Source organism: Lagenorhynchus albirostris, chromosome 15 (assembly GCF_949774975.1).
Source record: "Lagenorhynchus albirostris chromosome 15, mLagAlb1.1, whole genome shotgun sequence".
NCBI lineage: Eukaryota > Metazoa > Chordata > Mammalia > Artiodactyla > Delphinidae > Lagenorhynchus > Lagenorhynchus albirostris.
The window spans coordinates 63,437,725-64,476,029 of NC_083109.1; the positions used below are offsets into that span (position 1 = coordinate 63,437,725).

Sequence of the window (1,038,305 nt, forward strand, 5' to 3'; positions counted from 1 at the left end):
GTAAAGAGTGTGGAGTGACTACATAATGGATATGGCTTTCTTTGGGGCATAATGACAATCATCTGGAATTAGACAGCAGTGACGGTTGAACAACTCTGAATTTACTAAAACCTACTGAGTTGTACACTTTAAAAAGCTAAGCATGTGAATTACATCTCAATAAAGCTGTAACTTAAAAAAATGAAACCATAAAGAATACTCAATTCAACAAACGGAAGAAACAGAACAGAAACAAAGAAACAAATGGATCTAATAAAAATGGCAAGATGATAGACATGAACTTAACTATATTAATAATCATATTAAATTTAAATGGTCTAAGCATCCTTATTAAAAGGCAAGAAAGCCAATTTGGATTAAAAAAAAAAAACAGACAAACAAGACCTAACTGTATGCTGGAAATACAAGAAATGCTCTTTAAATATAAATACACAAATAGGTTAAACATGGAAAGATAGAAAAAATATACCATGCTAACACTAGTTTTATAAAAAGCCAGAGAAGTTATGTTACTATCAGAGAAAATAGATTTCCGAGCAAAGAATAAAGAAGTTTATTTCATAACAATAAAGGGGTCGATTACTCCAGAGGACATACGTGTTTATGCACCCAGTAACAGACCTTGAAAAGACACAAAGAAGAAACAGGGAAATGCAAAGAGGAATAAAGAATTCCACAATTATAGTTAGAAAAATCAAACTCTTCTCTCAATAACTGATGGAGCAAGTAAATGGAAAATCAGCAAGGAAATAGAAGACTTGAACAGCACTGAACCAGCATCACTGAATTAACATTTCCAGAACGTTCAACAGGAGCAGAATACACATTCATTTCACTGTGTTGAATGTCCACACAGGACATTTAGCTATATCCTGAACCAAATACAAGTCCCAATATAGCTAAGAGGATTCAAGTCATTGAAAGTGTATTTTCTGACTATAATGGAATTAAATTAGATGTTAATAACAGAAAGATCTCTGGAAATTCAAAATATTTGGAAATTTAATAGCATACTTCTAAATAACCCATGGGTCAAAGAAGATATCAAAAAGGGGAATTGGAAAGTATTTGGAACTAAATGAAAATGAAAACATAGCACATGGTAAGGTGTGGGGTATTGTTAGGGAGAAATTTGTAGGATTTAAATGCCTTCCTTATAAAGCTGTGAAGGTCTCAAATCAATGACCTCAGTTTCCACCTTAAAATAGAAAATGAAGAGCAAGTTAGACTCAAAGTAAGCAGAAGAAAGGATGTAATAATATGAGAGCAGAGACAAATGAAATAGAAAACAGAAAAAAAAGAAGAGAAAATCAATACAACTAAAGCTGATTCTTTGAGAACATCAGTGTATTTGATAAACATTTAGCCAGACTGATCAAAAAAAAAAAAAAAGAAAGAAGACACAAATACCAATACCAGGAATAAGAAAGGTGATCTCATTACAGATTCTGTAGATATTTAAAGGATAGTAAGGTGAATATTATGAACAGCCTTATGTCCATATATTCAACAAGTTGGTTGAAATGGACAAATTTCCTGAAAGACACAAACTGGGAACGCTCACTCAAGATGAAATAGATAACCTAAATAGTGCTATCTATAAAATGAAATTGTAGCTTAAGCATTTCTCACAAAGAAAGCTCTAGGCTCAGATGTCTTCACTGGTAAATTCTATACATTTTAGAAAGAAATAATATCAATTCTACACAAAGTCTTCCTGAAAAATGGAAGAGGAACACTTGCTAATTCATTGTATGAGTCCAGCATTGCCCTGACACCAAAACTGTATCAAAGACATTACAAGAAAAGAAAATCACAGAGCGAGTTTCTGGTCACTCCCAAGATAGAGTCTGGATGTGAAAATATGGAGGACCAGCCTGGATAAAAATTCTACGGGACTGTGGTTAAGAGGGATTGTTTAGTCAGCCAAATTTAGGTTCAGAATTCCTTCTCTAACACTTTACCAGCTGTATGACCTTGGACAAGTTGCTTCACCTCTCTGATCGTCAGTTCCCTTATCTGTAAAATCAAGGTAATAACAGCACCTATGGCTGAGGATTGGAGTGAAAATTCAACTAGACTGTATTTTCCCAGCACCCTCAAACAGTGCCTGGGACATAACAAGAAGCTCAATAGCTATTAACTTTAACAAGATAATATTCTTGTTAAGATAAAGGAGGCTTATGCCTTTTGTAGTGTGAATAACTGTTTGCAGCCGGTAGTTATTTTTTGATCAATGAAGCCATTTCAAAATTGTTGTTTTTCTCTGCATTTAAAGGAAGAATTAAAATCCTCTATAACTACATAGCTTGTATAACAATACAACTTATCTCTTAAACAGGAAGCAGTGGCCTATCTTTTTATTTTTTTCCTTTTTTTTTTTTCTTTCTGTCATCGGAAGAAGGAAGGTTTTTCTGCTCCAACGTAATGTAGAAGTTCCTCTTGGCCATCTATATTCCTGCTAGCCGAGGACCTGACTTCCCCGTAGAGCAGTCACAGTTCAGTCCGAGACAGAGTCCAAAGAAGGCTTCCTCGCTGGAATGTGCTGGTTTCCCCAAGCCCATGTGGTTTACAGCCTTACTTGAGAAAAAGCCTGTCTGGAGGCTTTACCTGGCTCTGCTCAGAGCCTTGCCTTCCCCATGACCTGGGGAATAAAGACAAAGAAATAGACCTGAGTACTTATCCTTGTTTATGCCTCATCCCAAAGTCGCCAAGATACCCAAATGCAAAGGATTCAAGTCTAAGATGAATTCCTTTCCCCCTTCCTGGTTAATGGAAATTTACATGAAGAGCTGGAACCCTGAGCTTTATAGGTAGTATAGTTTCCATGAGCTTCATTGATGGTTTGCACTCTCCCACCCCCATCACCACCAAATCCTCATCATTTGGTAAAACTGTATTATAGAAAATGGCTTAGATGGGGGCTCACAGGCCCCCCTCCCCAAATCTAACCCTGAAAAGGACACACCTTTAATGTATGAAAGCATAACAAAGCATCCAGCACAGGCTTGGAGTCCACACTAGCAGACATCAGTGAAAGGCAGGCTCCTCCCTCATCTGCTGTCCTCAGCAGGGATGCCCTGCTTATTGTTTTTACTGCAGGGGTCAGCAACAGGACAGGAGAAAGAAGATTTACTGTGTCTGGGGGCAGATGAGACCAGGGGAAGCAGACAGCCTGGCTCTTGTTTTTGAAGCTTTGGGAGCCCAAAGACCCTGACTGCTTATTAATATGCCTCAACAATTGTCCCATATTCTGACAAACAGGATTACTCACTCTCCCTCCCACTGAGAGGACAAGTAAATCCATAGAGAGAGAGACTGAAATCACCAGGATATTTTTTTTTCCTCCTCATGGTTTCTGAACTGTAGCATTGCTGGCATTTTGGACCAGACAATTCTTTGTTGTGGGGTCTGTTCTGCACACTGTTGGATTGGCAGCTACCCACTAGATGCCAGTAGCAGCCCCCTTCCCAAGTTGTTACAACCAAAATGCCTCCAAACAGCGCTGAATGTCCTCTGGGCAGGGAGGGGGCACAAAACCCCCTGAGGGCTGAAAACCTCTGACCTCTGCAGAACCATGGAAGTAAGAACATTTCTCATGAGCTCTACTACAGCTTTCTCTTAGAAAAATGGGAGAAGGAAACAAATTCCTGAAGTTCACACAGCAAATCAATGGATGATGAGAGAGGAAAAAATGGGTTTGCAAAGGCTGCTTGGGCAGTTAACCATCTCTTATGAATGGTCAAACTTTGTCCAAGTAGAAAATGAATCACCGATTGATTTAGTCAGAAAAATACAAAGACTGCTTTGCAGGACTCTCCAGTGAGGGCTGAATTGGAGGCTGCAGGATGACTGGACAGTATTTCTTAACATCCTGTCCCACCTGCAATGTGGAATGTCCAGAAATGCAACACAAACCAGCAACACAGAGCAGGGAGGAGTGAAAGCAAGAGCACATCAACCTCGAACGAAGTTCTCTCCCCTCCAGTAAATATGACCCTGAGAGGTCCTCACCCCTTAGCAAAACTAGGAAGGGGTTAGCCAGAGAAACAAGCTTGGAGAAAAGAGACATTGTCCCTCCTCTGCAACAGTAGTCACCATTCATCTGTAATGCAGCAAAAACGGGCTGAGGCTAATAAATGCATGCCCCTGATGGTGAAAGGATAGAACTGTGCATGGTCAGTTGAATAGTGGCCCCCCAGGGATGTCCGCATCCTCATCTCTGGAACCTGTGAATATCTTACTTTACAAGGGAAACAGGACTTTGCAGATGTGATCAAGTTAAGGATCTTGAGATGGGAGATCATCCTGGATTATCCTAATGAGCCTGATATAATCACAGGGCCTTTAGAAGAGGGACGCAAGGAGGGTCAGAGTTAGATGGAAGGGCATGTCATGATGGAAGCAGAGGGAGAGAGATGGTTTGAAGATGCTACACTGCAGGCTTTGAAGACGGAGGAAGGAGGTCATGAACTAAAAGATGCAAAGGGCCTTAGAAGCCAGAAAGGACAAGGCAACAGATTCTCCCTGGAGCCTCCGGAAGGAACACAGCCCTGAGGACCCATTTTAGAATTCCAGCCTCCAGATCTGTAAGATAATAAATGTGTGTTGTTTAAAGCCATTAAGTTTTTGATATTTGGCTACAGCAGCCGTAGGAAACAAACAGAGAACCCTACAGAGAATCTCAGAGAATTCAGGGTTAGACACCAAGGTTTCAGACCAGCTTAGCCACTGAGGTCCTCAGCATCTCTGAGTCGCTTTCACTCCTCTGTAAAATAACACATGGCTACACTCTGAAAACACCCAGCCAGTTCTCAAGAGGGAAGCTGGGATGACAGAGAAAGAAGGAGTGGTGGTGTCAACCTCTGCCCTGGAGGTATGATTATAAAAAAGAAAAATCTTGTCTTTGTTCCTGGTTCCTGGCACAGAGCTTCAAAAATCTTTGGAATTTCCTGAATGGTAGGAGAATCTTATTATTCATAAGGAACTCCTCTTGAGCACACCTGAGTTTACATAAAGAGGTAACTCATGGTGGACCCTTAGATAGTTTCTAGGGAGGGTCTGGCCACACCAGAAACACTAAGCATGCAATTAGAGGGTTGGAACTTCTAGCCTCACTCTGCTTTCTTATTAAAGTTTAGATAATTTAGAATGTTGTGTTAGTTTCAAATGTACAGCAAAGTGATTCAGTTATACATATGTATGTGTGTATGTGTGTGTGTGTGTGTATATATATATATTCCTTTTCAGATTCTTTTCCATTATAGGTTATTACAAGATATTGAGTATAGTTCTCTGTGCTATACAGTAGGTCCTTGTTGTTTACTATTTTATATATAGTAGTTTGTATCTGTTAATCCCAAATTCTCAATTTATCCTTCCCTCCCACCATTCCCCTTTGGTAACCATAAATTTGCTTCCTAGGTCTGTAAGTCTGTTTCTGTTTTGTAAATAAGTTAATTTGTATCATTCTTTTAGATTCCACATATAAGTGATATCATATGGTATTTGTCTTTCTCTGTCTGACCTCTCTTAAGATGATAATCTCTAGGTCCATCCATGTTGCTGCAAATGGCACTATTTCATTCTTTTTTGTGGCTGAGTAATATTGCATTGTATATATATAAAACACATCTTCTATATCCATTCATCTGTCAATGGACATTTAGGTTGTTTTCATGTCTTGGCTATTGTGAATAATGCTGCTATGAACATTGGAGTGCATGTATCTTTCCAAATTAGAGTTTTCTCCAGATATATGCTCAGGAGTTTCATCTCCACTCTTGCCCAGACCTCCTTGGGAGGGGAGAGCAGCTGGAGGCTGAGTTCAGCACATGGCCAATGACTTAATCAATTGCACCTATCTAATGAAACCTCAACGAAAACTCTGGACAAGGAGGCTCATAGATCTTCCTGGTTGGTGACCTATGGCTGTACAGGTAGGATGGTACACCCCAGACTCCACAGATACAGGAGCTCCTATACTTGGGGTCTTTCCAAACCTTGTCAACTCATGAATCTCTTCATCTGACCGTTCATTTGTTTCTTTTATATTAAAATGATAATCACAAATACAGCACTTCCTGAGCTCTGTGAGTCCTTCTAGTTAATTATTGAACCTGAAGGAGGATCATAGTACCACCAAATGTATAGCCACGTTGGTCAGGGAGGAGTGTGGGTGGCCCTTGGGACTTGTGGCTAGCATCTGAAGTGATTCGGTCTTGTGGGACTGAGCCCCTCAATATGTGCAGTTTGATGCTAATTCCAGGTAGTTAGTATCAGACTTGAATTGAATTATTGGACACCCATTTGCTGTCGGAGAATTGGTGTTGGAGTGTAGCCCTTGAGTGGTTTATGGCCTTGGGCCTAGCTTTTCTCATCTAAGTGAGTAGACTAGTGGGGTTCATGACTTTTAGCAGCAAAATACTTTTTTCTCTAGATAATATCTTACCCCTAAACCCAATATATCTATATCTATATCTATGTGTATACAGTTGACCCTTGAACAAAGTAGCCATTAGGGGCACCGACTCCCACCCAGTTGAAAATCTGCATACAACTTTCTAGTCCAAATATACCCACGGTTCCACAACCACGGATTCGACCAAACACAGATCACATAGTATTTTAATATGTATTTACTGGAAAAAAAAATCCATGTATGAGCGCACCTGCATGGCTTAAACCTATGTTGTTCATGGGTCAGCTGTATATATAATAAATTAAAGCAAATTTCAGGGCCCAAATCTCTTCCAAAGCTTCCTTCTCCTTACCCGCAAGTTGCCTTTGTGAAAACCTGGGGCCCTAGTGAATAATTGGAGAGCCACTGGCCTAGGTGATCTGAGATCCCCTTTTCTCTCAGGAAATCCTATTACACACTCTCCAAGTCTAGTAAACAGAGATGTGATTTCCCCGAGGCCCTGGATGCCGCTTCAGAGAGCCCCTTCCTCTTGCAAGCAGCTCCCAGGGGAACTGGTGACAGAGGATGCCTGCCTCTTGACTGAGTTGGAAATGAGCCCTCACTCCTCTTCAAGTTCTCCACCGGGGACCAAGGTCAAACCTGTGTGGTCGCAGAGCCCAGCTCTTTATTATCAGAAATAAAATAAATTCTTCCCTTCTCTCCTCCCCTACGCAAGGCAGCAGCATGCTCTGGCCCTGTCTCTGGGCCAGATATCTGGTAATATCAGGTTTATAAGAACAGTTTCTCACTTTTATTCATTTGAAAATTGAATTAGCTTTCACATTTGCCTCCACAACTTCAAAGAACATCTCCCAGCCATCCTTTACCACACTATTAAATCGAGAAGCATCTTGTCGGCACATCTGGTAATTTGATTCTGAGTGACGTTTGTGTCGTTGCTAAGGATTTTAGCCAGCGACAATAACGTTACGGGTGTGTGGCTGGGCCTTTTAACTACCAACTCAAAAGAGATTTTGACAACTGGCTATAGCACTGGTAATGAAGAGACTAGATTACTTCAAAAGTTAATATGTTTCAATAGGAGGAACTGGATTCAGTTTAAAGATACTCCCAGGTCTGGCCAAAGTAACATCTTTAGTTTCTCACATGAAACTAGGTAAAAATCTGCTGTTGGAACAGTGGGCAATCTTCAAGTCCCAGCATATTAAGTAGGTTCAGGATTGTCACTGTAAAGTTCCCTACTTAGTTCATCCTTATAGGCTGTCAAGAGTTATAGGCTGGACTGTAAGAGCACAGGGTTTAGAACCAAAAGACTGAGGTTCAAATCCCAGCCCTACTTCTTGGGCAAATTACACATTCCTCGATTTTCTCTCTAGTCAAATCAGGAAAATAATAATAATAGGGTTGTAGACGGGATTCACTTAGATCAGAATTTCTCAACCTTGGCACTATTGACATTGGGGATGGACTACTCTTTGTTGTGGGGGCTTGTCCTGTGTATTATGGGATGTTTAGCAGAATCCCTGGCCTCTACCCACTAGCTGCTAGCAGCAAACCACTTCCAGAGTGACAATCAAAATTGTGTCCAGACATTGCCCTATGTGCCTGGGAGGCAAATCACCCCGATTGAGACCCACTGGTTTAGATAATGTTGTCAAAGCTCTTAGATGGTGCCAGACACACAGTAAGGGCTCAGTAACTGTTAATAAGATTTCTTTTTAAAAAGTATCTGAGCAGCCTCGACTCCTCTCATTAATACTGGGTTGAGTGTCCTGCCCTTGGGTCTCTGCTATACCCGTGAGACCAGGATTGTCTGTGAATCCAGGTCAGGAGAACATCTAACGAGAAGTGAATTCTGTTGGCTTTTGTGTGCCCTGACAGCCTAAATTTTCTAATCAGCAGACTCACAATGCAAAAGTCAGTGTAATCACTCATCTTGCTCAGAGCAGGATAAGATACCTCTGTGGACAAGTGAGGTTAGCCAAAGTGATCTGTCTTGTGTCCATCCATCCATTTGTTTAATAAACATTTACTGAGTGTCGATTACATGCCATGGTCTGCCCTGGGCATTTGGGATATAATGAATAAGTGCTGGTCTCTGTCTCCTAGAAGTTACAGTGTGGCGGGGAACACAGAGAAGTAAAAGATGAATACAACAGAGAACAATGAAAGAGAAAGAAGGAGAGAGAGAGAGAAAGAGAGAGAGAAAGAGAGGGTGGTGGAGGGAGAGAGGGAGGAAGGAAGGAAGGAAAGAAGGAAGAAAGGAAGAAAGACAGGAGGGAGGAAGGGAGGAATGAAAGTCCAGAACAGAATTTGGCCACATAACACAACCTGGAATCTCAGGGAGAGATCCCTTCATGAGACCTGAGTTGTAAGGATTTATTTCATATTCAAGCGCTTCACCTTTCAGATGAGAAAACTCAAAAACAGAGGGGATAACTCTGGTTCAAAGAAACCCAGTGAGCTTGTACCCATCAGAGTCTACTTCTCTGCACTGGAAACAACTGATTGGCCCAGGAATGGGTACCTAAGCCAAAGAGTCCATTCATTAGGACATTTGGACTAACATTGAGGGAATGAGTTCAGTATCTCTAGGAAGCCTGACATCATAAGTAGAAAACTCAGGAGTTACCAGGGGCCATGTTCTTTGCTGTGTAGCCAAAACCCATTTGCAATGAGAGAGAAGAGTAAGGAAATGAGCAGACAAATGCTACAGGAAATGGAAGAAGAATCGTAGTCTGTCTGAATCTTGGTTTTACAGTTCCTGAGGCCCACCTGCGTTCCTGCCTTTTCCTTGGTTTAATTGATCCATTCTTCACAACATTCCTCTGTGTCTTTATAATTCCATTTTTCCTTAAGCTATTTTGAGTTGTGTGTCTGTCACTTGGAATCTGCAGAGTCCTGGCTGAACACACAGGCCCAGCATCAAGATAAGTTCATTCCCTTTGCCTGATTTGTCACTTCTGTGGATGGTATCAGGCAGTACACACCTCCATGCTGTAAATCATAAACACAAGGCCCTTGGTCTGTAATAAAGCACCATTCTCCTTCAAATGCATTCAATACGCCTTCACAAGAGTAATAGATCAGAATTTGCTTCATAACGAAGATGCCGATACTACAGAAACTCAAGATGGAGAATTTACTGGAGAGAGAAGAGCCGTCTATTGACCTACCACAAATGTTCTGGTTCTGCTGTTATTAAAATACTTCTATTGCCTGGACTCCTGAATTTTTTCCTCCACTCTCTGCTCCTAAGCAAATGGGAGAGTCTTTCTACTAAGCCTTCCCTACCTGTATTATTTTGAATTAATGCTCCGTTGTGGAAATAGCTGTTCATGGTGTCATAGTTTGTGGCAGCAAATAGTTTAAGCTGATGATAAATCCACATAATCTGAGTGCCTCCATTCAGAGAGGAAGGAAAATCCACCTTTATCCACTTTTCTAGGCACCATCCAAATGTTATCTATCATCTGATGCTCTCAGCCACACAAGGAATGTTGTTTTCCCTATTTTGTAGATGAGGAAACTGAGGCTCAGATTAGTTAAGGAAATTGTCCAGCTGGTAAGCTGTGGGGCAGAGGTTGGAAGCTGGATCTGTCCGGTTTGGCTGGCTCCACAGCCCATGTTCCCTCCTTGTTGAGATCCTTCAGGGACACAGAGGGACCACCTGGGAGAAATTCCTGACCGCCCGGAGCGGAAGAAAGTCCCAGTTCATTCAAACCAGACTCTCCTTACTGAAACTTGAGCGCCTGCAGGCAAGGAGGAATCCAGGTACAATCTGCAGGACCTACAGCATTCCAAGGCTCTTCTCTCTAACCAACACACGGACTCCATGTTGGGAACCTCAAGTTTTTATAAAATAACGGAAGAAAATGTTCAAATACCTTTTCTCCCATAATTCTGGTCACTGGCTTCTTCTCCCCACTGCTGCTAATATGGCCATTTTCCTTCCCACTCAGGTGGGTCCAAAGCCTTGGAAATAGTTTGCCAGCTTCTTTCTTTACCTAATTTCTATTTTGCACCCCAGAGCGAAAATGAGATCTGAATCTGCTACTTTGCTTAAAACCCTTGTCTCTACAGCTTATCCTGACTCTTAGAATAAAGTCAAAAATCCTGAGCAGGGGTTTACAGGGCCTTCCAGCATCATCCAAGTCTTCTCTTGCCTCACCCGTCACTGTTCAGCTTCACTCTTGCCCATCCCTAATCTAATTATATTTTCCTAATTCCCTTTCTTCTTACTCTCACTCAGTCACCCCAACCCCTGTCGCCCTGGAGGTCTGAGTATAAAGGGCTTTCCCTCTGAGAAGTGTATTCTGACCCTTGAGGCCAGGTTGGGCACCTGCTCTATGCTCCTGTGGCACCCTGTGCTTCCCTTTGTAACACGAAGTTAGTACCTGGTTTTCCACGTCCATCTTCCTTACTAAACTGCAGAATGATGGGCACATGGCTGTCGTATTCTCAAAGACAGTGCCAACGCTTTTCACCTATAATCACCTAATTCTTCTTCCTGTAGAGAATCCTTGGTATTCATTGTTTACTTTCCACTTATCATCATCCCAAATGTCTTCATACAATGCAGTTGGTTCCTGGGTCTCCCCACTCAAGTTCCTTTTGGTTCCCTAGTGGTTATGTGACCAAAACCATCCAATGAGCATCAGCTCCCCAGTTTTTCTAAACCTACTGGGAATGTGGGCACTTTCTCCATTGCCGTTGCTAAGCCAGAACTTCTGGGAGCTTTTGGTGAGCCCACCTGAGAATGAAGCCAACCCAGGGGAAAGCAGACATAGAGCTGGGGAGGAGAACCCTGATGACATTGTCTGGGTACCTGCAGCCCTGGTGCCTGGACTTTGCAGCTCTGTAAGCCAATACACTCCATGGATCCTTGAGCAAGTTTGATTTGTGTTTCTGGAACTTGCAAGCAAAGGAACCCTGACTAAAATGACAGGACATCATTCAGGACCAAGAGCAGGGATTCCAGCCATGTCTCCCAGGAGCCTGGAATTGGGACCAGGTGTCTGTGTCCATCTCAACGGTGTGGCTGGATGGGGACACAAGTGTCTCCCCTCTGTGTCTTTCTGCAGGCTTGTCTGCATTATTCTTCTCTTTCTCTCTCTGCAGAGCAGCTGTCTCTTTCAGAGCCAGGCTTCAGAATTGTGTGGCTCTTCATTCAAGTACCTGACAGCAACTGTGCAGAGCTCCTGAACCACATTCTTTTTTTTTTAATTGGAATATAGTTGATTTACACTATTATATTAGTTTCAGGTGTACAGCATAGTGATTCAATATTTTTATAGATTATGCTCCATTTAAAGTTATTACAAAATAATGGCTAAATTTCCCTGTGCTGTACAAGAGATCCTTGTTGCTTATCGATTTTATACATAGTAGTTTGTATCTCTATCTTCCCCGCTCACCCCCCGACACTGGTACCACTAGTTTGTTTTCTGTGTCTGTGAGTCTGTTTCTGCTTTGTTATATACGTCTGTTTGTTTTATTTTTGAGATTGAACCACATTCTCAATCCCCAAGTGATGCTGGCATTATCCCAATTTAGGCTTAGATTTGTGTCTATCTTTGGCCCAGCCTACAGTCAAGGGGCAGAACACAAGGCTCATTTTCCACTCATCAGCCTCTGTGGAAGAGCCTGAGATGGGCAGAGCGGGGAAGGGGTGGGGTATAGCACACTGAGTAATTAACACGCCAGCAACATGAATGACTCCAATTCACCGTTAATGAGTACAGGTGGAAAGGAAATCATACATAGTTGGACCACCTTCAACTCCAAAGCCTGCTGGTTGGAATATGAGGTGACCTTTCCTGCAAGATGGAGGCCAAAATGATGAGTCCGTGGCAAAATCCAATGACATCTTCCTTTCGCCTCATCTAAGACCCAAACTTCCTTCCCCATCTGTCCATGGAGATGTACATAACAAGCAAAGCAACCAAGCAGCATTCCCAACATCAGTGCTTTGACCAGGATCTACACCCTGGTGTATCACTCATCTGACCCCGGTGGAGACGTGCAGGCTCTCACTAGTCAGCAAACCTTGTCATATCTCTGCTTAAGAACATTTCCCACAGTCTCCTGGTCTCATCTGTTCCCTTGAAAAGGAAAAAATAATTATGGGGCCGTGACAGATCCCCTTATAGCAGATTTTCCCAGGAGCCCCCCATAATAATCCTCTAGAGCAGCAGTCCCCAACCTTTTTGGTACCAGGGACTGGTTTCGTGGAAGACAGTTTTTCCATGGATGGGGTTGGGGAGGGGTGATGGTTCAGGTGCTAATGCGAGCAATGGGGAGCGGCAGATGAGGCTTCGTTGGCTCGCCCGCCGCTCACCTCCTGCTGTGCAGCCCAGTTCCTAACAGGCCGCAGACTGGTACCAGTCTGCGGCCCGGGGGTTGGGGATCCCTGCTCTAGAGCTCAGAGTGGGCCTCTGGGGACCCCACTGGAGTCTGGGAAGGTTGAAGGCACAAAGCTCCAAGATGCTGCCTGCAATTCCAATTAGCAGCTCTACTTCCATTTTGTAGATTGGGGTTCCACTGCTTTTTAAAAAATCTACAGAGACACAGAGCAGACGAGTGGATCCAGGGGCTGGGGGTGGGGGATGGGTGTGGGGTTTCATTCGGGAGTGATGAAAATGTTTTAAACCAAATAGAAGCGATTGTTGCACAGCTCTGTGAACGCACTACATGCTGCTAAATGGACCCTTTAAGTGGTTAACCTTATGTTATGCCAATTTTACATCAATAAAAAAAGCTCAAAAACTGCTAGTTTAAATAATGTTGTTTCGAAGTCACTTGTTAGGCTGTGGGAATCACTTTACCTCCCTCGGCCTCAGTTTCCTCATCTGAAAAACGGGTTAATAAATTGTACCTATATCATGGGTATGATGTAATGTTGAAATGAGACAATGATTTTGAAGACCCTCACTAAATGTAGGTATCTTTCCCCTGTATCCCTTTTTGTTCTAATATTTCATGATTCCACCTTGATCTGTAGATCACTGAGAATGTTGTTGGAATTTTAGCAAGGACAAGATATGACGCCAGTGTTTTATTATCCCTTTGCATTGAGCTGGAGAATTTTGCTTGCCCTCTTTTTTCCCTGCCCCCAGAGTCTCTCTGGAGGTCCTGCATGTATAGGCCACATTTTTCTCTCCCAACTTGCTTCAGAGACTGTCACAGAATCTTGATGGAGGGATGCAGAACCGGGGATGAATTGCCAGGCTCTAAAGTCAATACCTGTTCAGAGGCTACACTGAAAGTGAATGATTACCGGCGGGGAGAGCTTGCCAAAATGGGCTGATGAATTGGGATCTATACAGTCACAATAAAGGTTGCAATGCTGTTAGGAGGCCAGATTAGATTTTTCTGGGCTACAATAGGCTGCAATCATCTTGTTATGTCAGCTTGTTTACTGTTTTGGATCCTGACTTATTTTCAGAGTGCAAGGTGCCTACAAAATAACTGCTGTAAACACTCAAATAATCTGTGTAGCAGGCATTTAATCCCACTAGTGTCCCCCATTAATCAGTAGAATGGGTCACCCTAGGGGAACGGTGACCCCGTATTGTTCAGGAATGCTTTATCATGGTAGAAATTTCACACCCAGTAAATTGCTAATGAACATGTCATTTTGCTGCCGAATACACCTGACATACTATTTCTCTTGCCATTGCCATTAGAGATAGAATTACTGTCAGATCGACTACAAAAAACAGAATTGATTTTTAATTAGGGTTTCTAGAACTAAAGGTTAAAGATGGTTTAAAGAAATGGAGCTGTGGTTTTCTCCTTAAGTATCCCCAAGATTGCTTCCTTAGTTCGGTGAGAGCCCAGCGCCGTCACCAGCAGAGAAAATGCTTCATAATTAACCCTTCATACTTTTTCTGGCAACAGGAACATGAACAAATTCCTTTCTACCCCCGCCTCCGACCCTTTTGCAAGCCAGGGGTGTCAGAGTGTCAAAGTAGAACAGATTGCTTTGGTTTGTGTAACAAGGGTTGCTAAAATTGCAATCTTACCTTCACAGACGATTCAGGGAAGGCTCCGATAACCTCATGCAGGCGTTTCACATACAAGCAATTATAGGGAGATAGATTAGAGTGTCCAGAAGAATCATAACTTCCCTTTGCCTGATTTATAAGCCATATCCTGATGTTTTATAATACCATTTATAATATCAACACCATCTAGACATCTGTCTATAGGAGTTGGTTTCTCCCAAGCTTATGCTGGTGCCCGGCTGACACGGGAAACGAGATCCTAGAAGCAAACTCCTTGGGAGAGCTGATCTCGTGGAGAGGTTCTGAGTTCAAGTTCTGGGCTTGGGCCTGGATGTGAGTCTGAGCTTCGCCGCTCATGAGCTGTGATGGTGGGCAAGTGGCTTAACCTCTCTGAGCTTTGGTTTCCTCTTCTGTAAATATGGGGTAACGATAGCTCGTACACTGTAGGGTTGTTGTCTGCAGTAAATGAGCTGAAACTTATAAATGGATTAGCATCGTATCTCACACACTGTTAGCATTCAGTAAATATTAGCTATGAGAAGGGCAGAATATGGTGATGGAATTAGGACCTAAAACCATGTGGAGCTGTGCTCATAATTCATTCTCCCAAATATCTGATAGTTTGTATGATGTCACTGGACACCCACGCCTCATGCTACCTCCATAGTTTCAAATTATCTTTGCTGTTGTAGGAAAATCTCTTTCCAGGGCCCGGTCTCTCTTACTTTTCATGTTTTCCAGTTCTTTTCCTGTGGCCAGGCTTAGTGCCCACTTAGCCCACTATCATCAGCCTGTCCTTTTTCACCTTGATGCTACATCCACAGGAAGCCTGGGTCCCTGGTGACCGCTCCCCTTAGCCCTCAGTCTGTGAATATGAGAATGAGAAATTGAAGAAGACAAAGGATCTCCACTGCCCTCAGCATTTGAGTTGGAAAGCCTGGGGCAGCAGAAATCCTGTAAGTCTCCACTCTGCCCTTTGGCTTACTTCCCATAAGAAGCCACGACTTGCCCCGCCTGATAAGTTCTTTATGCTTTAAACAAAAGACATTATTGGAAGGAAGGACATGAGTGTCTCAAAGTGGTATTTTGGTACTAAAGGATGTCTTAAAATAACATGCTTACACTTTCCATTGGGGCAGGAAGGACCAGAGGAGAGAGGACATTAAGTCTGGAAAAGCCAAAATGATTGCCAGGCATTATCGTCCCCTGATGGGTAAGACGGCTCTCTGTGAGAAGTGGCTGTGCACTCGGCTGGTGGGCTGCTGGGAGAGGATAGGACCCTGTGATTAAGTGGCGGCAGGACACGTCCTCTCAATGGACAGTGCCAGTAAGACCCAGCAAGCTGGAGCCCACTTAGGCAGTAGGAAGAGGAGAAAGGTGATGAGTTTGTGTCATTCCTTCCAAGCCTGACCTGAGACCCTACAGATACTAAACAGAGAGGCCATAAGTGACCAGATGATGGCTGCCGTCTGGTACCCGAGCCTCTGCTTCCACATACCCTGTCTCTGTTTTAGATGCATACGTTCAGTGCCCCCCATCCCTCACACAAAGAACCCATAATTCACAAGTTTCAATGTCCAATACAGACATAACACAGATTCCCTAGGGGATAGAGAGGAGGAGTGTTATATAGTACACCTATTGTAGACCACTTAAACATCCATGGTAGACATGTCTATTCTGCAAATTCTGTCTCTGAGGGAGTCTCTCTCTCCTTCTACATCAGGAATCAGTAAACTTTTTCTTCAATGGCCATATATAGTGAATATCTTGGGCTTCACAAGCCAAGAGGCAAAATCGAAGCCATTACATGTGTACTTATATAACCATTTAAATGTAGCCATTAAAATATATAAAAACCATTCATAGCTCAAGGGCCATTAAAAAGTAGAGCTGGATTTGGCCTGTAGACTATAGTTTGCTGACCTCTGTCCTATGTAATTCTCAAATTTCAGGCTCACCATTTTGCCTTAATAGCTCTGAAGCACTTCACATCCTCAGGTCTGCCCCTGCTCATATCCCTGAGCCAAACCCAGTTTACAGAAACAAACAGACCCTACAACAAACAGTTAATGGTCTCCAAACAGTTAACAGGAACAAACTTGTTTGAAAATGACCAGGGTTATGGGTAGATTTTTTTTTCCTGTCATATGAGGAAACATTGGGGACATTGGTGGAAAAGGACCAACATCTCAGGATTTCTGCCCATCAGTCAGTGAAATTAGGTCATGTTTCAAAGTGAGGGTAATGCCTCTCGGTCTGCTCTGAGGGGAACTGGCCCAGTGATTTGTGGAGGAGAACAAGACCCGCTATTGCTGTATCCGTGTCTATGTCCAGTGCAAACACAAGGTACATACATCCATTGGGCAAGATAAGACTCCTTAATACCGGACTTATTTTTCTTCAGAAGCCATCAGAGACAAATCACCCAGCTACCAAAGGACACAGAAGTCTGGATTTCTCCAGACGCAGCAGTCAGCAAAACTCAGCTATCATGTTTTCATTCATTTGTTCAACAAACATTTATTAGACACCTATCCTCTTCAGAGATTTTTTAAAATGCAGCCAATGAACTTATAGAGCTCAAGTCCAGGTAGAGGAAAGAGTTACAGGAATAGACAAATCATAGGCCATTTAGTCCAGAAAATTTGCATAAGTGCTGGGAGGAAGATTTGCCCAGACTAAAATGGGAGGGTATGGAAGTATGTGGGGGGAAACCTCCCCAGACTGGGAAGGACAGAAAAGGGTTTCCAAAAAGGAACAGTTAGTCCAGGGAGTCCAAAGGCAGAGAAAGGGAGAGGTATCCAGGGCAAGCATATAAGCGCACAAGAGAACACAGTACATAAGAGAAGTGAAAGTGTAGAAGGGATAGATAGGAGTGTCTGGGGTGTGTGTGTGCGTGTGTGTGTGTGTGTGTTTGTGTGTGTGTGTATTGAGATAGGAATGATACCAGAACAGAGGGCAGAAGATTAGGAGGACCAGTTAGGCAGGAGAAAGAAAATGAAAGGCCCTTTCAGCTTTACTTAGTGTTTGTCCTTTATGCTTAAAGCAAGGAGATGCCATTGGGAAACTTAAACAGAAGAGTGTCCAGAATTGTGTTCCTAGAGATGAAAAAGCTACAAGCCTTTTTGCCTAATTATGGCCCCAGTTGCCATCAGAATGAAGGTCAATTCCTGAGCATGCATTTCAAAGTCCTTTGCAACGTGACCTTTCTCTGCCTTTCCAGTTTCTCTTCTTTGCATCCTTTCCCTCCTGCCCTAGACCATTTACTCCTTCCCTCAACATGTCATTGATTTTGTATTAGTTATCTATTGCTGTGTAACAAAGAGTCCAAAGTTTAGCAAAGCTTAAAATACAAACATTTATTACCTCAGTGAGTTTCCAAGGGTCAGGAATCCAGGGCTGACTTAGTTGGCTGGCTGTTCCTCAGGGTCTTTCATGAGATTGTCATTAAGATGTCAGCTGAGGCTTCAGTTATCTGAAGGCTTGACTGGAGCTAAAGGATCTACTTCCAAAATGGTTCACTCCATAGCAATTGACTAGATCCTCAGCTCCTCACTGGCCCCCATCCTCACCGTGGAGACTTCTTCATAGGGCTGCTTATGTGTTCTCATGACATAGCGGGTAACTTCCCCTAGAACAAGCAATTTCAGAGAGAGAACAAAGAGGAGGCCAGAGTGCCTTCTATGACCTAATCTCATGTGTCCCTATTATGTCCACCGTATTTCCATTTCCAAGAAGTAAGTCACCAAGTTCTCCCCATTTTCAGGAGGGTAGGAATTAGGCTCCAACTCTTTAAGGAAGAGTATGAAAGATTTGGGGGACATATTTTAAGACCACACCTACTTTAATATTAATGTGCCTTTCTTAAAGTTCTCAATTAGGAGACATTTGCCAGGGGACATCCGTCAGTGTCTGGAGAAATTTTTGGTTGTCACAAGTGGAGGGGAATGTGCTACTGGCATCCAATGACTAGAGGCCATGGATTTTGTTAAACGTACTGCAAGACCCAGGGCAGCACCCCCGCAACAAAACATTCTCTAGCCCCAAGTACCAGTAGTGCTGAGGCTGAGAACCCCTGGTCTCAGCTGTTAGTAGCTGTGTGACTGGGCAAATGAATTACTCACTCTAAGCCTTGGTTTCCTCAGCTGTAAAATGGGGACACAACATAATCCATCTGGTGGAAAAATGAGATAAAACATGTAAAGCAATTACACAGTCAGTCAAATGAGATAAAACATGTAAAGCAATTACACAGTGAGTCAAAGGAGTACTTTCTCTGTGCCAGGCCCCATGCTAGATCCAGGGAACTTGGCGATAAACTAGCCAGGTGTTGTCTCTGATCCTAGCATTTTGTGTTTGGAGCCATAATCGTAATATGAGTCTGAGTTTAGTATAATTTATCATGCCGAGGTCATTTTTCCGTTTTTATGAGAAAATCTTGGAGACAGGAGCAGTCCTCTTTCCAGGTCCAGCCCACTTTGATGCCTAGCCACATGCTTTTCACAGAAAAGATACCCAATCAATACTTGTTGAATTGAATTCCACCCACTTGCTTCTTGAAACGACTACTCTTCCTATGATTTTAAGGTGCTGAAGATTTTTAAATGTACAATCTATTTAATAACAGCTTTCAATTTTGTTAGAAAGGTTTGGGGAAAAAACATTCTGTTAACTATTCTTCAGTTGTAAGACACATCCTGATTTGAGAAATGTTAAAATTTGAAAAACAAAACAAAAAAGCATCACAAAATTGAGGAAATACGGTAACGTTTGTATCTTGCTCTACTAGTTCTGAGTAAAAGAAGGCTGTGTTAGTTCCTCTATGATTCTTTCTACGGGCATGGTTTTAGTGTCGGCAGATTAGTTTTCTATTGCTGCTGTAACAAATTACCTCCAGCTACGTGACTTAACACAAATGTATTACCTTACAGTTCTGTAGGTCAGAAGTCCCTGAAAATCTTCACCAGGCTAAAATCAAGGGGTCTACAGGGCTGCATTCCATCTGGAGGCTTTCAGGGAGAGTCTATTTCCTGGCCTTTTCTGGCTTCTAGAGGCTGCCAGCATTCCATGGCTCATGGCCCTCTTCCTCCATCTTCAAAGCCAGCAATGGAAGATCAAGTTCTTCTCACATCACATCCCTCTGTCTTTCTTCCATTATCACATCTTCCTCTGGCTCTCCTCCCCTGCCTCCCTTCTACTTTTAAGGACCTTGTGATTATATTGGGCCCACCTGGAGAATCCAGGCTAATCTCTTTGTCAGAAGGTCATAAGGTCAACTGATAAACAACCTAATTCCGCGGCAACCCTGATTCCCTTTTGCCATGTCTCCTAACATAATTACAGGTCCAAGGGATTATTAAAACAAGGACGTCTTTGGGAGAAGTGTTACTCTGCCAACCACAGTCATTGATACTGAAGGAACCACAGAATCCCTCTAGACTTGTAAAGGTAATCCAAACCAAAGGTAATCCAAATCCACATCTCATAGCATAGGGAAGGTTGAACATGAGTTACATTATCCATTTGGATGGATGAATTCCAGCCTCTGCTTTCAAATGGCAGGATCCAGAGAAATATTGCATTTCCGTGCTCCTTGCCACTGGGTGAAGTGAGACTCAATCCTTTTCTACGTAAGCAAATGGAACCTATAAACCTCACTTTGGCTACTCCACGGTTCCAACATCACATTGCTCAGTGTCATGAAACGTGACTCTTCAAAAATCTATTATGTGACAAGCCGGGTGGTTTATGACACAAATATTGTATTTTGCACACTTCATTTGCAGTTAAATTATTGAACATCTGACAACACAGGCCATGTTCTGTTTCTTAGTGCAAATCCATTAAAAGGTACTTTTTTGGTTGTTGCTGTTAAACTAGGGCTTTAATATTTCCAGACATGAAGAGTGAATTTATTCTACAATGATTAAAAATCATTTTGTAATTAGATTTGAATGAATAGGGAGTTATTGGAAAAGCTAAGCCTAACATTCAGCTTCTAAGGGAACAATTCCAATGCTCACGTTTTGATGATATTTACTGTTGTATCACTTGGCTATTTTATAAAAGAGGAAATTAAGGCCAAAGGGGCAATGACCAATGAGAGTTGAGACCAGGGAAGTAAATCTCCAGGAAGATTTTAATTTTGATTCACATTCTGAGATAGGTCAATCTGTGAGTTTTAAAACCTTGCACTGCTCCATCCTCTCCATGATTAGGTAATTTATTGCCTACAACTGGGTCATAACATCAAAGTCTGTTACTGCTAGGCAGTTAAAGAGAATGAGAGAAATGATACTGGCACATTAGGGAGTAGTGGGGACTGTGGAAAAGTGGAAAGTATATGTCTTGATAAATGAGTAGCTGCTACTCAGCTCTTATTGATTTTTCCAGAAAGGTATGGGACACCAACCAGTCTTGCCAAATTTTCCAACTTTTCACAAGAAAATAAAATTCTGGGTTTTTATGTAAAATCTGATTTTAAAATATAGACTATTAATACAGAAACATTAAAAAAAACTATTCAGGTCAAACAAAACATGTGTACAATTCCAATATAGCCCAGAGGCCATTTTTTCTAGAATTTTGGGTTCTAATGACAGACTATATGCAGTAGCTCATCCAAGGCTACAAACCCTGAAGTAAGCCATGTAAGGGCAGTACAATGAGGTATTATACAGCCTATAAACAGAATTGCTTGTTTCAACCTAACCTAGCTACTAACTGTTAATGACCTGGGGCAAGTTACTTAATATCTCTGTCTCCGTTTTAGTTTCTTGTTCATATAAAATGGAAATAATATCTATCTCATAAGGTTATTATGAAGATTTAGAATCAATGTCTGTTTAATTCCAGTAGTGACTGGTTGTAGAAAGTGCTTGTGTTTTGTTGCTGTTGTTACTGGTAAGGACACTAAGCAACTCATGCTCAAGGTCACATAATAAGTGTGATTCTGTGTATTGCCTTTTATGTGTTGCTACTGGTGAAAGTGTCAACAACTGTCTCATAATTGGTTTAAAAGTGGGAAAAAGTAAGTCCATAATTTGGATACTAAGATTCCCAAAGCCTATTTCATTAACACTTGATAAATATACCACATGAATACAAATAAATGCCCTGAGCCTCTGACTCAATCTGACTGCCTTGTTTTCTCGTTGCTAGAGTTTGCACAAGACTGAAAACAAAATCACATCACTTGTAATCCTTCAATGACTCCCTATGACCTTGGGATAAATCTTGATTATTTAGCATGGCTTTGGGGACCCTCCATGATCTGGTCTCTCCTTACAGTGTTTGTTCCAGCCCTACCGAACTCTCTCTGTGTCCAGAATGCATCACATCCTTTTTTGCCTCTGGAAATTATACTTGTTATTCTCTCTGCCTGAAACACTTTTTGCATCCTTTTTTTAATTTTATTTTATTGACTGATTGTTTGTTTATTGGATCTCAGGAGCACAGAGCTGAATTAATCATATTCCCTAGCCCATGCTTGGTCATTGGATGGCCCTTGTCTTATTGTATTATTCATTTATTCATTTATTTTTTCCCCTATACACCTAGTCCCCAGTATCATTTGCCTCTCTCATCTGTTTGATAGAAGTTCGTAAATACTGTAAAATATGCAGTTATTTTGATTGTGAATGTGTTTTTAATTAGCATAAAGAGCATTGTGTTATAACCCACATCCTGAGGTTTTCTTCACTCAACACTGTTTTAAGATTTATCTGTATTGCTTTCTATATATTTAGCTTGTGAATTCCTCATGCTCTATGATTTTCTGTAATGTGCATTTATCACATTTTATTTACACAATCCCCTAATGATGGACACCTGGGTTCCCTTCAATTTCTTTTTTTATTATTATTTATTTATTTTTATTTATTTTTTTATTCTTGGCTGCATTGGGTCTTCATTGCTGCGCTCGTGCTTTCTCTAGTTGTGGCGAGCAGGGGCTACTCTTCGTTGCGGTGTGCGGGCTTCTCATTGCGGTGGCTTCTCTTGTTGCGGAGCATGGGCTGTAGGCACACGGGCTCAGTAGTTGTGGCTCATGGGCTCTAGAGCACAGGCTCAGTCGTTGTGGCGCACGGGCTTAGTTGTTCCACGGCATGTGGGATCTTCCCGGACCAGGGCTTGAACCCTTGTTCCCTGCATTGGCAGGCGGATCCTTAACCACTGCGCCACCAGGGAAGCCCCCTTCAATTTCTTGATATTATAAACAAACTTGATGCTACAAACCCATCCCTTTATGAATCTATGTGAGAACTCTCCCAGGACGTACGCATAGGAGAGAGATTAATAGGTGATAGGGCACACACAAGCCTAAGTTCACCAAGTCCCACCAGATAGCTTTTCTGAATGGTTTTGCCAGTTTACCCTCCCTCCAGGAAGGAAGGAGAGTTCCTGGCTCCATGCTTCTTGGCATTTGCCACCTGTCTTAATGTTCTGCCATTCTGATGGATAGGCAGCATCTCATTGTTTTACTTTGTATTTCTCTAGTTATGAAAGAGTCTGAGCACTGCTTCCTATATCAGAGCTATTCAGTTTTCTCATTGTCTGAATCATATGTTCTTGGGCTTTTTAAAAAAATCTTTCCATCGGGTTTCCTTTTTGATTCTGGACGTTGGCAGTATCTCTCAGGGTCCATCATGCTCACCTCCCTCTTCTTGGGCTACCTGACTCCAGCTCTCCAGGATTCTTTAGGATCAGACTAGACATCCCTTCCTCCACAAGGCATTGCCAAGCTCCCTGGATTCTGTGTTATCCATCTCATGTGCACGCCTCCAGCCCCCTCTACTTCTCCTGCCTTCACGCTTATCAATCTATTATAATCACCTGTTGGAGTCCCAATTTCCCCACCATGATGTTGAGCTCCCTAAGGCTATACATCACATCTTGTTCATTGTGGCATCTTCAGCTCCTGTTTCAAGGGCTTAGAATGAAGGACCAAGACAAATATGTATTGAATCAGTGAGAAGGAAACTCATTTGTGAAATACCTCCTATGCATTAAACCCTGATCTATGAGCATCGTAGGCATTGATCCATAAAACCATCCCAACAACCCTGAAGAGGAGGATTTGTTATCCCCATTTTACAGATCTGGAAACAGGGGTGAGACATGGTATGTATAGCAGGGAAGATGGATAGCCACAAGCATTTGTTATTTTCCACACTCATTATGTATATACAACTCCATAGCTCGAGCTGTCAAATTAGGGTTTCAAAAGTTCTTGCCCAAAGCATAATCATTTATTTTCCCTCAAATATTTCTTTTTTGCTCAATATGGCTGCAAGAATCTGATGGGGTCTGCCCCTGCCCCTCTCTCCAGCCTCATATCACCACCAATTCTTTCTCTCCAGGTTCAAAGAAGACCTGATCCTCTTGCAGTCCCTCAAATGCTCTTCTTTCCCTTCAGAGCAGCACTTCTCAGCCTTCAATGCAAATATAAATCACCTGAGGATCTTGTTAAAAAGTTTGGATTCTTATTTACTACATGGAGGAAGGGGCTTGAGATTTTGCATTTCTAACAAATTCCCAGGTGATGCCGCTGGTCTGAAGACCACATTTGGAGTAGCCAGAATTTAGAGCACTGTTTACTCAGCTCTCCCCTCATCTCCCAGATATTCATGCTTCAGAGCTCAGGGTAACTATTATTGCCTCAAGTAATCCATCACTAACCAGACTAGACCAGGAAACATCCTCATTGCTCTCTGTCCTTATTTTTTGAAGCTCTTCACACCATCGTACTAATGAGCCATGAGACAAGTCATTTACTGCCTATCTCCCCATCTCACATAAAAGCTCCGTAAAAGAGGGAGCATCAGTCTGGTTCCCCATCGTAGTCCTTGCACCTGACCATGACTTGCCCATAGTAGGATCTCAATAAATATGTGTTAAATGAAAGAAGGGCTGAATGGAGATGAGTGTCCTAACATTTGATTCAGAGACCCCACGACAGTGGGTTTTTACCCTCTTTGGGGTTGCAGATCACTTTGAGAATTTGAGGAAATATACCTCCAGGAAAAATCTCTCCCAGAAAACTGGGGCATTTAAATAAAGTTTTGCCTAACATCGTACTGCACTTCAGGAGGTGAAGAATCGCTGCCCTATGTAAATGTAATCATGGTGCATCTCTTCCGAGGAGCACCAGGCTCCCTCCAGATCTTCCCTCCTTTCCTCTCATTTCAGTCTCATGCTGGAGGGCATGGTGGAAACTCCTGGTGTCCTTACAGTGTCTTCATTCCAAACTCACTCCCCTGCACAGGCAGTGGCAAAGCGCAGGTAAACATGGCCAGAACAAGGCAGGGATGTGTATGCACTGCTGGGGGGAGGACTACGCTTTGCCAAATCAACAAACGAATCAGTCAGCCCTGAATTAACTGAGACATGTCATGAGCTAGAAATCGCTTCACCCGGAAGTGGGCTAATTTTTAATCTGGGGGTTCCAGCAAATGAACCTGATCTTAAAACATCTCAGAGGCCTACCTCTCTCACCATCATTTCTGTGCCTCTCTGTCTGCTGGAACAGAAATGCCTTGTTTAGAGGACTAGTGTGGACTTCAGGGACAGATGCATCTGCTTTCACATCCTGCCCGCCAAAGTGTATTGCTTTTGAGACCTGTGGGCAAGAGAATTAACTTCCCTCTACCTCAGCTTCCACATCTGTGAAATGGGTCCCTTCAGGGTATCCTCTGAAGTCCTGACGCATATTTTCCAGGGCTGAAAATGTCTGCAGATGATATGGCTCTTGCTTTTAGGCGCTCTGTCCCACTGCCCCCACCTCCCCAGTAAAAGAGCCAGCTTAGAGGGGCTTGCTTTGCCCTCTCAGGCCGATTATCTAATCTTCCTGCTCATTTCTCTCCTCCCAGGCCTCTGGGAGTACAACCCATTAAAATCTGTTATTGACACTGCTATTTATTTGGAGCCAGGGATAGTTTATCCTTTTCCAACTTGTACAAACCTGGGCTTGGCTTCCATCCACAGCCAGAGCTAGAAATGATAATGTAGGTAATATTTAAGGTGGTTTTTTTTTTTTAAGTTCTTTAATATTCTCTCAGAGGCTCAATTATTTACCATGCTAGCTTCAGGTAGAGAGTAATTTGAATATCACAGTCAGGAGAAACTGGTGGAGGAAAAGGTAGCAGTTTGCAAATCACACAAGTCAGCCTTGGCTTTGGTGTATACCACCAAGTTGCAGAAATGAGGCTTGCATTATATCATGTTATAGTTTATTGATTTATTTTTAAATTACATTAAAATATACATTTCTGTCTTTAGGGGTGATATTCAGAATACACAACTGTGATAGACAAAGGATCAAAGCCTGAGGCTGGAGCAGGGATCTGGGCAGTCAAAGCATTAACCCTTTCCCTGTTGGATCATGGGGAAGACTACGGGGGAGAGAGACCCTACGAAAGGGCCCTGGAGGGTCAGGAGAGTGGGGACATTCTTACCTGACTGGTACAAAAATATTTCAGTATTTTCACAACTGCTATAACCCAAAGGTTGCCTAACTGCTGAATATCAGCTGTCTTAGTTGTAACATTTCAGTAGTAAGAATATAATGATGAAGTGATTAATCTCCCCCTTTAAAGCCCATTTGTCCTTAGTCTGGTACATTGCCCCTCATTCAAACACTAGGAACATCTACATCTACGGGTAGGGTTTTTTCCTTTTTATTTAACTTCATCACAAAAAATGGAATCTATGTTATGAATAATAATAGCTAGCGATTGTTAAAGCTTACTGAGTACCAGGCACAGTTCTAGCAATTTACATAATTAACTCTTCCAACCTCCCTAATAGTTTTCTCAGCTGACAGAGGAAAGGAGGCATAATGTGGTTAGTTACCTTACAAGCTAATAAGTGCTGAAGGAGAGAACAAAATCCAGGTAGCCTGGCTCCAGACCTCCACCCTCAGTATCATGAACTAAGCTAAAACATCTATTACTCTGCACTTTTTGTTCTAGATCTGACTCATTCTTTAATGACTACTATCATATTATCTTGTAGGGTTTACCATAATTTATTAACTCTTCTTCCTTTTGATAGACATTCAGAATGGTTCTCAGCCTCTCTCTCTCACTCTCTTGTCTGCCTCTCTTTTGCATTTTTCTTTTCTTTTCCTTGAAGGAGAACACTACAAACAACGCTACAGTGTGCCCATGTGCCCTTCTACAAACGAGCCTTCGTACAGCTTTTATTTCTGGAATATGTGCTTCCAAAAAAGAATTGTTGGCCCTAATGGTAAAAGTATTTTGAATTTTAATAAATGTTGCTAGAATTACATTGCTAAAAGGCCTATGCAGCTTCAACCAGTTGTACATGTGATTGTGTGATTGCCATTCCTCCACATCCTTACCAGCACTGGAGGTTATCAGTCCATCAATTATGCCACAAATGGGAGAAGGATGGTGCCAAATGGTTGCCTTAATTTACCTTTTTCTGATTATCCGTGGGATTGAGCCAACATTTATAGGTTTAATGGCCTCCTCCTCACAACTTGCTTGTTGCTGTTCATGTGTTTTGCCCAACTTTAAATTGGGTTGTTTATCTTCTTTCTTATTGGAGCCCTTTAGCTATTAGGAACATTAACCTTTTGTCAGTCACATGTATTGCAAACGTTCAATCCGCATCTGTCGCTGCCTTTTGTCCTTATATGGTCTTTGAAGAGGTTTAAGAAATTTTTTTGTAATCGGTTTTTCAATCATCTATTTCACAGCTTCTGGACTTTCCCTCTCACATAAGAAGGTCTCTCCCATCCCAAGTTTACTCATATGGTCTCTTATTTCCTTTCCTATTTCTTTTATACATTTACATATTCAATCTATTCAAAATTGATTTCTATATCTAATTTGATGTGTGAAGCTGTGTTTTCCTCCAGACGGAGAGCCAAATATACAGTTCCGTTGATTAAATTAACCATACATTCCCCATCAGTTGAGATGCCACAGCCAGCACTGAGGACAGAATCACAGGCCTGGGTGGAATCTCAGAAAGACAGAGTCAAACCATGACTCCTAATTCCTCACTCCTCTGATTGTCCACATGTGTGCCAAGTCGTGGCTGCAGGTCTCCTTGGGAAAATGCCTGTACAACCATCTGTTTCTCTTTAAAAAGCAGGCAGTGTCTAGAGTGAGAACGAAGGAAAAGGAGGGCGTTGAGTCTAGACAAAAGGACTCTCTACCCGCCCACCCCCACCTCCCAAGTACACAGGATTTGGTCCAGGTCAGGAAGCCTGGGCCATCAAACCCATCACTATTAAGAGCATCTGTTGGGCAGCACCCAGCAGGCCTGGAAGACTTGTAGTTGCCGAAGAAAGAGCCCGGAGACAGCAACAGAGACATCAGTGGTTTACTGGCAAGGGATCTTGCACGTCCAAAACAAAGGTCCTAGAGGGACACCCCACCATGTACGACAAACAGCAGGCAGTACACAGCAGCAATCTCCCCCTTCGGAGGAGAAGGAGGCTACTGTTTACAGGGGGAATTGACATCTGATTGGTTCAACAGTTATCAGGAGAACCAGAGGCTGGGGCAGGGGGCAAGCACGTAGGCAGTTACTTATGAAGCCCTGTAATTAAGAGGATTAGATAGTCCTGTGAGTGAAGCGGGGCCTGGTTGAGCAGGGGATGTACAGAGAGCAAGAGAACAGCCATCTTGAGTGGCCTGACCACACAGCATTGGTGAAACCAAATCATGTCTTGGATGATTTGGTGGGAAGGGCACCGGCATCCTGAAAGCTTGAATTATGCAGTCAGTTCCTGCCTGCTGTTTGAAATATGCACTGACTTCTAAAAACTTGTGCACACATGAGCTGGCAGTGTCTTCCTGCTTTACCTGGGACCAATATAAGCAAAGTCATGGGTGACTTACTTCCAGTCAGGTCTCAGCATGCAGCAACCTGGATGAAAGTTTAACCAAAGGCTAGAAGTGCTCGGCATTTGCCAACCAAACTGGAAAGCTGGTTTGGCCACTTTTTCTTTCCTTTTCCTTTTTGTTCTTTTCTCTCCTTACCCCGCCCCGCCCTTTCCTTTTCCTTTTCCCCTCCTTGTCCACTTCCTTCTTTCTCTCCTTCCTTCTTCCCTCTATCCTTCCCTCTACATCTCTCCCCTTTTCTGGGAAGATGAGATCCCGATGACCCCACTGAGGGCTCATCTCCAAGACAGAACAGAGCAGCCTGCCCTGCATTTGATCAACAATTGAAGTGGCTGCAAATACTCTGACTTCTCATTTCAATGTGTATCGATCTCCCAAATGGAAAACAGGCATCTACAATAAATTATATAGAGTTAATCAGGAAGGAGCCAGTGCACGAGAGGAATCTGGGGCTGGTGCCACAGATTTTGCTGATATAGAAAAGTTGCAGGGATGAAATATGGCTGCTTTGGAGAGAAGAAAATAAACAAAGTCCAGTCCCCAAGAAGTCAGAATTATTGGGAAGTGAACCAGGGTCTCCCTGAACAGACTTATTCCGTGGCTGGCAATTCTGGAGGTGAGAGTACATGGATCATTAAGGACAACCTCCTTCTTGAGAAGAAGCTGCAGAAATCCTATTTGGGGAAGGAAAGATCCACTTATAATAGGTATATGGGTTTTTTTCAAATTAAGCCATTTCGAGCCAAACAACGCATGACTCTAGGAAGAAGAAACCCAGCAGGGAGCCTAGTAATATTAGTCTTTTCAGTTTGTGCCTTAAATCAAGTATCTGTAGCTTCTGTCTAATTTTTCCTGATTTTGACTTTAGGAATCATCTCAAGAGAAATAGACCTGCAGTGCAGGTTTAGCCAATCAGCTTTCATCCCAGTCCCCCAGGGATTGGTTCAGAGATTATCAACATCAATGTATTATCAACATCAATGTTTTGTTTTGCCACAATTGTTTTGGTTTGTTGGCTTAAGTGATTTAGTTGCCTACATTTAAACAATGGGTCTATTTTATGTAATATCATGGATTGACGGCTTCTACACCCAGCCCACATCATTCACTAGCCCAATTCCTACTTGCCTTTGAGTTTCTAAGATAGTACTTAATATCATTTCATTTCATATCAAATGTCAAGACTGATAGAGACCTCAGACATCACTTGTCCTCAATTCTCTCCTTACAGATGGAGAAACTGGGTCCTGAGAAGGGAAGTAAGTTGTTTAAGGTCACACCACAAGTTGAGAGCATAAATGGGAAAAAGACCTAGGACATTTTTATATTAGCTCTCAGCAGCAGACAATAGTTCTTACATTTCCTGCCAGGGAAGGGCTACTTCCCCAAGGATGCCTCCAAAGGTAATATTCTATGATGTAATCTTTTAGGTGTTAATGGTGGAATTTCAGATCCAATAGGTGGTGAATACTTTTAGGCAACGGGACTAAGTGCTGTCTCTCAAATTGCCTTTCACAGGTGGGTGCCAACTCCTCTTATAACCAGGGTTGAAGGCTGGCTGTATAAGACTGTTCTTTTCCTGATCATTAAAAAAAATATGACAATATCCCTCAGTCTTTCTGAAGTGGGTGTGATTTACAAGCTTACAGATGGAAAAAATATCCATCTTTTTTCATTTGTTCATTCAACTGTTTGTCTAGCCATCCTACATTTACTGAGCATTAACTATAGGCCATGTACTATGCTAACTTCCAGAGATACAAAGATTGGCCCATGAAGCTCTCAGTTGAGCTATAAGCTGTAATGCAGACACAAAGAAAAGATGGCTTCACTGAGGAGGTGCCCTGTTACTAACCTTTCCAAGACAAGGAAGAGTTTTGGATAGGAGTCAAGGATTAACATCTGTGATCTGTGCTTACAGCCCAGACCCACTCTGGTTGCCCCACCTCGACCCAATCTTAAAAATTAAATTAAACAGAAGTAGTTTCCCATATCTAAAAATTGGAAGATTTCAAATAAAATTCAGATTCCCAACTTCTCTTGAAAAATCATGGATCTGAAAACACTGGGCCCACATCCCCACATGCCACAATTACGTGTTGCTGAGTGGTGGCTGCGCCTTTTAGAAAGGGTGAGCATTCTCCAGTATGTCACATTCCCCCCCAGTCCCTATCAGATTATTCATGGTTCCCATCATAAACTTATGTAACTTGCCTATCCTCTCTAGGGATTTGAATCGGTAGTCCCTGACCTAGCATCTCAAGGAATGCATGAAGATCACAGAGCAGAGGTGGAGAGTAATGTGTAGGCAGAGGCTTAGAGGTGGGAAACATAGAATATATTCAAGGGATGGCACGTCATTTTGCGTGGCAGGCAGATGATACAGTGGGACAGAGGGTAGGCAGAAATGAAGCTGGAGAAGTAGGTGAGGGCCGAATTGCCCACGGAAGGTCCTGTGGGTCATGCAAAGGGCTTTGTCCTGAATCCTGTACTCTATAGGGAGCCTTTGGATTCTCGGCAGGGGAGTGTTATGATGATATTTGTGTTTTTGAAAGACCATCGTGCAACCACAGAGAGAATAAAACTGGCAGAGGTCGCGAAAGAGGCTGGAACATCATTTGAGCAGCAATTGTACAGACCAGGATAGAGATGAGGGATCCAGTAATCTTTAATCCCTGCCTGGTGTAGGCAGTAGGCAAATGATATCGAGAGATGAATGGTGAAGTCTCAGGGGTCACTTGCCCCTTATATCAACCAAGGGTCACCATGACCACCCTCTAGGCTTCCTGTGGTCAAAGTTAGGCACATGGTCACAGGGCACAACTGAGTACTTTCTTGTCTGGAAAATACTTTTCGGCAAAGTACATAGGAATTTAGACTTTCTTAGCAGTAATTACATTATTATGCCCCAGGTGCCCGCAGGGTGTGCTCAGAGAATTAATGGGCCTACCCGTCTCATTTACTTCTTAGGGTCCCAGGGTCTCCTTCCATAAATGAGCATTACCAGTGCACTGAATGGGACCCTGGAGGGCTAGAAGAGTGATTGCTTCTCTCAAAGGTGAGCTGGAGGTAAACATCAGCCCCTTGAGGACGCCCATGGCCCACTGATGGGGAAATACTGCAGTGACCGAGGCAGAAGGCACTCCAAATGCGAAGAGCGTTATTCCAGGCAGATGAGGGAACCCAGCAATTATTTCCACTCAGAAGCCGGTAATGAATAGGAATGTAATTTATTCATTCATTAAACATAGGCAAACAAGGAACCAAAGAGGAAGCCGTCTGGGCATTCTTTTAATGAATCTGCCCCGTTTCTGAGTGAAGTGTGGGCTGTGTGGATGAAACGCTGAACTCCGGAAATATATTACCCACTCAAGAAGCCATCCTTCCAGCCTTAATTAAAGAAAATCAACAGCTCCCACTTACAGTGGATGATGATGGAAATCAAACTGAGGAACTGAAATACAGACTTGCCAGGCAGGCTGGGCTGGGCTTGGCTGGGCTCCCAGAAGCCTGGGAACCTCATGAGTTGGTCTGAGACATTGTGCCTTGGGCATCCAGGAAGCCTGGAGCACCAAAGGTGGCCAAGACATTGCCGGGACTTGACGTCATTACAGGACACCAGATCCTTGTGGCTGAAGCTTTGGTGACTCATTCATTCATTCCCTCCGTTTTTCATTCATCCACTCAGGAAGCATTTTTGGAGCACCTACTATGTGCCAGGTTCTGCACCATAGATATAAAATGCTAAGCAAAAATACACACCGTCTCAGTTCTACTACTCATATTTTAGTAGAAAAGATGTTTATTATGTAGAAATTAGGTAGATATAGAATCACAAATTGACCAGAACTCAGAGGGAAAAACACAGTATTCTCTGCAAACATGTAACGAGGAGCTCTGAGCAAGCATGGGGAATCAAGGTAGATATCTGGCGGGGTGGGGGGGGGGGACTTGGGGCAGGAATTCTGAGGGGTCAGGAGGAAACTGGGTGGGGACCAGAGGGAGAGGGAGAAGGCAGAGCAATCCAGGTGGTGCCGGCATGTGCCAGTGTTCAGGAGCGGAAGAGGGCACTGTACACAGAGAAAACAGCCCTTGCGTATGATTTGGCCTCACTTTTATATACAAGTAATGGGATGCTCTTTAGATGATTAAATTAGGAAATACTTGTGGGCTGAAAACCGTCATGAGAACAGAAGGCTTGGTTTAAGCGTGTGGGTTTAGATGCGTCATAAACTAGAGAGAACCGTATTTTCACCCGAATAGCCTCTTAAAAGGAGGACTGAGCTTGCTTTGATGTAGTAGGAACACGACCTCTGGGTCTCCTGTCATGTCAGCACCTCCTGCCAGGTGAGTTGTCCCACCTGGGCTGAACCCAGAGTCCTAGAGACCTCTTAGGTCTTAGGAAGAGCTCCCATGCCCTCCTCTCCATGAGGCTGCCAACAGCATGGACTCCAGAGACTGATCATACTGCCCTGCTTTTCATGAGTTCTGTAACCTTGACCAAGCCACTTAACCTCACTGTGCCTCAATTTTCTTGTCTAAAAATTGGGTGTGAAAATAGTGCCTACCTTAGAGTAGATGACTCTTGTGAGGAGGGGCTATATGGAAGGCATGGTACAGTGCCTGTTCTATAGGAGGAGCAGCAAAAATACCTATATGATTATTACTTAGGGAACTCTCTCCCCTCCCATTTCAGGCCAAGGGGCAAGAAAGAAGCTTATTGTTTAACACCAAAGCAGGTGGATGGATGTGTGTATGTGTGTTTCATGTTGTTATACACACCGAGAGGTAAACACTCCTGAGACAGAGGTGTGTAGCTCAAGCAGTTGTCTTTGGCCACGTCTAAGGCAGGGTTCTTTGAGGGACTGCAAAGTCATTGGGGCTGGAGTCCACATGACTTGAAGTCTCTTAGCAGGATTCTGCTGATGGCTTCTGTGCAGCAGCTTGGGACTGTCTGCCATAAGAACATGTACTACTGAAAGATGGTGATGTTCCCGAGCTCTCCATATCTTCAACAGCCCCACCCACTTTTCAGGCTTAGCTAGTCACGGTGTGCTGAGTTCTGCATTGAATATAGACTACTTATTACCTCCATTTTATACCCAAGCTGTTCTTTCTGCTCTGACAGCCCTTTTTCTCCTGCTCCTCCTTTATCCACAGCCATCAGGAAAACCATTTATCTTCCAAGACTTGGCTTATGTGTCACACCCCGTAAAGTACTCCTGGACTCATCTTCCATCCCCACCTCCATAAAGTCAGCTATTTCCTTCTTTATTCCTAAATGAAATGTAGATGTAACTGTCTTGGCATCTGTAATACTGTATTGTTTCACTAAATGTATGTCTATCTCCCCACATAGACTCTAGAAAAATCCCTACAAGGCAGAGCCCTCTTAGGTCTCTCATGTGCCCAGGGTCTAGCACAATGTTTGACATGCAGTTGGTACTTCAAAAATATTGGTTGAATTAATAAACAAATGAAAGAACATGTGAAAACCTAGCTTATCGTCCCTTGAGTATAAAAGAAATTAAGTCACTATAATTGTTTGGGAATGAGTGCTTGTTTTCTTTTCAAAAGGTCTTTCATGGAATGCTACTCAGCAATTAAAAGGAATGATTCTGATATGTGCAACACCTTGGATGGCCCTCAAAAGAATTACACGTATAAAAAAACCTCAAAATGTTACATACTATATGATTCTATATATATAACATTCTTGAAATGGCAAATTATAGAGATGGAGACCAAATTAGTGGTTTCAGGGGAGAGAGTGTGAGAAAGGGAGGGAGGTAGCAGTAGATATAAAAGGTAGCAGGAGAGATCCTTGTGGTAGACTGTTCTGTGGCTTGACTGTGGTGGTGGTCATTGAGTCTACGTACATAGTAAAATTACATAAAACTAGACAATACACACACATGTAAAACTAATGAAATGCCAGTTTCCTGGTTGTGATATTGTACTATAGTCACCCAAGATGATACCACTGGGGGAAAATGAGAGAAGAATATATGGGATGGGATCTCTTTGCATTCTTTCTTGCAACTGCATGTGAATCTTCAGTTATCTCAAAATAAAAGAAACACACACATATGTGCACACACACATATACACAATGAGATCCCACTACACACCTGCCAAAATGACTAAAATTAAAAAGACTGACAACATCAAGTGTTGGCAAGGTTATGGAGCAATTGGAACTCACATACACTATTGCTGGAAGTACTGATTGATATAAACACTTTGAAAAAAATGTTTGGCAGTTTCTACTAAGGCTGAAATATCTACACCCAGCATTTCCATTTCCGGGGATATAATCCGACAGAAAAACATACATACTAGATGATTTGAAGTAGCACATTTCATAATAGCTCTAAACTGAAAATTGTCCAATGCCCATTGACAGTAGAATGGATAAATCAGTTGTGGTATATTCCCATGTCTCAGTCAGTTTGGGCTGCTTTAACAAAATACCATAAACTGGGTGGCTTAGATAGCAAGCATTTATTTCTCACAATTCTAGAGGCTGAAAAGTCCAAGATCAAGGTTCAGGTAGGTTTGGTGTCTGGTGAGGGCCTTCTTCCTGGTTTGCAGATGGCCATATCTTCTCCTTATATCTTCACATGGCCTTTCCTTGTTCAGGCTTGAGGTCTTTTTATAAGATATTAATCTCATCATGAAGGCCCCACCCTCATTACCTAATCCAACGCTAATTTCCAAAATCTCCACCTCCAAATACGATCACTCTGGGGATTAGGGCTTCAACATATAAAGTGGGGGTGAAAACCACATATTCATTTCATAGCACCCATATACCACACCCTATCACAATTAGAATGAGCAAGTCGTAACAGCATGCATCCATAGGAATGAATTTCAGAACCATAATGTTGAATGAAAGAAGATAGTCACAAAAGAAGACACACTATATGATCCCATTTATATAAGGTTCAAAATAAGCAAAATTAGTCTGTGCTGTGAGACATCAAGATGGTGATTATATTTGGAGGAAAACAATTGGAGAGGGACACGAAGGAGACTTCTGGGGTCACAGGACTGGTCTGTTTCTTGATCTGGGTTCCGGTTATGTGGATGAATTCAAGTTTGTAGAAATTCATCTAATTGTACACTTAGGATGCATACTAAGTGTATAATACTTCAATAAAAATTTTTATGATACTTCAATAAAAATTTTTATTATACTTCAATAGAAATTTTTAAAAGAAAAAAGTTTATTCATTTTGTTCTGTAGTCAACATTTATAAAGGGCTGACTCTGTTCTAGATACCCTACTAAGCTCTTTGGAGACCATATAGTTGAAAGGAACCCTGGTCTTGGGGCTCCCAGTCTATGGAGAAGTTACTCATTTTCTTCTTTCTTTCTCCCTGTCTTGCAAAGTAAGTAACCAATAAGATCAGGAGAAACTTTTCTGTTGGTGGTATTTGTGATTTTAATTAATTATCGAACTAAAAGAACTTGCATAACAGAGAGTTTTTCTTGTCTTTACAGCAGAGCAGAGAGATCTTTTTTATAAAGTACTTACTGAACTCTAAATCTTGAGCCCCAGCATCCCGGAGATAATTCCTTTTAAGACCTCCTCAAACTAATTTTCAATAAAAAGAAGGAAAAAAATCGCCAAATGTAATTGCTAAAAGAAAAGAAACCTCCTTATTAGGAAATCTATAACTACCTTCAGGAATTCAAAAATAAAAATGTTCAAGTGAAGGAATCGTTGCTTTGATTTGCCTGGAAATATCTCAGCTAAAAAGAAACTCTACATCTGTGTTTGCAATCCTCCAGCTTGGGTGAACACACCTGCTAGCCCCACCCCAGGACAGATTATCCCCACCCATTCAAATGAAGGGCAGTTCATGGCTTTCACTGTGATTTGGTGAAAACAGTGTTTCTTGTCATTCCATCTATCATAATCCTGTAATTTGCAGAACACAGGAGGCATTAAAGCATGGATAGTGTCACCTCCCGATGCCAAAGAAGGAAAAGAGAATTAATGAGATCAATAAAGCTACTCTCGCAGGAAAAATAGAAACACAGATGGGAAATGGTACCAGAGTTGGCAAGTCTGAGAGAGAGCTGGGGATCTGCTTATGGCCCTGTCTTAAAGCCAGGACTGTTACAGGGAACACGTGAGCTGGCGACCTCACCACCACACCTCCAGCAGAGCCCCACCCTTGGCAACATGCAGGGTTCTGGCCAGGATGAGAAATCAATCAGTATGGTCAGCAGGTATTGATGGAATACTGCCATATGCTTGGCACCAGGCAAGCATCATGGTGATGCAAAGAATTATGAAATATTGCCCATGTATCAAGGAGCTTATGTTCTACTGTGAAAGTCAAATGCCCTCACCTCTTCCATACCATCACTTAAGTAAACATGTTGTATGGAGGTAGACATCTTATCAATATTTACAATAAAAATTGTGTCAAAGTTTATCCACGCTTCTCGAAGAATTGAACACAGAGGGTAAGGAGATGGAAGCTCCAATCAAGGAAATAAACATATAATCTAATACATCCATTAGGTCCTCAAAGTAACCCTTAGAAAGATAGATGTAATTATACCCTGTGTGCAGATGGAAAAAATGAGGCTCCAGGGATAATGTGAACTTTGCCCAAGGTCCCAGAGCAAGTGGTGAAGCCAAATCAGTTCAAAATCCATGCTTTCTCACCCCAACCTTGTTTCCTGTAGAGAGAGGCAAGTGGCACCTGGATGGACATTTTAAGTTGTGTCATCATGCATTCACATTAATATTTATAAGAAAAAATACACATAATTAGTATAGCAAAGCCCTGATTTCGGTCACTTTGCTTCAGATGAGCCTAAAGTATTTAAATACTTTAAATAGTGCTTCAGATGAGGCTACAGTATTTAAATACTTTAAAACAAATAATGCAATTTCTTAGAGCCATATTAATAAATCATCGTGCAGGTAATAAACGTTTGTAGCAAAAAGCATGGACGATTAAAGTTTGGACAGTTTTCACTACAGAAAGCAACTATCCCTGTGATAGGAAGACTTAAGAATGTTTTAGGGGTCCCAGACAAGGACTGAGGAATCTGGAGGTTACTAGGACTCATAATTCCTGCCTGAGGCAAAGGGGGTTAGTCTACGTGTGGTGGAATCAGAGAAAAACCTAGAGTAGAGGGGACACCATGTCCAGAGGGTCTGGGTCAACATCAAAAATCTGAATATCAATCAGTATCAATTAGCATCAATATAGGAAAAACAGAAGCTCAAGCTTTTCACTACCAAGTCGAGGAGACAGGAAATACACATAATTTTTGAGAACTCTAAGCAAGGGACATCAGGAACCCTATTACCTGGGACAGCCTGGTGCCTACTGCTCACCTTGGTGGGCCTGGCAGCTGATTTAAAGGGCAAAGGTGGGGGATACGGGACCAGACAGCAGCAGGCTTAGGAGGGCAAATTCTAATTTTCTCCTAGTTTGTCAATGCCCCTCAGGAATGAGCACACCTGAGACACACGTCCTCATCACCACCTCTGAGATTAGCTTCTTGTTGGCACTTCCGTCTTCTCTTCCTACTAATCTTCTTTTTGATATTTTAATTTATTGCAGTTCATTGGGCCCTCTTTCCCTTTAAGGCACTGAAATTAATGGACCAGTCGAATTTCCTTTGAGACAACGTTTTTAATTGCCATGATTCTCACTTATATCTTTTAGGCATCCCTGGTGGCCGTGATTCATTCGCATTCGCCTTCTCCAACTCTTCAATTATAAATACTCTGTCGACACGGGGAGACAGTTTTCCTTCCATCCAAGCATTCTTCGTGGTGTGTGCGAGCTTCAGGGCCTCTGTCTACCTTTTAACGTCTATTTTATAATTGAAAATCCTCTCAGTCTTGAAGTACATTGGAATTTTTATGAACTTCTGCGAAGAGGTTATTGGGATTTTTTTTTTCTTTTTGTTTGTTTTGGAAAGTCAGTACTGTGTTGTTGTTTTGTTTTTCTTTTTAACATCTATACTGGAGTATAATTACTTTACAATGGTGTGTTAGTTTCTGCTGTATAACAAAGTGAATCAGTGATACATATACATATATCCCATATCTCTTCCCTCTTGTGTCTCCCTCCCTATCCCGCCCCTGTAGGTGGTCACAAAGCACCAAGCTGATCTCCCTGTGCTATGCGGCTGCTTCCCACTAGCTATCTATTTTACATTTGGTAGTGTATATATGTCCATGCCACTCTCTCACTTTGTCCCAGCTTACCCTTCCCCCTCCCCGTATCCTCAAGTCCATTCTCTAGTACGTCTGCATATTTATTCCCGTCTTGCCCCTAGGTTCTTCAGAACTTTTTTTTTTTAATTCCATATATGTGTGTTAGCATACGGTATTTGTTTTTCTCTTTCTGATTTACTTCGCTCTGTATGACAGACTCTAGGTCCATCCACCTCACTACAAATAACTCAATTTTGTTTCTTTTTATGGCTGAGTAATATTCCGTTGTATATATGTGCCACATCTTTATCCATTCATATGTCGGTGGACACTTAGGTTGCTTCCATGTCCTGGCTATTGTAAATAGAGCTGCAATGAACATTGTGGTACATGACTCTTATTGAATTATGGTTTTCTCAGGGTATATGCCCAGTAGTGGGATTGCTGGGTCGTATGGTAGTTCTATTTTTAGTTTTTTAAGGAACCTCCATACTGTTCTCCATAGTGGCTGTATCAATTTACATTCCCACCAACAGTGCAAGAGGGTTCCCTTTTCTCCACACCCGCTCCAGCATTTATTGTTTGTAGATTTTTTGATGATGGCCATTCTGACCGGTTTGAGATGATAAAACCTACTTTTACTTTATAATGTTACATTATATTAATATATAATACATTATAATTATTGGGTTGGCCAAAAAGTAAGATGTTATGGAAAACCCCAAACGAACTTTTGGGCCAACCAGTATATTAAATTAACATATTATATTTTCCTTTATTTTACTCTCCACCGCATACTATGACACCCTCCTCCCTTTTAAGGAATGTACAAAAGAGTTGGGGGAAGCAAGACCCCAAAAAAGGCTAAAATGCAAAGAGATGACCATTAAGGTTTCTCAATGGGGTTTCTAATCCTTGTGGTCCCCCTGTCCTGCCTTCTTAGCGCTCATAAGCAACGAGGAAGGAAAAGGTCTGATCATGCTGAGAGTAAACTCAACAGCGTCGACTCTAAACTGTGTGACCTTGGGCAATGTATTTTGCTTCTCTGAGCCTCAGTTACTTTACTTTTAAAATGGGGATAATAGTACCTACCTCCCAGGGTGGTCGTGAGGGTTAAATGAGTAAGAATATGTAATATGCTTAGGACCATGCCAGGTGCACCTGCAGCATTTCTGTGTCTGGTGCTCTCATCAGCCTCATCCCCCTCATCATTTCCACAATCAAGCACAGCCAAGAAGGAGTGAGAGGGTTCACCCCTTTTGTGATCCCAGTGCAAAAGCAGTCCCTCAAAAGTACTGTGCATAGCACAAGGAGTCGGCAAGCTCTGAGGGTGCCCAGAGGCTGGGATGGGGCTTGGGGAGAGACTCCTGTAGTTCCCAGCTCTCCCTAGCACTTGCACTTTGGCTTAGGTGCTTATGCAAAGTCTGAAACCCTCCCCTCTCTGCTTCCTGTTCCAGTTCTTCCCAAATTTGCCTCAAGCATCTCCAGCAGGGACCACGTGCTCTGGCCAAGGAGGGTCCCACAGAACCACTCAGCCCTCGCTTCTTGGACTCTTGCCCAGTCGTGGTAACACGGGGGTGGCGTTTGGTGACTGTGACCACTTTGGTGCCTGCCAAGTCTGTCGCTCAATAACTAAGGTAATTGGTTTCCTTTCCTTCGTGACTCACCCCATTCTGAGTCTGTGATCAGCTCTATTGGAAAAATTGAGAATTTACTTTCTATTATATCTTGTAATCACCTGTTACTGTTAAATGGATAGTTTTAATTTTTCTACTGCTATTGTAATTTTTTAAATTTTATTCTGAAACAATTTTTCATTCCTACAAACGTAGTTAAAAGAGTTGCTGTGTGCCCTTCTCCAAGCTTCCCTCAACGGTAACATCTCACATAACCAGACTACACCATCAAAATTTGGAAAGTGACTCTGGTACAATACTATTAACTAAATCACAGACATTATTTGGATTTTGTCCACCTTTACAGATTCTCATTCGCACACACGCGCACACGTGTGTGTGTGTGTGTAGATCTACGAAATTTCATCAAATGAACAAGTCCATGCAACCACCACATTCAGGGCACAGAACTGTTCCATCAGCACAAAGAAATTCCTTCACGCTACCCATTTCTAGCCACACCCACACCCCTAATGGCCTGCAACCATCGATTTGTTTTCCATCAAAACAATTTTGACATTTTGCGAATGCTATATAAATAGTGCCCTTGTAATTTTTTATTCTAGCTTTTGGTTATGCCTCCTTTTGCAGTTGTATCTACTGTTTCCAAAGTACCCAGAAACATACTTTTATATTTTATTTTATTCCCCATCACTCCCCATGCATGACATCCTTCACTCATTTGGGAAATGTATAAGATAGGTGAGGGAAACAAAACAAAAGAGGAGACTAAAAAGCAAAGTGACAACCGCTAAGTTTCTAAACAAGGAAATAATCGTGAGAATAGTAACACTAGCAGTAATAACAGCTTACATTTACTGGGCCCTGACCATGTGCCAGGCACCGCTATAGGTACTTTATGAACATCATCTCATTTAATTTTTACAACCCCCATATGAGGTAGATGTTATTATTATCTTAACGGTGCTACTCTTATATTATGGGTGAGGGAACTGAGGCACATGTAAATTTCTCGAAGTTAATGCCACAAAGTAATGGAGCCGGGCTGGGAACCCAGGAAGAATTCACCCCGTCCCCCGAGTCCCACCACAACGAAGAATTCACTTGGTTTCTTTTATTCTGTAGCCAGGACCCACCCACACGGCTTCTGGAAACTCTGTGAAAATTCATAAGCTCCTGAAGAGTCATAGATTCTCAGAGCTGAAGGGGCATCAGAGACCATGTGACTCAATTCCTTAATTTTACACTGAAGAGATGGAGGTCTGATTGCATTTGGGGCTTGAACAAATGATTTAGAGACACAAGATTAGGACCTTGAGCTACTGGTGTCTTTTGTTTTTAAAACAAATATTCCTTTTTCCCAGCTTTTTGGAGGTATAGGTGACAAATTCAAATTGTATATATTTAAGGTGTACAATGTGATGATTTGATAAATGTATACAATGTGACATGGTTACTACAATCCAGCTAATTTACATTCCCATCACCTCACATGTTTACCCTTTTTTTTGGTGAGAACAATTAAGATATCAAGTATACAATACGATATTGTTAAACTGTAGTTACCATGCTGTACATTAGATCCCCAGAACTTATTCATCCTGCATAACTCAAACTTCATAGATTTGAAAACCTTCTTAGGGGTTTTCAGGGTTTGGACAAAAGTCAAGGTGTGGGACCAGTTACCTTCTGCTTCGGTTTTTATATGAAAGTTTCTATCACTTGCTCTTGTCCTCCTCTCGCAAATAGAGCCTTTTTTTATGATCAGTATAACTTTGTCATTTTATGGTTAGTCACTAACCAAAGTCAATTCACTTGTTCGATTCATATTAGTCGGGGTTCTCCAGAGAAACAGAACCAACAGGATGGTGGTATATATCAATATATAAAGAAATTTGTTATAAGGAATTAGCTCGTGCAGTTTTGGAGGCTGAGAAGTCCCAAGATCAGCAGTCAGTAAGCTGGAGATGCCATGCACACACACACAGACACACACAAACACACACAACCACACACACTTCTACTGTATTACAGCCATTGTGATTTGCAGGCTTATTTGTTATAGCAGCTAATATTACCTTAATTAATACATGGCATCAGGTCTGATTCATTTTAATCCAACTCACCCAGCAACCAGTCACTGAGCATCTATATGCCAGGCACTGGCCTGAGTGGTGGGGTCCCAGCCCCTATAGGGCAGGTATGATTCCTGTCCTCATAGTGCTTTCAGGGTAGGGGGCTGGTGCCCTGCTTCTGGCCTCTGCCAGTGTTCTGTGCTTTTGTCTATCATAACACGTCTCATGTTTCATAATCATCGTGTATTTACCTGTATCTACTGTGAACATATGAGTTGCTTGCGGGTAGGTAACATGCCTTAGTTTGGTTTCTAACACTATGGTGCTGGAGACACAGTGCAGGTTGGTAAATGTTTAATGAATAAATGCCCCACCTGCTGTTGTCACATTTTGCCCCCTTAACCCTGGTCAATGGAGAAGGACCCACTCCACGTCCTTTTTGCACTTTGTGACTTACTGGCTTTTTTCAGAACCACATAGAAGTCTCTCCACAAACAAGGCAAATTCATTGAATCAGAAGAGAAATTTTATGTCTCACTCCATGGCTTCCCCACCATGAGAAAATAAAATATTTGACCATTTTCTCCATTGTCCTCCTACTATGTTTTGAATTGGGCTGCATTTTGCAGTGTTTCTCCTGCTCAGAAATGATGAATACCCTTTAAACCAACACAGTGTTATTTGCAAATGAACTTAAAGAGGAACAAAACTGTACAGGGCCGAGGTGGGCTCCAGCAGTGGCTTGGAAAAACACATTTTTCAAAGTGCCAACCAAAAGGAATTTATCCAATTTAATTTTCAGGTAGGTCTATAAAATTAATAAATATTCTGACTGAAAAACATAATTAAACCAACGGTGAATGTAAATGAGGAAGGGAAGTATCGTGCTATGACTAGAATATCGTTTTGCAACCGAATGACCCATACCAAGAAAACAAATTATTAATGCAGTCTTATTTCTCTAGAATATTCAGGGAAACAAGAAAGCTCTTGCAGTTCTGTATAATCATCTTCTTTGGGATGTATGAGCAAAGAACAGCAGGCTCAGCTGGAACAAGAGGTCGTTTCCACAGCACTGAAGCCAAGGGGGAGCTGCCATTTTTCATATCCAGGTGGAGACAGTTGTTATAAAACCGGATCCCACCTCCCACCCTATGGAAGACACTGCTCAAAGCTAGGCCTCCTACTAACAGAATCTTGATTTTGTTTAAGGGAGGGCATTCTGCAAGCTACAGGGCATGGATCATGACTCGTGTAAGCCATTCAGGCACCTCTGTTTACCTTTGCTGGATACCATATTTCTCAGCTCACCTTGCAGCTAGGAGTGACCATAGGACACTGTCCTGGCCAAGGAGACATCAGCAGATATCTGCTATGAAACTGGAAAATAGTTTCTCCCTAATAAAAGGAGAAAGAAGTAAAATGATCCTCTCTCAGCACCCTGGCTCCCCCATTTTAACCTCTCGTTCCTGTCTTTGAAGGTAGCCATGATGCCTGGAATTGTGGCAGCCATTTTGCAACCATGAATCAACAAACAGTATATTTTTATGAATATAAAAAGCCAATAAGCTAGAGATTGTAGTCCATACTGGAAGAGATGTGGATATTTAATGACATAATTGAGTTGCTAAACCAAACTAGGAGTGTCTGTCTCCAGCCTTCTTGTTAGTGAGATAAGAGATGTCTACATTGTTTAGGCTACTGTTGATTAGAATTCTATTACTTACAGCCTAACAGAATCCTAACTATGTCTAATTCAATCCCCCCTGTAATGTCCCCAGAAGCCATCTCTTCCTCACCAACTGCTCTGCTGCTTTCCAGTTCAGGCCTGCTCATCTTTCATCTGAGCTATTGCTCCAGCCTTTTAACCAAACTTCCTACCTTCAGTCTCATCCAGACTATCTCCTGCACAGCAGCCTCTGTGATATAATGTTCCTTCCCAATTTGTGCATCTGACAAATGCCTGTTCATCCCTTAGGCGCCTTTAGGGTCAAAGTCAATCACCACCTCCTTTGAGAATCCATCTCCGTTTTTCCAGGCAAATTCATTGATCCCTTCTCCTTTTCTACAGGTAGTACTGTTTCCATATGTATTTCAGAGTATTCCTTCCTTCCTTACTTCCTCAAACATTTGATGTACCAGAAAGCACATCTGGTCTTATCTCTTCCACTTACAGTTACATGTATCTCAGTAGAGATTTAGCTTGTGGTCAGAGACTACATCTTATTCCTTTTGTGTCCCTAGCACCTAGCACAGCCTTTGACACCTCCTAAGAACTCCATAAATATTCATGGAAGAAATTCAACCTTCAAGGCACAGGAGATGAAGTAGTGAACAAGACAGAACAGTCCCTTCTACCCTTCTGGTTTACCAACTCCAGCAGGAGACTCAGTAAACAAATAATTGCAGACATTTAAGCTTGGAGAGTGTGTGGGATGCTAAAAAAGGGGAATTAGAAGATGCTGTGAGGAGTGTAACACAGGAATCTATATTGCCAGAGGAGGGGTCAGACCAGGGCTCCCTGAGGAAGTCACTCGTATATATTAAAACCCTCAAGGCCACGAAAAGGGAAGAAATTGAGTTTTTCCAAAGAGCTAGAAGAGAGTCATTGTGGCCGTAGCACAGTGAGGAAGGGGAGGAGAGGATTCAGGGAGGTAAGCAGGGGCCAGACCACGGGGGGCTTGGAAAACCGTGGGAAGGTTTTTTTTAACATAAAAAAGTGTATTTTTTCATGCTAAAAATGTCCAATTTTGTCACACATTATGTATGTTTTAAATAAATTTAGTCCAATAATCCTGATATACAGAAAACATTGATCATCAAATTATCGAATCAATAATACCTTTCCAGCATTTGTCAATAATGCGCATGTAGCTTATCTTGTTACTGGAATAAGTTAGTCAGCGTCTATTTCCCAGATGAACTGAAACACACAAAACGTTGGTCATTCATCTCAAGTTTCAGTTTTAAAATAATGAGTAGTGGTGATATGTGGTTTAATTCTTTAAAAAAATTATTTTATGATGGTAAGACCACTTAACGTGAGATCTGCCCTCTTAACACAATTTTAAGTGTACAATAGAGCATGGTTGACGACAGGTGCCATGTTGCACTGCAGATCTCCAGAGCTGAGTCACCTGACTTCACTGAAATTTTGAGCCTGTTGATTAGCAGCTCCCCATTTCCTTCCCAGCAGGCCCTGGGAGCCCTCATTCCTTCCTTGATTCTACAAATTTGCCTGTTTTCGATATCTCATATAAGTGGAATCATGCATCTTTCTGTGACGGGCTTATTTCACTTAACACCATATCCTCAAGGTTCATTCATGGTTTTGCAGAATTGCAGAATTTCCTTCTTTCTTAAGGCCAGATAGTATTGCACTGTATGTCTCTACCACATTTTCTTTGTTCATCTGTTGATGGACATTTAGGTTGTTTCCACATGCAAAGGATTTTTGATGTTTCTCCCAAGTGCAATGGGAAGCGACTGAAGGGTTTCAGGAAGGTGGGATGACAGTGATCTAATTTACATTTAAGATAGTCACTTTGTTGGCTCTGATAAGAAGTTATTGGAAGGAAACAAGAGTGGAGGTTGAGGGTGGAGTTAGGAGTCTACTTCAGGAAAAGACGGCAACTTGGGTTAGGGAGAGAGCAGTGGGCTGAGAGGAATGGGCAGATGGGAGGGAGATTTGGGAGTTAAATTGACAGGACTTGGTGACAGGTTGGATGGGGGGCTTGGGAAGCAGGTGAGACACAGTTTCAGACACGCAGGGTTGTCTCTACCTTCGCCCTCCTGCCTGGCTGCCTCCTGACTTCCCTTGGGGCATGGGGCCAGGGTCTTCCATCTCCGAGAGGCTGCCGGGCTCCTTGTCCCAAGCAAACCCACTTAGTGGGAGCAAGGTCAAAGAGAAGGCTTTCCTGCTAGAAAAATCAATGTAACATAAACCAGAAGAAAAAATATTAAATCTGCCTGCCTTTCCTTCCACACATCTGTCCCTGTAGAAAGATGCATGTGGCATTTCCCAGTAATTAAATCATACGGTTGAGAGGAAATGCAAGGGATCATTTAATTCTCCAAAGTCTGTTTCCCTGGAGGATGCTTCTTCTCTGGCCCCCATGGGAGCAAGGTTTGTGCAGAGTGCCATCAGCCTCCTGCTGCAAGCCCTGCCCCTCGTGGCTATGGCCTCCTCTGACCCGACTCGGTCAGGATTTCCTGTTGTGAACTCTCAGAGCCCCCTACACCTTCTAGCACTTATCACTCTGCATTTAAATAATTAATCGTGTAGGCAGTTGTGTAATGTCCTCTTAGGGTGGGGGACATGCCTGGTGTGTTCAGTCTGCTTTCAGAGTTCAGATTTATTTAATAGCACTAAATTAACTCACCCCAAGGGCTCACCCAGACATCTGACCATCCCCTGGATCAGATGTGCCCTCCTTGTGAAGGGCACCCCAAATCCCAGCCAGCCCCCAATCCCACTGACTCGGAGGAAATTCCCTCGTCTCAAATATCTGCTCTGATGCTTACAAGATATGTGACTTTGTCCAGTTAGCTGACTTCTCCACTTCTCTGTTTCTTTTTTCCTACAGTGAAAACTGTACCACCCACCACAACATAGTGGTTACGACCCTGGAGTCAGTGTGGCTCAGGTTCAAATCCCAGCTCTACCACTTCTCTGCTGTGTGACCTTGGACAGGTCACTTTACCTCTCTGAATCTGTTCCCACTTCTCTAAATTGAGACTCAAGAGTATCTATGATGTAGGATTGCTGTGAAAATTAGATAAGATAATGGGGTTTTTAGATAGCCCCAAATTTGGCGCTTATTAGATACCTAATAACTGTGAACTGTTATCATGATGATGGCTGGTTTATCATCTCATATAACTGTTGCAATGAAAGCACTTTAGTACACGGAATAGATGCTTAAATGACACCATTACCAACACCAGGGACAACAATGGCTAACTCTTGTTGAGTGCTCACTAGGTGCCAGACATTGTCTAAGTGGTTTACTTACGTTAACTCAGCAACCTTGAGAGGTGCTGATAATATCCCCATTTTAATATAAGGAAATTAGAACAACTCAACAAATATTAGATAATAGTACCATCAACAAACATTCAATCAGCACTGCTATCTGCCAAGTACTACACTCAGCCCTGAGAATACAGACATTCTTTCCTTCTAGAAACTCACAGACCAGCAGAAGACGTAAATAAACACATCACTAACTTAAAGTGCTCTGCTCACAGTATGAATAAAATTGTATGCAAATACTGAGTTAATAAGCAGTTTTTTCTGAGGCAGTAGGCGAGAGGATTAAACTGAAAGTATAGGAAAGAACTATGTAAATATAAAAGCACACACACACAAAAGGAAAATAGTATCATTAGCAGTTAGAAATAGCCCCCTACCTACCTGCCCAGGCGAGAAACAACATACCTCAGGTGTGAGGGGAAGACAGTCAGCTTAGGTTCACTTGATTGACATTGTCCCCTCCTTGGCTGGTAGAGGGGAGGGTCTTGAGATGGCCCATATCCGTTCATGCCTGAATGCGGGCTGATCCGTCTAATTCCATAGTGGTGGCCTGATGTTAATAATAACAGTGGCTAAAGTAGGAAAGCAGCTTTATTAGAAGCAAACCATTAATTAATTTATTCATTCAACAAATGTTTACTGAGTGTAGGACTCTAGTCCGAGTGCTCGTCAGTCTACAGTCTAGGCAAAGTCTGTGCCATCGTAATGCATATATCCCAGTAAGGAAGATGGACCATGAGCAAATAAAGTAATTTGCTTATGTTTTAAAACGTTTAGTGGACTTGATGGTGATGTGTGCTAACAGAGGAAAATAAAGCAGGAAAAGGAGGGGAAAATGAGTCTTGGGAGGGAGAGTGGAGTTATCATGTGTACAGGGTGTTGTATTCATCTGCTAGGGCTGCCGTAACAAAACACCTCAGACTAGGGGTCCTAAAAAACACACATTTATTTCCCACCGTTCTGCAGGTCAGAAGTCCAAGGTCAAGGTGCTGGCAGGGTTGGTTTCTCCTGAGGCTTCTCTAATTGGCTTGCTGATGGCGTCCTTCTGTGCATGTGCACTCCTGGTGTCTCTTTTTGTGTCCTAATCTTTTCTTATAAGGATACCAGTCGGATTGGATTAGGCCTCACCCTAACAGCTTCATTTTAACTGCATTACCTCTTTAAAGACCCTATCTCCAAATATAGTCACATACTGACGTACTGGGGGTTAGAACATCAGTACATGAATTTGGGGGGAAGTGGGGGGACAGAATGCAGTCCATAACAGGTTTTGGGAAGCCTTCACCCATTTATAGTGTGTGTATATATATATATATATATATATATATATATATTTTTTTTTTTTTTTTTTTGCGGCACGCGGGCCTCTCACTGCTGTGGCCTCTCCCGTTGCGGAGCACAGGCTCCGGATGCACAGGCTCAGCGGCCATGGCTCACTGGCCCAGCTGCTCCGCGGCATGTGGGATCTTCCCGGACCGGGGCACGAACCCATGTCCCCTGCATCGGCAGGCGGACTCTCAACAACTGCACCACCAGGGAAGCCCTTTATATTATATTTGATTGTATTTGACCAGAACTTGAAGGAAGAGATGAGTCACGTGGACGTTTGGAAGAGCATTCTGGCCGAGTAACAGCAAGGGCAGAGGCCCTGGAGTAGGAATTGAGTGGGTGAATTTGAAGAACAGGAGACAAAAGCAACTCAGGCTGATTGAGTGATGCTGTCAGAGAGACCATGAGGGAGGATGAGCCTTGTAGTCCATGCTTGAAACGCGAATTTTATTCTTGGTGAAATGGAAGGGATTTTGGAGAGTTTTGAAAAAAGGAATGGTACAGATTGCATCACTCTTGTTTTTAAAAGATTCCTCTGGCTGCCGTGCTGAGAGCAGACTTTAGGAAGGCAAAGGAAGAGAAAGAGCACCGGTTACAAAGCTATTGCAGTAATCTGAGCGGGGGATGAGGGTGATCTGAGCCCAGGTGTTAGTCCTGCAGGTGTCAGGAAGCCAGGTGGAATATGAATGTTTTGAAAGTAGAGCTGAGAGGACTTACTGATTGGTTGGATGTGGGTTAAAGAAAAGAAGGAGACAGGGAGAGCCCACCTTCTTTGGCCTGGACCACCAGAAGAATGGAGCCTTGTTTACTGAGACAGGAGAGACTATAGTTGGACAGGTGGGAAGTGGGTAGATTGGAGCCCTTTGGACCATTTGGTGTGAGCTGCCAACAAGACACCTGCAGAACTACTGAAGGAGTTTCGGCAGAGACATCCAGGTTTGGAAGCAGAAATTTGAGAATCATCAACTTACTTTGAAACCCATGGGAGTAGAAGATACGGCGGAGGGGATGAACACAGACAAAGCAGAGAAAAGCTCTGAGGAATTGCCCCAGGACCACAGCAGTGTTGAAAGCAGAGGCTTCTAGCCAGGAAGGCCATGAACTCAGAGGGGAAAAATAAAAAGCGTCTTCATTTTCACTGACTCCTAACTGAAATTTGATATGTCCCTCAATAATGAATGAGGGAATAAACCACAGCAGCATTAAGTATTAGAGTAGCTGTGACCATGTCACCAATAGGAATCATAGCTAATTATCATGTTATAAGTGTTGCCAATATTTCAAAATATCATTTACACTTATCACTATTTAAAAATTATGAAGTCTTTAGACCCGCCACTGGACCTTTTTCTTTAATGTGTTAATAAAGAAACCCATATATTACCATTTCACACATTAATGTTATTAAATATTTTGATAACTATTTTCAGTGAAATTAGTTTCTTTGAAAAGGCAATACATTTTATGGATTTTTTTAAAAAAATCATTATTCTGAGAAGATATCCACAAGCTTCATCTGCCTGTTGAAGTGGTCCAAGCCACAGAAAAAAAAAAAAAAAAGCTCAGTCCTCTGGTTTAAAGGTTGAAGGATCAACAAAGGAAGTGGCGAGGAGCCAGGCTCCCAGGCTGATTCTACAAACCTGGTCCCTGTCCCTGGTCCTTCCACCCTCCCTCCCTGATGACCATGTCCTATTTGTCTGGCCCTGTGCTCAGTGCAACTTGGATTCGGAAATGAGCGAGCCAGAGCCTCTTCCCCCAGTGACCCTGTTTTCCAGAAGGGGCACAAGTACCCAAACAGACATTATACTCGTCAGACATTCTTGCAACCTACAAAGGATACTCAGCTACTCTGTGCAAGTTCCCAAGACTATACTATATAGCTTTCAAATGCAGGTTTTTACAGCCGGGGAGCAAAGAATTGACACTGCCATTGTATTCTTCTGTGGCTTTCTTTCTCCCAGAAGTATTCAGCTCAGAGAGAAGATCTCTTTGGAGAGAGTAGTCTATCTACATTGATTTCATCACAGAAGGAGTAAGTCCCTTAAAGAACACATCCTGCCTCACGGGGCCACTCAGGATGAGAAGTTACTTTCCACTGGTGGCCCGCTCTGTTTTCTCCTCGCTCACTTAAGTCCCTCCCTGGCCCAGGCTGGAGTCAGGGATGGGGGAGGGGACCAACAGCAAGAGCTATTTTCATTGTTCTTTTGCAGATTTTCTTTCCAGAACCTTGTGGGTGCCGTTTATCCCGCTGCACTTCTGAAAATAGAAGCACCAGAATGTTCAGATCCACATTTTGGGCCCTGTAGCTTGAGGCCTTCTATCTCACTGATGCTGTTTTTGGAGCTAGCAAATGGCTGAATAGATTTTCTTGGCTCAAACCCACTGTCTCAAAGCAGCAGTCAGGGGGGTAGAGCGTTTCAGAGCATTATCTTCACCCCAAGAGGAAACCAAGAGCATCAGAAAGCATCATCCTGCCTGCATTGCTAGGTGAAGACTTCATACCCACTCCCATGGCTTGCAAAAGAAATACAGAAAAGAGTTTGCTGCAAAAAAGTGTGTCTATTACAAAGCTTTAATTAAGAGACATACTGGACCAGCTTCATTTTTCCCCATTGGTAAAATGGAGGAGATGGTCTCAACTAAATGAAAGAATGTATATATGAGGGGTGGGTATTTTACTATGAATTTGCCTTAGTTGAGAGGAGACTGTCTCATCTTGGGGAAAATATCTTGGTAAGTGGTTTAGATTAAAGGGAAAGTGTGGAAGGCATGAGACGGCAGAAGCTCGGCTGACAGAAGACTTGGTTAAACTGCTTGTTTTAGAAACAGACAAGAAATAGATAAGAAGTAGACAACCTGGGCTTCCCTGGTGGAGCAGTGGTTGAGAGTCCGCCTGCCGATGCAGGGGACACGGGTTCGTGCCCCAGTCCGGGAAGGTCCCACATGCCGTGGAGCGGCTGGGCCCGTGAGCCATGGCTGCTGAGCCTGCGCGTCCGGAGTCTGTGCTCCGCAAAGGGAGAGGCCACAGCAGTGAGAGGCCCGCGTACCGCAAAAAAAAAAAAAAAAAAAGTAGACACCCTTTCATAAACAGTGGGAACTTTATTTTAATAACATATTCAATACAATGAAGTAAGTAAAGCCTTTCTAACCATTCATCTATTCAACAAACATTTTTAAGTGCCAGGCACTGTTCCATGCACAGGGATCCACATTTGTGTCTTCTAGAAGACTCCGTGAATATAAATGTGTGTTGGAGCATGGAGAAATGTTTGTAAAAATAAGGCGGCAAGAGCGCTAATGTATTCTTATAACTGGGTGACAGAGAGCAAGGGCTTTGCCATCAGCCAGACCTGCCGGGGTTCAAATCCCAGGCCTTCCTGCCAGTGATGTCACCTTGGTCAAGTTACTAAGTCCTCTGGGCCTCTGTCAACCACGGGGTTATAAGAACCAGGTAAGATAATGGTATGAAACATTTAGCACAGCACCTGTGTATAATATGTACTTCCCAATGATAGCTGCTATCATTAAATAAACCCTTCCTTGCTATGTTCGTTCCCAAAGAACTTAACCTGCAAAAGTGTAATCTCATAATAAGCTGGGGTTATTAGTAAAATTCAACCATTAAGAAAGTGTTCTTTCCTCTGCTTAGTGTGGAATCTGCGAAGCCCTGCTCTGGAAGGAGTTGGAGTTATGCACTTCTGTGTCCATTCTTGTTCATGCATCCTTTAAGCCAATATTTGTTGAAGCCACACTATGCGTCAAACACTCTGCTGAGTATTGGAAAGGCAGTGGTGACAGAGAGGTGATCGTTGTTCGCATGGAGATTGCAGTTTAGCTGAGGAGATAAAGTATTAACTGCACAGATAATTACTTAGCAATCATGTACTAAACAGTAGATGGACCAGTGAGAATGAGACAGAGGAAATGATCCTGGTATGGGAAAGACTGCTCTGTGGATGTGGCATTTGGGCTGACGCTTGAAGGATCTGGCAGGATTTAACGTATGACCTTGGTGTTCCAATCACTGTGTGCTGAGCCACTGGGCTCAGCAGTCCCCTGGCATTACTATTTGTGAAATCAGAGAGAGACTGAGCAGCATGGCGGGTAAGGACATGGGTTCTGGAGCCAAACTGCCTTGGTTTGTAACCACCTTGGATGACGTCTCTGCCTCAGTTCCTCATCTGTAAAATGGGGATGAAAATAATGCCTGCCTTGTTGGTTCATGGTGAAGATCAATGAGTAAAATAATATCATCAAATAATGGGAAACACTCATACAGTAAACCCTAAGTAAGTATTGGTGATTATTGGAGTTAATATTGTTACTTGAAATGAAGGAGTAGGTCTTCTCCAATAAAATCTGTCCCACAGATCTGGGAAGTGGTGAGAAAACGGGCACCAAAAATGGGCTAATCACTCCGATCCCACCTGCTCATATTTTCTACGCAATCCCATCATTTTGAAGTGAATTTGGCCATCTTTCTTTGCAAGTGACATCGTCTGAGGCTGGGAGTGGAACCTACATTCTTCTTAGAGAAGTGAACAATCAGTATAAGAACTGCCGTGGGCAGAATGTCAAACAGAGACAAAGATGCAAAATCCGATTTTTCTTCCACGGTAGTGTTTCCGACTTACTTTCATGGTCTTGATTCTTTAAATCCCTGGTAAACTCATCCAGTCCTCCCTTCTATGAAGCTTCCACTCCATAAAAAGGGAGTTAAAAATGTTATTTTTATAGCTGGCATGAAAATACTCTTTAGGGGATCCCATCTTTTTTAGAAAGACATCTTGATAATAAGATTTAAGTGTAGAAAGATAGTAAAAAAAAAAAGAGAGAGATAGATGACCAGCTTTGTACTCCAGGCATTTTAGGTTGGGAAAAGTGAGAGACAGAGGAAAAGGGAAAAGTCACAATAAATCCAGCAAAGAAGCCAGAAATGGTCAATTAAAAAAAAAAAAAAGAAACAGGAATAGCTGAAGGATTTTTTAGATCTCGTGTGCCTAAAAATCAGTTTTCAAGTTGTGTGCTGGGTAGAAGTCATCCATCACCTTAAACTTTCTTTTAAGACACACACCAAATAAATGTCTTTTGTGAATTTTGGACGCAGAAAATTAAGGAAAAGTTTATGGTGTCCATATCTGCATAGCCCTCCTCAGAATGAGACTGCGGTGAGATTAACAGGAAGTTAGAACTAGAGGTAACCTTAAGAATATAGGACCCTGGAATCTGCAGAAATCTTGGAGCAGAGATTAAATTTTCCAGCTGAGTGGGGGATGGGGGCTTGTGTCAATTGTAAGGAAATGGGGCAGGGTGTCCTCAGATGACTTGTGAGTCACATTACCCTCTCCTTTATAAAGTTTCACACAGCAATGCATGGATTGCTGGAGGAACTAGTTTATGGGCCATTCTTATGACTGTTCGGGGCAGATCAGACATAAAAGACAGTAAAAGAAACCATTAGGTGCTCAAAGCAAAACAAATGAAAGCATAAAAATCTCAATATAAAAACTTATAAAAGAGCCTAACTAACCTAAAAAAAAAGTCTTGCTAACTGAAACAAAGAAATCAATAGGAAACTAACACAGTATTGTGAAGCAATTATACTCCAACAAAGAGCTATTAAAAAAAAAAAAAGAAATCAATATGCAAAAATGCAGTGGTTTTACTGATTTAAGGTTCACCCTCTCTTCTAGATTAAAAAGGTATATTTAAACTTTTACTTTGCTTCTCCCAAGGCACTAGGAACTTTGTCTTGTCTTGGGGTGTTTTGTTTTGCCCGAGCTCATCACCCTATAAACTACCTCCTTCTGCAGTGGAAAGAGATGGAAACAATAAAAAGCTACAGGCGTCCCTCATTTCTTTGTGCTTCATTTTATCACACTTCCCAGATTTTTTAAAAATAAGTTGAAGGTTTGTGGCATTTCTTCATCAAGCAAGTCTATCAGCACCATTTTCCCAACAGCATTTGCTCACTTCGTGTCTGTGTGTCACATTTTGGTAATTCTCGCAATAGTTCAAGCTTTTTCATTATTACTATGTTTGTTATGATGACCTGTGATCCGTGATCTTTGATGCTATCATGACTCACTGAAGGCTCAGGTGATGGTTAGCACTTTTTAGCAATAAAGTATATTTTAATTGAGGCATGAACTTTTTTTTTAGACATAATGCTTTTGCACATTTAATAGACTACAATACATTGGGAACAGAAATTTTATATGCTCCGGGAAACCGAAAAATTCATGTAACTCAGTTTATTGCATAACTCACTTTATTGCATTTGTCTGGAACTGAATCTACAGTATCTCCGAGGTCACCTGTACCCCAATTTAAAAATGAGGTGCTGGGCTTCCCTGGTGGCGCAGTGGTTGAGAGTCCGCCTGCCGATGCAGGGGACATGGGTTCGTGCCCCTGTCCGGGAAGATCCCACATGCCGCGGAGCGGCTGGGCCCGTGAGCCATGGCCGCTGAGCCTGCACGTCCGGAGGCTGTGCTCCGCGACGGGAGGGGCCACAGCAGTCAGAGGCCCGCGTACCGCAAAAAAAATAAAATAAAATTTAAAAAAAATGAGGTGCTTCTTTTTTTATTGACAACTGTTTTATTATTAAAAGTTACTGAATTCCATAAAGCACACAATGTAGTTTATATTCAACTAACAAAAGTTTCATACATGTATTTAAAATAAATAATATATAGATTTATCTGTCAATATTTATATTTTATTTAAAAAGCAGTAGCTTTACATATTTTACAACTTGATTTTATAAAATGCATACACCTGCCCTATGCAAATCTTCAAGCATGAGCTTCCCTTCCTATTAATAAAATGCACAATCTGGGCTTCCCTGGTGGCGCAGTGGTTGAGAGTCCGCCTGCTGATGCAGGGGACGCGGGTTCGTGCCCCGGTCTGGGAAGATCCCACATGCCGCGGAGCAGCTGGGCCCGTGAGCCATGGCCACTGAGCCTGTGCTCCGCAACGGGAGAGGCCACAACAGTGAGAGGCCCGCATACCGCATTAAAAAAAAAAAAATGCACAATCTGTATTTCTCAATATTGAGAGAAAAATGGTACCAACTAAAAATAACATATCCATTATGACTCGAACATGCACCTGATTTTTGGCTACTAGATAACTGACCTAATAATCTATTCAAATAACTATGTTCCTTGAGCTTGGCAATCAATTTGCATTATGTAAACAATCTGTGATTAACTATGAAGAGACTTGCATTTCCAGGGTATCTGACACAATCTACCAAATTCTTTATTTGTCCTGTTTCAGGTTTTTAATTAGAGAAGCAAGATTATTCAATAATTTGATGTGCCAGGAAATCTGACAAGTGAAGTCACACCTGACAAGCCACAGCCCGGTGAGTTCTGAAACCGTGCTTTTGCCTTTGAGAAAACAGCTCTGAGAATTATTATAGGAGCAAACTTTTCTCCAAACCCTGATGGTGTATGTGCCAAGAAATAGAACAAGAACTGTTTCTCCTTTCACAATCAACTGCGCTCAACTTGCAAAACTCGAGTTCTTTAGGTATGTGAAGACGTACTGGCTTCTATTCAAACATTCCTTCCACATATTCAAAATGGCGTCAGATATCACACTGTTTTATTAACAAAAAATTTTTCATAAGAAAGATATTCATGTAATAATTTTGGAGATTCATCACCAACTATAAGTCCCAATGCTAACATTTGAGAATTAAAGTCACAATAAACACCTTAGTTATCAGGACCATAGTCAGAACCAGAACTTCAACTTGAAGGACAGAGATCTAAGTTTGAAGTACATGCTTAGATTCCATGGGCCTCTAATGATAATGGTGTATATAAGTCTGTCTTTAATTTATGCTGAGAAAGTAGAAGTCTCCCATAAATTATTATTTTTAGAAAATAGTTCCAAATCACAAAATGGTTTAGAAACTTAAATGGAAAAACACTTTCATCAAAATAAGTAATTTAATTCATTTGGGCAATAATTAGGCTTTGAGAGAGGAGTCACATCCAAAAAGTAAACAAAATTCCCTCAATACCAGCATTTAAGAACTAAATTATAGCTAACAACAGCTTATTTATCAAGTAGTCAGTTATTCAACAAGTTTAGCCATCTACTGATGGACTAAAATTAGGTATCGGAAATTATTTTATTTGTAGGATGGAGTCTTTTTATTAAAATATTTTTCTGATATAATTTTAATAATCCTCCTTCTCTGGATTTCCTAACCTCAAGAAAGGGAAAGGGAGAGGAAAGGGAAGGAAGGAAAGAAGGGAGGAAAGAGGGAAGAAAAACTGAGAGGTCAGAAGGACACTGAAGACTGATCCATTGGTATCTGTGAGTAGACAGGAAGGAAGAAAAATAAAGGAGGAATAAAAATAAAGGCTGCAGGGCTTCCCTGGTGGCGCAGTGGTTGAGAGTCTGCCTGCTGATGCAAGGGACACGGGTTCGTGACCCGGTCTGGGAAGATCCCACATGCCGCGGAACGGCTAGGCCCGTGAGCCATGGCCGCTGAGCCTGCACGTCCAGAGCCTGTGCTCCACAACGAGAGAGGCCACAACAGTGCGAGGCCCACATACCGCAAAAATAAATAAATAAATTTAAAAAAATAAAGACTGCAAAGAGGATTAGGGCCAGGAGGTGCAGCTTAAAAGATAACTTCTTCACAGATCTTAATGATGCAAAGGCATTAGCATAACAGAATAGTGCAGTAGCTGATTTTGATAGCAATGAATCCTCAGAAAAGAATCATATGGTCAAGCCTCAGCTCTTTATAAAAAATAAGACTTGATTACCAGAAACAAGTAATATGTGGTTACATACCATTTTCAAATCATTACTCATTTGGGAACAATTAAGCAGTCACTAGATACCTGTTCTAAGATCTGAAGAAATTGTTATCCACCACAGGAATCTAATGATATATATTTTTGCATATAGTTAAAATTTCAGAAGGGAAAAAGTAGTAAACTATTCTAGTTACTTTATACCAAATATTTATATACCTAGTCAAAACAATAAGTATTACAATCTTTCTCCAGATGAACTCTATATAAAAGCTATTTTTAGCATTTTCTCCCAAGAATTTAAAAAAAGCCTTATTTCCCTGCTAGCTAAAAAAGAGGAATTTGTACATTACAAGTAAGTCCTTTAGAGATGAATATTAAATTCCTTAAGAGAACAGCCGTAAAATTTATTTTTAAAAATTTATCTTAAAAAACTGAAAACCGTTTCTCTCTTTAAAATCTATGGTATTAATTACCTACTTGACATAATTTTTTTTTTGAAAGGATACCAAGTTCATGCAAAATAAGGAACTGAATGTATCACTGCCTTAACAGAATTTGGCAAACCGGAAGAATGACCTTAAAATAAATAAATAAAAAAGAAGAGAGTACATATTGTCCTAAATCTGAAGGTATAATTCTGTAGACCTATGCAGCAGATAGTGCCTCACAGAGGGAATGCAGGGAAGAGGGAAGTAACATGTTCCCATGTACACTTTCTTATTCTGGTTGTCATTCAACAATGCAGTACAGAGAAATATTCTTTTTATTATTACAAAACTGTTAATTGCCCTCTCTTAAGCAATGACTCAGGTAAACATGTCTTTCAATTATGTAACTTAACATTTAAAATTAACTTAATTAAATCTAAGTGTACAGGAGTTTTCAATGATTCCTAAGTTCAAGGAAGTAATGCATAAGGTGTTATCAGATTGCAAATTTTGAATGGTTGGTGCTTCTATATTTTAGGATATTTCATCCTATCTTCTTCTCCTTAAACCATAAAATGTACCAAAATTATTTGGTTTTCCTTTACTTTCCTCTGTGTCATTTTAATTTATTGTACGGTATCTCTATGTAGAGAGAGAGGTAAGTTAAAATACTATTATTTGTATTAAAAAACTCAATTGAGGCTATGTATGACCTATTAATCTATACAGTAGCATTGTTAATCTTTGACCTGGTATATTAATTCCTTTGGTGAATAAATGTCACAGGTCATTTCTTTATAAAAGGGTTTTAGTAAGAGGACCAGCAGTACGGAGAGAGACCCCCTACCCCATCCAGAGAATGATCAAGTGAATCAGTAGTTTAGAGCAGTTACGTAAAATATGAAAAATACATAATTTACAGCTGCAATTTTCATATTAAAAAGCAGTTAAAAACTAAGAGTAGTTCAAAGCATTCCAAAAAACATTTTTTTGTCTTGGTTGAATCAGCCAATTAATAATACTGGTAGAGACTACTACTGTGAGAACTTAGGTACATCTAGTCAAGAACAAAATGCTTCTAAGTTTAAACAGTGGTAGTTGCTAACTAACAGTATAAACAGTGTCCACAGTATGGTGGCTGGCCATAGTTTAAAATTTTTTTCCAGTTATTTCTATAGCAGACATATTTTAGAAGTCTACCCACCCTGAGTTCAACAATTATCCTTTTAGAGTATAAAATTATACACTTTTAATTAACATGTACAAAGCTGCAAAATGTCATCTATACAGAGATTAAAAACAATTTGTAAAATATTCTTTGCCAATTATTGATTGGAAGGTTTTGCCGGGGTACATATTTCAAACCTTTTAGCCAACTGGCTTTCATTTTTAAGGCCAAATTGATTCATATATTCACTGCAGGATATGTCAAAAAGAGTGCAACAATAGGCATTAGTAAAAGTAACGTTGTAGTAGAAACAGATTTTGCATATGTGAAAAGATAACTTATAAAATACATTAATTGCTTTTTAAAAAAGAGAACCTAGTTAAGTATCATTAACTTACATGGTACTGAGAGCTGGACCCTTCAAAAAAACTTTTTTCTATAGAAAAATATTATCTAGCTGTAAGCAAAGTCTTAAATACCAACAAAGCAAAGCAAAACAAAACAAAACAAATCCCTCCAGAACAAAACTGTATGGTTGTGTGAGACAAATAAGCAAACATGCCATATTCTATAGTGTACTTTTACCTAAATTTTAAAATAAAAATGTCCACACTCCTTTGTTAAAACATTAAGCCTCTGTCAAAATGTATTCCTTATTTTAGGGAACAGGATTGAAGGACAAGATGATGCTTACAAATAAAGAAAATTTACAAGGAAAAACTTGACAAAAGTTTTTCAGTTAAAGTATTGTAACATTCAAACTTGACTTAAAACATAACAAAAGAAACAAAATTGCAGACAAAAATGTTTATGGATTTTCCAAACATAAATAAATGAAATAGTGTTTAGGCAGCAGGGCTTAATGCTGATGGCTAGGAGGAAGTAACAGAGTGTAATCTACTTGGGAAAAAAATCGTTAATGTACAAATAACAAGCCCAAATTATGGACTGCAGCAGTTTAATCATCACTGTCATTTTTCTTACAAAATAAAGCCTTTATTAAACCATTCATACCCTATATTACCTTTACTTTACTATAAATACTATATTTACTTTACAATACCCTATATTACCTTTACTTCAGAGATTGAGGAACTGTATACAACAGATGAATTCATTTTCACCAGAGGGATAACGTATTCTACCTCTCTGCCAATGTTACTTGAAAAGCGTCCATGTCAAAACAATTTGACAGCAGATATAAACAATTCAATAAATACGCAATGATCTTTCATTACAGTCCTTTAAAAACGCATGTTAATTCATGCTGTTAACCTTAGGTTCACAGTGCATAGAATCCAAATATAAGCAGTTGGGTGGCTTTCAAAGTAACGTTGGATCCCTCACTTTATTTATAATCCCACTCTAATGGATAAGTTCATTTCATAGGCCCTATCATGCATTAATCATTGGGTGGCAGGAGTTGATGAAAATTTTTCCTGTTGCAACGTCCGTTGCCGGCAATGAACGTCCCAAAACCTCCAAGGAAGTCATTGTTATTGCACAGTACATGAAGACCTGGAACTTTTCCAAAATCTTAAAAAAATAAAAATTAAAAATGGAATTATATTTGACATTTCCTGACACCTGCATCAATACCGTATGACTAATAAAAGCATGTCAGTTGCCTGGACTGAACCAGCGATCAACATGCGCCCAGAATGCACACAAGTAAAAATGCAGTAAAAGGAAGTAGTCTTCTTTGTCTATAGGTCATTTCCAGTCAAAGGTTAAAGTTCAAAGACTGAATGATCAAAGTGCTCATTTTCTCAGTAGGACTATCTTCTGCTAGGAGGATGATAACAGTGGCATCAACAAGTATCATCATGATACCACCATTTTGTTTTCTTTGGATTCTTGTTACATGTTCGAACATAAAAAGAATTCTGGTGGTCATCTCTGAGGAGAGTCAAAAGGATATCAACTACTAAACTTAAATAGAAGTTGAAATTTTTCCCCTTCATATAAGGTACCTGGTGCTCCTTCCATATCTACAATCCACTGTGTAAATGAATTTTGAACACTCTTTTCATTTAAAGTCATTCCGGGAGGTGGGTCATTTTGCAAAGCCAACGGTTCTTTTTGTAGTCGTTCTGCATTGATGCCATCAATGAGGTGCTTTTGAATGTTCAACATGATTCAATTCAACCAGCAAATTCTAGAATCAGCAAAATTTTATAGAAAGAGCGTGGATGATTCATTCTGGCAGAACTGGGTTTGATTTCTAGTTTTGTGTGACCACAGGCAACCTGCTAAGCCTCTCGGAGATGCAGTGTCTTCAACTGTTGAGTGGAATGGTACCTACCTTACAGACTGCTGGGAACATAAACTGAGACCAAAAAAGGTGCATTATTCACAAGAGTCATGTACCGTAAAGTTTTGAGAACACAGATTTAGCGAACACTGAACCATTGTTCTCAGGGGAAATACAGGTTAGGTTCCTGTAAACCTCTGGTCACAGCATTTTCATCGAATAATCAATACAGAACTTTGTTTTAAGTGTGTTTCTGTTTAAAAGCCTTTTCATATTAATGTTGATTCATTAATGTTGGTCTCAGGGCCAGCAGCACTATGACCCCTGCCTGTTATCTAGCTGTTCTCTCCATAAGGCATGTCCCAGCCTTACTGCACTTAGGAACACCAGACAGCACTTCAGCTGTTTACTTGGAGACCATTTTAAACAGCGAACTCACCAATAAAAAGGACAAAAAAGCAAATAGCAGTAGTGCTAAACAGACTTCAAAAAGAGCACCTGTTTGCAGTGTGAGAACTGCAACAACAAAGCCTGGTTGTCCCATCAAAGCTGTGCACATCAGCTGGGAATGTGCACGTTGAATGACTGGAATTTTTTGCAACTCTGTGCATGGCTGCAAATAACCACCAAAGTACTGCAAGTTTTCATTTGGGGATGATGAAAAAATTATAGCGAGTAAGCAAATTCACAAATACAAAATCTGGAAATAAATGAGCATCTACTGAAATATATATACGCTTAAAACTGAAGAAATGCTTTGTTTCCCTCTTTTTCTCGTTTCCCAATAACATGTTAGACATTGCAGGGAAACCAAGGAAGTTTGAGACAAGTAGTGTAGAAACTCAGTTTGTCAACAGGGGGAATAAAAAACAAAAACAGCAGCTGAAAATTAATTAAGATGAGAGGAATAAGCGTCTCTCACAGCCCAGGGGGTGCCACAGGTAGTGAGTGATTAAAAGCCACCTGCCTGATTCAGGCAGTAAAGACTACAGCTGGAATGCAAGCAGGTCCTTGCATACGCCTAGCCTCACTCCCTCACTCCTAGCTACCCGCAGAATGTGGTCCAGGACAAACAGAACATCAGCAGTTCCTGTGACTTCTGGAGTGGAATTTGTCTCTGTGGTCACAAGCAGAGCTCTCTCACTTACCAGCTGTGTGACCTTAGGCACATGACTTAACCTCTCTGAACCCTGGGAGATGTAACTGAGATGTTAAATTCCTCTCTCCACCCCATAGGAAGGTCCCATGATCATTTGGAGAAGCACCGATGGATCAGGAGAGGATCTTGTTTCCTGAGCATTGAAATCCTCAGAGAAGCACTTTGAAAAAACCCTGTGAACAGCTATGTAAACAGCAGACGTATGAGCGCTCTGTGACCAGCCCCTCATGTACAGGTACTGTTAGAGACTGAATGTTTGTGTCCCGCCTCAAAATTCATAAGGTGAAACCTAACCCCCTAATGATGGCATTAGGAGGTGGGGTCTTTGGGAGGTGACTGGGTCATGAGGGTGGAGCCCCCACGAATAGGATAAGTGCCTTTATAATAGGGACTCCAGGGAGCTTCCTCCATGTTAGAGCAGCCTGAACAGATTAAGACAGGCACTCAGTTTCCTTCTCTGTGAAACTGACGTAATAATAAGACCTACTGCAGGAACTTTGTGGAGTTTTTGACGGTCATTACATGGAAAGCACTGAAAACAGGATTCCAGAGGATCTCAACAAATACCAGTCACTAGCAATAACCATAACAACAACAGTGGTGGTAAAAAGAATAACAGTTAATGATGGTAGTGTTGTTCCCTTCCTTCCCAGGCCCCAGCTCATTCCCCAGGTCTGGAAACAGCTACCCCAGCAGATGGTTAAGCTCTAGAAAAAAGTTTCTAATTCCTGAGCACCTTCCGTGAGCCAGGAGTCAGGCCAGCTCTTTTCGAGCATGATCTCACAACATTTACTCTTTACACGAGGCTTTCTCAACTCCAGCCTTATTGACATGGGGCGCCAAACAATTCCTTGTTGGGGTCTGTTCCGTGCACTAGGAAGTTAGCAGCATCCTGGCCTCCACCCACTAGGTGCCAGGAGCAAGTCTTCCTCCCCCACCACTGTGGCAATCACAGATGTCTCCAGACACTGCCACATGTCCCCTGGGTGGGTGGGTGGGGCAGGGGACAAAGTAGTATAGTAGTTCTATTTTTAGTTCTTTAAGGAACCTCCATACTGTTCTCCATAGCGGCTGTATCAATTTACATTCCACCAACAGTGCAAGAGGGTTCCCTTTTCTCTGCACCCTCTCCAGCATTTATTGTTTGTAGATTTTTTTCATGATGGCCATTCTGACCGGTGTGAGGAGCTGCATAGCACAGGGAGATCAGCTCAGTGCTTTGTGACCACCTAGAGGGGTGGGGTAGGGAGGGTGGGAAGGAGACACAAGAGGGAGGGGATATGGGGATATACGTATGCATATAGCTGATTCACTTTGTTATACAGCAGAAACTAACACAACACTGTAAAGCAATTATACTCCAATAAAGATGTAAAAAAGAAATAAAAACGCCCTAAATCCTCCCACATGCCCCCCAAGAGGCAGTGCTACTCCGAGGAGCGCCACTGCTCTAAACTTCAGGCAGCATCCTCCCAGCCTTCCATCGGCCTGAGTTCACTTCTCTTATTCTGGTTCAAACCCCAGGCCAGTCCTTCTAGTCCATAAGCAGATCTCAAACCCCCAGGCACTGCCCATCTCTTTCATCTCTTTCTTCATTTCTGGCCCCTGGTGAGTTTCCTCTCTGGCTTTTAAGTTTGGGTGGGTATCCTCATGTTTTTATGATGTGTTATCCTGCCTAACTCTATGTTTATAGCAAGAGAGGATGCTGTCCGCCTCAGCTTCACCTGATAATTTGCTGGAAACCACGTGTGGTTCCATTTTCTTCCTCTCTCACTGCATCTCCTGCCCTCATGGTGATGCTGTTCAGGTGTGGTCATTACAAGCCCACCCTGTGCTTTTGCTGGGCATTGACCCCACGCACCCCAGGCCGGGGTTTCTCAGGTCCACCATCTATAGTCATCTCACCCCTGTTAGGACAACATCTGTTCCAAGTTTTTCATGTCAGAGGCCTTGGTTCCTAACCTACATCTGCAGTGTCAGGGCATCTGGTTCTAGAAAGGTCTCAGCCACGGCCTCAAACTCTCACAGAACCAACCTGCCCCCCAATGACAGCCTGGTCTCAGCCCCCAACCCCAGTCCAGCTTCTCCCTGCCTCTGTGGTGAGTCTCCCAGCTGCTCACTCCTACCCCGGCTCTCATGGTTTGTGGTGACCTCAGTCAGGACCACATGAGTCAGCAGAGATATCCTATAACCTTGAACCTCAGGTATGAAGGGGTCAGCATCTCCCCAGAAGGGGGTCTCGCCCCCTATGCAGTTGTGCCCCCCCTCCCCATAACAGCCCTCTGTATTCGTTTCCTGTTGCTTCTGTAACAGGTGACCACACATTGAGTGGCTTCAAACAAATGTATTCTCTTACTGTTCTGAAGGTCAGAAGTCTGAAGTGAGTCTTACAGGCTAAAGTCACGGTGTCTGCAGAGTTAGTTTCTTCTGTTGGCGCTGAGAAAGAGTCTGCTCCCTTGCCTTTTTCAGCTTCTAGAGGCTGTCCTCAACTCCTTGGCTTGTGGCCCTGTATCACATGGCCTTTTCTCCCTCTGCCTCTATCACCAGCTCATCTTGTTGCTCCTTTGACCTTCCTGCCTCCCTTCTATAAGGACCCTAGTGATTACATGTAGGACCCACCCAGATAATCCAGGATCATCCCCCACCCCCTCCAAGATCCTTATCAGAGCTGCAAAACTCCCCTTGCTGCATAAAGGAACATTCACTGGATCCAGGGATTAGGACTTGGGTATCTTTTGGGGGCAGAGGAGCATTACTCAGCCCACCATGCTGTCCACCACTTTATAAAGGAGAGTGGGAGTGCTGAGGTTATCAAACTAAAGAAGAAAAATGTTCCCGTGCTGTTGCATACACACTTCAGAGCCATTACCACCTCCTTGCATCATGAGACAGAGTCACCACAGAAGTAAGTGGTTCTTGGTAACTTAGAGGCCTCTCCCCCACTGGACAGAGAAGGAGCTAACAAGGTTTGCATGGACGTTTCTTGTCCTATATTTATAATCGTTATAATAATGCATCTTAGCTTACAGTGAATCTTGCTGATAAAAAGGTACAGAATTCTAACAATAAATAAAGCACACGTCCTACGCCAAGTCTATACGTGCTTTGCCTCATTGGATTACCCTCAAAAACCTATTAGTGGACACCTTCATTATCCCAATTTTCTGGGCAAGGTCACTGAGGCACAGCTAAGTAACTTGCCCAAGTTTCCCAAGTTAGTGAGAGTCATATCCACGATTGGGAGCCACACCTTTGGACTCCAGAGTCTGTGCTTCTAACAACTGCAGATCATTCTGCTGCCCAGTTCTACCATCAAGTTGCTGTGTGACCTCAAGTGAGCCCCTTTCCCTCTCTGGATGTTGGTTAAAGCAGGTGTAGTAAGCTAGGTCACGATTTCTCAACCTTAACGCTACTGACATTTGGGACCAGATCATTCTTTGTGGTGGAGGCTGTCCTGTGCACAGTAGGATGTTTAGCAGCTTCACTGGCTTCTACCCACTAGATGCCAGTAGTAACCCTCCCTGAACTCCCACCTCCACTGTGATAACCATAGATGTCTCCAGACATTGCCATATGTCCCTCGTGGAGGACAGAATCTCCCTTGGTGGAGAACCACTGAGAAGTCACCCATCAGGACTTGCCAAACTTAAAATATTCTAGGATTTCTTTCATTCTTTCTTTAGCTTCAAGTTAGGAATTGCTTTGTATTCAGGAAGCTCTCTCGGCAGGCAAGAGTTCAGATGCAATGTGCAAGCTAACCAGTCTCATAAATTAGCACAAACATATATCAGTGGTAATTAATTAAATACCTCTGTCGCATCACTAATAGCACCAGCTGAGGACAATATTACTGTTCAAAGTACACCGTCACCCATTTCTCAGTTTCACATTGCATGAGGTATAAGAGTAAACTGTTTAGGGGGTTAAACAAAAGCTATTGCTTTTTCATGTTGAAGGAAAGAGGAACCTCCCAAGATAGAAACAGAGTCTGCTTACCCTCTATTCCTGCCACTTTCTGCAAGATGTTCTCAAGGAGCCAATTTACATACAGTGGACAAAAAACAAAAAAGACTGGTGCTCATTGTTGGTTTATCTTGTTCCCTCTCCCTGTGGTCTCAGATTTGTGAGTTTGCCTCTTAGCTTCACGTTTTTCCATCACATTATTATAGGAGCTCTCCAGCCCAACTGCTACCTGGTACATAGGTACTGTTTTCATGTCATTTGACTTTATCCTTCATTTAAATCAGTTTTGGATTTTTTTTGGTACTAACTGAAGTCATGAAAACACAGATAAATACCTGATTCTATATTCCAGCTCTACCACCGGTTGTGTGATTCTGGGCAAGTGGTTTAACGTATCAGTCTCAGTTTTGTCATCCGTAAAATGGAGATAGTAACACTTATCTCATGGATGGCCATAAAGATTAAACTAGATCATATCTAATCAGTGCCAAGACAGTGCCTGGAAGGTACTGATGGCTCACTTCTGCCACAGCAATGAGTCAGCAGGCAGAGACGTGGCTTTGGGCTTCTCCCTTAGCTTCTTGCTGTCACGATTGAAGAGTAGAGCTCATGTAAATGAGATGGTCTAGATCTATAATAAAAGAAGAAATGAGGTGGAATAATCAGCCCCTGAATAATGAACCTCTGATTACCTATAATCGCTTTGGGAAACACAGCTCCTAAAGGCTGAGTCCATGCTGGCTTTAAGCAGGATCAAGTGTCCTTCTGACATGAGCTGAGTCTGGGAAGCTTCATCACACACACACTTCACATGTGCACATAATCAGCCTGAAAAATCAGATCCACTGGGTCACCAAACTCCCAAAACAGTGGAAAGAGTAGAAGCAATCAATATTCCATAGGAGTAAGTTTAAGTTTAGCATGAGAAACTAATCTCTGGCCTCTATTAAAATGTTTAACAAACAGCTCTTTAGCCAATGACCCCTCTTACCTCCTGTATCAGTTAGATTTAATAGGTTATGCTGTGTAACAAGCAACCCCAAAATCTCAGTGGCTTACAACAACTTAGGTTTTTTTCACCATCTCTTTATATGCTGGTAGTCACAGGTCTGCTACAGCTCTGTTCCACATATCTTCTCATTTCAGGACCCAGATTGAAGGAACAGTCCCTGTCAAAGCCTCAAGAGACCTGATAAAAACACACAGTCTTAAAACTTTTGCTTGAACATGGTTTACATTACATCTACTCATATGCCATTGGCCAGAGCAAGTCACGTGGATAAATCTAACATCAGTAGATCAGAAAAATATACAGCTCTTACAGGAAGAACTGGTGACTACTTAGGGACACACCTCCAAAGTGTGTGGGGGGCGGGGGCAGGGTTGGATTATGCTCTAAGCATTTCCAGGCCTTCTCTGATTTCAAGCTAATTTTCAGTTTTGAGAAGACAAAGTTAAAGCCTTATACACACTATGAGAATGCCAAAGCTCAGAGTTCCTCTTGAAGGTTCTTAGGGTCTATGGTCTCCTAGAAAAACTAGGGTTTTTCTAACAGATTTCCAACAGATACCCATAAACCTCTAAATGTACTTTGTTAGAGTAGGGATCTACTTATGGTAACAGTAATCCATGGTAAGCATCTTTTTCAGGCATCTTTGTGGCTTTTAGGTATTTTCAGCAGAGGAAGGTCACAATTCCTTTCTAGACTTGCTATGGCTATGACACACTTCACACTGGTAAAAGATGAAAGGACATATATAGAAAATGGGATATGTATGCACCTTGGAAGGAGTGGGCCCCTGAGGAATATAGAAATGCTGTCACCGGATGGTGAAAAGGATGGTGAATAGCCAAAACTACAAGGATTGAGGAACATCAGTTCTTCCTTCATTTCTGAGATTTCTTCTACATCTAAGATGTTATAAGTCCAAGTTTAGATACTACTTTCTCCATATAGACATCAAACCAACTGCAATAGCATTTTCTAAGCATGACACTTTCCTTCACACCACTCACCCCCTCCACTGCCCCTTGGAAAGAAGGTCCCAAGTTGTCCATCACTAATTCTTCTAGGACACTTTGCTTCCCATTCACTAGCACCCGCCAAATCCCATCACTCATATTCCTAGTCTTCTGATTTTCCACTTTTTCCCAATGACTTTACCTTGGGAAACTTTGCCGTCCTTGCAGGTCTAAGTCAGCATTCTGAACATTCTTGCAGCAGCAGTATGAATGTTCACACTGAGTTGTATGTCCATTAAAGGGAGAAGCTCACCCATCTTTGTCATCACTATGTATGGAGACCCCAGTGATGTCCTAGGCACTGTGCTCCATCATGTTCATTTACTACAGCCACCCCTGAGTACAGGAGAGAATATATTATGAGCCCAGTTGAAGAGGTGAACCAGATGGAGGCTCAGAAGTGTGAGGTGGCTCGCCCAAGGTCACAGGAGCCAGGAACCGGCAGAGCAGACATTCAGCTTTGCCTGATCCCAGTTTCCATATCTTCCTTCTACGTCATGCCTCCTTCCACCTAAATACTGGATGAAACAAGCAGTATGAAGGGCACGCCACGCTGGGCCGAAACGATGCCCATTAAGTGGAATTCACACCTATCTTGTACTTCCTGCACACTTCGATTCACTCAACAGACTGAGGAATGGAACAGAAGACACTTATTCCTCTCCAGACAATAAATCATTGGCTTACTATCTGTCACTGGCTCGATTTTCCAAAGACTTGTTTTCATCAGTTTAATGAATTATTGGATCACCTGGAAATTGCTCAGAATTAACCTGTGGCTGACACTAATGGATCCGCAACACAAGTGTCAGGCTCTCTCTAACCAGTCCTATCCATCCTTTTGCGAGGAGGCCAGCTGCCCTGCACAAGGCGATTCATTTATTTTGATGCTGCATCTGCCTGTGTCTGCAGTGGGGGTATGGGGGTGGTGGTGAAGAGCCTGTGGGGAACAAAATGGCATCCTCGTTTCCAGGGGTACCTGGGCGCTGCCTGCTGCCTCCACCCTGCCCGTGTGGGTGGGCAGCAGGTAAGAATCATGATCAATCCCATTACAACTTGCCACAGCATCCTCAGTTCTCTGGAGAGGCGTGGCAAGCTTTGGGCTTCTTTGCTTGGATCCCCTCTGTATTTTAACCATCCTAGAGTCCACTTAGCTCTAACTCCAGATCTAGCTCCAATCCAGACGGTTCCCTCCATCTCCCTTGTTGCCAGCCTTCACAAGCTAACCCCAATTCATGCCTCATAACTAGCCAAAAAGCATCCTCCTTTCTCCCTGCTCCCACCCCCAACCTGCAATAATCCATTCACTACAGAGTGGTCAGAGGGACCACTTTAGATCAGATCATGCCACCTTCCACTCTGCTTAAAAGTTCTCAGTGGCTGCCCACTCTACTTGGCATGAAATCGCCCAAGAGCCTCCAAGAGGTGCCTCAGTCCCCGCGTTTCCCCCACCCCCCACCCCCAATCTAGCACCTTGCTCCAAGCTCTCCCTTGGCACCCATCCCTGGGGCCTTTGTCCCTCCCACATTCCACTCTCATTTTTCGGTCTGTTTCGCTAACAGCTCTATCCACAGCACTATGACTGAGCTTGGCACATAGCAAGTACTAACTTACTACGCTGACTTGATTCATTAATGAGTTATTTTCCAGGTCTTAAGGACATTGTGGAGAATGGGGAAATGGAGGGCTGCTGATCCTTTGTGAGTGGTTTTACAACAGAGTTCCACTCAAGGGAAGTCCCATAGCTCACTGAGCTCTGGTGTTCAATTTCCAGTTTATCTGTCAGTCAACTCTCTAGACCAGGAAGTGGTACACGCTTCTTGCATAGGGCCAGGTAGTAATCATTTGCCCCATTCAGTAGTTGTGACAGAGACCCCATGCCGCCTCCTCCAGACAGCATTCAGTCTCTCAACTACTCTAATCAGCCACTGTAGTGCAAAAACAGTCATAAAAAATATGTAAAGGAACAGGCCTCTTATGTGTCAGTAAAACTTTATTTACCTGCAGCAAGTTGGAGGTGGTCCACTGACTATAGTTTGCTAACCCTGCTTAAACTACAAGTTTCTTGAGTAACATGGCTGGCCACCACTCACTTCGGGCCCACTGAAGCAGGTCCAATATGGTAGAGACGAGAATTCACCCACTGCTATGGCAATCAAGAAAGCCCTCGGGCTTCCCTGGTGGCGCAGTGGTTGAGAGTCCGCCTGCCTATGCAGGGGTCACGGGTTCATGCCCTGGTCCGGGAAGATCCCACATACCGCGGAGAGGCTGGGCCCGTGAGCCATGGCCGCTGAGCCTGCGCGTCCGGAGCCTGTGCTCCGCAACAGGAGAGGCCACAACAGTGAGAGGCCCGCGTACCGCAGAAAAAAGAAAGAAAAGAAAAGAAAAGAAAAAAGAAAGCCCTTTCCATGGCCTTCTGTTTCTGGGACCAGCCTTTCACATCATGAATATTGGAATCAGGCCTGTCCATCACGGCTTCCCCCACAGACAAGGTATGCAGCCTTAGACAAGTTACCAAATTGTTCTGTCTTTTCTCCCATAAAAATGGGACGAGGTTTATTTTAAAGAGCAAAGGAGATAATGGAAGTGATTCCAGGTGAAGTGAGAATCACCTAGCACAAACGTACACATGCATGCAGGTACATGACCAGCAAAAATAGTTTTGATCGTCACTGTTCCGCTAACAACCTGGCTTTTATCCTCCTGAGTGATGCTTACAATCTAGAGGCGCAGCTGAATTGCTCAGGACAACAGAAGACATTTCTTTGTAACGCTTCAGGGGAAGAGGGGAGAGAAAGATGAGGCAACTGGCGAGGAGAGAAGATTTTGGTGAAAAAAAAAACCAACAGGCGTTTGAAGGGGATTTTCATGCTGCATGCAGTGTCTGATGTAAAACCTCTCCCTTCACCATCCACGGGACTCCAGTAAAATATCCCTTTCTTTTTACTGTGTTGGGGAGTTGGATCCATTTGTTTTCAGGGGGGCTAATCTGCTGAAGAGCTGACCCCTACTTGCTTAAGGCATGAGCTGAGAACAAGGGCTCCCTTGCCTGGCACATTAGAGATTCAGTAAATGCTAATTCGTTCCCTTCTCATTCTACCTTCGTCACTTTGTCTTTACAAAAAATTCTTGGTATTTCAGACTCCGAACCAAAAATCAGTAAGTCTCAAGTATGGATGTTTGCTGAAGGAAGAAAGTAATTCAAATGAGGCTTGCCCGATAGAGATTCCTCAAGGATACACAAGAATAGCTTGCAATTAACATACTCATTCTTAATATATGAATGGATTCTTCTAAAGTGCCGAAGTATGCTAAAAAGCAATTTTATTCTCAGTAGTTTAAGCATTCTCTTTGCAACCTTTTCCTCACACTGTTTACACTTCTCAAGAACAGGGGAAACCAGAGACCAACACTTGCCTGAATTATAACAAATTACAAATGAATAATTGTCCTAGCACTCCCCGGGAGAGAGAATTCAGCTTTGGGTCCTGGGAAAGGGAACTCAACCGGGTTCCAATTGATAGTTTCCCATATGTTTTTGTATGATCTTGAATAAATCACTTATTGTCTCTAGGTTTCAGTATTTTAATAAATTCAAAAACATCCTGTGTGCATTGATTGGAAGACTAAATATTGTTAAGATGTCAATATACTGAAAATGACCTACACATCTTCTTGGCATTGTTTCACATCTGAACTGTGATTCATCTCAGTAAGGTGCTCTAAAAACCTATTGTTCTTGTTGTTTGTCCTCCCCTAATCCTGGAGATATGCATACACACACAGACATACACACAGACACACACACACACAGACACACACACACACAAGAAAAGACACAACTTATGTCTTTTCTTGCTAGTGCTTTTGGTATCATATCTAAGAATCTGGTGCTAAATCCAAGATCGTAAATATTTACCCCTATGTTTTCTTCCAGGGGTTTTATGGTTTTAGCTCATATTTAGTTATTGATCCATTTTGAGTTAATTTTTGTCTAAGGTATGAGATTGGGATCCAACTTCATTGTTTTGCACGTGGAAATCCAGTTGTCCCAGTACCAGCTGTTGAAGAGACTATTCTTTCCCCACTGAATAGACTTGGCACCCTTGTCAAAAATCAATTGGCCATAGATGGTTTATTTCTGGGCTCTCAGTTCTATTCCATTGGCCTATATGTCTATCCTTATGCCAGGAACACACTATTTTAATTACTATAGATTTGTAGTAAGTTTGGGGAAGTATGAGTTCACCAATATTCATATTTTTCAAGATTATTTTGGCTCGTGAGAGCCCCTTGCAAATCCATATGAATCTGAGGAACAGCTTTTTCATTCTTGCAGAAAAGGCCATTATAATTTTGATAGGCCAGTGAATCTATACATCGCTTTCTATATATTGACATCTTAACAATATTAAGTCTTCCAATCCATGAACACAGGATATTTTTTCATTCATTTAGGTCTTCTTTAATTACTTTCAGTAATATTTTGTAGTTTTCGGTGTACAAGTCTTTACCTCCTTGGTTAAATTTATTCCCAGGTATTTTATTATTTTAGAGGCTATTGTATATGGGATTGCTTTCTTAATTTCCTTTTTGGATTGTTCATTGCAGTGTATAGATTTCAACTTGTGTTTGCTTTATCCCCTGAAACTTTGATGAATTTTATATTAGCTCCATAGCTTTCTTGTCGATTCTGGGGATTTTCTGTGTATAAGCTCATGTCATCTGTGAACAGAGATAATTTTCCTTCTTCTTTTCCAATTTGGATGCCCTTCATTTCTTTTTCTTGTCTAATTGCTCTGGCAAGAATTTCTAGTACAGTGTTGAATATCAGTGGTAAAAGCATGCATCCTTGTCTTGTTCCTAGTCTTAGAGGAAAAGCTTTCAGTCTTTCACCATTGAGTATGATGTTAGCTGTAGGTTTTTCATAAATGCGTTCTATTATGTTGAGGAAGTTTCCTTTATCCCTTGTTTTATGAGCTTTTTATCATTAAAGGGTGTTGGATTTTGTCAAATACCTTTTCGTTATCATCTGAGATGATTGCATGTTTTTTCTTCATTCTATCAGTCTGTGTCAGACTGACTGATTTTCTTAGATTGAGACACCCTTGCATTCCTGGGATAAATCCCACTTGGCCATGGTGTATAATCCTTTTATTATGCTGTTGGATTCTATTTGCTAGCGTTTGTTGATTTAAAGGAATATTTTTAATGAGTCAAATCCTCAAAAATTCCATTGTCTCCATATTGTAATAAGCAGTAGCCTACTGTCTCCTGCCTACATATAACTAACTTGTCCTCTTATAATAGCACTAGATTTTTACTTCGGGGTTATGTTTGTTGTATAGATAATAGCTTAAATAACTGATCTTTTACATCCTTAAATGTGTGTGTGTTCCTGCGTGTGTGTGTGTGTGGTTGAGGCAGTAGAGCACAGTAGACTGCTCCAGGCTTTGGGGTCAGAAAGATCTGCACTCAGCTCCCAGTTCTGTCACACACCATTTGTGGGAAACTGGACAGTGTCTTAGCTTCCCTGACCTTCAGTTTCATCACAGGAATAATTTCATCTCTAGCTTTCAGAGCTGTTAAAAAAAAAAAAAGGCAAATGAGACACTGTATACTAAACACTTAGCACAGTGCCTAGCATAAGACAGAAAGTCTCAATAAAAAGAGCAATTTGCTTATCAGGATTATTTGGATTTAGCAAATTACAAGTGTGTTATGTTTATGCATTTTTCACCCCAGGAAGTTAGTTTTGTTGGGAAAAACTGTTCAGTTAACATGAGCTTGAAGTGGTGGCTGTGGTTACATCTATCCAGCCAGATGTACCATGAAAACAATTCCATCAGGCATCCAGATGTGGGAAGACTGAGGTATGGACATCTCACCCAGATGCTGAGTGCAGTACTCCGACCTCAGTGATTTTCGTTGCTCTCTGCTTTATCAGCGTGGGAAGGAGGGCGGTATTCAGCTCATCTAGGCCGATCTTTCCTCTGTGATCTCCACCCTGGGCCAAGGGGAGGGTGCAATCCCTCATTCCATCACTAGGTGGCGGGAGACTTCCCAGGAAGGGAGCGGGGTTAAGTGGGTGTCCTGAACCAGAGGCTGTTGGAATAAAAAAAATGATCAGGTATTTGAGCCACAGTCTGAAGTCATGGCCTTGATTACAGCCCAATAGAAGAGGAATTGCTAATGCCACTGCTTTGTTTCTCTGCTTTTTCTCAAGAAATGGTACGATGTTGAGGGTAGACTCACCTTTCTCCAACACCCCATAGGAAAGAAATAATTACATCCAATTCCAGAAATGATGCAGCAACTGTAATAACTGAAGTATGCTCACAGAATCACTATGACAGAAGTTCACAGTATGGCAGGATTGTATGCTGGCTAAGAACAAGGTCTCAGCAGACAGAGTGCCTCCATTGAGGTCCAGAATGTTCCACCAGTGACCTGTTAGCTGTGTGACCTTGGACAGGATGCTTCATCTCTCTGTGCCTTAATTCTCTTATTCGTAAAATGGTATAATAATAAAAGCTCTCTCTGGACTTTGGGGAGGAGCGGATGAGACCGTGGGTTAAGCTCTGAGAACAGTGCCCAGCACGTGATAAGTATTCAATACATAAGAGCAATCATTCATTTAGCCAACATTTGTGAGAGCTCATGACAGTAACTCCCCAAAGAGTGGGTGTGAGAAATAACAGATTACACAGCTCGAGTGCTTGGAACAGAGTCCGCGCTCAAATCAAGGTTTACTATCAGAATATTAAGGAGAAAAAGTTTACAAAATACTGGTGTAGAGCATGATCTCATTTTTCAAATATGCAAAGGGATGGGGGAGGGATACAGTTCTCCTTTCTCTCCTTGCCCTGCACCTCTGGTGCTGCTCCAGAAAACCTTGAATACCAAACAACAAATTCCACCCTGGGATGTTAGAGTATTTTGCAGGTGGTTGAGAAGCCTTCAAGGCCCAAAACAAAGAGTTTCCTAACGGGATTTGGGGCGCCTCCACCAGTTGTGCTAGATTCTGACCCTCACTCAGGACCCAGGCTTCCTGGAATGGGGGTCTTAACCCTTGATGTGCTATGGACCCCTCTGCAGTCTGAGAAAGCCCATGAGTTCCTTCTTACAATGATGTTTTTACATGCATAAGATAGACTTCTTTGGATTACAAAAGCAGCCTATAATTTGACATAAACTATGCCTGATTTCTGTAAGTGAAAAGTCACAGATATTACTAATACCATTGTCATTTTGGTTTATATTCATAATTGACTGAAATGCTAAATTTTAAGTGGAAGTTAGTTAAAACTGACATGCAAATTTTTTCCCATCCAATGCACAGACTCCTGAATTCTATCCACAGATATTGTGGATCAGTGGTCCCCAGGTGAGGACCCTTGCTGGGACAGATATCCGTTATGCCTACACCCTTAGGCAGGCTGACTGAGTCGTCAAGATCTTGTTGTTTCGTTCAGGAACAACAGATGTTCCATTATGCGCCTTGAAATCTAAATGAATGGATTCAAAACACATAGCTTATCACCTTCTTTTAATTATGAGATTGAGAAAAACTACAAGCACACCTTATGTTGTGGGAAAATCCATCTAATTGGAATTGAATGATATCAACAGCTAATTCTTTTTTTAACACAGCAATTCTACATAGAGTAAATTGGTTTAGCTGATCCGTGGAAAAGAATACTGTTTTAGGGCTTAATGAGAATAATTCCTTCTTCTTTACAGAGTTCTCACTCACAACTAGATGCATATTCCTCTTATCAACAAGTTTGGAAGTGATGCCACATTGTTTTTCATTTAAAAAAGAAAAAAAAAAAACACCTTTCCTGAACCTTTTCAGTACCACGGACGTTTGTGTATAAGTACGTGTGTGTGTATGTGCATGCGTATGTGTACATTTTATCCCAGAGTTATGAAACTAAGATAAATAATTCTGTACCTAACAGAGAAAACCTTTTGAGATTGTTTCCATCAAGAAACAGCTAGAAGGGCTTCCCTGGTGGCGCAGTGGTTGAGAGTCCGCCTGCCGATGCAGGGGACACGGGTTCGTGCCCCGGTCCGGGAAGATCCCACGTGCCGCGGAGCGGCTGGGCCTGTGAGCCATGGCCGCTGAGCCTGCGCGTCCGGAGCCTGTGCTCCGCAACGGGAGAGGCCACAACAGTGAGAGGCCTGCGTACCACAAAAATAAATAAATAAATAAAAGACACATAGGAGGGAAAGGGCAAGAGCATTCCAGGCAGAGGGACAGAAAGTGTGGGAAGACTCGGTGCCCTCTTGGAGTTTCAGTAGCCCAGCAGTGAAGATGTGCTGTGAGATGGAACAGCAAGAGATAAAGATGAGGAGGTCAGCAGGCAAGACAAAGAATGTCCTTTATTAGCTAACTCAGCAGTCTGAACTTCATTCAGCTAGTAATTGAACTAGCGATCCCAGCCTGGAGCCCAAGAACCCCTCAAGATCCCTTATGCTTGATCAGAGGTCTGTGAGTTCCCTTTAAGAATTTTTCTTAGGAAACTTCTGGTGGGATGACTCAGGACAAGTTAATGTCACCTCTCTGAGCCTCATTCCTCTCATCTGTAATATGGCAATAATAATAGTGCCTGCCCTATAGAGTTGTGAGGATTAAATAAGTTACTATATGGCAAGTACTTAGAACAGTGCTTGGCACATAGTAGTTGCTCAATAAATACTAGTTATTGTTATTCTTATTAGTTCAAAGAAATGTAAAAATGAATAGAGGCATTTTTAGGTCATTTGGGCAGCCCACGTATAACCTGGCACAGCAATGGGATTACAATGCCTATGTTTGCATTAATATTTATGATCCCACCGGCACCACTTAGCGTATCTTTCATTGTCATGGATTAATGGGGAAAGAACAAAGGTGGATTTGATCCATGAAAGGTGTTTTTGTAGTAAGCGAGGGTCCAGTAGTGTCAGGGCACAGTATTCAAACAAAGGTACCCCATCTAGTTCAAAGAAAGGAAAGGGTTGGGAGAACCGAGCCATCCCAGGACCAGAGCACAAAACAGAACCTCCATGAGAAAGAACCTACATCACAGCAGCCAACAGGGCACCATAATCTCTCTGCCAGGGTCACTTTAGTTTTGGCAAAACAACCTCATCCATCCCATTAAATTAATGTTGTTCATTTGAATGTTATTGGTCTTATAGTCTTTTTTTAATTCATAAATTTGGCTTTATTGTTGTATAAGAGCTATTAGCATATGGACTACATGCCAAGTTTTATGTTGGTACATATTTAAACAGCGATATCGTAAACATAATTTAAGTCAGTACTAGGAGTCTGCAATTTTTATTATTATCATTATTACTCACACTTGAGAATACTGTAGACAGCCGGGAGGGCGTTGAAGGGCTGAAGTCTGTTTCAGAAAGCTCAGGCTGTGTAAGGGGATGATGGGTGGAAAGTTCTGTTGTCTCAACAGCACAGTTTGCTCTGAGAAACTAACGACCTTGTGGAAATAACAGTACGTTTTCTTGTCTGTATCTCTGCGTCTGGAGTAGGTGACCAGCAGTTGTGGTTTGCCTGGGAGCAGGGCCAGCTTCATGAGCCTGCGAGTGTGCAGGACCCCACCCTCAGAAGGACACCACATTTACTTTAATGCCCTGTTGTCGCAGTCCTGAAATTCTTCGTACGTTCTGAGCAAGGACCCTGCACTTTCGTTTTGCATCAGGCCCTGCAAATTCCGTGGTTGGTTCTTCCTGGACTGAGGGGATTCCCCAGACATGGGGCTTTCAGTGCTAAAATTGGGACCATCCCAAGCAAACGGGGAGGGTTGGTCACCCCAACTGGCATGTAGGGCCCAAGCCAAAAAGAGAGTAGGTCACCTTAGAAGGGCATCTGGTGGCTTTACTCCCAAGCCCCTGGATGCTTCAAGGGGGCAGAGGATTTGTTGAGCCCTCAGGTCGGGATGGCGTGCACAGGCAGGCTCAGGATGTCAGTTTCCCAAGGGGCTGCTCGCTGCAGAGCTGGCGGATGGCTGGGGTAGCAGCTGGATCTCATTTGGCACAAGGAGTGAGTGGGTTGGGAGGGGGATGGCCTGGCTCTGTATAAATGGTTGGGACACACCAAAGGAAACGACATCTGTACACGTCTCCCGGCAGGCTTGCTTTTTCCAAAGCATGAGCCATTCACAGAAATCCCGACTACCTTGAGAAGTAAAAGTTGCTGTTTCATCTGCAACAAAAATCCCAGCAGGATAAGGGCCTGGCACCTCCATAGACAGCTCCCAAATCCAGCCCAGCTCTACAGTCTGCCGCTTCATCTCTGGTAATGGGTGATCAAGGAAGAAGAGAAAAACGTAGTTAATCCTTTAGCTGTCAGGCCCCCTTGACTGACTAAAGAAGGTTCAAGGAACCCAGAGGACAGAGAAGCGTGGTCATGGGAAGCAACAGAAGTAGAAGCCTCAGGCCAAATACTTCGCTGCCACTGCAGCCCAAACGCCTTCCCTTTCCCCAGAAGGTACTCGTAGCCATCCCATGCGAACTAGAAAGAGTCAGCCCCCTTCGGAGGTTAAGTCTCTAAAACAGGGACACGCTACATGATCCATTGGGCTACTGGACACAAAATATCTCTGTTCATCTTTGTATATCATGCTTTTCAAGAGCTCTTTTTCATATGTGCATCATAATTTGGAGAGTATGTAGTTCAACGTAGACTTCATACATATGTGACTATTCTAATATTACAGCGCCCATCCACTTTTTTTTGAAGGAGGTGTCCGTGATCAAATGTATTTGAGGACTGTTGACTCAGATGTTTTAAGCCGTGAAAGCAACAGAGGCTGTGAATTTCCATTCAGGCTCTTTTTCCCCTTCCCACAATTCAGTGGATTATGTGCACTGGCTATGCAGATGACATCATACAGATGCAGCGGAGAAGCACACACAGTCGATGTCCCCCTGGGATTTGCAATATGATGCGAGAGGCAGGGAGACACACAGAAGGGGCTTAATCCATATTTTTGAGTAAAAGATGGAGGGTGGGATTTAAGCATGGATAAGGGGTTATTGGATGGCTACAGGGCGGGAAGGTATTTTAGGCAAAAGACACAGTTTGAACAAAAATACGGAGAATAGTGTTCAGTTTAGAGTTTAGTGTAGAGAAGAACGCAAGTGGGGAGAGTGGAGATGGATGTTTGCTTGACAGATGACAGTGAGTAGAAAGGAGGACTGATGGGCTGTTGCCCAGAGCAACACGCTAGGTTTTCAAGAAATATTTTTTGTGTCAATGAAGAAAGGAATGAATGAAAGACAACCTTGAATGCCAGGTTAGGGACATGAAATTTAACTTTAGGCAATGAGAAGACATGATAATAATACTGGTTAACATGTATCATCTTCAGTAGTTTTGAGAATAGGGGGTGAGCTGCTCAGAGCTTCACTTGGGAAAACAGGGCACAATATATGGCATCTCGGCATAGATTGTGAGTTGGATGGGAGATGTTAAAAGTCCAACATTGTATCTACTCCAGTGGAGCTTAAATTATGTTGGTGGAAACTGAAGTTAAAGAAACATCAATGCCAGAAAAATAAGTAAAGACAGAGGTAGGAAGAAAAATACAGGGTAGTATGAAATAAAACAATGGGGAAGTTTTCCCTGAAGAATTCCCACTTCAAGTGAGAATTGAAATGTTAGAATCAGTTAGCCAGGCAAAGGGAGAGGAAAGTGCATTTCAGGCAGAGGGACAGCTCATGCAAATGCCCTGAGCTGAGAAGGGCTTTGGTGAACTAGAGAAACAAAATGAAACAATATAACAACAACAACAAAACTGGTGTGACTGCAGCATTGTGAGGCAAAGGGAGAGAGCAGCCCATAGTGAGGCCAGAAACAGGCAGGGGCCAGCTCAGGCCAGGCCTGCAAGGCCTTGATAAGGATTTTGATTCCCATCCAAAGAGCAAGAAAGGGCCATGGTAGGGTCTAAGCAAAGGAGTGGCGAGCTTCTATTTATGATATTTAGCAGATCACATCCAAGTGCGTGGGTCCAGATGATTTGTACCTGGACCAAAGACCTGCTTATCTTTCTTTCCTCAGGACAGTCAGATGATCTGCTTTTGTTTGCTAGTAATAGAACTCTGAAATAAAAGTGTATTAACCATATCAATTAATTTTTTTTGTACTTAAGAAGCAATCCAGAGGTAGGTGATTCCAGAGCTCACTCAGCAGTTCAACAAGAGCTTCTCTATGATTCTTTGGCCCTTTCCTCATAGTCCCAAGTTGGTTGCCACAGCTCCAAACATCACATCCTCACCTGACAGCACACAAATGGGAAAGAGAGGAGAAGAAGGCCTTCTCCTTGCATCTCCTCCTTTTTTACTGACAGAGGGTATATTTTCCAGGAACCCCTGAGCAGATTTCCTCTTTATGGAGACTGGGTCACTGGCCACGCTATCGGTAGGCTAAGAAAGTGAATAGCTACCATCTTCGGCTTCTAACATAAAAAACAGCCTGCTGGTACAGCAGGGCCGTTGGGCCCGCAAACAAAAGTGCTGCCAGTCCAGCTTCTGGATGGGATTTTTGGTGACTTCCTGATTCAGTCTATGAAAGGAAGTTCCTCTTTCTTGCACCGAAGCTACATGGAAGCCAAACCATACTCTGGGATATGGGGAGACAACTTGAAGGAAGGTGTCAAGGGTGATGGTAAGGCAGTGATCAGGGAAGGAAGGAGGGAGAGATACGGATTACTCAACGTGGCATTTCATCTCTTCCCCACGTTGCACAATGGGGTGATTGTCTGCTTTTTGGACAGCTTGCTGCAGGGGAAAGAACACTGGACTAGGAATCAGGAGGCAGATATACTGCCCAGCTGCATCCCTAGACAGCTGGCTGACCTTAGGCAAGGCAACACCTTTTTATAAATGAAGTATTTCCACTGGGGAAAAAAAAGTATAAAATAATGTAATAAACACCCACGCAGCTTAAGGAAACCATTCCAGCAGCCATGAGACCCCTGGTTACTCTCCACAATATCATCTCCATCCCTTTAACCATAATTTTGAATCTGGAGCTTATGATCCCATGAATTTGAGCATGGCTATTAACGTTTGTATCCTTAAACAATGCATGGTAATGTTTGGTATATTTTTGAACCTTGATATGAAATGGTCCTATACTAATAGACCCTTTGGCAGTTTGCTTTTTTCATCCACACTGTTTTCTCCTCCACGTTAAAGGTGATATGAATACCCCTAGTTCATTCAGTTTAACTGCCATATATTATTTCAGTGTTTAAATGTTCTAGTGTATCTATCCTTTCTCCCACTGACAGGCATTTGGGATTGCTACCGCTTGTTTTTACTATTACAACCTGATATTTTTGTATATATTTCCCTGTGTACATGGGTATGTTTCTCCAGGGTATATAATGGGAGAATTTCTGTGTAGGGAAAGCACAAAACTGAGAGTCAAACTCGCTTAGGACTGGATTATAGCTCTGCCACGTCCTAGCTGTACGATCATAGGTGAGTCCTCTAACTGCTCTCCCCCAGGTTCTGCATCTGTGAACCATGGGACAATGATGTCGTTATGAGAATCATTATGAAAATTAAATTAAATCGTGTCCATTGAATGCCTAACAGAGCTCAGGCACAGAGTGGGTTCGAGTCCCCCTTACTTTTCCCTCGGTTCTTCTCTTGCTTCATTATTTTATAAAATGGTGATTATATTCCTCATCTTGCTAACCACCCAGAATCAAAGGGGACAAGGTTGTAGGTAAAAATCTTATGAAATCGCTGCCTTTATAAGACAAATATTCTAATAGCAGTAACATCACACATTTCAACCTAACATATCAAAATGCTTTGGAAGTGAAACCCAGCCCTCATTCATTCGTTCATTCATCAGATATTTTTTGAGATCTACTACACGCCAGGCACCGGGTCATCAAAGATTGAGCAAACAGACCCAGACGTGGACTCCCAAACCTGCAGAGAAAGTTAGTGAACAATTAGCATACAAATAAATGTAAAATATGGTAAGTGCGAGGAAAGAAAATAATAGCTAGTAAAAATAATAATAATGGCAAATAATCTTTGCACTAACTACATATCCTGCACTGGAGCTAATTTAATTCTCACAACAACCCTGTGAGATTGGTACTGCTATTGCGTGGGGTGGAATCCTCGCAGGAAGCAGATGGCATACACCAAGGGGCAACCGACATGAGTGCAACGAAGGGAACATTTACAGAGGTGTGGGCAGGGCTAAACGAAACCAGCCAGGGGTGGGGAAGCTGCCAGGAGCTGGCAGCGTCAGGGAGCTGTGACCTCCTTGGTGTTGAAGAAGCATGGTGGGGGGCAGTTTCTAGAACTGAGTGCACAGTTGCCCATCAGGAGCCTGGGGAGGGAACAGAGCCACCACCCAGCAGGCAGGGAGCTGGGTGAATAAATTGCCTGATCTCCTGTTCACCTGCCTTTCACTGACTGAATCCAGCTGGAGGACGGGGCAAACCATTGACCAGCCCAAGGGAGTATAGAGGAGAGTGGAAAAGGATGGCTAGATAGAGAATATGCAGTACGAATTGGTATCCTTATTGACCAATGAGAAAGGTGAGGCACAGGGAAAGGAAAAACAGCATTGAGATCAAGGATAATCAAAAACAACCTTTTGCTATTGTGTGATCCAGGAGGGCTTCTCTGAGGAGGTGACCCATTCAGTGAGAAGGGACCAGCAGAAGAAAGATTGTCCACAGAGGATTTGCACGGGTAAAGATCCTAAGTAAGGAAAGTTCCAGGTGTGTTGGAGAGATGGAAAGAAGGTCAGACCAGAGTGGCTGCAGGGTTGGAGCAAGGTGGATAGAAGCACGTTACAAAGAAAGCACTTATTACTACAAGCCGACCCCGGCTCCCAAGGACCCGGCTGGAAGGCCCCTCATGGCCTCTAATCTGGATTCACAAAGGGCTTGCTATGGACACCGGGCTGGTTTTTCCTCATCGGGTCAGCCCACTGGTGTGTGGTGACCTAAGAGTGGCTGCTTTTCGGCTGGAGGTTCTTGGCAGGATGCCCCGGCCAGACTGGCTGAGCTTGGCTCGGGGCCTGAAGACCCTGCCACGCGGCCGTGAATCCACTGAGTGATGAGAGCTGCCTAATGGAGCGGAATGTGTTTAAAATACAATCCAGGTGCCGGGCCCTATTCTACATGCAGTACCGTTAGGGAGACTCCATCCTTGGCCAAACACGACTCCCGTATCCACAAGGGCACCACTTAGAATGAGATTGCACTGAAATTGACTTTGGAGGGAGGTGGCCTCCCTGAGTGAGAACCAGACAGGAGGGAAGCAGAGGGCCCCTCTACTCTGGGCACCAGGCAATCGCTGTGGGTCTCAATTACTGCTGTTCGGTGTTCTTGCCGGTGCCCTCAAGGGACAAGGCACCCTTCAGAGGGGGAAATGAATCTTCCAGCTGTTGGCATGCTGAAATCCAGTTATGGGCCTTATATAATTAACATATTTGTTTTAATAATTTTTATTCATGTATGCATATCTATATCCACCCATCCATCCAACCATCTATATGTATATCCATGCATCTAGCTGTCTATCACAGATAACCACAGGGCTAACATATTTGACCACTTATTCCATTCAAGGAATGGTTATAAGCACATTAACTTCTTTAATCCTCACAAAACGCCTGATAGGTACTATAATAATTCCCATTTCAAGATGGTAACATTGAGGCACAGAGTGTTTATGTAACTTGCCCAGGGTCATCCCCTAGCTAGTAAATTAGAGAGTGGAGATTTGAACCCAAGAAGTCTGGCTCCAGAGAAAGTCTGAAGGAACTGTAAGTGACCACCTGCATATCCTCCACCTTAGATTTAAAATTGTTGCCACTTTGCAATTTCTGCTCTCTCTCCCTCTCCCTCTCTCCCTCTGACTCTGTCTCTCTCTCCATACAATACAATGCTATATGTTAATTATATCTCAATAAAGCTAGGGAATAAACAGAATTAGAGGAGAATATATTACTTATAGGCAATGCATGCTGAGATATTAGTGTTGAAGTATCATGATGTATACAGTTTACTTGCAAATAGTTCAGAAAAATGTACAGAAGACATACAGTTGGCCAACAGGCCCATGAAAAGATGCTCAACATCACTAATTATTAGAGAAATGCAAATCGAAACTACAATGAGGTTATCACCTCACTGTGGTCAGAATGACCATCATCAAAATCTACAAATAATAAGTGCTGGAGAGGGTGTGGAGAAAAGGAAACCCTCCTACACTGTTGGTGGGAATGTAAATTGGTGCAACGACTATGGAAAACAGAATGGAGGTTCCTTAAAAAACTAAAAACAGAACTACCATATGATCCAGGTATTCCACTCCTGGGCATATATCCAGAAAAGACAAAAACTCTAATTTGAAAAGATACATGCACCCCAATGTTCATAGTAGCACTGTTTACAGTAGCCAAGACATGGAAGCAACCTAAATGTCCATCAACAGATGAATGGATAAAGAAGATGTGACACATATGAAATGCAATATTACTCAGCCATAAAAAAGAATGAAGTAATGCCTTTTGCAGCAACATGGATGGACCTAGAGATTATCATACTAAGTGAAGTAAGTCAGACAAAGAAAATATCATATGATATCACTTATATGGGGAATCTAAAAAAAATGATACAAATGAACTTATTTACAAAACAGAAATAGACTCACAGACATAGAAAACAGACTATTGGTTACCAAAGGGGAAAAGGGGAGGGATAACTCAGGAGTTTGGGATTAAAAATACACACTACTATATGTAAAATAGATAACCAACAAGGACCTACTGTATAGCACAGGGAACTATACTCAGCATCTTGTAATAACCTAAAATGGAAAAGAATCTGAGAAAGAATATATATATATATATGAATATATATATATGAATCACTTTGCTGTACACCTGAAACATTATAAATCAACTATAAGTTAATGAAAGGAAGGAAGGAAGGAAGGAGAGAGAGAAAGAAAGGAAAAAAGAAAGAGAAATAAAAATGTGTGTGTGATGAGAAATTTTAAGATCTACTCTCTTAGCAGCTTTCAAATATACGCCACAGCATTGTGAACTATAGTCACCATGCTGTATATTGCATCCCCAGAACTTATTCATTAGACACCTGGAAGAGTGTACCTTTTGACCACCTTCACTGATCCCCCCAACCACACCCCCACCTCTGGCAACCACCAATCTGTTCTCTGCTTCTATGAGTTCAGTTACTTTAGGTTCCACATGTAAGTGAAATCCTGCAGAGTGTCCTTCTCTGTCTGACTTATTTCACTTAACATAACGCCCTTAAGGTTCATCCGTGTCGTCACAAACAACAAGATTTCTATCTTTTTTATGGCTGAATAATATTCCATTGTGTATACATGCCACATTTTCTTAATCCATTTATCCATCAATGGACACATATGTTGTTTCCGTGTCTTGACTGTTGTGAATAATACTGCAGTGAACGTGGGACAGGGATTTCATTTCTCTTGGATAGTTACCCAGAAGTGGAATTGCTGGATCATACAGTGGTTCTATTTTTTATTTTTTTTGAGGAATCTCCATACTGTTTCCTGTAATGGCTTACCAATTTATATTTTTACCAGTAGTATACAAGGATTCTCTTTTCTCTCCATCTTCACCAGCACTTACCTCTTGTCTTTTTGATGAAGCCTGTGCTAACTTGTGTGAAATATCTCACTGTGACTTTGATTTGCATTTCCCTGATGAGGTTGAGCATCTTTTCCTGTACTTGTTGGCCATTTGAATAACCTTCTTTGGAAAAATGTCTATTCAGGTCCTTCCCCTATTTTTAATTCCATTACTTGGGTTTTTCTGTTTTTTTTACTACTGAGTTGTATGGGTTTGTGTTCTCAAACCTTGCTAGCTACAGGTGGACACACTGTCTTGTGATTTCCTCTTAGCTAGCGATCTGTCAAACCCTCGGGGAAGGGGGGCCCTTACATGGTCGGGGCCAGTGAGAGAGACTCAGGAGATCTGAGCAAAAGTCCTTTGCAAGAGACAAAAAGGAAGTAAAACCCAATTTCGCTGAAGGTGAACCATCTTCAGCTGAGTGATTCTCCATTTCTCACCCTGATTTTTGAAACTTGCAATGCATGAAGGTAAATTTCAATCCCACCTTCCCTCTCCCCGCTTTAAAAATGCAGCTCACTCTGCCAGCTCCCCATCAAGATGCCCACAAACATCAGACAATCCTCTGCCTTAGTTGATTCATCTACAAATTTCTCTGCCACTGTTGCAAGGCCACTAGGATCTGATTCTGCTTCCTTCCTTCATCATCTTCCTTTTTTTTTTTTAACATCTTTATTGGAGTATAATTGCTTTACAACGTTGTATTAGTGTCTGCTGTATAACAAAGCAAATCAGCTATACGTATACATATATCCCCATATCCCCTCCCTCTTGAGTCTCCCTCCCACCCTCCCTATCCTACTCCTCTAGGTGGTCACAAAGCACCGTGTGCTATGCAGCTGCTTCCCACTAGCTATCTATTTTACATTTGGTAGTGTATATATGTCAGTGCTACTCTCACTTCGTCCCAGCTTCCCCCTCCCTGTGTCCTCAAGTCCATCTCCGTCTTATTCCTGTCCTGCCCCTAGGTTCATCAGCACCATTTTTTTTTAGATTCCATATATATGTGTTAGCATATGGTATTTGTTTTTCTCTTTTATATTTCCTCTGGCCATGAGTGGAATATTTTTCAAGTCCTCTCTGCTATTTGTTTGTGGTTTTTTTTTTTTCCCTGCCCCAAGCCCATCTTCTTGTTCCTCATTGGTGGCAGGAAAGCTGGTCTTTCTGACAGCTGGACAGACTTAAATAGATCACAGCCCATAATGGGACCCTACAATAAATAGCTATATTGCTCAGAGTGATGGCCTCTCTCAGAATGAGTTATAAAGCTGGCTGACGTAGTAGCATGGCACATTTGTACACTGTAACTCCTGCTCGGTATGTTGTATTCCGTGGGGAGCATCCTGAGACAAAATATGGTATTTTGCAAAGCCCTGCAAGAATTATTTGTGCAGAGTTTTAACAAAAGCTTCTTTTCGAGGCTTGCATGGAGCAGGGGTTTTGAAGATTATAATAATTGTAATAGCAACATTTATTGAGCTCTTACTGTGTGCCAGGCACTGTGCTAAATAGTTTACATGCATATCTCATTTAATCCTTGCAACGGGTCTCTGAGATATAGGTACTGCTGTTATTCTAATCATTTCACAAACGAGAAAATTGCGGTTCAGAAAGGGGAAATCATTTACCCCACCCCCAGAGTTTCTAATTCAGTATGTCTGGGGTGGGACCTAAAAATTTGCGTTTCTAGCAAGTCTCCAGGTAAATGCTGTTGGACTGGGCCACACTTGGAGAACCACTGAGTTTTTGAGCAGCTGTTCTCATGCCAGTGCTTCACCCGTTCACCTAGGTTAACAACCTCACCACAATTCAGACAAAAAGTTGCCTTATCCCCACTTGAGATCTGAGATCCAGAAGAGGGAAGTGGCTTACTCAGAAATATGCAGGTGTGGCTGACTTCACTTCCACCACTCTCTACACTAAAATGCAGCTACCTTCTGAAGTAAGAAGCTGTCATGGACCCAGACAAGTGGAGGGTTTCTGAAATAAATTTTGTTGGAAGATTCTTGACATGGGTTTTGAAACTCGTAGTCAAGTAGAGAATGCTGGTTAGGGTTCGCCCGCCCCTCTTTGCTGTCCCGGGGTGCTGCAGGGAGCATGAGTAAAGCGGAGGCACTCATGGTGCTTCTTAATTTGATCTGGATATTTTTCCAAGTAGAGCTGGGGAGGAATGTCTCAGACACTTACTTCTTTTTTTTTTTTTTTTTATGGTGTTTTTTTTTTTTTAACATCTTTATTGGAGTATAAATGCTTTACAATGGTATGTTAGCTTCAGCTTCACAACAAAATGAATCAGTTATATACATACATATATTCCCATATCTCTTCCCGCTTGCGTCTCCCTCCCTCCCACCCTCCCTATCCCACCCCTCCAGGCGGTCACAAAGCACCGAGCTGATCTCCCTGTGCTATGCGGCTGCTTCCCACTAGCTATTTACCTTACGTTTGGTAGTGTATATATGTCCATGCCTCTTTATCGCTTTGTCACCGTTTACCCTTCCCCCTCCCCATAACCTCAAGTCCATTCTCTAGTAAGTCTGTGTCTTTATTCCTGTTTCACCCCTAGGTTTTTCATGACATTTTTTTTTTTAAATTCCATATATATGTGTTAGCATACGGTATTTGTCTCTCTCTTTCTGACTTACTTCACTCTGTATGACAGACTCTAGGTCTATCCACCTCATTACAAATAGCTCAATTTCGTCTCTTTTTATGGCTGAGTAATATTCCATTGTATATATGTGCCACATCTTCTTTATCCATTCATCCGATGATGGACACTTAGGTTGTTTCCAACTCCGGGCTATTGTAAATAGAGCTGCAATGAACATTTTGGTACATGACTCTTTTTGAATTATGGTTTTCTCAGGGTATATGCCCAGTAGTGGGATTGCTGGGTCATATGGTAGTTCTATTTGTAGCTTTTTAAGGAACCTCCATACTGTTCTCCACAGTGGCTGTATCAATTTACATTCCCACCAACAGTGTAAGAGGGTTCCCTTTTCTCCACACCCTCTCCAGCATTTATTGTTTCTAGATTTTTTGATGATGGCCATTCTGACTGGTGTGAGATGATATCTCATTGTAGTTTTGATTTGCATTTCTCTCATGATTAGTGATGTTGAGCATTCTTTCATGTGTTTGTTGGCACTCTGTATATCTTCTTTGGAGAAATGTCTATTTAGGTCTTCTGCCCATTTTTGGATTGGGTTGTTTGTTTTTTTGTTATTAAGCTGCATGAGCTGCTTATAAATTTTGGAGATCAATCCTTTGTCAGTTGCTTCATTTGCAAATATTTTCTCCCATTCTGAGGGTTGTCTTTTGGTCTTCTTTATGGTTTCCTTTGCTGCGCAAAAGCTTTTAAGTTTCATTAGGTCCCATTTGTTTACTCTTGTTTTTATTTCCATTTCTCTAGGAGGTGGGTCAAAAAGGACCTTGCTGTGATTTATGTCATAGAGTGTTCTGCCTATGTTTTCCTCTAAGAGTTTGATAGTTTCTGGCCTTACATTTAGGTCTTTAATCCATTTTGAGCTTATTTTTGTGTATGGTGTTAGGGAGTGATCTAATTTCATACCTTTACATGTAGCTGTCCAGTTTTCCCAGCACCACTTATTGAATAGGCTGTCCTTTCTCCACTGTACATTTCTGCCTCCTTTGTCAAAGATAAGGTGACCATATGTGCGTGGGTTTATCTCTGGGCTTTCTATCCTGTTCCATTGATCTATCTTTCTGTTTTTGTGCCAGTACCATACCGTCTTGATAACTGTAGCTTTGTAGTATAGTCTGAAGTCAGGGAGCCTGATTTCTCCAGTTCCTTCTTTCGTTCTCAAAATTGCTTTGGCTATTCGGGGTCTTTTGTGTTTCCATACAAATTGCAAAATTTTTTGTTCTAGTTCTGTGAAAAATGCCAGTGGTAGTTTGATAGGGATTGCATTGAATCTATAGATTGCTTTCGGTAGTAAAGTCATTTTCACAATGTTGATTCTTCCAATCCAAGAACATGGTATATCTCTCCATCTATTTGTATCGTCTTTAATTTCTTTCATCAGTGTCTTATAATTTTCTGCATACAGGTCTTTTGTCTCCTTAGGTAGGTTTATTCCTAGATATTTTATTCTTTTTGTTGCAATGGTAAATGGGAGTGTTTTCTTGATTTCACTTTCAGATTTTTCATCATTAGTATATAGGAATGCCAGAGATTTCTGTGCATTAATTTTGTATCCTGCCACTTTACCAAATTCATTGATTAGCTCTAGTAGTTTTCTGGTAGCATCTTTAGGGTTCTCTATGTATAGGATCATGTCATCTGCAAACAGTGACAGCTTTACTTCTTCTTTTCCGATTTGGATTCCTTTTATTTCCTTTTCTTCTCTGATTGCTGTGGCTAAAACTTCCAAAACTATGTTGAATAAGAGTGGTGAGAGTGGGCAACCTTGTCTTGTTCCTGATCTTAGTGGAAATGCTTTCAGTTTTTCACCATTGAGGATGATGTTTGCTGTGGGCTTGTCATATATGGCCTTTATTATGTTGAGGAAAGTTCCCTCTATGCCTACTTTCTGCAGGGTTTTTATCATAAATGGGTGTTGAATTTTGTCAAAAGCTTTCTCTGCATCTATTGAGACGATCATATGGTTTTTCTCCTTCAGTTTGTTAATATGGTTTATCACATTGATAGATTTGCGTATATTGAAGAATCCTTGCATTCCTGGAATAAACCCCACTTGATCATGGTGTATGATCCTTTTAATGTGCTGTTGGATTCTGTTTGCTAGTATTTTGTTGAGGATTTTTGCATCTATGTTCATCAGTGATATTGGCCTGTAGTTTTCTTTCTTTGTGACATCCTTGTCTGGTTTTGGTATCAAGGTGATGGTGGTCTCGTAGAAGGAGTTTGGGAGTGTTCCTCCCTCTGCTATATTTTGGAAGAGTTTGAGAAGGATAGGTGTTAGCTCTTCTCTAAATGTTTGATAGAATTCGCCTGTGAAGCCATCTGGTCCTGGGCTTTTCTTTGTTGGAAGATTTTTAATCACAGTTTCAATTTCACTGCTTGTGATTGGTCTGTTCATATTTTCTATTTCTTCCTGATTCAGTCTTGGCAGGTTGTGCATTTCCAAGAATTTGTCCATTTCTTCCAGATTGTCCATTTTATTGGCATAGAGTTGCTTGTAGTAATCTCTCATGATCTCTTTTATTTCTGCAGTGTCAGTTGTTACCTCTCCTTTTTCATTTCTAATTCTATTGATTTGAGTCTTCTCCCTTTTTTTCTTGATGAGTCTGGCTAGTGGTTTATCTATTTTGTTTATCTTCTCAAAGAACCAGCTTTTAGTTTTATTGATCTTTGCTATTGTTTCCTTCATTTCTTTTTCATTTATTTCTGATCTGATTTTTATGATTTCTTTCCTTCTGCTAGCTTTGGGGTTTTTTTGTTCTTCTTTCTCTAATTGCTTGAGGTGCAAGGTTAGGTTGTTTATTCGAGATGTTTCCTGCTTCTTAAGGTGGGCTTGTATTGCTATAAACTTCCCCCTTAGAACTGCTTTTGCTGCATCCCACAGGTTTTGGGTCGTTGTGTCTCCATTGTCGTTTGTTTCTAGGTATTTTTTGATTTCCTCTTTGATTTCTTCAGTGGTCACTTCATTATTAAGTAGTGTATTGTTTAGCCTCCATGTGTTTGTATTTTTTACAGATCTTTTCCTGTAATTGATATCTAGTCTCATGGCGTTGTGGTCAGAAAAGATACTTGATACAATTTCAATTTTCTTAAATTTACCAAGGCTTGATTTGTGACCCAAGATATGATCTATCCTGGAGAATGTTCCATGAGCACTTGAGAAAAATGTGTATTCTGTTGTTTTTGGATGGAATGTCCTATAAATATCAATTAACTCCATCTCGTTTAATGTATCATTTAAAGCTTGTGTTTCCTTATTTATTTTCATTTTGGATGATCTGTCCATTGGTGAAAGTAGGGTGTTAAAGTCCCCTACTATGAATGTGTTACTGTCGATTTCCCCTTTTATGGTTGTCAGTATTTGCCTTATGTATTGAGGTGCACCTAAGTTGGGTGCATAAATATTTACAATTGTTATATCTTCCTCTTGGATCGATCCCTTGATCATTATGTAGTGTCCTTCTTTGTCTCTTCTAATAGTCTTTGTTTTAAAGTCTATTTTGTCTGATATGAGAATTGCTACTCCAGCTTTCTTTTGGTTTCCATTTGCATGAAATACCTTTTTCCATCCCCTTACTTTCAGTCTGTATGTGTCTCTAGGTCTGAAGTGGGTCTCTTGTAGACAGCAAATATATGGGTCTTGTTTTTGTATCCATTCAGCCAATCTGTGTCTTTTGGTGGGAGCATTTAGTCCATTTACATTTAAGGTAATTATCGATATGTGTGTTCCTATTCCCATTTTCTTAATTGTTTTGGGTTCATTATTGTAGGTCCTTTTCTTCTTTTGTGTTTCTTGCCTAGAGAAGTTCCTTTAGCAGTTGTTGTAGAGCTGGTTTGGTGGTGCTGAACTCTCTCAGCTTTTGCTTGTCTGTAAAGGTTTTAATTTCTCCATCAAATCTGAATGAGATCCTTGCTGGGTAAAGTAATCTTGGTTGCAGGTTTTTCTCCTTCAACACTTTCAATATGTCCTGCCACTCCCTTCTGGCTTGCAGAGTTTCTGCTGAAAGATCAGCTGTTAACCTTATGGGGATTCCCTTGTGTGTTATTTGTTGTTTTTCCCTTGCTGCTTTTAATATGTTTTCTTTGTATTTAATTTTTGACAGTTTAATATGTGTCTTGGCGTATTTCTCCTTGGATTTATCCTGTATGGGACTCTCTGTGCTTCCTGGACTTGATTAACTATTTCTTTTTCCATATTAGGGAAGTTTTCAACTATAATCTCTTCAAATATTTTCTCAGTCCCTTTCTTTTTCTCTTCTTCTTCTGGAACCCCTATAATTCGAATGTTGGTGCGTTTAATGTTGTCCCAGAGGTCTCTGAGACTGTCCTCAGTTCTTTTCATTCTTTTTTCTTTTTTCTGCTCTGCAGTAGTTATTTCCACTATTTTATCTTCCAGGTCACTTATCCGTTCTTCTGCCTCAGTTATTCTGCTATTGATCCCATCTAGAGTATTTTTAATTTCATTTATTGTGTTGTTCATCGTTGCTTGTTTCATCTTTAGTTCTTCTAGGTCCTTGTTAACTGATTCTTGCAATTTGTCCATTCTATTGTCCATTCTATCTCCAAGATTTCGGATCAACCTTACTATCATTATTCTGAATTCTTTTTCAGGTAGACTGCCTATTTCCTCTTCATTTGTTAGGTCTGGTGGGTTTTTATCTTGCTCCTTCATCTGCTGTGTGTTTTTCTGTCTTTTCATTTTGCTTATCTTACTGTATTTGGGGTCTCCTTTTTTGCAGGCTGAAGGTTCGTAGTTCCTGTTGTTTTTTGTGTCTGTCCCCAGTGGCTAAGGTTGGTTCAGTGGGTTGTGTAGGCTTCCTGGTGGAGGGTACTAGTGCCTGTGTTCTGGTGTATGAGGCTGGATCTTGTCTTTCTGGTGGGCAGGTCCACGTCTGGTGGTGTGTTTTGGGGTGTCTGTAGACTTACTATGATTTTGGGCAGCCTCTCTGCTAATGGGTGGGGTTGTGTTCCTGTCTTGCTAGTTGTTTGGCATAGGATGTCTAGCACTGTAGCTTGCTGGTCGTTGAGTAAAGCTGGGTGCTGGCGTTGAGATGGAGATCTCTCGGAGATTTTTGCTGTTTGATAGTATGTGCAGCTGGGAGGCCTCTTGTGGACCAGTGTCCTGAAGTTGGCTCTCCCACCTCAGAGGCACAGCACTGACTCCTGGCTGCAGCACCAAGAGCCTTTCATCCACAGGGCTCCTTAATTTGGGATGATTCGTTGTCTATTCAGGTATTCCACAGATGCAGGGTATATCAAGTTGATTGTGGAGCTTTAATCCGCTGCTTCTGAGGCTGCTGGGAGAGATTTCCCTTTCTCTTCTTTGTTCTGACAGTTCCCAGGGGCTCAGCTTTGGATTTGGCCCCGCCTGTGCGTGTAGGTCGCCGGAGGGCGTCTGTTCTTTGCTCAGACAGGACAGGGTTAAAGGAGCCGCTGATTCGGAGGCTCTGGCTCACCCAGGCCGGGGTGTAGGGAGGGTTACGGAGTGCGGGGCGGGCCTGCAGCGGCAGAGGCTGGCGTGACGCTGCAGCCTGAGGGCGCCGTGCGCTCTCCCGGGGGAGCCGTCCCTGGATCCCGGGACCCTGGCAGTGGCGGGCTGCACAGGCTCCCCGGAAGGGCGTGTGGCTAGTGACCTGTGCTCGCACACAGGCCTCCTGACGGCGGCAGCAGCGGCCTCAGCGTCCCATGTCCGTCTCTGGGCTCCGCAATCTTAGCCGTGGCTCGCGCCCGTCCCTGGAGCCCTCTCAAGCAGCGCTCTTAATCCCCTCTCCTCGTGCACCAGGAAACAAAGAGGGACGTAAAAGTCTCTTGCCTCTTCGGCAGGTCCAGACCCCTCCCCGGACTCTCTCCCGGCCAGCCGCGGCGCACCAACGCCCTGCAGGCTGTGTTCACGCCGCCAACCTCAGTCCTCTCCCGGCGCTCCGACAAAAGCCGGAGCCTCAGCTCCCAGTCCCGCCCGCCCCGGCGGGCGAGCAGACAAGCCTCTTGGCTGGTGAGTGCCGGTCGGCCCGATCCTCTGCGCTGGATTCTGTCCGCTTTGCCCTCCGCACCCCTGTTGCTCTGTTCTCCTCCGCGGCTCCCAAGCTCCCCCACTCCGCCTCCCGAAGTCTCCACCCGCGAAGGGGCTTCCTAGTGTGTGGACACTTTTCCTCCTTCACAGCTCTCTCCCGCTGGTGCAGGACCCGTCCCTATTCTTTTGTCTCTGTTTAGTTTTTTCTTTTGCCCTAACCAGGTACGTGGGTGGTTCCTTGCCTTTTGGGAGGTCTGAGGTCTTCTGCCAGCGTTCAGTAGGTGCTCCGTAGGAGTTGTTCCACGCGTAGATGTACTTCTGGTATATCTGTGGAGAGGAAGGTGATCTCCGCGTCTTACTCTTCCGCCATCTTCCCAACTCGCTTTCTTGTGAGCTGAGACACTTACTTCTAGCTGTGTCTTTGCGGGTCCGTGACTCCAGTGCCCCTACCCAGAAATAACCCTGTTTCTTCTCAGCGCTGTAAATGGCCCTCTGCTGGCCCTCAGCAGACCCATGCTCCCATTAATTTCTTTTGGAAATTAATGCAATTTCCAAAAGATTCAAGATGGGAAGCACAGAGCTGTGGAACTTGTCTGCATTGAGAGAGCCTCAATCCTGGCTGTGTCCTGGAATCACCTGAGGCAGGTGGGAAATGCCAATAGCCAGCCCCAGTATCAGAGCTGCTCATGAAAGTGGGCTGGAGGAATCTAGTGTCCCAGGCATTCCAGCTTTAAAAAACATTCCAGGCGAATTCTAAGATCAGCCAGGGGTAAGAACTGATGAAGCATGAACGAGAATCCCCCAGAGAGCTTGTTAAAACATAGATTTTGGGTCTCCACACCCAGAGACTTCAATTCCCTGGGTCTGGGGAGGAGGAGGGTAATTTACATGCCCAACGAACTGCCACATGATGCTGACGCCACTCTCCTCAACCATACTCAGAGGAGCAAGCACGCTCATCCACGTCAGTTTCAGAGACCCGAGCTCAGAACAGAGGGGAGCGATGCTTTGGGCTACATAACCAGTTACTGGCATATTCAGGATGAGAATTCAGGTCTTTTGACTTTTGCCTGAGTCATGCTTTGCTACTCAGCCCAGAATCTTCATTCAGCCATTCAGCAAACATTTATTAAGGACCAAATAAGTACTAGGTGCTATTCTAGATTCTGGGGAGTTAGGATGAGAAAGATAGACACACTTCCTGTCCTCCCAGAGCTTACAGTCTAGTGAAGTGGTTTCAACCAGGGATGATTTCACACCTGCCCCCACCTGGGACACTTGACAACATCTAGAGACATTTCTGGTTGTCACAACTGAGATGGAGAGGGAAGGATGCTACTAGCACCTAGCGGGTAGAGGCCAGGGACGCTGCTAACCATCCCACACTGCACAAGAGAGCCCCTGCAGCACAGAATGATCTCGCCCCAAATGGCAATAGTGCTGAGGTTTAGAACCCCTGGGATAGTAGGTAAGACAGACATATAAACAGGCAACTAAAATACACTGGAGGGGGAAGGTGGTGGCCAAGATGGCAGAGTAGGGAGACACTGAGCTCACTTCCTAACACAGATACACCAAATTACAACTACTTACGGAGCAACTACCCATGAGAACAACCCAAAGGCTAGCAGAAAAGATTTTCCACAACTAAAGATGTAAAGAAGGAACCACAGTGAGATGGGTAGGAGGGGCTGAGAAGTGATATAGTCAAGACCCACACCCCCAGATCAGCAACCCACAAATGTAAGAAATACCTCCATCATCACTCTTCCCAAGGAGCAAGGGATCCAAGCTCCACACTGTGCTTCCCAGCCTGGAGGTCCTGTACCAGGAAGGGGAGCCCCCAGAATGTCTGGCTTTGAAAACTATCAGGGCTTATGTTTGGGAGGGTTGGAGGGCTATAGGAAACAGAGTCTGCACTCGTAAAGGGCACACCCAAAATCTCACCTGCTGAGTGACAGTGCCAAGGCAGTAGTTTGAAAAGAGCCTGAGTCAGACCCACTTGCCCATCATGGAGAGCCTGCTGGAGAGGCAGGAGGCACTGAGACTCCCCCTGGGGACATAGACATGGGGGGGCAGCCATTTGGGGGAGCTCTTACTACCACGATAACACCAGCACTGGCAAGCACCATTTAAAAGCACTCCCTTTAGTGAATTAGCACTGGGGACCCAGCCCCACCCACCAATGGGCCAGCACCAGCACCAAGCACCCCAGGCTACACAGACAGCCACACAGGGACCTGGCCATGCCCACCAGTGGACCAGCAGCAGACCCATGCTCCCCTGGGCCACACAGCCAACCATGCAGGAAGCCTACTTGGCCCTCCAGTGGGTCCACAGTCACTGCACGGGGCACAGCCTCATAGCCCCCCGGGTCGGGGCCCTGCCCCACCTACCAGGGTGCCCACAGTAATCAGCCTCCACCACAACAGAAGGGCACAAGCAGCCCACGTAGGCACCACTGAAGCACATAGCTCTGGTGACCAGAGGGGAATGTGCTGCTGGGTCCCATAGGATGTCTTCTACATAAGGTCACTTCAAGATTGAGAACATTACTGACCTATCTAACACACAAAATAAACACAGAGAGTTGGCAAAATGTAGGGACAGAGGAATGTGTTTGAAATGAAGGAACAAGACATACATAACCTTAGAAAAAGACTAAACAAAGTGGAGATAAGCAATCAACAATACATTAAAAGGATCATACACCATGATCAAGTGGGACTTATCCCAAGGATGCAAGGAGGTTCAATTTTGCAAATCAATCAATGTGATACACCACATTAACAAACAGAAAAATAAAAATCATATGATCATCTCAATAGATGTAGACAAATCTTTTGACAAAATTCAGCATCCATTTATGATAAAAACTGTCAACAAAGTGGGTATAGAGGGAACATACCCTCTAAATAAATGTAATAAAGGCTATATAGGGATTCCCTGGTGGCGCAGTGGTTGAGAGTCTGTCTGCTGATGCAGGGGACACGGGTTCGTGCCCCGGTCCGGGAAGATCCCACATGCCGCAGAGCGGCTAGGCCCATGAGCCATGGCCGCTGAGCCTGCGCGTCCAGAGCCTGTGCTCCGCAATGGGAGAGGCCACAACAGTGAGAGGCCCGAGTACCGCAAAAAAAAAAAAGGCTATATAAAATGAGCTCACAGCTAACATCACACTCAATGGTGAAAAGCTGAAAGCTTTTCCTCTAAGATCAGGGACAAGACAAGGATGTCCACTCTCACCACTTTTATTCAACATAGTATTAGAAGTCCTGGCCACAGTGATCAGACAAGAAAAAGAAATTTTAAAAAATCCAATTGGAAAGGAAGAAGTAAAACTGTCACCATTTGCAGAGGACATGATCCTATATATAGAAAATCCTGAAGATGCTACCAAAAAGCTATTAGAAATAATAAATGATTTCAGTGAAGATGCAAGATACTAAAATGATACACAGGAATCTGTTGCATAGAAATACACTAATAACTCACTATCAGAAAGAGAAATTAAGGAAACAATCCCATTTACAATTGCATCAAAAAGAATAAAATACCTAGGAATAAATTTAACCAAGGAGGTGAAAGACTTGTACTCTGAAAAGTATAAGACATTGATGAAAGAAATTGAAGATGATTCAAACAAATGGAAATATATACCATGCTCATGTTTTGGAAGAATTAATATTGTTAAGATGACTATACTACCAAGGCAATCTACAGATTCAGTGCAATCCCTATCAAAATACACAGGCCATTTTTCACAGAATGCAAACAAATCATTCTAAAATTTGTGCGGAAACGCAAAAGACCCTGAATAGTCAAAACAATTTTGAGAAAGAAGAACAAAGCTGGAAGTATCACACTCACTAATTTCAAACTATACTACAGAGTTACAGTCATCAAAACAGTACAGTACTGTCACAAAAAAAGACACACAGATCAATGGAACAGAATAGAGAGCCAAGAAAAAACCCCGCACTTATATGGTCAATTAATCTATGACAAAGAAGGCAAGAATATACAATGGGGAAAAGACTGCTTCTTCAATAGATGGTGCTGGGAATACTGGACAACTACATGCAAAAGAATCAAACTGGACTACTTTCTCACACCATATACAAAAATAAATTCAAAATGGATTAAACACTTAAATGTTAAGACCCGAAACCATAAAACTCTTAGAAGAAAAGATAGAAAGTATGCGCTTTAACATTGGTCTTAGCAATATTTTTTTGGACCTCAGGCAAAAAAACAAAAGCAAAAATAAACAAGTGGAACAATATCAAACTACAAAGCTTTTGCACAGCACAGGAAACTATCAACAAAATGAAAAGTCAGCCTCCTGAATGGGAGAAGATATTTGCAAACAATGTATCTGCTAAGGGGTTAATATCCAAAAATGTACTAAGAACTCATACAGCTCAACATTAAAAAAAAAAAAATTTAAAAATGAGTGGAGGACCTGAATAAACATTTTTCTAAAGAAGATGTAAGGTGGCCAACAGACACATGAAAAGATGCTTAACATCAGTCATCATCAGGGAAATCCAAATCAAAAGTGCAATGAGACACTACCTCACACCCGTCAGAATGACTGTCATCAAAAAGACAACAAACAGCAAGTCTTGGCGAGGATGTGAAGAAAAGGGAACATTGTTGGTGGAAATGTAAATTGGTGTATCCACTGCTTTCCATAGAAGATTCCTCAAAAAATTAAAAATAGAACGGCCATATGATTCAGCAATTTCACTCTGGGTATTTACCAGAAGAAAACAAAAACAATGAAAAAAGAAAGACATAGGCACACCAATGTTCATTGCAGCACTATTTACAATAGCTGCACTATGGAAGCACCTTAACTGTCCATCAGCTGATGAGTGGATAAAGAAGATGCGTATACATATATACAGTGGAATATTACTCGACCATAAAAAAAATCTTGCCAATTGTGACAACATGGATGGATCCAGAGGGTATTATACTAAGTATTTTACTATGTGAAATAAGTCAGACAGAGAAAGACAAATACTGTATGATCTCACTTATACGTGGAGTCTGAAAACAAAACAAGTAAACAAACAACACAAAGAAAACAGGCTCATAGATACAGAGAATAAATGGGTGGTTTCCAGAGGAGAGGAGGATGGGGGCGGGGCGGTATAGTGAAGGTGATTAAGAGTACAATCCTCCAGCTATAAAATAAATCATGGGGATGTAATATACAGCATTAGAAATATGGTCAATAATATTTTAATAACTTATTATGGGGACAAATTATGGTGATCATTTCATAATGTATGCAAATGTCAAATCACAATGTAATACACCTGAAACATAACATTGTATGTCAACTACATTTTTTTTTTAATGTGAAAGTTTGCCACCTGGAATTATCTCTCTCCAGAGGAATTTATTATATTTTCAGGTAATTAAATATGTATCTGTCCCAGTTAACTTTGTCACATTATATTCTATGTTATGCATGGCTGTAATTTTTGAAGCATTCCCAGATAACGGGCACACAGGATGTTTTCTCTACTGTTGCTAATACAGACTGTAATATGGTACAGTCTTTAAAAACTTTCTGTGGATATGTACTCATTTTTGCCATTAGAGATACCTAAATCTATACAATTGTTTGTGCTCATGGTAAAGTCATTTTTGAATTTTATGTGTACTAATGGCCAAGTCATTTTTGTATTCTATGTATGTAGTTGAATTTCACTGAAAAAAGTCTTTGCAAGTTTGCTTTCCAGTAAACATGGTCTGAAAGGACCTGGGATGCTGCCCCTTTTGCAAGGCCTCTAGTTCTCAGTGCCCAGTCAGGAGACTTTGTGGAGTTGGGGATAGAATTAATGACATTGAGGGTGTTAGACTCTTCTCTTCATTGAAGGTTTTCTGGCTACTGACTGCTTCTCTGACCCTGCTTAGGAGTTTCACATTAGCCACAAACAACCCAGATAAACTTCAACATAGGATTGTATAAAAACTTTGGCATCTCTCCATCTCAATAACACAGGAAACAATGTAGATGAATCTCAAGAGTTACTGAAAAACTTCAAACCTTAAGTGTTTATTTATTATTCCACTTTATTATTCCACTCATATGACACTTCTGAAATGACACATTTATAGAAATGGAGGGCAGGTAACAGATGAATGGTTGCCAAAGTTTAAGATGGCACTGAAAGCTGGAGGGAAGTGATCATAGCTATAAAAAGGCAACCAGATAAGAACCTACTGTAGAGCAGAGGGAACTCTATTCAATACTCTCTAATGGCCTATATGGGGAAAAAAATCTAAAAAAAGAGTGGACATATGTATAACTGATTCACTTTGCTGTACACCTGAAACTATAATACAACATTGTGAATCAACTATACCCCAATAAAAAGTTTTTTAAAAAGGCAACCAGAAGGATGCTTGTGATGATGGAAATGTATATCTTGAACTGTACCAACATCGATATTCTAGTCTGTACGGACCACCGTTTGGCATTGGTGGAACTGGGTAAATGGCACACGGGATCGCTGTGTATTATTTCTTACAGCAACATGTGCACCTAAAATTATTTTGAAATAAACATTTTAATTAAGTAATATACTGGGGATGACATCTGTGAGGGAGGAAGTAGAGGGTGCTGTAGGAGCCAGAGAAAAGCACCTAACCTGCAGATAAGGGATCTGGAAGGATTCCAGGAAGAGGAAACGTCTAAACAGAAAACCGAAAGATGAGTCAAACAGGAGAATAAGGGATTGGGGCAGAAAGAGAGATCCAGACAAAGGAAACAACTGTGTGCAAAGAGAAACAAAGCACAGTAGAGGAGCAGTCCTGCCCACTTATCTCTTCTGAGCACACAGCATCCACCAACCACTGTTGTAAGCGCTGTAGAATCATTAATGCATTTGACACTAACAATCACCTTAAAAGGAAAGTGCTTCTATTATCCCTGTGTTATAGACGTGGCACCTGTGTCCCAGAGAGGTCAAATGACTTGCCCAAGGTCACACAGCTGATATATAGTGGAGCTAGAATTAGAACCAGGCATCCTGGCTCCCAGACTGCATAACTTTGAGCACTCTGCTGCATGCAAACGGTAATTCACTATCTGGGAGCATGAAGGTGAAGGGGGTGGGGTGTGGATAGGTATGGGGAAGGTGGATCCAGGAGGTAGGGGATGGGCCCACATGGCCATGTGAGACACCTGAGAGGTTTAGGCACCAACTAATGGCAGTGGGAAATCGTTGAAGGATTTAGTTGGAAAAGGGACATATTTAGATATTCGGGAGGTAGCATAGGTCAGGGAAGAGCCCAGATTAAGAGTGCATTGAGGCAGAGAAGGCTTTTAAATTCATGACCCTAGAGGAAATCCTGGTGCCCTTTGTATTCCAGGGAAAGATGCACATTTCTTGGCTCCTTAAGACATCTCACCTGTCCAGTATCTCTCCCCACGTGTGTCAGCGGATCACCCTTCAGCCCGAGATAAAATCAGAACAAAGTGGTAAAAAATGGGCTTCATTGCTGTATTTCAGAAGGAGTCTTCTCCATGGCCAGCCGCCAAGCATCATTTAGCCAGCTCGCTGACTAGAAGCTTTAAAAGAACAGAATTGTTGAGTAGTAGAAAAATACAGTTATTAGCTCTGATTATAGGGGAATCCTATTGAGCTGTGAGCGTGCTCTGCCGTCTTCTCCTAACTGGCAATTTCAAGCTGCCTCCTTTCCCCAGATTTCAGAAAAGGAGAAACCCAAACCTTGCAAGCGGCTCTGCTTTGTTTATTTGTTATTTTTAAACAAATCAAATGGAAATTGATCTGCCTTCTTGGGAACGCTGCCAAGTGGCCCCGGCTCTCCTGCAGGTGTTTGTGGCGAACACCATCCGCAAGCCACGATCTCGCTTCAACTGCGAATAATCAGGGAACTAATTACAGGCCCTGTGGCTCGCCCTCACCAGCAGGTAACGTAATTCACTGCTAAGTGGGGTGAGAATGAGCCTCCCGTGCTTTGGAGGAAGCTGTCAGTCCCCATAACATTCCAACACTCCGCTACTGCCGGTTTCCCTCAAGGAAGATCTGGTGAGCCTCAACTTCAGGGAGAACGCTGACCACCTGCCCATCCCTTCCTTCTCAACACGTATGTATTGAGGCTCTAAGTTTCAGACAAGCCAATGGAGCTTGTAGCCTACAGGCTAGCCATAAGTAAAGGAGATCATTGTTTAATGGTGATAAAGACTGGGAAGAAAAGCAAACACACATTCCCACAGAGTGGGGTCCTTAGAATGGTTGCGTCTCTCAAGAGGCAGCATCTCCCAGAGACCTGACTGATGAGAAGGATATGGTCCTGCAAAGATCTAGGGGCAGAAGATTCCAGCAAATGCAGAGGCCTGAGGAAGGAGCAAGCTGAAGGTTCAAGGGCAGAAGGCAGTGTGGCCTGAGTGGGTTGAAAGCAGAAGAGAATGTAGGGAACCAGGCAGGTCATTTCCGCTTTGCAGCCATCGCCACGAGCTTAGATGTATTGTGAGGGCAGTGGGACACTCCTGGAGGGCTTCAGGGAACAGCAAGGCAGGATTAGTGTGAGACCACAATGGAAGGTGGGGAGCAGGGCAGGAATTGTAGGCATATTCTGGAGGTAGAGCCCGGAGGTGCTGGTGATGGTGTTTAGATAATGAGCATCCCACGTCTCTGGGCGCATCACTCCATTTCCTCCTCAGACCAGGGGACAGAGCTCTCTCTCCAAAGCATTGTCTTCTCCACCCTGTGTTTCTTAAGCATCTGCTGAGTGCACGGGTTGGAGTTCTCTTTTGAGGCTCTGTCTCCTGCAATATTCAAAGGCAAGAGACTTTCCTTAATAGAAAACCACGGTGGTTTCCAGAAAGCCTGCCATACAAATATGAAACAATATACATTGTTTTTGGTTTGGGTTTATTTCTGGGTCACAAAGACCTTACAAATTCTCATGAGGCGTGAAATGGACTAAAACTCCCAGAAAAATGCATATGCTTATAAGATCGTTCATACGTATATTTCACTAAAGACTATCTGTTAACACTCTGGGGACCTGTGAGCCCCCAGTAAAGATTCCCTCCCATCAAGTGACAGGACACTTACCCCTTGATCCAGAAAATCTTGAAATAATATCCCCGTTTTCAGCAGGCCTCACGACCCAAAGTCCTTGCCTATCATGAATAACAGAATCAGGGGCAATGCCCCCAGGGGTATATATTATCTTGTCCAGTTTAAAATGCAGATGAACTCTCACTGTTGAAACCAAATGAGGTCACGAGGGAAAAAAGAGTCAAGAGCCAGCAAGGGTGTCCGGGCCTGTCTTGGCCCTGCACAGGGCAGACTGACTAGTGGTCACAAATGTCACCAGAGCCGGGCAGCTGGGGGTCAAGACCAGCTCTGGGACTCGCTAGCTGTGTGAGCTTGAGTGAGGCAGCGTGTTTTCTAAGGGTTCGTTTGTTCATCTCTGGAAGGGGGACGGGCATTGCACTTCCCTCCCAGGTTTTGGGGGAAGGTTAAATAAGATTGTGTCTACAACGTGAGCTTCCCACGGCAGTGTGGTCATAAGCTGAGCAGGTTTGGGCGAGTCAAGGCAGCTCGGAGCCTCACGTAACAACCCACTCCCGCCCTACTGGGCTGGGGTATTTGGAGAATCAAATGGGAGAATGTACATGGAAACCCCCTTTCCATCCCTAACAGTCAATACTTATAGTACTGTTGCTCTGACGGTTCATCAGGACGGGCTTCTGAAGCTTCCCTGCTCAGAAAAGAGAGGGTCTGTGATTTAAAACAAGCAAACAACTTTCCCTTTCAGTCTGCTGCAATAGCCTGTGAGATCACTGGTGACATCCTAAGAAACTGGGGCTGGAAATTTTTCGCCTACGCTCGTAAAGCAGGTTGAATAAAACGATTGTTGGGTTGCGCTGAGGAGCTGGTGAATCACAGCTTGCTGTTGGGTGCGGTCCAACGCGTGGTCACATCTGGATAAGCTGGATCTGCACAGGGGGAAGTTCGGATCCCTGCATGTCTGGTTATGCGAGGCTTCCCCTTTGATTCTTGCCCTGGTGTTTAAAAGGCTTTTGGAAGAACCCAAGTCCACTGCCCTTCTTTGTCAGTAGGAACTAGGGGGGCAGCGGAAGCTCAGGCCGTGCCAGTGTCACTGTTGTCAGGGTGGCGGCCACTGTTATTGCACAGAGCTGGACAAGGACATGACACAGGTTGCATATTCAGTGTCAAACAGGATGGACCCTCGGACATTTGTACGCCCATAAAACAGAATATTTTCTCGGTGCAGCAACTATGGAGAACAGTATGGAGGTTTCTTAAAAAACTAAAAATAGAGTTATCAGGTGATCCAGCAATCCCACTCCTGGGCATATACCCAGAGAAAACCATAGTTTGAAAAGATACTTGTACCCCAATGTTCATTGCAGCACTATTTACAATAGCCAAGATATGGAAACAACCTAAGTGTCTATTGACAGATGAATGGATAGAGAAGGTGTGGTACATGTATACAATGGAATATGACTCAGCCATAAAAAACTTTTTGGAAATAATGCCATTTGCAGCAACATGAACGGGCCTAGAGATTATCATGCTAAGTGAAGTAAGTCAGACAGAGAAACATAAATATCATATGATATCACTTATATGTGGAATCTAAAAAAATGATACAAATGAACTTATTTACAAAAGAGAAACAGACTCACAGACATAGAAAACAAACTTATGGTTACCAAAGGGGAAAGCTAGGGAGGAGGTATAAATTAGGAATTTGGGAGTAACATATAAACACTACTATATATAAAATAGATAAACAACAAGGACCTACTATATAGCACAGGGAACTATACTCAATATTTTGTAATAATCTATATGAGAAAAGAATCTGAAAAAGAATATATATATATATATATATATATATATATGGCTGGATCACTATGCTGTACACCTGAAACTAACACAACATTGTAAATCAACTATACATCAATTTAAAAATCTCATATTACACAATATTGAATGGCAAGAGAAGCTGTTATGAATTATGTCCCTTCCCCCCAAAAAAGATATGCTGAAATTGTAATTCCCAATACCTCAGAATGTGACCTTATTTGGATATAGAGTTGATGCAGATGTGATTAGTTAAGATGAGGTATGCTAGAGTCAGGCCATGTGAAGACACTGACAGACACACAAGGAGAATGTCATATGGTGACAAAGGCAGAGATTGGAGTGATGCACCTGCAACTCAAGGAACACTAAAAATTGGCAGCCACCATCAGAAGTTGGAAAAAGTCAAGGAAGAATCCCCTATAGGTTTCAGAGGGATTGTGGCCCTGCGTCACTTTGATCTTGGAAGTCTATCCGCCAGACTGTGAGACAACACATTCCTGTTGCTTTCTTTTTTTTTTTTTAACATCTTTATTGGAGTATAATTGCTTTACAGTGGTGTGTTAGTTTCTGCTGTATAACAAAATGAATCAGCTGTACATATACATATATCCCCATATCTCCTCCCTCTTGCATCTCCCTCCCACCCTCCCTATCCCACCCCTCTAAGTGCTCACAAAGCACCGAGCTGATCTCCCTGTGCTATGTGGCTGATTCCCACTAGCTATCAGTTTTACATTTGGTAGTGTATATATGTCCATGCCACTCTCTCACTTCATCCCGCCTTACCCTTCCCCCTCCCCGTGTCCTCTGGTCCATTCTCTACGTCTGCGTCTTTATTCCTGTCCTGTCCCTAGGTTCTTCAGAACTTTTTTTTTTAGAATCCATATATATATATGTTAGCATACAGTATTTGTTTTTCTCTTTCTGACTTACTTCACTCTGTATGACAGTGTGTACGTCCATCCACCTCACTGCAACTAACTCAGTTTCGTTCCTTTTTATGGCTGAGTAATAGCCCATTGTATATATGTGCCACATCTTCTTTTTCCATTCATCTGTCAATGGACACTTAGGTTGCTTCCATGTCCTGGCTATTGTAAATAGAGCTGCAATCAACATTGCGGTACATTACTCTTTTGAATTATGGTTTTCTCAGGGTATATGCCCAGTAGTGGGATTGCTGGGTCATATGGTAGTTCTATTTTTAGTTTTTTAAGGAACCTCCATACTGTTCTCCATAGTGGCTGTATCAATTTACATTCCCACCAACAGTGCAAGAGGGTTCCCTTTTCTCCACACCCTCTCCAGCATTTACTGTTTGTAGATTTTTTGATGCTGGCCATTCTGACTGGTGTGAGGTGATACCTCATTGTAGTTTTGATTCACATTTCTCTAATGATTAGTGGCGTTGAGCATCCTTTCATGTGTTTGCTGGCCATCTGTATATCTTATTTGGAGAAATGACTATTTAGGTCTTCTGCCCATTTTTGGATTACGTTGTTTGTTGTTTTGATATTGAGTTGCATGAGGTGTTTATATATTTTGGAGATTAATCCTTTGTCAGTTGCTTCATTTGCAAATATTTTCTCCCATTCTGAGGGTTGTCTTTTCGTCTTTTTCTTGCCTCCTTTATCAAAGATAAGGTGACCATATGTGTGTGGGTTTATCTCTGGGCTTTCTATCCTGTTCCATTGATCTATGCTTTCCTTTGCTGTGCAAAAGCTTTTAAGTTTCATTAGGTCCCATTTGTTTAATTTTGCTTTAATTTCCCTTTCTCTAGGAGGTGGGTCAAAAAGGATCTTGCTGTGATTTATATCATAGAGTGTTCTGCCTATGTTTTCCTCTAAGGGTTTTATAGCGTCTGGCCTTACATTTAGGTCTTTAATCCATTTTGAATTTATTTTTGTGTATGGTGTTAGGGAGTGTTCTAATTTCATTCTTTTACATGTAGCTGTCCAGTTTTCCCAGCACCACTTATTGAAGAGGCTGTCTTTTCTCTATTGTATATTCTTGCCTCGTTTATCAAAGATAAGGTGACCATATGTGCATGGGTTTATCTCTGGGCTTTCTATCCTGTTCCATGGATCTATATTTCTCTTTTTGTGCCAGTACCATACTGTCTTGATTACTGTAGCTTTGTAGTATAGTCTGAAGTCAGGGAGCCTGATTCCTCCAGCTCTGTTTTTCTTTGTCAAGATTGCTTTGGCTATTCAGGGTCTTTTGTGTTTCCATACAAATTGTGAAATTTTTTTGTTCTAATTCTTTGAAAAATGCCAGTGGTTATTTGATAGGGATTGCATTGAATCTGTAGATTGCTTTGGGTAGTATAGTCGTTTTCACAATGTTGATTCTTCTAATCCAAGAACACAGTATATCTCTCCATCTGTTGGTATCATCTTTAATTTCTTTCATCAGTATCTTATAGTTTTCTGCATACAGGTCTTTTGTCTCCGTAGGTAGGTTTATTCCTAGGCATTTTATTCTTTTTGTTGCAGTGTAAATGGGATTATTTCCTTAATTTGTCTTTCAGATTTTTCATCATTAGTGTATAAGAATGCAAGAGATTTCTGTGCATTAATTTTGTATCCTGCTACTTTACCAAATTCATTGGTTAGCTCTAGTAGTTTTCTGGTAGCATCTTTAGGATTCTCTATGTATAATATCATGTCATCTGCAAACAGTGACAGTTTTACTTCTTTTCCAATTTGTATTCCTTTTATTTCTTTTTCTTCTCTGATTGCTGTGGCTAAAACTTCCAAAACTATATTGAATAATAGTGGTGAGAATGGGCAACAATGTCTTGTTCCTGATCTTAGTGGAAATGATTTCAGTTTTTCACCATTGGGAATGATGTTAGCTGTGGGTTTGTCATATATGGCCTTTATTATGTTGACGTAGGTTCCCTCTATGTCCATTTTCTAGACAGTTTTTTTAATCATAAATGGGTATTGAATTTTGTTGAAAGTTTTTTGTGCATGTATTGAGATGATCATATGGGTTTTCTCCTTCAATTTGTTGATATGGTTTATCACATTGATTTGCATATATTGAAGAATCCTTGCCTTCCTGGGATAAACCCCACTTTATCATGGTATATGATCCTTTTAATGTGCTGTTGGATTCTGTTTGCTAGTATTTTGTTGAGGATTTTTGCATCTATGTTCATCAGTGATATTGGCCTGTAGTTTTCTTTCTTTGTGACATCTTTGTCTGGGTTTGGTATCAGGGTGATGGTGGCCTCACCAGAATGAGTTTGGGAGTGTTCCTCCCTCTCTTATATTTTGGAGAGTTTGAGAAGGATAGGTGTTAGCTCTTCTCTAAATGTTTGAGAGAATTCGCCTGTGAAGCCATCTGGTCCTGGGCTTTTGTTTGTTGGAAGATTTTTAATCACAGTTTCAGTTTCAGTGCTTGTGATTGGTCTGTTCATATTTTCTATTTCTTCCTGGTTCAGTCTCGGAAGGTTGTGGTTTTCTAAGAATTTTTCCATTTCTTCCCGGTTGTCCATTTTATTGGCATTTAGTTGCTTGTAGTAATTTCTCATGATCCTTTGTATTTCTTCAGTGTCAATTGTTACTTCTCCTTTTTCATTTCTAATTCTATTTATTTGAGTCTTCTCCCTTTTTTTCTTGATGAGTCTGGCTAATGGTCTATCAATTTTGTTTATCTTCTCAAAGAACCAGCTTTTAGTTTTATTGATCTTTGCTATTGTTTCCTCTAAGTAGTGTATTGTTTAGCCTCCATGTGTTTGTACTTTTTACAGATTTTTTTTCTGTAATTGATATCTAGCGTCATAGCGTTATGGCTGGAAAAGATACTTGATATGATTTCAATTTTGTTAAATTTACCGAGGCTTGATTTGTGACCCGAGATATGATCTATCCTGGAGAATGTTCCATGAGCATTTGAGAAGAAAGTGTATTCTGTTGTTTCTGGATGGAATGTCCTATAAATACCAATTAAGTCCATCTTGTTTAATGTGTTATTTAAAGCTTGCATTTCCTTATTTATTTTCATTTGGATGATCTGTCCATTGGTGAAAGTGGGGTGTTAAAAGTTCCCTACTATTATTGCGTTACTGTCAATTTCCCCTTTTATGGCTGTTAGTATTTGCCTTATGTATTGAGGTCCTCCTATGTTGGGTGCATAAATATTTACAATTGTTATATCTTCTTCTTGGATTGATCCCTTGATCATTATGTAGTGTCCTTCTTTGTCTTCTTGTAACAGTCTTTGTTTTGAAGTCTATTTTGTCTGATATGAGAATTGCTATTCCAGCTTTCTTTTGATTTCCATTTGCATGGACTATCTTTTTCCATCCCTTCACTTTCAGTCTGTATGTGTCCCTAGGTCTGAACTGGGTCTCTTGTAGACAGCATATATATGGGTCTTGTTTTTGTATCCATTCAGCTAGTCTATGTCTTTGGCTGGAGCATTTAATCCATTTACATTTAAGGTAATTATCGATATGTATGTTCCTATTACCATTTTCTTAATTGTTTTTCATTTGTTATTGTAGGTCTTTTCCTTCTCTTGTGTTTCCTGCCTAGAGAAGTTCCTTTAGCATTTGTTGTAAAACTGGTTTGATGGTGCTGAATTCTCTTTGCTTTTGCTTGTCGGTAAAGTTTTTAATTTCTCCATCGAATCTGAATGAGATCTTGCTGGGTAGAGTAATCTTGGTTGTAGGTTTTTCCCTTTCATCACTTTAAATATGTCCTGCCAATCCCTTCTGGCTTGCAGAGTTTCTGCTGAAAGATCAGCTGTTAACCTTATGGGGAGTTCCTTGTATGTTATTTGTTGCTTTTCCCTTGCTGCTTTTCATATTTTTTCTTTGTATTTAATTTTTGATAGTTTGATTAATATGTGTCTTGGCGTGTTTCTCCTTGGATTTATCCTGTATGGGATTCTCTGTGCTTCCTGGACTTGATTGACTATTTCCTTTACCATATTAGGGACGTTTTCAACTATAACCTCTTCAAATATTTTCTTACTCCCTTTTTTTCCTCTTATTCTTCTGGGAACCCCTATAATTTTTTTTTTTTTGGTGTGCGGGCCTCTCACTGTTGTGGCCTCTCCCGTTGCGGAGCACAGGCTCCGGACGCCCAGGCTCAGCGGCCATGGCTCACGGGCCTAGCCGTTCCGTGGCATGTGGGATCTTCCCGGACCGGGGCACGAACCCGTGTCCCCTGCATCGGCAGGCGGACTCTCAACCACTGCACCACCAGGGAAGCCCGACCCCTATAATTTGAATGTTGGTGCATTTAATGTTGTCCCAGAGGTCTGTGAGACTGTCCTCAATTCTTTTCATTCTTTTTTCTTTATTCTGCTCTGCGGTAGTTATTTCCCCTATTTTATCTTCCATGTCACTTATCCGTTCTTTTGCCTCAGTTCTTCTGCTATTGATTCCTTCTAGAGAATTTTAAATTTCACTTATTGTGTTGTTCATAATTGTTTCTTTGCTCTTTAGTTCTTCTAGGTCCTTGTTAAACGTTTCTTGTATTTTCTCCATTCTATTTCCAAGATTTTGGATCATGTTTACTATCATTACTCTGAATTCTTTTTCAAGTAGACTCCCTATTTCCTCTTCATTTGTTTGGTCTGGTGGGTTTTTACCTTGCTCCTTCATCTGCTGTGTATTAATCTGTCTTCCCATTTTGTTTAACTTACTGTGTTTGGTGTCGCCTTTTCTCAGGCTTCAGGTTCATAGTTCCCACTGTTTTTGGTGTCTGCTCCCAGTGGCTAAGGTTGGTTCAGTGGGTTGTGTAGGCTTCCTGGTGGAGGGGACTGGTGCCTGTGTTCTGGTGGGTGAGGCTGGATCTTGTCTTTCTGGTGGGCAGGACCATGTCCGGTGGTGTTTTCTGGGGATCTATGACCTTATTATGATTTTAGGCAGCCTCTCTGCTAATGGGTGGGGTTGTGTTCCTGTCTTGCTAGTTGTTTGGCGTAGGGTATCCAGCACTGGGGCTTTCTGGTCGTTGAGTGAAGCTGGGTGTTAGTGTTGTGATGGAGATCTCTGGGAGAGCTTTCACTGTTTGATATTACGTGAGGCCAGGAGGTGTCTGGCGGACCAGTGTCCTGAACTCGGCTTTCCCACCTCAGAGGCTCAGGCCTGACACCTGGCCAGACCCTGTCAGCCACACAGCTCAGAAGAAAAGGGAGGAAAAAAAAGAAAGAAAGAAAGAAAGAAATAATAAATAAAATAAAGTTATTAAAATAAAAATATTATTAAAAATAAAAAAGTAATTAAAACAAAGAAAGAAAGAAAGAAGAGAGCAACTAAGCCAAAAAACAAATCCACCAATGATAACAAGTGCTAAAAACTATTCTAAAACAAACAAACAAAAAAAACGGACAGACAGAACCCTAGGACATGGTAAAAACAAAGCTATAGAGACAAAATCACACAAAGAAGCATACACACTCACAAAAAGAGAAAAAGGGAAAATATATCATATATATTTATATATAAAATAAGGAAGAGAGCAACCAAATCAATAAACAAATCTACCAGTGATAGTAAGCTCTAAATACTAAACTAAGGTAACCATAAAACCAGAAACAAATTAGATGAAGAAAGCAAACCCCAAGTCTGCAGTTTCTCCCAAAGTCCACCACCACAATTTTGGGATGATTCGTTGTCTATTGAGGTATTCCACAGATGCAGGGTACATCCATCAAGTTGATTGTGGGGATTTAATCCACTGCTCTTGAGGCTGCTGGGAGAAATTTCCCTTTCTCTTCTTTGTTCGCACAGCTCCCGGGGTTCAGCTTTAGATTTGGCCCCGCCTCTGTGTTTAGGTCGCCCTCTGGCATCTGTTTTTTGCTCAGACAGGACGGGGTTAAAGTAGCAGCTGATTCGGGGACTCTGGCTCACTCAGGCCGGGGCGGGGGGGGGGGGGGGGGGAGGGGCACGGAGTGCAGGATGAGCCTGTGGCATAGCCTGAGGCGTGCCATGTGTTCTCCCTGGGAAGCTGTCCCTGGATCACGGGACCCTGGCAGTGGCGGGCTGCACAGGCTCCCGGGAGGGGAGGTGTGGATAGTGACCTGTGCTCGCACACAGGCTTCTTGGTCATGGCAGCAGCAGCCTTAGCGTCTCATGCCCGTCTCTGGTGTCCACGCTGATAGCTGCAGCTCGCGCTAGTCCCTGGAGCTCGTTTAGGCGGTGCTCTGAATCCCCTCTCCTTGCGCACCTCGAAACAATGGTCTCTAGCCTCTTAGGCAGGTCCAGACTTTTTCCCGGACTCCCTTCCGGCTAGCTGTGGTGCACTAGCCCCTTCAGGCTGTGTTCACGCAGCCAGCCCCAGTCCTCTCCCTGGGGTCTGACCTCCAAAGCCCAGGCCTCAGCTCCCAGCCCCCACCCATCCCGGCGGGTGAGCAGACAAGCCTCTCGGGCTGGTGAGTGCTGGTCAGCACCGATCCTCCGTGCGGGAATCTCTCCGCTTTGCCCTCTGCACCCCTGTTGCTGCGCTCTCCTCCGTGGCTCCGAAGCTTCCCCCCCCAACCATTCCGTCTCCGCCAGTTAAGGGGCTTCCTAATGTGTGGAAACTTTTCCTCCTTCACAGCTCCCTCCCACTGGTGCAGGTCCCATCCCTATTCTTTTGTCTCTGATTTTTCTTTTTCCTTTTGCCCTACCCAGGTACGTGGGGAGTTTCTTGCTTTTGGGGAAGTCTGAGGTCTTCTGCCAGCGTTCAGTAGGTGTTCTGTAGGAGTTGTTCCACATGTAGATGTATTTTTGATGTATTTGTGGGGAGGAAGGTGATCTCCATGTTTTACTCCTTCACCATCTTGAAGGTCCCTCTATTTCTAAGTCCATTTCTGTTGCTTTAATCCACCCAGGTTGTGGTACTTCATTCTGACAGCCCTAGGAAATGAATGCAGCGGCTGTTAATGCTATATAGCTAAGTGTAAGAGCAACTAATAAATCAGTGTGCAGACTATGATCTCATTTATATAAAAATCATGGTTATGTAATTTTAAATGACACGAAAGATATACAATAAAATACTAACAGATTTATCACTAGGGGATGTAATTTCAGGTTTAAATTTTTGTTCATTTTTCTAGTCCATATTTTCCAAATTTTCAAAACAAATAGATTATTAGTATAATAGGAAAAAAGGTTATTTTTTACAACAGACATAAATTGCCCCTGGAAATTGGCTCCCCACACATACACCTTATACCAACAAACAGCATATTGAATTTGCTTCCTAAGGTCTCATCCTCTCTTGCCCACACATGCTCAGACTATGACTCTTCACCGAGAAAGGATCAGAAGCAGGAGGGTTTGTGCCTCTCCCTTTTATAATCAGCGGCTCCCCAGTACCATCCAAGTACGAACCATGTGAGATCTACCATGCCCAGCCCCTGCCAACATCTCCATTCTCATCCTCCACCCACAGCCACCCTCCCATACTGATCAGCTTGTAACACACACACACACACACACACACACACACACACACACACACACACACACACAACATCACTTGTACCTATTTGTTTAGTAATATTCTGCCTCATTCCCTAAGGAATCTCATGTGACTTCCCACGTAAAACCACGCTGTGCCACGCCTTAGTGCCTTTGCTCATCCTGTTTTCTTTGCCAAGTATGCCCTCCCCAGCTAAGTCCAAGTCATCCTTAGATCCTCGGCCTAAATGCTAATTCCTCCAAGATGCCCTCCTTGATATCTCTGCCTCTTTAGGTTCTGTTGGGGTTCCTGCCCTGTGTCGTCACATCATCTGGGTATCCAGATATCCTATCCCAAGTCATAATTGCTGGCTTCCTTCTGTCTCTCCCACTGCAGCTTCAGTTCCAGTGCAGGCAACACTCCCTGATCATCTCTGTACCCAGAGTACCTGGGCCTGGTATGCAGTAGCAACTCAATAAGTTCTTATTGAACTGCTTGGAAGCCCAGATAGCTGAAGGCAATAGTGAGACAGACTGGGACTTAGGACCTGGGACCCTTTGCTGCAGTGCTTACACCTGGACAAATGTCTCCTCGAGAAACAAACTACAAAGAAAATATAAGGGACTAAAAATAACTGCGTGCATGTGCAGTTGGGGCAAATTATGGACAACAAGATATAAAAGATACAAAAAGATCAAAAAACCCAACTGCCACTTCTGAAAAGCCAGGAGCAAAAGCAGGGTACTGTGCATGTCCCCTGCACAGAACACCAAGAAAGGGGTGGGCAAAACACCTAAGCCACCCCTCTGCCCTGACCCCTGGGCACCACCCCTACCCTCACCCCATATAAGGAACCAGCTGCCCCCCTTCTCGGGGGAGCGAGCTGGGGAACGTGTTGCTTGTTCTTGCTCCCCGCTGCTGCAGCAGGGGCCCCAATAAAGCCTTTCTTGAATTTCTTGTCTGACCTCTGATCAATTTCTATTGACTGGGGAAGGCCAAGAACCTCGGTCCGTATCAATAGGCCTGTCGGACTGTGTTATTTAGAGACTGCATCTCCCTGCTCCTTCTTTTGCCCCCTCCCACCCACCATCCACAAACCAAAGTAATCATTTTAACTTACGTTTAGGCTACCTCATGCTAAAACCCCTACATGGGCCCCCATTACTCTTAGAATAAAATTCAAATTCCATGTCATGGTAAATAGGCCCTGCAGGATTGCCTTCTGACAACCCAACCTTGGCTTAGATGGTAAATGTGTTATGAAATTTGCTGAATGATGAAATGGATGCATGGGTAGGTGGATGGGTCATGGGTGGATAGATGGATGGATGGATGGATGGATGGTTGGATGAAGGGAAATATAAACTTATAGGGAGTGCAGCTTGAGTATTTACTTGTTTCTCTTCAAAGAAACCCTTTGAAACCATTCCATAGCAAGAGAAAAGTGGAAAGGACATTTGATTTTTGGTTTTGCCACTTAGTATCACCCATCTTTTTGCAAGCATTTTGCTGCCCTGGGACTCAGTGGTCTTGTCTTTTCACGGGCTTTAAGCCAGATGATTCAACAGATTTCACTGGAGATGCTTCTCTGGCCAGTGGTCCCAGGCATCCACAGGGCATTGCCTAACTGATGCCTTCCTCACCCATTCTAATCTCTTTTTTCTCTCCTCCAACCCCACGCCAGGGAAAATTCTGGAGAACCATTAAACCTTGCTTTAGGGGACTTTGCTTTTACTGACCGATGACTTCAGGGTCTCACTTTTCCTCTCAGTTGCCCATCAAGGTGTCTTTCTTAAAAAAAAGTTTTATCCCCAAGAGTAGTTTTCAAGCCAGCTGGCAAGATAATGGAAATTTCCCTACAAAACATCCTCACCAATCACTGAATAGAGAATGGCTGAAGAACTTTTTTCTTCCCAGGATTCAAATCTCCCCACTACATTTCACTTCAAAATCAGACCAGAGCTGCCTTTGTACAATTTTTCTCTCACAGCTAGAATTCCACCTGAAGTTTTCGGTTGTAAGTCAGGGCATTCCAAAACATGCTAGAATTCATCCACTTTTCCTCACCTCTACTTCTGCTAATAAAGTCTCAGCCACTGTCACCTCCTCCCCAGACAAAGGGAACTAACTGGTCTCCATGCCTCCTCCACCTCCTGCCTATGATCTTTTTGCCACATAACAACCAAAAAATTCTTTTTGAAAAATGCCAATCAGTACATGGGAATATAAAATAGAGCTGCCATTGTGGAAAATAGTTTGGCAGTTCTTCAAAACATTAAACATAGGATTTCCATACAACCCAGCAATTCCGCTCCTAGGTAGATATCCCAAAGAACTGAAAACAGGTGTTCAAACAAAAACTTCTGCAAAATGTTCATAGTAGCACTATTCACAAAATATGGAAACAACCCAAATGTCCATTCACTAATGACTGCATCAACGAAACGTGGTCTATCCATTCAATGGAATATCATTCAACCCTGAAAAGGAATAAGTTCTGATACTTGCTACAACATGAATGAACCTTGAAAACATGATGCTGAGTGAAATTAGCCAGACACAAAAGGTCCCATATTGTGATTCCATTTATATGAAACATCCAGAATAGGTAAGTGTATAGAGACAGAAAGTAGATCAGTGGTTAGCAGGGCTCGGGGAGGGGGTAGTGGGAGTGACTACTTAATATCTACAGCTTTCTTTGGGGTGATGCAGATGTTTTGGAACTAGAGATGGTAGTTACACAGCATTGTGAATTTACTAAATGTCACTGAATAGTGCACTTTAAAATTAATTAGTTAATTTTATGTTAGGCAAATTTTACCTGTATTTACAAAAAATGCAAATCAGCATATGTCACCTGATTACAACTCTCCAGTGGCTTCCCCTGAGAATTAGAGTCAAATACAAGCTTCTTCCCTTCAGGTGAGCTTCCAGGATCTGGTTCCTACCTACCTCACACTCTCAGCTCTGGCCTTCCCCCTCTTTACCCACAACATCCAGCTACACTGGCACCCATCAGGCCCATCTCCTTCCTGCCCCAGGGCCTTTGTTCTTACTCTTCCGCTGCCTGTAAAGTTCTTCCCTAATCTGCAAGGTTTTCCCCTCCAGGCAATTGCCTTAAATGTTGCCCCTTTGTGGACAGCCTCTTACATTTCATCTCTGTTGACCTCATTATCCTGCTTTATTTTCCTATTAGCTCTTCTCATTATCTGAAATTATTGTATTAACATGTTTTTTTTAAATTAAGGTGAAATCCACACAACATAAAATTAACCATCTTAAGTGTATAACATTGGCATTTGGTATTTTCACAGTATTGTACAACCACCACCTCTGTCTAGTTCCAAAACATTTTCATCACCCCAAAAGGAAACCCCATACCCATTAAGCAGTCACTCCCATCCCCCCCACTCCAGCCCATGCCTCTAACCATCTGCTCTCCCTCTGCGTGGATTTACCTGTTCAGGATGTTTCATATAAATGGAATCATACAATAAATGGCCTTTTGTGCCTGGCTTCTTTCACTGACCATAAAGTTTTCAAAGCTCATCCATGTTGTAGCAAGTATCAAAATTTCATTCCTTTTTTTAAAAAAATTTGTATTGGGGTAGAGTTGATTTACAATGTTGTGTTTATTTCAGGTGTACAGCAAAGTGAATCTGTTATACATATACCTATATCCACTCTTTTTTAGATTCTTTCCCATATAGGCCATTACAGAGTACTGAGTAGAGTTCCCTGTGCTATACAGTAGGTCCTTATTAGTTATCTATTTTATATATAATAGTGTATATATGTCAATCCCAATCTTCCAATTTATCCCTTCCCCCCTTCCCCCCTGGTAAACATAAGTTTGTTTTCTACATCTGTGACTCTATTTCTGTTTTTGTTTGTTTGATTTTTGCAGTACATGGGCCTCTCAGTGTTGTGGCCTCTCCCGTCATGGAGCACAGGCTCTGGACGCGCAGGCTCAGTGGCCATGGCTCACGGGCCCAGCCGCTCCGCGGCATGTGGGATCCTCCCGGACCGGGGCACGAACCCGTGTCCCCTGCATCGGCAGGCGGGCTCTCAACCACTGCGCCACCAGGGAAGCCCTCTGTTTCTGTTTTGCAGGTAAGTTCATTTGTACCCTTTTTTTTAGATTCCACGTATAAGCGATATCATATGATATTTGTCTTTCTCTGTCTGACTTACTTCACTCAGTGTGACAATCTCTATATCCATCCATGTTGCTGCAAATGGCATTATCTCATTCTTTTTCGTGGCTGAGTAATAGTCCATTGTATATATGTACCACATCTTCTTTATCCATTCATCTGTCGGTGGACATTGAGGTTGCTTCCATGTCCTGGCTATTGTAAATAGTGCTGCTATGAACATTGGGGTACATGTAACTTTTTGAATTATTGTTTTCTCCAGATATACACCTGGGAGTGAAATTGCTGGATCATATGGTAGTTCTATTTTTAGTTTTTTAAGGAACCTCCATACTGTTCTCCCTAGTGGCTGCACCAATTTACATTCCCACCAAAAGTGTAAGAGGGTTCCCCTTCATTCCTTTTTATAATTGAGTGATATTCCATTGTGTGGATAGACCACATTTGGTTCATCCGCTCATCTGCTGATGGACATTTGAGTTTTTCTAGCACATGGGCTATTGTGAACAGTGCCGCTTTGGACATTTGTGTACCATTTGTTTGAGTGTCTGTTTTCAATTCTTCGGGCAGTGGAATTGCTGGGTCTTATGGTAATTCAACGTTCAGCTTGCTAAGGAACCCAACTGCTGTCCACAGAGGCTGAACCATTTTCCTACATTTTTTTTTAATTTATTTATTCATTTATTTATTTTTGGCTGTGTTGGGTCTTCGTTTCTGTGCGAGGGCTTTCTCTAGTTGTGGCAAACGGGGGCCACTCTTCATCGCGGTGCGCAGGCCTCTCACTGTCACGGCCTCTCTTGCTGCGGAGCACAGGCTCCAGACGCACAGAGCTCAGTATTTGTGGCTCATGGGCCCAGTTGCTCCGTGGCACGTGGGATCTTCCCAGACCAGGGCTCGAACCCGTGTCCCCTGCATTGGCAGGCAGACTCTCAACCACTGCGCCACCAGGGAAGCCCTTTCCTACATTTTTAATGTCTCACTGTCTAGAGTCCAAGCCTGGTTCACAGTGGTGGTCTCGGCATCTAGAAGACTGGCTGGCACATAGTTGGTCCTCATTTTATTCTAAAATGAATAATAATAGTAGAGTGACTCTCTGGCTTGTATAGGTAGGAGAAAACGGTCATCTTCAGTTCAAAGCAACAGCTCTTTAATGAGGAGCCCTTCCCTACATCAGCGTCCCTCCAGTCTAAATCCAGCTTAGGCAAAGTTCTCTCCCAGGACTTCTTGAAAATAGCTCACTTTACTGAAGGAAATCTGGTTTATAGGAAAATGTTTTGGGAAAACTTCAAGTCTCAGAGTATTCAGGAGAGAAGCTTGGCAAGGGTATGGCTGCATCCTATGAAAGAATGGCCACCGCGGTGGGACGGAGGGAGACGCAACAGGGAAGACATATGGGAACATATGTTTATGTATGACTGATTCACTTTGTTATAAAGCAAAAACTAACACACCATTGTAAAGCAATTATACCCCAATAAAGATGTTAAAAAAAAAAAAAAAAAAAAGAATGGCCACCGCGACCCTTGCCTAGCTCCACGGTCCCCACCCCAATTTGCCATCACCATCCACCTACCCTGGGCAGAGGGAAAGGATAACCTTCTCCATTCCAGGCTCAAAGCCATGCCATCAAGTATGTCACCAAGATAATACTCACCCTTGGGATATTAGTCTCTGGGTGGATGAGAACAGACTTAATGACTCCAGGGCTGGAATTAGAGCCCAAGTTAGTAAGTGCTTTGTGACTGTGGTGAGGGAACAGATCACTTAGCCCAGTTCTATTAAAATATGTAGTAAATTATATCAGCTGGTAATGGCTCCAGTATGGCAACTTTAGCAAAAACGAAGAGACAGAGATTTTAACATTGGATGTTCGTTCTGCCTCTCTTTCTTTCTGCATACCTCCCTCCTCTGCCTACACGCAACGTGTATATACGTTGTATGCACACACAAACACCCAGACACACACACCTTTACTGGAGCCCCATGATGCTTTACTCTTCAGAGAGGCCATGGAAAGAACATGGATATTTTAAAGTCAAACAAACAGAATTGTGTTAGCATCCCGTCTTTTCCACGAATCAGCTGTGTGACCCCATGCAGCTTACTTTACCTCTCTGAACCTCTATTTCTTTACTTTTAAAATGGGAATCTCAGTAATACTTATGCCAATCACTGTGATGGGTGTGACAAGTATCAGGTGCATACCTGCAGATTGTAGGGTGAGTAAACCTCCTTTTTCATCCCAAGGAGGCTAGAAGTCAGTGGGAGGAAGGGGCTGAGGGCTCAGGACACCAGAACATTTTTCAGAGTCGTGGCAGCCATGTCCTGGGAAAGTCATCTCGAAAAGAAGGCCGGTTGGAGGTGTTTGGTGATAATTTAAAATCACAAAGAACAACATGTAACCCAGTAATCTTGGAAATACCCATTAGCCCAAACCCTTAAGGAAAAAGCAAAGAGAGCCACAGCATCGTTCAGCACTAGATTTCAGACTGACATGCTTTAATCCAGCTTTTAAATGTTTAATTATGTTAATCTAATTTTAGACAGTAATGAGATTGTGGTGCACAGCATTTATTTCCATTTCAGGTTGTCTCCTTTCCTTCTCAATCACCCACTCTCTCCAACAGTGCTGGGCGCTAGAGCCAGCCAGCTTCCTTTTCCTCGGAACGCCGGCAATCGCTTCCCACTGTGCGTCTGCCTGGCTGCTCAAAGCACGGTGTGCCCACCGCGGTGGCAGCATCGCCTGGGAGCATGTTAGAAATGCACGGTCTCGGGCCCTGCCCTAAATCAGAATCTGCATTTTCAAAAGATCCGTCAGGTCGTTCTTGAGTCCATCAAAGCGTGAGGTACTGCATTTGAGGACTCTCTAGATACCAGGTGATCTTTCTAAACATGGCTGGTCCATCGAGCCGTGGGCCACCGTGGGCTGCAAACCTAGCCACAGCAAACTCCTCATGCCTCCTGGCTTCCTGTAGTTATTCTTGTCTTATTTCAATTGGGCTTGGAGATATATGTCCTTTGGCAACACAAGATTTATTCTTTCCCTGTTGTCAACCACAGCTAAAGGGGCCCTTGTGAGAATAAGCTTAGCATACCTTTATTCTGTGTGGACTGTGTCAGCTCTTGTTCTCAATGGTTTATTGATAATAGCTCATGTAATCCTTGCAGCATCCCTGGGAAGTGGGTGCCACTATTATCCCCATTTCACAGATGAGGAAACTGAGCCTAACAAATGTACGTGACTTTCCCAAGATCACAATTAGTCAGGCTGGCACCCAAGAGTCTGAGTCCAGACCCTGAAGCTTTATCGGTGTGTGCCCTGGGGGGACTTCAACCCAAGTGAGACTCTGATTCCTTCACTCAGCAGATATTTCCCGAGCGTAATGGGAAAATGCCAGGCATGTGCAAGGCACTGGGTGTAGGATTGCAAAGACAGAGATTTCACCTTGGGGAGCTTAGTCTAGTGGGAAAGAAGGACATTAATCGGATAACTACACACACACACACACACACACACACACACACACACATGCACAAGTATGCATACGTGTACTTTCAAATGGGGAGGGTGTTAGATAGAAGAGGTATGCCTGGTATGGGTACGGGTGGGCCCCCCTAGGAGAAGATCTTTGAGTTCAAGGCTCACCGAAAAATTAGCCAACAATGGGGCATGAACAGTCCAGAAAGAAAAAGCATGTGCCCTGAGGAAGGGATACCTAGGATGTGAGAGAACAGGAAGCAAAGGGGATGGAGTTGTCCAATGCAAGGAAAGAGAGAGACAGGTCCCACTGGGAGGGCCTCAGAGGCCATGCCGAGAAATCCTTATTCATGGCTCCCTTATCTCCACACTGTCCCTTTCAGTGCTCTGGGATTTCTCCCTCTCCTGCCTCACCACACCCCTGTCCCCTTGCCCCTACTCCAAGTTTCCCCTCCCCTTCCTTCTCTTTCATGCTCTAGCCCTGTTGCGTGTCAGCACAGATTTGCGGCTGTAGTCATCAGGTCAGGGTTGGTTGCATGTGGCAGAAGCTCAACTCCAACCGGCTTAAACCTAAATGGTCTAGCATCAGGAACAGCTGTATCCAGGTGCTCTACAATGGCATTGGGAATTCCCTCTCTTCATCTTTGGACTCTGACTTCTTGGGTTGGCTTCATCTCCAAAGGTTTTGATGGCCCCCTGCAGCTCTGGACCTCGACATCCCATTGGCTTGTTACCAGCCAAGAGGACCTAAGTCTCAGTGGTCCAGCTTGGGTGATGTGTCTGCCCCTGAACCAATCACTCTAGCCAGGAGGTGCTAACGCTTTAGTTTGCCAAGCCAGGGGACCACCCATGGAGCCCAAGGTCCCTTAAGGGTCCTAAGAAAGAATTCGAATAGTGGATATTTCAGGCATGATGAGCATGTGGGGAGGGGGCTAGAAGAGAGAGAACCATGGCTGGCTTCTGGGTGTCCTCATCCTTGACACAGTTCCTAATGGCAGGGGCGACTGAATCATTCCTTCTTACAGGAATTTACTTCAACTATAAAATGCCATTGGTTATTTTTAAAATATTGTATTAAAAGTAGACTTTTATCATAGAACACATGCTGGCTTTAGAAATGTCAGCATGGTAAGGACAGCATCTTAAAATCAACGAGATGGTATCTAGTGCTTTTAGTAAGCATGAGGTTTGGGGGTGAGGCACTGAGAAAACCCTAAGTAATAAATTCTCGTCTCATTTTCCCAGAGTTGCCACGTTCTGCTTCCTCACCCCCAGCAAGGTTGCTTATGACAACTGATAAGACTTCATTCATAATCTACTGAGGATAAAATTCTGTATCTTGGTGGAGGAGAGAAGAAGGAGACTGACAGAAACAGGGTGGACAGAGACAGATAAATGGAGAGAGCAAGAAATAAAAGCTAAACACATCAAGAGTGGGCTTACATGAGAGTTTAGGGAAATGCCCCAAGCACAAGTGTAAAGTTAATCATGATTCATTTGTAAGTGGGTATGGTTCTTGGGCCAGAGGACAGGAAGCACTTTGATCTGGAATCTTCTTAGGAACCGTGGACTGTTCCTATGCCTGGAAGGGGAGAGAAAGAGGCGGGTCAGAGATGAGAAAGGCAGGTCTTCTGGGAGCTTCTTCCTCTTTCCCAAGACAGTGCAGGCAAACAGCCTTCACCTCCAGGAGGAATTGCCATGGCCCAGGCATGAGGCATCTGCAGCCAATGCACACACACACACACACCCCTGTACTGTTGTTGATAAGACGTTTACAAATTCAGGGAGGGAAAAATGTGGTCATTTATACTGCCATGTTGTAAAGCTTGCCATTAGTGGAGCTATTAGTCCATGAATCACAGAAGGAGGTAAAACTTCAAATGGGTATAAATGTCCATTAATAGTGGAAGGGTTAAATAAATTACACTTCATCCATAGCATGGAATAATATGAAGCCATTCTAAAAATGAGCTAGACCTCTACTGAGTGCCACAAAAAGGTCTCCAAGAAATACTAAGTTAAAATAAAAAAGCAAATTGCAGAACAATACATATAGTATTATTCCATTCATTTATGCTAGAAAAAAAATAGCTGTGTATGTAAATGCACAGATAAAGGATTTGTACCAAGCAATACCAGTGATTATGTCCTGGAGGAGTTGAGCATAGTAAGATTGAGATTTCCATAATTTCTTTATGGCAGGACCAGATCATGAAGGACCCCATGGGCCATGGAAAGGGGTTTCAGTTCCATTCAGCCCTGAGGGTAAAATGAGATAATCCTGGGATGTGCTGAGCGCTGTGCCAGGTGCGTAGTAAGCCTTCAACAAATGAATGGATGTCAGCAGTTCTTCATGCCATTGGTGCCCAGTGACTTATACAGGGCCTTTACGTGCTAGGCATTGTCCTGGATGCTTGGGAATCATCAGTGCACACGGCGTACAAAGATGGTCTCGTGAAGTTTGAGTGTGAGAGCCAGGAAACAAAATAAATAAATATAATAAATAAATAAGTAAACGGTGAGGCATGTTAGAAAGGGATACGTGCTATGGGTAGCAGATAGGGAAGGGGGTTCAGGCGTGGGCAAAGGGGTGTCAGGCTGTGATGTTAACTCCTATTGCATGGGTGAATAGGCTTCAGTGAGAACAAAGACTCAGGTGAGTGGTTTAGGGAAGCAGATCTCTGGGGGAAAAGCATTGCAGACAGAGGGAAGAGCTGGAGCAAAGACCTGGAGGCAGAGGCGTGACTGATGTATTCTGTGGGCATCAAGGACACCAGAGAGGAGCAGTAGTGATAGGAGCCAGATCACGCTCACGTAGGGCCTCGTAGGCCACTGTAGAAACCTTGGCTTTTGCTCTGAGTGCCGAGGGTACCACGCGAGGGTTCTGAGCAGAGGAGGGACATGATCAGAGGTAGGTTCTAACAGGGTGGCTCCAACCTCTGGTTGAGAAGATATTGGGTGGGGGGGGGGTGATTGGAAGCAGGGAGACCATTAGGAAGCCAGAGCAGGAATCCAGGTGGGGGGCGCTGGTGGTTGTGGCCCAGCTGGTAGTGATGAGGGTGATGGAAAGGAATAGGATTCTGAATATGTTTTGAGGTTAGAGCCCCCTCCGCAGACCTCTGTCCATTTCCTCCACCCCCAACATCTGTATTGTTCCTGCCATGAACAATTGGGGAGAAGGGAGGTCACCATCAGTGTCCCGTGCCTGAGCTCTAAGCTTGGGACATCGCGCACATCTCTATTCCCTGCTTTGCTGGACAGCTGTCCGCTTATTAACGCCAGCTGCTCCCACCTCTGACAGCATGGAAGCAGTTCCGTTAAGCTCAGATTGGCAATCTGAGTGTGGGTGATATAGGAGCACAGGATAAAGATGATAGCAGTAGAAGGAAAGACAGCCTTTATACGAGAGGACTCTCATCTCTCAGTCCTCCCCTGGTGCTATTTCTAGAAGGGGCCCCCTGTTTAATCCTATATACACCCCCTTAAAGTCTTGGAAGAGTGATCTTACCTGATTCCCTGTTATCATGCAGACACGCATCTTGGGTCTTTCTTTTTAAAAGGAATTAATGCATTCTTGCTTTCCCATGTCCCTTCATTTATTCGTTTTGCAAATAAATTTTTAGTGTGCGGCATTCTGATAAGTGATAAAGATAGAGTGGGCACAATCAATACAGCCCTTGACTGTGCAGAGCATATAACTGAGTAGACAGATAATGAATAAGTAATCCAGCCTATAAACAGTGGAACACTGTAGTCAAGAGGAAGCAGGGGTTAAGGTTTCAGACTTTGGAGCTAGTTGCTTGCCAGAGGATATTGGGCAAGTTACCTAACAACTCTGTGCCTCAGTTTCCTCACTTGTGAAAGGAGGGATAATAGGACTTCCTACTTCACAGATTTAAATGTGTTGATGGATTGAACTCACATGGACAAAGAAATATCCAACTCATAGGAAACATCGTCTGAGTGTTTGCTACTATTATCATAAGCATTTAATTCAGATTATGATTATTCTATGAAGGGAGTTTACAGGGTATGTATAAAGGTGGAGAAGATCAAAAAGGGTGTGGAGGGTGACTTTAAGGTGAGCCCCGAAGGATGAGGAGGAGCCAGCTTTGCGGAAGTGTAGGGGGAGGGGCCGCAGGACAGAGTGTTGGAGGCAAGGGGGAGGGTGTGGTGCAGGGAAAGAGGCTGGCCCTTTGGGGAGTGCAGAGAGGGTTGGGCAGGGCACAGTGCACCTGCAGATGCACCTGGTCCTTTCCTGAGTCTTAGACACCAGGAGGCAGGTGACGGGGGTACTGACTGAACTAGCCACTGGCAAGCTTATTGCCCCAGAAGATTCTGACATGGATCCTTGTCGAGTGGTCCTTCCAAAGCCCAAGTCATTGTCAATCACTGCAGGCGTTTGTCCTCTTTTCCTGCTTTGTGTATTGAAGATGCCTTTTAGGGCCCATATCCGGCTCACACCCCTGTGACCTGGTATCTACCCCACCCCTCAGGGGTCAGCTCCTGCAGCCATGTTTGTGATATGGGACTTTGACCCCAAGCATAGATGATTGGACGAGAGGGCACAAAATAGGCCAATCGGATTCTCCCCTGGGAATTTGGAGTTGTACTTCGTTGTCTTTGTTGGTCATTTATGGAGACTAGAACTGAGAGAAAATGAAGAAAAAGCGGGGTGGCCACATTTGGGTTGTGGGCAGGAGAGGCGTAGAAGGCTGCTCTGCCCAGCAAGGAAAAGAAAAAGCAGATTAGTTGAGAGCAGCAGAGAGGAGGGAGAATGCAGCTCCAGAATGAGGAGAGAGAACAGAGCAGCCTTAGACCCTGATATGTCCAATTCCTGGCTCTAGACCCTTGAGCCCAGATGTGTTGTAGGAGGTACCCTTGAATACTTTTGAACAAGCTTAGACTGATTTGAGTCAGTTTCTTTGGCTTGCAACCCAGCACCCCCTGAGAACCTTCTTCACCTCCTTCACCATTCCATGAAATGCCAATTACACTGTTGCCAATTAGACTTCCAGGTCTCGGGAGTGGGCACAATAAGGTTTCATGGACAGTCCACCAAATCTTCCACTTCTATGAGCATTTTATTTGATTATATTTTTGCATTCTTGTTTTAACCCAAGATTTCTTTTTTTAAATTTTTATTTAAATATAGTTGATTTACAATGTTGTGTTTGTTTCAGATGTACAGCAAAGTGATTCAGTTATACATATAAATATATATCCTTTTTTTTTTTTTGGCTGTGTTGGGTATTTGTTGCTGTGTGCGGGCTTTCCCTACTTGCGGCGAGCAGGGGCTACTCTGCATTGCGGCGCACGGGCTTCTCATTGCTGTGGCTTCTGTTGTTGCAGAGCACGGGCTCTTGGTGCATGGGCTTCAGTAGTTGCAGCATGTGAGCTCACTAGTTGCAGCACGCGGGCCCTAGAGCACACAGCCTTCGGTAGTTGTGCCGTGCAGGCTCTAGGATGCGTTGGCTTCAGTAGTTGTGGCGCACAGGCTCAGTAGTTGTGGCTCGCAGATTCTAGAGCACAGGCTCAGTAGCTGTGGTGCCTGGGCTTAGTTGCTCCGCGGCATGTGGGATCTTCTTGGACCAGGGATCGAACCCTCGTCCCCTGCTGTGCCACCAGGGAAGTCCCTATATCTATTCTTTTTAAGACTCTTTTCCCTTATAGGTTATTACAAGATATTGAGTATATTTCCCTGTACTATACAGTAAGTCCTTGTTGGTTATCTATTTTATATATAGTACTGTGTATATTTTAATCCAAACTCCTAATTTATCCCTCCACCCCCTTTCCCCTTTGGTAGCCATAAACTGGTTTTCTATGTCTGTGAGTGTATTTCATAAGCCTTTTAAAGTAGAAAATTTTCAACAACAAATACATGTGCATTCCAAGAACAACAACAAAAAAATCCAGCTCAGCATGTAAGGTCTTTGTACAAGGTCTTTGTACGTACAAAGAGCAATAGTTTTAGGTGGTTTATCCTAGAATTTCTGCATATCTGGGCATCTAGTTGACTGAAATATTTGAAGGAGCATAGATCATTTGGACATTGTACGGACGGATCTATCCACAGAGTAGCACTTACGGATTTCTTTTTTTAAATTTTCTTTTCTTAATTAATTAGTTGTAGATTTAATACTAATAGTTAATATTTATCAGTTAATTATTATGTGTCAGATACTGCTTTGAGGGCTTGACATGAATTAACTTACTTAATTCCCATAGCAATCCTATGATATAGGTACTATCATCCCCATTTAAGATGGGAAAACTGAAGCACACAAGATGAAGAAACTTGCCCAAGAACATCTGTTAATAAATGACAAAACTGGAGTTAGAACTCACTTGTTGAGTTCCAGAGTCCAGGCTTTTAGCAATTACACGGCATTTGTCCCATGCTCTACATTTCAGAATCCACAGAGCTGGTTCTCTAGCTGATTTTTATAGTGTTATCATGTTTCTGACAGTTACTATTTTATTCCTCTGAGATGTTAGAAAGTCTCTTTCCCCATCTTCTCTGCCACCACTTCACTCTCCCTTCATCTCCAAATATTTGGTAGATGTGGCAGATCAACCAAGAGGCATTATTTGCATATGAAAGAGTAGAGCCACTAGGCAAATAATTCACCTAAGGAAATGAATATGATGGCATTTATATAGTCCTTAGTGTATACCAGGCTGTGCAATCATTATTTCACTTAATCCTTAATTTTCCTTGTGAGGAAGTATAATTATTCCTCCCATGTTGCTGATAATAAAACTCAGACTTAAAAAGATTATGTGACTTAGTCAGGGTCACAGAACTAGTATATGGTGGAGCCAATATTTAAACCCCTGTTGTATGACACACATGCACACACACCCCCAAAGCCTTGACTGTTAATTACCAAGACCTTAGTCCCAGAACTGGAAGGAAGGACAAGATAGAACCCAGCACAGGTCTTGCAATTCAGACCAGTCCGTCTTGAACCCAAGGGACTCTTGCCTGAATGCTAAAAAGCACAGGCTACAGTAAAAGAGGAGGTCAAAGCCAAAAGCGTTGTTTCAGTGAAATTTCTGGGGACCCTGAGTGCACCTGTGGTCGCTGGTGGGCTTAGCAGTATTTGTTTCGACAGGGACTTTTGGAGTGAGTGGCACTGTGGTTCCAGTGCCATCTCATCACCCTTGGCGCTTATGGTGTCCTCGCCCCCTCACCCATAGCGGGCAGTGCAGAGCAGAAAGAAAAAAGCTGGCTTCACAGGATGGCCAAGCAAACTAGGCTTGTGAGAATAGGCCAGATGTTCCCCCAGAGACTCCCAGAAATGGTGAGGTTGCTGGTACTGTGAGCTTCGGGTGGAGACTGGGGTTATCGCCATTGGAGATAGAATGAAGGCAGAGAAATAAGGCTCTGGGATATGTGTCCAAGATGATCAACTTAGTCTTGTCACCTTATGGTCCATCAAACACAGATTACACACCCATCAAAACAACACAGCTTTATTCACTCAAAATTCACAAAACACCTCTCATGTGCCAGGCACTGTAGGATACAGCACTCACGACAGAATAAGAGGCAGTACATCCACAGGTAACCAAATCGAGATGAGGTTATCAGATGAGAGGGGTGACAACAGAGGCAAAACGACTGAAGATGTTTTCACATGTTCACATGTGTCAGTGCTAAACTAGGAACTTTATTGAATCTATTTAATCCTCACAAAAGCAAAAACAAAAAAACGACAACAAAAAACCAGGTAGATGTTAATATTCTCCAGGGATGAGAAAACCGAGGCTCAGAGAGGTGAATAATGTTATCAGGGCCACATAGCCAGAAAGAGGTGGTACCAGGTTTCAGGTTTCAACATCCCTCTGGCTTCTGAGCCCAAGTGTGTAAACATCAGGCTATATTGCTTCTCATGTTTGTCAAATTATTTTCTTCCTTAAAATGGGCTCCAGATATTCATGGAAAGTTCCCCTTGGAGAGACTCCATTCTCACCCCACGAGCTGACAAAGGCTGATGCTTGCTGAGCAGTCAGGGCGATAGAACAGGGAGAGGCAAGGAGACACTGCTGTCTCCTCAGGAGCATTCTAAGGGTTTGTGCTTGTTCCGTAAGTTTTTGTGGATGAGTTTGATCTGGTTTTTATTTTTTAACAAAGGCCATAAATAGTTGATGTGGTGCGGCTAACCACCTAGCCCTCCTTTCTGTAGTGGGGTCTGCATCCCAACCTCATACAGCCAGGAGATATGTTTTAGCCTAGAAGAAAAAGTCTCAGTCACAGAGCTGCTGACACAAGCATTTCATTCCTCTATGGGGTGGCAGGATTCAAGTGAGCAGACAGGAAGGCCAGGCATCATCCATGCCTACAGAGGCCAGAGTCTCAGGTTTGGGGCCCCAAGCAGGGGTGCAATGCCAGATACCTCTTCCCAGCTGAGGACACAGAATGGAAATTCAGGTAGGGCGATGTCAGAGCCCAGCTTCTGGTTTTCAAGCAACAGGAACCAATTCAGGCCGGTGTGAGCTGAAAAGAATATTACTCAGCCATAAAAAGAAATGAAACTGAGTTATTTGTGGTGAGCTGGATGGACCCAGAGTCTGTCATACAGAGTGAAGTAAGTCAGAAAGAGAAAAACAAATACCGTATGCTAACACATATAGATGGAATCTAAAAAAAAAAAAAAAAAAAGTTCTGAAGAAGCTAGGGGCAGGACAGGAATAAAGACGCAGACGTAGAGAATGGACTTGAGGACACGGGGAGGGGAAGGGTAAGCTGGGATGAAGTGAAAGAGTGGCACTGACATATATACACTACCAAATGTAAAATAGATAGCTAGTGGGAAGCAGCCACATAGCACAGGGAGATCAGCTCGGTGCTTTGTGACCACCTAGAGGGGTGTGATAGGGAGGGTGGGAGGGAGACACAAGAGGAAGAGGCTATGGGGATATATGTATATGTATAGTTGATTCACTTTGTTATACAACAGAAACTAACACAACATTGTAAAGCAATTATACTCCAATAAAGATGTTAAAAAAATTTTTAAATATATATATATAAAAGGTTATTTGTGAGCTCACAGGATCTCCAGGAGGTGGTACAGTGGATTGAATGGTGGTCTGCAAAAAGACACATCCATGTTCTACTCCCTGAAATCTGTGAATGTGACCTGATTTGGGAAAAGTCTTTACAGATGTAATTAAGTTAAGGATCTTGAGATAAGATCATTCTGGATTATCCAGGTGGGCCCTAAATCCCATGACAAGTGTTCTTACAAGAACAAAGCAGAGATTTGACACAACTGGAAGTGAAGACACAGAGAAAAGGGAAGACCACACGACCAAAGAGGCAGATTGGAATGGTGGGGCCATAAGTCAAGGATTGCCAACAGCCACCAGAAGCTGGAAGAAGCAAAGACCCAATTCTCCCCTAGAGCCTTACAGAGGGAGCTTGGCCCTGCCAGCACCTTGATTTTGAACTTCTGGCCTCCAGAACTGTGAGAGAACAAATTTCTGTTGTTTTAACCCACCAAGATTGTGGTCATTTCTTAAAACAGCAACAGGCAACTAATACCAGTGGAGAGAACCAGGCCTTGAGGCTCCACCAAGAGCAATCCCTAAACTCACACGGCAGAACTGGTGCGGCAGCGGCATCACTGCCCCCACAGTGGGCCCTACGGACTTTGCAACGTCAGCTCCCTGGACGTTCTACTACACCATCGACCACTGATGCCCCTGGAAGCTGGATGAAAGCTGCTGCCATTATGGGTGGTACCAGCTTCCAAGGCAAAGTCCGGAACAAGCAATCTGATTGGTGGAAACCATGCTGTCACTCTAGCCGCAAGGGAGGCTGGGAAAGGGGGCATCTGGCTTCTGTTGTAAAAGGTGGGAACTTATAGCAGGGAAATTCCCCAAACATAGGAAGGTGCTGGGCCGTCAAAAAGAGGAAGGGGTGTCCTCTAAGGGTGGCTTGCTGGGCAGAACCCCATCCTGTTCCCTAACTCCTCCCATTCAGCTGAAATAACAGGAAGTCCCCCGCATCTCCAGCTATCATCAGCCCCGGAACCATCTTACTGAGTGAACTGTGCTTCAGGTATAATAAGGCATGGTCATAAAATACTGTAGAGTTTGCTTGCCCAATTTCATTACTGTAGCAGCTGGGTTTTGTTTTCGCTTCTGTTTTTCAGAGTTAACTTTTATTTTGTTGTTGATATTTGCTTCCTTTTGAAGGCTATGCAGTTACAGGTCACATTGCATGATCTGGCCCTGCCACTCTCCCCACTGCTCCCTTGGTTCCAGCCACAGTGAGCTCTCCACTGCTTCTTGAACACGCCAGGTACCATCCTCCTCAGGACTTTTGCTCATCCATTCCCTCCTGCCTGAAGTTCACATCCCTTGAAACTGACATGATTCACCACCTCACTCGATTCAGCTTCAGCTCTTGGCCCAAATGTCATCTCTTTGGAAAAACCTTTGCTGACCACCGAGTTTGAAATAGCAGCCCCTTCCCATCACTGTCCATCTCTTTACCCTGCTTTATTAGTAAAAGCACTCATTACTAACCAGTATAAATTGCACATTTATTTGCTTATCTTTTATGGTGCCTTCCCCGCAACTAGAACATAAGTTCCACCAGAAGAGGAGTTTTTATGTTTTGTTTGCTGCTGGGTCCCCAGAACCTGGGATAAGTCCTGGTATGTAGGTGGTGCTCAGTAATATTAGTTGAATGCAGAACTCATATTGTCACTAATAGTTTAAATGTTTTCTCTCCCCCACTAAGATTTAGCCATTTTTATGAAATGATTCAGTGTTATTATTCTGTATTCCCCCCGGAGCCTAGCAGAGTGCTGAGCACACAGAGGGCCCCAGGGAGTATTTATGAGAGGAATGAATGACTAGGCAAGCACATTCACACTCTTGTTAAACCCAAACACTCGCTTGTACAAGCAAGGTTCTCAAGTGGAGATTCCTCCTAATGTTACTTCCCAGCTCTAAGCTGGCCTCCAGTATAATTAGATCTGCCTTTCTATAGCTAACTTCTCAAATACAGACAGCCAAAGTGGTTTTGTACACATAGCATCTAATTCTTGTACGTAGCAATAAGCATCCACCTAACTTGTATGTTTTTACTCATTAACAGAAGAGTTCTCTTTTCCCCCAAACAAGAACTGACCCTGAACACCAACCTGTAAAACAGATAAACAGGGAATGGCTCTGGTCAGGGGACCTGACTCCTTGCCCATGGGACCTCTCCTTGTAGCATCACAACTGTGAGCTCTGGGTCTCTCTAGCAACATTGGGAACAATTCTATTGCTGAGAACAAGGAGTGTCTCTGTCTCCTTAAGATGGCATACAAATATCCTTTGTTCTTCTTTCCTTCTTCTGTCGTCAATGACAACTCTTCTGGCTGTGTGTCTAGAAGGTGGATAACCTCATGGGAGCTAGCAAGCCTGGGCAGGAGTGCAAGTAAAACAATCAAGACAGCCTAGCTGGGGATGTTGTCCTCACTGCCTAATTCCAGGGGTTTCCTTTTGGCTTGATCGGGGGCCTCTATGAGAAGAGGCTTCTTAACATATATGTATACCTTATATTTATATTATATGTTACATGTATATTATAGTTATATATAATGTGTGTGTGTGTGTATATATATATATATATATATGCACACACACACCATGTTACACACTATTAGAGCATTAAATGCTCTACATTCCCACATTTACATTGGGCGGTAGGGACTATTCCTATCACACCCATTTTACAGAGGAAGAGGAAGAGATGAAGGCTTAGAGAGGTGATCTTATCATTTACTTAGGGGCACAAAGAGACAGGCCCTAGAAACCAGGTGTGACTTTCAACCTCTACCTACAGAGGAAAAGAGGAGGAATGAATTCTTTCACCAATTGCATTTGAGAGCTCTGAGATCAGACTGCCACAGCCCTTAACTCTCACTGGGCTCCCAGGTGGCCAATGGCGAGTCCCTAGGAGGTGGTGCCCAGTGTCTTGACTTACTGAGATTGCAGCTGGGCTGATGGCTGGCGGATGTGAACTCCATGCTGACAGGAGGTGCTGCCTTCAAGGAGGCTCTTCCCTCCTATGTCAATGACGGATGGTGCCGGGGCCCAGCCAAAGAGCGTCCATCAATCCACATTTCCTGGGGGCCTGCTCTGCACCAGGCACTGTGCTAGGTGCTGGGGATGTGCAGTGATCATGACGGCCAAGGCCTACCAGGCCAGCAGAGGGTCCATAGCCTGCAGCCCCCAGCTGTGCCCTGGGCTAGATGCCTTTGCGCAGTGCATGGAGGTACAGCCCTGGCCTTCATTTTCATGGAGCTGCTCATCAGAAGGTGGGGAAAAAATGCATAAGCCTACTGAATACACCATGCGTATAAGAGTGACAAGGGAGGCACAGGAATGTATGAAAAAGGAAACTGAGCCAGGTCAGGGAGAGTCAGAAAAATCTCTCCAGATATAAATATTTGATCTGAGATGAAAAAGATGAGTGAGAGTAAATGATGTGGCGTGTGTGTGTGTGTGTATAAGAGCAGGAGGGGCAGAGCCTGGAACCCAAGCTAAGGGAAGAACTTGTAGGAAGCGGAAGCATGATGCTCAAGGCCGTGCAAGAAGTCCAGCGTGATGGGAGCGCAGTGAACAAAGGGTGGAGCAGTGTACAACGCAGATAAAACAAGGCTACCTTTAGTCCAGTCTCAGTGACACTGTGATAAAGAAAGACAAATCTAAACCCCAAGAAATGGTTTAATACTCACATTTTTCTCACCATATCATGGGCTTATCATCTAAATCACATCTGTCCAAGATGCATGGAAGGCTCAGTTTCCATCGGTATTGACAGTTGAGCCCGCCGTTTAAGCTCCTGTGGATTTTATTCTTTCATCAATAAGACTCAAGGCTCTCACTGACCCTTCAGTCACGTCCTGAGAACCTTTGTCAAGTCCCATCCCATTCACCTGATTGGTGTCTCCTTAGCTTGAATGGGCTCCCCTTTCTCACAGTTTTGCAGACGTCGTTCAGAACGCAGTGGTCATATACAGACTTGGACAAACAGGGCACTGGGTAGCCATGAGATAATAACAAAAACATTTTCCTGTGTTGGGAACTGTGAGGCCTTTTATGATTTACTGGGGATGTCTCCAGACTCCTAAATTGTTTGAACTTTTTAAAACATGACCTTGAATATGAATGATCTTTGGGTAACAAGTGAGAGAATTCATATTTCTAAAGCAGGAAGCCATATTAAGTACTTTCCAAAAGGAGGTCTATTGTATTTGCCACGGAAAAGGAAGTTCAGGCATATACCCCTGACTGCCTATGTTCTTCTTCCATTTCAGACTCTCTAAAAAGGCACTGGGGGCTTCCCTGGTGGTGCAGTGGTTGAGAGTCCACCTGCCAATGCAGGGGACACGGGTTTGTGCCCCGGTCAGGGAGGGTCCCACATGCCGCGGAGCGGCTGGGCCCGTGAGCCATGGCCGCTGAGCCTGTGCGTCCGGAGCCTGTGCTCCTCAACGGGAGAGGCCACAACAGTGAGAGGCCCACGTACCGCCAAAAAAGAAAAAGGCACCGGGCTTGGGATTCTGTATTTCCAGGCTCCCAGTGCTCACTAATTTCTCTATAGAAGAAGAGCAGGTGGACCAATTGCCACAAAGTACCTAAGAGAAAACTTGTCGGAGTTCGGTTTATTGGAACAGAAATGACAGAATGTCAATTTCCTTCCTAACTGCATGTCATCATTAGGAATCAAATAAGCAATTACACAAGGCTAAACTGAATTCATTTTACATTCAGATGTGCAGCCTGCACCTAGGATGCCCCACCAAGGGGATACAGCCTTTCTAACTATGTGTGTAGTAAGAGCAAACCCATGGGTGGTGGGTCTTTGAGCCGTGCTACCTCTCTCCTGCTCAGGGTTGGCCTGAAATTGTCACTAACAACTTCCCACCTGGTCTTTCCATATCCACTCTCGTGGTCTGTCATGCCCTACTCCAAGCTTCGAGCTGTGAAAAGTGGCAGCGGGATAGCTCTAATGGTAGAATTTTAGGCATCAAGTCAAAGTATGGGGATGTGTCCATGAAAGATCAGGCCCTTTGTGACTCGTCCCAGGGGCTCTATAGAGCATCTTTTCAATTGGTCCTGCCAAGTAACATGGTAGTCTTTGAAGGTGAGAAAAAGAGAATGAAAGAAAATCTCATTTTTTTTTAAATGTCAGTCACTGGATGATACATGATTAAATGAACTAATCCATTTTAACTCGTTTAATTCTTAAAATAACCCTCTGAAATAGGTATTACTGTAATTTTTCCAAAATCTTAGTTGCCAGAGACAGTCTCGTACATTCATGTTCTCCACTGTATTTCCTTGCCTTTATTGATTGGTTTTGGACCACATGACTTGCTATAGCCATTGGGCTATAAGCAGAAGTGATCCATGTCACTTCCTGGCCAAGGTAGTTAAGACGCCTCCTCCGACTCTCTCTTCTCCTGTTGCAGCAAACATGGAGGCCACGTGGTCCAGATGGTGCACTACCAAGATGGAGGATGGTAGTGTTAATTATGCTTACACACTCATATTTGAAAGAGTTTTTAGAAGGCTGATACTTCTCCAACATCACAGCCAAGTTCATTTCTTCTTCTTGTACACTTTCAGTAACAAAGAGCTCACCACCTCCTGAGCTCCTTATACGTAATTAAGCTCTGTGTCGAATAGCCCTTGTTTGCAAACAGAACATCTTTCTCAGTATTTAGATAGAAGCACTCCGTCCTCTGTGAGTTTTCCTTTTCCCCAGCTTAGTTTAGTTTAGTTTTGGTGTGGTTTTTTGCGGTACGCGGGTCTCTCACTGTTGTGGCCTCTCCCGTTGCGGAGCACAGGCTCCGGACGCACAGGCTCAGCAGCCATGGCTCACGGGCCCAGCTGCCCCGCGGCATGTGGGATCTTCCCGGACCGGAGCACGAACCCGTGTCCCCTGCATCAGCAGGCGGACTCTCAACCACTGCGCCACCAGGGAAGACCCCCAGCTTAGTTTTTTTAAGCTGTTCCTTTCTTTTGCTTGGTGTTGAGTTCACTCACCTCTCATATCTCAGGCAGGAAGACAGAAGCCCACAGAGGGCAAGTGAGGCATCAAAACATAAACCGTTCCTTACTGACAGAACCTGGCATTGAACACTCAGTTCCCTGAGGGAAAGGATTTGAGTCTGTTTGATTCACTCACTGTTGCATCCTAGAACGGTTCCTGGCACATGGTAGGTACTCAATTAATATTTATTGAAAAAATGAATGAACCCAAGAGTCCCAACTCTCAGTCACTTTTTTCTTTTTCCTTTAAACAACATAAAGAAATCAACAGGCAATCATAACTTCCATGCTAAACTCATAGTTTGGAACCCTTGGGCACAAAACACTATAACACATCCAAGTAAAACAAGTATCAAATAGGCTTGGGCTTATAAGGCACTTAAACTTATAAGGCAAAAAGTTTGTGTGTGTGTGTGTGTGTGTGTGTGTGTGTATGTATCTTAAAGATGATGGTGAACACACGTTTGACCACCCCACCTCCCATTCCCACAGCTCTAACTTTGTTGGATCTATAGTAAACTATTTCTCACGGAAAGTGTTCCAGATGCCCTGCATTCTAATTCTCTCCACCAATATCATGATAATCTCTAAAGCCTTATTAAGACACATATATTTTGAGGCATATTTCAAAAGCTTGGATAATAACTTCATGGATTAGAGTTAAGCACAATAACAGAATGTTCCTAGCTTTTGACATTTAAATTATTTACGTTTTTTTTTTTTTGCTGCAATGTGGCATTATAATAAGGGTAAACTTTTCTTTTGAAAAGATGAATACGATTCTGGGATGAAAAATGAACACTGGTTAAAAAAAACACAGATAAGTATACCCTGGCATGATGCCATTATGTTTAGGCAATAATTTAAATATGTCTGCCTTAGTCCCCAGTGGATGAGGCAACATATTGCTGAGAAAAAAATAGTTGGGGGGATGGGTGCAAATCCCAGCTCTGGTGTTAGCTGTTGTGATCCAGCTTTTCATTATGTGTAAAATAAGGATAAGATAAAATTCATTTATTCATTCATTTAAAAAATAGCTTTGGAACTCCTAAGATATGTCATGCACTGAAAGTTTAATTGCTTTCTGTAATAAAGGGAAGAGCAGTCACTAACTAGCTAGTTATCTGAGTGACCAAGTGGGTAGGTAGATGGATAGATATGTAGGTGGATGGATGGATGGATGGATGGATGGATGGATGGATGGATGGATGAACAGCCAGATATATAGGAAGGATGGTAGAGAGCCTTTCTTTGCATTTCCAGGATTACCCCCCTTTCATCCAATAATAACAATCCAATTCTTTTTAGGGAATCACTCTTCATCATTCTCTGCCCATATGTTTTACATGGATCTGGCCGTAACCATTACCAACAGACCCGTCCTGGCCAATGAGACCACTGAGACTGATTCAAGGCTAGGCAGAGCCCAACAGCTCTAATTCCAGACCTAGGGCAGGCATGACCTAGAGAGAGGCAACACTCTTCTACTGGACTTGGATTTGGGAGGGTCTAAGCCTGGCTTTGCTTGGTAGGTTGTGGGTGCACACCAAGAGAGCTTGCCTAGGAGTGAAACAACCAGAGGGGAAAGCAGAGGTGTGGGAAGGAAAAAAGTAGAATATTGAGTATATGATTTGAACATCTGATTTCTGCCATGCTTGATACTAATATGTAGGCTTTTGAATTCATGTGAGATTTTACATCTCCACTTTGTTTTGCATAAGTTTCTCTTTTGGTCTTTTGCAATGAAAAGCATTCTAAAAACCCAGATACCTAACTCATAGGGACTCAGCTATTGCACAATGTGCTATGGAGGATGTAAAGTGGAATCAACCACGGCATCCCATTCACTACCTCTTGGTTGAGTAACCACAGCCTGTGGGCCATGTGACCTGCCTAAACTTTGGGATACAGTCTATAATCTAATTTCAAATTCAACAATTTGAAAGCCAATGGCATGGGGCTACTTCTCAAATATTTGATATTTAGTATATCAAATATACAGATATTTGCATTTTAGTGGCCAAAAAGCAAGGCAAATCTTCTACTGATGGCCTTCCATTTAGTTGAGTAAGCAAGCTCAGTTTTGAGAATGCATCCCTTCCTGCCAAGGAACTCAATAAAACTATTCCACTTTGAATTCACTTTGAATGAACCAGGAGAATGTAGATGGTAAACATGTTTATTTTCCCCAAAGCAGTCCTTGTGTATAAAATGTTGCTCACCATTGTTTTTGATAGATGATATCCTCCCAGGGTCTTTCCAGCCTTAAAACCCTGAGATTGCATGAAAAGAGCAGTGAGAAACTTCTCTTTGCATCATCATGTAAAATCCTCTGAGCTCAGCAGAGTGCCCAGCACAGAGAAGGTTCTTAGTAAGTATTTGGTGAATAATTAATGAATAACTTTCGACTCCTCCAGAATCCTCATTCCCCTACCTGCTCACTTAGGAGGACCCCAGTAGAGAAGGCTCATAAGAGGCAATTAGATTCCAAAGAAACAAACCCGGAGAGTCAAAATGTCCCTTAAAACTCCGCTTAAGCTACCCACACTCTGAAGAAGTAGATCATTTCTCAGTACATCCAACTGAGTCCATTCTCCCTCCGTCTTGAACAGACTACCGTGTCTTGGGCTGAGCAACTGATGAAGAGGCTGAGTTGTGTTTAAGCAAATCACGCTGACTAAAAACAGCAGCGTGGCCCTCAGCACGGGGAAACACTCGTACTATGAGAGGCAAAGGGACTACAGGAGGGATCTGTAGAATCAGATTCTCCATCTTCTGCTTTCTCAGCCTGTGTGTGGGATGGAGGTTGAAATAATCTATGTGATTAAAAAGATTCTCTCTCTTTCTTGGCCTCCTTCTCCTTCTTCCCTCCCTCCCTCTCTCCCTTCCATTCTCTCCCCTCTCTCGCCTTCCCCACTACCCATCCCATATAATATAATTTGGATGACTAAAATATACTTCTGATGCAACTATGTTGTTCAACTGTTGTGCCACTATACCTTCAGAGACCAGTGAATGCCCCCAGTGAAAGGCACAAAAAGGAGATTTCCCCCCTGTCCCCTGATGCCCATCCTAATACAGAACATTCCAGGGTTGGTAGAAAGTATTCTTTGTGTCCTTCCTTATTCCATATTCTGGTGATCTTGAAGCAGAAAGATCAGAGGGAAATGCTTCAAGCAGGCTCCACATTAGACCCTAAAAACCACGATGATTCATTCTTTTTCCATCCAAACAAAATCCCTGTCTTTACAGTAAATGTGATGAATAGAAACGGCATCCTCAGAGATTTATGTACATCTTACAGGCTTTTCCCCCCTTTCTCTCTCTTCTTCCCCATCTTCTTTTCATTTTGCAGTGCAACAAACTTTCACAAGGAAGGGTTTTATAGGAAATCCATGTCTAGGGATTTATTCAGGCTTTTGTCATAAATTATAGCAACATAGAACCAGTCTCTTGATATACAATTCCAAATATTTCAACAAGGTGATTACAATAAAGTCCTCGGCTCTCTTCAGCTGGAGTAGGGCTTGTGAGTGTGCAGCTGCTCTCCCAGATATGAGTGAGACAAACGTGATACAAAGGCTTCCTTTGATGAAAAGGCAAGGCTTTTGGAAGGGAAGGCAGTTTTTCCCCCAAAGAATACTATGTTGAAATAGAATTGTCTTTTTAAAACCCAGATCAGCATCTAATCTATGGGGCACGGAAATGACAGCATGCAAGACTAAAGAGTTTCCCTGGATGAGAAATGACCTCGTCCCTGATTCATCTTTGCAGTTAATATAATGACCCTTAAAATCGAGTTGCTGAGAATTGGACAAACTTTAAAAAAATCAAGCATGAAAGCCCCAAAAAGATGATAAGGGATTGTTTAAATGCCAGCTAATTGGGCGCCACGCCATCTGTGACCTACAACGTAAACCAAGGGAGCAAGCGAGCCATTTTCCTCACGGTTTCTGGATAAAAATCTAATGTGAGAATTAAGAAGTACTTCAATGATCAATTTCCATTCTGAGCCAAATTTCTATGGCCCGTCCAACCCTAGATGCAGCCTTCATGGAGGCCACTAGGGATGGTCAGTGGTCCAGCTGACCATCTCAGATAAACAAGATGGTCCCCTCCATCCATTAGATGATGCTGTTGATTCATTTCGGCTTTGAGCAGGAACTTGTGAATCCCTTCAGTTTCAACAGATTGAGTTTTATCTGCAGAAGCCTGGATCTTCTTTGTCCTTCATTTCTCAACATTACTGCCACCTCCTCCAGAGGTCCTCCCTGGTCACTTCATGGAAAGACTCTTCCTGTACCCAGTCACTAGCTACCATTCCCCATTTTATTTTCTTCATGTGTTTTAATATATACACTTCCTCATTAACATATTTATTTAGTTATTTATTTATTGTCTCTCTCCCTCCATAGAACCTAACTCTGAAAATCCTTTTCACTATGGTGTTGGCACCTAGAACAGTGCCTGGAACCCTGCAGTTGAGGAAAAAAAATTCTGAATTATAAAACGGCTGTCCTTTCTAAAAATAATTTTTCCACGTGTACTTTATTTTGTGGAAGCCAAATTATTCTTAAATAATTTAGAAGATTCTTCCAGTTGATAAAGTAGATGTGGTATATATATATATACAATGGAATACTACACAGTCATTTAAAAAAATGAAATAATGCCATTTGCAGCAATATGGATAGACCTAGAGATTATCATACTAAGTGAAGTAAGCCCATAGAGAACAGATTTGTGGTTGCCAAGGAGGAGAGGGGGGTTAGGGTTGGGGGAGGGATGGAGTGGGAGTTTGGGATTAGCAGATGCAAACTATTATATATAGAATGGATAAACAACAAGGTCCTACTGTATAGCACAGGGTTCTATATTCAATAACCTGTAATAAACCAGAATAGAAAAGAATATATATATATATATATAATATCTGATTCACTTTTGCTGTACAGAAGAAATTAACACAACATTGTAAATCAACTGTACTTCAATAAAAGAAAAAAGAAGATTCTTCCACTTGATATTCCACAAAAGAATCCTACAGCCCGCTCCACGAGGACATGAAGGGACAGTTTCACCCCCTGTCTGTCAAGAGCACAATAGATACAATTGGAAACACGAATCCACTTTGGAAACTGTTGAGGCACCTATGGCATGTCCGGTCTTCTGGAAGCAGATGTTGACTTAGAGTCTGGGGTACAAGGTGTTTATTAGGAATCAACACCAGGGAAAGGAAGCAGGCTGGAGACAGAGGTAGTAAGAGGTGGAATTGCAGTGCAGGCAGGTCTTAGCTCTGGAGCAAGTACTGGGTAACATCAGAGTGACCCAAGTGAGACATTAGATCATAACGCTGCTTCACTAAATCACAGGCTGTGGGCTGACCTGCGGCCTGAATCTCTGCAGCTGGGGCCGACCCTGAAGGAGCTGAGAGCTGGAGGTCATCTTCCAGCCTCACTACATAGAGCTGGGCATGGAATCGCTCCTCTGAGGGGCGCCTGGACAGGGCACCTCCTCCACACTTCAACGCTGCAAACTTCAAGCGTGAACCAGCGCTTTTAGAAGTCTGGCTACTGGGTGTCCACAGAGTTCCCGCTGTCTTCAAAGATGAGCCACAAATAGTCCAATTCCTAAATTAGCATTCATGTCCTGTAAGTGCTTGCTGACTTGGCAGCAACAATAATTTCACAAATAATGATGTTATCCGAGGCAAAAGTTGCATTCGATCAATTACCACTCTATTTCGCCATCTTAGTGGCTCTGTGTTTATTTCAGTTCACCTATTTTTAAACCAAAGCTCTCAGGCTTCTGAACCACAACCATGAATGCACCTTCCTTTTCCAGTCCTTGACAGCATCTTGCTCACATTTTGAACTAAAGACTAATGATTTGAATATCCTCCACCCCAATCTCGCTTCTCAGCTTCCTTTCTTTGTGTTCTTTAATTTGGGGGGAGGGGGAGTGGTTGTTCAGCTACAAGGAGAGTCAAAAACTTAAGGCTCAAAAAAGAAAGGAGAGAATATTGATCTCATAGGAGAATGAAAGGAGATGAATTTAAACTGTGACAGGAGAAAGTTTGCGTTAGATTAGGAACATTTTCCTATTGGATAAGGATGTTGAACATGGGTGAGCTGTCAAGAGCAATCATTAGACCTCAGATGCACACCTATGTGGCTGGTGTTCGGGACTGAATTGTGTTGCCCCCAAAATTCACATGTTGAAATCCTAACCCCCTCCCCGTACCTCAGAATGTGAATTTATTTGGAAATAATGTTGTTAGAGAGGTTGAAGTGAGGCCATTAGAGGGGGCCCTAATCCAGAATGACTGGTGTCTTTCTAAAAAGGGGAAATTTGGACACAGACATAGAGGAAAGATGGTGTGAAGAGACATGGGGAAGAGAAAGCCATTGTTCTGAGCTGACTATTTGTGTCTCCCTCCCTACCCACCCCCCTGCCTGTGCCTCTCCGTTGCTCTCACGCGACTATGACAATCACGCTTCTGACACCAGATGTGGGCGGAGGGTTCCCCACACCAAGCAATTCTAGAACTCCAGCTGGGTGTCGTACAACTTAACTCAGTTCTGACACTGTCTACCTGGAGACAGCATCAGATCCCACAGGTTAAGGGCTCATTCCCACAAGACTGCCCCCCTACTTCAGATGCCAATCACAAGTACGAGATTCCCAGATGACCCACAACTTCTGTCAGACTTGGCTACAAATCAGAGGCTCCCATGACCTCCTCCACTTGGATTTGAAGATTTGCTAGTACAGCTCACAGAACCCAGGGAAACACATTTACCAGTTTATTAAAGGATGTGACAAAGGAGACAGATGTACAGCCAGATGAAGTGACATATAGGGTGAGGTCTGTGAGGGTCCCAAGCGCAGGATCTTCTGTCTCTGTGGAGTTGGGGTGTATCACCCTCCCAGTATGTGGATGTGCTCGCCAACCTGAAAGCTCTCTGAACCCCATATTATTGGGATTTTATAGAGGCTTCCTCGTGTGGACATGATCCATTATTAACTCCATTTCCAGCCCCTCTTCCCTCTCTGGGGCTGAAAGTTCCAAGCTTCTAGTCATGGCTTAGTCTTTCTGGTGACCAGCCCCAACCAGGAGCCATCCAAGAGCCCACCCAGAGTCACCTCAGTAGAACAAAAGATGCTTCTAGGGCTCTTATCACTTAGGAATTTACAAGGGTTTTAGGAGCTCTGTGCCAGGTATTGAGGGCAAGGACCATCTTTATATTTTCCGTTATCTCACACCCTAAAATTATATGTTGAAACCCAAGTCCCCAGCGTGATGGTATTTAGAGGTGAAGCCTCTGTTTAAGCTGCCTGGGTTCTGGTACTTTGTTAAGGTGGCCCTAGCAAACCAACCCAGCTGGATGAAATCAAGTGAAGACCAGGTGATCCTTATGAACTGTCCTAGCTCCAGGCTGAAGGACTCACTGTGTCTCAGAAAGTAGGGGAATTTAGAGGAGAGAGTCCCGCTGTCATGCAGGAGACCCAAGAGAATATGAGAAAATCACCTCCTCCTCCCTTCACCCTCCTCTCCAACATTGTATTTACCCTTCCATTCCCTGACCTCGGGTCTTTCTCCATATCTATTAAACAGTAGATGTGTTGGCTGTGACATGGGGCTCCCTGCATTTCAGGGCCCTTGTATATCAAATGGACATCATAAAATAATCAATGTGCAAGTGCTGTTGAGAGGAATCCATAGAATAATACAGGTACAGGTAAATAGCAGGTGCTCAGTAAACAGACACTATAACCACCATTACTGGGTGAGCAAGAGCTTTACATTATACTTTATCCATTGGCATTTATCACTGTGAGTAATGATAAGAAATTATAATTAATGGGTGAATCATTATTATTATTGGTATATCAAAGCCCTCTTCCAATCTCTCTGTCATTCCTGGGATGTGTCATAGGTCACACAAGCCTCTGTTCAAAACCTAGCTCTACAATTTACAAGTGGCAAGACCTGGGTAAGATGCTTAAGTGGTTTGCAGAGATGGATATGTAAGGGGGGGAGCCTAAAGACACTGAAAGGGGGGCCAAGGAAACAGACCCATCTCAATGAAGGAGGAGTTGAGTGGAGAAAAGAGGGTGGAGGACACAGTAACTGGGTGGTTTTAAAACATCGGGGTAACTTTGGGGAAGAGGCAAGAACAGTGATGATTCTGTTTCTGACACCTCTCCATGCCCCACTGTAGTTGGTTAGTATTGAAGGTAGAGCCCTTCGTCCTTAGCACCAAACTCCTTATGTCTTGATCACAGTCAGCCACCCATATCCACGAGTTCTGCACCCACAAAGGGCTGACTGTCCTGCCCCATTTTATATAAGGGACTTGAGCATTGTGGATTTTGATATGGGGGTGGTCCTGGAATCAATCCCCGGTGAATACTGAGGGATGATTGTGTCTTATTGGAGATAAAAATCACAAACATCTTCAAATCTACAAGGGACCAAGAAGTTTTCCAACTAGTGATAATAATAGTTTGGGATATTTTGTTTGTTGGTTGGTCGTTTTTGGTGATTTTGTCATTTTGACCCCTCCTCTGTGCCAGGAACTCTGGTCACTACCTTGGATATATTGTTCACGCTCTTAAAAATTCCATAATGTAGTCCATATTGTTACCCCATCTTAGAGAGATAAGAGATCGTAGGGGCAGGAGTCAAGGTGGTGGTGTGGGAAGACATGGAGTTCACGTCTCCACACGACTAGGGTGCCTGCAGGACACTGGTGGGGGACCTCGAAGCCCGAGGAGACGGGAGGAACCCCCAAGTGAACCGGTAGGATGTGGGGGGATTGAGGGGGGAGAAGTGGAGCCTGGACAGGACTGGCATCCCTGAGGGGGTGGCTGAGAGGGGGGATGGGTTCCCACACCTGGAGGGACCCTCGGGGGGATCAGGGGGGAGCGCACCCAGCGTATCCCCTGCCCAGTCAGCCAAGGAAGTCTGCCTGGCTCTCAGGCTGGGTCCTATGCCCTCAGAGGCCCTTTCTGGGCTGTATTTGTCCTGGGGGCATAGGAGGGAGGCCGGGGGCGGGGGGAGCAGGAGAGGCAGGCAGGAGGGGCCCTCCAGGACCAGAGGAGCAGTAGAGGAGCGGAGGGCATTTGCCCCACCCACTCAAGCCCAGGAAGTCTGCTGGGCTACCAGGTAGGGTCACTCACCCTCTGAGACCGGAGGTGGGGGCATGCCTGGGCCCCTTCTGCTCCGTTGAGGCTAAACCCCACCCCCCACAACCCATACCCCACAGGGCCTTTTCCAGCCCTGTAGGTCCTAAGCATAGGCCCCACCCACTGCCAAACCCTGCCCCTTTTTAGGCCCCGCCCTCCACAGCCAAGACGTTTTCCACCTTTTATTTTTTTTCCTACTCCTCTTTTTTACTATTGTGGTGTTTTACCTTCTGGTTGTTGTTTCATCTATATTTTTATTTTTATATTCTTTTTAACATATCTGTTAGTTTCTTAACCTAATTTTATTTTTTACTTTGTTATTGTTCTTTCTTTTTACTTTTTGCTGCCCCACACAGCTTGTGGGATCTTGGTTCATGAGCCAGGGGTCGGGCCAAAGTTCCTGCAGTGGGAGCTCCAAGTGTGAACCACTGGACTAACAGAGAACCTCAGACCCCAGGGAATATTCATCAGAGTGAGGTCTCCCAGAGGTCCTCATATCAGCACCAAGACCCAGCTCTACCCAACAGCCTACAAACTCAGGTGTTGGAAGCCTCAGGCCAAACAACCAGTAAGACAGAAACACAATCCCACTCATTAAGAAAATAAAAAAAATGAGATGGCAAAAAAATGTTTCATGAAGGAGCAAGGTAAAAACCTACAAGACCAAATAAATGAAGAGGAAATAGGCAATCTACCTGAAAAAGAATTCAGAGTAATAATAGTAAAGATGATCCAGAACCTCAGAAATAGAATGGAGACAAGGATTCAGAAAATACAAGAAATGTTTAACAAAGATCTAGAAGAACTAAGGGACAAACAAACAGAGATGAACAACACAATAACGGAAATGAAAAATACACTAGAAGGAATCAATAACAGAATAACTGAGGCAGAAGAACGAATAAGTGAGCTGGAAGACAGAATGGTGGCAATAACTGCCAAGGAGCAGAATAAAGAAAAAAGAATGAAAAGAATCGAAGACAGTCTCAGAGACCTCTGGGACAACACTAAATGCACCAACATTTGAATTACAGGAGTCCCAGAAGAAGAAGAGAAAAAGAAAGGGTCTGAGAAAATATTTGAAGAGATTATAGCGGAAAAATTCCCAAACATGGGATAAGAAATAGTCACCCAAGTCCAGGAAGCACAGAGAATCCCATACAGGATAAACCCTAGGATAAACACACCAACACACATATTAATCAAACTATCAAAAATTAAATTCAAACAAAAAAATATTAAAAGCAGCAAGGGAAAAACAAAAAATAACATACAAAGGAATCCCCATAAGGTTATCAGCTGATTTTTCAGCAGAAACTCTGCAGGCCAGAAGAGAGTGGCAGGGTATATACTTAAAGTGACTAAAGACAAAAACCTACAACCCAGATTACCCAGCAAGGATCTCATTCAGATTCAATGGAGAAATCAAAAGCTTTTCAGACAAGCAAAAGCTAAGAGAATTCAGCACCACCAAACCAACTCTAAAACAAATGCTAAAGGAACTTCTCTAAATGGGAAACACAAGAGAAGAAAAGGACCAACGAAAACAAACCCAAAACAATTAAGAAATGGTATTAGGAACATACATATCAATAATTACCTTAAACATGAATAGATTAAATGCTCCAACCAAAAGACACAGGCTTGCAGAATGGATACAAAAACAAGACCCATATATATGCTGTCTACAAGAGACCCACTTCAGACCTAGGGACACATACAGACTGAAAGTGAGGGGATGAAAAAGGATATTCTATGCAAATGGAAATCAAAATAAAGACTCATATCAGATAAAATAGACTTTAAAATAAAGAATGTTACAAGAGACAAGGAAGGACACTACATAGTGATCAAGGGATCTATCCAAGAAGAAGATATAACAATTATAAATATATATGCACCCAATATAGGAGCACCTCAATACATAAGGCAACTGCTAACAGCTATAAAAGAGGAAATCAACAGTAACACAATAATAGTGGGGGACTTTAACACCTCACTTACACCAATGGACAGATCATCCAAACACAAAATTAATAAGGAAACACAAGCTTTAAATGACACAATAGACCAGATAGATTTAATTGATATCTATAGGACATTCCATCCATAAACAGCAGATTACACTTTCTTCTCAAGTGCGCACGGATCATTCTCCAGGATAGATCACACCTTGGGTCACAAATCAAGCCTCAGTAAATTTAAGAAAATTGAAATCATATCAAGCATCTTTTCTGAACACAATGCTATGAGATTAGAAATCAATTACAGGGAAAAAAACGTAAAAAACACAAACACATGGAGGATAAACAATACATTACTAAGTAACCAAGAGATCACTGAAGAAATCAAAGAGGAAATCAAAAAATACCTAGAGACAAATGACAATGATCCCACTTATGTAAAATGTCCACAAAAGGTAAATCCATAGAGACAGAAAGTAGATTAGTGGTTGCCAAGAGCTGGGAGTGGGAACAGGGATTAACTGTAAATGGGCATGTGGGTTCTTTTGGGGGTGATGAAAATGCTCTAAAAATAAATTATGGTGATGGTCATGCAACTCAGTAAATTTGCTAAAAATTATTAAATTGTACAATTAAAATGAGTAAATGTTATAGTCTATAATTTATACCTCAATAAAGTTGTTTATAAATAAAATGAGGAAGAGGGCTTCCCTGGTGGCGCAGTGGTTGAGAGTCCGCCTGCCAATGCAGGGGACAAGGGTTCGCGCCCCGGTCCGGGAAGATCGCACATGCCGTGGAGCGGCTGGGCCCGTGAGCCATGGCCGCTGAGCCTGCGCATCCGGAGCCTGTGCTCCACAACAGGAGAAGCCACAACAGTGAGAGGCCCGCGTACCGCAAAAAAAAAAAAAAAAAAAAAAAAAATGAGGAAGAAAGTGGACACAGTGAAGTAGTCGCTGATGTCCTGCCCACATCCCCCAGGCCTGTAGGTTTCCATACAGGCTCTCTGGCTTCCACCTCCAGTTCTAGAGCTCTTGGCCTAAGGGCTTTCTCTGATCACCAGCACTCATTCTGCCCACATGTGTGGCAGACTGGAAGTGCCAGTGAATTCATGTCCCTTGAGAGCAGCACTCAACCACTAACTGCTAAGAATTAGTGTATAAATACCTCAGCTCCCTGCCCTTTGGGCACATTTTACATGGTGCTTCCCAGATACATTGCTTCCTGAGATACATTTTACAGGCTTCCTTCCCACCCCTGCTTCAATTTCCCACTCCTCTACTGGTGTTTCCTGCCAAATGACTTCCACTTGAATCGCTATCTCAGAGTCTGTTTCTAGGGTAACCCACTAAGGAAGATGTGTTGGAAATTGGTAAGAAAAGTTAGATTAAACCATTTAGATTGAAGTTGAGCCATAGATTCTGGAGTCTGATTCCCTGGGTTGGAGCCTCAGCCCTACCTTACAACTCTTATGACTTTGACTAAGTTTCTCTACCCTAAAATCTCATGTCTCTTATGTGTCTAATCGGGATAACTATACTATCTACCTCATAGGGATACTGTGAGGATGAAATGCAATGCCATAGTGCAGCTGGAGCTCTTAGCAGAGGGATCGGCACGTAGTAAACGTTTAATAAGATGTAATTATATGTGATTTTATGAGGCAATGACTGGTCCACCAAATAATCAGACATTGGATCCAGACTGAAAAAGAGTGGGTTGGATTTTCTGGGGCTCAACCCTAGAGGGTGCATTTGTAGCCAAGATCATAAAGCTCTGGGCTTGTTGCTAGGGTGACATGAGCACCACCCTCACCAAATGACACCAGCCACTCTGGGGTTGGGCAGAAAATGGAACAGACAGTGCCTTATCTTGTCTTGATGAACAAACTGGATTACATATTTCTCCAAAGGGACCCATTTAACTAAAGTAATTATTAAAAATTAGCAGGATTAGCTTTATGACCTTCTGAAAAGTAGGGGACACTATCATATTTTATTTGGTTCCATGTTAAGCCCGAGTTGTTCATTGGCTCAATGTATAATTCTGCTGTGACTGTGGGACTTTGAAGAGTTGTTTCCCTTCTCCTAGCCTAGGTCCTCATCTGTCAAAAGGCAATAATAATGCTCACCTTAAAGGGATATCCTGAGATACGATGACTTATATGTAGAGGACTGTACAAGGTCTAGCATGGAGCAGATGGCCAACATTTACTGTTTTGTCCTCCTCTGTTAATGTTTCTCCAGTGATGTTAACTTGGATAGAACTTGGTTTTTTCAACCTGTAGGATATAGAGCATGTGTCAAGGCTGAAGTGACCATCATTAAATTGGCAGAAATAATCCAGCAGGTATGGCAAATGCATGGCACATAAAACACAATTTCCCTGTCCACAATAATAGCAGACATTACTAATCGATCATTATTCTTTTCATCTGAGTCTGGATACAGTCCCAGAATCTTTTCCAGCAGAGCACTCTAGGCCACCACTACCAACTGATCAAATTTGGCGTGCAAGATGAAAGTTATTTGCTAACCTCTAGTGTAAGCTTAAAAATAGTGGAGTTTAGCACAATGTCTGGTACTCGATAAATACTTAATAAATGGATGACTAAAGGATAAATGCAGTGAGGTTAGTTAATACTGTCATCACCTATGTCTTCACTAGCAATCTTACTCAATGATCAAGCTCAAATTCCTCCAAGTTCCTCCTCCCATAATGTGGATCTTTCCTTAGTGGTTGAAGGTTTTGGAGGAAACCTGGAATGCTCATAACTATAGGTTCAAAGGAACCTCCTCTGAAAATATGTATATTGGTATGATCTCATCTTGGGATATTAAATCTCCTTTAAGTTACAGCATTTTAGTCTAGTGCTGGCTGCACAGAAACTTCCCAGAAGTGTAAGTTTCTGAAGCACTTGTTCTGGCAACAAAGGAGAAATCCTTAATTGGTAGAACATAACCAACTATTTTCTGAGCAGGTGGTACATCTCTGAACTGTATGTCAGGAGAATACTACCGAGCTGTAACGCTGAAGCTGATGGTGGTCTCCTTAGGAAATTGGTTTTAGCCATGGGAATGACTGCCCTTTTAAAGTAAAGAGACCGGCATCTGACAACAAGTCTGCAATTCCAAACATCCCATGCTATTAGTCACTGCAAGATTGATTCCCGGTCCAATGTTTGCTTTTTTTCTATTATAAATTTAAAAGTATTGATTACATTTATACAATTGTGAAAATTAAACATATTTATTATAAATGCAGAAAATTTGAAAGAAGAAAACAACGTCATCCATAGATTCACCACTAGAGGATAGTATTAAAATCTGGAGTATTTCCCTCTTGTCATTTTTCTATGATATTTTAGCACAATTATGTTGGCGTACTATACGTAAAGATTTTACATTCTGATTTTTTTTCCAATTTAACTTTATAACATAGCATTTCTCCATGTTTTTGCAAACTCTCCACACACATTTTAGTTGTATAAATATTCCAATAAGTGAATATGCCATAATTTACTTAACCTTTAGATGGTATTGTCCAATGTTAGGTTGATTCTGATGTTTTGCTATTGTAAAAAATGCTATGATGACTATATTTGTATATAAGGTTTTTTCTGTATATATGAATGTATGAGTATTTCCTTGGAATACTTGGGTAGATTCCAAATCTTTCTTTGTCTCTATCTCTGTCTCTCTCTCTCTCAGAGATATAAAATACATAAAGTGATAAAGTATACACATCTTAAGGGTAGAGCTAAACTACTCTTTATGCATGTATCCGGGTACCACTACCCAGGTCAAGGTGTAGTACTTTTCCAGCACACCAAAAGGCACCCACGAGTCCTTTCTATTCCATGATTTTTCAATAAAAATTTGCACTTTGCACCCTACAAAGAAATACATCTCCTTCTTTGCCTTTAAAAACCAAAGCACTATCACTGTGTTAGACTATAGAGATGTCTTCCTTTCCCATCACTGTGGAACCTTGGTATATGCAAGGTCCTCCCAAAGCAAGCTGCTGAGAGGTTGCTTCCACCACCTACAAAGGAACTTAGAGGGGTGCTATTCAGACTCTACAAACAGCATTTAGTTCTCCTTCCATCTGTCCTTGGCACGTTGATTAGAAAGTTTGAAGATACCACATATTTTCCTCTCCGGTTTAATAAATGACTTTGGGAGAAGCCAGTGATTTTCTCTCTAGCAGCTGTGGAACTTGACAAAATTAATTTGCCAGATGATAACTCACCACGGATAATAGTGTGAATGGTAACATAAATTATCTATGTATACAAAAAATACATATAAGTAAAAATTAGAATGAATAAAAATAAACATATTTATACATATTTCTCAGATTCTTTCCCTGCTCTAATCCTAATCACCACCACCCCGTTATCGTCAACACCATCACATTTATTGAGCACCTACTATGTGCCAGACATTACCTAAATTATTTATATACATCACCTCATTTAATTCTTCCCATTTTGCAGATAAGGAAACAGGCCACAGACCACACAGGGAGTACGTATCGAGACTGGCATTTGAACCCAGTGTGGTCTGCCTCCAGAACAGGCACATTTAATCACCAAGCCATACCTCTTGCTAAGGTAACGCACACTTGAAGTTTTAGGTGATGGTGATGTACTGAGCTTCCATTTAGATTTCTGACAACTGACCTATTTGAAATGGTATATGCCAATTCTGGAAAAAGGACATTTGAGCCTTATATCCTTGGTGAAATAGGGTACCCTATGTTTTGCAAAGTTAGTAAGCAAATGTGGTTTACTCTGTGGTTTAACGAGCTTTATTGAGATTTAATTTACATACTGTAAAATGCACCTGTTTGGGTGTGTTTACAGTTATGCAACCATTACCACAATCTAATTTTAGAACATATCCATCATCCCCCAAAGAAACTGTGTACACATTATCAGTCACTTCCTGTACCTGCCTTTCCCCAGCCTCTGGCAACCACTAAGCTTCTTTCTGTTTTAATAGATTTGCCTATTCTGGGCATTTCGTATAAATGAAATCACACAGTATATGGACTTTTGTGTCTGGCTTCTTCTTGAGCACGTTTCTGAGACTCCTCCATGTGGTAGCATGAATCTGTACTTCCGTCCTTTATATTACCCACGCTGAGGCACTGGTGGTTCAGTGGTAGAATTCTTGCCTCCCTTTATGTTACCCAATAGTTGTCAACTGTGCCATTAATATTTTCACCACACTAAGCATCCTTCTTATTCTTTCCCAGTTTATAAGGCTCAATTTATTCAAAAGTGTCTTTCCCTCCCTCAGGTCAAGCTCTGCCTGACCTCCCCATCCTCCTGTTGTAGTTTATTCTTAAAGAGTTGCTTTCTCCTTTCCTTCTTTCTTCCTTTCTTTTCTTCCTCCCTCCCTCCTTCCTTCCTTCCTTTCTTCTTTCTTTCCTTCCTTCCTTCCTTCCTTTTTCTTTCTTTCTTTCTTTCTCTTCTTTCTTTCTCTTCTGACATTTTTATTGTTTTACTTATATTCAAGACTTTAATCCATCTGGAATCTTCTTGTACATGATATAAGTGCTCAACACTATTTTTTCCCAATGGAAAATCAGTTGGGCCAGCAACATACTTTAAAGAGACCATATTCTCCTACTGGATTCAAACATCACCTTTGTCATATAAGGAGTTCTCTGTAAGAGATCTAAATGATCTACCTTTTTCTATTCCTAAACCAGCAATAACATATTTATTAAGCTTGACTTATATTCTGATATAACTTGAGGCAAGTCTATCCTTGACACTTGTTTATTTATTGGCTATTTTAGGGCGTCTCCTCTTCCGTTTGTTTAATCTAGTCTCCTACTTTCCCTCTCTTCAACACTAAAAGCAAGTTGTTGATATTCTAATTGATACTGAAATTTTAAGTTAATTTTATTAACTTTGGTAATATTTGCATTTTATATCTTCCCATTCAGAAATATGGTATTTGCTTCCATTTGTGTGAATCTTGTTTTATGAAATTCAATGATTGTGAAAATTATTTTAAAAATACTTTTCTTCATATAATTCCTGAGCTTCTCTTCTTAACTGTTCCCCAAGTTATTTTATGGTGGTGCTATCATGATTGGGATATGTTTTCCATCTAAGTTCTCCCATATCCATTTCAAAGTCATTATTGTTAGTATAGAGAAAAGCTATTAATATTTATATAGTTTTATTGTTTCCAGTCATCTTACAAACACTCTTATTGATTCTAGTAAGATTATTGTTTTAATTTCTATTAAAGTCTACTAGTTTCCTTAGTATACAACCAAACCATCAGTAAAAATAGTTTAAAGTTTTCTTTCCAATGCTTACACTTATTTTATTTTCCTATTTTAATGCATTTGCAAGAACTTTTGTAACTATTTAAATAATTCACCATTTGGAATAGGGTTTTTTATTCATTAGCCTAAATTATATTTAGGTGATTTCCTTCTATTAATGATTTACTTGTTGATTTATTAGAAATGACTGCCAAATTTATTCAAATGGCTTTTCAGCTTCACCTTTAATATTGATGTAATTAATATATTATGTCGATACCTTCCCTCATCCAAACAAGCCTTGAATTCCTGGAATAAGCTCTCCTTTGCCATAACACTTTATGCGTTTGGTGCCAATAGCTTAGTGAAAAGGTTTGCCTTTATTCATAAGTAAAATTTATAGTTTTCTTTTCTGGTGCTATCCATCAGAAGTGGGTTTCTGTGGTCAAGGTTATCAACCCTGGCTGCGCATTAGAATCATTTGGAGAGCTGTTTTAAGATGCTGACGCCTGGGGCTTCCCTGGTGGCGCAGTGGTTGGGAGTCCGCCTGCCGATGCAGGGGACGCAGGTTTGTGCCCCGATCCGGGAAGATCCCACATGCCGCGGAGCGGCTGGGCCCGTGAGCCATGGCCGCTGAGCCTGCGCGTCCGGAGCCTGTGCTCCGCAACTGGAGAGGCCACAACAGTGAGAGGCCCGCGTACCGCAAAAAAAAAAAAAAAAAAAAAAAAAGATGCTGATGCCTGGCATAGCCCAGAGGGATTGAATAGGAAATTCTGTGGATGGGGTTTGAACATCATTAGTTTTAAAAAAAGCTCCAGGTGATTCTATCATTTGATCAAGTCTCAGCATCACTGTGTATGATTTGCAATTGTTTAAACAACATTGGAGTACCAGTAGGTGGGCACCAGCCCCAGGCCCCCTAGTACCCCCAGCCAGCTGCTCTGGGAACCTGACCCCCCAAACCAGTGGGTCAGCACCAACCCTGGACCTTCCTGGTCCTGTAGCCAGCTGCCACAGGACACAGACCCATCCACCAGAAGTCTGGCACCAGCCCCAGCCCACATAGGCCCCATAGGCAAAACCCTGGGACCTGGCACAAAACGCCTGCAGGTCAGCAACCTCTGCATGAGGCAGGGCCTGGCAGCCAACCAGGCCAGGGGCCAGCCCCACCCACCAGTGTGCCAACAGCAGTGGGCACTTCCACAACAGAAGAGAATATACAACCTGTATAGCAGGCACCCCTAGAATATACAGCTTTTGTTTCCAGAGGAGAGTATGCTGTTGGGTCTCATAGGATGTATCCTACATAAGGCCACCTCTCCAAGACTGGAAAATGTAACAAACCTACCTAATATGTAGACATAAATGCAGAGAATTAGGCAAAATTAGGAGACAGAGGAATATGTTTCTAACAAAGGAACAAGACAAAACCCCAGAAGAAGAACTAAGAGGCTTCCAATAAATGCCCTTTTCCCTTGAGCCTTTTTGAAATGGATTCCTGAGTTATACAAGTGAAAGAGACTTGAGCGACACTGAGGAATAACAACAGTACAAGATGGGTTGAGACGAGGGTGCAGAACAGAGGCTGCAAACAAGATAGGAGAAGAGTTTGGGGTAAAAAACCTACCATCTTAAAGACACAGGGATTAGACAGAAACATTGGTAACACAGAGAACCTCTGAGAGGCATGAGTGTAAAGTTAATAGCACAAAAGGGTGTTTGGACAAAAAAGATTGAGGTGTAATATTATTGGGTTGGCCAAAAGGTTCATTTGGGTTTTTCCATAAGATGTTACAGATGTTTTTTTGGTAAGATGGTATCCTTTTAACTTTTTTCTTTTTTAAATGAACTTTTTCCTAATTCATTCCATCCCCCCATCATACCACGCAAATTGTTGAGTTTTCAACAATTTCAACAATGAGTAATCATCCAAAACGACAAAAGAACTACTATGAATTAAGTGGCATTTGTCATTTATACATTACAAGAGCACGTATACACGTTTGAAAAAATAGATCTGATACTTATTCGGCCGACAGATCATGGTGCTTTAAAGAAGTCAGACGACAGTTCACGAAACACTCCAGCGTAACCCCCTTGCTGAGGCCCCCTGGCCAGCCTGTTTAAACTTGCCCTATTCTGGTCATTCTAGCAGGTGGCTCCTTTTAATTTTCTTCGGAACACTCATCACTCTCTGACATTACTTGTTGACATATTTATTTACTTATCTTGGTCCCATCTGCTGTCTAGAATCTAGCATGCAATCTCCAGGAGAGCAGGGGCCTTCCATGTTTTATTCAGCATTGAATGCCCCGACATGAGCACCATCCTGGGTATCTCGTAGGTTCGCAATAAATATTTGGTGACTACTATTGTTAACAGTATCGATACAGGGCCTGGCACATAGTAAGCGCTCAAAAAATTTTAACTCTCACCATCACCATCGTTATCATCACCACTATCATCACGGCTGTCCTCCCACAGTTCTAAGCCTATAGCCCTAGGGACAAGATCGCACACCACTAACACACAAAATAAACATTTATTTTAAAGAAAAAAAGAAGTCTGCCAAACGAGTCTAAGACTTGGATCTGGAGTGTGTCCCCTTTTCAAACATCACATCATTGAGAGGGTAGTACAAAGGCTGTGAGATGTCTAGAAGTGGGTCAAAGGGCTGGTACAGAACAAGGTCAGATAATCCGCTAAGCAGTGTGGTGATTTTCACGCATCTTTTCCTCAGCTGGTGTCTCTTCCTCTCCTGGATCACCACCCAGCCCTGACCCCCACCCCCCAAGCTACCCTTGCAAATTGGTGGCGTTTTCTTCTGCACAGGATGGACGCCAGCTCCACTTAGGACCCCTGCTTTTCCTTGTTTCCTACAAATCTTTTCTACAGGAAAGTACTGTCTGCTGTCAGAGGACAGTTATTTGCTACCTAGAGCTCCCTCTGCTGATACAGTGGCTGGATGGTTCTCTGGAAAAGCTGCAGGTTTCAGAAGCACAGCTGGGAGTCTGGCGGGGCATGTCCTCTGCCTAAGCCTGTGGTCTGAACAGAGGCTGTTTCCTTCTCTTGGGTTGGGTTGGGGGGGGGTGTGGTACAGGTGATGCGTGTTCATGGCTTCATGTGCTTCTGGGGGCCCCGAGGGAGGGGCTTTGGGCATCCTGGCTCTTCTGACCTCCAAGTGCCCTGGAACCCTGGTGTTTGCATGCACTTGTTGGAGAGAATTGGGAATTCCTGGGGATGGGAAGATGGATGTTCCATGCATAACTCTCCTGCTGACACTCAGGAACAGGTGACCCATGTTGATGATTTCACTTCTGATGATGCAGAAGTGAAACCTAGGGGGAGGTTTTTAATTTTTTAAGAGCAAAGTCAGGGTCAATTTGTAGAGTCTGGGTAAAAAAAGCCTCTAGTAAACCAAAAAGAAACAGGCACATGCTTAAGATTTTAAAAAATAATAACCACATATTTGACTAAATTTATTCTTAGGCTGAAGTTTATTTAAATTCAGAAGAAGGCATGTCAAGCCCTAGGTCTCTGGTACCTTCTGCCAGAACTACTTGAGAGAAGGGGAGAGCATTTCCTTACAGACCAGCCTGCTAACATTCCTTCAACTCTGCCATTGGTCAGTGCCAACATCTTATAGGAAATATATGACGCCGCTTCCCTGTCCCTGCCCCCTAGTAAACTTAAGAAATAGGTATTACTCTCTTTCACTTTTTACACATGGAGATATTGAGGTCTGGTTAAACAACTTGCTTCAAATCATACAACTAAAAAGTTGCTGTGATGGGGTCTGCGAACTTGTGGGTACCAAGCTCCACTCGCCAGCTGTCTTGCCGCTGGAGGAACACACTAGGCTCATTTCCAGCTGCACGCCTGTCAATTGTGTTCATTGCTCAACCAGAGTTGACTCAGTGCCCTGCACTATGGAAAGTGCCAGAGAGAGCCAAGAAGAATGAGACCAGCTCCCCGCCCTTGGGGTACTTGGCAGTCCTCCATCAAAATCAAGGACTAGGTTTAGTGCCACTTCTTCTAGGCTGCCTTCCCTGACTATGCTTTTTTCCCTCTTATATCTTTCGACTCTGCCTTACTGTTATAAATGAAATCAATAATGCCTTACCTTTATTGAGCACTTACTGTATGCCAGTCTCTATAGAAAAAAATCTTTACATGGGTTATCTAATTTAATCCTTACAAGAAATCTATGAGAAAAGCCCTATTATTATGCCCCCATTTTACAGATGAAAAAACTGAGGCATAAAGAAGGGAACAATTGATGCTGAAAGTCTCAGTTAAAAAGCGGCAGAGCTGGCAATCTGACAGCTCCTTGAGGGTGAAGACCGTGCCCCGCCTCTCCTCCCGATTTCCCTCTCGGCCCCGAGCCTAGTGCTGGGCAAACCAGGAGCTCAAAACTACTGATTCACTGATTTTCTCTCCTCTCCTTGGAAAGCAGTGATGAAACAAGATTTGGGGATGGGGAAGGGAAGGGAATCCCACAAATCAGCTGGAACTTTTTTGAGCTCTGGCTCTCAGTTAATGCAAGAGTAAGAACCGTACTTAAAAAGAAAAATTCCTTAGGGAATCTTCTTCATTTCTATATCCCGCCTGCCCAGCATGACGCCTGGCACATAATAGGGTCCAATACATCTGTGTTGAACGACTGAATGAGCTTTAAAAATTCTCAAGAAACTTGCTGCTGTTGCTAATGGCTGCTGCCGCCGGAGTCTCAGGCAGTGCTTGAGCTCCACGAAGGTGCCTGGGGTGCTGCTCGTCTGCCCTGGGGCAGGAAGGTGGGCCCTAGAATTCTGCCTTCCCGCTCCTCTATCTCAGGTGATTTTTTCATCCTAAAAACCTCACATAAGCTGTTTATGGCACCCATAACCTGCCCGGAGCTTTTAAACCTCTTTTTCATGTGGCATTTTAGGAGTTGAGATAAACAAACCACTCTCTCTTTCTCCAGGGACTTGGGGGCCTGGATCCTTAACCTCACTCCTTCAGCCTGTGGCCCTCGAGGGAGCTGAACCAGAGTGTGGGCCCCAAAGGACTGTGGTTAAACGTATCACGTGGAGGAAGCAGATAACATCATTGCTGCTTAGAGGAAGAACGCAGCACAGCCGTTGAAGCAAAGACGGGCCAGAGGGCAGGGATGACAAGAGTCTCCAGGGCAGCCTCTGCTGGATTGAAAAGCTCTCTTTAGACGCTGAGGAAGAGTTTTGGGGACATGACATGATGATCTTGGGGACCATCTCATCCAATCCTTCATTTGGCATGAAAGAAACTGAAGTCCTGGGAAAGGAGTGGCTTGCCCAAGGTCATGTAAGCATCACAGTGGCTGCATAGAGTAGAAGCAGCCTCCCCGGCACCTATTCCCACCTTCCTGTCAGATCCTGATCCCTATAGAACATCCAGGTGGTTGTAGGGAAGCTGACTTCGCCCCGGTGCCAGAGGAGGTATATGGGACCTTGGCCAAGCTGATCAGCACATTCTATCTTTCTGGCCATAGTGCTTAGTTTAGGGGTGACCTATGACCTAAAGCTGGTTCAAAAAGAGAGAATATCTGGACCTTTGAGGAGAATGCTGGGAAATACTGACCCTCCTTCTCCTCGGCTAGAAATGAACAAAGGATACAATTAACTGATGTCTGGCTGTGACATGAAGAGAGGACCTCAGTATGAAGCAGATCTCGTGAAAGGCAGAGAGGAGAGATGGAGAGTAAAAGAGTCCTAGGTCATAGTTCTGATTTGCTGGATCAAACTTCACCTGATATCTTTACTCTAGAACATTTGGTTATATGATCCAGCAAACTCTATTTTTAAAGGTATAATAAATGCTTTATTACTTGTAACCAAAATATTCCCAGGTGATAAACAGATGACAAGAGACTTGTGGCATGGCCATAGGAGCGCGCCTCTGTTCTAGCTCACTCCTGGTTAGGTGGGCTAAGCGCAAGGGGGAGGCCTCTGTGCCTGGCTCCACGGCTGGCCAGGCTTGGGTAATCTGAAGGCTGAGTCTCATTTGAAGTTCAGACCACGCCCCCCGCCACCAGCTGGCATTTTACACGCCCAGTTCAGGGAAGCGGGCTGGCTTATTACACGGATCCAGAAAGCATCTTTTTGGTGGTCACTCCTGCCCCACCCTCATGAACCCATAGCACTTTGTGCACATCTCCAAAGTGACACTGACCTCACTGCTTGTTAACGACCGACGTGCACATCAGGCTCCTCTAGACCCCAAGCTTGCTGAAGGGGAAATGAAGCCTTACCCACCTTTGGATTCCTGCACCTCGCCCAGTGTCTGACACAGCTTGATGTCCACAGACTGTCGTTGAGTGGATGAAACAATCTCTTCCCTGCCTCCTCTGATGGATCCTCTTTTTTCCTTCTCTTTCCTCCCTTAAAATTAGGATCTGGTTTACAAACACAGTGGACAAGATGCCAAACGTTCACCCCGAGTCCAAGATTGACAAGCTGGGGATTTGATCTGCTATTGTATTCTGATAGTGCTAAGTCCCGTCTGGGCCACCCACTCCCTCTATCCGCTCACCATGTGTTCAGGGCTGCTGGGCAAGAGGACAGGGGAGGGAAAGACTGAGTCAGAGAAGGCTGACTATGAAACTTGAGGCCGCTGGGATCGTCAGCCTTAACCGTCATTGGCAGAGGAGGAAGCTCAGGCCCAGGGAGGAGTCCTCCTGGCTCAAGGTCACCAGGACAGTCCAGCCCTGATGGGAAAGAACTCCACTTTAGAAGGCAAGACCTGTTCCCCCAGGAGGTGGGCCCTGTGCAGTCAGGAAGACGAGCTTCAGGGTGGATGAGAAGAATGGACCTGGTGGAACGCAGGGGCCAGACTTTGGGGCTTGCAGCCAGTGAAGGTTGAGAAACTCCACTGGGTCTCCCTTTCCCCATGAAAGCACTTGCTTGCCAACTGGGTTTGGAAGTCTCTTGGCTTGTTCGTCCTTAGGGATCAGAGAAGTGACTCAATAAAGCACTTAGTACAGTACATCTTTGGCACTAGGGGGTGGGGTGTGATTCAGAAGTCACTCACACTCATTTGTAGCCTCCTCCCTGCCCCTTCAAGCCAGGGATCCAGGGATCCGCAGCGTGAGCCCCCTCCCTGGACGACACATTCCTGACACGTTTCTCCCGTCTCCACCTGCCAAGCAGTCTCTGTGCTCATAGAAGACACCTGGACCGCAAACTCCGGGCGGAGAGCCCGCTCCACTCAGCTGCCTCGTGCTTGCTTCCCACATGGAAGGGGATCTTAGGACCACCAGAGCTTCCCGATCTCCCCTAGATTCTGAGCGGGCCGACCCTCACCCAAAGCTCCCCCTGCTTTTTTGACCCCTCCTCGTCTTCTCGGCCGCGGGAACTGTCCCCCTTCCCCCACCCACTCCGGCTCGGGTCCTGGGGGTGGGGGGTGGGCCCCTTCAGCTCGCCCCCACCCCCTTCCTCTCCCTCCTCCTTTTCCCTCCCGTGCTCCGCCCCCAGGCCCCACCCCTCTCCACCCCAGCCCGCTTGCCCGCAGCCTCTTCCCCACCCCCGGCGCCCCCAGCCCAGGCAAGGGGCTGCGGGGCGGGGGGAGCCCCGCGGGCTAGGCCCCCGCCCTCCCCGCGCGCCCCGCCCGAGCGCGCGCGCCCGCCGCCCCCTTCCGCGGCCTCCAGCTCCCCGCCTCCCCGCCTCCCCGCCTTTCCCTCCTCCTGGTGACGTCCGGGTCCCTGCCCGTCTGAAAACTCCGCGCCGCGGCGGTGAAGGCGGCGGCGGCGGCGGCGGCGGCGGAGGAGCGGCGGCGAGCCGAGGCGGCGGCGGCGGCGGCGGCGGCGGCGACCAGAGCGGGAGCCTGAGCGGCGGCGGCGGCGGCGGCGGCCGCGGGAGCCGCGGGGAGCGCGGGGGCGGCCCGTAGCGCCCGGGGTCCCCCGCGCCCCGCTCGCTCGCCGCGCTCCGAAGATGGTGGCGGCGCCGTGCGCTCGGAGGCTGGCCCGGCGCTCGCACTCGGCGCTGCTCGCGGCGCTCACCGTGCTGCTGCTGCAGACGCTGGTCGTGTGGAATTTCAGCAGCCTCGACTCCGGGGCCGGGGAACGCCGCGGGGGTGCAGCGGTCGGTGGCGCGGAGCAGCCGCCCCCGGCCCCGCGCCGCGAGCGCCGGGACCTGCCCGCCGAGCCGGCTGCAGCCCGAGGAGGAGGCGGCGGAGGCGGAGGAGGACGGGGGCCGCCGGCGCGGGCGCGAGGAGGCGGCCCCGGAGCACCCCGCGCGCAGCAGCCGGCCAGCCGAGGGGCACTGGCCGCGCGGGCGCTGGTAAGTAAGATGCCTTTTCGGCTCGCGTCCCGGAGGGAAGGAGGGAGGCAAGCGGGCAGGCGGCCCGACCCCACGCCCCCCAGCCCTTGAACCCCGCTCATCAGACCGGGACTCCCCAAGCCTGCTGGCTCCACATCTCTTTCCCCTGGAAGCCGGGGTTCGGTCCCTTCCCAGGCTCAGGGGCCGAGGGCTGCCCCATCCCGAGTCTGAGGACTGCCCCCTTGGGGTCTGGGGAAGTTATCTCCAGAGGAGGCGCTTTGGGGGTTACCGGAGCCTGGCTGGGCCCCTGTACCCCGTCATTCTCGCTGGGCGCCCCGACTTGCTCTGTGCATGTGGGTGTTGGCGCCTCGCTCCCGGTCTGAGTGCCTGGACCGTGCCGGGATCCTCAGCTGCTGCTCTAGGCGGTGGTGCTCACCGCATCTCTGGATTTTGCCCAGCTGGGTGCAGGCAACTCAGTCCTCAGCTTGCTGCCTCGTTGTTTTTGCCTAGCCTGAGAGGGAGGGGGTCTGGGATCGGTGCCCCAAGTCCTCAGCCGTGCCCCGGAGTCAAGACTCAGTCTTGGGTGCCTGGTCTTACTTTGAGTCTCCTGTCTTCCATCCCTGGAAGTCTGAGACTCTTGTCTCCACCCTGCCCGTGTCTAACCTTGCCCTGTCCTGGTGCCCTCTCTCCAGTGTCAGGGCATGGCCCCTTCTCCTAGGTGGTTGTGTTTGGCTCTCTGTCTCGTGTGTGTGGCTAATTCCTGTCACCAGCTGTGTGTCAGATCACATCATCTCGACTTAGGCTTCTGTGGGTTTACTTTGCCCTCCTTGGGTGTGAACAGACCAGGCTCTGAAACTGTTCCTTACGCAGATCTTCTGGGGCCATCAGGGTGTCTTCTACCTGCCCCCAACTTCTCCAGGGGTGACTTTCACACCTTCTTTGGGCTGATTTGTTTAGCCCACTGAGCTAGGACCACACAGGAGAGGTCAGAGTCCCCAACTTCGGGCCAGGGTCTCAGTACCCTGTGGGCGTGTCTGTCTTGAGGCATAACGATGTGCTGTGTGTCTGTCTGTATCTTCATTACTCCGATTGCCTAGAGAGTTTCTCCCAGTTCTTGCGGACATTAGACACCAGGGGGTAGTTTCAGGCTCTCAGGTGTTGAATGCATGTCTCTGTCGTTTGTCACTTTGGGAGGCTTCACTGAAGGCTGCCTTCAGACACAGCGAGATGCTCTTTGATCTGCTAAACTTCTTTGGAGTCAAGGCGACCCTCTTTGCCACAGCGCTGCTCTTTGTACCTGTGGGCTGAGCCAGCCCAAGACGTGATGCGATGGCATTTCACGTTGCTGGCTGGTCTGTGTGGGTAGCAGGGAGAGACATCTTTTCCCCATTTGTGGGGAGGAGAGTGGAGTGAGATTCCTGATGGAGAACCAGAACATTCCGAATGTCTCTTATTTATAGCAAAGAGTACTCTCAGACACTGCCTTTGAACTCCAGGAGTGGATAGAAGAAACGCAATTAGAAGTTCTTTCTAGATTCGGAGGCCTGCGGGGAGGTGGGGTGGGAGGGGGTCAGGACATGCACCACTAGCCTGGGGAACACGTGGGAGGCATAGGGCTTACTGTACCCTTTGCATCCGGGGGTCCGGACAGGCATCAGGAGGTGCCTTTCCAGGCAAATACCACCTGTTGAAACAAGCGGAGGGAAGGAAGGAGGCCTGGTTGGTTGATTTCTTCCTGGATCCCTGACATTTTGGGTCCTATGTCCACACCTGCTCTTTGTGCGTTCAGTTCTGTGTCTTACTGTCTCATCCCCCAGCTCAGCTGCACTGAGGTTTGCAATTGGGAAGGTAAGTGGGAGCGTGCCACTTTTCCTTTTTTATTCCTTTTGGAACACCAGTTCCAGCAGCAGAGTTGCTTTGCTTTTCTGAAACTCTGCTGTCACCTGTAAGTTCAGTGACTATCCCCCTACACACATCTCCCGGTGTCTCAATTTCTTCCGATATAGACATAGCTGTATTTTGTTTTTTCTGCCCTTCTCCCTTCTTTGTGGTTGTCTACCATGCGGTTGTTCACTGCTGTCTCTCCTGGATTTGTACTTTATTTTATCTGTTTGTGTCCTCTCTCTTCCTTTCCCCGACGTCTACCCCAGTGCCCTGCTAGATCCTGAAATCACAGCACAGACCTGCCGGGTGGAGCTGGGGGTCTGTCCTTCTCTAGCTGTGCCCACCCAAGCCCTGCCCTTCCACGGAGCTCAAGGAGACCAGAAGGGGGCAGGCTGTTCCCAAAGTCCGGCGTTGTCTGAGCTTAGGTTGCAGGCTGGGAGGAGAGGACCAGGCCTTGCGGCAGGCCACTGAGGCCCTCAGAACATATGGTTTGTTTGCAAACCCTGCCGAGGCTGCCGGTGTGTGATGCTTTGGCGGGAGACTCAGGAGTGGGACATAAAAAAAATTCCCTGTGATTTTCCAGATGACTCTCATAAAGAGCTGGTGAGGCACGTGCTTGGGAGATGATGCTTTGTCTCTGTGCTCTGCAGAGGATGCAGGTGGGGAGGACAGTTGTGGTTTTGGGATGCAGAGGGACTCTGTGGCTCTGGTGGTAGTGGCAGTGGGTGTGTCCCAAGGAGTGTCAGGCAGGTGCTGTGGACAGAGCATTTTCTCAACCAGACCTTGCTGCTTCCTTGTGTTCACCCTCCCAGAGCTTGTACCTTTTATGTTTGGGGAGCTGTACCCCAATGGAAGGACCTGATTGTAATTTTGGTGCATTTTAAGAAGTCAAAAAGAAACACCCAGTTTCTCAAGCAGACAGAGCCAGAGAGAGTGCAGGTGGCGGCGAGCCGGGCATATCCCTAAAAGATCTGCAAGCTCCCCTTTTCCTCTCCACCCCTGTCAAAGCTCTTACATATTAGAATTATTGGGTGGATGGCAGCTGAGTTTTGCGGCCGTGATACTCATCCCTTCATTGGGTCTCCAGTAAGCTGTGGATTTTATTGTCATCTCAGAATGTAAGAAACAGATGGGCTCACTTATGAAGGGAGGGAAAACATTGAGGAGAGTGTCAAAAAGATCACACTACAGGTTCTGAATCAATTTTGGGGAGAATGAAAGAGAACTGTATGTTAATGTAACGAATGTTTATTTTCTTTCCCTTTGCGCCCGGTGATCCTCTGAAGTCCTCAACATTTATTGCTTGTGCCCTTAGATAAACGATTACCCAGTAAGTTTCATTTAAGAAACCTAAGTTTTTATTGTGCGCGCACACACACACACACACACACACACACACTCACACACTCTTAAAGTAGAATGGACTTTCTGTATTGTCTGACTCCTTTGAAATGTTGATTTTTCGGCAGAAATTCCTCATACTTCACATTACTCAGATAACTCAGGACTTTTTCAGACATTGGCAGTGACTTTGAAAAATTGGTTCACTGTATCCAGATCGCCTCTGGTTCTAACAGCCTCAGAGGCGTAGCTTTTCTTTCTATCCAAATGTTTTGAGACCAGAGAGAACAGAGGGTATTTTATTGATGGTTTGTTTTTCTCACACTCTCAATGGAGGTTTATTTTGCCTGAGCAGTGCATTACACTTTGTATACAGAAATATGCATCACTGAACAATATTTATCTTGATGCAAATGTTGCCATCTGCTTAATCATGTACTGGAAAATGTTAAATAGATAAATAAAAGTAGAAATGATTATATGCTTATATATATTTTACATATATATTCACTTTCCTTCCAGTCTTACACTTTAGACGTTCTCTCTAGTTTATCAATTCTTTTTATTTTAATCTTCCAGAAGGTTGAGTGTCAAATGCTTGCTGTTTTGCAAATAGGAAGCCAAAGCATAAGTTCCTGTTTGCTGGGGATTGTCCAACTTTGATCCATGGTCTTAACAGAAAAGGAAATTATTTTGAGCTAGAGCAGATATCTGACATTGTTGTGTGTGTGTGTGTGCGTGTGTGTGTGTTTCCCCAGAAAACAAAATATCCTTAAGGGTATCTCTGCAGTAAGTGTCTGTCCTTCCACCCAGAGTTATTTATGATCAGTGGGGCCTTAAATCTACATGCAGAAAGACAAAAATGCACGCTGCCAGCATAATTGGACCTGGTCTCTATCTTGGTCAATACTGCCCTAAGACTTGTCGCTTATAACTCTTCCGGTTTTTCCTTTGCATCTCCCATTTCTATTGCCCCCAGCCCCTATCTACCAGAACCAGAAAGAAAATACTTTAGGGAAAATGAAAAAATAAATAAAATACAAACTCAACCTCAACAAAACCCAAGCTCAAAGGAAGGGGTATGGGAACAGGAGAAGAGTCACATGAAACCCGTGTCAGGCCCCAGCACAAGCGAAAGAGGCCTCCATTAACTATCCTTGGGTCCGTCTTTGCCGGGTTCAGGTCCCGGCTCTGCTCTTGGCCACCCCTGGGATCTTGGGCAAGTCATTCTCACTTCGTTCCTCTGAAAATCAGGGCCACCTCATAGGGTTATGTGAGGCTGAAATGTAATAATACGTGGGAGCCAATTTGCGCCTGGCACATAATAATAACAACGGCCAAATGTGAGCCGTTGTTCTTAAAAAGAAACTCTTAGTATGTTTGAAAATAAGCAAATTTTCGCAATTATTCATTTTCCCAAGCCAAGTAAGGCTTGAGTGTAATCCAAGGCAATAGAGTGCGTCCAGCTCCTCTATGTGTCAGCGTGGAGCAGGATGGACTGTGGGGGGGGAGGAGCATTGTTGAGTGCCAGCTGCCGGGCATCCTTCAGGTGTTTCGCGTATATGATGTTATCCTTTCTATTACTACTGCTGTTATCATTAATTTGCAATCACAGAGTGGTATGCAGTTAATAGAACAGCAGTTGTTTTGTACAAGTTGAATCAAAGACAGTTGAAGATGGGGAAAAAGCCAAACTCTATCTGTAACTAATTTGTACCACGTACCAATAAAACCTGCTTTAAATTTCTGTGCCAATTTAAACCCCTGTACTCTACCAGGCAAGGTTGGTGGCTATTGAAAATACCATTAAGGACAGGGCTATCTAAAGACAAACTTGATAATATGTTATTTTTACAAAAATGAAAAGATACTGTACAGTGTCCAGTTTAAAAACAAATCATAAATCATGCACATATGATGTTAATTGCTCACACGAAAAAATAATAATTCAGGATGTAAGAAGGTGTTATATACAGAATTGAGACTAAGGACTCCTGGCTTGAGATTGCTGCCCTTCTGAGTACCAGTTATGTGGCAGGGATAATGAAAGCTCTGAAGACATTACCTCACTATCTCAGTGAATCTTCCTAACTCTGTGGGATAGAACTGTTGCTGTCCCCACTTCACAGATGAGGAAACTGAGGCTCAGAGCAGGGAAGCAGCTTGCAATGCTGGGGTTGCAGCACAACTGGGATCCAGACCCAGGACTGCCCCATTCCAATCGATGTGCAGATTGCAGAGTGCCTTGTCTGTGTAGTTCTTTGACAAACCCTAAATGCAGCCAGCTCATTCCTGAAAATCTTCATACCACTTTTCTCACTTGTTGCAGATTCCTAAAAATGTGCCAACCCTGAGATACGCAGTTTTCCTTGAATCAGACCCCTGAATAACGAGACAAATAGAAGGGTAATCGTAATAACGGTAATGATGCCTGTGTGGCGGTTAGGTGTGCCAGGCACTGTTCTTGTCCTCCTTTTGTACTTTATTCCTTTAAGGAATGCACTGTTATGTTTCAACAGCCAACAGTCACGATGCTTAATAGAGCCAGGCCCTGTTTGGGGTGTTTTACAAATATTAGCTTATTTAAACCTCATGCTACAGTGAGGAAACTGAGGCGTAGGGAGCTTAAGTAACTTTCCCAAGGTTTACAGTATAAATGGCAGAGCCGGGATTTGAACCCAGGCAGTCTGTGTTCTCAGTCTCTCTATTCCACAGTCTCCCTCTTCTGAGCATCTTGTGAAGGGCCCCAACCTTGGAACCACAGACCCCATTTAAGGAGGTGCATAGGTAAGTGATTCGGTCACAGTGCCCTGCCCCAAGGACAGGATTTTATGGTCCAGGAAAAGAAGGTATCACCCTTTAGTGAAATATGCATTGTGCACCCTAGGGAGTAATTGAACTTGAACTGCTGAGTTGGTGGAGGAAGGTGTTTTGAATCCAACTCCCCCAGCCAGGGGAGGAGGGGAAGAGGGTGCTGTGCAAGCTTCCTTGACCAGAGAGACAGACTCCTGCTGGTCTGCTCACCGATGACTGTTCCCCAGGAGCCTGGGTGGAACCAGGAGGCGTCGCCAAGAACACGCAGGCACTTCCTTCTTTCCACCTGCAACAGAAACTACCTGTCTGCCCTCAGATACTCATTGGGTCGTGCCCTTCTGATCCCTGTAGGGCTGCTCCCTCCCCCATCGAAAGCCAGAGCCTTGAGAAGAAGGTGGCGGGGACAGGGCCAGTGTGTGTGTCACCTTCAACCCGTCAACACTGTAGTGAGCAGGGAGCTGGAGTGATTACTATCAGAGTCTGCGAGCCCAGACACCTGGCCGGATGGGGAAGAGGTGGGACCCTAAAGGCATTCTCCAGTCTTCTGGGGGAGGAGAAAATCTCCTTCAGGGCCCTCTGAGGGCAACAAAATGGATTTGTTCTGTGTCAGGCCTGGTTTGTTCCAGCCAGGTGACTGCTGGCTTATCTGGGCATCTAATCCACGCTGATGTGTCCGGGTATGCTAATGACAAGCATTTCTCCTCCCAGGGGATCCTTTGCTGTAATCCTTGGCCACAAGTCACATGGTTTAAGCCCAAAGGAGTTGAGCTAATGGGGCAGAGAGATTGATGCAAACATCCCCTACCCAAGGGGTACAGACATTGTAACTATGATCCTGATGAGAAGGAGGGGGGCTTCTCTTTATTGAATGTTTACCTTGCTTTAGACACTGTGAAGCACTGGGAAGACATGGTCTTATTGAATCCTGTCCTGCAAGTTAAGGGCTCTTAGTCTCATCTGTTTTACTGATTACAAGTAATAAAAGCAAGACAATAAGTTGGATGAAAGTGAGAGATAAGAGGGAACCAGACTAGGAATTGAAAGTTCATGGTGACCCCAAAGTTGCGTTCTTGGTTTCTACCCAATTCAGAGTCAGTAAGTCCTCTGTCCTTTACCCCTGCCCTGTCTCCCCTCCCTCCTATCCGTGCATGCATCTATCCATGCTTCCATGCGTCCACCCTTGCATCCATCCACATGTCCACCCATTCACCCATCCACCCGTCTTCCACTCCAACCGTGCCCAGCACTGGGACTGCCTTTGTGAAACAGGACAGATGTGTCCCTCCCCTCAGGGAGGGCTGGTCCAGCAGGAGAGGGTTAGGGCCACGGCCTATCAACAGAGAGCTTCCTTTCCGGTCCTAGCCCAGTTGACTCCAGAGTGGCTTCTTGGACACAAGAGAAAGGTGTCCTCTGTCAGGTGGGGCCTGGAAGCCCTCAAGTCTCCTCCCACCCCCAAAGCTGCCAGACTTGAGACCTGACTGCTCCATCCATGGAGTTCAAGCGCATCTTCTGGCCGAATAAGGAGCCCAGAGACAAACCCAGAGATGTGGTTTGTGAGGGGAGCAGCTGGTTGGAAGCTGGGAGGGCTGGGAGGCGTGTCATGAAGTGTCAGGTTGAGGGAGCAGTGTGTGACCCAGACACGTTCCTTCGCCTCCTGGGGCTTGGTGTCCTCACCTGCGATGCAGGGACCTTCCTACCTGGGAGGGCTTTGCGATGAGGCACAGCCCCTGCTCCCACCTTCACCTGACGCAGCCTCACCACGAGAGATGTTTCCAAGACCGGCCCTCGTATTCACGGCCCGTGGGTAGGTTTCTTTTGGCCCACACTGTCTTAAAATAAAAACTGAAGTCTAAGGATTAGGATAGAATACAGCGCGGATGTTTGGAATGCCTTTAAAAAGTCATGAGATGTGGCAGCACTGGGCCACAGCCTTTCCTGTTGTCCACTGGCCAAGCTGGGAGGACCTTCCCGAGATCCTCCAGGTTCCCGAGAGCCCCCCCCCCCCAAAGATCTCTTCCTTTACCTGTGATACCTGACTGGGCCCTTTAGGCTGAGAAGTTTGCAGCCTCTGCTTGGAAGATCTCCGTGTTCACTGTGACGAGCTAAAAATAAGCATCTGTGGTCACTTTTCAGTGATCCCCATATGGTTTATTCACAGCACTTCTTTACCCTGAGTGCCTTTGCCTTCCGCAGGCCTGATGGTGGTTTCCTTCCTTCTCTCCCTGCCGTTGGTATAAACCCAGAATATGCAAATTCTTATAAGCTTTAGGCATTAGGACGTTGTGAAGGCAGTGTCCTCAACAAAAATAGAATCGTGCATTCTCCAGTTCGGTGGACTGGTCTCCCCTCTGCCGGGGGCGTGGGTAACACGCTGTTTTGAATCATCTGCCTTCACTTTTCTGAGCGCCTCACCACCTTGCCCTCCCCCGCCCCCCACAACATGTGTTGGGATGTTGTGAGTTGTCAGAGAGCTGGCCAGGGGTTGGAAGAGTGGGACGTTCCGGAGCATCTTGGCTCAGGTCCCGACTCTGTCAAGGGACAAACCCTGACTTTCACCTCCGAGTCTTTTTGGCATTTCTGCCAGATGATGCTAATAAGCTCACTCCACCCCCTCACTGGCTTGTGAGGATGTAATTCGATAAACAGATGAGAAAGCATTTGGAGGCTCAGAAACCCTACGTGAATATAAGACGGGGCTCCTGTCTTTGTTCTTGGAGCAGAAGAATGTGGGAGCAGTCAGGCCAGTTGGCAGTGCTCCCCTCCCATCGCCTTGTAACCCCTGGGGGGCGAGGAGAGAATGAATGGGTGAAATCCACCAGAGGTTTCCCACCCACTCCTCCATCTGCCCATTATTTCAACAGGTAGTGTTTGAGTGTTTGTGTACCAGGCACTGCACTACAAAGTATGGGGGAAGGCCGGCTGTGCCTGCCCTCATGGGGTTTATGGTCAGGAGGCAGGATGACCCCCAAAGAAACAAATTTTTTTTTTTTTTTTTGCGGTACACGGGCCTCTCACTGTTGTGGCCTCTCCCGCTGCGGAGCACAGGCTCCGGACGCGCAGGCTCAGTGGCCATGGCTTACGGGCCCAGCCTCTCCGCGGCACATGGGATCTTCCCGGACCGGGGCACGAACCCATGTCCCCTGCACTGGCAGGCGGATTCTCAACCACTGCGCCACCAGGGAAGCCCCTGTAGCAGCTTTTAATAAAGAGTTCCTATTCATACCTGTGCAAAATTTATTTATTTCCTAACTTTTGCCTATATTTTTAAATGTTTTTTTAACCAAAATATATACACAAAAGTGCATGTTATTCTAAATGTATAATTCGATGAATTTCACGAACTGAACACACTCAAGTAACCCATACCCAGACCAAGAAACAGGGCATCTGTGACCTCCCAAATGCACCCATCCCTTGCTTCTTGGGTGAACATTTTTTAACACTTGTCATAGCTGTATATATCTTTAAATGTTTATTAGGGGAAATAGGTGAATATAACCAGTCAATCAAAATGACCGTGTCAGGGCTCTTACTGCTTAGCATGCAGGTGAAGGGGCATTTATGTAAAAAGAAGTTAGTTAACATAATGAAAATGCATAAATTGTAGTATCTAAAACTCTCATTCTAATGCTAATCCTGACCTCTGTTCAGATGTATGACTGACAGGGGGGCAATGGAATGACCAAGGTTTGGTAAACGTTGGCTTAACCAGTTTGAAGATACCCTGCGCTTCTGGTAAACAGCTGTGCTGTTTTGTTCTCAAGTCCAAGTGGAAAGGATTTAAGTTAGACATTAGGAGGAACTGTGCTCTGGGCCTGTTTGAGTGGACATCCCCGTTGTGGGCCCTCTCTGAGGGTTTGGGTCGCTCTCTGCATTGCTTCTATAGCTGTGGGCCTTCCCAAGCCCATCTTCTGGACTTGGGTCTGGACTCTTCTTTTGCATCTCTTGGCTTCACGCTGAGCTTCCACTTCACATTGACTCTTTGTGCTCGAGTCCCCCGTGTGTTGGACACGAATCAGCTGTGATGAATGGGTCCCCAAATGGGCCCATAATGACTACATTAACTTAACCGTGAACCTAGACTCTGTCTTCAGAACTAGGATAACAGAACCACAGTACAACTGGAACAGCATTTCAAAAGGGCAGTGGAGACGACTAATCATTTTATAAAGAGCAAGAGGAGAAGCAATAAAAAGAGAGCCCAAGGACGGCATGGTCTTAGCACTCAACCAGACTCACGTTAATAAAATAAACAAATGTTTTTCGTAATGGAGAGCTAATGTATACATTAGTTGAGGAGAGTATTAAAACCAGATTAGATGGATCAAGTGGAACAGTGGTTACGTCGTTAAGCATCCTTTCTTTGGGGATGTGGAAAAGTTGTTCTCTCTTTTTTTCTTCTTTCCTTGTGAAATGGTGCTTTATTAATTAGAGAGGTAATGGTGAATCTTTTTTTTTTCCTCCCAGACTGGTGGCTGTTTTCTATTTATTTTTTAATGTAGGACCATGCTTTGCAGATGTTCTCTTTGAAATAAAAGCCTATTCATTGTCTCTCTTCCTCTCTCTCTTTTATCCCCAGCTCAGAAGGGGCAGCTGTTATAAAAGACACAAACAGAGAACCCTGTTTGCTTGTCATCAGGCATTACAGAAGATCCCATTCCCCATGTAAAATGCCCCCATTACCTGCGCTTTCTCGTAGTCCTACTGAGGAATAGTTTTTGAATTGTTACATCTGATTCCCTCTTCTTTAGAAGAGGAGGTGATGACAGAGAACAGGGTGGAGATGACCTCAGGGAAGCTCTTAGGAGAAAAACTGACCTGTTTGCAGATGGGCGTGGACTCGGTTGTTAACTCCTCTTAGGACAGAGGCTGCCTGCTGTTTGGCTTTCTGTTGGGGTTAAAGAAAAAAAAAAATCATGTGGAGCAGACGAACTCTTTTTTTGGAGTGAGCAGGTGGCATTAAACCCCCAATAAAAGTAGACGCTGTGAAGTACCGATGAAGGGAGCTGGGCCCTCTGTGGGTTGGATCTCGGCAGCATAGAGCTGGCTTTCTTATTCTCCTTGGTTTGGTATTTTAGTTTGTTTTTTTTTTTAAATTAAATTACTGGCCAGCATTTTAAAATCAGTGATTTAAAATAAAAATTGTTTGGCATTCCTATGAAAAATTTTGAAATTCTGGCCTTTATTCCCAAAGAGGTAATAATTTGAGGGAGCGGGGGAAGATGTGGTGTCCCCCTACATGGAACCCCTCTTTCCAGTTTTCTACGGAGCCCACCTGTCTGCTTGGCTTATTTGTGTTTCTTGCAGGACCACTGTTAGGATTTGAGTTTACAACTCTCAAAATAATAATAATAATAGCTATTATCTATTAAATGCTATGTGCCAGGCACTGTGCTAAGCAGCATCTCATGGACTATCTCATTTAATCATTATAACAGCCTTATGATATTATTCCCATTCACAGATGAGGAAATTGAGGCATAGAATAAGGAATTGCCCAAAGTCACAGACAGTAGACTTGGAATTTGAACTCAGGCAATGTGGCTGGGGAGCCTGTGTGTAAGATCACTTGTGCTGCACAGAATGTTTTAACAAAGCAATTCTGGTTAGGAATTCTTCACATTGACTTTGCAAAAGGGTGGCACTGTTTGCCCATTGCATGGATGGAACCAGTGAGACCCATCAAGGTCAAACCATGATGGAAAATGCAGATCATGACTCACTATCTCTAAAGAGAGGACAGGCATGAAAATGACCGTGGGACTTGGGCACTGGTGAAGCTGGCAGTCTGGCCGTGGCAGAAGGACCCTCACCAGCATCCCCACCATCCTCACACGCACGCAGAGCAGGGCAGGGGTGGTGGCCTCCACCCTCCATCCTTGCAGCAGAGAGGTAGTATCTACAGGGTAATATTTTGATAAGTTGCTGATTTGTATTAAAATAATAATTACAGTGATAATTACGAGCACAGATTTCGGTGAGGCTCAGCTGCTGACTGTGAGGAAAAATAATTAACTGCGTATTCTCTCGGAATCAGATGGAAACCAGGCCTGGCCTTTCTCCTTTGTGTGGGTCCAGCACAGGTTCTGCTGCAGGTTGAAGGCCACATGTTTTGCCAGATGCTGTTTATGTTCACAGTATCGATGGCAGATCTCTGCGCGAGGAGGAGCTGGTCATCGGGCGAACACCATTGCCTCCTACCAGCATGGACAAAAACAACCTGATTGAGATCTATGGGCTCACCATCCTTTAACTCATGAAATGCACCTCTCCCTGGAAGCAAATGCAAAAACAGCTAGAGGAAAAGTGATTTAAATCTACCTTTAATAAGTAAATGCTTGAGCATTGGCTGTTACCTGGCCATAATGATGGATTTGTAGCTAATTTAATTGGAAGGCTGTGATTCTCTTTACATGTCTATTTTTGAAGCCGATTGAATGGTCCTGCCTTGATTTTAACCACTTGCTAAATTTCACTTGAAGCAGAACATACGTACAGAAGAGGGCAGAAATCATGAATGTACAGCTCAACCAAGTGGCCATGCTTGAATGATGAGGACTCAGATCCAGAGCACGGAGCATAAGTTACGGCTCCCTTCTCCTTAGGATCCTTATTCCCACTTCTAATCCCTGTGTCTCCAAGGGTAACCTTTATCATGATTTCTGACCCCATAGATTATTTTTGCCTCTTTTTGGAAATGGACTCATGTGGGCCATACTCCCTTGTGCCCACTTTGTTTTGCCGAACATCGCTTGTGATTAGATTATATGAGATCACATCAGTGGTTGGCAGACTACAGCCCACAGGCCAAATCTAGCCCATTGTCTGTTTCTGTATGGCTCATGAGCTAAGAATGGATTTCATATTTTGAAATACATGATTGGGAAGAAAACCAAAAGAAGGATATTTTGTGACATGAGAAAAGCACTGAAATTTAAATGTCAGCATGTACCAATAAAGCTTTATTGGAATCTGGCCATGTCCATTTGTTTACATACCAACAATGGCTACTTTTGCCCCCTAATGGCAGAGTTGAGTAGATTCAACAAAGGCATGTGGCCCACAAAGACCAAAAGATTTATATCTGGCCCTTTACAAAGAAGTTTGCTGACTCCGTATCTGTATTGTTTCATGTATTTGTAATTGTCCATTTACATGGCTCTATAGTATTTCATTGTGGAACACACCACAATTTACATAGCTGTTCTGTTTATTGGAAGGATCCCGGGTTTGGGCCATTACAAAGAGCACTGCTATGAACATTCTTGTGCAGGTCTTTTGGTAAAAAAATATGTTCATAAGCATTCCTATTGGGTATATATGTAGGAGAAGAATTGATTTTGCTGCTCTGTTTTATTGTTTTGTTTTTTAAATGGGTTGATTTGACAAGTGTATTTAAATTTGGAAGTCTTACTTTCCCTACTAGGGAGTAAGGCTCGGTGATATTTTCATGTGTTGAAACTCTGGAACAAGGTTTACTTTCAAAAAAGTAATTAGTCTTGCAAAATAGAGCATCCGTAGACCCTCAGTTCATTAGTGGATTACTGTTCTTCCATCTCAGTACCTTCAAGGATGCTGGGAACATGCCTGATATTAACTGCTTTAGTTGCTTTTGGGAATGGTGCCATCACTGAATTTCTTATACCGAAGCCATATTGTCCAAAGGCCTCTTATCTTTATGCGGCAAAACAGGTCTGGCAGAATTAGGTGAGTTTTTCCGATGTCGCTTTCTGCTTTGATTGACTTCTGTTTATCTCTAGCTGTCCTGCTTTTCTTGCTGGGAAGCAGATGAATACAGCTCCACATCCCCAATAAGATCTCTAGCCTACAGTAGCATGTGTCATTTGGCATTGAAACAGTGTGCTGAAATGTCCCTTCGGGGACTGCAGACATTGTATGTGGCCACAGCAATGGAGCTCAGAGATTTCCCCCTAAGGAGCTGTCTTCCTGTGCGTTGTCAGTATTGTTTAGCAGCGTCGGTCCTGTGTCAGTTCCTGCAACGCTGGTCCTTTTCTATTTGCTGTCCCACTTTTGCAGGCAAAGACATTGACAGGGTTGGGAGAAGAATGTCAGGATTCCCTGGGATCCACCGGTCTTTCAGGTTTGCTTGGCACTGCCTGCAAATGGCTTAATATTCTTTCTGGAGCTCTTCAAAGAGTCGTATCGGCTTCCTTTTTCTAGCCAGCACACTTTACCAGGGATAAAGTCCTGTTTGTTTTAATCTTGCCTTCTGGTTGCACCTTGTGCAATTAACAACCTTAAGGAATGTCACAAGAGAAGATGTTCAGAGGATATTTTAGTATTTCTTTTGGAAGACAGTTGGATTCTGTGGTGAAGGGGATAATGGAATTGAAACCTAGTCTCAGCTAAAATGTAGTAGTGTAGCTGATTCAGTCTCAGGCAGCCTCAGTTTTATAGTCTTTAAAATGGGGCTACAGAGCAATGCCATTGTGGGTAATAATTCCTAGTATGGAACTAGATCAGAGAAATTTAATCCTTAGATTCTGGTAGTTCCTCCCCCTCCTTAATAGGTTGTTTACTTTCTTTGTTTGGATATTTACTTTTGAAAAGATAAAACTTTCTTTGGTAAGCATTATATGAAATTCTTTACAAAGGGTGTGTGTGTGTGTGTGTGTGTGTGTGTGTGTGTGTGTGTGTCTTCTAGGAGATGGCCTTTTCTTTTTAAAGACTATTTTCTAGATGTTCTAAGATGCCCTAATTAAAATAGATAATTAATTTGTCTCAAAAGAAACATAATAGATTTCAAAAGTAGAAATTGTGCAAGCCTCATTTATAAAACAATAAGATATATTAAAAGTTAGCCTCTAAAAGGCTAGCATTAGAAAATTTAAACAAACCAACAAAACTCTTGTAAGTAACTCTTAAATCAAAGGAGAAATCAAACTTAGAATTTCATATTATAGGGAGATGAATGAGAATGAGAATACCTCATATCAAAACCCATGGGATGAGGCTAAAACTGTGCCCAGAGGAAAATTAATAGCCTATTATAAAAGCACTTTAGCTTTGGACATTAAGTACAGAAGATGAAAATGATTAAGACTCCAATTTTTATTTTAAAAAAATCATTGCGAACAACCTGAAAGAATGTAGGAAAGGGGCTAAATAGAAATAAAAGCAGAAATTCATGAAACATGACACAAACACGGTAGCAGTTGTTCTACAAGATCCTCTAACGATTAAGCACGCAATATTGATCTAGTTCCTCCTGGGGTTAGAATCTGTGAATGGGCTGCGTGTTGCTAACTCCCAACATTTGCTCAATGCTTCTGTTATGGCTGCTGAGTAAAGGAAGCAGTGGATAGCAGGAAGAGTCCCTGAACTCTCATGTTATTTGGGCTGGGTGGGTTAGAGGAAGTTATCGCTTAGCCTGTCCACATCAAGGCAGAGCCAGCCTCCTGCGCTTTTTTTCTTTTGACCAACTCCGTCTTGCCTTTAAGAACAATACAGCTGGCAGGGCATTTTGTTATTTTGTAGAATACATTGACACTCCCGCAGGTTCCGGGAGAGATTTACCCCCAGGTCTGATGCTTTCCTGGGTCTTGTAAAGGCAGCGTTCTCCTTGTTCTGGAGTTACCTGTTGGGGTTGGGTGGGGACTTGAGCGTGGACGTTGGGAGAGTGGACGTTGGGAGCCGGGCAAGAGGCTTCTGTCTCGCTAAGCATAGGACTACTCTCCGGGAGGAATGGGAAGCCAACCTCGTGGGCTGGGGTTCGGTTTTAATGTCCTCCAAGCAGCGTCCATTGAGGATCTATGGTGTATCATGTGCTAGACATTTTACATGCATGTATCGCTGTCTAGATTTACCCAGAACATTCACTTATTCATTCATTCATTCCCAGTATTACCAGGGACCTACTGTGTGCGAGGCATGTGCTGGGAGCTTTGGACAAAACAGGATCCCAGCCTGCTTGTAGCTCACGTCCTGGTGCAGGGACAGTGAGTAATGGAGGGGTCATCCGGGCAGACTTTTCCAGCAAGGTGAAATTTAGGGTGAAACAAATAGAAGGTAGTCAGGCACGGATTGGGGGAAGATGGGGACAGAGTGTGACCTTCATGAGCAAGGGCATAGACGTCAGCTGGGGAGAGACAGGAGCCAGGGCCTGCAGGGGCTTCTGGGCCACTGTGCGGCGTTCTCTTCTGTAAGGGTCCCCGCAGCCCCGTCAGTGTATTCATCAGCCCCGTTTTCCTAAAACCTAAAAACGTTGACTGGGTTAGACGTTATGTGATTTGGAGGTGGCCCTCGAACAGATGAAAAAGTTTACTGTTGTCCAAAACCATGCTGTCTCCAGTGGTCTTTTCAGAGCTTCTCTGTCTTTATTGCCACTCTGCCTCCAAACAGGAAATATTCCTGCCTTTGCAGGGGCCCCTCACATCCCCGCCTGCTCCTCCAGCATGATGTCTCCAACTCGGAACTTTTCTCTGCATTCATCTCCATATCAAAACTCACCTGTCCTGCGTCCCATTCTCAGGGAGTTTGTTTGATATTGGCATCCTGCACCAACCCTAGCCTGGTAGCATCAGCCCAGAGAAGTGGCAGAGAGGGGCCTGCTGGCCTGGGCCCGGCAGCTGTTCTGGCTGTGGCAGGCGCTGTGCCGTGCTCCCGGGTTGCTTACGCAGTTCACGAAGTGGATCTGTTCTTCCAGGAGTCAGACACCTGGGGACCAGTCCTTGTTCTGCATCTCACTTGGCGTGGCTTTGGTGTGGTCCTCTCAGGGCCTCTGTCTCCCCGTCTTTCAGCTGCACTAAGAGATTTCCAAGTCCGTTATGCTCCCCGCTTTTAGGTCTTTTGTGGTTTCCTGTGCCCTGGTTGCATGTCTGTCTTCTTCCAGCTATGACCTGCCCCCAGCAGGGGAAGTTACGGGGAGCCTTACCCACCTACCCCATGTATAGTTGGCTGGTCTGGTGTGGCTCATGTGCAGAAAAGGGTCTTATTCCCCCCGACATCCACATCCTTCTGCTTGATGATAAACTCCAGTGTCTTAAGACCGTATTGGGAGTCCCCATCGCTGTCACGGCTGGTCTCTGGCCCACTGCCTCCGTCAGGGCATCCCCAGTGCTAGAACAGTGAATGGCACACAGTAGTTGCTCAGTAAGTGTTTTAATGTTTGTTTCCTTCAGAAATTGCGTGAAAGATCAGATGATGACATGCTCTAAAAGAGCGATAGAGCCCTGCTTTCAAATGACATTTTAACATCCAGAGGTCAAAGATTTTGCTAGAATTTGAATCATGTGTTTTTCCCTGGTTTCTCATCGGCTCCCCAACCACATTGATAGCACCTTAGGATTTACTTCGTGTGTTTAGTACCTGATGCAGAGACCTGTGGATGAAGATGTTGATGATGGTACCTAATAATAATAATTAAATAATAATAATAATAATAGCAGGTAACATTTATTAAGCACTTACCACATGCCAAGCATTTTAACTTCTAATGCTTCCAACGCCCTGGGATGTGAGCATTGTGGAAGTTACTGGTTTGTGGACTGAGGAAGTAGGGCACAGAGAGGTTAAGTGACTCCCCCGAGATTGCACAGCTGGTAATAGGCAGCTCTGCATTTTCACCCAGGCAGGCTGGCACCTGATAACCACCATGTTATCTAATGCTAAGTCCTCCTCATGTGATTGAGAATTGGCTGGACCAAGGTGGACCAGGGGAGGTCCCCTCTGCCAGCTCTGGCCCCACCCCTTCCCTCTAGCCTGCAGGTGTGGCAGGTCTCCGTCTGCTTCTGCGCTCTTCAGGGTCTCCTGTTCTCCAGGCCCACAGATGGGGCGAGTGAGAGGCTGGCCACTGCAGAGCCTTCACCCGGGATGGGGCTGCAGACGTGGCCCTCCCTCCATTGCCATGGTCAGCTGGCCCCATGCAGATGCAGGTGGAGAGCTCGGAGGAGAGGCACAGACTTGGCCTCATCCTAGGGAGAGGAGGTTGGGCTCTCCAGGCCCAGAGGAGCTGTTCTATTGCTTTTCATCATGTAGGAAGAGGAGGAGGAAGAACTGCAAGAGGGGAAGGGTGGCCTGGCTGACTCAGCTCTTCCTCTCCTTCCTCCCTCCAGAGAGATGTCTGTGTGCCCTTCAGTCAGTCACGTATCCTCTCTGTACCTGCTTTCTCACCTAAAATTAATATAATGATTGTAATAATAATAACTGACCTCATTTTAAGATGCATATTTTTATATTTAATAAACAGAATTTCTAACATCTGGGATGAATTTTACAATTGATGTATTTCCTTTGTTTCCTAACACAGCCTGTTGCCCTAAAACGGTTTTCAAATCAATGATGCATCTCAGAAGCCATGGGGTCTTAGAATTAAGAGGCCATGGTGTCTGTGAGGTTCCAAACAAGGTGGTACCTGAGTGTTTTCACACGTGCCATTTTATTTACTCCTAACCACAGTCCTAGGGTGTAGGCGCCATTACTGTCCCATTTTACAGATGGAGAATGAGGCTCAGAGAGAGAAAACTGAGGCTCAGAGAGAGAAAAAGTGGCTTGCATGGAAGGTCATGCTTGTTTAAGCAGCAGAACTAGTGCTCAACCACTGATGGGTCTGATGCCAGAACCTGAAAGTCTTTCCCAAGGGTGTCGGGTAACATCTCTTTCCTTCTCCCCGGGATGTGGGAAGTTGTTCCTGAAGATAGCCTCAGGTTTTTCAGGGGAAAAATGTTAATGGTGGTCTTAATGGCTCATAAGCCCCTGCCAAGTATCAAAAGTTCTTGACCATGAGCTTGGCAGGGCGACAGCACATCTGGGAGACGCTCGCAAGTCGTGCTTTCTGCAGAACACAATGTTTTCTGAGTCTGAAGGATTTTAGAAAATAAGGTGGGATTCATCCCAGAGCCTGGCAGAGGGTCTAGAATTCCTGAGCCCTGTTTTCCAGTTGGATTAAACTGAGGTCAGACGTTCTGCCCCCAAGCCTGAAGCGAGTCACGCAGGCTGGGAGCAGCCCCTGGCTATCAGGCCGCTCCCGGGCTCTGGGCACTGAGGGGCCTTCCCCCTCCGTCTCTCTGCCCAGTGTCGAGGTGGGTAGTGGTTGCTAGACTTTGGGGGGGTCTGTGGGGAAGGGAGGAAATAAACAGTGGGCTGCCTGACAGCCTGGAGGAGGGCTTTTGGGAAGAATCCAGAAATTATCTTGCTAACAGTGACAGTCTGTGAGTTAGTGGGAAGCAGGGTCGTGAATAATTGATTGCCACTAACCGAGCTGTGAAAACCGTTTTCAGAGATTCCAATCATCGGGCTCACTGAGGGGGGCGGGTAGATGCGAATGGGGGCTCCCTTCTCCCTGGAGCCCAGGGGACATTCTGAGGCTCCCTCTTGTCTGCCTGTGACCTTGACCACGGCCCCTGGACTCGGAGGTGGCGCTGGCTGCTCAGCGCCCTGTGTGGGTCAGGCGGAGAGGTGACCTCGCCGCTGCTGGGTGGGCTGTTTCTCCCTGAGGGTTGGTTGGACCCCTTCTGCGGGCAGGTCCCCAGGTTGTCTCAGATGCAGAGCAGTTCCCTGCGTCTTTAGAAGGGTGACACTGGAATGCAGACCTCAGGACACTTTGGGGCTGGTTCATCCCACTTTGTTTCTAGAAAATGCAGCGTCACTGCATCGTTAGGAACCGAGGGCCTGGGCTTGGATGCTCGATCCACTCTGACTCTCTGTCTGACCTGGGACCAGTCACGTTACCTCTCTCTGCCTCAGTGTGCCGTCTGTAAAGTGGGGCTGACAGTGGTCCCTACTTTAAAAGATTGTTGTGACAACGAGGTTAGTGTTTAAACGTAAGGATAAATAAATACAAGTGCACATAAAAGAAAACTGCAGCTGTTTCCTCATTCGGTCCTCTTAACAGCCTGTGAGGCAGGCAGGGTGAGAAAGGATGGGCAGACGAGATGGTACAGGCAGGAGGGATCCAGCGTCAAAGCCACACAGCTGGCTTAAGGAGGGTAGACAGCCTCTGAGTTTGTGGGAAGCGAGGTTGTAAATAATTGATTGCCGCTGAGTTGGGAAAACTGTTCTTGGAGATTCCGATCTGGGTTCAGATCCTGGTGCCACCGTGGACCAGCTGTGAAACCCTGCTCAGGGCTGCTGGACCCTTCGGAACCTCACTTCCTCACATGCAAAATGGGGTGATAATATCACCTCCCCTGTGGGGTAATGTGAACACTGATGGTCGTTCATTCATCCATCCAGTGAATACTTACCGAGTGCCTAGTACCTGCCAAGCACTGTCCTAAGAGCTTGAAATATATCTTCGAACAAAGCAGTGACCCCTGCCGTGTGGAGTTAACATTCTAGAGGGGGAAGGCAAGTAATCAGTAATAAACATTTTAATAAACACAATAAACACTCTAGAGAAGGAATAGGCTAACATTTCCTGTAAAGGGCCGGATAGTAAATATATTAGGCTTCACAGGCCATACGGTCCCTGTTACAACTCAACTCTGCCCTTGAAGAGGGAAGGCAGCCACGGACAGTGTGTGAACAAATGGGCGTGGCAGGGTTCCAATAAAACTTTATTTACAAAAGCAGACCATTGGCTGGATTCAGCCCACGGGTCATAGTTTGCCAACCCCTGTTCTAGACAAGAGTATCAGAAGGTGGTAAGTGTTCTAAGAAGGAAAAAATGGGCCTACTCCAGGGTGACTCGGATGTGCAGGTTGGAAGGATAATGCGTGTTGGAGTTTGGACGCATGTCGACACTCATGTAGCCTAGTGAGACTTCTCAGAACCGGAGGGCTCAGGGCCAGATGCAAGGTTCTCTCTGAACAGCGAGTGGAACGAGCTTGGTGGCACAGTGTGGACGGTGCTGTCTCGGGGGCCATCCTTTCCCTATGTCACCTTGGGAGACTGATGGGACCTAGACCCCCCAGGGTGAGGTTAGTGACCGGTGGGCGTCAGCATCGAGACACAGATGCTTTTCCCGTGGTCCCTGCCTGCCTTCCAGGAAGCATGGTGGCTGTCGACGTGTCTCACCAGGAACCTTCCTAGCCACTGTGGCCTCTGTCTGGAGCAGGGAGATGCTTTTCTTGGGGCTTCAGGGACCAGAGGTGAAAGCTACTTTCTGGGGTGTGTTTGAACTTGTGGGCTTAGTGCCGACCTTGGGCGAGAACTTCTTTACGCTTCTGCCTCCTTAAACCTTTTCTGCTTCTCTCTCCCTCTTTCTTACCCCAGCCTGCCCGTGGCCCCTCTGGGTCCCTGACCCCATGTCTCTTATCGGGATGTGAACCTCTTCCTCATGTTCCATTGCTGAGGGGAATCAGGAGCCCATAGCCCACAGTCAGATGCTCAAAGACCCCGCAGAAGGTTTCTGGAACCTTCTCTACTTTCTCTGACTCGTGAGAAGGCTTTGCTTAACTCTACATTATAGCCGAATCTTGTGGGGAATTTGAATGGAGGGAGAATTGGTGCTTTTTAGCCTTCCTGTCAGGAAGGTGATGGGGGATGAATCTTATGAAAGAACGAGAAAAGAGGGTGGGAGCCAGGAGAAGCCCTGGGTGGGGAAGGAAAGCGGGCCTCCACTCTTCCTGTGGGTTTTCAAGCTGGTCTGGTGAACACTGGGTGCGTGTAGGCTGCTACGTGGTGCCTTTATGTGAGTTAGAGAAAAGTGCCCACTCTAGGGAAGGGGCATGGCTTGGCCAGAAAGCAGTGCTTGTGCAGAGAAAAGATGCCCCTTCCTCTGAGCAGTGCAGCCCTGGATGGTGGAGTGTGACTAGATTTTCCCCTCACTGGGCACTGTATGCAGTGCCCAGCCTGTACATGGTGGCCCTGTGTAGGATGGCACGTGTATTTAGTAGCAGGTAGTCACTTTCCCTGGGCACCTTGCTCTCTCACTTCAAGCCTAAAGAGCTATTCCAGGTTTCTCTTATCCATGGGTGCTCACCTGAGTCCACTGTTTGGCTGACCCCTTGGCCCATGCCTAAGTTTTCAGCTGGGAGTTGGAATGGACTCTCAAGGATCCCTCGAGAGGCTGACATTGTGCAAGGTATTGCCCCAAGGCCTGGGGCCTCCCCGCGCGATGTCTTCCTGCTTGTGTCCAGACTTCCTAAGGGTCCCCCGCTCTTTATCCTGTTAAAAATAAACACTGTTTTCTTCGCTCCCTTCAGCTGCTGAATTGTGCCCTGGAGAACAAGCGTTTGTGTTTCCTCCCAAAGGCTTCGAATAAACAAACTGTAAACAGCTGTTTCTCCTCTGGTGACAGGATTCAGACAATAGACCCTTGGAGGGTATTAATCAGCTGCCTCTTCCGTGGCAACTCTGCGTTGCGGGCTGCCGAGGAGCCTCGATGCTGGGGTGACGGTGGCTGTGACTTCCTGAACGAGCAGGGGGCCGTTATCCCACACAGGCCTGGTGGCAGTCGCCACCTCAGCACAGCCGTGGGGGACTGGTGCACTTTCCAAACAGATGTCCAGGCAGCTGGTGGGAAGCTCCCAGCTTCCCTCACTGGCAGCCTCTTGAGAGAGATCCTCGGTTAGAAAAGTGGCCTCCAGCTGACTCACTCTACCTGGTCACCTCTTTCTTTGCAAATGGATGGCATTCACTCAAATACCCTTCATCCAACAAATATCGAGCACCTGCTGTATGCCAGGTACTATGCTAGGTTCTTGGGATAAATCAGTGACCAGTATTTAATTCAAGTATTTAATTCAGTATTTAATTCAAGCACCTATTTAATTCAAGGTGCTCAATTTAATTAATTTATTGAGCACCTACTATATGCAGGTGCTGTACTAGTTTCTTGGGACATCTGTGAACATTTGAAAACAGATACCCGCCCTTTATCTATTCATTCCTTCAACCGCATGTCAACAGATATTTACTGCGTACATACTGTGTGCCAGGTACTGTCCTAGGTACTTGGGATGAAATGGTGAGCAAGATAGGCAAGGCCCCTGCGTTCCACCTGAGGAGGATACACCGTCAACCTCAAATATATAAATAGGATCAGTTCAGGTAGCAATGAGTGCTCTCATGAAGGGAGAGAGAAGTATGTGATAGAGGGTGGTTGTGATGGGATGAGGCTGACTTAGCTGGGGTGACCACGGAAGGCCTCGGAGCAGGCGGCATTCACACTGACACCTGGACATACAGCTTTCCAGGCAGAAGGTGCGGCAGGGGCAGATTCTGGACTGAGTTTGGGATTCAGAGAGGTGACCAGAGGCCTCTGGGCCTGGGTACCCTGAGTGAGGGGTGCGTGGGTGAGATGGGAGGGGGTCAGCAGGGCTGAAGTGTGTGGGGCTGGGAGACTAGGGCCAGGAGCTCTGGTTTTATTGAAACTGTGGGAAATCATTGAGTTTAAAGCGGGAAAGTGATCTGCTTTGAGCTTTTACAAGAAATCCCTCTGGTCTAGACATGGTGACAAAATGCATTGTGGCTTTCTGGATTGGATGCTGGAACAGAAGAAGCAAAGGTCATTAGTGGAAAAATTGGTGACATCTGTATAAAGGCTGCAATTTAGTGTCTTAATGAATAGTGTTGCACCAATGTTAACTTCTTGGCTTTGATGAATGAACCATGGGCAGGACAAGATGTGGACATTCAGGGAAGCTGGGAGAAGGGCACACAGCAACCCTCTGGACGATCTTTACAATTTTTCTACAAATCTAAAATTGCCTGAGAATAAAAGGTATGACATTAAAGCTCTCTCTGGGTAATAGGTATTAGGGGAAGCACTGAAAAAAGGTGAGCGAGGAGACAGGGAGAACAGCTAGGGGGCTTTTGAGGTCAACCAGATGAAGGATTATGGTGGGAAAAGCACAGTGGGGTTTCTGACCTGGGAGAGGGGGCCTCCTTAGTTGAATGGTGGGTCTGCAGCCCTAGCTCTTGAAGATCTTTCTGTTGCTGATCTAAGTTGCCCAACCAACTCCAGTTCAGCTGGTGTTTTTTGAGCGTGTTCTAGGTGCTCAGTGCCATGCTGGGGGTCAAAGTTCGTCTTCACACCCCCTCCCGGTCAGTGTGGCCTCTTATTTCTACCTGCCTCATTCCCTTGATGGAAATTCCCACCATCCCCTTTGGTAATGACTTGGAGTTAGTGAGAGGGACAGAGACAGAGAGACAGACACGGAGAGTGAGTGAGTGTGTGTGTTTATATAATGCCCGACCCTCCACTACACAGGCTAGGACACATGAAGCGGGGGTTAATTTTATTACTGGCAGGTAGCAAGCACTCAATAAATACTGTAATTATATAAATATTTTACTATGTATACACATAATAATATGTAAATACTATGAAACAACAACAATAATAGTGACAGTAAGCACTTGCTTAGCATTTGCTATTTGCCAAGCACATGTTAAGCCCTTTGCTTGAATTTTAATCCTTGCAGCCCTATGAGGGAATGACTATTTTTGTACTCATCTTACAAAAGGGTTTAAGATCATTGCTCAAGGTCACAGAGCAGCGCCAGGATTTGCACCCAGGGAGTCTGGCTCCGGCGCCCCCAGCCTCTAAACATTGAGCTCCATGCCTGCTGTAGAGTGAATGCAGAATGAATTGGTAACTTTTATTATCTTTGCTGATTAAAATAACATATGTTCTTGGAGAAAAATTTAGAAAATCAAGACGTGTGAAGAAGAAAATCCAAATCCCCCGTACCACCACTCTCAGTTTCCTTCTGGAGGACAGGAATGAGGTGGTCGTGTCTTCTTCTTTCCTGGGAGAGACTAAGGATGTGGAGAGTTGGGCTTGGGAAGAGATGGGGGAAAGGGGAAGAGAGCTGCAAAGGCTTATGGGAGGATGTTCTGCACTTCCTCCAGCATTCCTTGGGGTGGCATCTGTCTCTTTCCTCAAGGCAGGAGACTCCACCAAGCTCACTGGACATCCAGAGCCGAGGGACCTTAGAAGCTAAAACAGACACTCCAGTCAGCCTGTAGTAGCTGGTGAACCTCTAGGTAGTTGAGTCTCCTCAGCTTAAACAGCGGTTCACGGGAAGAGACGGGGCTTCCCGTGCTTCTTTGATTATGATTTGCCATCCGTTGTAAGCTCTGTACCATCGATTTGATAACAGCTTTTTTTTTTTTTTGAGAGGGGGTTGTATTAGCTTCTTCCAGAGTAATAGAACCAACAGGGTGCGTTTGTAGAGAGAAATAGATTTATTATAAGGAATTGGCTCATGCTGTTACGGAGGCAGAGAAGTCCCAAGATCTGCCGTTGGCAGGCTGGGGCCCGGGAGAGCTGGGAGTGTGGTTCCAATCAGAGTCCGAAGGCCCAAGAGCCAGGAGAACCAATGGTGTAAGTTCCAGTTTGAAGGGCAGCATAGCCAGGAAGGCAGTGTTTCAGTTTGTATCTGAAGGCAGGGAAGAACCCACATTGTCCCAGTTTGAAAGCTGGCAGGCAGGAGGAATTCTCCTTACTTGGGAGAGGGTCAGCCTTTTTGTTCTATTCAGACTTGCAACTGATTGGACGAGGCCCACCTGTGTTAGAGAGGGCAATCTGCTCTGCTCAGTCTACCAATTCAAATGTGAATCCCCTCCAGAAACACCCTCACAGACACACCCAGGATGTTTGATCAGATGTCTGGGCAGCCGGCGAGGCACTCAACTGGACACATAAAATGAACCACCACAGCATGGGGGGAGGGCAAAATTTTTGATCCATAAGCTCTGGCAGCTCGTTTTTGGGTCACGTGCAGAGGGTTGTTAGCAGAGGGCTGGGTCTTTATCCTCCTTCTGATCTGACTCTGTCTGTATCCTCAGCCATTATCTGGCTCTTCCTGTTGCTGAGGATTTCCTTAGGGAAGACTTAATCTTATTCATTATCTATTCTTGCCATTGCTACCTCAAGTACTTAATATTTTTTCAAAAAAAAAAAAGTCGTAGAATTTCAAATGGAGCCAAATCCTTAAGGAATTAAAGCAAGGGTCAAAACCCCAAATGCCCTTAAGGCCAGGCAGGTAGGTAAGTGTGTTCTGTGGGACAGGTGTAGGGCGATTGGGAGTGGTGGGGACGGCGTTGAATAGAAGAGCAAGTTCTCTGTCCTAAGTGGACAGCGGCTTCTTGGCTGTAGCTGCCGGTAGCTGTGAGAGAGTCAGGCCCAAGGTCATCTGCTCTTTCGAGTTTTAAGAGAAACCAGAAACTTGGATTTTTTTCACTGTGATCTCATATATATTGGCAACTAATTCAAATTTTTAAATTTATTTTAATAACACCCTGTGTGAACCAAACAAAACAGTTTTGTGGGCTGGATTTGTCCCATAGACCTCTGTGTAACCAGTGATGAATTAAATAATCATAGTGAGAATAATAGTCATCAGTAATAATTTTAACAAGATAGCTAACATGTATTTAATGTTCACTGTGGACCTGGCACTACTGCAAGTCCCTAATTACATTATTTCGTGCGGTCGTCAGAACCGAGGTGGGTGCTGATGTTATCCCCATTTTACAGATGAGGAAAAGTTAGGCGCTCACAGACACACCGTTAGTAGGTGTTGGAACTTAGCGTTTCTAAATCCATTGCCTTTGCCTTAAATTCCTATGTGTTGCTGACTCTCACACCCCCTGGAGACTTCAGCCTGGGTTATCACAGATCATAGCAGAGAGCCAGGGAGGAGCTTACACAAGGAAGCTCATGTTTTCTTGGGTAACTATGTGCCCTAGACCATGCTAAGCACTTTCAAATATAAACACGTTGAACCTTTGCATTGACACAGTGATGTGGATTTTATCCACATTCTGCAGATGAGGAAATAAGACTCTGTTTCTGTTTCCCCAAGGTCATGTAGCTAATGAGGGTGGGCCTGGAACCCAGGTCCATGTGTCCCTAAGGCCCGTGGTCTTGCTACTCTCCTGCATAATTAAGGTCAAAGCATTGAAAAAGAGCTGGTCCAAATCACTGAGCGAGAACACGGTTGTACTAATGATAGCTCGACATGGGTGTGGGTCCTCGTTCAGACGGGCACTCTGGTTTATACCTTATTGCTTACTTGTGTGAGTGAGCACATCTCCACAAGTTGATAAAATGGTCAACATTTGAGAGCTGTTTGTGTTTCCATGTTGAAAATTTTTCTCCGTAAGGGTTTTCATTCTCTGTCTTTCATGTTGATGGGTCCAGTGATGGTGTCTGTTCGTTTCTGTCTTCACAAAATAAGTGCAGATTCATCTAATGCCTTCTGACTGGTGACCTAGTTTTGGCTCTAGAATCTCCAAAGGTCCTCTCACACACCTCAGTCTTTATAGTGTGAAGACATTTACCGTCTATACTTTTAGACCCATGCATCCCACAGCATGGGATGTGTTCTGTCAGTGGTATTCAAATTGATCGTATGTGGCACTGTATTAATTACCTATTTTGCATAAATTACACCAAAAACTTAGTGGCTTAAAACAGCAGACATTTATCATCTCAGTTTCTGTGGGTCAGGGATCTATAAACAGTTCAGCGGAGTGTTCTGGTTCAGGGTCTCTCTTGAACCTCATTTTCTAAATTTTTCTCACTGAACATGTATTACTTTAATTAGAAAAGGTAACTGAAGTTATCCATTCGTTCTGCATTTGAACTGGTGAGTAGGGCTGTGGCCTCATCTGAGGGCTCAACCTGGGGGGAAGATCCACTTCCCAGCTCACTCACATGGTTGTCAACAGGCCTTGGCTTATCATAGGCTGTTGGACTGAGGGCCTCGGTTTCTTGCTGGTGCTTAACCGGAGGCTTCTTCAGTTCTTCACCATCGGGCAGCTCACAGCATGACATGTGGATTCCCCCGGAGCTAGTTATCCAAGAAGGAGAACCATAGAAAGAGAGCACCAAAAATGGGAGCTGCAGTTCTTGTATAACTGAACCTTGGACATGAAATACCATCACTTCTGCCATATTCTGTTCATTAGACGTGGGCGTTTACCCAGCTCACCCTCCAGGGGAGGGATTTGCAGAAGACAGTGAATGGTCCGTCCAGAAGGGCTGTCTATACCAAGCAGCATCCAGTATTCAGCCCCTTTGCTACAAGTATTGTGAAGCATGATTTGGCCCTGGGGAAATGGTGCTGGAGTCCAGGAAAATGAATTTCACTCTGTTTTTAAAAATGGCCAGATTTATGTTTCTGCATACTTCTGAAAGATTCCCCCCGCCCCCAAGAACAATTTTCTATAACTGGTGCATGGAGAGAGGTACTTCGAAGGAGTGGTCTGATCCCTCTTTCCCTCTCCTCTCTTTATCTAGATAACTGCTCCATGAAAAGTAGGCTGTTGATCTTGTTGGACCTGGTGGCACTTTTCCAGGACGGCACTCCAAGAGAGACATAATTCCAAGTGTTGCAATGTGGTCATGAGTGCATGCCAAGCAGATGTGGGTGACATTGTTCATATTGGCTTAACATGGGACCGTTTCCTGGAGTGGTCCCAATAAACATTTGGTACAGATAAAGATCACTTGTCCCCAGATGCCTTCTTGGTTTCAGTGGAGCCAAATATGATTACAGGCAGAGGATGCTGGGCTTGAAAAGCGCTTTTCTGTGGCCATGTGTGGGAGTTTAGCCCAGGGAAAATGCCAATAAAGTGGGAAGCAGGCAGCTTGTACCCGACGCAGGCCCGGACGGTCCCAGCCGTCTTGCCTTCCTGTGTGAGATGTCAGGATTTTGGCAAGCATGTTTTTTTGTTTTTTTTTTCCCTTGACGTGATCTCCAGTGTTCTTTGCAGCAAAGTGTTGGAAATGTGATCTAAGGACTGAGTCACATGCCCCTCAGTCCCACGACCTGCGTTCAGAGCCTGGCTTCAGAGCCTGGTTTTCCTCTCTGTAAACTGAGACCCGTGACATTTGCCTGTCACAGAAGGGTCTTACGAGGATTAAATGGGATAGTGCAGTTAGATCATTTAGTGTGGGTCTAGCAACCAGGAAGTACACAGGAGGGTCAGTTATTATTATTGTTATTATCAGGCTTAGCCATCTCACACGGATGGCCTTCCAGACTGTTCTCTCGGGGAAGCACGAATGTTGGAAAGTGAGTGGAATAAGTCTTCATTTCCCTGTGTGACCCAAGCAGTTATATAAAACCCTGTGCTCCTATATTAGGAGCTTAACAGAAATGCTAATTTTACAAAAGAGAAAGTACCAGCGGAGACTTAAATTGTGTTTCTGAGCTGTTGCGTAATTCTTCAGCACATCTCATTTAATCATAATGTATTGAGGTCCTGTCTTAACTCTGTGGTCATTTGAATAGATTCCTTTCTGTATTCCTACCTCGAACTCCAAGAAATTCCTCAGGGTAGACTTCTGCTTTCCATTTTTATAGAATGACCTCGTTCCTGGCCCATAGCTTAAAAGCTGAGAGTGATTGCAGTAGCTTTAAATAAGATGATCAAATTCAATGTAGCAGACATTGGCCGAGCCCCTACTATGTGCCAGCCACCATGTCTGGAGGCTGGTGGTGCCAACGTCAGAGCCACGGCAAACTTCCTGGAAAGATGAGGGGGCATGGTGGCTGCAGGCAGGGACTCTGGAGCCAAGCAGCTTTCGTTCACATCCCACCACCTCCTCCTGTCTGTGTGACTTTAGGGAAGTCGCTTCACCTCTCTGAGCCTCGATTTCCTCAGCTCTAAGATGGAGACATTAATAGTACCCGCCCACCTTTAGCTGGACGTAAATGAAGTCGTCTGTTTCGTGCCTCCTGTGGTACCCAAGCATCGTGCCCAGCTTCTGTCCCCAGCCGTTCACAGGTCACGTGGGACAGGTAGAAAATAAAGCAGATGAGAGACTCTTGAGAAGATTAAACCCTGGAGATTCCCTTTGGCCGCCTGTTAGTCTTGTCTGGGGAGGCCGTGCTGTCTCGACTGGGTCATTGGCCATTGGCCACCCTGCCTCTCCCCTGGCCCAACATCTGCTGTCTGCGTGTCCCTCCCCAGACTGTCATCTCCTGCGGGTAGGCCTGCTCTGTGCAGCTCTGCACTGGATGTCAGACCCTCGCCTGGAGCCTGGCACACGGCAGGATCTTTGTAAATATTGGCTGAAGGAGTCGATGACGTCTGCCGAGAGTCTTTTTCTCATCAGGCACAGTTTACCTCCGCAAGCCTAGATGTAACCAAAGCTGCAGCTGCCGTTCTGACAGAGACAGAGCCTGAAATAGCCCCAAAGCCCCTCATCATGTATATTTCTTCATTTACTGCAGCTGCTGTCGCCTTTTAAAAAAGCTCGCTTGTGTGCTAGGACAAAGTGAATAGATGTTGGGTTGCCTGGTTCTGGGGGACCCTGGCTGGGAAAGAGAGGGTCTCGGGGGGGCCAGGTGGCACTCCTTTAGCCTCACCTGGCTTTCAGAGGCGGACCGCTGCCGGCCACCTCCCTTTCTGCTCTTGAACCAATGATGTGAAAAGTCGGTAATCGGAGAGCTCTGCGTGCACTTCCAGGACAGGTCCCAGGAGGATGGAAACTGCCCGTAACCCGCTGACGCTTCAGCCTGATGACCCCTTGCCTCCCACATGTCACGCTGGACCCCTGAGCTACTTACTCCGAAGGCATCTTAGTGGCGTCCTGCCTGGCTGCCTGTAATGTAAATGGCCCCTCTAGCCCCGCCGAGAGAGCGAGCTAGGAATGGAAAACTGAGATGTGTGCGGTGGATGCAAGGACCAGGCAGCCTGGGGACCCACGCGCTGGGCACCATCTCACGCGTCCCTCCTTTCATCTCTACGACCGCAGGCGTGTTGTTGCGACTCTGCTAAATCCATTTGCTTCAGTGGTTAACCTCAGGGTTAAAGAGAGGAGCTGGCTGCCGAGGATTCCTGACCCAGATCTTTCGCTTCCCTATTTTTTTCCTATAGCTCACTTTTCTTTATAATTTTTTCCCCCACAAATTACAAGTAATGTGCTTTTCTTCCTGGAAATGGAAGAAATACAGAATACACATTGCATTGTTCACAGACCTTCACTGGCTGTGGCCAGTAGAAAGAGGAATGTGGGGTGAGGTGGCCCCCGGAAGGGAGCCCCGCACGTAACTCACCGCGGGGTGAGGATGCACAGTCACCGAGGCTGGGACATGGCTCGTTCTGGGCTGTACCAGAAAGACTACTCCTAAAACATCACTTGACATTGATGATGATGGACATAATCTGCAAAGATTGGTTCCAGAGGGAGAGGGGAGAGTTTCTGAGCCAGAGCGGCTCATTCCAGGGCTGTCTACTTAAATAAAGCCCTGGCTTAGAAAACCCCAAACACGCTAAAGTGGATACTGTAATGGGATTTATGCAATACTCTGTTAAGGGCAAGCCCAGCCCCATAAATACATGTCCGAAATTCAGTCTGCCAAATGAAATGTTAAAGGCGCCAAATGGATTTCTCGAAAGGATCAGAGCTAAGATGTAGTTTGCCTGCACTTGATAAGCTTATCCAGCCTTGCCACTGGGAAAGAAGAGAGAGAGAGAGAGAGAGAGAGAGAGAGAGAGGGAGAGAAAATGTAGTTAAGGATTTTACTGTGTTCTCCAGTATCTTAGATATTTTCTTTTTCAATGAAAAAGGAGACAGATCATCAGACTTCTAGCTGTGAAGCCAGTGTTTCTGATCCAGATACCTTCTGGGCTGCAGAGGGAGTTCTGTTAAATCACTAGCGGGAGCCCCAGTTCCATTCTCCTAGCCCTGAAGCCTCCTCGACAGGGTTCCTTCCGTACCTGGTCAGCTCAGGTGCCTGGGTCTGGCACCCAGGTGGCCGAGGTCGTGGCTGGGCTGGCACGTGGGTCAGCCTGACTGCCAGTTCCCATCCCCAAGTTCTGCCTTTGACTAGGCTGCCACCGTCAGGTGTGTTTGTGGGTGATGAGGTGAGTTAGGAGAAGAGAGCCACAGTGGAGGCTGTGCATCATTCTAGGTACTTCCTCCTGATCGCCCCCTTCTTATGTTTTATGATTTTCCATCAGCAAGGAATACCTCATCTCCTGCAAGTGAATTGGATTGTCCTGTTTTTCCGAAGGAAGAGAGAGCGTAATAGCTCAGAATTTCGTAAGATGTTTTTGGTACCATTTGGAGGTCAGCCAAAGCTGTATTGCCAGTGAGACTTCTGCACTTTCTTCCAGGCACAGGAGAGTTGCTTCTGGCATCAGAATGTGACCCCAGAGAGGCACTTTCAGGGTGACAGCATGCTTCAAAGAACATGCCGTCTTGGTGGGTGTGTGAGTCTGTGGGTGTGGGTGTACTTGGGGAGTTGGTGAATTTGGCTCTCAGCATAGCAAGTTTCCTTTTTCTCTTCTACTTACAGCTGATGCATTAGGCCTTCACCATAATTGCCCTCACTCTTGATTTTCCTCAGGCCAAGGCCTTTGGGAGCCTGGTGGGCCGGGGTTGGGGTGGAGCCCATGGCTGTGGGTGTGGAGGCATCTTCACAGGCATCGCCCTGCTGGGCCCGGATGACGATGCTCGGACCACAGACGAATTCAGCACTTGCCGGACACATCAGGGACCTGCTCCTTCACGTTGATTTCCCTCCTTTGGCGAGTCAGTTGATGTGCCACCTCCAGGGTGTTTGTCTGGGCCGAAGGCCTGGGTTCAGCCTCATCTGGAATAACCAAAGGGTCTTCTGGGTCTGTTGAAGTTTACGGGATTCCTAAGTATTTTAAGAACCAGAGAATGACACAGGAAAGGACACAACGGGAACAGTTAATTTTTAAAACAACTTTATTGATGTATGATTTCTATACCATAAAATGTACACATTTTAATACTATCCAGTGATTTTTTTTGTAATTTCACCAAGCTGTGGAGACATCACCATAATCTAGTTTTAAAACATTTCCATCACCCCAATATCAGATTCTTTATGCCCATTTGTAGTCACTCCCCAGATAACTGCTCTTCTACTTTCTGTCCCTATAGATTTGCTCATTCTGGACCTTTCATAGAAAGGGGCTAATACCACATGTGGTCTTTCGCATCTGGCTTCTTTCACTTTGCATAATGTTATTGAGGTCTGTACTTGTGGCATACTGCTGAGTAGTAACGCACTGGATCATGGCCACTTTCTTTATCCATTCATCGGTTGATGGCCACTTGGTTCGCTTCCACTTTGTTGACTGTTGTGAATGATGCTGCTGTGAGCATTTCTGTCCAAGTCTCTGTGCGGACATACGTTTTCATTTCTCTTGGGTAGACTCCCAGGAGTGGAAATCTGGGTCATATGGTAAATTTGCATTTAACTTTTTAAGGAATTGCCAAACCGTTTTCCGAAGTTTTCCCAAGCTGCATCATTCTACGTTCCCGCCGGCAGTGAATGAGCAGAACCGTTCATTTCTGATCTTACTGCGAACTGGACAGTGAAGGTGTTTATGAGAGACCACTGCAGGTGAAATCCAAAAATTGCCCCCGGCATGTGGGCAGCAGGCCCTCGTGGGATCTTGACAACCCACCAGAAGGGTCTTGACCACAGTTTCCACATAAGCTTCCCCAGCAGATGTCAGAGCTTCAGCCCAGAGGGGCCACTGGCCCTTACTTCCACTTCCCTTCCCAGCTCCAGCCTTGCTAGCCACACTCCCCTGCAGCCCATCTTATTCCAGAGAGGATTCGCTCTTATGAAAAAATGTTCTGCATTGCACTGGTGCTAATTTAGCAACTTTATTGGACAATGTGATTTACCATCCATGACCTGCTTTCAAATGGATTCATTTACCTGCATTGATTGGTATATGTTAACTGCCGCCAGCAAATGCACAGCAGTCCTTAAAAACTGTGTAGCATTTTGCTTTCTGGTAATGATAGTTAACTCCATCCTTGATCGCCAATGACATGGTACTCCCCTCTTGGAGATGGACTTAAATTGCATAACTCTGTTCCTTGATGATGAGAAAATAAATTACTCTTCAATACCGTATTCTGCTAAGAACTTCTTAAATTTGCGATCTTTGGTAGGTGTTCCTTCTTTTCTTTTTTTTTGTTTTGTTTTGTTTTGTTTTGTTTTGTTTTTTTGCGGTACGCGGGCCTCTCACTGTTGTGGCCTCTCCCCTTGCGGAGCACAGGCTCCGGATGTGCAGGCTCAACGGCCATGGCTCACGGGCCCAGCCGCTCCGCGGCACGTGGGATCTTCCCAGACTGGGGCACAAACCTGTGTCCCCTGCATCGGCAGGCGGACTCTCAACCACTGCGCCACCAGGGAAGCCCTCCTTCTTTTCTTTTTGGGTATACTCTCCTCGCTATTCAAAGTGCTGTCCTTGGACCACTGGCATTGACATCAACTGGGAGCATGTTAGAAATGCAGAATCTCAGGCCCCACCCCCAACTTCCAGAATCAGAATCTCATTTTAACAAGATCCCCAGGTCATGTTCATGAACTTTGAAGTTTGCAAAGCGCCGCTCTAAATCTGGAGTCATCAGAATAAGACCCTTGGAGCAAATCTGGCCAGCTGCTTATTTTAGTTAAAAAAAAAAAAAGTTTTATTAGAACACAGCCACGCCCACTCTTTCTGTATTGTCTCTGGCTCACTGGGACTCAAACTGCAGAGTTAAAAGCTGTGACCGAAAGTGTTTATGGCCCGCAGAACTGAAAGTGTTTACTTTCTGGACCTTTACAGAAAAGGTTGCCGACCTTTGCTCTGGAGATGGTTTTATTCTTATTTACTTATTTTTATTATATAATATATAATTAATTGTGATTTACTTATATTTTTGTTTACTTAATTTCTAAAAATATGTTTTTCTTATTTTACTTTTTTCATCTTCCATTTACTATAACCTTTGGGTCATTCCACTTTTTTTTTAAACTAAGTTATGAGTGCTGTCCATCCCCAGGTTCTCTCAGGATCCTGCCTCTTAGAATAAAGTGACAGAACTTAAATGAAGCTTAGGCTTTGGGTTTCTCATCCACAAACTGAAAAACTCTGAGGTGCCCTGATTTCTCAGATGCCATCCCACTCTGCTTGAAGAGTGCTCTGGGTAAGCTCTGTTTTATGTCATTTTATTCTTTGCAAAAGAGGAGATTATTTGTGAAACTGGAAGGCCATATTTGTTATTTTTTGTAAAGGCTTTAAAATGGAGATATTCACAAAGTAGAAGAAAGAAATGAATTCCTTTGTCAAATCACAGGGTCTGGTTAGGGTGGGAAAATCTCACCAGAATGGTCATGGGAGGCACCCAGAAAGGGAAGTGGGCAGGACAGTCTTCGTGGAGTGCACCCTATGCACGGGGTCCCGCGCTCAGGAGGGCCCTGTGCTTGTTTCATGCTCTGTTGTCACCATCTTGAAATTCATAATAACTTTAAAACCAGGAGCCCCCACTTTTGTTTTGCATCAGGCCCTGAAACTTAGGTAGTTGCCGGAAGCTAGTGATGGGGTTGGAAGACCCGCCCAGTGCCTGGTTCCTGGAAGCTGAGAGCTACGTGTGCGCCGTCCCGTTAGCCAGCACTGAATTATCCTGAACCAGTGATTCTATCACTGCCGAGCTGTCATCACCAGCCCGACGTGTGTCTGGCTCTTTCTCTTACGTTACTTTGTGCCAAGGGAAGAAAGACCACTTTGGATGATTTCTTAAATTAAGCACTTAGGTAAATCTGCTCGAGCAGAGGCAACTCAAAGTGAAGTTCGGATTATCTCCAGTTACGGTCGGTATTTGAGCCTCACAACTCGAATGTGATTGCTTTCAGGGGTTGTATGTTGCACTTTTCCCTGCAGAGCCAGTGAGAGATGCCGCTTTTCTGACAGGGGTGCTCCTTAAAGAAATTGGGCTCCCACCCAGTTTAGGTTAAGGTCTCTGGGGACATCTAAGCAGTCGGGGTTTTCAGGCCACAGGTCACTGGTGGAAGCCTCCCAAGGGTGCCACTTTCACCTGGTCCCTGTGGGGAGGAATTACATCCAGTGACCCTGCAGGTGGCTGACTGAGTCTGAAATAGCAGCCTCCCAACCCAGCAGGGACCAGAACAAGGAACATTGCTGTAATTTCTTTCTTCCTCCCCTCTGAACAATTGTTCATAAGGAGCCTTTTGGAAACAAAAAATCAAAGGAAAGCAAGAAAAAGGAGACTTAGTTTGGTGAACCCAATGGAAAACTATACTGTCCAGCCAAGAGGTCCCCAAAGGGTGATAAGTGAGCCGGGCACTGGGGATGTCTCAGAAGTTTAGACATGTTGGTGACAAGATGCTTTTAGCACTTTTTGAGAGACCAAAGGACATTTGATGATCATAATTATAACCCTTAATAATTATGTATTTGTCATCACAGGTGTGGTCATTTATTGAGCATCTACTATGTGTCAGGGCCTGGGCCGAGTCATGCACCTCTCTTAATTCTTACCCTGTGTACGGCCCAGCTCTTTGTTACAGATGAGAAATCTGAGGCTCTCAAGGTTTGACTTGGCCCAGAGCTCACAGCTGGTCAGTGACAGGGTCAGATTTAAGCTCTGTCTGACTCCAGAGCTTGGGCCAGGTTCCGTAAGCTGCCCTCTGACCTCACCGCCCCCTCTGAAACCACTACAGCATTCCCTCCCCAAAGTCATGTCAGGAGCTGGTCCTGGGTTGCATTAAGTGAGGTTCCGGCAGATTTGAACGTCAGCACTTGTTTCCCAAAGAGTAGCTGAGATGAATTTAGGTGGTAGACAGGTGAACATTTAAAAGAATGTCTTTATTGTATTTTAAGGAAAAAGTATATTTTTTTACTGGTATATTAAACCTGTGATTTTAGAGAGAACTAACAGTTTCTTTTAAAACACGAATGTAAGAAAAGAAACAGTCTTTTAAATAAAAATAGTGTGGGCGAGATGTGTACGGCCCCGCTGGTTCAGCTGTTCTAGAGACCCAGAGAGATTTAGCAATGCACCCAAACTCGCAGAGCTAGGAAGTGAATGGATTTGAACACAGATCTTTCTGGCTCTAAAGTCCAAGTGATATGCACCAGCTTCTCCGAGGAAGAAAAGGAGGAAGGGTGTCCAAACATTCTCTGGGCTGGGTGGACAAATTTAAAGCTTCTCAGGACAGGCACAGATGGTACGGCCGCTCAGACTTCCCGCCCCTTCTTGGGAGGCAAAGACAGCTTCAGCCTCCGGCATGTAGATTCCTCTGGGTTTTGGCTACTAGATTCCTCTGGGTTTTGGCTACGGGACCTGCTTTGACTAAGAATTGTTCTTGGGACACTGTCACAATGGCACGGTGAGCCTTTAATCATCCCCTCAAATAACGGTGATCAATATTGACTCCCGCTGAGAAGCCCAGAAGGGTGAGGTGGGGGAGGGACGGCACACAGGACAGTCCCCACAGAGACACTGCCCAGCGCCCAGGGTGGCGGGAGTCCCCTCCTTTCTACTGGAGGCTCATTAGTAGTCAGTCCTCACGCAAGGACCTCGGAGGAAAAAAATCATCTTAACGGGTTCTGAACAAGCCGAACAGGCAGTCGTTGTTGGACGGTGACAGGAAGCAGACTCAGCTGCCCTTGCCCTTGGGGCCGGGCAGTGACGGCCGAGCGCTGAGCTCTGCCCCAGGTTGGGCTGTTTCACGTGGCATCGATCAACAAGCACCACCACTGAGTGAGCAGACCCGCTGGGCAGGGAGGGCTTCAGCCCGCATGTGGGGTTTGCAGCTTACGGAGAGAAGGAAGAAGGACTAGATTCAGTGGGCAAAGCCCAGCGAGGCGGCCAGGAGAGCAGCGGGAAGGATAATGGCAGTTGGCAGCGGTCATCACATTCTTCCTTAAAACTCATAAGTTTCCAGGGGTCAAGGTCTCAAATCTGGACAGCTGGGCTTGGGGTCAGTGCTGGTATATAGGGGGCCTTTCTCCTTGCTGGGATGATAAAGGCACCCTTTTCGTGGAGGACTAGAGAGAGTGTCCAGCTGGGCGAGGGCCGTCCTCCCCGGGCACAGCTTGGTGAGGGGCACTGGCTGGATTTCAGCCACCACTTTGCAGTCCGCACACTAGATGGCCATTCACAGTGGCCTCGAATGAACTTGTTTACAAAACAGAAATAGACTCACAGACATAAAAAAAAAAAAATCTTATGGTTACCAAAGGGGATAGCAGGGTTAGGGGGGAGATAAATTAGGAGTTTGGGATTAAGATATACACACTACTATATATAAAATAGTAAACAACAAGGACCTTGAGTATAGTACAGGGAACTGTACTCAGTATCTTATAATAACCTATAATGGAAAAGAGTCCAAAAAAGAATATATAGATATTTTTGTATAACTGAATAATCACTTTGCTGTACACTTGAAACTAACATTGTAAATTAACTATACTTCAGTAAAAAGAAAAAACACAAAATATAAATATAAAAAAAACTACAGGTACTAGTTCTCTAGTATAGTTTAACAAGCTCGCTGAAAACCTGGTGGCTTGAAACAACCGTTCTGTCTTGTTCATGATTTCGTGGGTGAGGAATGTAGGAAGGGCTCTGTCGGGCGGTTTGTTTCTGCAGCTGGGGCTGGAGGACCCACTTCTAGGATGGCTTTTCCATTCATGTGGCAGGTGTCGTGTTCCTCCTTACCTTGTTCCTCCTCTCTGTCCGTGTGGCATCGTCTGCCAGAGCCTCTTGTGTGGCTTGATTTTCTCACAGCCTGATGGTCTCAGAGGAGTGACACTTCTTCTGTGGCCACTGGCCTCCATGAGGCAGGAAGTGGAGGCTGCCAGAAAGCACAGCGTCGCCCTTGCCAGTTGTCCTGCTCAGAGCAGTCCAAGGGCCCGTGCAGATTCTAGGGGCTGGAAAAATAGATCCCACCTCTTGTCAGGATGGGGAGAGGGGGTGTGGGGGGCAAGGTCGCCTTGCAGAAAAGCATATGGGACGGGCGATACTGCATTCGTCTTTGGAAAATACAGTCTGCCACTTCTTAACTGGCAGGGATTTTTCAGGGACCTCACAATGATTCTTGGACTCCCCTCAGCCTCCCATCAGAAGAACAATGAGCAAGACACAGGCGTATTCTTTTAAGATCAAAATATATGTCTGATTCTTAATTGTGTTAATGGAGTCCAGTTTGATCTGAAAGGTGATGCTAATAAGGTAAACCAACTTGCAAAGAGAAGAGAACCCCAGCTGTGAGCACTGCTGTGGGGGAAAGGAGGCCGGGTGCATGTCTCTGGTGGTTCAGGAGCGCCGTGGCAAAAGCAGCTGGCTTGGGTTTGGTGAGGTCTCAAAGATGGGGCCGGTTGACTTGGAGCAACTCAGCGCCTGTCCCAGTGTTTAAATTCGAAGTGCATTTTACTGAGTCAATCAAGAAAGATTCAGTTGTTGAAATGGAGGCAAATTCAGACAGTAAATTGATGTTTTCAGTGGAAACTTGCTTCCAAGCCAAGCCCTTGGGTCATTACTGGACACTCGCCTCCCTTTAAAGATATGGTGTGACAAATAACATGCACGCCCATTCAATTGAACATTTGAACCCTTAGCTAAAAAAAAAAATCTGAATAATTAGCCAAGCACATTTTTTTTGGATGTTGCTAAACTTTGCAAAGAACGATGGAAAGAGATGTTGCATGTCAGTTATAACTGGAGAGGAGTTATCCCGTTCTCCTGAGGTGTTCCACATGTAAGGGGGCTGGGGCTAGAAGCCGTGGTTTGCAGCCTCTTCTCTGCCACTTACGAGCTGTGACCTTGGGCAGGTCGCTGGTACTTACTGTGAACGTCACTTTCTTTACCTTTCAAATGAAAACAGTTATACCTATGCCATCCACTTCTGAGTCTGATCTAAGAATAAAATGACACCATAGTGTTTTTTAAAATTGCTTTGTGAGTTCAGAAATCCTTTACCTATTGAGTCATCATTGCTAATAATAATTAGCGTAGCAAATTTCTGTTGCCTGAGAATAAACACAAACATGCCTTTGTGGCTCATTTAAAAATTAAATGTATAGAGTCTGTAATTATTTTAAAATACAGAGGTTGAGAAGTTAACTGTATAACTCTGACATCTAGAATTTGGGTACAACTCAGAATTTGTGCACTGTGCCTAATATGTTCATAAGTCCGGTTATTTTGCCAGTTTGGGCTAACACATGTAGTACTTTCTGGAATTAAAGGCTTGAGTCTACAAAGACAAAAGAGTAAGGAAGCCATTAGACAATGTTTTGCTGCTTTGCATAAACTTCACACAGCAGTTGAGCCCTATTGTTGAATGGACTAATGGTAATGAGTGGATTACTCCTACTCTAATAGACATAGATTCAGTTATTTATTAACAAATAACTTACTGAGGGCCTATGAGGGGAAGTTCTCTTTGCCATTAGCTGCCTCAGTACTTTCCAGATGTCGTTCTCATGGGACATTGCTCTCATGAGCTGGCCAAGGGCATCCCATACTCAACTCAAAGAAAGCAAGCTCACCCTCCCCCAATTTACAGACAAAAGAAGAGGTCAATGGATGAGATTTTTCTCTATATTAATTTTTTTTACTGTATCTTTTTCTTACATCTTTAGCACCTGAACCTACTTGACCATGCTAAAATATAGTGAAAGATGCCATCTACAATGCAGTATTGAGTACTGAAAGTCATTTTCCATCACAGGTGTTGCCTGTTTCGTTGGTCACTCCCAAATTTAAGGACCACTGGATTACACTCTATCCAGGGATGGGCAAATCTGGCCCGCTGTCTGTTTTGTAAATAAAGTTTTATTGCAACACAGCTGTGATCATTCATTTACATATCATCTATGGCAGCTTTCACCCTATGGCAGAGTTGAGTAGTTCCAACAAGAGGCCTTATGGTCTGCAAAGCTGAAAATATTTATGTGGCCCTTGACAGAAAAAGTGTGTCGGCCTCTGTGCAAAATACCATGGTGAGGGCGTGACAACACAAGAGCAAGCTCTCTTCAACTCTGAACTTTCCCCTGGCTTAGACAGCTGCTGAGGCTACCATTTTGTTGTGACAGGACTCGATTTGAGCATTCCATTTTTCCTCCCAAACCTGTAGCAAAAAAGAAAGGTAGGGGGAAAAAATGACGTTTTCCTTTCAAGGGAACATGAGGTCATGGTTAAAAAAGAAAAAAGAATGGGGATTTGGAGTTCTGCAACCTGGTTCAAATCCAGACTTCACCATTAGTTAATTCACATATTCAAGTTCGTATTTAATCCACAGATAATATGTTTATTAAGCACCTACTCATAGTTGCTGCCCCAAGAATGTACACCTAAGGTGTACATCATCCTGGATCCTATGGGATCCTGGTTATCTGTTGCTGTGTAACAAACTTAGTGGCTTAAACAGTTACCTATTATTATCTTTTCAAGTTTTTGTGGGTTCACTGGGCTTAGCAGGATGGTACTCCCTTGGGTTTTCTCATGCGTTACCGTCAGCTGTGGACTGGGGCTGCCATCACAGGTTTGGCTGGGATGGAGCCCAACGTGTCTCATTCCCAGGGCTGGCAGTGGGTGCTGGCTGTTGGCTGGGAACTCAGCTGGAGCTGTAGACTGGAGCACACGTGGCTTGGGCTCCTCCAAGCATAGTGGCTGGGTTCCATGAGGATGCTTCCCAAGAGTGAACGTTCCAGGAGTCCCAGCAGGAGCTTCTTATAACCTAAGCTCAGAGCTCCCAGAACATTACTTCCACCACATTCTATTGGTCAAACAAGTCACTAAGGCTAACTCAGTTTCAAGGGGAACGTGACCGCACCTTTCATTGAGGGGAACATCAAAGAATCTGTGGCCTCTTGAATCTGACACATACACATGCACTGGGGAGCCAGCACACAGTGGCTCTTTTGTTAAATTGCAACATAAAGAAGCCCTGATGATAAGAGAGCTTTTAATAGGGTGGTTTGGTCTGGAAGAAAGCCAGAGAAGGCTTCTTGGTGGATGAATAAACTGAGATGTGAAGGTCCAGTGGAGTTAACCAGATGAAGAAAAGAGGACAGGAAGCAACCTGTGCAAATGTCCTGGGGCAGGACTGTAAGAAGGTTGGTATAGCTAGAGCTTAGAGTGTGAGGGAATTGCAGTAGGAGTTAAGTTTACTAGCTTGGTGATGAATGTCACAATTCCTCATCTCTCCAGACTTCTGTTTTCTCACTTAGAAAACAAGATAATATTTGCCACATGAGGCTATTGTGAGGATAAATTAAGAATGAGTCAGTAAAGCCTTGCACAGTGAAATATTTTTTCCTCTTGGAAATGGCCATTAGCAAATGAGAAAAGCATCCCCCTGGCCCCTCTTCTCCATCTCCTTCTCACTCATCATCTCTCTCCAGGGTCAGAAGTCAGCCTGCAACTCATGCCTTTAGAGTTGCAGTGTATCCATGAAGTCTCACCTAAACTGTGAAGTCCTGGGGCTTGTGAAGAGTCCCAGTGAACTGAAGCCATTGCCTGGCCGTTATTTGTTTTAAAGTGACACCAACCACCGCCTCAGCAGCACATGTGGGTACTGCACAAAGGGTACATTTCTTTGCCTGCCCTCAGTGCTGATTTGCATAACTTTTCCCCCAGCCTTCACCACCCCTCCCCGACCTGACCAGCTGTAGTTAACACGTGAATTCACTTACAGTGCACGGGACAGCCCCCAATAAAAAAGTATGTTCTGGTCCAAGATGTGAGGAGTGCTGAGTCTGAGAGACCCCACTCTACTCCCATTCTCTATGGCTCTCCTCTTGTTACTAATTCGCCATCACTCTGGCTCCCTGGTAGTTCCGCAAACACGCTGACTCCCGTCTTATTTCAGGGCCCTCGTACCTGCCTTCCTTCTGCCTGGATGTGCTTCCCCAGAGACGCCTTCCCTGGTCTCTAGATTTCAGTCAGCCTCCACAGCAGCTCTTGCTTCCCCTTCATGGCTCTTTTCTCTGTCCGCAATGCTCCACTTGTGTCTGCCGCCAGCCACCATCCCCTATGACCCTCCCTCCCACTACCCTGTAAGAGTCGTAAAGACTTGGTGTCCTCAGCTCCCCGCCCAGAGCCTGGCACAGAGCTCAGTATATATTCATTGAAGTTGGGGGACAAGGAATGGGAGAGGTTGAAAGTGGGGAGAGGAGAGGACTGTTTTTAGAATCAGAAATCCTGGCTGCATGCACCAATTTCTAGCTTTGTGATTGGGGAATACTTACGCAACCTCTCTGAGCCTCGGTTTTCTCATCTGTATAATGGGGATGATAATCACTTCTACCTGGTTGGCTTGCTGTGTGAGGATGGTTTTCAGTGTTTGTACCAGATGTGTAGTAAGTGCTGAATCAAGGGTATACACATTGGGATGATCTTTCCTCCACAGGGGGCTGGCACCGATGCCCTGAGTGCCTGATTTGAAACGGTAGCAGTTAACACCCAGACGGCACTCTCTGTGCGCTGGGCACCTTCGCTTATTAATGCGCTTTCATTCTCACCCCGCTTCCGGTGTCACGAGTCCCACTGAGGAAGGGCAGTTCAGGATGGGAACAGCTGAGCCGGGCCCGCGGTGAGTAGGTGGCAGAGGTGGGGTTCAAACACACCATCTGGCCCCAGAGTGTTAACCAGGACTCTGAGCTGCCCGCCTAGGATTTGTTTCTCACCTCACTTTGTAGAAATGTTTTTTTTCTCATTTCTCATTGCGTGTGTCAAGACTTCCTGTGGTTGCAGTCCAGACAAGCTGATTAGTCAGATGGAGTCGAGGCTGGGGGTGCGGGGAGGGCAGGACACTCATAAGGAGACCCACAAACACGCCCGCCCCATTCTGTGGCCTGGTCTTAGTTCATGAAGGTGACTGAGTGATGACCTGGAGAGGCAATGGAGAGAACAGTTTCATGTTACTCACTGTTTCCCTAGAAATGAGATGCAGGAAGTGGAAGACGGGAAGGAGGGGACCGTCTAGGCCAGAGCCTTTATTGGGGTTTCTGAGGGAAAGGCGAGGTAGGGCAGAGTAAACAGCTGAGGATTGGCTAGTTCGATCATTCTGAAGGGCTCTGGGCTATAGGGCCTCTAGTGGCCTAAAACCCAGCCCTGGGGCGATTTAGGGCAGGGGAAATATTGTCTCATTAAGGTCGTTGTTGAGGGTTGCAGACTAGAGGTCGGGTGGTGTGTATGTGGACCCAGGGCTGTCTCTCAGAGCTGGCTCGCCCTGGGGCGGTGGGGGGGGGGAGCAGGGGACAGTCTCTCCCCGGGTCTGTAAGGCCATCACATGCTAGAGCATCAAGAATACAGAAAGTAAGAAAATACAGTTAATATAACTGGCCCTGTGATGGGGATGCCAACTAGACAAAGAAAACACAGAGCATCACTCTCCCTTGCTAACGTGTGGGCACCTGGAGTGACACTGGGGAGTCCAGCCTGGGCCCCCTGAAGTGCAGAGCTGTGCGGTGTTGATTCATCTTGTCATCAGAAATGCCACCTCTTTTCTGAGTAGACTGTCAGGTCCCAGAGGCACAGATAGGCCAGCCGTCGCCATGCCTCTCTGCGGGCTGCACGCATTGAGTGTCTGCTGTGTGTCAGGCTCCGGGTGAGGCGCTGCGGAGCAGTGGTGAGCAGTTGGGCTCATTCCCTGACCTCCAGACGCTCGCAGTCTAGTGGGGGAGGGGGAGGTTAGTGAGATTTGGCAACAGGGAGATCAGTCTGGGAGATCATGGAAGTCTTCTTGGAGAAAGTGACATCGTAGCTGAGTTTGGAAGGGTGTTTTGAGAACGTCCGGTGGAAGCCGGAAGCAGGGGAAAATGGATGTAGCAAGCCCCAAGTACACTTTTCTTCTAGCTCTGAAGGACCTGTGAACATCTCTGTGCCAAGAACCAGGACCAGCGCCTCCTTTGGGGGTTCAGATCTGGCCTTTTGCGAAGGTTGGATTGCTTTGTGGGGTGTGCTTTGCCTCATGGTCTATCTCAGCTTGAGCGATGATGAGTTTCGGGGAAAAGAGGAGTGTCACTGTATGTATTCACCGTCCAGCCACACTCAGCCCCTATTAGCCACTGGAGTAAGTGACTAAACAGATACGAATATTAAACATGGGCTGGATTGCAAATCAGGCGTAGGATTTGACAAGTTTTATACCCCTCCTTGCTTCACCCCAACAGTAGGACCATCAGGAAAACAGCATTGCAGCTGCAGACACACCCCGTCCAGGTGTTTCTTGTCTGGGAAATCAAATGTGTTTAGACCTCCTTGGAGCTCCATCAGTTGGGCCACCTTCCAAGACGGTGGATGGTACTTGACTGGGAAAACCAAAGTTTGAGACCACCCTATTTCCATCAGGGTTGGAAAAGAACTTTGATTACTTAGATTCATGAGAGCCTCTCTGCCCTTCCCTACTCCCCTGAGAATTGATAATCTCAAAGTGAATCTTTTCCCCCCCAATCCTTGGTATTTGTAAGGTTGGAATTTGGTTGTCATGGCATTTAATCTGTTTACATGGGTTTTATTCTGGCCTCTAAGTACACTGTGGGCAGTGGGGTCGAGTCCAGGCAGGGTTAAGCCTGGGGTTCTGGAATCCTTGGGTTGTGTGTGTGTGTGTGTGTACGTGTGTGTGCGTGCCCGCATGCTGGGTGCTTCTCACATGGATGTGCGTGTTATGGTCTCCACACCTCCAGAGGTGCTATTCATGTAGTTTCTCATGTGAGTGATTCCCTTCGACTCGGGGTGAACTGTAGCCATGAGAACGCAAACTCCACCTCATCAGGATATGGACCTTCACCTCCAGGATCTGTGTACAGCATTTGTGGGGGCGTTTGGGGACCCAGAGAAACAATCTTGCACGTACTTCTCACACATGCCCTTCACGGCAAGTTGGTGTGAGATAAGAGGCTCTGGACACCTGCGCATTAAAAACATGATTATGTTACGATGGGGGCAAATCTAGTTCCCCCTTCTGTATCCTCCCCCGCCCCCCACCCCGAAGAAGTTTGAAGGGCTTTCTAAAAGTCATGTGCCAGTGGAAAGAAAACATCCTTTTCACCTTAGGCCTCCTTGCCACCTACTGTTGAGAGCCGGGCTGAGCACCAGAGTAGATTTCATGATTTAAACAGCTAGATCAACTGTGTCCGTCTAAGTCCGACAGAGGCCTCCAGGCACTAGGGTTTTCTTCTTGGATGGTTTCAGGAGCCCTGACTCTGTTTTACAGCCAGGTAAGCAGTTGGTTACCCTCACAGAACAATGCTGAAGCACGATGTACCCTAGTTACACTCTCTGACCCAGAGCCGCTAGAGATCGGAGGTCTCGGAAAAGTCACCCTCTTGAGCAGTTACCCTCCAATCCAGAGCCAGCCAAGGAGTGTCTTTATCCGCTCTTCAGATGCGATTTTTTGTCAATTCAGTGTCACGAGGCCTCATGGCCAAAAGACTTCTTCAAAAAGTAATAAACTTTCATCAAGTGAGTTGACAGGGATGCCTTCTAAGCAATTTCGTGGTGGCAGGGCACTTTTAACAGCCCGCGGTGACACTGCCAGTATTCCTCTGAGAGTGAGATGGTATAATTCAATTTGGATATATTATAATTAATAAATTGGGGAGCAGATTGCATTAAGTAGATGGCTCTTGGCTTTAAGGGTACTCTGTCAAGAAACTAGCACCGCGAAGGGGGTTGTGATGTTATTATTTTAATTTTTATTATCAGCATCAATAATAGCAACTCCAGCTAATATTTTTGCACATATTTATGTTACAGGCACCACTTTGAGTGCTTGGCTTTAATTCACTTGTATTCTGTAAACCTCACAACTACCCTGTGACAGGCGTGCTCTTGTGATGCGCATTCTGCAGTGGGGGTTGGATTCATTGCCCGAAGTCCTCCAGGTCATAAGGGCTAGATTGCAGGATTCAGACCCAGGCAGGTTGGTTCCAGCGCTCAGGTTCTTTACTGCTGAGTGGGCAACCCAACGTCTTTATTAGAATATTTACATCAGTGTCTGGAATATGCGAGAAGCCTTATGCAAGGCGTGATGGTCGGCAAAAGAGAGCCAAAGTGTGGTGGACCCGGTGGCCCGGCGATGTTCAGGTTTTCTCTCTACACACTTAAGGCTCTAATGCACCTTTCGTATCAGCATTTCTGGATTTCACGCGGAAGCAAATGAAATGAGGAAGCGGGCCCAGCACTCTGGTGTGAAGGGCAGCAATGGAGGTGTTGGCTGCAGGGCAGCCAGCCCAAACTCATGGTTTGGGTTCTGTGCCCGGCACAGGCGGTGTAAACTCGAGAGCAGCAATGGCAGGGTCTGTACGGGCCGGTCCCAGTGTGGTTGGGTCATCGTCTCCCCCAGCAGAGCCTCCAGACTTGACTCCCGTTGTCCCAAAGGCCCTGCAGATCACCTGGTATCATTTAGTGCATTCCTTTTGAATCTGTGTTTACAACTACAACCTTATTGTACACACACCCTTCGATATCAAAACTGCAAACACAACTGAGTAACTCAGGCGGGCATTCTTTCTCAGTCTGTGGCCACCCATCTGGTCTCCTAACTAGAGGAGCTAGGACGGTAACTGTGGTTCAGAGTGAAGGGCACGCACATCGTTGCTCATTGGCTTGTGCACAAGGGGGCTTTGAGGGGCTGTGAAGATATGGGGAACCCAAGCTGTTGGACTTATGAATTCTTTGGTCCTAATATGTGTGTTTCAATTTCCTCCTTGTCTTCAAACTGCCGGCCTCTCTCAAATCCCTTTCTTATTTTCTGCTTTCCAGTAAATTTCAAAATAGAATTAAATTGCAAGTTGGAATTTGACCCGTTACTCTTTCTAGCTCTGAAGGAGGAGGTCTGGGCTCACTTTGGCAGCTCCTCCTCTTTCTGTTCACTTTTAGAAGGTGGTTCGGAAGAAGGTCTTTGTAATTTTCATCTCTTTTTCCCCTTGACTAAGGCTTTCTCTGGTTTTAATGTGTGTCATTATGGGCAGATCCTTTGGCCCAGTTCCTAGAGCCCAGTTTGGGTCCTGAGTACTGTCTAAATCTGGCATCTGAACTCAGAACAGGCCTGGGGATGTCGACCAAGTGCCTCCCGATGTCCCTCCCCACCAAACATCTGACGCTTCTTACTCTTCTAGCTAAAAACATATCAACCAAGGTTATTGTGGTCCCATCTAGTGGGTTTTGAATAAGCTGGAGGAATGTTTCCAGTTTGAGGCTGGAAACTGGGTACGTGGTCAGGAAATTTCTGGGTGAGCTATTGTGATCACTCAGATGTGGAGCTTAGGAGTGAATGTCAACCACTCAGGAAGCCGAGATTGGTTCTAGAAGATCAGTGTGGTGGCCTTCCCAACAGCTTGGCTCTGAAGACTTCACGAGAATTTGTGATATATTCGTATAGACCATTTAGTAAGTGCTTACCAAGCGCGTGTCACTGGGCCCAGTAGGGACTTTAAAAAGCAAGATCCCGTTTATTCCTTAAAAAGAAATCTGTGTGATTTCCGTTTTGCAGGAGAGGTAACTGAGGCTCTGAGAGGCTAAGTAACTTGCTTAGGGTCACACAGCCTGTACTGGCAGGATTAGAATGCATACCTGCCTGATTCCCAGGGCCGGGCTCCACATTGACCTTCACAGTGCTTGTTTCAGCAGGAGTCCCACAGATGGGTGGTGAGCAGGCAAAGAAATGAATGAATGAACGTGGCAAAGGGTTTCAAATAAAGAGGATGACTTTGAAGGACTGCGTGACTCCTGCAAGAAGAGACACTCTCTGTTCTTTCGTTTTGTTTTCCTTTTGCATCCCCACACCCAGCCCAGTGTCTAGCATATTCTAAGCACACCACATAATTTGTTGAATGAACCCTGAATTCATGAGGAGAAGAAAAGGCCACTTCTTTTCTTTTCTTTTGAATTAATGATTTAGCTGTTTAACATCTTCCTCCTTGTCCTAAAGGGCCCTGTGGTCCCTTTTGACCCCCAGCTTCTAAGCGCTGTTGAAGAAGGTTGGCGTGAACACAGCTTCTTTTCCCCGGGACCTCCTTCTCCCCATCTGCTTTCCAGATGAGCAGATGACTCACCAACTCCCTGCAGCCTTCCCAGACCAGCTTTTTTGTCTTCTCCGCTCTCTTTCCTAGTCTCCTGGGCAGAACTCTTTTGGCCGCAAGTGATGGAAAACAACTCAGTGTTGTTCAGACCCTAAGGGGGAACTTGGGAACTTGGTCCCAGATGGTGGTTCACAGAACCCTAGGAGAGAATTCACTGAAGCACAGAGAGGGGCAGTGGTGTGCTCCACATCACACAGCTATTAATTGGGGGGAAGGCTGGGGAGAGCTTAAGGATTTTGAGAATAAACTGCATTAGTGTGGAGACTCTTTCATTCACCATGGTGTGTGCTTAAAACAATAACCCCCGGCACATAGTAGGTGCTCAATAAATATCGTTGACTGGATGAATGAGTGAATGAATATGTGAATAGATGAAGTCGTAGTCTTAGAACCTCCCTCCTCCCCATGGTGGAGTCGCGGGGGAGGGTAACTGAGACCATGGAGGAGGTTCGGGAGGGCCGTTGCCAGCCCGGCTCAGCTGCCTCCTCCCCATCACGCCAGGCCCCGCCGCCTGGCTTCTGCTGGCTCCCGGCCCCAGGTTCTCTCTCTGCCTTGAGTCCATCTCAGCCCCTGCCGGTGATGCAGAGCCTGCTCGCCTTAGTCCTGGCTTGAGTGTCTCTGGGCTCCCAAAGGCCCCACGGTGAATGAATGGTCTTTCAGTTCTTTTATCAGCCTGTCTCGGCTGTGACCACAGCAAGCTGTGGCCCCTGAGGAAGATGCCAGAAGCAAGGTCTACTGCCAAGGGCTCTCCGATGCCATCCCCGGGAATTCCAACTCCCTGGGGCTCCCAGCCGGCGAGAACAAGGGCCTGCTGTACCCAAGCCCCCCGGTCTTTGGGTGGGGTGAGTGCTGAATGGAAAGTCAGCCGCCTGGGCCGCGTGGCTTGGCCTCCGTGAGCAGGGATGTTTCATAAAGTGACTTTTCAAGGCCTTCTCCCTCCACCGGGCCTTGGCAGCCACGCCGACTCTGCAGAACTGAGCGGGCCTTGTGTCTGTTGGGAAGAAAGACGTGAAAATGAGGGCTGGAACGGACGCGGGGCTCCGATTCCAGGAGAAACAGGGCTCCGTGTCGTGCTGCCCCTGAGGCAGAGCCGACAAGCGGCACATTCATTCCCGGGCAGGAGGCCCTCCCTGGGTGGCATCCCATCCCCCTGCGCAGCCGCCATGGGACAGCGGGGTCGCCGTGTGAGAGGTGGAGCTGGGGGAGCCCTCAATCCTGGCTTCTCGTCTGAGTTACTCCTCCGGGAAGCTCTGTGCTCATACTTTGTATTCTGTGTGAATGGTGCCACCTGGAAGTGTGCAGAGCGGTGGCCCTGGTATGGAGACGGGTGTGCTTCTTACAGACTGAAGGTTTGTGGCAGCCCTGCGTCAAGCAGGTCTGTCCGTGTCAGTTTTCCAACAGCATTTACTTACTTCGTGTCTCTGTGTCACGTTTCGGTAATTCTTACTGTATTTCACACTTTTTCATTATTACTATATTTGTTAATGTGATCTGTGGTCAGTTATCTTTAATGTTACCACTCCGACTTGCTAGAGGCTCAGGTAATGGTTACCATTTTTAGCCATAAAGTCGTTTTAAATTAAGGCACGCACTTTTTTTTAGACTTTATGCTATCATACACTAGACAATAGTAAAGTATAAACATAACTTTTACTGGGAAACCAAAAAATTCGTATGACTCGCTTTATTGCGATTTTTGCTGTATTGCAATGGTCTGGAACTGAACCAGCTGTATCTCCGAGGAAGCCTGTATTTATGCCTGTCTTTTGTGTGTGGACACAACTCTTAATCTTGTTTGTGTGCACATTACTGTGTGCACGAGTGTGGCTACCTAGATTCAAATCACGGCCACGTGACCTTGACAGAGCAACTTAACCCGGTAAGCCTGGCTTTTCTCACCTTTGCAAAGGGGACGATGATTGTTCTCACCTCACAGGATAGTCACGGACGGTAAATGAGGCAGTGCCGGGCCCCAAGTAAGTGGTGGATAAATGTCAGTTCCTGCCACTGTTACTGTCTTGACTGTGTATGTGTGTGTGTGTGTGTGTGTGTGTGTGTGTGTGTGTGTGTGTGTTTCTCTGTGGCTCACTTCACATCGTCAGCTTTGACAGGAATTGTGTCAGCTTTTTCTCTTTCTTTCTGAGCTAAAGGTCCAGCACTTTGAGTTCTGAAGGGGAAGTGACAGCATCAGAGGCTCTTTGGGTCTCACTGAGGCTGCCCAGCCTGTTCTGTCTCACTGGGCAGGGGACAGGTGTCCGTCCCGCTGGTGCCCTGTGTCCGCCTCAGCTCACTCATGCTTGTCACCCTCTCTCCGAGCCCTTCTACACACACACACACACACACACACACATGCGCGTGCGCGAGACTACAAACACACACTCACGTGTGCGCGGGACTACACACACACGTGCGGGACTACACAGACACACGCACGCACGGGACTACACACACACACATGCACGGGACTACACACACACGCGCGCGCGCGCAGAATCTTTCTGATGTCACTGCAGTTTCCAGGGGGCCTTAAATAAAATTTTCCATGGCTGTGGTCTCAGCTGCAGAGAGAACGTCTTTGTCCTGATCCGTAGAGTGGACCCTCCTTACCCAGCCTCTGGCTCCTAAGAGCGACTCTGGTGTTTCAGGCGGCCTGTCTACCCCCAGGGCTTGAGGTCTGGGAGGCCAGCTCTCAATGAGACCTTGTGTCTAAAGTAGACACCGGGGTGAGCTATTCTGGGATGGGCCTCTGGGCAAGGGACCTCTCGCTTCCTCCTGCTGTGAGCAGCCTTCCTGGCTGTTCATCAGAGGTGGATTGGTGGGTTGGTTGAGCGTCTCCCCGCCTAGACTGTAAACTTGACGAGGGCAGTAGGCACCAGAACTGTGCTATTCTCCACGGTACCTAGCACCTAGCACAGTGCTGGTACATGGTGAGCTGTACCCACTGTTGGTTGACTGAATGCTTGATGTGCCTCCTGACACCTGTCCTTGCCATCAACATGGCCATAGACTAAGAAGGCTGTGAGCGCCAGGGGAGAGTTTGAGGTTGTGATTTCCTTGTTGCATAATGAATGTGAACCCCAGAGAGGACCAGTTAATTTGATGGCAGCCCCTGGGGGAAATCTGTTGACTGGTCCTTGGTGCCTGGATTTAGAATACAGTGGTTAGGTTTTTTTCCTTCCCAAAGAAATATTTGCTTTATCTCTGACAGTGTGTATTTTATTGGCATAGACCAGGAGGATGTTGACCTGCAATGTGAAAACATAGTTTCCAAAGAGACTCTGTCAATGGCTTAAAATTAATAAAGGCTCAGCGGTGGTGGGTGGGGACGGGGAGGGCAGGGACCTGGTGATTGAAGTGCTGCCATTTTGCTGTGGGTACACAGTGCTTTTCTTTTAAAGGTAGGTTAAGGGGATGAAAATCTGAATTGGCCTATCTATAAACAAGTTATTACTTCAGCCGTGAGATAATTTGTTGAGAAAATGCCATTATTTTCCCAGTCTAGGTCCTTGGGAGTCTCTGGGTTAGCACGCTGCCGGCGTTGCTTCTGCACGTAGAGGCTGAGAAGTCGCCGAGTGGGAGAATGAACCTCGGGTTAAAGCCTGTTTGTTCTCAGATAAATCCGAGTTTTCTGTTTTCCACGGTGTGATGAATGGGGAGAAGGGCTTTCGCTGCTGCTTGCAGTGCGGGGACCTGAGTTGTCCACCCCCTCCCTCAACTCTCAGGATCCTTCTGGCCGTATCGAGACTTCAGGCGGCCCTGGTTCTGCTCAGAAAGATCCAAGGGCACCCAGGTCCTTATTCTTCTCAGGGAGGAGGCTCAGAAAGGGTTCTGAGACTCTCAGTTCCTTGACCCCATGCTTTCCCGCCACCTTGAGGAAATCATCTCTTATGGATTGAACTGTGTCCCCCCCAAATGCGTTATGTTGAAATCCTAACCCTCGGTACCTTGGAATGTGACCTTATTTGGAAAGAAGGTCATTGCAGATGTAATTAGTAAAGATGAGGTCATTCTGGAGTAAGGTGGGCCCCTAATCCAATGTGATTGGTGCCCTTATAAAAAGAGGAAATTAGGACACGGACATGCACACCAGGTGATTCATGTGAACGTGAAGGCAGATGTCGGGGTGATGCTTTTATAAGCCAAGGAACCCTGAAGATCACCAGCAAGCCCCCAGAAGCTCAGAGAGAGGCATGGAACAGATTTTTCTCACAGCCCTCAGAAGGAACTAATCCTGCTGACACCTTGATCCCAGACTTCCAGCCTCCAGAACCGTGAGACAGTAAGTCTCCATTGTTTAAGCCGCCCCATCTGTGGTGCTTTGTTACAGCAGCCGTAAGAAATGAATGTGTCATCCAGGCTTGGCTGACCTAACATCCACCGCTAACTGCCCACCCCTAAAAAAACCACTCAAATCTCTATATCCACCCTGTGCCCGGGGTGGGCCCTTAACTACCGCTTGGTCTACCTAGATTTCAGCCCAGGCTGCCATTCGCACTTTCCAGAAACACAATCCGCCTTGTATTGTTCCCGTGCAGGTACCGGCCTCCCTGTGAGATTCTGAGCCCCAGAAGCCCAACCAGGCCTCTCTCTCTGTGACCTGCTTCCAGTAGGTACCTAGTCAGTGCTGGTCAGATTCATTAGATTGTTGACCCTGACCCAGATCTGATACCTGTCCACTTGTCCTTCTTTTTCTGGAGTTTTAACCTCTTTCCTCATTAATCCCTTGGTGAGCATATGCTCCTTAATCTTTATGCAGCCTACGTGGATCCAAGATCTTCTGCCTTCTCTAAGGTCTCGTGTATGTGAAAGACCCTGCAAACTGTAAAGTGCCCTGGAAAAATCGCAGTGATGATGGATTCTTTTGTTCGAATGTCTTAAGAGGGGCAGTGAGCCGGAGTCAGAGGCCCTGGCTCCTGTCCAACTTTAGCATTTCCCAGCTGGGTGTCCTTAAGGAAGGCACTTAACCCCTCTGAACCTCAGTTTTCCCATCTGCAAAGTGGTAATGATTACCTTGTTTATCTCCTGGATTAGTAGGGGACCAAAGAATATGTATGGGAGGCCTTTGACAGCAATGGAGAGGAGGCCAGATCTGTATAAACTGGGGGCGGGAAGTGGGTCCTCCAGTGAGCTGGAGAGGCTCTGTAGGAGGGCAGGCCCACAGTGTGCTAGATACTCAGAATTTTACAATAGAAGCCAGAAAGGCAGATTAGCATGATATAGCCCAGTCTTCCAGTGCCATCTCAAGTACTTTTAAAGCCATACAGCAGGTTTGCAGACTGTCTCTGGTCCTTTGAGCCACCGTTTGGTGGCTTCTGCTGTAGAATTTAATGTAAGTAGGGGTTGGTGGCAGTCCTTGCTTCCTTTCTTTTACCCAAACCTTCAAGAACTCTGTGAAAAGCAAGAATTAATACTGACTGAGGAAAAGTTAGGATGTCACCTCCTTCAGGAAGACTTCCCTGATCTCATGCCCACCAATTTGAATTGGATGAGGGGTTGGTACACCTTTTCTTAAAGGACCAGGTAATAAATATTTTAGACATTGAGAGCCATTCAGTCTCCTTGGTGACTAATCAACTCTGACTCTGCAGTGTGAAAGCAGCTATATGTAAATAAATGGGCATGGCTGTGTTCCAGTAAAACTTTATTTACAAAAGCAGACCACCAGCCGGATTTGGCCCATGGACTGTAGTAGCTTGCTGACCCCTGAATTAGATGCCTCTTTTATACATTATCCTAACACTGTGACCTTAGCCCCTTACAAGCAGTCTACTACAACAACTAAGAATAAAAACATTAATTGAGCGCTGTGTGCCAGGAGCTGTTCTCAGTCTGTCATTTGCAATTACTCAGTTCTCACAAGTTTATGTGGAAGGTTTAGCTGCTATCCCCATTTCACAGATGAAGAGACTGAGTCTCCGGGAGGTTAAGCGGCTTGCCCAGAGTCACCCAAGCTCACAAAAAGCTGAGCTTTCACAGTGTATTAAAGTGAACTCTCTGCTTCTCTGGCTCACCCAGCAGAATGGTCCTCTTCACCTTTGTCTCCTTGGTGCCCAACACGGACCAGCTCGAAGGATATGCTCAGGAATCACTGAGCAAGTGACAGGCATTGTTTCAGGTCTTGCAGACCTGTCCAGGAGGGGGATAAAAATAACACGTTTCGGGCTTCCCTGGTGGTGCAGTGGTTGAGAGTCCGCCTGCCGATGCAGGGGACGCGGGTTTGTGCCCCGGTCCGGGAGGATCCCACATGCCGCGGAGCGGCTGGGCCCGTGAGCCATGGCCGTCGAGCCTGCGCGTCCCGAGCCTGTGCTCCGCAACGGGAGAGGCCACAACAGTGAGAGGCCCGCGTACCGCAAGAAAAAAGCCACGTTTCCAAATAGACTGCAACAGTCCGCCTGTGGCAGGAACCTGCCCCCGGACTTTTCCAAGCAGGTCCCTTTGCCTCCCTGGCACCAGGAATCTGGCAGCGACTGCTGGGGGTGGAAACCCTAACTTGGGCTTGCATGGGCCTGATTTTGAACATCTGGTTCTCTTAACGGCCCTAAAATCTGACAGACCTGTGACAGGGTTGATCTCTCTGCCTCGTTGCCTTGAGAACCATCACAGCCTCCTGCCACTGATTGGAGGGACTTGTGAGCGGAATCTCCCACTAACCAACAAACAGATGAGCGTAACAGAGAAGACGCAGGAGGTCTGGGTGTGTCCCTGAAGACTTCCGTGTCAATGTGGTAAATTGATTCTATTTGAAAAGCCCTTCAGGTATTTCACCAGGTTTAAAGAAGTTTCCGACGGGAATCCTCTGGACTATAAAAGATCTCCTGGTAATTTCCCTGCTTTAGGAGTCTGGCTTCGGTTTAACTGGGGCACCTGTGTTGTCCTGCATTTCTGTCAGCAGAGCTCCAAGTGTCCTAAAGAGTAATAATAGTGAGTACGATGATTTTTATTGAGACCTTCTGTTTACCAGGCACCCCGCCAGCTGCTTTCTGTACACTGTCTCATTTGACCCTTCCGACTTTTCTGTTAGCTTAGGTGCTGACCTGTGGGTAGATTGAGGCATGGGAGTTAAATAATGTGCCCAAGGGCACACAGCTAGTGAACGCTGAGACTTGAGCCCAGACGGGCCAGCTCTGGGGCCCAAGCTCTTCACTGCCTGTTGTGCTGTTCCCTCTGTGCGCAGTCTTATTAGCTTCCATAAATGATGTCCTTCTCCATGGTCAGACGCAGAGGCTCGGGAGCATGGCACACACCGGCCAAGGTCATGGCAGAAATCAGTGAGGATGGAGTGACCACCTTCTGTTCTCCCGAACACCTGCCTCCTTGGTGGAATGCTGATTACCCCTGGGAGTATCACTACCTGTGTCACCCAGCATTGTGGCCACCAGCTATGGGCGGCTCTTGAGCCTTGAAATATAGCTAGTATGATGAGAAATTTAATTTTATTTGATTTTAATTAATTTAAATTATAAATCGGATACAGTTATTGGGAAGCTTCTAAACACGTTTGGAACAACTTGGGCCTGAGAATTTGTTTTTCCATCTGACATTTTTACGAACCAAATACGGAGCATGTATTTTTAATGAAAATTTATCGTCTAGATTGAGATGTGCTGTAATGTAAAACACACACCGTGCCCTCCACATTCAGCTATTTTCTCCCTTAATGTAGCTCAGCCATGTTTTCTTCCGATGAACATTTATTCATTGGACAGAGATTTCTTGAGCACCAGCTATGGGCATGCTGAGTGTGCAGCAGTGAACAAAATGAGAAATCGAAAACGAAGAAAAAATTCAAATGATAAGCATTGTACGTAGAATTAAAGCCAGATGATATGATGGAGAGGCCAGTCACCAGAGGGCCCTCTGGGGAGGTGACATTTGACCTGACATCTGAATGACCAGAGAAGCCATGTAAAAACCTGGAGAAAAAGCATTAAGGGCAGAGGGAATAGACCTTGGGCTGTCAGGGAGGGTGGAATGTTCTAGAAACAGAAGGTCGTCAGGACCGATGCACAGAGGAAGAGGGCAGAGTGGTGTGAGATGAGCCTGAGAAATAGGCAGGACTCAGGGCGGACTAATAGCAGTCCAGAGTGAGGGGTTTAGATTTTATTCCCAGTGAGATGGGAATGTTGGATGGATGAGTCGCTATTTTGTATGTTATTTGGTTTATAATTTTACAGAGGTCCCTCCGGCGGCTGGGTGGAGACGGGACCCCAGGCAGGGAAGAGGTGTTGATCTGATATGACCTTGACTTGGACTAGCATGATGGTGGCCGAGACCAGCAGTGGATGGTTCTGGACACTGTTTGGTGGTGGATTCTGCCGGACTTGCCAGCGAACTGGAGCTCGGTTGGCTGTGGGGGGCACGTGAAGGACCGAGGAGTCAAGGGGACTCCTGCATTTTTGGCCTGAGTGCCAGGGTGGGTGGTTCTGCCATCGCCTTAGGGTCCTTCATGTTGCTTCCAACCTGCAGTATTGTTTTGATTTCCTTCCTCCCTCTGTCTGTCGAGCTCTTTCTGGTAGCTGGTAAATGTATATATAGCCTCAGCCTTTTTGGATACATCTGCTGTGAGTGGGGAAAGTGAGACTTGCTTGGTTCAGGGCTCTGCTTCCCCCCTGCCCTCCGCAAAGTCTGTTCCTGCTGTTGGAAATGACGTTGGCACTAAGAACAGACCTCTTAAACCTGGCGTTGACTTTCCTGGTGTTTTTCTCTCTGTGGGGAGATGCTAAAGATGCCAAAGAAGTGGGGGGTGAAGTGATTATTTAATTGTGTGCAAATGAGAAGCCACAGACAGAGGGCACGACGGGAATTCTGTAAGAGCAACCTGACACGATTCCATTTCCTGACTTTAGGGTCTAAATGAATTTCTAGTTGACTAAAAATACCTCAAGAGCTAGGTGGCAGCTTAAAATGCTGTCGGTAAATTTAAAACAGGTTTACATGCCACTGATAATAGCAGAGCATAAAAAGTTGGGAGAGAATTGTCGGCTGCACATTTTAACTCCTGCTTCTCCATCCTGTCTTATGTCCTAACCACTCTGATTATCTGGGGAGTTGGGATGGCAGGTTGTATATTTAACTTTCTTTTTTTTTTCTTTTAACTTCTTGAGGGCCAGGGACTCCATTGAATGTATTATAGGCTTTAGTTCTGTCCTGCTTAAGAGAAGATGAGATGCAAATGTCCTGGGGCTGAGTCCAGGGCAAGTTTAGTGTAAATCAGGCACGTCTCGTGCCTTGCTGCATAAACACTCCCAGGCTACATATTTATCTGCAAGACAGCTCCAGAATGCCTCCATCCCATTCTCTACCTTCCAGCTCTAAGAGCCATCCTTCTAGATTATCCTGGAAATAAACCATCATGAACCAAAAACTAAAAGCAGCTAGTGCTGATGGAGTTTGTTTTAAACACTTTACGTGCGTTGTCTCATTGAATCCACACAACAACCCTCTTGAGTGTTGACAGGGTTGAATTTTACCTGAGGCCTGTGCTCCTGGAAAAGAGCAGAGAGCTCTCCCCACCACTTTGTGTTTTTGAAAATTGCTTACTGCACAGAGCCACCCTTCTCCGTTTGAAGTATAGGATGCACAGGTGCCCCCTTGTTTACCGACGAGAAAGCCAGGCACACCCTCCGCATTCCCGTTCTTTGTCTCATAAATGATTAGCTGAAATGCTCGTCACCTCTGATCACGCAGAACAAAATGCTCGTTAACCAAACTTTGCTTAAGCTTCTCTCCTTCCGCCAGCCTCAGCCTGAGCCAGCGGACAGCCCCTCCTGAGAACAGGCTGGCTTCAGGATAAAACATCCTCTGCTCTATCAATCCCTCCACCCTTTCATCTGGTTTCCCCACACCCAGTTCTTTCTGGTCTTTTTTACTCCTGTCTAGAAAAGAAAACCCCCAGCGTTTGAGATGCTTGCAGATCTTACGGTTCAAAGCAGCCTTCTTATTGCAAGAGTCCCCATCCCCTTTTTGCAGTAGCCCCTTTCTCACCCTTGCAGCAAAGCCTTCAAGTAAAGCCTGTCCTTACTAAGTCCAGATTTGTTTTCTCTTGGACAGTACCTGTTACAAAGATCTCAGCTTTGCAGAGGAAGAAGTTGAGGTTCAGGGAGGTGGTGAAAGGCAGAAGAGGGAGCTCTGGTCTCTCTGAACCCAGATTCTTTGCCTGTGCCGCTGACGATTTACCGAGGCTCTGTTCGTGAATTTTGGACTTCATCTGAACTCCACCTGGCCCTCAGCGTGCTTAGTATCTAGCTGGAAACTTAACACAGCGAGTTTGTGCAGCATCTTTGTTTTATAGCTCTTGGAGGAGAGAAGAGCGTGCAAGACGCTGACTTTGTGTCTCCCTGCCCTACCCCCATCCCCCATGCTGAGCTTCCAGCTGGGGTGTTGGAGGAGGTACTTGGCCCTGGAGGATGGGTCCGTTGGGACGATGTGGGGTGGCAGGGCTCTCCCGTAGGGGATCATCTGGGATGAACGTGTGGGTGTGAGAAGTAGGATGAGGAGAAGGGCAGCGGCAGTGGCACCCGTGGCCTTGCCTGCCAGGCTGCCAACTGCACCATCTCTGGGCAGTGGGGAGCCACGGCAGGCCTTTAGGCAGGCGCGTGTCATGATGAAAATGACAGTAATAATGATCGTGCTGATAATAGCCTGCTCCTCCGTGTTTTTATAGCTGCTCTCCCAAGGTGCCCTTCTCCACGAAGCTGGGAGCGCTTCGCAGATGTTATCTAATTAATCACCAGCACTTCCCTGCCGAGGGAGGTGAGGGGGAGCTAATATCCCCATTTTTCAAGGGAGGAAAATGAGGCATGAGAAGCCCTCAGGTAGCCTCGTAAGGCGGTGTCAGCAATGGTGGAGCCCTGCCAAGAGTTCCTCGTTCTCCCTTTATCCCCAAGGCCCACAGCCCACCTCTGGGGAGTAGAGGCTCCCAGGAGAGACTGGTTTGTGCTCAGAGAGGTTCTGATGTCAGAATCCCTAACATTAAGGACGGAGGAGAGGGTCTGGGCATTGAGTGTTTAGAGGTGCTGGAGCATGGACAACAGGGGGTCACATCTGGCTTTGGGCACACCCTGGACCCTGCTTCTGCTCCCCGTCTTCTGCTCCCACAAAAGTCTCTCTTAGGGCCTTTATCATCTTTCTCTGTATCTGTTGGCCTCCTCGGCGATCTTCTGTGTCCTCCTTGAGGCAGGGATCCTGCCTTTATAATATAACCTCAGTGCTTGGTTCCTGGATGTAGGCTTGAGTATTCATTCAGCCATCCACTGGCTGCAGGAGAATCACATTCCCTCTCTTAGCTTCAGTTTCCTCATCTACAAAATGATGGTAACAATGACACCCTCTCCACTGGGTCGCTTTGGTAGCTAGATGAAATAATGCATGTCGTGTGCTCAACAGCACCTGGTACATTACAGGGACTTACAATGACATGTAGTAAATTATCAGTGTTTTTATAGTAGGGGCTTAAGAATCAACATGCTGGATCACTGCTTTAAACTGGCTCATGGATACAAGTGCATCTTCTTTCATGCAGTTGACGCACAACCAAAGTAGGAATAGGGTTCTTTGAAATGGAATCGTTTTCTGTTGTTGAAGTCCATTATAATTTTAAAGAAAGCATGCACACTTTTACATTTCTGGTTGGGCGTAATCAGGCCTTTGCTTCGAGTTCCTGGGCCCCTCTACCTCTCCATCAAGTATTTAGTAATCCATAAACAAGGCTTAAGCCGCTATTTAAAGCAACTCTGCTGTTAATCCTTTTGTAAGAGCAAATCCTTTTGGAATGTGAATAACCGTCTCTCCCCTGCCCCCCAGCTCCTCCCTTTGACTCTCATTGTATAGAATCTGGTTTTCCAATTTTATTTCTTTTTAGGTAGGATCATTCATGGATTGAGAGTTTGAGATTCCGAGCTGGAAGGTGGATGGAATTTTAAGAGTGTCTAGCCCAGAATTCTCATTTAAAAGATGGGAGGATGGGGGCCTGGGCCCAGGGGGCTTTACCCATCTGGGTAGTAGCAAAGCAGAGGCTCAGCCCTGTGTCTCCATAAGCGTTTTTTAGCTGCTACATCAGTGACTTTTTTTTTCTTTCAATTGTCATATAATTACTTTAATATGTTAAATGATACTGTTTGGTTTTTTTTTTCTATAAAGATCCTAATACAAATAGTACTCATCGTGCTTACTGTGGACCAGGCACTTTTCTAAGCACTTGCTGTGAATTAACGTTACATGTTTTAGTTCATTTACCCCTAACATATGGAGGTAGCACTCATTAGTCTGTCTTACAGATGGGAAAGTTGAGGAAAGAGGTTTGCTCCCTTTTCCAAGGTCACACAGCTAACAAGGGATGGTTAGCTCCCAAGCTCATTGATTACAGGGGTCTCTCGATTGCCTAACTATAGTGTCAGAAAGTTTTATTTTTAAAAATAGACATAATTCAATTTAAAAAAATGAGAGTTGGTCAAAGAAAATACTCAATTGTACAGGTGGCTAGAGAAATATGGCAAGAATCATGAAACCGTCGTGTAAGCTTTGGAAGCGTGGACATGTTACAGGCACCATACATGATGTCAGAGAGGTACTAAGCAGGTTTTCAGTAAGGACTTGTGTGGTGCCAAGTACTGCTGAGGCTCCAGAAACACATAGCTGTTTGGAAACAGACCATGTCTGTTTCCTGCCTTCCCTGGAGTGTATAATCTAGTGGAAGAGAGACAATGCACAAGAGAACAAATAAGATATTGCACCTTGAGGGGAGGGTATTACAGTGCTGGGGAAAAGCAGACGCGCGCGCGTGTGTGTGTGTGTGTGTGTGTGTGTGTGTGTTACGGGGACAGGGACAGAAAGCAGGGGCCTGCTTTTACCAGGTGACACTTCAGAAGAGACAGGAAAGTGACATGAGCGTGCTTGTGTCTTCACCTGCTTTATCTCCTTGTTCCATCATTTCCTCTTTGAACTGTGAGTAAATGCAGAGACCTTGCAGGCCCAGGTCTCTCGGCAGCTCCCGCAGCCTTCAAGGACTCTGCAGTCACCTAAAATCAAGAGTTCTTCCAGGCCTGAAGCTGGGAAAAGGACGCTCGCCTGACACCCGACTGTCAGGTGTAGATTGATATGCTGAGCCACGAGTGATTTATTTTTAGCTTTCTCCGTGAGAGAGGCGGCGAAGACATGCTTAGTTTATTATTAAACAGAACCATTTATTCATCTGTGTCTTTACATATTGGTGATGTCAAAGAGAAGTCAGGGGGGTTTGGAATACTGAGTTTTACTCAGACTCAGATCTGCTCCTTGCCTCCAGCTAAACCAACAGCGGGAGGACTGTTTCTGGCCAGATCCCTTCTCATAGGGCTGGGCTAAGTCAGATGCCTTCTGAGCGGGCAGGTGATGAGAACGAGGGTGGCGGTCACAAGGGAGCCGAGAGCTCCCACACCCCATTGCAGGTGGACACTTGCTTCTTAGCTCTGGCTGATTGGGAATGCAGACCCAGGATGGCCAGATTTTCTGATTTTTCAAGTGAGGTGGGATACCCAGAATTTGAATGCATGGTGTCTTCCTGAATTTTAGATATTGGCAACCAATTGAAAAATTTTAAAATGCTTCATAGGCCAAAACCAAAATCCACCTGAGAGTCAAAATATATCTGGCCGCTCAGTGTCTTTTGTCTGAGGGACCCTCAAAACCCAGGCCTGGCCAGCTGAGAAAGCCAAATGGGTGCAGTCTTCCAGAACTTAGTGAGAAATGAGGAGGAAGACGTTGGCAAATCACCTGTTCTCCTGGGACTGGCTGTCCAGTGCCACTTCCTTCGCTCTGATATGCTGTCATTCTGAGACGTTGGGCCCAGAGCTGGCTGGTCTTTGGGGTCCGCCTGGATGAGCTCTGATGCATAAGCTGTCCTTTTAGGTGACTTTCCAGTGATCGAGGACATTTACCTTGTGTCTTATCTGAGCTGAGGTTCCATGCCAAGTGCTTTCCATATGTTGTCAGCTCAGGTGACCCTCACAATATCCCCTGCAGGTAGATCCTAATGGCATCTCACCTTATAGATGGGAACTGTGGGCTCCAGGAAGCTGAGATCCTTTGCTTAGGGTCACCCAGCTAGAATGTAGCCGAGTTGGAAAACTCACCCTGGTCCGTCTCCAGGGCCGGAGACGTTGAAACATTCTCACAACTCTCTCCCTTTGACATAAGCCAGTTCTTAATTCACCTCCTAAAATTTAAATCTTCCTTTTGTTTAAACCATTTGTCTTATCATTGCCGTTCAGAGTCTGAAGTGCATGGGCTCATCCCCCATGGAATTAGAAGTTCAGTTCCTTAGTTGCACCAGCCACATTTCAAGTGATCAGCAGACACAGGTGGCTAGTGGGCGCCGTATTAGATAGCCCAGATATGGAACATTGCTACCACTGTAGAAAGTTCTATGGGGCACTGCTGCCTTAGACAACTCCTGGACCCTTGCTGAATCTTTCCCTCAGAGGAGCTCTCTGTGTGCCTGTGATGGGGGTGATAGTGCTTGCCTACCCTAGAGGTGAAAAGAAAAGGTACCAGGACTGGCATCTTTACCTGTCCCTTTTTGCAAACTTATGGCTGAAAGTGGCTGCCGTCACTGTGAATCCAGCCTTAGAGAGGGCCTGGCATGCGGTAGGTTCTCAATAATAATTGACAGAGGGGTCTGGCACAGGGGGTGAGAGCATATGTAAGAGCATGGATTCTGGAATAATCCAGCCCTGGTTCAAATCCTGGCTGCTCTGTGCCTCAGTTTCCTCATCCATTCAATGGGAAGAACACCAGTGATGTCTTCATAGACTTGCTGTGAGGATTTATGAGATAAGGTTTACAGAGAACTAAGCACAGTGCCTGACGCATAGTTAGAGCTCATTAGATGATAGCTCTCACTGTGATTAGTTGAGTAAATTCCTAGAAGTCTTTTATTTTCTTTTGGTATTTTACCTGGACTTAGAACTATAATTCATAGACTGTCAGAGTTAGAAGGTTAGAAATTTTCTAATCTAACCCCCTCATTTTGTTTTATTTTATTTTATTATGTTGTTACCTTTTTTTTTTTTTAAAGAAGATGTTGGGGGTAGGAGTTTATTAATTTATTTTATTTTTGCTGTGTTGGGTCTTCGTTTCTGTGCGAGGGCTTTCTCTAGTTGCGGCAAGCGGGGGCCATTCTTCATCGTGGTGCACGGGCCTCTCACTATCGCAGCCTCTCTTGTTGCGGAGCTCAGGCTCCAGACGCGCAGGCTCAGTAGTTGTGGCTCACGGGCCTAGTTGCTCCGTGGCATGTGGGATCCTCCCAGACCAGGGCTCGAACCCGTGTCCCCTGCATCAGCAGGCAGATTCTCAACCACTGCGCCACCAGGGAAGCCCCCATGTTGTTATCTTTTATAAGTTCTCTTTTGTTTAGTTGTATAGCATTAAATTTTTTTTTTTTTTTGGCCACGCCCTGCGGCACGCAGGATCTTAGTTCCTGACCAGGGATCGAACCCGGGCCCCCTGCATTGGGAGCGTGGAGTCTTAACCACAGGACCACCAGGGAAGTCTTGGCATTAAATAGGTTTTTAAAACTTTTTTTGGGTCCAGCTTTATTGAGGAATAATTGACCTGTGATAATTGACTTGCACATGTTTAAAAGTACAATTTGATGAGTTTTGATGCATATGTCCACCTGTGACACTGTCACTGCAGTAACTGGAAAATGAACATCATCCCCAGGATTTCCTTGTGACTCTTTGTAATGCCCGCCCCGCCCCCAACCCATTCCATGGCAACCACTGATCTGCTTTGCGTCACTATAGATTAGTGTCCATTTGCTAGAGTTTCGCATAAATGGATTATAGGGTACGGACTCTTTTTCGTCTGCCTTCTTTTACTCAAAATACTTATTTTGGGATTCACTCGTATCAACAGTTCATTCCTTTTTATTGTCAAATAGGCTTCCGTTCTATAGATGTACCACAATTTGTTCATTTTTTTCATATTTGGAAATTTGGGTGGCTACTTACATGGAAAGTTTACAGAAGAAATAACAAGTTATTTATAATTCCCTGGCTCCAGTAATCCCTAATGCATTTGCTTTTAAAAAATTTTTGTTTTGTTTCTCGGTAAAACCTCTATCTGATTCCAAAGTCCAATCTACAAAACAAGAGGCATTTGGAACAGTCTCTCTTTTTACCACCAAGTACCAATTTTTATTGGTTTTTGTCTTATCCTTCTATTTTTTTTGTCTTTTACATACTTTATTATGGAATGATATATGTAACATAAAACTTACCATCTTAACCATTTTAAGTGTACAGTTCAGTGGCATGAGTACGTTTACATTGTTGCACACCATCACCGTCATCCATCTCTAGAACTTTTTCATCTTCTGCAAACCCAACTGAAACTCCGTAACCATTAAACAACAACTCGCCGTTCTTACCTCCCCAACCCTGGCGTCCACCATTCCACTTTCTGTCTCTGTGAATTTGACTGCTCTGGGAACGTCATATCAGTGGAATCATACAGTATTTGTCCTTTTGTATCCGACATATTTCACTTAGAGTACTGTCCTCAAGGTTCGTCCACATTGCAGCATGTGTCAGAATTTCCTTCCTCTTTAAGGTTGAATAATAGTCCACTTTATGTGTATACCACATTTTGTTTATCCATTCATCCCTCTGTGGACACTTAAGTTGTTACCTACATATTTTGGCTATTGTAAATAATGCCATTAGGACAAGGGTGTGCAAATATGTGTTTGAGTCTCTGCTTTCAGTTCTTTTGGGTATAGACCCGGAAGTGGAATTACTAGGCTCTATGATAATTCTATGCTTATTTTTTTTGAGGAACCGCCGTACTATTCTTTCATTTTTAAGTGACATTTGCTTTTTAAATAAAAGGAGTTACAAGCATATGACAAGAAAATTCACCCATGAGAGAAGGATGCAAATAAAGTAGAATTCTATCTCCCCCATTTCTTCCAGTCTCTCTTAAAAGAAGTCATTGCTAACAAATTCTTGTGTATCTTTCCAAGGGAAATATCAACATTTTCAAGTGTGTCTTGAGGGTGTGTGTGTGTGTAACTGGGTCATATCCCTCACTTCAAGGATGGGGAAACTGAGAAGCTACACTTGGCTTCTTGCCAGTCCCGAGAATGACATGAGCCTCAGAGAAGGTTTAGAGGTCACCGCAGCCCCTGGCGCACAGATTACTTACCCTCTTCCCCCTCACCACCCCAAGACCCGCAGCCCTGGCGTGGCTCCCTCCAGCCTCCACCCACTGCACCCTGTCTAATTTCACTCCAGCACCCTCCCTGGGATAAGCTCTCATTTTCTTGCGGTAATAGTTTGCTCAGAAACGCTGGGGCATCACTGCTGGGACGGACTGTGCTAACGCCCAGGGGTTTCCATCTCTCAGCCGGCCTTTCTGATTTCAAACTGCCTGTGAGATGCTGCAGATTACATTAGAAATTAGCTGTTTGGGCTGAATTTTGGAGAAGCTGCCGCCAGATGGGAACTCTGGAGTGTTTTTTCTACGTATAGTCTTTATGATGAGCGAACTGAAGTGAGCATGGTTTATTTTAGGAGGTAACTCCTTGGAGCAGGGCATGGTAGATGGGGCTGCTCGCCCAGGAGAGCATTTGAGAGATTGGTAAGACCGACATCCTGCAGGGAGATCTGGCCTCTGAAAGCTCTGTGGCATTAGTACGTTTACACTAATGTGTAAGAAGAAGATGCACTTTGGCTGCACTCTCCTCTGTAGCTGGCAACAGTCCTGAGAGGTGGTTGAGAATTACACCGATTTAACAGATGAAACAGTTGAGACTCAGTGATTTTGCAATGTGCTAATGATTGCGAAGCGGTTGTAATAGAGCTGAGTCAGGACGGAGGTTTTCCAGTTCCTTGTTTCATATCCTTCTGGTAAAAATTAAGTTCCTTGGAGTGTCCTGTGCATGGAAAAATACTAAGAAAAAGTAGAGGGTGGAAGTGGGCTTTAATCTGAGATGAATAGGACATTGTGTAAAGAGCTTGGACTTCAGAGTAAGACCCAGGTTCAGTCAGCCTCTTACTAGCTCTGTGACACTGGAGCAGTTATTTTACTGTCTCTTAGCCTCAGTTTTCTCATCTGTGAACTGGAGATATCTCCTTATGGTGTCATTATGAAGGTGAAAATGAGAATCCAAAAGCGTTAAGGCCAGGACTTCCCTGGTGGCACAGTGGTTAAGAACCCGCCTGCCAGTGCAGGGGACATGGATTCGAGCCCTGGTCCAGGAAGATCCCACATGCCGCAGAGCAACTAAGCCCGTGCGCCACAACTACTGAGCCTGCGCTCTAGAGCCCACGAGCCAAAACTACTGAACCCACGTGCCACAACTACTGAAGCCCATGTGCCTAGAGCCCGTGCTCCGCAACAAGAGAAGCCACTGCAGTGAGAAACCCGCGCACCACAATGAAGACCCAATGCAGCCCAAAATAAATAAATTTAAAAACAAACAAACGAAACAAAACAAAGAACAAAAGAGTTAAGGCCAATAGAGTACCTGGCACATAATATATGCTTAATAAAAATAGCAGCTCATTACTTTATTTGAAAGAAAGGAAGCCTTTAGCAATATCTGCCTAGAAATTACTTTAATTAGAAGGAGGCAGCTTTGCTAGAATACTAAGATTTTAGGTTAAATTATGCAGATGTGTATATAGGGTCACCTTTTGGAAAGTGGCCACTTACTGGTGGTCTGGCAGAAGGAGACGTCCATCAGGTTTCCCTGCGAGGGCCTGGCCTCTTTGAGCAAATCTAATAGACATAATCGAGATTATAGAATATATTGTTTAAGAGGTGGTTATAATAAAATGATTTTTTTGGTAAAAACAAAAAACAAGAGAACACCCATTTGGTATGGGGACCGCAGTGTCTCTGTCTCTCTGTCTCTGTCTCTGTCTCTGTCTCTGTCTCTGTCTCTCTCTCTCTCTCTCTCACACACACACACACACACACACACACACACATTGTCCCTCCAGCAGTATACCTACTAAATGCTTGCTGAACATTCACTGAACATTTATTGTCAGCTGTATGCCACACCCATTGGTGTGAAAACTCCTAACAGGGGAGTAGTTATGTTTGACCTGCCCTAATTCAGCTGTGGAGAAGGAAGCAAAGGAGAAAAAGAACAATGCGAATCGTCTGAATGTCTCCGTTGTTCTTCTAAGCCTCAGTTTTTCTATCTGTACAATGAACACAGCTGGATGTAACTGTCTCTAGGTGCTTTGTAGCTCTTTGCTTCTAGAACTTTGCCAAGGTCAGGAGTTTCTTTTCCTTGATCGGCACCCCAGCAGGCCGATTCAGAGCTGCTGGTGAGGCCATTCCACCATGTGATGGAATGCTCAAATGCTCACACTTGCAGTCATCCTGTGGTCAAGCCAGAGACAGGAAGAAAGTCATGTCTGGGCTTTGAGGGCTCCCTGATCATTCTAGTTGTCTTTAGAAAGGGAGTTAAGGATAGAGTGGACTGATGGCATGGGATTGTATCTCCCATTGCACAGAAGTTACAGTCATTCAGCCTTCTTGAGTGGGATGTGTGTGTGTCAGGTGGGGGTGAGAGTCTTTAAGGGTCTTGGGAGGGGCAGTGATCCAACTGAATGGTTTTCTAAGTCCTTCCCCAGGAGGTGGAGCAGGCTGGCTGTCCTGCACACCAGATTTGAGCCTTGGTCCCCACTACTTACCTGCTGTGTGAAGTTAATAAGTGTCTTTAGCTCTCTGAGCCTGTGGTTTCCTTATATTAATACCTATGGTTATGGTGGGTTGAGTGACCAATTCATCCTAGTTTGGGACTTTCCTGATTTGAGTACTGAACACCCAGACAAATTGGGACGGTGGCCACATTAGTTACGAGGTTAAAGTAAACCAGAGCACAGAGCACGCAGTAGGTGTCAGGAAATGGGAGCTTGCAGGAATTAGTATATACAGCTTCGTTGTGTGTGTGTGTGTGTGTGTGTGTGTGTGTGTGTGTGTAGGGGTAGGGGGGACGTTTTTGCTATTCATCTCTTTTAACTGAAAATGCCTCTGGCATTTTCCTAAGCCATAGAGCTCAGAGTTGCAAATTGACATTTGTATAACCTAGATCAATTTCTTTTTTGTAGACATACGAAAGATATCAGACTTCCGTATGCTGTGACATAGCAGCACTTTTTTCACTGTCTATAACAATAATGAGGATTGAATAACTCACGAGGTTGGTAGGTCGTAGCCACCTATGGCTTAAACTTTGTGGGCTTTGTGACCCCCTAAAAGTGGGAAATAGAAATGACTTGAAACTCATCTTGACTCTTCAGCGTGTTGGTTCACTGAGTTGGTTTTCGGAAATACCTGTGGATCCGATACGGAAAGCCAAGTATATGTGATTTAGATGGTGGCACTGAAAGCTGGCTTCTAACGAAGATACGTGTCCCTCCACACTAAGCCTTGTCAGTGACTCACCATGCTCTTTGGATAAGATCCAGACTCCTTCCTCGGACCCCGCGGGACTCCATCACCCAGCCCCTACACCAGTCTTCCCACCTTGTTGTTGGCCACTCGCCCGTTCGCATTCTTAAGTTCAGACCTCCTCTCTTTGTTTCTTAAAAGTTATGTGTTCTTTCCCACCTCAGATCCTTCACTAATGCTGTTCCCTCTGCCTAAGATGCTTATCCTTTCTCCCATCTCAGACAAGCTGCCCTTTCTTTGAAGCCCAGTTTAAGTCTCACTCCCTGAAAGAATCTTTCTGATCCGCCACAGTGGTCGAAGTCCCCTGTTTTGTGTCCTCCCTCGCTCCCCTTTGGCAGTGCTTATCACAAAATTAACTAAATCACCAATTTGGTCATCAATTGTTTGATATATGATGATTGAATCAGTCGATCCCTCCTCTGTCTCTTTATGTCCTTTGTGTTCATTGAAAAGGTGACGGTCATCGAATTTTACAGCTATTATGAGAAACTACAGAGCAGAGGGTTCAAGATCAGGGGGTCTGGAGCCAGATCTCCTGGATCTGGTCAAATTCTGACTCTAACACTTTGCAGCTGTGTGCTTTGGGCGTGTTGCATAACCTCTCTGAGCTCAGTTCCCTCATCTGTAAAATGGGGGCTAATAACAGCTCCACCCTTACAAGGGTAGTTGTGAGGATTAAGTGAGTTAATACCTGACAGTGGCTCAGAATAATGCCGGGCACGTTATGTGTGTTGGCTGGTGGTGGTTGTTACCATTCGTTCTCCTACGAGCAGCAGTAATCGTCTTCAGACATGTAGCTTAAGAAAATGTTAAAGGAGAGATTGTTCATCGTTTGTGCCACATTATAACTGTTTTATTAGCAAGCTGTGGTCATAGAAGAGTTGTTTAAAGCCTCAGCCTCCTTATCTATAAATGGGTTCGGTGCCACCTGCTCCATGTTACCTATTCACAGGGCTTGTGTGAGTTCAGAAAGATGGGGCTGTGGATGGCTGAGCCCAGGCACACAGCAGCGGCTTGGTGACATTTAGCGGTCCAGGCACTGGGAGAAACTCCTCAGGGGCTCCTCAGGTGCCACAGCCTGAGCTGTGCCTGGGCTCTGAGGAACCAGACTGTAAATCTGGGCTCCCGCAATAGCCCTTCAGGGAGAGGTCTGCTTCTCTGTGATTTAAAACAAAACAAAATGAAAAATAATGATGGATGATCTAAGGTGCTGGTTTTATATGGCAGCTAACGAGATAGAAGGACAAGTAATTGGAGAAGTTATTGCTAACAGACAACAGTAAATACAGCTGCGATTATATATTAGCCATTCCCAAATGTCTCGTAATGCAGTGAGTATGCATGAGGTCAAGAAAGAGTTAGAAAACAGATGTTGTTCACGTGCGTTACAGCCTTATAATAGAGCCCGTGCTTTTTAAAAGAAATACTTATTGGATGATTCTTATGAACCAGACATTATTTTAAGTGCTTTACAAATGTTAATTCAATCACTCCTGATAACAGGCATGGGAGGTAGGCATTATTATTATCCCTATTTCACGTAGGAGGAAACAGAGGCACCAGGATAGTAAGTAACTTGCTCAAGGTTGAACAGAGCAATTGACTGACCCAGCATCTGAGCAGAGGTCATCCGATGCACGAGTCCGTGTTCTCAACCACTACTCCATGCTGAAGCCACGTGGAAGAATATGACGAATGGAAGTAGAATAATTGAATGCAAAATACCCCCTTTCTTCTTGCGTGGGCAGGACCAGCTGTCCTTGGTCCTGATATCTACAGGTCTCTCCATTGATGAAACTTGTCTAGTGGATTCTGGAATACTAGTGTCGGCAGAATGTTAGCCCTCAAATCAGTGGAAGCTATACAGTCTCTTCTCTTTACCTTTGACACTGTGCCCACCCCCACTTCACGCCTTCTCCCCAAACTGATTTTCTTTTAATTGGTTAAAATGCGTGAGCCGTTTACCCTACCTGCTGAAAGCAGGGTCTTAATTAGCCTTAATTTTTGAAGTTGGCAGCTGTAAACGGTGTTGAAAGATTGAAAAGATTACTGCACTAGTAATAAGATAATTGTCCCTGAGCAATGCTGTTAGCATGTAAACACAGTTAGCATATGAAATCAGAACAACTGTAATATTGCCCCCTTTTGGTGTTTAAAGGTGCTCCTGCATGAATAATTATAGCTAAGTGCAAAGTGCAGAAATGAAATTCTGCATGCTTTTGTTCTTTCTCGCTTATGTCACAGCTCAGAAATAGAAGTCTGCTTAGTGAAATCTCTCCTGATGCTGCTTCCCCGCCCCCAGTGGCCATTTGAAATTAGTACAAGAGTGGGGTGACTCAGGGGAATTCCCCAAAATGAGGGATGCAGGGCAAACGAAATCCACAGATCCCTCTGCAGCTTTTTAGCAGGGCTTTGGGTGGAAGAGACCCCATGTACGTGCATGTGAATGTTCACAAATGTTTGCATGTGTGCACACGCATACAGGCACACAAACATACACACACACTCATATACAGAGCTGGAAAATGGTCTTGGCTACATACAGCAGAAGCAGATACAGTAAAACCTCAGTCTACCTTTTTAGACCTAGAAAAGCTGCAAGAGAATATGCTGCATCTGCCCCGACTCTGAGGGCTACCTTGTTTCTGGTGAGGTTTTGGATCCTTGGATACATTGGGAACTTACTTTCATTTTACGATGTCAGCACATGTCATATCTTCCCAACAGACCTTATGCTGTATAACGTGTATATCAAGTATACTGTGTGTCATATGAAGATGACCTCTCTGCTTCATCATCTCAGACATCCGCCAACCAGTAAGTAGGTTGAGCTCATCTGCTTCTGCTCAGTCTTTCATTCCCAAGGGACTTGTCTTGACTTGCAGTTAGGAAAACATCCTACACCTCTTAAGTGGGCTGGGTTCGGAGCATATGCGTCTCTTAGGTTCCAACCCAACACGACTTGAGCTTCGGTTGATTTTGGTTCAACAAGACTTTGCCCAGTGCTGTCCGTGTGGCAGGCCCAGGACTTCGTTAAACATGAACACAGAGAAGATTGCCTTGGAAAACAGGACAAGTTGTTAAATAGTGTATAGCAAAGAGTGAGGAGAGCAGAAGAGCCTCACCCCTATTCGTGGGCGTGGACGCTTTTCCTCACCAAGGGTTCCTGGTTGTGTGTTCGTGTACATTTCTTGAGTAGAATTTTGAATTTTGTAGCCAAGTTTGCTTTACAACCAGTCCATATCCCATCCTTCTCTCCAACCCCAGGGCCTCTGCTGAGAGCTTTGGGACTTGATATACTAGAGATTGCAAACATCGGTGCTCACGGCAGCCACGTGGCAGCCTTAGTGAGGGAAGCATGTCAGGGGGTCAGTGGCAAGCTGGAGGGCGCATGCCCCATTAAGAGAGACAACCTCTTTCCAGATCTGAGCTCACAGTCAGTGCCTTACGGAAATGATGAATTCCTGTTGCAGGATCTTCCGATTTTCAAAGAAATGCCAGAGCTTTGTAGTTTTACATGAAACCTCCTGAACTTTAAGTGTTGGCATCACACGTAGCATTCTTCTTTTGAAAACATCATGCGGGCTGAACAAAACACGTCTGAGCTGAATACTGCCCATAGGCCCCCAGTTTGCTGTTTGCTCCCTGTGCAATAAACCCTCAAAGATGGTGTTCTCAGGGAGCCTACAAAGCAGAGGCTCGGGGCTTCCCTGGTGGCGCAGTGGTTAAGAATCTGCCTGCCAATGCAGGGAACACGGGTTCAAGCCCTGGCCCGGGAAGATCCCACATGCTGCGGAGCAACTAAGCCCATGCGCCGCAACATCTGAGCCTGAGCTCTAGAGCCCGCGAGCCACAACTGCTGAGCCCGCGTGCCAAAGCTGCTGAAGCCTGAGCGCCTAGAGCCCGTGTTCCACAGCGAGAGAGGCCACCACAAGGAGAAGCCCGCAACGAAGAGTAGCCCCCGCTCGCCGCAACTAAAGAAAGCCCGCGCACAGCAACAAAGACCCAGCACACCCATAAATAAATAAATAAATAAATTTATAAAAAGAAAAAGCAGAGGCTGCCGCTGGGTGGTCAGCCATGAGTTCCCACTGCATCATGAATTTGGTCAACTTGAGACGGCAGACTTGAACTTGCGTCGTGCTTCTCCAGTCTCATCCTTTCTCATCCTGCCCTATCCCCTCCCTCCATACAGATGTCTCAGTGAAGTTCGTGAGAAAAGAGCACTTACTACCCTGAGGAGATCCTACAGTTATGCCCAACAGGTCACGCGTGTGAGTGAGGGGCCCCCGCCCCCGTGCAGAAAAGCGTAGAAATCAAAGGGGATCATTGTAGATGCTGGGTCAGCCGAGCAGCACTGAGCACAGTGGTCCTCTCCTGGAGGCTGATTATCAACGTGCTGGGGGATCTCAGGCTCTTTCCTGACCTTGGCACAGGGTCTGGCAAATTTGGCTTTCTGGGTGTAGAATGGGTCGTTTCAGAAACAAAGCCATTGAGGCCGAGTCGAGGAGAGTCCTCTATTCACCGCTGAAAGGAGCTCATTGTACAGGATCGGTGGGCCCCACTGGATCCCCTTCCTCTGGCCTCCCCCTCCTCCCTTTCCCCCAGCTGGGGCTTTGTCTGCGGGCCCCGCAGGATGCTCTAGGCCAGGCTGCGCTTTCTTCCCATTTTCCTGTCTCGGCAGCTCTGGGGCTGTCCCGTACAGAAGAAGAGCTGGGCTCGGAGCCCCCGCGCACGTTCTTGGCTCTTTGGGCCAACTCTGTTGTCGTGGGTGATGAGAGCGCTTCCTTCCAGGGGAGCTGGGAACAAACAGTCAGTTCACAGGCAGCTGCACGCCGCGGCCGTGCAGGAAGCAAGAAAACAGTGGGCGCTAATAACTTCTTCCTGTTCCGCACTCTGCACTGAAGCCTCCCCGCCCGCCACCCGCTGTGCCTGATGCCCACCGCCCCCTGGAAGAGTCAAGACCATTGAGCTCCAGGTAGAGGCTCGTAGATGAATGAACTGTAGTGCTCAGCTTGCTTGTGCATTATTAGAACTTTCCTCTTTCTTCTCTCAGGTCTCGGCATCCTGAACTTTTCTTTCTTGGGATCCGGGGTGAGCCTGGAGTCATGTAGAATAAGTTGTCCAGTGGATAAAATGGTACTGTCCTTTGGTGGGAGAAATAAAGTATGGTAGTTAAGAGGTGGGAGGTCACAAACTCAGATGCTTCTGGGGCCAGCCCAGGTGGGCGCGGTAGGGGCTGTAGCCAAGAGGAGGGTGTGTACCCATCATCAGGGGGTAGCAGCAGTGGTTAAGAACCCGCCTGCCAATGCAGGGGACACGGGTTCAAGCCCTGGCCCGGGAAGATCCCACATGCCGCGGAGCAGCTAAACCCGTGCGCCACAACTACTGAGCCCGCACTCTAGAGCCTGCGAGCCACAACTACTGAAGCCCACGTGCCACAACTACTGAAGCCCGTGTGCTTAGAGCCCGTGCTCCGCAACAAGAGAAGCCACCGCAATGAGAAGCCTGCGCACCGCAACAAAGAGTAGCCCCCGCTTACCGCAACTAAAGAAAGCCCACATGCAGCAACGAAGACCCAACGCAGCCAAAAATAAAAAATTAATTAATTAAAAAAAAAAAATGGTAGCAGCTACTCAGCTCCAGCTGCAGCCATGCCAGCCTGCACACCTACTTGGCTGGATCTTCTGACATTTAAGAAAAGCCAGAAATCTGGGTATTGTGAAATCACCCAATTTTTAAATGTTGGCAACTAGGTTTTTTTTAAACGATATTGTGCACTGTGTAGGTCAGACCATACCACATCCACGTATTTTGGTTACTTTATTTTTTTAACTTAGAAGATATGAAGGTTAAATGGGCCTGGCTCTGACTTTTGGGCAAGTCTTCCTGAGCCTCTCTAAATTAGGAATACTACAGGAAATCCATAGTCTGGAGACAGAAGCAAACATATAACGTCATCAGGAGCATCTCCCAATGGTAAGAGCATAAAATAAAATCATCTGTGTTTCCAGACTCTATGGCCATCCTGTAGCCACCCCATGAGGGTGAAATAAGGATTTACTGAAATAATGCATAGAAATTGCTAAACAGGGTGCTTCATAAAGACTTAAATGAAAGCTATCCTAATGGCCATTGTCACCCATCCCGTCATCTTCATCCTCATTACCATCATGAGCATTAAGAAATACAGGAAAAGGCTGGGGAGGCAGGAAGGGGGCAATCAATCCCCCCAGGTCCCACCTCTTTGAAACCTCCTGACATTGAACCTGACTCACTGTAGGAAGCCTCTGCCCATCCGTCTCCTGTAGGCCCACCTGTCAGCCATCTCTCTTCCAGCCCAGGAAGGAGGCTCCCCTGTTCCGAGGCACAGCCTGGAGCGGGGGATGCGCCCCCTGTACCCGCTGTAGAGCTCTCCACTCCATCACCATGTGTCCACATCCTGGGATCCATTTTCCCCCAGTTTGAACCAGCAGTTCTGTGTGCACCTCTTGGAAACATTCCAGACATAAAGCACTGCTGGATCACAGTTTCCCCAGAGCTGGGATCCGCTATCTTTTGAACAAAAGATGTCCTAGTTAGAGGCTCTGGTGAGGAGCTGAAGAAGAAGAAATGAAGAAAAGGTTGGGGGGGGGGGCGGGCAAGGACACACGTAGACATATATTTTGGCAAAAAAGGATGAACCCAGGATTTTCTATCAAGAAACTTGGATTCTAGACTGGGTTTTGCTATAAATGGTGTGTGGCCGTTAGGAAATCCACTTCCCATTTTGGATCTCATATGCCTCACCAGAAAATGATGGGTCTGATTCAGGTCAGGGCAAGAAATGTGTTTCATCTCACTGGAAAGCAGGAATCTACTGGTAGTGTCTGCTCATAGAGCCGTGTCGAAAATTTGAGGCCTATCAAATTTTCTATCATTGCTTAGTAATATCCACCTTGGGCATCCTATAGAGAAGCTGCTGCTTACCTACACTACATAAGTATCTTTCCAGCATTCACAGTCTTAGATTCTGGGGCTCAGATCTTTAAGCTAGATCCCCGTGGAACAGAAAACCCACTGAGCAGTGCCAGGAGCTGTAGAGCAGAGGATAGTGTCTTTGGAACTCTGGACAGTGTCTACAGGACACCTGGCAGCGTTGGTTGCAGTTGGGCCACACGCCATCTTGGCAACCACAGCCAACGGGTGCCAAGTTGGCAGGTGCCGTGCGGCCTGTGCCTGGGAAAAGGTAATTATTGGGCTGAGCTGGAGATGCGCCTTGTGTTCTGAGCTTCAGGAAGGCTTGTGTACAGGCCGAGCCCAGGTGGCCGGCCTCAGAAGGACCTAGAGCCCTGGACGGGCTACCAGAACCTCTTGTCCTGCGTTCCTCAGCTTTTTCTCGGTGTGTGGCAGGCATGCCTTCTTTCTGGTCTGAAATGCCTTCGAGCTGTGAAAAAGAGAACACTGTAAAGTGACAGTAATTGTCCTCCGAGAGGAACTACCATTTGTGGCTTGCCTACTCAACACCAGGACTGGGCAAGGCTCTGATACACCATCTCAGTCAGTCTTTACAGTGACTGTCGAGATGGTTATTATATTGTTATTCTTATCATTATTATAAGTTAAATATATTAGCTGAAGATCCACAATGAGGAAATGGGAAGATCCGGTATTTCCTAATACCATGTAATCCAATTCCCTGCTCTATAAGGCTTCCTAGTGCTAGCAACTCACAAAACTATGAGCTGTGGTTTAGTGATTACGATTTACCATGTGGTTGTCCCGCTGGAAAACAGTGTAATTTAGTGGTCCAAAAGCGCAGCCTCAGGAATTAGGCTGTCCTGATCCAAATCCTGTCTCTGCCACTTAGTAATGAATGCCTTTGAGCAAATTACTTTCCCTCTGAGCCTCAGTTACACCATCTGTAAATTGGGGCTATTAATATCTACTAATGATACCTATTAATACTCTAAGAGTTGTTGTGAGGTTTTAATGAGATGGTTCTTACAACCCACTAAAAATAATGTCTTGTGATCAGTATGAGCCCCGTGTTAGCTACTATTCTGATTATTGTCATCATTGATCAGCCATGTGACCCTAGGATAACTGTGTGATTAAGGGGGAGGTGACGATACAGTTGTTTGCCAGGCAGCAGCCGTACGGCCGAGAGCTTTGCTTTCTGGCAGAAATACATGTCCAGTGTCTCAGGCAGGTGTATTCAAAACGTTGTCGTTCTGAGAACTGTCATTCCGTGTACTTTGTAAAGAATTACAAAACCTCTGTAGGCACACACAGAACAAAGTGTTATATATGATGGTTTAGATTTTTGGTAACCGTCTGTGCTCGAAGATACACACACCGAGCTGAGAAACACAAAACTCACTGCCGAACTTCCATGAGTCTGTGGTTTCGCCTATCTTCCCAGGCTGGGGATGGTCAACTACCAACTCCAAGGGCTGGAGCTTCATTTTGAGGCTCTGTTGCTCATTTCTGGGGTCTGGACTAAAAAATGTGGAGGGAGTGCAGAAGAGCAAAGAGGGCTCTAAACTTTTAAAACCTTTAAGACAAAAGAGAGACAGACGGAGCGAGGAAATTCCACCCCATTTTAAGGTGCTAACCACATCTATCACCATCTCTCTGAAGCAGTGAGAGTCCCCTTGCCCTCATTGTGGGGTTTCTGCTTTCTCCCCTGAGTCCTATTTGACGGTGAGTTTGCATTTTCTAACAAGGTGAGTCTGTGTGGTGCTGGCCAGCTTCACATTCCAAGTGCAGCCTTTCTCAGAGAACAAGGGCGGTCTGTGTCCTTGGCATTTCTCCCTGGTCTCCCAGTGCCGCCTGCCATGCACGTGCCCCGCCTTCATCTCAGGAGCCACAGCCGTGCGAGATAAGCTCGCTGTGACATCCCACAGGGACGTCTAGACAGAAAGCCCCATTGTGTGAGCACCCTCATGGCCGTGACCAGATCTCGAGAAGGAGTTGAGAAGGGGTCACACACCCCTGGGGAGGGAATGGTGGAGGGAGGAGGGTTGATGACAGGGTTTCTGGGGCAGGAGGGATACCGTCACCATTTAAGTGGGGAGAAAGGAAGGGGTGGAAGCCACCCTGCTAGAGGCTGAATGTGTGTGTCCCCCCCAAAATTCATATGTTGAAATTCTAACTCCCAATGGGATGGTATTAGGAGGTGGGGCCTTTGGGAGGCGATTAGGTCATGAGGGAAGAGCCCCCATGAAAGGGATTAGTGCCCTTATAAAAGAGACCCCAAAAAGCTTCCTCGAATCTTCTGCCATGTGAGGCCACAGCAAAAAGACCGCTATCTGTGAATCAGGAAGCTCTCACCAGATCTGCTAGCACCTTAACCTTGGACTCTCAGATTCCAGAACTGTGCGAAATAAATTTCTGTTGTTTATAATCCACTCAGTCTGTGGTATTCTGTTAGGGAAGCCCGAATGGGCTAAGACACACCCATCAGGAAATTTCTTGGGGGCACAGAGCACGAGCACCAAAGTCCTAAGCATGCGTTAGACACTTGGTGGCTGGCAGGCTATCAGAGGTTGGGGTCGTAATAGAAATTTTTGGTTTTTCGCTGACTGTCCTTCTCACCTTGGATGCTTTCAGTCTTGTATTATTCGGGATATAATCAGGGGTTCTCAGGTTTTGGCCTGCGTAAGACTTGCCCAAGAGTATCTAATAAAAATGCAGGTTCTTTGGATCCTTACCCAGAGATCCTGATTCAGTAAGTTCACGCTATTAGAAACACCAGGATATTGGGTAAGGGACCAGTTTCTGGCAGTTTACAAACCTGAGCACTGGTCCAGGCTCCATCCCTTATCAAATCTGTGTTTTAGAGCAAATTGTCCTGCCGGAGCGTCAGTTATCTGATCTGTAAAATGGGGATATGAGACTTCCCTTGGCAGAGCTGCAAGTAGTTCACATGCTTGGCACAAAGTAAGCATTCAGAACAGAGTAGGTAAACTTACCCATTTCACGGCTGTCCAGTTACCTGCAATAACTCTCAGTTCAGAAGAGCTGTGGTTGAGTAGGGTTGGGTGTGGAGGGTTATGTCTTAGCCTTCATAAGCCTGGAAGAAGAAAACAAAGGGAAGGTTATCTTTGAGCTTAATTTTAACCCAGGGACCAGACAGTTAAAATAGCGGGTTTTATTTAATGTTCATGACAACCTGTGATGTCAGTGGTATCCTGTTTTCAAGGCAGGAGGTGACTGTGTATCTGGGTTCCTGTGAGACAGTCCAGGTTTACACCTGTTAAGCTGGTGTAATAGTTATCAGTACTCCTTCTCACTTACAGAAGTGGCCAGACAATACACTCTGTGCTTTACTTTCTTGCAGTAGCTCTGTAGGAGAATACAGACCTACCTGTTTACATTGTGTAAATGAGAAAGGGAAAGCTCACAGAAGCTGTGGAGGTCACTAGTCTAAGTGGTTGTTACCTGCTGACTCGCCAACCCCAGTACTTGGGAACATGATTGTATTTGGAGACAGGGCCTTTAAAAAAGTGATTCAGTTAAAATGAGGCCTTTAGGGGGGCCCTAATCCAGTCTGACTGGTGTCCTTGTAAGACGAGGAAATTTGGGCACACAGAGACATATAGAGACTCCTGCACAGAGGAAAGAGACCACGTGAGGACACAGTGAGAAGGTGGCCGTCTGCAAGACGAGAAAAGAGGCCTCAGAAGAAAACAACCCTGCTGGCATCTTGATCTTGGACTTCTAGCTCCCAGAATTGTGAGAAGATAAGTTTCTCTTGTGTAAGCCACGTAGCCTGTGGTATTTTGTTATGGCAGCCTGAGCAGACTAAAACAGTGGTTATGCATGATTTGAATCCAGAGCTGACCCCAAACCTGCACTTTTTTCCCGTGAATGAACCTTCTTTGCCCCATGCCAGGCTGCAGTACAAGTGACCTTATCCGTTTAGGTCTCTAGCCTGACATCCAAACTCAGCTTCCACTGGGTGGTCTCCAGTGAGCCAGTTTCTCCAGCAGGCAAGGGTGCTGAGTTTTTGATCCCATGAAGAGCTCATTGCATTTCCCAAGGCACCTGGTGTTTGACAGTGACCAGAATAAGGTCCAGTCTCTGGATGGTGGAAGCTTCCTCCTTCTATCGCCAAGCAGAGGGCTCCCGGGGAGAGCACCACCCAGCCTTCTGCAGTGTTGTCCTGGGTGTGTCTGTGCTGAGGCTGTACTATTGGGGCCCATTGTCTATATGCTGACTTGATGGGCCTCGGGGAAACTGGCTCAGAAGCCTTGAATCACAGGATTGTCTCACCTGTACACCGAAGTCATCACTCAACACGCAAGAGCAAACGCTATCTTATGATATCATCAAAGCCAAGGAGGAGAACGCCCCTTCCATTGACTAAGGCTTACGCAGGTCTCAGCATAACCAGGAAAGCCAGAAATGTTTGATGCATGCCTGGAATGAAAACGAACAAATTCTTCCTCCTCTCTGCTTTCTTTATGAACGTTTAATTGCTTGTTAAAATTAGGGCTTTGGCCCTGATGGGCTCGAAAGTTTTTGAGCCTGGCTTCCTTGTCTTACAGGCAAGACTCGAGGTGCAGACAAGTTTCAGTTCTGCAGGAGCTGTAATCAGGCTCTTGCCTCTCTTTTAAACAGCTTTGGGATGGAAGGGCACACAGGGTCCCTTTAAACTCATTTTTGTCTCCCTCAGGGTACCTGCCAGGCATAGCGCTAGCTGCTGAGTTGGAACACGGTAAACATTTGTGGACGGGTTTGGCGAACTCTGCATGGTTCCTGCCGTGGCACAGTGACTGCATTTTGTTTTTAGTCACCTCACATGTACTGATTTCGATCAACCATGTCCACTACCTTTTTAAAAAAATACAGATACTAAAAAAGGATTCCAGTAGTTGTTAAGGTGGTACCTTTCATTTGCTGTATTCTTCCTTTAGATAGACATTCTCTAGGTTGCAGGATTACATTGTCTAAGGTGGGACGATATTCTCAGATAAGAGCTAGTGTAAAATAGTGGAGCACAGGTTTCTTGAGTGTGGGGCGCTGGGATTGAATCCAGGCTTCAACACTATCTGTGTAGCCTTGGACAGGTTATTCAGTCTCTATGGTCATCAGTTTTCCCATCTCTATCATGGGAGTAATGGTGGTTCCTACCATAAAGTTGTTACAGTGGTAAATGGAATGGTGCATGTATAGAGGTTAAGCCAGTGCCTGGAACATGGTAAGAACCTAACAAATTATTAGCCATTACTTAACAAGTAACTTGGTAAGTTAATAGTTACTACTAGTATTCATGACTGTTCTGAACTGTGGTCAAGTAATATGCCCATGGGATAAAGTTTAGAATAAGCCAAAAGAATGAAAAATGTCTTCATCTCAGGGCAAGGGCACTCTGAGTGATGATTTCCATTAATGTGGCTGTAATGGCATCTAAATAAATTCAGAAGGACTGGTATATTTAGCAAAGAGGGCTGAAGGCTAACTCATAAGTAGTGCAAGATCCTGATGGTCGAGTAATTGCTTTGCTTGGTGTAATGTACATCTTGCATGGAGCCTGGCACGTAGTAGGTCCTCAATAAATGATAGCTATCAGTTTGGTTATTTCTGGTTCCTGGGATGTATTTGCAGACTTAGGGAGAGCATGCATCATTTCGTTTCCAAGGCTGGACTGTCTGTACAGTACGTTTTGGTTCTATCAAGGTCCATGTTTGGAGAGTGTATCTGCCACAATGGTGCAGTATGACAGATCAACCTGAAACTCAGTGACTGGAAAGAACAAGCATATATTTTCTCCATGTGTGAAGGTTGGCTAGGGGTTGGCTGATCTAGGCTGGGCTTAGCTTCAAGCTGCAGATTGGTTGGGGTCTGCCCCGACTGTCTCTCATCCTCCTTGGACCAGCAGGCTACCTGGGGCACATTCTTGTTGTGCTGATGGCAAAAGCACAAGAGGTCATGCTCAATCACGCAGCCACATTTCAAGCTTCTCTTATGTCATAACTGCTAATGGGCAAGCCCAAGTTCAAGGGATGAGGAAGCACGCTTGGCAAAGAAATGCAAAATCGCAGGACCAGAGGGTGTGGACCTAGGGAGTGGTGAAAACGAGGGCCACTTATTCAACCTACCCAGTTCCCCAATTGACTTCCTCCATGTAGTCATTCGCAGTAGATGATATGAAAGGGCTTTCCTTGCTTTAGGTGGTTCCCTGGTTCCCACTCCCCACATTAAGATTCTAAAAGCACTCCACTGTAGCATCCGAGCACGTTGCAGGTTCCCCTTTGGTCTCTGGGAGCCTTTCCTCTGACAGACAGGAGTTTACTGTAAACCAAAGAGTCCCAATTTAGACAGACAGGATGGATTAGGCAGGCAGCATCAATGACCTGGTTCCACTTCGTTAGCCTTTCCAATTAAGGAGGATGTTACGGAAAGTGAGACCTCACAGAGGTACTGCCGTACCTTGAATCCTCTGGACTGAGCCTCCGTAGGGAGAGTCTTATATTTCAAATGTGCACAGAGGAGGGGAACACAGTTTTCTTGGCAAGTGAATCCCAAGTGTCAATGACATGGCCATTTGTGAGTTACTTTGTCTTCTTCTTGGCTAGGTGATTAACATGCTAAATAGATAGCATTTTTGCTTTTGTTTTTCAGAAGCTTTTTAATGAATATTAGTCCCCTGACCCTGAGCCCAGAGGGTCTTCCTCTCCGTTGGAACACCAAATAAAGAGTTGGTGCGACAGGGTATCCAAGGATCAGGCTCTGGGTTTTATCAACACAGTTGTCAGAGGTTCCCTGTGGTTTCCCAGGAAGGTTTTTTCCAGTGGAGTTGTTCATAGGGGTTCAGGATGGCATTCTCCCCTCTCCACCCCACCCCACCCAGTGGGATTCTGAGCAGTGAAGAGTAATCCCCAAACAATAGCCGAATGGGCTGTGAAGTACAGCTTAATTAATCTGGGCACGCACCCAACACCCTGTGCAATGCTTTGCAAAGACCTGGCTTTAAAAATGAGGCTAATGTCTGAGTCTGAGAAGCTGCTGCTTCTCTTCTAGTCAAAATCTGGATGGTAGGATCTGAATAAAGAGAGGGACAGGGCTTCCCTGGTGGTGCAGTGGTTGAGAGTCCGCCTGCCGGTGCAGGGGACACGGGTTCGTGCCCCTCCGGGAAGATCCCACATGCCGCAGAGCGGCTGGGCCCGTGAGCCATGGCCACTGAGCCTGCGCGTCCGGAGCCTGTGCTCCGCAACGGGAGAGGCCACAACAGTGAGAGGCCCGCATACCGCAAAAAAAAAAAAAAAAAAAAAGAGGGACAGACAGACACACGGAGACTGAGCTGAAGCACAGACTTGCCTGCTGTCACTCACTGAACAGCACGGTGGGATCTGACCCACACTGCCCGGCACAGACCAGGATGATGGCCTTGCCTCCTGGCAACTAGCATGGGCCCTGCCCAGCATGCTTGCCTGACACAGGGAAACTGGGAGTACAGAGTCCACTCTCCCTGCATACGAGTGATACAGGAGCTGGCTGGGGGGCTTCGTGAGGGATGCTAAAATAATGAACCTCACTTGAAAAAAAGTGGTTCAGTGAAGGTTCTCCCCCGTCATAGTTGCCACTGCTTTCCCCTTGAGAAGGAGCTAGTAAGGGTTTGAAGACAGAGGCCTGCAGTATTTCTCTTAAGACTTCTCCAAGTTCCTTTATGGGCCAAGGCTGCAACGTGGGAGAGAAAATGCCCCTCAGTCTCTTCCTGAGTACGAGGAATATTCAGTGCCAGGGTGGAATGTGAAAATTAGAGTGAGACGTTCTCTTGGCAACAGTCTTTGAGCTGCACCATTGGAGAAGTGCTGGGAATTAGAACAGGAATCAGGAGAGAGGATTCCCTCGTCTTGAAGGAAAAGTCAGTACAGACCAGAACGCAAAATGATCCTGGGGTCAGGACTCCACGCTCATCTCAATTAGGTACCAAAGAGAAATGAACAAGAAATGAGTGACGGTTCACCTGGGGTAGGGGTTTAAGATGTTCCGCTTTCTCTACACTTCCTTTTTTTAAAGTTGTGGAAAGAACACTTCACATGAAATCTACCCTCTGGGCAAAATTTTCAGTGTACAATATAGTTTGTTAACTCTAGGCTCTGTGTCGAACAGCAGCTCTCTGGAGCTTATTCATCTAGTGTGAACAAAATTTTGTACCCGATAAATAGCACCTCCCCATTTCCCTCTCCCTCCAACCCCTGCCAACCACCCTTCTACTCTCTGCGTCTATAAGAGTTTATTTTAGGTTCCTCATATAAGTGGAATCATGAAATCTGTACTCTCATGTTTATGGCAGCCAAATTCGTAATAGCCAAAACATGGAAAGAACCTACATGTCCGTTGACAAGTGAATGGATAAAGAAAATACACAGTATGTATATGCACAGAGGAATTTTTTTTTTTTTTTTGTGGTACTTGGGCCTCTCACTGTTGTGGCCTCTCCCGCTGCGGAGCACAGGCTCCAGACGCGCAGGCTCAGTGGCCATGGCTCACGGACCCAGCCGCTCCGCGGCATGTGGGATCTTCCCGGACTGGGGCACGAACCCGTGTCCCCTGCATTGGCAGGCAGACGCTCAACCACTGCGCCACCAGGGAAGCCCTGCACAGAGGAATATTATTCAGCCTTCAAACAAGAGGGAAGTCCTGCCGTTTGTGACAACATGGATGAACCTTGAGGACACCATGCTAACTAAAATAAGCCGTTCACAGACAAACAGATAGGGTGTGATTCCTACATCTCCTTCTTGTTCACAGCAGAGGCCAGTGAGCTGGGGCTAATTTGCACGGCTTCCTTGAAGCCTGTGTTGGAAAATCTGCTCGGATAAAGCAAAGCTTCCAATTGAATTCGCACTGAGGGGCCCTAAAATCACGCCCATTCTCTGTAAGAGGCAGCTTGAGGCTACTTTCCCAGAATCAGGAATCCAAGACGATGAAGCTCAGAGCTGACATAGTCCAGACAAAAATAGCCTTTATGTGCCGAGCTTCCTGTTTTCTTTGGAATCCACTTGCTGAAAACCATTACCTCCTCCCCAGCTGCCCCTTCCTCCTGCGTACCCACCCTGCCCCCCACCCAAGAGTTCACGTTTAATGACCCGAGACATTACCACCAAGCATTTCCAGTCAATTGGCTTTTGTAGCCAGTGAATGAATGGGACTTTCTCTGGCCTTCTCTCGCCTGAAAGGAGTCTTCCCCAGCCCATTGGAATGTGCCACACAGACCAGGAATTAAGCTCTTCTTTTCCTCTCAGTCCTTCCCTCATTCTTTCCAAGATCAGACACAAAGTGGTGGCCTTGCCCCTAATGGGGATTTTATATTCTTTCAGGTTTATTTCTAATCCTCTTACGGACCCATCTTCTCCTTCACATCAATGATTTGAACATGCTTTGAGATACTCGGCGAGGGGCCTTTGTTTCTTATTTCTTTACGCTGACACTTCATGGTTGTGCACGATCTCCATGCGGGTGTCCCTGTATCCCCCTAATGAAAGATTACAGCCTCCTTCGTCCTGTGGGTGTGGGAGGAGGTGTGGGGGGGGGAGATTGGGCCGGGCTGTCCTCCTGTCACGTGGAATGGGGGCGACAGAGGGGGGCCAGCTTCCCTGCCGGGGTTGCTTGATGCCGGGGCAGTAGGTTACACTTCTCCCACCGCTCACGTGTGTTTTCTCCTCTTTTCCCACAGGCTGCACAACCAAGCCCTGTGATCACCCTGGAGGCCCAGGTGAGTACCTTCCCGTGGTGTTTGTCACTTTCTCTGCACTGATGTCCCCGGACCAGCTCTCCAGGGAGCGTTCGTGCATCCTCTTGGCTCCAGGACTCAGAAAGGCTGGACGGACACATAAGACCATCCTCCTGCCCGGTTGGGATATGTGCGTGCACCCACGTGTACACACACCAGCTGATTGTTCATGAGTGTGTGTGCACGCATGCATGTACCCAGGTTCTGAAAGCACCGTGGGAAGAACCAGACGTGTTTCTTTTGAGTTTTCTTCTGCCCTTTGCTTCCGCCCAGCAGTCGCGAGGAGGTGAATGCAGGGGGAGAGGGAAGGCAGAGAGGAGGCATGCAGTGGGGGATGGCTGCCCTTTCATGCCTTGGGTTTGGAGAACTTTCTCCCCGGGCAGTTAGTTGTGTGCTTGTGTCTGCTTGCGCGATGGGCCATTCTGAGGAATGTGAATCACGGTGGCATTTCTGTGCGGGGGGCGGTGGGGGGGCAAGTGACCAGTGGGCCTTGTAAGGATGGAATGGCCCTTACTGTCTACTTTCTGCTTTCCGGAGAGCTAGGACAGAGGGGCAGCTGTGAGTCCAGCAGACCCAGGTAGAGCCCCAGAGCTGTGTCTTCTGGACCTGAGGGTCACTGAACCGCTCAGCCTCTGTCTCCCCATCTGGAATATTATTACCACAGGGATCGTGCCTGCCCTGCAGGGCTGTGTTGAGGAGGAAAGGACAGGGTGTCTGTGAAGTCATCAGTATGGCTAAGTGCTTGTGAGTGTTAGCTTTTTTTTTTTTTTAACATCTTTATGGTGGGAGTATAATTGCTTTACAGTGGTGTGTTTCTGCTGTTTAACAAGAATGTTAGCTTTTTAAACCAGTACAACGGTGCTTTTCTGACGGGACTTGAAGGGGGTGTATCTTTGGATGGATGGTTTCCTTAGCTCTGGTCAGACAGTAAACAGAGAAGCCAGGGTGGATGCCACCAGCGCCCCACAGCTAACGGCGTGTCAGACAGACGAACGTAGCTGAGCTTCTCAAGGCTTCTCGGTGACTCCTGCACATCCTGGGACCAGCTGCGCCCTACTCTTCACCCTCATCGCGGGCATCTCTGCCCTGCCCCTCCTGCCTTCATCAGAAAGGCCGGACGTTGGGAGGACAGTGGATTCTCAGGGTTTCTTTGGGCTCTTGTGGCCTCTCACTACCCACCCCCGCTCTCCCCACACACACTTATGTCGGCTTCAGGGATGACCAGGCAACAAAGCTGGCAGGAAGGAGCAGTGGGGGGGGACTTGGAGGGGATAAACGCCCAGTTTTTAGCCTCTGTTTGGCCATCCTCTGGTCTGGTTTTTGGCAGACTTGGGCCAGTCACCTGTCACCTCGGCCACGTTTGGCAAATGTGAATTGTACCTGTGCCAAGTCACCTAGAAACACATCCTCCCTGAAATGAACATAGTTTACTTTCAGAAGTAGACTTACCCTAAGGTAATGATTCCCGATCAGGGGTATCTTTGAGCCCCAGAGGACTTGTGGCAATGCCTGAAGACATTTTTGGTTATCTCACCTTGGCGGGCTGGGAGGGAGGGGGGTTTACTACTGGCATCTAATAGGTAGAGACCAGAGAGGCTGCTGAATGTCCTACAAGGCACAGGATGCCCCCCCAGGAAGAATTACCGTGCCTGAGATGGCAGTAGGGCCGGGCTTGAGAAATGCCATCTCAAAGAATAATACGGTGAAATCACAAGTTCGACGTGCCAGTTACATTGTGTTGCAAAACATTAAATGTTAAATTAATACAGTTGAAAAGCTCCTTTGGGCGCCCGCTAAAATCACTGCAGCGTCCTCTCAGAAGTGTGTGAGCCATACTTTGGGACACGTGTCTCTTCCCACGTATTTTGACAGAACGTCCAGGGCGGGTTTTTGAAATGCTGGCCCTTCTCTTCTTTATCAGTCTTTCCCCAGAAGGAGAAGTTACTAGACTCAGGGAGACCCCTGGGCAGATAGTCTGCACCCAGAATTCTGGAAGCCAAATCTGAGGTGGAGTGGCTGCAGCCTGGACGGTTCTGTCCTTTGCCCTGCTGTATCTTTCGCCCCACCAGCCCTTCAGAAGCTCCATGGGAAAGAGCAGTCACATGCCCTGGCTCTGGGCTGTGACAGCTCACCCCTACCTACACAGTGACCTCTCCCCGAGTCACATCCATCGGCCTGAGAGACCTGAGCCTTGGTCCGCACGCAGCCAGCTGTGGCACGTGGCCGGCTTTCTGGAGCTCGGTGTTTGGGGAGCCGTAGGATGCTGTTGTCTTTCCCCGAGTTCTGGTTTCCCGTGTTAAAGGGACGTTGGAACCCAACCAAAGTGCAGATGTTTTGTTTTTGTTTTTTTTTGTAACTGTTGGCACAAGCCCGTGGCCAGATCTGACTTTGTGCTGGGCCTCAGCCCATCATGGGACTCAGGATGGGATCCTCTTCAGCTGCCTGCAGGCAGGTCAGATGAGAGGGGCAGGGAAAGGTTCTCTGGCAGGACATGGCACCTCAAATATTACCCATATAGCACAAGCGAGGTGGCAGATGTGGCCGAGCTTGGAAGAGCCGGCCATGCAGAGGTGAGTGGTAGATGTGCTCTGAGCCCTGGGTCAGTTCCCACTTCCTCCCCCTGTGCCCTTTGCTCCCAAGAAAGCCATCGCCTGCTCCATCCTGGAGCACAGGTGCCACGGGTGGGCCTGAATTTGAGATTTCACCGTGAGCCATGTCCGTACATCACGCTTCAGTGGCGTGCCTGTCCAGGGCCCAGTCTGCATAGGGACGTTGGGCCAGCCAGGGACCCTTCCCTCACGCGTTCCCTCTCTCCCTCGTCCTCACTGCGTCAGCCCGCGCCCAGTGCTCAGTGCATCTGTCCCCGGGCAGCTGTTCTGAGTTGGAGGGGGCGTGGGATTGCTTGGCTGCTGGGGCCTCGTCTAACGCGCTGCCACTGGCACAGCAAAGCTTCGCATCTGTTGGCATCAGCAGGACTGTCTCTGCTTAACGGCCAGATTAATAGGATGAGGGGGTCGAGTAAGGTTTAAATCCCTGGTGTCAGCTTTCCCTCAGCAGGTTGCCCCTGGGCGGTACCGAGGACTCCCTGACTCGCAGTGGTGAATACTTTTCTAGTCTCCAGATGGTGGTTACCTGGGAACCAAGTGACCTAGAGATGAAAAAAAATGTGTCTGAAAGGAATTTGAATTTGGTTAGCGGCATCGGCAATGATCCCCACTCTTACTGATATTTACCACTTGCCAAGAACTGGCTTCTCCCACTGAATCCTCAAATGCCGTTATTACATAGGTCTTTTCATGATACCCGACTTCCAGATGAGGACCCTAAGGGTCAGAGAGGTTAAGTAACTTGCTCAAGGTCACACAGGACCTAACATTGGTGAGTGTCAGACTTGGGGCCATATGACATCAGAATCTACCTTCTCAACCTCTCTCCTATTTTTCCGGGAAAAAAAAAGTTGCCTAGAAAGATTTGCTGATGCTCAGAAAAGCTGGAGGGATGAGCCTGACGTATGCACCCCAAGCTCAATATAGATAGATAGATAGACGGATGGATAGTGCTTTGTACAAGTATCCGCAGATGTACTTAGGTAAGTAGGTAGAGGGATGATAGATAGATGATAGGTGGGTGGATATATAAATAAATAGATAATAATGCTTTACATGGTGAGTGATTCTTTGACCGATAGTTTTGCCACAAGGCTGGTAGGTAAAAGGGTTTAAGCAATGGACCCAATAGAAAATTTATTTTTAAAACAACACAAATGAAACATCTCCCCGTGCATCAGTAGTGTTTTCGTAAATATGAATGCTCATTATTTGATTCTCATTGATCGCCACGATGGTTTATCATTTCTGAATTCACTCCAATTGGCAAGGCCTCTCGTTATTCAATTGTAGCTTCTGTCTCCCTTCCTGCCACCCCTTCCCCCAACATCTTCACTGTCAATTACTTCATGGCCTCTGTGCCAACAGTGAGATCCCCTGGGAGGTGTCATAAAGGAACTCTCAGGACCTGAAGATCAGGGGCATCAGGAGGAAAACTCCTGACTGCTCAGCTTTCAACAACCAACCAGGTACTTGAATTTCTTTGATCAACCAGCTGAGGGTATAAGGGGAGGGAGTTACATTCACATTATTTAATGATGATGCTGGGGTCACTGAAGATTGTGAACAAAACTCACGAAGAAAACGAGTAGTGGGTGGAAGGAAATCAGTCGGTGAGAAATTCATCTATTCATCCAGTTGGTTATTTAATAAATAGTTTGGGGTCCAGGAAGAGGCCAGGCCTCGATGCTAAATGTACAGCAGTGAACAAGACAGAAGGTACCTTGCCCATGGAGCTCCCATTCTGTTTGCGGGAGTCAGACAGTGAATTTAAGAGCAAATAAATATGCCCATGGTGGTCTTCCCTGGTGGCGCAGTGGTTGAGAGTCCGCCTGCCGATGCAGGGGACACGGGTTCGTGCCCCGGTCCGGGAGGATCCCGCATGCTGCAGAGCGGCTGGGCCCGTGGGCCATGGCCGCTGAGCCTGCGTGTCCGGAGCCTGTGCTCTGCAACGGGAGAGGCCGCGGCGGTGAGAGGCCCGCATACCGCAAAAACAAAAACAAAAACAAACAAATATGCCCATGGTTTCAGGGAGTAATGAGTGAACGAAAACAAGACCAGCGTGTCTGTAAGTGGGAGTGACCGGGCGCCACAAGGGGAGAGTGTTCAGGGAAGTCTCTGGAGGTGAGTTTTAAGCTCAGGAGGTGACATCTGAGCTGAGAGCTTACAGTAGAAAGAGTTAACCAGGCAAAGAGATGGCAGTAATTGTGTTCTGAGAGTTTTGCATATTATATCTGGGTTCCTGTAAAAATAATGCCAGTTCTCCTTAGAATCAATTAAAAGTTTTAGCTCCTTGGAGCTCCTTCAGTGCCTTGGTGTCATTAGAACGTCAGGATGAATAAGGAATTACCTTATCAGACAAGGGTGAAGGGCAAGGACTGAGGGGGTGGGACAGAGGAAAAGGGGCTTAAATTTGGGGCCATCCAGTCAAACTAACACCCGCGGTGAGCATTTTGACAGGGAACTTCTGACCTGAGCAATGTTGTGCTGTGATAATGGGGCTTATGTGAGAAATCAGCTAATACTCATCATTAGCTAATTAGCTGGCTCCCTTTCAGCTGAACTGAAGCCTGAGTCTAAACCAGTGGTTCTCAACTTGGGGCAAATTTACTACCTTCACACCTGAGGACGTTTGGTGATGTATGGAGACTTTTTTTTTTTTTTTTGGAGACATTTTTGATTGTTACAGCTTGGGGGCTGGGGAGTGCTACTGGCATCTAGTGGGTAGAGGCTAGGGTTGCTGCTAAACACCCTACCATGCATGCAGGAAAGAATGATCTGGCCCCAGATGTCAATAGTGCCAAGGTTAAGAAGTGGTGGTGTAACCTCATGTGCTACGCGGACAGCTTATTTTTCAAAGACAGTCCCAGCCACATCATTGTGACCGTGTAGAAGGGCGAAACTTGTTCCTTCCCACCTCCGCCTCCAGGCTCTTGGCCGTGACACCTCCATCCCCCAAAGCCTCTAGGTCTGAGTTGCCAGGGAGTGACTGCACACAGGGTCATGATTCATGATGTGTGTGAGCATGTGCACAGTGTGTGGAAAAGGGAGAAAACCTCTTAGAGCTAGTTTTCTGAGAGATGCTAGGGCCCAACGGCATTCGGAGAAAAATGCAGCATTTAAATAAAAAAAATTAAAAAGCCCATCTACGAGGCTGAGTTCAGAGAGGGTTGGGCTAAGGTTTCTGGACCAACAGAGTAGGACTTGTGAAAGCCTCAGCTTCAAGGCCCAGTTCCTTTTTCAGAGGCAGACCACAGCCTCTTCTGTGCAAACTTCTTTCTCCTGAAGCTCTTCCCCCACTCGCGGGATTAAAGCAATTGCTGTCTCCTCACCTCGCTTCCAGCTCTGGGCTTCGATTAACCTTTTCCTCCGTGGAGAGCGGTTTGGGGAGTGATCAGGGAGCTTCTGAATGGCTCTTACCTGAGTCTCCAGCCCATTAATTCTTATAGTGCCCGGCATCTGTTGAGAGGACGTTGAGACCAAATTGCTTCTCAGCCCATCTGCTTTCCCCTCGCCAGCCTCTTTGGGGGAGCAGAACCTCTCCAGAGCAGACAAGGCTGATTTGGGGACAAGGCAAATCCCTCCACCATGGTCTTTTCCTCTGGCTGTGATTTGCTGGGTCTTTAATTAGACCTGGTGGGAGAGGTGGGGCAGGGAGGTGACCAGCTGGACCACTGCCCGGGCCAGGACTTGGCTTGCCAGGCAAGGAGGCTGGACCTGGCGGTAGAAACGTTCTCAGGGAGGATTTGCATTCCTATGGCCATGGTGCCTCTCTAGTCTGTATGACTCAGGGCAAACGAAGTGATGCAACATTCCATAAATAGCCGGCAAGTTCCCCAAAGTGTAGCCACATGCGCCATTTCAAAAAATAGATCGTGTTGAGGTCATTATTCCTCTATTCTCCATGCGAGACGGCTTCTCCCGAGACATTGGAGGTTTGAGTTTAGCTGTTAACTGAGAACACTTCAAACTATTGCCCTTGTCAGTAATGACCAACATACATTGACTATAAGTTTACTATGAGCCGAGAACTGCACATTGTATGTGTATTTGTAAATTTAGTACATTTAGCCAGTATCCACTAAGCACTGGTAACATGGGCTGGGTGCTCTTCTAAGTAAGCTCTCAGATTTCACAGCTGCCCTCGATGGGAGGTATTAAATCCTCCCTGTTTTACAGATGAGAAACTGAGGCATCACAAGACTAAGCTCCTTGTCCAACAGCTAACAAGTGGAGCAACCGGGATTTGGACCTGGCAGTCTAGCAGGTACAGATCTTAGCCCCATTTTACAGACAAGCCGACTGAGGCCCAGAGAGACCGAGTTTCCTATAAAAGTTATACAGTCAGGGCTTCCCTGGTGGCGCAGTGGTTGAGAGTCCGCCTGCCGATGCAGGGGACATGGGTTCGTGCCCCGGTCCGGGAGGATCCCACATGCCGTGGAGCGGCTGGGCCCATGAGCCACAGCCGCTGAGCCTGCGCGTCCGGAACCTGTGCTCCGCAACGGGAGAGGCCACAGCAGTGAGAGGCCCGCATACTGAAAAAAAAAAAAAAAGTTATACAGTCAGTAAGTGGTTGAGGCTGGATTAGAGCCAGGTTACAAATGAAGCACCGTCTCCTTCGCTGCTGTGTTGCTAAGACATAGATTACATATAGACAGAGAATAGATACAGATGATAGACAGACATAGATTACATATAGACAGAGAATAGATACAGATGATAGATAGGTATAAGAGGTAGAGATGTAGGCGTAGTTATAGGTCTGTAACTTAATTACATAATGTGTATGTGATGTACAGTGTATACAGTCAGCCCTCTGAATTCCCCATCCACAGGTTCAACCAACCATGGATCAAAAATATCTGGAAAAAAATTCCAGAAAGTTCTAAAAAGCAAAACTCGACTTCGCCATTTGCTGGCAGCTCTTCATGTAGCGTTTACATCGTATGAGGTGTTGTGAGTGATCTAAAGATGATTTAAGGTGTACAGGAGGATGTGTGTAGGTTATATGCAAATTCTGTGCCGTTTTATATAAGGGACTTGAGCACCTATGGATTTTGGTGTCTGTGGGGGTCCTGGTACCAATCCGCCCGGAAATACTGAGAGACGACTGTATACACATAATACATATATACATTATGATATCCATTATACATTAGATGTCATATATTATACACTGTACATTAGAAAATATAATTCTGTATCTATCAATATATCTAATTTATATCTCTGTATCTGAACCTATGTCTATCTAATCTATATCTAATGTATATATGTATTATAGTGCATATATTATTATAATGCATGTATGTGTAATGTATACAAATAGCATATATATGCTACATATAGATTAGAAAGATAGAGATTAGGAATAGAGAGATAGATTAGATAGAGAACATATACAGATATGATGTAGCAATAAATGTAGATATAGACATAGATAAGATTTAGATATAGATATAGCTACAGATATATGTATAGTTACAGATATAAGCAGAGATAGAGACAGAGGTAGAGATCACTCCCTTGGCCATCCCCAGCAGACGGGTTTGGAATTATCTGTCCGTACGGAGTGAATTCCAGGTGCGGAGCCGAGGTTCCATGCAGCGGGAGGGTCCCCCCTGCAGAGAGCAAGCAGAGTGGTCTCACAGTGAGAAGGAGACACTCACGTTTCCCTTCCAGCAGATGCACCTTCTTGAAGAGCACCCGCCCACACAACTTCCAGCACTGAGGGGAAGCCCACAGTGCCACCAGCTGAGCAACATGGCAGTGTCGCCAGATTTGCATCGAATTACAAGCTGGAGTCTAGGTGAGCAGGCGTTGCTCCTGTCTGGCATCCGTAGCACATGGACCAGGATCTTTGAGGCTTAGTGTGTCTGCTCCGTGAGGTTTCCAGGCAGGGCGGTGTGAACCCAGGAGCTTAAAAAGAGAAGAATGTTCAGGCTGGGTTTGAAGGTTCTAGCTGTCGAGATAATTCAGTCAAGAAAATCGCTTTCACATAAAATAGCACGACAGAGGTCCAGGTGGAGGAGGGACATCAAAGTCAATACCCAGAGCCCAGACCTGGAGGATTTAGGAACCAGAGAGGATCTGGGTGCTGCTTCTGCAACATCGCCTGCATGTTTGCTCCACACCAGGGACTTTGCTGAGTGCTTTTTTTTTTTTTTTTTTTTTTGCGGTACGCGGGCCTCTCACTGTTGTGGCCTCTCCCGTTGCGGAGCACAGGCTCTGGACGCGCAGGCTCAGTGGCCATGGCTCACGGGTCCAGCCGCTCTGCGGAATGTGGGATCTTCCTGGACCGGGGCACGAACCCGTGTCCCCTGCATCGGCAGGCAGACTCTCAACCCCTGCGCCACCAGGGAAGCCCTGCTAAGTGCTTTTTATGTATCATCTCATCTAATCGTGATGGCAGCACCTGGGGAAGGGGCTCGCGTTCCCCTCCTTTGCAGGTGAAGACACTGAGACATTGACAGGTTAAGTACTTGGTTCAAGGCCACAGCCCTCCTGAATGGCAGAGGGAGGACCGAAGCCAGATCTCCGTCTCCTGCAGCGTTTGCTGTGCCCCCTGCCCCTCAGGGCTCACCCTTGTGCTTTATATGTGGAAAAACCCAGAGTGGCTCCACAGCTTTCATGGTCACCCAGCACGTTAGCGGCAGACCCGGATTCAGGTGACACTTCACCATTGCCAGTCAGATAAGCCACATGTGGTTCCTGGCCACAGGAAGTTCAGGCTCCGTGTGGAGGGTCAACAGCCCCACGTCTCCCTCACGCACCCTCTTGCTGATGCCACCTCGGATGTTAGGTCTCAGCTGAGATGAAGCGTGTTGGCTGTATTCTGTCCCCACCCTCCTCAGATCCACTCTCCACCCATCCTCCCTTCCCTCGGCCCCCAGAGGCTGACCTCGATGGATTTCATCAACATGCACTTCTCATTGCTTCGGTCCAGGGGAGGCCATGGCAGGAGATGGGAGGAGGTGGGGACAGCGGGATGGGGTCATTTTCTGTGGGTTGGCTGAGTCGCCTGGGAGGGCCACAGCTCCTGTAGGGCTGCCCTGTCCCACAGCTACAACTGTTCTCTCCAGGACCTGATCACTCAGATCAGGTGGTGACAGCTCCCCGCTGTGGCCGGAGCTGCTTTGTCGGTCCCCCTTAGAAAGTGTCTCTTGGTAAAGTGTCCTCAGCTTCCCCTAGGAGAGTGGCCTCTGTTTCCTCGGGGCCTGGACACAGAGCCTCCAGCCCCTTCTTCCCATAGCACTGCCAGTGGGTTTTCCCAGGGTGAGTCACTGTCGTTTCCTGTCCTGTTGTGATAGAGTGGGGGGTCTTCAAACCAAGGGGTGGTCCCAGAAGGGGTGGGAGGGAGCAGTTATTCTTTTGAAACTGAATGCCCAGTTGTGGGTATCTGAGCATTTTTCTGGGCAGAGGATCAGAGCTGTCATTCTATTTGTGACAACCTCGCCCCAAAACCAAATCGAGAAGCAAACATTCTCAACACCGCTGTGCTAAGTAAAGCACGAGAGGACCCACATGCGTGAGAAAGATGCCCCAGGCAGGGGCCAGTTTGCTCTGAGTCTTGTCACTCACACCCTTCTGTCTGTCTTGGCTCTGAGACAGTGAAGGACTCCTTCACCCGGGAGGGACCAAGGTCTAGGCTGACAAGGCGGGGAGGACAGGACTTCAGCTCCTCCCTGTAACCCCAGAGCAGACAGGCGGACAGAGACAACAGGCTATTCCTGCCAGCAGGGAAGGCCTTTGCAAACTCTCCTTTTCTCATTCTCCGTCACACCTCCAGGAAATTAACTGTCTTAGCATTTGAAACTGATTTCTCAAAAGTGCCACCACCTCGCCTCTGCCTCTGAGAGGCCCTGGGAGGGCCAGCACGTGGCCATTTCTCCAGTCCAGGTGGTTCTGGCTGGGGAACTGGGCTGTCCTCTCCCAGGAGGTTGGAGAGGTGGGGTCCCAGCTCCAACCTCAATGCAACCCTCCCTGCTGGGTTCAAGTGCCTTTCTGAAAAGGAACATCTTATTAATAATAACCCCTTCTGATTTTCTTCTGGGAACTATAGCACTTATTTTTCCACTGAAAGGAAGGGGACTGGATGGAAAACTCAAGTTAGCTGTGGTACCAGATGGGTGGGGCTGAGGACAGTGGGACAGTTTTATCGTCTTGAGAAGGAAGAGCCCAGCCAGCTCAATGCTAGAAGAAAGAAACTCCAGCTATACAAGGGGCCTAAAGCAACTTCTTTGCCACACGCTCCCTGCCCCAATTATAACCGGCACCAGTTATGCGGTGGCAGGAGGTAACTTTCTCATGACATCATCCTAGACCCAGAGTCATACACAGGCCTCCTGGTGGCATCTCCAACTGGCCCACGGGGTTTTGGGGGGCAGGGAGGGGGTTTGAAAGGTTTTTGAAAAATTGGAAGGTAAAACTACATTGAGCCTTTAGATGTCAGCTAGTGGCAAGGACTAGCTGCCCCCTTTGGATGGAGCCCAGTGTCCTGGATTCGAATCCTGACCTCTTCACTTACTGAATGCATCACCTTTGAGAAGGTATTCAGCTTCCTGAGACTCAGTTTCCCCACTGGTTAAAGCAACCACGTCACCTACCTCCTTGGACTTTTAGAGGCTGGGGTGATGATGCCCACTTGTCACTTATAAACACTGACCCCACCCCGCTTTCTCTCTTGTGTCAGGAGCAGACCCCAGAAGCAAGGGCTCTTCAGTCTCCTTCCATTGTCTCCCCGTGCAGGAATTTGCTTTGTCCTTTTTCTGGAACATTCTTCCTTCTCTGTTCGGATGGCTGCTTCCCTCTTTGCAGAGAGGGAAGTAGCATTAGTTAAATTACCGGAATGTTTCTGGCCGCTGAGCCAGGTGCTTGCGTCCTGTGAGTGGGCTGGGACGTTTGCCTTCACGCGGGACAGGGCAGGCTGTGTTGTCACCACATAAGCAAAGCCCAGGTCTGCCTGGACTCCGAGTGGTCAGCAGAGTGGCAGAGGCAGGCACAGTTCTTCTAATGAAAAAGCATCTTCTGGAGGGGAGGGGAGGGGAGGGGAGCTGAGGCTCTCCCACTAGCCCGGCCAGTGGAACTGCCCCTGGTTAAGAGCCCCACACAGCTTCCTTAGACGGCTAGACGGCCAGACGTCGAGCATCTCAGTAGCCCTCAGGCCGAGTGTGGGCCGGGTCTCATCAATTCTTCTGCCTCCCGTCTGCCCATTACTTCAGGGTCTCCCTTCCCCAGGGCAGCCTCGTCGTTCACCCTGCGCACCCACCAAGCTTGCTCAGCCGAGGCACTCCTGCCGTTTTGGACTTCACTGTGGGCACTGTTCTGTGCAGCGTACCTGGGCTCTACCCACGACGTGCCAGTGATGCCCCCTCCCCAGTTGCAACAACCCAAAATACCTCCAGACACAGCCAGATGTCCCCTAGGGGCAAAGTTGACCCCAACTGAGAACCACTGGCCTGAGTGTGGTTTGCAGGGACCATGTCATGAAACGGTGCTGGGGAGGGTTAGGTGAAGTCCACGGGTTGGACACCTCCTATAAATGTGATTGGATTTGACGTCTTTGCTCTCAAGTGACTTTATATGGGTGGGGCGAGAGGGAGAGTTTAAACAAACCGGCACATGCCAAGCCTTTCATTGCTGGCTAGATGAGATACAAAGGAAAACTCAAATGTCCCAGCAAACTCTGAGCACAGAAAGGTGAAGGGCCCGGCGTGCTCCTGGGGGCTGGAGACCCTAACCCCAGCTCTGAACACTGGCCCAGTTGCTTTTAGGCTGGGTGCCTGGTGAGTGAGGGCCAAGTTCCAGGCAGGGCTCCCGAAGCCTGCAAGCGTGGGGTTGGCAGATTTGCTGTGGTTTGGCGCTCTCAGGAGGGCGTGGGCTTGCCTGACACCCGGAAATAGTCTGTGGCTTTGGGACTGACTCTGTAACGTGTCCAAACCGGCTGGTTTTACTCCCCAGTTACTAACTCTAACTGTACCGCATTCATACAAGCTGCTCTTCACTCCCTGGACTCCGTGAAAGGGTCCTATGTGCGGAGCATCAGCTCAGAACAACCAGGCTGCTGTGTGCCGCGCCGGAGGTTACTTGTTTACGTGTTAGTTTGCCCTTGAGCGTTTCTCCACCCTGTTCTCTATGGCTAGAAACATGTTGGTTTTTAATTTTTATTCATTTATTTATTTTTAGGTTTTCCTTTTGGGACTTAAGATCTTTTTCTGGATTTGTTTTTCATTGTTGCTATGATCAGTAGTATATTGTATTCTCCGTTTAGTATTATATTATTGATTAGTTCATTCATTGAATATTTATTGAGTGTCTACTCTGTGCCAGACACTGTTTTAGGGGCTGGAGATACAATAGCAAACAAGACAGGAGTCCCTGCTCTCACGCGCCCTCATTCTAGACAGATGGTAAACGAGAGGTGTGTGTTTCAGTGTTATGTCAAATGGTGACAAGTGCTAAGGAGGAAAGTGAGGCAGGGGAGGGGTGGGCCAGGCCAGGTCAGTCGAGGAGGGATTGCCCTTTGACTGTGGTGGGCCTGGGGAGGGCCGCCTGGAAATGAGGCAGCGTTTGAGCAGAGTCCTAAAGCGTATGGGTGGGCGAGGAACAGAGAGCAGCCAGTGCAAAGGCCCTGAGGTAGGTCTTGCTTGGCGTGGTTTTTGCACCGTAGAAGCCAGTGTGGCTAAAGCAAGAGTGAGCAAGGGAAAGAGGGGTGGAGGTGGGGCCAGAGCGTTAGGATCTTATTGAACCTAGAAAGGACTTTGCTTACACTCCGTGCTGGGAAGCCTCTGGAGGAATTTGAGCAGAGGAGCGACATGGCCTGACTTTTGAAAATGGGATTGGTTGCTGCCCTGGTGAAAATGCACGGTTGTTAGTCAAGGGCAGGCACAGGAAGACGGCGAGGGAGGAGGCTTTGCAATATCCAGGGCAATGCAGTGGCGGTTGGGACCAGCATGTTCACAGTGGAGGCCGAGAGAAGTGGTTTGATTCTGGACACTTCTGAGAATAGAGCCAACTGGACTGACTGGGGGTTGAACACATATAAAGCAATACAGGCACACAATAACAAATAAATAAAATCAAATGATACAGAAGAGTATCAAGTGAAGGGTAAATCTTATACCCCTTTTTCCAGTGTTCAGAGGTAACCACTATTAACAGTTTTCTTATTTCTCCTTCCAGGTTTTTCCTTTGCATACTAATGTGGGGGGGTGTGGGGAAGGGTACATAGGCAGGGATTTTGTTTCCTTGAAACTGAATCTGAAGAAACATATTTTATAATAACTTGCTGTTCCTCTCTCTGTATCTTAGACGTCAATTTATATCAGCACCCATCACTCTTCTTCATTGTTTTTAACTGCCTTCCATTTTCTCCGAGTATTCCCAGCACCCAGCATGGTGTCTGGTATGTAGTAACTGTTCAATAAATATTAATCAAATGAATTAAATATCCCATCATCTATTTAACTGATTTCTTGTTGGTGGACATTTAGATTGTTTCTCTCTCCCTTTTTTTTTTCCTGTCTTAATGCTGACATTCTTGTACACGTACCTTTTCACAATTGAGCGTGTACGTCTGTAGGGTGAATGCCTAGATCTGGGACGGCTGGCTCAAAGGGTATGTGCGTTTTAGGTTTCGGCAGGCATAGTGGATCTGTCCTATACAGAGGTTTCTTCAAATCACCTATCGAAGTGATTTCCTGTTTCCTCTCTCAAGAGCACTGGGGATTATCAACCTGTATAATCTGTGTCAAACTGATGGGTAAAAACAGTACTTACTGTCTTGATTTGCATTTTAGATATGAGTGGGTTGGAGCATTTTTAAAAAGTCGTATCTGTTGATGAATCCCTTCGCTCTGTTTTCCTGGGTGCCGGAGGCAGCACTCTCATCCTTGGCCTCCTTGAGATGTGCCGGGTGATACCCGAGACTTGCCGGGCGCTTGCTGTCCCAGCACGGTGCTGAGTGCCACACGTGCGCTAACTCCTGTGATCATGCGCCATAAACGCTGTGAAGGAGCTGTGGTTATGTCCTCCCTCTCAGATAATGAAAATGAGGCTCAGGGAGGAGTTAAATAAGTCCTCGGAGGTCGTGTGTCATGTGGAGTGTACGTGGGGAGCTTGCAGACCTCGTTTTATTGCACTTTGCTTTATTGCACTTTGAAGATACTGTGGGGGTTTTTTCTGCTTTTGTTTTTTTTACAAATTGAAGGCTTGTGGTAAGCCTGCCTTGAGCAAATCTGTTGGGGTCGTTTTTCCAACAGCGTTTGCTCACTTCACGTCTGTGTCATATTTTGGTAATTCTCACCATATTTCAAAATTTTCATTTGTTATGGTGAGCTGCAATCCATGATCTTTGATGTTACTATTATAATTGTTGGGGCACATTTTAGCGATAAAAAATTTCAAATTATGATAGGTACATTGTTTTTTTAGACATAACGTTTTTGTACACTTAATAGACCACAGTATGGTGCAAACAACTTTTATATGCGCTGGGAAACCAAACATTCGTGTGACACGTTTCACTGTAATACTTGCTTTACTGTGTGGTCTAGAATCAAACCCACGACATCTCCGAGGTGTGCCCGCATTGGACCTGGGCAGAACTCTTACCCGCCATGCCAGACAGATCAGTGGATTTGGTAATGGCCACGATCCCCCGCTTTAAGACTTGGCCTGGTATGTGGAAAACAAGCCAAAGCATTCCCTGGCTTTAGGGAATAAATGGACTGGACCTGGCACGTGGCCGCACGTGGGCCTGGGGCCCCAGCCCGTGGGGTGAGAGCTGGAGACACAGCTCTGAGCCAGGCACGCCCTGCCCAAGGCCACACAAGAGACCGGGGTCACCTTTTCCCCCCAGGAACACATCTCCTCCTGGAACTGGATCTGGGGGCTGACTGCAGAGATGTCAGTAGTTAGAACTGTGGCTTGGATCAGGTAGCTGGAGAGACGAATGGAAGATGACGGAGGGACAGATGGAAAGAAGGAAGGATGGAAGGAGGGGAAGGAAGAGAAAGGAAAGTGGGAAGGATAGATTAATAGATATAAGATCTCAGTTCATATTAAAAAATCCCTACTATACACTGACCACTGCTTCAGGTACCTGGGATTGGAAGATGACGGACCCAGTGCCCTGCACCCAGGGAGCTCACATCCAGAGCAGGGCGTTTAAACCTTTTGTGTCGTGGACTCCTCTGGCATCCGGCAAAAACCTATGGCCCCCCTCTCCTGAATAATCTTTTTAAATGCAAAAAAATAAATGCATAAGATTACAAAGGAAAGCAGTTATATTGAAATACAGCTATCAAAATATATATAAAAATAACATACATCGAGAAATAATGCATTTGCATCTCTATTAATACATTAAGTAACTAGATTTGGTGGCAGGTCTAATAACTATGGTAATTTTGAAGTAGTGACAAGTGGGAATAATATTTTGAGACATCTGGTACCAAAGCAATGTGATATGAAAATATCTGTAATTTCTATTGGTGTCAGAGTCTCAGGTCTTGCTAATACCTCTGCAGCCTGGTGCCTACATTCATAACTGAAGGACATGCTAAATTTCAGTTAGATTTAGTGAAAATAATTATGAAAATAAATACGTACACATTCAAGACCCTCGGAATTCTCTCCACAGACCCCCAAGTCCATGGACAAGGACCCCTGGGTTAGATGGAGAGACAAATCATTGCAAGGTGGTGTATACTCATTTCACTGAGCGCAGTGGTGGACAGGATCACCTGTATTATTTAAATGAGTTGTCTTGCTGTCTCTCTGTCTCTGCCCTTTTGTGTTTTTCCTGACCATTTATAATTGAAATTGTTGTAAGATAAATGGACTTTTGATATTTCTTCCTGTGGAGTGCTGTCAGGTCTATAATAATGTAGGAGCACCCAGTAGAACCCAGAACACTCCTGGAAGGCTCCCTGGAGGAGCCGTTGCCCACACCATTGTCCTGAAGGGTGAGTGAGAGTAGGCCAGGAGAGGCAGGGATGAGGGGATGTACAGGCCATTGCCAACAGAGAGAACAGAGTTGAAATGATGGGTTCTATCAGGAAATTACAAGAAATATGATATTAATGGTGAACAAGGAGAGGAGCAGAGAATGGCAAGAGACGGGCCTGATGAGATGAGAACAGGCCCGGATGATGTAGACCATTCAGGGAGCTTGAGATTTATCAGGTAGGCAATGGGGAGCCATTGAAGGTGTTTGAGCAGGAGAGTGACATGGTCCAAGACCAGTGTGAGACGATCACTCTGGCTGCTGCTTGGGGAATAGATTGGAAAGGTGAGCCTGGAGGCAGGGGGACCAGAAAAGGGGCATTCAGTCCAGAAGAGCTATGATGAAGGCCCGAACGGGGCAGGGACAGTGGGAAAGGATAGGAGGGGACAGATCTAAGGGCCATTAATATGTAGAGTGGACAGGGCAGGATTTTGGCAAGCAGTTGAGGGGAGCACGGGATAGGGAGGGCACAGAAAAAATTGAGGTAAGGATGTGTAAATAAAGGACCAGTTTGGAGGGAAGATGAAATCTTCTTTGGACACGGGAGTTTGTGCAAAATCTTGTGGGGTTGTCGAGGAGCAAGTGGAGTGGAAAAGCCCTTCAGGAGCCTCCTATGCCTGTTTGCCCAGAAGCCCAAGCCTTGGAAGGGGGTCCTCTCTGGACTTAGCAATATGGAATCTTGCACCTAGAACCTATTTGGGGTGGCATTGCAGTGCTGCAAGTTTAATACACGCCACTATCTCCCAGGAATGAACCCAGGCAAAGGGTAGTAAGAACTAAACTACTTTTTAAAAGAAAAACCTGCACTTCGCAGGGATTTATATGCCTTTCTGCGGCTGAATAATAAATTTTTTACAGCTACTGCTGGCGTTATATATGACCTTATAAAATGCCATGATAGCGTCTAACGAATATCGTATCGTGGAATATATGAATTTCTTTTCCAAGGGCTTTTTAAAGCATCGTCTGTGGCTTGGGCAGGCAGGAAAGCCTCACTGCGCTTCATCCGAGTGGGCAGGCGAGCATCTTCTCTGGGACTGCTTGTCACTGTCAAGGTCTCCAGGCCCTGAGGAGGCAGCCACTGGCAGGGAGCGGGGTGCTGATGTGACACACATGCAAAAGCCCTCAAGTTTGGGGGATGTCAGCTCAGCTGGATCAAAGGTCAGGCTGGCTCTTCCCCATGGCATTCAGCCTGGCTGGACTTTCTGTGACCAATTTAGAAGTTGACCTTTTACAAGATATGAGTGTCTTTGATGGCCTGGAGGAGCCCTGGGAGAATTCACACACACACACACACGCACGCACGCACGCACGCACGCACACACACACACACACACACACACACACACACCTGGGAGAATTCACACACACACACACACACACACACGAGGAATGGGATTCCAGTGTCAACATCGTCTCATTGGCCTTTGACTACCCCCGCCTTTTTCTCCATTCCTATCCCCCCCACCCCAACCTTGGACATCTGCATTCAGAATTCACCATCCTCCAGAAAACAGGATTTTTTCCCTGCCAGAAAACTGCAATCTAATGACAGTTTTGGGAAACACGGGGGAGTGGCAGCGGGGGCTTGGGTTAATTGTTTTCTGGTTAACTGGGAGTTATGAGAACACTATTGTTTCAACCCTTGCTTTTAAAGTATTTCCAAAGTATGTCAGTCCATATTCCCGGTGTGGTAAATGCATTGCGGGTAACTGAACCTGTTTGTAGTGATTTAATTACACAGATGTCAATTTCCTTTCCACATTACATGCCTCCACACTCCATCCGTGTCCACCTCTGCACCTTTCTCCATGCTGTGCTCCCCGCCTGGGGTGCCTTTCCTCCCCCTCCTCCTACACAAAGTCTTCCCAGCCAGCCAGACAAAGCCAGATCTCGACTTCTGATGGCAGCCTTTTCCAAAGTGCCGCATGAACTGGCAGAGCACGAGATCGTTCCCAGCAGTGCATGAACAAACTTCAAAGAAATTAATTGCTATCTGTTTAAATTTCTAGTTACATTCTATTTATGGCAAAAATTATGCTAGTGTTTCCTCCAGTTTATGGGTAATATTTGCTTTTTAAATTAGTTCATTAAAGATAAAGATAGATGAGCTGATGTAAAGAGCATTGGTAAATAAAGAAAACAGCAGACGCTACATGGATAGGTCAAAATTGGAGAAGTTAGCAGATGAATGATTAAAATTTGGAGAGGGTGACTGTTTCTTGCTGTCTTCTTCCTCCTGAAATTCCCAGTGCAGCGGCAGGTAATTCATTCATTTTTCTGATCTCAGTTTTCTCATCATGGTACCTGTCTTATATGTCGTCCAACCCTCGTGCCAGGTAGCCAGCAGCCAGTTTTTATTGGACCCATAATTAATTGATCTTTTTTCACGTGGGATTTGTCACTGCCCCTGCTAGACTGCAGGCTCCTTTGGGGAAAGTCTTTGTAAGCATCATCAAACTCTATACATTCCTGGGTGGTCAGTAGGAAAAAGGTCTTTTTAGAGAAGGATTTACTTTTTTTGGCTGTAACGTGTGAGTTCATTTAAAGTGAAAGATGCGGCAAATACTGTCATAGTCTGAGTCTGAGAAAGAGGCAGGTGGTTTGGTGGAGGCCATGGTCGGCAGCGCCTACTGCAGCCACCTTTCTGGTGGGAAAGGCCCTGGCAGCCCCTTCTCCAGGTACGAATAGACCCACTAGAGCCCAAATTCAGCTTGTCCATTATGACGCACCAGTTGGGAAGAGACACGTAAGCGGTTGTTGATTGACGATCAATTAGTTGTAAACACCCAGAACCAGCGTTCTCAACAGTCAGTTCAGACGTCTGCTCCAGAGCTGCCCTGTCCCGGAGGGTGGCCACCAGCATGGGGGTTGCTGAGCACTTGAAATGAGGCTGGTTCAAGTTGAGTTGTGCTCTAGCAGAACGAGTACCAAAGTATCACATAGATACTTTTTCATCTTGATTACATGATGAAATTATAATATTTTGGATATATTAGGTTAAATAAAATAGATGATTCAAATCAACCTCTCTCATTTCTTTTTCTTTTTCTTTTAAACTGGCTACTAGAAAAACTTTTTTTAAACTGGCTACTAGAAATGTAACCATGAAGTTACATTCATGGTTCACACAATGATGAAGGAAATCGGGCTGGATCAGAGCCAAACCTTAGAAAACAATTTTTCTTTTTACTTTTTTAGAGTTAAAAAAAAATTTTTTTTTGGCCACGTGGCTTGTGGGATCTTAGTTCCCCGACCAGGGATCGAACCTAGGGCCCCAGCAGTGAGAGCGCTGGGTCCTAACCACTGGACCGCCAGGGAATTCTCCAATTTTTCTTTTTAAATTGTAATGTTCTCAGTTCCTAAGCTTGGGGTCTCCTGAGAGGAAGCAAAAAGATTTCAGTTAATTGATGGTTCTGGTTAGTTGAGGTCACTTAATCAGGGCTTTGCCTCTAATTGCATCTACTGTCACCTCTCACCAGGTACAGGGCACACCACTTGTTATCACTTGCTCACGCTTTCTCCGTGGCTCCTGCCCAGGCTCCATTAAGAAAGGTACGGGTTGCAGAATTCAGGGCTCCTGCCTGTGGACACGTGGTAGGGTGACAATGGAATGTTGAAAGAAGTAGGACTGCTGGATGCTGTCAGTGCCCAGTCTGGGGATGAATCGAGACCCGGTTATCTGAATGCCAGAGCCCTCGGCACCTGCGAGGAGGCACTTTGCCAGATGACCTCTTGAGGGGGACTTGGCAACAATATATTCTCTCAGGAAAGCAAGGCAGCGTGCGAGGCTGGGGTTCCCACCCAGGGTCCTGGGGATGGCTGAATGCACGACACCCAGTGCCAACAGGTGAGACGGGCAGCAGTTTTTTAGTCCCAGATACAGCCCCAGGGAGGAGGATGTCACATGCCATGAAGAGCCATGCAGGGACTTGCACTCAGGGACAGAGTGACCGTCCAGGGCCTCCGGGAGGCTGACTTTGTAGTATCAAGAGGATGAGGGGACCACTGGTTCCCACAAGAGGACGTGGTTACCTTCTTTGAATAATTCCGAGGACTGGCAGGGAACTGAAGCAGGGATGAGCAGGAATTGCACCTGGTGCCTGTAATAGGGAGGGTCCTTTGGCTAGGGGACCTTATCCCGGGGAGCAGAGTAGAGGGGGAATTACATTCAGGCCCTTTGAGTCCCTCCAGGTTTTCCCCAGATATCACGGCAGTACATATTATTAATTTTAGCCCTTACGTCACAACGTGGTGGGGGGAAAACTGGATGGTGGAATCATCGTATCTGGGTTTGAATCTTGGCTGTGTTACTTATTAGCATTTCAGCTCATGGATCCTCAATAAGCCCATCGGGGATGTTAGCATCTACCGTGTGTGTGAGTGTGTGTGTGTATGTATGTCTGCCTGTATAGCTATCTGCTTATCTACCCACATACATAGACACACACACACACACACACACACACACACACACACACACACACACACACACACACACACACACACACACACACACACACACACACACACACACACACATTCCTCCTTTCCAAGAGGGTGGTTTAATCCCCACCACCAGCTTTGAACAACAACATAACCACAACCAACTCAAGAACAGCATTTAATGAAGAGCAGATGCGTCAGTTAAGCAAGCTGAGTTCTTCCAGCCAAAGGCTACATCTGGCCCTCCATGTACTATTTCCACTGACTTACTGAGGATTTGGTTTTGCATGGACAGAGGCAGACATTGGCTCATTCTGATTCAGGGCCAAGGAGCCAGGCTGTTAGTTTATGTAATGCTAAGAGGACACAGCCTCCACCCTAGTTCAGATAAGGAAGGCCAAGCTCCAAGGGCTTTCTTTGGCGTAGTGAAGGCAGCTGCCTGGGAACCAGGCAGCCCGTAGCACGATGGCCCTGTACGCTGCAGCTCCTCCAGAGGTGGGCCATTGCCTTCTTAGCTTGGAGGTGGCCTCACCTGCACAGACACCCAGGGAACCAGCAGGGACCTGGTTGAGCAGAAGTACCCCCTGCATGCAGAACAGTGGGGCATCCGTTGGCTTCTTCCTTCCAGATACACACACTGTCTTTCTTCAAAGACAGAACCTCATCCCAGCAGTTCAAGGGACCACCCTCAAGCCTCCTTTGCTGCTTCAGTTCCATCTGTGTGTTGAGGATTTTGCTTCTCCTTGTTCACCCTCCTCCCTGGCAGGGACATTCTCCGTGGAAACCCCAGCCTTGGTGTGTCCTGGGATCCTGGATTCGCAGCTGTGCTGAGCACCTCAGGGGACTACACTGGTGTGGTTCTTTGAGCAACGTGGGTGGTGGTGTTCTGGAATCCGGCAAGCAGCCAGCAGAATTTCATAATCCCACGCCTGGGTCACTCCTCACCGCCTTCCAGGGGATGAATGGATGTGGATGGACAGTTGTGAGGACCTTGGGTAGCCCAGCCCAGCCCACCTATCAGCTGTTTGCAATTATCTGTTTACATGCATGTGTTTGTTCATAAACAAGCAAACAGCTCTTCAGTGAGCCCATGCTTTGTGTCAGATATAGTTCTTGCCTGCATGGAACTCACATCCCTGTGTGCATGTGTGTGCATGTGTGTGCAAGTGTGTGTAGGCCTGTCACTAACAAAGCAATGATCATCAATGGAACATTCCCTGAATGTCAGGCCCTGGGCCTGAGAATACTGTTCTCATTTAATCCTCACAACCACATGCAACAGAGGTTGGTGGAACACTTACTACAATATGTGCGAGGCATTATACTGAATACTAAGCTTAGCATTTCAAGGTAGAGCCTTCTAGAACCTATCCTATTATTAACCCCATTTCACAAATGAAGAGACCCAAGCTGAGTTGGTCAAGTGCCTTGCCGGGGGTTATACATCCAGTAAGTGGCTGAGCCGGAACTCCTATGTCATGCCCCTAACCATGGTGCCTCGTCTATATTCGTGGATAGATTTCTCAGTGGGCATGTCTGCAAATTCGTGTGCATCCGTGTTTGTATGAGTAGCCCCAAAGCCAGAGGTTACTGGGTTTGAGAATGTACTTCATCCCTCTGGCTACAGTATCTACTGCCATGAGTCTTTGTTTCCTTATCAGTGAATCAGTTGATGATGTCTGTCTATTAGCCTCATGGAATATGGGCAGGGGGGTTGGGGGCAATGAGATGATGTTCAAGAAAGGCCATTGTCTGAAAAGAATCATATGGATAAAGAACCAAGAAAAGTATCCTATAGATGGAAAGAAAAACTATTGGGTGAAGAAAGTTAGTTTTTATCAATTCTCTACTAAGTTTTCCATTTGAAGCTCATAATCACCCAGCCGAGTGGGTATTATTGTCCCCCATATTACAATTTGAAAGAGGGAGAATGAGCCTCTGAGTAACAAGATGGTGGAGACAGGGTTCTAATCCAGGTCTGGCCCTGCTGGAGCCCACGTTCTTTGCTCTAGACCAACGGTTGGTCAACTATGGCTCACCGGCCCAATTCGGCCAGCTGTCTGTTTTTGTAAGTGGAGTTTATTAGGAACACAGTCATGCCCATTCCTTACAGACTGTCCATGGCTGCTTTGAGCTACAACAGCATAGCCGAGCCATTATGACCGAGACGGAAGACTTTACTATCTGAGCCTTTACCGAAAAAGTTTGCAAACTCCTATTCTAGACTCTGATATAAGGCCTGTGGTAAGAATGATTTTTTAAAGTAGGTAAAAAAGAAATGCTAAAAAATGTGGACGTGCACATACACTGTGTATGTTGCACGGGTACAGAAAAAAACTCCAGCCCTCTGGAGCCTTTGGGAGATAAGACAAACCTCATTTTCTCAAGTTACATTTTACCCATAAGGAATATTTCTAAATTATTTCACCCACTTTCCTACCTTCTGAGGCAGAGTATGCTGGGCATGTGTTAAACTTTCCTTGAAGAAATCTCACCATCATTTTAAGCACTAGATTCTGGGTTCTGCTAAAAGCACTAATGACTCCTGATGGAATCGAGAATGCGTAGCTCTTCACTCAATGGCCCCAGAGTCCTTTTTTTAAAAATAATCTTTCTGTCTGCTTTTCAATCATTTTTCCTGCTCTTACATTTCTCGCCCACTGTTATTTCTCCCCGCTTTCAATGTGGCTGATTGTAACCCTCAGCTGGCTCTGCTTCTCAACTCCAGAAATCATCACACTCATTAGAAATGGACAGAGAGTAAATAGGTTGTGTTTCAGAAGCTGACACCTGTGTATCCTTCTTGTCCTTGGCTGTTCTGTGTAGCTGAGCTCCATGGAAGCGAGTTGACACCTTATGTGTTGGTTTCCTGCTGTTGTCTGAAGGCAGGAAGTGGTCCGTGTTTCCCTCTCCATGATGGCCCTGGTGTCCCAGGGTTCAGATTGACAGTAGCCGAGGAAACAGCAAGCACCGGAAGCAGATGGTGAGTGTGGCTGGCGCCTCTCACTTTGCAAAATACCGAATCTTGTCCTCAGGTTTGAGCTTCAGTAGCCAGAGCTGACTGACTTACTTTCATCTTCATCACAGATGGTAGCAGAAATAAGGCTCAACATGGTGGAATGTAAGACTTGGGAAACTCAGAGTTGCCTTTGAAATGCAAGCACAGTTTCATATTTAGAGACGTGTCTTTAAAATAGAAACTGATTGTAATCAAGTATGAAAACGCAATTGTTACTCCTTTTTTAATCACCCGACCTGAGTGTGGTTAACTAGTTTTGTTGACATGTGTGAGTGTTTCTTATTGAAAGTAAGAACTGTGAGTAATTCTTATTGAAGTGTACACACTTGGTCTGCCAAACACTTTTAAATCTGCTTTTGTTTCGGTGGGTGGTTGCTGGTAGATGGCAACAGCTAGAGATGAGGGCAGGGCTAGATGGGCGTGTGTCGCGTGCTCAGTGGGACCCTGCACTTGGTTGAATGCTCTCTTGTCACTGTCTTGAAATTCTTAATAAGTTTTTAATAAGAGGCCATGCATTTTCATTTCGCACTGGGCCCCGCACATTACGTAGCCGATTTTGGCCGTTATGGAATAGGATCGTGGAATATCAAAGTTGGAAGGAGCTTCAAGATCAGCCTTCCAAACCCCCTATTTTGTTAATTTTTTAATGTATTTTTTATTGAAGTATATTTGATTTACAATGTGTTAATTTCTGCTGTACAGCAAAGTGATTCAGTTATACATATATATATTTATATTTTTTCCGTTATAGCTTATCACAGGATATTGAATATAGTTCCCCGTGCTCTACAGTAGGACCTTGTTGTTTATCCATCCAATATATAATAGTTTGTATCTGCTAATCCCCAGCTCCCAATCCATCCCTCCCCCACCCACCTCCCCCCTGGCAACCACGAGTTTGTCCTCTATATCTGTGAGTCTGTTTCTGTTTCGTAGATAAGTTCATATGTGTTGTATTTTAGATTCTACATACAAGTGATATCATATAAAACCCCTCATTTTAAATACGGAGGAACTGAGGCCAAAACAAAAATGGAAGTGACTTGCCCAAGGAAACAGGGCAATGGATGGCAGATTCAGAGACGTGGGACCCCCGATCTTCAGGTCCCTGTGATTACAGCCCCTTTCTCCTACACAGAGGCAGTGCTTCCTGCCCAGTTCATGATTAGGGATGATGAGCGAATTTAATAATAATCTAAGCAGTTAATACTGATGAATTTAAATTTGCCATTTATCCCCCTTTCCCCAACATACATGCACACAGAGTAAGTAACCAGTTTTGTCTGTAACATTCGAAAGTGGTATAATGGAATTCTTATTGATAGTATAAAAATTAGGACAAAACTCAAAAATGCTAGCAATTTCCCTGAATTAAAAATTTGAATGGCATTTTCTTTCTTGCTTACAAAAGTAATACATTCTCATGGTTGGAAATTTGGAAGATGACCAAGAAGAAAAAACAAGTCACCATGCCACAGTTGATGTGTATTTTTTCCAATCTTCTTTTCCATGCATGCACATTTTTTAAATAGTTGATCTCTAAGTCTATTCGTTGAACCTTTATATTCCGTTTAACATTATATTAGCTTAAACCATATGAAATTGCTGTTTTTGTAGATCAAAAAGGGTTGAATACTGTATTGGCAATTTGACGTTCAACCAAATTGCAAAAGCATTTCCTTAAATCATGGAGTATTCTTTGTAAACGTCATATTTATTGGCTGTATAAAACTCCATCGTGTGTCTGCATGCAGTTATGTAACTTTTACTGAACAGTATTATCCTATTTTATGTAGTAATTAATATACTTATTATAACATCATACATAAATAATCATACACAAATAACTGTGTCTTATGATAAAGCATCTTATCCCCTTGCCTTCATAGATGGAATATTCTTTGATAAAAATCACTTTGATTCTTTTTTATGTTAAAAAAATGGTGTTTTATTTAAAAAGCTTAAAAAAGGTGGAAAGAAAGCAAGAAGTAAAATCATCATCCTGAAATATAGTCTTTGGGGCATTTCTTTCTGGTCTTGGTTTCCTATGTTTGTATGCATTTGAAAGCCTGCATTTTTTTTTTGTCGCTGAACAACATGTGGTGAACATTACATAGAATATTATGAATCTGATTAAGTGCATTCCCAGTGACTGTGGGAAAAGAACTCCTCAAAGTGAGGTCCATGGGTCAGGGCCAGTCACGAAGCGTTTGTTTGTCACCGTCTGTGCTGAGACAGCTTCAGAAACTGCGGGCAAGCTTTTAGAAACTTTTATAGTAATTGGGCATTGCCTGGCGCCCAAGCATGGCCAAGCATCTCTTTTTTTTACTTGTTTTCCGATACTTCATTTTTTGTTTTATTTTACAAAGCCATCAGTCTGAGATAGAGAGGAGGAAAAAGACCTTTCATCCCAGCGGGATGGAGAAGCATTGCTACATAACCCAGCCAACGCCCGGGCTCCAGCACAGGGAGGGCAGATGCTTCTTCTCTGATCCTAACCACACGCGTGGTACAGGCTTTTAAAATTCCTGGGTTTGCTCTCTTGCTGTCTTTTTTGTCTTTTTCTGTCCCTTTTTGCTGCTCACATTGAGGATGTCTTTCATTTTCTTTGTTCCTGCCTTTTCCTCTTCTCCCTTTTTCTTCTCATTTCTCCCCCTCTTATCTCCTGGTAACAAGGGAGGAGGATAGCAAACCCCAGTTATACGCTTGTTAGAATGAGTTGGGAAGTGTGTCTAACTGGGGTCTCCGAGTGGCTCCGTGTAAAGCGAACATGCTTTTTCATCCAGCTGTTGTGACACATCCTCCCACAGCTGGAGAACGAGGCTTTTTCTTGTTTAGTAGATACTGGTTGCATTTTAGATCTGAAGTTGGCCGTCTCTGAATAACTTCAATGTGTTTTACAGCTGAACATTTTTTTTCACGTTAGCTACACTTTGTCACCTTCTCTATCCCTGCCATCTTTCCTTGACGGAGAGTCAAGAGCTAACTGGGCATTTTGGGGGGCATATGCAGTACCTGATCTTTTTCTCAGTGGGCTTCAAACCCAGAGAAGACAGCTGCACGCTGGTGACGTCTTGTTGCCGGTGAGCAGGAGTGAGTGACATCACGCTTTGGAATGTGCGTCTCAGGCTCCACCAGCCTGATGTCCCCTGGATGACACGCACAAGGCCAGTGCTGAGAATAAAGCAAACCGCGATGCCAAAATAACTGGCTTTAGTTAAATAATTTGCTGTTTACGGCTTCTCTGTTTATGAATCAGTTAAAAGCCCTTTTAAGTGAAATTGGATAGACTACAGAGTGTTGGTTTCATGTGTTTTATTTGCAGTTTAATCAGCGTGGTCCAGCTGCTGGAGTGGGAAGAGTGGAGCAGGGGTTTTAATTATCCCTGCTTTGACCAAGTTAGGAATTCCCAATGGTGCAGTCTGTGCGAAGATGCCAAAAACTGCATTGTTCTTTAATTAGCTGTTGTAATTGTTTTAGTCTAATCTCCGTGATTAGCAGCAGCATTAAATACAGCAGGAAGAAAAGGCCTGTCCTCTACGCTCTGCCCCAGTAAACAGAGCCTTTCTCCCTTCTGGAGAGGGATATCAGAGAGAATCAATTAGAACTCAACCAGCGTTGATTGGAAGATGATAAAGACCAGACACCATGAAGAAGAAATGGCTCCGGCGAGTTGGTTTATGGCCCCCACCGCCGGCTGGCCTGGTGTGCTCTTCAGCCCTGCCCTGTCCTGGAGGCGCTTGGACAGGCCCTGCTAGATGGCTCTGTCCCTCTCTGGGGATGGGGAAATGGACAGGTCAAGCACCAGCTGTTGTTTTGGCTTCTGGTCCTCTGCTTCATGCATTCAACCACAAGCTTTTCTTAAGCACCTCTTTTGTGCCAGGCATCATGCCAGGCGCCCGGGCTACAGCTCTGATCAAGGCAGGCACAGTCCCTGTCTGCACAGAGTCTGTAGTCTAGAGGAGGAGACCGATGTTAATCAAACACTTGCATGAGTCTTTAGTTCATTGTAAACTGTGAAATGCTGTGAAGGAGACCTAGGAGGGGGTTTAATGGAGGTAACTCACGTGGTCTGAGGGTCAGGGAGGGTATCCCAGAGAAGTGAAGTATATAAGCTGAGTGCTAATGGGGAAGGAGGGTTAGCTGAACCCAGAGGCCAGAGGAAGGGTGTTTAAGGCAGCAGGAACAGCTTATGCAAAGGTCCTGAGGCAGGGAGGAGTTTGATCCTTCCTTTTCATCGTTTTCTTGGAGGCAGTAGTATGGTGGCAATGAGCCAGATTCTGGATACAAGCTCTCTGGGTGCAAATCCCACCTCTGCTACTTACGAGCTGTGTGAAATTCTTCAAGTCACTTCACCCCACTCTGCCTCAGTATTTCCAGGCTGTAAAATGGGGATGATGATGATAACCATGGTAGTATCTGGTTCACAGTGTTGTTGTGGAGATTAAGATCATACATGTTAAGCATTCAGAACATCGCCTGGCCTATGGTGAGGCTCAGGGAGTGTAAGCCAGGGCAGCCTCGACTTTGGAATCCAACAAAATGGGCTAAAATCTAGATCTGCTGTGTGCAAACTTTGTGACCTTAGCCTGGTTACCTGCCCTTGCTGTCCCTGCTTGCTTTTGGATGAAGTGGGGACATTGCCTTGTGGTTTAGTCCTCTTGTAGTCTGTTGTAGATACTCAGAGACTAGTAGCTATTGTCATTTTTCATGAGACATCTGCTTGGCACATGGCTCGAGGTTGATACTCAGTAATGACAAATTCCCTTGGAGTTTTCTTCTTTCTTATCATTGTCTGTGGTCCTCCCCACACCCACAGAAAGGGTATCTCTATCGCAAGGTTTCCCAACCTCGACATTATTGCCTTTCGGGGTTGGAAAAGTCTTTTCTCTAGTGGCGTCCTGTGCACTGTACGGTGTTTAGCAGCATCCCTGGTCTCCGCCCACGAGGTGCTGGTACCACCCTTCTCCCCTGAGGGGTGATATCCAGAGTGTCCCAGACATTGCCAAATACCCCTGTGGGGCAAAATTGCCCCCAGCTGAGAACCACTGCTCTAGAGAAAAATAGAACAAGTAGACTAGCTGTTACTTTGGGAATGATCGTTAGATATTAGGATAAAAATGGTAAAAATCTATTGGAGAAGGGAGTATACAACTGATGGTTTTGAGGCCCTTTGAGCTTAAGGAGTTTACAGTGGTTCTCGAATTCAGCTCTGCACTGGAATCACCTAGGGAGGATAAAAAAACTGATGCCTGCGCCCCCCGCTAGAGGCGCCAATGTACTGGTGACCCTTGAACAACTCGGGGTTAGAGGCGCCTGCCCTGCACGCAGTTGAAAATCTGCTTATAACTTATTGTCGGTCCTGTGTATCCGTGCTGCCAGGCGTCCACAGTTCCTGGTACCCAAGGTTCTTCATCCTCGGATTCAACCATCTATGGATTGTGTATTATGGTAGCATTTACTATGGAAAAACAAATCCATGTTTAAGTGGACCCGCGAAGTTCAAACTCGTGTTATTGGAGGGTCAGCTCTAATTGAGCTGGATGCCGCCCAGGCATGAGGATAACGTGAAGCTCCCCAGGTGATTCTGATGGGCTGCCCGGGTTGAGAACCACTGCCTGGTTTCGGAGTGGACATACCTGTGTGAAAGGTAAGGTACTCGGGTGGACCTCGTGTTTCTGTGCCACAAAATGGTAGTGACAGGAGTATTATCACTGCTGCTGCTGCTACTACCACTAGACGTCGTTTATTCACGTACAGGACCTAATTCTAAGTGCTTTACATATGTTAACTCGTTTAATGCTGAAAACAAGTCTGTGAGGTAGGTACTGGTATCATTACCCCTGTTTTAATGGTGAGGACACTAAGTCACAGCACAGAGTGGTTAAAAACTTTTCCAAGGTCACACAGCTAAAAGCGGTGGAACCAGGAGACGAGTCCGTTGCCCTAGAGCCCATGCCCCATTGCCTTAGGATGTGAGGCGGGAAAAGGACAGGACGGGGCACTGGGGGTGGTTTGGTTGGAGTTTGGGGGACTGGGCTGGATGACGGCTTTGATGTGTACAGAAATGCCAAGCACTCATCCATTCACTCATCAAACCTTTATTATTATTTTTATTTATTTATGTGCGGTAGGCGGGCCTCTCACTGCTGCGGCCTCCCCCGTTGCGGAGCACAGGCTCTGGACGCGCAGGCTCAGCGGCCATGGCTCACGGGCCCAGCCGCTCCATGGCATGTGGGATCTTCCCCGGGCCGGGGCACGAACCTGTGTTCCCTGCATTGGCAGGCGGACTCTCAACCACTGCACCACCAGGGAAGCCCCATCAAACCTTTGCTGATCACTTGCTGTGTTCCAGGCACTGTGCTAGGTTCTGGAAATACACTGCTGACTAAAAAAGGCATGGCCCCTGTCCTCAGGAGGCTTACAGTCTCACAGTCTGTGGAAGAAACAGAATGGAAACCAGGGAACGGCACTCAGTATATAACCACACATGTTGAGGGGTGGTAATAAGAAAATTAATACAGAGCTGTGGTCAGATCTCATAGAGGGACCAGTTTAGCCAAGACACCATAGAGCCAGAAGGAAGGCTGTTCCAGGCAGAAGGAATGGCAGGTGTAAATTCTCGAGGCCCAGATTGAAGACCTGAAGAAGTCCAGCGGGGAGGGGCGTTATGCATGGGGTGGGCAGGGGAGTAGGATGTGAGGTTAGAGAGGTGGACAGGGACTAGATGACACCGACTGTTATCCTACTTGACGGCTGAGGAAACTAACGGCCAGAAACAGGGTGAAGGTGCATTGTTTCCCCAAGGTCACACAGCTGGTGTCAGAGCCGATTTCAAATCCAGGCTGTGCGGCCTGGACATGACATGGTCCAGAATGGTCCCTGTTTCCTCCTCTGCCCCGAGGTCAGCCTGTATGTTCTGATGTGGGGTTTGAGAAATGCAGTGAAGACAGGGCTCTTCCTGTCATGCTTCTAGGATCTAAGAGGCAGGGAAAACTCCGGCAAGGTACCGACTGCACTTGAACTTCTTAGGCATGTAATACATCTTTCGTGATCACTGCCTGTGAGGCGCCAGGCTCTGTGATTGACACTTGCCATGTATTTCTGGACATGGCATTGAAGGTAAGCCCTTTAAAATAAATGGACTCTCATTGTCCCCATTTTACGTATGTGAAAACCAAGGCCTAGAAAGTGGGGGCAGCTCTTTCAAGCTCACCCAGTAAGGGAGTAAGCAGAGTCCTGGGAGGAAGCTCGGGCTACCTGACAACACACCATGCTTTCTTCCACTCTGCTTTTCTGAATTGTCCCTGCGTTGTCCGTGACGCCTGGAAGTTCGTTATATACATTTGTAGCATCAGTTGTTGAATTCATGGGCCAGGTTCTGAACTGCAGTAGCGCTTGAGATCTACGTCATTGATTTCTGTGTTGCCTAACATTGCATTTTGCTAAGTCACCAGCTTGGTCCTAGCATACAGGAGAGGGACCTCTAGCTAGAACCAAGCCAGGAGCCCCTGATCCCGTATGTTAGGGAAGTATTGACATAGGAGCCAAGGTGATTCTTAGGCAGTGGTTTACAAAACAAAATAAGATCTCAGCCTTCTGGTGAAAGGTACCCCTCCCCCCCGCCCAAAGCCACATGCACCAGCATGTCTTTGGAACATGGTGGTGTCTTTGGAAGTCCAGCAGACTTAGCAGGATGTCCTGTGCTGAGGCAGTGTGGCCCAATGGTTAAGAACTCAAGCTTTGGAGTGATATCAACCAAATCCAGGTTCCACTTTCTCTATCATTCTTTCCTGGAGTATTTATTCAGTATCTACTGTGTGTCGGTATCGTTCCAGGCATTGGGCGTACTGGGAGTCTAAGGTCCCTGACTTCATGGAGCTCAATAAGTAGAAACAGACTAGGAACACCTAAGCAAAGTCATAAATAAGAAACTTCAGGGATGTGGTAAGGTGCTACTAAAAAAAAAGGGTGATGAGATGGACTAACGGCTTGTGTGGGGTAGGTGGTATTTAAGCCTAGCTTTGAGAGAATGATGGGAATCAATCAGACTGACATTCAGGGATTTAGGGAAGAGTACTCTAGGCAGAGGAGTGAAATGTGCAAATGTCCTGAGGAAGGAATGAGCTTGGCCTGGTGGTTGAAACATAGTGATGCGTGAGGGGAGGAGGGAGGGGCTGACGGGGCGAGGTGGGGGGGCAGTCGTCGGATCCCATATAGGGCCTTGCAGGCTGTGATAGGGAGCTGGGATTTTATTTTAATTACAAAAGAACACATGAGGGTAATGCAATACTGCATATAAATATCCACACAGTACCTGGCACGTGTGCTAGGTCCTCTAAATATTAACTATTTGTTTCATTATTTATTTATGGTTACTTTTTATTTGGACATTCATTCCCCAGACCTCTGGAGTATATGCCATGAATCTCAAAGGTTGCCTTTTCTCTCCAGTCCTAAATGACCTAAGAAGTTACAGCTCAAAGAGCCATGAAGAGATGGCACGAGGCAAACACCTAGAAATGGAATCCCATCACAGTTCATCCACAGTTCATGCCAATGATGAGATGCCCATTAAATCTGTCTGGAGCTTAAAAGTCAGTTCTTTCAGATACCAGGTTCTGTGGAGAATTAGCTTTATCCCAAATCCTTCCACTCTCCAAGCCAGCCAAGTGGAGGTCAAACAGGGCCTCAGGAGAAGGGACCCCGACTCAGAAATCTGCACGGAGTGCGGAAGCAGGGTAACTGTGCCCCACGCCCACCCCGCCCCCAGCTGTCATTCAAAACTCAGTACATACCCGCTGCCAATAACCTACAGCACCCCAGGCCCAGATGACATGTGTAAGTATCTCTTCTCCACGTGGTATCCAAAGACTGAGTCAATAAGCTTAATTTCCTGTGGATTCCACCGTTTGGTTGCCGCAGCCTAGAAAACTGATCAGATAAAGGCTGTGTGCTTCAGGGAAGACAGCTTGTGTTGTGAGTAGGGATCCTGCCTCATCCCTCTTTGCTCTCGCACTCTGCTGGGGCCTGACCCAGGTATGGCTGCAACTTACTGACCCTCTTCTGGGAGCTTTGCAGGTCGTCATCACATTCTTGTTGGCCCCGGGTCAAAGCACAAAGATCTTGATTTAATTCAGTGGTAAGAATCTTGCAGAGTAACATCAGGGCCGGATCTTCTGATTTGAGTCCAGAGCAGTTGGAGGGAAGGATCAAGGGCCCTGGCCTTGGAGGCAGACCTGGGAACCACCAGCAGGTTGGTGACCTTGTGAGCTTCTGTTTCCTAATCTAGAAATCATTCTCTGTCTACCTCATAAGGCTCACTTATTCACCAGAATTTATTAAGCACCTGTTATGTGTCAGGTCTGGGGCTGTGATGCTGGAGGAAATGCAGTGGAAGGCATGTCTCGATCTTCATGAGATACCAGATGTCCTGGTGGAGATCATAATGACCCGCTGTGACTGGGTGCTAGGAAAGAAGAGAACAGGTCTGAAATTGAGGGAGGTCCTACATAAGATAAGAGTTTGGGAAAGGGCTCTCCAGGGGCTAACTTTGAGCTGAGACGCAAAGGATGAAGGTGCACAAATGCCCAAAGTGATAAACACACAGGACAAGAAATGGATGGAGGTCAAGGTAGCGGAAGGGAGGGGACGGAAGGAAAGAGGCATGAGTTGGGGTTGAATGGAGAGGTGAGTTCAGAGCATGCCAAGCCTGGTAGGGCCCAGGAAGTAGCATGGTTTTATTCTAAGCGTTTGCACCATCTCTTGCCCGGCAGTTTGCTTTAGCCTCCACATCTGCTTCCCTCTTTCTCCCTTCCCTTCCCCACCCCCCTCCCCTCAACAGATATGCTCAGCGTGGCTTCCAGAGCTGCTCTTTTAAATCATGAGTCAGATGAGGTCATGCCTCCGCACAAAGCCTTCCAGTGGCTCTTATGCCACTTGGAGTATAAGCCAAAGGTACATCCTTGGCCAGGCTGCCACTAACCTCTGGACTTCATCACCTACTGTCTCCTCCCTCCCTGCAGGCACATCACACCAGGTCTGAGCTTTTCTCTTTTCTTTGCCTAAGCTTCCAGGTTATCGGATCGCGAGTTATATAAAACAAGGCATCCCTTTTTGCTTTGGCCACCAGGAAGCTCAGAGCCTCATCTAATGTCAGTCGTAATCATTCTGTTAGGTTTGGTTTGTACAGTTTCCCCTTCATCACTTCTGCCTCTAGTGCAGTCCTTGTCTGGCTTCTGTGTCTTTCATCACAGGCCTGCCTTTTTTTGGAATGGGAAGGTGTAACTTGTAAGTTGGTTTCACGTGTTGCGGTAACCTAACGGTGTGTCCATTTCCCCCCAGTATGGGTTCTTTTGGAGAGCAGGCGCATCGATGCCATTCATGGAGAAACAATTGTTGGCGTTGTGGGGGGAGAGGGAACCCTCTAGCACTCTGAGGGGACCCGCGATGCATATTCTGGGATATCGAAGCTAGTCGTTTCTAGAGGGCTCTAAAAATGACTTTGACACAGCCGGTGCAGCTGGGGTAGGCTGACTTTTCCTCTTCTGCAGCACCCAAGGTGCTGGTGTGTGGGTGATGAACCGGAGGCTTCTGAAGTCAGAGCCCCATCGGGTTCCTTGCCAGAGAGTGGGAAGCTGGGTGACACTCCAGGGCCGCCATTCATTACCCCCGGTCCTGTCACTGCAGAACTTTCTCTGAATCTCCCAGCCCGAGGGTTATGGAGAGCTCCTGAAATGGTTCCTGGAAAAGGGTTATTTAGAAATCAAAACCAGTAACTAGTGAATCAACAAGTTTGCTTTGACCCGTAGAACTTTTTTAGACAACTGGGTTTCCATGTTCTCTTGGCTGGACAAGCCCTGTCCGGTGCTTCCGGCCCTCCTACAGCGGATCAATGACCATGACTCCGTGCTGCGCCCTGTCTGGGGCTGCACTTCGAATCTCTGGACAGAAGAGAAGTAAAAGACCGCCCCTCCCCCTTAACCCTGTCCGCTCAATCCTACTCTCTCCCATGCAGAGCTCTGCGGGTTAACAGTCTAGGGTGGATCCTTCCAGCCTGACGCACACTTTCCAGTTGGGGAAACTGAGGATCAGAGAGGTTAAGAGAGGAGCTTCTTGATCGGGCCCTGACAGTAGTTGCTCCACGTCGACGCAAACTCGTTCCCGGTGCCGTAGTGGAGTTTTTCAAACTTTTTTTCCCATATGGTTTGAATTTTTTTTTTCTTAATGAAAAGAAACCTTTTCTACCTAACTACACCAATAGCATTATAGCAACAGGAACAGAGCACCAAGTTGAAGAAGGAAAGAACTCACCCGCAGCCCCACCTATCTGGCCAGAAACCAAGTGCAGCATACATGGGTCTGGGCAGTCCCTGTCCACACACGTAGATCTTGCTTACAGATTTCTAAGCACAACGAACGCTCCCTTCCAAGGAGCCCCACATGCCATAAAAGTCAGCAGCAAAGGGGAGCCTTGTCTGGTAGGTCGCTGGCCACGAGGCAGTCTCTGGAGGCCTGGCTGGTGAGGGAGGCCTTGTTCCGTACTGTAAGGCCTCGCTGTGTATCCCCTCTCCCCGCTCCTGCACCCCACCCTAACCCCAGCAGCCAGGGGCTGAGAGGTTGGCCAAGCAGCCCAGCCTCCCGCTTCTTGCCCTCACAGGCAGGCCTCTGTGGGGTTGCCAGGCGCCAGGGCAGGGGCTGGGACATGAAACAGCAGGTTTTTGTCTGGTCCTGATGTTGGCAAGACAGCCCAGGCCAGCCTTGTGAACATCACCAGACCAGGTACCTGGGGGCAGACCTGGCAGACAGGAGCACCTTTGAGCCGGAGCGAGACTGCCTGGGAGCCAATGGGACGGGGCATCTGGGGCCACAGCCCTCTCCCCCGGCTTCTCCACCCAGCCTCTGCCAGTGGGCTCTTTCCCAGAGGACCTGGTCCTTCAGGACAAGCCTGGAGCCTCCATTTGCCACCCAGCAGTTGTTCTCAGATGTGGATGGTCCCAGAAACATCCCTGATCCATGAGAGCTTGCATGCATGTTAGAACTTGCCAGAGAAGCAATAATGAGTGTCAGCTTTGAGCCAAACTTCTGGAATTTATTAACATTTCTGCCCCCTGCCCCTCCTGTGCAAGTTGCGTTAGTCTCTCTGCGCCTCAGTTTCCTCATCTGCAAAATGAGGTTCTGATAGGGTTGTTGTGAGGCATCAATAGTAAATACACGCGTACACACACACACACACAAGTGAGTGCAAGGAAGATCTGAAAACTAAGGTCTGTGGTCTGGTTCACAGTACTGGACTGATGTTCATTGTCTCGCTCTGATATTGCACCGCAGTTACATAGGATGTCACCTTTGGGGGAAGCTGGGCCAAGGAACATGGACCTCCCTGGACTATCTTGGCAACTTCTGTGAGTCTGTGATTATTCTGTCATACAGAGTGAAGTAAGTCAGAAAGAGAAAGACAAATACTGTATGCTAACACATATATATGGAATCTAAGGGAAAAAAATGTCATGAAGAACCTAGGGGTAAAACAGGAATAAAGACACAGACCTACTAGAGAATGGACTTGAGGATATGGGGAGGGGGAAGGGTAAGCTGTGACAAAGTGAGAGAGTGGCATGAACATATATATATACACTACCAAACGTAAGGTAGATAGCTAGTGGGAAGCAGCCGCATAGCACAGGGAGATCAGCTCGGTGTTTTGTGACCACCTAGACGGGTGGGATAGGGAGGGTGGGAGGGAGACAAAAGAGGGAGGAGATATGGGGATATATGTATATGTATGGATGATTCACTTTGTTATAAAGCAGAAACTAACACACCATTGTAAAGCAATTATACTCCAATAAAGATGTAAAAAAAAAAAAAAGTTGAAAAAGAAAGGAAAGGGCTTCCCTGGTGGCCCAGTGGTTGAGAGTCCACCTGCCGATGCAGGGGACTCGGGTTCGTGCCCCAGTCCGGGAAGATCCCACTTGCCACTGAGCGGCTGGGCCCGTGAGCCATGGCCGCTGAGCCTGCGCGTCCGGAGCCTGTGCTCCGCAACGGGAGAGGCCACAACAGTGAGAGGCCCGCGTACTGCCAAAAAAAAAAAAAGAAAGAAAGAAAGGAAAATATGTTAAAGTATGTAAATAGCCTTAGGACGAGGCTTGGTGTGAGGACGTTTCAGTCCGTCCTTTATGGCGCTGGGCCACAGAGATCTTACAGGCCAAGAGGAAGCAGAGCTTCTGTGGCCTCCAGGCTCCCTCCCCTTCTCCCCTCCCCCCCCCACCTGGCTGGTGCAGGACATTCCCTGTGCACACCTTGCTTCCTGCTGCTGAGCGGCCCTCCTGCAGTGCCCTCTGTCTGGAATGCCCCTCAAACCCTTCTTGTCCAGTGCGCTCCAGCTCACACTTGCCTCTTTCAGAAGACCTTCCTGGGCCCCCGTGACCTCTACCTGGACCCTCACAAGTTTATAAAGCAGTTGTTCTCAAAACATGGTCCTGGGTGGACAGGCGGCGTCAGCATCATGCGGGAACCTGAGACAAAGGCAGATTTTCCTGCCACGCCCCGGAGACCTCCTGCATCAGAAAGTTGGGGGGGATGGGGGGGTAGGGAGATCCACAGTTTAACAAACCCCCCAGGTGAGCTTCTCACACTTTAACACAAATCACACCCGGGCTCTTGGTCAAGCGCAGATTCTGATTCAGCTGGTCTGGGGTGGGGCCTGGGAGTCTGCATTTCCAAACCAGCCCGCAGGTGATGCAGTTGCTGCTGGGCTCCTGGAGGCCACAGTCCACATGTCCTTTCCACTGCCCAGGCAGTAGGAACTTGGCAATGTGTTGTCGTTGTTGAAACAGCGGGTGGATTTGCAGGGACTGGTGATCCTGGACTGAGGGGCGGTTCTTCTCATGGAGGGCGGGGGGCAGGCAGCCAGGACCCGTCCTCACATGGCTGCAGCTGCAAGAGGGAAGCTTGTAAAGTGGCGAGAGAAGGGTTGGCCGCAGACCGTCCAGGCAGGCAGACACCACGCTCTGCCCGGCCCCCTTTCTATCCTAATGGTGTCTGGGAGTGGAGCCATGGGACGTGACCCCTGAAAGGGACACTCTTTGTCTACACTTGGAGCAAGCCTCTCTCTTCCTCCTCCTATTTATGCACTTATTTATTCTGCAAACATTTATTGAAACTGAGTAGAGCAAAGTCACGTTAGTGGGCAAAATAGATTCCCACTCTGCCCTCAGACAGTGCCATCGTCTGTTTGGGGAAAGATGTCGGTCATTGAGCAGGACAGTGATAAGGGCAGTGAGATGAAGGTTGAGTGTTCTGAGGGGTTCTGCTGCAGGACCTGGCCAGGGAGCGTCAACAGAGTTTCCCTGGGGAAGTGACATTTAAGCTGAAACAACGAAGTGTAGACTGGGTAAGGATTAACTGAGGAAGAGGAAGCAGCATGGGCAAAGGTCCTAGGCTCAGTGGGAACTCATTCCAACTCATAATGACTGGAGAGAAAGCTAAGAAGCAGGAGAGAGTGGAGAAGGGAAGGGGAGGGTGGGCGGGGGCTGTATCTAGCAGGGCTGTGCAGGCTGCAGTCAGAATTCCATCTTTGTCCCAAGAAAAATAGGGAGAATGGAAGGATTTTAAGTGAAGGAGTAGCATCTGATCTGTCTTTTCAAAGGATCGCTCTGGCTGCCGGAGGGGAAAAGGGATGGATGGGCGGGGGAGGTACATGCAGGAATCTGCACTTCTCATCAGGTGCAGGTGATGGGGGAGCTGGAGAGAAGTGGATGGGGCCAAGGGAGGCCTAGGACTTGACAAAGGATTGGAGTTGGGATGAGAGAGAGAGGTAGCGTCCAGTAATTCTTTTCGGTTGCAGCTCATTCCTAAAGGCAGATCCCGGAAGTTTCAGTCTAATTCTATCTTTATGCCCTGCCACCAGCCTCCAAGCCCAGCTGCCTTTGAGCTCACATGACTTTTCTCCCCTGCCACCCTTTTCCCCTGGGGTCCCTCCACCCATGTACCTGTGACCTTTGCACTTTGCTTTCTCTCTCCGTAGCCTCCCTGAGCGTCCCCTGAAAGGTTACGTTCAGGTGCTAAAGAGAAGCGCGGGTTTTGCCACCTCTAAGCCCAAACCACAAACCTGCGGCTTAACTCTGTACCTCTTGATCTTCCCGACTGCAGAGGCTCCTCCACGGAATAGGAACATTAAACCATTGGGGACGAGAAGTGCTTCGAAAGAATCGCTTTGGAGGGAGAGGAACGAGAGGCAGGTTGAGTGGCGGGGATGTTTACTACGATATCCACGTGAAATCCTCAGGGCTGGAAAAGTAGGTTCTCAGAAAAGCCTCCCTCTTCACAAGGCAGAGCACAAACGATGCACTCTCGTAGCAGCCGACTGTTTCAGAGAAACTGAGCTGGTGTCTGCCCTGGACAGCCTCTCTCCAGGCTGAAGCAGGCAGGGGCGGCTCAGTGCTGTGCCCTCGATCCTCTGCCCCTGCCTTCCTCCAACAAGTAGTTGCTGAGTGAGGGCCCACTGTGCGTCGGGTGCTTCAGACTAGTGGCTCTCAACCAGGGGGCCCTTGTGCCCCCCAGGGGATGTTTGGCAAAGGCCAGAGACAGTTTTGGTTGTCTCCATTCCAGGATGCAGAGGGAGGGATGCTGCTGGCATCTAGTGGGTAGAGGCCAGGGATGCTGGTAAGCATCCTACTGTGCACAGACAGCCCCCCAGCCACAGAGAATCATCTGTCCGCACATGTCAGTAATGCTGAGGTTGAGAAGCCCTGTTGTAGACCCTTGCGCTTCCCTGAGCCTCCCTGGCCCCTCCTCCGCACTGGGCAGATGTCTTTTGAGCTCTCCTTCATGCTAGGCTCCGCGTTGCAGATTTGCTTTTCCACGAACCTTCATTTTTTTGGTCATTCAGGTTTTCATTCCCCTGTCTCCATCCACCCAGATTTACTCAGCGTCAGTCATGGCATTAGGCACCATGCTAACCGCTCTTCCTACTTTACCTCTAATTCTCATGGCAACTAGAGGAAATAGGCATTTTTCCCCACAGAAAATAATGAATCCCATGTACTGAACATCCGTGTGCCAGGCAGTGGGAAGGATGCTGATTTCTACACCTCATGGCAACTCTGACATGAATTCGGTTTTATAATCCCATTTATCCCAACATTGGCGCTTGGATGAGAGAAGCATCTCAGTCAAGTTCACAGGCCTAGGAAGTGGGAAAGAAGCTTGGGATCGGGGCGATCTTTAGGCTGGTTTGCAGAGCATGGGCAGGTGTCTTAGGACTAAACCAGCCTGTGAGAGGCAGACAGAGCTTCCGTCTTCTCTGCATCCTCGGCCACCTTAGAGAAACCAAGCGAGAAGTCTCGGTGCTAGTGGAGTCCGACCCTCACCAGCTCTGAAGAGGAGAAGGGCAGGAGCTCCCTTCCTTCTGGGTCTGTGCTGTGCCTGGCCCTGGTCTGTGCGCATGTTTCATAGTCCTGGGGACGTCACACAGCCACTCTTAAGGCATGTTTTGTCAACTCTGACACACTGCTGCTATTCCGAGCTGGATCTCTCTTTGTTGTGCGGGGGCAAGGGGGTTGTGTGCATTGTAAGATGTTTAGCAGCACCCCTGGCCTCTACCCACTAGAAGCCAGTAGCATCCCACCCTACCTCCCCCGGTTGTGAAAACCAAAAATGTCTCCAGGCAGTTCCAGATGTCCCCTGGAAGGTAAAAGTGCCCCAGCCCACAAATCGAAAACCACTGCCCTAAGATAAGCAGCCTCACACCAGTTTTGCAGGAAAGGAAAGCACTGCCCAGAGGGAGAAGTCTGTTGCTCAAGGGGTGATAGTTAGCCAGTAGCCTCATCTAAGACTGAGCTCAGGCCTCCTGGTCTCCCAGCCAATGGAGCGCTCAGGACATCGGCCGCCATTTTAGGCAGTTGGGGTCGTGGAAACGTCTGGGGGAATGGGCCATCCTTCTCAACCCCCTACACCCCTTTGCCCTGTTCTGGAGCCTTCGGGCTCTCCCACTCTGCCCAGCCCATTGTGGATTCTTAAGAGATGCCAACAGACTGGCTGATGGACGCGCTGAGGCTATATTACACCAACCGTGCGTTGGTGATCACCAAGAGGGGAAACAGATCTGCTGTTTCTGAACTCCCAAGGGCAAGCCTTTCCTGTGATCCCTTTCAAGCTTCTTTATTTTAGAGACTTCCAGGCATCAGCCCCTCTGCAGACGCAGCAGACGGAGGCTGAGCACGATCGACCCATCACTGCCCACTCTTCAGAGGCCATGCTTGCCCCTACTGGGCACTCCCTCCAGGAGCAATTGCCCAGTTGAGTTCCATTTGTAGACTCTGCCTCCGAGAGCGCAGGAAGGCCCCTGGGCATGGACGCAGTCCAAGCCTCGATCAATCCCTTCTTTTATTCAGGGCAAAGTTACAAGTGGGCCGGAGTCATTGGAAAGATTTTCTACCTCACTGTTCAGAGAAGCCCTTATGAAAGATGTATTGATGGATCCCCTTGCACCAGGATGTTACTGGCCTCAGGAAATAAGTATCTGCTGGCTATCATCCTGCCACAAAAACCCTCTTTCAGGTCAAATTTCCTCTGTGCCCAAGCTCATTTGATTTAAATCATTTCACTGCAAAATATAAATAAAATAGAGATGACTGCTGTAATGAAAAGGAGAAACACCCTGGTGATGTAGTTTTGACTTCCAGAAAATAGGATGTTAAAACTACAGGCTCATATAACTAACGGATTCCCAAGCCCCAGGCACTGGCCCACTTATTTCAGGCAGCGCAAGTGAGTAACCACCCGAACGTGTACCGCCAAAGAGACCATACTCTCAGGTTCGAGACTCAGCTATGACTCACTTCATCTGTGTGACCTTGGTCGAGTAACTTTGCCTCTCTGGGCCTTAGACTCTTCCTGTGTATAATGAGGAGGCTGGAATACATGCCTCTAATATCCTTTGGTTTCATGAATGTAGGGACATTCAAGACTTGGAAACTCAAAACTTACCAAAAGGATACTCTTTAGAGGCTGGGAACTGGTGTTCATTTTCCCAGAGGACCCTTGTCTTTGTGAGTGGGTTTGGAGATGGTGTTAGAGGCTAAACATTCGTAACCCCAGCCCCCTCCAAATTCGTATGTCAAAGGCCTAACACCCAATGTGATGGTATTTCGAGGTGGGGCATTTGGGAAGTAATTATGGTTCAGTGAGGTCATGAGGGTGGAGCCCCCAAGATGGGATTTGTACCTTTGTAAGTAAAAGAAGAGATACCAGCACTCTCTCTCCACTATGTGAGGACACGGTGAGAAGGCTGCCATCTGCAAGCCAGGAAGAGGGCTCTCACCAGCACCCGGCTATGCTGGTGCCCTGATCTCACACTCACAGCCTCCAGAACTGTGAGAAATAAATGTCTGATGTTTAAGACACCCAGTCTACGGTATTTTGTTACTGCAGCACACATGGGCTAAGCCAGATGGATACCTTCAAGTTGTGAGCTTTCAAAGATGTATACAAAGAGGACTTTTTAACAATTCTGTTCATATCCAATTTTTCAGGAGAGCATCTACCGCATAAAGTGAAACACACGTGTACAGTGGAATCGTATCTTACTTGGGGTTTAGGTTTAAAAGTCAGCAAAAATCCTGTGTGGTCTGAGTTTTTGTTCTATCTTGTATATTCTCTCTCCTCTCTCATTCCTTCTCTCTTTACTTCTCTCACTTTTTTCCCATTCTTTCACTCTTTTTCCCTCCTCAGTGACCTACATTTGAATGCTCTTAATTCGAATACACATATGTTGTATCCCCGCCCCGTCTTAGCCCAGGCTACTCCAACAGAATACCATAGACTCAGCGGCTTATAAACGACAGACGTTTATTTCTCACAGTTGTGAAGTCTGGAAGTCTGAGATCAGGGTGCCAACATGGTCAGCTTCCCTTTTCTTGGCTTCAGACGAACAACTTCTCATTGTGTCCTCACGTGGCAGGAACAAGGCAAGAACTCTCTAGGGTCCCTTTTATAATGTCACGAATCCCATTCATGAGGGCTCTACCCTCATGACCTAATCACCTCCCCAAGGCCCCACTTCCTAAGACCATCCCATTGCGAGGTTAGGATTTTAACATGAATTTTGGGGGAAACCGGCATACGTAACCTCCTAATAGAAGAATGCTCTTGGTAAGTTACTCAGGAAATGACGCCCGCATGGAAAGGAGAGTGGAGAGCTTTCAGCTGCCCTTTGCTTCTCAGAGGCCCTCGGGGTTGACTTTATAGCTGTTTCCTGGCTCAGGTGTACTTCCCTCTGCGTGTGTCGGGGAAGGGGCTTAACACGGCAGTTTTCCCCAGCTGGAGAGGGCACCCCATCCCCCATAGTTAGCCTTACCCAAGGCCGAAGGAGTGATGGGTGAGTCACAGTCAGGTTAGAAGCAGTGAGTTAACACCCCCGCCCAGGCTCCCCATGGCCGCCCAAGCGTCTGGTCTGCGGGAAGGGGGTCAGCACACAGGACTGACTGTTTCTCACACGGGTGGGCTCCAGACCTGGCTCTTTTCATCTGGAAATAAAAACTGTCTGGAAGCCACAGCCTAGGGTGTTGCTTTAGTAGAGCAACACCTCATCTGTTCAGCAAAAAGGTATTCTGTATTGTAAATAAATGTTTCAGAGACCAAAAGCTGACCTCTGTAAGTCACACACACACACACACACACACACACACGGTTTAGTTGACTTGTCCTCTAACGTGATGTGTCACGTCTGTGCTTTATCAAACATGGTCTGAAGAACAAAATGCAGTGTTCTCAATGGCATCCTCATTATCATCGTTGATTGTTGTGCTGTGCTGTGGTTTGTGATACCTGAAGGAGTTATGAGTGTGCGACAGAGCTCTCTGCCTGTCCACTGAAGGCCCCTCTCCCCGCACCTACTCCTACTGACTCCGCCCTCTCCTCCCTTCTGCAGCGTCCTTCTCAGTGCGCTTGCTTCTAGGAGGCCGTATTGATCTCCCCTCCCCAGCCTTCCTCTCCTGTCCTCTCATTCACACTCAGGTACACATTCTCATCTGCATCCAGAAGGACATTTTTTTTAGAAATCAGAGAAAGTGGTTCGATGAGTAGCCGTAGATTTATACTCACATTGGACACGTGAGCTTGAATCCCAATCTGAGAATGAGCTGAGCTCCTGTCCCGGTTGGTCAAGGCCAGGGCATCCTGACGTAGGGAACTGAACGAGCTTCGGAGTCAGCACCTCCCTGTTCAACGGGGGTAATGTGCAGGGTCGCCGGGTGTGACCGCGGGAGACACTAGGAAGTGTGACTGCAAACATGTACGTGGGCTTTGGGGTCAAGACTTCGTGGCCACCCAGATGCCATGACCCTGCCTTTTCTGGGTCTGTGGCTTTGTTCTCAGTGAGTTTGCCGACCGAGAATCCCTGCAGAAGAATGTCGGAGCCATGACCTCATTACCCCATCCTTTCCTCTGTCTCTGCAAAGTTGGGGGATATGTACACACTTTGATTTACTTGTCTTGAGTGCTCTGCAAACGTTCTGTGGAAACAGACACCTTCTCGCTCAGTTTTACTGGCCAGGTGCAAAGAAGGAACTTGCTCAACTGGCCCTACAATTTCGATGACAACCCATCCAGTTCCCACGACTTTCTGGGGGAATAAAAAAGTCTTACCTGTGGATTTAGTAGGTTTTTGGCAGGTGATTCATTTGGACATAGGCTTACAGCAGGTTTAGGACCAAGAACACATGTCAGCTGTTTCAGAGGAGCTGAGAGGAGTCAGCTGAAATAAAATGTGTTGCAGTCACTGACCGCTCTCCCCTTCCCAGCCCAAATCCCAGTCCCTTGTTTCACGCCTCGACTGTCCCATCCACGTACAGTCCTTCTGTAATCCAAGGAGAGTGAGCCATTGGTCACTGCTTTGGTGAGGGGAGGGGGAACAAAAGACACACTGCCAGATATGCATCTCTGCACCTGAACTTGCACCTGCCCTTTCCTCTGCCTGGAGCCCTGTGCTCCCAAATTCCAGCAGGCCCGCTCCCTCCCCTGTCTTCTGGGGAGGCCATCCCCACATCGCCACTTTTAAATTGCAAAACTGCCACTGTTCTCTGTCCCTCTGCTCTGCTTTGTTTTTCTTCGTAGCTTTTATTAGCAACTGCCCTACTATGTACTGTCACTGTTTGCTCCCCCATTCCCATGTAAACTCCGTGCGAACATGACTTTATGTCTTATGAACTATATATATACACGTATATACACACCCCCGTGTATTTACACATACATATATGTATTGTTCACATAGATGTTTTCTTCATATATCCTGAGAGTCTGCCACATCATTGGTTTGCAACAAATAAGAATTAACAAATCATGTGTACACATTGATTATAAGACAAGCCTTAATTTCAGAAATGTTAAAATAGGGAAAAAATGTTTGCCTTAAAATCAAGAGAACAGAGTAAAATATCCTGAAAAATGCCTGGATCACTTAGATCAACTAGTCATACCTATTCCTGGAGTCAGGATGAAAACGCGGAATGTATTTTAAAGACGTGTTGGAGTGAAATCATTTCTCTTCTTCCAACCACTGTAATATCAGAAATAAGGAGGATAAAAAAGTATTGCGGGCGCCTGTGTTGTAGACTTGTTTCTGAGTACTTCCCATGCATTCTCCCATTTAATCCCCACGATGGCATGCTTATCGTACCAGTTTAATAGAAGGGAAAACTGGGGAGAGAGGGTATCAGAATTTCATTTTTGTTGATTTAAACATTTTTAAATACTCACAAAGAAAATGTGAGGTGGGCAGACTTTCTGTGAAGAGCCAGATAGTAAATATTGGGAGCTTTGTGGGCCAGATGGCCTCTGTCACAGCTACTCGGCCTGCCGGTGTAGCTCTAAAGCAGTTGTAGACAGCATGCAAAGGAGCAGGCGGGGCAGTGTTCCAATCAGACTTTACAAAAGGCAGCTGGCAGGCCAGACTGGGCCCAGCAGGTAGAGCGTGCCGACTTCCGAACTAAGTATAATCTTCATGAGGGCAAAGGACCCCTCCATTTTTTAGTTCATCATTGTATCCCGTTTAGGGAACACAGTACTTCGCACATGGTAGGTCTTGAATGAATGAATGAACCAGGGACCTGTGGTTTCTGCCTGTTGAGACCCCGTGACTAAAACTCGCTTTTCCCCTTCATACACGTACTTCCCTTTCCTTCCCTTGACCTTCTCTCCGGCCTGCCTCTCCTTCTCACCACTCTAGGCCCAGGAGACCGCTCCCACTTTCCCAGCCTCCCTCAAAAGGCCCCAGGGAGTTGGGTGATGTAGCCCAACGAGTTATTCTGCCAGTAGTGGCTTTTTCTGGAACCTCTCAGAGTGCTGTGTGTGTACTGATTGATCTCTTTACACCCCTTCCTGTCCTAGGGAGGGTATGTGGCAGTCAGCAAAGCAAAATACGATTGCATAAATTAAAATGAGGCCAAAGGAAGGAAACACGATGCTGGGGTCTCAAGTGGGAGTCAGAATTGACTTAGAACACAGGCCACGAAGACCTCGCTTGTGCGGGAACTGGAGATTCGGCTCAGAGCTTTCTGGGCAGCCAGCAGGAAAAGCAAATATACTCCCTTCCACCACTCTGTGTCCAAATAACTGACCCAGATCGTTGCTCGTGGCAGGCGAAGCTGTTCTCAGCACTCAGGTCAGTTGAAAATGTCTCCAAAGGGACTCACGAGAGGAAACTGTGAGGGCAAAGGAATAGCAGCTCTGAGCCTTCCGCATAGCAGACATGCTGGGAGTTCCTGGCCGTCGGGTACCGCGGTCCCTGGGCTGCTGCTCAGATGGGTGAAGACACATCTGGGTATCTGGGCCTGGGTTGACCTGGCAAACGCCAGAGTGGATTTCAGGGCAGCTTCATAAACATCTGGACCCTGTGGCCTCCGAGCAGTACTAGAGCATTTAAGTGGAAGCTCTGAGTCAGGGAGACCAGGTGGACATTCTGCCTCTGCTCTTGACCTTTGGCCTAGTCCCATCACTTCTTTGGACCTCAGGCTCATCATCTGAGAAATGGGGCTTGATATTAGCATTCAGCACCCGGATGGAAAGACAGCCCTGCGGCCTCTGCAGCTCTCATTCTGTTTAAGCCTCACAGCCATGTTGTGAGGTAAATGTCATCCCCATTTGCCTTGTGCTGCTGAGAACTTTAGATCAGGGTTCCTCAACCTTTTCTTCATTAGTATCCTCCCAAGAAGAAAAATTTAATTTAATTTAAATTCTCCCTAGTGAGAGAAATTAAATAATAAGAGATAAGATTGATCATGTAACGTTGAGCTTTGGAGGACCACAAACCATTGTAATAGCTAAGATTTTTTTCACCACTGCTTTCTCTGAGCCAGTCTTTGCTCCCTTGTGGGGATGCTATCACCCCATGAGAATGTGTGTTTTAGAGATATTGCTGCTTCTTAGGAGTCCATTTGATGGATGAAGAAACTGAGGCCCAGAGAGGTAAAATAACCTACCCAAAGTCCCATAGCTAGAGAGAGGGAATTGGAATTCAATCTTAGAGAGTCAGCCAGACTCTAGACTGTGCTTTGAGCCACATGCCAACTAACTGTGCCTCTGTTCTGTGTCCTGCTTTTTTCCCTTCTCTGTATACCTTGTCCACTGCTCTGTTTCAGTTCATATAGAGTCACCTTGTTCTTTTTATTGCCGCATAATTTTCCATTTGCATCAGCATAGCCTGTTATTTATCCAGGCCACAGCTGATGAAGATTGGGGTTATCTCCAGTCTCTGGCAATTACAAACTCAGCTGTAACAATCCTCCCTGCGTATATGTCATTTTACTTAAGTGCAAGCAGCCCTGAAGGTTAAATTCCTCGAAATGGAATCGCTGCACACTTGCTAAAAGATAGCATTTTGGATGGGAGTGTGGAAACTGTTGAAATTCTTACCGAGCCATCCAAAGTGGACTTGGACGACTTTCTCAGCTTCTAAGGTACTGTTTTGACCCCCTCATTCCGCCTGACCTGGTTATTGATTTAGATATGCGCTCCCCACCCCTGCCACCTTTTATGCATTTGGTCACTGGATTGTCCTTGTGTCATCTGGTATTTCCCTACGAGGCTTTGCACAGTTATTTTTGAACTTCAATTCTCATTTCATTAAAAGAAAGCCTGGGCAGCCAGCTTTTATTCCTGCCACCTGGGTACGTGCTTTGAAGAGGGCTTAGAAGGAGGCAGCACATGGCTTCTCCCAGGTCTTGACGCCTCTCGGGTTGGGGGCAAAGCAAAATCCTTCCCGTGTTGCTAGTCCTTTTGAAACTTTCTCTAAGAGCAAAGTCTCAGTCTGCAGACTTTCCTTGACCTTCACTTATATGGGATAGGGCTGTCCTTTGGCAGTCAGGGAAATCCAGCACAAGTGGTCCTGCTTCAGTATCTGCAAGGGGCAAATTAAAATCGCTTCTCCTAGACCTTAGTGGTAGAGTTTCTATGGCTGAGTCAAGACTAAATCGACCCCCGTATACTGTGATCTCCGTGAGAAAACCATGAGGTGGAAAGGGGACTGGAAAGGGGACTGGAAACTCATGGAAGGTGCCTTCAGCCGCTCTCTGCAGCAGTGTGGGCTGTGATTAAAGCCTGTGCACTATTAAAATCATCTGAGTAATTAAACCTAAGGGTGTCTGGCAGTGGTTTGTTCTGTTAAGTTCCATGAGGAAGACTGGTTAACGGGATGGGAAGGCATGAATAGTATTTGGTACAAATAGAACCTTGCAGCCTGCTTTGGTTGTGAAGTCTGGCTGTCGCTTACTGCCACCCCACTCCCATTCTGTAAACTTTCTCTAACTCAGCTTGGCTGATTAAACATGGCGGCCAAGTTGAAAATTGGATGTAGCTGGATTCCACGGTGGGTGGTGGTGGGGTTAACCAGGGGGAGGTTCTTGGGGGAGATGTCTTCTGAGCAGTTGCATGAGGAGTGAACCATGAGAATATTTAGGGGGAGATTTTTACCAGGTATAGAAAACAGCAAGTGCAAAGGCCCTGAGGTTGGTTACAGCATTTGCCTTGGGAAGCACCAGTGTAAGGTCTGCAAAGAGCACCACAGGAGGTCAGAGCTGAAGGCTATTCAGTGAAGCCCCTGCCCTGTCAGATGAAGACTGAGGCCAGAGCAGGGGTAGCTGACTGTCCCCAGATCATACAGCTGCTGGTGGAACAGTTTTTCAGGACTACTGACTCCCATCCTCACACTTTGAGGGGCCTCAAGTGTCATGTCAACCAACATGGCTCAACTCCCAACATGTCCATTCACCAGCTATGTGGCTTAAATTACTTCACTTCCCCTGAAGTGACCTCAGCTACCTCATCTGTGAAATGGGAATAATGAGAGTAGTTACCTTCAGGCTCACTGTGAGGGTTAAGTAACACATGGGCTCAGTGTGTGATGTGCAGTAGCTTAGTCTGTAGTGAATCTTAGGGCCCCAAACTTCTTGGTACTGAATATACCACCCCCCCAGCCTACTCCCTCACCCCCAGGGATGATACCCATCCTTCCTTACGTGGCTGTCACCTGACCCAAACCACATTTGCGTTTGTTTGGACTTTTCTTTGGGGGCTCTGTTTTCCCGATGAAGACTTCTGGCAAGTGGAGCAGTGAGGGATGTGCTTCGGTTTCCTCCTCTGTGAAAGGGAGCCGTGATTCTCATAGCTGGCTCTCAGGTGTGTTACAAGGACCTGGCCTGGCAGCACACGTGGGAAGTTCTATGTGCTCTGCGTATGGTAGTGTCACTAACAGAACATGGAGAAAAGGGGATTCCACTCCCTGGTCAAGATGTGGTTTAATCCCTCGAAATCACAGCACTCTCGTATTAAAATGGGACACCCAATACCACATTGGGTTGTTATGAGAATTTAACAAGCTAATAAGTCTAAACATTTAGCCCAGCATCCAGCGCCCTAGAATCAGTAAATATGACTTCTCTCTTCTCCATTCCTTCCCTTCCTGGCCAAAGTGATTTCCAAGGGTAATTCCTGGTTGTTGCTGTTTGGTTCCATTTTCCAGACGAGGAAACTGAGACTCAAAGAGGTTAGACTATTTAACACAGCCAGGAAGTGAAGGAGCCAGGATTTGAACCCTGATGGTTTGACTCCAGCCTGGAGAGCCTTCCCCTGCCCTCTCCCATCTCGAAGCTCCCTCTGGATTCTTGCTGCTTTGATTAGATTTACCCGTGAGCTGACAGAAGAAGGCTGGACTTTAGCAACTCATCTGTCCTTGTGTCTTTGGTCTGAGCTAAAGGGTCAGCCTGGCCCTGGAGAAGCCACCCCCATTTGGCCCTGGGCTCTGGGCTTCTGGCCCCAGCTGACCTCATCCCCAGCGATCCCCGCTGACATTTGTCTCAGATCCACCTCACAGTTTTATTTTCAGAGTTTCTTAGATGTCTTGCACATCTAGTTCCTCGTCCCATGGGACCATGGCTAATTAGCCTTTGATTATTCACCAACAGAGGCAGGAACGGAGACTCGAGTCGTCCGTGCTTTAATCACCCACGTGAAACTCAGGCAAGACTCTAGGTACCTGGAAGTGGCTTGGCCAGGATTTGAAGATCAGAGGTGAAAACACAAGAAATCACCAGGGAAGCCCCTGCCTTCAGTCTTCACATGGGGAGAACAAACATTGATCTGCTCTCCTCTGGGGCCCCCTCACAGCCCCGGGTCCCAGCAATCATGTTTGTTATTGTTGATTTTTGCTTTTTTCACTTGGGAAGCTCCTGGCCACCTCCATGTCCCCGCAGCCAGCTTTCCAAGAAGTTCCTTCTGTTGTCACCAGACCAGAGGACAGCTGGCCTCCTTTTAGGCTGCACATAAAGTAGGACACTTCCAAACCAGGAGTTCCACTGCGTGCTTTTGGCAAGAAGAAAGGTCCCTTTTCTTTCATTTTGACTCTATTAATAGGAGAAAGGGTTCTAAAGAAGATGGAACATACCTCCCTACTTACGATTTGTGTTATCGTTGGTGCAGGTGTAGGGTTGTTCATTCATTCAACAAATAATCTCAACTCACTCAAGCCAAAGTCCTTACAGTGATCTGGATTTGCACTTGGTGACTTACTGGGCTGGATAATTATTTGCTGGGCTGTCCTGTGCAGTGTAGGAGCTTAGCATATTCCGTGGCCTCTACCCACTAGAATGCCAGGACCCTCCACCCCCAGCTGTGTCAACCAAAGATGTCTCCAGACATGCAAGATGTCCCATGAGGGGTGAAACCGCCCCCATGAGAACCAGGGTTCTGGAAGGCTTTGTATGATCTAGCCCCCATTCCCCCTCTCTGACTTAATCTACTTTTCATTCTTTTACTTCCTCCATTCCAGCCACACTGGCCTCCTTGCTGGACCTTACTGGCAAGGTGAACTCTGCGGGGCGCACTGTCCCCTCAGGGCCTTTGCACTGCAGTTCTGTCTTCCTGAAACATTTTTCCCCTAGTTATCCGCACAGCCTGCTCACTTACCCACTTTGAGCCTCTGCACAAATCCTACCCTCTCAGTTCAAAGCCTACCTTGAATATTCTTTTAAAAGTTGCACCCCTCCCAGCCTCCTAACCCCCTTTCTCCTGCTCTCTTCTCCCCTCCTCCCCCCTTATTTGTACATATTATTATTGTTGTTATTATTATTTATTGTCTGTCTCCCTACGCTGGAATAAAGTTCCACGAAGGCAAGAGTTTTGTCTGCATTGTTCGCCGATGCCTCCCAGGCCCTTGGATACGCCCTTCTTTTGTGATAGATTTCTGCTGTGCTTGCTGTGTACGTGCACCAGGCGTTATCCCGACACTGGGAAGATAATGGTGAGCACGGCAGATCGGGGTCCTGCCCGGACAGAGGTCAGAACGGTCATCACGCAGATCCCACTTGCCCAGAGCTGGAAGATTAAGTTTTGTCCCCGGTGCTACAGGAAAAAGGAGCGTGACGATTCCTGGGCTGGGCAGTTAGAAGTCAGGGCCCTCCCCTGGGGCAGCAGGGAGCAGGGCTGAGTTTGGGGAGAAGGGCCTTTCTCCCCGCCAGGTCTCCCCACTTGGCAGGGCAGGGCCCTGGCCCCTGGGATTCCCCGCAGCCAGCCTCCTGCGGGCCCCATTGATATTCAGGCCGCCCCTTGCTCTGAATAAACATTTCCCTGTCATCCAGCCTTAGGCAGCAGCTCTTGCCTGTGGCCTGAGAGTGTGGGAAAGGCGATAAAAATAGTGTTTAGTTACCCGCACTCTGCTTATTTTGTACTTTCCAGCAGTAACACGTCTTCTGACAGGTCGGGCCCGCAAGCTCATCATTTCTCCCTGGCGTTGAGCAGCCTTGAGACAGCCTCCCAGGTGCCCCGTTGTCTGGCATGCGTCTTCAGCTGTCAGGGACACCGGCCAGATGGACCCAGCCCTGGCAGCCAGGTTTTCCAGAAACCTCCCCTTCCGTCCCCCGTCTTTGTCAGCAACCCCTAAAGAATAGGACAGAAGCAAATTTGGAGGCTGTGCTGAGCAGAACCCATGCAGGGAAACTGTCCTGACCCTTGTAGGTGCTCCTGCCTCCAGCCACAAGGCTGTTTTGGGGACTCCTAATGACACTGGCCGAAACATTTTCTCTCCTTTAATTTTCTCCACCAGTTGGTAGCTGTCTTTGCCCCCATTTTACAGATGAAAGGACAGCGAGGTGCAGAGACGTGAAGTGAGCAGCTCAGGATCACACTGGGTGCGGGCAGTAGAAGGTGGAGCCGGGATCCCACCCTCTCCTTTCGGAACCCACGCTGGGAGCAGGGCCCGGTCCTGGCCCCGCCCTGCCCTCTGCCCTTCCCCCAGAGCTCTCCAGGGTTTCTGGCCTGCAGCTGCTTTTTGATGCCCTTTCTGAATAGCAAACAGTAGTCACTAATGTCGACTCTTCAGAGAGAGCTTCTTTTTCCACTTAAAATCTTTAAGTTAGAGCCCTCAGGCCTCTGGTTTGGGAGTAAATACATGGCTTTACACCTCTAAAGTGTCACATTATTTAATTGGTACGACTATCCTAAGGGAACCACAGTGGCTTTGCTAAGTGGAGGTTACATTAGGGAGATGCGGGCAGGTCAACAGAATGAGAGATTAAAGAGCAGTTGTTGGGTATTAAACAGAGGTTTCTGGAGCTGTCTGACGGCATTAAAGTCCGGGATGGCAGGATACCTGTCTCGCCCATCACCCATCCTCCCTCCTGGTTTCCTAGGATCTCTGGACGTCAGCTAGAGTAGCAGACAGGGAATCATCTTCCCTGTGTCCTAGCGCAGCGTTCTCCTAAAAGGGCTGCTCTGGTGCACAGGGCTTGGAGGGTGGAAAGGCATTCTCGGCTCTCCTTCGCTTGCAGCTGCAGACCTGAATTTTGGCCCTGGAATGCTCCCACGTGGTCAGCGAGCCCAACTCAGTTTATGGTTCGAGCGCGTGGAGCCAGCAGAGCAGTGTCGGCCAGAGACTGGTCCCTGCCTCTCACGTGCGGTGCCCCACGTGGCCCTCTCAGTGCTCAGGGCTGAGATCAGTTGGATGGGCCTTACATCCTTTCACCAGAGGGACTGGGTAGGGCATGGAGAGAAGTGGGGAGCAGGCACCTTATCCCCAGGTGCCTCACTTTGTACAGAAAAGCGTTTCAGAAAATCTGTGTGGCGCATAGATATGACATCTGCCCAAACGTTCATTTTTTCATTCACCTCCGCTTTAAAGTAAGAGATTTCTCTGCTTCACTTCTGATTGCTATTCTGGTGGCGCAGCCTCCTACCAAAGAGGTTTTAGACTTCTCCTTTATCACCAGTTTGTTCATGTGACGCTCAGTAAATAAACACTTGACTGTACCAGGGGTGCAGGGATGTGAGCCGGCCAGCTCATCTGAGCTTTTCTGTAGAGCCGTGCAGCAGATCATTCCAAATCAGCTCAGCAGATACGGAGACAAAACTAACGCATAGGAAACGCAATACAGTCAGAGCTGATGACACTGAAAAATGAGGGGTGACAGAGTCTTCTCTTTTTGAAAAAATGAGGACTCCCATTTGTGACACAGAAGCAAATAACCAGCTTTGTTTCTCTCTTTGCATTGCCTACTAGGAAGCTCAGAGACAGAATTCATACCTCTCACAAGTGCCCAGGACTTGTGGTAATTTTCTGGATGCTTACCAAGTTCCTGGTGGCAAATTAAGTTTCCTGTTTCTTGATTCCCTTGCTTACTTCCCCCTACGTCCTGTGTTTTGTCTGTAATCTTTGGTCAGTGGAATAGTGTGTTTTGCTTAAGCCTTTTATTAACATGGAAGAGCAGGGGTAAATAGATATTGAGATAAAAATACAATTTGCGGCTATATCTTTTGCGTGTGTATGCCTTTTATTTAAGCATGTTTTGCCCCCCTGCACCCCTTTTCAGCATATTCTGAATGTGAGGCACTCAGAAGCGTATTTTGGTCTTCAGAGGTCTAGGAAAGCACAGTTCAGAGGGCTCACAGGATTCCTGGCCTTGGAGTGTGTAGAGGCTGTGCAAGGTGGGCACTCCCCCCCACCCCGCCCCCAGCCCCCAGCCAAATCCACACCCCTTTATCGACTCTGGGCTGGAAGTCCAGGATGTGTGGTCCATTCTTGACTGTGCCACTAACAGGCTGGTGACTGTGGGCAGGCTTTTTTCCCTTCCCTGGGCCTCAGTTTCCACATCTCTGTAGTGGGAAATAATTATCCCTACCTGCTGACCTCATAGGTCCCATATCTTACATGCTGCTCATCAAATGAAAGTCCTTTTAAAACAAGACAGTTGGCAGGTGGCCCAAGGATGGTCGGGATTTAGTGGGAGATCCAGAGGTATTGACAGACACCTGGACACTGTCATCACCCACACAAATATGACCCTTTGCTAAGTCAGTTATTTCGTCTTGATTAAGAGAAGTCTCTGAAGTCAGACAAGCTAGCTGTGAATCTCAGCTCTGTCGTTCGCTAGCTGTGGACCTTGGGTCTTGGTCTCGGTTTCTCTATCTGTATAACTGAGATAATTATGTACACAGTGGTTAACACAGCTTCTAGCACAGAGCAAGCCTACGTCATTGGGAGCCATTGACAAGTACATGCTTGTGGCTGGCTTTGGGCTCTTCGTTGAGTGGATCAGACTAATTAGGGTGCCCCAACTACAGTAGAGGGTTCTGGACATGGAGTACACACATAGCTCCACGTACTTGAGGACCCTGTTCTGTGAGGCATCTCTTTTCTCTTCGCCCTTGGCCATCGTGGTAATGATGGCTCCAGAAACAGCTCGCTCATTGCCAGGTCCTGGGACCAAGGGCGGCTGTTCTTGGAAATTGAATTTAACCATAATGAAAAATGAGATGGGTCTTCCTCTGCCTTCCTAGTTTTAGGACTTTAAAACTTAAGTCAGTCCAGATAGACATCTTTATTTTTACTTAGAAGGTTAAAAATTCTGGAAAGTTGGACACTAACCCTGACTAACCTTGGATGAAATTTTCAAGACGTGGCTCTCAGCTTCTAAGTTGGATGAGCTCCTTTGCTAAACTCTTAAGTCTACTTTTTTTTTTTCCAATTGAAGGAAAAAAATAGCCAAGCTCAGAGTTCACTTTCATTGCCAGCAAGGTTCTGTATTTTAAGTAGGGCAGCAAAGAAGTGAAAAGGGCTCAAGAAAGATGTGGAAAAACTGAAATCTGTTATAACATTTTATTTTCTGGATGAGATGTCCATCCATAAAACTGAAAATCGCTGAGATTTCATTTGTTCCAACCCCAGTTTTTATTCTCTGCAAGAAGTCATCATCACATGCCTCGTCTGCTTCTTAGAGAGAGGTTGCCCCAGAGACCGGGTGTGTGGAGTGATGAAAAAGCTCTCAGAATTACTTCTGTATCACTCTGGATTTTGGGGGGCGGGGGGAGGGGGGACTTTTTTGGAGTGAGTCAAATTTCTACAGCTACAGGTCTGAAACTTCTTCTTGAAATGTTCTGAACAGGAGTAATTTGCATTCCCAACTGTCACGGTGATGATGTTGGGTCTTGGATTTAGAATATAATCATAACTTTTTAAAGTTCCCATACCTGGGGAATCCGGAGAGCTATCAACCTAACATTAGGAAAACATATCAGTCAAATTGATTTTTGGAAATGACAGAGATTTGCAAAATTAGGGAGTGGAGTTACACACATGCTGGGAAAACAAAGCCACTGAGTTTAGAGTTAGTTGTCACATGTCGTGGAGTAGAATATAAAAATGGCGCAATGTAATGAGGGGTTTTGCATGGAAATCCTAGAGAAAAGGAAGAAGTGAAATTACAGGGAAAAGAAAGGGAAGAAAGGGTGGTGCGAACAGTGGTGGTGTAGGGAAGTGATCTACAGCTCATGGGCCAAATCTGGCCCTCCATTTGTTTTTGTAACTAAAGTTTTATTGGAACACAGCCATGCCCACTTGTTTGCATATGGATTATGACTGCTTTGGCTCTGTAATGGCAGAGTTGAATAGTTGCCACAGAGACTGGCCTACAAAACCTAAAATAGTTATTAGCTGGCCTTTTACAGAAATAGTTTGTTGACCCCTATGGTCTAGATGGTCTAGATCATCATGGATAAAAACTCTGAGAATGGTGCAGAATCCCTGCTCCATCACTTATTAGCTGCATGACCTTAGAAAGTATCTTCACGTCTCCAAGTCTGTTTCTTTGTCTGTATAATGCTCATTATATCATTGGGGTGATTTAACAAAGCACTCCAAACTCGGTGTTATAAAACTGTAAGTGTTTTTGTTATTAGTTACTGCTTACAGGTCTTTGGGTCAGCTAGATGGTTCTTCGGGTCTCTGCAGCGGCTCCTCTGATCTTGGCGGGCTCTCACGTCTGGGGATCGACTCGCTATGGGCGGCTCTAGGATTGTCTCATCCGGGAAATGCGGACTGTCCTCCGTGTGGTCTCTCATCCTCCAGCAAAGGAGCCTGGGCCTGTCCTTATGGCAGTGGCAGGGTTCCAAGAGAGAGTGCAGGAAGTGTGCAAGGCTTCCTGAAGCCAGACTTAGAACTGGAACGGGCTCACTTCCACCACATGCTTTTGGCCAAAGCAAGCTCCAGGCAGCCCCACATTTAAGATGTGGGGAAACAGATTCCAGTCCGTGATGGTAGGACATGCAAAGTGACCTCGCCCAGGGCGGGGATACAGCAGACTGTGGCTTGGGGCCATCAGTGCAGTGGGTCTACTCTACTCCTAATAAGACAGGCCCCAGTAGGAACAAAAGAGTCATGACCATGACTGACAAGTAGGAGGCGGGTAAGAAATCCCAGCTGCTGCAGGAGTGAGGCTGCACACCTAGGGTTGTACTCCAGGGGTGTGGCTGTGATGGGTGTATCTCGTGGCCTCCCTGCTTGGGCAGGGCATCACGCTTATATTGGGGAAGGGCAGGTAACTGCTGCAGGTCCGCGATTGAACAAGTGCACTGAATATTGCGCCTGGCACCTGTTAAGCCCCCATTTAGTGTTAGTCTTTGTTAATAAGTGATTGATAAACTTGATATCTTGTTATTATTTCTACTGCTCGTCAGAAGTACCAGGCTCTCCCTTCCACACAGACTTGGGGTTGGTGTCTCTGTTTTTCTTCTTCAGATGCCCGGTCTCTCTCTCTCTCCCTACCTCTCACCTCGCTCCCTTTATCCCCCTCTGTCTCTCATTCCCTCTTTCTCTCTCTCTTACCCTCTCCCTCTTCCTCATTTAGCTTCTCTCTTGGCGACATTTAGCAGAGAGCCGTTGTGCTCTATCTCTGGGAGCCCAGGCCAGTGAGCCTTTAATGCAAAGTGACATCTGCTCCGAGTCCAGGGCCCTGGGAGTGCTCCCTGGTCACAAGCGCTTTGGGCTGCAGAAGCCTCAAGCAGAGCAGAGTCCCAGGAATGGCCAAATTGTAGCTGGACAGTGTAGATCGGGAAGGGTCACTGTGCAAAGTGGCTGCCTGACTGAGGTGGGGAGATAGCGCCACCGAGGTACCCACTGCAAGAATTCGACAATTGTCTTGTTGCAGTGGAGAGTCACCGTCTGTGAGCCCAGAGTCTCTCTGAGACTGGAATGAAGTTGTCACAGCTCCTGGGGATGGAAGGGGTCTGTTCTGGAAGGATCTCTCTCGACCAGTACACCTTGACTGAGCTTTTGCCCACTTAAGGATACTGGACTGGGCATTTTCTGAACATCCTTGGATAGGATTGAATCTAGAATTGCGTTATAAAAGAGGGGTGTGGTGTCTGAGGTGGGTGATGGAACACCTATAGTGATTAAAAGCCAGATGCTAGTCGGACCTGGGTCGGAATCTCAGGTCTGCCATTTATCTGCTGGGTCACTACTTCCGTGTACAGTTGTCCAGGATGTACACTGCACAAGGGAACAAGTTGGAGCTAAAATTCAACTTGCAGTTTAGTCAGCAAGGCATGCACCTAAACTCGACACTAAAGTTGACCAGAGTAAGGGACAATTCTTGTTAATAATTCTTACAGAACTGCAGTTTGAGAGAGCAACAGTCTGGGCTGGGTCGCGTTGGGAGAGTTCAACCTCTCTAAACCTCACTTTCCTCATCTATAAAACAGAGATGAAAATAGTACCAGATCATGAGTTTGTTGATCACATCAAGTATTTGTAAAATGCTTGGAATAGTAAAAAGGCCCAATCAATAATGGTTACCCCTAGGGCTTCCCTGGTGGCGCAGTGGTTGAGGGTCCGCCTGCTGATGCAGGGGACACGGGTTCGTGCCCCGGTCCGGGAAGATCCCACATGCCGTGGAGCGGCTGGGCCCGTGAGCCATGGCCGCTGAGCCTGCGCGTCCAGAGCCTGTGCTCTGCAACGGGAGAGGCCACAACAGTGAGAGGCCCACGTACCAAAAAAGTAAATAAATAAATAAATAATAATAATGGTTACCCCTAGTGGTTAAGAGGGCAGATGACCCGAGTTCAAATTCTGTTCTGCCACTTGCTAGCTGTGAAACCTTGGGCAAGTTACTTAAATGCTCTCGTTTATTCATCTTTTAAAATGGGGTGATAATAATATTACCTTCCCATGGAGTCATGGTGAGAATTAAACGAGTTTGTATCTATAAAGTGCTGATTTAGTTAGCGCATAATATCAGCCACGCAAGCCAGTTTTAGTGCTGTTGTGACCAAGGGTCCATGTGGGTAACAGGTCAGTCCGGGCTAGAGCATTCGCCATGAATAAGCAGCCGTGGATAATTGAAGGTGAGTGGTTTGGGATGCAAGAAACAGCAGCTTGTATGTCGGCAAGCCGATGGGCATTTCCACTGTTCCACCAGGAGAGGGAAGAGAGTCTCTGACGTAGTAGTTCTAATTTTCCATCTGCCGTCCTCTGTCCTGATGCTCTAGCCAGTACCACACGCTACTACCCACCCGTAACCCGCTCTCGGTCCACCCTTTGAGGTTCAGAGTCGTGTTGAAGGGGCTTGACTTATGGGCTTCAGTGAGCCTGGTTCATATCCCCAGTCCTACCGATGACTAGCTGTGTGACCTTAGGCAAGTTTCTTAGCCATCTTAACCCTCAGTTTCTTTGCTATAAAATGGGAATAATAAGAGGTCGCAGGTTTACTGTGAGGGCAAGTCAGGTGTCTAGCACATGTGGGGAGGGACATGGGCTCAGCCTCATATGTTAGCTGCTGCTGGTGCTATTGTTGGCATAACTTGCACACACGTGCACACACATACACGCAGCAGGTTTGGGGCTAGACCCTTGGGGGTTATACACATAAGTAAGATCTGCTTCTCGGAAGTACGTATTTGGATGGAGGTTACACCTATACTAACCAGTGATCCGCATGCGGTGTGGAGGTGAGAACAGAGTTTTGTAGGTGCAGAGGAGGAGAAGCATGTCTGGTGAGCACAGGGCTGTAAAACAGGGGAGACAGAAAGCGGGAGTCCTCTGAATGCTAGCTTGTGGGTGAACTACATTCTCAGCCAAGGCAGCGGCAGAGAGCAGCCCTTCCGGGTGGTGGCGAAATGTGCAGCTGGGTTGAATGCTGATTCTGGGTTCTGGGCATGAACACACAGTAGCCACTGCATGCCAGCAGGTAGGCATCTCCCACTCTGAGACCGTGACAGGGTAGGGGCTGCCCCAGGTCACCAGGGATCAGAGCCCCAGATCTGGTGGGAAATGACAGTCATTAATTCTGCCACCGACTCACCAGAAGGTTGCCACTAGGGACCTCCTGAGGATAGGTCAGATGCAGCCCCTCCAGGACAGGCAGCCAGGGCTTCTGGGGGGCTTCAAATTAGTCAGCGCTGCCCTGGTACTTGAGACTAATTAGAATTGTGATTTAGGCCCATTGACCGGCGTGAGATCACAATGGGGTGCTGGGTGGTTATGGCCACCCAAGCTTGCAGCCGAAGACTATTAAATAAATTCCCATCGCTTCCAGTGTTACTCGTGCCTGTCCCCAGCCGTCCCTGACAACACCCCAGAGTCGGGGAAAGGCCAGAGCAGTGCCCGGGAAATGTGTTCTCATCATCATGGACTTGGTGGGGGCTGCCTGCACCTTTGTCCCCCCTCCTCTGTTCTCTGCCTGCGTCTGTGAGTGGTGAGGGACAGGGCCCCTCCGCACACCAGCTAGAGGGACCTTTGTGAAACATAAGTCTGATGATGGCACGTTCTCCTGCTTGAAAAGCCTGGTGTCTTCCCAAGGCCTTATCATGAGATCTGGAGTCCTTCTAGGTGGACAGCAAGGCCCAGCCCCATCAGTCCCCTCCCTTCCTCAGCTGTTGCACCTCGGACCCCGTGACCCCATCACAGCCCCACCGGCCTCTTTCTGCTGCCTACATAGGCTCATTTCTGCCTCGGGAACTTTGCTGTTCTGTTCCCGCTGCCTGGTGCCTCTCGCCCAGAATCTTCTCGTGTCGGCTTCTTCCTGACATCAGGCCCAAATGCCACCTCCTTGGAAACGTCTTCCCTGACACTCATCTGTCTTTCCCCACCTCTCTCCTGCTGTCTTCCTTTAAAGGACTCAGCGCGATATCACATCCTATTTTACAACCATTTGTTGCTCTGTTATCTCTCTGACTATAGAATGTAAGTTCCATGGGTCTATTTTGTTCACTCCCCAGCACCCAGAGCACTAGGTGTTGCTTAGAAGGTGCTCACATATTGGAGGGATGAATGAATGAATAAGAGGTAGTAGTAACAATAGATAGAATAGTAGTAGTAATAATAATAATAACGATCGATAGCTACTACTCTTCAAGTGCATGCCATGTGTCTGTTGCCAGGCTAACCACTTTACCTACATTTTCTCATCTGATCTTCACGACAAGCCTATTGAGGTTGGTGCTATTTCCTCCCGTTTTACAAATGAGAAAACTGAGGCTTGGAGATGTTAGCAGTAGCTCGCCTAAGATCACCCAGCTTGTAAGGGGTGATGCTGAGATTCAGTTCCGTTCTTAACCCCTGCTCTGTGTTGATCTGGAATAGTGAAGACAGGGGGCCATGCCCTCTGTTCCCCTTCCCTGGCTGAAGGGCTCAGGGGGGCTTATTGCTGTCGACAGAATCACAGCTGGCTCCATGAAAGACAGTGAAGTTGGTGAGACCGTCTGAAAGTTCAAGTGGTTTTCAAGTGGAAAAATACTGCCTGCGGCCACCACCATCAAACCCCACCCCCTTGGAATGGTGGTGGTGGGGTTGTGTGTCTGACCCAGGACACACGAAGGACCCTGAGACAGGCCAGAAGACAGGGTTCCAGAGTTTTCTTGCTTTACTTCATCAAGAAGATGAGCTGTGTTTGCTTTGAAAGTCCCAAGCAGCTAAGCGGCCTGAGCCATTTACATCTTTTCAAATTGGAGCTTTTTTTTCCAAAGGGAGGATCTGAAACTCCACTTGAATCTCATCGCTGAATACAAAGGACGCTGATACGGGCTTTCAGAGACTCTAGAATGTCAAGTGAGAACCTGGCTGTCAGGGAAAGGCAGCATTGTGTGCTTGTGTGTGTGTGTCTGTGTGTGTGAGCACACACACGCGGGTACACGGGCCTGGACCATGCTGTCTGTGGCCTCTTTCCTGATGCTCCGCACCCTTCTTCTGTGATGTGGGGGGACGGCCCAACCAGATTCCTTTGTGTCTTTCTGAGTGACTGTGACTGCCACTGGCCTTCGGAGTTTAAGCTCCTGACAGATATTAAAGAACAATTCACTTATTTCGGCTAAACAGAAAAGCATATGGAAAAAGCAAACTGCATTAACATCTGCCGCCTGGGCCCCATCTGCTCCCGTTGGCGTGGCTTCCCCTGCAGCCGTGCCAGCCTGTCAGCTCTCCACGGCCGCTCCTTTTTCCTTCCAAGCCAGGGCAGGATGTGCCCGTTCATTTCAATCCACTCACGCAGGACTGGGCACGTCCTAGGTGTTTTGGAAATGTGGGGAAATGCATGAAATGCAACAAGTGGGGAGGCGGTGGGCTCTGGAGTTCATACTCTGGATCAGCTGCTTACTAGCAGGCCTTAGGCAGGTGTCATGCCGTTTTTGTGCCTCAGTCTCCTTGCCTGTCAAATGGGCTTAGCAATAGCGGTAGCGACATATAAGGATCATTGTCAGCATGAAATGATATAATGTATCTGAATCCCTTGCAATGGACAGGGGGGCATAGAGTAAGTATGCAGTAAATACTAATTCTTGCTTTCAGTAAGAATGTTCATTCCCCGCTCCCCACCTGTGTTACTCATGCTCTTTCTACAGCTTTACAACTTGTCTTAAAAATGGTCACCTATAGCAAAGTTCACACTGACACCTTTAAGGACACAACCCCTTCTCCCCAACCATCGTCCAAAACATACTGGTGTCTGGGCAGGGCTGACCGTGATTCACAACAGGACCTGAGGCTGGAGGGGGCTGAGTCGGGGGTTTGCACCTCTGGCTACACATTGGGATCACCTAGGGAGCTTTGAGAAGTTTCAGTCCCCAGGCTCCAGCCCAGACTAACTCAGTCGTATCTCCCAGGTTGCAGCGTGGGCATTAGTATTTTTAAAAGCTTCCAGGTGATTCCAGTGGGCAGCAAAGATGAGAACCAGTGGGCTAAACTCTGCCCATTTTCAGTGCCTCATGTTATCTGAGGGAAGAAGAATTGAGAACAAAAATTAAGGGGAGACGGCGGGTGGGGAACGCTAAAAAAATACTGAATGAAACAAACAGATTGCAAAGGGGATATTTACAGCCAGCCTGGTGCCATTTTGTCAAACTTATAAACACAAAAAACAATATTATATACTGTATGTGGAAACATACAAATTTACTAAAGATATAGACACACAGATGTGAAGGGTAGAAGTGACCTCTGGGTTTTTGATAAAGGGGATTAAGTGATGAGAGGTGTTTCAACTGTATCTAAAGTTTTCTTCCTTTAAAGAGTTGAAAAAAGCATGGCAAGACTGGTACATGGGGGCGTTATGTTATTTTTCTGTAGTTTCAGTATGTTTTGAAATCTTTCATTAAATGATGATTATATTAGAAATTTGATAAACATTTGTATTAAGAAACTATTTAGATCCATTTGAGAAAATGATGTAAAAAACATAATTTGACCACCTCACTTCAGAAGTTTAACAACTTTTTAAATGTCCCAGGCCACGGGCAGCCTTTTGATTGGGGAATGACGCAGGACAGTGGGGTGAGAGAGAAGGAAGAGATGGACAGACAGAGGGACAGAGAAAGGGCAGAGACCCACAGGTGGAGACAGCTTGACCCCCTGGGGGTGTGAATGAAGTCAAGGTCCTTATCATGCGAGGCTGTCCCAGCGAAGGTGAGCGCTCTCCACCTGACTTCTTCCGGGACTTGGAATTGTCCTGTTACTGCTGACGTGGACACCTCAAGCCTTGGCTACAAGCGGTGATTAATATAGGAAGGGGAAAGTCGGGGAGGCCCAGCCTGACCCTCATGAACTTCTCTGGCCATCCTGATGGAGCCGTCAGTGGCCTGGAGGTGGGTGGAACCGGACGGTGCTGGGCAGCTGACCTCCGTGGGTCATCCTCCGCACAGAGAGTGAGCCCAGGGTGGATCTGAAGTTGCAGGCACGGCCGTCCCCAGAGAAGCTGCCAGCCTTTTTCTAGGTGTTTCACTCCCAACAAGAAGAGCTCATTCCCAGACTGTGGCTCGAATGGGGCTGTTTTGGGAAGTGTCTCTGAGCTGAGGCTCCAGAGTCAGGCACTGAGGTTTAAATCCCCGATCTCTGTGGCCTTGAGCAAGTGTCTTTCCCTCTCTGAGCCTCTGTTTACTCATTTGTCCAAAAGGATATCCTACGACTAATAGGAGTATTATTTACAGCTGTGATTTGTGTTTTAGGCACTGTCCTACGCGCTTTCCCAGCAATGACTTGTTGCATCCTCCTAGCAATTTTTTGAGCTGGTTACAGCTGGGAAACCTGCCCCAAATCGCAGGGCTTTGAAATGGCACAGGGACCCAAGTCGTCCACTGCAGTGCTCGTGGCCATGGCCGCTGAGCAACACTGCCTCTTTGTAAAGCTGTTGGGAGCATTCAGCGGGAGACCACATGGAAAATGCTGCCCTAGCAGTGGTGCTGCGTCATGAAATCATGAACACCTGGTGTCAGCTAGGATTCTCCTAGTCTCAACTACAGGCGTGTGGATACAACAGGTAATATTCTGTTGTCTTCCTGAGGTCCAGCCAGGAGGGGAAAGTTCACAGGTGGCCTTGGTCCAAGTTCGGACACTTCTGAGGCTATTGAGAGATGAGATGAGGCTGGGAAGTTAAGAGCACAAGGTTTGGAATCAGACAGGCCTGGGTTTGATCCCAGCCTTGCCCCCTCCTACCTGTGTGACGCTGGGTGAGCCACATGACCTCCTCTCTGGGCCTCAGTTTACTCTTAGGTCAAGTGAGGATGATAACATCCCGTATGTCAGAGATCAACGTGAAGGTCAAAGGAGGGAATTTTGCAAAGTGTTAGGTAAGGTGCAGGCGCTCTCCCGTGTAGCGAGTGCCAGGTGGGATGGGATGAAGCAGACATACAGAACGGCAGGAGGTGGGATGAAGCAGGAAGCTGGGAAAGTGGGCAGGGCCTGCTTTACTGAGGCAGCTGCAATGACTCGGGCATTTGGCCTGTATGTAGTAGTCAGCGTGGGAGTCCCTGTCTTGCTGTCTTAAACTTTTCTTAAGTGAAAAATCCTGACGGGAGGAAAAGGAAAGTGACCCGCCCTGGGGCAGTCAGGCAGCCAGGAGACCCGAGGAGACCCTAGAGGGCTCCCCAGAAGCTGAGGACTCAGAAGGACTACTTAGAGATGTGTCCCGTCCAGAGAGAAGGCAGCCTGTCTTCAGAGCCTCGGTACAGCTAGTCGCACTCTGTAAAGTTCACGGGAAGAGCCATCTAGTGGCCTGAACTACTGTGGTCCATTGGGTCTCCCAGAACCACCTTCTGCTGGGTCTGTTTCGTGGGTCGTTTGAGGATAAAGGGGAGCTCCTTTGTCTGACTGCAGCCCGACTTGAGAAGTCAGGGCACGTCTGCCAGGAAAGATCCACTGAACAGCTCCTTGAATAAGGAGCTTGTCCAACAGCAAACCATCTCCCCAACCCAGATGGCATTGTTCTGGGGGAGGAGTGTCACTCTCCAGGACAGGAGGGGCAAGAGGAAGCAGAAACAGCCCTCTTACCTGTCGCCCGGGCACCCAGCCTCTCTCCAGTTCCTCTTCTCGCTTTCCCAACTCTCTGGGGCCAGACAGACGTGGCTCTTCAACCTGCTTAGAGAACCTCTTCCAGCCTCAGTTCCCTCATCTTTAAAATGGGTGGATAAAAACATGTAAGAGATGCTCAGCATTGCATCCGCAGCACGTCCCGTCTATTTTTGTCTTTTTATTGAGTTGTTGGTAGGTTGGTTGTCTGTCTTGTTCTACTAGAATGTAAGTTTCACAGGAGCAGGCGTCTCTGTATCTTAGTGATAGACATAGCCCTGCTGCCAAGGACGGTGGCTGGCGTGTACTTGGCATTCAGTAAATACGCATGAATTGGTGCACCACAGAAAGTTACTCTAGCAGTTTGGGTGAAATGATGTTGATAACAGCTACCTTCCATTGTCTGTGCTCTGAGCTGTACTTTTCCACAAAGTCAGTATATCTTCTCATCAACCCTGTGAGGTTTAGATATCATTATACCCGTTTCACACAGGGAGGAACCAAGGCTCAGAGAGGTTAGCTAACTTTCCCAAGGTCACAAAGCTAGGAAGGGGCAGGGCCAGGTTTCAAATCCAGAAGAGTGACCCCAGAGCATGCTCTTGTAACCCGCCAGCATGTCACAGTAGCCATGATTGTCCATTGCCCCCTCTGACTCAGCACAGTTTGAGAGATGAACATCAGACACATCCCATCTGAAGGGAGTGACCAGAACTCTCCTTTGCGGGGAGAGAACAGGGCACACAAAAGTTAGTTGTGAGGAGGTTTTCCATCCTGAAGCTTGACAGAGAATGTCAGGGGCTCGTGGGCCGTGTGGCGGTGAATGGCATGTCCCATCACACAGCCCCCCTCAGGCCAGGAGGCAGAAGCCGTTTTCCACAGCTGTTGAAGTGGGTACCACTGTCACCTCCATCCCCATGGCCCTCGACGGAGATGGCTGTTCTTCTCCATGTCACGCCAAACCCACACGTAAACAGGAAGTACTGGTGGGGCTCCTACAGTTGGCAGGGGGTAGGCCCGCAAAAAGGCAGCCTTCTTTGGGAACTTAGCCAGTGAAACCTTGCATGGAGGCCCCATCCCTGGTAGGTAGGGCCAAGGCAAACACACGCTCGTAAAGGAGATTTAGGGGGTGACAGCAGCACACTCATTTGTACCCCTGCATAATAAAGATGATTTATTGGAAGCTGCTGGGAAGCTCAGCTCTGAAATCACGTGGATGGTAATGTCAGGTGCCTTTCCCTTGTTTCCTCTCCCCACCCCAAATGGCTCTGGCTTTCAGATGGTATAAATTAATTGGGTTTGTATGCATGTATTTGTGCATATATATTTATTTATTTACAGGCATCTTTCCTTATTTATATTGCTGCCTCCGTGAGCATTTACATTTCTTGAGAGACTTTGCAGTAATGAGCTTACAAGTGGGTCATTCATTACCCACTTGTGGCAGGGTGTGTGGGGAGTAGGGGACCCGGCAAATGCAAAGGATGAGTTTGATTCATCCACAGGAGGCCTGTTTGTCTCCTCAAGTGCCCCTTCCCCAGAGGACCTGGATGGGAGAACATCAAGCAGGAGATGCCGGTACCACGAGGGCTTCCAGGGACTTGGGGCAAGAGAAACATAGACAGTGTGCAGGGAAATAAAACCACAACAGATAGCACACTGAGGCCAGCGGGTACAAGGCTGGGGTTAGTCTCAAGTAACGGAGACAAGGCAGCGGCGCAAGAGGACTTTACACCAAGGACTCAAGTTGTTCAAGTAACCCTCTGCCTGCTGACCCTCTCTCCGCGCTTAAAGATTTCAGCCCACTTAGTGATTGCTCTCTTCCAGGGTCTTTGGTGGAGGTGGTGTCACCCCCTAGGGGTCATTTTGGGTACACGTCGGACGCTCCTCCAAGCCTGGATGTTAACAGCCTGAGGGAGTAGAGTGTAGCTTTTATAGCCATGCTGTGTGATTTGGAGCATGTTACTTAACCTCTCTGTGCCTCCATACATTCATTCACCTGTAAAATGTGGATACTAATAGTACCTACCCAAAAGAGTTGTTCTGGGATTCTTTTTCAGCTGTGTTGAGGTATGATTGACAAATAAAATTGTAAGATATTTAAAGTGTGCAATGTAAGGAACTCAGTGGGAACCCCACTGAGTTCATTAACAAATGGTTCTGGGATTTTTAAAGATAATCTGTGTCAAGTGTTAGCGCAGTTCTTGGAATAAACGTTCTATAAGTGTTAGCTGTGCTCGTTGTTGTTACCAAGTTTGGTTGTGCTGGGCTCGCCTGCCCGCGATGCCCTTGTCTGCCTCATGAACATGCTCTTTCTTCTCAAAACTGGGCAGGAAAACTGCTTTCTCTGTGAAAGGCTCCTCTACTCTCCTTGGACCCCGGACCACGTTAGGTTCCAACTCTTGATGAAACCCTTGGCACTCATTCATCACCCCCCTGCCCGCCTTCACTCCCGCCCTGTATTGGAATAATGTATGTCCACACCCACTCCCCTGTCCTGTGTCTGAACTCCAGCAACAGCAGGAAGCATGTCTTAATTCACTTTCCTATCCTTTGCCTCCGCCGTGCCTGGTAGGTACATAGAGTGAATAAATCAGTGCTTCTCAACCCTATTGGACCCAACCCCTCTTCCTGCAAAAAATCTTTGAAAATGTTCCTTTTGTCTCTCATGAAATGAAATCCATACTTGTTATAACCTACTTACACTCACAACTCTGAAACGTATCACTATACTGCCCTGATAATAATATAACGAATATATAAAAGTAATTTAAAATAAAAACAATGTGTATTTCATTCTGTAAGTGATCAGGCACAACACCGCCAGACTAGCACCTCCCAAACTGTAATGTGCAGATGAACCCCCTGGGGGTCTTGTTAAAATGCAGATGCAGTGGGTCCAGGTGGGGGCCTGAGATCCTGCATTTCTAACAAACTCCCAGGGATGCTGATGCTGCCGGCTGACGAGCCTCACTTTGAGTGTCGAGGGCCTGGAAGACACATGGAAAGTTCCCGTGCTGGATGTTGAATCATCAAGAATTACAGTTACACACAGCTTGCGTGGCTGTTGATGATAGGATTTTTTTGAAATCGTACTAAAATTCTGTATGATGTAGGATCTCCCCTTGAGTTAAAGGTAGTTACTTTCCTAGAAAATTCAGTTACATTAAAAGCATTCAAAAGTGCTCTGTCATACGTAAATTTGTATTAGGTTCCTGACCTGCAAAATTAAAAATGAGTTGTTCACCCACGTGACATGTAGAGACATTCAGAAGTCCTGCAGGATGTGAGACACTTCCCGGCTGCTTTGGGAACATGCATTGCCAGGGATCTGGTGTCCTGCCACCAGTCTCTTCCAGGAGCGACCCCCGGTCATTGTGGCAACCAAAATGGCATCACATGTTTTCAGAACACCCCGTGGGGGGCGGTCCCACTTCCATGGAAGACCCTGGAATTAAAGGATTCATTAAGGGCTCTCAGGTCTTTGAGGCAAGGCTCTGAAGTTGAGTTCGTTGAAGATCCTGGGTCCTTGGTTTCGAGCAGGCTCGCGGCATGCGGGTGGGTAAGGGGACCTGGGCCAGGCTGGACGAGAGCTGTGATGATCTGTCCCCAAATGTCCATAATATCATAGTTAAGAAAGTCCGTCTTAGAGGAATCCAGAAGGCTTTGTTGTTGAAGCAAGGCTGGGTTGTTCATTGTCACTGTCACTGTCACATCCTCCTGGTGGGCTGCAAGGACAGCGTGCGTCAAGTCTGGACTCCTGTGCTGAGGCCCCAAAGACGCGGCATTATGGGGTTGAGGTCCAGACCATGTGGCCTTGGGCAGTGTCAGAGATAAACAAGACCGTAAGGACAGATTTTGATCTGCACAGTACTGTTGCACTAGGGGGAAGGGTCCAGTGTGAACTGAACTCCACTGTGATTTGTACAGCGTGACTGGGTCTTTTAAAGGGAGCATGAGGGAATAGTGCGGGGGTGAGCAGGGGCTCCGTAGAGTCAGGGAAGTGAAAAATGACAGAAAGCAGAAAGGGGGGGCTCTGTCCCCAGGAAACTCATCTGGGTTTGCTGACTGGCGCTTCTCCAGGTTAGTCCTCTTCCCTCCCACAAAGGCTGGGACGGATGCTGGGGCCCTGTCGTCGGGGGTTGGCTGGAGCAAACTAGATTCTATTAGCAGCCTTGAGTTTTCTCAGGCAGGCGCTATGCGGGGCGCTCATGTCATGCAAGAGCTGTGTCCTTGAAATGTCAGAAACTATGTTAGTGTTTGCTCAAGTCTACAGGCCAAGGTTGAGACCTGGTTGAGGAGGGGCTCGGAGGGGCTGGGCTAGAGTTTGGTCAAAGGGGAAATCTTTGCCAGCAGGTCACTCTCCCCCCAAGAGGGTGGGCCAGGGCCTCAGGGTTCTGCCTCTTTCTAGATAAAAGTAGTTATCAGCACCCCATTTCCAGTTGCCCTAGATTTCTATCTGTGTGTGTGTATTTATTGTGTGTGAGAGTAAAATGTAAATCCACAGGCTTGACGTATAGGGAAAGACCCAACATAAAAAGGCCCTCAACTTTTTATTTCCTCAATGAGTAGATATTTCGGATGACAAGTATTTCAGCAATTCTCAAACTTGGTGGTCTCCATGGACCCCCTTATATTTTCAAACATTATTTCAGACCCCCAAAGAGCTTTTGTTTATGTAGGTTATATCTATCAGTTATTTGCTATATATTGAAATTGAAACTAGGGCATTCTTAAAATGGTTATTTATTGATTTACTTAAATTAACCGGGCTTCCCTGGTGGCGCAGTGGTTGAGAGTTCGCCTGCCGATGCAGGGGACACGGGTTCGTGCCCCGGTCCGGGAAGATCCCACATGCCGCGGAGCGGCTGGGCCCGTGAGCCATGGCCGCCGAGCCTGCGCGTCCGGAGCCTGTGCTCCGCAACGGGAGAGGCCGCAACAGTGAGAGGTCCGCATACAGCAAAAAAAAAAAAAAAAAAAAAAAAAAAAAAAAAAAATTAACCATAACCCGTTACCTATCAATATAAGTAAAAAATTTTACGAAAAATGCATATGTTTTGTACAACAAAAGCAAATTTCGTGAAAAGAGGCATTGTTTTACATTTTTGCCAGTCTGTAATATCTGGCTTAATAGAAGACAGCTGGATTCTCACATTTGCTTCTGCTTTCAATCTGTTGCGATTTCACACATCATGGAGCCTCTACAAACTCCACTGTGTGCTTGTGTGAGAGGATGAATGAGAAAAAGGAAAATAACATCTTCAAATTATGATGGAAATGGTGACCTTGAAGATCCCCTGAAACGGTCCCCCAGGAGTCCCCAGAGCACACTTTGAGATCTACCTCATTAGATCATCACAGTAAGCATTAATTCCAATTAAATCAATTGTAGCTAACATTTATTAAGTTCTAGGCTTTATGTTAAGTGCTTTACACGTATTAACTCTTTGAGCTGTTGTAAAAGCCCGGTTAGGTAGGTACTAGTTATTCCCACTTTACAGAGAGGGAGACTGAGGCTCTCAAAGTTAGGTACTGTGCCCCGGGTCACTCAGTGAGCAAGTGGCAGAGGCCGGGTGGATCTGAACGCACTTCACCTCCCGACCCTGCCTTTCCAAATGATTTAGGTCTGCTCCTCAAATGATGGGGTGCCAGGTAAAAATGTCGATTGAGTGCTGAGTACATATCAAGCCTCATGCTAATTGTTCTGTTGTTAACTAGAATTAAATATGAGTGTGCCCTATTATTTAATCTCTCCTGCACCTTTGCAAAGTAGGTCTTCCTACCCCTTTTTTTTTGTAGATGAGAAAACTGAGGCTGTGAGAGGCTAAGCTTCTTTCTCTGTATCTCAAGGTTAAGGGGCAGAGGCTGGATTCCAAGCCAGCTCTATCCATCCAGCTCCCTCCCTCCTCACCCCATGCTGGGCGTCCCGTTAACATGACTAAATTTGCTAAATTACACCAGGCTTATTATTGAGGGTTCTGTTAAAGCCTGGCCTGCCCGTGCCCAGCAAAGACCACGGGTTTCTAAGCTCTGGCCAGCCCTGCCACTTTTTGTGCATGCAAATGAGCCAGGCGGGTGGGCGCCGGGCCTCTGTGAGGTCTATTTGCATTGGCAGCCCGGTAATTGCATGTCCTAATTGGGTGCAGCCATGCACACTGCGCCTCCTCCATTCCACTGCCCTGGCACAGAAGTCCTTCTGGAAGCAGGTGTGGGTTTCTCCCCCATGTGCCCCTCTCAATGGCCTTGATCACCTTGGTGATTGGAATGAAGCCTCGGACACTGAGTTCAACAGAAAACAGCTACTCAGCTGGCAGTGCGTCCACATGGCACAAAAGAAAGCCCTAAACGGGTCATGATGAGTGAGCAGGTGGGACAGGCGCCCTCACGCCTGCACAGCGCACCTGGCCGGGGCTCCCCTCTGACACCATCTCTATTCCTCATAGCTGCAGAGAGGCGGTGCAGTGTTGGCGGGTGTGGCCTCTGGACCCCAACTGCCTGGGTTTGAATCCTGGTTCCTCCACTTCCTAGATCTGGATTTAGTCACTTAACTTCTCTGAACCTTCATGATCCCATCCAAAAAACGGGGAGAATAACATAGCATCTCCTTCATAGGGTCCTCATGGGGATCAAATGAACTAGTCTCTGCAGAGGGCTTGGGAACAGAGCCTGGGGCAGAGCCAGCACTGTATGCATATTTTCTAATAGATGCATGTTTCGTAAGCACCTTGCACGTGTCAATCAGTGTGTCCTGTGCTTCATCTGTTCTCTCAGTTCCAGGGAGTTAGATGCCAGCCTCAGCCCCTGGGATGGATGAGGACGTCAGGGTGCAGGGAGATGAAATGGTCTGTCCCAGGTCAAAGAGCTGCTGGAGAAAATGATCACAGGATGAGGCAGGGAGAAGACGGTGCACTTAGGAGCGTCCATCTATCCCTCAGTCCCTGGTCCCCTAAAATCCATCAGTTATTTTTCAATGATCCGAAATGGCAGAGCTTTGTTCATCGATTGTATCGATTAACGGTTAATTCAGAGAATGTTCAGCAGCACACACACAGGACCTGTCATTTTACAGATGAGAAAATCTGATGGTCGCTAAAGCAAGACAAGTACCCAGGTCTCCTCCTTTCTTGTTCGGTGTTCTTTCTACACAAAAATAAGAGCAAAGGTTTATCAATGAATGGAGAGTTTGAAAACACAGCAGCCCACCTCCACCCCTCGGAAACAGGACCTGGGTGCAGGGGAGGAGGTTGGGCCGATTCAACTGATCAAGTGAGGAGAGATCCATCCTGAAGTCTGAACGTTAGAGAACCAGGAAGGACAGAGCAGACCCAGGCGTCTCTGAAACAGCAGCCTGGGTCCTGTAACCTGCCTCTCGAAGCCATCTTGTGCTTGGCATATTTCTACCTGATTGAAATTGACGCTAAACATGCCCAAGGTTGAATGGGAATAGAGGACATTATTGCATTTAATTATTTCTCCAGAATAAAAATGGATTCTAGCAACAGCTTAGGGGTAAGGCAACAGCAGAGCAATTAGAGTTTTGGAGCTCGCATGCAAACATTTGAATGTGCAATCATTGCAATAAGTACATTAAAATAAAATAAGTCAGAGGGTTGCATTTGCATAAATAACCCAAGGTGAGAGTGTTGGATTGCTTAAGAATAAAGGGGACACAGCTACCGATCATAATGAAGAAATACTAACTGATCTGTCCTCCAGGTGGAGACCATCAGGGGTGAGATGGTGGAGGCCCAGTGTTGATTAGTAGGGAAACTTCTTCGCTCATTGTTTCTCCTGCTTTGGGTGTGGTGGGCACATTCTGGAAGTTTTGACATACATTCATCCTCACCAAATACCCATGACATAAGTATTATTTTCACATCCCCATTTTCCAGATGAGGAAACTGAGGCATGCAGAATTTGAATCATGTCATTTCTAGCATCACATTCATTCCTTGGTCAGGTTATTTAATCTCCCTGTGCCTTACTTTCCTCCCCTTCGTTAGGACTCATGCTGTTGCTTCACTGGGCATTCGAGAGGATTAGAGACACAAGGCGTGTGAAGGGCCAGAGTATGAGGGGACATGGGTGCTGAGGATATGATAGTCATCTCGCATGTATTTGCCTGGAAACCTCCCAAGGTTGGTTTTTACAGGGAAGGGAGCCTGGGTTTGGATGTCTGGATCTTGATTCTCCAGGGGAAGAAGAGAAAAGCTGAGACCCGTTTGCCTCTTGGCGAGCAGGTGAAGAGTTAGAGGGAAGGTAAGGTGATATCTCATGCCCATCGAGGGATGGATGGATAAAGAAAATGTGACATACACGTACAATGGAATATTATTCAGTCTTGAAAAAGAAGGAAATCCTGCCGTATGTGATGCCATGGATGAACCCGGAGGGTGTGATGCTGAGTGAAATAAGCCAGACAGACAAAGACAAATGCTGCTTGATCCACTTACATGAGAATCTAAAATAGCCAAACTCAGAAATTCGGAGAGTAGAATGGTGGTTGCCAGGGGTTGGGGGAGGGGAAATGAGGAATTGCTAAGCAACAGGCATAAAGTCTCAGTTACGCAGGATGAATACATTCTAGAGATATGCTGTACTACCTTGTGTCTGTAGGTAGCAATACTGTATTGTGCACTTAAAACGTTTGTTAAGAGGGTAGAGCTCATGTTAAGTGTTCTTGCCACGATAAAATAAAATGTACAAGAAAAGAAAGAAAACTGTGGAGGGAAGGTGTAGGAGAACTCATCAGCTATTGTAGGAAGCAACCCTGACTCAGTGTGACAGATCATCCCAGGCCTCTGGGTGATGCCTGGTTCTCACTGACTGTGGCTCAGTGGCTTTTCTGGAAGCTATCGAATATCTCTGAGCTCTTCATTCCAGAAGACAAAATATTGCCCTTTTCTCTTACACTCGAATCTTTTGATTGGCAGCTGAGTAGCCAGGCGGAAGGCCAAGGGGCCACCGTGAGCTCACCATCCCCATCGCGGGGGTGTCTCTAAGTAGACGACGCTTATTAATCAGGAGTCCTGTTAGAATTGATGGTGGCGCCTGGTCCTGATATCACAAATTAACCAGAGGAGCCAGCCGTTCTCTGATGGCCACATTAGCTTCGTTGATTGCAGTGCTTCCTGCGACTGGTGTTGCTTGGAGAACTTCTGCCAGAAGGTGGTAGAGAACGTGAGCTTTTGAAATTAGTGGTTTTATGGAGGTTTTCTGCTTGGGGAACAAACTGGTGATCATCAGTTCGTGATGAGGAAAGAGAACAACCCAGGAACAGTACTGAGGATGTGTTTGATGAGAGAGGATGCAGATGGCTGTGAGGGCAGAGGCCTTTCTGCTCAACTCTCTGCCTTCTTGTTAACTTCTAGAAAACGGGCTTAGGGACAGAATTTAAATTCTTGTTCTCAGGCAGCAGGACTCATCGAACTGATTTTCCAACCGTTAGAGGCAAAGAATGATAATAAACTGGCTCCTGTATCTGAGGGCAGCTAAGAGGAAGAAAGCAGATCAGGTTGGCTCCTGTATTAATCAGGATGAGCTAGACTATGCTGCAGTAACAAAGATCCCCAAACCGGATGAGCTAGACTATGCTGCAGTAACAAAGATCCCCAAACCTCCGTGACAGCAGCAGAGGTTTATTCTGCCCATGGAGGGTTGGTGGAGTCTATCCTCCACCCTGGCCTCACTCAGGAATGCAGGGCCTTCACCATCAGGAGTGTGGCTGGATGCTATGGGGGAAGGAGGGACATGGCAAACTGTGCCCTGGCCCGAGTCACTGGCCTTGGCCACGGCAGGTTGCTTGGCTGTGCCTCATTTGCAGGGGATGGGAAGTACAATTGTGTCATGTGCCTAGAAGGAAGAGAACTGGAATATTTGTCAAGGGCTTTATTGAATACCATCCCCCCATCCAGCTCCATCCCAACCTAGGCTAATATGAGCAAAGAGAGAGATACCCCATCCATTCCCCCACAGAGAGGGGGGAGCTAAATGCTCCTCCCTTGACCTCTCAGCCAAACAGAAGAGGCATGAAACTATAGCAAGTTTTAGAATTAAACGGGTATGCGTTCACAGCCTCCCCTAAATGATGTCGGGCAAATCACTGAACATCCCCTTGTCCCTCTTTTGTAAGATGGGGGAATGGTAATACCTGTCTTGAAAGTTACTTCTGAAGGTTGAACATGGAAGGGCTTGGCACAGTGCCTGGCACTTGATACGTGCCCGTGCCCGAGTGTTAAAGCAACGAGCCTTGGCGCCTCTTTCTGTAGAATAGTGAGGAGGGTACCCCTTACGGGACGACTGTTGGTGTCCAGTAAGTAATACCTGTGCGTCGTTTGCATATGGTGCCTGCTGACAGCGAGTGCTCGGAAAATGCATCCGAGAGGCTGCTTGGCATTCTTCAAGGGCCTCTGGACAGAAAGAAGGGAAAAGAGGAATATCAGTGTGGTTTGTTTATAAGAACAGAGGGATGGCCCCTCACTGAGGGGGATTTCTTGCAAGATACGTGGAGAGGAAGAAAGACTGGAAACGGGTGTCAGAACCAGAAGTTCCCCTTCACAGACCAGCATGTGATAGCAGCTCCTGTGTACGACCAGTAGCCACTCCAGGACCCATCACAGACTCCACTCTCCCTCGGCCTCTCCTTGTTTCCTTCTTCCTACCCATTGCCTCTCAGCTCCTGCCACCTCAAGCTCCTGGTGCTTCGCGGCCCCTCCTTACTGTCCTCTCCCTCTCTGTGACTCCCTGCCACCTAATGGCCACTGACCAGCCTTGACACGGCTATTTGGAGATGACATGCCTATCCCAGATCCATTTAGCTGGGTGGGAGTGGATGGGAAGGGAGCCAGGCTGCAGTGCTTAAGGGGACAGAGTGATGGGGATCAGAAGGGCTCTGCAGCTTCCTGGAAGTGGCTGGTGGAGCTGGTAGCCTAGGGCATGGGGTCTGCAGTCTATCTGGCTTGAATCTCAGCTTCACCACCAACCAGCTGAGTTACCTTGGATAAGTCACTGATGCCCAGTACCTGCAAAATGAGAATAAAAGTAACATCAACTTACAGAATGGCCACGAGGTATCTCAGTGTAGTCTTCATTCTTACGGCCTCTTGAAATTGGTGCTTGGGGAGATGGGACAAAGGCAAGAAGAGGGCAGACACGTTGCTGGGCCAAATGGGGACATTGGAGACAAGGGCAGTCAAACCAAGCCCGGGGGAACCTTCTAAACTCACAGTTCTTGGAGAGCTGGGGTCTGCACACTTTTTCTTAAAGGGCCAGCTAGAAATATTTTAAGCTTTGCAGACCAGTCTCTATGGCAACCGCTCACCTCTGCTGTTGTAGCAGGAAAGCAGCCATAGACAGTCCATAAATGAACAGGCGTGGCTGCGTTTCAGTAAAACTTTATTTACAAAAACAAATGGCGGGCAGGATTTGGTTTGGGGAGGGCAGTAGTTTGCAGACCTGCTGAAGGAGGAGCCACGCTCAGTGTCAGCTGCATGTCAGCCAGTCCTGGGCACCAGCACTACCTCCACTGCTCTCCACCACCCTCTTCCTTGAGAACCTTTAATCGGCACATTTAGGAAAACGAACGAGGATGTCTGCCCTCAGAATTGCTACTCATTGCCAGTGTGTTTCTAGAGCAATGGGTGTAGATTTATGGAGTCAATTAGCGTTCTCTGTGGCCTCTGTGTCGCCTCTGACTAGCTTTGGGACAGTGGATTCTCTTTCAGGTTAAGGCCTTGATAATGGGCTCTAAGCAGAAGCAATGTGTTTTGGAAGTGATGCAGGATGGTAGTTGACCAGTGCATTTGATCCGAGGTCAAAATGGCCAGGGCCCACCTACCCATGGAGAAGCTGAGTTTGGGGTGCCCGCCTTCCCAGAAAGACTCATTTTCTCCAGAATGATTCTTGGCCTTTCTCTTGACACCCTGCCCCCCCACCCCGTGACTTAATCAGTTCTCCTCTAGGTACAGACATCAAGAGTCAAAGCTCAAACATAAGACTGTCACAAGTTTTCATCCCCCTGGGACTCACTGTAGGATCCTTGCATAGGATTGTCCTATAAAGGGCATATTCCCCTCAAGATAGCCGGTGATGCCTCCCCCTCAGAATTCACTATGGCACGGTCTGATTTCTCTTACGGGCATAGATCTACGAGCATGTCCTAAAGGCAATGTAAATTATATACTAGCCTACCAATATTTTCTCCCCTTAGAGCTTTATTATGGCATTTCTAGCCATTAAATAAACCATCACAGTGCTTGCTGCTAGAATTTAAACAGGAAGCTTGGAACAAACTGTCCAGATTCCAGTAGCAGAGACAACCAAGGAGACTTATATGAAAAGGGGGTGTGGTTAATAACAAGCATTGAGGATCATAGTCGTAGCACGTTAGAGCTTGCAAAAGCTTTATTTTCTAGTTGGAACATCTTCTATTTCCAGGTTGGGAAACTGAGGTTCAAAGAGAAAAACCTAACATGAGGTCTAACATTAAGCTCGTAGCAAAGGCAGGGCGTGGAACCAGGGCCCAGACTTCCAAGCCTACGTGCCCCACCCTCCAGGGCCTGCTTAGAGTGATGGCAAAGTCAAGTTTCTCTTCTGTGTTTCCTTCCTGTCTTCTCCAGGATGGCTACTTCTCTCACCGGCCGAAAGAGAAAGTGCGAACAGACAGCAACAATGAGAACTCTGTACCCAAGGATTTTGAGAACGTGGACAACAGCAACTTCGCACCCAGGACTCAAAAGCAAAAGCACCAGCCCGAGTTGACGAAGAAGCCTCCGAGAGGACAGAAGGAGCTTCTGAAGAGGAAGCTGGGGCAGGAGGAGAAGGGGAAGGGGCATCTGTCCCCAGGGAAAGGTGCCAACGAGGTGCTGCCTCCTGGTGCGAGAGCGCCGGTCAACGGCAGCCGAGGGAAGGATGCCCCCAGACAGCCCCACGCCCGGAAGAGTGGGGGCAGCTCCCCCGAGATCAAGTCTGACCGGCCCCTCAAGTGTGACATCTCGGGTAAGGAGGCCATCTCCGCCCTGTCCCGCTCCAAGTCCAAGCACTGCCGCCAGGAGATCGGGGAGACCTACTGCCGCCACAAGCTTGGGCTACTGATGCCCGAGAAGGTCACTCGGTTCTGCCCCCTCGAAGGTAAGTCCCAGCCCCGTTCTGCTCACATTCTCAGACCTTCTCAGAATAACCGCCCTAGTTTTCAAACCCCAGATGAAGACAGGAGATCTTTTGCTTTGGGCCTCCCTGAGTTCAGAAGTCTCGTGTGAGAAAAGTTTCGCAAAATCAAATTACCTTTTGTTACAGCTTTAACCTGTTGCTTTGGTGGCCAAGGATAAAATACAGTGCAGTCGGGGCTAATGTGGAAGTCGTAGGAGGCAATGGTATTGATATGGTTTGTTTTCTGTCTCAGCAGAATATTGGGATTAAAATTGACACCAATGTTACTGTAATTGAATAAGATTTGAAAGCTTTCTAGTTGGTTGCATTGACATTGGAGGCTCTGGAAAACATCCTTCCCATCTTCCTCCGCCTAAAATTCCTTCCTTCCTTATTTTCTCCCTCCTTCCCGTCCTCTCTCTCCCTCCCTCCCTCCTGCCCTGTGCTGGGCCCTATTCTCTGTGCTGATGACCAGTGATAAATCAGACCTCTTGCTGCGATGCAGTGCGAGTCAGAGCTGTAACAGCGGCGTTCACAAGCACAGGGGAGGGTCCTCAGAAACTGGGGGGGGACAGTTTTGCACAGGTGAGGCATCACCGTGCATCTCTGCATCTCACCTCACGCCTCTGACACGTATTCCTTGCTGGCAGGTTTCACCTTTTCCAGTGCGTGTGAAAGGGGGGTAATAACAATTACCAAGTGCTCACTGTGTCCCGGGCACAGCACGGGCACTTTGCATTCAATCAGCTCATCTCACCCACCGCCCAGTGAGGCTAGCACCGTCATCGTGAGCATAACTTTTTTACACGTGAGAGACGTAAAACGACTTCCCTAAGGTCACGTGGCTTGTAAGTGGCCTTACAAGCCTGCGGGTAGAGACATCCTGAGATAGAGATATTGCCATCCTGGGTTAGGTCATATTTTGTCAAGATCCCTTCTTAAAAAAAAGAAATATGTTATGGCAGAAAATTTCAAACCCACCTCAGAGTAGGGAGAACCTTCATGTTCCCATCATCTGGCTACAGTTAACTCGTGGTGGTCACTACTGTTTCACCCATGTACCCTCGTCCCCACATAAGCTCATTGTAAGCCAGTAGATTTTATTTTTCCTTGCAGAAGACGTTACATCCCAAATAGTTTGTGAATTAGTTCGTCCAGTGGTTTTCTCCATGCAGAGGGCGGACTGCATCCAAAAGACACTTTCTACAAAGAAAGAGCCAGTGTCATTGGGAACAGACAGGGAGGGATGCGTTTGAAGTGGAGAGATTGTGTTCTAGTTGAGTTCAGCCATGAACTGATAGGAAAAGCCCTTTCCGCTCACTGGTTCCATCTTCCTTATCTGTCCAGGGAGTGCCCTGCATTAAATGCTCGAAGGGTCTTCCCACCTGGTCTTCCCTTGCGGCCCGTTTCCCAATTTGCTCTTGGTCACCCCTCATTCTCATCGGCCATAATCAGTGCAAGGGGTACCCCGCTATCCCTCACTAAATGGTCAAGCGTTCAAAATACCTCCTTGTTGCTTCTAAATTCAGATACTACCAAATGCTTTAGTTCACTCTCAGGTGGAGAGAGAAGGTCCCCGACCATGGGACAACCCAGAGGTCCTGAGGGCAGGGGTTGGGGGAGGACACGTGGAAAGACTTGCATGGGGCAGGGACAGGGTCCACGCGTGGAAGAGGAATGGGTCCATGGTCCCAGCGGCTGGGTCCGCCTCTTTGTCGAGACAGAAGGTCAGAGCATCAGGAAAGGTGACAACAGAGCTGGACCAAGAGGTAGGGTAGGGGCAGGGGGCTCTCAGTTCCCCCAACATTGGAGGATTTGGAAGCCAGGCAGGAAGATGCCTAGTGCTTCCTCAATCCCCCATCTCTCGAGAGAGAAGGATGTGCATGGTAAGAATGGCTCCCAAGGAAAAGGGGACTAGATCACCCCTAGAGAAATCCTAATTCCGTCTCTCCACTGGACAGGTAAGAAACGAGGTCCATAGAGGAGGGGAGACTTACCAACAAGGTCACCTAATCACTTAGAGGCTGAACTTGGGCTAAAATTCAGGCCTCCTCATCTCTCACACATGCTTCTCTGTTGACCGCTGGTTACAGAACGGAGGGTGTGGCTCAGGTGGGGGATGGCCACGTGGGTAAGTGTGTAAAGAGGCTTGGAGGTGTCCACGGCAAGCCCTTCACGTGGCCCTCTGGGTGGGGTGCAGTGGGGACAGCTTCAACTCATTACTCAAGTTCATCTGTATTTTTTAAGTTTTCTGTTGGAAACATGTATCTGTACTATACTCTCTTTTCAATAGCAAGGTCTAAAAAGAAAAGGTTTGCTTCTCTCTTGCATTTTAAACCTCGTCTAAGCAGTCCCGGGGTCCCCGTCATACTCTTGACACGACTTGGCAGATTGTGGCAGAATAAATAAGTGGAAATGTTTCCAAAGTCTTTTTCTTAGCCAGTGCATGGCCCGGCAGAGGCCTGAGCTGAATGTCTTTCCATGAGAATGACAGTGGGTCCTCGCTGTGTACCAAGGGTCAACACACTCTTTCTGTAAAGGGCCCGAGTAAATATTTGAGGCTTCGTAGGCTGTGCCGTCTCTGTCGCAACTCCTCAACTCTGCCATTATATCTCGAAAACAGCCAGGACGATAGATACGCAAATGCACTTGGTTATTCCAATAAAACTCAGTTTACAAAACAGGCTGTGGGTGGGATGTGGCCCATGGGCCATAGTGTGCTGATCCCTGCAAGGTACCAGTTCTGTGTAGTAATACCTCCAGCACTGTGCCTCCCATCCCACTGTATCCTCACACCAGCCCTATGAGGTCGGTCTCTTATCGACCCGTTTAATGGATGATGAAATGGGGGCTCAACGAGGTTTAGTCCTTGGTCACAGGTGCATGGCTAGTAGATGGCAGGGCTGGTGTCGTATCTCAGGAATACAGAGGCTGAGTCCTCCCGAGAGCCTTTCCCTCTTTAGGAGGCAGGTTTCACTTTAGCCTAAACGGTCCGAGCTCGGGGATGTCCCGAGCCCGCAGGCTGTCTCTCTCCGCCATCAGTACAGTTGCAAGGAGAAGGGTGGGTGTTGATGGGGGAGCGAGCGGGCTGATGTGGCCTGTCCTGGTCCCGCTGAGACACCTCCAGCATGGCTGTGCAGCCTGGGGGATTCCCTGGGGCCTCTGCTGCGTCCGCCAAAGTGGCACACCCTCCAGGGAGCTGGGAGCTGGGTAATAAGATGGGCGTCTGAGCCTTGGCACACCAGCCCGGGCAGTGCCTTCATTTCCTGCACCACAGCCTTCCCCTTTTGCAATAAATTCTCTGTGAATAGACTAATTGCAAAAGAACCCTAATTGGGTAGTTATCAACGAACAACTTCCCGTGGAACAAAACAGCTTACAATTAATAGCATTTAAGCCGTAAACTATTCTTCTGCAGAAAGCTAAGATGCAATTACACCCCATACGGAGATCGCGTTCCCTTTCTGGAAACCATGACAGCCGGATTTCCCTCCGCTCAGGAGGGATTTGAGCTCCAGCTCTGAGGGCAGTGAGGAAGCCAAGTGGGGAGGGGAGGGGAGGGGAAGTAGGAATGTGTGTAAACAGACAGACACATACACTTACACGTCCGCACGCAGATGTACGCACTGTTTGTCATTTTGCCGAACTCAGCGTCACCCAGACTTCAGCTGACAGGATGCCGGAAGTTGAATATCCTTAAGGACACAATTCCTCATGGCTTGAAGTCTGAAAAGTTACGAGGGGATCGATGTGAAATGCTGGCTTGTGTGAAGGGCTCCTCCTCTGATCCCCATGCCTCCAGTCCCCACAGCCCAGCACCTTCAGGGAATAGGAAGAGTCTAGAACCCCCGGATTGGTGTGCTCTGCACGGATACCTTGCCCCTGTGACTCATCTGCTTCACTGCCAGCCTCTGGGAGGAAGCAGCTGGAATGGTGACATGTTCTCAGGAGGAAAACGCGGATCTGCGGACCATCCACTCACAGCCCCCAGGAGTGAGATGCGGTGAGGTCAGGCGGGGTCCTCTACCCCATCGGCCCCCAAGCCTGGCCTCCGAGCAGGTTGTTTCTAATCCCGCAGCGCCCCTCTTTCCTCCCAGAGCCGCCGTGCTCACTGCAGCCGCCAAGCCACCGGACCCCACCCCCGCCCACGTTCCGCACCCAGGTGGCCCAGCCGCCAGTGGCCCCCCTTACCTCCCACAGTTGCCTAGGCCTCCTGTCCCTTCCTTAGGCTCCAGAATCACCCAAGAGCCTCCAGGCACTCCAACCGGACCTCCCAGAGTTCCATGGAAATGAAACCATGTTGGATGGAAGGCCCAGGGTGGCCTGGGCTGGAAGGAGCTTTTCCATCGGAAGATCTGCTGACACTGGGTTTTGAATCCTGGTTCTGTCTTGGCTAGTGGTGTGACCCTGACTTCCTAGTGCCTCAGCTTCCTCATCTGTAAAACGGACACAGATACTCGTATCCTATCCTCATAGGGTTGTTGGCTGACATGGGACCGTGAATATGAAACCCCTGGTGCAGAGGCGGGTAGGGTACGGCGAATGTGTTTGGCTGTCGGCTGTAGCAAGGCAGTGGTGGTGGCGTTGAGAAGAGTGGAAGGCCCACCTGTAGGGTGACCAGCCCTAGATGTCTCGCTCTGGTCTTCAGACAAGGCCCCGCGTGCCTCAGCCGCTCCCTCCTGCTCGTCCCAGCCCCCTGCATTGTTGCTCCCACTGCAAACTCCACCCCACCTCTTCCCTCTCCAGATCTCAGCCTAAATGCCTCTTCCTCAGAGAAGCCTTCCTGGACCACACCTTCCGTGGGGAGCCCCGGCCACAGAGGACACACCAACCCTGGTGAGGGGCAGAGGTAGCTTTCCCAATAAAGACCATTTGACCTGTAAGAGGCATTCTAAGCAGGCAATGCCTCATTACACTGGGAACAATTAAATGTCAACATGCTCTCTCCAAAGGCCCTCATAGGCCACCAGCCTCCTTTCATCTTGAGTTAAAATGCCTCAAGAGAAAAAAAAAAAACATCTCAAGAGAGGCCCCACCAGTTACCAGGGTGCCTCTGACACCTCCTCACTCTTTGCTGTGCCAGGTAAAGCCAGTGGAGTGACTGCAGCCCAGGTGTCCAGGTGAAGAATGAGAGAGGAAAACGGAGAGGTTCCACGGAAAGCAGTCACTGAGAGGGGGGTTGGGGGCCACCGTAGCGGGGGCTCCGGGCCCGAGCCTCTGAGTGGGCCGGTGGTCCTCCGATGAGTGATGAGCAGGGGCTCTCCCTTTTCAGTCAGCTGACCGGCTGCAGGTTTGCAAGCACGTGCACGTGGCAGGGGCAGTGGCTCCAGTATTAGGAGTGAGGACGGACCGGAGGAGGTTTCTGATGAAAAGGCAACCGTCCTTGGACGCAGCAACCCGTCTTTACCCATCAGTCTTTGCAGGAAGCCAGAGACTCTGGACAGATGGCTTCCGGATGGAGGTGGCTGAGGGGAGACTGTCGCCTCAGATTCCCCATCTGTCGGGGCAGGAACACTGCTTTCTCCCGGGTCTTTGCTGTATCGCTCAGGATGAGACAATGAGGGAAGAGCCGTGGACAACTCAGAGACACCGCGCTACCAGGGTGGCCGTGATGAAGCCAGATGATCTTCCTGCGGCTCAGCGAAGCCGATGGGGCCGACGTGCCTGAAGGCCAGGTTTGCAGAGGACTCCTTCTCGGCTTTCTCTCGTCAAACCCCAGTGAAAAGGAGGTTTCCAGTAACAGTTCATCGGGGTCGGAGTAACCTCATGCCAAAGGCCCTCCTTGGGCTTCTGAGGGAGGGGTAGGACCCTGACCGCGGTCAGTCCAGAAAAAGTCAGCAGACCCCATTCATTGGTCGCCCACTAGGTGCCATTGGACGTCCCAGGCCAGCACTCCCCAAACGTGTTCTGCGAAGGGGCAGATAGTAAATACAGTATGAGGCCTTGCAGGCTGCAGGGTCTCTGTCACAACTACTCAACTCTGCATGAAAGCACCCACAGGCGATACATAAACGACCAGCATGGCTGTGTTCCAATAAAACTTGATTCTGGGCATCAGAATGTGAATTTCACAGGATGTTCATGTGTCACGAAAGGTCATCCATTTGATTTTTTTTCAGTTATTTAAAAATGTAAAAAGTGCTCTTAGCTCGCAGGCCATACCAAAACAGGCAGTGGTGAGCTGCCCTTTGCCAGCTCTTATTCTAGTATCTGGGGACGTAACAGTGAACAAAAGCACAGGACGCCTCGTCCCCGCAGGGCCTCTGCCCTACACAGCTCAGAGCACCATGTCTGTTGCCACAAGCTGGATGGTGACTCTGGGAGGCGTGCAGCCTGAGGCCCCACCTTGGTAGCACTTCTGCCCTAATGGGAGAGGCCAGAGGGGACCGGTGACCCAGTAGACCTACAGTCCACCGTCTGGTGTGACGAGAGCTCGTAGACAAGCACAGCAGGCGACAGGACAGGGGAGGTGGACGTTTTAGGTAGGTGGCCAGAAGGCCCCTCTGAGGAGCCGCGGCGGCAGTGTCACCGGGAAGAGGAAACAGTCCTAGCAAACAGCCTGGCTTGTTCCAGAGGCAGCCAGGAGGTCAGTATGGCTGAAGCAGAGGGAGCAGTGAGGGGAGCAGAAGGGTGAAGGGTCAGAGGCCAGAGGTAATGGCCAGGCCCCCGCAGGGGGTTCGGATACTGATGTCAAAGAGATGAGAGCCATTGGAGGAACTGAAGAGTTTTAACATTATCTGATTTTGAATTTTTTTTTAAATTTTATGCTACTTTAACATTTTTTTATCTTATTTTGTTTTTGTTTTTGTTTTTTTGGTTTTTTTGTGGTACGTGGGCCTTTCACTGTTGTGGCCTCTCCCATTGCAGAGCACAGGCTCCGGACGCGCAGGCTCAGTGGCCATGGCTCACAGGCCTAGCCACTCTGCGGTATGTGGGATCTTCCCGGACTGGGGCATGAACCCGTGTCCCCTGCATCGGCAGGCGGACTCTCAACCACTGCGCCACCAGGGAAGCCCTTATCTTATTTTGATAAGAACACTTAACGTAAGATCCACTCTCTGAACAGATTTTCAAGCGCACAATGGTGTATTGCTGGTTACAGGCACAGTGTCGTACAGCAGATCGCTAGAACTTATTCATCTTGCTCAGCTGAAACCCTATACCCATGGAACCCCATTCCCCATCCCCCCAGCCTCTGGCAACCACCATTCTGCTCTTTGCTTCTATGAGTTTGACTGTTTTATATTCCTCGTATAAGTAGAATCGTTCAGTATTTGTCCTTCTGTGTCTGGCTTATTTCACTCAGCATGATGTCCTCCAGGCTCGTCCATGTTGTTACACATTGCAGGAGTCCTTCGTTTTTTAAAGCTGAATAATATTGCATTGTAAGTCCGAATTTTTTAGTCCCTTCATTCCTCAGTGGACCTTGAGGTTGTTTCCACGTCTTGGCTATGCTGCAGTGAATGTGGGTGTGCTAATATAATATCTCTTTGAGATGCTGATTTCACTTCTTTTCGATAAATACCCAGTGAGATATCACCTCACACAAAAGACAACAAGTGTTGGTGAGGATGCAGAGAAATTGGAATCCTTGTACATTGTTGGTGGGAATGCAAAATGGTGCAGGCACTGTGGAGAACAGTTTGGAGGGTCCTGAGAAAATGAAAAACAGAACTACTGTACGATCCACCAGTCCTGCTTCTCACGTGATTTAGCTTTAAGGAAGGAGTAGAAACCGGGAAATTGTGGAGAGGTTCTTGCCGCGGCCCCAGTGAGAGGATAGGGTAGTAGGAAAAAGCTGCTAGGATTGGCCGATGGACTGGATGGGGGTGACCAACTGTTGGTGTTCTGGGCTGAGGGGTTTCTTTGGGGCACAAAGACGACTCAAGCCTGACCCTTGAGCAAACATTTATTGAGCTCTGCTGTGTGCCAGGTCGTGTGGCCAACAGTCCCCCAAGGCCCCCCATCGGAAGGTGGGTCTCCACAGGCCAATCCCACGTGGCCTTCTCCTTCTAAAGCACCGTGGTATTTGACCCCCTCCGCATTTGGGAATCGTAAAAACAGCCAGCTGTTGCCCACATGGCTTTTTAGAAAGAGAAATATGCAGTTATGGGAAATATCATAAATGCCCCCCTCGCCTCCCTCCCACCTTCCTCCTCCCGGAATGGCCTGCCAGCTGCAGGCTCTGCCCTTCACTCTGAAAGTTATCATCAGGGTGTGTTTGTTCCCTGACTGCCATGCCTAGAAGGCAGAGCTGAAAGGTTTAGGCGCGGAAAGAAGATGAAAACACCAGCCCTGAAAGAGCGGGATTAGCGCCCTCCCTGGCCTCACCCAGGCAACCGGTTCGGAAACTTCAGGCAGACATTTCCCAAGGCTTCCGCAGTGTATTTGAGACAAGGGGATCATGGTTAGATGGATTTTTTTTTTCCTTCTCATGTGCTCACAATGACATCTAGAGACTAGGGCTCCAGGAGCATGTTGATAACCCTGCATTTGTGGACCACTGCTTGGAGCAGCTCTGCAGAGAGCCTGACTAATCGGGGGCTTTGCAGACCAGTAAGGATTTTGTTCTTACCTGGGTGACCAGGGGGAGCTGCTGAAGGGATTTGAGCAGGGCTGGGGGTGGGGGCTGACCTGACATGTGTAACAGGATCCCCAGGCTGCGGTATTGACAGTAGATGCTAGGGGTGAGGACAGAAGCCAGGAGAGCTCTTGGGAGTTGCTGGTCAGCATTTGCTCTGAGATTGCACATGGGGCATGAAGAAAGCGCCCCCTACTGTTTATCTGTCTCTGCCCCAGAGCCACCCTCCACGTGGCAGGGGCTCTGTCTTACTCATCTGAGAATAGCACTGCTTGGCATGTCATAGGCCTCAATCTTATCCTCCCTGGGTAAGAAGATAACACGGTTGTTTTGAGCTTCAGTGGCTCAAGCTACCTGTCCCGGGAGCTATGCAGAGGCCCTCATGCACTGGGATGGGAATGGAACAGTTAGAAGTCTGTGAGTGGCATAGCCACCAGCTGGGGACTGAAAGTGTCTGTCCCCCACTCCCTTCAACATTCACTCATTCAGCAGTTATCCACCGCACGTCCTCTGTCTATGCGGGGCACTAGGTTTGCAGGATCTGTTTGGGAGGAAGACAGAATCCCTGTCCTTATGGAGCTTACAGCCTGTTAAACGTGGGAGGGGAGACACACGAATCCAGTGAGCACAAAAATAAGTGCAGAATTGCAACCGCACCACCGATTCTGCAGAGACATGTGGTTGAATTTTAGTGGGACTGAGAGATGAAGAGTGGGAGGAATTACCTAGGGAAAGAGCAGGAGGGGGAGTCTTCCAGGACCAGGGTCCATCGTGTGCAAAGGCTCTGAGGCAGTAGGAGGCGTAAGGAGGTTGAAGAACTAACAAGACCACCTGGGGTCTGACTATGAGCAGGAGGGTTGGTCTGTCATCTTCCCAGCCGGATTTTAATTCCGCAAATCACTGGGTCTAGATGATCTATGTCTTTGTCTTGAGCGAGGAGAATGGAGCAGAGGCATCTGTAGGGACCAAACCGAAATCACCGGAGAGCCAAGGGAAGCCCAGCCCGAAAGACAGGCAAGGCTCTGGCAGTCCGGGACCGGGGACGGGTCCCACATCCCCTCCAGAGAACTGTGCTCTTTCCACCTTTGGGCCCTGACCCCCACCTCCACCCCAGCCTGAACGCGGGCTGCCAACTCCTGGGGGCCTCACCTCCTGTGGCACCTTTGTTTTCCAGGACATCCAGGGCACAGAGGGGAATCCTCAGTGCCTCCAGCGGTGAGACAGACTCAAGCAGGCAGTGTGCCCGGGGGTGTTCCACTGGCACTGAGCTAGTGCAGGCTTAGGGGAAGGCTCTGAACCAGTCTCCCCAGGAAAGCCTGGCGGCCCCTCTACCACTGAGTGAGCTGCCAGACCCTCAGACAAGGCACTTGTTTTCTCTGAGCCTCACTTCTTACCTGTAAAATGGGTTGTTGGATGCCTCTCCTGCCTCCTCGGGTTGCTGTATGAAATACCGTGTTTGAGAATATTTAAAATTTGCCCTCTGTTCAGTCAGCGAATATTTACAAGCACCTGTTACAAGTCAGCGTTAGATTATTGCGGTTCAGAAGCCAGCCTCCAGGGTGGGCACAGTGGACCCGCTTACGCAGCCGGGCAGTTTAGGATGCTTTCCTCAGCTTCCGTGAGTGTCTCGCCCAGAACCTGCCCTGGGACTAGGTAGAGTCACTAGGACAGTTTCTGAGCTCTGAGCCATTCCTTCCTTTGGGTGCAGCTGCTTCTGTGTCAGCCGCCCAGGGCTTGGAAATCAGAGCCCTGGTGCGGAAGGAGAGCCCGGGCGTGGCCCTTGAGGCGGCCGGTGGATGACAGTCAGTCCGAGCTAGTCCCTCCTTTTTGCACAAATCAATAAAACCAGCTTGCTTTTTCTCCTCTCTCAAATTATTTGTCAATTAAGCGTTAAGAATTTCTTTCAACATCACTTCCTTCTGGAAGTCTTCTGGGACTCTCTCCCTACATCTCCATGAGGTGCTCAGACTGTGTACCCCCAAATCACCTTACCCGCTCACCAGTGGAGCACACATCACATTATCCTGGAGTTGCCAGGGTCATCTGCAGCCCCCATTTAGCCACGAGGCCAGTCTCATCTGTGTTCCAGGAGCAAAGTCTGTTTGCTAACCCCATGTTACAGATGGGGAAACTGAGGCTTGGGGAGGTCGAGTAGCTTGCCCGGGGTCACACTTGCAAGTGGGAGACCTTTCAGACTCATTTCTGTCTGCCTGACTTCAAAACCCACATCTCAGCCTCTCTGCTCTGCGGAGCCTTTAGTAAACCTGCCATCTGAATGTGTCGAATGAGTAATCCAGTTTCTCCAAAGATAAAGGGAAATGCAGAGGCAATGGTAACACCTATCTCTAGCTGTTCATTACTCTCCTTCCCTGCAACCAGAAAGAGCAGGGCGCCAAGGTCTCCGTACAAGAACCTGTGCTTAGATAATAATGCTTAACCTTGACCTAGGGATTGCTGAATGCCAGGGACTATCTTAAGCGTTTTAGCCATATTAGGTCATTCATTCTTCTGACAACTCTGTAGTCCAGGAACCTGACGCACAGAGAGGGAGGATACTTGCCTAAAATCACACATTTGCTCAGTGACAGAGCCAGGCTCTGCGCTCAGAGGCTTTGGTGCCAGCGGCGAGATGCTGAACCACCGCGCTTCTATCCCTCTAGCGGCGGCTGCCTTTTAGCTGCAGTTTTCCTCCTCAAGCTCTGTCTGTCTGTCGCAAAGAGAACCACGCAGTCAAGTGATCTACCTGGTGCTGGAGGGGGGCTGATCCTGCGAAAGACCTCAGGTCTCACCTGCAAAGCCGCGTTGGGTGAGAAATAGCCAGTGGCAGTGGCCTCCCATTTTTCTGCCAGTTTCTAGTTTCCATGGTATATTTGTGTTAGTGTAAAAATGACAAAGCAATCATTTTTCATTGTATCCTTCAGTCACCCATGAGAGATTGGATTTAGGTCACAATTTATTACCCCATGGAATTGAATCCAATTTTTAACACCATGTCAGCCACTCTGGTACTAGAGCCTTTTAATGGCTGTGAAATTTATACAATGATAAAGTAATTTAAAACATATGTAGGAAGAGTATTAGGCAAATTGATGTATAGAGAACCCTGTGGTAAAAATTGAATAGGAGATAAACATGGAAAATGGTGATTGATTAGAGGACAGTTGCAATAGGGCTCGCTTTGAGAAACTCTTAATGGCGAAATTAGTAAATTAATCTATTCCTCGGAATTTTGAGGGGGGTTTATGTTGCCGTAAATCAGAATCGAGGATGAGGCACAAAGTGCAAATTAATAGCTCACCTCAAAGCGTGGCACCGTTTGAGCGAGACGCCTCGGCTGAGTGACTGGGATGCTGCCAGGAGCCTGGCCCTGGTGGTGTTTCCAGCGGCCAAAGTGAAAGGATGGGGAGAAGACAGGGCAGCAGGAAGGGAAGCAGAATTTTTTTTTTTTTTTTAATTTTTAAAACTTGCTCAAATAATACAGAAAGCATGCTTGTTATAATACCTTTATTCAAGTGGGACCATATGCATTCTCATTATTTCAAAAAACTGGAAAACGCAGCAGATAACTGGAAAATCTTTAAAAACTTGGCCAGTCCCCTCGGAGAGGTAACGACTGCAAGCACATTTTTGGTTTTGTTTAGATCTTTAAAACCAGCGCTTGTAAAAATAGAGTTTGTTTTGGAACAGAGGGTTTATAAATAATAAGAAACTGATGTATAAATCTGGAACTTACAAAAATATCAAATCTGGTTTGGGGCATGGGAAAACTCAAAAATCATGTGAAATTGATATCTGGTTCTGGAACTTGCTTCTTTTCATCTGGGCGTGTATCTAGGTCTGAGACCTGTATCCCTGTCAGGAGATGGAGAACTGTATAATCCTTTTTTGCTGTTTCCCAGTATAATGTTTATTTACCCAGTCTCTTTTATTGCCTGTATAACTCTTTGTCTTGGCTGACTGTTACTCTGGAGTATGGCCTCACCACAGCTCAACTAGCCATTCCCCTATTGGTGGACATTGAGGTTGTTGCCAGGTTTTCGTATATTGGGTGGCTCTTTTCTCAACTCTCCCAAAGATGGTGCATAACCTCTACCATTCTAGGTGCATCAGAGAAAAGCTAATTGCTGCTTATGATGGGGGCCTCAGGACATTGGAGCTTAATTCTCTTGGGGACCCTGAGTTGAGACTGGCTGCTCGGAGCATCTGAGAAATGGAATTGGTGGGTCCAAAGGCTTGTCTGTTTTAAATTTCGGTAAATACCATCACACTATCCTGCAAACATGCTGTACCAATTATGGCAGCCTGTTCTATCCTGTGTTAGTCATACACAGGATGTTGGAAGCTTCCAGAACATCCTCCTCCTCCTAAAGGGATCTGCTTTCTTCCCAGGAGCCCTGGTCAGGTTTCAAATTAGTAATGGCTCTGCATCCCAACCTTCTGAGATCCTAGCAAGTCTCTTCCATGACCCAGGACAGTAGTTTGAACATTGAACTCCTGAATATGTGGGCACCTGGGCCTGCCCCCAGAGATGCTGGTCCAGGTCTAGCGCGGGACCCAAGAAATTACATTTCTAACAGATGCCGCAGTTGCTGCTCCAGAACCACACTTTGAGAACTACTGACCTGGAAGAATGATTCATCCCCTCTAGTTCTGCCCGTTCTCCAGGTCACTGGTTCTGAATGGGGCAGTTGTGCCCCCCAAGGGACATCGGGCCACACCTGGAAATATATTTGGCTGTCACAACCTGATGGAGGGGCAGGGTGCTATTTGCAACTGGTGGGTAGAGACCAGGGATGCCGACAAATGTCCTACAGTACACAGAACAGCCACACAATACTTTCCCGTCCCAAAATGTCAATAGTGCCTTGGTTGAGAAACCCGCCTGTGGTCCTACCGGGACGGTGTGTCTGAGACGGGGCCATCTGCCTCCCTCCGGGGGCCTTCATCTCCTCCACGTGCCTAGCTCACATTCAGCATGGCTGTGTCGCATCCCCAGCCTGGTTCCTGGCCATGGAATACCTCCAACCTCACCCCCCCACCACCACCTTTCTGAGCCCTTAGCTGGCTCCTTTCCCCCTGAAGGCTCATCTCCCCAGTCTGAAGAGCCAATAACAATTAGATACCATGTATTGATTACCAGCTGTTGCCAGGCTGCGTGCTGTGTACGTGGAATTGTGCTTCACAATGAAAGCTTTAGTCAGTTGGCCTGGGTTTGAATTCTGGCTATGCCACTCACCAGCTGTGTGACCTTGAAAAAGTAACTTTGCCTCTCCGTCCCTCATTTTTCATCTGTAAAATGGGGATGATGACTGGCATTCCAGTTTATCCCAGACAGTCTCGATTTGTGCCTGTTGTCCCAGTACAATTATTAATGGTGCCCCCTTTCCCTCTCTAGAGTTACCCAGTGTGGGCAATAAAGTTCTGTGGTCTCTCTCGTGATAATAATAGTCTAACCTTGTAGGGTTGTTGAGCACTGAGTGAGGTGATCTGTGTGGAGTGCTCGTGCAGAGGCTGGTCCTAGGAAGTGCTTGATAAAAGTTAGCTCTCCTCTTCTGGGTCTATACCTAAAAGAATTGAAAGCAGGGTCTCAGAGAGATATCTAAACACCCATGTTCATAGACGCATTAATCACAAGAGCCGAAAGGTGGAAGCAGCCCACGTGTCCATCGACAGATGAACGGATAAACAAAAGTTGGTCTGTCCAGACAATGGAATATTATTCAGTCTTAAAAGAGAAGGAAATTCTAGCACATGCTGCAACACGGATCAACCTGGCAGACATTACGCTAAATGAAATACGACAGGTGTAAAAAAGACAAATGCTATGTGATTCCACGTATAGGAGGCCTCTAGAGAAGTCAAGTTCATAGACACAGAAAGTAGAACGGTGGTTGGTTGCCAGGCGCTGGGGGAGGAGGAATGGAGAACTGCCGTTTCATGGGTAGAGTTTCCCTTTGGCAAGATAACAGAGTTCTAGAGACTGGTTGTACAACAATGTGAACGTACTTAACGCTACCGAACGGCACTTAAACTTAAAAGCTTAACAAATGGTTGAGGTGGTGAACTTTATGCTCTGTGTGTGCTACCACAATTAAAAGTAAAGTTAGTTCTTCTACAGACATGTATCGCCTCATGTGAGCCTCCCTCGGCCTCAGTGAGGTCAGCTTCGTTGTCTTCATTTTATAGACGAGGATCCTAAGACCAAGCGAGGCTGGGTGATTGGTCTACACATACAGACAAATGACGGAGAAAGTGTGGGACATTAGACTGGGGCCCAGTTAGAAGGTTCTTGAAGTCTGGGTAAGGCATTTCCCTAGGAGAGTAGGGCGCCCTTGGTGGGTTTTGAGTAGGAACAGTGGCATGCTCTATGACAGGAGCAAACTTTCCATAAAAGGCCAGTTAATCTTTTACAGCGTATTATGTAAGTCTTTGTCTTAACTACTCAGCTCAATGTGCAAACAGGATGGAGGTGAATAGGCATGGCTGTGACCAATAAAACGTTATTTACACAACAGACAGGCTGGATTTGGCCCGAGGGCCATAGTTTGCTGACCCCAACTTCATAATGAGCTGACTGCTGTAACCTCTCAGCTGTGGTGGGTTGGGAAAAGAGTTGCAGAAGACAGGATACTTCCTTGCCTCTTCCCCAACCATACGCCCAAGGGAGTCCCCCACGTCATCACCTGGAACTTGTAACGAGCCTCCCAGGGAAGCAGCAAGCCCCCACTGGTGGCCCATAGGTCCCAACCTAGGTGCAGCCTCCGCTCCCCCTAATTATACTGAAAGCCCCAGGGGGCAGGACCCTGACAAGGTGACCTGGAGGCCCAGCGAAGCCACAGCAGCCAGGCCAGCCATCTGGGCCCTGGATGCTGGCTTGACAGTGTTGTTTGTTTCAAGACTTTATTAACATTGCAGCTGGGGACCCAGAGAATTCAGAGGTGCTGTTGCCATCGCTTTCTCAGCCTAGACCTCAAGGGGCAATCACCCTGGTTATCCAGGCCTCCCGCCTCCCCCTGTTTATTGCTGTGAACACAGGAAATGCACTGTGAAGGGGCATGGAACGCTATCAAGGAATTTAACTGTAATTTAAAAGGCTCTATGGGGAGGACCCCAGTGGCTGATTAATAATGCATTTGCAGAACAGTGAAGACTCCAGCAGATCAGTGGAGCTCAGCCTCCAAACTTTATTTATGCAGCTGGAATCCTATAAGCCTCCTCTCCAGGGGGTTGTCGGCACTGGGGTTTCCTGATTTGAATTACCCTGGGCAGGATCCTTGCGAAATTGAGAATTGCAGAAATGGGACTACTGAGCTGCTGGACAAGGACACGGGGGTTCTGATCCTTGGGCTTCTGGAGGTGAAGCCTGGTTCTCCAGGGCTAGCTATGGAACCTTGGGCGTGCTGTTCAAACCTCTCTGTGCCTCATTTTTCCCATCTGTAAAGTGGGACTAAAGATAGTATCTAACGCATAGGTTCCGTTAAATGAGGTGATGCGTATAAAGCACGTAACACAGGACCTGGCACGTACAGAGCAGGTGCTCGTTCAGTAGTAACTGTCCTATTTCTGCCGTCCTCACTTGGATTAGTATTCCCTTCTGAGGAGCTCAGGTACTGAGGCTGGCTCAGGCTTGCTTCTGAAGAGATGTAAAAAGTCAGTTTTTATTTTCACATCTCACCCAGCACTGAAAACTTTCCTTTCTGCCTCCCGAATATCACTCGCTGGTCCCTGTCTCTCTGTCTCCTGGACGAGTTGCCAACATCTCTTGTGTGGGTGGGGCCAATATGTCCCTAACTCATCTTCTCACATCTGCTCTGCCGCAACCCCCCTTACCCTGCTGCCAAGTGATTCTCCAGTCTGCATCCAGAGCGTTCTTCTTAAGGTATACTGTGGACATTGCTCCTTGTCTGCCGAAAACCTGCCAAAGGCTGCCCGTGGCACTAGGGCAAATCTGCCTCCTTACGGCACCCTTCGGAGCCCCACCTCTCTCTCCAGCTTCATCTCCCACCATTCTCACCCCTCCTTCCCCCATGGCTCACGGTGCCAGGGCCCGCCAGCATCCTGCAGCCCCTAGAGAAAGCAGACTTCAGACTAAGCCTAGCCCACGTGCTGATCTCCCTGTCCAGACTCCTGTTCTCGTGTCTCTCCTGACAAGCTCCCATCATTCCTTGGACCTGAGTTTAAATCAAGTTATGCTTTCTCAAGGGAACCTTTACTTTTCTTTTATAACATTTATTCTGGCTTGTCACATACATATATTTTTGTGGTTGTTTCTTTAGCATCTTTTTCCTAATTAGACTCAAATATCCAGGAAGGTCGGTCCTACCTTTTTATTCACTACTTACCCCATCTGGCACAAAATAGGTACCCAGGAAGGATGGATGAGTGGATGGATGGATGGATGTGTTGATAGACCAAAAGATGGGTGGATGTATGAATGGATAGATGAAAAGATGAGTGGATTAGATGAATGGATGGACAGACAGATGGATGAATAAGTGGATGGATGGATTAGAGAAATCGAAATCTGCAGGCAGAGAGTCCAATAAACATGTTTCAGAGCTAGTCCAGGCGAGAAATGACGATGGGTTCAATTAAGAAAGAGGAGAGGTTGGATCTGAGAACAATTCAGGAGGCAGATTTGATAGAACTTGTCAGTTGGCTGTAGAGACGAAGGATGGAGAGGAATCAAAGGAGACGCCTGGATTGTTCATTAGAGTGACGGGCTGGTGTTGGTAAAAACCAGCTGAAATGGAGAATTTACCTTTACCATGTCTGGAAAATGAAGCTGATGACTGCACCCACATCACTGTTGTGAAGGTAAACAAGAGAATGTAAACTCCTTGGCTATTTTGCAAAAGCCGATGGAAGTGGGAAAAATTTCCTAGATTCTGAACTAAACTGGAGTCCAGTTCGGGTGGAGCTTTTGAAACAGGAAGAACAGCTGTGCAAAACCCTGAAGTAGCCAAGCACTTGGCAGGACCAAGAAGAGACGGGAGGAATGGGTGACTGAGGATCAGTAAGGAATGGGGGGGTCCGCTGGGCCATGAAGACAAAGAGTAGGGTAGAGTCTGATTGGGCGGGGCCTTGTAGGCCGTGAAAAGGAATTGAGAATTTTTCTTTGGTGGGATCCAACAGCATCACAAAAACCACACCTGATTTCTCAAAGACAAGAGTCCTTGGTCCACATGGGCTGGCAGCCTGCTTCTGTAAAGCCACGGCTGCACCCATTCACACACGTACTGCCTGTGGCTGGTTCCCAGACTCAAGCACAGAATGGAGTAGTTACAGCAGAGGCTGAATGGCTCCCAAAGCCTGTTTACAGTCTGTCCCTTTACGGAAAAAGTTTGCTGACCCTTGTTCTAAGATAAAAGCTCCCGCTTGCTATGTCCTGTGTATGTTCCAACATTTTACAGATTTGCCATAGCCTTCAAAACAGATTGACGGGAATAAGTTAAAAATGTAACAAGGTATGACTAAAACCTTTTGGCAGGGTTTCAGTTGATTTTCAGGGATGCGGTGGATGGATGGAAAAGTCAGAGGAAAAATGCTCTGATTCTAGCTCATTATAAAAAAAGCCTCCACCCTATGTCCCAGATACACCTACACTCACTGGAGAGATGCTGCAGAAGGCAGGATGCCTGACACATAACAGATGCTCAGCAGATGTTTGTGGAATGACTAATGGATGAATAATGACTTTCAGAGGAGTTTGGAGCTGGCCTCTCACCTGGAGTGTTTTAATACTGACTTGGAAATAGGATAAAGACTTACCAGCCTGCTGCTGCCTTTTACCTGGGCTCTCTATCAGCTAACTTGTCCTGAATGGCCTAAACCCCCAGTATTCACCTAAGTGGCACCAGAGGAGGCCCTGAATTTTGCCAGCAGACGACACACATCATCGACACCACTGTGGTCTCACAGGGAGCAGAACTGGGCCCAGATGAATATGGTATCATCATTTTAAAATGCTGGTAAGAAATGCTGATGATTACGGTCTCCGGATTCTAATTACACCACTGCACTGCGTCTCTCAGGAAGGAAGAGACCTTTTGCCACAGGCATACTTCGCAGCTCATCTGAAACCCAACGGGCTCTGGTTAATTACATGTGCACTTCCTGAAACCATGAGAAAGGTTCTGACAAACGAACTCACCGCCTGTCAGGAAAAAGGGCATTGATCTTAAACCTTGAACACCACTGGTATCTTCAACCAAGACACAGTGCTATGCCCGGCAGGCGAGGGGAGGGCACACCAGCTTGTGGGGTGAGAAAATTCCATCTGGAAAAAAGATGAATAATTTCTCCTCCATTTCTTTGAGCTTCTTTCCAAAGCAAGACTGGGAAAGAAAATACTGGAAAATACAGATCTGACTCTGGAACCCTTTCAAATAATAGTAATTATAATAATGAAAATAATAATAGTAATGCTCATTGATTGCCATTATTTCCACTTCTGGACATTAAAGTTTGAGAAGCACCAAAGCTTTATTACCAAGCAGTGTTATTACACATAATTGGATCTTTAATTTTTTTAATCCCTGAATGAGATTCACCTGAAGGTTGTTCTCCATCTTCATGAACAGTGAACAGTCAATCCTGGTGAGTCCCAAATCAGGCCTCTTTCCAGAGTTACAGAATCCTACACTCAATTGCTAGGTAGATATTATGGGTTGCATCATTTCCCCCAAAAGATGTTGAGGTCCTAACCACCAGTACCTGTGAATGTGACCTTATTTGGAAGTAGGATCTTTGCAGATGATCAAGTTAAGATAAGGTCATTAGCGTGGGCCCTTAATCTGACTGGTGTCCTTATAAGAGCGGGAAACTTGGACAAAGAGATAAACAGGGAGAATGCCATGAAATATAAAAGTGGAGATGCTGGTTATATATCTACAATCCAAGGAATGCCAAGGGTTGCCAATAAACCACCAGAAGCTAGGAGAGAGGCATGGGACAGAATCTCCCTCACAGCCCTCAGGATCTCCACTTCCAGCCTCCAGAACTCTGAGACAGTCTGTTGTTCAAGGCCCCTGGTTTGTGGTACTTTGGTAGGGCAGCCCAGGAAACTGAAAGAGTAGACATCGCCACCCAGAGGTCCCTCTGGCACCCCAAACCCTCCACCAAATCCAGCCGTCTGGTATTCTCTTTTTCAGTCATTCACTCTAACAACCCAGATGTCTCCTTTGCTTCCTGATAGCCATTTAGGCTAGTAAACAAAAGAGAGGATTTAAACCCTAACACCCTCTGACTGTCACTCTTAGCCTTGGGGCTAGGGCTCATCGACTGGCAGGTCTGGACGAGATGTTAAATTTTCTGAATCAGTTGCTAATAATTAAAAATTGGAGATCTTCATTTAAATTTCCAAATTTCCAGATTCCCTTAAAATTAATGGGAAGAGCTGGCAGCCCCAAGCCTGCAATGCCCCATGTTGCAACATTTATCTGTTTCTGAGAAGTAACCTCTTCTGCTGGGACACAGATTCTCTCTCCTGCAGTCCCCACCACTCAGTCTGGTTCCCCCCACCCCCCGGGCCCTCCTCATTCATCAGGTTACCCACCTGACCCCTGACAACAGCAGTTGGCAGGATGCCAGGGGACCAATTCCAGCACAGTGGATAAGTGGGCACAAGGCTGCAGAATTTCCATGGTGAGGAGAAATGAAACCATCCCATCAGCCAGTGAGCCCCCCAGTTTCCACTGAATCTCCCCCACCTCTTAATGACTTTGGTCCTTCCTTCTCCCCATCAATACAGTCTTGGATAAAATAATCAAGTATAAAGTACATGGTTAAAAATATAAGGATGATAGCACCTAGGAACTGGCTGTTTCTTGAAGGTTGCTCGAGGTGCCACTTTATCAACACATCAGATTTTCTGTAAATAGATGCAGGCACTAGGCAAACGTGTTTCCAGCCTGAAAGCCCCGTGATCAAGAGAGACACAATCCTTAAAGGAACTACTCTGAAGGCATTTGTTATAATTCCCCACTCAATATCTCAAATGCATAATTCCTGCCCTGAGTCAGCGCATCTTTGGGGACTGAGAAATAAACAATCCCTCTCATGTGTATAAGAGTTCAGATCCTAGAAAGCCACCGCTTTCTAGCTGTATGGCCTTCAATAGGCCACTCACCTCTCTGATCCCTTCATAAATGAGGATACTGGTACCTCCCTTTGCAGATTCGGTGGGAGGCCTAGGAAGAGCGCTGTGCACTATGCGTAGCACATAATAGGTCCTCAAGAAAACCAGCATCATGATGGTGTTGGAGACTTGATTCTACCAACTCTAGGCCACTTTCAACACACTTCGTCTTATGTGTGATTCGAATGGCTTTGATGTGTCTGGGATCAGGGAGTTTTTCTTTCTGAAATCCAGAACTTCATTTAATTTGGCATCAGGAACCTTCGTTCCCAAACTGAATTGGAGTGAGCTGTTTTTCCACGCTAAAACAAAACAATGACTAAAATGGAGCCTTGTGACTCTATTTTTTTTTTTAGGGAGTTTCCCCATTTTCTCATAATGAGAGATCATTAAAATAACCAGAAGACAAATGGCATCAAATTAATTAAAATGTGAATCAAATGATACTCTATTACCTATTTTTGCTCAATTGCAGTTGAGGAATGCACTGATTAAGCTGCCAGCAAACCATTATGGTCATATTTGTTGCTAGAGCATAATCTATTTTATTATGATAGGATAATCACTAACACAGTCTTGCAGACAGACATTTCTCTGTGGGCTAAGTAATCATTTACTGTGGATCCTCACCAAAGAGCACTGGGTTCATTTTGTTCATGGTGGAATGGAGCCTTTGAGCTGGGGAGGGGAGAAGATAGTTTACTTTCTTCGTATTTATCACATAGCTCAGCTTGCTGGGTTCTCAGGTGGAGGACGCTTGGAGTACTGCTGTGACATCTACAATGATCCAATAGAGGTTGCAGAAATATTTTTAAAAAAAGGTAATCAGTGAGCTTATTTAATTTTTTGTTGTTTTTATCTACTCCATACCCCATAGTGGATTTGATTGATTTCTCATGTGCTTATTTATTCATTAGGTTCATTTATTCATTATTCATTAGGCAAACAGGTGATAGGGTATGGCGGAGGGCCCAGTCCTGGCCTTGCAGACATCAGTATCACAAGATCTCGAATTGCTCACGGACTAAGGGGAGAGGCAAGGGCGCAGCTGAGCAGTTCGGCTATACAGGGATAGAGATATGCACAGAGATTGCTCGTAGCAAACCTGGAGAGGTGATTTTGCCACTGCTTGCAGGCAGCCTCAGAAGTGTAGCCCCTAGAGTAGCAGTGATGATGAACTTGAATGCAAGAGGCAGGCCGTCTGCATTTGAACCCAGACCCCGTCACTCACAAGGTAGGAATTCCTGGGCAGATTACATCATTCCTCTAATCCCAAATTTCTCCTCTGCAAGCTGGCGGTGATAACAGGGCTCCCGCACTGCGGTTCCATTATGTAGATGAATGCTTTGCATTTCCTGTGTATTGTCTTGTTGAAGTCTTCAGTATGGAGGAACCAGTGTCATGGCATTCTTGCTTTTTACCCAGGAAGAAATTGAGCATTTAGAGAGAGTAAGCACCTTGCCCGAGGTCACCAAGCCAGCCTGAGGCAGAACCAGGAGAGGAAGGCAAGTCTCCTGTCCTCCCAAGTGCATGCTCTGAACCAGTATGAAGTGAGCATTTTCATACATCTCTGTTGTTTAATGCAAGGGTCACAAAATACCCTGAGGGGCCAGGCAGGACGTGAATGCCTGGAGCAGGCAGGCGGGGATGTGACTGACTGAATAATAGCACAGGTCCATCTAAAGCCCCACATGATCTTGCCTTGTGGATTACAGGCTCAGGCTTGCTCACTCTTCTAATTTTTTTGAAAATAAGAAATCTGACTTTTTGTCCAAAATCTCTTGATTTAACTGACAAATATTTTAATTTAAAACAGAGTGTGAGCCCAACAAAACCTGTCTGCAGATGGGGCAGGCCCAGGGGCTGCCAGCCTGCAAGCTCTGCTGTGAAGGAAGACCTCTCTGCAGGCCACTAGGTGCCCTAAAAGCCTCCTGCACACTTCGTCCTACTTCAGTTTCTGCTTGGAGGACCCTTGCTTGTCTCCGGGCAGTGAGAAATCTCTGACACAGGCTGGCAGCAGGGAGCCGGGCTGCTTCTTTTCCAGCCCCTCTTTCTGCGGGGCTCAGCCCCAGCACCCATCACTCACTGTTCACAAGAAGGATGGTCAGGCTCCACCCTGTAAGGAAGCTTGTCTTCTGGGGCTGCCCCGACTCTCAGAGTGATTTGAAGCTGGGGATGGGCTTGCCTTGCGGGGGGGGGGGGGGGCGGGGGGGGCGTCTCCTTCAAGCAGGCGGGGATGCAAGTTTCCCCTGAGTTGTTTTTGTTCTCATTGTTTCTTTGGGTTGAGAGAAACAAATTGGACCATTTAGGTGCCGTAGTAATCCACCCCATTCATTGTTAGCATGTGTTTACTAAATGACCATTCTTTGCATGGGCCAGGTGAGGGGAGGAGTGCCCTGTAGGGCAGGGGAGACAAGTAGGTACAGGAATCCTGAGATCATACGGCAAGTATGGTGGAGGCATTAACCAAATGCTACAGAACACAAGTGGGGAAGAATTATGCCCAAAGGAGGCAATCGGTGAAAGTGTCATAGTCTTTGAGCTAAATCGCTAGGTGTGGATATAATTTCACCAGTTCAGGAGAGAAGAGGAAGGACAGTCCAGGCAGAGAGAGAACACTACCACCGTCACCATCATTGCCACCACTGTTGCCAACACCATCACCATCCAACACCATCATCAGCCACTAACCATCACCATCATATGATCTCCATCGCCACCAGCACCATCACCAACACCATCGCCAACAGCATCATCATCACCTCCATCATATCACCACCACCGTCACCACCACCATCTTCACTATCCTCAGTGAATCAATAGCCAACATTACTGAGAGCTTAAAATAAAGTCCTTGGGGCTTCCCTGGTGGCGCAGTGGTTGAGAGTCCGCCTGCCGATGCAGGGGACACGGGTTCGTGCCCCGGTCCGGGAGGATCCCACATGCCGCGGAGCGGCTGGGCCCGTGAGCCATGGCCGCTGAGCCTGCGCGTCCGGAGCCTGTGCTCCGCAACGGGAGAGGCCACAGCAGTGAGAGGCCCGCGTACCGCAAAAAAAAAAAAAAGATGAGGAAATTGAGGCTTAGAGAAATGAGGGGACTTACCTTCTCACAGCTCATTAGTGTGACTCCAGATTCCAAGCCAACTGCCTGACTTCAGAGCCTGCACTCAACCCCTGCATCTCACTGCCGGCCGTTCACCAATCCCTGAAGGGGACAAAGGCCTCAGAGTACGTGTGAAGGGATGAGGGTGCTGCGGGCACATGGTGAGTGCCCAGTAAGTCTTAGAGACTGTAGATTCTTTCAGAAGAATGTTAACGGCTACTGCCCGGTCAAAGGGCTTCTGTAGTCAAATACCTGTAGGAAATGGTAGCTCAAAGAAAGTGAAGCAAGTTTGGCTGCAGAACTTGTCAGAGCCTTCCAAGTGTAAACACACATTGGGAATCTCCAAGAAGCAATGCAGGAACCTTTACGCCCTGAGCATATGGTCAAGATTAGGGTTCCTGAGAAACACAGATCATGAGATAAATAGTCAAGAGCATCAAAGTGGGGTTAAGTGGGCTCAGGGTTTCTCAGCTGTGGCACTATTGACATTTGGGGCTGAATCCTTCTTTTTGGGCAGGGCTACAGTATACACGTTGGATGCGCTTTGGCCTTGACCCACTAGATGCCAGTCGGACCCCCTCCCCCAGTTGTGATCATCAAAAATGTCTCCACACGTTGACATAATGGGAGACAAAATCACTTCCAGCTGAGGGCACGGTATGCTCTAGTCCACGGAAGGACTAGAGCAGCCAATAGCAGAAAATGCCATTAAGATGGGAAAATCTGACCTGGTCCAGAGAAGGATGGAGGAGGGCATGGTGGAGAGGGAGTCAAGGAGGAAGTGGGTTGATGAAGATCCAGAAGAGGGGATAGGCAGAGAAAGGTTCAAGGACGTGATCCTTTCACCAATAGAGGGGCGGTGGGCACTTGCTTCTCACAGACTCACAGACATCTTTGGTTTAGCCCACTGTATTCGTTTCCTAATTCGGTGGCTTAAAACAACATGAATTTATTGGTTCATTCTAAAGAATGGGAGTCCTGGAGGTCAGAAGTCCAAAATCAGGTTGTCAGCAGGGTTGGTTCTGGGTCAGTTCCTTCTGGGAGGGGTCAGAGGGAGAATCCACGCCTCTCTCCTGGCCGCTGGTGGTTGCTGGCCACCCTCGCATCCCTCGGCTTGTGGACGCACCACTCCATCTCTGCCTCCTAACGGGGCTGTCTTTCCTGTGTGCCTTCACCTGGCATTCTTATGAGGACACCAGCCATTGGATTTAGGTCAGCTAATCCAGCTGACCTCATCATTTTTTTTCTGTGCAACAGGTTTTTATTTTTGCCTTATATGTATTACAGGGTTTGAAACCTGAAGAAATACGTTTTCTCTTCAAATTTGGATGTGTATATAAATATCATTAGTCTGGACTCAGCACACTCAATGCCATGGTTTCTTGGCCTGTATCTGCTCTGAAATCATCGAGCTTTGTCTGTCTACCCAGGGGCCCTGAGAACAGAGAAACCACAGCCAGAGTTTATAGTTCTTAAAAGCAAATAAATTTGAAAAGAAAAACCAGTGAGGAAAAAGGTTTGATTCACCTTCTTAGGGTCTGTAGCTGGGAGCCCCAGTTGATTTTGAGGGACATCTGGTCTGTCTTGGGTAGTTGGGGCCTCATACTGCCTTTGCTCCTTTAATGGTTCAATCAAAGGCAGTTCCCACAAAAGCTGGCTAAAAGAGCCAATACCCAGCTCCAGGGCCTGAGGGTTCTTGGCATGGCAGAGTTTTCTCTTCCCAAGCCCAGAGGCTGACCATCTGACCTACATAGGGGAACAGGGCTAGAGTTTAGCAGAGGGGTTCACAGCTGACCTCATCTTAATTTAGCTAATGACATCTCCAAAGACCCTAAATAAAGTCCGAGTGGATATGAAGTTTGAGGAGACAGCTACTCAACCCAGTATATTCACATACAGATTTTTTACAGATTTGACTCAATAACCATTTTAAACATTGGGATATGGAACATAAGAATCAGTATTTCTGGGGCTTCCCTGGTGGCGCAGTGGTTGAGAGTCCGCCTGCTGATGCAGGGGACATGGGTTCGTGCCCCGGTCCGGGAGGATCCCACATGCCGCGGAGCGGCTGGGCCCGTGAGCCGTGGCCGCCGAGTCTGCGCGTCCGGAGCCTGTGCTCTGCAACGGGAGAGGCCACAGCAGTGAGAGGCCCGCGTACCGCAAAAAGAAAAAAGAATCAGTATTTCTGGAGTCTTCTGGAAAACCAGAAGCTTTAGCAACACTGGACTGTATCCCCCATGGCAAAAACAGTTGGCGCAGACAAGTGATTGCCCGTGTTAGGGTGAGCGGGCTCGTTCTAACCTGCCACAGCTCCCGCCCAGCCTGCTTCCCTCATTGACCTTACCTGGGTGGCCCCTGTGTGGGCTGGAGTTTCAGGTGCCTGGCCAAAGCCCTGGGGGCAGAGCCCCATTTTCTAAATTCCTGACGGTCTGATGGAGATCAGCTGTCGTCCTCCCCTGATGTTCTTTCTGATCCTAGGTTTAACCACAGTCATGTTCAACCATCCAGCTTAGAGCACACAGCTGGGATTACACAAGCGGGTAACCCCACTGGGCCCTCCTGTGGGTGTTGGACCAGGACTGGCTGGGTCTGCTAGTGTTTCTCCGGTTAAAGTTCAGGAGGCCCTTGGCCATGGTGGTGGTTCTGGAATCGCACTGCAGAAGGGCATGGTGCCAGCTTTAGAAATCAAACAGATCTGACTTTGAGTTCTAAGGCCAGCCCCAGGTACCTGTATGGCCTTCGAATGAGGATTTTGTGAGAATAGGAACTAATGTGTGTAAAGTGCCTCAGACTGTCCCAGGTTTGAAATGAGCACTTGATAAATGCAACCGTGAAAAATTATTACCAGTTCTATTGTTAGATGAGTTCCAAGTCACCAGACAGATGGCATATCGCATTCACAGGTCAGGGAGAGCAGAGTGGATGGAGAAGAGGGAAGACGAGGCCTCCTCCAATCACAAGCGTCAGTAAGGGGGGCGGCAGGATTCTAAGTCACCCATTGGCCGTTTCAAACAGGAAGTCTCTTAAGCAGCTACCACCCATCCCCTTCTCCCCACCCCCACCCATGTTCTGTGCTCATTTCATATGCACCATCCAGTGTTTAGGTGACACTTCGTTAAACAAGGTCTGCCTGTGACCCAGCAAGTCACAATGAAGACAGGAATTAAGATATAGCTTCCTGCAATGCCTAATTGGATTACAAGGATCTTGTGAATGTGGCATTGACTATGAAATGTGCAGGGGATTATTCAGTAATGACTTTTCTTCTATTGTCCTTCACTAATCCTGTCAATCGGGAATAGCTTTAGATTAGGAGAGAATCCCAGTGGAAGGAGCTGTCTTCCTCATTTACAGTTGGGCCTTCCCGGGCGTTGGGGGAGCAGGGTGGTTATAGGTGATTGATTGCCCGGTGATGACAGCTGCCGTGTGTAAGCCAATGACCCTGGTCCGTATCACTCATCTGGATTCCTGCTCCAACCATCCTACAGTCAATGGACGTTTCTACCCTGGGATCTACCCAGAAGCCCGGGAGTCTCTGTTACTTCCACTCCCTTAAATCCATGAGGTCACTCTCAGTTTAAACTCCTAAACATCTCTTGTGTCCATCTCCTCCTCCCCCACCGTGTTCCCCCCATTAGGCCTTTATGAGCTCTCTCTTATGGTATTACTGTCACTCCCCCACTCTGTCTCTTGCCTCTATGCCTCTCCAATTAAAACAACAATAACAACAACAAAAAGATAACAAAAAGCATGGCTTTCAGAATGAGTTTTTTTTTGTTTTTGCGGTACGCGGGCCTCTCACTGCCGTGGCCTCTCCCTTTGCTTGCGGAGCACAGGCTCCGGACGCGCAGGCTCAGCGGCCATGGCTCACGGGCCCAGCTGCTCCGCAGCATGTGGGATCTTCCCGAACCGGGGCACAAACCCGTGTCCCCTGCATCGGCAGGCGGACTCTCAACCACTGCGCCACCAAGGGAGCCCTCAGAATGAGTTTTTAAAAACGTCCTTCTGCTCATATCGCTCGCCTGATGAAGATCCTTCCATCACAAAACCAGTAAATAAACACTGCGTGTTTGGGTCTCCTCTTCCCTCCGGGGCCCAAGCAGACATTACTGATCAATCACTGCATTGTTTCCTGCTGAGCAGGATTTGAACAGAGCTTTGCTATGAGCTCATTGGCACTGATATGTCAGAGTCCTTCGTCACCTGCCTTCTGCCTGCCGGTCTTGTTTGTCTCTTGCTGCTCCAGCCCTTCCCCCACCTCTACTGTGGAATTCACCTCCCAACAATCCTGAGCTCTGGGTAGTTATGAACGACTCATACCGCCAGGCCTTTGCATGTGCAGTTTCTTCTGCCTGGAATGCCCTCTCTCACACGTGTCTGTGTGGAAGACTCTTCCTTCACTCAGGTGTCATCTCTATGAGTCCCCAAGATGTGGGCATTTTTCTCTAAGCCCCCCTTGCCTGTGCCTCCTTTTCAGCAAGTGTCCCATTGCCCTGACATGGTTGGTTTGCATGTCTGGCTGCCCACTAGTTTTTCTAGCTCCCGCAGTGGGGACAGGGACAGTGGCTTGGCTCATGCATCACTACGTCCTCAGCACCTATCATGGCTTTATTGTGGTCACTAGCTGTTTATCAAGGAAGTGATTGGATAAGTAGCATCTCTTTATTGACCACTTACTTTGTGCCGGCCACTGGGCTGAGCACCTACATGCATCACCATCCTCCATTCTTCTATGAGGTAGTCAGGCTTCTTTTCCATTTTGCATGAGAGGAAACCAAGGCTCAGAGAGATAAAGGCACTTATGGGCTCAAGGCCACACCCAGGAAGGACCCATTTCTGTCTAAAATACTGTTCCCCCAGGGGACATTTTGGCAATGTCTGGGGACATAGTTGATTGTCACACCCGAATGGAGGGTGCTCCTGGCATCTAGTGGGTAGAGTCCAGAGATGCTGCTAAACGTCCTACAATGCAGGCCCCCAATAACAGAGGATTACCCAGCCGCCATTGTCAATCGTGCCAATGGTGAGAAACCCTGCCCATAACCCTTCGCAGATAATCATGGCCTTGAGCAACACTCTGTAGTATGTGTACCTTTGAACTGTTGGTGTTTTCACTGGTTTACAAACTGCAGAAATACAGTTAGAAGGAGCCGCCCTCTCTTTGGTGACATCAAGACTGGATGGGGACACACATCCAGGTGTACATTCTAAATCATAGGACTTCTGAAAAGACATTAAACCATGACAACACCCAAAGACGATAGATAGGTCTCAGTGTAGCTATCTGCTCCCCAGTCTGTCCACCCCTGAGGGGTCACCTCCAAACCCACTGCTTTATGCAGATTTCCAGCAGCTGAAATAAATACATGCAAATTTTGGGGGGAGTGGGGGGAGGGAGCAGATGCTCTTAGGAGCAAGGTAAATAAGTAATTTAGATAAATGCAGAGAACCCATGATCCGATCTGCTTACACCCTATGAAGTCAGCAGAGGGTTAACAGTACTCAATCCATTTTCATGAAGAAATCTGAACGTTGGTCCCAGTGTGCAACTTAGCCGGATTTTACATTATTTATTATTCATGGGGCACTGTAACTTACCACAGTCTCTGAGTAATCTTTTTAAGCCTGCCAAAAGAACTGGTGTTAATTGCTTACACTGGAACATATTTGCTGTTGGAAATGTCACACTGTAATTATATCCCATTTCGCTGTCTGACAAGTAATATACTAAAAGAAAATTGGGTTTCTTTTTTTCCCCTTCTTCTTCTCCTTCTTCTTGTGATGTATAAAACCATTCCCGAAACCCTTCAGGCAGCAAGAAGGTAGAAAGTTTCTTTACTTGTCCAGAAGTTAGAAAACTTTTGGGGCTGGATGATGGTGATACAAATGAGCAGGGCTGGCTCATGGACAGACGTGCTAGCTGGACAGTCGCTCAGAGCCCACGCCCAGAAGGGCCTGCACTTAACTTATTGCTCTGATTTCACTCTCTCAAAATTCGTCATCATTTTTGAACAAGAGGCCCCGCGTTTTCATTTATACTGGGCCGTGCAAATTATGGAGTCCAACCTGCAAAAGTGGAAGGAACGGGGCAGTGATGTGGCCCGTGGAGGTGTGGTCAAAGGTGAGGCAAGAGTTGATGTGAAAGGAAATGGTGAGAATTTCTGGGACACAGACCAGTTATAACTGGAAAAATACGTGTATCTGTGTGCGTGTGTGTCATAAGAATCGGTGGCTTGTGAGGTCAGGCAGGGCAGAATGTCTAATCAGATGGCTCTTTCTGGAAGGCGAGTGACTATATTTGGGTGGCTGAGTTTCTCTTAAACCCGGGGCTGCTCAACTATAGCCCCCACTCCTGTCGTGTAAGTCAGGTTTTGCTGGAATGTAGCCACGTGCGTTTGGTTAGGCATTGTCTGGGGCTGCTTTCTCATACGAGGGCAGAGTTGAGTAGTTGCAGCAGAGACTATATAACCCACAAAGTCCAAAATGTTTACTCTCTGGCCCCTTACAAAAGAAGTTTGCTGAGCCCTGTCTTAAACCAAGAGGGGGGGAGCTTCATCCACCTGGCTGCACGAGAGGCTCAGAAGTGCTGTCTCAGCTGGGCAGCCACTTTCCCATCTACAGAAGAGAGGGGAGAATGGATTTTCATGGGTGGTTAGCTGTTTCTGCCACACCCATTGACTTCAAGAGATTGAACCATTTGCTCACAGAGAGAGGTCCACCTGACTTGAAAGTATTAAAGTGCATGTTCTTTTTTTGATCTGATATAAAAACATGTACCTGTCACTTCCCCATTTCTCCAACATCCTCTCCTTTTCCTCTCTTCAATAAATAAACATGCATAGTTTCTCTTTTGTCATTCTTATTCCAGGAGCTGACACCATGGTTTTTGAGGGATGTAAAATAAGAAATGAAGTCCGCTTGTGTCGAAAAAGATACTACAAATTTATTCTATAAATACTGAATCAGGGTATACTCTGTGCTAGGCCCTGGGCTAAGCACTTGGGATAGGATGTTGACTAAATTGTCCAGGTATAAGTAATTAATTAAAGGCCTTGTTTTCTAAATTGTAGTAGTTTACCTGCATCAGGTCACAAACAGACATGCACTGAGTAATCTTCTGCACAGAGCACTCTATAGACTGAGAAAGAAAACTAGCTGAGTCACAGTGGATCTTGCCCTGGAGGGCAGGTGAGGCCTGCACATGCTTGATCCTCATAAAAGGTGATGCTGCTAAAGGTGTTTGCTCATTCAAGCCCATTTGGAAGGTTTAGGCTGCACCTGTACCTGGCTCGGTGCCTTGCCTTCCGTTCATGTCCCCGACTGGTTGCTGACAGGCCAAGGCTGAGAGCATATGTAATAGCTGCCAGTTACTAGATGGTTACTCTGTGTCACACCCTTTAATTAAAATATGTAGGTTAATCTTCCCAAGTATATTATTTCCATTACATGTGAGGAAATTAGGCTCAGAGAGGTTCCTGTAACTTCTCCACATCACACTGTTAGCAGGCACTGGTCCTAGACTTTTCTGCTTTCAGAGCCCAAATGTGCAGTCAGTATATTACTTAGGGCAACATTTGCTGCTGTAAGAAACAGGCCCGGTAACGTATGATGCCTCAAACAGGAAGGAGGCTTGTCTCTCAATGCTATGCCATCCAAAATGGATGTTCCGGAAATTGGTTCCCCTCCAACTGGTGATTCAGGGACCCGGGCCCCTTCAGTCCTCTGGCTCCACCAGCTTCAACACACAGATCGCCGTGCTCTTCTGCATCCAGAAGTGGAGGGGGGAAAGCATGGAGGAGAGTGAGAGGGAGGTACCCGCGGGTCAAGCCTAAAATGCATGCTTGTTACTTACACTTGCACTGTATCAGCTAAAGTGCAGTCATTGAGCCAGATGTAACTGCAGAGGATGCTGGGAAGTCAGTTCTAACGAGTGGTAAGGAAAAAGCAGAAATGGGTTTACCAAGGAGCCTGCGCCACTCTGCTTTGCTCTACTGCTCTGGTCTTGCTTCCTTTACTGCTCTGGTCTTGCTTCCCCCTCCTTTGGGTTATTTCTATCCAAGCCCAAGTCCCCTGGCCCCTTTGAAGTATGCGACCACGTGGCTCTTTTCCGGCAAAAGGGTCACCTTCCCCGATGCTGGGGATGCATCTCCAGGAAACATTCCTCTGTTAATGTGGCTGCATGTCTGACAGGGATACGGGGCACGGGAGAAGGCGAGGTTAGTAATTTAGTTGTCATTGGCTGACAGGTTAGTCTTAGAATATGTTCCCTGCAATTCAAGGCTTGCGAGAGAGAGACGGAGAGAGGCACTGAACAAATGTCAGCTTTTTTTTCCCTGGCACAGCTGTCTCACACTGACCCTGACACGTTCGGGGAGTGTCTCGGCACCGTTCCATCAGCACTTCTTCCCCTCACCCTTGGTGTTCTTGTCTCATTTTCCTAGCAAGGTTCCCCTGCATGGGGTCCACAAATAGCGATCATCACGATCACCAGAGGGCCTTGTGAAAGCTGCCAGGAGAGTGAGCTCCTGGGAGGAGCCCAGGAATCTGCATTTTTGATAAGCTGCCCAGTGAATCTGTTGCAAATCACTGGTTTCAAGCAGAGTTTTTCAACCTCAGCACTTGATGTTTTGAATCTGATGCATCCCTTTTGGGGGGCTGTCCTGTGCATGGTAGGCTGTTTAGCAGCATCCCTGGCCTCTACCCACTAGATCCAAGTAGCACCCTCTCCCCCAGTCATGATAACTTAAAACGTCTTCAGACAAATTGCTAAATGTTCCCAAGAGGGGGCAGAATTGCCACTGGTTGGCTTAGAACATGACTCACTGTGTTTCTGTGCCATAAACTGTAAATGCTCCCCAGGGACCCATGTTCTCCTCTCTGTTGCCCACTCCCATGCTTCTGGGTGGGGTCCTGGGGCTGGGTCTCCCTAATAGGGACATGAGTGGAAGTGATGGTTCACTTCCTGACCCTGGCAGTTAAGGGTGGATGTGAACCCCACCCTGATCCCTAACCCCTCTGTGCAGCAAGGGGACTCTGAGTGAGATGGTGGAGTTGCAGTGGAAACAAAGTGGGTCCTCAAGTCACCTCTTGGAGGATAGGCACTGGAAGGAGCTGCCAGCATGGCACACGAGTGAGAAATAAGCATTGGTTGTGTCAAGCCACTGAGATTTGAGGGCGTACACATTACTGCAGCAGAGCCTTGTGTGGCCCTGACTAATACAAGATCTAGTGCTCAGAGGCTTCCACGTGAGAAGCAGTCACCTTCTTTCCCTCACCTGTCCCCCGAAACAGGTTCACAATACATTTAAAGCAGAAGCGGGTAGTGTCTCTGAAATCAGATTAGCCGATGGTACCTGCCTCACAGTGTTTCATGAGGATTCAATGGGGAAAAAGTGCAACAGAACAAACAGAAAACCAAAAAGCACACTTGACGCTGTGCCTGGCATATTGTAAGGGCTCAACAAAATGTGAGCTTTTCTCAGTATTCTATTTCTGGCAGGTTCAATGTAGACATGGTTTCTTGGTTGCTTTTTTTTTTTTTTTTTTTGCTATATAGCAGGTTCCTATTAGTTATCTATTTTATACATATTAGTGTATATATGTCAATCCCAATCTCCCAGTGCATCCCACCCACCCTCCCGTTTTCCGCCCTTGGTGTCCATACGTTTGTTCTCTACATCTGTGTCTCTGTTTCTGCCTTGCAAACCAGTTCATCTGTACCATTTTTCTAGATTCCACATATATGTGTTAATATACAATATTTGTTTTTCTCTTTCTGACTTACTTCGTCTGTATGAAAGTCTATAGGTCCATCCACGTCTCTACAAATGACCCAATTTCATTCCTTTTTATGGCTGAGTAATATTCCATTGTATATATGTACCACATCTTCTTGATCCATTCGTCTGTCGATGGACATTTAGGTTGCTTCCATAACCTGGCTATTGTAAATAGTGCTGCAATGAACATTGGGGTGCATGTGTCTTTTTGAACTATGGTTTTCTCTGAGTATATGCCCAGTAATGGGATTACTGGATCATATGGTAACTCTATTTTTAGTTTTTTTAAGAAACCTCCATACTGTTCTCCACAGTGGCTGTATCAATTTACATTCCCACCAACAGTGCAAGAGGGTTCCTTTTTCTCCATACCCTCTCCAGCATTTATCGTTTGTACATTTTCTAATGATGGCCATTCTGACCAGTGTGAAGTGATACCTAATTGTAGTCTTGATTTGCATTTCTGTAATAATTCGAGATGTTCAGCATCCTTTCATGTGCCTCTTCGCCATCTGTGTCTTCTTCAGAGAAATGTCTATTTAGTTCTTCCACCCATTTTTTTGATTGGGCTGTTTGTTTTCTTGATATTGAGTTGCATGAGCTGTTTATATATTTTGGAGATGAATCCTTTGTCCATTGATTCATTTGCAAATATTTTTTCCCATTCTAAGGGTTGTCCTTTTGTCTTTATGGTTTCCTTTGCTGTGCAAAAGCTTTTAAGTTTCACTAGGTCCCATTTGTTTATTTTTGTTTTTATTGCCATTACTCTAGGATGTGGGTCAGAAAAGATCTTCCTGTGATTTATGTCCAAGATTATTATTCCTATGTTTTCTTCTAAGAGTTTTATAGCATCTGGTCTTACATTTAGGTCTTTAATCCGTTTATTTTTGTATATGGTGTTAGGGAGTGTTCTAATTTCATTTTTTTACATGTAGCTGTCCAGTTTTCCCAGCACCACTTATTGAAGGGACTGTCTTTTCTCCATTGTATATCCTTGCCTCCTTTGTCATAGATTAGTTGACCATAGGGGCTTTGGCTTATCTCTGGGAGTTCTGTCATGTACCATTGATCTATATTTCTGGTTTTGTGCCAGTACCATATTGTCTTGATTACTGTAGCTTTGTAGTATAGTCTGAACTCAAGGAGTCTGATTCCTCCAGCTCTGTTTTTTTTTTTCTCAGGATTGCTTTGGCTATTCGGGGTCTTTTGTATTTCCGTACAAATTGTAAAATTTTTGTTCTAATTCTGTGAAGAATACCATTGGTAATTCTATAGGGATTGCTTTGAATCTGTAGATTGCTTTGGATAGTGTAATCATTTTCACAATATTGATTCTTCCAATCCAAGAACATGGTATATCTCCCCATCTGTTGTCATCTTTGATTTCTTTCATCAGTGTCTTAGAGTTTTCTGACTACAAGTCTTTTGCCTCCTTAGGTAGGTTTATTCCTAGGTATTTTATTATTTTTGTTGCAGTGGTGCATGGGATTGTTTCCTTAATTTCTCTTTCTGATCTTTTGTTGTTAGTGTATAGGAATGCAAAGAGATTTCTGTACATTAATTTTGTATCCTGCAACTTTACCAAATTCATTTATTAGCTGTAGTAGTCTTCTCACGGCATCTTTAGAATTTTCTATGTATAGTATCATGTCATCTGCAAAGAGTGACAGTTTTACTTCTTCTTTTCCAATTTGTATTGCTTTTATTTCTTTTTCTTCTCTGATTCCCATGGCCAGGGCTTCCAAAACTATGTTGAATAAGAGTGGCGAGAGTGGGCATCCTTGTCTTGTTCCTGATCTTAGAGGAAATACTTTCTCAAAACATCACTGAGAATGATGTTTGCTGTGGACTTGTCATATATGGCCTTTATTATGTTGAGGTAGGTTCCCTCTATGCCCATTTTCTAGAGAGTTTTTTATCATAAATGGGTGTTGAATTTTGTCAGAAGCTTTTTCTGCATCTGTTGAGATGATCATATGGTTTTTATTCCTTAATTTGTTAATATGGTTGTGTCACATTGATTGATTTGGGTATACTTAAGAATTCTTGCATTCCTGGAACAAATCCCACTTGTTCATGGTGTATGAGCCTTTTAATATGTTGTGGGACTCTGTTTGCTAGTATTTTGTTGAGGATTTTTGCATCTATGTTCAACAGTGACATTGGTCTGTAATTTTCATTTTTTGTCTGATATCTTTGTCTGGTTTTGGTATCAGGGTGGTGGTGGCCTCATAGAACAAATTTGGGAGTGTTCCTCCCTCTGCAAGTTTTTGGAAGAGTTTGAGGATGATAGGTGTTAGCTCTTCTCTAAATGTTTGATAGAATTCACCTGTGCAGCCATCTGGTCCTGGACTTTTGTTTGTTGGGAGATTTTTAATCACGGTTTCAATTTCATCACTTGTCATATGTCTGTTTATATTTTCTAATTCTTCCTGGTTCAGTCTTGGAAAATTTTACCTTTCCAAGAATTTGTACATTTCTTCGAGGTTGTCCATTTTATTGTCATCTAGTTGCTTGTAGTAGTTTCTTACGATGCTTTGTATTTCTGCAGTGTCAGTTGTAATTTCTCCTTTTTCATTTCTAATTTTACTGAGTTGCATCCTCTCCCTTTTTTTCGTGATGAGTCTAGCTAAACGTTTATCAATTTTGTTTATCTTCTCAAAGAACCAACTTTTAGTCTTACTGATCTGTGCTATTGTTTTCTTCGTTTCTAGTTCATTTATTTCTGCTCTGATCTTTATGATTTCTTTCCTTCTACTGACTTTTGGTTTTCTTTGTTCTTCTTTCTCCAGTTGCTTTAGGTGAAAAGTTAGATTGTTTATTTGAGATTTTTCTTGTTTCTTGAGGTGAGTGTACAGCAGATATTAACACAACATTGTAAATCAACTATACTTCAATAAAAAAGTAAATCTAAAAAAGTAATAAAATAAAATAGATAAACAAGAAGGACCTACTGAATAGCATAGGGAGCTATACTCAATATTTTGTAATAAGCTATATGGGAAAATAGTCTGAAAAAAAAATATATATATATATGTATGTATATGTGTGTGTATATAAATATATAGCAGAATCACTTTGCTGTACACCTGAAAGTAACACAACATTGTAAATCAACTATGTGTCAATTGAAAAACATGAGAAAAGTCAACAGGGACGTTGGCCAGAGTCCCCTCGATTCATCCAGACCACCTCCAGCCCAAGCTGCCACTGCTTCTCTCAAGCACATTGTACTGAGAACGCTTAGGGGCCCTGGCCCGGGTGACAGCTTGCTGAACTTTCAGTTGTGCTTGTATATTTTTTATGACAGTCTTAACAAATTCTACCCACTGATGCATTATTTAACCAAATGTCATTTCTCTGCCTTTCTCATTTAAGCATCATCTGTTCGATTTACACATTGGTACCCCCATGAAATTAACATTACACATGTTTCCTTTTGGAGCCGACTGAATTTAATTTAATTTAAATTGTTGTCACTGTCAGTGGCCTTCCATAGCTGCAGTAGTGCGGGTCTTGTCTCCTCAAAGGCTTATCTTAACCCCATCCTGTCTCAAAAGCTACAACGCTGCTTTCTCTGGTCTAATGTCTAGTCCACATGTAAGATGAGCTTCGTCTGCCAGTTCATTTATAGGGGTTCTTATTTACAAAAGGGTATTCTCAGAAGTCCCCTGGCTTAAATGAAGCTTCCAAGCCACGGTTGAGAAACCAGGGTCTCTTTGGCCTTCTAGGCTGATCAAGAAGTCTCAACCCAACATGTTAGGGGACTTGATTAATACAAACACCATGGCAAATGATGGTTATCCCACCATGAAGGTCTAGTGGTGAAAGATAAGACATAGCATTTGTTCATTCCACATTTATTTAGAGACTCGCTAGGAGAGAGACTGCGCCTGTCTGGTCCATGCCGGACCCCTCAGTGTGTTCCCAGTTGCCGGCATCTGATAATTATTTCTCAAATACGTGATATTCAGTCATACCTTGGAGACGTTGCGGGTTTGGTTCCAGACCACCGCAATAAAGCAAATATTGTAATAAGGCGAGTCACACGAATTTTTTGGTTTCCCAGGGCATATAAAAGTTATGTTTACACTATACTGTAGCCCATGAAGTATGCAATAAAATTATGTCTAAAAAAACAATGTACGTGCCTTAATTAAGAAATATTTAATTGCTAAAAAATGCTAACCAGTCTCTCAGCCTTCACTGAGCCGTAGCAGTAACATCAAAGATCACCGATCACAAATCACCATAACAAATATAACAATAATGGAAGAGTTTGGAATATCGCGAGAATCACCAAAATGTGACACAGAGACACGAAGTGAGCAAGTGCTGTTGGGAAAATGGTGCCGATAGACTTGCCCAACATAGGGTTGCCACCCACCTTCAATTTATAATAAACGCAGTATCCGCAAAGTGCAATAAAGCAAAGAGCAATAAAACGAGGTGGGCCTGTGTCCATCCTGCTGTGCGCTGTCCCGCCCCAGGGCATAGCACTCACGGGCATTTATAATTATGTATCAAATGAATGGTGTCCCATGCTCGGGAGACTTCTAAAAAATTTTTTACAGTGATCTTAAGCTGTACTTGTGCCACAGATGTCAGCCAAAGTCTGATGGCGTCTACTCACTCTCAGGAAAGATCGTGACGAAGACACCCTAAATGCAGCAGGAGCGAACTGAAGTGAGCTGGGGGCGCACACTTGGCCTGGACTTGGAGTTCGGTCGGGGGCGAGGTAATTGCATAATAACAATTTCCAAGTACCGGAGAGGCTGCAGTGCTGTCTTTGAAGGCAGAATTAGGACCAGCGGATGAAACCTTCTGGCAGGCGTATTTTGGAAGAAAAACAGCTCAACACTGTCCACAAGTGTGACTAGCTGCTGCATAAGGCAGTGAGGTGCGCATCTTTGGAGGCATTCAAGAAAGAACTGCCAGACCCGTCACTATGTTTTCACTATGTTTTTTGTCATTACACTAGAGAAATTTCAAAAACACAGGAAAGATAGCTGATTCACTTTCTTATAAAGCAGAAACTAACACACCATTGTAAAGCAATTATACTCCAATAAAAATGTTAAAAATAAATAATTTAAAAACCCCAAACAAACACAGGACAGGATTGTGAAAAACCAAACGGAGACCCCCACCCCTTTAAAAAATTCTGCAAAGTACTGTTTTTACCTCTTTGAGACCTGGACTCACGGCCTTTCTTTTGCCTGAAGAGACACCCTCTTTACCTGGCTCCCACCTCCTCATGTTTCAGATCTGGGCTTCATTGTTGCTTCTTCAGAAAAGTCTGAAGACCTGGTCTGCATTGATCCCCCCACCCCGTCTTCCTCCTGCTGGTACTCTGCACCTTTTGTTCATTGCATTAAACATCTTTTGTAAAATATGTTTGTCTCTTCCCTTCACCCACCCCGCTACTGGACTGTAAGCTCCTTGAAGACAAATTCAATATCTGTTTCATTCTTGTGAGCATCCCCCAGCTCCTGGCGGGGACATTGCTCATGGTAGATGCTCAGTGAATATTTGTGAAGGAAGGAAAGAAAGCACATCTGTGCTCACTGACGTGGAGAAGGTGTCAAGAGCATATTGTTGAAAAGAGAACGCATATGACAAAGCAGAAGGTACATAATGGTATGTAATGTGTGTGCATAAAAATATTTGGCAAACGTTCACCAAAATGTTAACAGTAGTGATATCTGGATACTCTACTATTTGAGTTCTTTCTTTTTTTTTCCTTTCTTCATATTTTTCTGTATGCGTGAATTTCCTATAGTAAGTATATGTTAATCTACATAGACAGAGACACCAAAGAAACCACCCAGAGCTGGCAAAGCTAGATGGGCTTCTTCTTGGTTTAATCCTGTAACTGCAGCTCCCAAGTGCCGTGATCTCCGGTCTGGGCGTCTGTCCCCGTGCCCTAGTCTCACCAGTGCAGGGAAACGGGTCTATCATGATCCCAGGTGCACCTGCGATGCTGTGTTACTCATTGCCATGAGCCCTCTTGCACGTGTATTTTGATGTCTGTTTCTTCCTTCAACGGGAATGTATTCAGTGTGTCCCAGGTGCTTCTGGCATTGTCACTGGACATTGGGCTGAGCCCCAGGGAGGCAGAAGTAAAGAAAAACGTAATCCCTGCCCAGTAGGAACAAAACCTAATGTTGTATTGGATTAACTGTGTCTCTCACTGCTGTTGAAATCAACTGGACAGCCTCTTAGCACTGGGGATAGCCAAGAGGCTCCCACGGGTACTTGTTTCTCAGAGGCAGGATGGCTGAGGTTTCTGCAATCAGCTCGCCTAGATTCAAAGCCCAGCTCCATTATTTCCTAGCTGTTTGGCCCTGGGCAGATCCCCTCTGTGGCTCAGTTTCCTCATCTGGAAAATGGGGATGACAGTGGCACTCATCTAAGTTTGCTGCAAGGACTAAATGGCCGAGTGACCAGCACAGAGTAATGCTGCACAAACGTGAGCCTAGGTCATTACTCCCGTCTGCATTCCGTGATGTGACAGCATTAACGTGACAAATGGGTAACAATTGGAGGAAACATCCCTGTTTAAATAGAAGGCATCTGCAGGACATATTTATGGTGTAGGATCAGGAGGCAGTGTTAATGGCCCTTAATGTAATTACTATAAGGATTTTTATTAGGAAAATTCCAACCAATTTGGCATTAATTAATGTACTGTTACTTTAGCGTGTTACCCTTCTAGTCCTTGGAGAGTTGGAGAAAATAAACCTGTTATTTTCTCAAACCCTTTCCTGAGAAGTAAGTAAGTGTTGTTCTCTCCTCCAGTGGCTCCATTTGTAATAAAAACAGATGAGTCCCTGTGTTTTTCTAGGGCAGGATTTATGGAGCCTTCAAGGACCTTCAGGAGAGGTGAAAGGAGGACAGAGATGAAAGTGTCAGGCGACAGGAAGGCTCTTAGGAGAACCTGTGAACAGCAGCTCAGGCTCAGAAGGCAGGGAGGGAGCAGGTGATCTTAACACCCCAAGCTGCAGCCTGCAGGAGGGCCCAGGCTCCACTCTGCACCCTGAAGCCAGGCTTCTCACACCAGCGCACCTGTGGTTCCACCTACAGTCCACTCCTCAGCCACCCTTAGCAAGCCCGTTGTGATGGTTTGTCACTCTCTTCCACTGCAGCCCTTAAAATGGTGCCCAAGACCCTGCATGGGGCCCCTGCCGTCTTTCCATCCCCATCTCACCCTGTGCTCTGTCGTGGCCTCTGTGCTCCAGCCACACTGACCCTCCTGCACGTCCCCTCACTTACCATGCTCTGTCTCACCCCAGGGCCTTTGCATATGCTGTTCCCTCTGCCTGGGGACACTCTCTGCTCCCCCCTTTTACCTAGTCAACTGCTTACTCAACCTGTAGATCTTACTCCAAGGAATGCATCCCTTGAGCTCCGACTAATATATTAGTCTGCTCAGGCTGTCATAACAAAATACCACATAACAACAGACACTTACTTATCACAGTTTTGGACCCTGGGAGTCTGAGATCAGGGTGCCCGCTGGTTGGGTTCTGGTGAGAGCGCTCTTCCTGGCTGGCAGGCTGCCTTGTCCCTGTGCCCTCATGTGGCAGAGAGAGAGAGAGCAAGGTCTCTGACGTCTGTTCTTATAAGGGCACTCATCCCATCGGATCAGGGCTCTTCCCTTATGACCTCATCTAACCTTCATCACCTCCTAAAAGGCCCATCTCCAACACAATCACATGGGAGTCAGGCCTTCGACATAGGAATTTGGGTGAGTGACACAATTCCTTTCATAGCAAGTCGTACCTTTGAAAAAGGAACAGAACAGTTAGGAAGAGAAACAGGGGTTTGATGACATTGTTACAGCTTCCCGGAAAGGGAAACTGGGTGAATACAGTGGGAAGTGAGCTGGAAAGGGGAGAAGAGAAATAGAATGCAGTTCCTTGCATGTCGTTATGTAAGGTAACTGTAATGACAGCCGCCATTTAATTTTCTTCATATCATGGAATTGTATGTGTTTATTGTCTGTCTTCCCTTTGGGAAGGTCTGCTCTTCAGAAGCCCAGGCTCTCGGTGGCATGTGCTTTGCTCTGTTACACCTAGAACACAGTCTGCCTGGAATGTCATAGGTGCCTGTTCCAGTTAGTACTGCTGAGTAAAAAAAAAAACACCCCAAACGCAGTGGCACAGAACACTTCATTTTTTATGCACATTGATTCTGTGGGATCGGGAATTCAGAAAGAATACCTAGGAGACGGGTGGTGGCATGGACAAAATAGCCCAGGTTAAGAACCACCACTCTTACTAGGCCCTTTTCTGAGCACACGATTCCATGGGTCCCTCCCTGTGAAACAGGAGTCAATATTTTACCCTTTTTGTACTGATAATGGACTAGAATCTTAGAGGTGATATAATTTGCCCAACCTCACAGAGTTAGGGAGTGAAGAGCTGTGGTTGGAAGCCCGATCTCTCTGATTGCAAAGTTTGCAAAGCCAAACTTCTTTCCACTTGCCATGCTGCCTTTCCAGAGTGACTGCCCATGTTGCCAAAAGTGAAGTAGGCCATCTTGGCAGGGAACCTTCTGCCTCCCAGTAAGATGAGTGGTTCTCAAGCAACAACCGTATTGATTCGCTATAGGGGACTCTGGGAAATATAAAGGGGAAGAGGCTGTTTGGGGGACTAGGGATATTAAATGTCCCATAAGGCATGAGACAGCCCAACCCAACAAAGAATTATTATCTCTCCCCAAATGCCAGTGGTCCCTGTTGAGGAACACTGCTTGAGAAGGGGCAGAAATGTGTGAAATATTAATCTGTACCAAAACCGTCTGAAAGGTTACTCGGATGACAATAGAAGCTGTTCTTTCCTTGCATGGTTTAGCTTAGGGCTTGCCTTAGTCCATTTGGGCTACTATAACAAAATACCACAGACTTGACTGGCTTATAAACAACAGAAATTTATTTCTCATGGTTCTGGGGGCTAGAAAGTCCTGCAGATCTGGTGTCTGGTGAGGACTTGCTTCTGGTTCATAGAGCACTGTCTTCTCCCTGTGTCCTCACTTGGCAGAAGGATAAGGGAGGTCTCTGGGGTCTGTATTATAAGGGCACTAACCTCATTCATGAGGGCTGCACCCTCATGACTGAATCACCTCCCAAAGGCCCCACCTCCCAATACCATCACTTTGGGGATTAGGTTTTCAACATATGATTCTGGGGGGCACACAAACATTCACACCGTAGCAGGGGTTAAAAGCCCTCATTTTAGTGGCTGACAAATGGAGATCTGAATCCCAATTCCACAGTGTATTAGCGGGCCCCAGGTCACATAACCACTCTGAGTCTTGACTTCCTTATCTGTAAAATGGGAATAATTAGAATACCTCCCTCAGAGGTCTGCTGTAAGAAGTAAATGAGATAATATCTGCTTAAAAACACTCTGCCCGGGCCTGGCACACAGTAGTAGCTGTTCCTCATAATAGCACTTTCATCCTTGATGTGTGGGAAAAGTAACATCAGCAGGATGGACAAGAGCTTGCAGGCCTCAGCACAGTGCTTTTGCTGGGTAACCGGCAGAGTTACCCAGCAAAACTGGGCAGACTGGGACCCAGTGAATTGCGGCAAAATGCACCATACGCCATCAATATTTATCCCACTGGTTTCCATTTATTGAGCAGTACATCATTAGAATATCCCAGGGCTCTTGACAATAAAATCAATAAGACGGTTCAGCCATGGGCTGTGGTTTAATAACTCCAGACTTGAATGAGGGGGAAAAAAAAAATCAGTGAGCAGGAAAGTTTCCTGAGTGCTTGATCAGGAATGGAGGGAGACATTTCTCAGAGCGGGAGAAAAATAATGAGCGAGACAGCCTTGGGTCTCCAGCGGAACAGGAGGCCGTGAGCGTGAGAGGTGGCACCCAGAGAGTATCTGGGTAAAACTCTTTCCACCTTGAGAGATGCAGGTTTTAAGAGGAGGTTGAAAGGAAAAGAAGGTACAAAATGTGGTCCTCAACCCTGACTGCATGTTGGATCACTTGGGGAGCTTTAAAAACTTGCCAATACTGGCACCCACCAAAGTAATTAAGTTATTATTTCTTGGGGTGGGACCCAGGCATGGGTTTTGCTTTTTGTTTTGTTCTCTTACCACGTTCAGGTCATTCTAATGGGCAGAGGTGAGCCTCACTAGCCTGGGCCAGTGGATTCGAACTTCAGCTTGCCTGAGAATCCCCTGGAGGGCTTGTTAAAACACAGATTGCTGGTCCCCACCCCAGAGTTTCTGATTCACAAGGAGTGGGTTAGGGCCTGAGATTCTGCCCTTCTAGCAAGACCCCAGATGATGCTGTTGCTGTGGACCAGAGACCACCTTTTGAAAACTTCTGTTCTAGAGCAATGCTTTCCACCGAGAGTGAGTTTGCCCCTCCTCCCAGGGGACACTTGTCAATGAATGGAGACATTTTTGCTTTTTCACAAATGGGAGGATACTGTTGGTATCTAGTGACTAAAGACCAGAGATGTGACTTAAACGTCTTACAGTGCATAGGACGGCGCTCATCTCCCACAGCAAAGAATTATCTGGTACCAAATATCAATCATGCCCAGACTGCAGAACCCCATTCTAAAGTAGACAGTGGTTTAGAAGCCATTCAGGGAATATGATGCTTTGGGTCCAGATGAGCTTGGCAGTGGGAGCCTGAGTGGAGACAGAGATGCCCAGATTCTTGCTAGGAGCATGCATGGAGCATAGTATCTGAAGTCAGGTCAGTTTGTTTCTGTTTCTTCATCTCTTCTTCACCTCCTAGCTCTGTGACCTTGGGTGAGTTCCTCACCCTCTCTGAGCCTGGGCCAATTATCTGTAAATGGGGATAATTTCTATATGCAGCATTGCTATGAGAGGTAAGAAGTCTGTGCAAAAAACTTTATAAATATTAAATGCTCAACATATGGGAGTGCAAGTCAAAAGGACAGTGTTTCTCAGCAGACCCCTGTGTCTGTCTGTCTGTCTCTCTCTCTCTGTGTGGCAGGAAGGTGGTCTCCCAGTGGCTACTCCAGAAAACTCCCAACGAAACCCTCCTGGGCCCCTGAAACCTGGAAAGCAAATGTTATCTGGACCTACAAGTCCTTCCATGAAATACCAGGCTGCTTGGGCATCAGTCTGTACCTGGCCTTCACCTGCCCTCATTTGTTTAGCAAACTCAGCACATCCTAGTTGGAAAGCAAGTTTGTGGAGTCTAATTAATATTCTCCAAGCTTCCTTCACACTCTCTCACCTTCACGATTTTGCCAAATCCCTATTTGCCATTATGCCCTATTATTTGCATAATGTTTTCATTGCAGTAGACTCACTTTCATCTTTACTTAAGTCAATTGTATTTTGAAAGTCATTTTGCATCACTGCCAGAAGTGGAGATCTCTCTCTCCCTTGCCATAGAGACAGCAACCATGCAAATGAATCGGTGAAATCACAACAGTGGTCTTCAGTGCCCGTAGTTACTTCTCTTTTCTGCCAGAGACACCAGTACTGTGGGCAGATCTCCCCTTGTTGGGAGAGGAAGTTCAGTCCCCTTGCTGTTGAGGAAATGTTTGCATTGATCTGAGACTCCCTTGGTGGGCTGGCTAATCAGAAAGGCTGGATGAGAATTGAAGAGGGAATCCCTTTCCCATTCTCACTTAGTGCCATTTGATGTCCTGTGTGTGGGCTATGTAAATCTTCCCTTGGGAAGAACACCAGCTCTGAAGTCCTCATGGTCAGGTCCTGCCCCCACCCCACCCCCACCCCGCCCAGCTGTGTGAACAATTACAAGTTTCACTGCATTGGGCAAGGGTTCCAGAGTCACCCCACATGGGCTCAACAGCTGGCTTCTCCATTGTCGAGCTGCATGACCATATTTTGCCTGTGTGATAGCTTTGCGTCCTTACAGCATCCCTTGGAGGTGAGCACGCTTTGACAGATGAGGAAACAAAGGCACACAGCAGCCAAATGACCTGTGAGTAAGTGGTGGGTTCAGGATACAGACCCAGGCTGAGCCCCTACATGGGATGGCTGAGTTCAGTAGTGCAGGATGGGTTCCTCGAAAAATAACTTAATAAAAATTAAGTTACCATATGATCCAGCAATTCCACTTCTGGGTATATACCCAAAAGAATGGAAAGCAGGGTCTCAAAGGGATATCTGAACACCTATGTTCATAGCAGCTTTATTCACAAGAGCCAAAAGTTGGAAGCAACCCGGCTGTTCACTGACAGATGAATGGATAAACAAAATGTGGTACATACACACAGTGGAATATCACTCAGCCTTAAAAAGGAAGGAAATTCTGCCACATGCTACAACATTTTGCTACATGAAAGAAGCCAGTTGCAAAAAGAACAAATATTATATGATTCCACTTATGTGAGCACCTAGAGGAGTCATAGAGACAGGAGTAGAATACTGGGTGCCAGGGGCTGGGGGAGGGGAATGGGAGTTAGTGTTTAATGGGTATAGAGTTTCAGTTTTGCAAGACGAAAAGGTTGGTGGTGACGGTTGCACGACCATGTGAAGGTACTTAACACTACTGAACTGTATGCTCAAAAATGATTAAAAAGGTAAATTTTATGTCATGTGTATTTTACCACAGTTTTTTTTTTAAAAAGAAGAAATTCAGGATTCTTGGAGGGCCTGTGGGAGGGTGGTGCAAGGAAGGGATGGGGGAGGGGGTCAGGGATGGCTTGGCAGAGAAAGGGTCATTTCTCCTGAGCCCCGAAGCGTGTGGCCTGGCCAGCTTTATCCTTGGACTTGCTCCCTCAGTTCCCCTCTTCCGACTCCACCATCCCTGCTTAGTATCTCCTCCCCTCACTTCCCATCAGGTCAGGTGGGAGGTGACATGACCACAGGAGTCAGAGCAGCAGCCCTGATGTTAGAGACATGACCAGGCACTTGCCCGGCTCCTCCCAGGGAGGCCTGGGGCTCCTGAACAGGGAAGAGCGGGGTCCAGCCCTCAGCCAGTTCACATGAGCGGAGACCGTCCCATGCAACTCGGCCCTGAGGCTTCCACTTCGGCCCCCTGGGCGCTGAACGTGGACGGAGCTGTCCGGCTTAATCCATCAGCCCGAATCGTTCATTCTCTGAGGGCCTCTCCCCTGAGCCGGCAGGGGCGGGGGCGTAGGTGATGGGGATGGCATGCTAGGAGAGATGAAACCTTGGCCTCGGCTCATGAGGAACTGCCAGCTATCAAGAAAGCCCACCTGATGTGGTATATACCAGCGAGTATCACTCAGCCTCGAGAGAGAAGGAAACCCTGCCATTGCGACAACATGGATGGAACTTGAGGACATGATGCTAAGTGACATAAGCCAGAGAAAGACGAACACTGTGATATCACTTATATGTGGACTTAAAAAAAGTGAGACTTTTGGAAACAGGGAGTAGAGAAATGGTCACCAGGGGCTGGGGCGTGGAGGAAAGAGGAGAGGTTGGCAAAGGATACAAACTCTCAGCAATAAGATGAATAAGGTCTGAGGATCTAATGTGACTGTATCATGGTGACCATAGCTGATAGCGCTGTGTTGTACAATTGAAATTTGCTGAGAGAGTAGAACTTAAATGTTCTCACCCCCAAAATACATAATAAACAAACGAATAAGTGAGGTGGTGGATGTGCTAACTCACTAGATGGGGAGAATCATTTCACAACGTGTAGTATATCAGATCCCCCAATGTACAACTTGAATTATCTTACAACTTTATATGTCAATTATACCTCAATAATAATAAATTATACCTCAATAAACCTGAAAAAGGGAGGGAGGGAGGAAGAAACTAAGTGAATTACCAAAACCCAACCCTGTCTCAAGGGAGGACAGTTTTCTATTCAGTGATGCTAACTCCATGATTGGGCTAGAATCCCAGACTATGGGAATGTTATCTACTCATCTGCTAGAATAAAGCATGAGTTTGTCTCTGAGCCGACACTCTACAGAGAGGGTAACTCATCAGTTACTCAGGGCCTCTCAGCCTCAGAGTCCTCCATGGTGAGATGGGGATAATAATCACGGTGCCTGCCTCGTAGGCCTTAGGAAAATTAAGTAATGAAATCATGTATGCATAGTGCTTAGGGCTCAGTATGCCTCAGGCATCATTATTTTTCTAGAAGAGTCTTCAGGACCAAGGAAGGGAAATGACTCGCCTAGGACCCCACGGCTGATTCACAGCAGAAGCAGGGTTTGGACCCAGACTTGTGGCCCTTGGTGTGCTGCCCAGTGAGAGAAAGGCCCTTCGGCCCAAGTCTGACAAAGAACCTGGAGCCTGTCAGGCTTTCCCCTCCGATGACATGAACCCCACTCCGTGCGGTGTGCCTGGTGGGCAAAGGTGCCCCATCCACAAGCACGTATCACCCCACCGTCAGCAGGGCCAGGGATGGATCGCTCATCCCTCTTTATTTTTTAAAAAATTTTATTGTATTTTGGAAGAACACTTAGCACGAGCTCTACCCTCTTAGCACAGTTTTAAGTGCATAATACAATGCCGTTGGCTGCAGACACAGTGCTGTACTCAGGTTCTCTAGAGCTCGTTCCTCTGCCTTTTGCCTGAAACTTTTTGCCCATTGATGATAACTCCTCATCTCCCCAACCCTTCAGCCCCTAGCCACCATCTTTCTGCTCTTCGAGTCTATGAATTAGACCGTGTAAGATAGCTCATATGACTGGGATCACACAGGATTTGTCTTTCTGGGACTGGTCTGTTTCGCTCTGCGCATGTCCTCAGCGTTCATCCTGGTGGGAGCGCAGAACGGAGTAGCCTCAGTGGAAAACAGTATGGAGGTGCCTCGACATATTAAAAGTAGAACTACCTGTGACTAACCCAGTTTATAGAAGAAGAAGTGACAACCGGAGAGGTGTCTTTCCAAAGCCCCCGCGGTGAAGAGGCAGAGCTGGACCCAGTTCTGAGCCGCAGAGCCCGTGCCTCGCTGGCGGCAGGGAGCTGGGCCCACCCCTGATGCAAGCCCCGTTTGCACACAGCCTCGTCTCCACTGGTCTCCAAGACCCAGCCTCCCCTCTTGTTTGGAACCAAGTCAGAAAGCTCCCCCTCGCAGTAGCCGGAAGAGCCCCTTTCAGAGTATCAGTAGAATCGAGGGCTTTGCTGGTTGGAATAACTCTTCCAGTCAAGAGGCTCCTTCGTTTTGCGTTTGTTATTTAGTCATTGTTTTCAGAGGCAGACGCTGCAGAGGGAGATCCAGGGTGTGGATGTTTATTTGCAAACCGTGGGCTCTGGGGTATACACAGCCCTGGGAGACTGTGCCGCCTTGGGTAGGACGCTGGAGCCGGGCCCACTGGGTCCACCAGACTTGATCCACGTCCTTGGGGACGAACAGCCAAATAGAGTAACACTGACGGTGATGATAGCTATTCTAATGGACATGAGCGTCCACGAGAGACAGGCTCTGGTGATAACATACCCATTTTTACAGATGAGAGAACCGAAACTTAGAAAGGTGGCTTACCTGGTCCAAGGTCATGCAGACCTGCCTGACCAGAGGCCACACTCCTAATCCCCGCAGCTTAACTCTCTCCTCCCAGATCATATTCCTACAAGGTACCACAGGCGTGATCATTGCTAGCATCACGACATCTACACAACCCATTGACCCTTGCCAAGTACCTTCATCTTCGCCATCTCTTTAGGGCCCAAGGTTTACGTCGTCTTTATTTGACCAAATGATGATAAAGAGACACACAGAGCTTGGGTGGGTAACAGGCCTACGGTGGCACAGCTCTCCGTGAGTCCTTGGCCTCCACACCTGCATCACAACAATATACTTGATATGCTTCCCTACAACCCTGGGTTTTTAACATGTGTCTGAAGTCAGCTTTCCCCGCTGCCTCTGATCACTCTGATTCTTCCACCTATTTTCTGTTTTGTGCTACAGGAATCTGATTATACTGTTAAATTCATAGCTTTTTTTTAGGAGCCGGGCAGTGTTTGGGTTTCCGTCTGTAAAGACACGCATAGCTCTGACCACATGCCATTGTTTTCTGTCCTGCAGCTGGAAAAAAGTCAACTGACAGGCTTCTAGGAACAGATTTTTGTCTTTTGGAAGTGGGGACAATTAGATCGAGCATAGTGGCCATGCTAGGGCTGTGGCATCACAGACCAGCTCCGTTCCCAGCTCAGCCAGCTCCTAACTGGGATGTCTCTGAGCTCCGGCTTCCTCAGTTGTATAAGAGGAAGGTAATAACTCTTTTCTCATAGTGGTTTGGATAGAAGTAAAAAAATCATGCACAGAAATTGTTTTACACATAGTAGGCACTCAGTAAACAGTATCAGAACTAGCAGTAAGCATCACCTTTATTGTTCGGTTCCATTATAAAAGTAATCCATTTTACAAAATGCAGTTAACACGGCAAAGTGTAAAGAAGAAATGAAAACCGTCATGCCACCATCTGACCCTCTGTTAATATTTGGGTCCATGTCTTTTAAATTGTTATGGATTGCATTGTAGGACTTCTCTTTGGCTTAATATATTATAGGCAATGTTCTGTATCAACAAGTGTTACTAAGACCTTTGGGTCGACTCCTATTTTGGACCATTATACACACTATTGAGGTGGAGGCCCCAGGACCTTTGCACTTGCTATGCCAGCTGCCCAGAATCCTCCTCCATCCATGATAATTGCATGACTCACTCCCTCGGTTCACTCGTTCAGGCTTGTTCAAGTGTATCCACTTCACATCAGCCTACATTTGGCCACCATAGCCAAATAAACCCCCCCCCAAACATGCTTAAATTTTTTTCTTCATAACCTATGTCACTGTTTGCAATCGTATTCTCTATTTGCTTACTTTTTTAGTGGCTTTCTATCCCACCAGCCTAAGCAGCATTTGGGAAAGGACTCTGTTGTGTCCACTGGCAGGACCGGAACTGTGCCTGGCACAGAGGAGATGCCGCATGAGTAACTAACTGAGCAAAGAACATCCTATGCATAGAGATGGGCATATTTGCCTCCTGCCCCCAGGGTAGGTTTTTCGGCACGGAGTTACGGGGCCCAGGGGGCTGCGTGTGTAACACTGCACGCTGTCGCCACACCACAGCCAGCTGTACCAGCAGGGGGGGAGGGAGCCCATCCCCAGTTCCCGCCCCGCCGGGAATCTCACCACAACCACTGGCGATCCCACTCCTGGTGCAGGAGGCCGGGTGCTTTTCAGGAGCACAGTCCCAGAAACGGTGGCCCGGGTGGGGGAGGCCCACCCCCAGGGGGGGCCCCTCTGCCTGGTCTACGGGGTGTTTTCTTGTCCCCTCCCGCGACCCTGTGTCTGAGCAGCTTGCCGGAAAGGGCGATGCAGGAGCCGGGGGTGTGGAGCAACTATAGGAAGCTGGCAAAGGGCGCCATGAACCTCGGCCCCTTTGAACAGTGCCCCACCCTGCTGCAACTCGGGGCAGAGAACTCGCACATTCCCTCTCCTGTGTATTCGATAAAACCCCTCAGGGTCCAACCATGTGCCAGATGGGGAGCCAGCCCGAGACTGTCCCACCAATGTGATGGGTCCTCGGCAAGGCGCTTCGCCCCCCTGAGCCTCACCTTCTTCCTCTACCTCTGGGCTCATACGCGGACAGGGCTGGTCAGGGCACAGGCGAGGGGCAGGTGTGTAAAGGATGGAGGTAGACTGGGGGGCAGGGGGAGAGGAGCAGGCAGCGTCTCAGGCCTGGAGGCATTGTTTGACTCTGAGATTCTGGAACTTTCGTTGGCCTTTGCTTTTAAGGATAGCTGCAGTGCTCTGAGGTCGAGTGCATCCAGCTTTTGCAGCGTGGCTCCCCTCCTTCCCTCTGCCTGAGCTGTCTCAGTGTGTGTGTCTGGTTATGTGTGTTTGTCTCCATTTATGTCCGTGTGTCTGTCTTTCCCCGCGTTTCCGTGTGGGTCTCTCTACATGCGTGGTCCCCCGTATGTGTGGGAGGGGAAGGTCCTCCTGTCTGTTTGCAGGTCTCTCTCTGCGTTTCTCTCGATGTGTGTGGCCTCTCTGTATCCCTCCCCTGATCCCCACCTCTCATCCCCATCTCCATCTCTCTGTCTCCTTTCTGTAGATATTTTTTGTCTTTCTCACCCACCCTTATCCCCAAAATAGCTGTGCTCCAGAAGAACTCTAGGTTTCTGTTCCCCCGTGTCTTTACTGCTCCCCAGACCGACCGTCTGACCCAAGGATGGCTTTATGCTATTCACGCCCGGGAGCCTCTGCTGCTGGTGTGGCAGTGTATCCATGTCTGCGTCTGTCTGTCTGTGAATCTGCTCTGCTTTCTAAAAACCCTAGAGAGAAGTTACAAAAGGCGTTTCTCGTCGTCAACACCCAAGTCCCCTTAGACACCAGCGGCCTTCACTCCCCGTACTGCTCTCCAGTGCAGCAGAGCGGGGGTGGCAGGAGCGGGGCTGGATTGGGGCCCCTGCTCCCGCCTGTGCGCACTCGCTGTGTGACCCGGGAAAACGTGCTGACCTCTCTGAGTCTCGAGTATGACATAGAATTCCTCCTGGAGCTAAGTAATGACCCACACAGAGCCCCCAGGACCGGCACTCAGATGACGTCAGCTCCTCTGGACCAGAGCAGCCCGTCTTCTCCAGAATGCATTCATTCACTCACTCATTCAACAGCATGGCAAGAGACATCCAGGGCTGGAGAGCGTGGCTGTTCCCAAAGGCCTCATAAAGCTCACTTGCTGGGAACTCCAGATCATTGTTACCCAGAGGCCTTGGGGCAGGGGTGAGCAGTATTATCTGAGTGCCACCGGGAACTCCTACAGAGTGGACTTCCTATGAAGCATCGTATCCACGTTTAAACCTTTGAAAAATCACCCAGTGAAATCCAGGTAGAAAAAAGTGACACAAGTAGCCATTGTGTTTTTGGTTTGTTTTGTTTTGTTTTTTGCGGTACGCGGGCCTCTCGCTGTTGTGGCCTCTCCCGTTGCGGAGCACAGGCTCCAGACGCACAGGCTCAGCGGCCATGGCTCACGGGCCCAGCCGCTCCGCGGCATGTGGGATCTTCCCGGACCGGGGCACGAACCCGTGTCCCCCGCATCAGCAGGCGGACTCTCAACCACTGCGCCACCAGGGAAGCCCAGTAGCCATTGTTCTTAAGCATCCCTCCCTTTGTTTGATAAGGAGTCTCCAAGGGAGGCGGAGAGAGGTTACAGCCAGCCCTGTGATAATTACGCTGCCTGTGGGCTGTGGTTGTGGGAAAGAGAATGTAAGCTTTTCTCGTATGTCATTATCTTTTTACTTTGGATTCTCACATTCCTTAATCCATTCATAATCCATTTGTGAAAACAGCCTCGCATCCCATGTGCCTTTGTGCTCAAGACTGTGTCCAGGACTGGCAAGTAGGAGGGTTTAAGGATTCTGGGTGGTTGGTTGGATGGATGGATGGATGGATGAATAGGTTGTTGTGTGAGTGTTTAAAGGGACGTGATCCTTCCAGGCACACCTCTCGTACGACCACCAGGAAGGCCCAGTGTATTTGCAGGTGGTTTGGAGAGAAGATTAGAGGGTGGTTAGGATAACCCTCTGCTTGCTCCCCAGTTTGTCTTCAACCAGAGCCAAGATGTTAATTATCCCCAGGATCGCAGCTACTGATTGAACAGTCAAGGAGGCAAAGATGGTGGGGTATCAGGAGAGCGCGGGGAAGTGGGCTCCGGAGCTTTGGGCTAAACTCTCTGCGGTCTCCTCTGTCCCTGCGGGCAGATTGTTCACTCCTCCCCCACCCTCCAAGAGCACACTTCCATCATAAAACAATTGAGCATTGTCTTCTGTTTTTCCCACTTGTCTGAGAGCTCCTCAAAGGCAAGGATTTTTTCCCTCAATTTTAATTTTCTAGTACCTAGCACAGTATGTGGCATGTAGTATAGGCTAAGTTAATGTTGCGAGGATCGGTGAGTTGATCGTTAGATGTTTGGAAGAGTGGATGCATGGATGATTTGCTTGGAGGAGGATGGGTGAGTGGATGAATGGATGGTTGGGTTTTTTGGAGGGAGGTGATAGGTCATTGAATGCTTTGCTAGGTGGGTAGTTAAATGGTTTGTTGGATGGGTGGTTGAATTTGGACGGATGGATGGATGGATGGATGGGTGGATGGAGGGTGGATGAAAAGATGTAAGCTTATTGGCCACCTAGAGTCAGCCTCCCACATGATACAGGAATCCACCTTGCAATGCCTCTGACTTCCTCAAGTACGTGCCAATCTACCTGCAATAACTAATTTACAAGATATTTCATTAACTAAGCAGAATTGTTATAAACATTTCCAAATTCTGGGTATGGTAATGTAGTGTATATTAGTGGTTAAGCACATAGGCTTTGGGAACGGACCTGGGTTTGAATCTCAGCGTAACTTAATTAAAGCAGTGTGACCTTGAACAAATAAATCGCTTGGCCTCGCTAAGCTGTGGTTTCCTCATTTGCAAAACGGAGATACTGGCCCTACCTTTCAGGGTTGCTGTAAGGATTAAATGAAATAATTAATGGTAAGGACTGCTGAATGCTCAAGAAGAGGTACTGTAATCGTTATGGTACCAAAATGTACCCACCTGTAACTTTCATTTTCACCAGAAACCAGATGTGTGCTAGATATTCGTACAGTGTCATGTGTCCAATGACACTCTGGTCCAGTCCCTCGTCTTTTGGCGTTTATGTTCTAGTAGGGGGTTCAGACAATAAACAAGGAAACAATTTCAGGTGGTGTTAAATGCTGTGCAGAAAATCGCAACAGGTCGAGGTGAAAGAGAGTGATGTGGTTGGTGGGGGCCGGGTGGCCTTATTGTGACCTGTGAACTAGTGACACGAAGATGTAGCCATACGAAGATCTAGGGAGAGTGTGTCCCAGGTGTCAGGAATGGCCAGTGGAAAGGTCCCAAGGCAGAGACGAGCTTGCTCAAGGAAAAGATAAAAGGCCAGGGGGCGAGGTAGATGGTAGGGGCGATCAAGGCCCCGGGGTGTGCAGTCATATCTGCGGGAAGCAGGTCCCGCAGGCCATGGACACGATACACGCTAATCTCATTCCGTCCTCTGGGACAACATACAAGGAGCCTCGCTCATTTGGTGGCCATTCAGCTTCCCAGTGGCAGCTGACAGGCTCCCAATCTCCTGACCTCCAGGCTAAACAGTCCTAGTTCTCAGCTTTCCCAGTTGACAGTCGGAGACACCTGCAGCTGCTACCCTGACAAGGTTCTGAGTCCCACAAACCTAGAACCCACAAGAAATCAGGTTAGACCCAAAGGAAATTCGGCTCAGGAAAACCAGGATATTTCTAGCTGGGCCTGTAATGAACTGAACCAGTAAGCTGTGTTCCTCCCTGAAACCTTGCCCCTGGAGCACTTGCAAGGGAAGAAAAGGAGAAAAGGTGTCTTTGAGGCTGCTTCCAGGAGAAAAGATGTCTGGAATCATTTATCCAGGAGCCTCTGGTACAGGTTCTGGGCTTTCAAAGAAAAAGAAGCTCTGACCGCGGCTGATCTCCACCCGGGCTGATCCAGGGGCCCAGGTGGGTTCATGAGGACCTAGACCCCCTCCATCGCTCAGCAGTGCTTCCCTCTGCGTTGGCTTTCCTCTCCACGTGGGGACCAGAGGGCTCTGAGCATCTGCCAGTTTCATGGATTGCAAACGTCTCTCATCTAGTAGTTCCAACGAAAGTCCAGAATTCTGTCTTCTTAGCTGAACAGCTTGGTTAGGGCTGAACCATACCTACTGTGGCCAGAGAGAGGCGGTGTCCTGATTAACCAAGCTTCATCCCTGTGACCACCCCTGAAATCGACAATGGAGAGAGACCCTCTCCTTCCACACAGACTGAGAATTGAGGAGGGGGATGATGCCCCCCCAAATATCAGATGATGAATTTCCCATTATGCAAGATGGATAACTTCTAGGGATCTGCTGCACAACATTGTGCTTATAGTCCACAGTACTATCCTGTCCACTTAAAAATGTGTTAAGAGGGTAGATCTCATGTTAATCTGTTCTTCTACAATTTTTTTAAAACGGATGCTCTTAGGAGGAGAAGGGAGAGTGTATTCTGGACAGGCAAAAACAGCATGTGTATCTTGCGTTTCCCAACTTGAAATTAACTGCTCCTTCCTCTGTGATTCAGAAATACACCTCTTACATCTCTCATCTCCTCCTGCCTTGTTCAGTAGTTTAATATGTGTACACATGTCTCCGTCCGTTCTTTTCAGCTTCCTGGGGATGGAAACCGTATCTTCAGGTCCTCAGGGTTTCTCCTCCTGTTGTACCAGGACAGCGTAAGGGTCCAGGACTTGCTTGGTTAAGTTGAATCAGGTTTCAGGGCCCAATATGACTACTTTGCCCCTCAAATAGTTTCCGGGGAGAAGCATCAGAGAAACGCCCCCCGAGGACGACCGAGCTCACCCCACCTCTGTGGTTTCTCGGGTTTCCCCAGGCAAAGCCAACAAGAACATTCAGTGGGATGAGGATTCGGTGGAGTATATGCTGGCCAACCGGGTCAGAATCGCCTTTGTCCTGGTGGTCCACGGCCGCGCCTCTCGGCAGCTGCAGCGCATGTTCAAGGCCATCTACCACAGAGACCACTTCTACTACATCCACGTGGACAAGGTGAGGACCGCCCTTTCTCTGCAGGCCTGTCTGCCTCTCTCCAAGCTGACCTCCCTGCTTCCCCCCAGAGCATTTGGTCTTGAAGTGCCGTGTGTGTGTGTGTGTGTGTGTGTGTGTGTGTGTGTGTGTGTGTGTGTGTGTGTGTGTGTGTGTGTGTGTGTGTGTGTGTGTGTGTGTGTGTGTGTGTGTGTGTGTGTGTGTGTGTGTGTGTGTGTGTGTGTGTGTTGGTCTCAAAGTTCCCAGCTGTGACTTTAGACTTTCTCCATAAACATTGTCATTCGTACCTCTTTCCCTCACTGTCCCACTGCCCGATGCAGTGCCTGTCGCTCTGTGAAGATAACTAACACAGGGGTGGGCACACTGTTTCTGTCAGTGGCCAGAGAGCAAGTACTTCAGGCTTTGTGGGCCATACGCTGTGTCGCAGCTACTCAGCTCTGTCATTGTAGCATGAAAGCAGCCATAAAAAACATACGTAAATGGACGTGTGTGACTGTGTTTCAATAAAACTTTACAAAAAACCTGCAGCCAGCTTGCTGACCCCTGAGCATCTTGTTCCAGAGGTTTCTGTCGGTCTGCTGACGTGAAATGACTATGTCTTTGGTCAAGAAAGGCAAAGGGGATGCCTATCCAAAAAGCTTGCTTCTTGCAGGCCTGAGAGGGTAATGGAGAAATGCCACCTCTTGAAATACTCATCAGGTCTAGATGCAGCTATATTTCTTAGCTTGTTAATCTCAGACCATATGTATCCATCTTGTAGAAAAATGCAGACTCCCAGGCACCCGTCTACACCTAGTGAACCGGTGGCTTAGAGGCAGGGCCAGGGAATCTGCATTTCAGATAGCTAAAGTAATATTTTAAAAATAACGAAGTTCAAATAGCAATGCAGAAAGACACCCTAGGCCTGATTCAGTTACTTGGCAAAGTTCAAAAGCCCTGTCAACTAGAAGGGAAGGGACAGAGAGGGGGCAAGGGACAGGTCTTGGTGTTTTCTGCGCTGCTGAATGTCACCCTTTCTCTCCTGGGAAAAGCGCTCTAATTACCTGCATCGCCAAGTGCTCCAGTTCGCCAGGCAGTACAGCAACGTCCGCGTCACCCCCTGGAGGATGGCCACCATCTGGGGGGGAGCCAGCCTGCTGTCCACGTACCTGCAGAGCATGCGGGACCTCCTGGAGATGACCGACTGGCCCTGGGACTTCTTCATCAACCTCAGCGCGGCTGACTACCCCATCAGGTAAGGCGGCCCGGCCCCAGGCCAGCCTGCTCTGGAGTCCTGCTTCCCCTGTCACAGCTGGGAAGCCAGAGGCAGAAGCAGCCTGCCTCCTGTCTGGAGAAGCCTTTGTGCCTCTGTGAGACGCTTATGCACTGTCTCCATGAGATCTCTCTGCACAGGGTCCACCCTGAGCCTGAGAATCATGTGAGCATTCGCTCATTCATCCACTCGTTCAACGGAGATTTCTTAAGTACATGGTTTTTCCAGCTCTGTTTGAGAACACACTGCAAAGGCCAAAGCCTTTGCAGTGGGGGAGACAGACAGCACATAAAATAAGTAAAATGGTACATCAGAAAAATAAGGCAGAGAGCAGCAAGATGAGGGTGGCCAGGAACGTCCTTCCCGAGAAGAATGGAAGACGCCGCTTGAGCCACCCAGACAGGGAGAGTGGTCCAGGAGGAGGGCGGAGCTTTTGCTGAGCCCTGTGGATGCCTGGTGTGTTCCAGGAGCAACAGGGCTCAGGGTGGCTGGAACAGAGTAAGTGAGGGGAAAGTGGTAAGAGACAGAAGCCAGAGAGAAAATTGAGGCGAGATCATGGAGGTTCTAGAATTTGGCCATTACTCAAAGAAAGATGGGAATCGCTGGCATGTTTGGGGCAGAAGAGGGTCAAGGTCTGACTTACGTGTTAATCTGAAAGGGACAAAATGGAAGAAGGAGGAGTGCTGTGACGGCTCGGGCAGAATCACAGACAGGCGTCTCCGGGCTGTTGGAGGCCCGTGGTGTGTTCACCTGGCTCCTCTCAGATTTTAACACATGAGTTGATTGCCCACATTTTAAAACCGGGAGATTGCAACTGAAACTCCAGATTTCTAGCTTCTCTTGAAGCCCTCCCACTGAACCTGCAGGCTGCTTGGCCACAATTGTGGGCAGCTGGCGGAACAGCCAGCAGCCCCTAGGCAGAGGGAAACTCAGATGCCACCAGGAAGGCCTGTCCCTTTGCACGAACGTTGGTCTACTCTTTAAAAGAGACGTAAGCAAAGAAAACCCCTGGAGATCTGTAGAGGGGTAAAAAGGCAAGAAAATGAACTATATTTCCGATCAAGAAGGCAGCTCTTTGCTTGACTGTGTCTTCCATCTTGATTTTTTTTTTTTTTTTTGTGGTACGCGGGCCTCTCACTGTTGTGGCCTCTCCCGTTGCGGAGCACAGGCTCCGGACGCGCAGGCTCAGCGGCCATGGCTCACGGGCCTAACCGCTCCACAGCATGTGGGATCTTCCCGGACCGGGGCACGAACCCGTGTCCCCTGCATTGGCAGGTGGACTCTCAACCACTGTGCCACCAGGGAAGCCCCCATCTTGATTTTTGACAAGGCTGAAAAGGAGAGGTGAACAGGGTGAAGGGGAGAGGGCCTTCCTTCCTCTCCTGGCACTGGGTATAGCATTCCCAGAAGAGCTAGATAAAAGTTTTTGTCATTGTTGTTTAATATTCCTTTATCCGGGCAATTTTCAAACATGCACAAGAATATGAGACTAGTATAGTGACCCCCACGGCACCCAGTTTCAACTGTAATCAATTCACCTTGTATCTATACAAGTACAGACTTTCATCCTCTTCCACCAACGCTTGGTGAAGCATTTCCAAGACGTCATATAATTGTATCTGTAAATATTTCAGTAAACATATCTAAAAGGTAAAGTCTCTCTTGGAATTTAACATCAATTTGATTATCACACCCAAAATATTAAGTCATTCTTAATGCCGTCAAATGTGGAGATCACATATTCCCAGGAGTTTGGGTTTTGAATCAAGATCCGTATAAGATAGGCATGGAGGGAAGACCTCTCTTTAAAACTAGCAATGGCTTCTGTCTCCTTTCCTGTGCCCCTTTCAGTCCTGGGCTTGGTGGCATCCCATCATCTGCTGGGAGAATCTGGACCTTGGAGGATTGGTTAGTTTACGTAGGATACTCCTGGCACTCTTTGAACCTGAGGAAAATGATGGGGATTAGAAAGATACCAGTTTTCTTTTATTCATAGGGTGGCAGGAATACAAGGGGGTGATTATGAAGTATCTCTGGCAGACTTTTACTTACTTACTTATTCATTCATTCAAACATTCATTCCACAAACATTTATTAAGCAACTACTATGTTGAGTACTACAAGCACTCCTTGGGCATTCAGTGGAGCATGGATCCTAGCTGGGAGGATAGAATTAGATAATCATGCAAGCGACACATCATAGGAGGTGTGAACAGACTGTAAAGAAAGGAAGATGGTGTGAGTGGAGGAGGGGCATAACCAGGGGCTCAGAATGGCAGCAGTTTTGAGCTGAGACCTGAAGGATAAGAAGGGATCGGCAGACAAATGGAAAACAGGAAGATCCTTCTAGACGAGGATTTCCCAACCTAGACACGAGTGACATCAGGCTGGATCATTCTGTGTACTGGGGGCTGCCCTGCTCACTGCTGGCGTTTGGCAGTACCCCTGGCCTCTACCCACTAGATGCCAGCAGTGGGCCCCGCCCCCAATCACTTGTGACAAGCACAGACATCTCCAGATGTTGTTCCCAGAGGAGCAAAATCGCCTCCAACTGAGAACCGTCTGAACAGCCTGGACTCGGGTCAGAGATGAACTAGTTGCCGTTGAGAAATTTAAACATGGCTGGAGTATAATAAACAAAACAGTGAGGAGAGGTGAGTGTAGAGAAGCACAAGGCATGGGTGAGTTAGAACATTCTCCCTCCACCTTCCAAATAAGGACCGCATTCAGAAATATCCCAGCATGCTGAGTGCAGCTGCTAGCGTGGCAGGCACTCCCGTCAAGGGTCTAGGGTCTCACTCTCCCACCTCCGGACCTCCTGTGGAGGCCTCAGAGTTCACCTCAGCCTCGGTCGGGTGGTGACACTTGGCCAGAGATCTCAAGGGCAGGTGGGCCAGCCCATGGCCCTTCCCCAAAGAATCTCATCATGTCTCAGCGCTGCCCCCCAGAGGCCCTCTGTTGATTTGCAAGTTGAAGCTGTAACAGCGGCCACTTAGCCAGGTCACCTCGGCCAGGATGTCAGGATTTCTAGCCTTTCGTATGCAGGAGGATGAGTGCTCAGGCTTCCATCTGATGGCTTAAGGTTTGACTCTGAGTTCTGCCACCTTACGAGCGGGTGACCCTTGGCAAGTAAATTCAATCTTTGTGAAATCAGGTTATAACAATAGAACCGAGCAGAGTTTGGGCACTTAGAAAGCTCAGTGAATGTCAACTGTTAATTCCCATGCTGTCTCCAAGGCTGCACCTCATAATCTCCAAGAAAGATCCAGAAATCCTTTCTCAGACCGTGTGCCCCACCCATTTGGGGGTTCAGAGAAGGGAGTCGTCATTTTTTTAGCTTTAATACTTCAGTTGTCTCGACATCTCTGTCAGTCGGTGTCTCCTTTGCCCCCCACGGCCCCCATTCCCATGCGCCCCACCCCAAGCTCTTCTGGCCACTCACGTTGCCAGCCTCGTGGCCAGAGGCACTTCACGCATCAGGCACTGCTGCTTCCTCTTGCTGTTGTTTTCGTAAAATCGCCCCACACAGAAACATATGAATTTTGCAGATGAATGGTTTTATCCTGGGCAACTCTGATAAGCTTTCACTTCCCATCTGCCGCTCCATCTGTAGCTTCCAAAACCATGACTTCTCCCCTCCCAGGAAGGATGAGCAAACTTAGGAGCCTTCTCGAAGGGGCGTGAGTGCCCAAGTCAGTAGCTTCTACGAGGCTCTGAAAACCTGGGGGGATATCCAAGGGCAGAGGCCACCTATCATGGCTGTTCTGAGCTGTTTGTGACTTGACATCGCCTGCCTGGTCTGCTGCCTAGTTCTGACTGCTGGCCAGACTCATTGGTCTTCACTGGCCAGTAACCTCGATGAGACCCTGGACACAGGCAGCCTGGCTGCAGAATCTTCCACCACCAACCGGCCGTGTGAACTGGTACAATCAGCTTCAGCCTTCTGCATCTCAGCGTCAGCACCTGAAAGGGGGCACAGTATCAGTACCTACTTCATAGGGCGGTTAGGAGGATTAGAGGACATGTTGCATGTCGAGGGCTTAACACAGTGCCTGACACAGAACGTGCTCGTTAAATGCAGGCTGTTATTATTATAGTGGTGGAGTAGCGTGGACCCCATGGGCTTCACCGTCAACTGAGTTGCCTTCCTTTTTCCCTTCACTCGTGAGAAGACCAGGAAAATATTTCTTGAACATCTCTTTCAAAAGTGGGAAAATCAGAGTTAGACTTGAAGCCTAAAATGTTTCAAGAGAAGCAGGATAGAACCAACTCGTCTATGAATGGGAAGACTGTTCTCATGTTTGGAATATGCAAGCGAAGTGTGTTTAAAGAATCCAGGTCTTCCCCCTTCGCCGTTGATGTGACCGCCTGGCCCACGTAGGCTCTGGTTGGAGATGTTTACGTATCCAGCATGTGAATGCAAATGGATGCTTTCAAGCACTGAGACCCTGCTAGGTCTGGAATCCTCAAAGGACATGATGGTTTTATTCAGTATGTTCTACGTACTGAGTAAGGCTGGACACTGCGCTAGCATTCTTCGGTTAGATGGGCCACAGAAAGGGATGAAACCCTAAAGCATTGCGCCGTTGGTCTGCGTGGTTTGGGCCAGTAGCAACAGACCCCACACAGTCTGTCACTGGGCTCTGTGTCCCAGAGCAAATCAGATGCAAAGGCCGAGTGTGTCCACGGCCCCTCTGGGGCTCATATTCTGTCTGTGGTGTATGTGTGCATGTGTGGGTGCATGCATGCATGTGTGTAGGTGTGTGCGAGCATGTGGTAGGGGAAAACAGTATTTCAGTTTTTCAAGCTAAAGCCAGGATCTACTAATTCTGCCTCTTGGGGATCCACAGCAACAAGGTCTAACCTAGCGGGACCTACCATGTGGATATTTAAGCTACACTTGACCTAGACCCAAACCTCTCTCTTGACTTACCACCAGGGACCCAGAGCAGGAAGCTAAGAGGTTTTCTGCGGCTCCTCAGCAGGAAAGGCCAGCTCGTACAGACAGGAAGCAGGTGTCCTGGCTTCTTTGCAGCATCCCCAAGACCAGGGTCTCCATGGCACTGATCAAGCAAGACTAGAGCCCAGATCCAGCAGCTGCTTCCTGTGTACCTACTGTGTGCCAGGCCCCCTGCTGGGACCTTTAACACGTGTGTGTCTTAATCCTCATCCCTTAAAACATGACTTCTGGTGTGTAAAAACGTTTAAAGAGGTTAGTATTCAAACAGAACTTCTAGTGAACCTTGCAGGAAAGTTAAGCCCTTGATAATATTCGGCATGGAGCCTGGTCGCCCTGGGATCTGGGCAGAGGACTCAGGCATCTGTGCACAGTCGATCCCCTGCTTTTCATTCCTCTAGTCAGTTCAGTGATTCTCGAGTGGGTCACGGAAATCCTGTTGTTAACAGCAAATGCAACCACAGCAAATGCACTTACAACACTTAGTACATCCCCGGTGTGATTCTAAGTGCTATCCATGGTCCTGACAGCAGTTCCATGAAGTACATACATACTTTGGGGATCCCATTTTTCTGATGAAGAAACTCAGGCACAAAGATGTTAAGGAACTTGACCACAAGGATACAGCCAGTGATCTTCTTTTTAAATTGAGGCAAAATTCACTTAACATTAAATTAAGCATTTTAAAGTGCTCAATCCAGTGGCTTTTAGTACATGCACAATGCTGTGCACCCTAGAACCTCCATCTAGTTCCAAAACAATTTCATCACCCCAAGAGGAAACTCCATCCCTCCCCATTCACCTCCCCCCATGAGCCCCTGTCAATCTCTAATCTGCCTCTCTGGGTTTGCCTACTCTGTATATTTCATATCAATGAAATCGTACAGTGTGTGATGTTTTGTGCCTGGCTTCTTTCACTTAGGATAATATTTTCATGGTTTACCCACATTGTAGTATGTACCAGTATTTCATCCTTTTTTATGGCTGAATACTATTCCGTTGTGTGGCTATACCACGATTTGTTTGCCCACTCATCAGGTGGTAGAGCCGGGATTCTTAAGAGCTCTCCGAAAGCCGTGTCTTCTGGCCAGCCTGGATTGTGCCGTATGTCCTGAGGTGAGGACCTCATCAGGTTTAAGAAGGTGCAGCTCCATCACGTGGGACTCTGCACAGCATTGGTACTTAGGGACTTTTGTTGACTGATCCCTGATGATGCTGGGGGCGGGGTAGGGGTGCTGATCTGATGCACCAGCGTCCACAGAAGCCTGGTGACCTTTCCCATTCAGCCTGGCCCACCTCTGCCTAGTTCTAGCAGAAAAGCTCCCAGTGATTCCGGTTGGCTGAGGCAGATTTGAGGTTGAAGATGGAAAGATGGAGGCTTAGGGTCAGAGCTCTAAGCTTCCCTTTTTCCCTTCCTTCTTCTTTCACCATCCAAGCCCCTTCTGAAGGCAGCCTGGGGGTGTCCTGGGGAGGAAAGAGCTCAGGCCTGCCTGTGAGGCCAGCTGAAAATGGTCTCGCAGATGAGATCAGGAGACAGGGCTCCTCTGACTTCACTCAGTCATGCAACAGATAATTATTGAGCACCTACTATGTGCCAGACACTGTGCTGGGTACCAGGTGTTCAACGGGAAAGAAGAACGTGGTCAGTCCCTGCCCTCATCCTAGTGGTCAAGGGTGCAGACTTAAGCCAGACCAACTGAGCTTGAATCCCAGCTCTTCTGTTTACTAGCTGTGTGAAATTGAACTTGAGAAAAATCGCTCAATATCTCTGGGCCTCAGTTACGTCATCTGTAAAATGGGTACAATAACAGTACCACCCCCATACGGTTGTTAGAGGATGAAACGAGTTAACGTGTGTAATGTGCTTAGTAAGTACTTGGTAAGTACTGTCTGTGTGGCAGCCATTGTTATTGATGGGAGAAGACAGACATTAACCAGAATGATCACACGAGTGAACACGTGGTCACAAAGTGAGGCAAGTATTCTGAAAGGAAGGAGGGATATAAGAGCACTTAGCAAGCAAGCTCGCCTGGACCAGGGAGCCTGGGGTGGCCTCCCTGAGGACGCAGCACGTGAACTGAGGTGTGCGAGATGGGTTGGGCTTAGCTAGCGGAAGTGTGCAGGATGATCCTGGGGTAGTGTTCAGGAAAGGGGATGGCATGGGCAAAGGCCTGGTGGGAGGGGGGATGCTGGCATGCCTGAGGAGCTAAAAGAAGGCTGACGTGGCTGAAACCCAGCGAGCCAGGGGTTGCCTTACTACCAGGGAGGATGGTCCAGCCAGTTCCTGCGGGGACTTTTGATCACCTGTCCGGTGGTTGAATCCTTAGCCCATGAGCTGTGTGGTTTCAGCGTGAAGTAACCTTATTTACAATGTGGAGGGATCACTTTGGCTACTGTGAGACAAGAGTGTGGAGGGGACGGAGCGGGAAAGGGGAGGCCAGTGAGGAAGGATGAGGGCTGCAGCTGCTGACCTAGAACCACATTCAGGGAGCCCCCTCCTCCCTGCACCTCCGGCAGAGGCCTGAGTCCTGTAAGCCATCGTGAGCTTCCTGAATCCAAGCAGCAGCTCAGCCTTTGAGGCACAGAGTCAGGCCGCCTCCTGTGTGGCGCTCAGGCCCCCCCATCTGCACGGAACAGCCCCATTCTCAGGAGACCCGTAGAGCAGGGCTGGTGCAGAGGACCCAGGACGCCCGGGGGCCTGAGGCCAGAGTTTCAGAAGAGGACTGAGTGTGAGGCAGGAGGGGACAGCTAAGGACTGAGAAAGAAAGTGGCTCGAGACCCCTCTTTGTTCTTTGGTTTTAATTGTGATAAAACATGCGTAACATAAAATTTACCATTTTTAAGTGTACAGTTCAATGGTTAAGTACATTTACATGGTTATGCAACCAAGCTCCAGGACTCTTTTCATCTTGCAAAACTGAAACTCCACACCCATTAAACAAAACCCCCATCGCCCCTCCCCCAGGCCCTGGCAACCAGCATTCTCTTTTCTGTTTCTGTGGATTTGACTGCTTTAGGTACCTCATGGAAATGGAATCAGACAGTATCTGTCTTTTTGTGACTGGTTTATTTCACTTACCGTAATGTCAGGGTTCCTTGATGTTGTAGCAGGTGTCACAATCTCCTTCCTTTCTAAGCGTGAATACATCTCCCTTGTACGTATAGACCACATTTTGCTTACCCGTTCATCCATCATTGATGGACACTTGGGTAGCTTCCACCTTACGGCTATGGTAGATAATGCTGCTGTGAACATGGGTGTATGAATATCTGTCCGCCTCCCTGCTTTCAATTCTTCAGGGTATATGCCCAGAAGTAGAATTACTAGATCATATGGTAGTTCTCTCTTTAGTTTTTGAGGAACCTCCATACTGTTTTCCTTAGTGGCTGTGCCAATTTACATCACCACAAGCAGTGCACAAGGGTTCCAATTTCTCTACATTCTTGCCAACATATTTTTCTTTTCTTTCTTTCTTTTTTTTTGATAGTAGCCATCCTAATGGGTGCGAGGCATTTCTTATTCTTTTTAAGGAACATAAACTCCCAAAACAAGGGCCCTGGAACCCTTGGAAGCTTTGAGTAGCTGGTACAACTCTCAGTAGACCCATGAGGTTAGCTACAGGCAGTTGTCTCCCCACAGGATCATAGCCCTCAAATGATTATTCTAGAACTTCTTCCCAGCCCACATCAGTCCCCTTTCTCATACCCCATCCTTCTGAATAAGACCACCTGTTCACCAGCAGCTGGAAACCTGTGTGCCTTCCATCTCACCACTCCATGGGGGCCTGCATATTCTCATTCTAACCCTGATATCTTTCTCATGTGTGTTTCCACCTATGATTCTTCTATCTCGGCCCAATTCAGACCCTCATTGCTTCACACCTGGGCCTTCAGAGTCCCCCAAGAGGACATAGTCTGAGCCAGACTCTGAAAACAGGCTAGAGCTTCTCCAGGGCCGTTTGGAAAAGCAGTGGCCACTACCCTCTCTGGGAGCAGCTTGCAGGATATAATCATTTATTTGCTCAAGCAAGTGTGCAGTTCACTTACCGACTGGGTGTTGAGCCAGGCTGAGTGCCAGGCACTGTGCTAGGGACTGGGAGATGCAGCAGAGGAACAGACTTGCTCATTCACTGAGGGGGTTTACAATCTATGGGAGAAATGGTGATGACGTCAGTAAAGTCATGTTGGGGTGCTGTGATGGGGAATAAGAAAGGGGTCCTACTTTAAGGAGCATGGTCAGGGAAGATGAGATGCTTTTAAAGAGTGCTGTTTAAGCCAACTCCTGAAATGGGGCCCACTGTGCAAAAGAGGGAGTGGAGGTACCAGGTGAAGGGGAACAGCACGTGCAAGGGCCCTGAGGCAGGGAAGAGCCCAGCGCGTCCAGGAACTAAAGAGAAGAGAAGTAGGTGGAGCAGAGTGATGGAGGCGGGGGGTGGAGCAAGGTGAGTTTGGAGAAACACAGGAGCCCTCTGACTCCTCCTTCTGCCCACCTGCCTCTGCTCTCCGTGCCCTTAGCCTGTGTCGTGGGTTCCTCAGGCTGCTGTACGAAATGACCACTAACTGGGTATCTTAAAACAACAGAAATTTACTCTCTCACAGTTCTGGAGGCTCACAGTCTGAAATCAAGGTTTCTGCAGGCCCGTGTTTCCTCTGCTGGCTGGAAGGGGAAACATCTCTTGCCTCTTCCTAGTTTCTGGTGGTCACCGTCAGCCCTTGGTGTTCCTTGCCTTGTAGTTGCATCACTTCAATCTCTACCCCCATCTTCATTTGGCCTTCTTTCCTGTATGTCTGTCTCTCTTCTCATGACCTTTTTATAAGGACACCAGTCATTGGAGTTAGGGCCCACCCTAGTCATCTTAACTAATTACATCTACAAAAATCCTATTTCCAAATAAGGTCACCTTCTGAAGTTCCAAGTGGATATGAATTTGGGGAGGGGAAACACCCTTAAACCCGGTACAGCCTCCCTCCGCCCCTTGCTGGGCCTGCCCGCAGCTGCTCTGCGGGAGGGGACGGTGCTATCCTTGGTCTCCAGCAGCATCTGGGGTGGGCATTGCTGGGAGACCCCTCTGAAGGCAGCTCTTGCAAGGGACCCATCCTCTCAGCTCTGTGTGGGGATGGAGCTGACGTTCTCCAGTTCCTTCATTCAATAATCATTTCCCGAGCACCTATCAACCTCCGGACCCTGGGGGACAGCAGACAGCAGGACAGACAGGGTCCCTGCCACAGGGAGCATGGCATCCCGTGACACGGTTCTCGATGAGGGAAAATCAGAGTGCTGTGTGATTCCCGGAAATTTCCTCTAAAACACCTTTCAAGTATCAGGTTCTTTAAAATATTAGGACTCCAACCCAGACCAGTTGAATATAAATTCCTTACGGGAAGCAAGAATCTATCTCTTTTTTAAAGCTCCCCAGGGGATTGGAATACACAGAGAGAGTCGCAGATCATTGGTCTGGGGGAGACGTAGACATTCATCCCTTAATTACAGTAATAAATAGCAAGGTGAGTGCTAGGGTAGAAAATGTTAGCCTCAGTACTTCGTGGGAGGTCATATCTGGCAGCCCGACACCAGATCTCTGGGTGCGACCATCTCTCTTGTTGGCTGCTTTCTCAGCATCCAGCCACTTTTATTCTTTGGGTGATCAGAGATGCGCATCCCCTTTCCTGAGACCCCAAAACCCACGTGGACACCATCCAAGGAAAGCTCCGCCCAGATAATGTGTGAGTCGGAAAGGGTGTATCCACTCAGGCTGTTGGTCACGAGGGAACTGGAAAAACATGCCAGTAATTATGCCGTTAACAGTTCTGTTTGCATCGAGTAGCAAAATAATCATTTCCTCAGCCCTGTTATTTTCCAGCCTGACGGGTCGCACTCCTGCCTTTGCAGAAACTCAGTTTGCTTTCCCCTTGCTGGCTCGTCTGGGTCTCCTGAGCTGTACTTTCGGTTGGACAGCTCTTCGGCCTTTCTGGAGGTGAGGACTGACCCAGAGCATCCCCTGGACAGAGGGAGGCTGGAGTTCTCATGGGACACAGATGAAAAGCACCGAGACTCCTCAGAAAGTCAAGGTAGAACACTGTGTTGGCTAAAGTAGGTAAGGAAGGACATTCCTGGGAGGATGTAGGGAGTTCACATAATCGGTACAGAAGGTGGCAGAACACAAGGCAAGAATGACATGACGTTTTTCACCCAAGGGATACCGCCATTTGGCTTAAATACTTCCCAGCCATATTGTATGTTTGCTATTTTTGTTTTCCCTTCTTTCATTACTGAGAAAAGTTCAGTCCTGGGGAAAGGAGGTGGATGGTTTTATCTTGAGTCATGTGTCCTGGCTTTGGCCAGCAGGGCAGAGCACTTCAGACATTCCTTCCTTCCTTCATCCATCGCACGCTTATTGAGACCCTACTGGTTGCCAGGCAGTGCTCTAGACCTGCGCTGTCCAGTGGAACTTACTGTGCTGATGTCCAAGTGCAGTAGCCACCAGCCACATGTGGCACTGAGAGCTTGAAATGTGCTTTGTGGGACCAAGGAAGCAAATCTTCAGTGTGATTTGATTTTAATTTAAATGTAAACAAATAACATACTAAGCGGCACCGTCCTTGATGCTCGAGATGGAGTAGTAAAGAAAATGATTTTAAAAACTCCTGCCCTTGTGGACCTTGTCGTGGGGCAGGAATACTTCCACTAGAGAGAATTGCACTGCTGTTAGCAAACAAGAGAGAGTGGATGCTACCAGCTCAGAAACAAATGTGATCTCTATGCTCTGCCAGTTTGATGGTCTCACCACATCCCAGACTGACCATGCCATGAATTTTGTAAGGTATTTTCTTCCTAACTCCTCCCTCCTCAGATCTCATAGTTCTTCCTCTTGGCAGAAGCTCTCTATGTGTCCATTGATGGGACATTTCCAGCCCTAGGCATCTTCCTGTCCAGTGCATTGAGCATGTTTGCGTCTCGAGAAAGCTTCAATGATGTGGCTTGTCCACCAGTGGCAAAGGGCAGGGATGCTGTGCACTCTGGGATGCTCTAAGCACATCCAAGTGCACCCTGGGAATTTGAGTGTGAGCCCAGGTGGCCCACAATGTGGGCGATCAGCACTGCAGAGCCTGTTATTCTTCCCCTGCCTCCCCCTCACATGTAACTGCAGATGGAGATTATCCTCAAGGGCATTGTAGAGGAACGGCATGTCTTAAAAGGTCAAGTGGGATAAAGGAGGGGAGTTTCTACCCCTTTTTATTGATGATAGCAGAGATTTAGATGCACATGGGCCCAATGGACAGGGTTAAGGTCCAGTTGTTGGGTGGATAGATGGAAACTCTGTGGGTTTCATCATCATCATCATTCATTTCCTTCCTCCCACTTGCTGCCACTTTGAATCATTGCCCAGCACGGAGAATGGTCACTAGTGGACTCTCAGAATAGTTGCCCGGGGAAGCCCTTCACGATCTGCCAGGCTGCAGTGGTTGATAATATTCGCTAGATTTCAGGAGTCTAGTCGGCCCCTGTATCCACAGGTCCACAGCCAGGTGGTTTGGATATGAAGCCCGCAGTTATGGAGGGCCGACTGTAAGAGACTGAGCGTCCTCGGATTTTGGTAGGTGCGCAGTGGGTCCTGGAACCAGTCCCCTGCCTATACTGAAGGATGGCTGTATTTACCGTATGTGGCATCCTGAGCCAGAAGATTTCCATGTGTTACCTAAAGTCACAGAAACCCCAGAAGGTAGAGGCTATGTCTGCATCCCATTTTACAGATGAAGAAACCGAGGCCGAGAGAAGTTAAGGAATTTGCCCTGTGCCTTACAACTGGCGGGGGTCAGAACCAGGATTCACTCATGCTTCCGAGGGAAAAAGGAAAAATAACCTGAGTTCTTCACCAATAGGTCGTATTGCACCCACTGAGCTGTTGTGGACCAAAGCTCTCCTGCTCATTCCTTCCCCATCTAAACCCTCGCTCTCTTCATCTGGAAGAGAATCCAGGTGGCAAAGATGTCCAATAACCAAGAGAGGAGCAGTGCCCATCAGAACCTGAATCCAGAGCCACCAGCATTCAGCCGTCATTTTCTGTTTTGGTCCCCACAGCATCCCCAGGGGGCTGGCACAGAGAAGGGCACTGAGGCTCAGTGGGTTTGAGTGACTTGCCTGAAGTCACACAGCTTGGCAGTGGCCCAGCCTGGTTTGAAGGCAGGTGCAGGTGACTCGCAAATGCACCCTCTTTCGGCTTTGCACAGCTGCCCCACTGTGGGGCTGGCCGGCGGTGGACCCCAGGGGAAAAAGCCAATCACAACAGCGCAAACCGCACCACGTGGCCACCATGGCTCGTGTGGTCCCATTTCCACACTTGTGGGCTGTCTCCCTCTGGCTGATGGAAGATCGGGCTTTACCAGTTGTGTTTGCTGTAAGCGTGGACGGAGGAACCAGCTGTTCTGCATTAGCTGGGAACGCCTAGCTTTCAAATTCCTTTATAATCCTGTCCCTTTTTATCTCAGACCGTCCAGACCCCTCCCCAAACTGCCAAACTGCAGAGCTGAAGGAATTCTCACTCGTTTAAACCTTAGCCTCAAGCAGCGTAATTAAGAACGAATGGCTGCCATCCCTCCAAACGTGCACAGTTGTTCCATTGCAGAATCGAAACGATGCTGGCGTGTTCTGCGCCATCACTCGCTCCACGAGGGCACGTGAGTGAGCACGCAGTGTCATCCTGACCTGGATTTGAATCCTCTCTCCAGCCCCTTCCACCTGCGTGATCTCAAGACAGGTGAATCCAACCTTCCTGAGTCTCGATTTTCTCACCTGTAAGAGGGAGATGATAGTGTTACCAACGGCCGGGTGGGAATCCAAGGTCTGCCTGAGGTCCAGCTCTGCAAGCTGTCTGATATGCAACCAGGCGTGGGCACAAAGGCTCAGGCCTGGCACCCACGTGCGTCCTCGTGTTCATCTCTCGCACCGTCTAAATGTTGGGCCCAGGATGCTCAGCCATGGTGACGGCACTGAGGAGACAGACATGGCCGGGTCCGCCAGGGAGACCACCTGGTTCCATGAACGGAAGAGGCAGAAGAAGAAAGCATGACTGATTCAGGCCCCAAGTGTTCAGATGCAGCCTAGGTTTGAGGCAAGAAACATGAGAAAAAGTAGTGGAATCCAGGTAGGGGCTTTCACCAAACAGTAACCCAGCCCACTAGTAACCATGCCCAAGCAATCTCTCCGGCCCTGAGTAATCATACCATCAGTTCCTCTCCCTTCGGGTAAACCTAAGGAGATGGGCAGAGGAGGGCCTGATATGCGAAGCAAGGCCGGAGCCCTCTCCCCACCACTCTTTCCTCCTAGGGTCATTATAAAAATGAGAGATAGTAAAATACAGGACCCAGTGCAGAGTTGGGCATTTATTACAAGTTCCGAGAAAATGGGTCTCTTATTGTTCTTCTTATGATAGCTAGAAATCCTGGACAGTTATTCATTCTGCACCAAAATCATGGTCTGGCCTTTTTTTGTTTTGTTTTGTTAAAAGCTTGTTTTTTATTTTTGTTTTTTTTTTAAATGTATTTATTTATTTATTTATGGCTGCGTTGGGTCTTCGTTTCTGTGCGAGGGCTTTCTCTAGTTGTGGCAAGCGGGGGCCACTCTTCATCGCGGTGCGCAGACCTCTCACTATCGCGGCCTCTGTTGTTGCAGAGCACAGGCTTCAGACGCGCAGGCTCAGTAATTGTGGCTCACGGGCCCAGTTGCTCCGTGGCATGTGGGATCTTCCCAGACCAGGGCTCGAACCCGTGTCCCCCGCATTGGCAGGCAGATTCTGAACCACTGCGCCACCAGGGAAGCCCTGGTCTGGCCTTTTTTGTGGTCAGTCTGTAGTTGAGCAGCCTGGCCCCCATTGCCCCTCCCTGCTGCAAGGCTGTTTGAAAAGAGCCTTGGTGTTGATCAGCCTGCTCGACTGCAACGGGCTGAAGCAACACTCTTGAGTCATCGCAGCTGCAATCTCCCTGAAGGTTCCAGTTGGAACCTTCCTCCAAAGTTCTACCTTAGACCTCCTCTTCAACCTCACTTCCCCCACCCCATCACCAGGCTCAAACGAACTGTCCCTGACCAGCCTGGTGGCCACTATAAGGCTCCCAGGCAGTTTCTGAACGTGTCAGATGTCAGCTCTGACATCTGGATGGGTCCCAGCCTGGGAAGTAGCCACAGAGTAGATGCCAAGGCAGAGAGCAGAGTCGCAAGCCTCCTCCCACACACTCTTGTCCATCTGAAGGGAAACAGCCCCACTGAGGCCAGATTGGACATCTAACCCGGATTCCGGCCCTGGCCCAGTGCCCATAACACTGCTTAGTCGGAAAGTGGAGAGTGGGAAAGAGGAGGCCGTTTGGTGGTGCTGGCCAGCCTTCCCAGGGTAGGGCCCGAGTGGAATCCCACATCAGTGTTTTGTTCCCTCGTGGAGGAGGGATGGAAATTGTGTCCCCAAGAGCCGCCGGCTGTCTCCTGTGTCCTTTCCTCCCCCAAGAGAAGGAGTGTCCTCGGTGCAGTTTAATTGTGTTCATCAGTCAACATTACTTGGCAAACCCAGCCAGGGGCACAAACGTTGCCATTCCTTTCTGCGCATAAATGTGCTCTTTGAGATGCTGGAATGTGGTTTAAGGCCAAGCAGTTTTTTATTACAGAGTCAATCTTTGTTTAAAACTTTGCCGCCCTGGGGAAGTTTCTAACAAGTTACTTTAAACAATGCATTCTCTGAACACCTACAGCTAAATGGTCCCATTAATCCAAACTGCTCTGCCGGGATGCGGTGCAGCAGAGGGCAGTGTCCGAGGTGGGCTTCACTGAGAGCGACGGCTGCAGAGCCGAGGTGCGTCTTGTCGTGAATTGACCTGCCAGGAGATGCCCGCTCCCCCAGTGTCCCCGCCTCTGTTCATCCAGCCCCAAGCGTGCGCAGGGTGCTGTGCTAGTGCCTGTGGTCTCACTTCATCTCTCAGCTACCTGGTGAGGCAGGACCTCATCACCCCCATTTGAGAGACAAGGGACGTGAGGACTCACCCAAGGTCACTCATCTACTGAGAGATAGAGCTCAGGCTTCAACCCACTTGTCCTTAACCACAAGCCGGGGCTTCCCAAGTCTTAGCTGCAGTAAGCCAGATGATGTAAAGGAGTACGCAGTTGAGTTTTTGAAAATGGCAGTATTTATCTATATTAACACGTGTAAGGAAAAACTAGCATGCCCCAGCTTTCTGAAGTTGAAGCTTTCTTTTTAAAAAAATAGTTGATCTAAATAAGAAAATATTAATAAAGCAAAATACAAGGGGTGAGTGGTTCTTCAAGTATTCAACAAGTATTTATTGAGTGTCTACCATGTATGCCAGGCACTTTTCTGGGGGCTGGGATGCAACAATAAATAAAGCATATTCATGGTGTGCCCACCACCCCACCCGGTGCTGATGAGAGAAAGAGACAATAGATAAGAGAATGGGTAATGCGTAGAGTGGAAATATGTCTGAGGAAAATTACAGCATTGGAAAGAGAAGGGAGGGTGGGCCAGGAAGGCGCTTTGATAAGGTGGATATGCCAAAAAGTTGTGAGAAAAATGTATGAATGACCAAAAAAAGAGGAACAGCATAATGGCAGGGGTCAGCAAACGTTTTTATTAAGGGCCAGATAGTAAATAAAATATTTATTATTTTTAGGTTAAGTTTTGCAAGCTGTATGGTCTCTGTCACAATGACACAGTTCTACCACTATAGCAATAAGGTAGCCATAGACAGGATGTAAACAAATGGGCATGGCAGTGTTCCAGTAAAACTTTATATATGAAAACATGTGTTGGGCCATAGTTCACAGACCCCTGCACTAGACCATTCTGCCAGGTCTCCCACATTCAGATAACGGCCTTGCCCAGAACACACCTGTCTCAGCCTTTGCAGATTTAGTTCCCTGTCCACCCACCCATCTTCCCAGGCAGGCCTTTCCTGCATTATCTCAGATGAGTCTGTCACCCAAGGTGCCAACGTTGATGGACTCCTTGCTTCAACTTTCAGGACCCTGGATAGAGAAAGGGTGGTGGAGATTGCCAGGGTCTTCTGGTCAACATCCTCTGGAGCCTGGCCTGGACCCCCACCCAGCCGTGGGTGGCTGAACTTGACATAAAACAACAGTCTTCTTCTACTTTATTTTTCCCCAACCTGCATGGCTTACCAGTACTGAACTTGAGCTAGAAAGAAGCACATGAAATCCAGCTCACCCGTCAGTGTTGCCTGGCCCTGGTCATTTGTTCACAGAGGGGCCTACAGGACTGTAGGCCTATCCAGCCCTTCATAGTATGTGTCAACCAGAGCAAATTGGATGTTCTTACCACTCAGCTTTCTCTGCATAAGCCTGTCAGAAATAGCTGGTGCCCCTTAGCACTTAAATCACCCTGCGCTACCTACCTCAATCTGAATCAAAAAGGTTAATGACATTGAATCCTGAGACTCATTGATTTCAGGATGTACCCCAGCTTCCCGCTTCCCCTCAAAGCACAAGACTCGTTTGTCTTTCCTTGGCTGCTCAGGCAAGTTGCTGACTAATGCCCTGAAGCCAGCTAATTCTCAAAGATTTCCCAGAGTGACTGGACGCCTGTTCCTGTAGTGCTTTCTGTAAATCTGGTTGATTTTGTGTGTCTGGTTCCCCACCATCTTTCTGCCTGGATGTGTCTGGGCTCCCTGTCTGTAATTTGTCCCATGAGTCTGCTACAGGTTGCAGTGTTGATCTGACAAGAGAGAGATGAATTTTTAACCAAGGTGATGACCGCAAAGTACACTCTAATGAAATATCAGCTTTAGTTCCTCACTATTTATTTTTATTGAAGTATAGTTGATTTACAGTGTTGTGTTAGTTTCAGGTGTACAGTAAAGTGATTCAGGTATACACATACATATAAGTTCCTCACTGTTGATTGATTGATCCTTTCATATAGTCAATCTGTTGACTGACTAGTCAGCACGTGCTTAGCGGGAACATACAATGTGCCAGACATTTGCTAGGATCTGCAGTTACAGCCACCAATAGGGTGGTTAACATTCCTGTCTTCATAGATTAGCATTAAATAATTATATCCTTATGACATTGTTAGGACAGAAGTTCACATACATATAATATAGGAAGCCAACGTGTATATAACCTTTTCTCTTCTAGGGAATCAGAGAAAGCTTCCCTGGAAAAGTGTCCTTAAACTGAGAGAAGTAGAGAAAGAACTAATTGGGTGAAGAAAAAAAAAATAGGGGCCAAGTATTCCAGGCAGAGAGGGCTGTGTGTGCAAAGGCCCTGAGGCATGAGGGAACATGGCCCATGCAGCAAGTTGAGAGTGTTAGGTGGACAGGGGATGGTAAGGGGATAAGCCAATAGAATGAGGCTGAAGAGGTAGGCTGACCCAGATGCTGTGGGACCCTGAGGGCCATGTTAAGAAGCCCCAGTTTATCCTAAAAGCATCAGGTTACCTGTGAAAAGTTTTTTATTGGAAAGCACCATGATGAGATTGCTTTAGTTCTTAATCAATTGCTTGGCAGTGGGGAAAAAAAGGAAGGAAAAAAAGTAGAGAGCTATACCAGGCTGCTGGAAGAGGGGAAATACAATAGCTAATATTTTCTGCTAGTGGATATATACATTATAGCTCAGGTAACTATTTTCCATCAGGCCAGTCCCCTCTGTTGTTTCGGTACAGTTATTTTTCTCTCTTCGTTGGGCCTTTCTGCCCCACTCGGGTTTCTTAGTCCCCAGACCCCTGGGTTTCCTGTAGGGACACTGTAACCTGGAGCCAGACCCAGAAACCTTTCTCATCTCTGTTTGGCAGAAATTTTCCAGGACTGAGGCCATGGGAAGTGTAGCAAAGGGATCCGAGTGTACACTTGCAGAGTCAGCAGAGTCTGAAGCCAGCCTATCCCATTTACTGGTCATGAAACCTTGGACAAGTTGCTCATCCTTTCCATACCCTGGTTTTCCCATCTGTCAAATGGGAACCATCAGTCACCTACCTCAGCCTTCGCCGTGGGGATGAAGCTGTGAAATGTGAAGTGCTTGCCTGGCACAGAGAAAGTGCTCAATCAATAAATGATGACAATAGGGTGACAAGAGGGTAAACCCACTAGGTTGACAGTTTTTCAAGTGCAGAAACAACATCTGTTTCACTTAGCTTGTGTCTCCGGTGCCGGGGGCAGTGCCTGGCACATAGTAGGAGCTCAGTAAGTCCTTACTGAAGTAAGAAATCAGGGAGCAAATGGACCCATGGCCGTCCCATGTAACACCACTGGGGCTGCAGTGCCGGTTGCCATTTATTCCCAAGTGGTGGAAGACTTGCTTATCCTTTATTGCATGTTTTTTACTTCCATGATTATTAAAAGCATCTCAGTTTTTTCCTAGATTGAAGACCAGTGGAAAGGTTTTTGTCTTTACTTATTTCTTTCCACCAGAGGCATTTTCAGATCTCTCCGCCATTAAAATGGAAAACATTCCGAAGAGCCAGAGAGTCAATTTCAGAAGAGCGATGAGCCATGGTGGGTTCTCGTAAATCCTAAAGTTGGCTCAGCCACTTCTCCCCTTAACTGGAGGTGCCGGCACAGATAGAGAGGAGCCCCATCTGGGGGCCCAGCAGGCCAAGGGATGGTGACACGTCACACCTGTCCGGCCACATGCTGGCTCCCTTGCAGCCGGGAGAGGGTCCGATATCACATGTAATTCCCTGATGTCATAAGGCAGGTATCTCAGCTGTCCCTGTCTCCACAAGAGGGGGCTGGGAGGCAGACATAGCAGCGCTTTCCCTCCAGTTTCCATGACCACACCATGTATCCTCCAGGCCTCTTTGGTGAAGCCCTTGAGGTCAGGTGGCCAGGTACAAATCCCTGTTACTGTTATATGTGGACTGTCTAACCTGGCACGAGTAATTTAACCTCTCTGTACTCCTTCATTGCAAAATGGGTGATGATAACAGCACCCATCACAGCGGTTGTTGAGAAGGCAAAATGAGTCAGTATATGACAGGTGCCTGGAATACATGATTTATATCTTCAGTAGTTATCATCATCATCAATATCATTATCATCACCATCATCACCATTTTTAGATGAGTTATCCAAGCTTTGAGAAGCCCAGTTTGCTCCACTGTAAAATACAGCTACTGCTGCCTACCTTCTGGAGTGGTTCAAGGATCACGTGAATAGTGCATACAAAATACGAAATACCAAGCATGATTCTTTTTCTTTTTTGCGGTACGCGGGCCTCTCACTGCTGTGGCCTCTCCCATTGCGGAGCACAGGCTCCGGACGCGCAGGCTCAGCGGCCATGGCTCACGGACCCAGCCGCTCCGCGGCACGCGGGACCCTCCCGGACCGGGGCACGAACCCGCGTCCCCTGCACCGGCAGGCAGACTTCCAACCACTGCGCCACCAGGGAAGCCCCCAAGCATGATTCTTATTGTAGCTATGTTATAATGACTTTTTGTCAGTTTGAAATTTGGGGCTTCCACGGGTATTTTTTTATTGTGGTGAAATAACGTATATCGTAAAATCTACCGTTAGTGGCGTTTAGCACATTCACAGTGCTGTGCATCCACCATCGCTATCTAGTTCCAAACACTTTAATCAGCCCGAAAGGAAACCCTGTGCCCGCTAAGCAGTCACTCTCCGTTTCCCCCGCTTCCCAGCCCCTGGCAATCACCGATCTGCTTTCTGTCTCCATAGATTTACCTATTCTGGACATTTCACAGAAGTGGAATCGTACAATATATGGTCTTTTTTGTTTGGCTTCTTTCACTGAGCATATGTTCACGAGGCCCATGCATGTTGAAGCGTGTGTCAGTATCGTTACATTTTATGGCTGAGTAATATTCCATTGTATGGATAGACCACATTTGCTTTATCTAGTCGTCTGTCAGTGGATGTTTGGGTCGTTTCCTCTTTTTGCCTACTGTGACTAGTGCTGCTATGAATATTCATATACAAGGGTTTTTCTGAACACCCGTTTTCAATTCGTCTGAGTATTATTGGCTTTTTAACATATGTGGTTCAGCTATGTAAGAAAAGGAAGAAACAGTAAAAAGATAAAGTAGGAAAAGAGGGATTTCGGCTTCTGTATCTGGATTTCCTTTTTCTGCCAACCTCAGCTGTTTGGGAGCCAGCAAGGGAACCAACCACAGAGAGTTTGGTCTTGGCTTTGTTCTTTTTTTTTTAAATTATTTTTATTTTTTTATTTTTTACATCTTTATTGGAGTATAATTGCTTTACAATGGTGTGCTAGTTTCTGCTTTATAACAAAATGAATCAGTTATATATATACATATGTTCCCATATCTCTTCCCTCTTGCGTCCCCTCCCTCCCACCCTCCCTATCCCACCCCTCCAGGCGGTCACAAAGCACCGAGCTGATCTCCCTGTGCTATGCGGCTGCTTCCCACTAGCTATCTACCTTACGTTTGGTAGTGTATATATGTCCATGCCTCTCTCTCTCGCTTTGTCACAGCTTACCCTTCCCCCTCCCCATATCCTCAAGTCCATTCTCTAGTAGGTCTGCGTCTTTATTCCTGTCTTACCCCTAGGTTCTTCATGACATTTTTTTCCTTAAATTCCATATATATGTGTTAGCATATGGTATTTGTCTTTCTCTTTCTGACTCACTTCACTCTGTATGACAGTCTCTAGGTCTATCCACCTCATTACAAATAGCTCAATTTCGTTTCTTTTTATGGCTGAGTAATATTCCATTGTATCTATGTGCCATATCTTCTTTATCCATTCATCCGATGATGGACACTTAGGTTGTTTCCATCTCCGGGCTGTTCTTGAGCTCCTGGGCGCTGTCCATGCCCCAAGGGCCACAGATCCCCCTGGGGAAAGCCCTGATGACTGTAACTGGTGTGCCTGGGGAAGCCAGCTAGCCAGTCATCCTTCCTCTCCCTCAGAGGGAACAGGCAACAAGAGCTCTGGGATAATCAAGCACTTACTGTGTGCCAGGCACGGGGCTGAGCCTTTCGCGTACATGATCTCATGAAGTCTTTGCCCAACTCAGACAGGGAAACGGAGGCTCAGAGGGGTAAAGTAACTTACAAGATCACACAGCAAGGAAGCAGATAGGCAAGCTTCAAACCTGGTCACCCAACGCAGAGTGATGTCCCTGCAGGACAGCGGCACATCTGGCTATCACTCAGTTGGACTCACCTCAGTTGGACCTGCCCAGGTACCTGCCTTGGTGTAAAAGGGGTTCTATGTACGTTTGGCAATTCCATTTCAGGGACCTTGCACAGCCTCAGGGATTTCATTCAACCTTTGTCCCTGTGTATATTAAGCGACTATTATGTGCCAGACATTGTACCAGCCAAGCCTTTCTCAGCTGGAGTTCCTCATCTGAACCTCAGAACACAGCAGATCATCAGGGTGACTATGTTCTTGATTCTTGCAAGTGTAGAACATAACTAGTACCGTTCCCGATAACACAGGGGGGAAGCTAATCCAGGACATAGAGTGGATGCCCCGGGAGCAGGGCTAAGTTCTCACAGAGACATGGTCTCAGTCGATCATCGCTGTGTCTCCAGCATCTAGAACAGTGCCTGACACACAGTAGGTCTAACACAAATACCTGCTGAACGGATGAGCGGGGACAGAGTGACGGGAACAAAATAGACATGACTCCCCCCCATGCAGCATACCTACATCCTGTTTTACAGTTTACAATACAGTCCTCTTTAATAATCCAAACCGTTCAAATATTCGAGGACCTCGCACTGCAGATAATTTATCAATGATCAGTGAATTTGTACCAGTACCTTTCCAGCATAGCCAAGTGTGAACAGGTCTTTGGAATAGTCCCAGGTGACATTTCTTACGCTTTTTTTTCTTAAGAAACACTGTCACTATAAGAACAAAAGGGGGGTGGGACTAAGGCATTGCCCCTAGTAAACACATCAGGAGTGCCTGTAAATCGATAGGCTTTACCCAATGAGCAGGATGCATGAATTCACGGACAGTCAAATAAAAGCGGGGCTTAAGTTACCCCCATTGAAATGGGTCCATACAACTCAGTGATACCAGTTGAAAGAGCTGAATCCGGGCTTCCCCGGTGGCGCAGTGGTTGGGAGTCCGCCTGCCGATGCAGGGGACACGGGTTCGTGCCCCGGTCCGGGAAGATCCCACATGCCACGGAGCGGCTGGGCCCGTGAGCCATGGCCGCTGAGCCTGCGCGTCCGGAGCCTGTGCTCCGCAACGGGAGAGGCCACAACAGTGAGAGGCCCGCGTACCGCAAAAAAAAAAAAAAGAATACCCTGGGTGCAGCATGTCCTGATCCTCCAGAATCTCTCTTGAGCCAAGAATCTGTGTCTGCTTGAGGTTTGCAAGGGTAGCTACAGCATTTCTTTTCCCGTGGAGGAGGGTGTGGCTTCTCTTCTGTGTTGCATCTTGACCTGGTTTCAATACGAACAGGCTAGTGAACCTGGCAGGCTGCCAAGGTGCTCAGGGACAGTCAGCTGTCCTCTGAGCTAAGTCTCGCCCCAGGGCTGAAATCTGAACTGACCTAACCCTGATGTTCTGGGAGATGGAGATCCTTGTTGTATTCCACCCCCAGCAGAACGCAGACTTCAGTCCTAGAGAAGTAATAATAATAACAACGATAATGATAGCTAGCATTTCAGCCTTCTGTGGGCTAAGCTACTCAACCTAGAGTGATCCCTGTTGCTCTCCCCTGCCCACCAGTCATTATCCCACTTCTGATACCGGTTTCTGTAACAGCCAGGATTGTTCAGTTGCAAGCAACAGTTAATGCCCTCTTATTTCATTTAATCCTCATAGCCACCCCATAAAGTGTAAGTATTGTTATCATCCTCAGGGTTTTTTTGTTGTTTTTTTTTTTTTTTGGTTTTTTTTTGCGGGATGCGGGCCTCTCACTGTTGTGGCCTCTCCCGTTGCGGAGCACAGGCTACGGACGTGCAGGCTCAGTGGCCATGGCTCATGGGCCTAGCCGCTCCGTGGCATGTGGGATCTTCCCAGACCGGGGCACGAACCCGTGTCCCCTACATCGGCAGGCGGACTCTCAACCACTGCACCACCAGGGAAGCCCCCATCCTCAGTTTTAAAGAAGAGTAAATTGAGCTTCAAATAGATGAAATGACCTGCCCAAGGCCACACAGCTCATAAGTGGTGGAACCAGAACTTGAACCTACATCTCTCTGTATTATTTTAACCACTTCACATACTGATGTGTTAGTGTTGGTGCATTGGGGACACTTGTCTGGTGACTTGGAATTGATCATAGGTCATTGCCATCATTTGAACCCAGGGGAATGTGAAATGGTGTAAAATATCTGTTTTTAGCCATACACACAGAAGGAAAGTTGAACTTATCAATACAGATCAGTTTAGTTTAACACTCATTTATACTCTATCCCTTGCCAGTTGAACTGACACTGAGCTGATTCTTGCAAAAACAGGCAGGAATTGACCAGGCAAATGTGTAGGAAAGGTGTCGCCAGCATAAGGGACAGTACAGAAAAGCCCTCATTCTGGAATGCAGCACACGTGTTTAGAGCAGTTTCTGTGGACCACTCTAAAACAGGCATGAGGACCCAAAGAGGAAGAGGCATGTGGCTGCTAGAACCTGCCCTGTTTCAGGCCTGTGCTGGACACTGGGGAAAGAGAGACGAATCAGACAAGGTTCATGTCCTCAGGTAGCTTACAGTCAAGGGAACTGAACATATATAACTTATAAATGGGAACACAGGCATATAAGAGTTAAAATGTCACAGCTTGATAGAAGATTGGTAAGGAGTGGGAATGCCTTCCCTCCAGCATTTCTAAGCAAAGGATCTAGGGACTTCCTTCTGAAGGCTCCCTCTTACTGAACACCTACTATGGGCCAGGTACTGTGCGGGCCATACCCCCAACACACAGGCAACTCAGAGGCCATTGTCATTTCTGTTTTGCAGATTAGAAAACTAAGACTCAGCGAGCTTGCTTAAAATCAAACAGCAAGAAAGTGGCAAAGATCAGAGAGAAACTTCTACAAACACCTTTCTAAAAACAGCTTTCATTGCAGCGAAGTTTTGGCTTTCCCACGTAAATCGCATTTACTTTTAAGATTCAGTCTTTTGATGTCCTCCAAAGGAGGCCTTGTCTTGTCCCCCTCAAAACCAAATCAAATAACTGGCTGTAATCCGTCGTTGTAAAGGGATGCAGGATTTAGTTAACCAAATGTTCTGCTCATTTGAGATGTCTCGTGGCATATGAGGACAACCAGATTTCAGAGAATTAAAATACAATCAAACAGATTTCACACACACACACACACACACATGCGTGCACGCACAGCTGAATGGCAATTCAGTTCTTCATTCATGATTCCAGCAATGTTATTTTATCAGGCTCGGCCTCTGGGTTCTGATTCTTGTCAGTTACCTTTCCGTTACAGCCATCTGGAGGAAGGGCTGACGTGTTTAGAGTTCCCACCGATGGAAAGTCAGATAAACTGCCTCTTAGAATGGCTGATGTATGCTTAAAATGAAAAATGTGCGTTTTACAAATGTTCTGTGAAAGTGTTGAGGCTTTGAGAAATGGTTTGCCAGTTCCTAGAAACGCAGTGAGCATGTTTTAATTCTGCGTCATTGTCACCAGCAACGAAAAGATGCATCCAATTAAAAGCAATTGGGTTTTATTATCCAGGTGGTTATCCAGTTTGCTGTCTGCCTGTGTGGAGGGGAAGTTCACCCCCTATCCCAAGAACCTCCCTGTTTGTCTGCCTGCCCCACTGTCCCCGCCACTAGAGGACAGGTACCATGACTGCCTTACCCACTGAGGTTCCAGGGGTCTGGCCTCTGACCTATCAAACTGGGAAATCATGTTTCCCAGGAGAGCAGACGGAACTTGCAAAATCTTAAAGTCATGAAAGGGCACAGAACGTTTAGAGAACTTCACGTAATCTCGAGACTGAACGGGCAGAGCCAGCTGACAACCCACGTTCTAGCCTTGCTAAGGAGTTAGGACACTGTCCTGCAGGGGATGGAGAACCACCAAGGGTATTAAGTAGAAGAAGGGGCACGATCAGACTTACGTTTTAGAAGATCTTACAACTGCTTCCCCGAGGATGGATTAGAGTGGAGTCTAGAAGCTGGGGCTGCATTTTATCCAGTTAACTTTTCCTCAGGTACCCAACTATGGCTGTAATTATGCCCCCAGGGTCCAGGAAGAATTACAGCATCTAGCTTTCCCAGTATCCTAGCACTCAGGTCTCGCTATGAGCTTCCACTGCATTTGAATCAGGGGTTGCCTTCTCTTGTCTCCAGTTGCCTTTGCTCTTGCCTCTTCTTCAGGGAACCCTGAACTTGGCCTTTCCTCTGGTTGTTCTGGAGTTCTGGCCTTCCTGAGAGATTTCCTAGCAGATAAGACTTCAGTAAGGCTCACGCATGAGCCATCTGGAAAGTCGAGGACAGTGATGGGAGTGCCTCTCCCCAACCCAAAAAGAAATAAGCCGGATGGAAAAATGGGTCTGAATCCACTTGTGAGATGGAGTGCAGTGAGAGGAATCAGGTGGCTGGGGTCAGATTGTAGACGGCGCCACAGAAAGGCCCACACCCCGGACAGACGACGCCTGATGTGCAACCTATGCTCCACAACGATCCCCTTGGAAGGAAGTAGGAGGCGTCAGAAGGTGGCTACGGTTTCCTCTGCTTGTTTCCTGACTCTTTCTAAAGAAATGAAGCACATTCCTGTAGCCTGTTCACCACGAGGAAAGCAGGATTGAAAAGAGCCTGCACTCTCGACCTGGGGTGCTGAGGTCCAGATCTCAGCTCCACCTCTTCTAAGACTTTGGCCAAACTGTTAAATCTCTGTGTCCCACGTTATTCACATATAAACTAGTACCCACGTGATGGGGTTACTGTGAAATTAAAAGAAGGAGGAGCACTTAGCACTTCGCAGGCAACAAAAGGCATGTTTTTTACCCTCATTATTATTGTTTTCTGCCCCACATCTCTCCCAGGTCAGAGACACAGGGAGCAGCATTCCTGGCAGAGGGAATGGGATGGGCAAAGGCACAGATGTAGAAGTGAATGCCTGTGCTCTCCGCCCTCGGGAGCTGAGTCCGTCCCATGGGGCGGACGCTGTGCTGAATCACTGTTGAGCACCTACTGTGTACGGGGTCCTGGAGGAACAGAATGGAATTAGACCCAATGCCTGCTCACCTCATGACTCTAGCCAGGTTCCTGAAAAGTATCGTCCAAGGTGCCCAACTGAAAATCCCGGGGCTGTTAGCGGACAGATGGGCACCAGCTGGAACAGCTGCCCCGAGTACTGAGGAGGATGGTTTTCTGCCGTGCCCCACACACCCATGCTGCTCGACAGAAGGTTCATTTGGGTCCCACTGGCTGTTGGTACCATGGGGAAACAAGAAGGCCCCTGCTCAGGCCTGGCCACCCTGCTGGAGAAGCCCACCAGCCTCCCCACCTCCATCCCCTTTACAGTTTCCTTCTCCCTGCCCACACCACTGGTAGCCAGCTGGTCAGTTCCTGCGTAATGATGTGAGCCCCAGCCATGCCCTCAACCCTTGGGGCAGCCGCAGTCCATGTAATGAGTCTCTCTGAAAGCAAAGAGAGACTCAAAGGCATCCTTTGCATGAACAGTTCCACATTTGGGAATTTAATCCTACAAAAATCTATCATACCCACATGTGGAAAGATAAATGTGCAAGGATGTTCGTAGGAGCAATACCTGCAAGCAGGGAGGCGAATGAGGAAACAACCTAAATGTCCATCACTAGGGGATCGGCTGTGCCCATTCCATAGGAGGCTGTGCGGCCATTAAAAGGATGAAGTCTGGGGCTTCCCTGGTGGCGCAGTGGTTGAGAGTCCGCCTGCCGATGCAGGGGACACGGGTTCGTGCCCCGGTCCGGGAAGATCCCACATGCCGCGGAGCGGCTGGGCCCGTGAGCCATGGCCTCTGAGCCTGCGCGTCCGGAGCCTGTGCTCCGCAACGGGAGAGGCCACAACAGTGAGAGGCCCGCGTACCGCAAAAAAAAAAAAAAAAAAAGGCCACGAAGATGCATATTCCCGTTTCTGTAATGAAAAATGGATATAAATACAACAGCATCTACTTCATAGGGTCGCCATGAGGAATAAGTGGGTTAATAGGTACAGAGTGCTTAAAATAGTGTCCCCCACATAGTAGGTACTCAAGTGTTAGGTGCTGTTGTTGCCTCTGCTGTAATTTCATGATCTTGCTGTAGCCTGAGTGTCATAGTTATAATTTTAAAAGCACAGGAGAGGGTTACAGCTGGCCTTCCCATCATTGTGGTTTTCTGCACTCAGGTTTATCATAGAAAGATGGAGGATGACGCTTCTCCCGGGGTCACACATCCTGTGGCAGGTCCATGTGCCCAGAACCATCTGAGTTTAAAATGAAAACTTCTGTGTCCTGGGCACCCCGGGGCAGAGGGCCACTCTCCATATGCCTTTGGTGGCCCAGTGGCTTTAGGAGGAGTACGGACAAGGCATCATTGTTGCTTTTCACATGTCATAGGAGAAAACATCAAAACGGTACGTCAGGATGGAATATTATGTAGCCTTATAAAGGAGAGAAATTCTGACCCATGCCACCACAGGGAGGAACCTTGAGGACACTGTGCCATGTGAAAGAAGCCAGTCACATAAAGATAAATACTGTATGGTCCCACTTACGTGAGGTCCCTAGAGTTTGACTGCTCTGAATATGCAGAGACGGAAAGTAGAAGGATGGTTGCCGGGGGCAGGGGGAAGCGGGGAGTTGTTGTGTAACGGATTCAGAGTTTCAGTTTTGCAAGATGCAAAGAGTTCTGGAGGTGGATGGTGGTGATGGTTGCACGACAAGATGAATGTTCTTAATACAACTAAACTGTACACTTAAGCTGGTTAAGGTGGCAAATTTTCTGTGTATTTTGCCGTTTGAAATTTGAAAAATAGAAGGGTACATCAGCTACCGCAAATATTGTCGCATAGGGTAATGCAAAGGTGGTACTTAAACTGAACATATATAGGAAATAACTGTACAGATGATACACTAGTGGAAGAAGTTGGGGAAATACTGTAGTATATTCTGAGCGCAGATTGAAGGTGCCTCAATGCTTAGCTTGCCCGATTCCACAGGCCTCCATCCACTGCCTCTCACACACACTTCGCTCCACAAATGGCCCGCCCACTGCCTCCAGGAGGGCTGCATCCGGTGCCCTCTGGGGTCTGGGCATACCTGGCAGCATCAGGGGTTTGAAATCCTGACATTCACGAAACTCTGTGCTGACCTTTGCTTTAGCGCCGTCGGCCTCGCCATCAGCCATGAACACCTCTGGCAGCGTATTAGCATCCTGTATCAGGGAAGGGCTATCGGGGTAGGCAGGAGGGACCCAGAGGAGGGCAGTTGGCTCTGTGATGGGCTCCTTCCAAGTGAAACCGAGCAGGTCCCAAACGCTCCTTGCCCTGCCACTCGCTGCCTGCAGACAGGCTGGGCTGTGACTGGACTTCTGGGCACCCGAGGACCTAAGAGCTATCCCCCTTCTTCCTGGGTGTCTTCATGCCCAGAGCTACATGCGTATCGGACACACGCAGCAGTGTGGTGGTCCTCTGGGAGCCAGTTCATAACTGTGATGCCAGCTGGGAGACTGTAGACAGGCTCCCTTCTGTGGAGCGTCTCCCAAACCATGCTCCGCAGAAAATTCGTGGGTATGAGGCACAGAGAGATTTCCGAGTTCAAATCAGCTTGGATCTTTATACTGCTGTCCTCAGTTCAACATGTCTTAAGCTTCTGATGCTCACGATGGCAATAATAATACTATTAAACAGCAGTTAACCTTTATCAAGGGCTCACGGTGGGCTGGGTGCTACCGCACGGGTCTTACGTGCATTATTTTATTTAATACTCCCCACACCTGAGGCTTCTTGAGATGAAAGTAACCTGCCTGAAGTCTGGGCTCTCAGGAGGAGACCGTGGGGAGAAGATGAAGAGGAAGGGAATTAACCACCAATATTCATGCTTGGCGTGAAGCAGCACTTCCTAAACGTTAAAGGGCGCACACATGCCCTGGGAGTCTTGTTAAAAGGCAAATCTTAACTCAGTATATCTTGGGTGGAGCCTGAGGTAGGGCATGTCTAATAGCAGTGGGCTAATGCTGCTGGTCCCAAGACCAGGCTCTGAACAAGGAGGCAGTGGAACACATGTGTGTTTTCTCTTGTACCTGGGATGGAATTCATTCACTCATTCATTCATTCATTCATTCATTCATTCATTTGTAGAAGCCATCTAGTAGCAAAGAACACGAGCTTTGCATTTGGAACCAGGTTCCGATCCTAGTTCTGCACTGTTCACTAAATGGGTGTTTTCTGAGTCTCAGTTGCCCATCTGTAAAATGGGAATGAAACTCGCGTTTTAGAGACTCTTTGTGATTATTAAATGCAATAAATTGTAGCAAAAGTCTGCCCTGGGGCCTAGGGCGTGGTGGACATTTCATAATGGTGGTGCTTTGGGAGCTCATTTTACTCTGCATGTATTTCCTTCTAACCGAGGTTCCCACATGGTTCCAATAAGTTTATTTACATTAAAATAAATGTATTTATTAAAACAAATTATTTACTATAATATTTATTTACTTACATATTCCCATAAAGATGTCCCAGTGGCCCCAAAGGCCACAGTGATGGGTCCCAGAGGCCCCACCACGAATCGGAGGAACTGGCATAGACGTGTCTTCTGATCATTTCCACAAAAGGTGGAGGGAAATTGTGGAGGAGACAGACACAAGTGATGAGCTGTGGAATTCATTTGGCAAGTGACTCCACTAGAAAGGAGTGAGAAATGCGTGTGAGGGGGAGAGAGTGGGAGAGAGCACGGAACTGGGTAAAATGACAACAGATCGCAAGCTGTTAATTATTCAGAGGGAACTAAATATTATGTAGGCAATTACCAACAGGCGTCGGAAAGCCCCACAGGGAAACCTGGTCCTCAGCCGATCTGTCTCCCCCTGCAGAAGGGCTGGGGGACAGGTTTTAGCTCGAGGGGCAGGCTCTTCACCCAGGGAGGCGGAGGCAGGGTCCCCTCCGTGTCCAGCCCAGCCAGGACCCCGCGCTGTGCTTTGAAAGTCGCTTTACCCACAAGCTCTGGGCCTGGAATCCGCAGCCCCCTCCCTGTCTACGCTCCCTCCCCTAAGATGTCATCTTTTGAGACGATTTCATGTGGAAGCATCGCTAAGTAAATTCGCTAAATGCCTATTCATCCCCGTCAGATGGGGACGCAGTGAAGCGGTAAATGTGACAATGGCCCCAGCTCGGGGCCCTGAAAAGCGCTTTCTGGGGCTGCTAAATGGAGCCTCAGCCGCTGACCCTGGGAGGCCTGAGGCTTCGTGAGAGGGGGCCCAGGAGCCCCGGCCCGGCCCCTTCAATCCTGCCACTGAGGCCGCTCAGAGGCCCCTCTTTATTATTCCTGCTGCCAGGGACCCATTCAGAGGTTAACTTGTCCCGGTATTCATCAGGAGGACAATAATGAACTGTCGCAGAGAGTAGAGAGGGGGTTGGTAAACAGGAACTGCTAAGACGCGGAGATGGAACGGGCCTCTGTGGTTTGGAAAGAGAGATTGCTTTCATTTCCTTTGCAGGCTGGTTTAGTTTCCACCTCTCCAGCAACTTCAAGAGGCCCTCTGCCCACAGCAACCCGTAACTGGGAGGGAAGCACGCGTGGGCTTTACGTCGCCTGTTTGCGGAGATGCTCCACGTGCGCATGGACACGTGGACTTGGCCTTTTGCCTGTGTCCCTGGGATTCGCCTCTGTGTGCATCCGCAGGACTAAGCTTTCTGCGTTTGTGTCTGGGCGGGTTTACCTTGCTGTAGGCACACGGGGTTTTTCTGGCATCTGCAGCCACTAGAACGGCAGGTTTTGAAGTGGTGTTGATTTCTGTAAACTAGTACGGGATGTCGGCAGTGCTCGTTTCCACTGCAGCGTCTGTTAACTTCTCCGTCCCCCTCCGCTGAAATTATGAGTTGGTCAACAATAGTTGTCCAACCAGAGAGCAGGGGCTTGGAGTGGCACGACTGCAGGTGATGCAGGGAACTGAAGGAGGGGGTGAGGGGTGAGGGCGGCCCTGACCGGGTGGTGGGAGGCCAAGAGCAGAGCAGCTCGCATTTATTGTGCACCTACTGTATGCCCTTTAAGTCCACCCAGTTATCCATCAGTATGTATACCTACTGTGTGAAGGGCAGCCAGGTGAAGGCCGCCACTCAGGTTGAATGACTTACCGTAGGACACACAGCTGGGTCAGAAGTGGAGCTGGGATCGCTCCCCAACCCTTTCTGCTTCTAGAGCACAGGCATCGCTTTCTTAGGCACCCACCTGCCCCCCAGAGTCTAGCCTCCTTTCTCTTCCCAGAGATGCGCCTTCACCGTTTCTCCCAATTTGAAACAATGGTTAACCCTTTCCTTCTAAGTAAAAATCCCTGAGCGGAGAAGCCAGATGATAAAGGAGCTGTCACTTCAGCACCATTTACCTGTTTGGGTTTATTCAGCGTAAGAGGCAACCGCGTTTCTGGCAGATGGAGACCCCGTGTGACTGCCTGTTAAAGTACTGTCACAGCTGTATGCACAAGCTGATTAGCTGTGACTACACCGCTAGTGCTGAGATTGATGGCGATAAATCTGGGATAACAATGCCGGGAACAATGTCACCCGTTTGCATCGCACTTCATATTTCTTAAAGCTCTCTCAGTCAGCCTGGGGGTTATGGATTCATTCATTCATTGACTCATTCATTCCTCAAAACACATTTGAAGGAGTCAGTTTAAACTCATCTCACCTTGAGTCATCCATTCATCCAACAAACGTTAATGTACCTCTTACCATGTGCCAGCGATGAGTGAGTTTCATTAGGTTCTGTCCTCACAGAGCTTACGTCCTAATGCAAGCAAATATAGCTCTTTCAGATGGTGATGAGCTCGTGTTGTGAATATAGTGATGTGATGGGGGTGGGGGGAGGCAGGTGCTACTTTAGGTTGGGCAGCAAAAAAAAAAAAAGCCTCTCTGAAGAGGTGACATTTGAAAGGAGACCTGGATGACAAGAGCAGACATGGAAAGATATGGGGTAGAATTTCCCAGGCACGGCAAGTGCAAAGGCCCTGAGGTTACTCTGTATCTGGCATTGAAGTATTCACTGATGCCTTACGGTTTGCCAAGCCCAGTGTTGGGCACTGGAGATTCCAAAACAAATAAGGTACTATGCTTATTCTCAAGGCGTTCACAGCATATGGAGTATGTAAGAGACAAACAGTCCATTTTAGCATACTGTGGTAAGCTCAATGATGGCGACATATGAAAGAAGATGCCTTCCCTACCTGCATGGTGTGAAAGAAGGAGGGGACCTGGTTTCTGTGACAAAGAAAGGAGCCAGGACACAAAGTCTCCATGATTTCTGGAGGACCCTGACTTTCCTCTCGGTTTGCTTCCACAGGACAAATGACCAGCTGGTGGCATTTCTCTCCCGATACCGAGATATGAATTTCTTGAAGTCACACGGCCGGGACAACGCCAGGTAGTATATCCTCCCCCTCCCCTTGTGCAAAAGGGAAATGGAAATCTGAGTGATCATTTGGGGGCTTCCTTCTAGGCTGGTTTGATGCAGCCAGAGAAAAGTTGAGGATGGGAGAGAGGCATGGCGTGGATGGGCCTTGGCCCTTTCTTTGTAGCATCTGAAATGGTGTCTCCTGCCAGCCAGGGATAGAGATAACAGTGAATGTGTCTCATCATGTCATAGTCCTTTACACCTTTTCCCCCAAGCCCTTTCATGAGTCCATTATCACATTATGGCTGTCCTTCAAGGAAACTAGGGTAGTCATTTTAATACCCAATTTATTGGTAGGAAGACTGAGGCCCATAGTTTAAGTAAATGATGTCCCCAGATCATTCATTCGGTCAGCCAGTCATTCAGCAAATACTCACTTAGTGCCAAGCATGTGCCAGGCACCCTTCTAGAGGAGAACAAGACAAAATCCTCACACTCATGGAATTTACCTTCTAGCAGGAAAGAGTCTCATACCAGCATGGAGTTGAACTCAAGTATCCCGACTCCCAGCGCTGCGCCCTCACCATTGCCTCACTCTTGCTGCCTAAGATGTTGGCAGGGATTTGAGGCACCAGGAGCCCAACCTGGATCTGTTGTGCCTCTCTCACTTAAACTGAGCAAAGCCAAACAGCATCACTGCAGTCCCGCTTTGAGCTGAGCCTAAATCCCCGTGGCCAGAGATCAGCTGGAAGGGACACAGTCTTGAGCACCCTCTGTAGGAGAGACCACAGGGTCCGCTCCACCATTGGACATAAAACACTGCCCAGGATCACTCTGCCATCTTAGAGCCTTTTCCTAGCGTTGCCTTCAGAACTTAATCTGGCAGCTCACAGGATACCTTTAGCGTGTTAATGTGTTTTCTTTGGCCTTCGTGCTGGTTTTGTCTTGTTCAATTCAGGTGCTTCATTTGAAAGTTAATAGCCCCATTTAAAAATAGCAATATTTCCCAGGGAAATCCAGATTTCCGGCTCATCTTAAAAGAGCCAAAGGTCCACTACATCTGTGCTTGAATTTTCTCATGGAAGTTATGATCTGGTTCTTAGACAAAGCCCACGTTCTACAGGTTGCTGCCCTCTCCCCTACCTCACCCTGTTGGCATTTCAGTTTGCCGGCTCTGCTGTAGGTGTTCTCTGCCACTGCCGACGGAGGTGTCATCTTAGCTGTTTCTGTGATCCCCTTTACCCAGGTATCCACAGAAGGGAGGGACAGAAGCAGGCAGCGAGCTCCATTTCCTGAGCTCTCAAGAAGTAACCCCAGAATCCTTGGGTTGTATCATTTTCCTTAATTTTAATGTTGATTGCATCCAGCTGTCTATTTCTAGATTGGGCCTGTCCTACTGGCAGCCTGCATTCTTTACACTTGGGAGCCCCCAGACTTGAAGATGCTCTGTAAATGAGCACAGATTACTATAGCATGTTCTGGCCACTACACTGGAGAGGCCTGGTGGATAAAGAAGAATGGTAGACATATAGTGGGCTGTGTTCCTGCTAAGTGCACATCGCTCTGCTGGGCCCTTTTCGCACAGGATCTAACTTTATTCTTACAGTCACTCAATGTAAAAATACGTATTATTATCTCCATTTGTCAGGAGAAGAAAGGGGAGCTTTGGGAGCCCAAATGATTTTCCCAAAGTCACACAGCTGGTAAGTGCTGGAGTTTGAACCCAATTCTCTGGCCCCAAAGCCCATGGAAGCAGGGTAGAGCTGAGCAAGATTCCATGCAGGTGGTGAGTTGTCAGAACTAGACCAGATATTGGTATCCCCACCCTTAGGTAGAGAATGAAGATGCTTCTTCACTTCCAAGTAGCTTATAATACATGTTTTGTGCAAAGTCATATTGTTAGAAAGGAATCCACTGTAAGTTGCTAGACTTGTGTCTGAATTACATCCACCCTAGTATTGTTGTTTCAGCCTGCTCAGTATTTATTCTCTATCTACTATTTCCAGGCCCTGTGCTAGGAGCTGGCTACAACACAGAGGTTAAAATCATGAGGTTTTGAGGTCATACCTCCTAGGTTGAATTTCTGATCCACCACGTCCTGTCTGTGTTTCACTGGACTGGTGACTTAACCTCTCTGAGCCGGTTCCCTTATCTGTACAAAGGAAACATTAATGGACTTATACGCACGAGATTGTTGGAAGGATTAAATGAGATGTTGTATATAAAGCATTTGGCATATCATAAATGCCCTATGAAGATGATGATGGTGGTGGTGGTGGTAGTGATGATGTCATTGCCATGATAAACATTGGACTCACATATTGCAGGTGGGAGAAATAAATAGATGGTGTATAGGCCAGAGTTGTGCCTCTGGGTGTATGAGTACATCTTGTCCAGTTGATGTGCATCAGCAGTTGACAGGTGGTACCCAAACGGCACAGCAGGATAAAGGGCAGGATAAAGACGCAGGCTAAGGAGTTGTTGCTTGCATCTCCCTCTAAAACCCTAAAACCCAAGGCTCTCTGGACAAAACAGCTCACAAGTTCCAACACTCACGCATGAGTCCTCAGCTGGGCTTCTCTCACTTAGATGAATTCAGGAGATTAATTTAGAATTAATTCAGTAGTAAAATGAGCCGTCAGCGGCGACTTTCTCCTCTTTGTCAGTTGAGGCCTCACCTGCTGAGTGAACAAACCTAGCCACGCCCATCTTCCCTCACGTCTCCCACGGGTGCAGCCTGGGTGGGGCTTCGCTCTGGCTCTGCACTGATGGCATGTTAGGAAGGACCCTTTTTTGGTGGGAAGTGACAGAAACTCAGCTCAAACTCGCTTAAAGGGTAAGGGAAGTTATTGGGTGATGCAACTAAAACATTAGTATCTGACTTAAGACATAGCTGAATCAAGCAGTTCAAATGATATCATCAAGCCCAGACTCTGTTAATTCTTTTTTTTTTTTTTTCCTGGCTGCTTAATTATTTCTTATTATTTCTGGAGAGGGTTAAAGTAAAATAAACACATCACATCAAATAGCCAAGTAGTTCACTGGCAAGAATCTTTTTTTTTAATTAATATATAACCGACATATTATGTTAGTTTCAAGTAAGTGATATAACCATTCAATATATGTATATATTGTAAAATGACCACCACAATAAGTCTAGTTAATATCCATCACCACCCACAGTTACAATCTTTTTTCTCGTGATAAGAACTTTTAAGATCATAGCAAATTTCAAATATGTACAACACAGTATTATTAACTGTAGTCACCGTGCCGTACATTACATCCCCAGAACTTACTTATTTTATAACTGAAAGTTTGTACCTTTTGACCACCCTCACCCATTAACTTCTGTTCTCTTTCCCTTTGTGTTTAATTTTCTGGCTCCAGACGGTGACCCTTCTCAACGTATTAGCCTCATTTTACTGATAAGGTAACTGAGACTCAGAGAGGTGAAGTAACTTGCTTAAGCTCATGCAACTAGGGCAGGGTTAGGGCTCAAACCTAAGTGAGTGTGTCCCCAGAGCCCAAGCTCAGATCCCTGCGTGATGCAGCCTGTCTGTGTTCTGGTCCTGCTTTCCTCCAATATGCTGGGTGGCTTTGAGGCAGCCACTCTGCTTCTCTGGGCTTCATTTTCTCCCTTTGAAAAACAAAGTAGTTGAATGACATGATCTCCAAATGCCTTCCCATTCTGATGCTTCATGCTTCGGGACCAGACAGTGTGACAGAGGAAGAGAGTTTAAAAGACAGAGAGATGGAGAGGGACAAAAGCAGGCAGTGAGATACCAAATAGGCCACAGGGCGCCTTAGTTTTTAATTCCACGTGGTTCCTAATAGCAGTTTTGACCTTCCCGTCCCCAACTTCAGCCTTTAGCAGCCAATTTGGACTTCCAGCTCCCGCTGCTAAGAGATGGCATAAAGGCAAACTGGTACTTTAATAACTGCCAAATTGGTCCTGACTGTTCCTATAATTAAATCAAGGGGAGTGTTGTGTTCACTGTATTTCCTTGCTTTCCTCCAAAAATGAAGTAGCTAGATATATTGAAAGACATATAGCACAATTATCAGTTTCCCAGATAACCTCTGCAGGGCTAAAAGAAGTAAGTGCCCTGAGTAAGCAGGTCTTGGCAAACATCCCCAGGAACTCCTGGGTTCTGCTCGGGGAGTATCGGAGAAGTTTCCCAAATCTCGGCAGCCTGATCAAAGCTCAGTGTGTAGGGACAGGCCCCTTACAGGGAGATGGAAAGGGAAAATCATTTCCCTCATTCCCAGCCGGAATAGAGTTTCCTCTGGGAATTTTCCGGCCTTGATTGGTCTAAGTTCTCCAAATAATTCAAGGTCACCAGGGCCCCAGTGCTTAGCCCTGGGGCAGAGTGTGGTGTGGTGGTAAGAGCGTGGGCAATGGAGTCCAGACACCTGTGCCAAAATGCCAGCTCTGCCGTATGGCAGCCAGGGGACTTTGACAAATGGCTTTGGCTCTCCATGTCTTCATGTCCTCTTCTTTATAAGATCCGGACAGTGATGTGGGGATTGTGGAGGACTGAGTATCCTCGCTGACCACAGGAAGTGCCGAGCCAGGCACTTTCGAGTGGTGTTATCCTCTTTTAAAGAGTACAACTGAGGCTTGCAGAGTTGGTTTAACTTGCTCAGGGTTCCACACGGCTGGCATTGGAGTCTGGTTAGGTCTGACTTTTATCCCCCCATGATTAGTGACTGCATCTGAGAGGACCTGTTGTTTTCAGTTCTTGGAGTGTGTGGATGAAAGAGCAAAGCTCTGCTGATTTTAAGCAGAATCATTTGTAAAGGAGCAAGAGGAAAATCAGTCCTCCCCCTGCTTTCTAGAGTCACCCTGTCCCAAAGTGTGTTCACAGTCCACCAGTGATACGTGAGATTATTTTGGGGTGTTCACAAATGGGCATCATGGGAGAGTTAGTACTGATTTTATGTATATCAACGAAAATTTATATAATTAGCCATCTAATCGATGACTTAAAGGACATGATGCTTAGAATAAGACTAAGTTTAAAAGAAGACAGTTGAAGCTATCTAAAGTTGGTTTAGAAAAGAAATATTAAGGAAAGTCTCATACAGACGTCATAAAACCTATAGCATGGCAGTTAAGAATCTGGGTCCTGGACCCCGACTGCCAGCGTTCGTATGCTGAGCACTCACTAGGTGTGTGGCCTTGGGTAAGTTACATCCATCACTTGTGCTTCAGTTTCCTCATCTGTAAAACGGGAATCATGATAATAAAACCAATCTCATAGAATTGCTGCAAGAATTAAGTGAGTGAATATGTGAGTAAGCTCTTGGAATAGTTAGTTACGCATATGAAGTTGATGATGGTGGTGATGTTGATAGTGGTGATGGTGACAACAGTGGAAAAGCCTTGAAGATGGTATATATACACGTGATTAATGTTTTCAAAACACTTTCTACAACTCTTAGAGAAACAGCTAGCATTTCAAATGTAGGAAGACTAGACCAGAAGGAAGCTAGGAGGGGTCCCAGCCCTCAGGTCAGAAGTGGCATAAACAAGTTTCTTCCTGTTCCCTGGTCCGGGACCCCCCTGCTAGAGGCGGCAGTCCCTCGCTGGGCACCAGAATGGCAGCTAAAGCAGCTTCAGCAGCTTCTTCTCTCTGACATTGAACTAATCTTCAGGCCCAAACCTCTCTTGATGTATAAATAGGCAATTGTTTAACCGAAAGCTGTCAAATCCATCGAGAGCCTGGCCAGGAACCTCCTCCAAGCAAATCTGCTTTCAGGAGGCCCTTTGGTGCCAACTTGCTTATCAGGAGAAGAGCTCTCTCCCCATCTGTCTCCTAGTACCATGATTGATGGGAGGAGGTAACTAATATCTCATCTCCAATGGGGAAAGCAGATTGCATTTCCCTCTTGCTTTTCTTAAACCCAACCGGTGAGTTTATCCCTGTTTGCATGTTCACTTTATTTAATCCAGTTATGGTAGCCATGTCAAAATAAAGCTTAGCATCACACGGGCACCCATACAAGGCTGTGTACACAGACGCTCTGTGGGCCTCCGTATGAGTTTTGAGGTCGACTTTCAATCTTTTCTTTTTTCAAAACAATACATGTCAAAGGTGGACCAAAGGCTAGAAGGACGATATGTGCAGTGTCATCTCTGAGACGTAGAGCATGATTTTTTATTTCCTTCTTTTCTTTCTTTTTGTGTTCCATGCCTTTTATGGAGGAACTGCGTTATTTTTTTTTTTTTTTGCGATACACGGGCCTCTCACTGTTGTGGCCTCTCCCGTTGCGGAGCACAGGCTCCGGACGCGCAGGCTCAGCGACCATGGCTCACGGGCCCAGCCGCTCCGCGGCACGCGGGATCTTCCCAGAACCCGCGTCCCCTGCATCAGCAGGCGGACTCTCAACCACTGAGCCACCAGGGAAGCCCCCTTTACTTTTACAATAAGAACAGAAGGCAGTAGACTTTGTTTATAAATATGTGTGAAATAGGGAAAATCAGTTAGCCTTCAATGGACCTTTAGACTCTTGGAGGTGCAAGCTGATTTGGGCCCATGTGAAGAGCATGGGCCACCAAGCCTGGGATTCTCAGTTCCAGGATTTGGGCCCCTAACTCTGCATTTCTGCTCAGGCTGAGTTTTTTTCCATTCCTGAATGTCAAAACCAAGTCAGCTTTCTTTGCCCAGGGCATGTGTAATGATAGAGTTTACTGTGTTCCAGAGACTGTCCCAAATGCCTTAGAGATATTAATTCTTTCAATTTTCACAACAATCCCATGGTGTAAGTGCAGTCATTATCATGCCCATTTTCCAGATAGGGACACTGAGGCTAGAGAGATTAAACAACACACAGCTTGGGAACGGGGAAAGAGACTCGAACCCTGGCAGTCTGGCTCCAGAGTCTACATTCCTAGCCACTGTGCTGTACCATTTCCCTAAGTATGTTCATTGTGGAGTTTCCCGCCATGTCCAGGCCACATGTACTTATGGCTGATACATTCCTTCCACCAATCAGGTCAGAGTCTGCCTCTCCTGTGACTGGTCTGCTCTGGTGTGAGGTAGTGAAGCTGAGCTTCTCCCTGTAGCTTCCACTCCTACCACGTTAGCTTCTTTTCATTCATTTGGGCTCCTGCACACACTATTTCTGTCTCCTATCAAGCTCTTCCCCACAATTCTTCAGATGACTGGTTCCTTCTCATGCTTCTTGTCAGTGCCACCTCTTCAGCAGAGTCTTCCCCAGTAGTCTCCACTAATTAAGTCCCTGTCTCTTTATTTTGTCATTGCACTCTAAGTTTTCCTGTATAACACTTATCACAAATATCTAGTTACATATTCATGTGTTTCATAGCTGTTTATGACTACTTACCTATTTACTAGAGTAGTGTTATAGTCTTGTGGCTAAGAGTGTGGAATCCAGAGCCTGACTGCTAAGGTGTGAATCCCTTCCTTGCCACTAACCAACTGTGTAGCCTTGGGAAAATTAGTTAACCTTTCTGTGTCTTTGTTCCTTCATTTGGAAAATGAACCCTCATAGGATTGTGATGAAGATTAAATGAGAGAATGTATGTTAAGTACTAGGAACAGGACCTAGAAAGTAGCAAGTGCTCAATAAATGGTAAATATTATGATTTTATTTTTCATCTTAGAAGAGAGAGGGTAGGGATGATGTCTGTCTTCTTCACAACCATATTCTCAGCACAGAGACTTGGAGAGTTGCTGAATGAGCAAATACCCCGAGCCCCTTTTCTCTTCCAACTACTGCAGAGTTGAGGCCTGACAGCTGACTCCAGCCCATCTTGGGAAGGGGCATAACCCACACTGGACATGTGAGAAATGGCCAGAGGAGCCCCTGTGGAGCTGCTAAACTAGGAACCCAGTGACCTGAATCCTCACTGACTTGTGCCTTGGAAAGATGGGAGGGTTTTGTAATTTGTGGTTCTCAGACAGAATCAGGGTGCCCGTGTTGCTTGTCACCCTCTACCACCACAGCCATGGGCATTGCTGAACTAAAATAATTGCAGGACATGGGTGCGCTGTGAGGGCTTTGGGGCTTCTGTCCTTGGTGCTGAAAAGGCATTCTTCTCAGAGCATAAAGGGTTTCTCCTTAGCTGTGGAGGTGCCCTACACATGCCTGTCTACCAAATCCCAGAACAGAGAAGAGGACAGATAGAAGTTTTAATTTTCTGGCTTGATGAGGGAAAAAGTTAAGTATCTTGGTGAACACTTATTAAGCACTTACTAAGTGCCAAGCACTACGCTAAGCCTTCTCCATATATAATATAATCTCACTTAAACTCTCTGGGGCAGATATTATCACGATCGCCAGTTTCCATGTAAGAAGCTGAGGCATCCATGTTCAGGTCGCCCAAGGTTAGTGGCAAATCCAGGACTTGTACCAAATATTCTGGCTCCAGAGCCCAAAGTTTGGCGCCTGTGTGACATGGCTGTTTTGTGTGAGTCCATTCACATAGCTGGCTGATTCCATACATTGTGTTTTCATGCTTTGTTCCATGGCTTTATTTTTAAACTAAAATGCTTAGGTTGTACTTAGGCTGAAGGAGTAATCTGGGTTCAGTGGGAGATCGCTGGAGAGAGAAATAGAAGAAGAGAAAATATTTTTCTAGGCTGTGTGACTTTGGATCACACGTCCTTTCTGAGTCTCGGTGTGTTGGGGGTTTTTATCTGTAAAATTAGTTATATTCGCTGATTGCTGAGATTCCTTCTTGCTCAAACATGCTGTAAAATCTGAGGGGCAGTGTTCTTCCTTTCAGAATTCATTACAGGACAAGACAGTTCTGGACTAATTCCACACTTGATGAATATACGGAGATTGTAGCCAGGGAATTAACTAAATTGAGAGACTTCTTCATTGTCTGCCCTTTCTGAGGCCATTTCCAGAGGCTACAGATACTTTCTTAACTGCCCTCTTATCCCATGGGGGAGATTCAGGACCCCTTGGCATCCTCCATCTGATTTCCTTTGATGCCCAACTGAGTAGATTTGGTCCTTGTGACATCCTAGTCGAAGCATATTTAGCTCTGACTTTGTCCCATATCGGGACAGTAGAGAAAAATCTCAGGGAGGCAAACCATCCCTGAGAGCCCAGGAGGTAAAACCAAATGCAAACCATACCACGTTTGCCCTTAAGTAACCTGTTCTGAAGACAGAAGCCCTTGTGAGGACTGGCTGACAGCCTCTTCCAACCAGCAATGAGCCGTTTTCTCTTGGTTCACTCATTTCCGGGCATTGTCTTTTTGAGGAAATAGAAGTTCTCAGATCCTTCATTTGGGTCCTTTTGGAGGGACCCTGGCGAATTGAGATGAAAAATGGCAGAGTAGTTAAGCATGTGCATTGGATTCATCCAGACCTGGATTCACGTCTAGGCCTGTTAGCTGCGTGACTTTGGAGAAATTACTTAACCTTCCTGTGATTCAGTTCCTTTGTCTGTCGAACGTGTGTTAGAAAAATCTGATACCTGGCTAACTAATGGCAGCTACCTCCTGATTGCCTGACAGACGTGGCTGTTACTGTTCCCTTTATTCATTCACTCAACAAATATTTATTGGGCACTGGCTGTATGTTAGGCACTGTAGTAGAATACAGAGGTGATCAAAATCTCTGCCCTCTTGGGGCTTACATCCAGTAGTAGAAATAGGCGATAAACTAAATAAATACCTTGTATATTATATTAGAAAGTGAAAAGTGCTATGGAGAAAAAGAAAACACCAAAGGAGGATTGGGGAGGGATGGTGTCTCTGTGAAGAAAAGAACTGATGGTTGGGTCAGCCCATTGCTTGGGTGAAGAGTGCTTACTTTGCAAGGACCTTTGTAAACAGTCACCCATCACAATTTTGCAGCTGATTTGGGAACTTGTTAGGACAGGTGTCATGGAGCTCATCCTACAAGTGAGGAAACTGGCATTCAGAGAAGTTAAGCCAGCCCCACTTCTCAGTGAAAGCAGAGACAGCATTGGTACCAGATCCTCTGCATGTCTGCTCTTCTATGGTATCACCTGTTGAGCCCAGTTCTACCAGGTAACCAGGTCAACTGGAAACAAAACTGAAGGGAGGGCAGCATCATTGGTCACCTTCCGTGAATTGGGCCCATTGCTGCAAATCTTCCCTCCATCCCTCAGGTGAGAGAGCCGTGCACCTTTTCCTGGTGAGCCAGCATTGATGACGAGACTCACCCGGGTGTTCACAAACTTACTATGGTTTCCAACGTTTACCTTTTCAAGTTATAGTAAATCCACAGGGAAGAATAAAAAGCAAATCACGGTTGAAACAGCTGATTCTTTTCGCCTGCTAGATACCCAGACTCTGGGCGTCTGCCACCTTATCTGAGTCCAGACCTAAGTTCCTGGTAGCCCCTTTCTGATACCTAGGCAATCTGTGGTCTCTGTTTACTCATAATTAACCAAAGCGTGTGTTTGCAGCTTATCAGTTTTTGAAGGCAGTCAATACAGCGGCCAACCTCCCAACCCCGTGAATATTTCATTTTGGAGATTACTGCATAAATATTGCATTTGGATATTGCGGTCCGGGTCATCACATTAAAATTGCAAGATGATGCTGTTATCCCATCTAATGGAACATGAAATTAAAAAGCTGCTCCACGGAAAGAAAAATTCTGCAAGTCGTCCCACCTGTATTTCTTCTCTCTCTCTCTCTTATTCTCAGTTGGTCTTGATTACCATGTAAGTTTTGATATAGAGTATGTCAAATTTAAAGTTTTAAACACAGTTAAGTGTGCCCACTGGACATTATCATATAATTGGCACCAGCCAGAGTCGAGGTAGGATTTTATTTCCTCAGACTCGGCGGCTTCCTTCAGTGGGTCCGTGAGTGTCAGTGAGTGCTGTGGTGAGCGTATTGAAAACCCTTCACCAGGTCGCTCCCCAGAGAGAACATGGCTTCGCTAACGAACTTGGATTTTGCACTAGGAAAGGTGTGTTAGGGAAAGAACAGGGCCAGGGATGCTGGACACGTGGGTCTTCTGGTCGGCTTCTGCCCTTGTTTGTATCCTCAGAAAAGCTGTCAGCCTTCTCTGGGCTCCCATGCGTCCGTCTAATGCTTGCCCCACACCTCTTGCTGAGTATAACAGAGGGACTTAGAGAATGTCACGGCTGGAAAGTACCCTAGAGATTACCTAACCCAGCGTTATTAGGACTGGTGGCCTGTGGGCTGGAGTCAGCCTAGAGATATGTCTTATTTAGCCAGAAATGCTTTTTTTAAGGGATTTGAGTGCTTTTCAGAAAATGCAGTCTCTACGTCTTTGCTAACTCCACCTACCCTGTTATCTTATACTAAGCCCCCCTCACAAACTTATATTATTTGTCTGACCCCTGTAGACATTTAATTTTATAACCTAGACCTAGCCCAACTTTGTCAGTTTCCCACGGGGGAAACTGAGTCAAGGTCATCATTTTCCAAATTCACCCAGCTGGTTACTGGTAGTGCCACATTGCAATGTAGATGAAAAGCACATTTTAGCAGAATTAAGTCCGTTCACCACCAGCATCATTGTTGTCACCATTTTTATTACACTAGCATCAGTTTGGTTAAGAATTAAATATATTACACCGTCGTGCTCAGTGAGTGACCAATGTCAAGAAGCAGGTCCTCTATTTATGCAGAAGAAAATGCTAGGGATGTGGGTTCATTAGTGAGGTTTCAGGCAGTTCCCTTTGGTGGATTTGTGGGAGGCCCAATGGGAGAGATTCTTTGTAGAATTCAGCATGACCAACAGGGTGGGACTGTCTTCAGCTTCTGTGCTCTGACGTCTGGTCATCACCATAGACCTTTCCTGAGCAGATGCCTTGCACTCTTCCAGGACCTGTAAGGTAGGCAGAAAGGAGGAAGCCAAGATCAGTTCTAGTGAGCACAGCATCTACCTCAGAGGAGACAGGTAACTCTAATGTGAAGACAGAGATGAGGTCTGCCATGGAGGCACAAAGACCTCTAGACACACAGTGGGGGATGCAGCCTGCTCTAGTGGAAGAGGTGGCATTAATGTGCCACAGCCATGGCTACCTGCCCTATCTGGAGCCTAAGAACATTTGCATTCATCACGGTAATGATAAAGGTGAAATCATTCAGGAATGTATTAGTCAGGACTCTTTCAATTGCAAGTCACGGAATCCCATCTTAAAATGCCTTACGCACTTTACTGACAAGTCTGGGGGTGAATCAGGTATAGCAAGATCCAGGGTCTCAAGCAGAGTCATCAAGGCCTTGTCTGTCTGCCTCTCCCCCTCCCTTACTTCCTCTCTCCCTCCCTCCCATTCTCCGTCTCTCTTTTTTTGTCTTCTCTTCTATGTTACCTTCATGATCAGACAACCTCTATACTCATGGTGACAAGATGGCTGTCAGCAGCCCTCAGCTTGCATTCTTCCAGAAAAAAATCCCCTAGAAAAGCCCTCCTTCCTAGTATTTCCAGCAAAACTCCGGAACCTAGTCTCAGACTCAGCTTGAGGTGCGTGCGCATCCAGGAAGCAATTATGGCAGCCAAGCAGGTGGAATACTCTGATTGACCAGGCTGAGTCATGTTCCCACCCCTGGTGCTGGGGGTGAGGCAAGCCAAGTGAACTGAGAGTTGAGGGTGAGCAAGTGTCCAAAATAAAGTCAAAGTGTGGTTCCCAGACAGTGGATGCTGGGCAGACAGAAACAAGGGAATGAAGCCCCGTTATTTGCTACAATGTGGAGGAACCCTGAAAACACGAAGCTAAGTGGAAGAGACTACAACTTGTGTGATTCTCTCTATAAGAAATATGCAGAATAGATAAATCCATAGATGGATTGCCAGGGACTGGAGGGAAGGGGGAATGGGAAGCAACTGCTCATGAGGATGGGGGTCTCCTTTGGGGGTGACAAAATATTTTGAAAATAGAGATGACGATTGCACAACCTTGTGAATGAACGAATGCCATTGAATTGTATGCTTTAAAATGGTTGATTTTATGTTGTATGAGCTGGAGGGGCAGCAGGATCCCTGGGCGGGGAGACCTGTAGACTATAAACTCCCAACGAGATAACCAGCTCCTGAGGAGGAGGGACCATCCTCACTTCTCCTTGCCTCAAGGCCAGCACATGCCTGGCACATAGTAGGTGCGAAGTTAATGCTAACTGCAAATGAACTGAGAGTTTTGGCCAGAGAGTTTGGCCCTAGTTCTGTCTACCCGCCCAACACACCCACCTTACCAGCTCTTTGACCTTTGATTTCTGCATCTACAAATTAGGAAATGCCAGTTCCACCTTGCCTGGCTTGCAGAATCCCAAGAGTGTGTGTGTGTGTGTGTGTGTGTGTGTGTGTGTGTGTGCGTGTGTGTGTGTGTGTGTGTGTGTGTGTGTGTGCGTGCGTGCGTGTCCTAGAGCAGGAGTTATTAATCTGAGGTTCATGGATAGAATTCAGGGGTCTGTGACTTTGAATAGGAAGAAAATGATCTTAATTTTCACTAAACTCTAACTGAAATCTAGCTAAATGTAGGCAAAATGTAGGGTAACAAACCACCACAGTATTAGCAGTTACCGTTAGGAATCACTTTTTTTTTTTTTTGGCCATGCCACGTGACATATTGGATCTTAGTTCCCTAACCAGGGATCGAGCACATGCCCCCTGCATTGGAAGCGTGGAGTCTTAACCACTGAACCGCCAGGAAAGGCCCAGGAATCACATATTTTCAAATCGCGTTATAATTGAGGCATCCACTTCTAAATGTCATATATGCTCACCTCTTCTTCAAAATTACGGTAGTTTTTAGACCTACTACAAGACCTTGTGATTAAATGTGTTAAAAAGGAAACACATGTAATTATCATAAATGTGGTGTTTTAAAATATATTTTATAATACTCATTTTAATGTGTGAATCAAGAATCATGTAAATTACTATATCATCACTTTGGTGTTTTTGAAAATATTTTGTAACCCTGTGTATTTTCGTTGTATGCATTTAAAAGCATTATTCTGCAATGGGATAAATTGGGAGTGTGGGATTAACAGATACACACTGCTATATATAAAACAGATGAACAACAAGGATTTACTGTATAGCACAGGGAACTATATTCAATATCCTGTAATAAGCTATAAAGGAAAAGAATCTGAAATATATATATGTGTGTATATATATATGTGTGTGTGTGTGTGTGTGTGTGTGTGTGTGTGTGTATGAATCACTTTGCTGTACACCTGAAACTAACACTATATTGTAAATCAACTATACTTAATTTACTAATTAATTAATTTTAAAAAATAAATTAAAAAAATAAAAGCATTATTCTGAGATGAGGGTCCCTAGGCTGTATTCACCAAACTGCCAAGGTGTCCATGGCATGAAAAGGTGATTTCAAAAGTTCTCTAAAGAGGAAGCAGATAGATGATCGTTGCCATCTAATTGTGCTGGGTGGGCAAGTCCCCTAAGCTCTCTAAGCTTCTGTGTCCTCATCTGTAAAATGGGCATAATAATAGTACCTACCTCATAGGGTTATAGACACCAGCCTCACTTGTGAAGATCAAGTGAAAAACTACACACAGAGCCCCTAGCTCAGTATCCAGTACTCAATAAATGCCTTTATTGCCGAGACTGTGCCATTTCATTTGGACTCTAGGTGGCGCTCTTTCAGGGCTAAGCACTACTTTGTCTTGCCCAGGTTCATCCGGAAACAGGGCCTGGACCGGCTCTTTCTGGAGTGTGATGCCCACATGTGGCGCCTGGGGGACCGGCGGATCCCAGAGGGCATTGCCGTGGATGGCGGCTCAGATTGGTTCCTGCTAAACCGGAAGTTTGTTGAGTATGTGACGTTCTCCACAGACGATCTGGTGACCAAAATGAAGCAATTCTACTCCTACACCCTGCTTCCTGCAGAGGTGAGTATCCAGGAAAAAATCCCTGAGAAAGGTAGGAGTCGGCTCTAGCCTTTGGAGCAAAGTGGATGCTGAATTTTTTGCTGAATTTTTGGCAAAGCCACGCAGGGTTCAATACGTTGTCCTCCAAACATCCCGAGGAAGATGGGGAACTGTTTTGGCTACCAGGGACCTTGCTGTCACAGCAGGGCCCCTGGTCCCCTCCAGTCTACATAGAGGTTGTATGGAGTAGATGCACAATGCTGCCACCAGCAATCTAGACAACATCTTGAAAGACGTAAAGTAAAAAAGGCAGTTCTTCCTCAAGACACTTGGCTCCTGTTGGTCATAAAACCATCACCATATACTGATTTTGTTAGAACAAGACACTTTATTGCCATTTTTCAGAAAACTGTTATTTATGTAAATACAAAGCTCTCATACCTACAATAGCAATGGTGCCCCCTAGAATTGTGCAGTGTGTAACCTGCACAACTGTATATGCTGGCTTTTTCAGGAAACACCCACATCAACTTTTGACAGATCCTCCACATTTACCAATCCTGTAATAACTTTTCAACACCAAGAATTCCTTTTCTAATTTTAAATAGTATTCTATCATTCCCTGACAGACAGTAGTTTTGGCCTCATCAGTCACACCAGAAATTCCAGTGATCCCAAAGCCAGGGCTTCTGTTGGGTTTGCACTAGCCCCCTGCATTGACAGTCACTGTGTCCAAATGCTTGGGACTCGGCATTTCCTGTCGGCTTTTGGAAGTATTTGAAAAGCTCTGGGAAGTCTGTCACCACTTTTCAGACCTCAGGATGGGAAACTGTCTTAGTTCAGGGTGCTAAAACAAAATACAATAAAATGGATGTACTTATTATAGTTTTGGAGGCTAGAAGTCCTTGATCAGGGTGCCAGCATGGTCAGGTGAGATCCCTCTTCTGGGTTGCAGGCTGACTACTGACAGTCCTTACTGTGTCCTCACATGACAGAAGGGGTGAGGGTCCCCTTTATAAGGGCACTAATCCCATTCACGAGGACCCCACCCTCATGATTTAATCACCTCCCAAAGGCACCACCTCCTCACACTGTCACATTGGGGGTTAGGATTTCAAACTATGAATTTTGGGGGGACACAAACATTCAGTCCATTTCAGAAGTCCTATTGTGTAAGATTGCAAGGTATTCTGAAACAGCCCCAGCCCCATCTGGAAATGGGTAGGGACTCAGTGCTGAAGTGTTGCCCCTGACACGCCAGTAGCCTTCTTATCAGACCTGGACTGAGAGATTCTAGATTAGCTCCCTGACCTCCAGTTCACTTTCACCCTAATTTCCAACTTCAGAAAATTCCAGAGCTGCTTCTGTTTCTATTGAGCCTGCAACACCTCCCATGAATGGCCCACCATTCCTGGCTGTGCCCCATCTCTGGACCACTCAGATTGTGTGTTTCTAGGCCAGACAAGACAGTGCAACTCATTTGATGGTTTCCACATCCCTCACCGACATCTGGGGCAAGGCCAAGCTCTGAGTAAGGCTGACTGCCCACTTCAATCCTGAGGGATGATGGGCTTGTCATCACTGGGCCAGGTTTTGCTATTCTGCACACATGTTAAGTAATCAGCTTTTAATCCTATTTCAGCAAAAATCACCTTTTCTATCAAGTCTGATAACCTCCTCATCCATTATCTTGCAGGGAATTTCTGTGTCATTACAAAAGGACACAGGGCAATCGATAATTGGGTACTTTGCCCCACTGCTTGATGGAGAATATGTGCCTCTCTGGGCTTGTAGACAATTCAAGCTTAAAATGCAGGTTCACAGGCATGTCATTTAACATCATAAGAAGGGCAGCCGGGGGTGGATAGAGCCTCATTTTGTCCACTCACCCATTGAGAAGAGACTGTTTGGGGCTTTGGCTGTTTAATCAAGGTGCCCATCCCAATGCTGGTTCTCTCTGTCCCAACCATCACCCACTTCCCAGCACACACAGGCACTCTACACTCCAGCATCCCTGTTAGATCCCACCTCCTCCATCCCAGCCTTTCTGTCCTGCCCTTCTCCCAGACCACCTCCAGGGGACCAGTTTAGAAGAAATCTGAAGGCTGTGCCATGAATTTGTAACAGGAAGACACGTGCTCCCCAACAGCTTTCCCTAGGAAGCAGAGAGCAGGGGGGAACGTATCTGCCTGGTATCTGAGGTTGTTATAAAACAGTTGTCCAAATAGAAGTCAGTCTCTCTCTCTCTCTCTCTTTCTCTCTCTCTCTCTCTCTCTCTCTCTCCCTCTCTCTCTCTCTCTCTCTCTCTCTCTCTCTCTCTCTCTCTCTCTCTCACACACACACACACACACACACACACACACACACACACACACACACACACACACACACACACACACACACACACACACACACACACCGTCTCTCTCTCTTTCAGCAGCTCCAACTATGTGTCTCTTCTCTGGTCTCTGTTTTCACTCTCAACATTGCCTCTTTCTCAGATTCCTAGGAGAGGTTGACCAAGCCTCAGGAATGGGGGGAGATTACGGCGCCTGGTTCAGCAGCACAGACAGTGGGAAGCCCCATGGACCCCCACCTCCTCCCCTCCCAGTGTTGTAGTCGCTACTCCAGTGACTAGGGCGGGAGGGCATCCGTGATTCCGGCCTCCCTCTCCCAGGAGTGAAATTCCAGAGCTTCAATCTTTGTTTTCAAGATATCTCAGACCTGAGTCTCTTTGGTTTCAGGTCTAACTATTTGCAAAATCAAGAGCCCTTTTGGCCCAGGGTTTTCTACAAACTTGTCCCAGTGTTTTTCTCTGGTCCCCATGTGTTGACATACCCTAAGGGACTTTCTCTCTCTGCTGAGCGGACAGAGGATGTCCTGGGTGATAAGAGATGTCTTGAACTCAGTTTCTAGGCTGCTGGGGAGAGACATCTTAGAAAACACTCGGAGCAGTAACTTCTAAGCAGCATTAAGCCACCCCGGACAAAACCTCCAGGGTACCCTTGGTTGGCCTGGACCGGCACTGACCCCATTTGCAGCGAGAACAGCTGAGTCTCCAGGAGAGTCCCTTCACTGTCGGGTGGCCCTCGGGAAGGACCCCTCACCCCAGCCCACTCGAGGGAGGCTGGACGAGGCCTCAGGTTGGCCCCTCTCTGCCCCGCAGTCCTTCTTCCACACGGTCCTGGAGAACAGTCCCCACTGTGACACCATGGTGGACAACAACCTGCGCATCACCAACTGGAACCGCAAGCTGGGCTGCAAGTGCCAGTACAAGCACATCGTGGACTGGTGCGGCTGCTCCCCCAACGACTTCCAGCCGCAGGACTTCCACCGCTTCCAGGTGAGCCGCGCCTCCCAGCCAGCGTCTGCAGGCATCCAAGGCAGCCCCGCAGGTCACTGGGTCCTGCAATTCCCAACCCTGCTTCTTTTTTTGGTTTTTTTTTTGCGGTACGCGGGCCCCTCACTGCCGTGGCCTCTTCCGCTGCGGAGCACAGGCTCCGGACGCGCAGGCTCAGCGGCCACGGCTCACGGGCCCAGCCGCTCCGCGGCATGTGGGAACTTCCCAGAACCCGCGTCCCCTGCGTCGGCAGGCGGACTCTCAACCACTGCGCCACCAGGGAAGCCCCCCCAACCCTGGTTCTTGATGATAATCATAACAACGTCAACAGTAGCCAACGTTTATTGATCACTAACACCATGCAAGGGATGTTCTAACCACTTTCCCTGTGTTGACCCGTTAACCCTACAACAGCCTTAGAAGATACATACATACATAGATTATTATTCCATTTTAGAGATAGGGAAACTGAGGCAGAGAAAGTTCCATAACTTTATGCAAGGTCACATAGCCCAACATATCTGTTTCCAAAGTCCATACTTGTATCCATTTCTCTATACTGTCTTTCAATCAGAATCTCCTGAAATATGTTAAAAATATATTTCTGGGTACAAACTTGATTAGAGGGCAGAGTTTCTCAACCTCAGCACTCTTGACATTGTGGCTGGATAATTCTATGTTGGGGTGAGGGGGCTGTAGGATGTTTAGCAGCTTCCCTGGCCTCTACCCACTAGGTGCCAGGAGCGCCTCCCCCTGTTGTGATAACCAGGGACGTCCCCAGATGCTGCCTAATGTCCCCTGTGGGGATCCAGTAGCACCCTGCAGTTATGACAACCAGGAATGTCTTCAGACATCGCCAGCTGTCCACTGGTGGCAAACTCATCCCCATTTGAGAGCTTTTGATCTCCAGTGTGGTCCAGGAATTTTTATTTTTAATATATTACACTTTGAGAAATTCTGATGAGCAGACAAGTTTGTAAAACACCGCACTCTGTGAACTTTAAAGGAGGAACAAGAAGAAACGTTATTGCCTTCACAGGTATCTCTGCAAGGCCCATCGATTCATAGTTCTGGGGAGAGCAGAGACAGGAGGGTGGCCAGTGCCCCACCTGCTTCCCGTGAGCACCAAGGGTGCCTTGGACCCCAGACCTATTCAGGATGGCGACCTCTTCCCACCCCGTGTGAGCACACCTCCCACTCCCTTTAGGCCAGTACCCTGAGTTCTTCCTCCTCTCCCCCTCACCATGCCCAGCCTCAGCTGCCCAGAGCACAAACAGAAGGCTACAAAGTGGTTAAACAAGTCACTTTGAGGTCACTAGAGCCACCACGTGGAGATGATGTGCTGCTTCCCAAACCACTAACGTGGGGGAGGATGGGGGGGGGGACAACAGTGCCAGACTGGTAACCCAGTCCAAGGTGCCCCTGCTGCCTTGCTCTGGTACGTAACGGAAACGTCCAGGGAGGACACGGACTGCCACGTGAAGCTTCCACCCTCGTAGCCTGGTTCCTAGGAGTGTGGTCCACAGACCAGCAGCAGCAGCATCACTAGGCAACTTGTTAGAAATGCAGAATCTCTGCTGCTCCTGACCTGCTGAGTCAGAATCTGCATCGTAACGAGACCCCCAAGCAACTAGAAGGCTATTCTGTTTGAGAAGCACGAGGTATGGGTCTGTTCTATCCCAGGCTGTGTGCGTGGTCCTCTGTGGGCGTTGCCTTCACCGGGTAGAAATCATCTCCATGTGCAGGTGGGGAAACCAAGGCACAGAGGCAGGGACTTGCTTGTCCATGGACATGCAGCTTGTGGAGTGGTAGGGTGGGAGGTCCCACACAGGCGTTTCCAGTTCCAGACCTGGGCTTTTTCCACCAGACCCCGCTGCCAGCCTGGTCTCGTGCCTGGTCAGGTGCCGAATACACAGCAGGTTTCATCCCATCCTTCTTATTCCCTCAAGGTTCCCACCTAACGTCTTCCGCCTGCGTAAGCAGTCGCTGCAGTAAGTATTCTTTAGTCTGTTTTTGGTGGCAGATTGAGAGCTACCCGGGGGCCTCCTCAAACCCATGTTAATTGAGGCATGAACTTGGGTGACATTTTAGTTCCATTGTCCGTGCAGAAAGGATCTGCTGAGCAGAAGGAGGGTGGCGAGGGGAATATTTGACCTATTCAAAAGAGAAAATAGAGAAGAATTCCCACTTTCGTAGAGGACCAGTCATCACCCTCATTGCAAAGGACCTTCATCATTTAGAGCAAGAAGCCGGGTGATTCTTGGGTGCACTGCCCCTCTGGGGCCACTCCTGGGCGCCGGCACTTGTATTCCAGTCCCAGCATCCTGGGGACGTCGTGGTCTCTGATAAAGATGAGCTGACATAGAGACTGAGTTACATGCTCACAGCTCTTTAATTCGCAGTAAACAAAGATCAAGTATATCCCCCAACATCTAGACTCAAGAAGCTGCTGCCTGCCCGGAACTCTTGAGTTCTTGTTGAAAGAACTCCGAGGAAGAGAACTGTAAATATAGAAATGTGCCCTTTAGGAGCTCCAGCTATGATCAGAGAATCTCGGGAGGAGAAAGGAGGCTGCCCTGCCACTGAGTCTGGTTCTCTGCCTCCAGAAAACGAAGACTTGGAAGCCCCTGGTAGCAGGCTTAAGGGTGTAGTGATAATAGTCACATACTCATAGCTGCTAACACCGTGTGCCAGACCCTGTGCTAAGTACCCATATTATTATACCCATTTTAAGGATGGGGAAACCGAGGCCCTGGATGACTTGCCCAAAGACATACACAGCTTGAAAGATGCAGAATGAGGATTTGAACCTACGTGGTCTGGCTCTTTTCAGTGCTGCTATAAGGGAACTGACCTGACCCCTTCACCACAGAGAAGGGGGTGTGGTTCCCAAGGGTCATGAAGCAGAGAGCAGGTGGGATGTTCCAAATACTAACAAGGGTTTTTGTTATTGAGGCTTCGAGTTCCCCCAACTAGCAGTGTGATCCTAGGATGATGCAGAAGAAAGAGCTTGGGTTTTAGAGTCATCGGATCTGGGTTCAAATCTTACAACTGTGTGAGTTTGTACATATCACTTGCCCTCTCCAAGCTCAGTTTCCTCATCTGTAAAATGGGAATCGTAACACCTGCTTTGCAGAGTTACGAGGATTAGAGTTGGGAGGATTAGCGGTAATGACAAAATGCAGTGCGCTGTATATAGCACGTGCTCAGGAGTTTTTATTGACATTATTGTTGCTATTAATCCACTGCAGTGAGAACAATGCTAGACCCAAACTAAGGTCAATAATTACACTAGATCATAGGCTCCTCAAGGGAGCGGTCTGTGTTTTAATTGTTTCCGTAGCCCTAGACCAGAGGTCAGCAAACTACAGCCCCTGGGCTAAATCCAGCCCACTACCTGTATTTGTAACTAACGTGCTTTTGGAGCACAGCCGCTGCCCGTTCATTTACCTGTTTGCGGCTACTTTCACACTATGACAGCAGAGTTGAGTAGTTGCAAAGCTGGAAATACTTATTGTCTGGCCTTTTGCTGAAAAGGTTTATTGATCTCTGCCCCAGACCGTAGTTTTAGACCTGGTAGATAATAAGGGCTCAGTATTTTATTTCTCTAACCCTTGATGCTGTATCTGAATCCTGGCTCTGCCATTACCTTGCTGTGTGACCTTAGATAATTAAGTCCCTTTCTTCTCTGGGACTCAGCCTCCTTGAAAATTTGGTTTACATAAATGGTTCTCAAACACTGCAGCACAATCACCTGGGAGGCTTTTTTTGGATACGGATTCCTAAACCTCATCTTCAGAGATGTTGGTTCAGTAGGTCGGCGGGAAGGACTCCGCAGTCTCCACGGGTGGCTCTGACGTGCAGCCAGGTCAGGTGTCCTTCGCATTAGCCTCAAACCCTAGTGAGCAAATGAACCACCTTCAAAGCCTGTGAAGAATACGGATTTCTAAGCCCCACTCCTGAAGGTTCCGATCGGTAAATCCAGGGTGTTCCTTGTGAGTCTGTAAGTCAGTTACAATGCCCAGGAGGCAATAGGGAATGGTAGGGACTGTGGTGAGCCAAAAACCCCATGGCCATCTAAAGGGACAGGTGCTATTCAGCTTTAACTACTTGTCACCGTGTAGGAACATGGGGCCAGATCGTTTCTGTTCAGAGGGAAACCAAAAGTTGCTTCTGTAAAGTCTTCTACCTTTTAAATGTTGTCAGCTAATTCAATTTTAAAACATTCTTCTGGACAACTAAAATATATCCGTAAGAGGTATTAGACCTCCAGCTAAATGATTTCTGAGATCCATCCCAGCTATAAACATCTAGGATATAATTTATTTCACAGATATTTAAGTGATGCTTACTACATGTCCATCATTGCTCTAAATGCTTTACAAATGTTAACTCATTCAATCCTAACACCCTTTTTACAGATGAGGAAACTGAGAACAGAGAGGGCAGTAAGTGTCAGAGCTGGGATGTGGATCCAGGCAGGCCGGCTGCAGAGCCCGGCTCCTAAATGCCCACCTACCCTCATCCCCACTTGCTGACACTGTTCTTTTTATTTCATGAGCGCAGCAGACAGCCCGGCCCACCTTCTTTGCCCGCAAGTTCGAAGCCGTGGTGAATCAGGAAATCATTGGGCAGCTGGACTATTACCTGTATGGGAACTACCCCGCGGGCACCCCGGGCCTCCGCGCGTACTGGGAGAATGTCTACGATGAGCCTGACGGCATCCACAGCCTGAGCGACGTGACACTGACCTTGTATCATTCCTTCTCCCGCCTGGGCCTCCGCCGGGCGGAGCTGTTGCTGCACGACGCCGGGGAGAACAGCTGCAGGTGAGCCCGGGAGCAGGGGGACCAGGGATGAGGGAACGTCCTCCTCTGTGGGGGCTGCGGCTCCACCCAAGCTTCTCCCTAAAACCATCCACACAGACATCCCAGCGTTCAGAGCATTTCCTGTCTAAGCCTTCGTCACCCTTTTACCTTCGCAGGATAGCAGATCTAATATTTACCTAATTATTTCCTTTCTGTGGACTCATTCTTTGTGCTAAATATATGTATTTTAGAAGGAAGCTTTATGTCACCGTATTAGATAGTTATTTTTGTTCCACATGGAAAGTAATCATGAAAATACAGAACTTTTTTTTTTACTTTTTATTATGGAAAATGTCAAATATACACCAAATAGAGAGAAAAGTGTAACCCCATCATCTCTCATCACCAGCTCTAGCAGTTACCAGCTCCCGGCCAATGCGCCTTCATCTGCGCCTTCACTCACCTTCCCCTCGTCCCAGATCAGTTTGATTGAAGCAAATCGCATAAATATTTTATCTCTGAAAATTGACTCCTTTTTAAAATGTAACCATACTATCATTGTTACACCTAAAAACATAACCAAAAACATCACGAAAAGGCATAACTATTATTTAAAATGTTCATGTACCCTTTAGAATCATCTCACCTACCACTAGTGGGTACCAGTTGACACTTCAGGAAAGAATGTTCTAGAATATATGAATAGAAGACGGAAGGTGGGAAAACGATTCAACATAACCTCATCTCTCCCCTGCCTTTCCCTAAGCCAGCCAACCCTTCTCATTTTGTGTACCTTCTCTTCCGTTCTCTAGCAATGTACATTGCAGATATTTCCACAATGACAACAAGGATTTGGTGTCCTGCTTCTTTCGCTCAGCATTATAATACTAGCCCGTCTTCTCCTTGCTGCTCTGCAGCGTCCTTAAGGATAATGACCCTTTTTTTTTTTTTTTTTTTTTTTGCGGTACGCGGGCCTCTCACCATCGTGGCCTCTCCCGCCGCGGAGCACAGGCTCCGGACGCGCAGGCTCAGCGGCCACGGCTCACGGGCCCAGCCGCTCCGCGGCACGTGGGATCTTCCCGGACCGGGGCACGAACCCACGTCCCCTGCATCGGCAGGCAGACTGTCAACCACTGCGCCACCAGGGAAGCCCTAATGACCCTTTTTGATGCCACTAGTATTCCACTGAGTAGGAATTCCGGAGTTTGCTTAATTCAGCCCTTTCCTGTTGCTATTGTCAGTAATGGACCATTGTACATAATGTTCTGATGACTATCTTTTTGCAGAAAGCCTCTTTTATCCCCCTTCTCTTTTCTGATTATTTCCTGAGGATGGGTTCCCAGAAGTGCCTCTAGCCACTCTCCTTCTCCTTCTTGTTCTGCCTCCCACCTTCCTCTTTAAACAACAAAGAAAAAAAAGTATTAATATCAGTCTTTCCCCACTGAGCCTTCTGTGTCCCTCTCTGCCCCGCTCTTCCCTCTTCTCAAGAACAGAAGAAAGACAGGAAAGGAACCATTTTGTTCCCTAAAACTCTGAAAACATGGGGCCCCATGCATGCACACCAGCTGGATTTCCACAGGACTGCAACAGTTTTTCCCTCAGCCTTCCCTCTCATCTCCCTGCAGGTTCTGGTTTAGTTAAAAGGGAGACCAGAATGGGTTAGGAACCCAGGACCTGCCATTTGAACTCCACTCTACTTACTAGCTATTGACCTTGGACAAGTCATGAACCTCTCAGAGCCTCAGTTTTCTCATCTGTAAAATGGGAGTAATCATAAGCCTTACAGCATACGGTGTTGTGAGGTTTAAAGGGGATAATCCTCCAAAACTACCTTATGACTTATGTATTATTATTATTATCCCCATTTTAACAGTATTTTACATATGAAGTGCTTGGTACATGTTTATGCTGTTGTTGGTATCTTAGTTGCCAATATTCTTAAACTGCCAAAAGCAGCCAATAGGGAGCCGGCTGTGTGAGCTACACGCTCCATCACTGGTTACGTGAACTGTTCATCGCTTCCTCTGCGCTGTTCTTTGCTGACCGTCCCCACTGTCCCCACTCATTCTACCTTTTCCCAGTCTTCCAGGGTCATCTCAGGTGCCACATCCTCTGTGAAACTTGCTAAGAGCTCCCCTGATAGCCCACCCCGTGCCTCTCCTGAGCAGTAGCCTCCAACACTCCCACTGCACTTAGCAGCAGTGTCTTGGATCAAGGCCGTTGGTGAATGTCTTTTCCCCCTGCTGGTCCGGGGTTAGAATCCCTGGCCGAGGAACCACACGTGTGTCCCCAGTAGATGGCACAGTGCCCGATGCGTGGGAGGCAAATGCTGTTTAAGAGTAGTTTTAATCCCAGGCTTCATAGCATTTCTAAGGTAAATAATCTTACAGAAAATTTCAGAAGATTCCTCCAATTGATTTATAGTTGTTGAAATTTTCACCTGGTATTTGTTTTGGGATTGAGCAAGCCATCAAGTTGCCTCAGGCCCGGAATCCTTTGGCTTCTACCCCATTTTTTATTATAATGGAGCCATTGTGCCTCGCTGTGGGAAAAGCCAATATATATTTATGAATATGAGCCTGCAAATAAATCAGGACAAAGGACCCTTGTCCCAAAGGCCAAAAAGAGTAAATTTCTACCCCTGGGCCATCTGGGGAAACAGCAAGTGAAAACTTTATTTCAGGAGTCTCATTTCCTCTGGGCATTTCATGCAAATTGTGTCTTTCTAGTCTATAGTATAACCTTTCATAAAAATAATGTTTATTGATTTTTTTCTCATTAGGTAATAACATTTGTTCATTGCAGAAAATCTCAAAATGGCAGTTTGAAAGTTTTCTTGTGAGCCCCGTCCAGAGATAAGGAAGTCAGTATTTTATTACATGTCCTCAAATTCAGATGCCATCAGGACCAGGCAGGAAGCATGTATCCTCAGCACGGGGTGGGCCGACCTGTAAACCAGGGACCCCCGCCGGGGCCCCGGGGCTGAACGCCAGCATATCCTTGGCCTCCGGCACATTCCTTCTAGGAATGTACCTTTGGAGTTGCCAGTCACATCTCCTGAATTCTCAAGACAAATCAGAAATCCGCAGTTTTGTGTGAGCCTCCTAATTTTTTTAATACCCACCTCATTTAAATAAGAAGCAAAAGCACCTTTGGGCCAAGTGAACGCACCTGAGGCATCCTTTAGGGCCTATTGTATTGCACCTGGCATCTTGTTACAACTCCCTTCTTAGTCTTAATTACTTAATTACCATATAGAGTCTAGAGGAGGTACCAGTGGGCTTTGTGTTCAGTCCTGGGTTACAGGTTCCCTAGATGTACCTTAGAAGCAAAGGGTTCAAGAGAAAATCCTTCTAGAATCTTCCCTCCAACAGTAAGTATGGATTGAGCACCTACCATGTGGCAGGCACTGGGTGCTCAGCCATGACCCAGACAGACCAGGTCCCGAGCTCAAGGCCCTCCCATGCTAGTGTGAAAGCAGGCTGTACCCCAGCTCACAGAAACAAGAACAAAAGATCTATAGAGAATGAAGAATGAAGATAAACTCAAGTAACAGCAGTGAGCTGGTGACCTGAGTTCAGGGGTCAAGGAAGGTCTCTCTGAGACGGTAACATTTAAGCAAATTAAGACAGAGACAACTATGCAACCATAAGAGGAAAAGAGCATCTCCAGCAGAGAGAATGTCCTATGCAAAGGCCCTGAGGTGAAAATGAGCTTAGCATGTTCAAGAATCCAAAATAAGGTCCACGTGGGGCTTCCCTGGTGGCGCAGTGGTTGGGAGTCCGCCTGCCGATGCAGGGGACACGGGTTCGTGCCCTGGTCCAGGAAGATCCCACATGCCGCGGAGCTGCTGGGCCCGTGAGCCATGGCCACTGAGCCTGCACGTCCGGAGCCTGTGCTCTGCAACGGGAGAGGCCACAACAGTGAGAGGCCTGCGTACCGCAAAGAAAAAAATAATAATAATAAGGTCCACGTGGCTAGAAGGTGGTAGGTTGGGACGGAGGGAAACGATGAGGCTAGAGAAGGAGGTAGGAGTTTTAGACCAGGTAAGGAGTCTGGGTTTTACCCAAGCACAAGCAAAACCCCTTGCAGTATTTAAGGAAGGGACAATGCATATTGCTACTATGAGAATCAGTTATAGCAGACAAAAGTAGGAGGAAGACGAGTAAGGACGCTTCTGCAAAGGTCCAGCAAGACGTGATGTTGGCTTGACCAAGATGCTGGCGGTGCATAGGACAGTAGAGGATGGATTCAGGTGGAGAAAACAGGATTTCTTGGAAGAAGATAAGGGAAAGCGAGCAACCCAAGATTAACTGCTAGATTTCTGGGGCACTTGACCATTGCTCGTTTGCCTGACCCCTTAGCAGCGCCCCATACAACTGACCACCGCCTTCTGGAAACACTTTCTTCTTTTAACTCCCATGACAACAATCTGTCCTGCTTTTCTTCCACCTTTACTAGTCAAACACTGACGACCTTACAGAACAAACACTGACGACCTACTATTTACCTATTGCAATAATGTCGTGTAACAAGCCCCAAATCAGTGCTTTGAAACGTTAAGCATTTCCAGAGCCTTCAAGTTTGCAGGCGAGCTGGGCAGTTTTCCTGGGCTCAGCTGGCGTCTCTCCTGCATCTGCAGCCAGCTGTAGGTCTTGGCTGGGAGTGGTTGGCGGGTCTAGGATGGCTTCGGCTGGGATACCTGGGGTGGCTCTGCTCTGCTCTGAGTGTCTCATCCCTCCACAGGCTACTCTAGGCGTGCTCTCATGGTGATCACAGAAGAGCAAGAGAGAGAGTGGAAACGTGCAAGGCTACTTGGGGCCCTGGCTCAGAACTGGCATGATACATCCCCCTCTTCTGGCCAAAGCAGATTTTTGAGATGGGGGAATAGACTCACCTCATCGGTGCAAGGAAACCTACAGAGTCACATGGGAAAGAGACAGGAGAGGTGACAAATTGCAGACGTTAATGCAGGCAACCCCAGGACGCTCTCACAGTGCCATCTATGCTGTCCACAGTCGTCACTAGCCACAAGGAGACATTTAAGTCTAAACTAACTACAATTTCAAATGCAGTTCCTCGGTTACACCAGCCACATTTCAAGTGCTCAGGTGTCAGAAGTGGCCGAGGCTACTGAACTGAACTGCACAGATGCAGAACATTCCATCGTGGCAGTGAGTTCTGCAGCACAGTCCAGAGGGAGGGTTTTCTGCTTCCAAAGTCCAGACCAAAGTGGACTTGCGTGGGCCGGGAATGCCCAGCAAGCAGTCTGAAGACAGTGCAGGTTTTTTTCCTCAAAGCCCCGAAGGCATCCGATAACAAGGCAGTGATTTCGGGAGATGCGTAACACAGGAAGGCAGCTTCCCTAACTGTTATAATCAGACATAAAGACTTAAACTCCAGAGCAGGACCAGAGGAAAGGAAGGCTGAGAGGGACAGTGATTTGTGGAATGCTGTCATTAAGGAACCACAAGCACCCTCTAAGTACCATGCGCCTTACACACTGCAGAAGCCGACAGCTTTTCATTTCACAAGTAGGAAGGACAAAGAACTGGGCTCGTCCAGGCTCCTCCCTCCTTCTCTCTTCACTCCCCCCTCCTCTGGGCATCTCTGCTTAGCTTCCCTGCCCCTTTCAGCGAGAAGCCTTTGTGGATCAAAGGCACGCATCTTAAAACGAGCTACCTACTTGTGTATGTACGAATTTATCTCAGTTTGGCAATAATTTTTAAGGACCATACCCAGTGCCACTGGTAAGGACAGTGAAGTGTAAATCAGTACAACCTTTCTGACAAACTTGGGCAGCGGACATCAAGAGCCCCTTGGAGATTAGAGAGGAAGAAAGATGTTCCCCAAAACATTTTTGCTCAAGGATGTTTAATGCAGCATTGTTTAGAATGGCAAAAAATTAGAAACCAGTTGAACACCCAATGATGGGGAACTTTCTCTATAATATAATAATACCATATTTGGTATTATATTTCCATATCATGGTATTACATACAATGGAAGAATGTATACACACACACACACAAATCATGTTTTCAGAGACTATTCAAAGACATGATAACGCTCAGGAAATACTATGAAGCAAGAGCAGGATATAGCCAGTGTGTATATTATGGTCCCAGCTCTGTAGGATTTATGTAAATATGTGTGTAGAAAATAAGGCTGAAAAGAAATATGTCACGATGACATTGTTTGCACACCGTTGTCGCTTCTCAGTACCTAGCACTGGAGGGCCGGTGAATGTCTGTGAATTGACATCACCTATGGAAGGAAGCATCAGAAGTCGTCGTTTCTATTTTCTTGATTGTGCTTTCACACAGTCAGCATGTGTTACGTTTATGATCAGCAAAAGGTTACTGTTAACAGTTATTGAGATCATAGAATCACAGGAAGCAGCTTTCAGGAACACAGCGAGCTTTGTATAAAATGGGGATTATTTTAAGGACAGGACCAGCGTGATGGGTGGGGAACCCCACTGGGATCCAACACACGTCCAGCCCTGACCCATGAGCTTGCATGAGCCTGTGCATGTTTTTCAGGTACTATCCAATGGGCCACCCAGCCTCTGTCCACCTCTACTTCCTTGCTGACCGTTTCCAGGGCTTTCTGATCAAGCATCATGCTACCAATCTGGCCGTGAGCAAACTCGAGACCCTGGAGACATGGGTGATGCCAAAGAAAGTCTTCAAGATCGCCAGCCCACCCAGCGACTTTGGGAGGCTTCAGTTTTCTGAGGTAAGAGGCCAGAAACTACCACACGACATCCCCTCTGGCGGTCCACTTGCTGGGTTCTGTTTCTGCTCTGACACTTGTAGTTGGAGCTGGAGGAGAAGAGGACTTGAAGAGGCCCCAAGATAAGCTGGCCCTGTGCCTGGAGAAGGTTCAGGGTGGTCGATATCAGTGCACCAACCAACCCGGAGCTTTGGTATATTTTTATAGTAGAACTTCTATTCCTTTTCATTTTTCACCCTAACCAGTGATTCCTCCTAAACCTGTGTTAGTAATAAACCAGTAACAAACCAGTTTCCTCATGAAGTTGCGGCATGAGTCCCATCTTACAGATTGGAGGACTGAGGCCTGTAGAGAGTCAGTGATTTTCTGGATCGCAGCGAGGAAGCAGGAGAGCTCAACATTGAATCCAGGTCTCTTAGGCCACAAATCCCATGCTTAATTGTGCTTTTGTTTCCCCAGTTCCTAACACAGGGTTTAACTCAAAGTAAGCACCAGATCAGTCATTGAATGGATGAGTGAATGGGTGCATGCGTGCATAGAGGGATGAACAGAGGTGTCAGTGGATGGACAGATGGTCTGATGCACGGATCCGTGGAATGCAGTTCCCGCCTCCCCAGGATCGCACTGGCTTTTAGTTACTTTTCTGCCTGGGGGGATGGATTCACCTAACACCACCCTTGTAACATCAGCCCCACCTCGAGACCTGAAAGGCCCTACATGATCTGGCCTCTGTCTGCTTCTCCAGCCTCATCCAGGACCACTCTTCTTCCCGCTCACTCTTCTTGCATCTTTGTCAAACATGCCAAGTTTATTCCTGCCTCGGGCTTGACACGTGGTGATCCTCCTTCCTAGAATACTGTCCCCCAGGTTTTCACCTTTTTTGTTGTTGTTGTTCATTCTGATCTAAGTCCACATAGTGCACCTTCAGAGAAGCCTTCCGTGCCCACCCACTTAGGCCGCATTTCTACACCCAACACATCTCTATTTTATTTTTTTCTTAGCACCATCTCAAATGATCTTGTTGATTTCTCTGATCACTTGGTGACTGTCTGCAAGAGAGCAGAGATCGCAGCACTGGCTCACTGCTGCACCCTCAGCACATACAAGAGTACACAGCCTTCGTAGAGGCTGAGTAAGATTTCTGAATGAGTGAGTGTACGTGCTTGGGTAGCGACGCTGGTGGGAAGGGGAGACATGATCAAGCTTGGTGAGCGTTGCCCACACAGAATTCCAGCACCTGATTTCTAACTTCCCCACGTCAGCAAGAAGCTAAACGGGTGATTTCATTCCCGGAGTTCAGCATCCCCAATGTGTTTGGCTGCTGGGTTAGGGATGAAGAATCCTGTTTTAGAATATGGAGAATCTTGAAGGTCAGGAGTGGGGTGGGAGGAAGTGTCTGAGTTGCTTCCATTTTCCTTGCTGGTCCTTTTCCAGTCCCTCTGGCCCCGCCTGGCCGACCTGTGCCCGACTGGATGGGCACTGAACAGGCATGGGTGGAAGTTTCTTGTTCAGCCACCATTTTCAGTTAAGGCTCCACATGGATTGGCCGGATCCGAGCTGCCATGGGAGCCCACTCCATAAATTACTGGCGTCAGGGGGCAATTAGACACTGTCCCAGTTGGATTCTGTGCTGGGGGCCCAAGAGGCCAATTGAAGACATTAATGTCCCATTAGGGAGATGGATGCCTGGTGGCTGGGCTCTCCCTGTTTATCAGCCTGCCAGCGGGCGACTGGGCACTTCCGGCAGTGACGGATGTTGGCCCCTCTGTGACTAGTGATTTGTGAGGCTTTCTGCTACAGCTCTGGTGCCCTTGGTGTGGGAACCACCCAGCTCTCTGGCAGAGTAACAGCATGCGATGCAGGGAACCCTGAAACTTGTGTCTTGATTTTTTTTCCCCTTAGTTTTAAGGCAAACAGTGTAAAATTGGATGTGAAGGGGGGAACGAACTGCAGGGCCACTTTGTGGGCTATTGAGAACCTCCGTCGGGTCAGCACTGTCCCAGGGCTTTGCATAGGGCCTGGCTCGTGGCAGGCGGCCAGTGTCATTGAATAGCTCCGATTTCTCCATCCCTGGGAGTCCCATGTTAGTGGCTTAGAGGAAACATGCTCATTCCTTCGGCAGGCAGCCCCCAAGTGCCTACAATACATGAGGTGTGGGAGGGGCAGTAGTGTACCAGACAGACCAGACCCTTGTTATTGTGGAACTGCAGTCTAGTGGGGCACTCGGCCAATGAGTGAGCAAATAAATGAACAAAAACGCTCCAGTTAAAGGCAAGTATTATAAAGAAAATAAAACTTCATTCATGTGATTCCTGAGGACTTGAGAGGCTGGTAGGGACAGCTTTCTGTTACCAAACCAAACTTGGGTCTGCTCGCCCAAGCACAGCAAAGCCAATCTACTGACACCGGGTTGTGGTGAAGGAAAGCACAGCGTTTACTCTAGGGCGCCAAGCAAGGAGTCCAGGCAGCTAACCCTCAAAAGACACAAATTCCCTGATGGTTTTTCGGGAAAGGTTTTTAAAGACAGGATGAGGGAGGCCGGTTGTTGGGTGAATCATCAGCTCATGGACATTCTTCTGATTGTTTGGTGGTGAGGTAATCAGGAGTCAACATCATAAACCTTCTGGTTGCAACCCATCTGGGGGCTAGTGCTTGTGGGCAGCATACAGTTAACTTCTTCCACCTGGTGGGGATTTCAGTATCTGCAAAACAGCTCAAGGATATGGCTCAGGATATTATCTATAGCTCTTGAGGAGGAACTAAAAGGTCCTTGACTTTGTTTAATGACTAAACTGTTATTATTTTGTCTCACTTGACTGTTTTCCTTTCTTTCTGAATTTTCTCACTTCTCTAATTAAATTTATTCTGTGGAACTCAAGGAAGGCCTAGGAGGCTAAAGTTTTTGTTCCAGACAAGAGGCAGGTGGAGGACCTAGGAGGATCTGTCTGGAGAAGGCCCCATAGAGTCCTGCTGGGTTACATTTGATGGAACGATTCATTTGGGAAGGCTTTTCTAATGAGATAACTTTAGGGTTGAAACCTGTAAAAGAGTCAGTGGTGGGAAGACCTAGAACATTCTTGGATCTTCCAAGAGAAGAGCATGCACAAAGGTCCTGAGGCTCCAGGAAGGAGGTTGGCATATTCAAGGAGCAGCAAGGCCAGTGTGGCCAGTGAGGAGGAGGGTCTCAGGGGGGCCAGAGGACAGATCATGAGGGGTCTCGCAGGCCCTGGAAAGAAGTTTGAATTGCATTTTAGGTGCAGTGGGAGGAAGCCTTGGTGACTTTGAAGCTGGGGACCAGTATATTGAGCTTGAACTTCAACACGTACTTAAATTTGAGTAATTGACCACTTGGCAGTGAATGGCAGCGGACTTCCACAGTGAGGCCTGGTGAGAAGACCTTGAGGGCCACAGATGATGTGACAGCAATGGGGCTCCCTCTCGGGCAGCCCCACCTCCCCTCATGTTTGGATGCTGCAGCTGATGTCCTCCTCCTCTCCTAGATATAGGACAAATTCAAGTTTCCCACCGTCAGCTGCTCCACAGCTCTTCCACCTGGGTTATCTTGGTTTTAGAACTCAGACTTAGGAGACCTGTTCACCCCCATTTCTCTGGGGGATCCAAAGATGATGTTCTGGACTGTCCCCCCGCTCCCCTAACGGGTCATACATCCCTTCCTTAAGTAGGACCCCAAAGTGGTTTTGTGATCATTGATCCATTTGTCCATGTGCTCGGCCCCTGATCTTTCATGACACATGTAGATAACGGATGGATTGGTAGATAGAGATATTGAGCACCGACCACATGCTCAACACTCTTTTCGGCACTAGTGATATAGTAGTGAACAAGCCAGATGTAGTCCCTGCCCTCGTGCAGTTGACAGTTTGGGGTTTTTTTTTATTTTATTGAAGTATATTTGATTTACAATGTTGCATTAATTTCTTCTCTACAGCAAAGTGACTCAGTTACACACACACACATGTATGTGTATATTCTTCTTCACATGACAGTTTTGAGCTATGGAGAGAGACGTGTAAATTAGAAGTTGTGATACTGCGCAAAACAGATAGATAGATAGATAGATAGATAGATAGATAGATAGATAGGTTAAAAGGCTATGCTGGGCAAATGCTTAGACAAGCACATCAGGGGTGCCTGTAAGCAAAGAAGCCTTCCAGGTAGAGGTGACACCTGGGCTGAGAGCTAGATGATGAACTGGCCAGGAGGAGGGCGGGGAAGGAAGGAAGACTGAGCCCGAAAGAGGGCCGGGCGTAGACGGAAGATCAGGGGAGAGAGAGCCCTTCTGGCAGAGGCGCCGAGAGTGTTCCAGGGTGGCCTGGAGCATGGGGGAGGAGAGGGGAGGGAGAGGGATGGAGATGAAGCTGGAGTCGGATCGTAAAGGACCAGAACCTCGCAGGATAGGACAGGAGGAAAGACTGGACTCGTGAACAGTGGGAAGGAGCTAGAAAGGATTGTATGGATGGAGGTCACAGGATCAGGTTTCTCTAGAACAATCCCTGACTTTGAGGCCTAGCTTGCATCCTGCCCACTCATTCATTTATTTCTTCAATAGACAGTGTTGTTTTCATTCCTCCTGTGTTTCAGCTGCTGTGCTAGGCCCCAGGGGTCCTCAGTAGGAGCCAGTACCTGGAGAGGGTGGCAGGGTGGCAGAACAGGCCAAGATCTCCCAAGGCTGGGAGGGACGGCCGCCTCTGTCCCAGCATAACTCCCTCTGCTGCCCCTTAGGACAGCTCCTCAAGGCCAATCTTGGCCTAAAGATGGAAACCTGAAGCACGTTGTGGGCCAGGAACATGCACGTATTACAACCACCCCAGTAGGTGGTAGGCACCGGCACATGTGTTTTGGATGGATGAAGGAATGAATGGATTAGTGGGTGAGTGAGTGAGTGAATGGGAGGCAATATATAGAAAAGTGAATAAGAACCCAGACTCTGGGGTCAGACTTCCTGAGTCCCCCTCACTGATCAGAGCTAGTCATCCACCTGCTCTGAACCTCAGTTTCCTCATGTGTGAAGTGAGGATAACGTCAAGGGTCCCCCCTCCGTGGAGTTGGGAATGTTAGCCAGATCGATGCACCCACCCACTTAGCAGTAGGTCTGGCTCACCAGAAGCTCTCAGTAAATATTAGCTGTGGAGCCCTGTGTCCTGGGTATAGTAACTTGTGGCCCGAACAACGAGAAAGTAAACCAGCTCATGTTTGCACTGCACATGTGAAGTCTGCTGAGGGTGTAGACATGTTTAGCCACACCTGCACCCCAGCCTGCACACGCATGCATCAGAGACGCTGCTCACAGAAGGACCACGGCAGCAGTGTCCTTGTAGTGTGCTCATCTCCTGCTACCATGTACCCACATGCTGTGTCTTCAGAACATTATATTAAACCTCCTGGGGGAGAGAAGAGCCCCTAATTTAATCTGACTTGAAATAGTATCAAAGCTCAGTATCAGAGATCTATGTGGTTAATTCATTTTTTGCCAAGTCATTCATGCATTCATTTGACAGGTGATTGATGGAGCATTGATTGTGTACCAAGCACAGTGCTGGGCACCAGGAATCAGCAGGGGACCAGCCACAGGGATTTGAGCAGTGAGAGGACATTTCACAAGGTCTTTCTGGTTACTGGGTGGAGAATAAATTGCAGGCAGCAAAAGGGGAAGGATGGAAGCCAAGAGCAGATTTCTGGGGGGTCAAAGCCATACACACCCCCCGCTGGCTGGCAGGAAGGATGGATATGGTACAGCCATCTCCCACCCCTACAGTCCAGCTCAGAATGCTTTAGGGAAGCCGAAGCTGTGTCTTCCCTGGAAAGCTATCTGAACTCCTGCAAATGATAGGCAATACTAAGGGGCCCTCACGTTTCCTAGCTTATAATAGGGCAGCTCCAAATCCTGAGCTCCACTCTTGTTCAGAATGATTGTACTAAAAAGAGGCACATTATCTGGAAAGCCAGTGACTAAAGTGGAAATCACCTGCACCTGTTGAGTGCCAGGGTGTATGTTTCCATGGAATGGCCTGCAAGCAGGTATTCATTCATTCCATGTACACACCACACAGTAGGCACAGGAGGCCCAAAGGTTTAGTGAAATGGACCACAGGCCTCGTAATCCTTCAGACTAGGTCCAAATCCCAGGTCTCCTGCTTACTGCCTGTCCAACATTAAGTTACTGTGCAAGTAACTTAATTGGAGCCTCAGTTTCCTCGTCTGTTATATGGGTATATGAAGCCCAACAAGCAGTAGGCTAGGCCTTCCTAAGAGGCCCAGTGATTTCAGAACTCGCTCTCCTGTTTCAGGTCGGCACTGACTGGGATGCCAAGGAGCGGCTCTTTCGCAACTTTGGGGGTCTCCTGGGGCCCATGGATGAGCCAGTAGGCATGCAGAAATGGGGGAAGGGCCCCAATGTGACTGTGACTGTCGTCTGGGTGGATCCCGTCAACATCATCGCAGCCACCTACGACATCCTGATTGAGTCCACTGCCGAATTCACCCACTACAAGCCCCCTTTGAACTTGCCCCTGAGGCCTGGGGTCTGGACGGTGAAAATTCTCCACCACTGGGTGCCAGTCGCAGAAACCAAATTCCTCGTCGCGCCTCTGACCTTCTCAAACAGGCAGCCCATCAAACCGGGTGAGTACTTCCGCTATTTCTGTGGGGTAATATTCCATTGCCCGAGGCCTCCTGGGGCCTTCACCTGGGCGGGCGGTGTTGCTCAGACATGGGGCATGTGTGCCACCTTCGAGAACAGTGCTCTCTGTTCTCAGGATTTTTTCCTGCTCATCTGTCATACAGAACCTTCTAATTTTCTGCCTGTCTCTGCACACTGAGGTGATGTCATCTGTCTCTGTATTAGACACCTATTTATTAGATGCTCTCTCACTGGACTTCTAGAAGGTCCTGATCATATTTAAGACAGGTGGGAAATAAACCCAAGCTGAGATTGAGTTTCAGCAAATCTTGTTCAGTGTTTTTTAAAAAAATAACTAAAATAGGAATCTCTGTTCATCAAAAGCATGATACTAGGTGAGGAGACGTATCACATACTAAAGGAAAATATTTGCACACACAAAAAAGTACTCAAATTCGGAAAACCCCTAAGTCAGAGCAAGCTACAAGCCACAGGCCAAATCCAGCCCACTTCCTGTTTTTGTAAATAAAACTTTATTGAAATGCAGTCATACTCATTTACATATTGACTGTGGTTGCTTTGGGGCCACAACGCCAGCATTGAGTAGCTGCCCACAGAGCCAAAAGTATTTGCTATCTGGCGCTTTAGAGAAAGGGCCAATCCCTGATATAAAAGAAATAAAAAAGAGAGAGCATATACACACACATATAAAAAGATGCTCAGCCTCATGAAGAATGAGAGAAATGCAAATTAAAAGCAAAAAGAGATTCCACTTCACATCTGCCATGTTTAGGGCATGTTTGAAGATGAGACAACGTCATTTGATGGTCAAGATGGAGAATAATAACTGTCCATGTAAGTGCTAGTGAGAGAGCCATGTAATAAAATGAGTTCGCATTTGCTGGTGAAGTTGAACATATACACATACCCTACCGCACAGAAATTCCACCCGAGGTAGAGGCCATAGAGACTTGTGCAGAAATACAGCAAGTTGTTCATAATAGCACCAAACCAGAACCAGTCCAAATATCCGACATCCAATGGACCAACAATGTGGTCTGTTGCGACAGTGGAGGTCTACGCAGCAGGGAACACGGCGTAGGACGTGTTCTAGAACGTAATGTTAGGGTGGGGATATCAAAATTACCATGCATGTATCTAAAGTTCAAAAACAGGCCAAGCCAACAATACAGTATTTCAGGATTCGTGTATCAGTAGAAAGCTGTAAAGAAATGAAGGAAATTATTAACAGGAAATTCAGGATGGTGGTTCCCACTGGGCATGGGGTCAGGGAGAGGGGTGTCAGACTCCTAGCATGCCTGCCTTTTTTCTTTTTTTTCCAAAAGGGTTTCTTTTATTTTTCTATTCCCCACCCCCCTTTCTTTTATCACAGGTAACGTCTTCCTCCCTGCTCAATCCCATCCCCAGGAGTGGCCACTGCCAACAGTTTGGTGTACAGTCCTTCTAGAGGTTTCTCAGTGCTTTTAAAGCATTGACATAAATCACAAAGACATTGTCACTCTTTTAAGAATAGAATGATACCCTTCGTAGTGAAACTTGCTTTTCTCACTTTCCGAGTCAATATATGTAAAGCTGCCAGCTGCCTAGTGTTCCTTTGGGTTAAGGACCCACAATCTATCTGTCCCTACCCCACCCCCGCCTGGGTAGACACATAGCTGCTTTTGTTGTTGCTGTTACAGATGCCACTGCAAAGAAGATTCTTGAACCTAAGATAGTATGTGCCCATGAAGATGCATCCATAACATAGATTCCTAGAAAAAGGATTTCCAGGTCTCTTGGTGTTCGAAATTGTTCACCTCCATTTAACAGATCGCAAACCCAGAAGCCAGAAACGCATTAGAGCCTCTGTTGGCTAAAAAGAGCTCTGGGCTGGGTGTCATTTAGCCAGTGACACAAGGAGAGGGGGACATAGATATGGGGAGGGGCACCTGGAGTCCTAAGAAGGGAGTGTTGATGTGAATTCTGTCCATTTCTGCTAAGTTTTTCTGCTAAGTTTCTGTGCTGAACAAGCAGAAAGATTTGGACCTCATGTTTTCAGGTAATGGAAGTCTGCTTCTCCTCTCCCCCATGAAACAGGCAAAAGACAGCTCCTCCAGAACTAGCGGGGCCAGAGCCCACCCACTTAGGGTCCTCAAGTGTCCCACGGATGAGGCTCACGTCCTTAGCCTCTCTAAGGGTTCCCAAAGCCAGACGTGGAGGAGAGGGATGGAAGTGGCCGTCTCCTCTTTGCTTCCCATACAGCTAATCGGACAGAAAACGAGTGACCCTGAATCCACCCCTACCTCAGTAAGATAGCCCGCGGCCATTCATGGGGTCCTGATTTTTCCGATCTTTTCTCCTGGGATTTCTGAGGACAGCGAGGCTCTCCCCACGCATGCCCAGGATGAGCCAAGGGTCATTTTACCCCACTGGGAGCAGCCCCCCAGTCATCAGTAATTGTATCTGTTAATGATGTTCTGGTGACAGGGAACACGAAGGTGCGAGCAGTGCAATTTGTAGAATGATTCATCAGGAGTAATTTGCTATTGATGCATCCCTGGTAATCTCAAGAAATCTGATGAGGTGGAATTGAGGGAAATTTAATTATAGAGGCGAGCGTTGTGGGCTGATGCTATAATAGCATTTCCCACATGAACCTCATTTTTCATAAGGGTTTTCTGCACCAACCACAATATTTGGTTACCAGCGTTCAAGTGTTTGTTAACTCCTCTTTTCACTTTGAATGTCCTGCCTTTTCTCAGTTTGGGTGTCTCCCCAGTCCCCAGCTTCTCATCTCTGCAGTCCCTGCAGAGATGAAGGCGTTGAGAGGCTCTAGTAGGGAAGTCAGGACCAGCTCCAAAGAGAACAGGCTCTGTCCTCCTGAAAAAACAGAGGAAAAGAAAACAGGGTTTTTTTCTTGAAAACCCTTTGGTGGGCATCAGGGAGAGGTGGGCCAGACTCCTTAAGGAACTCGAGAAAGAGAAGCTCTGCTAAGTATAGCGAGATAGGACATGTGCTCCAGGCGTGCTTCTCAGCTTTCTCCCACCGGTTCCCCTCCAGACCAGAGTCCAGCCCCCCAGCTTCCTGGGGCGTTGGGAACTAAAGGAATGACTTTCTCGTACATGCAAGTCAAAGCGTATTTTTAGTTCAACTAGCTTTCTCATTGCTTTTTGTTTTTTTAATGAATTTATCTTATTTATTTATTTTTGGCTGCATTAGGTCTTCGTTGCTGTGCACGGGCTTTCTCTTTGTTGTGGTCAGCGGGCTTCTCATTGCAGTGGCTTCTCTTGTTGCGGAGCACGGGCTCCAGTAGTTGTAGCTCGCGGGCTCTAGAGCGCAGGCTCAGTAGTTGTGGCTCACGGGCTTTAGTTCCTCAGTGGCATGAGGGATCTTCCCGGGCCAGGGCTCGAACCCGTGTGCCCTGCATTGGCAGGTGGATTCTTAACCACTGCGCCACCAGGGAAGCCCTCCCATTGCTTGTTGAAGGGCAGGCATATATACACGGTCTTTCTTCCTCACTCAGGACCACACATATTAGAAAGTAACGTGCTGATTATCCAGGCTCTCCTGGTTGTCTCCGAGGGTGACAGCCACCATCAAGCAAAGAGGAAGCATTGTCATCTGAATGCTACATTGTCTTATAAGGAGGTTTCTTCTAATCCTAGTGATCTTGGCTATAGCAAAACCTGATTTGGTAAAACACGACCTACCAGAATCATTAGCCAGTCTTTTCAAAAAAATATATTCTTGTGTTTGGCAATGAAATAAGCCATGAGTGGGAACTTCCTCAAGATAGAAACATCTAGCTTCTTTCCTTCAGTCCAAATGTCTAGACTTTCTGCTTCCCCATCTTTAAGCCCTGGGAAACAGTCACTGTCTCTCTTGTTCATACATTACTTTACTGTTTACAAAGCACGTGAACTTCTACCTGAGCCTCGTGCCAGGTAGAAGTGAGTCTAATTGCTGGAAGGGTGAGTATCCCCATTTTGCAGATGGGGAAACCAAGTCTGCGAAAGACTAGCTCCCAGATGGAAAAATGAACTAAAAAACAAAAGCATTCTTTTAGCTTCCTGCTGCTGTATGAGCCTCTTGGTAGAGTATCGTAATGACAAGAACGGGCTTTGGAGTCAGACAGCCCTGGATTTAACTCCAGGTCTGTCTCTAAACTACAGCTGCTTCCGTTTCCTCATCTGTAACATAGGGATGATAAAATCCGCCCTATAGTTGTGTGTGTGTATTGTGTACTAATAATGCCAATAATAATAATCCTAGCTAAACTTTCCCAAGTACTTAGAAAATGCCAGGCACCATTTTAAGCACCTCACATGAGTCAGCACATTTAATCATCACAAACAAAGCTACGAGGAAGGTACTGGTTCTCCACCCATTTTATTGATGAGGAAGAAGTAACACACCTGGTATGCGGGACATGGGGATTCAAACCCAGACAGCCTGACTGCTGTCCCCGAGCTCTGGCGTGAGACCCCAGTGCTCAGCAAGGCAGAGCCGTTTTGGGAGCCAGCTGGACCTCCCACCCCACCCCACTCTGGTCCCAGCTTCGTGGTTTCCAGGACTCCTTGCTGTGGGCCATTCATGCCCCACATCTTGGACCGAAGCGGAGATCCAGGTCTTATACAGAGTTCATGGTGGGCATTCAGCAGCCAAGGGTGGGGCTGCTCGCCAGGCTCTGAGGTCCACAGACCCGGGTTCCAGCCCTGGCTCTGACTCATCACCTGTATGATTCGGGGAAAGATGCTTTGCATCTTTAATGAGCTTTAATGAGGCTTTGCATCCTCTGTTCCCAATGCCTGGAATTCTCTTCTCCAGGGTCTGCACGTGGCTTCTTCCTTCCCGTGAATCAGTGCTCAGCTCAGATGTCATCTCCGCAGAGAGGTCTCCCCGGCCATCCCAGCTAAAATGAACACCCTTGTCACTCTCTAACCCAGGAATCAGCAAGCTTTTATTGTAAAGGGCTAGATAGCAAATTTTTCAGCTTTGTGGGCCATATACAATCTCTGTCTCAGCTACTCAGCTGTGCTGTGGTAACGGCCATAAACAATATGTATCCAAATGGGCATAGCCATGTTCCAATGAAACTTTATTTACAACAACAGGTGGTGGGCCGCATTTGGTCCAAGGGCCGTAGTTTATCAAGCCCCTGCTCTGACTCGACACAGCCCATTTATTCCCTTCATGACACTTATCACTTTCTGGAATGACCTGATTTATTTACTTCTTTCTTTCTTTCTTGTCATCATTCTTCCTCCCCTGGATTGCAGTCTCCTTCATTGTCTGGTTTGCTCCACCGCAGAGTAGAGCCTGGCACTTAATAAATCTGTATCAAATAAATAAATGAATGAATGCCTTGCAGATGTAGATGTTTCGTAAATATGTGTTGAATGAATTATCGCCTGGCCTATAGAAAGGGCTCCATAAATACATGCTGAATGAATAGGTGAATGGACCATGCCCTGCACAAAGTGGGCTCGTACCTGTTGAAGGAATGTCCTCGTAGGCTCAGTTTCTTTGTCTGTACAATGCGAGTGCTAAAAGAACTTCCTCGTGAGATTGTCCCACGAACTGAATGGTGCTACGCAGTGCCCAGCACAGTGCCAAGCACACAGTAGGAGGTGACCGGTCCATGGCTCTTCTAATGATGTAATTGTTCCCTTTGGCTTTCAGAGGAGGCATTGAGGCTGCACAACGGGCCCCTCCGCAGCGCCTACATGGAGCAGAGCTTCCAGAGCCTGAACCCCGTCCTCAGCCTGCCCATCAACCCCGCCCAGGTGGAGCTGGCTCGGAGGAACGCCGCGTCCACCGGCGCCGCACTGGAGCGCTGGCTGGACTCGCTGGTGGGCGGGATGTGGACCGCCATGGACATCTGTGCCACAGGCCCCACCGTCTGCCCAGTCATGCAGACCTGCAGCCAGACGGCCTGGAGCTCCTTCAGCCCTGACCCCAAGTCGGAGCTGGGCGCAGTCAAACCCGACGGCCGGCTCAGGTAGCACTGGGCACGTGGGGGCCCCAGCGGATCTCAAAGGGGAAGCAGCCAGAGGGCCAGTGGGAGCCGGACCCTGGGCTCCCACCCCCCGGGGGTGGGGGTGCCTTTTGTGAGCGGGGCTCTCCTGGCCATCCAATGACGGGAGGGAAGGTTTGGAGGCCGAAGCAGGTTCTGCCAGCCACCTGACCCAGCAGGCCGGCTCCCGGGGGTGGGGCTGGCTCAGTCCCAGCACCGTGGTGGTCTTACCTCTTCTGATTGATCCTCGAGTGCTACAGGTTCCTTGTCTTCCCCTCAATGACCTGACCCCCCCCCCCCCACCCCGCCCAGACAAGTGATTCCAAAACTTTTATTTTGAGCAGCAGAGCTTTGTTGACTAAGTCGTAGGCGGAGGGAGGTCCCGGGTGAGGAGGAAATCCAGGCTGCTCTGGTTGAAGCTGTGAGTGTGAGATTCTTTCTCAAAGCTCAGCCCACCGGGCAGTCCCTTGCCAAGGGCGTCTCCTAAGGTACCTCTTCAGAACCCAAGGGCTCTACAAAACCTAGTTTGAAAAGCACTGCCCAGAGGGGGGGTTTGCTCTCCAGCCCCGCCCTTCAGCTCCTCTGGGCCAGGAAACCCTTGTGCCAGCCCTGAAGTGACAGGACACTAAAGTCACGCGCTCGTGGGCCCGTCCCCAGGGAGGTGGCGGGCGTCGCAGGGCCTCCCACCAGCCCTTCTCAGGTTCAGCCATCCTCCTTCGTAACTAGATGAGCCAGAGAGCCTGCTGATGTGCCACGGCCAAGGTCCACCCAAACTGTGACCGCCAGACATCCTGGGCTCCAGGCCACCCTCCTTCGAGGCAGAAATTGGGCGATGCTCATGAGCGTGAGGGTCAAACCCCCAGCCGTTCGTGGGCGAGGAGATCAAGACCATGACCCCTCTGGGCCTTGACAGTGGGAACTTTGGGGACCATGGCCATGAAACGCATAGAGATCCTTGGGAGCAAAACTCCTCAGCTGGTCAGTACAGCAATACCTGTCACGTGCCTGAGCCCTTTGTTCTGAGGTCAGGTGTTTGGAACATTTGTGAATCGCACACTCGGTGCTGCTGGGAGCGACCAAACTGCATGGAACAGACTTTTCACGGCCAGGAAAGAGCATTTTAGATTTAGTTTTTAAATTCATGCCCTTTCTTATCCAAGGTGCCAACAGGCCCATCTGACACGCAGTGTAAAAGTGGGAAGCTTGAGTATCTGGTGGTTTGAAACCTAAAGAACAGTGTTGTTCAAATTGCTTGAGTTACTAGAAACGCAAAGGGTTTCCTTGCCATGTGTACATCGGAGGGCTGCCCTACTCATCCGGAGACCCCTCCCCGGAGGCCCCCTCCTCCGCGGATCCCACCCTCCCCCCAAGGACAGGGTTCTCTTGGAAAAGTCCTCCCACAGAGAGCTGGTCCTTGGCGATTCCCCTCCAGTGTGGGTTTGAAGGTACCGCCGTTTGCTCCCAGTGACCTGTCAGCTGTCGCCCCCTACTCACACCCCCAGCCCAGCAAGGCAGAATGTCCTATGGGCCATGCAGGATATAGAGAAGGGACACTTTAGATATTTATTATTTATATGTTTTAGTCAATGACTAATTAGTAGGTGCTGTTTTTGCAGGTTGTCAATTACGTTATCTTACTAACTGAAGCTGCCTTTATTCACTAAAGGCCCCTGCCCCCACCCTTCCACTCCCTCCCCCTCTCATCCCCCAGCCCCTCATGTCTGTCTCTGTCTCTCTGCTGCTTTATCTATCTATCTATCTGTCTATCACCTCTGTCTCTGCCCTGCGTTCTCCGTGTCCTCAGTGGGAAGCAGGGGACTTGGACACCATGAGGAGAACGCCTCAACCAGCATCACCCACTGGCCAGAAGTGGGGTGTCCTTGGGAACAGTGGCGCCTCGCTCTTCCTCATGCAGGGTGTTAGCGTGACTCAGCCCTCCGGCTCTGGGGGTGTTGGAATTCCTGAGCCATCCCCGCCACCCGCCCCCAGCCCAGGGACGCAACAGGCCAGCGACTTGCGGAGGGGGGCTGTGCTGGCTGCAGAACCTGGGGCGCCCCCGCTTCCTCCATCACTGCCCTCCCGCCGCCAGTCTAACCGTGGGCCTCCATGTGAGGGAACGCAGGCTCCCTCCACGCCCTGGAGGAAAAGATCTCTATTTTAGGAACATGGTAGGGGGTCAGACCCGGCCAGGAGAGCCCAGGAGCTGGCCCAGTGTTTCCAGGGACCTCGGCGTGGCTTTCTCAGAAAGCCCACGAGCTCCACATGGGTTCGCAAGTTCTGTGGGAGCCAAGAGGCCCATGTCACATCCACTTCCTGCCCCCGGCCTCTGCCTCTGGCCAGGGCCTCCCTGAGCCTGTGGAAGCCGCCCGGGGAGCCGCCCTTTCACCCTTCTCGCCACTAGGGCCCTGTGTGTCATTTGTGATGGTTTTGGGGGCTCTGCCCTGGCACGTCCCTGTGCACCCATGAGCCTGCAGGCTCCTCGACGGGGCCCCACCTGCACCCTGACGTTGCTGACTCCTGTTCCATCCGGGAACAAGTGGAGAAATGGGAGAGCTGGCTTACTCTGGGGACGGCCCCCACCCCCACGGCCCAGGCCCCATTCCCTACTCACCGCCAGGAGACTGGGACGCTCAGGGGCCTCATGGGATGTTCCTCAACATCCTCCGTTTTTGAACCAGAGAATCACTTTGACGATGTTACATTTGGCTTTAAGGAAAAAAGGGAGAATTTCAAACAAAGCCCAGGATGATTTGAGCAAAGGTGATGTTTTCCCAGGAGAAATAGTTTAACTCATTTTTGTAATCTACCTGAGGATGATTTATTAGTTAGAGGCCATTGGTCAGGCAACCTTGAGCTGTGGCTGCCTGAGGGTTTCAAAACCTGAGAACATGGTCTCTGGAAATCCTATTAAAGAAGCAAAGTGACTGTGGGCTGAGTCACTGACCAGGTCCTCGGACTTCAGGAGGGCTTAGAGGTGGGACGTGGGCTCGGGGGAGAAGGACACATTGAATAAGCTGCGACACTCTGTCCAATTTCCCATTCACCCCTGTGACGTTCAGGTGGAAACCACGCTCAGGAGGCAGGCAGCCTTCCTGAGTCCCGCTTCCCCGGCCATGTGCAAGGCGGTCTGTCTCCAAGGAGGGCACGAGCAGTTCCTAGGACCCCCATGTTCTCAGAAGTGCAGATGCTCCTCCCTTTGGAGAAAGGCCGTTCTGATCTCATCAGGAATCATTCCGACTTCATTTGCCATTGTTAGTTTAACTTTCAAAATGCCAGTGGAGTTGAGAAGGAATGAGCACGCCGCCCCAAAAGGGCAGATTACAGCTGCTCTGGGCAAATGCCGGGACTGGGCGGGACCATGCTTCCTTCCGGTTCTCCAGTTTGCAGGTGCCAGGAGGATGCTGGCTGGAACCTTGATCTCTTTGCCAAGAGGGTGCAGGGGAAAGGAGGGCGGTAGCTGCTGGGTGTGGGGCCTGAGCAAAGATCCCTTTCGTAGCCAAGTTCACTGGGGACTCAGGACACGCTCCTCCAGCAGCACCCAAGGGGGCTGTGCTAGAAACAAACAGCTGTTAGCAAACACCTGCCAGATAGAAGCCACACCCGCTGGCAGGGGTTACAAGTGGCTATAGGGCCCAGAACACTAGCACAGATGAGTGACGCCGTTGGTGTAAGACGTTAGGGAGTGGTGGGTACTGTAGTCTGCAGTGTGCGCATGACACAGACAAAAAACTACAGCTGCATCTCAGCTCCAGCCTGAGTTGCATGTGAGAATACGGGCACAGTGCAGCAGAATCATCTAATTTGGTAAGGGAAGCCAGAAATCCATATTTTTATAGGAAATGTGATTTTGAAATGTTGGCATTTTTTTTCTTTCCAGAGTGTAGGCAAAGAGAAACCTCACAGTTCAGCCTGTGCGCTGCCAGCAACCTCTGCTCTCTGGAGACGTGGTTTGAAAGGAAGCTAGCCTTGTCCCGGTGGGGGAGGGAAATGACACCACTAGGCAAAAAACTAACAGCTCATGTCCAGCTCCGAAGGGAATGGGGACCTCTTACTAGTCATTCCCGTCCCAAAGAAACGGTCCCTCAGAGGAGAAGTGTCTCATAACTGGCGTGTTCAGCTCTCCTGGTCTCAAGACAGTTTGTACTGAAGGGAAGATGGCACAGAATTTGCAGACCCCAAGAGCTGCCCCTTAGACGTACGGAGGTCCACGTTGGCCTGGTCCCCGCCTTCCAGAATTCCATCCTACCAGGCAGAGAGGTCCAGGATGTGTTTCAGGAGGAGGGCTTGGCGTGTCAAACAGCCCGGCTCTCTCCAGATCCCAGGTTTTAGCAGCCATCTTGCCACATGTCCGGAAACATCTTCGGAAGCCGTGCTCACGGGAGGTCCTCTGCTTCTGCCTCACTTACCTTACTATGCCCATGGGTCAACCACAGGCGCTACCTCATGTGTCTGCTGAGAAGTTTACCGGGGTGGGGGGTGGGGGGATAAAGGTGTCCAAAATCTGCTGGAGCTAAATGCATAATCTATGCAAATTCTTTCTTTCTCTTTCTTTCTCTCTCGCTCTCTCAGAAGTATTACTTTTTTTACCTGGCAAACAAGATACTGTACAGACCCCTCTTAAGACTGAGGAGGGCTTTCACGTGCCACCTGTGTCTGCCCCTCACGTTGTCATTGGTTCTGTCCTTGCCAAGCCCCAGGCAGCGAGAAGGCAGCCCTCTGTCGCCCTCCCCTTGGCTGGGAACGCTCCAGCCGCCTCTGCCTACACACCCCGCAGGAAAGCAGGTTCTGCACCTTGCCACCTCCGTTCACAGCTCCATCCTCTCCACCCCTCGTTTGCCTCCCTATCCTTCCCCTCCCCCACCCCCAAAAGCCGTAGGTTTCTCCTTTTTGAAATGAGGCCTTAAAATTATTTTGGGAAAGCTAACCACCCTCCCCCTCCCATTTCCACCAACATCCGAGAAGAAAGAGCATCTTGAAGCTCTCAGGGCAACCTCCTAAGCCAGGGGCTGCCAAGCTGTAGCTTGCAGATGTGATAGAAATGGCGTCTCTTGTCGTCTTGAAGAAAAATTTTCTGTTTTTCCTATGGGTAAAATGAAGGCTTGGGTGCTCATCTAAACCTCAACCAACTCCCGAAGCACTCTCCTAGAGCATATCGCCACTGCGATGGGCTGCCGACGTGGGCTTTCCAGCCCTCCCCCGACCCCCGAAACTTGGTGACTTTAGGTACTTCATTCATGGGTAAATCAGGAGAGTTTCTCAATATATCTCTTCATCCTTCCTGCCTGGAAAGTGATTGATAGCATTAAATAGTCCCAGCGGATGGGTCATGTTCTCAAAGGGATCACACTCTACCTACTTGCAGAATCCCCCCATTTCCCTGCCATCGCTCCAGGGCTGATGGAGGCCAAAGACAACCCCAGGGTTTTCATAGGAAATTCACTGGAATTGAGCGCAATCGTCTTTGTCGTCCTTTGTCTTTATATATATACATATATACATATATATATATATATATATAAAATTATGTTGTCAAAGACGTTTGGGTATTTTTTTTAGAGGCGTCACAATAAGTTATTACCGTCCCCCTCATTGTTTTTCAAAGACATGTGGTGATATAGTTTTTAAAAAATAACTATTTTGTTATAGATCATAATACGCATACAACTGTACAGAAATATTTTGTAATGTATTGATTTTAAAAAAAAGAGAGACTGTAAATAAAGTTTTTAAAAAAAGAGAGAGAATTCGAAAGGCACACACTGAAAGATGTAGATATTTTGCTATTTATTTAAAGGAGTATTTTAAGAGATACTGAACTATCTGAAATTGACCAGTAATCAAAGTTCCAATCATCCGAATGCTTTTCCTCGCAGTAGAATGTGATTCTCAGAAACAATTGCACTACCGGCCCATTTTTGCACCTTTTCTGTCTTTTCATTTAGCGGAAAAACAACAACGAAATTGTGCCTTAGCTGTATTTTTTTGTCTAGGGGAGTTTGTTTCTGTCTGACAAAGCAAAATTTTTTGCAGAAAACAGTGGATGTACTGAATACTGTATCATACCAAAAACACTGCAGGTTGTATATAGATGCTTTCTGTCATACTGTGTTTTCAGATGCAGAATTTTAAAATTAAAAAAAAATACTGTCTTTATGGAACAGTGGGTGTATGACTTTTTAGTGATAACTGCATCTTCATGCAATCCTGTATTCGCCCCCCTCCCTGCACGGTCCTCCTGCTGAGACCGTCTCTCCTGGGAAAACCCGATGTGTGCACACACTCCGTAATCAAGCCTGCTGTCATCTCCCAACCAGATTATTGCAACACCCTCCTGTAAATGATACCCCTGGTTAAGGTAGAAGTGTGGTTTTAAATCCCTTTGTTAAGTAGAGGGTAGTGAGGAGGACTGCCATCTAAAGTGGCAAGCGTTTTCTATACCCAGCTGGCCGGTTGTGTAGCAACCTGTTTTCCTTTCCTCTTCACTACACAGCTAGACTGCATTTCCCAGACTTCCTTGCTCTCAGGTGTGGTCATGTGACCAACTCCTGGCCAATGGCATGTGGGTGGAATGGATGTAAGACACTTCTTAGGCCTGGCCCATAAAACTTCCCAGAGAGCTCTCGCGCTCTCTCTCTCTCTCTCTCTCTCTCTCTCTCTCTCTCTCTCTCTCTCTCTCTCTCTCTTTCCCCATTTACCAGCTCAAGTGTTTTAAATCATCTTGATTTGGGGCATTCATAAATTTGTCTATTCTACTGCTCTTCTTGGAAGCTTCACACAGCCCCCAACTTAAGAGGGCAGAGACACAATATGGGAGGAGCTGGGCCCCAGATGGTGACATGGAAGACCACCCCATCTGACTATGATGTGAAAAGAAAGAAGCATGCATTATGTCATGCCACCAGGAATTTATCTACTACAGTAGCTAGCCTTACCTTAACTAATTCATCCAGATATGGAAACTCAGATAGTCCTCTGGGAAAGTACAAGTTTCAGCCCCTTCATCCCATAGGTAAAGATACAGAGACTCAGATGGGTGAAGCTACCAAGATATGAGCATCACGGTCAGAAGTAGAACCAAGGTTTCCTATCCCACAGAGACTTTCACAAGTCATTAGGAGGGCTGGTTCTCCATCCTTTGGTTGGCCTCATTACGACATTTATAGTGACTCCTGACGGCCACAACCAAGGATTGAGGGTGCCCAGGTGCTGGGTCACAGACATGCCTTTAAATCATCCTTCAGAATCCTGAAGGCAAAGATTGGCCCTGAGACCCAGATGGGACTTTATAGCTGGAGCAAAGTTGGTTAGAGAAGGTAAGTGACTCTATGTTTGGAAGGACGGTTGGACCCCAGGTATAGTGCCAAAACCTTTTTTCCAGTTGGATCTTATAGCCAATCTCCCCCTCCTTTGCTCAAAGATAAGTCCTCCAAAAAAAAAAAGGGTTTTCTTGCAAGGGAAGGATAAACTTCCAAAATCTCCATGGGCGGAAAGATCAAAGATCTTGTTCACCCAGTGTTCCCAGCACTTAGCACAGTAAGCCCAAGGTATGTGCACTCAGTGAGTATTTAGTGAATGAACAAGCGAATAAAGCCATATTTCTTAATTAACATATGGGCATGGGGTCATTTGTCCAAGATGCTGTCTTTACATCTAACATTTGATGATAATATTTGGCAAAACATGCGTTATTGTAAAGTAAATAGTGATTTTTTCCCTTCAGTAAGGATGTTTCTGGGCCTTTTTTTATGCAAGAGTTGGTTGGAATTTCTTTCTACTGATTTATTTGACATGTCACATGTCACCTTTTGTTCAGAGAACAGTAGTGGTTGGCTTAAGTTCGTCAGATTAATGGTTTTAAAGGTTTTATTTTTATTTTAAGGGAACCCATTTTCAAACAAAATTGTGCATTAAACCCCCATATTATATAAAAAAGACCTGGGGTCCAGTGGTTAGGATTCCGTGCTTCCACTGCAGGAGTCACGGGTTCCATCCCTGGTCAGGGAACAAGGATCCCGCATGCCGTGTGGTGCAGCCAGAAAAAAAAAGGCGGTGGGGGCGGGGGGAATTGGGGCTGGCAGGGGACAACAGCGGTTGCCAGAAGGAAGAAGGAAGCAGGGGGCGGGGGAAATAGGTGAAGGAGATTAAGAGATACAAACCTCCAGTTATATAATAAATAAGTCACGGGAATGTAATATACAGCACAAAGCATATGGTCAATAATACTGTGTTCAATTTTTATGGGGACAGATGGTTACTAGAATTAGCTTGGTGGTCATTTCATAATGTATGCAAATGTCAAATTATTATGTAGTACACCTGAAATTTACATGATATTGTACATCAACTAAATATTTCAATTTAAAATAATAGAATAAAACAAAATGAAAGAAATCGGGGGCTGGGAGGGCTGGTGCATTTGAAGTGGGAGTGGAAATTGTCTTAGCAGTGTCTCCCTCTCTCCTCCTCAGCCAGTCCCTTTGGTATCTCCAGGGGGTAGGTATGTAGACGACCATGCTTTAAAACTCTTACCTCTAGACCTTTGGTGGGGTTGGTTGGAAACCTGGCTGCCAGGGTGCTGTGAGATGAGTTCTAGGCTGGATCTCTGAGAATGAGACCAAACTAAGAATAATTCACCCCTTACCTGGTCTTGGAAAGTCAAAAGGGTGGGATTTTAGAATTGGTGCCCAAAGGAGGTATGGCTGGCCTGAGGTCAGGTGTTGGACACTCTTGATGCTGTGCCTCCGTATTTAGTTGGTCTGATCTCCTTCTCTGCTGGGAAGCTGCATGCTGCCCCAACCTACATGGTCCAAGTTTCAACCAAGCACTCGATACAGAACACGTAAGGTGCCAGCTCCTTACAAGAAAATGTTCTCAAATATGATTTTTTGATGTTCCTATCTACGTTAGTCAGGGTTCTTTCACTTGCAAGTAACAGTAGCCCAAATCAAACAAGTTTAATCAGGCAGAGAATCTATTGACTCATGAAATTGCAGAAAAGAACAAAATTAAAATGCAAAGGACAAGAATGAGAGCCTCTCTAGGAGACTCAAGAATGGGAACTGGATCCTCAATACTCCTGGTCCCCTTTTCCTCCATTTCTGCTGCTCCCACTTTGATTCTATTTTCCCCTACAGACAGCTGATGCCACGTGATAGAGAAAAAAGGCCCTAGAAGTCCCTCCTTCTTATCCTTTAAGCTGCACGACAGAAAAAGATCTATGTCCTTTGTTCTCATTGCCAAAAGAAATGGCTCCAACAAGCAAGCTTGGGTCACATGCCCAGCACTGGACCTATCACTGGGGCCAAGCAAACAAGGTACTATAATTGACTGAGTGTGGATCATGTACCAACCCCTGTGGCCAGGTGATTGGGTAAGAAACTGTGATTGGCAGCACCATCCCAATCACATGGTCAGAGTGGAAGAAGAACATTTCCCCAAGGATGTCCTGAACAGACAAAAACAGCAGATGTGGCTAGTACCTTGGATTTAGCCCAGGAAAAGTCCAAGCTACAGGAAGTTTTTCTAGGTTTGACCAGATGCCTATAGGAGGGAACAAGAATGCCGTGTGGATGAAAGGCTCTTGGTGCTCCAGCCAGGAGTCAGGGCTCTGCCTCTGAGGTAGGAGAGCCAACTTCAGGACACTGGTCCACAAGAGACCTCCCAGCTCCATATAATATCAAACGGCGAAAATCTCCCAGAGACCTCCATCTTAACACCAGCACCCAGCTTCACTCAACGACCAGAAAGCCACAGTGCTGGACAACCTATGCCAAACAACTAGCAAAACAGGAACACAACCCCACCCATTAGCAGAGAGGCTGCCTAAAATCATAATAAGGCCACAGACACCCCAAAACACACCACCAGACGTGAACCTGCCCACTAGAGAGACAAGATCCAGCCTCATCCACCACAACACAGGCACTAGTCCCCTCCACCAGGAAGCCTACACAACCCACTGAACCAACCTTAGCCACTGGAGACAGACATCAAAAACAGCGGGAACTACGAACCTGCAGTCTGCAAAAAGGAGACCCCAAACACAGTAAGATAAGCAAAATGAGAAGACAGAAAAACACACAGCAGATAAAGGAGCAAGATAAAAATGCACCAGACCTAACAAATGAAGAGGAAATAGCCAGTCTACCTGAAAAAGAATTCAGAATAATGATGGTAAGGATGATCCGAAATCTTGGAAATAGAATGGACAAAATGCAAGAAACAGCTAACAAGGACCTAGAAGAAATAAAGATGAAACAAGCAATGATGAACAACACAATAAATGAAATTAAAAGTACTCTAGATGGGATCAATAGCAGAATAACTGAGGCAGAAGAACGGATAAGTGACCTGGAAGATAAAATAGTGGAAATAACTACTGCAGAGCAGAATAAAGAAAAAAGAATGAAAAGAACTGAGGACAGTCTCAGAGACCTCTGGGACAACATTAAACACACCAACATTCGAATTATAGGGGTTCCAGAAGAAGAAGAGAAAAAGAAAGGGACTGAGAAAATATTTGAAGAGATTATAGTTGAAAACTTCCCTAATATGGGAAAGGAAATAGTTAATCAAGTCCAGGAAGCACAGAGAGTCCCATACAGGATAAATACAAGGAGAAATACACCAAGACACATATTAATCAAACTGTCAAAAATGAAATACAAAGAAAGCATATTAAAAGCAGCAAGGGAGGGCTTCCCTGGTGGCGCAGTGGTTGAGAGTCCGCCTGCCGATGCAGGGGACACAGGTTCGTGCACCGGTTTGGGAAGATCCCACATGCCGCGGAGCGGCTGGGCTCGTGAGCCATGGCCGGTGAGCCTGCGCATCCGGAGCCTGTGCTCCGCAACGGGAGAGGCCCACGTACCGCAAAAAAAAAAAAAAAAAAAAAAAGCAGCAAGGGAAAAACAACAAATAACACATAAGGGAATCCCCATAAGGTTAACAGCTGATCTCTCAGCAGAAACCCTACAAGCCAGAAGGGAGTGGCAGGACATACTGAAAGTGATGAAGGAGAAAAACCTGCAGCCAAGACTACTCTACCCAGCAAGGATCTCATTCAGATTTGATGGAGAAATTAAAACCTTTACAGACAAGCAAAAGCTGAGAGAGTTCAGCACCACCAAACCAGCTTTACAACAAATGCTAAAGGATCTTCTCTAGACAAGAAACACAAGAGAAGGAAAAGACCTATAATAACGAACCCAAAACAATTTAGAAAATGGGAATAGGAACATACATATCGATAATTACCTTAAATGTAAATGGACTAAATGCCCCCACCAAAAGACACAGATTAGCTGAATGGATACAAAAACAAGACCCTTATATATGCTGTCTACAAGAGACCCACTTCAGACCTAGAGACACATACAGACTGAAAGTAAGGGGATGGAAAAAGATATTCCATGCAAATGGAAACCAAAAGAAAGCTGGAGTAGCAATTCTCATATCAGACACAATAGACTTTAAAATAAGGACTATTAAAAGAGACAAAGAAAAAAAATAAAAAAAAATAAAAGAGACAAAGAAGGACACTACATAATGATCAAGGGATCGATCCAAGAAGAAGATATAACAATTGTAAATATTTATGCACCCAACATAGGAGCACCTCAATACATAAAGCAAATACTAACAGCCATAAAAGGGGAAATCGACAGTAACACATTCATAGTAGGGGACTTAAACACCCCACTTTCACCCATGGACAGATCATCCAAAATGAAAATAAATAAGGAAACACAAGCTTTAAATGATACATTAAACAAGATCGACTTAATTGATATTTATAGGACACTCCATCCAAAAACAACAGAATACACATTTTTCTCAAGTGCTCATGCAACATTCTCCAGGATAGATCATATCTTGGGTCACAAATCAAGCCTTGGTAAATTTAAGAAAATTGAAATTGTATCAAGTATCTTTTCTGACCACAACGCCATGAGACTAGATATCAATTACAGGAAAAGATCTGTAAAAAATACAAACACATGGAGGCTAAACAATACACTACTTAATAATGAAGTGATCACTGAAGAAATCAAAGAGGAAATCAAAAAATACCTAGAAACAAATGACAATGGAGACACAACGACCCAAAACCTATGGGATGCAGCAAAAGCAGTTCTAAGGGGGAAGTTTATAGCAATACAAGCCCACCTGAAGAAGCAGGAAACATCTCGAATAAACAACCTAACCTTGCACCTCAAGCAATTAGAGAAAGAAGAACAAAAAAACCCCAAAGTTAGCAGAAGGAAAGAAATCATAAAAATCAGATCAGAAATAAATGAAAAAGAAATGAAGGAAACAATAGCAAAGATCAATAAAACTAAAAGCTGGTTCTTTGAGAAGATAAACAAAATAGATAAACCACTAGCCAGACTCATCAAGAAAAAAAGGGAGAAGACTCAAATCAATAGAATTAGAAATGAAAAAGGAGAGGTAACAACTGACACTGCAGAAATAAAAGAGATCATGAGAGATTACTACAAGCAACTCTATGCCAATAAAATGGACAATCTGGAAGAAATGGACAAATTCTTAGAAAGGCACAACCTGCCAAGACTGAATCAGGAAGAAATAGAAAAGATGAACAGACCAATCACAAGCACTGAAATTGAAACTGTGATTAAAATCTTCCAACAAACAAAAGCCCAGGACCAGATGGCTTCACAGGCGAATTCTATCAAACATTTAGAGAAGAGCTAACACCTATCCTTCTCAAACTCTTCCAAAATATAGCAGAGGGAGGAACACTCCCAAACTCCTTCTACGAGGCCACCATCACCTTGATACCAAAACCAGACAAGGATGACACAAAGAAAGAAAACTACAGGCCAATATCACTGATGAACATAGATGCAAAAATCCTCAACAAAATACTAGCAAACAGAATCCACCACCACATTAAAAGGATCATACACCATGATCAAGTGGGGTTTATTCCAGGAATGCAAGGATTCTTCAATATATGCAAATCTATCAATGTGATAAACCATATTAACAAATTGAAGGAGAAAAACCATATGATCATCTCAATAGATGCAGAGAAAGCTTTTGACAAAATTCAACACCCATTTATGATAAAAACCCTGCAGAAAGTAGGCATAGAGGGAACTTTCCTCAACATAATAAAGGCCATATATGACAAGCCCACAGCAAACATCATCCTCAATGGTGAAAAACTGAAAGCATTTCCACTAAGATCAGGAACAAGACAAGGTTGCCCACTCTCACCACTCTTATTCAACATAGTTTTGGAAGTTTTAGCCACAGCAATCAGAGAAGAAAGGAAATAAAAGGAATCCAAATCGGAAAAGAAGAAGTAAAGCTGTCACTGTTTGCAGATGACATGATCCTATACATAGAGAATCCTAAAGATGCTACCAGAAAACTACTAGAGCTAATCAATGAATTTGGTAGAGTGGCAGGATACAAAATTAATGCACAGAAATCTCTGGCATTCCTATATACTAATGATGAAAAATCTGAAAGTGAAATCAAGAAAACACTCCCATTTACCATTGCAACAAAAAGAATAAAATATCTAGGAATAAACCTACCTAAGGAGACAAAAGACCTGTATGCAGAAAATTATAAGACACTGATGAAAGAAATTAAAAATGATACAAATAGATGGAGAGATATACCATGTTCTTGGATTGGAAGAATCAACATTGTGAAAATGACTCTACTACCCAAAGCAATCTATAGATTCAATGCAATCCCTACCAAACTACCACTGGCATTTTTCACAGAATTAGAACAAAAACTTTCGCAATTTGTATGGAAACACAAAAGACCCCGAATAGCCAAAGCAATCTTGAGAACGAAAAAAGGAACTGGAGGAATCAGGCTCCCTGACTTCAGACTATACTACAAAGCTACAGTTATCAAGACGGTATGGTACTGGCACAAAAACAGAAAGATAGATCAATGTAACAGGATAGAAAGCCCAGAGATAAACCCACGCACATATGGACACCTTATCTTTGATAAAGGTGGCAGGAATGTACAGTGGAGAAAGGAAAGCCTCTTCAATAAGTGGTGCTGGGAAAACTGGACAGCTACATGTAAAAGTATGAGATTAGCTCACTCCCTAACACCATACACAAAAATAAGCTCAAAATGGATTAAAGTCCTAAATGTAAGGCCAGAAACTATCAAACTCTTAGAGGAAAACATAGGCAGAACACTCTATGACATAAATCACAGCAAGATCCTTTCTGACCCACCTCCTAGAGTAATGGAAATAAAAACAAAAATAAACAAATGGGACCTAATGAAACTTCAAAGCTTTTGCACAGCAAAGGAAACCATAAACAAGACCAAAAGACAACCCTCAGAATGGGAGAAAATATTTGCAAATGAAGCAACTGACAAAGGATTAATCTCCAAAATTTACAAGCAGCTCATGCAGCTCAATAACAAAAAAACAAACAACCCAATCCAAAAATGGGCAGAAGATCTAAATAGACATTTCTCCAAAGAAGATATACAGACTGCCAACAAACACATGAAAGAATGCTCAACATCATTAATTATTAGAGAAATGCAAATCAAAACTACAATGAGATATCATCTCACACCAGTCAGAATGGCCATCATCAAAAAATCTAGAAACAATAAATGCTGGAGAGGGTGTGGAGAAAAGGGAACACTCTTGCACTGCTGGTGGGAATGTGAATTGGTTCAGCCATTATGGAGAACAGTATGGAGGTTCCTTAAAAAACTACAAATAGAACTACCATATGACCCAGCAATCCCACTACTGGGCATATACCCTGAGAAAACCAAAATTCAAAAAGAGTCATGTACCAAAATGTTCATTGCAGCTCTATTTACAATAGCCCGGAGATGGAAACAACCTAAGTGCCCATCATCGGATGAATGGATAAAGAAGATGTGGCACATATATACAATGGAATATTACTCAGCCATAAAAAGAAACGACATTGAGCTATTTGTAATGAGGTGGATAGACCTAGAGTCTGTCATACAGAGTGAAGTAAGTCAGAAAGAAAAAGACAAATACCGTATGCTAACACATATATATGGAATTTAAGAAAAAAAAAATGTCATGAAGAACCTAGGGGTAAGGCAGGAATAAAGACGCAGACCTCCTGGAGAACGGACTTGAGGTTATGGGGAGGGGGAAGGGTGAGCTGTGACAGGGCAAGAGAGAGTCATGGACATATACACACTAACAAACGTAGTAAGGTAGATAGCTAGTGGGAAGCAGCCGCATGGCACAGGGATATTGGCTCGGTGCTTTGTGACAGCCTGGAGGGGTGGGATGGGAAGGGTAGGAGGGAGGGAGACGCAAGAGGGAAGACATACGGGAACATATGTTTATGTATGACTGATTCACTTTGTTATAAAGCAGAAACTAACACACCATTGTAAAGCAATTATACCCCAATAAAGATGTTAAAAAAAAAAAAAAAAACAGCAGATGTCCATCCACTGGTCACAGCCAACTCCTGGCTCAGGTGGTTTCTCAGCTTTGCAGTCCAATTTGTTCCTGTTCCTCAAATGCCCAAATTGTCTCCACCCAGCTCCTAGCTATCTTCCTAAAGAGAAGGATTCTGGGCATGTCTTGAGCAAATCATTTTAAATAAACATCATATAGATGGTAGAGATTTCACCTTCACTTAATTAGTTGTATTTATGCTTATGAAACAACATGATGAATCCCTCCTTTCCTCCTTGTAGCCCGGGCACAGGACTCATTTAAAAGGCTCATGTTACTGCCCTTTGCTAATTATGGTAGATGGTTCTAACTTGCATCAACAAAGAGAGAGTCTGTGTACCAAAGACTCTGACACAAAGTCTTTGTACCAGACAAAGAAGAACAATATATTTTTCCATGTTTCTGTAGCATCAACCTCCTGGGCTCCCAGTCTCTCCTCTGCCCCCACAGCAGGCACCCAAAACCCTCATGCTAGTAAATTCATCCATGATGAGGTGACAGAGCCTTGCTGAGTTGGTGTTAAGGTACTAAAAGAGGAGATGAGGAGGAAAGTAATGGTTAACCCAGTTGAAAAGCACTGATAGCAGATAAGCTGATTGGGCATCACAGCAGATTGGGTAGGACTCAGGATAAATATGGGGAGAACTTTTCAAATCACATTATCAAGTCTGAACTCCTTACCACCAATTTTCCAGTGCCACTGACCAAAATAAGGACTCCTCCTCCAAATCTAGAGTCAGATAATCCTGTGTTCAAACACAGATTTCATTATGGATTAGCTGAATCAAATTCCCTAACATCTCTGAGCCTCAGCTTACCTATTTGGTGATAATAGTTACTTACTCATAAAGCTGTTGGGAGAATTTTAGAAAGACAGTGCACATAAAATACAAAGCCTACTGTCTACACTTAGGAGGAGCTCAAAAAAGGTCAGCTCCCCTTGCCTTCACACCCCAAGGTAAAGCTCCTTGAGGGCAGAGACAGTGTCTATATTTTCAGCACACATTAAGGGGCTTGACACAAAACACTTGCCAGTGTTTGATGAATGAATAAATGAACAGGACTGCCACTACTTCCATAATTTCTTCAGGGGCGTTTCATTTTTGTCTGGTCAGAACAATTATTCTCTATTTGAGAATTGATGTCTTCTATTCATGACAAGGTGGTATCTATCACCTTGACTTCTAAGGTGCAAGTGACATTTTCTCAAATGCCCTGAATGAAGGGAAGCACAGCACTGCCCCCAGTCTCTTTGGAGCTTCTTGGGGTGCCTCAAGTTCAGCTACAACCTGGGTTCCACTTCCACTAAATTGGTTCATTGTACAATGAACCATTGTACAATGGTTCATTGTACAACATTGTTCATTCCTCTATTCTGCAGGTTCTTTTTTTCAGTTCTAGGTACTTCTGCTGTAAGCATCTTTGCCATAAACATCTTTACTGCAAACATTTTTGCCTCATAACTACTTGGCCGTAAGGCAATCTTGCCATAAAAGATAACTGGTTGACAGTTTGGTTTTAAGTTGTTGACAGTTTGGTTTCATTTCTTAGTGGACATAGGACTCCAGTTTTTACATTCCATCAATCTTAGCCCTCGTGATAGTCTATACAGTGATGAATAGCATGGCAGTCTTAAAATAGTAGATGATAACTACTTACATGGACTTGGTAGAAAAGACGGTGATAAAACTTACTGGAAGTGTGATTAAGAGAGCGTAAAGGGCTTCCCTGGTGGCGCAGTGGTTGAGAATCTGCCTGCTAATGCAGGGGACACGGGTTCGAGCCCTGGTGTGGGAGGCTCCCACATGCCGCGGAGCAACTAGGCCCGTGAGCCACAAGTACTGAGCCTGCGCGTCTGGAGCCTGTGCTCCGCAACAAGAGAGGCCGCGATAGTGAGAGGCCCGCGCACCGCGATGAAGAGTGGCCCCCGCTTGCCACAACTAGAGAAAGCCCTCGCACAGAAACGAAGACCCAACACAGCAAAAATTAATTAATTAATTAATAAACTCCTACCCCCAACATCTTCTTTAAAAAAAACAAAAAGAGAGAGAGTGTAAAGCCAGAGTGAATGCTGTACTAGAAAATGATAATGTATCAGTTGCAAATCCTCCAGTGATTTGAAGGTGTAGAGTTGAACCCACACCTTCCATAAAACTTTGGAACGTCTATCAGTGGACATGTGACAACCTGCTAAGGACAAACAGCTTTCCCAACGCGATACAAAGCTCAGGTACAAATATACATCCTAGTATTTGGAAGCTGATGCCTCTCTATGAAGAATTTTATCAAAACAGAAGACGTGTGATGCCAAATGAGGCGACAAGTCAACAAGCAAACAAAGTAAATAAATAAATAGTATAAAATACTGTGAATGAAAGACTTGGAAGACAAGTGCTTAGATACAACATGCAAAATAAAATCAGTTATTTGTGCAGTATTGCCATGAATTTACACACATTTCAAATGTATTCAAATATTTTGTATTTTGCAATAAAGTCTTTTTAATTTTTGTTACCCATTTTTCATGTTTCATTATGTCCTTTTTAAGGCCCCTCTTTTATTTTTCCTTATTTTATCTTTTACAACAAACCTGCCTTATGGTCAATTAGTTACGCAGCAAAAGTACTTACGGCAAAAATACCAGACATACTTTTTCTTCTTTCTGCACCATATCACCCCTCCTAATAAACACCCCAATCCATCAATCCCCCAAAATACTACGGCTAGACTATGTAAACCGAAGATTTTACCAAAGCTTTCAGGTAAGAAAGTGCATGAGAGCATTTCAAACGATTTAGAATTTAACATTAGATGTTCCCATTCTCAAAATCCCCAAATCCCTGATCAGCCACCCGCCTGCACATTCTCCAGCATCCAGGCATGTGTCTGCCACCCTCTCCTCATTCTCTTCTGTCTGCTGTCAGGCACCTCCCTGCTCAATGCCCTATTATCTCATCATCCCACTGTCTCTTTGCAGACCAGTCCCTCGGGGACTCACACTCCACACCTACAGAAACCTCTAAATGTAAGACTCTCCTTGGTTCTAAACATAGACAGTTCTCTCCTAAGAGGAAGGAGCTCTGGAACCAGCTTCGAAAAAAATTACTACAAAGTACTTTTCCCTCCTGATTGTTCCGATTTAACACACTCCCTGGCTGCAAAGTGGTGTCTGAGCACTTTGGCTCCTTTCCTTAAATAATACTTTTTATTTTTTTGTAAAACATTTAGGATCTTCCTCACCACCATGGGAATCCTTTCAGCATCTCCAAATTCCATCATTAACATCTGCTGATTTCACTGGGGATGGATGATGGGCAGGTAGGATGCAAGAGTCCAAAGGAGAACTTGGATGAACTCCAGGATCAAGAATGGCTCAAAACTAAGATCACTGACGTCCTTGGTTTGGTCCCAATAAAGTACAGTCCTTCCTGCCAACTTTTATTTTCCAACCTTGACTATTCATGGCCTGCATCTGCAGACACTGACACTGACCTTGTCATCAAGGAGTCTAGAATTTGTTTATCTGATATGGGTATTGGCCCAAACTTAGCTTCAAAGACTAGAAACAAGAGACGAAGGAACATCCAGGGACGTAAGGGACTTGGAACCCTAACTAACTCTCCCCTAGCTCAAAGTCTGACCTTTATCTAGAAACCTAATTGTTCCATCCCTTAGTGTTCTCCAATAGGAGATATATTATTAGAATATAAGATTTATTATTATAAATAATAATAATATTTATTATTTACTATTATTATAAAGATAATTTATTATTGTAAGGAATTGGCTCACCTGATTATGGAAGCTAAGTCCCCAGATCTGCTGTCAGCAGCTGAAGACCCAGGAGAACTGATGATGTAAATTGCAGTACAATTCCAAAGGCCCGAGAAGCAGGAAAGTCAATGGTGTAGCTGCAGGCCCAAAGGCTGGTGACTCGAGACCCAAGAAGAGCTGATGTCTCAGTTCCAGTCTGAAGAAAGGAAAGGACCAATGTCCCTGCTCAAAGCAGTCAGGCAGGAGGTGTTCCCCCTTACTTGCTGGAAGGTCTGTCTTTTTATTCTATTCAGGCCTTCAACTGATTGGATGAGGTCCACCCACATTAGGGAGAGTGACCTGCTTTATTCACTCTGTTGATTCAAATATTAATCTTATCCAAGACACACCCAGAACAACGTTTAACCAAATATCTGAAGACCCCTTGGCCCAGTCAAGTGGACATGTAAAATCAACCATCACACTCAGTTTCTCTTTCTTTGTAACGGGCATAATACTGGCCACCTGGAGGCAATACTGATACAAATTGAAAGAGCACAACCAGTTAACATAGGTTTGAGATCTGAACCTCCCACTTATTGGTTGTGTGACTTTGAGCCAATCAGTCAATTTCGTGATACAGCTTTTTATTTGTAGAACGAAAAGAAAGGAAGGAAGGAAGGGAGAGAGAAAGTAAGAAAAGGGAGGAAGGGAAAGAGGGAGGGAGAGAGAGAGAAAGAGAGAAAGAAAGAAAGATAGAAAGAAAGAAAAGAAGAGAGAGAGGGAGGGAGGGAGGGAGGGAGGAAAAGAAAAGATAATCTTATCTGCCTATTACTGAAGGGTTCTTATAAGGTTAAATCAGTGCCTCTCAACAATGGCCACAAAGTGGAATTGCCTGGGGAGGATTTCTAAATGCTGTCCAAGCCACACCCCAGATGAATTAAGTCAAAATCTCTGGAGGTGGGACGCAGGCCTCAGTAACCAGTAAAGCTCCCCAGTGATTCTAATGTGCAGTCAAGGTTGAGAACCCCAAGATTAAATGGATGTGAAACTGTTCCCCAAATGTTGGGAAGTATCATTATTACCCTACGCTTAGATCAGCCCTTCATGTCGTAAGAAGAAATCTCCTGTCTTAAGACCACAGACTTTACACCTATACACCAGTGCCCCACGTTGTTAAAATCAGAGCCACAAGGATAAAAGTGAAATCCGAGGTATTAACGGAAAACATCTCAATGGTCTGGCTCTACTCAATTTTCCTTAAAACGTGACTCGTAGAATTGCACATCCCAAGAACTGTGAAGAGCGGTACAAATATATCGTCTGCTTAATCTCCCTGCCTCCAGCCAAAGTGGTGCTTGGATCACACAGACAGACTGGGTTCCATAGGTTCTCTGGGGTGGGTGTGGGGACCCCATCACCTGCCGCTGCCCACTGGCACTTCAGCCAGTTTCCCTCTGGCCCTTGCTCAGGCCTCACAATCCCTTCGCCCACACGTGAGTGACCCCTGCCCAGCATTGCAGAGCCAACTGAGAACACACAAACCTTGGAAGCCTTTCTGTATTCCGCAGACACTTTCTCGACTGCCTTTTACTGACACGTCCTCTTTCATCCCAGGCATTTGAAGGAAGAGGAGCCCAGCATGCAGTAGGTGTGCCCACGACTGGGCTGACGCTGCTTTGTGGGCGGCCCCGGGCTGTCCTGCCGGATGAAGTGTCTCCCCAGCTAGGTTATTAAGCTTGTCAGGGAGTAGGATCACGTGATCTAGATTCCTGCTCCATGAAGCACAGCATCAGTATCACCTGGGAGCTTGTTCGGAAAACAGCATCTCAGGCTCCACCCCAGACCTACTGAAGCAGAATCCTCATTTTAACAAACCACCCAGGTGCTGTATATGCATGGAAATTTGAAAAGCACTGATCTATACGTTTTATGTGTCCAGACAGGTCGTTGAGTCATTCAAACAAACAGACGGTTACCAAGCACTGTGCAAGGGACTGTGGTAGGATCTAGGAATATAACTGTAAATGGAAACCGGTCCTGATGCTCAGGGAACCCCCAGTGCAGTAGTGAGGGAGACAGACTGTGACAAATGGTCTGCTAAGTGCTAATGTAAGGATAACTGGAGGACGCTGTGGGACCATGGACAAGGGGCTCTATGACGGTTTTAAAATGTGTCCACAAACTCTCCTCCTTTCGAGAGGTAGAGCTTAATTCTCTTCCCCTTGAGTGTAAGCCATACTTAATGAGTCACTTCTAGCCAATAGAATATGATAGAAGCCACAGCATGTGACATCGGCCTCTGGGACATTGCCTTACCTTGCACAAGCTGCTATAACAGAATGCCAGTGGGTGTTTTATAAACAACAAACATTTATTTCTCACAGTTCTGGAGACTGAACTGAAATCAGGGTGCAGACATGGTCAGGTTCTGGTGAGGACCCTCTTTCACATTACAGACTGTGATCCTCTTGTCATGTCCTCATACGGCGGAAAGGAGAGGGAGTCCTTGGGGTCCTGTTTATGAGGCACTAATCCTACTCCCGAGGGTTCCACCTTCATGACCTAATCACCTCCCAGAGTCCCTACCTCTTAGAATTGGGGGTTAGAACTTCAATATATGAATTTTGGGGGGTACATAAACATTTAGTTGACTGCAGACATAAAAAGCATTGTAGCTTCCTCCCAGCTGTCTCTTGGACCACCTGGGGAAGCCAGCTACCAAGTTATAAGGACACTCAACAGTCCTATGAAGCAGCCCATGGGGCTAGGGACTGAGGCCTCCTACCAACAGCCATATGAGCGAGCTATTTTGAAAGCAGATCCTCTAGCCCTCATCATGTTTCAGATGACTGCAGCCCCAGCCAATGTCAAGACTAAACTCACGAGAGACCCTGATCCAGAACAAGCCAGCTAAGCTACTCCTGAATTCCTGACCCACAGAAAACATGAGATAATAAACATCTGTTGTTTTAAAGTGCTAAATTTGGGGGTAATTTTTTAAGCAGCAATAGAAAACTAATACAAGTACCTAACCACATCCTGAAGAAATATTCCTTCCCCAAAGGAAGTAATCTCTAAGACCTAAAGGATGAGCTGGAGTTAGGCAATATAGACAGGAGAGAGTGTTCCAGAGAGGCCCACAGCATGTGCAAAGGTCTGTTAGGGAGTGCATGGTACTTTGCAGGGACCACAAGTGATTCAGATAGTGAAGGGGGAATAGTGATGGATAACACTGGAGAGGTTTGGCAGGGACCAGGTTATACAGGGCCATGAAGAGGAACCTCGACTATAATGAGGACCATGTAGAATTTTCATCAGCACAGTGCGACGTGGTCAGATTCATGCTTTAGAACATGTATCCTGGTATCTTAGGAAGACCAGGTTGGAAGCAATGATGGGAAATGGGGAGACCAGAGAGCAGGCTCCTGCAGAGTCCAGGTGGGGAACTATGGCAACTGGACTGAGGCAGGGCTTCTATAAACATGCCACGATTATTACTGCTTTCAGATGTGACGGCACAGGGCACAGGAGTCTTCTGTGTCTGCGCATGCATACTCTGGCTGGGAGCATGTAACCTCAGGCAGGGTGTAGAGGTGGAAGGTAAGATAATAAAAGAGTAACTGTGTACAGGCACACCTTATTTTATTCTGCTCCACTTTACTGCACTTCACAGATATTGCATTTTTTTTTTAATTGAAGGTTTGCAGCAACCCTGCATCAAACAAGTCTACTGCATCATTTTTCCAACGGCATTTGCTCACTTCATGTCTCCATGTCACATTTTGGTAATTCTCATATTTCAAACTATTTCATTATTATTATATTTGTGCTGGTGATCAGTGATCTTTGATGTTACTAGTACAACTCACTGAAGGCCCAGATACTGGTTAGGCTTTTTAGCAATAAAGTATGCTTTAATTAAGGTATGCAAATAATTTTTCTAGACATAATGCTATTGCACACTTAATAGACTACAGTATAATATAAACATAACTTTTATATGCACTGGGAAACCCCAAAATTTGTGTGACTTGCTTTATTGCAATATTCACTTTATTGCAGTGGTCTGGAACTGAACCTGCAATATCTCTGTCATGCCTCTGTCAGGACACTGGCCAGCACCCCCTACCACCTCCAAACACCAAAGCTATGGAAATTTGCATCTTTCCTTGGAGAAAGCTCCAAGGGAAACTGAGTCCAAGAGGCCTCATTTTAGGAGGTGGAGATAATAAAATCTCCTTCCTTGCCCCCTCACTCTCAAAAGACTTTTTGCTGTCCAGAATAGTCAAACCTATAGAGACAGGAAGTAGATGAGCGGTTGCCTGGGGCTGGAGGTGAGGGTTGGGATACAAGATGGTGATAGCTAAAGGTTACAGTTTCTTTCAGAGGTGATGAAAACGTTCTCAAATTGACGGTGGTGATGATTTTTACATACGTGTGAATATACTAAAAACCATTGAATGGTCGAGTTCTATAGTATGTGAATTATATCTCAATAAAGCTGTTTTTTAAAAAAAGACAAACTTTTTTTCATACTTAGTGGAGAATATAGAAGCATCGGATGGAAATGCTGCTTGACATTAAATCATATATTCATTTGATTATTGTTTACCTACCTCAGATAGAACATAAGCTTCATGAGGACAGAAAATTTGTTTTATTCACCACTGGTTCTCCAGAGCCCAACACAGAGCCTGACACATATCAGGTGCTTGGAAAAGATTTGATGAATGAATGAACATCTTGACCAAGACTACCAGTCCCTTAAGCAAATCCTCTCCTTGTTCTAGTGGAATAAGTGTCCTTCCTCCTTTCAAAGGTCTCTGGGGTGATACTGCCTTCTAGAAGAGTAACTTGGAGGAGGCTGCCACAATAACTCGTGATATTGGCATTCATGCAGAACCCTGATTCTTAGCAGCCTAGGGATCCAACCATCACACCAGGACGCTCTTCCTCCATTTGACACTATCCCTTTTATTTTTTTTGCTGTACGCGGGCCGCTCACTGTTGTGGCTTCTCCCATTGCGGAGCACAGGCTCCGGACGCGCAGGCCCAGTGGCCATGGCTCACGGGCCCAGCTGTTCCGCAGCATGTGGGATCCTCCCAGACAGGGGCACGAACCCGTGTCCCTTGCATCGGCAGGCGGACTCTCAACCACTGCGCCACTAGGGTAGCCCGACACTATCCCTTTTAAACTAGCTAAGCAGCACCAGTTAAGACTCATTAATCCAATTTTCATGAAATTGGACAAGCAGACACAGAAGTTCAAAGAGCAGAACAAATTACTGGAAACCAGAGTGAAATACCTCTTCCAGCTTCTTAGCCTGCTAAGGGCCCTTCCAGGGGGAATTGGAAAGCAGGTAGCAGTTCAAATTCACCTTGCATGCAGACTGCTGTCTTACCATCATCAGAGGCTTGAGAAATGAAAGGTCATGTAATAACAAGCCCTTTCAGGCGTGTTGGAGCCAGAGCTCAGTGAATCAATCATGGCACCCCTTCTGGTTGCTAATTCCTGATGCCTGTCCACACACATACGTCCTCTCATTCAACCTTGAGATTTGAGCAGAAATGGAATCTTACATGTGATGACTGAGAACATGAAGGTAAAAGGGGTCAGCTGACTGGCTTACGGACCCAGAGTTGGTGGAGTCCTCGCAGTAAACCGGCTAAGCCCATGAATTTTGTTTTTTTGTTTTGTTTTGGTTTGGTTTGGTTGGTTTGTTTTTAAAATTTTATCCAAGTAGAGTTGACTTACAATGTTATGTTAATTTCTGCTGTACTGTATAGCAAAGTGATTCAGTTATACATATATATATTCTTTTTCATGTTCTTTTCCATTATAGTTTATCACAAGATATTGAATATAGTTCCCTGTGCTATACACTAGGACCTTGTTGTTTATCCATCCTGTATATACTAGTTTGTATCCACTAATCCCAAACTCCTGATCCTTCCCTCCCACCCCCCCACCTTCCCCTTTGCAACGCAAGTCTGTTCTCTATGTCTGTGAGTCTGTTTCTCTTTCGTAGATATGGTCATTTGTGTCATATTTTAGATTCCACATGTAAGTGATATCATATGGTATTTGTCTTTCTCTTTCTGACTTACTTCACTTAGTATGATAAAATCTAGGTCCATCCCTGTCGCTGCAAATGGCATTATTTCATTCCTTTTTTGGCTGAATAGTATTCCATTGTGTGTGTGTGTGTGTGTGTGTGTGTGTGTACACCACGTCTTCTTTGTCCATTGATCTGTCGATGGACATTTAGGTTGTTTCCATGTCTTGGCTATTGTAAATAGTTCTGCTATGAACATAGGGGTCCATGTATCTTTTTGAACTAGAGTTTTATCTGGGTATATGCCCAGGCATGTAAGCCCATGAATTTTGAAGTCAAACCCAAGTTTGAATACTAACTTTGCCAATCACTCTCTGACCTTAGGCTGATTAGCTATCTCCAAGACTCAGTTCTCTCATCTACAAATTAAGTAGCAACTACAAATTAACTTCTCAGTGCTAAATAAGATAATGCATATAAAGCATTTATCACAGGTCATGGCAAAAAGTATATTCTCAATAAACGTTAGCTTGAAAAGAAACCACTTAGGCTCTTTCTATCCTATGTTTTGTGAAAAACTCTAATACACCATGTTCTGATCAATAACCATCCCAAGCCTTCAATTCCCTTCCCTAATTCCTCCTGAATGAACCTCGGGTCAGATGATAAGATGGGCATTCAATCCACAATGCATATATCCCTTCACTTGACATTTTCTGAAGGATGAATGGATAGATGAAGAGATAGATGGGTGATTGAGAATTAGTCATTGAATTACTGAACGAATGTGGAGGTGAATGGATGAGTGGCTAACAAAATTAATGAGTTAATGAATAAAAAATAGCTAACATGTATATTACAACCTCTGTGCACCATATAAAGGTCTTTAGTTGGATTGTGTTTCAGGTCTTGCCCAATGGTCTCATTCCCAGTGATACTTTCCACCATGCTCTCACAAATACCATCAGCTTCTCTATCTCCCTCCATAGTATTTATATATTTTTATATTTTTATTGTCTGTCTATTCCTACTAGAATATAATCCCCATAAGGGCAGGGATTTTTTGTCTATTTTATTTACTTTGGTGCCTTCAGCACCAAGTATAGTACCTGACAAATAGGGAGCTATAACCCTGGATAAATATTTGTTAAATGTATGATGTACCTTAATGCTCTCAGACAACCAATGAGGAAGGTACAATTTTTGTTCTTGTGTGACAAATGAAGAAACTGAAACCCAGAAGTATCATTTGTCCAAGGACATACAGCTAATAAGTGACAGAGCCCAGATTCCTACTGACCCTAAAGGATACTCTTGACTATTGTCAAAAAGAGACAACAGGCCCAAAATGGAGTCACTTGCGCTAAGCCCACATCACCACCGAACCAGAGCTTGGTACCTAACCTAATTACTGTTTCAACCTCCCCCAGGAATGTAGCCTTAACCAGTCAGTTTGGAATTTCCTGGACAGTGCCAATGCAGTAATCTGCCACATAGACCCGCTCCATTCCCCCAGAGAAAGATGAGGTAATCAGCCCTTTCCTTATCCCTTCCCCCTTCTGCCCTTAAAAGCCTTTCATTTTATACAGCTCCTCAGAGCTCCTTTCTACTTGCTGGATGGGATGCTACCTGATTTATGAATTGTTCAATAAAGCCAATTAGATCTTTAAAATTTACTCAGTTGAATTTTCCTTTAACACTATTCAGCAGCATTACCTCATTTTAGAATGAATGAATGCAGGTCAACTCTTTTGAAGACTTTCCCTGGCTTCAGTTGAAGTTCTAACCACAGAACACAGCTGGTCCCTACCTAGCTTTTTCTTCCCAGGAGGAACCATGATTGAACAAGGATTGCTGAGCTTTGCTGAGAAGAGAAGGGGAGGTGCTAGCTTTCCTAGAGGCAGGCCAGACTCAGAGGTGTGGTCAGGGAGTGATGGACTCCAGTCTCTTAGTTTCAACTTACAAACTTCAATTGGCTGCTAAGAAATTGTACAAAGGGAGGCCCATTAGAGAACCCACACACAGTTACATAATACCAGGCCCTTCCTTTATAGAAATGCAAATAGTGCAAGTCCAAGACCGGCCTGTAATCTGTGCTGCCTGGGATAAGGGGATTTCTGTTTGGAGCCCCCAAGAAATCCCATCTCATGGGGGATGGGCTGGGGAGGAACCAAAGGATTGGGGGAGGGGTCTTCCTTCGGTGCCACTTCCAAAGGACTTAAATATTAATATGCAATCCAATCCCCACTCCACAATAACCAAACCTTACACAATCGGTAGCCACACTAATTAATTCAGTGATTAGTGTTTTTTACTTTTAAATAATCTTTAGATAATATTTCAGTGGTTGGATGGAACTAACCCTAGGGAAATGTTACAAGGCAATACTTTAGAGGAGGGTGAGGAGGAGGAATTTCCAGGGTCAGGGCTGTACCTTCCTTTCAGATTCTAAAGAATAGGAAGCTTAGTCCAAAGTCTTGGCCGAGCAACTGAAGGAACCTCCAAAGATAACGTTAAAGAACAAAATCCAGGGCTTCCCTGGTGGCGCAGTGGTTGAGAGTCCGCCTGCCGATGCGGGGGACACGGGTTCGTGCCCTGGTCCAGGAAGATCCCACATGCCGCGGAGCGGCTGGGCCCGTGAGCCATGGCTGCTGAGCCTGCGCGTCCGGCCGGAGCCTGTGCTCCGCAACGGGAGAGGCCACAACAGTGAGAGGCCCGTGTGCCGCAAAAACAAACAAACAAAAAAATCCAACAGAGTAATTTTTTAACATTTTTCTTGCTTTTATTCCATGATTCATGAGTCATGCTTAATCTAGCACATAGAAAGGAGCTCTGAGCCTCTGTACAAAATGAAAGACGTTTATGGGCAGAAGGGAGCAGAACAAGGAAGTTATACTAGACAAACTAGGATTGGTCATGGCAAGGTCACTTCCCTTTAGGGGCTGGTGAGGGTCTATCAGCAGATGACCTCACTAGCGCTGAGCAGGTGATTCCTGATTATGTTAAGATTGCATTTCTGGGAGGGCTGAAACTGTGGTTAAATTGAATCTCAGTTTGGTGATGTAGGGCTTAGCATAAGCGACTCCATTTGGGGACTGTGTTGTCTTGTTTTTAACAATAATACATTCCAGGAAAAAAGGTTTAGAACAAAGGATTCAGCCTCCAGGATGGTGCTAGAATCGCAGGATGAATAGAGAGCTTTTTTCAAGAACCTTAAATTCTCCACTTGAGCCAAACCATTTCCTTTTGAAATCCCAAGCTGTACTAAGATCCCCCCAACTCTGAAGCAGACAGAACACTGACGTCAGAAGAGATTTCCACAGGCCCATCGCATGGACCAAAGCTTGTTCGCCACTGGAGAGTCCCAGCATCCTGGAATGTCTGCTTTGTCCAGATGGGACTGTCTGTTGCAAACCTCACTGTTAGTCTCACCTTGAGAGTATCTGGCTTTAATCCAAACTGGTCCTGACCAGTCCAGCCTTTGGTGACAGCACCATCATTTCTCCCAGGGGCCATGCTTTCTCCCTGCCATCTGGCAGGGAATTATTTGATTAGCTGAAATACAATGAAGGTTGGGCTCAGGGAGGAGAGGAGAGAATCCACCATGGTCTCAGGAAACAAGAGGAGGCTGGACACCTAGTTTAAGACAAATCCTATTAGCGATAACACGGATCCGTGGAAAGATTCTGTTCAACAGTTCTGAGGACAGACAGGAATGTGACAGGAGAGATGTGCTGAACCTGTCAGGTTAGACGATAAAAAATCAGTTCACTTTCAATTCTCTAGATGTGGGATCAGTGCCGCTATTCTTGCTGCTTTTAGCCTCAGAGAGAGAGTGACGCCAGCCCAGAGGTTGTCAAAGCCCTCACAGAGCGGGAGTATTTGCTTTTTTTTAATGAAAATATAGCTGCGGCCTCAGCATGGGAGATTCCACCTCCCAGGAGGCATCTTGGAAATGTGTGGAAGCTTTGGGTTGTCTGCTTGTTGGAGGTACGGTACCATGCATGTTGAGAGCGTGCCACAGAGAGGATCCGTGCCACAGACAGGACCACTTCAGCCCATGCAGAACTGCCCAAGTCCCAGCTGACTTTCTAATGTCCCTCTGTACACTCAATCAGTGAAAAATTTATTTATAAAGTCTACTTTCCCTAGAAACACAAACTTAATTTTTCACAGTCTTAATTTATACTGAAATGTCTGTGGACTAAATTGTAAACCTCACTTTGTTTTATTAAGAACACTACGAGGGGCTTCCCTGGTGGCGCAGTGGTTGAGGGTCCGCCTGCCGATGCAGGGGACACGGGTTCGTGCCCCGGTGCGGGAGGATCCCACGTGCCGCGGAGCGCCTGCGCCTGTGAGCCCTGGCCGCTGAGCCTGCGCATCTGGAGCCTATGCTCCGCGGCGGGAGAGGCCACAACAGTGAGAGGCCCTCGTACCGCAAAAAAAACACAAAAACAAACAAACAAACAAAAAGCACACTACGAGCAGTTCCTTTACTATTCCAGGAACCCCCACCACTGGTGGCGAAGCCACTCAAGGTACGAGAGTCCCCAGCAAAACACATCTGTGTCAGTTGGTTTCTGCAAGCATCCCATTCGCGGTGAGTCTAGATAGAGATGCAAGAATCTGCCTTCATCATCTCTTCTATATTCACAGCCAAGCAGTTATCTATTGAAGTACAAATTATTTTATACAAATTACTTTTCTGTTATTCTCCTGTATAATATAGTTAAGGCATTCTATTAATTTTTTATGAAATTATGTATGAGTTATATAACCTATGAATTTCATTTCATGTAAAGGGGACGTCACAAAATATTAGTTATAAAAAAAGGGCATTGAGCCTGACAAGGTGGAGAACCATAGAAATACAATGAAACAACATTATTAAAGAAAATTTTGAAGAAGAAAATAACTCACCCGAGTCAGCCATTTTCAGTCTTTCAATCTTCCTTCCCATTCCTCTCTCCCACGCATACCCACTTTTGAAGAGTTGCAATTATAGTTCACATAACTATATAGTCCTAGCTGCAATCATAGGTGCAATTAAAGGTTGGCTATTTGCAGCGGCCCTTTAAGGAAATCCATTTGATGGATGTGGAATCTGAGGCTCAGAGAATTTCTGTATCTTCGCAGCATTTATGAGCACCTGAGCCAAGTTTTCACTCTAACTTTGATTTCACAATGAGCTGCTCCCAAACCAAAGTCTGTTTTCAGAATAAATGTCAGCTTTTGCTGGAGCAAATGATTCTTGGATACAAACAGTAGAGGCCAAGGATTTGGGAAAAGGAGAAGACTGGGATGAGGTGGAAAAGAAAGAAACAATGAAGGGGTAGAAAGTGGAGGAGGAAAATGTGGAGGGAGCCTGACGGATAAGGGAGGTGGAGAGGGTATGGATGGAAGGGGAGGAGAGAGAGAGAGAGCAGGAAGGGGATAGATGAGTAAGTTCGATGTTTTCCCGCGAGAAAGAAAACGTGATTTAATTCTAGAAATGTACAAGCCAAGATAAAACAAAAACGCAACGTGGAAGACCAAACAAGACCAGCCATCCAAGACTACATGGTCACGACCCAGGGCAACCCAAACCAGCAGCAGGTGTGTCCAGTCCGGGCAGGATCTGGGTCTGTTTCCAGCGCCTGCCCCTAGTCTTGGCCGAACCTCGTCAGCTGGCCCTCCCCAGGGCTGGCCTGGGGTCCACTCTGAACCTCAGAACTTGAGGCTGAAGGCGAGGCCTGCAGCTGAGGCCCCCTGGTCTGTGGAGGCCGATGCCCAGCCAGCTGTAACCCAGGCTTTCCTCACTCTTCACTTCACTCTTTGCTGCTCGCTCTTGATGGGCCACATCGGGGACACTGGGGGGCCGATAGGGCTGGGGGATCTCATGGAAATACTCGTGTACGAGGCTGTCTTCCGAGTCGACCCTCCACCCTGGGAAGTAGGTCACAGGTGGAAGCCCAGGTCTGAGAAAGGTGGTTGTTACAGGGGTGCTGGTGAAGGTCATCTTCTTGACTGTGGGGAGGTCTTTGTAGCCAGGCTAGATTTTGTCACGGGGGGTCCACAGGTCCTCAAACACTATGGTGAGCTAACTGATTTCCACCTTCCCGGGGAATAGTGGCTTCTGAGTCAGCAGCCCCCCCAAAGATGCAGCCTATCGACCACATGTCCACTGGTGTCCTATTCCTCGAATGACTTCGATGCCTACATTTCTCTTTTCCTCTTTCCTGTGATAAGCCTTTTCTTCCTGAAACACTTTCTAGGGTGGTTTGATAGCCAAAGAATCATCGTCCTCTCCTCTATCTTCCACGGAATCCTCTCTTGTGTAGGGCGAGATCCTCTTCGCTCTGCCCCCGAGGTGGTGCCTCAACTTCCCTTCCTCAAAGGAATCACACTGCGCATCTGGGTCATCAGAATTTTTTTAAGTGTTTTATCTCTGCTTTCTCCTCTTGTTCCTTCCATAGTTCCTTTGCCTGAAGACTTTCATCTAAAGTTTTCACTTTCCAAGAGTTCTTTCCGTCACCCGTCTGAGTTAAAACACCCTATGCTGCCATCACTGGTCTCAGAACCTGAGACCAGAACCTGGTCACTTCCTGTGTTAGCACAGACTGATTTTTTTAAACCAACCTAAGTTATTTATTTAAGCCATCTCCTGCCATAAACAAAAGGAGGGAAAATCAGTATGCTGGTAGGAAGGGAAGGAGACTCAGAGGGGAGAAGCTGGAGGAGGAAGAAGTAGAGGAGATGGAAGGTGGGGAGATGGGAGGGGGACATGCGGGAGCCAGGGGAAGACCCAGAAGTAGCATCGGGCCCCAGCTCTGCCACCTCTGTGACTATAGGTGAGACACTTCTCTCTGTGTCTACTTTTCCATCTGCATGCCTGCCTCATAATTGCCCAAGGTTGTAATAAGGCCAACCAGCATGACAGATGGGAGAGAATACTGGAAAAGTTCAAAGGCCTGACACAGAGGTGGAAAGGGCCATGCTCTAGCTGCCTTGTGGAGACCTCTCCACTGGATCCTCCACACACCGCAAGCCCAAGTGGGTATGTTTGTGGTTATCCTGTGTGTGCCTTCTCTCACATCTCCACCTACAAAGAGGTAATTTCAGAGGAAGCAACTGAAATCCACCCATCACCAAGCAACTCATATGCTATGATTTCCCCCCAGCCTACTGCCATTCCTGTGCTACGAGAATAGCCTTGGCCAGACCAGAGGGATGTACAAAACATTTGTCACTGAGGTCCACTGAATTCTATTAGCAATCTTCTCCTTTGCTAGCAATTTCACATTGCATATTAGCATTCATTTTCATATCATATTAGTATTCATCACAAAAGGCTAATCCCATTAGCACTTTTTACATTGTGTTAGAGAAAACAAATAATCGCTTTGTACCAATGCGTCACTGCAACAAGAATGGCCTTGTTCATCTGCTGCTTTTCTATTTACTCCAGATCTGCCCCACCTCTCTCAGCAGAATTACCTACTAATAGAGAACACTCATGGATTTAGAATCTATGAGCCATGTGAGCTATTCCAGAGCTGGGATTGGCCCTTCCAAAAATTCCCACTCATTTATTCATGCATTCATTTAACATTTATTGAGCTTATACCTATACCAGGTATTGTGTTAAATGCCGGAGATGGAGTGGCTAGTAAGAACTCTATGAAAAAAAGACAAATAAATATTTTCCTCAGGTTACAGTAATATAGAAACAAGTTGCAAGGGAATGTTTAAGCAAACATTTTTAAAGCACTTTGTACCTGGTTGAACCTATAAGAAATAATCCTGCATTTTCATTATATTTCATAGTTCAAGATTGTCCTTACTCCTGATTTGTTTCTGAACAAGTAAGGTGTTTTGAGCATTTTGAGGTTTGCAAATGTGGAAATTTAGAGAATGAACACAAAATTTAAATAGCTTTTATTTCTTTAAAACAATGAGTCTACTTTCTTATATTTTCAGATTTTCTCTAAGTAAAATTGACCACTCCTCACTTATTAGGTTCAGATACTGAAACTATTGCAATTTCTGGTTAAATGCCTCATTTACCAAAGGAATGGCTATTAGAAACCTTATGTGGGTATGTCACCTGCAGGTCCCCATAGCTATGCAGATGAAATGTAAAGATGGGGGAAAGAGACTTTGTCAACTGTAAAGCTTGCTACAAATGTGTGGAGCTGTGATTACAAATCAAGTTGATGTCTTGTGCCAGGGAAAAACACAATGAAGACCAAGAGTTCTTAAATACTCTTGTGCAGAAGAAATCTTCAGCTGTCTGGTGAAGCCTATGAACCCCATCTCAGAAAAATTAGGTTTTTAGATGTATAAAGTGAAGTACATAGTGATTCAAAAGAAACATTATATTGAACTACAATCACCACAATGTTTTTTTAAATTATGATAAACCAATATATGAGGTTCTTTAAAAAAAAAAATTAATGGAAAACTTAATCCAGTTGAATGACTAGCTGCTCCAGTAATGACTGGTACTATTGAAGAGCTTAGTAAAGAAATCACTCATTACTTAAACACAGATCAAGGTAAAGAGAGGCCTGGTCCATAGATGTGATGAGGATGAGGATGAGGATGAGGATGATGACAACAATAACTCTATGATCTTTTGGACCCCAGTTCTTCACCTCTTTCTGTATCCACACACTTGCCATAAAACTTTGCAATTCATCCTACGAAAGGGAGGGTATATTTGCTACTCTGACTTTGGGCTCAACTATGCAACTTGCTTTGGTCAATGGGATATTAGCAGACATGACACAGGAGGGATTTGAAATGTGCTTGTGTGGTTGGGCAGACCCTCTATAACTTTACCATCACCATGAGAAGAGCTTTCCCTGGGTATTTGCCTCCCCTTCAGCCTGGGCACCAGAATAAACACATGAGGATCAGAGCCACCCTATCCTGAAGTGAAATAGATGCTTATTATTGCATACCATTGAGATTTTGTAGATGTTTGTTATGCAGCAATAGCTGACTAATACATGGCGGTGAGGGCAATGATGATAATAATAAACATATTTACTTCTATTTATAGAGTGTATGAGGGCCCTGGGTAGCGACATCTGAGTTCCTTCAAATCCAGGCTCTGCAACTTACTATGTGATTAGGGCATTCCACCTCTCTTAATCTCAGTGTCCTCATCTGTAACATAAGAATCATATTTATCTTACAGTGTAGTTATGAAGAATAAATGGGGTGATGCCTATTAGGTGCCTGGTACAGAGTAAGCACTCAACAAAATAAGAAGAAAGGGAGGAAAGGAAGAAGGAAGGAAGGAGAGGGAGGGAGGAAGGAAAGAAAGGAAGGAATGGATGAAGCGAGGGAAGGAGGGGAGAGAGGAAGGAAGGAAAGTTCACGAAAACAGAAAGTTCACCTGGAAATGTGGGCAAAGATTCACAGGTCACACTTCACCTGCCTCGGAATTCTTTCCGCCCAGCCTGGACTCTGAGAAGCAGGCTGTACCACCCTTCCTGGGCCTCCCAAGGCAGAGGGCACTTCCAGGAGTACCATGCCTGGTGTTTAATGCTCTCATAAGGCTTCCTTTTAAACGGGTTGCCACAGGAATAGAGCTCCTGTACTGGCAAAAGACTGGCAGAAAGAATGGGGGGGGGGGAATCCACCTTCATGTATTCTCACTAGGAAATTATCCCTAGCCTTTGATATATTAAAATTGAAGAGCCGGTAAATGCCAGTTGTCATGGCAACATCTTGCATGCTGCCCCGCGCTTGGTGGTGTAAGTTCACTTTCCTTTGGGTGTTGCAGCCTAATTAACTGTTATTTTTCTCAGTGTGGAAGAAGAGCCCACACTTGGGGGGTTTGGCGGTGATTGCAGTCCCTGTGGACTAAATTAATTTTCATAGGCTACAAAGACAGAAATGGCTGAGCCCCAACCACATTTATAGTCTCAGGAAAGTTGCCAGTGTTTAAGTAAGAGTCAGAGAAAATATTCGCATACACCCCAACTTCTCTCTTTGGCAATTTCAATTTCTCTAGCAATCGCAAAACTTATTTGGGATGGAGAGGGGAGAATCGGCAGCAGTTAAGCCACACCAAGGGTCAGTCCTTTGCTCCTGGCTCCAGCTGACTTTGCACCCCTGCCCCCCACCGCCCCACCAGGCGCACATACACTCACGTGCCTGGCCTCATTGGAATGTCTAGCTTTGCACCTTCATCCTGTACAGCTGGTACCACGCACTCACGCGTGCATGCAAAGCTAGCAGGGACATGTGAGAGTCACTTAATGTATATCTCTATCTCCACACCCAACTATGTCTCAGCTATGCCGGCCAACTTGGTGGATCCAGCCAATTCCCTAGAGATCTCCAGGAAAGAATTCCATGTTGCCACAAGCCTGAACGTCAGAAAGCTGTCTTGTCGCAATTTAAACCAATTTGTTTTCAGTTTGGATTCTTACATGAGCTGGAGATGACCTGTTATAATATGAATTGCTCAACTCATCTCTTTCTTGATTTTTTTTCTGCTTCCTGCCACGTGTTTTTATAAATTTATTTATTTATTTATTTATTTTTGGCTGTGTTGGGTCCTTGTTGCTGCACGCGGGCTTTCTTTTAGTTGTGGCGAGCGGGGGCTACTCTTCATTGCGGTGCGTGGGCTTCTCATTGCGGTGGCTTCTCTTGTTGCAGAGCACGGGCTCTAGGCATACAGGCTTCAGTAGTTATGGCACACAAGCTCAGTAGTTGTGGCTCGCGGGCTCTAGAGTGCAGGCTTCAGTAGTTGTGGCGCATGGGCTTAGTTGCTCTGCGGCATGTGGGATCTTCCAAGACAAGGGCTCGAACCCGTGACCCCTGAATTGGCAGGCGGATTCTAAACCATTGCACCACCAGGGAAGCCCTGTCATGTGTTTTTAAAAACTGGAGACTCCCTCCTCTTCAGGAAAGAGGAAAACAAATTTTGCACTGCTAAGAATGCACATTCCAGTCTTAGGAGAAATAAGCTCTTCCTGAGGGGCCGGGGGTGGGGAGTGATTGGTAATATAGCATATGCTTTGAGGGCTAAAGAACATAGAAGACACGGGTGGAAATTGAAGTTAATCTGGGAAGAGGGGAAAAGTAGAAGAAACCCTGGATTGGGGCCCTAGATGCATTGAATCTAATCCCCAAAATCTGTCTTAGGAGGTGTAGTGGGCATTCTTTCTGACCACTCTGCTCCTTTGCATATCCTTTTCGGTTGGGAGATTTCTCCACTTTATGGTATAAGCTTAAAACTTTCTTTCCCGGCAACTTTTACAGCAACGATACAGGCATGTGGCATAGACTCCTCCAATCAGCCATACCTGTGCAAGACTTTGAAGAGGAAGCTGGTTGTCCCCAAGGATCCACTCTGGGGAGAGGAGCAGCAGGAATGCTCAGCTTCCAGAGGCCAGAAAGACAGAGATCCTTGCAATAGCATCCCTTGCCTGGTGCCAACCGTTGGACCAGGGTGTCTGGGTCAGGGTAAGCCCCTTGGTCATTGCCCTTGCACAAGGCTGTGGTGCCGTTTCAGCGATGCTTCTGAATCTATGGCCTCTAAGCCAGGTTCTTCGGAGATTCCTTGAGTGTGCGTGACAAATATTCTTTAATGAAATCTGTGTGTGCGTGTGCGTGCGTGTGCGCGCGTGAGTATGTATTTGTTCAGCACAGCTGATTGGGGCTTAGAAGTAGAATGAGGCTGGTTCAAGGAAATCTTTGAAACAGGTCCCAGTTCTTGTCCAGGAGACTGCACTTGGGATTATCTGATGTCATAACCAACAGAGTCACTGTGATCTCAAACTAATAGGTAAGTTGGATTTGGTAAAGACTCAGTTTTTGGAGATAAGTATTTTCTGGCATTCAAGGAACTGGAGTTTGGTCCTGAGCTGGGTTCAATCATATACTCTGCTCTAGACCTGAAGACTTGTCTGACTGGGCCTGAGCCTTTCCCAGGCTCTTGGCACAAGAGTCTGGATCTGTCAGCTCTAGGGCAGATCTTGTCGAGGTGGCGGACGTGGGAGGATGGAGCTCACTCAGATGTGGATGCTTTGCCAGCACTCTGTTGCTCATGAGTTACACCTGTGTAGACATCTTCCAGCTCCAGAGGACTGCTCATGTGCACAGACGTCACATGGGCAGAGATGGAGCACAACCCTTTTTGCTTTCCTCCAACTGAGATCAAAGATGCAGAGATGACTTGGTACAATGGAAAGGAGATGTTGGGTGTTCTTAAAGGATCAGTAACATTGGGCAAGGTGATGGCTCATGGTGGCGATAGGCTCAATGGTGACCTGCCAAGGAAAGAGGTAAGGAAGTCCTTGTCTCATTAAACTACCCAGTGATTTTCGTTGCTGTCAGCTAAGAAGCCTAACTGACCAGAAGGGCTTGGCTGCCTGTGTTTGTAAATAAAGTTTTATTGGAACACGTGCTCATTTCTTTACATTTTGTCTGTAACTACTTTTACACTGCAGTGGCAGAGTTGAGTAGCTGCAACACAGACTGGCCCACAGAGCCTCAAATATGTACTCTCTGGCTCTTTACAGAAAAAGTTGACTGACCCTTGGTCTAGGGCATTGCTACTCAAAGTGTGATCTGGGAAATAGCAGCATCTGGGAGCATATTAGAAATGCAAATGGCCAGGACCCACCCCAGACCTACTGGATCAGAACCTCCAGGTATGGGGCCTATGAATTTGTGTTCTAACAAGCTCTCATGCACACTCATATTTAAGAACTGCTGTTCTAGAAAGCTCACCCTCCATATTGCACAGAAATCTGTCAATTCATATATACACTACCAAATGTAAAATAGGTAGCTAGTGGGAAGCAGCCGCATAGCACAGGAAGATCAGCTTGCTGCTTTGTGACCACCTAGAGGGGTGGGATAGGGAGGGTGGGAGGGAGACGCAAGAGGGAGGGGATATGGGGCTATATGTATACATATAACTGATTCACTTTGTTATACAGCAGAACCTAACACAAACTGTAAAGAAGTTATACTCCAATAAAGATGTTAAAAAAAAAAAGAAATAGGGTAGAGGGAACAAGTTGAAAACAAGAGCAAGAGGCATTTTCATCCAAATATATTGCTAATCATATTAAAAGCAAGCAATCTAAACAATCCAATCAAAATAAGGAGATTTTCAATCTGGATACTGAAAGCTAAAGAACATTGGATTGATTTGGTAGCAGAATGAGGAGAAAGATGACCCTGTGTTGTAGGACTAGAAACCTGGATGAAAAGGCCCATGGGAAGAACGAGAAGAGAACTCACAGATTGACCAGCAAAGCTGCAACACCCAAATGTTCTCTATGTCCGGGACTCCGGGTGCTCAGTGTCCACGGAGCCTGAAGGAAAGACACAGAAAGTGCAGAAAAATCTCAGGAAAGAGCCTGGACTTACAGCCACAGGAGAAAATTCTGAGACTGGAATCCAACAGCTTCACAACCGGAACTTACCTGCTCCCCAGAGAAAAAGGGCCACACAGCACAGGAGGCTGAGGCACATTGTTTGCTCATGGGAAAAGCAGGACAGATGGCTTCTTCTCTAAGCCTGCCCACCCCCCATCAGTAACCTCCTTGTGACGTGGTCGCTTCCCACTGCTATCATAGTCCCCATGTACCTGAGACTCTAACATTTCATAGGCTGGGAGGGCAGGGAAAGCTGGTGAAACTACTAGGGTGAATTTCAAACTGCTTTTATTTTTTTCCTGATTCTGCTCTTTCATTATTTAAATAAAATCACACATCATTAAGTTAAAAAAAAATCTGTCAGCTTGAAGATGTGATGTGTCTACCCCTGAAACTACCCCAAACACATCTAATTCCTCCTTCTCCCAATGGCTCTCAAGAGATCTGAAGGGTCTCTTCATTCCCCCAAGAGTCTTTTTATTCTCCCTGATAAAGAGACTCACTTCCTACAAAGGTTCTCCATCCATCCCTCCATCACTTTCATCCTGGCCATCTAAGATGCTTCAGTTTATCAATGCTCCTCTCACTGTGTTGCCTGAACTTTAAACCATGAGGTATTGGATTGTCCAAAAAGTTCATTTGGGTTTTTCCATAAGCTGTTATGGTAAAAACCCAAACGAACTTTTTGGCCAACACAATTTTTTTTTTTTTTTTTTTTTGTGGTACGCGGGCCTCTCACTGCTGTGGCCTCTCCCGTTGCGGAGCACAGGCTCTGGATGCACAGGCTCAGCAGCCATGGCTCACGGGCCCAGCCGCTCCGCGGCATGTGGGATCTTCCTGGACTGGGGCACGAACCCACATCCCCTGCATCGGCAGGCGGACTCTCAACCACTGCGCCACCAGGGAAGCCCCAACACAATATTTTTGCAGAACCAACATAAATGCCCTCTGATGTGGTGAGAAAATAGCAGAGTGCTTAAGTACTGGGACCTTTGGATCAGGGAGATGGATTTAGATCTGGCCTTGCCTTACCAGAGGCATGACCTTGGCCAAGTTGCTTAATCTCTCTTAAACTCTTGTGACGTAAGCAAAATAATTAATTGTAGCATCCACTTCATGGGGCCATTATGAGATTTAAATGAGATTACTGGCAAATATCTGGCTCTTGATAAATGTTGAAAGAGTGAAGTCATATTAAGCAGCGGCTCATCACAAACATTTTACCTGTTTTGTTAGAGCTGTGTCTAAGTCAAAAAGGGGGCAGTCAACGGTCAGCTGTCTTTGCAGGCAAGGCTTCGTCTGTGGTTATACCCTCATGAAGGGCATCACCAGTTCTCTGTGTGCTCCTAAAGCCCTTAGCTTCCTTTCCACGACTTCAGGTTCTCCAGTCATAATTTTATTCAGTAGCTTTTCCTTTGTTGCCATCCAGCCATCCACTTAACAGCTGAATGCCTTTGTGCCAGGCACTGCACTAAGCACCTGAGAGACAGAGGTAAACAAAAGGTCTTTATTATTGAGAATATCTCCCTGTAGAACAGTGTTTAGCAGAGAGGAACCCCTTTTCTCCCCCAAACAAGATCGTATACAGAAATGCACTGAAAAGACAGATGAAAGTGGGGAAGATCTGGTTGAAGCCAGGAGGGGTCTGAGCTCTACCCACTGACCTTCCTCCTGAATCCCACTCCCCAATGCCTTTTAAAGTGTCCTGAGGAATCCTCCCAGAGCTCTGGATACCTACGGAGCAAAAACTGAAGGCACGAGGGAATCAGGGCTGGGCTTCTATTTTTTTTCATTTTTTTAATTGAAGTATAGTTGATTTACAATGTTGTGTTAATTACTGCTATACAGCAAAGTGATTCAGTTATACATATATATATTCTTTATACACATATATTCTTTATATATATATAATAATACATATTATATATATATATATATATATATATATATATATATATATATATATATAATCTTTTCCACTACGGTTTATCGTAGGATATGGAATATAGTCCCCAGTGCTATACAGTAGAACCTTGTTGTCTGTCCATTCTATATATAAAAGCTTACATCTGCTCACCCCAACCTCCCGCTCCATCCTTCCTCCAACCCCCTCCCCTTTGGCAACCACCAGTTTGCTCTCTATGTCTGTGATTCTGTTTCTCTTTCATAAATAGGTTCATTTGTGTTATATTTTAGATTCCACATGTAAGTGATATCATATGGTACTTGTCTTTCTCTTTCTCACTTACTTCACTTAGTATGATAATCTCTAGTTGCATCCACGTTGCTGCTGCAGATGGCATTATTTGGTTCTTTTTTATGGCTGAGTAGTATTCCACTGTATATATGTACCACATCTTCTTTATCCATTCATCTGTCTATGGACATTTAAGTTGTTTCCATGTCTTGGCTATTTTGAATAGTGCTGCTATGAACATAGAGGTGCATGTATCTTTTTGTATAGTCTTGTCTGGATATATAGGGTTGGGCTTTTAAAACATTTCTTCCTATATGTTCTCTCTCTTGAGGAGTTGAAGGGAAATCTTTCTGGTTCTTCTCTAGTTCTGTGTTTCCATTTCTGAGCAAACCTCTCTGTAAGGATCCTTCTATCTTTCCCTTTTATCTTCCATTCCCTCTGTGTCTCTCCTCAAATCACTCCCTCTCTCTCTCCTATAACCTTCAGAACCCAGAGAAGATGGGAGATAGTGAGGCTTGACAAGTGTGGTGGGCATTTTTTGGTTTTGTGTGGTCAGCATCTCTTTCTCCTACTTCTGGTCATGACACCCCAGTTGTCCTGAGAGGGATCATCTTGTGTTCTCAGACCACATCACTCAGGTGACGCCATCCTCAACTCCAACAGGAAGCATGTGACTCAGCCTGGCCAATCAGAGCACCACATCCCTGGGCCTTGGTGATTGGTTTACTAGGGGCAGGTGACTTAATCAGAGTTGAGACAGAAAAACAAAAGCTTTTCTGCTGAGCTTGAGCTGGGAGATTGCAAGCCTGGTTCTCCAGAGCATGATGTAGCAAGAATATGGGTCTAAGATAACCACATCTCCTTGGCCCCATCATCACCTCGTCCCATGGATGGAAAGCAGCTGAAAGAGGCCAGGGCACCTGATTGTCCAGGTCTCAAGTAGATCCTTCACCAGGGTTCCACTTGGTCAAGATTTGTGTACTCATCATTAAAAAGACACCCCTCCCCAACATTAGATCTACATAGTTTTGTGGTAAAGAGTGTGGTCTCCAAAGTCACGCAGACCTGCTCTCTATTCCAGCCTCCACTAATCATGGGCTGCATGAACTTGGGCAAGTCACTTGTCTTCTCCAGAGCCTCAGTTTCCTCATCAGTAAGTTGGGGATATTAGCACTTTTGTCATTGATTGTTGTGAGAATTTAATGAGGACATAGAGGTATATGCTTTATCACAGTACCTGGAACCTATAAATATTCTAAAATGTCATTATTAGCTCAAAAAAAAAAAACCCCACAAAACCCAAGAGTAGCTATCTAGGCTCTAGAAGGCTATGAGTTTGCCATGGCCTTTGGATGAATGCTACAGTAGATGGGGGAATGGGAAGTCGGTTTATTCTCTCACTTAGAAAGAAAAGGGATTGGGGGTGGGGTGGCCGTGACGAAAGGAATACAGAACTTTAAGGAATGGCTTAAGACAGTCTTCAAAGAGCTGCCACTCCTTGGCAGTAGCCGTTTTATACTTGACTGTCAGCTGTGACAAGTGGAAGTGGCCAATCTTTGCAGACGGGCAGAGAGTGTAGCGATCACATTATCATGCCGTAAATGAAAACTTCAACATGAAACTGGTGTTGAAATGCAGCTCAAATCAATTCCACCACTCCCTCTTCAGTCTTGCCTTGCATTTATTGCCCTCTGATTCGTATTGGGCATCCAATGAACCCAACTGGCCTCCACTCCATTTTTGTTACCAGCCTGGGGAAAGAAAAGGAGGATTCTGCTCATCCCCAAGTAATAACTCGAAACAGTGGTATAGCTCGTGCCAGTGGCTGGCTCTTTGTTGTTGTCATTGTTGTCTCATTCTCAGTCATTATTGTTGGCTTCTATTGTAGACTCAAGTGGTGTTTGAAATCTCAGTCCCTTTCATTTCTCCTTTGCTCTGAAGGGAACAGCTATGTACAGCCCACCAGTGGGGAGATTTCTTCCTCTATCATTTTACGCTACATTGCAACAGAAGTTGCATGACTCCAAAGGATGCTTTTGACTTTAAATTTCTTGTGATCTATTTGTCCAATACACGTGTTGAATTAGAAATTGATTTGTCACTCCCAGATAATAATGTTCAGAACGGCGCTTCCTGCATGAATCATTATCTTCGGCCTGGAGTTGTTCTACTAATGAATATGCATGAGCCCAGAGAGGGGGAAGAGAGATTTGCACAACCTGTTTCCTGGAGGAGCCTCAGATGGTTCAGCTCAATGTTCTGAGCTGAAGCTTCCAGAACCAAGCCCAGAGTCTGCCTCACCGCCCACAGCTCGTTCAGGCTTCTCGGAACACCTGCTCTCTGGTGATGGTGAGTGCCCATTGCCGGTGACAGTGGGGAGCCCACGGGCCAGGGAAATGCTGCTGCTCATTCATTCATGAGCCATGAACTTAGCGGGAGGGTTAAAGGCAGCGGAAGTGAAGTGGGCTCACAGTGTCCTTCAGAAATGCCAGCTGGAGAGTCGAGAAACCATGAGGGCTGCCTGCTGGCTCTGCCTCCAAGGAAGCAGGAATTAGAAACAAGAGTGTAAAGAGTGATTATCTAAGACAAATGCTGTCTGCTGGCTGCAGCCACGGCGAGAAAAGGAGGCTCTTCCGAAATGATCAGCTGAATGTCAAATAAAGGTGGGATGGGGATGCATCGCTGAGAAACCAGCTGCCTTGGAGTCCCAGAGCAGCTTGGCCACATCTGCGTGCTGTCGTGGTTTGAGGCCCTTTTTCAAGATCTAGGCTTCAGTCTCTGAGACAGAACTTGTTTCCTGCCACAGAAGAGGTGGTTCTTCAGAATATCTCACGCCATTTGGATGGGTTTCATATCCAATCAAAGTTTCTAGACGCCGAAGCTCTCTCGTATCTTCTGCAGTGATCGGGAGGAATCATGTTTACGGATCAGCTAGTCTGCTCTAGGCACTGCCCCAGATAGAACTACAATCGTTTCTGAAATACACGAATGTGCCTTTTCCTCAGCCAGAGCGCCCACTGCCCTGGAAAGGAAAGATTGGGATAATTATGGCAGAAACACAAAGAGAAGGGAGCGATGTCCAGCAATGCCCATCATGAGACAACAGTTTCTCTCTCTCTTTCTCCCTGTCTCTCTCTCACTCTCTCCATACATATATATTTCTCCAGAGAAACAAAACCAACAGGACATTTATCTATAGGATATATATAGGTTCTATTTCTCTGGAGAACACTGTGTGTATATATATATGAAGAGAGAGAGAGAGAGACTGATTGATTAGAGGAATTGCCCATATGATGACAGAGGCTAAGAAGTCCCATAATTTGCCATCTGCAAACTGACGAACCTAGAAAGCTGGTGGCGTAACTCAATCTGAGTCCAAAGGCCTGAGAACCAGGGAAGTCAATGGCGTAAGTCTCGGTCCAAGTCTGAAGGCCCAAGAACTAGGAACACCAATGTCCAAGAGTAGAAAAATATGGATGTCCCAGCTTAAGCAGAGAGCAAATTTCCCCTTCCTCTGCCTCTTCCTTCTATTCAGGCTCTCAGTAGATTGGGTGAGGCTCATTTGTATAGGTGAGGGTGGATCTCTTTACTCAGTGTACCAATTCAAATGCTAACTTCTTGCAGCAACATGGATAGACCTAGAAATGATCATACTAAGCGAAATAAGTGAGAAAGAGAAAGACAAATACCATATGATATCACTTATATGTGGACTCTAAAATATGATACAAATCAACATATCTATGAAACAGAAACAGACTCACAGACATAGAGAACAGACTTGTGTTTGCCAAGAGGGAGAGGGGATAAGGGAGGGAAGGATTGGGAGTTTGGAACTAGCAGAGGCAAACTATTATATATAGGATGGATAAACAACAAGGTCCTACTGTATAGCACAGGGAACTATATTCAATATCCTGTAACAAACCATGATGGAAAAGAATATGAAAAAGAATATATATATGTATTAATATAACTGAGTCACTTTGCTGTACAGAAGAAACTAACACAACATTGTAAATCAACTATACATCAATAAAATAAAATAAAATAACAAATGCTAACATCTTCCAGAAACACCCTAACAGACACACCCAGACATAATTTTTGACCAGCTATCTGGGCATCCCTTAGACCAGTCACGTTGACACATAACATTAACCATCACAGTGGTCACTCTGCAGTGGACACCAGCACAGGACACGCAGGGCCAAGACAAGACCCAGAATCCCACAGTGGCAGCCAGAGAGGACAGGGAACAACACATGTACAGAGACCACTTCTCCTTGGCTTTGAAACACCTGACCTTCCTGAGGGCAGACACCACCTTCGAGAGATGGAGGAGAAAGAGCCCTGGAGAGAGGAGACAACCACCCTAGAGGGCTTTGACTGTTGACTGATGCTTTGCCAGGACTGAGTCAGCTTGAAAAAGTGACGTAAAACCAGTACCTCTTGAACTCCTATCCCAGGCATCCCAGAGGTGGGGATGTTGAACACAATGATATCAATTACAAAAAATGGAAGAAGTTACACAGATCCCTAGCTCATCTGAAGTCTAGTGAGGAAACATCAAATCTCCTGCATGTGGGGCCAGTCCAGGGTTTCAAAGGATCCCAGGGCAGCATGTTTCTGCTGGGCGAGGCCAGAATTGTGACCCATCGATGCAAAGCCACTGCTTTTTACAGCAGCAATCAGTGCCCAACCGGGGAAGGGAGCATTAGCGTGCGTGGCCTGCAATGGTCCTACTATACTTACTGGCCTGGAATGTTCTTTTTGTTTACTTCCATGGCAAGTCCAGAGTGGCATTCGGTCTACTGAAGAGTGACAAGGACAGAGATTGTTAGACTCTAAAATGGGAAGAGGCCCTTTGGAAATATGACAGAAGACTGTGGGTTCTGTGGGAGCAGAGAGGAGGGGCAACTCTGTCTGCCAAGTGGAAATTAGAGTGCTTTGTGGCAGAAGAAACATTCTAAATGACACACGCACTACATCCTGGTTACTCAAAATGTGGTCCATAGACCCGCAGTATCAGTATCACCTGGGAGCTTGTGAGAAATGCAGAATCCCAGGCCCTGCCCCAGTCCTGCTAAATCAGAATCTGCATTTTAACAAGATCCCAGGTGATTTATATGCATGTTAAAATTGGGGGAAAACACAAGGCAGGCACTGTATCGTGAGGGGCCCAGAGGCTCTTGGGCCCCTAAGAGCCCTCCAGGATCCAGCAGGAAGCGGCTGACAGCACACCGGCCCACCCCTCTCCGGGCTCCCAGAGCCTGAGCTGTGTCACTAACTTTCCAGGACATGATCAAACTAAGAGTCCCCTGAGGCACCGATGCACAAACTGTGAAAATCAGATTTTCCTTTAAATCAAGCCTTACAAAGTGTTTAAAATAGACTTAGAAATGCCAGAGAATCTCACCTGCTAAGGAAAATGATACAGCACGGAGCCAAAGAAGAACTTGTCAGAGGGAGAAAGAGGTCCAAAATGCACATCCCGAGACAAAGAGACAGAGAGAGAGACAGAGTGAGGCATGGGGAGAGGGAGGGAGAGGCAGCCAGAGGAATGGAGGGAGAGAGAGGGAGAGAAATGGGCGGGGAGGAAGTCATGGAGAAAGAGAGAGAGATGGGGAGGGGGATGGAAAAGAGAGAGATGGGGAAGAAATGGCTGGGAGAGAGCTGAGAAAGGGAGATGGGGGAGAGAGGAGGGAGATAGAGAAGAACTGGACACACTTGGGAGAGAGACATGGGGGGAGAGATGAGAGAGGGAGAGAGAGAGGAGGAAAGAAAGAGATGGAGGTGTGAGGCTGGAGAAAGAGGAGGGGAAAATGAGAGGAGAGAGAGAGAGGGTTTGAGTCAAACTGGAAATCAGAGGAGGTGAAGAAGGAGAAGAACTTGTTGGACTCGCTCCACTCTCTGGAGCCCCTGGAGCCAATCAAATAAGGACACAGGGAGAATCTGCCCTGGTCCCGAACCCAGGCCTCTCTGTAAGTGGCCCTAACTCCCTTTCTAAGAGGCCTTTCCCCCATTTCCAGATGCAGCCGTCACCCCAACCAGCAGGCGTCCTTCCCAAACACACACGTACACTCCCATGCCCTTCTCACCTTATCCCAGGGCAACTCCCATGCACTCTTCAAGCCCCAATTCCAACCCCTGTTCCTGGCCCAGTTGGCTTCACACAGGATGATTGGCTCCATCCTCCAGGCATCACAGCGATCCCTCTCACCAGATCCCCTCTGGGACCACTTCTCTCCCCAGCAAAGGTTCCTGTCTACTTGTATGTCTCCTCTATCAGAACTTGAGCTCCTTGAGGGGTGATGTCTTATTCAATTCTGTAACTCCAGCACCTAGCAGATGCTTTGTCAGAGTTGGCATTCAATAAGTGTTGGTAGAATAACTTTATTCTTTCTGAGAGATATTGAAAGAAAATCATATCGCGCTTCAAAGATAATAGAGCTTTCCTTAGTGCAAATGAGTAGAAGGCCACAATCTAGATTCCATAAGACCAATATGTGATTTAAAAAAACATTGCCACTCTCCATCTCCATGCCAGTGGCAGACATCAGTAATCAATCAGGGCACTCTCCTAATGAGCCCAGATGTGACCTCAGAATCTTTCCCAACACCATTGTAACCCAGACACTGACAACTGATTGGAGCTAGCTTATTGGTTTCCATCACCCAGCTTATTGGTTTCCATCACCCAGACATTCAAAAGAACTAGTAAAATTGATTCTGTTGGGTAAAAAACAAACAAAAAAATTTTACATGCTATAAGCATTTATGAACACATGCACGTATACATGTTTATAATAATTACTGATAAAAGTTATTGGTTATTGGTTGTTAAAGTTATTGGTTGTTGTGCTTTCCATATATTATCTCAGTTAATCCTCAGAAAAAACCTCATGACTTTGGTACTATGATTACCCCTGTTTACAGATAAGAAAACCAAGTTTCAGAGTGATTAAGTAGCTGCCCAAGGTTAGTAAATAAAGTGAAAATTAAAGCCTTGTTTGTCTGAAGTCAAGATCAATGATATGGACAATTATGCTACAGTCTTCAGTAGGAAAAACAATTAGTAAATTCAATGGCCTCCTGTTCAGATTATTTTTGAGGTGGTTCTAATCATTGCTGTTAATCGTTTCTTCATTTTGTCATCAACTTTTAAAAGTCGCATCAGAGACCCAGATCCAGTCATCCCTTCTGTGTGTCTACATCTTCGAAACCAGGTATAAGATTTCACCCGTTTTATAAATTTGTCATCATAATAGTTATCATTTACCGAGAGTTTACCATGTGCCTGGTACTGTGCTGATTAGATGATTACCTCATCTACTCCTCAGTATAATCCTATGCAAAAGGCTAATTATAAGATGCAAAAACTGAGGTTTAGAGAGGATTCCAAACCTGCTTAAGACTGCACAGCTGGTAAGAGTCAGGATTTGAACTCAGGCCATTTGACTTCACATCCTGCATCTCTAATCCCCATGCAGTGCCTCCAGCTGGTCTTGGTACAGCTCTTGCCCTAACACAGCCATAAACACACGGGAGAAAAGACGTAACATATTCCATGATGCATATAAACTAGAGTTTATTCTTACTTCCTGGTAAAATTGTTCCCAGCACTGACTTACTTAGCAAAACATTAGGTTTTTTTAATCCCACTTTTTGCTTTTGTTAAACTAACTGTCATCTTTGTCTATAATTTTGAATTCCCGTTTTCCACTTCAAATCTATCATGTAAGTCGACGTTGACAGGAAGAGAGCTCAAGAGCTCCTGGAAGTGGGCTTCTTCCATCTGGCGCTCTCTCTCCACCTGCCTGATAGTGGGAGCCATCACAGCCTGATCATTTAAGCTCCATGGTTCCTGCCATTCAGCTTCTATAAAACTACAGTCTTCTCTTCAACAGGAATATCGTAGTCTTGTTATTTGCAGGGAGATTCAGCTGGCCAGGGGAAGAAGTTGGAGGCCGAAGTGTCTGAGCAGAGGTAAAAACCTTGGGTGAAAATTTGCAGAGAGGAGAGAAGCTTGGAGTTTCTGGACCACTGCTTTATGCTAAATGCATCCTTTATTAGGTCACCAAATAAGGAAATGATGTCTCTTTCCCCCTAGTCTGCTGGGATGGCAGCCAACTGCTTCTTAGGCTCTGCTGAACTTGTGCCAATATAGCAGACCAGCTAGGTCCAAATTCAGCTTTGCTCTTTCCTAGCTGTGTGACCTTGCAAAGGTTGGCCAGCCTCTCTGGACTTCACACACCTCATCTGTGCAATAGGGATAAAGAACTTATTACAATGTCGAGAACATGCACTAGTTTCTGCCACGTTGAAAACTCCGTGTGAGTGTTAATTATAAATATGAGACACATTAACACACTGGGTTGATGGAATATGTCAGAAGCGTATTTACTGAAGGATTGATGAGACCTTAAGTCTCCAGGGAAAGGGAAAGGGCACCCTCTACGGTGGCAGCTTTGGAACATGAGGATGCTAGGGTCCCTCATCCTCCTCCCCCAGGACATCCCTCCTCCTGCCCTTTCCTCTTCCTCATCTCTTGCCTTGAACGACAAAGATGGGTAATAAAAAATATCAGTCACGTCATAATATCAGCTTCCATTTTTTGATAGCCGATGCTGTGCCAGGCACTAGGATAGGCAATTACATGCATGCCTTCCTCCTCCTGACAAGCAGGCAGGGTGCACATTAGTATCTCCACTCGCTGCGGAGGTGCAAGGAAGTTAAGGATGATGCCCAGGGGCAAGTGGCAGAACAGGAATTTGAAGCCAGTTCTGTCTGATTTCACCCTCTTAGATTGGGTTCCCATGAAAGCAGAGCCTGAGACATGGGCGTGGTTGCAGGAAATATGCTTGGGAGGTGACTTAGGAGCCAGGAGAAGTGAGAGGAGAGAGTGAGGTGGAGAAGGAGGGACGGGCAGCAGAGTAGGGCTGTTACCACGGTGGGTGCAATCGTGCAAAGACCCTCTGCAGACCCATGTAGACTGTGCCTCAGATTCACCCCAGGAAGGGTGGACCTGGGACATTTCTCCCCCGACGTCCATTGGTTGAGGGCTAGTGCCCAGGGACACTACCTCCTGCGTGCAGCCAGGTAAATTCTGTGCAGGCGCTGAGCCCCTTGATCAGAGAAAGTGGGGGGTTGGAAGAGGGGGGAGACACCTGTAGTTTGTACCTGAGGTGAGACATCTGGAGCATGCACACAGCTGCCCACATCTGAAATCAGGTCAGCCAAAGGTGTGCTGGTCCGGGCACCAAAGGTGTCTGTGAACAGTACCCCCTCACACAGCCTCATTGGATCCCTGGATACATCTGGACAGGAGTTTCACTTTCTGAGGGGAAGGTGCTGCTGTAGGCTGAATGTTTGTCTGCCCTCAACATTCAAATGTTGAAGCCTAACTTCCAGTGTGATATTAAGAGGTGGGGCTTTTGGGTGGTGATGAGCTCATGAGGGTGGAGCCCTCACTAATGGGGTTAGTGCCCTTATAAAAGGGAGCTCTTTGCCCACGTGAGGACACAGGGAGAAGATGGCCATCTTTGAACTAGGAAGTGAGCTCTCACCAGACACTGAATCTGCCAGGTGCCTTAATCTTGAGTCCAATTTTCACTTCCCAGCCTCCAGAATAGTCAGAAATAAATTTCTGTTGTTTGTAAGCAGCCCGAATGGACTAAGATGGGTGCATACATTTCTTTTGCTTCTCACTCGACTTGGGAGGAAAACAGTCAAGACATGAGGAAATGAAGGAATCTAGGTGATAACACAGTCTTCTCTCATGTTAAACTGCCGGGCTTCTAATTCTGCCCTGCCACACACTAGATCTGCAGTTTGGGGTAAATTATTTTAATATTATGTCTTTCCATTTCCTCATCTGTCCATGCTTCTAAGAGGAAGTATCTATTGGGCAATAACTATCTAAATAAATATCTATCTCTATGTGCCAGGCCTTATTCTGGGCACGACGAATACCCTACTGAACAAAACAGGACAACCCCCCCACCCAAATCTCCACACTCACTCACCTTATTTTCCACTGGGTGAAGACAGACAATACACAGAAGAAAATGTAAGATACTGTGAATTAAAGCATGGAAGAGAGATGCAGAAAATGTGGGCCAGGGGGAGTGGGGAGGGGCATCCTGTGTTAAGGTGATTATTAGGTAGAGCCTTCCTGAGAAGGAGGCATTTGAACAAAGATATGACAGGGACGAAGGGGGAAGCATGTGGCCATCTGACAGAAGGGCTTTCCAGCCAGAGGAGGCAGCAAGTGCAAAGGCCCCAGGGTGGGATTCTGCCTGGTGTGTTCCAGGAATATCAGGAAGGCTGTGAGGCTGAAGCAGATTGAGCGGAAGGTGAGAATAGGTGATGAAATCAGACAGGAAAGTGGGGAGTGGCACCCTAAGGACTCTGAATTTCACCATGAGTGGGATGTGAAGTTGTAGGAGGGTTTTGAGCAGAGAAGTGACATGGTGTGACATATTTTTGTAACATCACTCTGGCTGTGTTAAGAATAGACTGTGAGGGGGCAGGGGCAGAAACAGAGAGAGAGAGTCAGGAGGCCACTGCAGCAATGGGGGTGATCCACGATGGGGATGTGGGCTAGGGTGGTATCCATGGAGGTGGTGAGAAGTGATGGATTTTGTAAAATGTGCATAACACTCTCCAGACCTTAGACACACCACCTCGTCCAATTTTCACAAAGACTCGAATGAGGTAGGGATTACCATCTTCCATTTTTACAAAGGAAGGACAGAAAGCTGAGCACCTGCCCAAGGTCACACAGCTGACACGTGGTCAGACCAAGCCGAGGACACGGGTCTCCTGAGTCAATTCTTTAGGGTATTTCCCCTAATCCAATGATCCTCCTGCTGCATTTCAGTCAATAGATTGTATTTTCTGTGAAGACTCCACTTCTTGAGAACAGTGCTTTCTAAATGTACTCCACCACAAGGCCCCCATTTCCAGAGCCAATTAGGAATCGAGTATAAAAATGTTCTTGGCAGATCCAAGACCTAGAGAGAGAGAGAGAGAGAGAGAGAGAGAGAGAGAGAGGGAGAGAGGGAGAAGCAGAGAGGGTAGCACGGTGCTTTGTAGAAACTTAATTAAAAAGTGTGACTTGGGCTTCCCTGGTGGCGCAGTGGTTGAGAGAATCTGCCTGCTAATGCAGGGGACACGGGTTCGAGTCCTGGTCTAGGAGGATCCCACATGCCACGGAGCAACTAGGCCCATGAGCCACAACTACAGAGCCTGCGCATCTGGAGCCTGTGCTCCACAACAAGAGAGGCCGCGATAGTGAGAGGCCCGCGCACCGCGATGAAGAGTGGCCCCCGCTCGCCGCAACTAGAGAAAGCCCTCGCACAGAAACGAAGACCCAACACAGCCCAAAAAAATAAAAATAAAATTTAAAAAAAAGTGTGACTTGATTCAGAGGGGCACGGAGGATGTGACACTTTAAAAATATGACAGTGTTGGGCTTGGCAGTGATTCTGAGAAAATGCCTCTGCGAGACTTCAGACATCTGCATGCAGGATGATACAGAGGGAGACTTCAGAAAGACAGAACTGTACCATCAAATATGTTATAATGTATAACATATGATGGTAGTGGAAGGTACTTAGCCAGCCCTGACGTCCCCCTATAGCTCCAAACTCGTGTACTGAGTTGTGTACCTACATCTTCACTTGCATAGAGAATCAGCATTTCAGACCTGAAAGTCCCAAATGACCCCCCAGCTCCCACCACCCGAACCCCATCCTGATCTTTCCAACTCCGTTAACACAGCGCCACCCACTCAGCGCCTCCAGCAAGCAGTTGGCTGTAGTCCTTGATTTCTCTCTCTCCCCCTCGCCTCTAAGATCCAATGTCTCTTAAGTGCCGTCTGTTCCGCTTCCAGAATGTGTCTCTGCTCTGTTCCTTTCTCTCCACCCCCACTGATAAAACTCTCGGTGTCACCATCTCGTGAGGAGTCACTGCAGCCTCCTTTCCCTGCCCCCCTGCAATCCACATGGAGCCAGCATGAGCCTTTTGCAGCGTGAAATGTAAACCTGAACAGGTATGTATCCTTAGAATAAAAGACAAACTCTTTAAGATCTTGTATGATCTGGCGGCTAACTTTTTCTCTAGTCTCGGCTAATGCAGAGATTGTCTCCCATTTATCACAGTTTACCAGCCACCTGGCCTTTTTTCTGATCCTTCCATGCACAATGCCCTTTCCCTCCTCTGGGCTTTGCAGATGCTGTTGTTTCCTCTGCCTAAAATGCTCTAGGGTCAGCCATTCTCAAGACTGGTTCCTCCCCCTCCCCCTTGAACTCCCAGATCAAATACACTCTCCTAGGAAAGACTTTCTCTCATGACCCTTTCTCAGAGTTTCTCAACCTCAGGACTATTGGCATCTGGGGCCAGATCACTGTCTCTTGTGGGGACCGTCTTGTGCATTGTGGGAAGCTTAGCAGCTTCCCTGGCCTCAACCCACTAGATGCCCTTAGCACTTCCCTGCAAGTTGTGACTACCCAAAATATCTCAAGATATAGCCAAATGTCCCCTGGGGAGGGGATGGAACAAGTCATCTACAGTTAAGAACTATTTCCCACCTAGAGTTTCCCTGACAACTGTGTTTTATCTTTTAGCCCTTTTGGATCTTTTTTTTTTTTCATGTATTTCACATTCTCTGCAGTTAGCTTTTGTATTATTGTGTTCTCATGTTGCCCTCAAGAATGTAATCTCCATGAATGAAAGAACTTTGACTATTTTATTTATAGTCTGAATCCCCAGAACCTAGGAAAGTGGAAATTGCTCGACAGATATCCACTGAATGAACAAATAGTAGTTGATATTCATTAAATGCTTACCATGAGCCGAGCTCTGTGCTAAGCACTGCTCATGTGTTAGCTTATTTAATGCAGCTAATGAGTTCGGTAATACTGTTATTCCCATTTTCAGGTGTGGAAAAGAGAGATTCAGAGAGATCAAGTCATGAAGTAAGTAAGGGACAGAACCAGGATACAAACCCCTGAGTTTGCTTAACTGCTGAGCTCTGTTGCCTTCATGTCTCCACTGATGAAAATATCAAACATGTAACCTTCCAAACTGGAAGCTTTTGTTTTGTTTTGTTTGAATTTTTATTGGAGTATAGTTGATTTACAATGTTATGTTAGTTTCTGCTGTATGGCAAAGTGAATCAGTTAAATATATACCTATATCCACTCTTTCTTAGATTCTTTTCCCATATAGGCCATTACAGAGTATTGAGAAGAGTTCCCTGTGCTATACAGTAGGTCCTTACTAGTTATCTATTTTATATATAGTAGTGTGTATATGTCAATCCCAATCTCCCAATTTATGCCTCCCCCCTCCCTTTCCCCCCAGTAACCATAAGTTTGTTTTCTACATCTGTGACTCTATTTCACAAACTGGAAGGTTTGAATCATTCTTGACTCTTCCTTCCTTTCTGTGTCCTATCAGTCCTTCAATCCCACTAATTAGGCCTCATAAATGCTACTTAAATTCAGCCCCTCTTCTCCATCCTGTTGCCATCAAATTCATCAAGGTCCTCATCAATTCATAGATGGTACTAGGAAGAGCCTCCTAAGTCTGGTTTCTACACTGCCAGCCTCTACCCACTCTTTATCACTTCTGTACAGCACCAGCATTCATGTCTCCATCAACTCAGGTCATGCTCTGCTTTTGAAAATATCTGTTGGCTCCCTGGTACCTAGAGGACAAAGTCCAAACTATTTAATGTAACCTTGGGTATTTTACTGATCTCTCTGAACTTCAGTTCCCCATCTATAAGAACGGGGAAAAGAAAATAACCTTGTCAGAGATATTTTAGTATTCAGTGACAAGGCAGGCGATCACTTATAAAGGCTACTCGATAATATTGATTTCCTTTGCTTCACAATCTGAACCCAATCTGCTTCTTCAACTTCATCTCCAGTCACTCTCCCCACTTATTCTCCTTTACCTAGTGAATTCCTATTTATCCTTCAAGTCACAGTTCAAATGTCTCTGACACTGTCACGTCTCCCCCCACTCTCTCTGGCAGAGTTGATGACCCCAGGTCTGGAGTCTCAGACCTCTACTCTAGCATTTAACATGTTGTCCTTTAAACATTTTTTTGTCATTATTTGTTTACAAATCCTCCTTCTCCATTAGACCAAGGGCAGAAATCTATGCACTTCTGGATGTCCAGCACTAAGCAAAGGGACAAGCACATAGTGACTACTCAGTAAGTGACTACTTTACATGTCGGAAAATTGCAACACAATTCTAGAATCACACAGACCTGCGAATCAGTGCTAACACTGACCCAAATTTGCGGGATAATCTTAAGCAATTTATGTTTCCTTTCTGGATCCTGTTTTTTTTTTTTCTCTTAAAAAATAGAGATTTTTATATATTCCTTAGAGGATATAGTAGATAATTAACGTAAAGTATCTAGTGTAGGCCTAGCACATGGTTGTCATTCAATAAATGGCATGATATTATTCCTACCCAAATTTATTTGTTAATTACTGTATTAAAGTAAATTAGGGTCTACTAATATTCTAGGGAATCAAGGAAGCTAAAATATCGATACTTGGAATGATTTGGAAATAATATAAAGCACTGTATAACATAAGCCCAACTAAGGCCCAAAACAATAGTTGTTATATATTGGTAGGAAGGTGGCCTGGAAAAGTCAGGAAATACTTCCTGGAAGAGGTGGCATGATAGATAGTCTTCAAAGATGGCCACCACCAATTCCTTCCCTGCTTGTATGTACATGCTGCTCCACCCACCAAGAGATGAAAACCATTTCTCCTCCCAATGAAATCTAGGCTGCCTGGTGACTTATCAATAGAATGAAAATGGAACTAGCTCTTATGAGGCCTGGCAGCTTCCACTTCTGCTCTTAGAAGCAGCCATCATGATATGAGACTCTTGGCCTGGACTACTGATGATGAGATATCACACAGAGAGAGTCATGGGAAGGAGAACTGAAGTGCTCAGAAATGTGAGGGAAACTTCTTGGACATTTGATCCCAGCCTAGGCAGCCAAGAGGGCAGCTGAGCGAAAGACACCAGCCAACACCACATGGAACAGAAGAACCACCCTGATGAACCCTGTCCCAATTCCAAATCCACAGAGGCATGAAAAATAATAAACCATTGTTGTTTTAAGCCACTAAATTTTGGGATTATTTGTTGAAAAGCAATAGATAAAAGAAAGAGGTGGGAATTTGAATGTAGGTGAGCCTGACATGAAAGGGCAGGCATGGTGAGAAAGGTCTTCCAAATAGGGAAATCCAGTGTAATGTCTGAATTAATCTTAATGACTGCTCCAGGCTTACCCTCCACCCTCTCAACCCACATCCCCTCACCTGCTACACTCCAACCAGGCTGAAGGCCTCTCAGACCCTCTTTTAACTCCCAGCCTCTGGACCTGCTCTTCCCACTGCCTCACTCTTTCTAGTCCTCTTTCAGCCCCCTTTTAGGCTCAAATGTTTTTTCTTTTTTTTTCTTTTTTTTTTGCGGTACACAGTCCTCTCACTGTTGTGGGCTCTCGTGTTGCGGAGCACAGGTTCCGACACGCAGGCTCAGCGGCCATGGCTCACGGGCCCAGCCGCTGTGCGGCATGTGGGATCCTCCCGGACCGGGGCACGAACCCGTGTCCCCTGCATCGGCAGGCAGACTCTCAACCACTGCGCCACCAGGGAAGCCCCAAATGTTGCTTCTTTAGGTGAGCTTTCCTTTGCTGTGTCCACAACTCAGCATGTATCACAGTGCTGCTCTTGTTAGTCTAATGACATTATTTCTTCAGGAGGTGATTAATTAATTGAGGGAAAGGAAAGCATTTACTGTAGAATGCAAACTAATTAATGAGGAAGGAATAAGGGAATTAGAAAATTACCATTTGCAACCATCATAGTAATAACTGATTTGGGCATAAATCACCAATAGATGCTAAAAGGAGTGGGTGTAAGTTTGATGAAGTACAGGATACTTGCATAGCCTCAGAGTATATGCCCTAAAATTCCTGATTAATTACAAAGGCATAAAAGTAATTTTATAATGGAGAAAACTTTAATCAAGTGATCAAAGTTAATACCAATAGTGGTGGAACAAACCAATGTCATACACCAACTGCACGATCACTGAGAAGGACAGAACATCACTCGTTTACTAATCTGGTAAAAATGTATAACCTGAATCTAATCAGGAGACATCTGATAAACCAAAATTTATGGACATTCTTAACACTTTTCAAAACATGTCAATATCCCAAAGACAAAGAAAGACTGAGGCAACATTCCAGAGTAAAGACAGAGACATGAAAACTAAAGGCAACGCATGATCCTGGATTGAATACTGAACCTGAAAAAAATATACTATAAAGGGTGTTATAGGAACATCTGGCGAGATTACAATAAAGTCTATAGATAATTATATTGTGTGAATACTGAATTTTTTTCTGATTTTGATTATTTTGCTGTGACTTATGAGATGGTTCTTGGCACACACACTCTGAAGAATTTCATGGTAAATGGGGCACGATATATGAAACAAAATGTTTAAAAAACACTATATATATATATATATATATATATATATATATATACACACACACACATGTAGAGAGAAAATAAAAGCAAACGTGGAAAATTAACAGTTGATAAATATAGGTGAAGAGAATACATAATTTGTACTAGTCTTGAAACTTGTCTATAAGTTTGAAATTATTTCAAAATGAAACATTGGAAAAATAAAATATTGTATCAGATATTTGGTGGATAAAATACAATGTCATACAACGACACAGCCACCAAATTGGCTAAAAGGAAAAAGATGGACAATACCAAATGCTGGTGAGGGTGTGGAGCAACTGGACACTGTTTGGCAGTGTCTGCTGAAGTTGAACAAATTCATACCCTATGACTCAGCAATTTCATACTGAAATATGGATCTATAAAAATGCACATATATGCAAATTCTGCCAAAAAGTGTGCATTAGAATGTACTATAGCATGGCTATACTTCATAGACAAAATATAGAAACAACTCAAACATGCACCACATGGATAAACATACTGTTTCACATTATTCCCCAAATGGAACACTACACAGCAATGAAAAATGAATTATTTCTACCAACTAAAACAGAGAATGAAACTCACAGAAATATTAAGCAAAATAAATCAAATAAAAATAGTGCATCCTGTATGACTCCATTTATATCAAGTTCAAAAACTGGCAAAAACAAACCTGCAGTTTTTAGAAGCCAGGATAGTGGTTAGCCCTTGTGGGTAAGGGGTTAGTGGCAAGAAATGGACATGAAAGTACTTCTGGAATTCTCCTCATGCTTTGTTTGCTGATCTGGGCGCTGCTTACTTAGATGTGTCCCTTTTGGAAGCTTACTGAGCTCTACCTTAACGACTCAGACACTTTTCTGTACGTATGTCACTCTTCAACAAAATGTTTACATTAATAAAAAGAAAAGGATGATGGTAATAATGCCTAGGAGTACATACCAGGCTCTGTTTCAGTGCTTTCCACGGATTAGTTCAGATTGGCAAATCATGAACTATGTGCTACCAGGGAGCTGCTGTTGCCACACGCCTGTCATTTTTGCAAATGGAGAAACTGAGGCCCAGAGTGGTTAAGCAACTTGCCAAGGGTCACACAGGCAGGAAGTGGCTGATCAGAACTCAATCCAGGCGGTCCAGCAACCTACACAGTTTGCTTTCCTAGGTGCTATGTTCCACTGCATTTTAATGAAGAGCCCTTTGGTGTAGAGAGGATCTTCTTCATTCCTTCATCAAAGGGCCTCCTGAATAAACCCATGACGTTAGGAATTATGCAAATGAGAGTAAAGAATCAGACTCTGCTAATAAAGACGGAGAGAGAAACACAGTGCCAAACTGAAACGTGATAATGAGGCTGATCTTAATGCCACTTCTCAGTCCTTATTTGCAAAATTAAGATCTAAGAGGGGGCCGGGGTGGGGGGGACCACCCCAGCCATAAAAGGCAGGGTGGATACCCATGAGATAAGATGGTTGAAGAAGTACTAATGATCCAATTAAAAAATGGAATGCAGCTCTGTGATTCTTGTTCCAATTACCATGGAATCTGAGCCCTGTATGTTCACTACTGCAAGAGAAAGTATAGGAGGAAATTAATGTTTTGAGTTTGTTTTCTTCTACCTGTGGTAGATACATTGTTTTGAATTATTAATATGTAGCTTTTTCACTGTATGTTTGTTTGGTTTTCCATCCCAAAGAGAGCTCAGGGATCTTTACTGAGCAGACTGCAGAGTTTTTACAGTCAGTAAAGTTTACCATATTCTGTTAAAGTTTCACGTGAAGAAAGGGATGAAGTAGCTTTACCAGATTCAGGGGAGTGAGAAACAGCCAGAGGGAGTCAGGGATTCCCTCAAGAGACAGGAAGAGGGTGAAAATGGAGAATGAGGGTCCCTTGAAGAGTAGAAAATTCGGCCTGTGTAGGAGCAATGCCTGGAAAATCAGGACAGGCTATAAGGAGCCCTCTGGAAGCTGGACCCAAAGCTCAGGGACCCTCAGCCCTACCAAAGGGTCTTGGGCTCCAAGCTTAACATAGAAGCAGAAGGTCCACAGATCAGTGCTTCTCAGCAGTGGGTCTCCTACAAATAAGTATTCAACTCAACAAATACTAAATGAACTCTAGGGATGAGGAAGCTCAGTATTGACTGAAATTATTTTTTTTTACCAAGCTCGAAGTTTGAGAGTTCAGGGTAAAGTTGAGTTAAAATAAGGAAGATAAAAAGGGGTATTTCTTTCATACTTGAGTCTGAGGGCTTAGATGCCTACCTCCTCCATATGAAATGAGTGGAAACTACCCCGTACAGACTCCAAAGAGCATTTTGCATTGAGAAAAAGCACTTGCATGGAAAGAATGTTATCTCCTCTGCTTTTCCTGGTGGCTGCATAATAATTCCCCAAGCCCCACTCCACTGTGACAAGCAAGGCTAGGTTTGACTACACATTCCCTTTTTTTGACCTTGGGGTCCAATTGCTCATGAATTCCTGACGTTACTATTTCTGTCAGGCAGAGCTGTTTTAAAGATGACTGAGTTTTAACAAAACTGAATTAACTATTCAACCAAGAGGAGTAAAGATATGATTGAAACGTGTGATGATGCTATTATCGTCACATGTTATAACCCAGGTGTATCAAGCCAGGATGTTTAAATTTACCTGGAAGACAACTGTTCCCACTACCAGGGGCAGCACAGAACTATTCAAGTACAGAACTGGGAAAAAATATGAGAATCATCATGGAAGCTGGAGCCATTAGCCCAGATGTGTAGAAGGCTTGCAGTGATGATAATTACACATCATTAGTGTATTTGCAGAATGAGATCCCTTCTTTCAGCAGGAAAGGAAAATCTACCCAGTGTAGGTGAATACACAGCATTATGGTGGCAATTCATCACCATCCGGGCTCTGGGAAAAGTGCCTCCTTCCCCAGAAACGTTTTCTGCAGGCATGAGAGTACTGGAACATTCAGTGAAGGGTAATTGGCTAACAGAGAAAATTGCTGTTGTCTGGATACCAGAGAGGGCTGCGTAAGCAGAGTGTCAAAGCTGGGTAGCAGGAGACGATGTCTCGATTAAAAATGACGAGTGTCAGCAGGTGTATGTGTACATCATTTGCAAATCCTCTCTCACGTGAAGCCTTTGTGCTGAGTGGGAGAAATGAAGGGACTTGGAGGCACAAGGCAGCGTTTCTCTGGCATTTTTGGCTGGATGTATTTGTGCAGATGATCTAAGCAGCCCCAGTCTTTGGAGAGAAAGCATATGGAGTATTGACGTTGCAGAATCACCCATGTAGGGGTTCAACTCATCAAACAGAGCTAGTTGGTGAAAAGTTGAGGGCTTTGAAGGCCGTGGAACTGTGTGGACAAAGTGGAGGTTAAGTTTGGGTGCTCCGGGCAGGCAAGATTCAAATCCCAGATCCCTCATTTATTGGCTACGTGACCTTGAGGAAATGATTTCACTTCCCTAAACCTCCATTTCTTCATCTATAAAGTGATGACCTGTCTCAAAATATTATCATGAGGATTCAGTGAGATATTCATGTCAAAGTACATGGCACTGTGCCTGACATACGGTACATGTTCACAAATGTTAGCTGTTATGAGGAGAATGTTGGGGTGTGTGACACCGTGAGAAACATATATTTGGTCTCTGCGCCCGGTTCCTGACACAGAGCTCCTAAATCCCTTGGAATTTCCTGGGTGACGGAAACGTCTTTTGCTCTAACAAGGAAACTCTTGATGGGATCCTGGATACCTTCAGGATGGGGACGGGTCACCAGAAAGACCAAGCTTTCGGCCCCATCCCCCATCCTCCAAAGACGATGAGTTAATGATGGGTCAGGCTCAGGTGAGGAAGCCTCCGTGAGAATCCCTAAACAATGGGGTTTGAAGAGCTTCCAGGTTAATGAACACAGCCACATGTCAGGAGCGTGGCACACCCCAACCCCACAGGGACAAGCTCCTATGCTCGGGACCTTTCTAGATGCCACCCTGTGTACATTTTCATCTGGTTATTCATTTGTATCCTTTATAATATTCTTTATAATAAACAAGTGAACATAAGTAAAGTGGATCTCTGAGTTCTGTGAGCCATTATATAGAGGAGTGAGGTGTGAGAACCTCCAATTAATAGCCAGTTGGTCAGAAGGACAGATGACAACCTGGGACTTGCAACTGGCATCTAAATTGGGGGACGAGGTGGACAGTCTTGTGGGACTGAGGCTTCAATCTGTGGGATCCACCCTAACTCTGGATAACTAGTATCAGAAATGAATTGTAGGACACCTAGTTGGTGTCTGGAGAATTGGAGAATTGGTTGGTGTGGGGAAAATTCTGACACACTGATGTCAGAAGTGTTCTGTGAGTAGAGAAATCATTTTTCTTAAGGGTGCCTTCCAGGCAGTTTGCGGCTCAATCAATATGAAAAGCACCAAGACAAAAGGAAAGGTATGCAGCTCTCTTTACAATAGCCAGGAGATGGAAACAACCTAAGTGTCCATCATCGGATGAATAGATAAAGAAGATGTGGCACATATATACAATGGAATATTACTCAGCCATAAAAAGAAACGAAATTGAGCTATTTGTAATGAGGTGGATGGACCTAGAGACTGTCATACAGAGTGAAGTAAGTCAGAAAGAGAAAGACAAATACCGTATGCTAACACATATATATGGAATTTAAGAAAAAAAATGTCATGAAGAACCTAGGGGTAAGACAGGAATAAAGACACAGACCTACTAGAGAATGGACTTGAGGATATGGGGAGGCGGGTAAGCTGTGACAAAGTGAGAGAGTGGCATGGACATATATACACTACCAAACGTAAGGTAGATAGCTAGTGGGAAGCAGCCGCATAGCACAGGGAGATCAGCTCGGTGCTTTGTGACATCCTAGAGGGGTGGGATAGGGAGGGTGGGAAGGAGGGAGACGCAAGAGGGAAGAGATATGGGGACATATGTATATGTATAACTGATTCACTTTGTTATAAAGCAGAAACTAGCACACCATTGTAAAGCAATTATACTCCAATAGAGATGTAAAAAAAAAAAAAAAAGGAAAGGTATGTGTAGAGGAAAGCAAATATAAATGTATTCAGAGTTCCCTTGAGCCTCATCACTTCAGGGACAAATGAGGTCATGAATAGTAATAACTCATATTTCCCTGGCTCTTGACTTCAAAAATAAAATCCAGGATCTCTGGACCCACCTTAATATTTCACATAGTCCCTTGTGAAAACAGCTCTTTTGTGAAAACCTTCTGATGGAAGGCTCAGAAACAAGTTAAAGGGACCAGATAAGGGGCAGACATTAAAATAGAAGCTAAGGTTTATTGAACACTTAACTCTGTGCAGGGCAGCAAGCTAAGCCCCAAGTATGCACTGCTACTCCAAACCCTCAGAATGACCACAGGAGGTTGGTAGTAATTGTCCTCACTTTGTGGATATGCAAACAAAGCCCAGAAGTTTAAGCAACTGGCTCAATATCACAGAAATAGGAAGGGGACCAAGAATGTCTGTCCCCAAAGCCAGCAGTCTTTATGACTATGTTGCTCTCCCGAGGTACCCTGTGTATAAACCACCTTCTCTATTGCCCCTTACAACTCTATTGCCATCATAAAAATTAGCTCATTCAAATAGATACCTGACAGGCCCATAAGACATCCTCAGGTGCTTTGAATCCAGGTGAAAGCCAAAATTAGGCTCAAAATGAACCACCACATCCTCTTGACATAAACCAGGGCATTCATAAACAATGGAGAAATTGCAAATGAGCTGAGAGCCCAATGGCTTACCCCAAATCCAAAGATGCCATTAAAAAAAAAAAGTTAATTGACTTAGAGCAGTCTACTGGGTAGAAAGGCCATTAATATAAGATAAATAATGGTAGTGAGGTGGGTGAAAGCAAGCTTATAAATTCTCACTTGCTTATTAAGGGAGGTATCTTTTGGACTCACAGTTATAATGTATATGACTGCATATAGATGAATTATAAATGTATGTTTTCCTTAAATACCAAATGTGGGCTGCTTTTCCTCCCTTATGCAAAATAAAGAACTAAAGTCAACAAGGAATGAATTAAGATTCTGTTTACCTTCCTATTACCAAAGAGAATCCTTCACAACTGGAAGAGGACTTTGAGATCAGCTGTCTGTTCCAACTCCCTCCTTTTGCATATGAGAAAACTTGCCCTTTACGCCACACCAGGATTTCAGATGATTTGAAATTCAAACACACTAGTGCAGCCAAACACATTTTAATTGACTCCTTACCACTGACAGCTCTAATCAAGGTCTGAGTCTTCTGTTCAAAGCCAACAACTGATTAGCCTTAATGATAAATGGACAGAGAATCCTAATTCATATTGATTCCAGCTTCAGGCCTTTGCTGTTATTTCAGTCCTGAACTTACATTGTTATTATCCAGATTACAAAGCAGTATTGATTGTTTTCCATCTTCAGCTGGAGCACTGATTGGCCTATCTTTTGAGGAGATGTTTTTTGAAGGTCATTTGAAACTACTAGGATTGTACATGCTGACTCTAGATAAACAGAATGAATTTAATCTAGGATGATGAACAAAGCCATAGATGAGTTTGGGGGAATCCTAGAGCAGAGAAGCCACTGCCTCATTCCCCAGGAGTCTGTAAGAATTATACAGAAGATCCTTGTCCAACATGGCACCCAAGCCATAGAGTAGGAGAGGCTGAGGGGACTGTCTGGGTGGATAGAGGTGAGGGCAGACCTGTAAATCCTTACCGTACGAGTGTGGTGTGGGGAAAGCAGTTGAGAGTTCTCATTCTCCTGAGAAAGGCTCAGAAGTGGCTGTGAGAACCAGGAGACCAAAACATGTCCTCACGGTTGGGGGTTGGGGATGTGGCTACTTTGACTTGAAAACCAAAGGTTACTGTAGAAACATGGTCAGCAGCAATACAAGCAACAGGCATACACAACTATACAAGGTGGCGACAGCAGAGGATGACACTCCTCCCCATGGTCTGGCATGCCCCAAAGCTAAGTCTCCACTTCACACCAGCACCTTCAAGCATCCCTGGTGAGAAGGACAGAAAGCAATTGGAGAGAGAAACTTGGATCAACTGAGTAGTATCCAAAAGAGACTGACTTATAAGCCACAAGTGATTTCATTTCCTCTAATTCAATTTCCAGTGTATAGTGGAAGTGAGTGCTTGAGAGTGAGATTAAATTCAGTTAGAGAAAAATAAAGTTCCATTTTCACCCATCTGAGTTTTGTGACTGGGAAAATACCTGCTGCATAAAATAAGCTCCTAATACAGTGTCAGGCTTAATAACTCTTGGCTTCTGTAACTACTGTTACTATTAATGTTACTGTTGTTGTTGTTATCATTATTTTTTTTTTTTTTTTTTTTTTTTTTTTTTGCGGTACGCGGGCCTCGCACTGCTGTGGCCTCTCCCATTGCGGAGCACAGGCTCCGGATGCGCAGGCTCAGCAGCCATGGCTCACGGGCCCAGCCGCTCCGCGGCACGTGGGATCTTCCCGGACCGGGGCACGAACCCATGTCCCCTGCATCGGCAGGCGGACTCTCAACCACTGCGCCACCAGGGAAGCCCAAAATGCACACATCTTAAGTGTACAGCTCAGTGGATTTATGCATGGGTATATGCCTTATGTAACCACCATCCAGATGTGGTTATAGAACATTTTCATCATCTCAGGAAAATCCCTCATGACCTTTTTCCAGCCAGTGCCCCTACCTTGGATGTAACCACTGTCTGAGCTTAATCACTATAGATTAGCTTTGCCTGTTTTTGCTATTTATAAATTGGGTGATACAGTAGACACTCTTTTGTATCTAGCTTCTTTTGCTCAACATAATGTTTTTGAAAATCATCCATGTTATTATGTTTTTCCATATTCATACTTTTTAATTGATATTACATTATATGAACATACCCCAAGTATCTATTTTCCTATCAAAGACCTTGCATTTTTCCAGTTTGGGACTATTATGAATTAAGCCTCTATGAACATTCTTATACCAATTATTTTGTGGACATATATACCTATTTATCTTGGGTATAATTTTAGAATTTAAACTGCAGGGTCATAGGGTAGGGGTGTATTTAATTTTATTAGAAATAGATGCAAACTGTTTTCCAGAGTAACTCCCCCCAGCAATGTGTGGGAGTTCTGGTTGGTCCCCAGCCTTGCCAATATTTCTGTCATTCTTTTATATTCTGTCCCAGCCTACAGGTAAACAGGGCATTGCTCATTTCTCCATCAGAGTTTTCTACTACATTACAGTGACTGCTCCTACTGGTGACATATACCCCAAATTTTACAGTAATGATTCGTCATTTCTACTTGGGATTTCTCCCAACTGTCACCTCTCGTTCCTTATACACCACCTCAAGCCTTACCTACTTTAGAACTGCTTGGAGAAGTGGAAAGGAATACAAATCAAGTAGCTATCTCCATTGAAATTCAAAGTAAAATGCATAGTTGAGAAGTAGGTTCAAGAAGGGATTCATTTGGGGACAGTCTGGTGTAATGGAAAATTCTAGGATTCTGGACTCAGATGGTCCTGTCCTTTCCTGACTGTGTGGCCTTAGACAAATCATTTAATATAACTGACTTTCATATTCATTGACTCTGTATGATGCAGAGATGCCCCTCGGAGATTCGTCTCCAATGGACCACAGACTCAGCCACAGCTTTCCACGCTATACTCTTGACTCATTCATTACATTCACGAGCAGTTGTCACTGAGGCTTCCATCCCTTGCACAACCTCCATTCCCAGTCTCGCGGTCAAGCCATCCCAGCAGCGGATCACTTCCTCTCTGTTCTAACTCCACAACCGTTCCCCTCTGTGCTGAGTGAGGGCGCCCAAACCTCCAGGACCCAAAAGCTCTGCTTGCCCTCTTAAGAGGCAGATACAATTATTATCGTCCTCTCTTAAATTTTTATTATTTTGTATATTTTGAGGCATAGCTTACGCACGATAAAATGCACACATCTTCTCCTGAAGAGACAGGAGAGGGGGAATGTTAAAAGAGTGTCTACTATGCCTGTTCACCACCATTTACCTTCTGAATGATAATAACATTTTTTTCACTTTTTTTTCTGTTCCAAACAGAGCTGCAATAAATGTTGTGCTATCTCTTGGAGCGTATATAGGAGAATTTCCCTAAAGCATGTACCTATAGGTGGAATTTCGAAGTGATAACATAGGTACATTTCCAATTTGTAATGTTATTTCCAAATTGTTTTCTCACGTGGTTGCACCAATAATACACCTTCTCTTGCAGTATGTCCACTAGTTTACTGCCAACGCTTTATTTTAACGGACTTTAAACATTTTTTTCCCAAAATTATAGGTGAAATAATAAAATGTACTCATCTTAAGTGTACAGTTAAATAAAACTTGACAAGTGTATACCCCCATGTAAACATTTGACATGTCATAATCAAGACATAGAACATTTCTATTACACAAAACAATCCCTTCAACGTATTGTAAAAGAGGCTTAAGCCAATAGATTTGAAAATTTAGATGAAATGGGAACTTTCTTTAAAAACAATTCAGCAAAACTGGCACAAGAAACATCAGAAAATCTGAATACTCCTATAGCTAATAAATAAATTGTACCTGCAATTATAATCCATCCCTCCTGCCCACGTACACAACACACACACACACACACACACACCAACTTCTGGCCCAAATAACTTTACCAGTGAATTCTTCTGAGTATTAAGGATAGAAAAAACACCAATCTAATAAAATTCTCAATTAACGCTTCAATTTAATACAATCTCATTCAAAATTCCAGCAGGGTTTTTTGTTGTGGACAAAGGTTCCAAAATGTGTATGGAAATGCAAAGGGGTGATAAAGATCGTCTTGAAAAAGAACTAAGTTGGAGGTAGGCTGGTGGGGTGTGCTCGTAATGTCCTATACCTTGATCAGGTCTCGGGGGAGTAATCACTTTGTAAAAATTCAATGAGCTCTTCACTTGAGATTTATCCACATTGTTTGTATGTTACGGTTATATGTTAATAAAAATGTTTACAGAACAAAGCAGCCGGGCTTCCCAGGTGGCGCAGTGGTTGAGAGTCCGCCTGCCGATGCAGGGGACGCGGGTTCGTGCCCCGGTCCGGGAAGATCCCACATGCCGCGGAGCGGCTAGGCCCGTGAGCCATGGCCGCTGAGCCTGCGCGTCCGGAGCCTGTGCTCCGCAACGGGAGAGGCCACAACAGTGAGAGGCCCGCGTACCGCAAAAAAATAAAAAAAATTAAGAAAAACAAAGCAGCCACCATAATAAAAACTCTCTACTTGCCAGGAGCAAAGTTTTCCTGGAAAGTCCCTGTTATTTACACCTGGCACTTTGATGGGATATATTGTTGTATCTAAAAATATTAGAGCAGGAATCAGCCAGACTCACTTTCACATTTGGCTCTGCTGCTTGGATTAATATAATGACTTTGGAAAATGGTCTAGCAGTGAACATATGTACAGCCTATGACATGGCAATTAAACTACTAGGCATATATTCAACATCAGCGAGATACAGGCCAACAATCAAAAACACGAAGCAACTCAAGTGCTAAGGACTGACCGTCACTGGGCAAGCTGCTTTACCTCTTTGAGTTTTAATTTCCACATCTGTAAAATGGACATAACAACACCTACAGCTACTTCACAGAATTGTGTCGAGGCAAGGAAAGTACTTAAGACTACTAGCATCTGGCATATAGCAGATGTTCAATAAACAGTGGCTGACATTTTTATTAGACTTTTAAATAAAGATGCCATTATTCATACCCTAATAAGGTATAAAACACCTCTCCTGCCACTCCTATAGCACTAGACTTCCTCCTGACATCAATATTCGTATTATGTTTTGCAAGTGAGACAACTAGGCTGGGAAATATTACTTCATTTGAGAAATCTTGACCCGCTCTGCACAAAGTGGCTGGTAGACTAACAGGGAAGGAGGACTTTTGCAAAACATCACAGCCCTCCCTGAGGTGAGAGCATCCTCTCCCATCCCTGTGTCTGAGGTCAAGGTACCCCTGTCAGTTCATTGAGGATTTCAAGTCCCATCCTGTCCTCTTATCCTCCCCCAGAATCGCCAGCCCTCAATGAACTGCCTCTGCTGAGTTCACTCCATCTGGAATCCTCTGGGAAAACAGACACGGATTGTGTACACTGCAGAATTAGCCTTTATATTTCATTGTGTGTCTGTTGAGGCGGCGGTGAACCAGATATGGTTTTCGGCAGACATGACTTCAAAAGCCGTAAACACAGTTATCAGTAAACTGCAGAACAGGAGGCAGCCGGCAACAGTCGAGGTCACTGACAGGTGACATGGCAAATAAAGGGAGATTAAAAGCCATTCTTTGTCTGACATGAGCCCATTTGATACTTACCAATGGCCGGATACGGAACATTGCCTGCTCTTGATGGAAAGGCATTGAACATAGTGTAATTTCTTGGAAAGTGAGTCCCTGTCATTTCTCTCCAGAAAAAAAAAAAAAAAGGAAAAGAAATAGAACAAAATACAGGTAGCTCTCTGCTGATGGTATAGATTTTTCACTTATTTAACACTAACCTTATTAAGAGTTTGCCATCGGCCAGACTTTCTGCTAAGCATTCTCTTTTTCAGTCCTCAGCCATATTTATCCTCATTGTAATAATTATTTTCCCTTTCCATTCAGGGAAACTGAGGCTCAGAAGGTTTACGGTCACCTTCCCAAGCTAGGCAGTGACCAGCCAAGCCTGGGACCCAGAGATTATGTTATAACGCTTACACATGATGACAGGGATTTACTCTGGGTGAAGGAGGGAGTATATTAGGATGACATCCAGATGGCATGGCCTTCTGGCAGTATAGCAGTTGGCATGCAGAGTGAATCCTACCTATTTTTTGGACACAATCCTCTCTGCAGCTGAGAAACGTGCACTCTAAACGATTGCTAGACATGGTCATTGGCAGCCCTTAATTCTGCCTCTCTGTGGCATAAGTAGGATTTTCATAAATCAAGCTTTCTTCCACCCCAAATAACGTTTTACATGTGCCAAGGAAACACACTCTTTGAAAAAAGCCCAATCATGAGAAATCCTTTTGCATTTCACCCGCCAATCTATCTAATATTAAATGTAGATGTTACAAACCAGTTTGAACATCAGGTTTAAACCACTGAGTGCATCCCTAAGAACAAACCAAATTAAGATGGTGTGATTCTCCCAATATTTGGGGTCAACTTTACGAACTAGGGACGCTACTAGAGGTGGAGCGGCAGGACGATTTCAAGCCTTTGACTAATCTCTCTGAGGTTCAGAAGCACGTAGTCCTAGGACACAGGAAACAGTGTAATGGATGGTGGGACACACAGGCTCTGGAGGCAGATAAACCAGGTCGCAATCCTGGTTCTCTGTCATTTCTAACTGTGTGCCTTCCAGTCAATTTTACAACCTCTCTGAGCCTCAGTCTCTATATGTAAGCCATGGAAGCACTAACTTTACCTCCCTAATAAGATCGCTCTTAGAACGGAATGAAATGCCACATGTAATTGTTCAGCACAGTACGTGGCTCTTGGTAAATGCTTAGGAAATGCAATTATTTTGAAATCTTGTTTGGGCATGCCCATCAACACACATACACACACACATATAGATTTCTGCATTTTTATCCTACTCTCCCCACTCGCAACTACTTTTTTTCAAATAGAGGTCTATTTGCTAAAATAAATTGAAATGGGTAAAGAATACGAGGCACAATTTATACTAGATATATCTGCAATTACTAACTCTGAATTAAACATATCCCTTCATGAATAATGAAGCAGAAAGAGGCCAAAGGAAAAAATGAGATAAGATCTTAAATCCATGTATTTTTAATTGCTTCATTATCTAAAATTTGCTATGAATAGCGGTGGATACAGTTTGCTGTTTAAAGCACAAAAAGAAATAGGAATTTTCAGCCAAATCACAAAAGGCTATCAAAAATTAATTTTATGTGCTGTGATCACTGAAAATGTAAGTGATTTTGAGGCAGAGTGACATTAAAAAATGCCATTTATATGCTAATAATAAATGAGTCATATTTTTTCATTTTTATGCAAAATAAATTTTATTTTCATTTTAATGAACTGTAGTGAATTATAAGCTTTTTCTTTTTATCTTTAGGTGAAAGTTTGGGACAGATAGCAGAAGGTTGGCTAATGATAGGCAAGAGGTCTCAGAGGAAGTGAAAATGGGGCAGGTTCTGTTGTCTGCTACTGGCCTCCTAAACTGGATGGAAACTTTGGAGTTGAGGTGGTTTCTTCTAGGTTTCTAGAAACTTCCAAAAGTTAGATTTACCTCAGAGGCGGTGGCTAACTACCCATTTTGGTGCCACATCAGAAAGAGATATCTATGAACTTTACTGAATTAGTGATCCCTTTTTTTCTTACATGGAACAACATTCATATTCTAGAATTTAAAAGAAGAATGCAGTCAGTTAAGTGACTCTTGGCATGCACATTGCCCTCTGAAGGATATTTTCCAATAATGTTTATTCTTTATCAAAATGTCTATGTCAGACATTTTGCTAAGTATTATTATATTCATTCTTTTATCTAATCTTCCTGACAGCCCTAAGAAGGTGGTATTATTATAATCCTCATTTTACAGATGAGAAACTTGTAACACAGAGAGGGTAAGCAATTCCCCCAAGATTTGACAGATTGTAAGTTGTGGAGTTTAGATATGAACTCATATCTGTCTGTGAGTTAAGTGCCACACATTTATTTATGAACAATGTCGACTGCTTTTTAAAAAGAGAAAACAGAGGGCTTCCCTGATGGTGTGGTGGTTAAGAACCTGCCTGCCAATTCAGGGGACACGGGTTCAAGCCCCGGTCTGGGAAGATCCCACATGCCACAGAGCAACTAAGCCCGTGCGCCACAACTACCGAGCCTGCGCTGTGGAGTCCGCGCACCACAACCACTGAAGCCTGCACACCTAGAGCCCGTGCTACACAACAAGAGAAGCCACCACAATGAGAAGCCTGTGCACCGCAACGAAGAGTAGCCCCCGCTCGCCGCAACTAGAGAAAGCCCACGCACAACAACAAAGACCCAATGCAACCAAAAATAAATAATAAATTAATTAATTAATTTAAATAAATTTTTTAAAAAAGAGAGAAAATAGATTTGAATGTTTAACCCAAACAAATGAATTGTGAATGGTGAAATTTCAGGCAACAGTGAGAGAAATGCTTGTGGGGAAACCAGGAAGAAAAACATCAGGGTACCCTAAGATGTCTCTGTCCATTCTGCCTTCAGGATGCAGGTGTCTGCTGAACACCTGGCCTGTGTCCTGGCTAGGTTTAAAGCCCAGTTAGTTACTTTATCAGTTCTGAAAAGGTGGGGTGCTCAAGACTTCCACACATGTGTTCCAGGGCTTTGGTGAAAAATACCCAGAGTTCTGCTGGGCTGAGAGGCCATTCGTTTTTACTGAAGGTCTGATGTCTGACTTCTTTGAAGTGAGGAGTCACGTCTCCAAATTCATTCCTGTGCTCCTCTCATTCCTCACTCTTAGAGCTTGGGTTGCATTTGCCAAGCTTGGTGCTTGACGTTAATTCTCTTTAACCAGGGTCTCTTTAAATGGGACCCTGTGAGTTACGGAGCAGTAATTCACCCCTTCAGATCTAGTGGACACAAGGCCACAGGCCAGCTCCTATTAAACAGAGAGGTCTGAATTATTATCCTATAATTCATCTCTTGGAAGTGTCTTAATTCAATTACACTGTGTCCCTGAATGACCATTAAAAGAAATAGAAAAAGAGTTCTGCATCTCTCTTGTTACAATCCAAAGTAATTTTCAGTGCCAAAGAGTTCTTCCTTAAAGTCATTAGAAAGAAAATTAAGCAGAAAGATGAAAGAAAAAGGCCCCTTATCACTGGCAATGCTGCGCAGTAGACAATCAATCATATTTAAACCAATGGAAACACGGCAGAGATCACAGCAATCAAGTACCTTCTTTGTGGCCAAATCCTTTTGATTTATATCTTCCGTCCCCTCCCATCTTTTGATTGTTCTGCTAATAAGTTTGAGTCAAAACTACTGCTAAATTCTGTTATCATCTGCCCTGTGATGACATAAGACAGTACAATAAATACAGATGGCTAAAGCTTGGTCACATGCCTAGTTCCAACAGAAGGAAATATAATCTGAGTTTCACAAAAACAAAAGAATTTGAGGTGCCCTTGTGTCTTAGTTTGGGTGCTCCCGGAAGCAGATCCTGAGACAAGGAGCCATACATGCAGAGCTGATTTGAGAGATGAAAGTAGTGATATTGGGAAGGGAAAGAAGCCGATATAGGGTACCAAGCAAGGTACTCCTGTGGGCAACCAGGGCCCAATCCTCCTGGGGAACCCTAGGTGACAATGTAGAACAGGCACCTAAGAGTGGTGAAGGAACTGGGGTATTTATACACCAACTCCCTCCAGTCAAGGGTGGAGAACTGCTCAGGAAAATGATGAATTGGTCAACTTTGTCTCTGCTGTCATCTTGCATTTCAGGAATCTAGAATTCTCATTTGATCATCCAATCGACTTTGTTCCATTCTACCTGCATAGATATGGTCAAAAACTATCAAAAATACCATTCTGAAGCTCTGAAACACTCATCCTCAATTCCAAACCACGTCTATGGTCAATAGTGGGCAATGGATAAAAAGCTCACATAGACCCAGGCTCAAATACTGTCAGGTGGGAAGTTACTATTATCGTGTGATCATGAGTGGTTACTTCTCTGAGACTTGGGCTTCTCCTCTGCAAAACTGAGGGGATATTTCCCAGGGTGCTGTAAAAAACAAATGAGGTCACCCTGATAAGATGCCCAGCACACGCACGTGACCATTGTGATGGTGATGAGGTTGGTGAGGCTTTGTCTTAGGGGTAGGAAAACCATTTCTTCTTCCAAGTCTGGAATCTACCACCCCTTCCTTCTTAAGCTGGCCCATGTTTAACTTTCTGGATGGATTTACTCTTATATGCAGAAAGCAAACAGCTCCTAAGTATCTAAATAGCGATCACCATCTGATAATTCACAAGCCACATCTAGGCAACATGAATGGTTGCAGAGAAATCCTACAGGGTCTATTAAATAAGTTTAGTTAAAAATTCAGATTTCTAGTTCTATTGAAATGTCAAAAGATCTTGCCACATTGGACCCAGCTGCCACTCTGCAGCACTGGTCAGACACGAGGGACAGATGTCCCTTCTAGCTGGGCGAGCCCGTCCAGTTCTACCAGTCTGTCTTTTTAGGACCTGCTTCCTGCCTTCCCATACCTGCCTGGGCATCTTTCAGTTTGCAACTCCTAGTTCATCTACCCAAAAACGGTTGCTTTAGACATACTCTGGCATAACAACAAAGGTCTATCCAAAATTACTTATCTTTCCTCTCATTTTAGTGAGGCAAAGGCTATTGAAACATGATTCATATGATCAGCTATGAATACAGTTTGCAAAAGAGTGGATTTTGCTGCTGCTGCCGCTGCTGCTTAAAAAGTATCAGTGGAACTATTTAGGCTTAGGACCGGAAACTGTGCTCTACCATCAAGAATTAGAGAACCAGGCTGGTCAGTCATTGGGCTAAAGGGCTGAGTAGGCACAAACCTACCAAGCTGAAGTGTGCGGCCCAAGGAGGTGAGATAAGGAAGGCACCCGAGTTTAGTCTAATAGCCTTGTAATTGGCTGATCTCCATCTGCCTCTTGTGAACAGGCATCTTTTGTACCTGGGTGGTTACAGACGTGGAAATGAGGGGCTGTGGGTGGTGATTACTTAATGAGGGGTGTTAGGCATGTGGTGGAAAATCACTTCTGCTGAAGCATAAAGGAAATGGGTGGGCATTTGGGGAGGCCTGGAGGGAAGAGGGCCGTCTTGAGCTTCTGGCCCAACTGCTCCTTTTGAGAAATTTGCTGACCGCATCAACAGACTCCATGTGTGGGCACGTTCTCTTCAGTGCAGGGCTTCCCACCCTGGGCATCATTGACATTTGGGGCTTGACGATGCTCTGTTGTTGGGGACTATTCCATGCACTGCAGGATTTTAGCAGAATCCTTGGCTTCTACCTACTAGACGCCCATAGTACCCCTCTCCCCAGATGTGAAACCACAAACGTCTCGAGACATTGCCAACATCCGCTGGGAGGCAACATCACTTCCAGTAGTGAACCACTGGTTTTAGCTGTGCCGTACTTAATTATTTTTTCAAATTACTGAACTAACCTTAAAATCAAGGAATATTACTTTAAATCCTGATTTCTGGTCTCTCTGTGAAAAGTACAGATGAGTTGGCGACACGGGGTTCTACCCGTCCTCTTTCTGTCCTGGCCTCTGGTAGCCCTCTAGCCCCGTCTCCTGTACTCCTGACCCCCACCAACTCCTCCTCTGTACAGCTGGTCCCCAAGTTATGAAGCTTCAACTTAGAATTTTTCAGTTCTATGATGGTGTGAAAGTGATGGTACACCTTCAGTAGAAACTACTTCGAATTTTGAATTCTGATCTTTTCCCAGGCCAGCGACATATGGTACGATCAATCCTCTCTTATGAAGCTGAGCTACGGATGCAGCTCCCAGTCAGTCCCAAGATCCCGAGGGTGAACAATCCATGCTTAAAACCATTCTGGGGCTTCCCTGGTGGCGCAGTGGTTGAGAGTCCGCCTGCCGATGCAGGGGACACGGGTTCGTGCCCCGGTCCGGGAAGATCCCACATGCCACGGAGCGGCTGGGCCCGTGAGCCATGGCCACTGAGCCTGCGTGTCCGGAGCCTGTGCTCCGCAACGGGAGAAGCCACAACAGTGAGAGCCCCGTGTACCACAAAAAAAAGAAACAAACAAACAAAAAACACCATTCTGCACCCAGACAACATTCTGGTTTTTGCTTTCAGTACAGTATTCAATAAATTACGTGAGACATTCAACACTTTATTATAAAGTAAGCTTTGTGTTAGATTTTGCCCAACTGTAGGTTAATGTAGTAAGTGTTCTTATGTTTCAGGTAGTCTAGGCTCAGCTGTGATGTTCAGTAGGTTAGGCGTATTAAATGCATTTTTGACTTCCAAAATGTAGGGAATGTCAAAGGAGTTGGAAATGAGGGGAGGGGGAACACAACTTGGACTGGGGATCGGCAGAGATTTCCTGAAGAGGTGACATTTGAGCCCTACAAGGAGCTGACTAAACATAGAAGGGAGAGGGGCATTCCAGGCAGAGAATACAGTATGTGCAAAGGCCCTGAGGTGGGGAAGAACAAGGAGCTAATAGCAAGCCAATGGAGCTGAACCGCAGAGTACAAGCTAAGTGTGAGACGTGATGGAGACTGAAAAGGTAAGCAAAGGGTAGGTCACACGGGACCTGAGACCACGTTAAGCATCCTGAACTTTAACCATGAGAAGTGAGAAGCGACATCGTCTACCCCCAGACTGGACTCTGAGAACCAAAACTACCTCGTATCTATTGATATATGAACACGATTTTGTTACTCCTCTGACTTCATTAGCGTGACCCTCTTTTTGGGGGGAGTCTCCTGCTCAGGCAAAGGATCTGACGTTTATTACAAGAACTTGAGAAAAAGACTCATCACCTCTTCAGTGAAAAACATGGACAGTTTATACTCAAGATTTTTCATCCCTTGCCTCAAAATCCACACCTTTGTGTGTCCACCAACCCTGAACTGCTGCATCGTGAGCCTTACCCATCCTAAGTAAGCGTCCACTTTGAAAGACCCCGTCTTAAATCAAACCTCCAGTTCCCATTCAATTCTGACCCTCCCTTCCCTGCAGAGGCACTGCCATCGCTTTGTAAGATAGATTCTTCCTTACAGCCATAAGCAATAGACTCACTTTGTCTTCTCAACAGATTGTGTTGGTGATATCATAAGCAGCTTTGGGCAGGAAAGAGTTCTCTGCAGGTGGCCCCTTTGTCTTGTCACTAACCTTAAATCGGGAGACCCCATGCTCTACTCATCTCTGGCCCTAGCACACCTTTCAAATCTTTTGACCTCACAATACCTTGCCTAATCTGTTGGTTCTTTCCATAGATCAAAGAAGTAGAAATGGAGAATAAGTAATGAACAGAGGACTGGATCTCTTCCCTAGCCTCCCTTTTCAGTAATCTTGCAAACAAACTGTGTGAACAAGATAACACCTAAAGAAAAATCACAAGACGTCTACAAGCCTTTACACGAGCCTGCACACAGTGGGGGACGGCAATGAAGGCGAGGCCTCTGAACCCCCATCCCAATGACTAACTGAGATCACTTTCCTTTTTCCCTTTAAAAACTTTTGTGGCTGAGCAGACTCTTCAGAGATGGCTTCTGGGGAACACTGAGTTCGCCATCTCCCCAGATTGTCGTCATTCTGATTAATAGCAACTTTCTGTTCTACCTTTGTCTCTCTCAAGTATTGATTTTTTTTAAAGGTTTTTTTCCTTTTTTCTTTTTTTAAAATTAATTTATGTTATTTATTTTTGCTGTGTTGGGTCTTCGTTTCTGTGTGAGGGCTTTCTCTAGTTGTGGCAAGTGGGGGCCACTCTTCATCGCAGTGCGCAGGCCTCTCTTGTTGCGGAACACAGGCTCCAGACGCGCAGGCTCAGTAGTTGTGGCTCATGGGCCTAGTTGCTCCGCGGCATGTGGGATCCTCCCAGACCAGGGCTCAAACCCGCGTCCCCTGCATTAGCAGGCAGATTCTCAACCACTGCGCCACCAGGGAAGCCCTCAAGTATTGATTTTTGAGCAGCGAGCAGTTGGACTTGATTCAGTAACAATATGAGGAGGAAGTTTCAGACTGGAGCATGGAGGGAATTTCAACAGGAAAGTGACAAACACACGTGACAAGTCTGGCACCGAGTGAAGTCCAGACAACATCTAGAAATAGAACACTACTTGTAAATAACATCTGTTTTTTCTTGGTCACCTTCAAGCAATCTAGACAACTGCGAACATGCAAAGCCAGTAGGACAAAGGAAACAAAAACCACGCAGGAGGCCTTGGTAAAGAGAAGCAAATCCACACACAATGCCACCACACCCCCTGTCGTGCTTCTCTCCAGCAGAATCCAGGTTCTAAATTCTTTAAATATGTTTTTCCGTTGCTGTCTTAACATTATACTGGAAATTGCGCAGGCTTGGGTTTCGTCTTTAATCAAGTGAAATTGCACCATAATTTTGTTTAGTCATTAAAATGTTCTTTAGCAAATCTTGTCAACAAGAGCCATTTAAAGGGCTTTAATCAGTCTTAGTCAATCTCGAACAAGGTAGAGGCACAATATTTGCCACAAGACAAGTGGGATGCAAGATGCCCAAGACAGGCAGCCTGAACATCCTGCCTCTGTTGCTCAGAGAGCTGTTTCCACTCCACTTGCTTTTCCTGCTGTTCAGACTTGCCAGTTTTCACAGCCATCACCACGTCCAACTTAGCCTACACACAACAAAGTCATTTCCGAGGGTCTTAAGGCTTACGTATCTGTACAGGTGGGGACAGGAACGCAGAATCTGTGAATGGATATTGCTCTCCACGTGGCAGGCAGACACTCTCTTTGGATTTAATTTTAAAAAGAAGAATCATCCCTTATGTGTCTTTGTCTCCCAGAAGACACTATAGTCCATGCAAATCCTATCAGGATTAGAGACCCCTGAGGGAAGGGCATAGCCCAAAATGCACTGCCAGAAGTAGACCTTGAAGGTGTCACCAGATGGAATGTCCAGCTCAACACTTCTCTCCTGAATCTTACAATTTCAGACAGCCATTCAGGTCTGTATGTGTTAGGAACAGAAATCCCCCAGCTCAGACTCGTTTAAATGATAAAGAAATTGTTCATCAAATTGTCACTCAGCTATCCTACCAGAATCTTCAACTGAAGGTGTCTAAATAAAGTTTGATGAGAGTCTGCATTACAAGAAATGGTAAAGTGTATGGATTCTGGGGCCAGCCAGTCTGGGTTTGAAATCCTGGCTCTGCCATTCCCTAGTTGTGTGACCTTGGGAAACTCACTTAACGCTCTTTGCCTTGGGTCTGCGTCTGTAAAATGGGGATAATGATGATCCTTCCTTCAGAGGCTGCTGGGATGATTATGTGAGGGAATAATTGTAACCTGCTTAGAATGGGGCTCTGTACATAGTAAGCTTCATACGCCTTTGAGTTTTATTTGCCCCCCAAAAGTCACACCCACACTTGATCCTCCTGCTGAGTTTCCCATCTCAGAAAATGGCATTGCTCTCCATCCAGGCACTGAGACCAGACGGCTACATCCTCCAGACTGGAAGATGTACTTCTTTCTTATAATATTTATGAAAAATCCACATTTAAATGGTTATTTGGTTATTATTAGTTTAATGTGTGTCTCCCTCTCCCTGAGATCTAAGTTGAGATTTTGTGTGTCTTGTTCATCAGTGACTGGCATACAGTATTGAATGAATGAATGGATGAGTGAATGAATGAATGAATGAAAGAGTTGGAGGTCTCATGAACAGTTAACAACCAGAAACTTTTAAGAAGTTATGAAAATTGAAATCAATGATGAGTCAAGGAGTATTGTATCGTGATTTCTAATAAGAAATACACATATTTGGCCTTCATCCCTGTTTCTGGCATAGAGCGATCAAGGTGTCTTTTGTTATGTTAATTAGGTGACTTTTGGAAACTACCAAAGGATAGGGGCTGGTTCCTGTGGAGCCAGGCGAGTGATTGGAGGGTTTGAACTTTCAATCCCAACCATTGTGAGTGGAGAGGGGCTGGAGATTGAGTTCAATCACCAATGATTATTGTGTTGCAGGAAGGGGGACCCCTTCCAGGGCCTGCGAGTGGGCTCTCGTCTAACACTCGGAAAGGAATTGTCTGAGGAGACACACGGGCTGACAAAGCAAGAGACTTTATTGGGAAGGGGCGCCCGAGCGGAGAGCAGCAGGTAAGGGAACCCAGGAGAACTGCTCTGCCACGTGGCTCGCAGCCTCGGGTTATATGGCGATGGGGTTAGTTTCTGGGTTGTCTCTGGACGGTCACCTTGCTTGGCCCAGGGTTGGTGACTCAGGGCCCTTCCCGGTGCGTGTGCAGTGAGAAGGATTCTGAGAGATTGGCGGGACATATAGACTGGATTCTCCTCTCTTCTTTACTGAATTCTTCCTGTTGGTGGTAGCTTCTTAGGTCCACATTCCTTACCAGGACCTCCTGTTGTAAGATAACTCAGGCAAGTGCTTCCCATTGGTCTGGCCAGGGCAGGCGGTTTTGGTCAGTGGTTTCCCTAACAATTGAGTTAATCAGTAGTGCCTAAGTAATGAAGCCAAAAGGACAGGGTTCAAAGAGCTTCCAGGTTGGTTAACACGGAAGGTGGCACACCTGGGGAGGGCAGGGAAATTCTGTGCCCCTTCCCCATGCCTTGCCCTGCGTATCTCTTCCATCGGCTGTTCCTGAGTTATAACCTTTCATAATTAATTGGTGATCTAGTAAGTAAAATGTTTCTCTGAGTTCTGTGAGTCACTCTAGGAAATTAAACAAACCTGATGAGGGAGTTGTTGGAACCCACAATTTAGAGCCAGTTGGTCAGAAGCACTGGTGACAACCCAGGCTTGGGACTGGCATCTGAAGTAGGGATTGGGCGGGGGGCAGCCTTGTAGGATCTGCTGTAGGTAGAGTCAGAATTGAGTTGAATTGACACCCAGCTGACGTCTGAGAATTGCTTGTCTATGTGGGGACACACACACACACACACACAGACACACACACACACACACACACACACACACACACACTGGAATTAAAGACCAGAACCCTTTTGGGGGTGAGGGGGGATAATTCACTGCTTTGCTTGATGACATAGTTGGGGAAGAGGGGAAAGCGTGTGTGGATGCAGTTTTGTTTAGATTGCTTGACTTTCTTTTTAGGATCACAGGAGAACAAGGCCTACAAGTGTCACTCACAGCTGTCTGAGAGGTGGAGCTGGGAGAGTCTGGAGGAGAGGGAAAAGAGCACAGTTTGCAAAAGGCTTTGAAGGAGGCATTGCTCTAACATTTCTGAGTCTTCTGCTTTCTTAAGCTCAGGGCCATTATTTCCCACTACCTTCTGGTGTCCAACAAAATGTCCTTCAGACTCTTAAACCAAATAAGTCAAAGATTGAATTCATCCATTTTTCCCTCCAAATCTCCTTTTCCTTCGTCTGTGACATTAACGTCCACCTAACACTAATCAGGAAGGTCATCCTTGATTCTACCCTTTCTCCCAACCTCCTCTTGCTCTACTGATATTAGATCAGAAGTGAGGTCAAGAGTTCTTCATAAAATATCTGAGCAGCAGTTATGGAGACTTTAGCCCCAGAGAGGGTCCCACACGTGAGTTCCCTTCTCTGCCAGACACAACACTCTGTGCTCATGGGCGGGGATCTAGTCTGCCGAGACAGTTTGCATTACCATAAAAATGGGCACAGCATTGAAGAGGTCCTGGCCCAATTAAGTTCCTTTGCATTTGCTTATGAAAATGAAGACACTCCAGCTCTAGACTGTATTTCCTTTACCTCCCTCAAGGCAGGCTACAGACAGAAGACATCACCATTGAATTGTCTCTGTTTATCATATCATCCCCAGCATCGCAGAGGGATTCCTGAGTTGTGAAAAAATAATCCACATCCACTTCAGCAGTGCACACACTGTACGGGTGACGAGGGCCAGTTTTTCTGTGTGGAGGACCAGACTCTCCATCCTGCAGAAATCTGTATATTCAGAGACCTCCTAATGTTGCGTCCAGCACGTGACCACGGGCTATAGACCAACCTCTTGATCATGGCCCACAGATTCAAGCCCCTACCTACTTCAGCCTCCCCTTTCTCTCTTTGGCCCTAACACACTCTGTTCTGGCCACACGGACCTTTATTTTTTTCATTTCCCCCAATATCTGTACTAATCACCCACTGGTCTGAAACTTTGTACTATCTCTCCTCTACCAACAGTGGTCACCTGGCCAGGGCCACTCTCCCTGCAGACCTCAGCTCTAACATCACTTCATCCTCAGCGCTCACCAACCTTCCCAGTGTTGCGAGAATTCAGCCTCTGTATACCGGTGCCAGATCAAATCTCAAAGACAACGTTTTGGGTGAAGTAGAAAGAAATAGCTTTGCCAGGCAAAGGTGGTCACAGCAGGCTAAGGCCCTCAGACTGTATGTCTCGCCCTGGAGCGGGTAGTGAGGAGTCTTATAGTGCTCAAGGAGCAGGGCGTGATCAGCTTGTGGACACTCTTCTGATTGGTTGGTGGTGAGGTAATCGGGAGTCAGCATCATTAACCTTCTGGTTCCAACTGGTCTGGGGTCTATGTGCTTGTGGGCAGGGTACAGTTAACTTCTTCCACCTGGCAGGGGTTCCAGTATCTGCAAAAGAGCTCAAGGATATGGCTCAGAATATTATCTAGAGCCCTTGAGAAGGAACTAAAATGTTCTTTGTTTAATGACTAAACTATTATTAGTTTGTCTTGCTTGACTGTTTTCCTTTCTTTCCACATTTTCTCACTTCTCTCATTAAATTTATTCTTTGACTGAAGTTTTTCTACAGACAGAAGGAAGGCAGAGGACATGGGCTCGGTTACACCAACAAGATCAGCCCCCTCCCCAGCTACACGCGCTCAAAGGTTTGTGTACCTCCAGTGCTAGTTCCGATTTATTTGTGTGATTCTTTCACTTATGCCTGTCTCTCTCACTAGACTGTATGCTTCTTAGGGCAGGGATCATGGCAATGCAGTCCCAGAACACAGCACCTAGCACACAGGAGGCACCCCCGAAATTTTTGTTTGTTTCATTAATTACTACCTGGCAGTTCACTCAGCACTGGGTACAAATAGATGAATCAAATGCACACAATCTATTCTCATGAAACCCACAGACCAGTCAAGGAGCTGACAGGAACATAGGAAGCTACAAAAGAGTGCCATTAAAATGTACAGGTAAGGGGCTTCCCTGGTGGCGCAGTGGTTGAGAGTCCGCCTGCTGATGCAGGGGACACGGGTTCGTGCCCCGATCTGGGAGGATCCCACATGTCGCGGAGCGGCTGGGCCCGTGAGCCATGGCCGCTGGGCCTGCGCGTCTGGAGCCTGTGCTCCGTAACGGAAGAGGCCACAACAGTGAGAGGCCCGCGTACCAATAAAAACAAAAACAAAAACAAAAACTCTGTCTACAGCAGCATTCATGCAATCAGTCAGCTAACCCTCCAGTCTTGCCTGTTTCTGCCCCCAGATCAGATTCAACCCAGTGGTCTCTCAACACTGTGACCCACTGTTGGGTCCTAGACCCACATGTTGGGGCCTAGAAGCTAGTAGTTTCATATTCAGCCCAGACTCAGCAGCCCGGTTTCTAACTCCTACCCCACTTCCTGGCCCACCCTTGTCCTCTGGTCAAGCTTTTGTTTACCTGGGTCCTCATCTTTTGCCATAATCAGGTGTTAAGAAATTTTGAAGTGAGGAGTTGAGTCTCATTTATCTGTATGTTCTCTCCCATACATACACAAAACTATTCCCATCAAGTTATAATTATTATTTTGCATACTATGGTGAAGTCATAATTCTACTGCTTAGAGCTGAGTGACCTTAGACAAGGTCATCCAAGCTTTCACTGTCTGTCCTTCGTAGACTGGTGATAATGGACCATCTTCTAAGACTGTGGTGAGGATAAGGTTAGGTGTGTAAAGGGTTCATGGTTAAGAGTACAGTAGATATTAGCTATTATTACTAGGTGCTCAATCAGCGTGTTTGTCAAATGGAGTTATTAACAGACCTCCCTTTTATGGGCTCTGCTTGGCAGTAAATGTATTGTGTGTAAATGTTGAGAGTAGGATGGGGAAGGAGGAAGGGGACGGCAGATGGGAGTCCCCAGGTCTCCTTTCCCCAAGCCTATTAAGAAGAAAAATTGTCAACTTGAGTTTGGGGTTTAGCGTGAGAGCAGTGAGTAGAAAGATAAACGGAGACTTGTCAGTCTTCTCCGAAATCTAGGGCATTAGCTCATTTTCTTTTTAAAATAAAATAGGTCAGCTAAGCGAAATTGTGCGCTCAATCAAAGATGCTCTGTGTGTGTTTCTGAGTGTGAATGTGTGTGAGAGGAAGAAGGGGAAAGAGAGAGACCCAGCTGGGGAGCTCGGAAGGGATGGGTTTCCCTGCGCTGTGTCCTTACACCAAGAACTTCCTTGTGGGATTTCATCCTGTTCCTGTCTTCTCTCGTGGGAATTACAATCATCAGGCAGGTGAGTCTTCTGTTACCGCTTGTGTGTGTGTGTGTGTGTGTGTGTGTGTGTGTGTGTGTGTGTGTGTGTGGTGTGTGTGTGTGTGTGTGTTTTCATTCGGCCATCGTGGCTAATAAATAGAATCAAAGAGATCTGGCTTCAAACCCTAGCCCTGCCACTCACTCTGGGTGATCTTGAACAATTTACCTTAATCTCTTTGAGCCTCAAGATCTTCCTATATAAGATGGAGTCAACATTCCTTACGTTGGTAGGTTTTTGTGAGTATTAAGTTACATCAGATATATACAGTGGCATGCACATAGAAGGTGCTGAAAATAAAAAGGCAGCTGCTAGTAGTAGTGGTAGTAGTAGCTGTAGGAGGAGGAGGAGGAGGAGTTAACAGTAGCAGGGGTAACAGTAGTGGTAGTATCAGTAGTAGTGGCAGTAACAGTAGTAATAGCAGTAAAACAGTAATAGCAGTGATAACAGTAGTCATGATGGTGGTGGTTGTGGTACTCATAGTAGTAAAGTAGTAACAGTAGTAGTAGTAGCAATAGTAGCGGTAGCAGTAGTAATAGTAATAGTGGTATCAATAGTAGTGGTAGTAATAGTAATAGCAGCAGTCGTAAGAGTGTAAAATAGTAATAACTATAGTAATGGTAGTAATGGTGGTGGTGGTCATTATAGTAAAGTAGTAGTAATAATAGTAGCAGTAGTAGTAACAGTACTGGTGGTAGTATAGTAATAGCAGCAGCAACAGTAGTAAGAATAGTAAAATAGTAATAGCAGCAGTAATAAGTCAGTCATGGTGGTAGTGGTCATAGTATTCATAGCAGTAAAGTAGTAGTCGTAGTAATGATGGTGGTGTTCGTAGTAGTACTAATGGTAATATTTTCTACACTCTTCTAGCTATATTCTCTTGCTCATAAGTTTCTAGCATCTAAGACCATCTTAGGAATCCTTGATAACCTTCTCAACAATTTAGCACATAACAAGGACTCAACAGAATTAAAATGTGTTCCTAAAGTCTCTCATTATAACTTAGCAGCACGTTAAGGAAACAAAGAAATGCTGCTTCATTGTACCTTGGTACCTGGGTTTATGCTAAAAAGAAGCTGGGGCTGGTCACCGAAAAATTTCTTCTGTGGGCCAGTAACTCATTTGCCAGGCTACATTAAACACTATATCATCACATCGTCTTATAAATGGTGGCAATGACCTTGGCAAAAATATATGCGTTAGAGCAGATGCAACCCTAGAAAGACAGAAGTGCTGAGTCCCTGAGCTCGAAACCCTCCCTGGCAGGCAGCCGCCAACTCCAGACAAGCGTATCCACTCTTGCAAGACAATAAAACACTTTGAAAAACTGCCCACCATTCAACTGTGATCCCAAATCATTTTCTTTTCCCATTGATTCCTTGTTCAAACTTCTGGGGAAACTAATTTGAAAGAAGGTCAGTGCTTTAAAAGGGGTGCTTGTATTTCCTGCATGTCTGGTTTAGGCTGTTCGAAGACAATAAAGAACATCAGAAGGTTTTAAGCTGTTACCTTTCCACCAAAATCACTTTCAGCATGAAAACCACATGTGACCTCAGACCCAAACCTATTTATGTCTGTCTCTCCCATATGGCACTGTGAGAATAAGGCCAGACGGACTGGTTCCAGGGGCACCACTGTTTAAATGGAGATCACAATAGTGATTTCTGGGTGTGCATAACCCTTGCCATCAGCAGCCCTGTAGAGCTGACTATTCCCTACAGACTCTGGTGGCAGAGTGTGAGCTGATCTGGAAGCTGCAGGAAGACTTGTGTTTAAAGCCAGTGTTTTTCTTCTCCAACTGGAACTCAAGGAGAAGTTGCTGGAAAGAGGGATGTAGAATACTTTTGTAATATCAAGATCAAGTTCTGAAGATGTGGCACATATATACAATGGAATATTACTCATCCATAAAAAGAAACGAAATTGAGCTATTTGTAATGAGGTGGATGGACCTAGAGTCTGTCAAACAGAGTGAAGTAGGTCAGAAAGAGAAAGACAAATACCGTATGCTAACACATATATATGGAATTTAAGGGGAAAAAAATGTCATGAAGAACCTAGGGGTAAGACAGGAATAAAGACACAGACCTACTAGAGAATGGACTTGAGGATATGGGGAGGGGGAAGGGTGAGCTGTGACAAAGCGAGAGAGAGGCATGGACATATATACACTACCAAACGTAAGGTAGATAGCTAGTGGGAAGCAGCCGCACAGCACAGGGAGATCAGCTCGACGCTTTGTGACCGCCTGGAGGGGTGGGATAGGGAGGGTGGGAAGGGGGGAGACGCAAGAGGGAAGAGATATGGGAACATATGTATATGTATAACTGACTCACTTTGTTATAAAGCAGAAACTAACACACCATTGTAACGCAATTATACTCCAATAAAGATGTATAAAAAAATATAAAAAGATCAAGTTCTCAGCCTCTGCTTGGCTCCCAAGAGCTCTGCCTCTCTCTGTCTCGATTAGAAGTAGTTTCAATGAAGGCTTCTGAATTCCCTCTGGGAGCGATCAGCACAGGATAGACCCATGTCCAGCAACGAGCACACACCTGAGTCCAGAGCCGTTCTTCAGATCTGAGCTCACCTCAGCTGGCCGGCTATCGGGAAGTTTCTGCTTCTCTGACAGCCTGAACTCTGAACCGAGGCTCAGGAACTGTGGGGCATCCCTGAGCTGCCTTATCTGAGCTACATTTCTTGTCTGCTTCACAGCAGTCCCTGCCTGGTTCTTTCATCCTTAGCGATCCATTGGAATCTGACCTCTGTGATTCACTGACTTTTTATGTTTCTTCTGTAACTATTCATCTCCTTCCTTCCAGCCAGACTCTTGGTCCAGGCTCCTTCTGTTCCTCTCCGTCCCATTCAGCCTGTATCCTGATGGCTCAGGACCCATAAGCTCATCACTTCTGAACAGCAACAGTGAGTACCAGGAGATGGAAAGTTCTTGAAACGTCTGACGGAAAATTCTATGCCAGGCTCAACCATCAATCAAATGGGAGTCTACAAGAAAGACATTTTTAGATGTGGAAGGACCCGAAATATTTATCTCCCATGCACTCTTTCTTGGGAAGCTACTAGATGGGTGTACTCCACCAAAAGGAGAGGGTAAATAAAGGAAGGGGAAGAAACAGGACCTGAGGAATCCAACATGGCAAACCAGGGATAGTAAGTCCCAGAACCATATTGAACTACGGGCTTAAAGAGTGAGTCATCCAATGAGAGTGGTCAAGGAGATGTCATCAGGGAAAAAGGACAGAACCGATCGAATGTGTGCAACTGTGTCTGTATATTAGGAAAATCATTGACTGGTGGTATTAACAGAGTAGTGGGGGAATTCAGAACAACAAAAAAAAGAAATACATATAGAGGAAACTAAACATTTCAGCCATAAACAAAATTTATGTAGTTGTAATAACATAAACATTATTATTGATTTAACCAAGTATTTTGATATCATTAAACTGAAACATAGTAAATTGAGACAATTAAGGGTAGGAAGAGAAAGTGGTAAAGTTGACTAAAAAGAGCTAAACCTTCAACCATCATACCCAGAAGCCAATAGTGAATTTCTAAAACCCATGATTCCAGTAATAGAGGGATAAGCATATTAAATACACATATGTAAGGAAATACCCAAAGAAATAGTTAAAAAAGAATGAACAGTAATTTCTGGGGCACTAGACTTGATCTATCTCACACTAGTCTTTTTAAGATTTTTTGCTTTTTAACCATGTACATGTATTACTTTAATACAAATGAAAAAAATTAAGATGTAATGTTTGTTGTCAAAACCAGAAAGCATGGAAAAATATAAAGAAGGGAATGCAAAGCACTAACAATCTCACTATCTTGAGATAACCACTATTCACATTTTTCTGAATTTTCTTATAATCTTATTATGTGCGTTTTTAAAGAATTGATGGTTATACAATATTATGGTTTACTTATTTTACATATTTCATCTAATATTATATCATGAGAATATTCTCAAGTCATTAAAATTGTTTAAAACATCACTTTAACATCTGCATTATAGTCCATTAAGTAGATTTACAATAATTTTCCCAGTCCCTTATTATTAGACATTTAGCTTCTGCCCAATTTTTCACTTTAATTTTTTTAAAGTGTCACAATGAACATTTTGGTACATAAACCTCTTTCCTCATCTCTGATTATTTCCTTAGAAGTCAAATTACTGGATCAATAATGAGAAAAACAGAAATATTTAATGAGCAAAAAGCAGTGAAATTGTTATATGAACTTTAGAAAAAACCTGCATAATTGTTATAGATTTTTTAAACACTACATTTAAAAAATCTTCCTTAAGATATTCACACCCTGAGGCAAGTAACATCTGCCAACTTTTAGGCAAAGTGGTTACACTGCAGTTGGAAAGGAATGCTTATTTAGACAATGACTTCTGCCCTGAGAGATTACTGAGAAGAGTCAGCATCATTAAATGATTTGCTCTGGAGCTTCCCCACTTCCTTTCTCATAGATTATCCTGAGAGAATATCGCAGACATGTCCAAAATTAGTGGCAGAGCTGGGACCCCACCTTGAATTTCGTCCTAACTCCTGGTCTCATGCACACTGTAGTATCACTTGATTTGAATAGATGTGTAAACACGTAACTCTTTTACTATCTTGACTGGTCATTGATATTTAAAGGTGAACTGATAAACTAGACATTTCACAATTAGCCAAAGAGTTTTCAGAGAACTTGAATAATAAGTACACGACTTTCTGAAAGGAAAAATGAGTCATTGATGGAACCAGAATCCATAACTTCATCAAATTCAAGGAAAAGAAAGCACGCAATGCTTATGTGGATTGTAGAATAGAAGGTCAATTCAAATTATTTGAGGCTTAAATGTAAAAGAGAGAAAACAATACGTTTCTTAGGTGCCTTTTGTTTATATTAATGACCTCAGATTCTTACTTCTTTGTACTTATACAAATATTGTATGGTAGGTGATATTATATTTCCCCAAGTTTCCCTTCTCTCTTGAAAGGGATCACTGTCAATGGAGTGTACTTCCCAGCTTCGTTGATGGTGGATTGGTAATATGACTGGCCTTGGCCAACGGAATGTGGACAAATGTGTACGAGTTTAGAGGCTAGGACTTAGAGGCATCCTGTGTTTCTGATGACCCTTCTTGCACTGCTATCACCATCCATGAAAGGGCACGCCCCAGGTAGCACACCTAGAGTAGACCTAAACTCAGTTTGCATCCTGAAGTACAGCTATCTCCGCCAAGCCACAGACCGAGGAGCCAAAAAATAAACAAAAATACATAAATGTATGTAATAAAATAATATATACTTTAAAAATACTGTTGTAAACCAATGAGATTCTGAGGTTGTTTGTCACACAGCATTGATGCAACACTAACTGAGTAATACATACAGCTTATATTTTTGGATCTTCCCTCATTCTATGTGTCATCCTCAGAAAGAGCTTGTTAATCCTACACAAAGAATAGTAATTTCCTAAATTATAAATCACATTATAATTAACAGGGTATTTTAGAACATGTTGTTTTTATTTAATTCTCACAACAGAAAGTGAAGTTGAGAGGTAATATGACTCCTGTAAGGTCACACATTGACTAAGAGATAGGGATGGAGCTTGTACTTAAGTCAAATGCACCCCCGACACACAGAGAACTACAGCAAACAGTGATACAAATGGCCCAATGAAATCAGGTTGCTAAGACGTTGACAACAAATACCCTCCAAGAGATTACTGCCAGTTGGAACAGAAAATAAGAACGGCATGATGTGGTTGGAGAACTGGATTTTCATTAGCAGCCATTTCTTACATTCCTCTGTATTCAGGGAGCAATCTGACATGGCAATGTTATTTGAAAAGCAAACCTTGCATTTCCTAGGGAAAATCTTCCCTCCTGATGTCCTGGGTACAGCTCGGTGGCCACATAAAATGTCGCAGTAAACAACTCAATATATATTTCAAACGTTAATTGCCTTCCCAGACCTTGGAAATTCTCACTGAGCTCACTCACAAGTTTTATTGAGGGCATAAAATTTACGGTGTTGACATACCCTTTAAAGTGCTGAATTCATCAAGGCCAAACCAAGCCAACATCACATTATAGAGAGTGAGTCAAAATGTTTTATTGAAAGTTTTGTTCCACCCTTCTCCTTTACATCACAACCCACATTAAGCCAGTGGGGGGCCAGTTGGGGGAGAGTGGAAATGCCAATACTTTTGAAAAGAAACGTAATCAGCCTTTTCCGGGCACATTCCTATGGAACACGCATGAAGCCACATTATCTATTCTGAAGTCTGGGCCTCAGCAACCAGAGGAAATCATGAGTCTGTGTTTGAAATGTCTCAGCGCGGCAGCCCAGAGTCAGAGAGGCCCCTTGAGAGTCTCCAATACAATGACGAGCTTAAAGATTCTTCTTGTGGGACCTTCTGATTTGTTTAAAGAGAAGTTTGTTGTCACCTGATTCCCTAAAGTGATAATTGTTCAAAATTTTGCCTCTAAGAGGCTTTGCTTGCAAATAGCATATTGACATGCCTGGTGAAGAGAGTATCGTAAACCATAAATAACTCTGAAAGATAGAGGAAAGCCTAGCCTTCTGTGAAGGGCTTAGTAGAGTAAACAGAAAGATGAAAAAGGGCATAGGATGCTTCTAGAATATGTACAAATAGCCCAACAAAGTTAGATTGCAAGATGTCGCCAACAAATCGCATTCAAGCTCCCAGAGACAGTACTGAGAAGTCACAGGTCAGTTTCACTCCCTTACTTAGTTAAACACCAATGCTTGTTAAGAACTCTGAAGCCAGACTGCTTGGGTTCAAATCCTGGCTCCTCCAGTTATATGTGACATCACTCTAGACAACGGTTTCCTGTCTTTGTTTTGCATCTACAAAATGATAACATAATATTTTTTCTCATAGGTTGTTATAAAGGTAAAAGAAGTTAGCATTCTCAATTCTCAGCATGTTAATTATGATCATGAAGTTCTGGGAGTAAGGAAAAAAATAAAACATTCAAGTTTATTGTGAAGCTTACATTCTAGTAATGTAAACAATACCCTAAATAGACAATTACAATCCAGTGTGAAAACGCTTGAATGACCATCATAGGGGTTCCTTGGGATGGCTGTTTAGTCTAATAAAGATTTGCCTGGATACAGTGGTATCTGCCCCATTCACCAGTAGAGAGAAGTAAACTCACACTGACCCATAGATGATCACACCTATTTGACTCTATTTATTACCTGTCGCTGCATAACAAATTACCTAAAACTTAGTGGCTTAAAACAACCAATATTTATCACCTCATGGTTTCTGTTGCTCAGAAACCTGGATGCAGCTTGGCTGAGTACCTCTGACTCAAGCTGTCTGCCAGGGCTGCAGTTTCACCTGAAGACTCAACTTGTGGGGGGGGGTCAATGTCCAAGGTCACTCAGGTGGATTTTAGCAGATCACAGCCCACAGTTCTTGCCGTGTGGATCTCTACATAGAGCTGCCTCCTGAGATGGAAGCTGGCTTCCTCTGGAGTGAGTGATGAAAGAGAGAGAGGAGACACCAAGATAGAAGCCACAGTCGTTTTATAAACCAAACTTGGAAATGACATCCCATCACTTCTGCCATACCCGATTTGTCAGAAGAAAGTCAGTATGTCCAGCCAACACTCAAGGGGTGGGGACTACACCGGGGCATGAAGACCAAGATGCAGGGATCATTGGGGGCCCTCTTCCAGGCTGTCTACCATACTCTGTTGGATCATTTCAGGCTAGTTAGAAGGAATTTAGCAAAAGCACAAGAAGAAAGGAAGTTAGAAATTCTTCTGGCCACTGTCCTTGCCACAAACCACCAAGCTAAAACCAAAAACAGGGAAGGAAGTCAGTCAATCTATTGGTTAAGAGTCCATTTGAATGCCATGTTCTCAAAGAAGCTTCTTCACCACCATGTTACTGTGGTCCCTCCCCCCATGCCGTGTTATACCATTACCTTGTTTGATTTTCATCATTACATGACATATTCTCATTTATTTGCCTATTGATTATGTTTTTCCTAGCCACTATATCGCAACCTCCATGAAGACAGGGACCTTGCCTATCTGGAAACTTCAGTACACAGTAAATATTTGTGAAAGAACTGCCAGGATCTCTATACAAACAAGAGGTACATCTGACCTCAAAGTTCCTGAAATGTGGTTAGAAAGGTTGGGAATAGTCAGAAATAAGCGTTTACCACAGTTTTGTCTTTAGCTGCAGTTTGGCTGGAAGACTGACGAAGCCACTGGAGGTGGAAGCGTCAGAGGACTCTCAGTGGAGAAGGAGAAGCTGAGCAGGGCTTGGACAGTGGTCTGAATTTGGCAGGAAGACCTCTATTTAAGAGAGTAAAAGGGATGGAAGGAGTAGTTGGGTAGGTAAAGCAGGGTCAGGATCAGACAGCCTGGAAACCTAAACAGAACTGAAAGCCAGTCCCAATCCATCACCAGTGGCCCAGCCAAGTGATACACTGAGGCTGATGTGTCTTTGTGCACTGATCAAATACATGAACGAAGCCACTGACATTGCCAGGCTCTTCCTAGATGTCTTCAAAAATGTCCCCAGGTGAGAAACACATCATCAGTGTCTCTTGAGAATGATTCCCTGCCATCTTATTCTCCCAGTATGAGTTAACATTCTTGAGGATAACCTAATTCCCTTTACTCTGATTTTGTGTTCACCAGAAACCCATAGATGAGTGATTTAACAGCTCAAGCATTTCCACAATGACCCAGCTTAGGCCAAGTGCCCATTTCTGAACCAGCCCCATTGTCCAGGTGATGGAGTTCTCTGATTAGCCAAGCCCGGGTCATGTGGCTGTCCTGTTACCATAGAGTGAGGTTAATCAAGCCACAACAAAGCCACATGATCTAAAAAGAGAGGGAGGATGGTGCCCCAAATGAAAACTGGGGTGTCTTTACTCAAAAAAGTTGAAGGAGCCTGGGAAGGGAAAACAACATCCTACACATCCTATCCTGGATTACCCTGAGCACCCTGAAAAACCACACCGGGGTTCTGAGTAAAATTCGCAGGATCACAGCACCTTATGAGATGAAAACTGTGTGGAAAAACAGAGCAAAAGATAATGCACCCCAACGTCCAAAGCAGCATTGTTTACAAGAGCCAAGGTCTGGAAGCAACCCAGGTACTCATCAACAGGTGAATGGATAAAGAAGGTGTGGTGTGTGTGTGTGTGTATATATATATATATATACTGCTATTTTTAGTAACATGGATGGACCTAGACAATATTATGCTTAGTGAAATAAGTCAGAGAAAGACAAATACTGTATGATATCACTTATATGTGGAAGCTGAAAAATCAAACAAACAAATATATATAGCAAAATAGAAACAGAGTCACAGATGTAGAAAACAAACTAGTGGTTACCAGTGGGGAGAAGGAGGCTGGGGAAAGTAGGGGTATGGGATTAAGAGGTACAAATGACTATGTATAAAATAGATAAGCAACAAGGATATACTGTACTATTGTACAGTACAGGGAATTATAGTCATTATTTTGTAACAACTTTTAATGGAGTATAATCTATAAAAATACTGAACCACTATGCTGTACACCTGAAACTAATATAATAGAGTAAATCAACTATACTTCAATTTTTAAAAAGAGGGAGAGAAAAAAAGAGAGAGAGAAAAAAAAAAAGAACAGAACTTGTTTAAACCAGAAGACAGAGAGAGAACTCCAGGGCCTGGAAGCACCTATCAGGTACCCCATAAAGAAAGATAAATAAGTGTTATTTTCTTCCTATTTCTAAGGAGTAGGATCAGAGAAGTGGTAGGCCCTCGATGTTTGTTATAAATGGCAGAAGCCAAAGAGGGAGAGGGAACTCTCACAGATTCAAAAAGACTTAGAACATGTGTATACAAATGTACATATGTTTTCTTTGCTCTTGGGTAAATAACCTGAAATGGAATGGCTGGATTATACGTAGGTATATGAATTAGTCTGTCATGGCTGCTGTTACAAATTACCATACAGTTAGTGGCTTAAAACAACCCAAAGTTATTATCTTACAGTTCTACAGGTCAGAAGTCTGGAATGCATTTTACTGGGCTAAAATCAAAGTGTCGGCAGGCCTGAGTTACTTCTGTAGGCCCTCGGAAAAAATCCATTCTCTTGCTTTTTCCAGCTTCTAGAAGCTACCTGTATTCCTTCCTCCTCTTCAAAGCCAGCATTGTAGCATCTTTAAATCTCTCTCTCTGACCCTCCTGCCTCTCTCTTATAAGGACCCTTGGGCTTCCCAGATAATCCAGGATAATTTCCCCCATGTCAAGATTCTTAAACATATCTGCAAAATTCCTTTCCCTATGTAAGGTAACATATTGACGGGTTCCAGGGATTAGCATGAGGTCATCTGGTGGGGGTGGGGAGGGAACTATGCTGCCTACGACGGTGCATATTTAACTTTAAGAAACTGTCCGACTGTTTTCCAAAGTGGCTGTACCATTTGACATCCCCACAGGTAGTATATGAGAGTTCTAATTCTTCCCCATCCTTGCCGATAATTGATAGGTCAGCCCTTTTGATTTTAGCCATTATAATAGGTATGCAGTGATACCTCATTTCTGGGTTTAATTTGCATTTTCTCTAAGCAAAGATGCTGAATATCGTTTCATGTGCTTATTTGTCATTTGTATATCTTCTTTGATGAAGCAGCTGTTTAAAATTCTTTTCCTTTTTTCCTTGGGTTGTTTGTTTTCTTATTATTAAAACGTGAGGGTCCTTTCTTTTGGTACAAGTCTTTTGTTGAATAGATGCTTTGCAAATATTTTCTCCCCCCATTTGTGGCTTATCTTTCATTCTTTTCACAACTTTACTTAGAAGAGCCAAAAACTGGAAACAATTCAGATGTTCATCAATAGGTGAGTAGGTAAATAAATCATGATGCACCCACATCCAATAGAATGCTAGTCAACAGCAACAAAGGAGTAAACTATTGATACATCCAACAACATGGATTAATCTCAAACTAGTCATGAGTGCAAAAGAAGCTACACAAAAAAGTGTACATGCTGCATGATTCCATTTATACAGAACTCTAGGAAATACAAACTAATCTATAAAGACAGACAGCAAATTAGCAGCTGAACTGCAATGGAGGTTGATGGGGTGGGGTTGGGAGAAGCCAAGGGGAGATTACAAAGAGGAACAAAGAAATTTAGAGGGTGAGAGAAATGTTCACTGTCTTGACTGGTGATGATTTCATGGTTATATACATAGGTCAAAGCTTATCAGACTGTACACTTTAAATATGTGTAGTTTACCGTGTGCCAATTGTACTTCATTAAGTCTCCTATTTAAAAAGGAGACAAGAGATTTACTAACTAAATGTAACACATAGATCTTATTTTGATCTGGATTTAAACAAATCAGCTATAAACAAAAACAAGTAGAAGAAACTTGGACACTGACTGGATATAAATGATATCAAAAAATAAAGGTTAATTTTTTAGTTATTATCATGGCAACTTGGTAAAATTTTTCAGTCCTTTTCCCTCAGAGGTCTGTACTGAATGATTAGCTGATGGAGTGATACGATTTCTGGGATTTTCTTTAGAAGGATCGTGCATGACGATGGAGTGAGTGAGGCTGGAAGATGAAACAAGATTGGCCACATGTTGATCATTGCACAGGTGGGTGATGGGTCTGATGAGATTCATCCTACTATTCTCTCTACCTTCACGTATATTCTAAAACATTTTTGTTCTTTTTTTTAAAATGTTTGTTGAATGAATGATACAAGAAGGCATATTTCTACTCAATACAAGATCGATATTTTCTAAAAACAACACCTTTCTGAAAATGGACTCATCTCCCTTAAGCTGTAGTCAGTTGACTAGAGTAGAACAGGAGGTGTTCAGAGGCCAGAAGATCGTTTATGGGGGATGCTATAGAGCAGGGGTTAACGGTCTATGGCCCATGGGCCAAATCCAGACCTCCACCCACAAGCTAGGAATGGTTTTTACATTTTTAAATGATTGGGAAAAAAATTTTTAACAATGTTTTCTGACACATGAAAATTATGTGAAATTTAATTTTTAGGCCTATAAATAAAATTTCATTGGAACACAGCCATGTCCACGCATTTGTGTATTGTCTCTGGCTGCTTTCATGTTATAACGGCAGTGGGGACCTGCAAAAACTAATCTACTTACTATCTGGCCCTTTACAGAAAAAGTCTGCCAATTCTTGATTTAGAAGATAACCTTGAAACCTGAAAGTGTTTTCCTAAACAAACAGCACTGCAGAAAAGTGAGTGGAAAAAGCAGGACATGAACAAGTCCAGCTTTAGGCTCTATTCCTCCTACCAAACGGAGCCCAAGGATCAGGGAAGATGTTATTTTCAATTCCTTGCAGTAAATGCATTGTCATTTCTGGGAATACGGTGAGTTTGAAAGTTGAGGGGGTTAGGTTTGCCCTCCAGCCTTAGGGCTCAGAACCCTCTTCTGTGGATAGACTTCTATCTATCATTAAATTCTATGGATAAGTTTAAAGAGCAAGGTGTACATATGACCCGGCAATTCCACTCCTGGGTATACATCTGAAAACAACAAAAACACTAATTCAAAAAGACACATGCATCCCAATGTTCACAGCATTATTTACAATTGCCAAGATATGAAAGCAACCTAAGTGTCCATCAACAGATGAATGGATAAAGAAGATGTAATATATATATATACCATGGAATACTATTCAGACATTAAAAAAATAAAATTTTGCCATTTGCAGCAACATGGATGGACTTGGAGGGCATTATGCTAAGTGAAATAAGTCAGACAGAGAAAGACAAATACTGTATGATATCATTTATATGAGGAATCTAAAAAATACAACAAACTAGTGAATATAACAAAAAAGAAGCAGACTCACAGATGTAGAGAACAAACTAATGGTTACCAGTGGGGAGAAGGAAGGGGGGGAGGGGTGATAAGGGGTAAGGGAGTAAGAGGTACAAAAGATTAGGTATAAAATAAGCTACAAGGATCTATTGTACAACACAGGGAATATACCCAACATTTTATAACAACTATAAATGGAGCATAACCTTTAAAAATTGTGAATCACTCTATTGTACATCTGTAACTTGTATAATATTGTACAGCAATTATACTTTCATTAAAAATAAAGTAAATAAAATCAAAATAAATAAATAAAGAGCAAGGTGTAACTTTCTGCTCTTATCAGTGTCTGAAATCCTCCTGCATTCGCTCATTTGTTCATTACGTGGACTCTCCCACTAGTTCATGGGGGCAGGGACTCCAACTGTCCTATTCACTGCCGTATCCCATGACTGGAGCAGTCCCTGGCACATAGTAGGCCCTCAGCAACACTGAAGGAATGAATAAACTGAGAATGAGTGGAAATTACGACACTGAAGCTTAGGGATAAAAAATAGTTTTCTTCTTGCACAGTGAAAAGACTCTTTATTCCCATATTCTTCTTCACATATGTCTAAATATAGCACCTGGAAACAGTACGATATGAGTAGTGAGGGAATTTTGCCCACCACCATTTCTGTGCAAATCACAATGAAGTTCAACTCCCGTTCCAGCAGGCAGCCACTGCTCAGAGTTCTGCTGCATCATGTAAACACAACTTTCTCCTTTGTGACAGGGAATGATGCACCTTGATTGGCTGTATGACCCTGTGCAGGTGACTCACTCTCTCTGTTCTTCATATGTGTAAAAATGGGTGAACCTCAATGGGTTGTGGGGAAGATCAAACAAGATAATAACCTGTGAGATGACAGGGCTCAGTATCTGAAACCAAAACAGTCTTCGTTTTCTGTTCTCAGCGACATAAGCCTTCTCCACCATCTGTATGAAAGAACTTGGGATCCACAGTCACAATGTTCACAAAAGCCAAAATGTGGAAACAACCCAAGTGTCCACCCACAGAAATGGATAAACAAAATGTGGTATATTCGTACAGTGAAATATTAACCAGCCATAAAATGAATGAAATACTGGTACATGCTACAACGTAGATGAACTTAAAGATATGCTAAGTGAAAGAAGCCAGACACCAAAGACCATATATTATATAATTCCATTTATATGAAATATCTACAGTAGGCAAATTCATAGAGACAGGAAAGAGATTATAGGTTCACAGGAGGTTGCGGAGAGGAGGAAACGTGGAGTGACTACCTAATGGGCACAGGGTTTCCCTCTGGGGTGGCCAAAAATTGTAGAAAGTGATAGTGGTGATGATTGCACAATTTTGTGAATGTCTTTAATGCCACTGAATTTTACACATAAAAGTGGTTGAGGGCTTCCCTGGTGGCGCAATGGTTGAGAGTCCGCCTGCCGATGCAGGGGACACGGGTTCGTGCCCCGGTCCGGGAAGATCCCACATGCTGCGGAGCGGCTGGGCCCGTGAGCCATGGCCGCTGAGCCTGTGCATCCGGAGCCTGTGCTCCGCAACGGGAGAGGCCACAGCAGTGAGAGGCCCGCGTACCACAAAAAAAAAAAAGCGGTTGAAATGGCAAATTTTATGTTGTGTATATTTTACCACCAAAAAAAGGCTTTGGAAACTGTGATGTGCTGATTCAAGGAATCTGGAACCAGAACTCCTGGATTTGAATCCCAATTTTGCAAACTGTGTAACCTCAGGAAGCCCTTTACACCATTCTGTTCAGTCTCCTTATCTGAAAATGGGGATGAGAACGTAATTGTATCTCCCACATGCTGTAGGAATTAAAAGAGCTCATTAATGTAAGCACTTAGAAGTGTACCTGCATATATTAAATGCTCAGTAAGTGCTAGGGAGTATAACAAGACTGCTATAGATACGTCATTCTATCCACACATGCTTTTAGAACAGCGTTTCTCAACCTCCTCACTATTGGCATTGGGGAAGGATAATTCTCTATTGTTGGGAGGCTGTGCTGCCCCCTGTAGGGTGTTTAGCAGCCTCCCTCGCCTCTCCTCACTAGATGTCAATAGCATATATCCTCCCCTCCAAAGCCGTGACAACAAAAACATCTTGATGTTGCTAAATCTCCGTGGGAGAGCAAAACTGCCCCTGGTTAAAAACCACTGTCTTAGCATCCAAATTGCAAAGTTGGAAGGGGTTTTACATATCCCCTTTTCTGACGACTTCCAAATTCTTTGGACTGTGTCCGATGACCCATGACACATGTAAATGTGCGTACATTTATATTGATCATACATATACATATGTATCAAAAGTGTCACAATACAATGTTTACCCTGTGTACACGGTAATGCACTCTGTTTTCAATTGTTTTGTATTCTGTTTCTTTTCTAAAAAATATAAATATATATAAATAAATGAATATATATATATGCTGGCCATGACCCTTTAAATTGACTTCATGAGCCACTTATAGGTTACAACCTACAGGTTGGAAAATACTGACCTAGTCAACTTTATTTTACCAAGGGCCAATGAGATCTCCAGACATTTTAGTCCCACGCTGGACCCCCTGCATCACTCATTCTACTGATGAGCGTTTCAGGCTGACCCTCACCAGCTTTCCAGCCTCCAGAATGGACCAGGATTCCACTGCCCACGCAGTACAGGGGCAATAAGCATCCCAAGCTTTTCCTAGCTTTTGATTCATATGTATACACATAATAAATATAAATATACACACATTTTCATGGAAGCCATGAGAGTGGGTAACAGCTAAGACCCCACCCAATTTTGCTTTTTGATGATGCTAAAACAGTTGTTTTTAACCAGATAGACATACATTTGGAATAATTGAGGGGGAAAGTTTAATTCCAAGGTATTGAGTCACACTCAGATTGATTCTACACTGAAACGTCTTCATATTTCTTCTCTCTCTCTCTCTAAATAGCAAGCAGCAGGTTGCGAGGGGCTGTGTCTGTCTCCCAGAGGCAGGAATTAGCCCTGGCCCTGAAGACCTACCTCTGCCAGCTCCTGAAACATTTAACACTTGGGCACAACAGAGAGGACAGCCAAATCCTGCCCTGAGCCAGAGTAGGAGTTGCTGGAAGGAGAGCTTTCAGATGTAATCAGCCAATCCATTTTTTATAATCTCCTATTACAGAAATGGGAGGGGGCAGCTAAAAGGACCTTTTCTAAGAGAAATATTTTTTAGTTTAAAATTTAAAAGGCTGAATCATAGAGTCCTTTCACAGACCACTCTCTGCATAATGTTTTTTCCCCAAAACGTTACTCAGCTGAGGTTAATGGTGAATGATAACAGCTGACATTTACAGAGCACTTGCCACAGGCATGGCTCTGCGGTAAGTCCTTACATGATCATTTCATCATCTCAAGCGTTTTAGGAGGTAGGGGGCATCCTTACCGTCCCCATTTTGTAGATGGAGATATTGAAGCACAAATTGCGTAAATGACTTGCCTTAAATAACAAGGCTCCAGAGCCACTATGCTGGGAATTATACCAAATAGGGTTGCAGATGCAGCCCATAAAAATACAGAATGTCTCTTTGCATGGGACATATGTATATTAAAAAAGCATTTGTTGTTTATATGAAATTCAAATTTAACTGAGCATCTTGTTTTTTATCCGGCAGTCCTAAACTTGAGCGGTTTGAATCCAGAGCTCTTATTCTAAGGCACTCTGCCCATGATTCTCAAAGTGTGGTCCCGGGACCAGCATCATCACCATCACATGGGAAATGGCTAGAAATGCAAGTTCTTGGGCTTGACCTAGGAAAGAGATTTCCTAGTGCTGTGGGACTAGTTGGTCAAGAAATACCTCCCAAACCTTGGTCATATTTAGGACCAAGAGGAAGCGCTGCGGACAAAATGCCTGCCACTCCAGTAAACAAAAACTGTCACCCGCCATTCCAGTAAACAAGGAATATTGCCTGCCATCAAGCCATCAGCCATGGCAGCTGCCTCCCCAGGCCCCCAATACCCAGAGCCCTGAGGGTGCGCCCTGAGGGGAATCCGGAATGTAGAAAATCAGGAAGCATGTGCTTTGGATACTGGCTGTAGATAAGATGCATATCTAAGGAATAATTTCAATGAGCCCAGATTCTTGCACCTTCCCAAATACAGAAAAGTGCTAAAATCATTAACTTGAGGTGTCTATTTTTTGTGATTAGCAGTAACCTTTTGATGTTTGACTACATGGGGTTTTTGTTGTTTGTTTGTTTTTCAGCAGAAACTCCTATATATCCTGGCTCCTCTCTTACCTCTTTGGAACAGTCCCTCAGAGCTATCTGAGAGGCTGCCTCCCAGGCTATAGTCCTCAGGAAGTTCCCCGAATAAAACATGACTTTTAGATGGTATGGGTATTTTTATTTCAGTCAACAGGTTTCACCCCAGACCTACTATGTCAGAAACTGTGGGTGGGGTCGCCAAATTTGGGTTTCAGCAAGTTTTCCAGGCAAATCCAACCCACACTCAAGTTTAAGCAGCACTGCAGAATACAATACGACCACCACAATATTCTAAGGCAGGTAGAGATGCAGTCATGCTTAAAAGTGGGCCCCCGAATCTGAACATCAAGGTTTTCCCATGACTCCATATCTCTCCTTTTCCCCTTCTTCTTCATCCAGTCAAGTCCTATATACATCAACCCCCAAGCTCAGTGCACACTTTAACAACATACTTCGCTTTCGCACACTGGAGTCTGTCTGGTGCTTTTTCAGAGACATTCATTCATTCATTCATTCATTCATGGAGGCAGACAATCATTCAACAAAACCTTTTTAGGTGCCATTGTGGGGCAGGCACTGTGATGGGCACCGAGCACAATTTACTTCATGTTAAAGTTGCTTGTTTAAACACATCTGCTTCCTGCATTAGATCAAGAGTTCCTGGAGGGTCGGGAGGATGGAGAGGAGAAAACTCTTTTTTTTTTTTTTTTTTCTCAGTACACGGGCCTCTCACTGTTGTGGCCTCTCCCATTGCGGAGCACAGGCTCCGGACGCGCAGGCTCAGCAGCCATGGCTCACGGGCCCAGCCGCTCCGCAGCATGTGGGATCCTCCAGGACCGGGGCACGAACCCGCGTCCCCTGAATCGGCAGGCTCTCAACCACTGCGCCACCAGGGAAGCCCCACCCTACTCATTTTTAATTCAAAGTCCTCTGGATCTGAGTTTGCTGCCTGTCCTCTTCCTCCCCCTCAAAGAGAAATCACGAAGATGGCCCTGTCACTCTCCCAGGCATGTTTGACAGCTCGGTGTTCCTTGGCCCTGAGGCCAAGTGGGTTCCTCTGTCTGTGGTTAAGAAGGTAGGGGGTTTTTCAGGTTTCACTGCCAAGAGCTAGTCAGCTTCTCTGTCACTCAAAACAACCATCTTCACTACCTGCTCCCTGAAAAGGACTGAGAATTGGGATGGTTAAGAGATATAATTGGAGATGGCATTTTTACAGCTACAAGACACACACACACATACACACACACACACACACACACAATGCCTTTAGTTTTGCAATTTGCCAAAGACCAATCACAAGCCTTCACCCGGGAAAAAGATTCATTCTATAAGATGATGTCGACCCCACTTACAGAGAAAACGTGTCTGCCAGGGCTCAGGGCTGTCAGCTGAGCTGGGAGAACAAGGAACGGGATTCTCCCACAACTGGAGTTGGAGCCAACGCTATTTTTTTAAAATTTTTATTGAAATATAGTTGATTTACAATGTCATGTTAGTTTCAGGTGTACAGCAAAGTGATTCATATATATATATATATATATATATATATATTCTTTTTTTACATTCTCTTCCATTATAGGTTATTACAAGATATTGACTATAATTCTCCACGCTCTACAGTAGGTAGAGCGTGGAGAATTATAGTAGGTAGTTGGTTATCCATTTTATACATAGTACTGTTTTTTTAATAGACTGAGGATGAGCACAGGTAGCAACTATACTGTGAAAATGGCCTCCAGCCTGGAATGTTCTTTACATTTCACCCTTTTGCTCAGATCCTGCTCGCCCTTCAAATCTCAGCTTAAATGTCACCTCCTCAAACCAGGTCAGATCCCACCCTTAGCCTTCACATATCTCCTTCCTAAAAGTTGTCACAGAACTAAATTGTCGTTGAGCAGTTAGCTGCTGCCTGACTCCCAGCTAGAACATAAGCCCCATTAGGACTTGTCCTGTTTGTTCATCATTGCATTCCCTGCCTCTAGCACAATAGTAGGTGCTCAATAAATATTTATTGAAAGGATCCATTGAATGAATCCCAATTCAGCCACCCACTAGATGTGTGACCCTGGGCAAGTTACTTGATTCCTCTCTTTAAACCTCAGTTTCCTTATCTACAAAATGGAGATAAAAATAGTACCTGCCTAAAAAAAAAATTAAAAAATAAAGAAAGAAGGAAAGAATTTTTAAAAATTAAAAAAATTAAAAATAATAAAAAATAATAAAAAAAATAGTACCTGCCTCTCAGGGTTGCTGTTTGATAGAATGAGACGTGCATGTAAGAGATAAGCACAGGAACTTGGCCCCCAGTAGACGTTTGAGAAAGGTCAGCCTCTGCCTCTGTTAGCTATGTTTGTCACCCAAGGGCAAAAAGCAAGGCTATGGTAGCACCTAAAACAATATCTGGGACATGGAAGGTGCTCAGTGAATCTACGTCAAATAAATGGAGTGCGTTCTACACGCATTCTCCCAGTAAAGCCTAATAGTAAATGCTATGTCATCAATATTCTTGTCTTCATCCCTGCTTTACAGAAAAACAAGCAGTGGCTTAGGGAGATGGAAACTGGCCCAAATCACCCAGCGATTTGCCAAGTGGCAGATCCAGATTTTGAGCCCATTTGCTTGAGCATAACAGTAGAATGCCACCCAAATTCTTTGTCCTCTCTAAGCCTCAGTTTGCTTATCTGAAAAAGAAAAGAAAAAACAAACACAGTGAAAACCCCAGCCTAGTTGGTCCCAGAGGTACCCCACAGAGCAGCCACTCCATGAGGACAATGGGTGAAATTCTTCCAAACCCATTTGCCTGGAGCACATGCAGTTGGGAGAACTGTTTACATTTTAAGTGCTCATTTTCACCGCATGACATGTAGCTGGGCTCCATGAGGGCTCATTCCATGCTTTAAGACCAAATCAACACCAATGGGCTCAGAGAAGAGGGAGAAAAGGAAGGCTGGTGGGCTCCATCTGTAATTTGAGATGCAGCCAGCTCCTGACTGAGACAAATTCAGTTTCCTGGCCTATTTCCCTGAGCATCTTAACCATCTCTTTGTGCTTTAATTTCCTACCACCTTGTTTCTAAATACTCAGCTTTCCTTCCACAGATGCTGGGTCTGTTCTCTGCACCTGTCAGCAGGGCATGATGCTCTCCCTATCCCCTGAGGCCCCTCTGTTTCTCTTCCTCCTCTTTTCTCTTTTGCATGCCCCAAACAGCAAACTCAAATCATAAATGTTTCCCATCCAGAAAGCAATTAAATCTCTTTAGCCTATATTTTGAATCAACACACATTTGGGAATGCGATCATGGCAACCGTCTTAATGGGTCCTAGAGTTTGTGTGTCTATTTCCACTTGTGATTGACATTCACATATCACTATCAGAATTAGTAGCCATCAGTCAAGCAGAAAGTTATTATCAGGCAACACTAAACAAAACCTCAAATCCAAGTGGAATTGAGGTTTCTCAATAATGAATTTCTCAGTAATTTAAATAATCTCTAGATTCAGCCTAGCTGAGCTTGGCTTTTTTTTTTTCTCTCTCATACATAAGTAAACAAACCTGGAAAGTTATGAGTGTGGTGCAGGCAAATTAATCTTGGAATAGAAATTCAACTTGTAAGTGTCAACTAAATCCTCTCCATTTCTCTTGAACTATCTGTTTGTTTCTATTTCTTTCAATCTGTGTCATGTAGAGTTTATGCCAGGAATTTAGACTTAAGCTGATGATGAAAGGAAAACTGTTAAAGAAAAGAAGGAAACCACCCACTTATCCTATTTGGCAATTTCTAAAATTATCACCCTTATTTTCCTGTCCTAGAAAATGCTTTTCTCACATTATAATACACCTCTTGGCCTCTGTTCACTCTTACCATGTATATTTGCCGCAGACAAAAAGGTAAGGTTTCCCCTTAGATCAGAGAAAGCTATCATTTAGGGAATGCAATGATTGAAGTTTGAATGTTATAAAATGCTCAACCCAGCAGGCACTGGGGCAGGTATTCTCCATAGCTAAGGATGGGTTTGCTCATAATTTTACAAATCCATCAGCCCTTTTCCCAAGAGATTATGAACAGAAAGAAGCTAAAATGGCTTGTCCAAAGAGGCTGAGAAAACCAACAGAGAAATATTCTCAGGATTACATATAAAAAGGAGCACAATATAACAGTAGTAGAACTGGCCCATGATCAGAATTCAAGACTTAGTATCTTAAAATATAAGAGGAGAAATACATGGACTGGCATATAGCACACTGCAATGATTCTGAGTGTGAGTTTTGGCACCAGGCAAAATGAGTCCAAGCTCTGCCTTTAACTGGTTTTATTGGAGTGAATTGTTTAACCTCTCTCAGTCTTAGTTTCCCCATTTGTACCCCACCCCCATAAGGTTATTATAAAGAATCAATGAGATAATGAATGAAGTACTTTACATTTGTACCCCACCCCCATAAGGTTATTATAACCTTATGTACCCCACCCCCATAAGGTTATTATAAAGAATCAATGAGATAATGAATGAAGTACTTTACCCAGGACCCAGCCCATAGAGAGCTTCAATACGTTACTATTATTACTAACACTAATGTACAGGATGGTTCCAAAAGTCATCACTGTTGTTATTATTGTTTTCATTACCATTAATGATATATGTTAGTCCCTGGATAGAGGATTTTTTTCCCCCAGTTTTACTGATATGTATTTAACATACAACATTGTATAAGTTTAAGATGTACAAAATGATTTGATACATGTGTCTACTACAAAATATTTACTGCAATAAGTTTAGTTAACATCCTTCACCTCACATAATTATCATTCCGTTGTGGTGGTGGTGGTGGTGGAGAGATCATTTAAGATCTGCTCTCATAGCAACTTTCAAGTGAACAATACAATATTGTTACCTATGGTCACCATGCTACCCATTACATTCTCAAAACTTATTCATCTTATAACTGGAAGTTTGTACCTTTTGACCAACATCTTCCCATTTCCCCCAACCACCAGTCCCTGGCAACCACTACTCTAATCTTTCTATGATTCAGCGTTCTTTAGATTCTCATATAAGTGAGATCATGCAGCACTTGTCTTTGGCCTATATCACTCGGTAGAATGTCCTCAGGGTCCATCCCTGTTGTCCCAAATAGCAGGATTTCCTTCTTTTCTACAGGTGAAATATATATATACCACATCTTCTTTATCCATCATTTGTCGATGGATACATGGGTTGTTTCCATGTCTTGGCTGTTGTGAATAATGCGTCAATGAACGTGGGAAGGCAGATTATCTCTTTGAGATAGTGATTTCATTTCCTTTGGACATTGACCCAGAAGTGGGTTTGGTGGTTCTATGTTTAGTTTTTTGAGGAACCTCCATACTGTTCTCCATAGTGGCTGCACCAATTTACATTCCCACCAACAGTGCACAAGGGCTCCCTTTTCTCCACACCCTCTCCAACACTTGTTATTTCTTGTCTTTTTGAGGATGGCCATTCTGACAGATGTGAGGTGATATCTCATTGTAGTTTTGATTTGCATTTCCCTGATGATTAGTGATGTTGAGCACCTTTTCGTGTATCTGTCGCCATTTGTATGTCTTTTTTGGTGGGGGAAAGGTCTATTCAGGTCCTTTTTCCATTTTAAAATCAGATGATTGGGGGTTTTTGCTATTGAGTTATATGAGTTCCTTATATATTTTAAATATTAACCCTTTATGGTTTGCAAGTATTATCTCCCTGGAATGAAGATTCTAAAGCCTTAAAGCTTTATTAAAGTATTGCCAGAACAGCCAGGGCAACATGGCTGCTAGAAAGAGCCTCTTGTCTCTGAATACAAAGCCTAATTCTATGAAACAGAAGTGAGATTACAAAGAAATTTGAAAGCTCTTTGTTTCTACATATATTTTTAAAAATAACTTGTTATTACAAAAATAATGCCTTTTCTTTGCCTACAAAAGTTTAGATAATGTTAAATGGGGTGCTCCACTCAGACACCCCAGAACCCCTTTTTCCGTTTTTGCAGACTTCTTCCTCAACTTCGGTAACCTGTGGCTCTGCATCAGGGGACTGTCCCACCAAGCGGCTTTATCCAGATTGCCTGGGAGTTTACATCCCCCTACAGTGGTCTTTGGCCAATGATTTCTGGGTGAGGGAGTTTGAAAGCCCCGCTTTCTTGCCTTAGGTTAGAACAAGCCTGAGGTATAATTTACACCACAGAATTTCTCTGGGGGATCAGGCTGGAGTTACCCTCGGTGGCATTTGGCCTGAAATTGCGTCCTTGCTTTGCTTCCTCCTCTTTTCTGTCCTGCTTCCCCCATTCCCTTACCAGTTTCTCCTTGAGGCATTTCCTTAATAAATCTATTGCACACAAATTCTCATCTCAGGATCTGCTTCTAGAGAGCCAGACCTAACGTAATGACAATGAATAATGGTGTCTATCCTGCCATTGTGTGTGTGTGTGTGTGTGTGTGTGTGTGTGTGTGTGTGTGTTTGAATATGTTATGATCTCCAAATATGATGATTGTGAAATTGCATAGTACATATAATTCGTTTTTAATTTAAATAGTTATCATTACTATCTTTCCATGTCTACAAATATGCTTCAGCAAGATGTTTCTAGCAGCCACCTGGTATCCCATTGTATGGTTGTGCTATAATTTAACCAGCTCCACTCAATTTTTTATTATTGGTTACCACTATGGTAACAATGCTGGGTTGAACAATTTTGCAGGCAAATTTTTCTGTAAGTCTATTTGTTATTAATCTACTGAAAACACTGTTCCTTGGTCATGGTAGCCCATTTCCAAGGGTTATGATTCTTATTTCCAAATGTTCCCCAAAACAACTGGACCAATTCACAGCCCTGCCAGCACTATCCTTGGTCTTCGTCCCCAACCCCTTCCTCCATCTAAAAGACTAAAAATTGGTAGGCACAGCCTCTGAGAAAGTCTACAACTTGCATAATGCCAACAGAAACTTGTGTGTTCAAACTAGTTTGATTGCCATCTCCTCTGCATTAACTGATCTAAGACTAATCTACACTTTAATTTTTATCTCATGTGAATTAAAATGACTTTTCCTGGAGGACTCAAAGTTCCTGATTTCAAAACTTACTACAAAGCTACAGTAATCAAAATAGTGTGTTACTGGCATAAGAATAGACATAGCCCAATGGGATAGAAAAGAGAGCCCAGAAATAAGCCCTCACATATATAGTCAAATGATTTATAGCAAGGGTGCCAAGTCCATTTAATGGGGAAACATGGTCTTTTCAACAAACAGTACTGGAAAAACTGGATATCCACATGCAAAAAAATAAACTGGGGCTTTTTACTTTACACCATATACAAAACTTAACTCAAAATGAATCAAAGATCTAAATTTAAGAGCTAAAACTTTAAAATGCTTAGAAGAAAACATAGGGGAAAGTCTGCTGACATTGTATTTGGTAATAATTTTTAACATATGACACCAAATATACAGGCAACAAAAGGAAAAAAAATACATGAATTGGACTTCATCAAATTAAAAACTTTTGGACTTCCCTCGTGGTGCAGTGGTTAAGAATCTGTCTGCCAATGTGGGGGACACGGGTTCGAGCCCTGGTCCTGGAAGATCCCACATGCAGTGGAGCAGCTAAGCCCCGTGCGCCACAACTACTGAGCTTGCACTCTAGAGCCTGCAAGCCACAACTACTGAGCCCGCGTGCCACAACTACTGAAGCCTGCACGCCTAGAGCCCGTGCTCTGCAGCAAGAGAAGCCACCACAATGAGAAGCCGGTGCACTGCAACAAAGTGTGGCCCCCGCTCGCCACAACTAGAGAAAGCCTGTGCACAGCAACAAAGGCCCAACGCAGCCAAAAGTAAATAAATAAATAAATTTATTTATTTAAAAAAAATTTTTAACTTTTGTGTATCAGAGGACACTATCAAGAGAGTGAAAACACAACGAATAGAATGAGAGAAAATATTTGCAAATCATATATCTGATTAGGGATTAATATCAAGAATATGCAAAAAACAAACAAATGACAGCAACAAAAACTCCTACAACTTGGTAACATCAGAAAAGCAACCCAATTCAAAAATGGAGAAAGGTCTTGAGTAGACATTTTTCCAAAGAAGATATTCAGATGACCACTTAGCACATAAAGAGATGCTTAACATTGTTAGTCACTAGGGAAATGCAAATCAAAATACAAGATACTACTTCACACCTGTCTATTATCAAAGAACTGAAAATAACAAATGTTGGAGAGGATGTGGAGAAATTGGAACCCTGGGGCATTGCTGGTAGGAATGTAAAATGGTGCAGCCACTATGGAAAACAATTTAGTGGTTCGTCAAAAACTTAAACATAGAATTTCCATATGATCTAGTAATTCTACTTCCGGATAAATATCCAAAAGAATTGAAAGCAAGAGACTCAAACAAATACTTGTACATCAATGTTCATAGCACCATTATTCACAATAGTCAAAAGGTGGAAACAATCCAAATACTCATCAACAGACGAATGGATAAACAAAATGGGATCTATACATACAATGGAATATTATTCAGCATAAAAAAGAATGGAATTCTGATACATGCTATAACATGGACAAACCTTGAAAACAGTTGCTTAAGTGAAAGAAACCAGGCACAAAAGGACAAAGATTGTATGACTCCACTGACAGGAAATACTTAGAACTGGCAAATTCGTAGAGACAGAAAGTAGAATAGAGATTACTAGGGCCTGGTTCCCTCCAGGGGATGGAGAGTTAGTGTTTAAAGAGTAAAAAGTTTCTGTTTGGGATGATGACAAAGATCTGGAAACGGATGACGGTGATGGTTGCACAACATTGTGAATGTACTTCATGCACACTTAAGAATGGTTAAAATGGTAAATTTTATGTCATGTATATTTCACCACATTTTTAAATTTGCAAAATAAGTGACTTTTCCTGCTGACTGGGAAAGAAAAGATAAACCTCCTCTCCTGCACTCCAGATGACATTCAGAGTTGACAATAGTAAGGAAGGCTTTCTTTAAGAGACAATATAGCGGGGCTTCCCTGGTGGCGCAGTGGTTAAAAGTCCGCCTGCCGATGCAGGGGACACGGGTTCATGCCCCAGTCCGGCAAGATCCCACATGCCGAGGAGCGGCTGGGCCCGTGAGCCATGGCCGCTGAGCCTGCGCATCCGGAGCCTGTGCTCCACAACGGGAGAGGCCACAGCAGTGAGAGGCCCGCTTACCGCAAAAAAAAAAAAAAAAAAAAGGAGAGACAATATAGCAGCGGAACAGTTAAGAGGGTTGGAATTTGCATTTTAATAGCCTGAGTTCAAATTCCAACTCTGGGGCTTCCCTGGTGGCGCAGTGGTTAAAAGTCCGCCTGCCAATGCAGGGGACACGAGTTCGTGCCCCAGTCCGGGAGGATCCCACATGCTGCGGAGTGGCTGGGCCCGTGAGCCACGGCCGCTGAGCCTGCGCGTCCGGAGCCTGTGCTCCTCAACGGGAGAGGCCGCAGCAGTGACAGGCCCGCGTACCGCAAAAAAAAAAAAAAAAAAAAATTCCAACTCTGCCCTTACGTGCTGTGTGACTCTGGACATCTAGCTAAGCTCCAAGCAACTCACCTGAAATTGCCTGTAAAACGGCGAGAATAATGGTCCCCACCCCATGATGCTTTGCGCATATGAAATAAGATAAGGCTTTGACATACTTAACTCAGTGTCTGCCACATAGCTTAAAAATGCAAAAGTAAAATATAATTCTGGTTATTGCTGTTATTGGGTGTTACTGTCATTATTACCTTAAAGTTACTCTGGACACTTTGACTGTCTCGATTACTTCTTTTGATTACTTTTCATATCATTAAGGAATAAGCTGGAGGAAATTAATCAGGGGGCATTTTCAACTCTGAAATGGAAAGCCCTGATCCTTGTTCCCTTAAAACAATATTTTCTAATTATGCAAGTTACAGTTTTCCTGGCACTTTCTGATCTCTCTCCAGTGGACTTGGGGGCCATCAATCTGGCCCTCTTTGCTCTCATTATCAATTGGATAAATGTAGAGAGGACAGTCCTTTAAAGGAGAGAGGATTCAGCAGAGGCTAGTCCCTGGTATGACAAATCCATCTTAAACAGCAGAGAAAGCTGAAGTGCCAAATGTCCAGCCCTCCAGGTTCATGTGGCTGTAAAACCCATGCTGGCTGAGAAGGCTCCTTCTTCGTGGGATCCATGCTGTGCCCGTATGACATTTATATAACGTCAGCCCCTGACTGAGGAATGATGTACTTCCGGCGTATAACTCCTAGCGCTGCCTTTTCCTTCAGCTAGTGGTGCAGCAGGCTTACTTGGAAAGACTCAGAAGGCAGGCTCAGCGTTTTCCTTCTGATGAATTAGCACCTACTTGGTCATGGCTGAGAGCATTGACTTACTCATGGCTTCTGCATCCAAGTTCAGTATGGGAGACAAACGACCCTCTTTCTAATATGACCCTGCCATTAATTCCTGTGTGACCTTGGACAAGTCACTTAAATACAAATTCATAGTTGCCTCAGAGGTCAAAGTTCTATTCTTGGGTGAGGTAGGGGTCAGATATACGTGGCCATTTAGGAAAGCATGAAGTGTATACACACAAATGTAAGTATTATGATTTTTCTCCCTTGGGGAAAGAATATTGATGCAGTTAAAGACCCATGAGAATATTAGTTGTGAGGCTCCTCAGAGATTCAAACATCTCCTTTCACAGATGGTGAAATGAAGGCTCAGAGAAGCTAGCGAGTTTTCTAAGTAAGGGACAAAACTAGGCTTAGACACCAGCTTTCATGACTTCCAGCCAGGGCTCCACGAGCCCCTACGTGATGTGTCCCCTCCTCTCTGTTACTGAACTCAGGCTCAGCTGCCCACCCTTCAAAAGCCAATAATTCAAGGGGCAAGCATCAGTAGAAGGAAAGTCGCTGTAATCAGAAAAGCCGGCAGTCTGGGGAAAAGGTGGACTTGTGTCCGGAGACCAACTCCAAAGTTTCTGCTCAGCCATGACAGTTTTTAAAGGGAAAAGGCAGTGTGTGTGTGTTGCGGGGGGGAATCTCAGTGAATCATGGGGCAGGAGGTTGGGTTCTGCATCCTTCTCTGTTGCGTGCAGGCTGGCTGACTCTCTCTTCAAATGTTATGTTGCCTGCAGGATCTGCCTGCAGGATTTCTAAGGGGGCTGTTGCGGGTAGAGAGCTAGTCTTTCTTTACTTAATTCTTCATTCTTACTTCTTTTAATCTAGCGTAGAATCAACAGGTTAGGCAAGGCATGGTGTGCATTCAGAAGAGCGTAAGTCAGGAGGTAGTTCAAACTGCCTAGTAATCTCATTCCTACGGTTAGGTTCTTTCAAGGTTAGAGGGGAATAGACATGGGCAAACGGGAAAGGGGCAAAAGAGCTGCTTTCATCTCCATGACTTTTCTGAACTTTTTGGCTTTGACACTCACCAGGCATGTCATCCTCTTTGCTGTTACCCTAACGTGTTTAGGGCACTGCACTGACTGTTCTACCTGCTATTAAAACATGAGCATTCGGAGAGCAAGAAAGAGCCCTCAGAAGTGAAAGATGTGATAGCACAAAGAAATACTTTGAAAAGTATGAAAGGGTTGGAAGATTAGATTGACAAAAATTTCCAGAACAGAGTAAAAAGACAAAGGCATGCAAAATAGGGAGAGAAGAAAAATTTTTTGAATAGAGAAGCTACAGCTGGATAACAAGAGTTTTAGAAAGAAAGAAAACAGAAAAAAATGGAGGGGAAAAATCACTCACTTAAATAATTCAAGAAAATTCTCCAGAACCAAGCAGTATGTGTTTCCAGCCCCAGTGGGCCGGAGTAATGACCAAGGCACATGGTCATGGCATTTGAAAAGGCTGTTTCAAAGAAGTTTCCCAAGGTTGCCAAGAGAAAATGTGGGTCCTATGCAAAGAGAACAGAGTGGCTTTTCAGTAGCAACTCTAAAATCTAGAAGACAGTAATGTCTTTAAAATTCTGAGGAAAATGATTTCCAATCTGGGATTCTATATCCAGCATTTATATATAACATCTCCAAAAGTAGTAATGATAATTCCTTTCTCAGAAACCTAGTGAAAAAAGTGCTCAAGTAAACTGAAAGGCTAAATCAGGAGTGTTGAATACATGCGCTATGAGAAATAGAGTATCTACTACCAAGGACAAAGGGGATGGCCATGGGGTGTGAGGAGATCCAGAATGAGAGCTGGTTTCCCTGCGATCAGGAGCAGAGGGGAGGGTTTGAAGGCCCCAGGAGCTTCGAACTCCTGGAAGGTAAAATTGCTAGCTTACCTGATGAGAATGGATGTCATTACTAGCCAAAAACTGAAGGTCAAATTATTGACAAGAACGTGGAAAACTGAGCAAATTTTTAGAAGGCAAGTATTAACTTCATGGAAAACAAAAAGTTGTGCAGTAAAGGAAAAAAAAATTATAGAATATATATTACATGGTTCAACTGTGGAAGCTATTTGGCATGATCATTCATGACACTGGAAAAAAACAAATATTGAACTATCAAAAATCATTGAGAAATTCAGAGACAGGAAGTGTGCATAGTTTGTGTAGTGGTGGCGAAAGCAGGGAAGGGTGACCAAAGAGGTAAATTCTCATTTTGCTTGAGATAAATAGCTAACATGCCTAAATATGACAAATCAGTATGTAACATGATAAGTGTATTATTTAGGTATCTGGAGGTCCCAAAAGAATCGGCAATGAGTCAACAGTGGTGGCCTATGGAGGGAGGGAAATGGGAAGAAATGAAGGGAAGCAAGTTCCTGCTCTGTTTTTTTTCTAGCAGCAGAATACATTTGTTTTTTGCTTTTCATTTTTTAATTTTGTTTATTGAAGTATAGCTAATTTACAATGTTGTGTTAGCTTTAGGTGTACAGCAAAGTGATTCAGATATAGATATATATAGATATATAGATATAGATATATAGATATACTTTATCAGGTTCTTTTCCCTTTAGGTTATTACAAGACATTGAATACAGTTCCTTGTGCTATACAGTAGGTACTTGTTGTTTATCTATTTTATACATAGCAGTGCATATATGTTAATCCCAAACTCCTGGTTTATCTCCCCTCACCCCTGCTGTCCCCTCTGATAACCATAAGTTTGTCTTCTAAGTCTGTGACTCTATTTCTGTTTTGTAAGTAAGTTCATTTGTATCATTTTTTAAGATTGCTCAAATTAGTGATATCATACTATATTTGTCTTTCTCTGTCTTACTTCACTTAGCATGATAGTCTCTAGGTCCATCCATGTTGCTGCAAATGGCATTATTTCATTCTTTTTTATGGCTGAGTAATATTCCATTGTGTATATATACCATATTCTCTTTATCCATTCATCTGTCAATGGAAACTTAGGTTGCTTCCATGTCTTGGCTATTGTAAGTGGTGCCGCTATGAACATTGGGGTGCATGTATCTTTTCGAATTAGAGATTTCTCCGGATGTATGCTCAGGAGTGGGATTACTAGATCATATGACAACTCTGTTTTTAGTTTTTTGAGGAACTCCATACTGTTCTTCATAGTGGCTGCACCAATTTACATTCCCACCAACAATGTAAGAGGGTTGCCTTTTCTCCACACCCTCTCCAGCATTCATTATTTGTAGACTTAATAATGGCCATTCTGACTGGTGTGATCTGCTCTCTTTTTGTAACAAATTTTGCAGAACTCTCGATTCTTTAAAGTATATGCACATATAACTTTGATCATATATGTATGTATGTTTATATATATGATAATATATACATATATAAACTAATGTGTGTATGTGCATATACGTGTGTATATGTGTGTGTGTGTGTGTGTGTGTATATATATATATATATATATATATATATATATATAAAAATCTATCAACAGTCATGCATAGTACAGGGAGTTTTAAATTTCCCTGAGCCACAAAGGACCATGGGAGATACGGAGTTTGTTGGATAATTAGAAGTTGTTGTCAGCAAAGCTTGACACTTGAAGGCATAGCCTTGGAAATAATAGACTAAGTGGGGGTCTCTCAGTTCTGGCTTTCTTGCCAACAAAGCCTTGGTATACAAAAACCTGCAAGGCACGTGTAAGAGTTTTATGACATGCTACCAGTACCCCAGATGCTCTGGAGAAGGCTTTGGGGTGAAGGTAGTTAGGACACCCTCTTCTAAGCATCCCTGGTTGTTGAACACAAATTCCAGACTCTGGAGCACGAGGGCACAAGGTAGAATTGAGTGCAGATAGCTACATTTTCCATCTTATATTTTTGCTTTTCTTACTAAGGTGGTAACTGTGGGGAATTGTGAAGCTTCTTAACCAAGGCACACAGGAAAAAAGTCTGGGAAAAAAAGACCATTACAAAATAGTAACGGCAGCCTTGTGAGGTAGCATTACGACACGTAATTTATTTTCCTCCTTATTTCCTACATATGTCTTTAAATTTAGGAATATTTTTTAAAAATCCTAATACTCTCGCTTTCTTTTTTTCTTACTGAAACTAACATTTACTTACATTATTTCCAATAACTCCAAGTTCTATTTTCTGCTTGCATAATCCACTCGAGTAAAACATGGTTGCCAGGGAGACCTGTCTTTAAATTAATCAGCAAACATCTTATGAAAGGTTGCCTTAAAAAAAACTTAAAGTGACTCTTAAGTCTCAATTTAAGAGAAAATTTTCCAAGGAGTCGCACTTAGAGAAACACTTGTTCTGCAACACCAGGAGGAAAGTTAGGGGAGACTCTTCTGAAGAATCCTTGGATTTTGCTGGCGCTTCCCTCTCTGCTCGCCTCCATCTTGCATTGTGGGACTCGAGGGACATTGTTCCAGCTAATGATTAAGAACTCTCCAGACAGCAGGGGCTTCTTAGACAATGGGTGAATTTCCAGGATGTCCGGCCCCCTTCCGAGAAGGAGGGAGATAAACAAAATGTAAAAAAGGTGTCTGTCAAAGACCAATCAGGAAGCTGGGGACAAGTTCCCTCTCTGGTCCGAGCCTAAGCCGGGACCAATCAGCAGGAAAACACAACCAAATCTATAATTTACATACGGGGAAGTGGGAACCTATAAAACTGACATATTCGCGCCCAAAAGGGGTTCCTTCTTCGACCTCCTGCGTGAGGACCAAGGAACCCCGGTGCACCGGCCTTCAATAAACCCCTTGCGTTTTGCATCGACTTCCGACTCTTGTTGTTTCCTGGGCGAGTCGAAACTCCTAGGAGACCGCGCAGGTCTAACATTTGGGGGCTCGTCCGGGATTCCACTCGCCCCGGACCACAAGAACATCGGGAGTTGGAGGTACCAGGTAAGCTCGAGCTTGATTGTCTGTTTGTCCCTTGTTCTTTGTGGGCCATTATCGGAGGAAAGCCGTAAGAATCGGCTTATTATGGAATCTGTATCGGACCTCTGGCTAGGCAGACGTGCTAATAGCCGGCGTCCATGAGCCCTAGGGGACGCCCTGGTGGCTCATCTGGAAGGAGAGGCAAACTCTGTCTCCCCTTCACTCGGTTTCGGCAGTTCCCTTGGTGATAACTGCCATCTGAAGAAGTTTCGGTTTTGAAGCGAGCTCGCGGTGGCCCATGCGTATATGTGTTTCGTGGAGTTTTAACTGTTTCTGTATTGTGGTCTATTCTTCTTCTCTGACGGACGACAATGGGACAAACTATGACGACTCCTCTTTCCCTTACCCTAAGCCATTGGACCGAAGTTCGGGCCAGAGCCCATAATTTTTCAGTAGAGGTAAAGAAAGGAAAGTGGCAGACTTTGTGTGCCTCTGAATGGCCAACATTTCAGATAGGATGGCCCCCCGAAGGATCCTTTTTATTAGACAAGATTAAGCTGCTGAAGTCTAAGATATTTAATATAGATCCCCACGGACATCCAGACCAAGTACCATATGTCTTGGTCTGGGAAGATTTAATTCTCTCCCCACCTCCGTGGGTCCGGCCCTTTGTTTCCTCAACAGGTACGTCCGCGCATACATCAGCAGCGTCGGAGATATTAGCCTTAAAGAAAAACCCCAACACGGAGAAGCTACCCGACGCCCCGGATCCACCGAAGGCGATTTATCCTGACCCGCAGTCCGATTTGCTTCTTTTGGATTCCCCACCCCCTTATCCTCCGGCCCCGAATCCCCTACCACCTAGAGGACCCCCAGCTCCACTGCCCTCGGCACCAAGGGAACCATCCATGATGGAAGAAGAAAGGGGTCCCTCAGCGGGCACTAGGAGCCGGAGGGCTATCTCCCCGGACTCCACTGCCCTACCTCTTAGAGAATATGGCCCCCCCGACGGCCAAGGGAATAGACCTCTCCAATATTGGCCCTTTTCCTCTGCAGATCTTTATAATTGGAAAATGCATAACCCAACTTTTTCCGAAAATCCACAGGCCCTTACCGCTTTAATAGAATCTCGTTTTCTCCCACCAGCCCACATGGGATGATTGTCAGCAGCTGCTCCAGACTCTCCTAACGACTGAGGAGAGGCAACGGGTTCTTTTAGAAGCCAGAAAAAATGTATTAGGCGCCAATGGGCAACCTACCCAGCTGCCTAACGAGATTGATGCTGGTTTCCCACTCGTCAGGCCAAACTGGGATTTCAATGCCCCGGAAGGTAGGGAGCGCCTGAAAATGTATCGCCAGGCTCTGGTGGCGGGTCTCCATGGAGCGGCCAGACGGCCCACTAATTTGGCTAAGGTAAGGGAAGTAACTCAGGGGCCCCAGGAATCGCCAACTGTGTTCCTGGAACGTTTAATGGAAGCCTTTAGATGCTTTACCCCTTATGATCCAACTTCGGAGGGACATAGGGCTACTATAGCAATGGCTTTCATAGATCAAGTGGCCCCTGATATTAAGAAGAAATTACAGAGGCTAGATGGCTTGCAGGGATTTTCGCTTCAGGAGTTAGTAAAAGAGGCAGATAAAGTATATAACAAAAGAGAAACAGAGGAAGAGAAGGAAGAAAGAAAGCAGAAAGAGCCGGAAGCCCGTGAAATAAGACAGGATAAGAGACAGGAGAGGAATTTAAGTAAGATACTGGCCACTGTGGTTGGAGGAAGAAATATAGGGGATAGAAATAGGCAGGAAGGGCGAACGGCAGACAGAAGGCGGCCATTAGACAAGGACCAATGTGCCTACTGTAAAGAAAAAGGACATTGGGCGAGAGAATGCCCTAAGAAAAAGAATGGAGGAAGGCCAACCAGAAACAAAGTCTTAACATTGGAAGAAGACTAGAAAAGTCAGGGCTCGAACCCTCTCCCCGAGCCCCGGGTAACTCTTAAAGTGGAGGGGGAACCTGTTCAATTTTTAGTAGATACCGGAGCCCAGCACTCCGTCCTTCTCCACTCAAAAGGTCCTATCTCAGCTAAAAGGTCATGGGTACAAGGAGCCACTGGGAATAAACAATATTCATGGACCACACGAAGGACAGTAGATCTTGGGATTGGACGAGTAACCCATTCATTTTTGATTATTCCGGAATGCCCCTATCCTTTGCTGGGAAGAGATTTACTCTCCAAAGTAGGGGCTCAAATCCACTTTCAGCCAGAAGGTCCCACCATAACTGATAATAAGGGAAGGTTACTTCAAATATTGACTATGAAATTAGAAGATGAATATAAATTATACGAGCAGCCTTCATCCTCATGAGTTAATGTTACTGATTGGGTAACTCGGTTCCCTCAAGCCTGGGCAGAAACTGCCGGTATGGGGATGGCCAAAAATCGGCCCCCGGTGCTAGTGGAACTCAAGGCAACTGCCACCCCAATAACGGTCCGTCAATACCCCATGAGTAGAGAAGCCAAAGACGGTATCCGTCCCCATATACAGAGGCTACTAGACTTGGGCATCTTAATAAGATGTCAATCAGCATGGAACACCCCTCTCCTGCCGGTAAAGAAACCAGGAACAAATGATTATCGGCCGGTGCAGGATCTACGAGAGGTAAACAAACGGGTGGCAGACCTCCACCCCACAGTTCCAAACCCTTACAACCTCCTGAGCACTCTTCCACCTCAACATACGTGGTATACTGTTTTGGACCTTAAAGATGCTTTTTTCTGTTTAAGACTCTCTCCCCTGAGCCAACCCTACTTTGCCTTCGAATGGAAAGATCCAACATCGGGAATGTCTGGTCAGCTGACATGGACACGGCTACCTCAGGGATTTAAGAACTCCCCGACCATCTTTGATGAAGCCCTCCATCAGGATTTGGCATTATATAGAGAATCAAATCCCCAGGTAACATTACTCCAATACGTTGATGATATTTTATTAGCTGCTGAGACCCAAGAAGATTGTATCAAGGGTACTGAAAAACTGTTAACGGAACTTGGAACCCTGGGATATAGAGCCTCAGCCAAGAAAGCACAAATATGCCAACAACAGGTCAGTTACCTGGTGTATCTATTAAAAGGGGGGCAAAGATGGCTCACGGAGAGCAGAAAGGATACGGTGGCCCAAATTCCGGCTCCCAAAAACGCCAGGCAGGTTAGAGAATTTTTGGGGACGGCCGGATTCTGTAGACTATGGATTCCAGGGTTTGCTGAGCTGGCAGCCCCATTGTACCCCCTAACCAAAAACAGCACTCCTTTCGTTTGGGGCGATAAGGAACAACGGGCTTTTGACCAAGTCAAACGAGCTTTACTTTCAGCTCTAGCCCTAGGACTGCCAGATGTAACCAAACCCTTTCATTTATATGTGGCCGAAAATAAGGGCATTGCAAAAGGAGTATTGACTCAGAAATTGGGTCCCTGGAATCGCCCAGTTGCTTATTTGTCAAAAAAATTGGACCCTGTGGCATCAGGATGGCCCACCTGTTTAAAAATAATCGCTGCAGTAGCCGTTCTAGTCAAAGATGCTGACAAACTAACTTTAGGACAAAATCTAACGATAACAGCTCCTCATGCCCTGGAAAATGTAGTTCGTCAACCACCGGATAGGTGGCTAACTAATGCCAGGATGACCCATTACCAAACCCTGTTGCTAAACTCAGATCGCATCAAGTTTGCTCCAGCCACAGGACTCAATCCAGCCACCTTGCTACCTGATCCTGACTTGGAAGGCTCCACCATCATGCATGATTGTCAGGAAGTACTGGCCGCAGCACACAGCAGTAGGCCAGATCTGATGGACCTGCCCCTCCCTGATGCTGATTTCACCTGGTTCACGGATGGGAGCAGTTTCCTGGAGGAAGGTAAGCGTCGAACTGGGGCAGCCGTGGTAGACGGAAAACAAGTCATATGGGCAGCGGCGCTACCACAAGGGACCTCAGCCCAATGAGCTGAATTAATTGCCCTGACGAGGGCATTAGAGATGGCAGAGAATAAAAAAGTAAACATCTACACAGACAGTAGATATGCGTTTGCTACCGCTCATATCCACGGTGCCATTTACCAACAGAGAGGGCTACTAACTTCAGGTGGCAAAGAAATTAAAAACAAAGACGAAATCGTGGCTTTGTTGACTGCACTCATGCTTCCTACTAAAGTCAGTATCATCCACTGCCCTGGACATCAAAAAGGAAATACCCCAATAATTAGGGGAAATAATATGGCTGACCAAGTGGCCCGAGAAATAGCATCGGGAGAAGTCATTTTAGGACTGTCAGATAAAGTTCCTGAAAAACCAGGCCGCGATGAAGAAATCATCCCGGCCACAACAAAAGGAACTTTGTCCCCTCAGCAAGCAGAATCCATGTTACAACAGATGCACAGATGGACACATTTGGGGACTAAAAAGATGGTAGCCTTGTTACAAAAAGCCGGGTACGAAACCCCTGGAATGACAAAATTAGCTGAACAAATTGTGCAGGAATGCGTCCCATGTCAACAGGTAAATGCTCACAAAGGGAAACTTGAAACTGGAAAGAGACTCAGGGGGGATCGCCCAGGAACTTACTGGGAAGTGGTCTTTACCGAAGTGCATCCTGGAAGGTACGGTAATAAATACCTTTTAGTTTTTGTAGACACTTTTTCAGGATGGATAGAGGCTTTCCCAACAAAGAAAGAAACAGCTGCTGTAGTAGCCAAGAAGATTTTAGAAGAAATTTTTCCTCGATTTGGAGCACTAAAGGTAATAGGGTCTGATAATGGTCCAGCCTTTGTCGCCCAGGTAAGTCAGGATGTGGCAAGATATTTGGGGACTGATTGGAAATTACATTGTGCCTATAGACCCCAAAGTTCAGGTCAGGTAGAAAGAATGAATAGGACTCTAAAAGAAACCCTAACTAAATTGTCCTTGGAGACTGGCGGTACCGATTGGACGGTGCTCCTTCCTTTGGCCCTATTCCGGATTAGAAATACACCTTCCCGATACCATCTTACTCCTTTTGAAATATTATATGGTGCCCCACCTCCCTTCCTCACTTTAGGAAAAGAAATAAAACCTGATTGTCAAAATAACACTGACTTATATGCTAGGCTACTGGGACTCCAATGGGTCCAGAAAGAAATATGGTCCCAACTCGCCGAGGCCTACCAACCGGGAACACCGGGAGAAACTCATCCTTTCCAAGTCGGAGACTCCGTATACGTCCATCGGCATCGAACCCAGACGTTGGAACCTCGATGGAAAGGACCATACACCGTCCTCCTCACCACCCCAACGGCCATAAAAGTGGACGGCATCGCTGCCTGGATCCATGCTTCACATGTGAAGGCTGCACCAGCGACGGCATCATCAGGATGGCGGCCCCAAAGAACGGACAACTCGCTCAAACTCAAGCTTCTACGAACCTAAGACTTATAATTTTGGTTTTACTGCCTTTACTGACTGTAAGTGATTTTAGCCCTCACCTCCCCCAACGTTTAACTTGGCAGGTAATTTCTCAGACTGGAGATGTAACCTGGTCCATTAGTCATACTGCACCCCCCTGGACCTGGTGGCCAGATCTTTTTCCTGATGTTTGTAAATTGGCTATAGGAGCACCTTATTGGGATACAGAAGATTCTCATGATATGAACACTGCCCCTTCCAAAGTTTCGGAAACTGATTGGTTTGGGCCGGGTTGCAAAAATGCAGGCAAAAGAATGATGCTTGGTATCCTCACTTTCTACGTATGCCCCGGGTTCCACCGCCCTTGATCTCTGAATTATAAATGTGGTGGAACTGAAAACTTTTATTGCAAAAGCTGGGGATGTGAAACTACCGGGGATACTAATTGGAAACCCACCTCAACTTGGGATTTTATTACTGTAACGGCTAATTATTCTCATAATGAGGATACCGGACACCGGAGTAAATGTTCAGGATGGTGTCATCCCCTTAAAATTTCCTTTAGTAATCCCGGAAAAAGAGATAAAAAATGGATAAATGGTCATTCTTGGGGCGTTAGATTTTACATGAGGGGATATGATTTAGGAATATTAATGACCCTTAAGCTAAAGATTGAGACTCCTGCTCCTATATCAATAGGCCCAAATTCCGTACTTGGCCCCCCTTTGCTTCCCCCGGCCCCTTCAACTACGTCAACAAAGAATGAGACTAATGAAACCTCTGGATCCAAAGAACCCACAGTTAAGCCTGGGACTCCTCAGGATAGGATGCTTTCTTTGGTGCAGGCAGCCTTTACGGTTCTCAATGCTACAAACCCAGAGGCTACAAAATCATGTTGGCTTTGCTATGCTGCCCCTCCCCCTTATTATGATGCTATAGGATATAGCTCCAACTATACTAATTCTACCTCCTCAGACCAATGTCGATGGAAGCAAGAAGGGAACAGTAAATTAACCCTGTCCTCGGTTTCTGGAAATGGTACTTGTATAGGAACACCTCCCCAGTCCCATAGACACCTTTGTCATGATTTTAGCCCCCCTTCAGGCTCAGGATATCTTGTACCTCCTCAAGATGGATGGTGGGCATGTAACACGGGGCTCACCCCTTGTGTCTCTTTAGAGGTTCTTAATACTTCAGCTGACTTTTGTGTGTTAGTGCAATTAATCCCTAGACTTATCTACCATTCAGACTCATCCTTTTTAGATGAATATGTAAGACAAACAAAAAACAAAAGAGAACCTGTAACCCTCACATTGGCTGTCCTTCTAGGACTAGGAATATCTGCCGGGATAGGACCAGGAACCACAGCCCTCATACAACAACCCCAGTATTATGCAAGTTTAAGACAGGCTGTAGACATCGACCTTCGAGCATTAGAAAGTTCCATAACTCAACTAAAGGAATCACTCACCTCACTTTTAGAAATGGTGTTGCAGAATAGGAGAGGCCTAGATTTGCTGTTTCTTAAGGAAGGGGGATTATGCGCCGCTCTAAAAGAAAAATGTTGCTTTTATATTGATCATTCAGGAACCATAACCAAAACCATGGATAAACTAAGGGAACACTTAGATAAAAGGCAAAGGGAGAAAAAAAAAAAAACGAAAAAGGATGGTTTCAATCATGGTTTGATAAGTCCCCCTGGTTTACCACCTTAATCTCTACTCTGTTGGGACCTCTTATTGTTTTATTGTTGATTTTAACTTTTGGACCATGTATTCTAAATCGCTTGATAGCATTTATTAGAGAACGTATCAGTACTGTACAAGTTCTAATGTTAAGACAACAGTACCAAAGTTTACAAACAGAAGGTTGAGATTCCATGATTGGAATCAATAGTCACAAGAAAAAGGGGGAAATGTGGGACTCGAGGGACATTGTTCCAGCTAATGATTAAGAACTCTCCAGACAACAGGGGCTTCTTAGACAATGGGTGAATTTCCAGGATGTCCGGCCCCCTTCCGAGAAGGAGGGAGATAAACAAAATGTAAAAAAGGTGTCTGTCAAAGACCAATCAGGAAGCTGGGGACAAGTTCCCTCTCTGGTCCGAGCCTAAGCCGGGACCAATCAGCAGGAAAACACAACCAAATCTATAATTTACATACGGGGAAGTGGGAACCTATAAAACTGACATATTCGCGCCCAAAAGGGGTTCCTTCTTCGACCTCCTGCGTGAGGACCAAGGAACCCCGGTGCACCGGCCTTCAATAAACCCCTTGCGTTTTGCATCGACTTCCGACTCTTGTTGTTTCCTGGGCGAGTCGAAACTCCTAGGAGACCGCGCAGGTCTAACAGCATGAGCCACTGGAGTCTTGTAACAACAGCCTCTGAACTTCATTCTCACTCCATATTCGGCACCACAGCAATAAAATTAATGGGTTGAGCATTTTCTACCTAATAAGCGCTGCAGATATAAATGTCTCAGCCATTTGTCTTTTCTAGTGGGGGTTAAAAAAAAAAACCAAAGAACTACCCTTTACTGTAGCCTTGCCTTTCTCCCATTTTGGTTAACATTATCATTTAAATTGCATCTCACAAGTTACTAGATTAAGGAAGAGGGGCTGTTTGAATAGGTTACACTTTGCTTTTTTCATTCAGGAGACTGTTTAGAGTCTCAAATCAATTCCAACTGACTTTCTAAAATGTGTTAGGGGAAAAAAATACATTGTGATAAAGAGCAATTGCAGTGCAAATACCAGGAAGGAAAACAGACATTCAGTTTGTTTCAGGAGGAAACCATTCTATAGGTGGAATATGCCCGTCCTTTGTTTTCTTTTATTTTCCTTCCACTGGCAAGAATTTTAACCACTTGACTGTTCATTAACATTTCCAAAATAAGCAAAAGGGAAAAAGCTTATCTCAAAGGCTGTCATCTTAGAATAAAATACCTGTTAGACTAGTCTGTGCATTTTGCTCTTCCCCTCAGACTCTGCCCTCCACCACCAGGAACTGATGTATTTTGGTGTCATTTGAATCCCAGCCCCTCTGCCTGTGTGACTTAGAGCAAGTCACTTAATGTCTTTTCATGTCTCTGTTTCCTCAGCTGTAAAATGCATGTTATAGAGAGACTGACGTCAGGGGGGTGTTAAGAACAGTATTTTTCAAATTTTATGACCATTATCCATAAGATTATACATTTTACATCAAAGCCCAGAACACACGTGCAAATAAGTACACACACACATATATACACATATGCATACATGGGTGCATATATATGCCTGTATCTGAAATATAAGTTTCTAAAATAGGGGTTTATCCATATTAGATGTGATGCATTTGTATAGTTTTTACTCTATTTTTGTTTGTTTCATATTTTTTTAAAATTATTTTTACGGCACACTAAATTGATTCTATCACTAATGGATCACAACTCAAATCGGTCCCAATGCCCGTTTTTGTAAAGAAAGCTTTATTGGAACAGAGCCGTGCTCATTTATTTACATATATTCTATGACTGCTTTCTTGATACAATGGCAAAGTTGAGAAGTTGCCGCAGAGATCTTTGTCTGCAAAGCTAAAATATTTACTCTGTCCCTTTAAGAAAAGGTTTGCCAATCCCTGGTTTAGAGGGTGAAATGTATTCCATCCCAGGTGGTAGGTTGAATACAATGCCTGGCATATCTGAAGGATTCAATAAATATCTTTGTTATTATTATTGTAGGTAATGTTTTAGCTACTACTACTACTACTAACTACAACCAAAGCTAACTAGCCATGGAAGGAGTTTTCCCATCAAATAAATAGGATAAACAAGTTTAGCTTTAAAAAACGTGAGAAGGGATTTAAACAAACAAGGAACAAAGACTTTGTAATCTAAGCACCAATTTTCATGCTGAGAGTTATTCAATCTTTTTTATCGCAAGCTCGAGGCACATATCAGCACAGTCTCTTTTCTAGGTTGGCAGTAGAAGCCTCCTTACTGCCAGACGAACCCCAGAGAGAGAGAGGTTAGACCACATTTAAGCTTTTAAACCCCTCAGATCCCTCCACTGAAGGTGCCCTGCTCTGCTTCCTGTAGTCCTTAGAGAATAAATCTCTGATAAGCAAAGTAAATTAGATGCAGTGACATTCTGCTAAATGAGTCATTTCCTCTGCTTGGCTGGGCTGGGCTGTTAATTACCAGCTAATCTGATCAATATGGGGGCTGACTGGCAGACAGTGGCTCATGGAGAGAAGGGTAAGGACCCCAGTTTGTCCCCAGTGTCTCTCATTGGGCGAAGTGGATATCAAACCTGCCAGTCCCATCTGAAACCATCTGAATGCTGAGGCAATATGGTTTAGAAGAGGGACAAGACTGCCGTTCAAGAATTAAGCAGGGAGAGCACAGGGAAATGGCGAGCCTCCAACAAAATGTTCAGGTGAAGAAAGGGCGGGCCAAGACTGCGGATCATGCATTATTAAAGCTGCGTTCTCTCCTCTCTCCATCTCGATCAAATTTTATTTCAGTGAGGCACAGGGGCTTAAAGAGAGATAAAAGACTTTAAAGTATAAATTAAGCCCTATTTATTTTACCACCCGAGCCAAACGTGCTGGGTTCTGTCTGAATATGTTGCCCAGAAAGGCTGAACGGGTTGGCTTTCAGCTGGATGAATGTCTATGATTTGCTGACATCTGGCAGAAAGGGTCCTGCAGCCAATCAAATCAAAGGCCCCCTGGAAATAATTAGGTTCTCTCTGAGGATCTCTGCCCCCACTTTTTTTCAGAATTACCCTGATAACCATTTGTGAATCCTCCAAAGAGCCTAAATGAGCTCGTGGCAAATTAGAGGGATGCTTCCTCTTGCTTGCATTCACCGACAGCCTTCTCAAAGGCCCATATACACCCATTTGATGACAGGATCCAGTTGTCAGAGTTTCAGTGAAGGAGAATGAGCCCATCAGGTTGGCAAAAATTAAACTGCTCGGTTGTATCCAGTACTGGCAAGGGTGTAGGGAAACAGGCAGCCTCCATGTGTTGGTGGGAATGGAAGTTGGTAGAGCCTTTCTTCTGGAGGGTTTTGGAGGGTCGGATGAGGGCTTTGTGACTTGGCAGTAGGTAGTAACATATTCAATGCACATATGTTCTGACCCAGCAATTCTACCTCTAGGATACTAGTAATAATAGAAAAGTCTTATGCAGTGATTAGGGTGTGGCAAGCCACTGTTCTAAGCACTTTATAGAGTCTATACTGTCATCATTATGCTATCCTGTCCCTTGGACCCTACCCACAAAAAATATACATATTATCCAACACTGAATACCTACGATGCATAAGCACAGTGCTAAGGGGTGGATTTTCTCACAAACGCTTGCAACTCTGTCAGGACTATTAATATCTCCATTTTGCAGATGAGAAAGAGGAGGTGTAGAGAGGGTAACTAATTGACACGAGATAACCCAGCAAGTAGGTGAACTAGAACTCCAGCTCAGACTGTGGGATGGTAGAGGGTCAGCTTTCAACCCCTGCCCAGTTCTACCTCTCACAAATGTGCCACAAATGTGTGCACACAAAGTTGTCCACTGTTAAATGGTTTAGCAACAGGGTCCCCTATTACACAGGGACCACCTAAAAATCCATCAATAGGAGATCACATATGCCCATGCTGTGAAATGCTTTGCAGCTATAATAAAGCACAGTATATATAGGTCTTTATGTTCTGAAGTGGAGTGAACTTCAAGAAACGTTAAGGGAAAAAGGCAAGTTTTATGTATACTGTGATCCCATTTGCTTTTGCAAAAAAGACTTTATTTCAGAGTAGATTTAGGTTCATAGCAAAATTGAGCAGAAGATATAGAGATTTCTCATACATCCCCACCCCGACACATGCACAGCCTCCCCATTATCAATATCCCCCATCAGAGTGGTACACGTGTTACAAACAATGAACCTATACTGACACATCATTATCACCTGAGTCCACGGTTTATGTAAGGTTTACTCTTGGTGTACATTCTTTGGGCTTGGACAAATGTATAATGACATGTATCCACAATGATGGTGTCATATAGAGTAGTGTCACTGCCCTAAAAACCCTCTGGACTCTGCCAGTTCAGGCTTCCCTCCCCTCTAATCCCTGGCAACCACTGATCTTTTTACTGGCTCCATAGTTTTGCCTTTTCCAGGATGTCATATAGTTGGAATCATACGGCATGTAGCATTTTTAGACTGGCTTCTTTCACTTAATAATATGCATTTAAGTTTTCTCCATGGTCTTTTCATGGCTTGATACTTTGTTTCTTTTTAGTGCTGAATAATATTCCACTGTCTGGATATACAACAGTTTGTTTATCCATTCACCCACTGAAAGACATCTTGGTTGCTTCCAAGTTTTGGCTATTGTGAATAAAGCTGCTATAAACATCCCGTTTCTTACATGGCTCATTTACTTTTGAAGATAGTGTGTTTTTGTGATGTACACATGTGTGTACATTTAAACACGTGTGTGCTTAAATCTCAAAAGTATCACACCAACTATTAATAATGGTCACCTCTGGAGAAAGAAATTGAATCTAATGCAAATATAAAGTGAAGAATACATTTTATTCTTTTTTAATTCTTTGGAGCTGTGTGTCATTTTAATGTTTTTGCACTGAACACGTATTCATGAAATTACATGACTAATTACATTAAAAATTAAAAACTGGGAAAACTAAGATAAAATAAAGAGTAATATTTCATGCAAGAGGTGAGCCTTATATTTCATACTCCACTGCAAATGCTCCATAAATGTTTGACTTACTCATCTGAGTTAAGGATGTGCTGTCGCTCCTCATTATTCATGGATTCTGTATTTGTGAATTTGCCTACTCACTAAAATATATTTGGAACCCCCAAATAAATGCGGCTTTTGCACGGTCATTTATAAACATGCATATGAGGAAACTGAGGCTCAGAAAGGTAATGATAACCTGACCGCATTCACACAGGCCACACGCTGGCCACTATGCAGTGCTGCCTCCATAGCAGAAATGCAGAAAAGGCAGGTGTATGTGACCAAACAACATTTTTTAAATGAAAGGCTATGGCCTTAGGTGTTCAAACAGAGTCTGAATGAAAGCAGGAAGAGAAAAAAAGACATGGGCTTAACATGCACAGTGATAAACCGTCACCCCATAGAAGCTGGGCATGAACAAGGAAGCAAGAGATGGAGCTCTGTACTCATGTAAATAGTGTCCATTTGGTAAAGAAGATGTGGTACATATACACAATGGAATGCTACTCAGCTATAAAAATGAGTGGCATATGGCATTTGCAGCAACATGGATGGACCTAGAGATTATCATACTAAGTGAAGCAAGTTAGAAAGAGTAAGACAAATACTATATGATATCACTTATATGTAGAATCTAAAATATGACACAAATGAATCTATCTGTGAAATAGAAACAGACTCACAGACATAGAAACCAGACTTGTGGTTGCGGGGGTGGGGGCGCGGGGATGGAGGGAGTGGGAGTTTAGGGTTAGCAGATGCAAACTATCATATATAGAATGGATCAATGACAAGGTCCTACTGTATAGCACAGTGAACTATATTCGATATCCTGTAATAAACCATAATGGAAAAGAATTTTTAGAAGAATGTGTATATGCCGCGGAGCAGCTGGGCCCGTGAGCCATGGCCGCGGAGCCTGCGCATCCGGAGCCTGCGCTCCGCAACGGGAGAGCCACAACAGTGAGAGGCCCGCGTACCGCAAAAAAAAAAAAGAAAAGAAACACAAAGAAAGAACAAGGAACTGTTCCAGATTATTGGAGATTAAAGAGATAAGACATATAAATAGAATTTGTGATTGTAGGTTGAATATTGGACTAGGAGCAAAGTGGAGAAGAGCTTGACATGTGATGAAATTTGAACATAAACTGTGCAATAGACAATAGTAGTATATCAATGTTCCTGACCTTGATAACTGAACAAAGGTTATGTAAAGAATGACCTCGTTCTTAGGTATTTAGGGGTAAAAAGACACTCTCAAACACTTCAGAAACACACACACATGTACATATACATACACATGAAGAGCGAGAATGATAAAGCAAATGAAGCGAAATATAAACAATAGATGAATCTGGATATAGATGAATCTATAATCAAAGATCTTTATGTTATTCTTGCAATTGTTCTTTAAATTTGAAATTATAGCAAAATAAAGAATTATACAAAAAACAAGGCATAATAAGCACTTACACTGTCAGGTGAAACCTCTGCTTACCTCTGCTCTTTTCCCCTCTTTAGAACTAACAGTAATGGAGGAAGAGAACAGAAAAACAGAAAAACTGGATTGAGGATATAGACAGAATATGGACTGAGGAATAATTGTTAAGGTGAAGAACTGCAAATTCCCCTAAAATGGTGTGATTTTAAAGGAGTCACCCCATGTAGGTGAAGAATGATCATGTTTCAAAAATAATAACTCAAGGTAGCGTTTTTGCTTTGTTTCCACTCTGCTGGAATTTGGTTTTATTATTTATCCTTCGGCTCTACTCTTGCACAGAAGGTATTTTGTCTTGTTTTTAAAAAATCTAATCCTATGTCGTACTTCCTCCCACCTCTACCATTCTCTCCTCTCTCCCCTTCCTCCCCTACTCCACTGTCAATCTAAAAAAAAAAGAACTGAACCTCAAAAAGATTTCCATCCTATAAAACTTTCCACCCTTTCTGATGTCAAAGCGAAAACGAACTGGTAATGATAAGAGCTAACAGTCAGAAATGAACATAAATACCCAAGAGGAAAAGGGATTTTTTCCATTTGTGTGAGTTTCCAGCTTCCCTGACGTCCTTTGTGGGTCTGGCTTATGCAACCTTGGCCTAGATTCTTATAGCAGCTGCCTCAGAAGTAGGGCCTAGACTTAGGGTGAGACAAGGGGCGGTACCTAGGACACAAAATTTAAGGGGACACTGACTCTTGGGGCGTGCAAGTACCCTGGGTACCCTACTTGCTCACTCCAGTCCCAGCCCTGCCAGATGGTCCCCTACCTCCATCCTCAGCATCTTTCTAACCTCTCTCCTCATTAGGGTCCTCAGTAGCCAGAGTCATCATTTTCGAGGATAAACCCCATCCTGCCACTTCTCTGATGAAAACCCTCTGATGGCTCACCGGCACCCTCAGGATAAAAGCTAGACTCCCTAACTGGGCTTTACAAAGCCTTCACCTCTGACTCCTGCCCATCTTGCCCCCTCCCGTCCCACCTTTCTCCCCTCCCTTCCTGTGCAGTCTGGGTGTCACAGCTGCCACTCCCTCTTGCTTGAACAGTCCTCTCCCCCTATTTTTCCAAGCTAACTCCAGCTCATTTTGCAGCTCTCACTGGGAAAAAAGAGCAGAGCAGTAGATCAGGAGAGGGGCTGAATTATAGTCACAGGCTGGCTTTGAATCCAGCTCTGCCACTTCCTAACGTTTCTGGCTTTGTATTTTCTCAGCTATACACTGGTGGTGAACGGTGCACCTCATGAATTGACAGTGGATGGGAGAATTAAAATAAGAGACCGTGCCTGGTGCCTGGCTTGCATTACACGTGTCAGATATCGTCGTGCCACCAGAGTCTTCTCCATGAGGCCCCAGGTCTAGGTTGAACAGCCCCTCTGAGGCAATTCTGTACTACCCACTCTTAATTCTTTCCCGTGTTACCATTATCACTTGCTTAAGTCTGTCTCTCCCTCCGGCAGGCAAGCCTAAAGGCTGAGACTCGATCTGTCTTGTTCACTGCTGTCCTGCTATCATACTGCCTAGCACACAGTAGGTGCTTAACAACTATGTGTTGGATGCATGCACCAATAGTACAAGTGACACGGCCACTGGAACAAAACCCACCCCAGCTCTGGGACAAGCAGCAGAAGATTTAGAAGAACCCATGGTTGTTCTGCAGAGCTCACTGCTGAACTGGAAAGCCTCAAACTGAAGCAAATTTTAATTCAACCAAATGTGAATGGGATTATGTGCCAGGTATCATGCTATGCAATAGAAAATACAAAGATGAATAAGTCCTTGCCCTCAGTGATGTGGTAGGAGAGATGCTTAGAACTTGAAATGGTCATCTTTTCATGCTGAGAGAAAAGACTCTGCTGATCTGAAATGCATAGTTTCAAGAGTACAGTTTCTTGAACCAGACATGTATGGGTTCAAATCCCACAGCCTCACGACTTGCAAACTGCTTGACCTTAAACAAGGTACTTAACTTCTCTGAGCTTCCAGGCTTTTCATCTGTAAAAGGAAGATAATAATAGTACCCGCCTCAAAGGGAGGAAATGAGAAAACCCATGCAGTTCACCTTAGCACAAGGCACAGCAAATAGAAAATACTGTGTTGTTATTGGTGTCACTGGTGTTACTATTCCATCTTCAGGCCCTCACTGACCTAGGTCCATGTACCTTATTTGTTCTTATTCTCTTCTATGAGCTGGCGTTCTTTTTTTATTATTGCTTCAACTTAAAAGTTGGAAAAACACATATGTGAGACTCAGAGTTACTTGGCAGCATGAGGCAAAGCTAATTTTTTGTAACCAGAAGAGGGTTGGAACACTTTTATTTCAAACTAATCGCCAACACAGAGCAAGCCAGGACAGACCTAGAGTTTTGCAGTTTTCCTTTCGCTGTTTTTGGATGGATTCTCAGAGTCCATGTCTTAGAATGACCTGCGGCCCTGTGATAATCTCATGGGAAAGACTTCGTCTTTTGTGGTGGATTTTGAGGAACTTAAAACCAGTTGTTTTTTCTCTATCTCAGAAAGTTCTTTCTTCTTTCTCAGTATGTAGTATTGCTTACCTGAGGCACAAGAAGAGGGTATAAAAGGAATGATAAATAGGTCTCTTCTCTTATGTCACCTCTTATCGATTGTTGGTGGGTGCCTGGAGCATCATCTTAAGACGGATTCTGATGTAGCTTTTGGTTCAGTGGGAAAGAGCATGTTGATTGATTAGTAATGTCTGTCCCGGGTGTGTACGTGGGGAGCGCCAGAACTGAACGTCCCTAGATGAAAAGCATTTTTTCCAGAGGCCTGGAAAAGTCTACGTCCTCTCCATACTCTGCATGCTATTTGTTTCTCTCCATCTTACCTTCCTGTTCAATCCACTGCCACATGGTAGTTCAAAAATAAATTTACTGTTACTTCAGTTGATTTCTTTCCATTTGAAAAGAAGAATGATTCAAGGATGATGCCCAGAAGAAAACTCAGTAAAATGTAAGTAGAGGGGATAATTGGATCCTGGGTGTCAGGGGCCAAGTGGCAGCACTTAATCACCAAACGCAAGGTCGGCGTGGTTACAGTAATGGACAGCAAGCAGGGTCAAAACAGTAATCAGAATAGTCTACCTCACAGAGATGGTGGTGGTATAGTGTCGGCTAGTAGTCACAGTGTAACTAGAAAATAAACAGATGGGCAATCTACTAAATTCTTACTTGATCTGCACAAGCAGAAGAGTTTTAGGTCGAGTGAACAGAAGTCTAACTTGAATCACCAAAACAGAGAGTCACAGCCCCCTAAGCAATTTCCAGACTGGAGTCAGTTAATAGACCCAGAATCCTTTGAATGAAAGGGAGGCTGTGTCCCCTTGAGGAAGGACCTTGCTACACTGCCCAAAATTTATACAGTTAGTCTTTCTCCCAGCCTTCCAAAAAGGGACCTACAGCCTTTTCTCAGGGTGACTTGTATCAGAAAAAAGGAAACAATCAGACCTTTTGGGGATACTGGACACTGGCTCTGAACAAGGCATCACTGTGGTGCACCAGTCAGTCAGAGTAGTGGCTTATGGAGGTCAGGCTCTCAATCAAAAGTTTTAGTTTAGGTTCATTTCGCAGTGGGTCCAGTTGGCCCCTGAACCCATCCTGTGGTTACTTCCCCAGTTCTGGAATGCATGATTGGAATAGACATACTCAGCAACTGGCAGAATCCCTAAAAACACTAGCTGTTTATCCGAAACTCAAATTGAACTGGGTGTCTGTATTTTTATTTGCTAAATCTGGCAACCCCACCTGAAGGAAATTCCAGGTGAGGAAAATTACCTTGTGAGCAAAGACTTAGAGAGTAGGAGAGTGAAAGTTTGTTAGGAAGATTGCAACCCTGAGCTGGACCTCTGGTTGGTGTAAAACAAGGGCCAGAGGGTGTGAAATTCACTAGGGCTTGGGAAAGCTCTGGAAATTTCACTTTTTAAAAAGAGCCCATTTGTCCCTAGCCAAAACAACGACCCAAAACCAAACCAAACCCTTGCAGTTTTTCCTCAGTTGATTAACTTCTAGGAAATTCCCTTTATTAGGTCTGGTGATTATAAAACAAATTGTCCGGAAGTGATGATTTAAACAGTGCATTGGCAGGGAGGAACATTCACATGAAAGGAGTCTAATTTTCTTTGAGCTGATGCAATAGCTGCTTTTGTGAATTTGCTGCCTGGATTATGTGCCCGAGGGCGGGAAGAGGTTAAGATGCTTAAAGTAGTTTGAATTGGTTGGTTAAAGGAAGGGCTAATCACAGGTGGTTTGGTGCTATATATCAAAAGACCTAAAAATGTACATATCTTTTGTCACAGCAACTCGACTTGGAGCAATTTATCCTAAAGCAAAAATCAGCGTAAAGATGGACATTCCAGGATCTAACTGCAATGATGATTGTAAGTGAAAAACTGGAAATCACCTATATGCTTATTAAGAGAGAACTGAGTAGTGTTGAAACATGCATACAACGAAATATTACCCGTTAAAAAGGACCCTGTGCTGGGCTTCCCTGGTGGCGCAGTGATTGAGAGTCCGCCTGCCGATATAGGGGACACGGGTTCGTGCCCCGGTCCAGGAGGATCCCACGTGCCGCGGAGCGGCTGGGCCCGTGAGCCATGGCCGCTGAGCCTGCGCGACCGGAGCCTGTGCTCCGCAGCGGGAGAGGCCACAACAGTGAGAGGCCCGCGTACCGCAAAAAAAAAAAAAAAAAAAAAGAATCCATCCTGCTTTTCCAGAAGGCTCACCAAGTTCTGTCAGGTTAATTCAAGCTTTCTTCCTCTGTTCTCATCATCTCCTGTCTGGACCATACAAGAGCCTCCTAACCAGTCTCCCTCCCATCCCAGTCCCACCCAATTCCATTTCCTCCTATGCCAGTGCCTTAGGGATCCTTCTAGGTTCTCTTTTCCCTGACCACATCAATCCCCTGCATAAAATCCTTCAACAGCTCCTAAGTGCCTGATTTATCACACTGTCATCAAGAATAATAATTATGAAATTAATTTTAATGGTTATACATTTCTGAGTTCTTGCTATGTGCCAAGCACGGTGCTAAGCATGTTACATGTGCGATCTCATTTTTCAAAATATTTTATTATGAAAATTTTCAAACATACAAAAATGGAGAAAGAATAGCACAGTCTCCTCCCTCTCTTCTTCATAATTTTAAAATTCAAAAAGCTCTGAAATCCAGAAGTTTATCATACATTTGGTGCTAAAACTCATTTGGTCGCAAAGCCTGGCCCAGATAAGTATGAAATTATCTATGTCTTTATTTAATCCACTTTGTGTGACTATTCAAAAGTATCATTGCAAACATATTAATATATTTGATGATATAGGCTGTGATGTAATAATATACAGTGCATGCACCTAAATGCCTTTCTAAACTCTAGAAATATGTGAATTCAAGCACACAAGATTTTTGGATAAGGAACTGTATGTGTGTACAAGGAGCACCTATATACCTGCAACTTAGATTCAGAAACTGTTAGCATTTCGACGTCTTTGGTTTTCCATTGATCTATAGATGTAGATGATATGGATGATACAGATACAGATACAGATGATATCAATTATAGATGTAGATATGGATACTGTTGTAGCCCCCCACCAAAAAATATAACCACATCAAATCCTTGGAACCTGTGAATGTTACCTTATTTGGAAGAGTTCTTTGCAGACTGAATTAAGGATCTTGAGGTGAGATCATCCTGAATTATCCAGAGGGACCCTAAATCCAATGACAACTGTCCTTATAAGAGACCCACAGACAGAAGAGAGGAGGCAGTGTGAAAGAGATTAGGGTGATGTGGCCACAAGCCGGGGAAAGCCAGGAACGTCAGAATTGGAAGAAGCAAGGAAGGAGTCTCCTCTAGAGCCTCCAGATGGATCAAGGTCCTGCCAACATCTTGATTTCAGAATTCTGGTCTCCAGCACCACGAGAGAATAAATTTCTGCTGTTTTAAGCCATCCAGTTTGTGGTAATTTGTGGCAGCAGCCCCAGGAAACTAATACAGATTTAAATATAGATACAGATATTGACGGAGCTGTCGGCATAGGCTGAACCATTTGAAAGCGCTTACAGCCTTCGTGACACTTCACTCCTAAACCCTTCCATGCCTGCATCTCATGTAGCCCTCCCAGAGCCCCGTGAGACATACAGGCACATCTTGTTTTCTTGTGCTTTGCTTTATTGCACTTCACAGATATTGCATTTTTTATAAATTGAAGGTTTGTGACAACTCTGTGTCGATCAAGTCTATTGGAGCCATTTTTCCAGAGCATTTGCTCACTTCATGTCTCTGTATCACATTTTGGTAATTCTCGTAATATTTCAAACTTTCTCATTATTATTATATGATGGTGATCTGTGATCAGCGATCTGTGATGTTACTGCTAAGACTCGCTGAAGGCTCTGATAATGGTTAGCATTTTTTAGCAATGAAGTATTTTTTTTAAATAAAGGTATGGGAGGCAGTAAGGCCCTACAATGTTTCTACACAGCAATGGCAACATGAAGTATGTATGTGAGAGAACTTTTGACCCAATAGCCTGAAATACTTACACTCTTACTCTGCTCCTGCAACTCCTTGTAGGTTGTGGGACTTCTAACCTCACCACCCACCCCATCTGAAAGTCCGTTATGCCCCCAACCCCTGGGACAATCACACACTCCCCACTGGATATCAAAACTAATAAAGTACTTTTTAAATTAAGGTATGTAATGCACATCGCTTTTTTAGACCTAATGTTATGGCATACCTAATAGTCTACAATATAGTGTAAATATAAATTTTATATGCACTGAGAAACCAAAAAAAAATCGTGTGACTCACTTTATTGTGATATTCACTTCATTGTGGTGGTCTGGGATGTCTCCAAGATATTTTGGTGGCATAATTTTTTACCAAGTTATGCCACCATCACCATAAATCAGTTTTATAACATTTCATCACTCCAATACTATCCCTCATGCACATTACTGTTAGTTCCTGTCTCCACCCCACTCAAGCACTAATCTACTGTCTATCTTTATAGTTTTTCCTTTTCTGGATATTCCATATAACTAGACCATACCATATATGGTCTCTTGCATATGGCTTGTTTTCCTGAGCATAACATTTATGAGGTTCATCTATGTCGTAGCATTATAATGTAGATGGTTCCTTTTTATTGCTGAATAGTATTCCCTCATATACCACATCTGCCTATCCATTTGCCAGTTGATGGACGTTTAGGTTGTTTCCAATTTTTGTCCAGCCCATCATATTTTAACCTAGGGCTAGTGCGTGGACTTCACAGCTTCTGTCAGCTCCTTGACATGACATGCAAAATGTGTGTATGTGTTTTCTTTTTCTGCCCTAGGTAACAAGACAGAATGTGGTGTGAGATATATGACTGTGCCCATTACAGAGGCCAGGAAATGGAGGCATATAGAAAGTACACCCAGTTCCATTTCTTGCCACTCTTGGAGTAAAATTCAAAGCAAGGGGATTGCACCTGACCCGCCACGGAATGTACAAGCAAGCATTCCAGACAGAGAGTTGAGGGGCGTGGAAACCCTAGAAGGGCTTGAGGGCAGGCAGCAGCCTCACCCCCTCGAAAGGTAGAAGTTATCCTGAGATTTCTCAGCAGGGAAGCAGTCGTGCTCAAGCCAACAAGGAGAGTTTCACTCCCGTGGGAGCCACGCCTGTTCTACCTTCTGATGCTTTGTCCTTCCTGCCGCGATGATGTCCATAAAGTTAGCCAGGGTTAGTCAATGAGATGTTAGGGCTGGGATGGCTGCCTCCTCAGCGGGGATGCCCGTGTTTGAACAAAATGACACAGGTAAATATTGCTATTGGGTCAGCTATGCCAAGGTGGGAGCTGGCCGGGGAAGTGACAAGTCCGTAAATTGGAGAGGAATTAGACTATCAGATGGCAGAAGCAGGACACAACACAGCCACCCACTGGAGTCTTTGCCATAACTCAGGGAAGGCACAGCATCTTCCCCAGGAAGAGGTCATCTGAAGAGCAAATCAAATAAGGATGCTTATTTAGAGGGGGGATTTATGGCTCTATTAGCAAAGTGCTCCACGGAGCTGACGTAGGGAGCCGGGAGAAGAGACTGCATCGTTAGCCTTTCAACCTACAAAGAGGGCCCCCCTTGGTGAAGAGACCATTCTGGCATTTTCGAAGGGAGGGCTCAGAAAAGCTTGCCAAGGGGCAGTCTGGGAGGTGCCTGTTGGAGCAGCAAGGAGAAGGCAAGGCAAGCAGATTCCCCCGTTGCCCCCCAATTTAAACACACAAATGAGTTGGTTTATATAAAGAAGTCTAAGCAATTTCATTTAATGAAAGGAGTTCTGCTGTTAAAAAAAAAAAGTTTTTTTGGAAACCCCTGTAGCATATCTTTCAGCTAAGCCACAAGACTCATGATGACAAATGAGCTCTTACTATGTAGCAGGCTCCATGCCAGGTCCTAGAGACAAGGTGTGAACAAAACAAGGATGATCCTCAACCTCCTGGAGTTTACAGTCTCCTGGGGCAGAGAGACATCGGAAAGACTGAATTCACAAATAAATATATAATTATAAGTTGAGATAAGTTCAGTATAGAAAATGGTGATAATGAGGCAGAACAGCAGCAGGGAGGGGGTGGGGTGGCCAGAGAAGGCTTCTCAGAAGTGACACTAAAACTGAACCCAGAAGTGGAGTGGGAATCAGTTGGCAAAAGAAATGGATTTGTGAGAAGGGCCAGATGTTTATCTAAAACATTACAACTTTTGCTCAATAACCCATCCACGTGCAGAGGGAGTAAGGTAACCCTTCGGAAAGAAACATCCCACATTCACTGAATTTTTTTTCAACTTTTCTACTAATTGTTCTGATTTCCCATATACCCAGTGCCAGCACCCTGGATGACATCAAATACAGTGGAGGACTCAAAGGCAAGGACCCTGAGCAAAACATTTGTAAAGAGTGGCTTCCAGAAACCTTAGTTCATCCATCCATTTATTCAACAACATTTGTTGTTTATTTATGATGGGCCAGGAGCTGGGGTGGAACAATGAGGGAGATGAGAACCCAGCTCCTAAGCAGCTTAAAACAAAGTACAGAAGGACAGGTAGATAGGCAGTGTGAGAAGGGCACACCTAGGGGACACTTCTGAGAGACTACAAGCCTCAGATAACATGTGACAGGTACTTGAGAGCATGAATGGCAGTGCCAGGCCACCACTTACTCCTCTCCTAATCTCAGTCCAAGCAGTTCTGCTTTAGGCTGTCATCATGCTGAGAAATATTTGGAGGTAAAAAAAGAGGAAAGGTCTACTGCTTAAAGAGAGGAGGAGGCCTCTGGAGAAAACTCCAATTCAAAAAGATACATGCACCCCAATGTTCATAGCAGCTCTATTTACAATAGCCAAGACATGGAAGCAACCTCAATGTCCATTGACAAATGAATGGATAAAGAAGATGTGGTACATATATACAATGGAATATTACTCAGCCATGAAAAAGAATGAAATAATGCCCTTTGCAGTAATATGGATGAACCTAGAGATTATCATACTAAGTGAAGTAAGTTAGACAGAGAAAGAGAAATACCATATGATGTCACTTATACGTGGAATGTAAAAAAAATGATACAAATGAACTTATTTACAAAACAGAAATGGACTCACTTATGGTTACCAAAGAGGATAGCAGGGGGCAGGGGAGAGATAAATTAGGAGTTTGGGATTAACATATACACACTACCATATATAAAATATTGGTATAGATAAACAACAAGGACCTACTGTATAACACAGGGAACTATATTCAATATCTTATAATAACCTATAATGGAAAAAAAGGGGGGAGGCCTATTTAAAGAAATTGTTAAAGAAATCAATAATTAATAACCTTCCAAAACAGAAAGCACCAGGCCCAGAATTCACTGATAAATCCTACCAAAAGTTTAAGGAAGAAATTATACCAATTATACAAGCTCTTTCAGAAGATAGAAGCAGAGAGAACATATCTTAACTCATTCTATGAGGCCAGCATTATCCTAATACTAAAACCAGACAAGGATATTATCAGAAAACTATATACCAATATTTCTTATGAACATAGACCAATCAATATCTCTTATGCAAAACTCCTCAACAATTTATTAGCAAATCAAATCCAACAATGCATGAAAAGAATTACACACCACAACCAAGGAGAGATTTATCCCAAGTATGCAATAATGGTTCAACATTTGAAAATCAATTATGTAGTGTAATCAAATTAATGTAATCTATCACAACAACAGGTCAAAAAAGAAAAATCACATGATCACATCAATAGATGCAGGAAACATAATTTGACAAAATCCACTATGAATTCATAATTTTAAAAAACACCCTCAGTAAACTAGGAATAGAGGAGAATTTCCTCAACTTGATAAAGAATATCTACAAAATCCCTACACCTAACATCATACTTCATGGTGAGAAACTTGAAGCTTTCCCACTAAGATCAGGAATAAGACAAAGATGTCCCCTCATACCCCACTTTTCAACATTGTACTGGAAGTCCTATCTATTGCAATAAGACAAGAAAAGGAGATAAAAGGTATACAGATTGAGAAGCAAAAAATAAAGCTGTCTTGTTTGCAGATGACATGATTGTCTATGCAGAAAATCTGAAAGTATTTACAAGAAAAAAAACTCTTGAAACTAATAAGTTATTACAGCAAGGTTGCAAAAGACAAGGTTAATATACAAAAGTCAGCTGCTTCCCTATATCAGCAATGAATAAATGGAATTTGAAATTAAAAACAGTATCAGTTACAATTAGCACCCCCCAAAATGAAATACTTAAGAATAAATTTAACAGAATATGTACAAGATCTATATGAGGAAAACTACAGAACTCTGATGAAAGAAATCAAAGACGAACTAAATAAGTGGAGAGATATTCCACGTTCATGGATAAATAGACTCAACATTGTCAAGATGTCAGTTCTTCTGAACTTGATTTTTTTTTTTAACATCTTTATTGGAGTATAATTGCTTTGCAATGGTGTGTTAGTTTCTGCTTTATAACAAAGTGAATCAGTTATACATATACATATGTTCCCGTATCTCTTCCCTCTTGCGTCTCCCTCCCCCTCCCCCTCCCTATCCCACCCCTCTAGGTGGTCACAAACCACCGAGCTGATCATGCAGCTCAATAACCAAAAAACAAACAACACTATCCAAAAATGGGCAGAAGATCTAAATAGACATTTCTCCAAAGAAGATATACAGATTGCCAACAAACACATGAAAGAATGCTCAACATCATTAATCATTAGAGAAATGCAAATCAAAACTACAATGAGATATCATCTCACCCCAGTCAGAATGGCCATTATCAAAAAATCTAGAAACAATAAATGCTGGAGAGGGTGTGGAGAAAAGGGAACCCTCTTGCACTGTTGGTGGGAATGTAAACTGATACAACCACTACGGAGAACGGTATGGAGGTTCCTTAAAAAACTAAAAATAGAATTACCATGAACTTGATTTAGAGATTTAATGAAATCCCAATCAAAATCTGAGCAACTTATTTTGTGGATATTGACAAACAGATTCTAAAGTTTATGTGGAGAGAAAAAAAGATACAGAATAGCCAACATAATATTGAAGGAGAAAAACAAAGCTGGAGGACTGGCAGTATTCAACTTCAAAACTTACTATAAAGCTACAGTAATCAAGACATCCCGTCCCACCTAAGGGGCTGGTATTTCCCTTCTCCCACATGAAAGGCTAGAGCTGACTGGAGTTGGGTATCTTCCTTTCCCCAGGTCAGTTAGGCTCTGATGAAACCTCAGAAGGTTAGGCTCTGATTGATCAATTTCTTCCAAGGGCAAGCTTTTTAAAGAAGAATAGAATACTCTGGCATATTCCAGAATGGTTCCTCTTCCCCTCCCCGCTGCTAGAAGCACAGGGGATTTTTTCCCCAATATTTACTGTAGGAACCTGGTCAAACTACTGGAGGTAAACCTCACAAAACTGTGGGTGGCCCACTCTTGACTGTGTCCTTCTAGAGTTTTTACTCTCAGAGTTGTCTACACTGAGCCTCCGGTAATCCATCAATTGCAGTTCTGGTTTTCCGACCTCAGCTCTGGTTCCTGTGGTGATTTCCACTCCAGTCTCTGCTCCAGCAAAGCCATGACTCCCTATGTTTGCCTATCTGTCCCTACAGTCTGAGGGCAGCAGTTTGCCCTGTGTCTTCCCCTCTCTTACAGATCCAAGTAGAGTTTTTGATTTTTCAGTCTGTTCCTCTTTTTATTTATTGTTAGTACAGAGTGGCAACTCCCAACTGGAAACTGAAAGTCCTGTTTCCCCTATTATCAATATTTTGTTTTAATGTAGAGCATATCTTACAACTGATGAGTCAGTATTGATACATTATTATTAACTAAAGTTAATAATTTACATTAGGGTTCACTCTTTGTGTTGTACATTCTATGCGTTTTGACAAATGTACAGTGACAGGTATCCACCATTACAGTATCATGCAGAATAGTTTCCACTGCCCTAAAAATCCCTCGTGCTCCAACTATTTGTCCCTCCCCCCAGCCCCCTGGCAACCATTGATCTTTTTACTGTCTCCATAGTTTTGCCTTTCCCAAAGTGTCACATATGGGAATCATATAGAATATAGCTTTTTAAAATTGGTTCATTTCATTTAGCCATATGCATTTAAGTTTCCCCCATGTCATTTCATGGTGTGATAGACCATTTCTCTTTTAGCTGAATCATATTCCATTCTCTGGGTGCACCATGGACTGAAGGATATCTTGCTTGCTTCCAAGTTTTGGCAATTATGAATAAAGCTGCCATAAACAGTTGTGTGCAGGCTTTTCTGTGGACATAACTTTGCAGATCATTTGGGTATATACCAAGGAGCATGATTGCTGAATTGTATGTTAAGATTGTGTTTAGTTTTATAAGAAAATGCTAAACTGTCTTCCAAAGAACTGGACCATTTTGCATTCTCACCCACAATGAAGGACAGTTCTTGTTGCTCCACATTCCTATCAACGTTTGGTGTTGTGCTGTCAGTGTTCTGGATTTTAGCCATTCTAATAAGTGGTCTTAGTCCAATCAGGTTGCCATAACAGAATACCATAGACTAGGTGATTTATAAACAACAGAAGTTTCTTGCAGTTCTGGAAACTGGGACATCCAAGATCAAGGCACCAGCAGAGTTGGTGTCTGGTGAGGGCCCACTTCCTGATTCATAGACGGCCATCTTCTCGCTGTGTTCTCACATGGCAGAGGGGGTGAGGGAGCTCTCTGGGGTCTCTTTTATAAGGGCAATAATCCCATTCAAGAGAGTTCTGCCCTCATGACCTAATCAATCACCTATCAAAGTCCCCATCTCCAAATACCATCACACTGGGGATTAAGATTTCAATATATGAATTGGGGAGTAGGCAGGGACATGAACATTCACTCTACAGTAATGTGTGTAGTGGTGTCCCCTGGTTATTTTAATTTTCATTTCCCTAACGACAGATGACATTGAGCATCTTTTCACATGCTTAGTTTTCATCTGTATATCTTCTTTTCTTAGGTGTCTGTTCAGGCCTTTCGCCCAGTTTTTAATTGAGTTGTTTGTTCTCTTATTTTTGTTTTAAAACTTCTTTGCATACTTTGGATACCAGACCTTTATCAGGTATGTATTTTGCAATTATTTTATCCCAGTACGGCTTCTTGGATATTCATTTTAGTTTGAATCTAAGTTTACAAAAAGTAGATCAATTTAAAGAAAAAAAATTATGAAAATATAGGAAATCCCTATAGGAAACTACAGATGGTTGTTGCATAAAAATTTTGAAGAGAGTACACAAATGAAAAAAATTCAGGAAACACTTTTTTAGGTTAAAGTGTTTCTGTCTGTCTTTCACACACACACACACACACACGCGCACACGCACGAGTCAAATTCCACCTCTCAGAACGTTTTTGTCTCAGCAGGTAACATTTCAGACTCCAGTTTACATAGCACAGGTGGGTTATTATTCCAGCAGCTTGCACATCCGGGGAGTTCATGATTCCAAGTCTGTTAGAAACAATTTTTACCAAGGAGTACATGCACTACACACACACACACACACACACACACACACACACATGCACACATCATAACTTAAGTTTTAAGTCCAGTTGAAGGTGAAAGAAAGGAAACTGGTGGCTTCATTCAAAAATGCAATGCTTTAGTTTAACTGAATTCTCACTCATACACAAAGTGTCTTCCTTGGGTCTCCAAATTCTTGGATTTTCACACCATCTTTCCCCTTGCAGATTCACAGAGGCAGGAAAGACACATTCCTCTAACATCTTCAGAAATCCTTGGAGCCACAGTGGAGCAAATGGCATGAGCTGAGGCTGGATGCAGAAAGGAGATGGGTGTATTCAGTGACTTAAGAAAAGGTAGGTGCCGTAGTGTCACAGGGGTTAATGGGAGGTGATGTGAGGCTAGGGAGGTAAGCAGGGGTTAGTTTATGGGGAGGTCTTGACTGCCACTTTAAGGATTTTGAAAGTGAAGAGACGGTCATCAAAGAGGTAGTGCCAGGGGGTAACATGATGACATTTGACTTGTAGATTAAAAACAGAAGTTGTTCCTCTTCATCATATATTCCTGGGGATGCTGGTTTCAGTGCTAGAAAATTGGGTCACTGGAGTTGATTATTGCTTTTTGGAGGACTGGCAGTGAGGCAGATGCTTAATGGGATGACAAGGAAAAAGCACAACCCTAGGGACAGACTGTGGGCTAGTTGAAGATGTTTTTTCTTGTCTTTACTTTTTTTTACAAACACAATTCCCACCCCTCTTTCCAGTATGTGGAGTGTATGTGTAGATTATTGTACCATCTTGGTCACTTTCTAGCACCATCAATGGAAGCATGGAGCTACTGACACCTTGGTCTCAGGCTTCCAGCCTCCAAAACTGAGAGAGAGTACATTTCTGTTGTTCAAGTCACCCAGTTTGTGGTACTTTGTTACAACAGCCCTAGCAAATCAAGACAGTGGGCGAAAAATCACCGTAACATTTGTAGTATCTGGGACTTTGTCACCAATGGGAATCACGATCTCTTCATATTATGGTCCAGGTAATATAGATATTCCAAAATATCATTTATGCTCATCAGTATTTTGAAACACAATTGTTATTAAACCCACTGCTAAATCATGTTATTTAACATGTGAATAAAGGAGCACATTTGTTACTACATCACAATTTTTAAAATACTTTGAGAACTGCATTTCAAAATAATTGGATTTCTTCATAACTCTATGTTATGTTACATATCTTAAAACATTATTCTAGGAAGGGGTTTATAGAATTGCCAAAGGGGTTCCTAGCACAAAACAGGTTAAGAACCCTGCTTTAAGCAGAAGAGAAATGGTATGAAGATATATCCCCACACCTCATAACCCCTTCCCCATCAAGGACAGAGTTCTGGGATTGGGGTGAGGGGTGGGTAGGGAGGTGTGTGTTCAGGGAATTGCTTTTCTGGTTAGAAAGTATTGTGTACAAATTTGTCATAATACATGACAAACCAAGTGTAAGGCCTCCCCCCACCCCACTCCCACAAAACACAATGTAAGCACCCAAAGGAAGAAGCTTTGCTTATTTCAATTCTGTGGTCTCAGATGTATTAGTCTGGATTCTGCAGAAAAACAGAACCAATAGGGTTTAAATATATATATATATATATATATATATATATATATAGAGAGAGAGAGAGAGAGAGAGAGAGAGAGAGAGAGAGAGAGAGAGAGAGAGAGAGACAGTGTGTGTGTGTGTGTGTGAAGGAGAGAGACTGATTTATTATAAGAAATTGGCCCATAAGGTTATGAACACTGAGAAGTCCCAAGATCTGCAGTTGGCAAGCTAGACACCCAGGAGAGTCTGTGGAGTAAGTTCCAGTCTGAGTCTAAGGCCAAAGGCAGGAGAAGACTAATGTCCCAGCTTGAAGGCAGTCAGGAGGAGTCCCCTCTTACTCACAGGATAGTCAGTCCTCTTGTACTCTCAGGGCTTCAACTGATTAGATGAAGCCCACCCTCTTCAGGGAGGGCAATCTGCTTAACTCACTTTATGGATTCAAATGTTAATCTCATGAAAACTATTACATGTAGAATGGATAAACAACAAGGTGCTACTGTATAGCACAGGGAACTATATTCAATATCTTGAGATAAACCATAATGGAAAAGAATATGGTGTGTATATATATATATATATGTATATGTATAACTGAATCATGTTGCTGTACAGCAGAAATTAATACAACATTATAAGTCAAGTATACTTCAACAAAAAGAATGTTACTCTCATCTGGAAACACCCTCACAGGCACCCCAGAATAATGTTTGGCCAAGTGTCTGGGCCGCTGATGACCCAGTCAAGTTGACACATAAAATGAACTACAGTAAGTCTAAACTGTACTTAGCACACCATTGGTGCTCAATAAATATTTGTGGAATGAATGACTGAAAAATAAATGCTAGAAACATCCAAATGGGGCCAGGAGGGAGGGGGAGAAACAGCCCGGGGATCTCAAGTGCCCACCATGGGTGCCACGTCTGCTTTCCCGAGCACAAGAGGGAGAAGGCACGGGACCTCTGTTGGCTTCTATGCACACAGTTTGCTTTTGACAGATGCCCAGGAAGCCACAGGGACTGCTTAAGGCTATTTCTGTCAACTAACAGGTTTCCTAAACTGTGGCAGAGGAGCTGAGCTGGGCAGGCAAACTTTGCACAAGGCTGACAGCCGACATCACCAGGCAAATGGAAGACCCTCAGAGGAGATCCTGGCACGCAGGGCAGATTCCAGAGGCTTCAGGACTCCTGGGACCACACGACAGGGATGTGGGTTATGCTGGGAGGCTTGAACAAACTTCCCCTGCTCTGCATGCCCCCCTACCACACACACACAGGCCTGCCTCACAAAGTCTCCAGGGGGCCTGGGGACACTGAGGATGGTTCTCAGGCAGATGAGTTATTGAGTCACATGCCTCTTTGAATGTCAGATCCTTTTGAATTACGGCCTCATCCACCCACAGCTTAACCACTGCTCCTGACACATCAGAGGGGTTGCTGTGAATGACCTGGATTCCAAACCCCAAGGGGCGCCACGGATGAAACCCTTCAAAGGACTAGAGGAGAGTAAGAAGAATTGGAAGTCTGAAGATCATTATTTTCAGCTGCAGGAGAGGCAGGAGGAGCCCTGTTGAAATCTCCCAGAAAGTATCACCAAAGCAACGGCTGCAAGATAACCAGAGGGCAGGTCGGCATGAGGCAGAAAACCCAATGTGCTCATCAGTCAATGAATGAGTGGCTTCCCCTTTTGGGGGACCCTACTATCTGCGAGACTGCTTTCTTGAAGGTCTCACTTTTCACACACACACACACACACACACACACACTCAGAACTATTAGCAATAAACACCTCTCTGGAGATTTATGCAGCAGCTAGAGTACAGCAGGGGCTGTCCGCCATCCAAGATTGAGAAGGGTAGAAGAGCACGGGCTGACTGGCCATCCCTGGGTTATCTCCTCCCAGTTAGCAGTTGCCATAGCGAAACTTGTTTGGCAAAGTGATAAAGAGAGAGAGACACGGGTATAGATCGGCTCCTTTCTATAGCAGCGCATTGCAGCCGAGACGAACAGCAAAATGTGGATGGTGCCACAACCAAGGCAGCAGCAAGTCTATTTCAGTCGGGGACTCTTAGTCTGGTGAAAAACTTCGGCGGGAATTTTCACAGCCTTTGGGCTTCCTGGCAGTTTGTTTATACTCACTATATAAATAAGCCATTTGGGCACTGCTATGGCCTGAATTCCATCCCCGCCCCAGTTCTTATGCTGAAGTTCTAATCTCCAGGACATCAGAATGTCTTTGGAAACAGGGTCTTTGAACAGGTGATTAAGGTGAAATGAAATCATTAGGGTGAGCCCTAATCCAATATGACTGGTATCCTCATAAGAAGAGGAGATAAGGATACGGAGGGAACACCACGTGAGGACACAGGGAGAAGTCACCATCTACAAGCCGAGGACAGAGGTCTCAGGGGAAACCAACCCTGCTGACACCTTGATTTTGGCCTTCCATCCTCCAGAATGTAAAATAATATCTTTCCACTGTTTGAGCCACTCAGTCTGTGCCACCTTGTTACGGAAGTCTTAGAAAAGTCACAGGCTCCCCACGACAAAAAGCACGAATACATCGTCCAATCAGTGGAACTGTCCATTCAAAGGTATCCCAGGCCAGATGGATGCCTACTCTTACCTGGGAGTCTCCAGCCAATTTTGTAATTTCTAAATTTTAGTGTTGGGGGTAAAGCCCCAATTCCCCACCCTAGTTTCAACTTTGAAACCAAATGGAATCTAAATAATGCTTGTCTTTCTTGACATCTGCATGCCCTTCCTGAGTGCCTTGTCCACATGCAACCCTCAGGGATGCTTCACGTGCTGGGGATTGAAGGTCTGGAAGAAATGAAACGAGATGGGGCAGAAGCAGCCCTTTGTGCTGATCCACGCTGAGCTGGAAAGGCTTTGACCACGTGACCTTTACATTCTCTCAGAAATCCTGGGAGACACTGAGAGACAGCTGCGGTGGTTCCCATTCCACAGATGAGAAAACTAAGGCAGTGAACAGTGGAATAGCTTAAGACATTCTGTTCCAGCCCTTGATGGTGGGCATTCCCTGGTGCTTGCAAGTAAAGGTGTGTGTATATGTGTGCATGTTCATATGCTAAAATAGCTACCGAAGCAGTGTCCTTGTTTGCAGCCTTCGTCCCTCCAATCTCTCATCTGAGCTGTATTCAGAGGAGGTTCTACACTTTATGTCTGATCTTACCACCCCATATTGAAACCTTCCATGACCCCCCATTGCTCTTAGAGTAAGTCTGAAATGCCCAAAATGACTGAGAAGACCCTGAAATACTTGACCCCATCCCAGCCCTCTGGTCTCATCTCCCTCCACTCACCACCCCACTCCCCTCCAGCAGTGCTGAGCTGCCTTCTCTCCTCACCTTTCCTCTGGAAACATTCTTCTTTCTCCACATCACCTGGCCAGCTCCTTCCCATATGTCAGACTCAGCCTAGGCAAAACTCCTTCCAGGAAGCCCTCTGCAATCCCACAGCTGGCTTCAATGTCCCTCTGTGGATCCCCTGCAACCTCTGCTTCCCTGCTTCTCACCCTGTATTATATCATTGGCTTGTCAGTCTCCCCACTAGAGTATTAGCTTGGTGAGAACAGTGTCTGTGTCGTGCTCTTCATTCTTCCCGCAGGCTGAGTACAGCGCATGGCACATAGTAGATGCTCACTGAATATTAGTTTAAATGAATTTTGAATAGAAGTCAGATATATGGACATGGGGGCAGGAGAACAAGGTACCATCCTTCTCTCACGTTCGGACATTTCCATGGGTAGGACCCAGAAAGAGAAATGTTTAAAAAATACACCTTGACTTTAAGTCAAGTAGAGGTTGACCTTAAATCAACCATCGGTGAAATTTAGCAAAGGACAGTTGTTTGGGTGAAAAAAAAAAGCTCAAGTTTAACTGAATCCCTTCTAGGAAATTGTTTTTGCAAACCATAATGCTCTGCTCAGAAGTAAAAACTGAGTGTTGCCACTCATATCCCCTTGTCCACAACTCAGACGTGTGGCCACGTATTGCTTCAAGGAAGAGTGGGAAATGTAGTCTTTATTCTAGGCAACCATGTGCTCTATGGAAAATCATTTTACTCTGGAAGAAAGGGAGATTGGATATAGAGGGACAACTGGTGGGCCTTTGCTCAGCATCCTCAGGTATCCATAGCAACCCCTCCTACCTACACAGCCTGCATTCTTTGTCAGAGTTCACAGAATCCCCTGGCATGAGTACAGCAGCAAGAAGTAACCACGCTTCATCCTAAGACTTCTAGGACCCACTGGGGCATGACATGAGGCATCAGATGGGAAATTGGGAAACTGTAACCCTTTCTTCAAAGCCCCAGTGCCCCTTTGCATCATCTCCCTCTCCATTATCTTGTACCACATTATTTGCAAATTGAGAGGCATCAGGTCTAATGAAGAGATCCCTAACTCTGGTGCAGAAGACCTGGGTTTGAATCTTGTATAAGCCCCTTATCAGCTGTATGGCCTTAAAGCATTTAACTCATCTGTGCCTCATTTTCTCATCTGTAAAATGGGGATTATAAGATCTCATGGGATTGCATTAAGGCGTAAGCAGCTCCAGTAAGGGCTCAGTAAATGGCAGCGACTGTCATCACAGTGCTTCTTTTGGTCACCGGGGTCATTACAGCTGCCTTCTGCATAATCACCCAATAAGTGGAGTTTATTAAAAGAGCCTCCATTCCGGGGCTAAGTCACAGGATTTTCAGAGAATCAATATGGTAAGCCACCCAGTACAAGGAGACAGGCTATAAATAAAATCGAATTCAAGGACTGTCCCAGATGGAACAGACTGTGTACACCCTGGTTTATCATTTTCCTATTTGTTACTGTTATCACTATTGCTAATCACAATAGCATTTGTCTGATGCCTCCTCTGTGCCAGGCACCATGCTTTTCAATCCTCACAATATTCCCACACGGCAAGTTTTCTCATTCTTCTTTCACAGGCCAGGAGTCTGTGTTCGGAGGGGAAAAGTGATTTGCCCCAAGTCACCCAGAGCCAGCCTAGTATTCAGATCCAATTTTAAAACAGTACTTTTTATTTATTCATTTGCTCCTTTTATATTTTATATTTCTTTATGTGAAAAATCTCCTCAAAACCATAAGAGTAAAAATCACCCATTATCACACCATTTTCTTCTTTTGAAGTCTGTAATGAAAGAATAAGTAAAAGCCATCCCTCCCCCAGAAATGACCACTTCATGCTTATGCAGTTTAATATTCTATAAATTGTCATTCTCACTCTCTTTCAAACAAATCATTTCAAACAGAAGAAGCTAAAACTGCTGTACTAAAACCTGCTGGGAGAAATGGCTTCCACGCTGTATACGCCAGCTTCTGCAGGTATCTTTCTTTGGTTCACTTGTTCATTCATTCATTCATCCAGTAAATATGAACCAAGCACCTCACACTTGCCAAGAACTAGTTTGATACTTAGAATACAAAAATAAATAAGACTCAGGCTCTGTCTTGGAAGAGTCATCAGCACAGATGAGAATACCCATCACCCGTTATAACGTGAAATGGAAAGAGGTATACCAAGATGAAGGTCAAAAGTGAGGAGAAGGCCCATGGTAAGAGATGCGTGCATTCAGGATTAGATGATGCATTGACTACGGAGACCAGGGCCATGTCATCCCAAGCAGAGGCCAATAGGAGGGAACCTGGAGGACTTTTGTGTGTGGTTAGAACATCAAGGAAAGGGATGGAAAAGTCACCTGGGCCTTAAACAACATTGTTCAATTTGTAGAAATGTTAACGAAAAAGAGAGGCGCCAACATTTTAAAATTCATCATTAAGAATATAACTTGGAAATAAAGGGAAATAAACTACTGATACAGGCTCCAACATGGATGAACCTTGAAAACATGATGCCAGGTGAACGCAGCTCGTCAGAAAAGACCATATAGTGCTTGATTGCGTTTATATGAAATGCCCAGAATAGGAAAATCTATAGAGACAGAAAGTAGATCAGTGGTTGCCTGTGGGTAGTAGGGTATGGAAGGAAATGGGGAGTGACTACTAATGGGCATGGGCTTTTGGGTGTGGAGGTGAAGAAAATGTTTCAAAATTGATTGTGGTAATGGTTGCACAACTCTGTGAAAATACTAAAAAACACTGAATTGTACACTTTAAATGGATGAACTGTATGGTATGTGAATTATGGCTCAATAAAACTCTTTTTGAAAAAAAAAGTGCTTAACAGAAAGGAAGAAAAACAAATAACTTATCATTAGAAAATAATATACTTCTGGGAAACATCCAGAAATAAGTATGTGTTCAGGACCAGCTTTTGTTGTCATCGTTGTTTTCCCATGATCTTACTTGGGACAAAGGGAAAATCCACTTTTGAACTGGGTTACCCTTTTTTTTTTTTTTTTTACATCTTTATTGGAGTATAATTGCTTTACAATGGTGTGTTAATTTCTGCTGTATAACAAAGTGAATCAGTTATACATATACATATGTTCCCATATCTCTTCCTTCTTGCATCTCCCTCCCTCCTACCCTCCCTACCCCACCCCTCTGAGAGCCGACTGGTCAGTCAACAACCCAGGTCTAACTTTTTGTCTCCCTTGTTTAGAGTTACCTAGAGAACAGTGAGTCTCAAAGCCTGGTCTTCAAACCACCTCCATCAGAATCACCTGGAGTCTGAGTTATAAGTGCAGATTCCTGGCACGACCCAGGCCCGGTGAGTCAAAATCTTGGGACAAGAATCCCAGGAATTCGGACTTTAATTTGGATACGCACCAAAATTTGAAGACCTCTGCTCTAGACTATGATTCCTCCATTGCACGATGGTGGCCCCCAACTGTTTTCTGTGTCTGAGCTGATTCTAAATAGTTACCCAGACCACTGAGGCCATGGAACCACATCAAGACATACTTGGTGTGGAAGAATCTTTGCAAAGAGATATGAAAAGACATGTAAACTGTGTGCATGACTGTAACAGATGAGCTATGAGAGGGTGACTGAGTCTGAATGGACCAGTGGAAGGCTTCACAGAACATGCTCAGGACAGGAAGACACGCATGGCCAGGAAATGGAGGATTTCAGATTTGGGACTGGCCAGATCTAGGATTCCAGTCCCAAATCTGATTAGCTGGATGACCTCAGATTTAACTCCTGTAATCTCAGTGGTGGGCTGCATCACCCAAGAACATGCCAGCCTGCCCTTTTCCCACCATCTGGATTTCTCCAATCTGCAGTGTATCCTTCTGACCTCCATGACTTGGCCTCATCACTTCTCCCTAAGATGCAATCTCTTCATAAGTGAAATGATGGCTTTGGTTCTCTCCTGGCTCTGATGTTATGTCATAACAAGATCAGAGGACTTCAGGGGAAGATTAGGAAGGCCTCTACCATGTACCCAGAATTAAAACAAGAAAGGATATGACCAGCATTTTTCGAGATCCAATTTTATGAAGTCTAATTTACATATGATCAAATGCCCCCCATTTTAAGTGTACATTTTGGTGAGTTTTAACAAACACAACCTCTGTCCTCACTGCAATAATCAAAATATGGAGTATTTCTGTCTCTCCAAAAAGTTCCCTGTGTTCCTTACCCGACAGCCCCTCCTCAGTGTTTTCTATCACTAGAGATTACTTTGGTCTTTTCTAGAATTTCAAGTACTGGAATCATCCAACATGAACTCCTTTGTGTGTAAAACCTGGAGATCCATCCATGTTGTGTCATGCATGGGTAACGCCTTTCTTCTCTTGCCAGCTTTGCTGTCATGGTTCTGATAGAGGGCAAACATCACTTCCTAGGAAGTACCTCCCCTGACCCAGCCAAGCCTATGATTTGCTCCCACACACCATGTACACCACCAGTGTAGCCCTCGCCACTAACAATGGTCTTCTCAAAGGCTTCCCAAGGGTGCCCCTAGGAAACCCCAAGTTTGTGGGTATTCCCACTACTCAGGATGTCACTGCATTATTTCTAATGTCCTGGCCCCTGATTTTAATCTGATGGTTAGTTTATCATTATGTCCTAGTGGCGCCTTGCAGAGGGACTCTTGTGGTTGCTACATTCCAAGCCCCTGTTTAGTCTGCTAAATGGAGGGCCCCTTTCTCATGCCCATTCTCCAGCCAGAAGGTTCCATGCAGATGGTCGCTCCTAAGTAAATGTACTTCTAGTTCCTCTTGTCCTATACCTTATCAATAAGGAGATGTTGAAGCTTATGGGGCAGAAATACATGGGCAGTTCACAGCTAGAGATTGGTCTTTATGATCTTAGAAGTCCTATGGCCCTAGGAATTCAGTTCAAGACGTTAGCTTGAGTATTCAGAAGGGCTCCCATTCCAATCATCTCCATTGTCATCTTACATGTATTTGTGTGGCTGGTTGGTTACTGTCTCTTTCCGCCATGGCACAGCAGGCTTCAGAGGGTGGGAACTGTTCCGTTCTGGCTCCCCACCCCATCCTCCATGCTTCCCATACTGCACAGAAGGTACGTCACAGGGAAGTGTTGACTGAGCCACTGAAGGGGAAGAAAGAAGTAAAAGAGTAAAGGAAGGGAGGGAAGGAGGGAGGGAGGAAGACCAGACCACATCACTGGGGCTCCTCCAGTAACACTTGTAAGAAAGGGAAATCTGATGAAAGAGAATATCAAACACTCCTTTACTTACAACGTGGTATTTTGTACTGTGGCCCCCTCCCTGCGAAAGACATGCTCAAGCCCTAAACCCTGGTACCTGTGACTATGACCTTACTGGGAAATGGGGTCTTTGCCAGTAAATATGAGGTTATCCTGCAGTAGGTTGTACTCTAAATCCTGTATGACTGGTGTGCCGAGAAGAAAAGAGACACAGACACTCAGGGAGAGGCCATGTGGTGACAGAGGCAGAGATTGGAGTGATGCATCTACAAAGCAAGCAATGCCAGGGCTTGCCAGCAACACCAGAAGCTGGGGATAGGCCAGGAAGGACCCTCTAGAGCCTTCAAAGAGAGCACGAAGGCTGACACCTTGGTTTGGGCTTCTCGCTTCCAGAACTGTGCAAGAATAAATTTCTGTTGTTTTGAGGCACCAAGTTTGTGATCGTGTGTTACAGCAGCCCCAGGAAGCTGATACGTACACCCATCATATGGGATCGTAATTGCCCCTTTGCTGGTCTGTCTGCCCTGCAGAATGCAGAGCCGTGACTCGTGCATCTCAGCAGCCCCAGGACAGAGACAGTGCAGTGCCCGGCAGAGCTGTTGCTTGGTCTCCACTCCCTGAGTGGACAGAAGGAGCGGGCTGGTGGCGGCTCCGAGGGACCCCCCTCAGCCTCTCTAGCGGCAGTGTTTGCATCTTCTCCCTGGGAAACCAGCTCAATTGCACCACTCCTGCCCACGACCAGGTGGGATTCCTCCTTTGCAGAAAATGAACCGGAGGAGTGACCCTAAGTAATTGCATCCCAGCCAGGATTGAGTTTGAAAAACAAACACACTTCCTTTCAGCTACTTCCCCTCTCCCCCCACCCGCCCCAGAGACCTCTTAGCTACAGAAAGCCTCACCACCAACCCACTCCTCTGTCCAATAAAATTCTTCACATTGACACAGAGCAGAATAGCTCGTCAAGGACAAGGTTTGCAGGTGACTGAGCTGTACTGAGAATCACAGTTCATTGATAGAAAATAAACTCCAATTAACAATCTCAGTTGCTTGTTTCACTTCCTGGCTGCTCATTTTTCACTTGTGCTGCTGCTGCTGACACCACCGCCAGCATCTTTGTGGAGACTTCAAACTTGGAGGCCCTGGGGAAATGTGTGGGTCTTTGTTCTTAACCTATGCAGGGGACTTGCATTCTGGGAGGTGAGGTCTGAACATTGAGGACGTGTGGTTGACACGTTGATTCCCTCTCATGTGTGTACCAGGCACCAGACCACCCCCTTTACATATCTGTTACATGTGGGCCATTGGTCCCATTTAACAGATGAGGAAACTGAGGCTCGAAGGGGTTAAGGATTTTCTGTCCCAGAGAATGCTACCCTTTTCCCTCCAGTTGCCCAAGCCTGGGCATCATTCTTAATTCCCAAATCATCAATTACTCTTTTCCTGTGGTCTACAAATTAGGTCTCAAATCCACAAGCTTCTCTCCATCCCCACTGCCCCTACCCTGGTCTAGGCCATTATCACTCAACAAGCAATTATTGGTTGCCTGTTCCAAGCACTGGGGATACATGAGAAAACAAAAGTGGACAAGATCCTGAGCTTCGAGGAGCCTTCATTCTCGTGTTCCCTTGCCTAGATCACTGCCAGAGCCTCCAACCTGTTCTCCCTTGTCTCTCCTCCCACACAAACCATTACCCACAGTGCAGTTCACTTTCCCAAAATAAAACTGTGATCAGGTCATTCCCTCTTACAATTGTCTGAAGCGTTCCAATTACTTTGAGGATTAAGGTCTATCCCCCTTGATGTGATTTACAAATCCCTTTCGTGACCTGGCCCTCGCCATCTCTCTGGAGAGTCACACCACACACTCCGTATTCTACTTTCCTTCATATGAACTTTTCTGAGTTTATTTCAGAGTCTAGATTCCTCTGGCTTCTACACATTGGGCTTCCTTTGCCTGGCATATGGTTCCCCTACTCTATGTCCCACTCATTCTTCAATTTCAGACTAGACATCACTTCCACCGATGCTTTCCCTGACCTTCTACCCTGCCCAGACTACACTGGGGCTTCTGCTATGTGATCTCATAGCATTGGTCTTCCCACATCCTAGCACGGGTCACACTTTACGATCTTTGTCACTAGATTGTACCTTTGAAGACAGGGATAGCGTCTGCCCTGCTCATCACTGAATCCACAAACCAAAGCATCCCTCGATATTTGTTTGTGGAATGAATGAATGAATGTTAAAGACGTGCCAGGTCTCAGGTTCATAGCCAGTAAGTGGCAAGAATGGGATTTGAACTCCAAACCCACGCTCTTAACCACTGTAACCCACTGTGAGGGATGTGGTCAGAACATACCATCATTATCATAAATCTTCCTGATCAAAAGCGGAGACTTGGGCTTCCCTGGTGGCGCAGTGGTTGGGAGTCCGCCTGCCGATGCAGGGGACGCGGGTTCGTGCCCCGGTCCGGGGCGATCCCACATGCCGCAGAGCGGCTGGGCCCGTGAGCCATGGCCGCTGAGCCTGCACGTCCGGAGCCCGTGCTCCGCAACGGGAGAGGCCACAGCAGTGAGAGGTCCGCCTACCACCAAAAAAAAAAAAAAAAAAAAAAAAGGCGGAGACTTAAGCTAAGGAGACAGGGAAGTGGATGACACACAAGATATGGTGTGAGTGTTTCATCATCTTAGGTCTTGGGAATGATCAAGTTTCCCCCTGGTTATCAAGGGAATGGCAGAAACACAGAATATCCAAATGAGGATGGATCTGAGATATTACCTTGTCTTTTAGGCCTAAAGGAATTGAGGTCCAGGTTGGAGAGGATGCCCTTCTCCAACTTGTGCATAGTAAGAGGCAAGTTCTGGCCTGGAACTCCAGGTTTCTTGACACCAGATGCCATGCTTATGTCATGAGCATAACCAAAGCTGGAGGAGGTCTAAGTGCTTAGTCATCAGGAAGGGGTCAAAATCCAGAAAATCCTCAATTTGCTCCTGTGCATCAGATCTGTGACTGTGGAGGAGCGGTTTTACTTCTTGATGGAAAATTCCTTTCTCAGAAGGAAAGGTGAATATTGACATCACTGGGGTTAGCACAGGAACCATTGCGTGTCATTTCAGGAAAACCAAGTGACTTTTATCTTAGTCATTCCCCCGGCAGGGAAGAGAAGGAGAAACAGAAAGGAAACCTGACCTACTGGTGGGGCTACTTATGTCCACCTCCACTGGGAGGAAATGGGGGTAGGGGTATGTGGGCAGACTGAGTCAGACCGTCTGTCAGCTGTGTGCCAGGCATGCTAAGCACATTACAAGCCTTGTCCCATTAAATTCTAACAACCCAATGGGACATATGCCCATAGCTGTACAACTAGTAGGTACTGAGTTGGGACTGGAGTCTGATGTCAAGCCTGGGATTCACAAACAATGTGCTATGTTGACTCTCAGACATCAGAGTTGTTGGCCAAGGGTGGCTGGATGACCACTGATCAAATACTGCCTTGTTTAGAACTGTGTCATCTTCCCCACCCCAGGGGAGCCCCAGAAAAAATAAGAATGGCTTCCAACATCGCTCAGAGAAGCCCACAGCTTGGAAATGCCTGAGGATCATGAGAAATGGAAAAAGGACTCACTTTACACATTCTAGAAAGTTCTCATTCATTGAGAACAATGAAAACAACTGCTAAGCATCTACTATGTGCCAAGCACTGTGCTTTCCATAGATAACCTCAACTTGTATGAGGCTGACCCTGGGAGATCATTATTATCTCCATTTTTAAAATTTTATCCAAAGCACCTTGAAAGAGGTCAGGTAATGTGAACAAAGCCAGAGTAGTGGCTGGGGGTAGGATTCAAGCTTAGATCTGCCCTTCACCATGATGGGATGCCAAGTTGCCACAGCATGACCACCAACCCAGTGGTAGCACCTGGGGAAAATATAGTGCTTTGAGGTCCAGGGTCCTGATTTCTGTGTCTTGACTTCATCTGTCAGAAAGCACCTGCCTCCCATGGGGATTTGAAGATAAAGTCAGGCAACATCAAAACACAGTGGAGGTTTGCACCATATAAATGTAGGCTCTTTTGCTCTGCTTTGAATTATTATTATTCATTGTCCTTGGAGAGAAATGAAGGAGGGAGAAGCAATTTGTTGCTAAATCCCCAGCTGGAGAAAGATATAACTTAGAATGAAATTGGTTGGGGAGGGGGTGTTCACTCTCCTTCCTCAGGCTGAGACCTCTTGCTTTCATTTGCATAAATGCAGATTCCTGGGAAGCAAACATGCAGTCACTAATAGCATTTGCTGCCTCTTGCCCTGGAGTGAGCTCACCACCACTCACCACCACTCAAGTCTTCCTGCATCCTTCACTCACTCCCAGAATCCTTGGTAAGATTAAAATTGTAGAGACGGTAAAATTCAATAACTGTTTCTGTGACATCTAAAGACCAAGTATCAGCTATTTTGTCCCAGCAGCAGTATCCTGCCCAGAGACTCCAAAGCGAGAGAATGGGCTGGTTAGCGTTCCCTCAACAGCTACAAACCAGGCTCGGGAGCCAGAGAGTTAAACTGTGGCCCTTCAAGTTAACTGATGTAAGCCTCCCTCAGTTTCCTCATCTGTAAAATGGGGACAATAATGGTGGCCTCCTCCTGAGAATGTTATGGGGATTCAAAGAGCTGACTCATTTTAAAACCTTTACAAGAGGCTGGCATGATGCAAACATTCTATAAGTGGCAGTGAGGGGTTGGCACGACCCGCATTCAGATGGCTTAGAGGTTAAGGTCCTGGCTCTGGGGGTAGATAGGCCTGGATTCAAATCCCAGTGGTCCATTTCCTAGTTGCGTGACACTGGGCAAGTTGGTAACCTCTCTGGCGTTGTTTTCTCTTCTGTAAAATGTGGGAGGCCTGGGGGAAGGGGAGACGACAGTGCCTACCTCAAAGGGCTGTTGTGAGGATGAAGTGAGTGACTATGCCAGGCACGTGGTAAGTGTGTGCATGAGTCCACTAGGGCAGCCATAACAAAATACCACAGATTGGGCAGCTTAAACAGCAGACTCTTTTCTCAGCGTTCTGGAGGCTAGAAGCCCATGATCAAGTTGCTGGAGAGTTCAGTTCCTGGTGAGACCTCTCTCCCTGGCTTGCAGACGGCCGCCTTCTCTCCTTGTGTTCACATGGCCTTTCCGCTGTGCACTCGGGAGAGAGAGAGACAGAGAGACAGAGAGAGACAGAGACAGAGAGACAGAGAGACAGAGACAGAGACAGAGAGACAGAGACAGAGAGACAGAGACAGCAGGTGCCTCTTCCTCTTCTTATAGGGCACAAGCCCTAGTGGATTAGGGCCCCATCCTTATGAAGATTTACCTCCCTGAAGATCTTCTCTCCAAGTACAGTCACATGGGGGCTAGAGCTTCCACATATGAATTTTACTGGGACACAATTCAGCCCATAACTGTGTTCAAACAACATTAACCATTTTGAGCAGTGCATAAACTGAGCAGTCCATATTTTAGTTCCATAACTGGAACTAAAATACAAAAGTAGAAAGCTGATTATATGTTTCTCCTGCCCTCTGCATTTCCCCTCCAGCTGCTGAGGAACAGCTGTGGTCACCCCTTCTGGACATGCCATGTCCTCCCCCAGGCATGGATGCTTCTAATAACTCAGACCTTCAGTGTTACTGTCACTACTGACGTGGAATCTGTTTTCTCCTTTCTTGACTCCGTCATTCACTGAACTACCTGAAAATCAATTTCTCGGCCTCTAGCAGCTGGTGGCTTTGCCAGGAAGTAAAATATTTTACCAGCAGCAGGTGGGGCAACTGGGGATTCCTGTCTAATACCAGGGAATTTGGGGGCCCCAGAGATCCACGAATTCCATAAGAATCCTCAAGAGGGCCTTCCCTGGTGGCGCGGTGGTTGAGAATCTGCCTGCCAATGCAGGGGACACAGGTTCGAGCCCTGGTCTGGGAAGGTCCCACATGCCACGGAGCAACTAGGCCCGTGAGCCACAACTACTGAGCCTGCGCGTCTGGAGCCTGTGCTCCGCAACAAGAGAGGCCGCGATAGTGAGAGGCCCGCGCACCGCGATGAAGAGTGGCCCCCCCGCCGCAACTAGAGAAAGCCCTTGCACAGAAACGAAGACCCAACAGAGCCAAAAATAAAATAATAAAAAAATTCAATCATTAAAAAAAAAGAATCCTCAAGAGAAAAAAAATATTGTGTTAGAGTTCTGCTTTACAGTTTTACTAGTACAGTAACAACTAATATTTGTTGAGTACCTACTATGTAGTATCTGCTAAGCAGTGTCTGAGAGCTTTACATGGGTCACTTCATTCAACTTTCTTAATAGTTCCATGGCAGTGAATCTGAGTGGGGGCAGAGGGGAGGGGCTGTGCCTCCCAGGAGACTTTTGGCAATGTCTGGAGGCATTTTTGGTCGTCAGCACTGGGGTTGGGTGTGGGGAGACTGCACACTGCCATCTAGTGGGTGGAGGCCAGGGATGCTGCTCAGCAGCCTGCAACGCGCAGGGCAGCCCAAATGTCTGACCCGAAGTGTCAATAGTGCCAAGGTGAGAACTCTGCTCTGTAAGATACTCTTAGTATCTCTGCTTTACAGGCAAGGACACTGACTGTCAGAGGAATGAAGCAACCAGCTCCAAATCACAGAGAAGGCAGGGTCTGAGCCCAAGTCTGATGGATTTCAGAGCCTCTCTCTCGACCACAGACCTATGAACAATCACGCTTATGCATCAAACATAATGTTCTGTCTTCGTTAGAGCCATTGGTGTCTCTCAGACTCTGGGACCATGGGCGGACGCCACACTTTGTTACAGACAGGCTGCTTGAAACAACTCTGCAGTGTGCTAACACTAGGGACCAGCTCACACTTGATTCCAAAGCATCCTTGAGTTCTCAGAACAGATACCCTTCACAAAAGAAACTCTGATTCATGGATTTGCCAACTGTTTTTCCCCCCAGCTGCAGCTGATATAGGTATTTCCAGCTATAGATTATATTGAGTCTTTGGAACTGAAAAACGGGAAATCAGCTTCAGGTGCTGAGCTAAAGAAAGAAGGAGTTTTAGAAGAAGGAGAATGATTTGCTCTAACTCTCCGTATTCACCCTCACGCTTCAGATCAAAAAGTAATTGCCAATTGTTGTCATGTTAAAAGAAATGTAACTGTGTAGGTCAAACTTTCTGATTTCTTATTCAGGGAAATTTTCCATTCCCCAGCTCTCAGCAAAAAGCCCAAATCTAAGAAGGCTGTACTGCCAAAAGGGGCTCAGAAAACACAAATGATTTTCTTTAAAAACTCTTTTGTCCATAAGAAAGCAAGCAACTGGATCAGACTAATTATTTCCCACAAAGACATAAGATTTCCTTTTCGCATCTGCTTGCTTTTTGCTATCAAAGGAGAATTTTTAAAAAATGTATTCTGGACAAGAAAGATCAAAAGAGAGGCATGAGTCCAGAGCAAATAATATTTTTTCAGATTATTTCCAGTTGAATTTGCTAAAATCTGTCATATTTTACTCCTTGTCATTATTTGAAATCTTCACCTTGAGTTACAGCTGGTGGGGGATAGGAAGGCACTCCCGTTAATGATGCCGGGTAGCAGAGGATGAAAAAAGAGAAAGACAGGCCCCGGGGTGGCTGATGAATAAAGGGAAGAAGAAAGAGGTGACTGTTTTATCTCAATAATGTTATCGATGCCCTCGTCTGTATTAGAGGTGTAGAGAGATTACACATGTGAACGGGATGGGGATTATTCCAAAGGAAAATCAATGTTTGAATTAAAATGTGTTTATGAAGTTATGTCAAGAGAGCTTCTTTTATCTCTTGCCTCAGGATTACCCGAAGAGGCCCGTGCACATGAATGCTACCTCGCCTTTCCCCTAGCATACGTGTACACTGCAGGTTAGCCTTGGGAAAGGGAGAAGTGCCCTTTTAAAGACGGTGATGCAAAAATGAAAATAACCACAGTGAAAGCCAATGTTGACTGAGCTGTGTGTGCCTCACACATCTTCCAAGCTCTTTGTATGTATTCGTTCATTCTAATAGCCTCCGAAAGTGGGTATTGCCACTATCTTCATTTTACAGATGGGGAAACTGAGGCTCAGTTGTAGGTAGAGGTGTCATGGTTAAAAGCTGGGGTCTGTCTAGAAGTGCAGGCTGCCTCCGTTCAGATTCCGATTCTGCATTCACTAGCTTTGTGATCTTGACCAAGCAGAGGTCAAGTTACCTTCCTGAGTCTCAGTTTCCTCATCAGTAAAATAAAGAGATCATGAGGATACCTATCTAATTGTCATGGGATTGTTTTAAGGAGGAAATGAGATAATCCAAGAAAAGTACTTAGCATCCTGCCTCTCAAAGAGTACCTGTCAGTACATATGAGCTGTCTTTATGATTCGTATTTCAGAACTGATGCTTAGTTCATTATTTTAATTCTCAAGGAGATGTAGACTCAGTCTGGCTCCATGGAAAGATCTTTACATTTAAGCATATCTAACTTCTAATGCCTGCTCAGCTCCTGTGTGACCCAGGGCAACTCAGTTGACCTCTCTGAACCTCAGGTGTGTGAGGAAGAGTCTAGTCCAGTGGTGGCCATGTGTTAGGTAATGTGTACTCTTTGTTTATAATGAATAAAAGGCATCTTTCTTTTTTAATTGAAGTATAGTTAATTTACAATGTTGTGTCAGTTTCTGGTATACAGCAAAGTGACTCAGTTTTATATATATATTCTTTTTCATATAGTTTATCACAACATCTTTCTTTTTAATCTCAAGACTCTGCAAGACTCTCCTTCCCTTTCTCTGTCAGTCTCCGTCATTCCTCGGCCTCTCCCAGCCCTGAGCTGACCCTGAACAAGCTCTGGCAGGGGGCCTGGAATTCAACTTGGAGTCCTGTGTCTGTCCTTTGCCACAAGGCCCAGGATGCATGTTGACTCCCAGGGCAGTCCTTCCAACAAACCCATGCCTGTTTTCCTGTCACTCCATCCCCCCAGGAGGATGAGCGTCTCCCTGTATTGTTGAGTCTATGACCAAGAGCTTGGTCTTAGCAGCCCTCTGACCATGGCCCCTCTTCCACGTCCTCGAGCTGTTAGCCAAAGTCCTATATGAAGTCCAGAACCCAAAGTCACCACCCACCAGATGCTTTTGAGTCAAACAGACATGAGTTTAAATCCTGACTATGGCCGATCAAGTCATTTCACCTCTCTAAGCCTCAGTTTCCTTACTTGTGAAATGGAAATAATAAGCCCTATAACTTATGGGGCTGTTGAGAGGATTAAACACAATACTGTATGCAAAGCATTTAGGACAGTATCTGGTTCATGGTAAATTGTCAATAAAAGTTAGTCACTTCCTGTGGACACTTTTCATAACTCAACCCTCACATCCCCACTCAGATCGAGCCCCTTGAACATCATCTGCAGCAGATACAGCTCAAGTTCACTGCATCTCTTTCATGCCAGGTTAGTTCCCCAGCTTGAGTCCTTTATACTCCTGACACATACTCCCTTTCTGTCAACTCCCCTCAGAGGTTCTTGCATAACCCAGTAAAGCTTCCACATTTTACATCTCACTGTCACCCAGCCTCTTGGTTCCTCTAGACTGTGCAATTTAAAGACTGCTTAGAACTTTCCAGGTACCAAACGATTGTCCAATATTATTAGGAAGACAAGCAGGTCTGGGGCAAGAGACACCCTCAGACTGAGTCAACACCACATCATTCCCCTCTCATTAGCAGAGTATCCTGGCTTCTCACAGTTCTCTGGTGAGACTCTGTACTCCTCAGAACTTTTTGGGTTGCAAGTGACAGAAACCCAACTCAATTTAGCTTAAGCAAAAAGGCTTTCATTAAAGGTCCAGAGGGTAGTTTGGCTTTGAGCAAGACTTGATCCAGAGTCCAGGAGACACAGCATCAAGAATCTACCTCCATCTCTCTACTCTTTCTTTCTTGTTGGCTTCATTCTCAGACAAGCCCTTCCCTTTTCATAGTAAAGATGGCAGCTCCAGGTAACACTCCTACCAGCTTAATATCCCAGTGGAAAGAGAACCCCTTTTCCCAATGGCTCCAACTCAGGTTCCCAAATGGAGTCTCTTTGGCTCTGATTTGGTCATATTTTTACCCAACCAAACTTGGGTCCATTTGCCTACATGCAGTAAAGCCTACTGACACTGGGTTACGGTGAAGGAAAGTGTAGCGTTTATTACAAGGCCAAGCAAGGAGTACCAGCAGCTAACGCTCAAAAGACCCAAACTCCCCAATAGATTTCAGGGAAAGATTTTTAAAGACAGGGTGCGTGATCAGCTCATAGACATCCTTCTGATTGGTTGGTGGTTAGGTAATCGAGAGTCAACACCATCAACCTTCTTGTTCCAACCGGGCTGGGGTCTACAGGCTTGTGGGCAGCATGCAGTTAACTTCTTCCACCTGATGGGGATTTCAGTATCTGCGAAACAGCTCAAGGGTATGGCTCAGAATATTATCTATAGCCCTTTGATATCTATATCATATTATCTATAGCACTTTGATATCTATATCAAAGTCCTTGACTTTGTTTAATAGCTAAACACTTATTACTTTGTCTTGCTTGACTGTTTTCCTTTGTTGCTGCATTTTCTCACTTCTCTGATTAAATGTGCCATTTGAGGAGGACCTAGGGGCTCAAGTTCCTAGGAGACACCAGTCTGTCCCGGGAAGGCCCCATAGGGTCCCGCTCATTTACAACACAGTCATCCCTTACCCAATCACTGTGGCCAGGGAGAGAGTATGTACTGATTGATCACATCTGCATTGCATGTCCATCCCTGGAGCTGAGGGAGAGTCAGTTTCCCTCAGAATACCTGGGCTGAGTGTGGAAAGGCTGATTCCCTGAGGGTCAAGTGGGCATCCGATTAGAAGGAAGAAGACTGAATGCTGAGGATGCTGAACAGAAACAAAGATGCCCAAACTGGTTGGGAGTTATAACAACCCCATAGGACACTCCGAGCCCAGAGTCAGGATTGGCTCAGCTCTACTCAAGACATGGTCCCGTGGATCAATCAGAGACAAAGCCTGGCTTCAGTCTTCGCTTGGCATTACTCTCCCCACCAGCACAGTCCCCTTCTTCTTTCAGCTGTCAAGCCTCCACCTCCCAGCACACATCTGGCTCGTGCTTATCCTGCAACCTGCTGTTGACACCTTGTGACTTAATTCCCACAGATGGATGTCTGCGTTTAAGAGCATGCCTTATTGTCACTGAAATCATAGGATGCTAAAACCTTTATAAATTGATATGCCAGACAAGAGGGAGGCAAAAATGAATGCTAAGTTTCCTTGCATAATACTCTGTGGGATGTGTTTTTCCCCCTAAGAATATTTTAGCATTAATTAAGATAAAAAATGATATATGCTGAAAGACAATTGAATCTGTTCTTGGTTAAAAATGGCCTCGTTGGGTAAAAATAGTACCCAAATTATAGCATATAAAGATGCAGGGGGAAAAATACTGTAAACCTATAACATGATTAAAATAGAAATGCAAACCGGTAATGATGAGGCCTCAGACAGATCTGGGGGAAGAAGGGAAATACGAGGAAGAAGCAAGGCGTGTCATCAGGCTTAATTTATTCACCTCCCTCCGGGATCCTCTTCACTGTGCTTCTCATTAGTAATAACCAGCATTTATCATGGCATGGTTAACATATGTTTTCAATGAAAGTGGTGTTGTTATTACCGTTTTCTAAGTGAGGAATCTGAGCTTTAGAGAGTTTAAGTCAAGGTCACCCAGGTATAAAATGGCAGAACCAGGCTTTGAACCAGGTTAACTTAACTTCCCAGCTCTCTGTGCTACCTGACTCTCCCCATGGTCCCCTCTCTGAGGGTCCCCCATGTCATCTAACCAGCTCATCTTTTCAGGGTAGAGTAAGAATAAAGCTCATAGCTCACACGTCACATTTATGATGTGCCAGGTGCTGTTATAAGCTTTTCACATGTATTGGCTTACTTCACCCTCACTACAATGTTGGGAGATCATTACTTTCATGACCCTAATTTTACAGATGGGGAAAGTTGAAGTTTGCCCACGTCAGACAGTGGTGGGAGCTGGAATTCAAGACAAGTGACTGGCCTCAGAGTCTGCACTCTTTACTGCTGTTTGTACTGTTCTTCCTTTCCTCTGGGGAGCCATTTGCGACCTCCGATATCATTTTCCCCAGAGCTTCTGCAGGGATGACTATCTACAGCATCTATCTGGGTATATTTTAGGAGGGGATTTTTTCTTTTTTTGCAGTACGCGGGCCTCTCATTGTTGTGGCCTCTCCCGTTGCGGAGCACAGGCTCCGGACGCGCAGGCTCAGTGGCCATGGCTCACGGGCCCAGCCTCTCCGCGGCATGTGGGATCTTCCCGGACCGGGGCACGAACCCGTGTCCCCTGCATCGGCAGGTGGACTCCCAACCACTGCACCACCAGGGAAGCCCAGGAGGGGATATTTTTATGTATTTGTCTAATAGCTACCCTGTAAGTCTGAAAATTCCTTGAGAGTCAGGAGTTTCTAGAATTTCTCCCATCTCTCCCTTAATATTTCTGGTTAATGCCTTGCCCATGATAAGGTTTCAGGAGTGTTTGACAAGGAAGGTGATGGAGGCTAGTTAATTTTGCTCCCTTCCATGGCTGCCATCTGCATGCTGAGAGCCAAGAGGTCATTATCCTCAAGTGGATCTTTGTGTAGGGGGAGACTGGGCAAGGATGATGGACGGCTTTTCACAAAGCCACCTGAGCCTGGAGGAAGAATTCAAAGCTGTGTCAGGGTTTCTTCTCAGGTACAGATTCATGAATTCATACATTGTCTCACCTATTCACTTATTTATTCAATCCTCTCTTCACCGATTCCCTCAGTTATTTGTGCATTCACTCAACAGTTACTGAGCAGCTGCGTTGGGCCAGATGCTCTGTTTGGGCCTTGGGAATAAAATGGTGCACACAACCTCATCTCTCCTCACCCAGATGGACAGAGGAATGATGAAAGAGTGGCTCCCAGCTTAGCCAGGGCGGCAGGAAAGTAGCACTATTAGCTATTAATTTCTGCAGGCTCCAAGTCCTGCAAACTCGAAGCTGTAGCAGGAAATTGAAGGCCCATCTCGTGTCTTTGACTTTGCTCATGGTGGGAAGGTCAATTCTCAGCACAGCCGATGCATGAGGTCCACAGCCCTTGCTGCAAAGTTCCGGTTGTAAGGTGGCAGGCTCAAAATCCCTCTTCTCCCTGCATTATTTTTGGACCTCGTGAACCTCTGCGTCTGATTTTCTTCCTAACAAGAGGGTGGTGTGTGAGATTCCTCTCAGCTACCTTTGGCTTCTCCAAGCGAATGTTCTTTTTGTCTCCACAATGACAACAGCTTGATTGGATTCTGAGAATTATATTACTTTCCTTTCAACTAGTTATCACGCGCCTACTGTGTGTCGGAAAATCTGCATGTGTTATCTTTCAGATGGGTGCTGTTAGTGCCTGCTTAGAAGTGGGGAAACCCATGAGCCTTGTACAAAACAATTTAAACAATTTAGGTAAGTATAAGGAAACTCAATAACCAAAAATGTTACTTTTATTTATCTTGAGTTTCCTTATATGTATCTGTTCTGAGTTGGTGGTAATGTTTTCACAGCTCTCTCTCTCTCATATAATATATATATATACACACATTATATATAATTTAACATAAATGGAATTATCACAAATGCTTTTTTATTGTGCACACTTTTTAACGTGTAGATCTGTGTATATACATGCCTCTCTCTGTGTATTATATGTATTGCTTTTTATAATTAGAGGCACAATGTATGCCTTAATGTTTGTAGAGCATTAAGCAATATAGAAATGTATAAGTAGGACATGAAAGTTCTCCCAAAATCCTTTCCGCCCCTCCGGTTTGGTAAGAGCTCCTGGATTTAGGCAGGCTTTTCTATCATCATTAGGACAAATTAGCCAACCAGAGAGGAATATTTTCAGCAGTTAGAATGAACACTTCTTTTTTTTTTTTCCTTTCCTCCCCTTCCATCTTTTTCCTCTCCCCAGGTAAACAATGCCAGGAAGCAAGGTGTATCTTTTCCTACCTTTGTCCATGTTCATCTAAAAATTGATATATGCAAACATTTGTTGTAGCAAAAGAGGTTTTGTGACATACATTTTCTACGTCTTGCATGTGTCATGAACTAGAAAACACAATTCAGTGCTTGCATTCTAATAAATTTATAGATTTACTGCAGTATTCCTTTTTTTTTTTCCCCTGACCAGGGATTGAACCCGTGCTCCCTGCAGTGGAAGCACGGAGTCTTAACCACTGGACCACCAGCTTTTTACCACTGGGAAGCATCAGGCACAGAACTTGTGGGTGTCCCCCTTCCCCAGGCTAGCCTGGAGATGGGCAAGACCGGGGAACTCTATTTCTTTTCTATCCCCCTCAAGTCTCTGCTTCTGACATTGAAAAGACTCTCTTCTTCTTTTTGCTGTCCTACCCTTTCTCCTGACAGAGGGCTTGGCTGAGCGAGGTGAAAAACAAAGGCAATGAGAGTGGGGAAGCGAATGAGGGAAAAACATGTTTCTGTTTCAAAAATATTCTTCCCTCCACACAGGTACAATAATTTTCTGGCATTTTGCAGTTTGCAAAGCCCTTTCTACTTGGTATTTGAAATGCACACTCACCTTCATGTTCCCTCTTCCCTCATCCTTAAAGACCCAGTCTAGCTGTCACTTGGCCAGAAAGCCTTTGCAGGTCTACACAGCAGGCCCAAGCGCCTTGGGTTCCCCCACCCCCATCCAAGGAAGTGTCTTGAGAAACACGCGAGTGAAATTGACATGATTGGGGGGATACACCTTTTTTGTTATGAAAAGTTTCAAATTTTTACAAAAAGAGAAACAACAGTATAATAACTGTCCATATACCCATCACTGAGAAACACTCTAAGTGAACACACTCTAACTTATTTAAAAAAATACAAACCTCTTACGAATTCTAGCTAATTTTGGAAACTCACAACATACCACTTACCGGAACTGACATTTGGGTCTCCTAAAATCCCTGCCTTTGGAGAACCTTGTCAAAGAAAAAGAGCTGGAGAGTAGTTAAAGCCGTAAAAATAGATTTCATTCAGGACTATTGCAGTAGGAGAAAAGAGATCTCAGTGTAGAACTGGGCTCAATTCTGAATTCAGAATGGACAGGTGGGGATTTGTGGCCAAGGAGCAGGGTGGGGGTCAGTGGATGGAAGGTTACTAAGAAGAAACATCAGGGGTAAGGGGGGATTTCTGGCTAAACCGATTTGACAGGATTCTTGCTAAAGGCAGATCAGGGTGACCAGACATCACCTGGAGGACCATGGGGGATGAGGAATTTGATCAGATATCAAGGGTGATCAGATGTTGGAGCTCGGGGTTCAGTCTAAACCAACCTAATCAGGTTTCTTGCTAAAACAGGGCAATGAAGAGGTGAACACAAAAGGCCAAGGTCAGGGATTAGTTGAGAAGAGGGCTCAGAGGAGCCTGAATGAAGTTTGGTCAAGGAGAGAGTCTGCGTCAACCTTCAGGCCACGTTTTGGGAGGTGATGTAGCGTGGGCACCACTGCATCCATTCATTGCCTCCATCCATCCATCATCCATCCCTCTTCTTGAAACAGCCCTCACTTTTCATTTCGGATCAACACTCCCCCCACTTTTAGCCCAAGTGATTCAAGTGGGGCTTCTTCTCCTGCAGTGGTGAGGAAACATTTGACTTAGACCGAAATCAGGAGCGCCATGTGACTTTTCCAAAGCCAGTGAAGTTCAGGGAGACTTTTGCTGAGAATGCTGGGACAGAGGCTCTACTACACTGAAGCCGAAGCTTTGAGGATATAAGCTGAGCTTTTTTGCAGCTGTTTTGCCATCTGGAGGAGCAAGCCTGCTGAAAATGGAGTGAACACAGAGGAAAGCAGAAATGAGAGATGGCAAGAAACTGAGTCCTGATGAAGCCATTGGAGTCCCCAGATCCAGCAGTGCCTAAAACTAGCTCAGTTACATAAGCCAACAAATACCTTTTTTGCTTGAACAAGTTTGAGCTGAGTTTTCTATTTCTTGCTCCTGATGAGTTCTGATACCCATGAAGCAGGAGGGCAAAGAAACTGTTAACCAGGAACCAGAAGGGGCAGTCTGAACACCCACTGACAACATAGATCCCAAGCCAATGATTGGCGTTTTACCACCAGGACACAGTTGTTTCAGGGGTTGGGTCTGGGGTACATGAATAGGATGTGACAGAGCAGAGACCTCCTGACTCTGAGTCCCCTGCTTGTTCTCCCACTCCCCACAGGCTCTGGACGTGCAGGCTCAGCGGCCATGGCACACGGGCCCAGCTGCTCCGCGGCATGTGGGATCTTCCCGGACTGGGGCACGAACCCGTGTCCCCCGCATCGGCAGGCGGACTCTCAACCACTGCGCCACCAGGGAAGCCCTCCCACACCCCACTTTAAAGCCATCTTTGCAGGTCCAAGGTGGGAAAGCATTCCTCATGGGAAATGTTCCAAAGCAGTATCATTATGAATCTCTCTCCATCGTCACAATTACTAAGGTACCCCTTCCAGTCAATAATCCTTTCTCATCTTCTTCAATCTCTATTTATCTGGATTTCCTAGCAAGTCCTGAATCAGGCTCCACCCATACGCCTGCCGAGCCAGGGAAGAATGGATTCTGAGATGCACCCTGCTACTTGCCCTCCTTGCTGTCAGCACATGTAGAAATTAAGGTAGAGTTTCCCGTGATCGCTGAATTCCAATCACCCTCCACAGTGGCATCTGGGCTGTTCATTACCTGACAAGAGGGAAGTGACTGACTATTTGGTGTCTGATTATGGCTGCACACTGCAGGTCATTTTGGCTGGTATGTTATAGCAAAGCATGGAGGATGAAGGGCAAACCTTTCATCCCACTCAGAAATGACAGCCAAAGCCAAGCTCTAATTTCTCTCCACAAAACAAGGCAGTCGGGTATGTCCACAGGACACAGGACTGTGTGCCTCTAATGGGACACAGGACCGAAGAACTAAAGTCAGTTTGGGACCTGACTTGGCATTTCTTTTTTTTTTTAAAGTGGTGGAAGAATAAACTTTATTGGCCCATAGAAGGGATGAGGGAAAAGAAGGAAGGGCTGGGGAAAAAGAACGAAAACGGGTGGGAAAACTAAAACAGAATGATTTATAGTGCGCAAATATACTTCGTAACCTCCGCCATTCAACTTAGAGACAGCTATTGCAGTGAAATACAGGTAGATTAAAGTGAGTTTCACTTTGTAGTTGATGCTATTTGTACCAGTTCTATCATTAGTGAGCCACCGTTTCTAGCTTGGCATTTCTGACGTCCAGGAAAAGCCACGCTGGCTCCAGGCTGCCAACTCCTGTGACTCCTCATCCCCTTTCCGCTAAATAGGAGTGCGACCACACAGGTAAAGGAGTAACTACTTCTCAGACGAGCAAGGGCAAGTCAGTGCAGTGACTAGAACTAAATACAGAACTAGACCTTGACCTGGCCTAGTCCTTGACCTAGACCTAGATCTTGACCTAGACCTACAACTACACCTAGAACCAGAAATGTGCTGTCTGGCCATCGGTAAGACTGGACAGGGACTTCCCTGGTGGGCCAGTGGTGAAGAATCCACCTTACAATGCAGGGGATGCAGGTTCGATCCCTGGTCAGGGAACTAAGATCCCACATGCCACAGGGCAACGAAGCCCGCAAGCCACAACTACTGAGCTTTGCGCACCTCAACTAGAGAAGAGAAAACCCTCACGTCACAACTAGAAAGAAGCCCGCGCGACACAACGAAGAGCCCGCGTGCCTCAATGAAAGATCCCGCATGGCTCAACGAAGATTCCACGTACCGCAACTAAGACCCCCATGCAGCCAAAAATTAATTAATTAATTAATTAATTAATTAATCTTAAAAAAAAAAGACTGGACAGAGGGCCATAGGAAAACTGGAACCAAGGTCATCTTAAGCATCATCTTGTTGACTTCACTGTACTTCATGCAATCACTCTGGCTTCACCCTCATGGCATTGGTGAATCTTTACAAGGAAACCCTCTAGAAAGCTTATCCTGTATAGTAGTTAGAAAGTGGTATTAGTCAGGGCTGACCATGGCTTACCATTACTAAGAGTATTCTGCTCTAATATGTCTTTTCTATATAACATAAAACAGAACATTTTATTTAAAAGTTAAATATAATCCACAATGAGTTTTCTTAACTACAGAACATATGCAGTTGAAGGCATGATGCAGAGAAATAAACTCTATTACTGTTTGGTAACTTTCTGACTGGTCCTTAAACCTTATCAACCCCTCTTATTCCTCCAACCCAGCTCATACTAGTTGCTTGTCAAAAATACATCTTAATGTTTAATATGTACTAACGCTTATAAACGCCAATGCATCATACCAATGTAAAACTGAAATATCTACCTGACACCCTCTCAGTCCTGCTGCAAGTGGAGTTTTACGCTTCCAGGAGTGGCCTCCTCAGATCTTTGCATCTCTAATCACATGGAAGCTGGGCTCCTTGCTCGATGCCTTTAAATCCCCACTCAACTAGATACACAAAAGTGAGATCACACTTAAAAGTGCAGAACCACAAAGTCCATACTTCTCAGAATGTAACTACTGAAAACCACACTGAAACCAGCATCATAAGGTTTTATAATAGACACAAAGAAGTTTCTCCATCGAGCTCTTATCAAAGGAGGACCCAGATGGGGATCATGAAAGATGGGAATGGATCACTTGAGCTAGCTGAGTTCTATAGGGTCAGAGGAAGAGAGACCCAGGTTATGTACATGATGGAAAGTTATTACAATGGCCATGGATGTGGGATAAGAAGCTGCATGTGAGTGGTGTTCTCAGCGTGGGTCCCTGTCCTCCCAACAAAGTGATGTGTGCAGAGTTTCCTATATAAAGGGTAAGATTGTCCAGCAAGGCTCAGTGGAGTGGCCTGCCCCTCTGTCTTACAAGTATGTGTGGTGAGACATTACCATTAAAATCACCACCTGTGCTATCCCTTCCACGAGGTCCTGTTACTCATCTTTTTCCCCCACTCTCGTGGCAACTAGATTTTATGACATTTATTTATTTAAGGAATGGGTTGCAGAAAAGAGAGAGAAGACTTTAACTTCAAAAGGCTCATATTGTGAATCTCAAAACTTGGGCTTTTGAGCTTTAGAAGCGTACCTCTAAAGAAAATTGGGGTAGAAAAATCGTGATGGGGCAGAAGAAAGTCCTATCTCCCTGACTGGAAGCATTTCTTGAGTCTGGGGAGAGGAAAAGCTTAAAAAGCCAAGGGCAGTGAAAGGGAGGAAAGTCGGTTGGGTCTGAGATGAAGGGACCACACACACCTGCAGAGAATCCCCCACCAAGAGGTGTGGAGACCCCTCAGCCCTCCTCAAATGTCTCCTGGAACAGGGACTCTCGTTACCAATCCCAGGAACTGCCTGGGAGCCCAGCTGGACCCCTGATCATTGAGTCTCTGCTGTCCTTTTTAATGAGTTAAGTTAGCACCTAGGACGCTCGGGAACAAGAAAACAAGTTGGGGATGCTTTCCTACAAAGAGATGGTACTCAGACTTTACCATGCATCAGAAGACCTGTTCAAACACAGACTGTCGGGTGCCACCGACAGAATTTTTGACTCAGTATGTCTGGAGTGTGGCCCAAGAATTGCATTTCTAGCAAGTTCCCAAGGGATGCTAATGCTGTTCCTTCCAGGGACTCCACTTGGAGAACCACTCCTTCAAATAGATTGTTAAAAACACATCTGTGAAGCCACCCAGCTGAGTGGGTTTCTGCAGACATTTCTATCTCCAGCTTCCACGAGAGAAAAATTGGAGATCAGAGACATGAAGTAACTTGATCAAGGTCATACAGCACAAAAGGGGTGGAGGCAGAACTGAAATCCAGGTCTTCTGGGGGTCCATCCAGTTCTCCCTCCCTTCCTTAGCAGGGCTGGGGTTGGACCTCGGATCTCTGCTGCCAGACAGGTTGGCCTGCAGGCACCCGGTCCCAGCAGAAGCCCTGCTCCAGCCAGCTGGAACGTCAGTTCTGGGAGTAGCGGCCAGCCCCGAGCACACGAGCAATTACGGATGCCGGGCAGAGGCTCTCCTCCACAGGAATGCGACCTGCTCCTCCAGTGGACTGAAGACCCCTGCTGCTCCCGTTATTTGAGTTATGCATTATAGCTCCCAGGGGACAGATTTATCTTGGTTTTACTCATTTCTGGAGCACCAGTTTTGCCCACTTAGTGCTTTTAGCTTTATATATCATTATCACACGCTCCGTCCTCCTGTTGCAGACGGTTCAGTCCTTTTTTGTTTCAATTCCTCTCTTGGTATTCCTAGAGAATACCAGGAGACAAATACCAGGGACAAAAGGAGAAGAAAATGGTCCCTGGAAGAGAGAGAAAGGAGACTGGATCTCAGCCTTGGTGGAGAGAGCACGGAGAGCCAACTCCCAGCGTGGGGGGGAGGCTTCCCCCCTTTTATCATCTTTCTGGCAGGAGGCGGTGAGGCGAGAGGAAAAGAGCAAAGGCTTTGTTGCCAATCCCGCTATCCATCAACTTGCAAGCTGACACGGTAATATAGACAGCGCTGAGCACTCATCCTTATTTAACACTCTGCCAGGCCCCTCATTATTATGTTCAAATCTACTTCCTACTCTAGGAACTGAGGGCAGTAGAACCTGGGACTGTTCCTCTTTAACTTCTCAGACTCTTAAGTTCTCCCTGGAGCCTATGCTGATCTCTGGTGAAAACGCTGAATTGCCTTTGGTTCACTGTCTCAGGAACTTGGTCCAGCACCTGCCATCTCCACGGCACCTTTGTCACATTTATCTCCTACGCTCAACACCAAGGAAGGCCAGCCCCAAATCTGCTCACAGAGACTTGGACTCAAAGCTTGGTTAGCGGCCCCACAATCTTCTCAGAGTGGTCCCCAGACCCCGGATGGGGCCATAGAGACGTCTTTGGAGCCACAGCGGCGCCGAGGGGAAGCCAAGTGTGTGTCCAAGGCTGCCCCCTCCCCCTTCTCCTGTCCCCAACACACGCAACTGCCCCCATGAGGAGGGCTCCACGTTTACCTGTTGGATTCAAGAAGATTAAAAGAAAAGTTGGAAACCACTGCCCTCCTAATTTACAGATGGGAAATAGGGAACTCATCCATCTCTACTGCTGGGACAGCTTGAAGATCCTGGGCTGACTTATGGACAGCAGAACTTGATGTCTGGTCAAGAGAATCTTGGGAGGTTCTGCTAATATGTGGTATCTGCTGTGGCATAAGTGGCGGAGAATGCCCTGGTCCAAATCTGACTCAAAGAGTGAGGTCTTCACAGAGTGAGACCAGCACCCTTCTCACTCCCTATCGACTTCCAACACATCCCCCTGAATTCTGACATCCATACGACAAGGCGAGAGTGACCGGGGAAGGTTACAACAGTACTGCTAAGTTTGATTTTTAACTTTCTGACTAAGCTTTTTCATTTTCCAGCTAGGCTGTGATGAGATGTCCTGAATGGCCAGACATTATGCCAAAAATCCTATGCATACTCTCCTCCCCTCTCCCAGTTTGTACCACTGTGGAAGGAGGGGCAGGGGAAGCGGAGGACTAAGGTGGAAGGCATCTTTTGCTCCTGTCTGATGCCCCTTTCCCTCTCGGTGTGGGGTTGGCTGGGCTGCCAATCAAATGATCTCACCTCTATCGACAGGGCAGGGGCACAAGAAAGTCCATCAGAGTCTCCCGTCCTGGTCCTCAGTCTGGATGGAGGTGGTCAGGACACTGTGGTCACCCTTGACACATTCCAGAAGGGGAATCACAGATCCCTGCTGCCAAGATCCCTTGAGGGGCCCTGACTCCTCACGCCCCTGAGGATTGTTCATTCATCAGCTTTCCTGAGTCCTTCTAATAAATAACCTTTGCCTATTGTTTATGTCGGAGTTGATTTCATGATACAAGTGGATAAAACTGACCTTAAGCAAACCTATCTCCAGATAGAGCTTGCTCAGCTCCATTAACTGGGTGTCAAAGACGCAGCTGTATGCACCTTGGACCATGGAAAGCTATCCAACTTAAGAAAATATCAGATATTAGGAAAGAAAGCAAATCTTGAGAAGTTCCTCCACGGCCCTCAGAGTTCCCCATTAACTACATCTGACATTCAAGCCCATGTGTGTCAGTTATCCCTGGCTGCATAACAAACCACCCTGCAGCTCACTGGGTTAAAAGGGTAAGAATCTCTTACTGCCTGTGAGACAGCAGGTCAGCTGGCTGGTTCTTCTTGTCTCAGCCGGGCTCCATGGTCTGGTCAGCTGTGGGTCAGGTAGGTGGTTTTGCTGTAGGCTGGGTTCCCTCTCACATTTGGGGGATTAGCTGGCCCTAAGATAGGGCACCTTGGTTGTTCTCCACGAGGCCCCTCATCCTCCAGCTTGCCCACACGGCAGACCCGGGCTCCCAAGGAACTAGAAGAATTGTTCAAAGGCTCTGAAGCCTAGGCTTCAAGCTATCACAAGGCGATTCCCAAGGCCAGCCCCGATCCAAGGGCTACAGACACAGACTCCAGGTCTTGATAGCAGGAGCTGGGAGGCCGTACTGCAATGGGCAGGGCAGGGAGGCTGGAGAATTGGGGCATTTTTGCCAGCCATCTTTCACACCATCTAAAACTAGGAACATAGCTTAACAAAATAGTAACCCAGAGAGGTTCAGTTACCTGTCCAAAGTCACAAACTGTTTTAAAACAGGGTTTCTCATCCTCAGCACTGCTGACGTTTGAGACAGGACCATTCTCTGTTGAGGAGGCTGCCCTGTGCATGTCTGATGTCTGCCAGCACCCCACCTCTACTCACCAGATGCGAGTGTCACACCCACCCCACACATGACACCTCCAGACATTGTCCAGTGTCCCCCGGGGGGCACATCCACATCTCCCAGTAGAGAAGCATGGCTCTAAAGCCAACACTAGGAATTCCTCACTCCCCTCTGCCCGGTAGGTACTAGACTCTGATGCCAAAATAATTCTCAGCAGACTTCAAGCCGAGCAGGGGCTATGATGGTCACTGCAGTTTGGGAGTGACCAAAGGAGCCCCCTTCTCTCTCCCCTTGTTCCACCTATATTTGTTCTGTCTTGGTTCTCTAAGGATCTGGGCCCCAGCAGGCAGAGAGGCTTCAGACGTGGAACCACTAGGCCACCCCTCCACCCCATCCCCACCGCCAATTGGACCCGGTTCCCTGTAACAGGAAACATTGGCCCTACAAGATGCGAGCAGGCCCGTTTTCAATCTCAGTTAACTTTTACAGCAGTTTCTCCCATTTGCCAGCCACTCTGGCTGAAAGAGAAAGCATTTGCTGTTTCCTTTGCTGGGTATATTTCATCCTGTGTCAATTAGCAAGATGAAGGGAATCTAATAATGATGTATGGGGTGGCTGGCGCTGACAGCTCTGCAAGGAGGGCGGTTGGAGAGTGGAGCTCAGGCCAGGCCAGGCTCTGGACGCTGCTGGACCTGATTCTCAGGGCTCCTGACATCACCCAGAGGGATTCACTTCTAGGTGCAGTTTGACCCAAGGGAAAAAAAAAATAGAGAGATCTTTGTATCCAAACATGTCAGGGCTGAAGAGGACCTAGGGATCGTTCTGTCCAACCCCTCCTCATGCACATAAGCCAACGTGACCCCCACAGAGGTCAATTGGCTTGTCCAAGGTCAGCCATCCCGTCAATACCAAATCCAAGCCGAAAAGTCAAATTTTCTGACGCCAGTATGATATTCTTTTTATGCTTCTTTCTTTTCACTCTGAAACACATACTTTTTTTTCTTTCTAACCTCTATTTTCCAAACCACCTTATTCTTCACTGAAACTTAAACTCAACAGGTATTGAATGTCTTCTATGCACAAAGCTCTGGGTTAGGGGACTCAGTCTCTTCCTGCAGGGATCACACAATCTGATTAGGGACAGGAGGTTGGGAGAGGAAGAGAAGACAGGCACCAACAAACTAACACTCAGAAATGGTTCAGTCCAAGCGAGTTGCCGAGGCGTGGTGAGGGGCACAGGCGAGAGATTTGCTCCACGTCAGAATGCGGGTATGGCTTTTGCCCTCCAAAGGTGTCGCTAAAGACAAAAATCAATCCATCTTCAACACTGGCCCAGAGTGATGTGAAGGACCAGAGTCGGGGACCTGGGACTTTGACCATTTATTTCCCGAAGCCAGCGCCTGGGATGGGAATTTCTGATAAATTCGGAACCAGCGCCATCTGGTGGTCATATTAGAGAGAGCCAGGGAGCATCTCTCCATGAAATTTTGCAAGAGCTTCTGAGGATGGCCTCTATCTCAAAAGTGGGTTGCCAGTATAAAATGACGCCATTTAAGTAAAATTTTAAAGTTCGATAGAGGTGCAGATAAATATATAATGATACATCCAGAAGGAGGCTCACCAAAAAGAGTGATAAGCTAAAAGTAGTGTCTCTGAGTGATTTGTATTTTGTTCTATGTACTTCTTATCACATGATTTTTTAAAACAATGAACATAGATCTTTTTAACCAATGAAAATGATAAAATTATATTCATTTTGGAGGGAAAAAAATAAGTGCAGAGATTGAAGGTGTCTCGACCCAGAATAAATCATTGGGTTAGTCCTGTGTGCTGGCTAACTTTTTAACAGGAATAAAACTGGGTCAAATGGAAACTAAAGAGTAGCCTTGAAGTGGGAAAGCAGAGAAGAGATGTCACACAGGGCAAGAATAACAGCCGGACCAGTAAATAAACCCTTTATACTTATGGAACTCCAAGTAATCTACAAAGTACTTTAATGATCCTTCAACATGCAAAATGCTCACCTGGCTTCATGGCTTGAAGTGGCTCCACAAAGCTCTGTTTTTATCTCTGTTCGAGCCTTGCCTAAGCTACATTATAATTTATCTACTGTGATCACAGTAAATAACACTAAAACTGATTGGACATTATGTTGTCAGGCATGGGGCCAAGCATTCTACATGCATTACTACATTTAATCCTCACAAGAACCCCATGAGGTGAACAACGGGATGCTCCTCAGTGAATAGATGACGTAACTGAAGCTCAGGGAACTGACCTGTCACCTGCTAACTCATGAGACCCATGACACCAAACGCTATATTTACTTGGCTTTACATGCCCAGTGCCTATGTGGTGGTGCCTGGGTGGGTGGATGGCTGAATCTATGCACAGCATGTCGTGAAAAGTACAGAACTAGGAAGAAAAAAAACTTCCATTGAAATGAACCTTTATTGAGCACCTACAATGTACTAGGCAGGCTGGTAAGTGCTGAGAGTAAAAAGATGCGTAAGACCAAATCCCCTAGTATTCCATCCAGTGAAATAGAGTCCCTAGAAGAGGGTCACTTTTGTGAAGAAGGATCAGAATTCTATTTTTATCATTATCATCATCATTATTATTCAGTTAGAATCTCAATAGAAAACAGAGGTAACACTCAATTTGGCATACTTTGAAGAGTTTGTTACTAATCACAAAAGTGCGGAAAGGTGACTCTCAAACTTCAGCACGCATCAGAATCGTGCTCTTTCAGAGGACTAGTTAAAGTGCAGCTTGTAGAAAATGTAGAAATACATCTTATTTCTAGCTCATAAGGATGGGGATGTGGCCTCCAAATTTGCATTTTGAGTAAACTCCCAGGTGATGCTGACACAGCTGGGGCAGGGGACCCACCGTGAGGGGGAGAGCGCTCACCTGAGGCAGGCAGCAGTGGAGGGGCCCCAACCTGCAGGGACAAGGAGAAGGAAGGCTGCCAGAGCCTGAGAGGGAGTCTTGTAGAGCAGGCTACCTTGAAAGGGGCTGAGGCTCCTCTCAGGAAGGGGGCTGGGAAGAAACACCGCAGCCTCCCTCCTCCCTCGTCATAGATCTAACCCAGCCAGAGCTGATGGGGTTCACATGACTCCATCTCCCAGAGACGGCGGATCTGGGGGGCAGATGGAAGATATTTGGACACACATGTTGAGTTTAAAGTGTCAGAGACATCCAAGAGGAGATGTTGAGCAGGAAACCAAGTGAAGGCTGCGGTGCTCAGAGAGGAAATGCCAAAGACCAGGAAGGCAGCCTGTCACATCTGCACTGCTGGAGGTCCCACTGAGCTGCCCAGAGATTCAGCGGTGGATCCAAGGAGAGGAGAGACCCTAAGTCAGGCTCACAGAACTCAAGGAGACTGGCCAAAGAAGCCCTCGGAGGTCAGGGCAAGCAGAGAGGGGACTCGAGACGAGGATGAGGCCAGGAGAGAAAACTCAAGTGCAAAAACAGGGCAGGGTGGGGATGGGGGTGAGGAAGAAGATAACGTGCTACAGCCCCTGAAGCGCTGATGTCAAGAGGAAGCAAGAAACTGCTACATCAAAAAACAAATGTGGTTCAACACAGCACCAGCTCCCAGGGAGGCTCCATCCACACGGCCAGGCAGCCTGACGCACTCGACAGACAGCTCCCTCTGGACCTGAGGCCCCCTCTTTTCATGCCTTTGATTTCACAAGTCCCCTTCCCACTCCAGTTCTGCAGAGCTTCATCACGAATCTCTGTTTGTCAACCACTAACTATGAATTGTTCTTTGACGTGATGTTTTTAAATCTGGGAAACTTTGGAGAACATTATAAGAACCCCTGAGAAAACTGGGATCATCAGAGGGGAGACCCTTCCCCTGCAATATTAGTTTCTCATAAGCTTTCTGATGCCTCAGATTTTACCATTAAAGATTCATTCCTTTGGCTTAAGGCTTTAATCCTCTATTAAATGTAAATCTTACTTTCAAGCCAGTGGTGTTTGGGGAATGAGGTCATACATTAAGTCTTATCTATCACTGACACCTCAGTGAGAGTGAGTTGACAGTCATTTCAAGAGTCAGGTTTAATAGGGAAGAAGGGAGATAAATGTAAAGGTACTGGGGAATTTAGCAGCAGAGGAAGAGACATTCAAGGAGATAGCATCGGAAACTAACATTTATTGAGGCATTATGCTAATAAGAAAAAGAAAAATAGCTACCTTTTACTGGCTGCTTAAATGTGTCAGGTTCCATGCTGTGCTTTTTACATATGGGGGATAATTTACTGTGATATCTGTTTGTGTTTTGTTCTTGTCTTGGAAGGATGCCAGCTCGGTGCTTTGTGACCATCTAGAGGGGTGGGGTAGGGAGGGTGGGAGGGAGACGCAAGAGGGAGGGGATATGGGGTATATGTATACATATAGCTGATTCACTTTGTTATCCAGTAGAAACTAACACAACATTGTAAAGCAACTATACTCCAATAAAGATGTTAAAAAAAAAAAAAAAGATCAAGGGGGAGTTTCCTTGCTTCATCTTAAGAACAAGTTACCAAGCCTTGGTGTTCTGGGACTGTGCTCCTTCATGTCCCATCAGTTAGGGTGACTTTATATAATAAAATATCCAAATAAAAGTGGCTTAAACAATGGGCAAAAGACCTCATTTCACATAGCAAAAAGTCTGGAGGTAGGAGGGTCCAGGAAGGTGATGTCATCGGAGACCCAGCTTTCTTCTTCCTTCAATTTTGTCATGCTCAGTGGTTGCCTTAATCCTTGAGCTTGCCCCTTGATGGTCAGAAGATGGAAGCTGTCATTTCAATCATCTTGACATGAAGCCAAAGAAGAGGGGGATTCCTCCTCTGCACATCTTTTATAATTGAAGTCTAAGTCCCCTCCCAACTCACTGCTCTAACATCTTTTAAGATATGACCATCATGCTCTTGGTTCAAGATGGCACCACCTACATTCCAGGCAGCAGGATGGGAAAAGGGAAAAAGAAGAAGGAACAAATGGCAAGTAGGAACTGTCTCTTAAAGAAGGCTCTCAGAAGTTTCTACCCACCCTTTCTTCCTAGATCCTTCTGGCCAGAACTTAGTTGTACAGCTGCCCCCAGTTGCAAGGCAGGCTGGTAAAGGTCGGCCTTGCTGTGACATCTACTTGTACACAGCTAAAAATTCCTTCGGCATGAAAGGAGGAGCAAGTCTATAGTGGAGACAACTATCATCTCAGCCAAAGGGCCAAAAACATAAATTATGAGACATGCAGAAGGCAACCCCCACCCTAGTTTTGTTCTGGAGGTGGAAGCTCATTGACAGCATAGAAAAACAGGCTGATAGGGTGGGGACTGGTGGTGAGGAGGTAGATTAAGCATTGCCTTCTCCATAACAGGAGGGTTATGGAGGTTTGAGGTGTTCACAAGTGATAGAACTAGTATCCTGTTTGAATACAGATCCCTGTGGGATACCAGGGAGCTTGGACAAGGTGCTGAGACTGAAAGCACAGGCAAAAAACTCTGGTCAAACCTCTGGCTAGACGAAAATATAGCAGTGACGTGGTCCTTGGAGAAGACAAAGGCTGGGGGACAAAGTGGTATAAGAGTATAGAGCAGAAGGAGCATCAGGAACTCCAGGGGCACCTAAAGACTGAGGTAAAAGCCCCTCCCTCATTTTAAGTCACAACGTATTCCCTAGACCTTGTATATCCGTGGGGATTGGCAGGGAACGCCCCCTAAACACGCCTATGATTAAATGTCTCAACACTCTAGCTTGGATCCTGCCTAGAGACAATCAAGCTTTGTCTTGAGAGAGATTGTCTTAGGCAAGACTTTTGTTGGAAGTGATGGAAATAAAAAATAACAATGATAATGATGAATTTGTTGGTTTACAACTCTACGGGGTCCACGTGTCATTGGGCTTCATTTATGGCTTGGTGCAGGCTGTCTTTTCCCAAATCTCAGGTCTCATCTCCTCTGTGTTGGTTCCATCCTTAGCTGGGCCATCTCCATGTGACGACAAGATGGCGGCCAGCAACTCCAGGCTTATACTGTACTAGATCAGTAGCCCCAGAAGCAATGAGCACATCTTTTCTCCAGTAGTTCCATCAAAAGTGCCAGTATTGCTCTCTGTGGCCTGAATGAAGTCACGAACCATCCCTGAACCAGTCACAGAAGGCAGGAAGGTGGAAGATGATGATCTGAGTCATGCCACCACCTCTGGACTGAAAGTAGGAGAAGGTGACTCTCCAAGAGGAAATCAGGGTGATTTCACTGGAGAAGGGGGAATGGATGTGGGCAGACAGCAACAACAGATATTCACGGCAGGGAACAGAGCAAGTCAACCCCAAATGTACACACACACATGCATATGTGCATACATGTGCACGAACACACACACACACACACACACTCACTCATGAGCTGCAAAGATCAGCAAGTCGGGCTCCAACCAGTTCTGGACCCAGTGAGGTAGAGTAATATGAGTGCCAAGAGCCAGTCTATACAACTCACTCTCAAAAGTCCCTCTCCTGTCCCTTCTGCAGTAGAGAAAGGGACCAACAGGCAGCAGGAATGTAAACCTGTTGAACACCCTGCTCACTTTCACCTTAACAGTTGGCAGAAGACAGATTCTCTAGAAAACAGAACACAGAGACAGCCATTCCCTTTCCCAGCCCAAGAGCTTTCAAACTGGTGGTTGGGGCGTATTCTAAACATACGATCATCAAGGGATAACAGAAATGTGCCTGGATGGTGATGCATTCACGCTCGACTGTGAGGCAGGAGAGGTCCCCTTAGCTCTGAATCGTCTGCCACCTTGGAAATGACAGTAACAAGACTTAAGCTGCCAGACTGCTTATATAACGTGCATATTCACGTAGCAGGAACAGTGATGCCTCGCAAATCAGTCAAGTGGCATCATGGAAGGCATGTGACATATCCATGTCATATTTCCCAAATAAACAGATTTTACACGGTTACATCAAACTACAGACACTCTGTCTTCACAGTCTCTGAACTCAGGGCCCAGATGCCACTCTGTCATAGGACGAGTCTGGGGATACCTTGTAGTTTTTGACCCTCTCTCTACGGACTCTCCAAAGGTTCAATCTATGCTTCTCCCCATATTCCTGGTGCCTCTGATGCCCAGAACCCAAAAGCCAGACTTTCACACCAAGGCAGAATTTTCAGACTCTAGGTTCTTGGAAGAGGTGGACATTGATCAAACCGACAAGTTTGAATAACATCATTCATTAGGGCTAAAGCAAAACAAACAGTCCATCTCTGGCAAGAGTTTAGAACCTTCGGGTGAAGATCTGTATACTAACCTTGCTCTTTTCATCTTCTTTCCTACTTTCACCTGGTCCTTGATTCACTCTCCTTATCTGCTTGTCTTCATGATGGCATGGTCAGTATTTGTGCAAGCCAACTTTAGTTCTTTCTGGAATGAGGCAGCATGCAAATAAACAAGTACATTCTCCTAGAGTCCTTTTCCATTGATGGTGTCACCATATACTTGATACCCAAGCTAGAAATATAGCAGTCATCCATCTCTCCTCCCTCTTTTCACTCCCCATCCTATTAGCCAATACTACTATTCTCATGCCTAAATATTTGTCAACCCCCTGCAGAACTCTCCACCCCTGCTGCTACTGCACGGGAAAGCTTGTTAATCGCTCTCCATTTCCCACCCTGCCCTCTTTCAATCTATCTTCAATATTGATGCTGGTGTGATCAACCCCAAATTCAGACCCATCCTCTTCTCTGCTTTGAATTCTCCCATGGCCCCTATCACACACAACAATGTTTTCACACTCCTCTGATGAGCTGGGAGGGGCATCAAAGTAAGTTCTGACCAAAAGCAACTAATGTGCCAATGTTTGTGAGTGGTTTCCCTTTTTGTATAAAGATTTGAACAGTTTGGAGAGGGATGGGACAGACATAGTTAATGTAACAGGCCCCTTCTACAATGCATTAGTTTCTTAAGGCTGCCATAAAACAGTCCCACAGACTGGGTGGCTTAAACAACAGAAATTTATTTTCTCATGGTTTTAGAGGCTAGAAGTCTGAGATCAAGGTGTTGGTAGGGTTGGTTTCTTCTGCGGCCTCTCGCTCTTTGGCTTGTAGACGGCTGTCTTCTTTCTGCGTCTTTCATATAGGCTTCCCTCAGTGTGTGTCTGTTTCCAAATGTCCTCTTCTTATAAAAAAAACACCAGTTTTATTAGACTAGGGCCATAATGACCCCATTTTAACTTAATTACCTCTTTAAAGTCACATATATGCTGGGTTTTGTATGTGGCCAACCCTGCCAGCCTTCTTTCCAGCGATGGCTGTGTCATTCACTGGTTCTTCGGTGAGTTGTTTATCTTGCGTTTAGTGTCCTGATTTATGAGAGTTACATGGGAAACTGAGCCTGATCATGGGACATGAATGTCAGTCCTCTCCTCTCGTGCCCTTTTATGCCAGGGAATGGAGGATGGAGCTGCTGCACCATCTGCGTTGTGCTCACAAACGCCCTTGCATGTCTCCATCTCTCACTTGCCTGTGTTCCTTGCTGAGCATGAAGAGTTTAATTAGACTAAGTCAAAATGCACAGATGATTCAACTCCACAGCAAAGGGTTTGAGCTATTCAGACGTTATATCTGTTGCTGGACTGTATTTCTTTGGCCTCACTCCTCTTCAAGCTCCAAGCCTGATGGGTCCAGGCTTTATAAGGACTGTAAAAACTTCATCTTTTCACACACTTGTTGGATAGAGAAAGGGGTGCAGATATAACCATTGAGCTGGTAACTGTGGATAAACCTAGGCACACCCAAGAGAATCCATCCAGTGGAACACCATCTGCGTGTCTGGCCATGGGGAAAACACAACCTGTGGAATAAATCATAAGTCTTCCAGAGAGCAAACAGGCCTCTATCTACCTCTTCAACCACTGCCCATGGCATACTTGCTGCTCCAGAAACACCAAACCACTTTCTACATATTCACACATCCTTTTATTTCTCTTCATTTATTTTATCACACAGTCTTATCTCCCTAAAAGCAATGCACACTAATATTATGACCAAGGTGCACCTCCTCCAGGATCCTTTGGGTTAAATTGGGAAAAGCTTTTTTTAATCATGGAACTTACCACGCTATATTACAAATAGCTGCTTATGGATTGACCTGCCCTGACGTTCAAGCTATCTGAGCCCAAAGGCTGCATCTTGGTAATTCACTTCTGCACCCCTAACACAGAACGTGGTGCATGAAAAATGCTGGAACTTGGCTGACTGTCCAAACTTTCCTCCTTCTAGGATTTTAGCTAGCTGGTACTATTACCCCTAAACTGGATTTGCCTCTTGGTGGGTGCGGAGCCAAAATACACAACCCAAGCCAAAGAGCAGGGGAAGGAAGGCTTATTACTTGCAGCAAGTAAGGAGAACAACAGAAATATTTCCCAAAGCAGCATCTCCCCGAACAACAAAATTGGGGAAGTTTTAATCCAAGAGCGCATGCATAGTTATGAAGGGGCTTGAGCAGATGACAATTCAGCATAGAACTGGGGCAAAGGTTGACAGAGTCCAAGCTCTAGTTGATTAAAGTCACAAGGGTCAGCAAAGGTCAGCATCATCTTTCCTTAGGTTCTGGTGAATCTGGTGGTCGAGTGCTCGAGGGGGATGGGGTCCTGCAAAACAGCTCAAGAATGTGCTTCAGGCTAATCCTTACCTTTGAAACAGGACTGGGAGGCTTTACAACTGATATATTGTCCCCATATGGTTATGTTATCTCCCTGGCCAGGTAACAGCTGTCTGTTCTTACATTCTTTTGTTCTCTTAAGATTCCTATTGAGGCCTATCCTTTTGCAAGGGCAAGCACTAGGCCCAGGCTCAGACACAAAATGGCTTAGGCCTAACATGGCTTCTCTTATGTCAAGAAAGCCAGGCCTGGTTCTCTTTCTCCAGGTACCCCCTACTCTATCTGTATCAGACACTAAGGCCAGTACCAGACACTAAGTACCAAACACTAAGGTCACATGACAATCTACGTAGAGTATCTTCTTTATCCCTGGCTGAGCAGGGGGCTATTGACCTCAAATTCTGATTAACTGTGTTGGTGAGCGTGGCCCTAGGCTTACAGCCAAACCTGGCTTTCCTTCAATCTCTATATGTAAACCGTGAAAAGCAAGGATGAAGGAGCTGCTGAGAAAAAAGAAATGTATCACCAACATCACCAGTAGAAAAACTGATGCCAATAAATGATGAAACTGGTCAATGTTTGACTTTTTCTAGAAAGACTGTAAGTCGGTTTTCTTGTTTTTAATGACAAAACCCATAGAACCCTCCTACACTGTTAATGGGAATGTAAGTTGGTGTAGCCGCTGTGGAAAACAGTATGGAGGGTCCTCAGAAACTAAAAACAGAACTACCTTATGATCTAGTAATTCTGCTTCTGGGCATATATCTGAACAAAACTATAATTCAAAAAGATACATGCTGCTATGTTCATAGCAGCTCTATTCACAACAGCCAAGATACGGAAACAACCTAAATGTCCATCAACAGGTGAATGGATAAAGAAGATGTGGTACCTATATACAGTGGAATACTACTCAGCCATAAAAAAAGAACAAAATAATGCTATTTGCAGCAACATGGATGCAACTAGAGATTACCATAGTAAGTGAAGTAAGTCAGAAAGAGAAAGACAAATACCATATGGTATCACTTACATGTGGAATCTAAAATATGACACAAATGAACCTATTTATGAAACAGAAATAGAATCACAGACATAGAGAATGGATTGGTGGTAGCCAGGGGGAGGGGGTTGGGGGAGGGATGGAGTGGGAGGTTGGGGTCAGCAGACGTAAGCTTTTATGTATAGAATGGATAAACAACAAGTTTATCCTGCTGTATAGCACAGAATATTCAATATTCTATGATAAACCATAATGGAAAAGAACACACACAAAAAAAGAATGTATATATATGTATAACTGAAAAAAAAAGTCAAAACCCATAATGATAACAAAATGTACTATGAAGAAACAGGCTTCATCAAAAAGGGAGCGCAGTCGTTTCCTGAGTCTGGTGGACAAGACTGCATGGGAGGGTCAGAGAGAGGCTTCGGTGCTTTACATCATCTCCCCAGTGTTGTCCTCGCAAATACAGACCAGTTCATGGCTGGGGGAGGTCACTCTGGCAGCTGTCCTGCTCCAGTCCACCCAAAGGCAAAGCTTCATATAAAGGGGTGGATTGCTAGGCTGAGGATGTCTCCATCGGCCTTAGGGTTTACAGGCGACATCAGAAACTGGTATAAAGAGGAGGACAGAGCAATGCCATTTAGTGGATCCATCAGACAAGTTCAACAATATCTGTTAAAAATGATCTAAGTGCATCTCCTTCCAAAAGGTCTACAAGGAGACATTTCTGAGAAAAAGAAATACAAAGGACTCTTACATATAAGAAAAGTGCTGACTTTCTCACCAAGGAGAAATGTCACTTAAAACTACAATGAGGGATTCCCTGGTGGCGCAGTGGTTGGGAGTCTGCCTGCCGATGCAGGGGACGTGGGTTCGTGCCCCGGTCCGGGAGGATCCCACATGCCGCGGAGCGGCTGGGCCCGTGAGCCATGGCCGCTGGGCCTGCGCGTCCGGAGCCTGTGCTCCGTAACGGGAGAGGCCACAACAGTGAGAGGCCCGCATACCGCAAAAAAAAAAAAAACTACAATGAGATGCCATTTTCACTTTATCAGGGTGGCAAGAATTATAAAGTTTGATCATACATTGTGTGAGGGGAAAAAGCTCTTTCATATATTATTGATGGAAGAATAAATTGGTATAATGTCTATGATGAGAAATTTGTCAATATCTATCAAAATTACAAAAGCCCATAGCCTTTACCCAGTAAATCTGCTTCTAGAAATTTACTCTATAGATATAGCTGCATAGGAGAAAAGTGTTGTATGTACTTGGTTATTCATTGCAGCATTGTTAATAAAGACAAAAGAATGGAAGGGACGTGCATTTATATCAAAAGGGGTCTATTTAAATAATTTATGGTGTATCTATAAGGTGCACTATTATATAGCAGGGGAAAAAAATTAAGTTTAATTTTATGTACTGACATGGAAGCTTTTCAGTATATATTACAGTGGTGGGGAAAAAAGGAAATTGCAGAAGAAAATCTACATTATAATACAACGATGTAAAAATCTATGTGTGTATTTATGCAAATACAGAGGAAAAGGTCTGGTTACCAGGAGTGTGAAGGTATTTCTTGAAGGCAAGTTATTCAAATGAATATGATTATGACACGGGTGTTCCCTCTGGGTATTGATGTTAGAAAATTGCCCTTGGTAAATATTCCTATAGTCATAGACATTTTTGAAGTTGGAAGAGTTAGAAATTATCAAGCCCAACCCTCTTACTCTACAGATGAGTGAACTGAGGCCCAGGTTGTTGACTGCAAAGGCTGGATAGGAACCCAGGTCTTTCCCAACACGAAAAAGGCACCCACCAAAAAGGCTCCAGTCTTCATTTAAAACTTACCTTTATTACAATTGCTACATTTTCTTGGAAGCCTTCCCACCTGCTCCAACCCCACCTCAGCCCCAGGGAAACACTTCCCTGTGCTAAACAGAGGTGAGAGAAGGAAGCTCATCTCACAAAGGGAAAGGCTGCTTGGGAAATCAAGTGTGGTCTTTCTAATAGCAGAGGGTGATGCACCATCAGTTTAATTCCTATTCATTTGTGGTGCTTATTAGAGTGTCTGGAAATATAAGCTGAGTAATTGGAGCGTTAGAATTGATTAATTGAAGTAGGCTTTTGGTGTAAATACACCTGGAGAGATTTTTCCAGGTGGGATTCTCTACTAAAGATTTGGAGAAATTCAGACCTCTGAACATGGAAATAAGAATGGTGTGGTGGTTTTAAAACATGGCTGCAAATTTTTTTATGTCCCTGCCACAAGAGTTGGGGTCCGTGTCCCCTCCCCTTGAATCCGCATGAGCTCATGACTGCCTCAACTTATAAAAGTATGGCAGAAGGGCTGCCATGTGACTTCCAACACCAGGTCATCCAAAGCCATGCATCTTCCACCTGGCAGCTTCTACTTGCTCTTGGAGCCATGAGCCACTGTGAAAGAAGTCTGCCCGCCCTGAGGCCGCCATGTTGAAAGGAAACCCAAGCCACTGGGAAAGACCACTTACAGGTACCCCAGTCGACAGTCCCAGCCAAGCCCAAATGGTAGACCTGTGAGTGAAGAAGCCTCCAGATGATTTCAGGTCCCACCCATTCGAGTCATCACCAGCTCTTCAAACCTTCCCAACTGAGGTCCCAGGCAAGGTAGCCCCAATATTTCCTGCCCAAAGTCCTGACCCTCAGAATCTGTCCATGTAATAAAATAGTTGTTTAAAGCCACTAAATTTGAGGTGGTTTGTTATCGATACAGATATAGCTATAGGTAGCCAGAGCAGATAGATGCCATGACAGTAAGACTGCCCAGTTCCCATGGCCCTAAGAAACAAGCTGCTCCGGACACTAGCTTTGATCCCCACGCGGAGATGATTTCTAACTGAGCCACACCTTACCCTGCTTGTACCTTTACTTTAGGAACAATAACCCACTGTTGTTCCTATTAGCCTGTCTGTTTCCACCTTGAGACTAGGAGATCCTCAGTCACAGAGCTCTCTCTTCTTCATCTTTAGTAACCCAGTACAGCACCTGGGCCCCGAGAGGAGCTCATGACCTGTTCGTTGGATGGATTTCTGCCTTCACACAGCAAGGACTCTCTTCTGTGGGGCCCGGAAGACAGGGCAAACTAATCATCAGAGCTGAAAATAATGGTAGAGATTATCTAACTCACCCCTTTCACTTTGCCAGGCCCAGAGAGGAGGAGTGACTGTCCCAGGGAAGCACAGCTGGTTAGTGAACTATGCCCAGTGGCCCCCGCATCCTTCTCCAAACCACCACTGAGGTGAGTCCTCGGAGGACGCAGGGAGCAGGGTGGTTACGAGCATGGGCTCCAGACACACAGCCTCCAGACACACAGCCTCCAGACACACAGCCCTTGTCCAAGATCCTGGCTGGCCACCCTCACTGCTATGTAGTGGTAGCTTCTCCAGAAGGAAAGAAAGGGACTTGACTTTTCACAGCCAGCCAGCCCCACCCTCCACTGAATAAACAGGCTCTTCTGGGTTTCCAAGGACTGAATCCTTCCTTTTCGATCTAAATCCCTGTTGGAGGAGGAAAGCAGTAGAATAAGCTTTTTTGCATTGAATGACTTTAAACGACTGGCCTTAGAGAGGCCAACAGACGAGGGCTGTTGTTCTCAGCAGGGGGCCTGTGCCCCAGGGGACATTTGACCAAGTCTCGAGACACTTTTGGTTATCACAACCAGGGGCTGCAACTGGCACCTCGTAGGCAGAGGCCAGGGATGCTGCCAAACATCCTACAGTGCACAGGACAGCGCCCCACAATAAAGAAATATCCCGTCCAAAATGTCAATAAGCCAAGGTTGGGAAGCCCTGGGCTAGGGAAAGGACAGCTGTGAGGGGCCCCCTTTGAGTTCCCAGGAGCAGAGGCCAGGGCCCGGGATGGCTCACAGGGAAGCCTACTCAAGCTTGTGGTGGGCCTTCACTCTGCCGGTGCTTCAAGACCTCCACCAGTTGGCTGGTCCCCAAGTGAGGGTGTTCCGCAGCAATGCCCCCAGGGCACCAACAAGCTCCAGGAGACAGGAGTCGGGACAGGAATGGGGCAGACCAGGACATATCAGTGCACTCTGAACTGGGAACACGGACCTCTCTATTACAACGTTTGAGCAGAGTTCTCTGAGCAAGGTCTCGCCACAGGCGAGAGAGGTGGTAGAGGATAGTGTAACCGGCTGGGACGAAGCCCATGTTTCCAAAAGCATTAAAGCGGAAGTGACTCAGACCACCCGCTACTGACGGTGATTATTTGGCTGCCTATGAGACAGTTTAAGAAATGATTTGTGAGTTTAATTTTTAACTAAGGCAGAAGCCCTTGGGGGCCTCTGGAGTTCAAGCATGAAAAAGGAAAATCTACTGCTGGAAGGAGAGGGCTCGGAGGGCCCCCCTCCAGCCTGGAGGAGGTACCTTCTTACCCGTCTGGTGGCCCAGCAGCCGGCAAGGGAGCCCAAGTATGAGGTCACTAATCCACACTGGGATCAGAGGTCAGGGCTGGACAACTCAACAAAACTGTGCACTTTGGTGTTCTAGAAATTTCTTTAGATAAAATAGTAAAAATAAGGAAAGCATCCAAGTTTTCTACCTCTTTCTTAAGTTCTAATCTTAAAAATGAGCTGCATTGCCCACTTCACTAACACCGGACCCAGCACTCGAATTCCTGGGGTCTAGCCTCCTCTCCGCCACTGATGTCCAAGTGATCTTGAATTCTCAATGAATCTTGCTGAGTTTGGATTCTCTATGTGGGACTAATAGTGCCACCCTTGGTTATCTCGCAGCGCCATTTGCAGCCTCCATCCCAGGGGAGGTGAAAGCATTTTGCAATAGGTACTCTCTGGCAGGTCCACCCCGTTCATCTGGTTCTCCCTGAGGGCTGGCAAAAGCACCCTTTTACTTCTCAAGGGCGCTAGGGAAAAAAAAAAAACATGCCCAACCTGAGACAAAGTCACAACCTTGGCCAAAAAAAGAAATGCAGACAACATTCTCCCTCAGGGTGAACTCCACTGAGATTCCATAGACATGGGTTCAAGTCCTAAGTCCACCACAGACAGTTTTTGAATTTTTTTAAATTATTCTGGCAAAAAAATAACATTAAATTTACCATTTTAACCATTTTTAAGTGTCCAGTTGAATAGTGTTAAGTATAGTCATATTGTTCAGCAATAGATCGCTAGAACTTTTACATCTTTTAAAATTTAATTTAATTTAATTTATTTATTTACTTGGCTGCGTTGGGTCTTAGTTGTAGCATGCGGGATCCTCATTGTGGCATGCAGGATCTTATGTTGCAGCGTGCGGGCTCTTCACTGCAGCACACAGGCTCTCTAGTTGTGGTGTGCAGGCTCAGTAGTTGCACCGTGCCAGCTTAGTTGCCCTGCAGCATGTGGGATCATAGTTCCCCAACCAGGGATCAAACCCATGTCCGCTGCATTGGAAGGTGGATTCTTAACCCCTGGACCACCAGGGAAGTCCCTAGAACTTTTACAACTTACAAAGTTGGAAGTCTGTACCCACTGAACACTAATTCCTCCTTCCCCTGCTCTTGGCACCTACCTCTCCATTTCCTGTTCCTATGAGTCTGACTACTTTAGATACTTCCTGTGAGTGGAATCATATAGTCTTTCTCCTTTTGTGGTTGTCTTATTTCACTGAGCATAATGTCCTCCAGCTTAGTCCATTTAGTCAGACTTAGTCAGCATTTCCTTCATTTTTTAAGGCTGAATACTCTTTTGCATGTATGTACCACGTTTTCTTTATCTATTCGTTCATTGATGGAACATCTGAGTTGGTTCCACTTCTTTGCTATTGCCACTCTTGCTGCAATGAATATGGGTATGCAAATATCTCTTCAAGATCCTGTGCTTTTTTTCATTTTGGTGTTTTATTTATGTTAAGTTTGTTTTTCATGCCATGTTATTCTTTTTATTTTTTCCAGCTTTATTGAGGTGTAATTAACAAATAAAATTGTATATATTTAGGGTGTACATGATGATTTAATATACATATACATTGTGAAATGATAACCCCAGTCAAGTTAATTAACACATCCATCACCTCACATAGTTGCCATTTTTTTGTGAACACTTAAGATCTACTCTCTTAGCAAATTTAAAGTACACAATACAGTATGATTAACTATAGTCACCATGCTGTACATCATTCATCTTCCAGCTGGAAGTTTGTATCCTTTGACCAACATTTCTTCATTTCCCCCACATCCAGTCCCTAGAAACCACCATCCCCTCTCCGGTTCTATGAGTCTGACTTTTTTAGATTCCAAGAAAATGTGCTAAATATATACAATGGAATAAAAAAGAAGGAAATCTTGCCATTTGTAACAACACGGATGAACTTGGAGGACATTATGTTACGTGAAATAACCCAGACACCGAGAAGCAAATACAGTATGAACTTGCTTATCCATGGAAGCTAAAAAAGTCAAGATCCTGCTTTGAATTTTGGGTAGTATGTATCCAGAAGTGGGATTGCTGGATCATGTGGTAATCCTTTTTTTAAATTTTTTGAGGCAACTCCACACTGTTTTCTATAGTGGCTACACTATTTTACATTCCCACCAACAGTGCACAAAGTTTCCAATTTCTCTGTGTCCTTGACCATACTTGTTATTTTCTCTTCTTTTGAAAGAGGCCATCCTATTGTGTGTGAGGTCGCTACAGACAGTTTTGAGAAATTCAGTGTCCCTCTCTGGGTCAGGACAAGGCAAACCAGCTGAATTGGTTTAGAAGATCTTTCATATTGCTCTCAAATAACATCACGGACATGAAAAAATAATCTTTGTCAGTTGAGAAGAGCTATACAGCTCTCAGAGAGCAGATCATGTAAAAGCTAAGAGAGCAGACTTGACAGTCAGACTATCCTAGGTTCCATACTGAGATGTGCTGACCACAAGCCTCGTGACATTGTCAGTTTCTCTACCAGTAAGATGCAGGTGATAATCCCCCCATACTGCCCATCAGAGGGTTGACGAGAAGACCAGACCAGATCACAGGAGATAACAGACTTGAGTAATCAGAAGGATGCTGTTCCTGGCTAAGAATGAGAACTGAAACTATTTGTTCCATTAACAAATGAGGCACATAGACTTGTACACTTTAAATGGGTTGATTATATAGCCTGGGACTTATATCTCAATAAACTATTTTTTTAATGAGGAACATAGAGGGCCTCAAATAAGGTGCCGATACTTACCATTAAGGTAGACACAGAATCACAGAAATGACACAAGCTTTGGGGTCAGACAAACCTGGACACATTTTCTCCCACCGCGGAGCACAGGCTCTGGACGCGCAGGCCCAGTGGCCATGGCTCACGGGCCCAGCCGCTCCGCGGCACGCGGGATCCTCCCGGACCGGGGCACGAACCCGCGTCCCCTGCAGCGGCAGGCGGACTCTCAACCACTGCACCACCAGGGAAGCCCAAACCTGGACACATTTGAATCTCAACTCAGCCTCCTGGTTACTATGAGATTTTAACTCTCTGAGCTTTGTTTGGTTTATTCAGCTGGAACACAAAGATTTTTTTAAAATTACTTTTCAAGATTGTTCTGTCACATATAATGTTTCTACCTGCTCATGTAACAGGTGCTCAATAAATGATAACTATTATTTCTGTGTTGCTATCCCTTCCTAAGAAACCTGGCCCTCCTGAAGGTACTAGTATAGCCCAAGGGCCTCCGAACACAGGAGGAAAAGGTGTGAAAAAAAGGGGAGAAGACAGGGTTTTGTATTCACAAATACTCCTTTCCCAGAAACAAGCCATTTATCAAAGTACCAGCTTCTCATTTACTGTCAAAACACAAAGGCTAATTACATTTGAAGAACAATGGGCTACAAGAGCAAAAGAGACAGGGCCTGTTCAATTAACGGGGAGAGGAAGGGGGGTCTCTAGCACACAATATTTTGGACATCGGATTGCAATGGTTTAATTAGCTATTGCTATGGACTTTGGATCATCTGTTGTTCTAGAAGCCATTAGTCATCTGTAGCTTTTAAGCATATCATTTAGATTCCCTCATTCAACAAATGCTTTTTGAGCACCCGATACACGCCAAGCACCGGGCTCAACACTGAGGATACAGCACAGTCTAGTGGAAGATAGACGGCTTAGCCCACTAATGGGCGTGTCACACTAATTCTAACAGAACTCCAGTTTTATCCAACCCCATGCCCCTCCCTCATCATCCACCTTTCCATGAAAGGCCTCTGCATCTTTCCAGTTGTTCATGTCAACAACCATGGAGTCAACTGTGAGTCTCTCTTTCTATGAGACCTTACATCCATGATATCAACAAGTTCTGATGGTTCTCCTGCCAAAAGCACTCTTGATTCCATCCACTCCTCTGCCGACACACGGCCATTACCGCCAGTCCAAGGCTCAGCAAAGGTCTCTCTTAAAAAATTGGGATTTTTTTTCTGTGTCTCTACCTGCTTCCCATTGCAGTCCACACAACAACCAGGGTGATCTTTTCAAATGGTGAATCATGTTATGCCATTGCTCTGCTGACAACACTTCACGGTCTGCCCACTGCTCTTAGATTGGAATCCAGAATTCCTGAGATGATCTATAGGTTTCCACGTGCTCTGTCCCCACCCACCCCTGTAACCTCAATCCAGACTTCACTCTGGATTGCTGACTAAGCTCTAGACCCATCATGCCCTTTCTTGTCTCTGAGTCTTTGCCCTGAGGTTCCCTTTGCCCTGCTCTTTCCGTCTATGCACAAGCCTAGTCCCTTCCCAGCTTTCAGTTGAAATAGTACTTCCTCAAAGAGGTTTTTCCTGACTTTGCTGTCTAAGTGACTTCTCCCAGTTATTCTAGCTCATCACCTTATTTGTTTCTTGCACAGCATTCACTCCGTGATAACCATCTTGTGCATTTGTTGGTTCACTGGACATCATTTTCCCACTAGTCAATGGGTACTCTGATGGAAGGGGCTTTTGTCTATCTTGTTCACAGATAGACCTGTTTTGCCCAGTGGAAGGTAAGCAGATGTGACACACACCATACCCAGGCCGGAGCTACAAGGACACTCCTGTGGTTCAGTTCTGCCCCTCTTGAGCCTGCATCACTCAGCATGAGAGCAGCACGCCCCTGATGATGGCTGTTCCTCGAGAAGACATGTGGAACAGGGCCAGCCCAGCCCAGCCCAGGAGAGCCATGGGCCACCTGCAGCTCTGAGGGAATATAAGCTAGAAACTTACACCTCTGGGATTGGGGGTTGTTTGTTGCTGCAGGAAAAGCTATCACATTTCCAAAGACTCAATGACCTCCAGCAAGAGACTTACTCTCTCTGGTTCCTAATTGGTGAAGTTGCACTAGATAATTCCATACTCCTTCCTACTTAAAAACTGTGAATGGACTTGAGGACACGGGGAGGGGGAAGGGTAAGCTGGGACGAAGTGAGAGAGTGGCATGGACATAGATACACTACCAAATGTAAAACAGATAGCTAGTGGGAAGCAGCCGCATAGCACAGGGAGATCAGCTCAGTGCTTTGTGACCACCTAGAGGGGTGGGATAGGGAGGGTGGGAGGGAGACGCAAGAGGGAGGGGATATGGGGATATACGTATATGTATAGCTGATTCACTTTGTTATACAGCAGAAACTAACACACCATTGTAAAGCAATTACACTCCAATAAAGATGTTAAAAATAAAAGAATAAAGCTACTAGAAACATTAAAAAAAAACCTGTGGGGTTTTTGGTTAAGATTTTGTCACTTCTCTAAATTATAGTATTGTTTGGGGGTTCAATCATTTTTTTCCTTTCCAACTGTACAAGTTAATTAGGCAACTTCAACTTACAAAACTCCAGACAGGCAGTTAATGATGCCAAACTAGCTAGCACAAAACCAGAGTGCAAAGGCCTGTGATGGTTTAAGCTGCTATAGCAGAACTTCTATTCTAAAGACCCTGAGATTAAAAAAAAAAAAATCTATAGAGCACAAACCTGCCACAATTCAGCTGCCCCGGTTATTTATACGAGCATTTCCCAATTCAAATTGCATGCTCAAATCAAATTTCCCACATCCCATTGAGCATGAACATTCATGTATTTCACTGCAGTCATCAGCTGATCATGAAGTGCTACCACAGGCCCCAATGGGGGCGGGACATTGTGGAATGCATGGTATATGCACCACATTATCTTCCTACTTTCCAGAGCATTCTGAATTCCAAAACACATACGGCCTCAAGGGTTCCAGGTCAGCGTTTGTGGGCTCGTATTGGGAGACAGAGACTGGATATGAGAAACTTGTTTCTAATAATGAAGCTAACGAAAACTATCATTTCTTGAGTGTTTACAACACCCTGAACACCGTCTATTCGTTATCTCATGTAATCCCACAATTTATCAGGTCCCGTCTTACCCTGTATCTGTAGGCATGGCGCAGGAGGCTTGCAGAAGTGAAGTAGTTTGCCACCAGTTTATGCAGAGCTGGCAAGAGGCAGAATTTAGGATTGGAACCCAGCTGCGTCACTTCCGAGCTTGCACACTTAACCACTGGGCTATGCTGCTTCTCTCATTAACTGTAGGGAAAGAATGGAATTAAGTGTTTCTTGGGCCTTCACCATAAGAACCATTCCCAGACATGATCTTGTGTAAGTTTTATAATAATTCAATAAAGTCATATCATCATTCCCCATCTAAGGAGCTAAGCAACTTGTTCAAAGTCTCACAGTTAACTAACTGATCAGATACCGAATCCATTATTCTCTCCACTGATTGCAACAATATGGAAAACAAGCTTGTGAGAGTCTTGTTCAACAGAACAGACAGAAGAAAGGTGAGGAACCACTGCTTCAGCATAAATATTCTACAGGATGATAGTAGTCATGGTGACAGGGGACGGTCTGGGAGAAGGCTTTGTTCCCCCATATCGTGCATCGCATCCCTCGATATACACAACTGAAATTTTCTCATTCTTAAGTACTACAGAAATGTACCTCTAGCCCAGACCTCCTTTCCAACTCAACTCCTGAATCTGTCCTCTATAGAAATTCTGAAACTAAATAAGAGAAATACAAACACTAAAAAGTAGATTATAAAACTGGGAGAAAAATATCCCAGGAGGGTAAAATAGATAATCAAAATGAATGAGGGGATAAGACAGATGATGGTAAAATAATGAAAATTCAGCAAGGAAATGATATGCAAACTCTGTGAAAATTCTATCAACTGTGATGATAGGAGAGAATCTTTCATACTCTTCATGGTTTAACAAAACTTTGTAAGGCTCAAAATAACAATATGCAATAGAAAGTCCAAAGATCTGGCCCTTTGTGTGGCCTCCATCATGCCATAGTTGGATCTTGAACGATTAATCCAACATCTCTGAATTTGATCAAATGCTCTCTGTTCCTTACAACCAAACAACTGGTGCACGTGGGCACAGGGCATGCAACATACACAGGGAAACACTGTCAACGTGTATACTTTGTTAATGTTTCCAATCAGGTGATAGGTGGAGCATTTTGAACATGATTTTGAGCATGTCTGTCTGAACATTCCAAAACCTTTGCTTCATGCTCTAAACAGAGCATCATCTACTTCCTTCTGGACACTTTTGCCAAGCCAAAATATTCTGTCTGTAAAGATACGCCAGTTCCAATGTTTTGATTTTTTTTTTTTTTTTTTGGTTTTAACAGTTTGGCAACAGTGTCTTCAGATAGCTGGATGTGGGTATCAGTCAGGATAAGCTAGCTGAGGCTGTGGTAACAAATATGCCCAAATCTCACTCACTTAAAACAACAAAAGTTTGTTTCTTGCTCAAAGTTCATCCCACAGTTTGCTAGGGGATGCTCTGCTTATCTTCATTAATTAAGGGCAAGCTGACAGAGCAGCTACCATCTCAAAAATTGCCAGCTGCCATGCCAGTGAGGAGGAAAGGTTGCCAGAGGCTCCTTGGCCTAAAGGCTCCTTGCCAGAATCAGCAAACATATGTCCACTCACTGGTCATTGGTCAGAATGCCTTAGCAGGTCTCACCCAACCGCAAGAGGCCAGAAAAGGCGTTCCAGCCATGTATGCAATAGAGAGGAGAATCAGAAATCTCCACTGATCAGAGGTAATGACTACCTCTCTCTGAACCAATGTGCCTGATGCCACAGTAACTAAGCTTTGTCCCAGGCAGATGAGCAATTCAAAAGTGTGATTCAAAAAAATGAACAACAACAAAACGAAAAACAGAAACAAAAACCAAGCTACAGTGTTTCCAAAACATTTTTCTAACTTCACTGTACTTTGAGGTATAATTTTTAATTTACACCAAAGCTCGAATGACAGTAGTATTCCAAAATAAATTGCATAGCATTGTTCTTCACTTTTTCCCAGCAGGAAAAAACACATGTAACATGTTTTTGCAAAATAATTTTAGGTAAACATAGAAAATATTGAATTTTTTAAAAATTTGCATCTTGATCTTGATACTGGAAAAGCTTTATCCAAAGTCCAGGCTCTTGTTCAACTAGTCCAAAAAGAATTTGGGTGACAAACACAAAGGAAAAAAAAAAAAAAACCCGAAGCTGAAGAGCAAAGAGAACAAAGAAGCAGTTTATTTAGGGCAGAAACAAAAGTTACACTCACAAAGAAGAGTGTGGGGGGCCTCACAAAAGGGGGACTTTTTTGATCCACCTTTTATCTTATTTTTAGCCCTTTGAATGGGTGGGTCTTTTTGATTAGGGGTGGAATGCTCATTGAGGGGAAGGCTGAGGTGTGGCCTGGACTGCACCAGGTTGCATCAGCCCCTGGTCTTGTGCATTCGTCTACTGAAGTGCATGGTCTTGTACATGCACTCTAAGAGCTGTTTTCCCTTAAATTTTCCTTTACTAGTCAAGCACCACAAATGGAAGGTCATACAGTGTCATCAGTAACCTGTGCATTTTCATTGTGCATGCTCCAAGTTTTCATGGTCAGAGTTTCTTGTTCAGATGCTACAAAGTTTCCGTTTTAGAGGCCATTCTTCCATGCATCATGGCCTCATTAAGTGCAAAACAAGCAGGTGGTTTGCCTTCTGCTTAATGTCTATACATGGGAAGACTGTCTTTGGGCCCAGCCCTGTCTTTCCTGCCTCAATACCAATTTTTTTTTTTAGAGTTTGCATTTAGAAAAAAAAGAAAAGTGTGGTCTGAGAAGGGAACTTACTTCCAATACCTGCAGGATTAGAGGAGGGGGGCTAGGAAAGGGGGAGAGACACAGGGAAGAGCAGAGTTAAAAGGTGTCTAAAAGGCAACTTTACCAGTAACCAGATTCTCTCAAGTTACAGTGGGCAAGGATGAACTTGAGAATAGATTTATTTTGTATATTATTCTTAAGTCCAAACTCAGAGATGAAGGAAACATGACTTTCTATATTTTAAAATTATAAATTGATATTATATGGTTAATATCCCTCAGGCTCTGAACCCCCATCCCCGTGAACTGGCAGGAAGTTTAGCCTCTTACTCGAGGCTGATACAGAAGAACTAGTTTCATGTTGCCGTAGGCATTGGTGAGTGTCTACCACCAGGGTACCATCTGCTTCAGTCTCCATGGTGCCTTCAGTTCTAAAGGTTCTGTGGTTTACAGTCCACACCTGGGGTCTGAGGATCCCTGGCAGGCTAAGGACACCCCGTCCCCCTGGGAGCACCAACAGTCTTCCCTGGAGGTATTGCTACCTCCCAGGAGGACTCCCACTCTGAACCAGAGAGCCCTCTCCCTCCCAGCCTCAAGGACTCTCCTCGGCAGCTCACTGCTCCTTCAGTACACCCCTGCTTCTGGGACACCGGCCATCAATGGTCTCAGCTTCATAAACAATAAGAAACCCCATTGCGTTTAGACCGCTTCTGCTTATGACTGACAAAACTCCTGAATCATGAGATGAAAGAGTAAACCCTGAGTATATTGAGAGGAAATCACCTCAGAAGGAGGAAACAGAAAGAAAAAGACACCAAGGTGGGTGTAGAGGCCAGTGTGACTTGAATGGAGTGAGTGAAGGAGGGAGCAAATAAGTGAATGATGAGACCAAATTAGTGATAGGTCCAAATTATGCAAAAAAAGAAAAATTTCAATAATAATGACTACCATTTATACAGTGCTTACTAACTACAAGCCAGGACAGTCCTAACTCCTAACAACCCTACAAGTTGGCACTATTATTATCTCCATTTCACAGATGAGGAAACTGAGAGTCAGAAAGAAATGATCGATTCCCTGAGCAAGTGGAAAATCAGGACTCAAACTCGGGCAGATGCCTCCAGAATCCGAATGCTGAAACACTACACCGTACTGCCCATCAAAGCAAAGAGCCATAAAAAAGAAGAAGAGTCAAGAGGATGAGAAGAAAAGCCACAGGCTGGGAGAAAATATTTGCAAAATACACATCTGATAAGGGACTGTTATTCAAAACATACAAAAACCCTTAAAACCCAATAGTATAAAAAAAATAATAATTTTTTAAATGGGCTAAAGACCTGAACAGACACCTCACCAGAGGAAACATACAGATGGCAAATAAGCACGTGAGAAATGTTCAACATCATATGTCATCAGGGAATTGCAAATTAAAACAACAATGAGATATCACTTCGCACCTATTAGAAAGGCCAAAATCCAGAACAATGATGACATCAAATGCTGGCAAGGATGTGGACCACAGAAACTCTCCTTCATCATTGGTGGGAATGCAAAATGGTTTGGTCAGTCATTTTGGAAGACAGCTTGGCATTTTCTTTGTTTTCTACACCTGTGACTCTACTTCTGTTTCGTAAATAAGTACATTTGCATCATTTTTTTAGATTCCACTTATAAGCGATATCATATGTCCTTCTCTGTCTGACTTACTTAGTATGATAATCTCTAGGTCCATCCATGTTGCTGCAAATGGCATTATTTCATTCTTTTTTATGGCTGAGTAATATTCCATTGTATATAAGTATCATATCTTCTTTATCCATTCGTCTGTCGATGGACATTTAGGTTGCTTCCATGTTTTGGGACAGCTTAGAATTTTCTTACAGAACTAAACATACTCTTACCATACAATCCGGTAATTGCATGCTTGGTGTTTACTCAAAGGACTTTAAAAAATTATGTCCAGGGCTTCCCTGGTGATGCAGTGTTTGAGAATCCGCCTGCCGATGCAGGGGACGCGGGTTCGTGCCCCGGTCCGGGAGGATCCCGCATGCCACGGAGCGGCTGGGACCGTGAGCCATGGCTGCTGAGCCTGCACGTCTGGAGCCTATGCTCCGCAACGGGAGAGGCCACAACAGTGAGAGGCCCGTGTACCGCAAAAAAAAACAAAAACAAAAACAACAAAAAAATTATGTCCATACAAAACGCTGCACACAGATGTTTACAGCAGCTTTATTCATAATTGCCATAACTTGGAAGCAACCAAGATGTCCATGAGTAGGTGAACGGATAAAGAGACTGTGGTCCACTCACATAATGGAATATTATTCAGCACTAAAAAGAAATAAGCTATTAAGCAATGAAAACCCATGGAGGAATCTTCAATGTATATTACTAAGCAAAAGAAGCCAATATGAAAAGGCTACATTCTGTGTGATTCTAACTACATGATGTTCTGGAAAAGGCAAAACTATAGAGGCCCTAAAAGGAAAGTAAGAGACAGTAAAAGTGATTTCCAGAAGTTAGGAGGGAGGAAACGATGCGTTGGTGGAGCACAGAGGACTTTTAAGGCAGTGAAACTATCCTGTATGATACTATAATGGCAATATATGTCACTATACATTTGTCAAAACCTAGGGAATGTACAGCGCCAAGAGTGAACTCTGATGCAGACTATGGACTTTGGGTGATAATGACGTGTCAATGTAGGTTTATCAGTTGTAATAAATGTTCCATTCCAGTGCAGAATGTTGATAATAGGAGAGGCTGGGGGGTGGCGGAGGCAGGGTGTATATGGAATATTTCTGTATCTTCTGCTCAATTTTGCTGTAAACCTAAGTTGCTCTTAAAAAAATAAAGTCTATTTAAAATAATAATTAGACGTGTGTGTGGTAGGGACGGGGCGGGGGGACCTAGCTCACTGGAGGCAGAAGAACAAGGTAAAATATAGGGAAATGGATGCAGATTCATGTTTCAAAAAAAAATACTTCTGTGTAAGGGCCCATGCATTTGATTTATTTATCAAGTATTCACTGGGTAGCCATACCATATACTATGAGAGAGAACAGTGATAAATCAGTAAAGAGACAAGGTTCCCACTCACATGGACTTACACCCCATCCCCTCTGAGAATGTCACATATTCAAATCTTTCAGAAAGAGAATCTAATTGGGCTATTTAATCAAAATCGTATATATAGAGGCAGGATTCTCACAAAGGGCTGCCTCCATAGGCTGCTTTTGGCTCAAGTGCCTGCCCAGTTACCTGCGGTCAGGTGGAGGGTTCACATGACACTAAATATGACACGTCAACAAAAGGCTCCAAAGACAGCTGGGGATGTAGAGGCCCTTGGAGTATTAGTGACACCGTTCCAGGAAAACCACAGCCTTAAAACTCAGTCTTAGTTACTCTCCTCAGATTTCCATTTGACAGGAGCTCAAGGAGGAGCATTAAATTTGAGGGGAAGAAACACAGACAGAGAAACACATAGTTATACAGAATCGGAAAAACCAACCCCACAATTAGATTCCAGTTCTTTTATATCCAAGACAAGGCTCTGTTAGTGCCGGTTACAGGAGATGCTTTCTGGCGCAATCTCCAGCTTTCGGTACCACCTGCTCCCTTTGCGTGAAGGATTGTGATTTTGTACAAGTAAAAAGTATAAACAGATTTCTAAAGGGTTCCATTAATAAAGGAAACTAAAAGGCAAAAGAAAAATACATCTGATTCCCTGGTTCTGGTTTATTAGGTGTCAGTGAATAAACAGGGCTCTTTGATGCCAAGTGCGATGCTTTGAAATTGCTGCCCTGCCCCCCACGCAACCAGAAGGACTACTTTGCTGGACGGTGGGATTGATTGGCTAGTGTTTCTGGCTAAAGGATAGTCTCTTTTTACTCTTTGGCTAGTGGGATTGAGTTTGGTTTGATCAGCTAGGACCCGAAACAATGTGTAGTTCCACAGCATAACTGGAATTCTTCCTTTCCATCTGTTGCTGCTTGATTATTTTATTATTGTCCATGATGTCATTATTTTTGCTGTGGTTCATTTGGCATGAACTGAGTCCATTCCCTCCACCACGTGTGGCTTATACAACATCACTAGAAAAAACAACACGGAGAGATTGATGATGGATGTTACTGAGTATGAATCACTAAATCTGATTTTTAGCAGCTGTTTCGTGGCACATCTTCCCCCTCGTGTCCCCTCCGCCCTTTCTAATAGTAATGCGGCATCTTCTCATCCTTGAACACAAGGGAGAAAAATCCAGAGGTCCAATTATCCTTTTAGTAAAGTTCTCATGAGCTTTGAGACCTGAGAAGCAATATTGTTCTATGTCCCAATGGCTTGAGCCCTGATGGGAGAAGAGAAACTGACACTTGTCTGAGCTGAGAGGCTCTGGGCACCAGCAGAACTGCTTTGGGGGCCTGATGGCCAGGTTCGATGCAAGGCTGAGCACAGGGAAACCCTCCCGCGCATTGCAGCGGAGGGACACGACAGCAGTGCACTGCAGGGACTGTGGCACATTCGTGAAAGAACCCAAGGTGCCCGTTGCACCCAGCAGAATGGCGGGGAATCAGACTTGTCCAAGAAGACCCCAGCAGCAGTACAGCAGAGAGTTGCTGCCCTCAAATGGTCTGCAGGATACATTTCAAAGAACGACTTGGGTGAAAGAACCTGAGTGGGACTTTTTCTCAAACACATGACACATCCCTGGAGGGCTCCAGGAAGCCAGTGGGGATCCAGCAGGAGGAAGAAAAAACTATGAGCCTCTCTTACATGGATGTTTATCTTAAAGTGGCTTTATTTGTACCAACAAGATGGTGAGGCCTGGGATATTCGTCTTACCTGAAGTAATTTGGGTTACTCATAGTAAATAATCAATGTCGGTTAAAAAGAGTAGAGTTGTAGAAATAAGATACAGAAAAGAAACATGTCACATATAATTGATAATGTCACTCACTATTTTGCCAACAGCCTGCCCTTCTAAGGTGCCTTGGGTAATTATAACCCTATATTTAAATTTTAATTATAACAAAAATTGTCTCCTGCCAGAAGGATGTGTGAAAAACCAATCATAAACGCTTGCCAACTCAGTGTTGAAAAGTTATCTGCTCCAAGAATAGATTCTTTGGCTCAGTCTTGGAAGGAGAAGGTGGGAAAGTTTAATCCCGAGACCTCACACCAGGCTGACTGGGCAAAGCTAAGCAGACTTCGAATCACCCAAACTGCTCTGAGCATCTATCAGCTATTCCCAGTCAGGGTCCTCTGATTCTTGAGTTCAGTGGAGCAAATCTGTGGCCGCTAATCTTGGTACGGGCCGCTACTGGGGCCCTCCAAATGCCAACACTGTCCCGAAGTAGGTGAAAGTTCTCTCTTCAGAAGGACTGGCGACAGGATGAGGACGCATCGTTTTTGACAACCCCAATGCAACGTACAAAGGCTCGACATTAATCAAACTAAATTCCTCAGGATGAGAAAATCAGCCGGATGCCAACTAGTAGGTGGGAAACATAAGTTCTCACCGCCCGAGAAGCATTATATTAAGGTTGACAGGATGAAGCTGGAAAGCCAGCCAAGGCACCATCCCAGGAGGCTGCATTTGGAAATCAATTAGGGGGAAGGAGAGGATGGGAGCCCTGGCACATCTCAGCTGCAGCGGGGGGGAGGGCAGCTTGAATGGCAGGGCTATATTGATGTCATGTAGCATACGTGTCTCCACCTCTGTTTTAACTTCATGGGGAGAAATCGATAGGGAGGAAAAAGAGACACAGAAGACTAAGCAGAAAAAAATAATTGTCCATAAGCAAACTTCAGAGGAACTGGGAATTATAAAGGGCAGTCTGGCTGATGGCAAAAGTACGGCTCCTGTTCAGGTGAGGCTGTGGCTCTGTAGGGACTGACCTGCCCTCTCAGGACACCTCCTCGGTGTCCAATTGCCAGGGCTTTGGGCTTGGATGACATCAAGGGGAATTGCTTCTGGGGCAGAAAGGAAATCATGCTACTTGATGATCAGTCTCTTTCACTCTCTGCTCCTAGTAGCTGAGTCAACCCGTCTTAAATAGTACAAATAACTTGGAATACAGGAGTTCTCCTGGACTCTGGGAAGCTGGAAAGGCACTGCAGCTGTGCTGAACAGTCCAGGATGCTCGATGACCCCACTGTGCCCCCGGCCCCTACAGAGCAAAGCCTCAGGCTGGTCCTGAACTTCGTTGCTGTGCTCCACATCACCTGACTTGAGGCCTTAGTCACACCTGATTGGACCAGGAATGGCACCTGAGGCAAATATAGCCCTCTGTAGGATGGAGAAGGGGAGACAAGGCAGGTGAGGGGGCCTGCTGGAGCTGCTGTATTCTGGAAAGCGGTTAATCAGGAGAAGCTGCTGTGGGGCACCACCCAGATCCCCTTCTCAGGCTCTCACCTTCCCTCACGGGGAGCTGGTAACTAACAGATCTCATCTGCTTCATTCCCTGGGAATCGCCCTCAGTGGAAGAGAGCCACCTCTCCCAACGTCATGTTCCCCCGCCCAACCCAGAGGGCAACCCACATCCAATGACGGGTCAATATCAAGGTATAGAGGCTTAATCTGCTTGCCTGAACAACTCTGAATGCCCAGCCCAGCCCCAAGCACCCATGGGATCCGCTGAGGTCTTTGTTAATGTCACCGAACCAAACTTGGGTCCATTCACCCACACGCATTAAAGCCAATCAATTTACATTGGGTTGTGGTGAAGGAAAGTGCAGCATTTATTGTAAGGCACGAAACAAGGAGTCAGGGACATAGTGCTGAAAAAACCCAAACTCCCAGATGGGTTGCAAGAAAGCTTTGTTTTTAATTGGAGTATAGCTGATTTACAATGTTGTGTTAGTCTCTGCTGTGAAGCAGAGTGAATCAGTTATACATATACGTATATCAGCTCTTTTATAGATTCTTTCCCCATGTAGGTCATTACAGGGCATTGAGGAGAGCTCCCTGTGCTATACAGTGGGTCTTTATTAGTTATCTATTAAGAAAGCATTTTTCAAGGTCAAGTGAGGGGGGCGGTCACAGGGCTTGTGATTAGCTTGTGTACAGTTCTCTGATTGGTTGATGGTGAGGTAACAGGGAGGTGTCACAGGGGTTAACATTTTCAATCCTTAGGCTCCAGGAGGCCTGAGGGCTACATACTTGTGTTCATCAAGTAGTTAACATCTTCCATTTGGTAAGGATTTTTACATCTGTAAAACAAATCAGGAAATGTGTAGCAGATACTATTATCTAGGGACTTCAGAGAGGAGCTAAAGCAGAGGATATAGGGGAGGGGTCTGTCCCAGGAAGGTCCCACGTGGTCCTGCTCCGTTACTTTATGACTGCATCACAGTTCAACTTCTCCTCTGCCCCGTCCTATTTTCTTAACTCCTCCATGGTGCTAATCCTTAAAGCTCTCCCCCAAATTCCTGCAGGCAAATCTCCATCTGAGAGCTTGCTTCCAGGGAACCAGACCTAAGATGCCATCCAATCTGATCTTCTTCTTAGGAAGGTTGACTTGAAAGATAGATAAATGATGATAGATAGATGATAGATAGATAGATGATAGATAGACAGGCAGATAGATAGATAGATAGATGGATAGACAGATGGATGGATAGATAGATAGATAGATACGTAGATAGATAGAAGACAGAAGATAGGCTAGAAGGCCAGAGGCACACAGAGAATGTAGGAAGCACAGGCAGTGAGGCAGCAGAAGACACAAGGCAATAGAAGCTATGAATATGCAGAAGCCATGAGTTGGAGGAAAAGGAAGGTTAGTGGAGGGTGTAACAGAAGCTCCATCATAAAAATAGCAGGACTCAAGGGTGCGTTATCCATCCCCAGATGGTGACTATTGGAGCTTTTTATTTCCCTTTTTTTTTTAAGTTTTAATTATAGTAAGAAACACATAACATGAAGTTTACCATCTTGCCCATTTTTTAAGTGTACACAGTTCTATTGGAGCTTTTAATTTTCTTACTTTCTTCATGAAGCACAACATCTGGAAGGAGGGAGTCTCTGTTTCTGAAAGAACTCAACCCAAAGCACAGGGGGTGAGAGCAGAGGCCCGAAGATAAGCAGACCTAAGTGCAATCCTCACTCTGCAGCTTTCTATTAATGGGACTTTGGGCAAGTTTTTAGACCCGATAAGCCTTGATGTCTTCATCTGTATCATGGGCTTGGGGTGGGCAGGAGGGCACAATGATGGGGAAATGCAGGCAGACAGATCGGCTCTGGTGCAGACAGAAATGGGATCCTGGGCAAGTTTCTTCTCCTCCCTGAGCCTCAGTGATCTCACCTGTCAAGTGGGAAATTATAGTGCCTTCCTTATAACATTATACAAGTATCGAATGACATAACCCTCGTTGCAAGTTCTTTTTTTAACAGATTGATCAATTTTTATTTCTTCTTGTATTTTTTTAGTTGAGGCATAGCTGGTTTACACTAACTCTGTAAGTTCTTGATAATTGGAAGCTACTTTGTTACTGAGCTCTTTAACTCTGGTTAAAATAGCCAGAGCTGAATTAGGAAGTTTGTGTGGGTTTTAAAAAGTGTTTCTCTAGTGGGAAAGAATAAGGCTAAGAGGTATATCTCTAGGTAGCAGAGATTGTGGTGGTGCCACAAAAAACACCACCCTCCATGTGTTAAAAAGCCGCCCTGGTACAAATCAAGGTCTCTTCTCCCACTGTTCCTCCTGTTCAGCTGCAGTGACTGGAGGCCAAGTCTGGGATTTAGATGGAAGCTTCTGCCTGAGCTTCCCGGCAGGGACTCCTCCTGGCCCCAGATTTTGGAGCAATAAATAAGGCTCAGAGGCAATGACCTGGTAGGGAGGCCGTCTGGCAGAGCGGCAGGCTGGTGGGAACGAGTGGGCTGAAACGGGGGGTCCTAGTCTGCATATCTGCTCCCGTTGTAACAAACAGACACACAAATGCCAGGAAAAGACTCTGCTGTGTCCTAGTCCTTCTGCCCGCCCCACCCCCTCACTCCATCCCAACCGCCTTTCTCCTAATTGTCCTGTCTACTCCACTGGCCCTTTGCAGCTCAATCCATAAACATGGAAAAACATGTCACTGGCCCGATCACCCCATCCCCCCACATCGTGTGTGTGATGGCACCTTATAGAGTCTGTCTGCATCCACCACTCTCCCCGTCTCTCTTGGCCTCTCTTCCACTCCTTCTGCTTCTCCATCTCTGTGTCATACTTGCTCTCTCTTCCACCTCTACTGTTCCCCTCTCCTTCCCTCTTGAACTCTGTTTCTCTCTAGCTCTGTACCTCTTTGTGTCTCACCTCCAGCTCTGTCATTCAGTTCCCTCTGTAGCCCTGTGTGTCTCTCTTTATTTCTTGGTCTTTCTCTCTATTTGCCTCTCACCAATCTGCTGTGTGACCCGATGAAACTCCTTTGCCCTCTCTGGCTCTTAATCTCTTATCTGTAAAATAAGGCTCCTGGGCTTCCCTGGTGGCACAGTGGTTGAGAGTCCGCCTGCCGATGCAGGGGACACAGGTTTGTGCCCCGGTCCGGGAAGATCCCACATGCTGCGGAGCGGCTAGGCCTGTGAGCCATGGCTGCTGAGCCTGCGCGTCCAGAGCCTGGGCTCTGCAACGGAAGAGGCCACAGCAGTGAGAGGCACGCATACCGCAAAAAAAAAAAGAAAAGAAAAGAAAATAGGAGGCCAGAAAGAAAGAGAAAGAAAGGAAGAAAGGAAGGAAGAAAGGAAGGAAGGAAGGAAGAAAGAAAGGAAGAAAGAAAGAAATGCCACTTCCAGTTGCTACTACTTTTGCAGATGGGGGCTCAGAGAGGTTCAACAATCCACCTGCAGAGCCAGAATTCAACTCCACGTCCACCGAGCTGTAAATACAGGGCATTTCCCACTATTCCACACTGACATTCACACAATGTGTAATCAGTAGCTCTTGACCTCTATATCTCTTTCCCCCAAGATTAAGTATAAATAAAGGACAGCTGTTTTATCAACTAAGTACCTATGTAAAGATGGTACGAGGAGGATATGAGTCTGGATAATCCATGCCCCCTCTTAACCTAACCATTTTGGTCAAGGAAGTCCATGCACAAGTCATCCCATACTAAACTAATCATTCTGGCCTCCTCCTTCTCCCACTAGTCCATGTCATGAATCCCAGCATATGCTCTCCATTGTGCAGCATGACCATTTATATACCCAGACTACAGAAGTATCTCACATGGGTAAGAGGAAGCAGACCTCTCTTACTACAAAGTGGGGGGTATGAATTTGTCCTGCCTTTCAGAAGGGCAATTGGCAAACCTGCATCAAGAGTGTTAAGCCACAGCAATCAGAGAAGAAGAGGAAACAAAAGGAATCCAAATTGGAAAGGAAGAAGTAACACTGTCACTGTTTGCAGATGACATGATACTATACATAGAAAATCCTAAATGCACCACCAGAAAACTACTAGAGCTGGTCAATATACTTGGTAAATTTGTGGGATACAAAATTAATATACAGAAATCTGTTGCATTTCTATACACTGACAACGAAATATCAGAAAGAGAAACTAAAGAAACAATGCCATTTCCCATCACATCAAAAAGAATAAAATACCTAGGAATAAACCGACCTAAGGAGGAAAGACCTGTACTCCAAAAACTGTAAAACACTGATGAAAGAAACTGAAGATGACACAAACAGATGGAAAGATATACCATGTTCTTGGATTGAAAGAATCAATATTGTTAAAATGACCATACTACCCAAGGCACTCTACAGATTAAATGCAATCCTTATCAAATTACCAATGGCACTTTTCACAGAACTGGAATAAAAAATTGTTTAATTTGTACTAAAACAAAAAAACCCCAAATAGCAAAAACAATCTTGAAAAAGAAAAATGGAGCTGGAGGAATCACACTCTCTGGCTTCAGACTATACTACAAAGCTACAGTAATCAAATCAGTATGGTACTGGCAACAAAAACAGACACATAGATCAATGGAACAGGATAGAAAGTCCATAAATAAACCTATACACTTATGGTCAATTAATCTACATCAAAGAAGGCAAGAATACACAATGGAGAAAAGACAGTCCCTTTAACAAGTGGTGCTAGGAAAACTGGACAGCTACATGTAAAAGAATAAAGTTAGAAGATTCTCTAACACCATACACAAAAATAAACTCAAAATGGATTAAAGACCTAAATGTAAGACCAGATACTATAAAACTCCCGGAGGAAAACATAGGCAGGACACTTTTTGACATAAATCCTGCAATATCTTTTGGAATCCATCTCCTAGACTACTGAAAACAAAAGCAAAAATAAACACATGGGACCTAATTAAACTTAAAAACTTTTGCACAGCAAAGGAAACCATAAATAAAATGAAAAGACAGAAAACCTATAGAATGGGAGAAAATATTTGCAAACAATGCAACCAACAAGAAATTAATTTCCGAAATAAACAAACAGCTCATACAGCTCAATATCAAAAAAAACAAACAACCCAATCAAAAAAATGGGCAAAAGACCTAATTAGATATTTCTCCAAAGAAGACATACAGATAGCCAATAGGTACATAAAAAGGTGCTCAACAATGCTAATTATTAGAGAAAATGCAAATAAAAACTACAATGAGGTATCACCTCACACCAGTCAGAATGGGTATCATCAAAAAGTCTACAAATAAATGCTGGAGAGGGTGTGGAGAAAAAGGAACCCTCCTACCCTGTTGGTGGGAATGTAAATTAGTGCAGCCACTATGGAGAATAGTATGCAGGTTCCTTAAAAAACTAAAAATAGAGCTACCATATGATCCTGCATTCCCACTCCTGGGTGTATATCTGGAGAAGACCATAATTCAAAAAGATACGTGCACCCAAACGTTTATAGCAGCACTATTTACAGAGGCCAAGACATAGAAACAACCTAAATGTCCATTGACAGATGAATGGGTAAAGAAGATGTGGTATATATATACAATGGAATATTGTTCAGCCATAAAAAAAAATGAAATAGTGTCATTTGCAGCAACATGGATGGACCTAGAGATTGTCATACTGAGTGAAGTAAGTCAGACAGAGAAAGAGAAATATTGTATGATATCGCTTATATGCAGAATCTAAAAAGAAATGATACAAATGTATGTATTTACAAAACAGAAACAGACTCACAGACTTGAACTTACTCACAGAGAATGAACTTATGATTACCAAGGGGGAAGGATGAGGGGAAGGGATAGTTAGGGAGTTTGGGACTGACATGTACACACTGCTATAGTTTAAAAGGGTAACCAACAAGGACCTACTGTATAGCCCAGGGAACTCTGCTCGATGTTATGTGGCAGCTGGGATGGGAGGGGAGTCTGGGGGAGAATGAATACATGTATATGGCTGAATTGCTTTGCTGTGCACCTGAAACTATCACAACGTTGTTAACCAGCTATACTCCAATATAAAATAAAAAGTTTAAAAAAAAAGTCTACAAATAACAAATGCTGGAGAGGGTGTGGAAAAAAAGGAACCCTCCTACACTGTTGGTGGGAATGTAAATTAGTTCAGCCACTAGAGAGAAGAGTATGGAGGTTCTTTAAAAATCTAAAAATAGAGTTATCATATGACCCAGCAATCCCACCTCTGGGCATATATCCAGAGAAAACTCTAATTTGAAAATATACATGCACCCCAATATTCATAGCAGCATAGCAGCACTATTTACAATAGCCAAGACATGGAAGCATCCTAAATGTCCATCAACAGATGAATGGATAAAGAAGATGTGGTATATATATGCAATGGAATACTACTCAGCCATAAAAAAGAATGAAATAATGCCATTTGCAGCAACATGGATAGACCTAGAGATTATCATACTAAATGAAGCTGGAGAAAGACAAATATCATATATCACATATGTGGAATCCCAAAAAAATGATGCAAATGAACTTATTTACAAAAGAGAGATAGATTTACAGACATAGAAAATAAACTTATGGTTACCAAAGGGGAAAGGGCAGAAGGGATAAATCTGGAATTTGGGATTAACAGATACATACTACTATATATAAAATAGATAACCAACAAGGACCTACCATTTAGCACAGGGAACTATATTCAATATCTTGTAATAACCTATAATGGAAAATAATCTAAAATATATACATATATATACACACACACACACACACACATATATATATATACTACTGAGTCATTTTGCTGTACACCTGAAACACTATAAATCAACTCTACTTCAATAAAAAATTTAATATTTTTCAAAAAGGAGTTAAATGTTCATACCCTTTCATCCCACCATTCCAATTCCAGGAGTCTATTCTAAGGAAACAGTGAGTTACATCAAATGTTCAAAGCAGCATTGCTTATGAAAGTAAAAATCAAAAACTCTAAGTGTTAGGGATGTAAGGAAATGGTTAGTAACTACAGCTAACTCTTATGGACACTTTATTCCAGACATTGTGCTTATCCCATTTTTGGTGACCTAGAGAATGCACCTCACAGATCTCCAGCTAAAGGGCCCAAGCTAAATGCCCAAGAACCCAAGTGCTGCCACTAGAAAGCTATCATTGTATTTGCATGAAAGCCATGCACCCACAGGATGCTTCCAACCAATGTCCAATGTCTGAGAGCAGCAGGATACCAAGACAGGCCATCCTGGGAGACATGAGACTCCTCTGACAGCCAACATTGGCTCAAGATCTCCCTGACAGCCTTGTGAACCTTCCTTAGACTGCATGACAGTCTAGGATGCTTTCACCCAACCTTCTGCCCCTCTCTCCTTCACTCAAGGTCAGACCTGCATTGTGGCCTGGTGGCTCCTCAAGCCTTCTCTGGCTCCCTCACTTTTTCCTTTCACAAGCATGTCCCCTAATACCATCCTTGATCCTGTCTTGGTGTCTGCTTCTCAGAAAACTGGAACTAACACAAGTGAGGCCAGATGTGGACTGAGAAAACAGGCAGTAAGACGGGAATCTGAGACTAGCTCACCCAATGCCAGGCGCGTGAAGAAGATGGCTTCCTGGTTGAAAAGTGAATATGGATAGCCTCTGTCACAAGCTGGTGGCTGAATTATTAAAAATTTCACTGATGGTGACCTGGGAAAATGTCCCCGTGGAAGGAAATGCTGTAGCAAGTGTAGTGATAGAAGCAATTTAAAAATAGGGGGCTAGCAATGCAGAGTTGGCTGGTTACCACCAAGTTGTACTGATGCCCTACAGAAGAATACGGAAAGATTAGAGGCTGTCAACAAATAGTTAATGGCAAAGTGTGAGACCCAGAGACACTTTATCTTCTATAAGGGAAGAGCAGACACAGCTGAGTAGCAGGCTGATGACCTAATTGCTAGAACTTACAGAGCCCCAGAGACAGTTGAGTGCTCAGCCACGGTAAGTCTGTTATGCAAAGGATAGGGGCCTGGTGGGGAAAGGCTGGCATCCAGAAACATGGAATGAGGACATCTGGCTGGAGGCCAACCAGGATATGGAGGGTATGGATTCTGCAAACCCCCCTGGAGTCTCTGGGTTTGCAGATGTGGCCCACTCTTCCCCAGTTAGAGCTCCACTGTGCTGGAAGATGCTGCAGAAGCTTCTCCCTGACAAGGCAACAGGTGTTCCCCTCAGGAGCTGTCCTCATCTCCGTTACTGGATACCAGGCCACTAACTGGGGCTAAATCCTAGGATAAGCTGGCTGGATAAGGGAGGAGAGAGGCTACACACCTAACGAATTGAAAGAATTATCCAGCATGTACAGCCATGTTGCTTCCCCCAGGCTGCCCCAGCCAATGCCTGTGCCTGCCAGGGTTGATGAGACAGGCCTGTTTCCTGGGAGGCACCGGACTCCTATGGTCGATAAGAATACAGAGATAGATGTGGAAATGGAGAAACAGATGTGAGTGCAACTTCCTATAAAATATAATCTACACTTACATGCACACACAAAAAGGACAGGAATCCAAGAGAAATGAGTGCCTATCCACCAAAAGACATTTTCAAGAATGTGTGTCCTTTATTCATGACACCTAAAAACTGGAAATAACTCAAATGTTCATCAATGGAAAAACAGACTGTGGGATAGGATACAATGGAATCACAATATAGCAATAGAATAGCAGTAACAAAGAATATAGCTACATACAATAACAAGATAGATGAATCTCACAAATATAATGTTGAATAAAAGAAGCTACACCCACAAGGGATATTCCATATGAGTCCATTTACATTAAGTTCAAAATCATGGAAACTATTGCGAGAAGGACCAAAATAAGGGAGACAGAGAGGTGAGTACTGATTGAAAAGGGAATTGTGGGGTGTTGTTGGAAACATTATTTATCTTGACCTAGGTGGTGGATACATCGATGTATAAGTAAAAATTCATTACAAGCTGGACACTTAAAATTTGTATGCTTTATCATATGATTGCTATGATTCAATAAAATGTTTCAAATACAATAAAAAGATGAGGGAGTACAACAAAAATGTTCACACTGGCTATCTCTGCTTGATGGAATTAAGAAGAATTTTTAATCCCTTCATTACAAGTTTCTGCATTTCCTCAATTTTCTCCAAAGAGTATGCTTGTCAGAAAGCAAAAACAACAAGAGTTTTTCTTAAGAAAGGAAATATATCAGGCAGTGATGTGCAAACTTCACACTGATGTCAGACGTGGGGCACTTTACATGCAAAGCTGGTATCATGAACTGTCTGGGCCACAGAAACATTACTCTTTGTCCTGATTTTGCCCAGTTCATCAAAATCCTAAAGCAGTAACAGCATTGACAGTATAATTAAGCAACTCTCTCTATGGTAATGTTTTCCAGAAATTAAAACCTGAGTCTGTTATTTAGAACCCAAAAGCCGTGTTACTTTTAAGTATTTAGGCCCACTGCACATTGTTCCTTAAAAAGTACCAACAATACCTCAAATCAAGCCACAATTACAGACCTGTAAAATGTACAGCCATTATTATGTCTGGGCAAATACTTCAATTCCACTTGCACTTTAATTGTTGTTTTCTAGTATTGAAGTTGCTAATGCTTTTGTCGCCTCTTAATGACTACTCTTAGCAAACAAATTTTGTGCCATACAATTAGTGATTTTCTTCCTAATTATGGCTTTTTAAAATTTTCACATGAGATGACAAAAAATTTATCTTTTGCCCAAGAACTAGCTTATTACTTAATGAAAATTTGTCTAATAGCAGCCTTTTAGATACCCTGTCAAAATCAAAAGCGGCATTCAGAGAAGAGAGAGGTTGCTTTCATATTAACATTCAAAATTAATTTCTGGGTAGGGGCTGGGAGTGAGATGTAGGAGGCATAATTTCTTCCAAAAAGATTAAAATAGATATTCTTTCTTGGAGTCCGTGGAATTTAAAAGTGTTAAATATTTCCTTCCCTCCCTCCCTCTGTGTGTGTGTCTCTCTCCCTCCCCCTCCCTCTTTTGTACCTTTTTCTTTGCCTGTGATATGTAGATATATATCCAGCCTTTGGGATTCAAACTGCAGAATGGGAAAGGAGTAATCTCTGGTGTTAGGATCTGGTAATTTCAATATTGCTATATGATCAACTATCAAGGTACCTAATTTTCCACCTAGGATTAGATTATTTAATTTCACTTCCAGCTCCCACCCTCCACCCAGATGTATTTGGTATATGTCAAATGCTTTTGCCAGCCAGGACACGCTGACCTAGGACAAATATCCTGCTCATTCTTTGGGTTTTGAACCATAAATACGGCATGCTGGGAATGAAACAGAATCTAATATTGTCCCCCAAACAAGCAGCCCTATTCTCTCTGGCAGATGCAGTCTGGTTCACTTGGCTGGGTTTGTTGATAATACGGAGGGAAAGCAAACTTTATCAAAAAGTAGTGACATTTTTCTCATCGAATAAAATCCGTAAAAGATTTAGGCACGACCCAAACAATTTACATCTTAAATATTCATGTGCTAGTCCCAGCCCTGAAATGACATTTAAATGGTGTCTGGGGAATTTGTTGGGAGCTAACTGTCACGGCCCACTTTGGAGGTCTTCAAAGACTGGGAGAGAGAGGGAAATATTGAGACCCTTTTTCCATTTCAGAGATTTAAGAGGGAGCAAATGAAATTTGCTCCCGCTCTCAGACTTGGCCCCCTGGGAAAGGAAACACCGTCGGAAACAAGTAAATAAGGTCCTTTGTGTCAGCAAAGGCTGTGGTGGATGAAATTAATGTCCAAGTGATCCTGGAGTTTCTCAGATGGGCTCTTTTTTTTTAAATGTTTTTTTATTGTGGTAAAGTCACATAATATAAAACATACTATTTTAACCATATTTAACTGTATAGTTCAGTAGCATTAAGTACATTCACATTGTTATGCAACTCTCATCATCCTCCATCTCCTGAATTTTTCACCGTCCTAAACTGAGGCTCTGTCCCCATTAAACACTAACTCCCCATTTCCCCTCCCCACCTCCCACTCCCACCTTCACCCCTACCCCCTGGCATCTACCGATGTACTTTCTTTTTTTCTTTTTTTTTTTTTTAACATCTTTATTGGAGTATAATTGCTTTACAATGGTGTGTTAGTTTCTGCTTTATAACAAAGTGAATCAGTTATACATATACCTATGTTCCCATATCTCTTCCCTCTTGCATCTCCCTCCCTCTCACCCTCCCTATCCCACCCCTCTAGGTGGTCACAAAGCACCGAGCTTATTGGAGTATAATTGCTTTACATTGTTGTCTTAGTTTCTGCTGTATAACAAAGTGAATCAGCTATACGTGTACATATATCCCCATATCCCCTCCCTCTTGCGTCTCCCTCCCACCCTCCCTATCCCACCCCTCTACGTGGTCACAAAGCACAGAGCTGACCTCCCTGTGCTATGCAGCTGCTTCCCACTAGCTATCTACTTTACATTTGGTAGTGTACATATGTCAATGCTACTCTCTCACTTTGTCCCAGCTTACCCTTCCACCTCCTCGTGTCCTCAAATCCATTCTCTATGTCTGGGTCTTTATTCCTGTCCTGTCCCTAGGTTCTTCGGAACCCTTTTTTGTTTTTAGATTCCATATATATGTGTTAGCATATAGTATTTGTTTTCCTCAGATAGGCTCTAAAGCGAGGTTTCTCATCCTCAGAACTGCTGACATTTGGGGTTGGATAATTTTATTGTGGGGAGCTATTTGTGCATTGTAGGATGTTTAGCAGCATCCCTAGATGCCAGTAGTATCCCCCAAGATGTGACAACCAGTAATGTCTCCAGACATTGCCAAATGTTCCAGGGGTGGGACGGGAGAGGGAGGGAGGAAGGAAGGAAGACCAGATCTCCCTTGGTTGAGAACCACTGTTTTAAAGACAAAGAAGTCATTTGTCCCTGCTTTATCCTAAACTTGAGGAGATAACTTTTTTTTGGACTTTTTTCTCCTTCCATCATTTTTTTATTGAACTATAATTGACATATGACATTATGTACATTTAAGCTGTATGGCATGTCAATTTGATACACTTATATATTGCAATATCATGTCACATAGTTATTATTTCCTTTTGTAGTGAGAACACTTAAGAACTACTCTCTTAACAACTTTGAAGTCTATAATACAGTATTGTTGACTATAACTGCTATGCTCTGCATTAGATCTCCAGGAATTATTTATCCACTAGTGGTAAGTTTGTACCCTTAAACAATATATCCCCAATTCCCACACACCCCAACCCCTGGTAACCACAGTTCTACTGTCTGTTTCTATGAGTTTGATATTTTTAGATTCCACATATAAGCGAGATCATACAGTATTTATCTTCCTCTGTCTGACTTATCTCCCTGAGCATAATGCCCTCAAGATTCATCCATGTTGTGACAAATGGCAGGATTAATTGACTCTTTATTTGCTAACCACTTACTGATCACCTACTATGTGCCAAACACTGCTCTAGGCACTTGGGGTACATCAGGGAAGAAAACAGAATAACAACTCTTCTTTCATAGAGTTTACATTTTTGCAGTGGATACAACCAACACAGAAAATAAGTAAATTTATGACCTGTTAGATGACAAAAGAAAGGAAGAAAGAAAGAAAGAGAAGGTGGAACAGAGGAGGAGGACCAAGAGTGCTAAGAATGTGCAGTGGAGGCAGGTCATGATGTGGAAAGAGCAACATTTTTTAAAACTTTTTATTTTGGAGTATATATTTTATATTGGAGTATAGCTGATTAACAATGTTGTGATAGTTTCAGGTGCACAGTAAAGGGACTCAGCCATATATATACATGTATCCATTCTCCCCCAGACTCCCCTCCCATCCAGGAGGGGAGTCACATAACATAGAGCAGAGTTCCCTGTGCTATATACAGTAGGTCTTTGTTGGTTATCCATTTTAAATAGAGCAGTGTGTACATGTCAATCCCAAACTCCCTAACCATCCCTTCCCCTCATCTTTCCCCACTTGTAACCATAAGTTCATTCTCTAAGTCTGTGAGTCTCTTTCTTTTTTGTAAATAAGTTCATTTGTGTCTTTTTTTTTTAGATTCCGCATATAAGGGATATCATACGATATTTCTCTTTCTCTGTCTGACTTACTTCACTCAGTATGACAATCTCTAGGTCCATCCATGTTGCTGCTGCATGGCAAAGGAAACCATAAACAAAATGAAAAGACAGCCCACAGAATGGGAGAAAATATTTGCAAATGATGTGACCGACAAGGGATTAGTCTCCAAAATTTACAAACAGCTCTTGAGGCTTAATATCATCCAAACAAGCAACCCAAGCAAAAAATGGGCAGAAGACCTAAATGGACATTTCTCCAAAGAAGATATACAGATGGCCAAGAGGCATGAAAGGACGTTCAACTTCGCTAATCATTAGAGAAACGCAAATTGAAACTACACTGGAAAGAGCAACGTTTGAGAAAAAGTGAAGGGACATGTTACAGTCAGAGGGAACCATCCATGCAAACACCCTGAGATGGAAGGGGAGTGGACGAGTGTCTAGAACTGAGTGAGTGAGGGGAGAGTAATAGAAGATGAGGTCAGGGAGGTGGTAGGGACAGATCCTGGGGGGCCTTATGGGCCATTATAAGACTTTGGCTCTCACTGTGGTCAAAATGAGGAGGTTGTGGAGCAAATGAATGACATGATCTTACATTTGAACAGTCACTGCCTGCTGTGTTGGGAATAGACTGAATAGGGACAGGGTAGAGGCAAGAAAATCAGTTAGGACGTTACTGCAGTATTCCAAGTGAAAGACGATAGTGGTCAGCGGCAATGGAGATGGAGAAGTGGTTGAATTTTAGATATATATTGAAGGAAGAGCAGAAGAGGGTTTCCTGCAGGGTGGGCATGGGATGCAAAGGAAAGAGACATTTGATCTTATCATTTGGAAGGATGGAGTTGACATCAACTAACATGGGAAGGCTAGAGTAGGTTTGAGTGGGAAGAAAGAACAGAAGTTTGGTTTTGAACATGTTGAGTTTGAGGTGTCTACTGGATATGCAAGCGAGGTTTGGAGGTATACCTCTGCAGTTCAGGAGAGAAGTCCAAACCAGAGAAATAAGTTAGAGTTGTCACCACGAAGATGATATCCAAAGTCGAGGCTAGATGAGATCATCACAGCACACAATACAAAGAACAGAAGAGGGCTAAGAACTGAGTTCACTGCCCTCCAACATTAAGAGTTTGGAAACCAGCCAAGGATACTGAGAAAGAGCAGTGAATAGAGTAAGAGGAAATCAGGGGGACACAGTAACCTGGAAGTCAGGAGAGAAGGGTTTCATCTAGTATGTCAAGTATGGCTGATGGGTCAAGCAGCCATTGGCTTTAACAACATGAAGGTCAACATGGAGGTCATTGGTGACCTTCACAAAAGCATTTTCAGTGTAGTGCAGGAGGCTAGTACCTGATGGAGTAAGATTATTTTTAATGGAAGGGAAAGAACTGAAATTAGGCAATATATAAAGATCTTTTGAGTTTCAATGCAAAGGGAAGAAAAGAAATGAATTGGTGTCTGGTAGAGAAAGTTGGGTCAAGAAACAAAAGGATGTTTGTGGGGTTTTTTCATTTTAGAAGTTTTAGATTTACAGAATTATTGTGAAGATAGTACAGAGTTCATAGATACCCCATACCCAGTTTCCCTATTATTAATATCTTACTCGTATCTTAGTATGAGACATTGTCACAATTCATGAACAAATATTGATACATTGTTATTAACTAAAATCCATTTATTCCAATTTCCTCATTTTTCCCTAATGCCCTTTTTCTGTCCCAGTATCCCATCCAGGACACCACATTACATTCAGTAGTCATGTCCCTTAGTCTCCTCTCAGTTGGATGGTTTGCTCAGACTTCCCTTGTTTTTTATGAACTTGACAGTTTTGAGGATTATTATCATTATTATTAGTCCGGTATTTTGTAGACTGTCCCTCAATTTGAATTTTTTAAATAGATCTTTATTGGAGTATAATTGCTTCACAATACCATGTTAGTTTCTGTTGTACAACAAAGTGAATCAGCCATATGCATACACATGTCCCCATATCCCCTCCCTCTTGAGCCTCCCTCCCACCCTCCCTATCCCACCCCTCTAGGTCATCGCAAAGCACCGAGCTGATCTCCCCGTGCTACGCAGCAGCTTCCCACTAGCTAACTACTTTACATTTGGTAGTGTATATATGTCAATGCTACTCTCACTTTGCCCCAGCCTCCCACCCCGTGTCCTCAAGTCCATTCTCTATGTCTACATCTTTATTCCTGCCCTGCAACTAGGTTCATCAGTACCTTTTTTTTTTTTTTTTTAGATTCCATATATATGCGTTAGCACATGGTATTTGTTTTTCTCTCTGACTTATTTCACTCTGTATGACAGACTCTAGGTCCATCCACCTCACTACAAATAACTCAGTTTTGTTTCTTTTTATGGCTGAGTAGTATTCCATTGTATATATGTGCCACATCTTCTGTATCCATTCATCTGTCAATGGACATTTAGGTTGCTTCCATGTCCTGGCTATTGTAAATAGCCTCAATTTGAATTTATCTCATGTTTTTCTCACGAGAATGTATGGAGGTAATGTATTTGGGGGGAGGAAGAACACAGAGGTAAAGTGCCATTCTCATAATATCATATTAAGGGACATACTATCAACGTGTTTGTCAGATTTCTCCCCTATAAAGTTACCTTTTTTATCCCTTTCCATACTGTACTCTTTTGAAGAAAATCACTATGTGCAACCTGCATCTAGGAAATGGGGAGTTATTCTCCATCTCTTTAAGGGCAGAGTATTTACATAAATTATTTGGCATTCTTCATGGGAGGTTTGTCTCTTCTCCTTCATTTATCTATAATACTTATCCACTTATTAATTTATATCAATATAGACTCATGGATATTTAATTTTTTATACATTGGGTTATAATCCAATACAGCTTTATTTTCTTGCACAAATTGTTCCAGGTTTGACCATTGGAAGCCCTTTCAGTTGGCTTCTGTATCCCTTTGACATACTCCCATCATTATGAGATTCTGTCTTCCTTTCTTTCTTTCTTTTCTTTCTTTCTTCGATATTTTTAACTTCCTGCCGCTACAAGATACTCCAGGCTTATCTTGTATATTTCCTATCCAAGCCCTAGAATCAGTATCTCTAAGGAGCCTGGTTCAAAAGGGTTTTTTTTTTTTTAATGGAAGAAATAATAGTGTGTTTACATAATGATGAGAATTATCCCGAAAAGAGAAAAATAATGATGTAGGAGGAAAGGGAAGAATAGATGGAGTGATGTTCTTAAACAGTCAAAGGGAGATGGGATCTAGTGCATTAGTAGAAGGAATGTCTCTAGATGGGAGCACAAATAGTTCACCTATGGGCACATGTGGGAAGTCATTGTTGGGTGAGTGCCAATGCCAAGATGTGGGGAGATGAGCTTGTGGGAGTCAGTGTGAGCTCACTTGTTGATTCATTTTTCCCAATGAGAAAAGAAACATGATCATCAGCTGAGAGTGAGGATGGGGAAGAAATGGAGTTTGAGAAGAGAGAAGAGGTATAAAACAGTTGTTTAAGAAAGTGAGAGATACTATAGAAAACAGCATGGATATTCCTCAAAAAAAGGTTAAAAATAGAGCTACCATATGACAAAGAAATCCCACTGCCGGATATTTGTCCAAAAGAACTGAAATCAGTATCTTGAAGGATATTAGCATTCCAATATTCCCTGCAGCATTATTCACAATAACCGAGATATGGAAACAACCTGAACATCCATCAGTGGATGAGTGGATAAAGAAAATGTGGTCTATACATATAATGAAATATGATGCAGCCTTCAAAAAAGAAGGGCATCCTGTGATGTGCTGCAACATGGAGGCACCTTGAGGACATCATGCTGACTGAGATAAGTCAACCATAACAGGACAGGTTCTGCATGATTCCACTCATATGAGGTATCTAAACTAGTCAAACCCATGGAGTCAGAAAATAAAATGGTGGTTGCCAGGGATTGGAGGAAGGAGGGGAATGGGGAATTGCTCAGCAACAGGCATAAAGTCTCGATTATGCAAGTCGAATAAGTTCTAGAAATCTGTACAACATTGTGCCTATAGTTAACGATACTGCCTTGCACACTTAAAAAATTTTTAAGAGGGTGTATCTCATGCTAAGTGCTCTTACCACAATAAAATTAAGTTAAAAAAGAAAAGAAAGTGGGAGAGTGAATGGACAAGGAAAGTGCAATGTGGCTGCCTGGCATTGTTAAGGGCCCATACACAACAAGAAAATATTCTGAGTCTGCTTAACTCCAAACCCTCAAGTGGGAAAACACCCTCAGAGACTGGAGTGAGGGAACATGGCTGGGCAGAGTCTGCGTCTGCAGATGTAATCTCTCCTGCCAGGCAGAGGGGAGTGGGAGGGGTGGGGAGGAGGGGCAGAGTTTTCTCCTTTGAGGAAATCAGTCACAGTCACAGGAATTTGTGATAAGGATCAAATGAGCTGGTAAGATGCTTGGAATAATGGTTTTCTAAGTGTGGTCCCTGGACCACTGGCCTCAACATCACCCAGGAATGTTAGAAAGGCAAATCCTCAAGCCCTTCCCCAGACACCCACTCTGGGGATGGGGCCCAGCAATCTCTGTTTTAACAAGCCCTCCAACTAATTTTGATGCATGCTCAAATTTGAGTATCATTAGAACAATACCACTGATTTATAGTAAACAGAATGACTTATCATTTTAATTATCATCATCATCATTTTGTTGTGAAATAGCTTTCCAATGCAGTGGAATTTTTTATTATTTTTTTCTAGTGAGATAATAATAAATAATATGTATTAATTATGAATACATTTCCAGGCAATAATCTAAGTACTTTATATGCATTATTTCAGCTAATTCTGTCAGCAACCTCTGAGGTATATTTTATTATTATTCCCAATTTACAGATGATAAAACTGAGGATCAGATTAAGTAGTTTGCTGAAGGTCACACAAGCAGTCAAGTGGCAAGATTTGGACTCAAACTTAGGATTCCCAGCAGCCCTGAAAATCAAAATTACTCTTTGGAAATTCACTTTTACTCTTTCCAACCAAGGATAAAGAGAAAGTTGTTACCAACAGCATAAACGATGTAATAACAATTGTGTGAATTTTGAAAAATATTTAAAAGGCATCATGGGTTTGATAACCAACAGTGTACTAAACAACCAGCAATACATAAAAGCATTTTCAATCAACGATGTCAACAGAAACATCGTGTAATAATAAATTAAGCCACTAATTTTTTCAGTAAAGGAATAATTTATCCCAAAAATATATTTTCATCTATAAATACATGTATAAAGTGAACACACTCATTCTCTAGAGCATAAAAAAAGTAGTTGGCATTAAAATTTTGAAAGGAAAATGACTACAGTTGATGACATTGGTGAATTTCAATTCAGACTCTCGATCAAATAGTCATCTTGGTATGGGAATCACAAAAAGCTTCAGCTTTGTTTTATGTCTAGATTGCTTTAGTTTCCGTGTATTTCAGCAGTTTTGTATGAGTTATATTTTTATTTCTTTTTGATAAGTTAGAGTTATTTTTGAACAGGCTTTTCACCTCCATGTAGCTTCCTTCTTTTTTAACAGTGAAATCTATTTCACTGGAAAGTAATAATAATAAGGCCTCCAATAAATCAGCCAAGAACCTGATGGCAAGGTAACTTTACAGTGTCTTATCTGAATCACAAAATCATAGAAGTTTTTAAAGAAAAGAGCAACAATTCAAATTTAATATATACAAAAATCTGCCCAACCTCTCCAATTAATTAAAGAAATAAAATACAAACAACACACATCATTTTTTACTTAACAAAGATGAAATACCAAAATAGTATTGATGTGTTCATAGAAAACATTTCCTTGGTTGGCAATTAGGCAACATCTATTAAAATTCCTTGTCAGAGTAATTTCAGATCTAGACCAAAGTCATAGACTCTTAGAGCTGAAAGGGACTTAATTATAAACATCCAGACCAACTCTGTCATTTGTAAATGAAGAAACAGGCACAGAGAGCTAGCCAAGGTCACACAGACAGACATTGGTAAATTCCTTTCATCTTTCTCAAGATTTCCCCTAGAATTTGGTCCAGGAGCTTCTAGTCCTGAATTTAAAATCTCCTATCTTCAGAAGAAGTCCAAGATTTCTAATGCATAAAGTTTTATGTAACATGTTCACCAACTTTCTTCATTATCCCAGAAGCACTGAAGGAAATGTTGATCCAGTGATAGAGCAAAATGTTTTGAATGACAGTATAATGACAAATTTGAACCTGTCTTATTTTAAACCCATGACTTATCTTTATCACTAAAAAAAAGTCATTGAAATATATAACAAGTACTCAAAACGCACCTGCTACCATGACATTCTCTAAAATATAAAGCTTCTGGAATACAGCAACTTTATCTTGGTTTCCATCTTCAGTACGAAGGACAGCGCTTACCACCCCGTAAATGCTCAATGAATTCAATCATTGAAGAGGTAGGAATTCAAAATATCATGAAAAATAAATTCTTGGAAGATATTCTATATATGAAAAGTATTAGTGAAAAACAGAATGTAAGACACTATAATCCATCTTAAAGTTAATGTCAGGTTGCTCTAACCCCTGGGCTCTGGAAATTCACAGCCTGGCTCAGGACACCTGCTCAGGCCACATACTCACTCCAAGAACCAAGCAGCTTTACCTCCCCGTGGGGTGTTCTTGGGCTCAGCCCAGCTGCCTACCAAATCCCATATCACAATTGAGGTGCCTCCGAATTTTCTTGTCCCTAAGTCAAAAAACTGACTTGTATCAAGGAAAATCCATTCTCCTCATGAGAGAAGTGACTTGTTGTCACCTAGGTGTGAGGAGAGGAAAATGGAAATAGATGTGTTGTTTAGATATTTTAGGGAATGCTCACATTCCAGTGGTCAAATCTTTTTTCTAAAGCCAGAAAAGAACCCAGTCTCTGCTTCTAAGAGATCATAAGAGCATAAATGATCACAGCTCAATATGCTATTCATAAAGGCACAAACATCACACCTTTATTTCTTACACACTGAACCTCTCTCCTTTATGATACCCCTAGGGACAAAAAGCTATCGCAATCTCATCCAAGCCCTACAAATACCATCTAAGAGAAGTTAATTAGGCAATAGGCAGTATGGTGGCAATTCCCTCAGGTTGAGTCCCAGATCTGCTTCTTACTAGCTGTGTGACCTTTAGCAAATCACTCCACTTCTCTGAGTTTTCACTTACTCAACAGCGAAATGAGGATAATATCAGTACCTACCTCATAGGACTGTAATGTGTACTAAGTGAGATATTATGTGCAAAGCCTCAGTAAGTTGTCATTTTTATTGCTAACTAATTTAGGCAGTTAACTATGACTGTCGTCACTGCCACTGGCCATCTCCCTACTGACACATGTGATCACAATTTGCCTCTTACATTGAGGGCCTTCCTCCCTCTAGCCCCTCACTAACTCCACAGTTACAAGCCTTGAAAAAATCTTTCTCTAAGAACTCCAAATAATAATAATGTCAGCCAATATTTACGGAGGGCCTAGTCTGTACGTGGCATTTACTAAGCATGTTATATGTGCTATGTTAAGTCCTCACACAATCCTGCAATGTAGGTTTCATCGTGGACTCCATTTTCTAAAAGTGAAAACTGAACCTCAGAGAATGAAGCGGCTTTCCCAAGATCACTCAACAAATAAGTGATGGAGCTGTGTTCTATCTAGGTAGTCTATCTCCAGAGCCTTTTCTTTCATTCAATACTCTAAAATTTTCTCTCTCCTTTCAGAAATCCATAGATTGTCACACCTGGGTTTCACTGTTCTCTAAGTTTCCATGTGATTTAATATTAAATCTTTAACTAGACTACTTGGTCCTTGAGAGCAGAGCCACCCTCCTATCATTGGGTCCAGCAAAACATCTAATCTGATGCCATATACCTAGTAAGTCCTTGCTAGGTGAATACCTCTAGCCGCTTCCTCCCTCTTTCTGGCAGTCATCATATAAAGAAACCACAACCATTTAAGATGACCTCACTTCCTACCACTCTCCCTCTCACTCACTCTTGTTCAGACTCACTGGCCTGCTTGCTCTCCTCAATCACACTAGGCACACATTCGCCTCAAGAACTTCACGCTTGCTGGTTTTGCTTCCTGGAATGTTCTTCCCACAAATGTCCACGTGGCTGACTCTCTTGCCTCTTCAAGACTTTGCTCAAAAGTCCCCTTCTCCAGGAGACATTCTCTGACCACCCTGTTTAAAACCAAAACTTCCTCAAGAATCCATAAAAAAGAATGAAAGAATGCCATTTTCAGCAACATGCATGGACCTAAAGATTGCCATACTAAGTGAAATACGTCAGACAGAGAAAGACAAATGTCAGATGATATTGCTTATATGTGGAATCTAAAAAAAAAGGGTACAAATGAACTTATCTACAAAACAGGAATAGAGTTACAGATGTAGAAAACAAACTTATGGTTACCAGGGGGCAAGGCAGGGAGGGATAAATTGGAAGATTGGGATTGACATATGCACACCACTATATATAAAATAGATAACTAATAAGGACTTACTACTCAATACTCTGTAATGGCCTATATGGGAAAAGAATCTAAAAAAGAGTGGATATACATATATGTATAACTGATTCACTTTGCTGTACCCCTGCAACTAACACAACATTGTAAACCAACTATACACCAATAAAAACAATTTTTTTTTAAAGACAAAAAAAAGAAGTTAAAAACAGAACTACCGTATGATCCAGAAATCCCACTTCTGGGTATATATCCAAAGGAAATGAAGCCATTATCTTGAAGAGATATCTGTATTCCCATGTTCATTGCAGTATTATTCACAATAGCCAAGGTACAGCAAAAACCTAAGTTTTCGTTGATGGATGAATGGATAAAGAAAAAGTGGTGTCTACTTACAATGGAGTATTATTCAGCCTTTAAAAAGAAGGAAATCTGGTCATTTGCGACAACGTGGATGAACTTGGAGGGCATTATGATAAGTGGAATAAGTCAGACAGAGAAATAAAATACTGCCTGGTATCACTTATATGTGGGATCTACATAAACAAGTAAGTCAAACTCATGGAAACAGAGAGCAGAAAAGTGGTTGCCAGGGGCTGGAGGTGGGGAAATAGGGAGAGGTTGGTAAAAGGGTACTAAGTTTTGCTTATAAGATGAATAAGGTCTGAAAATCTAGTGAAACAGGGTGACTGCAGTTGATAACACTGTATTTTATAATTGAAATTTGGTAAGAGTAGAACTTAAATGTTTTCACCAAAAAAAAAGGGAGAAGGTAGATATGTGAGGTGACGGATGGTGTTAATTAACTCGATGGGGGAATCCTTTCACAAAGTGTACATACATCAAATCATCATGTTTTATATTTTAAATATTTTATAATTTTATCTGTCGATTATGCTTCAATTAAAAATTTTTTAAGTTGTAACCTCCTCCACTCCATCTCTGCTTTCCTTATCTCCCTCCCTTGTTTACTTTTTCTCCACGGAACTCATCACCTTCCAATATACTATATACTTTTCTTTTTTGTTTTGCTTAACATCAATGTCTCCCCAATAAAATATAAATTAGTAAAAAAAAAAGAAAACTGAGGCCCTGACCCCAGTGCTCTTTCTACCACACCATATTAAATGCCTATTTCTGATGCCCCCAGAACAGAGACTTTTGCCCATTTTGTTGGCTGCTCTCTCCCCAGCACGCAGAATATGACTTGGAATATAGTAGGTGTTCAATAAATATATATTAAGTATCTCTGTCCCCTGCTTGGCCTTGCCTCCTCCCACAGCAGAAATTCTCCAAAGAAAAAGAGTTTCTCTTACACCTTGTGTCTTACAAGCAGCCTAAGGAACAGCTGTTTTCTTCCACCAGTCCAGAAGTTACTGAGAAGTCCACTTCCCACTGGACAAAGTCAGGCTTTCAACTGTGCATATAGGCCAGGAATAATGTCTAGTAAGGTGGTTGAGGCCAAGTGGCCTTCACTGAGGAAGATAAAAATCAGTGGGAAAGCCAGCCAATCTCAACCTGAATTACACAGTTTGTTACTGCAGAGTACGAGTCTGTTTCTCCAAAAGAAAAATAGTCTGGAAAATGAGCAGACCTGTGGTCCAAGGAGTATCATCCCAACAGGAACAAGCGCCATTCAGCAATGAGCTCTCCCAGCCTTACCACCTTTTGAACAGGACAAAAGACCAAAGCCTGCAGACCACACTGGACTGTACCTTGCACTTGGGCTTTCTAAGTTGAAAGCAGCATGCTATATACCTTTTTCAGTCAACCATTAAAGTGCCTTTCATTTGCAGCATGGTGCCTATTTCACCTTGGAGTTGTCTAAGGCTTTAGAAACCTCTCCCCGCCATCAATGTCTCCAAGGTTCATGGAGGGTGAATACAGTCTAACTCAAAAGGACATCTTTATCCTCATGAGTAAAGAGACTCTGCCATCCAGTGACCTGCTCTAATTGGAGGCTCCAGGGGCCCTCCTTCACTCTCCGTCCTGGCGGAATCAGGGTGCAGTGTCCCATACGATGGGGATGAAGGAGAGCTGAAGTGGGAGTCCCAGCACTGGCTTTTTCACTTCATCATTAGACCTTTGGCAAGTCAATTAACCTCTCTGGACCTCAGTTTCACGGAGCACTTATTATTATGCTAAGAAGAGAGAAGTAATGTCAGCTGAAGGTAGAGCCAGCATTCAAACCCAGCTCTCAAAGCCTGTGATCTTAACTCCTACGTTACATTGCTTCCCTCATTCATCTTGACAGCCCAGTTCTCCCCATCTAAAATTTTAGTTTCTCTTCTCTCAAACAAGGAATCTTTTTTTCAAGTTTTGTGGATGGTTTTGACAAAACAACACATTTTCTTCTTTGATATCATCTGAAATAACCACAGTCGCTACTGCGCATCGTGCTCCTGATAAAAAAGGCAAGTGTAAACATTACATCTTTCCAAGACTCAATTTACACAAATTACATATTACATGAAGCAGACTCAAGAAGGCATTGTGTCTGGAGAGAAGTAAGACGAAGAAAGCGTCAGAAAACAGCCCAAGCACAGCCCGGAAAGCTTTAAAGATGTGATACAGCGGCAAGGGGGTGGAGAGTATAGACTGTGAAACATTCTCCTCTTTTACAATATCGCTATTTTCTGGTTTAATTAGAATCAGATAGTGTGCAATACAATCATCACCTGATAACATAATTCCGTCAAACATGGAAGAGTAATATTCAAGTGACTGAAGCATGAACATAATTCACCTCAAGCAAGGGAGAGAAATTGTATTAGCAAAATGCCACAAGATTCACTAATTAATTTGCTATATTATGCATGACAGGAAACAGCATAGAACAGAAAAAAAAGCCTGATGAGGTAGCAATGGATGTGCTTCCCCATAATTTATTTCTTCAATGCATTCATTATTTGATCAAGAATTGTCTAAAAGGGGATTCCACAGGGTAGAACGAGGACATGGCAATGAGTCGGTGAAGTCGGTGTGCTTATCCAGTTAGCAGATGTCAGAATCACTCTGCTTCACCACTAACTATCTTCATTTATAGATTTCCTTCTTCACTGAAGCACTCATCTGTATCCTGCTTCAATACAAACCCCAAAAATGGGCAAATTAGCAGGTGTGTCCCTTGGCCAATTCATCAGTACAAGTTGATAGTATTCAACCCTATTGTGTTCCCTTGTCTCCCGTAAATTACTGGATTTCTAATGAAGGCAAACAAAATAATATCAAATTTTTATTGTCTTGCCTTGAAGGGATAGACACTCACAAGGATGAAAATTTTATTACATCTTTCAACATATATATTGATAACAATTTGGATTGAGAGCAATAGTGTATGCCTTGAAATTATTTATGTATAACCTTTTCACATAGTGATTAAGATTTTAAACTCTGGATTCTGATAAACCTGTGCTCAAATCTTGGCTCTGCCACTGCATAATTTTGGTCAGGTCACTTATAAGTCTTTCTAAGCTTCAATTTTCTCATCTGTACCCTGGAGGTGTAACAATTATATCTACCACTTTGAGATAATACTCTCCAAGGGTTTTGCTGAATAACCTGCCACCTCGTCATTCTGCCATATTGCTGCTTCTGTTGCTTTCGAGGCCCAGATAACAGTGTAATGAGCTGGGCACAGCTGGCCTCTGATGGAGACCCCACTGTCCGGAATGGAATAGGCCCTTCCCCTTTGTTCACTACAGCTCAGCAGAGACCATTCTGAGAATTTGCAGAAGATCTGAATGTAATGGAAAAAAAGCACAACACCAAGAATAACTCCCAGCCAGTAAGATGTTTTATTTTAATCCAAGCACATCAATAATGACATTAAATGTAAATGGTCTAAACATACACCTTAAGAGAAAGAAACTGACAGGTTGGATTTTAAAAAGCAAGGCCTTACTATATGCTGTTTACAAGGAACTCACTTTAAATATAAAGACATAGGTAGGTTAAAATGAAAAAATATATACCATGCAAACACTATTCTAAACTATATATTAATTATGTGTATGTGCTTAACAGACGAGCTTCAAAACACAGGAGGCAAAAACTGATGGAACTGAAAGGAGAAATAGACAAACCCACAAGTTCATTTGGAGACTTTACAGTTTCTCTCTCAGTAATTGATAGAAAAGGTAGACTGATAATCAGTAAAAATATATAAGACTATCAACCAAGTTGGTCTAACTGACACAGAATATTCCACTCAACAACAAGAGAATACTATTCAAGTTCACATGGATCATTCAACAAGACATTCTGGGCCATAAAACAAACTTTATCAAGTTGAAATCATACGAAGTACATTCTTTGAGCATGACGGAATTTACTCAGAAATCAATAACATAAAGATATGTGAAAATTTTCCAAATACTTGGAAATTAAACAGCACCATTCTAAATAACCCAGTGAACAAAAAAGAATGTATAATGGAAATTAGGAAATATATTGAATTTAATAAAAAATAAAGTTGACATATCAAAATGTGTGGGACATAGATAAAAGTGTTTAGAGGGAAATCTGTACCATTAAATACTTATGTCAGAAAACAAGAAAGGTCTCAAATCATGGCCTAAGCTTGCACCTTAAGAAACTAGGAAAAAAGGAAAATAAATTAGACCCAAGATAAGCAGAGGAAGGAAATAATAAAGATAGGTGCAGATCAACAAAATTGAAAACAGAAAAGCAGTAGGGAAAAATCAATGAAACCAAAAGTTTGGTCTTTAAAAAAAATCAGTAAACTTAATAAACCCTAGCCAGACTGATCAAGAAGAAAAAAACAGGGGTTTTCCCTGGTGGCGCAGTGGTTGAGAGTCCGCCTGCCAATGCAAGGGACACGGGTTCATGCCCTGGTCTGGGAAGATCCCACATGCCACGGAGCGGCTAGGCCCATGAGCCATGGCCGCTGAGCCTGCGCGTCCGGAGCCTGTGCTCCGCAACGGGAGAGGCCACAGCAGTGAGAAGCCCGCGTACTGCAAAAAAAAAAAAAAATACTTTCAAGGCAGAAAAATAAGACTTCTGTGCGGGGGCTTTTAGAGAAAAACATATAGAGGTGTCCTATGTTGATCTTTATAGTGTCGTTTATTTGGGCCCCAAAGGGGAGTAATCAGAAAAGTATAACCCTGAACTTTTTTAAGCCCCCAGTGATGCATGGCTTTTGCCAATACAGTCAACTATCAAAACAGGAGAGGTGCAGGAAGAATATTATCTGAGCCTCAGTGACACCGTAATTACTCCATGTTTGGCTTTTAACACCTGAATCCTGGCTCTTACATAATAGCAATAATAATAATAATATATGTCACCCAGACAGTGGGACTTTCTGCCATATTTTCATCCCATTTTCAGGGAATGTCTAAAAGGACAAAGCCTTTTTCTTTGGGGGATACTTGCAGAAAGATAAATTTTGGCATTTGTCACTGCATTTATCCATCAGTCTCTCAGTGGATTGTAAGGAACTGATTCATCACTCCATTATTCTTCACTTTTCCTGCAAGGAGAGCTGCTACTGATGTTCTCAATTCGGCCTTTTAGGCAGAAATAAAGCTGCCCGTTTCCCAGCAATGAGTTTTATTGTATTCTCTTGATGAGACTGAGCTATATGGGATTCTAGGCCCTGGGTCAGAAAATATTAATCTGTACCTGCTGTAAGGGTTTGGATTCTTCCTGCCAAGTAGATGTGACCTTACACTCTCCTTCCAACTTTATGACTCCAGAACTCATTCTAGCCCTGGTGGGGAGACAGCTCCACCCTCAGGCCACTTTCTGTAAAGGTTCTTTTTTTCATGTGTTAAATTTGTGTGCAATGGTGGCTGAGGCATCTAGTGGTAGAAGCCAGCTGGCATGGGGGTTAAAAAGATGAGATCCAGAAGCAAGCAGGCTTGGGTTCGGTACTAGTCCCCTCTGGCTGCCATAATAAAATACCACAACCTGCGTGGCTTAAACAAGATAAATTCATTTTTTTCTCGTAGCTCTGGGAGGCGAGAAGTCCAAGATCAAGGTGCCAAAAAATTCTGTTTCTGGTGAGACTTCTCTTCCTGCCTTACAGAGAGCTGCCTTCTCGCTGTGTCCTCACATGGCAGAGAGAGATCTCCAGTGTTTCTTTTCTTATAAGGACACCAGTCCTATCAGACTAGGGCTCCACCCTTATGACCTCATTTAACCTTAATTACCTCCCTATCTCCAAATACAGTCAAGTCACATTAGGGCTTTAACATATGAATTGGGGTAGGGTGTGTGTGTGTGGGTACACAATTCTGTTCATAGCAGGTTCCATCCCAGCTCCAGCTGACTATTTGCGTGACTCCGGGAAAGTGAATCAACTGCTCTGGGCCTCATTTTCCTCATCTTCTCAAATGGAGATAACAGTACTAATTTGTAACATGGCTTTGATGACTGAATGCGGTGATGCGTGTAAAGGCAGAGCACAGCACCTCTCACATAGTATGCATTTTTTTTTCTTTGTGGTATGCGGGCCTCTCACTGTTGTGGCCTCTCCCGTTGCGGAGCACAGGCTCCGGACGCGCAGGCTCAGCGGCCATGGCTCACGGGCCCAGCCGCTCCGCGGCATGTGGGATCCTCCCGGACCGGGGCATGAACCCGCGTCCCCCGCATCGGCAGGCGGACTCTCAACCACTGCGCCACCAGGGAAGCCCCAGCACGCATTTTTTTTAATCACCATTTTTATTTAGTTTGGCAACTGAAGTTCAAGCAACAATGGACTCAGTGAAGCAATGAAGTGAATTTGGATATATATTTTTTAATTAATTTATTTATTTTTGGCTGCGTTGGGTCTTCGTTGCTGCGTGCAGGCTTTCTCTAGTTGCGGCGAGCAGGGGCTACTTTTTGTTGCAGTAGGCGGGCTTCTCATTGCAGTGGCTTCTCTTATTGCAGAGCATGGGCTCTAGGCGCGAGGGCTTCAGTAGTTGCAGCAAATGGGCTCAGTAGTTGCTGCGTGTGGGCTCTAGGGCACGTAGTCTCAGTAGTTGTGGCGCACAGGCTTAGTTGCTCCACGGCATGTGGGATCTTCCCAGACCACAGATTGAACCCATGTCCTGTGCAATGGCAGGTGGATTCTTAACCACTATGCCACTAGGGAAGTCCCAATTTGGATATATTTTGAGGGCCCCATGTTTCCTCCCTGTCCCTGGTCCCACTACAGAACCTACAAGGACCCCAACCTCTCTTCTCCAGGCCGCAACTGAAGTCAGGGTCTGCTCTATCTGTTCTCCTTGTCAGAGCTCATATTTCCACTGAGACATCATGGACTTTGGAGTCAGTGAAACCTGAGTTCAAATCTGGACTCTGTCACTCACCAGCTGTATGACATGACACAAGACTCAGGCTGCCATAACAAAATATCACAGACTAGGAGGCTTAAATAACAGACATTTATTTCTCATGGTTCTGGAGGCTGGGAAGTCCAAGATCAAGGTAACAAACGGCCCATTCGGTTCCTGGGGAGACTCTCTCCTGGCTTGCAGATGGCCACTTTCTCTGTGTCCTCAGATGGTAAAGAGAGAACAAGCTCCAGCCTCTTCCTCTTCTTATAAAGACACTAATCCCATCATGGGGACCCCATCCTCATGATCTCATCTAAACCTAATCACCTCCTAAAGGCCCACTTCCAAATACCACCACAGGGGAGGACTGGGGCTTCAACATATGAACTTTGGCAGAGAGCATAAACATTCAGTCCATAACACCCTCTGAGCCTGTATTCATCAGTATTCTTTCCACTGCAAGTAACCAAAAACCCAGAGCAAAACTGGATTAGGCACAAAAGTGATTTTGTTGATTCACAAACAGAAAAGTCCAGAGATATTCTGGCTTGAGGCATGTCTGGACTCAGAGGCTCAAATGATAACAGCTAGAACCATTCTCCCATTTTCCACCTTTCCTTCCCTGTGTTGGTTTTATCCTCTGGTAGATCAGGATGTTGCCATTTCCTCTAGGCTCATATTCTACAGCCTGAGCCACCTAAGACAAGAAACATGACAGCATGTTCCCGAAGCCTCCAACAAAAGTCCCACATCGGCTCTCATTGGCCTCACACATCCATCCCTGAACCAATCACAGGGGCCAGAGGGGTAGGATATTCAGATGGGCCAGTTCTCAGGCACAAGGAGCCAAGAGAGGGTCAATTCTACTTGAGCTTCGGGCTAAGAACAAAAGAAGTGGTTGGGGGGTGGGTGGGGACTTCCCTGGTGATCCAGTGGTTGAGAATCCACCTTCCAATGCAGGGGATGTGGGTTCGATCCCTGCTCAGGGAACTAAGATCCCACATGTCACGGGGCAACTAAGCCTGTGCGTGCGCCACAAGAGAGGAGCCAGCTCACCGCAACGAAAGACCCCACGCGCTACAACCAAGACCCGATGCAGCCTAAATAAATATTTTTTAAAAAAAAAGAAGGGGGAAATGTTGGATAAGAAAAGACAGCAGATGACCACTACCAGCCCCAATTTCCTAGTCTACAAAATGGGAAAATGGTACCAAGCTCTCAGGATTTCTGTGAGAACAGGATTAAATATGTGTTAACGTAATACTGCATGGCACTAACAGCACAAATGGGACTAAATAAATTATTTATGGTGTGTGCGCACTTGCGCGCACACACACACACACCTGTATTCCAATATTCTAATTTCATAAGGCCCTGCCCTTGACCTTCATGCTTTCCCCTTCTGTGGCAATCATACATCTCCTGTAAACCACAGTAAAAATGATCAGTAGAAAGCACTGTTCAGGCATCCTGAGCCTCCTGAGGCTAGATGTTAATTAACGAGACCCCAGCCGGGATGAGTAACTCTTCCGAACAGAGGTCTCCAGAGTCGCCCCAGAGGGAGAGACCAATGCCCCCTAAGTGCTTTGCATGTGGAAGCCACCAGGGTCTCGGGAATTCCCCTCTGAAATGCAAATAGACCAGGAAGGGCTTTATCTTAAACACCAGCTAATAGCTACTGAGCTATCACTTAGCACAGCAGCAAGGATGATCTGAAACGGGGCTTGATAGGGATTCTGGAGGGAGAGGGGAAAGGAAAGCGTATCAGGTGACAGCAGAGAGAGGAGAGGGTGCCTAATTTCTGCTTTCAGTTATCCTGGGGCATGATTTTCACACACTTCTCTTTCACATCTGGGCTGATGAACCATTTAAAAGAATAAGAGCAGCTAGAGTTTAGAGAGCATTCCCTCTATGCCAGGCTCCATGCTAGGCACTCAGGAGCATGACTTTATTTAAGCCCAGCTCCCACTGTGCCTTAGTGTGTGGCCTTGGGCAAGTTACAGCAGCTCAACAGACCCCTTTTTTTTTCCAGCCAAAACATCTAACAGTAAGGGGATAACATGAATTGAGTATTTACCATACACCAAGCATATTTTTACATATATTTACTCATTTAAGCTTCATAATATCCCTATGAAGTACTATTATTATTTCTATTATGAGTGAGATTACTAAGATTCAGAGAGGTTAAGTAACTTGCCCAAGGTCACACAGCCTGGAACTGACAGAGCCTAGATTAGAACCCAGGCAAAGTCCATGCTTTTGGCCCCTCTATATTGCCTACTAACACTGAGCTCAGCAAGCAGGAAGCTTTCGAACACTTTAGCTTTTATTGCTATTCCTCTATGTTAACATGAAGATATAATAATGGAGGTAATATTCTTATCACCATCATCATCATTATTAGAAGATTCAACAAAGATATTTTCATTTTGGAAAATAAAAATTATAAAATGAACTATCTTGTGTTATTTACATCTGTATCACTTAAAGGTGTTTAAAAGCAAGCAATAAAAACCTACCCAAACACATTCAAGCAGAATTAATATTTATTGAAAAGATATTTGGAAGGTCACAGAAATGAAGGGAAGATATAAAGATACAGACACAGATATAGATATAGATGTAGATGAATGTGTTAACCAGATAAAGGACTCCTTTCACAATGTATATGTGAATCAAACCATCACGATGTACACTTTAAATATCTTACAATTTTATTTGTTAATTATATCTCAATAAAGCAGAAAAAAATTTAAAGGAATGAAGAGGAGCAGAAACTCATCAACAGCCTCAAAAGTAAATGACTTTGCTTCAATCACCTCCCACCCCTGTGTGTCCTGGCTCAAGACTCAGATTCCCAGAAGACAGAGCTTAGATTGACCAGTAAGGCTCACGGACCCAGCCCTCTGGCCGGGAGGGGAAGGGGGGTGAGTTTCATGATTGACAGCCCCATCACAGCCCTGCAACACACAAGGGGTAGTTCGCAAAGGAACATGACACTGAGCAAACAGAAACAACCAATGACACATAGAGCCGCTCCCATAGCACTAGGGCTCCTTATAAAAGTGACAGAACCTCGTGGGAGGGAAGGTCCTCATCTAAGCTTTAAGATCTATCATTTGAAGAGCTTCCAGACAGGCATAAAGGGCTATAACAAAGATAACAAAGATAACGTAATACCCAGTTAAGAGTCTGAAGTGTCTCAGACCCTCCTTGAGATTCAAGGCCAGAGCTGGGTAAGGACCTTCAAGGTACTTAAGCAGCTTCTCAAGGTGCAACACCCAGAAGGAAATGCTAACTGGATTTATGGGGCACGTTATTGAAAAACCCAATGACCATGTGTCATAATTTAACATGCTGAAGGAGAAGCAAATGGCGCTAAAGTCTTTGTATTCACTAGATAGACCCTGAGCCTGATCTATGTGTTGAGTGCAAATTCCTTCCAGGGGTACGCAGAATGACAGGTCTACACTCTCTCTTGTGTCTTTGCTTCTTGACCCCTTCCTTTGTGCCTGAAAGGATTCTCTAGGCAGTACAACCTTTGCTATATCATCACCGCTTGGTACATCTGTGCTGAGAGCTGGACGTAAAGGTATACCAGGGGTGGAACCACACCCATGAAATGGGACACAGCCACTGCTGGACATTGTTAAAATACTTTGGAAGGAGATATCATTTCCCCTGTCTTTCTGTAAGTGTTGCTTTCAAGATATAACAAGCCATTTATTTATTCTTCTAACACTTATTGACAACCATTAAGAAACAGACTCTGCTAGGCATTATGATTACAAAAACGTAAGATGTAGCTCCCACCTGCAATGTTTCTCACAGACCAGTGGAGACTGAGCATATTAGAAAATGTACTAAAATAAGAGTGAGAAGACCTCGGTTCTAACCTACCCGGACCACCTATCTATTCAAACTCAAGCTTATCACTTACCCTCTTTGATCCCCAGTTTTCTCATCTGAACGATGCAGATAATAGTAAATCTACATCTATACCAAAGGCCGTTAGAAAGCTCCAACCATCTAGAGTAAGCAGAATTGTGTGCTTCACAGCACTGTATAAATTCAGTATGATTCGCACATTCACAATCATTATCATACATTTCTTGAGCATCAGTTATTTGCAGGCTCATGCCAAAGACTTAAGATTTGAATCTACTGTAGTGTTTTAGACTTCAAATAGATTCCCATTTGTTTTACTCTGCTAGGGCTGTATAACAAAATACCACAGAGTAGGTGGCTTGAACAACAGAAATTTATTTTCTCACAGTTCTGGAGGCTGGAAGTTCAAGATCAAGGTATGGTAAGGTTGATTTCCAATGAGACCTCCCTGCTTGGCCTGTAGACGGCAACTTCTTACTGTGTCCTCGCATGGCCTTTTCTCTGTGTGCATGCACGCTTGGTGTCTCTTCCTCATTAAAAGGACACCAGTCTATTGGACTACACCCCCACCACCTTATGATCTCTTTCAACCTTAATGACCTCTTTAAAGGCCTTATCTCCAAAGACAATTACATTTGTGGGTCAGGGCTTTAACCTATGATCTAGGGGGAAACACAATTCAGTTCATAACACTCTTCAAACTGACTAAATCAATAAGAGGGTTACTTATCATGACATAACAGGAAGTCGACAAGGGAAGGGAACTTAAGGGTTGACTGATGCAGCAGCTTAACACTGACATCAGGAACCCAGAACTTCTGTCCACACTGTGCTCCTGCCCCACTTCACAGTGTGGATCTCACCCCCAGCCTGGCTCCCCTCACTGACATGGTTGCCTGTGGAAACTGGACAGTGTGCTTCTTTAATTCAAGTACAGTGAAGGAGGAAAACGGGGTTTCCTTTCCCAGAGGCCCTCAGTAAGCCCCTCCTGGCATCTCATCGGCTCAGATTTGCATGGGCCCGCCCATCCCTGAACCAATCACTGACGAGGGGAATAGACTTACTGGGCTTACCCTGGATAAACCACCTGGAGGGAAACGGATGTGTGCGGTCCACCCCAGGGGCCACCGTGCCTCCTGTCCTCAAGGACTTTATATTCTAAAGATGAAAAGGCAAAGTATCTTTGAAAAGGGGATGCTGGGAGGGTAGATTTTTCTTTTTAATTTTTCACTTTTCTTTGTGTGTATATACTCTCTGTAACCATCTGGTTAGAAAAGACGAAGTTTGGAAGTTGACTTCAGATGAAGAAAAGAAGATTGTTCGATGGGGAAATGGTGCAGCTGTGACAAAGTTTTTACCTCTTCACTAGAGAGGGCAAGGAACCGCCTTCTGGGCTTTCATGTGCCAGTTGCTGTGTTGCTGGTTTGTAATCTCACTTTATCCTCACACCCTACCTAGAATACTGGCAGGATGAACAGTATTCACAGTGCGGAAGAAACAGAGGCCCAGAGCTTCAAAAAATGTGTTCAAGGTCTCACAGCCCCAGTGTGTCTGACTCCACATCCATGTTATTTCGGGATATTATGATGATTCCTTAAGACAGTTGGAGACCTTCCCTCCACAATTTCCCTCCTGTTATAATAGCTACAACAGTAACAATAAGTACAATTTATTGAGCACTCACCACGTGTCAGGTATTGTACAGAATATTTAAAACATGATAGCAACCAAAAATATAATTTGTGAAAATTAGCAAACAGAAACCTCATTTTAAAATGGAGTCAGGAGACCAGAAGGGGGAGCTCTCACACCCTACCACTCAACCTCAACTGCAGACCCAACAGGAAGGGACAAACCTGGCATCCCCAACAGAAAGAAGGTTACCAATTTACAACCCAGCAGAAGGAAGGAAGAATTTCTCCTTGCCCAGCAACAGCCCAGCCAATGAGAGACTGGCACAACGCAGCAAATGAAAAGTCACTATACCTCAAACTCCCAGTTTTCTCCAATGGACTCTTCGTTTCTGACAGCCCCTCCCAACTCCCCCTTCTACTCTATAATAGAATGGTCTCTTTGTTCCCTGGACTTACCTGTGGTTCGCCATACATTGCATGTATTGAATTGCAGTTCTTTGCTGTTCCTGAATAAGCCAATTTAGCTGATAAAATAACTGGCTGTTTTACTGTTTTAGGTCAACACATGTATTTAACCACTCCAACCCCCAAAAATGAATGCACTAGGGCTTCATGGAGAAAAGTAAAATTCTTATAAAGACCATTTAAAAAGCCTGAATGATGTAAGACAAATACCATGTTTGTGAATATAATAATTTAATATTGTAAAGATATTAATTTTCTCCCAACATTAATCTATGGATTTAATGCAGTTCTAATGAAAATTCCAGCAGAATTTTTTTTTCCAGCGGAATTTTTTGAGGAATTGGAAAAACTGATTCTAAAATGTATATGGAAATTTAAAAGGCATGAATATCTAAGGTAATTTTGGAAAATGGGAGTAAAGATTTATTTTACTAAATATTAAGACATATTACTAAATCATAGTAATTCTTTTAAGTGTGGTATAAATAAATCGATGAAGCAGCATAGAGATTCCAGAAACACTCCTACATATATAGGAGATTTGTTGTCATAGCCCAATAAGAAAAAATGAATTATTTGGTAGATTTTCATGGGGAAATTGGTTCACTGTGTGGGAAAAATAAAATTGGATTCCTTCCTTCACATCTGAATGTGAAAGACAAATTATAAAAGTAATCAAAGAAAATGGAGGAAACATCTTCGCAACTTTAGAAGTGGGCAGGTTCCTAAGCAATTTCTAAAAAGAGTCAGCCATAAGGGGAAAACATGAAGTGTCTGACTACATTAAAATTGAGATTTCTGCTCAGAAAAGAACATCATCTACACATTTCACAACTTGTAGACTGTGAGAGGATATCTAAAACTGGGCTGACATTGATATCTAAAGAAACTCCTACTATCAAAAAAAAAAAGGCCATAAAATTTTAGGAAACCCAATAGAAAAATGGGCAAAGTCTATGAAAAGAAAATTAATAGAAGAGGAAACACTAATGGCTAATAAGTATATGAAGAGATACTCAACCTCATTAGTAATCACAGAGAAGCAAATTGAACCAACAATGATATATCACTTTACACCCATCAGATCAGCAAAAATTACAAAGCTGGATAACATCAAGTGCCAGGGAGAAGTGTCAACTAAGCAACTATTCCAAGTAGCAATCTCTCAGTACTCAGTGCAATTAACTCTTCATCTGCCCAACAGTTCCCCTTGCCTGGGTATTTGCCCCAGAGAAACTCTCCCACAAAACCATAAGGACGCATGCATAAGGACGTTCACAGTAGTTTTCTCTGTGACGGCAAAGACATCCATGTCCCTATTCTTCTTCACTAGGTCTATGCACTGTGATCTATGCATACGATGACTCATAGGCCACAGTCAGAATTTAATTAATTAGATTTACACAGAACAAATGAAGAGATGTCAAAAATTATAGTGTTGAGTGGAGGAAAGTAAGGTTTAGGGCCCCAAACCATTTATGTAAACTAATCAAAAACATATGAAAACAACTCTATATATTTTATCAATTATGTACATATAAGTACATTAACATATGAATGGAGAACTGGGAAACGGGAAAGCGGATATTCTGGATACTAGAAGGAGTGCCTATAAGAGAGTTTAAGGAGACATGGGGATGGAGGAGAACACGTAATAAAAGGAAATAAAAATGTGAGGGGCTTGCTCCGACCCGTGAGTATGAATAAATCTACTCCGTGCCCCTGCAGTACCAAGCTTGCTCACCAAAACGGTGGGGAAATTGCTTTGTGTGCATTATCTCATTTAACCCTCACCAAAAACGCTATGAGGTGTCACTGTTTGTCCCATTTTGTTTTGAAAACTAAGTCTCAGGGAGGGTAAAAAGTTTGCCCAAGGGCTTACCTGGTGGCGGGGTGGTTGAGAGTCTGCCTGCCGATGCAGGGGACAGGGGTTCGTGCCCCGGTCCGGGAAGATCCCACATGCTGCGGAGCGGCTGGGCCCGTGAGCCATGGCCGCTGAGCCTGCGCGTCCGGAGCCTGTGCTCCGCAACGGGAGAGGCCACAACAGTGAGAGGCCCGCGTATCGCAAAAAAAAAAAAAAGTTTGCCCAAGACCACGAAGCAAGTAAGTGGTAGAAGGTGAATCTGTAACAGGGCTCTGTGCCTCCAGATCCTGTGCTTTCAGCATCACGTTCCACCGCCTGTGTTCAAAGAAGCCCTTACTAGAGTTCAAAGTGGTAGAGCATAACAAAATGCAAGTGTATTAAATTACTTCACTCACAGCTGACTCTCCTTAGAATCTAAGATGTTCCCTGATACAGGCTTATTTTTAGTGGACTACCAACACCTGACGAAGCAAAACAACCTGTGCTCAACAATTTCACGGCTTCGAATGAAAAACAAAGCCTAAACAAAAACTGTTTCTTGTGGCCCATCTTTCTGCATGATGCAGCAACTTGTACCATAGACCATTATTTCCCAAATAAGCTGCATAAGATTTTCAATGCCCAGTGTACAGCTGTATGAGTCAAAACCTATATAAACTCAATACAACATCTTGCTTCAGTTTAATGAAAATCCCAAGAGTAAATTTACCTTCCAAAATTATAGTATAGCAGAAAATGCAGTCTTAAAACTCCCTGAGAACCAAGTATTGATAGCCTTAGATAATACATGGCACATTGTCTGTGCTTGATAAATGTTGAGTGGGTGGGTAAAATGAGTGGCTAGATGGGTGGAGGATGGGTGGATGAGAGAGCGAATGGGTGGATGGATGGATGGATGGATGGATGAATGGATGGGTGGATGATGGATGGATGGATGGGAGGGTGGGTGAGTGAGTGAGTAAATTATATGTATCTTGACTCCATGGCTGGAAATTTTAACTAATGACAGAACCTACATGCATTCGTGAGTACATCACAGTGATTACAGTATTTCACCCTCTTCCAAAAAAAAAAATGTCCTTGAAAATCTTAGGGCTATTTTAAGCTAGTATTTTCTCTTAACTTTCAGAAAACTCATTAATCTGCCGATGTCTACTCCAAAAGTACAAGCAGTCTGGAGGATGACAGCAGTGTGACTTAGTTCAAAAACCATCCTAGGGACCCTGAAGACTTTGGAAATTGCTTCTTGTCTTTTCTTCCCTTGCATTTTTGCCTAGTGTTAGTGTAGGGAGGAAAGATAAAGTGAAAACTCATCGTTAGCTTAACAGAATGTCAGAGCTTTCAAACAGAGAGAGCTACATCGAACCCTGGGCTCAGCTCCCATGTTCTTAAACGCCCTGGGAAATGTCTTTCCTTGAGCTGTCCTTCAGAGCTGTAGGTTTCATCTAAAAAGAGTCCCAGCTTCTGCTGCTACACACCTAACTCATGTCTCCCTCCGCACTCTGAGCTTGTGTGCCTTTCTTTACACGCTCCTTACACAGCCAGAGTCACCGGAATTCCAGATCAAATGTGTCCATGATATAGACCAGGCTCAAGAGACCAGAGACTTAGAAGTAAAAAATTACAATTCAGATTCCTAAAACAATCGTTTCCATTTCTATAAAAGATTTCCCCACTGGAGTTATTTTCACTTGAGCTTTGTCCAGCACCATTAAGCAATGTTCTGCCTGCTCACAAGTTATAAGGGTTTCAAGTACAGATTCAGTACCACAGATGCAGCTTTCTTTCACAAAAATGTCTATGCTGTTTTCTTCGTGGCAACCCAGCCGAATATAGCCTTCATTAACCTACCTATATTGAGATGTATGAAAAGACTGAAGACTCCTCTCTTTAGCACATATAATACCTTTCTCAATTCTCAACTGAAGGAGGAAATTTCAGGATTATAGGATTATATTTTATGAATGCTAGTTCCTGGCCATCCTCAGCTTAAATTTTCTCCTGTGTAAATGGAAAGAAAATGCGCATATTACTAAGTTGTTGTAAAGATTTCTTTATTCAGGAAACAGTTTTTGAGAACCTACTCCATGCAAGGCTCTGGAGTGGAGATCAGGAATCAAAGAAAACACAGAGTACATCAGGTCAGGAATTTCACAGGCGAGAGAGATGCACAGACCAACACTAACAATACAAGTGCTCGTGTAGGAAGGCAGGAAACTAGATTCAGAGTCATTCAGGCTGGGTTGAAATCTTGCTTCCACCACTTCCTCGTTGTAGGACAATGGGGAAATTACCTAACCTTTCTGAGCCTCAGCTTATCCATGGAGATAACAGTGCCTTTCTCCTAATTTTAAAAGGATTAAATTAGATACTACTTGATGACACTTAGCACAGTGTCCAGCCCGTAAAAATTATTAAGTAGACATGACATTAAGTGCTATGGGGAACACAAGTTGACATGAGTACACGTAAGTGAAGCACAGTGCTTGATATGCAGAAGGCCACTGTAAATCCACACTGATTATTAGTCTGTACCCCTGTCTACCTCATCTCTTCTCCCACAAATAAGGTCATTACCTAATTTGAGCAAGGCAAGGAAAGAGCTAGCAATGGACCCAAGATCTTAGAGGTACAAGGCTTGGAGAAGATCCCAGTAGCCTGGAATTCTCAGGTTGAACTCTCCCTGGGGCAGAAAGAAGCACAACTGCATTCAGAAGGAACCACCGAACTACTGGGCCAAGGTAGGGGAGGACAGGGCATAGCACAGGTAAATACCATCTCTCAGAGCATGGATAAAGGACAACCATCACTCATTCTAGCAATGAGAATTCTTGGAAAGACAGGAGATAGGCTAAGCCAAGACCCTCTGATGAGCTCTGGACTGGTGCAGGTGCTCCAGCCTGAAGACAGTCCATCATCCAATGGTGACCACTGACAACAGAAGGAAAGAGAGCTCATATCATATTATTATTATTATTATGGACACGAGTAATGCTGGTGCCGAACACACTCTCCTATGCATGAAACTCTACTGAAAGTTGGAAAACACAAGTGTTTAGGATTCTGTTGGAGGCAAGTGACAGAAACCCGACTCAAACTGATTTAAGCAAGAAAATAAAATTTATTAGCTTGCCTAATTGATGGATAAGACCTCAGGCGTAGCTAGATTCAAGCATTAGAGTGATAGCATCAACTATCTTCTGCATCAATAATCTGTCCTGGGGACCTCCCTTGTGGTGCAGTGGTTAAGAATCCGCCTGCCAATGCAGGGGACACGGGTTCGATCCCTGGTCCAGGAAGATCCCACATGCTGAGGAGCAACTAAGCCCGTGCACCACAACTACTGAGTCCGTGTGCTGCAACTACTGAAGCCCGTGCACCTAGAGCCCATGCTCCACACAAGAGAAGCCAGTGCAATGAGAAGCCCGCACACTGCAATGAAGAGTAGCCCTGATCGCCGCAACGAGAGAAAGCCGGCACAGCAACGAAGACCCAACACAGCCAATAAATAAATAAATAAATTTAAAAGATCTGTCTTCCTCCATTTCTTGACGGTTTTTCTGTGTTTTGTCTTCCTCCAAGAGTGTTCTCCCCGTGGAGAGGAAAGGTAACCAAAAACAGGTTTATATCTTGTTCTTTAAAGAATTCCAATCAAAAAAGTTCTCTTTCCCAATGGTTGTGGTAAAAGTCTCAGGATTCTCACTGGCTCTGATTGGTCCAACTTGAGTGACGATGCTTTGATTGGCCAGGTCTGGGTCATATGCCCACCTATAGCACTAGAAATAGATCAGGTCCATCTGAGCCACCTGCCCTCAAAGGAAAATGGGATGTTATTACTCAAAGAGGGGGCATGAATCTGTGGACAGGTTAAAAACTCCAGATATCCACTACACCTTCCCACTGCTCTTTTTCTAGGCATCCATAGAACATCTGAAACCGTTATCAAAAGTTAACCCATCTCAGATGATGGCAGCAGGGGTAAAAAGAGAAACAGACTCAGAAATGCCATTACGGAGTTAATTGTATGAAGTGTATCACCCTAATTGATCATGCAGCATTTAACCTCGAGAACACCAAGCCTCCAAGTCTTTTTTGACAAATGGGAGGCAAGGTTTACAAAGACTAGCAGATATGACTGTGACTTACAGAATAAAAAAAGTAAACAAAACACAATTTGACATGATTTAATAAAAGATTTGTTCCTACCACTTCTCGTGGGAACCTCAGCACATTTTCTTTCCACTGACGTTACTATCTCTATCTTCATTGAACAAAGGCACTGAAACACAGCTGCCGAGGATCAGTAAAGAAAATAATTCTTTTATTAATAAGACTGTTATTAGCAGGGAAAAAAAAATCCATGTTTGGGGGTTTGCTCTGAAGTTACAGGCCATTTCAAAGAAATACAGCTGACTAGTGCCAACATTATTTCAGGCAATTTCACGATCAAATGTCCTATTAGGTCGTTTAAAATTTTTATAGAGATTGTAAATCAGAACTATTTTCTATTTGCCCTAAATATTTAGCTGCTACAGGGAAAGCAGATCAAATTAAAGGGTATTGTGCACATTTTTTACTGGGATGTCCCAGGGATATTAATCATTCCACTTGCACCACAGAGTTCTTCAGTAAACTTGTTTGTGAAAACATCATCTGACGCTCCTCCAGCACCCTCATTAAAGGGATGATTTGGATTGCAACAGTAGTGCCAAGTTCTTTTCATCTTCAAATTAGGGACCACGTGCCAAAATTCAAAGAACACTCCTCAAAGTTTCCCCAGAGAGCCTATAGGAATAAGTTTTGAGCTACTTTATTCCATCGCTTCAGCCCCGAATAATACCATGGGACAAGAATCAGAAGAAGACGGGAGGAACAAAGATCTGTAGGATTCTGGAAGGAATCCTTCTTCCTTTTTAGAAGCAGAGGGTCAATATCCATCAAACTTTAACATGCGTATCCCTTGATCTAGCAATTTCTGTTTAGAGATTTAACCTACTGATACACTCACACATGTGCATAAAGATAGATGTTCGAGGATATTTAATGCAGCCTTGGTTGTAGTAGCAAAAGATTGGAAACCATCCAAATGTCTTTCAATATGGCTCTGATTAAATAAGTTATGGCACAGCCTCACAATGGAAAACAATGCAGCCATTTAACAGAATGAAATGGGTCTGGCTAAACCGAGATGGAACTACCTCTAAGACATGCTGTTAAATAGAACAAAAAAAAAAAAAAAAAAAGGAAAGCACAGAGGATCAAGTATAGTAGAATGTCATTTTGTATTTTTTTAAATGTATGCAAATATTTGGTTGTACACACAGAGAATACCTCCAGATTAAAAAAAAAAGAAAAATAAAAAGCAGTATTTGCCTCTGTAGAAGGAAATAGGGACCAGCTTTATTTTCACTGGTATATCTTCTAGTACTACTTTTTTTTAGCACTACTTTTTAAAGCTTTTACCACTTGAGCACATGTAATTTTTTAAGTAAAATTTTTAACAAAAAGAAGTATGGTGCCTTGCAAGAAATCTAACAAGAAATATAAAAGATTTCTTGGAAAAAAATAGTAAAACTATCAGACATTTATGAAGAAGTGTACCATTTCCTTGGGTGGTGTGAGAGATTGAATTATTGTTCCCCACTCTTCGCTCCTTCTGTTAGCAGAATGAAACATCCTTGTACCTTTGCAATCTTCCCACTGTGGGTGGAGTGTTCTCCCTGATGCACTGTTGTTAGTCTTGGCCATGTGACTTTCTCTGACCAGTAGTATTAGTGGATGTGATGTAAGCAGAGGCTTTAAATGTGCCTCTGGGATTTAGCTTGATCTCTTGCACTTCTGCCATCCACCATGAAAAGATCAAACCCTGGGTAGCCATTGGCCCTAGAATGGGGAGATATATAGAGCAGACCTGGACCAACCCATAGCCTGGAATCAAGCCAAGCTAATCCAACAGAGCCCAGCAGAACCATATCCTACATGCAGACCTGTGAGTGAGAAAAATCATTCTTGTCTAAACAAAGATTTGGAGGGATGTATGTTATGCAGCTTTATTGCAGCTGAATCTGCCTGATACAGATGAGAAGACTAAATTACTTCCTTTGGCTCTCTCCCACCTCTTCTAGGAAATTGTTCCTGATTAACCTCACCCCACTCTAGACTGTCATCTCTTCAATGACACCAACTGTGTGTTATTCATCCTTGTGTCCCTAGACTTCTGCACAATGCCTGGAACAGAATTTAGGAACTCAAAAAATCCTCCTCTGACCACCCTATCTAAAGTAGTCCCCTCTACCCAAAAGTTAATCTCTACCACATCTCACAGTTTATGGACTTCAGCCCATTAATCACAACCTGTAATTACCCTACTACCTTGTTATCTTGTCTCCCTCACCAGAATATAAACTCCCCAGAGGAAATGACTCAAGGAATGGAAAAAAGAAAGAATATATGATATGACTTTCTCACTCTGATTTGCATAACATTCAGACATCTGTTTTACCACACTCTCCAAATTTATTAGCCTGACCTTCAAGGCCTTTCAAAAGCTTGCCCCAATCCAGTCCTATCAGCCATTGTTCCCCTTAGGCAGTACCATGAAATTTTTCACTGTTTCCCACCCACTACCCACTCTTTTCCTTTTTCTGTGACTATCCATGATGTTCAGTCTGACATAAGTGCTCTTCTCTACCATCCCTGCTTAGCTAAATCCTGACCATCTGTATGATTTTGAATTAGATCCAGCTATGAATAACTGTAAAACTCGAAACGACAGTGGCCTAAACAAGATAAAAGTTTATTTAACTCTTTCGTTTAATACATTGTAGTCAGAATAAGATTGGAAACGTAATGTACGGCTTCACAGAAATAAGATCCTCCTAGTTTATTGCTCTACCATGGATTTCTTCCATTCCTAATTTTACTTCATTGTCCAGGATGGCTGCTGGGGCTCCAGCTATTACATTCTCATTCCAGTCATTAGGAAGGAAGGAAGCTGGAAGAAGAGCATGCCTCCTTCCTGTAAGGAAACTCCCCAAGAATCACACACACCATTTCACTTAGGTGTCATTCGACAAAACTTAGTTACATGAATACATCTAGCTGCATGGGAAATTGTATCAGTTACTTTTGCTATGTCGCAAACCACCACCTCATAACAGTGGCTTAAAATAATAAGCATTGATTTAACACATGATTCTGTGGGTTGGCAATTTGGGCTGGTTTCAGATGGACAGTATTTTGGTCTTCACTGAGCCTATTCATATACCTGCAGTTAGCTGTCTGGTTGGCTGTGTGCTGGCTGGTGTAGGACAGCCTCAGTTAGGACAGTTTCTCTCTGCTCCAAGTGGGCTCCTATCCTCCAGAAAGCTAGCTCTGTCTTGTTCACGTGGTGGTTGGGCAGGAGTCCAAGAGGTTACATGGAAGCATGAAAGGTCACTGGGAGCCTAGGCTTGGAATTGGGACAATGTCACTTCCATCACATTGCATTGGCCAAAGCAAGTCACAAGTGTGGCCTGGATTCAAGAGTGGGGACAGAGACTCTACCGCTAAATAGGAGGGGATACCATGTCACATTGCAAAAGGATATGCCTACAGGAAGGGGAATTATTGTGGCCATTGCTGCACGCAATTTTCCAAAGAGCTGTAGTCTTTATACTGTGTGTGTGGCGGGGGGTGAGGACCCAGCTAAAAATTAGATTCTATTACTATGGAAGTAGAGGGGAGTAAATATTGGGAGACAGCCTGCATTCTTTATGACACCAACTTTCAAAGCCCAGTTCCAAATGTACTTCCTCCTCCTAGAAGCCTTCCTTGAATCATCAAGCTAGAATTCTAACCACTAAAGATTTTTACCTGTATGTTTTATGGCCTTTGCATAACTAACTACCTGGAGGGATGCTGGCCCATCAGTGCCTGGGCAGTGTGGTAGAATGCGAGCCTTTAGCCATCTTCTGAAGGCTCCATGAGTTTGGACACCATCTTTACTGAGATACTAACATTTCTGTTGAAACAAGCGCCTCTACTATTTGAAAGTAATAAATCTCTTGTTTAAAGAGCGGGAGTATGGAACTTTTACCCTTGTTTTCAGTAAACCCACAAGAAGTACAAAGAAGCCACGTGATCCAAGGATAAGAGGTCAAATCCTGAAATCTGGAAGGAATCCCTGAGCACCCAGAGCATAGGGAAATATACACTCCTCATCAGAGAGGGTGTTGTAATTAGTCCATGGATTCGTTGGCATTTTCTTTCTCCCTTTGTAATTTTTTTCCTCTCGGTATGACTGGAATATAAATCAGTAGCCTAGAGTCCTTCTGGTTAACAAGGTTCTCATTTGGGAGGTTGCAGCCTAGGAGGCTATTAAAAAGAGAAAGAAATGCTTCTTCTATAAACATTTCCTGCCAGCTGCTGAGGGCTGAAGGGGAGGGAGGGTGCCGGGGTGACAGCACAGAACAGGACCATTAAGGGAAGAAAATCTGTAAAGAGTAAGAATTCTTGGTCCATGTCTCTGGCAGATGATCCATGAATAGAAGTCCAACGAATGAAAAGAAAACCCCTGGGGGAGGAAGAACAAGCCTTCTTGTTCAGGGAAGAAGATCCATTTGGATCAGGGAAGAGAGCCTTCCTCTGATCCAAGTGGGTCACTGCTGTCCAAAGTGCAGCAGGAAATTGAAATCCCAGCAGGTGCTTCCAGCATGTTTAAGAATGAATACCTAAACTTTAAAAGCTGTAGGAGGGGCGACCTCATGCCTCAGCATCCTCCGTCAACTCCTAGGAGAAGCTTGTGTTTGCTGGGTTATCACTGTGTGCCAACACCACGTTAAGCATCTTACATGCAGTAATTACCTCAACTAACCTTCACCACAGTGCCGTCAGGCTGGAGCTATTATTATGCCCGTTTTACCAATGGGCCTGGTGATGTTCCTAACTTGCCCAAGGTCATTAGGTGAACAAGCAGAAGAACTAAAGTTCAGAACCAGTTCTGACTGCATAGGCCATACTCTTGGGCCTCTGTACCGTCCCCAAGAGGAGGTGCCAGATCTCACCACAGAATCACCTGCCTCCAAGATTACCCAGCGGGGGAGCCTGTTGGTGGAGACCACCTTTTTCATTAAAGAGCTCCTGAAATTTGGGAAAAGACATCTGAGGATCTACAAATAAGAATTAAGCAATAACAACAGCAATAATAAATGGAGTAATTATGTTGTGCCAGGCACTGGGCTGTTACATATATTATCTCACTTAATCCTCCGACATAAGAATTATCATCTCCATTTTAGAGATGAGAGAACAGAGGCACAGAGGAGTTAAGTCACATGGCCAGGATCTCACAGCCAAGAAGCAGCAGAGCTAGAATTCCAGCGCAATTTTGAATCTGAAGAGCAAGCTCATTTCCAGTCCCAGGTGCCTCTCTACACAAGTGGGTGATTCAGTCAGTCACTGCTTTATTTATCCTTCAAATATAAATTCATATTCACTGTGTTTGGGAATTTCTGAGATTGGGAGGGGCTAGAAAGGAAAACTTTAAGTTTCTGTTTGACTAAAGGAGAACAGTTGCTGGGATGAAAAGGAAGTCAGGAAGGGAGAGGATCTGAGGGACAAGGTGAGAAGTATAAAAGGTTTCAACCTAGGCAGTCAGGTCTAACATCTTTGATTGGAAATCAATTTGGGCATGGCTGAACTGTGCATGGGCTGGGTGGGGGGTGAGACAGGGTTGGAAAAGGGAGAATACAGGAAAGAAGAGGCAAGAATGGAACCGAGGAGAAGGGTGGAGTCATGACCATGTGGGGGGCGCAGGTCTCGGAGGCATCAGGATGGTGCAATGGTCATGACCTGGGACACTGGGGTCAGACTGCCTGGATGCAAACCCCAGCTCCTTCCCATACTACTCTATTTCTCTTAAGGCCCTTTTCCTCTCTGATGTTTACTTTCCTGGTCAGTAAAAGAGGGACAAGTATTGTTCCCTCTCATAGAGTTGCTGTGAGGATTCAGTGAGAAAATGAAAGTAAGTGCTTGGCAAGGTGCCTGACTCCACGCTCAGTACACGGTGATTATTCCTATAATGCATCCCCAGGGCTCTGCTAAACCTGGAATTGAAACAGTGAAGAGTAAAGTCCATGGTAGTGATAGGAATAATAACAACAACAACATTCTTGTATGTATTAGTTACCTATTGCTGCATAACAATGACCCCAAAATTTAGCAACTTAAAACAATCAACAGTTATTATCTCACAGTTTATATGGATCAGGATTCTGAGTTTAGCTTATCTGGGTGCTTTCTGGCTCAAGATCTCTCACGAAATTGCAATTAAGGCACCAGATACTATGACCAGATTCGAAGGTTCAACTAGGGGATCTCCTTCCAAGTGCATTTAAGTGGTAGTTGGTGGGCTTTGATCCCTTGCCACATGGACCTCTCCACAGGACTGATTCCTGGTATAGTAGCTGGCTTCCCATGGGACAAGCAATCCAAGAAAGAGCATCCAAGACAGAACAGTGATAGCTCATCACTTCTGCCATATTCAATTCATTAGCAGTAAGTTAGTAAGTCCAGCCAACCCTAAAGGGGAGGATATTACACAAGGGCATGAATACCAGGAGGTGAAGATAACTAGGGGTCACCATATGTGGGATGCCTGCCACATGGTATGTTCAATAAGGTCACAAAACCCTTCAGTCATCCTATCACCTAATCTCTTAACATATGACCTGCTTTCTCACTGAAAATGATGTTTTAAATTGAGTTCTCGATCATTCTCAAGAATACGGAATCAAGGTAAAAACGTAGTTTTCAAGCTTTTTGGTGACATAAACACATCCCCAAATAAAATCTTCTTCAATGGGTGCATGGATAAACATATTGCTTTGTATTTACAAAATCAAATACTACTCAGCCAAAATGTAAAACCCGAAAAGAAGTACTGATACACACAGATGCACAGCCAGAGCGTTATTCTGAACGAAAGACTCCTAACACAGGCATACACACCGTATGGCTGCATTTACAGGAGACTCTAGGAAAGAAAAATGTAATGTATTATGACAAAAACGGATTAGTGGTTGCCTGAGACAAGGCGTGAGGGTTAAGGAATAGCTGGGAAGAAGTGCATGGGAATCTCTGGGGTGATAGAAATGTTCTATATCCTCATTGTTGAATCTTATTAAACTATACACTTAAAATGGGTACATTTTAATTATTGTAAATTGCATCTCAATAGAATTGAAAAATACTGAACTGTTCTGATCACAGTAAGGATGTGTGTCCATCCCATTATAAGTAAACAAATAAGAGGGCTATGGATAGTTCAATGCTGATGCTACACATCGAACCACAGAGCATAATACAAGTCTGGGCACCTGCTCTCCAAATAAAGTGTAGGGAAAGATTTGGAGTAGCTCTTCCACGTGTTTCTGTGTAAAACCACTGTGCACACACCCCTTTTATACCTGCAATAAAAGTCTACTTTAGTTCTCATGGTTTCTGAAGTAAACTGTGCCTCTGCAAAGGAAAGAAATACTTTTCTTCTTTCCCTTTCTTTTTCCTTTTCTTTCTCTCTCTCTCCCGCTCCCTCCCTCCTTCTCTCTCGCTCTCTTCTTTCTCACTCCCTTTTCTCCTTTATTCATCTCTCTGTCCCCTTCCTTCCTTCCTTTCTCTTTCCATACATCAAATCAGATCCTAGTTTCTGTTCTGCAGGTTTTCTCCCACTTTGTATCTCTTGGACAACAGTCTATATAGACCCACCTTATGCTTTTTAATGGCTATATTGTATTCTGTTGTGTGGATATCCTAATGACCATTTAGCAAGTACTCTAGTGGTAAAAATTTACATTGCTTCCAGTTTGAGGATTTTTTTTCTTCTAAACTGTTTAATTGTCGGGATTATTTTGGACAAGAAGAAATGTCACCCACTGGTAAAGAGATGCCACCTCCCATTAGGAAAGGTCAGCATCTGTCCCAATCGACGTAATACCAGTATTACTCATTCTGGGTGTAATCATGCTGCAGCCACCATTAAAGCTTCTTTCCCCGGGATCCATGGACGCATCCTATCTGGCCCTCCTCGGATGAACTTCTAACACCCACATAAAACCCCAAGAAGTGAGAACCCAGTGAACATCTTGAACATCCTCTGAAGGCTGTGAAAAGATATTGCACTTGAGCTGTTATTAACACCTGATAACTCATTAAAACCAGACTAATTATCAACAAGCAGCAGGTTCCTTTCACACTCAAAACGAACCAGCTCCAGTCCGAAATAATGGTTAAATTAAAGCCAGAGAGTCAGCAAACGGCCTCCTCCTATAACCCTACTAATTCCTTGAGCTAATTAGTTCTCCTTTCTTCATCAACTGCTTGGGAAAATAAATGAACAGGTGATACCCTTTCCTCTACTTGATGGGTAAGCCTTTCTGTAGAATATGATGATAACGTTGATAATAACAATGGCCATTGCATAATGAACCACTTACTATAGGCTATGCATTTTACACAGATGATCCCACTGAACTTTATTAATATAATATGAAAATAGGCACAAAGAGTGTAAACAAAGAGTGTGCAGTTGCCCAATATCATGCAGCTAGCAGGGATGTCCAAGATCTCCCTACTCCAAAGCCCTAGGTTTGAAGTGAGATGAGCTAGATCTGATCACCGGGAGATTTTAAAAAAGAACTTCACCACTGACATGCCCCAAGGTTGTTTATATACGTTTCCACTGTCTAGCACACTGCTAAGCATACAGTATGTGCTCAATAAAACTTTTTCACATGAATGAAGAAAAATGGGACCCCTTATGGATTGTTTTGAGGGTCACAGAAAATGGCCTACGGACAAAGCACTGTGATTTGGTTGGAGCAAGCTGACTTGTTTTCCACTCCGCCGGTAGGTGGTGGGATAGCTCCGCAGGCCAAGCCTTTCAGAGAAGGCTGAATGGGGGATCAAATGCATGGAGAAGGCTGAATGGGGGATCAAATGCACGGAGAAGGCTGAATGGGGGATCAAATGCACAGAGATGGCTGAATGGGGGATCAAATGCACAGAGAAGGCTGAATGGGGGATCAAATGCACAGAGAAGGCTGAATGGGGGATCAAATGCACAGAGAAGGCTGAATGGGGGATCAAATGCACAGTGAAGGCTGAATGGGGGATCAAATGCACAGAGAAGGCTGAAGGGGGGATCAAATGTACAGAGAAGGCTGAATGGGGGATCAAATGCACAGAGAAGGCTGGATGGGGGATCAAATGCATAGAGAAGACCTAAGGAAAGAGCATATTCCAGTGAAAAGAATCTGAAGAAAAATAGATATATGTGTGTATGACTGAATCACTTTGCTGTACACCTGAAACTAACACAACATTGTCAATAAACTATACTTCAATTTAAAAAAAAGAAACTGATCCCCCCCCCAAAAAAGAGCATATTCCTTCCCCAGCACCACAGATAGATGTCATAACAAATCTTCATACAGAACGTACCAAAAAAAAAAAAATCCAAAATGAAATAATCGGAAAACATGACAATTCGTGAAACTATGAAACCTAAGTCATGGTTTGATTTATTCTGCAGCCATGTCAACATCACAAAGTTTTCAACAAGATAGAAACAAAAATGTTCCTCCATAATAGATAAGTTAAATCAATCGTGGTCTAACTATGAAATGGAATACTTTGAAACTATTAAATAGTGTAATCGGGACTTCCTTGGTGGTGCAGTGGTAAGAAACCACCTGCCAATGCAGGGGACACAGGTTCGAGCTCTGGTCTGGGAAGATCCTACATGCCACGGAGCAACTAAGCCTGCGTGCCACAACTACTGAGCCTGTGCTCTAGAGCCCGTGAGCCACAACTACTGAACCCGCGTGCCACAACTACTGAGCCCATGTGCTGCAACTACTGAAGCCCACATGCTCGAGGGCCCACGTACCACAACAAGAGAAGCCACTGCAATGAGAAGCCCGCCCACCGAAATGAAGAGTAGCCCCCACTTGCTGCAACTAGAGAAAGCCCGCGTACAACAACGAAGACCCAATGCAGCCAAAAATAAATGAATTAACTTAAAAAAATAGTGTAATCCACATATATTTAAAGCCATTGAGAGATGTTTTGATAATTAAATGAATAAAGCCGGTAAGAGATGTAGTATAATCCCAGGTTTTCATGAAGTATAAAATTTAAGAAAAAGAGTCTGGAAAGACATAGAGTAAAATGTGAACCAGTTTTTATGTATGTTGAGCTTGTGAGTGATTTTTAATACTTTACTTGGCATATCTGTATATTTAAATTTTTACATAATAAATACGTATTGATTGTGGGACTAAAACTACATCAAACCTGTTGAGATGATTGTGTTTATCTAAATAGACACCTAAAGAGAAGAATTCAGTCACAGCCCAAAGCAGACCCAGGAAAGGGGACCTGAAACAGAATATTCAAGTAGGCTGTGCCAACTGCCCAAGGATCCAGAAGAACTTGGGTAGGAATCAGAAACTGTTGAAAATGGAGGAGGAGTTTTTAAAATTCCACCCTACTGTGAGCCACGATAATTCCCCCCAAAACTCTGTTTTAACTAACTTCGAACACGTCAAGGAAACACATGTCATTTCTAGATCTCTAAAAACATCTAGATGCCTGATGCCCAGTAGAAAAGAAAAGCCAGTGTTTTTCCACATTTTCCAGTGTAGATGTCATTTTTGCAGCCTTGCAAAGAACTTTCCTTACTGTAGGAGTTCTTGTCTAGCTCTTTTTGGACAATTCAATCTCCCCAAAGAGTCTAGCACTAAGTTACAGAAAATGAACAGGTCCAGGAGTCAGGAGGAGTGGCCTAACTCTGCTATTAGTGCTGTGTGACCTTGGGCAAGTCCATCCCCAGGTCTCAGCTGGCTGATCTACTGGACCCAAGTGCTAAGCTTTTCTCCCCCAGGAATTTGATACTTTGAAACCGAGACATATTAATGGCAGAACTCTAGAAGTTGACCATGAATTCCATCTGCTACCGAGCTCTGCAGAGCTTGGGTGGTATTTCCCTTCCTAACAAACTCTTCCTTCATTCTGAGATTGCCCCTACCATCTTAACAATCAATGACTGATTTTCCTTGTAGTAACGAGAGTCCATTTCTGTCGCTTAGAACCAGCTAAGACTTCACTACTGTGGCTCAGATGGAATGAAGTCTTTCCCACCCAGAGTGAAGGGAATTGGTCAGGCAGGCAAAGGAGTCTAACCCGCAGGGAAAGGCTGCCACAGAGAGCAGCTGTCATCCTTGTGCTAAGAGGCAGGGACCCAGCAGGGCAAGCTGTCACATTCAATAAATATTCTCAGTCAGCCCGGCAGTGCTCCCTGATTACTATGCGTGAATCTCCAGAGGAAGGGAGCAGAAAGGAGTGACAATGAACATGACGTGTAGTCTATAGCTCCCAGCTCCACACACCTGGCTGGCTGTGTGCCAGCCACACCCAGGGCACTGATTTCTTTCCTCTGTGACTTTGTGCAGCTACTGCTGGAATCTCCCTAACACGGTGGTTCTCAATCAGGGGCAATTTTGCTCCCCAGGGGACATTTGGCAATAATGTCTGTGGACATTTTGGGTTATCACAACTTGGGGTGGGGTATTACTGGCATCTAGTGGATAGATACCAGAAGTATTCGTTTCCCATTGCTGCTTTAACAAGTTCCTACAAACTTAGTGGTTTAAAACAACACAAATTTATTATCTTACAGTCCCAGAGGTCAGAACATGAGTCCATGGGGCTGCTTTCCTTCTGAACTCTAGGGAAGAATCTGTTTCCTTGCCTTTTCCAGCTTCTAGAGGCTGCCTGCATTCCTTGGCTTATGGCCCCTTCCTCCATCTTCAAGGACAACAGCCATATTATCTCCTCTTCCTTCTCTGCTTCCATCATCATATCACCTCCTCTCTTATAAGGACCCTTATGATAATATCAGGCCCACCTGGGTCAACCAGGATAATCTCCCCCATCTCAAGATTCTTAATTTAAATCATATCTGCAAGGGTTTGCTTTGGTTTAGTTTAGTTTGGTTTGGTTTTTTTGTTTCACCATGTAAAGGTAACATATACACAGAATCTGGGAATTAGGATACGAATATCTTTGGGGGGCTATTATTCTATCTCCCACACCAGGTATCCTGCTAGACACCTACAGCCCCTGTCACAAAGAATCATCTGGTTTAAGACGTCAGTAGCATGTGAGAAACCTGCATGCTCTGACACTTTTACAGGTAGGTCTCCCACATGCCTTAACTTAATATCACCTTTTCATGTGAATTACAGCTGCAGACCTACTATTCCTTGATCCCATCAATCCAAAGCACTCCCTAAATTTTACAATAGTTGTGAAGTTTGCCCACTCCAAGTAAGTAAGAGAAATTCTGTTTTCCTAGAAAGTTTAAAAGCAGAAGAAGAAGACAGTCATTTCTCAGCCTTGACATAATTCTTATAACTTAGAGATCTGGGGCTTTAAATGTTTGGAAGTTACTCAGGGCAAAAGGATTGAACTCCCCAAACTTTGGGACAGAAAATGGGAAGCAACAGCAGAAAACAGCTATTACCAACTCAGTGCCTCTTCCCTGCCAGTGTCTTGTTTCTGCTTTCTAGAAGCAGAAGTCTTGGGGAAGGAGAAAGTGACCTCATGTAAGTTTTATAAGCACCAGAAGCCAAGCACTGGGCTGTGTGCCTTACATGTGTAACCCTGCTAGGTTGGTGTCGTCATTCTCATTTTAACATAAGCAGACTGAGTGTCTGCGAAATTAAAATTTGACCAGGTTACGAAGTCATTAAATGATGGGTTGAAATTCGGATCTGTATCACTTCAAAGCCTGTAGGTTTTGGAATAAGATGTTTGATGTTCCTTCCACATTCCACATCAAAAGCATCTTTTACAGCCTTAGTGAAGTGAATGAAGACACCCGAAAAAAGTAAAATAACTTCTCTAATGAAATAAAGCAGGGGTCAGCAAACTTTTTCCGAAAAGAGTCAGTTAGTAAATATTTCAGGCTTTGCAGGCCATATGGTCCCTGTTGCAACTGCTCATCTCTGCCTTTATAGGGGGAAAGCAGCTGCAGCTGATACATAGTGGATGGGTGTGGCTGTGTTCCAAAAAAACTTTATTTACAAAAACAAGCAGTGACCAGAATTGCCCCAGGAGCCATAGTTTGCTGCCCCCTGAAATAAAGCTTTAAAATCCCAAAATAGCCTTCATCATATTTCCCCTTAGTGCTCCCCCATTCTCACCCTCCGTGTGTGTGTGTGTGTGTGTGTGTGTGTGTGTGTGTGTGTCTTGTACTCTTAAACTGCTCGTGAAAGTACAAATCAGTATAATCTTCCTGGAAAGCAGTTCAGCAATATAACCCAGCAATTCTATGTTCAGGACAAGAGGGCATAGATAAAGATATCGGGATGTTCTTTGCAGAATTGTTTACAATGGTGCAACAGGGAAAATGGTCAATCAATAAGTTGTTCAACAAAACCCGCTACATGTAAATCACTCCCACAGACTTTAAATGTTACAATGTAGATTTATAGTTAGAAAGAAAGAAATAGAAGGTGACATAGAAATAGAAAGAAATCCAGGATATATGTGAAAATCAGACCATAAAATATTATGCATATAATAATCTTATTGTTGTTTTTAAAATATATCTACATAAATGTGATGGTTAATTTTATGTGTCAACTTGACTGGACTAAGGGATGCCCAGATTGCTGGTAAAATATTATTTCTGGGTGTGTCTGCGAGGGGGTTTCCAGAAAATATTAGCATTTGAATCAGGAGACTGAATAAAGAAGATTGCTCTCACCAGTGCAGGTGGGCATCATCCAGTATTTGCGAGCCTGAATAGAACAAAAAGGTGGAGGAAGAGAGAATTCATTCTCTCTGCCTGAGTTAGGACAAACATCTCCTGCCTTTGGACATTGGCACTCCTGGTTCTTGGGCTTTCAAACTCAGACCAGAAGCTAAACTAACAGCGCTCTGATTCTCAAGTCTTTGGACTCATTACACTATCATAATTCCTGGTTCTCCAGCTTGCTGACGGCAGATCATGGGACTCCTCAGCCTCCATAACCACATGACCCAATTCCTATAAGTCTTCTGTTGTATAATCCTAATGTTTCTGGTTCTCTGGCAAGCCTTGACTAACACTATAGACTTTTTAAAAAAAGTCTTTAGGGACTTCCCTGGTGGCGCAGCGGTTGGGAATCCGTCTACCAATGCAGGGGACACGGGCTCGATCCCTGGTCTGAGAAGATCCCACATGCCACAGAGCAACTAAGCCCATGTGCCACAACTACTGAAGCCCACATGCTCTAGGGCCCACGTGCTGCAGCTACTGAGCCTGCGGGCAGCAACTACTGAGCCTGCGGGCTGCAAGTACTGAAGCCCACGCACCTAGAGCCCGTGCTCCACAACAAGAGAAGCCACTGCAATGAGAAGCCCGCACACCGCAACAAAGAGTAGCCCCTGCTCGCCACAACTAGGGAAAGCTCACGCGCAGCACTGAACACCCAACGCAGACAAAAAAAAAGTCTTTAATGATAAACGCCAAATGTTTATGGTGGTTATCTCTGGGTTGTAGACTATTAACTGTTTTCAATTGGCTTCTTTACTAATCTCTGTAGCTCCAGTGCCACTCAGTTCCATGCTAGCACATACAAAGTACTCAGAAAATATTTGTTGATGAGGTGAAAAACTATTCTAGCATGTGCTTAAGCTACAGAATCAGGGGTTTCATTTGGATATAAGGGAGGTATTTCTACCAAATGGGCAGTAAACACAGGAAAGTATAATTAAAACAGCATCTGGAATCACCTTTCCTGAAGATATTTTTTAAAGAGTGGAGTCATCTTATGATCTGCCCTTTCGTTGTTAGTGTATAGGAATGCAAGAGATTTCTGTGTATTAATTTTGTATCCTGCAACTTTACCCAATTCATCAATTAGCTCTAGTAGTTTTCTGGTGGCATCTTTAGGATTTTCTATGTGGGCATTTTTATGTTTAAAAAAAAGAGGAAGAAAACATATGTACGTGTGTGTATACATACATGTATGTATGTATACCATGCACACACAATTTGGTAACATACACATATTTCTAGGATGGTTTGCCTGTTGCCCTGAGGGCAGGGGGGATGGTAAATGGAAAAGTGAGAGACCTTTCACTGTTTATCCTTTTGTATGTTTTGAAGTTTGAACCATGCAAAAGTATTACCTACTCAGAAAACTATTGGAGGGGCCTCCCTGGTGGCACAGTGGTTAAGAATCCACCTGCCAATGCAGGGGACATGGGTTCGAGCACTGGGCCAGAAAGATCCTACATGCCGCAGAGCAACTAAGCCTGTGCGCCACAACTATTAAGCCTGAGCTCTAGAGACGGCAAGCCACAACTACTGAAGCCCGTGCGCCTAGATCCCGTGCTCCACAACAAAAGAAGCCACCGCAATGAGAAGCCCGTGCACTGCAACGAAGAGTAGTCCCTGCTCACTGCAACTAGAGAAAGCCTGCATGCAGCAACAAAGACCCAATGCAGCCAAAAAAAAAACCTATTGGAGCCTCCTTCGTACTTCAGAACTTTCTATAGTGTTCTGCTGTACAGAAAGACATGCTCTGCCTTTAACTTACACACACACACACACACACACACACACACACACACGAAATCTTCCTCCTGGAAATATCTTGTTTTTATTTAAGAAGTCTGTTCAGATGTCACTTCCTCCAGGAAGTCTTCCCTGACCAGCCCCACCTCCTGAGCTACCTCTGTTATACTCATTCCCAGTACCCTGTGGCATTTATCACAGCTGATGTCCATTAGCAATTGTTTAATACCTGTCTCCCTCACTAGAGGTGCCACAAGGGACTAGTTCATCAGTGGGTCCCCAGCACCAAGCTGGGCATCTGCCACATGAGATGTGCATGAACCTTTGGGAGGGAGGTGTTATGTACCAAATGTTTCTGTTCCCTCAAAATTCATATGTTGAAATCCTAACCCCCCCCCACCCCGTGATAGTATAAAGAGGTGGGGCTTTTGGGAGATGATTAGGTCATGAGGGTGAAGCCCTCATGAATGGGATTAGTGCCCTTATATAAAAGAGGCCCCAGAGAGCTAGCTAGCTCTCTCTCTACCATGTGAGGCCACAGGTAGAATAGCCATCTGCAAACTGGAAGAGGCCCTTCCCAGAACCTGACCATGCTGGCACCCTGATCTCAGACTTCCAGGCTCCAGAACTGTGAGAAATAAATGTGTGTTGTTTAGTCCACTCAGTCTGTGGTATTTTTTTTTATAGCAGTCTGACTGAGACAGGAGGGAAGAAAAAGAAGGGAATACTAACAACAAAAATAGTTATGGCACACCTACTGTCAGCCAGACAGTGGTCTAAGTGCTTCACACATATTAACACATTTAATCCTCACAACAAATGGGTACCATTATTACCAGCATTTTACAGATGAAGAAACAGAGGCTCAGGGAGAGAAAAAGCACCTCCCCGTGGTCACCAGGCAGAGCCAGAATTCAAACATAGGCAGTCTGTTTCCAGAGCCCATGAGCTCAGCCCCTGGAGGAAAAGATGGATAGGGAGAGAGATGAGGGAAGGAAGAGGGGAGAAGGTTCCCACAGAGCAGTGAGATGGAGCAGCTGACCACCCCTCCAGTGTGGGTCTGGTCTTTGGGAAGTTACAAGAACACCATTAATGAAGATTCTATACTATATATAAAACACTTGCAAACTGACAATTTGGGACCTCAACAAAAAGACGGCAGGCCTGAAGTATGACAGCTGTCTTGTCTAGAGGAGTAGGTAACACACATTGTAGGTACATCCACTATCTGATGTGGGTTAATAGGCTTCATTGAATTAATGATGACAGAATAATTACAGCAACAAGCAAAGCAGCAGGGAGACTGTGGGTTCTAATTGAGGATAATTCCAGGGCCAGGCAAGGTTGGAAGTTTTGACTTTAGGACTATGGAGACTTCCCTGAGATTGGAGCTTTATTATTTTTATTATTTTAAATTGATAGCATCTACCATGATTTGTCTGAGTTCTCTGCAAGTCAGCGGAAAGTTATCTGCAGGATAGGAAATATTAACAAGAGAAACAGAAATAAATGGGAAATAAGAAAAGCAGAGGAGTTCCAATTTCTCAAATAGGATTTGTCCCTAATCCTTAAGGTTCAGACTGGATCCTGGAAAGCATAAATAAATGGGGATTACATTTGGGTAATCACAACAGCAATAAAAATAGCTATCATGTATTTAACCCCTACCTCCAGCCAGGCTCTGTAATAAGCCCTCTTTTATGCCTTAGCCCACTGATTTCCCCAGATAATTTTGTGGAGTGGGAATAAACATTTTCCCTTGTTTTATGAGTAAGACAACTGAGTCTCAAAGAGGCAGAGTGACTTGTGCAAGACCACTCAGCCAAGAAATTACAAAAAGGTGTTTTAAGTTAGAGTTAAGAAAGCAAAGCTTTAGAATAATGCCCAGAAAAGAGTCACTTCTGAGGGAGGAGGTAGATTAAAGAACATATCAGAGGGACAGACCTGGGTATAATTTATTGATGTGCATGAATTCCATTCAATTCAACAAGGATCTACAGGATACCCATCATGGACCCAACACAGTGGAAGTCTCCTGTTGTAGATTGTTTTTTCCAAAGATGGTCAAGACAATAGCTCCCATGACACATGTTCTTATAAGGTGACCTCGACAGTCTTCATGTGGAATGATGAAGTCCATGATTCCTCTCCCTTGGACCTCAACTGCCTCAGTCAATAGGATATAGCAGAAAAGATGCTATTTGACTTCCAGAGATAGAGCATAAAAATTGTATGTACTTCCTCCTTTCTATCTTGGGATACTCTTGGACCCCAGCCACCATGTTGTGAGGAAGCCCAAATAGCCCACATGGGGACACCATGTGGAAAGGTCACATGTAGATGTTTTAGATAACTGGATAACCGAGGTCCCAGCTAATAGTCAGCATGAAACACACATGTGACAAAAGATGCCTCCAGATGGCTCCAACTTCTGGCCATCAAGTCACCGTCATCTTTTGAATTTCCCAGCCAAGTCCCTAGACATCATGAAGCAGAAATAAGCCATCCGCTCTGCACCCAATCTGAATTCTTGACCCAGGGGATCCATGAGAATAATAAAATTGTTGTTATTGGCCCTAAATATTTGTGTGATCTGTAGCATAGAAATAGTAACTGGAAGACCCCCACAGAGTGATGTTTTTAAAGTGTATAAAACAGGATCTGCCCCTCTGTCTACTTTGAAAAACAAGACTATTATGACAGAATTTTAATCAAAAGACAGTGTCCCTTATGTTAAGTGAAATAAGTCAGAGAAAGAAAAATACTGTATATCACTTATATGTGGGATCTGAAAAATACAACAAACTAGTGAATACAGCAAAAAAATAAGCTGACTCACAGATATAAAGAACAAACTAAAAAAAAAAAAAAAAAAGAACAAACTAGTGGTTACCAGTCGGGGGGGTGGACAATACAGGTGTGGGTGGAGTAAGAAGCACAAACCATCGAGTCTGAGATAACTACAGGGATGTAGTGTACAACACAGGGAATATAGCCAATATTTTGTAATAACTGTAAATATTTTGTAACCTTTAAAAATTGTATTAAAAATGAAATATTATTAAAAAGACAATGTGCCTCATAACAGCCAAAAGGTGAACATAATCCAAATGTCCATCAACTGATGAATACTGGATAACCAAAATGTGGCAGAGCAATACAATGTTCAGCCATAAAAAGGAACAACGTACTGACACCTGCTACGACATGGATGAACCTGGAAAACATTATGTTAAAGAGCGAAGCCAGACACAAAGGTCACACATTGTATTATTCCATTTATATGAAACATTCAGAGTGGCAAATCCATAGAGATAGAAAGTAGATTAGTGGTTGCCAGAGGATGGGGGCAGGGGTAAATGAGGAGTGACTGCTCTATGGGTAAAGGGTTTCTTTGTGGGGTGATTAAATATATTAGAATTAGATAGTGGTGAGAGTTGAAAAATCTTGTAAATATACTAAAGCCACTGAATTGTACATGCTTTAGTAGTGAATTTTATGGGATATGAAATATATTTCAATTTTTTTAAAAAGCAATATGCCATACCAGGGACTTCTGCAAAAGTCACAGCAATGAGGTCAAATAAATCTGGGTTGCCATCCAGGGATAACCAATTTCTAATTGTGTGGACTCGGGCAAGTTTCTTGATCCCTCAGGGGCTTGGATTACACATCTATAAAATGGGAATAAGAAGACTCACTTTGCAGGGCTGCTGTCAGGATTAATAATTGCTGAGTCAAAGACTGTAACAGAAACCCAGTCAAGCAGCATCAAACAAACTAAGGATTTTATTAAAGGAATCAAGGACATCTCACAGAAGCCCAGGTCACTAAGAAGAACTTGGCCTCATAAGATCCTTGAACCAGAAATTTTGAAGCTATCAAAAATCAAGGCTGAGATTCTTTCTGGCATATGTGTAATGAGTAGGGGAATTTCTTTAAAATTGTTGAGTCATAGAAAATTGAGATTTTGCATCATATTTTAAAGGTTGGAGTCACTTAGTTATTTGCAAAATAACATTTTTGTAAAGGTGACTTAATTTAAATATCAAATAAGAAAAGACTCAGTCTTAACTGGAAGAATTGAAAAGTAGTTAAGGATCACAAGCTTGGAGCACAAAATCAACCTCCTGTGACAAATTTAGTTTATGACCTCAGGAGGACAAATGGACTTTTCTACGACAAACACACAGTTTCTCATAACACATTTTCTAAAATCTCAAGGTTATCAGTTAACAGTGCTAGGAACTCTTAAAACAAACTTTTTAATCATATGCAAAAGTGCTTTACTATTTTATAGATAAAATTAAAAAGAAACTGAATGTACATATGTGTATAACTGAGTCACTTTGCTGTAGAGCAGAAATTAACACAACATTGTAAATCAACTACACTTCAATTTTAAAAAATTAGAAAGGAACTGAACTTTATGTTGACAAGAGACAAAATTATATATAGACTTTACTAAATTCTTTATGGTAGCTGGCCTAATATTCGACAGTCTTTATTAACCTGAAGGGGTGGTTCTCAGCCCTGGCTATACCTTAGAATCCCTGAGTACCTTTTTTTTGGCTATCTATTCACTTATACTGGATCTTTATTTTCATTCTTTTTTTTCTTTTTTTTCACATCTTTATTGGAGTACAATTGCTTCACATTGCTGTGTTAGTTGCTGCTGTATAGCAAAGTGAATCAGCTACACGTATACAAATATCCCCATCAGGACCCAACCAAGAAGTCTGATTTAATCGGTATGAAATAGAGACTGGCATGTTTGAGGGAAAGCAAGGAGACCAGCGTGGCGGAAGCAGAGTGAGTGATGGCGGGAGGGAGAGGAGACGAGGTCATTGAAGTAAAGGGGCCAGGATGTGTAGGTTCTTGTACGCCAATGTGAGGATGCTAGACTTTAGAAAAAATGGGGAGCCACTGTGGGGGTTGTGGGTACTTGGCTGCAAGTGACATAAATCCAACTCAAGTCAGCCCAAGCAAAACTGGGAAATTACTGGTTCTTCTAAATCTGTGGATGGGGCCCATCCAAGTTTCAACATTATTCTCTCTGTCTCTCCACCACCACCACACACCCTCCACTCACGTGCTTACTTTGATGAAACAGGCTGCTATACTGTCTGCTGCCCTCAGGAGACAGGCAGCTAGCAAGGAGCTGAGGGCTGCCTCTGGCCAACAGCCAGCTAGGAACTGAAGTCCTCAGCCCAACAATTCTCCAGGAACTGAAGCCTGCCAACAATCATGTGATCTTGGAAGTGGACCCACCCCAAGTCCTGGAGATGGCTGTAGCCCTCACAGATACCTTGACTGCAGCCTGTGGGAGACCCTGAGCCCAAGTGTCTCTCACAGGCTAAGTTGCACCCAGAATCTTGACCCACAGAAACTCTATGTTGTTTGAAGCTGCTAAATTTGGGGGTAATTTGCTATGCAGTAATAGAAAACTAATACAGTGACTTAGACCAGGATAGGGATGGTAAAGTTGAAGAGGAGTGAGTAAGTCTGAAGTGTATTTTGGAGGTTGAAATGATGGGTCTTAAGAGATGAATTGAATGGGGAGGAATCAGTATGAACACTAGCATTCTCTCTCCAGAAACTGTGGATGGTGGTGCCATTTGCTGAGATGGAGAGGAATGGAAGGTGAACAGCTTTGAAGGAGAGAAAGAAGAATTCTCTTCTCAATACCTTAGTTTGCCTGAAAGACATCCAAGCAGAGGTGCCCATGAGACAGTCAGCTATCCAACCTGCCGTTCAGAGAAGAAGGGGTGCCTCTCGGCTCACTAAACCTGTTTCCTTTTCTGTCAGTTGGAAAGGGCTTCCCATCTCCCATGCCCTCTGTTCTCAAGAAAGCTTTCCAGAACTAATGTGAGCCCAACCCCTAGCGAGGTAGACCAGGTACGGCGGACACCTGATCTAAGCTGAGCCAATTCCCAGGCACCTCTGTGGGCCCTTAAATCAGAGCAATCTGGAACCACCACTCAGTTGAGCATCTTTAACCACATGGATCCAAAAAGGTGCCAAGAGAGAGTGGAGTAGGTGTGCCAAAGAGGAGCAGAGACAGTAAACAGCTCACCCAGAGAAGGAAATGAGGAGCGGCTGCCTGCCAAGCTGAGCTCCAGTGCCTGTAAGGCCCGTGAGATATCCACCTTTTCTTATACATCTCCCTTGGTTCTTAAGCTGCTTTGATGGTATCAGAGCCCTGAGAAGACAGCGATAAAAATAGTTATAGATTTGCACCCACAGATCAGGGTTGCCATGATGACTATCAAATAAGATCAGGTATTTGGAAGTCCCCTGTAAGCTATAAAGTACTATGCAGAAGAACAGCTATTGTCATTACTTTTGTTATGCCGACTCCTACTCTTTTAAAAATATCTTTAGATTCGCTGAGTAGCTGTAGTGTCCAAACTTCAAACATCAGAAAAGCTACAGGAGAGTAGACCAGAGGCTCAGAACTGTGCTGTCCAGTACAACAGCCACTGGCCATAGGCAGCTATTGAAATTGAAATTGAAATAAAATAAAATTTGAATTGCCAGTTGCACTAGCCGCATTCAGAGTGCTAGTAGTCACACGTGGCTGTATGGTCTAACCCAATTAGACAGTGATTATATAGAACACTCCCATCATCACAGAATGGATGGTTTCATTGGGGCAAGAGGAACTAAGGACACATTGTTAAAAAGCAATTCCGGAAGATGATGTCAAAAGAACGGGATCATGTCCCCACTCAAATCTCAAATTTGTACCTAATTCTTTCTAAAAATATATCATTTTTAGCTTAACTAGTTTTATTTATATGTACATATTCAGCCTATACCACTGGTTTGAGTAAAAATCCCACATATGTCCTGCCCACCGTGTGAAATTATTTCTTTCAGTTTGACCTCATTCTATTTTGCTTTCCCAACTTAAATCAACATAATCTCATTCCAGGTTTCTAGCTACACAAGACTTACCGGCTTCTGCCAGGTGGCATCTGAGATTGGGAATAGAGCCAAACTGCACCTCTTTCAGAAATCTGATTCACGTTTTTACCAAAAGTCAGGCTTCTTCCTTACTCTTTCAAAGGGGGGATATAAAGGCTCACAATGAGAAATTCCATCACTATAACAGAGACCAGGCAACAGCAATGACAACTTAAGAAACAGATAACCACCCACACAGAGGTGCTGGGGGCTCACCGTACAGCCCCATATGAGGGAAGAATACTCAGTTTTGACAATCATCAAATCCTTTTCTGGAGAAGATGGTATGAATGTTAGAAGCTGCCTTTTATTGAGCACTTACTCCATTGGAGCTGTTGTGCTGTGTTTTATGTGCATTATCTCAATCTTCACAGAAACTGTGGGCGGTAGTGATTGTTATTCCATTTTAGAAATGAGGAAACTGATCTCAAAAATGTTTGTAACTTGTCCAAATTCACTCGGTAAATGGTACAGCCAAGAATCCCACCAAGTGTCTTTGATTCCAGAACCAGCATGAAAAACTGCTAAACCAAACTAACACACTCCTCTGCTGTAACAATGGTAAATAAACCATAGATCATAAAATCAGAGACTCTGGTGTATATACATTTATATAATTCCTTACACTGAAGTTTCAAAGTTTAATCACCAAGCAAATTATCAACTATGGGCAGTATTTTCCCTTCACTAAAGCCTGAGCACTAGTTTCTACGATAAAAAATTTACCGTTAAGACTCCTTTTATAATAGTAGGTGGTGGTGATTTTTTTTCTTTCCTGTTTCCTTTTTTCCATCCTGAGGGGAATTTTCTGTAAGTGTTTGGTTTAAAGGTTCAAAAACAACAACCATGACTTTGAACAATGGGTTAAAAGAGTTGTCCACAGATGAAATGAACAAAGGAACAAATTATAGAAAAACATTCAAACAAAAATTCCTTCCAGCAATTTTCTTGGGAAAAGTCAGTGCTGTGACTTAATCTGTCCACCTAAAGCCTTCTCTTTTAACATTTTACTTCTGTATATATGTGTTACAACATTTTCAAATTGCTCTCATATTCAATATTTCTTGGTATTTTAATTCCTCCATTTCCTTCTTTATAAAAAGGAAGCAATAAAGTGTGTATCCCAGTATCTGGTACATAATAAGGGCTAGATGTGTGGCACTTTAATGATAGGGCTGTTGTTGGATTGACCTAGAGATTGTCATACTGAGTGAAGGAAGTCAGACAGACAGAGAAAGTGACGTATTCAAGCCTTTTGCACACATCCTGTGTTACCCTCAACTTAGCTCTAGAGATTACTGTCTTCCAGATTGATTTCTGGCCAGGGAAGAGTAGAACTGAGTAAAGAACCACATGGAAACCTCGTAAGGGCCTTACAGACCTTGCTGACATCATCTCCACCTCTTCTGGGAATTCCTTCTGTGAACTCCCCAAATCATCAGATTTCCCATCCTCACTCCCTCCTGACATCACCTCAAAGCATATCTTTAAAATCATACAAAACAGTTGGTCGACACAACGATGACAGCCAGCCTGTGTTCAGCACTGTACTGCGCCAAGCCCGGCGCTGAGCGCATTACACACGTTAATCCTCTTGCTCCCTTGCGACAGCTCTACAAGGCCAGCTGGGCAGAAGCTGTTGTTCTTGCGGGGAGAGAGTCTTGCCCAACGTCGCAAGGGGATTGTGGGAGCCCAATTTTATACCTGCTTAGGCTGCCTCGAAAGTCCATGCGTTACTGGCCAGGGCCCGAACCAAACTCAGGTTCGGCTGCTCGTTGCTCAAAAGTCAATGTTCGAGGCAAGGGTTGGTGGAAAAAGAAAGATGCTTTATTCAGGAAACCAGCCACCTGGGGAGATGGTGGACTAGCAACCCCAAAACCATCTCCGAGTTGCCAGTTAGAGGAAAGAGGTTTTATAGGGGAAACCTGGGAAGTTTCAAGGATGTGCTGACAGGGGCTTTGTGCAGAACAGCACAGTTGGCTCCGACAATCATCTTAAAGCTGGTCATGCCGTGGTCTGGTTAGCATCATCGTATCGTGCAAAGAAAGCAGTTAATCTTTAGCTGTAGGGTGGAACGTCCTGAAGTCCTTCAGGCCAGTTTCTGGAATTTCTTAAGCAAGAGGATATTCTTAAGCAACTAATCACATCATACCTTACTCAGGCCTAGGTCATAGGTTTTCTATAATGGAACTGGGCTTCCAATATGGAGTCACTCTTCCTAGGGTGAGATTCAGGTTCCTCGCCTAATTCTTATTTCAGAGCCTGCTTTCAAATGGACTCTCCATCACATCACGTGACTCTGATGGGACCAGTCCAGGACTGGAACAGAGCCCTTAATCCTTTCAGTCAAAGGAGTGAGACACGGATTCGAGCCCTGGTCTGGGAATATCCCACATGCCACGGAGCAACTAAGCCCGTGTACCACACCTACTGAGCCTGCACTCTAGAGCCCGCAAGCCACAACTACTGAGCCCGCGTGCCACAACTACTGAAGCCCACATGCCTAGAGCCCGTGCTCCATAACAAGAGAAGCCACTGCAATGAGAAGCCCGTGCACCAAAACGAAGAGCAGCCCCCGCTCTCTGCAACTAGAGAAAAGCCTGCATGCAGCGCTGAAGACCCAACACAGCCAAAAATTAGTAAATAAATATTTTTAAAAAGGGGGGAGCAATATATTTTCAGCAACATGGATGCAACTAGAGATTACCATACTAAGTGAAGTAAGCCAGAAAGAGAAAGACAAATACCATATGGTATCACTTATATGTGGAATCTAAAATATGATACAAATGAACCTATCTATGAAACAGAAACAGAACCATGGACATAGAGAACAGACTGGTGGTTTTCAAGGGTTGGGGGAGAGATGGGCGGGAGGGTTGGACTGGGAGTTTGGGGTCAGCAGATACAAACTGGTATATATAGAATGGATAAACAACAAGGTCTTACTGTATAGCACAGGGAACTAGATTCAATAACCTGTGATAATACATAATGGAAAAGGATACGAAAAAGAATGTATATATATGTAAAACTGAGTCACTTTCTTGTAAAGCAGTAATTAACATTGTAATTAAACTATACTTCAATAAAAAATAAATTTTAAAAAGGGGAAGCAATACAAACTCTAATGGAACTCCCATGTTTTGGTTTAAAATCACCAAATACACACAAACCCATGTAAAGAAATGGAGCTCCGTCTGTAACCAACACTCGTTGGTTGTTTTCACTGCCCAGCATGCATACCAGCATATTCTTTCGTAGCAGTGCCCATTTACTTTCTTGATCCCTTTTTAAAATGTTTTAGTTTGCATCCAGAAAATTCCCTCTTGGGGGTGGACAGTTCTCTGGGCATTCACCAGCATAGTCAAGGGTGGGAGAATAGGTCTCCTACCCTAAAATATTCTCTTGTGCTACCCCTTTGGAGTCCCCATTTCCCTTCCTCCCTATTGGAGCCTGTTTGTTGCGTCTGTCATCAATGAAAGGAAAGCAAAGGGAGGGACGTGTGCTCCCCCCCCCGGATCTGAAGCTCAAGAGAGGTGAAGAGACTGGAAACCGTCGGCTTCGCTCCTTCCAGCATTGAGATGAGGCAGGTGCTGAGCCCTCCGACCTAGAACCCCTGACTGGCCCATCTGTGTCCTGTTCACCCTTCACGCTGTGGTAGATAGCTTCAGGATGAGGGTTGGTCCCCAGAAAGACCAAGCACCTGATTACAGAGTCGGAACTTCAGCCCCATCCCTGACCCTAGGAGGGAAGAGGAACCGGAGACTGAGTTCAGTCACCAGTGGATGATGCCTAGGCGACAGAATCTTGATTAAAACCCCCAAATCAAGGAGCTCAGGGGCTTCCAAGGTGGTTAACACATCCACATGCCGGGAGGGTGATGCACTCCAATTCCACAGCGACAGAGGCCCTGACACTGGGCCTCACCCAGACCTCACCCTATTTACTTCTTCATCTGGCTGTTTATCTGTACCCTTTATAATAAACTATGAGAGTAAGGATAGTGCTTTCCTGAGTTCTGGTGGGTCTCTCTAGCAAACTATTGAACCAGAAGGGGAAGGGGTGTGTCCTGGGAACCCTCGAATTTGTGACCAGCCGAGCAGAAGGGTGAGTAGCCTGGGCTGGTGTCTGAGGAGTGGGCATTAACCTGTGGTGTGCTAACCCCGGGTAGATAGTGTCCAGTGCACACCAGTCCAGGCATGTTCCTGGGCTCTGAAGGAAATGCTGAGCTGCAGCAGAAGCTGGGGCTTCCAGCCCTGCTGCCCACGGGAATCACCTGGGCAGCTGCAAAGCGTCCTGGTGCCTGAATCCAGCCCCAGACAGCCTGACTTCACTGGTCTGGGAGGACGCTCAGGGTAGAGGGGTTTTTAAAAGCTCCCCAGGCGATTCGAAGGTGCTGCCAAGGTTGAGCACCTCCATCTAGGAGGAGACAGCCAGAGGGTCACCCCTCCAGTGTCCACCGCATCTTTAGAGCAAAGGTGCTGAACTTTAATGTGCCTGTGAAGCACCGTGTCAAATGCAAATTCTGATTCAGTAGGTACTGGGTGGGGCCTGAGACTGCATTTCTCACAAGCTTCCAGGGGACACAGATGCTGCTGGCCCGAGGACCAGGATTTGAAGAGCAAGGTGACGGCAGTGGGAGCTCCAGGGCACCCCCCGCACAAACACCTCGTACGGGGTCCCCCGCGCATCACCCTCACAGGCGCTGGGCCCAAATGCAGGACGTCTGCTGCTTTGGGTTAGTTGGCTCAGCATCTGGGTCTCCCCACAACCGCAAGTCACCACTTTGCCCACCTGGACAGCAGAAGGTATTATGAGGGGCATCGAAGAAAGCAGACTGTCACTCAGGGCCACCCACGATGTTCTCCCAGCCCCAAATCGAGTCAGTCTGAGGCCCCAAGCCCAGTGGTTCCCATTCACCCCTTTCCGTCCAGAGCCCAACCCCCTGTGCGCGGAGCATCCTCTCAAAATAAACTCGCTGAGCCTGCCGCGCTTTCCTCTGCACCTGAGTCAATTATTACTTATAAACGAGAACAGCCAGCTGTGAGTAGCACTCAGCTCGCTGTTCTTAAAATGTCTTATAATCGTTTCTCTCAGAGAAGAATTCTCCAGGCCCACGACAGTTCTGCCCAGCCAATCACACTGCAGTCCTGGGCCTGTGTTTTGATAAGATAATCTGTCACTGTCAGTCAGAGAGATGCAAGGCTCTTGCTACAGGCAGGGGGGTGGGAGAGGGAATTGCAGCTGATGCTCAGCCTCCCAAAAGCTGGGCCCCAGGGAGGCCTGGACAGATGTGAACAGACAGAATGAAACCTGCTCCTTCTCAAACACCTGTAGGCCCCTCCCTGGCCCAGCTTCACACACACACCCATTTCTTGTTTGTCTCTCGAAGTCCATTCAGAGAGAATGGAGACGTCTTCCTGAACTGAACTAAAGTTGAAGCCAAGAGGGAATAGTTGGAGGACATTTGGAGGAACAATGAGGCCATCAGTCATAGCCAACTTTGAAGATGGTCCCCATGGGTCACCACCCCCTGGTATTCACTGTCTCCCCTGTCCCCACGGTACCAGTGTTGGTCCGTGTAATGAATAGAATATGGGCACATTCCCACACTGCCTCTTGAATCACTCACTCTGGAAGAAGCCAGTTGCTACACTGTGAGGACATCAGGCTGCCAGTGGCAAGACCCATGTGGGGAGGAACTGAGGCCTCCAGCAGCCACGTGAATGAACTTGGAAGCAGATTCTACCCCAGTGGAGCCTTGATAGGGCTGCAGCCCTGGCCAACAGCTTGACTGGTACCTAGTGAGAAGCTCTGAGCCAGAGTCACCCAGCTAAGTTGCTCCCCAGTTCCCGACACAAAGAAGCTGTGAGGTAATCAATGCTTGTTAGTTTAAGCTGCTAAATTTGCGGTGATTTGTTATACAGCAATAGGTGACTAATACATCCTCCACCCCCAACCAAACTGCAAATATAGTGTGGGCTCCTTCTATGGCAAGATGTGGTACCAATCACTACAAGAGACACAGAGATGATGATGCTACTGGTAATAATAATAATCAATAATGGCAGCTAACATTTATATAAGCTGTACTTGGAGCCAAGCATGGTTCTAAGCACTTTGCATGTATTAACTCGCTTGATCCTATAGCCACCTATGATTATTATTATTATTATCTCTGCCCATGTCCACCAGCCAAAACTCACCAGGAATATGCCTGTAGTTGAACAAAGTTGGGATTAGTGATGTGTCACAACCAGGGAGACCACACAACACAGGAACTCTGGTGTGTCTCAGTTAGACAGTGTTAGCAGGGGCTTGTAATAGAATTTGAGTTTGCTCTGGAGTGGGTGACTTAACCATTTTTATCTAGGAAGCAGGAGGAACAGAGTGGGGCTAAAGCTGTTGCAGGTAAGGAAGCAGCATCCACTCATGTTAGTTGGAAGGACAAAATGTTGGTCATTTCTGTGGTTTGCACAGCATTCTTACTTTTGTGGTCAGATATGATGGCAGAGTGCTCTTATTTCTGCCTTGTTTCATCATGGCCATTGTGAAGCCTTCCCACGTGGCTGTCCTGTGAAATCACTTCAGTAGAGAATACCACAGCAGAGCTACTAGCACCAGGCCTGCTACAACTGACGCAGTCAGCACTGCGTTCTCCCTTTCTCATCCCCATTTTACAGATGGGAAATCTGAGCCAAAATAAGTCAGAGTTAAAATGTCAAGGCTGAAAGGGACTTTACAGCAGAGCTTCTCGAACTATCTGTAGTTTAGGGCCCATCTGGGCCATTTTCTACTGTCTTCCAATCCATTATGGGCTAATACTTTCATTATCATACAATATAGATGAATTAATAGAATAATGGTCATGCACTTGCATATTGCATCAACATTAAATTGCTAGAAAAGTTTCTAAACATTTACTCTCAATGTCTGTATTATCTGGTCACTAACAAGTAGCAAATGGTTCTCAGGTCAACACTGTCTGCATCGTACACTTTGAGCAGCTTTAGAGATCGTCTGATTGAGAATTTCTCAAACTTCATGCATTGGTGCACCTGCATTTTTGCCATATCTGTGTAGTACCTCTCCTATTAGTCACTTAATGTTATCTTTAAATATCCTCACCCTGACTCACCTCACACCTATTAGGATGGCCACTGTCAAAAGAACAGAAAATAACAAGTGTTGGCGAGGATGCAGGAAGAAAATAGAAATCTTGTGCACTGTTCATGGGAATGTAAAATGCTGCAACCATTATGGAAAACAGTATGCAGGTTCCTCAAAAAGTTAAAAATGGAATTACCATATGATCCAGCAATCCCACTTCTGGGTATATACTCCAAAGAAAGAAAAATGGGATCTCAGAGAGGAATTTGAACACCCATGTTCATGGTAACATTATGTGAATAATAATAGCTAAGAAGTGGAACAACTCAAATGTCCAGAATGTGGTCTATACATACCATGGAATATTATGCAGCCCTTAAAAAGAAATAAATCTTGTCACATGCTACAATGTAGATGAACCTCAAGGACATTGTGCCCAATGAAATAAGCTAGTCACAAAAGGACCTATACTGTATGACTCTATTCATATGAAGTAATCAAAATCATAGTAACAGAAAGGAGAAAAGTGGTTTCCGAGGGCTGAGGGGAGGGAAAAGGGGAACTTAGTGTTTAGTGGGTGTACAGTTTCAGTTTTGCAAGATGAAAAAGTTCTAGAGATCTATTGCACAACAATGTGAATATACTTAATAACTGAACAGTACACTTAAAAATGGTGAAGATGGTAAATTCAATGTTATGCGTTTTTTACCACAATTTTTTAAAAAAGAAAAAACAATTCCTCATCCCAAGCAAAAAGAACCCATATCATGTGTTGAGGCGGATAGTTGTATATACTTTTTCTTATACACATTAATATATATTCATAATTGATCAAATAAAATGTTTTTTCCATGTACCACAGGAAATTATTTTGTGCCCCACTAGTGAAGCTCACACCACACTTTGAGAGACACTTGAAACTCCTGCTTCTTCTGTGCATAGCATCTGAGGCCTTACCAAAAGGATGGCTTGCTAGGTCAGAGTGAACAGTTAAAACACACAAGCACTGGGAGGTAAAAAAAAAAGCTTAAAAGAAATCTGTCTGTTCCTTCAAGACCATGTTGCCTGAAGCCGTCCACAGATGCAGTGCAAGGCCAGATCAGTTTTGTTCAGTGCCCCACACCAAGTCGCTAGCACATGCTTGCCCGTCATGGAGTCTCAACTAATATTTGTTGGATTCCAGCAAATTAAGGTAAATAGCAACGAAGCGGCACAAACCAATGAGGTACTAGGCCAAGGTTTCTAACCTGGGGTTTGTGGACAGACTTCAGATGGTCCATGAACTTGAATGGGAAAATAGTACATCCCCATTTTTCCCTAGCTTCTAACTGAACTTGAGCATTTGCTTCCATTATAAATGGAAGGAACCAACCACAATAGGATTCACGGTTATCAATGACTTTGTCACCAATATAAATCACAGATATTTTCATATCTCATTACAATTGCTATAAACATCTCAGTATATTTTCTACATGCATCACTAATTGCAATTACATAGTTATCAGACCCACCACTAAATCTTGTTAGTAAAGAAGCACATTTTACTACGACACAAATATGGTGGGGTTTTTCATTTTGATTATTATATTTTAGTGTAATTGGTTTCCTTTGTAATTCTATGTTCCTTACTTTCTGTGTTGTTCCAGGAAGGAATCCATAGACTTCTCCAGAAGCCACAGGTGTCTGTGGCACACACACACAAAAAAAGATTGGGAATTACTGTTGGACTGACTCAGTTTCCCCAGTGAAGCTGACAACTGACTGGGCTTAAAGAGAAACAGACTGAACAAAGAGCAAGCCCATTTTTGCCACCATGGGGAGACAAGCACCAACTCACCATCCAAGAGGGCAGTAAATTCACCAGTTAACAGCCGTGTACAGGAATCCCCTGATAACCACTGGGTTCAACGTTCTTAAAATGTAGGCTGGCTGGTAAGATCTAGGTCTCAGAAAATGCGGTGTTGCACAAGAACAATTAAAGTGATCTTACATCTGTAGGGTTCAAAACATGGACTCAAGAGCTAGACTCCCTGTGTTTGTAACCAAGCTCCAACAGTTAGGATCTGTGCAACCTTGGTTAAGTTGTTTCACCTAGATGTATCTCAGTTTCCTCATCTGTAAAACAGGAATCACAGAGCCTGACTGTGGTTGGCAGAAAAATGGCACTTCAAAGATGCCCACGTCCTAATTCCTGGACCTGTGAATATTTTAGGTTCTATGGCAACGGGGAATTAAGGTGACAGACGGAGTTAAGGTTGCTGCTCAGCGGACCTTAAAACAGGGAGATTATTCTGAATTATCCAGGTGGACTCAATATAACCACAAGGGTCCTTAAGCATGGAAGAGGGAGGAAGAAGAGCATCAGAGAGAGAGCTGAGGTTGCGATGATGCTGGCTTTGAAGACGGAAGAAGGGGCCACAAGCCAAGGAATACACATGGTCTCTAAAATTTGGAAAAGGCAAGGTTCTCCCCTAGAAGCTCCAGAAAGAAAGAAAAGGCTCCCTGCCAACACCGCAATGTTAGCCAAGTGAGACCCATTTTGGACTTCTGGCCTCCAGAACTATACGGTAATAAATTTGTGTTGTTTTAAACCATGAGGTCTGTAGCAAATTGTTACAGCAGCAATAGGAAATTTTTTTACTGGAGTATAATTGCTTTACAATGTTGTGTTAGTTTCCGCTGTACAATGAAGTGAATCAGCTATATGTATACATACACCCCCTCCCTCTTGGACCTCCCTCCCAGCCCACCCCCATCCTATCCATCTAAGTCATCACGGGGCACCAAGCTGAGCTCCCTGTGCTATACTGCAGGTTCCCATTAGTTATCTATTATACACATGGTAGTGTCGATCCTCATTTCCCATTTCATCCCACCCTCCGCTTCCCCGCCGTGTCCACATGTCCATTCTCTATGTCTGTGTTTCTATTCCTGCCCTGGGAAAAGGTTCATCTGTAAATTAATAGACTATTTCAGAGAGTTTTGTGAAAATTAACAAATGTGCTAATTTGTGTAAAGCCCTTAGAACAGTTCCTAACACATGATTGGTGTTATATATTATTAGTGGTATAGAAATGGCAAAAAAAAGAGAGAGAGAAATTAACCACTTCCAAAACAAACCAGGCCTGTTCAAGTTGAAGTCCTTCTCTGTTTTGTAATTCTCTAATGAATTCATAGAGGCAGGCATTATTCATACAGCAGCTAACATCACAAAACAAGAGATAACCAGACATTACATGTCTCCTGGTGGACAAAAACACGACCATTTACAAAGTAGTCTTGGGACTTTCCTGGTGGCACACTAGTTAAGAATCTGCCTGCCAATGCAGGGGACATGGGTTCAAGCCCTGGTCCGGGAAGATGCCACATTCTGCGGAGCAACAAAGCCTGTGTGCCACAACTACTGAGCCCACGTGTCTAGAGTCCATGCTCTGCAACAAGAGAAGCCACCACAATGAGAAGCCTGTGCACCACAATGAAGAGTAGCCCCCGCTCGCCGCAACTAGAGAGAGCCCGCGCGCAGCAACGAAGACCCAACACAGCCAAAAATAAATAAATTAAATAAATAAATTAAACACAAACCCCCCGCCTTAAAAAAAAAAAATCTTCCAACAAAAAAAAGTCCAGGACCAGATGGCTTCACAGGTGAATTCTATCAAACATTTAGAGAAGAGTTAACACCCATCCTTCTCAAACTCTTCCAAAAAATTGCAGAGGAAGGAGCACTCCCAAACTCATTCTACAAGGCCACTATCACCCTGATGCCAAAACCAGACAGAGATACTACAGAAAAAGAAAATTACAGACCAATATCACTGATGAATATAGACACAAAAATCTCCAACAAAATACTAGCCAACAGAATCCAACAACACATTGAAAGGACCATACACCATGATCAAGTGGGATTTATCCCAGGGATGCAAGGATTCTTCAATATATGCAAATCAATCAATGTGATACACCATATTAACAAATTGAAGAATAAAAACCATATGGTCATATCAATAGATGCAGGAAAAACTTTTGACAAAATTCAACACCCATTTATGATAAAAACGCTCCAGAAAGTGGGCATAGAGGGAACCTACCTCAACATAATAAAGGCCATATACGACAAACCCAGAGTGCTCTTATTTCTGCCTTGTTTCATCATGGCCATTGTGAAGCCTTCCCACGTGGCTGTCCTGTGAAATCACTTCAGTAGAGAATACCACAGCAGAGCTACTAGCACCAGGCCTGCTACAACTGACGCAGTCAGCACTGCGTTCTCCCTTTCTCAGCCCCATCCTTTCTGTTAACTAAACTTTCTTTTGGACCACACTTTTCAAATGCTCTAGAAAAGACTGATGGAGTAGGCTCTAGGACAGTGTCTGGCACGTAGTAAACCCTTAACAAAAGTAGGTTGTTATTGTTATTATCATTGTTATTATGTTATTATTATTATTATTTGTGTGTGTGTGTGTGTGTGTGTGTGTGTGTGTGTGGTACGCGGGCCTCTCATTGTTGTGGCCTCTCCCGTTGCAGAGCACAGGCTCCGGACGCGCAGGCCCAGCGGCCATGGCTCACAGGCCCAGCCACTCCGCGGCATGTGGGATCTTCCCGGACCAGGGCACGAACCCATGTCCCCTGCATCGGCAGGTGGACTCTCAACCACTGTGCCACCAGGGAAGCCCTGTTATTATTATTATTGATATTAACTTCTAAGTTATAAAGAGCCTACCACTTTTAAGTGCTAACAGACTTGAAATTTCATGGGTTTTTTTTTTCATGCTTGCATTCTCACTTGTTTCATTTTTGCAAGTCTCAACAAAATACTTGTATAACCACCTAATTATCACCATTCGTAAGGCCATGCACGTACCTCCAGGTCCAGTCTTCGTTCCATTACTGAGATATTCCCTCCCACTGAAACACTTTCTACAGAACGGCCCACATATCCTCACCAGCATTCTGTTCACCTGGCCCCTGCTCCGTGGGGCTTCAACTCACCACCCAGTATAAGGAGACACCCCAGCCTCTCTATCACATTTCCCTGCTGCAATCCTCATGGCACTCTCACTGTCTGAGACTGTCTTGTTCCTCCACTCATTCGCTTCATTTTGTCCTTCATCACCTCACCCCATCCTCCCCTCTGGAATGAATTCTCCATGAAGACCACTGCCAGGCACTGTGATGAATGAATGAATGAACGAACTAATGCTATAAGTACACTGTCTAAATAGCTCTGTAGAGCCTATAATTTAGAAGATCAACTGCATTCTTGCTAAGAGGGTTATACACTCATATACCTGTATCATATGTTTGTAGTTTTTCTCACCAAATCAGAGGGTCAGCTGTGAAGCCGTGATTAAAAGTTTTTTTCAAGCCAATGGAGGTGCACAGCCCATTCCTTTCAAAGAGAGATTTAGGTCCCCATCAACTTTTATTGGACACCCAAGCTCTCGGCACACAATGCTCAGTCGCAGGGAGGCCTCTGTGCAAATCAGAGATGATGGGACGTGTGATGCCTGTGGTCACAACCCCCCCAGAGTCTAGGAAGCCCTCAATATCCATCTAACCAGCTCCATGCCGGGGGTTAATTAAAGGGCCAAGCTCTCCTCTGACAGGAGTAGCACCAGCCTCTTGGAAATGAGGGGTTTTCAGATGGAGACTTCACTCCAAATTCCAGCTTCACCAGCTATGGGCTAGGAAGGGTTATAGGGTCCTGGAGACCAGGGGGATCGAATCTCAGCTTCTCATTTATTAGCTATGTGCCCTTGGCTGAGTTACATGACCTCTCTAATCCTCAGTATCATCTATAAAATGGGGATACTAATAATGATATCTACCTTGTAGGTTTTTTGCGAGGATTAAATGAGATGACATAAATAAAATGTTTAATCCAGTGTCTGACATGGAGTAAGCACTTACTGGATTTCATCTCTTACTGCAGCTGCTACAGGTGCCCCTGTCTTCTGACCTCGGGAGAGCCACTTAATTCCTTCAACCCTCAGCAGCCTCTTCTCTAAGAAGTAATAACAATGTTCTATATCCACAGAAAGTCTGGTGCCTCTCTACCTCATTTCCTTCACTTTCCTTCTCAAATACCACCTTTTCAAAGAAACCTTCCCTGACCAGCCCCCTTTCAGATATAAAATAGCCCACACTCGCTCTCCATCCTGTTAATCAACTTTATTTTTCATCCTAGGACCTCTCCACCCAATTTGTATTTATTTGTTTAATGTCTATCTTCCTGCCAGAAGGTCGGTTCCATGGGAATTAAGGACTTTGTCTATTGTGTTCACTGCCTATCTCCAGGGCCCAGATCACATAAAAGTACTCAATGAATATTTCTTGGAAAATGAATAAATGAATGAATTACTGAAATTCAGTAACTCCTGACAATAACTAGCCAGCCTTAAGTTGCTACTCAACAGATGTTAGTTTCCTTCCTTCCTTCCAAGGCCAGAAAAATGAATGGCTCTAGATATCCTTTTGGGGGAAGGGGAGGGAGTGAGAGAGGAACGCCCACAGATCAGCCTCCCGCCCCCTTCTCCTCCAAATATCATTCAAACAATCAGAACAAGAATGGGCTGTAGGTGCTCAGAAGTCCAGTGCATCTCTCATCCCCAGTAAGGCCTTGATAGTTCTGAAATGTTCAAAGAAGCAAGAAGTCCCTGGGGCTCACTGCTTGTAGAAAAGAATCTGGGCAGAATTTAGACAGCTGCTCCATCACCCATAACCCCAGTAAACGGTATCTTGCCAACCTAACATGGGGCCTCTGAGGGTTAGAGTTGTACTGCTTTTGGGGTCTCAGAAGTAGAAAGTCAATGTATTTGATATATGGCCCCATTTATGGCACGTGAAACAGAACATCTGTTACCAGGTTGGCTGCTGTCAAATTCACCTTCATATAACAATGCAAGCCATCGCTGAGTCTTGGAAACCACTTTACAAAACCAGTGGTCAGCTAGCAGACCCGTCCTTTCCAATAGCAGCCAGCTGAGATGACCATGTCCCTCCTCCGCTGAAAACCCTCCACTGGTTTCCCATCACTCCAGGAATAAAGTCCAAACTCCTCCCCCAGGACAGCACCAGATCCAGCACGGTCTGGCTGCAACTGTCTCCGACATCATCTGGGGCCATCCTTCTCCTCACTCACTCCACTCCAGCCATGCTCACCTTCTCTGTGTTCCTACAAGAGGACAAACACTTTGTCCACAGGATCTTCACACTTTGCATCCTTGTTGCTTATCTATTTCATGTATAATAGTTTGTTTGGGCAGCATCCCTTATATTAGTGGACACTATGATTCTGGGATAATGGAAACTAAGAAAGATGGTTGGCCTGGAGAGTCTTAGGCACTGTTATGAAATTCCCCCTATTCCATGGGGTTTAGGCAATGTCCTATCTCAAAAGCTTTTCCCAAATATTTTAGAACCTCTAAAATTACAATAACCTGCAGAGGCTCCTTCTCCTTTCCCCTTTCATGACCCAGAACTGTAACTACATGTGCCATGAGAGAATGTAAAGTATTTTATCCTAAAGCATGAGATAAGCTAGATTGTTGATCCATTGCATCATTTTTTCTAGGAGTTTTCTGAGACTCATGTCATAAGATCTAACAGGACCGTTAGGATCTGCCAGGACCGTTTTAAGCCAAGAGTATTTTCTTCTTTTAATCCTCACTACATCCTACAAGAAGAGGAACGTTATAATCTCTACTTAATAGATGAGAAAACAGAAGCCCAGAGAGGTTAAGTGACTTATCCCATGGAAGTCTGACTCCAGAGTCTGCTGTTACCCAGTATATTTTAAGTCTTTTTAAATATCTTTCTTTCCAGCTTTATTGAGATATAATTGACATATAACATTGTGTATGTTTAAGGTGTATAACATAATGATTTGGTATACTTACATATTGAAAATGATCACCACCACAGCTTCAGCTAATGCCTCCTTCATATTACATAATTATCGTTTCTTTTTTGTGGTGAGAACATTTAAGATCTACTCTCTTAGCAACTTTCAAGTATATAATATTGTTAACTATAGTCACCATGCTGTATGTTAGATCCCCAGAACCCATTCATCTTGCAACTGGAAATTTGTATCCTTTGACCATCTTCACCTATTTCCCCCACCACCCAGCCCCTGGCAACCACCATTATTCTCTCTCTTTCTGTGAGTTTGGTTTTTTTAGATTCTACATGCAATATTACACAGTGTTTGTCTTTCTCTGACTTATTTCACTTGGCATAATGCCCTCAAGTTTTATCCAGGTTGCTGAAAATGACAGGATTTCCCTCTTTTTACGGCTGAATAATATACTACTGCATATACATACCACTTTTTACCATACCACCCATTCATCCATAGATTAGGTTGTTTACATATCTTGGCTATTGTGAATAATGCTGCAATGAACATGGAAGTGCAGATATCTCTTTAAGATCCTGATTTCATTTACTTTAGATACATACCCAGAGGTGGGATTGCTAGATCATATGGTAGTTCTATTTTTTATTTTTTGAGGAACCTCCATACTGTTCTCCATAGTGGCTGCACCATTTTACATTCCCACCAACAAAGCACAAGTGTTCCACACCTTTTCTCCACATCATCACCAACACTTGATTTCTCTTGTCATTTTGATAACGTTCTAAGAGTTGTGAGGTGATATCCCATTGTGGTTTTGATTTGCTTTTACTTGATAATTAGTCATGTTTAGCAACTTTTCCTGTACCTTTTGGCCATTTGTACATCTTGTAGGTCTATTCACAGCCTCTGCCCATTTTTTAATCAGCTTGTTTTTGTTTTTGTTTTGCTTGAGTTTTATGAGTTCTATATACATTTTTTAAACCTTTATCAGATAGATGGTTCGCAAAAATTTTCCCTCATTTTATAGACTGCCTTTTCATTTTGTATTCAGAGTATTCTGAATTTGACTATATACTTACCTTTACCACTGCGTTGTATATTTTTATGTTTTCACATTACTGTGTCCTCTCATTTCAGCTTGAACTCCTTTCAGCATTTTTTTAAAAATCTTTCTAAAATATTTAATTATATTTAATTTAATCTTAACAATTACATCAAATTCAACTTCATATAAATAATTTTATTTAAATTTTTATTTTCTCAATTATAATTACCATATTGCCTATTAAATTTAATAGAAATTTTTGAATATTTTAGAAGAAAATATTTTAAACATTAAGAATAATTTTAATTTTTAATTAACTATACTATTCTTTTTTGATTAAGATATATTCAAATTTTTACAAGTGCAATCTTGCACTTATAGCTCAATGAGCTACAAGAAAACACAGAAAGACAATTTTTAAAAATCAGGAATACAATATACAAACAAAATGAGAAGTTTAACAAAGAGATAGAAATCATTAAAAGGAACCAAACAGAAACTCTGGAGCTGAAGAATACAATTAGTGAATTGAAAAATGCAACATACAGCATCACCAGCAGGACAAATGAAGCAGAAGAAAGAATCTGTGGATTAGAAGACAGGAATTTTGAAATTATTCAGTCAAGGAAAACAAAGAAAAAAGAATGAAAAAGAGTGAAGAAAGCCTACTGACCTATAGATACCATCAAAAGAAGCAATATGTGGATTACTGGAGTCCCAGAAGAAGGGAGGGAGAAGGGGGCAGAAAGTTTATCTAAAGAAATAAAGGCTGAGAATTTACCAAATCTGGGGAGACATTTTGAATTTATTTATTTATTTTTGGCTGCATTGGGTTTTTGTTGATATGCATGGGCTTCTCACTGCGGTGGCTTCTCTTGTTGCGGAGCACAGGCTCTAGACGCGTGGGCTTCAGTAGCTGTGGCACACGGGCTTAGTCGCTCCACAGCATTTGGGATCTTCCCGGACCAGGGCTTGAACCTGTGTCCCTTGCATTGGCAGGCAGATTCTTAACCACTGCGCCACCAGGGAAGCCCTTGGGAGACATTTTGATATCCAAGTTCATAGAGCTCAGAGGTCACCAAACAGACTAAACTGAATTCTTTACTGGGTAAATCACAGATCTCCATGTCTTTGAGGTCAGTTACTGGAAGATTACTGTGACCTTTCAATGTTGTCATGCTTCCTCTGATTTGTCATGTTCCTTGGAGTCTTACGTTGCTGTCTTCACATTTGCAGCAGCAGTCACCTCCTCCAGTCTTTACTAACTGACGTCAAGAGAGAAATACCTTCCATCGGCCCTGCTAGGGATTCTGAGGCTCGCTCAGATTTTCTATGGATACACCTGCTCCATGCTTCTTGCTCCCTCCTGTGGCAGAATTCTTAAGCTTGAATGCCTTCTCTCAGTCCTATAAAGCACCAGGCTGGGTGCTGCCAGCCTCTCTTTTGCTTTTGCAAGTGTGGAGTGGAAGCTCAAGTTTTTGGACTTCCAGGTCTGCAGATTCTGCCTGCCTTTCTGTGCGTGTTCACTAGCCATCTGCTGAAGCTTGCTCTTGCTATCATCAGGAGCACACACGGAGAGCCTGCCACAGGAAGTCGGGTGGGGCTGTGTGGGTGAGGCATGCAGAGCCCTGGTGGTACCCATATGCCCGTTGGGGAGATCTATGAGCAAGACATTCCCGGCAGCTCATGGGTAGGCTTCTTGATGGAGTCCACAACAGTTAACAGAATCTGCATCCTTTTAATGTCCTCCAAGAGGCCTATCTGCTGCTCTCCCACCCTCTTCCCACCCCAAGTCATACAATGCACAACTCAGTACTTTGGATGCAGCAAGAGAGAATTGGGGTCTCTTTGGCAATGTCCCACACAGCTGATGTTCACTCACACACTCCCCTTTTACCCCACAGGAGAAATCACAGGCCAAGAAGGTCTCGCTTGACACTGAGCTGTGCTGCCTTGGGAGAAGGGTGATGCAGCTAAAGTCACGCTCTTCCTCTTACCCTTTCCAATATGCCTAAACTCATATTTTTTTGCTCCAACAATACGCTGGAACTTCTTCACTGAAAACCTGGACTTCCACAAAGGCTCTCTCCTCCATGAGTGATTGTCTATGTCATTATTCTCCAGGAGCTCCTGGACCCTGGCTGAGAGGCTGGAGCCAGTTCACAGGCCACTTTAGAGTCCACAGGCAACTGAGGTCTGTATGCCTGTTGCCCAACATGCAGGTGGGTGAGATTCCTTCTGGTTCCCCTGACATTCCCCCTCAGCTCTCACAAAAGAACCATTGTCCTTGAAGGATGCCAAATTATTGTTGCTGAAGGGGATACAATGAGGGACATCTTATTCAGCCATGTTGCTGATGTCACTCCTGTTACCCAATTTTCTGGACCACTTTTTATACAAGACGTATTTTATACAATACACTCTTTGGTATCCAAAATAGACCCCTCAGAACTACAAGTCAAACTCAAACATCCTAAATTGCCAGGAGTCTATATGCCAGTTTAAGAAAAATAATCTGTTTTGCTATATTCATCCCATTCTTGTTTAAAGAAAGGCTATAACTGGCCTCAGGGCCTGCTGGCTACGTTTCTCAACACAGGTTCTAAGTCAGGGTTCATCAAACTTCTGCAAAGTTCTGGGTAGTTATTATTTGAGGCTTGATGAGCCACACAGTCTCTGTTGCAACTACTTAACTCTGCCATTGTGGCACAGCAGCAGCCATGCACAATATGCAAATGAATGGTTATGGCTGTGATCCAATAAAACATTATTTACAAAAACAGATGGTGAGTTTGGCAGTTCCTCAAAAAGTTAAACACCTTATCACCCAGCAACTCTACCCCTAGATAATTATCCAGAAGGATAAAAACAGATATTCAAATAAAAACTTGCACACAAATGTTCATAGCAGCCCTATTCACCATGGCTAAAAGATGGAAATAATCCCAGTATCAATCAGCTGAGGAATGGATAAACAAAATGTAGTATATCTCTACAATGGAATAGTATTCAGCCATAAAAAGGAATAGAGTATTGGATCATGCTACAATGTGAATGAACCTCAAAAGCATTATGCTAAGTGGAAAAAGCAACAAAAGGTTGCATATTGTATGATTCCACTAATATGAAATGTCCAGGATAGAAAAATTCACAGAGAAAGAATTTGATTGGTGGCTGACAGGGGCTGAGGATAATGGAATGGGGAGTGTCTGCTTCACTCTTGTGGGGTTTCATTTTGGGTTGATAAAATGTTTTGGAACTAGATAGAAGTGGTAGTTGTACAACACTGTGAATGTACTAAATGGCACTGAATTTTACACTTTAAAATGGTTAACATTATGTGAATCTCCCCTCAATTAAAAAATATAAATATATAAATACAGGTATATAAATATAGTTTGTGGTGGTTTTTTGTTTGTTTTTTATTTGAAGTATAGTTGATTTACAGTGTTGTGTTAGTTTCAGGTGTAAAGTGATTCAGTTATACATACATATATATCTATTTTTTCAGATTATTTTCCCTTATAGGTTATTACAAAATATTGAGTATAGTTCCCTGTGCTATATAGGTCCTTGTTGGTTATCTGTTTTATATACAATAATGTGTTTATATTAATCCCAAACTCCTCATTTATCCCTCCCTCTCCTTCCCCCTTTGGTAACCCTAAGTTTGTTTTCTATGTCTGTAGGTCTGTTTCTGTTTTGTAACTAAGTTCATTTGTATCATCTATTTTAGATCCACATATAAGTGATATCATATGATATTTGTCTTTCTCTGTCTGGCTTATTTCACTTAGTATGCTAATCTCTAGGTCCAACCATGTTGCTGCAAATGGCATTATTTCATTCTTTTTATGGCTGAACAATATTCCATTATATATATATATATATATATATATATATATATATATATATATATATATACCACATCTTCTTTACCCATTCATCTGCCAATGGACATTTAGGTTGTTTCTATGTCTTGGCCTCTGTAAATAGTGCTGCTATGAACATTTGGGTGCAGGTATCTTTTTGAATTATGATCTTCTCCAGATATATGTCCAGGAGTGGGATTGCAGGATCATATGGTAGCTCTATTTTAGTTTTTTAAGGAACCTCCATACTATTCTCCATAGTGGCTGCACCAATTTACATTCCCACCAACAGTGTATGAGGGTTCCCTTTTCTCCACACCCTCTCCAGCATTTATTATTTGTAGACTTCTTGATGATGGCCATTCTACTTCTCTGTAGTTTTGATTTGCATTTCTCTAATAATTAGCGATGTTGAGCATCTTTTCATGTGCTTCTTGGCCATCTGTATGTCTGCTTTGGAGAAATGTCTATTTAGATCTTCTGCCCATTTTTTGATTGGGTTGTTTGTTTTTTTGATATTGAGCTATATGAGTTGTTAGTATATTTTGGAGACTAATCCCTTGTCGGTCACATCATTTGCAAACATTTTCTCCCATTCTGTGGGTTGTCTTTTCAGTTTGTTTATGGTTTCCTTTGCCGTGCAAAAGCTTCTAAGTTTAATTAGGTCCTACTTTTGTTTTTCATTTTCATTTCTATTACTCTAGAAGACAGATCCAAAAAGATATTGCTGCAATGTACACCAAAGAGTGTTCTGCCTACGTTTTCCTCTAGGAGTTTTATAGTATCTGGTTCTACATTTACGTCTTTAATCCATTTTGAGTTTATTTTTGTGTATGGTGTTAGGAAGTGTTCTTTATTCTTTTACATGTAGCTGTCCAGTTTTCCCAGCACCACTTATTGAAGAGACTGTCTTTTCTCCATTGTATATTCTTGCCTCCTCTGTCATAGATTAATTGACCACAGGTGCATGGGTTTATTTCTGGGCTTTCTATCCTGTTCCATTGATTTGTATTTTTGTTTTTGTGCCAGTACCATACTGTTTTGATGACTGTAGCTTTGTAGTGTAGTCTGAAGTCAGGGAGCCTCATTCCTCCAGCTCCGTTTTTCTTTCTCAAGATTGCTTTGGCTATTCGGGGTCTTTTGTGTTTCCATACAAATTTAAAAATTTTTTTGTTCCAGTTCTGAGAAAAGTGCCATATGTAATTTAATAGGGATTGCATTGAATCTGTATATTGCCTTGGGTAGTATAATCAGTTCGACGTAGTTTGTTGACCCTCGTTCTAAACCAACAAGCCAAGAGTTGAGGTACTGAAGCACACCACTGCCCATGTGTACAGCATTCAAAGCCATCCAGCAGTGCTGGAGAAGGGAAGGAGTGTGCAGTCTTACACCTCCCTAAAATTGACATCAGGCACCACACATGACCTGTGAAGGCAGGAAAGCTTCTAATAAGACTTGGTGTCTGAGTCTTAAATTAGGGAGGAAAGGGTATTCCACTCACAGCACATGGTAAGGCCAGAGGTGAGATGGCTTAGTCTCTCCACAAAACCAAAAGATATTTAATATTGGACTAAAGAAGAAGATGGAATGAGGAGGTATATGGCTAGGCAGGGAAATAAGAGTCACAACATTAGGGCATGGTAAAAAATTTGGATTTTATCCTGAGGGCAGAGGAAAGCTTATCTAGGTATTTCAGCAAAGGAGGTGGAAAACCAGATTTGCTTTTTTTTGGAAGCATGACTCTCAGTGTGTCCAGATGATGGGCTGGGAGAGAGAGATTCTAGAAATCAGGAGAAACTTGGCAAAACAAAAATTTTTTTGAATGACTTACAGCACACAAATAGAGCTTCAAGGCAAATTCTCATAGAAAAGAAAAGTTGGCCTATTGGAGGTTTTCCACATCAGGCAGACTCCTCTTTCAAATAGGAACAAGAAATTTTTTATTTTTCCAAAAAGTTCAATAAAGACCATCATAAGGATTTAGTGGCCAGGCCCAGAATGAGTTGAGCAAAGCAAAACTGATAGGGAAGTAAAATATAAAATGAGAATCTATTTTCCACTTTTACTGAGGCCAATATAGATGGAAAGGAGCTTGCAGTTTTCCATGAATAACAACTGAAGCAGAAAACAATGTTAATTATTATTATTATTGTCATTATTATTATTACTATTATAATTTATGTTAATAACATTCTATGGGACTATTTAAATAGAGGATGCCTTGGGAAGCAAAGACAGTCTAAGGAATTTCTTACAAAATTTCATTTGCAGCTCACAGTCTCCTTAGCATCGCTAATTAATATTCCCTCCCTAAACAAATAAGAATTGAGGGGGTTGGCAAGCTACTGAAATAGTGCTTATCACAGGAAACAATGGAGAAAAAACTGAAAGTACTGGGGTCACACTTGTGATTATTATCACAACAAAATGCTTCTGAGGAACAGCCTGGCAAAATGCATCTGCACCATAATGCCTGTAAGATAAATGGCTTCGGGACAATTGAAAACTAAAACAAATCTCAGGTTCAGTCACTGAATTTAAACATTGGGAAAATGCACATTTTGCTCCAGCCATCAATTCTTGGCAGGATTTTTGGATTTGATTTTGTTTTGTTTTTTCACGCCAGCATTGCATTCTTTTTTTTTTTTTTTTTTTTCGGTACTCGGGCCTCTCACTGTTGTGGCCTCTCCCGTTGCGGAGCACAGGCTTGGGACGCGCAGGCTCAGCGGCCATGGCTCACGGGCCCAGCCGCTCCACGGCATGTGGGATCTTCCCGGACCGGGGCACGAACCCACGTCCCCTGCATCGGCAGGCAGACTCCCAACCACTGCGCCACCAGGGAAGCCCCAGCATTGCATTCTATAATGGGTTTCCTCACAATCTATTTCAAATACACACCTAAGAGCACTCGATTCCTGGTGCTGCTGATGCAGTGACTCAGAACATGGGCTTTCGAGTCTGAGAGATGTGAGTTCAAATCCTCATTCTGCCATTAGCTACATGTGATTAACAGTCACTCTGTGTCTCAGTTTCCTTATCTGTAAAATGGGGATGATAATGCTGTCTAACTTTACAGAATTTTAAAGGGTGATGGTTCTAAGGGGATGTCCAGCACCTGACACACATTTCAATAAGTGGCAGTTGTTGTGGAATAATGATTATGCTGCAGCCCTTCCCCTGCTCACAGGAGATAAAAGAAACAGCCCACGCTGAGTCCGATCCTGCACTGAGCCCACTGACTTTCAAGAAATATGTGTTGTTTGAATGAGAATGAATGCATGATCCTGGTAACTGTCTGGTCACTCTGAATTCCCGTCCAGTTTCTAGAACCATCTTGCTTTCGCTTGCTTAAGTGGCAAGTGGATCTTCTTGTGTATCAATTATAACAAGCCCTGACCAACAGAGAGATGAAGTCCCCAAAAGGGCATAGAGATGGCACAGAGCCCCAGCCCATTAACCTTGAGAGCAGGGGTCAGAGAGAGGGGACGTTCCATCTGTTGGCTAGGTGTGGTCCGAGGAGCAATTTTTAAACTCTACGTAGCAAAGGTCTCTTTTGGAGTCAATAAATATTGCCATACCAATAATAATACCACTCATCAAGTGCTTACTATGTGCCAGGTATTTGGCTTAGCACTTTAAAATACATTATCTCATTTAATCCTCGTGACAGTACTGTAAGGTCTAAATCTCTATTATTCCCCATTTTATTCGGAGGAAACTGGAAACCTAGAGATAATAAGTAATTTTCCCAGATTACGCAGCTGGAATTCAGACTCAAGGTATCTGGTTCTAAAAATCCAAATACTTAACCACTATACTATTATACATCACCTCCCAAGCAAATACAGGCCCTTAGACAAATATAAACGTATCACCTGCTTTGGTTTCCAGTGGCTGCCATAACAAAAGACCATGAATTGGGTGGCTTAAACAACAGAAATTTATTGTCTCACAGTTCTGGAGCCTGGAAATCTGAGATCAAAGTACTGGCAGGGTTGATTACTTCTGAGGGCTGTGAGGAAAATCCGTTCCTTGCCTCCCTTCTAGCATCTGATGGCTTGCTGGCAATCTCTGCCATTCCTTGACTTATATCTCTGCTTTCATCTTCACATGGTGTTCTCCCTGTGCATGTGTTTATCTCCAAAGGTCCCCTCTTTATAGGGACACCAGTTATATTGGATTAGGAGCCCACCCTACTCCAGGATGACCTCATCTGAACTAATTACATTTGCAATAGCCCTGTCTCCAAATAAAATCACATTCTGAAGCCCTGGAGGTTAGGACCTCAACAATGAATGGTGGGGGCAGTGTAGGGGGGGAGGGTTACACAATTCAACCCATCACATCACCCAAATCCGTTTGTCTTTACTGGTTATCCCCTCATCTTCTGACCCAGGGATATGGGGGAGGGGAGCAGGATTTCTACACACTCATACTGCAATATGCAACTCTTATTCCAAATCCCACAAAGCCATTTATCCTATGTTAGAAAGGAGGATTGAAAAGGGATACAGTGCAAAAGATGTCAAACCAAAGATAAATGTTTCCTCAGGGGCAATGACTTTGAGTAGTAAGTTTTTGAAAAATGGACACATGAGGGACAAAGGTTGAGTTTTGTGAAATCATTGATAACCCCAAGACAACACCCAGCTTTCCCCCATGATTATAAATGGGGGGATTTGAGGTGAAACTTCTATCGTGTGGCTTTCAAAGCCCTTGGTGGCCCAGGAGTAGTGAATCATTTCTAAGGTAAAGCGCTTCCTTCAAACCCAGGGGAAACAGAAGTAGGCAGATAAAAAATGATAACACAGGAAGCAGATTTATGAGGAACCTGAAATCTAAACATGGCTTCTTTATATTCCTTAAGAGGGACCTGTCCTGTGGCCTATGTAGGAATAAGAACCTAAAATTGAACACCAAAAATAAGATCTCTCAGCATTTCCCAAACTCATACAGGAAATCTCACACAAGTCCCTCCCCAACAAATAACAGACATGACATAAAAAGCAGATTCCTTTGTCTAGCAATGGCCATAGGTAGATGAACATTCTCTCATTCTTTCAAAAGGTACTTCCTGAGTGAGTGCCGTTTGCTGAGCCCTGTCCCAGGTTCTGAAAATAAATACATCAAGGAGAGTTTACAGATTAGGTGGATCAGGAGTCAGTTATGCAGACAGAAGGAGGGCAAACGAGACAGAGGAAGGCATGTGTCCTGTATTTCTGTTGTGTGTCTGCTAATGAATTCATCAGAGCAAACTTTCAAGATGGTGTCTTTCCTGCAAGCCAGGATTTTAGTCTCATTCCTACCATCTTGTAGGAACCACAATGACTGAATTCCTCTCCTTTGGTCCAGCATAATTTGTAGATACACCACTAGGAACCATCATTTTGCTTCTGAGCTCTTCCTATCTAGTGGAGGCCAAAGTTATTCAAGGAAGAAGATATTTTCCCTATTTGGGGAACACTAACAGTCCTGAGGAATCTGCATATATATATTAAAAGGTTGTTTCCATAACAAAGGTAACGAGACCAAAATAATATTTTATCAGGGAAGAGGTTAGAAACTGTCAACCCCTCTAGGTCACCTCCTCCTGCAGATATTTTTCTTGGGCCTATGCTTTCCCACTCCACAGCCCACATAACTTCTTATTTTGAAAATTCTCAAATTTAAAGAAAAGTTCAAATAATAGTATAATTATATTCAGAGATCCCTAACACACACACACACACACACACACACACACACACACTTTTTTCTGAACTATTTGAAAATAAATTGCAGACAACAGAGTATTTCACTCTGGAATACTTCCATGGAAGTTTCTTAATAATAAGGCTATTCTCCATTTCCAGTATATCCACAATACCATTACCACACCTCAGAAAATGAATAATAATGCTGTAATATCGTGTAACATATAGTTCATATTCCAATTTCCCCAGTTGACAAAAATAATGTCTTATATGTGTTGGCTAGTTTATTTTTTTAATTTGGAGGCTTCACATAAGAATCCAGACTTTCCGTTTTCCTTGAAAAATCTGAAGATCTAACAACACTAAGCCTGGCTCCTCATATGCGAAAATTAGCCTATCTGAGTCTCCTTTAGCCAGGAGCTATGTTCTTCATTTTGCCACCATCTTCATCCCTTATTATTTTCACCAGGCATAACTGCCTCCTGAAGAAATCACTGTGACCCCTGATAAAAGACTTCCCCTGAAATCACAGTGAAGCAAGCTACTACCTCTATCTGTACTATATGCTTCTATGTTGCTTCCATGCTAAATGCCAGCCATTCCAACCCCTCTCTCTCAGATCTGTCCTCCAATACAAGCTCCAAAGACTAAAGTTTAATAGACGTCTAGTGTTGATGAAGCATCTCAAACACAACATGTCCAAAACTGATTGATCTTCTCCCCACAAACCCTATTCTATCCACTGCTTGTCCCATACTGGATGATGGCAATTCCTTCCTTCCAGTCGCTGATGTCAGACACTTCGGAGTTATCCTGGACTCACACACAATCGTCATCCAATTCATAAAGAAATTCCATTGGCGCTACCTTCAAACAAATATCCAGAATCTGACCATTTCTCTTCACCTCCACCACTCCAACTCTGGTATGATCCACCATCATGTCTCACCTGGATTATTGCAATGCCTCCTTTTTAAACATTAGTTCTATGCTCAAAACCCTCCCATGGCTTTCCATGTCACTCAGTTCAAAAGCAAAGTCCTTTCAATAGCTCTTAAGGCTCCACATGATCTTACCTTTCTGATCTCTTCCCTCACCCTGCTCCCCAGCCCCTGCTCACTCTGCTCCAGCCACATTGGCCTCCTTGTTGATCCTCAAACAAGCCAGGTACCCCAGGGCCTTTGCACTTACTGTTCCCTCTGCCTGTGACACCCCTGCTTTACTTTCTCTTTTTGCCTAGGACAGATCACTCTCTACACTGTACATATTTATTTATTATGTTTATATTTTATTGTCTACCTCCCTCTGCTAGAATGTAAGAGTCAATTTTGTTCATGATGTGTCCACCATGAACAAAATTGAGCATCATGAAATGCTCTTCTGTAGAAGAGCATTTGATATGGGAATGTAAAATGGTGCAGCCCCGGAGAAAGCACTTTGGCAGTTCCTCAACAAGCTAAACATAGAATTACCCTATGACCCAACAATTCTACTCCCCAAAGAATCAAAACAGATATTCAAACAAATGGTACATGAATGTACAGCACCCCGTTCACAACAGCCCAAAACATGGAAACAATTCAAATGTCCATCAACAGATGAGTGGGTAAACAAATTATGGTATATCCATAAAATGAAATATTATTCAGCCATAAAAAGAATGATGTATTGATGCACATTACAATGCAGATGAACCTTGAAAACAGTATACAAAGTGTAAGAAACCAGACACAAAAGGGCTCACATTACATGATTTCATTTATATAAAATATCAAGAATAGGCATATCAAAAGAGACAGAAAAGCATACTGGTAAATACCAGAGGCTGGGGGAAGTAACTGTTTAATGGGTATGTGTTTTTATTTTGGGTGATAAAGAATCTTGGAAACTTCGCAAACCACTTCTGACACGTTTGATCAGTCACAGCACCTTCTCCATACACTGCACAAATCTTTTTTTTGCGTTTCAGTTGTGTTTTTACCTTTCTTGAAATCATAAAGCATAATATGCCAAAAATGTTGCTTTTTTTCTTCCATCTTCAGTATTAAAATGGCTACACAAAAATTCACCAATTTTGATAAGTTTTTTTTAAATGCACACTGATATGACACAATACAATCTAATAAAATTGTTTAAATGAAGTTAAAGACAACTAAGTGCTACTATATTTATAGAGTCATCATACAGAAAAAAACTGTATGAATTTTTTGGCCAAAACAATACTAAATGCCACAGATTTGCTCACTTTAAATTGATTCATTTTGTGTTAAATTCATTCAATTTAACCTTGATAAAAAAGAACACCTCAAAAAAATAGGTCTTCAACAAATATTTGTTGAATGAATGAATGAACAACAAATAAATGAATATGTATGGCCCTGAAAACAGCTTGCACTGAAAGGTAATCTATGGAAGAGCATTTTGGGAAAATCTGTGGTCCTTTACCAACCACATTTAAATTACGCTGTTTGGGGGGAAAGTAAGCATTGGAGCGGAAGTTGTCCTGGGGGTCTGTGACCATGCTTGGTGGCCCTGGCTGAGTTTTATTACTCTGCTCACGAAGAACAGGAGACAACGCCTGCGGTCCTATCAGGGAAAAAAATCTTCCTGTCTTGGAATTTTCAGAACCTACTGTCTTCCTACATAGCAAGACACATCTCTGACTGCCAGGAGGGAGTAAAGCCAGTGAGAGTTAGTCCCATCTGCTTGCAGAGAGGCAGGAACATTATCTGTCTAATATTGCTTCATCAGAAAATCTTATGGCTGGGGCCCTTTCCCGGCGCTCACTGTGACCTCAGCCTTAGGACCACATTAAAAAGCATTATTATGCCGTGGAGAGAGGGCAGGAGGGAGGAGACGGGCTGCCAGACTGGAACTAAATTAAAAATAAAGTTCCCCTTATTAAATTCATAATTATTGTGAAGCTGTGAAATCTTATTTTAAACCTCCGGCTCCTTTCTTTTATCCAGGGTACAGGCTGCTTGCTTCCGAATCCCTATTTTGCTTTATGGACAATTTCTTTTTAGCATTCTGAGCATTTAACCTTGAAAAATAGTGGTTTTTTTGCTGTTGTATGTTCTGACTGTTAGTCTCCAGGCATCTCTGTGGCATCTTTATAAATCTGCAGGAGCTGGTAAATATTTCTTGCCGACCAGCAGCTAAACTCTGAAAATAGCAGCTCACTTTTTAGCTGTCAGGCAATTAATGTAATTCAAAGGAAATGAAAGGTATGGGCAACTGGGACTGCTTTTAATAACAGGAGGGTTCCTGGCTCAGGCTTAGAAAGGGAGGAGAGAAGAATCAATAAAAGGCAAACAGAAAAGGTAGAAGAGGGCATGGAGTTATCCAGAAACATTTTGTCAGCATCCTGGCAACACCACTAATCTGTGCCAAGAGAAGCTGATAAATGCAGCCATTGGTGGTGAACTTAGAGATGGGTCAACCTTCAAGGCCTAGACCAGGGCATCCTCCAGCCTATAAAATACCTTTGTGTAAAATGGGAAAAGGTGCCCCACCTGGGCAGGTGAATCAGGAGAAAGTGCCCCCTGTGCATGGATGCAGCCCCACACCAGGTCCATTCCTAGTTCTACAGGTGGAGAGGTGACTCATGTTCTTAACCGTGTCCCAATTTAGTGTCACATGACCTAAATTGATCTAAACAGATGCAGTCTAACTCAGGATTTAGGATTTTTGTGGAGAATACTGGGCCAAAGATGCTTGTCTTTCACTACACATAAAGCTGAATAACGGGGTTCCAGGAGCACCTGTCAGCCATCCTGAGACCATGAAAAAAAGCTTACATGAAAATGCAGCCATCTCTGAGGACACATAGCCTTGTTCAAAGGGACAAGATAGAGAGCCCAGAAAGAAACCAATACTGGGTCAATCGTGTTTTACATGTGTGTGAAGGCAATTTGAGAAAGGATAGACTCTTTTAAAAAATTGTGCTGAAATAATTGGGTAGCCGTTTGCAAAGAAATGAATAAATTTTGACACATACTTTATACAAAAACTAACTCAAAATGGATCATAGACTTAAATGTAAGACCTAAGACTACAAACTTCTAGAAGAAAACGCAGAAGAAAATTTTTTGATCATGAGTTAAGCAAAGATTTCTTAGACATGACACCAAAAGCATGATCCATAGAAGAAAGAACTGATAAACTGGGCCTCACTGACTTTTTAAAACTTCAAGAGACTGTTAAGATAATGAAAATGAAAGCCACAGGCTGGGATAAAGTATTTGCAAAATACATTTCTGGTAAAGGATCTGCATTCAGAATATATAAAGAACTCTGAAAACTCAATAATAAAACAGCAATATAATTTTATATGCTATTTTGTTATTTTATTGCCCCTTGAGTTCTATGTTCTTTTGCATATTTTATATTTTTACAATAGGCCCCTTTCTATAGTTATTGCAGTTGCTTCTATTCACTCAAACTTGACCTATGAGAATTCTGTCTAAGAATTGTGTTTATCCTCAAAATAGGTAAGAATAAAATTTTGTAATGGGCAAAAGATATGCATAGTCACTTCACCAAAGAGGTTATATAGATAGCAAATAAACACATAAAAAGATAATCAGCATCATTAGTTATTAGGAAAATGCAAATTAAAACCACCTTGAGGGCTTCCCTGGTGGCGCAGTGGTTGAGAGTCCGCCTGCCGATGCAGGGGATACGGGTTCGTGCCCTGGTCCGGGAAGATCCCACATGCCGCGGAGCGGCTGGGCCCGTGAGCCATGGCCGCTGAGCCTGCGCATCCGGAGCCTGTGCTCCACAACGGGAGAGGCCACAACAGTGAGAGGCCCGCGTACCGCAACAAACAAACAAAAAACACCTTGAGATACCACTGCACACCTATTAGAATGGTTAAAATTGGTGATACCAAGTATTGGTGAGGATAGGGGGCAATCGGGACTCTCATTCACCGCTGATGAGAATGCAGAATGGTGCAGCCATTTTGGAAAATAATTTGGCAGCTTCTTATAAAGTTAAACATAGATTTACTATATGAACCACCGATTCCACTAGTAGGTGTTAAATTCATTTTTACCAGAAAAATGAAAACCTGTATCACAAAAAAAGCCTATGCACAAATGTTTACAGTAGTTTGATGTGAAGTTGCAAAAAATGGTAACAAGACAAATTTCCTTCAGTTAGTTAATGGATGAAAAATAATTGTATGGGAACATATGTATAACTGATTCACTTAGTTGTGGAGCAGAAGCTGACACACCATTGTAAAGCAATTATACTCCAATAAAGATGTTAAAAAAAAATTGTACTTCTATAGAATCAGCTACTACTCAGTAATAAAAAAAGAATCAACTACTGATACATGCAATGACATGGTGCATCTCAAAGGCATTATGCTGAATGAAAGAAACCAGGCTCAAAAGGCAACACACGGACTTCCCTGGTGGTACAGTGGTTAAGAATCCACCTGCCAATGAAGGGGACACAGGTTCAAGCCCTGGTCCAGGAAGATCCCACATGCCGCCGAGCAACTAAGCCTGAAAGCCACAACTACTGAGCCTGCATGCCATAACTACTGAAGCCCACACGCCTAGAGCCCGTGCTCCACACCAAGAGAAGCCACAACAATGAGAAGCCCTCGCACCACAACGAAGAGTAGCCCCCACTCGCCACAACTAGAGAAAGCCTGTGCATAGAAACGAAGACCCAATGCAGCCGGGGCAAAAAAAGAATGTGCTATATATGATTCCATTTAAAAGATATTCTGATTAGCGGTTGCTGGGGGCTGAGAGTAGCAGGAAAAGTTGACTACAAAGGGATAGAAGGGATTTTTTTTGCGGGGGGGATGGAAATAGAAACGTTCTATATCCTGACTGTGGTGGTAATCACATGACTGGATGTGTTTGTCAAAACCCACTGAATTGTACACTGAAAAGTGTGGACTTTGCCATACATAATATTACCTCAATAAGACTAATCCAAAAAATAAAAATTATAAACAAACAAATAAAATACAGCACTTCAAACCCTGAACTGAGATTTACTCTTGGATGTTCCAGTTATGTAAGCCAGAAATTCTCTCTTTTCTTATACCAGTTGGGTTAGATTTTCTTTTGCTTGCCATAAAGAGTCCCTAACTGTTACATGGGCCCTGTCTTATCCAGCACTTAGATTTATGGGGTTGAATGGTCTAGCCTCAGTTCAGATTTCCCAGAAGCAAAACAGAGCTTTGAGTTAGAGATGGAAAATGTGCAGCATGAGCACATAACCCCCTTTTCTGCCCATGACAGTCATCAACAATCACCCATCCTTCAGAGTAAATATGGCTTCAGAGACCTTCCCAACATGTCACTCGTTATAGGTTGAGATCACTGCTACTCCTTCCCTGTAGCAAGTAGACTCTGAGATGTCTCCCAATCATCCCCACCTCCTGGTACGCATGTCCTGTGTAAACCTCTCCATTTCGGACAGGCAACACCTGTGACTTACTTCTAATCAACAGAAGATTGTAAAGGTCACTTCCATAGTTAGTTTACAGGAGATTGTGAGTTCCATCTTGCTAGGAGACTCTATCGCGTTCTTGGTTTACATGCTCTGATGAAGCCAGTTGCCATACTGGAGATGTCTCACAGCAAGACACTGAGGGTGCCAACAGCCAGCTAGGAACTGAAGCCCTCAGTTCAATGACCTTTAAAGAACTGAATTCTGCCAACAACCATAGGACCTTAGAAGTGGGTCTTTCCTCTGCTGAGTCTTCAGATGAAAGCCCAGCCTGGCTGACACCTTGGCTGCAGCTTGTGAGAGACCCTGAAGCAGGGAAGGCAGATAAGCTGTACCTGGATTCCTGATCACAGAAACTGTGAGATGATAAGTATGTCGTTTTAAGCTATTAAATTTGAGTGTGATTATCATGCAGCAATAGATAATTAATACATAATTATCGTAAACCATTTCAAAAGATGCAGATAACTATGCAACTCACAGAATGTTTCTTGGCATTTTCTTAACTGCACGCTTACTTGATAAAGATTCAACTTCACTCTGCCAACCCGCCTGTGGCCTCTTCTGTGGACTGATTTCCTCAGACTAAAGCAAAGCATCTCTAAACACATATTCTCTTCTTTCCACTTATTTTTTTATTTCCTAATAAAGCAAGGTAATCTGTGGGAACTGAGTGGATAATTCTCATGCAATAGATTAAAATTACTTCGTGGGGCCTGCAGCCAGATCCTAGGGCCCAGCTCTGCCTGCCAGTGGGCCAGCAATACCCCCAGGACTTGGGCCGGCACCAGCTCTGGGATCTCCTGGACCCCACCTCCACACACCAGTGGGCCAGCAGTAGCCCTGGGCCCTCAGGGTTCCACAGTCAGCTGCCTCATGACCCAGCCCTGCCAAGCAGCAGGCAGAAACCTCTGCACAAGGCAGGGCCTGGCAACCAACTGGACTGGGAGCCAGCTGTGCCCATCAGACTACCCACAGTAGTCACCCACCACAGCAGAAGGACCCATGCAGCCCACAAAGGGGACACCCCTGGAGCATATAGCTCTGGTGACCAGAGGGGAGTGTGCTGCTGGGACACATAGAACGTCTCCTACAAAAGGCCACTTCTCCAAAGGCAGGAAACATAACCAACCTACCACATATGCAGAAATAAAAACAGGAAGCCAGACAAAATGATAAGACAGAGGAACGTGTTCCAAAAGAAAGAACAAGATAAAACCCCAGAACAAGAACTAAGTGAAGTGGAGACACCCAATCAACCCAATGAAGAGTTCAAGGTAATGATTGTAAAGATGATCAAAGAGCTCAGGAGAGTGTGGACAAACAGAGTGAGAAGTGAGAAGTTTTAAACAGAGTTAGAAAATATAAAGAACAACCAAACAGAGATGAAAAATACAATAACTGAAATGAAAAATACACTGGAAGGAATCAACAGACTAAATGATACAGAGGAATGGATCAGTGAGCTGAAAGACAGAGTAGTGGAAAACTCTGACACTTCACAGAAAAAAGAAAAAAGAATGAAAAGAAATGAGTACAGCTTAAGAGACTTCTAGGACAAGAAGCACACTAATATTTGTACTATAGGGGTCCCAGAAGGAGAAGAGAGAGAAAAGAGGGCTGAGAACATATCTGAAGATATAATAGCTGAACGCTTTCCTAACTTGGAAGGAAAAAAGACATTCAAGTCCAGGAAGCACAGAGCTGCAAACAGGATCAACTCAAAGAAGATCACACCAAGACATATTGCAATTAAAACGGCAATAATTAAAGATAAAATATTAAAAGCAGCAAGGGAAAAGCAACAAGTTACATACATGGGACTCCCATAAGGCTATCAGCTGACTTTGCAGCAGAAGCTCTGCGAGCCAGAAGGGAGTGGCATAATATATTTAGAGTGAAGAAAGGGGAAAACCTACCACCAAGAATACTCTACCTGACAAGGCTCTCATTCAGATTTGATGGAAGGATCAAAACTTTTACAGACAAGCAAAAGCTAAGAGTTCAACACCAACAAACCAGCTTTACAAGCAATGTTAAAGGGGCTTCTCTAAGTGAAAAAGAAAAGGCCACAACTAGAAACATGAAAACTACAAAAGGAAAAATCTCTTTAGTAAAGGCATATATATAGTAAAAGTAGTAAATCAACCACAAACAAAGCTAATAGGAAAGTTAAAGGACAAAAGTAGTAAAATCGTATATATCCACAATAAGCCATTAAGGGATACACAAAACAAGTAAATGTAAAATACGCTGTCAAAAACAGTAATCATAGGGCTTCCCTGGTGGCGCAGTGGTTAAGAATCCACCTGCCAATGCAGGGGACACAGGTTTGAGCCCTGGTCCGGGAAGATCCCACATGCCACGGAGCAACTAAGCCCATGCGCCACAACTACTGAAGCCCGTGCACCTAGAGTCCATGCTCTGCAACAAGAGAAGCTACCACAATGAGAAACTGGTTTTGTGGTGGTGAATTCTCTTAGCTTTTGCTTGTCTGTAAAGCTTTTGATTTCTCCATCGAATCTGAATGAGATACGTGCCAGGTAGAGTAATCTTGGTTGTAGGTTCTTCCCTTTCATCACTTTAAGTATATCATGCCACTCCCTTCTGGCTTGTAGAGTTTCTGCTAAGAAATCAGCTGTTAACCTTATGGGAGCTCCCTTGTATGTTATTTGTTGTTTTTCCCTTGCTGCTTTCAATAATTTTTCTTTGTCTCTGATTTTTTCCAGTTTGATACTATGTGTCTCGGTGTGTTTCTCCTTGGGTTTATCCTGTATGGGACTCTGCACTTCCTGGACTTGGGTGGCTATTTCCTTTCCCATGTTAGGGAAGTTTTTGACTATAATCTCTTCAAATGTTTTCTCGGGTCCTTCCTCTCTGTCTTCTCCTTCTGGGACCCCTATAATGCAAATGTTGTTGTGTTTCATGTTGTCCCAGAGGTCTCTTAGGCTGTCTTCATTTCTTTTCATTCTTTTTTCTTTATTCTGTTCCACAGCAGTGAATTCCACCATTCTGTCTTCCAGGTCACTTATCCGTTCTTCTGCCTCAGTTATTCTGCTATTGATTCCTTCTAGTGTAGTTTTCATTTCAGTTATTGTATTGTTCATCTCTGTTTGTTCTTTAATTCTTCTAAGTCTTTGTTAAACGTTTCTTGCATCTTCTCGATCTTTGCCTCCATTCTTTTTCCAAGGCCCTGGATCATCTTCACTATCATTATTCTGAATTCTTTTTCTGGAAGGTTGCCTATCTCCACTTCATTTAGTTGTTTTTCTGGGGTTTTATCTTGTTCCTTCATCTGGTACATATCCCTCTGCCTTTTCATCTTGTCTATCTCTCTGTGAATGTGGTTTTTGTTCCACAGGCTGCAGGATTGTAGTTCTTCTTGCTTCTGCTGTCTGCCCTCTGGTGGATGAGGCTATCTAAGAGGCTTGTGCAAGCTTCCTGACGGGAGGGCCCATCATCTTTTTTTATAAATGATGTTTTACTGGACTTCCCTGGTGGCGCAGTGGTTAAGAATCAGCCTGTCAATGCAGGGGACATGGGTTGGAGCCCTGGTCCAGGAAGATCCCACCTGCCACGGAGCAACTAAGCCCGTGCACCACAACTACTGAAGCCCGCGCCCTAGAGCCCGCGAGCCACAACTACTGAGCCCATGTGCCACAACTACTGAAGCCCGCGCGCCTAGAGCCTGTGCTCCATAACAAAGACAAGCCACCACAATGAGAAGCACGGGCACTGCAATGAAGAGCGGCCCCCGGTCGCTGCAACTAGAGAAAGCCCATGTGCACCAATGAAGACCCAACGCAGCCAAAAATAAATTAATTAAATAAACACATTTTTAAATAATAAATAAATAAAGTTTTACTGAAACACAGCCACATCCACTCATTTGCATAGTGTCTATAGCTGCTTTCACTCTGCAATGGCAGAGTTGAGTAGCTGTGACAGAGACATATGGCCCACAAAGCAGAAAACATTTTACTATCAGGCTCTTCACACACAAAAAGTATTCATTGACCACTGTCATAGAAGAAATTAGAGAACCTTCCAAAAAATGGCTGTATTTCTTCCCTGTATTTCTTCCCTTGGTTGTGGGGCAATGCAGGGAACATGAAAAGAGATCAGGAGACATGGGTTCAAGTTCCAGCCCCATGTCTGTGGTCCATGCATTAGTCAGTTCCTTTCTCTGAGTCTCAGTTTACCCATCATAATTTTAGTACATGGACTAGATTAGGTTTCTTCCAGTTCTGAGTAACATATCAACTCAAACAACTTTGGGTATAACATTTATGTAAGCAGTCGTACTATTTTAATGTGAAATGTAATAGTTTCCTTTTTCTTCCCTTTGTTTATTGCTCTAGACAATAAGAAAGTCTAAGCTCGCCTTGTCTTAGAGGAAAAGAAGAACTATTTCCATTTAGTTAGGGCCATGGGCCATTAACTTTTAGTATACAAAAGAACCAGAAGAGAAGAAGTGGTTTGTGTAATTTTAATCATTATCACTGTCGTCGTCGTCGTCGTCATCATCATCATCACATACATTGTACCAACAATGTGCCAGATACTGCCCTATCCTAATGCTTTAATTCCTTTAAATTTTCCTGTAAAATCCTATGAAATGGGTATTGTTACTAACCCCATTTTACCAGTGGGAAAATCGAGGTATGCAAACTCACATCTTCCCCCAAATCACAAAGCTGGTAAGAAGCAGAGCCAGGTTGAGAACCCCTAGCAGTCTGGCTCCAGAGTCCTTGGTATTAACTTCCATGCTATAAAAGAAAGAAGATTCCTGTCCTTGACAAAGCAGCTTGAGCAAAAGCAAGAGGAAGAGGAGAGTCTCCATCTCCCTCACCCCCGTTTAGACTAGAACGATATTCCCCAAGGCTATGGAGAGGAGAGATGGGAAGGAGATGATGAGAAGGAAGAGTTAGGAGGTATGGCCAGACCATAAGCAGACTCCCTAAGATTCATGTTTCCTGAGTGTGGTCCCCATCATTAAGGGGCAGTTTTCGAGTACCCCAGAGCTGTGTGGCCTATAGATGGCCTCAGTCAAGGGACCCTACCAGCTGTCCACCCAGCAATTGCCCATCTATGCTCAAAGCTTTGCTCAATCTGACTAACCTGCGGGTTGGGGCGTGCTCTCTGGACATCGAAAGGGTGGAGGTAGAGGAAGAAGCCTCTGTACTGTACCTTTGTGGAGTGGAATGAAAACAATTTGGGGACATGCTCTACCAAGATGGGACAGTGGTGCTCGCATCCCCAGGACCTCAGCAAAAATGAAAACTTATTGAAAGAACCCTGCGGAATGTCATGATATTGAACCCAGAGTTGAACTACCAGTCCTGGGGACTTCAGCAACAGAAATGCATTCTTACAACAAATATTTAATAAGCACCTACTATGTGGCACACTCTGTGCAAATATTGGGCATGAGGCGATAAGTAAGGTTCTTGCACAACCTGCGCCCTCCACCTGGAATTCCTTTCTGGCTCTCCTTCACCTGGCCAAATCCTTCTCAGGGTCACAATTTTGCTGGGCATTGCTTCCTCCAGGGGGTCTCCTGACCCTCCCCCAACACCAATCTGCAACCACTTGCAGCCAACTATGTTCTTTGGCAACTTCTATTTCCTATCTGACTTGAGCTTTTCAACAGTACAATGAGAATAATAACAGGTGCCTCTAGGGTCATTTAGAGGATGGAATGAGGGAATTGTGTCATGTGAAGCTCAGTGCCTGGGTCTTTAATTGCTCCCACACTGTGTTGCAATCTTCCCTCCAGATCTGTCACGGGGCCTGATAATACATGTTTGACAAACTTGGAAGGAAGAAAGGGAAGGAGGGACACAATCTTTGACAAAGACTTCCCAGTGCAAAGGGAGAGATAGATGTGCACACAAAGAACTAGAGCCTAAAATAAAAGATGTTATAAAGGAAACATTGACAGTGTCCCATGGAATCAAAGAAGAAAGAGCCATTGATGGCTGGTGGTATTGAACATTTTCACAAAGAAGGTGATGGCTGATTGAAGAGTAGGAGCCTGCAAAGCAGAGCAGACAGATTAGGGCCTTCCAGGCAAGGAGAGTGCACAGTTGATGAATCCCAAGCACAAGGATTTAATTCTTACAAAAAGTAGTGGGTTGAGAAAACTAAGTAGAAGCAGTAGACGTGTTTAAGGAACATACGTCCTTAACGTGAAAATGAGACAAAGAGATAAAGATAATGTATGAAAAAGTATGACTATTTTACCTTTAATAAATAACATAAAAAAGCAGAGAATGCTGAGAGATTATCAGTGATTCTCCTATGTCTTAAATTAGCAGCAATCAGTACCATACAACTCATTTTCCATCTGCTGTCTCAAGACTGCAGGAAATTTTTTCAGGATCTCCCTCCCCTGCATCTGCAATTCGATGCTTACAAATTCGTTTTGCTTTGTAACAAATAACATGCATGCTAAGAGGCATTTTTTCCTCTAACTGTACATCCATCCGAATGGGCCTTTTCTGATTTCATGACTTGGATTTATTAATGTGCACCCCCTCGGGGTCTCTCTTCCGCCACAGAGACACAGAACTTGTAAAGCCCTATTCGTTTGATGCCCTTAATAGTTGCTGATATTTATGTGTGCCAGGCACGATGATCTGTGCCTTAGAACTATTACATCATGTAATCCTCACAGCCTCCCTGTGAACGTACAAGCAGCCTGGAAATGCTTCTACTGTGGCATTTGTCCTCAGATGACAGACGAACAGCATGAGGATCAGAAATGTGAATGTGCCCAAGGTCGCCCTACTAGCAAGTGACAGAGCCGGGATTTGAACCCAGGGCTGTCTGACTCCAGAGAAAGAGCTTCCAACCATAAAGCTATGCTGCCAACTCCACTTGGAGATGAGGTTTGGTGTCAAAGCACGCTGAAGCGCAGATCTGCTTTCCCTCTGCAGGGCTCACTGCAGAGTCTCTGCTCCTGCTGCGCTGCCTCATCACCTCCCTCTTCCGCTCGCAACCTCCAGTTTCCTCCAACCACACCCAACAGAGGGGCTCACATTTGCTTACCTAGAACCAAGATTCCTCTTCCTCCAAGAAGATGTTCAGTGCCTTTGTAGCTTCATGACATAGATGTTAACACACCATCTCCTAACAGAGGCAGAGATGGAACAATCTCTAAGTGGCATTATTTATTTGACCCACATAATAACTGACAGCATTTTTTAAGCGTTTACTATGTCTGAACTGAGCTCAGTGCTTTTTGTGTGCATTAGTTCATGGGACTTTCCCAGCTACCAGAGGCTGTAGGTACTCTTAAAGCCCCGTTTCACAGATGAGGAAACGAAGGTGCAAGCGCTATTCTCTCCTAAAAGTTGGTGCCCAGTGGGATAGTCTCCACGCAAACCGTTCTTCCTGGGGAAGCACATTCGCATTCATTGCTACCGGGAGCACAAATGGCTACTGTCCCCATGGAGGGAAATTTGGCAGTATCTATCAGAATCATAAATGCATATTACAATTTAACCCAGCAATTCCACATCTGGAAATTTATCCTAAATATATGTAACATCATGCATGTACAAGGTTATTCACTGCAGTGTGTATAGCTTAAGAAATAATTGGAAACAACCCACTGTCCATCTAGAGTAGACTGGTTAAACAGTATACTGCAAAGCATAATAGGGTACTCCGTGGCTAGAAGTAAAGAATGAGGAAGCTCTCTGTGTGCTGTATAGATACATAAAAATGATGGCAGTGATTTATTGTCGAGGGGAATGGGGGGCAGGTAGATAGAGACAGAAATGGGAGGAAGAGTTTTCACTGTTTTGTTTTTTTTTTTTACTTTTTAGTTTTTTAACCATGCAAATGTATTGTCTATATTCCAAAAAATAAGTAAAAGAAAATGTGTTCACAAAAAGAAGTTGTCCTAAGTTGGGCCAATAAAGAAAATTATCTGCATCTTGTATTAAAGGTAAACTTTGGTTCTGCAAGAGCCCTAAGCCTTCAGAATATTGCTTGTGCTGACATCTTGATCAGATATTTCTACATCAGACTGGATTTTACACCTCTCTTTCCCAGTCACAACCCACTCCTAAATGGAAAATTTAGAGCTAAATCCTCCAAAAAAATTTTTTGCAAAGGGACCATGGTTATATTCTTATTTTGCACATCAGATAATTCTAACCAGCTTTACATCCCCCCTCCAAATGCTGGTGTTACTGAAATGTAAAGGATTACATTAATAGCAGCTGCATTTTAATAATTGATGGCCTGTTTGCTTAACATTCAGTTATTACTTGATATAAGCCTCTAGTGCAAAATATTCTCTGCTAATAGTCAAATAAAATTGCTCAAGTAACATTGGGTGGTTTGTTGTTGACTTTTTTATCCAGCACCATAGCATTTACCTAGTTCTTTATCTGTGGATAAGAATATTTGAGAATAGGTGTTTGTAGCAATGCTTTTGGTCCACAAAACCAAAACCAACCATTATTAGGAAAATAATACTTGCATCCTTAAATAAAACGGAAAAGCCCACCACTCTGACCCATAAGAGTCTTAGCTCTTAGTACTATTCACAGAACAGTAAAATCAGAAGTGAGAAAATACTGCCCAGATGAGAAATATGGAGAAAAGTTCCCACAAGCATCAAAAGAAGATGGGTTATGCACTTCAAGATGCCATCCAGGTGTTAAAGCCCAGAAGCTCTTCCTCAAATCCCTCTTCCCCCACACACACCTGTAGGACAACCCTCAGACCTGAACAACAGGGGGCACCTCTATCACTTGGGATCTGTACCTAGCACCATCAAAGCATGACCCATTACCCAAAACATCCACTCTGATGAGCGATACCATTCAAGCCCCAGAGAAACACCTCTCCAAGATCTTGACCTCTGTCCTCAAAACGGAAGGCAACGGTGTCAAACGGCTTGAAGATTGGGGTGTGGTGCCAATGCCAAAGCAGAGATGAGCACTGCCTGGGGGGTGGTCTGAGTGGCAGGAGCGCTTAGGTGAGAGAGAGGACAAATGAACTAACTTGTCAGATACTGTCTCTCGGATAGAGTCACTGCGATAGATTCTTGCACAACATAGCACCATTTCCCCATGGTGAGGCAAGCTTATTTCTAGCTTCCCTTTGTGTTCCAATTTGTGGCTCTGGACCTTTGCAGGAATCAGTATGGCATTTGCAATCGCTGCACGTGGTGGCCGAGAAAAATGCTGGAGTACTAAATAATTCATATTACTCTTAATTTTGTATATGTAGAAGTCTGGGCATAACATAGGACCATAATACTGATTCTTGGCATTGATGACTGAATGGACATGGAAAATTAGAATTATGAATAGTTTTTAAATAAAAACATGCAATAAAATCTAATTAAAATGTTAAAAATTAAATTTTGAATATTTCAATATTTGACTATTAAATATTAAAGTATTCAAATATCGACTTTCAATATTTGAATATTTAAATTATTAACATTTATTTATAATTTGTATTTTACCTTTTAATTTTAATAAATTATTTTGACTACCTCAGGAAGAAATAACTTTTTTTAAAACACATATCGGTTATAATTTTAATTTTTTAATTTTTACCTGTAATATATTTTCTTGGTGAAACTATATCCAAATATTGAATATTTTAAATCCAATTATATTTCATTTATAATCACAAAATCATTATTGTCAATAAACACAAATTAGTGAAAATCTTGATTATAAAAACACTATTAGTGATTTTGCTAAAATTAAGGCAAGAAATTTTAAGGAAAATATAATTTATGAATTATAGGTGTCTTTTCTTACTCATCCAAACATTGCCAGCCAGCCCACTTACAGACTATCCAAAAAGCATCCAGTAATTTAACTGAATAGTCTTAAATATTGTGCCAACCTTTGGTCATATAAAAATCTTAGCTTTGGGGGAGTTCCCTGGTGGCCTAGTGGTTAGGATTCAGTGCTTTCACTGTGGAGGCCTGGGTTCAATCTCTGGTCAGGAAACAATCCCACATGCTGCACAGCATGGCCAAAATACCAAACCAAACAAAACAAAACAAAAACCTTAGCTTTATTTGAATTTTTTAATTTTGTCACTATGAAGGTTTATTTACCAAGGCAGGAGGATAAAACAGATATTGATTTACATTTAAATATGTAAACATACAGTATGTGAGCCTCTGTTTGTACTCTTAACTCAAACCCTACAAATAGCAGGTGGTGACCTGCACATCTGGACCTGTGGTCTAGCTGTGAGAGATAGAGTAACAATTGCACCCCTGAGCACATTTTCCAAAAAGTGCTCCTTCTAGGTAATATAGGGTTGGCCAAAAAGTTAGTTCGGGTTTTTCCATAAGATGTAATGGAAAAACAGAAACGAGCTTTTTGGCCAACCCAACACATTGATGGAATGGTCATTAAGACTATGATTAAACAATATGATGGGAAGCACGAGGATGGCTATAATCAAAAGAAGAGATAATAACAAATATTGGTGAAGATACAGAGAACACAGTGCTGTTGGGAATGTAATGTGGTACAGCCACTTTGAAAAACAGTCTGGTAGTTCCTCAAAAGGTTAAGCAGAGAGATACCACAAGACCCTGCAATTCCATTCCTAGGTATATATCCAAGAGAAATGAAAACATATGTCCACACAAAACCTTGTAACAAATGATTATAATAGCCAAAAACTGGAAACAATCCAAATGTCTATCAACAGATGAATGGATGAATAAAATGTGGTATGTCCATACAATGGAATATTATTCAGCCATAAAAAGGAATGAAGCACTGATGCATGCTCCAGCATGGATGAACCTTGAAAACATGATGCTAAGTGAAATAAACCAGTTGCAAAGACCATATGCTGTATGATTCCAATTACATGTAATGTCCGGAATAGGTGAATCTATGGAAACAGAAAGTAGATTAGTGGTTGCCCAGGGCTGGGAGGTTGGTGAGAAATGGGGAGTGACTGCTAATGGGTATGGGGATTCTTCTTTGGCATGAAACTGTTCTAAAATTGATTGTGGTATGGTTGCACAGCACTGTGAACATACTAAAACCCACTGGACTGTACACCTTAAATGGGTAATGAATTATATCACAAAACTGAAAAAAACAAAAACAAAAAATCAGTAGGAGAAACAGGGCAATCAAAAAGCTTTGTCTTTGCTCTAGCCTGGTGCCCTGCACCTTTGTCCTTGGCCTGCCCCGTGGGCTGGCTCCCCGCCCCCATGTCAGCATCCCACCACCTTTTGAAGGGCGGTGAAATTCCCCTCTAATCCCCACCACAATTTAACACAGAATTAACCTGAAACATGTGCGTAGCATTAAACTTAGCCCGGCACATCATCTCCCACAGTTTAGAAAGAGCCAGTGAAAATGAAATATTGTTCTCTAAGCTAATAGTTAATCTTCACAGACACCATCTTATTAAAGTCTGAGAAGCCATGCCTTAGGACAAGCCCACCTGTCGATTTAGAGGCCTGACTGTAGTTCCTTATATTATCAGTTATTTTGCCTCAGGTCTCAATGCCAACGCCGCCACCCTCTGCCTTCCCTTCCCCCTTCCCCCCCTCCACCCCGCCCCAGAGCTGGTCCCCTCTAATTCGCTAGACTCTCCCTGCGGGGATGGGGGTGGGGACTGCTTTTCTCGCCAGCCCTAGGCCTGTGTGTATTAAGGGGACCACGTGCTTGGATTTGATGGAAGTGGCAGCTTAGACACGTAAGCTCCTCACATACGGATGAATAATCACAGATAAAAACTACTTTCAAATATGATTAGGCTCTAACGGAGACAGACAGAGGCCATAGGGAGCACAGCTCGCAAAGAGTGAGGAACTAAGCTTCTGCCGCCTAGAATAGGCGATTAAGGCCTCCGCAAGGACCCCTGGGACTTTCCTAGGGAAAATATTACAATGATTCAGTAATATTCTGCTGTGCCTCTCTTTCCAGCTCTCCCACCCTAAGCCTTGTGCTGCTTCTTTCTGCAGATTGTCATTTTCCTCTGGGAACAAGGCGGCTCTTCCCACTGTGACTTCTCAGGTCTTTAATCAAGGCCGCCTGTCACTGACACCCATGTGGAAATCCAGTATGGTTTCTATTTGCCATGCTTTCTTCTAGCTGATAGTAACATGTGTTTCGTTACTGATGAATGCGCTTCTTGCCTTTGTCCCCACCATATGAAAGCCCCAAAATAACAGCTAAAACCCAAGCGAGATTATGTACCAGCCACTTTAAACACCACATATATTAGCTTATGGAACCTTCATAATAATCATATGAGCTAGGAACTATTACTATTTTCCTTTTTACAGATGGGGAAACCCAGTCAACCCAGTCAATCATCTGGCCCAGCAAGCGGAAAATATTTACTACCTGGTCCTTTCCAGAAAAAGGTTGTCAACCCTTAGTCTAGAAACTTCCCAGTACCGGGACTTCCCTGGTGGTCCAGTGGTTAAGACTCTGTGCTCCCCATGCAGGGAGCCCAGATTCTATCCCCGGTCAGGGAACTAGATCCTGCATGCCGCAACTAAGACCAGGTGCGGCCAAATAAATAAATATTTTAAAAGAAGAAAGAAAGAAAGAAAAGAAAATTCCCAGTACCAAATAGGACCAGGATCCTTCAGGAAGTCCTTATCACAGGGTCTCCCTGAAGCCATTCAACTAGTGACCATTCATTCATTCATTCAACAAATGTTTCTCGAGTGCCTACTATGTGCAAAGCACTGTGCTAGGTGTTTGGGGTTTACAAGGATGAACAAAACTAGGCAGGTGCCCTGGCCCTGTGAAGCTTAGCTTCTGAGGGGAAGACAGAAATGAGTATGATAATCACCTAAAGAAAACGGAAAATTCCAAGTGTGATGAGCACCACACAGGAAACTTATGTGGCACCTTGGCACCCATTCAAAAGTGGGATTTTACCCAGACTGGGCTGCACAGTCCAGGAAGACATCCCTCAGGAAAGGACCCTAGTTTAACCCTAAAGGATGAGAAGGGGATAACTGGGTAAGAAGGCGAGCCATGTGTTCCAGGCACGTCTTTGACAGAAGGGAGCACGTCACACTCCAGGCACTGAAAGGTGGACAGTGTGGCCGGGCTGCAACAGGGAAGGGAGGTTTGTTCAAGATGAGTCCAGGAGCCAGCCAAGGGCAGAGCACACAGGGCCTTGCAGGCCACCTGAGAGCAGGTGCCTAATGCCCAATGAGAGAAGGTGACACTTGAGTAGAGGCCAGAATGATGAGAACATCAAGCACAGGGAGGCCATGGGAGAAGTACTGCAGATAAAGGGAACAGCCCATATACTGTGTACCGATTCCAGAGGGGGAAATGTACCTCTGCAATGCAGAGGTCTGGTCTTACCTCTTCAACGCAGGGCTCAAGATTGGCATCACCAAGAGGGGAACAAAAAGACATTTATGTACCTCCTGGCATGAGGCACGTGAAATACATGGTATCACCTTGAAGCACGCTTGCCAAAATGTTTCACTTCAATCTAATCAAGGCTCTGAAGGAAACTTCCAGTTTACAGGAAATGTAGGGGATAGAGGAACTTAACGTTAAACACCAAAAGGAAACCTTAGACAAATCCCGATGTGGGACGTTCTCCAAGACATCCAGCCAAGATTTTTCAGAGTCAATGCCTTACACTTCAGTTTAAGAAGAAGAATTTTGAGCCAATATCATTTAGAAAGGGGATCTCTGTGAGACTTTCTATATAAAGACATCACAGATCAGAAAAGAAACAGTTTGTCAGACCACATTCCTCCATTTTTCTTTCAAAAAATATGATCTCTGCGTGTATAGATGATCAACACTTGCCCTTTGCTCCTCAGGCAGCCAAGATTCCAGCGGGAAAGACAAGTACGATGCTGACTTCCAGATCAGGCTCTGCCCAGAAAAAAATGGAGATGGCTGGGAATGGGGCCACGGCTGATGAATTCCACTTCCTTCTGGCCCTCGGCCTAGGGCTGGGAGACCAAGATTGCTACCAACTCAGTCCTTTTAAATTTAGTTCCTTCTTCTATATATTTTTTAAGATATTTATTTATTTGGCTGCACCGGGTCTTAGTTGCGGCACGTGGGATCTTCATTGCCACGTGCGGGATCTTTGTTGCCGCATGCGGGATCTAGTTCCTGACCAGGGACACAACCCGGGCCCCCTGCATTGGGAGCGTGGAGTGTTAGACACTGGACCACCAGGGAAGTCCCACTTCCTCTATATTTTTAACTAACGCAAACTTTTGAAAAAGATATTGCTTTGGGGACATTTATAACAGCTGTAAAGATCTCTATTAACCACCCTTTATCAGTGAGATAAAGACCAGCTGTTTCACTAATTGCCCTCAACTGCTTGGGCTTGATTATTAATGAATGCCCTTGCCTTGAGTTCAAACGGCTTAATTAGCTAAAGTTAAGTGTTCCCAATAAATTTACTAACCTATGATAAGCTTTTCTTTAATAGGAAGGGAGCAGTCCTTAATTAAATAGAATAATTTACAACTCCACATCTACTATAAGTAATGGTTGCCCTGCTACCATGTTACCTAATTAGATGATATTGAAACTCTTCCAGAGAGGAACTGAGCGTACAGTTGAACATGCCCTTGGACAAACCAATTTGTTAGCCGCCCACCAGCATGTGCATGTGGAGTCGTGGACAGATCATGGCACTGGCTTCTGGGTCAGAATCTCCTTTCTGCCACTCACAAGGCGCCTGCTGCCTCACCTATAAAATGGGAACCTAACTATCTGCAGAGCCTATGGGGGGTAGATTGGATAGCATTTGCAATCACTCAAAGAACGAAGAAAAAGACAAGTTAATGCCCTCTTTACACCCCTAAGGGGGTCATATTTTTATAGGCAAAAGTATTCCCAGTGGAGACTTGTCTGGATAACATGCACAAAAAACACATCCCTCCAGTGTAATCATGAAAAAAGCATCCAGCAAACCCAGACTGGGGAACTTTCTACAGGATACCTGGCCGGTAGACTCAAGACTGTCAGGTCATAAAAGTAAAGAACGAGTGAAAAAGTGTCACAGACCATAGGTGACTGGGGAGTCATGACAACTAAATGCAATGTGGTATCCTGGATTGGATCCTGGACAAAAAGAGGGCATTAATGGAAAACCTGGCAAAACCCAAATAAAGTCTGCAGTTTAGTTAATAGCAAAGTGCCAGTGTCTGTTTCTGAGTTTTAACAAATGTGCTCTGGGGATGTCAGATGTTAACAGTGGAGGAAACTGGAGGTGGGGGTGTGTGTATAATATGGGAACTCTCTGTACTGTCTTTATAAATTTCTGTAAATCTAAAATTATTCCAAAATAAAAAGTTGTTAAACATTGCTTACCTATTGGATAAAAGAAGCTTAAAATAGGCTTATCCAACTGATGAAGGGATAAATAAAATGTATTATATCTATACGATGGAATATTGTTCAGTCACAGAAAGGAATGAAGCACTTGCTCCAACATGAATGAACCTTGAAAACATGATGCTCAGTGAAAGAAGCCAGACACAAAGGTAGCATATTCCATTTATATGAAATATCCAGAATAAACAAACCCATAGAGACAGAGAGCAGATTAGTAGTTGCCAGGAGCTGGAAAGAGAGGGAGATAGGGAGTGACTGCTTAATGGACACTGGATTTTCTTTTGGGGTGACGAAAATAGTCTGGAACTAGGTAGAGGTGATGGTTGCATGATATTGTGAATGCACTGAATGGGACGAATTATACGCTTTAAAATGGCTTAAATGGTAAATTTTATGTCATGTGTATTCGACCACAATAGAAAAATTAATAAATAAAAAGATTTGTCCTGATTACTGACACACCTGGCACAATTTTTAAAACCTTTCCTTGAGGTTTTCATTGTGCAACCTCACTTTTTGTTGCATGAGAGTCTTGAGTGCACCTCAGCAGGTCCCCATGTGTAAGTCTCCTTTTTGTCTGGTGGGAAGGAAACAAGACTAACAGACACTGGCTCCAGGCAGGACCACCGTGGTATTCAAGCTCCTTCCATTGAACTAGCAGCTGCTCTGTAGCAGGGATTGGACACTGCCTGGAGGTCCTTGGCTGAAAATTTGAATTTGTCTAATGACTATGCTGTGCCGAAAGGTTCCTTGTCCCCTAAGTGTCTCTTAGTTTTAGAATTCATGTTTGTTTTTCACGTTTCTATAAAAATTTAGGAAAAACCTGGTCATCAGAGTACCAAAGAAGGTCAAGAAAGATGGTGACTGGGTGTTGCCAGAGGTCCATTATTCCCACCCAAAGGCAACAGTAAAAGTGCCCCAAGCATTCCACCACACCCCACGCCCCTCCGCACCATGGTGGCTTGGTCATGCTTGAAGGGGCTCAGCTACAGATCTCTAGTAAAACCCACTGAAATTCATCTCAGATTGGGTAATGTCAATTCTGGGGCTCCATGAGAAGCCCACCTTCAGGCAGAAGACAGAAAGCAGGGAATAGGGTGTGACCCCCTCTCTTGTGTCTGTCCTGGGTTGAATAGTGTCCCCCCAAATTCATGTCTACCCAGAACCTCAGCATGTGACCCTATTTGGAATTAGCATCTTTGCAGATGTAATTAGTTAAGATGAGATCGTACCGGAGGAGGGCTGGCATCCTTTTACGAGAGAAATTTGGACGCAGAGATGCAGGGGAAAAGCCCACGTGAAGACGGAGCCAGAAATCCAAGTGATGGGAACGAGGCAAGGAACTCCAGGGACTGCCAGCCACCACGAGAAGCTAAGAGGGAGGATCCTCCCCTAAAACCTTCAGAGGGAACGTGGCCCTGTTGACACCTCAACTTTGGGCTTCCGGCCTCCAGAACTGGGAGAGAAAAAATGTCTGTTGTTCTAGGCCACCAGTTTGTGGTAGTTTGTTACAGCAGCCCTAACAAATGAATCCACTGTGTATATCCCACATGGCCTGGCGACCTTCATTTCATCGTGATCCAAAGAACCCAAGGTGGTGTGGCCCTGAGAAAGTAAACAACTCCAGTTTTGGCGAACTCAGCAAAATTGTTTTGAAGGTGGTCTGGGTGAAACACCCAAAGCGGGGAATGATTCAGCCATCAGGCCAAATGGGTCATACTTGGAACCTTGCCGTGGTTGAGGACAGGAATATACAGACCGATGGGCATCCAGGCAGTGTGATTTTACTAGTTCACCTGGAAGGACACCAGCCATCATTTGGGTTAGTTCTCATTATCCCTGTCTAATAGATAAAACCATGTTAGGCCTAGAACAATAAAATTATTGTCTCAATACCACATCACTATTATAATTACCAACTGCACGTAGGATAATAAATCCTACGATCACACATTTGGGCAGAGCCTTGAACATTTTCAAAAAAGCTTTTGCATCATTTGTGAAATCTTCACATAAGGCCCTAGGACAAAAAAAGACAGGAATTTTTATCCCTGCTTCTCTGATGAAGCAACTGAGACCCACGTAAGCTTTTCTCCTTCCCTTTTTGCTCACCTGTCCAATCCTCCCTCCCTTCCCATCTCACCCTCTTCCCCCGCTCTAGTAATCCCCTCTGACAACCTAGAGTATAGTCTTCTAAATTTGTCTCCATATTCATGTAGTCACACGCAATTATATGTTTTTACACACTCTATGCAATACATGGGCATTTGTCATTTTCCTCACACTCCTTGTTCCTGTTTTCTCATTCTACAACATGCCATGGAAAGCCCTCCAAGGCATCTGGTATTACTCTAATTCATCGCTTTTAATGGCTGCACAAAATTCCATGGTGTGGATGTCCTGTAATTTATTCAGTCATTAACAAGCATGCAGTTGTGTCCCCTTTTTTCCAAATAACGACAATGCTGCAGTAAATCCACTCCTCAAATGTCCTTATGTACTATGGCTATTTATTTCTATGAGATGGAGTCCCAGGGGAGAGACTGCAGGATCAAAGAGTATATGTATTTCTTTTAAACTATTTTTAATAGAACAAAGCAAGAAAATAGGATTGTGGTTATCTGGAGAGGAGCTTGCCAGGGGATTTAACAGCATTGGTGATGATCCAATTCTCAGGCTGGAAGTGGGCTCATGAATGCTCATTTTATCATTATTCTTTAAAATTTGCATGTATTTTATTACCTTTATTATTTAATAATTTCAAGTAATCTGCATGTTTTAATTTGAATAAATGTGGCCAAAACAGCTGAATGAATTCTTTTCTTCATCGATATAAAAGAATAATCCTTTCCCTGCTACCCCACCAGTAGGAGATGTAATTAGTCTTTTCCATTTCTTTCCCAGCCTGAGAGCTATATCTCATTGTTACCTTAAGTTACAATTCTCTGACACTGGTGAGTCTGAGCATCCTTTCAGATGTGTGTCATCCATTTGAATGGGCACCCATTTGTATGGATAAAACGACGTTTTAACTGCTCTATAAACCCTTTCTAATTAAGTAAAAAGGGGAAGGCTGATACTCAGCCCTTTTAATCACACCCCTCTAAAAGATAAAGCTCAGAGTTTTCAAACACCACAAACAAAAAAATTAATCAACATGAATTGCTTCTCTCTCATCTAAATTCCAGATGCCATGATGACATGAGCAACCTACAGCAAAATCCCCAAACAACACCCAAGACCTCTGAAGCACTAGACACAAATGTTATCTTCATATGGGAGTCAATAAGACTAACAGATCATGGCCACTGCCAAGGTGCAATGGACTGAATGATTATGTCCCCCACAAATTCATATATTGAAATCATAACCCTCGAGGTCATGGTATTTTAAGTGGGGCCTTTAGGAGGTGATTAAGTCATGAAGGTGGAGCCCTCATGAATGGGATTAGTGCCCTTATAAAAGAGACCCCAGAGAGCTTCCCTTTCCCTTCCACCATATGAGGACACAGCGAGAGGACAACCACCTGTGAACCAGAAAGTTATTACCAGACACTGAATCCGCTGGTGCCTTGATCATGGGCTTCCCAGCCTCCAGAACTGCAAGCAATAAATTTCTGCTGTTTATAAGCCACCCAGTGCATAGTATTCTCTTACAGCAGCCTGAATGGACTAAGAAAATGAGCACGTCCTTTTCTGAGTGAGAGGCTACCTGGTCACCCTATGGGAGAGTTATAACCTCTGCCCCCACCCATCTGGCTGGTCTCTTCCCACGCCTTTCTCCTTGTTAGCACTGACTTCCAGGGGGTTGGTGTTTTTGCAAGAGCTCTCTACTCATCACTCCATCCCTTCCTTTCCTCACTTTACAGCACACCATGGACCTCACTCCCGGAAAACAGCTAGAGATCTCATTTGCTTTTAATAGCTACACAACATCCCATAGTTTAGATGTACCAAATTGTACCTGATCATTTGCTAGTGATGGACATTCAGGTGTTTCCAATTTGTTTTACTTTACTATTTTTTTTTTGTTTTTATATTTTTGTTTTACTTTACTATATTTTTTCACCATATATACATTTCTATTGTTACAAACAACACTAATAAATTTTCTTGTATGTATATCTTTTGTAATTCTAGGTCAGATTCCTCTCCAATAGATATACATACGCATGCATATATTTAACTTTTTCACCATACCCTCTTCAGTGCCAGATGTTACTATGTATTGCTGTTTTTGTTGTTTGACAAAATCTGAGAGGTTAAGAATGAGAAGGGAACTTCACTGTAGTCTCAGATTCCTTAGCTCTCTTCTACATAGAAATCACCTGTAATTCTAACACTAGAATTTAATTTTTATAGTTTCCCATTCCTTTTGATCGGCTGGTTTATTTGCTTTTTTTTTCCTCCTGGAATTTAGCTATCATTACATACTAATGAGAGCTGATCAGATTAAAAGTTACATTAATTTTTAAAATTTCCAATTACTTTTGAACAGTTGATTCCTCGTTATTATTTGGAGGCAAGAAGTTGAATCTGATATAGATCCTGCCTGTGATTAACTTACAGTCTTATAGGAGCATTATGACATATACAAATAAGTACAATTAATAAAATGTAAATACCACTGTGTAGGTACAAACACTGAACTCACAGGATTCAGAGATGAGACAGGAAGATAGAAAGGCAACGTGAAGGAAATGACACTGGAGTCAGGCCTTGAGGCACTGATCCAATTTTGATATTTGGAAATGGGTGGAAGGAAACAAACTGGAGGAGAACGAGGAACAACGCATCTTTCCTTTTCAAGCCCCTGGCCAGGAATACAAACAAGTAACAGTGAATTGCAAATACACATTGATTACGGATGACTGCTGGTGAAATGCATGCATGGCAGTACATACGTGACGAATGCATTATACCTGACTTCATTATATGAGATCTCGGTCAGTTCATAATGACAGGAAGCCAAGACAGTGCACACTTGCTTGATCTAGCTATATGACAGCATTACATGAAAGTAAATTTAGTGGCAATGTTGAAAGAAAAAAGGAAAAAGCTAAAATGTGTTCCAATAAACTTCATTCAACAAATAACTAATATTTTAGTTATAGGAGATAAAATGGTAAGAAAGAGAGCAAGCCCAAGGTGAGGCTTATGCCTAATGGGGAATAGGGTAAAGTTTAAAGAGCAATAAAAATAGAGTTTGTCACCCACTTGCCAGACTTGGTTTCTCAATACCATTCTCCTATGAAAGGAACCAGGGCTCCCAGGAGAAATGGCTGATAGAATCAGGCTGGAAAACACAAAACGAACTTGGAGCATCTCATAGAGACAAAAAACAAGGAAATGCTCAAAAAAAAAAAAAAGGAGGGGGCACACAGGAAAATAAAAATAAATAGCCCAGCATTGGATAAATAGCCCAGCATTGGATTCTAACCCAAAGTATATAGCCCAGCATTGGATTCTAACCCAAAGTATAAAATAAATATATACGAGTTCATACTTATTTAAGTAAATGGTTGAATAGATAAATACATTGGGGAAAGGAACAACTCTTCTGTATAGAAAAACTCCAGATAATATCTATACATCCCCGTTACCACCAATTCCACTCCCTTTGGGTGTGGGCAGGACTTAGTAGCTGGCTTCTAACAAACATAGAAAACAGCTTGACTGTGGAAAGGAAAATAATAACCTTACAGTAGAGAGGCCTGGCAGACACGACCTTAACTTCATGATCAAGTTCAGCATCACTATAGATGTCAGGTTGGTAGCATGTACCTCTGGCCTATTCCTCCCCCAAAATTCCCCAGTCTGCATTGTGAGAAAAAAAGCTTCAGACAAACCCAAATTGAGGGACATTTGACAAAACTCCTGACCAGTCCTCCTCAAAACTAACGAGTTCATAAAAACCAAGGAAAGAATGAGAAATTGTCACAGGTCAGAGAAAACTAAGGACACGCAAAGACTACATACCACGTGGTGGAAACAGCCTAAGTGTCCATAAACGGATGAATGGATAAAGAAAATGATCCCTGGTCAGGGTACCAGATCCCACATGCCGCAACTAAGACCCGGCACAGCCAAATAAATAAATATATATTTTTTTAATTAAGAAAAAAGAGCACTATGTTATAAAATTATAGTACAACTATCACACTCTGGAGAATTACTATCAGTAAAATACAATTAACTAACTCAGTCCATATCCAAATTTTCCCATTGTCTCTATAATGTTCTTTGAAGCTGGATTATTTTCTTTTTGGTCCAGGACCCTATCAAAGATCATATATCACATTTAATTGTCCTTTCCTTTTATTCTTCTTTCATCTAGAACAGTTCTCAAACATGTTTGTTTGTTCTTATGGCATTGATTTTTTTAATATCTTTATTGGAGTATAATTGCTTTACAATGTTGTGTTAGTTTCTGCTGTACAACAAAGTGAATCAGCTATATGTATACATATAGCCCCATATCCCCTCCCTCTCGAGCCTCCCTCCCACCCTCCCTATCCCACTCCTCTAGGTCATCACAAAGCATCGAGCTGATCTCCCTGTGCTATGCGGCTGCTTCCCACTAGTCATTTGGTAGTGTCAATGCTACTCTCTCACTTTGTCCCCGCTTCCCCTTCCCCCTACTGTGTCCTCAATTTTTTAAAAGTCCAGGCCAGTTGTTCTGCACAATGCCTCTCAATTTGGATGTATCGCATTTTCTCCTCCTGGTTATATTTTTGGCAAGAATATTGCATAAGTATTGCTCTGACACGCTCAGTGATCTTACCTCAGGAGGCGAATGATGATAAGTTTGATTACTCAGCTAAGGCGGTGCCTGCACATTTCTCCATTCTAAAGGTACCTTTATCGTAAATTAATAAATGATCTGTAGGTAGATATTTTGAGGCTCATGCCACACTTTTCCCAGCAATATTTCATCTAATGGTTTCTGCCTAGGCTGTTGATTCCTTCATGAACTGGGTATTTCACTGATGGTTACAAAAATGTGAGTTTCTAAGTCTAACATTCCTTCTACGTTTATTAGTTGACATTCTTCAGCACTTTCTCTTCTCCCTCTCTTGTCTTTTTTTCTATCTTAATGTCAGTTTGGACTCATGGATTCTCCTTTAATTCTGTCTATTGTTAAAATCCACTACTATCATTTTAAATTCAGATGTTCAGATTATCCCAGATTTAGCCAGTGAGAGCCCCTTCAGGCTAACTTCTGTTTCATTGTGATATGCCTCCATTTTTTTTTAGCACTTCATATTTTGCGATTAAAAAAAAAAAAAAAGGATGTTTCAGGTATACCTTGTACTTTTCCTGTCCCAGCCCTGGGATCACCCATTTCTCCAAGGAGCCCTGGTAACTTTTAATAGACAATACTATTTAGAAACCAAGATCTGAGTATTAAGAGTGCTCATTGCAGGACTTCCCTGGTGGTCCAGTGGTTAAGACTCTGCGCTCCCAATGCAGGGGACCCAGACTTGATCCCTGGTCAGGGAACTAGATCCTGCATGCCGAAACAAAGATCCCATGTGCCGCAACTAAGACCCAGTGCAGCCAATAAATAAATATTAAAAAAAAAAAAAGAGTGCTCATTGCTCCTGGGATGTCATGCTTCAGTAGAGCAAATGCACTTTTAACAAACATGGCATGGAATGTCAGACCAAAATTCATCAGACAGCTGTGACATCAACAGAAGGTGAATTCAATGTTGGAATCAAGTATCATCCTCCAAGAACAGGAGGTATTTTTTTCAGGTGACCAGCATCCACTCCTCATTCTTCTGATAACAGCATGCTTTTTCCCTTTGGGGAATTACCTCTCCCCTCTGTGAACAGTCACAGCGGGACTGTAAATCAAGGTATCCTGAACCCCTCCTCATATCCAAGAAGTAGGCACTCAATACCTGAATCAGACAGGCGCCCCTGGACCCAGGAAGGATGCTGAGGAATACTGAGACATGTTTGAACATAAGAGCGTTTGACCACACATCCTGAGTTGACAAAGTCACATGCCCTACAAGGTGAAATTGAACGCCCCTTCTTCCCAAGGTCTGTTGGTTTCTCACTTAGTGAGAGACTTTATCCCACACAGCTGAAAGCTTCTCTGTCTTTGTAGAAAAATTCTGACACAGTAGAGCCCATTTTGAACCTCTTTCCCTGGTATTGGTTCTTTCGTTCACCTGTTCCACTTCATAGAATTCAGTTGTTTTGACAAATGTCTAGATGGCTAGTGATACATTTTCATCTCCTTCCACATCCACACAACAGATAACCCTGCTTGTAAATCAGCACTTTTTTTTTTCCTGAGGAAAAGCTTCTAAAACTTTGCTCATTTTGTGTCAGTCCCTGCAGGGTTTCTTTATTTGCCGGCTTGCTTTGTGGGGAGTAAAATAAAAGCCTGAAATCTTGACACTTACAACTTCAAAAATTATAAAATTTATTTACCTTCCATTTTCCTTTTTTTCAATCCTTTTCCCCCTCCTCGAATTAGAAAATAAGATATTTTCTAATCTCCACCATATGGGTGTTACACAAAATGGTAAATATGGGTGAAAAGAAGGAAGGAAGGAAGGAAGGGAGGGAGGGAGGAAGAGAGGAAGGGAAGGAGGGAGGGAGGGAGGGAGGGAGGAAGGAAACTGAGGAGAGGATCAAAGGAAGGACGATTCTTATACTCCCCAGTGCTTCATAATATAAAAACACAAAATGTTTTCTATCTTTTGATGCATGAGTTTTTGAGTCACCCAACACTTTGACACTGAACTTGTTCATGTCAAAAGGAGCTAGTCATCATGAAGCACCATTGCTCTGGGGTGGATGGGGAGAAACAGAGAAGCACGGGTGCCAGTCTGATGAGGACCACTTATCCCCTCTAAATGAACAATAGATTTGGATTTCAATATGAACCTTGAGACTAAAAGTTATCATCATGGTTATTTCAGGAGCTACCAACCACCGGAGCCTGAGGCTCCTCTCCCTGCTCTGTCCTGGTAAATCTGAACTTACAGGACAAGATGGGTGGAGATTCAGTGTTGGGTGACAAGTTCAGCTGTATGTGGAAAGAAATAAAACAGTGTAAAGGAGGAGAGCTTCTGTAGAAGATATAATCTGTTTTTCCGAAATTTGGAGTAATAAACAGCCAACAGGGGGAGTGAGTTGCTTAATTTCCTACTCACTGAAGACACAGCTCATCAAACGTTTACGGGGGGTCAGTGCCACATGGGAAGGCAAAAATGAGCAAGCTCTAGCGGTTTTGCTCATAAAGGGAAAATGGCCACCTCTGGCCTGAGCAGCGTGACGGCTTCCACTCCTGCTGTACCACGTTGACACCAGTGATGTGCTACGAGCCCTTCACAGTGCACTGCCAGGTTCTGGGCCTTGTGCAAACTTCATTTGTTTTTTTCCTACAGTTGGGCTACTTACTGATACAGTGATTTGTCTGATTTCTGTTGAGCTGAACGAGCCACACAAAATTTTAGAAGGTGGAGTTAAACTTGAAACAAGTAAATACAAGTGGAGCATAACACCAAGAGTATGCCAAGAAAAGATACCATATTTTCCAGATTCTCGCTTCTCAAAGTGTGATCGTCACACCAGCAGCATGGATATGACCTGGGGGTTTGTGGAAAATGAAGAATCCCCAGCCCCACCTCAGACCTACTGAATCAGAATCTGCATATTATCAATATCCTCAGGGATTCATGTGCACATAAAAGTTTGAGAAGCCATAGCTTAGAACGTAGAACGAAGACCTTTCTCGTATAAATGTACAAGAGACATTGGTCAGCACATTAAGCAGTCCAGGTGTCATCCAAGGGTCGACCAGTTGATTAGTAGGTAAAATTGAATAGTGGTAGATTAAATATAACCTGTTCTGTGTGCCGCCACAGTTTCTGATGTGTGAGAGAACAGGCACAAACTCAGACAGCTGAGAATTACTGTTTGCCCAACACTTACATTATATCGTTCTCTTTGATGGTCTCCACAACCCTGCCAGGTGCGTAGCACAGGCTCTAATGTCACCCCCATTTTACAGGTGAAGAGACTGAGGTTCTCAGAGGTGAAGTGACTTGCCCAAAGGCACATGACTACAGTGAGTCTAACTGGGCTTGCACACTGACTGCCTGGTTCTAGGAAAGGGGTCCTTCTACAGCTTCTTCAAACCTGTGTGATAAGGACCAGGCGGGTTGTGTGACTGAAATGAAATCAGTGTGACAGGTGTGTAAAGAAATAAGATTTCTCTAATGGGGAGTTGGAGAAAGTAGATAAGCTGACACGACGCTAGAAGCTTCAGGTATCAGATCCTGGGAGTCTGGCTCCATGAAGGATCCACCTTCTCATTCATATCCTTCCTAGGTACACAGGGGTGAGGTCAACAGGCCATCCCACTGAGACCCAGAAACCATCCAGGACAACGTGTGCCCCTCAAATCTAGGACAGGTACCTTCTTTGAGCAATAATGGCTTATTTTTCTCCTCAGCAGGGTGATCAAACTTTTCCTTCTCTCCAAGTGAAGCTGAAAAAATCAGATTTAGGGCTTCTTGCTGATCTGAACTAACTTGAACAGAAAAGCCATTGTTCAGCCTTGTTTCCCAGACCACCTGCCTAACCTGATTGTAGTCACTTGGAGAGAAGTGCCCCGCAGAGAAACTGAAGAGCTTTGCTTAAAGTAATCAACAAAGACCTGGGGGCTGATGCAGACCTCAGGAGACGTCTTCACAGCTGTGCCACAGTGCCTTTTCCTCACTCCGCCTGACGTCGTCTATAAAGCTCTGGATCCTGATGGGCTCAATAAAAGGGGCCTCGTGGATTCTGAAAAACAGGTAAGCTGGGGCAAGCCTGGAAGGCCAGGGCACTGGGGAGGAAGGCCGCCATTCTGTGGGTGGCGTAGCTTAGCACTTGGCTTGCCTAGAGGCCAGGGTGGGAGAGAAAGAAGCAGAATCCCTGGAATAATGCTCAGTTTAACTAACTCGGTATATCACTGGTTCGTTTCAGGTTATCTTCAGGGTAAAGAGAAATCAGAAGGCCCAAGAAAAGTCTTAGCATCAATTACCTGGCATCCAATCATTGACTAGCTATATTCAACACAGCATGATACCAAAAAAAGAACTAATAATATGATTTGGAAACCCTCCTGGGCCTTTAGGATCAGGGTTAGCCAATGCTTTCCTCATACACAGAAGTAGACAATTTCTCATCATTCCCTGCCTCCCACCCACCCCAAGATCAATGGTTTCCTATGCTCATGCTTCAGAAAACAATAGTGTCAGCAAAGCAGATACCATTCTAGGTATTTCAAACAAACAAACTGATTATAAGGCTTTGGATATAAGTGTAAGATCAATTGGAAAAGAGGGTCTGATAAGCAAAAAGAAGGGGTGATAACAGATATCAGAAGCCGCCCCTAGGTTGGATCTGTGAGCCTGCACCTAATGCTGTACTACCAGAGATGCCACTGCAGTCACTTCCGTATTTACCAAAGAGGGGCCACCTCCACCAGGGCTAGCACCGCACAAAAGGTGCCGCCTCCACCTGGGGTACTGGAGTCTGGAATCACTCCACTCCTGTTGCTGCTACAGCTACAGAAATCTCCCTGCTTTCCCACCTTCTGATCTCCATCCAATGCACCCTAAGAGGAAGCCATATGGCAGAGGAGCGTAGGAAATGCAGTTTGCAAATTCCTGGCCCCAGAATTGCAGAGCTGATTATAGAAGGGCAGGTGTTTACACCAGCAACCAAGCTGTCCCAGGTTGACAGTGCCACCCACTGGCCAGCAGTGGAAACAACATGACCCACCACCTTTTTCTTTCTCTTCAGTAACAGGAGAGACAGGGAAACTGCACATAGCTTTAAGCTGTGAGTTGGATTCAGATCCACTCCACTCCATGCTTGTTCTAAGCCTCAGGCTGAAGGAGCAGCAGCTAACCAGGATATGCTTTTCTATAATGGATCATAATAGTGCAAAGAGGTGAGCCAAAGCACACAAGCACATTTGAGGCATCAGTTTGCATCATACCTGTTAATGTCCCATTGGCCACAGCATGTTTCACTATTCTCTGGGTGTCAGGCTGTGCGGCAGGATAAACTGTATAACATGAGGGCAGCCAAAGTTAAAAGGTGGACAAGGGTCACCCAAGAAAGAGACCATGCATGATTCGATGCCACTGAAAACAGACCACAACCACACCAGGCTCAAATGGTCCAGCGTTTTTTACTTGCAGCAAGAGAGGAGACGGAGTGTGCACAAGAGGCAGCCCTGTGCAATGCGCCAGTCCCCCATGGCCAGAGGATCCACATCTGATGCAACACATACCCCACGTCATGCTGCAGCACGAGGACCCCAATCCTTCCTCCCAGGGTCTGACATACAGGAAGCTGGGGCATGCGTGAGGGCCACTGATGCATGCGCTTAGCAGAACACAGGAGTACACATCAAGCCTGGAACAGAGGAAGATAGTCCTTCCCAAGGCCATAAGCTCAGCACAGGCTGTGAGAGCTCTTTGTCTCCCAGTAAGGAAATATTCCAGGCTCAAGCCTATTCTTATATGGCCAAGCAGGGGTCAAAAGACTGTACACAGAGACGGCCTTTCCCAACACCCAACGTTCTGGGTGGGGAATTCACTCTACTCATCTACTACACTGCAAGGTCATGTGGCAGAAGAATTGTGATGAATTATCCAACTGAACACAGAAAGCAGAAAACAAACTCTATCTCTTTCATCTCTCTATTCCTACCATCTAGGACCAGAACCAGCACAGACAGACATCAAGCAACGATTGTTGAAACTAGTAATGGCATGGAGCAATGTGAGACATAATACATAATCCAGTGGGCAAGAACATGCGCTTTACACTCACAAGGACCTGAGCTCAATGCAAAATGAAAGAGCCACTGTAAAAACAGTTTGGTAGTTTTTTATAAAGATAGACATAAACTTACCATTAAACCCAGCAATTCCGTTCCTAGGAATCTACCCAAAAGAAATAAAAACATACCTCCACACAAAGACACATGAATGTTCATAGCAGAATTATTCATAACATCCAGGAAATGGAAAAAATCCAAATGCCTATCAATTGGTAAATGGAAAAACAAAATGCAGTACACACATACAACGGAATACTCTTCCATTATAAAAATGAATGAACTACCAACACACACAACAACATGGATGTTGTTGGCTAAGTAAAAGAAGCCAGATGAAAAGACCATATATTGTATGATTTCATTTACATGAGATGTCCAGAAAAAAGTAAATTTACAGACATACAGTAGGTTAGTGGGTTGCCTGGAGCTAAAGATGGGAATGGAGATTGAATTCAAAAGAGCACAAGGGATTTGGTGGTGGTGGTGTGGGTGATGGATTATAGTGATGGTTGCACAACTTTTTAAATTTACTAAAAATCAATGAAATATACATTCAAATGAGTGAATTATGATAAAATTAAAGAGGATCTGGATTCAAATCCTGGCCTTCCTTACTATCCACTAGACTGAATTATAGGCTCTGTGAGCCTCAACTTCACCATCTGTAAAATGGGGATGAAAGAGAGGACTGTTGAGGGATCGATGAGATAATGCATGTTGTGCCCCCAGCACAGGGCCTGACAGGTGTCTGAGGAGCTGTTCTGAATTCTCCAGCACCCCAGGCTTTTAGAGAAATCACTTCCACCCAAGTCCATCCCAAGACCAGGGTCCAATCCCCATTTGTATTTAAGTTGCTGGTTCCCAGATACCCTTGGGAATATGTCAGTCTCTGCCTTATCCCCAAATCCCTGGTTCAGGAATTACTCAGAATATTTCTGGGCCAGAAATTAAAATATGTCAACTTCATCTACTTCACCGCAGAAACTAAGACTTTTCCAGAATGCTGTACTAAGATGAAAGAGCCTCTGACCAAATACAAGCATTTCCTCTCCACTTTTTCTTTTACATTTTTTTAATGAAAAAAAAAATCTTGACTTAGCGGGTCTGGGCTGCCTAGAGCTGACAGATTCTATAAGCAAGTTGCAGGAAACATCCCAGCCTTTACAATGAACCTTGGGGGAGAGTGCAGCAGCTGAGAAGGTGATTCACTTCCGTGACAGTTTCCTGATGAGGGCTCGAACCAGCTGGAGAGTTGGTCAATTTATGACTTCACAAAAGACTCAGTAAAAGTCATAAATTAAAGGGCATGTGGGTGTGAGTGTACCACACGGAGTCGGAAGGTCCCAGATGACAGAAACAAGGCTGGTAACTCCGATTTGGCTCAAGGTTTATCACTGGTGAAAGGTACAGACCCTGTATGCCAGGGATGCTTGTCGTCCAGTGCAAACAGATTGCACTGAAGGATTAGGGGAGCCATTTCTCAAATTCTTTGGCCGTGGATCTGCAGGCAGTGGAGGTGAGGAAAGGCTGCCTTCCCTAATAAATAAATCTTGGTGCCTCCAAAGTCAACCCTGGATAAGGACTCTTCTGGGAGTAACTAGATGTCTCCCCTTCCAAACTGCCTGATTTTTCACCATTCAATGCGCTCTTGGAGCTGAATGCTTTGTCTTCTGATACAATGCAAAACAGCTTCAGAACAGGCCACATGTACTTTCATTCAATCATTTAATAACTCTTACTACTGTTATTACCAATATTAATAAAATTGATTCTGAGCTCACATCCCCTCCTGAAATAATACAAATTTCAAGGTATTGCTGTGATAGTAAAGGGTTAAATGAGATGGAGTTAAAAATAAATAAATGAACCTCAGCACATGCGTGGTACATAGTAATCCTCCTTAAACTGTAGCTATATAATTTCTCACTGTCTAAAACCTTTAAAAGCTCACACAGTGGGAATTCCCTGGCAGTCCAGTGGTTAGGACTCTGCCCTCTGCCAAGGGCCTGGGTCTAATCCCTGGTCGGGGAACTAAGATCCCACAAGCAAGCCTTGCAACACAGCCAAAGAGAAAAAGAAAAAAGAAAAAGGAGAGGTGATATATGTATACAGTGGAATACTAGTCAGCCATAAAAAAAAAGCTCACACAGCAGTGTTATAATAAGAAAATTAGGGACTTCCCTGGTGGCACAGTGGTTAAGAATCCACCTGCCAATGCAGAGAACATGGATTCGAGCCCTGGTCCAGGAAGATCCCACATGCCGTGGAGCAACTAAGCCTGTGTGCCACAATTACTGAGCCTGCACTCCAGAGCCTGCGAGCCACAACTACTGAGCCCACATGCCACAACTACTGAAGCTCGCGCGCCTAGAGCCCGTGCTCTGCAACAAGAGAAGCCCCCACTCGCCGCAACTAGAGAAAGCCCATGCACAGCAATGAAGACCCAATGCAGCCAAAAATTAATAAATAAATTTAAAAGAAATTAATAGTAATAATTATGACCATTATTAATCACAGCTATTAACCACACACTGTTCTAGAAGCTCTGGGTCCTTTCTCTCATTTGGAGAAGGTAGGATGTAGGTTATATACAGTAGATAATATATGTAGATACACAGATTTTATATATAGTATGAGATATATAGTCAGATAGCACATGGTAGGAAGGCAGATGTAATATGCTATAGGGTGGTCAGGAAAGTCCTCCCTGATAAAGTGACATGTGAGCAGAGTCCTGAATGAAGGGAGGGAGAGGGCCATGTAGGTACGTGGGGGGAGGGCATTCCGGGTAATGGGAACAGCAAGTGCAAAGGCCCTGAGGTGGGATCAAGCACAGTATATCTGACAGTTGAATGGTCCCCAGTGTGCAGGAGTAGAGTGAGCAAAGCAGGTCAAGGGAGTAACACCAGACCAAGTCAAATGTCAGGAGTCAGCTCCTACAGGGTCTCCTAGGCCAAAGCAAAGAGTTTGGATTTTATCCTAAATATGATAGAAAAGTCAGTGAAGGTTTTCAGCTGAGGAGTAATGTGAACTGATTTACTCCCTGAAGGATCACTCAGGCTACTGTGTGAAGGGTGGGTTATGAAGAGGCGAGGGAGGGAGCAGGGAGAACAGCTAGGAAGATACCGTAGCCATCCAGGCAGGCAGTGGTGGGGGCCTGGACTAGGGCAGTGATGGGAGAGGCAGAGAACTGGATGTACCTGGGCTGTGCTTTGGAGGCAGAACCAACAGAACCAAAGGATGGGACGGCGAGGGTGTAGGAGTGGGAGGAAGGGAAGAGGAACAGCAGTGACTCCTGGCTCTTTGTCAAGCGCCCTGGGGAAGGATGGTGCCATTCACTGAGCAGTAAAGACACAGAGAAATATTTCGAAGGAGAATGGTAAAAGGTAAAATATTATGAGTCTGGGTCACATTTTAAACCTTATCAGTCATTTACATCTCTGTGTGAATAATGGCATCTCCTAATAATCATGACTTTTCCGTTTACAGAAACTTTCATCTCTACTATATTATTATATACTGATATATGGCATATTGCATAATATATAGTATTTATATATAGTGGATATAATATATAACATACTATATATTGTATAATATAGAGAAAGATGGTTATATACATATATTACATAGTATATAATACTGGCATATTAGCATAGTATCTATATTATATAGATATATAATAGCAGCATGTTATCTATTACACTAGCATAATATATTACACTCTACAGTATATAGCATCTATATTACAGTGTGTATTGTATGGTGTATATATATATCATATACATTATATAATATATATAGTATGTATTATATACTATAGAATATAAACACTATATAGTATATTTGATATATGTCTATTCATATGCTATATAGTATATGTGATAAATAGAGCATGTTGTATGTATTACATAGTGTTTTTATGCTATATAATTATATACTATACAATTTATAATACCTAGTATACTATAGTATATTACATATGTTATATAATAAATTCTATTCTATATATTTTAGTATATATATTATAGTATATATAAATATATAGTATGTATAATATATACTATATATTATATATAAGTATACTATGTATATATAGTATGAATATACTATATAATGTGCTACATGTAGTATAGTATAGTTGAGTTTCTTGTATATTAGTCTGTTACATAGTGCATATAAAATATATAAAATAGTATATATTACATAGTGTGTATATATAGCATATTATATGTGTTATTATTTACTACCTCTTTGGGCTTTAAAAATTCTTCAACCTTCCCCCTAGTTTTCTCTCTCCTGCCAAATTTGGAGGAAACAGAGTCTCAGAGAGGGAAACAACTTTCCCGAAGTCTCAGAGATGCAGGGCAAGGAGCTGGAGCCAGGGCTAGAGAATTCCCTTCCCCTACACTGTTGTATGAGCTTCAGACGCTTTCACAAGAAAGTTTTGATAGTAAGAATTTTTTGCTCTTATTTATAGAATGTAAATATGCTCCAGATACCACGCTAAGAGTTTCTAAATTGTACCACAGGGGGTATCTGGATGGAAATGCCAAATGCCAGTTACATCTGTTTGGCTACTGGAATACGGGTGTTGCTTCTGCTAAGTCTATGGAAAGAAATGTACAATTTTCCTGTGACATTTCCCTTCTGAACTGTCTTGTCTGTCATGAGAAATCTCCAATTTGGCTTAAGTGCATGGATTATGTTGCAGAGTTAAACCCTCTTCCTAGGAAAAAATAAATAAATAAAGGAAATCATTAAAACTGAGCCTGAAAAAGAAAAGACTAGCACAGAGGCAGCAAAGGTGGAGTCAAAGCCGTTGGAGATGGGAATTACATAAATAGCAGCCTGGATTCCTAAAATGTAGATTTCTCCTACCCAAGTTCTTCAAATGCTCCAGATGCTTGAAGGAAAATACCCCTACATAGACATTTGTTGCTTACTTTTGCTGTGCAAACCCATCCTCCTAAGCTACGTGTTACTCTCATCTTCTTTCTCTATTCTCCATCACATCAGTTGCCTAGAGCCCATATTTCTCCATTTTTCAGCTCTCAGAATTGCACAGAGAGTTTCCAAAGCATTGCTCACCACCTTTGGTCTATGGAGACTCAGGTATAATCTGAGATACTGGCTAGAATGGGGAGGGAGATGGGAGAGTGAAGAGGCAGAAGGGAGCGAGAACTTGAGTCTTGCCCAGAGAGGCAGGAAAATGAGCATCTGCTCATGTGGGTCAATAGGGCATGGGCTGCATGAATTTTAAGGACAGTGCAATGCCTCATTCTAGGAGAACATAGTCTCCATCAGTTCTCCCCTACATATGTGACTAGAAAACTACCAGGTCTTGGGGGAAAAGGAGATCAGGAGCCAACATTTATTGAGCACCTACTAGGTAGCAGGCATACATTCCCTTAATCCCTACAGCAGCTCTGAGAGAGGGACAGCATCATCTCATTTTATAGATTAGAATAACAGGATACTGTAAACACCATAATATCAGGGAGTTTGTCTTGTGTGTCCACATTGTCAGCACAGTGCCTAGCGCCTAGCAGATGCTCAGTAAATATTTGGTGAATGAATGAACGAGGAAACTGAGAAACACAAAAATATAGTGTGTAGGAGTAGAAAAAACAAGACATTGGAGGTGGAGAGAGCTGAGTGTGAGCCTAGCTCTGCCATTTCCTGGCTGTGTAATCTCTAAGCTTCACCTACAAAATGGATCTAATAGTGGACCCCATTTCCTGGATTAGGGGGAGGATTAGATGAGCAGGTGCTGACAGAAGTACTTGTAATCGAGCCCTCAATAAACGGTAGCTATGTTTATTATGGTATCCTGACCATCAAGCCTACACTTGAATTAATGTCTGATGATGATGATGAAAGACGAGAAACAGGAAGAAGAGGAGGAGGGGAAAGAGAAGATCAGGATAGTCTCAGGAGTGTCAGTGGAAAAAAAGATCCTGGCTTGAAATCTTGTGCAAGATTCTTGGGTAGATGAAAACTTCCCAGTATATTCTTACTGAATTCTATCAGTCTCTGCATGGGCCATCATCTGTCTTGAACATTCTAGGGACCCAGAATTCAAGTTTGTCCTTTCCCTACTCCAGCCAAGTGGAGTTGGATGTGACATTTTTTTCCTTCCACTGTCCACTTTGGAAATGACTTCAAGTTTTGCATTTAGTCCCTTTAAGTACATTCCACACAGAACATATCCAAAATGTCTGGATTGAATGTTTCTCAACTACAGTGGTTCTCAAAGTGTGCTTCCCAGACCAGCAGCATCAGTAATGCCTAGGAACTTGTTAGAAATGTGAATTCTTGGACCCACCCTAGATCTCTTGAATGAGAAACTCTGGGGGTGGAGCCCAGTGATCAGAGTTTTAAGTCCTTCAGGTGATTCTGATGCATGGCTAAGTTTTGAGAACTGCTGCTGTAATGAAACCAAATAGGGCGGCCAAAAAGTGTTCTCTCCATTCAGTCCCTGAGAGGTTTCTGATTTTCAAGTGAGAAGCATGAGACAGAAGTAAGACTCCCTGGAGAATGGGCATCTTCTCCAGAAAACTGCAAAGGGATTTTACATGCAGAAAACTGTGTTGCTCAGTGAACCAAAAAATATTGAGTATCCACTATGTTCCAGGAGCTGGGCTAAGTGCCAGGGAAACCATGGCAAACGCAACACATGATCCCAGCTCTCTAGGACTTAACAATGGGTGTGAAAGACCTGTATTTCACATACATCAAATTGGTAAAGATGGAGAGTCTGACAAAGCCAAATATTGGAGAAACAGGAACTCTCACGTACCTTTGGGAAGAGTGGAAATTGGTACAACAACTCTGCAGAGCAATTGGGTGAAATCTAGTAAAGTTGAAGATGTATAGCCCCTAACAACTCCATTCCTAGGTTTATACCCTAAGCCTGGAGAAGCTCCATCGGTTTTTCACAGAGGAATGTACAGGAATGTTTACTGCAGCAAGGTTTGTAATAGCAGAAAAATAGAAACAACCTAAATGTCCATTTATAGGAGAATGGATAAATAAAGCATGGTACAGTTGTACGGTGAAATGCTATCAGTAACAAATTAACACTAAAGAAAATGAGTGAAACACAACTTTGATAAATTGCAAAATCATAATAATTAACAAAAAAAGCAAGTCATGGAATGATATGTACAGTGGGATTCTATTTAAAGTTTTAAAATATGCAACATAATACTATATATTGATAACAGATAATACATATGCAATGAAAGTATAAAAACATGCATGGAATAAAAATACAACTGGAGGATTGAGGTCACCACTGGGAAAGGAGGGAGAGAGGAAGGACACAAGATTGAGATGGGTCCACGGTGGGATTAGAATGTATTTGTTATGCTACATTTCTCAAGCTGAGTGATGGGTAAATGGTTGTTCACTATATTAGACTTTATAGGTTTTCTGTACCTGAAACATTTCATAATAAAATAAATTTACATAAGAAATTGCAAATAATTAAATAATAATTATAAATATGTAAAGCCGTGCAAAGAAGGACTATAGGCTGTCATAAAAGGAGATCTAACAAATGCCTTTATTTCAACCCTGTCTTTAACTTGCCTTCTTAAGAGTCTTACTGTCAGCTCCATCCAGTCATAAGTTATATTTCATTTTTGCTTATCTGTATTCTTTAATTTTCCTACCAAGGAAATCGACCACTTGGGTTTTGAGATATCTAATTGATATTTTTGAATGAAGCAGTCAAAATCAGCTTACAAAAGTTTGCACGGGATATTCCAATGTTCTATATGTCTAATATATGCTTATAAGTATAGACACATAAGGGAAAGGGTAGGGAATTCTAGGACGTTCTACATAAAGAAGTCAGAAGTCATTATTTCTGGGTGGTGGGAGTATTGGAAATTGGTGGGAATATTTGCTTCTTATAGTGACACCCATCGTTTTGATCAATTCATCCCCTTCTCCTCTTTCTTCTGGAACAGAATCTCTCCTTCCTCTGGGAAACCTATTTCTTGTATTTCAAGTAAGACTTGCCTTGATTCCACCCCCGGGGGCCATTGGCTCACTAACCTGACCAATCAGAGCACTTCATTTGTAGCCACAGGGATTGGCTCAAGAATGTACATGTGATACACACCCAACCAATCAAGACCCTCCCTGAGACTTTTCTACCTGAGCTCTTAGAAGACATTTCCTTTCTAGTAGGTTGTTCAATTGATATGGATTAATGTGGGACTAATAATGTCCACCTTTACCCCATCTGGGGAAGGCCTTTTAGAGAAATGAAAGAAATAGAGGAAGATGGTATCCCATCAGTATTTTCAGCCTTGGACAGAGCCATACCTGATTCATGCCTGGAACATCCTTGTTATATGAGCTTATGTATTCTCTTGAATATCCTAAACCAGTCTGAGATTGATTTCTGACACAGCTGAACAAATCCTGACTTTTATACTCTATTTTGTTCCCCTCTATATTCTACACTTTCCACAATGAGCATGTATCACATGTACAGCATGTTTCAGATTCAAAAAAAAAGAAAGAAAGAAGGAAAGGAAACAGCAGATTAGCGTCTGTCTGCAGAGGGCTGGCTCTTGGACACTCCTGCTCTAAGGAATAGGCGGAGCCTGCCTGATCTGGGGGAGGCCACGGTTTGCCTCTGGCTCCATGATTCCGCTGGTTCCTCTGAGGTCTCCAGGCCTGACTCACTGCTTCCAGACTAAAGACTCTACTCCCCCAAATCAAGAGCACTGCCAAATCCACTTTTCCCAGCAACCCCCACTGGTCCCTGCTTTAAAGTGAAAACCAGTAAAAAGTTGGGTATCTTTTTCCTTCTGGGAGAGAGAGGAATGCTTCATGCTTTAACGGCGTGAAGTGGAGCAGAGTGTGGGTGGATTTAACAAGGAGGTAAGGAAACTTATGTAAGTGGCATTATTATATATGATTATATCACTAGAATAAAAGAAACTCGTTCCTACTTGGGTGTTACACTGATCATTAATTTTAGGCTTACATGAAACAAAGAGATGAAGAAAAGCCACGTTCTCTCTCCCTCACCCAACCCCAGAATAACATCAATATTTATTCAGCCTTACCATGTTCCCGGCACTGTTCTAAGCTCTTTCCATGTATTAAATCCTCGTAGCAACCCCATGAGGGACATATCATTATTATCCCCATTTTACAGAACAGGAGACTGAGTTACACAGAGATCACATAACTTGCCCAAGATCCTAGAGCTGGAAAGTGGGAGGACCTCATTCCCAACCCATGCTGTTCAGCTCCCCACATCCACATTCTAAACCTCTCAGACAAGCCAACATCAAAGCTGCGTACCAAACCAAAAACCAACACATCAGATCCCTCTGTTTGGTTAAACACACCATAAATTTAGTCAATGAGGGGGAAAAAAAATCAACAGAACTATTTTTGTTCTCTTTTATTTTAATTAAATTGACCTCCTGGCTGGTGCAAAGCCACAATATCAGGAATACTCTAGACAATGTGCATAGCAGGCAGAGGTTTCAAACTGGAGGACCACAGACCAGATTCAGCTCACACATGTGTTTGCTTTGGCTGGATCAGGTTCTTTTTCAAAATGTTTTAAATGGGGCATGTGCTCTCTAGTTTACCATAGACCCTGTCACTCCCTAATGCCTAACACCTGGCCCACTCACTTACAGGGAATCTGAACTAGCAGCCTGTGATGTAAGGAATGCTTGGTAACAAAAGGAAAAGGAAACTCTTTTTGTTGACTTCGAAACAGTATTTGGGTAATAATAAGATATGTTGAGGGCTTACTCTATGCCAGATCTCATGTGCTTTACACACTTTGTATCATCTGATCATAGAAACAGTCCTGTGAGAGGTTAAGTGGTGTGGTGACCATGAGAATGCACCTGCTGGATTTGAAATCCATCACACCCCATCAGTGTCGGGTACAACAGGGAAACTAAGGCAGGCTCATTCCTAGAAAAGACGGGCTCCTCTGACAGCCACTTGGATGCCCCAAACTTCCTCGGGCTACACAATGTGGACACTTCCAGGCACTTCTCTCTCTCCTTCTCTCCTTCACTCACGGGCAGATTCACACCACAGTCTGACTTCATTCACACAAGCACTTCCCCTAATGAAGTTCTTGCACACTGCTTCTCAGAGCAATGTTGGCTTCCTGGAGGACCCATACTGACACAGGGTCACAGAACTAGCAAGTGACAGAGCCAGGATTTGAACCTGCCCTGATTCAACCAGCATCCACCCAACTCCACAAGCCAGAGCTCTGAACTACTACCTCAGACCCTTTTTTTGCCTTGGCCTCTTATTTTCTCAATCCCCTTGGTTCAGAGCAACCAGAAATCACCATCTGAACCCAAGAATGAACCAGGGGCAGCAGGGAGAGTTTCAGACCCCAAAGCCAGGCATGATGCCCACACCTGGATGCCTAACAGTCGCCATGGTGACCAGGAAAGTACGTGGAGCCCAAGGAAGGGAAACACAGGTGACTGGAGAGGGGACATATGTCTATGGTGCTCTTTTCTCAAAGCACTGAGGGACAGCCAGCCTCTCCCCCAGGGCTACAGGGAAGCAAAAGCCACGCAATATTAGAGTGAGCACTGGACTGAGAACCTGGGGGTGCACCCGGCCTACCCCACAGAGATGCATCAGCAAACAGGATGAGTAACCCAGGGCTCTGTGGCCCATGAAGTATTTTCATGTCTACCATCATCACATTTGATCCTTAGATATAATCATTATAAGTGTAAGGACTTTTAACTGTGTTAAAACATGTTTCATTTCCCACTTGTGAATTTCACCTTGTTAATCATCACTAAATAAATCCCTGCAGCAACGCCCCACAGCACAGGCTGTGTAGAGTTGCCCTTGTGAGAAGTAGCCCGATTTTACACCAATTTGGTGGGAGTGTCCTTATAACTTTTGTTGTGGAGTCGCATTTAACACCCTTCCTTGACTTCCCTGGCCAGAGTAGATCTCCCTTTACCAGCACTCACACGTCTTCTCCTTGCTGCTCAAGTGTCAGCACCTTGGAAGAGCGACTGCCTCTCTCCTCAAGTGCCCCCAAGGTACTCCAGATCACTACCGTGTCTGCCCCAGCATCTGCGTCCTAGGTCAGACCATTCTCAGAGACGCGCTCCACATGTGGTAAAAATCCACCCACCTATGTTCCTGTGATTTGGTGTCACTTTGTCTTAGGAATTCTTATATGTTACAAGAGAAAATATTATCTATCTTCTTGAACCAATAGAGATATTTAGGCCCAATAAGCTTATGCAACTTGAGCAAAGAGATGTCCTAAATGTTCTAACACCCAAACCCAATCTTAAAATCTTCTGTTTAAAATTCTCCAATCATGTCCCATAACTTACACTAGCTCCTGACCTTTGTTTTCCCCAACTGGACACATGACAGGTCACATTACATAAGCAATACTCTCTTTGGAGATATGGTGGGGGAGGGAGGGGTGTCATTCCCAGCATTCCAATCCCATCTCTTTCTTTCTCTCCCACTCAAAGAAGCACGTTCATACACAAGTACAAGAGAGGGACACTATTGTAGACCTATGTCTGCATTTATTCTGTTTTTACTAAATAAATTGTTGAGAAGCTTCTTTCCAGGAAACATTATCACTTGTAAAATGCTTCCCAATGAGATGCTGTGAACTAAGGTTGAGACTTCGGCCCAGAAGCTAGTAGGTGCTCAGTAAATGGAGGTTGAATAAATACAGGCATGAACAGCAGGAAAAGGGAGAGGATGAAGTATAGTGGGCTACTAGAGATGGTGGGAACTTCCTGGGTTTATGAAGGGCCTAATGATGTCAGGTGCTGGGCTTGCAGAACCAAAGGGAATCCAAACTTAGGACAGCATTTCCCAAACTGCAGTCACTCAGAACCACCAACTCTAGTTGTGTGTGTATATATATAGTTTCACCTATACTATTATTTACTTCATAGATTTATATTAAAGCAACTCTCACTTCTAAAAAATTAAATACATCTATTGAAAAGAGAAGCTTTGTAACACTCCCATAAATAGAAAACCAATATCATTTGTCAGAAGTTGCAGGCAATCATAAAAAATAAATACAATGAAGACCTACCCAAAAATCAAATTTTAACTAGAATTCTCTGCTGAAAGCTCTATGCTGTGAGGCCAGTTCTCTCTTTATTAAAAGAAAAGGGAGGGGGCAGAAAAGTATTAGAGCCATGCTGGTATCAAATTGAGATATTCTCCTTGGTGTAATCAGGTTAAAAGAGAAGAAAACAGGATTGATAGTTTTACTTCAAAACACATCCCAGACAAGACTCCGTAACTTCAGCATTGATACACCTTTGTGCAAGTCACCATCATCTCTCTCCTAGCTCTTTGCTTCTCCAAGTGTCACCTAACTGGTCGACTGTACCCTCTCTGGGGTCTTAGCCTGGGTTGAGACCCCTTGTCTCAGCCAGGGAGGGTTGTCTCGGCCAGGGAGGGAGGCTCTTTTTCCGCTCTAATTTGCAGAGCCAAAAAGGAAACCGATGCTGAGACTGGAAGAGCACAGCTTTATTCAATGGCCAAAGACTGGACAAGCAGGAATTTAGTTTGCAAATCAACTCCTCAACCCAACTGGGTAGAGATACTATATATATAAGAAGGTCGAGGTAAAAGGGAGGGGATTGGAAAGAGGGAGGAATATTCATGAGTTATCTAAGAACAGGGGTGTGGTTTAGACCCAGAACTGATGCGGCATTCCTTTTCAGTCCTTGTATGGGCTTTTCCAGTTGTTCTCATGGCAATTGTCAACTAACTGTCATGATGTTGGTGGGTGTGTCATTTAGTTAATGCATTACAATGAGCATATAATGAGGCTCAAGGTCTACTGGACATCAAGTCTTCCACCACCTTGGGTCTAGTTGGGTTTCAACCAGTTCTTGTTTTTCTCTTTGCAGCTTCCTCCTGAAACTTGGATGGGAACAATTTGTTTCCATTCCAGGAAGGGGCAGGGGTATGATTCTGGGGCAACAGCCTTGGTAACAAAAGTCTGTCCTGGACCTGCAGCCTCCCATCCCCTGGGAGCTTGGGTTTAACAAGCCCTGCTGGTGATTCTGATGCAGGCTTGAGTTTGAGAACACAGCCTCCTATCAGGTCTAGCCAGATTCCGTTCTGCCTCCCAGCCACACCCACCAACGTTCCCTTCTCCTCACAGCAGCCGAAGTGATCTTTCTAAAGTCATAAATCATGTCACTTCATTTCCCTGTTCTAAACTTCCAAAGACTTCCCCTGGGCTTAGAATAAAATCCAAACATTTTCCTTTTCCTGCAAGGGTCGGAGGCTAGACCCCTCTGAAACCTAATTCCTACTACTCTCCTCCCTGCTATGCTTCAGACACCGTTACCTTTTTTAAGTCCTTCAAAGTCCCCTGCCTCAGTCAGGGCCTTTACACATTCTGTTCTCTCTGCCTGGAAAGCTACTCTGCCAACATGCCCGTAGTTCAGTCTCTTGCTTCATTCAGTCCCTACTCAAACGCTACCTCCCTAGAGAGGCCCTGACCACCTCACCAAAAGGCCGCCCTTCTTAGGGTGACCAGCTCATCCCAGTTTGCCCAGTTTTAAAACTGAAAATCCCCTGTGCTGGGAACCCCCTTCAGTCCCCAGCAAAATGGAACAGTTGTTCAGCCTACAGTTCCCATCACTCCCTCCCACAGAACCCTGCTCTGTTCTTCTTATCTTATCACATGTTCATACCTTTGCTTTTCTGTTTTCTTTCTCTTTCACTAGACTGTGAGTCCCATGAGGACATGGAGTTTAGGGTATTTTGTTCACAGCTGTATTCCTGGCACCTAGAACAGTGCTTGGCACACAACTGGTGTTTAACTAAGATTATTTGACAAAAATATCAAAGGAATGACCCTCATGGTTTATTTAATCTATTGTTTACAGTTTAGCTGCCTCTCCTATTTGGCTGCAATAAACAAAGCTTTCTCCAGATCCTTGGGCTAGGTAGCCGGGAGCGGATTTATTGAGCCAAGGAGAATGCCATGCTTAAGTTTTTGATACCCAGTGTCAAACTGTTTTCCAAAAGAGTCAGACACACACTGCCCCCCACTTCCCACTGCACCCAGGATCCCCCATCTACCTCCACCCTGGCCAAAGCCAGCATTATCATTGTTAAAATCCTTCCTTGGTGCAAACGTAGCTGTTTGTTGTTTCAATTTGCATTTCTTTGATTACTATGTAGGCTGATCATTTCCCCATGTACTTCGCTCATTGCATTTCATCTTTTTTGAGTTGTCTGTTCACACCCTTTTGCTTGTTTTTCTACCCAGTTTCAGGACATGGATTACTGATTTGCTTGAGTTCTTTGAAAAAGAAAAATATTAGCCCTTTCCCCTCATACATTAAAGGCTTGATTCTTTGCATTTTCCGAACCCTGCATTCAATCGTGTCCCCTTCATATTTCCTTATTCCTCTTTTACATGTTCACACCCCATTTTGCATTTCTCTTTCCACTGGGTTTTAGGGGTTTTTTCACAGTTAATTATTGAATATACACTTAGAGAAAGCCTCTAAAGGCTTCGCATGTCATTCAGAGTAGAAGATACATTTTTCAGAATCATCTGCAAGGCCCTCCGTGATCTGTCTCCACACACCGCCCCCACCCCGCCATATTACCTTTCTGACCTTAGTTCCTACTCTTCTGCCCTTGGAGCTCTCTGCTCCAGACTTTCTGGCTTCTCTGCTGAACTGCAAACACCCAGCCACGCCCCCACCTCAGGTCCTTTACACAAGCTTTTCCTCTGCCTGGAAGGCTCTTTCCCCAGGTATCTACATGACTCCCTCCCTCCCCTCCTGCAGGCCTTTACTCAAATGTCATCTCGATGAGTCCTTCCCTGGCCACCTTACCTAAAATTTCAGTCCCTGTGGTAGACCCCCTGCAAAGATGTCCACATCCCAATCCCTGGGACCTGCAAATATGTTACCTTATCTGGCAAGAGGGAGGTTGCAGATGTTTTTCAGTTATGGATTTTGAGATGAGGAGGTGGGCCCAATCGAATGCCAAGGGCCCTTATAAGAGGAAGGCAGAAGGGTCAGAGTCAGAGAAGGAGATATGACAACACAGCAGACGCTGAAGTGATGCAGGGCCAGGAACCGAGGAACTCGGGCAGCTTTTACAAGCTGGACGAGGCAAGGAAATGAATTCTCCCCTACAGCCTCCAGAAGGAATGCAGCTCTACAGACCTGCTTAGACTTCTGACATCCAAAACTGTAAGATAATAAACATGGATTGTTTTAAGCCACTACAGTTTTAGTACCTGTTACAACAGCCATAAGAAACCAATACGCCCCCGATACCTTCCACCCACCTCCTGCTTTCTGTTTCTTTTTGTCATGCATCACTGTCCAAGTTCCTATAATTTTATAGATTCCTCTTCTTTATTTTTGCCTCCCCTAAGAGAATATAAACACCATGGGGACAGGCATTGTCTGTTTTGCTCACTGTTGCATCCCCAGCACCTGGAACAGTGCCTGGCATGCGTCAATAAACCTTTGCTGAATGGACGCAGGAATGGGAAGGAAGGAAGCTTTCTTCACAGGTCAAACAGAAACTCTTGTTCAGCTGAAGTTGCTGGAAGGTCACTACATCCAAAGGGCCATTCTGGGTAGAACGAGGTCTTGAAGAAGCTACTGGAAGAACATGAGTCTGATATTCTAGAGAACTCCCGAGGTCACTCCATCCTCCACCCCACAAACAGGGGCACTTGGCACACCTGCGCACTCAAGCGGAGGAGAAAAGCCTGCACTCCAGACTCAGACTGGGTTCCTAGTCTAGGCTCAGTGCTGCCCAGTAGACTTATATTTGAAACCTGTTATGTCATTTTGAATTTTCTAGTAGACACCGTTTAAAAGTTTTGTTAAGGGAATTCCCTGGCAGTCCAGTGGTTAGGACTCTGCACTTCCACTGCTGAGGGTATGGGGACTAAGCCACTGGCACGGCCCCCCAAAAAGAAGTTAAAAGGTGAAATTGGGGTGGACGGGAGGGATAAATTAGGAGTTTGGGATTAACAGACACACACTACTATATATATAAAATATATCAACAACAAGGACCTACTACATATAGCACAGGGAACTATATATTCAGTATCTTATAATAACGTATAAAAGAATCTGAAAAAGAAAATATATATATATATAAACTGAGTCACTTTGCTGTACACCTGAAACTAACACAACATTGTAAATCAACTATACTTCAATTTTTTTAAAGGTGAAATTTTAATAATATGTTTTATTTGGCTTAATATATCCACGACATTATAATTTTCAGCATGTAATCAATTTCAAACATTAATGACACATCACACTTTTTCCTATACACTAAGTCTTTGAACCCCTGTGCATATTTTATGGCAGTTTCAGTTTGGACATGAAATTTTTAACAGTTAAAGTGAAACAATCCCACTGAAACAATCAAATTGTTTTCACAGAAAAATACACTGCTTCAGTTTTTTAATTAAATGTCAATTAGTAAAAGTTAAATAAAATTTAGAATTCACTCCCTTCTGGGCTCCGGGCACATGTGCAGAGCTCAGCAGCCACATGTGGCCAGTGGCCCCCGTTTTGGACAGCGTGACCCCACAGCACAAACCCTTGTAGGCGATGTGATCTCGCCCACATTGTTGAAGCTCTCTGAACCTCCTTCCACCACGTACAGAACAGGCGATGATAACAGTAGCTGTTTTGTGGGCTAAATGAAGTCATGAGTGAAAAGTAACTGGTCCACAGTAAACGCTTTATAAATTGTAGCTATTGTTACTCCAGGGCAATTTCTTGTCTTTCCGGTTAGAAAGTAGACTGAACTGACATTTAGGGAACACCTACTGTGTGCCAGCCCTAAGCTGCAGATGATGCATCTCAAACTTCCCAGCAAACTTTCACAATTAGAGTTGTCGCCTCCACCCCGCCCATCCCCAACCTGCTCTCCCAGTCGGCTGGATGAAGCCGGCCTCCCTGCTGTCTGGTGGGGCGGCTGCCTAACAGAAACGGGGGGGGGGGGGGGGGGGGGCGGGGGGGCGGGGGGGGGGACAGAGCCGAGCATTTCAGTTCCCTTCAAAGACAGCTGCCTGGGAGGCTGTCTGCTGGCCTTCCTGCTCTTTTTCCCTGTGCCCCTCCCTCGCCCCTTCCCTCTCTCTCTCCCTCTCTCCCTCCCCCTTTGCCCAGAGATCCTGGAGTTGCTTCCCCAATCTGTTTAGACCGCCCCTTGTCTCAGCGATTTTTCAACACGGTGTTTTTCTCCCCACAGGGAACGGGGGATGGCAGATCATGACTCAAACCCACTCTTAAAGGGGGAGGGCCCCCCCAGCCCCTCCCCATCTAGACTTAAGCTTCCTGAGACATGAATAATTAGAGATACCAAGGAGAGCCATGGAACTCCCAGAAACATCCAGCTGGTTTCTTCAGCACCCAAGGTGTTCTTGCAGAAAGTGGCGGCAGAGCTCCTGCCTCACCCAAAATCGTGGCGGAAAGAGCTTGGATGTTGGAGTCTGAAAGACTGGGTTCCCCCCTCTTAACCTCGTGGCCTTGGCCAAGTTGTTTGATTGTCCAGTTTCTTCCTCTGTAGAATACAGCGATCCCCTCCTGAGAGGTCACTGTAAGAATTAATGGACGCATCCTCAGACCCTTGAGGGCAAGAACCGTGGCTGGGAATATCTCATTCACAGCCCCATCCCCAATACCAAAGCAGCATAGTATGTGGTGTACAAGTATTGCATATATAAAACTATGTATTTTAATGTAATGACATTGAACCCCCTCCAGACCAGTGAAAATGTGCATGTTACTTCCTGAGTACCAGGGCCGGGATGAAGGTGAGGCAAGTGAGGTGCAAAATTTAAGGGGGCACCAGAAAACCCAGTCATCAAGATAAATAATATTTTGCTGCAACATTCTAAAAAATCAAAAGGGATGCAAAAATATCCGTGAAGAACAAACACTCTAAGTTTTAAAAAAAGACAAGTCCAGTATTACCAGTTTTTCCCTCTGTCTCCAGCTTCTGGCACTGCCAGGCATGGTTTAAGAGTTTTTCAAATATTAACCCATTCTATCCTTATAGTAACCCTGTGAAGTATACACTTCAAATACTAATCATTCGGGCTTCCCTGGTGGCACAGTGGTTGAGAGTCTGCCTGCCGATGCATGGGACACGGGTTCATGCCCCGGTCCGGGAGGATCCCACATGCCGCGGAATGGCTGGGCCCGTGGGCCATGGCTGCTGGGCCTGCGCGTCCAGAGCCTGTGCTCCGCGGCGGGAGGGGCTGCAGCGGTGAGAGGCCCGCGTACCGCAAAAAAAAAAAAAAAAAAAAAAAAAAAAAGTACTAATCATTCAATCCTTATGATAACCCCATGAGGTAACTACTATAGTTCAGATGAGGAAAAGGGGGCCCAGGAGAAGTGATGAATTTGCCCCAGGTGGTTCAGCTCCTAAGTGGCAGAGCTGGGACTTGAACCCAGGCACTCTGAACTGAGAGACCCAGTTCCCACCCCATCGCGTTCCTGTCTATGACACAGCTCTTGCCCACTGGGGCTTATATCATGAGATCAGGTACTCTGGCCACAGTTTTGGTGGTTGAGCAGGGCCCTTGTCCTGTCATTCGAGTCACAGACATGTACCATGTCTGCAGGCTGGGTTCTGCAGACACAGAAATAACTGTACAAAACAGTGCAGTCCTTACAAGGGTGGGTCCCTTGCACCACGAGTGCAGGGCTCATGCCAACTGCTCTTCAGGGCCTGAACAAGGGCTCCATGAGGCTGGAAGAGGGCATGACTAACTCGACTTTAGCCAGGAGGTCACTTGAAATGCAGAGGCATTTCCTGCCTCCCATCCTGTGACAACTGATGCACCTTTGAGAGACGAGTAAGCGCTTGTCAGCTGGACAATACAAAGCAGCCATGTCCCCCTTTGACACACACACAGAAACTCGGCTCAAAGTGATTTTTACCAAAGGTACGTAACTCAAGGAATAAAGATCGCTCGGTGTTCACTTTTGGTTCTTCGTGGGTTAGCAGACGGCCCTAAACTCTCCCCTCAAGATCCTTCATGAGCAGCATGAGATGATGGTGATGAGCATGTCAGACACTCAGCACTTTCTAAGCCAGGTGACCTTGGGCAAGGCACATAGTCCCCAGCCTCAGTTTCTTCATCAATAAATGGGGATAGTGATGCCGATACCAGAGTGTGGGGATTAAACATAATAAATGGATATAAAGTACCCAGTATAGCGCCAGGCATGTAGAAAGCACTCAGTAAGTGGTAACTACTGTCATTATTTTCAAAAACGGGTCGCAATGTCTACTGACAAATGTAACCTACGTTTACAAAACAATGCAGCACCTCAGTCCTTGATGAGAAACAATCCGTTAAATGGCCTGTTTGAGGCAATGAAGCATAAGTTCTTTTAAAAACTAAAGCGCGAAGACATCGTGGGACTTCCCTGGCCGTCCAGTAGTTAGGACTCCACACTTCCACTGCAGGGGGAATGGGTTTGATCCCTGGTGGAGGAACTAAGATCCCACATGCCACGACGAGGCCAAAAAAATATATATATATTAAATCGCAAAGACATCGTTACCTGAAAAGTCAGAAAAGCTCATTAATTCCACCCCCAGGGATTCTGTTTACATTGGTCTGGAGGGTCTCGGCATCATTACTTTGTAGTCTTCCCAGGTGACTCCATGGGCAGCCGGGGTGAGAACCACCAAGAAAGCAGGAGGGAAGGGGTTCTGGTGGGAGGGGGCATGGCTGGCAGTGATCTGGTAGTAGATCCAAGGATGTTAACTGGAGTCATTATTCATTCACAATAGCTTCACTTTTTATGTGCTTTCTATATAAATGCTATATTTCATACTCTTGACTTTTTATTATGGAGAATTACAAACATACACTAAGCAAACAAATGCATATAATGCATCTTCCTGTGCCACCACTCAGGTCCCCAAATCAGTGACCATGGCCAGTCCTGCCCCATCCCACTCCCAGGCTCTGCCTCTGCCAGTTATTTTGAAACAAATACCAGACATGAAACCATTTTATCTGGAAGTATTTCCCTGTGTAACTCTAAAAGAGCTCTTTTTTAATACAATCACATGACCATTATCACATCTAACAAATTCATAATTCCTTACTGTCCTCAAATAAGTATACAAATTGTCTCATGAATGTCATACTTTTTTTTAAACTTTTTTTCAGGATTTAAAGAAGGTCTGCACCTAGGTTATGGGCTGGTTCATCTTCCAGGTCTCATATCTCAGTGCTTCTCACACTTTAACATGCACATGAATTTCCTGGGGATCTTGTTAAAATGCAGATTCTAACCAAGTAGGTTTGGGGCAGGGCCTGAGATTCTCCATTTCTGACATAGTCCCAGCAGGTGATACTGATGCTGCTGGTCTGTGGACCCTCCTTAAGTAGCAAAGTTCTATTTCATAATATAAGGAAATATTTTTTAAAGTCATGTTGACATCTTTGGGCTGACTCAGTGATTTGGCAGGCAAATCACCGCTGGCTGGGAAGGGCCGTCACCTTCCCCTGAAGTGTAACTGATAATCACACCTGCTGTGGGTGTTTAAATGCCAAAGGCAACACCTGAGCTCCTAGAATTGGTACCTGACACACTGACCATCCAGAGGTTCATCCTGACAGGGTCTGGCCCTCCTGAAACCAGAAGTCACCTTGTTACAATCCTCAGAAGCTCTGGAAGTACACTGATTTGTTCAGTTTCTGGCAAGCAGGCAGAAACACAAGCTGCAGAAATAAGGCAGTTACCTTTTCTTGCAGTTATAGGTTTAATTAAAAAGCCCTGTGCTGCCAGATTCCAAGCACCCTCCACTGATCTGCGAGACCTATTGATTGCTTAGCTCTCCCCGCAAGACACAGTGGCGAGAAGACTTTATCTTCCTTTAATCAGACCTGCTTCCCTCAGATCCAGTTCTGACAGGGCTGCTGGCTTCTCCTCACCTGCTTGCATCGCCCAGTGCTCAGCCAGCCCCGAGTACAGTGGGCGGCACCAGCATCAGCCACAACAACAAGCTGGGAGGTCTGTGCCCCAGGGAACTGCCAGCATCATCAGCATCACCATGGCCAACGTGTATCGAGCCTGCACCACGTGCAGACACTATGTCAAGTACTACTTCAAATGCATTCTCCCCTCTGATACATTAACGTAATTAATCGTTCTCTGTGTTATGATTCCCTGATTACATAATCATGTCGCCTGCACCGGGCATTTGTTCTCTGTCATATCGCCTGTTCGGTTTTCGTCACAGCACTTATCATTACCTGAAACCATATATATTTCTTTGCCTACCTGATCATTGTCTCTGCCCCGATGGTAAATTCCGTAAGGGCAGGGATTTTGCCTCTCTCGTTCAGTATAGAGTCCCCGGCACCTAAAACAGTTCCTGAGCACATAAAATGTTCTCAATAAATGTTGAGAAGGTTCATCCATGTTGTCACATATTGCAAATTTTCCTTTTTTAAGGCTGAATAGTAGCCCCACTGTATGTACTGTATGTACTGTATACATTTTCTTTATCCACCCATGTTGATGGACAATTAGGTTGTTTATCTTGGCTATTGAGGATAATGCTACAATGATCATGAGAGTACAAATCTCTCTTCAAAATCTTGATTTTTGATTCTTTTGGATAGATACCCAAAGGTAGGACTGCTGGATCATATAGTGGTTCTATTTTTAATTTTGTGAAGAAACTCCACACTGCTGTTTTCCACATCAGCTGTACTGTTTTGCATTCTTACCAATAATGTGCAAGGTTCCAATTTCTGCATGTCCTTTTCAAGATTTCTTATCTTCTTGTCAAGAGGGCAGATCTCCTGTTAAATGTTCTTACCACAATAAAGTAAAATTTTAAATAAATAAATGTGTGTTGAATTTGGTTTATCATGTTTATTCCTCCTGGCAGCCCTATGAGCTCACTAGTCTTATACCCATTTTACAGGTGAGGAAACCGAGGTGCAGGTAGGAAAAGCAATTCACACAAATGTCCTGCACAGGAAGGTATAGAGCAGGGGTTGAAACCCGAGTCTATCTAACTCCAGCAAGGGCTCTTAACCTGGGGTCCATAAGCATGTAACCTGGAGTCAGTGAACTTGGATGGGAAAAAGACATTACCTCTTATTAATTTTCTGTACATCTAACTGAAATGTTACATCTCCTTCCATTATGAATGTCGGCAACAAAACTGCAGTAGTGTCTGCAGCCCCCATGACTTTGTCACCAATTGGAATCAAAGATATTTTCATGTCTCATTAAGTTTGTTGCAGATATCTTAGAACATCATTTACACTCATTACCTGCTTAAAATTACAATCATAATAATGCAGCCGACCCACCACCAGATCTTATGTGGTGTGTTAAAGAAGCACAGTTTGGCTTTGTAATAGTTTGTTAACTGTATTTCAATATAATTGTTTGCCTGAAATAATACTGCATGTCCACCTATACACTTATAGCTTATAGCTTATATGAGGAATCTTAAAAAAAAAAAAAAGGTCAAACTCATAGAAACAGAGAGTAGAAAAGTGGCTTCCAGGGGCTGGGTGTGGGGGAAGCAGGGAGAGGTTGGGGAGAGGGTATAACTTTCAGTTATAGGATGAATAAGTTCTGAGGATCTAATGTATAACATGGTAACTATGGTTGACAACATGATATTATAAAATTGAAATGTGCTAAGAAGTAGAACTTAAATGTTCTCACCAAAAAAAAAAAAAGGTAAATATGTAAGGTGATGGTTAATTAACTTCATGGTAGGAATCCTTTCACAATGTATATGTATATTGTGTATCAAATCATCACACTGTACGTGTAAAATTTTACATTTTGTCAATTAAGCCTCAATAAAGTTGAATATACTATATATGTATATATACTATATGTATATAGTATATATACTATATATATAGTATATATACATATGTATGTATATATACTATATATAGTATATATATATACTATATATGTATATATACTATAATATAGTATATATACATATATAGTATATATATATATGGTTGCCTTTGTAATCCTATGGATTCTATATTAAAAGCATTACTCTGAGCTGGAGCCCAGGCACAAAAAAGATAAGAACCTGGCTCTGGAGCCTGTGCTCTGACCACCTGGGTGAGCGTTAGAAGGAACCCTGGCCAGTACTGCAGTTCTCCTCCCTTCAAGGATGGGGACACCAAGGCCCAGAGTGGGAAAGTGACCAGGTAGACATGCAGGGAGGTAGAGTCTGGGTCTCAACTAGAATCCAGGTTTTCCCATTCCCAGTCCAGCACCTCTGCAGCGATCCCACACTGCCACCTAAGGACGCAAAGCATTTCAAACCTGTGGCAGCCCAGCAGGCTGTGGGCTGCAGCCAAGGGATGAGCCACCCAGAGGCCGTTGAACAGTGGATGAGGACTCCGGTTCACAGTGCTGCAGTGACTTGTATTCACTCATTCATGCAAAACAGTCATCATTCACTTGCACACTGCCCTGCCAGTGAGGATGCAAATGAGGTCAGCCACCTTGAAAAGCAACTGGGCAGTGCCTAGTAAAAACGGGGCTGTGCATCCCATCTAACAGTGATTCCACCACCTCCACCCACAGTGTACACCCCAGAACAGTGGGTCTCAACCCTGGATGCACACTCAAACCACCTGGAAGCTTCTAAAACCACTGTTGCTTACCTCCAGATCAATTGAAATCCTTTTAAGATTTCAGAAAATCTTAAAATCTTGAGAAATGAATTAAGAATCTTTGGGGGTGGGGCATTGGTGTGATTGTAAAAACTTCCAGGTGATTTTATCTGCAGCCAAGTTGAGAACTGGTGTCCTCAGGAATCTCTGAATGTAGGCATGACAAGGCCCACATGGTTAAGTTCACTGGAGTGCCCTTTGCAGTAGCAAGGAAGCAGACACAACACAAATGTCCATCAACACAGGAATAGCTTGACAAACGAAATGATGAAACATTATACAGAAGCTAAGAGAAATTAACTCCATCCACATGTATTAGCAAGGGTTGATCAAAAACACATTGTTAGGTGAAAAAATATCAAGCTGCAAAATATACAATATAGCATGGTATATCTTTGGGTCTTTTGGTGTTTTTTTTGCAGTACGCAGGCCTCTATCTGTTGTGGCCTCTCCCCTTGTGGAGCACAGGCTCCGGAAGCGCAGGCTCAGCGGCCATGGCTCACGGGCCCAGCCGCTCTGCGGCATGTGCGATCTTCCCGGACCGGGTCACGAACCCGTGTCCCCTGCATCGGCAGGCGGACTCTCAACCACTGCGCCACCAGGGAAGCCCTATCTTTGGGTTTTTTAAACAATACTAAAGATGCATACAGATGTATGTGAAAGTATTTTAAGGTCCTTAAGGATACATACTATGTTCCTATCAGTGAGAGGTGGGAATTAAGGATGGGTGCTAAAGGGACTTTAGTTTTATATTCTTTTTTAAGGAGGAGAATGTACTTATATTTTACCCAGGCAATTTTAATTGATTCTAAAAATTAGTATATTTTAAAATATTCCAGTGTCTTCTATGTATTGTACTAGATGTGGGAGAAATGAACCTGAATAGGAGACTCCACAGCAGATAGTCCAGAGAAGAAAGATCAAACAGCTAGAAGACAGGGGTTTCATCCTGCTATAGGCGAAGGGCTGTGGAGGATGGGAGAAGGTGCTCCTAAATGTCCTGGTTAGCACCTGCTGCATAACAAATCATCCCAACAGTCGGTAGCATAAAATAGCCATTTTATTATGCTCATGGTCTCTCTGGGTCAGGAATTCAGACAGGGTAACAGTGAGGATGTTCCATGATGTCTGGAGTTCCAGCTGAGAAATCTAAAGGGTTGGGGGGGGTGACTAGGTGGCCATCTAGAATCATCTGGAGGCAGCCTCACTCACATGTGGTGATTAATGCTGGATGGCTGCCACAACCTCCATGGGCTATTGTCCAGAACACCTACAGGGGGGGCCTCTCCATGAAGTCTCTCCATATGGGCTAATGTGGGCTTCCTCACAGGGTGGGATTGGGATCCAAGAAAAGATAGAAGTGTGTGGTGATTTTATCCTCTAGCCTCAGGAGTCACATAGCATCACCTCTGCTGCACTCTTTGGGTGGAAGCAGTCACAAAGGTAGGCCCAAATTCAAGGGGACAGGACATAAGTCCCAGCCCTCAATAGGAGGAGTGTCAAGGTCACATTGTAAGAAGAGCACGTGGGATGAGAGACATTGTTGCCACCATCTTTGGAAGATGCAATCTGATACACTAACCTATCCCTTGGAGCGAAGGGATGGTGGTGTCAGACAGGGCTTCCTGGACAAAATGATACCCAAGATGATGTTTAAAGGACAACTAGGAGTTGGCCTTCAAAAGGGCAAGATCGGGCTTCCCTTGTGGTGCAGTGGTTGAGAGTCCGCCTGCCGATGCAGGGGATACATGTTCATGCCCCGGTCCGGGAAGATCCCACATGCCACGGAGCAGCTGGGCCCGTGAGCCATGGCCACTGGGCCTGCGCGTCCGGAGCCTGTGCTCCACAATGGGAGAGGCCACAACAGTGAGAGGCCCGCGTACCGCAAAAAAAAAAAAAAAAAAAAAAAAAAAAAATTAGGGCATGGGCACATAGCATACTTAGGAAGCTAGTCATGAGTTGGGCTGGAGGAAGTGGTGAAAGATGAGTCTGGGAAGTGGGCAGGGGCCAGACAGTGTGAGATCTCTTAGGCTACATTAAGGATTTTGGTCTTGATGCTTAAGGCAATGGGGGCCACCTCTTGGGTGGGTGATGAAGGAGGGGAATAAGAGGAAGCAGTGAGGCCAGCAAGGCAGACATTGTGGTCACCAGGGAAGAGGTGACAGTGGCGGTGGAGGTGGAGAGAAGTGGACAGAGCCAACAGATGCTTTGGAGGCAAAACTGATGGATTTGATGATGGATTCTATGTGAGGAGTAAAGAGTTCAAGAATATGTCCCTTCCATGAGGCAGCTTCTAGCTCTGTGGGGCCCATGCCTGGTGGACTAATCCCAGGTCTGCATCTCTCCACATTTTCCCTGGTCCAGCACCTTTTGGATCAAGAAAACTCTGGCTAAAGAAGGAGCCTTCCATTAAGAAGATCCTGAGGTTCAGCATATCTCAGATCAAAGACCAAAATTATCCTCTTGGGGGAACTCCCTGGTGGTCCTGTGGTTAGGACTCAGCACTTTCAAGGACTCAGCACTTTCACTGCCATGGCCCTGGAGTGCAATCCCCGGTCAGGAACTACAGTGTCATGTGGTGCGGCCAAAAAAAAAAAAAAAAAAAAAAAGACTAAAATGATCCTCTTGGCTCACCACATCCGAGTCCCTTGTGTCCCAAAACTCATTATCCTACCATGGCACCCAGTGACAATTAGTGGGAAATTGTAGAGACAGCTCCTGATTGGATGTAATTTCCTTGAGCATCATGAATCAATTACTCTGAGTAATCAACTTTAATGCCCTGACACTCCACCCTCTATGAAGGCACCTCCTCCTTTGCACACACTCTCTTTCTTCCCAATGAATGAATTGCGAGCTCGAGCTCCTTGTTTATAGGGACCAGGATGTTTTCACTAGTGATTAAAGAAGCAGGTCTGCTTGTCCTCTTAGCAGTGAGTCACAGGTGACTGTGGACAGGGATGGGATAGGGTTGAGACTAAGGGTCCCAGCCCCCACCCCAGGTATGGGTCCCAGACTCTGCCCAAGGAGTGGAGTGTCCTGCCCTGGGTCCTGTGGACCTGCAAAGCCAGATGCCCTCAGAACATCAGCCATACTAGAAACACTGCTTCAGCCCACAGCTCCAAGGCACGAACCCTCAGCCACGATTCCCTCATTCAAGAACAAACGCTGAGGGCCTGCTCCATACCAGGCACCGTTCCAGAATCCCTCACCCTCAGGGAGCTTAATTCATGTGGAAAGAGATATGCAAGAAACAAAAATACATAGTATGGGGGAATTCCCTGGCGGTCCGGTGGTTAGGACTTGGTGCTTTCACTGCCGGGGCCTGGGTTTAATCTCTGGTCGGGCAACTAAGATCCTGCAAGCCATGCAGCGCAGCAAGAAAAAAAAAAGAAAAAACAACACAGTATGAAGATGGCGAGATGACGTCCTGTGGGGAAAATTTTCGATGAAGAAGTGGACAGGGATTCCCAGGAGGCAGGGAGGAGAAGGAGCGCTGCAAATTTAAACAGTGTCTTCGGGGACTGTCTTGTTGAGAAGGTGACTTCCGGGAAAACCTGAGGAAGCAAGGGAGGAAGCCACGAAGATGTGGGGTGGGGAGCGATCCAGGCAGAGGAGAGGGCACAGCATGTGTAAGTGTCCTCCGGCAGGAGGGGCATGGCGTGTTGGAGCAGCACCGGGGGCCAGAGCAGCTGGGGAAGGAGCAGGGAAGGGACAGTAATAGTTGGTGAGGGCAGAGAGGAGCTGGGGAGCCAGCGGACAGGGGGCCTTTCAGGCCACTGGGAAGATACGGCTTTGACTCTGAAGAAGATGGAAAGTCATTGGTGGTTTAAAAGATCACTCTAGTTGCTGCTCCTGCAGCTGATGGCAATGATGATGGTGACGATGACAATAATGATGACGGTTGTGATGGATCTTCTTGTTGTCGTGTTGGCGTTTTGGTTTTCTTTTTTATGTTTCGTCCAGCATCTAATCTCTTCCTCTTATACACTAGTGGCTCCCATGGGAGGGCCCCATTTTGAATACCTTTGGGCTCTGGCCTGCTTCAACTGAATTTCAAAACCTTTTTCTGGAGAATATCACACTTACATGGTGACTTCCAGCCCCACTCTGCAGATCGCTGCTTCCTTTGCAAATTCTGCATTCGTCTCTATTTTTACTTTTATTTTTTAAGTTGAAAGATTGTATCTTGTTGATGTTTTGATCTCCATGTTATTTTATTTTTTTTTAAATAAATTTATTTTATTTATTTATTTTCGGCTGCATTGGGTCTTCGTTGCTGTGCATGGGCTTTTAGTTGCAGCAAGCGGGGGCTACTATTAGTTGCGGTGCGCAGGCTTCTCATTGCGGTGGCTTCTCTTGTTACAGAGCACGGGCTCTAGGCACACAGGCTTCAGTAGTTGTGGCGCACAGGCTCAGTTGCTCCACGGCATGTGGGATCTTCCCGGACCAGGGATTGAACCCCTGTCCCCTGCATTGGCAGGCGGATTCTTAACCACTGCACCACCAGGGAAGTCCCTCATCTCTATTTTTAAAAGAAAAACCTTATCACCTTCTGGTTTCCCACTGAAATAGGAATTTGCTGGTACTTTCCAACTTCTAACCAAAATGTGGAACTTCCTGTGGTCCCAGCTGGGTGCCACTTCCCTTCTGACACCTAGCCCTTCGCCCCTTAACCAGTGGGTGCCCTGACCTGGGCCCTCTCATTGTCAGCTCCTCCCTCCTCCAGTCTTAGGCCTGCACCCCAAATTAGGGGTGTCCCCTGTCACTTCCCGACCCTAAAGTCCAAGGCCTGCATCCCAAATTAGGGGTGTCCCCTGTCACTTCCCGACCCTGAAGTCCAAGGCCTGCATCTCAAATTAGGGGTGTCCCCTGTCACTTCCTGACCCCAAAACCCCGTGGGATCCAGCACCAGATGCAGCCCCACCGAACAAGCTCCTCTCCCTAGGCCCATCCCCCCACACACACCTTCTTCTAGAATAGGTGTGTGGGCCTGGATGACTCACACACTGAAAAGACCCCAAAACCAGGTCAGACACACCCAGGTTCAAATCTCAGCTCTGATCCGGTTAGCTGTGTGGCCTCAGCCTAGTCGCCTCACCTCTCTGACCCTGCCTTTTCAAACCCCTACTCTGCATTCACAGCTGGGTCTCGTATTAGATATTCCATTAGGACATGAAAGACCTCCTCAGTGCCCCAAGTCAGACCACAAAATTCCTGGATCTCCTAGATTTCTGGTGGGGAGAAACAGAAAGATACCTGTTTCACTCTGCCTTGTTGAAAGAGGGTTCCTAACAGGCTCCCGTGCCTACAGGCAGGGTCCCTTAACACAAGATCTCGGTCAATTAACTGAGAAGGAGTGAAGAAAAGCGATATTGTCACTGGGATGCTTTGTCCACAAGCCAGCCTGCCCCAGAGGCCTCTAAAGAAGAAGGTACCTTTGCCTGAGGCCTCAGACCTCCACAGAGGCACCTAACCCAGCCCAGGGGGAGACAGGAAGCCATCCACAGGAGGCCAGGAGCTGGCCAAGCAGAGGGAGAAGGGGCACGCAGGCAAGGGCCTGGAGGTCAGAGGGCACTCGCCTCCTAAGAGATGGACCCATTCCCAAGGCTGCAGATAACTGCTAATCAGGATGACGGACTCCTGAATCTGTACCCCACCCTGGCCTCTCTCCTGGATGCCAGACCCCGGCCCGTGGATGTTTAACTTGGCATCACAAACTTTAAGCAGTAAAGCCAACTCTTGTTTTTCTCCCCCATGCTATTCTTTCTCCCCCATTTTCCCACTTTCTCAGGCCAAACATCTGACTGCAGAGCCCGTGCATTTAAGCACCCCATGTGAGTTCCCAGGGGGCTTGCTGCCAGCTAGCACCCCAGCTTCAGAGAATCCCCAGTCCTCCAGGGAGGAGGCTGGGATAGTGGATGGAGAAGGGGGTGGTACACCTGGGGCCAACCACCCAAGGGAGGAAGAGAGAGGGTGTGGGCAAAGCATGAGCAACAGGAGGACTGAGGGCGCCGGGCGGGCGTCTGAAATGTGATCCCTCCTAGGACGCCTCCCAGAAGTCTCCTTAGACTCAGCTAAACTCACAGAGGCCTAGTGTGAATCATCTCAATGAATTTTTGTGATTGTTAGTGTTGTTAAAAAAAATTATTTTTTTAAACAGAGGATGTGACGTGCTACAGGTCAGAGGCATCCCAGAAACAGAGCCTTTGGGGAAGAAAAGCCAGGGGTCAGCAGAAATCCTAGAGAGCTCTTGGGATCCCACAGAAAGGGGATAGAGGTGGAAGCAGAAGAAGAGACACTTGGGGAAATTTCATCATAATCACAAACAGATAAACATCTCAGATAACACCTAGTTTACATTAAGAAGTGAAGGGGCAGGACATTATAACAATAGAAACAGGGTAGTTAATATTAGAAATGCTAGTAATAGGGGTACTACAGACAGGCCCAAGTGCTTTTCAATCAACAAAAAGATAAAAGCAACCTTGACACTAAATAAAAGGTAGTACCAGTTATTCTCATGTGTGTGTGTGTGTGTGTGTGTGTGTGTAATATATATTAGTGTGTATATACATGTATATGTATATATGTATGTGAATATCAGCATATTATGTACCTCTGCATGTATGATATGTATCAGTGTATATATATCGGCACATATATATCGGCATATATACATATATATCAGTATATGTGATATATATTAGTAGAGAAACATCTCCAACTTTTTTCCTTCGAAACTTTTTTTTTTTTTTGGCCGCACCATGAGGCTTGCGGGATCTTAATTCCCCGACCAGGGATCAAACTTGGGCCCCAGCAGTGAAAGCGCCGAGTCCTAACCATTGGACTGCCAGGGAATTCCCAGAAACATTTTTTTTTTAATTGAAATATAGTTAATTTACAATGTTGTGTTAACTTCTGCTGTACAGCAAAGTGATTCAGTTTTACATATATGTTTTTTTATATTCTTTTCCATTATGGTTCCCTGTGCTGTACAGTAGGACCTTGCTGTTGATCCACTCTCTATATAATAGTTTACATCTGTTAACCCCAAACTCCCACTCCATCCCTCCGCCACTTCCCCTCCCCCTTGGCAACCACAAGGCTGTTCTCTATGTCTGTGAGTCTGTCCTTAGAAACATTTTTTCACTGAAACCTGGAATAGATACAAATCATCAAATTCAAATTTCTGAGATTCATGAGGTTTCCTCACCAGTCTAGGGGATTCCTTCAAGTTCAAGGCTTTTTTTTTTTTACTTGCTTTATTGCAATATTTGCTTTAGTCCTGTGGTCTGGAACAGAACCCACAATATTTCCAAGTATGCCCATACTTCTTTTTCTAATATTTGAATTTTATTTTATTTATTTTTTTATACAGCAGGTTCTTATTAGTTATCGATTTTATACATATTAGTGTATATATGTCAATCCCAATCCCCCAATTCATCACAGCACCCAAGCTCAAGGCTTAACCAGACTTTGCAGAAGGGGTGGACTAGCCAGTGCTTCCCCCTGATACAGAGAGGACACTGAGTCCACACTTGGATGACCACAGGGTTCAGCAATGTCTTCAGTTCCTGTGAAGGGGGGTGGAGCAGAGGGAAAGGGAAGAAGCACAAACTGGGTGCCAGCACTTAAACCTTACCAGTTTATGATCCCATTTTGCAGATGAGGAAACAAGCCCAAAAGGGTGTGCTACATAATGGCTGTTGGGAAAAAAAAAAAAAAAAAAAAAAAGATGGGTCTAAGATAGGTGCAAGCTCAATGAGGACAGGGACTGCCTGTGTCTGTCTTGTTCACTGCAGCATCTCCAGAGCCTAGCACAGGTGGTCAAAAACATTTGTTGGATGGATGGACGGATTGGGTGCACCCGTCTTCCAAACCTCAAACCAACTCTCTGTTGCCTCAAAGCCAGTGGGTGCCACTTTCCTTCCTCCCCTCGCCTGCAACCTCCTCTCCCCCATGGCTAGTACATGCTCTACCTACCCCAGCCTCTCACTCACCCCCTCTCCAGGCTGGTCTTGGGATGTTTCAGGACATTTGTGGTCATGTGCTTCCACCTACAGGGAGTCTTTGGTACTGCAGAGAGGAGCCCTGTTTGACTCAGGTCTCACATTATGCAGAAAGAGAAACAAGCATGAAAACGCATTTGGCAAGGACTTGGTAAAGGCCACGGTAAACTGGGGAATGGTTTAGGTTTAGAATCTTCTTTCAAAAGAGGAAAACACTGTGCTCATTCAGGTACGCTGAGCCCAGGGATGTTAGGTTAGGTAGAGCAGGAGAGGGCAGGGGGAGGGAACAATGAGGTGCAGGAAGGAGCTTCTGTCTAGGAGTAGCTTATTCCACTCCAAAACAGCCCTGCGACGTGTGTGTCCAGTTAGCGTTATTACTTTAAATAAGAAAAGGGGATCTGTAAAGGCAATTTGGAAAGTCCCAGAACAAAAGAGCTTAATAAACAGGCCTTAGAAAACAGGAACCAGGACTGCTCAGAAGATCCCAGCCAGAGGGACCCAGGAGCTCTCTCAAGGGTTCCAACCCCTGACACGGAGGTGTCTCTACATAAGAGGCAAATCCCTGCAATGGAGTCTGTCCGGGAAGCCTGATTATGTGGCCACCTCGGAGCTGGCGTCCAGGATTGGCAGGCCCAGAACTGCAAAGTGTCAGATAAGAGTCATCACCCCAAGGAAGGGATGCTGAACTTGAAAGCAACAGCTGTCCCCATTTCACAGGTGAGGAAACTGACTCAGCTTTGATATCTGGTGCTGTCGGTTGGGTCTTTGTATGTTGCAAGGAAGAGCAACATTCTCAGGTTTCATTACAAGACTGAGAAAATGAAAGTCTTAGCCACCCAATAAGCCTCCCAGAGGCTGGAACAGCTTTGGATTAGAGCAGTAGCTCTAGTCAGCTGTCAGCAGCTCTGTAACTCAGGGGCACCCCAGCTCGGCACTCTGCGCTCCACCGTCATGGTGACTCAGCACATCTGGGTCTTGGCCTGTCCCTCTGCTGTCCCCACTCTCCTCTCTGTCTCATTTCTGCTGACTCACAGTTCCTGTTCATTCATGGCTCCTACTCACCCATCACTTAGGTTGACTCAAGGCCTTCTACTTAGAACTTTCCTTCTGCGTGTCTCTCTGCTTCTGCCCCTGATGCTGACACTAATCCTTTCTCCATGTCTCAGATTCAGATTCTGCAGAAGAAAGAATCTGAATTGTTCAGTTGGTCCCCATTATTCCTATGAGCTGGATTTCTCACACTGGGCCACATCACAATCCTCTGACCAGCCTAGATGTTGCCTGTCCGTAGCGGGGTTCCACTCCTGTCCAAACAGCTGTATCCCGGGTCCTAAGGCCAAAGTGGGTAACTCAGAGCAAAGAACCCCTCTGAAGTGGCTGTGGATGTGGAGGGTACGCAGATGTAACAGGCTCCTCTACAAGCCAGCTTGTACATGACAGAACCAGGGTTTGAGCCCAGGTTTTCTGGTTCCAAGTCCTTCCCAACTAAGTACACAGGCTGTCCTGCCCCTGGGATCAAGAAATAATAATAAGGGGGCTTCCCTGGTGGCGCAGTGGTTGAGAGTCCGCCTGCCAATACAGGGGACACGGGTTCGTGCCCCGATCCGGGAAGATCCCACATGCCGTGGAGCGGCTGGGCCCGTGAGCCATGGCCGCTGAGCCTGTGCGTCCGGAGCCTGTGCTCCGCAAAGGAAGAGGCCACACAGTGAGAGGCCCGCGTACCGCAAAAAAAAAAAGAAATAATAATAAGGGAATTCCCTGGTGGCCTAATGGTTAGGACTCTGTGCTTTCACTGTCGTGGTCTGGGTTCGATCCTGCAAGCCATGAAGTATGGTAAAAAAAAAAAAAAAAAAAAGAAAGAATAATAACTAACACTGACTAAGCACCATATGCCAAGCACCATTCTAGCTTTCCACTGAATATCTCAATCCTGACTGCAATCCCTCTTTAATTGTGTCCATTTCACAGAAAGGAAAACTCATCTATAAAGACTAAATAACAGGCTCAAAGTTATACTCCCAGTAAGTGGCAAAAAGTGATCGGAACCCAGGCCTGTTTGAGTTTATAAAGTTTGAGAAGGAAAAGGAATACAAAGAGAGACCTTTGCTGGTAGAAACCTATAATTGCCTAGATTTGCACCTTCTGATATGGAACCACTAACCAAATGTGCTATTGAGCACTTAATATGTGCATAATCCAAAGTGATGTGCTGTGACTGTAAAACAAACACCAGATTTCAAGGATTTGTTAACAAAAAAAGAATTAAAATATCTCACTAATAATGTCTTACATTGAATGAGAATAATGTTTATCTTTTGGGAGAGTTAATAACTGCTAGTCGACATCAACTCCATTAGCAATAATACCAGCTTCAGGGGTGGTAGTAATGCCTACATAATAACATTGTGTAATATATACTTACCAAGCTCTATACTTAATTCCTGTCTGTTTTATTTCAATAAATACTCTCATAAAAAAATAATGTTTTACATTGACTACAGTTTTAAATGATACTATTTTGGATATTTTGAGTTAAATAAAATATATTAGTAAAATTAACTTTACCTATTTCTTTTTACTTTTTTTTTTTTTTTTTTTGGCGGTACGCGGGCCTCTCACTGTTGTGGCCTCTCCTGTCGCAGAGCACAGGCTCCATTCGCGCAAGCTCAGCAGCCATGGCTCACGGGCCCAGCTGTTCCGCGGCATGTGGGATCTTCCCGGACCGGGGCACGAACCTGTGTCCCCTGCATCAGCAGGCGGACTCTCAACCACTGCGCCACCAGAGAAGCCCTCTTTTTACTTTTTAAAAGCAGCTTTGTTGACAAGTAATTCACATGCCACACAACTCATTCATTTAAAGCCTGCAACTCACTCGTTTTTAGTATATTCACAAAGCTCTGCAACCATCAGCACAATCAACTGTAGAACATTTTCACCACTCCGAAAAGAAACCTTGGACCCATTAGCAGTCACCCCCCAACACCCCGTTTCCTTTTTCCCTCAGCCCTTAGCAACCACTAGTCTACTTTCTCTCTATGGATTTGCCTATTCTGGACATTTCAGAGAAATGGAATCATACAGTGTAAGGTCTTTTGTGTCTGGCTCCCTTCACTCAGCATGTTTTCCAGCTTTATCCATTTTATAGCATGTGTCAGTACTTCATTTAATTTTATTGCCAAATAATATTCCATTGTATGGATATGCGATATTTTGTTTATCCATTCATCAGTTAGTGAACACTTGAATTGTTGCCACATTTTGGCAATTATGAGTAAAGCCGCTATGAACATTCATGTGCAAGATTTTATGGAGACAAATGTTTCCATTTCTCTTGATCCTTTTTCTTTTCTAAATGGGTTTATCAGATAATTTTAAACTACACGTGGCTGACATTATATGTCTGTTGGAAAGCACAGGCCTAGATCTTTCACCCTGGTTCAGATAAATTGTTAAAATACACAGCCACCACAGGAGACCCCGTTGGCTAACTCTTGACATCAGTCCCCTCCCCATCAAAGCTAGGTGGTTCCCAGCTTGACAATGGGCCAGCAAACTGTGGAGGCAGTTTCCATCACTCTGGAGCCAGCCACGCAATCCCAATGATTCCAGAGACCCAACAATAACTCGGTCAATTCTGCAAGCTCAACATGACCAACAAGGCCCTGAGGTGGCAGAAAATGGGCATCCTTCCACTACAGAATGCTGGTTGTCTAACAAATAGGATACATCCCGAGGGACTTCACCTATGAAAACTAATCAGGCTCTCTGTTTCATCTGCACCGATTTCCCCATGAAACACCAACAGTGGCTGGCCTGGGGCTTCCCTGGTGGCGCAGTGGTTGAGAGTCCGCCTGCCGATGCAGGGGACACGGGTTCGTGCCCTGGTCCGGGAAGATCCCACATGCCGCGGAGCGGCTGGGCCCGTGAGCCATGGCCGCTGGGCCTGCGCGTCCGGAGCCTGTGCTCCGCAACGAGAGAGGCCACAACGGTGAGAGGCCCGCGTACTGCAAAAAAAAAAAAAAAAAGAGTGGCTGGCCTGAATTTCTGGGTGGCCTGGATTCCTTGGTGCCCAGTTAAAAATAACTACAGCTACAACAATTTGTTAATGGACACACAATACAAAAAGAGGTAAACTGTGACATCAAAAACATAAAAGGGAAAGAGTAAAAGGGTAGCGTTTTTGTTTTCCATCAAAGTTATTATCAGCTTTAGGGACTTCCCTGGCAGTCCAGTGGTTAAGACTCCGTGCCCCCACTGCAGCGGGAGCAGGTTCGATCCCTGGTCAGGAAACTAAAATCCCGCATGCCTTGCGACACGGCCAAAAAAAAAAGTTATTATCAGCTTTAAAAGTTATTATCAGCTTTAATAGACAGCTGTAAGTATAAGATCGTTATGTAAGCCTTATGGTAATCACAAAAAAAAACCTACAGTAGATACACAAAAGAAAAAGAGAAAGGAATCAGAGCATATCACTATGCTAAAATCATCAATTCACAAAGGAAGACAGCTGGAGGGGAAGAAAGAAACAACAGGACTACAAAACAACTAGAAAACAATTAACAAGATGGCAAAAGTAAGTCCTTACCTATCAATAATTACTTTAAATGTAAATGGATTAGGTTATCCAATCAAAAGGAATAGAGTGGCTAAATGGATAATTAAAAAAAAAAAAGATCAATGTATGCGGCCTACAAGAGATCTACTTCAGCCTTAAGGACACACAAAGCTGAAAGTAAAGAGATGGAGAAACATATTCTATATGCATAGAAACTAAAAGAGAGCAGGGGTAGCTATAGTTATATCAGACAAAATAGATTTTAAGTAAAAACTGTAACAAGAGACAAAGAAGGTCATTGTATAATGATAAAGGGGTCAATTCATCAAGAGGATGTAACATTGTAAATATATATGCACCAACACTGAAGCACCTAAATATAAATTTTTTTTCTTTTTTTTTTTCCTTTCTGGCTGTGTTGGGTCTTCGTGCTGTGTGCAGGCTTCTCATTGCAGTGGCTTCTCTTTGTTTTGGAGCACAGACTCTAGGCGTGCAGGCTTCAGTAGCTGCAGCACGCGGGCTCAATAGTTGTGGCGTGCAGGCCCTAGCACACAGGCTCAGTAGTCGTGGCATACAGGCTTAGTTGCTCCACGGCATGTGGGATCTTCCTGGACCAGGGTCGAACCCATGTCCCCTGCATTGGCAGGCAGATTCTTAACCACTGCACCACTAGGGAAGTCCCAAAGCACCTAAATATATTAAGCAAATATTAACATATCTGAAGGTAGAAATAGACAGTAATGCAATAATAGTAGGGGACTTCAATACTCCCCTTTCAACAATGGAGAGATCATCCAGACAGAAATGAAAAGGAAATACTGGACTTGAACTACACTTTACACACCAAATGGACCTAGCAGACAACTATAAAACATTCCATCCAACAGCAGCAGAATACACATTATTCTCTAGCGCACATAAAACATTCTCCAGGATAGATCAAATGTTAGGTCATAAAACAAGTCTTAACAAATTTAAGTTGCTGAAATCAAATCAAGTATATTTTCCAACCACACATGGAATGAAACTGGCAATCAGTAAAGTGGGAAAGCTGGAAAATTCACAAATATTGGAATTGGAAATTGGAAATTAAACAACACTCCTAAACAATCAATGGGCCAAATAAACCAAAAGGAAAATGACAAAAACCTCCAAACAAATGAAAATGAAAACACAACATATCAAAATTTATGGGATGCAGCAAAAGCAATTCTAATTAAATGCCTACATTAAGAAAAAAGAATAATCTTAAATAAACAATCTAACTTTACACCTCAGGAAAGGAAGAACAAACTAAGCCCACAGTTAGCAGAAAGAAGCAGAGCAGAGGTAAATGATATAGAGATTATAAAAACAATAGAAAAGACCAATGAAACTAAGAGTTGGTTTTTTGAAAAGCTAAACAAATTTAACAAACCTTTACCTAAAAGAGGAGTGGGGGAGAAAAGACTCAAATAATAAAATCAGAAATGAAAGAAAAGACATTACAACTGATACCACAGAAATATAAAGGATCAAAGTAGTCTTATGAACATTTATGTGCCACAAAACTACATAACCTAGAAGAAATGGATAAATTCCAAAAAACATACAACCTACCAAGACTGAATCATAAAGAAATAGAAAATCTGATCATATCTGTAGCTATTAAGGAGATTGATCAGTAATCAAAAATATCCCAAGAAAGAAAAGACCAGGAACTGGCCTCAATAGTGAATTCTTATCAAATGATCCAACAGTCCCACTCCTGGGCACACATCCAGACAAAACTATAATTCAAAAAGATACATGCACCTCTATGTTTATAGCAGCACTATTCACAATAGGCAAGACATGCAAAAACCTAAATGTCCATCAACAGATGAATGGATAAAGAAGATGTGGTACATATACACAATGGCATACCACTCAGCCATAAAAAAGAACGAAATAATGCCATTTTCAGCAACATGGATGCAACTAGAGATTATCATAGTAAGTAACGTACTTAGTAAGAGAAAGACAAATACCACATGATATCATTTATATGTGGAATCTAAAATATTACACAAACGAATCTATCTATGAAAAAGAAACAGACTCACGGACATAGAGCAGACTAGTGGTTGCCAAGGGGGAGGGAGCTGGCGGAGGGATGGAGTGGGAGGTTGGGGTTAGCAGATGTAAGCTTTTATATATAGAATGGATAAACAACAAGGTCCTACTGTACAGTATAGGGAACTATATTCAAAAATCCTATGATAAACCATAATAGAAAAGAATATTTTAAAAAAGGAATGTGTGTGTGTGTGTGTGTGTGTGTGTGTGTGTATAACTGATCACTTGGCTGTACAGCAGTAATTAACACATTATAAATCAACTATACTTCAATTTAAAAAAAAACAGTGAATTCTACCAAACATTTAAAGAATAATTAACACCAATCCTCCTCAAACTCTTCCAAAAAATTGAAAAGGAGAGAACACTTCCAAACTCATTTCACAAGGCCAGCATAATCCTGATAAGAAAGCCAGACAAGGACACAAGAAAAGAAAATTACACAGCAATATCCCTGATGAGCATAGATTCAAAAATCCTCAGTGAAATACAAGCAAACCAAATTCAACAACACATTATAAGGATCACATGCCATGATCAAGTGGGATTTAGCCCTGGCTCATAAGGATGGTTCAACATAAGCAAGCCAATCAATGAGTCACACCACATTAACAGAATGAAGGATAAATATTATATGATCATCTCAATAGATGCAGAAAAAGCATCTGACAACATTCAACATTCTTTCATGGTGAAAAACTCTCAGCAGATTGGGTTTATAAGGAATATATGTCAACATAATAAAGGCCATATATGACAAGCCCACAACTAACATTATACTCAATGGTGGAAACCTAACAGCTTTTCCTTTAAGATGAGGAACAAGACAGGGATGCCTACTCTCACCACTCCTATTCAACACAGTATTGGAAATTGCAGTCAGAGCAATTAGACAAGAAAGAGAAATAGTCATCCAAATCAGAAGAAAGAAGTTAAATTGTCTCTGTTTGCAGATAACATAATATTATGTATAGAAAACCCTAAAGATGTCACAAAAAACTTGTTAGAACTAATAAACAAATGCAGTTAAGTTGCAGGATACAAAATCAACATACAAAAATTAGTTACATTCTATACATTAACAACAAACTATCTGAAAGAGAAATTAAGAAAGTAATCCCATTGACAACAACATCAAAAACAATAAAATGTTCAGGAATAAATTTAACCAAGGAGGTAAGAGACAGGGCTTTTTGTTTGTTTTGTTTTTTGGGGGGGGTGTTTTTTGTGTGTGTTGTTTGTTTGTTGTTTTTTGGGGGTTTTTTGGCCACACCGAGTAGCTTGTGTGATCTTAGTTCCCTGACCAGGGATTGAACCTGAGTGAAAGAACCAAGTGTTAACCACTGAACCACCAGGGAATTCTCATGAAAGACTGGTTTGCCAAAAACTAGAAGACATTGATGAAAGAAACTGAAGAAGATACAAATAAATGAAAAGGTATTCCATATTCATGGACTGGAAGAATTAACATTGTTACAATGTCCAAACTACCCAAAGTAATCTACAGATTCAACATAATCTGTATCAAAATTCCAAAGACATTTTTCACAGAAACAGTAAATAAAATTTGTGTGGAAACACTAATAGCCAAAGCAAAAACCAAAGCAAAGACCACCTATATGATATATTCCTAAAATATATAGGAATTCATACAACTCAAGAGGAATAAAAAATAGCCAAAGCAATCTTGAGACAGAAGATCAAAGCTGGAGGTATCACACGTCTTAATTTCAAACTCTATTACAACGCTATAGTAATCAAAACAGTACAGTACTGGCATAAAAACAAACATATAGACCAATGGAACAGAACAGAGAGTCCACATATATGGTCAACTAATCTTTGACAACAGCACCAAGAACACAAAATGGGAAAAAACAGTCTCCTCAATAAATGGTTTTGGGAAAACTGGATAGCCACATACAGAAGAATACAATTAGGTCCCTATTTTACACCACTCACAAAAATTAACTTGAAATGGATTAAAGACTTAAATGTAATGTATGACCTGAAATGGTAAAACTCCTAGAAGAAAATATACGTGAAAAACTCCTTGACGTTGGTCTTGGCAATGATTTTTTTTGGATATGACATCAAAGCTCAGGCAAAAAAAGCAAAAAGAAACAAGTGGAACTACATCAAACTAAAACGCTTCTGCACAGCAAAAGAAACAATCAACAAAATGAAAAGGCAATCTACAGAATGGGAGAAAATCTTCGAAAACCACCCATATGATATACTCCTAAAATATATAAGGAATTCATACAACTCAAGAGGAATAAAAAAAAAATCTGGTAAAAGAAGAATACTCCGTAACACCATACACAAAAACTCAAAATGGATTAAAGACCTAAATGTAAGGTCAGACACTATAAAACTCTTAGAGGAAAACATAGGAAGAACACTCTTTGATATAAATCACAGCAAGATCCTTTTTGACCCACCTCCTAGAGAAAGGGAAATAAAAACAAAAATAAACCAATGGGACCTAATGAAACTTCAAAGCTTTTGTACAGCAAAGGAAACCATAAACAAGACCAAAAGACAACCCTCAGAATGGGAGAAAATATTTGCAAACGAAGCAACTGACAAAGGATTAATCTCCAAAATACACAAGCAGCTCATGCAGCTCAATATCAAAAAAACAAACAACCCAATCCAAAAATGGGCAGAAGACCTAAATAAACATTTCTCCAAAGAAGATATATAGATTGTCAACAAACACATGAAAGGATGCTCAACATCACTAATCATTAGAGAAATGCAAATCAAAACTACCATGAGGTATCACCTCACACCTGTCAGAATGGCCATCATCAAAAAATCTACAAACAATAAATGCTGGAAAGGGTGTGGAGAAAAGGGAACCCTCTTGCACTATTGGTGGGAATGTAAACTGATACAGCCACTATGGAGAACAGTATGGAGGTTCCTTAAAAAACTAAAAATAGAACTACCATACGACCCAGCAATCCCACTACTGGGCATATACCCTGAGAAAACCATAATTCAAAAAGAGTCATGTACCACAATGTTCATTGCAGCACTATTTACAACAGCCAGGACATGGAAGCAACCTAAGTGTCCATCGACAGATGAATGGATAAAGATGTGGCACATATATACAACGGAATATTACTCAGCCATAAAAAGAAACAAAATTGAGTTATTTGTAGTGAGGTGAATGGACCTAGAGTCTGTCATACAGAGTGAAGTAAGTCAGAAAGAGAAAAACAAATACTGTATGCTAACACATATATATGGAATCTAAAAAAAAAAAAAATGGTTCTGAAGAACCTAGGGGCAGGACAGGAATAAAGACACAGCTGTAGAGAATGGACTTGAGGACACAGGGAGGGGGAAGGGTAAGCTGGGAAGAAGTGAGAGAATGGCATGGACATATATACACTACCAAATGTAAAACAGATAGCTAGTGGGAAGCAGCTGCATAGCACAGGGAGATCAGCTCAGTGCTCTGTGACCACCTAGAGGAGTGGGATAGGGAGGATGGGAGGGAGATGCAAGAGGGAGGGGATATGGGGATATATGTATGTGTATAGCTGATTCACTTTGTTACACAGCAGAAACTAACACACCATTGTAAAGCAATTATACTCCAATAAAGATGTTTAAAAAAAAATCTGATTAAAAAGTGGGCAAAGGGGGCTTCCCTGGTGGCGCAGTGGTTGAGAGTCTGCCTGCCGATGCAGGGGACACGGGTTCGTGCCCCGGTCCGGGAGGATCCCACATGCCACGGAGCGGCTGGGCCCGTGAGCCATGGCCGCTGAGCCTGCACGTCCGGAGCCTGTGCTCCGCAACGGGAGAGGCCACAGCAGTGAGAGGCCCACGTACAGCAAAAAAAAAAAAAAAAAAAAAAAGGGAAAAGCATCTAAACAGACATTTTTCCAAAGATATACAAATGGCCAACCGGTACATGAAAAAGTGCTCAACATTACCAGTCATCAGGGAATTGAAATACATATATAAATACACACATATATAGTGGAATAGGACTCAGCCATTTAGAAAAATTAAATAATGCCATTTGCAGCAACATGGACGGACCTAGAGATTATCATACTAAGTGAAGTCAGAAAGAGAAAGACAAATATCATATGATATCACTTATATGTGGAATCTAAAATACAACACAGATGAACTTATCTACGAAACAAAAACAGACTCACACATATAGAGAACAGACTGGTGGCTGCCAAGGGGAAGGGGGTTGGGGGAGGGATGGATTGGGAGTTTGGGACTAGCAGATGCAAACTAGTATACATAGGATGGATAAACAACAAGGTCCCTACCGCCCAGGGAACTGTATTCAATATCCTGTGATAAACCATAATGGAAAAGAATATGAAAAAGAATATATATAACTGAGTCACTTTGCTGTACAGCAGAAATTAAACACAACATTTTAAATCAACTATACTTCAACAAATTTTTTTTTAAAAGTCATTGTGCTGTACACATGATGGCACAGGAGGAGAAAGGAAGGGAAAGAGGAATCGTGGCTGAGTTGCCCTCAAGAAGCCTACAGTCTGATGGGACAAATGGGACCAACTGGAAAGACACTTAATTGAAACTAATCTGTGGGCTTCCCAGACATGGCCCAGCTACAAGCCTGGTTTAAGCTCCACCTCAAGGGCATCAGAGTTTTTTGGGTTTTTTCCCAGATCAGCCGAGGGCAGAGCACACTGGACCCTACACACTATTCTGTTCCCTTCATATTTTGTCTCCAATGACCCCAGGCCCAAGGGATGTGGCCTGTGTGAGCATGTCCGAAGCTGATGGATTGAAGAACAAAGAGGAGACACAAACTCTTACCACACAACTGGTGAATATTAAGAATTCACTCCCAGCTTCCAAGGTCAAAGTCTCCCAAACTGCCTCTTAGAAGCTCCTAATCCATGAATGAGGTAGTTTAACTTCTTGCACAGACGAGGACAGTGGAAATGGAGGACATGAGAGGGATCAACTACTCAGACACCCTCCACCAAGGAATATCCCACTTGTAAAAATAAGAGGATTCTTTGGCTGTGAAACTTGCTTAATAATTGAATAGGAAACTTATTTTGATTCCCCAGAAAAAAGTCAGACATTAAGTAATGCAAATTCCCATTCAGCCAGGAGCCAAATAAGCAGAAAATATGAATCACTAGATTCTTCCCCATACACCAGATCCACATTCTATTTCACGGGAAAGAAACAAAGAAAATCAAATTCTCTGACATCTGGATTTTGCTCTATCAAACAGACCACCAGAATGGACTGGGGATGGGGCTGCCCACATTTTCTCAGGGCCTACACTGGGGCCCCTCAGAATCACCCAGAGGACCAGCCACATCCTGTGTGTTCTCCTGTGAACCTCTCAGATCCTTTGAGGTCTAACAGGAGAGACTGGCTCATGACCAGGAAGTTAGACAAATGCGAGGTCAGTGCCTGGTAGGGAAGACGCACAGGGGCTGAGGGACAGACGGTGCGGTCAGCTCACCCAGCCGAGTGGGCCCAAGCTGGGGTAAAACCAGGGAAGGCTTGAGCAAATTTTACCTTCCAGGCAGCACAAAGGTGCTTGTAATTTGTTCTAAGTAAAGATCCACCAGTTTAATAGGTAGTTGCAAAACGATGTTCCCCACTCCCCTTTTAAACGTGGCTGTTTACACACATAAGCACATCTGACATGAGAGAGTTGGAGAAAGCCCCCACTTGTATGTTTGGATTCTGATACTGATGACAACAGCTGTTACGATTTTCTGAACACTTATCCTGTGCCAGGCACCAGACTAAGCTCTTAATGTGTTCACCCATTTAATCCTCATGATAAGCCCATGAAAGCCAGGGCAGTGCTTAAGACAGAGGCCAGATCTGAATCTGCTTTCTCCAAATACTAGCTGTACGACCAAGTGACCTAACTTCCCTACACCTCAGCTTCCTCATCTGTAAAATGCACCACCTTGTAATATTAATATGAAAACTAAATGAGTTCTTATATGAAGTGTCTGGAACACAGAATGCACAGTCCAAGTATGGCCGTCATCATTATCATCATCATCATCATCTGTTTTCACAAATGAGACTGAAGCTCAAAGGTAAGAAGGCTGAGCTATATCCCCACAGTCCATTCTACTGTCAAGTTCATTGTCAAGGCCCCGCCCTCCCCTACATTCCATTCACACAGCATCTGGGTTACACTCTACAAAGCCCCTGTCCTTTGGACGCCTCGGGAAGCAGGAACTTTACATCTTCTCTCTGGTTTGGGAGCAATCACACAGCTGGTGTGGGCCGCCTCTCCCTGGGCACCTACGCACCCACCCATACCACCATCTCTTTGGCTGGAACCACGTGCTCCTGGGAGCTCTCCCTCTTTCTCCCTTGGCACACTGTGTACTTTTCTAAGAGGATACGGACACGCAACGCCATCCAAACAGCAAGAGAACACATCACGCAGTGGTTCCTCAGTGTCACCACACATGTATACATTCATTCTAAACACATCTCATCCTCACAGCCCCAAAACAGGGCTTTATTTTTAGTGAGGAAATACGGCTGCCTCATGGACAGTTTCTATTAATTTTGTCCTGTGAATGGCCATAATTTCTTGTTATTTGCATGGCTTGTGATTTTTGGTTGTTGAATACTGGATATTTTGAATATGTGGCAACTCTGGAAGTCAGATTTTCCTTCCTCTTCCTATTATAGGTTGCTGTTGTTTGCTTATTTAGTGAGTTTTGTATTTTTGTAAGGTCTGTAGTCTTTGCCACTGAATTCTGTGTTCCTTTAGCTTATCGGACAACTGCTCTTTTGGCAGAGTTACCTTAAATGTCTGGAGCCAACAAAAGAAATAAAGAAGAATTCTTTTAGAGGAAAGAAAAAATACCCTCTTAGTCTTTGCCAACTGGATCTGTGTCAGGGCATGCCTTGAACACTTAGCAGAGGCTACTTGCAACTCTGCCTTAGCTTCACTTCCTGCTTGCACAGAGCCTGAAGGCCAGCAAGAGATGAAAGCCCAGAGTCTTCTCAGGCCTTCTCTGACTGTGTCTCACTCTTAGCCTGCACATGGCTTTCTCGAGTCCCAGGCACACATGGAAGCTTTGAAAAGCCCTATTCCCACATATGTCTCTTTCTCAGGCTTCTTGATCTATTACCTGTCCCAAGTATTGCTGCAGGGTGCTGAGGCCAGTACCTGTCTGTGCCTTTAAATGCTTTTAGCAAAAGCCACCTGTCACCCCAGCCCCAGGAATGCCCTGAGTGTGGAAACAGGAAGCCTTTCCACCTGTCCTGAGGGAGCCACCAGGCAGGCTGACCCCACCACCACAGTTGTTCAAGAACAGTTTCCCTTCTGGCACTCGCAACCAGCACGAGAAGTCTGGGTCACATCCTCATGGCTATGGAGTGTGGGGGATGGTGGGTGGGCAATCTGAAATGCCACTGCACCCTCTCACCATAAAGAAGCAGTTTCTCTCTTCACCAGGTTTTCCCTTTGCTGTTGTTAGTTTTTGACTAGATTTCAGAGTTCTTCAAAAGCTGACTCTGACAGTCTTCACCAGCTCATTAGTTGTTTTGGGGAAAGAATGGAGCCCTGGACTTCCCTATTCCACCGATTTTGGTTGCCCAGCACCTTTTGAGCACTCTTTCTACGTTTGGGGAAATTCCTATATTGTGAGTCTAAATATCCCCAAGATGGAGGCTCAGGACTTGTTTTCCCTGTCTCCCTTGCAGCCAGTAGTGCACTGACATCCTAGCAAGATTGGCCCTGTATCTCAGAAATACATAAAAACATAAATGTATTAAGGAACACAGGGTGCTTTTGTCATTCAGGATCACATGCTTAGCACTGGCTCAGCATGAACTGTAATCCTAAACATCCCATTTCATAACACCGTTTAGGCCCCCAAGAATGTTCTCCTCACCTCTTACCCTAAAATCTCTAAACAAAGGGCAACTGTATCTAAATATCAGAAAGGTTTGTGGGGAGTGGCCTCTGCCAGTGTTGCAGACAGGCACCATGTCAGAGTATGCGAAGAACTTTAGCATTGAAAATACTTAAGTGAAAGGACAAATTAACTTCTTAATAACTTCTCCTTCTCAAGCAGCACGTGTGCAATAGATTCTAGCATAACAAGCATCACTTGCCAGCAGTGCTGAGCGTCCATTTTTCTGTTTCTCTTCATGTTCCTGCTTGTCCTTTCCAAGGAACATTTTGCAATTTAAGTAGTTAATATCACTCTCTAATTTGTGTATGTGAGATACAGAATTTCTATTTGGATAGAAATTTCCATTCTTCTATCCAAAGACAGAAATATAAAGTAATACCAATTCTTTATATTAGCAACTAGATTGACACTGAATAGTACAACTGCAAAAAGTCATGTAAGAGAAATATTACATAATAAAACTATTAATAAAATTGTTTTCAAAATATTAAAATTTTCTAGCTTTAAACAACTTTGATTTAAAACTTTGATATTCAATACTTATATAATCTGTATTTTGCCCTGTAATTTTAATACCTTTGAATACTTAAAAAGCAACTTCACTGAGGCTTTTGAGCTTTAAAATTTTTATATTAACTTTCATTTATGTCTTCTATGAAAACATATTCAAATTTTTATATTTTGAAACTAATTACACTTTTTTTGTCTTTTGGATCACTACTGCCTGTAGAACATAAACTATGCAAAAACCTTTATTATAACAACATATTTAGTGATTTTATGAAAAATGAAGGCAAGAGAAATAAATTTTATGGACTATATAATAGTTTATAAATTATGAATGTCTTTCTCATTCAAATATTGCTGTCCCATCAACTTGCTCAGAATATATGCAATAATTCAGTTTAGACATTCTGCCAACTTCATCATATAAAACCAAATTTGTTTGGGGTTTCATTGTTGTTATGAAGCTGTCAAGATAGGAGATGAGAACAAACATATTTTACTAAACATCTTGTTAGCTTGATTTATTACTTTTGTTTTTGCTTTTGTTTTTTTGCGGTAGGCAGGCCTCTCACTGTTGTGGCCTCTCCCGTTGCGGAGCACAGGCTCTGGACGCGCAGGCTCAGCAGCCATGGCTCACGGGCCTAGCCGCTCCGCGGCATGTGGGATCTTCCCGGACCGGGGCACGAACCTGTGTCCCCTGCATCGGCAGGCGGACTCTCAACCACCGCGCCACCAGGGAAGCCCTTGATTTATTACTTTTAAATACACAGACATATGACACCCAGGCCTCTTTTTGAACTCTTGCCCTGGCACAGTCTGCTTACAGTGGAGTGTGAAGCTTTGATCCAATAGAACAGTGTTTCTCAACCTGGGGTGATTTTTGGTTGTCTCAACTGGCATGTAATGTGGGGAGGCCAACAATGCTGCTAACATCGTATAATGTACAGGACAGACACACACAAACACACACACACACACACACAGAATTATCCTGCCCAAAATGTCAATTGTGCCAAGGTTGAGAAACCATGCATCAAAGGCTAACATGAAGTCAGTGTAGAACTGATAGTAGTAAGGGTGATAGAAACCTCAAGCTTCCAGAAACAGCAGGGGCAAAGAACTCAGGAGCTGAGTTTTTGAACAGAATGGGCCAGAGGTGTAACGGAGATACCAGCCCTGGAGGAAAGCCTCTGGCCCTTCCAGAGACTGAATTACCTTATATCCTGTAATAAATTAAACTAGCTAGAGTGGTTTCTGTTTTTTGCAACGAAAAATGATGACTAATAAAGCAGGTAGTACTGTATACCAGAAACTAACACAACCTTGTAAATCAACTATACTTCAATATTTTCAAAAAGCAGGTAGGACTAATATCCCAGCCCCCATTTGACAGATGACAAGATTGATCCCCAAAAAGCTCCAGAGCAGATTGGTGAAAGAGCTGCAAGTAGGCCTGTGTTAGTTTGCAAGTAACTAGAATTTAGTTCAAATCAGTAAATTTAATTTTAGCTTCATTAATTTATTTTAAATACACTAAATTTAAATTTAGTTCAAACTAGTACTTTTGAAAAAAAATAGTGGAGAATGTTATTCCTTGCTCACAGAATATGAACATGGGAAGGGTAGGGTGCAGCTGCATCTCAGGAACCACTGGAAGCCAAACACCGTAAGGACTTGATGCATCTGTCTGCTCAGGGACATTCCTCTGTTGCTCCAAGCATCTTCTTCCACGTGGCCGAAATCATGATAATCAGCAGCACTCAAGGTTTTTATCTTATCATTTCCACCATTTTAAAGACACAAACCTCACGTCTTCCAGGTTCAAAAACCCTCATGTATCCTCTACCTGGTTTGAGGCAGGTGCCCCACCTAAGGACGGACTGTCTGTGTCAGAGGGCTGCGGGTTGGGGGTACGTAAGAGCCACGTGTACGCATGGAGGCGGTTGCGGTGGGTAACGGAAAAAGCCACGTTGAGAACAGAGGGTCCTACAGTCTCCTGACATCCACTCAAAGAATGATAAACCCTATTATTCTATAGCCCACCCATTTCCTTTTTGTAACTTAATAAGCCCTTACTAAATTTCAGAGATTGCTCTAAGCACTTGTAGCAGGAGGCTAGTAACAAAGCAGAATCATCAACGGGTGATTTCTTGCTCTTCCTACTCTGTCATTGCTGAAGAGCTGGATCTCTGCACTGTCATCCACACTCCCAGGCCTGGGCTAATGCAGCCCAGTGCCCATCACCATGGCAGAAAGAAACAGGGTGCATGGGAGTTCTCCCACCAGCCACTAGATGCTCCAGCCTGGAACACACATCACTTCTGCTCACAGCTCATTCATTGACCAGAATTAATCACATGGAAAGTACATGTGCCTGTCAGGTGGAGAACCTGAATATTTTGCCAACAGCTCTAATTACCATTCCAGCACTTTACAAGCATTATATTTAATCTTAATGACCACCACAGAGAGTAGTACCATTATCCCTACATTAAAGATGAAGAAACTGATGCACATAAAGGAAAGGCAACTGGCCCAAGATCACACAGCATGTGATCCATTCTATTAACCATATCTTTCTTTACTGCCTCCCTTATTTTCTGTGTGGTCTGCAGCACTTTCATTGCCCATTAGATTACTTAAAACATAAAACTGGGAACCTGGGTGCCAGGACAGTGACCTTGAACTGAATCCTGCCCATATCCCACTCTACTCCCATGCTTCCCTGAGACTGATTCTTGGGACCATGGAATTCTGTGGACTCAACACTATAACACAGGCACTGGATGGGATTACACTTTTAAAAACACTCTCCCATGGCCCAGAGGGTCAGTGATGACTTTTTTAAACATGCTGACATCTTTGATAGGCTAGATGCTGGGGACAGAGATAACAGGGTTCCTGCTGTGGAACATGGACTAGATGTTGGCACACCCTGGGTACCCCAAGTGCCTGGATATAGTAAACATATAATAAATTTAGTTACACACTGAAGATAAAGAGAATGTATGCCAGAACATAAGGGCCAGAAAACTTAGACTGGTAAAGCATTTAAATCCTGACTTTGCCACTCCCTAGCATCTTCAATAAATGGTGTCAAAGCTCTGTGCTTCATTTTTTTCACCTGAAAAACTGGAGCCGGCAATAGTAGCCATCATGCAGAATTAAGATGAAATGAGATGATACATGTAAAGCTCTTATTCCATGCCTGGCATATAGCAGTAAACATTTAACAAACACTAAAAACTACTATTAGCCTTATTAAGGCATTTATATCTTTAGGAGAGAAAAGATAGAGTATAACAACACATGTTCCTTTTGGAGGAAGATTTACGATGGAAGTGACATTTAAGCTGGATCTTGGGAACACCTCTGGGGAAGAGGAGAAGGCATTCCAGGTGGGGTGAGCCATAAGCAAGGGCTCAGAGGTGGGGCACATATGTCGGGGTGATTTAGAGTTTAGGATTAGATTATCTCTACATTAAAGATGAAACAACTGGTATGGTCAGCTGTTTTGGGAAACAGTGAATTCGACTGGAAAGCCAAGTAAGAATCAGACTTCGGGTCTCCCAGAGCTTGCTTTCTTCGGGGTCAGTAGTGGAAAGCGAACTTCCTAGCCTGGGGAGAAGGGAAAAGTAATCTCAGATGCTGACCTGACCAAGGAAGGCTGTAATAACTCTGGCTTTCCCAGAGAACTGAGTACTCAGAATTCTATCTACCCAAGTTACCCAGAGGCAAGGCAAAACAGGTTCTAAATGAGGACACGGCATGCACTGGCGCGGACACAGATGTGCTGCTAAAACATGGAGGATGTTCTTGGCAGCGGTTTTGACTTCCAGGGTCTGGGTACGTGCTGCAGCCCCCTTTAACACTGACTCAAAGTGCATCTGGTGGGCTGTCCCACTCCGAACCCCAGATCTCTGCCGGCTGGCAACAGTAGCACGTTAGGAGGAAAAGCTGAGTTCACACCACAGCAAAGTACAACTCTGAGCCAAGTCATTATGCCAGCAGGAACCTAAACTATCTCCAGAGCCTCAAACCCAGGCGTCTAGACCCAGCCAACCAGCCCCCGGTCATGTTACAACTCTTACTGGGTCTCAGAAACAAGGACTAAGGCCACCTGCTTCCTCACTCATGTGCTGTTAAATTCATCAACAGGTCACCCAATTTTCCTTATCCAGATTTTTCCCAGCCTTGTTCATTTTAAAGGACACAGGATCCCTACTAATGGCAAATAGGGCCATTTTCTTGTCCTCACTTTAGCATTTGAAGTCAATGCCCAGTATGATATTCAGTGAACGTGTACTTACTGAGTCTTCCCCTATGTGCCATGTATCAGGCTAGAGACCAGACAACAGTAAACAAAACATGGCCTCCATCCACCTAGAGCTTACAAATTTGGCATTAAGAAAACCAATCAACCATTAGCTCTTTGGTCTTCTAGACTCACTTCACTTCAGTGTCTGACAAATACAGCTGTAAAATGACTGTCAAGTGCTATTTTATATAACCTCATCTTTCCCTCAACTGAGGTAGATTTTTTTCCATTATCCCCAATATACAGATGAGGGAATCAAAGTTATTACGTGGAAAAGCAGGCCTCAATCCTGGTGTACTGAGCCCCCAAACCCATGTTACTTACTCATGGCCTTCCAAACATCAGAGGCCCCAAACCCAGACATGCCTCTCAACTTTTCTTCTCGCATTTTGGCAAGTGAGGCCTACCACATGTGGTTACCAGCCACATCTCTAGGGTGTCTAGGTACTCCTGTTTCCCATATCTTACAGTAGGCCCTCCTTCCAGGAAGTTACTAAGTTACTGAATACAAGCCATGCACCAGTCCATGTTAGCAACCCCATGAGGTTAAGTTGTCCCTGTTTACCCAACAGGAAGAACAAAGAAGTCGTCACTTGCCAGAATTCACCTTACGCCAGGTCAGCAAGGGTTTTTACCAAGAACTGTCTGACCCAGAAGAAAGTCAAAAAACAGCCCTATAGGAAAGTTATCAAAACAATCCCAATGGAGAACTGTGAAACTTATCCTTTTCTGAAAAGAAACATAAAATCAAACCCATACATCAGACAGGTTTAGGCACCTAACATCCTATTGGGTCTATTGGACATCTTGTAATAAGGCCTACAACCTGACAGCCTTTTTAACTTTGGCCCACTTGACCAGCAGACAACTGAGGAAAAGTAGCTGCTGTCCTTTTTTGTAAGGCTGAGCTGCCCCATTCACCCTACTCCTATGCAGGAAAATACAGCTGGCTAGGTGCTCAATTACATAACATACCCAGGATCTCTTCCAAGCGTCCTTTCTCCTTGGCCAGACCCACCAAGAATCAAGAGTCTAGACTGTGCTGTCCAATACGGAACACCAGCCACATGTAGCTATTAAAAGAGGCTCGTCCCAATTAAGATGTGCTTTAGGTGTAAATAAATGTAGTGTTCATCATTTCAAAGACATCATGAAGAGTACAATCCCATTCGTTTTTCACATCAAGTATATGCTGAAATTTTAACTTTTGAACACAAAATGTTATTAAAAAAAAAATCAATCCCAGCTGTTTCTCTTTGTCTTCACGCGGCTACTAGAAGGCTTAACTACACATTAGTGTAGCTCTTGTTACAGCTGTACTGGACAGCACTACTCTTAGAAGGGAGAGTGGAGCCGTGGTCTGTTTCACAAAAGCCACCCCTGCCCTCTCTTTGGTGTCTGAGCTCTTTACAAGCATATCCCAGGTCAAGTGGTCCAGTAAACTAATTCTCGCCAATTCCAGAATATACTTGGTGACAGGTTTACAGTAAAACTAGTTTTTAAAAGATGGTCCACTTTTTGGAAAAAATGACATTTTATAACCACATATTGCTAAAATGTCCCTGATATGCCATCCAAATTTACTTTGAGATGAGTCTTAGTGAGCTGTGGGGCTCTAGTTATCTGTTTCCTTATGAGCACTTACATAATCAACTACAACCATATCATATTTTTAGGGCTTGAAATGTGTATTCTGTCAAGCTAAAAAGAGGAAAGGCACCACTCCTTCCAGGGTTAATGTAAGACTCCAGAAAGGGACAGCTTCACCACCTGGACCCCAACCCAGAGTCAACCATCCAGGGCCAGACACACCCTCCTCTGGTGAGCCACAAGGGTGACGGCGAAAGTTATCCCAAGTCAAAACTTTCTTCTACGTCAAGGAAACAGCATTCACCAATTAACACAAAGGCTGTACACTCCCGCAGACGCTCTTGCTACTCTGCTGTACAAAGTTCAAAACGACTGAGGGAAGCACCAGAGTCCTCTGAGGCATTTTATTTGCACGTATGTATTACATCCCTAGAAAAAGAATCCAAGGATTTTCCCTCCTGTGTGTTTTCGTCTTGCTTCTTCATGGTCCATGATGCCAGCTGAGGTTGTCAGTACAATGAAACTATGGAAAGTTTAAAAAAAAAAAAAAAAAAAAAGCTGGTAAGTTTTTCCTAAGAATGTTCAACACAGAGCTACTTTCTGGTACAGAAAAACTCCAACATTTATCAGTGCTTAAGATGCCTTCCCATAATGGACACACAGACTAATGCTGCCTCCACAGGCTGGCAGTACACAGGCACGGTTCCTAGAACCAAAGACCCAAACCCAGAGATATCAGCTATACACATACAGCCCTGGCCTCAGCTAACAACGAGAAGCAATGTTACCTAAGAGCAAAGACTGGAACTCCTTTAACTTCAAAATGTCACTTTCTGCTCTCAAGGAGACATGCAATCTAAAGCATTAAAGTACTGACTGAATTGTTTCTGCCACTTACTGTGTGTACCATCACAGGCAAACTACTGTACACAGTTATTTGGACAAAGGGCGTCCCACCTGGCCTGGCTACCTCATGGGTTACTATGGGGATCAACGTAAGACACAGAAGGTATGCCAACTGGGAGGCATGAAAATTAGTATCGTAACTACAATCAGAAATGACTCGCTCATGACACTATACCTGTTATACGGCAGCCACGAAGTGGGAGTAAATTCAGCATCACCAAACATGACTGTGGGTTTAAGTTCTTAACCACAAATAGATAAGCACTTACTGTGTCAGATCTTAAAGTGCTTTACCAGAACTAAATCAGGTGATACTATAACTTACAAGAGAACTACTACCATTTTTAAGATGAAGAAATCAAGGCTATGACTTGCCCAAGGCCTCACAGGTTTAAAGCAGAAAAACCAGGATTTGAACTCAGTCTCTTACCGAGGAGGAAGATTTTCAAATCGAGTTTCCCCAGAGGCCAATGGTTGAGAAGTCATTCTGGCCATAGGAAGGGATTCACAGTGAACATATATGAACTATATGCACTGAGCCAAAAGAGCAGACATTAAAGGGCACACAATTCTGCTGTCTCTCAGCCAGCCTCAGCTCTTCCACGCCTCTCAGAAACTAGAGCCTAACACATGAAGTATGGCAACACAGAAGCTAATCCTTGAGTCAAGGATGGAAACGGAGACAACTGCTACTGCTATTAAGTTAAAAAAAAAAAAAAAGCTCAAGTCAAACTGCATCACAGGGATCCACAGCATTAACTTTTAAATACGGAAAATTGACTCACCCAAACTGACGGGACGGGAGCAGGTTATTCTGCCATTTTTCTAGATCTTTCAGTTGCACATCAAACCTGGGGCTGATCACTCCACACTGTAAAAACAGAACAGAAAACGCTGTTCACACTTCACCAATAACAGAAAAAGAGTAACACTAAAATGCATTTATAACTGAATAGTCATATAAACCACCCAACTCAACATTTAATGGGTAACTATTTTGTACAATCTTTGATATAAATGCCATTTGAAAAACACAATTAAGACTATGCCTACTTAGGAAGAAAAGGCAAACTATTGAAAAAGTCAACAGAAGAGGTAAAACACCAAGATAACACCAGTGTGCATTCCTATGGCCCACAGAGCTGCCTCAGCACAAATGACCAGATTTTAAAGAACTCAAGTCTTAGACAAATAAATTATAGTCAAGCCCTACTAATCTAGCAAAATGTATAGAAGGCAGAACGAGGTAGAGTTATCCCACCCGCATGCTATGACAGTGTTGGGTGGGAGAGATGACACAGCAACAACTATCCTCCAAAGTGAGAGCTAAGAGCCAAGGCACTACAATCCATCACACCTAAACCATAAAACACAATAAAGTTTCAAATATCCACTAACAGGCTACATGAATCTATCCGTGGGTTCACACAAGGTCTATGACTACATCCAATTTGGTGGAAAATGAGGGGACTAAAAGTCTCTAGTTAATTAGAGCTAAATGTGACCCCGCCCTCTGCTAGACCACCAACTCTACAAATCACTAGCGCACTTAAAAAAAAAAAAATCAAAGCAGGAAGCCTCCTGCTGTTTACACACAAGAAATGATCACGTGAGAACACTCAGGATTAGTACCTTTAGAGGGCTAAGGGAGCGGACAGAAAGTTGTGTGTGCACATCCACAGAAGAATCATTCAAGATTCCAAGATGCTTAACTGTAAACTAGAAGAGGCTATGAGATTAGAACTTAGTGAAGTCTTTGGAGCTGGTACACTTCCCTAGACAGATCTGAACCCACAGAAACTGAAAATGGACCTGTCATGCCCAACTGCCCCATGGCAGGAGGCCCACTCAGGTTCTTCTTTTTATAACATCACCTTACCAGCTACAAATGTCACTTGACTGTCAAGGGCAATCCCACACTGGATGCAAGCAATACAGGGATAGGAATAGGGAAAACCCAAGCAAGCTACAGTGAAAGACCTTTCTGAGGCCTCTACACTACCACACCCAGGCTTGCTTTATTCCAGCAGCAAAAATCCCTTCCATTCAGCTAGCAGAACTCCAGCACATCCACTCCCAAAGCAGATGAATCTTAAGAGGATACAATCAAAGCAAGAATTTTCTTAATCTATAATCTTTAAACACTACCTTACTTCCCAACTGCATTACAATTCCACAATAAGGTACATCTATCTCCTGCATGAAGGAAACTGAGGCAAAAATGTCTTATAAAGTAAGAAAATTGCAACTGAGAGAAACCAAAAACTAATTCAAACAGTTAAATGTGGCAGGGCCTGGATTTCAACTACCTGTTAGCCAGGATTTTCTAAACTAGTATACCACTGAACAAGGATGTCACAAATGAGTTCCATTTGGGAAATACTCTGTTAAAACTTATTTCTCAAGCTATTATGTGTAGTTCAAGAGAAATGTGGTACAGGGCACTTCTCCAACTAAGTTTTTTTGGTTTTGCTTTTTTAACATCAACAAAAGCTGCTGCAGGACAGCTTTAAACTATATACTGGAACCAGCTCTTCCACAGTTTACTGAAACCTTGAGCAGGACTCAGCTCTCAGCTTCCTAACTCCTAAAAACAGGGGAAAAAAGACACGCCCTCTTGTACTTCAAGAACATTGTGAGGGTCAGAGCGAAAGAGAAGTGAATCCAAATCCTTCCGTGGGATTGGAGTCTAATGGCTACAACAGAACAAAACAAGACATAGGCCCAAAATTCCCTTCAAAAATTCTTCAAAGGCTTCAAATTCAGTAGTTTTCATCTGACACTAAGTATCCACACAGGAAGCAAATTCACTATGTAAGGAACCAACTTTGTAAAATAGGAATTGTTGGTCCAGGAAATAACCTTATCAATAAATCTGGCCCCTGTCACTAACCACTCACTTTCTTGGCCCGTGTGCCCCACTCTGTTGGACCCCTTGCAAATAGAAAAGCTACAAACCTGAACACAGAAAGCAGGGTAGCAGCTTAGAGACCCCCAACTTGCTTATAGACAGATACCTGCCCCCAAAATACATGGAATCAGAATCAAATACGGCGGAAAGAAGTTGGGCGGGGCGAGTGAACGGAATTATGGGAAGCGGTCGGGCTATCGCGAGACTTTCAAAAAGTCAAAAGAATCAAACAGATTCAGTAGATTATGCCTACAGGGAGAAGAGACCTCAAAGACATACATTCAGCCTATGTCAGCAAAAACAGAAATATTAATAGTTAGAGAATCCCATACTCTCTGTTCAAAATACCCAACAATCACCAAGCGAAACGAAGGACCAAAAGTTATTTACATTGTCAGGACTAGTGGCCTTGAGCCACCCAAGATTCAAACACCAGTATCATCGGTTGTTCATTCTCACCCAACCCTCCCGCATCTCCCTTCAGATACCTTCTACTCCACAAACACTAAGTTAACTCACAATTCTACCTGGAGAACAAACGAAGTAAAAGGTCCTATATAAAAATTAACGATTTTAATCAATCCTTAATCTTTTTAACCTAAAGCAAGCACATTATCTGATTCTACAAGGGCAATTATAACATGGAACACCTTGGTAGACCATTCTGAAGGTTCTTAAACATGGAAGATAATCAATCCTTACCTTATTTAGCCTGCCTGTGAGGTTCACAACAATTTTCCCAGCCCTGTGATCATCGATGATTTCAAATTCGCCAATGTAACCTACAGAACACAAGTGACTGTATTAAAAATAATTTTTAAAATTTAGGGGGCAACACCCAAAACAATCCACCCTGAAATGTTAAAAAGGGGATTATTTCCTCCTTGCCTTTTCACGGCTTCCCACTCCCAAAGGCTACCTCGTGCCCAAGACAAAACAATCCTTCTTTCCATCCCAAGGAGCTCTTAGGTTCAGGGCCCTTTCAGTGACATGTTGCAGCTGCATGTTACACAAAGAAAGGCCATTTTAGCTGCCAAACTCTCTCTTCCTTTCAACAGTTCTACCCTACTCAGTTATTTCTTGAACAGCATCATTAGTCCAGAACTACCCTGTCCACAGCCCCAATCAATTGCATTAGTTCCCATGTATGACTGCCACCTTGTTCTCCCATCTTCCCACATCTCTCCAACAGTTAACTTCTACAGGACCCATTCTGTAACATGTTTACCTCAAAACATAATAAACATCAAGACACTTACCATGCTTCATCATCACAGTGAGAAACCTGACGATGACTTTGGAGCACGGCCTAATAAGAACCTGGCGTTTGCCTCTCTTTTCGGCATTGTTGATACTCTTGAGAGCATCGGCCAGGACATTCATGCGCACCATTATGGCTGTTCAGGGAAGAGAAAATAGGGATTTTTTATTGGCATTGCCATTAAAAGGCACCCAATCATTCCACTGGGAACACACCCTTTCCTTTCTGCCTCTATCATGAGGAAGTTTCCCCATTTCTAAGCAGGCTAGTTCCCCAGGATACCCAGAGGAATATGTCGACTGTGTCCAATCAAATAATTCATTTGATTATTTCATTAATCAAATGAAAATACCAGCCATGGTAGGTCAGTTATTCAGAACGGGAGCTGATAATCACCAGCAATATTTTCCAAACTTCTGGAATCCAGCAGCATCTATACTATTTAAATTTAACATTGTCCTTTAAACCAACTGACTCAGTGTCAGCCTTGTCCTAACACCCAAAAGATACTAGTCAACTCTCACCTAACACCCGTAAACTATTAAAATGAAACGTCCGTCCTTGTGCCATCTAAAATTATGACCAACAGCAATCGTAGCACACTGGTAAGCAGAAACATTTCACATGCACCAGAATGGACTCTATCACAATGGGCACGAACTTCAATAGTTTTGAAAGCTAAGGATAGAGGCATGCCTCAAATGACAACAGTAGGGATCCAACCTGCTTCCTCAAGCTCAACAAAGTGTCTGAGAGGAAACCCTGGGGCCCAGACGACCCAAGTTCGTTCCAGCAAACCGCCACCCCAGGCAGGATCCAGTTTTCCCTCCTGAGGATCTTCTGTCTCCCAAGCTCCCGGCGCGGCCGAAGTAATGGGAAGCTGCACGGCTCACCAAGGTTATGGCTCCCCGATGCTTCTCGCAGCCAAGGAGCTGCCTCGACCACTAATGGGAGATCCTGGCGCCGCCGAAAGAGTCGGGACTGCCCCCTGACGGTCGAAAGCTCCGGGTCCCGCCGGGGCTGCGGCCTGCGCCTCAGAGACCGGGCTCCCCAGAGTGCAGAGCATGGGGCGGCCGGGCAGGACTCCCCCCTCCGCCTGCCCAGACCCCTGCAAGGATAGTATCCCCGGCCCAGGAGGTCTCCGACATCCTCGCAGGGCACCGAAGCCGAGTCCTAGACCATAGGATGGCACCGATAGTTGACGGATGATACTAGATCGTTGAGAGAAAGACACTCACCGGCACGGAAAGACGGCGGAAAGAAGTTGGGCGGGGCGAGTGAACGGAATTATGGGAAGCGGTCGGGCTATCGCGAGACTTTCAAAGGACCGCCAAAAACAAAAAAAATTAAAAAATGAATTGCCTAGTGGAAGGAGGCGGGCGAGGGGCGGAACCTCCTCAGGGGTGGGCAGTAGAGAGTCGATGGAGTCGAACACCCAGGCGAGGCCCTGGGGAGCTAGCTGGTGGAGGTGCGGCGTTAGCACAGGTTCGACTACCTTCTAGCATTTAATCCGTAAAAGTCAAAAACTGACAAGGGCCTAGATATTTGCAAATTTTTATTGCAGTAACTGTTTACCATTTAGAATTAATTTTGATACTTGCGTATTTACAGTATCTCTAGAAGGACCCACAAGAAATCGGTAAATGCCTCTGGGAAGGGCGTTAGGAACTGGGATGGAAGACTTGCTTTTCTCCCAATACAATTTAGTTTTGTTTTTTGAAACATGTATAGAGTATTTTTTCATACAGTCAAAAATATATTTTTTAATCGGTGCTTCCTTTTTGACTCTTCCTAAATATTAGAAATTATTTACTGGAGTTCCAGGCTTTGCTTTTGAGTTCTGAGATACACAGTTTGGAAGAAAGCCACAAATGTTTCAAAATAAACGCTCAGCCTTTTAAGCGCTTTCAAAATAAACGCTCAGCCGTCTCAAATCCCAGGTGAACAGATGAGATAATGGTGACAAAGGGCTCGCAAAATGTCTGGCACGTAGTATATAAATGCTCAGTAGGTACGGCTTGAAGCCCAGGGTCTGACGGCCTGGGAGGAAGTGAATTCTGGCTCCGCCCTCTCCGGAGCTGAGTAACCTCAGGCTAGATATCCAACATCTGAAACTTCTGCCATGGACTGCTTTCCTCCCTGCTGTCACCCTTACCCTCCCTTCTTACCCTTCCTTGTGTTTCCCACTTGGCCGCCACAATGATCGCTTTAAAACTTGTCAGACCTTGCACTCTCCAAGGGTTCCTAGCACCCTCAGTAAAATCCAAATTCCTTACCAAAACCAAGGTCCTCCCTGACTTGCACACCTGCCTCCTTGCCTAGGAACATCATCCCCCCCAACTTTCGCCCCTGGCTTGCTTTTCTTCAGATACACCAAGCATACTCTGCCTCAAGGTCTTTGCATTTGCTTTTCCCTTTAACTTGAGTATTCCTCCCCCCCAGTTTATCCCGAGACTTGCTCCCCACTCCCTTTCCTCAGGTCTCTATTCAATCACACACTCATACAACCTTCTCCCCATTCGCCCCAACCCCATTGCCCTGCTTAATTTTTCTCCATAGCACTTACCACCTGAAATATTGGAAGTGTATTTATCGTCTGTCTCCATTAAGTAAGCAGGGATTTGGTTGGTTTTGTTCACCGCTGTACCCACAGCTTCTAGAAAAGTCATCTGGTACATAGTAGGCGGCTGACACGTATTTGAATAAATGAATGGGCAAATCAGTTTCCCGATTTGCAAAATGGGGATGATACACCAATCAGTTGAAGTTGCTATGAGGGTAAACGAAATAATCCATATAAAAGAGACACATAAAACCCGGGAGCCTGCGTGCTCAGTCAGCGTCTGTGATTAGCATCACAGCCCACCTCCCCCACCCCCAATGCTTCTCAAATCCCAGGTGAACATTGAGGAGAACCAAGCTCCCAGTTTGAACATCTCAGGGATATAAAAATCTCTGGTTGTAACTTACATTTACAAAAGGACATTTGCTTTTCTAATGAACATTTCCTTTAAGAACTGGTTACCTGTACACTTAACAACACATTCTGTTGACTAAAAATGTGGTGCTCACCTTGAGGGCCTTAGCAACAGTGGGAAGGTAAGTGAATAAATCCACTTTCCTTCAAGAGCCTTACCATAAATAGAAAATTAGTACCACCATCTCTTTATACACTTCATTCATTCATTCATCCCTTCATTCAGGAAATATCTAATGAGTGCCTACCATGTGCCTGCCAGGTGTTGTACCAGGTGAGAGGACAAAAATGTCAGTTCTTGCCCTTAAGAGGTACAGATCCTAGCAGACACAGATCTCTAAATAACAGCACAATACTGGGCAGTGTGCCACATAGGACGCCAATATGAAGTGCTGTGAGAACAGAGAAGTGGCCTGGAAAGTTGCTAAAGCTCTCACAGAGGAAGCGCCATTTGATCTGTGCCGTGAAGGGTGCTAACAACTACTAATTCCTAACTGCAACTAAGTGCTTCCTGTAGATTAACTGAATCCTCAGAACAACACATGCAATTACATAATGTCCCTGTGAGATCTGTACTATTATCTCCACTTCACAAATGAGGGAGCAAACTAAATTCAATCTTAACTTAGTCTCCAAATTTTGCTGTAGGTTAAAAAATCAAAACAAAAAAGTGGTCACTTATAACTTGTCTAAGCTACTAAATTACTTGTGGGGTTTGGGGATCCTGAAACGTTAGGAAGGGTGTGTGGCCTATAGATATTAAGAGCTAGGAGGGCATATAAAGATGGACAGAAATCTCAGAATGGTTGGATTGGAACTGGAAAAAGGGTAGAAGGGTGGAAATGGAGCGGGAGGGCCATGTATAAACTGCCTCTTGTCATCCTGTGAATTCTGGAATGATAGGACCTCTGCCAGAGGTGGTGCAAAGGCAAGAGTTGAAAGGGGACCTGTGCTGTGGCCAGAGCTAGCACAGGAGTAGCCAAGTTGGCCTGGGGAGTAATCATAGCTGCATGTGGAAGACCAGCATTTCAGAGCATCCAGTGACCAGGAGGAGACCTATGGTGACTGGGTTGAGACTTCCCTGTTCTGGACATCATCAAGCCCCCAGGAGGCTCCAAGGAAGGATCCATACGTTTTGGGGAGAGGGGGAGCAGAGATTTAATTTGACATTGAATCTGTTCCCAGGATCCACTACGTATAGATAGTAAGGCCTAATGATAAAATATCCAACTGGAGCTCTTTTTTTTTTTTTTTTTTTGCGGTACGCGGGCCTCTCACTGTTGTGGCCTCTCCCATTGCAGAGCACAGGCTCCGGACGCACAGGCCCAGTGGCCATGGCTCACGGGCCCAGCCGCTCCGCGGCATGTGGGATCTTCCCGGACCGGGGCATGAACCCGCGTCCCCTGCATCGGCAGGCAGACTCCCAACCACTGCGCCACCAGGGAAGCCTGGGGCTCTATTTTCTAAAAAAATTCTAAGTGCAGACAAAAGTCACCCACCAATTATTTACTGAGCAGCTCAGGTACCGAATTCTGAGCTAGGCCCTAGGGTACAGAGTGCCTTGGCAGGCACTCTCTCCTGCATGGCTCCCTGCCTATTCTTCCAACCAGGCCCTCTCACACATCACCTTTGGCCATTAGTTATTCATTGTATCTCCTTTTCCATCTAGGGTGGTGCCTGGATGTTTACTGAATGAATAAATTTAAACCTTTTATTTCATTTTATTCTTAAAGAGCACCTTATAGCCATATAATGATCACACAGGGTAGTTCATTAATTGGGTACATAAATCCGATCATGTAAACGTTGTACTGGCTAAGCTATAAAGAAAGGACACAAGGAGGGATTCCAGCTTTTTTATTTTTCCCCTTTTACACAAAACAAAGTAGAAGAAATAATACAGAATTAAAACTGCAAAAGTAGTCAATTGGTAGAACACACATACACACAAAAATCTAGGAAGACAAGCTTATTTACAGTGAGGAAACACATGTAAATTACGGTAGTTTGTATACGAAACATTAAAAAAAGAGAAGTCAAACATATGCTACATGGGTGCCACTGTTTACAGCAATATTGAAGGAGAGAAAACAACACTTACTTAGGAACAGATATACCACAAGGTCCAGGTTTTACAGCATCAGTGCAATAAATTCACAAAACTATATTACAGCTAGTTAATCAGTTTAAGAATTGTTCCCAAATATGTCACATTTCCAGCCCTCAGAGGTTCATTCCTACAGATTTCAACTACTCCATCTATGGGGACCAAAAGCAGCCAGTGATACCATAAAATGAGAACCTTGAGGCTTACCTTTAAAGGCTTATTCTGGTCTTGAAAAACTAGTAGGATTTTCTACTGAAATGAATCTTGACTAAACACAGGATGAGTTTTGTTCTTTATTGGCTGGTCTTGGAGTGAAGGTCATAGACATGACTCTTAACCTATTATGTACTTTAGTTTCATTTAGCTGAAAATCTGAAATCAAAAGTATGCTAAAAATCCTAAATACCATCTTGCGTAAGCCTGCTACTAAAAAGCACTTAAGGATGTACTAACTTCAAGTTTAAGTGCACGGGAACAAGAGTTCTAAGCCTGTCAGATTACCCATTTGGGAGGGAGGATCAATGCTTCCAACAAATTGCTAAATTCTGCACAAGGGAGAAGCCAACACATACTAGGCCATGGAATTACTTTCATTTTATTCCATGAGGATTCTTCTCCCACAGTGTCGAAACAGAATGAGGAATGAATCTTAACTGGTCTCTTCATCAGAAGTGGTAAACTTGGTTTCTATATTCACGAAGCCAGACAGTTGTTTAAGCAGACTGTGGAAGTAAACAGTAGAACCAGCTTCCTGTAGTCACAGACCACTATCTTGTATCCAGCTACAGCAATGATCAACTTGAACAGTTATCCCAGGCCACTGTTAACTGTACTAAAGGATGAAGTTCACCACTATATTATTTTAAATGTAAGAGTTCAATTAACCCTGGGTGAGAAAAACCAAGACGAGTGGTAATGATGAATGAGTTGTCCATATAAGGCCAGCGGATGACAACACACCCATGAAGACACTGGGCATAAAGCCTTACTTGGCAAGTCAGAATTTCTACTAACTAAGGGCAGAATGAGGGACAGCAAAGAGCTACATCTGTAACATTTTAGTATCCAGACAGCATAACAGACACTGTCCCCAAGGACAATGTATACACCATTAATCACACTGCATAAAGCAGATGTATTATTCATTTTTCTTTTCTTTTTGTTTGAGAAGCTTGTTTATCTCTCTTTTGGCCATTCCAATGTACTTCGAAATGATTCCATGTTGGTTTAGTCCAGGAAGCAAGAGTAAGAACGTCACTTAAAATTAAAAACAAAAACAAAATTACAAAGGCAGCAATTAACTTCCCAAAGATTCTAACATTTTATAGAAGGTAGTTCTTCAAACTATTACACACTCTAATGGGAGGAAGTAACATGAAATCCATTATTTCCATTGGTATTTATCCCCAGAAGCTTCTGCTTCATACCTCCCAACCTCAGATAAGACACACTGCTTATTTTTACCTCTTGCACATTACTTTCTACCTTGGTTATTAGTTCTTTGTCTTAACTTCCGATTAGACCACAAACTCACTGAAAACAAGGACCTGGGATTTAGTCATCTTTCCATACTCACACAGTTCCTTAACCACTGCCTGGAACTCAGGGAGCAGGAACATATTGCTTACTAAATTCCAGTTAGACTTTACTGGCCAGGATGTGCCTGCAGTTTGTCCTCAAAGACTTACCTATCAGGTAGGTGAGAAGGAGGTTGTGGACTTGCTGTCCCACCCAAGCAACCGCAGCAAGAGAAATGATCATGGTCATGAAGTACTAATAATGAAAATAACAAGAATTTATCAACTCCTAGAAACAGACTAAGAAGCGAAACTTTAGGAGATTGTTTCCAAGATTGGAAAATAACTCCGTTTTTATTCCCACTTTTCTTTAAAAATATTTAGTATCTATATATTATATAAAACCCATAGAAAACTCCCTAGGTCTCCTTTATAGAATTTACATACATTCTCTCCTAGAATAACTATAATTCTGTATGTAAATTAAGTAGTTTGTAAGTTAACTACTTTTGCAATTAATAACTTCACATAGTAACCTCAAGTGAAGCTAAGAGAAAAGAGAACAAATGCTTCCTAAGTATATGTCTTTTACATTTATTTCAGTAAATAAAAAAGAAAAAAAAATTCACCTCTACAAGAATAAAAAATTGAATGCAAAATGTAATTTTCACTTTTAGTTTAATACAGATAAATATTTATGAATGTACTCAGAGGAGTTAAACCAACAGATAATGATAAACATCAAACTGTAACTAGAGTAAAGCAAAAAGGCTTTACACTATATGAAGCAAAAATTGACTCAATCTTAAAATGTTGCTTTACTTAAATAAGTCAAAACTAAAAAAGTACCATTTTAGGCTTTTCTTCCTTTAGCGTAAAGAGGCGTTTCCACCAGCCCACAGCTCTGCGTCGAGTTTTTACGAGATTGCTGCAAATTTCATGGAATCTCTGCTGTTGCTCAGTGGTCCTAGGAAAAGAATCTTCCCTTTTACTATAGGCAAATCTTAACAGTAAACAGAAATACACCGTCCTCTCAAATTTCAGAAACTATCTTCTAAAAAAATCTAAATAAAAACAACAATGATTCACCATTATGTTATAGAAAAAGTTCTTAAACCATTAAGACTCCTTTTGGGAATTCCCTGGTGGTCCAGTGGTTAGGGCTCTGTGCTCTCAGTGCAGAGGGCCTGGGTTCAAAACCTGGTCAGAGAACTATATCCCACAAGCTGCTCAGCATAGCAAAAAAGACTCCTTTCATAGCACAGGAATAAGTTTTAACATAAAGACACACGTGTGTGTACAAAGTAATGGCTATCTATGGTTCTAAAGCCAAATTCGGTCAATGATAGTAACAAAAACCTCATGACTACTATGAGTCATGCAGAAATCAGTATGAATTAATTTCTCTATTCCTATATTATTTTGCAGATCCCAATGAATCCTGGGTGGTGACCCATCAGAGTCCTTGAGGAAGATGTGACGTTTCAACCAGTTATATTTAAGCACTCGTCAGTAAGATAATAACTACTAGCATTCAAAGCACAATACCCTCCACTGGGCTTCATACATTTGAGGCCTAGGCAGCCACAAAGAGCTCAAATCCAAATTCCTTATAAATTTAGTCCCATTGAGGGAAAATATAATCACAAACAAAACAGCAGTAAGAATACAAAAAGATCCTCCAAAAAGCCCTTTGTAGTTTATTATGTATTTTGGGTTCTGATTTTTGCCTTTGTACTGTCTTTGCTATACAGACATAATGGCTGCTATAAAAAGTAAGCCCTATGCTGGAGATGTGTTGTTTTCTCTCCTCTGGTCCTTGTCCCTATAAATCTGCAGTGACAGATACAGTAGAAAGGCTTCTACTGAGCCCTGGAACTTCTTATAAATAATCAGACCTTGTATGCTGCCCATAGTCAAGGCTGGACTGTGGCTAGGCAACTGTGTTCTTCCTTCTTCATAAAGGTCAAAAAACAAAATCGCTCTGTAGATAAGACTGAGCCACATACTGATTACCACGAAACTTCAAGAGCTTCTGAAAATTTTTCTCCAGGAGTTATGAATTAGCAGATTAGAATGTTATCTGGCTAATAAAGTCAGGGTCCGAGGTTGATTCTGTTAAATTGCTACATTGCATAGTTACAAACTTGCCCCCCAAACAGCAGCACAATGAAAAACAATTCAAAGCACATTTGCTAACACTAACCATTGTGCTATGGCAGAAACATCTTTATTTCAATACAAAAATGCTTAATTATCCCATAACTTAAGCAAACCCTACATTTAAAATTCTTATTTTTATAGAATTATTTTATAATTTGCTATTATCAGGAGAACGAAAAACTACAGGCACAAGTAGACTACCAATTAAATTAAAATAAACAACCAAGGGAGTATAGCAGCTAGGAGGAAAAAATCCATTCCTATATCTAGTTTTGCTCACTATTTGGATCAAAAGAGAAATGCAACATTCCAGAAGGAAGTTAAAAAATACTTTAACAGGATCCACAGCCACTTATCTTGGGAACTCATAAGTAACCCGTTCAAAGAGTGGTATAAATGCAATCAACAACCCACTTATATATACAGCTTGAACGTATTCTAAAGCACTTTTGCTAACCTCCGCTGCACTACCTCAAGGTCTCAACGTGAAACACAAGATCAATCTTTTTCTTTTTTTTTTTGAAGTCTTTATTGAATTTGTCACAATATTGCTTCTGTTTTATGTTTTGGCCGGGAGGTATTAGCTCCCGACCAGGGATCGATCACGCACCCCCTGCACTGGAAGGTGAAGTCTTAACCACTGGACCACCAGGGAAGTCCCAAGATGAATCTTAAAAGTCAAAATACTTCACAGCACCCAGAAGAGTGTGCCTAATAGAAAAGTAGACATTCAATAAATAGTTGCTAAATGAACAGGCAAAAAAAATCTACGTTACTGTTTTCATATTCATTCAAAAGTAATTGGTGAAATTAATATTATAATATCTTAAATATCAATGGAAAAAATGTAAAAGTAGACATACTACTTTTATGGAAAGCCCATTATGAGGTCTGCAATCCTTGATAAAACATTACCTAAAAAAGCCTCACTTCAATAAAAAGGTCTAGGAAGAAAAAAAAGTCAAAATAAATGCTAGAGTATAAAAAAACTATGGAGATATAAGTACCGGAAGTTTGTGATTTATATCTGAATCAGCTAAGAAATTCTTTACATCAAACGATAAATCTAACCCCTAGCCACCTGACGGTTAAGACAATTCTCTGTGCTTAATTACAACACACTAGTCATAGCTACCTGGTGCAGTAACTTCTCAGAAATTAGACTGCCACATCATTATGCCACCTACCATTTATTGGAGCCAAAAATTCTAGGCGCTAGAATGGGAACAAGGTAGTCTGCCAAGCACAAAAACATAACAAAACAGGAAACACCCGACAGAACGGATGGATCTAGATAGTAGATAGTCCTGTTTAAAAAAAAAAAATTAATAAAGGTTAGAAAAACATAGACCTCATTAATCCTAGCTGAAGATGTTTATCCTCCTAGTCCTCTGGTTCTCAAAGATGTTATTCACCTTTTTTATTCTAATTTTCTCACAAGTAGTTTTCCGGAAGCTTCATGACATCACAGCTGTAACGGTTAATGTAAACATGAAGAAGCAAAGGCTCTTTGGAGTCCTCAACATTTTTTAGCAGTGTAAAGGGTCCTAAGACCAAAAAGTGTGAGCCACAGATTTATTCAACTGCCTTGATTACTGAGTTTACAAAGTACTACAAATTCTGAAAACTAGGCAAACGGCTCTAAGCAAAGGCATTCTTTACAGATTCAGGCACTTCCATAAATGGAACCTGAGCCCTTATGAGTAACAAGCACAATCTACAGAAATTTAATAGCTCACTTACAGAAACACCAAAGAAACCACACCCATGATGGCAGGTGGAAACCAGGCTCTTTCCCATCGGAGGACTTTATCTGCCATCAGCATCACTTCTCCCCATCCTTGCAGCTGCTCTTCCAGATTTGCAGTCTCTGCAGCCTACATATGAGTAACATTTAAAGCGATCATTCTACTAACCTCAACATTTCTGTGGCTCCTAGAGAGTTAAATTCTTCTAAGGCACCAGGTATGTAAAACAGCTCCTACAAATCACTATCTTAAACAAATTAGTTTCTCAGAAAAACGCAATTTTTAAACCAAAGACAGAAATCAATGGGGAAAAAAATTATCATTTAATGGTCACTTTCCAAGTCCAAGCACTGGGCTACTCTTCTACATGCATTATGTAACATAATCCTTATAGCCCCCTTAAGATAGGGATAATCAGAGCCATTTTACAATTAAAGAAAGCAAGCTCAGAATGGACTTTCCCAAAGCCATGCACTACTAAGTGGCAGCACCCTAAGTATAAAATTGGATCACTTAAAGTTTCTCATTTCAGGTAGTTACAACTGGTCTGGTGTTTTGTCATTTCATTGATTTAGCCCCCTACTTCTGAATCCATTAGGAAAGCCTCTTTCCGAACAGCATTCAATTTCCAAAATAGCTCTTTGTGCAATGAAATCATTTAGATGTTGGCATCATCTGCACAATTAAGGAAAACTACTGTGCTTTTACAAAATTATAAAAGGCATATTAAGCCCAATATATCTCAATAAAATGCTTCTTACACTTATCAGGACATTTTGGTTAGACTTCAAATTTCTCTGCAAATTTGACCATCAGCTGCAAGTAGACTTCTCAGATGAGCTAATGGGGCAAAAAGCCCTTAAGCTGATTTTGGTAGAGAAAAAAAACTTGGAACAGGAAACCCATGTGTTCTTATAACTGTTACCACAGGGAAATATGCAAATAACAGGAGACAGGGCAGCTTAATCTTGATAAAGATGTTATCTGTGCCACACTGACACTTAGGTGACCTCAATGTTTCTGACTTTATATACCATGCTCAATATAGTTAAATAAGAGATTACCATGTGGCAGAAACTCTGCTGAATATATTATGTGCTTATACTTTAATTACTCCTCCCAACAAGCTGAAAGGAAGGTGTCATTACTATCCTCATTTTACAAATGTGGAAACTGAGATACACAGAGGTTTACATATCTGAATCCAGCAAATCCAAGGCCAAAGGCCTTGTTCTCCTTAAATTAAGTCACACTGCTCTGTGGAAAAAGCAGCCGAGCTCCAGGCCAGGATCTGTTGTTTCAATAGCTGTGTGAACCTGGGCAACGATCAACTCTTAAAAGAAACCTGGCTGGGGCTCACTAGGCTAACCATAGAAAAGGGGGTGGTGGTGTGTGTGCATGTAAGGGGGCAGAGGTCATGCATATCTAAAAACCAATGCAAAATGAAAATCACGCACAATCAAAACTGCCCTGCAAAGTCACTTAATTCGTTAGCACCTGAGCTCTTGGAAAATCAAAAGTCAAAATTAAATAATTTGGTTTCTCTATTCACTGTTGTTCTGGTGGTGAGTAGCATGCCTTTTCCTGGGGATAGGCAACTGAGAAGATGGACGGATTTCTCTCGTTTTTACCTAGATCCTGAGGCGGGATTCGTGCTGAGGTTAAAACTGTCTGCCTGTGATACAACCTTACTGCAGTTCCCTCCGACCCCTGCTTACTCTAAAATCGTCCTGGGACACCCCCCACCCTCGCCCAGACTTACACGTTCCAGACAAACGCCAGAACCTGCCACTGTCCCTCCAGCTGGATCCTACCTCCAGTTCCCAGCGGCGAGCTCGCAGCCTCCCTGCCGTTTTAAAGCTGTGCCAGCTCTAAAAGAAATTCTCGGCAGCAGCCCTTTGACCCTCCACCCCTGCCCAAGTATTAGGGGAAAAGGGCGAACGGACATCCTGGTTAAAATCAAAGACGGGGAAACCCAGATACAGCTGGGGTCTGGGCCGCAAAAGCGCTCGATGAGCCCCTCGCGGCCCTCTGCCAAGGACTGCACCCCAGGCTGGTCACAGCCCCCCTTCTCCCGCTTCCTCCTCAACCCCTAGTCGCGGTGAATGATCACGCGCCCTCCTCGCCCCGTCGTGCACCTTCCCCAGGGGATGTTAGGAGTCGACACGACTAGTGACCGCCAAGCAGAGGTTACCCAAGAAGCCCAAAGGGCAGGCGTCGTCGCCTGCACCTGGGAACGGAGAGGAGGGCCGGGCCCGCGGCGGGTGACAGGAACGAGGCCGCAGCGCACCGAAGTCCGGAGGCCCCGCTCGGTTCCCTCGCGACGAGGAGCTGGTACTCACCAGCAGGTTGGTGCTGCGATTATCTCCTTCCGCCATTGTTCCCGAGGTGCCCCCTCAGCGAGCGCAAAACGCCCCCAAAAGCCAGCCTTCCTCAGAGGCACTCACGACAACCCTAGCGAAAGGGCACGCCCAGCAGGCCGTTTATATAGGCCAGCTGCCTTTCCCGACAGAACCCGCGAAGCTCGCTCCCCATTGGGCAAATCGAGATCACGCTTAAGCGGGCCGGACCAACCGCTGCTCAGCGCTTGTCTTGAAACCCAGATCAAAGGAGAAGGAGACCACGCGAGGCCGAGGGGGCGGGGACACGGAATAACCAATCAGCACCCAGGAGATGTGCTACACCCCGCCCAGGCCTTTCGGAATCGGTTCAACTGCCCCTGGACGGGGCCTGGTACGGCCTTAGTATCCCCAGGGAGGGCCGCCATGGTGGCTCTCGGACTCTTCCGGGGGACCTCAAAGCAGCTAAGGTACCTCTCTGGAATTTAGTCCTCAAGGAAATATGCCACCCAATATCAGGCGGAGGGCAGAGATGGGCATGTGACGCTAACCGCATTGTGATTAAGGAGGCTGGCTGGCTGGGATCTTCTTCCCGACCCAGACGGTGCCCCTAGCCAGCCCGCCTTTCTTCTAATACCTGCTCTGGCAGCCCTAGCCAGGCCGCTAAGCAGCTTAGACCCAGATATATGACTCGCGGACTCGTGCCCATCTCAGGAGGTTTTGAGTACTGGTGAAAGGGGCCATTTATGTAGATTTTCTGCAATTTTTCCTTCCCTACCCATTAGGAATAAAGCCTTAGTTTGATAGAGGGGCGGGGGCGGCGGAGACGGTGTGGAAATCTGGGCATAGTTTCAGAACTTGTGAAAAATGCACCGACTTATAAAATTGGCTTATTTTCATGGGTTCTTTGAGGAAATTCTTTGTGGGGCACTTCACTTAAACTACGAGCTCCCCCTCCAAAAAGGGACTGGTTTTGACAGATCCTTTCTTACTAAGGTCATGCTAAGGAAAGATGTAAACCCTCTCATAAGAGTGGAATTTATTGCAATCTAAGAATTAGATGAACTATGTGAGAGAATTCTACATATTTCTCTCCAGGATTTCAAAATGCATTAACACTTTTCATTACTCAATACAAACAAAATAATGCCAATGTTAACCTGGTTAGATGTCTCTTTCAGGAAAACTTACCGTGGCTTTTAACTTCCAGCCTTTTACCCTTTTATAGTCATCTATATTATGCCATCGAGTTTATTTTAAAAGCATTCCTTAAATTACTACCGGGTTCATAAGATTTCAGGGAAGACATAAAGAAATGTGAGCCAACACATGCTGCCCCTAAGAAAACCAGGGGGACCGGAGCACTGTGAATTTCAAAAAAAGGTGTGAAATTTGCCATGGAACTTTGAAAAGAAATAAAGCATCTGTTCAGGTATAAACAGTTCAGGGGGGTAAAAAAAAAGCCTTTGCAAGGAAAGGGGACTCTTCAATAAACTGCCACTTCAGGGAATGTTGGGGAAAAACAGGTTATGTAGGTAAAATGCAGCCAGTTGGACAGCCTGTTTTGGGAGATTTTAAAGTTGTGACCTCTGAGGAGCAGGCCCTCCGCTACCTATTCCAAAGGAAATCAAAAGGTCCCAGCCAGTCGGCAGCCACACAATGAGTGCATATACGGAGTGCTGAGCGCGAGATCTCGCCACAGGCACAGCAACGCCCTCTTCCAAAGGACAGGGTGTGGGGTTATTAGACTTTAAAAACTGCCCCGTGTATTTTGGGAAATCAGTTTTTGCTACAGAATGTGCCTGGTTTTCACCCAAGTTCCCTATGTACAACTTCAGAAGAAAGGCTTTTCAACACCAGCTTGTGAAATTGAGATAGGTGAAAAAAACCTGAAGAAATGGCTTTCAAATAGCATGGGTTCTCCATAGAGTATTTGTTACTCAAGGAACATTTGCCCAGAACGATTTGCAATTTAACAGCCTAGGATCACTTCTATAAGTTCCTTAACTAAGCTTCCAATTGCCCTATTTAAAAAAAACAAAAACACCCACGCTTAGTGTAGCTTCCTTTGGAGCTTTCTTTTTTTTTTTTTTGGTATTACAAAGGCAGGATGTGAACTTTTGAAATATATCAGGTGGCTAAACAGTTAACATAAATCCTAACATAATCTAGCAGCAACAAATGCAATCTGATTTCTAGATATTAAAACAAGCTGGACATTGTTTTCCTTCAGAGCTTTCATACACCAGGGATATACATGTCAATAGTATTCTACAGGAGTTTTTAAAGAAATACAAAATTAAGCTTAATAAATTGTGCCTTAATACTAAGAACTTTCCCACTGAAGTAAAATTTCTACTGCTATTCAAAAATACTATTAGAACACTGATTGTAAAATACATTTTTTAGAATCAAGTTTTTAAACTTTTGTAGGTATTAATAATTCGCTTTAAAAAAAAAATCTCCCCATATTCCAAAATTAAGTTTTCTGGAAACTACTTCAACAAATTCAGAGCTTAAATCCTACGTCTTTTAACACTTTATTTTTTGAAAAACAGGTATTTCATACAATCTTTGCCACGTTAATGCAAATATGCACGAAGTAGGCCATGTATTTTTGTTTTCCAAAAGTTGCATTATGAACACTTTCAGGAAGCTGGTGTGATTTATTCAACTTTTAACCTTAAATACAATCACAAAATTATAACCATCAGGAGGCATTACAACCTTTTGTACAGAGAATCCACTCTATTTATACAATGTTACTAGAACAAGGAAGATTCAGTTCAACTCAATTTGCTCTACATAATAAGGGTAAAGTAAATTAACAAGTGAAGTGTGATGTTGCCATTGACATCACAGGTGGAAATATAAGGAAAATTTAAACCAAAAAATAATTGACACAGGAACTTCAAACAGGAGCTGAAACTTGGGTCAAAAAAAAACAACAAAAAAAAGCTGCTTCGAAAGACATAAAAACATTCTGCAAGTCTGCATTTCAGAACAACATTCAATTCATTAAGTTTATCATCTTCAAAAGCCGAGCTAATTGTATGACACTTTTGCATTAGCACAACAGCTTCCCTAGTAAGCCCAAATTCCCATGGAAAGCAAGAGACTGAATGGTTCATGTTGTACAACTAACTCTTGAACCTATAAAGCTTCTCTCAATTGGAGTCCATTTGCCCTTTTGTAAATAAGAGATGGTGATACTCTTACCCAGGCATAAAAAAAAGCAGGAAAAGTGCAATAAACCCTTCCGGGTTCCTAATACAGTGAATTTCCTTCCCCAGTGTTTGGAAAATTTATAATGCTAGTTCTTCCCCATAGAAGGAGTATTTCTAATACAACCCAAATAATGAAAAAAATCTGTCACTTCTTTAAGTGACCCTTACCATTAACATAGTCTACCTCCTAGATTTAAGGGGAGGGGGAAAGTCCTAGCTCTAAATTACTGGCATTTTACAATCTCAAGATACAGAATGGAAGGTCATTGGTTTTCATATTTATCTGGTTTTATGTAAAACAAAGGTACTTAAATGTGCTAACAGAAAAGCGTTCACTGATTTTTGATGTATACGAACAGAAGCTAACAAGGCTAATTGTAGATGCTTTCTTTAATATGAAAAGAATTGGGAGAAAAGAAGAACCAGCTTCTTTGATTTTAGTACTGCCAAAACAAGTAAGCCCCCAGAGTAATCACAAATATGTGGAGGAAAATAGGCCAGGAAGACTTTTCAATTCAAAGTACTGCCTATATCACCCCAAATTTAAAAGGACCTAAGATTGCACATCAACTCTAATATTTGGCTGCACTTGCATTGCCCTGCTTGGAATTTTTTAATGGCTCTTTCCTTAAATTTCACACATCAGAACAACCACAGTTAAAAACAAAAACAATGCAGATAACATCAAACACTGGACAATATAAAGAACACTACATACTAAGTTCAGGTAATAGAGGCAAGTGTTAAGGGCAGAAGTGATGGAAGTTCTTCTTTGTATTATAAACCCTCACCCTGAACCTGGGGTTTGGGCTCTAAGAAAGCAATTTAGGGAAGCAGATCAAGAGCTTGATTCTCAGTTCTCACACAGAAACCTCACACATCTCAAAAAACTCACAAGTGTCAGACACAAAAGAATCTTAATAACCATCTAGCAAACTATGTGAAGAATTCATGACCAGAAATAATGAAATACTGCAAGACACACCAAAGAAACAGAGTAAAAGAGAAACACAGACAGCACCATAAACTACTAAGCCTCCACAGCTTTACAGATAAATCAACTAAAACTCAGGCAATTTTAGAAAATTAAAGACAGCAAAACACTTAAGATAAACTTCAATTTCCAAGGGTCATAAGTTATTCTGTACCCCCTGAATCTTAGAGAGGGAAAAAGAGAGAGAGAGAGCATAAGAGAGACAGGGGAAGGGGGTGGGGCGGGAGGGAGAGAGAGCAAGAGGAAGGGGAAGGGGAGGGAGAGGGTGAGAGAGAAGGAGGGAGAGAGAGAGGCAGACCCCTGGTTTTCCACAGGTATTTCTGTATCATCAAAAATGCATGACTTCATAACCACAGCACTCTGAACTTTACATTATTTTACAAGATAATCACCAAAATATATCCCTGTCTTCTCAAACTGCTGTATCACCAAGGCCTTTGTACCTCTGATTAAACCTGACTGTTGAGTTCTCTTACAACAGGTCAAAATAAGGCTACTTGCCAAATGACTTCCCAGAAGAAGCCAAACTGTACAGACTGGGAGTCTTGTTGTCCAGAGTGCAGTGAAGAGCAAGCTTTGAAGTCCCCAGTTATTCCTATCTGCCCTACAACCAAACATGTATATGCCACACTATTCTCTGAGGGACCATTTTAAAGTAAAAGTGATGGACAATTTAGCAGAGACGCATATTTTTTATGTAAAGCTGTTTTGTTTTCGCTAGGATAAGGTGCCAGGTACCTCTGAAGCCTGAAATTCACAGGCAATAAAATTAACCTATTTCATTTATCTTCTTTACCAAAGAAGAAGCAATTTCTGAATACTACCTATAGGGACAAACTAGTGTGAACCTGTTTTATCACTGTGATAAAAGTTTTTCCTGTGACAAAGAATGTTGTTGAAAGACTGTTTAATCTTGAGAGAGAGGAGAGGTAATCAAGTGATGAGTGCAATAGCCTCTAGGAAATAAAGCAGTGTGCAAAACACAATATGGCATTATTATTCCAGATAGGTTGTTTTGATTGTGAAAATAAGGTTCAAGATGAATGAAGAAAATAAAATTTGATGCACTAGGTTCCTTAACTTGCTATTAGACACATGGGGGTATTCAAAGATACCACCTTTCTTGTAATACCTGTCAAAGTATTCGAAGAGCACTGATACTGAAATGCATTCTCCCATGAGTATTTAAAGATTATATATTAACGTGGCAATGAGGATACAGGAAAGGCCAGAGCTATGTGGAATTTTTCCTTAATACCTTTCAAGTTTGTGAAGACTGGCAACTAGAAAGTGATCACAGTGCTAATCTCTAAAATGCAGGAAAAATGTACTCAATCCAGATTTTAATCATGTTCTACTTTGTGTTGATACATGACTTTAGGAATCCTATTCTAGTCTGGATTTTTATTTTGGATCAACAATTGAGCTTACACAGTCAGTACTGAAATGCAATGCTAAATTTAAGGAAACCTTGATCATGAATTCACTACTGAACAGGAAACTTAAAATTGTGGAAAAAGTAAAGTACTTCACACACTAATAACTGAACTTAATAAAAGATGTTGGTGGTTCGCACTTTTGCTGATGTTTCATGTATATGTCCTAAAATGCCAGGTAAACTAAAGCACTTTTAATTTACACCTTGTAAATTGTAAATTAAAAGTACCGAATGAGAAAATTGAATTAAAAAAACATTTCACTCTACCTCCACCAGAACATCACTTTATTGTTAATCTGTCATCAACAATGTAAAACTCTAATAGGTACTCTATCCTGGTTTTTAAAAAGGTAAAAGATTACATTGGATTAGCTACTTTCTATGAAAGAAACTACAGCAATCACAGAAGAGGGAAAATTTGAATGACCTCCCAAAAATGTACACTATAAGCGAAGGGGAGTGTACATTAAATCAAATGTCTGTTAGATTCATTACCTGTGAATGCACAGTGACAATTCTGGAAACTGTACATGATAGAATCACAGAAATGACTTAAATAATCAGAATTACATTTTGTATGTGATCACCAGACCTTTAAACAATCCTTGCATTTTCCACGTTACTGGTGGTTTTGGAAAAATTTCTGTTTATCACTCCAAATGTAAGTTGTTAACAGCATTGAGATGGAAGAATATGAAGTATAAGGACTGAAATAAAAGTGAATGTGAAAGATGGCTAATCTACTAGATCAAGTAAAGGGGGATGGGCAGATGGTGGGGGCTGGGGAGGAGGAGGATGGGGTGGGTTTTTTCCCTTCATTTCAGAAGTTCTTCCAACGTAGTGTTATCTGTTACATAGCTCTCCTTCTTCAGTCCATTTCTGAAATTCATATCGCATAGCCTTTTTGTACTTACTGGTCAACCCAACCAGTACTGTTGCCAAGCAACAAGTGTTATGCAAGAATCTGAATGCATCAAATCTTCCTTGGCTGTGTCGCGGCCCCAGTTTTCTGTTTCTGAGCGGGGTTTGATTTTTCCTGGATTGTACACACAGGGTCAGGTGGAATGGAGTTCCAAATCACTCTGTGCTCCGCGGCATCCCGATTTCTTTCTGCAGCTAACCTCCTGACACGTTTGCAGCTGTTCTGTGGCAGAAAGACAATCTCCGTGTTCAGGCGGTGAGCTTTCTTTCTTTCACCCTTGACCCTGGGGTTGCAGGCCATGGTGTTGGGCGTATCCCTGAGTGCAGCTGTCCTGCAGGATTCACTTCCTAGCGCACCGAGATTTCCTAGGTTTCCTCAGAATAAGCCCCCAGTTGCATCACCACCGACTGTGGTGTGGCTTTGGATGCCTGAGGCTGAGTTGATTCTGGTGGATGTCTGACCTCGCTTAACCAGACTCATCTACTGTCTTGCCATTCATACCCAGGCTGTCCAACCTTCATACAGCTGAGCCAAGTTATCTAGATTAGTTGCTTCCTTAATGACATAGTCAACCTGTAAAAATAGGTAGGATAGAATTAAAGCCATTTAAAACTTGAAAGAACATGGCTCATATATGAGTTATATGAACTGTTTAGGAGTAAGTTCCCAAATTAATTACCCAAAGATGTGTAGTTGTCATGGTGGGAAGAGAAGTTAAGTAATCTGAGCTTCCTTCATAATTCCATAACTTACAAATGTGTGTCTTGGGAAAGTCACAATCCCCTTTAAGCCTTATGAATCCTTAGATGAAGAGAGAGCACTACTGACCCCACAGGTGCCCTTGGATTAAACATGTGAATTCACTGGGCAAATGCTTAGGTGCATTAAAAAGTGCCCAGCAGATAGATTCTGAAACAGATTGGTACTCAGCAAATATCTATTGATTCTTCTTTTTTTTTGGGGGGGGGGCACACTGTGCGGCACGTGGGATCTTAGTTCCCCAACCAGGGATCCAACCCATGCCCCCTGCAGTGGAAGCACAGAGCCTTAACCACTGGACTGCCAGGGAAGTCCCCATATCTGTTGATTCTGACTCAGCTAAATTTTCTTTTATAGTAAGAGATATAATCGTTATCTCTATCCAGAGCACCCATCAGGGTCCAATTATATCGTAAATGCTCAATATAAGGCTGCTCAATTGTAACCTACACCAAAAGTTGTATGCAAAGAACTCTATACTTACCCCACTCCTGTGAGCCCCTTAACTTTTTCATATAAAATTTAATAACTATCAGAATAAAAAGCACAATAGCCAAGCATCCTTTAAAAAGATGGACAGAGACCTAAGATGCACAGTCATGAAAGCACACAGCCCATTAACCTACCAAAAAGATTCTGAAGTAAGGATACCCCTGGACCCAGAACACCGTCCATGGTTTTTGACAAACTTGACGAACTCTCTCTAAAGAATGAGTCTTAAACAAGAAGAGCTTAAGCTTAGATCCTATACAGAGATGTAACAGTGTTTTTTAAAAAAAAAAAACAAAAAAAAAACTTTCCTTGCTGATGTTAAATTTGAATTGTGGATGCCAAACCATTAAAAAAATAGGACATTCACAAGTCTCAAATTTTTACCCCACAGAAGAAAAGGCATATGTGTAATGGAGAATTCAGGAGAACACTACCCTTGACCAAGTGATCTAACTTAACAACAAAGATAGCACAAACACACACATGCCCCCGATGTAAGATTCTAAGAACACATCATTGGCGAAGTATTCTTGCAAAAAATGTTGATTCTGAATCTAATTATGAAGAAAATGTCAGACAACTACAAACTGAGACACATTCTGCAAACCAAGTAGTCTGGACACATCAAAAATATAAATGTCATAAAAGAAAAGAAAGAAAAGGCTCAGGAACTGTTCTAGACATTAAAGGAGATTGAAAGTAGAACAAGTATATGAAATTCAAGATAAGCCTTGACTAAATCTTGTATGGGTTGGGGTGGGGTTGGGTTGGTGGTTAAGGAGAGGTAGGCTAAGTAATAAAGGACATTTGAAGGTAACTGGAGAAATCTGAATATGGACTCAATGTTGGATAGAAGTCAATGGTTAACATCAATGTTCAGTTTCCTGAGTTGATAATTACATAATTATATCATAGCTATATATTATTAAAATGTTTTGGTTAGGAGACAAAGTATTTAGGCATGAAGTGTTAGAATGTCTGCAACTAACTCTCAAATGTGGTTCTGAAAAACTGTGTGTATGAACACACATACACAGAAAGGTAAAGCGAACGTTAAGAAAGCATCAACAATTGGTCTACCAATTCTAGGTAAAGAGTATATGAGCATTCCTATATTTCTATAGGTTTGAAACTTTTCAAAATAAACAGCTATGGGGAAAAGAATTCATTCCTGAATTTATATATACAATTTTAGAAACACTAATGATAAAATTTCAGAGTAATAACTTCAGACAAACTGACACCCAAGAACACTTTATAGATACTACTTATTTATACATACTATAACACCCAAAATGTCATCCTCATTTCATTCAAACCCTTCACACAGCCCTCTCTAAAATGCAAATTAACGGTCTTCTGTTGGAGGACAGGGGGTCAAGCCACACCCCAAATTTTTGTTAAAAGAGAACTGGGAAGAAAGGAAAGTGCTAATAGGGTAGAGTCAGAGTCAAATGCTGAATATTTGATAATCCTAGAACTGTGTCACTCAAAATCTTCTGAAGCCAATAAAATCAATTTAAGTTCCTTATTTCTTGATATATCACCAAAGGATAGGGGTGAGGGGATCTTTAAACCTATACTGTTTCAGCAGCATTAAAATGTGTAGCTCAAGTTTTAAAAATGGTCACCTGTTCAGCAACTGACATCCTCCTATTCGGATCAACATCTCGGCCCTCTAACTTGGCTTTCACTCTCTTCCACACGCTCACTGCATATGAGTTTCTCTCCTGCACAGCTGTGAAGCAATGGAAACGTGTAAGTCAAACCACCACTTAGTATTAATATTTAAGGTATCCTTATTCTGACTTATTACCTTTTCCAGTTTTAGGGTCTCTGACAGCCTTTTTAGGACTACAAGCAACACTCTTGCCAGTTCCTGGAACAGTGCTTGGTGGAGTATCTGCTGATGTAGCTAGATTTTTCTGAACCAGCTTTCTAGCATTCTGTGACATGACATCAGGCTGAGTCTTCTGGCCAGTGTTGCTCCGGACTGCTATAGAGAAAGAGTTGGTAGCTCAATTTACATGTACACAGAAAATGAATAAGCAGGGCAGTGCTCTCTCAATCATCAACTACAAATGGACAGCCCTGATACTAGATATGATTTTACAACCTTAAAGTCCTTATCCCTTAAAATAAAAACTCTCCTCCTAAAAATATAGCCTAAACAGCTAGATATTCAGATATAAATTTGTACAATGATGCTCACGAGTTTGTTGTGGCATTAAAAAACTACAAATATCTTAACTGTCCAACAATTAATACGGTAAAGTCATAGAATGGCACATTAAATCTTGCCATTAAGTCATTTTTTAAAAGATTACCTAATGATAGGGAAATTATCTATTTAATAGTAAGTGGGAAAAGGCAACAAAAGTTGCATTCACAGAATGATCCAACTTGTATATGTGTGTGCATGCATATAGGGAATTCAACAAATACATAGTGGTTTTACCTCTAATTGGAATGGAACTATAGATTTTCCTATAATTATTTTTCTGTATTTTCCTAACAGAATATATTTTATAATCATAAAATAAATTATTTAGAGAGTATCTGAACACACGGTATTTTTACTCTCTAACAGTAAGTACTTTTAAAATTAAGCCAGAATTTGTTCAGTTTGAGATATGACAAGAGTTTATGGAAACCCTTTATTTTAAATAATTAATTTTTAAAAATTGCAGTATAGTTATTTATAATGTTGTGTTAGTTTCTGTTGTACAGCAAAGTGAATCAGTTACACATATACATATATCCACTCTTTTTTAGATTCTATTCCCATATAGGTCATTACGGAGTACTGAGTAGAGTTCCCTGTGCTATACAGTAGGTCCCCATTAGTTATCTATTTTGTATATAGCATTATGTATATGTCAGTCCCAATCTCCCAATTTATCCTTCCTCCCACTCTCCCCCTTTCTACATTTGTGACTCAATTTGCTTTGTAAATAGGTTCATCAAGGAAACCCTTTAAAAAGGTGATGACTAGAAACATATTAGACACTCATTAAACATCTTAGCATCTATGTGTAGATTATTAACAGGTCAAGATTCAGGTTCTTCTGAAGTAGGGGAGTCTTACCTGCAGCAAAGGATGGCTGGTAAGTAGCAGATGACGTTGGACTCGAACATTCATTTGTTGCATCGGTGACTAAGGGTGATGCAAAACTCACTAAATTATTATAGACACTGAAATATAAAATAAAATGGCTCATTTATGATATGCTTTAGCAAATAGCTACTTATAAATATGAACAAAACTGAAAAAAAATTAAATGAATTAAATAAACAAAACTTACTCTACCAGATGTTTTGCTTATATTTTAAATTCAGGCCAGAAGGCATTCTTACCTCTGACTTTGTGTTTTCAGTTCTTTCAAGGTGGGAGTTATTTCCTGGAGCATTTCAACATGTTCTTGACTTCGAACCTGACCCATAGCTTGGACTAATGTAAACAGCACTGTCTGAATGTTGTCTTGCCATGATTTATATTCACCCAAGAACTGCCTAACACTGTTCTCATAGGGAACATCTTCACCATCTGCCAGAGCAGCTTCTTCATCCTAGAATCAGTATGTTAATGATCAAGAAAAATGGTATTTGCTTCAGTAATTACTCTTAAAACCATCACCTTTTGGATAACAGGTAATACGTGTTTTTCAAATACCAATGTGTTTATAATATGCTTATTACAATTTAACTCCTTTTCCACAGGAATCTTGTTTCCAGCACAAATAAAAACTCCAATTAAAAACAAATCCAGGGGTGGGAGGGAGGGAGATGCAAGAGGGAAGAAATATGGGAACATATGTATATGTATAACTGATTCACTTTCTTATAAAGCAGAAACTAACACACCATTGTCAAGCAATTATACCCCAATAAAGATGTTAAAAAACAAACAAAAAAACAAACAAAAAAAAACAAATCCATGGAATGCCTTGGCAGTCCAGTGGTTAGGACTACACACTTCCACTGCAGGGGGCACGGGTTCGATCCCTAGTGGAGATCCCGCAAGCCACGTGATGTGGGGAAAAAAAAAAAAAAATCCAAAAGGAAATGATTTACTGTTTTGTGATGATGAAGTAACGCAGCCTTTTCTGGGGATTCAGTTTCCTTATTATCTAGATTCTGTACTAGAGGGAAGATATTTCATTTATTTTGGAAGCAAGCTATACAAGTTTGGGTAGGGAGGCGCAAGAGAGGTTAGAGATCTAAATACTCTGTGAGACTAGGTTCAAGTTTCAGCTCTACTATAAATTATATGACTTTGGATAAATCAATTTCTCTAAGCCCTGGTTTCTCTGTGAACAAAATCAGAATACTACTTATACTTACTACCTGCTTAAAAAAAAATAGCTGATGAAAACACAAATTAACTCAGTGACAAACAAACTGGAAATATGACCTGAGAGAAATTAGGGTTTTTTCTCATAAATAAAACTGTTTGTAATTTTATAAAAGGGGGGAGTAATTATGTGTCAATGGTATTAGTCTTACCTTGGCCATTGCTTTCAGGAGATGTTTGACATCTCCAAGCTGCCGGTTATGACCAGTGAGCACAGTCTTTATATTATCAACCAAATTCTGAATTGTTTCACAGACCGTTTCTATCTGTTGCTCTTTCTCTGTCTGAATTGCTCTCTGAGTAGACATATCCTGGGTCAGTTGTTTGTGTGCTGACAAAAGCCATTCAGAGCTGCCAATAGGATGTTCAAGACTCGTGTCCTAAATAGAATAAGCATTTGTTTGATTTTAAGTATCAGCCAGAATAATATAAGGTTCTTTTCTTCATCATCATCTCAAAAGACATTCGTAACTCAAGCCACAACACAAAGAACCTCAGTTGCTGAGTCATGAATTAATTACCTACAAAACACTACTTGACAATAATAAACAATCTATAAAATACAGACTAAGATTTTTACCTTTTCTGCATAATCATACAGGGCATAAATGTTTAGAGTTTAAAACCTAAGAAAATATACCTGGAATAACAAAGATGATCCATATCCGGGAAACTAAACCCACTGTAAATCACTCTTTCTCACTGTTGTGGCCTCTCCCGTTGCGGAGCACAGGCTCCGGACGCGCAGGCTCAGTGGCCATGGCTCACGGGCCCAGCCGCTCCGCGGCATGTGGGATCTTTCCGGACCAGGGCAAGAACCCGTGTCCCCTGCATCGGCAGGCGGACTCTCAACCACTGCGCCACCAGGGAAGCCCTAAATCACTCTTTAAAATGAAACCAGAGTCTCGTAATACATAGTCTAAAGCCTTCCCACAAAGTAGAAATGCCGAATTTATCAACCTGATAATCCAGCATTCATCTTCCACTAGCCCTCTGTCTGCTACCCTACTTTCAGAGCATGAGTCATTTGCTACACACTGTCTTTCTCCTCCCCTCCGAACCTCCACAGTACTTCCAGTTGTAACTCTGAGAGTTCTTTTCACTTTTTCATTCACTGTATTATTTGTGTAAATAAGTTCCTTGGGGGCTAAAAGCAAGATTTAATCATCACGGTACCCCTCATAACATCTCATATACAGTACATGCTCAATAAATGTAAACTAGTGAGTGAATGTATTAAATTGATTTTGAGGGCATATAGTTGGTCTTATTTTAATCACCCAATCTCTTCACTCCCACCAAGATTCAAGACTTACCACTCTCTGTAATAAACGAAGCTCTAACTCAGAGACCGAACTGTTAAACTGTGATGCAAATGAACACATTTGCTGACACCGTTTGATTAGTTCAAATAATGAGGCATCCAGGTTTAAGGCTTCTGCAGTTCTAGTACGTAAACTTTCAAAATGAATGATATTGCTGCAGAGGAAAGTGACCTGTGAAGACGAAAAAGAAGAGTGGAACCACCACAATGAGGAAAAAATTTGTAATTAATGAAAACAAAAGAATACTACCTATTGATTTCCAGAATTCAGGACCAGGTCCTGAAAATGTATGGATGTATGACTCTTGTGGGAAACAGACCTACTCCTTATAAAAGCTAAATAAATGAACATTTTTTGGTTGATGCTGTTAAGACTGAGATGGTCAAAAGCACCTAAGGAGAATCAGGTAAATATTATCTTCTGCACGATTGTTTTTTAACTGAAATTATACTCCATACTAAAACTGTTATCATATTCAGCTGCAGTTTGTTCGTGCTGTGTCTGAATTCCAACCTGAAATGTTCCCCTTCTGCTTCTACTCCTGCCTAACTTTACCATAAAGATCAGAAAACACTAACTGGATATTTGACAATATTAAGCACATCTTTTAAGGTACAACAATAGTATTGTGACTGTGTTCCTAAATAGTTCTCTCTTTTTTAAAAAAAATAAATTTATTTATTTTTGGCTGCGTTGGGTCTTCGTTGCTGAGTATGGCCTTTCTCTAGCTGCGGTGAGCGGGGGCTACTCTTCGTTGCGGTGTGCAGGCTTCTCACTGCAGTGGCTTCTCTTGTTGTGGAGCATGGGCTGGTTCTAGGTGTGCAGGCTCAGTAGTTGTGGCTCACGGGCTCTAGAGCACAGGCTCAGCAGTTGTGGCACATGGACTTAGTTGCTCCGCAGCATGTGGGATCTTCCCGGACTAGGGCTCAAACCCGTGTCCCCCGCACTGGCAGGCAGATTCTTAACCACTGCACCACCAGGGAAGTCCCAATAGTTCTCATTTTTATACTTATTGAAATACTTACAGATAAAACGATATAATATTTGGGATTTCCTTAAATATGGGATGTGAAGGAGGAGTAGGAAGTATAGAGGAAATAAAGTAGGGCTTAAGCTGATAATTATTAAATTTTGGTAATGGGTATATGGGATATGGGAATCATATTAGTCCAATTTTGCACCTGATTAAAAAGTACATAGTAGTTTTTGTTTGTTTTTTGCTCCCAATCACAACAAAGTTAATCCACAACCTCTGGCAGTACACAAGGTCCTAAGACATTTTATTGCCATGTGGAAAAAATAACATTCAAATCTTTATAGTTGCATATAAGGAAAATCTTAGATAAATATGGAATTAAACTCTTTATTTTCCAAGAGGCTGGATCCACCTTATATTTAACTGCGAGGTAATAAGGGTCTAGGGAAATAACTGGCTGTGAGCTCAGCCTAAGGATGCCCCATCTTTCTCCCCCAAGGCCTATCAGTCCTTCTTCCCAGTGCTGTAAACTAGAGAGTGGCTCTCAAGCTACTCCTAATTATCCCACATGTAACTTCCAATAAATTATATAATCCTGTAACAGAAAACAAAATGGCGCACATGAGTGCCTATACCTGACTTGCTCTTTGGCTCTCTTTAAGGACAAGATTTCTTCTTTCAGCTATTGTTGCTTCAAAATCTTGTAGTACAGGTGTCAGTGCAGGGTTGGCACCACCTGCCCACTTGAGTCGCTGTTCAATACTTGCTTCAAGTGCTGCCAGTTTCTCCTATAAAAGCCAGCAGAATCTCAGTGAAAACGACACTCTTCACTTCCTGTCTGTTGAGCATTTTATATAAATACAAGAGATTCAAAAGAAGTAGAATGGGGCATAATTAGAAAACATCTTTAACAAACTGTCACCTTTTGGAATTAATCTTGATTTCACGTTGAATATTTAAGGCTAAACACATTTTGGATAGGTAAGGATTGGCTTTCAGTTTATTGTCTTAAAATTTGCAGAAAGAGGTTTCATTTTCATTTTTAAATAAAATAGTCCTTAAAACAAAACACCTGCTACACCAAATTCCCACTGCACTATATGTGCTATCTACAAGAAAATCCATTTATACTTTTGATTGTGAAAGATGAAAATCAGATTCCCACAAATGCAAAAATTTACGAATAATGGTAAAAATACAGCCAGGTTATCATGACAAGAAAGATTTTATATAATGAAGTTGCTTCATTATTTATTCAACGTTTTGAGCGGAGGAATTCACATTCATAGTCTCTCTCTTGCTCTCGCTCTCGCTCTCCCCTCCCTCCCCTATTTCTTTCTCTCACACATATACACCTCTAAAATCAGAAACGGCATGAGTTCATTCTCCTAAATTGAAAACTAGGACTAACATGCTGTAGAGAAAAGGTATTTCAATCTTCAAAGAAGTGAGCTCCAGAAAAATTTTATTAAAAAAATTTTAATTATTATAAAAGTGATTATACTTGATTTTATACTAGTATTAATCTATAAAAAGAACAGAAACATGTCAGTTACTACTGAGTGTACGAGATATAGGAATATTCACTATAGAGAGATATATAAAGCCATCATCAAACCAGTTTTTCTTATTTAAAAAAGGAAAGCGAGATTAAATATTTTGCTGAAATGACCAAAAAATAGTCAATAAAAATGGTTTGGAAAAATGTTCTGCTGCCTTTGACATCACAAAATTCCATTAAGTAACCGCACAATAGAAGTAAAGAAATGCCTAAGCTTCTTGGATATTAATAATAAGCCAAATATAACTGCTTTGTATACATTTCAGAAAATAAATTTGGTATTCGAGTTTTTCCCATTACCAAGGTCCCCTTAATGTATAAAAGCATGGTAATATCAAATTCATTAAAAACTTGAAATATTTAGTATATCTCTATTCTTGGTTCAAAATATACTGCTAAGATTCAGTTACTTCGGAGGGTAAGAAAAAAAGATATAAATTAAAAATAAAAGTGAAAAGGTATTATGTTCCTGTGGCTTAGAAGCCAAGGACAGACTGAACAACAGAGCACTAACACTTCACCACAGTGGAGGTCATTTCTAAAAGATGTACCAGAAGGAGGATCTGACAGAACACACCTGAACTGTTGCAATTGAAGTTTCAATCTGGCTCAGAGTATGGAGTTTCTTTTTCATGCTGGTTAAGATGGCAGAACGAGGGGGAGGAGTGACTGACATGGCTTGTGGTCTGTTGATAAGGAGATCTTCATGCTGCCACTGTTCAAAGAAAAAGAAATGTAATAAAATAAGCAGGAAAAAGGCCTTTAGATAAACAAGGGAGGGGAGGTGTGATTTAGGACTGGGGGAAGAGGGAAAAAAACCCAGCTGCAGCAAGGTGGGGTGAGCAGGGAAGAATAACAGAAACACAATAAAAGAAGCAACCAGGTGGAAAATTTCCTGAGGTAGAGAATGGCTGATAAATTTCTGGGATCACTGATATGCAACATTTAAATAGTAATTCTGAAGATGTTTCCTAGTCTAAGTAAAAATCTGCTGCACAATCCCCCTAAAATATAATCTCCAGTTAAGAAGTTGGAATAGGCAAGGTAGGGGAAGAGTTCCCCAGCACAGAGTTTACAAGTATCTGAAAGAAGCAATGGCAGCAGTCACAGAAGAAAGAATTCTCCAGAGAACCTACAAGCGACAGAAAGGCATAGGTAACTACTGACAGAGGATCAAGCCATCCTGTATGCTGTAAGGTGGCCCCAGAAGGCCCAAGGGACATTTGGGTTAAAATTTAAAAGTTACATTGTGCTTACAGCTTAAAATGTGTTCAGATGAACAAAACTGGAAGGATTTTGATAATGTTTTCCATATAGTTGTCAATTTTTTAAGGGAATAAACTCTAAAATGTATTAAACAATAAAACTTTTCAACATTATATATATATGTATTTTTTTATAAATTTATTCATTTATTTAATTTTTGGCTGCATTGGGTCTTCGCTGCTGCACGCGGACTTTCTCTAGTTGCAGTGAGCGAGGGCTCCTCTTTGTTGCGGGGCGCAGGCTTCTCATTGTCGTGGCTTCTCTTGTTGCGGAGCACAGGCTCTAGGCACGCGGGCTTCAGTAGTTGTGGCACACGGGCTTCAGTAGTTGTGGCTCGCGGGCTCTCGAGCGCAGGCTCAGTAGTTGTGGCGCATGGGCTTAGCTGCTCCGCGGCATGTGGGATCTGCCTGGACCAGGGCTCGAATCCGTGTCCCCTGCATTGGCAGGCGGATTCTTAACTACTGCACCACCAGGGAAGCCCCTCAACATTATATTTTTTAGAAGTAAAATAAATACCAAAAAATCCCAATGTGCTAGAAGGACTGTTAATATATAATAAATGCAACTTCAAAATTTGAATAAATTACTTTTCTTATGAGGTAAGAACACAGCTAATGATAAAACTGCAAACAGAAGGAAATACACTGGATCCATGCCCCACCAATTCCACTCTTGGGAAGTAGCTTCAATATAAATGAAGTTATTAACTGGTTTGTAACACTGCCAAATATAACTGCTTTATATACATTTCAGAAAACAAATTTGGTTACACAAAGTAACCAGTGTTTGTGCCAAAACAGATCCCAGGATAATGTAGTCCCCCAATATTACTCCATGAGTTACAACTTGTCTGAAGCTACTGACAATATTGAAGCCTATAATTGAAATAAAGAAAGAAGAAAAATAGCTATAATTTATACTGTGCTTAGTGTCTTACACAAATCATCATTTTTAACCTGCACAGTCATCAACATTTTAGAGAGGTACTGTCCCCATTCTACAAGTAAGGAAATCAGACCTTAAGGGAAGTTAAACTTAAGTTCATATACCTGAATCCAAATCCATCTCACTCCCCCAAAGCCTGTCATACTGCCTCTAAACAAACAAGGACAAAAACAGGCTTCTAAAAAACAGTTCGCAAGTGATGACCAATGTATGCACAGAGCTTAGAGAATCAGGGAAACAGAAGTCACTTTAGAAATAATTATGTTAGACAGTACAGAAGGCATATCCACCTAACGAACACATTCAACTGTTAGAAATTACATTTACAAGTAATACTTAATGAAAACACTAACCATACAACTCTGATGGAAACTAATTCAAAGGACACAAAGCATGAACACAAAATGATCTCAACTACGTAAAAGAGAAACAAGGAATAATTGGAAAGACAGCACTGGAATGCTAATGCATTTCGGTGTTTGCTCTGGGCTGGCACAATTCAGGAAGTTTAAAATTTTCTCTTCTTTATACTGTTCTGTATTAATTCCTGCAGTTTTTCAAATTCCTACATTGAGGAAAAACCCCTTTATAAAGAGAAATACTAACTTGAAACATGGCGATATGCAACTGAACGCGCTGTAGGCTTGTCTTACAGGAGGAGATACTCGTCTCCAGCCTGCGCACCAAGTCGTGCTTCTTCCAGGCAGTGTCGTAGGAGCTCGCCAGCACAGTCGCCCTGTTCATGACCAGCTGAGAGAACTTCCCGATCTGGATGTTGTGCTCCACTGCTTTTTTACACAGATCATCAACTGAAACTTTGCTTTCAGCACCAAAATCCTTTGCCTCCACTTGAGCAATAATGTCTACCCCTAGAGCACTGATGAAGCTGCACAGCGTGAGGCCCAAGGCTTGGTTCGGGAGTCCAATCAGGAGCTGCCGCACAAAGTCAGCTGTGAATGCTTTTATCGGTTTAGCCATCTGGTCTTCACTGAAACAAGAGTTTCTAAAAAGGGTTTTCACATTGACAATCTGTACAGGCCCATTTACAGTATTCTGATCTTCAAGTGAACTTGATCCTAAAAAAGGAAATTTTTCTTTCAGTATTTCATGCAACACTAAAATAAGGTAATAATGCTGCTTATTTAAAATCTTGAAGATTGCATTAACTTAGTATTTTAATTTAATTTACAATTAAATTAAGCCTACTCTATCCTGTCCCCCTCCAAAGTACTACACAACTAAACCCAGCTTGTTTAAGAGTGAAATATTACCTGACAAAGTTTTAGAAAAGGTACCACAGAGCCTGAAGAACTCCTTAATTGTCTGTAGTCGTTTTAGAAAGAAAATCTCTTCAAGCACCTGTCGGTGATTATCATCATCAAAAAAATTGACTTGGGTGCTCCTGGCTTCCCTTATAATGTCAATCTTTCGCCAAGCTATAGGAATTTCCATCTTATTTAGCTATGTAAATGAAAGAAAAGCAAGTTCACTTCTCCACTCTTCACACACTGAACAACTACTTTCCTACATTTGCATTATTCATAAAACCATGTCAATATTTACCTTTTCAACTAATAAGCCAAAAGCAGTCTCAACTTGGGCAAACATGCCATCAAATGCTACCAAAAGCATCTGGCCAGCTGACATTTTTGGTGTTTCATCAACTGAACCATTTCTTGGTTGGATTAATTCACCATATTGAGCATGAAGTATTCTAGAGGAAAAGAAAGGGGAGTTAAAACCCTCGCTGAAGAGTATTAAATTTGGGGGAAAATGTAAGATCAACAAGTCTTACAGCTAGTGTGTGGAGTCTAGGGGAAAAGTCTCTGTATGAAGGAAGGAGTGTTATTAGCCATCATTAATGTGAGTAAATTTTATGCAAATTTGAACTATGACATTTTAAAAAGAACTATATAAAGTATTACAGTCTCACTTTATACACAGAATGTAAAATAATATAAAATGACAATTTTTTTTTAAATGTCGAGAATCACACAGTTCTAAAGCCGGTGGACCTAGCAAAAATTGTCAAGTATGTTCACACTACTGTCACATGGCAGAGCCAGCTACAGACAGTAAATGGAAATACCTATCATTTTTGGCATGCTGAGTTTCGAATAATGCATAGCTTGAAGGTAGGTCTTCAGAAATTTGCCTTTCACATTATCATTAAATTAAGAACTTACGTAGTGTTTATGTATCCAAGCACTATTCTAAACATTTTATATAAAAAAGCAAAAATACAATTCCCAGTACCTATGACTACTATCAGTAAAACTAATGTTAACTAGATTTTCAACTTTATCACACACACATAAATAGCTATAAAACTATTAGGAATTATTAAGAGAATTTAAAATTTAGGCTACCCGAGAAATTTCTAATGGAAAAAGAGCTGCATGATGGTATAAAGTTTTACTTGAGATTACCAAAAAGTTTCTCCAATACAAGATACACACAGGCTGTAACAGAATCAAACACGAAGTCTGTAACCCAATGCATACATGGAAGGAAACATTCCTCCATTTGACAGTAAAGGGAATCTAGATTAGATATTAAGGGAAAATAAGGGCTGAAATTTTGTGAGGAAGAAAAGTGTATAGATTTAGCATCTAAGTTTTAAAATAATGTTAGAAATTTTATGATAAAGCTCTTGTGCAAATAATCTAAATCACTATTTGGCTGGCATTTATGTTTATGCTATACTGATTACAGTTACTTTTTAAATTTTATGGTAAAACAACTACAAAGAAACAAGAAAATAGGAAAATTTTTAATGCAACATAAAAGAAAACATTAAGGAGCTGTTACCTTTTTTGGTGAAATAAGGCACCATAAATTAAGAAAAATAAGTTTACATTTTAGATATATACTTCCTGCAGTTTAAGAATGAAAAGGTATTTGCTTCAAAATAACTGGAGCAGTACAATTTAAATAAGATTAAACAGGTGCGAGAGAGAGAGATTAACCAGGTACAGATAATTACTGAAGTTGGTAAAATGGAGGTTCATTACTATTCTACTTTCTTGTATCTTGGAATTTTCCCATGGGAGGAAGTATGGTGGGTCAATTCATTTCTACTCTCTCAATTATACCTTCTGAAGGGAACTGGACATCAGAATGCCAAAGAAAGAGGCCTTGAGTCACGAAGCACAAAGGGTAGGGCTTAGCTTTGGGTACAGTGCATGGCTGGAGAAACTGCCCAACCTCTACAGGTTCCAAAGTCAAACTGTTACCCTAGATTTAAGAGTCAAGAAATACAATGTTCAATACCTAAAACAAACTTATAAAACTTAAGCTAACTTAAAAGTGTTCATCTGAAATGAGGTGTATACTCCACTAGCTAACTAAACTGGCTCAGATGCTTCCATGGAGTTCCAAGGGCTGGCTTAAAAAGTACCACACTCTACTTTGTGTGTGTGCACATGTATGGTGAAACTACAGCCCTAAAAGAATACATATATGTATGTGATAAAACACACACACACACACACACACACACACACACGAGTGCATGTGTAACTGGTGAAATCTGAGTAAGCTCTGTGGACTGTACCGATGTCAATTTCACGGTGTTGCTACTGTACCATAGGTATGCAAGATGTTACACTGAAGGAGGAATGAAGGGTACACAAGACCTCCCTGCACACTTTTTTTTTAAACACAACTGCCTATGAGTCTGTAATTATTTCCAAATAAAAGGGTTTTTTGTTTTTTGTTTGTTTGTTTTGGCCCTGCCTCAAGGCTCACAGGGTCTTAGCTCCCAACCAGGGATTGAACCCGTGCCCTCAGCGCAGAGTACTAACCACTGGATCACCAGGGAATTCCCCCAAATAAAAGGTTTTTTTTTTAAAGACATTACTTATAAATGCTTATATATATATATATATATATCTGCTCTGAAAATTAAAAGTAAGCTTACAGTAAAATAAGAACTCAAAACTTTTATCTGGCTACCCATCTCTTTCACAAGAAAAGAGAACACAGCTTAGCATTCACTTGCCTGGCAACATCGATGTAATGAGCATGTGTTTCTTCCTCAAGTCCCATAGCTGCATTTCTTAAATAGGCTTGAAGAGATTCAACTAGAGTCTGCAGAGGAACACCATCAGTTGTCTGCTCAATAAGACTGTCCAGTTCATGAAGCATACTTTCTAATGTGTATTCTCCTTTCATTAAACATCTCAGTGCTTCTGGAAATATGATTTGCCGGAAATTTGAATTTAATTCCTATAAATATGTGAGAAACATATTTTAATGCTTTCTGAGTTTAGAGAAAGCAGCATTAAAAGGGAGGAAGTCAAATCACTTTTCGGACCCAGAGATGAGAAACACAACGTTCAATACCTAAAACAAACTTCTAAAATTTAAGCTAATTTAGAAGTACTCACCTGAAGTGAGGTGTATACACCATTAGCTAAGTGAACTGCCTCAGATGCTTCCATGGGGTTAGGAATGTCTAAGTCTTGTGGCACTAGGTGACACTGCTTCAGTAACTGAACAAGGCATGTGACATTTCCACTCATACTGCAGAGCTCCTCCAAGAACCAGGCTCCATCCCGAGAAGTCAGATCAACCAGCTGCTCTCCAGCACTCGAAGCTGCACCTTCCATCATTAGGTTACGTCTAAAAAATGAGATAAATATTTGTACAGTGAAACTGACTTAGCTAAACACACATAAATGGGATATCTCAAAATCTGAAAGGAAATAAAGCAGTCTTACACCGAGCAAGACTAATGAAAGAAAAAGGATATCTTAAGTTTGGGATCAAACAAAAGACACATGAACTCTCCATAAGCATCAATGTTCGCAAGACAATGAAATGGTCTCACTATGTGGTCAGCTAACTCACCTTGTGAGGGTACAAAGGGCAGAAATAATAACACTTGCTAGACTCAAAGATCCTTCCTCTCCGTTCTCGTGAAGGAAAACTTTGATACAACGTTCAATTTCTTTCAACTGATCTTCACAAACAGGTACAGTGACAGCTTCCTGTTTCAAGCGTTCCACCTGTCTAATAAGACGGCTGTTTATGTCTGTTGCGTACCGCTGCAGGGTCATCTCAGTGGCAGTGATGAACTGACACACGGTTGGGGGTGGCTGGGGCGCATACTGCACTTCATATCTGTAAACAGAGAAAGAGGTGCTTGTAAAAAAAGTTCACGCCTTACAAAATACGAAAAAAGACAATATGGAATACTGCATTTGATCTTCAAACCTTGAAGAGTAGAAATCATTATTTCCATTTTACAGAAAAGGTCTCGAAAGCGAAAGTAGCTTCCTAAGATAACTTGTTAGTGAGCGATAGAATCAATATTTGAATTCAGCTCTCTTTACCCTGATCCAACCATGCTTACACTGGGATACATTTTAATCAATTAGGAAAAACACACTGTCTTTTAAAGGAAAACGTTGAGCTCAAACCCTCTTAAAACCAAGAGAAAAGTGACTCCATTTAAATTCCATCTATCAACCATTTCTTTCAGAAAAATAGAATACTATGCAATTAAAAACATGAACACAACTTTGCTTCCAGTCCCAATGAGAAGTAAAGAAAATGGAAAGTGATCAAACTTACTTCCTGTAGAGATCCTGACAGCGCTCTACTGTGGTGTTACAGATGAGCTCTTCCATCCAGGTTTTCCATTGCTCAATTCGATGTTTCTGAAATATAGCCTTCGGATACTGCAGAGCTACGGTTGCATAGTGGTGCAGCTGCTCCAGACAGCCTCGCAGCACCGAGCGCCTCTGCTGCAGGAGGGTACCGACTTCCCCCTCCAGCTGCTCACACTGGCTGATCAAGTGGGCCTGGCCAGCATTCTGCAGAAAGGCTGTTGCTGGCACATAGCTTGGAGGACCTTTGGGTAAAAGATAATCATTGATTACAATGAAACCATTTCAAATCAGCAGTTACTGAAAGGGAGGACAAACCAGAACTCCACACACGAACACAACAACAACAAAACCCACATGCTCACATGTATATCTAAAATAAGTCAGCCCATACCAAGGTCCATTTGTGTGCTTATCTCCTGAAGCAAACTTGCCAGCTGTGTTGCTTCTAAATTATTGAATGCAGCCTGATAATGTGTTATCCACTGTTCAAATTCATTCAGCTTCACCTGGATTGCTTCCTGAACAGCTCTTTGCTGAGTCTGTAGTTGAGTGTGTTCAGAATACCTAATGGAAGGAAAAATTTTTGATTGCTCTTCTTTCTTCTGTGTACTTTCATCACCCTGGAAGTACATTTTGCTTATACTTGGACTGCCTGGTAAGCTCCTTTTCAATCTTGAGGGCACTGCTCAACTGTCCTTTCCTTCTCTGTTTTTTCCTGACCCTACAGAGTTCCCTAACTACACTCAACATTTTAAATAAAATTCTACCACATTTGCCAGGGTTACGAGTTATTTGAAGTATGGAAGACTGAGACTTAATAGGTCTCCGTAATCTCAGCGTCTCCGGCAGTGTTTGGCACTTATACATTTAACCACCCTTCACTGAGCTGGGCAGCCGCTCTGTGCAAGGTTCATTCACTTAGATCACTTTTAGTTTAATGCTCAAAAAAACTCAGCCAAGCAGACAAGATCCACTGCACAAATGAATAAGGATTCAGATACAAACCGCAGAGAGAAAACCAAACCCCAGGTTTTCTGAATCCAAGTTCAGTGTTCTAACCACCATGTCCACCATCTCCCATAGTTACTCAAACATGTAAATTAAATATAATAAAGCAGAAAATTTAAGTGAATTCTGCTTTATTAACACTTTGAAAATGCAGTCCTTGGGAGAGCTTTATTTATCTGAGTTGCTGCAATAATTCTAATTCAAGTTGACAATGTTTACACAAAAATATGAAAATTATCCTTAATGGCATATCTTTAGAAATAAAAGTTCAACACTTGTTTTAAACCTGTGTTGCAGAGTATGAGAAGGATGATCCACTCCTTCAGCTCCTTCTAGAAATTCTATTTCTTCCAACAGTTTGCCCTGCAGTTTTTCCACATCTGTTAGTTGCTCTTGCAAGCTCAGGTATTCATCTAAACTGCTGTCCAGCTTGGGAAGTACAACCAGCATCTCGTCCCTATTCTTAAACCAGTTCACCTGTAAAAAGACATTATTAGGAAGATTCTTATATAGGGCTGACTATGAGATATGATGATGTCTGTCAGAAGGATCATGTTAGAAGGACATTCTGCACATGTTACTCTACTTAAATCTCAACAAAGCCGGGGTGTGTGTGTATGATGGCATCACCCATATTTTTACAAAGATAACTAATGCAGTCAATTCAAACAGCCATAAAATGAAGACTCAATTCCACAATAACACGCAGTTACCACCATGCCACACAAAACAAGATTAGCATCACTGGCTGCCACGATATTAAAATCAAGAAGGAGGGAGGCTATCCAAGTAAAGAACACTTAAAACCGTCATTGGTAAACACTTTTCAGTCTATTAAGAAAGGTATAATTTTTTCAAATCATTAACCCACCTCCCATGTGTGAGGGTGACTGTGTGTCTTTGCATGGGAGCATTTCTTAGTGAAAGATCACAGCAAACTGTGTCTTACTTCGCTGACATTTCAGTATTATACACTACAGTCGTACAAAACCAATTTTTAGAAAAAGTTTCACTCTTGGACTTCCCTGGGGATGCAGTGGTTAAGAATCCACCTGCCAATGCAGGGGACACGGGTTTGAGCCCTGGTCCAGGAAGATCCCACATGCCACGGAGCAACTAAGCCCGTCTGCCACAACTACTGAGCCTGTGCTCTAGAGCCCGCGAGCCACAACTACTGAGCCCATGTGCCTAGAGCCCGTGCTCTGCAACAAGAGAAGCCACCGCAATGAGAAGCCCGCGCACCGCAACGAAGAGTAGCCCTGCTCGCCACAACTAGAGAAAGCCCGTGCACAGCAACAAAGACCCAATGCAGCCAAAAATAAATTAATTTTTTTAAAAAAAGAAAAAGTTTCACTCAACTTTTTTATGGACATGTTAACTTTTTTTTTTTTGGCCATGCCACACAACTTGTGGGATCTTAGTTCCCCGACCAGGGCTAGAACCTAGGCCCCAGCAATGAAAGCGCCGAGTCCTAACCACTGCACTGCCACGGAATTCCCTGGACATGTTAACTATTTTTTTTTTTTTTTTTTTTTGGTTCCATCAAGTCTTAGTTGTGGCAGGCAGGCTCCTTAGTTGTGGCATGCATGTGGGATCTAGTTCCCGGACCAGGGGTCAAACCTGGGCCCCCTGCATTGGGAGGGCGGAGCCTTAACCACTGTGCCACCAGGGAAGTCCTGGACACGTTAACTATTAACCAAAAGATGACGATGACTTATTATCATTGGCCTCACCTTAATTTCAGCTACTCTTGAAGAAAAAAGGCTGCGAGTGATCTCTCGTTCCATCTCTCTCTTGCTCTGCTTGCTCTCGGCCTGCTGGCCCCCTCCACCATAGACGGCACCAGCAAACCCGGCCTCACCCCCAGCTGTCCAGTCCACCAGGGGGTCATACACAAAGGCCTCTAGCAGTGTCAGCAGAGTCTCTCTGCCACGCCGCATAATGTGTAGAACCTGTTTTCAGAAGACTTTTAATTAAGTTTTGCCACAAGTTTCCTCATTAAAATGTAGTTTTTCATTCCAAAGGATTTGTTGATTTAAACAGGTACACTAAGAGGTGTAAGAGAAAAAAAACCACATACCTGCTCACATGAAAGCCTAAAAACACCTTCTACTCCAGTTACACCCAGTGCTGTTTCAATGTTCTGTGTCATTCGAAAAGGTACTTTCTCAGGAACTCTAAGGCTTTTACCTTGAAAAGATAAATCATTATATTTTTGTCCTTTCACCAAAATAAATTCGACGCTCATATAAAAAGTCTTTAATTTTACCTTTTTCAAAGCAAACATTGTAATCTATGTGAACAACCTCTCCAGTCGTCATATCAATGAGAACATTATCCAGATGTCTATCTCCAAGGCCAATTATGTATCCGACCATAGACATGACTGCAGTAGATCTGGCATAAGACTAAAGAAGAGGGGATGGGGGAGCAAGTTAAGCATCATTAGCAAATTTCCTTCCAACATGGACTTGATTCTCTAAAATTTACAAACCTCCATAATCCTACTCCCTTATTTCTAAATAAACAGCTAGCGCTCTGCAGGGACGCTGCACGTAGTCACAGAAACTCTGCACTGAGCAACAGCATACGACACAGGTTGGTCCAACTTAATCATTATCAGAATGCAGGATTTAAAAAAACAGAACTATTCTTCAGCCTCTCTAGTTTTTCCCTTTCTAAAGTTTTTATTCTCCTTTTCATTTAATCCATAATCCCCTCCATTCTGCCTTCATCCAGTCATGGCTATGCCTCATAAAAATAAATGTAATATAAGATTCAAATGCAGGTCTCAAACTACCAAGTCTGGAGGGAGGCAGGAGGAAGGTGAACAAGACAAGACAGGAAGCAGGCAAAGAAACAATAATACTAGTCTAAAACAAAACACATACCTGTGTGACTCTCCACCATTCATCAGGGGTGGTGCAAGATGACCAAAGCTCTTTAGCGAGGAGATTTGGGGGCGTGGCCTCCATTAACTCTTCTAATACCGCCTTCATCACATGAAGAGGCCAATCCCGTCGGGACACATCCAGACTAAGTCCAACTGCTTTCAAAGCAGGACTAATTTTACTATAATAAAGTTCACTAGGACGGGGTACAATTCCAGGATTCTGAGGAGTTTGGTAGGAATCTTGGGCCTTTAAAAAAATTTTTTTTAAGGAAAGATCAACTTTCTTTAAATAAGGATAAAGATTACCTTGAATATAAAGCAGTATTTTAAAAACTGGTTTTTCAGCGGAACTCTCTACTTAGCTAGCTAAATCTCATCCATCAAATAGCCAAGTCGTCTGGACTATCCATCTTTCTTACAATCTACATATCATTTTCTTAATTTGGTCTTACTACTTTATTGAAAACTCTGTCTACTGTTATATTTTCTTGAGGTTCAATTCAAGCTCAACATCCAAGTTACATTCTTCTTTGTAACATATAATTCTGTTTAAAATTTACCACTCATTTATTGCACATATTTCATTCTTCACCAATATGACTTAATCAATGTAAAATTAACAACAGATATTCAGAAACACCTTAGACAAAAATTTAAATAGCCCTTCTCTAATTCCACCTCCAATTCACCCCCTCAGTACCTGTTCTGTAGTCTCCTAGGCCTACCTAAAAAAATCTGAAGCCTTTCAAACTCTTGCTCCTTCCCATACCTGCCCTACTTAGATTCATTTTATTTGTCTAGATGTTGGAACCTGAAGTTGTGACTTTAAAAATTTATCTTCTTATCTGTAGTACTTAGTACTACTCCTGTAATATACACTAAGCACTCAGCTACTTAGCTAAATGAATTCTAAAAAACTGTTCTAAATCGTAATAAATTTCACGGGTACAAAATAGGATGCCACAGTGATTAACTCCAAATTTAAAGTTGTGTCTATTCCTTCTTTAACTCTTATAAACTTGGAAAAAACCTCAAGGGCAGTAAGACTAGAAATATGTCACATGTAACAGAGAACAGACTAATATATATACTTGTTTATTAACATTCAAATAAAAGCACATATTTTAATTTTAATCAACCTTTTGTGCTTGTAAGGCAGCTTCCCGTTGTTGCCATCGTTTGTAAAGACCAAATAAGGGTGTGGCTCCATCCACCCACTGGATTAGGCCTGATCGAGTTCCTAGTGGTGTTACAGAATAGTGTCGAGCATGGAAACGGGGTGTTTCCTGGCGATTGATTGTAGCAAACATAGTATTTACAATAGACAGAAATTGCATTATTCTCTCATCCAGATGTAAATCCTCCAATCCTATGGAAACAAAATTAAAGTAGCTAGAGTAGGTGACCAGATGGGGTGAAGTGCAATGGGATGGGACTGGAAACATACCACTTTTTTGTGCTCCTCTCAATCAGCAACAGCAGTCAAGAAGTGACAGCCAAAGAAGCACAATGAGAGCATTAGACAACATTCTATTGTCACAAGGTATTAGATACTAGCATTATTAGCTGTACCTCAGTTGCCCTGCTTCTATAAGTTCATAAGCAAGAAGAGAGGAAGCAATGGAAAATCATACTACACAGCCTCCAACTACTTCTATCAAAATACAGGATACTCCAGGCTATTCACAACATATAGATATTCACCTAAAACAATCCTAACACACACTCACACACACACACACACACACACTCACACACACAGTGTTAATAATCAGACTAATGTTCTTCTTTTAAATCTCACCTTTAAAAAGATAAGGATAGCTCTTCCCATCTGATCCGAGAAAGAGAAGTTTCTTTGGCTTGGTTTTGGTAGGTAAGATTGTGATGGTTCCACCCACACTGTGGATTGTGACAGTGTCTCTGGCTGAGACTTCTCCAGGAAGAGCAATTTCAGTGTTAGTCATGGCAGCCAGCCACGGGCTGATTTCTTCAAGACGCAAGATGTAACTTGCACGTTTCTGTGCTCTCTGTTGCAAACTCAGCATTATCTATATTTAAGATAGGAAAAGTTTACAATACCATTACAACACTTATTTTCTTCTCCATTCTATCTGGCTTAAAGATAAATTTAAAATACAAACACCTCCTGTCTAGTTCTTACATTTAATTTGATGTTACATATTCAGGCCATCCTGGGAGGGGAAACACTGGTGTGCTGATATGCTCTAGGTGATTTCTACTTTGTTCAGACCTCTCCCACCTCCTCTGTACAAATATGCAATGAAATCATAGCAGATGGAAAGAAATCACTACTGTGATCACAAAATTCAAGGCTTGCAGCAAATTCCCCACTGTTAAGCTATGTCCAATCAATGCCCAAACAAGTCACTTCAGTCCTTGCAGTAGAGCAAAAGATACAGCCAGCTATTGGCTGTCAGGTAGACACACACTTAAGGAAGCCATCTGAAAATGTGGTAACAATTTAGAGCTCTGACTACTTTAAGTATGCAGAAAAACACACAATCTCTTATAACTCACAGGAGTGGATCATGTATAGCTGTATCTCTACTTGTAGCTAACTCAATAATCTACACCTGATTTAATGAACTCTGGGCTCTGCTTTCATGTGAAAATTTTTAAATCAATCTTTTGCAACATTTGTTCATAAAAGGAAAAAGACAACTGGAAACACCTCAAGTATCCACTGACAGGACAAAGGATAAACTGTGGTATTGTCCCATAATCTATCAATGTTCAGCTGTATACAAAATATGGATGACATTAAAACAAAAACAAAAACCTAATGCTGATCCATCAATTATGGAAGTGGTAAACACATGCATGTACATACAATATAATCTCATTTATATGAAATTCAAAAACAGGAGAAGCTAAACAATATACCATTTAGAAATGTATCAGTAAAAACTGTTTAAGTAAGTAATGATTAATTCAAAATTCAGAGCAGTGGTTGTGGAAAGGGAGATATAATTATGGAGGGACATAGGACTTCTAAAAGTTTTCTCTATGACTTATTTCACACACACACACACGGGGTTTTTTAAAAGTACTCCCCCTGGGAAGGGGGTGGGGGTGGGGGAAGGACTGGGATCAGCAGATACTAACTAGTATACATAGGATGGATGAACAACAAGGCCCTACTGTATAGCACCGGGAACTATATTCAGTATCCTGGGATAAACCATAATGGAAAAGAATATGAAAAAGAATGTAAGTCTATATATATAAAAGAGTCACTTTGCTGTACATCAGAAAGTAACGCCACATTATAAATCAACTATACTTCAATTAAAAAAAAAACTATTCTCCCTGTCTCCTCCTCTGGATTTCTTGGTTGATTTACTGAGAAGAACACAAAGAAGCAAGAAACTACTGCTGGAACACAAGAAAACAAGTTTTGGCTAGGCCACACATAATAAACTTCATCCTTCATGTTAGTGCTCTTATCTTGTGCTTCTAAGGCATTTCCCCTGAATTTAGCATTTCTTCTAGTTTCCTCTACTTTGCATTTACTAGTTAAAGTCAGGTATATTTTTTGTCTCTACACTATATCTTTTAATAGTTTTTTCATTACTAAAGTTAATGAAATCAGTTAAGAACAATATAGGAAAGGGATAGGAAAAGAAGGGATAAGAAAAAAAGCTACAAGGTAGCCTAAATAGGCTCCCCTGGTGGCACAGTGGTTAAGAATCCTCCTGCCAATGCAGGGGACACGGGCTCGAGCCCTGGTCAGGGGAGATCCCACGTGCTGCGGAGCAACTAAGCCCGTGTGCCACAACTACTGAAGCCCGCGTGCCTAGAGCCCGTGCTCTGCAACAAGAGAAGCCACTGCAATGAGTAGCTTGCGCACCGCAGCGAAGACCCAACACAGTCAAAAGTAAAATAAATAAATTTTAAATAAATAAATAAACAGGCTCCCCCAACTAGTGGTGCTGTTGCTGAAACATATGAAAACCAAAGAACATACAGAATTAAGGGGACCAAAACATAAAAAATAAGGATTCTCAAGTATTTAATTACACTAATCATCCCTCAAACAGGCTATGCAGAATTGCTGTCAAAGAATTCCTTATAAAAATTGATGTTGTTACGTGTGAATATTTTGTCTGTTAGAAATACTGAATACCATTCCACCAAGAAAAACTACATAGGTCCAAGATTAAATTTCTTAATTTTTTATGAGAAGAATATAGCAGGCAGTCAGTATTTAGCTCAAGGCCACAGCTCCCTCCTTGTCTAATTTCTTACAGTATATTCTTCCCTGGTGTGAACCCTCAGTAGATTAAAGTTTGCCACCCTAGGCCCACTCATCCTCAAATTCTTAAAAATGAAGAAAACACCTTTCTCTATATTCTTTACAAGAAACTGACCACTGGCTGCCTTCCATGGGCTTAGAAAGTTCTCTTGTGTTCTAAGTAAAAAGAGTCCCCTTACTTAAATTTTTCATCTCAGGGAATTTCCTATTTCAGTAGCATTCTTGAGATTTTTCTGTACCTCTTTAAATGGAATCCAGCTGCTTCCAGGCTTTGCAGGGTTTGATGGTGTCTTCAGTTTTTCTAGGGCATTTTCTATTGCATCACCGTAGTTATCCTGAAACCACTTTTCATGAGGTGTTTCTGCAGGGGCCGCCGTGATGCTCCTCACATGCTCCAAAGCAAACACAATGGGCTTCATCAAAGCCGTGTGCTTCTCCCGCATGATTGCAATTTTCTCTTCTCTGACCAGAAAGACGTAAAGAGTTCAATACAAACAAGGAACAATTTAATTGTCAAGTGTAAGTAAACAGTATCAAAGAATAGTCAAAATAAAGTAATAAAATATAAGCAAGGTAACTGACTAAAAACAGCATTGCAAAAAATCCAGCATATAAAAGAGGTGCCTTCTCTTTTCAACAAGTGGTGCTGGGAAAGCTGGATATCTTCTTACAAAAGAATGAAGCTGAACTCTTACCTTTTACTATATGTCAAAAAATAAGTCAAAATGGATCAAAGACCTTAACATAAAAGCTAAGGCTTTATTTAAAACTCTTAGAAGAAAACAAAAGAAAAAATTGATAAACTGGGCTACATCAAAACTAAAAAATCATGTGCATCAAAAGACATTTTTTTTTGACTTCCCTGGTGGCGCAGTGGTTAAGAATCCGCCTGCCAATGCAGGCCACACGGGTTCGAGCCCTGGTCCAGGAAGATCCCACATGCCACAGAGCAACTAACCCCGTGTGCCAGAACTACTGAGCCCACGTTCCACAACTACTGAAGCCCATGCTCTGCAACAAGACAAGCCACCGTGATGAGAAGCCCGCGCACCGCAACGAAGAGTAGCCCCTGCTCTCTGCAACTAGAGAACGCCCACGTGCAGCAAAGACCCAACACAGCCAGGAATAAATTTTTTTAAAAAAAGACTTTTTTTTTCACTCAAGAGAGTGAAAAAGACAATGCATAAAACAGGGGTAAAATATTTGCAAATCATGTGTATGATAAGGGATTAATATCCAAAATATTTAGAGAGCCCCTAAAACTCAACAACAATAAAACAACCCAGTTCAAAAATGGGCGAAGGATTCAAATAGACACTTCTCCAAAGGAGATATACAAATGGTCAATAAGCACATGAAAATATGCTCAACGTTATTAGTCATTAGAGAAATGCAAATCAAAGCCACAAGATACCATTTCACACACATTAGGATGTTACTATCAAAAAGACAGAAAACAACAAATGTTGGCAAGGGTATGGAGAAATTGGAACCTAGTTTACCACTTCCTCTACAAGTTAAACATAGAATTACTATCTGACCCAGCAAATCCACTGGCTCACACACAATTAAAAGCAGGGACTCAAACAGATATTTGTGTGGTGAGAGAAGCATTGTTTACAATAGCCAAAAGACAAGAGCAACTCAAGTGTCCATTGACAGATGAGTGCATAAATAAAACGTGGTATATCCATACGATGGAATGTTATTTAGCAGTAAAAAGGAAGGAAATTCTGATACATGGTACAACATGGAATGAACCTTCAAAACATTATGATAAGTGAAATAAACCAGACACAAAAGGACAAATACTATATGATACCAGTCACACGAAGTACTCAGAATAGTCAAATTCATAAAGACAGAAAGCAAAATAGTGGTAACCAGGGGCTGGGGATAGGGGAGAAGGGAAGTACTATTAAATGGGTACGGAGATGTTCAGGATGATGGATAAGTTCTGGAACTGGACATCACACTGTGAATGTACTTACCGCAACTGAACTGTACACTTAAAATTAGTTAAAATGACAAACTTCATATGTATTTTACATTAAAAAAAAAAAGAGGCAGCTATATTTTTGGAGTGTAAGTATATGAAAACATACTTGCGTAAGGTATTGTTGTTCTGGACTCTCTTCACCTCATCTTCCAGCTGCTGAATTCGTCTCAGGACATACATGTGTTGCTGTAACAGAACTCCCAACCAGAGCTCATCCCAGAGAACAGTGACCCTGCGCAGCTCAGCCACGAGCATCTGAACCTGCACACACGGCACATCCAAATATGCTCATCTACAAATCTACACACAGCACAGTTCTGCAAACACTGGATATTGCAAGTGAAATGTGTGCATCTTGTTCATTAACCAATTAGAGAACCTTGATCAGTGATTCTATCAGTAAAGATTTATAAAACCAATTTTGGTTATTTTAAAAGCTTTACTCCTTGAATAATATTTCTGTAACAGTTTTATGGGTTTAGTTTTTAGGTGAGTTTTTTTGGGTGGGGGGGTGGTGACAATAAAAATTTATTTTAAAACATATGAGTTGGTTTTTTTGTACCTGTAACACCATAGTTGGGTTTGCAGAGGACAGTTTATCTACAATTTTGCTGTAGCAATCCTGCATCATGGCTTGGTCTTCATTCAATCCACTTTTAGGCTCATCCTTATTGCTATCTTGAGAAGCAGGAGGACTTCCTCCCTCACACTCAGAAACTAGCAATTCTTCTCCTTGAATATTGCCAAGTAAAGTTGGAATTGCAGAGGAAAATTTATTTCCTAAAGTGAAATGGGAGAATAAGGTATAATTTGGATACTTCTCCATGTGCATATGTTGAGTTAGGGAAAACATCAATAATGTATTTGATCCCAGAGCACTCATTTAACTAATTTTGCCTTCTGTGCACTAAGCTGACCAAAGATCATGGATATTTTGCCTTTTTACAAGTTCAGCTTCTATATTTATTAATATTATAAGCTAATAAAAGATAAATGGGGGGGCTTCCCTGGTGGCACAGTGGTTGAGAGTCCGCCTGCTGATGCAGGGGACACGGGTTTGTGCCCTGGTCCGGGAAGATCCCACATGCCGCGGAGCGGCTGGGCCCATGAGCCATGACCGCTGAGCCTGCGCGTCCGGAGCCTGTGCTCCGCCAACAGGAGAGGCCACAACAGTAAGAGGCCCGCATACCGAAAAAAAAAAAAAGATAAATGGGGGAAAATATAATAAATGAGTCTCAACAAATAAAGTGTTCCCCCAGCCAGAGCCCAGAACTTATTTTCCATCCTTGTCTGCCAGTTAATTCAGCTAGGTGAACCTGAGATTTCTCCAAGCCTTGGTGGGTTACTGTGAGGCTGAAGATATCATGTAAAGCACACATCCTACTGCCAGACATGGTAGTTACTCACTCAATAAATGGTGTTATTATTGTTACTATTATTATTATGGAAAAATTACAAACTCTATCAACTCTGGAACATAAAGCTCAAAAAATTTTACCTAAAAAATGTTGTTTGCAAACTCATTTATACTTAAAGTAGCAGTATTTTAAAATTCCTTACCTGAAGCCTGTGATTCACTACTAAGCGATATGGTGCCCACTATTGCAGGATACAATATGAGATGTGGGGAATCTTGAGCCACACGGCAGAGAAGGTTACAAATACTTTGGCGCACATACACTTCAGGGTGGTTTAAGCGTGAGAAAAGTTGTGGAATAATTCCTTCAGGATAAGAAAGAAAAATACTTTAAAGTTATTAAAAACAGTCAACATGGTGGAGGCAAAAGGATAAAACTTGATATATGTCAGCATAAGTTCCAAGAACCTCAAATTTCTCCCTGTGATAGCAAAGAACCATACACAATAGTTCTTGATTTGCAAGTTTAGTTAGGGTACAGAGCTATAATCAAAATCCTAAGCAATTCAAAAATGTTATAGAGAAATATATTTTCGTGAGTGCCTGTAAAAGAAGGCAGAAACAGACAATTTTTCAAAGGGTATATGAAAGTTTTTGAAACTTATTCTTACCACTCTCTCCAAAATTCCTTTTGTATATAAAAAGCTTCCGCCTCTCAGCCTTCCATTTCTCTGAAAGGTGGGAGGGAAGTGGTATAACAAGCAGTCCAGAGTGTCCTATGAACTAATATAGCTATTTCATAACACACTCAAATAGTAAACATAGAGGAACTTTTTTTTTTGGCCACGCCACTTGGCATGTGTGATCTTAGTTCCCTGACCAGCAATTGAACCCATGCCCCTCTGCAGTGGAAGCGCAGAGTCTCAACCACTGGACCTCCAGGGAAGTCCAGGGAACTATTATTTTTCAACAGCCTTATTATCTTCTACCCAGAAATAATTCTTCCTGAAACATTTAGACTATCACCTCTCCATGGCGCAGTAGGTGTTGTTTCCAAGCCATGTTCCAGATACTGCCTAAGCTCTCCAGCATGCTTCACAAGCAATCTGAGCAATCGCAACGTGGCCATCACAATCACGTCGTCCGTGCTCTGCTCTGCTCTGTGACTTAAATGTAGCCGAGGGTCATCTTCATCTAAAGGAATCTAAGGATGAAAAACAAAAGGAAAAAATAAGACAATTCAGAATACTGCTTCCATCTACGAGAAAAGAAATTTCAAATAAACTTTCCTAACAGAACACTGTGCTACCTACCTGACCAGCATTGAGTTTAAGGAAGGTAAAATATGCACTGCAAGATAGTTTGTACAGGCTGAAGATTCTATCTACAACTTTCCTCCACACTTTAATAACTCCTTCTGTTGCACTTTCATCAAGTTCTGAAAGCCATGGGCAGCTTGATATTAACTGACGCCAGATAACATCAACCATGTCATCTTCCTCATTATCTTCACTTTCTGTTATCTGAAGTGTTATATCTTCATCCTGAAGAAAAATAGGGCAAAAAAAGTTGCTATTTTTGGGCACAAATTAATAAAGGGAGAAAGGTACGTGATTTTCCTAACATATGCAAGCATTTTCTCATTTATGAAAGACCAAAATACTCCACATTTAGTGTTATACATATTAAATCAATGTTACTATGCTTCTCTTTATGATATACTCACTAATGTAGCTAATGATGAAGGATATAAGCATTTAGCAAAGATCAAAGATTTCGATTTGGGGAATTTAAATGCTTCAGAGTTACAACATAATACTCTGCCTGCAGAGAATTACCTTACTCTCTCTACAGTACTGCACATGTACTTAAACACCAGCTTTGACAGACACTGATATATGCTGAAGTCTAGAGCAAGAACTAAGTCAACACAGTTTTATCTCAGCAAATAAAATGCAAACTTCTGAAGTCTACAACTAAATACTTAATAGTTATAACATTCTAGAATTCATAGAACTTTGAGAGGGGCGGGAGTAAATGCTACAGACCATCTAGTCCGCTGGTTTTCAGCTATGGCTGTATATTTAGAATCACCTAGTAAAACTTCAATAAACCCTCCCATCCCCAACACATACACAAACGTTCCATCCAGAATATGTGGAGAAGGGCTTAGACACTGGCATATTTTAAAAGCTTCCAAGCCAGTATTAAGAATTTCTGATCAGAAGAGCAATTAAAAGAGAAATCTACATAAAACAAACTTTGCCTTTTTTAACAGGACCCTAAGGAAATGACTTGATTTCTCAAGAAATCACATTCTTCTTATTAGAAAACTACTTTAACTCACTTTCATCTTATCAAAGTTTCATTTGAAACAAAACATTTAATCAAGTATATGTGATTTAGAACAGTGAACTTGACACTATTTCCCCCAAACACTGTATCATGTTTTCCTTGCCTGAATCCCCGCTGGCCGACAAACAGCCTGACCAAGAATACCATATATTCTCTCTTTTTCTTCTTCGGTTATAGTGTCTGGGAGCAGATTCTGAACTTCAGATTTTTCTCTAGGCAGCAGACGAACACCTTCTCCCTGACTATAAAAATAAAACAAATCATCAGTATTTCAGCAACCTAAACTTTGCCATGTCAGCAGAGATTTTAAATCTCTAGTTTGTGGGCTTCCCTGGTGGCGCAGTGGTTAAGAATCCGCCTGCCAATGCAGCGGACATGGGTTCAATCCCTGGTCCAGGAAGATCCCACATGCCGCAGAGCAACTAAGCCCGTGTGCCACAACTACTGAGCCTGCACTCTAGAGCCCACGAGCCACAACTACTAAGCCCATGTGCCACAATTACTGAAGCCCACGCCTAGAGCCCGTGCTGCACAACAAGAGAAGCCACTGCAATGAGAAGCCCGCTCACCGCAACCAGAGAAAGCCCACGCGCAGCAACGAAGACCCAATGCAGCCAAAAATAAATAAATAAATAAAATAAATTTATAAAAAAAAATCTCTATTTTACAATGCATTAAATAAATTACACATTTCAACATACATACCTAGCATTGTCAACCACCTTTCTGCCCCACCTGTAAGCCCAACTAGCCAACGCTGCCCAAGATTTGGCTACTTCAGGCGCCTGTACTGAAGACAGGTGATACAACTGTCCCAAAATGAAGTCAGGTTCTCCAACTCCAATATGTACTGCCGTAGTGGAGAAAAAAATAACAATGTCACATTCATAAATTTCTAATGGCATTCCCATTAACATTTTAGGATTTTACTATCTGCAAATAATAAGTTCTATAACGTTATATGGTACATAATTTGATAAAGCACACATTTGTATTATGCTTTTCTAAAAGGCTAATATGTTGAAATGAATCACTCAGCTTCCCAAGTAAGCTTAAATTATCACCCTGTAAAACACATCAATGTCTTTCATGATACTGAACTTTACGAACAGTTCAGGTGTCAGATGTGTTCTAGAATGTCTTGTATTTTGGATCTGACTGGCCATTTCCTCACAATTAGATTCAGCTTAAACATTCTGGCAAAAATGACAGATAGGTGATGAGTATACAATTTCATTCAATCAAAGATTCATGAGGTAAATATCTTTATTTCCAGTTTAGAAGTGAAGAAATCTCCTGCTATAGTGCCACTTGCCAATATGAAGATTTATAATGATCACAAGACATATCCCTTGTGAATAAAGATGGCTACAGTACATAGATTAGAATTACTTAGTAAGACCAATGTAAGTAACTACAATTCTAGGCTTCACAACAACAAAATGAACGACATGAACAAAATTCTCATGTTTCAGCAAAAAGGTTAGTTATCTCCCAATCTGTAAAACCTGGACAATGGTGCCTACCATAACAGGCACTCAAACACTGAATGAATTAACTATCCTATTTGTCGAGTACCCTTCTGTTACTAGCACTAGTGTCAGGATGTGAAACTTGAACCTTTCTGTAGTTTCTGTGCTCCACCAGTCAACGGGACCAGAGGCCACTATTCTGTAACTTTGTTGTTCCTCCTAGCATGAGGTAGAATTTTAGATATCACAGGCAGGACCTTACTGCCAGGAAAAACATCAAGGTCCATAAAAGCACCATGAACTGGGGAGGTGGGAAGTATGGCCTTGGAGGCGGAGTTCAGTGACTTCCACAGTGGCATCAGATGCTAAAGAAATGTGCTTTAGTCACTTCTGGGCAATATAATATACTAAATTTCCACAGAGACAGTTTTTGTGGCCAATTATAGCCTGCCTAACACTGTAAACTTTAAAATAGGGGGAAATAACTTCTAAAATTAATATTTTAAAGCTAATCAAACATATCCTACCTGTAGATTCGCTCTCGATCCGAGGATACTCTTCTTCCATTGTATTAACAGACGGTAGTTCAATTAGAGTGAGTATGTTTTTAGATAAAGTAGAAAGACCTGTCAAGTTCTGCTGCTGCTGAGCTCTGTAAACCTGTTTCAGCTGCCCTGAAATTTCCTTCCATTCTGCCTGGATCCATTTAGCCAATGTCAGAATTGACTTGGCAACAGCATGTTCAGCCTTGGCAGACTTGCAGAAAGATATGGCACAGGAACTCAACATCTCCATTGCGTGTGTTGACTGGCCTATAAAAAATCAAAACACCAGCCCTTAGAAGCCTTAGAAGCAAACAAATGACATTTTTTCAGGATAAAGTAATATTTTAAATTCAGTGATAACCAATGATCTCTGGAAACATTTCCTACTTTAATAAACAATAACAAAATTACCTCTTTTAAAAGCACCAAATTGCAGAGGTAAGTCAATTACACATAACTTACTCTTCAGGACTCAAATTTTCTGCAACAGTTGAAAAAAATCAACTTTTCTATCATTGCCTTACACCATACACAGTAACATTCACACACATGATTTTTATTATAGTCGCGTATTAATCATAATTCATTTTACTAACCTGCTGTATATAGCAATTTGGTTTTTTCAATGTCAAGTTCAGGCCCCCATTTTTCATCCATTTGACCTTGAGCTGATAGTTTTTTAAAATGCTGGACCAAATCCTGCGCAGTGGTGGTCTTCCCCAGCTGAACCTCACTACACTGTGCCAGCAGTCTTGTTGCAAGTGACACATTCCCCCGTTTTCTAGCAAATTTTGCTGCTGTTAGACCTAATTCCATGAGATGGCTTCTAACTGGAATTGTTTGTTCTGGAGAGAAGAAAATGTTTTATTAGTCCTTGCCTGGTCTAATCCCAGATTGCAGAGAAACATGGCCAAAAAATTTCTTCCCCAACTATTCCCTTCCCCACTACCTCCCTAAATAAAGATAATTCGTTTTTCATCATCTTTAAATCCCTAACAGCTAGCATAGTGCTTGGCATACAATAAACAATAAATGTTTGTTAAATAAATGTATACAACAGAGTAGACAAAAGTAAAAATCGTTCAGTATAAGAAATTTAACTTTTGGGCTTCCCTGGTGGCGCAGTGGTTGAGAGTCCGCCTGCCGATGCAGGGGACACGAGTTCGTGCCCCGGTCCGGGAGGATCCCGCATACCGCGGAGCGGCTGGGCCCGTGGGCCATGGCCGCTGAGCCTGCGCGTCCGGAGCCTGTGCTCCACAACGGGAGAGGCCACAGCAGTAAGAGGCCCGCGCACCGCAAAAAAAAAAAAAAAAAAAAAAAAAGAAATTTAACTTTTTAGCTTCTGAATCGTTTTAGTATAAAGAGCCTAAGCCAAGGGTGAGGAATGAGGGTAAGGCTAGACCATCCCCTCTTCTTGAGTAAGTACCCTCTGCCCTTCTACCATGCCATTCTCTCCTGGTTTACTCCTACCTTTCTGAAGAATCTTTCTCAGTCTCCTTCTCATCCACTACCCATCCATTATAACTGGTGTTCCTCGGGGTCAGTCCTAGGCTCTCTACTCTACTCTGCATACTCTCCCTGGACAATATCATCTGCTCCTGTGACTTCCATTACCATACAAATGCTGATGACTCTTGAATCTTCATCTCTAGCCCAGACCTGACATCTGAGTCCCACCTGCCTACCAGTCACCTATACTCAGGTATTTCAAAGGCACTTTAACCTGTGTTACATGGAATCCGTTTTCCACCACCCTCCAAAGCTACTTCCTTCTCTGTTTTCTCTTTCTCAGGTAAAGGCACATGATCAACTTGGCTACCTAAGCAGGTGCCTGGCAGTCATCTTAGCCTTTACTTTCAATCCTCATATCACATCTGCTTTTTTCTGTCCCTACTGCTACTACCTTGGTTACCTTTAGCAGGGACTTCAGCCTAACTGGTCCCTCTGCCCCCAGCCTTAGCCTCTTCTAATTCATTCTCCAATCTGCAACTGAACTGATCTTACACAAAGGTAAATCTGATCACTTAACTTCCCTTTCAGGCCTTCCCACTGTCCTTCCGATAAAGCCCCAACTCTGAAATTTGGCTTATGAGGCACTGATGCTTACACTGCATTCTAATCTCAATCTCATCCAGCTTCATCTCTTCCCATGCTCCCTTAGGTGAGAACTGAGAATTGAGTCATCTAAGAATCTTTTACTACTGCTGCTGGACTTCACACATGATATTTTCTCTAACTACACCAGTCTGCCTTCTTTCTCATCTCTACCCGCCCCTTGGTCTCAGCTTAAATATTACTTCCTCCCCGAGTCCTTTTCTGATTCCTAGGATTAAATCGGTGCCCTTGTTGTGCTATTTTAAGCACCATGCATGTGCACTTCCATTTAGCACACTATATTGCTGCTCCTTGCTTGATGACAATTTTCCCTGCTAGACTCCAGAATCTCTTTGGTCCTAGGAATGCAGAAAAAAGGCTTGTCTTGTTCACCATTACATCCCAACTTACAGCGCAGTACCTGGCACAAAGCACATATTTTGATAAACACTTGCTGAATAAAGAAAGAAAAGTAAGGAGGAGTGAGGTTCTGTCTCCAAATGTAACTACTGGGTTACTGACTTTTTCTTCTCAGTTCTAAAACTTATTCAATATGGGAAGGATGGGAAAGGAGATGATATTTGTATTCCTATTATATGCCATGCTCTGTGCTAGGGCTTTTATATACCTTGTCTCATTTCCTATAATCCTTACAAGAATCTCATGAGTGGGGCAACCCCCATAACTGAAAAGCAAAGCGACTCAGAAGTTTAATGACTTGCCCTAAGGTCCCTCGATTTGCAAGTGTTGGGCTTAAGATCCAAACCCAGGTCTATCTGGCACTGAGGGTCCAAGTGAGTCACAGTTGCCAGTAATCACCCTGCATATCCCAGCATTGGCTTACTTAAAATTTAATACTCAAATTTACTCGGTAACCCTAGCGACCACATTTTTGACTAATTCTACAGAATTCTGGCAACTTTTCTGTATTAGAGCGAAAAGGAAATTGCTAATATCCCTTTAATATGACATTTCTTTCTTAAATATGAGACCTATGAATATTGATACAAATACTAATTCTCTAACTATTCAATTGAAGCATTTAAAACATTCACGGTACATTGTATCTGACAAAGAATTTGAATCCAGAATATTTAAGTCTTATGACTTCATTAAAAATGGCTAAGAGTTGAACACTTATAAGATATATAATGGCCACTATTCAAATGAAAAGATGCTCAATATCATTAATCATCAGGAAAATACAAATAAAACCACAATGAGATACTATTATATTCACTCCAGTGACTAAAATTAAAGAACCACTATAGCAAGTATGTAGATGTCAGAAGGAGTGTAAAATGTACAATCACTTTATAAGAAACTGCCGAACTATTTCAAAAGTTAAACCATATGACCCAACAATTCCAATCCTAGGCATTTACTTAAGAGAAAGGCAAATATATATCCACCCAAAGACCTGTACATGAATTTCACAGCAGCTTTAGACATAATAGCCCAAATGTGAAAACAATGCAAATATCCATCAAAGGATCAACAGATAAACAAATTGTGGTATATTGATACAATGTATATTCATACGATGTATATTCATACAATGGATACTACTCAACTATACGAAGGATGGCACTACTGACACATGGAACACAGGGAACCTTAAAAAATAAAATGCTGAGCAAGAGAAGCTAGACACAGAGCATACTGTACCATTTATAAAAAAAACTTTAGTAAAGATGAGTCTAATCTATAGTGATTGGAAGCAAATCAGCAGTTGCCCAAGACAGGACAGATGGGAGAAATGACTGGCAAGAAGCATAAGGAAACCTTTGGGGGTGAGATAAGTATGCTATATCTTGACTGAATTGGTGGCTACACAGGTGAAGAAATGTCAAAAATCATGAACTATACACTCAAAATGTGTAATTATATCTCAACAAAGCCATTTTTTAAAAAAAGCTAATTACCTTTTATTTTCTCCAACAAACGACTCTGGTACATGGTATATCTTAATGCCTGCATCCACGGCCTGACATCATGCTGTTTACATGAACGCAAAGCTTCACTGAAGAGTGGGATAAGACAGTCCTGCCAGAGAAAAACCAAAACTACTTAATGTAAACAGGCTCCTTATATGACCCCACAGGTCAGCTACTTCAGATCTACTCCAGATTTATCTATTAAACGCTCCCCTTTCTTCACCGTATCTTCTAATTACAAGAGAAAACAACACGTTAAAGAGAAAAACCTATGTTTTGCCAAAAGAAAAAACTTTTTTCAGAATATTAAGTCCAATTTATCATTGTACTTATCAATAAAGCAGTCACATTTTGATAAAAAAATAAACAGCTCATTTACTATAAAGCAGAAGCTAAGTTACAGAAAAACATAAAACTACTGCTTCATAAACAGATTCTCAAAGATTATTTCCCTTGGGAAGGGCCCATCTTCGGTTAAACTTTACCCTATTTGGAAGGAAGAGGCACAGTCTCTTCTTTTCAGTCAAAATCTGAAATTTATATAATCTGGTATACATTTACGTAACCAACTCCTCTTCCAAAAAAAGGGAGGGAGGGAGGGAGGGAGGGAGGGAGGGAGGAAGGAAGGAAAGAAGGAAGGAAGCAAGGAAGGAAGGAAGGAAGGAAGGAAGGGAGGGAGGGAGGGAGGGAGGGAGGGAGGGAGAAAAAACCCTAAGCAACCAGCCATCCTTGAGATTATACATCTTAGGTTCCATCTTCCTCACATACTTCTCCAATAAAAATTTGCCTGAAAATGGAATTTTAGATTTCTGGATTTACTTACTAGCTTGTCCAAAAAATGCTACAAATGCTATTTTTAAAACGTGAAAAACAGCCTTTGTTCCACACTAATGCCTATTAATGTTCAGAAGGATATCCTGGTTAAAAATACACATATACACACCTCTGTTGAAAGTCTGCTAGAAACTGTGTTCTCCAAAGCAGAAGAGCAATACAGCTGTAAGGTACTTAGAACTGGCAGAGACTGTGAAACCGTTAAAGTAGAAAGTCTCAGTGGCCCAATAGCTATGCGGCAGGTTTGCTTCAAGTACTTCACCACGTTTCTGAAAGAAAATATTTACTGCTAATTAATAAATAAGATTTTCCAACTTGTAACCACTAAAGGGATAAGGCAGTGTGATAAGATGCTACTATACTGGCATCCAAAGTGGGGAAAGAAAAAGGAACTGCCTGCTCTTAAGTAAAATGACACAAGCAAGTCAAGATATCAATATTAGCTTTTGGGGATATAAAACTTTTAATTTTACTTAGTTTCAACCTCTGTATATTAGCAAGTGACATTCACATATCATACGACTTCTACAACTAAAATGAAGCTATCATGACTAGCGCTGCAGTGATCTGGTAACTGTCTCACCCCCACCAATCTACACACATTTACCATAAGGTACACATAATGCATATTTACCTCCTTAGGATTACACTTACTCAGTTATAGACTGCCACTTCTGGTCTTGTTCTATGTGGTTTAAAGCAGTTGCCAAACAAACAGAACTTCTCAACAACTGAACTTCAATGGACTTCTGAAGTTCCCTTGGATCTGGACTTAACATGTTAGGAAGTAGTTTTTTCATATCTACAGAAATTGAATAAGTTCCACTAAGTTAATTCGCTTTTAACAAGATACCTTGACAGTATTAAAAAACAATCACCAATGAATACCTCCTTTCATGTTTAAGTTCATATTTAAGTTCAGGCAGTTTCATATTAAGTTCAGATACTATGATTAAGCATTTCTGGTAGCTATATAAAAATACTTCACATAAAATAATACCTCAGACCTCTCAAAATGAGTTCAAAGACTCAAAAATCAGTAAGTCAACCTACCACTTAAAGGGGCAAACACTGAATTTAGCAAGTCAACGTTAACACACAAAATATTCATAATACTAACTTCAGTATTACATTTTACAAAATGCTCCAGTTGTGACAAAGAACTTAATTAATGAACCACATCAAGATGTCAAGCAAGAAAAATATTTAAACACAACTTGCACTTTTTCAAAGAAAATGGCTAGATAAATCTCTGTTACAGTAGCCTTTCTTAGTTTGCTTAATTTGAATTAAACTATTTTTTATTTGCTAAATCAAACGTAAAGGGAACAGCCCTAATTTTTTGCTTCACACTCTGCCCCAAAAAATGTACAGAAAAACTTCCAGATTTTCCACTAAAATATACTGTCAAACATTTTAAACAACTTGTTCATTAAAATAATTTTAAAATTATCTCAAATACCTATTTTTTCTTTTGATCCTCCAGCAAGTAGATTGATATTTTCTCCTGGTAACAATTCTAATTGTTCAGTACATTCAACAAACTCTCCAGATTCAAAACTGCTTAGTGATCTGTAATTAAAATATTGGTTAGCTCGTTTTACACTCTATCCAGCCTGTGGAACCATTCAAAAATACAGAACAAATTCTAGAAAAAGAAAGCAGTTATACAGAATTCCTTTGATGAAAGTTCCTTCCACGTAGGCCACCATTTTATTTTTACTTTGAAGATGTGACTACCATCTTAATTAGAGTGGCAAACTGGAAAGTCATAGCTACAGACATTCAGTTTAGCATACTCAACCCTCCATGTTTCCTTCCTCTTTTTGCAGTCTGTTATCCTTGGGGGCCCGACCAAAACACTAACAGTAGAGCTCTGCAGGGCAACTTCAACATCTAGTTCTCCCCAAGCTACCACTAAATTCCCTGCATGGCCTCACTGCTCACCTAAAGCGCAAGTCCCAGTAGGTCTCCTATTCTATTAATCTCAATCTGATATCCTACTCCTGCCTTCTTTCATTGCTGGCCTCCCTCCTCCTCTCCCTTTTCCACTGTTTCCTGGAAGCTGTTTCTCTTCTTTCAAAGAATTTTTCCTTCCCTTCTCCTCACCTTACCTGAAAATGGTACACCTCTGGAACTCCTTCCGATAGTCTGTAGCTTCAATGCCAGGATGAGGGCCTTACCCTCCTAGCAACCCACTGCTACTTCCAGATCTTGCATTCTGTTCCCATTCCTATTACAGCTGTTCTCCAACCAACATGATGATTTACAGTTTCTCAATTTCCCTCTTTTCCATTAATCTCTCATCTTTTCCCGTCCCTCTCACTATGTCACCTCCCTTACATTTCCAGCACTGAATATAGCACTGGAAATGTACATCACTTGACTGTACCTGCTTCTACCTTAATAAACCCCAAGCTTGGATCAATGCAACCACCAGCTTCTCAGGTGAGCCATAATCACTTGGCACTGATGAACTGTCTCGGTGTGGTGACCAACACACTTATCATTTCTGCCACCACAGAAAAGGCAGGTCTGCTGTGTCCCCACTATGCTCTACAATGCCCTTGCACTTTCAGCTAATGACTGACACCTCAGGAAAAAAACAAACACAGACTGTTTTCATTTTCTCTACCTTTACCCCCCAATCCACATGCACTCCCCAAACTGTATATATCCAACTTTAACTGCTTTCCTTGAGGCACAGGAAAGGTGGAGTCCAGTTAATCCTTCAATCACTCTTCTTTACCCTGCTTCTTCAACCTGTCTTCTTATGGCTCCTTCCCCAAGGCTTAAAAGAACATTTAATCTCTCCAATATTTATAATAAACACACAGTACTCTGTTCCAGCCACAGCGTTCTTTCCTTGACTTCATTACCCAATTAACCTAACTAAAACTTCATTTTCAAGTTTCTCCACCACTCCACAGTATTCAACCTGGCTGCTTCTCCTTCTCTCTCTACAAAGCTCTTCTTGCTCGAAGTCTATGAAGCTCCTGACAAGGATGACTATTCCTGTCTGGTTCTTCTGCATCTGTAACATTGCCTTCCTCAATGTCTTTGTGTTTTCTTCAGCGGCTTCTTCTCCCATCCCTTAACAAAGATGCTCAAAAGGACTCTAACCATGGCCCTCTTTCTTTTTCACTCACTCTTCTCCAGAGCATTATCTGTGGTTTGGTGGTTTATGAAGGCTCTGGAGTATAAAGAATGAAAAAGAAAGAGGACCTGTAAGTAACACCTATATACTAATGATTCCCCAAATCTCTCTCAAGCTCAGGGTTTTCACCTTAGTTCCAAATCCAATTCTTAACTGCTTACTAAAACAATCTTGTCTGCATATTTCACATACTTTAAACATACTTCATTGTTCTCTGTGTGTTCCTACTTCAATTAATAGCATCTGTTTTCCTCCCTCTGCCTTTGCCCCACAGATCAATGGTCTACATGCGTCCACACTGGCCCTTTACCTCCAGTCTCCTGACAACCCAGCAGAGTGGGCCAGTAAGTCAGATCATGCTATGCCTCTCTTACTCAAATCCCACCTAAGATTTCCTACCTTATTGGGAGTCAAAGTCTTTTTCAGAGTTCCCACCTACTTCTCTACCCTTATCTCCTATTATTCACTCTGCTCCAACCACAGTGGCTTCCCAGGCATTTCCAGAACACTCCAAGCCTATCATCCTTGCATCAGGTCTGTTTCAAGTCTGTGCTCAAATGACGTCCTGATGGCATTCCCCAACCTAGTCTGTGTGTCTCCTCCTCACTAGAAGGTCAGCTCCTCAAGGGTTAGAATTTGTGTCTGTCGTACATAGTGCTACACCCCAGTGGCTGGCACTCAGTACGTGCTCAATGCAGAAACTACCCATTAATTCATTTACTCACTACAAGCTGAGCTCCTTGACGGTGAGGACAGCTAATGACCCTTATCATCCCAGCGAAGTGTCTGGGACACAGCCTGTACTCAAATTTCGAATTAAGAGATTAATAAATGCAGAGAGGAATAAGGGAAAAACAAAAAAAGGAGTTTAATTTACAAATGTCATAAACTCTGACCTCTTTATAATAAATGTTTTTGATATATTCACACCTAGTTTAGAAACAAAGCCATCAAACATTATCCTTTCTAAAGCAGTGGCAAATTTCTCTTTATATTCATCATGATTTTAGAACAGGCTCTGAGAATCAATACCAAATGACTGTTTCAACATAGAAATCTGTCTTCCCATTGCATGAATACCCACCTCACCTCTAATGTTGGTTTTTCATTGTAGTCATTTTTAGAATGGCAGTATTATTAGAACTATAACCATCTTGCCATAGTAAATATGGACAATTTTAATATTTTTCTGCCATAAAAGAAGACTTTAAATTTACTGAAAATTTGTTTAATGGGGTAAGAAATCCTTACTTTATGTAGTTGAAATCAGCTTTTAGGTTGAGAGAAGTACTGCTGGTACTCTTTTTCAAGTCATGGATAGCATTCTGCCATTCCTGTACAGCAGTCCAATCAGCAATTGAAATGTAGCACTCACATGCTTTATTTCCCAAATAATTTATAACCTCAGGAGAAGAGTCAGTTGGTTTGGACAGCACAGTTTTTCTGGATTCACCTGAGTGAAAGTATTTCATAAAATAGAGAGAGAGAGAGACCCAAAGCGGTTATAAATATTTCAAAGAGCAAAGAAATCTAAAAATATACAGTAAGATCATGAGCACAAACTATTTGACTACAACTTTTTGTTTAAACCCTGAATGCTCACCATTCAAAGAATGTTTGGGGCTGGCACTGTTACGCCCAGCATTAGCCAATGTGAGAACAGATTTGTCGAAGCTGGAGATGCAGCAATCAACACCTGTCATGGCACACAGGTGCTCCTGGTACTCCACAGAGGCCTTTTCAAACCTTCAACACAAGTTCAAACAGTCTTATTTTTTAATTATCCACATACTTCATTTCTAAAAAAACTGGAAAGAATGAGTTAATCAATTGAGCTGAGACAATGAGTTGATTATTCTGTGTGGGGTTGAGCAGGCACAAAATTAGATCTCTTCCTCACAAAAAATGAAAATAAGTTCAAAAATCGTTAAATGTTTAAGAGACAGTATAAAATAACTAACAGAATATATCAGTATTTAATCTCAATGTGTGCAAAGACTAAATAGAAAAACAAACACAAGAAAAAAAATACATAAAGTTAACAGATCTAATGACATCATAATTTGAAACTTCTGGGCATCCGAAAAAAAAAGGGACTTCCCTGGTGGCACAGTGGTTAAGAATCTGCCTGCCAATGCAGGGGACACAGGTTGGAGCCCTGGTCGGGGAAGATCCCACATGCCGTGGAGCAACTAAACCTGTGCTCTAGAGCCCGTGAGCCACAACTACTGAGCCTGCGTGCCACAACTACTGAAGCCCGCACACCTAGAGCCCATGCTCCGCAACAAGAGAAGCCACTGCAATGAGAAGCTCGCGCACTGCAGCGAAGAGTAACCCCTGCTCACCGCAACTAGAAAAAGCCCCCACACAGCAACAAAGACCCAACACAGCCAAAAATAAAAATAAATAAATAAATTTATTTTTTAAAAAACATGAACATTAAAAACAAATTACCAATCAAGAAGTTAGCATCAATAATCTTGGTGTATAATAAAATCTCAAAGATCAATAACAAAAAACCGAGAGGCCACAAAGACATAATCTATGTTTTTAAAAATCACAAATGGTCAATAACATATGGGGAAAGTTCTATTATTAATAAAGAAATGTAAATTAAACATTTTCACTAATATGGTGGCAGGGTTCTTGTTTCTCAGTAGCCCTCTGTATTCACAAACGTGCAGGGAAGAGGTGTTACTCTACTGTTAGAGATACAAATTGGAAGCATCTTTTATGTAGGGTAAATTAGCAATAGTTTATATCATATGCCTTATGGTCTATAGCCTTTCTTCTAGTAAATCAACTTGTAGGAATGCATTCAAAGAAAATAATCACAAACAAAAGCAAAGAACTAAGTACCATGGTGCATTAAGATTAGTAAAAACGTCACAAATAACCTTGCTGTCCAACAATAAGGAACGTTAAATTATGGTGCATTCCCAAAAAAAAGAAAAAAAATGTGTTGTTAAAAATCACATCGTAGAATATTTAACACGGCAAAATATTTTTTTAAATATTGCCGAGTAGAAAAAGTAAAATCGTGAGACCAGCAGAAATACTGCTATTCTGTGAAGAGGATAAAAAACTATATATAAGAGAAAAAAGAACTAGAAAGAAGGCATATATATACACCAAAACTAACAGTTACCACTAAGAGATGGAATTATGAGTCATTCTTTTATTTTCCCTACATTTTCCAGATTTGGTAAAACTTACATAAGCATACATAGAGGCACTGAATGAGTTTACCTAGAGCAATGAGTTTGAACATTTAGTGCACAGAGCTAATGAGCAAGAACTCCGGCCATAAAGGGCAATTTGTATCAGACTCTGACATAAAAGGTTATCAATTAAGAATCAACATTAAGTGTAATTAACATTTAATTACAATGTTAGTCAGTAATACAAAAAAATTTAACATAGAGAAATCCTATCACCCATTTCCTTCCTTCCAACTTACCTCCCTTCAGCCTGTTGGGCCACTGAATTAATCCAGAGAAGATTTTTTCCAATGACCGAAGATGACCAGGCAGCAATTCCCTGTATAGCTTCAGGACAATGAAGTTCACACAGTGCTTCTACCACCATCATGATAGTTACTTCCAATTCATTCCCCTGAGAGTGGCATTCAGAAAAATCAATCACAGACCTCAATACCTTCAAAATTCAAATCTCTACTAAATTTACAACTACCGATCACAATCTAAAGCCTGAAGTCAAATTTATTTAACAATTATTTTTACAACAATGAAACTGCATTATTGGAATTACCTAAAATGTTACATATAATGTAGATACAAACGGCGCTGGTGGTGATGGTCCTTAATAGCACATGCGCGTCAGTCTTTACAAAACAAACTTACTTAAACATTTAAACTGTGGCATCTTTGGGAGTAACACGTGAGGTAAATATAAAACAAAAATTAAATAACCATGAATTAAAGAATGCTTAATTTTATGTCTTTGAATATTGCCTACTGACATTACTTAACTAGTAAACGTGCAATTTTTGGATTCCACTTATTTAGTGACCCTACTTATTAGCCAGCACATTTCCCTACATTATAATTATTAGTACATTATTCCCTACATTATAATTATTAGTACTATACTTTTACATCTATAATAAAATTATTACTCTCTTATACTTAATCATTATATATTATTATAAAAATTCTTTCTTCTATACACACATTTCTTAGAATTACCTTTAAAGTTCTAACCCTTAAGCATAAGTAATGAATATTTTCATTCTAAGTAAAAAATATGAATAGGTGACCCTGGAAGTTACTGCCTGTATAAAAATACTGGAACAACAGCTTTAAAAATGAATAGAACCGGGCTTCCCTGGTGGCGCAGTGGTTGGGAATCCGCCTGCCAACGCAGGGTACACGGGTTCAAGCCCTGGTCCGGGAGGATCCTGCATGCTGTGGAGCAGCTAAGCCCATATGCTACAGCTGCTGAGCCTGCACTCTGGAGCCCACGAGCCACAACTACTGAAGCCCACGTGCCTAGAGCCCATGCTCAGCAACAGGAGAGGCCACCACAGCGAAGAGTGGCCCCCGCTCTCAGCAACTAGAGAGGACCTGCATACAGCAGAGAGGACCTGCATACAGCAGCGAAGACCCAATGCAGCCAAAAATTAAATAAATGAATAAATATATTTTTTTAAAAGTTCATTAAAAAAAAATGGGGGCTTCCCCGGTGGCACAGTGGTTGAGAATCGGCCTGCCAATGCAAGGGACACGGGTTCGAGCCCTGGTCTGGGAAGATCCCACATGCCACGGAGCAACTGGACCCATGAGCCACAACTACTGAGCCTGTCCATCTGGAGCATGTGCTCCGCAGCAAGAGAGGCCGCAACAGTTAGAGGCCCGCGCACTGCAATGGAGAGTGGCCCCCGCTCGCCGCAACTAGAGAAAGCCCTCGCACAGAAACGAAGATCCAACAGAACCAAAAATAATAAATAACTAAATAAATTTATATTTTAAAAAAATGAATAGAAACTTTAACTTCTTTTATCCATAGATTAGATCATAGCAAAGGAATTAAGCCCAAATTTTTCTAATTAACAGATTTAATTAACTCCACACACACACCCACTTTACCTGAGATGAATTTGTCTTCATTTCTGTAAGCAAGTCGAAGCCATGTCTCACTGTCACAGCAGGCTGTCCTGCCAACAATCCAACCCTCATGATGGAGAGTCGGATCCGAGTCAGCCAGTCTTGACAAGTTTGGCGATTAGTATAGAAAAAAGTCCTAATGACCTTTAGACGAGAAAGAAGAGCTCAGGACTGGTTCAAATTACAGGCAGAGATGTCTCAAATACACATAAAGCATATACATAGGTCCACTGCGATTTCAGCTCTGCATGCACGCACTGCCAGGTTTGACCACGAAACTGACCAAGCAACATTCAGCCCACTGAAACCAACCTTGGGAGGTGATGTTAATGCATTGGCACATCCCTCATATGCATTATACATTAACTTCTCCAGGTTTTCCAGATACTGCAGAAGAAGCACAAGTCTAAGCTGGTTGCTACTGTGGCCTTCATCATTGTCTGCAGTTGTCCACTGACTAACATCTTGATCGGGGTTTAATGTGTGAGCTGCAAGACTTCTAATGATACCTAAAACCAAAAACAGCATTCCAAATTTAAAAGGAATCTTCAAAGATTCTAGAAGTTCTTAGAGATAATTTCACAAATTCACATTTATCAAGTATCCTCTGTATATTCATCATTTAAAAACAAAAGTCCCAACAAGATCTTTTCATTTTTAGAGGAAAAAAAATCTTCTCCACACAAATCCCCTAAATTTGTGAACAAAAACACATACAACATGATTATTTAATAAAAGTTTACTCTAACAAACATATCTAAAAGATTAACTGATAAAGTACTAAAGAAAAAAATCGTATACTCTCAAATTTTTGCTTTAACAAGATAAGAAATCCATTATTTCTTAATGTAAGCTTGAAAGTATTTACATTACAAAGTTTGAAACAATGCAGAGTCAATTAATTACCTTCAATTGTCTGGAAGGTATCCTGAGCTCTGCCCAGTGGGGTTCTCAACTTAGAAAGGACAGTGAACTGTGCTGCTTCCCAAATAGCCCACTGCCAAAGGACAGCATCTGTCTTTAGTAGATTGCGGGGAATTGTTGATTGGTCACGTTTATCCAGTCTCTGGCAGCTATAGAACAATCTCTCTAACCAATTGTCCTTCCTGGGAAAAGCAGTTTCATATTTAACAGACAATGATAACTTCGTTAAAATAAAAAAAAAAAGACAAAAACAAAAAACAAACTGCAAGGGAAATGGGAGTAGGGGACTACAATCTTCCCCACTTGAAAAAGGCAAACATGTAAAATTGGGAAGCATTATGTCCCCACCTCTCATTTTAAAGAGGTCTTTTAGAGCTGAAATAGGATGGGGTATGGTATAGACAGATTATTAGGGCAAAAGGCTCATGACAATTTGGCTATCAGGATAAAACATTCATTGCAACTAAAAATCTCCAGAATGCCTACGCCCCCAGGCCCCTCCGCAAAGCACTGATGACTAGGTCAGATCAGTTAATTGTCAACTACATTTCACCATCACTGTCAGTTGCAAAGCCCATTTTTATTTCTTCAGATGCCATCTTCAAAGCAATTCCTCCTACTACTGAAAACTTAAAACAACCCATTTGAGAAGAATATTACTTTCTACTCTGCCACCCCTGACGTATTTTCTCCTCAAAACTGGGCACAGGGTTAAGACATTCATGTATATTTAAATTACTTTTCCCAGATGAAAGAGTCAAAGAAATAATCTTACCCTGTTCTATGAGAGTTCCCATACAAAATAAAACTAATAACATCAGAGAAATCTTGTGGGTGGAATGTGTTACTTGGCGCTTTACTCATGTGACTTCTTAATGCTAAAGAAATTTCTTGAATTTCTGTGTGGTTGTTATTGCTGTAGACAGAAAATAAAGTCATTGTTATGCAAAATGTTTTCGTTAAAAAGTTAGTTCATACTGGAAATGAATCATTTCCCTGCCAACTAAATTTGAAAGTAAAAACTGATAAAATTAAGACTTAAAAAATACATACAGAAATGTTACAACTTTGAAATTTAAGGTTCTTAAAGCACCAAAATTGACCTAATTTAAAACTATAAAAGAATACAATTTACGAATAATAACTACTGAGAAAAATATTTTGACATTATAAGTATTATTCTGTAGCAATTATCATCTCTTCAGTCACTGAGAAGTGCCATACAAGATGTGATATTAATTCACTAACAGGCAACTTGTCTTTTCCTGAACTAAACATTGTGGGATGTCTTTGCACCAACATACCTCAAGACAACATCTAAAGGAATTGACTTCAATAGCTTTCCAAATGCTTGTCGAATACGAGTTCCACTATGGACTAGTTGAACACGGCAAACATCAACACACCTACAAAAAAATGAAATAGATAATAGAAGTGTGGAATATTTCCAAGGATCAAAAGGGCCAGGGTCAAAATATTGGATCTTTAATCCATACCTCTGTAAAAGATCGTCTGGTAATGAAGAGGACAAAGCATGTAGACTGCTGCATGCTTGTAGACAGATATTCACATCTTCGACAAGAGCTATTAAAAATTTAAAGACACTTTCAGCTTGCCAGAAGAAATTATATGCCACTATGTCATAATTTTCTGAATCCATTCATTTCAATAAACAATGAGTGCCTACTATGGATGAGGGGCTGCTCCTGCCTGGAACCATCACTGGCAGTAACATTTGGGAAAATGATACTCTCAACAAAACCCACTCAGGGTGACTAGTCTTAACCCAAATCTTTCTCTGAAGGAAACTTTAAAAGTACATGGAATGCATAAACAATCACATAAGCTTAAAAATGTGACAATCACTTAAAAACAACTTGTTTTTCACATATTAAGAATGGCAAAAAAATTAAGACAGATTATGCATTTGTCATTAAAATGGGGATGATACATCTCCAGTCATGAAAAGCACTCAAGTGACTATCTTTCTGCCATTAACAAAGATCTCTTTTAAGCACTGATTAACAAAATTAAATAATCTCAGATTCTTACTGTTGGCTAAAAGGCCTTTGCAAAATTTATGGAAAGATGGAAGAGAGAATAAAGGTGCGTATGTTTCAGACTTCCTCATTAAAACAGCCACTTCCAAAGCCCAGGTCATTAATAGTTTCCTGAAACACAAAATATACAGTTGATTTCACATTAAAAAAAAATAGAAAAACACCTTGAAAAACCTATTCTTTTTACATTAGTTTTCTTTTGGTCTTTTAAATACCTCAAGCGATAAGAAACAAATATTAAAACTAGAGAAATTCCTTTGCCAAAACTGTCTTTTAAGAAAATCTCCCCAAACTAGCATAAATTGTAGCAAAAAATATTTTTAAATCTCTATAAATACATTCATCTATAAAATATTGCAGGAGGGCGAGGTTTCATGTAATTCTTTCAGGAAAGAACAAGAAATTCTAGATTAAATAATAAAACAAAAATTTAAAGTGTTTCATAATGAAGAAGTTGCTCTACCCATTCAAATGACAGTCATTTCTTTTTCTCAAATTATGAAGCCAAATTAACAAAAGTTAGAAACAATATTATAAGTATTAGTTACCTTGTGTCCTGGTTAAGATTATCTTTCTTAAGCAATATTCCCAGGAGATTTAATATAATTGAGAAATGTTTTTTTGTAGCTGTAGTTACAGTACTAATCACCGCTCCATCAAACAAGGATGGGGACGAGGAACTAAGACTACTAGATATAAAGTGGTCATGCCTGGAAGACAAAATTTGGATCATCTTTTCATCTCTCATTTTTAAAAAAAAGGCAATTCCAAAGTTAAGTCAATACACATTTTAAAAAATGTACTCTAGGGACTTCCTTGGTGGCGCAGTGGTTAAGAATCCGCCTGCCAATGCAGGGGACATGGTTCAATCCCTGGTCGGGGAAGATCCCACATGCCACAGAGCAACTAAGCCCTTGCGCCACAACTACTGAGCCTGCGCTCCAGAGCCTGCGAGCCACAACTACTGAGCCCGAGTGCCACAACTTCTGAAGCCCGTGCTCCGCAACAAGAGAAGCCACCGCAATGAGAAGCCCACTCACAACGAAGAATGGCTCCCGCTCGCCACTAGAGAAAGCCTGCACACAGCAATGAAGACCCAACACAGCCGAAAATAAATAAATTTATAAAATAAATTATAAAATAAATGTATACTCTAAAGGACCCATGTTCCCTTTAAAAAAAAAATTTTTTTTTCTTAAGAAGTATATGTAAATACATTACCTGGTACAATGAGAATACAATGTGTAGAGCACTGCGTACTGAATGGCAGGGAAGTGAACAGCCAGGTCGCCATGCACAATCATCAGATTCTTACTAAGGAGTGCAAAGACAGTTGGAGACAGCGCCCACATCTGATGACATACAAAAGAAAGTAAACGTATGGCTCCTCCAAGACATACAAGAGCATACAAAAAGTTTATCCTTCAAAATATGTCTACACATTTTTAAAAATTAAAATTGACAGATTTAAATTTGGAAACAAGCTAGTACACTAAACCTGGGATCAACAAATACTTCTTGTGAAGATGAGAGTAAATATCTCAGCCTTTGCAGGCCACATGACACCTCTGGTACAATGTCCAACTCCTCAACTCTGCCACTGCAGAGAGAAAAGTTACAGACAAAAAAACAGGAATAAAAGTGGCTATGTTCCAATAAAAATTCTTTACAAAAAGATGTGATGCTTGGTGATGGTTGCAAAATTCTGTGAGTATACTAAAAGTCACTGAATTGCATACTTTAAATGAGTGTTATAATGTATGTGAATTATATCTCAATATTTTTTTAAAAAAAGAAAGAAAAAAAAAACATGTAGTGGGCTAGATTTGGTCCATGGACTGTAATTTGCTGATCCTTCGTCTAAACAAAGCCCTTGCACCCTTCAGTGTAGTAGATCGTATTTCCTCAGTTTTCCATGTACTTCAAATGGCAAGTTGCCCTGTCCAGTGAGAAAAAAGGCACACGCTGCCACTCTAAGTCTTTTCCATCCTTCCCTTTCTTTCCATTGCTAAGATACTCCTTTCCATCTGACTGCCCGGTCCCGACTCCCTCTCGTTTCCAGAGTGCAGGATGTAAACCTCAAATCTGAGCACAATGTGAATTTCTCAACAACCAAATTTTAGAATGCAAAGAATGGAAGAGTCTACCGCAGCCTAGCAGTGAGGGAAAGAGCAGCTATGGAGGGACACAGGGCAATCTGATCTAACAATATGGAAAGCATGCAAATATAAACATCAAATCTTGACTCTTCCCTCCCTTCTCTCTTAGACTACATTATCCCCTTAATAATATCCCATTACTTTTCATTATAAATCATGTTTTTCAATCCTGCAAGGTCCACTAGGAGGGAGAAATATACTAACCACAGCAATAATTATAAATGAAAAGCATGGTCACTTCAAATTTCTTACAGGAAATCTTTATTCTTTTTCCGAAAGAATATATGAATGTTCCTAGAGAAAAGTAGTTAGTCAAAAAATGAGGACCATATGGAAGCACTAACTCTAGTGGGAAGAAGGAAAAGAGTACCAGGGGAAGAAGGGGTTGCATATTAAAAGAACTATACAAACTTGCCCTGTGGAAAATGTTGACAATTTTTCTAAAAGCATGCTAGAGTAAATAGGAGAAAGCATTAAAATGCATTTTGTAAAAAATAGAACAAATATAAAACACTTATCAAGGAAAGCAAGAGCTAAACATAATGGCAAGAAAATATTCCTGTCCATTTTAATTATCCAGGCACGTCCAAAATACGGCGTTTGATCTATGTGATTCTGTAGACACACTGCCTTGATAGGTAAATGAAATATGTAAACATGCAATAAGAAGAGGCTGAAATGGGATAAAACAAAGACATTACAAGTAAATACTCACCCCAATCAGTGAGTTTTTAGCATTTCCAATTGTAGTCAGAGCACTGAGGTCAAATATAACTACAAATTTTGCATTGTCTACATTGAATACGTGATTCTTAAAAGCCTCATGTTTTATTTCGGAACAGGCATCAGGAAGTTGTAGACTATGCAACAGGTTGTTTAGGGCACAAGTCATTTCTCCCAAAATTAATTTATAGGCAGTCTCCAGAACAGGAATATTCTTCAGGCTGAGCACTGCTTGATAAACAGCATGGGCTACAGCAACAACCTTAAAATAAGAATTCAGGAAAGTGATAATTAAATGGAAAGTATATTACTATCTGCATAATGGTGGTGCACATCAGTTTAAGACTGATAAATTTACTGTCCAAAACACCAAAGACCTTAATTTTTAAAAAAGCAATTTAGGAAACCTACATAGTATCAGTAAGCATTTTAAAATCTATAAAGCTTTATTTAAAAAAGGGTCCTCTAAATTAAAAATGACACTGTGAAATTTCTTAAAAGTCCTTTTTTTTTTTTCAAGCCAGTATCAAAACACATACAAACACCATTTTATTAAGATAAGTTTTCCTACATCTACTTAGAAAGTCTATAGTGGCTTTGACTGGGAGTCGGTTAAGAAGCTAACAATGAAGTATTATTTACAACATACACATCACATTTTAATAAAACAAATTTAATAAAATCTGAAAAAACTACCTGCATATCACTGATCAAAGTATACAGTATGAAAATCAAATATTAAGTGAATCATTATAATTTCTATATTCTAAATCAAATATTTATCATTTCGATTTCATTTATGTAGCCTACTAAGGAACAGGAGTCAAACCCTTCAATGACCTAAGTTTATCAAGTCTGATCAATGAATCACTTACCTCTTTTTCTTTATGATAACGCAAAAATAGTAGTTTAGATGATGGTATAAATAGTTTTTCTACAAATGATGATGGCAGTTTTGTATTTATCTGTTCAACAATCTAAAAGAATAAAATAAGAAATGAGCTATCAATTCACAAAAGAACATGGAGGAATCTTAAATGCATATTTCTAAGGGAAAAAAAAAACAATATGAAAAGGCTGCATACTGTATGATTCTAACTATATGACACTCTGGAAAAGGCAAAACTATAGGGGCTTCCCTGGTGGCGCAGTGGTTAAGAATCCACCTGCCAGTGCAGGGGACGTGGGTTCGAGCCCTGGTCCGGGAAGATGCCGCCGAGCAACTAAGCCCGTGCACCACAACTACTGAGCCTGCACTCTAGAGCCCACGAGTCACAACTATTGAGCCCACGTGCCACAACTACTGAAGCCCGCGTGCCTAGAGTCCATGCTCCACAACAAGACAAGCCACCACAATGAGAAGCCCGCGCACAGCAACGAAGACCCAGTGCAGCCAAAAATAAATAAATTAAACCAAACAAACAAACAAACAAAAACTATAGAGACAGTAAAAAGATCAGTGGTTGCCAGCCAGAAGAGGGGAGAGAATAGGTGGAACACAAGGGATTTTTAGGGCACTGAAACCCTTCTGCATGATACTGTAATGGTGAATACATGGCATTATACATTTGTAAAACCCACAGAATGTGCAATACAGAGAGTGAACCCTAAAGTCAACTATGGACTTTAATTAATAATGATGTCTCAATTTGGCTCATCAGTTGTAATAAAAGTACCACACTAAAACTAAAGATATTAGTAACAGAGGAAACTATTGGGGGAACAGGTTATATGGGAACTTTGTACATTCTGCTTAATTTTTCTGTAAACCTAAAAACTGCTCTGAAAATTAATCTATTAAAGAAAAAAGTAATATATCTAAGCTATATGTTTAGGCCTTAACATTGTGACATTAAAACGTTTAGATACCGAAATAGTATACATGTATTTACACTTAAACATGGGTTTTTTTTCACATTGGCAAAGGGAAGTGTAACTATGGCAGAAATGTTTAGCAGAATGTCATCTAGAATTTGCTTTGAAATAATCCAGTTGGGAATGCAGGGATGGCAAGGAGGAGGCAGAGCGTAGGAGGCCTAGATGAAACCAGATGGGCCATGTGCTTCTAATTATAGAAACTGAGTATTAAGTATGCAGAGATTCATTATACTACTCTACTTTTTTTTAATATACTTCAAAAGGTCCATAATGAAAGGCGGAGAGAGGGGGGATATTTATGATTAAGAAAATAATAAAAACTATCAAAGAAGTTTTCATGTTTCAGAAACAAAACAACAGGGTCTTTCAAAATAGCTATCAAGTACCTTCTCTACACAGTATTTATCAGGAGTGCTAGATAGTCTCATGTGAAGGATGATATTTCATCGAAATAAAGGATATTTCATCAAAAAAAAAGTACAGCTACACTGAGATGAGCTCTCAAATACTAAAAGTACACAGATACTAGAGCAAAAACAAACTAGATTATATAGATAAGACTGATTAATGCAAAAAAACACAAACAAACAAGGGCTTAACTTCTTCCGCATCAATTTAAATTTAAGGGCCTGAATAAACATATTAAACAAAAAAGAATTCACATACCAATGTGAGTAAATTCAAGACTGAGATGATATAATCTGTACCACAAGTCCGGCAATTCTCCAGTTGATCTAATCCATATGTAATAACCATGTCACAATGTATAGTCATGCTAGGATCCAAGCTGCCGAGCAAAACACCAACACACTCATTAGCAGCTGTCAACACAGCCTCAGAAAAAAACACCTGGTTTGCAGCCGTCACACATCTCATTACTCTGTACAGAACCTGCAATGGGGAAAACAAGCAGCTTTAAAAAAAACTCATATTCTTCCACAGAGCAAGAAATATTTTCTATTTAATGCAGTTTCTATTGAAAATTAACTGCCTGCCTTGTCAGTAGTCTCTTAATATTCTAGTTCTCAGTGGCTGAATAATAATAAGGTATCTCTGGTACAACACACAAAAAGGATATTGCCTAAGTATTCTAAAGTACTATTGTGAGAGGAATGGAATTTGCCATACTCTATTTCCCTTATACCCAATTCTTATCCCCCCACCAAAGTCACTAAATGGTTGAAGTTCAGAATCTTCATAATAATCATGAAATACACCAGAACTTAGAACAGTAACAGTATTAACAACATGGGAATAACCTGCCGTGAGAATAACTTTCCGTAATCTAGCACTTGGACTTTTAATCAATCTTTTAAAACTAAATATCCAAGATAGCTTTAGCTTATGAAAGTTCATGTACTGATGGTCTCTATGTAAAGATAAATATAAACATTCTCATTCATAACATATAATACCTATTTGAGGATTATGAAAATCTTATCATTTCCAGCCCCAAAAAACCCCAGTAAACTATAGTAGTCAATGTACTACATTTCTAATAAAAATAACTTAGGAAAAAACAAGTACAGAAAAACAGACACAGAAAAGATTGATACAGAAAAATATTTCTCAAATTTTTCTGTAATATTCAACAACCACTACATATAGGGGTTTTTTGTAAACCTGCATATAGATTTAAAAGGCCTAAAAGACCATTTTTGGCAAGGACCTAAAAGACCTTCATAAAAGAGTACATTTAATATAGAACTATCCTGGAAAATGATACATTCCTGTCCTTTTGTTTTATAGATATAAATAAATAGATATAATAAACTGCTTTTATTTCAACACTGACAAAGTCATCAACCACCCATCTTTCAGACAGTAAAAATAAAAATATTAAACCACTTGGATCAGTTTCAAAATATTAACATATTAACATGCTGGTTTTAATTATCTTCAGGACATTTCTGCTCAAATACACAATTAACTTACCAAGAATTACATATATATATAATTAATGTCCTATTTTATCTAGCAAAGTGTTCAACGGAAGTAAATGCTCATAAAAGCTAGAATTTTACACTAGCAGTAAAATTTTAATCATTTAGGTTAAATCTTTTATGACTATCACACAGGTTTCTTCTCCCTTCTTATTCAAGCAGAATATAATGATGGGGGTTCATTTCTCACATTCATTACACTGAACCACTCACTGGACTGTAATACAGTGCAGCTGATGTCTGGGGCTGCTGAAATGTGGCAATCTAGCTACCTCTTATAATTGGTCTCAGGCTATTACATAGTTTAAGTTCTTATATCTTTACATCCTTTGATGTTAGGCTATCAAGTTGTTTCATCCTCTCATGCTTAAGAGAAAATTACTTTTCGAGGCCTTCCCTGTTAAGAGTTATTCTTAGTATGTTGAAAAACTAAAAGGAGACACAATAATTTTAAAGCAAAACTCAGTATTATTAAAAAACTAAAGAATAAGATTTTAAAATTCATATTAAAAACAAGAATAAATGAACCTACAGAGAATCTCCTAAAAGAAAAGTTCATAGGCATTTAAAAATTCAGAGTGGACTTTTTTTCATCAGGTTGGGGGGTGAGGGGAGTGAGATATAGAATTCCCTACTTTTCTGGCCATTTAAGAAAGTGACCAGACACCTACACACATGCTAAACAAATGAGGGATTAATAACATAGCTCACTAGGTAAACAGAAGCATTTAAAAGAAAAGGCAATTTTTGCTGAATGATACTAAAGACTACTAAAACTTACATCTGTTACGTATGCCTCAGTAATTGGAGGACCCCGAATTGGGCTGAAACGTTCCCCAATGCTCCTCACCACAGTACTGAATACCCGGAGAAGCGCTGCCAACTTTGGTAAGGACACGGATGGAGGTGGAACATCTTCATCCACTGACTCCCCAGAGGCCACATGGCTGAGGTCCTAGATGTGAATTCAACAGCATTCTTATTTAAGTAAGACATTGTTTAAAAAACAAAAAACAACTCCCAATTTTTAAATCAATTAGCTTTATAATACATTTTTACAAATAAGGAGGAATTTCGGCTTATGAGAAAAGGAAACATGAATCTAAGTATAAAAGTAGATTTTGCTTCTCTAATTATTTAAATAAGCAAATATTAACCTCAATAGATTCTTTGAGCCACTCAAGTCAACAGTATACTAAGCCAATATTATTCACATGAAGAACAAGGGGGGTTGGGGGAGTTTAGAGGAGGTTGGTTTAAAAAATTATAAGACCTTAGAAGACCTAGCCTACAGATTTATAAGCTAGCTGAGGAAATTAGACATACTCAAAGGAAAAGATTAGCAAAAAACGGGGTACTACAACCAACATATACCTACACATAATTAAGCACCAAAATAATCAAAGAGAATTCAATCTTACGGATAGCAAAGGGAAGTCTCTACAAACTAGAATGGGTGGCTTATCAGAAGCAGATCAGCTTTAAAGGTGTGCTAGGAACCAAGACATCCTAGGCATAGGGGTAAAGAAACATGTGGAAGCAAAATATTCCCTCACTTTTCTCTGAAAGGGAGCAGATAGATTGGTAGAGTTAAAAGTAGTGAAGTAACTGTTTGCTAGAAGTAGCAAAAGTATAAAGAAAAGATGAAGCTAAATCTTTACGGAAGCCTTGACCACCAAACAAGAATCTTGGTAATTACCAACTGAGTAGGGAAGAAACACTAAGATGGCAGGTTTAAGTCAGGACAGTGGCCAGGAAATCCAAGAACCAATAATAGACACTTCAACAGCAGTATTAAAGGTACCATACTCAAAGGTGGCTGAAGCCAAGCCTTGTCCTCCGAAGCATGATCCAAGATTGCCAATAGAAGTAAGAGAAAAAAGCCTTTAGGGGCTTTTATACAATATCAATTCACCTTTTTCGTAACAAAAAATACGAAACAACTGAAGAAAATGTCTTCAGGAAACTACCAGCCACCAAGATTATTTCAAGCTTTGGGAAATTAGGCCTGCAATTTTTCTATCTTTCTGGTAATTCTGCTGGCAACTTAAAAACATCTAAAAATAATTAAAATATTGCAATGGTCTCATAATTCTTGCTTAAATGTCAGGTGATCTGAATTGTTTTAAAATAAATCTAGCACTGCTTTAGATTTTTGTTTTTGCTTTTTTCTTACCTGAAATTTTAGGAAATAACTTCATTTTTTATATACTCACCTCAGCATATGCCTCCATGTCCTCTAGAAACTGACCAAGAAGAGTGGTAGAAAATGCAAGATCAGCTACCCAGAATGGCTCCAAACTCTGCAACCACCCTAGGAATCAAACAAGAAATTTTGGAAGAGTAGAAAAAAATTTTAAGTCCAAGTTAAAAAAATATTTAAGAGAATTCTTTTAAAAGGTATCTGGTTTTCAAGTTGCCCACTCTTGAAACATGCCCTATATCATAAAATTAGGACTGTAAACTGTTTTTTGTTTATTTGGGGCCGTGCTGCGTGCTGCGCGGCTTGCGGGATATTATTTTCCCGACCAGGAACTGAACCCGGGCCCCCGCAATGGAAGCGCAGAGTCCTACGCACTGGACCACCAGGGATTCCCTGTAAACCGTTTAATATACTAATGATTAACCACTACCTCTTTTAACGCTACAGAAATGAAAATTCTCCAGAAATTAAAATATAATCTCATGTCCTTTTTTTTTAATAAGTAGATTCAGTAGCCATACTGTCACTACACACAGGACTTAGACTAAAATGTGCCAATCTATGGCCACCTTGGCTTTCTTCTCCAGGGCCACACGTGGTCACCAAAAGCGTACACTCATCCCCCCAGGGGAAATGGGACCACTTGCCAGTGGAATTGAGAGAACTACTCTCACCTGTATATCTTAATTTCAGAAGTTTATTTCACCAAATAAGCTATGAGAAACTACAGCACAAGTTGAAATGTCCAAGTGAGTCATATCAGTCATTCATTTAACACGGAAAAAAAATTTTTTCTTTATCATTTATGACAATCCTCCAAATTAATCCATTTGTTTAATCAATAGAAAAACAATAAATCACGAATATCCAGGATCTTCCTTTCTACCCTTCAGGGTACTGCCACTGTGGTATCTCCTACCAGCACACGCAGCAAATGACTTGAGATAAAGTCCTTACTCACAGGTGCAACACTACAATCTGTATTTACTCTCCCTACCTACTACAAAAGTACACATTTTTCCTTTTAAAAGCTAAATTTAGCTAACAAGTAATCTTCACCAAAATATCCTCTGAAGCAATTATTTTTCTTGCATTATCAAAAAAGTAGTGTTAACAGCTGGTCTTTGAGAAACGAACACTCCTTCCCACAATATTTAAATGACTGGTATATGCTGAACGACTCACCAGACACCTGCTGTGTAAGCGAAGGTTTCTGAGTATGATCTATATGCCATCCGACTAATATGTCAACTGTATCCTGGATGGAGACAGAGAAGGGGACTAATCATTTTAAGGTCTTATTGCTATTCCAACCTGTGGAACATTTCAGAGTAAGAGAACCTAGAACATCTTACGTCCCACCTTCTTGACGTTATACATTAAAGCGGGGTTGGGAGGGGCAGGGCAGGAGAATAATGGAACTTTCTTTATGACACTGATGAAATATTTCTTTAAGTATTTTAAGATATTAGTGTTAGCAAGTACAGATGGTATTTTTTATAAAACTACATTATTGCATCATTCAATCCTGGACCTTAAAACCAATTACACTCAAAGGAGCAGAAACTCTGTTTTCTATCTAATTCCCCAGGTCCTCATACATGCAGCCAATCCCTTACCCCATCATCTGGAAAGGGGGGGCGGGGAACTCACCCTAAAATTAGTGCTGAAAATATGAGGGTAACATCGAGCTACCAAAAGAATGCACTTAACACATTTGCAAAGTAATTCTGGTGTATCCACATTTTCAAGAATGGACTGCAGGCTGGTCATTACAAGCTAAAAAATAAAAGTTACAAACCGTGAACATTTAATAAAACAGGGAGAAAACAAGCAAATTAGGTTCATTATTTAATAGTGACTATAGCCAAAACTGACTATATCAAAGAAAATAAATTCTATAGTTTTAGTTCCCAAAAAAGTTGAAAACATTTCAATCCACTGTTTTCCCCTCATTTAATATCTATTAACATTATTCCTAAGTAACATGTTTACATTGTTTCTAAGTGCTCTCTTCAAAACCATGGGTGTGATTAAAATTTCAAGTAGAAAAACTAAGATGTGCTTGGGAAACTTGTCTTTAAAGTACCAGAATTATTTTCCAATTCAAAACATAGAGCAGATGTTGTACGACTTATACTTTAAGATATTAGTACTTGCTTCAAATTGGAATGATTCAAAGAAGGTTAGCATGGCCCCAACAGAAGAATGACACACAGGCTCATGTTACCACTATATATATTTTTAAAATAAATATATGGCATACTACCTATAGAATATTTTGTAGCTAAAATTTTTTTTGTTAAAATCAATTTTTTCCCCAAAAGGAAAGTTCTTCTCTACAAAAGAATGGTGTTATAAGTATAGAAGAAATGCTACAATTAGAAAACCACCATTTTGCGACAGCCAATGCTATAATCTATACAATGCACAGAATATGAATGAATACTAAAATCAAGTGAAGTATTATGAAAAAACCAGGATATTCAGGAGGTCTCACAGTATCATGCCCACATTACTCACTAATTACAAAGGGAGAAAAATAAGCCTTCACAATGGAAAGATCTGGTTGGTCATCACCTTAACCAAGTGATGAAACTCTTTATCTAAGAGTTACGTGAACCTGAAGTTATATGCCTGCTAGTGTGATACAGCACTAAGTATGAACCCATGAAGTATTCATGACCAAAATATTTGAACTGAATCTAAACAGGAAGGAATAATCAGACAAGCCCAAAACATAGAACATTCTACAAAATAAGGGGGACAAAAAAGGGTGCAGAGAATTGTTCTACTTAAGAGGTTAAAGAGGCACACCACCATCTTCAAGAGATTAAAGATTCAATACATGAACCTTGATGGGATCCTGGGTTAAGACAAAAGTTATAGACATCTTAGTGGCAGCTGCAAAATTTGAACATGGATTGTCTTATGTGACAAAATTAATTTTCTTAGGTATGATTATAATGTTAATATGAGATTAGCCTTAACCTTAAGAGAGGCATGCTAAGTATCACAGCATAAGCCATCACGATGTGTGGAATTTATTTTCAAACAGTTCAACAAAAAATCGTGTCTCTGTGTGTCTGTGTCTGTGTGTGTGTAGAAACAAAACAACTGCAGCAAAATGTTAATAAGTGACAGATCTAGGTAAAAGATATATGGGTGTTTAATGTGCCAGCCCATCTGTTTTCCTGTGGATTTAAAATTTTTCAAAATAAATACTTGAGGAAATGCTCATATTATGAAAACTGTATGCAGAATAAGCCAAATTTGGTGTTATGCTGGTTAGTTACAAATTATTTTCTGCATCTTTTCCAAAATTTTGTCACAACCTCTATAATCAAATAAAAATAAAATTTTTAAAGACAGAATAGATTTCTCATGTTTTTTAAAAATAATTAACCAAAATAAAACATACCATGAATTGTTTAATAAAAAAAGCAAATTAAATAAAGATATCAAATATTCTAAAGACACCACATCCTAAATTTTTAAAAACATTAGCTCAAGAAAAATTTACTTACTTATAACTTTGCTCAAAATTAAATTGGGAACGATCTTAATAATTCAGATACAGGGACTTCCCTAGTGGTGCAGTGGTTAAGAATCCACCTGCCAATGCAGGGAACACAGGTTTGATCCCTGATCCAGGAAGATCCCACGTGCCGCAGAACAACTAAGCCCATGCGCCACAACTACTGAGCCTGCGCTCTAGAGCCCACGCACCCCCCGCAAACCACAACTACTGAAGCCCGCGCACCTAGAGCCAGTGCTCCTCAACAAGAGAAGCCACTGCAATGAGAAGCCCACGCACCGCAAAAAAGAGTAGCCCCCGCTTGCCGCAGCTAGAGAAAGCCCGCGTGCAGCAACGAAGACCCAACACAGCCAAAAAAATAATAATAGTAATTCAGACACACAATTATTTATTTTATATCACTAGGAATAAGAATTTTTGACATATTATCAAAACTTTAGGCCCAAAATAAGTTGTGGTGTTTAGTTTTTATCTCCCTCAAAAAATGTGAAGCCCCCTTCTACGTGGCTTTCCTCATGGAGCTTCTATTTTCAAATCTGTAAATGATTCTAGTACTACGCATATTCAAAAGAAAGCTTCTAAAAAGCAAAAAGACAAAATTTTTAAAATAACTTACTTTAAATCTACCTTCAGTGTGTATCATTTACTCTAATTCAGAAACACGAGTTTTATTTACGTCATATATCAATCAGTATATAACCCCTATTCTAAGTTTCCTTTCTTCAAGCTCCCCTTCAAGGATGTGTGTTAAGGACAACTTTCTTCCCAAGCGCATCATCATTCTCCCCAACCCTCCAGAAATTCTTACCTGCATTACGGATGAAAAGGCCTTCTTTTCTCCTACAGTCTCTAGTGCTTTGTAGGTGGCACATAAGTAGAGGAGTTTAACTTCATCTTTTGCAGATGAGCTAAATTTGCTAAAAATCCATTTGAAGATCTTCTCAGCCTCATAGCTCAGAGAAGCACAAAGAAGGCCAAGACAGCAAGCTCCCTCCTGTCTCAACTCCTGAAGCAATTTGCTACTGTGTTTATTTTAATGCAAACAAAACAAAATACACAAAAAGCTTAAGCTTTCAAAGATGACAAGAATGACACATCTTACAACAGAATGTCTTAAATGATTTTATAATTTTTATTCAAACTACACAGAAGGTTGAAATTTTATCCACTTCAAATATTCTCTCTATTCTGTCTCCTGCAATGCCAAAAGTACCTTTGTTAAGACTTTAGATTTCCTTTTATAGAATCAATTATTTACAAACAGTAAGGAAAGGCTTAGAAATACTAAAATTCAGACTTCAAATTCCATCTCAAACTACATTAACTGATTTGCAGAAAAGGGCAGCAACAAGTGATCAGCTAAAACACACTATATAATTATATACTTGGTAATATTCAATATGTAAGGACTATAAAATAGGAAATGGTAATAGTTAAATACAGTAAACTTAAAGGACAACACTGATTTAAGTATTATATTAATGAGAAACTATATAAAATAAAACCATCAAAAAGCAGTAAGGTTCGTGATCTGTTGAGATGAGTTTTGGATGCTTTCCAACACTGCAATTCTTTGGGAATCACCATATGAAGAAATGACTGCACACCTTTGGAGAACCCCAGTAGCCTCAGAGGATAGATGGCCTGAATCCACTGTTGCCCAAAGAAGGAAGCTCCCTTTCACCTCTACTCTCTAAGCAGTTTCCAAATGCTCTAGTTTACAAAAGTTAATTGCATTCATTCACACTTGCATTAAGAGTTTATGTCATTCTACAAGTCAATGCTCAATTATTCAGTCATGTTGACAAATTAAAAAGAAGAATGGCTCTCCCTTTCAAGTGGATTCGTTTGTATTCAGTGGTAATTACTGTTTAAATATTTTTACACAAATAAAGATGACAAGAGAACCCAGTTAAACATTAAGTAGATGTTCATAAATGAAGCCAATGGGTTTATCTTCTTGTACACTTTTTAATAGTTTCTAAAAATATATTTTAGTCTTTTAAATTACTTACCTTTCATTAAGCACATCATGTACAGCAACCAAGATATTATCCAATTGTTTAACTAGTACCTTAAAAAAAAACACATTAATAAAAGCTTCAGATTCCTGTACTTTTAAGAATAACACTGTGTACTTTCTTTTTTTTTAACTTGTGTTTCCCTCCAAATTATAACTGGACCACACCTTACTTTTCTTATTATTCCCAGGTCCCAATTATATCATAAGTTAAGAGTGTCATAAGTTTCTTTTCAGACTCTGAAAGAAATTTACCCATAGGAAATATACAGCCATGATCATCAATGGGGGGGAAAAAAACTTAAAAAGCTTGTTTCATTTACTCTGAAATGCATTTTTAAAACAAAAGATGGATTGATGGATAGAGGAAGAGGTAGAGAGATATATGATAAAGTCATACGATAAAGTGTTAATGACAGAGCTTAGACACTATGATATTCACTGTAAAATTCTCTCAATTTGCTGTGTATTTGAAATTTTTTATAATAAAATGGGGAGGAGGGTTGGAGGAAGCTTGCTTTGAACCAAATGTTATTTGACTCACTATACCATTTCATTAATTTTCTCCTGTTCTATATCAAGTTCTTTTTTAAATTATTTATTTATTTATGGCTGTGTTGGGACTTTGTTGCTGCGTGCGGGCTTTCTCTAGTTGCGGCAAGCGGGGGCTACTCTTCTTTGCTGTGCGCGGGCTTCTCATTGTGGTGGCTTCTCCTGTTGCAAAGTACGGGCTCTAGGCACTCGGGCTTCAGCAGTTCTGGCACGCGGGCTCAGTAGTTGTGGCTCGGAGGCTCTAGAGTGCAGGCTCAGTAGCTGTGGCGCACGGGCTCAGTTGCTCCACGACATGTGGGATGTTCCCAGACCAGGGCTCGAACCCATGTCCCCTGCATTGGCAGGCAGATTCTTAACCACTGCCACCAGGGAAGCCCTATAGCAAGTTCTTAATTTAACATTAGGAGACTTACTTGGAGGGTAAAGAAATTTGTAACTGCTCCTGTATTTTATTTTTTTTGTTGGCCGGGCCACACGGCTTGTGGAATTTCAGCTCCCTGACCAGGGATTGAACTCGGGCCACGGCAGTGAAAGCCCGGAATCCTAACCACTAGGCAACCAGGGAACTCCCTCCTGTACTTTACTCTTTAAAGTGTTTTTCCATTTATTTAGCCCAGGCCACCAAACTTACCCATGAACAAAATATGTACCTCCTACCCCAATTTCACATATGAAAAACAGAGATATTCTGTCCTGGAACACAGAAAAATTCCGAGGACAACAGAATAAATGTGTAAAAGGTCAAAAGCACTTTATTGCAGAAGGAACCAATGTGGATCTAACATTTGTATAGATAAATTACACATTAGGGGCATTAAGTTCTAGACCATCATAATACAGGCCAAATCAATCTGGAATAAGGAATCCCTATTATTTTTCCTTGGAAGCAAAACTTTTCCCTTCTTAAAACCACTCTAGGTAACATTATCTACTGAACTATGGAAAAATGAAACTGATCAACATTTCCAAACATACTATACTGACCAGCTTATTTTCTGGTTGCTGAATAAATTCTTTCAACTGCTTTACAGTAGCCAGTCTTCGGTCTCTGTCGTCTTCCCGGGTGATCCTCCGAAGAAGATTCGACAGTCGAGACTCATCAGAATAAGACATCGATCGCTCTGTGAATATAAACATTGAGTATGAATCAGCACAGAAACTTTACAGCCCAAATATTTTAAAGTATATTAAAAATCACAGTCCACCAGACAATAAAAGCTCAGTGAATGTAGGTCCTTTAACACTTCTGTTCATCACTATAAACCCAGCCCCAGCAGACTGCGGGCACACAGCAGACCCTCAAAAAGGATACGCAAACACCTCATTCCAGAGGACCAACTGACAGAGAAAAAAGAAAGCCTTAGAAATTATTCTCTTCGAATCTGTTCCAAACTGTTTTCAACATCTAGGTAAAGAGCATAGGTAAGAAACTTCAACAGGTTAGGGATAAAGTCTCTATCAGGCAGAAACAGGGTACATGCTTCTATTTCTCACCTAGGTCTCCCACTGGAGGGGAGCCTCTTGTTCACATCATCATCATTTTCCTAGGACAAAGTTTTGGTGAATGGCAATCACATATTCAGTTCAACAAATGTCTAATTACCACCTGCCATGTGCAAGTATGCTGCCACAAGGAAAGTGGCAAATCAAAACTTTTCTTCCCTTTTTTAATGACAAGAACAAGCAGGAGTACTCAAAATGCTGAACACTACTAATAAAGATGGCTTTAAGTACTAAATTTTTCTTTTTAAATTTTCAGCTGCACAATTTATCATCATTAACCCATGTACATTAACACAAAATTAAAGAGTCTGACAGTTTCATTTCTAATGAATGAAAGGAAAATAGATAATAAAAGAAATTACAACATCTGAGAGAAGGAATAAGATTTTTAAAAATCCCTAGCCTATAGAGTATTTTCAGTAAGGATGACTGCTAAAAATGTATTTAAGTTACTAGTCAGGAAATCTAGGCTCTATTTACAATTCTGCGCCTAGCAAACTGCATAACTCTGAGCTTGCAAGGGGGATCTAAACTAAATAAGCTTTAGAGTCACTTTCTAACTCTACCATACCTAAATCTAAGACTTCAAACACTGGTGGGGTTTTTTTTTTTTTCTTTTTTTTTGGCCGCACCACTCGGCATGCAGAATCTTAGTTCCCTGGTCAGGGATTGAACCCGTGCCCCCTGCAATGAAAGCGCAGAGTCCCAACCACTTGACCACGAAGGAAGTCCCTTCAAACACTTTTGAGACAGTATAGGCTTTGACTAGTCATTCCATTTTAGAAAATTTATCGAAATTTTTTTTAAACTGCATGCAAAAAACTATAAACACAAAGATGTTCACCAAGATACACACAACACACACACAAAGCCCTCACTGGGAAAAAATGGTCATAAACTAAATGTCCAAAGAGTAATTATATCCAACAAAGTGTATAAATCAGAAATCTTGATTTCTTAAGCAGCTTTACCAATACAATAAATTTCTCTTTTAGGAAAAAAAAAAGATCATTACCTTTAATCCTATGAATTTTCGAGACACTTTACCTATAGAGTGAGGTTTGTGTTATAAAGCAAGAAGCAGTAACTGTGTATTTAACTTTAGAAAAGGGCCCAGTCCATGTACACCCCTACCCTCACCCTAGAGTTCAAGGACTTGCTGCAGTAAGAGTCCACTATACATTCAGTATCCACTATAATCAGGAAAAATCCTTTCTTTAAAATCTTACCCAGTCTTCTAATCTTATTTTAAGAGAATTCTCCTTTAAAAAGTATTAAAAATCTTCTTGTGGTAATTCATGGTAGGGAACAGTTCACAGGAAAAGGAATGCAAACAATTATCACCTGCACATGTTTCTCAACTCAGTAAGCTAACCAACTCACACAGGTGCAAGGCACGGGTACAGAAAGAGGCATTTAGGAGATGTCTCAGCAGAGGCTTGTGTGATTGTCCCCAGTTTACCCAGCCTTACCCTGTGATTTCCTCATGTCTTTGATGGCTAACGCACGACTGCCATGCTGAATACTGGTGAACTCAGGGCTGGTCACATTGTTAACCCTCAGCTCTTGCCCCAACGACTTCCGACCATAAGTATTTTCCCCAGATCCTCCATTGACACTGTAGCCACCTAAAAACAGCAACATTTACATTATTTCAATAGGGCTCTTTGTTTCACTCAATCAATTCCTGATAGTTCAGGTTCTTCTGACCCAATCTGCAGTTCAACCAGCCTTGGCTTCTACTCTTTCCCTGTGATGCATGCATTGATTTCATTTTGTTATCTTCAGTGGAAGATAAGAAGAGAAATGGAAACTAAATTAACTCAGATTTTGTACTTTAAAACTTTTCAGAAGTCTAGAGGAGGAGACAGTAGTCAGGAAAGCCTTAGTGATAATATTGCATTTTGGGGGCAAGGAAACTGCATTTATGTATTGCGTGTGTGAAAAGTACATTTAAATTTTTTTTTAATTAAGGGGGTAAACTTAAGTTTCAAGAACAGCACTGTGTGTAATATTTATATTTTAAACATATTAGAAGAGAGAGGTGAGGGAGCGAGAGACAGGCAAGGAGGAAGAAAGGGAGAGGCAGCTAGGTTAAAAAAAACAAACGCACAAAAAACATGCCTCTAGCAGCAAGGAAATATATATACCCTTTTCGTCATTCTGTATGTCAGCATGGATTCTGGTATCATCGTGCCTTTGCCGAGACACCACAGCTGAATTTGAAGGTTGCAGTCCATAAGAGGAAGACCCACCCCTATCTCTGGATGAAGAATATTTTAAATTATCTGGGTCGGCTGATGCACTATCAGTTCTGCAAAGAGAGAAGAGTATATAAGGTTACAACTTTAAACAAACATTTTGATAACCCAAATCATAAATCTTTCTTTCATACATGGCTCTCTCCTCATTACTATTATACATAAGCATTCCAATGTGTAATAAGAAGTCTTTCAACTGGGGAGGGATTGTCAATGGATGAAATGCCAGCTTTTCAGCCCCTCCTGCTATCTAAAGACCCATACAGAAATATAAATAACTACCAGGACTAGGGTGGCCAACGCAAACCTTAACAGGTTTTAGCACTGAAAGTTCCATGTCTTAAGTACTCCCTCAGTCCCAGGCAAACAGAGACAGTTGGTCACCCTGGTCCCAGGATTCTTTTCACATGACTTGATAAAAGGAATAGTTCTTCCTAAATCTCCTCCTCCCAGAACAGGGTTTTAACCAGTGGAAAAATTACAATCTTCCCAGTCATAAAAATAAAAAAAACACTGGCAACATATCAGGCAGGGGCAATGTGTTACCAAATTATTTTTAAAGTACTGCCTCATGGCAATGTGGCTCTCTCCCTCTCTCACCTAAATTTGTAACTTGACTATTTGGTGGGAAAATAAATTATAGAATGAAATTTGAAAGCAAGCTCAATAGGATATTAGGAAAGAACACATTAGCTGCAAAGATTGTTTTAATGTATGGCAATACTGAGGACTTCACTGAAGATTCCTCATATAAAGAATATCTATTAAAATTATAAAAAATGAGGAAAATAAAAGCAAAGTGTCAGGAATCCAATAAAGCTGAAGGTTGCAGTCCATAATCTATTTAAAATTCAAGTACCGCCTAGAATAATCCGAGATACCTGATATTAACAAGCTGCTCAGCCCCAGGATAAAATTAGTACCCTTATCTAAGGATCATCTCTAAGCCTCAATGTCCCCATCAGTAAAATAGGGAGCTAAACTTTATAATTTCTCATGAGCCTTATTCTTCCATCAACCATAAGGTATCAAGAAATAAAAAAACATGGGCTTCCCTGGTGGCGCAGTGGTTGGGAGTCCGCCTGCCGATGCAGGGGACGCAGGTTCGTGCCCTGGTCCGGGAGGATCCCGCGTGCCGTGGAGCAGCTGGGCCCGTGAGCCGTGGCCGCTGGGCCTGCGCATCCGGAGCCTGTGCTCCGCAACAGGAGAGGCCACAACAGTGAGGGGCCCGTGTACCGCAAAAAAAAAAAAAAAAAAAAAAAAAAGAAATAAGAAAACTACCCTATGGCAGCATATGAAAAATACCAAGAAAAAAGTTCCTCTGCTATTGATATTTCTTCTGAGAGGAACAACCTTCTGGAAAAAAATCACTTTTATGACACTTACTAAAACACCTGCTGTACCCATAATTACCTGGAAAAGTTAAGGACACTGGCAAGAGCAGAAACTGAGCTATTCCTCAACCCCCATGGCCCTCCCCTATGTGTAAAAAAAAGTGTCTGTGTATTTCATTTCGAGTTTATCATCCTTTCGTTGCCCCCCCCAAGAACACTAAATATGAAAAGGTGCATAGGCTCAGACACCCTGATCTGTACCTACTGCAATCACTGTTAATATAGAATGTAGACAAATAGGTTCAATTAAACTTGGATACCTATGTGGCACCAATCTAAATTATTCCTAAAGGCTCTCAATCTGAAACTTGATAAAAATCCAGAATCCTAGCATACTATGCATATAACTAAGGTTCCATAGTGAAGTATCTTCTTCAAACATTCAGAGTTCACTTGTTGACAAAGCTCAGAACTTCCAACATATGAAAAATAAAATCTATGGAATTTCAAAAAAAATGTATTAGGATATTTTCTAAGTATACTAAGTATAAGCATTTAAATACCTTTACCACTAAATGGAGCATGAGAACTTTTTAAAACTAACATAATGATCTACCCCCATGTATCTAAAATAGCACACTAAATGAGCACCTATAATAAACCATAACATATCATTAATTTCTAAAAAGGGAACTGAAAAATAAAAGAGAACTTATGAGTTTTTCTGGCAGATTTTGAACCTGTCTATACGTATAGCATCTAACACAACCTAGAAAAGGAAGCTGTTAGTAAATGAATGAATAAAATAATTCTAAAACATCAAGATAACTTAAGTCTATCAATATTTAAATGAATATCTAAATAATCTGAATTTCTAATTTTCATTATGCTTATGCATCACATATATACTCTTACCATTGAGAGTTAAATATTTGTATCTTTTTCTGGTGACATACCAGTAAACACAAGGCAATAGCGAATATGGGTTAAAAAAAGATCTGGGCTCAAATCCCAGCTCTAGCACTGAAAAGGTACGTGTGACTCTGCACAAGGAACTTAATTTCCAAGCCTCAGTTGTCTTTTGCATAAAATGGGGATAATACCTATCTATTATGTAATGTTATTGTGAGGCTTAAGAAAGATAAGTTCTTAAGAAATACTTAGCTTTTAAGGTACACTTGAAGTTATTATGACCATAATAGTAAATATACTTAAGGTTTTCAGTCTAAACAAATAAATATAAATAGTTCATAAACATATGAATATGATCAAAACAAGTTTTTATACTCAACATACAATAGCTGATTTTAACTTCTTCACTGAAGAAATTAAGCAATCTACTGCTACCAACAAATCCATTGCTAACTAGGAAGCACTGATTTCAAACTAAACTGAAAAAAAACAGGAACAACCTCCCAATTTGTTAGAAATACACGTTTTTAAATCTCATTAGTAATAAACACCAAGGTTTTTTTTTTTTTTTTCAGAATTTGGGTTTTCAGAAATATAGCAAAAAATTCACTAGGGTAGAACTACTGTCTCAGAACTGTCTAAAAACTCCCTGGTTGCTAAGTTCTTCCAATACAAACTGATCAAAATATTTCTAACCAGAATTCAAGTTATAGGTATTCTGATCCCAAAAGCACAAAATAGTTCAGCATTTATATGAAATCTCTATTTTTATAATATCTAGACAGCTTAGTTCTCAAAAAGTCAATATCAGGCAGTTAGCACCAACAAGATCATCCCAGTCCAATAAATAGAAAACTGTTAAGAACGGAAATGAGCACTTAAAATGAGGCAATCAAAGGCACAAAATAGAAAATGCAGATTTGAACTCAAAGAGGCAGGCATAAATGTTAAGCTAGTTATAAGGGCTGAAAAAGCTATCATCTGCCAGAATTAGTGTCTCAATTTAGTGATAAAAAGAAAATGTATCTGTTAAGACTAAGTATCCTAGCAAGAATCCAAAAATACCTCCACAGCCCCTTTAATACTCTAAAAATATTATGGAGAGAGAGAGGGAAAAAAAAGAAATGCATAAATTCCCCAAAATGATTAAACTGAAGTTAAAGCCTGATGTACATGCCACATGAGAGGTAAGTTTCTAAAGCTCATACCTCAAAAATCGCATACTGTATAATATGGAGCCTTTGTGATGTTTTTGCATCAAGTCAATCTGTAAGACAGTAGTTACAATATTAGTGAAGACAGTGGGTTAAAACATTTGTTGTTCAAACATGAAGCAAATATCATTTATGGGTTAGGTGCTTTTAATTGCACTATGGCCCTCTAGGGTTCATATGTTGAAGCAAAAACTGAGATGGCACATGCCACTCTATGCCTTAGAGAACAGAGGCTTAAGGTGGCAACAAAAAAATTTTTAGTACAAAAGAATTTAAATGTTAACTATAACATACAAATCACATGCAAATATAGTTACCGCTCATTTTAGTCACCTATTCTCAATATACAGAAAATGTAATAAATCTGAGAGGTTATTCATTTTCAATGACCCAAGCCCTCAGACCTCACGTCAACAACCTACCACGTGTTAGGGGATAGTTAAGTATCTCCTGGCTAAGTGTGGTCTTGTGGTCCAGTTCTTAAGGGGGAAAAGTCAGCCTGGAAATGTGAAGTCAGGGAATTCCCTATCAGAAAACATTTCCATAAAGCACCCGGAAATGACTTGATGCAAACACCACACCTAGTGGTGCCACCGGAATAAGCATCATATTGCTTCAAGTTGTTTTTAACTAGGCTTATTAAGGGATTTCGTTCTCATGGTGAGATCTAATTTGTAATGGATATCAACTAGGAAATGATATTTGCACGAAAGCCAATGAGGTGGGAATGCATTTATTCTCTAAAGCAATGGTACTCAAAGATGCATAGCATCACTGTCACAAAGCAGTTGTAGGATATGCTGTGAGTTTTTCATACTAATAGCTAATACCACTAAAACTGATTTACTTTTTAAAAATAAATTCAAGGGCTTCCCTGGTGGCGCAGTGGTTGAGAGCCCGCCTGCCGATGCAGGGGACACGGGTTCGTGCCCCAGTCCAGGAATATCCCACATGCCGCAGAGGGGCTGGGCCCGTGAGCCATGGCCGCTGGGCCTGCGCGTCCGGAGCGCTCCGCAACGGGAGAGGCCCGCGAACCGCAAAAATACATAAATAAATAAATAAATTCAAGGTTATCTCTGTGATATCTCTTACTCACCTGGATTCAGACATACTTTCAAAAAAGTATAAGAGAAAAGGTGAAACTATGCATAACTCTGAGGCTTGTGTACTTTCACATTAGAGACATTGCTCTAAAATATGAGTCTATGGCTAAAAAATTCACTTGGGAGGCTCAGGGACTTCATTATATGAAACTGTTTCCACAGGAGAAAACAGTAAGTTCAAATTTAATATAACAGAATTGAACCATCATGCCAAAATTATAAGTTTACCTCAATTTTACTATAAATATTAACAGCTAGTATTTCTTAATGAAACTTCCTTAGCTACTTAAGTATTAAGTGTCTATGATACCAAACCCATACAATTTATGGGTTCTTTATTACCAACCTTTAATTATCAATCAAACATCAACTAATTAGTTTCTGCAGCCTCAAAATATAAAAATATATTTAACGATTGTTGTAAAACTGTAAAGAATTTTACCTTGCCCAAAGAGAGATCTGGACTTAACCCTTGGCTTCTGGAAGGTAATCTCTAAACTCTTGGAATGTAATGCCTAATAAGAGTGCCCTTGGGTTTCCCCCGTGGCACAGTGGTTAAGAATCTGCCTGCCAATGCAGGGGACATGGGTTCGAGCCCTGGTCCGGGAAGATCCCACATGCTGTGGAGCAACTAAGCCCGTGTGCCACAACTGCTGAGCCTGCGCTCCAGAGCCCACAAGCCACAACTACTGAAGCCCATGAGCCTAGAGCCCGTGCTCCGCAGCTAGAGAAACCACTGCAATGAGAAGCCCGCGCATCCCAACGAAGAGGAACCCCTACTCGCTGCAACTAGAGAAAGCCCGCAGGCAGCAATGAAGACCCAAAAGAGCCAAAAATAAATAAATAATTTTTTTAAAAAAAAAGTGCCCTTGTCCATCTGGGAACTTTGGGTCACACTAGAAAGTATAACAATGTGATCTATGCATGGTGGGGCCTTTGAGTCACACAGATCAACTCAACCTCTAGTAGGGCTGGAAACTAAGTTCGTGCATGTGGGCAGTCAATGATGGAGCCCAAATAAGAACTCTGGACACCAAGGCTGGGCTGGGCTTCCATGGCTGGTAATACTCCATACGTATTATCACCCATCAATACCAGGAAAGTAACACTGCTCACTACTCCACGGGGAGAAGCTCCACATTTGGAACTGTCGTAAACTCTACCCTATGCACCTTTACCCTTGGTTGATTTTAATCTGTATCCTATAGCTGTAATAAACTGTAACCATGAGTATAACAGCTTTCAATAAGTCCTATAAGTCCTTCCGGTGAATTATCCAACCCAGGAATGGTCTTGGGGACCCCCAAACTTGCAACTATCAGAAGTAAGGGTGGTCTTACAGACATGCTCTAACTCTGCACCTATATGACTGAATATACTCTAACCCAAAATTTAAAGGGTTGTAAATTTTGTTTTTATATAATATCTTTAAGCAAAACATAGAAAAGATTCAACTTCAGTATAGTTTATATCCCTCCCAAGGAATCTCAAACAGCCTCTATTGACAGACCTCTAATCATATTAACCACAAAGGACAAACAAAGTAACTAGGAGGGTACTACACTAGATTTTAAACTTTGCTTCATGTGCACAAGTGTCTTCAGTGTAAAGGCTGGTGAATACACCACTCCCATGTAGTTCCCTATCACTGAGTCTTCAATGCTGCCCGTGACTCCCTAGCCAGGGTTTTCTGCTTTCCAAAACAGCTTTCAAACTTTCTGCACTTTTCTCCTTCCCCCAGCACTACCACTGATAACCTTACAGATTCTTGCTATATTAGAAATACAAGTTTTTCTACAGCACTCTGAATAGTAAGAACTAAATTCTGAGCTCATAATAAAGTCTGGTAGGCAACCTCCCCAAGCAGTTTACATACATTTATCACCTCATTTAATCTTCAACATAATCCTATTGTGATTACTGAAGATGGTAAGTTACCTTCTTACAGATGAGGTAACAAAGATTCCATAACTTACCTAAAGCAGCACAGCTAATTAAAGGCAGAGCAAGAACTCAAACTCAGAACTTTCAAGTTCTTCAACACTCCACCACTGCCTGCCAACCTCCTTCCAGCAATCTACAAATTTACCTATGTCTGCACACAGAACATTTCTTCCCATCACACTCACATAATGGAACAACTAAACCTCCTATCTGCAGTAACCCTTTGGATTCATACATTCCCCTACCTTCTGGAGTATGCCTTGCATCTCTGACTTTCCCAATGCTCATCACAACATCAACATATAAACACATTCAGGTCTTTCCTCTAAAAAAACAAAAACAAAAACCTTAATTCTCTTTCTCCTTCTAAAGTTAATTGTCTAGATAGATTCTTCACAGCCAAACCTCTTGAAAATTTCTTTTCCTTGCCTTCTCTCACTTTCCAACTCACTGTAACCAGGGTCCCACCCTCCGCACTCCACAGAAACTGCTCCTGCCCCAGTAGCAACTGCCACTGGTGGCTTACTTGTCTCTAAAATCCCACAAGCCCTTTTCAGTTCTTCTTGCTCAATGCCCCCAATGACTTGCTTTGCTTTTGACAACTCTCTACTACTCACACTTTCTCAATACCACTCTAAAGGTTTTTTTAGTAACTTTAATTCCAGTGATTCTCTCTACTTTTTTCCAATCCAAGTACCTTCTTTCTTCTTAACTTCCTTCTTTAACCAGTTTTTCATGGTTTATCATTTCAATAACTCTTGCCAATTCCCTTAACCTGCCTTAACATTTCCCTCACACCAATCTGGCAAAATCCCAACCCTGCATAAACCCAATTATCAATTCCATCATCCATCAGTAAGCACCACATCCGCAGGTCCTCCAATGTTCATCTCCCACATGCACTATCCAGACATTCCCCATTCTCTTCAGATTCCAAATTACTCTCCTAAATCCCTGACAAATTCTCTCTTTCTACTTAACCAAGGGGGAAAAAAAAGATACCATAACACACCTGCACCCAACTCTAGGCCTTGATTAGGATTCTATGTCTACCTTCTCATAACTTTTCACAAATAGTCTTTCTCCTAGGGAGTCTACCTTTCCCACCAAACTGAATGCTCTCCTTAAACATGTAAAATTTCCTAATATCTCCAATGTAAGAATACAAAAACATATTTTAAAAAAACACCCAGGGGGCTTCCCTGGTGGCGCAGCGGTTGAGAGTCCGCCTGCCGATGCAGGGGACACGGGTCGTGCCCCGGTCCAGGAAGATCCCACATGCCGCGGAGCGGCTGGGCCCGTGAGCCATGGCCACTGGGCCTGTGCGTCCGGAGCCTGTGCTCCGCAGCAGGAGAGGCCACAAGAGTGAGAGGCCGGCGTATCGAAAAAAAAATAAAAATATTTAAAAAAATAATAAAACACCCAGGGCTTCCCTGGTGGCACAGTGGTTGAGAGTCTGCCTGCCAATGCAGGGGACGCCGGGTTCGTGCCCTGGTCCGGGAAGATCCCACAAGCCGCGGATTGGCTGGGCCCGTGAGCCATGGCCGCTGAGCCTGCACGTCCGGAGTCTGTGCTCCGCAACGGGAGAGGCCATGGCAGTGAGAGGCCCGCGTAGCGCAAAAAAAAAAAAAAAAAAAAAAACTCCCAAAAAACAGAAAAAGTCCATCCATTCCACATCCCTCCAACTAAACAATCTGCCCTTGCTCTTTGCAGTCACACTAAGAATTGTCTCTACTCGCTGTTATCATTTCTTTACCTCCACTGGCTCCTCCAGCTACACCAATCCAACTTCTGCCCTATCACTTTTGGCAAAACCAACTAAGACCTCCAGGTTGATAAAAGCAAGATATATTCCAGGCTGCTTCTTACTCATCCTCTCATAGTAGGTTTTCACAGGGCTTCTGAGCAGGGTTGAGCAGCTTGTGGCCTACACAAAGGTGCCTTACAGAGGAATGAGGTGGGCTGAATGAAAACTTCTTTTTAAAATCCTTACAATAACTTGGGCTCAGATCCTGAGAATTCAAAGTAACCAGATTCTTCCCTTCCTTTGGCTTATAGTATGTTATAGTCTGTATTTCTTGCTGCCTCTCTGGTTCTGCTTTTTCAGGAACCTTTGAAGGCTTGCTCAGCCTCCTCTACCAAATACTAAATCTTGGAGTTTCTCAAAGCTTGACCACAGGCCCTCTATGCATCTCACTTTGTACTCTCTCCCGCAATCCATGCCGATGGCAGTACTTATTACCTATATGACATCGACTCCCAAATCCAGGCCTCCATCATAGATGTCCACTCTGAGGTCCAGACCTATAAACCCAACTGTTTAAAAAAACAATCTTAATGTTCTAATGCCTCAAACACAACTGGCTCCTTTCTTCCTGGAACCCCCATTTTAATAAATGGTACCATCATCAGGTATTTTCCAATAAATGGCACTATTTGGCCAGTCAGACACAGTATGTTTCCCACCTCCAATTCTCACCTCTCTCCCACTTCTCCTCCACAGTGCAACAAAAATAATTCTTATGAAACACAAATCTGATGTCCTCCCACTGCCCTTTATCATCTTATGTACCTTACTTCCCTTTTCAGCTAACTCTCCACACTCTTGTAATCCTTTTACATTCTATGCTCCATCCATCCCAATCTTTCAGTCACCTTGCTCAGCTCGTCTGCCTGGAACGGCCTTGTCCTCAGCACTTGCCGACCCTAGCTAATTTTTCAATGTCCTTCAAGCTTCAGCTTTCCTTCGCAAAGTTTCTGATTCCCCTGAGGGTGACTAGGAGTCCCTGCTATATAAGTGCTTCCAGAGAACCTAATAGTTCCCTTAGCTCTTACACCATTTGAGAAGCTTATTTAACTGTGTTCTGCCAGGAGACTGTAAATTCTAAAAGGGCAAGAGCCTGTTAGCGTTGCTTATCATTGTACCCCTCATTGCCTTGATGGCACACAAATTAGTTGTTGACTAAATGACTGCCTATTCTCACAATTGAGGCCTTTCTCTTGACACTGGAATGCAGTCCCCTAACCTAACCCAACACTAAGTTTTCTTCAACATTCAACCTAGAACCCATACTCCCTAATCAACAATATTTTCTTGGTTATGTTCTACAACAAGAGCACTAACTTGGAGGACTCCAAAAGGCGAACTAAGTAAGATAGTTCCAACCCTCTAAGAATTTACAATCTAGAAAAAAAAGAACTGTTAGTATAAGTTCCAATTAGGAGTATAAAATGTTCTGTGCTTTCAGAAAAAACATAAAATAAAAATCCCATCATTCAGCCCCTTCTTCAAACTCTTACAACACTCAAAGAGAGAACCACACTAGCTTGCACTTTAGTAGTTATATACTAGCTTCAATTTGCCCACTAGTTTGAAAAGATGCTAGTATTGAAGGCAGAGATACTGTATTATCTAATACCACACACCTTTCATAAGGAAAGGAAAACAATATAGTGGTTGCTGCATGGAGAGGGGTGGGGAACTGAGTAGAAGATGACCTTGGATCAAAATCCATTGTGATTATTTAAGTAAAAATTTTGTCTTCTAAGGTAAAACTTTATATAACTAAAATATGGTCTATGCATATGATCTTAATAATAACTTCTCTGAACACAAAAAAGAAGCCAGTAATAGAAAGGGATGGCTTCGGTAATATATTTAAATGATTCCAAATTTTTAAATTCTACTTAATATGCATTTTAGAAGTCTTATTTATTTTTGTGCAAAGGACACTATCAAATGAAAAGACCACTCATAAAACCAGAGAAAATACTTGCAAATCATATACCTCATAAGAGAAGTGTCTAGTATCCAAAATATACAAAGAACTCCTATAACTCAACAAAAAGACAATCCAATTTAAAAATGGGCAAAAGACCTGAATTGATACATCTCTCCGAAGACATACAAATGGCCAATTAACACATGAAAAGTTGCTCAACTTTATTAGTGAATAGGAAAATGCAAATCAAAACCACAAACAGAAACCACACCCACTAGAATAGCCAAAAAAATTTTAATGGAAAATGTTGTGAGAGGTGGAGAAATTGGAACCCTCGTACATCACTGATAAGAATGTAAAATGGTACAAAGGACTTCAGAAAACAGTTTGGCAGTTCCTCAAAAAGTTAAACATAGAATTACCACATGATCTAGCAAATCCACTCCCAGGTATATGCCCAAAAGAACTGAAAACAAATGTTCAAACAAAAACTTATAGGTGTATGTTCACCACAATACTATTCACAATAGCCAAAAGATAGAAACTCAAATGCCCATCAAAGGATGAATGAATAAACAAAATGTGGTATACAACAGATGATTATTCAGCCATACCTACTATAACACGGATGACCCTTGAAAATGTTATACTAAGTCAAAGAGGTCTGACACAAAAGGTTACATATTACATGATTCCATTTATATGAAATATGCAGAATAGGCAAATCCACAGAGAAAATAGATTTGTGGTTGCCAGGTGCTGGGAAGAGGGGAAAATGGGGAGTGACCGCTTAATTGATACTGGGTTTCCACTTGGGGTGATAAAAAGTTCTGGAACTAGATTGTGGTCACGGTTGCACATGTTATGAATGTACGTAATACCACTGAATTGTAAAATGGTAAATTTTATGTGTATTTTACAACAATTTTTTAGAACCTTATTTATGACATTCTTGAAAAGACAAAATTATAGGGGAAAAAAGACCAGTTACCAAGGGCTGGGAGAAGTTGACTACAAAAGGGAGCAAGGAAACTTGGGGTGGGGGAAGGGAAGATATGATGGAACTATTTACAGCGTGATTGTGGTGCTCATGGTTACAATACTATCTGCATTCCTCAAAACTCAAAGAACTCTACAGCATATAAACTAAACCTCAATAAATCTGACATATAGGAAAGAGTATGTTTCTTTACAGTAAAGGTATAAAAGTAAAAGAACATTGCTTTATTTTTAATAATTCGATATTTCATGTCTTATATTGCCTGCCATATTTTGTAGCCATTCTCAATGGAAAAGCAAAAATGTAGCACTGGATGCTCTCCAATGAAACCAAAGACTGTCAGTGTCTGAATTAATCAGGCATGAGAGCTGGAACTTTAAGCTAGGGAAGGATTAACCTAGCCAAGGTACAGAAAGAAACAAAACAGTGCACTTAAACCAGTAAAAGACAACTGTTACCTAGACTAATAGTAAAAAAGTTCCAAATTTCTAGCAAGATAGTAATTTTACTCTTTAGCAATGCTTGAGAAATGCCTGAGATAAGTCCTTATAGCACTTTATTTTTTTAAAAAAGAAACACCCTGTAAATTCCTAATACTTTATTACCTACCCATTTTGATAGCTTTCATAAAAAATTTAAAGAGTCAAAGCACTGTCGCTGGCAAAATCAGAAAAATCATTGCCTGAGAGAGAGACAGGCAGTCCACTTCTAATTTATTTCACGTATTTAAGTATTATGAGGTTCTGTACCTCATCTGGCATAAATTCATTTCTTACTAGGCATTAAGAATATTGATAAAAGGTGGTATGCTTTTAATCTCCAATACAGATGTGAATTCAATTTTCAGCATTTAACAAAAAAAACCAATTTTGTTAATGCTAAATAATCGTTCACCTGAAGGCTTCCGAATCTAAGGCACCAGGTTAACTGGACTCACTTTCTTCTGACCTTTATTTATTTATTTTGTGGTAATGCGGGCCTCTCACTGTTGTGTGGCCTCTCCCGCGCGGAGCAGGCTCCGGACACGGACACGCAGGCTCAGCGGCCATGGCTCACGGGCCCAGCCGCTCCGCGGCATGTGGGATCTTCCCGGACCGGGGCACGAACCCGTGTCCCCTGCATCGGCAGGCAGACTCTCAACCACTGCGCCACCAGGGAAGCCCTGACCTTTATTTTTAACCCAAGCTAGTTTACAGCCTTAAATAAAACCCTGCTTCAGCTACCATTTGCATCCCTTATCTTCCTCTTTTGTCAGCAAGTCCTGGAAGTACTTTAGAAACATCCCATTCGGCCTGGGAAAATGCCAAGATTGAAAGGAAATCTCTTACTGCGTGACCTCCCTAGTAGAGGAAGGACAAAAAGACTGAAAGTCTACCAAGAAACATGTCCCACCCCCTCACCTTCACGCAGACTCTCCAGTTATATGCCAAACATAGCCACTTAGGACACAGAAGATTAAGAATCACTAAGAGTTAAACACTAAAGAAATCCTAAAACGAAGTCTTGAGACCAGAGGGGGACTCTAATCAAGGATAGGGCAGAGTGTTTTATAATATAAGAAATGTGTGCGACCATCTTTTAAAAAGTCCTGGGGACTTCCCTGATGGTCCAGTGACTAAAGCTCTGCACTCCCAATGCAGGGGGCCGGGGTTTGATCCCTGGTCAGGGAACTAGATTCCACATTCCGCAACTAAGAGTTTGCATGCCGCAACTGAAGATCCTGCAGCCGCATCTAAAAGATTCCACATGCTGCAACGAAGATCCCACCACAACCAAATAAATAAATATTTAAAAACATAAAAAGTCCTGAAAACTGGGGTGGGGGGGGCCAAAACAAACAAATAAGTAAATAAAAATCAAAAGTCCTGAAAATAGGCAAATAACGACTGTAGAGTTATTCTGATAAAGTTCCTCTGACTAATAGACTCAAGCATACACCCAAGGGACTAACATGCTTGTGAGATTCTCTAACAATTACATATTTTAAATTTTCCCTTTAAAAATAATCCAAAAAAGCACTGTGGTACAAATATGTACTGTGTAACAGATAACATCATTACCACTTTTTTTTTTTTTACAGGTCAAGAAAAATGATGTGGTTGCCAAAAATCACTTGTAACACATCAAGAAAAAGTAAATACTAGGCAATTTAGACACAGGTATTTTTAAAGAAAACTATTACCAAGTTAGGCTCTACTGCCACAATGGTATGGTATACCCTACAAATCCTGGGCAGAGTCAAGGATGTGGGCATCGAAAAAGCAATATTCTAACATGCACCCCTTAACATGTAACACATCTTAAATATAATGGCAAGTAGGGAAAAGACACTGATTTTCATATTCCACACATGATTCTCAACGAGGAAGACATTACCAGAAATATCTTTAGGCCATTCTCAAATCAGACACATGACCCCCAACCCCAACCCTCTTAAACAAATAAATACACCTTAGAGAGAAATCTAAAACACCCTGGTTCTATTTCTAACTTTACCAACATAATTATACGAAGACAGCAAATGGATTTTTAAATGGACCCTGACTCCTTTCAACATGTCCAGTAACTCCTTTAGGACCTATCTCCTTAGGTATCCTGGGGTAGGAAATAACACTATTAAACACCAAACTGGTAAAGAAACATACTACCTGTAATCAGTGGCATCATGGTAAAGTATGTATGGTAAACCCTCCTACTTAAGCATTGGAACCTCTTTTTCAGAGGTGATCTTGAACAGCCATATCCTCCCCTGCTTAAACATAAACAAATAAAAATGTCTCATAGATAAATCTCAGAAGACATGGGCTCCTAAATCAAATAGTTGGGAAAGGAAGACATTTTTCACAAAAACCAGATTACTCTTCTAACTGCAGAAATATTTATTAAATGAAGACAGTTTGGGGTAGTTATTGAAATATTCTAGTAAGCAGCAATCGAGCGCCAAGAAACAGCACTCCAACTGTGCTCAGCAGTGGCCAGAAATACACTGAGGTATTTAAAGTATTTAGCTATAAGTTTGAGAAAGCTATGAAACAGTTCAAAATCATCACTTAAGCCACTTTAAACTCAAAAGGCCTATACAAACTCAAAAGGCCTATACAAACCCTATCTCTTTCTTTTGTTATATTTTACACTAAACACACTTGTATCAGATCGATTTAAGTGGTATAAAATAAGAACTTTAAAACGAAAGAGAAAAATCAATGTTTCTAGATACGAAGTTCCTTAGGAGGCAGTATTTACCCATTTTGAGTAAATTTATAGTGCTACAATGTAAAATAGTACCAAAATCTCATGAAAGCTTAATACTGTATATACACTACGTAATGATACAAAATTTCATTAATTCCTATCTGTTTAGAAGATGTATGTGGTTCTTCTTTTTTTATGTATTTCAAACTATTACATTGCCAGAGGCTATCCTTTCCATGATTCCATGATTTCCCTACTCCCTTTAAAACAAACATACATACGTACTAGAGTAGGGGAGAAAACGCAATGCAGCATTCAACTGATGTTCTTATAAGAATCAGTTTTTAAATTCCAACTGTATAATGAAAGTTAAGCAAGGTACAAGCTACCTTTTAACCTACCCTGTCTCTATTTAATTCCATTTGCACCTGCCCTACAATAAATGCAGTCAGAAAGATTAGATTATTTTTGTTGTCTCACAATTTCAACTGGTATCAAGTTCTTAAAGTGTGAATTATAAGATATATAGAAAAAATAATAAAGAATGATGCAGACCTACAGTCAAATTCCTCATTGGCCAACTTGAAACAGGATGATAGCCTAATGGAAATTTTCATTCTAGAAGCCTATAAGTAGAAAATGTAAAAAGAAAAGCCACTACTATACTAAGGATGGCAAATGCCATACCTAATAGAAATTTAACAATTATATGAGCTTCCAGTCATATATCCTCTAAGACACTTGACATAAATGCCCTTCATGAAACTTTTAGAAGTTACCACACACACATACACACACACACACTCTAGGTACTTAAGAGTTCTAGAAGAGAAAAATGAAATTTGAACTAGAGTGTGGGTGCATGTGTGTAGTAAATTCTAACTTTTTGAGGAAGAGATAAAAGAGGGAGGTTCTTTAAAATTCCAAATTTGATTCAGATGTGACAACATAAATATCATTTGTATAGCATTTTACAGTTTTGAAAGTAATTTCCCAAACTTTATCTTTAACCCTCACAACCCTGCGTCTTAGGGAATGCATCCCTCCTCAGAGGGACAGCTGGTAACGTCAGTACAAAAGACCTCTGTCTTCCCATTCTTAGTCCATTGCTATTTTCATGACCCCAGCCTCTCCTAAGACAAATATTTGTAAAGGATCAAAACTAAAAATGCACACATTCTTAAAAATAAATATACCTTAGAGAAGAATCTAAAACACTCTGGTTCTACTTCTAACTTCTCCAATGTAATTATACTAAGACAACAAGTGGATTTTTAAATGGACTAAAAGAGCAGGGAGAAGAGCACTGTGGTGTAATTTTCACATCTTCAATAAGATTACAATAAAAACACAGGGAATACTAGCATTATAGTAACTATACAAGATAGGCCACTTTAATTAAATAAAAGGCTGCTTTTACAAAACTTTGTCTTATAGTCAGTCAATTGATTACCACCCCCCAACACACTTTTATTAAGCATAAGTTCATCTTTAGTTTCAGTATTTTCAAAAAAGGAACAAGATACCACATATGAAAATTACATCAATATTTCAAATAATGACAATTAATCACTTATAACAGAATTCTAACTCAAGTCCTTCAAAAACAATACAAACTGTACCTCAGGGTAGATTCCTCTAAACCAGACTAATGAATAGACACTAAATCTCAAGGTTCATTGTCTTACTTCTGGAAAACCATTTTCATTTTTCTTCAAATTTATCAAAAGAATATAAGGACAGGAAGAAAAACAATCAATCTTTTTAGGAAAGAAAATCCAGGATGTGTTTTCTTTCCAATTAAATATGCATTAATTCATGTGTACAATACTATGTGATACTGGTGATCATCTTTGGATCTTTTTAATCATCAAATCAGAAGAGAGTCCCATTCTATAGAGAACAGACAAAAAGTCTGACATTTTTCCTCAAATTAATAGATTTTTCTGCCTAATTTCTGGCAAACTGCAGGAAGTCAACATACACTCTGTCATTAGGGCAATGAGTCTGAATTTCCAGTGTCAGAATCAAAGCAAAGAGACTGGAAATAAAGTGATATATTTCAGACAAGGATTCCAGGGTCCATATTACTAGGAATATAAACTAGGGAGACCCTTAAGAGGCAGGATAGCAAGAGTCATAGGTTGCTTCAAAGAACTAAATATTCCAAGATGAAAGTTAAAATTTCAAACACACACACAGACACACACACTCCATATACACACATCTTTTTAAATCAGAAGATTAAAATGCTAAAGAGGAGACAGTAAAGATAATTCTTCAATTAAATTTAAATAAGAGGGAAAATTTTAATTCAAAGAACTTCAGTAAAAAACAAGATTGTTGCCAATGCTGTCATATACAGAGGAAAAACTAATACATGTCACTATATAGTCCAAGACATGCTTATTAGTGAAGGCTTTTGCCTAATCAGCAGAAAAGGTATTAATATATTAGATGCCACCCAAAAATAAAAATCTAGTAAATACTAAGTTCAACAATTTTTTTAAAAAATCTGCACACATATATATATAATTACCTTAGGCCACTGCAGAGCTTGTAATAATTTTCTTGTGGACCTATAAGAGCACTGCTGAGGTGCTTTATTGATGATAAAAAGGGTAAAGGAAAAAAGTAGTGCCTTTCCTTATAAACAAAGAAATAGCAGAATTTAGTAAGTTCCATACCAAAAAGCAATCTACAATTCTGATACCAGAAACTCTTTTTTTTTTAATTTATTTATTTTATTTTATTTATTCTTGGCTGCATTGGGGCTTTGTTGCTGTGCGTGGGTTTTTGTCTAGTTGCAGCACACAGGACTCTCATTGCGGTGGTTTCTCTTGTTGCGGTGCACCGGCTCTAGGCACCACGGCTTCAGTAACTGTGGCTCACGAGCCCTAGAGCGCAGGCTCAGCAGTTGTGGCACATGGGCTTAGTTGCTCTGCGGCATGTGGGATCTTCCGGGACTGGGCTCAGACCCGTGTCCCCTGCATTGGCAGGCGGATTCTTAACCCACTGCACCACCAGGGAAGCCAGAAATTCCTCTTTTGGGGGGAGGGGGGAGGTGGGGGGGGGCTGTGTGGTTTGTAGGGTCTTAGTTCCCCCTCCAGGGATCAAACCCAGGCCCTGGCAGTGAAAGCGCCAAACCACTGGACTACCAGGGAATTCCCCAGAAACTCCTCTTTTGAAAAAGATTTTTAAGTAATAAACACAAAAAGTCTGTAACAGGTTTTTAAATAATAAACATGAGATCCTAGACACGCTATGAATAGCAACATTAACTTCCTAAGGAATGATTTCTAACAGGAATACAATCTCCTTTTTTCAAAGGGTATGAAGATTAATATGAAAGAAGTAATTCACTATGAAAGAAACCTGTTGATTCTGGAAATTTTGGATTTCAGTCATTCCCCAATCAGCAGGCATACAACTGGCAAGAGGTTTGTTTCCTCAGGCCTTCTAATGGAATGTCAAAAGAGGCTCAACCCACCCAGTGCTTAACTTTTTGGTGATTAGACTGTTTAAATAATGTACAAATAGATATAACAGATATGGGATAAACTGTCAATGTATAAATTAACTTTATGTGAGCAGAGTATTTCTTCAAGATGGATAAAACCTATGAATCTTAAATGGCCATAGTCTGATCTGGTCACCTCAGTCCACTAGAACATTGTCCCTTTGAACCTGTACAATCACCTTACTTAAGTTGCTGCCTCCAGCTAACCGAGCTGCTGTACAAGGAACAGTTCCTCTCAAAATGCCTCCTACAGTTACAGTGTTCTAAGGCCTGCAGTTAACTCTAAACACAAAAACAAACTTGCAGAATTCCATTTTCATGTATTTACTTGAGAAAGGACACTCAAATTTAGAGTGTTTACTATTTATTGACGCACTGGTAGGGAAGAAGGGATACAGAAGTAAAACCATTATACAATGCATGCATACATAAAGGTTATGTCTTACTGGGGAAGACACACACAAAAAAACTCAGATAGTGAGTGTTATTAGAGAAGCCTGGTGCTTCTCACTGAGGGGGTGCACTTAGGCTGAGATAGCATGAAAACACCCAGGTCAAGCACTCTGAGAAGAACAATCTATGCAGTAGCTACACAGCAAGAACAGGACTTGCAAAGGCCCTTAAGACAGAAATGAGTTTGGGGAGTGCTTTAGGCTAAGGACACAGAACAGTAGAGAAAATGACAGGCTCAGCCTTCAGGGACAAACTAGTTGGGAGAACAAAAAAAGGCTGAAGTGATAAGCACAGTTCCCTTTCATTGAAGATCTGTACCAAGATTTGGAAAGATCACAGAGGGCAGAGGGTAGGGTAAGGATCTTAAGGGAAGTGCAATGTTTAGGTTGGGGAGAGGACAAAAAAACAGAGCTACCAACGGTAGGTTCAAGAGGGAAGAGAAAAGTCCGTGAACCTGTAGCTCACAGGAATAAATTTAGCCAACAAACTTAGGAGAGCTCCTCTGTGTTCCAGGACTCAAATGCCTGAAAAGGTTAACAGTGGATCCACCATCTGAAACTGTTTTCACAAGGATCTTCAGATATCCCAAGTTTGTTTATAGCAAAAGAGGAATAACAGAACTATGTTGAAGATGACGAGGTTATCAATCTTCAGAAACCATAAGTTGGTAATAAATCATAAGATAATATTCAAAAATTTCCTGTCTATAATAACTTTTAAGGTAAGATCCACATGTACACTGTGCCAGGGTTTTTGGTTTTTTTGGGGTGGGTGGGTGCAGTGGGAAGGGAAGTTACCCAACTGCAAAGTCATTGTGTATCTGTATCTTGATCAGGATTATGGTTACACAGGTGTATACATTTGTCAAAAATCACTCAACTTAAGACCTATACATGGATAAATTTTACCTCAAAAAAGTAACAAGTTCAAAAAACAATTCAACTAAGAGAGAAAAAGTACCGTCAACTAATACAAGATGGAGCAGAACATAATAAAAACATATACATACACCTGAAACTAATATGTTGTATGTCAGTTATACCTCAATTTAAAAAAAACACAAATGTCTCCCTAAAAATTTAATAGGTTATATTCTACATTAAAAAAAGTAATAAGCTGGAGTATTTCATACAGGAATTAAACCACAAAATGTCTGCAACCTTCACTGTTAGACCTCTAAACAAGAGGGGATGTGTTTTATTTTCTAGTCCCCAAAATAAAATGGATTCTGAGAAAATTTTAAGATAGTCAAAGACAGGTAAGCAGAAAACAATATGAAGAGACACCAAACAAATGACAGCTTGTGTGAATCTATAAAGGGAGGTCCACTGAAAGCCGCCTCAGGGATTTATTTTAGGTGATTAGGATTGGGAAAGAAAATCAAGTAAGCAAGTGCCAAGCAGTGAAAGCAGGAAAGCCTAAATTTAAAAGTTGTGAGAACTCAGTGTTCAAAAAAAAAAACCATCAACCACACTCCATTTTGTGTATATGATCATCCTATATAATGTAAGTGTCCTAACCTGAATTGTAGTGTGAGCAGATAAAAAGTATCACTTTAGTGATCACCCTCAATCAACACCAGATAACAAATAAGGGGCTCTTGCTTATGGAAATTCCATATATTGAGCTGAATACTTTTGTCTGAATTTAAACCATGAATTATAAACAATATTCAGGTCCTCAACAGTCTCTTGTCTAGACTGTTCCAACTGCCTCCTACTGTGGTTACACACACACACACACACACACACATACACACACACACAACTAATTTTAATCTTCCTCAATTACGCCACTTCCATGCTGGTAAAACTTCAGTAGTTCCCTAAAGTCATTCCAAACACGTCCAGTATGATTCAAGACCTACAATACAGCCCCACTCCAGCTCTTAAGCTTCATCTCTTATTTGTATCACACCTCACAAATACCCCATCCTTCTAACCAACCTGGTAACATTTACCAAGGACAACTTGCATTTTGCCATTTCCCTGCTTTCTTCTATTTTTTGATCCCCCCCCAAATTTACTGTCAAAATAGAACAGATCAATTTCATGGTCCCACTGCCCCCTACTCAACTGTACAGCTTTCCCTCCTCTGACTCTCCAAGTTTTAAACTGTAAACCACATATAAAAAGAATTTTACCAAGAATTATATCACAATTAATATCCATATACTGCTATTTTACCAAGAATTATATCACAATTAATATCCATATACTGCTTTACCTTTTACAAAGCCCTTTCTTATCCCCCATACTAACCGATAATCTCCTTAAAGACAGTAGCTCTATTAGTCATAAAAATCCCTACAGGATCACTATTTCCTGAATTAGAATATTTTCATTGAATTAGAATATTTCACAATCTCCTATTATTTAAAAAACCCTTCAGTTATACTCCCAACTTAAAAAGGAACCACAACAGAAGAGTGAAAAGGGTTCAATTTAAAGATAAAATTGCCATATGTTTCATAAGGAATATATTTTATTCTATAATGGAAAAAATAAACTTTCCCCCCAAATTAAACACCCATACACAATTATCTGGAACTCCTTAATGTACATGAAAATCTGTGGTACAGAATTGGCAACCATTAAATTCTGTTTAACTAAAGCTCTATTTATAGTTATAAAATATGTAACTCCACTTAATTTCACCCTTTATGTATTTCACTATATTATGCACCTATGGACATCAGACAGTACAGACTCATAAAAGGCTGAATAGACAACTCTAGTTTCAAAAATCCAGCTTCTCACAATGTCAGACATACTAGTTTTTGGCTTTTCTATCTTCACAGCCCTCTTCCCCATCTTTTGGTCTGTGACAATGGAGAATGAAGGTACTTGTACTTGTGAGAACTTCAATCTGTCTACATTTTACCAAAAATAGAAGCTGTCTTTAATATACAGTTTCATCCTTTTAGAACTGTAGAAAGATCTTAACATTGGGCACAGTAAGATACCCAAGAAATATCTGTTAAACGAATAAAGTCTTAAGATGCCCAAGTGTGGAAGTAAAATTATGTGTTTTCATTTGACAACGCTCACTCTTGCTTGTTGAACTAATCTATATTTGACTCCAATGTCAAATCAGTCTTGTCATCTTGGAGAATTAAAATGAACAATATAACAAATTACACACTTTTTTTTTTTTTGCTTCACCGCCTGGCATGCAGGATCTTAGTTCGCCAAACAGGGATCAGACCCGCGCTCCCTGCAGTGGAAGCCCAGGAGTCTTAACCACTAGACCACCAGGGAAGTCCCATATACACTTAATTTTAAAACAAATCATTCTGATCTCTATCTTGATTGGTGCACCCAGAAGATTACTCCCCAAAATAAAGTCAAGAAAAGGAGAGACTGGTTAGTGCCAATAATAAAACCACTCATTTGCCTAATCATTCTTAAATGTTAATGGAGGGGCTGCGCTGGTGGCACAGCAGTTGAGAATCCCCCTGCCAATGCAGGGGACATGGGTTCAAGCCCTGGTCCACAAAGATCCCACATACCGCAGAGCAACTAAGCCTGTGCGCCACAACTACTGAGCCTGCACTCTGGAGCCCGCGAGCCGCAACTACTGAGCCTGCGCACCTAGAGCCTGTGCTGTGCAACAAGAGAAGCCACTGCAATGAGAAGCCCACGCACCGCAACGAAGAGTAGCCCCCGCTCGCTGCAACTAGAGAAAGCCCGCGCACAGCAACGAAGACCCAACGCAGCCAAAAATACATAAATAAAATAAATTTATTTAAAAAAAAGTTAATGGAGAGTACAGTGAATGAAAACGAAGAAAATGCTTTCTGCTAGAGGTATGCTTTTAGCAAAGGTGGGCTTGCTCTGTTGCCACACGACACTAGTCTATTCAGCCACCTGGAACACTTCCTGTCAATACGTGTGAAGTATCAGGTGTGGCCATCATTGACTCAACAGTCGGTTTCCAGACTAACTGACAAACTAACACTAAAAGAAACCAAGCAAAAATTGCTTTTTTAAATCCTACTTTTCGAAAAGACTAAATCTAGTAAAATAGAACCCAAAAAAATCAGACAAGGACTGGTACAGAAAGGCAAAAAAAAATTTTTTTAAACCAAAATGACTCTGATGAACCATACGGAATGTGCCTGCATTTGAAGATGTTTAGAAAAACAAACCCCCATTTAAGCAAGGGGAAAAATCGAGCTCCATTCTGTCAGTTAACTGGATTCTGTCACCTTTCTAAAGTGAAGAGGGTACAGAATAACCACCTCAAATTTAACTCATGAAAATTTATGACTTGGCAAACACCTTAAGTTTTTTATTGGCTATTTAACAAAACAATTAGGCAACAGTGCAAGGAAATCAAGTTTTGCTATGGCGTACTGTCCATACTTTTCTATTCCTTCCTCTACAAAAAAGTCAAGTATTTCCAACATCCTAATCAACTGTTACTCCATGTAACCAAGGGCATCTCACAGTATCTGTCTACCTAGGCAATAAGTTCTGAGACTGTGAAACAGCACAGCTTCCAAGAATGCATACATCCTCCCCCACACACAGCCAAGAAATAAAGTACTTGAAGAAAAACAGACAATACTAATAACCCACGTACATATTCCACAACTATATAAGCCATTCTGCTTCATACCTGTCAAATTAAGCCAGGTGATCTCAACCCACAGCTGCAACTGGGCTACTCCATTTATTTAGAAACACAAGCTACAACTTATTCTTTTCCAGAAGCTCCAGGACTATTTGTGAAGGGCACTTTATTTAGTCCTCTAAAGGGATACTGTGTACATTCTTTTACATATGCTGACCACAGTACTGAAAAATAATGGAAAATCTACTGTCAAAGAGCTCTCAAATGTCAAATTCCAGCTCATTTATCATCTAATTCATTAGATGCAAAAAAAAATCAAATTTCACACATTTCAATGAACATACAAAAGAATGTCAATTACAGATAAAAATACCAAAACTAGTTAACTGATTTTATGTAAAGCAGGCATAAACCCTAAGTGGTAAAGAACAAGTAAAACTATGCTTTCAAAACATTTTTTTTTAATTACTTATCTCAATTCTAGGCTCAGGCATTAACTTTTAAAGTCACCTAGTTATATACACCCGATCTCAACAGACACAGGATTTGGGAAGGCATATTAAACAGAATGAGATGTGTACCACTCAGTAGCCAAAAGAGTATTTTGATTTTTCTATCAAGTATTAAAATGTTACCTTCGAACATCTTACCAAATTATTTCCAAACACTGCTGGAATTACATGAAACCATCAAGAAGCAAAAGTCATCCCAACAACGTGTGTTTGTCTAACATTTATTTGGCCAGTTCCTGGACAATCATATGGCAAGTGTGCTTCAAAGTATGAGAGCTCCATGAATCAACTAACCCCAAAATATTATATACGTTTAGGAAGTTCTTCTAGGCGCTGGGCTAAGTTCCAAGATAGTCTTGAGTATTACAAGCACTTATTCAGTAAGAGAGATAAGAATAAATTAGTCCTAAATTAGGTACAACTGCCCCATGATTAATCAGAAAGACACGAAAATTAATTTTTTTTAAGAAGTCGATGCTCCGCAGGGAGTTTCCTGGTGGCCTAGTGGTTAGGATTCCGTGCTTCCACTACCGAGGCCCAGGTTCCATCCCTGGTTGGGCAACTGAGATCCTGCAATCGGCCCGGGGTGGCCAAAAAGTGGTGGGGGGTGGGGGGGCGGGAACAAAACTCGATCCTCCTCATATACTCATTTCCAACTAGGCCCCAAACCTGTCTGAAATCAAATCAAATTCTCTACTCCTCTAAGCAACTGTCCGTACAAGTGTCCGGTATGAATTGCTCTCCGCCAGAGTAACTGCCCCTGCACTTGGGGAAAACTTCATTTCCTAGTACCAGGGTCGGTCGGCCCCATTAACACAGTCACAATCTAGTCTCATGCTCCACAACTACGCTGTTGTCAGAGTAATGCCTTGGAGCGCTGGGTTTTGTTTTGTTTTTTTAATATTAACACGTGGGGGTCACAGACGGGATCCCAGTTAAGGAAATCTTTCACGTGGGGACTCAAAGGGTTAAAGATCAGGGAAGTTAATGGGTAACAGAGAGGGTCCCGTACTCTCAGGATCCCCCAACTCATATCCCAACTTGAGGGCAAGGTGGCAAGTAAAAAGTGCCCCCACCGCCAGGTCCCCCTTCCTTCACCCAACTCCTAGGCCAGTGCCTTCTCCCGGCGCCCTGGCTCTCGGCTCCAGCCCCCGAGTTGAAATGCAGGGAGAGGGGAGGCATTTAGGCCTCGCCTCCCAGCGGCCTTCCTCCCCCGGCCGGGGCGGGAGGGGACCCAGGAAGCCGCGCCTGGTTCCCCGGGGCGGGGGATGGGGTGGGGGGAGGAGGGTGGAGAGCCTAGGCCGCGCCTCCCACCCCGGCGGTCCTAGGCCTCGGCCCGCCCGAGGCGGGGCCCGGGGTCGGGTCGGCGGGCTGGGCGCCGGCTCACCCACCTGGGTTGCCAGTCATTCCAGCTCCGCGGGTACTTGGTGCCGCCGCCGCCGCTGCTCAGCCGAGACCCCGGGGCTCTGCGGCTCATTACCTTCCCCGACACGACATGGCCAAGCGCCGCCGCCCGAAGAAGCGCGAGTCGCCGCCCGAACCGGCCGCCGCCGACACTCCGCTCCGGCCCGGGTCAGAGGAAGAAGCCGAGCAGGAGGAGGAGGCGGCGGAGGGCGGGGGAGGCGGACGGCCGTTCCGGGTTCCGCCTGAGCCCGCAGCGCAGGACTGGGAGGCGGGAGCGGCGCGGTGAGAGGGAGGCGGAGGAAGGGGAGGCGACGTCTCTTACAGGGCCGTACGCGGCCCGCGACGCCGGGGCGCAGGAGGAGGAGAACAGCGAGGAGGAGGCGGTGGCCGCGGATCCTCAAGCTCACACAGCCACGGCTACCCCACCTCCCGACTCCGCCCGCCGCGCCGCCGCTGCCGCACGGCATGCTGGGAGTGAGGGGCGGGGCCGGCGCCCGCCGGGCCAGGGGAGAGGGGCGGGGCCGAATCGGAAGGGCGGGGCCTGGGGCGGGGGCGGGGCCGGGCTCAGCGAGCGGACGATCCTCCCGCGCCCTGCGGTATTCTGCACTATCCGCGGACCTCGCCGAGGTCTGGCCCCGCCGCAGGGGATCACGGGAGAGGGGAATCTCCGCCACACTCGTACACGCACACCCTCCCACATAAGCCCGGGAAAACACCTGACCCCTTGAGGGCCGGGCAGTAAGGTGTAAACAAGCATCCAATTAAGAACCGGGGGTGCCCTTGCTGGGGGGGGGGGGCGCGCGCACACACACACACACACACACACACACACACACACACACACACACACACAGGCGTGCCTTTAGGGTTCACGTGCCTCCACGTTCCTCACCTTCTACGGTAAAAAGTGGAAATTAAAAAAAAGAGAGGGTAGGTATCTATTTACCCAGCCAACGCCTGAAATGCCCATGGAGTCCTGACACCTCGACCATTTCGTCACATTGCAAAAAACTAAATTAAATAGAGAAAGCGGAGTACTCTCAAGCACCAGACCCGATTCCCTGCAATGTGAAATATGCTCTGAAATCCTCTCACCGTTACACTTGCCCACCTTCCCCTCCAAAAAGAGTCGGGGGGCTGGGGGGCAAACCTGAGCACTCTCTCCCCCACAGCGACAGTCCGCCAGAAAGACTTCACTAAAGCATCTGATACATGATGTGAATGCCATCCATATACATTGAGAAAAGGTCAGCAAGATGCACATCGAACAGGTAACAGGAGTTACCTTTGGGGAGGATAGTAAAAAGGATCTTACCCTTGTCTGCACAGAGGGTCTTAACCTATTTTATGTTGCAAGAAGAAAGTCTTTATATGTTGCTTGTGTGATTTAAAATGGTTACCAAAAGTACTTGAGATTATGAGGTGTTACACACTCATCCCGCTTCAACCCTGGGCTCCTTTCTTGTGCCCAGCAACCCCTCATAAAGGTATGATCCTGCCAGTTCTAGAGGATAGAAAGTTAGATTTTCAAAAGCACTTTTCTCCCCTCTCCCCTCCACCCATTCAGGAAAAAAGAAACTCCTCTGAACTGGGGCTATTTGACTCAACACAGAAATTCCCACTAGGTCAGACCCAAGCATGGTCACCCACATGTGTAAAAAAGAAAATTTTTTAATAAAATACCTGAGTGAAGAGAGATGCGTCTGGAAGGTACACACTCTACCCTGAAATTTGCCCTGGGTTCCCCTGCACTTGCTGTGAGGAAGGATCCCACCAGTTGTAAACGGGGCCCTACAAGAGGTATCCTTTCTTCCCTACTCTCTGATGAAGAGAAAAAGTCCCTCCTGAATCGAGTCCCAAGATTAGGGTCCCCTCACTCAGTATGGTTCTCTCTGGAAAATTGTTAATCCTGCCACAAGTTATTTTGGTTTGTTTGTAGTTAATGTCTAATTACATAAGCAACAGTGAACATATTGTCCTCAAGTATGTTTTTAATGTGCAGCCTAATCATGATTTATTCTTTCATTCAACATTCAGCAAAATTTATTGATCATCTACTAACCAAGCAGTTGGGGACAGGGACAGAGATCCAGACTCAATCCTTGTCCTTAAGCAACTCTGGGAGTAGGGGTCAGAGAGATAGATCTATTATTAGAAATGTCTGGAATTGTTATGTTTGCTCAATCTCCCCTCTCTCCATCATTCTGCAAGCCTGTCTTGCAATCTGACTAAAAAGGCCCCTTCCCCCAAAGCCTTTTCTTAATTCTAAGTTTTGACGATTCTTGGACCTGTCTTCCTCAGATCCTTTTCTTTTTGTGCTCCAGGTAAGTTGGTGCTCTCTTCCTCTTTGGGACCCTCAGACCCATGAGCAAATGGCTGATGTAGCCAATTAATCATTTTGACTTGCTTCAACAGTTGATTGCAACAAAGGTGCAGTGATGACCAAATTATGTCAATTGTTCAGCTTCCAAAATGATTCCCAACAGAATAATCAGAACCTTAGACCCCTGAGAAAAATGTCAGGAGTCCTTTAACCTTTTCAAATTACAGAACAACAGCAGAGTACTTCAAGGAAGGGCTCTGGGTTCAAATTCCAACTCCACTTAAGAGCTGAGGGAGCATCAGCAAAGCTCCTGACTCTCGCAGTGCCCCAGGTTCTCATCTGTAAAATGAAGATGATAATATTAGCACTGACCTCTTGAGGATGTTGAGAGGATTAATAGCAATCTTGCATGTAAAGTGTTTTTCACAGTGCCTTCCACATGGTAAGCAATCAAAAAAAATTACCTAAAGATCAGATTCACCACTTCTCTGAAGCACGTAGCTATTTGGATAATATTTGACCAATGAAGAAAAAGAAAAAAAAAAGAAAAGTAGCTGGCAGGGGTTGTGCCCAGTTGCTCAAACAATTCCTTCTTATTTATCATTGTTTTTTCTACTTCTTTCATGGAAGTGATTAACCCTCAAAAACAGTGTTGGCACAGGGGAGGTGTGAGGACATGGGAGGTGGGTGAGTGTCATGTGGCAGCAACTTCCTGGAAAGCAATTTAAGAGTGTGTGTCCAAAGACTTAAAATTAACGCCCTTTCCCCCACTAATTCTTCTCCTGGGAAACTATCCTAAGGAAATATGCCACATTACAGACAAAGTGATTTTCTTAAAATAAAAATCAGATCATGCGAACATCCTACTTAAAATGCACCAATGGCTTCCCATTCTTAGGATAAAATCCAGACTCATCATTACTAAGAGCCTGTAAAAGCTGGCTTCTCCTGCATTGCACACATCCCAGGGCTGCTCATACCCAAAACAGGATCCTAACAATGGTTCTAAAGTTTGTCCTTATAGGAAAACGCCCTCATGTAGGCTGTACCCCAATTAAATCAGGATGTATCAGGCATCAATACTTTTGACTTCCCCAGGGGATTCTAATATGCAGCCAAGATTGAGTAACACCACTTTTGAGCACCTAAGCACTGAAAAAGTTATTGGGGACCCCACCACATCCTCACCTCCCAATACATGTGGACTATAAAGACAATTCTAAACCACTGAGAAGAAAGAATTAAAAGCCCGGTTTTTCCCATGATGACTACTTGGATACTTAAAAATATATACACATCAAATATGATCAACTCTGAAAACTTTCCAAAATTTTTTCTCACTTCTTTTAGTAGTTTTGCTCCACTGGTTCCATTAGCACTTTTTCATTCCACTCCAATAATAGAGACAGAATTTCAGTTCCTGAAACACACTTAGCCTCTCCAGCCCCTGCACTTTTTTGTACTTGCTGTTCCCTCTGCCTGGAATGCCTTTCCTACCTTTACTCCCATCAAGGTTGGTACTGGGGTAAAGAGTGGAGTGCCTCTGGGGCCAAATTTAAGGAGGCACTCACTCTTGTGGTTGTCCAAGTGCCAACCCTGCACTTGCACCAGCCTGCGAGTGAGTGCCTCCTTAAATTAGGGCCTCTAGGCACCTCTTTTGTCTCACCCTAGTCCTGGCCCTCTTTTCCTGGCCCATCTCAAGTCTTTTTTTTTTTTTTTAACATCTTTACTGGAGTATAATTACTTTACAATGGTGTGTTAGTTTCTGCTTTATAACAAAGTGAATCAGTTATATGTATACATATATCCCCTCCCTCTTGCGTCTCCCTCCCACCCTCCCTATCCTACTCCTCTAGGTGGTCACAGAGCACTGAGCTGATCTCCCTGTGCTATGCAGCTGCTTCCCACTAGCTATCTGGTTTACATTTGGTAGTGTACATATGGCCATGCCACTCTCTCACTTCGTCCCAGCTTACCCTTCCCCTCCCGGTGTCCTCAAGTCCATTCTCTACGTCTGCATCTTTATTCCTGTCCTGCCCCTAGGTTCTTCAGAAACTTGTTTTTTTTTTTTTTTCAGATTCCATATATATGTGTTAGCATACGATATTTGTTTTTCTCTTTCTGACTTACTTTACTCTGTATGACAGTCTCTAGGTCCATCCACCTGACTACAAATAACTCAATTTTGTTTCTTTTTATGGCTGAGTAATATTCCATTGTATATATGTGCCACATCTTCTTTATCCATTCATCTGTCGATGGACACTTAGGTTGCTTCCATGTTCTGGCTATTGTAAATAGAGCTTCAATGAACATTGTAGCGCATGACTCTTTTTGAATGATGGTTTTCTCAGGGTATACCATCTCAAGTCTTCTGAGAGGTTTTCCCTGACCTCCCTGCTCAAAAAAGCTAGCCAGTGCCCTTTCCAGGTGTGTTCTATCACACACCCTATTTCTTTCCTTGGTAACACCCATCACCATCTGCAAGTATTGTGTCTCTTTGCATATTTATTATCTGTCTCACCCTTAGGATACGTGCTCTGTGAGATTCAAGTCCATACCTGTCTCACCTTTACCGCCTCCATCCCCAGCACACAGCACAGCACCTGACTCAGAGTAAGCACTCAAAAAATAGTTGTTAGTGGAAGGAATGAAATGGAAATTAACTAAGATATGGACCAAGATTGATACAGAAGTATTGGCCTCAGTTTTACTTATAAATAGCACACACAAAAAAAGAGGAGGCATTATTTCAGTGTCCAACAGTAGGAAACATTAGGAGACAGTCCATTCGTACTTGTAATTTTCTTCAGATTATTAAAAATTATAATTATGAAGATTTTAATGGAATCGGGAAGATATTATGCTTACATGTTTAAAAAAGAACATGAAATAGAGAAATGCAAATCAAAACTGCAATGAGGGGCTTCCCTGGTGGCGCAGTGGTTGAGAGTCCACCTGCCGATGCAGGGGACACGGGTTCGTGTCCCGGTCCGGGAAAATCCCACATGCCGCGGAGCGGCTGGGCCCGTGAGCCATGGCCGCTGAGCCTGCGCGTCCAGAGCCTGTGCTCCACAACAGGAGAGGCCACAGCAGTGAGAGGCCCGCGTACCGAAAAAAAAAAACAAAAAAAAAAACTGCCATGAGGTATCACCTCACACCAGTCAGAATGGCCATCATCAAAAAGTCTACAAACAGGGGGACTTCTCTGGTGGCTCAGTGGTTAAGACTCCATGATCCCAGTGCAGGGAGCCCAGATTCAATACCTGGTTAGGAAACTAGATGCCACATGCATGCTGCAACCAAGAGTTCACATGCCGCAACCAAGGAGCCAGCAAGCTGCAACTAACGAGCCCACCTGCTGCAACTAAGACCTGGTGCAACCAAGTAAATTAAATAAATAAATATTTATTTAAAAAGTCTATAAACAGGGACTTCTCTGGTTAAGAATCTGTGCTTCCACTGCAATGGGCATGGGCACAGTTTCGATCCCTGGTCAGGGAATTGGGGTCCCACATGCCATGCAGCATGGCCAAAAACAAAGTCTACAAACAATAAATGCTGGAGAGGGTGTGGAGAAAAGGGAACCTTCCTACACTGTTGGTGGGAATGTAAATTGGTACAATCATTATGGAGTACAGTTTGGAGGTTCCTTAAAAAACTAAAAATAGAACTACCATATGATCCAGCTGTCCCATGTCCCATTCCTGGGCATATATCTGGAGAAAACCATAATTCAAAAATATACATGGGGCTTCCCTGGTGGCGCAGTGGTTGAGAGTCTGCCTGCCGATGCAGAGGACACGGGTTTGTGCTTCGGTCCGGGAAGATCCCACGTGCCGTGGAGTGGCTGGGCCCGTGAGCCATGGCCGCTGAGCCTGCGCGTCTGGAGCCTGTGCTCCACAACGGGAGAGGCCACAACAGTGAGAGGCCCGTGTACCGAAAAAAAAAAAAAAAAAAATGCACCCCAGTGTTCATAGCAGCAATATTTATAATAGCCAAGACATGGAAGCAACCTAAATGTCCATCAACAGAGGAATGGAGGGGACTTCCCTGGTAGCACAGTGGTTAAGAATCCACCTGCCAATGCAGGGGACACAGATTCGAGCCCTGGCCTGGGAAAATCCCACATGCTGCAGAGCAACTAAGCCTGTGTGCCACAACTACTGGGCCCACGTGCCTAGAGCCTGTGCTGCACAACAAGAGAAGCCACCTCATTGAGAAGCCTGCACACCACAACGAAGAGTAGCCTCCCACTCACCGTAACTAGAGAAAGCTCACGCGCAGCAACAAAGACCCAACGCAGCCAAAAATAAAATATAAATAAATAAATAAATTTTAAAATGAAAAAATAAAAAACAGAGGAATGGATAAAGAAGATGTGGTATATATATACAATGGAATGTTACTAAGCCATTAAAAAGAATGAAATAATGCCGATTGCAGCAACATGGATGGACTTAGAGATTGTCATACTAAGTGAGGTAAGTCAGACAAAGAGAAACATTGTATAATATCACTTATATGCAGAATCTAAAAAGAAATGATACAAGTGAAGTTATTTACAAAACAGAAACAGACTCACAGACTTAGAGAAGGAACTTCTGGTTACTGGGGGGAAGGGTAGGGGAAAGGAATAGTTAGGAAGTTTGGGATTGACATGTACACACTGCTATATTTAAAATGGATAACCAACAAGGACCTACTGTATAGCACAGGGAACTCTACTCAATATTATGTAAAACCTAAATAGGAAAACAATTTGAAAAAGAATAGATACATTTATATGTAAAATAAAGTAAAATAAAATAAAATAGTGGCAGAACCAAAAAAAATAAAATGTGGTACATATATACAATGGAATACTACTCAGCCATAAAAAAGAATCAAATAATGCCATTTGCAGCAACATGGATGGACCTAAAGATTATCATACTAAGTGAAGTAAGTCAGACAGAGAAAGACAAATGTCATATGATATCATTTATATGTGGAATCTAAAAAAAATGATACAAATGAACTTATTTAGAAAACAGACTCACAGTTTCGAAAACAGACTTGTGGTTACCAAAGGGGAAAGGTGGAGGGGAGGGATAAATTAGGAGTTTGGGATTAACAGATACACACTATTATATATAAAATAGATAATCAACAAGGACCTACTGTATAGCACAGGGAACTCTATTCAATATTCTGTAATAACCTATATGGGAAAAGAAGCTGAAAAATAATGGATACATGTATATGTGTAACTGAACCACTTTGCTGTACACCTGAAACTACCACAATATTGTAAATCAACTATAATGTAAAATAAAAATTAAATTAAAAAGTAAAAAATAAATTAAAAAGAGCATGAGATCCAAATGTGAACATGTGCTATGACCTCAGCTCAGTTAAAAAAGGGAGGGGAAGGTTTTATAGAGAAAAGATTAGAAAAAATGTATTAAATTTACTTAATATTGATATCCTGTGATAAGTGGGATCACGGGTGATTTTTTCCCCTGCTTATTGCTCGTTTTCTAATTAAAATATAGAAATAGTATTTGAAAACACAATTTTTTTTTTTTTTGAGGTACGCGGGCCTCTCACTGTTGTGGCCTCTCCTGTTGTGGAGCACAGGCTCCGGACGCGCAGGCTCAGTGGCCCTGGTTCACGGGCCCAGCCGCTCTGCGGCATGTGGGATCTTCCCGGACCGGGGCACGAACCCGTGTCCCCTGCATCGGCAGGCGGACTCTCAACCACCGCGCCACCAGGGAAGCCCTGAAAACACAATTTTAAGGAACTTCCCTGGTGGCACAGTGGTTAAGAATCCGCCTGCCAATGCAGGCCACACGGGTTCGAGCCCTGGTCCAGGAAGATCCCACATGCCACAGAGCAACTAAGCCCTTGCACCACAACTACTGACCCTTCACTCCAGAGCCACAACTACTGAGCCTACGTGCCACAACTACTGAGCCTGCGAGCTGCAACTACTGAAGCCCACGCACCTAGAGCCCGTGCTCTGCAACAAGAGAAGCCACCGCAATGAGAAGCCTGCACACTGCAAGGAAGAGTAGCCCACGCTCACCACAGCTAGAGAAAGTCCTCGCACAGCAATGAAGACCCAATGCAGACAAAAATAAATTAATTAATTAAAAAGAAACACACAATTTTAAAAAAGCTAAAGCATTTGATAAATACGTGTTGAATGAACAAACAGAGAAACAATACTCTTATGTGGCAGTGACCGACATAGAACAATTAAATAAACTTTGGCCAAGGCATAGAGTGTTAGCTCTAATAATGGTGACCAACTCTAGCTAATATTTATTGAGCATTTGCTAATGCCTATTTTACTAATTTACTTCATGGAATTCTCCAAAACCACGCTATGCGGTAGGTATCTCTGATGTCAAGAGTAACTGAGCAGCCTGTCCAAAATCACCCAGCTGGTAGCAGGCAGGGGACTGTCATAGGCAGGAACAGAAGGGACATTTGGTCCTGCGCCTGACTTCACATTCATCAAGGTTTCAGATTTAGACCTTTGACGTTATTGCCTAATGAGGCTATACACAAAGTCCCAAAAACACACTGACAAGGAAGTAGCCTGGATTTTAACAATTGTGTCCCCTTACCAGCCCACACACCTCGAGGGGCTGTGCATTTACCCTTTATAATTGTATTACATTATTCACCTGTTGAATATGTAATCCTTTTGCATTGTAGTTTCTTCCCTCTTGTGTTAAAAGTGGTCAGTTGTAAAAAGAAAACTGTTAAAATATACCATAAATGCTGTGTCCTGTTCGCTATTTCTTAATTTTTTAATACACTCAGAAACTCCAAAACTATAAGTTGACCTGAGCCTTTAACTTCTGAAAGACCCTGGCATCAGGATTTGAACACAGGCACCAGGATTTTCCTAGATAGATCTTCCAAATTTCCTAGACAGACACTCAAATGTATAACCTGAGTAAACAAATCTGGGGATCTATAATCCCCAGATCTGGTGCAGGATTAACCCCAATTCGTCTCCAAAAATCAAGGGACGTCATTCTCAAACAGGAGACTGGAGTACAAGAGGGATTTTAAAAAAGTAAACCCACATCATAGAGACAATAAAGCAGATTTTTTGAAAAGAAAAACAGCAGCCCTCATATTCCTGCTCCCAGCTAGGAAAGCTTTGTCACAGGTCAGGCTCCCTCAGTAAGGGCTATTTTTATAGCCAGTTTTCAAGTTGGTGCTGAAGGAATTTGGCTGGGAAACCTCTTGACACATTTGAAATCTCCCCTCAGGCTGCCTCAGCTTGAGGCAAGGCCAAGCTTCTGTGAATCAGGGCACAAGATGTGCTGCCCAGTGACTCGTGCACACTCCAGACAATAAAATATGAGGACAATGATGCCCATCCAAAGCTGTTTGTGACATAAAGTGCAGGAAACATGAGGGTGAGATTCCCCCATGCTTGGCTCTGAGGTGCCCAGGAAGTTATATGATGATTCTAAAGGAGCCAGCTCCTTTGTTTTTTAAGATTTAAGCAATATCAGGCACATATGTAAATAAAATGCAGATTATGTAAATAAAATTTCCCCAGCAAGTCATTGCCATCTATTGTTTGTACAGTCATCTTTTAACATTTTAAAAGGATGTCCTGTGTTGGACTTCCCTGGTAGCACAGTGGTTAAGAATCCGCCTGCCAATGCAGGGGACACGGGTTTGAGCCCTGGTCAAGGAAGATCCCACATGCCGCGGAGCAGCTAAGCCCATGCACCACAACTACTGAGCCTGTGCTCTAGAACCCGCGAGCCGCAACTACTGAAGCTCACGCACCTAGAGCCCATGCTCCGCCACAAGAGAAGCCACCGCAATGAGAAGCCCGCACACCGCAACAAAGAGTAGACCTCGCTCACCGCAACTAGAGAAAGCCCGTGCGCAGCAACCAAGACCCAATGCAACCAAAAATAAATAAAAATAAATAAAACTTTAAAATAAATAAAAAGATGTCCTGTGTATATCTCCTTCTTGTACCTAGTATATGCCTTTCTGAAGAACTGGATTGTAGGGGAGCAAAACTTTTTTTTCAAATGCTAAATGTTAAGTATTGTCCGGCCAAAGATAGTTTATCTTCCTTTCTCGCAGGCCTTTAGTAGACGCTCCTACCAGTGTAGAATTTGGTTTTTCCTCATTTTTTAATCTGTGACTTCTAGTGTCGTTTCCTGGTCTCTTATCCACCTTCAGCCTTCTGAAACGTTTTGCCTGAAGTCAGGGCCCACCAGGATTGGGTTGAAGAGAAAGGATATTAATGTGTTGGGGGTGGGAAGAGGAGGTGTAGAGATGGAAGTTAACCCAGGGCAAAGAAGACTGGTGCCTTTAGTACTTGTTGTCACTGCCTGGAAGTCACCCAAGTCTGATATGATGATGATGATACAGTTGATAATAACAATAGCTGACATTTACTGGGCTTTTGCTCCTCCCCAGTCATGGTACAAAGGCTCTACAATAACTAGCTCATCGTTCATGGAACCCTCAAGATGATCACATAAGATTGATTGCTCTTCTTATTCCCCTTTTACAGATGATGCAGAGGCTTATAGTGGACGCAACTCGCCCAAGGTGACATAGGGAGCATACAGTAGAGCTGAAGCTTAAATTCACATGCCTGTCCCCATGTTGCCCGGATAATTTACTTTACCCAACAATCGACTTAATGCATCAATTTCTATGAGTAGCCATTTTTAAAAAAGCAAACAGGTGTTGCAAATTTAATTCACTATAGTTAAAGAGCCTACCAAATAAGGGAGGGATAAATATTTCCCTGCAGAGCTTCTCGCTGAAATAGAACTCTTTGACCTCTTTAGTGCACTGCTATATGCGTTACTGAAACTGAAACGATCCCTTCATCCCATGCCAAGGAGGCAAACGCAGGCTTATTCTGGAAGGTCTTCTGTGCTACAATGATTGAAGGTCACTCTGCTTGGCCTGGGTGTTTGGAACATCCCCCAGGCATACCACCTCTCAGGGGACCCTCCTGCTGGGCCCCGGAAGAAGCTTCTCAGTAAAAGCATGACTTGAGGTGGCTTTTGGACGCAGGGGAAGCAGATGGCCGAGTATGACATCACCTGGGGTAAGGGAAACAGAAATATGAAAATAATAGGATTGTAAGAAAATAATAGCCTAATCTCCAAATCACTGGCTAGTGTTTGGGAAGTGTTTATTCCTAGCAAATACCAGGGATGGAAGAGAGCTAATAAAAGACAAAGCCTGAAAGAAAAAAAAAAAAAGACAAAGCCTGGCCTTGAGCTCCCCAGTTTAAACTCAGAAACCACCTTTTTCACCATTTTGTTAAAATAATAGTGACTACTTACTGGGAATTTTAATTATATTTATTTCTAACTGCCACCCTTCTTCAAACGCTGGGAGGTAAATATTATCAAATCCTGATTTTTGCATATGAGGAAATTGTACTCAGAAAGTTTCCTGAATAACTTGCCCCAGGCCATCCAGCTGGTAAGTAGCAGAACCTGGTTTTAAACCCTGGGCTATCTGATGTCGAAGAAAACATGAAAACCACTTGAGGGGCATGTAATGGAGGAATATTTTTTCTGGTCAGTCCATAAAGTACCAAAATGATGTGCTTCTAGGGACACTATCAACAGAGTGAAAAGGGAGAAAATATCTGCAAATCATATATCTGAAAAGGAGTTAACATATAAAGACCTCCTACAACTCAACTTCGGCAACAGCAAAATATACAACTCAATTAAAAAAAAACGGGCAAAGGACTTGAAGAGACACTTCTCCAAAGAAGATACACAAATGGCCAATAAGCACATGAAAAGATGCTCAACATCACTAATCATTAAGAAAGTTCAAAACAAAATCACAATAGGATACCACTTTACACCAATTAGGACAGCCGTTATAAACAAACAAACAGAAACTAACAAGTGTTGGCCAGGAATTGGAGAAAATAGAACCCTTGTAAGTTGCTGATGGGCATGTAAAATAGTGCAGACACTGTGAAAAACAGTATGGAGGGTCCTCAAAAAATTAAAAAATAGAATTACCATATGATTCAGCCATTCCACTTCTGGGTATATGCCCAAAAGAATTGAAAGCAGGAACTCAAACAGGTATTTGAGCACCCATGTTCATGGTAGCATTATTCACATAGCCAAAGACAGAAGCAATCCAAGTGTCCGTTGATGGATGAATGGATAAATAAAATGTGGTAAATCCATACGATGGCATATTATTCACCCTTAAAAAGAAAGGAAATTCTGACATATGCTACAATATAGATGAACTTTACAGACGTTATACTATGTGAAAGAAACTATACACAAAAAACATATACTGTATGATTCTACTTATAGGAGGAACTTAGAGTAATCAAATTCATGGGGACAGAAGTAGAATGGTGGTTGCCAGGGCCTAGGAGGAGGGGAGAATGGGGAGTTACTGTTTAATAGGTGTAGGAAAAAAAAAATAAGTGTAGAGTTTCAGTTTGGGAGGATGATGAGTTTCTGGAGATGGATGGTGGTGATGGTAGAACAACAGTGTGAATGTACTTAATGCCACTGAACTATACACATAAATGGTAAATTTTATGTTATGTATATTTTACATCAATTTTAAAATGGTAAAAAAAAAGTAGAGAAAGAACAAGTCGTAGGAACTATTACTGTTCTCTACCTAATAACTCTGCCTTCCTAATGTTAACACGAAGCAAAAATAACAATCTCTAACTTAAAAAATAATAATTTAAATTATTTTTAAAGTAATGAATAATGGATTTTTCTTATGTGCTATTTATAGAAATACTTTTTAGATTAAAAAATATTGCTGGGCTTCCCTGGTGGCGCAGTGGTTGAGAGTCCGCCTGGCGATGCAGGGGACACGGGTTCGTGCCCCGGTCCAGGAAGATCCCACATGCTGCGGAGCGGCTAGGCCCATGCGCCATGGCCGCTGAGCCTGTGCGTCCGGAGCCTGTGCTCCATAACAGGAGAGGCCACAGCAGTGAGAGGCCCACGTACCGCAAAAAAATATATATATATTGCTAACACCAGCATCAGAATAGAGTTTGGGAAAACTGCTGGAACCAAATTAACTGTATTCAAACTTTCTGGAAGACAGAACATATGAATAAGAGTGGTAGTTTATACTAACATTGTCCAACATGGTAGCCACTAGCCACTTGGGGCTATTGAGCGCTTGAAATGTGGCTGGTTCCCATTGAGATATGATGTAAGTAAAATATACACCAGCTTTCAAAGACTTATTACCAAAAATAGGGTGTAAACTATCTCATTAATAATTTTTGCATTGATTGTATGAAGTGATAATATTTTGGATATATTGGGTTAAATAAACTATATTGTTAAAATTAATTTCACCTGTTTCTCTTTACTTTTTCTTTGTTTTGTTTTTTTTTTTGGCCGCACTGTGTAGCTTGTGGGATCTCAGTTCCCCGACCAAAGACTGAACCCAGGCCCTGGGCAGTGAAAGCATGGATTCCTATCCACTGGACCACCAGGGAATTCTCTCTACTTTTTAAATGTGGTTATTTTCTCTTTACTTTTTAAAAGTTTCAAATTATATATGTGGCTCAAATTATATTTCTATTGGACAGAGCTGTGCTAGATAAAGGATAAGAATGAACTTTTATTAAGCACTGCCTAAGGGATGCTGACACTGTATCTGGGCAGCTCTAGAGATACAAGCTATTCCTGGGGCCTTGGCCGCTCATCTGCAATCTCTGCTGAGAATTACCTCCCAGGGTCTCCTCACAAGACCCAACCTTTCTAACCTTCAAGGCCCAAATGAGATCTTGCATTCAATTTATCTTTAAGACCTGACCCTATAGAATTATCTTAACCATTCCTTTTGACACCTAAGTGTATTAAGTCTTAACTCCCCTATCAAGCCGATGTGGGTGGTTTGTAAGATTTTTGGTGAGGAAACACACAACAAGCACACTATGTCTTCTACTAGTCTATACACACAACAGACATCAACAATCAATCACAGCACTATACCCACAAAAGACATTAAGAATCAATCACATGGACTTCCCTGGTGGCGCAGTGGTTAAGAATCCACCAGCCAATGCAGGGGACAGAGGTTCAATCCCTGGTCCAGGAAGAGTCCACATGCTGTGGAGCAACTAAGCCCGTGCACTACAACTACTGAGCCCTCGTACCACAACTGCTGAAGCTCATGTGCTCTAGGGCCTGTGTGCTGCAACTACAGAAGCCCTTGCACCTAGAGCCCGTGCTCTGCCACAAGAGAAGCCACCGCAATGAGAAGCCCCTGTGCCGCAGCTAGAGAAAGCCCTTGTGCAGCAATGAAGACCCAATGCAGCCAAAATAAACACATTAAAAAAAATCAATCACAGCATATTTGCCCTCCAAGCCCATTCAAGGTCTTATTATTGTTTTTAATACAGAGCTCTAGGCAGCCACTACCCATTGATCAAAATTGTCATGAGAGAAAAAACCTATTTGTCAACCCTGTAATAGAGTCTTAGTGAATAAGATTGACAGAGTAAATTCAGCAAAGAAGCATATGTTTAAAGTTTTCTCTCTTTGCATCATAGGCTATATAACAAAAAAATGAGACCAATAAGTGGATTTTATTAATAGTGTGTCTTTAGCATGCTATTGTTGCCTGACACCAGGTATATGGGTAATGCCCATATGTCTACTGAAGACCAGGGAAGTTGTAAAACATGTTGTCTGTCTTTTTTGGGAATCTTTTTAGCAGGTCCATCATTCCCTCTCCAAGTAGGTACTGAACAAAAGGTATTGGCATTATATACCACGTCAGGGTCTCCAAAAGTGAGTTTCACAGAACACTAGTTCTGTAATTCTCTAGGATGCTAATAAATATTCAATGAAGAAATCTCTAGTCAAATAAGTGAGAAGCATTGGGTTTATAAAACGTTAAAATGATTTATTGTTACTCTCCAAAAAGAGGATCTAGTATGCTCCCCAATTTTTCTGATGTAGAGTCCCATTTTCACATCTTGAGGAGCTACGTTCTAAGAAACATATTTTAGGAAATACTGTTCCAAAGATTAGCGCTGATGCTTTGTTTTTGAAATAGCTCAGGAGAGGGTGGGAGGGAGGAACATTGATGCTAAGAATCACCGTAGTCTTTCCTTTATTTTCAAATTTATTTCTTCGAACCCGGGCATTTGTTGCCATCATTTAATTGATGGTTAACTGGTGATAGATGAATCATCATGGTTATTTAGAGTGGAAGACAAATAAGCCATGGCCTGATCCACCCCCTTGAGTTTGCTGATGAGGAAACTGAGGCTCAGGGAGATTAAGTGCCCTAGCCAAAGTCACGAAGCATATCAGTGTCTAACAAATTAGAAAGCTAAAAAAAAAAGGGGGGGTAGTTAAAATATGAAGTGGCCCAGAACTATCACCTCCATAATCTCCTGTCCCTTAGACTACCCTCATCTTTCATTTGTTTACTTGGTTTACCTGCAAGAGAAAATTACATTTTGTGGGAGGCCCGTGAATGTGGACACACTCCTTTCATCCAACAGAAATAAAGAAGAGACTTATTACAGCAGAAAGTGGGAGAGAGACTCAGCTCTGTCAGCCTCCCTGGGGAAAGTGGGCAAAGTGAGTATTCATGTTAGAGTTCTTTCTACTCATGACGATACCATTCAAAGAGCTTCTCTGGCTTGGTTTCTAGAGTTCTGGACATAACTTTACTGTTCTGAATGCACAGTGTCCTCCAAACGTGGGCCCAGTGACAAGCAATGGTTAATGGTTGGAGCTGGCCTCTCAGTGGAGAGCTTTGCAGAATTTGACAACTCAGCCGACCTCGGCAATTCAGCCATCCCACACATTTCATGGCTTCTACTCTTGTGCAGCCCAAACAATTTTCCCCCTGGCAAATCTAATCAACACTGACCTTGACTAGCTCAGGGTTTCTCAACCTTAGCACTGTTGGCATTTGGGGCCAGATAATTACCTGCTGAGGGGGGCTGTCCTTTGCAGGACGTTTAGCAGCTTCCCTGGCCTCCACTCACCGGATGCCAGTGGCATCCCCTAACTTGTAACAATCAAATATAGGTCCAGACATCAACAAATGCCCCTTGGGGAGCAAAACTGCCCCTGGCTGAGAACCATGGTTAGATGAACCCAAGGAGGATGACCACCACTTCCAACAGACAGTGAGCTTCTCAGACAAGGGACTCAGGAAACATATGTTAATCATCTTTGTATCTCTCTCCCTGGCACACAGTAGGTGTTCACGCACCAATTCATTCCACAAATATTTGTTAAGCACCTATTATGTCCTAGGCACTCTTGCAAGAGATAGGGATACAGCACTGAACATCAGGTAATCCCTGGCTTCAAGGAGTTTATATTCCAGAGGGGGCAAGATATTAAAAATATAAATAAAAGTATAAATAAGTATAGAGGGTAATTTTAGGCACTAAGGGCTTTGAAGAAAAATTGCAGATAAATATGAAAGAGAGCTGCCTTAGACAGAGTAGTCTATCAGTTGGAATTAAGTTGGTAACAGGATCCAAAATAACTGTGACTTCAACAAAGTTTGTTTCTCTCTCAAGTAGAAGTCCAAAAGCAAGTAATCCAGGGCTGTTATGGCAGTTCTGCTCCATGAAGTCCTCAGGGATCCGTCTCCTTCCATTCTGTTGCTCTGCCATGCTTGGCCTCCATTTCCAAAGTTACCTCATGGTCTGAGATGGCTGCTCCAGCTCCAGCCATCAGTTCACGTTCCAGCCAGCAGAATGAATAAATGGGGAGAAGAAGCTAAAGGCATGTACCAATGATTTTTTAAGGCTGGTTCTTGGATACTGCCACATGATATTTCTGTTTATATTGCATTGGATAGAACTTAATCATGTAGCCATAACCAGTTTAAGGGAGACTGGCCAATTACGGACTCAGCTAAAAATAGGAGGTTCCATTTCTTTGAAAAAGGGGAAGAGTGGATACTGGGGGACGGCTAGAAGTCTGTGAAAGAGATGGTCAGGGAAGGCCTTCCTAAGGAAGAGACGATGAGAAGGAAGGCTGTCATGAAAGAACTTACTGGCAGGAGATGCAGATGTGCAAGCGACCTCAGGTGCCAGTAAGGGGGAAAACAGGTGGAGGCTAGATCACATAAGACTTCTGGGGCATGGCTGACAGTCTGGATTTTTATTCCACTTGCAATGAAAAGCCTTTGGAGGGTTTTGAGCCAAAAAGATATGTTATTTATGGTTTCAGAAGATCACCCTGGCTGCTGTGTTAGGTCAGAAGTGGGAGAGGCAGAGAGATGGGTTAGCAGGCTGTTGGAATAGAGAAAATGGTGGCTTGAATTTACCTATACAGTGCACAAGGCGAGGAGTGATCCCATTTTTCATATAATGCCATGGAATATCGGAGTCAAAGTGCACAGGGCTACCTGAGGGATTTGATATGGGGTGTGATAGGAATAAGAAAAAATTAGAATGTTTTCCAGAATTTGACATATGGCATTGTCATTTATTGATATAGGAAAGGCTTGGGAGGAGGCAAATTTGGGTCAAGCGATCTGTTTTGACCAAGTCAAATCTAAGATACATATGAGATCTCCAACTAGAGATGCCAAGCTAAGAGCCGGAGATGCAAATTTGAGAGTCATCAGCCTAAAGATGGTGCCTTAAGGATAAGTGTGAATACAATGTTAGAGATAATTGGCTCAAACAAAAGGAAAGTTATATGTTTTTAAGCGCAATCAAACAAATTAAAAAACCTAGAATCATCCATCTTAAAGGCCCTCCCTACAAGCCCACTTCGGAATCACCAAGTATGCAACTCTTTGCTCTTGGTCTTCTAGTTAAACCTGGCTTAGCATGTGTAACTAGAAGCACCACTCACAATAAGCCAAAAGCCTTTAACTTTGTTAAAAAGAACCCCAAAGGGCTTCTTCTGTTGTATTTGCATCACATCAATGGGGTTTTCTGATTTTTTTAAAAATTGCAGTTGTGCAATATTTAGGCCACCCTGTAGTTTATTATTCTTTTTAATTTTTAGATATTTATTTATTTGGCTGTGCTGGGTCTTAATTGCAGCACGCGGGATCTTCATTGCTGCTTGCGGGATCCTCGTTGAGGTGCGTGGGATCTTGTGGCATGAGGGATCTGGTTGCCTGACCAGGGATTGAACCTGGGCTCCCGGCGTTGGGAGCGCAGAATCTTAACCTCTGGACCACCAGGGAAGTCCCCATCCTATAGTTTAAATAGGCTTTTTTGGGTTTGCTTGGGGGAGTAACCAACTGATGCCATCTCTACAGGAAAACAAACTTGAAGGTATACATTTGGGAACACAACCAGCTGCTTCCAAGTTAAGAACTGCCGTCACATGATTTCCATCAGACCCAATGCCTAACACCTAGGAGTTTATAATGTAACAATAAAAGTAGTAGCGCTAGATAGCATTGTTTATTGAGCATCATCTATATGCCAAGTACGTTACAGACAGAATTCTAATCTTCACGCAGGCTTGATGGGGAGGTATTATTCTCCCCCATTTTACAGATGAAAATACCAAGCCTCAAAAAGATTGTGTGTCTGACTAAAGAACCAGATCTGCCTTTCCTTAGACTTTTCAAAAAGCCTAATTATTCACTGAGCCTTATTACTTATTGGAGTATCTCACTTAGCTTTCCCATTTGCTCACCTACAAGTAGAAAGCCCCATCTCATTCTTTTTTTTTTTTTCCGGTCAACTATGGTTTCTGGCTTATAATGGGTAATCAAATATTTATTGAAAGAATAAACTAGAGACAAAAATATGACTACACAAAAAAACAACAACTTCATTAAAGGGGTAGAATTGGAATTCTTAAAGAGTGCTGAGATATCACTGAGGCTGGAGGACATTACTTAGCTAGCGCCGGTGGACTATGGCCTCAGGAGTGTTTGGTGTGGTTTCCAAATTCTGGGGGGAAATTTCTATTAGTTACCAATATTCAAAAACTGAGAAATTGCAAACAAAAAAGTCCAGATTTTCTTTTCTTGCTTCCTTTGAAATCTGGCAGCATTGGACCCACATTTTCACAGGTTAATAAGGAGAGAGAGGGGCTGCCCTTGACCCATTTAGATTTCTACCTAGGCCCCTGGAGGTATCTGAATCTGCAACCACAACTGTAAACTCCCTTACTGTAGAAGCAAGAAAACTGAGGTCCAGCACAGTAAAGTGACTTGCTGTGAAGGACACTTACTCCCAGCCGAAGGCTCCTTCTATACCCTGCTGCCCAGGATACACAGGCATCCTGAAAATTCATATTCGTCATGACAACACACAAACACACATATACAGAGATGAGGAAAAAAGCTGACTATGTGGATTGGGTTAATAAAAAAGATCTTATAGGTTAAAAAAATTGCAAGGCAATATAAAATTTCTATTGCCTTTGGTCACAGCGTCGGCCTATTTTAATCTGGACCTCCTTCCACTTCTTTAATAGTAAGTCATGGTTAATATTTATTCCAATTCTGAATCAGCCTTGGTTTCACTTTCTAAATCATTCAGTAGTGGTCTGGTAAGATGTTGAGAAATAATGAAATAAGAAATTGGAGGGTGGGGTGGAGAGAGAGAGAGAAAGAAACAGCTTGTTTATGGGGAGGCCTCCTGGGAGTTGCTATTGGACAAAGTGGTGATTAATAATATGGTGAACAGAATATGACCAGAATACACCCAAATGGTAACTAAAGTGTTTCTTCCTCCCTTACTCGCTCTGTAGGGCCCCCTTGAGGTGCTTTTTGAATTTATTTCCTTTCCCCCAGGTGCTCTCCCCCTCCCCCATTGAAGGGGGGAGGGGGAGTGTCACCAGAGAACCAGAAAACAAAATCAGCAACCTCTGGACCCGGTTCAGTAAATCATTGATCTATAAGTCAGAAAGTTTGAGACACGCACTTCAGATTGCGTTTTTTGTACCCCAGGCCCGGGCTTGTCACATTTTAATGTGCTTATGAGTCACTTGGGATCTTATTAAAGTACAGACTGATTCAGCAGGTCTGGGCTGGGGCCCTGAGATCTGACAGTTCTAACAAGCCCTCAGGCGATGCCAATGGATGCTGCAGGTCCGGAGACCACACTATTGAGCAGTGAGGCCCTAGATAGAGCAGTGGTTTTCAAACTCGCTTGCCCATTTTGAATTACCCTGGGGGATCCTTAAGAACTCCTGATGCCCAAGTCTCATTGCCAGATTCTGACTGAATTAGTGTGGGTGAAGCCTGGGCATTAGGATTTTCAAAGCTTCCCAAGAGAGTGTAGTACGAAGCACAGCTGGGGAAGCACTGCCCTAGACTAGAGCCGTAGTTCTCAAACTTTAGTGCACATCAGGGTCACCTGGAGGGTTTGTTAAGACATTCAGATTGCTGGACCCCACCCTGAAGGGTCTCAGTTGGTCTGGGTGGGGACTGACCGAGAATCTGCTTTTCTAACAAAGTGCTGTCGATGCTGTTGGTCTGGGGATTACACTTTGAGAGCCACTGTCTGTGGGCTGAGAAGGAACACAGAGCTGTGTCACTAAGGGGAGACATTAATCTTCACTTAAGTAAGCACTTAAGGAAGCATAAATTACCAGTGCTTGGAAGTTGCATTGACTGTCCTTCTCTTGCCACCTGGAGAGGACTGTCCACCCATTACATCCAGCCTATGGCCCCTGCTTCATGGCACAAGACTTACCAGCTCTCCAATCTGTCCAATCTATGTGGATGACCCCCTTTGCCATAGTTCAGGCCAGTTGTAACCCTCTAGAATAGAGGGTGGTGGCGTCATCCTCAGAGAGGTGATGCTGATGCAGAGGATGAATGCTGCACCTGTTTAAGCTGCAGATCGCCCACCAAGTCCAGACAGTGGTAGAACATCCACCTTTGCCTCAGGAAAAGCCCATGATCCCATTCCATAGAGATGGTTTAGCTAGCCTGGTTCTTATGTAAAGAGTGGAAGAGCTCAGTTATAACCACAGGGATGCTGAGATGTGGCAGAAGAAGAGAGAATTCTCCTATGGGGACCAGATGGGAGAATGTTCAACGTCCAGGACTGTCCCCGAAAACACTGAGCTCCTTACTCCAAAGAGTTATTTTCCAAATTTAATGTTTTCTCCAGCTTTTTAAATTAAAAAAGGAAGAAAGAAAGAAGCATGCTATAGATTTATAGCTAAGCTTCAAGATAGAGCAGAGGTAAGGCCCAGCAGCTCTTTTTAAATATTCACTTTTATCTTCCCCAAAGAAAATTCCTTTACTTACCTATCTATTTTCTTTCAGAGACATTTTCATAATCAGTAGTCTGAGTTAAATAGCACTTTAAAAAAAATTAAGATACATTTGATATATAACATTATGTACATTTAAGGTGTACAACATGTTGATTTGATACATTTAGGTATTGTGATATGATTGCTATTGTAGCAGTAATTAGCACATCACACAGTTATCATTTCCTTTTAGTGGTTGGAACAATTAAGATCTAGTCTCTTAGCCAGTTTGGTGATCATAATACAGTGTTGTTGTCTACATTCACTATACTATGCATTAGATCTCTAGGATTTATTTACTACTTATTGCAAGTTTGTTTAATCCTTAGAAGAAAATATCCCTAGGGATGTGGGAAGGAAAGTATCATTTATTAAGCATGCACTATGTCTCAGGGATTCCACAAACCTCTTTGTGTTCGTTAGCTCATGTACTATAGTAGAAAGCTCTGCTATCACTGAGATAATGATTGTCTGGAATTTTTGGAAAAAAATTTTTAAGCAAACTAAAGATAAATCATTCTTTCTCACAGAGAAAATGATGTAGACATTAAAGAAGCACGTAGAGCTCTGAATGTATGTGGGCCATTATGCCACAGAAACTTTCTGGACCTTGTACGATGAGCATTAAAATTCCTTCTGAGAGCTGGTTATTTAATCACATCACAAACAAAGTTTTAGCAGTTGCTTCCAATGGTTTTTCCAAGTCTATGGAGTCTCCCAGAGTTAGTGGGTGGTATGGCTAATTTTTGCCTCCTGGCAGACACTTTAAGTATTGTATTTTTTGTTGCTCTGTATAATGAATTATAATAAATTATAATAAATTATACTGTGTCGACCATAAATTGTATAGCAAAATGAAGCCATGTATTAGGCAAGGGACCTATTTTTTTTCTCTAAAATACTATATCAAACATTGGCCTTGAAAATGACTATGTTCTTTCATTTAATAGATATGTTTTGGGAGCTACAACACACCAGGCACTGGGTTTACACTGAAGAACAAAATAGACACGATCCCTGTCCTCAAAGAGCTTCAGAGCTGGCACAAGAAAGAGATGTTACAAGTAAATATACACCCCAAGCTGTGTGTTGAGACTCGTCTCTTTGTTGTGTATATACATCCTCAAGTTGTATATAAGAGAAAAATAACGGGAAGATAATTTATATTGGAAGTCCAGGGAAAATGACTTTAGCTTGACTCTAAAGGATGAGGAAAAAGGAGCTAGGCAAGGAGGTGGTGAGGGGAATAATATTTCAGCTAGAAGTAAAAGGTCCTTGAGGTGGGAAAGAACTTGGAGACTTCTGGGAACTGAAAGAAGAGTGATATAGAAAAGAGGATGTATTAGGGTCCTCCAGAGAAAGAGAATAAATTTTATATATATATATATATATATATATATATGAAGAAATTATGGAGGCTGAAAAGTCCCACAATCTGCTGGAAGCCCATGAAGGCTGGTGGTGTGGTTCCAGTCCATCCTGAAGGCCTGAGAACCAGTAGAGTCAATGGTGTAAGTCCCAGGTGAAGGGCAGGAGAAGATTGATGCCTCAGATTAAGCAGCCAGGTAGGGATCAAGAATTTTCCCTTCTTCCGGGACTTCCTTGGTGGTCCAGTGGGTAAGACTCCATGCTCCCAATGCAGGTGGCCCAGGTTCGATCCCTGGTCAAGGAACTAGATCTCACATGCCACAACTAAGAGTCTTCATGCTGTAGCTAAAAGATCCCACATGCCACAACTAAAGATCCTGCATGCTGCAATGAAGATCGAAGATCACACATGCTGCAACTAAGACCTGGTGCAACCTAATAAATAAATATTAAAAAATAAAGGATTGTTTAAAAACAAAAGGAATTCTCCCTTCTTCCATCTTTTGTTCTATTCAAGCCCTCAACTGATTAGATGAGGCCCACCCACACTGGGGAGGGCAATCTGCTTTGCTCAGTCTACCCATTCAAATGCTAATCTCTCCCAGAAACACCCTCACAGATACTGCCAAAATAATGTCAAACTAGGTATCTGGGCATCTTGTGGCCCAGTCAACACTTAAAATGAACCATCACAGAGGATGATGGCAAGAAGAGGCAAGAGAGGTGGGCAGGGATGTGTGGTCTGTATTGTGTCAACTTGACTCAGCTGGAAATGTTTCCTAGACTCCTCTTCCCTTTAAGACTTGGCAGAAAGAGGCAAGTGCAAGTGCAGCAATCACCATCACTGAAAGTCACTATGGTCAGATGCAGTGGCTGATAAGATGCAGAGATGCCCAGAGGTTCCATCTGAGCTTGCTCTCCTCTGCTCTGCCTCCTGCTCTGTCCCAGCAGGTGTTTGGTGGTGGCACTGACAGAGGTACAACTTGCCAGAGGGCCTTCCCTTGGCTGTCCTACTTTGGTGACTGAATGTGCTTGGCTTCCCAGAGGGACTGGCTAGTGCCTCCTTTGATCCTGCATTTTCCCTCCTGGACTGTCCCCTCCCCGCTCCTCCTATAGCTCTGTAAGGTCTAATCCCTAGGATGAATCTCCTATCCCATGACCCATTGTGTTTCTGTGTTGAATCCTGACTGATACGGTGGACCAGACCACCTGGGCCAAGGTGAAGAACAAAGGAAGCTATCAAAGGCCTCTGAGACAGGCAGTGGCCTACATCTGCGAGTGGGACTCCTGTGACTGTAGCCAGGGTTCAAGGCCCCTGGGTTTCTAAACGGAGCAGGGCACTGTGCAGAAAATATTGCCATCAGACTATTTCCCAAGTCAGCCCCACGCCTGGTGCCCTGTGCCCTCCTGCTTCACTGGCCGGGGGTCACTATCACTTGACCCCTCAGTCCTGACAAGAAGAGCTGGTGTTTGTATCTAACAAGTAGAAGGATTAATGTGCAAGAAAAGAACTCCAGTCCTTTACGGCAGTGGTGTTTATACGCAGCAGCTTTGGGGCAACCACAGGAGTAGGTTAAATGGGGTGACTTTTCACCAAGAGCAGCTGTAAATCTGCCTTCCTCCAGGATGGATGTACAGGGCTCTGGGGAGGAGAATGTGTAATTGGCTGAAGGAGGCATTAGTGGCTACATTTCAGAATCAGCTGGGGTGCTTTAAAAATAGCCAGTTGCCCCACTGCAGACCATTTAAATCCAATTTCTGGGGGTGAGGCCCAGACATCTTGGTGGTGGTTTTATTTTTAGTCCAAAGTGATTCCCAAGAGTAGCCAGTGTGGAGAATCCATTCAATCACAGTGAAGAGGTTGCAATAAAGGGGACCTGTGGGCCATATCTTTATTATTTGTTTGTTTGTTTATTTTGGCTGCACTGGGTCTTAGTTGTGGCACACAGGACCTTTAGTTGTGGCCTGCAGGATCTTTTTTTTTTTTTTTCAGTTGCAGCATGCGGACTCTTAGTTGTGGCATGTGGACTTCTTAGTTGCAACATGTGGACCCTTAGTTGTGGCATGAATGTGGGATCTAGTGCCCTGACCAGGGACTGAACCGGGCTGCCTGCATTGGGAGCGTGGAGTCTTACCCACTGGACCACCAGAGGTCTTACCCACTGGACCACCAAGTCCTGTGGGCCATATCTGATTGACGACACTATTTTCTTTCAGAAATTTGAATTTACTGCTAATACTGAAACAGGGAGATTGCAAATACAAACCTAAATTTCCAGCTTCTTTCCTTTGAAAACCCGGAAGCAATAGCAATACTGGGCCACAGTCCCCTCTAACCCCTAATGTCTTGCCCTGCCTTTTTCACTCACTTTATTATCTCCCTGTCCACTGCAGACATTGGATTTGGGGACCTTGCAGGGATTAAGAGCAGGTGTCAGTGAACTATAGCTCTTGGGCCCAATCTGGCTCGCTGCCTGTATTTGTATGGCCTGTAAGCTAAGAATGGTTTTTACATTTTGAAACTGGCGGGGGAAAAGTGAAAGAAGAATATTTCATGACACATGAAAAATTACATAAAATTCAAATTTCAGTGTCATATTGGTACATGGATCATGGCCATGCTTATTTGCTTATGTGCTGTATGTGGCTACGTTTGTGCCACAACAGCAGACTGTGTGGTCACAAAGCCTCAGATATTTACTACCTGTCACTTGTTACAAGTTTGTTGATTAAAAGAATAAGATTTAGAATCAAAGAAAGCTAAGTTTGAACCCTGTATCTATTATTAGCTATCAGAGAGAATTTGGGCAAATTCCATCAGCTCTCTGTAAAATGCAGAGAAGAAATCTTACCCTGCAGGGGACTGTGATGATGTCTACAAGGTGACTATGTTCAGCCTCCAGCCTAGAGCTGAGAAAGCGCACAATACATTGTACCCAACAGAAGAGGGAGACTGAAAATCACCCTCTTTGAGATTGATAGTGTTTTTCAATGAATAACAGAAAAAGAGCCAGGGGTCCTTAACTATAAAAAAAAAAAGTTCATTGCTCTTCTCCTAAAGAGGTTACATTACTATGTCATTAAAATCACTTTGCGGCAATTCAAGTGGAGTTATTGTTCTACATTAGATATCTTTTTTTTTTTTTTCGGTACGCGGGCCTCTCACTGTGTGGCATCTCCCGTTGCGGAGCACAGGCTCCGGACGCGCAGGCTCAGCGGCCATGGCTCACGGGCCCAGCCGCTCCACGGCACGTGGGATCTTCCCAGACCGGGGCACGAACCCGCGTCCCCTGCATCGGCAGGCGGACTCTCAACCACCGCACCACCAGGGAAGCCCTAGATATCTTTTAAGTGTAAAAACTGCAATATTTATCAAATACAAAATCACCTTTTTACTCGACACTATTATTGGCTTTGTTATCGTATAAAAGCCTTGGAAATAATCACCCATTTAGCATTAATAATAATTTAGTTTGATTAGGAAGTGAACTGTCCATACAGAGTGAAAACTGTCTTTTCTAGGATATCACTTTATATTTTACATTGGAAGTTTATTAATTATCTAGAAGCTGACATTGTCAATTTCCCCCCAAAATGAATTTTCCTCTGTTTGATCAAAGTTGGCCAAATAAAAGACTTGGCTGTACGTATTTATAATCTAATTAAATCCTCAGAACTGATCATACACTTAAAATACACATAACTTAACACTTACCATTTTAACCATTTTAAAGTGTACAGTTGTGTGGCATTAAGTACCATTCACAATGTTGTACAGCCATAACCACTATCTAGTTCCAGAACTTTTTCCTCATCCCCAGAAGAAACCTGGTACCCACTAAGCACTCATTTCCAATTCTCCCCCTCACCCCATTGCCTAGCAACCACTAATTGGCTTTTTCTCTCCATGAATTTGTCTATTCTGGATATTTCATTCAAGTGACATCATATAGTATGTGGTCTTGTGTACCTGGCTTCTTTCACTTAGCATGGTGTTTTCAAGGTTCATCTGTGTTGTACTGTAGCATGTATCAGTACTTCATTTTTTTTGGTGGCTAAATAATATTTCATTGTATGGATATCCCATGTTTTGTTTATTCATTCATCCACCGATAGACATTTGGGTTGTCTCCATTTTAGGGCTAGTGTGACCGGTGCGGTGATGAACATTCATGTACATGAAAATCTGTCAGGAGTTCTAGTATCAAGACGCTTTCAGACAGTGCTAAGTGTCTGAAAAAAAATGAGCTGGATGAACAGTAAAAGGACTGAGACCTGGATGAAAAGGGTCTTGATAATGCATTTGCTTGCTTGCATAATACCTGTCTTACCTCCTTGGATGCAAGGGCCATGAGGGCCAGGACTGTAGGTATGTTCATTGCTGTACCTTGAGAGATTGAATATACAAACAGACAATGCCCAGACCACATATAAAAATAGAACTCTGACTCACAATCTGCAGCAACCAGCCCAGGAAACCAATCCATTATCGCAAGTAACCAGCCTAGGAAGCCAGCCTGCTCTCTCTAAGTCAGACTTGGAGGACCACCGTCCTCAGCAGCCAGCCCAGAAGCCAAATAATAACCCCTGTACCATCAGCCCCAAATGACCAGGACTTGATTCATAACTGACAGCTTCCCTAATTTTTGTCCCCTCTTCTAACTAGAGGGACTAACCAGAGAAAGCCAAACGTTCATGCTTAACCAATCACACAGGATGCCCTGCTTCTAGTTAGCCTACCTCCAACTTCCCTGTGCCAACAGCCTCCAATCGGACACACCTGGCTCCTTCTCTCATCCCCCCCCCCTTTCTTTAACTATAAAGCTTTCCCACTCCTCTGCCTGCTTCTGAGTCTCTGCCAAAAGGCAAATGATGAGGGCTGACTCCCTTGCTCTAGCAAGCTCTGAATACATAGATTCATTTTGTTCTCCTTTGGATGGTCTTTGTCTATTTCCACAACCTCCATCTCCTGGACAGGGCCTGGCACACAGAGGGGGCCTGGTCAGTAACTGCTGATGGTGTGAACACACATTGCTGAGAAAGGGCCTGTGTGGTCCTATCACAGTCCCCTGCCTGGATACTCAAGCCCACAGCACACTCTCTGGTCTTATCCCAGCCCCACTCTCTCTTTAGAACTCCAGACCTGCACACACAGCAGCTGACATGCCATCTCTGCCTGGACACCCACAGACCCCTGGGACTCAATGTGTCCCACATCTACTGGCCACCTCCCCCGCTTCCTTCTACAGCTCTTCACCTGGCTTTATCGCCCAGGGTCCCCCCAGTGCCCAGCCTGGACCGTGGGAGTCAGCCTACCTCCTTCTCATTCTCCCCAACCAATAATCTGTCAGTAAGTTCTGTTGTTTCTACTCCAGAATGCCTGGTGAATCCACCCCTTCTTCTGGCTCCATTCCTGGGACAGGCCCTCGTTGCAGCAACAGCCCAGAACTGGTCTAGCTGCCTTCAGTCTGGTCTCCTCCAAAACAGCCAGGGGACACTCCCCTGAAAAACCCATTTCTGACCAGGAGATGCCCCTGCAGAGTGACCTTCCAGCCACCCTCAGATTAGAGTCTAAACCTAAGAGAAGGGAATTCCCTGGCTATCCAGGGGTTAAGACTCTGCGCTCCCAGAGCAGGGGGCACAGGGTTCCATCCCTGGTTGGGGAACTAAGATCCTGCTCACACATCACGCGGCCAAAATAAATAAATAAATAAATAAATAATAAACCTACGAGAAGAGTCTTTCTGGAGCCTCCCAGACCTGGTCCCTGCCCACCTTCCCAGATTTAAATCTGGCCCAGCCTATACTCTAACCATGAACACGCCAGGCAACAGCACTCTTTGCTCTCCCTCTCTCCCCTCGCTTAACTTGGCAGGTAGCTCCTCTCCTTCAAGCCTCAGTGAGTCACTGCCTGGGTGGGGAAGCCTCGTCCTGACTGCCATGATCCCCTCCTCTTACCGGATCAATTATTCTGGGCTCCTTACACTAGGGTGAGATTTGCTGGTCAGTTCCCCATCCCCCACCCCACTGTGTAAATTCCTTGAGGGCAGAAATTTTAGTTTTTAACCTTTGTCATCTCAGAACCAAATACAACGCCTGACACTTGGCAGATATCAAAAGGTCAATACTTGTTGAGCAAATAAATGTTTGCGCAAGAAAAGAACCGTATCGGGGTTGGATTACCCAATGGACCTTAGGGCTGGTAGTGAAAGAGGGGAACCACCCCCAAATTATTTGGAAAGATTTTGATATGTGATAGTTGAATAAAAGCAATGAGGTCATCATTCTGAGAAAATAGAGGAAATGAGGATTTTGTTGGACTTCCTTACGTTCCTCTTGCTGTCTAGGTTTTTTATTTCCTATTTTATTTTATATTTATTTATTTTTTTAGAAGAATTTAGAAGAAATTTTTAAAAACATTTTTATTTCTTTAATGTTGTATCTATTTTATTTATTTATTTTTGGCTGTGTTGGGTCTCTGTTGCTGCGCGCGGGCTTTCTCTAGTTGCAGTGAGCGGAGGCCACTCTTCGTTTTGGTGCGCGGGCCTCTCATTGCGGTGGCTTCTCTTGTTGCAGAGCACGGGCTCTAGGCACGTGGGCTTCAGTAGTTGTGGCACGCAGGCTCAGTAGCTGTGGCTCGTGGGCTCTAGAGCGCAGGCTCAGTAGTTGAGGCGCACAGACTTAGTTGCTCCATGGTCTGTGGGATCTTCCCGGACCAGGGCTTGAACCCATGTCCCCTGCATTGGCAGGCGGATTCTTAACCACGGTACCACCAGGGAAGCCCATATTTCCTGTTTTATTTATTTTTTTATGTCATTTAATTTTCTTCCAGTTTTATTGAGATGTAATCGACATACAACACTGTACAAGTTTAAGGTGTACAGCATAATGATTCGACTAACGTACATCATGACATGATTATCACAGTAAGCTTAGTGAACATCCATCATCTCATACAGATACAAAAGTAAAGAAATAGAAAAAAGTATCTGTTCCTTGTGATGAGAACTCGGGATTTACTCTCTTAACTTTCATGCATAACACACAGCAATGTTCATTATATTTATCATGTTGTACATTACACCCCTAGTGCTCCTTTATCTTATAACTGTCTAGGGTTTTTATTATTATTATGTTCTCAATTGTATTTGTAATACTTGACACATGAAACTTGCTTTTGAATAAATTTTAGGAATACTGAGGATATGAACAATTATATAACTCGTTATTAGCTTTTTTAAAAATTTTATTTATTTATTTTTGACTGCGATGGGTCTTCGCTGCTGTGTGCAGGCTTTCTCTCGTTGCGGCGAGCGGGGGCTACTCTTCTTTGCAGTGTGTGGGCTTCTCATTAAGGTGGCTTCTCTTGTGGAGCACAGGCTCTAGGGTCGCGTGCTTCAGTAGTTGTGGTTCGTGGGCTCTAAAGCTCAGGCTCAGTAGTTGTGGCGCACGGGCTTAGTTGCTCTGCGGCATGTGGGATCTTCCCCAACCAGGGCTTGAACCCTTGTCCCCTGCATTGGCAGGCAGATTCTTAACCACTGCACTACCAGGGAAGCCCTCATTATTAACTTTTAAAAAATTAGGATCTGCAGGAAAGATTTCTTTCATAGTTCTTCCCTTCCTTCCAAATACAATCTTAACCTCTATTGAGCAGATGTATGTTTTTAAATTTTCTCTCCCTCTTTGCCTAGCTTCCATGAAGGTCTGCACTGAATTTGTGGCCCATATTTTATAATTATGCAATACTTTTCTGACTACTAACTTCTCAGATTATTATTTAACCTTCATTTTTCTTTTTTATTACTTTACTTTTCAAGCTTAACTGTACCATGGTTGTTGCTGCTTTTTCAGTTAACAGACTATTTTTTACAGCAGTTTTACAGAAACAGCAGGTTTATAGAAAAATTGAGCAGAAAGCACAGAGAGTTTCCATATATTCTCTCTTCCTTAAGTTTCCCCTGTTATTAAAAACTGGCATTGGGTGCTCGCTTCAGCAGCACATATACTAAAATTGGAATGATACAGAGAAGATTAGCATGGCCCCTGTGCAAGGATGACACACCAATTCGTGAAACGTTCCACATTTTTAAGAGAAATGAGTTTCAAGCATTTTTGTTGGAAGCATTTTTGCTGAAGACATTAAAACTGACTCTGGGCCTTACACAACTAAATTAGCTGGAGAAGATAGAATGATCTTTTCGTATTTTTATTCGTTGTTAAGTATTAACCAGCAAGCAAATTTTAAGACCAGAAATTATTGACCCCATAATTCTACCTTTTTAATAAAATTTAATTCAATAAAAATTTTAATTTTTTTAAAAAAGAAACTGGCATTGGTGTAATACATTTGATTCAGCTGATGACCCCATATCGGTACGTTATTATTAACTAAAGTTCATAACTCATTTGAGGGTTCACTCTTTGAGGTGTACAGTTCTATCGGTTTTGACAAATGCATAACATCATGTAACCAACATTTCAGTATCACACAGAAGAGTTTCACTGCCTTAAAAATCCCTGGTGCTTTCCGCTGCCCCCCTTCCCCACCTCCACACTTAGCTGTCTTTGCTGTTAGTTTTGTTTCCATTTTGAATTACATAAGAAAAAGGACAGAGAGGAATCACAATCATTTTATCCTATCATCTTATTGTGGAAACTTTCAAACATCCCTAAAGGTGCAATGAATGATCACCAGTATACCTTCCACCTGGATTCAACAATCATTAACATTTTGTCGATTTTATTCTCTATTGTTTATTTATTTTCCTTTATTTTACATATTTTTCTGAACCATTTGCAAGTAAGTTGCAGACACTGTGGACAGTTGATCTCTAAATACTTCAGCATACATCTGTAAGAATAAAGACATTCGCCTATACAATGTCGATGACATTATCATAGCCAAAGAAATTAACTGTAATTCTATACTGTCATCTAATATTCAGTACACATTCAAATTTCCCCAGGTGTCTTTCAGAATGCGTTTTATGACTGTTTTGTTTTCTCAAACCAGGATGCCATTAAAATTCATATTTGGCCTGTATTGTCTTTTTAGTCCCTTTTTATTCAAAACTGTCCATTCATCTCTTTCCATCTTTTTTTTAATTGACATTCACTTTAAAAAATTTTTGTACAATATACATAGCATAAATTTTTCCATCTTAACCTTTTTTTTTTTTTTTTGGCCACGCCTTGCAGCATTCAGGATCTTAGTTCCCTGACCAGGGGTCGAACACATGCCCCCTGCAGTAGTAGCGTGGAGTCTTAACCACTGGACCACCAGGGAAGTCCCTTAACCATTTTTAACTGTACTGTTCTTGATCCTATATGAAGAAAACCCTAAAGACTTCACCAAAAAACTATTAGAATTAATAGGCAAATTCAGTAAAGCTGCAGGATAGAACATAAAAGACCAGTAGGGCTTCTTTAAATTAACAATGAACTTTCTGAACTGAATGACATTAACGTTTTTTATATTTATTTATTTATTTGTTTGTTTATTTATTTATTTAGGCTGTGCCGGGTCTTAGTTGAGGCATGCAGGATCTTCGTTGCAGCATGTGGACTTCTTAGTTGCAGCATGCGGGATCTTTAGTTGCAGATGCAAACTCTTAGTTGCGGCACACATGTGGGATCCAGTTCCGCGATCAGGGATTGAACCCAGGCCCCCTGCATTGGGAGCTCCGAGTCTTACCCACTGGACCACCAGGGAAGTCCCAGTGACATTGACTTTTAAAAGCCTCAGGCCAGTTGTCTTCAAATATGTCTCACCTTCTGAATTTTCTTGCTTCTTCCTGATGGTGACTTCCTACCCTGTCTTTCTGACAAACTGGAAGTTAGTTCTAGAGGCTTGATTGGATTCAGGCTAATTGTTTTGGGGCAAGAACCCTTCAGAGGTGGTATGCCCATCAGAGTGCCTCACCTCAGGAGGACACACAGCATTGCATGCTGCAGTATAGGAAGGGCTTAATCCAGCCTTGAGTTGAATGAAATCTCTGCTCCTCTGGTCCCACTTAAGTGTCTTCAAGTTGATGGCCCTACACTCTCTATAGCTGTCTCCAGCAAACTTCATGCTGAATTTTCTCCCAGCCACTTGTGTCCTGCCTTTAAAAAACAGCTTTAATCTTTAGCAGCCAAGGATGGGAAGGAAATATTCAAGTAAATTAGCTGCAAATGTTCTCCCCCACCCCACTCTCCCCTTCCATATTCAGAAGACTGCTTTAATCTCAAGATGCATTTTTATCCTTTACTTTTTTTTTAATCAATAAATGGATATGAATTTCATTGCTTTGATTTTATCATTTTGGTGCATTTTCCTTCCAAAGGTGTTGGAGTAGGCAATTTCAGAAAAGTTCAAAGAGGGCTTCCCTGGTGGCACAGTGGTTGAGAGTCCGCCTGCCGATGCAGGGGACACGGGTTCGTGCCCTGGTCCGGGAAGATCCCACATGCCGCGGAGCAGCTGGGCCCGTGAGCCATGGCCGCTGAGCCTGCGCGTCCGGAGCCTGTGCTCTGCAATGGGAGAGGCCACAACAGTGAGAGGCCTGCGTACCGCAAAAAAAAAAAAAAAGAAAAGTTCAAAGAGCCATTTTAAGATCTGGCTCCAGTTTCAATCATTATCTCTGGTTCATTAATCAGAAATATAGATGTCTAAATTGACTTAAAATTGTAGAAGGAAAGACAAATGGAAAACACTCAGATACTTCTGAAGAAGTTTGCAAAGGTTGGAGTAGGGGACTGGTAATAATGATTATAAAAATAGCTACTATTTACCGAACACCTGTCACATGCCTTGCTGCCTGGTGTTCTTTCCAACACGTTTTCTGATTCTCTGACATGAACTGGGTGTCCAACAATTCAGTTCTCTTTGAACACTACCTGCATCAGATCCCACAACTTAAAGGGCTTAGTCCCACAAGACTGCCCACACTTCAGATGGCAGCCACAAGGCCTGGGCCACCCATACTTCTCACCAATGGCTACAAATTTGGGGGTTTTCACAACTCCCTCCTCAAGTTCAATAATTTGCTAGGATGGCTCACAGAACTTGAAACCGTGTAACTAAGATTGGACTTGAACCCACACGCCGGGACTCAAACCCAGCCAAAACCCAGACTGGGACTTGAACCCATGGTCTTTTAACTGAGATCACACGCTTGGTCTCAGGACTTAATGAAGCTCAGACTCTTGATGCCTCATCACAGAAAGAATTCAGTGAGAGACAAAGTGATAGGTAAGAAGTGGGTTTATTCAAAGAGAAACACACTCCACAGACAGAACGTGGGTCATCTCTGGAGGTAAGAAAGGCACCAGGAGTTGTCAGCTTTCAGAGCAGTGGGTAATTTCATAGGCTAATGAGGGGGAAGATTACTCCAACTATTTTGTGGGAGGGGTGGAGATTTCCAGGAATTGGGCCACTGCCCACTTTTTGATCTTTGATGGTCAGCCTCAGAACTGTCATGGCACTGGTGGGTGTGTCACTTAGCTTATGCTAACGTATTACAAGGCTCAAGGTCCACTGGGAGTCAAATCTTCTGCCATCTTGAATCTAGTTAGTTCTTACCAGTTCTTGTCATGTCCTATACATATGTCATTCTTTTGAAGGTTGTACCCTGCCCCCTTCCCTCCTGTTTCAAACTCAGGAATACACTTCATTATATTTACCAATTTATTGTAAAAGATAAAACTCAGGAACAGACACATGGAAGAGAAGCATAGGCAAGGTTTGCGGGGAGGGCAGCACAGAGCTTCCATGCCCTCTCTGGGAGAATCACCCTCCCAGCACCTTGGTGTGTTCACCAACCCAGAAACTCATGGAATCTCAATCTTATTGTAAAAGTCTTTATACAGCTCATCTCCAGCTCCTCCTTCCCTCCCTGGAGGTCCGTAGGTGGGGCTGAAAGTTCTCACCCTCTAATCACAGATAGTCAGTCCTCATCCTTGGGTTCAGAACACTTAGATTTAACCAACTGAGGATCAAAAATATTTTTTAAAAAAATCTAGAAGTTTCCAAGAAGCAAAACTTGAACTTGCTGTGTTCTGGCAACTATTTACATATCATTTACATTGTATTTCCAACTATTTATATAGCATTTGCATTGTATTAGGTATTATAAGTAATCTAGAGATGATTTAAAGCAGATGGGAGGATGTGCATAGGTTATATGCAAATACTACACCATTTTGTATAAGGGGCTTGAGCATTGGTGGATTTTGGTATCTGAAGGGGTCCTCGGACCAATCCCCCATGGATACCACGGGATGAATATGTTTGGTCTTTTGGGTAACGAGCCCCACCCTGAGGCTATCTAAAGACCCCATCCTAAATCATCTCATTAGCATACACTCAGATGTGAGGAAATGGGCTTGTTAACGAATAGCAAAAGACTCCTATCACTCAGGAGATTCGAAGGATTTTAGTAATCCAGGACGAAGATCCAATATATTTCTTATTATTATGTCACACTAGTACATATTTTCTGATTGTCTACTCTATGCCAGAGACTGGGTCAAGGGCTGGAGGTGCAGTGGACACTGGAGGGTGGGGTGGGAGGGGAGGGGGGGGACAAGAAATGCATGGTTCCTGACTTCACTGAGCTTGAAATTTAGTTGGGGAGACAGATAACTAAACAGGCAATTACAATTCAAGTTTATAAGTGGTATTGAGACAGGAGGAAAGGGGGCGAGGCACAACCGTTAAAAGAAAGATACAGCCATTGAAGATACAACAAAAATTGGTTAGAACCTACTAGGCCCAAGATGGTAGAAGATTCAACTTCCAGTAGACCTTGAGGTTCATTATATGCTCATTGTACTACCTTAGCATGTAATACACAGGCGCCATGACAGTTCCGAGGCTGACGTAAAAGGCCAAAAAGTGGACTGTGGCCCAATTTCTGAAAATGCCCACCCTTTCCCCAAAATAGTTGGAGTAATCCTCCCACTATGAAATGGCCCAGCCCATAAAAACTAATCATCCCAGCACCCCAGGGCTGCTCTTGCCTTCTGAGATCGACTGCATTCTGCCTATGAATGTGTATTTCTCTAAATAAACCTGCTCTCACTTTACCATGGCTCACTCTTGAATCCTTTCCTGTGCGAAGCCAAGGACACTCACTTGGGGGCCCACCTCAGGGACTTAACCCAGACCTGGGGCATGACCATCCTGTTGCACCCCATTTTCCTGCAACAGTATGAAGGAGATATAAAAAGAGTGTTGGAGTGCCGAGGAAGGTACTGAATGTGGAGAGTGGGTTAAGGGTAAGGACAGAACACTTTATACTGTGCTGACTCTGAAAACAGAATTTCACATGCAGAAGAATGAGGTTGAATCCTTATTTAATATCATAAAAAGATTAACACAAGATGCATTAAAGATCTAAATATAAGAACTAAAATTATAAAACTCTTAGAAGAAAACATAGGACAAAAGCTTCATGACATCAGATTGATTGCTTGGATATGACACCAAGAAAGCACAGGCAAAAAGAGAAAACAGACAAACTGGACTTAATGGAAATTAAAATTTTTTGTGTGTCAAAAGGCACTATCAACAGAGTGAAAAGATAATTCACAGAATGGGAGAAAATATTTGCAAATATATATTTGATAAGGGATTCATATCCAGAATATGTAGAGAACTCCTATAACTCAATAATAACAAAACAACCCAATTCAAAAATGCACAAAGGACTTGAATAGACATTTCTCTAAAGAAGACATACACATGGCCAATAAGCACATGAAAAGATACTCAACATCACTAATCATTAGGGAAATGCAAATCAAACCTCAATGAGATACCACCTCATTACAATTGCTATTACTGGAAAACAAACAAAAACCGAAAAAAACAAGGGTTGGTAGGGATGTAGAGAAATTGTTAGGTTTGTGCATTGATGGTGGGAATGTAAAATGGTGCAGTGATTATGGAAAACAGTATGGTGGTTCCTTAAAAAAATTAAACATAGAATTACCAAAAGAGCCAGAAATTCCACTTTTGAAATTCTGAATTTCAATTATTTCAAAGAACGGAAAGCAAGGTCTCTAAGAGATATTTGTACACCCATGTTTAGCTATCACAATAGCTAAGATGTGGACACAGCCCAAGTGGCTGTCCATGGATGAATGGATAAACACAATGTGGTATATGCACACAATGGAATATTATTCAGCCTTAAAAAGGAAGGAGATTCTGACACATACAGCAACATGGTTGAACCTTGAATTCAGTACGCTAAATGAAATGTCAGACACACACACAGAAAAACAAATACTATATAATTCCACTAATATGAGGTACCTAGAGTAGTCAAAATCATAGAGACAAAATGTAGATTGGTGGTTGCCAGGGGTCGGGCAGAGGGAAATGGGGAGTTATTGATTAATGGGCATGGAATTTCAGTTTTGCAAGTTGAAAACATCCAAGGATGGGTGGTGGTGATGGTTGCATAACAATATAAATGTACTTAATACCACTGAACTGTACACTGAAAAAGAGTTAAAATGGTAAATTTTATGTTATATATATATTTACCCACAATTTTAAAAAAAGACAATAACAAGTGTTGGCGAGGATGTGGAGAAACCCTCAAACACTGCTGTGGGATTGTAAAATGGTGCAGCTAGTTTGGGAACAGTCTGGCAATTGTACAAAAGTTTAAATATACAGTCACCGTGTGATCCAGAAAATCCACTCCTAGATATATGCTCCGAAGAAGTGGAAACATATGTCTACATAAAAACTTGTACACAACGTTATTCATAATAGCCAAGATGTGGAAACAACCCCAATGTCCATCAACTGATGAATGGATGAAAAAATGTTATACACACAATGGAATATCATTCTTCCATAAAAAAGAATGAAGTATTGATTTATGCTACAGCATGGAAGAACCTTGAAAAGATTCATCTAACCCTTCTAACCCTTCATCTAACCCTTCCAAGGGTTAGAAGCCAGACAAAAAAAGCCACAGAATGTTTGACTCCATGTTTGTGACATGTCCAGAGTAGGCAAATCTATAGAGTAGTTGACAGGGACTGGGGGAGGGGGCAGTGGGGAATGACTGCTAATGGGAGTGATGTTTGTTTGGGGGCAATGAAAACATTCTGGAATTAGATAGCGGAGATGGACGTACGTCTTTTCGAATATACTAAAAACCACAGAATTGTACATTTTAAAAGTGTGAACTTATGTGAATTATATCTCAATTTTTAAAATTAAAAAAAAAAGACTCACTTGGAGATCTTGTTAAAATGCAGATTCTGAGTCAGTAGGGCTGGGGCTGCTCCTGTGATTCTGCATTTCTAACCTGTTCCCAGGTGATGCAGATGCTGCTGGTCCTTGGACCATACTAAGTAGCAAGTTGAGGCTCTAGCCTGCTTTTGACTTAGCAGTTCAGCTTACACAAACACAACAGCTCTATCTCTGGAGCTCCTGAAAGGGCAGCTGCCCAGGAACAGGACCCTGAAGTCAAGTGTACTTCAGCCCCCTCAGTCACCTAGTATAATAGGCACAGTCACAGTAACTGGACAGTGTCAAGAGATCAATGTCTCCTGCTATGAGAATAATCTCTGTGGCTTGGCCTGGGCATTCACAAGCAGCAAGAGACCATTACATAGCAGTCACCTTGTATTATGGTCTCAGTACACACATAAAAGTTACAAATAAAATAAAATAAATGAGGAAGTTCACAGGCTGATTTAAGTTATTGCTTCTCATGACTGAAAAAAAGTCAGCATTTTGATGCTTTCTGTAAATCTTCTGGCTGTAGTTATTAATCCCATCCCAGAAATCTTGGTTCTTTGAATTTTAAGTCCATGGCCCATGTTGCTGAGGGTTTGTTTTAATTTATTTTTTGCAGTCTGGAATAATGTTATATTGGAAAAATAAACACAATAGAAATAGTTGAATCTGAGGTGAAAACCCACTGAAAGAGCCACAGACCAAAACTAAAGGTCAACTAACACTCAAAGAAATTTCTTCCTTTTCCAGAAATGATACTGTGTGGAAAGTAAAAAGAAAACAACTGATCTTTATTAAACATCCAATAGGTACCTGGCATTCTTCATGTATTGCCTCGTTTATATTTGTTAAGAATGCTTTTGGGTATGAGTAAGAGAATACTTGACTGGGATGTATTCATCAGTTATTGCTGGATAACAAACAATCCCGGAATCTCAGTGGCCTTATGATAGTAAACATTTTTTTTTTCTTGCTCATACATCTGTGGATTGGCTGGAGTTGACTGTTCTAGGTTGGGCTTAGCACCAGTTCATGAGTTTGGTTAAATCCTGCTTCCCACATCTCTTCTGAGACAAGCAGGTTTCTTGAGGCACATTCTTCCAAGGAGATGTCAGAGGCTTAAGAGAGCAAGCCCAGCTACACAAGCATGCATTTCATTGGTCAATATCTCAATAGCCTATTCAAGTCACCTGACCAAGCCCAAAGTTAGGACATGGGGAAGGATGCCCTTCATGAGGCCAAGAGTGTAGATGGTTAATTTCACCACAGAACAGGAAATAATTGGGACCAACCTGCCAATATACCTCTATAGGTTAGCTAAATGGGGATTTTTTTTTTCTGCCATAGGAAGTCTAGAAGCAGGCAGCCCACGGCTGGTGAGGCTGTTCAATGACAGTGCCATCCCAGGCCTTTTCTCATTCCTCTTCACCATCTTCAGCATGTTGGAGCCTGCCTGTGTGCATAAGTTTCCCTGACTGGGACGTGGCTACTCACTTCCAGCCCTACATTTGCATGGTCTGCAGGAACAAGCAGGAAGCAGGAAGGGACAGAGCCTGATTTCATAAGGCAAAAGCTTTCCCAGAAACCCTCAGCTTATTAGTCATTGACAGAAACTGTGTCACTTCCATCATGGAGATGAGTATGCTTACAAAGGCCCATTGCTTCCCCCAAACAAAATCGGGGTCCTTTCAGGAAGGAGAGGTAATGGACATTGGGTAGGCAGCCTGCAGTGTCTGCCATGCTGTTGAAATCTCACAAAAATTCTCTGTGATAAGCAATATTCCCATTTCAAAAATGAGGAAATCCTGGCTCCAAAAAGTTAAATTAACTCATCCAAGTTGCCTCAGCCAGGATATAAGGATATAACAGGATTGAGATTTGGACATAATACATTCATTTCACAACAACTCACTCCTTCCCACTAAGCTGGGGCCCAAGACACCTGGGTTCTTGTCTTTCTCTCTGCCACTAATGCAAATGTGTGACTTTGGATGTATCAACCAATATGAGTGAGTCTCAATTTCTGCATTTTTCCAATGTCCAGGTGGCAGTAGAATAACTTTATGAGTTGTTTTTCAAGCTTGAATATTCTGTGACTTTATGTGCTACTTCTAATAGAAACTATGAAGATACATACCCTTCCTTCCTGCAGTGTTTTCAGTCATTTATTATACATTTGAGGTTGAAGAGTAAGTTGATCCACCAGGTTTGTTAATTTCATATTTCAAGTTTATTAACTTTCAAGAGTGTTTCTTCCAACTCTATTCAATTACTTGGCAATCTATTGAAACTAATACTATAGAAAAATTGGTGTTTAGATCAATACAGACATCATATTTTCCCTCAGAGCATATAAACCTAGTGAATTACTTCTCTCTAGTCTTAAAAGAAAAACCCCCAAACTAAGGTTCTTTTTAGCGAAACCAAAAGAAATTAAAATTTACCCATGTTTCCAATCACTCAATGATAATAAATGCTTCTAGAATATTTTATACACATGTATAAAAATAAATACATGAAATATGTATAATATATATTATTTTGGATCTGCTTTGCTTTCAATTTATATTTTATCATAAGGATTTTTCCACGACAATAAATATACATTATATCATCACTTGCAATGCCTGCTAACATTCCTTTGATTTATACAAATACACTACAATTTGTTTAACTGTTGCTGTTGTTTCCAACTTTTTGATGTTAAAAAGCAGTAATTTGCCATAATGTGATACAAGTAACTGGAGTAATGCAATGTGAATTTGGATAGTACATTGATGAATTCTTAAACACTTAAATAGTTATATATTTATTTGTATACATATTATATATATTTGCTTATATATTATATATTTATTAGAAACAGTGTAACTAGCTTTTTGGTAGTCATGTAATGTTTAATTTTAAAATAAAATTAATTTAACTAAATGTCCTGGGTCAGTTAGAAGAATAAGAAAAGAGTAGGATGGGCTTCCCTGGTGGCGCAGTGGTTGAGAGTCCGACTGCCAATACAGGGGACACGGGTTCGTGCCCCAGTCCGGGAAGATCCCACATGCCGCGGAGCGGCTGGGCGCGTGAGCTATGGCCGCTGAGCCTGCGCGTCCGGAGCCTGTGCTCCGCAAGGGGAGAGGCCACAACATTGAGAGGCCCGCGTACCACAAAAAAAAAAAAAAAAAAAAAGAGTAGGATGGTATGGTATGTGGATATAACACAGACCATGAGCACAGTGCTTGAATGAGACAAGTTTAGAAAACTCTGCCGCAAGCAGTGCTATGATAAATATCCCTGGGTACATATCTCTGTGTGTACTTGTCTGATGATTTCCTTAGGATGAATTCTTACAATTGCTCAAGAGGTGGGCACATTTTTTTTTTAATTCTCTTCCTTTTAGTTCTTTATTTAAATACATTTTTTTAAAACATCTTTACTGGGGTATAATTGCTTTACAATGGTGTGTTAGTTTCTGCTTTATAACAAAGTGAATCAGTTATACTGGGCACATTTTTAAGTTTTTAAATATGTTCTGCCAAACTGCTCTGCATAAAGGATGCCCAATTTATTCTCCCACATTCCATCCCGTTGGAATAGAAGCTTCAGGAAGATAGACACTTCGTTCATTTCTGTAGACCCAATATTTACAATAGTACTTAGGAAAGAGTAGGTTCTCAATAAAAAATCTGCTGGATGGATTTGTCAAGGACTTTGAAGGGCCTGAGACCTTATTCTACTTGCAAGTGAACAAGGTGGCCTGCCACAGCTTCATGGATGCTGGCAGAGCAAACAGGACTCCCGGCTCAGAGACAAAGGACCTTACCACTCACTGCAATAGCAGTGGTTGGTGTACAGTATTTGTGTCAGTTCCCCAAGCCCCAATTTCCCAAGGGTGATGCAAAAGGGAGAGGGGATCCCGGCACACACAATAGGATGTGTTGCAGATAAGGAAGCTTGAGCTTAGACACCGCTTATCTTTTATAATGAGCAACAAGCCTGCCTGAACTTTGCCCAGAGGGAGACGTTACTTTCTTTTTCTTCTCCTTTTTTCTCCTTCTCCTTCTTCCCCTTCTCCTTCTCCTTCTCTTTCTTCTTTTTTGAGACATTACCTTCTTATACTGGACAGTAAACTAATTTGCCCTTTGCTCCAGAGAGAGATACTATCTCAATCTTCCAAGGCTGTTTGTTATACAAACATTCTTAAAAAGACAGTCCTGAAAAGTTCTGTTCATAAAACATGCAGAAACACGAGACTCATGGGGAATTGTCTCCCAACAACACCCAGCCTTCATTTCTATCCTGTCTTGGCTTTTGGCAAATTCTCCCGTGAATATGCCACTCCAGTGGCCACGTCAGTTCATCTAACCGACAAAGGCTAGAACCAAGTCCATTCACTTTGTCTCATACAGCACTTAATTAAGGCTACTCTCAACAGGACTCCAACCAATAGTATTGTCCTTGGCAGTTCCTCCACCCATGGTCGTGGACTCAGTCGGCTGAACAAATCCCATAAACCATCTGGGTCACTCTTAGGAAGCCAGGTGGCTTTCTCCTTAAATTGTTGTGCTGACCTTTCCTCTTGGCCCAAGGAATTGGTTCAGATACAGCAGGAGGTACTAGAGGTTGCACAGATTCCACTGTGACCTGCAGAAAAGAAGCCTACAGCAATCACATCACCATAACAACCCTGGCCAGTGAGATGAGGCTGACCTGAATGTCTCCCAGGGATGAGGACGTATCACCGATCAGTTTAGCTAAAGTCAGGGACTGGTTTCTTACCATCTATTCCAATTGGATGACTTCCTTCTTGGGGATAATTGTGAAAAATAATAAGTGTGAAAAACAATGAGCCAGGTTTCATTCTGGAAATAGCCTCATTTTGGAGAGATCCCTGCAGTTGGGCCAGTATTTTCTTAAATACTTGAAGATCTTTTATGACCATCATATGGTGCAAGTCATGGTGTTTTCAGGAGGGAGACAAGTCAATGCCTGACTTAAACACAAGAAGTACAGTCCCAGGGTTGCCCATGGTGCTCCTGGAAAGAGAGTGTTGTTTACAACTGTTGGGGCCTCCCAAGTGCGACGTACATCAGTCAGAGGGGGCAGGTGACAAACTGGTAGGCCTAAAAATGCCAGTTCGGTTTGAGTAATTAAGGAACTGCCTGAGGGCAACCTGTCTTGTCCATCCATGCCACCAACTGGGGCATTCACCCAAATTACTGAGCAATGGCTATGGGAATGGAGATAGACAAGAGGTTGACCCTGGGAGGTACAGGAGCTGGGGCCAATCCCTGCTGTTCCCAATAGACTTCTCTGTAAGGTTAAGGAGACCAGTGATCAAATCACGGTTAGAGCCAGCTAGTGGGGGATGGCAGACCAGCTGACAGTTAGATTTAAGGCATTTGCAGCAGTTTGAGATCAGGGCACTTTCCTTTGTAAGGAAAGCTCTAGAGGTGACTCTGCAAGACAAAAGATTGCTAACGGCCTTTCCTTCTCCATACTTTCTGGAGACCAAGGTGCTCCCTCCCTGGTGCCTGGGCTGACCTTCTTCCTCCACTGCCACAAATCACTGTGCGCCTTCCAGGAGCTATAACCTCACCTTTTCCAGTCACCCCCTACTCACACCCAGACCTCTGTCTGAAAGGCTGGTGCAAGGACAAGGATGGTTTTATCAAACTTATAGAGAACCATTATGGCCCTCGCTTTAGGGGGCTACTAGCGGGGGACTCAGTGAGCAGGGTACTCAATGAAGCATTCATTAACCTTATGATCTAGGACCATATTAATCCAACAAGGGAGTCCAGGCGGCTGAAGCAGAACTAAGTGTGAATCTCCTAGGCCCCCTTTAGCCAGGTTTCTATCTTGTAATGATTAATTTTATATGTCAGCTTGACTGGGCCACTGGGGTACCCAGACAATTGGTCAAACATTATTCTGGTGTGTCTGTGCTGGTGTCTCTGGATGAGACTGTCTGACTGTCTTCCAGCTGGGACATCAGTCTTCTGTCTTTGGACTTGGACCCGCACTGGAACTCACATTGTTGGCCCTCGTGGTTCTCAAGCCTTCAGACTCAGACTAGAACAACCCCATCACCAGCGGCTCTCCTGGGTTTCCAGCTTCATGACCGCAGATCTTGGACCTCAGCCTCCACAGTAATGTGAGCCATTTCCTTACAGCGATCTCTCTTGTATGTATCATATATCATCTATATCTATATATCTCTATCTATCTATGTTTGCATGTATGTATTTCCTGCTGTTTCTGTTTCTCTGGAGAAGTCTCACTAATATATTCCAGGAGAAGATAACCTGGGCTGCAATTAGCCCAGAAATGGTTAAGATGAGATTCTGATTTTTTTTTTTTTCGGTACGCGGGCCTCTCACTGTTGTGGCCTCTCCCGTTGTAGAGCACAGGCTCCGGACGCGCAGGCTCAGCGGCCATGGCTCACGGGCCCAGCCGCTCCGCGGCATGTGGGATCTTCCCGGACCGGGGCACGAACCCACGTCCCCTGCATCGGCAGGTGGACTCTCAACCACTGCGCCACCAGGGAAGCCCGAGATTCTGATTTTTAAAACAAATCACCCCTACCCCTTTCATGTTGAACATTACTCAAGGAGTGGCCAAGAGGAGATGATCCCTTTCCAAGGACATCGGTGTTCAGTGGTCTGTCTGCCTAACTAAGGTGCTTGGACCAGGAGGAGGTGAGAGAGGGAGAGTCAGAAATCTTTCTGAGTTGGTTTTTTAGGACTTAATTCTACCAGATGCTTATGGATGGTAGGGAGGGTTATGGGCAGAATTGTGTCTCTCCAAAATTCATATGTTGAAGTCCTAACTCCTAGTATCTCACTCAGAGTGTGACATTATTTGGAGATAGGACCTTTAAAGAGGTAATTATGGGAATTCCCTGGTGGCGCAGCAGTTGAGAATCCACCTGCCAGTGCAGGGGACACGGGTTCGAGCCCTGGTCCACGAAGATCCCACGTGCCGCGGAGCAACTAAGTCCGTGCACCACAACTACTGAGCCCACGTGCCACAACTACTGAAGCCCGTGTGCCTGGAGCCCGTGCTCCACAACAGGAGAAGCCACCACTCTTCACAACTAGAGAAAGCTCGTGCACAGCAACAAAGACCCAAAGCAGCCAAAAATAAATAAACAAATATTTTTTAAAAAAAGAGGTAATGATGGTAAAATGAGGTCATGAGGGTGAGCCCTAATTCAGCTTATATACAACATATATTTATACACACATATAACCTACCCCTATGCCACAACAGCCACGGAGCTTCAGCAAGCAGGACCAGCCACTGTTTAGTGTTGCCCCGTGCCCTAGAATAAACCAGGGTGAAGGTTGCAGCAGGGTTGGACTTGCACATCTTCTGTGTCCCTACCGACTAGCAGGTTGCTCTCCAGCAGGTCCTGCCTCGGGTTCTTCACTGGCCTCTGAGCATCAGCTGTGGCTTGAGATTCACAGTCAAGTCACTCAAACCAATGCCTCCAAGTTCCGTAAAGAAGCAGAGACCAGGAAGGTGAGAATTCTCAGGTTCCAGCCAAATGAGTTCCCTTTCTGTTTTCTCTCTCTGCATCCTGCAGATAAACAAGCTCTACTGCTTCTCACAAACCCCAGCGCCCTCTGACTCCCCGAGTAACATCACTCAACAGAGGTATCAGATTGTGACTGGTTAAAACAGGACTTAAGACTTTGGAAATGGAGAGAGACAATGGATGCATCCAGAAAGGACAGAATGACTTGGGAGCTTCCAGCATCTCTGTAGATTCAGTGTATCTCATGTGAGTGAATAAATTAATAAAGACACATGACCTGCCCAAGGTCATACAGCCAGTTGGCCAGGGCTGGGATTCAACCCCAGGGTGCCATCTGAGGCCGCTGGAAACTTCTGCAGAACTCAACCCCAGGGTGCAGTATCGTCACTTGGAATTTCTTCCTTCCCTTAGCATGTGTCTGCCAGGGCATTGCTCACACTAGAATGAAAGTATTTGTTGTGTCTCTCTCCCACATGACTCCAAGATCATGTGACATATTATCTATTTACCTGTTGGTTTATTTTCAATCAACTCCCATTAGGATGCAAACGCTATAAGGGCTGGGCTTTTTTCTTTTCAAATGACATGAAATTCACATAACATAAAGTTAACCTTTATAAAGTGTATACAATTCAGTGGCATTAAGTACATTCACAGTGTTGTGCAACCGTCACCTCTCTCCAGTTCCAAAACATTGTAATCATCTTAAAGGAGACCCTGTACCCATTAAGCAGTCCCTCCCCATCAATCCCTCTAGCCAGCCCCTGGCAACCACTAATCTACTTTCTGTCTCTAAGGATTTGCCTGTTGTAGACATTTCATATAAATGAAGTCATACAATACGTGTCTGGCCTCTTTCACTTAGCATGATGTTTTCGAGATTTATCCGCAATGTAGCATGTATCAGTACTTCATTTCTTTTTATGGCTGAATAATATTCCATTGTACGGATAGGCTGCATTTTGTTTATCCATTCATTTGTTAACAGTTTTTGGTGATTGTGAACAAGTAGGGTTTTTTTTTTTTGTCCACTCCTATCCCCCAATGCCTAGAACTGAGGAATAAAGAGTGGGCCAGGTGTTATTCATTCTATCCTCCCCAGTAGATAATGGGCATTACTAGAAGGTTTGTAGATCTGAGATCAAAAGAATAAATGACCAGAGAGGCAGTAACAGTGGAAGCCACTGTGAGGGAGGAAGGGAGGGGCCCAACTGGAGAAAAGCTTTCTATTTTCTACCTTTTGAACTTGAAAAAGTGAATCATGATGGCCACAGAGAGACATCTTTATATGCCCAGTTCTGAGGAAGGAGGTTATTTATCATCAGACAGCAAAAGCAAAATGATGCATTAAGATGTTGGCAGATTCACAGTAAGTCAACAAGTAGGCAGAGAAGGCAGATTCTACCTCCCAGGCCAGCTCTAGGGAGAAAGTCATTGAAGTCCAATTGTCTGCCCACAAAGGACTTCATTAAATTGCTGAAATTACCAGGAGCCTATTGCAAAAAAAAAAAAAAAAAAAAATAGAAAGGGCTAGGGGAGTAATTTCTCTTTAATTGTTGATGCAATTTAGAAGAAATTAAATTGCAATTATGTTCGTTTACTTAGGAGGAGACCGACTGTGAACACCCGGTGGGGACCCCTATCAGCCTTTTGAAAATAAGATGGCTTTTTAGCTCGTGATGGTTCCCAGGGGCCCGCCCGGTTCCTCAGCGAGTTTGGCTACTTCGGCGCGCCCTCTCGTGGCCATGTGTGGAAGGTTCGGCAATTGTCCTCCGTTCTCCAGCGTAGTGTGCAAGAGCAAGGGGCCAATTTCAGCCACACTTAATTTGTCACACTTAAACCAGAAAGTCCGTCTCAGCATGTGCCACTTGGGGGGTGGGAGGAAGGGCTGTAGGAAGGGCTGTCTAGATCAACTGACTTCAAAAAATTGTAATTATAAAGTTAATTATGATTATGGTTATAATTTCAAATAGTTTCGAAGATCATAATGTAAAAGGCCAGTTTCCCCGACCAACTTTCTCACATACCAAATAGTATCACATGTTATTTCAGAAAATTCCAGAATTTTCCTCTGCATATACACGCGTGTCAAGTGTGTCCCCATCTTCCCTTCCCCCCCATAAACGGGATCACATTATACACACTGTTTGGCACTTTGCTTCTTCTTCAAGCCCTCCTCTTAACAGTATACGTTGGAGGGCTTCCCTGGTGGCGCAGTGGTTGAGAGTCCGCCTGCCGATGCAGGGGACACGGGTTCGTGCCCTGACCCGGGAAGATCCCACATGCCGCGGAGCGGCTGGGCCCGTGAGCCATGGCCGCTGAGCCTGCGCGTCCGGAGCCTGTGCTCCGCAACGGGAGAAGCCTTAACAGTGAGAGGCCCGTGTACCGCATAAAAAAAACCAAACCAAACCAAACAAAACAAAAAAAACAGTATACGTTGGAGAGAGTCTCATGTGAGCACATGCAGATCCAGTTTATATTTTCTAAAGGCTGTATCATCTTACATGTCATGGACGTGCCATACTTTTTTAACCAGTTCCCTACTGATGAACACATAGATTGTTGCAGCTGCTTCTCTTTAATTACAACAGAGCAGCCCTGGATATCTTTGTATTTTTGCATATCTGTGCACATATTCCTGGCAGTGGGCACATTACTGTTGAAATGATAAAGCTGAAATGGCTGTTGAGGACCTTGTTGTTACCTCTCCCCGCTCCCCCCGCCCCAATCCCCTTCCTTTCACAAGCATTCACTGAGCACCTCCTGATTGCTGGACTGGGAGCTGAGGGTACATAGATCCATAAGCCATGCCCCTCCCTAAGCTGTCCACAGTGTATTTGGGCAGATGGACCAGTCAGCAAACAAACATCTGTAGTATAATAAGCACCTGTATAATACAGTCCACGGTCTACATAAGAGGTAGAATGGAATGTACTGTGGACACAAAAAAAGGCTGTGATCAAGCTTGGGAGAAGTCAGGAAGGCATCCTAGAAGAGGCGATAACACTTAGGTGTCATAAGAACTTTCTAGGATGGGGCGCGGAGGGGCGATACGGGTTGGAGAAGAGAGAAAGAGGAGGAAAAATTCTTTGCGCATGCGCAGATGTCAGATGCCCTGGAGTCCTACATCAATATGGCTGAGCGATGGGAGGAGCTAGTCAGGAAAGGGGCGGGGCCAGGTAATCAGGGGCTTTGTCAATCACTCCAGGGAGCCTGGGTCTCATCTTGTAGGACAAGGTTTCTCGAAGTGGGCTCTGGAGACCACCAATTTCAGAATCCTCTATGGGAGGAGGATGTCTTTATTTAAAAATGGAGATTCCCAGGACCCACCTAGATCTGCTGACGCATGCTCTCTGGAGACAGATCTTTGGAATCTATGTTTTTTAAATCAACTCTCTGGGCCATTTTTAGATTTACTAAAACCTGAGAACCTTGCTGTTGGCAGTCATAAATACACAATTGTTCACTAGCAGGTGTCAATGTTTATTTAAGTCACTACCAGCCAGAAGCCAAAAAAGCTGATCTGAAGAGTATTTGAGGGACAAAGTTTACATATCAGTCAGGGAAAAAAAAAAATGCAAGAAATAAGATTGCTAAGTTAGATAAAAAATGGCTAGTTTTCTAAAAGGCAAAAACGAAAAATCATGTTTGGGGTTGACTTTGTTAATGGGCTGTAAAATTATAGCTGAGCATACTCTTATGGGAGAGTAAAGGGACTGCGTTTGATCAATTGTGCATTGTTCATCAAAATCTTGTGACAGAAAAAGCTATATTTTCCAAAGTGTCTGATGAGGGACAAGAAAGCTATTTAATTAGTAAATGCTCTAATTCAGGGATCAATCACATCTTTTCTGTAAAGGGCCAGATGGTAAATAATTTAAGCTTTCTGGGTCAAACATCTGTCTGATTACCCAACTCTGTCTTTTGTAGGAATGCAGTCATAGGTAATATGTAAATGAATGGACATGGCTATGTCCCAATAAAATTTTATTTACAAAAACAGGTAACAGGCCATATTTGGCCTGTTAACCTCTACTAGGACTTCAGCTCCAGGAGCTGTGCCCTCAACCACTGAGTGCACTGCCTCAAGTGCATAGCTCTGGAGCGGTTATGGAAATTCCAGGTGAGAGGTCCACTTTCAAGGGAGAGCACCAAGCACTCACTGCCATTTGAGAACCTTCTTTTCTCATCAGAAGATGCCAAACTATGGAACCATAGAATAGTTCTTTGTAGCAGATGATCTCAAGTTACATGGGAATAATTACTGACTGATTAGGTTTGCATTTTACAATCAGAACGGCAGGCATGGCAGAAACTCCAGGTCGACTCGAGCTTTGGGTATTTTCACTTAAGAAAGTCCTTGCTGATGACAGTTGCATCAACTGGAACCCCAAATAATTTGACATGATTGGAGATTCCCACCCCACTGCTGAATTCTAGGGGCCTAGGATGCAAGTGAACAAATATGTCCCAAACACAGACGTTGCTAAACAGCTTCATGCTTCAGCTGACCTATCAGAAGTTGTCACGTGGCTGAGGGGAATCAGCCTCCCAGGGAGGCTCACTCTTCTGGCTCTGGGTTGGAGGCCTCGGTTTCTCACCACAGGAACACTTCCACAGAGCTCTTTGAGTGACCTCACAACAAGAGGGCTGACTTTCCTCCAGCGAGACTCAAGACAGAGCAAGGAGGAGGGCACCTCCACTAGGAAGTCACATGCTGCCATTTCCCCACCATCCTACTGGTTCCACAGCCCTGCTCAATGTGAGCACCAGGAGGTGACACTCACTGGGGCCGTCTTGGAGGCTGGCCACCACAGTCACATTCTAGGGGAGAAGCTGAGTCTGGTAGAAGTATAGCGAATCTGGGGCAGATGTAGCAGGAATTGTGCATGGAAAAGCAGCTTGGGGCTAGGGTTCTGAGGCCTATCAAAGCCAAATCTAACAGTTTTAACTGGGAACCAACAAACGTAATTATTACAGGGATGTGACATGATCAGTTTGCATTTAGGATGCTGGTGCTGCTGGTAATATCTCCTGAAGATATAGAGAGAAGTAAGGGATTAGAGGCAGCAGATCCATTTGGGAGCTATTGTAATAGTGTAAATGGAGAGAGAGTAAATGATTAAGAGACAGGTAGGCTGCTGTAACAAAGAAACCTTAGAATACGATGTTTTTTTTCTCTCTCACATAACAGTCCATGTTGGAGATCTAGGGCTGGAATTGCGGCATGAAAGGGTTGGGGACCCAGGCTTCTTCCATCTTATTGTTTTGCGTTCTCAACACCTGCTTCCACCTTATGATCTAAGATCCTGCCAGCATGCCTACATTCCAGCCAGAGAGAAGATGGAAAGGTGACAGTGGAGGACAAGCTCCTGGCCTTTAGAAGCGCAACCCAGAAACTGCATGCATCACCTCTGCTCCACACTTCATAGGTCAGAACTTTTAATTCTAGAAGCACTATAGTGTGGTCATAGTCACATGACCACACCAGCAGCAAAGGAGGCTGGGAAATGTAGTCTTTATTTTGGTTGGCCATGTGTTTAGGGAGGCAGAAGGTGAGATTAGTCATGCAGGACAACTAGCCCTCTCTATCCAGGAGTGACAATGGTGAGGGAGACAAGGCGCCAGCATCAAGTGCTCTTTCTGAGCGAAATATAACAGAATTAATTCAGTGATTGAATGAATGAGGGAAAGGGAAGCACCTCAGATGACAATGAGGTTTCTTGTTGTCCTTTAAGCAGACGCCTTGCCTGGGGGTTTGGAACATGCACTCCCCCTCAGCCACTGATACGTACTTCTCCTTCCTTGGAAAATGTGAGCCTTCTGATGATTCTTCTCTTCTTCCAGCTCACTCGGGATGCTCTCCACCCCCAAATGTACTACCAGCTGCTGTTTACTTAGGAAAGGAAAACTAATTTTAGTGTTAGCTTTAGCACAACCTAACCTCGAAGCAAATCAGCTGCTGCCATTGAATAAGTACAAGGGACTTCAGAGTCAAATAGAAAAAACTTCTGACTTACAGGCTCTATGAAGTTATCTACACCATAGCACAGCTCTACTATGGAGATAAAAATAACCATTTTCCTGCTGAATTCTGAAAATACCATCTTCATTATATTTGCTTTTTCCACCACCTGGAATGCTCTTCCTTTAAGGTCTCTGCTCAAATGTCACCTTACCAGTGACAGGTGGTGACCACGCTGTGTAAACCAGCACCCACTCCATCGTGCTCAGAGTCAACACCCTTTACCACTCTGGTGCTCATCAGAGCACCTGTCACCATCTGACAAATGGTATATATACCTGTCAAGCAGTTTATTATATTTCCTCACCCCTTCACTAGATTACAAGCTCCTTGAGGGCAGCGGCTTGTGCCTGCTTGTCACTGCTGTCTCTCTGGTGCCTAGAGCCGTGGAAAATCTTGACAGCCATTTGCATAATGGCCATTGCCAGCAAAAGTGGAAGGTAGGAGAAATGGACCCTTCAAGCAAACTCCTGGTGGCAATGTTATTCAAAACCAATTTTCTAGAAAACGATTTGGCTTGACTCTTTATGTGTTTATCCTAAGGTTACCATCAACAATGTAGACAAATGTTTAGAACGGAGATTGACAAATCTTTTCTGTAAAGACCCAAATCATGAATATTTGTTGCTTTGTGGGACATATAGTCTCTGTTGCAAGTACTCAACTCTGCTGTGATAGCAGCAGTAGACAATATGGAAATGAATGGGTGTGGCTGTGTGCCAATAAAATTTTATTTACAAACACAGGCCAAGGGCTGGATTTGGCTCATCAGGCCAGAGTTTGTTATTTAAATTTAGAACAAAATGTTATTTATAATGGCATGTATTGAGAATATTCTAAATAGTCAACCGTTGGGAATTATTTAAATTATACTACATCCAGAAGATGAAAATGATGTAGCCATTAAAAATGGTGTCTTCGAAGAAATCATAATGTACTGGGGCTGTGTTTAAAGCATAGTCATGTAGATGAGAATCAGGTTAGCCATTCATTAAGAGCTTGAACTCTGGAGTCAAAGAAAGCTAAGCTTGATTCCAAACTTGGGCATTTACTGGCTATTTGACCCTGGGCAAATTGCTTAATTTTTGGTAAATCTTGGTTTTTTCATTTGAAAAATGGAGACAAAAGAATTACTTATCTTGTACGGTTGTTGAGAGACATATAGCATACTTCTCAGAGTGTAATAAGTGCTTAGTAAGTAATTGTTCTCAAGTGTGGAAATTCAAAAGGGATTTATTTTTATAGTTTCATGGATTGTGTGTGGAGCTGCGAGGAAACATTGAGGGGCAACCCTCTCAAAGTAGGTGCTCAGCAAAAGTATCCCAGCCTCAGTTTCCACAAGGCTAAGGAAGGACAGTGATTGGCTCATTTTTGAATCACATGACAACACCTTGGACCAATCAGTGTGTCAGAAAGTCAAAGTGCTGCTGGATTGGCTCAGACTTGCTCACGCACTTGCGCCTGCAGCAGGGAGGGTGGTAGTACAACCTGGACAGGCAGTGGGTCTTTTCTATGAACACCCTTGTGTGGCGTACTATAGAAAGTGGCTCGTGGGTCCCTGCCGTGCGGGAGTTTACAGTCTAGTGTGGTCTTGGGGAACTTGCTAGCCTTTGGCATAATAGAGTAGAGAAATTTCCAAAATATGTATCTTGGAGCTCACTTCCTGTTAACGTCCCTATGTTCCAGCGGGTGCCAAAGTTATGGTTACTGTTTTGATCCTTTGGGCCCTTATAATATATACATGATACGGTGATTTACAGTAGTAGGGGTTGAGTAACCTGGTGTGGTTTTCAAGTAGTGAGGGACTGTGTTTTTGAAGATCTAATTTTTCTCTTGCTTTTTCTCTCCCTCCTCTCCCTGCACATAAAACTCCATTCTCTGATTTGTACTTTGTGCTCTGTTTTACTTCTCTGACTCTATCTTTGTCTCTCCAAAATACTCTACAACTTTCTCTAATTATAACTGCCCTCCTACCCTGGTGATTTCCACCTGACATCTTTGCTTAACTCATATTTTTACTCTTGGCATGTTTAAAATCAAATTCAGTTTTCAAAGTTCCCTTTACACCTAACCCTTCCAAAAGTAATCTAAGGTGTCCATATTTATCTGTGCATTAAAAATCTTGTTGGATGTTAGTAGAAAATACAGATGTTCTCTGGGTCCCACCCGAGGCCTATGGACTCAGATCTCTGGGAGTGAGTTTTTGTAAAGGTTATTCTAACAAGATTTTCACAGGGGATTTAATGAATAGCTAGGTTGTCACTACTGAATTTATTACACTTGTAATTTTACATGAATTATATGTGGATGAATGTCTGTCTCCTCTGCAAGATCTTGAGCCTTATGGACATAAGACTGTGTCCAGCACACACTGCATGTTTAATACTGTGTGTTTGTGGAAAAAATGAACTGGCCTCTTGAACAGGGTGTGGTGGTGAAGCTCTCTCAGTCAACCAGCAGGTGGCGCAAGAGGCTAGGCCACGGTTGAGAATTACAAACCCGTGTTCCCATTCATTTAGGTCGCGGGTGGGTTTCCATTTTAAAAAATTGTTTTTACGAACAATTCCACAAATTTATGGAATAATTTCTGTTCACAGCACATTAAAATCCTCTCGGGGATCCTTTTAAAATTCAGTTAAAAATGGAAATGTTAAATGAATATCCCTAGAAGAGGAATGAATTTCTGTCCTCTGACAATCTCCTCTAAGTATTTTCGAAAAGTACTCGGTATATTTAAAAAATAAAAATATGGTGGTACTGCCTACACTTTCCTTGGCCTCTGTCCTTCCTTCTGTAAAATGGAGGAGAAAAGATGGTTTCCAAAGTCCCTTTCTAGGCATATGCGGGGATCTTGGGTGGGCTAGGGGCGCTTAAAAATTTGTTTCTTGAACTGGGGGCTTGTTATACAGGTGTGCTCAAATTGCGAAAGTGTATAAAGATGTATGCTTATAATGTGTACACTTTTATAATATATCTATTCTTTTTCGTATTCTTTTTCATTATAGGTTATTGCAAGATATTGAATGTGGTACCCTGTGCTATACAGTAGGTCCTTGTTGTTTATCTGGTTTATATATAGTAGCGTGTATCTGTTAATCCCAAACTCCTAATTTATCCCTCCCCCTCCATCTCCCCTTTGGTAACCATAAGTTTGTTTTCTATGTCTGTGAGTCAAAATAGCTGTACTTTTATGTGTGTATGTTATACTTCAAAAAAGTTAAAAAAAAAAAGCAAAACCAATAAAGGTCTGCTATGAGTTTCCTATCACTGCCTTAACAAATTAAACGCAACACAAATTTATGGTGCAGTAGCTATGGAAAACAGTAGGTAGATTCCTTAAAAAATTATATATAGAATTATCATATGATCCAGGAATCCCATTTCTGGGTATATATTTAAAATAATTGAAAACAGGATCTTGAAGAAGTGTTTGCACACCCATATTATTTGCAGCATTATTCACAACAGCCAAGTGGTGGAAGCAACTTGAATGTGCATAAACTGATAAATGGATAAACAAAATGTGGTCTCAACACAATGGAATATTATTCAGCCTTAAAAAGGGAGGAGGGCTTCCCTGGTGGTGCAGTGGTTGAGAGTCCGCCTGCCGATGCAGGGGACACGGGTTCGTGCCCCGGTCCGGGAAGATCCCACATGCCGCGGAGCGGCTGGGCCCATGAGCCATGGCCGCTGAGCCTGCGCGTCCGGAGCCTGTGCTCCGCAACGGGAGAGGCCATAACAGTGAAAGGCCCGCGTACCGCAAAAAAAAAAAAAAAAAAAGGGAGGAAATCCTGTCATATGCTACAACATGGATGAACCCTGGGGACGTTATGCTTAGTGAAATGAGCCCATTGCAGAAGGACGAATAGTGCATGCTTCCACTTATACGAGGTATTGAAAGGAGTCTCCAATTTTTAGAAACAGAAAGCAGAATGGTGACTGACAGGGGCTGAGGGGAGGGGGATGGAGAGTTGTTGTTCAACGGGTATAAAGTTTCAGTTTCACTCTATGAAAATGGAGTGTATAGGATTAACACAGTTTCACTGTTTACCTAAAAATGATTAAGATGGTATATTTTGTGTAGCGTGTTTTTTACTGCAATAATGATGATAATAATAACCCCACAGATTTACTGTCTTACAGGTCAGTAGGTCAGAAGTCTGAAATGGGTCTTCCTGGACTAAAATCAAGGTGTCTGCAGGGCTGCATCCCTTCCTGGAGGTTCTGGGTAGAGTCAGTGTCCTGCTCATGTGAGTTGGCAGAATCTGGTTCCTTGCAGTTATAGGGCTGGAGTCCCAGTTTTCTTGCTGGCAGTCAGCTGAGGGTTACTCTCGGCTCCTGTCACAGTCCTTGCTTCCCTTTCTCCATCTTCAAAGCCAGCAATGGTGAGTTGAGTCTTTCTCATGTGGCATCTCTCTGACCCACTCTTCTACCTCCCTCTTGCATTTTTTTCTTTTTTTTTTTTTTGCGGTACGCAGGCCTCTCACTGTTGTGGCCTCTCCCGTTGCGGAGCACAGGCTCCGGACGTGCAGGCCCAGAGGCCATGGCTCATGGGCCCAGCCGCTCCGCGGCATGTGGGATCTTCCCGGACCAGGGCACGAACCCGTGTCCCCTGCAGGCGGATTCTCAACCACTGCGCCACCAGGGAAGCCCCCCTCTTGCATTTTTAAGGACTCATGTGATTAGATTGGGCCCATCTGGGTAAGCTCCCCAGTTTCAAGATCCATAACTTAAATCTGCAAAGTCCCTTTCGCCATGTAAGGTAACACATTCACAATTTCTGGAGAATTAGGACGTGGACGTCTTTGGGGCGGCCATTATTCTGCCCACCACAGGCCCCTCCAGCCCTCACCTGATCATTCTAATTTATCTGCACGTGATGGCAGGAGAGGAGATAATTATATGAGAATGGATGCCAATATTGACCTACATATGAATATAAGGGTTCACCTTTATTGAGGCTTTATTATATGCCAGACACATTTGAAGAACATCAGACCTCTGTCTCATACAATTCTTCTTAGCGGTAAATGTCATTATTTTACAGCCAAGGAAACAGAAGCTTAGAGCAGTTAATTAACCTGTTTAATGTCACGATGCCACTAATAATTGATTTGCTATAAATTTGGGATTTACATTCATACAGTCTACATGCTTAATCAATCGGCTTTACTGCCTCTTTAATAAATACAATAATGTTGATGGCAAAATATTAATTAAAAGATGATTACACTTGTACACTTAAAGAAATATGAGTAAGCAGTGAGTTCAAGAAAGTGGGGAATTAGACATGGTAACAAATTTATTTTATAATCAAAGACATTGGAGTTCAGAGGGAAGGCAGTTACTCGTGCAAGGTCACACAGCCAGATGAGGTTTTGGATTCAGTCTCTTTGGACTAGAAGGGTCTTGAACTGGTAATCTATTTCATTTGGGTAGGACCTTATACAGCAGCTTACAGAGAAAATCCAGCTTTGGGGGTGTATGTGTGGTGATGGGAGCATAATTATTAACGTGGTTTTCTAATTACGGGTGAAAGGAAGCGTTCTTTCAATTCTCGCTTGTGTTCAGAAGATAACATTTGCCCCCCTGCAGCCTGAGTCCTGGTTTTTACCCTGTGTCCAGCCCTCCCCGTGTGACTCCAGAGTAAATCCTAATTGGTCCAAGCCCACAGTGATGGCCTGGGCTTTAGTGATGGGCATTTGCTCCTGACCTGGCAAATGGGACATGAGGGGAGTCTGCTGGGGGCTCCTGGGAAAGGTTCTTTGCTCTTCTTCAAAAGAGATGTGAAAAAAAAAAAAAAAAGAGATGTGTGGGGCTTCCCTGGTGGCGCAGTGGTTGCGAGTCCGCTTGCCAATGCAGGGGACGTGGGCTCGTGCCCCGGTCCGGGAGGATCCCGCATGCAAGCCATGGCCGCTGAGCCTGTGCGTCCGGAGCCTGTGCTCCGCGGTGGGACAGGCTACAGCAGTGAGAGGCCAGCGTACTGCCAAAAAAAAATAAATAAATAAAAAAGAGATGTGTAAGGAGAAAAGGTCCTATTCCTCCTGCTCTGGGCATTGTCCTGCCTGCCCACGAGTCTTGAAACTGAGGTCAACCAGAGGAGGGGACGTGGGGATGGCAGAGCCGGAAGATGGAAGGACTCGATGACTTTTTCTTTTTTTAAATTAATTAATTAATTAATTTATTTTTGGCTGTGTTGGGTCTTTGTTGCTGCATGCGGGCTTTCTCTAGTTGCGGTGAGAGGGGCTACTCCTCGTTGCAGTGCGCGGGCTTCTCATTGTAGTGGCTTCTCTTGTTGCCGAGCACGGGCTGTAGGTGTGCAGGCTTCAGTAGTTGTGGTGCACAGGCTTCAGTAGTTGTGGTGCACAGGCTTCAGTAGTTGTGGCGCACAGGCTCAGTAGTTGTGGCATGCAGGCTCTAGAGCCCGGCCTCAGTAGTTGTGGCTCTGGAGCGCAGGCTCATGGGCTTAGTTGCTCCGTGGCATGTGGGATCTTCCTGGACCAGGGCTTGAGCCCATGTCCCCTGCATTGGCAGGCAGATTCTTAACCACTGCACCACCAGGGATGCCCCTTGATGACTTTGTTGACCACTGAACTAACTGGCCCTGGATGCTCTCTGCTGCCCTAATTCCTCCGTTTAAACCACTGGCACCTGGGTTTCCTCGTACTTGCAGATGGAGCATCCCGACTGGCTCACACATGCTAATTTCAGTCTCTGTTTATCCCGTCGGTTATAGTTTGTCTCAAGACCAATAGCTTAGATCTCTTATTCTCACCGTGCAGTGCTCCGGGAGGTTTCTAGTTACACATTTGTTGCATATCCACTTTGCGCCCAGCACTGCACATACATTTTTAGGTTCAGAGAAATGAAATGTTTGCTCAGGGTCACAAAGCTAGTAAATATCTGAGCTGTACAGCACTCTTTTTATTTTTTTTTTTTGCCCCAGGGAAGCTGCCTCACCTGTTCCAAATGCAGGAAGTGGTCCATTTAGTAAAAGACAGTGATGAGAATGGCTTACCCTGTGCCAGACATGGTTCTCAGCTCTACCCTATTAAGTCACAGAAAATATGTGTGTGGTAGCGCTCTTCTTAACACCCCCATTTTACAGATAAGAAAACGGAGGCACAATGCACTTAATAACTTGGCAGAGCTAGCATTTAAGACTTCCTTCTCATAAGCTAATTGGCAGACAGGAACTGGCAGCTGCTGAGAAAACCTTGATCTGGGGATTTAGATGTGGTGGTTAATTAAAAACAAACAACAACAAAGCAAAACCAACTTTTTCTAGGTTAAATAGAGAGATATTTAAAAGGAAGTAGTCCTATAGTTCCCCAGAGGCAACCATTCATCAGTTTCTTGTATTTCTTTTCTTGGGAATTAAGGATTGTTTAAACCAAAGCCATGCCCATGGTATTGGTCCGAGAAGAAATAGGGAAGCAAAAGGAGTGATGAGATATTTCCCATGAGAAAAGCAGCAGGACCTGGGCAGTTGGTGGGAGATAATCTGTTTCCTCTTCTGTACTGCTAGGTATTTTTCCCTCACACATGCATTACTTATTTAAATAAACATCTATTTTTTCAGATGGTAAGAGTAAATTTCAAAATAATTAGATTAATTCATAGAACATTGATTATTTCTTTTACTTTGGATTTCTAAAAACAGCTGTATCAAGATATAATCTATGGGGGGGCAGTATAGGGGTGGGGAAGCGGGACGTACAAACTATTGGGTGTAAGATACGTTAAAGGATGTAGTGTACAACGTGGGGAAAATAGCCAATATTTTGTAATAACTGTAAATGGAGTGTAACCTCTAAAATTGTATTAAAAAAAGATATCTATATACCACGAAGTTCACTCATTTAGACTGAATAATTCAATGGTTGTTATATTTTACAGTTGGTTTGTTCAAATCCAGATCTAAACAAGGTCTACACACTGCATTTGACTATTATGCCTCTTAAATCCCTCTCCCTTCTTTCTCTTTTAACTTTTTGTTGTAAATTTTATTGTAAATGAAACATACTGAAAACCACACACAAATGACTAGCTTAGTGAATCATGATCATACACATTTTGACATCAGAGAATGCCTTCAAACTACTTATGTCACCAGATTGCTTGTTAAGCTTTAATTCTCACAGGAAAATTACAATGCTTTCTCCCACTTCCCCAATTTCTTGACTAATTTTTCTAGTGATTCAGAAAAATGTACCAAGAAATACTCAGAAGGAATTCCTACATGGAAATACTACTTTCCAGCGGGTTTTTGAATGAAGCCCAGGCATAGGGTTGCCAGATAAAATACAGGATGCCTGTACAACCCAAATTTCAGAGAAACAACAATCTTCTAGCACAACGTCCCAAACCGTGCATGGAATATACTACAGAACTATTCATTGTGTATTTGAAATTCAAACTTAACTGGGTGTCTTGGAATTTTACTTGCTTAATCTGGCAACACAACCAGGCAACCAATCAGACTACGATCCTGGAACACAGAAGAAACACACCTGGGCAGCTGGTTTCCCACTGAGCCGCAGAATCCGCTAGCCCTGGTGTTGGCACTGTCTTTAAGACTTGGATTCATCTTTGCTCAATTGTCTGCCTAATTACCTTACCCATTGTCCTGTCTCCATTTAAAACTGGGTATTTGCTCTGAACTCCAACTTAACTTGTCTGGGGCCCTTAGTACCACCTCTTTCCATTTTCTTTCTTTTAAAAATTTAATAAACGCTTTTTATAGAATAGCTTGAGATTTATAGACAAATTGCAAAGATAGTACAGAGTTCTCGTGTATCCCACACCCAAGTCCCCCTATTATTAACGTCTTACATTAATACTGTACGTTTGTCACAATTAATGAATTGATATATTATTATTAACTAGAGTTCATACTTTATTCAAACATCCTTAGTTTTCAACCTCAAGTCCTATATCTGTTCCAGGATCCCATCCAGAAATACCATGTTACATTTAGGCTTCTCTTGGCGGTGACTGTTTCTCACACTTTCCTTGTTTTTGATGACCTTAACAGTTTTGAGGAGTACTGGACAGGTGTTTTGTAGAAGGTCACTGAATTTGTCTTATGTCTTTCTTATAATTATACTGTGGTCATGGGTTTGGGGAGGAAGACCACGCAGGTGGTGTCGTTCTCCTCGCATCACACCATGGGTGTGTAATACCATCATGATTCTCACTGTGATGCTGGCCTTTATCACCTGGCTGGGCAGTAGGTGTTAGGTTTCTCCACTGTAAGGGTGCTCGCTTTCCCACCCCCTTTCCGTACTGTGCTCCTTGGAAGTCACTGTGTGCAGCTCACACTTGAAAAGTGCAGCCTTAGGCTCTGTCTCCTCGAGGGCAGAGTATCTGTGTAAATTATTCACAATTCTCTTGCCTGAGAGAATCTTTTGTCTGTGCTATGTATTTAATCATTTATTTATATCAGTATGGACTCATGAGTTTATTTTTTATTTTGTTTTTACTTTGGGTTATAATCCAATACTACTTTATTTATTTTGGTGTTCAAATCATTCCAGCTTTGGCCACTGGGCTCCCGTGTCCCTTTGACATCCCCCTTCATCGTGGTTTTTCGTTTGAGCACTTCCTTACTTTCTTCATTACAAGATGCTCTAGGCTCATCTTGTATATTTCTTGTCCCTGTCCTAGAATCAGCCGTCTCTCCAAGGAGCCCTATTTCCTTGTATTGGAGAATGGTATTAAACACCTAGATCTGAGAGCTCAAAGTGCTTATTGCTACTGAGGTGTCCTTGCTTCTCAGCCTTCTCAGCAGACAGTGCAAAGAAAAGTATCTGTATACTGATCTGTATATATACACATAACAGTAAATGTTTCTGTATGGAACCATCTGGATGTATGTTAAGCTAAATATGAGTGCAGACTGAGGTCTCCAACTTTAATGCACCACCACATGGATCATTCCAGCCCTCTCTACTTGCTGATCTACACTCTCCCACTCCAACAATGAGAGCTTTGGTTCTCACCATTGCCATCCATCTACTTAGCTGTTCAATTCAAGTAAACACATAGCCGTGTGCGCCTTTGTTTTGAGCAGGGATTCTACCCGTAGGAATTTATCCTATTGAGACATTCCCCCAAGAATATAAAGGTGCACCTGAGAGGAAGTTCATGGGTAGAATGACTCTGCCAAATCTTGGCTCCCCTTTCCATGGGAGGATTATACTTCTCTGTCATTTGAACTCAGGCAAGACCAGGTGACTTGTCTGGGCCAAAACAAAATGTGAACAGGTCACATGTGTCACTATCTGGCAGAAGCTTTAAGCCTTTGTGCGTCGTCACATTCTCTTTCCTTATGCCACACTGTCCTGCTAATTTCAGATAATGGCATCTCCATCAGCCTGGTTCCTGGAGCGAGGATGACATAGGGCAGAGCCCCAGCTGACCAAGTATGGAAATGTATCATGAGCAGGAAATAAACCTTTCTCAGATACTAAGACTTGAAATATTCATTATAGCAGCCTAACCTAGCATCCTGACTGAGTTTGTAGCACTGAAAACTGGAAATAATGCAAATATCTAGCACTAGGGGACTAAGCTAATAAATTACGGTGTTTTTCAACAATAGTCTATTAGTGCAGCCCTTGACAAAAAAAAAAAAAAAGTTCTGTCTTTATTACTGAGATGGAAAAAGTCTATATTGTTAAGTGAAAAAAAAAACGTTGTGGAGCAGTTTATTCAGTATGATCACATTGTTGTAAAAGAAATAATTTATAAGGGCTTCCCTGGTGGCACAGTGGTTGAGAGTCCGCCTGCCGATGCAGGGGACACGGGTTCATGCCCCGGTCTGGGAAGATCCCACATGCCGCGGAGTGGCTGGGCCCGTGGGTCATGGCCACTGGGCCTGCGCGTCCGGAGCCTGTGCTCCACAACGGGAGAGGCCACAGCAGTGAGAGGCCCGCATACCAAAAAAAGTAAATAAATAAAATAAAAATAATAATAATTTATAGACATATGTTAGTATGTGCATAGGAAAAAAACACTGGAGGAATATATACCAAACTGTCAGCAGCAGCTATCCACACATTTTAGATTTCTGTATTGTTTGAATTTTTACAAGTTCTGAGTCAAGATTCCCTCTGCTCTGGGCTGGATCTGTTTCATCTGTCATTTGGCATCTAGACTGGATTATGCAAACTGGCTTTCCTCTTGGATGGATTTGACAATCTCCAAGGTTAAGTCTGGAGGCAAACACGTGGACTTGTTAAGTGGGGACAGGTTAATAAATAAGGCAATTTGAGCAGGTTTCCTGGAACTTCTTCCAAGCCCATCAAAAACACAGAATGTAATTAGTACTCATCTTAATTCCCAGTGTAAACAACGGTGATTACAAACTGATGAAGACTTAGATGGTGTCTGCACCACCATTTGTCCCTTACGACTCTTGGATAATTATTTTCACAGAGCAGTTTTGTTTTTTTTTTTTTTTGCAGTACGCGGGCCTCTCACTGTTGTGGCCTCTCCCGTTGCGGAGCACAGTCTCCGGACGCACAGGCTCAGCGGCCATGGCTCACGGGCTCAGCCACCCCGCAGCATGTGGGATCCTCCCGGACCGGGGCACGAACCCGTGTCCCCTGCATCGGCAGGCGGACTCTCAACCACTGTGCCACCAGGGAAGCCCCTACAGAGCAGTTTTAACAACATGGAGGAAACAGGTTGGGAGTGAGGGGTTTGTCTCATTTGTCTTTAAATCCTCAGTACCTGGCTCTGGGTTGGCCCAGGGTAGGTATTCAATTAATGTGATTCAGAAAATATATGTTTTCAATAATAATAATAATTATTATTATTATTATTTTTTTTTTGCTGTACGCGGGCCTCTCACTGCTGTGGTCTCTCCCGTTGCGGAGCACAGGCTCTGGTCACGCAGGCTCAGCAGCCATGGCTCACGGGCCCAGCTGCTCCGCGGCATGTGGGATTTTCCCAGACTGGGGCATGAACCCGTGTCCCCTGCATCGGCAGGCGGACTCTCAACCACTGCGCCACCAGGGAAGCCCAATAATTATTTTTTAAATACTTATTTTATTAAAAAATTATCATACATTAAAATTGACTTTTTGGTGTACAGATCTATGAATTTTAACACATGTATAGATTTCTATAACCACCATCACAAACAGAATACAGAACCATTTCATCACCCCCAGAAACCCCGTTGTGCTTTTCTTTTGTAATTACATTCTCCCCCAGCCCTAACTCCTGACAAGCACTGATATGTTCTGTGTCACTACAGATTTATCTTCTCAAGAATCTCATGTAGATGTCATCTTCTATAGATGATCTTTGGAGACTGGCCTCTGTCGCTCAGTTTTTTATTACCGAATAGTGTTCTTCAATAACATTGTATTTTGAGCACCCTACTATGTACCAGGCACTGAGCTAGGTATTTGGGACAAAACAAAAGATAGGGCAGACATGGATCCTATAGGTTTAGAGCTTAGAGACATCCACAGTAGATTCATAGAATGCCAGAGTCCTAAGGGGGCTCTGAGCTAATCTAATTTCTAGATACTCGAAGTGTGGTCTGTGCACCAGGATCATCAGCCTCCCCCTGAGAACCTGTTAAAAATGCAGAACCTTGGGAATTCCCTGGTGGCACAGTGGTTTAGAATCAGCCCGCCAATCGAGGGGACACAGGCTTGAGCCCTGGTCCGGGAAGATCCCACATGCCATGGAGCAACTAAGCCCGTGTGCCACAACTACTGAGCCTGCGCTCTAGAGCCCATGAGCCACAACTACTGAGCCCATGTGCCACAACTACTGAAGCCCACGTGCCTAGAGCCTGTTCTCCGCAACAAGAGAAGCCACCGCAATGAGAAGCCCGTGCACTGCAATGAAGAGTAGCCCCCGCTCGCCGCAACTAGAGAAAGCCAGCGCGCAGCAACAAAGACCCAATGCAGCAAAAAATTAAAAAAGAAAAAAAAAGTGCAGAACCTCAGGCCCCACCCCCAAACTAACTGAATCCGTGTATACAGTAACAAGATTCTCAAGTGATTCCTCCGCAGCATTCACAGAGCGCAGAAATTCCTACATCCCTGCCCAATACCCATCTAGTCTTGGTGTGAATACCTTCAGTCACAGGGTCTTATTCTGTGCTTCAGCAGCCAGCCCCCTCCATGATGAGCAGCTCAAATTATTTGCGGTTTTTCTTAGTCTAAAGGGAAACTTGCTTTTGTATAAATTCCACACGACAGCTCTAGTTCTGACTTTTGGGTCAATCCAAAGCACACATACTCTTCTTTCATCTAATATCCCTTTGGTTATTTACAGACTTCATGTTCTTTTCTCCAGGTGAAACACCTCCAGATGCTACAATCATTCTTTATATTCATTTATTCATCCAGTTTGTATGTTTTTATCGGTACCTACTACATGCAGTTACCAAATCTGACTTATCTCAAAAAAATTTTGACAGAGTTAAAATGGGTTAACTGGATGTTAAAGTGCTGAGTATTTCTGATAAGATATAAATGAAGAAAAGTTTTAAAGGAAACATTTAATACGGACAGCTAGGACTGGAAGACAAGCCCAAGTGCCGCTTAGGTAACTACAATACACCACTTAAAGGGAGGTTGTTGCTGCCATTCAGCCCCACTATTGCATAATCTCATTTTTCAAGACAAGTCAGAAATGTGGATTTTGATGTGAATTTTCTGATTTTTAGATGTGTGCAATTATACCATCAGGGATACCAACCGCTAACAGAATCTTCTCAAGATGGCTTAGCAGAAAAAGGGTTTATGGGAAAGGTATATTAGGTGGCTCAGAAAATTAACTGCAAGGCGGGGAACTGGACTCAGGAAATGGGCAACATCCACGAGAGGCCCAGCAGCTGGGAACTCCGCCAGGTCACGTGAGGGGAGCAGGCTGGGAGAAAGCTAACATTGGCACCCCTGCCATGGGACATTGAGCAACGCCCCCCTAGACCATCAATCCCATTGCCTTTGGCATCTTCCAACTGCCCCCCACGTTCAGAATACTGGGTGTGATCTTCAACTGGCAGCACCTGGTTTGCATGTCCCAGCACCCTGGATTTCAGGGAACTGAGGGAATATCTGCCCTTTCTCATTCTTTGAAAAGGGGTAAGGATTTATTTGTGGAGTTTAAATAAGAAGAGTTGAGCACAGCAACTGTATTAGGAATGCTTTTGGCTGCAAGTTACTATGAACAGCTTAAAAGCCAAGGACACAAGAAACCAGAGACTGGGAGTCACAGAGCTGACTCAGTAATTCCTCAGTGTAATCAAGGACCAGGCTCTTTCTCTTTACACACACATCCTTCAAATACTGGCTTTTTTTGCACTTAGTCTTGTTGTCTCATGATCATAATATGGTTATCAGAGCTCAAACATCACATCTGCATTCCAGCTGTGGAATGCAGAAGAGGATGGGATAGCATCCCTAAGTGTTCCTCATGAGGGTCAACAAAAGCCCAGCAGGTCTTGACTTATAGTTCACGGGCCAAACTTTGGTCCCATGACCACATTTAGCTTCAAGGTGGGTTAGGACAGTGAGTATCTCACTTTTTTCCTTTTCTTTTTCTTAAAATTTTTTTTTTCTCACTTTCGGTAACTTTATTTTGAAATAATTTCAAACACAGCAAAGTTGCAAGAATAATATAAAGAACAACCATATATCTTTCACCCACATTCTCCAATTAACTTTTTGCCACATTTGCTTTACTATTCTCTATTTTTTGAATTATTTAAAAATAAGTTGCAAACAGCGTGCGCTTTACCTCTACGTATTTCACAGTGTGTTTCCCAAGTACAAGTTTATTCTTATCTAAAACCACAGTAGAATAATCAAAATCAGGAAATGACACATAAACACAAGTATCTGGCTTTTTTCAATCTCTGTAGTGGATATGGGCAGAGAGAAGGGAGTTGGGAAGTCATCAGGGTAACAAACCATAGCAACTAATTATTTAAAAAGTTTCCAGTGGAATTCCCTGGCGGTCCAGTGGTTAGGACTCGGTGATTTCACTGCCGTGGACCCGGGTTTGATCCCTAGTGGGGTGAACTAAGATCCCACAAACTGTGCAGGGCAGCCAAAAAAAAAAAAAGTTCCCACTATACAAAACAAACGAACTGTGTCTAAGAACCAAATCCAGCCTGAAAGGCACCAAATTGCCTTAACTGCTTTAAACTTCTGGCTGAACTATCTTCCTTTTGATTAGAATAGTAAGAATATTTGTACAGTATACATTTCCACTTTTCATGTTGATGTCATTTACTCTCTAAATGGTGTTGGAAAGAATCTGTCGGAGATAACAGGCAAGTCTGGTTAAAGAATATTATTCTCTCCAAATTTTCACTAACTAGATAAAAAATGGACATTTTTTTCTTTAATTCCCTTTTAATGTCAATTTCCTGAAAACATCCCTGAATGATATAATTATACTGCTTTAATTCTCACAATTTATAATGAAATCAGAGGATAAAAGAGGGATATTGAGAGTTCTTCCTTTTCTCCCAGCAAAATTAAATTCAAATTGTGCTGGAGAGATAGGAGGCAGGACACGTGGAGTAATATTTTTATATTATCCTTTTTAATGAAATTGAAGATAGAAAGTGTTCTTTAAAAAGTGGGTGCAACAGGGGCCTGGCCTCTGGTCTGTTTGGGGGTGTGGAAAAGCTATGCGTGACCGGCTAACGGGAGAGTCAGAGATGGGCGAGCAGTTAGGAAGGAGTGAGGGGGCTGGCAGTGAGTTTTCAAACGGGGAGAAGAAGAGATATTTTGACCATGTGCAGCCCTTTGCTCACCTAAAACTGCTCCCCCTCCTGCCATTGCTTTCATAGATCCGTGAGAGCTTCTGAGCTAAATATTTAAGCATGGAATATGAAAGAATGGGATAGAATACAGCTGGTTCCTCCACTCTGACAGGGAGGAGATCTTATCAGAAGTGTGGTCTCAGAGGTCTGGCAGACCTGAGCAGCCTTTTTGCCTACAGAGGGGTGGGTACCACAACCAGGTTCCCAGAGCGCCGAGCAGAAAAAGTGCTTCAAGAACTGGGTGCACGACAAGGGCTTAATTCCCAAAATATGCAAACAGCTCATACAACTCAACAACAAAAAACAAACAACCCAATCGAAAAGTAAGCAGAAGGCCTACATAGACATTTCTCCAAAGAAGACATACAGATGGCCAATAGGCACATGAAAAGTTGCTCAACATCACTGATTATTAGAGAAATGCAAATCAAAAGTACAATGAGGTACTACCTCACACTGGTCAGAATGGCCATCATTAAAAAGTCTACAAATAACAGGGGTTTCCCTGGTGGCGCAGTCGTTGAGAATCTGCCTGCTAATGCAGGGGACACGGGTCCGAGCCCTGGTCTGGGAGGATCCCACATGCCGCAGAGCAACTAGGCCCGTGAGCCACAACTACTGAGCCTGCGCGTCTGGAGCCGATGCTCCGCAACGAGAGGCCGCGATAGTGAGAGGCCCGCGCACCGCGATGAAGAGTGGCCCCCGCTCGCCGCAACTAGAGAAAGCCCTCGCACAGAAACGAAGACCCAACACACAAAAAATAAATTAATTAGTTAATAAACTCCTACCCCCAACATCTAAAAAAAAAAAAAGTCTACAAATAACAAATGCTGGAGAAGGTGTGGAGAAAAGGGAACCCTCCTACACTGTTGATGGGAATGTAAGTTGGTGCAGCCACGATGGAAAACAGTATGGAGGGTCCTCAGAAAACTAAAAGTAGAATTGCCATATGATCCAGCAATCCCTCCCCTGGGCATATTTTTAGACAAAAGTCTAATTTGAAAAGATACATGCACCCCTATGCTCATAGCAGCACTATTCATAATAGCCAAGACATGGAGAAAACCTAAATGTGCATCGATAGATGAATGGATAAAGATGTGGTACATATACACAATGGAATACTACTGAGCCATAAAAGACAATGAAATAATGCCCTTTGTAGCAACATGGATGGACCCAGAGATTATCATACTAAATGAAGTAAGTCAGAAAGAGAAAGACAAATACCATATGATATCACTTATATGTGGAATCTAAAATATAACTCAAATGAACTTATTTACAAAACAGAAACAGACTCATAGACACAGAAGAAACAAACTTATGGCTACCAAAGGGGAAAGGTCGGGAAAGGGATAAATTAGGAGTTTGGGATTAGCAGATACAAACTACTATGTATAAAACAGATAAACAACAAGGACCTACTGTATAGCACAGGGAACTATATTCAATATCCTATGATAAACCATAATGGAAAAGAATATTAAAAAAAGAATGTATAACAGAATCACTTTGCTGTACAGCAGAAATTAACACATTTTAAATCAACTATACTTCAAAAAAAAATAAAAAGAATTGGGATCAAAGAGTGACATGCAGCTGGCAAGAAGAAAAATTGGCTTTAATTTTGGAAGTTGGAAGTCAGGAAAGAGTCCAGAATTTATCGCCTGTGAGTGAAAGGCAGTTGAGGCAAATAGTACAGGACCAAGATCACGTAGGATGTGTGGTTGCTGGAGGCCTGTGGATGAGTTGCAGGTTGTGGGCTGATGGTGGGGTGGGAGTTGGGGAAGGGGGCTTGGCAGATTAAAGAAATGAAGGAAAGCCTCCCTCCTCCCTATTCCATTGTTTCTGCCTTCCAAGACTATTCTTATTTGTGATGACATGGGCAGAAACTTCAAGGGGATTATTGGACGAGTTAATCTCTAAAAAAGTCAAGCTGAGCATAGGCATTTGGGACCAGATGATTAAAAAAAAAGAAAAAAGAAATCTAATTTAGAGGTTAAAGAAGATGGGATTGGGGGCTCAGGTATAAAATAAAAGCATAAAAATTATAAACAAAGAAGTAAAACTGTCTCTATTTGCAGATGACATGATTATTTACATAGAAAAGCCTAAAGAATCTACAAAACAACTGCTAGAACTAATAAGTGAGTTTAACAAGGTAGCAGAATCCAAGGTCAATATACAAAATAACATAACAAGATGCCTCACGAGGGGAGGGGTCCCAGTGGCTCAACAATATCATCAAAGACGTAAGTTCAGGTAGACCCCTGAGCCCCCAATTCATAAAAACATACTTGTGAATGGAAGAATTTTTTTTTTTTTTTATCATTCAGGAATATATAAATAGCTGAAGGGTTTTTCTGGTTGAGATGAAACTCAGAAAGGGTCTGTATGCCACCCCCAGGAAATAGACACCAGTGCCCACAGAAGATAAAATCTCATAAATGACCAGCTTGGGGCCACCCAGTGGCTTCATTTCTGGAAACTGTGTGGGATATTATGGTAGATACTGTTGGTTACTTACCTGGTAACTATTTTTACTTTTTTATTCATCAGTCAAATTCTGGTTTTGTCGGATATCCTATGGCCATGAGCTTTAAGGAATACAGTGCCTCTCCCCAGCCCCACTGAACAGGGAGGGTGAATACTGAATATTTCGAGACAATCATGGTAATTCTGCTACCTTTGCCAGCAACTGGTTCGTAAATGGGCATGTGATATCGTTCTGGCTAATGAAGGAAAGCCTGGAGGGTGGGGCTCTGTGAAAATTTTCTCATCTCATAAATGTACACATTTGGATATTGTTTTGTGGGGATGTGATGTTTGGAGCTGTGTCAGTTATCTCGCAACCATGAAAATCAATGTTATATTTGGCAATGTGGAAAGCTAGAAGGAACTTAGGTCTTTGATGATACTATGGAGCCACTGGGACCCCTCCCCTCGTGAGGCATCTTGTTATGTTATTTTGTATATTGACCTTGGATTCTGCAACCTTGTTAAACTCACTTATTAGTTCTAGCAGTTGTTTTGTAGATTCTTTAGGCTTTTCTACGTAAATAATCATGTCATCTGCAAATAGAGACAGTTTTACTTTTTTATAATTTTTATGCTTTTATTTCTTTTTCTTGTGTTGGTGCAATGGCTAGAACTGCCAGTACAGTGTTGAATAGAAGTAGTGAGAATAAGCATTCTTGCCTTATTTATGATTTCGTATTGTTTATGTTTATTTATTTGGTTGTGTCGGGTCTCAGTTGCGGCAGGCAGCCTCCTTAGTTGTGGCATGCGAACTCTTAGTTGTGGCATGCATGTGGGTTCTTGTTCCCTGACCAGGGATCGAACCCAGGCCCCCTGCATTGGGGCATGGAGTCTTAACCATTGCACCACCAGGGAAGTCCCATGATTTCATATTGTTATATGAGATTATATGTTTATCGTTGTTTTAAGTCAGTTGAAATGGGTTTTCTGCAAGCTTTAATGCTTCCAGATGAAAGCACTGTAGCTGACACTATGATTAAAGAAAAGATTGATCCAAGAAGACTTGGTTATATACAGGTTAGAGTTATCAGTGATACAGTTAAAATATTAACATCCCAAGTTACTTCTAGTTGCAGATATGTTGGGTTTCATGTGAGAATTACAGCTTCTTTGCTCCTGGGAGGCCCCTGATGTTCCCAGAGATACTGAGAGCTAGAGATTGAAGGGAGGTGGCCTGATGAGGCCTAAGATTTATATCTCCCGGAGAACCAGGAGCCTGGCCACATCCCCTACAGAATCAAGAAAGTATTTTTACTGCCATGTATTACTCAGGCTCCCCAGTCTCTCAGGAAAAAGGCTGGAATTTGTTGAGCTCACTGATGCCAATTATCCAAAGAGGATGCAGTCCAGAAGCAAGAAAAGGATCAATAGGACTCAGCTGGGATTTGCCTTCTCCAAGTGGAAGGAATAAAACCTGTGATTAGCTCTGAAAATAAAACTAAACAAAATCTCACGCAATCACAGACACAGTTCTTTGCTATCTACAAGATTTTTTAAAAAATTTAAACAGTGCTAGGATTTTCCTGTGTGGACCTCAGAGTCCAGCTTTCACACTGAAACCCACCATCCCATTCAAAGCACCTGATACCCATATGTGCTCCAGTGGGGCTTTGGGAATGTCAGGTGGTGCTGCTGGGCATGTTTGATTCCTACCTGCTACCACATGAATGCTCCAGGCTCGTGGACCACTAGTGTTTCTCTGAGAAGAAACCTTGCCAAAATGTAATGATGCCAAGTAAGATGAACAGAGGGCATTTTGCCTGTAATGGCCAACTTTCAGACACCTGAGGTTTGGGGTCCTCAGTTCCAAAAGCCATGGGGCAGCTCTTAACCCGGAGAGAAAGTCCATGAGATAAGTTGCATTCTTCCAAAGTTGTTTCAGATAACTGGGTTGTTTTTTTTTTTTTTTTTTTTTGCGGTACGTGGGCCTCTCACTGTTGTGGCCTCTCCCGTCGCGGAGCACAGGCTCCGGACGTGCAGGCTCAGCGGCCATGGCTCACGGGCCCAGCCGCTCCGCGGCATGTGGGATCCTCCCGGACCAGGGCACGAACCCGCGTCCCCTGCATCGGCAGGCGGACTCTCAACCACTGCGCCACCAGGGAAGCCCCTGGGTAACTGGGTTTTAAATAAACTGGGTTTCAGCTGGTGCCTGTCATATCCTTTCCAGCCTGATGTTCTGGCAGAGGCGTGTTTAACTTCATAAATTTATGGTATATTGTGAACCACAGAGAATCATTAAGAAAACGGATTCTAAAGGGCTATTCCCATGGCTGTGAAACACGCTTGCAATGATGCTTGGAGGGGGCTGTGAACAGTTACGCCTTTTGCGGCTGGCTCTGGATCCGAAGAGAGCCGAGCTCTCCTGGGCTGCGTTTACTTACGATCCCACTGTCAGTCAGTAAGTCACATTCACCAGACCGCAGGCTGGGAAAACTTCTCTCATAGCAGAGGGAACAGTTCCACTTGTTCAAATATCACTGTATGGCCAGCAATATCCTTTGAATAAAATAATACTATAACCCAAAGATCACTCAACATCTGTCCGAAATAGTCCAGACTTTGTGACGTTGCTAGGCTGAACAAATGAATGGGTAGAATACTTTTAAAAATTGTGGTAAAATACATATAACATAAAATTTACCATTTTATACTAAATACCACTGAATTGTACACAATATCCACTCTATTACTGATTGCTTTGCTGTAATAAGACTTTGGTTAAAATGAGTCCATTTGGCAGAATCTTAATATCCATCTGCCAAAGCCAAGGTCAAGGTTGAAGTGGACATGTAGTGTTTCTGCTATCATGATTTTCTTTTTGCTATCATGATTTTAAGTAACGTTATGAGTATTTAGTTTGCAGTGGTGTCCTAAACTTTTATATATTTTAACTAATTAAAGTGTGGGCAGGACTTCCCTGGTGGTCCAGTGGTAAAGAATCCTCCTTACAATGCAGGGGACATGGGTTCGATCCCTGGTCAGGGAACTAAGATCCCACATGACGCGGGGCAATTAAGCCCGCACGGCACAAGTACTGAGCTTGCGTGCCTCAACGAGAGAGCCTGCTGCCGCAACTAGAGAGAAGCCCGAGCGCCACAATGAAGAGTCCGCGCGCCACAACGAAAAGACCCCTCATGCCTCAACGAAGACCCGACACAGCCAAAAACGATAAATTAAATAATAATAAATCTTAAAAAAAATCAAGTGTGGGTATTAATAGTATCCCCACTTTACAGATGACTGTATAGAGGACTATATAGCTTTGAACCCAGATGGGCTCTAAAGTCTGTGTACTTAACCAATAGGATTACTGCAACAATTACTGCTGTGTCACTTCTGCCACTGTCATTGATTGAGGGCTGACCATATGCCTTTATCCACACGAGGGAACATATATATACACCTCTCTAGGCCAGTTCTGAACAGTCAGCAAGGTAGGCATCATCGATGCCTTTTTTTCAGGCAAGGAAACTGAAGTTCAGGGACTTAAGTGCTCAAGGCCATAGGCAGCAGCAAAGCTGGAACTTGAACTTGGCTGCTCTGCTCTGGCTCCTCAGCCCACACTGCCTCTGTTGATGGAATTAACTAATGGAAAGTAGCACCCTGAGCCCTGCAGGAGAAGCAGGAAGATGCAGGTCAGGAAGATGGCTAGGCCTGCTTTGAAACCCAGCATCACTACTCACTTGGGGACCAATTCAAAACCAATTCCAGACAGAGAAAGATGTTGACCGACTCGCTGTTTTTTGTTTTGTTTTGTTTTTTGGATTTATTCATTTATTTTTCTTAGGAAAAAAGTGATCTTTAATACAGGGATTTCTTGTTTGGGAAACCTTTCCATTTTAATCATTTAATCCTAGAGAACTTGCCCCTGAAAGCTGTGTCCAATTTGTGATGCAGAGAGAATGAAAGCAAACGGGGAAGAAAAGAGCTGCCAGGAATGGATTTGTTCTTCAGGCCGTTGCTCGGTTCCTCTTGACTCACCAAAGAGAAACATGTTAGCTGTCATCTCTATTTAGGAAACTGTGCTATGCTTCTGAAACTCCTTAACCCTAGTCACAGTCTGAAATAGGAAGTCTCTTAAAGACTTTGGGAAATACCAGGATGGCTTTTTTCCCCCGACTTACTGTTTTTCCTTCTATGGGTGCTATCATCAGGGTTGGACCAAGATGTGTGGACACCTGGTCAGGCTAATGATTTGGTGTCCTATTGAGTCAGGTGGTCAGGATTAAAACTCTGGCTCCATCACCTACCAGGTTTGTGGCTTTGAGCAAGTGACTGGAACACCGTGCCTCACTTTCCCCATGTGTAAAAAGGCAATAATAAATGATGCCTACCTTGTAGAGTTGTAATGAAGATTAAATCATCTCTCCATGTAGTAGGAGTCCTGTAAGTCACTGTGAAAAATAATGACAATTTTCTCTATCTGGTTGGATTTCTAGGGATGTTTTAGCACCATCCCTGTGGTTTGGCACCAAATGTCCCGTCCCTTAATCCAGTTCAGGCCGCAGCCTGGATCCTTTCCAAGCCCAGCCACTTTGCTAATCAGGATCTTATCACATCTCAGACTGGGCTCTCCCAGACCAGGCAGGGAGCCCCTGGGTCCTGCCAGCCTGCCGCCACCGTCTGTGTGGCTCTTAGCTGGGGAGACAGAAACCAAATCCTTCCCAAAGATGCTGGGAAATTAGTTTAGCATCGTCTGCCAGTGTGCAGTGACTCAGAGACTGCCTGCCCAGCGGGGCTCCCAAGCTCTGGGGTTGGAACAAGATTGATGTTGTTGTGAATGCAAAGCAGGGCGAGAGAACTGTGGGGTTGGGAGGCAGGGAGAGGGAGGGAGAGGCAGGGACTTCTGTTTGTCTCTTGCTCCCCTTCCACGTGAGCTGAGGTTTCAGGCAGCAGGACGGCCTCAGCTGCTCACCGTGATGGAGAGGCGGTAGGGAGTAGGGGAAAGCCAGCAGCTGGTTGGACTAATGTGAGGTGGGCATCCTGACCTGGTCACTTACTGTGTGACCTTGGGCAAGTAGCTTAACTTCTCTGAGCCCCCATTTCCTTGTCGGTCAAACGGATATCATAGCGACTGGGGTTGTTGTGAGGATGAGTGAGATGATGGATGTAACGTGCTTAGCTTAGCACAGCACCTGGAACACAGTAAGTGCTCAGTAATTGTGAGCAATTAATAAGATCAGATTTACGAGCTCCCTAACCCTTCCTTTTGTTAAACATCCTCATCCCTTCAAGCCCTTCCAAACAACTCTCTGAAAGCAAACATTCACCAAAAGGTGGGGGAAGGAAAGGATTGAGGGGAGGTGTTGTGAGTGTGTGTGTGTATGCGTGTGTGTGTAAGTGTAAGAAAGAGAGACAGACAGAGAGGGGGGACACACACAAAGAAAAAAGGAGAGGGACAGACAGACATGCACACACAGAGACGTGCACATGAGCATAGAGAGGTACAAACACAGAGACAGAGAGAGAAATAGGAGAGGCAGACAGCAGGGTCTGAACCCTGGCTCTGCCGCTCACTAACTGTGTGACCAGTCTCTTAACCTCTTGGTGCCTGGCCTTGCTCACGTGTGCAATGGGGAAAGCAATAGTTCCTCCTTCATGGGATTGATGTGTAGGTTAAATGAATACAATAAAGCAGTTGGTAGAGAGACTGATAAATGCTCAATAAATTTGGCAGGTGGAATTCGAAGATGGCTCCCAAGACTGGCGCCCCCTGGTGTACACTCCCGGTACAGTCCCCTCCCCCTTGAGTGTGGGTGGGTCCTGTGAATACTTGGGACCTCATGGATTAAGTTACATTATATGGCAAAGGTGAAAGGATTTCGCAAATATAATTGGGGTCCCTAAATCTGTTGACTTTCAGTTAATCAAAAGGGAGATTATCCTGAGTGGGTCTGAATTAACCACAGGAACCCTTAGAATCTGGTTCTAGAGGTCAGAGTCAGAGGAAGGCAAGAAATTCAAGCCTCGCTGATGTTCTCCAGATGACCTTGAAGAAGCCATCTGCCATGTGTGGAGAGTGCCACGTGGCAGAGAGCAGTGGGCAGCCTCCAGGAGCTGAGGGCCTCACACCTACAGCTACAAGGAGCTCTGTCAACAACCAGTAAAGGTGGGAAGAGGACCCGAGCCTCAAATGAGACCACAGCCCAGCTGACATCTTGATTTCAGCCAGATGAGACCCAGAGCCACATGTGGACTTTTGAACCACAGAAGCTGTGAGATAACAAATTTGTTTTGGCTTAAGCCCCTACGTTCGTGGTAATTTGTCGTGCAACATAGAAAATTGTTACTCGGTTTTTTCAAATTGTGCTTAAAAATGCTGTAATAAATATGTAATAATAATATAAAATTTAAATTGTAACAAAGATAGCATGAAAGTCATTATCTATGAACTAAAACAAAAACCAAAACAAGAACCATTTATTATCTCACGTTTCTGCAGGTTAGAGAAGTCGGGCAGGCTTGGCTGGATTTACTGCTTAGAGCCTCACAAAGTTGAAATCAAGATGCCGGCCGGGCTGAGGTTTTTTCTGGAGGCCCTGGTGAAGCTCATTCAGGTGGGTTGGGTAATTCACTTCCCTGTAGCTATAGGACTGATCCCAGCCTCCTGCTGGCCATCAGCCGGGGCCACTCTCACCTCTGAGCGTCCCCTCCTTCTCCAAAA

At 44.0% G+C, this 1,038,305-nt stretch overlaps 5 protein-coding genes, 1 long non-coding RNA gene, 3 other non-coding genes and 1 pseudogene across 13 annotated transcripts; 4 read left to right on the forward strand and 6 right to left on the reverse strand.

Annotated features, from left to right (window-relative positions):
• Positions 1-60,661: 60,661 nt before the first annotated feature.
• On the reverse strand, positions 60,662-61,105 carry LOC132506266 (ubiquitin-conjugating enzyme E2 W-like; annotated as a pseudogene).
• Positions 61,106-156,891: 95,786 nt separating this feature from the next.
• On the reverse strand, positions 156,892-161,501 carry LOC132504848 (uncharacterized). 2 transcript variants are annotated; one of them, XR_009535128.1, is made up of 5 exons: positions 161,230-161,501; positions 161,011-161,140; positions 160,732-160,906; positions 160,455-160,594; positions 156,892-157,523 (listed from the first exon to the last, which is right to left on the reverse strand). XR_009535128.1 is itself a non-coding variant. In XM_060122537.1 (5 exons), the coding sequence occupies exons 1-5, from the start codon at positions 161,359-161,361 to the stop codon at positions 157,109-157,111; spliced, it is 978 nt and encodes a 325-aa protein (XP_059978520.1). In that variant the 5' UTR covers positions 161,362-161,501; the 3' UTR covers positions 156,892-157,108. The 2 variants fall into 2 exon arrangements, 1 of the variants encoding a protein (XP_059978520.1); XM_060122537.1 differs by having other exon boundaries at positions 160,455-160,580.
• Positions 161,502-162,094: 593 nt separating this feature from the next.
• On the forward strand, positions 162,095-479,353 carry XYLT1 (xylosyltransferase 1). 2 transcript variants are annotated; one of them, XM_060122535.1, is made up of 13 exons: positions 162,095-162,476; positions 248,359-248,397; positions 326,705-327,215; positions 383,216-383,388; positions 384,417-384,619; positions 418,035-418,115; positions 432,723-432,939; positions 436,085-436,261; positions 440,825-441,087; positions 447,612-447,807; positions 454,113-454,446; positions 460,127-460,445; positions 479,167-479,353. In XM_060122535.1, exons 1-13 carry the CDS (start codon positions 162,129-162,131, stop codon positions 479,228-479,230), a joined length of 2,925 nt encoding a protein of 974 aa, XP_059978518.1. In that variant the 5' UTR covers positions 162,095-162,128; the 3' UTR covers positions 479,231-479,353. The 2 variants fall into 2 exon arrangements, with proteins under 2 accessions (XP_059978518.1, XP_059978519.1); XM_060122536.1 differs by lacking the exon at positions 479,167-479,353 and having other exon boundaries at positions 460,127-466,618.
• On the reverse strand, positions 429,595-658,591 carry LOC132504849 (uncharacterized). Its single transcript, XR_009535129.1, has 2 exons — positions 658,457-658,591; positions 429,595-429,907 (listed from the first exon to the last, which is right to left on the reverse strand). It is a non-coding gene; the product is annotated as an uncharacterized LOC132504849 (long non-coding RNA).
• Positions 658,592-844,427: 185,836 nt separating this feature from the next.
• RPS15A (ribosomal protein S15a) lies at positions 844,428-850,377 on the reverse strand. 2 transcript variants are annotated; one of them, XM_060123861.1, is made up of 5 exons: positions 850,354-850,377; positions 849,114-849,251; positions 848,557-848,636; positions 845,729-845,814; positions 844,428-844,560 (listed from the first exon to the last, which is right to left on the reverse strand). In XM_060123861.1, exons 2-5 carry the CDS (start codon positions 849,244-849,246, stop codon positions 844,467-844,469), a joined length of 393 nt encoding a protein of 130 aa, XP_059979844.1. In that variant the 5' UTR covers positions 849,247-849,251; positions 850,354-850,377; the 3' UTR covers positions 844,428-844,466. The 2 variants fall into 2 exon arrangements, with proteins under 2 accessions (XP_059979844.1, XP_059979845.1); XM_060123862.1 differs by lacking the exon at positions 850,354-850,377 and adding an exon at positions 850,009-850,283.
• Positions 850,378-853,934: 3,557 nt separating this feature from the next.
• On the reverse strand, positions 853,935-862,103 carry ARL6IP1 (ADP ribosylation factor like GTPase 6 interacting protein 1). 2 transcript variants are annotated; one of them, XM_060123934.1, is made up of 6 exons: positions 861,970-862,103; positions 859,623-859,756; positions 859,067-859,186; positions 856,566-856,683; positions 855,888-855,972; positions 853,935-855,456 (listed from the first exon to the last, which is right to left on the reverse strand). In XM_060123934.1, the coding sequence occupies exons 1-6, from the start codon at positions 862,003-862,005 to the stop codon at positions 855,338-855,340; spliced, it is 612 nt and encodes a 203-aa protein (XP_059979917.1). In that variant the 5' UTR covers positions 862,006-862,103; the 3' UTR covers positions 853,935-855,337. The 2 variants fall into 2 exon arrangements, with proteins under 2 accessions (XP_059979917.1, XP_059979918.1); XM_060123935.1 differs by lacking the exon at positions 859,067-859,186.
• Positions 862,104-864,492: 2,389 nt separating this feature from the next.
• SMG1 (SMG1 nonsense mediated mRNA decay associated PI3K related kinase) lies at positions 864,493-961,952 on the reverse strand. Its single transcript, XM_060122333.1, has 63 exons — positions 961,536-961,952; positions 936,550-936,713; positions 935,872-936,027; positions 933,881-934,017; positions 932,340-932,398; positions 931,133-931,346; positions 928,440-928,565; positions 927,972-928,044; positions 926,800-926,897; positions 925,365-925,538; positions 923,307-923,531; positions 921,638-921,739; positions 920,755-921,024; positions 919,102-919,232; positions 918,429-918,590; positions 917,873-917,991; positions 917,317-917,404; positions 917,125-917,226; positions 916,596-916,736; positions 915,803-916,002; positions 915,209-915,405; positions 914,879-915,040; positions 913,231-913,385; positions 911,374-911,516; positions 911,022-911,223; positions 908,076-908,185; positions 907,268-907,415; positions 906,723-906,882; positions 905,768-905,888; positions 902,345-902,593; positions 901,731-902,015; positions 900,437-900,581; positions 899,835-899,973; positions 898,690-898,920; positions 898,403-898,580; positions 897,580-897,741; positions 896,582-896,799; positions 896,126-896,280; positions 894,260-894,482; positions 891,546-891,792; positions 890,884-891,113; positions 889,743-889,991; positions 889,121-889,259; positions 888,932-889,041; positions 888,585-888,803; positions 887,138-887,328; positions 886,235-886,407; positions 885,806-886,085; positions 885,080-885,352; positions 884,617-884,851; positions 884,229-884,455; positions 881,789-881,939; positions 881,497-881,686; positions 880,832-881,301; positions 878,592-878,729; positions 877,089-877,241; positions 875,469-875,648; positions 874,305-874,532; positions 873,156-873,367; positions 872,887-872,993; positions 871,615-871,794; positions 871,430-871,536; positions 864,493-869,120 (listed from the first exon to the last, which is right to left on the reverse strand). The coding sequence occupies exons 1-63, from the start codon at positions 961,619-961,621 to the stop codon at positions 869,043-869,045; spliced, it is 10,977 nt and encodes a 3,658-aa protein (XP_059978316.1). The 5' UTR covers positions 961,622-961,952; the 3' UTR covers positions 864,493-869,042.
• LOC132506599 (U6 spliceosomal RNA) lies at positions 928,924-929,032 on the forward strand. The gene has a single exon (XR_009535914.1). It is a non-coding gene; the product is annotated as a U6 spliceosomal RNA (small nuclear RNA).
• Positions 961,953-984,720: 22,768 nt separating the features above from the next.
• On the forward strand, positions 984,721-984,793 carry TRNAW-CCA (transfer RNA tryptophan (anticodon CCA)). The gene has a single exon. It is a non-coding gene; the product is annotated as a tRNA-Trp (tRNA).
• A 7,677-nt stretch (positions 984,794-992,470) lies between these two features.
• On the forward strand, positions 992,471-992,577 carry LOC132506573 (U6 spliceosomal RNA). The gene has a single exon (XR_009535894.1). It is a non-coding gene; the product is annotated as a U6 spliceosomal RNA (small nuclear RNA).
• The last annotated feature ends 45,728 nt before the right edge of the window (positions 992,578-1,038,305 follow it).

Coding starts and splice junctions, on each gene's coding strand:
- RPS15A (XM_060123861.1), bottom strand. CDS start 849,246: ATGGTGCGCATGAATGTCCTGGCCGATGCTCTCAAGAGTATCAACAAT. Junction 848,637..849,113: donor CACTGTGATGATGAAGCATG/GTAAGTGTCTTG, acceptor TGTGTTCTGTAG/GTTACATTGGCGAATTTGAA. Junction 844,561..845,728: donor CTCCCGTCCCGTCAGTTTGG/GTGAGTCAATTT, acceptor AACTTTCCATAG/TTTCATTGTACTGACAACCT.
- ARL6IP1 (XM_060123934.1), bottom strand. CDS start 862,005: ATGGCGGAAGGAGATAATCGCAGCACCAACCTGCTG. Junction 855,973..856,565: donor AGGAAGAAAAGCCTAAAATG/GTACTTTTTTAG, acceptor TTTCATTATTAG/TACTTCATGACCATGATCAT. Junction 855,457..855,887: donor CCTTCTCACCTACCTGATAG/GTAAGTCTTTGA, acceptor TTTAATTTTAAG/TGACGTTCTTACTCTTGCTT.
- LOC132504848 (XM_060122537.1), bottom strand. CDS start 161,361: ATGAGCACAGAGACTGCTTGGCAGGTGGAGACGGGAGAAACGTGTCAG. Junction 160,907..161,010: donor TGGCCCCTGCGTTCCACCAG/GTCCATTCTTCT, acceptor CTTTCCCATCAG/GGCTGGACTGTCCTGGTGAC. Junction 157,524..160,454: donor CGAGGTGCAGGAATCCAAAG/GTGGGTAAGGCT, acceptor ACCTCCCCCTAG/GTTTCACTTCTGCATCATCA.
- XYLT1 (XM_060122535.1), top strand. CDS start 162,129: ATGGTGGCGGCGCCGTGCGCTCGGAGGCTGGCCCGGCGCTCGCACTCG. Junction 162,477..248,358: donor CACTGGCCGCGCGGGCGCTG/GTAAGTAAGATG, acceptor CTTTTCCCACAG/GCTGCACAACCAAGCCCTGT. Junction 454,447..460,126: donor CAGGCAGCCCATCAAACCGG/GTGAGTACTTCC, acceptor TTTGGCTTTCAG/AGGAGGCATTGAGGCTGCAC.
- SMG1 (XM_060122333.1), bottom strand. CDS start 961,621: ATGAGCCGCAGAGCCCCGGGGTCTCGGCTGAGCAGCGGCGGCGGCGGC. Junction 913,386..914,878: donor TGAAGACAAATTCATCTCAG/GTAAAGTGGGTG, acceptor TGCCACTCTCAG/GGGAATGAATTGGAAGTAAC. Junction 891,793..894,259: donor GCTGGATTCCATTTAAAGAG/GTACAGAAAAAT, acceptor TCTTAAATATAG/ATAATGCTGAGTTTGCAACA.